This window comes from Anolis sagrei, chromosome 2 (assembly GCF_037176765.1).
Source record: "Anolis sagrei isolate rAnoSag1 chromosome 2, rAnoSag1.mat, whole genome shotgun sequence".
Lineage (NCBI taxonomy): Eukaryota > Metazoa > Chordata > Lepidosauria > Squamata > Dactyloidae > Anolis > Anolis sagrei.
This window is the reverse complement of record NC_090022.1, coordinates 92799417-93855341: the sequence shown is the minus strand read 5'-3', so window position 1 is coordinate 93855341 and position 1055925 is coordinate 92799417. Positions and strand designations below refer to the sequence as shown.

The 1055925-nt window shown below is 39.7% G+C and overlaps 2 protein-coding genes and 1 long non-coding RNA gene across 8 annotated transcripts; 1 reads left to right on the top strand and 2 right to left on the bottom strand.

The window, feature by feature from the left end:
- Window positions 1–3877: 3877 nt before the first annotated feature.
- On the top strand, window positions 3878–204030 carry RAPGEF6 (Rap guanine nucleotide exchange factor 6). 5 transcript variants are annotated; one of them, XM_060765245.2, is made up of 31 exons: window positions 34539–35245; window positions 70468–70538; window positions 72499–72555; window positions 74130–74213; window positions 82798–82867; window positions 93839–93982; window positions 134722–134853; window positions 140072–140252; window positions 141564–141700; window positions 142298–142456; window positions 142854–143006; window positions 143356–143520; window positions 151723–151830; window positions 152928–153131; window positions 154325–154433; window positions 158818–159061; window positions 160623–160780; window positions 161895–161909; window positions 164401–164641; window positions 165014–165397; window positions 166307–166518; window positions 168232–168355; window positions 169319–169342; window positions 175349–175569; window positions 177906–178097; window positions 179419–179544; window positions 181397–181510; window positions 185980–186208; window positions 189437–189948; window positions 196125–196436; window positions 198903–204030. In XM_060765245.2, the coding sequence occupies exons 1-31, from the start codon at window positions 35177–35179 to the stop codon at window positions 198926–198928; spliced, it is 4977 nt and encodes a 1658-aa protein (XP_060621228.2). In that variant the 5' UTR covers window positions 34539–35176; the 3' UTR covers window positions 198929–204030. The 5 variants fall into 5 exon arrangements, with proteins under 5 accessions (XP_067319797.1, XP_067319798.1, XP_067319799.1 ...); XM_067463696.1 differs by lacking the exons at window positions 34539–35245; window positions 161895–161909 and adding an exon at window positions 3878–3967; XM_067463697.1 differs by lacking the exons at window positions 34539–35245; window positions 161895–161909; window positions 169319–169342 and adding an exon at window positions 3878–3967.
- A 239882-nt stretch (window positions 204031–443912) lies between these two features.
- Window positions 443913–994142, bottom strand: FSTL4 (follistatin like 4). Of its 2 annotated transcripts, XM_060765261.2 has the most exons (16): window positions 993792–994142; window positions 972271–972406; window positions 953073–953106; window positions 805904–806152; window positions 678332–678519; window positions 668320–668440; window positions 516150–516316; window positions 495523–495643; window positions 471908–472069; window positions 471226–471360; window positions 466968–466994; window positions 461077–461195; window positions 457028–457177; window positions 453821–453928; window positions 450752–450861; window positions 443913–448345 (listed from the first exon to the last, which is right to left on the bottom strand). In XM_060765261.2, the coding sequence occupies exons 2-16, from the start codon at window positions 972394–972396 to the stop codon at window positions 447643–447645; spliced, it is 2520 nt and encodes an 839-aa protein (XP_060621244.2). In that variant the 5' UTR covers window positions 972397–972406; window positions 993792–994142; the 3' UTR covers window positions 443913–447642. The 2 variants fall into 2 exon arrangements, with proteins under 2 accessions (XP_060621244.2, XP_060621245.2); XM_060765262.2 differs by lacking the exon at window positions 466968–466994.
- A 39573-nt stretch (window positions 994143–1033715) lies between these two features.
- On the bottom strand, window positions 1033716–1050376 carry LOC137096396 (uncharacterized). Its single transcript, XR_010909434.1, has 3 exons — window positions 1050287–1050376; window positions 1033917–1034102; window positions 1033716–1033805 (listed from the first exon to the last, which is right to left on the bottom strand). It is a non-coding gene; the product is annotated as an uncharacterized lncRNA (long non-coding RNA).
- Window positions 1050377–1055925: the final 5549 nt, after the last annotated feature.

Genomic DNA, 1055925 nt, shown 5'->3' with positions numbered 1-1055925 from the left:
TCACAGTTCCAAAAATGACAGACCTCTGAAACAGATATCAGAACCTAGGTCTTTGAGGCACAAGCTCAGCCAGCCCACATTTATTTGGCGTTAAACTGCAAGTTTCTGGATTCCTCAATACTGGAATATTACAAAGTTTCCACCCCAGGACTAAATAATTCCTGCTTGGGGGAACTGCCATCACTCCAAAACATTTTCCAAGTTTTGGGAAACCTGGACTGATATCTGTGTACAAGAGATTAAGCTGGTGAGTATGATTATGTTTCTGACTAAACCAAACCATTGCCTCAAAGGTGCACATAATTATTAGGCCTAATAATTAAATTAATGTCATCATGTTACCAAAATCAGCTATCTGCTACCAGGGAGCAGTGTAAATCTGTTGCCCAGCACACCATACTACTTTGAAAGCCAGGAAAACATATTGAAGGCCATAACAAAGGTTTATTAACCTGGCCAGATGGATGACAGAATGGTGCAATCACCAAAAGAACTGATATAACATACAATTCAGTGCAAAACATTTTATTCCCTTTGGCAGTGATTCAGAAGATCATCTTCCTTTGATTGGTCAGAAGATGTGCTTCCTAGGATTTGCCTTCTCATTGACTGAGACTTCCTCCTGACGTCACAGACCAGGGCGGAGAGGAAGAGAGAACAACTAGGATTGATGGGGTTTAAAATTAAACGTTTGTTGCTGTGCCCATCTCTCAGGGTGTGAGTTCCATGTCCGGACTAGAGAGACTGGGTATTTAGCACTAACAGACACTGGAAGCTTGGAATAATCTCTACACAAAGAGTGAGGTTTGGGAAACTGGAAAGTGGGTAAACAAAGTCCTTGATGGGCCCTGGGTCCTGGAAGTTGATTGCAATCAGTCTCTCAGCAGAGTCCCATTGGAAGAATTTGTGTTGCTTCTCAAGACAGCCACATAGTCCAAAGTCACATAAGCACTATATAATAATACGTTATTATTCGGGCTGAGAACAGCGGTATATAAGCAAAGTAAATAAGTAAATAAATAAATTATTATTATTATATAATAATTAGCATTATAAGAAACAAAGATGGCAGGGATCTAATAGAAACTGAAGAGATCAAGAGAAGGTGGCGAGATTATACAGAAGATCTGTATAGGAAGGATAATAATATAGAGGATAGTTTTGATGGTGTGGTGAGTGAATTAGAACCAGATATCCTGAGGAGTGAGGTTGAATGGACCTTAAGAAGCATTGCTAACAACAAGGCAGCAGGAGACGAAGGGATCCCTGCTGAACTGTTCAAAATCTTGAAAGATGAGGCTGTCAAGGTGATGCATGCCATATGCCAGCAAATATGGAAAACACAGGAATGGCCATCAAACTGGAAAAAATCAACTTATATCCCCATACCAAAAAAAGGGGAAATGTTAAAGACTGCTCAAACTTCCATACAGTGGCCCTTATTTCTCATGCCAGTAAGGTAATGCTCAAAATCCTGCAAGGAAGACTCCAGCAATCCATGGAGAGAGAGTTGCCAGATGTATAATCTGGGTTTTAAAAAGGCAGAGGAATGAGAGACAAAATTGCCAATATCCGCAGGATAATGGAGAAAGGCAGGGAGTTTCAGAAAAACATCTATTTCTGTTTTATTGACTATTCTAAAGCCCTTGACTGTGTGGATCGTAATAGATTGTGGCAAGTTCTTGGTGGTATGGGGATACCAAGCCACCTTGTCTCTCTCCTGAGGAATCTGTACAAGGACCAAGTGGCAACAGTAAGAACTGGTTCAAGATTGGGAAAGGTGTATGGCAGGGTTGTATGCTTTCACCCAACCTATTCAACTTGTATGCAGAACACATCATGCGATTTGCAGGGCTTGGCGAATGCAAGGCTGGGGTAAAAATTGCTGGAAGAAACATTAACAACCTTAGATATGCAGATGACACCATTTTGATGGCCGAAAGCGAGGAGGAGCTGAGGAGCCTTCTAATCAAGTCCATCAACATTTTTTAATGTGCATTTCCAGACAGCCTGTGTGATCCCCATCCTTGGATTAGAATCTAGGTCTGTCAGTTACTCAACCCCTCTCTTATTTTCACAGAAACAAAGCCTAAAGTGCACTATTAGAAGTGGGAGTTTCCCACCCTTGCTTTTCAAGTCCCCGAGGTGGCAGAGAGCTATTATGGGGGTCCGGGTTCAGTTCTCTAACCTTGCAGAAGGGAAACCTGCTTTAGCTTGGAGGACACCCATAGCAGTCCAAATGTTCATTCAAATCAATTGCACATCCAAACTAGATCCCAGAATCCTTCTTCCTTGATGTTTGGCCAGCCTGCCTGTGGATAATGGGAGTTCAAATCCAACAAGAACTGGAAGCCTACCAGTTCCTTGCCTCTACTGTAGCCATAGCTTAACATCTTACATTTCTTCTTTTTCTTGCCGTAAGTGAAGCTGGAACTCCCCCCCATATTTTACCTTCATGATTAACCCTGTTGTCTATAGCAAATGCTAATCTAGTCAATTCTATGAAAGGGTCGTCCCAGGTAATTGACTGACTTAACATAGATTGGGTTAAGATTCAAATTGTTTTCTACGGATGTAGCTGAGTAATTCTATATCTAGAGAAAAGGGGGAGATGACTAGCTGCTCTTGCTTCCCATTAGAGGCTTCCAATTAGGTTTGGCAAAATGTACAGGGTGAGGCAGCATAACTTCCTTTTTTTAAATGCTTACCTTTCAGTCGGTGACGTAGTGGAGCAATAGTGGTCTCGTTCGAGAGGCGGGAGTATAAAGTTTTGTCCTGACACAGTTCAGTCGCCATCATGCATTGGAACAGTGAGGAGCATGCTTTTGCCATTGAGGCCTACTTTTCGAGTGGATTTGGAGTGGCCGGCCCGCTCTCCAGATTTGGCCCCTTGTGATTTTTTTTCCATGGGGTTTTTTGAAATCCCATGTTTATGTGAACTGTCCAAGGACCCTACAAGATTTGTATACCAACATCCAGGAAGAAATTGCCAACATGACGCCTGCTATGCTGGCAAGAGTCATGATAAATGCCAGAAATCAGTTTACTCAGTGTATGGAGAATGGGGGACGTCACCTACCTAATTTGATCTTCAAAACAACGTAAAACAAAACTTTAGGTATGCACCATTATAAAAAAAAAAATTCTGATTCATAAAATGGGTTTTATTAAGTTTTGAAAAATGGAAGTTATGCCGCCTCACCCTGTAGTAACCAGTTCTCTTTGAGACATTCACAGATAGCATATGAATGAAACAGCTCTGTCCTCTTTTCTTCTGTCCTTACTACCTTTCCCTTACTATTGGACTACTCAGAGCTTTGATATGACATTTCTTTGATCCTAAGGAAATGTTTTCCAAATGTGTTAGAAACGATCAACAACTTTTTTTGCTTTAGCGTGTGCCATTTCTTCTGGAAGCTAAGAGAACTGATGATTACTTTTCAGTATTAAATACACTACATGGCTGATCAACCCTTTAATAACATTTGAGGCATCATGGCCCACATGGTGCCATTGTTATCCATCCATGAAGTAGCTGGAGTGCACTTTATCTGCTGGCTACATTTTGTCATTTGAAGATCTCCATAAAAACATGCTGCGACATAATCACATCGCTCAGCATGAACAATGATACACCAGCTGTTGGGTTAGGAATTCCCAGCTTATTTTTGATGTGGGCACATTTTACCACATTATTCACAATGTAATAGGTAGATTGTAAAGAATTTATGCATATCTGTTTTTTTTTCTTTCAGAATGTGATCAGAGCTGAAGGCACTCTCTGTAAATCATTGCACATTTTTCAGAAGATCATGAATCATCCTGCTGGCCCCTATTCAGTGAGTCATGGGGACCTCCTTGAACTTCCTGTCTCAAGGTCCCCTGCAACCGGATGAGATCTTCCAATGTCATTTCCCAGGCACCCCACTGCAAAAACTCTTTGGCTGAGGTGCTGCAAGCTGAAAAGGTAGTTTTTTTGGGGGGGGGGTGTCACATTTGACCATTAAGAACCATGAATAGCAGTTATGAGATTATATATCCAGTTTACAGACTCATAAAATACTCAACAGGACGCCAGTCAGTTTAAAAAAAAACAAAACAAATTGAGATGTTGTTGAATCATTATTAACTCGGAGATAGAAACTGGGCAGCACAGAATACAATTTTTAAAACATGAGCCTTGGAGGCCAGCAATATTAAGCACCTAGTGAATAGCAAAGAGGGGCAACTTAACCCTTTTCCTTCCAGCTGTTTTGAAAATGAAAATTGCTCCACAAGGCAAGGTAAAAGAATATGTATAGCTGTATCTTCTGCTTTTCAAGAGAAAAAACAATGCCTGTGTGTGGTTGTGGTGGGATAAAAATGGCCAAAGAGCCACTCCTTTCCCAACGTTGGCCCCTACTCATCTAAAGCTGTTTTTAGTTTTGCTGTTTTCGATGAGATCAAATAGGTGTGATCCAGTGCCTCCTGCAGTTGAAGTCTTGCAAAGCCCAGGGTTTATGAGCATTCCAGACTCTTTAAATAGCAAAAGAATATGCCGTAGCAGACTACAATCCTGACAGAAAAAATAAACCCTTGGCTTTAACATTGGAGTCATGTTACTCCTCTTTTTTGTGCTTCAAACTGATAAAAGTGAGAAGACTTGTTTGTCCTATAAAATATGCACGAGACGTGGGCGAAAGCTGAGGGGAAGGAAGCAGAACAAACAGAAACAGGAGCAGCTCTTTTGGCTGGAGAACAGCCTTCTTATTATTTTTATTAGAACGAGTTACTTCTGAATATATATGAGGTTTTGTGTGGATCTGGCTTGTATGGGTGGAGCACCAAACATGCCTTTGATAGCTTGCATCAGAATATGAATCACTCAGTCACATGACCTCTTCCTCCCCATGCTTGGTTTACCCCTCCCCTCACTTGCACTTTTCCTGCTCTGCTAAACGTGTGGAAATGACTGTATCAAATACACTCATGGTGTTGCGTAGGCACTCCTGAAGTGCTGCTACTTGTCATTTAAGGGCAACCTTGCAAGCCAGGGTCTGTTTACTAGAACTTATAAACTGCTCCATTTAACATCAAGAGACTTATCTCTTTGCAAATACATCCAATAATCCTCTCTGTCTTAGAATCAGTGTGGTTTGAGCCTTGGACTATGATTCTGGAGACCAGGGTTTGAAATTCAGCTCAACCATGGGATCCTACTGCGTGACCTTAGACAAGTCACACTTTCTCAGCCTCAGGGGAAGGCAAAGGCAAATCCCCTATATACAAATCTAGCCAAAGCCCAGTGATAGAGTCACCTTCGGGTCATCACAGCCCATTAATTGGGAGGACTGCAATTCCAGACACAGTTTGCTCAGTGGAACTAACTTCTGAATAGATAGCATATGCTATCATCTGGGGTGAAAATATTTCATTTTGCCCAGTTCATGGTCTTCAGACCAAAACTTTAATCCAAGTTACCTTGGCAGGATTACAAAAACTGCCTTGATGAAGGTAATCTTTAGCTTTGGTAATGTTGGGAATGGGAATGCTGACTGGGGGATTCTGGGAGCTGCAGTCTAGTAAAGCAGGTTTCAGTGTGGATATTAGAGAGGTCTGAAATACTCCAAAGAAAGAACAAAGTGTGACTCATAGTTTGATGATGACAGTGTTCCTCATCTTTTATTTTGCCGTTTGCTTCTCAGTCACAATTATAGTTACACCACCTCAACTTCCCTCCAACACAGCCATCTAACCACATTAGCTTCCGATATGTGATGATCCCATTTGTCACAGTCTAACGCTGGAGCCAGACAGGAGCAGAGTGCTCCACAAATGTATTCCTGCTCATTCTCAGTATGGGTTTATATGGGAAATAAATGAAATATATAGGACCATCATATTTTCAAAAGAAGAAAGTTCAGAATTCAGAGACTTGTAGATGGTATTTATCACAGTGTTTCTCAACCTGGGGGTCAGGACCCCTGGGGGGGGGTCACGAGGGGAGTGTCAGAGGTGTTGTTAAAACCATCAGAAAACACAGTATTTTCTGATAGTCATGGGGGTTCTGTGGGGGAAGTTTGGCCCAATCCTATCGTTGATGGGGTTCAGAATGCTCTTTGATTGTAGGTGAACTATAAATCCCAGCAACTACAACTCCCAAATGTCAAGGTCTATTTTCCCCAAAATCCATCCCTGTTCACATTTGGGTATATTGAGTATTCATGTCAACTTAGGTCCAGATCCATCATTGTTTGAGTCCACAGTGCTCTCTGGATGTAGGTGAATTACAACTCCAAAACCCAAGGTCAATGCCCACCAACCCTTCCAGTATTTTTTGTTGATCATGGGAGTTCTGTGTGCCAAGTTTGGTTCAATTCCATAGTTGGAGTTCAGAATGCTCTTCGATTGTAGGTGAACTATAAATCCCAGCAACTACAACTCCCAAATTACAAAATCAATCCTCCCTCAATCCCATCAGTACTCAAATTGGGGTTTATTGGGTATTTGTGCCAAATTTGGTCCCGGGAATGAAAAAAAAAATCCTGTATATCAGGTATTTCCATTACGATTCACAACCGTAGCAAAATACAGTTATGAAGTAACAAGGAAAATAATTTTATGGTTGGGGGTGACCACAACATGAGGAACTGTATTAATAAGGGGTTGTGGCATTAGGAAGGTCGAGAACCACTGACCTATCAGAAACAGCAAGCATGTTTAAATACTGCTTTGCATTGTCCTTCCCTGCCGCTGCTTCTATTTTGCATTAACCATCCTTTTGATTTACTGACTTTCAGCAATGAATAAGAGAGGTAGACTTTGTTTGCTCTAGTGCTTGCTTGCCTTATCCAAAAGAAACAGTATAAAAGCAAGAATTCAAAAGGCCCTCGCTTTCTTCTCCTTCTTTCGCTGCAACCTTGAACATATTTTCACTTAAAAGTGCACTAATCATATACTTTCAAGTTTCAGCACAGGATGCAGAAAATACTTTTTTAGCAGATGAGTAATCCTCCACTCTCCTTGGTTTTCCCTCAGTATGGATCACCAAAATGGAGAAAGCCCTTTTAGAATTGGGCTGCCTTTCCCAATGTATGTTTCGCTTTTTCAGATCAAGCTTCCAGGCCCCAAACTGCAAAGATGAGTCTCCTTGGGGCTGAACTTGGCTTGATGCTTCATTTATGATGCTGTTTAACTTTCTGCATGGGATACCTGATTTCTTGGACAAAGCAGACATTCCATGGAAGTGATACCCATGTTATTCTGTTAACATTGTGATTGTGCTTTTCCTGCATAGCAGGGGGTTGGACTAGATGGTATCTTCCAATTCTATGATTCTAAGAATCAGAACCATTTGATTTGGCTTGCCACTGCTTTACAGAGTATACAAACAAGTGAATATTGAGTCATATGGGAATCACATTTCCATGCAGACATCTCCATCAGAATGCCAGAATTCACTGGTATATCTGTGAAATTACAAAATGTTCTGTAGACTTGTTAACATGCAACATATTTTGGACATTCATTCTAATAGGCTGTAGCCCCAGTATCAAATGATAGACTCTCTATTCCAACTGCTGCTCCTGTGGCCACTAAGATAGAGAAAAGTTCAGTCCCACCATCCAGTGGCTGGAGGGAAGTCCATATTCTAACCTCAACCAGCCTCCATGAGAAAGATGAACAGCAGCTTCTGCTGGTATTAATACTCTTTGTATTACGCTTGGTATGCCTGAGGGCAGGAAATGTCAAATTTATTATTTGTACAATGTTCTGGGAACCTTTTGGGGTGTGCTTACAAACAAACAAACCAATATTGTTCCACCCAGTTTGTTTGCTCCACCCAAAAGTGGGTTGCATCCCTAGAAAATGTAAACGAGAGAATGTGTAGGAGGCTTGTCTTGCATAATTGGGTGAAAATAATGGACAACATCATAGCTATGACCTATTGCTTCACATCAATCAAAAGAGGGTCTTGTTGTATACATCATTTGCAGGACCAGAACTATAATATCTGAAAACCTATAATACAAGCTACAGCAGCCATCAGCCACATGTGTATTTTTAGAACGGAAAATAATAAGATTGTATATTCACGCTGAAAAGTAATTTACTTTGTCATGCTCCAGCTACCATGTGATTATCCAGGATGTTTCGGCACCTCAGGACTGGAACGCAGCCTCACAAATACAGGAATCTTTGAAAACTCCCCGGGGTTCAGATTTTAATAGCCTTACTGTTCCTCATCATATCCACATGCTGATACTAGTTCCTGGCAAAGTAATTCTCCACTTAATTCCATTGCCCCAGCTATAGCTCCAAGAAATGAAATAGAGTGATGTAGAAATTACAAGACAGAGTAACGATTTCACATGAGAACAAGAGGAAAACAAGGACAAATCCTTCGTCTCTTTTAAGACCCTGAAAAGGGGAGTTCTGTTTAGCCAAGGACAGAGGCCTCTGGTTTTTAAATTGCCACATACCTGAAATTTGTTCTAATCTGTAGAAAGTGCAAGGGTTAAGAACATACCAACACAGACTGAAGTCTTTTACTCCAAAATTAGAAACAGGACTGGCCCTACCACATAGCAGAGTGATACTCACATACTGGTGAGCAGTGGTGAGGTGCTGGAGAACAGAGCTACTGCACTTGGATAGGGGCATCATCAAATCCTTTGCCTCGGGTATCTCAATATTTAGGTCCAAGAACAATTAGAAATTTATTTCAAATATGCTACATACTGAGTCGACTGCACTTCTTTCCAGTCAATTGGTCAAAAGATTTTGTTATGATCTATAATGCCTCTGAAGCCGGACAATGTAAGCTCATTTCTGAGGGTAAATAAATATAAACAGAGATGGAAAATAGTTGCAGCACTTGCAGGTGGCATGAAATAGGTATGCACATTAAAGCATAATACATATAGTAGCTATGAGGACCCAGTCTCAAACATGCACAGAGCAGCAGTTATTTGTTGTATTTTTGTTGTATATGGAATGTGAATGGATCGAAAGTAATTATAAGAGATATAAAATACAAGTTACTGGTCAATCTGTTGCCTGCAGCCATCACTCAGGGGTATCTTAAGTAGTGTGGTAACTATGTTAGCTTCCATATAAATTCCTCCAAATCCCCATTTCCTGCAGGCAATTGTACAACATAGCTTTCTCCACAACTTCCTGCTGCTGGTGCCATGCACACCAACATTACTGCTGATTTGTTAAGAGAGCAGTAAAGGTGCTGTTACAGAGCCAGAATGCGCATAGTGGCTTGAACATTGGACTATAGATCTGGAGACCAGGATTCAAATCCCCACTTGGCGAATTAAACCCGCAGGATGACAATGGTCAAGTCACACTCTCCCAGTTTCAAAGGAAGGTAATGGAAAACTGTCTCTGAACAAAACATGCCAAGAAAACCCTGTGATTAGTTTGCCTTAGGGTTGTAATAAGTTGGAAATGACTTGAAGACACACAGCAACAAGGGTTCTGTTGCTGCCACTGGATTCTCTGCTGCCCCCTGCGGCTGAAAGAAGGTGGCACACTCTGCGCTTGGACCTCTATGTACAAAAACCGGGGCGTTCTGACAGCTGCTCCTAGAATATCAACCAGTGAATGCAAAACTCAGCACACACTCTCTGTATTCTGTATCATGTGATCATTTCCCAGTATTGACATGAGAGGTCTTGGAAGAAGCAACATTCACACAAACAGCAATTCAAGAGGCCTGGCTGTGTGTCACTAATTAGGAGAAAGAGAAAGGGTATTCGAAGGGAAAGCAAACTAAGGAGGCTTGTACAATACTTCTTGCAAACTCCTGGTATGACTTGGGAAAGGAATTTTTAAAAAGGAAGTTTTTAAAAATCTGGTCTTTCTCTCATCTCACTTAATTCTAAGAGACCTGCGCTGAAAGCGCAGTTTGAATGCAAACCTAAAGGAGGGAAGGCACTGTGAAAACTGATCTTGGTTCTTGCTTTCATGTGAATCAGTCTGTAGCAGATTACGACACTAGCACGGGAGTGTCTGTTAAGCACATCTATCTATTCACAAATGATAACAAAGACTGGAGACAGGAGCTTTCATTAACGTGCCCCAGCTTTTTTATATTTCTTTTATGATCTTATAATTATCTGCCTAATTTTGCCAGCTTTCTAATGGACCAGCAGAGCTTTCTGTAGATACTGGGTTGCTGTAGGTATTTCTGTTTAGTGTCCTCCCATGCTCCCTTCCTACCTCTTCTGACTCTTGCAAAACTGTTTCTGCTAAAACTGCAGTTTTCTGAATGACTCCGCCTATATCATGCTCTAAAACTTAATCATATGAAAAAGGTTAGCGGTGCAAGAGTCCTTGCACACTATGCATACTTTCTTATTTGTATAGCAAATAATAAAACTGTTTATTCATATCCTGATGCTGTTTTAATACTTGGCTGTGATCACATTCCGAGCATTATATAGGTTTCAGGATAAACTTTCTGTTTGTTCGTTTTCCACTTTTAAACCTGAATTTGATTTGTTTTCTACAGCAAGATTCTTGGGAAACTCCCAGTGTCCCTGTTTGGATCTGGCTCCACAGACATGACACCCCAACAAGTGAACTAAACTGTAAGAAGTTATTCTAACTCAGGTAGAAGATGTCAAAAGACTGACAAAGAGAGAGGAAAAACAAATATGTCACCCTTCAGTCTTCTAACTAATTTGGTCCAATTCAAAGAAAATTTGTCTCCAAGAGCTGGAAGACATAACAATTGAATTGATGTGTGTATTAAGGAAGCTGCCTAACCATTGGGTCAGCCCAATACTGACAACACTGACTGTTAGCAGCTGTCCAGGGTTTCAGAGAGGAATCTTTACCAGCTTAACCTGGAGCTACCAGTGATTGAATCTTGGGCTCCTTTCATGTAAACATGTCCTCTATCACTGAGCTGGGTTTTTCCAAGCCTGTTTTAAGAAATCTTTGCCATCCATTCAAATAGTATTTAATATACTATTGTTTTAATTTATACTCAAAACATTCAGTTATAATCAGGGATGTCTTGATAAATGCTGAAGTGCAAGATCCGACCAGGAGAATGTTTCTAGCAACAGTATGACAGAGAATCCAAAAATACAAGTAAAATTATTGCTGTGGAAGCCCATTGTCCCCCCAGCTACTGCAAGAATTACAGCTAAACTAAGAGGGAACAATGGAGCCCATGGGGAGATGGTGGCAGCAGATGATGTTATTGTCTCTGCTCATCAAATTTCCTGGAGCTTTGACTCCTAGAGAGATCTGGCTCCATTACACACAGGTGTTAAATTAAGTTATAGTGTAAGAACTGGCAAAACCACCTCTGAGTATTCCTTGGCTAAGAAAGCCCTATAAAATTCATGGAGTCACCATAAGCTTACAGGTGACCCGAAGAAGCCTATCATAGAATAAGTTTATTGTCAATGTACATTGTACAATGAAATTAAATACTTTCCCCAGCACACATCACAAAACAATACACCCACTCCTCTGCACTCCAGCCACCACCGCACAGCCCCCAATGCCACATCAATGCGAAAATATGAATTTCAATAGAGTTACAAATCTAGGATAAAAGCTATTTCTCAGTCTGTTTGTCCTTGTCTTTGTCACACTGTGCCATTTGCCACATGGTAATAATTTTAAAAAATGCTGGGTGAGATGGCTCCTTAAGAATGCCCTGAGAGTTCTTAAGGCTGCGGGACTTATAAAGTTCTTACAAAGAGGGGAGAAAACAACCAATTATTCTCTATGCAGTAGTGGTGACCCTTTGAGTAGCCTTCCTATCTGCCGCTGTGCAGTTACCAAACCATGTGCAGTAGGTAAGAACACTCTCTATAGCACAGTGGTAGAAAGTCACCAGCAGTTTTTCATATAGTTAGTTCCTTAAAAGTCTCAAGTAGTACAGTCTCTGCTGGGCCCTCTCAACTAACAATGCTGTGTGAGTGCCCCAGGCCAGATCCTCCTTAACAGTGACACCCAGGAACTTAAAATTGGCCGGCCACACATTCCACTTGGTACCCATTTATGACCAGGGGCCAGATTTCTGGTCTCTTCTTTCTGTAGTCCACTATGAGCTCCTTGGACTTATTGATGTTAAGTAACAGATTATTCTCACTGCACAAGAGCAGCTGATCCACCTCATCTCTATAGGCAGACTCCTCCCCTTCAGAGATAAACCCCACTACTGTTGTATCATCCACAAATCTGGTAATGATATTGCTATGATGAATGGGGGTACATTCATATGTGTACAAAGTATAAAGCAGAGAACTCAACATACAGCCCTGTGGTGTCCCAGTGTTGAGAGTGAGAGCCGAAGAGGCATAATTACTGAATCTGTCTGGGAACGTCCAGACACGAAGTCCATAATCCAGGAACAGATTGAATATGACAATTCCAGGCCCCTTCCACGCAGCTAAATAAAATCCACAATGAACTAGATTATATGTGGATTCAGATAACCCAGTTCAAAGCAGATATTGTGGATTATCTGCCTTGATTTTCTGGGTTACATGCCTGTGTGGAAGGACCCCCAAATACATAAGTTTAGACACCAGTCTATGTGGGAGGATTGTGTTGAACGTGGAACAAAAACAGCTCCTCTGTCATTCCTGGTGGGCCAGAGCAGTGTAGAGTGTGATGGCTATGGCATCCTCTGTGGATCTGTTGGCCCTATAATGCAAACTGATGTGGAAGGCAAGAAATGATATGTCTGCAGACCAGTATTTCAAGGCACTTCATGATGATGGAAGTGAGTGCCACTGGTCTGTAGTCCTGAAAATTATCAGTAGGGACTTTTTTGGTAACAGAACAATGATGGAGACCTTTAAACAAGATGGAATAATAGGCTGAGATAAAGACCGATTAAAAATCACAGTAAAAATATGCAGACACATACCAAAAGTAACATAGAGAAAAGACAACTGCACACACACACACACACACAGACTATTTCACTTATCCTAAAACTACCACATAAAAACTTAAAATGGCATTTCATGAATTAACCACTCCTTCCCCCAAGTATAATATGAATATTACCTGAAAACTATTCCCAGGCAAATCCTTGAAAGATTAGACAAAACTGGAGGGCTAGCAAATTTCAGGAGGCAATAAAATAATTTAAAATGGACCTGATAAGATAGAAAATAAACTAAAACAAATAAAATGAAAATACAGTAGACATTAGTGAAGAATCTTATGATTGCAGGTTGATCGCAATTGGACCATGGGTTGCTGTGAGTTTTCCAGGCTATATGGCCATGTTTCAGAAGCATTCTCTACTGATGTTTCACCCACATCTATGGCAGGCATCCTCAGAGATTTTGAGGTCTGTTGGAAACTAGGAAAGTGAGGTTTTTGAGGTCTGTTGGAAACTAGGCAAGTGACTTTGATTCAGTGATGTAAACAAGTCTACGTGTAATCTTAGGCTGCATGAACAGTGGGACTTGGGTAGTCCTATAGATTGTGCTCAACTGCTATACCTAGCAGTCCCCACCATTGGCTATGTGGCCTAGGTATGTTAGGACTTGCACACAGATCAGGTGGTTGTTGGTGCTGGCTTTTCTCTTCCAGTTACCTTTTGTCATACAAACCACAAGTCAGGGAACAGTGCAGAGAGAAGGACCTGCAGCGGTGGTGGATGGCAAGATAAAATGGAGAGAGAAGCATTTGTGTTCTGTGCCTGACTGTGTTTTTCCATAAAGTATGGAAGATTACAAATACATGCCTGCCTCCTGAGCAGTGCAAGCAGAGAATGTGGTATTTGGTGAAGAATTCAGCATTATTAGGAATTTACAGCTCATTTTTAGAACAAGAATTTCTGGCCCTCAGGACTGTGAAGATTAACTCGAAACTTATGTAAGTAAGCAGTAAAAATGAGATGGGAAAGAAAGGGATAAATCAGGATTTTCAGTGATTAAAGGGCTCTTTAGCCTTTCCTGTAACTAACAAAAGCGATGTAATAAAGTGTGTTCATTTGCATAATGAATAAATGGCTATTCTAGAGCCTACGTGGTGTAGTAGTTGAGTGTTAGGCTGACTCTGGGAACCAGGGTTTGAATCCCTTCTCAGCCAGGGGAATCAACTGGATGACCTTGGGCAAGTAACAGTCTCTCAGAGGAAGGTAATATCAACCCCCTTCAAAAAAAAATCTGCCAAGAAAATCCCATGATAATTTCGCCTTAGGGTCACCATAAGTTGAAAACGACTTAAAGGCAAGAAGCAACAACAATCTGAGCTCCAGGACAGATCATCAGCATGTGCTTTTGTCTGGAAAGAAGCCAATATTTGGAACAGAGCCTGTTCACATAAGTGCAGTGTACTGACATGGAGTTGAGGCAGTTTGCTAGTTATCAGTTTGTAGTGTTTCTAAATTTGCCCCTAAGACCTTTGTGCATACCCACCAGATGAAGGGGGCTGTTAACCCCATGTGTGTTAGGGCATTATAGCAGGTTTTAGAAGAGGGTCTGTGGGGATAACCTTGTTTCCCCACCTTCAGGATGCACTCAAGGCTCATTTTCTTATTTTCTTTTTATTCGGCCTTTCTCTCAACATAGGGTCTCAAGGCAGCCAACAGCAACATGGCACAATACAATACACATTAAAAACAACACAAATGCATGTAAATATGAATATAAACATTAAAAAAGAATTACATCTTTGTGTCATAAAACATAAGAATTAAAACACAATAAAATATAATTAAGATTACATTTAAAAGTTAAAATATCCCTGCAAAATCCCACTCACAACATCTCCAATAGCCCGTTCCTCATCATCCCTCAAATCCCCAATTGCAGAGATAAGTTTTCACTTGCCAGAGAAAGGCAAGCAGATATTTGGCTGATGTGGTTTCTCTAGGGAATGGGTTCTGGTGTCTTGGAGCAGCTACTGAAAAGGTCCCCTTCCTTTGTTTTGACCAAAGGCACTTAAGAAGGTGGTGGGGCAGAGTGAAGGCCCTCCTTAGATCATCTTAGTGTTTGAACAGGCCGATAAAGAGAGATACAGTCCTTCAAATAACTGGACCCAAGCTATATAGGCAATATGGTGGATCTGGAAGCCTCTTTTGTAGGCCCCACTCTGCCAAAATTGCAGTACAAAACCTGTTGAAAAATGGCTTAAAAACTTTAAAACTGCAGTCTCTCCCCACCCAGGAAACCATTTTAAGGATAAATTACTTTTCCTTGAGGCTCTCCCCTATTTGACTCCCCGCTTTTCTCTGTGGTCAGAAAAAAGTTCGGCGGACTAGGGTCCCTGGAGAGGTCAAGGCTGCAAGAACAACCTATGGGGTGTCACTCTTTTCCCACCTCCAGCTTATGGCTACCCTGTCTTACTCCTGAAGATTAAGGGAAACTCAGTTTCCTCTCTTCCATTAGAGGATGGTTTGTTTTGTATTTTTTTAATTACTAGAGTAGTCAGCCAAGCTCTTTATGGATCCCAAAGCAATAGGTAAATATTATCCCATTTTAATCAGCAGTCAGAACATGTTTATCAGCACTTAATTGCTTTTACTATTGTTTCAGTCAAACATGGCACAGGGGTAAGAGGGGATCTTCTAGAAATGTTTTGCCTAGAGTTTCAGTCAGCTTTGTAAGCATAGGCAAGAAGGAGCTGCAAGCTAGCTAGCAGAGGAAAGGTGGAATGGGTTTTGTAGGTTGATTTCTGGGTGTGCTCTACATATTTATTCAATAGTTGTAGCTATTTACACATAACACTCTTACTAATTTACATTACATTTATCTCTTCTGAGGAAATGGGGTAGCCAGCAGGCTGTGCTATGGCTGGTAGTTTCACGCCTACTCCTTAAAGTACCCTGGAGTCTTTAATCCAGAGGTTGTTACTGGAGTTTGGCTACCTCCCAGGCAGATTGCTCTTCTCATTACAAGTCACAGCAACACAGAAGGCTGCCTGACAACTCAGGCTATAGGTTCATCATGCCAGTACTGTCAAAGAAGTACTGTACTGTCAGCAATGATTGGTAGCTGTGGCAGCCCAGGATTTCAGACCCTGCTTGGAAATCCCTGACATAATTTTCCAGGACCACATCACATTAGAGAATGAATCCACTTTAAATCTGGTTGCTGCCTCCTGCAGAATTCTGGGATTTATAGTTTAGGGAGGAGCCTTTAACAGCCTCACTAAACTACAAACTCCAGAATTCTGCTGGAGGCAGAAACCAGATTTGAAGTGGATTCATTCTCTAGTGTTATGAAATAGTAGGTACTGACCAGTCTCAATCCCGATTAATTTGAGCCACCCCAAGTCCCTTCGGGGAGATGGTGGCAAAGTACAAATAAACGTATTATTATTAAGGCTGGGTACAATCAGAGTCACACAGTGTATTCAAAAGACACTATGTAGTATTCTTTCTTTCCCTTCTTAAATGATTTGCTGTGGCTTACAGAAATAGAGAAACTGACAACATGACAGGAAAAACAGGAAGGCTACTTTTGGAAGATGGTGACACCCAGATGTGCTCTTACTCTTAAATTAGTTCATTGTATAATGAAGGCATAATTATGGAAGCACCCAGTTTACATGTGAGTAAGATGAAAAGACAGCTTTTGAAATGTGTTTGCATTAGGTTTTTAAACTGTTTCATGATTAAGCAGGATTGTGGAATTACAATCACATTTCAGTCTTCCTACATCATGTTTTCACATTGCCTTTGGAATATGCGAAACACATTTTTAAAACCCACCAGAGTTAGACAAAAGGCTTGGAATCTCTCTCACCCCCACTCCCTTCTTTCCTACTTCTCTGGTGGTCTCCATTACAACATGTGGCTTCAGATACCCAATTCCCTGTCAACTGATAAGGTCTTGTCAGTTTAATTGGTACTTACTTCCGCATGCTAATACAGGTGTACATAACAGCATTTTAGTTCTTAAAAACCCTGGTAACTTATGGTGCCTCCATAAATTTCATAAGGTTTTCTTAAACATTTCTGTGCCTTCTAGTTGCCCGTTGACTTATGGTGACCCCATGAACTTCATAGGGTTTTCTTGAGCAAGGAATACTCAGAGGTGGTTTTGCGAGTTCTTTCATCTGAAGTATAGCCTACAGCCTTTGGTATTTGTTGGCAAGCTTCCATTCAAGTATTACCAGTATTAATAAACTAAACCCTGCTTAGTTTCCAAGATTTGATGAGAACTGGCATAGGTGAACATAAATCATCATCTACAAAACTAACAAGGCCTTGCCTTCATATATGCCTGTCTTACCCAAGAGTATGAAGGAAAATAGTGGAGAAATGCAGAAATAAAGTTTACCCCAGTCTGTCACCAGTACCATCATAACTGTATTATTGAGCAGCATCCAGAAAAGGTGAATGTGTGAGGGTTCAAGTTCCTAACTAGAAAAGGCATATGGTAACATTAAAAGAAGGAGAAATGTAATTTGCAAATATTAATTAAGGTAGAGGAAAACTCCCAAGTGAACATGCATGTCTAATTTTGACTTGAGTATCATGTGACCAAGTGTGGCATAATGATTTGAGTGTTGGACCAAGGTTTGAATCTCCATTGTGTCATGAAACCCACTGGGTGACTTTCACAAGCCACATACGCTTAGCCTTAGCAAACCTCATGATAGGTTTGTCTTAGGGTTACCATAAGTTAAAAATGAAGGCACACAAGAACATTTTGCTTCAAGGGACTCAAACACAGCAGCCACTAGCTGTGTTTGCTTACGGCTGCGGTTCCTCATTCAATTAGGGATATGAATATAAAAGCCCGATTTTGCAAATGTATGCCTCTAGCTAGTTTGGGGCACAGACTGTCTACAAATCAGTTTACCTTATAGGTATACATTATCTTTAAAGCAATCAGCCTTCTAACTAACTGGTTAAGTCATACGAACACCCAATACATACAAATAGGATAATCACCTCTTGCCAGAAAAATAGTTCATTCATTCCCTAAGTGAGCAGCTGCAGTCTACGGTCCCCATTTACTTTCATGTAAATGCAGTCTTTTATGCTGTTAACACTCACTGTATTCACTGGGTAGTCAAACTCCAGAAGCCAGCACATTACAGACCATTCAAAAAGAGTGACAGAGAACATCAACATTTCAAAATAAACTCTCCCTCTATCCTGTATTTCTTTTTAAATGTTGAAGTCTTACTTTCCTTACATAGTTTGGGTTCATTTTTTCAGACTGGAGAACAGGAATGTTCTGCTGATATTCTGAGTACAGTAGAGTCTCGCTGATCCAACATGAACCGCAGAATGCTGGATAAGCGAAAATGTGGGATAATAAGGAGAGATTAAGGAAAAGCCTATTAAACGTCAAATTACGTATTGATTTTACAAATTAAGCACCAAAACATCATGTTTTACAACAAATCAACAGAAAAAGCAGTTCAATACACTGCAGCTTTATGTAGTAATTATTGTATTTATGAATTTAGCACCAAAACATCACAATGTATTGAAACAGCTGTGGATCCGGGTGGGAAGCAGACTGCGTTGGATAATACAGAATGTTGGATTAGCGAAGATTGTACATGTGAGACTCTACTGTATCAATAGAGTTGTGCTTTTAGTTTTCTGAGAAAATCAATGTTTAAAAAAGAAAAGGGAAACAGAGGTTGCCTTTGTACACACTTTTCTCTAATGTTCTCAGAAGGATGTGTAATTTCATTTAATATTATTATGGCAAACTGAGTGTGTGTGTATGTGCCTTCAAGTTGTTTGTCAACTTGCTTGCTCCAAGATCAGATGGGATCTGGTGCATCTGGGGACCAGGGCTAGGGTTCAAATTTTCAAATAGTCACCACATCACATATATCACTTTTGCTCAGTTTATTTCTCCCCTGCCGCCGATTATTGTGCATATAAATTGTGATTCAGTGCAAATTCACATTTGATACCTTGACCTTCTTTCTTTGCAGAATTTTTAATACAATGAAAGCATGAAAACTGAATTCTTATACTCATTTCCCTGGAAGGACGTGTCATTGAGAAGAGATACAGTCTATAAACAATGTGCACATTGTTATGTTTCTTTATTTAACTTCTCTCAAGGTGGGTATGTTGGCCATACTTCTCTAGGTAGGGAATTCTAGAAGCCACTAAGAAGGCCTTCTTATCACATTCCTGTCACAGTTATTTGGCCATGGAAATCTTGGGCAAGTCATATTCTCTCAGTCTCAGAGAAAGGCAAAAGCAAACCACCATCTCAACAAATCTTGCCAGGAAAACTCTGTGGTAGGTTATTATTATTATTATTATTATTATTATTATTATTATTAACTTTATTTGTACCCCGCTAACATCTCCCGTAGGACTCGGTGCAGCTTACAAGGCCAAGGCCTCAATAAACCAACAATACAACAATATACATAAACCATAAAACAAATCAAAACAATTAAAGCAATAACAGTAAACAGTAAAAACAACAGGTTCATCTCAGAGTAGCCATATGTCAGAAATAACTCAGAGGCACCCAATAACAAATGTTGGCACATAAACCTTAACTGGGCAAATACACACTTGGCCACTGATATCTAAACATGAGTCTTCAAAATAAGTTTGACCCCTTCAATGTGCATTTTGACTTACCAAGAAGACTTCCATTTTGTAAGAATTACACTTCAACTTGTTTTCCTTCATACAATTCATTATTGTTATCAGTCACTGTTTTGGAACTAGAATAGCTGCCTTGAATTTAGATGGGCTCTTTGTTTCTCCCAACAACAGATAAAACTCACTCAGAAAAAAAAAGAAATCATTTGTCTGGGAGACCCTATTTATTGGGGGATTAATATATGCATGTCACGGGAGTTCTTTAGGGTGACAAATTCATTAAATTTCTTTTTCAATACTCATTTTATTCTGACGGTTTCAAATTCTGGGAAAGTTCAGCAGAGAAAAAATAAATTAAATGCAAATTCATTTTTAATTAGCTGTTTGTTCACTGATATATCTACATGCAATGATTGTATAGAAAAACAGAGTACTAGACTTGCAAGAATAATCCCTAAACCAGTTGCTCTGTTTAAGGAAAATACGCTGCAGGGTTAGTTGGGAGAGAAGCAGCTAGGATAGTATGGTGGATGAAAAGATGGGTGGTAATGTTTTTGGGATGTCTCCTTCCACACTGCCTACTATAAGGCTATACCTATTCCTGTATTTTGCCATGTGCCGTAGGGAAATGTTGGACTGGACTCAAATCTGTGCTCTTTCATAAAGGTCACTGACTGACCTTCAGTCTAAATGTTCCAGTGTTGTGAATATTTAACTGTATGATCTTACAATTCCATCTCAAAATCCTTGGAGGAAGGGCAGGATACAAATACAAATGAAAAACAATGGTCATTGTGGAAATCAGTGTTTCCATACATATGGATTTCCTTAACAGAGTGATAGCAACTGAAATTATGCTTTTCAGATTTGTCTACTGCTAATCCACAAGATGTTTGTCTACCTCTGGGTTTTCCACCTTTTTGTGGGGGCACATAAAATAGAGCCAGCATGGTGCTGTAGTTTGAGTGTTGGATTGGTATCAGGAGACCAGATTCAAATCTCCATTGCAGAAACCAACTTGGTTACTTTGTGCAAGTCACACTCTCTGAACCACAGAGGTAGACAAGGGCAACCCTCCTTTAAAGAAATTCTGCCAAACCCCATGACAGAGTACAATAAGCTGACTGAATGCACACAGTCCAGTATCAATTGTTAATATGTCAATTTTCAGTATGAGGTTGAGATTAGGGACCTCATTACACTAGAGAATTAATCCACTTTAAATTTGGTTGCTGCCTCCTGCAGAATGCTGGGGTTTGTAGTTTAGGGGGGAGCCTTTAACAGCCTCACTAAACTACAAACTCCAGAATTCTGCAGGAAGCAAAAACTGGATTTAGTGTGATGATGTAGTAAGAAAGCATCTATGTCATCTTGTCAAACTGATAGTGAGTTGAAGAAAGTTGGAGAGAGATGGGATTTTTTGTTTTTGTTTAACTTAACTTCTAAAATCAGCCACTGAGAAAGCTGCAGAACAGATACAGTCAACTGTCAGTTTCCACAGATTCAACAAAAAGTTATAACACTAACCTTGTCCCCCCCCCCCCCCCATTTTATATAAAGGGCACCATTTTACTATACCATTATCTATAGTGAGAATTAAGCACCAGGAGGGGGTCCTGGAAGCAAATTCATACAAATATTAAGAGCCCACTATATATAACAGATTGCACTGAATTAGAGAGTACTAGTTTTAACAACCTACAGTATGTCAAATTCCTACCTGTTTTATACTGACGTACTATCTCCAAATTTAGATATCCATGACCCAAGGTTATGTAGATGTTTGTGCCCTTATCCTGATACAACGTCTTTGATGGACAACAGCACAGGAAGTTATTATAGATTATTTTCCTTGGCTTCCATACAATATCTTAATATTACATGAAAGGACAGCAAATTGTTTCTTGTGATAAATTCTCTACAGATTAATCACCTCTGTGGCAGCTATCCTCTCAGCTAGAAATAGAGGCATATATGGGGTTTTTAGATGATCTCCTCAACCTAAAACTGGCAAAAAAAAGTCAGAGGCAGGATGAAGGTGTGAAGAATGAAAGGCTCTTCTGGAACTATCATACAAACAATTCCTTTCCAGGAGATAAAAGAAAAACAAAGGGCTATTTGAGGCACATATGTAACATAGTTGTGCTGTTCAACACATTTCTGTCTACTTACAGTTGGTGAACATTCCCGAACTTTCAGCAGGCCACCTCATCTGACCACCAATAATGGTAAACAAAGGGGAAACCAGTTGATTCAGCTGCTTCCTGTAAATAGATGTGAGACAAAAGGAATGTGTTGTCACAAAGGGATGATCCCATGGTTCCCTTTCACCACCTTTTCATTTACAATGTAGAAATTTTGTCATTGTAATATTGAAATGCAGCAAGAAGTTGATTTAACAAACAACATTTCCATTCCTTATCTTTATTATTTTCCCCTCTTCTTGTATTTGCTAATAATTTCTGCCACCCATTCATCTTGGTCACATATATCATTATGATCTAGGAAAAATGAATAATGATTCATTTAAGAGAGGAAATTCTTGATGATGTTGTGTTGGATGACCATCGGTGTCTGACTTGCACTACTAAATACTGCAAAGGGGACACGTACAACTGAGTTTAAGTTAAACAAAAAATTGAACTCTCTCTCCAACTTTCCTCAATACATTGTCAGCTTCACAAATGGTATGAATACTTCAAAGTGTCAATTACTTACATATTACTTACTGATGCTGGACTGCGTACGTTACATTTGCTTTCGTACTGCTTACAGTGGTCTGGGCTTAAAATAAACAATACCAGATATCTAGGGCTGAAGTATTTTTAAAACAGTCCTCCATTTAAATCAATCAAACTAAAAGGGAATTACATTAAGACTCGGGAACAATGACTGAATATCAGAAAAGTGGGAAAAAGGAAGATGAGGTAGAAAGAAATGTGAACTGTACACAATATACAGAAATAATCTTTGCACTCAGGTATCTGAGAAAATACAGGTTGAGGTTCATTATCCACAATGCTTGGCATCAGATGTGTTTTGGATTTCAGATTTTTTTTTTTTTGGCTTTTGGGACATCAGAATTTGCATATAGGTATATTAAGAGGTATCTTACAAATGACACCCCAATCTAAACATGAACATTATTTATGTTTCATCAACACCTTCTACACATAGCCTGAAGGTAATTTTATACATATTTTGACAATTTCAGATATCAAAGTATTTTGGGTTTTGGAATTCTGGATCAGGAATGTTCAACCTATTTATCATGAATAATTTTATTTTATCTCCCCAACAATCTTGCAAGACAGACCAGGTTGTGTGCCCAAGAACAGAGAGGGCCATTTTTTCTTTTTCTCTGGAAAATTATGAAAAGATTTCTATTTCAGCACCATACAATTAGATATTCCAGATACAATGACATGGTAATTTTTCATCTGGCGCAAAGATAAATATCTTATGAAATAGGATTTTCCTGTTGTTTATTAAAAAGGGCTTTGTTTTCACATTCATATAGAGCTGATCATGATTTCTGATGTTTTGTGACAATTTAAAGGTTTTATTTAATGCTATTTTTGTGAGCAGAAACTTGCTTCACCAGTTACAAGTGGGTTGTTATTTTTGAAAGACATGTTTATCCTGCAGCAGACTAATAGGGCTACCCAACGGGAAATACATGAGGCTGTAATGAATTGATGCACCTGTACTAATGTATGCATCAGTGAAGATAATCTGAACTTCTGTCTGGTTAGACCAGTGTTTTCCATATACGCCAACAGTTTATTTTAACAACGTCCATGACGGGCTGACGCTTAGGAAATGTGTAGGAAGCACACAATATGGTGTGATCAAACTGCCTTCTGTTAACATTCAATCCCACATTTCTGTATTGTAAGATGTGTATGAACAGTCCAAACGTGAGGATTCCTCTCCTCATTTAATAGACACCTTTACTGAATATGAGTATTAAAAAGAATTTAAATGTCCCTTCCTCTAGAACAGTGGTTCTCAACCATTTTTTGTCCAGGGACCACTTTGACCAGAGACCACTTTGACCAGGGGACCACTTGACCAGGAACCACTTTAACTGGGGACCACTCTTCAACATTAGTACTAAAAGGATTATGAATCAGGTTTTGGTTACTTTTAGATTTGGTATGGTTATTTGGGATGCTGACTCAGAAAATTGCATTGGATAGACCACAACAGCTGTAGTTACAGAACATATGTCATCCAGTAGTCGTCATCTACTTGCCCACAGAAAACCATATTTAATAATCTAGAGCTGATGTGGTAGTAGTAATCGATATTCAGCCTCTCCCCTCCCGACATCCCCATTGCCTTGGCACTATAAGAGGGTTTTGCAAGACCAGTCGCTCTCGTTGCATGGTTTTGAGGCAACAATGTAGTAATGGGCCAGGAAGGGGCAAACTTGGGCCCTCCAGGTGTTTTGGACTTCAACTCCCACAATTCCTAACAGCCTACCTGCGGTTAGGAATTGTGGAAGTTGAAGTCCAAAACGCCTGGAGGGCCCAAGTTTGTCTATGCCTGATGTAGAGGGAAAACTCTCCCTTTGCCACTGTGGGGAAAAATAATTATGCATTGGTGTATACATAAAAATAATGGGGCCTCAGCCCAGGCGATCACATCCACCTCAATTTCCCTCAATTTACTGGCATTTCTAAGGGGGAAAAACTGACCACCTGACTTCTAAACATTGTCTTCTTCCAGAAACCACAAACACTCCCCTTCATTGCTTTCCAAAACATTTTCTTCCTTTGAAACTTGTGGCCTTATGAGGTCTTTTCTTGGACAAAGCTGTGGATGTTTTCTCTCTTCCTCGCCTGAGGAAAGGGAATATAGACCAAAGGTAGTAGAAGTACTTGCAGGGCTTGGTTAGATCTCACAGCAAATGTTTCTATGTTCTACATAATGCATCGTATATTTTTCTTGTTACACAGTGCCCAGTATATTTCCCTCACTGCATAAGGACAGAAGAAATCTTTCTTAGTATTATAAACACAAGCATTTACTTTCCTCTAGACAGCTCTGTTTTATGTCAGCTTAGGCAGGGGCTGCAAGTAGGGAAGGAGAGGTAGGAGCCATGGCACCCCTCTGTAGACTTGGACCCAATGCAAATAATCCCATATTTTTGCACTGATATGGCTCCCCAAAGTCCCCAAAGCAGAACTTCTTAAACTTTTTCCACTCGCGGTCCCCATTTGCTCAAGAAATTATTACATGACTCCAGCATATAGCATAGGTATAAAAATCAAACATTTACTAATAATAAATCAGCATTTGCAAGGCTTGCTAAATAGGCTGAGTTTCCTTTCTGTTACCTACATCTGAAGCATTTTCTGCAGAGTCCATTGTGAACACTGCTCAACAGATTGGTGTAAATATCTAAAACAACTATATTCAAAACATGTTTACTGTTGCCAAATTTTCTGCAATCTATTATAGGACCCCATTTGTGGTTGGAACCCATAGTTTAAGAAGCGGAGCTCTATGCAATATGCAGGCATTTCTGCCAAGTTTTTAGGTTCTTTTGAAAACAGGATGAGATGGGAAGTCACATTTAGATTATTTCAGGATTAATCTTTTCTGGAGCTAAAAGGACTCAGGTGTAGCAAAATACTTATTATCATTGACCGTGATATGTGTGTGTGTGTGTGTAGATATACCTATATATATAAATCTGTTAGGTTGGTTCAACCGGACAGCAAAACTCCACAACCCCCTAACGAAACTTAACCAAAATTCCCATGCCCATAATACAACCCACAAGGTACAAACATATCTACTCAAAATGAAAACCAACACAACAACACACTCACAAAACGGCAAAACAACAAAACTCAAAAAACCCCAACGAAACTTAACCAAAATTCCCATGCCCATTATAAAGGCTCGTCGTGTGGCCAAACAATAATAGCTGGACAGGGGTAAAACAAAACCCACCAACTGTCCCTCCAAAATAAAGAATTTACTGGCGCCTATATAAATGTTATGAGGGAATGTCTCTCTAATTAACTTCCGCTGCCACCATAAATAAATGTACAGAAACACCCTAGCTGTTCAAAATAATAAAAATGCTTTTAAAGATCACCAAGCATTGTGTCCTTTTACTTCTTTAAAGGAAAACAATTGAGGTTGTTTGAAAAAGGGACTATAGCCACAAAAGGCACACTTGACTCAGGCTTTTTGAGTTTTAAAATAAACAAGGAAAGTTTATTGATGAAAATACAGAGGAAAACAAGTGCTGTTTAAAATCTTGGCTGTTACATAGAATTTTTGGTTTGTCTTGCAAGCGTAACGGTTACATGTAATGGCTCTTTCTTTTGTTACAATACAGAGATTTTCTTCTCTTTAAAACCAAGTATACTTGACAGGAACTGAATCTCTGTCAAGATACAGATGTAGCTTAGCTACCCTCAACTGTGGCCTAGCTAACTACAATCCCAGCTATTTTCCCCCTAATAGCTGTTTCCAGTTTGCTACAGCTTACTTCACTGCCAAACCTAAGGCAAACTACCTACTCTTAACTAATCTCAAACACGAACTCCTAAACTATCTTCCTATTCTAATCTCTAACAACAACAGACTCACCGAAAAAGCCCTCTTCTTTCCCTCCAAACCTTGCTAATCTCCACCCCCCTTTCTAAACCAATCCTGGCTGTTCTAATTCTGACTCAGGCCTAGGCCACTCCCCCTCTCTAAAATGGTGATTTTCCCTGGACTAAAATGGCTCCTGCTGCCCTCTGCCAGGCCTTACTAAAGCTGCAACTAACTGGCCTGTCTCTCCTAGGCCCTGCCATCCAGGCTGGAAAGGTAAGGGATCTTTACACCCATAACACAACCCACAAGATACAAACATATCTACTCAAAATGAAAAAAAAACACAACAACACACTCACAAAACGGCAAAACAACAAAACTCCACAACCCCCCAACGAAACTTAACCAAAATTCCCATGCCCATAACACAACCCACAAGGTACAAACATATCTACTCAAAATGAAAAACAACACAACAACACACTCACAAAATGGCAAAACAACAAAACTCAAAAAACCCCAACGAAACTTAACCAAAATTCCCATGCCCATAACACAACCCACAAGGTACAAACATATCTACTCAAAATGAAAAACAACACAACAACACACTCACAAAACGGCAAAACAACTGAGCATGCGCATTGGTGCCCAGCCGCAAGTTCCCTGGCGCGCGCACACAGCCTTCCGGCCAACGTTCCCTCTGCAGAAGTCATGCCCACTCCAAGCCCCGCCGCCCCGCTTCCCGCACACACACACACCCTGCCGCACACACACACACAACCCCACGCTCCATCACTCCCCCCGCCACCGCACACACACACGCAACCCCACGCTCCATCACTCCCCCCGCCGCCGCACACACACACGCAACCCCATGCTCCATCACTCCCCCCGCCGCCACACACACACAACCCCACACTCCATCACTCCCCCTGCCGCCGCACACACACACGCAACCCCACTCCCCCCGCCGCCGCACACACACACGCAACCCCAGGCTCCATCATTCCCCACGCCGCCGCACACACACACGCAACCCCACGCTCCATCACTCCCCCTGCCGCCACACACACACACGCAACCCCACGCTCCATCACTCCCCCCCGCCGCTGCACACACACACGCAACCCCACGCTCCATCACTCCCTCCGCCGCCACACACACGCAACCTCACTCCCCCCGCCGCCTCACACACACACGCAACCCCACGCTCCATCACTCCCCCCGCCGCCGCACACACGCAACCTCACTCCCCCCGCCGCTGGACACACACAAGCAACCCCACGCTCCATCACTCCCCCCGCCGCCGCACACACACACACGCAACCCCACTCCCCCCACCGCCGCACACACACACGCAACCCCAGGCTCCATCATTCCCCCTGCCGCCGCACACACACAAGCAACCCCACGCTACATCACTCCCCCGCTGCCGCACACACACACACGCAACCCCATGCTCCATCACTCCCCCTGCCGCCACACACACACAACCCCACACTCCATCACTCCCCCTGCCGCCGCACACACACACGCAACCCCACTCCCCCCGCCGCCGCACACACACACGCAACCCCAGGCTCCATCATTCCCCACGCTGCCGCACACACACACGCAACCCCATGCTCCATCAATCCCCCTGCCGCCACACACACACACACAACCCCACGCTCCATCACTCCCCCCGCCGCTGCACACACACAAGCAACCCCACGCTACATCACTCCCCCGCTGCCGCACACACACACACGCAACCCCATGCTCCATCACTCCCCCTGCCGCCACACACACACAACCCCACACTCCATCACTCCCCCTGCCGCCGCACACACACACGCAACCCCACTCCCCCCGCCGCCGCACACACACACGCAACCCCAGGCTCCATCATTCCCCACGCTGCCGCACACACACACGCAACCCCATGCTCCATCAATCCCCCTGCCGCCACACACACACACACAACCCCACGCTCCATCACTCCCCCCGCCGCTGCACACACACACGCAACCCCACGCTCCATCACTCCCTCCGCTGCCACACACACGCAACCTCACTCCCCCCGCCGCCTCACACACACACGCAACCCCACGCTCCATCACTCCCCCCGCCGCCGCACACACGCAACCTCACTCCCCCCGCCGCTGGACACACACACGCAACCCCACGCTCCATCACTCCCCCCGCCGCCGCACACACACACACGCAACCCCACTCCCCCCACCGCCGCACACACACACGCAACCCCAGGCTCCATCATTCCCCCTGCCGCCGCACACACATAAGCAACCCCACGCTACATCACTCCCCCGCTGCCGCACACACACACACGCAACCCCATGCTCCATCACTCCCTCCGCCGCCACACACACGCAACCCCACTCCCCCTGCCCCTGCACACACACACGCAGCCCCACGCTCCATCACTCCCTCGCCGCCTCACACACACACGCAACCCCACGCTCCATCACTCCCCCCGCCGCCGCACACACACACGCAACCCCACTCCCCCCGCCGCCGCACACACACACGCAACCCCAGGCTCCATCATTCCCCCCGCCACTGCACACACATAATAGTCCAGATATCTACCTCAACTTTGATAAGTTTTACTATAGGCCACAGCAACGCGTGGCAGGGCACAGCTAGTATATATATATAGAGATAGATAGATAGATAGACTCTTATTTATAGACTGTATTTGGGGGATGTTTATTCCCTTAAAAGTTGTGACTCTTCTCTTCCCCCTTCCTTTGTATTCAGGAGGCTTTTAAAACAGAAGGTTTGTAAGAATGGGCCAAGGGGGTGCTGTATGGCATCAGGAACCGATTTTAACAGGTTTTTATACTTGTTTTTAGTAATTGTAATACTTAATTCTATTTTAATATGTATATTGCATAGGTTTTAAAGCTGTATTTTAAAGGTCATGAGCTGCTTTAAGTTCTAGTCCTGGGAGAAAAGCCAGGAACAAATAAATACAACAATTGTTTCCTTTACTGAGACAGTTGTTCCTCTATTTGGAAATTCAAGAATGATAGTGTTTTTGGTCCAGTCTATGGGACTGACTGGGCTTTCAGGGTGGGGGGGGGGCATATATCGGCTCCAGCTAGGGCAGTGGTTCCCAACCTTTGGACCTCCAGGTCTTTAGGACTTCAGTTCCCACAGTTCCTAACAGCTGGTAAACTGACTGGGATTTCTGGGAGCTGAAGTCCAAAGCACCTGGAGGCCCAAAGGTTAGGAACCACTGAGCTAGAGGGAGACACATAGAGAGCTGACAAGGTCCATAGGCAGTCTGAAACCCATTGGGTGTACCTCAGTTTAGAATCTATATGCATTTTAAAAGCCACTAAGGGCACTTCTAGACTGCTATAAAAATTCCAGATTATCTGTTTTGAACTGGATTATATGCAGTGTGGACCCATATAATCCAGTTCAAAGTAGATAATGCGGATTATCCGCTTTGACAATCTGGATTATATGGCAGTGTAGAAGGGGGCTATGTCATTATATACGAATGAACAAGCAGCATATACGACAAATCCGAACAATGCTCTCCAAACTACCCACAAACAGCTATTTATAAACCACAAGCATTCGACTATTTGGGTTAATTCTTTTTCTGAAACTCCTGAGTAACTAATTCTAAACTACTAATCACAGGATTTCATAGTACAGAACCAGGGCAATTAAAGGGGAAATGAACTGTTTTAATTGTGTAGTATGAAAGAACCCCAGGTGCTGTACTTGCAAATCACTTGGAGAAAATCATATGGGAAGCTGCACAGTGAGGGTGAGTCTGAATGTTAAGACAACCATGTTGATCTATTTTTGTAAACCCTAGAGCCATCCTACACAGCATAATGTTATCATTAGCACTGAGTCCCCTGAGGGGTGAAAAAGGTGAGGAAAAAAAGAAGCAAACAAACAAATAATAAATATAATCAGACTAAATCTGCAGACTAAAGTGCTGATAAAGAATGGTACAGTAAGCATGATGGATTTCACCAAAAGGGCCTAGGTCTCACATCTCCTTGATGTTCACAAGTAATTCTGTGCTATCTGCTGTCCACTGGACAGTATTTGGGAGAATCTATATTCTGCAACTAGAATTCCACCCTGGCCAATGCAACAAATGATGGGACAGCCCAGTCTTCCTCCTCGTCAGTGTATTATTTATTTATTTATTTATTTAGGTTGCTTCTACCTAAATATTTATTTATTTATTTAGGTTGCTTCTACCCGGGGGGGGGGGGGGGGGAGGGAGAGAGACTCAGAGCGGCTTACAAAAGCGAGGCACAATTCGATGCCCGCATCACATAACAGCAAAAGACAATAAGGTCAGTTAACAGTGACAGCAATTCTAGCAATAACAACAATTAACAGAAAATAATAATTACTATAGGCAAAAACAACCATAAAACCAATAAAAGCTATAAAACCAATACAAACCTCATTGACAGTCAGCGTTTCACAATCTCATAGTTCCAATTCCAATTCCACAATGGTCCTGTCAGTCCTATCCATCCAGTTATCCATATCTAATTGTTAGATTGCCCAAAGGCCTGGTCCCGCAACCACGTCTTCACCTTCCTCCTGAAGGAGAGGAGGGATGTTGATGCCCTAATTTCCCCCGGGAGTGAGTTCCACAGGTGAGGGGCCACCACTGAGAAGGCTCTGCTCCTCGTCCCCACCAACCTCACTTGTGATAGCGGTGGGGTCGAGAGCAGGGCCTCCCCAGATGATCTCAAATTCCGGGGTGGGACGTAGAGGGAGATACGTTCCGACAGATACACTGGACCGGAACCGTAAAGGGTTTTGTAGGTCAAAACCAGCACCTTGAATTGTGCTCGGAATTGAACTGGCAGCCAGTGGAGCTGACACAGCTGTGGGGTGGTGTGCTCCCTGTATGTCGCTCCAGTAAGCAATCTGGCTGCCGCTCGCTGGACCAATTGAAGTTTCCGAACAGTTTTCAAGAGCAACCCCACGTAGAGTGCGTTGCAGTAGTCTATGCGGGATGTAACAAGAGCGTGGACCACTGTGGCCAGATCAGACTTCCCAAGGTACGGGCGCAACTGGTGCACAAGTTTTAATTGCGCAAAAGCTCTCCTGGCCACCGCTGAGACCTGGGGTTTCAGGCTCAGTGATGAGTCCAGGATCACTCCCAAGCTGCAAACCTGAGTCTTCAGGGGGAGTGTAACCCCGTCCAGCACAGGCTGTAACCCTATGCCCTGTTCGGCCTTACGACTGACCAGTAGGACCTCTGTCTTGTCTGGATTCAATTTCAATTTGTTAGCTCTCATCCAGTCCGACACAGCAGCTAGACACCGATTCAAGGTCTGGACAGCCTCCTTGGTGACAGGTGAGAAGGAGTGACAGATCTGGACATCATCTGCATAGAGATAACACCTCAGTCCGAAACTCCGGACAAATACGGACAAATGCTATTCCAGATCCCTCAGCACTTCACTCTATGTACTGGCTATAAGCCTTGGAAAACAATGTTCCACCTGCAATTGTAACTTTATAATGTCGTTAAGAATGTTTTTCACAACTAAGAAAGGCAAAGAGCAAACTATGACATTCTGTAATACAGAGGCCAAAACCAGTTTAGCCAGAATAAAGCAGGGGTGTAACTTTAACATAACCACAGTGGGTGGGGATGATAGGAATCACAATCCAGCAACATCTGGAAGCCTAATTGTCTAACCACCACCAACACATAGGAACTCAATTAATCTTTAAAAATTATAATTAACTATTATGCTTTCAATAGCCAGGTGTAAGATGCCTATCCCTGAGTTTCTGCTCCAAACCAGTGCCTCCCATGCTGATACAGGGGGACTGACAAACGTTTTGCATAATGGCAGAAAACTATATCATATTGATGCCAAACTGCTTTCTTCTTTCCTCAGTATTTTGCCAGAGATTGGCAGCCAGTTGGACTTTATTGTTGTAAACTGCTGTCCAGTTGACTTTGACCTATAGCAACTCTATGAATGAGAGACCTCCAAGTCACTGACAACAACAGCCCTGCTCAGGTCCTGCAAACTGTGGCATCATTAATTGAGTCTATAGACCTGTAACATGGCCTTCCTCTTTTCCTACTGCCTTCTACCTTACCAAGCATTATTGTCTTTGTGTTGTGAAAAGCTTTCATGGCCAGAATCATGAGGTTGCTCTATATTTTCCGGGCTGTACGGCCATGTTCCAGAAGCATTCTTTCCTGGTGTTTCACCCACACCTACAACAGGCATCCTCAGAGTACCTCACCTCTGAGGATGCCTGCCATTGATGTGAGTGAAACGTCTGGAGATAATGCTTCTGGAACATGGCCATACAGCCCGGAAAACTCACAGCAACCCATTACTGTCTTTTTTAGTGAGTCATGTCTTCCCACGATATGGCCAAAGTATGGCAGCCTCAGTTTAGTCATCATGGCTTATAGGGGGGATGGCTCTAGTACCCATTCATTTGCATTCTTCTGCAATCCATTGTATTCATACAACTCTTCTCTAGCACATTTCATAGGAGCTGATTGTCCCCTTATCACCTTTCTTCACTGCCCTGCTTTCACAACCATACCTAGAAATGGGTATGGTTGTAATATACAGAAAAAGTTCAATTAATTGATGGACATGGCTATTGTAAAAATGTATAAATGTAGTTTCTGGTTGCTTAAGATGTACTACTAAAAATAGGCCTAACTAATAGTCTATCTATATCAGACACAGGCAAACTTGGGCCTTCTGGGTTTTGGACTTCAATTCTCACAATTCCTAACAGCCAGTAGGCTGTCTGGAATTGTGGGAGTTGAAGTCCAAAACACCCAGAGGGCCCAAATTTGCCCATGCCTGTTTTTGTTGTTTATTTGTTCAGACACTTCTGACTCTTCGTGACCCCATAAACCAGCCCAGGCCAGAGCTCCCTGTTGGCAGTGCCCCCCCCCCCCCAGCTCCTTTAAGGTCAAGCCAGTCACTTCAAGGATACCATCCATCCATCTTGCCCTTGCTCTTCCTTTTTTCCCCATTTTCCCCAGCATCATTTTCTTCTCTAAGCTTTCCTGTCTTCTCATTATGTGGCCAAAGCGCTTCATCTTTGCCTCCAATATCCTTCCCTCCAGTAAGCAGTCAGGCATTATTTCCTGGAGTATGGACTGGTTGGATCTTCTTGGGGTCCAAAGCACTCTCAGAATTTTCCTCCAACTCCACAGTTCAAAAGCATCTCTCTTCCTTTGCTCAGTCTTCCTTATGGTCCAGGTCTTGCATCCATCAGTGGTGGCCCCTCGACTCCGGAACTCACTTCCTTAAGAATTCAGACAGGCTCCAACTCTGGCAGTCTTCAGGAGGAGCTTGAAGACGTGGCTGTTCCAGTGTGCCTTCCCGGAATAATGATCCCATAGCACTTTGTCCTCCAAAGCAGTTTAAGTCTGCTCGAATGCCCTTCCACAAACACCAGTATCACCTTTTGTTCATCTCCCAGCATTATTTCCAATTTTAACTCTACATTTGGCCTTCCCACTGTTTTTAATTATGTGTTGTTTTATTGATAATGTTGTGTATTTTATTGTCTATGTTTTTTTCTTTTTTAATTGCCTGTATTGTTGTTATTATTGCTTGTATTGTTGTGTTTGGGCTCGGCCTCATGTAAGCCGCACCGAGTCCCTTGGGGAGATGGTAGCGGGGTACAAATAAAGTGTTATTATTATTATTATTATTATTACCATAAACTCTGTACTGACTTAATACTGAAATACAGTAATTAAATGTAAATAAAGATCAACTTAATTTATTTATTTATAAACTAGCCATCCCCTCCCGCGCATTGCTGTGGCCCAGTCTGTGTATATGTGTTTTGTGTGTGTATATATGTGTATTTGTGTATATATGTGGTTTTGAGCATGCGTTGCAATGTGTTTTTTGGCTTTTAAAGTCTCTTCTGCTGTGTTTTTCAGTGTTTTTATGAGTGATGGTCACTCGTTGGCCTGATAGGTGTCTTGTGTCCAAATTTGGTATCAATTAATGCAGTGATTTTTGAGTTCTGTGAATCGCACAAACGAACATTACATTTTTATTTATATAGATGTCGTAAATAAATATTGAAATACAGTAATTGAATGTAAATAAAGATCAACTTAATGTGACATGGTTTCATTTTACTGTATTATGCAAACAGCTTTTTTCATTCAAAATACTAATTCTGGCATTTGTTTGGGCGGTTCTTTGAGGACTCCTCCTGTCCCTTGACCCTTGACTATCTTCAACCAGCAGTGATCGAACCTCAAGCACACTCAGTACCAACGTGAGGCCTCCGCGCATGCGCACCAAAGAGCTCTTTCTACTCTCTGGCGCAGGCCGGCCCCTCCTTCCTGTTTCCCCGCCCCCTGTCTCTGAGTGACAGGTCTCTGGTCACGTGGGCGCTGCTGCTCCTCCCTCCCCCCCCCACCCCGTTTCAGTCCGTCCGTTGGCCGAGCGAGGGCTCCGTCCAGGCGCGCGCAGGACACTTCCGTCGACTGACTGCGGGGCGCGCGTTGTTCTCGGGCGGCGTGGCTCTCTCTCTCTCCTTGTCGCGCGAGCTCGCCCGCGCCGCTTCCCAAAAGTTACTTTAGTTGGGCGACGAAGAGGAGGAGGAGGAGGAGGAGGAGGGGCCGCGGCGGCGGCGGCGAGGGCGACGGTTGCTCTCTTCACTCTCCGACCGGGCTCGCAAGTGTGGCCAGATGGGCCGGCGCGGTTGGAGAGCCCCTGACTGAGGGAAAGTGAGGGCGGAGGGGAGTGGGGAGGGGGGAGCCCTCCGCCTTTCCTTTCTTTGCCTTCCTTCCCGGCGGGAGTCAGGGCCCGGGCCCTCCCCGCCCTCCCCCCGGAGCCTTCCCTCGGCCCTGCTGCCTGGTGGGAGCTTGCCCTCCCTCGGATTTGCCCGTTTGTTTGGGATTAATTGCTGGGGGAGAAAGCAAGAAAGTTGACTGCGACTCCAAGCTGTGCCTGGACCTGTAAAGCGAAACTCGGAAGTGCCTCCCTTTCCCCCGCTCTCCCTCTCTCCCTCGTACAAGGAAGGACTTTCCTCCCCGAGTAACTGGATAACCCAAGTGGTAGGATGACATCTCTCCTGGATCCCAGGATCAAACAAGCTCTAAGGAAAAAGCCAGCCGAAAGGACTCAAGAGGTAACTGTTCTGCCAGACCTGCTTCCTCCTCCTCTTCCTCCTCTTCTTATCGCGTCCTGTTCCTTTGCTTTAGAATATGGCAAGGATTCTTTGCACACGGTTCTTACTTCCACGTTAGAAGATACGTGTCCAGCATTCACACGTGATAGGTGTATTTATTTATTACTATATCTACATATACTGCCTTTCTCATCCTAGGGGGTTTGCAACATACTAATGGCAAACATTCAATGCCAACATACATGTAGACAGAAAGAAACCCTTTTTTTCATGTCAGGAGCAATTTGACAAACTGCAAGTCGCTTCTGATGTGAGAGAATTGGCTGTCTGTAAAGATGTTGTCCATGGGACACCCGAATGTTTTACCATCCTCTAGGAGGCTTCTCTCATGTCCCCACTTGAGAAGCTGAAGCTAACAGATAAGAGCTCACCCTGCTCGCTGGATTCGAACCACCAACCTTTCGGTCAGCAGTCCTGCCAGCATAAGAGTTTAACCCATTGCGTCACTGGGGGCTCCATCATAATAACTAAAGGCTGTCATATAACTGTAAATTAAAATCATTAAAACCATTAAACATAAGACATAAACACAATTTAAGCATTAAAAAAGCATTTAAACATCCTAGTATAAATATTGAAATGACCAAGTCCAAAAATGGTGGGATTGGTGTTGCTCTCTGTGATGTTTTTGTGATGGCTTCATGGCTGATATTTCTGTGTGGGAGTGAAATGTGTGTATGCCTATGTGTATCTGACAGTGTGGATGTAAACAGAAGATTATTCGCACAGAAAGTCGTCTTGAGAAAAGTAAAACAACAACAAGCCCAAATGGGACATTGATGCAGTTATGCAAATCTTGAGGTTTTTTTTTAAATGGCAGATCTGCTGCATTTTTTAAATCAGGCCCTGTTGCCTCTTGTGAATCTTTCAGACATTAAGCATAAGATTCCCATTTCTTATGCAAAGAGGAAGAGACTAGACTCCTGGTAGCATGGGATGGGTGTGCATCATTAAGAGATGAATATTGGTTTCAGCTTGAGAAAAAAAAAAGCTTGAGAAGCAGTAGTGTATCCTGTATCCAACAGAAAGCAACTGCTTGTTTAAGACACGTTCAATATTGAAATATATATTAGTGTGCTTACTAACTAGATGAGTAGAAATTTGTTTGGAGCTGCATTGCTGCACCCATTGTCTTGCAGTAGGTCCTATTGAACACCAATTGATTTTGTTTTTCAAGACAAAAAAAAGTAATGTAAATTTTCTGAAACACTAGCTTGGGTAAGCTAGAGGCAGCAATGCTTTGGGTTTTGTGTATTTAAGTTCATTTTAATAGGATTTTGCATTCTCATATCCTGTTTAAAAGTATTGAATGGAGCCTTTTGATTTGCTTTTCTGTACTGTGATTGCATGCGGTAGGGAGAGGAAGAGCAGGACAGGATAACAACAAAGTCACAGTTTATTTCCTATGAGACAGGGAAACATCTGTTCTGTTAATATTTCAGGCAGCAAGAAGCAAAAGCAAAAACTTACTTTAGACAAGTTCCTTTTTTTTTGTAAAAATGTTGCCATGAGACATAAAATAGCTGTGTGTCTTTCTTTCCATTTTCTCTTTAATATTTTCATGTTCTCATATTACTGACCTGACATTGCATTGAAAATGTGTTTTTAAAAGATTTCCTTTGCTTCCATTATAATTAGTCCATTTCACCATCTTTTAGTAGTATTTGATAAATTTGGATTCTTGTGGTTATTCCTTGGGAAATTCTTCTTTTTCCACAGTTAGGTTCATAGTCAGAGTTATTATGGTATGTTGTTGTTGTTTGTTCAGTCGTTTCCGACGCTTCGTGACCTCATGGACCAGCCCACGCCAGGGCTCCCTGTCGGCTGTCACCATCCCCAGCTCCTTCAAGGTAAATCCATTCACTTAAAGGATGCCATCCATCCATCTTGCCCTTGGTCGGCCCCTCTTCCTTTTCCCTTCCATTTTCATCAGAATAATTGTCTTTCCTAAGCTTTCCTTTCTTCTCATGATGTGGCCAAAGTACTTCATCCTTGCCTCTCCTGTCCTTCCCTTCAGTGAACAGTCAGGCTTCTCCTGAAGTATGGACTGGTTGGCGGTCCAAAGCACTCTCAGAACATTCCTCCAACACCACAGTTCAAAAGCATCTATCTTCCTTCCTTAAGCCTTCCCTATGGTCCAGCTCTCACATCCATAGGTGACTATGGGGAACACCATTGCTTTAACTATGCGGATCGTCGTTGCCAGTGTGATGTCTCTACTCTTCACTATTTTATCGAGATTGGTCATTGCTCTCCTCCCAAGAAGTAAGCATCTCCTGATTTCCTGGCTGCAGTCTGCATCTGCAGTAATTCAGTCTGTCACGGCCTCCACGTTTTCTTCCTCTATTTCCCAGTTATCAATCATTCTTGTTGCCATAATCTTGGTTTTTTTATATTTAGCTGCAACCCAGCTTTTGCGCTTTCTTCTTTCACCTAGATTAGAAGGCTTCTCAGCTCTTCCTCGCTTTTGGCCATCAAAGTGGTATCATCTGCATATCTAAGGTTGTTAATGTTTCTTCCAGCAATTTTCACCCCAGCCTTGCATTTTGTCAAGTCCTGCACATCGCATGATGTATTCTGCATACAAGTTGAATAGGTATAGGGTATTATGGTATAGGGAAACTTAATTTCTGTACAGCATATTCATCTTGAGTGTGAGTAAGATGGAAAAGGAACAAAGCATTTGTTTGAAAGCAGCAAAAGTCATAGGCACCTAAAACATTTGAGCCTGTAGTCAAGAGTCAGAGATTGTAGCCTGTCTCTCTCTCTCCCAGCTTCTCTCTTCAAACCGTTTCTCTCTGCACATGCATAGCTCAAGCCTAAACAAAAATGAAACAATATCCAAAAGTCCCAGGCCCAGCCATCTCCCCGGTTCCTTCCTTACCAATCAGCTTCATGCATCTTATTTTTCAGTTGACACACGCATACTCACTGATTCCTTGCATGCTCCATCAGTTTTAATCTGTTTGATTGATATGTGTTTTAATTACTTTCATATTTAGATTTTTTATATTTTGATAAGATGTGTCTTATTGTTTTCCTGTATGGCATTGAATTTTTGCCAGATTTGTAAGGCACCTTGAGTCCCCTTTGGGGTCGAGAAAAGCGGGGTAGAAATGAAGTAAATAAATGAATAATAGTCCAGACACTCAAATAGGGTTTGGTGGATGGCTGTCAGGTAAAGGGCCATTTCAGTGGTGATGACTGGTTATGAGATGCTTTTCCCAGAATGGCTCTCCTGCTGCTATTCTGTAATCTTTCTCGGGGCAGAGCAAACTTTGGAATTATTTTGTGGGTCCTTGATCACAGTAATTGTTTTAGATTTTTTGCTTTGAATTTTAAAATCTATATTGTTTGTATTGCGATTGGTTTACTTTATTTGATATTTACTTAGAATTTAGAATGTTAACTTTTGTAAATTGATTAGGGATCAGTGCTGAGTGGATGGCACATAAGTGTTGATAATAAATAAAGTAATCTGAAATTACTTTAATCCACTGAAAAGATATACTGGAGAGACTTTGGGTATAAGCAAAGATAAGCAAAGATAAACCATATGTCTTATAGGGAAAAGTTGGTATATCTTGACTATTTATGCTACATATGACCTTGGGTTACCAGTATTTTCTTTATTTGTTAACTGCTATTGAATCAGAATGTTCCAGTTTCATAGAAATTAGGAACTTCACAGTGAGGTTTAAAAAGTGGAAGGATCAGAGTGGGATTCAGCCTCCCTGAATCTCCTTAGGGAAAGAGGGTGGGTTAAAAATAAAGTTTATTATTATTTGATACATGCCAAGATCAATACACAGCAAACAAGATCACTATGCTGGCTTTTGTATTTGATCACTCTTTGGACACTTCCCAAGTTTCCAGGCTCTGTGATGTATTGGCGAGTAATGTGTTCAGATCCAAGTACGGTGGCCCTTTGCAGCTGACAGATGGTAATTTTGTCAGCACTGATTATGTTTAAGTGCAGGCCAAGGTCTTTAGGCACTGTACCCAGTGTGCCGATCACCACTTGGACCACCTTTACTGGCTTGTGCCAGAGTCTTTGCAGTTCTGTCTTTAAATCCTCATATGTATAAGCATTTCCAATGGCTTCTCGTCAATTCTGCTGCCACTTGGGATTGCAACATTAACTATCCATATTTGTTTATTTTCCATGATTGTGAGGTCAGGTATATTGTGCTCCAAAACTCTGTCAGTCCGAATTCGGAAGTCCCAGAGTAGTTTGATATGTTCGGTTTCCGTAACTTTTTCAGGCCAGTTCTTTGTCACAGGCAGATGGTATTTGTGGCGCAAGTACCAATGGATCATCTGAGCAACTGTGTTGTGCCTCTGCATATAGTCCGTCTGCATGATCTTCTTGCAGCGGCTGAGTATGTGATCCACTTAAAATCTGTCGGTGGCTTTTCAGTTCTGGCTTTGATAAGATTTGTTCTAATTGCTTGTTCTTCGGCTGCAAGAATCCCCCCCCCCCCCCGCCAATCTTCTTTTTCAAAGTTCCATTTGTGAGCTGCATCCATGTTTGTTGTCAATTTTCCCCAGGAACTGTCCATGGAGAGCCTTCTGTTGCCAGTTTTCTCTTTTGCTCTGCATTGTATTTTTACGGTATTCACTCTTGTCTTTTGCACTTTAAGCAGTTTTCTACTGTTGATTTCCAACAGTGTTGTTTCTTGACTGCCTTTCACATAATTTGCCAGTGCACTTTTCTGTTATTATTTTTATCATCATCACATGAAAATTCTGTGACTAGAACACAGTTTTTTAATATTAAAAAAAAATCAAAGTAGCAGTGGACACTCTGTGCACCAGGTGATTTGATTTGTGGAGGGAAAGTTTTTTCTTTATTGTTATTTTCCTATTATTAATTATGTCTTTGAACCAGTTACTTGCCCCTTTTCTCTGAAGTTTACTAGTGAAAGCAAATGCTGCTTTTGGGGAGGGGGAAATGATAGACTATGGGTTAATTATATCTCCCTCACCAGATGGTCTCTGTCTGAATTTTGATCTCTTGTGGCACATTACTTCTCGGTCAGTTTGACACTGACAGAAGATATATACGACTGGCCTGCAAAGGTTGTCTGTTCTTTACCTATTATTTTGTTTAGATCTTGCTCAATCCTAGTTACAGTGTGACCTTGCTAAGCGTTGAATGCATATTTCTGACCATAATCAATGCTCAGGGGATCCTTTGGTGGGCTTGAACAGTTACACTTGTCATGGTCACCATAACACTGTGAACATGCTCAGTTATGTCTAATTTTAAAGATAGACGGGGTCAAGTGTGGCTGAATGGTGACTTCCAGGGTACCTGGTGGGAGGCCAGAAAGTAATACTGGTTACTGTATAGTTCAGTAGTAGAACACCTGCTCTGAATGTAGGAGGTACCAGTATCTCTAGATCGGACGAGGGGGGAAAATCCTGCCTAAAACTCAATTCTGAAAGTCAGAAATAACAATACTGGGCCAGGTGGAACCCGTAATCTGACTCATTCTAAGACAATTTCCTGTGTCCCTAAAACTGGTATTAATATATTGGTCATATGTATTGTCACATCTATACTACACTGACCAAACCCAATTTTGCAAAGTAAATGTGGTTATGATAAATTATCCATCAGAGATCTCCAGTAGAGTTGGCAAAAGATTCTGTCATAAACCGAGAATTCTGCTGGTAGTCAGAACTGGCAATTCTGGGTTAGATGAACTAGTGGCAGGGGCGGCTCAACCCATTATGCAAAGTAAGCATTTGCAGTATAGTTGATTTTGCCCAGGGTTGCTCTTGAGGCGCTCTTGGGGGAAAATAGACCTTGACATATGTGAGTTGTAGTTACTGGGATGTACAGTTCACCTAAAATCAAAGAGCATTCTGAACTCCACCAATGATGGAATTGAACCAAATATGGCACACAGAACTCCCATGACGAACAGAAAATATATATCAGTGATTGATTGGGGTGGGGCACCAAAATACCGTTTGCTTACCGTTGAAAATTACCTAGGTCCGCCTCTGACTAGTGGTTTTGTATAGTACAAGGTCTCTTGTGTTGCTCTGGTGAGTCACAGACAACATGCCTGTTTTTCTCATCTGTAACTTCCCCACTCTTTCCTTTGTTTAAGGTTTGAGAGAAAATTGTAATGGGGGTCTCAGGAGTGCCTTGTGTAAGCTAGTAATCAGTTTTGTGTTTCCGGGACCTTGTGTTCCTTGCAAGATTGCTGCCCATCATTAGTTTAAGGCAGTGGTTCCCAACCTTTTTTTGACCAGGGACCACCTGACCAGGGACCACTCCAACATTAGTACCAAACGGGTTCCAAATCAGTTTTTTTTTTTTAGTAATCTTTCAATTTGGTTTGATTATTTGGGGTGCTGATTCAGAAAATTGCATTGGGTAGACCACATCAGCTCTAGTTTCTGATACAGAACATATGCCATCCAGTAGTCGCCTTCTGCTCACCCACATAAAACCATATTTAATAATCTAGAGTTGATGTGGACTATCCAGTGCAATTTTCTGAATCAGTACCCCAAATGACCCCCAGAATGAGACTTAAAAACGAAGATACCAAGGTGTCACTGCCTCCAGGAGAGAGACACATGGAATGGCTCTGCTCATGGGGAGGGAAGAGGAGGATAAGCATCAATCAGGAGGTTTGTTGTCAAGCATTTTGTGGGTAGTCAGCCTCTCCCCTCCTGACATACTCTTTGCCTCGGCACTATAAGAGGGTTTCGCGAAACCAGTCACTCTCATAGCAATAGTGTAGTAACGGAGAGGCCGCAGACCATATTTTAGTTTTTGGGGACCACTGATGGTCCATGGACCACAGGTTGTGAACCTCTGGCTTAAAGCCACATACTATTTTGGCATATGATAGACATATATGGGAGGTAATGCTCCTCCAGATATTAGGTGTCAGAAGATGAGGCATGACTCAAGCTTATGTGTTTCCCACTTTTCTTTTTTACCACATTATGAGATGCTGGTTTATCCATTGCTTTACAGAAGATTCAGGGCATCTTTGCTGAAAGTGCCATCTCTTATGCCTAGAATAGGGGTCCTCAAACTAAGGCCCGCGGGCCACATGCGGCCCACTGAGGGCATCTATCCAGCCCGTGCAGCCTGGCCTGGCCTGGCATAAAGCCCCTCACCGCTTGTGTCAGCGGCGTTTCTCTCTCTCTCACCGGAGCGGCTTTCGGCGAGGTCGCGCCAGGCCAGGCTTCTCCTTCCTTTCCCTTCCCCCTTTCTCTCCCCTTCCCCTTCCTTCCTTCCTTCCCTCCCTTCCCCTTCCTTCTTCTTTCCTTCCCTCCCGTGTGGGAGGGAGAAGCCAGGGCTAGGGAAGCCGGCGTTGCCTGGCCACGCCCACCTGGCTCCGGCTCTTCTGGGTTCTTCTCTGGAGAGCAATGGCATGCGCTCTGCTGTGCTCTCTGCTCCCCGCGGCCACAAGGCGCCTCCGTCTCTATTCCCAGCCACGCCGGGAGTACAAGCGATGGGTGGGCGCTTATCTGGAGCAGCAGCGGCTCCTGGAGCCCCCGCGGCGCTGCTCTGAAAAGGTTTGGCGCAATTCTATAGTTGATGGGGTTCAGAATGCTCTGTGATTGTAGGTGAACTACAAATCCCAGCAACTACAACTCCCAAATGTCAAGATTCTATTTTCCCCAAACTCCATCAGTGTTCACATTTGGTCATATGGAATATTCGTGCCAAGTTTGGTCCAGATCCATCATTGTTTGAGGCCACAGTGATCTCTGGATGTAAGTGAACTACAACTCCAAAACCAAAGGACACTGCCCACCAAACCCTTCCCGTATTTTCTGTTAGTCATGGGAGAACTGTGTGCCAATTTTGGTTCAATTCCATCGTTGGTGGGGTTCGGAATGTTCTTTGATTATAGGTAAACTATAAACCCCAGCAACTACAACTCCCAAATGACAAAATCAATTTTTTTGAGTGAAGGACATACATTGGGTTGTTAGGTGTCCAGTGGTTTTTGAGTTCTGTTAATCCCACAAACGAACATTACATTTTTATTTGTATAGATTTATTTCCTGTATTTATACCCTGCCCTTCTGCCCCCGAAAGGGGACTCATGCTTACATATGCCAAAAACCACTTTCAAAACGACAGAAAATAGATTCCCCCCCTTATTTTCATTGGAACTATTTTATCTTCAGAAATGCTAAAGTTATCTTTTTCTATGTATTCCTTTATTGCTTTCAGCAACCCATGGTTGGGTGTGTGCGCATGTATGTGCTTTCAGGTCTCCTTTTATTTATGGCGGCCCCATGAATTTAATAGGGATTTCTTTGAGAGGAAATACTCAAAAATAGTTTTGTCAGTTTCTTTCTCTGAAATAAAGCACCTGCTATTTATTTGTGGCTTCCCATCCAAATACTAACTAGAGCTAACCCTGCTTAGCATTCAAGATCAGAGACATTTAGTATTTCATTGACTTTGCCAGGTATTATTCTTCTGTACTGTAGTATCTGTTACCCCTGTGACCCAACTTGTACAGGCAGTCCCCAAGTTACAAACAAATTATGTAGTTTTGTTCTCACTGTAGGCTGAACAGTAAACATATTCATGGATTCCCTGCTGTTATATTAAGACTGTTACCCATGCTGTGACATGCTTGAAATCAAAAATTCATTTGTTTGTAATTAGAAATAAATATTTCAAATGTATAATTACATATTGTTTTTGTGATTAATCACTATGCTTTATGTTCAGATTGTAACAATAAAAATACATCCTGCGTATCAGATATTTACATTACGATTCATAACAGTAGCAAAATAAGACATGTGCAGTGTGCATAGAATTTGGTCATTGTTTTTTTAAAAAAACTATAGTCCGGCCCTCCAATGGTCTGAGGGACAGTAATCTGGCCCCCTGTTAAAAAAGTTTGAGGACCCCTGGCCTAGAAGATTGAGGATATTGGGGGGGAGGGGTGTTTTGCTTTTGGCTCGAGCTGTTGCTCCAAAAAAAATCCAAGAACCACAATTTTTTGTTCATTTGTAATAATGAAGCAAACATTGTAGTTCTGATATTGAACTTAAATTTTAAAATCCTGACCTCATGAAATAGACAGATATTAGTAATCTACTTAAAGTAATTAGAATTTGATTTGCAGATTGTGGTTTATTTGGTAGCTGTTAACCATAGTTTGGTTAGAAAGCCACACTTGGTTTGACAGGAGCATCAAAGTAGGAGAAACTGGAATGTACATATATAATAGTTTATGAACCTGGAATGAAGTTTGTTGTGATATGTGAATGTGGATTTTGATCCTATTTTAAGAGGATTCATGTGTAGATTGAGCAATGTTTTTCTAGACATCTTATATAACTGAAAAATGTATAAATGTGATTCAAATAGGAAGAAACTGTATTCCTTAAAATCAGATTTTGACTTAAGTCTGACCTATTTTCAAAATTCTTCCTAAAAAAATCTTAAAAATATATTTTATGTTAGTAAAAATGTTTCACATAATGGGGTGTGAGAAAGTACTGGTTTGACATTTTTTCCCAACAAATGGTTTGTATTTTTTTACTAGACCTGCATTTTTGTGTGTGAGTAGCATTGCATTAACCCTTTCTGTTGAGGAAACTGCTTTTGCTGGTGAGTCAGAGTACAGCTTCTCATCCCTGATACATGCTCGTTTTGCCTGTAAAATTGGTCCAAAGTGTCAGAAAATCCTCCATAGCATATGTTGGGAGGGCATGGGAACTGCATGAGAAGAAAGGAAGAGAAAATTATATGGCATGCATGGAAATTATTTTTTTAATGTATGAGTGGGTGTCACTTTCTACCACACTGGTTTCTGACTGGCCCTACTTTAAAGCCACAAAGGCTTGAATATCTTTGAAGAGTCTCTGGAGCCATGCACAACCAAAATTCATACTTGTATAAGTATCTTTGGAGTTGGTGGGTATAGCCTTTTCCTTGAGAACAATAATGGGTTGGAGAGTGAATTACCAGCAACCTCTGTCTGCTGTGAGCAGGTGGTACTGCCATCTTCAACCTGGTCTTCTTTGTATTTTGGCCTTAAGCACTGTTCTGCATACGTTACTTGCATTTTTGAGCTTTGCTTTCTCCTTGCTGTACTCATTTTTGACAGTGTTGCTGCTTGTGAAAGTTATCTATAATATTTTTATTATTGTGATGTTACCTCTTTGCTGTTGGAAGACATGTTGAATCCAGGGAAGTGGGACAAAATTTGGCTTATGCAACAGAACTGTCCTGGTTCTTCCTCACTGCAATACTGTGTACCGCATCTCCCAATACTCTGGATGGCAAAACAGCATGGGATGCAAGGTACTTTTGAGATTCAGGCATTTACCTGTACAGAAAGAATAATAACTTTTTTTTTATCCCACCACCATTTCCTTGAAGGGACTCAGAGTGGCTTACATGGGGACAAGCCCAATCAACATAGTTTAAAATATAACACAGTAAAAATTCATAAAACAACATCACAAAACAATATTAAATAACCATCGAACAAACAACCAGTATCTTGACATAGCAAACAATAACTGAGAATACAGTAGTTTCCATCCACTTTCTTGCAGAAGGACATCTATTCATACAGTACTATTTCTAAGTGCTTTCTCCAAGCCTGCTCCAGAAGTTTCTTTACCTTCTGGGAGGGGTTTTATGCGGGATGTGAGAGGGTTGCATGGGGATTATCTTCTAGTAGTGGTGTGTGTTCTGCCAGATGTAGTTGGATACAGTCTGCTATAAATACAGGTTGGTTCTTTTTTGGTCTCAGCCAGTAAATAGCATGATAAAAGATTATTACTGCTGTTGGTATATGGGAAAAAATAAATGAAATATATTTGTTATTGTGTCCCTTTCCAACTTACAGCATCCATAAGGCAAACATGCCACAGGGTTTTCTTGGCCTATGGTCACCCAGTGGGTTTCCATGACAGAATGTGAATTTGAACCTTGGTCCCCAGAGTTGTAGTCCAATGCTCAAATCACACAATTCTTTATATTTCTGGAAATGTAAATTAATATGAGTTTGTGGCAATTCTAAAACGTTACTTAAAACCAATTGTTACATGAATAAGTGTATATATGTTTGTACAGTCAGTTCACAGTTACTAACAATATAGGTTGTGTAGAATTTGTTGAATTTGTTTGTAAATTGGAACAGATACATTTTAAGTGTAACTCCAAACACACTCACACACATACACATGTATGTTTTGGATAGCACAAGGAAGGGTTAACACCCCTGTGGTGTTTGTTTTGCTTTCTATGCCTTTCTTTAGAAGATTTCACTTTACTTTCTGTCCCTGTGATAATTGTATTTTGAAAAATTGGCTTGTTGTGGAAACAAGGATTAGTGATAAAGCTTAAGTGGCGACACCTTTCCTCCATAATAACTCTTTCAGGAGTGAATGTCCCTTTCTAGGAATAGTTTTCTCTCACTTCCTGTTGTCTCATCCCTGTTTGTAACTATGAGTCTGTTTGTAACTTGGGGGCTGCCCGTATATAGTATAATAAATAGCCTTACTGTTATTATATTTGATTGATGGTTATATTCAGACATTCCGAGAATGTGCTATAGAACAGTCTTGGAGTTAGGTGCTCCTTGTCCTTTTTCCTCTTCTTTTGCATGCAGTTAGAACAGGACAGCTAGAACTTCAGAAGGTGTGAGGGTCCGTTTTGGCTCATATGCCCCCTGGAGGGTGATGTTACCCTAAAATTCATAGCTATGTAAGTGAAAACAAAAGTGGAAAACAACTGATTTCTGGTGTCTGTTCTCAGCTATTTGCAACCTTCATGAGACTTAGGATTTGTTTCTACAGTATTACTGCAACACAAGGTTGCTTATTTTTTGTTTTTGAGATAATTTTCCATTTTGAGAGGTGGATTTCAGTTTCCTCATGCCTTTTTAGATGCTTGCATTCTTGCTAATAGCAAGCTACAATTTACAAAACTACCAACCTAGTTTATGAAAACAATAATTCAACATCATCATTGTTATTATTAAACTTTATTTGTACCCCGCTACCATCTCCCCAAGGGACTCGGTGCGGCTTACATGAGGCCGAGCCCACAATACAACAATAAAAGAATAGCAACAGTAATACAACAATAAATAAAGCTCATAAACAGAAAGTAGCAATAAACATTAACAATAACACAGCGACGTTTAAAAAACCTATGGCAGGGCCAAATGTACTAATTAATGTTTTTTTAAAAATAAAACTATTATTTTCAAATCAGTGTTCTAACCTACCTTTGTAGCCATAGGATAGTATACGATTGGGTGGAGAGGTGGGAGACTTATATGTAGGTATTAACTCTGAAATTTGAAAAAACAAGCTACATTACTGTAGTTCTTTACATTGAAATGAATAACAATTTCAGTGTAATATAATTGGAATAGCTGTGACATACATTATATTATTTCATAATTATGCATTTATGAATGTAATAACTATGCACGTATGCTATCAGTAAATTGAACTCTTTCATAGGTCTTTGCCCCAGATTTAAGTTGGCAGTTTGCATTGAGAGACTTTGGAAATTATTTATTGTCAACATACTGTAACATTTATAGTTACGCTTATTATAGGTATGTAGAGCATAGAACATTTATAGTCACATTTATTATAGGTATGTAATATCATTGTGCATGTACTCAGAACTGTTTTCTCCTGAGTTCAATGGGGTTTACTCCTTGATAAGTACAGGCAGTCCCCAAGTTGCAAACATCTGACTTACAAACGACTCATCCTTAAGAATAGGGAGTGAACCAACCGGACGTGAGAGAAATATATCCCTAGGAAGGGAAATTCACACCTGAAAGAGTTATCATGGAGAACAGGTACCTCAGATGAAGCTTTATCACCAAATGTACCTGTTCCAACTGACAAATAAATTCAAATTAAGAGCAAACCTATAGAACCTATCTTGTTCATAACTTGGGGACTGCCTGTATGTGTTAATTAAGTTTAATATGCTGAATGAAAAATCAGTCCTGATGGAACAGAATGGTGTTTTTATTTTATTTGTTTAGTAGAATTCTAATTATTGACAATATAACATGCTAGTCTTATGTACTAACATGTAGGCTCTTGTTTTAAACAGATGGAAGGTATCATGACAATGTGAAGTTATTTTCATAAGATGTTTATCTTTACAACTTGGGGTCATTTTTATGTGGCTGTCCAGTTATTAAATTAGCCTTGCTAGCTTTGTTGGTATTGAAGTATTTGGAATATCTGCCCCATAAGCACAGCACATCATTGAGTTGATTAAGAATGTCCTGCAGCCAGTATTGAGAAAGACCTTTTGAAATTTATTTCTAAATCAGATTACTCACAATGGTACTCGCTTATAACTGAAGAAATTTCACTACGTCTGTATTTAGGTCAATGGTAAAACAAACCCAAAAACTGAACTTTTGGGACTATTTATTTGATCTTTTTAAACATTAAAAATGTTTCCAGTTTAATGACAGCTAATAACTCTGTATTGTACAAAATTGCCGTAAATCTAAACCAAGTTTGAAAGACAAGTAAAAACATGAATTCATGCTATAAGAATAGGGCCAGAATTTGTAACTCCTAAAAAAACAAACATAAAGGAAAAATATGGCCAGAATATTGTTGAGCTGCTATAAAGGAAATTTCCAAGTTATGAAAAAGATAGGTTCTGTTCTTGACTGGTGTTACTTGTACAACTGTGGGATTCTGTACCTTGATATCTGTAATTAGGACCGTTATCTTTGTACAGTGTGTTGCACTTTAATTAATTCTTGCCTTTGTTGGCAAATGTGTACTTCTATTTGTATTACTGTTACTAGAAGAGAGGGACATTTTAAATATATTTCATGGCATCAGAACCCTCTAGAGCAGGGGTCCCCAAACTTTTTGAACAGGGGACCAGATTACTGTCCCTCAGACCATTGGAGGGCCAGACTATTTTTTTTAAAAAAAGTGACCAAATTCCTATGCACGCTGCACATGTCTTATTTTGCTACTGTTATGAATCGTAATGTAAATATCTGATATGCATGATGTATTTTTTTGTTACAATCTGAACATAAAGCATAGTGATTAATCACAAAAACATAAATATAGGAAATAAATCTATATAAATAAAAATGTAACATTCGTTTGTGGGATTAACAGAACTCAAAATCCACTGGATACCTAACAACCCAATGTATGTCCTTCACTCAAAAAAATGATTTTGTCATTTGGGAGTTGTAGTTGCTGGGATTTATATTTCACCTACAATCAAAGAGCATTGTGAACCCCACCAAGGATGGAATTGAACCAAATTTGGCACACAGTTCTCCCATGACCAACAGAAAATACTAGAAGGGTTTGGTGAGCAGTGTCCTTTGGTTTTGGTGTTGTAGTTCACCTACATCCAGAGATCATTGTGGCCTCAAACAATGATGGATTTGGACCAAACTCTAAGAATACTCAATATGTCAAAATGTGAACACTGGTGGAGTTTGGGGAAAATAGAATCTTGACATTTGGGAGTTGTAGATGCTGGGATTTATAGTTCACCTACAATCACAGAGCATTCTGAACCCCACCAACGATAGAATTGGGCCAAACCTCCCACACAGAACAGCCATGTGGGCCACAGCAACGCATGGCAGGGGATGGCTAGTGCGAGCGTCTGGCTTGCACAAGGGGCTGCGCGAGGTAGGTAAGGGGAAAGCAGGGGAAGGCAGGGGAAGGGGCAGGCGGCGCAGCTTCGGGGCAGCGCCGCCTGTCCCTTCCCCGGCCGAGCCTGCCTTCCCCTGGCTTCCTGAAGCCAGGGGAAGGCGGGGGGAAGGGGCAGGCGGCGCAGCTTCGGAGCAGCGCTGTCTGTCCCTTCCCCAGGCCGAGCCGGGCCGAGCCTTCAGGAAACCAGGGGAAGGTGGGGGGAAGGGGCAGGCGGCGCGGCTTCGGAGCAGCGCCGCCTGTCCCCTCCCCGGGCCGAGCCTGCCTTCCCCTGGCTTCCTGAAGCCAGGGGAAGGTGGGGGGAAGAGGCAGGTGGCACGGCTTCGGAGCAGTGCCGCCTGTCCCTTCTCCGGGCCGAGACTGCCTTCCCCTGGCTTCCTGAAGGCGGGGGGAAGAGGCAGGCTGCGCGGCTTTGGACCAGCGCCGCCTGTTGCTTCCCCGGGCGGAGCCTGCCTTCCCCTGGTTTCAGGAAGCCGAGGGAAGGTGGGGGAAGGTGCAGGCGGCGCAGCTTCGGTGCGGCGCTGCCTGTTCCTTCCCTGGGCCAAGCCTGCCTTCCCCTGGCTTCAGGAAGCCGGGGGAAGGCGGGGGAAGGGGCAGGCGGCGCGGCTTCGGTGCAGCGCTGCCTGTCCCTTCCCCTGGCCGAGCCTGCCTTTCCCTGGCTTCCTGGCTTCCACTCCTAGCGCGGCTAGGAGTGGAGTGGGAGGCGCCCTGTGGCCGCAGAGAGCAGAGCGGCCGGAGCAGAGGGTTCCCGCAATTAGCGGAGCGGCGCCGGATGGACGTGGCCAGGCCAGGCCACGCGGGCCGGAGAAATGCCCTCGGCGGGCCGCATATGGCCCGCGGGCCATAGTTTGGGGACCCCTGCTCTAGAGTGCTTGTAGATGTGAACTTAGAACTTTATAATGGAAGTATTTTGAGATGTCAATAGTACAAAATACAGAAGTGTTAAGAAGTGCTCCTTCATATTTCTTTGTCTTGATATTCCTTTGTTTTATCACAATGAAAAAAGGACAGTGGATATTTTCTTTCTTATAGTGACATATATTTGACTATTGGGTTGTTTTTTTATGGAAAGTTCTTTAAAACTAATGCTGTGCATTTACTTTGTTCACATATGAAGAAAGAAGCTGAACAAATTGTCATTTCTTTTATTTGTTTTATAATGATAACATGGTAAAGGAAATGTAAAGTATTTATGGAGGACAATCTGTTTTGGAATTATTTTTCTGTTTCACAACACTATCTGTGATTTCCTGGCATCTGAAATTTCTTTTCTCTCTTTTTTTGGTCATATTTTGCTGAAATGCTTTTTTGGTGAATTTTACTAGAAAATGCTTCATTTACTTGACAAAGAATTAAGCCTCTTTTCTATTATAAATTTATAGAAGATACAAATGACGTAGCTCATGTTGCAGCTATTCTGTTTATGTTTGTATTATGGATTCTCGTTTAATATCCAAATGTACCACGCACCTAGATTCCTTAGTGAAGGACACCTTAAAAATGGAGTAATAAAATTCTCGCTGACAGCATAACAAAAGGCCTGTTGTACTATTGCACAGCTGAGCCAAACAGAGGAAAACATCTGCTTCTTGTTTCCAGAAACAAGAAATAGGGATATTTTTATGCTCCCAATAACTTTTGTGTTTAAATCTTATTTTCAATAAGGAACTAGTTGTTGCTATTTTTTCCCTTTAGTGCCACATATTGCTTCAAAAATGTATTGAATAAGTCATGTATTGAATAATTCATTGATGATGTATTCACATACATGATTTTGGAAAGAGTTATATATGATTATTTAGTTAAATTTTGACTTGGCATTAATATAAATGTGTTTATCTGTCTCAATAGTCAGGTATACATATTGACTCCCTCTCCTCCCCCCCCCCCCTCCTCTATATGCATCTCCTGTTTTGTTTGATTCAAATTCTGTCTTTCTGCTTCCCTTGTAGAGGTCATAAAAGTCAATTTGATACTTGAGTCTGTGAGTCAGGATGTCCTGAATTTTGGGACACATCCCTTGGAAGAGTTTCCTCTGCATTGCCACACAAGGGATGTTTTTAATTTTTTCTGCATGAATACAGCAGTTTTTGTATTGTTTCATTGTGTTGCATGTGGCAAGCCACCAGGAGATGAACTAAAAATAGGCAGCTGTAATGGTGGCATAGTATTTTAAGACAAATTCTTCAGACGTAGTGTGAAATAGATGTTTCTCATTTCAAAGGTCATAATGAATACATAGTTAATGGAATGGCCCATGCCACTGCATGTTCACTGATGTGGTGTACCAACAGTTCCTTCCTCCCACAATGCCAAGGATCACAATTCTTTCTTTTTCTCCTGAACATGTTTTCATGTACAAGCCGGAACTGATGGCTTGTGCACTAGAATCAATCCATGGACCACTGCTTTGAGTAGCATTGACCTGTGCTTCACCCACAGAAGGGAGGGAATACTTTCTTTTAAAATTCAGTGTGATCTTACACATTATTTAATGTTTATACCCCTTTCTCTCTGGACAGGACTCAAGGCATCTTGTGTGTGTCTGTGCTTTCAAGTTGCAGGTTGACCTAAGGTGATGTCAGAAATTTCATAGGGTTTTCTTAGGCAAAGAAAATTCAGAAATGATTTTGCCAGTTCCTTCCTCTAAAATATAGCTTGCAACTCTTGTATTCATTGTTAGTCTCTCTTCCATATACTAATCAGGGCTGGCCCTGTGTAGTTTTCAAGATCTGACAGATATTCTGTTACACACAAAACCTTAAAATAGTTTAAAATATGTCTGAAACATAATAAAAAGTGCAGCACACTCTTTCAAAAAAATCCTGCCATAACAACTTAGAAGCAAAAACCTATGTAAATAAAAAGGGCTTTGCCATTCATCAGAGAGCATTGAGGGGCCCAATCAAACCTTCCATGGCAGGGAGTCACACAACCTGGGATCAGTTACTTAGATGGCTCTCCCCCTTTTCCTCATTATAAATGGTAGTGTTTTGTTTCTAAATTTTGCTATAACTTATTAAATTATTATATGTATGTGTGAAAGGAAGGCAGGAGTCTTGACAGTGATTTGATATTTGTTTTTTATTCAAAAGTATTTTAAAACATTATTCAGTATTACAACCAGTGAAGGAGAAAGAAAGAAGGAAATGTAAGTAGGAGAAAGAGAGGGAAGGAATTCAGAAAGTGTGGTGCGGTGTAATGATTTTAACCTCGGTCTATGATTCTGAACTTACCAAATGACACCGGGTGACCTTAGACAAGTCACACTTTCTCAGCCTCTGAGGAAGACAAAGGCAATTCCCCTTTGAATAAATTTTGATAAGGAATCTCTGTGATAGGATCGTCTTAGGGTCTCCCTAAGTCTAAAACAACTTGAAGGCTATGATGTATAGGGCTGACAAGAACTATAGTCCAACTACATCAGAAAAGCTACAAGTTCTCGGCCATTTCCTCAATATAGGGCTGTGATGGCAAACCATTTAGAGACCAAACTGGGGGGGGGGGGCACTCGGGGGGGGGGGGAGAGTCGTGGGTGTGCAGATGAGCAGTGGGTGAGTGAGCAGGCGGGCGAGTGAAGGGAGGTATGATGAGCAGGGGAGGGGACGGACAATGGTTTGCATGCCAGAAGAGAGGGTGCTGTGTGCCGCTTCTAGCACATATCCCATAGGTTCACTTCCACTCATATGGGGGATCTTTGCTCTTTTCACTGTAGCTAGTCCACGCTTTTTGCACTGTAGTTGGTATTGAGGACAAATGGGGAAGCAGCTGTCAAATTGGAGGGAGAAGCAAGTGAAGATGCTCCAATAGCACTGGAAAAGTAAAGAAAACTGCTTAGAACATATAGAGGGAGAACAGATTGAATAAGGAGAAAGTCTGCTATGTGATAGGAGACAGCTGGTAGAAGTATTATGGAAATAAAAAACAAAACAAAACAAAAAAACAAAGCTTAGCCTCAAAGGCTAACTCAGGAGAGAAAGGGAAAAGAAGTTACTAGAGGAGCCAGAATCACTGCTTTTCTTTTATAACACTTCTCATATCCTTTTTAATTATATTTTTGAGATACCTCTGATGTGGCATTTGTTCTCCTTCAGGAAAGGCCTGTTTCCACATGAAAGTTTTTAATTGATCCCTGAACTCTAGCAGGGAGGGAACCATTCTAAGTTCTTTAGGAAGGGAGTTCGAGAGGCAACCACCGGAAAGCCCCCCCTCTTGTTCCCACCAATCACACTTGGGACGATGGTGGGATGGAGAGAAGGGCATCTCCTGATGACCTTGGGGCTCATTTAGGTTCATATGAGGAAATCTGGTCAGTTAGGTAGGCTGGGCCCAAACTATTTAGGACTTTATAAGCTAAAGCTAGCACGTTGAATTGCTGACACTACTGGACACATAATTAAATTTTAAATACTGTAAATGCAGCTTGAGTAGCTTTTACAAACCATGTCCTATGTTTTTATGTTAAATATAATTTAATTGTTAGGTCATGTCATTATTTAATTTTAGGTTCTGTGTTATAATTTGGTTTTAGATAATGGTTTATTTTTTATTGTATTTGTATTTATAGTTTTATCAAGGATTGATTGTTTGCCTTTTATTTGTTGGAATCTGTCCTTTAAAGTTTATTATTGAATTGCATCAGAAACAACTGGTAGCCAGTGCAGTTGCATTAACAGGGGGTGGTTTGTTCCCAATACCCAGCTCATGTAAGCAATTTGGCTGCTGACCTTTGAACCAGTTTAAATTTCCGAATGCTCTTCTGGGGCAGCCCTATGTAGAGCGCGTTACAATAGTCTATAGGAGAGGCCTTTCTTCAGTCTCATCATCCTCAGAGGTGTGATTTGTGAAGACATGTAAGGAAGTGGTCATCACAGTGCCTATTCCTAGATTACGGAGTTTCCTTTACAGGAAGATTTATTATTTTTATTTATTTACTATATTTATACCCTGTCTTTCTCCCCGAAGGGACTCAAGGTGGCTAACAATCACATACTTTGATCAATTTAAAACAAAGTGAATACAAAAATTAAAAAAAATTAAATAGTATTGTGTGTTTGGTTCTTCTTTTTCTTCAGTGTTTCTCCCGCTTGATGGCAGGGTTGGCTTTACTGGTTTGTTGGTGTCATTTCACCTGATTGTGCGCCTGCTCAGGATGTATGCCAAAAGTCTTCAGATTATTGTGCAACGTGTCCAACCAGCGTTGCTTCAGTTGTCCCTTTGGTCTTTTGCCAGACACTTCTAAATCAAGAGCAATCTTACGAATGGACTCGTCTTCACCTCTGAGAGTATGACTATACCATCTGAGGCATGATTCTCATAATTTGTCTGCAATTGGAGCAATGCCAAAGCATTGTCGGATGTCATCATTGCAAATGTGGTCAAGGCGTGTGACGCCAACTGTAGATCGTATAATCCTCATCTCTGGTTAAACATACAGTTTAAAACACAACAAGTACAATGAAAATGCATTTAAAAACACACAATTCCCCCAAAATCCCACTCACAACCTCCTCAGCAGTGTGCCCCTTATCCTTCTCTAAATATCTGCTGGAGGAGAAAGATATTGACCTGCTTGCAGAAAGCCAGCAGGGATAGCACCATCCTGGTATGTCTTGGGAAAGAGTTCCTCAGTCTGGGAGCAGCTATTGAAAAGGCCCTTTCCTATGTTCCACCAAGCATGCTTGAGCAAACGATGGGACAGAAAGAACAGAAAGAAGGCCCTATCCAGTTGATCATAGATGTATCCCAGCTTCATAGAAAGAGATACAGTCCTTTAGATAACCTTGACCAGAGCGATATAGGGCTTTGTAGGTCAAAACCAGCACTTTTGTGCCCAGAAACCTGCTGGCAGCCAGTGGAGCTGTTGTGTACTCCCTGTTGTCAGCAGCGATTAGCAGTCTAGCTGCTGCTCTTTGAACCAACTGAAGTTTCTGAGCACTTTGCAAAAGCAGCTCCATGTAGAGCATTAGTTCTTTCCTTGCTGTCCTTCTGCCACCTGACAAAGAACCTTATGTTGCTTTTTAACACTTGACTGGGTTCAAATGGACATGTTGGAATTTTAATGTTTAAAAGTGTTTGTTAAGACAGTGTATGAAGTTGTTTTAATGATTTAAATTAATGTATTTTATGTGCTATTAATTTTCAATAATGTTTAAGATGAAAACCTTCGACAATACAATGTTTAAGATGCTTCACTTTCCCACCATGGAAAAAAGACAGGCTACAAATAAAATTTACACTGTTGTTTTGAAAAAGCACATAGCGTGTACCCATTAATTTACCCACACTAAGAACTATAAGTACTGTGTTGCTGAAAATCCTCACAAAATTCTGGTTAAAACAAATTTAGTGTTTTTCATGTGGAAAGGATTTTATCTGTATTTTCTTTAGAGAGACATCACGTGGCTTTCTTTTACTTCTTGTGCCTGTTGTCAAATGTTTGTGAAATTCTAACAAATTGTCTGTTTCAAATCAGATTTCCAAATGATACAAGCTCTTAAGTTTTATTTGGATCCCTAAATTTAGAGTAAAATCATACTAAATGTTCTATACATGTTTGTTTGTTTGCTTGTTAGGATTTTGTATGACACTCAGCTAGCCACTTGAAAACACACAGAACCTCTGATTGCTTAAGGAGAGCACACTGCTGTCTGGAGTAGGGAGAGTCAATGGCATATGGAAGTAAATTTATTTTTCACATCCTACCTTGCTGATGATACTTGAAGTAAAGAACTTAGTAGGCACTGTTCTTACAAGTGGGCCTCAGCAGGAAGTAAAGGAAATCAGATAGGTTCCAGCCTCTCTGAATAAAATGTAGGGGGAGCAAACCTTTGAAACACATTACATTCATTTAATAGTGATTCTGATTTTCCACATACTTTTCAAATATTTTTCCATCTCTAAATAATGTTAAATTGTTTTGGGAAACACGCACACTTTATTTTGCAACATAAATGGAATATCAGTTTCCTTTAGATTCAGTTTAGAATCCTGCTTTCCCCACACCTGGTAGCAGAAAAAATATTATTTTTTTCCTCAATTGAGAATAGAAGTGGTGCAATCCTTGAAGAGTTTAATGCTTGCTGATAGTACCAGTATACTTGTAAACACTGGAAACAGATGTCCTTCCACACCCTGAACACCTGCAAAAGAGCAAACTCTTACTTCATATCCTCTTCTTCTGGTTTACTACTTTTGGGAGTAGTTTGGAAGTGGGAAATTATTTTTATCCATAACTGCCTAACTTGTTATTTGGATGTCAAGATCTATGCATCTTTGTATTTATAGGCTGTTCTTAGGCATTTTGTTGACTTAAACCACAGTAGCTTATCTAACTAAGGCATCCTTGCCATTATTCAAAACCTGAAATTTGTTTTGACTTGTAGTTCTTAAATGTAGTTGAATGTATATGTTATTGCATTGTGTTGGTTGCTAGCTTAGTGGTGGAGCATCTTCTGGCATACACCCTGTCAAGACAGGAAATTGTCTTTTTGTGTTCCTTTTGCCCATGTATTCTATTCCCAAATTGAATAGATTACAGTTTTGCTCCCCCTTTACTTCTTTAATTAGTCCAAGAACATGATTGTGCTGTGGTACTTGCTCCTTCCCATTTTTGTGTATCTTGTGTTCATCAAGTTGTAACAATGACAGTTAAATGCATATCAATTTCAGATTGTAATCCAAGAAGATGGAATGGAAGTCATTTTTTTTGTTTTTCTTTTTTTGTGTTTTTTGTGTATTTTTGTAGAGTTTTTTTTAGGGGTTATTTGGGATTTTAGTATACTTTTTTGTTTTTTCTTTTTTCTCTTTTTTTCTTTATTTTCTCACTTTCCTATACTTTATTGTTCTCACTCTTTCGTTGTAATCTATATAAAAATTAATAAAATTCTAATTTCAGATTGTAACACACTAAAATGTGGAAAAGTCAAAGGAGGGAGTTTTGATATTTTTGCAAGACGTTGTATTCCACTCCATTCACACCAGATACATCTTAGGTGCCCTGTCTTGAGGCAGGTAATAAATAAAATATTATCATCACCATCATCTTTTATGGAATAGGCTCTCATGAGGTATGCATTAGTACATTGATCAGAACCCTACAATTTATGCACAGGAAATTGTAACCTCCCTTCCCCACTAGGAGTATTTTGATCAACTATACAAAATTCAGAGCAAATGCAGAATGCATGAATAGAAAGCAGCAGGTAGAGAAGAGAAAAACAGTCAAATAGCCACATATTTGTTAAGCATCGCTATTCAGGTCAAAAACTAACTAAGGTTCATACCTGGCCCATGATACTGAGAGTTGCTGCTAGAGTTTAGCGAATGTTCCATGAAGTGGAAGTACTTAATAGTTTGGGTCCAAGTTTTGTTACAATCCATGTTGTATTTTTATGTATAATGAAATACAGGGGATTGTTCCTTTTAACTTGTTGGATTGATTCCTTCCACTTTAGTTCTTGGCTTGGGTAACGTGTAGCAGCCCTAAGGCAGTGTGGATTAACAGAGAGCTGTGTCGACACCTGTTAACCGAGGCACCTCTCTGTTCGATCTTATGGGATTCTTTCTGTCTTGTTCTTCCTGATGACGTGGAGGGGATCCTTGGGATGGTGATGGTGATCGCTTGCGCTTTGGATCCTTGTCCTTCCTGGCTAGTTTTTATGTATAATGAAATACAGGGGATTCCTGTATTTCCAGAGAGGGGTTGTTGGAATGGTTTGTCACAATAATAAATGCTTCATTGGGCCAGGGGAAATTCCCGTCCTGCCTTAAGCAGGCTTTGGTAAAACCTCTATTAAAGAAGGCGACCTAACCATATGTAATAACTACAGACCTATTTCCAACCTCCCTTTTCTGGGCAAGGTTCTGGAGTGGGTGGTTGCCTCGCAGCTTCAGGGATTCCTCAATGACACCGATTTTCTGGATCATTCGCAGACTGGCTTCAGACTTGGGCACAGTACCGAGACGGCTTTGGTCGCCTTGGTGGATGACCTCCACAGGGAACTGGACAGGGGGAGTGTGACCTTGTTTGTTCTCTTGGATATCTCAGCGGCTTTCGATAACATCGACCATGGTATCCTTCTGGGAAGACTCACTGGGATGGGACTCGGGGGCACTGTTCTATTGTGGCTCCGGTCCTTCTTGGAGGGTCATTCCCAGTTGGTGAAACTGGGGGTCTCCTGCTCAGACCCTGGCCATTGACCTGTGGGGGCCCCGCAAGGATCTATTCTGTCTCCCATGCTATTTAACATCTACATAAAACTGCTGGGAGAGGTCATCCGGAGTTTTGGTGTACGGTGTCACCTCTACACAGATGACACCCAACTCCACTACTAATTTCCACCAGATTCCAAGGAAGCCCCTCAGATACTGGACCAGTGTCTGGCTGCTGTGATGATCTGGATGAGGATGAACAATCTGAGGATCAATCCTGACAAGACAGAGGTCCTCCAGGTCAGTCACCCGTCTGACCGGGGTATTGGGTGGCAACCTGTGCTGGATGGGGTTGCACTCCCCCTGAAGTCACAGGTCCAGAGTTTGGGGGGTCCTCCTGGATTCAGTGCCGATGCTTGATGCGCAGGTGTCAGCGGTGGCTGGGAGGGCCTTCGCATAGTTAAAACTCGTGCACCAGCTGTGACCATACCTCGTGAGGTCTGACTTGACCATGGTGGTCCACGCCTTAGTTACCTCTAGGCTGGACTACTGCAATGCACTTTACGTGGGGCTACCCTTGAGGACGGCCCGGAAACTACAACTTGTCCAACGTTCGGCAGCCGGATTAATAACTTGGTCTAGTTAAGGGAGCGGTTCACCCCCCTGTTAAGGAGCTCCACTGGCTGCCGTTTATTTTCCAGTCCTAATTCAAGGTACAGATTATCACCTATAAAGCCCTAAACGGTTTGGGACCTGTCTACCTTCATGACCGTATCTCTGTCCATGAACCAACCCAACCTTTGATCTTCGGGGGAGGCCCTCCTTTTGCCCCTGCCAGTTTCACAAGCTTGTCTTGTGGGCACAAGGGAGAGAGCCTTTTACTCTGTGGCTTCCCAACTCTGGAACTCATTACCTGGAGAGATCAGGAAAGCCCCTACCTTAGAAACCTTTAAAAAGAACCTCAAAACCTGGCTCTTCTGCTGCGCCTTTGGTGAGTAGGTGCACAACATGACACTACAGCTCCCCTCAACGCTTCTGTCACTGGACTACATGCCCCCCTAATGGGAAAGTCTGGTTTCATAACCCTGTGTTTTTTATGAGTTCTCTCTTGCAAATAACTTGCTCCTCTTTTTATCTCATTTGAGTTTTTTAACAGTTTATCCTGCACATGTGGCCCACCCACTGTCATTGTGATTGTGTTTATTGTAATGTTATATTGTTATTGTATTCATATGTTTTTATGTAATTATGATGCTGTTGCTTGTTGCTTAATAACACTTTATTTGTACCCTGCTACCATCTCCCCAAGGGACTCGGTGCGGCTTACATGAGGCCAAGCCCACAATACATCAATAAACAAAACATCAATAAAACAAAACATCAATAAACAATTAATACAATATAAATCATAAATCACATAAACAAAATAGACAATAAGCAATCAACAATAACATATAAACATTTAAAACCAATGGCCAGGCCAAATGTGATAGATTAAAATTAAAAAATAGTGCTGATGTGAACAAGGTAGGATATAATTGGGATAGGATTTTCAGAGAGAATGAGGGAATACAGTCAATCCTTATGTTTTATTTTGCTGTAATATGTTGTCCGGGTTTGGCCTCATGTAAGCCGCCCCGAGTCCCCGTTGGGGAGATGGTGGCAGGGTATAAATAAAGATTATTATTATTATTATTATTATTGACACAAAAGCACAGTATGTCACAGCAAACGAGATCTATATGCTGGATTTCGTATCACAAAATCACAAGTCGAACCCTTCCCAAGTGTCTAGGACTGTGTGATTAATTTTCGAATGATGCGCACAGATCCAAGTAAGATGGCCTTTTGCAGTTGACAGATTGTGATTTTGCTGATGTTTATTGTTTCCAAATGCTGGCTGAGATCTTTTGGCATGGCACCCAGTGCACCAATGACCACTGGGACCACCTGTACTGGTTTATGCCAGAGTGTTTGCAGTTCAGTTTTGAGGTCTTGATGATGATGATGATGATGATGATGATGATTAGAGCAGATCAGTTTGATTAGCTCAAATGTTGAGCCTTAATTCTTTTGTGAGATTTAGCAGAGCACAATTGGGTGGGATAACAGACCATGACCTTTTTATATATCCAGTGTAGGAAATGTTCCTGGCACTTCAGATGAAATAATAGCACAGAACTGGGTAATGTAGAGTTGACGAAGCTGATTTTAGGAGGAATGCAATCTTCTTCTGTCAGTTACATGGTAGATTGCCTGTGTCCATAACACTTTTATGCTTTAATATGTTTGATCCTATAATGTGCCATATGCAATATTCATATAGTTACAACATACAATTTATAATATTTAATACAGTATGCTAGATGACCTGTGAGATTTTTTTGTCTGAAGGACACGGTTTAAATATATGTGAAGATGCCAGCCACAGATGCAGGTGAAACTTCAGGAGAAAATGCCGCTAGAATAATAATAATAATAATAATAATAATAAAACTTTATTTGTACCCCGCTACCATCTCCCCAAGGGACTCGGTGCAGCTTACATGAGGCCAAGCCCACAACACATCAATAAACAAAACATCAAATAAAACAATCAATACAATACAATTCATATAAACATAACAAAAATAGCAATAAACAATCAACAATGACATGCAAACATGTTAAGCACCAATGGCCGGGTCAAATGTAATAAATTAAAATTAAAATAATGCTGATGTGACGTGAGCATTTTCAGAGAAAATTGAGGGAATGCAGTTAGTCCTAGATCAATGGTAAAGTGCATTTTGAGGGCATATTGCTGAGAGTTCCCTTATTCTGGCACACTGGAACAACCACGTTTTCAGGCTCCTCCTAAAGACTGCCAAAGTTGGGGCATGTCTAATGTCCCTGGGAAGTGAGTTCCAGAGTCATGGGGCCACCACCGAGAAGACCCTCTCCCTCGTCCCCACCAATTGCGCCTGCGAAGGAGGTGGGAGCGTGAGCAGGGCCTCTCCAGATGACCGAAGAGATTGTGTGGGTTCGTACACAGAAATGCGGTCACGCAGATAGGCGGGTCCCAAACTGTTCAGGGCTTTGTAGGTCACAACCTGCACCTTGAATTGGGACCGGAAAATGAACGGTAGCCAAAAGACTTCTGCGACCCCTCCTCCCCGCTCCCCAGACCTAGCCTGCTGGTGCACCCCGAAACCAGGTGGGCACAGCTGGGTGAGAACACGGCCATACAGCCTGGAAACCACACAACATCCCAGGATATAAATACTTTAAATAAATGAGGTAGAACAAATATATAGTGACAGCTTTATCAAAGGTTTGGACCTTTTAAGATCTTTCGTGTTTCAAGGAGAAAATCTCCATGCAGATAAAATTTCCAATATAAAAACTTGGATCCATCAGAAATGCCTAATATGGGCAATCCAGTACTTGAACTGTATTTTTGTAAAGGGAAACCCACTGTGACATTAGACCAATCACTTTTCAACCTCATAAGAAGGTAAATCATGCCAAGAAAACTCCACATAGGGTCTCCATAAGTTGGAAATGACTTGAAGACATAGAACAACAACAACAATAGTTGAAAGAGGTCAAGTTTTTAACTAATATTTTTAAAATTGGCTTGTTTCAAACAAATTGTACTTAAGGCCAGAGCTTGGATAATGCCTTTTTTAACAGCAACAAAGAGAGCCAGTTTTTGTCAACTCTAGTTGGCACTGGTATTGTGATGATTTTAGTGCCAAATCAAACTTTGACCTTTTATTAAAGCCTTTGGGTCTAGTTGATTTTATCCAGGTAGCACGTTTCCCATGGTTGCACTGTTTTAACCAGGTTTGAGTTGTCTAGTTTTTAATTGATAAATTATATATTTTTAATCTTTTAAAATGTGTTATTTATTGTTTTAAATTGATTTTAGTGTAAACTGCCCTGAGATCTTTAGGTATAGTGTAGTTCATAAATATTTTAATAAAATAAGAAAACACCATCTGTACATGTGTGTATGTGTACATTATATATATATTTGGAGTTATTGTGTCTTAATCACTAATAATTTTGCACTGATTGAATTTTTGCTTGTTTGTAATGATAGTTGAGTTTGCTTCAGTAATATTTGACTTTATAACTTTTTAGGTTTATTGAAAATCTGTAATTCATTTTTTGCACCATCATCTTTGTGGTAATTCTTCTGTGTTTTGTGGGAATGAATTCACTGATAGCTAGAGAGTGCATATATTCTTCCCCAATATATCAGTGGAAGAGACTATCCCAGAGGCAATGTTTGGAAAAGCTACTGTGTGGTGGATGTAGGAGAATTCTGGCACTGTCTTATGCTCTGCTTGAAACAGTTTCCCCTTCATTGTTCTCTAAAAGTTATCTAAAAGCTACTGGTCATGATGGTTATATTTACTTTCTAGATCACAAGCAGCATACCTTTAAAAGGTTAATGATTAGGAACAACAGTACAAGAGGGCTATTGCTTTTGGAATTCTTGAAGGCATCTTGTCATCCTCTGTGGAAAATAGGGTGTAGGACCAGATAGAGCTCAGATTGTTATGGTAAAATGCTAGTGGAGTTTTGTATATACATTATGTGTCAGCAAGCCCTATCAATTCTCATTTGATTTTCCTAATGAGAAAATCACATCTTTTAGGAAATATTAATATCACAAAACCAAAAAAAAAATGCACAGATTGTATTGGAGGTAAGAGTAGATGATTCTAAGCTGTGTCAATAAGAGTATAGTGCCCAGATTGAGGGAAGTATCTCTATTCTGCATAGGTCCATCCTCACCTGGAATATGTCTTCCTGTTCTAGGCGCGACAATTCAAGAAGGATACTGACAAGCAGGAATGTATCTAGAAATAGACAACCAAAATAGAAAAGATCTAGAAGGCCTCAGTGTAGTGGTTTAGAGTACTGGGTATGTTTAGCTTGAAGAGAAAGCTGAGAGAGAACATGATAGCAATGTTTAAACATTTGAAAGAATGTTATTGGGTTGGGGGGTGGGGGTGGGCAGGCTTATTTTCTCCTGCTCTAGGGACTAGGACACAGAGCAATGGATTCAAATTCCAGGAAAAGAGGGCCCACCTAACCATTAGGAAGAACTTCCTGACAGCAAGAGTTGTTTGGCAATAGTATATGCTGCCTCAGAGTATGGTGGAGCCTCCTTGTCTGGAGGTTTTTAAGTAGAGGCTGGATACTCATCTGTCAGGAGTGCTTTGATTGTATATTCCTACATGGCAGGGGGTTGAACTGGATCACTCTTGTGGTTTCTTCCAACTCTATGATTCTGTTCCTAACTTGCTGAAGGATAGACCTGTGGAGTATAAATGGTTTTGTTTTTTCTTGAAAGACAAAAATTGCAGGGGGAAAAGTTTAATGCTAGAAAGTCTTCCAGAATACCTAGGACACATAATATATTGAAAGAAGAACTTTATCTCCGTGATTGCTCCCCACCTCTGGAACTCCCTCGCAAAAGAATTAAAAACTGCTCCCTCTTTCCTTGCTTTTAAAAAAAACTCCTGAAAACCCACCTATGCACTGTGGTGTATGGAGAGGAGGAAAACTAATATGCCTGACTCTTGCCTAAACCCTGTCTAAAGGCTGGAACTGACTTCAGCCCACTGGTAGTTGTATAATATGTCATCTTTTTATAATGTTTTTAGCCACTGTTCTTAGTTCTTTTTATTTAATGTCAAATTTATATTGTTACTTGTATAGGTTATTTAAGTTCTTACTGTCTGTTAGTTTGTCTGTTATTAAGTTTAGAGTTAGGTTGTTTTTATATTGTTTAATATGATTTGTCCTGATGTAATTTGTCTGAATGTTTTCTCCTTTTTGGCACTGAATGTTTGCCATACATATTGGAAACTGCCCTGAGACCCTTTGGGGAGACAGGGCGGTCTATAAATAGACTATTATTATTATTATTATTATTATTATTATTATTTGGAGCAAAGAGTTCAAATTACAGGAAATGAGATTCCACCTGAATATTAGGAAGAACTTACTGACCGTGAGCACTGTTCAACAGTAGAACTCTCTGCCTCAGAGTGTTGTGGAAGGTCCATCCTGGAAGGCTTGTAAACAGAGGCTGGATGGCCACGTGTCGGGGTGCCTTGTTAGTGCCTTTCCTGCGTGGCAGGCGTTTGGACTAGGTAGGCCCATGTGGCCTGTTCCAACTCTGTTGTTCTATTATTTGAGTCTTGTGCCACACACAGGCATGTAGCCGGGGGGGCTTAGGGGGCTTAGGGGGCTTCAGCCCCCCCCCCCGAAATTCTCATGGTGGTCCGCGAGAAGGCCTTAATGGTACATTATTTAAACTGTTATGTTTATTCATATCATGATCTGATCACCATGCTCAATATATCCCATATGCATGGGGCTATTGGGGTAACGATACAAAAGGTTTGCTAAGGTAGACCCTCTTTCACTCAGGCTCAGCCCCCCCCCCCGAATCAAACTCAGCTCCCCCCGAAACAAAATCCTGGCTACGGGCCTGGCCACACAGATTGCATAAAATATTTTGCAGGCTTACAGAACATTTGCACTGCAATATATTACAAAAGAGGTGTCTTGGGTTGCAGTACAATACATCTGTTTGGGAATAGAGGGACACAGCAGCACACTCCAACATTATCATATATTGACTAAGGATTGTTCCCACTGCAGTTCAGGAGAAGGAAATGGACGTCAATGAAGATTGAGTTGTATCAATGTAGAACCCATGGAAATGCCAGTAAAATTCATGATTGACACAGGAGCACAGCTGCATCCACAGGAAAAAAAATATGAAGGAATGACAACTGAAGGCATAAATATAATGTTACTTGAACCAAGCAAACTAGAAGAATATGGTGTAGGGCTCATTGAGAGATTATTATCCAGCAAATGCAGTGATTGAGCCAGTATAGGGTCTCCAGTCATAATTGTAATAATTTTAATGGCAATACATTTTCTTGATGAATAAAGCTAAAAGGAAATCTCTAATTTGACAATACAATAGGTGTACGAAAATGTTAATAAAACAAGCTAACTGAACACATGTCCATTGTGCATGTACAATACAAGTGATACTGAGCCAAAAGTGAAGGTGGAGAAGTTCTGAGGATAGTACTGGGCAAATAATATTCTTTCAGTCTCAGAGAAAAGGAAAGCCCTTCTGAGAAAAACCTGTGATTGCCATAAGTCATAAACATATTCAGGCACAAAACAAAAGCCAGGTTGCTTAGCATTGTGTACTATGTCTGGAGAAGACCACATCTGCTTCATCACACTTTCATAACCTGGGTAATCATCTAACAGTGCGGGCTTCTGCAGGTTTACTCAAAAGCGATTCTACTAAATTCAGGAAAAAGTATTCAGAGGTAGCAGCAAAATACAATAAAATCCATAAATCAGTGATATCTTTTTTGAGCCAACTCCAAATCATAAAAAAACTATGCAAGCTTTCAAAGGTCAACTGGCACCTAATCACACAGGAGAAAAATGGTGATACTATGAAAGTCAGTTAAGATGGTGTTGATGTATTTCAATTCAATAGCTTATCTTCCTATAGGACAAAGGCACCATTATCTTGAGGAGATACTTTTCTGTTGTTAACGGGAGTTGAAATTTGATTACCTATCATTCGTTGTTTTTTTTGTCTCAAGTGTTCACATGGCTAGTAAGAAGAATTGCTTCTGTCTGCCTTAAAATCCCCCAGTCCCAGCTTAACTCAAAATATTTGAGACAGAATAAAGGCCTGTGATTTTAATGTATTTTATACTGTCAAGTTGGCCCAAAAATCATATTGTTGATTTGGATTTTTTCTGTATTTGTTGAATTCCATTTGATATAATTAGGATATGTGTAGGCTTTCTTCTTAAGTAGTCCGGTGTTTTGTCCAAGCCACAGGCAGTCCTATGGACATAGTGGGCATTTAGATCTACCCATGATCCATAGGGGTTCCATGTGGAGTGTGTACAACTCAGGTGATAGGAAAAAATCATCCATATGTCTGGAAAAGGCTCCAATTTCCCCACTATGAGTGTTTTTTAAAAAATCATTTTGTTCGTTATCAAAACAGGTAGTCCTCAAGTTACAAATATCTGACTTACAAACAGGAAGTGAGAGAAATCTACCCCTTGGTAGGGAAATTTACTCCTGAAGCTTTGCCACCAATCCTTGTTTCCACAACAAGCCATTTTTTTCAAAATACATATATCACAGGGACAGAAGGTGAGACAAAATCTTCTGAACAGAGGCACAGACAGGAAAACCAAATCCACCTTTCCCTATGCTATAGCACTTCAAAATGTACCTGCTCAGACTTACATGCAAATTCAATTGAAGAAAAAACCTACATAACCTATTTTGTTCGTAACTTGGGGATTGCCTGCCTGTATATTTTAAGCATTGTTGTGTGTCACTTTTTCTTTCCACTAGATGGCTCACACAAACTTCAGTTCTTGTAGTTCAGTTGAGTAGAAAGGTTAGATATTCAGCTCCGTTTTTTAAAAACATTTTAAAAGAAACATTCAGCAGCTGCTAAAGTACTGCTATAGAATAATGTTGTGCTATTAAATTGATTTATCAAAATTGTTTATGCAGAAATATATAAATATATTTAATGTTAAGAGAAACAGAATAAGATATAGTTTAATGGTGATCTCATCACTTGACGATTCAATATTGTTTTGCTAACATTATGTTTACCTCGATTTTATTTTCTTTGGATGGTTATAACATCATAATCTCCCTTTCTCCCATCATGGGACTTAAGATATCTCACACCATAGACTAAAACAGAATAGATAAAAACAATTTATAACTATTAGAATAACTACATTATCTATTAAAACGAGTTTAAACAATCTTAAAATTAACAATGAGAGTAAAAGTACAGCAGTCCCTACTCCCATTAAAATTAGACCTCACACCACCCTTCTGCAAGAACTCATAAATAATCCAAAGCCTTTCTAAATAAAAGAATAGTTGCCATCAGAATAGGAAGAAAGGGAGTTTCAAAAGTGAGAAATCTTTCTCATATGTCTTCACCAGTTGATTTATATCCTGCCACCATCTCTCTGAAGGGACTCGGGGCACTTACAAAGACACTCCAGGATGCATATATAACATATAACAGAAAAAAAAGATACATAAGTATATAACAAGTCACATAAAATTATAACAACATTTGTAAGACTTTAATTGTTTTAGCCTTTTTCTGCTTTTTAACCTGGTGATTATGTAATATCCTTTGATCCTGCTTATTCTGTATTTTTCTGGCATTACTTTATATTCTTTTAATTACATGCTGTCCTGAGATGTCACATTGAGAGCAGGGGTGGGCACAGTCTGGCAAGTCATTTAGACCAATAGCCATTGAGTCAAAATATATATTTTGCCCTCCAAATGCCCAAAGGGTGTGGGTCAGGTGAAGCTGTCCAAAATCTCCTGTAGGGTTAATGGAGCTCCCTAGCCTTCCTCGATTGCCTACTCCTGCCAAAGTAGGTGCAATATAAATGTTTCAATAATTAATTTGTATCAATGTCTGTGATACTTCTGTGGAATAGAAGACACTTTTTAATATTGCTTGCCCAAAAGGAGTCTTTTTTATCAAAAGCAAATTGCTATTTTAAAAAAAGACATGCACAACCTTTCACAAGAAGACTTTGTGCTTCCCTGGAAATATGAATGATGTAGTTCTTGTATGTCTGCAGAATTCCTCTTAAAAGACAGGCTGGATTATATGACTGAAAACAGTCCTTTACCAATCCTAAGAGTTGTTTGCCTCATTTGCTTAGCTAGATGCAGCAAATAACTAAGTAGGCAAGGAGTTATATGCAATCTGCATAATGAAATTTATGTAGACTACAAACTAAGGAGTTGCATGCAGTCTACATAATGAAATTTATGTATAATACATGTATTGAATAACAAAAAAATTGCCCTTAGAAAATCTCAAAAGATTCTTAAAATGAAAGCATATCAAAAAGTACAAACATATACATTACAATGTGCCTAAAGGGAATTAATATTTTTTTCTTTCCTGGCACCATACAATTGCATGTATTCATGTCTTCTTAAGTAATGGTGTTGGGCAGAGTGCCTATGACACAAGCAGACTTTACTTTTGAGTTTCATTATATGGTTTGTTTTGTTTTTCAACTCTTTACTTAGTCAATTGGCCTATCCAAGCAAAAGTAGCAATGGCCTCTCTATCTTTTCATCTTGCTCACTCTCATTTTTAATTGCGACGAATCATTTTGGTAGAGAGAAATTATATTTTTCTGCATTGACAAGCTAGAGAACTTGAGGCAATTGGCAGCCTTCTTTCCCTATCCCTCACGTCTCAGCCTAGTAGAGTGGTTTCTGGGCAACAGCTGGTGATACCTTGCTTTGTTTTGCCAAACAAATAAAGTTACCTGTTTTTATTTGATTTGAAGTTCATGGGTGTCAGTAGAAGCAAATTCAGAATGGATCACTATTAAGATAAAGATGCTTAGGTATTTATCATTAGGCTTCTAAACCATGCAACAAACATAATTAACCTTTGACAGTTGGTAGTATAATCTCTAGGTAAATGGCATTTTAAGCAGAACTTTCATTTAATGACTGATAGCTAACTTAAGTTTATTATGTAGCATTATTATGTTCCTTGCTTATAATCTTGTATCCCAGCCTACATTTTTTATTTTGTCCATCTTCCAGTACCCTTACCATTTATTACTTTTTATAGGATCTCATGAGAGAGCTGAGCAATTATGATTGCTCTAAGTTACTCATGAGCATTTCAGATTCGAATTATGAATGACAATAAAGTTGGAAAGTAGTAGTTGGAAAGGGAAAGGAACAAATTAATCTCCCTATATACAAAAGTTTGTTCTAATGGAACCACTACATTTTAAAGCAGTGTTCAAGTATCGGTTCCAAATTATCAGAGTTGCCCTGAAGAAGAATTCACTCTTCTTCAGAGAGACACTAATATCAGTTCGAACCTGATACCTGGGCACAACTATCACACCTTCTGTCTTGTTTATAGACTGACACACTGGGATCTTTCACACTACACAGTATAGCACTATGAATGCACTGTATCCACCATGTCTACGTCCTATAGGAGCTTATTTGGTGATGCAGTAGCATTCTTTAGATGAGAAGTCTTAAGTATTGTTCCCTAACTTTAAAACCATAGGATTCCATAGAACACAACTGAGGCACAGAAGATGCAATAATAGATCTATAATTATGCAGGCTGAAAAGGTTCTCTGTCTGAATTTTTTAAAATTAAAATTGATATTTTATATTTTGTTTTTCAGGAATTAAATACTATCTATTACTATCTTCATGGAATGGACATATTGTCTCATCTCAGGGAGCATCAGTTAAGGTAAGAGCAAGTAGATTTGTGTAGATGATGTCTGTTCTGGTGGAAGTCTATTCTTTATAGAATTTGAGGTATGAAGTGCAATTATTTCTTTTTAAAGAATTTGAGGTATGAAGTGCAATTATATCTTTTAAAAGAATTTTAATATTTGCATTTTAAACTCTTTTAGGATAGAACCAAATGACGTGTGGTACTACCATTCAAAATAATTATCTGATTTTGTGTATTTTTTTCTTTTGCCCAAAGAATGTACATATTGACCAAAACTTTTCAATTGTTGAATGATTCATTATTGGAGAAATGTATGTGGATATGTGCCTAATTGCAACAGAGGAGAGAGGAGACATCAGAACTGTCTCTAAATCACTATCCCTCTCATTCTGCTGTCCTTTCTTTCCCCTTTCTTCTGTTCTGCATGCCTTGCCTTTCCCTGAAGGTGGAGAGGGGCACCTCTAAGGCAGTGATGTACTCCTCTTTCTTAGCATTCCTGGCAGCACATGCTGTTGTGGCAGAACTAGGGCTGGCATTTTTTTTTTTTTGTCGTGTCAGGAGCAACCGCTCCTGTTGTGAGAGAATTGGCCATCTGCAAGGACGTTGCCCAGGGGACGCCCAGATGATTTTTTGATGTTTTGTCATCCTTGTGGGAGGCTTCTGTCTTGTCCCCGCATGAGGAGATGGAGCTGATAGAGGGGGCTCATCCGCCTCTCCCGGGATTCGAACCTGCGACCTGTTGGTCTTCAGTCCTGCCAGCACAGGGCTTTAACCCACTGCGCCACCGGGGGCTCCTCTAGGGCTGGCTGGGGAAGCTTTGGGATTGTTGTTGTCACATTGCACCTTCTCTCGCCAACTGGCACACACTTTGATTTCTTCCAAGCCCTTTTCTCAGCAAGAACAGAAACTCAAAACAAAAGGTGTATCAGTAAACAAAAAGGAATTTAATTGTATTGAAGATCTGCATCCTAACTCTTGCCAGGGACTGACCAACAAACAATTATTTGATGGAATAAATGAGAATTTAGAACCATTTTCTCAGCAAGAACACAAACTCACAACAAAAGGTGTATCAGTAAACAAAAAGGAATTTAATTGTATTGAAGATCTTCATCCTAACTCTTGCCAGGGTCTGACCAACAAATGATTATTTGATGGAATAAATGAGAATTTAGAACTTAACTGTGTTCCTGTTGATTTCTTCCAAAGAGATGCTCTTTTTTGTGTCCTTATCTGGATTTTACTTCTGTCAACACCTGTTTGAGTCTCTCTTCTTCTTCAAACTATAGACTTGATTCCTCAATACTTCAAACTTGTTTCTCCAAGTCTTAAACTTCGTTTCCTAAATAAAGGAACTGAGGCTCAACAAAGAAAACATGGAGGCATGTCACATAATCATTGCAAACATTCAATAAAACAGACATATTAAAAACACAGAACAAAGATTGAAACACAAGATGTGAGTTTAAAATCAATGATTAAAACTGACTGAGTAGAATCAGTGTTTCTTGTATAAGTGTTCACTGCCAAGTTTGTTTTAGTCCTCTGTGTTTAGGAGTTAGTATTCTTTGCTATTTGCTCTGGATACTTTTAAGATAAATATTTTTGGAAAATTACGTTTTTTATAAAATCAAAAAGTGTAACTATTTTACACATCTGGATAGGTTTTTTGTGCACTTTTGTGATCCTTTATAGAAAAATAATTGGGTAAGTTGATAGGTTGAATGATTACAAAATGTTGTGTAAAGTGAAGATTATCCCAGATTCTGTGTACTGGATTCATTTGGAGGAGACCTGAGTTCTCATTTGTGTTAGGACTGTTTTCAAACATTGCCTCTCAGCTTTAAAGTAAGAATATTGATTTGTGTCTCCTCTGATAATTGCTATTGTATTAGAGGAGTGTCATAATCAATTGTGTGTAGTTATCTATTGTGAAATAAACACATTTAGTGATACTGATTTTTCTTCTCAGAATTATGACTTCCAGTGCACGTTATAAAAGGTATGATGGAAATCAAGTTCTATTTTGGTAAGTACATGTTAACCTTATTTGAACTAAAAACATAAGATATCTAAGAAGAGAAAAATCAGTGTTGATTTAGATTTTCTGAACATATTATATCAATACACTTTCAGTCCAAAAAGATGTGCTTTCATAGTCAATACAGTTAGGGTAGTGGCATGAAGCATCTTTTATGCAAAGTCATTCTTATTACCCTATTGTCTTGATACAATATGGAAATGTCAGTACTCCTGGGATTTTGTTGAAGTGTTAACTAAAGAATACAATTTTATGGTATTTTGAATGTCTGGAGATTTACTATAAGTAGAGCATAAGGAAGAAAAGTTTTATTCCTGCAACTTTTCAAGATGATGTTTTTTTTTTCTGTTAGCTTTTCTATGTACAATACTCAATGAAATTGTATTTATTCCCTTCCTCCACATTTTACAAGTGTCCTGTTCTCCGGCTACTGTTTCATCCAGTAGTTTGCATTCAGTTAAAATATTATACTTTATTAAAGCAGTTAACAATGATAACACATCATTGTTTCTTGTATTAGAATGGAGAAACGTGTTGGTTAGTTACACAGACCAACTTCTAAAACATCTGAAATCCAGTATTTCTGCAGAGATTCCATCTTATGCACTCTATCCCAGCAGTTTGTTATTGATTTTCAAGACAACAAATAATACAAATAAATATTCATATCCAGAATGATACATGCAGAATCCAGTCTTTTACCTGTGCCTCGGTGTATAGAGATTCAAAATGGCAATGAAAATATCTATGTACAAAGGCCATGTGGCACATTTTATGCAGCTGGTAGGCTAGGTCATGTCCCCTTTTCTGTACAGTAATTTACAAATAATAATATCTGTGTAGCACCTTTTGCCAACTCCATAAGGTAAATGCTTATTTGTTGTAGCCTATTAGCAGGAACTGAAGGCAGCTATTTCAGAGGTGGGGTTGAAGATGAGAACTTTTTGATTTGCTTCATAGCCACTGTTGAATTATCTCACTGCTGTTCATTGAACAATAATCCCAGAAAACATGATGGATACCCAAAATAGTGTTGTTTGGTCTGAAAGCTGTTGACTTTGCTTGCAGAAAGTTTATACAAAAGGAAGAGAAAGAGAAAAACAATTGTAGTTGATGTGTACAAATAACGTGCCATTCACTCACCCATTAGAAAAATAATGACGGAACATGAACACTGGACCTAAGTTTCTATGAAAAGGTTAACACTGAGATATTTAAAATTCATGTATTTTTCCTTTATGTATTAATCAAATCGTGGTTTGAAAAAGACAGTGTCCACAAAGTTAGCAATTTGAGACTGTGGGAGGGAATTCAAATGTTTGAAGGGCTTTCCTGCTACTTAGAATCATAAAGCTGGAAGAGACCAGAAGGGCCATCTAGTCAAACCTTCTGCTATGCAGGAACATTGAATCAAAGCACCTTTGACAGATGGCATAATTTTTATATATTTGAAAATATTTTCTCAGTGTGAGGCAGACCATGATAGGAAAGTGAATAGGAAACATCTGGTTAGGAATACTTAATAGACGGTACACTTTACTTTGTGTTGCTCTTTTCTGTAGCTCAGACACTATTGCAAGATGCTGGTATATTCTTCTTTCTGGGTCCGTGCTAATGAAAGACTCCATGTTTTTGCCACCCTGCAGGTATGTAAGAAATCAGTGTCTTTTTATTCAATTCCTGTTCAATTTAAAGGCAATTATTAGACTTGTTCTATTATCCATTTGTATTGTTGCTCCTCTTAATCTTAGTTCTAAATGAAGTAAATGCTATGTGATATAATGTTGGCTTGAAATGAATGTTGTGTGATATAAAGCGGACTTGTAGTAGAATAGGGAATAGCATTCCCTCCTTAAAATATTGCATAGCATCAGATAAAAAGGTTATTTCCATGATGATGATGATGATGATGATGATGATGGTAATAAATAAAACTTTATTTATACTCCACCTCCCTCTCCCCAAGGGACTCTGAGTGGCTTACATGAGGCCAAGCCCAACAACACATCAATAAACAAGAAAGCAATAAACAAAAAATAACAATACAGTTAAATAAATCACATATAAACATTAACATGCAAGGATTTAAAAACCTATGGCCAGGCCAGATGTAATAGTTTAAAAATAAACACTGGGCATGAACAAGGCAGGATATATCTTATAGGAGGATTTTAAAGAAGTGAGGGGAGCGCAATCCAAGCGGATAGTTAAAGTGCATTTGAGAACATTTTGCTGGGAATTATTTCCTTATTCCAGAAAGGCACACCGGAACAGCCATGTTTTTAGGTTCCTCCTAGAGACTGCCAATGTTGGGGCATGCCTGATATCCCTGGGAAGTGAGTTCCACAGTTGAGGGGCCATCGCCGAGAAGGCCCTCTCCCTCGTCCCCACCAATCATGCCTGCGTTGGAGGCGGGAGCAAGAGCCTCTCCAGATGAACGAAGAGACCGTGTGGGTTTGTACACAGAAATGCGGTCACACAGGTAGGCGGGTCCCAGACCGTTCAGGGCTTTGTAGGTAAGAACCTGCACCTTGAATTGGGACTGGAAAATGAATGGCAGCCAGTGTAGCTCCTTAAACAGGGGGGTTGACCGCTCCCTGTAAGTCGCACCAGTTAGTAAACTGGCTGCCGCCTGTTGTACCAATTGGAATTTCCGGGCCATCTTCAAGGGCAGCCCCACGTAGAGTGCATTACAGTAATCCAATCTGGAGGTGACTAAGGCATGGACCACCCTGGCCAGATCTGACTTCACGAGGTGTGGTCGCAGCTGATGCAAGAGTCTTAATTGTGCGAAAGCCCTCCCAGCCACCGCTGACACCTGAGCTTCAAGCGTAAGTGATGAGTCCAGGAGGACACCCAAACTGCGGACCTGTGATTTCAGGGGGAGTGCAACCCCATCCAGCACAGGTTGCCACCCTATACCCCGATCCGGCTTACGATTGACCAGGAGGACCTCTGTCTTGTCGGGATTGATCCTCAGCTTGTTCCTCCTCATCCAGACAGCCACAGCGGCCAGGCACTCATCCAGCACCTGAGGTGCTACCTGTTGCAACCCAGAGCAGGAAACTGGACCCTCAGACAACAATCCATCACACTTGACTTCAGGGAAAACAATCCTTTTTATTGAAGAAAGATGAGTACAAAAATAGAGGAAACATGCAAGGTAAAAAGCCACAGTAAAAATCAGCAACAAGAAATGTCCATGAACAAGATCAAAAACCCACAGTAACACTGCTAAATCCTGGAACCTGTTAGCAATCCACTAACTGTACTTGAAGCAACTAGGAAGCCTCTTAGGAATAAGTCCACTGGAATCAGGAGACCTGCCAAGGATGATGCTTGAATCTGGAACGATGCCTGGTCTGAAGATCCAGGCGAGAGGTACTTAAGGCCGAGAAATCTATTACGTGACACGCCTGCAGGCTTTGTTTGCATTCCTCTCAGTCTAGCTGACCTTCGTAAACTTTGAGATTCTCCCCTGCTCTGCCAAATCTGCCCTCTCCTATCCTCATTAGAGAGCCCAGGTGTCAGATTCTCTGGAGAGCTAAGACTGGGAGGAAAAGGGAGTGAAAGTTCACCGCTTGGCTCTGAAATATTGTCATGGGAATTTGGACTTTCATTTCCAAGGCTGCAGGAGTTTCACTACACAAATCGTCATCTTCTATATTGCCCTCAGAATCACCATCTTCATTGGCATCAGGAAATACAATCAGAGAATCGGGTTCAGGTTCACACACAGGCTGAACCCCAACACTACCTTGGAGTTAGGTGGAAAAGAGTAGTAGAGTTGCGTGTCATCTGCATAGAGATGGCACCCAACTCCGAAACTCTGGATGACCTCTCCCAGCAGTTTCATTAGATATTAAAAAGCATGGGGGACAGAATGGAACCTTGCGGGACCCCAAAGGTCAAAGGCCAGGGGTCTGAGCAGGTGTCTCCCAGTTCACCATCTGGGAACGACCCTCCAGGAAGGACTGGAGCCACGACAAAGCCGTGCCCCCAAGGCCCATCCCGGAGAGTCGTCCCAGAAGGATACCATGGTCGATGGTATCAAAAGCCGCTGAGATGTCCAAGAGAACCAGCAGGGTCACACTCCCCCTGTCCAACTCCCTATGGAGTCATCCACCAAGGCGACCAAAGCCATCTCGGTGCCGTGACCAGGTCTGAAGCCAGATTGTGACTGGTCCAGATAGTCGGTCATCTAGGAATTCCTGGAGCAGAGAAGTGACTACCCGCTCCAGCACCTTGCCCAAGAAAGGGAGGTTGGAGATTGGTCTGTAGTTGCTCAAGACCGTGGATGCATTAATGATCAGCACAAACCAATCAAGCAACCCACCTCTAGCCGATTTAATTAGCCAAGAAGGGCAAGAGTCCAGAGCCGACGTGGTCACCCTCACAGCCCCAAGGATCCCCCCCTCCACATCATCAGGATGAACCAGCTGGAAAGAATCCCACAAAACCGGACAAGCAGATGCCTCGGTCACCTCCTCTAGTACTGTATTTAAGCTGGTATCTAACTCGAGGCGTATCTGAGCGACTTTATCTGCAAAGTGGTGCGCAGAATCGCAGCACCGAGCTGATATTCAAGTTAGCACGATTTTCACACTTTATATACTGCTGGGTGCAATTTATTGTTAAGAGCAACATTTTCAGTCTCATGTGAGAATTGTTCTGGAATTTCCTTGTGTATGTTTTTCTTTTTGTCAGCTCTCTTGACATTATATGAATAGTAAAGCTAGTTAAGAAATGTGGAAATCAGTAAACTAAAGAAAGAGGAATGGTATACAATTTTTTATTATTAAGGTGAAAAAGTAAGCAAGACAGGGATATGAAGTAAAATCATGATTGCATTTTTGGTTCAATTCAGGTATTTATATATTTACTCTATACCCCACCTTTCTTTACCCTGAAGGGGACTTAAGGCAGCTTGAATAGAGACAATTATTATATGCCTTAAAACACATGCAATTCCAAACAATTAAGATTAAATTAGATTAAAATTAAAACATATTATACATTTAAAAACATTACATTCCTTATTAAAATCACGCCATCCATAGTCGTAGTCTAATCCGTTCCACAGTCATTCCATATATTCCAAATCTGTTAATTGCACTGCACTATTCTCCGAAGGCCTGATCCCACAACCAAGTATTTATCTTTCTTCTGAAGTCTAGGAGGGAGGGGGCTGATCCAATGTCACTGGGGAAGAAGTTCCATAGCTGAGGGTCCACCACTGAGAAGGCCCTGTTTCTCATTTCCACCAGTAGCGCCTTCGAAGGAGATGGGACCAAGAGCAGGGCCTCCCCGGACAATCTTAATCTCCAAGATGGTTCATGGGGGAGGTACATTCAGACAGGTACACTGGGCCAGAAGCATTTAGTGCTTTATAGGCTAAAGCCAGCACTTTGATTTGTGCTCAGTAGCAGACTGGCAGCCAGTGGAGCTGATGTAACGGGGTTGTATGCTCCCTGTACGCTGCTCTGGTGAGCAATCTGGCTGCCACCCGTTATACCACTTGGAGCTTCCAAACAGTCTTCAAAGGCAACCCCACGTAGAGCATGTTGCAGTAATCTATTTGGGATGTAACCAGAGCGTGGACCACCGTGGCCAAGTCTGACTTCCCAAGGTATGGGCGCAGCTGGCGCATAGTTTTAATTGTGCTCCCCTGACCACTGCTGAAACCTGGGATTCCAGTCTCAGTGATGAGTCCAAGAGAACTCCCAAGCTGTGAATCTGTGTCTTCACGGGTAGTGTAACCCTGTCCAACAAAGGGTGTAACCCTATACCCTGTTCGGCCTTGTGACTAACCAGGAGTACCTCTGTCTTGTTTGTTCGCCCTCATCCAGACCATCATAGCTGGTTCATAGCTGCCAAGCACTGGTTCAGCCTGTAGAAGCAATTTCATAAAGTTCAGTGGAAGAGTATTCTGAACATTTTTCCCTTATGGCAGAACATGGAGTGAGTCCACAGCACTGCATTAAATCCTGGAATTTGCTTAATATAACCAAAAAAAAAATCTTTCCAAATAGCCTTCCTTTATTTCTTTTATAGATTATAGCAAGGTTTTGTCTTTATAGATCATGAAAGACAGGTATTGCTCTTAAAAAATGGGTTTCCCACGACAATTGATTGTTGTGTAACCTCTCCTGGTGTGTAACCAGTATACAGGATAAGAAGCCACTTAAGACAGTGAAATGGAATGGGATCAGACAAGACTGCATTTTATCACTGTATCTGTTTAACTTGTATGCTAAACATATAATACATAATGCAGTATTACATTTGAAGGAAGGAAGCATTAAAATTGGAAGAAACAACACAAACAACTTAAAATATGCAGATCACACCATACTACTAGTAGAAAATAGTAAAGATTCACATAATTATTCAAGGAAGATAATGCAAAGGTAGGGGATGATGATGATGATGATTATCATGTAAAATTGCAAGTCACTTTTGGTGTGAGAGAACTGACCATCTACAAAGACGTTGCCCAGGGGACGCCCGGATATGTTACCATCCTTCTGGGAGGTTTTTTTCATGTCCCTTCAAGCTAGAGCTGACAGATGGTAGCTCACCCCACTCGTGGATTCAGTCCAGCAACTTTCAGGCCAGCAGACCACCTGGCACAAAGGTTTAACCCATTACACCACCGCGGCTCGGAAACTAATTGACAGTCAGTGAGTAACTGTAGTATAGATTTATTTCTTACTTATTTTATTTATAGCATTTTTACCCTGCTCTTCTCAACCCCCGGGAAGGGGGGGGGGGACGACGACTCAGTGTGGCTAACAAAAGGCAACAATTTGATGCTACAATCAATAACACAGTATAAAACCATAAATACATACAGAGTTAAAACAATAGCAATTAATTAACCAAATTATCATAACAGTCATTAAAACAGTCATTAAAACAATACACAGTCCACAAGCCCACTGATAGAACAATAAAACCGTATCCTCATACATATCCTCTTGCCAGTCTATTTCCAGTCAAAGTGCTGCTTTATGTTTATTGTCCGAAAGCCTGGTCCCAAAACCAAGATTTTAATTTCTTCCTGAACGTAAGGAGGGATGGAGTCGATCGTATTTCATTTGGAAGCGAATTCCACAGGCAGGGGGCTACAGCCGAGAAGGCCCTGTCTCTCGTCCCCGCCAGCCGCGTTTGCGATGTTGGTGGGAGCGAGAGCAGGGCCTCCCCGGATGATCTTAAGTTACGAGGTGGGACGTAGAGGCAGATGCGTTCGGACATCTATAAATAATAAATAAATAAATAATACTGATAGCATCCTGCCCCATTCTTCATGTAAATGTTAGAAACTATTAGGAATTGTGGGATGATATATAACTGCTCCTTTTTTGAGGAGCAGCTATCCCCAAGCACCACCACCTGGAAACTGCCTGAGAGGTATGAACAGAACTACTGCAGCAGAGTGCCAAACTTCCCAAAAGGATACTGTGGTTGATAGAATCAAACACCACTGAGAGCTAGAAGCACCAAGGCAGACGCACTCTCCCTGTCAGTGTTAAGATGGAGATCATGCTTTCCAACCCAAATATTAAGATTCAAGATGTGTGTACGTAGGGAGAGGGATTTATTAGAAAGAATTTACAGTGAGTGCCAGTTTTTCTCTGTGTCTTCCTGTTCTTTTCTTTAGCCTCTGTAGGCTGGTTTATGAATTGTTTGCTAGGGGTATCATGTACTTCATCATGCCTGTTTATGTCTTCAGCAGGAATTGCAGAGAAGTTAGTTTTGTTTGTTTATTAATATGAACTGAATTAATTCACATACCCGCAACTAATCTGTAAAACAGAAAGTAATTATCTCTCAAGTTCTTACATTATATTTTAACTAGAAGGCATGGACATGGAGTTGGAAATTTGTATTTTACTGGTGTAACATTTAGATGATGATCATCTACGTTTTGTGGATGCAGTTATTTCAATTTAAGTAAAAGTTCCAGAATTTCACTACAAAAAGGAACATTTAGTTATATTTGTAAATTTATGATAAATACATTTAAATATTGTTTTCTATGATGTATTATTGAAGTATAAATTTGACAGTTGTACTTATGATGCTCCTAACTCCTACTGATCATAATTCTTTCATGATGACTTTTAGTATTGAAACTTAGTATCACTTTGAAGACTGAGTCTTTTAAAATAATGGCTTCATAAAATATCTATTTTTTATCAGATCATATATGTATTTTTCGGTTTTTTAAAAAAATATTGTTTTTCAGCATTGACATTTTGATCTCATGTCTTTTGTTATTGTTTTAGATTGAAATGTTAGAGATAACTTTTTCCAAAGATAGATAAATAGAGCTCTTTTATAATTCAAATACAAGAATTGTTCATAAAATGTGAAAAATAGATTGTATGAATTCATGTGATATGCCCAAGAGTGATAGAACTTTCACACTAGCATGTTCTTAAGACTTCAAAGGGATCAATTGGATATTTTCCTTTTATTAAATCATGAAAAAGTTAGGAAGTGAGCATTGTAATCAAAATACCTAATGTTTCATACATAAATATATGCCTTTGAAGCTTTCTTGTTCTCTTTTGTATTTCACGCTCTTCCATCATGTACAAAGCTGTGAGTCTTTTTCTCCCTTGGGTCAGGCGTGATAAAACTAAATGCAATTTCATAGACTCGGTAACTGACCTCAAGTGGCCATTGTTGAGAGCTGAAAGACACACATAAGAAATTGTATTAGAATTTCATCGAGACTTTCAGTTCTGTCTCACGCATCTTGAATTGAGACAAGTTCTTTTTAAAATTACTGTACCTGAATTAGTAAGTTTATCTAATGCCAGTATATTTCTGTTATCATCACAATTGTATTGTACATCCTGGGGCTGTGCTAATGATATTTTTAACACTGTGTGACCTCACTACTTACTCGTTTTCCCTGGATGATATCTACAGCTCAGGATAAACATTCATGGGTCTGAGGTACTTCATGGTAGCTTATACCAGGGATTCTGAATTTTTTTCCAGCTGCAGAGCTCTTTTTGAAGCAAAGATTTTTCCTGGAGCCCTAAGAAAAGTTAATATATTATGTATTATACTATATATTAGGTGTATACAGCATGGGCATGGGCAAACCTTTTGACCAACACACACTTAACAATATTTCAGTGGAAGACCCTGGGGCCATGTATTCCAACCCTCTTCTGCCATGCAGGAAAAGCACCCCTAACATATAGCCGCTCGGCCTTTGTAAAAAGAAGCTTAAGAAAAGGAGGAGGAGGAGTTGGAGGAAGAAGAGCAAACCCAGGGGCTATCCAGTCCAATTCTCTTATGCCATGCAGGAGAATCACAATCAAAGCACCCCCAACAGATGGCTACCCAATCTTTGTAATAATAATGATAATGATAACAGAAACCCCAGGGGGCATCCAGTTCAACTCCCTTCTGCCATGCATAAAAAAATAATCAAAGGGTTTGGTAGCAAGCACGTCTAGGGGAAAAGGGCCTGGGAGTCAAGGAAAAAAGGCTTTTGGGAGCAAGGGAGGTGGGGAAAAGGGCTTTTGGGGGTAAGGGAAGCAAGGAAAAAAGACTTTTGGGGTGGGGGAAGGGAGGAAAAAGACTTTTGGCAGCAAAGGGAGGTGGGTGGAGGGGAGGAGCAGAAAAGGTGAAACGTTAGTGGGAGGAGGGGAGGAAGCTCCGTGGAGCACACTCACTTATACCATAGTTAGTCTTTAAAGTGTTCCAGGATTTTGCAAAAGACTGACATGGTTTGAAAATTTTGTTTTCATAATCAGGGGTTTATTTTGGTTGAAAATATTTACCTAACACTGCTGGAAGGAAGGTTATCTGAGGGTTTGGGATTTGATCTCAGTTCTAAGCTAATAATATTAGTTTTAAATTTGGATTTTAAAATGTTTTAAACTTGTTTTAAATTAAGACCACAGAGAGACACTCACACAAAATGTACATAACTTTTGGGATCCTTATGGGCAGGAAGATGACCAATATATGCTGTAAATAAATAATATTATGTAATATCTCCTGATGCTTTGTTGTACTTATGGTATAACGCTTCATCAAAAGATTGTGTTTCCTTTGACATTGTCTGACATTGTCACACCAAATATGATTAAAAGTTACTCCATCACAGTGAAATAGTAGTCACTATCACTAAATTTTATTTTGTTTGTGCTCATTATTAATGCAAACTAACAGTTTCTTAATTATTATTTTTCTCCCCAGTTTTGGCAAGCAATCTGGAGGAAAGCGAGGTTGTGAATGTATTGTATTGGAGCCTTCTGAAATGATTGTGGTAAGAATAGACCTTTAAAAATCAAAGCATCGTTTATTTCCAGGAGGTGATGGAATCATTTCCTAGGCATGATCAGCCTAGAGAGAAATCTACTATAGATTTCCCAGATTTGTAATATTATCTCATAGCAATTTCTTATGTCAGTGAAAATTTGAGATATTGGGGCATATACATAGCTTAGAGTTTCAAACAGTTATTTTTGAATACAATCCTCAGTGTATTATTGCTTTTCAAATCCCATAGCCAGAACATAAGTCTTCTAAAAAAGCCCACTAGAAATTCTCAAGGATATTACCTACAGTAGATAAGTTATGTGGAACTGGAATAAGAAATGCTCTCTGTTACCTTTTTTGTGTGGTGTGGCTGCATCATTATCAGCTGTTACATATGAGATCATCTCCTTTGTATGGGTAGCTTTTAAAAAGTCCTTTGATATATATCAATTCTACCTAACTCTTGTAAAAAAGATGGTAGTAGCAATAATACAAAAAACCCCAACAATATTTGCAATTGGTTTGTAATTCTCTCAATTAATAATGCATTCAGTTGTTAAACCTCAGTTTTAACTAAACAGAAGACTACCATTTTAATCATGTCATATGTTGCATTTGCTTTGATTTGTAAACAATTTTGAGTATCAGTTTTTTGGGGAAAAATAGAACATAAATGAAATGGTTATTAATAACAAATCTGTATTCTTCCGTTTGTGTATTTAAAACTTTTTTGTTTTCTGTGCTTTGTATTGTGTTATATCTTGTAGTCATTGTGTGCACATGCTGCTGTTTAATTTGGAAAAGATTAAGCAAATTGAAGTGAGACATGTTGGTTATTTTCAGTGTTTTCAATGTCGATTTCTGGGCTGAAATTTTAAATATGAAGTACAGAAATACAGATTGAGCTTATAAACTGCAAAAGGACTTCAGCAATAAATTACTTCTTTTCTATGGATCTCAGTCTCAATTTTATAAAGAGCCAGGGAGGCAATGGTAAAAAAAAGTAATTTCCAGAACGTCTTTCATTTTTAAAACCCAAGATATGGGATAAGAAATGTGTGTTTTTCAAGTATGTTTTCTTGGCTTACTATCTAGTGCTGATGTTTGATATATGCCTATGACCTATTAGTTTTTATCTCCTGTTCTGTTTCACTAGCAAGTTCATGTTCAAGCTGGATCACATAAGATGTAATTGAAAATATCAACTACCTTTGTGTGTGTGGCTGCATCATTATCAGCTCTTACATGTGAGATCATCTCTTTTGTATGGGTGGCTTTGCTTTTTAAGAAAGCTTTTCTTTTCTGAAGTCAGTCATCTTACATCAGCCACTACATGACAGCTTTCGTTTTACTCATTGATGCAGCGATTTCCTCCAGCTTGAGTGATTCTGTATATATGTTCTTTGCATGCTTCTGCACTGCAAAAGCATGTCTGTACATTTTATAGTCTCCCATGGAAGTGTGCAGCAGCCTCCATCTTTTTGAGGTTTGGTTTCTATACTTATATTGGGTGCTCTGTATCCATGGATTTTTCATCCATAGATTCAACAATCTACAGCTTAAAAAAAAATCCAAAGCAAAACAAAAAAAATCTGAATCAAAGCTTAATTTTGCCATTTTATATAACCTTACTATGTTGTTATATATAATGGAATGGGCCTCCACTAATTTTGGTATTTGTAATGGGAGTAGTTCTGAAGCAATCCCCAGCAGATGCCAAGGGCCCGCTATATGCTAAACTTCATGTTAATTGTCCATGGTGACATTCCTTAAGTTCTGGAGTTGGTCTGTAGTACTGACAGCCACAGACAATTTTCTTTTGGCTTGCCCTGCAAGGTACTATTTGATTTCTTAGTGATCTCAAGGATGCCGTGTGGATTATTTTACTCCAGAAACTATCACTCCTTTTCTCCAACAGGCTTATTGGCAGGATTCATAGCTAGGCTTTGTCTTCTGCTGTAAGAACAATGTTAATGCTGTCTGCATGACTGTTTCCCTTGAATTAAAGATTTATATAGCTCACTTAGGAAGGTTGCAAATTGAGCACCTTCCCCCCCCCCCGCCACCAATTTAATTTATTTAATTATTAAGTTGAAAACGTGTTGGAGGCTGCTGCTGTGCCCTGCATTTGTGTATGTGTATGTTTTAAGGTTTGCTGCTATAGCATGGTTTTCGTATTTTTACATGTTTTTGGTTGGCTGGTTGAAATTTAAAACCTCTTAATGGTTTTAATTTCAAATACATTATGATATAAGGAAGTTTTAAAATACAGGTTAATTCACTCTTGTCCTGATGGCTTTCCCCTTAAATAAGATTATTTATGCCTAGTTAAGATATAAATCTAAAAGGGAAATGGATCTTTAAAAGTAGTTTTGGTCTGTTGTTGGCTGCTGTATGCATGTAGAAAAATAATGTCAATCAAATTTTGTATGCACTAAGATTCTGCAGGGAGCCCCCGGTGGCACAGTGGGTTAAAGCTGCTGAGCTTGTTGATCGAAAGGTTGCAGGTTCGATTCCGGGGAGCGGCGTGAGCTTCCGCTGTCAGCCCTAGCTTCTGCCAACCTAGCAGTTCGAAAACATGCAAATGTGAGTAGATCAATAGGTACCGCTCCGGCGGGAAGGTAACGGCGCTCCATGCAGTCATGCCGGCCACATGACCTTGGAGGTGTCTATGGACAACGCTGGCTCTTCGGCTTAGAAATGGAGATGAGCACCACACCCCAGAGTCAGACATGACTGGACTTAATGTCAGGGGACTACCTTTACCTTTACCTTAAGATTCTGCAAAATGTTCTATTACTTTTGGTTCATGTTAATTTTCTGTTACATATGTGTATATTTGCCTTTAAGGTACCTTTTGATTTATGTCAACCTCATAGGTTCATAAGGTTAGGTACGGAATACTAAGAGGTGGTTTTGCCTGTTCCTTCTTCTGAAGTATAGCCTGCAATGTTGGCAGTTTCCCATCCAAAACTAACCAGTTCTGACCCTACTTAGCTTCCAAGATGAGAGAGAAGTGTATATGAATATGACCAGAATATTGCCAACATCAATTCAGAGATCCTCCATGTCAGCAATATTCTTTAGTCATTTTTCATATTATGCACGGATAGAAAAACTTAACTGCATCAAGGTCACAATTCTAGTTGCTTATCTGCTTTCTATGGCAAAGGAAGACAAAATCACATTCCGTCTTAACGTAGAAAAGAGAGTGGCAGTTAAATGCTTTTGTGCTGCTTCTCTAATAACAAGCAGGATTTGGTGTGTGGAGAATTGGCCAACTATGAGATTTGCTATTGGAGTTGCTTGCTTTTTAACAATATGTCATTGCAAAGTGTTCCTCTGAAAAATCCTGCTGTCCAAGAACTCACTATGATAAATTAGTAAACTCTGGCTATTTCTGTGTGAGGCTGCCACGTAGTAAGTAAGGCTTCGATGGTGTAGGTAACATGTCTTGTTTGGTCTTGTTTTGTTATAGCATTTGTTTTGCTGAAAGTGTATGCCACATGTGTCATACTGGTCCAATCTGGCCCACCATGGCATTTTATGTAGCCGTCAAGGCTTTTAGTACCAGGACAACATAGTTACATTTATACAGTCTCACAATTACAAATGACCCTTTGACAGCAACCACTAGGCTGATGTGGCCTTTGGTGAAAATAGTTTTGACACTCCTACTTTATGCTAATAGGCATGCTGCAGAATTAAAGTACCAAATTCATTTCCTAAGTAAAAGATTTGGGGGGGGGGGGGGGGCTTTGTTGCACAGGGCACAGTTTGCCACTGGTTTATAAATTGGCTTTTGGGGTACAGTTGTTTCTAAGGAAGCTTAGATGTAATGAAATTTCAAAGTAATATTGTAACTAAAACAAAAATATTTAACTGAATTGTTATCAGGATCCTTTCTAAAAGGCATCTGGTGATAGATTTTGAAACATTTACTTCTTGCCTTAAAATTAACAGGACTTATCTGAAACTCACACTGGTGTTTGTGCAGCATAAAAAGGTTTCACACTCAGCATTGCCCTGGAAGCTTTATAGTACAGAATGTAAATGAATTGTCAACAAAAGATCTTGGTAATAGGGGATTTTCCAGCTCCTCTAGTTATATTTTTCAGTTCCATAATGCTAGCAATATCTGAAGGAAGCAGGTGGGTGTAGTTACTATAGTTTCCACTTACAGTTTCTTGGGTTTCTTTTCTGGTAACAAAGATATTTAACCTTTCACTCTTACATTATTCAGACTATTTTTTTAAAAAAAAATACTATTTTTGCTGGAGAGCTACTTTGCCCTCAGTTTCCTTAAAAACAATAGTGCGTTTTTATAAGTGAACATAATAAGAAGGCTTGCTTATGGATGTGCTAATCAATGAAAGAGCCTGGCTAAGCTATCTTGTAACTTGTGTTTTGAACATTTTAATGGTTTGAGCAAAAAAGTACTGGCATTGGTTACGAAGCAAAGAGACTCCTGGAAAATCTGTATTTGTTCAGCCATAGGGAAATTGTGGAGAAAAGTTTTCTATATTTTAATAGCAAACTCATCCTCCAGGACTGATCTTATTTAGCAAGTAATACTAGGCATGTGTAGGAGGTATGGGTAGGTTGGGAAAACCCCAAAGTTACAGAAGAATTTTTAAAAACTTGAAGAAAAAACCCTGTGAGGTGGACGTCCCTCTCCCAATACTTCTTAATTAGGTTTGAATATTCTTAGTGGCTGAAGAAACCACAATGTCTTTTTGGGAAGGAATGTATGATAGAGCAGGATATCTTTGGCAAGGACATAGCTAGCTAGAACCCCTCAACTGTAGAATTCTGCTCTGCATAAATTTGTTGCAGATATCACTTGTCCCTCCTTGCACTTGAAATGAAGATGATAGAGGTCTGTTTCACAGCTGCCTTGCTCATATATTATAAGAATTGTAAATTAAGTAAGTGCTTTATAAATGAAATGGGCAGTAGAACTATTGGCTATCTGTATTTAGATAACATACTCAAAATCCTACCTTAGTAACTTACGTTATCAAGTTCAACAACTACTTTAAAATATTTAGCTTATGGGTCATCCAAAGTTTAGCATTTTAAAGATTCATTGGTTTCAGCAGTATACACTTTAGTGCCTTCCTAATTCTTCAGTAATAAATTCTGTTTAGATGTAGCCCTTGGATTGAATGACTCCAGCAGTTGTTTCAAATATTTGTTCCTTTTTATATTGCAATATAGGCACGCAGCTCTGTAGTTGACCATCGGTGTTGATACAACATGATAGACTTTTACAAAAGTTTTATAGAAGCTGAAGCGGCCCTAGGGCGCGAAGTCAAACAATCCTCGGATGTAGGGGATGGCCCAGTGTTCTGCAGGGTCCAGAACCAGATCCCACCTACAACCTTGCTACCATTCCTTCCATATGTATTCAAGGTATTGAAGGCTTCATGTCAAACTCCACAATCCATCCCACCATCCTCAAAGAAAATTGAAGTAGATGACATTGAATATGAGTGGTTATCCAAGCACCCTTAACCAAATTCAGTGGTGGTCAAGGCATTGCAAGCTTTTGTTGCTTGCTCCCCCTCGAACTACAAACGCAAAACGTTTGACTCTATCGGGAGAAAACTATACACTGCTACTTCCTTCCTAACCCGTATAGCCAATTATGAGCTTGAATGTGAGTTTATCGAATAGACCTTTTGGAGAAGGCATCCCCTTCTTTGCAAAACTTTCAGAGGAGGATTGCTCAGTCAAGAAGCCATTTCCCTCACACACCATCAGACACAGATGGCCAACACACAGCAAACACAGCTGGAAAACTTTTTGCCTATATTGTTGCTATTAAAAGACATGCTTAGCTCTGAAATGCTGGCCTTTTGGCAGAGATGAGGAAGATGGTAAATGACCTTCCATTCAATGAGATCAGGCTGTTCAATGCAGGAACTGACAAAAATTGAAATCCAATCAGGAGTTCCACACTAAGCAAAGAAATATGGCCTACCTCAACAAAGCCAACACCAGCAGTCCTTTTGCCCCCTGTGGCATTATTAACCTTATTGCCCTCAGCCCCAACACCAACAATCCTCTCTCATTACCGCGGGCTCAGGAAACAGGAGACCATTACAACGCCAGTGTCAATGCCAGTTCACTGGCAACAATGGTCAGGCTTGACAAAGAGTTTGACATCATACAAACAGACTCTGATTTGTCTTCCAATACCATTGCCACCACCAGAAACACCTATTTCTACTCAGTACCACTATTCAGGGACCATCTCGCATGATCCCATCTGGTCCACCATAACCTCAGATGTGTGGGTACTAAACACTCTCAGAAGAGGTTATGCCTTGGAATTCGAGTCATTGCCCCCACCAGAATAATACCCATGTCCAGAATCACAGGCCCTGCTACAGGAGCTTGACTGTCTTCTGAAGAAGGGTGCCAGAGGATGAATATCCACAGGTCGCCTTTTCCCACGACTTTGTCGTACCCAAAAAGGACGGTGGTCTCAGACCCACCCTAGATCTCCAGGACCTCAACGAATTCATCCACCTCAGACAGTTTCCGATAGTGACTGCATCCTCTGTATTCTTACTACTCTCTCAAGGGGACACTCTCCACATCTGTCTGTTGCACTCTAGGTCAGAAAAAAGTCCTCTGACTTTAAAACACCCCACACGATGAGTGAAGAAACAAATCTTCTTTTATTGAAGCTTAGTAAATAGCCAGAAGAAATAAATGCTTGTAAGAAAATAAGAAAGTTCCCAAAAGTAATGTCCATAAAAGGTAGTAACACAAAGCAATGTCCACATCAGATATAAAAGCAATCCAAGACAACATTTGTCTAAACAGGAATCAACAGGATGCAAAGACAATCCAAAAGGCTAAAAAACTCCACAGGAACAAGACCCCTTGAACAGGATTTCCATGGCACATGAACTTGATTTCCAAACGATGCCTGATCTAACAGGTTTCCCCTTCAGGCAAACTGTATATCCCAAAATCCAGAAAATGGTTTCGCTTTCCCTCACATTTACCCCTCACATTTACACATTTATCAGACGAAGCCTTTCAGAGCGACGTAAACACTGAGTTTGCTGTCGATTCTGGCTAATCTCCAGCCACCTATTCTTCAGCTCTCTATCTGGCTCTGGCTGCTCATTAACATTCCCAGGTGTCAGATTGTTTTCGAAACCCAAATCTTGAGAGCTCAAAGAGAGAGGGAGTGAACCATCATTGCTAGGCCCAGCAGGGATGTTCTCATGAGAAACTGTCCTTTGCACTGGGGCCTCTCTGTCATTGTCTGCATGAAAATCATTGACCAAACCATCTTCATCTTGTACTTCAGCCTCAGCACCATCATTTCTCTCATCATTTCCCACACCAGGATCCTGAAACACAAACACAGGCTGATTCCCAACACTGTCCACCTCACTCATGAAGGACTCCTCGATGACCAGTTGGGCCTCCCGTTGCAACAGTTGCAAAGGCACACAGAAACACATCAATTTTCTAGAACTACTTGCAATATTTAAGGTGCTGAAAACCTTCCAAAGGGTCCTTCATGGATCAATGGTCCAGGTCTTGTTAGACAACATAGTGGCCATCTCCTGGGAGAAGAGAACAGTCTCGCAGATGCCCTGAGCCAAACGTAAAAAATCTGCCGCAATTGGCACTTTGACACCAAAGATCTCCAACCACTCTTCCAGCGATGGGGGTCAATCGTGAATCGACCTGTTTACATTCAGCTCAAATACCACAGTTCAACCTCTTCTGTTCTCGAGTGCTCTCGAATCGACACTGGGGATGTCTCGGGGATGATATCTTCCTCCTGGACTGGACAGGATCCCTTTTCTATGCCTTCCCCTCAATTCCCTTGGTCATCAGGGTGATTGAGAAGTTAACTCTACAGGACACACCCTGCATCCTGATAACACTGGGATGGGCCAGGCAACCCTAGTACATCACTCTAGTCAACCTGTCTCAAAGCTATCTCTATCACTTCCCACACTGCACAGACCTCCTACAGATAGAGCAGCCAAATTCTCCACCCCTATGTGGCCTCCCTGCGCCTCAAGACATGGAAAATCAGGTTTTAGACCTCCTGCAACCAGTTCAGAATGTGTTGAATACTGAATACAACCCTTCAGGGGGTGGGGGTGTTACTTGGCTGCCATCTCATGGCATTTGCAGTGCCGGGGTCAACCATCCTGTTTTGCTCATCCTTGGATCAAAACCTTCCTACAAGGTTATAAAAATCTTCACTCCCCAATAGCACCCCCAACTCCAGGTTGGAGCCTGGGATTGGAGCTGTCACAACTATTCGGGCCACCATTTGAACCCATGGCAACGTGTGACCTCTTCCTCCTCTCATGGAAGGCTACTTCCCTGGTAACCACCACACCAGGGAGAAGGGCTTCAGAACGTTCTGCCCTCCTAGTGGACCCCTCCCCCCGCCATACCTGATCTTCCATATGGACTGAGTGGTTCTTAGATCAGACATATCTTTTTTGCCTATGGTGGTTTTATCATTTCATCTAAACCAAGACATTGTTCTACTGGAATTGGCCCAGAACCCTGATACTTTTCTCGAGCGCAAATTACACTCCTTAGATTTGCAGGGTGTTGCTTTCCTACCGACAGCACACCAAACCTTTTAGACAATCTAATAAACTCTTTGTTGTGCTGCCCCCAGTCTCAGGGCATCTATATTATTTCAGAGACTGTCGAATAGCCTCCAACATCAAACACTGTTAACAACCTTGTCAAAAGGAACCCTCCATCGGCCATATGTCCCCATCCCACCAGGGCAGTTGCTGCTTCCACTGCCTTCCTTATTTGTACTCAATATGTCGAGCTGCCATTTGGGCAAACCCCTTAACCTTTGTGACCCATTTTAGACTTGATGCTCGACCATCTAAAGACACAGTTAGTGTTCGGTTGCTTGGTATTCCTTTCTTGTGTTTCATAGAATGCATACTTTTATGATACCTACTTCTTTCAGTAACTGTTAGAATGTGCACCTTTGCATACCCAAATGCTAAAAGTTCTCCTGTAAAAACATTTTTGTTGTATAAATACTGTTCATGGTTTATTTTTAATAACACAGAAACCTTTTCAAGCTTATTGTGCTTTATTATATGTTGAGACCTCTCTTCTTATGCACTTTAGTTTACATGAGTTTCAGTCATTTGGTTCTTTAATAAAAGTTGACTAGTGTGGCATGCTCCCTCCTCCAGTACTTCAGCTTGCTTGTCTCCAGTTGTGTGATTCACAGAGACCATGAAGAAGGATAGGTTGCTTACCTGTAACTGTATTTCTTCGAGTGGTCATCAGTGAATTTATACAGTGGTGCCCTTTCTCCACTCTGTCCTCTGCCATTTTCCTCTAAGACTGTAGCTGTGGCCATGGAAATGAGGAACCTGCCAGTGAGCAGGCACCTTTATGCTCAGGGGAGAGAAGATGGGGTTACTGCCACAATTCAAATACCTAAAGCTTTTGGAAATTCCGATATTTCCTTTTTATATCGCTTTTCGCAACCTGGGGGGAGGGGGCAAAGTGGTTCGCAACAAAGTAAATGGCACAAGTCAATGCCTCACAGAATATAAAATACAACACATTTTGAGTTTTTCAAACGTCAGGAGGGAGGGGGCCGATCTGATCTCACTGAGGATGGAGTTCCACAGCCAAGGTGCCATCACCAAGAAAGCCCTGTCTCTCATCCCCACCAGTTGCACCTGTGAGGGTGGTGGGACCGAGAGCAGGATCTCCTCAGCTGATCTAAATGCTCTAACTGGCTCATAAAGGGAAATATGTTCGGATAGGTAGTCTGAACCGGAACTATTTAGGGATTTATAGGCCAGAACTTTGAATTGTGCTCAGTAGCAAACTGGCAGCCAGTAGAGCTGGCTCAACAGAGGTGTTGTATGCTCCCTGCCGCCAGTTGGACTACTTGAAGGTTCTGAACAGTCTTCAAAGGCAACCCCATATGGAGCATGTTGCAATAGTCTATTTGAGATGTCACGAGAGCATGGACCACTGTGGCCAAGTCTGACACATTTCAGCCAGTTGTAGTGACAATTATCATATTTAGGAAAGACATGTGGCCATTTCCTTCATAAACATCTTTTAAAAATAGATAAAATGTGTTTGGGTTTCTGCATATACAATTTTGTCAGTTTTTGTTTATATATACATATCTGTCTCCGCTGTTTCCTGCAGAGATTCAAAAAGGACATGTGAAGATAGGGCTGGCTTGCTTTTTATAGTGTAAAGAAACAATTGGAGAGGGGGGAATGGCATAGTCAGCCTGAATTAATACAGTTAAAAACAACTCTATAAAATTTGAATTGACAGGGTTTGTTTGCAGGTAAGACTTTAATAAGATCTTAAGTTTATTCATCATTTTGACCTCTTTTAAAAATTTGCTTTATACTTGCAAAGTACTGAAATAGTGAGTGGCGAGTGGCACATGAATTGTATATGGTGAGCTGTAATAATGTTCATAGGTTTAAATGACTAATAGTACAGTTTAAAATGAAAATTATCTGATGTATTCTGTTTAAGGTAGTTTTTGTGTTTTAGACGTGTTGTTCAGCAACTTTTTGAAAGAAAGTGGTATCTGTAGTAAGAAATAGCATCAATATGTCGTGATAAAGCTAGTATATTTTATACTGTAGCTATATAATATTCTGCTTTTAATATGGTATCTGAGTGAATGGTTTTTATAGCTGGCTAAGTAGTATTGTGTAGCTTTTTTCTTTCTTTCTCAAATGCTGTTTCCAGGAAGGAAGCTGTGGCCTCCCAGCTCATTATAACAACTTCATCGAAGGCGTGTAGTTCCAGGTTCAGAAACTTGCATAACTTGCCTTATGGTGATCTCTCGTTCCTAGTTCATGTTGTTCCTGTCCTCATGAGCTTTTCAAAATTGCATAGACTTTCAGTGATATGGAGAAATTGGATGTTTAATCAAGATCCTGAACATGTGTTTCAGGTGGATAACTCAAAAGAAAATGAGGACAATATTCTGCAAAGGGAACTGCCCCTCCGTCAATCTCGAAGGAGGTTTAGGAAGATTAATCAGCGAGGAGAACGTCAGACCATCACCGATAACGTGGATGTTAGCAGCTACCTTTCAGTGAGTTTACTTTTTGCATCACCTATGCCAGTTTTGGATACTTGTGCGCATATTTGTCTTTCTGTGGAGCTGAAATGAAATGATAGATAATATTGCAAAGTTGTTCTCGTAAGATTTGGAAGTACAGTAGATGGCTGCTTTTTTGCTTAAAAGTAATTGTTTGTGTTCCATGCTAACAGACACCCAACAATAAACCAATTGTCTATGTTTCTCAACTGTGATGCCTAAGTTAAGCTTTAGATTTCTAGCCTTACATATTACAAATGTCTAATCTGGCTAACAAAAGTTCAAGTACAAAGATAACTTAATTAACAAGACTCAATATCAGAAGGTATGTCTTCAAGCTTCTGGGAAATATGACATTTGGAAAGTCTTTAAAATGAACTCTCTCTTTAAAATGAACTCTGTTAAATGTGTACAGTTAAACTTAAATCCTATTGTTCACCATCCATCAGAACAGACATGCTGTTAAAATTTCTCATGCTAGCTGCAGATAAATTACTGAGCAATGCTGAAATTACCTTCTTCTTCCATGAATATATCTCCAGTTGCCTATAGTTTCACTGAAATTATGTTTCAGATATTTTTAGAAGTATTTAAAATGTGTCATTTTGAAGCTTATGCAAGTCAATTGGTATAGATTTTCAGGAGGAGGGAGTTTCATAAACACAGCCACTGTATATAGTTTTTGTTAAATTATCATGGATAGAAACTTCTACATTTGTGGTGCCTCTGCTGAAAAGCTCCTATCCCTGCTTTGTTCCAACGTAATATTTGCTCCTTGTGGCAAGATTGTATGAGCAAAGACGTCCTTAAGATAACTTGGTCCTGACCAGTTTTGCCTTAAGGTAAAGGTTTCCCCTATTAAGTCTAGTTGTGTCTGACTCTGGGGGGTGGTGCTCATCTCTGAAGAATCGACATTGTCTGTAGACACCTCCAAAGTCATGTGGCCTGCATGAGTGCATGAAGTGCCGTTACCCTCCTGCTGAACTGGTACCTACTGATCTACTCATATTTGCATGATTTCGAACTGCTAGGTTGGCAGAAGCTGGGCCTAACAGTGGGAACTCACCCCATTCCCTGGATTCGAATCACCAATCTTTCAGTCAGCAAGTTCAGCAGCTCAGCGGTTTAACCTGCTGTGCCACCAAGGGGCCCTAATTTTTGCCTTATCAGCACTTTAAATCGGATCTTTAAATAGATTGGTAATTGATGTTGTTCATAATGTAGGAAGGATGCTGCCAGTCAGCTCCATGGTGGCCATGGTTTGCACAAATAAGTTTCTAAGCTATCTTTACGGGCGTTTTCACCTAGAGAGTATTGCATTTACTTGTTCTGAGGTATAACCGAGGCCAGGGCTATCTGGGTAGGGCTGCAGCTGTTGAAATGTAATATCATATAGTCAAGACCCTATTTCCAAACAGGAGTTTAGCATACGGTCCAAACCACAAAATCTAGCCAAGAGGAATAACACTAGGGAAGCTAATAGGCTGTTCCAGGATCCAGAGCTAATTCCAATAGTCTAGAGTCCAAGATTAATCCAAAAATCCGAATGCCAGAATTTAAGGGGTAGTCCAAAGTTCACAACGCCAGAGTTTACCGAAAACCCAAGGTCACAGCTCCTGAAATTGCTGCCAGCTTCTTCCAAGCTTGGCTGAAGAAACTGCTGGGCACTGCTGGGCTCCAGCTCAAATGCTGGCCCTTCAAACAGCTGGCCCTCCCAAAGTTCAGCTACCATTGCATCACCAATTGTTCATTTTCTTACCTCCCCCTTCTTTTTTGCTCTGCTGTCAGCCAGCTATTTAGTTGCATTGTCTTAATTTGTGGTAGGATTTCCATGCTTCTTCTCTAATTTAACAGTCATTTACCTGCCTATGTATTTTATGTCAAGTCTTTTATTAAAACATGTTGCCGGCTTAATTCCCAAACTCAGTATTGTTTTAACTTTCTGGCTACCCTAGGGAATAGTCCAGTATCCATATCAAACACTTGATTGCACACTTTTAAATTGGGTAAAATGTAGTTAGTCAGTCAGTTATACTGGATTGACCTTGGTAAAACAGCTGGGAGCTACAGAGCACCGAGCTTCCACTACACCCCCACTAAAGTTTTCCAGGCCCCCAGTGTTTCTAAGATGCCTATTCTCACATCTCACATCATCGATATATGTTTAGATAGAGTTATTTAATCCTTAAAACAAGTCTTTTTTATTTTTGCCTATTGAATGAATTAGGTTCAATATAGAGAATTTGCTTCTTGTTTTGACAGTTCTGGGACAATACACTATTTGAAATATATTATTCTTCAAATAGGCATGTGGAATGAATAATATACATAGATATTCAAATTATTTTTTTTTAGTATTCAGGAAAATACGTATTACATTTTACTTTTTTTTAAATTATGAAAATGTTTCTTAGTACTATTTTTAAAATCTGGCATATTTTTTAAGATGACAAGATTTATGAGAATTAGTAAAATGTGTTAGTTGAAATAGGAGAAGTAGTGAAATCATAACATTCATTAGGGATTGTATTGTAAATATTTACGTTATTTTCAAGGACTGTAGAGATCAAAGATAATGCATATTAAGATTTTTTTGATAATGCAATATTTAATGCATAAAGGTTGTGCTCTGAGCAGTTGTCTACAGCTCCAAGGTGAGCTACTTCAGAAAATTTGGGGGCAATTTTTGCTCTTCTCAGACAACTGTGCCCGTAAAGACAACTGTGCCCGTAAACCTCTGACCACCACTTTTCTAAACCTTTTACTTGAAAAACCTCTGGGGTATGTGATTTGTCATTTATATGTAATTCATTCTCCTCACTGGAATTTAACCTTTCTTTCAAGCATTATATGGTTGCTTTTTGAATTAAAGAATTTCATCATCATAACAGACCAGTGAGAAAAGGACATTTGAAATAGTGAGTTATGCTTTTTTAGACATTGACACAAATCTGTTATGTAGTGTTTACAGTGGACTCTGCAGAAGATGCTTCAACTGTACTTAATAAAAAGAAAAACAGCCTGTTTAGCAAGCTTTGCAAATGCTAATTTGTTACCAGTAAATGTTGATTTTTATGCCTATTTTATATACCTATGTACCTGGGGTTGCATAAAAAATTTCTCAAGCTAAAAGGGGTCACAGTTGCAAAAGTTTAAGAAGCCCTGGTCTTGAACACTTGGCAATTTGGATCAAGTCCAGTGGTGTACTTTCTGATAGTTTGCTGGAATCCTACAGCTCCATTGTTCTGTGCATCCTTGAAATCCCATCTCAGGAGGACTGAGAAATCACCCAAATAAGGTTTTTGGTCCCTAGAAAGCCATGGCAGGAGAAAGAGGATAAGAGTAATTCTGCTGCTGTTGCATTTCAAAGCATATTAGTAAATCTTGAACATTGGTTCTATTTGGTTCAGGAAATACAGGTATGTCTGGTTTGAAGAATGTAAAGAGAAGTTTTCTTCCTTCTTTCATAATACTAGATCCTAAAATCTTCAATGGAAACTGAATTTGGAGAGATTCAGAACAGATAAATGGATTATGCCACACAGTGCATTCTGAATTCACTGCTCTAGGATGCAGTGATATCTGCTAGTGTGGACTATTTTTTAAAAGGTTAGATGAATTAATGGATGATAGTGGTTGGATTTATAGTGAATGTATCCCAGGGATTGTAATCATGGTGTCTTTCAGATATTGTTCAATTCCCAGTGTTCCTCACTGTTGTTTATCCTGGCTAGAGCTGCTGGGACGTGGAGAACAATAAAATTTGAATAGCTACATGAATCTCAGCCCTACTGATTACTATCTCTGAAATCAGAGAATAGGAAAAAGGAAGTGGGCAAGCACAAGGCAGGAAACTATTCCAAAAAAATAAACTGGCAGCTGCCTCACAGTTTATTTCAAATGGTTGCAAGATACTGGAGTTGAAATTGGAGCTTCAGTGTACAGCACTCTATTAAAAAGTCTTCCTTTAAAAACATTCAGTTTTCAAATGCTTGGGAGTAAGCTCTGAGAAGGCCCTTTATCTCAAATATACTTAAATACACATAGATGCAGTATTTTTGCAGAGCACTTGACCAACACATGAAAGAGTATTTGGCCCTTGCTGCAGTTGCCTACCCTTCAATAATTGATTTCTAAACTTTTCTCCCCAGAAGTTTTCATTAAGTTGTTCAGGTCCCCAATCTTGAATGCCTTACTCTTAGAATTACCATTTGAAAAGAACAGTTACCTATTTTTATCACCAGTGTAAGAAGAAAACTTGTGAAAAGTGTTAGAACAGGGGTCCCCAAACTACGGTCCGTGGGCCATATGAAGCCCGCAGAGGGCATTTCTCCGGCCCGCGCAGCATGACCTGGCCTGGCCACGCCCATCCGGCGCCGCTCCGCCAATCGCGGGAACCCTCTGCTCCGGCCGCTCTGCTCGTGTGGGAGGGAGAAGCCTCCCAGGTTGGTCCTCTGGAGACCAGAGCGGCCGGAGCAGAGGGTTCCCTTCCCGCTATTGGTGGAGCGGCGCCGGGTGGGCGTGGCCAGGAAACGCCGGCGTTCCCTGGCCACGCCCACCCGGCGCAGCTCTGCCAATAGCGGGAACCCTCTGCTCCGGCCGCTCTGCTCTCCGCAGCCACAAGGCGTCTCCCACTCCACTCCTAGCCGCGCCGGGAGAACAAGCCCCGCAGCGCCACTCTGAAAAGGTTTGACACATTTGGGCACATCAATAATAATAATAATAATAATAATAATTATTATTATTATTATTATTATCAGTGGCAAGTTTGGTCCAGATCCATCATTGTATGAGTTCACAGCAATCTCTGGATTCTATTCCCCCCAAACTCCACCAGTGTTCACATTTGGGCATATGGAATATCAGTGCCAAGTTTGGTCCAGATCTATCATTGAGTCCACAGTGATTTATGGAGGCAGGTGAACTACAACTCCAAAACCAAAGGACACTGCCCACCAAAACCTTCCAGTATTTTCTGTTGGTCATGGGAGAACTGTGTGCCAAGTTTGGTTCAATTCCATCGTTGATGGGATTCAGAATGCTCTTTGATTGTTGGTGAACTATAAATCCGAGCAACTACAACTCCCAAATGTCAAGATTCTATTTTCTCCCAAACTCCACCAGTGTTCACATTTGGGCATATTGAGTATTTGTGCCAAATTTGATCCCGATCCATCATTGTTTGAATCCACAATGATCTCTGAATGTAGGTGAACTACAACTCCAAAACGAAAGGACACTGCCCACCAAACCCTTCCAGTATTTTCAGTTGGTCATGGGAGAAATATGTGCAAAGTTTGGTTCAATTCCATCGTTGGTGGGGTTCAGAATGCTCTTTGATTGTAGGTGAACTATAAATCCCAGCAACTACAAATCCCAAATGACAAAATCAATTTTTTGAGTGAAGGACATACATTGGGTTGTTAGGTGTCTTGTGTCCAAAATTGGTGTCAATTCGTCCAGTGGTTTTTGAGTTCTGTTAATACCACAAACAAACACTACATTTTTATTTATAAAGAAGTGTGGGTTTTGGGTTTTGGATTTTGCGGGGGGGGGGGGGGGGGTTGCACTGCAAATAATATATGTGCAGAGTGCATAGAAATTCATTCATGTTTTTTTCGAAATATAATCCTGCCCTCCAACAGTTTGCGGGACTGTGACCCGGCCCTCTGTTCAAAAAGTTTGAGGACCCCTGTGTTAGAACATCCTCCTCCTTAGTACCTTTGTTAGCTCTCCAGAGCTCCTCTTATCCACCTTACTCTCTGTTATCTGAACTTTTCACTTTGTTTATACCAGGATCAACAGTTTAATAAATACTTCAGTTTAATTTTGCTTTTGATGGAGAAACTAAGCAAATACGTTTTGCATTTTTTGAATCTCTTATTTGTGGTTTGCATTAATGCTGCACTAAGATGATTTTTAACCTTGTTAATGCAAGAAAGGCATCACTGTGGTTAATTAATTTCCTGAACAGTCTAGGAGAAGCAATATACCTCTGTTTGCCATCTCTGAACTTGCAATTTACTGCTTCATTTGCTACCTTACTACTGGCAGGAAAGAAGATGTTTGTTTGTTCTTGATACATATGGAGTTACAATGCATTGGATTGGAATGCTGCAAAATGTTGTAATAGAATGTATTTTAGGTTTCATTTTAACAGGAGTGGTGTGCATGAGGAGACAGATTCAATTTTTGTTTCATGTCTTGTGACCTGGTTTGGTGGGATGTGTGGAGAACTGATAGTCATATCTGTTATAGAATTCTGCTAAATGATGTTGTCAACTATTACGAAAAGCTGCTTCTTGGACTAAATGCCAGACTACTGACTGAAAGGGAGCATAACAGGCTTAAAATGGCATCCATAGAAACAGCATGAAAAACTAGAAAGGGTATGCACACTGGCAACTTGACAAGGAATTGCCTGTTTCAATTTCTAGTTTATATCACTGTAGATCAGCCTGTAAAGTACCACAGCATTTATTTAGCCTTCACTCTGACAAGATACTGTCTATTCTAAACTAGTATTACTCATGCATGTTCTTAATTAATTAGGAAACTTTCTGTATGCCAGAGGCGGCATCAAAATCAAAGCCTTGAGATAGGACATGTTCAGCTGGATGAATATGCATAAGTCTAGTATGCTAATTTTTTTCTTTGAAGCATATTTATATATAATATACAGTGCAGGTGGTTAGGCAAGTCAATGCATAGCTTAGTTAACAAAGTCTCTGACAAAAAAAGCTCCTTTTAACTAAGTCTTTTTATGGGAGTCTAGTCCAACACCTCCTTTCTCGTTTTCCCTTGAGGTAGGACTTCTTGTCCACGACATCGAGAGCATGGTGTAAGGGAGATGGATAAATGCAGACATTCAGTATTGGGTTGCAACATGTCTGCACAAAACACTGGAATAAAGATTGATCTGGGGAAGAGTGGAAAATCTGATTTGTGTCCCAACCTGAGGAAAAAAGTATGGTGGTGACGGTAGGGTTGATTATAACAACAGGAAAAATTCTACTCTAGGTGAGCCTACTGTATCTGTATGTGCTTATATACAACTGGCAAAGTGAACAGCTGCCTCCAGAATATTCAAAAATTTTCACTTTATACAAGGCTTATGATGTGTTATTTTCACATGTGCATAGTTTTGAATAAACGTTTGAAAAATACAATGAGCTATTTTTCCTTCAAGTTCATCTGTTATTAATGCTTATACCCATATTGAAATGTATCTTCAATTTAATTTAAAAAAATGACAGACCCTGTTTATTGGAAATTCTAAAAACAAATGTTAGATGGGAAACTTTTTCTGCCTGTTAAAAATTTATCAGGCATTCTGTCAAAGCCATTTTATGAAGGTTGTCTTTCTGTCTATTTTTGGCTATGCTGTGGTTCATTTTATTGTTTTGATTGTCTAGCTGTTATATGCAATCCATATTTCTTTATTAGCAATGTGAGCTAGAAGGACCTGTCTGTGATTGTCTACCTAAGAATGTGATCAATACTTGCTAATCATTTAGCTGCTTAAAAGCAAGCATACCAAAACTGCATATCAAATACAGAATATGATATAACTAATTGAAACAAAGGATTTATTTGACTGAGGCAAAGTATGTATCTAAACTGGCATATAGCCAGGTTCCTTGACTGAAATATTCATCCATTCTCAACACATAGTGTCTTTGTTTTTTAAAAATATCTTCTCCTGATAAATTTGCAGACTGCTGTAGTCATTTTCTTGCATACCATGAATATATTCATCTCTTTAAAAAAGTTCATTTTTCCAAAGTGTTTTGCACCCCCCTTCCTAATCCTCTGTCTAGCTGGATTTTTTTTTAAAACTAACTGTGGAGTCTTTTAAAGTATAATTGCCAACATGGTAAAGAAACACAGACCTATATTTGGCCACTAAAGTGGAAATCATAAGCAAAATTAAGGCTGGTGGATAAAAGCCATCCATGGATCTATTCTTGAGAAGATTCAAAATGTTTGTATTTACTATGCATAATATAATCATAGATTCATAGAATTGAAAGACACCACAAGGGCTATCCAGTCCAATTATCTGCTATGCAGGAAGACAGAATAAAAGCATCCCTGGCAGATGAGCCTTCTCTTAAAAACCTCCAGAGAAAGAGACTCCACTCCAGGAAATCAGTTAGAGATTATTATTATTATTATTATTATTATTATTATTATTATTATCATCAGAATCATTCAAACATATTCAACTATTTACCATGAAAGGATAAAAACCAAATATTTACTATGTATTCCAAACACTTATTGGTAGGCAAATTCCCCAAAGCACATATATGAAGCAGACATAAGTGGCAACATGTGGTGTTGGGGGAGTGGGGAGTATAGTTTTATACTGTTGATAAAGCAACATGAGCATTGTGTAAGTGGCTTGAGTGTTAGACAATGACTTTGGATATCGGAGTGTGAATCCCCGTTTGGCTATGGAAACTCACTGGGTGGTCTTAGGCAATCCTATTCACATTGGAGTTGTCTTATATTGTAAATGACTTGAAGACAGACAACAATAGTAGAAGAATACTTCCAGCATTTTTAATGACACTATATATTGACCTGCAAGGGATCCTGCACTTTTAACAAGTGTATCACGAGTATGGAATCCAGTACTGCATCTTTGTGTTAGGAAAAGCTTCTTCTTTTGAATTTCTCTTATGAAAATCTTTTTGCCAGCATATGACCTACTTTTGCAAGATAGATCAGAAAGGCTTATAATTTTTGATTCAAGACCTAGTTAATTAAATAATAATTAGAGGAGAATAAATTTTAATTAGAAGTAGCAGTTTAAAAATACACACTAGTCTATCTCTTACTGAAATCAGTACGACCTATTTATGACATATAGATTATATTTGAAGGGCCTAAATATCCTGAAGGCACAAAATTCCATCTGATCCTGAAAGCTGAACAAGGTTAGGCCTGGATATAGTATTTGGATAAGGAACTTCTAAGAAATACCAAAAGCTATATTTCAGAGCAAGGAACTGGGAAAACCAATATTTCTTGCCTAAGAAAATGCCGTGAAATGCCATGGGGTTACCATAAATCAACAGGAAACTTGAAGACGCATAACTACATACACAAAATGTATTTAGGATAGGAATAAATGTAAAAGATTTCCATTTGGGAAGATAATTTCTACTTCCCAAGAATCTATCATGTTCCTTCTTTTATCCTGCTCCTCAAATTATGTATATTTTTCAAATGCAGCAAGAATGAAACAGTAAATGGTGAATATAAATAATAACTTTTAGCTTAATCAGCCTAACATTACCATGCAGCCAGAACTTGTGCTTTTATATGCAGTGTGAGTAAACTAGTAAATCTCTAATGAAGTATAATGCCTTGGTTTGAAATGTTTTCGCTTACACCCTTGTTTCCTGTTTTCATATTGCAACGGAAACATCCGAGACAGAATACAAGGAAAGGATAAGAAAGAATCTGGCCTGAAATCCTTGGGACCTGTGGCCAAAGCTGATAAGTCAGCCTCCGGTGTTCTTTTATATACAGATTTTCTTGAAACTGCCCATCATAATTTTTTTCCAATGAAAGTTTCATTGTCATCATTAGATTAGCTGACTTTTCACACTGAGGAAAATAACTTAGTACACAACTAAACAAAGATTGTTAGTACAAAGAGGGCAATGTTTTTTAAGTTAATCATCAGTAAGTTTAAAAAAATCCAATTCACCTGTATTTATATTAGAGAGGGAAAATAACTATTGAATTGCTGTTTATGTTTCAATTATTACCTGCATGAAAGCGTTCCAAAAGGAAACTCACGTATATCTTCTTGATTTTACGTTATTTTCCCTGTGTCTTGAGTTTGACAGAGAAATAAAGTTCAGTGCATACACAAAGTAACATGTGTATAATCCTTTTAATAAAGTTGAATGGCACATTGACATTATTGTTTGGAGAATAACATTTGCTATGCAGTTTGACAAATGTTCTATTATTAGAAGCCTGTGTAGTAACATATATACTTGATGAAAGCATAGTGTAGGTGGACACAATCCACTTAATACAGCTTCCTAAGGATGCACCTAAAAGCATTGACTGAACTATATGTTACTTAAAGCTCTTCAGAAACGGCTTGAATCTGGCCCTGCACATGTTTGCACTCCATCATCAATATAAGATACCATATGTAGCATTTGTCTAAATCAGTAAAATAAATTGGTTGCATTTAAGATTGACCTGCCCCAGATTCACTCTGTTAGCACCACATTGCAATATACCCCACTGTAAGTTTTGAAAATATTGTGCTAAAGCTTTAGAAAAGGCAATAATGTTTGATAAAGTAGAATGCACTACAAAAAGAAGAAGACCATATTACAATTAGATTGACTGAAGCAGCGGCCTTCAGTTTGCAGGAACGAAGTACAACTGTTTATAGCAGGGTGATTTGGAGATCTCTTATACATAGGATAACTATACATTAAAGGCTACTTGATGACAATTAACAACAACATTAGTATAATATTGCAAGCCAATATTATATCAATTTTCCATATCAGACAGATTCTGTGATGACAGATATCTTCAGAGATAGTTTGTTCATTGTTCAGTGTCAAATGAAGAGACCATTTGATGTGCCATCTTAACAGTTGCATAGTGAAACCATCACAAAGAGGTAATTGGGAATGATCACCTGTGCATGACAGGAGTAATGTACAGTGTTCCAGAAAGTAGTCATTTTAACTGCAATTTTAATTGTATTTTAATAGCTTATTTTAATGTTATGCTTCATGACACAAATATTCAATTGTTTTTTAATTTTTATATTCATATTTATATGCATTTGATTTTTTTTATTTGTTTTGTGTCATGTTTGCTATTAGCTGCCTTGAGTCCCTTTGTGGGAGAAACAAAGTAAATAAATGAAAAAACGCTCCTTTGCCTCAGCTTTAGCCAAAACATTGATAAATAGGGACTGATGTTGTAAAAGTGATATATTGGTATGTCTCTCTATATTCTAATATGACTTGCAGGGAGGGCCAAAAGTCACAAAAGGGTGTCATAATTTTTCATTTTATGTTTTAAAGTTTAATGTATTGATATAGCTGTCCTGAGTCCCTCTGTGGAGGTTGAGATAGGATGGGGTATAAAGCCCGAAATAAATAATAAATAAATATGCTATGATTTTTAATTTTTACTGTTGTTTATGTGTGTGTATGTTGTATTTCTGTGTTTATGTTTTATTCAGCATTGAATTACTGCCAATTTGGAAGCTGCTCTGAGTCTCCTTTGGGGTGAAATAGAGTGGGGTAAAAATATAGTAAATAAATAAATAAATAAATAAATAACCCCATAGCATTGTATACAGTATGTTTTGTTTTGAAAAAAATATGTTATATTACATTACATTATGTGCAGAATCTTTTCACCCCCCCCCCCCACCCCACCCTCCCACCCTTTACTAACAACCTTTGCTCCACCCTCTCCTGACAAGGAGTAAAAACACTGCAGTCCATAATATTTTCCTCCTTTATGTTACTCTTACTGTTAAGACAGCCTTTCCAATTTTGAATTAATATTTTAATGTAATGTAAATTTAATTATTGACGATGTTTAAAGGAAGCCAGGCATTTTGTCATTGCAAGCTTACACTGGGATGGCCCTTTCTGTTCATTATATTGCACATGGACAGAGTTAACATATGAATAAGGCATGCTTGAACCAGCAATGAATGCTACTCATATACATTTGAGATTAGTTTTGTAAAAATATAAACGTCAGATGCTCTAAATGGGAAATGACCTTTTCATGTATAGCACGTTATCTGAAGAAGAAAAGCAGCTACAGAGCTTACAAGGAAATTGAATCTGTGGTGCCTTTTTATTGTTCCTTCTGTATTGCTGATTCTAATTTTAGAAGCTTACATCATTTTAGTCCTAGTGACAGCCTCTCTCTTACACTCCCCTCCCAGCTTCCTCCCCTCCCCTTCTCTCCCCTCCTTCCTCTTTTGCCTCCCTTAGGATGGCTTATGTATTCATACAGCTCTTGAATCTTGCTGTTCCTTTTGGTAGGATTTTTCTACAGCAAAGTAGTATGCTTCTCTTAAAACTATTGTATATTGGCTGTTTATTGTCAGAAAGTAATGTTACTGTGGAGAATAAATGAGGATCATTCATAAGAATTGCCACTACTTTCAGTGTACAAAGATTCAAGAATAGCATTTCATTTTTTAAAAACCCAGGATGTGCTTATCTAATCTTTTTGGGGACTTATTTTTTAAAAATGTCTGTCTGTGTGTATGTGTGTGAATAAAATCACAAAACTCAGTGCAGCATAGAGGGCAGCCAGATTCTGCCCTTTCGTCAATAAAAATTTCAATACATTTCAACCACTTAGATATGGTACTCTTGGTAACCTATTTTCTTACTAAAATGTTTGATGTTCTGCTTGCCAAGCTATAAATGTTTTTTAATGGTGCTTTGTAATGTGACATACTACCTGTCAACTACTGAGCATTTTTCAGGTTTTCAGCTCCTATTTGAACCCTTTATTGAGCATTTATTGAAGCCATCCTACCTCATACAGTATAATATAAATAACCTGCTGGCTGATGCTTTGGCACTTTACCTAGTAGTTGCTTCGCCACATGTTGTACTTTGGGGGATTTAATTGTTGTGATCTTTAGTGCACAAATGAGGGATAAATTGTATTTCTTGAACTTACATTGAAAAGGAAAATAGCTTGACCAGAAGTCCAATGACGTTAGTAATGTATGGCATGCGAATAATATTGGATAATTGTGTATAAATGTACATTTCAACAGGATAATTATTTAGTCCTGTTGAAAATTAATGCAAAAAGAAAAAATCCCTCTTGTTTGATTTCTATCATCCTGTTCTTTCCCCTTCTTACTTAAATATGTTAATAGGTTATTTCAAAAACATGTTTAGTACAAGAAAAATGTGATTTCATTTTTTTTTTTATTAAAATGGTTTATAGTTTCCCCTTGGTATAATCCTTAACTCCATATTGGATTTAAAATCATGCTTTGGTTATTGTCATGGTGAAATACACTTTAGTCTGCTGCAGACAAGTCTGCAACAAATAATTTATTGAGAAACTTATGTCACAATGTCATTAAGAAATGTCATTTTAAAAAGATGCCAGGCCAGCATAGAATTAGGTCAGTTTTCTCCTTTACACATAGCTGTTAGGCTGGCACGATTGCATGTAGGGTCTTGGATACAGTTCTCTAGGGAGCTGCTGTAGCTGCAGTCTGATTTGTAGGAAAAGGAAAGAAAATGATGTCATCTTCATTTAAAGGGAAACCTAGAAGGAAGTAGAATATTTCTTCCTATTACTTAGCTTGTGTCTACAGTAGTTATGAAATATTGCTTGTGTACCAAAGCTTTTGAAGTGTGGATTTTTATGCACATCCCAGCCATTTTAAAAGGCTAATGTAAGATTAATGTATCTCTAGCTTACTTGAACTACAGAATGTGTTTGCTAGCATTCAGACAAAGGAAGAAGCTTAATTGAACTTACACGTAACAGTCTTATTCATACTAAAACAAACTAGATCACATGAAGATTACTTAAGACCAGATTTCTTCATTGGAAACATAGCTCTCTGCTTGGAGTTTATCCTCATATACTTTAGAGAAGCATTATATTAATAATTTAAATGATGTAGCAACAGTAGTGGGACTTGCCTTCTTTCTGAGAACAAATGTATTAAATCAAGTTTGAACACCGAAGATTAATAGAATAAGCTATAAAATGGAAATATTACAGACAAACGTATCAATTGGTTTTGTCCTATAGTATACTTCCATTCATACAGCAGAGCCTTTTTCAGTGGAAGGGAGCTGGGGTCAGTTAGAGGACATTTTTTTCAGCAATCTATCCTCCTTTATGGTGTTCTTGAGGGTCTTCTGATACTCTGGATCATCGTTTCAGAAAGTTAAGCAAAGAACAGGAAACCCGAAAAAAAATCACCACTGGATAGGAATCCTTTAAAAATATTTTTTTTCCATTGGTAGATATTGAAACTTTCAAAAGGCTTTTCTTATGAGTGGGAACCCAGCTTTTCACTAGTGGACTCTTCTTGGTGGCGGTAGGACTTCACTGCCATTGGTCTTTGGAGCATATCTTGAAAGTACTGGGGGGGGGGGGGGGGGTTGCAGGGAGAAGGAGAACTCCTTCTGGTTCTCTTGATAGACACTGTACTATCAGTGGAAGAATACAGTTGATATTGATTTTGGATCTTTCTACTGCTGTTTGTGTTTAATGCATCACTGGCCCAATTACAGTTCTGGTAATTTCTGCTTCCAGTCAGTTTCAAACATTTATTTATTTCAAACATTTGTATCCCGTCCTTCCAAGTCCAGTTCAGCATCAAGAGTTCCAGTCCAAAGCCTGTCCCTTATCAGTTCTCACAAATCATTGTGATTATTTGTTAAGCCTGCTACCCAAATGCCTCAATCATGTTTAACCATGACATTATTTACTTTGGTTACAAAAACAATGTCAGTCCACATTTTTTGTGTACAATTAGAGAAATTCAAGATTTTGGGCATGATTTTACCTGATTTAGTGTTTTTTACTTGAGGTTCTATTTGACAGGGGCATGTGTGCCACAATGCATAGGTATTAGCTCTTGCAAAAGTAAGAGCTTATTGATATAGAAGAAAATTGAACAGAAAGTTCAGCTAATGAGGTGGACCTGGATATCGTGTTTCAACCAGGAATATTGAGAGCGACTTGTTCCAGAAAAGGGGAAACTCTGCTCTTTTTTGAGACCACGGTGAAGGTTTTCCCCTTGACCTTAATGTGAGCTGTACAGAAAATCTGCATCATCCCTTCACTCATCCATCTTAGATTTTGTCATTTAAAGAGGCACTCCTCTGATTCTGGATCTTTGATATAGAACACAGATAATATGTTTCCTTGTTTATTGTTAATACGCAAAGTTTCAAAGTCTTGTTAACAATGCAGAATGTGTATGCAACACCATGTATGCATTGTGCTTTGATGTAATATGATTTTACAAACTAACAATTTAAAATTCCTGGGCTTTTTCCCAAGGGGTATAGATTTAGCAAAGAAGTTTATAGTCTGTTGAGTGAACATGCTGCAAAAGGCTTTGGACATGCAAGATCTGTGGAGGTATAATGAAGAACCTGTGTTAATTGCAGTGACAGAAGATATGCTTTGTTCATAATTCTCCTTAAAAAAAACACGTGAACAGACACACAGATTTCAAGAGTAGGTGGTAAAACAACCCACCCAAAGGAATTGTGTGTAATGTCAGATCAGTGAAGCAATATGAAATGCATCATAGAGTATGTTTTGCTGAATTGTTGTTGTAAAGAGGTGTGTTTATACTAGGTCAATAAAGATGCTCTGGCTGCATCTGCAGATACAGTAGCCAATTGATCTAATGCAGTTTCTAAAGGCTTTCTATACAGGTGATGTCATCCTTTTAGCTCCATTCCCCTCCCACTCTCTCTCCTCCTTATTAGATATTTCATCTTGCTGCGGAGCATCCAATCGATGAGAGCTTCTCCTGAGGGAGCTGCTGAGAAACGAGCAAAGATAGTAGGAATTAGGACTCGAACATTCAGTCTTGCTGTGGGTGTTGCATTTTGCAATGCATTAGAAATGTTTTAATTGGTACATTTTGGGTTTGGATTAATTCTTGTTTCTGGCTGATGCTTTAGAATTCTAAGCTACACTGCAGCATTTTAAAGTCTGCATTGGGGGTGGGAGAAATGATTTTGATTGCAGAGGATTTGAGCAGTTCTCTAGTGCAAACCTCTTAAGTGTGTGTGTGTGTGTGTGCGTGCGCTAGCATGCATATTTTTCTTGAAGATTCTGGCTCTGCATACATTCAGGCTTGCAATCATAGCATGCAGGAGTATAAAGATGAAACTTTGATATGAAGGCTTCCTCAGTCTACTTAAGAAGAATCTTTACAACTCAATACGAAGATGTGGAAAAGGGAATCTGAAAATTAGCCAGCTTTAACAGTGCCTTCAAGTCGGAAAATTCTTGAACAGGAATTCGGTACCTACCTTCTAATGGACTGTTGTAATCAATTTTTAGTCTCATCTCAATTTTTTTCTAGCTCTGCATATTCCGTTTGGGAAACCTATTGAGATTTGTATTTCAGTAAGAAGCACCACTGTGTTCTTTTTAATGTATGCTGTTATGTGCTTGATGAAACTGGACTTTTTTACAACACTGAAAGCTGCTGGAGGAGCTATAGTCATAACTACTGTGAAAATAAAATCTGCATAATTTTATGCCCGAAGATCAATTTCTTTGGTTTATGCTTTGTAAGGAGAATCTTTTCAGGATCTTACTTAATTTATTGTCTGTGGCTTTTGCTTGCAAGTGGGAACTTTCCTCTTCAACCCAGGAAATGGCTTTTCTTGTTCGCTGTTATGCCAACTGTCTGCAACCATGGGCCTCTAAAGTAAGTAAGAATTTACAGTATGTAGGTTTTCCTTCAACTGAAAAATGTAAAAATATATCTTGTTTAAAAACTTTCTGAAATATCTTTCCTGTTAGTTTGCTTCTGGTTTTCCGAGTCTCTTACTATATATTTGTAATCCCATGATGATTCATTATGTGCAAGAGAAACACAGTGTGCATCCGTTTTTGAAGTATTTGGCTAGTTTCTGTTGAAGCAGAAAATTGTCACAATAGTTTTCTCTTTTTTCAATGTTAGTAAAATTGATAATAACTTGAAGAAAACATCTTTGATTAGTTAGGAATATTACAGTATAAGAAGCAGTTCTCTGTAAAAAAAACATAGTTTTGATACTCTTATTTTCCTTTTCTTTAAAATGAAACCTTCATATATGTATCATTTAATACTTAACTAATTGCTAGTGTTTTCTGGAGGTTTTCTGGTTGTGAGGGACTGCAATTAAGCCATTGCTTATAGGTTAAAGTTCTAAGTTAGACAGTGTGTCTAGTATTCTTCTAGTAACAGGCCAAACACATTCATATATTAAGATAACAAATGTTCCCTTAAAACCTGGTGGCAATTTTGGATACTCATTATGGTTTATATAGCATCATTTTGAATGTCAGGCAAAAAGTGAACCATATTCTTTGGCAACTTTGTAAATACGTCATTTCAGAAGATTCTTACCTTCTCTACCGAGATGTTCTGCTCTTAGCCTTCTCTACTACCCTGTTCCTGTCTCCCCCTAGTGATCTTCCCTGAACTCAATGCCTGTCAGAACACTGCAATTACTTTACTATAAAAGACAGCTGCCAGGAACAACCTACACATGTATGTGTTTGTGCTCATTCCCTGTCTTCAAAGTAAGGCAAGAAAAGAGAAAAAAAGACATATGGTTAAGATAGAATTGCTGTATTTCTCTTTCTCAGGAAATCAAATAGCATCAGGACAGCTGTTAGTCCCTTTTTTCATGGGGCTTGTCTAGGAAAGTAGTACCCATTCTATTCACTGGGATTAAACGTCAGGTGGCCCTGTAATACTAGATGCTTTGAGTGCTTACACTATGCTGTTGTTTCCTTGCTAAGTGGGGTACTCTGTACCATTATGATAGCCATAGCTACAGTCTGTACTTGGTTTACAGTCTAGGCCTAGTTGCTCAGATTCAGATTCTTATAGATCAGTGGTTCTCAACCTGGGGTCCCCAGATGTTTTTGGCCTACAATTCCCAGAAATCCAGTTTAGCAGCTGTTAGGATTTCTGGGGGTTGAAGGCCAAAAACATCTGGGGACCCCACGTTGAGAACCACTGTTATAGATGAACATTTTTGGGGAAGCATTAAGATACCCTGATGCTCTCCAAAAAAATTTTTGTTTCTGCATTTTGTTTTACACTTCTCCCATTGACTTTCTTGACTTTATATTTAAATAAGAATAGTAATTTATTTGGCACAATTTTATAAAAAGAGGTGGTTCTTCTCATTAAATATGTTGATGAATGTTCTTCCACAAAGATTTGGCTATGTGGTATTTATTTATCGTGTCATCCGCAACCAGAACATTGTATTACATTTCTAACAGAACAAAACAAACAAACAGATTAAAAAAACCCCACAAATTTTGCAAACTTGATAGCTGATTAAATGTCCTTTGACCAGTATCTGGCCACTTGGAGTGCCTCTGGTGTTGCCGCAAGAAGGTCCGCCATCGTGCATGTGGCAGGGCTCAGGTTGCATTGCAGCAGGTGGTCAGTTGTTTGCTCTTCTCCACACTCGCATGTTGTAGATTCAACTTTGTAGCCCCATTTCTTAAGATTGGCTCTGCATCTCATGGTGCCAGAGCGCAGTCTGTTCAGCGGCTTCCAAGTCGCCCAATCTTCTGTGTGCCCAGGGGGGGGAGTCTCTCATCTGGTATCACCCACGGATTGAGGTGCTGGGTTTGAGCCTGCCACTTTTGGACTCTCGCTTGCTGAGGTGTTCTAGCGAGTGTCTCTGTAGATCTAAGAAAACTATTTCTTGATTTAAGTCGTTGACGTGCTGGCTGATACCCAAACAAGGGATGAGCCGGAGATGTCTCTGCCTTGGTCCTTTCACTATTGGCTGCAACTTCCCGGCGGATGTCAGGTGGTGCAATACCGGCTAAGCAGTGTAATTTCTCCAGTGGTGTAGGGCGCAGACACCCCATAATAATGCGGCATGTCTCATTAAGAGCCACATCCACTGTTTTAGTGTGGTGAGATGTGTTCCACACTGGGCATGCGTACTCAGCAGCAGAGTAGCATAGCGCAAGGGCAGATGTCTTCACTGTATCTGGTTGTGATCCCCAGGTTGTGCCAGTCTGCTTTCGTATGATATTGTTTCTAGCACCCACTTTTTGTTTGATGTTCAGGCAGTGCTGCTTGTAGGTCAGAGAACGGTCCAGAGTGACTCCCAGGTATTTGGGTGTGCTGCAATGCTCCAGTGGGATTCCTTCCCAGGTGATCCTCAGAGCTCAGGATGCTTGTCTGTTCTTAAGGTGAAAGGCACATGTCTGTGTTTTATTTTTTTTGAAATATATTCTTTATTAGTTTTACAAATCCAACCACCATAGGATAGAAAGGATGTCGGGGGAGGGTGAGTGTGGGAGGGGTGGCAGGGGGGAGAGGTTTAAATAGGAGTGGGGGGGGGGGGGAGAGGTGCAGGATGGGGGTGAAAAAAAAAAAAAAAAAAAAAAAAAAAAATAAGGGCAGGGGGCCCTTCACCGTCTTCTTCTGTGCATTGACTTCCCCTGGTCTTCCAAGAGTGCTGATCTTCACCTCGAAGTCCTTGCATTCTCATATCTTGTTGCTGATAAGGTTGAATTCCATGCCTTCCTTTTATTTCTAAAAATTCGTCAGGTCAATTGTTATGGGTATATCTTTTGATTTTAAATAGTCTTTAAAGCCTGTCCAGTCTGTTTTCTTTTTCACTCCATTAATTCTTTGTGATAAATTGTCCATTTGTATAATATCGAAAGCTTTTGCAATCCATTCTTCTTGGGTTGGTGTTTCTTTTATTTTCCATTTTTTTGCTGTAACTAATCTAGCCGCTGTGCCCAGTAGGAATAATATTTTATCTTGGTTTTTATTCAGATTAGCTATCTTATGTATGCCTAATAAATAAGTTTCTGGGGCTCTTGGGAAAGTTGTGTTGATTATTTTTTGAGTTGCCTTGTGTACTCTACTCCAAAATTTTTGAATTTTCTCACACCTCCACCATTGGTGGAAAAAAGTACCCGTCTTTTTTCCACATTTCCAGCATTTGTCTGAGGAGAATTGATTTTTTTTAAATTTAGCTATTTTTTCAGGTGTATAATGCCAGCGGTAAAACATTTTAAACCAATTTTCTTTAATATCGCTGGCTGCAGTATATCTAATTTTTGTAGACCAAATTTCTTCCCACTGGTTTACCATGATATTGTACCCTAGATCCTTCGCCCAATTTATTTGGCATTCTTTAATTTGTTCTTCTTCTGTATTCCATGTTTGTAATTGTTTGTACAGTAGCTTTATTAATTTTTTTTCCTTCTCCATAATAACCTCCCATAAACCCTTTTTTTGTTCAAAACCTAATTTGTTGTCTTCCTTGTAGCCTTCCCGTATCTGATAATAATTTAACCATGTAAATTTCGGATATATTTTTTTAAAGTCCTCATATGAAATTATTTCCAGATTTCCCTTGTCATTTTTCTTAAGCAGTTGTTGATAAGTTGGCCAGCTTTCTGCCCCCAATTCTTTTTTGTGTTTGGCTTCGAATGTAGAGATCCAAAGCGGTGTATATCTGAAAAGTCTATTTTTGTATTTGTCCCACGTTTTAATTAAGGCAGCTCTTATCATATGATTTGTAAAATTTTTTTCTATCTTTCTTCGGTCATACCAGATATAACTATGCCATCCGGCTCTAAGGTCGTGGCCTTCTAATGTTAGTATATGTTCGTTTTTTAATTTTGTCCAATCCTTAACTGCTACTAGGTTACACGCCTCATAATAGATTTTTAGGTCTGGTAGACCGAGGCCCCCTCTTTTTTTGTCATCCGACAGAACTTTAAAGCTCACTCTCGGTTTCTTATTTTCCCAAATAAATCTTGTTATATCGGAATTCCATTTTTTGAATAGAAAATTATTTCGAATCACCGGTAAAGTCTGGAATAAAAAGAGTAATTGCGGTAGCACTATCATTTTAATTAATGAAATTCTGCCTAGAAAGGAGTGGTTTTGATTGCCCCATTTCGCCAGATCTTTTTGAATTTTTTTCCATAATATTTCATAGTTATTTTTTATCAATGCAGCGTTACTTTTGGTGACCTGGATTCCTAAGTATTTTATTTTGGATACAATTTGGATTTCTGATGTTTTTTGTAATGTATCTTTGGCCTTTTCATCCATATTTTTGGCTAACAATTTGGTTTTCTGTTTATTTAGTTTAAAGCCCGCAAGAGCCCCGAACTCTTCAATTTTCTTTAGCCAGTCTCTAATATTGATTTTGGGATCTTCGATAAAGCACACCACATCGTCCGCATATGTTTTTAATTTGTATTGTTGCTTTAGTATCTTGGGCCCTTTTAGATTCGGATCACCATTTATATTTCTCACAAGAGTTTCCATTATTAATATAAATAACAAGGGTGATAACGGACACCCTTGCCTAGTTCCCTGGTGGATTTGGATCGGGTTTTTGGTTTCCTGTCCATTGATTACTAATGTGGCTTCTTGTTTTTGATAAATTGCATTGATTGTGTTTTCGAAGTGGAAGCCCATATCCAGCTCTTTAACTAATAATTTTAAATAGCTCCAATTTACCTTGTCGAATGCTTTTTCCGCATCGACAAAGAGTAAAGCCAATTCCTTTTCAGTATGTTTTTCATAATATTCGAGTATATTGATTAGTACCCTAGTGTTGTCTTTTATTTGCCGGTTGGGTAGAAAGCCAGATTGTTCTTTAGATATCCAATTTTTTAAGAATTCTTTTAGTCTCTCCGCCATAATTATGGCAAAGATTTTATAATCATTATTTAGGAGAGATATCGGGCGGTAGTTTTTAATTTCAGTTGTTTCTGTATTTTCTTTGTGAATTAAGACTATGTTTGCTTTTTCCCAAGACTTTGGTATGATTCCTTCTTCTAATATGCCATTTGCAATCTCTTGGAATAAAGGGCTTAATTCAGTTTGAAAGGTTTTATAATAGATGGCTGTGAAGCCATCTGGTCCCGGCGCCTTATTATTTTTTAATTTTCTAATGGCTCTGTCAATCTCGGCCATTGAGATTCTCCCATTTAGAGTTTCTCTCTGTTTATCTGTAAGCTTTGCCATATTTAATTCACAAATATATTTGGTTATTTTTTCTTTACTTACTTCTGTGCCCTTATATAGGTTTTTATAGAATTTGAGGAACTCATTCGCGATGTTGGTGTCTTCTGTGTAGGCTTTCCCTTCAATTTGTATTTTTGTTATCAATTGATTTTGCTTTCGCTTTTTTATCTTATTTGCCAACCACTTGCCGATTTTGTTCGCATTTTGAAAATGGTGCACCCTTGTGAATTTCATCTGTTTTTCTATCTTTTCGTTTTGTAATAGTTGTAATTGTTTATTAAGAGCCGATATGATAAGTGATCTTTTTATGTCTCTAGGGTTTTGCTTTAATAGATTTTCATTTTCTGTTAATTTATCTAATATTTCTTTCATTTCTTTGTTTCTATTCTTTTTGTGTATTGCATCTTGCTGCATGGGGTAACCCCTCATGACGGCTTTCATTGCCTCCCATTGTGTACATTTCGATGTTTCTTCCCCTTTATTTAAGTCTAAATACTCTCGCAATAAGGTCCTATTCCTATCAATATCCTTCTCATTATTTAATAGGTAATCTTTTAGTTTCCATCTGTATCTAGTGCTTCTACCTTTAATTACCATCTCTATTGCGCAGTGATCTGAAAAGGTCCTGGCCAGAATGTCTATTTTTTTGATTTTTAGGTTTAGGGAATTAGTTGCCCATACCATGTCGATTCTCGACCACGTAAGGTGCCTCCCGGAGTAAAAAGTATAGTCTCTCGTGTTCCCTTTGTGCTGTCTCCATGCGTCCCTTAAATTTAGACTTTCTAATTGCTGAATGAATATTTTAGGTAGCTGACTTGTTTTGCTTCTTTTACTCCCATCTTTAGTTTTCTTGTTGGTTTTGTCTAAATGGATGTCTACCACCCCGTTGAAATCCCCCAATATTATTAATTCATCCCAGCTCTGATTGTTGATCTCCTTCTTTAATTCTCTTATAAATTTACCCTTAGCACCATTTGGGGAATAAATGTTGCAAATTAACCATTTTTGATTGTTTATTTCAATAAGAATTCCCACATACCTCCCTTCCATATCTTTAAAGGCTTGTACCGCATTCAGCCAGTCCTTCGCATATATCACTACTCCCTTTTTCTTCCTACTGTTGGATGCCCAGAATTCTTTTCCGATTTTCTTGTTTATCAGGTGTTTTGTATGTCTACTTGAGATGTGTGTCTCTTGTAAGGCAATCAGATCCAAATTTTTTTGTTTTAAGAAATTGAAGACCTTTTTGCGTTTGTTGGGTGAGTTAAGCCCGTTGATATTATTTGTGTATATTTTGAGATCTTTACTCATTAGTATTTTCGGTCATCTCCCATTGCAAGATTTCTGGTGGGATTAATTGATAGTTCTCTGGCGAAAACTCCCTGAATCTTTTGTTTCCTCTTTCATCCTTGCTTATCCATGGGGTCCCTTCTTTACATTGTCCTTCTTCTTCTTCTTCATCTATGTCCTCTACTTTGTCATCTTTGCTTTCAGAAGTCGTCTCTGAGCTTTCTGGTTTCTTTTTTTCCTTCTCTTTCAATTTGGTGTGGAAATTCCTTTGCGATGTTTCGTGTGGTTTGGCTTTAATATGATCCTTGTAGAAGAGTTTTGCTTTTTCTTCGGAATTTAGCCAGTATCTTTTTTCGTTTAGCGTGACTGAGATCCCTTCAGTTCTTTCCCATTTAAATTTTATTTTCATTTTTCTTAATTCTTCTGTAAGGAAGGCGTATCTTCTTCTCTTTGCGAGGGTCTGTTGCGTGATCTCCTTCATTATAATTATTTTTTTCTCCTTGTAGAATACAGTTTTCTTTGCATTTTCCTTCAGGATCTCATCCCTGGTACTCTTTCGACAGAATGATATGACCACATCCCTTGCTGTTTTATGTTTTTTTGCGTACCCGGTAGTCACACGGTATACTCTGTCAACGTCGTTTCCTATGATTTCGGTGCTGACGTCCATTAAGTCTGCCAGCAGCTCAATCATTATTTGTTTCACATTCTCTTCTTTAGTCTCTTCTAGATTTCTTATTCTCAGCTGGTATTCCAGCTCTCTATTCTCAATCAATTCCGTCTGTAGTTCTATTTTTTGTGTAATATTTTCCAATTTCTGTATTTTATTTTCCACCTTTCCTTGGTCACTCACGATTTTTTGGTTCTCTTTTTTCATTTTATCTAGGTCTTCTTGTAGCTTGTTCATGTCTTTTTTGAGGTCTGCCTTCATATTCTTGATTTCATCCTGCAGTTCTTTGTGTTGGGTATCTTGTTTGGCTGAGATTTTTATGATCTCTGCCAGTATCTGGGTGAGGGTGTTCTCTTCTGTCAATGAGTCTTTCTTTGTTAGATTCTGTGTCTTTGTTAGAGGAGTGCCTTTCCCTTTAGTGCTTTGCGTTGCCATTTTGCTTATCTATGGGTGTTGTATGTGTGTATATGTGCCCGGCTAAGGAGAAGGTTGGAAGGATAGGTTGTTTTGTTTCTATTTTTCTCTCTTTCCTTGTTACTATTTTTGATTGTCTATGGATGTTGTCTGTGTGAATATATACCTGGTTATGAAACAAGTTAGAAGGTTAAGCTGTTTTGTTTCTGTTTTTATACTAATCTATCTTTCCTTGAGCTTGTTATTATTTTTGATTACTTCCGTAATCGTCTTTTAGAAAAAAAGTCGTTACTCTGCCCGTTCTTACCTTCTGCTTGCCTTCTGCTATCTTTATTGAAGTTCTTTCTTCTTTTTTTTTTTTTTTTTTTTTAATTTTATTTTATTTTTTTTTTTTTATTTTTTTTTATTTTATTTTTTTTTTTTTTGTTGCGTTGATCTGATTATTTTTATTTATTTCGGTTGTCTTCTTATTTTGTAGCTTTTAAATTCTCTTCTTTAGTCCTCCTTTCCGGCTTGAACGTCTTAGGTTTCAGGTTTCAGGTTTCAGGTTACTTAAGGTTACTTCCTGGTTACTTCCTGGTTTGCGCGTCGTCCCTCTGCGACGTCACCGCGTTTCGGCGCTTCCGCTTCCGCGTCGCCACGCGCCCTCACGCCGCTCCTGCTCTTCTCGCAGGACTCTTCTCGCGGGACTGGGCTCTCCTCTCGTTTGATCCTCTTCTCTCCTCTCGTCTCGCGATGCCTCTCCCTCGGCGTCCTCTGAGCCGCTGCGCCGCGTGGCTACTGGGTCCGCCCCGCGTCTCCTGCCCTTATCTTCTCCTCTCCCTCTCAAGGACACCTCCTGGCTCTCCGCCAGTTCCTAGGGCTGGAAACCAAGGTGCTTGGAGTGCTCGTCTCAAGGTCAGCAGTTTTGATAAGCTTCCTCTCTACCTTCTCCTCCTTGGGATTCCTTTTTAATGGAGGAAGATTTAAAGGCGTTCTTAGGGACCCAGGGATTGGAGAGGGTTGTAAATGCCCTTAGTTTTCCTTAGTTTTCCTGCAAACTTGTTTGTGTTTATCTTAATATTCTTAGTTCAGTCTCCTTGGTATCTTCTATTTAAAAGATTATATCGAGCGCGAAGGACTGCAATTCCCTCTTTTCGCACGGAAGTCAGCAATTCCCTCTTTTCAGCCCGCTGTGCCTTTATGCCCTGAGGGCTCTACCGGCCGAGCCTTGAGGGGTTCGGTCGTCGGGCCCCTTCTGGGCTAGGCTATGCCGTCCCTAAAGGGAGGGAGCCAGTCCTGGCTCTACCCGGCTGAAATGGGGAAGGTTGAGAATTAAGACTTGTTTTCTCCCCTCGTACAGGGTTCAGGGCTTCTTATATTTTTATTTACTCTTTTTGCTCTCTTTGCTCACTTTGTATCCCTCTTTGTATCGCTCTTTTTATATCACTTAATCTAGTGTGTATATATCTTCACATACCTTGCTTTAAGCCATTGATGTAACAATCTCTATCTCACTCGCTCCATTCTTCTCGGAAGGTAATGGCTTCCTATTTTGTTTTCCTTTACCTTTGTCAGCTGAGCCTCTTGTCCGGCCGTCGCTTTGTTGTCGTTTCACTTCTTGAGTAAATTTTCTTTGTTGTGTGCCGGCCACCGTGGAGCGTCAGGAGCCTTTGCTCCGGCTTCAGTTTGTGCTCACCCTCCGCACCTCGCTACCGGGCGTCATTGGAAACCCCCTTGAGGGGGGTATCACTTAGAAGCCATCGGCCGAGAGTGCCATAGGGTCTTGCCTCCACGACCTCAGTCCATCCGATGGAGGTTGGGTTGCAATTGTAGCTCCCAAAGCTCCCAAACCAAGCCGCTTCTGTGGTCCGTTCGCGGAGCTCACAGAGGCATGTCCTCCATTGTGTGGTGACCGACCGGAAGTCATGCAATGCTCCAGTGGGATTCCTTCCCAGGTGATCCTCAGAGCTCAGGATGCTTGTCTGTTCTTAAGGTGAAAGGCACATGTCTGTGTTTTAGATGGATTTGGGATCAGTTGGTTTTCCCTGTAATAGGCAGGTAGAGCACCTAGAGCTTCGGAGAGCTTCTGTTCAACCATCTCAATGCTCCCTGCTTGAGCGGTAATGGCACGATCATCAGCATAGATGAAACTCTCTGTCCCTTCTGGCAGTGGCTGGTCATTTGTGTAGATGTTGAACATGGATGGAGCGAGCACGCTTCCCTGAGGCAGGCCGTTCTTCTGTTTCCGCCATCTACTTCTCTGGCCCTGGAACTCAACAAAAAAGCTCCTGTTTTGTAGCAGGTTTCCTATGAGACAGGTGAGATGGTAGTCCTTTGTGATATTATACATTTTCTCAGGAGGAGAGGGTGGTTCACAGTATCATAAGCCGCTGACAGAAGGGACAGAGAGTTTCATCTATGCTATTAAGACAGCTCCTGTGATCTGCTGCTTTGCAAGCACACATCTTCTGTGTGCTGAGTCAGGTTCAGCACTTGCGATGTGCAGCTTTTGCCTTTCCTGAAGCCAGCTTGCTGTGGAATCAGACATGGGTCTATTTTTTCCTTAATTCTATGCAGAATGAGTCTCTCCAGAACTTTGTAGAGGTGGACTATGTGATGATGTTCATAAGGCAAATCACATTTTTTTGTGAACATTATTGCTCTAATTTGTAGTGTCACATTATCATAATGGTAAACATACTCTTCTGGATGGTAAAAGGTTTGAAATATGCCTTACGTTTCATTCAGAGCTACTTATCAGGTACCTTAATCCAATAAATATCCTACTGTTTTTGGCTGGGACCAAAAATTTGTTTTAGTACATATTGTAAATTAATTTCTGCAACACATAACATGTGTACAATTTTTATGATCTGTTTTCTGTATATCTTTGAGTTTTAGAAGTTTTGTCAATATTGTTTAAGATTGGATTTCATTCATAGTAAGTTTTCTTTAAAAGATTAGTTTAGCTTTAAAGTTAAGTTAAATTAATATGGACACATTTATATTATAAATATAGCCATGTGACAAATATATTTAAACAAATTTTCCTGTTTTACATAAGAAACAAATTATGAAGTAAAATATTTGACTGCTAAAGTTTGGTTTTATAAATAGTACAATGTTTTAAATTCTTCACAGTAGCCAAACCACTGAATTGAATCTTGACTTGATCATCCTTAGGATAGAATGTTGAAATTAAAGTGATTTAAATTATTGGTGCTTTGATAAGCTCCTATGTAGAATATTGAAACTGGTTTTGTGTGGGATATTCTTTTGAAAATTGTCTGGAAATTTCATTTAAACCAGAACAATGTAACTGGATTGTTGATGGGAAACTACTCATGTGTTCATATTATTACTACCACTAGTTTGCAGCTTATACCGACTGCCAGTTTCCAGCCCAGTTCAATATGATGATTGTAAACTTCTAAAGCTCTAGCCCAGGGGTCCCTCAACTTTTTGAGCTGATGGCTGGTTCACGGTCCCTCAGACTGTTGGGGGGGGGGGGGCTTACTGTGGTTTGAAAAAATATGAACAAGTTCATATGCAAACTGCACATACCCTCTTTGTAGTGCAAAAAAAAAAAAAACAATTGAAAGAACAATACAATATTTAAAATGAAGAACAATTTTCACCAACATAAACTTAGCAGTGTTTCATTGGGAAGTCTGGGTCTGCTTTTGCCTAATTAAATCGTCAAATTCATTAGGATTGTTATGGTGGTGTGCTTTCAAGTCACAGGGTTTTCTGGTAAAGATTTGTTCAAAGAGGATTTGTCTTTGTCATTATCTGAGGCTGAGAAAGTGTGATGGCTAAAAGCACCAGTGGGTTCAGAGCACAATTAGAGGTTTAAACCACTCTGCCATGCTTTCTGAATTCCTTCCTTCTCTGTTCACAGCCTACATTTCTTTCTTATTTTCTTCATTCCCTCTGTTTTCTAGCTACCTCTCGTTATTCCTTTTCACTCTTCTTCCCTCTCATTTTCCTACCTAACTACCTACCTTTCTTCCTTCTTTCCTTCCTTTCCATCCCTCTTTTTTCATTCCTTTCTTTCCTTTCCTTCCTTCCTGCCTGCCTGCCTGCCTGCCTTCCTTCCTTCCTTCCCTCCTTCCCTCCCTCCCTCCTTCCTTCTATCCATCCATCCATCCATCCATCCATCCATCCATCTCTCCCTCCTTCATTCCCTCTTCCTTTTCGTCTGCTCCCCCTCCCTCCCTCTCTCCCTCCTTTCCTAGCAGGGGTGTCTTTGTAAGGTGGTGTGGTGGTAGCAGCATTCATGTTAGGTGGGGCAGGGTTTGAGCACTGGTGGGGAGAGCATGTATGGAGGGGGTGGGGTTTGCATAGAGGGGGACAGCATGTGATCGGGGATGATCTTTGCAGGCTGGATTTGACCTGCAGGCCTTAATCCGGGGATCCCTTCTCTAGCCATTGCTTTCCTACCTGCCTATGTAGCTCCTCAAATGAGGCCTTTCTGAAGTTGTCGCATGAAAAAGGTAGGGTAGGTGATTGCAAGATGAAAGGACCTATTAAGTGGTGGCACTGTATCTGTGGATTGCCCTTCCCAGTGAGGCTATGTATGCCCACATGAGGGTCTTTTTGATACCAGGCCTTTTTTTCCTTGCAAACGTTTTAAGCACCAGTTGCAGTGATTTTAGATGTTTTAAATACTTTTCTCACTTTTCTATTTTATTGCTGGTTTTTCATTCTGCAATGTTTTTATTCTTCATTGCTCCCTTTATTTTGAGGTTTATGCTGTAATCTTTTGGTTTTTCTTTTAATATTTTTGATGGATTCGACACTGCCAGAATAACTTGGGATATTGTGCGTTTTAAAAGTGAAATAAATAAGCTTGGATAACTCACATCAACCCACTGAAATAAATAAGTCTCAATCCAAACAAATACTCTTTCCCTTTGTTCCTTGGGTCCTGGAGACTAAATTGAACACCCAAGGTAATCTTCCAAAAGGAGGGATTTGTCATATCATCACAGCATATTTTTCTTCTTTTTCTCTGTCTTTCCTCACTAGATATAATTGGACTGAGAAATTTAGGATCCTGTTAGAAATATTTACAGCAAAATACTTTATTTATTTCTCGTGTCAGGGCAGCCAGTCAATTATATTACATTTCTAACAGAACAAAGCAAACAAACAAACAGATAAAATACAAAATGTGTGAGTTTCGTAGTTGATTAAATGTCCTTTGACCAGTATCTGGCCACTTGGAGTGCTTCTGGTGTTGCTGCAAGAAGGTCCTCCATTGTGCATGTGGCTGGGCTCAGGTTGCATTGCAGCAGGTGGTCAGTGGTTTGCTCTTCTCCGCACTCGCATGTCGAGGGTTCCACTTTGTAGCCCCATTTCTGAAGGTTGGCTCTGCATCTTGTGCCAGAGCGCAGTCTGTTCAGCGCCTTCCAAGTCGCCCAGTCCTCTTTGTGCCCAGCGGGGAGTTTCTCATTTGGTATCAGCCATTGATTGAGGTTCTGGGTTTGAGCCTGCCACTTTTGGACTCGCGCTTGCTGAGGTGTTCCAGCGAGTGTCTCTGTAGATCTTAGAAAACTATGTCTGGATTTAAGTCATTGACGTGCTGGCTGATACCCAAACGGGATGAGCTGGAGATGTCTCTGCTTTGGTCCTTTCACTGTTGGCTGCCACTTCCCGGCGGATATCAGGTGGTGCGATACCGACTAGACAGTGTAATTTCTCCAGTGGTGTAGGGCGGGCATGCAAGCAACCAGCAAGCAAGCAAGCAAGCGAAATACTGGAACGTTATCTTTCAGCTGTTTAGATTTTAGTAGAACTTAGTTATTAGTTTTTGGAGAAAAGGGGGACTAGCACACACACCAGTTATTTTGGCATGTAATACTAAGAAAACTTGAACTTGTCATATATTTTTCAAAATGTCCTACCCAGCCACCCACCCCATAAACAAAGCATTGTTTCCCCACAATTTGGTTGTCTATGCCAAGCTTCTTTACACCACATCTTACAAAAAATTAGATCAGTTTATTCTTTCTTCCTCCCTGTTAGAGAAGTGACCTCTAATTGTCCTATGGGAAATGTTAGCAGTGGTTAACCGATGCTATGGCTTAGCATTAGATGGGTTTATAACCACAGTTAGATCAGTAAAGCAATTCTTAATTAAATTAAGGTTTTATTAACTTTAAAACCCACCACTCAGATTTGTTAAAAGGAGAATAAACAGTTAAAAGTTTTAAAAAGCAGACGTAGCTCTGCTAATCTATAACCTCATTTGGTTGAGAAGTATTGTGGGATATTGTGAGAATTAGTTGTTGAATATAATTCTCTTTTGATTTGCGCTCAATTTGGGACCAGGAGTAGAATTGTTTTGAGGTTTGGAATTTTTCACTTCTTGAGTGAAAACAATGTGTTTGATGCTTCTAAAGTTTAAATTGCAGAATGTCATTTTAGAAAGACAGAATAACATTTGAGTCTCTGATTCTTAACTGTTGAAACGATCTTTCTTCTGTACTTCTGGAGAATCTCATTAGGTTCAAGATATATTAGGATTTAATAAGAATATTTTTGAGTCTTTCTGATTATTGGGCTGAAATTCATTCTTTAGCATTCCTATTTGTCATCTTTAGCATATCATTTTTGAATTGCCCTGTATAGCTAGTGATCTCTTTGATGAGCAAATATGCTTGACTTCTTTTGTAATGTTTCTCAAGTAATAATGAAATAATGCCTTTTCGGAAGTAAGTTTCAGTGATTTTGATAAATCTTAATAACTCATATGTGTTATTAGATTGCAGCTGTAACTATGTGACTTCACTTGTCTTCAACTCAGATTCTAAATGGAAGCACAGTTTTTCTTGTAGGACAAGTATAGAAATATTTATCAGCCGTTGATCTTGGGAAATCTAAAAAAGTGAACTAGCGTCTTGTTTCCAGTCTAGTTTATTATAAATTTCATTTTTTATTTAAAACAAGATTGCCTAGAAATAAATCTGCCGATTTTTATTGCTTTTGCCTTTCTGTGCATTGTTTCAAGTGCTTTTTGATAGTTAAAATGGTTGGCTACTTACTGGAACAAATTTAACTGCTCTTACTGTAAGTTTTCAGTAATTAAAGGCAGATGTAAACTCTACATAAAATTATGTAGCATAGCTACTTTTATGTTTCTAGACATTTTATTCCTCTTAAATCTGAAATGGTGCATTGCAAGTTTGATAATAGGAATGCAGTCATCTTGATTAGCTTTTTAAATTTTAACATAATATAGACATTAAGAAAAAGCGAGTTTTGTTCTTAAATGCTTACGCAATTTTAATGTAGGTAACCTTTGGACTTCTAGGTTGTTTTGACCTATTATTCCATGGTCAGTTGCAATTGGGGATATGAGAGCTGTAGTCCAAGACATATGGATGGCCAGTGATTCTGTTTCTTATTTCAATTTAAACTCTTTTGAGTTTTTTATATATTGTTCTTTTCTAGATACCTTATTATTGCATATGTTTTGTAACAGCTTCGTAACAGTTTTGTTAAAGGAGTCACCAAGGAATAAAATAATACAAATATACGCTTGAGGGATTTAGGGTAACTATCATGTAATAGCTTTGTTTTATTTTAATAATTTCAAAGGAATTCCAAAGCACGTGTTTCTTACTTTTACACAACTCTCAATATGGTTTGATGACTGTAGTATTATAGTGATAAGTTCTTCTTGTATGTTGCAAAGATATGGAAGTTATATGACTAGACTAGTGGTCTTTAAAAATCTTCTTTTCATAAATCAAAATGCTCTCCAATAATATTTCTTTCTTATATAACTATGTTAACACTACTGATGATAAAACACATTTAATAATCATAATGCTGTGTTTTGCTTTTATATTTGAAAAAAGAAGCAAATGGTAAGAACTATTGTAATTTTGGTCAAAAGTTCACTGCTCAGTCTAGAAATACGAGTATAATAACAACTGTGTATCACACAAGAATATTCATTTAAGGCAAAATAATATAAAGCAGTGCATTCTAATTTTATATTAAAAATAAACTGATATAAACAGTCAGAGCAAAAGATCTTGATTTGCCTTGTCAGGTGACTGGAAAGACCTTTGCCCAAGGGATGGCACCTTGCATCAGATCTTGTACTACATTTCTGAAACACATCACATGATTAGTGGGAAATCTACATACCCCATACCAGCTCAGGAGGATGTCAGAAGAAGTGATGTCTTGTTTCATTACAGAGTTAAACCATGTTCTATCTTTCTTCTTTTGGGACCAGTTTGAGATTTGTTTCCACACATTTGAGTGTATGTCTGCAAAAATGTTTCTATTGATAGAAAATATGTGAATCTTCAGATTAATAAATAATAGTATCTAATGGATTCTTGGATTTATTGCACCATAAAAATTCGCTCAATTCTCTATCTGATCTGTCTGATAAGATATCCAGAAGTTGTCTTATTTTTGTAACTCTTCCAGAAGAGAAGAGTTGATCTTCTCTGAATGCTATAGTTCCTTTTGTACATAATTTCTTTAATTTGAGATTATGGCCATATAGTAGATTGTTAAACAGAGAAAGAAATGGGAAATAAATACATAAGAGAATTATATAAAATGGCTCATTGGAAGATAATTTGTCATGTTTTCTAAACATTAATATATCCAAAAGTGATCTTTTTGTTATATTGCTATTCATATATAACAGGCCTTTAAAAATGTTTAGTCTGGATTCCTGCAGAAAAAAACCTTACCTAAAAAAGAAAACCTTGTTCAATGCTTAATGAAGAACAAACTTGGATTAAGTACTAACTGAAGAACATACATGAGTGAAATAGTAATTGCATATTATTTCACTAATGGCATGTCATTTAAATTTCATTTAATATTAATAATTGCATGGATTAAATAATAATTGCATATTACTTCATTTTCTAATGGCTCGTTCATGAATTAGCTACTACTCAGAACAAATACAACTGCCCTTGTTCAAAAACTAAAGTTGAGCAGTTTAAATCCATTCCTTAAACGACACCAACTCATTCTGTATATTAGTACAACCTTTGTATTTATGGGTCTGGAACCTACAATTTCACTTACCTATATTGGGGCATTTTCTAGATCCTTCAAGGTGATTCTGTGGTATACCTCTGCCAGGAAATGACTACGTATTCTTACTCCCCTAGACAATTTGTCCATCTCAACTAATTCACTAATATTCATCAGCCATTATAATCCTTCCATCTTCTCTTATCCATATTCTTCTCCTTGTATTTGACCCCACCCCCCTTTGTTGTCCTGTTCCTGTATGTCATCATCAATGTTCTCAGTTAATTGTAGAATCAAGTCACAAATCAACAGTTTTTTTTTCCTGTTTGGCCATATAAGGATTCAGTTGATTGCTCTTAGCAACCTCCCAGCTGAAACTACATGAACTTCCAAAAAATGAGCCAGGGTTTCAGTTTTTTTGACATGAATGACGTCCTCCTGCTCATCTTGAAGGTCTCAAACTTTTTCTCTCTTTGAATTCCAGTGATTATACTTCAAAAATTCCTCCTTCTTCTGCTTTCATTTCCCTAACATTTTTGCTTCATTCTGAGCCCCAAGTTTCACTGATTTCTGGTCCAACTGACTTAGCTCTCTTGTCAATTTTTCCAAAAAGTTAGGCATCTCTTTCATATTGGTTGTTAAGTCTTATTCTTCTTGTACTCAATTTATCAAAAACTGGTTTAGTTAAAATTTTTGTTAGAAGAGAAAATCAGAATACAGCTGAATCCAACTTTATTTCTACTTAGATTTTGAAATGTAAAAACAAAATATGAATTTCAAGTTACTGCAGCAAAACTACTTTATGCGCAACAATGGAAAACTAAAGAACTACCCCTAAGACAATTGAATTATAAAAGTTATAGTATGGGCAGAAATCCACAAGTTGTGTTGTTTGATAAAGGAGAAGTCAACTGATAACTTTTTAAAAGAATAGGAATCATTTATATTATTTACAAAGAAAAACAGAAAATGTAAAAATACTTGCAGGTTTTGAAGATTAATTTAAAAACATTGAGATACCAAGGTAGAATGAACAAACTGTCAAGATACAAGATTAGCAGGATGACAATAATATTTTCATTTTGTGTCTTTTAGTTGGGATGTAGGAAATCCATTTTAATGCTTTCATTTTATTATTTTGATTATTGTTTTTAATGGGAAGTATAGGGAAAGTTGGTTTTAATTGATGTATATAGTAGTCATGGGCCCGGTATTTGTGTCATCCATTTATTTTGTATTTCCGTTTCATACCGTCCATTTGGATGGCATGAAACAATACACCTGCCCGAAACGGCAGACCCAAAGCACCCGTGACTGCCAGGGCATGTAGTTGAGCGCCGAGTACCAGGTACTTGGCTCTCGGGTGCAAGCTCTGTCAGTCACGGGTGCTTTGGGCCTGTAGGCCACACACACCCACACTTAAAGAGAGTGTCTTTCCAAGTTACTGTGTGTTGAAAATTACAGGGGGGCGGGGCTTGCTAACCATTTAAAAAGATATTGGAACCTGAAAAAGAGCCAAGGGCTGCAAAAACAGCATCAATGATCCTATCCAGATTCAGAGACAGGGGTTTATCTCACCAACCCTAACAACTCAAATGAATGCTGGAGAGATCCTGATGATCAGTGAAATGGTGTGACCCTCTAACCCTAAAACTGAGGACTGTGGGAAGCCCTCTCACGTTGGTCATTGGGATGAAAATGTTTGTTCATTCATACAAAAGAACAAAACAGCTCATTCTTGAAAGGCCCCATTTTCGGAAGGAGCGCTCAAACACCAAAATTTATTATTTATTTATTTATTTATTTATTACTTGCACTTATTAACCGCCGCTCTCAGCCCTAGGGCGACTCGCGGCGGTGTACAAAAACATAGAAAAGACAGTTTACAGTAGATCAAGACAGCAACAACATTCTACTACTACATAACAACTACTTATACTAAAAATCCGCTTCGTCTTATCAAGGGGTCATAATCAGTCTCATAGTCATAGTCCATTCCGGTCATCATTTCCAATAACATAGCACTCAATTGAAGGCCATCTCGAAGAGCCATGTTTTCAGGCCCTTACGAAAGGCCATGAGGGAGGGCGCCTGTCTAACTTCAGCAGGGAGGGAGTTCCACAGCCGGGGGGCCACCACCGAGAAGGCCCGCTCCCTCGTCCCCGCCAGGCGTGCCTGTGAGGCAGGCGGGACCGAGAGAAGGGCCTCCCCAGATGATCTCAAGGTCCTCGTGGGCTCGTAGGCCGAGATGCGGTCTGCAAGGTATTTTGGGCCGGAACCGTTTAGGGCTTTGTAGGATAACACCAGCACCTTAAATTGGGCCCGGTAGCAGATCGGCAGCCAGTGGAGCTGGGACAGCAAGGGCGTTGTATGCTCCCTGCGCCCTGCTCCTGTTAACAACATGGCTGCCGCGCGCTGGACTAGCTGAAGCTTCCGGGCCGTCTTCAAGGGCAGCCCCACGTAGAGAGCGTTGCAGTAGTCGAGGCGGGATGTGACCAAAGCGTGTACCACCGTGGCCAAGTCAGTCAAAATGGGGCCAAACGAATGAAACAAACAGAAACGGATAACAATTCTATACAAAAGCACAAGACTAGTATATAGTGATATAAGTTATATATGGGGGAAGTACTGTCTTTACAGAATTGTATAACAACATTTATATTGTATTGTCGAAGGCTTTCATGGCTGGAATCACTAGGTTCTTGTGGGTTTTTTCGGGCTATAGAGCCATGTTCTAGAGGCATTTCTCCTGACGTTTCGCCTGCATCTATGGCAGGCATCCTCAGAGGTAGTGAGGTCTGTTGGAATTAGGACAATGGGTTTATATATCTGTGGAATGGCTGGGGTGGGGCAAGGAGCTCTTCCCTGCTGCAGTTAGGTGTGAATGTTTAGCTGATCACCTTCATTAGCATTTGAAGGCCTGCCTGAGCCTGGGAAAATCTGTTGCTGGGAGGTGTTAATCTGTGCCTGGTTTTTTCCTCTCTGTTGTTTAGCTGTTATAATTTTAGAGTTTTTTAATACTGAGTACAGATTGATTTATTCTAAAATTCTTTGATGTGTTTATCTAGGGTATGCTTACTATATGTGTCTAGTGGTTCTTTAACCCAGATTGACTGTCATTTCTCACTCACATCATTGAACAGTTGCATTCAAGATTCTGAGCTTCTTTTTGTCAACTGTTTTTTGGCTTTTCTTTTGTAACTACTTGAACAACTTTATCTGCCATTCATTTATGCTTTTCTTTTTGCTACAGATGTCTTTTCGGATTCCTGTGTGACAGTGTTCTTGGTTTCATTCCAGAGTTTGTTTGTTTGTTTTTGGTTCCTTATTCATTAGGTTTAGTAGTGCAAATCTTTTCTTTACGTGACCTTTAAGAGAAATGTTGTATTTTGGCACAATTATTAGGTACTCTAATTATTGCTATTAGCAGTTCATAATCTGTGCCACAATCTGTCCTTGGTCTTTCTACAACAAGAATGGAGCTTCTCCATTTTTATGCTTTGAGTTACTGTAGTCTGTTCGATTTCTGGGTTGACCATTTTTTTCTTGTTTGGTTTCCATTGATATTGCGGCATCTAGATTCCAAGGGTCAACAGGTTTCTGTACCATCTCCCTTGATTCTACTGTGTTGTTAATAGGTGCGACATTAAACTAGAGGTGGATTGTTGCTGTTGGATTGTAGCTTCAGAAATGACCCACCTTTGATTATCCCTCATAGATATTGTGACTCACAAATAGATGCATTTAACCCCAATTTGTTTAAATTCACAGAGAAATACTTAAAGAAGTATAGTGATAGGTAAGCATCTAGATTGCATCCTGGCTAAGGCTGATGATCATTGCCATATAACGCCTAGGTCACTGTTGCTCATTCACTAATATTGGTAGAATTGTTGGAACTTTTGTGGAAGAGTATGTTTAGAGTTGGGGTTATCACACATTTTAAAATTTAATCTACTTCATCTACTTTGTCCTTAAGCAAGTTGCAAGGTTTTAACATTTGAAACAAATTGTTTCCTTCATGTCATTCTGAAATCTGTTGTATACCAAATTCTCTTCATGTCTTATCTCCATTTTTTCTAGACCTTTGTGATTCATCTGTTAGCCTAGAGCACAGAATATGATGGCAGCTTTCCATTCCTAAGAGTCATGTACTCCACCCTTAAAAACCCCCCACAAAATTACAGGACTTCTGTCAAACTGCTTTTGTGATTGCTGTCAGTCGAGTTCTTTGCAGTAAATTGATGATCCTGTATAATCAAGATACACTTTCTGAGAATAAATATATTTTAGCTACCATATAAATTCCAAATAGCTGAATGGAATTATGGCATACTTTATTGCACTGTGTGATAAGTGATAGGAGAGACGTTCTAGGCAAGAGCATTTAATTAGGCTGCCATGGGAGAAACAGCATTCAATTTCTTGACTCTTTATTCATTCCACCACTCAACACAGTAGCATATTTTCATGGTCTGTTGCATTTTAATTTCCTCTTGTTAAAAAGGTCAATACTGGTGATAAAAGTCTTAGAAATTAAAGAATGTGATCTTTTGAGAAACTGGTCACCTTTTAGGGCCCTGATATTTATTTGCTGTTTTAGTGATTATGGTATACACAGCCCCAGTGTTTTGTAGAACTGTCATATCAGTACACAGATATTTCTTTACCATCCTCCATACCACTTCATGTATCTGGCAAAGAAATGTTTAGAATGTGAACATTCATGTGTATTAAATGTGGTTATTCAAGCACCGCTTGGAAACAATCAGAAAGAAGATATTGTACATACATGTATGCCTGAACATGACTTCTTCAACTTTTTCCACTAGAAACCCCTTTTCACTAAGAAATGTTTACATGACCCCAGACATATAGTATATGAAATAGCCATCAAGTAAGATTAGTATTTGCAAGGCTTGCAAAACAAGGCAGGCTAATTATCCTTTTTATGAAGTACAGTTGAAGCATTTGCTGCACATGGTTGCTAACACATTAATGTAGATGCCTAAAACAGTCACTAGATGGCAAGCTACACAATGTTTTGCTACCCTCACATTCAGTTAGGAGCCCCCAAATAGGGTCACAACTTAGTTTAAGAAGCTTTCTGCCAGAATATTAACATGAACAATTTTCTAATTATTAAAGTGTATTTTAGTAGACTGTCCTCATCAATATAGGTCAGAGTCATGCTGGTGAACTACATTAATGGTTGTACTTTTGCCAGGCTCACACATAAGTGGGGATGGAAGACCTAGATCTTCTTGCCATCCTGCTTCCTTCATGACCAATCCAGCCATGACATTCTGCCCTCCTGTTTACCAAGTTATTAAAACTTTGTTTAATGAAAAAGGTACAAACAAATACTCAGAATCTCTTGGCCTGTAAAACAGTGTCTGTAATCCAAAGAATTGTGGCTGACAAGTAGCTTAGAAGAGGTAATTTGGAAAATTAAGTGCTGGTATGATAGACTTAAATAATTTCAGGATTTCTTTTGCTGATGAAGACAGAAATGCAAGGAAAAAATAGATGGGTGTAGATCAGGGATGTCAAATTCATTTTCACCGAGGGCTTCAATAGGGCTGTTTGTAAGTGTAAGACTTTATAAATGCAACTACTTTTTAACATATTGTTAAATAATCCGAGACACCATATGGCCAGTACAGTTACAACAACAACAACAACAACAACAACAACAACAACAACAATGCTTTATGTCCCACTCCTCTCCCCGAAGGGACTCGTTGTGTGCCTTCAATGTCAACTCTTAAGGTGAACCTATCACTGGGTTCTTTTGTCCTTCTTTTTAAGCTAAGAGTCTGTGACTTGTCCAGGGTAACCCATTGGGCAGCCATTCCTAAGAGGGAATTTGAAACCTGGTGCCCAAAATTGTCATCCACATTTGCTATTGGATAGTTTAGGGCCCGCGCTTGGCAGAAGAGGTGGTGCCAGCATGTCACAGACCACATAAAATGATGAGGTGGGCTGAATTTGGCCCAAAGGCCTTGAGTTTCACACGTGTGGTGCAGATGGAAGTAGATACAGTTTACTTGAGTACTGTATATATGAGTCTTCTGTATAAGCTGGTCTCATATATAAGTCAAGGTCAGATTTTGCAACCAATATTATGGCTTTTGATATGACTTATGGATAAGTCACAGGTCATTCTGTGGAGAGGGAAAAGTGCCAGCACTGCCTGGGCCAGGGAGAGGCAGTTGCCATTTTCCTGCCCAAGCATTCTTTTAAGTTGTTTTGGTGCTTCTTTTAAGTTGTTTTGGGACAGACTAATCTAATCTATCACCACTCAACTGATAATAAGGGTTGTTGCTTTTTTATAAAAGTTAAAGCACACATGGATAAAGTACCCATAAAAAGTTGACCTTTTTGAGGAGATGAGATTTTTCAACTAAAATATTTAGACTTCTCAATGAGCATATACATTCGTTATATAAATGAGATAACTTATAATGCGATTGGGGAAGAAATGAGGGAATTTATAATTAGTTGCTGGTTGTCTCCTGCTATGTGTGCACCATGTTTCTTAGTAGGAAAAAATACTGTCCCTCTAATAATTAGAAATTTAGGGAGTGTAACACAGAGTAGGATTTGCAAAGTTCCTTAGAAGGAAATGAACTGAATATAATATATACTTCCATTCCTTAAGAAAGTCTATCTTGTTCAGGGAGCTGAAGAAATAATGATTTGGCAGAAGGAATTCAAAGAGGAGTGGTGACGGCTGGGGAGAGGGATCCAATTGAAAAGAGTGTTGAAAAGTGTGCTGGTCTTCTCCAGAGGAGGGATTCAAATAGAAGAGGGGGCAATCCCACTGAAAGAAGTGTTTTAAAACTGTGCTGGTCTTCTTGCCATGGAGACATGCCAGCCTGTGTGATAGGAAATTAAGCAGATGGTTGAGCTAGAAATGGGAGGAAGTGATCCTGTGTGACGGGGGGTGAGTAAATTCTCCATCTTGTTTAAAGATGAACACCACAGAATGCTACATAAAGAAGATGATTCCACCCACTTCCCCAATCCTCTTATTGGACCAGGCCCTATGACGTGCTGCTGATGACAGGAGTGGAATCCAGTGGATTTGGTCTAATGATAGAATTATCTTTGGAAGTGGGAAGTGCCATTCTCTTTCTGACTATCAAGCCCTTTTCCTCTGCACTCTTAAGATCCTTCTCAGGGAAACTTAGAACCCTTCTGGAGTCAGTTTTCAGGTGAAAAAGAAAATGTACATTCGCATACTGTTAACCCTAGGGTAGAGTTCATTGGTTTGTTTAATTTATAGCCTGCTGGTGTGAAAATATGAGAACAAACAAGGTCTACAGTGAAGGCTATAACAATATACAATTAAAGCAAGCAAGAACATAAAAAAAACATAAATGGATAAGCCTATTAAAATCATTTTTAAAGCATTCTTGGAGCATAGATAAAATAAAAGTTCATAAATAAATATAGAAGCAACAGTTTGCTTTTTAAATTTTTTATCAACTTGTAATACTTTAAAAGTTGTTCCTAGATTGTATTCATATCATAATATAACTATATTTTTGATTTCAGCTTCCAGCAGATCTTACCAAGATGCATCTCACAGATGGCCAACATCCACAGGTGACACATGTCCCTTCAAGCCAGTCTGGCTGCAGCATTGCCAGTGATTCGGGAAGCAGCAGTTTATCTGACATTTACCAGGTAAATCTAAAATTTGATTTAACATTTTTATAGTGGAAGGACCTAGGAAAACTGCAGCATGATAGTGATTCACTGACATATGTATAAGGCTAAATACAAGGATTGCTGCATGAAAATGCATATATGGTTTACCATGAATGTTACTATATGTCCAGAAGCATTCTACATTTTTACTCATGGACAGAAAAGGGCTTTATAGGGGTTTTGTAACCCCTAATACAGTCACAAAATACTGCACACAGCTACAGAGTTCCATTGACTGGGAGACTGGTAAAGTCAGATTCCTAATAATGAGAGCTATGATTAGAAATAACGGCAGGGTTGTATACTCTCACCCAACCTATTCAACTTGTATGCAGAACACATCATGCGATGTGCAGGGCTTGATGAATGCAAGGCTGGGGTGAAAATTGCTGGAAGAAACATTAACAACCTTAGATATGCAGATGATACCACTTTGATGGCCGAAAGCGAGGAGGAGCTGAGGAGCCATCTAATCAAGGTGAAAGAAGAAAGCGCAAAAGCTGGGTTGCAGCTAAATAAAAAAAAAAACCCCAAGATTATGACAACAAGAATGATTGGTAACTGGGAAATAGGAGAAACCGTGGAGGCCATGATAGACTTTGTATTTTTAGGTGCAAAGATTACTGCAGACACAGTAGGACCACAACAGTGTCAGATGATAGCAGTTGTTTCATTGCTTCGAAATTGGAACGTCCAAACCTGTATCATCTGTTATAGCTCATAATGAGCTCTGGCCCTGTCTCTTTCTACTGAATAGGAAAGAGGTTTTGCAAATTCTGTCTAACCCCCCCCCCCCCTCACCCCACTAATTACAACATGTGACTCAGTCAGAAATTACTTCAGAGGGTTAACCTGAACCTTTCCCCACCTCTGATTCTGCAGAGACTTTGACTCCTTCTATGAAAAATGAGAATTCTATTCATGTACACACCAAATAAAGGCACGTGAAAAGAGTGGAAAAGAAAAATATTTCAAGAAGAGCTTTTATTCTAAACAAGCTATCTTACATTTGCAAAAGTTTCTTACATTATAGTAGAACATACTTGCTTCCTTCAGTAGTTACAAGTTACAAAGAAGTCTAAATTATTTACAGACAATGTTAGAAAGATACAAATTCTGTAACAGTGAGAGAAATACTCCCATTTTTCTTTGGAACAATGAGGCAGGCAATACCTCTCTTTCCTCTCCCAAAGTCTCTCAAATCTCAAGTCTTTCCCAAGTCTCTCTTGTGCCTCATAACATCATGTTTTATAAACCTTAATCTTGGAAGCATGTTGTACCAGAATTGGTCATCCTCCTTGAGCAATGGTCTGTCGTGATCTTTGTTGCTCTTCTGTGATGCTAATCCCAATAGATATAACCAAACCCATGAATTCTTTGTTTACCTGGAGACTCTACCCTTAAGCTGTATTATCCTTTAGCTGTGGAAGAGCTCCTTATCACACAGTTGATCAGAGATTTCTTACCATATGATATCCAACTCTAAATTAAATAATTTTTGAATTATAGATTATGATCAGAATTGGGCAGTGAAATGCATTAACAACTAGTCAGTGGTAATCAGCAACTAAGAAGGAGGAGTTTTCATTAATATTTGTGTTTAGTTTCAAGCCCAAGCTTGAAACTTAACCTATAAGTTCCTAATGTGAAACTGATGAAGTAGTAGGCCAAAAATGTCTGAAGGGACATAATTTTATATCAAGTCTATTAGCACTGCACAGGTTGGTTGATCAGAAGCTTGGTTGCCTTGTAAGAAAAATAATAATGTTTTAATAAGTGAAGTAAACGTAAATGTGTTTCTTTTTCAGTTTACTTATCTTATTCAGAATGACTTACAGAAAAATATGCTTTCTATGAAAAAGTGTGTAACATAACAAATATCAAGTTTTGGAGTTAAAATTGTTATGAGAAGTTGGAAGAAGATGAGAATCCCCAAATTAAACCACTACATTCAGACATTTGCTCCAGCTCTTGAGAGTGTTGTACTTTAAGGTACAACTCTCATGTGGCAAACCATTGGCTCATAAACCTCTAGGGTACAACTCTCATGTGACAAACCAGTAGCTTAGTGGAAGAGTATGTGTTTATAAAGAAGTATCAAGTTCAGTCATAGAATCATAGAATCAAAGTGTTGGAAGAGACCTCATGGGCCATCCAGTCCAACCCCCTGCCAAGAAGCAGGAATATTGCATTCAAATCACCCCTGACAAATGGCCATCCAGCTTCTGCTTAAAAGCTTCCAAAGAAGGAGCCTCCACCACACTCCGGGGCAGAGAGTTCCACTGCTGAACGGCTCTCACAGTCAGGAAGTTCTTCCTAATGTTCAGATGGAACATTAGTCATTTGATTCTACAGGTAGAATTGGGAAGAAGTTCTATCTAACTGGACAGTTACTAGCAAGAGATTACAATGAACTAGATGGTGCAATGGCTTCATTCAGTATTAGGCAGTTTCTTATATTTCTGCTTAATTCTCTCTATATGGATTCCAAAGTTGTGACTCTGTGTAAAGGCTGAAATTTGGCTATGTAGTAAACTCAACATCACCTCCTGTCGCCTCCTGTCAACACATTTTTGGTCTAAACCTTTGTAATCTGAGGAAGCAATTGGGGACAGAGCTGCAAGCCTGAAAAATACCTCACCAAAATATAGTTTCCATAGAGGAACAAATGCTTCAAATTGGAGACACAAACTCTCAGTTGCTTGGACTATTTCCAGCTATGTGTTTAACAGCCTAGGAAGACTCATGCGACAGGTGGGAAACAGCTAGACTATCCTACCAGAGCTTTTGCCAATTGAACTAGTGAGCATCAAATTCTTAGCTGTTCTAGATGTTTAGCATGAATTTTTTTGCTTGATGCATTCAGTTTTATTTTTCCTGATAATGAATGTTTGTCAAGATTAAAGTGTTGAATAATAAGTCTGAGGCTGAAGCCCTTTACTTGTTTATGGTGTAGTAGGTCTTAATGAAATGTGATTTATATTAAAACACATCTAATTCAGTGATCAGATAATATTCAGTAGTACAAGATTTCTTCTACATTACTTCTGATTTTTCTGTATTCCTCTGGACACAATTGAGACAAAGTACCTTTATCCCTGTTAATTTCAGTGGAAGAGATTTAAGCATATGATTAATTTCCCATTGAAAATGATAGAATCTAAGTGCTTAATTTCAAATGTTTCTGTCTTCTTTAATTAATTTCTTAATGGTTTGCCACATGAGAGTTGTATCCTAAAGGTTTATGAGCCAATTGACTCCAGCTCAATTGCAACTTGTTATGTCATTTTCTAACAAATATTTGATAAATGCCTGACATTATTAGTGTGAAGATTCTTCTTCTTCCTCCTCTTCTTATTTATTTATTTCATTTCGGACAATTATATCCCATCCTTCTCACCCCTGGTGGGGGACTCAGGGCGGCTTCATTCATGAACTTGGATATAATTTCCATAGATCGCAGCAAAGAATTATATTGCACACCTTTTACATTTTTATTAAGAAATAAAGAAAGCATATTTTGAAAATCAGAAATAATAGAAAAAGAAGAACTGTCTAACTAGCCAGTACAAAATACAGTAAAACTACATCGATTTAACACATATTTACTTTAACATGTACATACTATAGAATCATAGACTCATAGAATCAAAGAATTGGAAGAGACCTCAAGGGCCATCCAGTCCAACCCCCTGCCAAGAAGCAGGAATATTGCATTCAAATCACCCCTGACAGATGGCCATCCAGCCTCTGCTTAAAAGCTTCCAAAGAAGCAGACTCCACCACACTCCGGGGCAGAGAGTTCCACTGCTGAACGGCTCTCACAGTCCGGAAGTTCTTCCTCATGTTCAGATGGAATCTCCTTTATTGTAGTTTGAAGCCATTGTTCCGTGTCCTAGTCTCCAGGGAAGCAGAAAACAATCTTGCTCCCTCCTCCCTGTGGCTTCCTCTCACATATTTATACATGGCTATCATATCCCCTCTCAGCCTCTCTTCTTCAGGCTAAACATGCCCAGCTCCTTAAGCCGCTCCTCATAGGGCTTGTTCCCCAGACCCTTGATCATTTTAGTCGCCCTCCTCTGGACACATTCCAGCTTGTCAATATCTCTCTTGAATTGCGGTGCCCAGAATTGGACACAATATTCCAGGTGTGGTCTAACCAAAGCAGAATAGAGGGGTAGCATTACTTCCCTAGATCTAGACACTATGCTCCTATTGATGCAGGCCAAAATCCCATTGGCTTTTTTTGCCGCCACATCACATTGTTGGCTCATGTTTAACTTGTTGTCCACGAGGACTCCAAGATCTTTTTCACACGTACTGCTCTCGAGCCAGGCGTCCCCCATTCTGTATCTTTGCATTTCGTTTTTCCTGCCAAAGTGGAGTATTTTGCATTTGTCACTGTTGAGCTTCATTTTGTTAGTTTTGGCCCATCTCTCTAATCTGTCAAGATTACTACATACATATAACTACAGCAACTATTCTATAACTCTCACACTCTCTTGATTTTTACCTCTTATTATTTTACTCACATAGTATTACATAACCACCCTTCTGCTTTTCATAACATCAATCTAATTCATGAATCCTGTTGAGATTTCCCCCAATTGTTGTGAAAAAGTAATAGACAAATATTTCCTAAAGTTTGCCAAAGATACCTCTTGATCAGCATATAGTCAGTTTGTTTATCTCAGCTAGTTCACAGATCTTTGCCAGCCATTTTCTTGCATTGGAATAATGGGTTCCTCCCATTGTGGTCTTTGATTAAATTTATTGTCTAAGGGCCCCTCCCTAACTCAATGTTTTCTGTAGAACTCAGGAAGAAGTCACATATTTTCAAATAAGAAAAAATACGGAAGCCAGTATGATGTGCAAGCCAATGTTTTGTCATAAAATGTCACAGTTTGCTTATCCAAATTGTGTAGGTAGAATGTGATGCATGCCTTTGTCTTTTGAATTATACTTAAATGCAGGTGAAATATTCTTGTATTTCTCTACTTGCATTTGTTCAATTGTTGATACACTACTAAAGCTAGTGAGTATAGCTTGCCTGCCCACAGGGCTGCTTCAGGCTGGATTATAGAAGTTGTTCACCCGGAAGATGGACTATAGGCCCAGAGCAAAGTAGCTTATGCCACATTGTATGTACTCAGTGTTCGACAACCTGAAGATAAATCACCGATTTCATGTACAGGCAACAGAAAGTGAGATGGGAGATGTAGATTTAACTGGTCTCCCAGAAGCACCAGTAGATTCTGAAGATGAAGAGGAAGAAGATGAAGACATTGATAGAACTTCAGATCCCTTGCTGGGTCGAGATGTTGTACGGGAGTGCCTTGAAAAGGAACCTGCTGACAAAACAGATGATGACATTGGTGAGAACTAGAAACCTTTTTTCTATCCATAGAGTCTATATGCAGATTAGTGCCTGAATAAGTAGGACGGTATCAGCAAACTAGGAGGAGCCCCAGAGTTTTGTGAACACAAAATACCTATAGGACAGGTGGCTCAAAGTAACCCAGGCTTTGTGTGCTTAATGGGGGGGGGGTGTGTGCGGGTGGGAACTCTGACTGACAGTTGAGGCACGGGTAGCAACAGAAAGCAAAAAGGCAGGTTAGTGAAATGGGAGTATCCTGGATGCGAATGTGGCTAGCTGGACGTCTGAGCATAACTGTTCTACTATGTAGCATTTTATATATATATATATATATATATACACACACACACACACACACACACACACATACCCACATACATACACACATACATACACACACACACACACACACACACACACATATATGCATGCCCTGGCAAGCCAGGATTGCAGACCTGGCTTTTCTGATATGGTTTATTTATTTATTTATTTATTTACAGTTCTTATATTCCGCCCTTCTCACCCCGCAGGGGACTCAGGGCGGATTACAGTAAACACATATATGGCAAACATTCAATGCCAGTTTGATAAACAACGTTTAACAGACAAATACATCGAGGCTATTTAACTTTTTTCTGGCCGCCAAGGGAGCTGCTGTTTTTCATCGTCCATCAACGACACCGATGAAGTTCTTCCGCATTCCACATTCCCCGGAGTCTTTTTTCTTTATGGCCTCATAAATTAGTTAAATTTAGCCTCCCACATGAGGTGGTACCTTATTTTCCTACTTGACAGATGCAACTGTCTTTCGGGTTGCAAAGGTCGACAACGGGCTACACAATGGCTGGACACCCACTCCAGCCCGGGCTGGCTTCGAACTCATGACCTTTTGGTCAGAGTGATCTTAATGCAGCTGACACTCAGCCAGCTGCGCCACAATCCTGGTGTTTACTTATTTGCCTCCTTGCGTCTCTAAGAATTGTGGAGGGAATATTAGAATATCAACACTGTTGGAACCAAAGAACTGTGAGCAATAGAAAAATAGTTGCAAAGTTCTATAGCAATTCTCATGTTTCTGTTTGTACTAAGGATTTCACTTTCATGTGGGGCAGTATTAGGGAAGACACTGCATTCACACAGGTGTCATTTAACTCAATCCATAGAACTGCTCTTACTAACATTAAGTAACACAGAAATGCAAAACAAATCCCTGTAGAAATGCAAAATAAAGAATATGTAATACTTATTTCCACATAGAGTAGTTGAGCATTGTGTTATTTTATTTCTAACACGTTTTTCCTTTGGCTAGAACAATTACTAGAATTCATGCACCAGCTTCCTGCTTTTGCAAACATGACTATGTCTGTAAGACGAGAACTGTGTTCAGTGATGATATTTGAAGTGGTAGAACAAGCTGGAGCTATCATCCTTGAAGATGGACAAGAAGTAAGTAAGGTGTAATGGTATGGGCATTTTGCTTTGTTAACCTCAGGTGTTATTCTCTGTCAGAAAGGATGAACACTTTGATCATGTTAATAGAAATTGCAGGAGGCCATAACCATCCCAATGCCTATATATGTTATCTGAACCTTTCTAGTGCCCAACAATTAATGGGTGCTACTGTTAACATCATCCAAGTCTTGAGCACCATTATTTACCAGTATAAGCCTTTAGCGTTCATGTTCCTCTTCCTTGGATGTGGCTTCTATAATTTCTCTGCCAAATTTCTCTATGTAAAATGCCATGCATCTTTTTGCTAATCTTTGAGGGATCAGTGTCACTTTAAAACACACTTATTTTTGGAGAGCACACTGCAGATTGTCATATTCAGACACATAATTCTGCTCATAGAACTTACCTGTCCTTGTGTTGTTGGAAAATTCTGGTTGCTGACATAACTTAATGTCCATTATGGTTACCCAAATGGTTACATAATTATCGCAAGGGCTCATGAAGCAGTCATTGAGATATCATAGTGATGGTTGAGGTAATGTGGTGATTGGTAAGGTGACTGAGATAGCTGTCTTTATGTTTTTCTTGTAGCTGGATTCTTGGTATGTTATTTTAAATGGCACTGTTGAAATTAGCCATCCAGATGGGAAAACAGAAAGTCTCTGTATGGGGAATAGCTTTGGGATTACTCCCTCTCTGGAAAAACAGTACATGAATGGTGTGGTTCGGACCAAAGTAGATGATTGCCAGGTAAGTTAACTTAGTAACAAAATATTGTGTGATTTTGAATATTGTCATGAAATAATCTATTTCACATTTAATTATTCCTAATGGAACACCTTACTTGTTAGTGAACTATTAACTATTAATAACCCTTTGCTCACATCTGCTTAATAGGGAGAAAAACTGTGCATTGCATTTTGTTCATTTTTATAATGGGGTGATAGCTAGGATCTTCTGAAATGAAATCAGCATAGAAAATAAGAAAACAAGGTTTTGAGCTCAAAATGCAGTTTAAATGTTGTTTAATATGACAGTAGCCTTATGTGCAATATTTTGCTACTATTGTATTACATAAGTCCAGGCTTAGCTAGTGGACTTAAAAATATTATTTCTTGTTTGTTAATTGTTTGTTACTTTGGAATAGTTTGTGTGTATAGCTCAGCAGGACTATTGGCGAATTCTGAACCATGTAGAAAAAAATACACACAAAGTTGAAGAAGAAGGAGAAATTGTCATGGTGAAGGAGCACAGAGAGCTGGACCGCAGTGGAACTAGGAAAGGACACATTGTTATTAAGGTGATTTGAAACAAAACCTTGTGAAAGATTTATCCATCATTTCATGTGTATATTTGTTTAGTATTCATGACTTTTAGCATAAAGAATATATTCATATAACTCAAATGATTATATGTTATAGAAGGATGAGGAAGAATACGGTATTTTATTTTTTAGAAAATTGATCTCTTATGTTCTGTTGCATGAATACCCAGAAGATATTTTGAAAATAAATATTTGTCTCAAGTAGAATTTAGAAATTGAGTTTACGTATTCTGTTTGTTATGTATATTGTCTAATATTGTGAACTGATGATGCCGAGTCTTATGAAAAATGGTATGCTTTTGCTCATTTCTATTTCTTTTTTAAGGCTATACCAGAACGCCTCATTATGCATTTAATCGAGGAACACTCTATTGTGGATCCTACATACATTGAAGACTTCCTCTTAACATACAGAACATTTTTGTCAAGCCCCCTGGAAGTTGGGGACAAGCTTCTGGAGTGGTTTCAAGTAGACAGCCTTAGGGACAAGGTTGGTTCTGATATAAAAAATTAACAGTTAATGGTTTTGTCCATGAAGTTCATCTGCACTTCCTGATATATAGTACTAGTAACAATACTATGAAACAATAGCTCACTGAATAAAATCTGTAATAACAATAAATTATATTCATTTTTATTCATAGTTCTTGAGGATAAGCAGTATCTTAAATGAAAGTAAACTTTTTTGCCACCCTCCTTTATTTTTTGCATAGATGCTTGATCCTGGCTACATTTCATTATGGAAGACCCTGAAATAGAATAGAATGCTAATTTATTAACACAATTTGTTGAGCTAACGAATAACTTGTCATTCTTTATATAGTTAGATGGATTTTTCTTTTCTTTCTTTTTTTTTTAAATACAAAACATTTATCACAACACAATTGCATTATTATATTGTCTATTCCCAGATCTATATTCACCTCACCCCTGCCCCCATCGTTCATATAGCTTTCTAAAAATACAACTCTATCAGTTCTATTACTTCTAGCTATTATAATTTCATCTATTACATATTATTGTTATGATATGCTTTTCTAATTATTCATCCACAATTTTTCTTAGTTGTTCAGGTATTTAAACTTGCAATTACTTTTACACATGAAGCTAACAGATAGCTTCCATGTATTTTCAAATAGATTTTCTTTTATTTCTCTTTTTGCTAATCTTAATTTATTAGGGCTGGGCAACCACGGAAAAATTTGTTTCTAAACTCGATTCGTTTTTAGGGGGTTTTTGCGTTTCGATTTTTAAATTAATTCCGAAATTTTCCTTTTAAAAATTTCGATATTTACGAAATTTCGTAAATTACGAATCAATTACGAATCGATTTCGAAACAATTACGAATTGATTCGTTAATGGCGGGCGCGATCGCGCAATACACTAAAAAAACCTCCAAATGGGACAGGAAGCTTCCCTCTCCCTCTGTTGTTGACTGTTGGTGTGATAATTTATTTTTTACTGAGAAAACAAACAACGACTATAAAACTTGCACCAGACATGCGGAAATAATAACGAAACGATTTCAAATCAATTATGAATCGATTTCGAAACAAATACGAAACAATTACGAAACGAATTGAAAAAATTCGTTTCGTTTTTAGTTGCTCCTGAATGGTTCAATATCGCTTCGTTATCCAAAAACCGAATTAATAACGAATTACGAAATTAACGAACGAAACCGCCCAGCCCTATAATTTATAGTTTAACTTTTCCAATAGGGCTATAGCCCATATCTTATTTAACCAGTTATTCATTGATAAATTCCAGGTTTGATTACAGGTAGTCAACAAGTTAGGAACAAGATAGGTTCTGTAGGTTGTTCTTAACTTGAATCTGTTTGTAATTTGGAATAGGTACATTTTTAAGTGTAACTCCAGCCATTTATATATAAATGTAATGTTCGTTTGTGGTATTCACAAAACTCAAAAACCACTGGGGGAATTGACACCAAATTTGGACACGATACACTTAACAACCCAATTTATGTCCTTCACGCAATATATATATATATATATATATATATATATATATATATAATTAACCGGAAAGAACTTACCCCCCACAAAGCTAAATGCCTATTCAGAGCCAGTGTAAAAAGAACACCCTTCCCCGTCCCTTGCTTCTGCACGAGGGAAGAGGGGGAAAAAACCAACTGCTGAGAGAGAGAGAGAGGTGGCACGAGAGAGGGTGCCTGGTCTATCCCTTTGGCTACCCCTGCCTCTCTTCCCAAAGGATTCAGAGAGAGAGACAGGGAGGGAGGGAAGGAGGGACAGAGGGGGGGGGGGGGGGAGAGAGAGAGAGAGAGATCTCATTTCCTTTCCTTCTTGCCTGTCGCTGGGCTGCTGGGAACTCACACGGGAGGGATTTCCCGGAATTCCTTCCCATACTGAGATATGGGAAGGAATTCTGGGAAATGAAGTCCAGTATTCAAAGAAAGGACAAAACCCCATGATCTGTGAGTTCAGAAAGTCTGTCCAGGAAGGCACAATCAAAACACTCCCAAAAGATGTAATGAATAAAGTCTTGGAAAAAGGTGAGATTCCAGATTCTTGGAAAGAATCCACAATTGTACTAATCCCAAAATCAGATAAAGACCTAGACCAAATTAAAAATTACAGACCCATCTCGCTTCTAAATTGTGACTATAAATTATTTACTACAATCTTGGCAAACAGATTCAAACAGACATTAGCAGAAATCATTCATAAGGATCAAGCGGGATTTCTACCTGATAGATACCTGAGCCAAAATGTCAGAACAATTCTGAATGTTTTGGAGGTAGCAGAGAGCGACCCCAATAAAGATTTAGTATTTTTTTTTTGGATGCGGAAAAAGCTTTCGACCAAGTCAGCTGGGTTTATTTGGAAAAGGTCTTGGATTTATATGGGGTGGGCCATCGCTTTAGAAAAGCAGTGGGGGCAATATATTCTAAGCAATCTGCTAAGATAAAAATAAATGGACAGCTGACAAAAGCCATAGATATACAGAAAGGGACTAGACAAGGCTGTCCACTTTCGCCATTACTATTCATTTTGGGATTGGAAATTTTGAGTATAAGAATTAGAGATGACAATGAAATTGAAGGGTTCAAAGTAAAAGGCCAGGAAATCAAAATCAGAACATATGCAGACGATATGGTTTGTATTTATCTAATCCAACACAGAGCGTTCCAAAATTATTAGAGGTAATCAAATTGTATGGAGAGGTTTCGGGTTTTAAAATAAATAAAGATAAATCTAAATTTATTACAAAAAATTTAGACACTAAAATTATTAGGAAATTAGAGGAAGTGGCTAACTGTAAAGTTAGTCCCGAAGATAAAATATTTGGGAATAACTATCACAAGCAAGAACATCGACTTGTTTCAAAATAATTATGTGAAGACATGGTCGGAGATCAAAGGAAATTTGAACAATTGGCAGAAGCTACCATTAACATGCCTGGGCAGGATTGCAATTATTAAGATGATGATACTTCCCAAAATGCTCATCTTTTTTCAAAGCATACCTATTATTAAAGGGACTAAAATTTTCAATTTGTGGAAGAGGGATATCATGAATTTCATTTGGGCAGGGAAAAAAGCCAGGATTGCTTACAAAAATTTAATTGATACCAAAGAGAGGGGAGGACTAAATTTACCAGATTTAAAAACCTACTATGAGGCCGCCTGCATGAGCTGGCTCAAAGATTGGATACAATTCCGGAACATAAATCTACTAAATTTAGAAGGACATGGAATCAGATATGGATGGCATTCTTACCTCTGGTATGAAGGAGAGAGATTAAATAAGGCATTCAATAAACATGTAATTAGGGGAAGCTTAATAGATGTTTGGAAAAGATACAAATTAGGGATGGAACCTAAAACACCCCTGTGGCTGAGGCCAATAGAAGCCATTGGGAGACCCATCTGCAAGGATGATGTCAGAACATACGGGGAACTACTTATCAGGTCCAATGGCCAATGGGCACTGAGGGGAAAAGATGAATTGGGTATTAAAGATTGGTTCCGATATCATCAATTATACGATAGATTCAAAAAAAAGACGAGAAGAGGGGATTTGCTTCCAAAAAATCAGATCTGGAAACTATATTAGATAAAGGGGAAAAAGGATTAATAGCCAGATTATACAAATATATTCTACACTATAATTTGGAAGATAATCGTGTTAAAACCCCCATGATCTCATGGGCAAAAGATTTAGGGAGAAGCATAGATTTTGACATCTGGGAAAACCTGTGGAACAATGGATTTAAATTTACAGTGGCAGCTTCAATTAGAGATAATGTATATAAAATGTTCTACAGATGCTACATAACTCCAGCCCTCCTAGCCAAAATGGACAATTCACAAACAGGATGCTGTTGGAGGTGCAAAAGAAAGAAAGAGACTTTCTTTCACGTATGGTGGTCGTGCGAACTGGTGCAGATCTATTGGAAAAGAATAATAAAGGAAACAAATAAAATGATTTACAACAAAGTAAAAAAGAACCCAGGGATGTGCCTATTAGGGATATTCAGAGACAGCTTAGAACAGCCAGAGAGAGAAATCTGCTTGTAATAGCTATATATCTATCATAATAATATCTATCAATCTATAATAATATATATGTCTATGATATCTATATGTCTTTAACAATAATATCTATTCTATTATAATATCTATATGTCTGTAATAATGTCTATATGCCTGTAATAATATCTATAGGTCTATAATAATATCCATATGTCTATAATTGTAATATCTGCCTGTCAAAAATATCTGTACATTTATAACAATAATACCTATAATACCTATATGCCTATAATATCTATGTCTATAATAATAATAATATCTATATATAGAATAATAATATGTATACATCTATAATAATAATAATAGCTATATAATATCTATAAATTAACAATAAAAATAATAACATCTATATGTGTATAATAATATCTATAGGTCTGTAATAATATCCATACATCTGTTGCCTGTTTTTGCTCGAAATATATTGAGCCCTGTGTTTCTTCTATTTTTTATCAGTTTTATACTAATTTATGCAATGCTTTTGATATGAAATTCATAAATAACATCTATAATACTAATACCTATATAGCTTTAATAATAATATTTGTATCTATAATAATAATATCTATATGCCTATAATAATATCTATATGTCTATAATGACAACAATACCTATATAATAACTTTGAACTGGGAGTGTGGACTCAGGTAACCCAGGGCCCTTCCACACATCCATATAACCCTTTGGCCTCGAGGAGACTGAAATGGGCCTATATTAGGTTGACACTTTGCCACTTTAGTTGTGTATTGATAGCTTAGAAACCAGCTCTTCCTCTTTTCTTTCTTTCCCATTTCTCCACAATGGGCCACAGCAACGCGTGGCTGGGTACAGCTAATATGTATGTATGTATGTATGTATGGACTTTGGTGGTATAGGAAAGGGTTAACATCCTTGTGGTGTTTGATTTGCTACCTGTGCCTTTTCAGAAGATTTCACCTCACTTTCTCTCCCTGTGATAATTGGTGATAAAGCTTCAGTGGAGACACCTTTTCTCCATGATAACTCTCAGTAGTGAGTTCCCCTTTCTAAGTGCAGATTACTCTCACTTCCTGTTGTCTCAGCCCCGTTGTTAACTATTGAGTTGTTTGTAAGTCGGATGCTTGTAACTCGGGAACTGCCTGTATTTCTAATATTGCAGCACATAGCATGAGGAACATAAGATTTTTAATTACCAAATCCTTATTCTTTTCAATACAGAAATATTTAGTAGCGTTCTCCTAAAATGTATTGTTTTCCTTGCTATTTGGCTTATTCATGATAGAACGTCATTCCAGAATCCTTATAGTTTGGTGCATGTTAGCCCCACTTTCTCCAACATATGTTAGGGATTCGATTATTAATTCTATGTAGTTTAAGTGGATAATAGTATAAACTATGTATAATTTTCAAAATATTTTCTCTCAGTTGTTCTGAAATTGATTTATACAATTAAGTCCAATGGTTTCTCTTCTATTTTAAATCCTGAATCTGATTACTTACATCTAATCTCAATCAATTTGATGTTCAAAATTTTACTTCCTGAATTATCCTACATAGTTTTGAAACCTTTTTCTGAAATGTATTTATTTGGATCAATTAGCACTAGGATAGATTAATTGGTTTTAATTTATTTTTATTGTCCCACTTGAATAGATTTTACTGATAAAAAGAAAACATCAATTGTTTAAATCCCTTTATCTTCCCACCACTTAAATTGACTATATTTATCTTCACATTTTAAAAAATGGTGTTCTAAAAATGAACAGAGGGGTGATGGAGATGGAGCAAGAACTTTCTTATATTGGGATCATATACCAGTGGTGACAAATCTATGGCACACATGCCCTCTCTCTGGCCCCTTGCTCACGCACCCATTTGCCCATCCTACCCCTTGTTTGCTTGCTTGGTCACCTGTTTGCCCACTTCCTTGCTTGCATGTATTCCCCCATTCCCTGCTTGCCCACTCACTTGCTCTCCCACTTGCTCTCCCCCCTGCTTGCCCCCTCACTCGCCACCTTCTCTCATCAACCCCCACTCACCCCCCCCCTCGGTTCCCCAAATTATCCTCCCTGCCCCCCCCCCGTTTGGGCACTCCATTTCTAAAAGGTTCAACATCACTGCCATATACCAATCAAGTCCTCAATAAAAGGGTTGTCTAACTTTTCTTTAATTTATCTACAAACATACTAACCATAATATCTTTTAATATTGTGTTTCAATGTGTACCCATGTTATAGAGTTATCATTCTTAATGAATTTCCCTAGTTGAACTTGTTCAAATGCATCATAATATAGTTCCAAATTTGGTATCACCAGACCTGCTCGTAAAGAGTGAGCATATTTAAAATGGTTGACGAAACTTTTTTTTCCCACAGCAAAATTCCCAATATATTTTTGCCTATGTTTTAAATCTTACCTTATGTATCTTAGTGGTATTTTATTGAATAAAAATATTTTTAGGAAGAATATGTGTTGTAACAGCTGCTATTTGCTCAATAATGATAGTTGTAATTTAGTCCATTCCTTTTTTTGTATGTATATTACATTATTTTATCATTTCTATAGATAAGGTGAGATCATTTTTTTGTTGACAGGATTCCTAAATATTTAAATTAAAAAAAACTGATTGAAAAATTAGATATACTTTTCAACTGTAAATGTTCTTCCTTAATCATAGTTAAGTTCAGCATTTTTGATTTCTTGTCATATATTTTGAGGCCTGTATAAATTTTGAATTTGTTTAAAACATTTGTCACTTGCCTTATGCATTTTAGTGGGTTAGTTAAAAATAACAAAATATAATACTCAAATACATTCACTTTGTGGTCTGTCTTACTTAGATAAAAAAACCCTAGCTTACTACAAATAAATTAAAGTTACACTTATTTCCATTGTGCTTCAAAAATGACTCCGCGTGGTTAGATATTTGGCTATTTTTTCAATGTTTACCATCTTGCCCTTTCAACTATGGTGTATATGTATGTATAGCTTTTTTGACCAGCAGAATGAGAAACTAAAAAGTGTTTCAGTTTCTTTAAGTAATTTCTTTTCCTCCCCAAATGTAATACTGGTTGTCTTAAGGCCAAAGGATGGGAAGTGTGTGTGTGTCACATGTCTACATTAAAAACCTCATAGCTTGCATTATACCTATAAGAGCAAAAGTTATATGTTAATATATAATACATTTATAAAGATATTGCAGCATATAATAGTGAGTCATATTTTATTCTATGTGACTATGTAATTTTAATTAATATCACTGTTTAATTGTTATGTAATGAATTTTATATTGCTGTTTTATATTGTTGTTTTGATACTGTTGATATTGAATTGTTGCCTGTGTTAGCCGCCCAGAGTCCCCCCTCGGGGGTGAGAAGGGCGGGGTAGAAATAGTCTAAATAAAATAAAATAAAATAAAATAATAATAATAATAATAATACTATCGGTCCTGGTCATGCTATGCTAACCCAGATGGCTATTATGTTTGTGAGGGACAGGGGATAATTATTTTGTTCTTGATTAATATAAATCTCATAGAAATAGACATTTTAAAATGACAAATGTTTCATAGTGACAGCAGCTTTGAAACATCAAATTTAGACAAGTTCTGTGAATAAGGTGGGGAATTACTTCACGTGTTGGGTTGTAGACCTTTACTATTTATTTATTTGCAGTATTTATATACTGCTTTTCTCACCTCTGGGGGGTGGGGGCACTCAAATGGGTTTACACAAAAATAACTACAAAATTCAAAGCCTTACATACATAAACCAAAACTCAAATCAACAACATATAACTAGGCATAAAATCAATAGGTCAATTCATCATAAGATAAGATGAAAGGACATTTAAAACATGAAATATAAGAATTAAAACACCTAATAAGAGCATTAAAATCACATTATCGAACTCGTAGACTGGGCTCTTCCAAATGCCGATTGCACATATTCCATATTTGTTTCTTGTACTCTTTTTAATAATAAGTAGTTTTTGTTTTAAAAAGCATTGGCAGCATTACTGTTTTAGCACAAAACTTTATTATGGACTTCAAATCAATGCTACACTATGCTATGTATTTTGGTTTTGTTTTCTTTTAGAAATTCTTATATTTTCTTCATATGCAATCTTGTTTATAGGTTACTCGAGTTGTGCTATTGTGGGTAAACAATCATTTTAACGATTTTGAAGGAGATCATGCCATGACACGATTTTTGGAAGAATTCGAAAGAAACTTGGAAAATGCAGTAAGATCCAATTAATTTACAGTTTGAGTTTTTATCCTTTAAAAGAAACCTCTGTAAAAACAACTATAACATATTTCAGTTTTTTATTCTTTGCATATTACTTAGAAGTTTATATAAGCTAAAGATATAATGTTGCTTATGGCATAGATCTTTTCTTCATTCTATTTTTCCAAATAATTTTATTAAATATTTATTATATTTTGTAATGTATATTATTGGTGTACAATTTTAAAATACAATTTTACAATCAAAAAACATTAATGTAAAAAACATTTACTAGAAAAGTAGGGGATGGGGGACAAGGGAAGGAAAAGGAGAAATTTGGGGATAATAGAGAAATTATTGGTTAGTTGCATCTTTACAAATGTCTGGTATGTAACGAGGAGAAAACCAAAAGGCTGAAGGTTGTGGAGGAATTAGGAGTAATTTTGCAGTATTGTCATTGCTACAACAAATCTTCATCTCTATTTCTTTAACACATATATTATATAGCTGATTCTAACAATTTTAATTTTAAGTCAGTTGGTTGTATCTTCTTCTGTCTTCTCACATTGTCTCCCGGTCTTCATATATTATTTTCCAGTTCTTCTTCAATGGAACTTAAACTGAATTTTTCATAGTAGAATATTTCATATTAAAACTTTTCTTAAATTATTTATTATTAATATCCGCAAAGAAAATTCTACAAATTTTATTTAGATTGTTATTAGGTTACAACAACAAAACTTTATTACGGTCACTGACCAGCACAAATGTTAGTAGTTTAGTGTTTTATCATTTTATCATTATCATGCTGTCTCTCTTTTTGTATTTACATCAGATATATTTTCCATCTATAACTCTAGGGGTTGAAAGCTTTTCTGACTTAACCATAATCTCTCAATATGATAATATTCTTATAATCCATTTTAAGAACTTTCCCTGATAGCTCCTGAAGGCCCAACCTCTCAAACTTCTCTTTCTCAAGGTTTTGTTCCCACTAGCCCATCTAGCCTTCTTTTATACCAATATGTTTCGCTCTCACTCTCTTTCTGTATGTACATCTTTTCTTCATTCTAGAGGGGGTATATTAATGTCTTTGTCTAACACTTTTGCAGAAAATGAAGGGGCACCTGAGGTTACTAAACATTGCCTGTGCAGCAAAAGCTAAGTGGAGGCAAATCACATTGCAGAAGCCTTCTCGAGATTCCCCACTTCATTTTGGCCTTCTTGGAGGAAGTGAAAAAGGGTTTGGTATTTTTGTAGAGACAGTAGAATCAGGAAGCAAGGCTGCAGAAGCTGGACTTAAACGTGGAGACCAGGTAAAGTAAAATGTTTCATAGTTTTGACCATATTTTTTTTAATCTGCTTTTCTTACAAAAATGCCTTCAGTTGAAGAAGACCAAACTATTCCATTCAAAGTAGTTCTGTTTGTTGATTAAACCATAGTTTGCTATAGCATCCAGACAACATTAACCACTAACCACAGTTTGTGTACAGACCATGATGAGATCCTTAATGTCGGGTTCTAGTTTGGAGTCAAAATCAAAACTTATCTGGGTAGTTTGGGATGTTTAATCTATATTTGCTTTAGTAATAACACACATGACAATTTTCAATGGAAATTATTAAAGCCTATGGGAGCTGTGGTGGAGCAATGGGTTAGAACCTTGTGCCAGCTGAACTGCTGACCTGAAGGTTGGCAGTTCAAATCCGTGAGACAGGGTAAGCTCCTGTCTGTCAGCTCCAGCTTCCCATGTGGGGACATGAGAGAAGCCTCCCACAGGATGGTAACACATTTGGGCGTCTCCTGGGTTATCTGCAGTTTCTCAAGTCACTTCTAACATGATAAAAAAATAAAGCCTATGACATGTAATGTGCTTACAATTTCCAAAAGCATTCTTTCATCATGATATTTAAAATGGATCTGAGCTTGAGACAGAATTTTTAAATTAGTATTATTAACCTATAAATTATTTAGTGGCAATTCAGGATATTAACATACACATTGCGAAAAAGCTGGGCCTTCCCAGGAATTGTTATTGTCAATTGAAGAGCCTTGTAAGTGAAAGATGAACATGTAAATGGCATGAAAAAGTGGAAAATAAATGAATCGTGCAAAGTTTAAAAGTATCAGATTTGTTGAAGGCTTTCATGACCTGAATCACTGGGTTGTTGTAGGCTTTTCAGGCTGTATGGCCATGTTCTAGAAGCATTCTCTCCTGATGTTTCACCTGCATCTGTGGCAAGCATCCTCAGAAGCAACCTCACAACCTCTGAGGATGCTTGCCACAGATGCAGGCGAAAGGTCAGGAGAGAAGGCTTCTAGAACACGGCCGTACAGCCTGACAAACCTACAACAACCCAGTATCAGATTTATAACCTGTATTTGGAAAACATTTTAAAAAATTTGTGTAAAACAGAACTAAATTTTAAAATATTTGCATTAAGATTGCATTTTAGTCATGCTATAATTTTTATGTATAGCTTTAGACATCTTTTTCTATTTTTCTAGGTAATGGAAGTAAATGGGCAAAATTTTGAGAATATTACATTTACAAAAGCCACTGAAATCTTGAGGAACAATACTCATCTTTCCATCACTGTAAAAACAAATATTTTTGGTGAGTAATGCTGTATAAATAATATTTTTAGATATTAACCAGAGTACAAAGCTGTTGTAACCCAGAGCAGGAAACTGGACCCTAAGACAACAATCCACCACACTTGACTTCAGGAAAAACAATGCTTTTTATTGATGAAAGATGAGTACAAAAATAGAGGAAAATATGCAAGGTAAAAAGCCACAGTAAAAATCAGCAACAAGAAATGTCCATGAACAAGATAAAAAACCCACAGTAACACTGCTAAATCCTGGAACCTGTTAGCAATCCACTAACAGTACTTGAAGCACTAGAAAAACTCCTTGGAACAAAGCCACTGGAAGCAGGAGAACTGCAAGAGTCTGCACATGAATCTGAAACGATGCCTGGTCTGAAGATGCATCCAGGCAGGAGGCACTTAAAGCCGAGAAATCTATTATGTGACACGCCTGAAGGCTTTGAAGTCCTTGTTTGCATTTCTCTCAATCTAGCTGACCTTCGTAAACCTTGCGATTCTCCCCTGCTCTACCAAATCTGCCCTCTCCTATCCTCATTAGAGAGCCCAGGTGTCAGGTTCTCTGAAGAGCCAAAAGGGAGTGAAAGTTCACCGCTTGGCTCTGAAATATTCTCATGGGAATTTGGACTTCCGCTTTCCAAGGCTGCAGGAGTTTCTTCTACATTGACCTCAGAATCATCAGGAAATACATTAGCATCAGGAAATACAATCAGAGAATCAGGTTCAGGTTCAGGTTCACACACAGGCTGAACCCCAACAAAAGGAATGCTTAAAGAACAAATGGCTATCTGTGACCATGGGTTCAGTAGCCACAGATAAGCCATCCATGTTTTTTTTTTACTCAATGCTTGAGTTTCCCATTTTATATAGGGACACCATTTTACTTTGCCATTGTACAGGGTTAGTCAAAATGCATAGGCCAATAAGCCATTCAATTGAATGGCAGATTGGCCTATGCATTTTGACTAACCCTGTATAATGGGACTTGAGTATCCAATCCTCATATTTGGTATCCACAGAGGATCCTGGAACCAAACCCCAGAGGATACCAAAGGCCCATTGTACATGTAAAGACTTTACTGTGCACTGAAGAACACGAACAGGAAGAGTGCCAACTCACTTAAAATGTAGTGCTGGAGGAAAGTGCTGCAAATGCCCAAACTGCCAAAATGATTCATAAATGCACCTGAAAACATATAATGCCTGGATTCTTACTAGAAGCCTGAATAGTCAAACTGAGACTATTGTACTTCAGACATATAATGAGATGACAGGATTAAGTTGGAAAAATGCCAGGCGCATTTGTGCTGTTGATGGGAGCAAGAGCAGGGCCTCCCCGAATGATCTTAGGTTTCGAGGTGGGACATAGGAGTGGATGCATTCGGACAAGTAAGCTGGGTCAGAACCGTGTAGAGTTTTATAGGTCAAAACCAGCACTTTGAATTGGGCTCGGAGGTGGACCAGCAGCCAGTGGAGCTGGCATAACAGGGGGGTGGTATACTCCCTGTATGTCACCCCAGTTAGTAATCTGGCTGCCGCCCATTGAACTAACGGAAGTTTCTGAACCGTCCTCAAAGGCAGCCCCACGTAGGGCGCATTGCAGTAATCTACTCGGGATGTAACCAGAGCGTGGACCACCCTGGCCAGATCAGACTTTACAAGGTATGGGCGCAGCTGGTGCACAAGTTTTAACTGTGCAAAAGCTCCCCTGGCCACTGCCGAAACCTGGAGTTCCAGGCTCAGCAATGAGTCCAGGATCACTCCCAAGCTGTGAACCTGCGTCTTCAGGGGGAGTGTAACCCCATCCAACATAGGCTGTAACCCTATGCCCTGTTCGGGCTTTCGACTGACCAGGAGGACCTCTGTCTTGTCTGGATTCAATTTCAATTTGCTAGCCCTCATCCAGTCTGACACAGCAGCCAAGCACCGGTTCAAGGTCTGAACAGCCTCATTAGTGACAGGTGGGAAGGAGTAACAGATTTGGACATCATCTGCATACAGATAACACCTTACTCCGAAACTCCGGATGATCTCCCCCAGCGGCTTCATGTAGATGTTAAATAACATCGGGGCTAGCACCACGATTCCTTTTCATCTGCAATGTTAGCAGCAGCAAGGGATTTCTCTTAGATAAGTTTCCCTATTAAGTGTTGATTCCCCTGACTACTGCAGTTTTTTTTCGTATTTACCTTCTATTTGTTTGACTTTTTTTCTATTACTCCTACTTGGTGGTTTTTCCTGTATTTGACTCGGACTGCTTTGACTATTTCTTTGACTGCCCTTCCAGTACTTTTCAGTATTGACTTAAGGCTGGATTGACTGCCATTGTGAGTACACTGAGTTTGGGACTTACTTCTTCCCTGTACTTCTCTTACTCCCCTGTTTTCTATCATGGTATCTGCCTTTTTAAAGCAAGGTGTAGTGAAGGAACACTTTCAGGCACTGATGGTCATGGTCACTTTATGTGTCTGCTCTGCTTGGAGGAGGCTCTAGTGGTGAAGATGTTTTCAAACTTTCAGCCCCAAGCATGGAAGAAGCAAGAAGCATACCTTAGAATGTTCCTTAGTGAGCAGACATTTATGGCCTTTCCATCCTGGCTAAGGAAATTGGCCATGTTAGAGTCGCCAAAGAAACCATGCCCATCCCCCTTCGCATCAAGGGGCCTTATGCAGTGCCAAAAGCCCTCAAAATGGAGTGAAAGGGCTCAAGGAGACAAAAAAAAAAATACAAAACACTATGTAGGTTTGAAAACGTAGTGTTCCTTTACTACCAATATAGAAATTCACAAACGGAAACAGGAGTACAATTGCTCATTTTCAGATATAGCAAAGTATCTGCTCTCAGTCTGAGTGACAAGTCATCCACTTTATATAATTTACAGTACTAAAATAGGTTATTTTGTAATAGACAAGAATAGCCCCAGCGGCAATAAGCCCCAGCTATGCCTGCCATGCCCTTGTCTGTTGGCATCAACGCTGCTGTACTTGGCTCTCAGGTGTTGCTTCCCTTATAGCACACCTCTACAAGCACTTCGTGTGCAATGCCCCCTCTCTCTACTATGGAGAGGTAAGAGCATTACTATATGAGCAGCCCCCAGCCGGGGGTTCTGCTGCCTTCAGTGGAGAGATGCCATTGGCACTACCCCATCCAAGGCGCTTCGGAGCAGCGGTACCGGGACGAATCCTGCTCAGGGAGTTATCCTTACCTGAATCATAGCTGGCATCACTCTTACGTCCACAACTGAAGACATTCCCGTCCTTCTCACAGAAGGCTGGTGTTGACCTTCTCAAACACCTATGCATGTAGTCATAGATTTTTGATCTCACAGTCAGAACAAAGACTCTCCTTTTCCTCCTTGAAATGTTATCTAGCTGCCATCTCTTGGTACAGATGGAAAGCAGGGCATTTGTCAATTTTCGGGACCCCCTCATTCAACTCTTCCTGAAGAGCTTAAGACCATTCACCAACCAGCACATCCTCCAAGCCCAGCTCATCTTGTCACAATTATCAAAACCCCATTTTGAGCCCATGGCATTGGCAAAGTTTTCCCACCTTTTCCGGAAAGCTGCATTCCTTGTCCCTGTCACATCAGCACAATGAGCCAATGAGCTTTGTGCTCTCTGTGCAGATCACCTTTAACTTTGTTTCCATAGGATAAGGTGGTTCTCTAAACCAACATTGCCCTTCTGGCCAGAGGAATCCTATTCCTGTGAAGCACTCCCTCCGTACTTTGGATGTGTGGGGGTAGGGTGGGGGTGGGGGTGGGAGCGGGGTCTAGCCCTTACATCGACCACACACCTGCCTAAAGGAAATCTTCTTGAGGTTTTTCTCTGAGATATCGCTAGGATACTTTGGACAATTCATTCTCTTCACAACATTTTTCCTCTTTGATCATTTCCACTATCCGACTGGCCTGCCAACTCAGACAGACTCCTTCCATCCCAAATCTTGGGTCATTCAGCAACAGCTGTTGCTACCTTTTAGGACTTCCTATATGGAGTGCCTCGAAGATGTTTCACCTTGCAGCAATGTGGTCGACCCCACTCACTTTGCAAGTGGGATGATCTCTCCAGGAGTGTTGCTGCATTGGCAGAGCTGTCCTTGTTTCCTGTTTCCTGTGGGGCATGACTCCCACTTCCAAGGTGGGAAACTTGCTAGTCACCCCTAAGTGTGATTTCACAGAATCCACAAAGGTTTAGTTGCTTACCTGTAACCATGTTTCTTTGAGTGGTCACTTGTACTTTTACTGTTATCCTAACTTTATGAGTTGTACATTTTGAGAAGTAAAAATATAACACAACCAGATAGCGCTAACTTGTTGTTTGCTAGGTTCAATAAGCATTGTACGGTGTTGATGAAGTTTTAAAAGTTTGACATTTCTTTTTACAGTGTTCAAGGAGTTGCTTAATAGGATAGGTCAAGAGAAAAATGGCATTCCACATATTCCCAAAATAGCAGAAAAGAAGAATAATCGTTATTCCATCCCTGATATTCCTGGAGATGTGGAACAGATGTTTCCACGTGAGAAAGGAAACAAGAAAATCAAAGCAAATACTGTGTCTGGTGGAAGAAATAGAATCAAGAAAATTTTAGACAAGACTCGGTTTAGTATCTTGCCTCCAAAACTGTTCAGGTATGTTGAAATAGTAATATACCATGTTATATTAGTTGAGATTTTTATTTCACTTGGATACATTTCATTTTTGTTAAAAAAAACTCTGGGATATTAATTTTTATCCCAATCCTTTCATGTTTTTATATGGTTTCTCCAGTTGTTAAATCAAAGATATGTTTGTTATTCCCTTCATGCTTCATTGTTACTAAGATTAGCAGTTCTCACACTGGTTAAGTCATTTATGTTGTCACTAGCAAGCCAGTGTGGCATTTCTTGTTTTGTCTGTTAAATGGAATTTCTGGCCTTCAAATTTTCTAGTAAAAAGCAAGTTATTTCCTTCATACTTGCAGTCTGTTTTATCTTTCCACCTATGCCACTCCACAGAATACAGAAGAGATACTGCTTGATTAGGGTAGGCTTGAGCAGAATTTCAAAAACCCTTTTTTAGCCTTTTCGATAATTTCTTTGGACTCGTAGTTTTTGGAAAAGGTTACTTTTCCAAACTGTTTTTGGTGGATGGTTTGTAATCCAAAGTTCCACAAGTAATATGCTTTCAGTTAACAACTATCTCAATTATTTTTTTTAGGAGCCACGGTGGCTCAGTGGGTTAAACCTTTGTGCCAACTGGACTGTTGACCTGAAGGTCGGCGGTTCGAATCCGCATGATGGGGCGAGTTCCCATCTGTAAGTTCCAGCTTCCCATGCGGGGACATGAGAGAAACCTCCCACAGGATGATAAAACATCCGGGCATCCCCTTGCAATTTCCCAAGCCGCTTCGGACTTTAAAAAAAATAGCATTTATCCATATGTTTTACTTTTGAGTCTTTTCTAAATGATTTAGAGCAGGGGTCCTCAAACTAAGGCCCAAGGGCAGGATATGGCCCTCCAAGCTCATTTACCCAGCCCTCGCTCAGGGTCAACCTAAGTCTGAAACGACTTGAAAGCACACAACAACAACAACAATCCTATCTCATCAGCCAAAAGCAGGCCCACACTTCCCATTGAAATACTAATAAATTTGTATTTGTTAAAAATGTTCTTCATTTTAATTATTGTATTGTTTTTAAGTATTTTTGCACTACAAATAAGATATGTACAGTGTGCATAGGAATTCATTCATGTTTTTTCCCAATTATAATCTGGTCCTCCAACAGTTTGAGGGACTATGACCTGGCCCTCTGTTTAAAAAGTTTGAGGACCCCTGATTTAGAGGTTTTCTGTATTTTTCTTTCCTTTATTGAAAACCTTTCTTTTAGATTTCCAATCAATCCCTGTTCCAAGCACTTGTACAAAAGTGCAACATGGAGGGCTTTGTGGACTGTCACCATGACTTATTGCAATTTCCTCTTATGCTGAATCCTCATCATACAGTTGCAAGAGTAAAGGCCTTTCCTTGCAAATTTTCTCATGGGGATGGGGAAGAGAGAGGATGACTGCATGGAATTCATAATGGCTGGGGTAGGGATACTCAGTGCAACCCTGTTTCCCACCCATGTACCTAAGTGAATACTTTAAGTTATGCTTACAGTTCTATTGTATTTTATCTAAGTACAAGTAATTGTTAAAACTCTCTTACAGTGATGGCAGTGTAAGCCAGTCACAGGATGATAGTATTGTGGGCACAAGACAATGCAGACACAGTTTGGCAATTATGCCTATTCCTGGCACTCTCTCCTCCAGCAGTCCCGATCTATTGCAGCCTACAACCAGCATGCTGGATTTTTCTAATCCTTCAGGTAAACTGTCTTTCCTTATGTATCTTATAAAATCTCATATGCTACTGGAAGATAACAGATTTTAGTGGCTACGTTTTCCAGAATACATTTGTATACAGTATAGCAACTGCATATCTGACTGACTGATTATGCAACAGGTCTGGTTTCGTTGTTACGATCTTTGACTTGGGTGTTTACCTAAATATATAGGCACACCAACGCTATTTCATTTCTTTTAATGTTAACTCTTTCCTGCTCAAAGTGTCCAGTAAGCCTTATGTCCATAGGGACTACCGAATTTAGAATTGTGGCCAGTGGGACAAGGGAACCCATTTAGAATTATGTCTTGGCAGCTTCTATGTTCTTTGGCATATAAAGTTTGTAAAGTGTGAAGGAAACTGAACACAATGTACTGTGTGCCCCAATCACTGTAATATATTTAATGATACAGGATGCCTTCTGTTCCAATTAAGTATATTATGTCTGAGGTGCCTTTACAGCATAGGAAGATTTTTTTTTCCTAACAGAAACATGTCCTGCTGAAGGCGCTGTTGAATATACCTTTTATAATTGTTTGTTTACAACTAGACAGGATTCTTTGCTATCATGATTGCTGTAGAGACTTCTCCTTCTCCTAATGCAACTCCTCTGGGGGGCTATAGCACTGAAATAATCAAACTTCCATCCCCATTTTAAATTCACTCTTGCATAACCATTTATTCCTGATTCACTCTTACTTCTAATCTGAACACGTCCTCCTCTTTTTTTAAAAAACAAAAACAAAAAAACGTACCTTATTAGTAGTAAGGTATTTTAAACACACCCGTCTTGCAACAAAACTACAACAGGATCAGACCTCTTTAAAAAAACAAAAAAAAACTCTATTGTTATTTCGTATTTACATTTTAGTTGAAATATAGATTCTAACACAACCCTGTAGGTTTGTAGCATTTTCTGTTTACTCTTTAAGTTTATTTGCTATTTAAAATAATTATAGATACTATTCAGTTTCCTATCTGGTTGCATTTTTAAGCAGGAATGGAATTATTTTTTTCTCAGATATGCAAATACATAGCTTTTAACTCATAGTGTCAGTGTCTATATCTTGACATTTTCCTCCTTCTTCCTCCTGCAGCAGTTGGTTTTTACTGTAAGTATCCCAATCAATGACAATCTGATAATCTTTAACGTATTTTATTTCTAAAAAATATTGGCTATTCATTTTTTTAAAAAAAATGTTTCAGTGTAAACATTTCAGTAGTCATAACTATGAAACTGATTTTGCAGAATTATAGCCAAACTAGTATAATTCTACAGTAATATATGCATCAGGCTATATAACGATTATTTGTTTGCTCTGCATGATTGAGTATCCCTTATAAAAATGTTTGGAACCAGAAATGTTTTGGATTTACAATTTTTTTCTTCTTCAGATTTTGGAATGCTCATATTTACATGCATGTACATAATCTTGGAGATGGGACCCAAGTTGAAACATGAAATTAATTTGTTTCTTTTGTGCTTTATGGACACCGTCTGAAGATATTTCTATTCATTTTTAAAATAATGTTGTGCATGGAACAAAGTTTGTATGCGTTGAACCATTCAAAAGAAAGGTGTCACTATCTCAGCCATGTGAATAATTTTGGATTTGAGACTTCTCAATTTTAGAATTCCAGATAAGCGATGCTCAACCTATAATGAGATTTTCTTAAAAAATATTTGTCATCTTAGTTACATTGTTTTTTTAAAAATGCATTTTTAAGTAATCTTTTTGGGAACAAAAGGTGATTCAGCTGAATACCAAAGTCTATAAAAGAAACAATGCTTAGTAGTGACTTGCTGCCTGTTAAAGGAGGCAGTTTTGAGGAATTTGTGGAAAAAGTTACTCCTGAATCTCTTTATAATGGATAAACTTGGCCATTGTCAACCATGGTCTCCTGAGCCACCTTGCAGGGATGGGGCTAGGTGGCATTGTTTTAAAATGACTTAGTTCCTTTCTGGAGAAGCAATCCCAGAAGGTGGTTTTCAGGGACTTCTGTTTGGTACATGATTGTTCAACTGATTCTATCCTCAAACTGCAAGAACTTGGGAGGACATCTCCCAAGGATTTCATGTATATGTTAAATAGAATGGGAGCAAAACAAAATCCTGGGGAAACCTCGCAGGTCAATAGCCAGAAAACTGAACAGGAGTCCCTGAAGACCAGCTTCTGGGATTGCCTCTTCAGGAAGGAACTAAATCATTTTTATACAATGCCTCCAAGCCCCACCCCTTCAAGCTGGCCCAGAAGGAGACCATGGTTTATGAGATCAAAAACTTCTAGGAGATACCATAGAACCAACATTGATGTTCTCCCCTGTCTGAATCCCAATGCAGCCAAAATGTCTCTGTCAGATAGTTGGCCCTGAAACCAAATTTATGTTGATCTAGTTAATATATTTCATGCAGAAACATCACACACTCCAATATCTTGCCCAAAACTATTAGGCTGGACAGAAGCTTTATTTAATAAAAGAAGATATAAATCTAATGCAGTAGTTTCTAGCCTCCATAAGTTAGACTATGACCGCCATTATGCCTGGCATTTGCTTTGGCTCGTAGTTCAACATATGGAACCCAAAATGGATAGATGGAATCAGATCAGAGTTCCTTTTATGCAGAGAAGGAGGGGGGAGGAGAAATTTTAAACTATCCTGACAGTCTTGACACTGTTTCAGAGAGTATCCCAATCTTCTGCTATATTTTTTGATGTAGAAAAGAAAAAAAGAAATTATCAAATTTCATTCCTAACCATACGGGTGGGTAACTCTTGTCCTCTCAATACCTTTGGCTTAGTCCTAATTGCTATTGCCGGATTAGGACTATTTGGCTAATCCTAATTGCTATTGCCGGAAATAACAGATTAGGATACTGTAGCCTCCATCCTAAAACATGAAGAGCCACACATCCCAACCCCTGGCCTGCCCCACCATCAGGAGCATCATACAACCCTTGGATCCATAACAATAATAGGAGGTTGTTCCTCAGATCTTCGAATTGTCTTCATTGATTACTTTTGATCTTTTCCCTTTCAATGGCAAGAAAATTTAGAGGAGGAAAATGAGTATGTGGTCATGTAAATTTTATAGTTGCACCGTTCTAATCCTGTTTATATGTGTGTGATTGTAGTGGTAATCCTTAAAAAGTGGCTTCTCACATGAAAAATGAATCAATAAACTGATTTTGAAACTTAAGAGTCTGATTGATTTATGAGACACTTGTTTCTCGTCATATTTCATTTTTCTCATCGTGTCATTATCTCCTAAATTGTTGGTAATGTTATATATTGAAAGTTTAGGACAAAAAGTATCTATTTACTCAGTGGTGCACAAAGAATCAAAAACTTAAAAGTAGTCTTTTTTCTGTAGAATGAAAAGAATGAGACATTCTCAGAATAGCAGCACATCTTAATGCTCTAACTCAACAAAGAATAATAGACCTGTGCTTACATAAAACATTTTTATTGTTACTCATTTTTCATATAAGGGGTGAGAAATGAACATTTATAGATTATTGTTTAAACCGAGAATTCTTTTCAGTATTTTATCCATTCAGGTAAAATAACTTTTATACTTTTGTGTGTTTTGTTTTACATCCAGATATTCCAGATCAGGTTATCAGAGTTTTCAAAGCTGATCAACAAAGTTGTTACATTATTATCAGCAAAGACACTACAGCAAAGGAGGTTGTGAGCCATGCAGTACATGAATTCAATTTGACAGGAGCCCCAGAGACATATTCTCTTTGTGAAGTTTCTGTGAGCCCTGAAGGAGTTATCAAGCAGAGAAGGCTTCCTGATCAATTCTCAAAGTTAGCAGACCGAATTCAGCTCAATGGGAGGTAAGTGTATTCATTTATTTTTGTTTTAAAATGTAGAAGGGAAAAACAAAAAAAAGAAAATGCCTCCAAAGTATATGTGTATGTATGAGAGAGAGAGAGAGAGAGAGAGAGAGAGAGAGAGAAGAGATCTATTGCTTCTGATACAACAAAGACTATGGTTTATATAAGAATTATGTCGGCATTAAATATGATGTAATTCTGTGTCTGCTAGTAAAGCAGATGGTGCTCTTTTGTGGAGAGTAATACTTAATCTTTTATACAAAGAACCTGTACAAGACTCAACATTTGTGATAAAGCTAGATTTTAGTTTGTTGTTTCTTTAAGGTTATGTTAAGAGTCACTTACTCTTTGTTTCTTTAACTGTATTTTTAGGTATTACCTTAAAAATAATATGGAAACAGAGACACTTTGCTCAGATGAAGATGCTCAAGAACTGCTTAGAGAGAGCCAGATTTCCCTTCTACAGTTGAGCACTATTGAGGTGGCTACTCAGCTGTCAATGAGAGACTTTGAATTATTTCGCAACATTGAGCCTACTGAATATATTGATGACCTTTATAAACTTGAATCTAAAACTGGAAATGCTAACCTGAAACAATTTGAGGATGTTATTAATCAAGAGACATTTTGGGTTGCCACAGAAATTTTATCTGAATCAAACCAACTTAAAAGGATGAAGATTGTGAAACATTTTATAAAAATCGCTCTCCATTGCCGAGAGTGCAAGAATTTCAACTCTATGTTTGCTGTTATAAGGTAGGTTTTTTGCTTTTGACAGAGTTAAGAGAAAGAGTTAATTCTGTTAATAGAGTAACAGAAAATTTAGAATTTAATTACTGTGCCTTGAACATCAAAACCATGAATTTCAAATTGAATACTAATGTTGAAACTGTAGATAGTTTAATAAATATGTAATATAGCATTGAAGTTTAAATTAAAATATATAATGAAGTTATTACTTTGTAGAATAATGGAATAGGAATATGTTATTGAATTTATATCCTGTAACCCTAAACAGTCAAAAGTACCTTATTTTATTTTTCTTTTGTATAATTGTGGCTCTTAGACTAATGGATTTTCACTTTGGCATGGTATAATTTTCAGGCTTTGTAATTTCATTCCCCAACTTACTTTCCAAATTACAATTTTTTTACATTTTAGTTACACTTCCCAACTATAGCTTGAGATCCCTTAGGTTGCTTGCTTTTAACTATTTTTAAATCCGGGACCTGCCATTGTGGGAGAAAAATGCTTCTTCTGCAATCTTGATTAGTTAAGCATATGTTATTCAGGATTTCTGATTAACTCTGCATGTTTGCTTTGATTGTTTTTTTTTTTTTTCATTTTCAGTGTAATGGTTAACTATAGCTAAAGTTGGAATTTATGCTACAGAATGGAAAAGGCAGGGAAGAATGCATAGTGCTGGTCCCAAATCAGTTAATGTACCTGAGGTAAAAGTAGAAAGCCTCCAATCACTCAGATCACCTTCCTGATAACTTTTTAAAGGATGTTTATTCCCCTAAATAACTGTGTGGAAACGAGTGATATCCAGCAAACATGTATATAAATGCTGTCAAAATCCTATTTTGCGTTAAAGTTGTTGGGACTTACAAAATGCAGTTGTTTTTCCGTCATAACTGGTAATGCAACAATTATTTCTTGCAGTGGTCTTAATCTGGCACCAGTTGCTCGACTTAGAAGTACATGGGAAAGGTTACCAAACAAGTATGAAAAGCACCTTAGAGACCTTCAAGATCTTTTTGATCCCTCTAGAAATATGGCAAAGTATCGCAACATCCTTAGCAGTCAGAGCATGCAGCCTCCAATTATTCCCCTCTTTCCTGTTGTCAAGAAAGATATTACGTTTCTTCATGAAGGTATGAGAGAACGTATTGGATCATAAATTAATATTATGGTTTGTGCCAAGGAAGATGCGATTCAGTGTTAAATGGAAACAACCTTTTAAGCATTAAGTATATTTGATCAACTCAAATATATATGGTGTTCTGCAATTCATAAAAAAGTAAAATTGCAGATAAAGTTTTAATGATCAGATAAAGTACATTGGCTGTATCCAATGTTAATATTTCCTGGAGTGGACTTATTGAAATGAATGGGGCTCACCATTCTCATATGTTCCATTAATTTCAGTGTGTCTGCTCTGGTTAGGACTAAGAATGGACCTTGCCAATTATACTGAAAGGATTAGGACTTTCTGTTAATGATATCTTGATTAATATGATGAATTATAATTCTGTCCATCAGTCCATTGAATAAATCGCTATATGCATACAAATAATAATTCTAAAATTACTGTATTTTTTCATTTGTAAGATGTCATTAATTGTAAGACACAATCTAATTTCAGTACCACCACCACCAAAAATACATAAGATAATCCTACAGTTCTAAGATACATCCCATTTTTAGAGCTGTTTATACAGGAAAAGTGTGCCTTAGAAGTGAAAAAATACAGTAATTTATGTTTGCTGCAACCCATCTCTATACATTGCGATAATAAATTTTACACCTTGAAAAGGACACTATACTAATACTATAATATTTTTAAATGTACTTTTCACTGTATGCATTATGATCTTTATTTTTAATATGCATTTACTAGTGTTTAAAATGGCACCACTGGGAAATGCTGGAATTGGACTTTTGCAGAATAAGAATGAGCCCTCTCCCTTGCAGAATGTGCATAACAGGAAAGGATACTAAAAGCAAAATGCATATTTCCATACTTGTGAATTTCCAAAAGTATTTAATTATGAAACCCAAGTCTGTCGAGATTTTGAAATTTGTGGATATGCACTTCCTCTAGAATAAATAAATAAAAAGAGGGGCATTGACAAATGAATAATGCATGGATTGGGTGGAAACAAGTTGTCATAGTGTGTGGTAACCTAAATGTGTTTGGTATTTTCTTAAAGGAATTAAGAACTGATTGGTAAGATATGAAAAGTGGCTAGCCTGGTGTGCTTCAGCTGAAATCTGAGATAGGTTTGTAATGTCAGACCAATTTATAGCCTCATGTGATGTACTTAAAATTACATGATATGGAGGCACATATGGGCAGGAGAAGTGGAAAGAGTTGATGCAATCAATTCTTCTTTCTGACTTGATGTCTCAAACATTTTGAGATCCTATGTAAAACATTAAAATGGATTCCCACTTTGTGAATGAAATTTGAGAATTGAACTTGGATTTGAAAGAACTGACAGCTGTGATGGGAATAAATTGGTCTGTCCTCCACTAAATTGAAAGGTAGAACTGTTTTTAAGCAATAATAGGCTTGTTGCTTTTATTTTCATAGCCTTTCATTGTTATAAAATCAAAGTGAGCACAGTACAGCTGTATTTCCTTTTTGCTGACAGTTGCCACTATAAAACAATAGAGTGAGAATAAAGTTAGAATTTCTACTGAATTTTGAATGGCACTTGTACTCTGCATTACATCTTGTGGTTTTAACTGATGTTTGAGTTCAAGACCTTTGGCATCTGAAGATATATTACAAGACCTGAGAAAAATATGTAAATTGCAGAAGTATTTTGAAATTTTCTTGCACATATTTTATAATTGTATAGGAAACGATTCAAAGGTGGATGGCTTGGTAAATTTTGAGAAACTCAGAATGATTGCCAAAGAGATTCGTCAAGTCGTCAGAATGACTTCGGCTAACATGGATCCTGCTGTAATGTTTAGACAAAGGTATGGCATTTGAAATAGAAATGGGGAAGGAGGTGAATCAGACAACAATAAATGTACATTTACATGTTTATATTTATTTTCATTGTTGGTTAGCATTTCTCATTGGAAATGAATATACATGTTCTGTTAATCCTGTTTGCAGTGCCCGAGTGAAGGTCTAAATACCCCTATAGATATTTTAAAACAACACTGTTCAATCTTGCCACATTTCTTCATATTAGATCCTTAGATTTGGATTCCACATTTACCAGAATGGAAGTATTATGAGAGTTAAACTCCAGACCATATCTAAAATCAATGCAATTTGGTAGCTAATTGTCATTTTGAGATTGAAAATGTGACCCAGTATATTTTAAATGGAATGTTCATGATTAAAGGTGTATTATAATGTGATCACTGATACAGCACAAGATAAAATTAATTACATTGCCCTTGAGATAGAACCTTATCTAAGACATAAAGGGGTAGAAACAAACAAAAACTCACCACCCTCACCCATCAAACCTAGCTGAGGTCCTTTCTACACTGCCATATAAAATCCAGATCATCAGCTTTGAACTGGATTATATGACAGCGTAGACTCAGATAATCCAGTTCAAATCAGATAATGTGGATTATCTGCTTTGATCATCTGGATTCTATGGCAACGTAGAAGGCCCCTGAAGCCTCTCCACCCAGTCTGATTAGAAGTCTCCCTTCCACACTCCCAAATGCAATCTTTTGAATCCTAGCCCTTTTGTTGTCTGTGTTTCTGTGTTTGCTGTGCATTGTAGTAAGTTTTGTTTCAGTATTCCATTGTAAAAATCATGTCACAGTTTTGAGGAGTGTTTTTTCTTGATTGAAACTTTCATTCCTCTTTTTTCTGTCTACATCCTTTTCCTTTCTGACTTTCAACTGTGATTTTTTCCCCCTTTGCTTTTCTTTTTAAATACATGCTTCATTGTATATGGCTCTTGCTTACAGGAAGAAGAGGTGGAGGAGTTTGGGGTAAGTGCAGTGATTAATGCAACTAAGACTTTTAAAAAGTTATGCAACTCTTAACATTCTGCATCCTCATTAGTGCATGCATCTAAACAGCAGCATGCATTTTATTAACCCTGCAGTGATCATTTCTAGTTACTTCCAAATTGAAGGGAGACAGGACCATGTTGTCATGTGGTCTTAAAAAATCTGACTTTTTTATTATACACACACACACACACACACATGTTGTTGATTTTCCCCATTTTAAAATATCTTGAAATTAACCCAATTTAAGACAATGTTGTGCATTTCAATTGTCTGTTAGCTAACTCTTTGAGTTCAGCTACAGCATTTTGAAAAAATGTTGGTACTTTTACAAATAAGTAAATGGATATTTGTACCACTCTGTCCAAAAGCATGGATGAACCCCACACTTCTAAACAGATTTATTTGGTAATTCTCGCAGCTTAGTTGAACTTACTTACACTTGGTAGAGGGAAAAGACACAATACACTGTCACCAAGCAGTACTAGGGTCATCTTTGCATACAAGGGTGTGTGTCTGTTGATGATCCTTTGGCAGAGGGCTTGGACTCAGCTGCTCAGGCAAGACTCATGGATGCCAAGATCACCTTGTGCTTGTTGTCACTAGAAACCTGAGTTCAAGTTTAGGTACGGCTGTTCTAGCCATTCTTCCCAAACCTTAAAGATCCTCTCCCTAAAACAAACTGAAAGGAGTTACGTGCATCCAAATCCCAATCTTGATAGATTTGTGTAGGAGTGATTTAACTGCCAAATCTTCAATCATCTTGGTTTGCATAGGAGGGATAAGTAAGTTTCTGTGGTTTTTAGATGGAGGGTCAATGTGTTCCTGCCTTTTCAATAGATAATACAGATTATATGATTTATCTAAAAATTTGTAAATATAAACAAAAATGCTCTGATCTTAAGTATAAAAGCTTTCTCTTTTATACTCTAGCCATTTTGATATCTTGACAAAATGGAGTCCTGTTAATGGGTGATTTCAGTTTAGGGATGAATGTGTAGATGAAAGGTTTGATGCGCAAGATCCATTTTCATTTTAATCATGGGAAAAAGCCAGTTCACAGAAAGCATTATTCACTGAATGGTTCCTTTAGGCTACATAATTAGGAAATTGTTCTAAGCCATTCCAGTAGTACACATTGATTGCTTAGATCATATTACTTGGAGCGCAATGGATTTCCATGTGCTGCTTAGCTTTTAGGTATTCATAATATATCAGTATTACTTAAAGAATATTATTCACTGTCATATAAAACACTGAACAAAGCAGTGACTCTTGTTAATAATGAATCTTGATCATATTACTGACACAACAAAACTGAAGAGAAGGAAGTTTTGATTCTCCTATAGGTAATACATTGAATCTCATCAGCCTTAGACACCTGGAGTTTTCAGAGTTATCTCTTATGTTTGATAGTAATCTAAAGAAATTGGTTCCGATTCCTAGAACAAACAATATTTGAATTTCCAGTGTTGTTAGGTTGATGAGCAATAAATAACATTTAGTTTAGATTAAGAAGGGTAGTCTTCTCACAACAAAAGAGAAAATCCTATTTGAACACTTGCTTCAGGAAGTCGAAAAATGTGTGATAATAGTATGCTTATTTTAATAAAAGCACGCCTATACAGTTTATATTGGAAAAGTGTTACAATAATCAAAGTATATCTCATACAAAAGCTGCCAAAAGCTTTAATATCTTGAATGCTATCAGTTACATAACTTCTCTGCCCATCTCATATTTTGCAAATGTTACAGAACTTTTTTCTATTCAATCTGTGCAATATTTGAACCTATTGTTCCAATATCAAGAAATTGGTGATATAGGTATAATTTTGTGAATTATTCCTCTATGTGTACTAATTTGAACCACTGTGTGCCTTCTTTCAAGACCTCATTTTCCTTAAGACCACAAGTTGTTATGTGCTATGGATAACATGCTATACCTAAAGTGAAGCATAGGTATTTCTCAGCATATAGCAAGTGTCTAAGTAGTATTGTATAACAGGATAAAATTGTGTCACAAATACAACAAAATTGGTTTCTTTTTTTAAAGGTTATGCTGTGCCTAGTGCATTTGTAATATGTTTTTCTGTTCCTAATGTCTCTTTTAGGGGGATGGTGTGTTGTGTGAGCATGTCAGAATTAAGATATACTTTCTGAAGAGATGCAAAGTACAGCTTACTAGGCTTGTGCATGGATTTGATTTGGACATTTGCCTTCGGCTTGTCTGGAAGCCCATAATGGCATGGGCTTCGCAGCCAATTTTTTACCGGCTGCAGCAGAACAGTGGCTGTCGAAAACTGGCTGCTTTCAGTTTCTTTCAGTTACGCTCGTGGAGTGCGGGGAAAGAGGCAGCGCTAGAAGGAAAAGGATCCCAGGAAGCAAGGTTTCTTATGCCCTCCCCTCTCTCTTGATTTGTAAGCAGAAAAAGAGATTCAAGCACAAGGGAGTAAGGTGCCAGTTCTCCTTTCATGGCCTCCAAATCAAGAGAGAAGAGAGGGCTTTTTAAAGGGAGCCCAGGGTAGGATACCTCCAGGTCGATCCCTCTTCCTTCCCTGGAAAATGGGAAGCGCCTTTAAAATGCCTTGAAAAACTGCCTCCTGCAGGGAGAGAGCTGCACGCAACTGCAGATCCTGTCTCCTCTAGAGTAGAAACAGCTATAACAAAGCATTAAATCCAGATTCTCTCTAAGTCAGAAGAAAAAGGCAGCAGGGTTTCTTAAGCTCTCCCTTGTCTCTTCATTTGGAAGCAGAAAGGAGATTGAAGCGCCAAAGGGGGAAAAGGCATCCTAAGGTTTCCCTTCCCTGGGAAATAGGAAGGCCCCTTAAAATAGGAAGCCCCCTTAAAAGGCCTTGGAAAACTGCTTTCTCTAGGGAAAGAGCTGTGTGATGTGTGCATCTGCAGCTCCTTTTTCTTGTAGAGTAAAAACAGCTTTAACAAAGCATTAAACCCAGGTCTCCTTTACAGACAGAAGGGAAAGAATCCCAGAAAGAGTTGTAACTTATCTCTCATGCTTTTAATTCAGGTCTTAATGAAGGTTATAAGGACAAACAATGCCTAAAATGACAGGAAGAGGAGCCTGGAAGCACCCCCCCCCCCCAATAATGGCCCAGATGGAAAACACTCTTTTGGCTCCCTAGATTGTAAAAAAGATTTCTGTCCTCCCAAGTTTGGGAGGCTTCCTATAAATGGTTTGGGGCACCCACCAAAACCCCGGACCTGAAACAGATAGCGGACTACTGCAACGCTCTCTACGTGGGGCTGCCCTTAAAGACGGCCCGGAAGCTTCAGCTAGTCCAGCGCGCGGCAGCCATGTTGTTAACAGGAGCAGGACGCAGGGAGCATACAACGCCCTTGTTGTTCCAGCTCCACTGGCTGCCGATTTGCTACCGGGCCCAATTTAAGGTGCTGGTGTTATCCTACAAAGCCCTAAACGGTTCCGGCCCAAAATACCTTGCGGACTGCATCTCGGCCTACGAGCCCACGAGGACCTTGAGATCATCTGGGGAGGCCCTTCTCTCGATCCTGCCTGCCTCACAGGCACGTCTGGCGGGGACGAGAGAGAGGGCCTTCTCGGTGGTGGCCCCCCGGCTGTGGAACTCCCTCCCTGCTGACGTCAGACAGGCCCCCTCCCTCATGGCCTTTCGTAAGGGCCTGAAGACTTGGCTTTTCGAGCAGGCTTTCAACTAAGTGCTATGTTACTGGCAATGACAACCGGAATGAATTATGACTACGAGATTGACTATGATTCCATAATATGACGGAGCGGATTTTTAGTGTAATTTAGATGTTATGTATTAGTGATGTTAATTGTTGTCTGATTCCTTTGTAAAATGTCTTTTTTGTACTGTACACCGCCGCGAGTCGCCCTAGGGCTGAGAGCGGCGGTTAATAAATGCAAGAAATAAATAAATAAATAAATTTACCTGGATTGCACAAGCCTACAGCTTAAGGAACATTGTTGGGTTTATGAGCTCAGTGCTTTGAAACAGCAGTAGTTATTAAAACTGGATTTTGTTTTCAAAACTGGAGTACATTCAAATATATTAAAACAGAATTAAGCATGAAGTCTGATAATACACAGAATTTTAGCAATTTTGATGAAATATACAACAGATTTATCAGGCTTTCAAGACCTATATACTATCTAGTCAGAAATGTTCACAGGTTTTACCTACATCCTAAAATTTACTTTTTCTCCATTTCTTCAGCCTACCCTGATTTGTATAATAAAAATATATTATCATTTTCTTTCCTGTCCCCTATGTGCCTCCGTTGCATCTTTATCCTTTTCTGTTTTTCTTTGTAGGGATCTCAGGAGACTTGCCTGATCATTCAATTTAGTCAAACTATTTCCTCTTGCTATCATCCTTGTCTTTTTCTTTCCTTTTAAAAATCTTTTAAGGTGATGTTAAAGCCATAGATCCTCAAATTCATGATCCTGTATAAGCCAGCTTGGAAATGTACTCCTTCTAAACGTCTCTTATTTTTGTATCCTCCCTGTCATGGAAATTGTGGCTTTTATTAAATGTTTAATACTTTTCTCAAATTCAAATTTTCACAGGAAAAACCTATCTATCACACAAGTGTAACCGAGAATCTCTTTGAGGTCTCACTTACCCCTTCTTTAGCCACTGTTGATCTTTTGCTAGACTAGAGGATTTTTTTCCAGATGTCCGGAGTTTAGTAAATGTTTTTTAGAAATGTCAATAAAGAATCAAAATCCTCACTGTTCATGTCAAATACAACACATCGTGCTTAGAAACAGGTCCATTTTTAAAAAGTTGACCAAGATGTATTCCCTGCTCTTCCTCACAGTAGAGAGGAAATTGAGACTATTCAAAGTACATGCTTTTAAAGATAATTGAGATTTCCATCCACTTAAATATTAATCCACATGGCAAGTGAAAGCAACACTTTGTCCAAGGGTGGCAATTACAGTTATGAGGAGAGAGGAAATTTGTAGATGTTACTAAAGACAAAATGCCTCCTTAGGAGATCCTAATTCCATTGCTGTTTTCAAAACACAGGTTCTAGTTCTATAAGCTCTGATCACAGTCCTCATTCATGCAGCTGGTTTACTTTGTTTTCACTTTCTCTCTAGCAGTTCCCCTTACTGAACTACCTGTGCTTTCAAATGCAGCTTGTGATTCAAAGAAGGGACTCAAAGAATAAAACCATAGAACAAAAACACCCACCAGTGTGCATGACTTTTTTACACACAGATTTCTTGATCACAGTTAGGATGTATGTTCTCCTTCAGAAGTAGAATAGTAAATTATGGCAGCTCCCAGGAAGGTGTTAGATTAATCTCCCTTGGCAGACTTTGTTTCCTTAAAGAACGCATTGTAGTCTTCTAATGAAAGGGGTGAGGGGAAAATAGTTTCTAGTGAAACCATCTCAGTTGGTTCAGGAGTACGTTAAAACGATAAAGCTCAGATATTCTTACACAGATAATGTTACCAGATGAGAATAGTCATACAGTACAATCCTCCTTGCATGTGAAGACCTGAATATTGCTTTATTGCACCTTCTCTTCTTCAGTACTTGAAGCTCTTGAAAAGCTCAGAGGAAGAGAAGGATAAATGGGCAATCATTTTGCACATACTGTGATCTGTTAAAACCAAATTACTTTAACAACACTGAATTCAGAAGGGAGAGAAAAATTCCAATAGACTTTTCAGTGAAAGTCTGAATGGCCTTAGTTACATCAGTTAAGGTGAAGCTGTGTACCATTTGTTTGGCTCTAGATCGCTTTGCAGTTTTGTTGCTTAATAATACTTTTCTAGATATATTAACTCTGTTACCAGTTTTGCAACTTGCTTTAAAACAAATGTTGTGTTAACACTGTTCATCTCTTTTTAACTTGACATCAGCATGCGCTTTCAGTGGAAGAGTATTTGTGCTTCAGTGTTTGCTGCTTGGATTCTTCTCAACCTAAAGTGATGCTGAACTGAACTGCCTGGATGATGTTTTGTTTTGCAGGTCCCTGAGCCAAGGCAGCACGAACTCAAACATGTTGGATGTTCAAGGAGGTGCTCATAAGAAACGGGCCCGGCGCAGCTCCTTGCTAAATGCAAAAAAGTTGTATGAAGATGCTCAAATGGCCAGGAAAGTCAAACAGTACCTGTCCAATCTGAATGTGGAAACAGATGAAGAAAAGTTCCAGATAATGTCACTTCAGTGTGAACCTGCATATAGTACTTGTAAGTTAAACAGACAATGAAGTTAGTGATAGAAAAGGCTTGAATAGCTTTAGCTTTTGGTGAAATGGATTTAGCACAGAATTCATAAATATATACAGGCAGATGCTGCTAGATACAAAGATGCACATGTAGCATCCTGTCATTTGCATTTGGCTGAGTTTGCACATGTTTGGCCTTTGGTTTTTAATTCCTGTAGCATCCTGACACTCCCCTGGCCCAAGTCAATAGTTAATGAAAAATAAAGGTAATATAGTGCAAATAGCGGTAAAAAGAAAGCATATTAGCACTACAGGCCTGTCAGCCATGGAAACCCATATAGGATATAGGCAAGTTAATTGTTCTCTATAAAAAGATTAAAAAAAAAAAACAGCAAGAGAGAGTGAGGCATGTTATGCCATCCAATGCATATTTGAATTCAGTATAAGCATTAGATAGCAACTCTGAAAACCAGGGTTTGAATCTCAACAAGACACTAAACAAGACACTAATCTTCATGAGAAGAGGAAGTCCAATAAAAAATAAACTTGTTCGTTTCTTAGCTTGTCAGTGAACTCACTTATACAAGAAGAATGCTGTTGGACAATTACTAGACTCTATCCTGTATCTCTCTGCTGTCATGCAGATGGCTCTGGGCAACCCACAAAAGACACAATGGCTATAATTCTCTTATGTTCTTGTTTTCAAACACCTGATATTTAGCTGTGTTATGTGCTTGATCCTGAAGGTAGCATATAGCCAATTAATGCCTTTCAAACATCTCTTCCATTATTTATTTAATCTTTTTCTTTATTTAATTTATATCCTGTTTTCTCCCTTTAAGGGCCCAGTATATTTACCAAATAAGGAAGCTGAGACCTGCATTTCTCTGAATAATGCATTTGTAGTGGTACAAGTACTTGGAGTAGGTCTAACAGCTCTTTGCTAGAGGACAGAATGCCTCATCTTGACTGGGAAGTGACTTTAGAACCCATTTATTAATGCAGACAGCAGTTTGCTATCCCTCTAGGGATAACAGAAATTTATCTGGAATGACAAATTTGTCGATTGGTGTTCTATATTCTAGATGAAGAAGTTATTCTAACTTCATCTTCTAATATTTCCTTTCTACCTCTATGTTTTTGCATGAAGTAAAACTATTAAAATCTATGATCCCTGCCATTTTGATTTGAAAGACTGTGTGCCTTCAGTATGTTTTCAACTCACAGTCATGCAACTTATCACAGGGTTTTCTTGGCAAGATTTGTTTTAGATGGTGTTTGGCTCTGCCGTCTTCTGAGGCTTAGAGAGGGACTTGCCCAAGGTGACCCAATGGGTTTCCATGGCTAGGTGGCAATTCAAACCCTGGTTTTCAGAGTTGTTTCTAATGCTTAATCACTACACCACACTGACAAGTAAAGCCACATACATGGTTATATTTCCCTTTTAACTTTATAACTGGATCAAGCATAGGATATACAAAATACAGCCAGATATAAAAAGTAAGCATAAATATGGGCCTTTCTATTTCTTATTTCAAAGTGTAGTAAGCAAGAGCTGAGAATCAGAGGTCATTTGTTCTGAAATGTAGCAGTGACTTAATTATGCACAGATGGTGGAAGGGTGAGCATTATGAATCTTGCTTTGTTTTTCTTAATTTTGTTGCAGGGGAATATCCTGTCACATGATGTAAAATCAACCTATTTATTTGAACATAAAAAGGTTGCTTGCTATACTGCATCAGAAAATTTACAGGGTTCCATATATAAGCAATCCATTAAGTTCTTTTGAAAAACTGTTTTCTAGCTGATTGGCTGATGAAAAATATATAGTGCTGATTCATAGAGTAGATCATTTATTGATTCTGTATGAATGTGGCAAGCACAAATTCACAAATATATCTCATACATCTTTCTTCTCATAAGCCAGTCAGAGATTCAACTTGTTGAAGAATAACTCATTCGAAAACTGCACTAGATTTAGGAATAGATTTACTATTGAACATAGTTCTGTAGCTTTATGATAATTAAAACTGAAGCTGTATATGTTATGCTATGAATTAAGTGTGCCACCTAGTGGAAAGTGAAAGGACAAATTTGAGGAATAGGCTATCTCAAGTATCAAGACCAATGGCAAGAATAGTAATGCCTAGAGCCAGGCTCTTATTTAACTTAGGTTGCATTCTGTCTCAGGCATTTCAAAGGATCTCTGTACTAAATATGATATACATCTGAATTGAACTCAGTTTTTACAGCATTTATTATTTCTAGAGTTACTCCTTTTCAGACATGATTGTTGAATTTATTAAAAGAATAAATTAGAATATAAAATAATTGAGTTCATTTTCTTCACTATATCAGTGACAAAGAATTTAAGTGAAAGACGAGGTGTAAAAGGTGCAGAAATGTCTCCAATGCCATTGAGGTCTGTTGGACAAACCACAAAAGCTCATTTACATCAACAGAACAGAATGAGTCAAGTCCTTCAAGTTCCAGCTGTTAATTTGTACCCCATAAGGAAAAAAGGACCAACAAAAGACCATGTCACATTCAGTGAGTATATCTTTACTTTTAAAATCAGCGTTCCACATAAAATTGGTAAATTTTCTTTATTACAAACAGTGACTTTAAGCTTATTTTATAAGACATTATATTTCCATTTTAATATAACTGTGTCAGCGCATAATGCCAAACGACACTATTTTAGCTTGACAACCTACTTTTAACTATTTGTATCTCATCTTTGTATGCAAATCCTCCCAAGGTAGCTTACAGACAAAATCAAAATAGAATAGGCATTCTATGCATAGAGATTGTAGGTTGGCTTAGCTCCTGTTCCTGTTTGCTTAATATGCTTGATGAACTTTTGATTATGCAAAAGGCTCTCTCCTTGGTCTAATTGCTTGATGCAAGAGAAGCCTTTTGTATCCATGGCCTTTTGGCAAGTGGGTTAGTTGAAGACTGCTTATAAGGTAGGGGGAAACTGGGCTCTTCTATATTCAAGGCAGGTAATTGTTGACAAGAAGATCATCCCCATGGAAGTAGCAGCTTGGGCCTGAGGCAAGACTTTAGTTTGAGGCGGGTGGAAGTAGGGTGTGGTAAGGACAAGGATGGAGAATTGATGAGAACACAAAATTACTATATTTATTTGTATAAATGTTTGAGAAGTCTTCACTTTTCACAGAGACATGTTAAACCAAAGCAAATGCATCCAAATTTCTTACGTATAATGAATATAGATATTGAGAATTAACAGTATAACCCCCCTCCCCCTTCCCCATCTAGTTGCAAGATCTCTAGGAAGCCTTTACTTCCATTTGCTGAGGGTGTATTTTAGTCTTCTCATTTTTTCAAATAGAGACACAAGATGTCAGGAGTTTGTTATAACGACAACATAACTTATGAGAATGCAGTGTTTGGTCATTAGTTCTGAAACATTCATTTCCTTCTGTCAAAAGGATATTTTGTTTACAGGGTAAACATTCTGAAAGAAACAGTAAGTTCTTATTGCACAACACAATGCATAACCCCTCAAAAGATAATAAGATTACTTTTTGTTTGTGTCTTGCAACTTTCGTGAAAGTATTTAAACAGAAGAAGGATTATTCCAGATTCGATTGGATTCTGTGTATATGTATAAGTTGGTGTGTGTTTCATAAACATTGTCACCTCTTTCTTTTTGCTCTATTTAAATGTTGCCATACTTCTGAATCAGTCTCATATTGCCCACAGAGTGAACTTTCAAGAAACAGCTGGGGTAACTTCAATCAATGTGGGCTTAGTTCAATTACCTTGGGGAAATAAAATATTCCTTTGTAGGGATTCTCCAGCCTGAATTATGGGAATTAGCATTTTTGTTCCATTACATTAACAGGTGCTGGATCTCCTCAGAAGTCAATGTCTGAAGAATCAAATAATAAAAAGCAGGCAGAGGATAACATATCTGTGGCATCTCTGCATTCCAGTCCTCCTGCTTCTCCTCAGGGCTCTCCACGTAAAGGTAGGGATGCCAACAAACCTTATAACAGCTTTACTATCAAGGTATCTCTTTTCTATTTTTTATAAGTTTATGGAATTAATTTTCACATAAGTATACTGATTGGAGAAAATAAAGTGAACTGATGGATTATTTTTGTCTATGGTTTAGAAATTTGCTTAGTCTTACTTCACAATATTTACCTTTTTATCTTAGCGTATACTCTGAACACCTGCAGTAATTCATAATTGCTGTTCCAGTCTGACTTATATAAGAAATTATCTGAATATTTCTTATTGGGATAATAAAATCTGTTGTAATGATTGGCCGTGTATTTAATATATGGGATATGTCCATTTGCTTTCCATATTTTGTTTCAACGAAAAAGCCATTAGTATACAGTATATACTCGAGTATAAGCTGACCTGAATATAAGACGGGGCACCTAATTTTACCACAAAAAACTGGGAAAACTTATTGACTTGAGTATAAGCCGTGGGTGGGAAATGCAGCAGCTACTGGTAAATTTCAAAAATAGAAATAGATACCAATACAATTACAGTAATTGAGGCATCCGTAGGTTCATTGTTTTTGAATATATACCATATTTCAAAGTAAAAGAGTAAACTAGCTCTGTAAGTGGAAAAAGAGTTTCAATAAAAACAATGTTATCAACAACAATAACAATAGAGTTGGAAGAGACTGCATGTGCCATCTAGTCTAACCCCCTTTTGCCTTCATGCAGCAAAAGTACATTCAGAGCACCACTTACAGATGGCCATCCAGTCATAACAACAACAATAGAGTTGGAAGAGACTCCTTGGGCCATCTAGTCTAACCCCCTTCTGCCTTCATGCAGTAAAAGCGCAATCAGAGCACCCCTAACAGATGGCCACAACAACAATAATAGAGTCCAACCCCCTTCCGCCTTCCCCTTCTGGCAACAGGAGAGAGGGAGGCGTGCAAAGGGCAAGAAGAGCAGGGAGGGAGGCACGCGTCTCTGTCTTTCCTTTGACTGCACACAGCAACAAAAGGATAAACAGAGGCCCATGTGTCGCAAGAGAAGCATGTGGCGAGTGGAGGAGAAACGGGGTGCGCGCGTCCTTCCATGCTTATCTTTGCACTCCTGCACATCACTGTTTTTCCTTCTGTCGCTGCGCACACAACCTTTCTGCTTTAGTACAGCAACCCAGTTGGGTTGCTGTGCTGAGAGTAGAGGGCACATGCGCGGCAACAGAAGAAGAAATGGAGATGTGCACCTCCCTCCCTGCTTGTCTTGCCACGCGTGGGCCTCCATTTCTCCTTTTTCCAGCAGACATGGAGGCAAAGACAAGGCCGGGCGGCAGAAGACTGGGTGACAGCGGCAGCAGTAGAGCCTGCCGCCGCTTCACTTGAATATAAGACAAGGGGGGCTTTTTCAGTCCCCCAAAAGCGCTGAAAAACTCGGTCTATATTCGAGTATATATGGTACTTTCTTTTGGGAAGTATTTGAGAATGCTTCCTGAAAATTACTTTATTAAAGCTGTCCCATGTTTTCATGTGAAATCTTGAGGATTGTGCTGTATATTTTAAGGTTGATTTCATGTCTTCGAAATTGTTCAGCCCCCCCCCCCTCCCTTTTGAAGCATAGTCTTGTTTGGATAAAGTAGCACATGTCTTGTTTTGTATAACTAGTAACATCTCATTATGGAGCTAAATTTGGTCTATCCTTTCTCTAAGTAATTAAACATCCTTGTCTTTGTCATTGTTTACTTAACTGCAAGTTGCACTCCCTTTTGTACTATATCCAAATCTAACATTACATGGATTAAAAAAACAAAAAGGCATTCATTTTACTGTCAGTATGTTGCTTACTTTGTGTGTTCCTTCTTTGTAGTTGGCAACCCCCAGAGATCTGATAACTGCAGCCAGATAAACCTCTCTGGATCATCCTCATCTCTTGCAAGTGAAACAAGCAACAAGAACAGTGGTCAACGCAACTATGGAATAGGTGGGGCTTATTTGCAAAAGAAAATTCAGCAGATGACTAGCAAGACAGCAGAAAAACTAGCCAGTACTGGAAACAGACAGAGTGAGGATGCTAGAGAGAAGACAGAGCCTTTATACAAGCCCAGGAAAAGGATGGCATCCCCCTTTGGAAGATTCAGGGAAAGGAGTACCTCCAGGGAAAGACCAGCATTCACCCATAATATGAAAGAAGTGTGCATGCAAGAGAAAGCTAGAAAAGAGGAACTAAAGGACATAGACAGTAATGTGTTGCATACAACCAGTAGCCATGGAAACAGTAGTTCTCTCATATGGCTGTGCCCACAACTGAGGCACAAAAGAAGGAAGACTATATAACATTCTGTTCCGCTCAAGTCAGGCTGTAAAATTGTATTTATGCTGTGTATATACATTCAGATATGTTACATATTTCTCTGTTTTATTATTTATAGCACCATTTTCATTCTCCCCCCAGACATGTGACTGATAATATAGTTAATTTCTCACACATAATTTACTTACTCGTTTTGAAACTCAAAGCTGGGAAGTTATTAACAAGAGTAGGAAACTTTACATCTCCTTAGATGGTCCTTATCCAACACATGTTGCTTTTTGAAGATTAAGTACTATTTGCTCCAGTTTTCTTTCAGCATCAGTCACAGCTTCACAGATTGTGAGTCTCTTCCCACAGCTATCTGTGTGCCTTATAGGCCCCAGAGAAATACATCATTTGTGCTGTTTATGCAGTACACAATAGGAAGCATATGATTTGCGTATTGGAACCAAATTGTAACTTGCTTGTATCAGTGTTTACTTGGAAAGTAGTCACAGTGGGTGTCCTGGACTTCTTACTTGCTAACTTCATAACTAACTACTGCACTTTTAGAGGCTTCGTTATAAATGTACAGTAGCATGAATCTGAATTGTGCTCCCTGGTTTTACTATTTTATGGGGACATAATTTTATTACCTGTAAGCCACAATCTATAATTGTGATGGCTGTAAAGTTAAGGGGTTATATATGGAAATGTCTTACTCTTTTGCTGACAGATTTCAGTCTTCTGAGACCGTTGCCCTTGGAATCTTCTCAAACAATTTAGGAGACCTTCAAACTAAATTTGAAGGGTGAATAGTGAACTACAGGAGGAAGGAGGGAAAATGCAAGAATGAAAGTTACTCATTTAATTTCATGTGTCAAGTAATATATAATATAATTATACATTACATATAAATTATATGTGATGCAACAAGTAATTTTAATAGATATGAGTTTTTAGGTTTTGAAAGTTGTAGAATAGTTTTACCTCTAGCTGGTGATACAGTCTGGACGTTTAATGTAATCTGAAATGATTCGGCTTCTCATCTTTAGATTTTAAGAAGCTTCTATATTTAATGCATAGATAAAGCTGTTTTCTCAGATACATATTAACCTATATATTAATGCTTCAAGAACATTCAGTTTAAAAACAACTGTTTGAAATGCATTTTCCTACCTTTAAGTTGTCAGTTTCTCCTGCTTGATAAAATAGCACAATTACACAAATGTTTTACATTTCCCAAAAGTGTAATTACTTTCAAAATTATGCACACTTCCAACTTAATGGGTTTTGATTTTGTTTCTTGAATGTTAGTTTACTTAGTTGCTGAGATTATAATTGAGTGCATTATGTACATTTGTAGATTATCCAAAATCAGAAGACAACATGGTTTTTTCACAGCAGATCAGATATTGTCTCGTTTCTATATAAATATTTTAATAAGCCATGACCATAAATCATACACACGCATACACGCAAAGTGTAGTCTGCATTGCGTATTCAAGGACTTATTGTTTGGAAGAATCTCTATTAGTGACCATATTCACTCAGCTTCTGAATTGCTTTTTGAATTCTCGCCTCCATTCTCCAGGTTGATGAGCATTTTGGGTGCTGGATACAAGAGCATAGAGTTTCCTGGGGCAGAAATGACATGCAGATGTTATAGAACATTTCCTTTCAAAGGTTAATTTTGAAAGATTTTTTAAAAGCTTGGGCACTCTGTGCAGGCAAGCTGCTAAAGAGATGGTATGCACATGTGTCCTTGGATTATAGCTATCTTTTAAAAAAATCTAAACAAGGAAGAGTTACTCCTAAAATGTAAACAATATTAAGGTGATGTGGGACTAATGCATCAACTCTGTCTTAGCCAATGAGAGCCTGAAGGGGAAAAATAATAAAACACCATTTAAAAATCCTGTTATGGGTAGAAAATGTGGAGACATGTATTGCCATCTATTTTCACTTTCTAAATAAATAGTGCAGACAGTGGAAAAATTCAGCTGGTATATGATACTATAGTTTAGCTGCCACTGGATGCTGATTTGTCTAGAGTAGCCACCCTCAAACTGTGGCTTTCCAGCTGTGTTGACCTCTAATTCCCAGAAGCCCTAGTCAGCTTTTTCAGTGATCAGGAGGAATTCTGGGAGTTGGAGGCCCAAACAGCAGGAGGGCCACAGTTTGAGGATGCCTGGTCTAGAGGGTTTATAGATCTCAATTCTGTTGGTTGGCCGCAACTAGAGTAGACCTGCTCAATGAATTATAATTGAATGATGCATAGCTTGTGTAAATCACAATGTTTCAGTGTGTCTAATTAAGATTAACAAATAGGATCGGGGCCATAATGTGTTCCTCAGTGGAAGAAAGTGGACAGATATGGACAGCAGGAATAAAGAGAATTCAGCAATATTCTATTTTTTATTTTATTTATTGACTTCACTTGTATGCCGCTTTTCTCACCTCAGCAGGGGACTCAAAGCGATTCCCAACACAATGAAGGCAAAATTATTTATTTATTTACTTATTTATTTATTTACTTACTTTACTTGTATACTGCTCTTCTCAGCCATCAGGCGACTCAAAGTAATGCCTCACATACAGAAACCTGACTTTAATAAAATGCAATTATCAATATTCTACCATTCCAAAATGTAGGTTACAATCCGAGTTTAAAATAAAATAGCATGGCAGTGAAACACAAAATTACATATCCTCTCTAGTTGACCATGAGATTTTACTACATTGTCTTAACCTTTGTGCTTTCTGTATCTGCTTTGGCAGTGGTTCTCAACCTGTGGGTCCCCAGATGTTTTGGCCTTCAACTCCCAAAAATCCTAACAGCTGGTAACTGGCTGGGATTTCTGGGAGTTGTAGGCCAAAGCACCTGGGGACCCTCATGTTGAGAACCATTGGCTTAGAGAAATCATGAGAGTTCAATTTGCATTTCCCTTTCACATACCCAAAACATCCTTCATTTCAAAGCTAGTATTCAAAGTGGCTTACAAATAAAAAGTTATACCACCAATCAAAACATTTATTTAATCACAAAGAATAAAAGTAGCACAGCTTACTGCAAAAATGCCCTTTTCTTATAAAACAATATGTACTCAAAACCTGCTGGAATTAAAAGGATGTTGACAAAAGGACAGCAAGAAGGAATTCAATCTAGCCTCCTTAAGAAAATTCTGGTGTCTGGGAGCATCAGCAGGGAAAGTCCTTCCTTGCTTCCTCAGTAAATGTTCCTTTCAGAGTGGCAGAATCAAGAGAAAAACATCAGTTGTAGATCTTAAAAGTATTCAGGCAGGCGCATAGGGGAAGGTAAGCTTTTTCAGAATGCCTTCCATAGGGGCTATATAGAACATTTTTGGTCATAGGTAGTACTTTGATTTGAACTTGGAAACAAAGTGAATGCCAATATTTATTTATTTATTTATTTATTTATTATGACATTTATATCCCGCCCTTCTCACCCCAAAGGGGACTCAGGCTCAGTGAAGGTCCTGTCACAAAAGAATAGTGTGCTCTGTGTGGAAGGAAAGATCCATCTGTAGCATATAATTGTAATGTAAAGAGGGCACACCTAAAGGCATATGTTACCATGGTCAAATCAGACTTCCGTAGGAATGCCAACTAATTGACATACTGGCTTCAAATGTGGAAATGTACTCCTGGCAGCTGATAAACCTGAGTGTCCAGGTTCAGACTGAATCTAGGAATACACACAAATATGAGGCTTATTTCCTTATTTTGGGAAATGAACCCAAACCAAAATATGCAGTTACTTCCAGATAAGGTAGGACTGAACAAAAAGAAAAGTTTCAATTTGAATGCTATTCAGTGCTGTGAACTAGCTGTGCAATCTCTGAATTAGCTATTGAGAACTAGCTGTGAACTAGCTACTTGACTCTTCCCACTAGTTTTATAATTTAAACAAATTTTAACTGTTTGTTTGTCATAAGAGAGGCAACTTTCCATTTTGTGATCATAATGAATAAAGCCCTGTATCATAAATACTGGGAGTGGGAGCAAAAGCATCATGACAGATGGATGATACTAGAAAGTATTTCTCCTATGTAATGTGGTAACATGTATTTCTTAATTAAAAAGCCATACGAATCCCTTTCCCCTTTAAATCCTTTTCTTCTCCTGTCATGTTGTAGGCTATGCCCTGATACCGTCTGCCAAATCTGAGAATTTCTCTGATTCCAGCCACAGTGAGATCTCTTCCCGGTCTAGCATCGTGAGCAACTGTTCTGCTGACTCTATGTCTGCAGCTCTTCAGGATGAGAGATGTCTGCCTCAGGCACTGGTGGTGATAGATTCAGTGGGAACAGCAGAAAGGAAAGACCACCTTCTGCCATCCTCAGAGTACAGCCAGACATGCCCTGGGTAAGAGTTGATTGACTGATCCATGACAAGAGAAGTGTGACGATTATATATTTAAATCATTAACAGTTGCTGGCATAACTATTATGCTTACAGGTATTATTAGCCTGCTGAAAAGCTTTTAGCACTTTAAAGGAGAATGCGACATGCTCCCTCCTCAGGGAATTTCAGGTTTCACATTTTAAGCAGGTGATGATTCTCCTTGTATTGGCAAGCCATAAATTGATATATTAATGCACATCGAAGAAAGTACATTACTGCTATGGGATTTAAATAAATTGCTTCTGGTGTAGCACAAGGTATTGACTGTTTGAAGATGTTATCATCATGAACCTAAAATGCCTTGCTGCTTAAAATGCATTCCCATTCAATGTACAGCATGACTGCAGTTGTTCGTGATAAGTATTTTAATAGTGGTGTTACACAAGTCTGAAATTTGCTTCCAGGCATAGGCCTAAGGCATGTTGTCAAAACTTGAGTTCCCTCTCTTCTGTGAGGGGTTAGCTGCTACCAGCAGAATGGATATGCCAGATCTCAGTGAAGCCTCTGGGGCATGGGATATTTTTTACCAACCTTAACTCCTTTTCAAATGGGTTTCCTAGCACATACAGTTAATGTGATGCTGAAGTTTGGAATGCAATAATGCTAAACATCTTTAAATTTTTTACACTGATGGACTTAATGATTGGACATGTCTGCATAGGATGTTGCCTAGCTGTCTAGAGAAAATGTTTTAATGTTTGCTTTTTATTATTTTTTTTTAAAAACTTGTCTACATAGTGTACAAAGAGGTACCTGGTGATCTGTGCAAGGTGCCATTGAATCATAGAATCAAAGAGTTGGAAGAGACCTCATGGGCCATCCAGTCCAACCCCCTGCCAAGAAGCAGGAATATTGCATTCAAATCACCCCTGACAGATGGCCATCCAGCCTCTGTTTAAAAGCTTCAAAAGCAGGAGCCTCCGCCACACTCCGAGGCAGAGAGTTCCACTGCTGAATGGCTCACAGTCAGGAAGTTCTTCCTCATGTTCAGATGGAATCTCCTCTCCCGTAGTTTGTTCCGCGTCCTAGTCTCCAAGGAAGCATAAAACAAGCTTGCTTCCTCCTCCCTGTGACTTCCTCTCACATATTTATACATGGCTATCATATCTCCTCTCATCCTTCTCTTCTTCAGGCAGACATGTAGCCGGGGGGGGGGGGGGGGCTTGAGGGGCTTCAGCCCCCCCCCCCCCCCCCGAAATTCTCATGGTGGTTCGCAAAAAGGCCTTACTGGTGCATTATTTAAACTGTTATGTTTATTCATATCATGATGTGATCACCATACTCAATATATCCCATATGCATGGGGGTATTGAGGTAATGATACAAAAGGTTTGCTAGGGTAAACCCTCTTTCACGCAGACTCAGCCCCCCCCCCCCCCCAAATGAAATCCTGGCTATGGGCCTGTCTTCAGGCTAAACATGCCCAGCTCCTTAAGTCGCTCCTCATAGGGCTTGTTCTCCAGACTCTTGATCATTTTAGTCACCCTCCTCTGGACACATTCCAGCTTGTCAATATCTCTCTTCAGTTGTGGTGCCCAGAATTGGACACAATATTCCAGGTGTGGTCTAACCAAAGCGGAATAGAGATATGTGCCTCATGCAATCCAATCAGTTCTGTCTGAACATAGTGATGTGCATTGAACTAACTGCTAAAATGCAGAAGAGCAAATTGTCCTGTTTATTTATGTGTTATGCAGTTTTGGTCCCATCTTCCTTCTATTGAACTCAAGCTAACAAAGATGAGGTTCTCAATCAGTAGACAGGGCTTACTTCATATTGCATTTATCCCTTTCAAGGCTGTTACATTATGTGCCTTCAGGAAATAGCCCTAGGGACCTATACTGATTTTTTTTTTAACAGAAAGAAAGAAAAAGATCATACATACCAGTTCTGTGTTGTTTCATACTGTGTCAGAGCTTTTGGAATGTTTCCTTTCTTTACCAGCATTTTTGTTTACTGTTTTTGGTTCAGAAATGTTTGTGCATGTTCATTTGTCCCAGGAATTTTTTTTTATGGCCAAACTGCACACATTTATAATTAGAAACTACCTTTTTCCATTCAAAAGGCTGTACTGGGGTGTTGATAACTAATTTTCACTAAATTTTCGGTTGAGTTTCTTAGTTTGCATCCAGATTTTTCCTGATGCAGGGATTCAAGGTGCCTAACAACAAACATGACACAATATAAGTAAGGCAGAGCAAATGCATTAAAATGTGAATATAAAACTTTTGCAAAAGTTAAATCCTATGTGTCATAGAGCACAAAAATATTAAAATACTTTTTAAACCACACTGAAAAACTACACAGTCCCCTCTCCCAAATCCCACTCACTCCATACAGAGCAGTTCACATATCATCATTTCACATATGCCCAATGACAGAGTTGCATTTTTACCTGCCTCGAAAGGCATGCAGGGATGGGACCATCCTGATTTCTAGGGAGGGGATTCCAGTCTGGCAGCAGAATGCCTCCTGAAAAGACCCTCTACCTTACTCCTACCAAAGGAGCTTGAGAGGGTAGTGAGACAGTGAGAAGGACCTCTCCCAATGACAGTGTTCTAATAGGCTCATAAGGAGAAATATAGCCCTTCAAATAACTTGGACCCAAGCTGTAGATATGTGTTAACCCAGCTGAGGTCTCTTCACCAAAAATATAAGTGTCTCAGTGCTCCATTTGACATATTTTATATCTCTAGTTAAAGGGGGGGAAACACTGATGTACTTCCTAACATCATTTGTGTTTTAGCATATCTGAAAAAGGAGTTGACTTACACTGCTGTTTTTAACTTGTAACCAGATAACGCTATGGTGTATGACTGTGACTTGACTCTGTCAAATATGATGAATGTACTACATGTTAACCATCACTGACTCTCTCAAGAAATCTTATCTTTTTTTAAAAAAAAACTCATAGATAAGAATTCTGTATGGACCTAACCGAAGTAATCAGTGCTTACAACTGATGTTGTAGTCACATTTCCATTTATGATGTAACTGGCATGACATTTTTAAAATGTTCATAGTTTAGAAAAATGTTGTACTTGGTCAGTTGTGAAATGCTTGTTAAAGTCAAGTGAAACTTTTACAGGTTTCCTTTAACACTGGATATTTTCAACACTGAGCAGCTCCTATATTCTGTTACTCACTGTTTTTTGCTTCCTACCTCAATGGTTTTGTCTTCTGTTTCAGTTGGCAGCTTCCTAGACTTCCGGTGATCCGGGGACTGCCTGTCCCATCTTCCATGAGTACAGAAGAGATTTCCCATGAGCACATCACAATAGAAGCAGCAGACAGTGGTCGTGGAAGCTGGACCTCTTGTTCTAGTAGCTCTCATGACAACTTCCAAAATATCCAGAACCAAAAGGGATGGGATCTCTTAAATTCTTACCGCCACACTCATTTAGAAAGGGCCATAGCTGAGGTAGAACCATCAAGTTGTTGTCCTGAAGAGACACATTTGCAGTCCCACCTTCACTCCAGCAGCAGCAGGCAATCCAAAGATGGTGTGGACTTTGATCAATCCCGGCAAAGCTGGGCTTCATCAAGTTCTCTGTCTGATGCACATGAGGCAAACTATGGAACAGTAAAACGAAGAGGACTTGACAGTTTAACAGTGGAACAGACCGAGGTTTTGGACTCCAAAGCAGAGAATGATGCAACATATAAAACTGTCACATCAAGTACAGAGAAAGGCCTCATAGGTAAGCTAAATTAAAAGTCCAAGGAAGCTCCCGCATCTGTTATATGTTATATTATTAAGCTGTTAAGAAATGACATCACCAGATCTGGGGGCTGAATTGCATGTTAAAAAGCTACTTTGTACATATGTTTTCAGTCAAATGTATCCTCAGAATGAAATGTTTCTAGACCTCCTTAGTAGCCGGCTTGCAATTTAAAAGTTTATAAAAGAGCATACTTTTTATTGCCTTACAGCAAGGGGAGTAGGCTTATGCAACAGAGAGGGGTTTCTTGCAGCTTTCTTTCTAATAAGTAAAAAAAAAAATAGTCTCTTTGAGCACTTATGTATTATATGGGGTAGAAAGTGTCTGGTGAGTGAATCCAGACTGCAAGCCTGCCTCCATCCATTAAACATTGCCTGCTTCTTTCCCTTGCCTTCAGGAGTTGTGCATAGTTGTCATCAGATTGGCCATCATCCAAACACTGCATATCCTAGGGAAGATCACTCCATCTCCAAAATACGCTACTTTTTGAAACTGGAGGATATGACATAAAATGACAGCTTAATTGTGCAGAGACTGCATATTGTTTTCATTTTAGAAAATATTTACATTGGGTTGCCCAACTGCATGGGGAGCAAGGGCCAATTTTCATGCCCTTTGGGCTTTACCAGTGCATCACAACATGGTGGAAGAAAATGCTGTAATTCAGTGCGTGTTAGTCACACTTTTTTTCCTTTTTTTCAAAAAAAGAGGTGTGTTACTGTTACATCAGGGGGGAAATCTGCCTTTAAGTCACTGGTTTCTGTTTGGTTTTTTAAACTTTAAATCAGGAGCTGATTGAATTTCAAACTGTGTTGTATATGGGAACCTGCCATAATAATTCGAGGCACAGAGGCAAAATGAAATATGCATCCATGAATTTTCAAAGCGCAGTTATAAATTGTGTGTGTGTATGTGCTGACAAGACACCATTACTAGTTGAAGATGAGTACACTAGTTGGTGTTCTTTACATACTGTATATACTCATGTATAAGTTGAGGGAGGATTTGGGGACCAGAATTATTGATTTTGATATGACCTGGGATAAGTCGGGCGTCAATGCTGTCTCAGGGGCCCGCCTTTGGTTGGTCCAGAAGCAGTGTGGAGAGAGTAGAGGAAAAGGGGCCAGTGGGTTGTTTTTTTTAGGTTCTCCTGGGATTGGCTTAAAAATGGATGGTACTTTTTTTAAAATAAGAGTTATAGTACAGTACTTGCATTGAGCTGTGGATAAGTCAACCCAGTTTTGGGTTTTGTTTTGTTTTTTACTAAAATTTACACACTTATGCATTAATATATAGAGCATCTATCTTTTCAAGATCTGGCATTTTCTAGAGGTTTTGGGTTACAAATGTTCTCATCTTCAGCCAGCACAGCCAATTGAAGTTGTATTCTGGAATATGTGCAGGTACTAGTTAGATAAAGTATTGGGAAACTAGGAAGCTAGATTCAGCAACGGAATTCATTCTAGTTATTAGAAAGCTAAGCCTAAGGGTCTGACTGCAGCCTGCCTTCACACACTTTTTCTATGATGATCGTAAGGCAGCGGCATTATTCAGTATGATGATGATGATGATTATTATTATTATTGCTATTATTATTAATCACCCGCCTCTCCTTGGAGCTTGAGGTGGGGTACAACATAGTTGAAACAGTGAAATAAAACAAAGCAATATTAACATTGATTAACAAATACACACAGGTAAAATGTAGCTTAAAATGTACCAATAAAATGTAAGTTAAAATTCACAACTTTAAATTGACTTGGAAGGCCTGCCAGAAGAGATAATTCTACACACACACACACACACAAACTTTTTAATTGAGTGAAATTAATGGGATACAAAATATAAAAAGGAGAAACATCTAGAGATAGACAAATACATCTAATACAGGTATGTCATTACATTGCAATATTCTATCCAATCTTTCCCCTCTTACCCCCACCCATGAACCCACCACACATGCCTTCTAACACTACTCACTATGAGTCCCATATCTAATAAAATCTACCCTTATATCTACTTTAGTAAATTCCCCTTGTGGCTATTTTGAAGTCCACATTTGTCTTCCTTTCCAGGTATTCCAATGCCAGCCTCCATTTTTAAACAAACTCTTCCTTATTTCCTTCCCAGATACTATGCCCATTTGTATATAATCTAATAACTTTTCTCTCCAATCCTTTTTAGATAATTCTTTTTCACCTTTCAATTATTTTGCTAATTGAAAATTTTCCTCATCTCCTTTACTAATTTTATCTCGAAATATTCCTAAAAGGCACATTTCTAGATTTTTTAAATCTTATTCGTAATCATTTTGTTTGTTTCCTTCCCAAAAAATGTTGTACCATCCTACGGGTCCATCAAATGTGGAGGAAGGTGCCCTTTCTGCATCTTACACAGCCAGCATTCCCTTAGCTGGGTTTTATCCATTTTAACTATTGTCTCTAGTGTTATATAACATCTGTAAAATATCTTCTATGATTGAGCCAGTTATTGAGAATTTAAATCCAGTTTCCCAAAGATGCTCCCAATTCTCCAGATCAATATTTCACCTTAGGTCTTTAGCCTAGGAGATTATAGCTATTTTTATTTGGTTGTCCTCTAGATTGCATTCTAATATATATTTATTTAATCTAGAAACTAAGCCCTTATTCCTCTTCTCAAGGATACCTTCCAACATCGATTTTCTGTTAGCAAACCCTACTTTAACATATTTCCTAGACTTACCATGCAATTGGAGGTAACAGAGCCAGTCACTTATCCCTATCTCTTCTCTCAGTTTTAATTTCCATCGGTCTTTTTCTTCAGACATTTCCCCCGAAACATTAGATACTCCCTGTAAGTTTGGTATGACATACATATGAATGTGTTCACAATTACAGAAATGACCTTCTACTATCTAAATAAATTTGATACTAAAAGGCAAATTAAGAGTTGGATAGCTTTTTGGAATTCCTACTGTGATGCTACAATTAACTAATTTTAGAGGAATTCCTCTCAATTTTATTTGGATAATAAATTTGCATTCAAATACCTCTTTTTCATCTTAGATTAAATTGCATAGGATTTAGTAAAATCACAGTAGAAAGTGAGAATGAAGTAGTCTGACGTAGTCTGAAAGTTGGCAAGGTCTAAGTTCAGATATTTTATAACTAACTGAATCAATACAGTTTGCATGATGGCAAGTTGAACATTGATAAATTATTGAAAAGGCTCTATTCCTTTGTAGGTAATCTTTTAAGAGATCACATACCAATAATGTATGAAATCAGGGTGTCAAAGTTACCCTCTATACAGATTCTCACCCATGTACCCCAATTTGTTTCCATCTCTTTCTCCCAAAAATCTAAATCTCTCCTGGCAGAATGGGGAGTGGTAAAGAACAACCCTATGCTCATACAGACCAAAGCTATGCTTGTTCCCTTGTTAATATAGGCAGCAGCCAATGAACCACCTCTACCAAGTCAATTGATGCTACTACTGAGAATATGATGGCTCAATAATAAGTATACACTGATACAATTATCCTGGAGGTGCAACTTATTTTTCAGAAGGATCTTGACTGCAAAACTGATTGTATTATATCAACTGTTGTAATTTGTTGTAATTTGCACATTATGTTGTCCTCCCTTGCTCCCAGAAATTAAGTACAGTATATACTTGAGTATAAGCCGACCTGAATATAAGCCAAGGCACCTAATTTTACCACACACACACACACACACACAAAACTAGGAAAACTTATTGACTCAAGTATAAGTGTAGGGTGGGAAATGCAGCACCTACTGGTAAATTTCAAAATAAAAATACATACCTATAAAATTACATTAATTGAGGCATCAGTAGGCTAAATGTTTTTGAATATTTACTGTATTTCAAAGAAAAACAATAAACTAGCTCTGTAAGTGGAAAAGTAGTCAACAAAATCAATATGGTATCAACAATAACTTTATAATTTATTTATTTACTTACTTCATTTCTACCCCGCCTTTCTCACCCCTCAGGGGATTCAAGGCGGCTTACAACTCCAGCAAGAATTCAATGCTGGTAAAATCAATAATAAAACTATAAAAGCATCCCCTCAGTTTAAACCAATTAACAGTTAATATAAAACACATTAAAAAGTATACAAATTAACAAATAATAGCATTAATAATAATAATAATAATAATAATAATAATAATAATAACAACAACAACTTCATTTGTATCCCACCCTGCCTCCTCATGGAGACAGCTTCCAACATAGTAACAGACAAGCATTCAATGCCTATATAAGCAATGCAGAGCTATATATAGATCTATAATTATATATACTAATTTCACATATGCATTTCCCCCTGAAACGTTTGCAAATCATCTATATATGTGCATTTCCCTCTTGCAATAATTGCAAGACCTATATTTCTATGTTTATATCTAGCTAGCTAGCTGTGTGTGTGTGTGTGTGTGTGTGTATTTCCCCTGCAATATTTGCAACCCCTTTAGATCTATGTTCATATCTATCTAGACATGGCTATATACATTTGTGTGTGCATTTTCCCCTGTAATATTTGCAAGCCCTATATATCTATATTCATATATATCTAGCTAGACATCTCTCTCTATATAGATAAATTATATATAGGAAATTCATACACACACACACACACACACACATATATATATGCGCACACACATACATATACACACAGATATACAGGTACCTCTGTATATTTATCAATATCTATATATAGGAATTGCAGAGACTTGCAAACATGTGAGGGGAAAATTCATATATAAAAATAATCTATATAGATAGATACAGATATTTAGTTACATAGGGCTTGCAAAGATTTCTAGAGGGAAATCTATATATTATTTACAATCTTTGGGGAAGAAATGCAAGCAAAGACCTCCTTAAAAAATTGGCCTCTTTTCTCCTCCCCTTTCCCACCTATTTTATTTTATTTCTCCCCTTTTCAAACTAAAAAGTTGCCTGAAAAGGCTTTTAAAAACTCCCTCCCATTTTTGTTTTCTTAAGAATAAAAAAATTATACTCCTGTTGCTGACTTGTCCAAATGTAGATCTTTATTTTCTTTTGTAAACACTGGGAAGAAATGAAATAGATATTGCTTCTTCTGCATCAGGAAGATCACTTCTGGTTTCTTTGCCAAAAAAGCCAGGAAATTGGATGGGTTTGAAAGACAGCCATACAAACAAGGAGAAAATGAAATATATCTCCTTTCCCTCCTCCCTCTCTTTTGGCTCAAATGGGCAACTCCAGCCTGGGAGGAAAAGTGAAGGAGGCTTTGGAAATGAAAACTCACAGAGAAATTTATCATACATTGCAAGCAATGGCCTCCAAGTTCCACTGCCTGGCTTGACCCCATTACAAGCTGAGGGCTGAAAAACTCGACTTATCTTCGAGTATATACGGTATATAAAAAGTAAGAGTGCCACTTAAGCACATGGATGGAATACATATAACAATGGAACATGGAAGAGCTTTCCTTTGGTTAATGACCTCTTCAGAGAACAGGTTCTGTATAATAACTCAAGACAGATTTAATCTTACATGTATGTTATTTTTTGAAGGAACTGTGAGGGATCAGCTTTTCAGCTACAGGGTCAGTTGAACTGATTTCAAATGGCATTCAGTAAAACCAAAAAAAAAAAAAATAGAGTAGTTGGCATGCAGTGCTTAAGTAGGCATCATTTCTATCTACATGGAAGTTATAAATAAGTACAAGTAGCTGCCAAAGTTTGTGTCACATATTATTGGATGGCTTTTTGCATTGTATAAATGTATTTCTAGTCCTTTCTCCCCACTGCAAGAAAGCTTTATATTCCCATTTGAATTTGTGGTAACTTTGGAACCTGGGATAGAAGGTGATATGGAAGTTCAAATACATAGCCATTTCTATTGCTGATGGCCAATTTACAAGTTGTTTGGGTCAAACATTACTTCTTTTCCTCGAACCTAGTAATCCTGCTTCTTATACTAGTGCCAGTAGTTAATGTAAAATCCTGCCAGTGGCATTTTATAAGCAATGATTCTACGTTTACTTTTTGTTATTGTTTTCAGTTTTTGTCATTGTAACATTTCACTGTTTTTTTAAATGCTTTTTTTCATTTGTTTCTTTCATTAACATTTCCATTGCTTATTTCTTGTGCCAGTGTACTGTGTCACCTCACCTAAGGAAGACAATAGGTATAGGGAACCACCGCCCACCCCGCCAGGATATATGGGGATTTCTTTAGCGGACATAAAAGAAGGATCACCTCACCACCCACATCTAAAACCTCCAGACTATAGTGTGGCGGTTCAGAGGTCAAAGATGCTGCATAGCAAGCTCTCTAGGCTCTCCTCCGCACCTCTGAGTAGCGAACCAGTGGCCTGTTTTCCAAAGAAGATGCCTCAGTGGCATAGCCAACAGCCGGCCCATGCTAAGCTAACAGATATGACTGACGCAAATAGTGAAGAGGATGGTATGTTAAAGATCTCCTTTGATAGCTATTTAGTAAATTCGTATGTAATTATAAGTGTGGGCAATGCGTAAACTGTCTTACCTCACAGAGAACACCTTGAGTGTGCATCAGTGATTCTTTTCCTTTTAAATCATTTACATATGCTTTACAAAATGCTTATTGCGACAACAAATAATCCTAAAAATTCAGCAAATGTATCACTGCGTGAATGGTTAACCAGCATGTTTTACAAAAAAGTCAAGTATAAAACCGATGCACAGAGTGGTCCAGAGCTTTTACCCTTGAACAATACTTAGAACAAAGAAAAAACAACTCCCTGGAGAGTAAAATGTTTTAGCTATTTCAGAATGGAAATAATAATATTAAATTCAAAGTTGCTTTACAGCATATATCAGTGGTCCCTAACTTGTGGTCCCAAATGTTGTTGGATCACCACCTCCAGAATCCCCAACATGGTCCATAGTAGCTGGGGTTTGAGAAGCTGAAGTCTGGCAACATCAGGGGTCTCAAGGTTAAGGCTTACTGAACAAATGGTAGAGCAACATGAGCAAACTTCAGCCCTCCAGGTGTTCTTGGACTTCAACTCCCATAATTCATAACAGCTGGTAAGCTGGCTGGGATTTCTGGGAGTTGAAGTTCGAAACACCTGGAGGGCTGAAGTTTGCCCTGTGGAAGAGTAGGATTATGAACACATGACCTCATATTACATGATGAATGTAGAAAATCCCAGTGTATATCTGTGCTTCTTTAGTTTTTTTTTCTTAGGACGAAGCTAAGCATTTCCTCTCATATTAGGTAGATGGAGCATTCTAAAGCCCAAGACAGCTTGTAAGTAGACTCTAGTAAAGCTTACTCTCCATGCAGCCAGAGTTGTGACAAAGTATAGCGTCTGGTCGCACAGTAATGACCATTATTTCCTCCACTTAAGATTCTGAAGTGATTGCTCTCAGACTGAAGACAGCTGAGACTTTGCATAGTGAGCAAAATGAAACCTGGAGAGACCCACTAATTGGACCACCCTGGTACTTTGTACTTGACCCCTGTTCTGAGCCCTTTATATCTCAGTGATCATACTCTAATGGAGTGGGTTCACAAAATCTTGAAGATTTAAAAGGAATCAAATGTGGAGGTTTTATGTGTTTTTCCTCGCTTCTGGCCTGACTAATGAAAACACGCAAATTTAATTTTGCTTTTCATTCCATTTGTATTCCACCTTCTGTTCTCTATCACTGTTGGGATATTCATTTGTTTGGCACATTTTCCCCATTTTTAATTGAATGCATGAACTGTAACGTCTTTCACGCTGAGATTGTGCTTACGAGATCAGGATCTTGGCACAGATGTGATTTGACATGCTTCTTTGACTTTAAAATCATTTGACATTCTTGTCTGAAGAGGCTTGCAGTTGTGCTGTACTTATAGTCACGTGTTTTAAAAAGAGTGGGAGTTTGGGTGAGCAAATGTGTGGCCCTGGCTGCAGCTGCATAATTATATGTGACCATGTGTCTCATCTTGCATAAATATGAAATCAACATGTGCATGTTTTTGTTGCATTTCTAAAGCTTCGTGTGTTGGGTTGCTATTAATTTTACTCTCTCACATCCCTTAAAAGAGCACATTGGGATACACTAATTTCTATTACAAAACTATCCATTGTGTTTTCTTTCTATATTACATGTTTAAAATCTTGCCCTTCCTCTAGGAAATATATGATTCTTTGCCTATCAATATAAGGTAGATTAGGCAAGAATGCATAATGCAAAGTTGCTCCATCTCTTATTCAAATCAAGGGGAGCACCATACCCTCTTTCATTAGTGTACTGCACACTTGCAAAAAATGACTGAGTTGCAAAGGCATACCTGAAGGACAACTATTGTTTGGGTATGTACAGTAGGATTTTAACTCTTTCTTGTTTCCTTGTCATATGGATACTCATTTGAAAGTCCTTGTGCTGACTCTGTAGCATGAGCAGAATGTGGGAACAATCAAACCCACCAGTCACTGTCTAGAATCCCAGCTATCTGAATTGCAAGTGTCTTTTAACTGAAATTCTGCTAATAAATTTGCAACATACTTGATAATCCAAAAAAAAATTGAGTGTGCATATTATTAAAAAATATGCTAAAAAGCTATCTTATAAATGATGATGTTAACCACTTACATTACTATAGTTCCCGTTTTCAATCATTTCATTTCTGAAGGGCATATAATTGTTCTCTTATATTAGGGAGATTGTGGCCCTCCAGGCGATGTTGGACTACATCCCCAGCATTATTCACCATGCACTAAGCAGGCTAAGGCCGATATGAATTGCAATCCAACCTTAGGAGGATTAGACACCTACCCAGTCCTACATGCTTACCCAATTTCTATCATAATAAAATGAGACTTGGTATGTTCACGGTATTGACCATATTACATGACTATGACATAGACATTTTACTGTATTTTTTCTTGTTTCACAGAAGATGAACAAGTATCAGCTGTCTAGCCTTTGAGCTTCCTGTGAAAGTCACAACAACATCGTAAGAAGGAACCATACAATACTGTTAGCTGTAGCTGACAGCTTGCTGCTATTGATTTCCAAATGTTGCTTGTGCTTCTATTCTGAATAATATGGTGAACTTCTCTGGATTGTCATTTTGGACTTCAGTCTGTTATGATCAGTTCCACAGCCTAAGAAAACTATTTATATCCAAGAGGGACAGACAGCTTGATCTGAGGAATACTGATCTTTTACTGCTGAAATCAATATCCAGAAGAATCTTAACATTTAATGCATTGGAGCCACCTTGGAAGGATCCTTCTCTAGAAAATCGATAGAATATTTTAGTCGACTTGGCTCACTCTCTTTTAGAACCATTCTCGCTCTCCATTGAAGAATGTTATTTTATGTAATTATAAAAACTGCAAAAACTTCAGCAAAACCAAGGAAATTTCTGCAGCAATCAGAAGAGTAATTTATTAATTTGGAGTTTATCAAAGAGTTTTTGTTTGTTTATATGTGTATTGGAATGCTCTGGTTGGCTAATGTGAATGCTTTTATAAAGAAAGACAACAAATTAGTTGCTAAATGAAATGTCTTGTGCTAAGCAGTACACTTTGGACTTTGGAGGAACTGGATGTTCATGAGTGCAGCTAGAGGTTTATACAATGCAACATAAACCTCTCTTGTAAAATGCCAAGCCCCTGATGTATGTACTAAGTGTGCTTTAATATAAATGCAGCAGTAGAATACTGCCATCTGTTGGTCCTGTATTTTCGGTACAGTAAAATACATGTGGCCATCTTTTCCGCTATCAAGTGACAAAAGAACATGCAGTTCTTTTTTCTCAACATATCTTGTTTCATGCCCTTTAGTCTAACTTATTCATGGTCTGTGTTGTATGTACAGCATGTCTACCAGATAACTCATGAGGCTCAAATCCCATTGTTTCATATATTTTATAAAAGGAAAGATAAAAGAAAAAGCACAAAGAGGTATCAGCTTTTTGTGAATTATATACTTAGTTTTTGAGCTGTTTCTCCTTCAGCAAGACTTGCACTGGAAAAGCACCCACCAAGTTAAGCTATTTGGGAAACTAGTCTAAGGCATTTGGAAATTTCAAACATAATGGGAAGAAAGGTTTGATCATGGATCTGCTCTTAATAATCAGTCATAAAATCTTGTATCTCACCTTGAATCTCAAGAAATCAGGTTTTCTACAAAGTTTTTCCTTTGAGTCATCAAACGCACTTGGGACTTGACCTGTACCTGATCTGATGCACTGCCCATTTATATAAAAGCATAGGATCCAGGACAAACCCTTCTGTTTGGAATCCATTGGCTGTTAAGCCCCTATGAGACTTGGCTCCCATGAAGCTCTGCACTTTACCTTTCAGACCTCTCTGTAATGACAATAACATGGATGCAAAACTCATCACATGATCTGTTACCATTAAGTTTGACAATTTGCACTGTGGACTACTGTACACTTCTTCTCCTATCTTTGCAGCCAAGTGCGTTTAAATTCCTAAACTAACCCAGACTGGTTCATATAGATATGGAACGCTTTAGGTATAGAGCCTGTACATATCGGATAACCTGCCCTAAAAGAGTCAATAAAATATGTTGGGGTTTTTTACCATCCACAAGAGCCCACAGAAGTTACTCCTTAACTTACCAATAGCAAGAATATAAGTTTTGGATGAAAGAATGGATAGCAATTATGTGTGCAGTTGCTCTGAGATTTGGGAGCACTCAGAAGGAGCCAGGGTTACTGCTCCAAATGCTGTAGTAGCCTAATATCAAGCCCTCTGCTTCATCCCAGATTTAGGTGCTGGATTCAGAGGTATTCAGGATCTCATAAGCCCATTGTGTCTACAGACATAATCCTACTTTTCTACTGACTGTAAAAAATGTTTGTTGTACTCTGATGCCAAGTGCTTATTCAGAGCCAAAGCATCCTGCCTGATGTTACAGAGCTACAGCTTTCCTAAAACTGTGGACTATGTGTATGCAAAAGTAAAATACAAAGCAAAGTCACTGACTGTTTACAGTGAGGCTAAGCTGTGGTTGCAGTTTACTTAGCCAACCAGAGTTCATGAAGAAAAACTGGAGTAAACTTTTCTTTTTCTCTCTCTAGTACATAATGATGGTCCAGTCAAATATTATAAATAGACATGAATGTGTTAATGTATATTTCAAGTTTACTTGTAAATTTTAGTATCGTAAATGTTTACAATCTAAGCTAGAAGGAAGATGCTTGTCAGTTTTTAATGGTGCCTCAGAGTAACTTACTTTTACACTTCAAGTTATAAAGAGGTTTCAGCTTTTCTTTTGCGCGTGAGGCAAATGCAGCATATTCTGCTGGCATCTAAACACAAGTACCAAAAATAATAAAAATCTTAAGGCCTTCTATGTGCATTATCCATATTGACTTAGGACAGTGCAGCTAACCATGCAGTATGTTTGAACAAACCAGGAAGTAATAGGAGGAACCGGGGAAACTAGCTAGTTTAATTGGCTGACTATATAGCCACACTCAAGCCTTAAGTGTCTAAAATAAGTAGTTGAGATATCAGCCTGCGCTCTCTCTTTGCTTTCAAGGCCTTAATGAAAACAAACTGGTTAATGAAATAATTTGAAAATCTGACTCGAGTTGATATCTATGATTTCAGCAGTGCAGAGGTAGGCACAATCCACAGCTAGTTTTTCCCAATTTGGAAGTCCACTTTTTTGCAGCTTTTGTGGATTTCAGTGAAACTGATGTATGATAGGAACCCAGTAGATTGTATGAGCCACAATCCTAGATAGCCATAGGAAAGACAGGGTGGAAATATGCACATGGTTGGACATGTGGTTCTGAAGGTTCTTACACAACTGACACCTAGCAGAATGGACAAGCTACTCTTCAGCTGAGGACACCTCATTGCCTGTTCCACTTGCTGATAAAGTAAGAACTTAAAATGCCTCTCACTGCTATTGTGCTTTTGTGCTTCCTCCCAGATGTACTAAGCCTACCTAAGACTGGGGCCATCCTTAAAACAAGCCTTAGCTCTGTAAATTGTGTAAGAAGTGGTACATACATGGTAACTTGAGGCCAATCATGTAATGTCTCAGTAACCTCATTTTTTTTTCCTGCTTCCTGGAGCAAAACGAAAGGATCCAAGTCTACTCCCAGGAGGTGTTATTCCTTTCCCAATTTATAAACCCACTACCCCTTATTTTTTGTTGTTGACAAAATGTAATGCCTGTTCCTCTAATCTGAAATCCATTAAACCAGTCAATTTCTTGTTTTATATTTGGTGTCTTCATAATGACAGCATCAGTAATACAACGTTTTAAAGTACATTGGTTTTAAAAACAATGTGCATCTTGTTAAATCATGTTTTCCTAATACAGAGGTCATATAGTATATAATCCATGTCAGTGAACTCTTTTAATGACTTGAAATTTGCACAGTGTGAGTTGCCTCATTTTGTCCTTGCTCTGATCTTCATTTGTGTGTTTTGCTTTTCTTCAGTCAATTGATCACATTGATCAGGAACACTAGCCAAAATGCAACAAGGCTTGAGTTGGAGACAGAAACAGAATCACCTTTTAAAATCAGTTCTTGAAATTTTCTGTGCTTTTAATGTCATTTTTGTTTGTCATGTATTCACAATGCTCCTCTCATGTTCTGTCCCCCCCCCCCAATTTATTATTAGTTCAAATCGAACTTACTTCATGTGTTTTTAAAATGGCCTCCTCCTCCCTGTACATAGTCTTTATGTTTTCTTTAGTATATTATTGTGAGGACACTGGCTCAAATGAAACAAGTATAATCTTTATAGGGATGTGTGCCAACCTCAGACATGAAATCAGTGTAATTTCCCCCCTCCAGATAGTTAAATGAACAAGGAAACTTTGACCTAAATTCAAAAGTAGACTCACATAAATGATCCTCTGCTTCTATTCTAGTTGGGGCTAACAATTGGATTTAGGGTCCTCTCTCTTCAAATGTAAGTAGAACTGGGACCTGTAGATCATGTAAGCTTGTCAGTCAAGCTCATTTTGATGAAGCTGAGTTCATAATGTTGAGCTGTGTTGTGAACAAGTGGAAATCATTGGGGTAGAAAAAGTGTTGCTTTAGAGATACTGATGTTTTCCAAAGTAGTGATTTTGGGGTGCTTGTGGGTTTCACTGTACTTCTCTTAATATAACACTAAGGTAAAGCAAAAACCATCAACTGTTTTCACTTGGAAAAAAGGGTTCAGGGCTCACCTTCCTCTTCTAAAAGTTGAAGGCTTCTACACAGCACTGATGGAGATGATTTTCACTTATTTGAAAGCACTTCTTCAGGCGCTTATGCATGAAGCTCTGATTCTGAAGCAGAGCACAGAGATTCTAAATATGTGAAAAGGAGCATTGCATGAGAATTGGTTAATTTCAAGAAGTAAATAAAGTGGGAAGACTAGGAACCTCTTTTATTCAACCTTTCATTCTGACAAATTATTTATAGGCAATAGCACAGTAATAGGTCCCCTGTAATACACCATGTCCCGAAATGTAATTTTTTTTAAAAAAAACTACTTTTCAGTTGCCTTCAAAACATAGTTGAGATAAAAGGGATATTCCTTTGTTATACACAAGGTTTTATAAATGCCAACTGTTCAAATCAACTGTTCAGCTCTGTTCAGCTCCACTCCCCCCCAGTTGTTCTTGTCATTGTCTTGTCTTTAATTTTCTATATATGTATATATCCACACACACACACACATACATACATACATACATACACACACACACATGGAATGCAGTTTAGCTTGGTATTAATGATATCTTGCATATGGGCAAAAACTGCACAGTTGTAATGGTATTCCAATAGCAATTGTAAAACTGCACAAGTCAGTGATTGTAAAGTATTCTGTAACAAGCAATGTTTGTCTTCTATTTTTTGATACCTCTTACACTTATGTCTTTTAGAAAGACAGTGCCTCTGTATGCTTTTTGTATTTTTACCGAGTGATTGTAAATATTTGTTATATTTTTGGTTAAGAGAATGTTTAAAAGTACTGTTTAATATCCGATCTACTAATGTTGTTGGAACCAATAAAAAAACTTAACATGGATTACTGTGAGTGGCTTTCTTTCATCTAGATAGTTTCCTGATTGCCATTCTTTAGTTTGCACTCTCATACTTGTTTATTTATTTGAATGTTTTCTGTGTTGATGAAGAGCAAGAAGACACAACCCATGCCCCACCAGGCTACATGCAGCTACAGGACCTCCATGCTCCTCTCTTCTGCCATACTGCCAGATTCTCACACCACCGTCTCTTCTTTCATGCCATGTTGGCACAGAAGGGGCAATGCTAACCAGAGTTTCTAAGTATGGTAGGAAGCGATAGCCTCCTCCTTTCCATATGCACATGTACTTATGTGCTCTCCAATGTATAGATAATACATGGGTTCAATCACTACATATCAGTGCCTTGTATGATGATTGCTGCCACAAGCCAAGAGTGAAAAACATGCAAAAATCCTTACTTTTTTCATGTAGGAAACAGAAAATCAAGTATTGGAAGCTTTTAAAAGGAGTACCACATGAATGTTTGCATTGTCTTTTAGATGACTAACTATTGTTGTTGTTCATTCGTTCAGTCGTCTCCGACTCTTCATGACCTCATGGACCAGCTCACGCCAGAGCTCCCTGTCGGCCGTCACCACGCCCAGCTCCTTCAAGGCCAATCCAGTCACTTTAAGGATGCCATCCATCCATCTTGCCCTTGGTCGGCCCCTCTTCCTTTTACCTTCCACTTTCCCCAGCATCATTGTCTTCTCTAGGCTTTGCTGTCTCCTCATGATGTGGCCAAAGTACTTCAACTTTGTCTCTAGTATCCTTCCCTCCAATGAGCAGTCGGGCTTTATTTCCTGGAGGATGGACTGGTTGGATCTTCTCGCAGTCCAACGCACTCTCAGAACTTTCCTCCAACACCACAGTTCAAAAGCATCTATCTACCTTCGCTCAGCCTTCCCTAAAATCCAGCTCTCACATCTGTAGGTTACTACAGGGAATACCATGGCTTTCACTATGCGGATCTTTGTTGCCAGTGTGATGTCTCTACTCTTTACGATTTTATTGAGATTGGACATTGCTCTCCTCCCAAGAAGTAAGCGTCTTCTGATTTCCTGGCCACAGTCTGCATCATCAGTAATCCTTGCACCTAGAAATACAAAGTCTGTCATGGCCTCCACATTTTCTCCCTCTATTTTCCAGTTGTCAATCATTCTTGTTGCCATAATCTTGTTTTTTTTGATGTTTAGCTGCAACCCGGCTTTTGCGCTTTCTTCTTTCACCTTGATTAGAAGGCTCCTCAGCTCCTCCTCGCTTTCGGCCATCAGGGTGGTGTCATCTGCATATCTGAGGTTGTTAATGTTTCTTCCAGAAATTTTCACCTCAGCTTTGCATTCATCAAACCCCGCACATTGCATGATGTGTTCTGCATACAAGTTAAAAAGGTTGGGTGAGAGTATGCAGCCTTGCCGTATGCCTTTCCCAATCTTGAACCAGTCTGTTGTTCCGTGGTCAGTTCTTACTGTTGCTACTTGGTCCTTGTATAGATTCCTCAGGAGAGAGACAAGGTGGCTTGGCATGCCCATCCCACCAAGAACTTGCCACAATTTATTATGATCCACACAGTCAAAGGCTTTAGAATAGTCAATGAAGCAGAAGTAGATGTTTTTCTGAAACTCCCTGCCTTTCTCCATTATCCAGTGGATATTGGCAATCTGGTCTCTCGTTCCTCTGCCTTTTCTAAACCCAGCTTGTACATCTGGCAACTCTCTCTCCATGTATTGCTATGTGTCACTACTTTCAGTGGGATTTAAATCAGTGATTGCAGTAAAAACTTGCTGAATTACATGATCATTTTTCTTCCTTATTTTCTGTCTTAAATTATCAGGTTTGGAAGATGGATGGATTCAAGACAAAAGCCTTCAGCAGGAACTATGAGTAAGTTCATTTTCCAAATCAACCATGAAAATCACTAGGCAATCTGGTCACTAGTCATCTTCTCAGCCAGACCTACTACACATGGTTGTTGTCATAAAAATAAACAAAGAGAAGGAAGAACATTGCTAACTGCTCCTGAGCGACTTGGCAAAATAAAAATGTAATGACTGAGGAGGCAATTGATCAACCCTTCTGCTCGGCTGAGCACAGAGCAACAAATGTCAACTCTTCTGTTCACATTATTTCTGCTCTATGTCTGACAAGAACATGGGCACTTAACCCGTTGTGTATTGACACAATGCAGAAGATTGCCTTCGGCCATGGCTCCTGTGGATTTTATCACAGAGCACCGTTAGAGTTTTGTTCCCCTGGAGGTGTATTGAAATATATTGTCATCCCACAAGCAATTGCTTCCTTTGTTTGCAAATCCGGATAGAATTAGGAGTGCTGAATCTCTCTAACATCAATGATACAGTGGTGGAGAAATTGTGGCTTTCCAGACATTGTTGGCTTACAACTTCCATCAACAACAGTTGGCAGAGCCAATGGCTGGGAAGTATGGGAGTTGTTATTAAGAAAGTCACAGATTCTTCAGGCCTATATTAACGGAAAGTTCATTCATTGACAAAAGGACTGGATTTAGCAAAACAGAAAAGAACTACAGAAAAAGGTCTCCCCTCACCCCAAATAAATTATTTTACTTCTGCCAGACTTTTCACAAGTTCTTGCTTGATAACTTTTTTCAAAAGTTTTTTTTTATAATTTCATATAGAAGAAATTACATTTTTAATCAAGATGAAATACAAATCAGTGATATGATTGCTTCCCCTCCTTCCCTCTTCCCAAAATCTACACATATATGTATATTTCAGGCCTGGTTATGGGACAGAGACAGCTTTGGTCGCTTTGGTGGATGACCTATGCAGAGAACTAGACAGGGAGTGTGTCCCTGTTAATTCTCTTTCAGCGGCTTTCAATACCATTGACTATGGTATCCTGGGCCCTCTTTCTGGGATGGGGCTTGGAGATGCTGTCCTTTAGTGGCTCCGTTGCTTCCTGGATGTTCTCAAAAGGTGGTATTGGGGACTTCTGTTTGACTCCTTGGCCATTGGCCTGTAGAATCCCTCAGGGCTCTGTGCTGTCTCCCATGCTGTTATACATATACATGAAGTCATCCAGAGTTTTGGAGTGCGGTGCCATCTGTACACAGATGACACCCAACTCTATCACTCCTTTTCAGCTAATTCCAAGGAAGTGGTTACTGTTCTAAACCGGTGCTTTGCAGCTATACTGGACTGGATGAGGGCAAACAAATTCAGACTTAATTCAGAGAAGACAGAGGTCCTCCAAATCAGTCATAAGACAGATCTGAGAATATGTATGGAATGTGCTCTACATGGGCTGCATTTGAAAAGTGCTTGGAAACTTCAGTTGGTCAAAAGATGACTGGTAACTGGGGCTGGCTACAGGGAGCCTACAACTCCTCTGTTGGGACAGATCCACTGACTGCCAACATGTTTCTGAATGCAATTTAAAGTGCTGATTTTGACCTACAAAGTCTTTTATGGTTCTATGAACATGGACAACATCTACAATCTACTGGGGAGGGCCTTCTCTCTGTTCAAGCATGCATGGCGCGAACACGGGAGAGGGCCTATTCAGTGGCTGCTCCCAGGCTGTGGAGCTCCCTTCCAAGAGAAACCACAAGCAGGCCAAGACCTTCCTCTGCCAACAGGCTTTTGGAGAAAGGTAAGGGGAGGCTCTGGGGAAGCTGGGTTGGATTGGGGGGATATGGGTTTTAAAGACCATTTTAAACTATTTGCTGTACTTTAATTCTGTTTCTACCACACTGTTATTATTTAATTGTATTGCTCTTTTAAAACTGTTTATTATGGATAGATGTTAGCTACCCTGAGTCCCCATGGGGAGAAAGGCAGAATAATAATAATAATAATAATAATAATAGATGTATAGATAAAAAAAACATGTCATAACAGTGTCTACAATAAGTGTTCCCCATTACACTATTTCCCCCCTTCCACCACCACCCCCTTGCAGTGATCTCCCATCCTTTGGGTTGAAGACATTCATATACAACCTTGCCCTTTCTTCCCAGTAAAGCACTCACCTATTCTTCCTTCCAGCACCAAAATTGTCATCCAAAAATTACAAACAAAGATCATAACAAAGACTAAATGACATTTGCTATAAGCAATGATTTGAGGGCCCACAGTGACCCCAATAGCCTCCATGAGTCTCATTCAGGTTCCCTCCTTGCCCTGCATCTAACTTGATGCCTTCAAGTTGACTTAGACATATGGTGATCAAATGAATGAGAAAACTCAAAATTATCTCTTCAGGTCTTGCAGACTCAGAACTGAGGCTTCCTTGATAGAGTCTATCTGTCTGGAATGCTCTCTCTCTCTCTTTTCCTATTGCCTCCTATCTTATCAAGAATCATTGTTTTTCATGATGTGGTCAAAGTATGACAGTCTCTGTTTAGTCATCTTGGCTGCTAGTAAGAGAGCAGGCTTGATGAGCTGTAGGACTCATTGATTGGTCTTTTTAGCTGGCCATGATATCTATAGAGCCCTTCTCCAGCGCCACTTTCAAATGAGTTGATTTTTTTTCCATTTAATTTTTTTCACTGTCTAGCTTTCACAGCCATATGTGAAATAATTGTATCTGCCATTACATTAGAAAAAAAAAGTGAAGGGGGTTATATCTCTCCACCATGAGAACACTTTGAAAACTGCACAGCCTTTGAAGAAGGTCCTGCAAAAGGGATGGAATTGATTGCCTTATTCATTCTCCCCTGTGGGAATGAATCATGGAAAATACAACATCTTTCCACTGTTATTACCTTCTTAACAGAATTTGTTTCTCTTCTCATTGAGTTGGCCTGAAGTCTTCACTTTTGCTGAAATATAGACTGTCCTTAGAAAACATTTGTAATGGGGAATATTGTCAGTTTCCATGTTGGTGTTAAGCACACTTTTAACATCTGCCTTCTGTGTTGAATATGAAGTATGTGTGTGTGATTTGAAAACTACAGAATACAGCAGCAGTGATTTTTAAAAAGTCTTCCACAGGAGGGCAGCCCAGGATATATTTTCCTCTTGCTTAATTTCTCCACTCGATTGTGGCAGCAACTCATCAAGGCTGCATGCGGAGCAGCACAATGGAGGACAATGTCTTCATGTTTTAGGGAAAGGGAAGTGACTCTCAACAACATAAATTCACTCCTGGAAAGGCAGTGGATGCAAGAATATGTTGAAGCACCTGGGCATCTTATCAGGACAGCCAGCCCCAGCTGCTGCTTATGCTATTGGAGAAAAGAAATCATTGGAGCATGTCTATCCAAGTCATGCTCCAGGTCTATTTCAAAGTCAGCACAAATCTTTCAGTACACAGACGCTTAACTGTACTACATACAGCAAATAGTTCTGGTCCTGTTGCTGCAGACCAGGGAAGGCGTATGTATGCATGTATGCGAGCGTGCACACACACACATATACTGTATATATATAAAAACTAGAACAAGGGTGAGGATTAGGCATCTCTCTAAATTAGTAATTTTCAAACTTGAGCTGTGACTCCATTTTATAGAGGCAAAGTGACCTGCAACCCCAGTACATTAAAAAGCACTGACCCATAACCCAAATACATTAAAAATTAAAGCTGTTAGCACTGCTATAGTGAGGACTATGATGTCTGGACCTTACAATACTATTCGGCTTATGGTCGATTGTTCTTGGCTGGCTGCTTGGCTGGCCAAAGAAGGGAAATAATGTGATCTTCAGGGGATCAGATTCCTGGAAGTGGGATCATTTGATTTGTATTGATGTACAGTTTATTATATTCCACCAGCCCTAGACAGAATAGCCAATGGTGAGGAATGCTGGGAGCTACAGTCCGATGATATTTGGACTGTGTATGCCCATCCCATTTCAAAGGAATTGATTGTCAAAGTGCACCATGGAACTGAGGAATATACCATGATGGAAATGGCCCTCCACATTTCATTGCCCATGTGTGAGTGATTTTGACAATCAGATTGTGTGGTATGAGAAGGAACTTCTCCATTGCATGGCCAGAGCTTCTTTTGAGAAGGAACAGTTAGTGAAAAACCTTAGCAGCTTTCAAAAATGTCCAGGCCATAGCACTGTTGAAAATATCCTGGGGAAGGGGTGATTAATAATTGTGCCCCCTCTATTGTCTGTCCCCACCCCCACCCCGCCTTCCTCAAATGCAGGTTCTCAAACTTTAAAAGTAGTTTTTATCACTCTGTCTTGTCATTCCTCCACAATTTGAGATTAATGTTTTGACTTGGCCTTACATTAGAAAAATTAGAATCAAGTGATTCTAGGGATCTTCAGCTATCCCACTGCAATTTGTTGTGTAAGAGATCAGTCTTCATTGTGTTTTAAATTCTAGCGTCTCATTTTGCTGTCAAAGCTCTTCCAGCAGGTCATTCCTCAATCTTGGGGTGGCTGATGAAAAGGTCCTCTAGGTGTCAATCACCAGTCGGGTTCTGCCTAGTTGGTGTAAGTGCCTGCCAAAGCACTTAAGTGTTTAGTAGGGCCATGTTTGCAGGAGAAGGCGATCCTGTAGGCAACCGGGACCCAAACCATGTAGGGCTTTAGACCCGTCGCAAACTAGGGTCCTGCGGGAGCAAACCTTGCCAGCACGTCCCTGGCGTCATGAGACTCCGCCTCTCGCTCCACCCCTTTCTCAGCCTCTTTCTCCGTGCCAGAGTGGTTTTTCCTTTGCTAGGGCAGCATTGCCAGCATACTCTCTCAGTTGAATACTGCCAACTGAGAGAGTATGCTGGCAATGCTGCCCTAGCAAAGGAAAAACCACTCTGGCACGGAGAAAGAGGCTGAGAAAGGGGCGGGGCAAGAGGCGCAGCCTCATGACGTCAGGGACGTGCTGGCAAGGTTTGCTCCCGCAGGAGCCTAGTTTGCGGCGGCTCTTAAAGGCCAAAATCAACACTTTGTACTTTGCCCGGAAACTAATTGATAGTGAAACTAATAGATAGTGTGTGACTTGCCAAGGTCACTCAGTGGGTTTCCATGGCTGAGAGAAGATTCAAACCCTCTGATCTGCTGTTGATGAAGGAGCTGCAAACTGACATTTCCATCCCCTCTCCCCAGAGTGACAGTCAGAAACAGGCTCTTCCTCACACCAGAGATTCCTCACAGGGTGGGAAGATGACCCTGCTACTTCCTAAACAGCAAGAGAAGAGCATTTCTGTCATTCACAGCCACTGTTGCCCAGTTCGTCAGGACTGAAGGGCTTTTTGATCAGATTTATATTTCTACATTCCTTAGTGTAGGGTAATGTTTCTCAACCTGGGGGTCGGGACCCTGGGGGGGGGGTGTCATGAGGGAGGTTTCAGAGTGGTCACCAAAGACCATCAGAAAACACATATTTCTAATGGTCTTAGGAAAGCTTTTGGCAGAGAAGGCTGAAGATACCTCCACCTGTCCTCTTCTTTTTTGGTGTTGGTGAACTACAACTCCCAGAATTTAAAAACAGTTCCCCCACCCCACCAGTATTCAATGTTGGCTATGTAGGTAGTGTGACAAGTTTGGTGCAGATCCATTGTGTGCTCTTTGATTGTAGGTGAACTATACATCCCAGCAACTATAACTTCCAAATGTCAAGATCTATTTCCCCCAAACTCCACCAGTGTTCACATTTGGGAATATTGAATATTTGTGCCAAGTTTAGTCCAGATCCATCATTTTTTGAGTCCACAATGCTCTCTGGATGTAGGTGAACTACAACTCCAAAACTCAAGGTCAATGTCCACCAAACCCTTCCAGTATTTTCTGTTGGTCGTTGGAATTCTGTATGCCAAATTTGGTCCGATTCCATTGTAGGTGGAGTTCAGAATGCTCTTTTATTATAGGTGAACTATAAATCCCAGCAACTACAACTCCTAAATGACAAAATTAATTTCCCTCAATGCCACCAGTATTAAAATTTAGGCATATTGGGTGTTTGTGCCAAATTTGGTCCAATCAATAAAAATACATCCTGCATATCAGTTATTTACATTACGATTCGTAACAGTGCAAAATTGCAATTATTAAGTAGCAACTAAAATAATGTTATGGTTGGAGGTCACCACAACATGAGGAACTGTATTAAGAGGTTGCAGCATTAGGAAGGTTGTGAAACACTGGTGTGGGATATACATAGGGATTGTAAATATAAGTTATGAATGCACAGGCCAGGGTTATGTATTCATAACTGCATTTGTGAATTCCAGCAAATTTGTTGATCTCAGTAATGGAACTATAAAATCCTTGAACTATAAGGAACTTATTTAGTTTAGATAGCCTGAAAAGCAAGAAAAAGCAAACAAATAAACCTGTAAAAAACTTGATAATCACTGTTAGTAAACCAGAAAAAATATTTTGTTTCCATTAATTTTCCATGGTGACAAGCAGAGGTAAAGCAGCTATTCTCATACAAAGGACTGAGAAAAGAAAACCAAGAGTTGTAATGATATTATTTATTTATCGTATCAGAAGCAAACCAAGGGTACAGTTGTTATGTATTTTTTTAAAACACACACACAAAGTTTAAAAATTTGGCATTACATTAAATGTCCTTTGACCAGTCTCTGGCCACTTGGAGTACCTTTGGTGTTGCTATAAGGAGGTCCTCCATTGTGCATGTGGCAGGGCTCAGGCTGCATTGTAATAGGTCTGGTCTGTGATCTGATACAGTCATACAAAAAAAATCTTCATCCTACATATTTACATGGGGCAGTAAATATATGAACAGTTTGCCTTCAGTGTTTTATCAACACTGATAAAATACTGATAAAACACTAAAACAAACTCTTACGTAAGCCATTTTAAGGTTTTCAGAGAAAAAAGGATTTTGAGAAAAAATAATAGGGATTTTTTCGGTGATTTTTTTCTTGTGCCTTAACATGTCTACCCCATATGCAGCACTACCAGAGAGCGCCATCAAAAATCAAATCCCAGGATTCCATAGTAGAGAGCCTTGGCTCTTAAAAGTGCCATGTAATTATCCTGTACATCACAGATACACTCACACATACTTTCAAAGTATTTCTGCAAAATATCTGCAAAATTCACAAGCCTTGGACATTTGGGATTCGAAATCACAGGAAGCCTACATGAGTCAAGACGCCACTGCAGAAACTCAACCACAAGGACATAGAAGATTCCGAACTCAGCAAAGGTCACATGAAAAGGCCTTAGGAGTGGGATGGACAGCACAATACTACGTAACTCAGTGGGCAAATCTGTCCCTTTCTCCAATGTTTGGATTTGGATAAATGTGTTTTATTCATCACCTTGAGAAAAGGGAGTAGATATGTACCTGTAGTTGCATGATGTAGTTGGGTGAAAAGATTTGGCAGCAGTTCAAGTATTGTATAATAGTGTTTTCCTCCTTTCTCCTCTGCAGTATATTGGAAAGAAACAATTTAATGGCTCATTGGAATTACTTTGTCAACTAATGGCCAAGGCTGCATCGTTCATGTCCTGATTTAGGCTAATGGTGAACTAATTCACTGAACCTCTCTTGTTCTAAAAAGTCTAATCAGTCGAGGTTGTGTATAAATCTTTTCATCGTTCTTGGCTCTATTTTACTCCCCTGATGCATCCATCTATAGTCATTTAAAAAGAAACAAAGGATGTCTTATATTCATGTGCATGTGTGTATGTGTGTTAATTCCCTTGTTGTGCATTTTCTGGAATGGATCCTAACATCTTAAAAATCCTGACTTTTTTTTGAGCAGCAACAAAAAGTGTAAACTTGTCTGCAAAGGGAATATTAATATTTTGTCATGCCTTGTCTTGCAAAAACAGTCTCATGGAAGCAGAATAAAATTCTTGTCATATCAAGGTCTGGTAAAGTGGGAAGCAAAATGTTAAACTTTTGGTCTTTAAGATGCCTTTCAATTATCTTATTGTTTTAGGTAAGAAATGTGGCACACAACTGACCTGCATGAATGTTATGAATTGTGAACAATGGGAATGGTTCCACATAGGGGAAAAGTCCAGTCCAACCGGGTTTAAAAAAACTCAGGTCAGACCAGACTTCTGTCCCCATAACAGTGGAAAATACACACTTTCCTGGGGAAAGTAATTATTCATTTTTAAGGCTTTTAAAATGATTTCGAGGAGGGGTGGGGATGCTTGGGGAGGGGGTGGGGAAGCCCAGAAATCCTGAGACAGCTGTGTGGATTGGGCCCACAGCTGGAAAGACCTGGGTCTTCTGAAAGACCCGGATCTTTCCATGTGTCAAATTATTTTGGCACAAAGCAGAGTTTTCCTACTTTATGCTGAATTAATCCACTTTTACCTGAGGCATTGTTTGGGTGCCCCAGGTAAAAACATGGGAGCTTGCACATTTTGCGAGATGTCTGGATGCACCCTAAATTTTAAGTATGCATAGCTGAAATAAATCCTGTCACAAATGTATGCAATAGAATACAGAATGGTACCCAAATGAAGGAGCAGTGGTAGGATGATACTCCAGAGTATCATTCTACCACTGACCAATTAATTAACCATGTTTTGCTGTTAGGAAGTTCTCTTGAGTATTCAGTATTGAAATTAATTGCAGCTTTCTGTGCTCATGTTCGAATAGCTGACTGAAAAGTATTAAACCCTTCCATTTGTATATTTTTGTGAATGGTGCTCATGTAGATAGTATGAGATGAAATAATGAAACAATCAACCACTCAAAGTCGAAAGACCCAAATAGCTCAGCAGTAAAAGGTACACAAAGCGCGAACAAGTTAATAAACTGATTAAACTGATTAAAACCCTGGCAACCATACAGAAAGCATGAGTGAGAAATGTCTGCATGTTACATTTTCTTTATTTTACTAAGCTGAGTAACAATTTCAACACACATGCTTAGTCTCTGTGTGTGGTTTATCAGCAGGTGCATTTATATTCCACTGAAACATATTCATTAAGGCTCTGCTTAAATGAGCAATTTATTGAACAAAATCTAATTAAGAAGGAACAATTTCATTAGAAAGTGCTCCTGCCTAATAACTTATTTTGATACCAGCATCTTTGTCAATTTAAATGCTTTTAAAAATAGTCTGAAGAGCTTACTTAACCAATATTGTTCTAAGTAGATAATTGGAATAGCAATACCCCTAAAAGAAAACAAAATATGCTTCAAATCTTGAGCTACCCCAAAAGCTGTCTCAAAACGTTACACATGAATGCAACATGGCAGGAGAAAAGTTAGAACACCCCAAGCTTAGAAGTATTGACCACATCTGCTAACTTGCAGATATCATTTCCTATCACATTTTTGCTATCCACCGTATAATGAGAAGTGGATTGTTAAACTGAGTTTACAGGCAACAGTAATTTGTGACAATAAATTACTATAGCGTTTCAAAGCCTCTTTCTTGCTCAGTGTCCAAGCCATGTCAGTTTTGTGTGTGTTTATAAGGCCATTGTTCAGTGTTACCCTAATGCATGGGCACACCGGGCATTTGCCCAATGGCCCCACAAGCGTTTAGTTGTATAATAATCTCTTTACATTTGTGGGGTCAGGGCCACAGGAACCCACAAAAAGTGGAAAAACAAATAATAATTAAAAGGCTTTTTTTGAAATCTGAAAAAGCATCTCTCTAGGAATTTCTGGGGCCTTCAGCATGACTCTGTGGTCAGCTTATGGTAGAAGTTGACTATAGAATCACACTGGAGGACCCAGGGATTGCCAGAGATAATATTTTAATCAGATTTGCAAAAAATCAAATGTATTTTACTTTAGTTTAATTTTAATTTGGACCACATGGGCCACATATCAAATATACAGACTCTGAGTATCAATCAAAATGTCTGAAAAAGCAGGCTATTGTGCAAAGTAGCATGTGAAGTGACTCATGTGAAATTGCTCAATGCACACTACGCAGCAATTAGCATTGGGGATGCTGGCAGAGCACATCAGGACACTGGCTAGGAAACTCTCGAGGTGCATGGGACCACACTTGCCCAGATATGCATTTTTGCAACTCACTAACATTTCTGCAATATAGCTACAGATTTGCAAAGTTACAAAATGTAGATTGTGATGTAGGTTCTAAGGCCATATATTTATATCTATTTTTAGAACTGAATTGAAAAGTGTGGAGTACTGCAAAATGCAAATGATAACTGCATTTTGATCTGCAGGTTAGCTGAGGGTGGTTCTACACAGATACTATAACCCAGTTTGAAGCCGGCAGGAGTTTGAGGTGTCCACAAGATGTACATCCTCTGCAAAAAAAACTCTGTTAAAAAACTCACTGGAAAGTCCCGAACAAGCCAGATAATATGTTGCAACTGATCAGGGTATATCCCACGCAGGACTCAAAACCAGAGTCACATTGGAGTTGTGCATCAGCGCATCACAGGGGACTGGTAAAGAAAAAAAAATCCTACATTTTCTGATGGTTGTCCAAAAGGATAAGTGTAAATGTGCCTGAGATTGACTAACTGCTCCTTCACATTGATGTTATGTACTTGTTTTACAGAAACCACTCTCTTCATGTATTATTTTAGTCTACAAGATATTTCCTATTTTGTTTCTCTCATCAGAAAGACCATGTATTTGATTTTGCACAAGTAAATTTACTTTTATATGTTTCACAAAGACAAATAAGCTTCTTTCTTTTTTTCAGTTAGATCCTATATGTGAATAGTGTGGGACTGGTTGTTGTTCAGTTTCTGCCTTTCATCTTTTTTACACCACTTGTATTAGAGTTCACATTTTGCAACAGCAATATGTTCAATTGCAAACAGCTGAAGGCAAGTTACTATCTTATTATCATTGCCGCTCAACCCCCGCAAATGAAGAGACCACACACATGGATGGGTTAACTAAGGGCAACTTTATTAATTGTTACCAAATTAATATCTATTATTCTTCTCACCATGCGTTCCTGAATGCCTAATGAACTTGACCTTGAACTTGGCATTGAATTTGGCATTGAACTTGGCGAGGGTAATTATGTTCCCAGAATTATTAATGCCATATTTCCAGCTTCTAGGCCCTTTGGTTTCCCCCTCCCCTCTTTTATTTACCACATAGAGGAAGGCTACAGCTCCTGGCCTACACCAAATGGGTGCCTTGGTTGTGCACCGAATTCAATTCCCTTGCTGTTTCTGGGTATGCCTATTTATTGGCCCTTACCTCCCAATTTGCCCTGTTAAAACAGTATAGGGTAAGCAATCCCCCACCCCACCCTTGCAAGGTAGGGTAAAAAATTCCTATCTGCCTTCCCCTAGGGTGACCACTTTGGCTATACTGTTAGTGGGCGGGTTGGGTTGCCAGTCAGATGCAGAATGAAGAGGAGGGTGGGTTGCTCGCCGAGGTTCTACCCTCCCTGAAAGTAGTCCCATTGGGACCACTTTCATTCTGCCTCCTCTGTGATGGAGGCGGCAAATCCCTCCTCAACCCCAGCTTCGCCGGGGCTGGAAAGGCCCTTTGAAACATATTCTTGTTAGCATTTACAGTTTTTATAGTATTCAGCTCTTGAAGGTTTTCAGAAATGCAAACAATGTCTGACAACACATAAGAGATGAAAGTGTGTTTTCTGATACAGAAGAACAGAAGGAAAGATGTGAAGAATCACAGCTAACCTCCAGTCTAGACTAAGGTCAGTCTTTTATAGTTCCATTGCTAAAATCTTTTTAAAAGAATTCAATATAGGAACAAGAATGGTACTTCTTTGTTGTGCTTGCTTCATGTCAGCATGCCCCCTTCAATTTCCATTCATATTTATCTATAACTTTGTACAATTGTTTCTGTAGTTTTCAGATACACACCATTTGATGATGTGGCCTTGTTGACACTGAATGTGGCAAAATAAATTAAGATTTAAGAATTGAATTTCTTTTGTGGTGGAAAATGTGGTAGGTGATCCACTGACAAGGTAACTAATTACAGAAATTTGACCTGCCAGATGTTATTGTTTACTCTAAACAGTGAGAGAGTATGTTAATATATCGTGTGCAAACTCAGTACTACTGAATTCTTTGCTGACTTTGGATAAGCATTGCTATAGTTAATCATGCTGCTGCCATTGCTTCTGTAGCAGAAGCAGACAATTGCTGCTCTAGTTAAAATAAAGCAAATGTATTTTGTTCAGCTACCTCTCTCTTGCAGAAATACTAGCTAGCAAGTGAATGTTCATGCTATCCTTTGCAACATGCTTTAATGGAGTGACAACTAGGAGCTGATTACAATGACTGTGTGGTTAGTTATGCACAAGGTTCCATACATAGGACATATGCTACTCCTTATCCAACTTTCGCTTATCCAACATTTCATATTATCCAATGCACCTTGGCTGCTTCTAGCTTGGAAGAATAAAAACAAGGCCCCTCCTCTTCCTCAGAGAATTGCAACGAGGCTCCCCTTCCTTCTTTCCTCTCTTCCTTCTCTGGCTCCTGCTCCAGACTCCACTTCCCTCCTCGCTGTCTCTCTCCTCCATGGGGCCTCACATTCAGCCCAGGTGAGACTTCAGGGAAGCGGCCTCTGTGTGGGTAAAGGGGGAGCCCCGCCGAGGCTCCCTGCTGCCCTGATTGCTTTGCTGGCCTCATACTCTGGTGGTCTTGACCTCGGCACTCAACCTCGCCTTGTCCCCCTCCCTGCAGCCTCGGGCCTCTCTCTCTCTCTCTCTCTCTCTCACTCACCAGCAACAGAAATATTTGCTTTATGGAAGAGGAGGGAAAGAACGAAAGAGAGTGGGGACTGAAGGCGGCAGGCAAGGTTGCCTGAAGGAGGAACCTGGGAGTGATGTCAAGAGCCCCCACTCCTTCCTTCCTGCCTTTACTCAGGTTTAATAGGCTCTTCCTTAATCCCACCATATTGTCCAAAGTTTTCACTTATGCAACATTCTGGTGGCCTGTTTATGTCAAATAAGTGAGACTTTACTGTAGATACCTCTATACCCAGGATCATGTAAAAATGTCTTGGGCTGAAAGGGGTCACAATGAAATAGTTTAAGGAGCCTTGACCTAGAGTCATGCAATCGTTATTTATTTGTTTGTTTGTTTAGGACATTTATATCCTGTCCTATCTCAACCTCCATAGAGGGACTTAGGATGGCTAACAACAACATAGATATACATATTAAGTAAAAACAATATAAAACATTATAAAAACATTAAAACAATTGCCAATTTAAGTTGTCATCTTAAGAAACTGGTTTGTATTCGTAATGTCTATATATTCAGCAGAAGACTGCATTTTGTGCACAGTCACAGCTTTGAACTTTAAAAATCTGACTCAGTTGTGCTTGGGGGAAAAACATACAAAACCTACTATTTGTGTGTGTGCGTGTGGGGGTGTGTGTGTGAAGAATACTCTTCCATTCTGTAAAGATTTTTCCACAAACAAAACAAAAGCAAAATGAATATTGGGCAACATTTACTTATTCTTGTGATCTTCAGAAGATACACATTTTTAATAGATATTTGAACAAAGTGCAAATTACAAGAAGGAATAGTTGTAGCAGAATCCAAAAGCTTCGTCTATTCTTACTTTGTCACATGACATGGTAACAATTGTGAAATTCATTATCCAGACCAGAAAAATTTATAAGATTATCAACATTTATTCTAAGCAACAATAATTCTTTATTTAATTTTTGAAATATCTTTTTTCAAAGACTGTCAATGTAATTGTGAAGTTGCTTTTACTAAATTATTAAAGGGAGGATCTCGAGCAGCAGATTTGTAGAAGTGTGGATTTACATTGCTAACAGGAAAGTACAGCCACGGAACCATGAACAAACAAAGAGTTGCAATTGTGCGATGAATTGAGAGGTATGTGATGCAATCCAGAGCAGGGAACGAGGGCCTAAGATAACTATCCACCACACTTGACTGTGAAAAACAATCCTTTTTTATTGAAGAAAAATGGTTACAAAATAAAGGAAAAATGCAAGTCAAAAGCCACAGCAAAATCAGCAAACATGAATTTAAATGCACAAGAACAAAACCCAAAGCCACACTGTAAAATACTGGAACCTGTTTAGTAATTCACTAACCGTACTTGATATCCTAGAAATCTTTCAAAACTATGGCCAGGGAACCGGGAGAACTGCCAAGGTCTTCATCAATTCTGAAACGATGCCTGAACTGAGAAAGTCAGCCCAGCGGAAGGCAATTAAAGCCAAAGAATTGGTTCCGTGAACCGCCCCTCTTCTTTGAAGCCAATGTTTGTAATTCTTTAATTCAGGAAGATCTTCGCAAGCTGAGTGATTTACTTCTATCTTGCCAAATTTGGCCCCTTCTGTTGTCATTACAGTTAACAGGTGCAGAAGGGAGGGAAAGGTCAAGGCTTCCCTCTGAAACATTCTCATGAACACTGGTACTTTCATTTTCCAAATCTACAGAAGTTCCTTCCTCATTAATTTCAGGAACATTGGCATTTTCCAAACCTACAGCAGTTTCTTCTTCACTAATTTCAGGAGCATTAGCATCAAGAGGTACATTTCCATTAGCATCAGTAAATATATTTTCATTAGCATCAGGAGGAACAAACAGAGAATCAGGTTCAAGTTCAAACTCAGGCTGAACCCCAACAGTATGGTAGCAAGTGTTGCCATCCCATTAAGTTGTCCCCATTCCTGATTCTGCAAATGCTGTAGTGTAGTGGCTTTGTGCAATAAAGTTCAAGCTTTCATATGTTTATTTTTAAAGATTCAGAGGGATTTTATAGTAGAGGTAAGAGACGTGATCCTGGGATTTCTGGAAGTTGTAAAAAAGTAACATTTCCAAGCTTTCTTTTACAGTAACATCAGTTTTTCTTGACATCTCATGTGTCAGCTCTTTTGTTTCTTTATTGGCTGTCAGACTCCACAACTTAACTTTTACAGTTTTCACTGGAAGTAGTGAGATGTTTGTCCCTGATACAAATTGTGCCCTCAGGTGGTTTTCACAATATGCCACAGGGAGTGAAAATCTCTCACACAATTCATCATGGTCTTCATGCCAGAACCAAGGTGGTCAACCAGAACAGAAAGTCAACATGCTCCATTATGCATTTCACATACGGCAGTTCCCCCCACCTTTAGATTATATATCCTATTTTTCTTGCCTCTTTGGGGAGCTGGCTCAGTTTGCTGTCAGCCAGTAATTTATTTATTGCAACATGTAGCTTTAGGCTACCCCTCAGAGTGAAGAGTGGAGAAGGAACTAGCAAAGGAATTCAGTTACATGGATTGTGTGTGTTTTATGTAATACATACCTCTGGTTTTCTTTTTGCTTGCTTGTGTGTCTTGAGGATATTACTTTTTACCTTTGTGAAAATGGTTTTTCATTCATGAATGTGTTAGGAAAATATCTGAAGTTTTGAAACAAACTATTGTCTTTTCCCTGTCTCCACCCACCAATTCTACACTCAATATCGGAAAATAAATGTCAAATAAGAAGTCTCTAGAAGGGAAGAAAACTGCAGAAATAACTTGCGTATGTATTGCATCAAAATCAAGAATTCCCTCAAGATTTTTTCCCCAGAGGTGAAGGATAAGATAGATGGTACTTTCATTCCCGTCTACATGGAGAAACAGAGGCTGACTCTACACTACACTATGGAATTAATGCAGTTTGATACCACTGAAATTTCCATGGCTTAATGTTATGGAATTATGGGCATGTTCAGGCAATGACTTTGGACTGTTGTATAGCTATGCAACATTTTGGAAGGAACAGACTAGTTTAGGAAGCCCAGAACAAATTGTTTAGCATACATAGTCTCAGAGTGGAATGCATAATAGCTGGGATGTTTCTATGCTTGCGTCCTTGCCAGCAGCTACCACCAAAGTCTCTACAATTGCTCATTTGAGGCTACTGTGTGGTCTGACATTTCGGTGCTCAAACCAGAGACCTAGGGATGACATCTTTTAACATCACATGAGATAGGCCCTGGCAATAACACTAAGCCCAAGACATTAAGCTTGCACTACAGGTGTTCAGAATATGCTACAGTATTTAAATATTTAAAAACCAAAGTCTAAATAATGAAGATACATATATGGTCATAGAATTCAAAGGCATAGCTGTGCAACTCTAGCACAATATGGATCATTATGCAAAAGGGTCTTAAATCACTTCTGAAAACAGTTGAGAGAAAGGAATTGGTAGCACAAGATTTGTAGATTTAAGTGCATCTCTTCAGATGCAGTCTATAAAAGCTTATCCTATCAATTCCTTTCTCACAGATAGTCTTGAAGGTGGTACAAAATCCCTTTGCATAGAAACACACACTTTCCAAGGCAGCACTCTCTCCCTAAGTTTTTTCACCCTGAGGATCACAGTCCAGGTCTTCAGATCAAGGAACCCTAATTGTCTCACTCTACCTAATGGCAGGGGCAAACCAACTGCAACTGTCCCCAGTACCTTCATGTTTTCTGGACTTGGGCAGCCTAGAGACATGGGAGGACAGTACACTTTCCCCCATCTCGCATGTTACGTTGGTCTCTGTCTGCTATATCATGCAGTGAGTGGCTGGGGCAACTGGAAAGGGAAGGGCAAGAGGAGGGAGGTTCTGTATCTCCCCTCCCACCTTCCTAGGTACTCTGATGCCCCCTCTGACATCATTGCACCTGACAGTAGACAGGTAGGACCTGGGCAATGGCCTGAGATTGCTGTGAAGCAGAGAGCACTGCTGGGTGGTTGGGACTCTCTCTCGCGGCTGGAGGAGTTCCTGTATGGAACATACCTGAGGCCAATGTGGAGTAGGACATGCCAGATGGCCCCAGAGTATGGGTTATTGTAAATGCACCACCACCCCTCTGTGTGAGTATGTGTGTAACAAAAGCAGATTTTTAGTTTCTTTGATAACTGTGGGGTGTATGGGTGAGGAGACTGCACAGTTGTCGTCCTATAATCCTCAACTTTGGGAGGGTGGTATACTCGAGAGAGGATTGGACCAGAACTGAGAAAAAACAGAGTTAGCTTTGGCTGTGAAGTTCAGTTGGTGAGCCAATCTCTCTTTTTCATCCTAACCTATGTCACACAATTAATAGTTAAATATGCTTCCATCCTCTTCTACAAAAATAGTGTATGGGGAGCAGATTAGCTAAATGCTTTCACAGACACAGATTTAAAAATGTATGCAGTCCTATCAATGGTTGATATAGCCATACAGCTTCTTCCTGTTTAGTCTAACATATCTGTCTGTTGAACATCCAAAAACTCTGCAACAGTGTATAATTATTCCCTGAAATTTGAGAACACTTGGAGGACTACCAAGCCAGCTGGCTTTGCAGGTGCCTCAGATCCTCTTTATCTGCTTCAGAAATGAATGACTTTCAAGGCATTATCTCACCTCATTCTTGTCTCCCCAATTCCACTCCACCTCTTCATTCCCACACAGAGCTTCACAGATTTCTTTTAGGACCAATTTCTTATGTAACGGCAGTGTAGACAACTGTAGTTGATATAGATCTCTGCTCCAGATTCTTTGGCATAACATGGATGGCCACAAATACTAAAACCTGAAAAACACATAGTGGGATTGGAAGAAGTTTGCTTTAAGTATTTTCTTTTTAGAAAACATATTAAAAATATTTAAAACATTTGTTTGTGTGGGAAGCCCTGCCACATATTTAAAGTGTGAATTGCTGCTTTTGGTGGTGTTCTGGTTATCAAGAAAGGCAATTTATCTTCTCATATTTTTCCTGAATCAGGAAAGTCCAGAAAGTTTGTAGGGTGAAGTGGTATCCCTTCCAAGCCCAACCTAAATTTGAGAGGGTCTACAGGACCAGGCATTACAACAGCAATGAATCAAAGAAACCCATTATCGTGATTGCTCTCATTCTTCTAATAATGGGATTTTAGTTCATTTTGCAGGTAAACCAATCAGTCTATATAAGTAAGAAAGTTACTGAAAATGCGGGGAGGAGAAATCAGCTCAAAAGCCCCCCACCAGCATTTGGTCACTACAAAAGTAATTAGAATAACTAAAGTGTTACTCCTTATATGAGAGTGCTAGTGGCCTCCATTGCTAGAACAGCCATATATGCTTTTGTCCAGCTCACTTAACAAATGGAATCAGTAGAGCCTTAGGGAAGATAAATTAAGCAATACAGGCAAACCTCAGTGGGTTGCAAATGGATGGACACCCACTCACTCCCATTACAGTGGGCCAGTGGTATTTGAGGTTTGTTTTCTTGACCCCCCCCCCCCAATATCAAAATTCATGGATGCTGCAGTCCAATTATATACAGTGACATAGCAAAGTGGTGTACCATATATAAAATGGCCAAATCAAGCTTTGCCTTGATTATTTTCAAGCCATGGATGGAGAATCTTTGAATATGGAGGACTGACTATATTCTACTATATAAAGAGTAATGATGGATGTTCAGAGAACAAAGGAGTTTACCTTCTATTGTCATTGCTTCCCTTTCTTAATATAAACTTGGAGCTGTTCAGATGTTTTCTCCTACAACTCTTTCCTCTTTCTGTTTCTAAACTTGGAACTGATGACCTTCTCTTAGTAGTTCTGCGGAGAGAGTACCCAGTTAATTCCATGGTTGGCCTCCCAGTCTTCTGACAAACACCAACTGTACAAAAAACTGTTTCTCTAGGCTTGAGTTTCATTCATTGGGAGCATTCAACCAGAATTTCTTCTAATTTTCTGCAGGCAAGTGAGCCCCAATTAGATTTAGGGAAAAGAAAATGAAGGAAGGCAAGGTGAAGGAAAGATTGTTCACAAATAACATTGGAAAAAATGTTTGAATATCCCTTTATTTCATTTATAAAGAACAAACACATTAAGCTACTAAACAACTACCCTGCCTACTACTGCTTAAAGAAAGAAAACTAAAATAGTGCAACACTGGGGAAATGTTGTTGAATATGATTACAGAAAAGTTTACCACCCTTCTTAGTTTTTGCAAACTCAAGCCATGGCATACTCATTATTGAGTCCATCCATCTTCTGTTTGGCCCTTATCTTTGCCTTCTCCAAATGTCATGCAAAAAGAGACCTTTTGGTCAACTCATTTACAAATCCTGTTTGCTTCAGCATAAAGGAGCAAGAATACTAGATCTGGCTCTGACTACATATTGGTTCCAAATTGTTTTCCACCCACTAGAAGAAGACAGATTGAATGTTTCTACCATGAATCATAGAATCATAGAGCTGGAAGTTACCTTGTGGGACATCCAGTCAAACCCCTTGCCAAGAAGCAGGAAAATCACATTTAAAACATCCTGACAGATGGCCACCCAAGCCTCTTTTTAAAGGCCTCCAAAGAAGGAACCTCCATCACACTCCAGGGTAGAGAGTTCCACTGTTGAACAGCTCTCACAGTCAAGAAGTTCTTCCTAATGTTCAGGTAGAATCTTCTTTCCTGTAGTTTGAAGCCATTGTTTCCCATCCTATTCTCCAGGACAGCAGAAAACAAGCTTGCTCCCTCCTCCCTATGACTTCCCCTCACATATTTATATATGGCGATCATGTCTCCTCCCAGCCTTCTCTTCTTCACGCTAAACATGCCAGCTCTTTAAGCCGTTCCTCATAGGGCTTGTTCTCCAGACCCTTGATCATTTTAGTCACCCTCCTCTGGATACATTTCAGGAACACTATCTTACTTTTGGCCCCAATCTGTGGTCATCCAGAGAAGAGAGCTAGTTGTGTGCTTGAGGGCAGGGAGCGGACTAACAAAATAACTCCATCATACTCTTACAACATATACAAACTTTAAAACATAACGAAACTCTGAAACTGAAAGTAGTTAAAAGAAGAACAAGTAGTTAAAAGAAGAACAACAAATAGAAACTATCCAATTCCTGAAAGGCTCTTCCCCCTGAGCTGTCAGTCCTCAAAAGCCTGCCAAAAATATGTCTTCAGCTTCCTACAAAAAGATAGCAATGAGGGTGCCAGGCTAGCCCCTCTAGGAAGGAAATTCAAGATCTTGGAGACAACCATTGAGTTGGCTGTCTTCTGTGTCCCCACAAAACATGCCTATGGGGATGATGGGACAGAGAGATGGGCCTCTTCAGAAGATCTCAGGACATCAGGAATGTCATATAGGGACATCTCAGTAGTGATCCCTCGGTTGTGGAATGCTCTCATCAAGGATATTAGATCAGCCCCCTTCCTCTTGACCTTCTGGAAAAAAGTGAAAACGTGGCTATTTGAACAAGCCTTCAGAACAGTCAAACACGGAATTAGACAAAGTGAACATTGGAACAGCTCAGATGACATTTTTGGACAAGGCTAACAATGAGGGCATTGGTTTTATATGTTTTTTAAAGTTTTATTGAATGCATTTTTAATTCTGTTAATTGTATATTGTTAGGCATCAAATTGCTGCCTGGTTGTAAGCCGTCTTGAGTCACCTTCAGGCTTGAGAAAGGTAGGATAGAAATATTGTAAATAAATAAATCAATATGGGCCTACAGTTAAGAACAACATTCTTTACAGAGTTTTTTTTAAAGAGCCATGGCCAAGACTGGTAGTGAAAATGGCTTATGGCCCCTGAAATGTTTGTTGGGTCACATCACTTGGATTAAAGTAACCCTGTTTCATCTTCTCTTATTTTCCTGTCAAAGGTGCATTGGAGTGAACTAGAGAGCACTGACACATGTGGAAATGTGGTCAGTGCTTTAACTGCGAATAGACAGAGGCAATTCTGTTGATGTTACATGAAACTGAGGCATTGATGGGCTGGCAGCCACACTATGGTTGAAAATAAATAAAAATTCATGGTGGCACATGCTAATTTTTAAACAGTTCCAGAAGCTAGATTTGATGTTGTACATTTGTGTGGTAATTGTATGTATTGATGTTCTGTATGTTACTGTTTAAGATATTGGAGTGTGATATGGCAGAGAAGCAAAAAAAAAGAAAGAAATTAAGAAAGAAATAGAGAACGAAAGAAAGGAAGCGAAAAAAAAAGGCACAGAGACAGAGAATGTCTAATATAGCTCAAGTAAGCACACATTTAAATGTGAAAGCAGTTATGGTTTTTATCATTGACTGATGTTCTTTATATAAATTTATAGTATACCAAATTTATTTATTTATTTATTTATTTGCAGTATTTATATTCTGCCCTTCTCACTCTGCAAGGGACTCAGGGCAGATTACAGTGCACATATACATGGCAAAAATTCCGTGCCATAGACATACAACATATACAGACAAACACAGAGGCAATTTAAGCTTCATGAAGTCATGCTCGAATTCCGGCCACTGGGGGAGCTGTTGCTTCATGGTCGACTTGTGACACCGAGTCCTTGATGGAGTACTTCCTCATTCTTTCACCCACTGCCGGAGATTTTTATGGCGTCATAAATTAGCTAAGTTAGCCTCCCCGCATAAGCGGTATCTAAATTTTCTACGTGACAGATGCAACTGTCTTTCGGGATGCAAAGGTCGACAGCAAGCTAGACAAATGGTCGGGAGCTCCGATCTGGGCTGACTTTGAACTTTTGGTCAGTGGTGATTTAATGCCACTGACTCTTAGCCAACTGACAGTTTGTGGATCAGAATTATGAAAATTTTGACTTGCCAGATGAGTCTTTGGCCATGCAAAATGGGACTCCTGTGACCTTGAAGTCCAAAATATTGAGTGAGACCCTTAATGTCAGTAAACTTGCATTCATTAAAGCACTGGCGCAGTCTGGTAAAAGTTGAGTAGCAACGGTGGAGAACAAGAGAGAGCCACTGGAGAATCAACACTGCATTCACAACATGTCAACATGTCACAGCATGTCTTTTAGGGTGCATCTACACGGTAGAATTAATGCAGTTTGCTACCACTTTAACTTCTATAGCTCAACGCTATGAAATCCGAGAGAGTTGTAGTTTTACAAGGTTTTTAACATTCTCTGCCAAAGAGTGATGATGCCTCCTCAGTCTGGATCAAACTACATTGATCCATGGCAGTTAAAATGAGGACTAATTGCATTAATTTCACAGTCTAGATGTATCATTATCATGGAAATTAGACCTTAGTGGCACAGGGCACACCAAAAATGGGATGGTTCAAGCATTACAATTCATGCCAGAACATTTCTTCTCTTTGATTCATAACTTTGCATTTCTCAGAGCACAGGAAATGACCATAAAGTATGGCAATGGACATGGACATCATTGACAGATATGCTACTAACCTACATATAATCACAGCATTCATGTTAATTTGTACACATTTGATCTATACAGGGAGGAGAGTTAAACATAAGAATAACACCCATGCCAACGGTGTAGTACTTTTCTACACTACAAGTGCACCCTTTTTGTGGCACGTAACAATCAGGAATCTCCTTTGGGGATGAATTGAGAGGGAGGCATTGAACTCAGGTAAGGCAGGTGCGTACCTCTACTGAATGACCACACCTTCTCAAGGGATATTGGTCTCACTTTTTGAGAAGGATCATTGAATCATCCATTTTGCTTAATCTTTCCCCAGACTATAAATGCAGACTTTTTTCTGCTCTGCCACATTTCTTCCCTCGGTCTAAGAGGAATGTTAATCAGGTTTAACAAATGTTTCTGTTCATATCTGTATATTCATCAGGGGAGTAATTACCAGGATGACAACTTTGTAAGTCCATTTTGGTTTCAGCAAGATGAGGATAAATGGGAATAAATGAATTTGAAACATAGACTGAGTTGCATTTAACATTTATGAGCAGCAATAAAAGTGAAGGCTGTAATTGTAACTGCAGTTTGCAAACCACGGGACATACTTTTACCCGTTCCAACATCTGTCTTTGAATCCTTGTTGAATGTGTGAGATAATTGGCTTATCAGACAGGCGTCATCAAGTTTATTATAAATTCAAGTTCATTTATTAGAAAGCAATGCTTGCATTCAGCAACAGTGCCATATGACCATCTTGGGAATTGGACAAAATATGCAGAGCAAGACCATTTTATTTTATTTTATTTGAGCCCCACATTTCTTTCAAAGCTGGGGTGCAAGGGGGGGGTGTGTGTGGTTGCAGCATATTAAAATAGCTAATAAAACTCACTCATTATTAACAATCCAACAAATGCTACATTCAGCAAAGGACAAGAGGGATCCTTTCACCTCTGTAGGAGTCTACCGTATACCATGCAGCTGTGGACAAGTCTACACAGGGACCACCAAATGCAGCATTGCCCAAACACAAATCAAGGAACATGAAAGGCACTGCAGACTACTTCAACCAGAGAAGTCGGCCATAGCAGAGTACCCGATGAACCAATCTGGACACAGCATATTATTTGAGAACAGAAATGCTGGACCACTCTAACAACCACCATGTCAGTTTACATAGAGAAGCCAGTGAAATTCACAAGCATGTGGACAATTTCAACGGAAAGGAGGAAACCATAGAAACAAAATCTGGTTACCAATTTTAAAAAACTCTAAAATCAGGACAGTAAATAAAGAGCGACACTCAAAAAATAGGAGAGTTCCAGACAAGAATAAACCAGGGCCAGCTAACACCTCCAAAGGATTCCCCAGGCAGCAACCAGCCAGGATTTGAAGCTGCAAGGCTATTAAATGCTAATCAAGGTGGCCAATTGCAACATTCACATTTGCCTCAAGCAGATATGAGTTATTTCTCCTACCCTGAACATCGCACAGATATTTAAACCTTACTTGCCTAGTTTCCAACAAACCTTAAAACCTCTGAGTATGTTTGTCATAGATGCAGGTGAAACGTTAGGAGAGAATGCTTCTGGAACATGGCAATATAGCCCGGAAAACTCACAGCAACCCAATTATTAACAATAGTCAAAATGGGCTACTTAGTTACATCAGCATAACCAAGTAATGTGTTCTGGATGGACCCTTCCAGGCCATCTTAAGAACCATCAACGAGTTGGATGGGGAGAGCTATTCAGCTTCTGATAATGATGTAGAGGGGGAACTTTTCTGCTTTTCCACTGGGCAAGGCTGTATTAAGGACATGTGAAAGAAGCAGGGATCCCACTTCTGATTGTCACTGTCTTGCTTTATGATGGGAGGGTGTCTGGCATTTATAGTCTGAGCTGATTAAGCATACTGAAGATGGAGATATGGAACTAGAACACAGAGCAATGGATTAAAGCTACAGGAAAAGAGATTCTACCTAAACATTAGGAAGAACTTTCTAATGATCAGGTCTGTTTGACAGTGTTTGACAGCTGACTCAGAGTATGGTGGAGTCTTGTTCTTTAGAAGAATTTAAACAGAAACTGGATGGCCATCTGTTGGAAGCACTTTCATTATGTGTTCCTGCATAACAGTGGGTTGGACTGGATGGCCCTTGAGGTATCTTCCAAATCTATAGTTCTATGGCTCGGTTTTGCAGTTAAAAATCCTTAACCGCAATATGTAATGGCATCCTATAAATATAAAACAATATAATTGAACTAAGACAGATATTAGACATGTTCTTCATAAATATGCCGCATTAAAACATTAAAAGTCCTGCACATCAATTTAAATAGTTAGTTGTGAGATATGGACTACAGCTTTGGAGACCAGGGTTCAAATTCCTACTCAGCTATGGAAACCCACTGGGTGAGTTTGGTTGTCACACTTCTTTAGTTTCAGAAGAAGGCAAAGGCAAATAATCTCCAAACAAATATTGCAAAGAAAACCCCATGATGAGTTTACCTCAGGATTGTCCTAAGTCAGAAACAACTCAAAGGCACTCAATAAAACTGATAATATCCCGTTTGCATACCATGTTTTTGCTGTTGGCAAATGGAGACTTTTGTAATGTTGATCCAAGACATCTATGATGTTTACTTCCTTATATGAACAAAGCTAAGGAAAAATGAGAGAGTGGGTGTGCAAAAAGGCAGAAGAGATAGGCTCTGTCATATGTCCCTGAATAGTTAGTGTAGTGGTTCTCAACCTTTGGGTCCCCAGATGTTTTGGCCTTCAACTCCAGAAATTTTAATAGCTGGTAAACTGGCTGGAATTCTGGGAGTCACAGACCAAAACACCTGGGAGTGGGGACCCACAGGTTGAGAACCACTGAGTTAGTGTAAAAATGTATATTTGCTACTACTATTAATAATGCCAATATTTACATTAATATATCCACTAACAGCTTTATACCTAGCACAACATATTGTTGAACAGGACTTGTGTCGAAATGTAGATTGCAATTTTATTTATTTATTTCCAGCCCCATCCCAATCCGCAGTGCAATGTTTCAATTTTATGTTGATGTTTAAACTTCAGCCTGAGAATTGTACCACAAATATATATATATCATGTTTCATTCTGGCAACTCAATACTCCAAGGGGGATACCACAACACTGCATGTTTTGCATCTTTCTCAGGCTTCTTGAACAAACAGACTTCAGCAGAAAATTGTTCTATAAATATACATTCAGCTGTTCTTTCTATGGTACTAGTGAAACTCTCCCCTGCCCTTGCATCTTGGAAAAGGATTGTAAGAACTGAGTGATTTGAACATCTAACACAGAATGATTTTTTCATGAAAATATGAGATAATATTGGTCTTCTTGGAAGATAAAATCACAAAAGACAAAATATCTAGGATTGACATAAACCGAATTTTAAATAAAAAAGTGTGAACTGTTTCCAAATGCTTCTGGGGCAAGGCAATCCAAAACCGAGGAGGCAAATTTGTTTAAAAAAAGGTCAGCTGCCAGCATACAGAAAACATAGATAATCAATGAAGTTGGTGCAGTTAGGGATACAGAAAAATGAGTGTTATGTTCCATTGTCATAGGAAGCATAGATTCAGCAACTACCTAAAGAGATGTGATGTGTTGCACATGTGCCATGAACATGCAAACATGTAGAACCACATAGGAATTTGAGTCTTGGACTAAGACTCTAGGAGGCCAGGGCTGAACCCATGCCAGTGGGATCATGGCAAGTCACACCCCCTCAGCCTCAGAGGAAGACAATGGCAATTTTTCTCCCAATAAATGCTTTTAAGGAAACCTTCTGAGAAGGTTGCCATAAAATCAGAGTTAAAAGTCATAACCGTTTTACTTCTACCTAAATACAACCTTGCAGAATAGTCACTCTTATGGAATATCCATAAGCTTGCAACACTAGACTCCTAGACTCTATTAGTGTACCACTTAAAGGTAAAGGTAAAGGTTTCCCCTGACATTAAGTCTAGTAAAGTCAGACTCTGGGGGGTGGGGTTCATCTCCATTTCTAAGCCAAAGAGCTGGTGTTGTCTGTAGACACTTTCAAGTTCATGTGGCCAGCATGACTGTATGAAGCGCCGTTACCTTCCCACAGAAGTGGTACCTATTGATCTACTCACATTTGCATGTTTTCGAACTGCTAGGTTGGCAGAAGCTGGGCCTAACAGCAGGAGCTCACCCTACTCCCTGGATTCAAACTGCTTACCTTTTGGTCAGCAAGTTCAGCAACTCAGCAGTTTAACCCACTCCACCACCAGCGGGTGTAGTGTACCACTTACCTATGTACGTGTGAAAAAGGTTGCAGTACATTTGAAAAAGATCTTGGAGTCCTTGTGGACAACAGGTTAAACATGAGCCAAAATGTGATGTGGCGGCAAAAAACGCCAATGGGATTTTGGCCTGCATCAATAGTAGTCTAGTGTCTAGGTCCAGGGCAATAATGCTACCCCTCTATTCCACTTTGGTTAGACCACACCTGGAATATTGTGTCCAATTCTGGGCACCACAATTCAAGAGAGATATTGACAAGCTGGAATGTGTCCAGAGGTGGGCATCTAAAATGATCAAGGGTCTGGAGAACAAGCCCCATGAGGAGCGGCTTAAGGAGCTGGGCATGTTTAGCCCAAAGAAGAGAAGGCTGAGAGGAGATATGATAGCCATGTATAAATATGTGAGAGGAAGCCACAGGGAGGAGGGAGCAAACTTGTTTTCTGCTGCCCTGGAGACTAGGACGTGGAACAATGGCTTCAAACTACAAAAGAGGAGATTCCATCTGAACATGAGGAAGAACTTCCTGACTGTGAGACCCCCGGAGCGTGGTGGAGGCTCTTTCTTTGGAAGCTTTTAAACAGAGGCTGGATGGCCATCTGTCAGGGGTGATTTGAATGCAATACACTTGCTTCTTGGCAGGGAGTTGGACTGGATGGCCCATGAGGTCTCTTCCAACTCTTTGATTCTTTGATTCTATGTGGAAATTGTGGACTTTATCACACAAGGCAGCCAAACCGTCTGGACCCTTGGTGACAGTTCCAATAGCACAACATGGTGTGCATCCTGCTGCTGATCTACTTCTTCTCCATGATTGTGCCATCCCTAGCAGTTTACATGTAAAGCCTATGAATAGTCCCATACCTACAACATTCCCCTCACCTGCTATGGTATGATGACTCCCTTCTGATTCTGTGTTGGTATGTTGGCAGGGATCCTGCTCCTCCCCTCCCCTTCCCAAGGTTTATGTTTTCCTTTATGTGTGTGTGTGTGTTTGAATGTTCGAACTGTGCAATTGCATTATAAATAAAAAGAACAGAAAATTAAGGAACAGAAGTAGAACAGGAAGGCAAGGATACAAGAGTGTGTGGAAGTAAAACAGTAGGACCATGAATTGGTGCAATGGGGCAATTGCATTAATGAAGAGAGGTACGATATTGAAGATGCTCAACCTAGTATGTATCCACTTTCAATGATACCATAACTCAGTGGTTCTCAACCTTCCAAATGCTACAACCCCTTAATACAGTTCCTCATGTTGTGGTGATCCCCAAACATAAAATTATTTTTGTTGCTACTTCATAACTGTTGCTACTTCATAACTGCTACTTCATAACTGTAATTTTGCTACTGTTATGAATCGTAATGTAAATATCTGATATGCAGGATGTACGAGGGGGGGGGGGGGTCAAAAAGTTTGGCCTCCTGTGTCATAAAAATGTTATAAATGAAAAGCAGGAGTTGCTAACTATCATAGCCTGGGCTAGCCTCTGCACAAAACTACTGTTCAACATAATCACCATCAATTTGTACACATTTGTGCCATAACACAGGAATCAAAACTATTTTGGAAAAATTCAGGGTTTTGTTTCATGACCCATGATTTTAAAGCTGTTTTAACGCCATTCAGTGTCAGACTACATAGAGAAGCCAAAGATCATCTGAAAGACAACCTATATGGTTTCAGATTCGATGACTTGAATGACATTAAAGGAAGAGGTCTTCAGCCTTCTCTGTCAAAGGGGTTCCTGAGACCATCAGAAATTTGTGTTTTCTGATGGTCTTTGGTGACCACCACCCAGGGTCCTGACCCCCAGGTTGAGAAACGCTGCCATAACTGAAGTGGAGTAGTGGGTTTTTTTTTTTTGCAATAAACTCCTGACTGTCAGAAGAGTGCCTCCTTTGCGTGCGGAGGCTCTTTACTTGACTGAGAATGCTGATTCCCCTCCCCAATATTCCTGAACCCATGTAGAGCATTTTTGCATATGCATCTAAACTGCCATAGAGAATGCTTCCGTTCCTCCATCCAATTTTCCCCTACTTGATACAAACTTCTATCAAACAGCTTATATTGTATGGACACTATGGAAGGAGGGAGTAAGGGGGAAAAACTGATTGCCTGAGTTGTCTTTTGACTGGTGTAACATCGGGTGCAACCCTACAAGGTTTACTTTTCTGTATCTATTCAAGCAGTTTCCAGTTCTTTAAAACATTTTTATAAAATGAAAAGTGTATTTGCTTAGGAACAAGCAGCTCATTAAGTAGAGATCTGTACAATCTGGACAACATGTATATATTTCTTTTGCATATGCTACATGACTGCCCATTTTTGCCAGTGAAATTACTATCCTGATTAATGGAAGAATTTCCTTTGAAAGACTACATCTCAGCTGGGTATAATATTACACATTTACTTGCAGTGTGATAGGCAGATAATAGAGTAGTAGCAGGTGGCAACGGATGATAAATGTAATATGTCTTACCATTGATAAGTTTTGGCAAGTGAATTTTATTTTCAGCTACCGAATTTCATATACTGCCTTATTTACGCATCCCCTCTCCCTTATTTTCAAAGAAATACAGACACACAACTGAGAAGATAGGCACTCAAAGGGTATCCAGACTATTGTGTAAAAAGAATTTAACCCAGTGAATTGGAGATGTTCTTTCTTTATGTGTTTTTAATTATGCTTGTGATCTTTTAAATGCTTTAATTAAACTGGCTTTATTAGTGTTATTGTCCCGCCATTTGTTGTCAGAAAGACAAGGCTGTAAATAAAGAAAGAAATGAGCAACAGAGTTAGACTTTGGATCTTGTACTGAAAAGACTGATGCTTGCTGAGATATTGTTGAAGGCAATGGCCTCCCATCAGGATAATGTCCTACAAAGCACAAGCTATGTAACTAGTACACTCAATTAATGTTACTCAGAATCAAGGTAGAAACCATGCCAATAACAATGGGTGGACAGTTGCTCCATGCAATGGAATTGTGTGGGTCACTACCAGTCACCAATTGTCCTAGGACCCAATTTACAACACATAAATCTTACAGCTCCTACTACCTCCAGGTAGAGTTGGTCATATTTCCTGGAATTGAGTTTCTCCAGTTCTGAAATCTATCCCCAGTACAGGTTTGACACTGTGGTTAACTCTTATTGCACCATCATCACTGTGGTTTTTCTGTTACATCATCAAACTAATCAATTGGAAAGTGAGATGCCATTGCTTAAGTGCCTACCATAGTTCCAGATGATATGAATGTAATGTAGAACCACAATCACAATGCTTGCATCATTCATTGGGTTCCATTATTCAGGATCAATTAACTACTTATTATGACTTATGAAGCAGTGAGTGAGTTACTCATTAGGCACTTCTTAGTGACTAATGAGTAGTTCACTTCTTCATTAAAAGCCTGGCATGACTTCACTTCTGGGTCCAAGTTTCCATTCAATCATGAAATTCACCGAGCCAGTGATCAATCACTTAAAACCCAATCTACAGTGTGATTGTAAGGATAGCACAAGAGCTCTAGCTAAACGAAGGGAGAAGGGAGAATGAGGACAGCCACCCCAATAAGAATTCTGCCCATAAAATGATTTCTTTCATTCTGTCCCCACATTTCTATCAATGAAAAAGGAGACATAAAATGTGCGGGAATTAGCTATATTTGCATTCAAGTAATAACATAGCCTGTCCCATTTGTTTGAATGCTGAACCTGAATTTGTAAATGCTCAAACAACATTCCAAGGGCCCAAAGCTTTGAACTAGGTTATCCAAATCCACATTCAGATAATGTGGGATTTTCTGCCTTGATATTCTGGGATATTGGGCTGTGTGGAAGGGTCCACAGATGCTGTAATGCTACAAATTTGGGGACGGGTGGAAAATTTTGTGAACAGAATTCTCTTTGGGTAGCAATATGTTCATTTACCCCTTTCCCGCATAGCTGCATCCCTGGAAGATAAAGACGACATCACTTAACCTTCACAATAGAGTTACATCCTCTATTATTCCCCCAACACTCTAAACCCCCCTCCCAAAAAATGCTGAGGGTGTTTAATTAGTTCCTCTTTTGCTCCTCACCTTTGGTGTCCATATAAGAATCTGATTAAATGTAGCTAGTTACACGTCACCAGCAATTTATAGCAGCTACACACAGAAAAGGGTAATTATATGTAATTGAAGAAGCTGCTTTTATGCAAGGATGCCTCCTTTTCAAGTTGCTTTTTGTGGGTTTTTTCCCTATTATTTAGGGTGTAGGAGGGCACAAACAATTAACCGAGAAAAGGCAGGGAAAGAAAAGGTGGTGATGGGGAAGAAAGGCTTTGTTGTGCCTGCTCTTATTTGCTCTTGTTTTGAATTTTTTTTCATTGAAAGATGCTCTATGTCTTGCTGAAAGAAGACGGGATGTGTGAGGGTAGGGGATGGGGAAGGAAAAATGCTGCAAAATAGGAAAATCAATGGATATTAATATAAATTGCTCTGCTCTAGACAATGGCTGGCCCAGAAGCGGTGAAGGGAAGGTGTATGCATGGGGAGAGATTCCCCCCCCCCCTTTGCCCCCTTTCCCCAAAACAGAATGTTTCAAAAGTGCAGGTAAAGGGGAAGATATGAAAAGTAATTTGATTGTGGTAGGTTGTTTTTGCAATAGTGATATTTTGCTGAGGTTATGGGAGCTATTCTGAAAAGACCATGGTGACAAAACTATGCCATTGGTGTTCTTCTTCTCCCCTCTTTCCCATACAAAAATTTCCCATAATTGTAGGCAAATTATAGCAATTAAATTTGACAATCTCCATTTTTTTTGTAACCTTGTGCTTTATGCAGAGGGAGAAATAGGTCAGTTAGAAACGAACCAATTAAAATGATTTAAAGTTAGCGCCACCTTCTTTTTCTTCTTCTTTTTAAAGAAAATGCTCCCCAGCTCTTGGAAGCGTGTTCTGGAATTGCTGCCAGGTTTAATGACATGATTTGCCACAGTGTAGAAATGATATTTAGTGCTCAGGAAAAGAGATCTTTCTTATAAGAAAAAAAAATCCCAAGAAGCCTCTTCAACATCCCAAAATGAAATAGCTAAAGATCTAGAGTAGACAACTGCAGTGGGTCCGGGGGGGGGGGGGGGTACTTTCTGTCCTTGGAAACCTCATAGCTAAGAACAGGAGTGAGACAACAGGAAGTAAGAGAAATATACCCCTTGGAAGGGAAATTCACTCCTGAAAAAGTTTTCATGGGGGAAAGGTGTCTCCACTGAAGCTTTTTCACTAATCCTTGCTTCCACAACAATACACATTATTATTTATATTATATTATTATTATTATATTATTCCTATTTATAATTCTAAGGTCGAGAGGAAGGACAGTAATACCTGGATTATTGGACTATTTATTATTTTAATAATCCCCAGCTCATCCCAGCCAGCACGTCAATGACTTAAATCTAGAAATAGTTTTCTAAGATCTACAGAGACACTCACTCAGCAAGCGAGAGTCCAAAAGTGGCAGGCTCAAACCCAGAACCTCAACCAATGGCTAATACCAAATGAGAGACTCCCCCCTGGGCACACAGAAGACTGGGTGACTTGGAAGGCGCTGAACAGACAGCGCTCTGGCACCATGGTTTCAGCTGCTGCTACCATGTCTGCTAATCCAGCACTAACAATATGTTCTTCCAAATCTTTTAACATAGGCTCTATTCCATTAGGAACTTTGTCCATCAATGAAAACATTAAATGCAACTCTGAAAATACAAAATATCAAAGATACTACCAGGCAATTCATATGTAATGAAGTATCTGTTAACTTTATATACAATTACGAACATTTTAAAATTGTCCAACATGCACAAAATCTACAGCCAAATATACTCCATGTACAGTTTTCTGAACATGAGTATAAGATTATTATACAGTATATGCATCCAACTTGTAGGTTCCTTGCAAATGAGCTTTCAGGCTGATGTTTATAACCCAGGAACAAGAATTGTGTTACACTGAGTTATTGGCTGGAGTTACACATAAAATTGTACCTGTTCTGACTTACATACGGATTCAATTTAAGAACAATTCTATAGAACCTATTTTGTTCGTTGCTTGGGGACTGCATGTACATGGTTGTCACTACCTCTAACCCCTCATTTTCCCTCCCCCTCTCACACATACATCATAGGAAGACCTAAAATTGTTGATTCTAAGAAGTATGGCTTCTTCTTTTAAGTAAGGTATGTAGGCCATATTTACAAGTAGCATTCTTGCTGACTCTTAGACCAGTACTGTGACTGAACAGTTGGAAAAACTGGCACAGATAAGATCCCTACCATATAGAGGCTGCTAAACCGCCACTCACTTTGCTATTTGCACACACCATTTATCCTACTGTGTGTGCTCATCAAAATTGTGTGCCAACTTGGCATATTGCAAAATGAGTACAAACCTATGCCAGCTGGACCTCTAATAAACATTCTCATGAAAGTCTTGCTTTAGGAAGAAATAAATAAATTACATTGTTGCAGGTGTCACCAGATAATTCAGCAGTGACACTGGCCCTGTTCTGACAGCTGCACCAACCAAGCTGGGCTAGGAGAATGCAGACACGTTTCTGCATGCAGATAGACTAGGATTTTGTTCTTTTTTCCTTTTCCAGAATTGGGGGGAAATCAGTCCGAAAGTACTACACCTCGGATAGCATTCATAACTTCAAATCAAGTAACCCAAAATAGGCATTTGGTTTTCCTGGATGTTCTGGTCATGCTAGTGGTTCTACTCCACTGTCCCAAATCAGTTTACCCTGCTTCAATCTCAGGGACTTTTTATTGACCTCCCTTTGCTTTCCTTAGCATATATCCTCAGAATTTCACAGATGAAAATCAGAACACTTCTCGTCAAATAATATCAACTTGTGGTTAATAATATGGCAGAAGTTAAGAGCACATGAAGTAGGAACCTGCAGCAGTTTGCTTTTGCCTAAATTAATGCAGTTTGACATCTCTTTCACTGCTCTGGCTCAATGCTATGGAATCATAGGAATTGCAGGGTAACAAGGTTTTTAGCCTTCTCTGCCAAAGAGTGCTGGTACCTCATCAAACTACAGCTTTCAGCATTCCATATTGAGTCATTTCAGTTAAAGTAGTGTCAAGCTGCAATAATTCTACAGGGTAGATGCACCCTTAGTGGGCTCTGGCATAAAAAGGTTCCAATCAACTTCCCATAGTAACAATTGCACTTACTGCACAGCAACATATTTTTTAATAAACAAAACCCCAATCATTTGAAGGTAATAAGGAGAGCTGGAAGGTTATGATTTCTACTTAATGATGTGCAAATATATTCATATTCAGATTAGAAAGGGTTTCTGCAAACATCCCCTATCCGGAATTCCAGGAACTCCCAGTGGCGCAATGGGGTAAACCCTTGTGCCGGCAGGACTGAAGACCGACAAGTTGGAGGTTCGAATCAGGAGAAGTGCAGATGAGCTCCCTCTGTCAGCTCCAGCTCCTCATGAGGGGAACTGAGAGAAGCCTCCCACAAGGATGGTAAAACATCCAAACATCCGGGCATCCCCTGGGCAACGTCCTTTTTTTTTTTGTCATGTCAGGAGCAACCTGAGAAACTGCAAGTTGCTTCTGGTGTGAGAGAATTGGCCGTCTGGAAGGATGTTGCCCAGGGGACGCCCAGATGATTCGATGTTTTATCATCCTTGTGGGAGGCTTCTCTCATGTCCCCGCATGAGAAGCTGGAGCTGATAGAGGGAGCTCATCTGCCTCTCCCCGGATTCGAACTTGTGACCTGCTGGTCTTCAGTCCTGCCGGCACAGGGGTTTAACCCACTGTGCCACCGGGGGCTCCCGGCAACGTCCCTGCAGATGGCCAATTCTCTCACACCAGAAGTGACTTGCAGTTTCTCAAGTCTCTCCTAACAAATAAAATAAAATCTGGAATTCCGAAATCCAAAATATCCCAAAACCCATAATTGTTCATCGGGATAGTGATCATTGCTCTCTGATGGGTCACTGGACACAAACTCTGTTTCATTAAAAAAATAAAACTGTGTGCAAAATTACCTGCAGGCTATATGTATAAAGTGTATATGAAACATAAATCAATTTCATGTTTCCAAGATGTATACATATACAAATATTCCAAATTTTTAAAAAATCCAAACCCCAAAATACTTCTGGTCCCAAGCATTTTGGTTAAGGGATATTTAATGCATGTGTATAACATAACTGATATGAATGAGTAGCTTTGCAGAAACAGAATTTACAGGACTATTATCATATCAGTTCTAAGACCTGAAATGGTTTTGCAGAATAATAAGCAGCTATAATAGCCTTATGGCATTATTTTCTGGTAACACTGCAATCAGAATAAGCCCTGTAACCTTGTGCGCCTTGTGACCCCTTAATGCCATAAGTCTGTAGCAATAATGGGAGAGTTTGGAGGAAATGGACAATTGTGGTTAATTAGAGGTTTCCTGTCTCATGAGAAGGAGGCAGTAAAAGGGCAACATGTGTGGGGGCAAAGGATTGCATCTTGGCTTGTTAGTCAAGAAATCATTGCCTGAACCGGCTCAAGATACTAAAACTGAACTAATATTTTAGGGTCTTGAAAGGCTTGTAGAAACAAACTGGTTTCAAATCTCTCTTGATTTAGCACTATTTAAAGATCTCATTTTCTTATGTTTGTCTAAAGCAGAAAAGCACTTGACTCCACAAAGAAAGAAACCCAAGACTTATAGAACGTTTGCTCTTCAGATCATTGAGTGTTTATGTTCATTTCAATGCCACCCATGGAGGGTATATCTACCACTTTTAGCACACCAACTTTTAAAATGTTTGGGTCATCCCCCAATTTTTAGGATTTTTTTTCTTTCTGGAAAGGAAATCTCCTTTAAAACATTCCTTTTTCCTAGCTGACCCCATCCTCTAACTTCTCCAGCAGCAGGAGGGAGGCAGGGCACCATTTCTTCCTCCCAAATGTCAAAGATGCTCCACACATCACACACGCAGCCTAGCCCCATTATTTCACTTCTTTTTAATAAAAATATAAGAACAGCAAGCAACTTCATGAAGAGCTTTTGCAACAGCAACAGAAAGCATTAGCAAACACTGTACCCTTATTTTAAAAACAATGGTCCACTGGGGGGAAAAAACCAAGGGACTGTTTGTGAGGGCCCATAGAAGGGGCAAGGCCTGTGTAGTGTGACATCAGAAGTTTGACGAAGTGTGGTCAAACTCCTTTGAAGGCTTTGTGAGCTACCCAAAGATTTTAAAATATTTTAAAAGTAATGGAAAGAGAAGAAAAGAAAGAATCTGAGCAGTTAGCAAAAAGATAATCTTCTCTCAGAAGCCCCGCGCATGTGAGCTGGCACCGAGGGGCAATGCCCAGCACAACCCATCTCCACCTGTTCAAAACTCCAAGTCCCTTTAAAAAAAAAAGAAGAAAATAAATAAATACATCAAAAAGATGCCAGCAGCCAAGCACAAACAGTCAACCTAAGGCAAAAATCAGTGGCTGGCTAGCAGCAAGGCAAGAAGGCACAGGAGCAAGCTTCAGCACTGACAGATGCGCTCCATGCAATGAGACCTTTGGGGGCAGTTTCCCCAATACCCTGAACAATGTGTGCCCATGTCACTACATTCTTCTTCTCTCATTGGCTCAGAGGAAAAGCAACGTGGAAATACTCCCTGGGCTGGTCCAAAAAGCAGGTGACCACACGGTTACTGTTGCTACTTTCCTTTTTGTTTCACTATTATTTTCATAGTGTCAGTGGTTAAACTATTTAATGCTATCCAAATGAAACAAACCGAACAAAAACATGAAAGAAAAGGATGAAATGATAACCGGGCCAATGATTATCCTATAGGGAATCTTTAGTGGGAGCTTTCAGTCAAGTTCTGTGATTTATTTAGCAGGTGATGCAAGAGACTCAGAGAAGGCTCCAGGGACCTCTACTCTCACCTCCTGGGACCTCTCACTCTTTTTTATTTTCTTTCTTTTGGAATGCAATGTTCACAAGGTAGGCTAAGCCTGTTCTGAGTTTTGCACAAATAAGAGGGGGAATTGGCCAAACCCAAACTGGGATGGGTGAGTTTAAGTCAGCTTTTGCTCTTATTTTGACCTCCAATGCTATTTCAGATATGTCTTTTTTAATAGTGTTCTGACAGTGTTCTGAAATAGTAACCTGATGGTACATATCTCCACCAATTTTCTATGTACCTTAGAGTTGTGAATATTAAAATCAGCACATTCTTCATTATCTAAATTATTCAGAAGCTATTTTTGGTGGCATTGTTCTAACTCAATTGTATCGACTTCTTGTTCTACCACCTTTTGATCACAATTCCATTATATCTTTCCTTTCAGAAAGCATCACTTCAAGTTACATAAGTTATGGAATGCAGTGCACATACTTTGCATGCAGAACATCCCAGATTCAATCCATGTAAAAAGAGGATTGCAGGGGCTCACATACAACAGTATCAGACATTTAAGAGATCTTCAGCTAATAAATGTCCTAGGCTAGATGGTCAAAGGTTCTGACTCTGGATTAGAAATTTAAAAGGTTCTTTATGCAATTAAGTATAGATGTTAAACGTCCGTTTGTCCTTCATAAAGAACCAAGAAAGCAGCTGTACATGGAATCAGTGGGGACTGAATGAGCACTCCAGTCCTTGTACTGTAAAGAAGCAAAATTCCCCTCCATCTAAGAATAGATATAAGAAAAAAAAACTACAGCTGCATGTACACTGCAATATAATCCAGTTTCTGAATCCAGATTATCTGATTTGAACTGGATTATATGAATCTACATTGCCATATAATCCAGTTCAAAGCAGATAATCTGGATTTAGAAACTCGATTATATGGTGGTATAGATGGGACCTCAGATAATAATTCTGTTTTGGACCTATTCAGAGGGAAAGGTTTCACAGACTCATCATCTTTTTTTCAGTTGTAATTCTGCATTTGTGAGGTTCTTGTGATGGTAGCATTCCCAGCCACTAAAATTAAAAAAACAAAACAAAAACAAACCAATTACATAGAATCATTTTTCCAAATTCATCCAATCATTGTTTGAAGCAAACCATTGCTTAGGTTATTTGTCTACTTTCCAGGGCATTTCATTCTCTTCGACCAGGGTAATGGTCTGGAATACACAGTGTGAGGAGTTTCTGGAGCAGTGCATAAGGGCAGTAGCGACAGGCACAGCCAAATAACCATTCTCTGTTGCCAGAAAAAGCTGCCTTGCATCCTGGGATCTGGCAGAACAGATTTCTTAGCTGTTAGAGATGACTTTCACTGCCATTCTGCCTCCTCCTCATCACAGTTGACGTATATTATCTGTGGCATCACACCATAATTTATACTGCTTCTACTGCCTATACTAGCATTAGATGTGAAAGTCAACTCTTTTGTAGCATCTACACTGTAGAATGAATGCCATTTTAGAGCACTCTAACTGGCATGGTTCAAAGCTGTGAAATCATGGGATTTATAGTTTTGTGATGCACCACCACTCTCTGGCAGAGAAGGATAAAGACTATAAAACTACAACTCCCAGGATTCCATAGCATTGAGCCATAGCAGTTAAAGTGGTGTCAAACTGTATTAATTCCACAGCATAGATGCAACCTTAGTTAACCTATGTTTGTTGCTTTGTTTGTTGTTGTGGCTGTCTCTTCTGTTATGTAAAACTTCAGGAGGAAAAATATCTGAGAGGGTTTTCTTGTAGCACTTTACACCTTTTAAAAAGCACTCATTTAACAGATGCCATGAGCCACTCAGATCTGTTTTCATGGCATCTCGGGGTTATTGCCTGAGGCGTTCCCTCAAGTTTGTTTACCTCAAAAATACTGTTTTATTTCATCCCTGAGCTTATCTATCTCCGAGGGAGGACTAGATCTACAGTAGCTACTGGGATAAAGTGGTTGGCAGCTTTTCAGCTATCTCCAGTATTGTGGCAAGAGATGCATGGTCCAGAATTCTAATTGGGTTTCAGTAGCCATGTATGCATTGCTCCTTGCTCCTGGCCTCACTCCAGTTTAGCTTCATTATGATGCTATGTGCAGTTCTGGTGAAGTGAAAACAGAGAGAAAACAAGACCAGAAAGTAGTGCTCCCTCCTTTGTTCAGGATTTTCTGCTTGGGAAGTTGAATGTATCTTTGAAGGAAAAAAATAGCATCTGCAACTAGTGCCATCTATACATTTGCTCTTATGGACCAGTTGCTAAAAACCGCTGCTATGGGGAACGAAGGTAGATCCCTCTACCTCTGCACAAGCCTTTTAAAAATCAGTCCAGTGAGCTTTGGGCATTTAGGCAGGGTTGCTATTGAAGGGATTTTAACTGTTTTGGAGCTGTTGTTTCTCATTTTTCTTGTGTGCTTTTAAGTCATTTCCAACTTACGGTGATACTTAACACAAACTTATCATGGAGTTTTCTTGGCACTAATTGTTCAGAGATGGTTCTTCTTCCTCTGAGGTTGAGACAGTGTGACTTGCCCAAGGCCACCCAGTGGGTTTCCAGGACTGAGCGTGGATTTGAACCCCATACTACACCACACTGGCTCTCTTTTGAATAGCATCATAGATTCACAGAGATGGAAGAAGCCACAAGGGCCATCTAGTTCAACCCCTGCTATGCAGAAATATACTGTACAATCAAAGCACTCCCAGTAGTGCTTTTATTTTGTGGTGTGTTTTTAAACGTCTGCTCATGTTTTGGTTGCAGAAATGGGATAAAAGGGGACATTTTTATTCCATGGTTTCCTTTCTTTGTAGCGATTCCTCCCATGTTTTCCACTGATGTCATCTAGACACTCTCCCCACCTCCATTTTGAAATGTGACCTCCCATGATTAAGGTCCTGGGTGGATGAGGCCTAAGAGTCTATTTTAACAATAAGAAGGCCTTTGTCTTCCAACAGAAAGACTGAAAAGGTGGAGAGGCTTACCTGCATTGGGCTGAAAATCGTGGAGGGTTCTTTGGGGTGGGGGTTGAGATATCTAGGCACATCTACACAGTAGAATTAATGCAGTGTGACACCATTTTAACTGCGATGTCTCAATGCTATGGAATCCTGGGAGTTGTCGTTTGGTGAGACACCAACACTCTTTAGCAGAGAAGGCTAATCTACAAATCCCAGGGTTCCATAGCGTTGACCCATGGCATTTAAAGTGGTGGCAAACTGCATTGATCCTACAGTACAGATGCACCCTTAGTTGATCATTAATATGTGAGGCACTATCCAACAAACCCTGTCAAAAGCACAAACTAGCTTCTTTACACGAAGTGATAGGGTAGCAAAGATGAAGTGAAGCAGCTATCATTTCTCTAGTAACAATGTACTGAGGTTTGAGCACCGAGAAAGTGAATTATCCCCATGGCAGAAATGCATTTCTGAAAGTCGAAATCCTCTTTCCCCGCTTCAATGTGAATCATCTATAAATTTACTGCAAGTATAAATGATAATTTAGAATATCCAGTGTAATGAAATTACACTGATAGGTTGGGCAATTTACCCAACAGCTAGGATTGAATCTAAATTTAATTTGCTTCAAGATCAGAGTCTTCCTTCACATGTTTACGTCTCTATTTTTTCTGTTCCCAGATTCTACTGTAATTTCTGGATGGTGAGGCATTGAAGAGTTTCCAAGGAGGGGAAATATCCTAGCTATTAGAAGCATTATGCTGTTGGCAGTTTCCACCCTTTTTTGAGCATGGAAATTCAACCTCCAACTGGCCAAAACTGTTAGTACTAATGCTGGACTCAGAAAATCCTGCTATCTCCTTGGATGAAGTTTATATTACCCAATGTTCCCAGATTGGCAATGCACCTACTAAACAAATGTGTAATTGGAAAAAAACTTACCCTTCTTTAAGGCAATGTGTATCAAAATATCTGATGTGGGGGACAAGCAACTTCCCCATTCACCCCATGTACAAGAAATTGGTACCATATTTCTACCACATTATAATTACAATATAGTGAATGTGATAAAAGTTTGAGTAATATTTTTATTTTACACTAGCTGTCCCTTGCCATGTGTTACTGTGGCCCAGTCTGTGTATATGTGTTTTGTGTGTATATATGTGCATATGTATGTGTATATATTTGTGTATATGTGTATTCATGTGGTTTTGCGCATGCGCTGTAATGTATTTTTTTTGCTTTATAAGTCTCTTCTACTGTGTTTTTCAGTGTTTTTATGGGTGATGGTCACTTGTTGGCCTGATAGGTGTATTGTGTCCAAATTTGGTGTCAATTCATCCAGTGGTTTTTGAGTTATGTTAATCCCACAAATGAACATTACATTTTTATTTATATAAATTTAGTTTGTAAATAAATAATATAATATTGAGTTTCAGGCTGGGAAAAATAAATAAATAAATAGTCCAATATAAATAAAAAGGATGTTGAGAAATATCAAAATATTGAAAGATTAAGGAATAAAAATATAGAGGAAACCATATAAGGGAATTAAGGGGCAATAACTGACAGGATGCTGAAGGAAGGAGGTAAGAGTGAGAGAGAAATAGATGGAGGCAGAGAGTACATTTCACTATAGAATTAATGGAGGGCCCTTCCACACGCCCTATATCCCAGAATATTAAGGCAAAAAATCCCACAATATCTGTTTTGAACTGGGTTATCTGAGTGCACATGCAGATAATGTGGGATGTCTTGATATTTTGGGATATAGGACTATGTGGAAGGGCCCATAGTTGGACACCACTTTAACAACCATGGTTCAAGGATCCTGGGATTTGTAATTTAGTGAGGCACCAGCACTTTTTGGTAGAGAAAGCTAATGGCCTTGTAAAGCCATAACTCCCATGATTTCACAGCATTGAGTCACGGCAGGTAAATTGGTGTCAAACTGCAATAATTCTACAGTGTAGATGCACCTTGACAGAAACAGAAGAGAGAGAGAGAGAGAGGGGAGAATTTTGGTTTCCTTCATTTAGTGCAGCCTTTGCTGAGAGATGGTGGCAGCACTGGAACTTTTTACAAACTTCATGAGTTATGAGCAGGCTTTGTTTAATTTGGTAGATTAGCAAATGATGGGATACAGAGACTTGCACCAGTCTGTGGACCTGCATTTTGAGAAGCACCACTCTAAGACATGAGAAGGCAACTATGGCTCTCCAGGTATTCTTGGACTGCAGGTCCTATCAGCCTTACACAGCATAATTATTATTATTAATTATTATTATTAACTTTATCTGTACCCCGCGAGCATCTCCCGAAGGACTCGATGCGGCTTACACAGGCCGAAGCCTCAAAACACAATACAATAGAAAACATAACAAGTAATAACAAAGCAAATCAACATCAAAAGCGAAACAAATCAAAAATTAGCAAAACAGCAATAACAATACATCAAGACATATTAAAAACTGGTTCGGCCGGCGAGAGGGGTACATGGTTAAAAGTGCTGAAAATGGCAGGAGGGGCATAGGAATTAAAGTACGGTGTGCAGCAGTATTAATTGTGCTAAAGTGCTACTAGGACTTGGGATGGGAATTCTTAATCCGGGAAGGCACAACGGAACAGCCAGGTTTTCAGATTCCTTCTGAAAACTGCTAGTGTGGGGGCCTGTCGGAGATCTTTTGGAAGGGCGTTCCAAAGTCGGGGGGCCGCCACGGAGAAGGCCCTGTCCCGTGTCCCCACCAAGCGCGCTTGCGACGTGGGTGGGATCACGAGCAGGGCCTCCCCAGATGATCGAAGCGAGCGTGTGGGTTTGTAGATGGAGATACGGTCACGCAGGTAGGGCGTGATATTATTGTTGGCTGTTTTTTCTAGTTTCTCCTTGCCTAAATATGGAAGCACTCCATTCTAATCTATGGCCAGACTAAAAGCAATTTTTATCAGTCCCTCCCGCAGCAGACCACTCAGAAGCATAGAAAGTGAAGCATAAACTGGGATAGAGTAGCTCTGTTCATCTCTTTCTGTCTAGTATTGGGCTTGGGTCTCACCAGAATGGTCAGGTTGCTCATCTCTGATCCCACAACAGCAACATGGAATTCCTAATGTACAACACAGGAGTTCCTTGTGTTACGGAAATAAAATGGTATATCTCTGGAATTATAGCCCCCCCCCCCAATCATGGTTCCTGCATCCATCCCTTCAACGACAGCCTAGAAGCCTGTACTGACTAATCAAGAAGTACCTTTGTTTCCATTCCTCTACAGCATTGCAGGGATGGTACTTTTTGTTTTGCCATTCTCTATGATGTTCTGTTGAGGTGCAATGTGCCAGTACAATGTGAAATCCCTGCTGCTTATAGCTGCAGTTGAAAGACTTCTCAATATTAATTTTAAAGTCAACCATTCAGCTTCTTAATTGCCTAAGATGCTCAATCACCTATGATTTGTTCTAGGTAACAAACAACTTATTTGCTTCCTGGAGTCAAACTTGAAGTCTTTTGGAAAGGCTCTGCAAGGCAATCATGAAGAGTGATTGCTTGTATTTTCTGAGGAGCTAGGAACCATGATGAGTAGCTATTTCTTAAGTGGCCAGAAATGGCTATGTAACAATCTTAATAGAGATGTACAGATTTTAGGCTGGTATCAATGATCAGTGGAAGCAGGTAAATGGCCATGTCTCAAGTCAAGACCTATGAAGCTGTGCATTATGCCACACCACTTTCCATGCTTGGAAAAACCTGTCATGGAGTATGGGTAGAAATTATTTTTTGGCCGTTCTTTCTTCACAGGGGCTCTACATAAAAAAAATTCCCAAATTATTTGCCAATGACAAAAACAACTTGCAGAAAAGATGTGTTTCCTTTAGGGAGCAAATCCTAGAAGTAGGCTTACTCAAAAAGAAGCCTACTTCCAAAATAAATATCTGGTTAATAGTTTGTCCTGATCCATTCCTCTGTGCATGCCTCTGCAAAGTGTTTTCCCGGTCATAGACAATGAGCTATTAACACAAATTAAGAAGGTCTCTATAGGCCTCTGATAGTAGGGTGAATAATAAGTCTCAACTCAACCATTCAGCTGAAAAGATTTTTGGCAACATTGCATCAGGGAACTGATAGTGTAGTAGTTTACATGTCTACTCAGAATAATTATATTTGTGTGTTTTTAATTTGTAATTTTTTTCATATTGAGCATCAAGTACTAATGTGCATGAGACACTCTGGCCTGTGTACAAGTACGTATCTTCACAATCACTTGGCATGTTTCTTAGTGCCTCTGGTTACAGGATTGAAGACTAAATGATGTTTGAGAACTGGTTGAAATCAAGATGGCATGTAAAACTTTGAAATGTTGCATAGATTCCCTGGACTGACATTTCTAATATGCCAGTTTATTTTATGGGAGTCAATTCTGCCAATTCTAGCATATAGCTATCCATCAAGATTCTTAATCTACCATTACTTTTTACCAGAGCTTTCCAAACTGTGTGTCGTGAAATGTTTGTGTGTCAACTGCAGTGTGTCAGTGTGTCAGCAAACATAGGAAAAACTGCTGAGTCTGTATGAAATAAGCAATAAATCATATATTTTTAAAAAATAAAATAAAAAGTTTTCATGAGAAGTGTACTGTCCCAATATATTTCGTTATTGCAATTTATGAACAGACTGGTTCAAGATTGGGAAAGGCGTACGGCAAGGCTGCATACTCTCACCCAACCTTTTTAACTTGTATGCAGAACACATCATGTGATGTGCGGGGCTTGATGAATGCAAGGCTGGGGTGAAAATTGCTGGAAGAAACATTAACAACCTCAGATATGCAGATGACACCACTCTGATGGCCGAAAGCGAGGAGGAGCTGAGGAGCCTTCTAATCAAGGTGAAAGAAGAAAGCGCAAAAGCCGGGTTGCAGCTAAACATCAAAAAAACCAAGATTATGGCAACAAGAATGATTGACAACTGGAAAATAGAGGGAGAAAATGTGGAGGCCGTGACAGACTTTGTATTTCTAGGCACAAAGATTACTGCAGATGCAGACTGTGGCCAGGAAATCAGAAGACGCTTACTTCTTGGGAGGAGAGCAATGTCCAGTCTCGATAAAATAGTAAAGAGTAGAGACATCAGACTGGCAACAAAGATCCGCCTAGTCAAAGCCATGGTATTCCCTGTAGTAACCTACGGATGTGAGAGCTGGACCTTAGGGAAGGCTGAGCGAAGGAAGATCGATGCTTTTGAGCTGTGGTGTTGGAGGAAAGTTCTGAGAGTGCCTTGGACTGCGAGAAGATCCAACCAGTTTGTCCTCCAGGAAATAAAGCCCGACTGCTCACTGGAGGGAAGGATACTAGAGACAAAGTTGAAGTACTTTGGCCACATCATGAGGAGACAACAAAGCCTAGAGAAGACAATTATGCTGGGGAAAGTGGAAGGCAAAAGGAAGAGGGGCCGACCAAGGGCAAGATGGATGGATGGCATCCTTGAAGTGACTGGACTGACCTTGAAGGAGCTGGGGGTGGTGACGGCCGACAGGGAGCTCTGGCGTGGGCTGGTCCATGAGGTCACGAAGAGTCGGAGATGACTGAACGAATGAACAACAACAACAATTTATGCATGTCTCTGTATCTCTTACAGGATATTGGTTTGACCACCAGTTTTCTAATAAAACTGAATTACTGTATTTCAAAATGATGCATGTGTCACCAACATGAAATGTCTGGAAAACTCTGCTCTGTACTTTAACCATTGAAAGAATTAGGGTTGCTGGACATCTATGTGACCTTTTACATAATGTAACTTTAGCCATCTAAGTAGCAGAGGCACTAAGAAACATGCCAACTATGGCTGAAAGTGAGGAGGAGCTGAGGAGCCTCCTAACCAAGGTGAAAGTAGAAAGTGCAAAAGTTGGGTTGCAGTTAAAAGTAAAAAACAAAACAAAAACAAAAACAAGATTCTGGCAACCGGACTGATTGATAACTGCCAAATAGAGGGTGAAAATGTGGAGGCAGTGATAGACTTTGTATTTCTAGGTGCAAAGTTCACTGCAGACACAGACTGCAGCCAGGAAATCAGAAGACATTTACTTCTTGGGAGGAGAGCAATGACCAATCTCGATAAAATAGTGAAGAGTGGAGACATCACACTGGCAACGAAGATCTGCATAGTTAAAGCAATGGTATTCCCCATAGTGAGAGGTGGACCATAAGGAAGGCTGAGAGAAGGAGGATAGACTCTTTTGAATTGTGGTGTTGGAGGAAAGTTCTGAGAGTGACTTGGACCACGAGAAGATCCAACCAATCCACACTTCAGGAAATAAAGCCTGACTGCTTATTGGAGGGAAGGATATTAGAGGCAAAGATGAAGTAGTTTGGCCACATAATGAGAAGGCAGGAAAGCTTAGAGAAGACAACAATGCTGGGAAAAATGGAAGAAAAAAGGAAGTGGGGCTAACCAAGGGCAAGATGGAGATGGTATCCTTGAAGTGACTGGCTTGACTCTGAAGGAGCTGGGCGTGGTAACAGCCAACAGGGAACTCTGACATGGGCTGGTCCATGAGGTCATGAAGAGTTAGAAGCGACTGAATGAATAAACAATAACAATTGTTTAATCATACTAGTACGCTTGTCAGAGTGTCTCATGCACATTAGTACTTGATGCTCAATGGGCTTAATGTGATCTATACTGGGGCTGAAACACATTGGTCCCTGCAGCATAGGGCATCAGTATGCATCCATCTGTTTGTTGACTCTGCTACTTAGTAACGTAATAGCAAGCCTCTATTTCAGTGGTTCTCAACCTGTGGGTCCCCAGGTGTTTTGGCCTACAACTTCCAGAAATCCCAACCAGTTTGTCAGCTTTTAGAATTTCTGAGAGTTGAAGGTCAAAACATCTGGAGACCCACAGGTTGAGAACCACTGCTCTATTTGATATGAGTGCTGTACCGCTGTGTAATTCTGATTCCCATGGTTGTAAGGGCACATGCAAAGATGCAACACTCCAATAGAATTCCAGCCATAGACTTTAGTTTATGATGAACTTCCTACTTCTGCTATCTTAGTAGTCTTCTGTGTTTAGCAGTCTGATCAACAGTGTTAATGGAACATTCTGTCTAAAACAGTTGGATTCATCTTTGTATTCACTGATGCTTTCAGACTAATTTCAACAAAAGGATTTATTCAGGATCTTCATTCTGTTTTCTTCAGCAGCATAGTAAGCTTATCTTCCCTCCTATGACAGGCAACTTGAAGGCACATATGCACACAATAAAGGTGAAATGACAAGGCAAGAATTGATCCAGACAAAACCTAGGAGTATAAAGCATAGGTACTGGACTGCATTTAAAGTGGTGGAATAACATAGTATTGATCTTAATATTAAAGAAATAAGGGACTTGGTCTAAATAATAATAAAAAGAAGCAAGTGTATTTGCTGACAAGGCAGTAACCATTTTTTTCCCTAGTTTTGCTTCTTCCTTAAAACAATGTTAAGAGCATTATTCAAAGTATAAAAACTATGGGGATGGAGGTTGTTTAAATGTCCTTATACCTGCTATGTCTCTCCTCTGAGCCTCCCTTTCATTTCTGCAGCTTTTTCTCATTAGGATTTGAAATCCATGTTTACCTCTACAGCTTTTAAATTCATGTGAAGGGAGAAGAGCTTCAGAGATGAGATGCACAGTTTCTAAAACACACGTTCATCATACGTGAGTTTTGTGTCATTTGCATGTGATGTGATGTTCAGTGATCTTTTTTTTGTTACCACTAGATGATTGTTGATATTGATATCAATTTGAAATTGGGGTTATTTCTATCATTCTCTTAATGACAGAATGTTGTGGACCACCTAAGTTTGTTTGGGAAGAAATAAGCAAAAAGAGACTAAATCTAGACATTATTATCTTTCACCACCAAATGCTGTGCGCATGAAGCCCCAAATGGGTTGGTCTTGAATCCACAGAACAAATCTCTTTATGCATGCATGTCCTCATCTAGCATGCATGTCCTCATCTAGTACAAAAACCTGTTCTTGTAGCTGCATCAAAGCAGCCTTCTCTGAAGCGTAGACTATCATTTGAAAGCAGCAGTTTCAAGAGCAGTGACTATCATTTTAAAGCAACAATTTCTCATTTACTGGATCAGAGTCCCTATGGTTTGTCAGGAAGCATAATCTCCTTGTGCAGTACACAAGGGACAACTTCTTTAAAGGGTTAGCTGCAACTGTGAAAAGAGTGGGCTTGACTGGTGTAGCAATTGTTCTTGTTCCCTTCTCATTGTTCTCTAGGATTGTGGAATTAACGCTTGAGACATTATAAAAGAAAAGCATGGAAGCACATTGTTGGGGATTAATTCTATCACTCCTGAGCTCTCTTATGACTTCTTCACATGGCCCCTGGGGCCATGCCATTTCACTGACAGTCGCCAGCGAAAGGGAAGTCGAGTAGAGCTGCTCATGGCACCCCACTCACCTTCTATCCTTTCCTCATCATATGATGGGTTCAGGACAAGGCACATTGGTGCCCTGTCCATGACTGAGCAGAATTTTGAATCCTGTTCTTCCAGAGCCCTAGCATAACCCTTGAGACAATATGCTTCCCTGGTTCTATCTCTCCTTCTCATCCTGATTGCTGGGGGAAGAAGCGTGCTTTCTTTGTAAGAATTCAAGAGAGAAAGATTCAGTTGTTCCTCTGAGGGCCCTTCAACACATGCCTTATAATCCAGGTTAAATCGGGTCAAAGGGGTGGCTAAATGACGTTTAGCCAAAATGCAAAGGAATCTGGAGGAATTGGCTCTTCCAAGGAAGGGGAGGGGGAAAAGAGAGAGGAAGACTTCAGGTCTTTTTGGGGGAAATGGCAGGCAGGGAGGGGGAGATTAGCAGTGCCCTTGCTCACCCCTGCTGATCTGGGACCAGCACAGGAGAGCATCTAGTAACCCCACTTGCAAAATACCAGGGTTTTGGCCAGCTGTGTGGTCTACACCCCAAGAGAAAGTGGGATTTAATATCCCAATTCTTCTTGGATTTTTGACCTGTGTAGAAGGGCCCTGAGATACAGGTTTGTAAGATAGGTCAAGAGGAAAGAGGGCTTTTGTTTTTCCTCTCTGCTTGGATCCTTCTTTGTTATTTGTCAGAGGTGTTGTTATTTTAGACTTACATAAGTTCTCCTACAGAAGTGATGTGATACTGCAATGCACCCTGAACTCCATCACAATTCATTGATTAAAGATTTTGTGCGAGTGCTGCATTAGCCCCATTAATATAAAACCCTGCCTCCCTAATGTAGGATCTTGGCCTTGGAGCCCTGAGAAATAATGGGCATTAGTAGGCATGATACCATTGTGAAAATGCTTGCAAAGAATAAAAGACATAAGGTTGAGTGGTCTATTATAAATGATATCAGAAATCTGTTCAAAATGGTTTGCTAACATGAAATTGATGCTTATACTATATTGAAAACTATATAGTGGCCCACATAAGGGAATATCTATGGGAACATCTGGAAGATGTGATCAAGGCAGTTTTACATGCATGTTCTTTTTTTAAAGGCAGGAATCCCCATTATGTGCTCAAATGAAAAACATGCCCCCAGTTCCCTAGACATAGCTAGTAGCCCACTTGAAGAAATGTTTATTATATTCACAGTCAGTTTTTCTTATTTGCCCAAAAGATGGCAGTGTTCTTCTATTTCTTTGTTAATGCCAGCCTTTTGCACAATCCAATTTCATTCACTATTGAACGTCTCTTGATGCATTGTTTTCTCAAGGCTTTTCATAAAGTAAACCCCATTATTTGCAAAGGCCAAATGACTGCTTCTGTTATACCTCTTTTGACTAGGGGAAAATGCTATAAAATAATATCACACTTTCTTGAAAATATCACATAAAAGAAACACTCCTCAGTTATGAAAATACCAATGTTTAGAACCATGTTACATTTGGCCGCCTACAGTTAGTGTGCTATCCAGTTTACACAATAATCACATATATAAAGTTATTGAAGATTATTGATAAAAGGAATTATTTCTCTCTCCATATTAGTCATAGCTCAGTAAACACACTTTAGCCTGACCAAGGTAGCTGAAGCATTGTGAGACTGATATTTTGATAAAACCAGAGTAAAAAAAATACTTTTTTATTTTACATCTGTCAAAATCTCCCAGTTAGTATGATTATGGCTTAAGAACCCAGTCTACTTAGCTATGCAACTATAATAAGTAGCTACATTGTGTCACCTAGTCCCCCCCCCCCTCGACTTACTAGGCACCAGCCACTGTGAGCAGTGGGACTCTGTTCTCTTGTCAACTGAGATGGAGCAGACTGACTCTTCCATATTGCCACAGTCAGAGATTGTGACAGGATCCCTGTCACAATCTCTCCTCATATCAGAGAGGGGTGGAAATGTCAGTCTTCTGTGTCCTGATTATGATTATAAAAGGTCATTTTTTACAGACTTCTGTGGGCCACCCCTCCTCCTTCCCAACCAGAAAGGCAGGCATGGAAAGGGCCAACCAGTAAAGGAGAAACCCAGCCCCTTCCACAGGTTGCAGAGAAGTCCTTTGTGGGCTGCATCTAGCCCATGAGCTGTATGTTGTGCACAGGGGCGGCCCTAGGTAATTTTCAACGGTAAGCAAACAGTATTTTGGCACGCCCCCCAACCAATCACTGATATATATTTTCTGTTTGTTGTGGGAGTTCTGTGTGCCATATTTGGTTCAATTCCATCATTGGTGGAGTTCAGAATGCTCTTTGATTGTAGGTGAACTATACATCCCAGTAACTACAACTCGCATATGTCAAGGTCTATTTTCCCCCAAGAGCGCCTCAAGAGCACCCCTGGGCAAAATCAACTATACTGCAAATGCTTATTTTGCGTAATGGGTTGAGCCGCCCCTGGTTGTGCAGGCCTAATCTAACACATTAGAAAGTACAAGTATAATTTTTTTTTATAAAAAAAATTAATGCCTATTTGGCATTAAAGTGTCAGATTTTCCTCTGTGATGTGAATATAACAGAATTAGTTTTGCAGAAGGACATGCAAATCCAGCAACTTGCAGAAGCACTGGCTTAAACAAGCAAGCTGGTATTGCCGTTTTTGTAACCTGCTGCAGTGCCGCTCTGGCACCACTAACTCTAATAACCAAGGAAAGATGGTCTTTCTGTAGTGTAATGCATTCTTTCTCTTGGGAACTCTTTGGGATAACGGATGGCAATATTTTATTCTCAGTTTAATGTCTGTGAGTGTAACTGCCTGTGGCATTCTTGAAGAAATGAAAATTTAAAGCTACAGTGAGTTTTAAAAAGGCAGGCCAAGTGATCTGTTCCCCTGGTGAATATACTTAGCTTGATTGCTTAATTGAAAGTGATAATGGAGATTATTTCATCTGGCAACAGTCTCTGCAGTTTCTTAAGGAGCTGGCTAGATAGCACCAAATAAAAGAAAAGCCTGTTCCTGCAAATGAAAATTAAATTGTCCCATTTCAGTGAGACACTGAATGGATTTAGGCTGAAAATTGGATCAGAACATACAGAGGCGCTTTGATTGTGCTTTTCCTGCACAAAAGGGGGTTGGACTAGATGGCCCATGTGCTCTCTTCCAACTTTATTATTCTATGATTCTATTCCTTTTAACTGGAAATCACAATATCCGATTATCAGGTTACATTTACTTTTCACATACGACATATTAACATATGCCCATGACATTGCACTGCAGAGGCATACTGTTTCCTCAAGGAACACACACTCAAACAGATTATCTTTCTGTAGGAATTGTACTGGTAAATTTGTGGTTTTACGAAAGCTATTGGACACTAATTCCCATCAGCCTCAGCCAGCATGGCTAATGGTCAGGTAGTATGTGGTCCAATGACAGAGGACTTCCATTTTCCATTCTTGTGTACTTACTGTACTATGTTATAAGACAGAAGATTATATATACTCTTCTATTTGGGATAGTATAAAACAGGAAATAGAAGGAATTATAAACCATATTCCCTTACTGTATAATATTCAATCACTACTTGACCTTTAATCAATCAGGCAGAGGATTTCAACATCTTTATTTATTTAATTATTTTTTAATTTATATCTTGTCTTTCTCCTGATATAGTGACTCAAGGTGGCTTCATTTCTACCCATGTCAAACACAAAAACATGATGGGACTTCAGAATTTCCTAATCTTTGAGATATTAATCTGGGTCTCATTTAAGTTTTTCAAATTATGCTTTTCTAGAAGAAAAGCTAAAGATTTGTCTGGTATTTTTTGCTGCTCCAGCAACTCAATTTTTTAAAAATGCATTTATTGGCTTCGTAGATTATTTGGGATCAGTTGCTTTTCTAACTGTTTTGTTTTGATCTAGAAAGTTATGCTCTTGGAAAGTTGACCTTCACAGGTAAGAGCACGGAGATGAAATTATAGTTGTTCTGTTCTTTAAGTGAAATTGATCAGAGTTGATCAGAACAAAGGCCAACAAACGAGGGTGACATTTCCTGGTAGCGAGCAAAGCTGTAATGATGAATTGCAGCAGTGGCTCTGATTCTGATGGTTTCAGCCCTGACCGCTAGCAGGATAGAAACATCATTGTTCTTTGTCCAGATTGCCAGCAGAATAGACCTTCATCACTTGGAGCAGGTCTCTGGAATTTAAGATGGCATTTGGGTGGTCATGTACGATCATGATAATAGTGCCATGATTATCACTATACAGTATTACTGAATGCAAAGCAATTATGGATCTCTAACTCTAAGTTACAAATCCACAACTGAAATGCCAGATAACAATAATGGCCAGAAATAACCATCATAATTATGCAACTACTAGCCGTCCCCTGCTAGTAGTTGCATAATTGTTGTGGCCCAGTCTGTGTATATGTGTTTTGTGTGTGTATATATGTGTATATATTTGTGTATATGTGTATATATGTGTTTGCATATATATGTGGTTTTGTGCATGTGTTGTAATGTATTTTTATGTTTTTGCTTTTTAAGTCTCTCCTGCTTTGTTTTTCAGTGTTTTTTATGAGTGATGGTCACTTGTTGGCCTGATAGGTGTATTGTGTCCAAATTTGGTGTCAATTTGTCCAGTGGTTTTTGAGTTATGTTAACCCCACAAACAAACATTACATTTTTATTTATATAGATATGATAACTCCCCTACCCAGCCCCACTTACTGAGAAACAGTTGCTGTGATTGACAGGTGTCAATTCCCCTGTTACTTGGAAAGCAGCCAACTGATTTTCCCATCTCCTTCTGTGAGCAATCTCAATGACAGTCAGAAACATGTTGCCTGTCACAATTCCCCTTCATGCCAGATAGTACTTGGTTTCTTGAGTGACAACAGAATGGACTATGACTGACCATACTGACTGCTGCCTGGTAAGGGGGGGGGGAATTGGGGGACTTTCATATGTCCCCTAAACTGGGGAATACACAAGGATTGTGAATACCAAACAGTTATGAATGTAGAGCTCTAGGTTACATATTCATAACTTCCAAAAGGATTCCTACTCATCATCATCATCATCATCATCATCTGTATAGCACTTCTAGCCTTTTAATCCAACCTCATAGCTAATCCAACTGCAAGTCTCTTCTCAAGTCACTCCTGACTTTTTTAAAAAGCTAATCCAACCAAAAAAAAAAAAAAAGAGAGAGAGAATTATAGTGTTTCTGGCTGGAGGGTTGTACTCACTTTTAAAGGTCACAAGAGATACTTGTTGTTAACTGCTATCAAGTTAACATTACCATCATTGTATTAATGAAAGACCTCAAATCCACCATATCATCAAGGTCCCAAAAACTAGGGTTGTGGCCTTCTTGATTCAGTCTATTCAGTTGTTGTAAGGAGCCTCATAATATGGCCAAAGTACAGTACTCTCAATTAGTCATTTTGCCTTTGGGAAAGAATACAGGCTTGAGTTGACCTAGGATAGTGGATCTCAACCTGTGGGTCCCCAGGTGTTTTGGTCTTCAACTCCCAGAAATCCAAACAGCTGGTAAACGGGTTGGAAATTCTAGGAGTTGTAGGCCAAAACACCTGGGGACCCACAGATTTAGAATCACTGACCTAAGAGAAGAGGTACAACTTTAGCAGCTAAAGCTAGCCTGATAAACAAGACTTTAAAAGTCTGTGAAGGCCACTAGTTTGGCCTTCCAAAGAAAATATGGATTAATGACTATTATGGTTACATTTTATTACTGCCATCAGAGATAGATTGCCTCTCAATAACAGGAGAAAGAACTGGAGGATGCTGCTATGCTTATGTCTTGCTGAGGGACCTGTGACAGGCATCTAGTTGACCATATACTGAATAACATGAAAGGTTAGATAGGGCTTGGGTCTGATCCAATAAGGATCTTCTTCAATTTTGTATCCTTTAACTGCTTTTTAGGCAGAATGTATAACCAATAGTGTTGTTGTCTACAGCTTTGATAGAGTTGGGTATTGGAGCACAATTTAAAGCCCGGCCTGAAGAGGGGCTAATAGAATTTGGCAGAGTTGAGCAAAAATAATCTCAAACCCAAAGTAATAATCTCAAAGGAATTCGGATTAGAAATATGCACCTGAGTAGCAAAGATAAGTGCACTTTACAGTTTAAAATAATAGGTCAATCAATAAGAATGTAAGGCAAATTGCAACAATTTTCCTGTAATGTAGGTATCTATAGCCTTTTTGATTGATGGAGAACAGGAAACAATTTCCAAACTGCTATTAAAAGAGACACAATTTCATGGTGATATTTTAAATTTGTAATGGTGCTTTGTGATCAGTTACAAGTGTGCATACATATTGATTTTATTAATGAAAATTAAGCATGTAGAAATCTGCCTCAGTGGAAGTTGCAGGCTACAGAAATAGAAAACTAATCACATTTAGCATTTGTCATTCCCATCTTCAAAATTCTTTACACATCCTCAGTGTCAGGACTTTGATTAGAGCACTGGAGTTCCCAGCTGCCAGCCAGTCCTTGCCTTATATTTTGACATGCACGCTCTGAAAAACAGATGAAATGGAAATGTTAAGTGTCAGAAATAATGATCTGAAAACTATGGTTTATGAGAATTTCCAGCAGATCACAGCTTGTTTTAAGTGGATTGGTACAGGCTGAAAATTTAGCCAAAGATATATTAGGTTCGATTCAAGTTTAAATATTCCACAGCTGTGATCCTGTGTCCAGATAAAAAGCATATATAAACCATGAAAGTATGTACTAATCTGCATTGGAATACAAATTTGTCCAACTTGTAGTGCTCAGCTGCATTAAAATCTGAGCACTAGTATTTATCCGAAAAGTTATTTTCCTGTTTATCTCATAATCTGGGGTGATGCACTCTCCCTGGTTCCCTGGGAAATATTATTTCCTTAACATGATTTGTCAGGCACCCTGAAAACATGTCCTATGGCTCCTTGCTGCCAGATGTAACACGATCAGTTCCTTGGAGTCATATTTTTCTAATTATGCTTATATTACTCTGTAAAGCACACAGCAATGATACTATAGACAAGAATACTTAAAGAAGGTTCATGGAAGGGCCATGTAGAATGGAGATGAGATGGGCAATGCAAGCCATCAGGTGTGACTAATGGGGTAAGCAACCTAAGGTTCAAGAGTTAACTGAGAGACAATGAGAGATGGGAAAGGCATTCAAGATCTTTCCTCAATGCACACCAAAACACATGCAGACACACACTCAAGAAAATGGTAGAAGGTTGGAGAAAGCCATCAATTTTTAGGGAAAAGTTTAGTTTTTGTGTGACTTCAAGTCAATTCTGATATACGGCAATCTCAAGACAAACCAGTTATGGGGTTTTCTTGACAAGATTTGTTCAGAGGGCACTTGCCATTGCATTCATCTGAGGCTAAAAGAGTGTGAATTGCTCAAAGTCACCCAAACAGTTTCCACAGCAGAGCAGGGAATCAAACCTTGTTCTCCAGAGTCATAGCCCAATGCTCAAAGTACTATGCCACTCCTTAAAAGTAGGGAGTTTAACTGTTGACAAATAGTCCTTTCCTGAGTCTTTCAAGGCTTTGAAGAGATATTGGGGAATTAGAAGCTTTGGTGATTTTATGATTGGGTTTCCTGAGTGTTGGGAAATCTATTTTTCAGCTGAGAAATGAATAATGGGAATGGGAATCGTTCCATAACTAGTAGGACTGGGCTGTTTCGTTCGTTAATTTCGTAATTCGTTATTAATTTGTTATTTTTTTTATAACAAAGCGATATTGAACCATTCAGGAGCAACTAAAAAACGAAACGAATTTTTCCAATTTGTTTGGTAATTGTTTCGAAATTGTTTCGTAATTGTTTCGAAATTGTTTCGTTATTATTTCGTTATTATTTCCGTACGTCTGGTGCAAGTTTTATAGTCGTTGTTTGTTTTATCAGTGATAAAAAAAATTATCACACCAACAGTCAACAACAGAGGGAGAGGGAAGCTTCAGAAGTTCCCCCTGTCCCATTTGGAGGGTTTTTTAGCGTATTGCGCAATCGCGTCCACCATTAACGAATCGATTCGTTATTGTTTCGAAATTGTTTCATAATTTCTGAAATTTCGTAAATATCGAACTTTTTAAAAGAAAAATTTCAGAATTCTTTTAAATAACGAAACGCAAAAACCCCCTAAAAACGAATTGAGTTTAGAAACAAATTTTTCTGTGGTTGGACAGCCCTAATAACTAGCCTTAACTGGTTGCAATGGAGCAATGGAAATATGGCTGCTTATTCTAAGGCAATGGTGTCAAACCTGGGCGATCCAGGTGTTTTGGAGTCCAGTTCCATAATTCCTGGCCATTGGACAAGTTGGCAAGGCCTTTTGGGAGTTGGAGTCCAAAACATCTGGAGAGCCACAAGCTTGACACATCTGATCTGAGGGAAAGAGATCAATGTTCAGTTGATCCAATGGTTCCAAAATTGATCCTCTTTGTCTCTGGCTGGCATCCTGTTCATTAGGTTCAATGACACAGGTTTGACTGCCACTATTACAATTCACTTTTGCAGTTGCTACAGTGTCCTCTTTCCATCATCTACTTTTCAAGCAGTGAAGTTTCTTCCAATATAACCATTTTTGTGTTGCTGGAGGATGGGGAGATGCATCCAGCTGTTTTCATGTCCCTACAGATGCCTGTTAAAAGGTGTCCAGGGACAGGAAAATGGCTAGTCTTGGTCTCACTCATTTTTCCAGCTGACGATACAGAAATAGTGGGAGTGCAGAAGGAGGCAGAGAACTGCGCCACTTAAATGTAGATTTGGAATATTAACACTGGGACATTGCTACATCGCCCATTGCAGGATCTTTGCCTGTGTTATATCTTTGTCCAGAAGACATTGTTAACTAACTGAAGGATGCAGGATGTTACAGTAGGAGATAGAACTCTTTGCTGGGAGTCAGGCATGTAGCCAGGGGGGGGGGGGCTTGTGGGGCTTCAGCCCCCCCCCCCCGAAATTCTCATGGTGGTTCGCGAAAAGGCCTTACTGGTGCATTATTTAAACTGTTATGTTTATTCATATCATGATCTGATAACCATACTCAATATATCCCATATGCATGAGGGTATTGGGGTAATGATACAAAAGGTTTGGTAGGCTAGACCCTCTTTCACTCAGACTCAGCCCCCCCCGAAAAAAATTCAGCCCCCCCCCCCGAAACGAAATCCTGGCTACGGGCCTGCTGGGAGTATTTATTCATGTCCAATCCTGATTGTAGTCAAGGTAGTCACAGTCCTTCTCATATTCTTGCTGGCTTAAAATTTGTCCAAAGAACCCATCTTCCCAAACCCAGTCTAACGCCTTCTCTGCTTTGGATAATTAGGGATTCCAGTTCATCTTGCAATCTCATTTAGGACAGACAGATTGATGGACTACACTACAGAACTCTTGACACAGAAAACATGGAAACATTCTGATGCTACAAGACTCCTATCTGATGCAAAGAGCAACATGTGCATGCCACAGCTAGCGCCCACCAGTACGCAAGTCTAAATTAGTGTTCCTGTTTCTTTTCTACTGTTATCACTCAGGTAACAAAACTTCATCACTTGGGTTAATGATTATGATGCCTAGAGATAGAGCTGGAAAGGTTCTGTTGGACTAGTAGGGAAAAGACAAAAACTAGTCATCAGATTTTACAATTAGATAAAGAAAGAAGCACTTGTGCATCAACAAAAAATATATTTGCGGTTACAGTCACTAGCTTAATTCAATTCAATTGAATTCAATTCAATCCAGAGCCTGTCCAGTTCAGTTTGAGCCCAATTTGGTATGATCAGGACCTGAACTTGAATCGGGAAGTAGCTGGGAAGTAGCAGCCAATAATGAAAGGACCAAAGCAGTGACATCTCCAACCCATCCTCTATTCGGATATCAGCCAGCACACCAATGCCTTAAATCAAGAAATAGTTTTCTAAGATCTACAGAGATATTCACAGGAAAACCTCAGCAGGTGAGAGTCCAAAAGTGGCAGGCTAAAACCCAGAACCTCAAGCCATCGCTGATACTGGATGAGAGACTCCCCACTTGGCACACAGAAGACTGGGCAACTTGGAAAGCGCTAAACAGACCACACTCTGGCACCATGAGATGCAGAGCCAACCTTAAGAAATGGAGCCACAAAGTGGAGTCCACAACATGCAAGTGTGGAGAAGAGCAAACCACAGACTACCTATTACAATGCACTCTGAGCCCTCTCACATACACAATGGAGGAAGTTCTTATAGCAACACCAGAGGCTCTCCAAGTGGCTAGCTACTGGTGAAAGGACATTTAAGAAAATGCCAAGTTTTTAAAACTTTGTGTTTTTAAAATACATTACAACTGTACCCTCAGTTTGCTTCTGATACAATAAATAAATAACTTGAATCAAGCTTTGAGGATACAGATTGACACACCTCCTTTTTTGCATTGCAAAAATTAAAAAAAGATTGCTTTTAAATTTTATCCTACACACCAGCATACAATTTAGTTTTAGAAATCCATAAAACAAAGACTGGGTTAAATTTCATACAGCATTTGGAAGTACATAACTCCAGTGAGACTTCAGGTGTTCTTGTTGTGTGCTATCAAGTCATTTCAGATCCTAGTATGGGGTTTCTTGGCAACATTTGTTCAGAGGGGATTGTCTTTGCCTTTTTCTGAGGCTAAGAGAAAGCTGGGATTCAATCCTGGTCTCCAGAGTCACCGTCCTGTGCTCAAGCCATTACACCCTGCTGGGTAAATTTGCTATTTTAAAGTAACATCCTGTTAAAGTCTTGGCAATTCATGCTGCTTTTGTATTGCAGTACTCTAGAGCATCAATCCATTACAGCCCCTTCTACACAGCCATATAACCCAGAATATCAAGGTGGATAATCCACAATATCTGCTATGATCTGGGAACTGCCATTTAATCCTGTTCAAATTGAATTTTATACAGCTTTGTGGAAAGGGCCGGAGGGAATATTATTCCCTGTTATTGGTGATTGCTGCTGTGTGGAAGGGGCCTAAGGGAATAATATCTGATCCCAGATTATCTGCTCATCCCAAATTATCTGGCAGTAGAGATTCATATAATTGGGTTCAAAGCAGATAACCTGGGATCAGATCCTAGGTTATAGGGCAGTGTAGAAGGGGACAAAGGCCCCTTCCATACAGCAGTATAAAATCCACATTAAACTGGATTATATGGCAGTGTAGGCTTAGATAACTCAGTTCAAAGCAGATATTGTGGATTATCTGCCTTGCTATTCTGTGTTATATGGCTATATGGAAGGGTCCTCAGGCTGGATCTACATGGCCCTGTATTCCCGGATCTGATCCCAGATTATCTGCTTTGAACTGCCAGATAATCTGGGAAAATCAGATAATCTAGGATCAGATCCTGGGATATAGGACTGTTTGGAGGGTGCCTCAGAGAGTACTACCATTGTTATGGTAGTAATGCATAAGGGGAATTAAGAAAAGTGTGATTGAGAAGATTTTGTCTTTTCTTATGAAAAGATGTGTATATATATTTAGGAATATTATTCACTGTTATTTGTGATTGCTGCTTGGTTATATAAAGACAACGATGTCTCGGGAAGAAAACAGCTCTTGAGCGAGATGAAGCTGAGAGGGGTCATGCAAGTCTGCATATAAATAACTTATTTATTTTGGACAGATTTTTAAAAAACAGAAATCCAGGAGTGTCGGAGACTTGAGACACCTTTGAAACTTCTATAAGCATGAAATAGTAACCCTGTGCAGTTGTTATAATCAACACCTCGAGGGAAGGAAAAGCTCATGATTGCAACTGCTGGCCCTGCACCCTTAGCGTGCCTCACAACAGCTTACCGTAGTAGTAATAATAAAGATTTATAAAATCTAAAGCGCATCCAGAATATATACTACAGTAGTATTCAACATACTATATGTACTCGAGTATAAGCCTAGTTTTTTAGCCCTTTTTAAGGCTGAAAAAGCCCTCCTCAGCTTATACTTGGGTGAGGGTCCTGGCAGGAAGGCATGAGGCTGAAAGAAGGCTTCTTTCAGCCTCACACCTTCCTTCCAGGACCCTCATCTCTTCACACAGCAACCCAGCTCTGCATTCGATCCTGTGCAGCGTGTGCCTTCCTCTCCTCCTCTCTTGGTGACAGTCTTTCCCACCTTTCCTTATTCATATACACACAGCATTTCCCCCAAAATGTATAGTTAAAATAAACTATGGTGATTATTGGAAGGATATATAAGCACATTTACATTGAAGGTCAGAATAATGATTTAATCAGAGTTGGACAGTCTTATCTTAAATTACAGTTTTATGTAAATATTAAAAGCATTTAACCTACAGATACCTCAATTATCGTATTTTTTTCGGTATTTATTTTACCATAGCTGCTGCATTTCCCACCCTTGGCTTATACTGGAGTCAATAAGTTTTCCCAGTTTTTCTGTGGTAAAATTAGGTGCCTTATATTCCGCTTGGCTTATACTCAAGTATATACAGTGCACTGATAATTTTGTTGTTATTATTGTGTGTCTTTAAGTCATTTTCCAATGTATGGTTACCAGGAGGTGAAACAATCATGAGTCCAACAGTCACATTGTGATAGTACATTGGCTCGCTATATTGATGATATTTTCTGGCATTTGTTCCCTTCTCCATTGTGTCCTTTTAATTGTGAGCAAAAGAAGGCCTTTTTTTTTTACTTCTACCTTTGTGAATCTTTATAAAGAGAAATACTTTCAGGATTAATTCATCACTTGAGGCCCAATCCTTCTAGGGAAAAGGTTCTCTGTGTTTAGGTGGATCTATGTTGTGAATAGCATAATATGAACCCTACCTCACAGGAGTGTAGAGATCAAGTGATTCCATGGGATGTGCATGGACTATGTTAAATATCTATCCACTTTATGCTGGCATTGTGTCAGAACTAGCTACACTGAGCAATTTAGGCTGGCAGGCATAAAGAAGCCTGATATTCAGTGCCATGCCTTGCCTCCAGATCTGTTTATACATGTGCAGTTCGTGTTTATGCATGGTTACTCAGAAATTGGCACTGAGTCCAAAGAAGCTTACTTCTATGTATAAGATTGCTATGTTTCCTGACCCAATCGAAATGAAGGCCATCACTGCATTTTCTTACATTATCTTTAGTTTCCCCCTTCTTCGGTACTCTTCCTTATTGATCAAATGTTGAAGGTAAGTTATTTGGGGCAGAAAATTACTCTGCTGTCTAGAAGTGGCTAGATTGTGAGATCAATGGCATACGACAGTGCATGCACATATCAACATGTACCTACAATTGCAGCATTAGGACAGATCTTTGACATACTGGAATGCGACCAGATTAGGGTGAACAAAATGGTAAAAGGTTTGAAGGCCATGCCCTATGAAAAGTAGATTAGGAAGATGGGAATGTTTACCCTTGAAAAGAGAAGGTTTAGTCATTTTTAAATATTTTTAAATATTTGGAAGGATGTCATATTGAAGATGGAGCAAGCTGCTGCTTTAGAGGCTAGGGTAGGGGTCCTCAAACTTTTTAAACAGAGAGCCAGGTCATTGTCCCTCAAACTCTTGGAGGGCCGGATTATAATTTGAAAAAAAACAACAACCCATAAATGTATTCCTATGCACACTGCCCATATCTTATTTGTAGTGCAAAAAAACTTAAAATTGTTCTTTATTTTAATTATTGTATTGTTTTTAACAAATATAAACTTATTAGTATTTCAATGGGAAGTGTGGGCCTGCTTTTGGCTGATGAGATAGGATTGTTGTTGTTGTTTGCTTTCAAGTCATTTCAGACTTAGGTTGACCCTGGGTGAGGGCCAGGTAAATGACCTTGGAGGGCCGTATCCGGCCCCCGGGCCTCAGTTTGAAGACCCCTGGGCTAAGGGCATGGAACAATGGATTCAAATTATAGGGAAAGAGATTATATCTAAACATTAGGAAAAACTACCTGACTGTGAGAGCAGTTCAACAGTGGGATATGTGCCTCAGATTGTGGTGGAGTCTTCTGCTTTGGAGGTTCTTAAACAGAGGTAGGATGGTCGCCTGCTGAGAAATGACTCAATTATCTATTTCTACATGGTAGAATGGGGTTGGATGAGATGGTCCTTGTTATTTTGTCATGAAGTAAAACAATGTATTTCATTGATATTGAGCTTGGATCTAGGGATAACTCAGAAAATGGGTATGAAGAAATCCAGCTGGATATGGCCAAGCTTCTGTTTATACAACTCTATTGAACAGGGGTGGAGAACACGCAGCTCTCCAGTGTTTCTGGATTCCAACTCTTAGCTAATGGTGAGGAATAAAGAGAGCTGCAGTTCAACAGCTGACACAGGAAATGTCCTGTCTCCCCTACTACTAAGAATGTAATTTTCCCCAACAGTATTTAAAGCTCGACTTTCATTTTATTTTTCAGTCAAGTTGTATACTTTTGCTTCACCTTAGGAAGAGGGCGGTTTCATTGGCTTCATGTAGGACAGTTAAGAAAAACAAGATAGAAAAGATCAGCAGGGTTACATTGGCAGAAGATTGTTATATAGTACTGTTTAAGGTGTCACAATAGGCCAGTTCCCACCATAAATGCTACTCCAGATAAGTTTTAGACAATGTACATTAGTCATGTAGAGATAATAAGAAGAGAAGAAGTTATGCACAGATATTAACTTAGATCCCACTGTGACATGCTTTGGAGAAGTGATGTGTCAAGCTATAAATCTAAGAATTTGGAGAAGTAAAATTCACTTCTTCAGTGCATCTTATAAACACATGGGCTTACTTATACCGGTATATGCCTGCTCATAGGTAACACCTACTGAACTTAATTCCAGGAAAGTGAATATAGCAAGCATTGAGAATGCATGCCCTTTTAGGATTTGGACTATAATTTCCAGTATTCCTCATGACTGGCTACAGCGAATGGAAGCTGAAGACCACATGTTTCTCACCTCTGGATTATAGCCTTAGAACAAAAACCAACCTGGAGCATTCTAACAGAATTGTACAACTGACACAATTATTTAAGTTGCTTGAAATGCTGCTCTGTAGAGACCCCCCCCCCCTTTTTTTTTTGCAGAATCTGTTTTTGAGCATAATGCACAACACTCACAGGCTGCATGGATCAATACTTTTGTGCACTTGCAAGATCCATGGACATCCTAAAAAAGAATTAAACCTGGAAATGAATGCTTCAAGATAAATAGATATTTCCCTTTGTGTACAAGGGAGCGAGGTTTTGATTGCCAGGGGGGACACTATTTAGGACTCTGTGTTGTTTTTATGTTAGGATAATGCAGTTTGTAGATGTGTGTCTTTTCTATGGCTAAGGCAGCTCTGTGCAGTGCAATCAAGAAGCCATTACCCAAGATTGAATATTGCATTGCTGCAGTCATTACGAATATCCTGGTTTTGCTTTCATGTATAGTGGCAATGTAGTGTTGAAAAACTGTTTGTAGTAGGCATATTACTCTCACTGAAAGGTGCTGATTTAATTCCCTGCTTGTGTACACTTTCAATCAGATTGCAGAAACAACATTGGGATGGGGAAGCAGAGTAGGAAAGGTTGGGAAGGATAGTTCATAGCTCATAAAAATATGTGGAAAGAGCCAAACACTGCTGCCACCATAGCAGCGGAGAGGTTTGTATCATTTTAAATTTAAGTGTTCTTAAGTATGTTGATCTTATGCACTCCTTATTGTCTATAAATGTCATGCGACAGAATGCAAAATGTGATTAGGAGGCCTTCCAGACAGATCCAAAACACAGGAGCTGTCTTGCTTTTTACCAAATGACACCTTAGATAAAAGTGAATTAATGCAGAGTAAACTGGGTTTTCCTGGTTTATACTACTACTACTACTACTACCACCACTACTACTAATAACAACAATAAATAAATCATTTTTATTGATATCCCACTTTCCTCCCACGAAGGGACCCAGAGTGGCTTCCATCATGTTAAAATACAATAAAATACAAATCAATAATCAATAATCAAAAACATAAATATAAAAACATAATAAGCAATCAATAAAACATATATAGTGTTTTAAAATTACATATATAATTGTGGTGCATACAGCAATATAAAAATGACATAACTTTAACGCAGTGATATAGTGTGTTATAGAGTAGGGTTTGTAAGGGTGTCTAGACCAGTAATTCTCAAACTCTAGTCCTCCAGGACTTCAACTCCTAGAAAGGCTCAGCTGTTTTAGACAATGAATAGGGATTTTGAGACCTAAAAACCAAAACAATTTGAATACCATAGTCTGAAAAATAATGGTCTAGAGCAGGGGTCCTCAAACTATGGCCCGAGAGCCGAATACGGCCCTCCAAGTTCATTTACCCAGCCCTCGCAAAGGGTCAACCTAAGTCTGAAACGACTGGAAAGCACACAATAACAATAACAATCCTATCACATCAACCAAAAGCAGACCCACACTTCCCATTGAAATACTAATAAGTTTATATTTGTTAAAATTATTCTTCATTTTAATTATTGTATTGTTTTTAAGTGTTTTTGCACTACAAATAAGATATGTGTAGTGTGCATAGGGATTTATTCATGCTTTTTTCAGATTATAATCCGGCCCTCCAACAGTTTGAGGGACTATGACCTGGCCCGCTGTTTAAAAAGTTCAAGGACCCCTGGTCTAGAGATTCCTGCCTCAAAGGTATATGAATGAGAGAAGGTATTTATTTACTCACATTTCTTAATATCCTGGCATTAATTCACTGAGAAGGCTTGTGGCAATCTTTAAAACACAATCACGTACAAGACCTATATCTATGGGCAGTATGCTCCCAGGCTTTGCTTAGATACACAAAACTGGATAAAAGTAAATCTTTAGAAATGAAAGACTGTTGACTCAATAATACCACTGGAGGACATAGAAAATGCCTAGAAAGGACATATGTTGTTAGAAGAGGAACAAAAAGGAGGCCAATCTAGCTTCCCATAGAGAGAGAGTTCAACATTTGGAAAGAAAACTTTGAGAATGACTTCCCTTGTGTCCCCACCAAAAATAACTGCATGAGTGATGGGACTCAAAGAAAACTTTTCCCTAAGGAGAGCTCAAAACTTAGGCAAATATAAAGCCATGGAACAGCTGTATCCATTCTTGGATCAACACATCATTTGTTTTTCCACTGTAACAACTAAACACAATGAAATAGCCATTTGTACTAAAACGAGTATTTTTAATATCTTCCTTCTTCTTCTTTTTCCTTTTTGCTTCTTTTATTGTCTTTCATAAATAACAAATATATGGGGAAGAGAACAAGTTAGTAACCCAAGCCCTTTTGTGATGCATTACTAAATGGATAAATACTTAGTAATTTGCCTCTAGGAAAAGTTAACGTAAGAGTATATTGACCGTGATCCAGAAATGCTCCATATAAAACTTGTGTAGTTATATGGAGCATAAAACAAGCCTGGAGGAATGGGAGGATGCCCACTGCCCACCCCTCCCCTCCAGCCCCCCATTTCACCCCCAAAATGTACGAGAAGGGTCTTCTGGCAGTGCAGGCCCCTCTCTACAGTCACCCTGACATGAGAAAATGGCATATCAGGAGGTTGAATGGGGGAGGAGGGATTTCCCTCTCCCCTCTTCCACCTCCCAATGCTTCACTTTGTCATGTCAGGAGTCCCATAAAGAGGGGCCTGCAGTGCTTGTAAGTCCCTCCGGTAAGTTTAGGAGGTGAAATGGGAGGCTGGAAAGGGTGGGTGGAAGGCATCCTAGTCATCCTTTGTTTGACCTGAATTGCCATCTAGCTACCCTTCCCAGGAAAGCCTGGGGTTTGGGTGAAGGGTGGGGTCTAGAACTCGAGATAAAGTGGCTTGTTTTAACCTGCTTCCTCTCAAGTTTTAGCTTAGTGTCGAAGAGCCCTTGGAATCCTTAGTAGTTTACTGGAGCAAACCCTTTTCCTGCAATCCTCTGATTTTTGTGTGGCTGTTTATTAAATACAAGTTTCCCACTTTTCTGGTCAACCAAATGCTATTTGTTTTTGAAAAGTTCTGTATTGTAACTTTCTGTAACCAGTACACATTTTACCAAATAATCAGCTGCTGAGATACATAGTAAATATTATGGGGAAACATGTGAATATCACTGTAGATAAATGTTTATTATAAAGTGTTTATTATACTGTGTTTAAATTGTATTTATGTTTTACATTGGTTGTCATGGCCTAGCTGTGAGAGATAGGTTGCCATGGTGACAAGGCAGAAGAGGTGGTGGGCGGAGCTTAAGGAGAAAAAGGTTTGAAAGTGACAGTTAAGTTTCAGTCAGGAGGATGAGACCCTGAGAGGAGGAGCAGAGTCAGAAAGGACTCTGGAAAAGTAATAGTCAGTCAGGAGAATGAGACCCTGAGAGGAGGAGCAGAGTCAGATAGGACTCTGGAAAAGTAGTTTAGTCAGGAGGAAGAGACCCTGAGAAGAGGGCAGAGTCAGTTAGGGCTCTGTGGTGTGAAGCAGTGTAAATTCAGTTCTTAGTATTTTGTGAATATTTCTTCAGCAAGGGAGCTGAAGGAGAAACCTCGTTAGATTGCTTGAGTTAAAAGAATCTAACAGAGGGGGTTTTAGGATCTCCAGTAGTGGAAGTCTGGAGATCAGTGGTTTGATCCGGTATAGGACAAACAGTGAGAATATTCACAACAAGGAACACTGAAATAATAAAGCACTTCACTGTAGAAGGAGTTTATAAGATTGTAACATCTAAGGCCTGAATGTATCTCAACCAAGCCATATTGTAACCATCAAGCATATGCCAAGCTCAACATCTCAATATTGCAACAATTACGCTTTGTTTAACAATAAACTTGTTCTCTTTGTATTTTAAACCTGCCTCCTCCATTGATTTTACGTTTGGTGCATTCCACTCTACCAAAGTTACCTCACAACGCAAATAGGGATAAACAGAGACTTTAAGACCAGCGTCTCTAAACATATTGGTGGCAGTTTAATTTAATAGCAGTCTAGGAACTTTCTTACATTTTTGGTGGTCCCATTTGGTGGGATTAACGCACGTCTTTACATTTTATTGGTGGCATTGATACGTCTTTACAATCACCAACCCAGATTTTCCCAGGAAAGAAGATAAAGTGTATCTTGAAGACATGAGATATATTCCTTTCCATACCATCTCTCACATGAGATGCAAAATAGTCATACCAACAGTTGTGCATCTAATGCACAAATGACATGTTTTACTATTTAAGAGATGCCTGGTATCATGGAAAGGGGGTGTACCCACTTTTCCACCATGGGAAGGACCTCATCCACTAAAAGATCTGAGTCTTAGAAATCAGAAGGGTATTCTGATATCTTAGAAGCAACTGCACAATGAGGCCTGAACAGAGGAAGGAAACCTTTTTATTGTCGATGGAGTACAAGAATAATAGAATTGGAAGAGACCTTGTGGGCCATCCAGTCCAATCCCCTGCCAAGAAGCAGGAAATTGCATTCAAAGCACCCCCAACAGATGGCCATCCAGCCTCTCTTTAATAGCCTCCAAAGAAGGAGCCTCCACCACACTCCAAGTGTGGAACTCTCTGCCCTGGAGTGTGGTGGAGGCTGCTTACAATGTATTATCCAATTCCTTCTGACAAATATCGAAGAGAAATACCACTTGAAGTCATACAAAATATTTTTAAAATGTTGTGCTACTGTACTAAAATATCTGTGGTTTGAATATGATATTAAATCAGTCCATTTGAAGAAGTGGATAGAAACCCATGCTAAAAACTGAGTTTTATATGTCTCTGATCTACCCTTTTTAAAAATACTGGCTTTGTTCTTTAAAATTCTTGGAAAATGATAAACTGTGCAATCTTTTTCCAAGATAAGCTAATTTACCCTCACCTATTTTTTTTCTGTTCTATCTCTATCTGCTTTTGTGGGTGATGTAGCCTCTTAAATCTTCTCTACAGCAATTTTGTGCTTCCTGAAACCTTGAAGTTTTCTAGTAGTATATGTTAAAGACTTTCTTCAAGCCTGTGGGTGGGAATATTTGGCCTCTAGAAGGAGCAACACTCCAGAGAATGAATTCACTTTCTTGAATAATTCTGCTGGAGGGTAGTCTTTTCTGTGATGATGTTCTTGTGTGAATTAGCAATGGTTAAAAATGGAAGAGCTTAAGCAGCAATCACATACCTCTTTATTAGACATGGATTGAGGTCAGACCTCAGTGGCTAATGCTGAATGATGCCTCCGTATAGCTAAAAGGCAGTCACCTGCAGAGACTGCTGGCTTTAGCATGCGGAACAACCATATAATGACATACAGTTGCTGTTTATCCCTAAAAAGCTTCCTTGGCAAAATCTGGCTCCAGAACAGCCTCTTTCCTTATGTTTGTTAGTCCAAACAAAGCTGTACCAATGTCGCAGGTTTCAGCAAAACCCATGGCATCTGCTTTCCCTCTTATTTTAGCTTCTTAGAACTCACAAAGGGAGATGAGAAAGTGCTTGCGTACTTGCTTAAATCCCCAGCTCTCTAACCCAGTGAAAAACATCTTATTATCTAAGATGTGTGGATACTGCGATAGCATTAAGTTGATCGTTTCTTAAAAACCGGAGCTCTCCATAATCGTCTTGCTGTGCTTTTCCAAGAGATTATGCTGGATCTCTCCCCCTTCCATTATAGTGGCTTATTTGTAACTTTGGTATTAATATTGTATGACAATTATCCTTTGCTCCTCCGACAGTCAAGGCAAATCACACTTCCATTTGTACAATAATATGACACCCCAGCTTCTGGACTCCGCTGCCAACTTTCCTTTTGTCATGCAAAGACTGCCTTTTGTGTTCTAATCTTTCAAGACTAAGCATCAGAAATTATTTTTCCTCAGTTCTTGTTTTGATGGCTCACGCAGAGGCAACAACACAGGGCTTAATCATTTCTGTGCCTGGTAGTGAAGCTGCAGGCGATTGCTTGGAAATTGTCACTTTTTAAAAATACTAGATTATAACTACAGGACATTTTAAAAGAGAATGCACAGAGAACACTGCTATGTGAAACTCCTTTGGTTGAACCAGCTGTCCCTAAAAACAATTCCAGGTGAAATCCTAGCATACAGCACGGCAGAGATTTTTCTTACAACTTCTGTAAATGGGGATTTACAATAAGCCACAGACTCATTGTGTGTGCTCAAGGAATTTATGCCATGGACTTATTGTATGTTTGTGTGGATTTACTGCCACTGGCTTACTGTCTGTCATCCTTCTACCTTTTCTCCACACTCTAGAAACATGCTTTTAAACTGGTTTAAAAGCATGTTTTTTTTTAGGTCATTTCAGAACATGACACATTTTTAGGTCACTTCAGAATATCACACATGTGGTACAGTGGATAAAATTGCTCTTAAAGATGCAATGAGGATGTGAGCAGTAGAAGAACCAGCAGTTGACATTTACAAAATCTGCCCAATGAACCGAAGAAAACGACTGCTAAGTATGTCCTAAATTTAATAGGTAAAGTATGGAAGGGGCACCGCATCTCACCAAACCATGGTGTGGCTGTAGAGGATTGAGAACCAGCTCTTAAAGATGAAGTACCAGTTGAGTACAATGAACCAAGCAATAATTCAGGACTACAAACATGACTGAATATACTATGGGCTCCTGGTATCCACTGTGATTTGATTCCAGGACACCCCCCCCCCCCCCGGTATGCCAAAATCCATGGAAGCTCAAGTCCCATTGTATACAATGGTGTAGTAAAATGGTGACCCACAATGGCAACATCAAAGTTTTTTTTTGGAATTTTGAGAATAGGCTCTGAAAAAAATCAATGAATAGTTTAATCTGTGCATGCAAAGTGGATATGAAGGACTGACTAACTATATAGGCATTTAAACTAAAATCTTCTGCCTGAATTGATGAATCAACATCCATTTGTGCCTTTTAACCAACCATGTGTCTAATGATACAAATTATTCATTCATCCCTCTCTCTAAGCAAATGTGTAAATGATTCATGCTATTCATCTCCGGAGCCCCTGGTGGCACAGTGGATTAAATGACTGAAACTTGTTGACTGAAAGGTCGCAGGTTCAAATCTGGGGAGCGGTGTCAGCTTCTGGCAACCTAGCAGTTCAGAAACATGCATCTGTGAGTAGATCAATAGGTATTGCTCCGGTGGGAAGTTAACGGCGCTCTATGCAGTCATAGAGTACCTATGGACAATGCCAGCTCTTCAGCTTAGAAATAGAGATGAGCACCACACCCCAGAGTCGGATATGACTGGACTTAATGTCAGGGGAAAATTGTCCGAATGGGTGACTGAGATAGTGACCTCTGCTTTCTGATGGTTTAATGTACACATGCTTTGTTTCATGTACAAAATTATTTTTTTTATAGTAGTAGTTTATTCGATGCTTAGACCATAGGTCTTTCACATACAAGGCAAATCAAATAGATAAATACATGAGCACCAGATTATTAAATACAATATAAAATACACAATAAAATCCTATACATAATTAAAATGCTACATATATCGATGGCAAGATGCGCCTTTAAAATAGTACATGATGTATAGACTCACACCTGTGTAATTAAAAACCAAGTAAAAGCAAATAGATACAGCATTATTAAAACTACATAAACAACCACTATTAGTTGAAAGCATCCCCAGCACAGTCAACTGCAATATCAGATATTAGTTTTGCCCGGATTTTCTGTGCTGCCAGGGCAAAAAGAGACACCTTTTGAGTAACCACAGGGTTAGTGGGCACATTGTTAGTCTGAAGGAGGTGGAGAATAAACCCCAGGATTTTGGATCTTGGTTCAAAATACAGAGGACAGAAAAGCAAATAGTGAGGCAGATCCTCAATTTCCGGGTCCCCACAAACACATAAATGAAGAGCCAGAGGGGTGCCCGTATATCTGCCTTCAATCATTGCTGTGGGCATACTTTGAAAATGAAGGGCTGTGAAGGCTTGTCTAAGTTTTGGAAATGTGAGCCTAGTCAGGTAGATAGCCCTATCATGGTCAAGTTTGTACAGTCTAAACCAGTGGGAGAATTTGGAGTTATTAATGGCCTGCCTATCATGGTGGGCACAATTATTAAAAATATATTCATGGAGCTTCTCCCTTGAGTTCAAGATAGAAGGCTTATCAGACAGAGTGGGGTGAAATTCCAGAAGCTTCTGGTATCTAGTGTTCCAGACTTTGCATTTTACTAGCTGTTCAAAACATCCCTTGGGAAGAATCCTAACTGAGGAGTCTTTTACATTTCTCCAATAATTAAATAGGGTAAAATGAACACGTGATCTAATGGAGAGGAGACCAACCTCCACCCGGACCAAGGCTGCCGGGGTGCCCAGTGGGAGTCTCAGTAGTTTCTTAAGAAATGTATTCTGGAGAACCTCCAGTTTTGCTATCTGAGACTCATCCCATCCCCAGACAGCAGCACCATAAAAAAAATCTGGGCTATAACTTTACTCTGAAATATTTTAAGGGCTGGGACAACTAGATGACCCCCTGCGGTGTTGTAGAATCTGAGTATTGCTCCAACAGATTTCAAAGCTACTGCTTTAGTGTGTTCTATATGGGGTTTCCAGGATAGTCTTTCCGTGAAATGGATTCCAAGGTACTTATACAAAATTATTTTAAAAAAACAACACTGTGTATAAAAGTCACTTTAGGCTATGTTTTAAAAAAAATATACAGGCAGTCCCCAAATTATGAACAAGATAGGTTCAGTCGGTTTGTTCTTGAGCTGAATTTGTATTTAAGTCAGAACAGGTACATTTTAAAAGTGTAACTCCAGTCAAATATATAAGCTTTGGACAGCATAGGGAAGGATTAACACCCCTGTGGTGTTTGTTTTGCTATCTGTGCTCCTGTTCAGAAGATTACACCTCACTTTCTGTCCTTGTGATAATTGGATTTTGAAAAATTTGGATTGTTGTGAAAACAAGGATTGGTGATAAAGCTTCAGTGAAGACACCTTTTCCCCATGAAAACTCTTCCAGGAGTAAATTTTCCTTCCAAGGGTAGATTTCTCTGACTTCCAATTGTCTCACTCCCGTTCTTAACTATGAGTCATTAGTAAGTCGGATGTTTGCAAGTCGGGGACTTCCTGTGTATGAAACACACAAAAATTTGGTGCTTAGACCTGGGTCCAAAATATAGCTATTCCAAAATCCGGAGGAAAAAAAAATCTGAAATCCAAAACATGTTTGGAATCAAGCATTTCACAACACAATTCACTAAAGATGGAAACCATGTGTGTGAAAGTCTCCGGAGACCAAACCTGGGACCAGTTAGGAGGAACGATGGGAGCTTGAGTACAATAACTTTTGACTTAACCCAATTTTTAAAAAGAAAACATGTATATAATAAAATAATTGTTGCTATTACCTGTGTAATGTGCTTCACAACATGAACAGCCTTGCTGGTTCCAGATACATGTAGAATGACATTTCCCACTTTCCCACTTTCATTATTTACCTATTGTTTAGATTAAACACTGGCATGTAGATGAAAATCTACAGAGGCTGGATGGCCATCTGTCAGGGGTGATTTGAATGCAATATTCCTGCTTCTTGGCAGGGGGTTGGACTGGATGGCCCATGAGGTCTCTTCCAACTCTTTGATTCTATGATTCTATGATTCTATGATCTTGCCTTAATGACAACCATGATATCAGGTCTATTTGCTAGCTAAGGTAATAATCTGCACGTTACTTTTCTGTGATAGGAAAAGGCAGATAATTTATACTAAGCACTGCATAATAAAGCTTGAATCTTAAATATATCTCATTAACTTCAGTGGAATGTGCTTGTGAGTAAGTGTTTAAGAATATAACCCATTTCTTCTCCTAAAATTAAACCAATGGTTTTTGAAAATTTATTTAGAGTTTTTTAAAAAACCAAATACATTATTGGGTTGCTTTGAGTTTTCCAGACTGTATGGCCATGTTCCAGAAGCATACTCTCCTGACATTTCGCCCACATCTATGGCAGGCACCCTCAGAGGTTGTGAGGTCTGTTGGAAACTAGGCAAGTGAGGTTTATATATCTGTGGAATATCCTCAGTGGATAGTTTCCTGCGGATATCACAACCTCTGAAGATGCCTACCATAGATGTGGGCGAAACATCAGGAGATAATGCTTTTGGAACATGGCCATACAGCCCAGAAAACTCATAGCAACCTAGTGATTTCAGCCATAAAAGCCTTCTACAAGACGATTATTATTATTATTATTATTATTATTATTATTATTATTATTATTAAAACCTGAAGCCTTTACAATGAGAATTAATTGCTCTTATGTTAATTTGCTGCACCAATAATGAGGTTGTACACACCAGAAATCTGAAATGATTCATTCCAAAAATCATTTTGCTCCATTAAGGTTTTACATTATTTAAGAATGCTGATTGTTCTGCTCATGTTTTTACTCACTGAATTAATTGGAAGTGCCAAGATATAGAACTATCAATAATTAAATTGTACAGATCCCAGAATGGTTTATATGACACTGATTTGATGTTAATAGGAGAAACCAGCAGATGTTCAATCTACACACCAATAACTTCTTCAGACAGAAATAAAAAAGAAGTTGAACTGGCTATGCCTGGCAGAACATAATCCAAGAAGTGTAGTCAAATGACTCTTGCGTTGTTACAACTAAAGTACAATCCCATGCTAAAGAATAAGACAGGGACACAATCAGGGCAGTGGCCAGTTGTTTTCCCTACTAGCTGGTATATTTATAACTATTCCTTGAGTATACCTGTTCCTTGTTCTACCTACAGCTCTTTTTGGGAAGGGGGCAGAAAACACTCACACACCAACAGGTTTCGGGGTGGAATTGTCTTGTGCCCTTTTAACTGGCCAAAGCTTCTACAGTTTTAGTGTGGTGTAGGGGCCAGATTCATTCAATGGACACTCCTTTTCTGATAACAACTGCATGTGTGTAGGTGTTACCTACTATGATGGTGCAGCAATGGCACCAACTGTGACAAAATAAACTAAAGCTTGATTATAAGAACTCCATTAGAGCCAGGAAAGCTTTCTAAGGGCAGTAAGATAAACTTGGCTAAGTAAGAAAAAGGAGAGATCACAAATGACCTGGTTTCATTTTTGTAGAAGTGAAATAATAAAGAGCAGAAGGAGAGAAGAAGTAATACGATCCCTTGGAATATCAATCTATGCCTGGCATCCTATTGGTTAGTTCCAAGTAGACTCGACCCATTAAATTAATTTTTGAATGTGTGAATCAAAATATAGATAAATGTAATGGATTAAATTCTGGAAGGATGGAATCTCCACTTATGAATCCATCTTCTTGGATAATCTGGAGAGGATCTCAGTCCCACCTCCTTCTCAACATTTTTGATGGGAATAATGTGGAGGGCTTTCTTGGTGGCTGCTCAAAGATTTTGGAACCCCTTTCTTAGAGAGACTGCGATGACTTCATCCTTGCTTTCCATCTGTTAGCATGCTAAACATTTTTAATCTGTTAGGTTTAAATTGTCACCACCACCATCATTACCACCATCCAGTCAGCACAAAAAGGGAATTTAGCAAAGGAGGTTTTAGGTCACACAAACACTATTAAACTGTGCAAAGAGCTCTTTCAGAGCTATGAGTGAACAGGTTGTGTGTAATAGAAATGTAAAACTGTTGGTATGGCGATGTATCAACAAGTTCAGTTTTAATTATGGTCATTGTGGGACAAAAATCGCAGGAAAGATGATGAAGATGATGATGAAATTGGAAGAAAGATAAAGCAAAGGCGAGGAGCTAACTATATGATTTAGCTCCTCATAACCACGGAGTTATTCGGCTGTAGTGTGATGCTATCTGGGAACCAGAAAGGAAATGCGATAAACTGGCTAATAGAGCCCTCATGGGTCTGGGGTATTAATTAGCGTTATGTGTAGGGTGGTGGACGTGTCAGGTGTATTGTGACATGCACCAGTTATGTAGATTCTTCCCTACACTTAGGTTTTAGCCATGTTAGCCCTGCTGGACAAGGAGCCAAGTCTAGCAGATCTGGCACAGGATTTGTTCCTTTCTTTCCTTTGGGCAAGGTATGAGAAGCTGAAGCAGTTTGTTTTGGCCTAATCCTACTAGAAATAGGAATACTTTGCCTCCTCCTCTCCTCTTTCCCTGCTGAGTTAATTATAGCCCTGTGTATACTCAGTACGAAATTGGGGAGGGAGATCATTTCTAAAGTGTTTTAGAATATCGTAAGGGGTGTGTATCAAAACTATAATGATATAATGAATTTTTTGTTATTTTCGTTTGTAATTGGGCAAGGGGGAAACTTCCAGGTCTCCCCCCCCCTCATTTTTGGAACTATTGGGATGAAATATGATACAATGGTAGAACACATTTACTGCTGTTACACCCCCCCCCCCAGCCAAGTTTCAGAACTTTTTACACATCTACTGAGTTTTGGGAATTTAAAAAAGTTTTTATGAACAATATATATTTTAAATACTACAAGAGCTATCTCCTTGAATGTCTATTTTCAATGATGCAACATAACCACCCCCCCCCCCCCAAGTTTCAGAAAGATTTACAGGGAATTTTAACCAACATAAACTTAACAGAACTATTTCACTGGAAGACCCCAGGGGCCATCCAATCAAGCCCCCTTATGCAGGCAGTAAAAGGTCAAAGCATCCCCAACAGATGCCATCCAGATTTTGAAATAATAATAATAATAATAATAATAATAATAAGAAGAAGAAGAAGAAGAATAAGAATAATAATAAGAATATACTAGTGGTGTATATGTGTTTTGTGTGTATATATTTGTGTATATATATGTGTATATGTGTGTTTGCATATATATGTGTGGTTTTGCGCATGCATTGTAATGTAATTTTTGATTTTTGGCTTTTTAAGTCTCTTTTCAGTGTTTTTATGAGTGATGGTCACTCGTTGGCCTGATAGGTGTATTGTGTCAAAATTTGGACACAATATATGACCAGATGCCAGAAACACATAAATATAGCTCACATGACCCAATGTGATGACTGGGAAGGTACTTAGGTGGACATATAACCCTTTCTTTGCTTTATTCGTTTTAGAAAACCATATAAGTATGGTCACAAATAGGCATCCATACTTGATAGTATGAGTGGATGTGGGAAACACAACAAAGCATTTGGTCATTTCTTAAGCTTGCTGCAACTCTTTTACTAGAGAATATCCACCACCTGGTGTAGTTGACAGTGAAGATCAAATTTAAACTCTCAATAAAAAAATCCAATGGTTGTTTTTAGCACTCACAAAAATCTTCAAAGCTGGAAGTACCAATAGTTTATAAATCAATTTCACAATGTTCCTCTGAGGAAAAATGGCTTTACTTTCCACTAAACACAACTTTTTCCCCCACTCTAAATCTTCCAATGCCCAGTGATTTTTTCTCACATTAGTCATACTCACTACAGGTTAACAGTTCTATAATTTTGTCAGGAAACCATCCCTTAAAATTATGTATGGGAAAGAATAATAAAGGAGCAAAGAAAGTTGATCCTACCTGATAAAAGGCATTTTTTAAAAATCCAAATATATGAAATATCTGTGTGCACACTACAGAATTGTAGTAGTTTAACACCACTTTAACTACCTTAGTGCCAGCCTACGGAATCCTGGTATTTGTAGTTTGTTATGGCACCAGAGCTCTCTGACAGAGAAAGGTAAATAAATATCTCACAAAATTACAACTCCAAGAATTCCATAGCATGGAGCTACGGAAGTTAATGTGGTATTCAGCCTTAGTCTGAATAGTCACAGAAGTAAATAAATAAATGTTGTTACAGATTGTAATTGGGACAGTTGTTAGAGTTCTTCTCCTTATAATAAAAACAATAACCACACTGCAAATGGTGGGTGATTGCACAACATGTATTTTATTTTTTTAAATAGCAAAGCATTGAAAAAAATGATGGCTAACTCCTTTACTAATTTGGTGAAGGAACATGTCTGAATTCAGGACTGGATAGGAGTTCTGTGAAAATTGACAAGAGTGCTTCATGTTATACAATGTTACATTACGTTGTTATGTTCTGTAGGAGTATATTTGTTATTTAAAGAACAGAAAGTGTGGGCTTCTACTGGGTAAACACTTGATCCGAATGGCCCAGAATAAGTGATTTTTCAGTGAGATTGGTGTTCTGTATCTATGGCTGGAATGGGTACCAAGAAGTGGTTTTTGTGTAATTTTTATGGCTTCTTGCACCATTGTCTCCAACGACCACATCACACTCATCAAATTCAGCATCCCAGAACACTTCCAGATTATTTTGGGGACAGAACCCCATGCTGTCCATCACATGACATTGTGTTACTTCTGGCAGAAGCCCTGTCCCCAACTGGGGTGGAAGCGTCTTTGGACGCTTCCGTCACAACACCGGAGGCTGTCTGCGTTGTGCTGACTCCAGTGGAGCCAGCACAGATCCTCCAAGAAAGGTGATGCTTCCCAGTTTTTTGTGGAATCTCTTCTGTAGTTGATGAATTTGGTGGGCATGTCTTCCTGGATAGATTGTTATCAATGGTGTCCTGGGAACCTTTTGTCAAGAATACTCTTGGTGAATCAGCAAATTACTATGTCAAAATACTTGCAAGCAGATATCTCAAATGATAGAAAGGCACAAAAGAAACACAGTGATGCTAGCACTTAAATTCTGCCCCACAGGAAGCCTTGCCTCTCTTTCTCTGATTGGATGAGGGTCAGAAGGTTTTGCAACCTATCATAATTTGCCTTACACTAAGGCAGGGAATTCTTTTGCCCTCATCCCCATATTTTCCCATTGCCTTTTATGGTTTACCTTTCTTCTGTTCGTCTTGACATGTTCTTAGTATCTTCAAGTCTGGATGACCTACTCATGAGTTCTTTAAATTTTACCCCATTCCAGATGTAACAATGGCTCCTGTTCATCACAGGTCTAATTTCCCCACCACATCAGTTGGTCTCTGTGGATGTCTGCAAGACATGAGCTCCACATCTACAATGTGTTTGTTAGCAAGTTTCCACTGTAAACCAGAAATGGGAAATGAGCAAAACGTAATAATGCAAGCTATTTTATCCTATTTATTAACCCCTCTCAATGTAAAAACAGTATTAATTTCACTTATTTCAGTTAGTATTCTGTATCATTGTTTAAATATTTTGTCTGGAATGATAAAAGAAAGTCAGGTCTTGCAGGATTTTTTTTGTAACGTCTAGTATTTCTTTTATCTAGTCTTGAGCAACTGGTAAATTGGGTAGGCATGATCTACTTGAAAGTTAGCATTCCTGGTCACTGTGCCCTGTTCCAAATGGTTTCTGGGCATTATAGTATTAATAAAAGCATACTATTGAAATGTTATGATTCTAAAATATTTTTCTCAAGCATGTAGGGAAATTTCAACTGCAATGAAACTTTATTTTTCCCCTGAACATCTAATAAAATGCATAATATTGCTACATGAAATGTCATGAAAAACCTCAGACCCCATGGAATCTTAGATACTGTAATTAAATTCCTTGTTTACTCTGCTTTATTGCATTCCTCCTCCCTTTAATGTAACCTTCCCCTGCCAGTCATTCTGATGGCTCCATTGCTTTAGTGCAGTATCTGCAATAAGTTCTGTAACACAGGCTTCAGTCCACCTTTCTTTGAAATGCTAGATTTTTCTGAAGATTTGTAACATTGAATCAAGAAACTAGACCTTGTATTGAGAGATAATAAAGCTTAGTGGGATCATAGAAACCATAGAATCAATCTTCTCATCACCAAGCTGAACATGCACAGCTCCTCCAACTTCTCTGCATGTTTTGTTCTCCATCCTCATCCTCACTAAATCACTCCAACCTGTCTACATCCCTCTTAAAATGAGGCACCCCTAACTGAATGACGTATTCCAAACAAGGCCAGACCAGTGCAGAGTATGGTGGAACCATTACTTTCCTCCATGTTTCAGTTAATGCAGGCTAAAGCAACAATTACATTCTTTCCCAAACTAGTACTCTGCTGGTTCATACTCAGTTATCATGAACAATAATCCCAAGGTCTTTTTAACATGTAGAACTGCTGAGCCAAGTATTTCTCCATCCTATTCCTGTGCATTTTGGTTTCATAGCCTTAATGTAAAATTTTGAATTAGAGTTTTTCACTTTCAATCCATTTTCTTCATTTATGAAGGTTCTTTTGAGTTCAGTTTCTATCTTCCAATATGCAATCCCTCTCAGTTCTGTGCCATCTGCAAATTTGATAAAGATTTCCTCCACTATATCATCTAAATTAGTGTTTCCCAAAGTCTGTTTTTCCAGGTGTTTTGTATTTCAGTAACAGTAGCTGAGGCTCCTGGCAGTTGAAGTCCAAAACATCTGGATAACTAGAGTCTGGGAATCACTAATTAATATCACTGATAAAACTATTTATTTTATTTTATTAATTTATTTACTTTATTTATACCTGCTCGTCCCATGGTGACTCAAGGCAGCTATGTCAGGCCCAAGATAGAACCCACTTGAGACCGACTGCTAATCTGAAACACAGGGCACTTCTATACTGCCATTTAATGCAGTGTAGAGCCAGATTAGCATGTGTGCATCTACACAACACATGCAGACTGATGTGAGTTAACTTAATATGGTTTCAGCCAGGAACACAGGTAAAAGTCTGGATCCTGCTTTGGAATTTGGAATTTCCCCTGCATTGGGGGAGTGGGGACAGCCACAGCCATCGTGTGTTCCCCAAGCTTGGGCAACCTAGGGATGTGGAGTGACTGTTCTACCTGTCTCCTAGCACCCCAATGCCCCCACAAGACATAAAATCACAATTTATTTATTTATTTATTTACAGTATTTATATATCTTGAAATCCCACCCCATTCCCAACTTTTCTGAAGCAGTTTCAGCATGACTAGGCCGTAGGGGCATTGACCTTGGTGGTGCTTAACAGCACCAGTTGGAGCTGCATTTTGTGTCTGTTTAGAACTACTGACAGTCATTGCTGTCAACTTTATGTGTAGTTTCCCAATAAGTTATGGAGCCATATGAAGGTGTTCCTATCCAAATTTAGTCAGTTTCGTAATCAAATATCATGGGGACTTTCTCAAATGTTTTGCTGATATCCAGATAAATAACATTTACAGCATTCCCGCCATTGACCAAACTAGTGACCCAATCAAAGAAAGATATAAGGTTAAATTGGTAGGATGTGTTACTGACAAACTCATGATAGTCCCTACTAATCACCATTGACATTGCTCTTTAAAACCATGTTGTGCCCCAGCCCAAGCCAAAAGAGGCAGGTAAGAAATATATCGTCATCGTCGTCATCATCGTCATCATACTTGAAAGCAGACTCCTATATAATCCATTCTAATATTTTCCTAATGTCTCTGTTAGGTAGTCTGGCCTGTACTTTTTTGGCAGAAAGGTACAACAATGTTAGTTCATCTCTAGTCTTCTTGCAGTTCATCTGTTCTCCAAGATTTCCAAAAAATGATTGCAGGTGAAATAGCAAGCTCCTCCAATATTCTCAGATACAGTTCATCTGGCCCTGCAATTTGAACTCATTTAGGTTTACTAGGCGATTCTTGACTAGCTCCTTATCAATCTTGATTTGTAGCCTGAAGTCTTTGCCAAGGTCTCTGCTGATGCAGAATATATCTCTAGTGGTATGCTATCTCTATAGCATACCTCAATAAATTCTGTGTGAGATTTCAATTGGCCAAGCACATTTGAGGTCAGGGCAGGCTTCACAAAACAAAGTGGCTGTATATTTTGCTTTTCAGGTCTGCTTGCTTTATTTAATAAATGAAAGCTTAGAATTTGGGTGAGATGCTAGTCAAGAGAGACATTGGATGCAATTCTTAGAACCCAGATGAAGTCTGGTTAAATTAGGGGTACAGTAACTACATATATATATATATATATATATATATATATATATATATATATAAAGGGCATCAAGTTGGGACAGGTAAATAGATCTTCATTTACCCCACACTTATGCATAAAGAATGGGTTGCTTCCAGTAGTAAATTGTGCACATAGGACATGGCTTATTCATCATCTCATCAGATGAAATGCATAACCAAAAATAGGACAAAAGAGAGGGCAAATTTAAGCAAAATTGTTTGTAATAATTTAAACATGTAGTTGCAAACTTTAATTCCCATAGAGCCAGTAATCTCAATATAGTATGGAAGACAGTGAGCGACATATTGGATAGTAAAAAAGTGGTTGATAGCCATCATCCCACATATGGAGCACTACACCCTGAATATGCAGGTCCATACTTTCAATCCTGACAAATGTCAAACCCTAGCACATGTAAGGGCATTGCTTCCAAACTACAGGAAAGGAGATTCCACCTGAACATCAGGAAGAACTTTCTAACTGTGAGGGCTGTTCAGCAGTGGAACTTTCTGCCCTGGAGTGTGCTGGAGGCTCTGTCTTTGGAGGCTTTTAAGCAGAGTCTGGATGGCCATCTGTCAGGGATGATTTTAATATGATTTTCCTGCTTCTTAGCAGGGGGTTGGACTGGATGGCCCATAAGGTCTCTTCCAACTCTAGGATTCTATGATTCTAGTGCAGTGTGGGGGAGTTACTTTAGTACTAAAATAAACCTGTTTTCAGTATGAGGGGAAAACAAAATTAAGTCTTTTTCCATCCAGGAGAGTGATCTTATTTCTTCTGTATTTTCTTAAAATTTAAGATTTTAATATTTGGTTAAATTGCTTTTTCAAGCATGCTGTCAAGGTTTGAGTATTGGAGTATGACCTGAAGGCACACAACAACATAGCAAGCTTTTAAGTGTACTTTGTGGTAATGGAGGTAAGCTGTCTTTGGTCCCATTCTATGAGGAGGACAGGATATTAGACAGACAGACATTTCATGTTGCAAGCTGCCATATTAGGAGAAAGTTAGGTTATTTATTTATTTAGAACTTTTATATCCCGTTCTTCTCTACCTCTGTGGAGGGACTCAGAATGGCTTACAACAGCAAGAATTCAATGCTACACAATAAATAACATTTTAAAAACAACAGACATAATAAAGAAGTTATAAAATAAATATAAAAGACATTTCGCCGAGTTAAAATTATCATCCAACTCAACCCAAACATTGTGGTCCAATAACTCTTAGTTTTTACTGGTTCAGTCCATCAATCTGCAAATGCCTGATTCCAAAGCCAGGATTTCAGTTGCTTCCTGAAGGTCAGGAGGAAGGGGGCAGACCTAACCTCGTTGGGGAGAGAGTTCCATAGCAGGGAGGCCACCACAGAGAAGGCCCTGTCTCTCGCCCCCACCAACTATGACTGCAAAAGTGATGGGACCGAGAGCAGGGCCTCTCCAGAAGATCTTAACGTCCTCGATGGTTTATCAGGGAAGATATGTTCAGACACGTAAACTGGGCTGGAACCGTGTAGGGTTTTATAGGTTAAAACCAGCAGTTTGAATTGTGCTTAGAAGGTAATTGGCAGCCAGTGGAGCTGGTGTAACAAGGGAGTTGTGTGCTCCCTGTACCCCACTCCTGTGAGCAACCTGGCTGCTGAGCACTGGACTAATTGGAGCTTCCAGGCAGTCTTCAGAGGCAACCTCAAAACTTGCTTCATTGTTTCCCTGGTTCGATCTTCTCGGCACAGAATACTGACCTTTGTTGCAGCTATTGCCTGTTGAAGTTCAACTTCCAAGTCCTCGACGCTTCCTTCTCATGGTGCTATAAACCTGCCTTTGAGCAGAACACATTTCAGAGAGAGGACTTCTCTCTCACAGCTCTTTCAAGAGAGAACTATTCTTTGCAATGCACCTATTTGGCTTTAAGAAGCATGAATGTGATATTTGCAGTGTTCACAATTTTCTGGATAAAGGCATAGATTTCTAGGTTCTTGTGATAGATAAAAAGCGGCACAAATGACAAAAGCTATCACATCTTTCAAAATAAGATGGCATGCTGATTGCGCTGTATGCATGCACAAATACGTGATGTAGTAAAGCAGTCGTATTTTTCCCCCCAAGGAAATTATTTGTCAGGTACAAATGCTGCTTTTTCTTTTGCCGTAAACAGCACCAGATCATCAGCTACAATTCCACATTAAGGAACATAACTTTTCTGTTATTCTGTCAGAAGGAGCCGGACTTCCAGTTTTAAAGTACGAAGCCAGGCTTAGAAATCAGTGTAATATATATGCATACGGCATGTGGATTTCTTTGTAACCAATCTGCTTTGAGAATGATGCAAAATAATGTTCTGGCTAAAAATCAGAGGAGATATATGTGAGCAAGAAAATGGGCTCCTTGGGCTTGATTTCTGTCAAATGAGAACCCCCCTCCCAACTTGAACATCAACTTTTATAACTTTTTGCATGGAGATTTTAATTCTGATTCACATCATTATGCCAAGGCAATAATTTGCAATAAAATCAATTAATGTGCCATCAAGCCCCATAAAAATATGTAATCACCAGCTTACTGCTGAGACAGTGCTTCTGCTTCGCTTGCGTACAACCTAATGGTCGTGAGAGAAAAAGAGCTCTGGGTTGAATTAACATGGAGGAAAAGTGTAATTTGTAGTTTCTTCTCATTTGCTGTATGGCTATACGCTCAGAATTTCCATCTGTACATACAATTGTACATTCATACTGAAGTGATTGAATAACAATAAGCCATGTTGTTCTGGCATATTTGAAGATTATTTCATACATCTTCTACATGACCAACCCATTTCTCCTTAAATATGATTATGACCTTTAATTTGTCAAAAAATATCAAGGCAGTTTTTAAAAATGGTGGATAAGAAAGCTTAGTGAAAGTGTGGAAAACAATGACAGTGTTGGTCATTTTAAAGCTATTAAATGTTACATTGAATGCTTAGACTCCTTCTAAGTGCTCATGGGAATAAAATGGATTTCTAAATGTCTATTGCAATACATTGTAACAAGTATGACTGACTACTTATAAAGTAGTCTTTATGGACCATCTCAGAATGCCTGAACTGGAATATTTTCTTCAGAATGAATTGAAAGTGAGGAAAATATAGAAAATATGAATTTTCAATATGAAAAATTTCCCTTTGGGGAGATAAAGCAAGGTATACACAAATAAATAAATAAATAAATAAATAAATAAATATAATAATAATAATTTCTCTCCCCTTCTGTAATGCTAGAAATGTGGGGGACTACAGGAAAATTGTATGGGAAGGGAAGTATAATTAGTATTTGGGAGACGGCAATGCCCTCATTTTGTCTTCCTCCCTACAGCTATATGAAGTGGGATTAGTTTGCATGGGAAATTATTGAGTTGCATCAATATTCTACTACTTATTAATTAGGCGATCTCTCATTCTCTGAGTATGATTGCCTTCCAAGTGCAGTGTCTTGGTGATGGATACAAAAGTGACTATGGAGCCCTATTATTGACCCGTATGTTCTTCCACAGTGAGGACATCAGTGTTCAGGTAGAAGGTGGTCCCGATCAGGGTTGGTTTGATGCACCTTCCTCTTGGCACGTTTCTCCCTTTCACACTCCATTTGTGCCTCTTTGAATTCCACGTTTGAATTGCTCAAGGGCCAAGGCTTCCCAGTTCTTGGTGTTTATGCCACAGTTTTTAAGGTTAGCTTTAAGCCTATCTTTCAATCTCCTTTCCTGACCACCAACATTCCAGTTTCCATTCTTGAGTTGGGATTATAGTAACTGCTTTGGGAGACGGTGATCGGGTATTTGGACAATGTGGCCAGTTCAGTGGAGTTGATGGTGTAGGAGCATCACTTCAATGCTGGGGCTTTTGCTTCTTCCAGCATGCTGATATTTGTCTTCCTGTCTTCCAAAGAGATTTGTAGGATTTTTCAGCGGCAGTATGGATTGAATCATTCCAGGAGTTGAGTATGACGTCTGTAGATAGAAATATTGAGTTGCATCAATATTCACTACTCATAAGTAATTAAGCATGCTTTTACAGAATTGCAGTTTTGTGACTTTTTTTAAAATTTGTTTGCACTAGAGTTGCCAGGACAGGTCAGTCCATGATGTAGCATACCCACAGGAATATATTTGGTGGGCATCTGAACTCACCCATCTGATTTCTATTTTCAAACTTGCTCATTTAATTGAAGTTTTAAAATAGAAGGATGTTTCTGGAATACTTTAGTGACAGATTCCTTCACTGGCAGCGAGTTGCATTAGATGGCCTTTTCGGCTCTGTCAATTTATGATTCTGTGTTACAAGGATGATGTTACAAAGGGAAGCCCCTGCTGATCTCATTAAGCATGATACATTAAGCATCAATTATATGGCACTGAGTTTTCATGTGTCATTCAAACAAGACACATGAAAAGAAAACAACTTTAGGGGTTCTCTGAATTTCACCTAAATATCAGGAAATGGTGTTGAGATGGTAACACCTGTTCAACTGTGGTATATGATGCCTCAGAGTGTAGTGGAGTCTTCTTCTCACAATTCAAATGATATGGTAAGGCTTGCCGATACAATCTTACAATCTTCCTATGCTAGCTAAACTGTATAATTTGTCTGCCTGCAATACATTTCATGTGAAGCATTTTTTTCTGAATATGGGTATATACCGGTATAAAACTATTATGTGGGCTCCAAGCTGAGAGTCATTGTGTTCACTGAAGAGCATGGAAACAGAGCTGCAGAAAGACAGTTTTCAGTGAGTGAAGGTTGATGTGAGACTGGTGAAAATGAAGATATAAGCTTATATATATAGATAGAAGATATAAAGTGCAGTAGTTAGTCGAAAGTGCCAAGTGCCAATTTGGCGATGTGTTTTAATATTTTTATATGGTTTTTATTTTTTATTTATATTGTGTATATTTATGCTTTTCTTATGTGTGGGCACTGTGCTGTGCCGGTTGTTAGCTGCCCTGAGTCCCTCTGCGGAGATGAGATAGGACGGGAGATAAATGCCCTAAGGAAGTAAGTAAGTAAATAAATAAATCCCTTTCTAGATGTACATTTAGAGATCCTTAAACAGTCAAGTTTCCACAAATCGATGAAGAAGTGCTTGTGTATGTGAATTATTTTAATGTTATTTTAAAAAAAGCTTCATATAATGGTCGCACCCCACTCTTTTGCATAAAAATAGTTTACAATTTGTGATGATTATATGGTGACATATGGTAGTTTTAGGAGACATACTTTCTGCACTCATCTGAATTTAGATTTCTAAAGAAGCTGCACAAATATTGAGATCTGGCCCACTCCCATGTCATCTTGATTTGGACATCTCCCAAATCTGCTTGAATCAGACCAGTTAAGTTTCGAATTCTGGATTTGTCCAAATCCCAAACACACTCTTAAACCTGAGAAGATTTATTACTGGAACAAATTCAGGTCATTTAGTGCAATAAGGCACTGCTGACCTTCTAATCATTCAGTCCAATAGCTAAAATCTGTCTACAATGCCTTTCTGCAATACCACCTCCTCCTTTTGCTCAGTAGCAAAATCACCCAAGAAGAAAAAAAAAACCCTTATTATCGCCATTTACTGAAAATAATCTGGTAAACTTCAAAAGCATCCAGAGACCCAGAAGTACTAAACCCCAAAGACATCTGCTCATTTGCTGGATTATGAACTCTGATGTCACATCACATGTGAAGGGACAATTCCCTCTCATCCCTGTACTCCAAACTATCCTATAAAACATGATGAAATGTTTTATACACCTGACATATTTCACAAAGGCTAGAGTTTGTACAGAATTAAACACAAACAGCACTCAAAATTAACAGTTAAAATCCATCAAAACAATGTTAGACTATTTTCTAAGGTGAATATTTTCAAAAAACTTTAGAAACCCATTAATCAAATTGGATTAATCACATTGCACTAATCCACTCACCCCCACTACCACTCCCAGACTCAAGATCTCATGCATATTAGCTTGGTTCTGGTAACAGCTTATTGTAGAAGACCTTGTAAAAGCTGAAGGGAGGAAAGCTTCTACTTTAAATGTACCTTGAGCATTTCTATCAATAAATCCATCTTTGACCTTAAAGAAGTTATTGTGAATGTCCAAGGCCTGACCCGACTGAAAAAGCACAGGGGAAAGTGCAATGGGACTATTAAAAAGTCACCTCCTTGCCGGGGCCACCTTTCAGTGTAGCCCTTTAACACACCATAAACTCAAATGTACCGTACCATTTCATTCCGTTTCAAATGACTCTCATAGGAACTGAAAATGGAAAAGCAGCACCGCACCATATGGCGGGGAGACTAAGCTGGAAGTGCACTGTAGTGAAAGTGACATGTGCTGAAGTGCATGTTTTATTTTTTAAAATAAAAGGACTATAAAGCTTGCATAGTAAAATATAGCTCATTTCCAATCACTGGATTTATTATCTCTGTGTTCAGAAAGATTACAAATAAAGGATGCTACCTTCTTTGGGCATTTAAACTAACAGCACGATGGTGGTCTTGTCCAAGGATGATCCAATTGTATGGCAGAGAGAAGCAACTCATCTGTTCCTCCTTAATCCTATTCTACTTTCTTGAAAGACAGAGTTGCATTTTCCACATAGACTGTCCTGCATGATTTAGGATCTCATCACAACATGGGTGACAGTAGGGTGATTTGCCAGGCAGCATGGTGAATCTGGCGGGCAGCGGGGGAATCCATTGCCCCATGCCCCGCAGTGCCCGCAGCAGTGCCTTCCCCAGTGTCACTGCTCGGCTTCCCCTTGCGCTTGCCCCATTGTTGGTAATGAGAACACAGAGAGCCTCCCATTTTCTGGTTGTTCCATCCTATGACACTTTCACCATAGTTCAGGAATGGAGCCCTGCCAGAACTAGCTCTACTTCATTTGAGGAGATCTATTGGGCTCCATCCTTGAACTGTGGTAAAAGTGTTGTGGAACAGGTAAACTTGCCCATGTGATAGTATAAAATCCACATTGAACTGGATTATATGGCATTGTGGACTCAGATAATCCAGTTCAAAGCAGATATTGTGGAAAAAAAGAGATCAGATTAGTCTTGCATGACTTGTTTTTGGTAAATCTGTGTTGACTATTATCAATGACCACATTTGATTCTAAGTGTTTGTAGATGACTTCCTTAATGATCTTTTCCAGAATCTCTCCTGGTATTGACATGAGGCTGACCGAAACAGTAATTGTTTCGGTTGTCCTTTTTTCCCTTCTTGAAGATAGGGACCACACTGGCCCTCCTCCAATCTGCTGGGACTTTTCCTGTTCTCCAAGAACTCTCAAAGATGATTGCCAGTGGTTCTGAAATGACTTCTTCTAGTTCCTTCAATACTCTTGGGTGTAGTTGATCTGGCCCTGAATTCGTTTAGAGCAGCCAAGTGTTCCTGGATGACTTGTTTCCCAATTTGGAGTTGGATTTCTCCTAATCCCTCGTCCAATCCATCTTGTTGAGGTTGAGGATGACTTCCTTTTTGTGAGACTGAGGAAAAGAAGGCATTAAGTAGTTCTGCCTTTTTCCTAATTCCTGTCAGCATTACCCCATCTTCTTGCAGAGGCCCTATCCTTTCTACTGATGTAAGCAAAGAAGCCCCTTTTTATTGTTTTTAATGTCTCTGGCAATCCTGAGCTCCTTTTGTGTTTGAGCCTTGCGAACCTTTTCCCTACAGGAGTTGGTTATTTGTTTGAATGCTTCTTTGGTGATTTCTCCCCTTTTCCACTTCTTGTGCATGTCTTTGAGTCTTAGCCGAGTTAGAAGTTCTTTGGACATCCATTCTGGCTTCTTTGCACTTGTCTTTGCACTGTTTCTCTTTGTTGGCACTGCTTGCAATTGCACCTTGAGTATTTCACTCCCAAAAAACTCCCATCCATCCTGAACTCCCTTGTCTTTTAGAACTGGAGTCTATGGAACGCCGCTCAGTATTTCCTTCATTTTTTGGAAGTCAGCTTTCCTGAAGTCCAGAATGCAGGTTTGACTTGTCTTAGTTTCAGCCTTCCTTCGTATCAGCTGTTGGAATTTAAGATACAAGTGAAGACCTGTCTCTTCCACCAGGCCTACCCAGACAGTTTTCATGGTGAATTTTAAACGCCACTGTATGTCTTGGTTTTTGTTGTTGTTGTGTATTTTCATATGCATTTTATGGAGGTATGTTTTAATATGTGTATTTTTGGGAGTGTTTTAAAATGATTATGTGTTTGTTTCAGTAATGCTGTAACTCACCTCAAGCCACGAGGAGAGGTGGGCAAGAAATAAAACTATTATTATTATTATTATTATTTGATACACAACAAGATTAGTACACAGCAAACAAGATCACTATGCTGGCTTTTGTATTGGATCATACTTCGGACACTTCCCAAGTGTCTAGGACTGTGTGATGTATCAGTGAATAATGCATGCAGATCCGAGTAGGGAGGCCTTTTGCAGCTGACAGATGGTAATTTTGTCAGCGCCAATTGTTTTTAAGTGCAGGCCAAGGTCTTTAGGCACTGCACCCAATGTGCTGATCACCATTGGGATCACCTTGATTGGCATGTGCAAGTGTCTTTGCGGTTCAATCTTTAAATCCTTGTATTGTGTAATTTTTTTTCAGTTGTTTCTCGTCAGTTTTGCTGTCACCTGGGATTGCAACATCAGCAATCCATATTTTGTTTTTTCCATGAGCGTGAAATCAAGAACATTGTGTTCTAAACCCTGTCAGTCTGAATTCTGAAGTCTGAAGTCCCAGAGTAGTGTTCATTTTCTGTAAACTTTTCAGGCTTGTGATCCCATCAGTTCTTTGTCACAGGCAGATGATATTTGTGGCATAAGTTCCAATGGATCATCTGAGCAATCATCTTATGCCTCTGCTTGTAGTCCGTCTGCGCGATCTTGTTGCAGATGCTGAATATGTGATCCATCATTTCATTTTCTTTCTTGGAATCTGTAGTCAACTTTGCAATTCTGGCTTTAATGACATTTGTTCTAAATCAGTGGTTCTCAACCTGTGGGTCCCCAGGTGTTTTGGCCTACAATTCCCAGAAATCCCAGCCAGTCCACTAGCTGTTAGGCTTTCTGGGAGTTGAAGGTCAAAACATCTGTGGACCCACAGGTTGAGAACCACTGTTCTAATACTTGTTCTTGGACTGCAAGAATCAGGCTCTCAGTCTCAGTCTCCTTTTTCAAAGTAGTAGTAGTAGTAGTAGTTATTAAATTAAGCCTCAGGCTGGATCTACACTGTCCTATATCCGAGGATATGATCCCAGATTATTTGCTTTGAACTGGATTATATGAATCTACATTGCTGGATAATCCGGGATGAGAAAATAAACTGGGGATCAGATTCTGGGATATAGGGCTGTATAGATCCGGCCTCAGACAGCAAAAGAGTTGGACAGCCTTGGCCTCGTGGGACCTATGAACTTGTCTAACACCCTTTTTTTCTGGTAGGGCCAGAATCTAAAACAATGAGGGAGGGTGCATCTACACTGTAGAATTAATGGAGTTTGACACCACTTTATCTACCTTGACTCAGAGTTATAGAATCATGAGAGTTATAGCCTTCTCTATCAAATAGTGCTGGTGTTTCACCAAACTATAACTCCCATGATCCCATGACATTGAGTCGTGGTAATGAAAGTATTATCACACTACATTAATTCTACAGTGTAGATGCACCCTAAGTGTAATTTTGTACCGTGGGATTAACCTCTGAGTAAATTTATGCATACAACTGAACTATTATAGTTCAGTTTTCTTAAGAGGCTGCATCTATAACTGATACTTGAATTTTTATTAATTTAAAGCTTTTCATTAAAAATCCTCAGAGCAATAGAAAACTTCATTTAGACACAATGAGATGAAAAATATAACAAAAACAATAGTAAAATATGACTTTTGAAACTTTCCATGAAGTGTCAATGAACGTTCAGGAATGTCTCTATTTGATTATTTGATGATTTATTGCCCCAGAAAAATGGTTGTGTCACTCGATTCTTACTGTCAGAGAAGATCTTTTTTCATTTTCCATGCTTTTAATGGCTGATATTGTATATTTTGAACACCTCCTGCACAGTTCTGATATTGTTTTAAATTGTTGTTCATGGCTTACTACATTTTAATAATTTAATATAAACCATGAGCTATTTTAATTGAAAGATAATGTCAAATATTTTTGAATGGATTTATTCATTAGTTTATCCCTTTGTTTTGGTCTCTATTATTCACTTTCCTAATGAATGTCAGATGTTTTTATTAGTATTTTCCTTCCATGCTCAGGCCAGTCAATTAATTTGCATTAAGGACTGCTATGGACCTCCAGAAGGGTTTTGTCTAGCTTTGCCCTGCTCACCCTTAGTTCAAGATCTGTTAGAAAGTTTCACAAAATCTATTCCTTTCTTCTTCTGCAGAGCCCTACTGTGCCATCCCATCATGGCCTGGAGGTGAATCTTCATCCTTGGATGCTATGCTAGCAGTTTCTAAGAGGCTAGTAAGCACAAGTGAGTATTTTACATCATGGACCTGCTTAAATATCTGTGCAGTGGCTTGTCCAGATACTGAGGAAAGATGATGTGATAAAACATCAAGATCCCACTAGAGCATAAGCAAGTCATCAGCTGAGAGCCCTTCCACATAGCTATATAACCCAGAATAACAAGGCAGATATTTGCTTTGAACTGGGTTATCTGAATCCACACTGCCAGTTCAGTGTGGATTTTATACAGCTGTGTGGAAGGGGCTTTAGGATGGTAAGTCAACACTTCTCCCACAGATCCAAGTTTGAAATAGCAATTAGATTTTAACTTAAGTATATCTCTACTTCAAATTATTGAATTATAAAGGGCCTCGGCCTGGATGGCCTTTGTGGTGTCTTCCAATGCTATGATTTTATGATGTATTAACTGGATGATCTCCTTCATATGGGTACTCTGTGTTTTCCAGACTTCTGCAGAAATCTTTAGTTTTGTTCTAGATCATATAAATCAGAAGAGATCCAGAATCTTTCAATATTGGTCTGGTGCAAAAATAATCATGTTTCCTGTTACAAAACATCTTTTAAGCTGTTAATCTACCTGGGAAGAGTGGAATTTGCCGCTTGCAGATAGTTCTCCATTTTAAGTAGGACTAAATTGGCCAATTTGTGATCTAAATCTCAGGATGAGGTTGACAAGGCAATAGCCAGACCTGGAAGGCTGCCAGGACTACTACTATCCTTTTTCTTGTTCTTCAGAAGAAATTTTATTTTCAGCACAAAATTTCAATTAGGACAGCAAAAATGAACTTGGCACCATGGGGAGCCCAAGCTTTTTCCAGGCCATGACCTCCTTTCAAGAGCTCTTCAAAGAAAAGGTGAGTTTGGTTTCTGGCATGCTGGAGTGTGCTGACAAATGTATAGTTCAATGCCATCTGTCCCATGACAGGATGCCACTGAGCCTATTATACAATGCCCTTCATTTGTTTAGTTTTGATAGAGTTTCCTTCCTTACCGAACAATTTATGAACACACACAAATGCGACATCATGTTCTTACTGAGGAATTTTTAGTTGAAGAGAAAAAAAGAGTTTACTTGTAAACACTGGAGCTAAGCTAATGACACTATTTTACCAGTTTATATTTGTTATCTATGTTTTCCTAACTCCTTTAGTAGATGAATGTTACATTTAACTAAGAAACCAATATCTAACATTTGCTACTTAGTCAAGTATACTTCACAAAGTGACCTGACTTGCACATTCCCACCCCATTTATTTTAATATGCTGTTGATAACATAATTGTCAGACAAGAAGATACATATAAACATGTTAACAAAACATCACATAACAACATCTCCACATACTCATTCAGCAGACATTTAAATAATAAACATACCAGTAGATTTTGATTTGCAGCTTTCTCATCATTGGCATTACTGTGATACAAAAATTATCTTCCCAATCCAAAATACATGCTTCTACTTTTAGTTTGAAAGAATAAACAATTAAATCTCAAAACCTGCAATTATCCTTATTCTTCTCTTCCATATAAATGGCAGGAAATATTTCCACTCTTTCATGAAGTCAGTTAAGTTGTCTCTCAATAAAGAAGACAATTTGTCCATATCTGATAAGTGAAAGTTTTCTTGAGTTTATCCTGGAAGAAAATGACCTATTTGACCTGATGCAATTTTACAAGGCAACCAACCTTTCAAGAGACATCAGCTGATGTTACTAACTACTTAATAAGCAAAAGAGTGTTTCATTAATTCCTTTGCAAGCTGGAATGGTATAATGGTTTGAACACTGGACTTGGACTCTGGGAAGCCAGCATTTGAATCTCTGCTCAGCCGTCTGAACCTGCTCACTTAGGCCCCTTCTATACTGCCATATAAAATCAAAATTATCTGATTTGAACTAGATTATATGGCACTGTAGTCTCATATAATCCAGTTCAAAGCAGATAAAGTGGATTATTTGCTTTGATAAATTTGAATTATATGGTAGTGTAGAAGGGTCCTTAGATACATTGGGCAATCCCTTCTGAACAAATCTGTCCAAGAAAAGGATAGGGTTGCCATAATTCAGAATCATATTGAGGGCACATAACATTTGTGCTTTGCCACACTTATAAATCCACTACTGTGGAGACATTTTGTGACTGAAAGAGAATACCCAATGGTGGTACATTTTCTCCCTATCTCCCACCTCAATAAGTAAGTCATAGCAATTTGCTGCTCACACTGCTCTTCCACGTTTCCACCCCACCCTGAAAGCAATCCTAGTATTTTCTATTGTCAGGAAATAGAAAGTGCATGTTTTATCAGATGTGGACTTCTGAGCAATATTCTTCAAAAGAAGAATATTGCTACATCTACACTGCCATATAAAATCCACATTATCTGCTTTGAACTGGATTATTTGGCAGTGTAGAATTGTATAATCCAGTTCAAAGCATTATCTGATTACCTGATCTGATAATCTGGATTATATGGCAGTGTAGATCCAGCCTGAGTTTAGGTGCCCGAGTTCTCAGAAGGAAGAATGTATCTCTTCGGATACTTAAAAACTTCAGGTTTTATTCTTAGTTCCTTCCTTGTCTAAGGCCACAGATCAACTGTTCAAGCCTTCCCAAACACACCTTGGAAAATCTACTGTGGATTATCCATAGTACTGGAGTCCTTTCACATGACTGAGGGCACTTCCACAAAGCCATATAATGCAGAATATCAAGGCAGATATCTCACAATACCCCACAATATCTGCTTTGAATTGGGTTATCTGGGTCCACACTACCATATATTACAGTTCAAAGCAGAAAACGTGGAATTTTATTCAGCTGTGTTGAAGGAGCCGCAATTGTAGCTCTATGATTCTACTTGAACTGATATGGCTACTAGGATTGGTTTGACTCTTCAGCCAGAGACTTTTCCAACCAAACTACAAACCTCAGGATTGCATGCGTTGTTACCACAGCAGTAGACGTGGGGTCATTGCTAGAGTTATGTAGAGTGAAAAGGTTGAAGTGTGAGATTCCTCTTCAACAGAACCATCAAAGCATCTCCAGTTTTCAAACTGGCAGTTCTACCACACACATCCCTTGCCTCTTTTTCTTTCTTTCAGATGTGAAGGAATTGCTGTATTTATTCATGGTTACTGTTACCTTTTATGAAGCAAAAGCATACAGAAAGATTCACGCAATATACTTTTCCTGGACACAATGGCACTTTCACTGAAGGAAATATGTTCTCATGAATGTCAAAACAACAGAAGGACAGCTGCTTGGAAAATATGGCAAATGCTCAGCTGTCTAAGTTAAACATTTTAATATTTCTACATCAGCTTTTTCTTTAATCATGTGGAGAAGAAACATTGCCAGATGCAGCCGATACACAAATTGATGCCAGCCTGGTCTAGAGGTTATTATATCTTTAATAGAATGAAGTTGGCAGGATGACCTTGCTGAGCAAAGCAAAAATTGGAATATTAGGTCATTCTGTAATTCTGTCTTTTACAGACTTTCACCTTCACCAGCCAAAGCATAAGCATCTTGAGACTCATTTATAGTGCTAAAAGCACCTTAAATAAATTTATGAAGGGCTGCTTTCCCATTACAACTCTTGTGTTTGGCAATGGGAGCTAACAACAACAACAGCAGCAGCAATGTCTAGAACTCTGTGATGTATCGGCGAATAATGCGTGCAGATCCCAGTAAGGTGGCCTTTTGTAGCTGGCAGATGGTAATTCTGTCAGCGCCAATTGTATTTAAGTGCAGGCCAAGGTCTTTAGGCACTGTACCCAGTGTGCCGATCACTACTGGGACCACCTTTACTGGCTTGTGGCAGAGTCTTTGAAGCTCAGTCTTTAAATCATTGTATCATGTCAGCTTTTCCAGTTGTTTCTCTTCAATCCTGCTGTCACCCGGGACTGCAACATCAACGATCCGTATATTGGTTTTTACTTGATTGTGAGTTCAGGAGTATTAGGCTCCAAAACTCTGTCTGTCTGAATTTGGAAGTCCCAGAGTAGTTTGACGTGTTCATTTTCTGTAACTTTTTCAGGTTTGTGATCCCACCAGTTCTTTGTCACAGGCAGATGGTATTATTATTATTATTATTATTATTATTATTATTATTATTATGACACAAAAACACAGTATTTCACAGCAAACAAGATATATATGCTAGATTTCATATCACAAATTATTATTATTGTTGTTGTTGTTGTTGTTGTTGTTGTTGTTGTTGTTATTAGGAATTGTGGCAATTGAAGTCCAAAACACCTGAAGGGCCGAAGTTTGCCCATGCCTACTGCAGAACATCCATATTCTAGCATAACATAATTGGAAACTGGATGATGTAATTAGGCATTCTGAGGCTGTTTTCAGTTTCAACTGAAACAGCTCACTTACATAATTGAAATGTACCTGAGTATCAATATACCAAGTTCCCATTGATTCAGTGAGTCTAATGTATTTATAGACGACAAGTGGATTTAGGTGCCAGATATCAGAGTTTAGTTGCTATGAAAAGGGCAGCACATTGTAAATCACTTGATAGCTGTTTTTTGTACTTTTACTGATTAGAAAAAGTGTTGACAAGTTTTTCTCTCTTGTATCCACTGTAGGCAGAGCAAAATGTCTCTGCTTCAGGCAGCAAGATATTTTGGACTGGCCATGCTAGTAATCTAAGTGAGATTTTTTTTTCTAAAAAGAGTATTCAATTTTGCTTTTTCCTGTAGCCTTATTTTAGCAGGGTTTGGGACAATGGTGAAAGAATTGCATGAAGTTAAGGAAAAAGCCCTTTAAATAATATGCTTAATTGCTTGAAAAACAATTTACCTCTGTGGCTGCTGAATTTCCTAGCAAGATGTAAGTCTGAGAAGTTAGCAAGTTTTGTTTCAATACACCGAAGAAGACAAAAGTCATGCAACAATTTCTGGCTTCTGGTTAAAAAGCAGAGGTCACCATCTAGAGAAAGTTCTGACATGTGGCTCTGGCCATTTTACTGCCTGATAAATATGGTTCTTAAGGGAAAACTTGGAATCAAATAGAACCCCAAGGTTATGGACCATGAATGTGGGATAAATGTGATTATTATCAAGAGAAACAAACAGGGAGGCTTGATAAACGTTTCCGATTCCCCCTACTCTCTATAAATTTTCCCCTTCTTTGTCATCTGTTTATGTGCCGCTATCATTTCACATGATTTCTTGGTCCTTGTTTATGTGAAATCCTACTTATTATTTATCTTTAATGTTTCTGGTAGCCTTATTTACAGTTTCCACTTTTGCTTTTCTTATCTTTTATTACACACCCTGAACTTCATTTGTCCTTTGTGATGGATGTTTCATAGCTCACACATGCCACCATAAAACCGGATATCCTTTTGTCATAAACAGAACAAAACAACAGACAAAAGCCAAAGCATGTTTCTTATTCTTTGTATCTTGCTCCCCCTTTCTTACCAATCGAAGGAATTGTGTGGCAGATCTGAGGCAGGCCGCAAATAAAGTTTGGACGTAAGGGACCCAAAGACGTGCATTTTGTGTATTCAGACAGCTGGTGTCTCACAACAATGGTTTTCATGGTAAATTTGGAAGTACGGGAATTATCATGACAGTTCCTGTAGCCATTTCCCCAAAATAAGTCCAACAATGCTTGCAGCTTCATCCACGCATATCAATAAACCAGGCCTAGCAGGCTTCATCACCAATAATTATTTTGCAAAGCTAGTGGATCTTAATTGTTCATTCAAGATCAAACTACCTTCAAACAGGCCCTTTCTTCTGTCTGTTCCACTACCTTCACAAATACATCTTGGTGGCTCTTCTCTTCCTAGAGAGACTATTATTATTTTATTATTATACTTATTTATATCTCACCTTTTCACTCTTAAAAGAGACTAGACAGGTGCCATCCTTTCTATCCATAGGCTGCTGATAAAATGTTTTGTATCCTTTGAGGTCTAATGGATCAGTGGAAAGGGCCATTGATGCGATGTTTAGTTTATATTTGTTCTTCTTTTTAATGGGAAAATCTTGAACAGTTTCTAATTTTATTGATAGGAGAATTCTATTTTCAACTATTGGATGATATAATTTTAACTATTGTTCTTTGGGAAGGTGGGCCTTGTTTGATTGCTTATATTTGGCAGGCTAATTGGAGGACATTACAGAACTTTCCAATTCTAATTTTGCAGACATAAATCCACTTACAAAGAAGTAAATCCCAAACAGGATTCTAGCCCCCAAAACAGGGTTGTCCATAAGTGTATTTCTAGGCCTGGTGGACAGTGAAGAAAACCAAAAGGAAAAGTATCACTTCATTTAAAATGTGATGCTTGAGAAAAGTTATAAAGATATGGTAGACTTTAAAAAAACAAATAATGTGTCCTAGACCAAACGAAGCCTGGACTCTCCTAATAATAATAATAATAATAATAATAATAATAATAATAATACTTTATTTGTAGCCCACTACCATCTCCCCAAAGGACTCGGTGCGGCTGACATGAGGCCGAGCCCACAATACAACAATAAACAATAGCAACAATAATACAAAACAATAAATAAACTCATAAGCAGAAATAAGCAATAAACATTAACAATAACATCTTGGTCCTTAGGAACCAAGATGATCAAAGTGAGACTGTCATACTTAGGACATGAGAAGACATGACTCACTAGAAAAAGACAATACTGCTTGGAAAGGTGGAGAGCAGCAGGGAAAGAAGAAGACTGCATTGCAGGTGGATAGACTCAGTCAAGGAAGTTACAGTCTTGCGTCTGCAAGACCTGGAAGTCTTTCATTCACAGGGTTGCCATAAGTGAAAGTTGACTTGCTGGCAGGCAACAACAACAACAACATAAACAAGGAAGCTGACTTCAGTATTCTCTTCATATGAAATAGTGAGCTCATCCTTAATGCTGCTGCAATGATTTGGAATCTTCTCATAATGTTTCAAAATAGAAAATATCCTGCCATTGTGTTGAAGGTTTTCATGGCCAGAATCACTGGGTTGCTGTGAGTTTTCCAGGCTGTATATCCTTACCATTCGTTGGCATTCATTAAGGTGTTCATTACAAAATATGAAATGATTTTATTGATCAGCCCATTGGCCTTATCAAAATTCATCACAAAGAAAAAGGCACCCACAGGCAATATATAAGGTCTGGCTACATATTAGAGAACATAGGAAGAAAAGCTGGAAAGTTTATTGGGCAGCCATACATGTCTGGTGAACTGTATTCAGTTTGATAAGTCTCAATTTGGCTTTATATTAGCACTTTTGTATGCTAATGATTCATGATGTAAACATGAGGGTCAGTGATTTCATTTGACATTTGACATTAACAAGTAACCTATTTATCTCTTGGTGGAAACAAGTAATTTGTATGATCCAATGCGGCAATTAAATGCCTCTGCCAACTGTTTTAGTTTCTTCAGCAAAAAAAAGCCAACTATTGAAATTCCTCCATGTGACACAAGCTTCTGCTACTTGCAGTTATTTATTCATGGCAATTGTACCACTTTAATGTTGAGTATCACTATAAATATACCAGAAGGAAACGATTCTTTTGGTATTTGTTTTACTAAATTACAAAGTAGTGATTAGTTTTCTGTTTTCAGGGTTATTTCTTCCTCTCAGCTGGGTAATCTAATCAATATGATTGATTATATCTTTCCTCTATTTTTTTAAAGAGAAAGTGGATAAATAAACTTTCCCATTTGTTTTCTTAATGAATTTCACTAAGCGTTGATTTACATTCTCATGCCCTCTTTCTCTTCTCACTAAACAAATATGTACTATTTCTGCCTAGGGATGGAGAACATGTCACTTGTTAGGTACTGCTGGACCATGGGGCCCATCAGATCCAGGAAGCATAGATGGAAGAATAGCGGGGCTAGTAGTACAACAGCATCTGGAGAGCTCGCAACATCTTTACGGTAGTCTTCATTAACATCAGCAAAGTATGGTGTTTGTCGTGTGCTGGGATTGGATCTAGCACTGTGTGACGTACCTCATTTCACCAGACCACCCTTCTTTTTCCAAAGAATGGTGTATTAGCCCTCTAAATAGGTCACAGGGATCCCTGCATTGTTAAACATCAAAATTAAGAGTTTTTCAAAAGCAAATGTGGACTTCTGGTTATTTCTATAACCTTGAATTGTCCCAATTTGGCAGGAACCACTTCACTTAATTTTCTGTTCTTCTGCTTTTCACCTACAAATGGAAAATATATCTATTTGGCATAGCTTAGATGGGTGCAATGGTTTTTTTAGCCTACCAGTATGGTCTCTTTCTGTCAGTATATCTGGGCAGTTCTCAAGTTAACTGTCACAGCTGTTTTTGAATGTTATTTGCAAAAATGATGAGAACTTTGGCTTTGTGTGTGTGTGGGGGGGAGTGCACACATAAATAATTGCTTTTTAATATGCAGAAAAATTCTATCATTCATATGAGCTAGAAGATAACTCTCAGAAAGCATTTTTATTGTATTTATACAAAGCTTAAAAATACTATGTCTATTTGGATTCAAAATTAAGGGAACTCACGGTTAAAAAATGGGTATTTTCATCACTTGTTAAAAATGTGTCATACATTATTTATTCACTGCCTCCAAGCAAAAAGGAAAGTTTTGCTTTTCTCCCTTGGAGACAAGCATGGTATTGCACAAGTAAATTAAATTTATTTGGGTGATGCTATTAAAAAGTCAAGTTATTGCCTAGCCAAAATTTGAAAGTGTTACTTTGTTGGTTGACACTTGACAGCAATCCTCTAATCTAGGAAAACCTGAGAACCATAGACCAAATAATGAAGATTTCCAAGCTCTGTATTTAGTGCCATTATTTTTGTTAGCAAGAACCAAACCCAGAAAAACCGCTGGTACAGAATCTTACTCCTTCAAAGAAGCTAATTTTCTGATGTGATAATAGTGGTTCCAGATTAGATCACTCATGAAATAACTTTGTGTTCTTTCAGGCTGATGCTGGCTCAGATACCAGCCTCGTGGCAACACCACCTGTCCCCTCTTCCAAGAGGATTCGAAAGGCTCCACTCGACATGGTTTCTTACCTTTGTCTTGGGGAAACCAACTTGGGAAGACAGCTCTTCCTACTGAATGCAGATAGATCTAAATAGAACAGGCGATAAAATCAAGAGAAATAGGTAGATTAGATAGATAAGTAGAGAGATCCTGGCTGCAGAAGGAAAAAATGTCATGTATATCTGTATGTCATGTGTATCTGAAACAGAGGGAAGAGCAAATATTTCAGTAAATATAAATATCTTTTCTACAAAAGGTGCATCTACACTGTAGAATGAATGCAATTTGACACCATTTTGATTGCCATGACTCAGTGCCATGGGATTAAGGGAGGTGCAGTTTTACAAGATCTTTAGCCTTCTCTTGCAAAGGGTGCTGGTACCCCACCAAACTACAAATTCTATGATATCGAACTATGACAGTTAAAGTGGTGTCAAATTGCAATTATTCTGCAGTGTATATGCTTTGCAAGTCTTGATTTTCAGATTGGGATCTATTCAGACCAATGAATATACTCCCAAATCAATCATAGAAACACAGAACCGCTGTGGCCATTGCACTTACTATCCTCAGTGGTAAGAAGTACTACTCTTTCAAAAGCCGTATCTTTTCTTGCCAGACCTTAACAGATCTCCCAGTATAAATGCTGAGTGGAATGTAATGATCCTTACACTGCACACTAACCAGGTTCTGATTATTGCCTTGGATAAACATGCATACACTTTATTATTATCGTAGTAAGGAAGTCAAAGGCATGCGTGTGTGTCGGGGGGAAAGAATTCATAATGTGAACTTGTAGCCATTCTTTACAATCAATGAAAGCTATCTTTTCTTCTGCAGCATGCAAGGTAGAGCATTTTCTCATTAATAGGGTCTGCAGGAAAGAGAGTTTAATTGATAAAGGAGTGACATTCTCCTCTGACACATCAGGGTGAATTCATTAGGACCCAACCTTCTTTCTTATCAGTTCTCATTTTTTCTCTTTTAAGATTTGTTTACAACTCATCTTCAAAAGCTTGCTTCTTTTTTCTTCTCTTTTTTGACACTGCCTCATACGGAACCCATGATTAGCGCTTTTCTTCTTGTCAGTTTTCCTTTTGTAGCGGGAGAGTGGCAACCACCTCAACAAATACTATGAATAAATTTAGTGCGTGAGAGAGGAGAAGAATGATCAGTTTTGAAAATTCAATTGAGAGGGTAATGGCAATGCAGCAGATTGTAAAATCCTCAACTGTTAAAGCAATGCTTTATTTTATTTAAAAAAAATATAATTCTCATTTCCTTTAAAATTAATATATGCTTCATGTCCTCATGCTTCCGTTAGGGGACATTATTTTTCCCCTTTACACAAACACCTTTTTCTGGAGATGGTCTAGTCCTGTGATTTTTAGAAACAATCTATCTTTTTGGAAAGAGAAGATTCTTAAGGGAACTGACAGTAGGGGTGACTCTAAAATTTGAATAAAATCCATGTCATTTGAGAGTGCCTCTAGATAGGACAGATGCTGCTATCCTCTAGCACAGTGTACATTATGCAATTTTATATATACTTAGCCATGTAACAGAGGTGCTACAAAACCCTGTTAGTGAATAGCCAAGAATATCCAGATGTGCACTGACTCTCCCTTTTCCAGTGCTTTGATGCACTTTGGTCATGTTGTGCATGTCATATGAGCAGTCCTTTATTGGAGATAAAAGTTATGGAAGTCCCCAATTCTAATTTCAGCAGATATTAAGTCCACTTACACAGATGCAAATCAATATTTTGGCCCAAATTTCTACTCGTCCCAGGTTTTGTTCATGTACAAATTTATTTTGGAGATTCATGTCTCATTTTCCGTATCTAGAGCTGTTACCTGTTTGTGTGTGTGTGTGGCATTACCAAAGATTAGAGTTGTTGATTCAGGATCATCCCTGACCTTGAGGTTTCTAGGACAACAACTGAGACCTAAGCATAGCCCCTCATAATATTATTAAGTGTTATGCATTAAGTGCCAGCCATAGTTGATTACAACTTGATATTGTATAGAAATTAAGACAATCTTAGCCAAGGGGGGCTGTTTCCTGATCATTGTAGCAAACTGCTGTTGTCCTAGCTAAGGACACACATCTGTTTCTTCTTGCTTGGAGCTGAGTCCCCAAAACTAGAGAAATGTATCTTTTTCTTTCACCTGATGACCCCTGAAAATTGGAGACCTGGGTTCAGGTCCTGAAATTTGACAACATTATTAATTAATTTGTATTCCAATGACTCAGGTCAGTTTAAATTAGCCCAACAATGTGTTATTTGTTTTCCATAACTTTCTACTGTCAAAGCCTCAGTAAAAATATCTTCCTAGGACACACATTCAATAGAAATCAAGCAAGAGAAATGCTAAAATCAAAAATCATTCTAGTGCTTAAATAATATAATTTTGCTAAAGCACTTTAGCACTATGAGTGTAACTCCTGAATTATAGAAGAAAGCTCAGTGCACATTGGTGAAAATCATTTTTTAAATGTTGCACCAGACTGGAAGTGATAGCGGGAAGAGGAAGGACTTCTGGAAGGAAAAGCAGGGAAACCAGTATATTTCAAGAGAGAAGGTTGGTTTGAAACCTGTGAATATAAAGATCTAATCAATACAAAAATAACTGGAAACTTTGAGGCACTCTGGCTGAGCTCTTAATCAAAGCTGTAGCTTAATTAATTGGCCAAACAGACTGTAAAGTAATTGGACAGCATAGTTTTGCCTCCAAGCTCCACTTCTACAAACATTAGAGATGTTAAGTGCACCCACATGACACAACAGTCAGTTTTATAACACTTTATTTGTCAAGGCTCCAGCCTACGAAAAGCTGGAATTTGTAGTTTGGTGCGTTAACGTAAGAGAAATTAGCCATTTACTACAGTTACTAAAATAAACTAAGTGTTTTCAATTTCCGAAGTTTCACATGGCTAGTTGTAGGAGAACGTCTAATCTGATATCAGATATTTGGAGTTCTACAACTTTCTTGCCGCTGTGCTCTGAAAATGGGCAGTATTACTACATTCTCACACAACTCATTTTTACAGTAGTGGTAAAAAAGAGATCATCTTTTCAGTGCTCTCAGTTTTTGTATGATGATCATCCTTTACCTTTTACAGTAGGGTCGGCCTGTGCTGCTTATTATAATGTGTGATGCTTAACCATCTTCATAACATTAAATTATTTCATACTCTGCTTGTCTTTTGCTTACTACTTGTATCCTTCCTCTCCTTTTTCACATTTTCACATTCTTCTTGAATGTAAGTCCAGAACAATTATTCATCAAGGGAATTAATTACATCTGGGTGAGTCACTGAGAGTGCCAGTTCCTGATCATTTAAACATAACTTTCATTTTTTATTTATTCCTCTAGTAGCCTATTCTGCTTCCCAATTACAAACTTTCTCACACTTAATCTTTTAAGATACTTAGAGCAACTAAGCCATGAAAAGGATCAGCTCAGCTGTTTCAGGAATGGAGAAATTGGAATGTAGATAAGAGATCAGAACTCACCAGGACCTCTTCACATGAGAGCAGAATTTTAGGGGCTTGTAGTTTAGTGAAGCCTAGGACCTCTCTGGCTGAGCTATTTAAAGGACCCTCCCTAAACTACAAAACCCATAATTCTACAGAAGCCAGCCACAGGATTTAAAGTGGATAGATGCCCTAGTGTGATGAGGCCGTAAGGGTACATATATACTTAATGTGGATTGAAGCTTGTTTGAAAACATGGTGAGTGTTTAAATTATGCATAGCATTAAAGTACATGCTAAGGACTTTAAACCAGGATAAGCAAAGTCAGGATACTTCAAAATAGAGTCCATAAGGCATATCAGCTTGACTAGGTGTAAACCACATTGAATGGTGAAACCAGTTAGGGGAAGGGATTTCCAGCAATCTGCACATGTGCAATGTGGCACAAGGAGGTGAGGAAAAACCCCAATTCCTCTACAGCCATGAAGCTGTGGATCCTGAAACCAGGTCAGAGTTGATTTCTTCAGTATATATAAGCACTGTCCAGACCTTAACTTAGTTTCAAGGCGCTATGTGTAACCAATTCCATGTTGAACTTGCTTTCTTTTCTGCTGGCTTCACCACACCTTAAGTAGTCAGTATAAATATGCCCTTAGTCAAGATAAATAGGACTAAATTTGGAACTGGGTTGTTAAGTGGAATACAGCAAAAGCAAGGGAATCAATAGCAAGTAATGAAACCATGAAAATTTGTCACAATGGCACTGAATCTTGCAGACAGAGATAATATTCTTAGCATTGACTGACCTAGGAGCTGTCTTAAGAAGAACTTTCAAGAAGAAATAATGTGACATCTATGGAAGCCAGTAGATCCTAAGTGGTAGATAGATAGGTTCATGATATACTGGAATAATAATAATAATAATAATAATAATAATAATCTTTCAGCTCAGGATGGACCACAACTCAACTAAAACCACATCTTTAAAACATGCAACCATAAAAGCATATGTTAAAACATAAGCATATTAAAATACCTGAGACAAAATGTAAAACGTAGACTGTGATTTTAAAGTCATAGTTAAAACTGACTGGAATGTTGACTGTCACATCCAAATATCAACAGAAATTTCAGAAGGTTCACTTTGTACCACCAGAAAAGGTAAAGAAAGGTATTGGTTTTTATTAAATCAATTTGATTGCTTTTCTGAGACTCTTTAATGTAGACCAGTGGTTCTCAATCTGGGGTCCCCAGATGTTTTTGGCCTACAACTCCCAGAAATCCCAGCCAGTTTACCAGCTGTTAGGATTTCTGGGAGTTGAAGGCCAAAAAAATCTGGGGACCTCAGGTTGAGAAGCACTGGTGTAGACAGCCAGCATGGCGTAGTGGTTTGAACATTGGACTATAACTCTGGAGAGCAAGTCCGATTCTTTGCTCAATCATGGAAATCCCTTTGGTAATCTTTGACAAGTCACACATTTGGAGTTCCAGAAAATGTTATGATTATAGGTCACCATAAGTTGGAAATAACAACAAGGAACATCTACAGAGTTAGAACTCTTAGGCTTGAGAATCCACATCCCAATACAGCCTTTGTAATGACAAAGGTCATGGTCCAAAAAATCTAACAGCTATATATTTTATGCATATCTGAAAAATGTGACTTTGGTAACAACAACATGTGGTAGAACCCTCTTTGTGCTGGCCCTCCATGCATGGCACTCACAGCTGTCAGATTCAGTCCCGTCCCCTCCCCCGCCCAGTGTTGCTTTAGTTTCCAACTGAAAACACATGTTATTTGTGTAAGTCTTTAGAGGCAATGAGCAAGTGCTACATTTGTTTTGTTATATCTTATTCTCTATCTCAGAATCATAGAATATTTTAATAGTGGTGTTTTTGTCAACTCTATTTTATTGTTACCTCTCTTGGGTCCTCTGAGTATGGATGGGATAAAAATAAAATATGAATTATAACATACAGTATATAATTAATATTGACCCATCTTCTTAGCACAGTAGCTTCAACCATTTTTTCTGATGACTAATAACAACAACAATAATAATGCTTTATTTATAACCTGCCCTATCTCCCAGAAGGGATTCAGGGCGGCTTACAACAAAGTAAAAAAATTGGCAAACTTTCAGTGCCGAAGGTACAAATAACTAGATTTTTACCAAATGAACATTTTCAAAACTAGATTCAGAAAGAACACATTAATCCTAAATCATGAATGATAATGGGTAAAAACAGTTTTTCCAAGCAGGCTTGACATAGTAGAAGGCAGTTTCAGCCACAACCAGTACCTGCACACATTTAATTAGCTTTAGTCCCAGATCCATTTAGAACAATATTGATCCTAACGGGGATTTGTAAAGATGAGAGAACGATGTCTGCATACCAAAGTATCACACCTACTACTTTTGTGCTCAATAATTTGAACAGCTGATAAGCTGGAGTGTTTAGCTTTACATTTCCTTTGGTGCAATCTTAGGTATATCCTCTCAAAAGGCTTTATCCACTGAGTTCACTGGGGCTTATTCCATAATAAGAGGGTTTATGGCTGCTATCTTATGGTGGCTGATAAGTTACTCAACTTCTAGTTGTAATATCATGGATAGCTGGATGTGTACTGTATCTTCTCAAGAAATCTGTGTGCTTATGGACAGAATATGTTCAGAAATGCATACAGTTTCAATTTCTGTGGGTCTTTTGACCGTTTACAACCCTCATTTAATTCTTCCATAATCTTTTCATTAGGATTCCCCCCTCTAAATAGTTCAGATTGCTATAGCAACAGTAATGAAATCACTTTCTTTAAATAACCATCCCTTTTTCATGAGGTTAGAATCTGCATTTTCTATCTCATTCTCAACCGTCTGTGGGATTCACCCCTCCTCTATCTTCTCCAAGCAGAAAATATGCTATAATGGATATACTGGAATTATTAATCTATTTTGCCTTTGCCTTTGTCTTAAATAGTATTTTACCATCAGTGTATTAAATTGTGAATACGCGGAGAAAATTTTAAACACCCTCTTGAGATGTAATCATCCCATTTCATGGCATGAATTCATTGGCAGCACTGTATATATTTCACCCTGAAATAAGTGAAAAATTCATCATAACAAGCACACAAAAATGATATAGTGGAGACACTTTAAAATAAAGCCATGCGGAGATTTCTTCTCACTATAAAGAAAAGATAAGGAGGACTCTAAGGACACAACAAGCTTCCTGTTGGTAGCTGATGAGAAATGAAAGTCCTGTGATGAATACAAAATGCTAGGGCTGCCCCCCAAAAAGTTACTAATCTGAGGTGGAGAAACAAATGAAGTTCCCGCCCAGCCAAGTTCTTTTGGCATATGAGGCAGAAAATTCTACAACTGCTTCTCTTCATTCCTGGCAGTAAGTATATAGTCATAACAAAGTAAATACCCAACAATTTGCTCCTTTTCATGACACCGAGCATTTGCTAAGTGAAACAGCTATTACCCTCTGCCTCATGGGAGGGTTGACCACAGGAAATAGCAAGTCCAGAGATGCATTTGCTACTGCAAATTCAGCAATCAATCCACTTTGTGCAGAAAAGAAAGCTCACTACTTTTTCTTGACACTGGAAGCATTTGGAAATGCAATTATAGTGCAATTCTGTAAGTACTGTTGCCCTGCTTTGGATAAATGCAGTTTTGTCAGTGCAGAGTCCAGCAGTTCAGAGCCAGGGTTGAGTGAATAAAGATGCAGGGAAATCAAGTCAGTTATCGGGAAGTCAGAAATGTTACTACTGAGGAGGAGCAAAGTGTTGAGGCCAATCCAATGTGGAAAGCCAGGTATTTAATCAATGACAGAGGCGCTAAGGGGTGTACTGTGAAGGTTCTCTAATGCACTCAAGACATGGGATATAGTGTTGGTGATATCAGAATCACATTGGGTGATTTAATGTCCATCTCCTTAACTCCTCTATAGTAAAGTACTCCTCAGTGGATCATCACCTTTTCCTGGTGAGGGGGCTTGTATGTTCCAGTGAACCTGTGAGTCATTGAGAATCATGTACTCAAGACTGGATGTGTTCAGGGTGTACTCTCAGCAGGGTCTCCCATGGTGGTGGAGTTATGGGATAGGAACCAAACCAAGCATGATCTGAAGACTGAAGACCTCAATGGTGGAGCACGCAAATGATTACATGGTACATGTTACAATGGCTGTGATGGTGGATGAAGGCTGCAACAGATAAAAGACCACTGGTCATCATGTTAACCATACCATTAAATAAAAACATATTTCTGTCTGTTGTTTGCTGTGCACTAATCTCCACACATAAAACAAATTCATGCACAAGCATCTTCCAAGACAAACTAAAACCATCAAAAATCTCATGGCCATGGGGGAAGGTCTGTAAAATCTGGAAGCCCAAAGGCCCTAGCTATGAACCAGGACATGGGCATTGGATATAGATTCAGTCATTCTAACTCAAGGTCTGAGGTGGTTGAGCAGCCCAGCAGCTGTATCACAACTGAGCAGCTCTATTTAGGGTCCACTCTGTTCACCCCATACAGGGAGGAGGCTAGAAAATAAACACACAGAACTCAAGAATTTTAAATGGAGGTTACCTGTTACCAATAGTGCTATGGATTTTGAAGAGGCACAAATACAGGGAGAAAGGGGAAATGTGCCAAGAGGAAGGCACCTCAAGTAAACCCTTGTTGTGACTGCTTTCCATCTGGAAATCTATGTCCTCATTGTGAAAGGCCACTTGGATCCAAAATAGGTCTCTACAATCACTTAAGGACCCACCACCGAGACTTATACTTGGAAAACAATCATACTCGGCAATGAGTGATTGCCTGAGCATAAAGTCAGAAAGAAGATAGTATGAAGTGAAAGATAACATTCTAAGCTTATTCCTTATGGTGTTGCATTTTACCCATTGCATTTTCCCATAGTTGGATATTGGTAGATGTTGCACACCAGCCAATATTCACCTTCCACTCAACATGAGCCAGGAATCCAAAAGTAGTAGTAAAACAGTTTATTGAGAAAGATACATATAAAAAGGAAAAGTCACTATATGACATAAGAAAGGCAAAATCCAATAGTCAATAAGTAAGACGCCAGACCAAACTGGCAATAGGAAAAAAAAAAAACACTCCAAAGGTAAAAATCCAAACAGTCCAAATCTGTTCCATAAAACAGGATAAAGGAAAACCAGAATCAAAACATGTGCATAAATCCAGGAAAACAAGTATCAAAACATGAGCAGGAATCCAAAAGCAAGACTATAGACATTTCTTAAAACATGAAGCCAAACTCCCAAAATCTTATACTCAAAACATAAACTGGAAAGAAGGTTCGAGATCCTCACTGTTTTGCAACATTGCCTGATCTGAATTCTCAGTGAAGTAACTCTCTGATTTGAGGTCAACAAGACATGGCCTGTGACCTTGATTGCTGTTTCTCACAGAGTCTCTGTAACTTTCTTAATCTGCTTGCTTCTTCTCTAAGATGAAGTCTGAGATTTCTGCTGACTGCAGGTGTGTTTTGAGGCAAACCTTCTCACCCATCCAACTCCTTATCCTTATCTGGAATGGCTATGAGATGAGTAGGTAAATGGTCTTCGCCAGCTGGTGCATCTCCCTATCAGCTGCATTTAAAGGCAGTTTCAATTTCAAGCCTATTTTCATGGACAGGATCTAAACTCCCCTCATTTCCCTTATTGAAAAGAACCTTCCACTCTCCCAGGCCCTTGGAATAACAATCCCCTCATTGTCATCTGCTGGCTGATACACAACAGTAGGCATGCTTAGAGTAAACATGCTGGGATCAATGCGGCTTAAAACCGCTCCGAGTCCCCATCGGGGAGATGGTGGCGGGGTATAAATAAAGATTATTATTATTATTATTATTATTATTATTATTATTATTATGTTAGCAATGAATGGGACCAGTTAAAATCCCCTGAAGGCTCCAGATTCTGGAGGTGGCTGCAGGCAAATAAGTGGGCGAAGGGGGTGGCATGCATGCCAAAGGTTCGCCACCACTGGTATAAAGTGGTATAAAGTGCCAGCTGGTTTTTTTCCATTTGTGATAAGATCCTTTGTGTTATCATCACTGTTAGCAATGCATCCTGACTTTCAACTTCTAGCCTCAGAAACATTAAGAGTAACATATGTTCTGGAGACCATGCACTATAAGGAGTGTCTTAAAGAGCTGAGTATGTTAAGCTTGCAGAAGAGAATGTTGAGAGGAGACATGATTGCCATGTATAAATATGTGAAAAGATGCCACAAGGAAGAGGGAGCAGGCTTGGTTTCTGTTGCCCTGGAGACTAGGACTTGGAGCAATGGGTTCAAATTGCAGGAAAGGAGATTCCACCTGAACATTAGGAAGAACTTAATTGATTGTAAGAGCTGTTCAGCAGTGGAACTAGCTGGCTCGGAGTGTAGTGGAACCTCCTTCTTTGGAGGCTTTTAAATGGAGGCTGGATGGCTATCTGTTGTAGTACTTTGAATGTACTTTTCCTGAATGGCAGGAGGTCAGACTAGATGGCCCATGCGTCTCTTCATTATTATTCTATATGACATTAATAATAACTCTGAGGTATACGCTCCTTATTTAAAGTGAAAGCAGAATATTTTCTCTTGAAGAGATAATGGACATCTCTACATATGACCAGTAGAGCCTGTTTTGCCATTTTGACTTCTAAAATTAAATCTTTGGCTTGAAAGAGAAATTCTCTCCCAGAATCTTCCTGTGAAAGACTTTGCAGACTGAGTACTTTTCTTTAAAACATTTAATTTTCTGGGATGTGAGGCATGTGATGAAAGTAAGAGATCAGGACTACAGGCGAATCTGTATTCCGATTGGCTGCAGGCAGAAGGGTGATTTATAAATTCTAGAAATGTATAAGGCTGAACTGTTCCTGAAACTAAATTACCCTCTTCTGCCTGACAAAGGTTTTCTTGCCAAATGAATGGCCCTACTTGAGCCTATAAATGACAGTGCTCTAATCATAAAAAAGCCACATTTCACAGGTTATAACCAATAGTCAAAGGAAATTTGAAGCAGGAAAAGTCTAGCTAATGTGTATTAAGATGCTTTGAAAGGGCATATTGTGAAACTTTCATTATATCCTCTTACATTTTACATGAAATAAGCTTTTACTGCCGAATCCACTTGTGTTCTTTTTCCCATCCTTTGGAGCAATGTACAATATTTCCCTCGGGCTATATAACTTCTGGTGGGTAAATAGTGTAGCAGCTCATGGGTCTCAAACAAAAGGCTGGTTTTATCAGCCTACTGCCATGTGGACAGACTCAAATTAATACTAACCGGCCTTACTTTTATGTGTGATGACTAAATGCCTGTGGCCAGACTACGGGTTTTATTAGCTTGAGTTTTCAATCGTGCTAAAGAAAGTTAAACACTCAAGGGAATTCCAGAACATGTGGGACACTTACTTCCATTTAATTCTTCTATAAGGGTCATTCATTAAATTGAAGGCAGCTAAATGTTAATTTGGGATGCTTTCTGGCAGGAGGTACAAACCTACACACCTGAACAAGTCACCCATGTGCATTTTCTCCTTGAAACAATATTATAATATGCTGTACTTTCTTCTTTACAAGAACCACTCTCATTCTTTACAAAAACCACTCTCATTCTAGTCCTCTGGAGGAGGCAATGGATATGTTATCTCATTTTTTTATCATTATCACAATTGAATCAATTTATATACTGCTTCTGTATCTAATAACATTGTGGAGTGGTATTTAGCAAATTAACAGTATTTTAAAAGACTCATTAAAACCTGTTAAATGGCAAACATTAAAGCACAAAGCATCAAACAATCAATTGCAACTATTTTTTTTGTTAAAGGGCTTAAATCAGTCTATAAACAAAATTCTTAGTGCAGTTTGGAAAGGGCTAGTTGGAGGGATTGATTTTTAGCACATACCTAAAACAAATGACATCTGCATATATGGACGCGTGGAAAATTTATCTTACTCTTGGATGGGAATTGGAATAGGAAGGAGATAGTCCAAAAGGTGAGGGCCGCCACAGAGAAGACAATCTTCAGATTTCAAACAGATGGGCATTGATATATCACTTGCCAATAAAAAAAATGCTTCCTTCAAGGGCTTTGCGAATAATATGAATCAGATAAGGTAATCTAGTAAGTGTTCTGGTCCTAAATGGTTTATAACAAACCAGAATGTCTTGTGTTGCATTAGTAACAAATAGATAGCCAGTGAATTAAAGGCAATTCATAACAAGTAGAAGAATGCATGTACGGTAATTAGTTATTCATTGCTCTTCTGAAGAACGAATGCAGTTGGCGCACAAATTTTAATTGTGCAAAGGCCCTCCTGGCCACCGTTGATACCTGGGCCTCCAGGCTCAGTGCTGAGTCCAGGAGGACCCCCAAACCGCAACATGTGTCTTCAGGGGGAGTGTAATCCCATCCAGCACAGGTTGGATCCCTATTCACTGATCTGCCTTCTGACTGACCAGGAGCACCTCTGTCTTGTCTGGATTAAATTGTACTGAAATGCTTCTAATGTAAGCTGCTTTGAGTCTCCTTGCGGTGAGAAAAGGTGGGGTAGAAACAAACATAATAAACTTATTATTATTATTATTATTATTATTATTATTATTATTAAAGCTATTCATTCAGATTTAGTTTCCTTGCCCATTATAGTATATTTGGCATGAGAGGACTAGAGTGAGGGGCAATGGCAAAGATGGGGAACTGTTAACTGCAGAACAGAGAAGTTGTTGCCAAACAAACAAACTTGATAGGAGCCTGTGAGTTAATATTGTGAGGTTTAGTTATGGACATACTGAAGCAAACACTTAGAAAATGACAAAGCTGTTCTTTATGACATTACATCCACCCACCACCTGTTTCCCTTAATTTAGAATTTCAAATTAGATTGCAGCAGCTTGCATCCATATGCGTCCCATATTTAAATGCTACCCTAAATGCAAGTAGTGTCATCATTACATGACATTAATGGTCATGCTCATATGTTCCTCTTGTATGGAGTCAGTGTGATTTTCAGAATTTTTCGTGATTAGATGAATTGAAGATTTTGGTTCACTCTTACAGCTATGGCAGCCTTTTCTAATGTAATCAGCTTTTGCTATAAACTTTGGTGTTTTTCCATCTAAACAGAATAAACTTTGCAAAGTTTCTATTATTCCCCTATGGCATGAAATTTGAAAGATTTCAAGGAGGCAGGGTAAAGAACCTTCATTTTAGAGGCTATTAAATAAAAGGTACGGTTTTCTAATGTGTATAGTGACAGGTCTAGCTCCCCTGTCTTTTGCTTGTAATCTCTTTGCTTGCAACCTACATTTCAAAGCTCCCAAATGACCAATAATAAAATGCCATTAACGTATTCATTTCTGCATAAAGATTCTGTCATACAATGAATTCCCAATATATGTGTTAGAAATAAGTAACAGTTCCCCCCACTCCCCCATGAATAAACTGTAAGGTATTGTAAACGATTCATGGACAACACTGGAAAACTGTTTCTATGAGAGATGCTAATGTTGGTTTGGCAGTTTATCAGTTTTGTTCAAGTAAATCTTTAAATTATGTAGATACTGGAAAATCTTTTTTCATATCACATGGAAATTTAATGGCTCTTATTCTGGGAGAAAGGTAGAATATCTAGTTGATGAATAATATTATTGGTTGGAGCTAGACCTAATCATACTTAGATTAATTGCACAGAAATCAACTAAGTTTGATTTTTCAAACTTTGCAGTTTCTCAAGTCGCTCCTGACACAAAAAAATCAACTAACTTGTCCCATTCATTTCACTGGATCTGAGCTAGCCTGACTAGGTTTGGATTCTGCCCAATAGCTGTATGCGTAATTCAAAAAGTGCTGTCAGTATTGTTTTACCAAGAGATCAATACTGTACAGTGCATTGTCTTAATTACTAGGACCTCCTGGGAAAATCCTTTTAACCCTGAGATAATTTTATGTAGAAAGGTTACCAGACTACTAGTGAGTACGTTGTTGTCTTAATATTGGATACCTGGGCCATCTAGCAAAGTCTCTGCTAGCAGGGTACTCTTTTGATAACCTCCATGGTCATAGACCAGGAGCCTTTATGAGAGGCAATATGCACAAATGCACTGCATATGATGTGGATGGGATTGATAGGATAGACAACATATCTCTTTAGTTTTCACAATGTGACCAATCCTTTGTGCAACGTGAATTTTTCAGGTTAGTTTTGGGGCAGGTAGAAATGTTGCAACAAAGATCCGCAAAGATCCTGGCAACAAAGATCCGCATAGTCAAAGCCATGGTATTCCCTGTAGTCACCTACAGATGTGAGAGCTGGACCTTAGGGAAGGCTGAGCGAAGGAAGATCGATGCTTTTGAACTGTGGTGTTGGAGGAAAGTTCTGAGAGTGCCTTGGACTGCAAGAAGATCCAACCAGTCCATCCTCCAGGAAGTAAAGCCCGGCTGCTCACTGGAGGGAAGGATACTAGAGACAAAGTTGAAGTACTTTGGCCACATAATGAGGAGACAGCAAAGCCTAGAGAAGACAATTATGCTGGGGAAAGTGGAAGGCAAAAGGAAGAGGGGCCGACCAAGGGCAAGATGGATGGATGGCATCCTTGAAGTGACTGGACTGACCTTGAAAGAGCTGGGGGTGGTGACGGCCGACAGGGAGCTCTGGCGTGGGCTGGTCCATGAGGTCACGAAGAGTCGGAGATGACTGAACGAATGAACAACAACAGAAATTTTGATCTTTTAGCTGAGATTTTTCACTTAGCCCATACTGTATCTGAGGGATTTTGATGATTGGCATTGGGTGGTGTCTGTAAACAAGGAATCATTGGGCAGGTAACAGGGTGTTCATCTTGGCACACCTTTGGTGTAGGATGTAGCGCTGGAACAGACTTCACAAGTCTTTTGACTTCGGACAGAGTTAAGGAGTCTATCCTTGAGGAATAATTTAAATTAAATAGGTTAAAAATTAAATAAAGATGCCCTTATTCAACCCAAATTTTGTGGCTGGTGTTGTTATTCCACCGTTGGTCATTAAATGTCTTTTCAAAAGAGACACATTTGAAAAAACTACCCTATCCCTATCACTAAAAGCAAACTTGGTTTCTGGAAATTTATGTTGTGATACTTTTTCATAGGAAAAAGAGGGCTAACTGATCACAGATGTCTGAACTAGTAGCAATTAGGAACCCAATTAACCTTCATAATGAATGCATTCTCTTCTGTGATGTGACAGATTATTCTGATCATAAAGTCTGCAGCCACTCAACCCTATCAAACGCCCTTGCGGCTGATGAAAAGTGAAGGTAGAATACCCTAAACTATTAGCCCTCATTATAATTAATATTTATAATACAGCAAAAGCAGAACATAGTTGAACTAGACCACATTTAAGAACAGCTGTGTGAGCATCCCAGTCGGATGACTATCTAATTAAGTATAACAAGTAGAAGAGTGGAAGAAGGCTTGTGCTATGTTGTCCCACAGAAGAGACTGAAGGAACAATGTTATCACTTAGATGGTTGAGTGGCAGAATAAGCTATGTCCATGGGTCCATGGAACATGATCAGATCTCTTCTCTCATTTTTGTATTTGCAAAATGGTGATGAATTGTATTCTGACTACTGCTAAAGGTTTGTGTGTGCATGTGTGTGTGATTCCTAGGGAGAAAAATCAGCAATACTCCAAAAGAGCTTTGTGGTCTGGCAATTGCCAAGCATTAGTTCTTGATCTTTCTGGTTGTTAATCCACTATTGTCTCAGAATATTTCAGGAAATTGCTAGGTTTAGAATAAACTAATTTTTTTCTCCCTCATGAATGAAAGCGTGAATGTGAATACTCTTCAGTTCATTCTTTGTCTCACCCTCCAACCTTGGGAAATCCATCAAATCCCATTACTTCCAGAGAAATCTGTGGCATTATTTTGAATGTATGTGGTAGTAGCAGAGCAGCACCAACTTCTCTACTTTTTAGTTATGTTGTAAAACCAGGGAAGGGAGAGAAATGCTTTAGAGTTGATCCTATGTCTACCTCAGAGCAGAGCAATCCAAAAAATGTGTATTTATTTGGAAATGGGATCGGAGAAATTTAATCAAAACCACATGCAAGGAGACATGGAAAATGGACTATGGACAGGATTCTGATTGTGTTGTTGGTCACAGAATTCATTCCTAGATAAGACTAGACAGCCAGTATTATTATTTTAAATGGATTTAATTTTAAACTAATCTAATGTATCACTTGTATGTAATTACTGTATTATTGTCTTGTATGTGGGGGCATCAAATTGTTACCGGCTGTAAGCCACCCTGAGTCCCCCTGTGGGGATTGAGAAGGGCGGGGTACAAATTTCTGAAATAAATAAAAATAAATAAAAATGGATCAAAATTAGACTGAGCCATTCTTTCACTTTCCTTTTTATATGCTTTTTTTGGTCATATTTTCTTTCTCCCTCTAGGATTATAGTGGGCTCTGTTGACACTGGATTAGTTCATCTTACTTTTGAACACTTCACTATTGTTTTAATGCCGTGCAACTATATATAGATGTAATATATAAATGCTCTGTGTATAATGAGTACCTTAAAAACAAAAGAACCAATGAACGAAACCACACCAATTTTGGCAACAAAACGTCTCACTACACAAGGAGTGACCATCATTCAAAAATTATGATTTTGTCATTTGGGAGTTGTAGTTGCTGGAATTTATAGTTCACCTACAATCAAAGAGCATTCTGAACTCCATCAATGATGGCATTGAACCAAACTTGGCACACAGAACTCCCATGACCAACAGAAAATACTGGAAGGGTTTGGTGGGCATTGACCTTGAGTTTTGGAATTGTAGTTCACCTACATCTAGAAAGCACTGTGGACTCAAACAATGATGGATCTGGACCAAACTTGCCATGAATACTCAATATGCCCAAATATAAACACAGATGGAGTTTGGGGTAAATAGACCTTGACATTTGGGAGTTGTAGTTACTTGGATGTATAGTTCACCTACAATCAAAGAGCACTCTGAACCCCAACAATGATGGAATTGGGCCAAATATCCCACACAGAACCCCCATGACCAACAGAACATACTGTGTTTTCTGGTGGTCTTTTGTGACCCTTCTGACCCCCCCCCCCCCGGGGTCTTGACTTCCCGGGTTGAGAAATACTGCCTTAAGGCCATCCAGTCCAACTCCCTTCACCAGGGCAAGAAAACATAATCAAAGAGCTCCTAACAAAGGACCATCCAGAGTTTAGATTAATAACAAGTAATACATTTCTTCATGTACATGTTATATGGCATAGATGCAAAATTTGAAAGATATATTTAATCCAGTCAAACATTATGACATGGTCAGCAGTTTGTCTGGCTTGGTTCGTCAGCTGCTGGGTGCTTGGAAGGGGTTAATCTGACTCATACTGCTTGGAAGTGGTCAAGGTGGCTTTCCCAATCTGATGAATGCATCACAGGCTTCAGGAATTATTTGTGAAGGCCTGTCAAAATGAGAAGCAGCTGAGAAACTGTGGATAAAAAAAAATGTGTGATAGAGATTGTTCTTTGATAGCAATAATGTCTGACTTTAGGGTTTGTCCATAGCTGTTTCCCTGGGTTAGATTCCAGATCCTAACCACCTTCCTGTAGTCCTGCTTGTTTCTGTAACCTTGTCTTGAACCTTGTGTACCTTGAAACCTGGAATCTGAACTCTGGACTGACTTCCTGGCTTGATTTATGAATTCTGATTTATGCATTTGGATTTCTACTTAACCTTGATTATCTGGCTTGACTTTGGAACTTTGGACCTTGATTTGTGTACTCCAGTTGTGTGCTATATTTCTGTTCTGTTTGTTAGACCTTGGACATACTCAATGTTTTAGTTTTTTTGGTTAAGTAAATCCGGTCTTGGCACATCCTGGAGTTATTTGGTCAAACTCCACCTGGGTTATTAGGCGAGAGCCCTGGTACACAACATGTTAAGGCAAAGTTTCCTAATTCAACAACTTATCTGGTAAGACATGCTTCCCACTATGTGGTATGAAAAGGTTTGTGTGATATCCTGCAGAGAACTGTGCCATTTATAAGATTATAATTTTTAGAATTCAAACATTTTGTTGCTTAGTTACAGACATCATCAAGAAAAAGGAACACTGCTACATCACATACAATATGTAACATCAAAATAGGAACACTGAATATTCACAGTCAAGCCTATTTCTTTTATTTTAAATACCACTTCTATAGGGGAAAAATACAGATGTGAAACAAATAGATAGGAGTATATACAGAACTAAATACAATGCAATAAGTTACCACTGAAAAGAAAAAGAAAATAAAGAACAAAATATTACAAACATAGCAGGAAAATTAAAAGGACCCAACTATTCAAATTATCATAACCTGTCTCAGATTCTCACTAACATAATTATATAGTTGGTCTGCCACTTTTGCAGGAATTGGAGCAGAGGATCCTCATGAAAGTAGAACTGGGAATATTTTCCAAAATGGCATTTAACACAAACAAAAAAGTACCTGTACTGCCTGGCTGCTCACAGGTTCTGACTTGCTCAGGAAGGGGGTGGGATGGGGAAGCAAGAGGAGAGGGAGCAGGTCAGATAGAGGAAGTGGCTCCATCATAAGAGCAGCAGGCAAAACTACTTCCCACTATCCTTGCCCTTCTTCTGCCACCACTCCCAGGTCAGAATCACTCTGAGATCTGGGAAATCTACTGCTCACAGAGCTAAGAAGAAAAAAAATTAAGATGGGAATTCCAAAAATTCCCCAGGCAGCATGGTCAGTCCTACTCCAAAGAGAGCTTGCATTTCATTTATATCTGTTGCTTTGAACAGGAGTTATAGCTACGCCCACTTAAGCTCTTGAACAACATCACTACTGTGTATTATAGATTTACGAGGACTTTTGAGCATTGCAACAAGCATGCATAAGTGCACTGATATTTGCACTCAGTTTTGGTCCATATTGTAAACCTACATAGGATATGTGGGTTGGATAAATAACAGTTGGATGCCTAGGTCTTTTCTAATGGCTTTTAGATAATCGTATGTGGTATATATGGAAAAGGATTTGCAGTAATCTGACAGGTGTTTTAACTGCTGTCAGCTGCCCTTTGAAAAGCCATTCAAATGAAGCACCTGCCAGATAACTAGATTTTTTATTTGTACTGCTGAAGATTCCCTCCTATCAGATATTCGAATGTGTGCATGTAAAACTGAATATAAGGGTTGGTCTCATTTTCTGTTTAGTTGTACATACGGGGGGGGGGGGGGGGGGGGGACTATGCATGACAGAAATTTGGACTTCTTATTGGACAAAATTTAAAACTGTTGCTAGGAAACAGGGCTAACAAATGAAATATTTCTATTCATGTCTCCAATCTCCCATATGCATTGTTTCTGTATCTTGGAGGGAGCAGCTGCCAAGGGTGTTTTTGCATCCTCCAACTCCAAACTGCCCCCTTTCTACCCCTGTGGGCATTCCAAACCCCCACCACTTCACCAATGAAAATGAGGACATATGTGCCCATGCAACATCAGAGTATAGTCAACATGGAAAAATAATTAATTCAAGAGAACAGACAAGAGAGGAGAAGTTGCGGTCATTTGCTTTGCCTGTGTACTGGGAAGGATAAGAGTTTATTCCCACCTCTCTCCTCCCTCTTCCTGAACTAAGTAAAAACAACTGTTACACTTGAAATTTAGTTTGGAATAACTAGAATAACCCATACGATGGTCCACGCTCTGGTTACATTGAAAATTGACTACTGCAATGCACTCTACAAGTGGTTGACTTTGAAGACTGTTCAGAAGCTTCAAGTAGTCCAATAGGTGGCAGCCAGGTTTCTAACTGGAGTGGGGTACAAGGAGAGCATACAACTCCTCTTTTACATCAGCTCCACTGGGTGCTACTGAATATAATTGAAAGTGCTGGCTTTAGCCTATAAAGTCCTAAATGGTTCTGGCCTAGCTTACCTGTCTGAATGCATCTCCCTCTATGAGCCAGCTAGGAGGTCATCCGGGAAGGCCCTGCTCTTGGTCTTGCCTCTTTCGCAGGTGCGGTAGGTGGGGTCGAAAGACAGGGCCTTCTCAGTGATGGCCCTTTGGCTATGGAACTCCCTCCTTAATGAGGTCAGATCACCTCCCCCTCTCCTGACCTTCAGAAAAAGGCTAAAGACATGAATGTGGGATCAAGCGTTCAGTCAGTAACCCACTAGATAGTAACGGCATAGTGCAATGACAATTTAGAAAGGCCATAGATTACGATTTTGGTTAATGTGATTTTAATAAGGTTTTGATATGTTTTTAATGTTTATTTTTACATATTTGTTTATTTATTTTTATGAATGTATGCTAACACCATTTAATCATTGCCATATATGTAAACTGCCTTGAGTCCCCTACGGGGTTGAGAAAGATGGGGTATAAATAGGGTAAATAAATAAAGTTATCTTACTTGTGGCATGTTAAAAATGAAATGCATTTAGTAGGAATACTTACCATATTAAAGAGGATGAAAACTGGACAAGACTGTATTCTGGGTGCAGATTTACTTCCCTTTGGCACCGGTGTTTTGGCTAGCATGCTATGGCACTTCTTTTTCTCATTACAGATTGAGTATTCTTTATCCAAAAAGCTGGGGACAAGGAAGTGTATTTGATTTTATTTTGATTTTGGAATATTTACATATACATATATGAAAGATGGGACCCAACTCAAAACATGAATTTAGTTTCTCCTTTATATATTTTATATGTATAACCTGAAGGTGATTTTATGCACAATAATTTCTAATAATATTGCACAGGAAACAAAATTTGTGTATACTGAACCATCAAAAATGTGTCACTATGTCAGCCACTCTTGTGGACAATTTTGGAGCATTGTGGATTTTAATTTACTAAATAAGGAATGTTCTAGCTGTATAGCAATCCAAGAAAGGGGTCAAGAATAATAGGGAAAAAAATGAGATTTGCAGCATGGGAGAGTGAGTAGGGGCAGGGGAAGAACATTGTGAGGTCCTACAACCAGCCATCAATAACATAGTATAAGTTATTACATTAAATAGGAGTCAAGCAGAGCACAGCTAGATCTGTGTAAATATCTCTGAACTTTGTAAGCAAACAATTAATTTGCATAGCAGTGTTGTTTTTCTTCCAGTTAACAAACACTTATTTACTAAAACATTTTACTGATTTGCTTCATCTGCATGCTCATGATGGGAGATTTCTCAGCAAAGGAACTGAAGAGAGTACTCCAAGCTATCAAGTCTAATCTCTTGTGTATATATCAAGCTTAACTAACTCAGTTTATACAAAGAGTCATTTTCATGCACATATTCTTTGTTCTCTGAAATATTTATTGCTGAAGATCCAATGCTTGGAAACATTTGAGCACATGGGGACCCACATATCTCTTAATCGTTCATATGCATTCTCTTATATGATTTCCTTGGTGTATCCTGAAATGTTTCTTCACTTCGATTGCACTCCTGTGCATGCTTGCCTGAATACAAAACCTGTGCACAGAAAATAAAAAAGACTGGGTACAGAATACACCTCATTGGTGTGTATAAGGGGTGCACTTTGGTCTAATACCATTTGGATGCTATAGGAATACAACTTTTAGCAACACTGGGCACTGAGCTAAGAATGAGATAGTCAGCTCTTGCACTTTGAAGGGCCTCGAGATTCCCACCCCAGCTTGACACAACACTGTGGCTTGAATCCAAAGACAAGCCTAACCTTGGCTTCTTTCACATACAGTCTTGTATGTAAATAATAGCCATAAAAATGCAAACTGGTACAATGTGATAAGGTGAGAGATTCAGTTTTAACAATGATAATTCAGGGACAAAGATGGGAGGAAAGATTAAAAGGAGACAGGGAAAATACTAAAACTGGAATTTATCAATAAACTCTGGTCCATTGGCAATGAGTTGAGCAGAGGCAATGGCCTCCTGGCATACTACACATATTATTACACTGGTTTACATCTCAGCCTCATGAGAGGTTTCTTGCCTATTTTATTATTTATTATTATTATTTATTAAAAACTTTTGTATCCCGATCTTCTCTACCTCTGTCAGAGTGGCTAACAGCAAGGATTCAATGCTAACAATACATCTCTCTTTCCTGGTTCCCAGTCAGCATCACAATACATTCCAATTCTCCCTCCACCATTCATATGGTTATTGCTCATCTTGGCTTTAGCTAAACCTGCCCTTGTCTCACAAAGATCATTCTTACAAATGAACGTGTCACCGCATCACCATACTCACAAGTTTTGCATTTCTATTGCTATTAAACACTCAACTTGCACATTCATAGGTGCAATGTCTGTATCTAGGCGCTTCACCTCATGCATCATGAAATATACTTAACTCCTTTTTTTTGTTATCATGAAAGCTCATGATAACAACTTTCTCTCACTTAGTCTCAGTGGTGCTACCAGATCCCTAGTCGTAATGAGCCAGGGGGAAGTGGGCGCACCAACAAACGTAAGTATTTATGTGTGTGTAGCAGAACTGGATAACATTTGAAGGTCTTGCAGACCCTTCTGATGGAATCATGGCTGTTGACTTTTCTAAGCTTCAAATGTTATTTTAAGATGATCGGCCATGATTCTGTATCGTCAAACATAACTGCACTGCACCATCATTATAGTTACTTCTGTAGATGTCATCCCTGCCTCAAATCAACCTCTTAAAACAGACAGCTCACCAACTGAAGGGTTTCTGAGGCACAAAACATTATTGTGCTGTAAACTGATGACTACTGTGCTCTTCCTGTCAAGAGGTACATTGAAAGTGGTTGCTGTAGAGGTCCCTCAGGATCTTGCTGCAACTGCTTGTTTCCATGTACTATGACCAGGAATATACTGCATTTGTAATGCCCTTATCTGAAGTACCTCTGAAACCTTGGGGGTTGAATGCCCCAAGTAGTAGGGTTTTTTTGGGGGGAGGGCAGTTACATTCAGTCACTAATAACAATAAACGTGAAGCCCAAAAATTATGAGAACATATGACCAGTTTGAAATCTCATAAATTGGCAAGTTGCCAGTCAAATGACAATAATATGCCTTGTGCACCGTTGCGTAGTTGGTTATAGTCCCCTTAACCCACTCTTGCATCTGATGAGCAGCTTGTCAGTACAGGTGCTGGAGAAAGGCATACAATCTCTTGTGTATGGGATTCCAAAATTTAGACTACTCCAAAATACTCCACATGAGTGGCCAAGATAGTGACATCATTGCTTTCTGATGGTTCAGTGTACACATACTTTGTTTCATTTGCAAATTGCTAAAATATTGTGTATACAATTGCCATTAGGCTATGTGTATAAAGTGTATATAAAACTTAAACGAATGTATGTGTTACTGTTTAGACTTGGTGCCATTTGCAAGATATCTTGTTTTGTATATGACAATATTCTAAAATCTGTAAACAAATCTGAAATATTGAACTTTTTTTGTCCCAAGCATTTTGGATAAGTGATGCTCACATTTCAGTAAGCCAGACAATCCAGGGACCTAAGGCATAAATCTATTCCTATTCAGGTTATGAGCTGCGGTGATGCAATGGATTAAACCCTTGTGCCAGCTGAACTGATGACCTGAAGACTTGAAGGTCAGCAGTTCCAATCTGCGAGATGGGGTGAGCTCCCATCTGTTAGCCCCAGCTTCCCATGTGGGGACATGAGAGAAGCCTCCCACAGGATGGTTAACTCATCTGGGCATCCCCTGGGCAATGTCTTCATAGATGGCTGATTGTCTCACACTAGAAGCAACTTGTAGTATATTCTCAATTCTCTTCTGACATGGAAAAAAAGGGCTATGGAGGAGTTTCACTATAACTTTCATTCTTCTTCAAAGTAAGTTTCCAAACATACATTAGACAAACATGTGCAGTTTATTTTCAAGGAATTCTAAAAAATTACACATGTCTTAAATGACAACTCCCGTTCCACTTGTGAAGCTTTGTGTAATTGTATTTATATATATGTACAAAGATAATGGCTATCACTCCATCCCGCTTCCTTCTCAACTATCTTGTTCTCTGATTGTACTCAACACACCACCATAATTTATTGTTGTTGATATTAGACATCAAGTTGACTTCTGGTGACCCTATACATGGAAGACTTTCAGGAATCCCATCATCAGCTGCCCTGCACAGATCATAAGCTGTTTATTTCAGCAGTAAGGTGAAACCTCAATGTACTAGGCATCCAGGGTGAACATGGTAGAGGAGCTCGATTCAGCTTGTGGACACTTGGTGGAACTTCTGTATAACTGACCAGTTAATTACATGACAACTGTGCCGTCACACCCGGGCACTATAAGGTTAAAACTATGATGTGCTTCTTTTTTTAGCCGGGTGGACCGCGGGGGCCTTACTTTGAAACTCAGGAATCCCAGCAACTAAGGCCACTTCAGATTGAACATCAAACAAGATTTTTATTTTCACAAAGTCTTGACAGGCTTAGCACAACTTGTTGAAGTTACAAATACAAAGTCAACTTATAAGATCATGTAGATGTTTCTTTGTTGCTTTTCTCTTCAGCTGCTGGGTTAACTTCTCTCAATCGTATAGAAATCCTAGGATTCTCTACCCTAGCCCGAAGTTGCTATATAAGAATGAGCAAGTCTTTCCCTATCTGAGCTCAAAGATAGCTTGGAGACGAAGTAGTCAGAGCTGCTCTCAATGGCAGAGAAATCCTGGGATATTCTCTGTCCTAGTGCTGAGATGCTATTTTTAGAAGGAGCTGATCCTTCCCTATCTAAACTCAGCACTAGTTTTGAAGGCAAGAAGGTAAGTACTTATGATGGCTTGTCTGACCTGGCCTGGCTTGACCACAAGCACATCTGAGTCCTTTTGCTATACTGCAGAAGGCAGGAGAGCTTCTCATAATGGAGATTTCATCCCCAGGAAAAAAAGGTGGTCTCTAGACCAAAAAGATACTTTTTCAAGTCAATAGCAGCAAAAGGCTTTGTAAGCTGGCTTCCAGCCTCTGTTAATGGTTAACTATCAGGGTGTTGCTGAATCTGTAGCAACCCTGGGAGAAATGCTATTTCCTATAACTATGGGGCAATGCAAATAAAATCCTGGGAGACGGAACAACAACCACTGCTGGGCACGGAGATATGTCAGTGTTGGCTCTCATGCCACTTTGGGAACCACAGAGACCAAATGCAACTGTGTGACTGTATCAACCCCAACTCCTCTGAGCATTTGCCTGCTGAGGAAGATAAAGCAGACTTAATGGAGAAGATGTCTGATAGTCAGCCTAGTATTTTTTCCACTTCATCTCATAGCAAGTCAAGTTGTTCTCCAGGTCAACAAGATTCACAGTATGAGGAGGAGGTAGAAATAAGACTTCCTAGCTCTGGGAGGCAAAGACTCCTGCAGCTGGTAGAAACTCTCTCTTGCAAATGTAGTAAAAGGGCTCTGCATACCCAGCATTGAGACATGCTCTTTAAATATCATCTGCAATTTGGTTGACTATTCTTAAAGGCAGAAAGCTTCCTATCATGAAATTACTGGAAGCAAACTTTCAGTTCACCTCTTGACCTGACCTGGCTACTGTGAGTACTTGATTTATTGGACTGTTTTCTGACTCTTCAACCTTGACTTTCAGGATCAGTTTTGATTTATGGCTTCTAACCTTGGACTATTGACATTGTATACCTTTTGTTGTTATGACTCCTGAACTTTGAGCCCTTTGAATTCTGGTACAGTGTGAGAGAGGGACAGTGGCAGAGTACTTTCTCATATTTTTCTCAGGTTCTCCCAGCGCTATTGTTTTGGAGAGTTCTGAGAAATTGTTATCTTATTGGAAGTTGGGGCTCCCTCACAAACCAATCTTATCTCTCTCTTCATTTCTTCTACTTGATATCCTTCTTTTATAGAGAATTGGCAACATTTCTAGGGAGCTTAGTATTTTATTCAATTGGTCTCAGAAGAACAAATAAATGAAGAAACATCTCACCCCAACTTAGGTCTGATACGCAGTATTGAATCTCACTTAGAGATGGTCTACATATTGTTTCACATGGCATTCCTCTTGAAACTAACACACAACCCTATGGGATTCTGAACAGGTCATAGGATTGCATTGTCAGGAGCTAAGAAACATCTTCTATGTGACAGTCAATTTGATGTATTACGAAAAAACAAAGTATTGCTTATGAAAGTCCATGCCACAACAAGCTGCAGTGGCACAATCACAAAATATTTATCCATCCATAAATACAGTAGGTATATACAGCAACAAGCCTTATTCTCCTATGGTGGTTTTGAGACATTAACAACTAGAATTTTAGGACAGCACTGGATTCTGGGAGCTTTAGTTCAAAAGGTAACTTTACCAAGCTCTGATTTGTCACAGAAGTGGGAAATCCTCATTCTTCTCAAAGCAATATAATCAGAAGGAGCAGGGGAGGGCATGTTAGCATAGAGTAGTATCTGAGCCAAAAAATGTGCAGGAAAACATTGTTACAAGTAGCAGACCTAACAATAGTTGCTAGTTGCAGAACTCTCTATGGGTTTAGACATATATTCAAGTAGTTTTCTGTTAGTCACACCCACCCTGCCATTGTTTAATTTGCAGTTAGTCTGAATTTGTTTGTCCCTGTTTTGTAGTTGCCATGCCCTCTCTTGTTCGTATTTGAAGAGCACAAGTTACATAATCTCTCACCGTGAGATTTTTGGTAGTTTAAAGGAGATCTCTCTCTCTCTCTCTCTCTCTCTCTCTCTATCATCTATCTATCTATCTATCTATCTATCTATCTATCATCTATCTATCTATCTATCTATCTATCTATCTAATCTATCAATGTCTGCTTTATTTCTTTGCCAGACCCAGACTGTGAGGAATGTAGATGAGTGGAATTGGTCGTTGCTCACCTTCTACTGATTACTTTGCTTGTGAGATTTACTTCTGTCTCACACATTCCCCAACAAACATGAGCAAAATATGGACATGGCCATCCTATTTTCTATCCTTTGTTTTTGATCCACTCCTTTCTTCTCCACATGCTATGACCTTCAAGATAGGTACTCACTCCTTTCCCCAAAGGCCTGAACTGCTTTTTGGAAAGAAATCTAAGGATTGGGTGCCACTCAAAGGCTGGAGACTCCTGAACTGTGGTCTGTGGAATGACTGAAGGTGTCCGGCAAGATCAAGGCACTTCAACATATTTTTACCTTAAGCCATTTCATTTTCAGTTCTCATAAAATAGATCTTTTGGGCATAACATCACATATTAGTTTCCAGCAATGCTGAATGGGAAGACAGTTCCTTTAATTTTGGAGACTCACATACTGACATTGGTGGTATATGAACTATTCCCCCCACCTACTCCCCCCATGCGAGACAGTTGTATGCATGGTAGTTACTTCATTTCTATGCTTCATTTTACATGGGAACCTGATGCTGTTGTTCTTTATTTGGTAAAACATGATGAGGATTGTGCTGTTTTATTCCTTAATTTTTTTCGGGAATGGATAAGGAAATCACTCAGTGGATGGTTGGGTGAAAATATTTTGGTTGGCATGCCTGCCTTCCATTGCCTTTATGTAGGCAGAATATCATTAAATCCCTTTAAATAAGGAGGAGATACTGTTGAAAAGATGAACACCGTTCCATTGTTTTCATGGGTTGGAATCATAAAGTGTAAGCAGAAATCCCTTGGTTGTTTTTAGCAACAGCTACTGAGCAGGGATAGCTAGCTTCACAGAACAAACCTATTCATAGCTTATCAAAAGGAGGTTCAATGGGTTTATCTCCAGGTCAGCATATTTAGTACTGCTGTGTTACTTACTACAACTAGAATCCTGCATTACAAATATGTATTTATTACCCATATTTATGGATCCAAAACTGCTCCATATTCAGGCATTCTCTGAATTCAGAAACATGGCACTATTACCATGATTGCAAATGTCACCTCCCCAAATCTACCTTAACAGGTATCCAGAAGTATCAAGTGATGGAAATTTGTTCTGCTGGCAATTGTAGCACAACAGGATGATGTTTCCTACCCTCTCCTTCCAATAATCAGTGGTGTTACAATCAGAAGCAGTACTCCTGATGACCTTGTTATACTGAAGATTGCTGGTGGGAGTAGATAGGACAAATTTATTTATTTATTTATTTACTGCTCTTATATACCGCAATTCTCAGCCCGAGGGCGACTCTTCTAGCTTCGCTGTGATAGCTAGCAATACAGATATCCATTACCCAATGCTGCAGTTGGCTGTTTAGGTAGGTTTGGGGAGATAAAATGTAGTTTCACATTAATTACTACATCTTTTCATTTGGTATTTATTTACATATTTATGTAAGACCTTATGTAAAACCTTACTTTTCTCCTAATATAGAACCCAAGACCGCTAACAATTCAAATTAAAATCAGATGTAATGAAAATTGTGGCTTATACAAAAATTAAACACTGAAAAACATGGGGAAGAGCACCAAAACAGAAATTAGAAGTGAATATTGACTTTTGAAAAATATTCATTGGTCATGGGTTGGTTTTTTTGCCATATATATCCATCAATGATTTATAATGTGGTACAGTAGTTTCATGTGGGATTTTGAAGGTACAATGAATTCAGAATACAGTGTGCTCAGTGTGCTAGTCACCATGGAGCCGTGAAACACAGGGGTTATCCTTTGGCCCATCACTTTTGTTTCCATCTGCTTTCCCTCAAAGAGCTGCTGTTTAGTTTAAAGTGGGAAGAGAACCATTTACACTGCCTTGAGATAACTGGAGGAAAGAAACAATATTATAGTATTGTAACTGATAATTTAGACAAACAAATACGTATAAGAGATGTTTGGCCACAAAATGATTTATCTGGAAAAGTTGCAGATACTTCTTCTTTGGAGGTTTTTTAAACAGGTTTAATAATTGTCTTTTAAGGGTACTTTATCCGTGTATTCCTTCATGCAGGGGGTTGGACTAGATGGCCCTGAGGTCCCTCCCACCAATTTGGGTCTTCTGTGACAGTAATAACAAGAGCATGTTCTTAGTGAGGCTTGTCTAGTATGAATTCTTTTATGTTCTATTTTCAAGCCTCAACAAGCAAATTATTATAATTTCTAAGCATAGCGTATGTAGAAATTATATGAGGTACATAACATAATAACACAAAAACACATCATTCCTCCCACCCATCTTTTTAATTTTTGCCTTGGCTTCCCAGCTTGCTGTACTGACTGGGTTTCTGGAAGGCGTAGTCCCAAAAAATAATTTTGACCATGAAAATATACTGTATAAACCAGCTAATTTATGTTAATGTTTCATGCACCTGATAAAACTTCATACATCCTGCTTATTTATGCCGTAGGAAATGTGTAAGTCTATAAAGTGTTACAAGCCTATTGTTTCTGCTACAACAAATTAATGCAGTTACTGCTCTGGAAATTATAAATACTTTACTTTTCAATGAATCTTCCCTCATAAATGGCAGCTATGCATAAATAAAGGTTGCCATGACTGGAGTCTAGCAATCACTGACCTTTCATCAATTTCCAGCATCTCTCCCTTTTCTCAATTCACAAAGAGTAGTGATTTTTGAACATGAAAAGGATGTTTCCATGAGATAGATGCGGGTGTGTTAAATTCCATTCACAGTCAATTTGACAATGACAAATTTTAAAAGAAAGATGTAATGCCATCAGTTTAGAAATGTAGATATAATTCCGAGAATAGGAATGCAGCAATATGTCCCCAAAGGGAAGCAATATTAATCCAAACGTGTTGTTGAAATGGACAATTGTGTTACTTTGCCTTATGGTGAGTTCATTCTGTATATTTATTTGAAGAGTCACTTGTTGATAATGACATTATTGTCACCAGTGTTACCAACTGCTGCTATTCTAATGGAAAATGGACAGGTTGTCTATTATAAAAGGTAAATCTTCCAAAGATTTTTTAATAAAATCATTGAGTGCTTAGCCCACACTTGGCGTCTATGTATGTAACAAATCTTTTATTCCCCCCCCCCCCCCCACCAAAAGAAAAAAACCCAGAAAAAAAGATATATTTCTTGTCAGTATGTAAAAACCTTGGGTTATTTTCCAAAAAGTGACTCCTGTGGTGGCTCCATGTTTTGGAGGACTCTTGACTATAGTGGATGCCATGGCATTTCATGCAAATGACATGTAAAAGCTACTCTTGAACAATACTAACTGCTGACCCTGGGGACATTATCACACAAAACTCCTAAAAAGGTTCTGCCATGGTAAATCTGTCTTGTTTGAAATAGGAGCCTCCTACCTAATTCCTCTTTTCCACACAAAACATTTTTGAATGCACTCTGTGGGCCCTTCCAGACAAGGCCCAAAATGTGGGCCCTGTCAGACTTTTACCTGAGGTGTCCAAATGATGCCTCAGGAAAAAGCAAATTAATTCGGGGCAAAGCAGGAAAACCCTGCTTTATCCCAAATGAGTTAGATATCCAATTAGATACAGGCCTTCCTGAAAGGCCCAGCTTTAATGGGGTATGGGCCCTGTTGGGACAGTCTCCAAGGAACTGCTTCCACAATCCCAGGAGTCTGTCCCCACAGCCCAAATTCAGTTCTTCGGGCTCCATGAGCCCAGAGAAGCGATGAGGGCATCCACCCCTTCCCGTCAGGAGGTGTGGGGTGATTGCTCCTACCCTCCCCCACACTGTCTGGTGTATCATTTTTACATGCTAGGAAAGCTGCCAGAGCACCCTTATGGTGATCTGGTAAGTTTTATTTTATTTTAAGCCTTGTGGGGAGGTGCAAGAGTGGTAGTTATCATGTTGGAATGGGGACAACTCCCAGTAAAGCCCACTTCTTTTGGGTGCCCATGGGGACTTAAACCCATTTCCTGTGTGGAAGTACCCTGCAAAAGCTCAAAACATATTGACCTTATCACAGCTACGGAGATATAACTCCTTCCAATCCATGCATTTGGCTTCTTTATACATGCTTCACCTTTGAATGTAAGAAAAACTATAAAATTTTGAGAGTTCAGGGATTCAAAGCTGCATACCTCTGAACTTCTGGATTTATACAGTACTGAAGCTCCAGTCCTACACTCACTCAAAATATTTTTGAAAAGGCATTTTGCAATTTAAATACTATTCATATTGTATTTATTTGGCAAGTGGGAATGTAATTTGAACTTTTATAGCTTTTGTGATGAGATAAAAACATGCATGAGTGGGAAATTCTGCAAAATGTTATTGCCTTGTAAGCAAAAGATGCATTCAATTGACAGGGTAAATTTATATTAGAGGCTTGATGCAGCCATGAACCATCTCAACTCTTACATGATGATGACTATTTTTTAAAGGAAGTGGTTGGGATGATCACGGAGAAAGGATTAACTTTTTGCTTTGCTGCTGAGAAGGATAACTCATAACATGCTTGTAATATACGTCACATCACTGAAAACTCATGGCCGACTTACTCCATTGTAGAACCCACTATCTGAAGCTCTTTGCATGTTCAGAAGCCAGAAATGGGGGGAAAGGTTTTCATTAACTATAACTTTTACATACCTTAAATATTGGATTGGAATGGGTTTAAGATTCCAAATAAGAGAATGCACAAAAAAGATAGACTTCCTATAAAAAAGATAAAACTTCGATTTCTGAGTATACTAAAACTATCAAATAATAGAAGAACTGGGGAAGGCAAAATGCCGTTGTGTTTAAGGAGCCTCCAATGTGGCTTACCACCTTGTATGATAATCTCTAATGTTAAGTAAACGTTACAGGACCATGGACAACTCATTTGAAGCAAAGTATAAATATCAGAGCAGCTATGCCGTGTGCTTCATGTGGAAATTTCCATTGCCTCTGGCAAGGAGTCTTCTTCTAAGTACCATTCCCATCTTGCTAGACCTCTCTTTCAGTATCTAAACCACAGAAAGTGTGCAAGACTGCTGTTATTCCATCTTCTCACTTGCATGTTAGAAGAGGGGAAGTGTGTTGGCTATGTCAATGAGAAAAAGGAATTGCAGGATTGGGAGTTCTTCTATGGTATCTGGTTTAGACTGGACCTAGGACCTTATCATATGGATGCCCCACCCTCATTTAGTTCCATTTCGCTGGCACCTCGCAGTGATCTGCACACCCTCCCTCCTTCCCACATCACATGGGGGCATCAAGACAAGGCACATTGGCACCCTGCCCCTGCCCCCAGCAGACAGGGGAAAAGGACCAAAAATGTGGGTAGCTGCATTGGAACTACCCTAAAGACACCTTACCTCCTGCTGTTGGTGAGGAGTTAAAGCTATTTAGGTGATCAATGGGGCAGGGCCACATGTGATGGTGCTCAGCAGTCCGCATCCCTGAAGAAAAGCAACACACCCGAAAATCCCAGTGTAATGAAGTGGCAGGTCCTAAAGATGTCTCTTACTGCCTCATGGCTCTTTTTAGTGCTAGGAGGCAGTGTGTTTACTTGTCGTTATTAGTTTAACCCTGATAAATAACATTAGAATTTTTCCTCACACCATTAGACTTGGATGAAGTGAGTGAAATGCCCACTTGTACTTATGTAGATTTCACACTTTCTTAGTCTTCTGTCCTCTATAGTGCAACAACTTGAGCAGTGTATTGGGACTCTGGAAACTTGGATTCAATTTCCCACTCAACCATGATGTCCTAATTTAGATTTAGCACACTCAGAGAGATCAATCAGCTAAGAACTCTACTAGATAATGGCACCCAAGTCAGGGCAGTAAATCAAACAAAAATATCTGAGAGTCCTTCCACACATGGATTAAACTGGGTTAATGGATGGGAGGTAGGGTGGCTAAACAATGTTTAGCTAAAATGCAGGAGGAATTGGGTTAAAGGCTAGAAAACAAGTGTTTAAAAGTTGCCCTTTAAATCCGGTTCTTCCTGAGAAACACACATTTTCCATGTCTGTGTATTCCTGCAGGCATGGAAAAAACTGTTTTCTTTGGCTCCCTTCTGTCTGGACTTCCCTTTGTCCCCCATTTCCCTCTCAACTTACCTGACAAAGCTTTTCCATGCAGGCCAGCAGCCGTTGCCTCTATTCCTCTTTCCTGGAAGATCCAACATAGGGCCTTGAAAGAGGAATTTCCCCTCCCCTACCCAAAGCCCTCCCTTAGCTCTTCCAAGGTGGGGGAAGTGAGGGAAAAGGTTTTCAGGTTTCTTGGTAAGTTCATGGGGCTTCTTGATAAGTTCACAGGGAAATGGGGGGGGGGGGCAGGGAGGGGGAGGCTGGTAGTGCCAGTGCCTACCCTTGCTGAGCTCAGATCAGCAGGGGTGAATATCTGGATGCCCTCCCTGTAAAATCCCAAAGTTTAAGCCAGCTGTGTGGCCTCCATCCCAAGGGGAAATGGGATTTAAAATCCCAATTTCTCTTGGATTTTTGCCTGTCTGGAAGGGCCTTGAGTGGATTTATTCCTGTAAGGGTTTATTTGCAAGGATGGTTCATAGGAGAGAAGTCAGGCCAGTCTGAAGTTCTGTGAGTCAATCAGAGGTGTCAGCCAGTCCAATGGTCTGGGTCTCGGGAGTCTAGAGCAGGAATATAAAAACACCAAGCTAGAACCAGAAATCAAGAAATTGTTTCCAGCATGAAACAAGAGCCAGAGCAGTCTCTTAAATTGGCTGCAGCCAGTTGTCCATGACTAAGAGCACTCCCCCTGTTCTTTGGCAAGGAGGCTCGTAGATTGTCATTGCTCTTCTCTGCTAAGATATGGCATCCCTAAGGTAAACTGATCATGGGGATTTCTTCATAAGAACTGATCATGGGGATTTCTTCATAAGATTTGTTCAGAAAGGGAGTCCCTCTGTTTTTCTCTGAGTGTGTAACTAGCCCATGGTCATCCAGTGTGCTTTTGCTGCCAAGTGGAGATTTGAACCCTGGTCTCCCAGTATCTAAGGACTTCTTCACATTGAGATTCTTAAGCCAGGGGACAGTGGGGGAATCCATGGGACAGTGGGGCAAATTGGACAGGCAGCAGGGGAAACAATTGGATAGCACCTCACATCACCCATATCACCCACTTCCACATCACACAGAAGAAAACCATCACTGCTCGGCTTCCCCACACCCTGTCCCTGGCTTACCTAATGAGAACATGGGTAGCCACCTATGTTCTCAGGGCTTCATCCTATGAGCCTGCTAGGATGAAGCCCCACCAGAAGTAGCCCTGTGTCATGTGATGGGCTCTATTGGCCTCTGTCCTGGAGGCAATGTAGGACGGAGCTCAAGCCTCATGTGATGAAGTGACTAGTCCAACACTCAGACCACTACACTACTTTCTCTTCCTCAGTTGGACCTAGTTATTATTTAAATGTTAGATACAAGTTAACACAGAGCATTGTCTAGAACCACTGGGAACAGATTCCAGGAATGCCCTCTGGGTTCACTGTAAACATTGAATAAGCCAGGATCAACCACCTTACAGCTCCAGCAGCCTGTACGGTGGTTTTTCCTGGCTTGTTCAATGATTGATACTTTATGACACAACACCAAACACTCTTGCTCAGGATAGTGGCAGGATAACACAGGAGATGAGCAGCAGAGATAAGAGCCATAAGGCAGGAAGAAAGAGGGATGGCAGTACAAGATCCAAAGAGAACTCTGAACCAAATCAGGATGCATATGCACAGCTCTAGTACAGACTTAAAAGGGCCACTCACAGGTTAACATCATCCTTCCCTCCCTAGTATTGAGATATAGAGGTTGATGTGAGTATGGAAACCTTGAAGATACAGCTCTCATTCGAGGTAGGAAAGTGGGAGTGGGAATATAAGGAGATGATTAGATTCAATGTAGCCCTAAAATTGTTCATGTTTTCAAGCCACATACTTTAATTAATGACGAAATAAACCAAGATGCGAATTTATTAGATGCATTAGGGAGAAATATCCAATTTGCATATTGGATTTGTTTCTCAATGAATCAGTCAAAAACAAAAATGATATTTTCATTTTGCTGCTAAATGCAAACATTTTCTCTTAATGCTCTTGAATTTTCCAGAAATCAGACCTCTTACTGTAATTAATTAGATACTGTCTTTGTTGACTGTATTGACCTACTGTGTTGTTATTAGATGCTCCTTCATTGGATTTGCTTGTGCCAATCCTACTTCATAAAGGTTTGAAGTCAACCCTGATTCACCAGATTCTTTATAAAACCTGCTTCTCTATAAAAATTCATTGGGACAATACATTATCAAGTTGGATCAATTTGCTGCTGTTAGCACATTACCACCTGTGGAAAAGCAATGGGAGCTGTATTCGAAAAGAATAGGAAAGAGATAAGAACCCAATTTTATAATAGTACCAGGTGAGGAAACAATAACGGCGCAGTCACTCCAACAAAAATCAATGAGAAAGAAGGAAGAAGAATAATGGTGTTCCAAGGTCTGCTGTGGAAATGGATCTTTACCCTCTCATAACAGGCATTCAGAGTCAAAGGGGAGCTGTGTTAGATTAGAGTGGCAGCAGGGCTAAAATGTTGGCTCTGAAGCTACTCTGTGAGCATCAGGGAAGAAAAAAAAATCCTTTTAAAATATTTATCTTATTCTTCCCCATAGTGTATTTGAAGGAAAAGGTTTGGTCAGTTGGCTTAATAAGCATACAATGGACCCTGTCATGCACTTAACTTGCAGGGGCAACAAGAGATAGTAAAAGGAATGGATACTTAAAAGTAATAAAATCTCAGTAGAATCAAAGAGCTGGAAGAGACCTCATGAGCCATCCAGTCCAACCCCCTGCCAAGAAGCAGGAATATTGCATTCAAATCACCCCTGACAGATGGCCATCAAGCCTCTGTTTAAAAGCTTCCAAAGAAGGAGCCTCCACCACACTCCAGGGCAGAGAGTTCCACTGCTGAACAGCTCTCACAGTCAGGAAGGTCTTCCTCGTGTTCAGATGGAATCGCCTCTCTTGTAGTTTGAAGCCATTGTTCCGCGTCCTAGTCTCCAAGGAAGCATAAAACAAGCTTGCTCCCTCCTCCCTGTGGCTTCCTCTCTCACACACATATATATACATGGCTATCATATCTCCTCTCAGCCTTCTCTTTTTCAGGCTAAACATGCCCAGCTCCTTAAGCCTCTCCTCATAGGGCTTGTTCTCCAGACCTTTGATCATTTTAGTCGCCCTCCTCTGGACACATTCCAGCTTGTCAATATCTCTCTTAAATTGTGGTGCCCAGAATTGGACACAATATTCCAGGTGTGGTTGAACCAAAGCAGAATAGAGGGGTAGCATTACTTCCCTAGATCTAGACACTATGCTCCTATTGATGCAGGCCAAAATCCCATTGGCTTTTTTTGCCGCCACATCACATTGTTGGCTCATGTTTAACTTGTTATCCACAAGGACTCCAAGATCTTTTTCACACGTACTGCTCTCGAGCCAGGCTTCCCCCATTTTGTATCTTTGCATTTCGTTTTTCCTGCCAAAGTGGAGTATCTTGCATTTGTCACTGTTGAACTTCATTTTGTTAGTTTTGGCCCATCTCTCTAATCTGTCAAGATCGTTTTGAATCCTGCTCCTGTCCTCTGGAGTATTGGCTCTCCCTCCCAATTTGGTGTCATCTGCAAACTTGATGATCATGCCTTCTAACCCTTCATCTAAGTCATTAATAAAGATGTTGTACAGGACCGGGCCCAGGATGGAACCCTGCGGCACTCCACTTGTCACTTCTTTCCAGGATGAAGAGGAAGCATTGGTGAGCACCCTCTGGGTTCGTCCATTTAACCAATTACAGATCCACCTCACCGTAATTTTGCCTAGCCCACATTGGACTAGTTTCCTTGCCAGAAGGACATTGGGGACCTTGTCGAAGGCCTTACTGAAATCCAGGTACGCCACATCCACGGCATTCCCTGCATCTATCCAGCTTGTAACTTTATCGAAAAAAGAGATCAGATTAGTCTGGCATGACTTGTTTTTGATAAATCCATGTTGACTATTAGCGATGACTGCATTTGTTTCTAAGTGTTTGCAGACCACTTCCTTAAGAATCTTTTCCAGAATCTTGCCTGTAGAATAGTTTTCAAACTTTAAATTGTATTGCTTTTGGTTACTTTAAGTGTCTTTTAAGAGAGGGAAGTGGGATAATAATAATAATAATAATAATAATAATAATAATAATTAAATAAATAAAAATAAATAAATAAAGTCCAGAGAGGGGTAGGGGCTGCAGAAACGCATTGAGGTAACAGGGAATGATCTTTATGGGACTGGAGGTATGCCGAACCGAACTCATGATTTCATGTAACCATTGATCACAATTTAACTCTTGTTACAGTGTGCCTTCAAGTTATTTCTGATTTATGGTGACCCCAAGGCTATGGGGTTTTCTTGGCAAAGGGGCATTGCATTTATTTATTTATTTACATTTATTTACAGTATTTCTATGCTGCTTTTCTCACCCCTAGGGGGTCTCTCTGAGGCTGTGTGGCTTGCCCAAGTTAAGTTTCCAATGGCTGAATGGCCATGTGAACTTTGATGTTCTAAGCCATTCTCCAATGCTTATACTACTACACCATACTGGCTTTCACTGTTGCTTTTAATTAAAGCATCAGTTTGAAAAGACTGTATTTCTTTTAGTGCATTATAATCCAGGAAGGAGACAGTAATTCATTGCTATGTTGTCAATGGGTTCAAAACTGGAGGAATCTGATAATGAAACTTTCTATTTCAAAACTTTTGCCTACATTAAAAGTTGGGCTCATAGTTACCATGAACTTCAGGGTCATTTTATACACTAGTCCAATCCTCTTCCACCTGACATATTCTTGAAAAAATGGGAGAGGAAAAGCTTGTAGTAGATGAGTTTATGGAGGGCATGTTTATGTCTCTTCCTTTAGATAGAAGTTTATATTTGAAGGGATCTTCCGTTTGAATGACTGTCCAGTCAAAGTCCAATAAAAGATTTTTAGATAGGAGATGGGGGACATAATCCAGCAATAGTTAACTGGATTAGTAGGCACCCAGTAAAACCAGCAGACACATTCTGTTGGTCACATGGGCACATCCTTCCCCAGATGCCTTTTACTGCCTTTTGGAAGAACAGACACCAGGGAGGCAATAGACAGATTTAGGCCCCTTCTGCGCTGCCATATAAAATCCAGATTATCCATTTTGAACGGGATTATATGGGAGTGTAGATACATATAATCCAGTTCAAAAGAGTTAATGTAGATGATCTGATTTGATGGCAATTTAGTAGGGGCCTTGAAGAAGCCACATGATCGTTTTCATACAGCTGTTCTGGGCATAATGCAGCTATTTATTCCATTGAGCTTCATGAAGAAAGATAAAAATATGGATAAGTATACCTATTAAATAAATTGTGGAAGAATCAACATGATTATTCTCATGTAAACCTAAAATGTTGAAGATATTCACAAGAGGGTAGAGTACTCTGTTGTGAGAAAAGCATACAGTACTTCCTAGCTGTCCCAATGTGATTAATCCTGTTCCCCATGTCTTCAGCTGCTTAAAAAAGTCCTAGTTATTCTCTCTTCCTCCCATTTCCTCCATTTTCTGCACTTGCTGCAAACTGAGTTCAAAGTGCAAAAGTAATTTGCACTCTGCTAACTCACTGGGAGGTGTGGGTGGGATATGGAAGAGGGGCAGAACCCTCTAGACTCCCTCATTTCCCATAATAAGTTGGGAGAAGAAAGTGCCCTTCAGATGTCCTGACATATAGCCTAGTACAATGCTATCCTTGCTGCTACTATCTCTGTACCATAAATAGAAAAGGGAAGCATGGGATGGCTTTCTTGCAGTGCAATCACTTCATTGCCAGGGGAAGCAGAGAAACTGACCAAGGACCTCATCACATTACACACATTCCCTGTCTTACCACGCTTCACTGACACAGCCAGCATGGAGCCTGACAGATGTCATCAAGTGACCCACATCTACTTCTGCTGGGGCTCCATGCTGGTTGTATCAGTAAAGCATGGTAGGAAGGGGAAACCTAAACATGGGAGGCTACCTGTGTTCAGGTTGGGAATCATGGGAGCTACACTTACCAGCGTGTGATGGTGCGAGCAAAGCAGGCTGCTGAGTAACAGATTCGGCATACTATTCTACAGGTCCCTGCCCCCCGCAGTCCCCCGCATCAAGAACCTCAATGCAATGAGGTCCATATAGGTTCCTTCTAATGTTATCCAGCATTGTGTTGCCTTCATATTACATGAGAGGCTGATAAAAGGAGTGGAGTGGAGTTCAGATTGTGTGGTGAGGGAAGAGTGTATATGCATATGCTGGTGTGTGTGTGTGTGCCTTCTGTGTTTCTGTATGCCTAGTATGTGTGTGCCAGGATCCATTGCAACCTGTCAACATTGGACTGAAAAGGTTGTGCCATTGTTACTATAAGTCAACATCAGGAATAAGCCAAATACAGAAAAAGTCATAGTCCTGTCAAGGCATTACTGATCATCTTGGAATCTCAAGCTTGAAAAGGAAAAAGATGGAAAAGCAGGAATGGAAAAGCTTACCAATGAAGCAATCAATTTGCAAGGAGCAAATGCAGATCTCTAGTGATTCCACTTCACTGTAGTAAGATGAACAGAATCCCAAAGCTAGCTCTTCCCAAATGGAAGATGTTTAATTCAGTCACTATATTGCCTCAGCTTGTATAGATTTTTAGCTCATTTCGGGTGTTTATTTATTTCAGAGGCATGAGAGCAAAGCAGAGAAACTGGCACTTCTGGAACACATTTGCAAAAGAGTCAGACAGGCTGACAAGAGGGGAAGTCTGGGTCATAGAGGAGGATGAAATGGAAAAAGTCGAGGTGATTAGATGTAGTAGTTAAGGAGGTGCTCTGGGAAGACAGGTGCTGAGACATGGCATACAAATGAATGGAAAGTTTTGCCATGTGAAGGTAACAGATAGTGCACTGAAGAACGAAAACAACAAGGTATAACAAGGTGGAGTCCATCAAGGTATAAATAACAGGAATTGGGAGATAGGGTGGGTTGGATGTTGCCTGATATAGTTTCTAACACATTAGCAGATCACCCTCAGAACTAGTGCTCCCACTTCACAGAATTTCACTTTTTGCAGGTGGTCCTGGAACGTAACACCCACGATAAGTGATTGAACACTGTACTTTCCCATTTAGGCCTGTTTAGCGCCAGCACTAATTTTATTTGGGTGTGCTAGTTCAGTTATGAGGCTCCTTCATTACTTGGGCCCTGAAGGAGGTTGGACCCATAGGTCTACAGTGCGTGCTTTGTGCCACACTCCCATAGACTATTTGCTCTATCATTATGTTTGGAATTGTGCCAAAACAGAACACCTTCAAATTTAGAATTGCACCACATAAGCAAAATCGACACTCTTCCATTATCCAGACAGACCCCAAAAGCTCCCTCCCTTTCTTTTTTCTTTAAATGAAGAAATGAAGAGTTGCTAGGTAATGTTGGAAGGTCTTGAATATGTTTGGTGCAGATAATATACACTGGTCATACTTTGCATCTCCCTAGTTATATGTTTGTCCATGGTCATCCAGTGTGTTTTTGTTGCCACGTGGAGATTTGAACCCTGTTCTCCCAGAATCTAAGAACTTAATCTCATTGTGCTCCTTAAGCCGGGGGACAGTGGGGGTATCCATGGGGCAGTGGGGCAAATTGGACAGGCAGCAGAAGAAATTGACAGGCAGCGTTCACATCACCTGCATCACTCCCTTCCCCATCACATGGAAGATAGGGAGGCTTAATGAGCAACTAGATCAGAAAGAATAATACTATAATAGGGAGAATATGACTGAAAATATGCAAGGAATCGTTACTGGAATGGAGTGCAAGGTATTACACGTGGAATAATGTGATCACCCATGTTTTAATTAGTTCTATACCAGAAGGTGTTTTGGAGCAAACCTTCTCTCCCCCCACCCCAGCCGCCCAATTGAGAATGTTGTAGTTTTTACTTTAGTTTTGCTGAGGCTTGAATCTTCAATATTCATTACCCAAAAGTTATGGGTTGTTTTTTTATAGCAAATACGAGCTTGTCTGGGGTGGGGGTGAGGGTTTCAAAAAGTTATTATACAGATATAGCCAGGCTCTTTATCTTACAACACATGCAAAAAACCCCTGAGCCTTTGAGAACCATCTGCTGTATATAATGGATGAGAAAATGTAAGAATGTGAACTGCATTCCCTCAGATTTAAAGGTTTTGTGCTAGCAAGCAAAATTTGATATATATATTTAATATTATATTTGAACACAGTGCAGAAGGGAGGGGTGGCTTAACCTTTTCACTTCCTTCAACCGTGCATCTTGCAAACAAGATCACCAAATACAAGTTAAGACTTAGGAAAATGTTTTTACTTTCCCCCCTGCTCTTAATATGGCTACAAAACCTCATGCAATGTAGTCTGCTGCATAAGATTAATTACACGCTGAAGGTCAGTTTGGAGATTATGTGGATCACTTCCCATTGGAAGGTTCAGACAGGTCAGATGAAGAGAAGTCATGCTTCTAAGCAAAGTTATAAGAAATAACTCTCTGCTTTGTTATTTGAAACTAGCATCAAGCCCACCCATTGTATTAGATTGCGGTGGATGACATGCAGAGGGGTAGGTCTAAAGTATGCCCCGCCTGATGAGTGGGACAGGCCCACGGGCGTTATGGCAACCATGAAGTCCTGAGCTACACCAGACAAGGTGGCCTCAGCATGAATGTTAAAATCTCCCAAGACTACTAGTCGTTGAGAGTCCAACACCACACCTCAGCAAACTCAGGCAGAGAGACTGCTGTGTCACGGGGTGATTGGTACACCAGCAGAATCCCCAACCTGTCCTGGTTAGTTAGCCATTTTCAGGTGGATGCATTCAAACCCAGTAGATTGCGGAATGGGACATCTGGTCCTGATAGACTACTGCAACTCCACCTCCCTGCCCTCCAGGTCTGGCCTGTTGATATACCTTAAAGCCTGGTGGGCATAGCTGGATGAGGTTAACCCCACCCAGCTTGTCCAAACAGGTTTCAGTAATACAAGACCAAGTCCTGGATAACTGTTACCATTGACCGATCTAGCATTCATCAACAGGACCTTAAGCCCTGTTGATGAATGCCTCAGGGTCACAAGGACTCTGTTGTGCTTCTCCCTGAGTTGGTGATTTAACCAGATCCTCTCCTCCTTCCTCACACCACCTCAATGGTCACCCCCCCCCCCAACTCAGGACCTCCCCACCCCCAGGGTAGGCCAGGGCAGGGGTTGGTCAACTTTCCGATGCCAGGGAATCAAAAGATATCCTGGTGCAGATGTACAATGGAGGGGGGGGGGGTTGCCTGGAGAAGCGAAAGGGGAGAGTCATCTAGGGTACTTGAAGGACTAAATAGGGGTAGTTTCTGGGACTGGGGGTGGCGTTCTTCTTTAAATTTGGACCAGGGATGGAACATTTTGTCCCTTTTCATGAGATAAAACTACAGGCCTTAAATTCTTTGGGCTACCAGTATTGGGAAGGTCCAGCTAATCAATAACAGGGGACCGATAGTAGGAGAACCCGTGGCTGAAGGGATGGTTAAACTAACTTTAGGTTGATGACTCAATTTTAGATCCACAACAAGAGGTCGAACAATTGGGTCACATAAGACCCTCCAAAGTTTAATGCCCCACTGGTTAAATCTCAATTTCTGTCCCAACACCTCTTCTGGTATTTTAATTTGTAATTTGTAATTGTTCTGTTTTTAATTGTATTTTGCCTGGGCTTGGCACCATGTAAGCTGCCCCGAGTCCCTTCGGGGGGATGGAGGCGGGGTAGAAAAATAAAGTCCATCTTCTCCTTCTTCTCCTTCTTCTCCTCCTTCTCCTCCTCCTCCTCCTCCTCCTCCTCCTCCTTCTGAGGGCACTGTTTCTCAGTTTTGCTGTCCAGATACCCAGATACCATTAAATAGTCCTAGCTGCTGACTACTGATGGTGTGGTCTAAACCCAGTTACCTTTGCAGCCTTGTTTTTGAACAGAATCGTAATCCTGAAAGGCTCTGGTAGGGCCTCCACTCCTAGACTAATGTCAGGACTTCTGTGGGCCCTTCCACACAGCCATATATCTCAGAATATCAAGGCAGAAAATCTCACATTATCTGAGTGTGGACTCAGATAACCCAATTCAAAGCAGATATTGAGGGATATTCTGCCTTGGTATTCTGGGATATAAGGCTGTATGCAAGGGCCTTGTGAATGAGTCTCTTTTCCTGGGTTATCTGAATTCTTTTCCTAGGCTATGTGAAAACTATTATGAGCACTCCTGCAGATATCAGTGGTACCCAATTTAGCATGGTTATTTCTGTTTTTGGTTTTAGATAATGAGAATGATAAGGAAGCAATTTAAATTGGGTAAGCCTCTGCTCACTAATGGACCAGTAAGCATTGCATTGCAATGAATTGAAATTGTTTCAACTCATTTCTCCGGAACCGGAGTCAATGCGTGGAGTACATGGATCAAGTCTCCGATAGATCCCCCCTCCTATGTGGGGTCCCCCAAGGTGCAATTCTCTCTCCTCTTCTCTTCAACATCTACATTAGACCCCTTGCTAGTTTGGCTCGGAGTTTCGGCCTGGACTGCTACCAATATGCAGATGATACCCAACTCCTTCTGCGCCTGGAGCAACATCAATTCCAGACAATTTCACCCTATGTCTGGAAGCTCTGTCAAACTGGCTACGTGCTAGCAGACTGAAGGTGAACCGGGCGAAGACTGAGATTCTCTGGCATGGCCGCCTGGCAGGTCTGACTCCTCCATTACCCACCTTCGATGGTGCCGCCCTATCTCCATCGACCACTGTTAAGAGCTTAGGTGTCATCCTGGATTCACAGCTGCCAATGGAAGCTCAGGTCGCTGCTGCCAGCAAACAGGCCTTTTTCCATTTACGACAAGCGAAGCAACTGGCACCCTACCTATCTGACGAGGCACTGGCAACTGTCATCCATGCCACGGTCACGTCTAGGCTGGACTATTGCAACGCCCTGTATGTGGGCCTTCTGATGTCTATGACCTGAAAGCTTCGTATTGTTCAGAATGCGGCAGCCAGGTTACTCACAAGAACGCCCATGAAATGCCATATAACACCAGTGCTGCAACATTTACATTGGCTTCCAACTGAGTACCGTGGCCTGTATAAGATGCTAGTTCTGACCTTTAAAACTCTTTACAGCCAGGGTCCATCATACCTTAGGGACCGCCTCTCCTTCTCCCATCATCGGAGGTTGCAACGACCAGCCCAACATGACTTACTCCATATACCGGGTCCTAGAGAAGTGCACTTGAAAAGGACCAGACGCAGGGCTTTTTCTATTTCTGCCCCTGCCTTGCGGAATTCCTTGCTGCCCTACATGAGAGTCATGTGTGACTTAGGGCCTTTTACTCTCACACTTAAGACCTGGCTTTTTACTAGAGCATTCGATCTCTGTTGATTTTTAATTTTTGTATGTATGTATTTTATCTGTTGTAATATAGCTATAAATCGTCTAAAGCATTCTCGGATGGAGAGCGATTAATAAGTTATTAAATGATGATGATGATGATGATGATGAAAGATGCCTTTATCAAAAATATCAAATGGGTCTTGTCTGATTTCAGAAGCTAAGCAGGGTCATCTCCAGTTGGTGCTTGGATGGCAGATACCCAAGTCATACAAGATGCTGTTTTCAGAGGAAGGAACTGGCAAAATGATCTCTGAGTAATCCTTTCCTAAGAAAACTCCATGAAATTCATGCAGTTGCCATATATTGATAGGTGACTTGAAGACGCATGCACACCAGGTATTGCAGAAGTGCTGGTAACAACATTAGAGTCTGTCCTGCCACTAAATCTCTGTTAGCCTTGTTGGGTGTGTGGTGATTGGGGAGGAAAGAGGGAGATTGAGCAAAGAAGTATCAAATATCTCCTCCTGTAATTATGTTAAAATAACTTATGTTTGTCCAACCCCAATTTACACAAGTATTTTTCTTATTTTAAAAGAAATACATGGAGCTTGATTGAGATTGGCATGATTGGATGTGGAGGGGGAGACTATATGTCTCTCTCTGTGATCCTGCTTTAAATCAAAAGCTTGGCACCTGTCATGTGTGTGCATGTGCGTGCGCGCTTATCCATCCATCCATCTGCTTTTATAGCAACACTTTCCTCCTCATGCAGGTGACAAAGTTGATGTGCCAGCCTAGACTGGGAACATAACAGGGAAAGTCCTATAGTAATGATTTGGAAAGAGTATCCTGTTAGGCTGTCAGAGCTGCACAAAATACACATTGAAGATAAATGTAGGTAAATTGAATGTACATTTTGATAGATATGTTGAAGTATAAACCCCAATTCAACCTCTGTCTATGCATTCTAGAGGCTCAGAAAATAACAAAACAGCAACCGAGAACTGACAATGAATACTTATAAACATGCATTTTATGCCTTCCCAATGTCCAAACCTCATTTGAAAGCGTAAGTGGAATCTTGCAAAATACATTGTAGCCTATGATGGGCAAATGTTCCTTCACAAGAACATCTTGAATTTCATATTTCAACCTGAGTTTTGGCTCCTGTGTTTATTTTTGCAAAGGAAAACTAGTGAGGCCTTTTAGAATTACTGATTTTTTCCAGCTGGGTATCAGCTGTGGCTATGCAACCTTGACATCCACTCATTCCTCTTCCTCAACTTTATTATATAGCAATAATAATGAAGACCTATTGTGTTGTTGGGAGGGATACCAAGGGAGTTACTTTAGCATTGAAACATTATTAATGTTGCTTTTTGAGCTGTTGAACTCCAAATTCCATCAACTATAGTGAGAATGACCAATAGTCATAATGTTGAGGGCTGTAATTCAGCAGCCCTCAGAGGACTACAGCTTTCCAACCCTTGATGTAAGACATAGATGTGTATGTGCCTTGCTTGCTGGCTTCTAGGTATAATACATTTTGGGGTGCTCTATAGTGTGGGTAAACAGCACCTGGGCCGCAAAGGATTGCCTATGATTATCTGCACAACAAAAGACGTTTTCTTCAATAATGGTTTGGAACAGCATTAAATGGTCAAGATAAGACCACAGTTAGAGATTTACCTTTGCCAATCATCCTGAAGTCCAGAAAAACCATACCCTGCAAAGTGTTGTTATTTTTGGTTGTAAATATGTGTCATAAGACTGAGGTTGGCGGGAACATGGCAATATTTGCATGGCTAGCAAACTTTCTTCAGGTACACACTAGCTTACACCATCTGGCTGATTAATGGACTTAGAGAAACTGCTGCTTTCTCTGTTTTGCATTCATCCACAGCTCTAATTATACCACTAATATATCACCAGGTCTTCTTCCCTACCCAAATATACACTCAGCATAAAATGAAATTTTTTCACCTCAGTTATACTGTACTGACAAATTTCAGAGGGGAAAAAACCCTCTCCAGTCATATACAATGCAGTTTTGATATACAGAATATATTAGAAGGCCAACATATTATGTTCAAACGACTCAATAACAGGACAGGGAACACTGTTAAGGAAATACACTGTACAAGTGAATCCAATTCATTGTTGTTGTTTGTTTTTTTTTTTTTTTTAAATCACACCTTAAATTCATTTTTTTTATAAAGGGGAAAAATCCTATGGGAATAAACACATTTAATGGAGGAAAGCCAAGATGCAAAGAATGCTCACTCAACTGCTCCATTCCATTCACCAACTGGCTCTATTGCATGGAGTCAACAGTTTTGTGAATGGCTCTGCGAAAGGGAAATGGAGTCTCTAGAGGAAACACATTTGTTATAAGGGAGATTCAACCTTCAGTTTCATATAACTTGGTTCTTGGATTGGTTTTCTGATTCAGTACTTTGGGATTCTCATATACAGACAGTCCCCAAGTTTCAAACAAGATCGATTCTCTAGGTTTGTTCTTAAGTTGAATTTGTATGTAAGTCAAAACAGATACATTTTAGAAGTGTAACTCCATATATATATATATGAGCCTCCAGTGGTGCAGCAGGTTTAACCACTGAGCTGCTGAACTTGCTGAACAAAAAATTGGCAGTTCAAATTTGGGGAGCGGGTTGAGCTCCCGCTGTCAGCCCCAGTTTCTGCCAACCTAGCAGTCCAAAAACATGCAAATGTGAATAGAACAATAAGTACTGCTTTGGCAGGAAGGTAACAGCGCTCCATGCAGTCATACCATCCACATGACCTTGGAGGCATTTATGGACAACACCGGCTCTTTGGCTTAGAAATGGGAGATGAGCACACCCCCCACCTAAGAGTCTTTTACCTTTATACAAACACACACACAGAGGTATGTATAAACTAGCAAGCAAGCTTAGGATAGCATGGGGAAGGGTTAACAGCTTTGTGCTTTGCTTCTCAAGTTCAAGGTTCTAAGTGCAACTTAGTAGAAGAAGAGGAAAGAGGTCTTAGACAAAAGCAAAATGCTTTTAGCCTCCCCTAGTTTCACTTGATCATACTTTAATGTTGCTTGGCCACACATGATCTGGTTTTCACCTGAAACATGTTAATTAGTATGACAAGTCTCATTTTCCCACTTACATTATTTTGCTTTTGCTGTGCAATATGTGAGTGGTCATGCTTTTGAGCCTACAGATAAGGCAAAGCTGCTGGGAAATGAGGATGAGAAAGTGGAACAGCAAGATCATGGAAAATGAGTGCTAGAGCTGACATTGCACCATATCTCATCCTCTTCTTTTCCTTCTATGATCTGGAGAGTAGAGAAGATCAGCCATTCTTGAGAATGTAGAGGAGGAAGCTGTAAAAGGCAGTTTGCAGTGACTGCTAAAAACAATAAAAAACCAAGCAGCTGAGTGGCAGTAAAAGCAAACTGTCATTTTACCACCCAGCTACAAATTGAAAATGCAAAGAGTTGTGCATGACCATCCAGGCCAACCTATATCACTTGAAGAGCATGTAAAAAGCTGAGGTGCATTTATGCTGGAAGAAAAACAAAGTACCTGTAATGAAACTGGGAGGTGGAAGTAGGCCTTCAAATATGGGAATTCCCCTATTATTTCATTATATCTAGATACCATTCTCTTGTAGGCACACTGTTGGACAATGGGGTTGCCTATGGAGGTTATCTGATGCAGACCCCACAATTTCTAAACACTTCAGAGACATTAAGGAAATGGAGTACATCAGGGCTCATCTCATGACACAGGGAGACTTTCCCCTTGTTTTGAAAGTGTAAAGAAAATGAGTTGAGGGGAAGACCCGGGCAGATATTATCTTCTGAGCTCAGGAATTGTTATGAAACAGGAAAAATTCTGATTTTATTGATTTATCTACTGAAATTTTACCCTGCTTTATCTCAACCTTGGAGGGGACTCAGAGAGGTTTCCAAATTGGCAACATGCAATGCCACAGTAAACATAACAACATACAAATACAAAATACATTATCAACTAAAATAATAACAGTTCATAAAAACAATAGCATATAAATACATTAAATAAACTGTTAAACATTGCATGTAGACCCGAAGTCATAATCCAGAAGCTGTTCCAATTACATTTCATTCCATTCACTTTGTAGCTATAGTTGAGTAGTGTTAATGGCTCTTTGTTGCCAATATATGGGAGACATCAAAGAAATATGATTTGGAGGTGGAGCAAGAAGCCCTCCAGAGTAGATTTTATGGATTGAAGTGGGGAAGGGCATCATTAGCTGAGCTCTATTATTAAAGTTTGAAAAATATTCTTTTGCTAGGTATATAGGATCTCCTTACTGTCAAACATTTAATAGATATTTGTTATCTTTAGAGTACAATGCAATGATCGCAGCTAAAGCTGGAAAGGTCACTGGTTACTAAGAAAAGGTAAGAGGATAAGACACTGACAAAGAATAGAATGGGTGCTTAAGCTTGATGGCTCTCCTCAGCTCAGTTGTAAATTTGTTTTAAAAGAAAATGTGTGAAGAGACAGCCAGAAGAAAGAAATCATGCTGAATAAGACTTGTTAATACTGTTGTGCTTTCAAGTCATTTCCGACTTATGGCAACCCTAAGGTGAACCTACCACGGGTTTTTGTGACAAGATTTGTTCAGAGGGGGTTGCCTCTGCTCTTAAAAAGAAAGAAAATGAGAAAGAGAGGATGACAGTGTTTAACATGAAACATATGATATCCAGTTCTTAATAGTTCTTTGCAGCAAAGTCTCATAAACAAGGAAGGAAGTATGTTGAATGGACCGCAGGGTGAAAGGAAATGGTGCCAATTACATGGTGCTTCGGGCAGTTCTGTGGAAGTATCATTAGCAAGTAACGGATTTATATCCACATCACCCAGTAAATGGTTGAAGATGTGAAGACTATCACATTTACTTTTATTCAGCTTAGTTTGAAAATTCATTGGTCTTTGATATTACTAAAGGGGGGGAGGTAGAACTTAAAATAGTTTCTCTCACTCTCTCTTGTTTTCGATCTTAATTTCCGTATTTCCAAGTAGCATAAGCAGTCAGTGGGATACCGTGAGATATAGTTCAAAATAAGAACTTTTCCAAGCTGTCTCAAAAGAAGATGGAAAGAACTGAAAAGCACAAGGAGGCATATATATGAACAATCAAAACTGAGAAAATGAAGTGACTCTAGAGGCACAAAGAAGATTATGCCCAGGTGCACAGGAACAAAAGCAGGATGATGAAAACTTTTCTTTCTAATTTATTCCAAATTAGACTCCTTCTAAATAATTTTAAACAAAATGTTTACACTGTCGTGACATAATGGTTTAGGGCAGGGCCTTTTGAATTCTCTGCCACAGATGTCCTCACCTTCCCAAACTACTTTTCCCAGAATTCTGCATACTGCCTTGTGTCTCCTCATCCTCCCTGAAAGTTTTGATGGGGGAAAAATCTGTGTTTATTTTCTAAAGGGATTTTGAGATAAAAGGGGATTATTGGGAGTTGAATCAACCTTGTGAGGTAGGCAAAATTGACAGGTAGTAATTCCAAAGTTTACCTAGCAGGTTTCCTATTTACTTACTTACTTACTCAGGCGATCCCTCGTTGGACGAGTAAGATGGTCTTCCGTTATGGGTTTCCTTGTGGGTCCGGATGTGGTTGTGGAGCCCTATTCTTGCTCTGCATCTTCTTCTGCAGTGAGGGCATTCGTTTCCAGGTGGAAGGCGGTGCCGGTCGGAGTTGGCTTGACGCGCCTTCCTCCTGGCACGTTTCTCTCTTTCACCCTCCACTCATGCCTCCTCGAATTCTGCAGCACTGCTGGTCACAGCTGACCTCCAGCTGGAGCGCTCAAGGGCCAGGGTTTCCCAGTTCTCAGTGTCTATGCCAGAGTTTTTAAGGTTGGGTTTGAGCCCATCTTTAAATCTCTTTTCCTGTCCACCAACGTTCCGTTTTCCATTCTTAAGTTCAGAGTAGAGCAACTGCTTTGGGAGACGGTGGTCAGGCATCCGGACAACGTGGCCGGCCCAGCGGAGTTGATGTTGGAGGACCATCGCTTCAATGCTGGTGGTCTTTGCTTCTTCCAGCACACTGACGTTTGTCCGCTTGTCTTCCCAGGAGATTTGCAGGATTTTCCGGAGGCAGCGCTGATGGAATCGTTCCACGAGCTGCATGTGACGTCTGTAGACAGTCCACGTTTCGCAGGCATATAGCAGGGTTGGGAGGACAATAGCTTTGTAGACAAGCACCTTGGTATCCCTACGGATGTCCCGGTCCTCAAACACTCTCTGCTTCATTCGGGAAAATGCTGAACTTGCAGAGCTCAGACGGTGTTGAATTTCGGCGTCGATGTTGACTTTGGTGGAGAGGTGGCTGCCAAGGTAGCGGAAATTGTCAACATTTTCTAATGTTGCACCATTAAGCTGTATGTCTGGCATTGGGGAGGGGATGGCTGGTGACTGCTGGAATAGGTTTCCTATTATTATTATTATTATTATTATTGTTATTATTACTATTTCAAAGGCTGGATGGACATATGTTGTGGGTGCTTTGACTGTGGTTTTCCTGCCTGGCACAAGAGGGTTTTACTGGATGGCCCCTGGGGTCTTCCAGTGAAATAGTAATGTTAAGTTTATGTTGGTTAAAATTCCCTAAAAATCAGTGGATGTGCAAATCTTTCTAAAACTTGAAAGGAATGATGTCCTGGTTATGTTATATAATTGAAAATAGAAATTCAGGGAGGTAGCTCTTGTAGGTTTTTTTAAAATGTTAATAATTAAAAAAAAACATTTCCAGAAATCAATGGATGTGAGAAATGTTCTCAAACTTGGCAGGGGTTGCAACAGTTTTTAATTGAAAATGAAAGTGGCTATATAGTAATGTTTCATGTTGCTTCATGTGGAAAACACAGAGCCAGGCCTCAAAATTTCCCTTGTCTTTGCTAGAAGATACAGGCAGAACATGGAAAGTAGTAGCTGAACGACATACATTCCTGTCTATACTATTTGCTGGTGCATTCACAATACTTTTTAGATGAAAGTGTCCTCAGAATGTATTTGTCTTCAAGTACAATTATTCCAATGTCATCTCCTTTGAAGTATGTTTCCATTTTACTGATTTACAGCCATGGACAATAAATATGTAGAAATAACATTAATCTGTCTGACAGTATTTTCTTAGGTTATTGTTTTGGGGTCTGAATGTATTTTGTTGAATTGTGTTCAGACAATTGGACAGGCTGTCAGTTGAATTGAACTACTTATCAAATATGTTTCTCCTTTTTTGCCATTACTATGGCTGAAGAGCACAGTTTTATGACTGTCCTCCATGGAGTTCTCTGCCACAATGGTTTGTGCAGATGGTGATACATGGCTGTGTTACTGCTAATATTGATCTTTGCTTCTTTCCTTTCTGAAGTGATTTGTTGAAAGTGTATAAAAATAAAAGATATGTAGCTTCAAAGATTTCTCCCCCCTCCCCTGCCCCAGATGTACACAAAATGAAAGAGGATTGTGTTGTGTGACACCTGTTACAGTGCACAGGAATTGTCTTTCATAACAAATGAACACAATTATGTTATCTATAATAAGTTAACACCATGGTCTAACAGCTGAAAGGTTCTACTGAAAGAATATAATGTAAGTTTGAGCAAATGTCTCTAGAAGTCAGAAGGCAATGGAGATGAATGCACATGAAAGACAAAAGGAAAGGATGAAAGTAATAAAGGCTTATTCCCAAGCCAAAGGTACTATGATTGTTATAGTTAATATTTTTTTCATTATCTCAGTAGGCTACAACACCATGCCAGTATTGACTTGAATTACTTCTCTCATTGTGTTCTTTTGACTCAGGGAAAGTCAAATTTGTGACCTTTTTTGCCTTTTTTCATGATATTTAATACATATTATTTAATTTTTGTTAATTAAATTGCCAGAGCACCTCAATATGTGTTCCTCCTCTCTGACTAAAAGCCATCAATTACTTTTAGTATTACTAAATTTTGTTCTGTTGGATGTCCAATTTGGCAAGTCTGTGTACAATCTATTAGATTCCCTCACACTTGGAAGTGCAACCCGTTTTATCCATTCATTTTAATTAATTTTGTTGTTTACTGTTTTTAGAAGATTGGTCAAAGTTTGCAGTTAAGATTGATTGATTGATTGACTGACTTGATTTGCTTGGCCAAACTTCACAGTGAAAAAAAGAAAAGAAATGGGTAGATAGGCAGAGTGATCTAGGAGTACAAAAATATTGCTTCTGCGTTTGAACTCAAAGAGCCAAACTATTTGGTAGGTTTGTGCATTTCAACTGAACCTTGATCCATTTCTGCTGGTTGGATTCTGGGAGACCCTTCTATCCATTTTCGTGCACCTCCTGAAAATGGGTAGGTAGCCAGATAGCTGTTTTCAGTCCTCAGCCAAAAAATACAGCTAGATCTGGCGCATTGGTGGCAATGGGGAAATTATCAGGCTCCCCTTTCTGTCCTTGGTACCCTTACCTTTTTTCCCTTCAAGAGAGCCTGGGTTTCAGCAAATGGCTTAAGGAAGCACAGACCCTTTCCATTTTTTCTCTTCAAAGGAGCCTGGGTTTCAGCAACGGGGTTAAGTGATACCGAATAGTGGTATCACTATACTGAATAGTGGTATCACAGCTGTCAAATGGTCCCGTAATGAACCAAAAAACGTGATGGCTGGGTCCTTGCCATTACGGCCATCCAACCAAGCCGAACAAACTGGATTGACTGAAGGGAACGGACCACTCTGAATCTCTGCACAAGCCTACTATTTGGAGGAAGATGCAACATTTGGTGCCTTCTTTTCAGCTGTAACTATACAGCTAGGTAATTCACAATGCTATTTTCATATATACTCTTTAACGTTAAACATATTCCAATAGTATATACTAGATTATTTTTCTCAGTTATGCTTATAAGATTTATATTTTCTGCAGTGGGCATGCCCTCTAAATATAATAAAACATTCTGACTTTTAGAAGATTACCAACATGCTGGGTTACATTTTTGCTAATTATCACAAATTTCAGGCCAATTATAATTTCAAAAAAAGTTCCCCAAAACCATATTCCATCATAAAGAATAAGCATGTCCTTTTGGATGCAAGTATTTCCAAAATTCTATATAAATGTTGTCTTTCACACCCTGTGCTCTTACATATAAAGGAATAATAAAAACTAGCATAAAGGAGTTATTTTAGGACTACTTGTTTAGAATGATTTGAGGTCTGGCATTATTCATCTGATAATGCCAGACATAATCCTGTGTTTTAAGTTGTTTTGATTAAATAGATTGATCTGTTTTTGCAACCTGTAGATTTCTCCATTTAAGAAAGTTGGCCAGGTTTCTATTGCTAGCCAAACCTATTGAATCAATATGATTCATGTGTTGACTTACTATTCAACAGTTCATTGACTTGGTCTACTCTAGCTATAAATAATAATCAGAACAATAAAAAGTAACAATAAAGAAATTTAATCAATATCTTTAAAATGAATGTTATTAAGGCAGGTGTCAAACTTTTTTTTAATCCTTCATGTTGTTATTTTTGCAACATGTTCCATCAGATCTGGATTAACTTCTGTGAATTTAGTTTGTCTTGTGCATGTGAGGTCAGTGTGTGGATAACCTTCCCTTGGGTTTGGCTCATTCTCTCTGCTGTATTTCTAGCCAAATGTATTCTGCAAACCAAAAGTCTTATAGAATCACTTGGAGACCATATTTTCATGTTATTAAAAGAAACAGTGTTTCCTTTGTAATTTGCATTTGACTCAAACAAGCAAAATCAGAACTGACAAAGCCTCTGTTCTCTGAAGTTATACTGAAAGGCAAGTAGATCATTCAGTAACTTGCCTTGACACTGTTACTTGAAAACTATGGGCTTTTAATTTAACAAGAATTTATTAGGCCCCTGGAAATGATAAAGCTAAAAGACATATTTCTCCTGAGCTAAAGATCAGAATTAGGTCTAAGGGTTTAAACTCTGAAAAATTAATGGTAAGTGATTATAGCACTAAAAACAGAGGGAATTAAATCACTTCATAAAAAGGAGATTGCTTAGCAGTGTCAGAAGGAGCGAAGACAGAGCATTAGAGTGGTTCTCATCTTAGGCAAATGAAAAGTGCTGCTCCCAAGTTACAATAACAATCTTTTAACAAAATGTTAATAAGCATACTCTCCATATTTGTCCATCAAACCATTTTTTGAAACAGTGGGAAGCAGACAAGTGCAAGCAAATAGGAAAATGCAATACTTTTGTTTTATCATTAGATTTCCAATTTCCAATTATAATCAAACATTTACTTATAACCCCAAAGGTTCTGATTTGCAATGTTAGGATAAGTATTTTCACTGCTTAATGGGAATTTCAATATATATGTGAGAGTGTGACAATTCCTCCATAACAAGCTCACTACTTATTACCAGTTATGTGTGATCAATCCATAAATTCTCACTTTACAGAAAAAAGAACAAAGTAAAACAGGATGCCACATGCTCTACACCTGTCACTCAGTCTTCATTTAATGCACTAACCACCGCATATCCATAATTTTCAGTGACAATTAATCATTGTCCCACATATTAATAAATGACTTCAACATAAATGCAGGCATGCTGAAGCATGTGCAATCATATCGCCAACATTCAGCCATATTGGTGCTGAATTGGGAATGGCATGTCTTTAAAACATCCATATTGAAAGTAGTCAGGACAATCCTATGTTAACAAGTGCAGTACCTTTGTAATTTGGCCAGAGCTCATAAATGTAGTGTCATTTGGTTTTGGGGAATTTTATCAACACTTCTTCATCTGCAACATTACAGAGAGGTTGGAAAATAACTTGTCCCAAACCTTGGACATTTTCTGCTGTTGTGGCTCTTTTGATGGCCCACTCAACTGAATCAGTCCAAAGCAACTTCTTAAATACTCTGCAAACTAGTAAGGAGCATGTAGTCCAGAAAAGGTGTGTGACTGATTTTTTTAAATGTGCCAGGATAAACATCTGCAGAGAGAGTTAAATTCTATTTGCATGTGTGTATTTGAAATAAAATATTCTTGTGAACATCTCGTGATCCTTGACATTTCCATGATCCCCAGACTTCACAAATTAATGCAGTTTATTTTGCTTTTCCCTTCCCATAAAGCAGATCAGAGTAATCAAGATGGTTATCTTGTACAAATAGGATAATTGTCTTGAATGCTGTTCCCAGTAGCTCACTGCTTTTGATCACACACTCTGTCTAATACTTATGTGCCTTAAGGGAGTTATCTTACCCTCTGGTAATTTGTATGCATCACTGCATAATTTTGTAAATTAATTACTGTGTATCTAGTTTTCTTTTTTCTTATTCTCCCCTAGTACATAGGCAGATGGAAATACTGAGCTGAACTATAATAAACAGGAATCTGGGTGGGATTGTTCAGAAATTATTTGTGGAATATTAAATTCATGGGCATAAAAGCTCCTCTGAAACAGTTAAATATATAGAACCTTAGAGATTAACTGAAAGAACGAAGTTGGCAGCAAAGGCATCTGAGGAAGTAGACAAGAGGCGTATCTACACTGTAGAATTAATGCAGTCTGATACCATTTTAACTACTATGGCTCAATGCCATGGAATCAGGGAGTTATAGTTTGGTGAGGCACCAGGGCTATTTGCAAGAGCAGGCTAAAGAACTTGTAAAAATGCAATTCCTGTGATTCAATAGCATTGGATCATGGCAATTAAAGTGCTGTGAAATTCATTAATTCTACAGTTTATATTCATTCTGACTCTATGAAAGCCTAAGCTACCAACATTGTCCTCTTGTTGTTGTTGTTAATTCGTTCAGTCGTCTCCGACTCTTCGTGACCTCATGGACCAGCCTACGCCAGAGCTCCCTGTCGGCCGTTACCACCCCCAGCTCCCTCAAGGTCAGTCCAGTCACTTCAAGGATGCCATCCATCCATCTTGCCCTTGGTCGGCCCCTCTTCCTTTTGCCTTCCACTTTCCCCAGCATAATTGTCTTCTCTAGGCTTTCCTGTCTCCTCATGATGTGGCCAAAGTACTTCAGCTTTGTCTCTAGTATCTTTCCCTCCAGTGAGCAGTCGGGCTTTATTTCCTGGAGGATGGACTGGTTGGATCTTCTCGCAGTCCAAGGCACTCTCAGCACTTTCCTCCAACACCACAGCTCAAAAGCATCGATCTTCCTTCGCTCAGCCTTCCCTAAGGTCCAGCTCTCACATCCGTAGGTGACTACAGGGAATACCATGGCTTTGACTAGGCGGATCTTTGTTGCCAGTCTGATGTCTCTACTCTTCACTATTTTATCGAGACTGGACATTGCTCTCCTCCCAAGAAGTAAGCGTCTTCTGATTTCCTGGCTACAGTCTGCATCTGCAGTAATCTTTGCACCTAGAAATACAAAGTCTGTCACGGCCTCCACGGTTTCTCCCTCTATTTTCCAGTTGTCAATCATTCTTGTTGCCATAATCTTGGTTTTTTTTACGTTTAGCTGCAACCCGGCTTTTGCGCTTTCTTCTTTCACCTTGATTAGGAGGCTCCTCAGCTCCTCCTCGCTTTCGGCCATCAGAGTGGTGTCATCTGCATATCTGAGGTTGTTAATGTTTCTTCCAGCAATTTTCACCCCAGCTTTGCATTCATCCAGCCCCGCACATCGCATGATGTGTTCTGCATACAAGTTAAAAAGGTTGGGTGAGAGGATGCAGCCTTGCCGTACGCCTTTCCCAATCTTGAACCAGTCTGTTGTTCCGTGGTCAGTCCTGACTGTTGCTACTTGGTCCTTGTACAGATTCCTCAGGAGAGAGACAAGGTGGCTTGGTATGCCCATCCCACCAAGAACTTGCCACAATTTATTATGATCCACACAGTCAAAGGCTTTAGAATAGTCAATGAAGCAGAAGTAGATGTTTTTCTGAAACTCCCTGCCTTTCTCCATTATCCAGCGGATATTGGCAATCTGGTCTCTCGTTCCTCTGCCTTTTCTAAACCCAGCTTGAACATCTGGCAACTCTCGCTCCATGTATTGCTGGAGTCTTCCTTGCAGGATCTTGAGCATTACCTTACTGGCATGAGAAATAAGGGCCACTGTACGGAAGTTTGAGCAGTCTTTCGCATTTCCCTTTTTTGGTATGGGGATATAAGTTGATTTTTTCCAGTCTGATGGCCATTCTTGTGTTTTCCATATTTGCTGGCAAATGGCATGCATCACCTTGACAGCATCATCTTTTAAGATTTTAAACAGTTCAGCTGGGATCCCATCATCTCCTGCTGCCTTGTTGTTAGCAATGCTTCTTAAGGCCCATTCAACCTCACTCCTCAGGATGTCTGGTTCTAATTCATTCACCACACCGTCAAAGCTATCCTCGATATTATTATCCTTCCTATACAGATCTTCTGTATAGTCTCGCCACCTTCTCTTGATCTCTTCAGCTTCTGTTAGGTCCCTGCCATCTTTGTTTCTTATCATACCAATTTTTGCCTGAAATTTACCTCCAATGTTTCTAATTTTCTGGAAGAGGTCTCTTGTCCTTCCTATTCTGTTGTCTTCTTCCACTTCCATGCATTGCTTATTTAAAAATAGTTCCTTATCTCTTCTGGCTAACCTCTGGAATTGCGCATTTAACTGGGCATATCTCCCCTTTTCACTGTTTCCTTTTGCTTTCCTCCTTTCTTGGGCTACTTCCAGTGTCTCAGCAGACAACCATTTTGCCTTCTTGGTTTTCTTTTTCTTTGGAACGTACTTTGTTGCCGCCTCCTGAACAATGTCGCGGACTTCTGTCCATAGTTCTTCTGGGACTCTGTTTACTAAATCTAGTCCTTCAAATCTGTTCTTCACTTCCACTGTATATTCGCTAGGAATGTTAGTGAGATCATATCTAACTAGTCTGTGTATTTTCCCTGATCTCTTTAGTTTTATTCTAAATTGGGCAATAAGAAGTTCGTGATCTGAGCTGCAGTCAGCCCCAGGTCTTGTTTTCACCGACTGGATGGATGTCCGCCACCTTTGGCTGCAAAGGATGTAGTCAATCTGATTTCGGTGTTGACCATCTGGTGAGGTCCATGTATAAAGCCGTCTTTTAGGTTGTTGGAAGAGAGTATTCGTTATACACAGCGAGTTTTCCTGGCAGAATTCTATCAGCCTGCGTCCCGCTTCATTTTGTTCTCCCAGACCATGCTTGCCTGTGATCCCAGTTGTCATTTGACTTCCCACCTTGGCATTCCAGTCTCCTGTAATGAAAATAATGTCTCTTTTTGGTGTATTATCCAGTAGGTCCTGCAGATCCTCATAGAACTGATCTACTTCTGCTTCTTCAGCAGCTGTGGTTGGGGCGTATATTTGGATCACTGTGATGTTGAAAGGCTTTCCTTGCACTCGAATTGAGATCATTCTGTCATTTTTTGGGTTGTATCCAAGCACCGCTTTAGCGAATTTCTTATTAATTATGAAGGCTACTCCATTTCTTCGATGTTCCTCTTGTCCGCAGTAGTAGATCTGGTGGCCATCTGATGTGAAATGGCCCATTCCAGTCCATTTCAGTTCGCTGACCCCCAGAATGTCTATCTTTAGTCTTGACATCTCACCAATGACAACATCCAATTTGCCCTGGCTCATAGATCTTACATTCCAGGTTCCTATGGTGTGTTGATCTTTAGAACATCGGATTCGTCGTTCGTCTCCAGTACCGTCGGCCGCTAGCCTTCCTTTCGGCTTTGAGCTAGCTGCGTCATCACATCTGGGGCTAGTTGAACTTATCCTCTGCTCCTCCCCAGTAGCATTTTGGCCATCTTCCGACCTGGGAGTCCCATCTTCCAATGGCATACCGACATATCTCTGGTTGTACTGGTCCATTTAGTTTAATTGTCCTCTTAGAAAAACTTAATACCACCATTCCTGTTTTTTCCAAATACCACCTCCTTTCCTCAGTTGTTCACCTAATTCTGACCTAACTCCATCTCCTCCTAGTTCTGACCTAACTCCATCATTCCCTTCAATCTCCATGTTTACCAACCTTTAGCATACCCATATGACCCTGGGAAAATCTTGTTTTTGGTACTGGAGTGGAAAAAAATCAAAGCAGGATAACACCCAAAGGTCTTTAAAAAGATTTTATTTTCAATGAGTGGAGAGAGAGAAATAAATCCCATGTATGGAAGTCAAACAGAGAGTCTTTTATAAAACTTAAAACCAGATGTGTGTGTGCGTGTGTGAGTCAGGGAGAGAGAGAGAGCGAATAAGAGAGATGAAAAAAATGCTAAAAGTAGAATTTAAAGCTGAAGGCAAACTGAAGCAAAATCTATTTTCTTTGTAAATATCGACTGTAGGAACAGTATAGACAAACCTCAAAAGTCTCTGTGGTCTTCACTCCACTCATTGAATGTTTTCTCTGCTTTGCCCTACTGCTTTGTATTTAGGTATATCACTGTCCTTCAATCTTTCAGTGCAGGTTATGCATCTTTCTGCAACTCAAACTACGTCAATAATTTATTAAGCAGAAGACTGTTCTGCAGCTAATCCAACTCTGCATCCTTCTACCTGAAGAGCTTCAGAATGAATGAGAGCCAAATGCAGAAGAGGAAAGCTTCTTGAACAGTTTTTTGAGGTACAATTGGGAATAAAGACTAGAGGTTGAAATTTCTTACAAAAGACTCTGGCACAAGCCAGTAAAGGTGGTCCCAGTGGTCGGCACACTGGGTGCAGAGCCTAAAGACCTTGGGCAGCATTTGAAAACAATTGGCGCTGACAAAATTACCATCTGCAAAAGACCACCCTACCAGGATCTGCCCAAATTATTTGCCGATACATCACATCGTCCTAGACATTTGGGAAGTGTCCGACGTGTGATCTAATACCACAGCCAGCATAGTGATCTTGTTTTCTGTCTGCTAATCTTGTTGTGCATCAAATAATTATGGTGATAACCATTTTTGATAGATTAAAGACTGATCAGAGCTTCCACCTTTAACATCCCAGTTTCAAACCTGATTCACAAATTAAAAACGTTATTGGGAACCTGTATAAGTGATATAAGAAAGCTAGACTCTTTCTAGTAGGACACATGATAAAGAAGTAGATTCCAGAAAAGAATCACAAATTAATTGTGGGATTGTTTTTGGTTTAAATGGTTTCAGCACTGTGGGGACATATAAGCCTCACCTATTTCTATAGAATTTTAGGATACTATTAGCAGACTCTCACAATGCTTGCCATTGTGGCATAATGAGCAGATTTAGTACCTGAGGCTCAAAGTACCACCCCATGGTACGTAAAACTATGAACCTTCTGAATCTTATTTTCTAATAGCTGACAGTTTCTGGATCTGGGATGATTACCAAAAGCAAGAATCTTGGTTTTCTGGAGATTAATTATAAGATGCTCTTGCTGGCAAAGTTAGCAAATCTACCTAAATACACTTATAAAATCACATCCTAAAACATAGTTAAAATGCAACCATAAAGGCAGATATTAAAACATAAACATTATTAAAATACCTGAGACAATGACTTTTAAGTCACATAAAATGTGACTTAAAAGTCATTGTTAAAACTGACTGGGTAGGCCTATTGGAAGAGATAGGTCTTCAGCTGATTTATGGAATACAATTTCTCCATAGCATACTTCGGAATTGTATATATTATCACAAGTAAAACCTAATGTTGTCAGATACCTAATTTGATCTGGGAGGAAAAATGGCTTGGTTGGCTGACCAGATAAGCCTGACAAACTAATATTGGATCATATTAAATTAATCTAAATCGAGTAGCTAGTCCCAACTAGAATAAACCTTTTGGATGAATTGGTGAATAATAAGTGAATATTTCACTGAGTAAATCAGCTTAGTAGTAGTGCAACTTCAAAACTGAAGAATGTTATTTACAGGGCTTGCTGAGACCTCCATAAAGTCCTTCCAGATCTACTATTCAGTCATTTTTGTTACTGCTGCTGTTCCAAAAGACAGTGATAATATCTTGCTTCTGAAGCTTTCAATGTCATCTCTGAACTATTTGATTCCAGAATGATTCACCAGTATAAGAATGTCACAACACAATACAATTAGGAATGTCTTCCTGGTTTTATATGATAATGTCCCTGAAATCTACCTGATAGTAACAACCATCTTTCTATAAGGAGGCAGAAACAGTTGAGTATCAATAAATTATAGCCTTATTTATATAGTTATACTTCCTCAGTTATGACATGGGGTGTCGCTCTTTGGAGACCATCTCACTAATAAATTGTCCCTGTCTGAAAATTCACCACTGCAAAGAGACAACAAGTTTTAAAGTTTTTCTCCCCTGTGGCAAGCATTTTAAAATGTGCTACAATATGTATATGGTGCTTTATGTTTTTTAAAAGCATTTTTAAAAGTAAGGTCACTCAGTAGCAAGTGAGGTGTATACAGACTCAGCAGTAAACATTTCAATTAGCTCTTACATTAACTGGGTGAAATGGTAGATGGGAAAGCATTTAGCATGAGTGCAGGGACATAGCCCTCATCTTTGCATTTTGCTGTTTTCCTGTTTTCGTCTAACATAAGCAGAGCGGGCCTAGGATAGATTATGCCTCTGAATGAGTGATGCACATAATCAACAAGGACACAACCTTATTGATCAAAATGTTTTTGTTTAGCCAAGTGCAAAAGATTTACTCTTTGTAATTTTAAACTCATCTGTCTGTAGCCCAAGTGAATTTCTCTCTCTCTCTCTTACCTTGAATGCTATAATACAGGAAAAAATGTGCTTTCATGTCAAAACCAATGACTGGAGATTTTGGGTTTAAAAAATAACATTACAGCTTGTGGTGAGGTTTTGTTTAATCATACTGCTCATTTTAAAAAAAGGTTCTTTTGTCATAAGGTTGCATTTTATGTGAAAATGCATTTAATGTATATAATATAATGATTGCAAATTCATTATAAAACAAACCTGGTAAAAGCCTTCATTTTTCATAAATAATCATGGACTGAACCCAAATGAATCAGAAAATGAGTAGGAAAACCGCCGGCCTGACAAAGCAGAATAATATGATAGGCTGAGGGAAAAAAATGACCTGATTGAAGTCACAACGGCCTAAGAAAGCTACAATAAAATATGACCGCGTATGGGTTGGTATTCTTCCTCTCTAAATGGAAAGATAGATCCAATGTATTCATTAAGTTGCAGGTAAGCATCATCTGTGCATTGTATATATGAGTCCCACTTGGCAAATTCAGGCTGAAATTCTGCACCGAGACTCATGGTGATGGAGCTACGTCTTGTGGTCAGTTTCTGCCCTATTAAATCACTCATCCCTCATGGCCATTTTCAAGTTCCATGACACACTCAGCCCTCTTCCTATAGCTAGGCATGCTAGAGGAAGTGACGAGGGAGAAGGAAACTGATTGGTTTTTTTTTGAGAGAGACCTTTGAGTCAATATTTGATGTAATTACTGAACCAAATAGTGTCACTTTTCACATTAACAGGAATTCACTATCAGTATGTGATATTCTTGCCTACACTGAGAGAGCCAGCTAGAGGACCCATGTAGTATAGTGGTTTAGAGTGTTATATTACAATACTGGAGGCCAGGTTTGAATCCCTCTAAGCCATGGAAACCCATTGGGTGGACAAGTCACACATTCTCAGCCTCAGAAAGATCAAGACAAATTGCTCCTGAATAAACCTTGTCAACGCCCCACCCCACATAACTTTAGCTTAGCTGGGATGCTGATAGGCTGAAAATGTGGGTTGGGAGGCTGGTGTTGGAGAAAGTAGTTATGACAATTGAGTTCTGTCATGACATCTAACAATATAGAAGCACAGCTTAGATACTAAAACATAGAGCTCCCTTTTAATGGTGAATTGATTACTGATTTATAACTTTGTGCTGGTACGGCTGTACCAGGAACTCCAACTTCATTTTCTTTCTATTAAATGTCTGCATGCATTCCAAGGTTTCAGGCATTCTGCAAAGGTGACTTACCTTGGTTTGCATTTATAGGGCCAATGACCCATCAATCATTGTTAGGTTTTGGTTCTGCCCCTTTCCCCAGGGCCCTGGGAGGAGAGGGAGCCATTTTTAGTTCAGTCTTACAGAAGGAAATTAAGCTACAGGACGTGGACCAGCTCCACCTGCAGAAAAGCTTCATTTCTTACAGTTTCGGGGGAAACAGTTTTACAGACCCAAAGAACTCCAGCTGGAGAATTTACAAAACCTTGACTGGTAGGTCTACTCAGGACCCAAGACGTAGTTTGGAACCAGTAGTAGGACCCACATCAGCAAAGCCTAGATAGTAGATTGCCTGGGAGAGGTTAAAAAAGGGTTTTCCTTTCAAAAAAAGAAACAGTTCTCAAAGCCAGTTGCCTGTCCCTTGTGGACAAGATAAAGAAAGCCACCAGTCATTTGTATGATTGTCGTTGAAGATTGAAGAAGTATTTGTTTGATTTGTTCAGTAATAAAGGACTTTGTTAAACCTTTCAAGTCTCTAAAAACTCTTCCAGAGGAAAATCCTTAGGGCCTCTCTATCACATCCTGTTCAAAAGACAATTATTACAGGCCCACCGTGTGACAGCACAGACTTCATAATACAAGGGGAATTTAGCATTCCAGGTCGCTTTCTCCCTGTCTTCTGGACAGAGCCCCAAACTGGTCATCACACAACATTGTGTGACTTCTGGTAGAGGCCCCTTCCCAAACTGGGGTGAAAGTGTTGCAGGAGGCTTTCCCCATAATATGGGAGGCTTCCCATGTTGTGCTAGCTCCAATGGAGCTAGCACAGGGCTTCTCCAGAAGAGTGATGCTTCTGCCATGTTTTGGGGAAAATGTTCCCGTCTGTAGGGTGGCAGATTCACCCTGCTGCTCCTCTCCTTTAACAATGATACCAGGAGAAGCCAGATGCCTTGCCTGGCCTTTGTGATGAAGCCCTTTTCTGCAACAATAGAAGCTACAGAAACCGTTGCTGCAAGGATGTAAAAATGCTAACATGTCAAATCAAGCCAGGTGAGTCTCTAAGACCAGAAAAAGTGCCTAGCAGACCAAAAAAATTACCTACTTTGGGTTCAAAGTTTCTTTGGCATACAGCTATGAAAGATTGCAGGCTGGAGCATGGGGAATAATTTGGAGACTACCTATTCCAGTGGTATTTTGTAGTTCTCATCATCTGAAGGAGAATTGCATCCATTTGTAGAAGTTCTCCATGCAATTTTATGGAAGGATTTCCAAGGTGATATTGAGGACAAAGCTAGTGTGCTTGTTCATTTTGATACTCAAATAGGGTGCTGAAGAACACAATATAGTTTTAAGCTTGTGTAGGATGCTTTTGGAGATACTTTCTTGTACTCAATAATATAACGTTCATGCAGTACTGGGAAAGGATGCAATTGACTGTGCTAATTAGGAGTTCTAATTTATACCTGATGATTAGAATCACAGGGTGTAATTCTGCCCCTTGGGTGGAACAGGACCTTTGATATTTTGTTATCATATTTCTTATGGGATAGCCTCAGCTACAAATTGTTTATTTCTGTTGGAGGCTCATAATTTCTCCAAGGATCCAAAATAATTAAAATATACTTGTACTGCAAATGAGTTGACAAGCATCAGGAGTTTGTACTTCAGAGTACTTCCCTCTCCTCTCGGCTCAAATCAGGACCTGAACATATTTCAGAAAAAAACAATGTTTACATACAAACTAGAGGAGAGAGTGTTTGACAGCAGGTGGGACTCTGTCAGAATCCTCATTGTGTGGTGTAGAGCATTTCATTATGTTCTCTCCATGTTATAATTTTTCACAGTGGTGCATTGGAGGTTGAATTCAAATACAGCAAAAATAAATTCACAGAAATTATTTCTGAGAAGTGGCGGCCTGTGGGAGATGGCACTTGTGGTTAATGTTGTATTTCTGAAAAACCAGCAACTTAAAAAAAGGTGATAAATACATTTTGGGGTATTCTGTGGTTGTGTGGTAACTAACTTCTCGATGCATTGGAAGATGTGTAAAGCAAACAGCAAGTGTAAGGGTGTTATCACATCATCCAGCTATTCAGCTGTAATTGTGTCAGCACAAGTAATGGATAAATTTCATGCTGCACACCTAGGATATCCCATCTTTCTTCAGTAGTGCAATTGTGTGAAATTGCCAATCCAGGGTCCCATTATCTTCGTCTTCTCCCACTTTTTCTCTCCATATAAAGATTCAAAGCTGCTCACAATTAAAAGCATTACAATACAACTTAAAATATACAAATATTCAAACAGTATTATATATTATCAATATTCAAAACAATTCAGGTTAAATCCATGAAAGCATATAAAACCATAACAGCCCCTGACATGATCCTAAAAGCCTTCTTCTTTAAATGCCTGTTTGAATAAAAAGGGTTAGCCTGCTGCCAGAAGGACAGCAGGGAATGGGTCATTCTGGCTTCCCTGGGCAGGGAGATCCAGAGTTGAGGGGTAGCCACCAAAAAGGCCACTCTCTCATTCCCACCAGTTGAGCTTGAGATGGAGGTGAGACTGAGAGAAGGGCCTCTCCTGAAGATCTCAGGGCCTGAGAAGGTTCATACAAGGGGATGCGGTCAGCCAAATAGCTTGGACTTGAACCACCTAGAGCTTTAAAGGTTATAACCAGCACTTTGGATAATGTCCGGTAACAGACTGACAGCTGGTGGAGCTGCTTCAACAGGGGGGTTGTCCCCTCCCTGCAGCCAGCTCCAGTGAGCAATCTGGCTGCAGCTCTTTGGACTAACTGAAGTTTCCGAGCATTCTTCAGAGGCAGCCCCGTGTAGAGTGTGTTACAGTAATCCAAACAGGATTTAACTAAGGCATTGTTGAGGATTCCTCAACAATGTCAGAATTCCTCAACAATGTCATTGTCAGAAGAGGAAGGGGAGCAGGGAGGTGCTCAGGTCTCAGAGGGAGAGGAAGAAGAATCCGACAATGAGGTTTTGCAGGTGCCTACTTTTGTAGAAAGACAGAGGGAGTCAGAGAACAGGCAGCAGTCAGCTCGATTAGCTTCTAAAAGATTGATGAGCTAATTGGGTGATGCCCTAAGCCCTCCTGCGAGGGGTATAGATCAGAAGCAGGAGAACTTAGCTTTTCACTGCTAACAACAACTCTGTTACCGCTGTAATCTACTTTGTGTTAAAGACTTCGTGATCTGTGCCTTCTTGTCTGCTGATTTAGCTGGTACTTTGCAAAAGACTTTCATTGGTGTCTGTATTAAGACTTCCTTGTTTCCTTTTTCAATTACATTTGCTTATTTTGTTTGCTGGAGTAAAGCATTTTTCTTTTACTTTCAATTTTACATTAAGGCTGATTTTTAAAGAGCAAAACAGGACAGGCATTGAGCACCATGGCCAGATATGGTTTCCCTAGGAATGGGCACATTTGGGCGGCCATTCCCTAGGAATGGACGCAGTTTGGACTCTCCTCTTCAAGGAGAGTCCAACCCCATGCAGCACTTCTTATTCTCTGATCTGCCTTCCGACTGACTAGAGTACCTCTGTCTTGTCTGGCTTATGTTTATTCGAGTATAAGGTGCTATCAAATGTAATGTGCACCTCAGTTTTGAAGGTGATGTGATGAATTGCCTACCAGGAAAAAGCTCCGGAATTAGGCCCAGTTTTTTTGGCAGCCATTTTGTGTAATTGATGCCTGGAGGCAGCCATCTTAGGATAGTCATTTCCTAGTTGAGGTGGAGCTTAGAAGCAGCCTGGGGAAAATGTGGAGAACCCTTGTGATTGGCTGGGAGAAAGTGGGCGGAGCTTGGTTGAAGTGCAGAAAAAAGAGCTTTAAAGTGTGCTTTTTGAAATCTGACAGTTAGTCAGGTTCTGGTGTTTGAAGAAGACAGATAGGAGAGAGTTAAGATAAAGAGAGAGGAAGATAGTGAAGCCAAAGAAGTTAGTTAGAGAGTTCAGAGAGCTATTAGGGAAGAATAAGTGGTTTAGTGATTGCAAACAGATCCCAGGAAAAGGACTGTTTGAAGTAAAAGGATTCTAGTCAGGAAGAAGTCTGCTAATTTCCTGAGGGAGTTAAGAGTTGTTATTGGAAACCAAGTACTGAACTGTTTTAAAGTAACCAAATAAGCTTCATCTCATTCTTGCTATTGTTATGCTTAAGTGCATGTGTTTTGGAAAACCACACAAATAAACATCTTTCTTATTTGTTAACAAACAACTGTCTCAGTGTGCCTCTGTGTGAAGAAGTTCCATAGCAAGTTAAGGAAACAGAGTTTCCAGATTGGTGGCAGCAACTACTTAGAAGAATATCCATAATATCCACCTCAGTGTTCTGCACCCTGAGTTCGAATTCAGTACCATTCAGCTTACTTCCAATACATTAGTCAAAACAAAAACAACAACAAACAAACTGCAAACCCCTCTCTACAGGTGACATTATATAAAAAAAGAATTTCCTGTTTAATGTAATGTCCCACACCTCTTTGCCAGCTGGGCAAGGTGGAACTGCTGCTGTTGCTGCATGAGTGCGATAATAGCCATGAATTAAGCAAATGGGTCTTGCTATAGCCTCATTAAAATGAATGGAAATCACATGATTGCCTTGCTTTTTCCAAAGAGACTAAAACACAGGTAGATCTATCTGCTCTTTAACCAGATATTGGTGGAATCGTATGCTTCACCTTTGCATACATGGATGGGTGTCTTCCCATGTCTATTTTATATCCACTTGCTAAACCTCACTAGAATAGGATTATTCATGTGGCTACTAAATAAAGAGATAATAAGTATGTAAATTCTACTGATTCGATGGGAATATCCAAGTTGCACCTAGAAATGGGATCTAGATGTTTACATTGAATGAACATACCTTAATTAATTGAAGAGTCTGCTCTCATTGTTTGCCAGAACAGCCAGAACAGCACTCCTTCCATCCCTATCTACTATTTGGGTGGGGTGGGGTGGACTGAAAATACCTTGCACAAACAAGGAGCCAGAGGGAAGAGAGTACAGACACATCAGGCATCCAGCCCAGAGCATCTGCTCCATATGAATGAAAAGATTTTATGTCCAGAAAGGTTTATTACTAACAGTCAAATCCCATGTGGTGTAAAGAGTACTCACAGTAAGTTGAAACACCTCTTATCTATGGGAAGATAAGTCTCATGATCTTCCCTGTTGGTATTACAGACTTTTAGAAAACATGTTGTTTTCTGATAGTTTTTATTGTTGGTGGTGACTTTGAAGAGCACGGCTAAACATCTATCAGAGAAGTCAGAATCGGAGCAAATACTACTTTCTTCATATGTTTTCCTTCTGAAGATATCTTTTTTTCTTTCAAACCCCAAGATATTTGGCTACTACTGGAGACTTACTTTCTGATTCCTGCACAGCTTCTCCTTATTCAATCCACAGAAAAGTTCTGTGTACTGCTGGGATGCAACAACATATCTCATGTCAAGAATGTTAGACGTCAAAAGCCTAAGCTGTCCTTTGAACAAAGCCTGTCCATTTGTAAACACCTTGACAGTATGAATCTCGGTCAGTTTTCATGAACAGTGAGTATTTGTAAGTGTGCTTCAAACAGGTATTCTTCTGCTTTCTCTCCTTTATCCCAAGGGGCTTTCTTGCCACTTGTTTTGGATTTACCTGCAAGTGATGAAAATACACCTGGCAGCATGGAGTGAATTCAAAAGCACATCTGATTAATATATGAGAGGAATGTTCTGTGGAGCTATTTCTACCCAGTCTACAATGAATTTGTTACTATGAAATTATATTGCAAATCAAGTTTTGTTAGGCCAATAAAATGTTTATCCTATCATAGAATCACAGATCAGATGTAAGGGATTACAGGGGTCATCCAATTCGACCCCCTGCCATGCAGAAAAGTACTATCAAAATACTCCTGACACGTCTCTATTTATTTCTATTTCTCTATCTCCTCCCTATTCATATTTGTTCTTTTGACTCAACTTTCTAATCTATTAAGGTCACTTTTTATTCTCCTCTTGAGTTCTTGGACACTGCTACCCCTCCTAATTTGATGTTAACTGCAAATTTGATAAGCATGCATGCTTTTCCATTGCCCAAGTCATTTATAAAGATTTTGAATAGCAGTGGGTTCAGGATAGAACCCTGTTGCACCGCATTAGTCACTACACTCCATGATGAAGAAAAGCCACTGGTGAGTATCTTTGGGTTCAATTTGTTAACCAATTAAAAATGCACCTAATTATACTAATAGTTATGTCTAGCCCTTACTAACTTGTTTGGAAGAATATCACGGGGAAACTTATTAAAGATATGCTACATCCACAGCATTCCCTTCATCTACCAGGGAATTTCATCACAGAAAAAGAAAAGACACAGCAGCACTAGCCTGCTGAGTTAATTGTGAATTTATTTATTTATTTGATGCACTTATTAACCGCCATTCTCAGCCCACTAGGGCGACTCATGGCGGTGTACAATACACGTAAAAGACAATTACAAAGAAGCCAATTGCCACAACATATAAACTAGACAACAATTACAGACTACACTAAAAATCCGCTTCGTCTCATAGTGGAATCATAGCCAGTCTCGTATTCCTTGTTCCATTCCAGTCTTCTTTACCACAGAGTTGTAGCACTTAATTAAATGCCCTCTCGAACAGCCATGTCTTAAGGCTTTTTCGAAAGGACATGAGGGAGGGAGCCTGTCTGATGTCTGCAGGGAGAGTGTTCCACAGCCGGGGGGCCACCACCGAGAAGGCCCTCTCCCTCGTCCCCGCCAGCCGTGCCTGTGAGGCAGGCGGGATCGAGAGAAGGGCCTCCCCAGACGATCTCAAGGTCCTCGTGGGCTCGTAGGCCAAGATGCGGTCCGAAAGTTATTTTGGGCCGGAACCGTTTAGGGCTTTGTAGGCCAGAACCAGCACCTTGAATTGGGTCCGGTAGCAAATCGGCAGCCAGTGGAGCTGGGACAACAAGGGCGTTGTGTGCTCCCTGCCACCCGCTCCAGTTAGTAACATGGCTGCCGCGCGCTGAACCAGCTGAAGCTTCCGGGCCGTCTTCAGGGGCAGCCCCACGTAGAGAGCGTTGCAGTAGTCAAGGCGGGATGTGACAAGAGCGTGTACCACCGTGGCCAAGTCAGACTTCCCGAGATACGGGCGCAGCTGGCGCACGAGCCTGAGCTGTGCAAATGCTCCCCTGGTCACCGCTGAAACCTGGGGGTCCAGGCTTAACGATGAGTCCAGGGTCACACCCAAGCTGAATGGGTGATGGGAGTTGCGATTGATAACATCTACAGAGCAAGACATTATTTGTCTTTGATCAATGCTTTTTAATATTTACATGAAATCACTGGGAGAGATAATCTATAGGCATGGGGCAGGGAGTTATCACTATATTGATGACACCCAAATATATTTCTCCATGCCTTCAAAAGCAGTTTCAGCTAAGGATAGCGTGTCTCCTCTGATGTCTGGAGGAGGTAATGAGTTGGATGTGAAAAGACAAGTTGAAACAGAATCCAGACAAAACAGTGGTGCTTGCCATCAAGGGTCCTAAACTGGGGATGGGGGTGTATCAACCAATTCTGGATGGAGTTACACCTCCCTTGAAAGACTGCATTTGCAGCTTGGGAGTGCTCCTGGATCAATCTCTCCAAATGTCAGCCCATGTAGATGTGACAGTCAAGAGTGCTTACTACCAGCTTTGGCTGATATGCCATCTGAGCCCCTTCTTAGATCCGAAGGACCTTAAGATGGTAATGCATGTGTTGTTAATCTCAAAGTTGGACTTCTGCAATGAGCTTTAAATTGTGCTATCTTTGTACCAAGTTAAGAAACTCCAGTTGGTTCAAAATATGTCAGCCAGATTGGTTACAGGAACATCCAGGAATGAGCACATTACACATATGCTAAAGTCACTCCACTGACTACCAGTTAGTTTCCAGGCAAAGTATAAGGTATTGGTATTGACCTTTAAAGCCCTACGTTGTGCCGTCTCTTAGTGAAAGAGGCATGAACTATATTGATGATGTCTATATTGATGATGATGATCCCCAGGGGATTGCTTCTTGCCCTCCTTTAGGAAAACTGGAACTCCCAAGGACCAAAACACTGTAGATAACTCAAAATAGGTTTAATTGTTCACAAAGAGTTATCCCTTTAAGGCAATAAGCTGGAAGTTTCAAAGGGGTAAAGGAAAATATACATTACAGTCTCTGGTTGTCTTGGGTCCAAGGAGTTTTGCAGCGGAGAAGCTTTTCCAGGTCCCCCTTTCTCAATGGCTGTGAATATTGGAATAATCACAACCCCAATTCCAATGGCCTATATTATGAAGGGACAAAGCCTTCCTTGATGCCAAAGAACTGGTTTGAAGACACTTGAGACTTCTCAACATCGTCCAGGTTGATCTGAACATGAAGCATAAGTCTCAAGGGTAAGAACCTCAGAATTGGTGCTGAGAGGTAACTTAATCAAAGGCTTCAGAGCCAAGTCTCTCTCTCACGTCCATCTGATAGAAAGTTTAATGGTGGAATGGAAAAGGAAACACTGTCCTGCCCTCTAGGAAGAGGTGGGGTCAAACAATTGAGAAGGAGGAGCAATTCAACTGGTGCAAACAACATTGATTGACAGCTATAAATAACTAATCAATCCAACTATACATTTACAGGGTAAAAAGGCAAAATTAGGCATGATACATTAGTTCAAATCCTGCAACTTACAGTTTTACATATAGGTGGCACCACTCATGCCGTCACATACATGGTTTGGGTTCAAGTTACCTACAGGATTAGCTTCTCTCATACAAACCGCCTCCAACACTGAGGTCCTCGAGGGGACAGGGAATGGGGCTGTCTTCTCCATCCTGCCTTGTGTTCATCTAACGGCCAGAAGAAGTGATTTCTAATGGCTAAATCATGTTATATAAAATTTCAATGTAAAATAAAGGAACCACCAAAATATGCTAGTGTTTTCAGTGTAGGAAGATTTGATGCCATGTAATCCTGTCCCAATCCCCATATTGAAGGATTAAATGTAATCATCAAATGAGAAATGAAAGCAGTTTTGTTTAAAGCGATCTGAGAGATGGCACATATTCTGCCATTCCTACACAATGAAGCATCACGCAATGCAGCCCACTTAAAATGCTGCCAGTCCTGACGGGCTAGGCAGCTTGTTAAAACAATGCATCTGCAGAGATGAATGCACACCGGTCTCCCTAGGTTATGTATAATGCATCCCTCAATCCTCTGCAACAACTGTTTCAGGAGAGAATAAACACAAAAAATAAAGCTAACTTCCTATGTCAAACAGTGGCATATTCTGATTGCTAACTGATCCTTACGACTAAAACTACTGGGGAAAATTTAGTGTATCTGTCCTATTTTGATGGATTTGTTTCAGCAAACCTGATGATGTGAACAAGATTCTTGGAGCTGTGAGAGTGACCACTTGTGCTCTAGACTCTTGCCCTTCCTGGCTTATCAAACTTGCCAATGGGGGATTACCTGAGTGGTTCACGAGGATTATAAATGCCTCCTTGGAGCAGGGACAAATCCCATCTAGCCTAAAAAAGGCAATAGTAACACTAATTCGGAAGAAACCGTCCCTGGACTCTACTGCCAATTTCTAATCTTCCCTTTTTGGACAAGGTTCTGGAACGAGTGGTGGCTTCTCAACTCCAGGGATTCTTGGAGGAAACCGATTATCTTGATCCATTGCAGTCTGGTTTCAGACTGGGTCATGGAATGGAGACAACTTTGGTCGCCTTGGTGGATGACCTCCGCAGAGAGCTTGACAGGGGGAGTGTGTATCCATGTTGGTTCTATTGTATCTCTCAATGGATTTCAATACCATTGATCATGGCATCCTTCTGGTCTGGCTCTCTGGAATGGGTCTTGGGGGAACTGCTCTGCAGTAGCTCCACTCCTTCCTGGAGGATTGCACCCAGATGGCGATGCTAGGGGACACCTGCTTAGACCCCTGGCCATTGACCTGTGGGGTTCTGCAACATTCTATTCTTTTCCCCATACTTTTGAACATCTACATGAAACTGCTGGGTGATGTCTACTACTCTTTTCCACCCCGTTCCAGGGAAGCTCCTCGGATCCTGGACTAGTGCCTGGCAGCTGTTATGGATTGGATGAGGGCCTAGCGAATATACAGTGGAAGTGAAGAACAGATTTGAAGGACTAGATTTAGTAAACAGAGTCCCAGAAGAACTATGGACAGAAGTCTGCGACATTGTTCAGGAGACGGCAACAAAGTACGTTCCAAAGAAAAAGAAAACCAAGAAGGCAAAATGGTTGTCTGCTGAGACACTGGAAGTAGCCCAAGAAAGGAGGAAAGCAAAAGGAAACAGTGATAAGGGGAGATATGCCCAGTTAAATGCGCAATTCCAGAGGTTAGCCAGAAGAGATAAGGAACTATTTTTAAATAAGCAATGCATGGAAGTGGAAGAAGACAACAGAATAGGAAGGACAAGAGACCTCTTCCAGAAAATTAGAAACATTGGAGGTAAATTCCAGGCAAAAATTGGTATGATAAGAAACAAAGATGGCAGGGACCTAACAGAAGCTGAAGAGATCAAGAGAAGGTGGCGAGACTATACAGAAGATCTGTATAGGAAGGATAATAATATTGAGGATAGTTTTGACGGTGTGGTGAATGAATTAGAACCATACATCCTGAGGAGTGAGGTTGAATGGGCCTTAAGAAGCATTGCTAACAACAAGGCAGCAGGAGACGACGGGATCCCAGCTGAACTGTTTAAAATCTTAAAAGATGATGCTGTCAAGGTGATGCATGCCATTTGCCAGTAAATATGGAAAACACAAGAATGGCCATCAGACTGGAAAAAATCAACTTATATCCCCATACCAAAAAAGGGAAATGCGAAAGACTGCTCAAACTTCCGTACAGTGGCCCTTATTTCTCATGCCAGTAAAGTAATGCTCAAGATCCTGCAAGGAAGACTCCAGCAATACATGGAGCGAGAGTTGCCAGATGTTCAAGCTGGGTTTAGAAAAGGCAGAGGAACGAGAGACCAAATTGCCAATATCCGCTGGATAATGGAGAAAGGCAGGGAGTTTCAGAAAAACATCTACTTCTGCTTCATTGACTATTCTAAAGCCTTTGACTGTGTGGATCATAATAAATTGTGGCAAGTTCTTAGTGGGATGGGCATGCCAAGCCACCTTGTCTCTCTCCTGAGGAATCTGTACAAGGACCAAGTAGCAACAGTAAGAACTGACCACGGAACAACAGACTGGTTCAAGATTGGGAAAGGCGTACGGCAAGGCTGCATCCTCTCACCCAACCTTTTTAACTTGTATGCAGAACACATCATGTGATGTGCGAGGCTGGATGAATGCAAAGCTGGTGTGAAAATTGCTGGAAGAAACATTAACAACCTCAGATATGCAGATGACACCACTCTGATGGCCGAAAGCGAGGAGGAGCTGAGGAGCCTTCTAATCAAGGCGAAAGAAGAAAGCGCAAAAGCCGGGTTGCAGCTAAACGTCAAAAAAACCAAGATTATGGCAACAAGAATGATTGACAACTGGAAAACAGAGGGAGAAACCGTGGAGGCCGTGACAGACTTTGTATTTCTAAGGGGCAAAGATTACTGCAGATACAGACTGTAGCCAGGAAATCAGAAGACGCTTACTTCTTGGGAGGAGAGCAATGTCCAGTCTCGATAAAATAGTAAAGAGTAGAAACATCAGACTGGCAACAAAGATCCGCCTAGTCAAAGCCATGGTATTCCCTGTAAATGTGAGAGCTGGACCTTAGGGAAGGCTGAGCGAAGGAAGATCGATGCTTTTGAGCTGTGGTGTTGGAGGAAAGTTCTGAGAGTGCCTTGGACAGCGAGAAGATCCAACCAGTCCATCCTCCAGGAAATAAAGCCCGACTGCTCACTGGAGGGAAAGATACTAGAGAAAAAGTTGAAGTACTTTGGCCACATCATGAGGAGACAGGAAAGCCTAGAGAAGAAAATTATGCTGGGGAAAGTGGAAGGTAAAAGGAAGAGGGGCCGACCAAGGGCAAGATGGATGGATGGCATCCTTGAAGTGACTGGACTGACCTTGAGGGAGCTGGGGGTGGTAACGGCCGACAGGGAGCTCTGGCGTGGGCTGGTCCATGAGGTCACAAAGAGTCGGAGACGACTGAATGAATGAACAACAACAGAGGGCCAACAAGCTAAGGCGTAATCCAGACAATCCTCCTGGTCAGTTGTGAGGCCAATTGGGATATAGGGTAGCAACCTGTGCTCGACTGGGTTACACTCCCCCTGAGGCCACAGCTCCACAGTCTGGGGGTCCTCCTGGACTCAGCACAGATGCTTGAAGCTCAGGTGTTGGCAATGGCTCAGAGGGCCTTCGCACAGTTAAAACTCATGTGCTAGCTGTTGGAGTTCCTGCTTATCTTTCTACCTTATTGGGACTTATCTGCTTTCTTTAAACATATATTTTTACCTGGCTGTTTTACTTAACTTCAATAAAAAGGATTGTTTTCCTATTCAACGTGTGGTGGTTTAAAGTCAGAAGGTTATTCCTGTCCTGGAGTGCAACAATACCTTGAAAAGCCTGACTTGGCCATGGTAGTCCATGCCTTAGCTACATCTAGACTGGATTACTGCAATGCACTCTGTGTGGGCTGCCATTAGTGCAAAGATCAGCAGCCAGATTACTAACTATGTTTAGCTATAGGGCCCTATTAAAGCAGCTCCACAGGCTGCCAATAAAGTTTCTGGTCACAATTCAAAGTGCAGGTTATTACCTGCAAAGCCCTACATGGTTCGGATCCAGCCTATCTTTGTGACTGCACTCCCCTCTATGAACTGGTGCGGGCTCTAAGGAGGTTCTCCTTTTGGTCCTACCTCCATCTCAAGTGTGGTTGTGGGTATGCAGGAGAGAGCCTTTTCAGTGGTGGCTCCCCAGAGAGATCAGGCACGCCCCCACACGTCAATGCTTTCAAACGAGGATTTGACAATGGGAGATAGTAGCAGGATATAAATAAAGTTATTATTATCAGTCAGCCAGCAGTACATCTAGTGATGGTTTTCTTTGGATCTAGCTTCAAACAGGAATCAAATAGTTATGCTGTAAACATACTAAATTTCACACCGACTGAAATCAAATCCTAATCAAGTACGCTCAGAATCATAGACTCATAGTGTTAAACAAGACCACAAAGGCATTCTGTGTAGGAACTGTTAGGAATCCTGAGCTGAATCTATGAATGATGGAAGTTCTTCAAGTGTCCAGCCTGGGCAGGTCATATGATGGTAAAACCTTAAAAGGGGTAGAAGCTGCAGTGCTGCAGAACCAGCAAAAATGACTGACCATAATGTTTGCAGGTTTATACATAGCCCTGTCAGAAATACTAAAAGGTCTTGAGAAATATGAAGTCCCACAAGTCTTGGCAGGAGATCTGGAACATAATTCACATCAGATCTCCCTCCAGACTTCTCCAAGGTCTGCTTTTAAACTATATTGCTGTGAACCTGGAACTAAAATGATGGTTGTTTTTTGCATGCTTATTCTGAAGGTAAAATAGTCATACTCCAAGGTTGAAAAGACTTGTCCCCCATTCTTCTCATCATTTCTTCATTCTTACTTTGCATTTATATTTTAAAAAAACAATGAAAATATTAAAATGGAAAAGGTTAATGGGGATATGCAAGGGAGGTGCACAATTCATTGATTTTGAAGCTCAAGAACAGCAGATAAAAAGTGCCATGGAGACTGAATTATGCTAAATAACAGCAATGTGAGACACCAAGACTGAACTAAAAGCATAGAATTAATGCAACGAGGTGTGCTGATTGCCTGTCTGGCACCCTGCCCACAGAATGTGTACCTTAGTCATTATAGCAACCCCTGCTTTTCATGATAACCAAATTAACTTATTTTTCAAGAGGAACAAACACAATGTCTAGCAAAATACCAAAGCAAGGCATTAATTCAATCCCATCTGTGTGTAATCTTTAGATAGCACATGTTTCCATTAGTGATAGGTCCAAACATGCCCAAATACACCTGATTTTAGCTTGTGAAATGATTCTTATTCTAACTAATAGCTGTTGCTGTTGTAACATTTTTTAACCAGTCATCCCTTAGAAAATTCCATATTCACTCCACCCAACCTTCCTAGTTTTGCTTCAAAACATCATTTTTCTGACAAGAAAGAAGCAGATACAGGGAATCTATTATTTAGTGTGGGTGAGCAATTTGTAATTGCTTTATATTTAATTTCAGTCTTCTACAAAGAAAACAAACCCTCATTTGCTGATAGGAACAGATACTTAAATGTAGGATTCTTCTCAAATTGTTGGTGACACCTTTTTAAAATTAGAAGGCTGACTTTTATGTACACTTATCTCATTTGTTGTTAACTAGATTGACTGATTTTGTTCACACTGGCAGAAAGAAAGAGGGTGATATAATATTTCTCAAAAGAACACAAGGTGAGCCCTACTGCATCAGACCAATGATAGATCTAGTCTATTCTAATCCACTATGTGTTGTGTTTGCACAGTAATCAAGCAGATGCCTAGAAGTTCACAGCTGGATATGCTGGTCGTTGGATCTCACTAAGGGGCTCCATAGATATCAAGGATCATGTTGTATTTTTGTAGTGATAAAATGTGCAGAAGATAATTTGTACAGTGTACATGAAAGAATGTGTATATTTCAAATTTACCACAAACACGTTCATGGTCAATGGGGAAAATGAACACATACAGAACATGTCTACAAAAAATCTACAAGAATTATTCAAAAACAGGCACACATTTCTCTGCGAGAAGAATTAAGTAACTCAAATGAGGAAGTTAAATGGCATTAGAAAGAAAATGGTATTCTAAAAACATAACAAAAACAGGATTCTTATTTTCACACCTCTACATGAATCACCTCTACTTTGATTATAAGCCTTTATTTGTACTCTGCTACCATCTCCCGAAGGACTCAGTGCGGCTTACATGAGGCCGAGCCCAAAATACAACAATAAACAACAACAACAACAACAACAATAATACAGCAAAATAAAACAAAAACAAGCAATAACATTAACAACACACAGTGAACATAGTGAACAGTGCTGTTTAGATATTTGTTTCCTGAACATTTAAACATTTCAAGATGTCCAGGGTGGGTGGGAAAAACATTTTAGAGCAGGGTTGATGTGAAGGACTGACATTTCCCCCACTACCAATGTGCCAAGGATTGGTTCCATACTTGTCCCCACGGGTTACAACTGTCCCTTCTTGAAATCTCTTTAGGGCTGATCGCTCAAAAAATGGCATGGGTCACCATTTTGAATAGCATTGCTTTAGAGTAATAAATGCAAGTTTCCCTAGCACCTATATCCATTTTAAAACTTTCTGTGAACTTTTAAAAAATCCTTATTTTTTGTTCATAATACATTTTTTGTGCCAGCATACCTTACTGAAAGCCAAAAAGACAGTATGTGCAGAGGTAGGAACCCTCGTTTATAGATGGTCATCTAAATCTTGTGACAAGTTCAATATCTATAGTAATACATTTGTTCCTTGGGTCTATTTTGTGTGCCTTTTTGGTTTTGCTTCTCACTTTTTCAGTTCAAGTACATATAGTGAAAAATAGCATGCCAAGAAAGTGGAATACGAATTGCTCAATGGAAACTGCATAACCCACATGAACAAACAAGGTTGGAGAGGAGAATGTGAATATTTGATTTTTTGGGGAATAACTGTAAGTATATTTGGTAATTGCGCCTACTAAGACAGCTAACTAGAGGTTCAACTTTTGGCTATAATATAGGAGCATTCAGTGCAAGATGGATGGATAATATCCTTGAAGTGACTGGCTTGACTCTGAAGGATCTGGGGGTGGTGATGGCCAACAGAGAGCTCTGCCATGGGCTGGTCCATGAGGTCCCGAAGAGTAGGAAGCGACTGAATAAATAAACAACAAGTGCAAACCTGTAATAACAAGAAAACAAAAACAAAATATTTTTTCAAGATTTAGTTCAAGGATAGTATACAATCTGAGAACTAGGTTACAGAACCTCCTAAAGCTGGCTTTCAGTTGAACATGCGTCTTTAAGCAACCAAGAACTTCCTGATGTAAGAGCTCTTCTTAGTGGAACTCTCTGCTATGGAGTGTGATGGAGACTCCTTCTTTGGAGTCTCTTAAACAGAGGCTGGATGGTCATCTGTTGGGGGTACTATGATTGTGCTTGTCCTGCATGGAAGGCCCAAGTGGTGTCTTCTAACTCTATGATTCGATAATTCTGTTATTCTAAAATATCATGCACTTACTTGCTTCTTTCTAGATAAGGAAATACTATATGTATCAATCTACACCTAGTTCCAGAAAAGATCATCATGTAAACACTGAGAGAATATCTATCCATGGCCTTCCACCTCAATTCAGAGCTGCCTTAATTTCTAACAGAGCTGCTTTAATTTCCTTGGGGTAGGCCTGAGAGATAGGAAACAGTTTATTACTATCTATGGGTGAGTCCACAATGGCAGCTTATGCTCTGGACTGGTCCCAGCATAACTGTGATGGTGTCTAGACACACTCAACTGAACTGGTGGCAGCGCAGTGTTGGTGTCAAGACTGCATCAGCCCTGCAGGACCATTATCTTGTCTTCTGCCTCTCCTAACTGACCATGGAGCTCTGTGTGAACCCCTGTCTGGGTACACATACAGCCACCAATAAAGGAGTTAATGGACCCTCCGCTTCTTGCTGGTGCTGTGGATGCCCCATTCTGACATCAGAGATAACAATAATGGCCAGCAACTTGCAGTGAGCTCCATGGCTGATGGGGAGCAATGACAATAAAGGGACAAGTTATCCTCTCCACCTGCATTAATTAGTGCAAGGTGTCTATCTGAACTAGCTGATAATGCGATGCCTGTTTTGATGGGATTAGTTGGACCCAATTAATCTGTCTAGACTGCTATGATTTTCTGGTAGACTCCAGAGTTTTCAGCAAACTATGGACTATTCTCTGATTTTGCCTAAAATGGGGGGAAGTCGGATTAAGGCAAGAAAGCTTAGGATACTCACTGGAAATTGTCATGTGTCACTGGGATAGTCAGCACTGAATTCAAGGTGAAACTACTTTTCTTGTTTGTGTAGATTCATTCTATGTTTGCCGTTCACATTAAGAAAACATCTAGCTCTATGCAAATGGTGTCAATAGAAGCATCTATTGTTCTTTCACTGATCATTGGTGAGTTTGGGTTATGCATGGAATTGATGGTCGCACCTACTTTCCTGATGGCCTAACTTTCTTTCTTCTTTTTAAAAAATGTTTTTAGTAAACATTTCCATGTTTTTCCATACAAGAAGTGAAGGTGGGAAAGTCATGGGAAAAAGGAAGGTGGGTGTAGTGGAGTTATTATCAGTAAATTAAGTCTTTAGTATGTTGCTGAGAGAGAGGGAGAGAGTTTGGGGGAGGAGGGGGAGAAACATAGTACAAATTTATAATTGAACCAGGTTGTTGTACGTTTTTTCGGGCTATATGGCCATGTTGTAGAGGCATTCTCAATTATAACTGAACCATTTATTTCTTCATATAGTTATCATTGCACACATTACTTAAAGTATTAAAATTTCTATATATCCTCTATAACAAAGAGAGAAGAAATATTGTCTTCCAACTTTAAGTATCATCTTGTATTATCCTGTGTTCTTTCTGTCTTCTTTCCCAGCTCTTTACCATTAAAACTTCATCTTCATTATTTTATTAGATTGTTTGTTTTAAATCTTTTATCTAATTTTAGTTATTACCTAATAAATTTTATAGTTTGATTTAATCTATATAAACAATCCAGATATAATTGGGGGTACTAACACATCGTTTATCCCATGTCTCTTAAATGTGGGGTAAATGAGCAATACAAAATGCACATATAGGGTAATAGTAATGTTGTAGTCCACAAATGGCACAGCTCTCTAATCCCCTTGCCATTTCTTTTTGAGTTAACTTTTTCATCAGTTCAGTCAGTCCATACCGTAATGAACAATTAATTTCATTTCTGCTTTGAAATATTATAAGCATATGATAAGCATGCTTTATGACTAGAGAAAAGTCAATGAGATATTTGAATATGGTGGTTATTCAGCCATAACCAACAAAGCAGAGAAAAAAGGTCATAAATTTCTTCCAAAGTTTTTATCTGCTGATTTATATTTATAGATGAAAATGTAGAAATATATTTCTATAACCTTTATGGATGGCAAACCAGAACGGGCTATGAATCAGTTAACCAGTAGAATCTGTCTGGTCATTCAACAATGTGTCTGCTCATTTGGTTAACTCTTTATAGGCAGCCGTGAGGTTCCTGTTCACCTTGCTTATGATTACAGAGAGCAACAGCTCTTAGTTAAGGTTTTAAACATCAGATAACTGACTGAAAAACTGTTAAATCAGGGCTGAGCTATGTGTAGCCTTCCAGATATCATTGGGCTATAACCCAAAACATTCCTCATAATTTACTCTGCTGATGGGAATTGCAACCCAACAACATCTGGAGGGCAACTAGTTGCGGACACTGCCCCAATTGTACACTTTGAAAACCCCTTCTCCAGAATTCAAAAATCTGAAATAATACAAAATCTGAAATTTTCTTCATTGGTAGTTAAGATGGTGAATCTTTTGTTTCCGATGGATCAGCATACACAAACTTTGTTTAATGTGCAAAATTATTAAAAAATATGGTATAAACTAATTTTCAGGCTATGTGTATTAATATATATGAAACATGACTGAATTCCCTGGGTAGGTTTGGGTCCCATCTGCAAGATATATCAATTATGAGCATATATGCAAATTCAAAATATGAACAATTGAAAATACAAGACAATTCTAGTCGCAGGCATTTTGGATGAGGGATATTCAACCTGTTCATTGGGTTGTGTTGTATTTCTCTATTTTCTTTCTTCTCGAGTAGTTTTTTGCTGGATTGGTTTAGGTTTATCTTCTTGGTTCACTTGTTCCAGCTCTAACCATGCAATGCTTGTTAAGTTAAAAGGTCTTTCAAATTTTCAGTCATTTTTGTCTTCAGTGTGGTTGGAGAAAATATTGTGAAACACCTAATCAGAGCTGGCTCTTTTTTTTTTCCGGATCCTTGACCACCAGTTTGTTGCTACTAGCTGCTTTTGCCACTGGCCCTTTCCTTTTCCACTAAGGATAAAATGAGACTTGTTGCAATTTATTTTCTGGACAGAAGTTTTACTGCAATAGCATTTGATTAAGGGCTTGCCAGCTAGGCTCCTACACGAACATTTGTATGCTGCTGTTATACTATGTATTAGGGCTGGGTAACCACGGAAAAATTTGTTTCTAAACTCAATTCGTTTTTAGGGGGTTTTTGCGTTTCGTTTTTTAAAAGAATTCCGAAATTTTCCTTTAAAAAAAGTTCGAAATATACGAAATTTCGTAAAATTACGAAACAATTACGAAATAAATTGAAAAAATTCGTTTCGATTTTTAATTACTCCTGCATGGCTCAATATCGGTTCGTAAGCTAATTTAAATACAAATTAATAACGAATTACGAAATTAACGAATGAAACTGTCCAACCCTACTATGTATTATTTCTGCAAGTTGTCTCATATTGACACTGAAGTTTTACACATATCTATTTAGAGGTACATTAAAAAGGCCTGGCTTTTTGATAATTGAAGGAGCTTCTCATTATATACTCCAATGTATGAACAATGGCATTTACTGGAGGGGTCCTCCCTTATATCCCATCAGTGGGAGAAATACTAATGAGAGAATATGAGAAAGCACCTTTTTCTACTGTGACATTCTAGCTGTGGAATGTCCTCCACATAAAAAGCATAACCAGCACTGAGACTGGCTTCTTCTTGTTATTAACTGACACCACATCAATGTTGACTTATTGTGATCCCACGGATGAGAGTTCTTCAAGTTTCCCTATCCATAACTGGTCTGCTCCAGTCTTGCAGACTTGGGCCACTGATGCCCTGATTTAGTCTATTCATCTGAAATATGCCTTTCGTCTTTTCTTGCTGCTTCTGTGTTTTGTAGTGAGTTATGTGCTTTCATGATTTGGCCACAAAATGACCATTCCAGTAAAGTCGTATTGGTTTTTAGGGAGAGCTGTACAACTCAGTGTTGGTCTCTTTTGGCAGTCTATGGTATTTGTAGAACTCTTCTCCAGCACCATATTTCAAATGGGTTGATTTTCTTCCTATCTGTTTCCTTCACTGCCTGCCTTTCACAATCATACATAGAAAAGTAAAATAGAACAGCATGGACAATCCTTAGTATTCAATGATATATCTTTATGCTTTATAATCTTGTCTAGCTCTCTCGTGGCTGCCCACCCTTTATATTGGGCTTATTTCTAGCCCAATGTAAAACCAGGAGTTTCTATTATGTCTTGGGAGTCTAAAGTATTCTCTCTATGTTAGTTATTTAGCTTAAATTGTTATTTGGATGTTAAACAACTTCAATCATTACATTATTTCTTTTGTTCTCACTTTCTCTTGCTTCCATGCCACACTGAGATCTAGTGAAACAAAGTGACAGACACAATTTTTTAAAAATGTATAATCCCGATAGAAATTCAATGAAGCTCACTTGGTAAATGAGTATATAATTGCTGGCTCACTCACATAACACTACAATCCTGAATTAGCATGCTATGGTGTAGTGTTACTTATTTCTGAATAAGCCTACATAAGATTGCACTGCACAGATCAGGACATGTAAGGAGGACTATAGCGATTTCACAGTTAAAACCATCCTTTATATAGTTTTTATTGTAGTGATTTTCTACAAACGTCTGCTTGGGGAGAGAAAGCTAATGCAGAGTCCCAGCCACATTAACATTTTGGATTTCTCCATTTGTTTTTAAGGGCAAGTTGTACTTTTGCTCAGTGGGACATTTAAAAAAGTGTTTCTGAAGCTGGTAATGACCTTCAGGACAACAAGACATACTTTCTATATGACTACATCCTCAATTCTAGTTTGCTGTCTGTCTCATAGCTTCACTAACTTTTTTTTCATGTCAGGAGCGACTTAAGAAACTGCAAGTCGCTTCTGGTGTGAGAGAATTGGCTGTCTGCAAAGACATTGCCTGGGAATACCCATATGTTTGATGTTTTACTATCCTTGTGGGAGGCTTCTCTCATGTTCTCACATGGAGAGCTAGAGCTGCCAAAGGGAGCTCATCCACACTCTCCCCAGATTCAAACCTCTGCAGTCCTGCTGGCACAAGGGTTCTACCCATTGCACCACTGGGGGCTCCTGGCATATAACTAAATAGAGGAGAAGAAAGGGGAGAAATCAGTTAAGACATATATCATCTTTGAGAGCCTAAGGGATAATTTTACATGCGCTCTAGCATCAATTCTGTTTCTTCCACTGTTTCATCTGGCTGGTGGCATTTTGAAGTCATCCTTGGTTAAGGGTTCATTCCAAGTCCAGATCCCCTTGTTTATAATTAGAAAGGTTTTTGTAAAACCTTGATACTAGCACACTACTTTTCTTTGTGATTGAGGAGAGAATGTCAGCTCAGATTTTTAAAATAGTGGGTTTGAAGTCTGCAATGCTGGCAGATTATGGGATTTTAAAGAATTTGAATTACTAGTAAACTGAAGGTCTCATCTTTATTTGAAATTAAGGTGAAATTGCCTTCGTAAGAGCTTCATTATATTCTTTGTCATTTTTATGGTAAAGGATTAGTCTCACATTTATACGGCATTATTTTTAGAATAATAGAGTTCAAGACAGTTACTAGTGATGAGGGAATAAAAGTTGGGATTGTAACAGAGGAGCGGATTTAACAAAACTCTGAAATGAGCTTCTGTACCCTTTGAAATGTCTTCATTTGATTAATTCAATCTAAAGAAAGCTTTTTTTTTGCAGGTTCAAGGAAGTTGGATATTTTTCTTTCGGTTTTAGATAAGCAATAAAAAGGGATTTTTTCTGCAAAGGGATTACAATTTGACGACCAGTTCAAATGTAGTAATGGTACTTATGAAACCTTTTTTTCCATTTGGAATAATATTGGTTGCTTTATGGTTTGTTTTTTTTAAATAAAGGTCAAAAACAGTGTTCCATTTTTTGTGTGTGTTTGGAATCCAAGTTGAATTCATTTTTAGTCTCTCCCACTTTGTGAATATTACTGATGCCATCCCATTTGCCACAACAGTGGGCTCATTCATTCGCAGGTTACCATGTTTTGAAAATCAAAAAGAAGACACATTTACCAACTGAGTACTTCAAACCTCCGATTGTTATGACATATATCACTTTCAGTACCCAATGAGGTCACATAATTTTAAGAGAAGCCACCATTCCTCAGCTGAGTGAGTCCAACAGACAAGACAGACCTTCCACAAAGTTGGATATCTCAGATACTATGGTTAGGTGTCTTTCCCTGTCTCCATCATCTTCTTTCCTGGTGGGCCTTCTGCTCAGGATGGAGGAGGAGGATGGCATACTGGTGATGACAACAGTGTCAGTGATACCGATCCAATTGGAAGCCAGTGAGTCACTTGGTTAATCCCCATGGGGTTGCGGATGGCTGCTTTGAAAGCTTCCCTTGCTCTTCTTTAACTGGGCATGTTCTTTCTCCTCAGAGCTCTGCTACCTGATCACCTGCTTCCATCCATCTAGATCTTTAGATCTGAAAATAAGACAATGGAAAAGAATTAATCCCTGTTATCATAAAAAAACAATACTATCAGCTATAGTTCTTGTAATCAAGCTATTATTTTGATTAGTTTACTTCTGTGTTTATGTGTGTGAAAGGAATATTATTAATAGTGTGAGAAAACTCCATAGATTGTTGAGTTAACAATGGAATCATTCATACACATTGACAATTTAGTTAACATTTATTTTAATTTGATGAGGTGGAGAGATGTCCCCCTCCCCCCGCCCATCTTTCTCTGCTAGGCCCCTTCTACACAGCCAGATAAAATCCAGATTATCTGCTTTGAACTGGATTATCTGGCAGATATAAACCAGCTCAAAGCAGAAAATGTGGATTATCTGCCTAGATATTCTGGATTATATGGCAGTGTAGAAGGGCCCCCAGATAGACTAAAGAGGAAACCTAAAAAAGAATTGGGAACAGAGAAAAAGTACCAGATGATTTTGTGTGCGCCTCTTTTCTAGCTTGCTTACTGCTGTAATAATAATAATAATAATAATAATAATAATAATAATGACTTTATTTATAATCTGCTCTATCTTCCCGAAGGGACCTGAAGGTGCTGCTTTATGGAGTCTAGCAATAAGATAATTGAGGGAAAGAAAACAATGGTGAGGGAATGCTTGTATGGAATGTGGGGTGTCCAATCAGCTGGAATTTCTTTCCATCTTGACACACAGGTCAAAGTCCTGGAATATGTGGTTGCGACACAATTCTATGGGTTCTTGGAAGAACCAGATTATCTAGACTCGTTGTAGTCCGGCTTTAGGACAGGACATGAAACTGAAACAGCCTTGGTCACCTTAGTGGATTATCTATGCAGGGAACTAGACAAGGGGAGTGTGTCGCTGTTGGTTCTCTTGGACATCTCAGTGGCTTTCAATACCGTAAACACAATATCCTTCTGAGGCACCTCATGGGAATGGTACTTGAAGGCACTATTTTACAGTGGCTCCAGTTCTTCCTGGAGGGTTGTTCTCAGAAGGTGTTGGGGGACACCGGCTCGGCCCTGCAGCCGTTGACCTGTGGGGTCCCGCAGGGCTCAGTATTGTCTCCCATCTTGTTTAACTTGTACATGAAACCATTGGGAGAGGTCATTTGGAGTTTTGAAGGCCGATGTTATCTTTAAGGATGTTGTTCAGGTCCTGAACGAGTGTTTGGCGGCTGTGACAACCTGGATGAGGGTGAACAAATTGAAATTGAATCCAGACAAGACAGAAGTACTGCTGGTCAGTCACAAGACAAAACAGGGTATAGGGTTACAGTCTGTGTTGGATGGGTTTGCACTCCCCCTGAAGACATATGTTTGCAGCTTGGGAGTTCAGCCTAGAACCCCAGTTAAAACTTATGTGCCAGCTGCACCTGTACCATGGGAAATCAGATTTGGCCACAATAGTCCACCCTCTTGTTACATCTCAAATAGACTACTGCAACACACTCTACGTGGGGTTGCCTTTGAAGACTGTTTGGAAGCTTCAGTGGGTGGCAGCAAGATTTCTTACTGGAGAGAGGCACAGGGAGCACACAAACCCCCTCTTGCACCAGCTCCAGTGTCTGCCAGTTTGCTACCAAGCCCAATTCAAAGTGCTGGCTTTAGCCTATAAAGCCCTAAATGGTTCCGGCTCAGCTTACCTGTCCAAATGTATCCTATAAACCATTTCAGAGGTTAAGATTGTCTGAAGAGGCCCTGCTCTCGATTCCACCCCCCTCACAGGCCTGATTGGTGGGGATGAGAGGCAGGGCCTTCTAGGTCATGGCCCTATAGCTATGGTACTCTCTCCCCAGGGAAATTAGATCAGCCCCTCCTGACCTTCAAGAAGAAAGTGATGACATGATTGTGGGACCAAGCCTTTGGATAATGACCCCCCCCCAGTGCAATAATTAGCCCTCAGTAAAATAAGGAACAATGCAAGAGATAACCAGAATGGCTTCTGGAATATACTTTTGGATTGTGTGATTTTAAATATTTGTTTTTAAGTTTGACTTGTTTTAATTATGTGATTTTAAACATATGTTGTTTTATTCTGTATTTGTTTCCACAGCGTCAAACTGAGCCTTTGGGGTGAGAAGGGAGGGATGTAAATGCAATAAATAAATAAATAAATAAATAAATTCTGCAGCATGCGCCAATTTGGTCAGATCCCATCACATGATGCCACACCAGCTCTGTGGGTAAAGGAAGGCAGAGCCAGCACATGCTTCCCTTCTGCTTATTGGATGAAGTCCTTGAAAGGACACAAGAGAGAGCCTTTTCATTGGATGCTCCCACTCTTTGAAACTTCCTTCCATGGGAGGGTAGGTTGGCTCTTTCCTCCTTTCCTTTCACTGGAAGTCAAAGCCCTTCTTAATTATGCAGATTTTAATGGGGATGCTTTATTTATGTTTTTACACTTTTTTATTGTTTCATATAATAATCTTAATTGTTTCAAGTTTTTATTATTCAGGTTTTTTTTGTTTGTTTTTTGTTTTAAAAAAATGACTCCCAGCAGAATTCAGTGTCTCCCTCACCCAGATCTGTTCAAATCAGGCAGATGGAATAGTGTTGTTGCAGCTTTCCAGAAACATTTTTGAAAAAGCACTCCAAAAAGAACTAAGTTGCTACCAGTTTTAAAAAGAAAACCTAATCAGCTATTACTTAACTTTGTGTGGTAAAACAATCCATAAATTAAGCAGCAAATGCAATTTAACTGCATTCAGCATTCATGCAGATAATGATTTTTTATGAGTACCATACAGTGTCAAGGCACATGATATTGCAGAACAATTCCCATTTCCTTCCATGTTTTGCTCATTAGTTTTTGTATTACTTGCAAAATATAACTTGCATAAACTTAATGCAGAGCATGAAGAGGGAGAGAGGAAGTGAGATGCATTTAGATATAATACAACTAGGTTGAGATTCCTGTTTGGAGCCGGATAGTTTTTCAAAATGGTGAATGAGCAAAATTAAAGAGACCGAGAATACCAGTCAACATTTTGGTTTATAAAAGCATAGTTGAATATTGGATCTTATTTATTATTTATTGATTTATTTACATTTCTCCCCCACCTTTCTCCACCCCTGAGGGACTCAAGGCAGCTTACACTTAGGCAACTTCCAAAACAATGTACAGTTAAAATAAACATTTAAATAGAATTATAAAATACATTAAACATTTAAACATATAAAACAATGCCTTAACTGTTAAACACTTTTTCCAAAGTCATAGTCTGGGCTGTTCCAATAGTCATTGCACACAATTCCAATTTTATCTATTGCGTAAGATTTTCAAAGGCTTGATCAAAAAGCCACACTTTTACTTTCTTATGGAAGGGCAGGAGGGAGGGCTGATCTTAGCTAACCTCTCCTCATAAGTGGATTAATATTTATTTATTTATTTATGACATTTCTACCCCATCTTTCTCACCCCTGGGGGGACTCAAGGTGCTAACTACCAGAGAGGAAAGCATGTGTATCACGAAGCACAATATTGTCCATGTAGGGGCAGCAGTTTATATAAAGGAAAACTGATTTATGGTAATTTATATTTTTATATATTGGGTCTATAATTCAGAAATACAAATGGTTTGTGGTACCTAGAAAGTGAAAGCAAAATTGGGGCAATTGAATGAGCCAGACATAGGAGTAAATTGATGTGAGAGCTAGAAGAAAGCTTGAAGTGGAAGCGGAGCTAAACCCTCGGTAATTGAACTCCTGATAATTGAACTCTAGTCAGCTAATACCAATAGGAGTTAAAAGCAATGCAACTTTAAAAATAAAAGTATAAATGTAAGATTTAAAAAGGAACAATTTATAAGAGAACACAACACATTAAAACTAGAGTACAATACTTTGTATCCGCAGGAGATATGTTCTCATTTTGTTTGGATACACGGAACTTTTGATGACAGTGAACCCTATTGGATTGAATGACTTCCACATACAAAGAAAACAGAGTCATCTAGACAAAGCCTAGAGAGGTGATATTTTGTAGGAAGTGGATAAATGAAACCATGGGTGCAGACACTTGGGGGGGGGGGGGGTCATACGTTATTAAATTGCATTGAAATCATATAGAATCTCTTTTAAAATAGCATTTAAAGCTCCATCTCATAAGTTTGTAAAAGCCTGGTGGCACAAAAATGGCCTGGAACCAGAAGGAGAGCAAGGATGGAACGATCCTGGTATCTCTCTGACACAATTATATTTGTTTTCATATCTTTGAATATTTACTTTTCCCCAGTAAATGTAAATGAAAATCTAAAAATAAAAAATAGAATTGTTGGTTTTCTTTATGTCAAGTTCCAGTGCCTCTTTTTAAAAATTAGTTACCCTTTCTTACAGCATAACAGCTTGAGGAGTTTTATTGAACCACAGCATCTAAATAGGGAATCTATGCTTCAGAAGCTAACTTGGAGTGGGTCACAAGCATCCCAAGGCACAGTTGGCACTGGAGCATGCTAATGGTATTGGAAGACTAAAGATATCTTACCCAAAGGGTAGAAAGAAGTTTTAATTTTTTCTTCTTAATATGTTTAGAATCTTTGAGATATTGAAAGGGGAGCATACATCATCCTGAAAGATGATGTATGCTTTTTTAGAATGACAACTTTCAGAAAATGTTTTTTTTTAACTGAATGAAAAATGCCATGTGCACTAGATCTGACCCCCCCCCCCCGTATTTCATTCTTAACACTAAATCCAGCTGATCGACAAATAGTAGCTGTCATAACAATCTTGAATGTTTATTAAAAATAAAATATAGATAATTCTTATTTTCACATCAACTTATTGTACTACTTTGGCAATGTAAAATGCTTTATATAAATGAAATGAAACTGCTGGGCATGTCTATGAAATGTTAACAAAAATCATGTGTTTTGTACAAACAGAATTGTGACTGTATCCTGTACTGAAGAGCATGCTTACAAATGCTATTGTGTTATCTAAGAACAAACTTTATTGTGATTTTTTTTGTGTCAGGAGCGGCTTGAGAAACTTTATTGTGATTATTCTAGTTAATTGGTGAACTCACATCAGAAATATAATGGTATGTGAACCTAAACTCATCCAAGGCATTTGGGACAGAACCACTCAAGACTAATTACTCTAATTGCTGAGGGGTGGATAAATCAAGTCTATTTTCAGCCTATGTTTTGTGTTAATTAATTAAATCCATTTTGCATCAATGTATAATTGATTGCTCAATTCATGAAAATGTGCATTAATTTTCACATTCCATTTTCTCTAACACACACAAACCTTTTGTAAGATTATTTGGAGATGAGTACAATCCAAGTATAACAGTATTCTAATCCAAGTATTTAACTGGAAAGTACGAAGGGGTGAGTTCACTTTTAAATGTAGATCAAATGAAATTCTCTCCATCCCTCTTTGAAAGGGCTGGAAGATTTGACTGCTGCCATTATCATACCCAGTTTTAATGCTGCAATATCCCCTTAGTTAATATAACATTTAGTTTTTCAAATATCTGTACTGTTTTCCAGCTTCCAGTACCTTACATTTGAGCTAATTCTCTTATATTTGTGCAATTAGTTGACGACAAGGTTCCATAATTGTGTTCTTTTTTGTTCTAGAAATCTGTGGTGTGTGGAACAAACAAACACAAAAAAGCTTCACCCTGTGTGGAGGACTAGTCATATGAATATTGAAAACAAGTATCCAGATTTCAAGAGTACTTCAAGTGTTATGAGATTTGAACTTGAATCATGCATATCGACTTAAAATCTGATGAAAAAAACATGTATTATCACGAGAGTGCATTGCAATGCTGATACATTAGTTTTCATGGCTTATGCTAAGCTCTGGCTTGTAATAATATTGACATACATTAGCATTGCTTTCTTCATAAACCATTTAGTTCCCGTGTTAGTTTGTAGAATGCTGTAAATAGTGCTTAGAAAGAGAATATGCAGCATTTTATAGATAGAATCTGAAAAAGTAGCATAGATTTTTTTTTTGGTAGAAATCAATTTGCAACACATGGGGAGTTCTCTACCAAACGTTTCTTACGCATCCAAGAGATGGGAGGAAATGATACCAAAATTCAGGATTTCTTAAGAGCTGTTCCAGCGTATATGAATGTGAGAGGGCATACTGACATTATGATTTATTTTATTTGTTTATCGTGTCAGTAACTAACCAAACAGTTGTATTGTATTTTTTGAAACACACACACACAAAGTTTGCAAACTTGGCATTCTATTAAATGTTATTTGATCAGTAGCTGGCCACTTGGAGTGCCTCTGGTGTTGCTATAAGAAGGTCCTCCATTGTGCATGTGGCAGGGCTAAGGTTGCATTGTAGTAGGTGGTCAGTGGTTTGCTCTTCTCCACACTCACATGTCATGGATTCTACTTTGGAGCCCCTTTTCTTAAGGTTGGCCCTGAATCTCACGGTGCCTTCCAAGTCACCCAGTTTTCTGTGTGCCCAGGAGGGAGTCTCTCATTCAGTATCAGCCATTGACTGAGGTTCTGGGTTTTAGCTGTCACTTTTGGACTCTCGCTTGCTGAGGTGTTCCAGTGGGTGTCTCTGTAGATCTTAGAAAACTATTTCTTGATTTAAGTCATTGGTGTGCTGGCTGATATCTGAACAGGGGATGGGCTGGAGATGTCACTGTCTTAGTCCTTTCACTATTGGTTGCTACTTCCCAGCGGATGTCAGGTGGTGCAATACCGGCTAAACAGTGTAATTTCTCCAGTGGTGCAGGGCGCAGACAGACACCCTGTGATAATGGTAGGTTACATACCTGTGACCATCTTTCTTCGAGTGGTGCTCTGCGAATTCACACTTGTGGAGAGACTGCGCCTGCGCGGGCTCCAACGGAAGCTTCTGTAGTTTAAACTTTTCAAGTTTTGGCGGTAACCCCGCCCAACCCCGGCAGGGGATAAAAGGGCGCCCCGCGCATACCCTCGCAATTCCTACGCCGCTAAGGCAACGAGAAATTGGAGGTTTTTCTGAGGGGAGGCTGGGCGGGTTAGTGTGAATTCACAGAGCACCACTCGAAGAAAGATGGTCACAGGTATGTAACCTACCATTTTTCTTCGTGGTCTCTGCGAATGCACACTTGTGGAGACTAGCCAGCTCAGGTCCCGGAGGCGGGAAGAAGGCAAACCGACCATCAAATAAAGGGCCAAACAATTTTATTAAGTGCAACAAGTCATGAACAGTGTATCGCTTTCACTTCCTAAGAAGGGTACAGTGCATAAATGTATGGAAGTACGTGATCCTCCCAGGCCACATGTAGATGGCCAAATTCACAGTAAAACAGTCACTCATCAGATGAGGGCATTCTTTTAGACAGTTACATAAACATGTTGACCCCTGGTAAACAACACACTCATTGCAATGAGGGCACTTCAAGTAGTTGCATAAACATTTGGCAAGAAGAAAAACACTGGCGAAAAAAGGCACCACGAAAATGACGAGCCCAAAGAGACTCGAGTGTAAAGTAGAGTGCACGGATGCCTGTACACCAGGCAAGTAGTATAACACATTCAACAAGTGCAAGTACATTCAAAACTTTAGCGACAAGCTCTATTCGAGCAACCTGTGGTCACAGTAAGACATTACAGTGCAATCTATCAGAACAAATGTAGCATACGGTACCGTAAAAAACCCCACGGTATCGATGATACAACTTGGTGCAAGTATTCATGGCGGACACGACGCCAGAATTGCCCTCCCAAAGGCCATGTCAGGTGTACACCTGGTATCCAATCTGTAATGTGAAACAAATGTCCGAGGGCTTTTCCAAATGGCCGCTTTGCAAATGGCGTCCAGGGGAATCCCTTTAAGAAAGGCAGTAGAGGCTGCTATTGCCCTGGTTGATCGAGCCCGGACAACCGAGGGGGGTTGTTGTCGAGCCAGCTGGTAACAAAGCTCGATGGTCGAAGTGATCCAGTGGGAGAGGCGCTGTGCCGTGATCGGCAGACCCAGTTTGTCATGGGCATATGTCACAAAAAGTCGCTGAGTCCTTCGGGACTGAGCAGTTCTATCCCTGTAACACAGCAATGCTCTCCGCACATCGAGCATATGGAGTCTCCTCTCTGCAGGGGTAGAGGGAGACTGGAAGAAGGAAGGGAGAACAATGTCATCGTTAACATGGAAAGGGGATACAACTTTGAGTAGGAATGTCACATCTGTGCGGAGAACTGCCCTATCCTCGTGGACAACCAAATAAGGATGGTCAACCCTCAGCGCCGCCAGTTCCGACGGCCTACGGGCTGAGGTGATTGTGACCAAAAAGGCCACTTTCCATGAAAGAAGCCGAAGGTCGATCGACGCCAAGGGTTCGAAGGGGGATTGCGCGAGCTGTACAAGCACGAGGTCGAGGTTCCAGCCGGGAGTTGGAGGACGAACTGGAGGATGGAGATTATTGAACCCCCTCAAGAAGGACTTCACCGAGCTGTCCTTAAACAGAGAGGCTTCTCCTCTTCGTTGAAGCTGCCACGAGATGGCCGCTAAGTGTGATTTCAGTGATGACAGCGACAGTCCCCGCTCGGTAAGGTGCAGTAAGAACAAGAGAATTCACGGTATCGACGACTGAGGGTCGTTTATTCCCTTCTCAGAGAGGAAGGTCTGGAACCGGTTAAGGCATGCCGAGTAGCACTTCTTCGTCGCCGGTTTATGAGCTGCAGCCAAGATAGGGAGGACACTTGGACACAGTGTCTTTAGAACTGGATCCTCCATGCAGAAAGGTAAAGGGAAGCAAGGTCGGGATGGAGAAGCTGGCCTCCTTCTCCGGAGAGGAGATCTTGTCGAAGTGGAAGGCGTCGCATCCGGGCCCCGGACAGCTGGAAGAGTACTGGAAACCACGGTTGTCGTGGCCATTCCGGCGCTATCAGGATACAGTTCGTTTGTGCCAACTGGATCCTCTCGATCACCCTCGGGATGAGCGGGAAGGGTGGGAAGAGGTAGAGCAGATGTTTCGACCAATCCAGAAGAAACACGTCTCCGAGACACCCCGGTACTGCGTTCGGAGCCAGGCGTGCACCGAACTGCGGCAGCTGAGCATTTAGAGGTGACGCAAAAAGATCGGCGGCCGGAAGACAGTCCCTGAAAATCTTGGTCAGTTCGTCGGGGTTCAGCTTCCACTCGTGCGAGGTCGATTTTGTTCTGCTGAGCGCATCCGCCTCGACGTTGGTCTCGCCCGGAAGGTGCAGGGCTGTGATCGACACCGACCTGGCTACACACCACTCCCACAGCTCCAGCGACAGCTTGAGCAGCTTTCTCGAACCCGTGCCGCCCTGTTTGTTTACATAAAACATCGCCACCATGTTGTCCGTAAGGATTTGGACAGATTTTCCGGTGACGAGAAGGGCGAATGCCCTCAGGGCCTTGAAAATCGCCAGCAGCTCAAAGTAGTTTATATGGCATTGTCTTTCCTCCAAGGACCACAGATCGTGGACCGAGAGTTCTCCTGTATGGCATCCCCATGCGAACATCGAGGCATCTGTCGTGATGGTGACGGATGGAGGCTCTGGATGGAAGGGAATGCCTTTGCAGACAAGATGATGGGTCATCCACCAGTTCAGGGAGTTTTTCACCGACCTCGGGACCAGCAGACGTTTTGAGGTGTTGTCCCGCATTGGATTGAAGTGATCCAGGAACCATCTCTGAAGGGGACGGAAGCGAAGCCTCGCCAACGGTGTCACCATTACCGTGGAGGCCATGTGCCCAAGGAGGACCTGTACTTGCTTCGCTGGAACTACTTGGGACCGCCGAACTTTGAGCGCCTCGGCGTGCAGAGCCCTGAATCTCTCCTCTGGGAGGTAAACAGACTGGGAGAGAGAATCGAACATGGCGCCTATGAACTTTATGCATGTGGTGGGTTCTAGATGGGATTTCTCCCTGTTCAGCTGGAGACCCAGATCCTCGAGGAGGGAAAGTGTCTTTGCCACGTGGATTCTTAGAAGGCCTGGAGAGCGGGCCGCCAACAGCCAGTCGTCCAGGTATGGGAAAATGCGGATTTTTTTCCCTTCTGAGGGCTGCTGCGACCACCGACATGCATTTGGTGAAAGTTCTCGGTGCCATCACGAGCCCGAATGGGAGCACGTTGAAGGCACAAGTCTGTCCCGCTACCCTGAAAGCCAGGAAGCGCCTGTGGTGTTTTCTGACCGAGAGATGAAAATAGGCATCCCGGAGGTCGACGGATGCAAAGAAATCTCCGTGGCTGAGGAGTGGAAGTATGGACGATACCGTCACCATCCTGAACCTTTGGGGCTTGATGAAGGAGTTTAAGTCTCTGAGATCGAGGATTGGACGAAGGGAGCCATCCGGCTTTGGAACAGTAAAGTATCTGGAGAAAAAGGCCCGATTGTTTTGACAGTCCGGGAGGGGAGAAATGGCCCCTTTGAGAAGCAACGTCTCGACTTCTGCTAGAATTGTCGAAGATGGTTCGGTATCAACAATATGTCCCGTTGGCGGGAGTTCTTCGAACTCCAACGCATAACCTTCGCTGACAACTTTTAAAACCCATGCATCGGAGGTGATATCTTTCCATGCAGGGAAGAAATTTGTCAGGCGGTCGCCAAATGGTGTAGGACCGGATGGAAGAACGAGGGTGGGTGTCATCGGGAGGGACATGGGAACAACATCGGTAACGGATGTGCAAACGGTATCGTCCGTTAGGGCGTCAAATGCGACGTCTGGCCTGGTTGCCTCCTGAAGCCTGGCGGGACCTCGAGCGCTGCTGCTGAGGTTGCTTGTGCTGCTGTTGAGGTTGTTGAGGATGGGTTTGTTGGGATGGATGCAGGGGACGAAAAGACTGGCGGTACTGGATCGTACGATACGGGACCGTGTGTCGGCGCTTGTATTGGAACCACCTTGTCCTCTGTGCCTGGGGCTGGTTCTCGAACCCGCACTTGGTAGCCAAAGTCTTGAAGTCATGATTCGACTTGAGCTTATAGTCCGTCCCTGCGTTAAAGAGACCGAGGGCGTCAAAGGGGAGGTCCTCAATGACCTGCCGCGAAGATGTTGAGAGGCCAGAAGACCGGAGCCAGGCATGCCTTCTAATAGCCACGGCGTGGGCAATCATTTTGCCGGCAGTGTCCCCAGTGTGCTTGGCTGTTTGCATCTGATGATGCGCCAGGGAGTTTGCCTCTTGGGCCAAAGTGGAGAGGACAGTACGATCCTCCTCAGACATCCTCTGGAAAAACGGTGCCACTTTCTCCCAAAGTATCTGTTGATACGCGCCCATGCACGCGCCATAATTAGCCATCCGAGCCAATAAAAGAGCGCCAGAGTATAGTTTTCTGCCAACGGCGTCGAACCTTTTTCCTTCTCGGTCCGACGGTGTTGACGATTGCCTCCCGAATGCCTGTGCCGCCTTTACCACCACCGAGTTGGGATCGGGGTGATGCTTGAGCCACTCCAAGCCCTCATCATCTGTTCTGTACCACACTTCAATCCTCTTGGATGTAGGTGGCATGGAGGAAGGGGCTTTCCAAGAGCCTTGGATGACCTCGAGGAGGTAGGGTAGGAAAGGCAAGAGAGGAGCAGGTGGAGATTCTGACTGCACCCTCTTGAAAACTGGATCTTGTACTGCCTTGGAAGTCTGCTTGACCTCCAGGCCCAAGGCGTCCGCCATGCGAGCCATTTGATCTGCAAAGGCTCGGACATTGTCTGTAGGGGATGGAGGGTCGACCTCGTATGCATCGTGGGTAGGTGATCTCTCGATCCCGAGAGATAGAACCGAGCCCGAGTGTACCGATCCCGGCAGCTCGCCATCTTCCTCTTCCTCCTCGGCCATAATGGACTGGGGAGGAGGGGACGAAGAAACGTCCCGATCTGGCTGCTCTGGTAGAGCGGTTGGAGGGCACTTGGATGTTGAGGCCTGAATGGCACGCGCCAGTCTCATAGTCTGTCTGCCTCTCTCCGGTGTCTCCGTCACCGGAATAGTCTCCTGTCTTGCCGTCACAGTTGTCACGGTCTCCTGTCTGGCTGTCACAGATGGGAAAAGCTCCTGTCTGGCAGTCACAAGACGAACGGGTGCCTCGATCACTGTGTCCACTGAAATCACAGGGGAATCAGGTTGTTCAATAGGCGCCTCTGGCGACCGACGTATCTCCCGAGCAGGCTGGGAGATCGGCTGAGGTTGAGCTGGCTGTATCGGTGATGACCTCGCAGACGAGGTGGCCGAGGAGCCAGTGGTCGGTCTTCGAGAGGAAGAAGAAGACGAGGATGGAGGCGGCATCGTCTTCTTCTTCTTCGCTGGTGGCTGTGCCGTCTTAGAAAGAGATTTTCCCGGGGTGGGCGGGACGGAGGATGAGGTAGAAGCATGCCAAGATTCCTCTTGAGCTCGGCGAAAGGCAATGCGAACCGCCGTGGAAGATGGCAGAGTCGCTGATGTCGACCTCGTGGACCTAATCGACCTCACTGACGCCACCGAGCTGGCCGAAGAGTGCCGGATGCGCACGGTTTCGGTTGTTACCGTGCATGGGCCCGTCTGCTTCGTCGGCCTCGCGGCCTTGGAAGCTGTTGACACCGAGGCCTTAGAAGCTGTCGACATAGCTGACCTCGGTCTTTTCTGTGCGGCCTTTCTCGCCCTTGTTTGGCGAGGCTCGGCCTGGGCCGAGGGATCGACGGACTTCGAAGTCAACGCCTCCTTTGACGTCGACGGCCATGACGCCTTGGCCGATGTTGCTATCGATGGCCTGGATACCGAAGTCGACGTCGACGCCGGTGTCGATGTTGAGGGTACCAGAGCCAACGTCTGTTCATACAGAAGGTACCGAAGCCGATGAACCCGATTCTTACGGGATTGTGCCGTCAGAGCTTGACAATGGCGGCACGAAGAAGTAATGTGTGCCTCGCCGAGACACAACAGACAAAGAGCGTGCTTGTCCGAATCAGGAATTTTTCTCGGACAATTCGTGCATCTTTTAAATCTGGTTGTTGACATCTCAGAAGAGCCAAAGTGAGCCGTGCGGCGGAAAAAAAGGAATTGCGAGGGTATGCGCGGGGCGCCCTTTTATCCCCTGCCGGGGCTGGGCGGGGTTACCGCCAAAACTTGAAAAGTTTAAACTGCAGAAGTTTCCGTTGGAGCCCGCGCAGGCGCAGTCTCTCCACAAGTGTGCATTCGCAGAGACCACGAAGAAAAAAGTGACATGTCTCATTAAGAGCCACATCCACTGTTTTAGCATGGTGAGATGTGTTCCACACTGGCATGCATACTCAGCAGCACAGTAAGAAAGCCCAAGGGCAGATGTCTTCACTGTATCTGGTTGTGATCCCCAGATTGTGCCAGTCAGCTTTCATATGATATTGTTTCTAGAGCCCACTTTTTGCTTGATATTCAGGCAGTGCTTCTTATGGGTGTCAGAATGATGACGATGATGATGACGATAATAATAATAATAATAATGACAAAGTATAGGAATGGGAACTTGCACCAAAGGTTTTTCTTAAAAAGAGGTTTACTTGGGAATATCCAACTGGATTGGGCTCTGTCACACAATACTGTCATAATGCTATTATTCTGCTTTAACTGCTATGACAACATCATATGAAACCCTGGGATTTGCAATTTGAAACCCTGGGAAATAATATTTAGCCAGAGAGCTTTTGGACCTCGCCAAACTACAGACCCCAGAATTCCACAGAATGTTTCCCCGGTAGTTAAAGTGGAATAATAGTGCTATAATAGTGCAGCATGATAAAGATCTTAGTTTTGAAGTTCCACCATTCCATGGACACATCTACACTGACCATTTATGTTGGTATGGGGGAGGATCAGCCTGTGGGTGGCACAAAATGCACATGGGCTGATCTGCATTAAGCTAGGGAAAGATGTTTAATGGGGCTGCACCATGGGCTAATAGCGCAGGTGAAAGCCCAAATACTTCACTAGGAATTGGGCTTTCCCCTGAATTCTCAGAATGCAGACATCCACAGCCACCAAATGGGAGAAGGGCGGCGGGGGGTTCCCTCCCTTGATCCTGCCAAATGTGACACAAGAGGAAAATGTTCTGATAATCATGATCTAGACCTCCCTGTCACTCCTGTATTGCAGCAACAGGGAGAGAGAGGGGTGGCCGTTTGGTATCTGTTCAGTGTCTCTGTTGGGCCAAAATATGGGCCTGAACAGGGGTTTTATATGCTGATTCTGGCCCACATTGAATGGCTGTGTAGAACTCACAAAGATCTTCAGGTATACTGCAGGATTAGGAGACAAAGCAGTGATTATTATCTTTTCTTATTTCTCTTATCTATTCTTCCTATAAGATATATAACAATTTCAGGTTTGTTGCACAGCAGATGGAGGACATGGATTGATAAGAAGGCCAAAAGAGAAAGGGAAGGAAGAAGCTACTATTGCCCCATCTCCCAGTACAGTAGTGAATTTAGACCTGCCTTCACTTGACTTTAAAATGTGATGACTGGCACCATTGCTAAGGAGGAATAAAGCAGATGTTCTTTCCCCCGGGTTATGTAAAAGATTTTCCACCACAAAGAAAGAAAATGTGATATGATACAATAGAAAGTGGCAGAAATTAAGAATGATAGAAAATGTTGTTTATTCCTTCAGTCACTTCCAACTCTTCGTGACCTCGTGGACCAGCCTACACCAGACCTCCCTGTCGGCTGTGGCCACCCTCGACTCCTTCAGAGACAAGCCAGGCATGTCAAAGATACCATCCATCAATCTTGCCCTTGGTCGGCCCCTCTTTCTTTTTCCTTCCATTTTCCTCAGCATCATTGTCTTCCCTAAGTTTTCCTGTCTTCTAATGATGTAGCCAAAGTACTTCATCTTTGCCTCTAATATCCTTCCCTCCAATGAGCAGTCGGGCGGATGATTTGGCATAAGATTCTCACCAATAGATGGTTTATTTCTATCTGTGGGAGGCATTTTATCTAGTGGGGAAATTGCACTGCTGCATGGTGTTGAATGTAGGCTAAATCATGAGTGGGGGTTGCAAGGTATGCATATGTTAAAATCAAAAATTCTCCTGAATACAATCTATTGGTTTGCTGTTGTTGTGTGCCTTTAGGTCATTTCTGACTTAAATTACCCTAAAAACAGTGGTTCTCAACCTGTGAATCCCAAGATGTTTTGGCCTTCAACTCCTAGAAATCCTAAACTGGCTGGGATTTCTGGGAGTTGTAGGCCATAACACCTGGGAACCCACAGGTTGAGAACCACTGCCCTAAAATGAATCTGTCATGGGGTTTCCCAGTAGGTTTCCATGTCTCCCTGTTCTCCAGAGTCATAGACCAAAATCCAACCACAACACTAAACTAGCTCTTAATATACTACAAATAAAGGACCGTGCATTTGGGGAAGTACAGCTTGTATGTGGTCTCTAGAGTAAAGCTGCAGGAGCCTATTTTTATGTATGTTCTTGACAGTGATTGCTGCTTTAATGGCTTAATCCATAGATTCCAATGGCTTTGTTTAATAGGCTTCTTCTCCAAGGGTGGAGGAGGGAGCACAATGATAAATTAAACAGAGTAAAAAAGAAAAGAGAAAAATTGGATTAACCCAAACCTCTTATTTATCTGGATTTCCAAGGTGCTGAAGAAAACCTCAAACCCAACTTGTTAAAGATGAGAGTGTTGTAAATCCTATTTATCTCTCCTAAAATTTCCTTATTTGTCCTAACTCTTGCTTCTGCACTCATATATCAAGTCAATGTAGTGTGAATTGCTCTACTAAAGTGGAACCAAAGGTCAAGGTTTTCAATCTCATTGTACTCAAGGGGATACCTTTTTTGTGCAACACCTGACTGATTCAAAAATGGAATTCTGGTTACTGAATCTATCAAAGCACGGAACTGCCTAATATTCATTCTTGGTGTTGGGGGCAAGAATGAACAATACTGTATCAGTGAAAAAAATAAATACAAATAGAGTTATGTCGTGGATGAAACAAAGCAATGGCTTTCATTTGTATTTATTATATTTTGACACATTAAAAACAATATGAAAATACTTCCAATGCCGTTTTATAGCAGTCACATAGTTAACAGCTTTACAATTTCTCTATATAACTGTACCTCTAAAATTGCTTAGTCAGTACAGAAAAATGTATTTCTAGAAGCTGAGAAATATAGGAAGGTAATGCTTTTTTTGGGCATCCTTTTACTGGAAAACCTTCCTGCGATGGATGTGGACAATATGTATGTACAATGTAAATATGATTTATAATGCAAGCAATTCCAATTATTACAAATATGGAAATACGTATAAAATTATAATATCAATAAATTTCTTTGGTATGCGTACATAACCCCATGTCTATATTAAATGTAGATTTTGAAGCTATAAGAGCTGTTAGACCCTTGATTTATCAGTTTCTTGCACAAAAATTCACCTATAAACATGAGATTTGATCTTTTCCATATTTTTAATCAATATGGGCCCGAGCACTCTGCTAGTGGAGACAATAGAATCCAGCCCTAAAATTCAGCATAGCCAGATTGGATTTGGGATGAAGCTGCTGTAAACTTCATTTATAACAAATTCTGCCCCACCATGAAATACTTTAAAGTTCCATCAGGATCTCATCACATGAAGTTGCATAACATGGGTGACAGTGAGCTGATTAGCCTGCAGTGATGCATTCCCCATCACGTGGGGGAAAGCCGCACCGCCCGGCTTCCCCTCGCACTCAGCCTGTTGGCAATGAGAACACAGGAAGCCTCTATGTCAGTGGTTCTCAACCTTCATAATGCCATGACCCCTTCCTCAGTTTCTTATGTTGTTGTGACCCCCAACCATAAAATTATTTTCATTGTTACTTCATAACTGTAATTTTACTACTGCAAATCGTCATGTAAATGTATGTATTTCCATTCACTGGACCCAATTTGGCACAAATACCAAATACACCCAATTTGAATACTGGTGGGGTTAGGGGGGATGGATTTTGTTATTTGGGAGTTGTAGTTGCTGAGATTTATAGTTCACCTACAACCAAAGAGCATTCTGAACTCCACCAATGATGGAATTGAACTAAACTTGTCACACCGAACTCCCATGACTAATGGAAAATACTGGAAGGGTTTGGTGGGCATTGACCTTGATTTTTGGATTTGTAGTTCACCTACATCCAGAGAGCACTGTGGATCCACTGATGGATCTGCACCAACCTTGGCATGGATACTCAATATGCCGAAATGTGAACATAGAAAAGGTTTTGGGAAAATAGACCTTGACATTCGGGAGTTGGGCCCAACTTCCCATACAGATCCCCCTTGACCAACAGAAAATACTCTTGGTCTTTGGTGACCCCCCCCCCCCCCACAACCTCTCACTACCCACCCAGGGGTCCCGACCCCCAGATTGAGAAATGCTGCTCTACATTGTTTGATGGGATCCAGTGGGCTCAATCCTTGAACTGTCCTGGGTGCACCCTAGAATGGGTAAGAACCTCAATAGGATAAGATCTTATGTGGGGAAAAAGTGCCTGTTCACCTCCATATTCCAAACTCCACTTTTCTAGCCATAGCCATATTTCCCCAACATGACTATTGGTTTGCTGGTAAAGAACAGGAGGAGTGCCCAGCTCTGCTTTTGTTCCTGTAGAGCTGAGTTGGAAGAGGATGGTTGTGGCTGAAAATGGAAAAGGGTGGAAAACAGGCACCTTCATCCCACTTTTTGGGTCTTAAATCTCCAATTGTTAAAGGTACAGAACTCCTATCCCTGGTGCAATCTTGTTTTCATGCTGAAGTTCCAAATAGAAAATGCTTGGAAGCTGTCACAATTTACTGGTAGGTTGGACAACTGCCAGGGGATTCCCATGCTAATCTCAATCCATTTAATGTTCCAAATTTTACTTCCTGAATCTGAGATTAGTATGGGAATCAGATTTAGGGTTTAAACAGAAGAGAAACAATGGAACTCAATTTGGAAAATGCAAACATATAAATCAATCTCAGCACAATTTAGAGAAAATACTTTTAAAATCATGCATAGACGGTACTACTATCAATTCAAACTGCATAGGATCAATAATGGAATTTCTAAAATATGTTGGAAAAGATGTGCAGAAATAGAAGAAATAGAAATGAGTCACCCAAGGGCTGAGAAAAGCGGTATATAAATATATAAGATTGGAGCTACATGTTGCTAATGTGCCCAAAATAGGAAGATTCTGGGGTGAAGTCCTATCATGGATAAGCCAAATAGTGGGGAAAATAATACATTTCAGGGATGCTCTGCTAATGGTTTCTCTATTTGAAATAATAATGATTTGGCAAATAAAAATCTTATATTACTCATGTTATGTGCCACAAGACTTGAAATAGACAGAACCTGGAAAAAGCTAGAGAATTTATCAATTGGTTAAACAGGATATGGATAATGGCCTTATTGGAAAAGTTAACCTATGCATTAAGATTAGCAAAAATAAAAATAAAAGAAGATCTATTTAATAACACGTGGAATCCATTTATTAGCTTTGTGTGTAAAAGCAACGGTGTCTTTAAACCACCAAATGTCCAAGAAAGATTGTGGATGAGCAATTAGAAAGCATGTTACAGTAATTGTGTAATGGATGCAATTAGAATAAATCGAAGTAATAGAATTGACAGAGCTGTATTTTTATAATGCTATGCGAATGATAGAAGGGATGGGGATATAGATTTGGGAACAGATGATATGACAAGAGAATTATATTATGTTTTAAGTGTGTGTGTGTGTGTATAGAGGGACCTCTGCTAGGAAATGTGGAGGTTGAACTGGACGATGGAAGACTGTACTGCAACTCCCATGCTCAGCCCCTGATTTTGTTTTTTTTAAAACCCTTCCATATGCCTCTGCCTCATAGGCACCTGAATATGATACAATTGTTCCACACCCTTGTGGTAGGCCTCCTAATTTTAGCTTTCTCAATGGTCTTTGCGATTGCCTGTATGTTCTTTTGTTCCTGATTCCATGTTGCTACAGCTCCACTGGCTGCTGGCTCATTTCTAGGCACAATTTAAAGTGATTGTTATGACTTCTGAAATCTTTTATGGCTCAGAACCAGGTTAATTGAAGGATTGTATTCTCTCATGTCAGTCAGCCTGTGTTTTGATTTTTTTTAAAAGAAGCGAATAAAGAGGTTACCTGTCTAGCTTCTTCAGAGTTCTGGAGCACCAGAGAATCAATGGAGAAGGCCCTTTACCTTGTTCCCCTCATAGGTACACCAGGTGGGAACAAAGTAGAGGGCCTTCTCCGGTGCTCCAGAATTCTGGAGAAGCTAGACAGGTAACCTCTTTATTAGCTTCTTACAAGCAGGCCTGCCTTTTTTATTCCAGCAGGTTTTTGCAAAAAGACTTTTAAGGGAAGCAGGCCTAGAACAACAGGCTGAATTTTTTTTTGTTCTTAATGGCTTTTATTGTAACTGGATTTTTAAAAAAGTTTTAAACTATGATATGATGATTTTTGTAAGCTGCCTTAAATCCTGACCTGGGAGAAATGATGGGTTTTAAATTAACACAAAAAACAACAACCCTCAGCACAACAATGGCAGTTTTGCTTTATGTTAAGCCTGAAGGAGAGAACTAATGCGCACACATGAAAAATCAAAGCAAATAAGGAGACAAGGTCACTTGCTTCGTTTACTTTAAAAAGCCAAACACATTACAGCCACTAACAGAGTTGGTCTTCTGCAGGTTTAAGCTAACAAATACAAATATAATACCATTTACTACCTTAACAAGGATAACACAAAACTCCCATATTTCATCAGATTCAAGGCAAACATTTTCACATTTAAGGGGCTTCAAAAATGGGGTGTAGCCTCAGATTTGACTTTTTCTTTTTTCTCCAAAACCGTTCCAGGTCCAATAGGCCCATAGACACAATACTTTATATACTTATGCAGACAGATGACTTGCAGGCTTCTTACACTCCCACCTCACCTCAAAGGAAAGTTTGCACTACAAAGCCATATTGCAAAAAATACATTATGCATGCAGAGGTAATCCTAAAAAATAGTCTAAGAAAAATCTTTTTTCCCCCTAAAATCAAAGTTTCAGCATTGGGGCGTGCCTTACATTTGATAGTGCCTTAGATTCAGTGAACTATAGTAGTTATGTTCTCTAAAACATATAGATTACATTAGTTGATTAACACCATGCAGGTGCATACATTTACACAGAAATTTCTGGAGTTATATAATATAAGCTCCCAAGAAATAGACTATAAAGCCAAGAAAACTATTATCATTGGATATTTATCCTGGACATAGTGTTGTAGTAGAGCCTGTGAGTAACGTTACAAACAGGAGTATGGGTGCTAGAAGGGAAAAAAGGGTTACTCAGGAGCAGGAATCTGATGAGCAGCAGAGAAAGAGGATCCGGGACATACTTACAACACCTACAGATGAGGAGTCATTTGAGGGATTCTCTGGGGATGATGAGTCAATGAGTGAAGGAGAAGAAGGAGACACCATGGATTAGACCAAGATAAGTGCAAGCTATTTGTCAGGAGCCAACAACTAGTGATACCTTTATGGGGTTCTCTGGGGGTGTAGACTGGCAATCAGGGGATCCAACTGAGTCTTGGGGGATCTAAGTCTTGACAGGAGATGGAGGACTTGGAGGGGAAGACGTGAAGAGCTGGAAGCAGCTGCAGGGGATAATGATGGGGCTGTGGTCAGTTCATCTTCTGATGATGAGTTGTTAATAAAAGTGCGTTCAGGGATGAGGGGTCCTTGCAGAAGGCAAGGTGTTGGAGTACATTCGTGTTTTGGGTGCTGTGTGACTTGCTGCTGCCAGTTTCGTGTTCGGTGTTGTTTTGGGATCTGCAGTTTGAATCTCTTGATTGTTTGCTTGTTATTAACCCAGATTGGCTTCTTGTGAGTGTGGACGTCTCCCTTCCTGGACCTGGATCGACTTGGCTAAAGACGCTGCTTCTATGGACTCTGGACCTACGTTGTTTTTTTATTTCTCCTGCTTCAACCCTGGACTTTGGCTGATGACGCTTCGCTCCTCCTTTTGTTAACCAGTTGTGTACTGTGCCTTTTTGTTTGTCATAAGAATGTTTTGTTTGATTCATTTCTTTTATCCAGCTAATCCGGATTATATTTCTGTAACCTTTTTGAACCAGGATTGGTTGTTTCTTGAGTTGTTGACCAGTGGCACTGCATTTAAGTGCCTCTGCGTCCTTTTTCCTTTGTTTTAATAAACTTTGTATTGAAGTTGCTTTTGAGTCTGGCCCTTTAAGGTGTCTGTGATTCTAACACATAGATTTCCAGGAAAGAGAAAGAAGCAATAGTCTCTCTGGATCTGGTCTCAAGGATATCTGATGCAATTACCTTAAATGTTACTTCAGTTTATTTGCAATATCTTTAACAGCCCACACACAATGAAGATACTCTTAAGAAAAAGAGATAGAGATAGAGAAGAGATAGAATGGATTTTAAGATCAAAATCATGAGGGCCTACAGGTTCAGATTTGAATTCACAGCCCTTAATGTAAAGATTAATTTGGAAGATATCACAATCAAACTGAGGTAACATTTAGCATAATTTCACAGATATCTTTGTGTTCAATTCTGGAGAAACCATTGGCTTTTCTTTTTCTCTCAAGAGATTACTGTCTCTATACATTCTTGGGGAATATAATGCATTTTGTGTTGTCCTTGTGAATATAAAAATGTAATTATATTTGTATTTTGTTTAATGTAGTCCCCGAGGAAGGTCACCTGACAGCTCTTAAACCACTGCACCACATTGGCTTTATTTCCCAGTATAAAGGTGGATAACCTTTGCCCCTCCAGTTGTTGTTAAATTACAATGCCTATCAATCTGACCAACATAGCCAGTGGGGAGGAATAAGGGGTATTTCAGTTCAGCAATCTCTGGAGGACCATAAGTGCCCTGATACATTCCCACAATCCAATATCACTTAGCGTGCTTAAGTACATTCAGATCAACAGGCTCAATGTGCCAAACTCTGGGATTACAACCATAGCACTACAAGACCTCTATGAGTTAAATAGACCAAGGCAGTTTCTATTGACAGTTTGACCACTCTTCATGGTTTTTGGGCAACCATTTTGACAAGACACTTTCTTTCACAGTTGCAAGCTGTCACTTTGTCACCTTTCAAATAAACTGAGCTCAGGCACACAAATGTCAGCTGACAAAACCAATTCTATTCACAGTTCTTGATATCAAAGGGTCAGGTATTCAGTCATCCCATTTTCCCACAGTAAACAGAAGAACAAATTGACTTCTTTTCCTGCAAAGTAATCATTTTTCCCCTTGAGTTCTACAGGCAAAGAATTTGGGTCTACCCCTTATTCATCCAGGACAAACCCAAGAGAACAGAGCTTTGCACATCTAAAAGATGAAACACAGTGAAAAAACAAATCACGCCCAATGAATCAAATAAGAGAATGTCTTTCTTCCTTTCTGTGTTTTTTAAACAGTATTTGAAGATAAATAGTGCACACATTCATGTTCCTGGTGTTCTGCCTCCCACAGATGTAGTTGTGTTTGAACTGATGCATTACATTTGCCTGAGTGCCTAGCAATGAAATTTTTTTGAAGAACACAGCAGAAAGAAACATGTCTTCGGGGGGAAAAGTAAAAGAAAACTGCAGAAAATAAACTTGAGCAGAATGCAGCATATTGGAGATAATACATATTGCTGAACAGAAGTATTTATTTCCATCTTAGGGTGTGATTTTAAAGAAAAAGTTTCCATTTATGCTATGTCACTGTAGTTCAATAGGTTTCAGACTATGATAGAAAATGTTAGCCAGAGATGATTGGTGTATTTATTTATTTATTTATTTATCGTGTCAGGAGCAACCAGACATTTGTATTACATTTTAAACAAAACAAACAAACAGACAGACAGACAAAACACAAAGTTTGCAAGCTTGGTAGCTGATTAAATGTCCTTTGACCAGTATCTGGCCACTTGGAGTGCCTCTGGTGTTGCTGCAAGGAGGTCCTCCATTGTGCATGTAGCAGGGCTCAGGTTGCATTGCAGCAGGTGGTCAGTGGTTTGCTCTTTTCCACATTCACATGTCGTGGATTCCACTTTGTAGCCCCATTTCTTGAGGTTGGCTCTGTATCTCGTGGTGCCAGAGCGCAGTCTGTTCAGCGTCTTCCAATTCGCCCAGTTTTCTGTGTGCCCAGGGGGGGAGTCTCTCATTTGGTATCAGCCATTGATTGAGGTTCTGGGTTAGAGCCTGCCACTTTTGGACTCTCGCTTGCTGGGGAGTTCCAGCGAGTGTCTCTGTAGATCTTAGAAAACTATTTCTTGATTTAAGTCGTTGACATGCTGGCTGATACCCAAACAAGGGATGAGCTGGAGATGTCACTGCCTTGGTCCTTACACTATTGGCTGCTACCTCCCGGGGGATGTCAGGTGGTGCAAGACAGTGTAGTTTGTCCAGTGGTGTAGGGCGCAGACAGATGGGTGTGCAAAGTTAGGAAACCTGTAGGGAAAACACTCTACAGTGAACAACAGCTGGCTTTAATTTTTTATAAACCCAAATCATAGAATCAAGAAATTATAGAGTTGGAAGAGACCACATGGGCCATCTATCACTGGAGAGCACCCTTTGGGTTTGGTCACTTAACCAATTACAGATCCACCTAACAGTAGTATTGCTAGTTTGTTTGAGTCCTGTGCTCCAATCTCAATCTCCCATTCTTCATATCCTGAAATTAATTGTGAGCCAGTCCTGTAGAAACCCAGTATTAATGGGACACTCAGGTGACTGCCTTCCTACTTATGTCTACTTTAGCTAATAATCCAGTCTGTACATTTTAAGAACATTTGGCAAGTGAAAAATCAGGTGATATTGGAAGGGTAAAAAAAGTGCTTTTAAATGCCAAGTTGGTTCTGAAAACAATTATCAGGCAGTATAAGATAAGTCAGGTATATAAGATAAGTCAGGTATGAATTAATACATATACATGGGCCACCTTATTTATTTCATGTCAAAAGCATTACATAAATAAATAAGTACAAAACTGATAAAGGTAACACAAGCAGCTAAATAATTTTAGACCAAAAATGGGCAACAGTGACCACATTGTCTGTAGCTTTACACAATTCTTCCTCTGTGCATGAGGCAGGGCATTGTGGGCAAGCATACAGGTGCTGAGTTATTTGTTCTACTCCACAATCGCACAAGGTGGAGGATTCTTCTAGGTAGTGCCATTTATCCAGATTGTCTTTTGATCTGCCAACTCCACTTCTGAGTCTGTTCAGGCACTTCAAAGTCACCCATTCTTGATTTGCCCCTGAAGGAAGACCCATGTAGAGGGCCACCTGATTCACAGAGAGAGAGAAGCACTGGTAGTTGGAAAACAAATAAAAGACAAAGATGGCTAGCACAGGACTAAGGATGGCAAATCTCTCTTTCCTTTTTGTGCATCTTTCAGAATCCGCACTGTGCCACGGGTGCAACTCCTACTTTGAATGACAGCTCTGACAAATGGAAAGAAAGAGCAAGATTGCTAGTATGCTTCTAAAATTCTGCTTGTGCAAATTTTCCCCTGGATTCTGTAGTTCCCAATGGCCTGTTCTGAGACACAAATGTTGGCTCATGACAACCCCACAAATCTCATAGGGTTTTCTTAAACAAGGAATACCCAACAGGTGTTTTTGCCTGTTCGTTCCGCTTACATATTGCATATAGTGCATATTTTTCATTGGTGGTCTCCCATCCAAGTATTAAGTAGGGCTGCCATTGCTAAGCTTCAATAACTAGCCAGGATTTGGTGCCCTTACAGTCTCTATATAAAGCCACAATGTAACAAGATTTTGAGTACTTTGTCATGTTATTGTTGCTGAAAAAGAAAATAGCGATAATGGAAACAAAGCAAAAAATAAGCTAAAATGTTTAAAGCATTTGGCTTCCAAAACTGACATGTAGTGAGGAAACAAGATACAGGTTTATGGGGGACTGTTAACTTTATTGCTATTGGATTGATGTTCTGCTTGTGGGCTTTCCAGAGGCCACTGTAGGAACAGTTTGTTGGAATAAATAGGCATTTAGTACTTCTTATGTCTTTATTGGAGCCTCTTACTTGAAAAAGCACACTCTCTTTCTGACCTGTTCTATTCCATATTACTACTTCAGATACACCCCACCCTCATGAAGAAGTATGTGGTAGCTAGTCATGCCCAGTCATTCTTTTTAAACTACCTTTTATAAATATCATAGTAGAACACAAAGAGAAAGATCCTTTAAGAGCTTGTATGCAACTTGCATACTTTATATGCAATAGTCCAAAATCCTGGTTTCCTTTAATAATGTGTGAGGCTAATACAAAATGTAAATCTGTGATTTAAATGCCTATGGTAAGTTTTCAAAAATAATTGTTGAGGATTTTGTGATATCTTCTCTGATCTTTCACAAATGTATATCTTGGGCTCCATCTACACTGTCATATAATGCATTTTGAAACTGTGGGCACTTTCCTGTAGCTTCAAATTGCAGGATTTAGAAGAGGGGCAAAAAACAAAACAAAAAAAAAAACAAACAAAAAACCCCGGGACCTCAGAGTAGGTGCCTGCACAGACCCGCAAGTCCTGGGCTTTCTTCCCCCACTGTCCTTACTGGCCTCCTTTATGTGGCCTCCTAATGGAGGATGGACAGGGACATCTGCCTTAAGTTTTTTTTAAAAGTTATAAGATGACCTGTATATGCACACATCTCAAGATAAATACAAGTACATTTGCATGTGCACATGTACGGATCAGCACATAATGGAGGGATTTTTTTAAACTTTATCCAAATTTTTCTTCCCCTAATTATTTATTAATTGTTTTCAATGTTACAGTGTTTACACTGTAAAATAAAGAGTTTCAGAGAGTTCTAATGGCTCTCCATTCGTGCTTCCTGTCAATCAGCTATGCTTCCATTTAGCAGCCTGACCAGCTGTTATGGGCTTTTTAAAAGGGGTAGATATCAGCTGAAACAGTCTCCACAGGAGAAAGGGAAGGAAAACACATGTTTTCTGGCATGCATGGCCACACAAACATGAGAAGATGCACATCTTTCAGCCAGAAATGGGATACAAGGGGACTTTTTAAATATGGCTTCTCTCTTTTATAGCGAATCATTGTGAGTTTTCCAGTGACATCATCTAGCTACTCATGAAAAGGGGAGCTCTCATGATTAAGGTGTGGATGGGACCTGCATTATACAGTCAGTGTAGAATCATATAATACCATTCAATGCGGTTATAGTGGATTATATGACTCTAAACTTATCATATAATGCAGTTCCAAATTACATAATATAGCACTGTAGATGGGGCCTTGAACTATGCAATAGGAGAGAATGCCACTTTGACTGTCTTATTGTAGAAAGGTCAGTTACACTGTATCTAAAGACAGGATGCTGTATATCCATTTGGCTTAGTTCTTTTCCATTATGGTTTTCTTTTTCCCCCTTTCCTAGGATCTATAAAGAGCCTTGCAAGTGATCAATTGATTCTGTTGAATTAAGTCCATTTACATGACTGCAAACCAGTTCTTAGCCCATAATAAATCCAATGTGTATTGCAGCTGAATGACCAATGAAGTTTTCATTTGAGCAGACTGCCATATACTCCTTCTGCTGTTCATTGCACAGCAAGGCGAGCAATTATTTCCATAATATGCTCTGAGCTAAAGAGTGAGCAGAGCAGGTGATGGTGTATCAGCAGGCAGTGCAAGTGATGTGTTGTATGCTTGGCTTTAATATACTTTAGCCTTGGTTTGCATCAAGATCTAATGTTTGGCCATTTTCATTTAGCTTATTTATGCTTGCTGGTTGGGACAGGAAAGGTGTCTTGCTGTGAAAATGGTTGAACCTGAATAGGTTTTGGTAATAGAAACACAAGCCAACAATTAATTTCCTGAAGGTGCTTATGTGTCAAGCTAAACAAGCAGCTAGAAAATGTGGTTTCTTGGTCACAGTAAGGTTTGTGCATAGCCAATACCAATTTGGAAAGAATCAATGTAGTCTGACACCACTTTAACTACCATGACTGAATGCTATGGAATAATGGGAGATGAAATATTTCAAGGTCTTTAGCCTTCTCTTTCGAATCGTACTGGTGCATTAACAAACTACAAATCGCAGGATTCCATAGCATTAAGACACAGCAGTTAGCGGTGTTAACCTGCACAAATTCTACAGTGGAGATGTACCTTAAGACCTGAAAAAGTGCAAGCTGTACAAAAATAATGTATGAAAAGAGGAATGGGGCACGTGCATAAACTCTGATGCAACCTCCCATTTTCACTGGGCTACTGTTGACTCTGTATTACAGTAAGAAAGGTCTCCAGGAGATAAGCAATGTCTTCTCCCTGAGACTATCTCCCCAATATGTGACCACAAATTCTGAATCATCACTAAGATCCTTTCTCATTTTGCATCTTCTTTCAGACTTTCTTTCTCAATGCAATAAGATAGGGATAGGAGTATAAAGGTCAGGGAGTACAGAACATTATGGGCAGGACTGAAATATGAAGCCATGTGCATCTTCATGTATCCACCCTCTTTTGCAACACCACTTTGAACGATGCCTTAATATAACTTTCATCTCTTAACAATGTATGCAGAGGGGGGGGGGGTGGATGGCAAGCATCTTAAACTGAATCTCAGTTCTCTGCGATTGCAATGAAAATTGACTGAGCTTTATGGTGATATTTTTGACATCATTCATTTCAGCCTGAACACATTGACTCCCAGCATTATTTCCTTCTGAATGGTTTTATTACCATATGGGACCATGAATGCTGAGCCATCTGCTTCTGTCATCCTGTCCTTTGACTGCGTTGCTTAGGCCTGCTTGCATGCAAATTTCTGAGAGTAACTCAGAGGAAGAACAGGGATCGTGTTAGTGAAGGTACCATAGACATTATTTACTTTGTCCAATACTTTTTAAACGAAAACATGGAATATAACATATTCATATTTCAACATTGCTAAGAGTAGCTACCTAAGTCATCTTGCAAAGACAAAAGATGTTGGGCTGCTAACCCTATGTTTGGAATCCAGCGAATTTGGTTGACTCAAACAATCCAAATCAAGACCAAATTGTTTTCTAGATTGACAGTTTAAGCAAGAAGTTTTTCAGACATCACTCAAACAAAATAGAACATCAAAATTAAAGGAATGAGAAAATGAAACAAAGTTTAAAACCATATTTGTGTTGGAATTCAACCCCACACTGCCCATGTCTCAAGTCCTCAACAAGGAGCAGTTAGTTAGATTAGTATAGATTAAGGGTTTCCCTTCCCCCATGTCTCCTGTATGACAGTTGGGAATGTATCTAATTTCTTCTCTTCTCTCTGTTTCTGTTCTCATTCTGATTGGCGGGGGAGAATTTATACTTTTCTACTGCAAGCCTTTTGAATCTGACTTTAGCCTTTCACATTGGAGTATGTGCTGTGTGCTTTGAGATCTCTCTCTGCTTGTGTGTCAGAGAAATGTAGTGCTTTCTCCTCTCTTTGAAACCTTAGAAGTGATGGGTGTTTGAGTAGCGCAGACTCAGTTCTTGATTTTTAAGAAACACAGTTATTTCTTTTTATTACAAATAAACCTTTTGTGATTTTTAAGATTGGACTCTGCATTTTTGCCTGTCTAAGCTCTTAATTCTTTAAAGCCACATCATACAACATTTCACGTTCTGCTCGCTAATGAGCTGATGCTCAACTTTTGTATCCTGTTTGATTTTTGGATGCTCTGCTATATATTAGATTTTCTCTAATAATTTGTACATCACATTTTTCTGCACAACCTAGTTTCAAAGAAAAATGTGGCTTTTCCTACTACTGCTGCACCAAAATGTGTCCTCTCTCCGCTTGGCATTTACTGTAAATGGCCACTAGCTTTGTCAATAAGTGCTCTTGATGCAGAAATAGCCAAGTTGACTACTTATAAAGCTGGAAACACAAGGTGAAAGTGAATAAACTTTAGAAGAGCACACCGCATACTTTAGAAATTCTTCAAAGTCTTCCTGTCCTTTACCATTATGAAGAGTTCCATAGCATAACCCCCAGCAATATTTGAAATGGTTAGTTCTGTTGACAATCTGGGATGTCTTTCATTGCAGCCTTTGTGACTTAATTAAGTGGAATTTGTTTCAGCAAATAATGCTTGTCACAAGTGCTTTTTTGCCTTAGGATGACTTCAGAGCTGCTGTTACACATTTAGATGATCAGCCATCTGTGTTTTAGAATTTTATCAGCTTCCTGGGGAGAGGGGAGAGAAATGCAAACCAGCCTGACTAATTTTCCCAAATTGCTAGAAATCTTTATGTCCTCTATGACAGCTTCCACTGGCTTCATGCTGGAGGACCAAGAGATTCCTAGAGAAGTGTCTTCTCTAGTAATTTCTAGGGGCGCTTCCAGACATTAGGAAAACCCAAGTCGAAGTGGGTTTAAAAAAACTCTGCTTCCATGTGGATTTTTGTCCCTACACCCATCCCAAAAACTGGGTTTTCCTGATTGGGTGTCCCCATGCCATCTCAGCAACGTCCAGAATGGCATAAGGCCACCCCCTCCGCAAAAATGCCCTTAAAAGAAGTCAAAACTTACCGGGCCACCATGACACTCCTCTGGCAGGCCTCCTGGCACATAGAAATGATGTGCCAAGTGGGGGTGGGGGCAGGAGCATTTTTTCTCCTTGGTCCACCTGCTTCCTGGTGTATCATTTCTACATTCCAGGAAGCCTGCTGGAGGAGCCTGGTAAGTTTTCTTTACTTTTAAAGCATTTTTGGAGCTTTTGGGGTGATTATGGGTGTCCTCTTGTTTCTCCACCCCCCCAGGACGACCTGGTAGTCAGTTTCCACAGGTCCCTTACCGCATTACACCCAGGGCATTTCAGGAAGGCCCAGGTCTAATGTGATATCAAATTAATTCAGTACAAAGCAGGGTTTGCCTGCTTTGTCCTGAATGAATTCATTTTTACTGGAGGCATTGTTTGAACGTCTCTGGTAAAAGTCCGACAGGACCCTAGGTCTTCCATTCTGACTGGAAGTTGACTATAGAATTGCCATGGAGGACTGCAGATGTGAGGGACTGACTTTATTAGCAACAATTAAGACATTACACATTTTACATTCCCTTGCCAATGTTTCCTGCCCATTTGGTTATCTAGAAAGTACACTGGTCCCACCCACTACACCTCCATATCCACCTCCTGTCCCCCCTCCTTTGGAGAGGTACAGAATATTTGCATTCACTTTACCATGGTAGTAGTTTCAATGTAAGAATGGAATGAAGTCTGCGATAAACCTGGGAGTGCAATCTGAGGCACTGACCTCATTTTACATTCTGGGCCACTGATATAGTTACCCCCCCCCCCCCCCCGAAGTTGATATAAAAGTCTTGTTTTTTACATTGCTTTGCTTTGGCATCTGTTTTGAAAGCAACCCTGTATTCTGGCAATCTGTCACAGCCTCATCTCTTCTCTCAGTTTGGGGTTTATTGCTAAAGTAGGATATAGTCCCTCCTTCTATACATCTGCTCTAACTGTTAGAAACCCCTTCCCACCATCAGTCTACTTCAGTGTTGACAGTTGTTTACATCTGAAAAAGGTTGGTTATAGATCAGCTGGGTATTACTCAGAAAAGAAGAGACTATAAGAAGTAGGAGGCTTTGGTCAGTCTGCTGGTTTCTGCCAGCATTTGTAGGTTAAATAATGGGGAAGATCCTCCCCCTTCCCACTTCTCCCCCCTCTTTCTTCATTTTGTGGTTCCTTCTCGCTCCATTTCCATTGCCTCAACACTCTCCCCCTGGACTGCAGGTAAGTGACACTTTGTCTCATCCATATGATGAAACTTCATGTCTTGGAACAGCATCTTTCATTCATATTACATGATACTGTCATCTCCGTTAGAGTGGACTATATGACTAAGTTAATAAATATTCATGGCAGTGTATAATTTAACAGTCAAACAAGCAAAAGATCCAGCCATTTGGTAAGCTGCATATATATACAGAAGACTGTGGGAGCTGGAGAGTAAAATAACCATTTTCCACCTGGATTGGTAAGTAAAATTATAAGACACACCACTTTAAATTTTCCTTTTTTTAAAAAAAAAAATGAAGAGGCGTACTGGTCACATACCACCAGCAAAATGAGGGCAAATCTTCTGTAACTTCACCAAGGACTTTGAGCTTTATCCTAATTTCATCGCAAAAAAGAGTGAAGGAATTACAAACTGTACCTTTCCCCTCTGAGCAGAAATTATATTTTGAGCTTGCTACCACTTCCCATACTTTCTCATTACATGGTGTGTTGTTTACTAAGATTGTTTTATTTTAGGGAGCCTTGATGCTTTAAAGAAAAACCTTCTAGTGACTACTGCAAATCCTGTCTTGTTTCTGTAAAGATGTTTACTAGGTTTGTGCACAGGTTTGGTTTGGTCAGTTCCCTTCAGCCAATCAGGCTTATTCGGCTTGTTTGGCTGTCCATAACAGTAAGGGTTCAATTGCCATGTTTATTTTGGCTGAAACAGGCCATATGGCAGCCAGTCATGGCTCCTCCTCTCCTATTCAGCATCACCCGGCACTGACAAAAGCTGTGTCTATTTAATTGGGCAAGCGCCTCCATTGTTCTCAGTTGCCCTCCCCCTGAGACTGCCTGCATTTTGTGCAGACTTTTTATCCAACTTTCTTTGACTTTTTATTTTGTACTATGCGACTGAATATATGTGACTATGTGAGCTGGACCATAGGGAAGGCTGAGCGAAGGAAGATAGATGCTTTTGAACTGTGGTGCTGGAGGAAAGTTCTGAGAGTGCCTTGGACAGCGAGAAGATCAAACCAGTCCATACTCAAGGAAATAAAGCCCGACTGCTCATTGGAGGGAAAAATAGTAGAGGCCAAGATGAAGTACTTTGGCCACATCATGAGAAGAAAGGAAAGCTTAGAGAAGACAATGATGCTGGGGAAAATGGAAGGAAAAAGGAAGAGGGGCCGACCAAGGGCAAGATGGATGCTATCCTTGAAGTGACTGGATTGACCTTGAAGGAGCTGGGGATGGTGACGGCCGACAGGGAGCTCTGGCGTGGACTGCTCCATGAAGTCACAAGGAGTCGGAAACGACTGAACGAATGAACAACAACAATGTGACTGAATACGATTTCTTTGGGGAGCAAAGGTAAGCGATAAGAAAGTGGTTAAAGTCTTCAAACAGATTATCAAAACATTTTAATTCACTGATGTGGAAAAATCTATTCAAAAGCACTAAAAGAAATTGCATTGGAACATCTGCATTCACACTTACTCAAAACTGACTAACAGCTGCATTCATAAAAATATAGAATCTGTGAAAGAACTGTGTGTGATATGACTTTTTAAAATTCAGCACCTAAAAATACAACTGAAATCTTGAAAAAGGATTTTCTCTCACAAGCCTGTGTTATACTACTATCTACTGAAATTGCAAGCTTCTTTAGTTACCCTCTAGGGCAGTGGTTCTCAACCTGTGGGTTCCCAGGTGTTTTAGCCTACAACTCCCAGAAATCCCGGCCAGTTTACCAGCTGTTAGGATTTCTGGGAGTTGAAGGCCAAAACATCAGGGGACCCACAGGCTGAGAACCACTGCTCTAGGGCAAGTCTACACTGGCTGCTAAATCCAGGGCCAATCTGGACCATAAATGCTCAGGGATTCCCCAAGAAGTAGTGAGATGCATCTGGCTAAACTTCTGTGGTGTTGCACTGTTGTCCACACAGTCCAGTAGCCCTGCTAGACCACCACCTCACCAGTCATAAGCTCCATGTGAGTGCCTGGATGTCATAAGTGCCTCATTCTGACATCAGCAGAGAAAGAGTGATGGTGCCAGTTTCCCATCTGGAGAGTGGATTGGTTCAAACTGGACCCAATCCCACTCTCCACACAGCCCTGAAATCACGGGATATGCAGAAGTTCCAAGCAAACTCCAAAGTATCCCCAGTTTTGTCCAATATGGCGAAAAGCCTCTTTAACCCTGAAAAAACTGCAGTACTCAATGGAAGTCAGTAAACATTATGGAGAAAAACAAAGATTAATCTTAGATGGGCCCGGGTTTTCTTGTCTGTGTAAACTAGCCCTTAGTCACATGGTCTTTGCTTTTAGCCTCTAGGTACATACCTTATCCTTTCTGCCGGCAGACAATGTTTTTGCATATGTTTCTTGATTTAAATCTATAAGGGAAAAGAGCTGTTTTTTTAAAGATTAGTAATGTGAAACATGCTTTGAATGTCTAGTGAAGAAAAGAAAGGAATATTCTGTGCTGTATGCGTGCTGTGAGGATGCATATTTCCCTTGGTTAAGAGTTCAGAGCACTGTGAGGAGTCATGATATATTTAACTTTCCATTCCATCTTATTCTGATGGTTCTGGATGGCTGACAACATCTGTTTCCATTTTTTAAAATGCTGCTATGACCTTCACTATATTTCTTAGGAAGGGGATAGAAAGAAAGAATGAAATAAGTGAGGTTTTGTGAAACAGAGGTATTTCCTGTTTATTTTGTAATGGTAAGATCAAGAAGCAAAGTGGAATCATAACACTGTTATTCCATATTAAACTGATCTGCCCATTGATTACTGAAAGGAAGGACATTTTTAACACATTTATGTATTATAGATTTTGTGGCAGTGAAACCTTTGCTACATGTTGGTTGAACTGATCTGATGTCACTGAATTTGCACAATTTTCACAATCTTTAATCTATTCAATAAAATGAACCTTTCATCACTGCCTTGTCATTCTGGAAGAAAAAAAAAAAGATCAATTTGATCTTATATAGCTTTATAGCCAATGGAAGCTGTGAAGGAGAGTTCAGGTATGGAAAATAAGTTGGCCATTGTGACCTAACACAAGAAATGGAGCGAAACCCCACCCTGCTTTATTTCTTCTCTTTTATTGAAATATTTTCTCCTAGGTCTTCTATTGAATGACTGTAAACATGTTGGCTGGAAGCAGTATGGGTCCATTTTGCAGGCACACAATGTCCTAGGGTAACTGGCGGTGTCCATTCCAGTGGGACAACAATTTCACTCTGAATTTTAGTCCAGAATTTTAAGGAGGCATCTGGGGGGACTTAACCTTATACCAAAATAAGTGCATCTCCTTGAAAATGGCAGAACTTGGAAGTAATGTGTTATTTATAAACAGTTATTTTGGTAATTAATCACTTTTTCAGGAATGTCTTTTACCGGTAATGGTCTGGTCTATAATCTACGATTTCTCAGTCTCACAGGTTTCTGCTTCCTATTTGTTATAGGCCAAAATCCTGCATTCAAGGGGTTAATGCAAGTACTCCCCAACAGAGTTAGGCTAGGTGGCACTTCATAGTTTCTATACTGAACATCACTGTAGTGCAATGTATGTGAAACTGTGAATGCACATAGCTGTTCCCTCATTGCATAATGTATAAAGAACAAAGGCTATACACAATGTTTAGAGATTCTAGGTGCACAATAATACTCACCTGCATGTAGAGCTTGGGTCTTACCACCATCAGCTGGATATCTCTGTTGCATGTTGTCCAATGCATAGTGAAATCTATATCTGAACATGTCACCAAAAAGGAGTTTGTTCTTATTCAGTTTAATTAAAGGGAGGAAGAGGGGGTCACATGCGTGAGTCTTCATGAAGTGTTATTTTCTTAGGGAGGACCAAAATCATCAGCAAAAAGAAAGAGAAAGAAATGAAGAAAAGAAGTGGAAGGAGGAGACCCATTGAAAATATGACCCCTACCTGAGATTTGAGGTAAATTGGTCATTTTAAAAACTATATTTAGGAAAAGCTTGCCTAGAATTTATTCCTCTGTTCTGCCCAACTGCTGCTGGTGACAGAAAGAGAAAAGAATGATATTGTGAAGACATGGAACAGGGGACTTCATTTCTACTTCATTTCTACTCTTAGCAGTGGAGCAAGGCATGAATTTGGTCTTGCTGGTTTGTTATGAGGCATAAGAGAGAATTTAAAATACTAAGGGAAGTTTTTCTGCATGTTCAAGGACACTTCACACATGAGATTTGGAACAACTCTCATGTGTGCGAGATTGGAAAGAGGGAGAGTGGAGAGGATGAGGGATTGAGGGCATGACTGCATTTGTGTGCCATACATTTGGCAATCATGCTGTCTGCCATGCTGAGCCATGGTTAGTAAGTGCAAGGTGGTTATATTGTTTGAATCTAAGCAGGGTAGCTCACTCAGAATTAGGATGGAGATTAGAGGTGGGAGAGAAAATCAGAAATCATTTTCCCGTAGTTTTGAATGGCACAACGATTAAATAGTGACAGCATATTAGCAATGGATAATCCAGCATTGCAGTGCCTAGTAATGAATATATAACATTGAACAGAACACTAAATCATGCAATTTGTACTTTTGTGGGGGGCAGGCAGCATTTTAGGGTCTGGCTAGCCCTTTTAAAGTTTGGATTCAAACTCGGTGTGGATTCAACAGCCCACTGACATTGAGGTTGCCAACTAGCACACAGACTATCTTTGGAGAATGAGTGAAGTTCTTCTTTGAGAAGCAAATAAATTTGAAGTATGGATAGCATATTATTTACAATTTATTACACATTCTGAAATTCTACTGAATTATAAGTGGAGAAGCAGAAAGGCCAAAAACCTTTCAGAACTTTTATGATGGCTCTTTTTAGTAACACAAGTGCTAGTGATTGCATCCTTCTTCTTTTATTGCTTGTATTTAACCCAAACTCTGTGAGCCATCTGAGCTTTTACAGCCTGATATGAGGATCCAGAAAAGGCCTTCAGCCTGACTTGAAGTAACCATAATGAATTATCTCAAATAGAAAGATATATATAGGCAGCAGAGCAACTTTTACCCAGAAGGGAAGGTTGATTCACATACATCAGTGACAGAGGAAACAGTGTCACCTGATTTATATTCTCTGCATCCCTACCAACTGCAACAGAAGTTTGGTTTCAGTCACTTCAGTGATAATAGATGTTTTAAGGAGCTTCATATTTTGATCTTCAAAAGAAATCAGAAGAATATCCACATCTAAAGCTTCTCTCTTAGAATGCTTACTGTAATATATTTATTCATGCAATGTAGCATTGAAGCAGGGTGTGTGTGTGTGTGTATATCAAAACACTTTTCCTTTCTGAATTTGTGTTTACTTGGGCTGCAGATTTGAGCAGCTTTTTGAATTCACATTTATGGCTCTTTATGTAGAAGAGGGGAAGTGCTCATTTTGCCTTTGCTGCTATGTCCACTCCTGGTGGTTGTTGATCTTTGAAATGGGATAAATTTCCTACTTCAGAAACTCAGATATTTTCTCATGAATGAATCAGTACATATGAGTGGTCTGAAAATGGGGTAGCCTCCCAATAAAAGTAATATTTTGTTCCAGAGTTGGAGGTGGTTGGAAGGAATACAAATATAAATGTGTTATTAAGAATACGATTATTTGTCAAAGTAATTCTTGCTAAAAGATGTCAGCTTTATACGCTTTGCACATTGATGTACATGAAGCCTAATCCACTTGAAATATTTGGATCAATGCCTTGTTAGCAGTCAGCAAGTTCCAATCTATAAATCTTCATAACTGGAGAAATTTACCTTATTTGGTTTTGTTTGTTGTTGTTTATTCATTCAGTTGCTTCCAACTCTTCGTGACCTCATGGACCAGCCCATGCTAGAGCTCCCTGTCAGCCGTGGCCACCCCCAGTTCCTTCAAAGTCAAGCCAGTCAATTCAAGGATACCATCCATTCATCTTGCCTTTGGTTGCCCCTTCTTTCTTTTATTTCCATTTTCCCCAGCATCATTGTCTTCTCCAAGCTTTCTGTCTTCTCATTATGTGGCCAAAGTACTTCATCTTTGCCTTTAATAGACTTAAAGCCTGACTCTAATAGCAGTTGAGCTTTACTTCCTGGAGTATGGACTGGTTTGATCTTCTTGAAGTCCAAGGCACTCTCATGGATTTTGGTAATTTTATCATTACAACTAGTCTGTGAGGAGACAAATAGATGTTTTGTTTCATCCTTCCCCTTAGTTGTAATCATAATTGTATGATTATGTATGTATGATCAGGAACATTGAATTCTTGCCCTCAAACGGAGCACTCTATATTCTGGACCATAGAATTCTCTGGGTAAACTATGATTGCTGGGCTGTGTCTCTTAACTCCTGATTAGGGTCCTTCACATCTTTATTCTTGGTCTAACTGTGAATATCTACTGTGCAATAGAGTTGGACTTGGACTTGGATGAAGCCATCTGATCTCATTGTCACTGTGCGAGATAGTTGTTAATATAGATTGCAGTGCTAAATATAAATAACGGGGAAGTAAATCTTATTAAGAGTCAAATTGGTTTAGAGCAGGGGTCCACAAACTTTTTAAACAGAGGGCCAGATCATAGTCCCTCAAACTGTTGGCGGGCCGGATTATAATTCCAAGAAAACATGAATGAATTCCTATGCACACTGCAAATATCTTATTTATAGTGCAAAAACATTTAAAAACAATACAATAATTAAAATCAAGAACAATTTTAACAAATATAAACTTATTAGTATTTCAATGGAGAGTGTGGGCCTGCTTTTGGCTGATGAGATAGGATTGTTGTTGTTATTGTGTGCTTTCAAGTAGTTTCATACTTAGGATGATCCAGAGAGAGGGCCAGGTAAATGACCTTGGAGGGCCGGATCCGGCCCCCGGGCCTTAGTTTGAGGACCCCTGGTTTAGAAGTTTGAGTGCTAAATTGAGACTATGGGTGACTAAGATCATGTCTTCATGCAACCGAAAATAGGTAAAGATACTTCCAGGCTACTCTAAATGAATTCAGGTCTCCGAGGCCAGATAAATATATCCAAGAATATTGAAGGAACTAGCAGAAGTCGTTTCAGAACCACTGGCAATAATCTTTGAGAATTCTTGGCGAACAGGAGAAGACCAAATAAGCAAATGTCCCTGTCTTTAAGAAGGGAGAAAAAGAGGACCCAAACAATTACCATCCAATCAGCTTGACATCAATAGGAAAGATTATGGAGCAGATCATTAAGCATGTGCCTGTCATCATTTAGAAAGGAATGTTGTGATCACCATCTACATGGATTTCTCAAAAACAAGTCATGCCAGGCTTGATAGAGTAACAAGCTTGATAGATACAGGGAATGCTGTGGATGTAGCATATCTTGATTTCAGTAAGGCCTTTGACAAGTCCCCCTTGATCTTTCAAACAAACTAGTAAAATGTGGGCTAGACTACTATTAGGTGCATTTGTAATTGGTTAAGTTACTGGAGCCAAAGGGTGCTCACCAATTATTATTCTTCATCCTAGAAATAAGTGACTAGTGGAGTTCTGCAGGGTTCAGTCCTGGGCCCAGTACCATTCAACATCTTTATTAATGGCTTGGATGAAGGTTTTTGTTGCAATCCAGAGCAGAGAACGAGGCCTAAGATAACTATCCACCACACTTGGCTGTGAAAAACAATCCTTTTTTATTGAAGAAAAATGGTTACAAAATAAAGGAAAAATGCAAGTCAAAAGCCACAGCAAAATCAGCAAACATGAATTTAAATGGACAAAGCAAAACCAAAAGCCTCTCTGAGAAATACTTGAATCTGTTAGCAATCCACTAACCGTACTTGATATCCTAGAAATCTTTCTATACTATGGCCAGGGAACCGGGAGAACTGCCAAGGTCTTCATCAATTCTGAAACGATGCCTGAACTGAGGGAATCAGCCTGGCGTATTGCAATTAAAACTCAAGAATCGGTTCCGTGAACCGCCCTTCTGTTTTGAAGCCAATGTTTTTAATTCTTGAATTCGGGGGGATCGACGCAAACTGAGTGTTTTATTTCTGTCTTCCCAAATTTGGCTCCTTCTGTTGTCATTACAGTTAACAGGTGCAGAAGGGAGGGAAAGTTCAAGGTCTCCCTCTGCAACATTCTCATTAACACTGGTACTTTCATTTTCCAAATCTACAGAAGTTCCTTTCTCACTAATTTCAGGAACATTGGCATTTTCCAAACCTACAGCAGATTCTTCCTCACTAATTTCAGGAGCATTGGCATCAAAAGGTACATTTCCACTAGCATCAGTAAATATACTTTCATTAGCATCAGGAGGAACAAACAGAGAATCAGGTTCAAGTTCAAACTCAGGCTGAACCCCAACAGTTTTGAGGGTATGTTTATCAAGTTTGCAGATGATACCAAATTAGGAGGGATAACTAATACTTCAGAAGACAGGATCAGAATTCAAAATTTCATTTACAGATGAGAGAGTGGGGACAAAATGAACAAAATGAATTTTAACAAGGAGAAATGTAAGATACTACACTTTGGTAGAAAAAATGAAATGCAAAGGCACAGGATGGTTGACGTCTGGCTCAACAACAGAACCTGTGAAAAAGATCTTGCAGCCTTAGTGGACAACGAGTTAAATATGAGTCAAAAATGTGATGCAGCAGTTTAAAACACCAATGGGATTTTGGGCTGCATCAAAAGGAATATAGTGTCATAGGTGTGTATGATCAATAAAAAAATGTTTCAAAAATCAGTACAAAATTAGGGGGTGCTGGTATTTCATTTCTAAAGTATTTCTAAGGTATAGTTAGTGAAAATTTCATTACTATAATGAGAGTAATGAAATTTTGTTACTTTTTCATTCTAGTTATTGTGCATAATCACTATAATTGGGGTAAATTCAGGGGCTCCTTTCTCCCTCATTTGTACAGATATAGGGATGAAACTTGCTACAATGGTAGAAAACATTTCCAACTGTTAGCCCATCAAATTTTGGAATATTTCAGTTATCCATGTTTTTTGGGGAATTTTCAAAGCTTTTATAATCATCATTTTAATAAAAAAACAACAACAGCTATCTTCTTGAATTTTCTATACAATGACACAAGATAACAGGGAATAATTTTGCCCAACTTTCAGAAATAGTTATACATCTTCTGATTTTAGGGATTTTAAAAAACTTTTAACAAAAAAGCTTTTTTAAAACCACAACAGCTATCTTGTTCAATGTCTCTCATATTAACCAATAGAAACCAACATTAACCAATTCTACATTTTCATATAGTCCTAGAGTTAGAGGAACCCCCAAGGACCATCTAGTCCAACTCTCTTCTTCCAGGCAGAAGGGCACCACCAAAACTCTCCTAACAGATGACCATCCAGCCTCTAAACCAGGCATGGGCAAACTTTGCCCCAGGTGTTTATGGACTTCACCTCCCACAATTCCTAACAGCACCTGGGGGGCTGAAGTTTGCCTATGCCTGCTCTAAACTAATTAATATGCTTCCCCTATTGAGTTGGAAGGGACCCTCAAGGGTCATCAATTCAGGGATTGCTTCCCAGCACAGCACAGAGATTTACTTACTAGAAATATCAATCAGGTCTCCTTTTTGCAGATTCAACAATGTTTTGGAACTCTGGTTGGCTGCTCATATGGAGGGACAACTTTCTCCCCTCTCCTGATTGGGGCTTTCTGGTGTGAGCAGAATTCTGGGAAATGTAGTTTAGGGCAGGGCCTTTTGCATTCTCTGCCATAGTTCTGTGCTTTCCCAGCAAACTCTGCTTTCTCCCTGCTTGCCCTCTCCTCATGGCAAGAGGCCATTAATTTAAAGAGGAAAAGCAGACTTTTTGGCTGTGCTTTGCTTCGTTGCGCTGTAAATAAAACTGACTTTGGGAGGCTTTCAAGATTTACAAAATACAAACGAAAAAGTATTGGTTAAGTTTTGATTCTTAAGTTTTTGGTGTGAACCATGCCCACATGTCAGATATTGCTTCACAAGTACGAATTTAACAAATTTGATATAACTTACGAGGACTAACAAAACAAATACACACCCTTAGTGTCTAGCTCAAGGAAAGTAATGGTGTCTCTTTATTCCGCTTTGGTCAGACCTTGGAATACTGTATCCAATTGTTGGCACCACAATTCTGGAGAGATATTGACAAGCTGGAACCTGTCCAGAGGAGGGCAACTAAAATGATGAAAGTTCTGGAGACCCCCATGAGGAACATCTCAATTAGCTGGGTATGTTTATTTATTTATTTCATACACTTGTACTCCACTCTTCTCACCCCCGAGGGGGTTCTCACAGCAAGCACCATCCGGTGCCATCACAATCATAAAAACATTCAACAAATTCATTAAAACAACATTAAATAAACAGTTGTTTAAAAAGCCAGTTAAAACCAAAGTCTGGGTCAGTTCATTGTGACTTCAAATTGCTTATGTCTTCTTCACACTAGCCGCTATTCAATGATCAAACACTTGGTTCTACAAACAAGTCTTGAGTTTCCTTCTAAAGAACAAGAGGGAGGTGGCCAATCTGATGTCCCTGGGGAGGGACAGAAGACAAAGTTGAGAGAAAGTTGAGAGGAGACATGAAAGTCATGTATAAATATGTGAAAACATGTCATAAGGAAGAGGGAGAAGTCTTATTTGTTGCAGTCCTGGAAACTAGGACTCAGACCAATGAGTTCAAATTGCAGGAAAGGAGATTCTTCTTGAACATTAGGAAGAACTTAGTGACTGTAAGAGCTGTTCAGCAGTGGAAGTCGCTGCCTTGGAGTGTGGTGGAAACCCCTTCTTTGGAGGCTTTAAAACAGAGGATGGATGGTCATCTGTCAGGGATACTTTGATTGTGCTTTTCCTGCATAACAGTGGGTTGGACTAGATGATCGTTTTGTTGTTTTCCAACTCTATGATTCTATGATTCATGGGCCAGTTTAATCTTTGCCAGATTCATAATACACCTCATTTTTTCAGATCTTGTGGGCATCCCACTCAACACTCACAGGGAACTCCATAAACAACGAGACTCGGTGGCAATGACCCATAGATGACCCATCATCTTCTCTGTACTGATCAGGAAAAGGTTGATGGCAGAAGTGTTAGTATGGGCAAAGGATGAGGCCAAAATGGACATGATCCAGCTTTCCAAATCTGACAGATACCTGGAGTTTCCAGCAAGCCCCAGAGTATCCCCCAACTTTGCTTTAATGTGAAGGGCAAAGAAACTCTGTAGTGGAAGTGGGTGTGCATCATGAAGACTGCTAACACCAGATTTGTGGTGAGTAATACTGTTTTTTTTTAAAATAGTGTAGACAACCTAGGTTTTGAATATTCATTCAGCCATAAAAATCCCCGGGATGATTTTGGACCTTATCACATGGGTAGGGGTAAAGTGGGGGATAGCGATGGAAATTGTGGGGCAGTGGAGGGAACCATCAAGCTCTGTACCCTCCTGTCAGGGTCTGTGGTCTTTCTTCCCACATTGTTTCCCCATCTATTCCCTCTTCCTCTTTCCTCCTCCTCCTTTCTTCAACAAGGAGTCAGGTAAGCAACCAACTCCTCTGGGCTCTGCTGCCACAATGCTGCTGCAACACTGCCACAACGAAACCCCATGAGGTCCCATCAGAAGTAGCCCTGTATCATGTGATGGGTTCCAGGGGACTTTGTTCCAGCAGTGGAGAGAAGCAGGGAGAGGACACCCCTCTCCCTGCACCTGATAATGTCCTATGAAGAACACATAGTCTCTCAGAAAGGCAAATGCAAACTTCCTCTTAGGAAATCTTTCAGAGAAAAACCCTGTGATGGTTCAAATATTGTTCACCTTCACAGAAGCCTCCTAAACTTATGTGATTGATTTCAATGTCATAGGCACTTAAAGAAGAGTTGATATTCTTCATCCTTCTCATCCCGCTTCTTCCTGTATATGCTATTTTTTCCATAGTACGGTTACCCAGATCAACTTACTCAAATTAAACACAGTTAAAACATTTATAAAAAGTTACTACTGGTGTTACAATACAAGTCAGCAGCCCCTGAAATTAAAACCCTTTAAAAAGAACTTTTAGATTCTGTCCAGGTTTTGAAGTGGATCTGTGTGGGAGAGGAAGGGGGGAAATCCTGGAGTTGGAGTAAATATACTTGGAATGGTCTCTTTTTACATGGAGCATTATGGCTGCTGTGAATATTCACAAATCAGCCTTCTACAAAGTACAGTTGTTTTGAGCAGCTTCATTTTTATTGTTCTAAAAACCAAAACAAAAAGAAGACATACTTAGTATTTGTGAATGAAAGCAAGGCAAGCAAAACCCGCCCTCTGTTATTCTGAGATAATTTATCCCTTGCTGAAACCAGCGGCAAATCACTACTGCAGCCATGGGCCAAATAGCCCCTGAAATATGAAGGATGAATTTTTCCATGACTTTAGTGCACTGTTTTATATTTCTTTTGGGCTTGCATGTGCACCAGTGCCATCATACAGACTCTATCCCATCCAGCCCTATGGAGTTGCAATTCTTGTACTGTGTAGTACTCGCATGGCTAGTTTTACTCAGTAAAGCATGATATAAACATTATGCCCTATTGTGCAGAGACTCATTGTGATGCAGCTTTTCGACAGCCTTATTAGATCATAAGTAACCGTTCTACTGGGTACATTGGTTCTATAGTCAGAAGAAAGCCTATTCAGAAGAAAAAAGCATTGCTTCATAATAAGAGGAATCAGATAGCTTTTTGTCTGTATTTTTACCTGTTTTTTCAAAGACCAGAAAGGAGTGCATGTCTGTTACTGTATCCCAGAAATGATAGATGTCATGTAAATGATTTATTTATTTGATACATTTAAACCACATTTTCTTGATGAAAAAAAAATACTTGGAGATCTCTAGCTTATTTTGTTCACTCAAGAAGGAGTACATCTCTCAGCCTTATGGTAGGGCTGACTCTGCCCCCATAACCAAAAATGAAACCAAACCAGCTGTATGAAGTGTTTGTTAGACTCAGTCCCCTCTCCATCTCTCATGATGAATAAAATGGCTGATGCACCACTGAATATCTATGGTGAGACAAAAGGAGGTGAGACAAAAGGAGGCGTGGAAGGAAATGTGTATTGTCATCCATAACTTGAGAAGCGAAGAGGTTTTAAAGTAACACTAGGCTCCTGGAAGTTTCCTGGGAAATTTGGCAGCCAATAATGCCAAAGAATAAAATTTGTCCACAGACCCACAGGATGTATCCAACCCTGGTCTCAAACATTTGTGCATATATGTTTAATTCTGCTTGCTTTAAACCTGTCTTTCAAATGCAGCTGTATTATGTTGACTGAATGTTGTTGTTGTTGTGGTTGTTGTTGTGTGCCTTCTAGTCATTTCAGACTTATGGCAACCCTAATGTTATTCTATCATGGGATTTTCTGGGACTAAGGGTGTGTGACTCATCCAATATTACCCAGTGGGTCCCATGCCCAAGTCAGGAATCTCCAGTCATAGTCAAACACCTGAAACACCACATAGCTTTGGTAAATATTACCTGAAATTGGTGGGTGTGCCTCTTTTTTGCGAGTGCTTGAATATGCGACTGAATTAATATTTCAATGATCTATCCACATGAATGAAAATGAATTGTGTCAACCATGGTGATGATGATGATGATGATGCTCTCATTTTTATTCTGCCTTTCTCCCAAAATTGCGGCCAAGGAAATTTCACTGCTGATTTCTTGGGAAAGGTCCACACAAGGAGCCTCCTTTGAAGTGATGGATTTATTTTCTTGTTCTCCTAGACATGCAAGGATCTCTTTGGGGATAGCATTTCACACATGGTTGATGTAGGATGTTTATAGGACCCCTTGGTGGTTTGCATTTCGTAGCAGCAGGGCGGGGAAGTAGTACTTGATATAAACATTTCTTCTGCTTATTTCTAAATGAACATTTTTCTTCATGACAGGACTTCCAGACAAGCACTAAAAACATCATCTAACTGTCCTGAGGGAATGCATTTCCTTTCTCCACTCTGAATAACAAACATGGCTTTGTACTGCCTTTGTGACCCTTTTTCTATTTTTATGGGAAAGAAAGAGAGGGAAATCAACATGATTTCTAACTCTCATTGTGCATGGCTTGTGGGAAGTGATCGTTGGCAGTTGGAGAAGGACCAATCGGCACTGGTATTTAGATCAGTAATCTATCATGAGCCTTGTATTCTCTCCCTTCCCTTGCCATTGCTCTTCTAGTTGAGGCTCAAGGGCATAATATTTAAATATAATGTTTTTGATCTATTTCACTCTGTGAGCTTTTCCTATTTATATTGCATTGTCAGAATTACTAATAACAATGCATCCAGTGACAAATTGGGCCATTTGAATTATAATGGCATATAAATATTATTTCGGGGGCTTTTTATGTGCTATGTGTAGCAAATTTACAACAGGAATTGCATAAGCTATGAAGTAGGACCTCTGAATCAAGGAAGATGTTTAGATAGGTGATTTATTACAGTGGATGGAAAGTTGTACTTTGCCAAGAGAACCTGGGTTCAAATTTTTGCTCAACCACAAAGTTCTCTATGTGGACTTGGGGAAATCATACCCCCCTCCCCCCATTCAAAAATATGTGATTGGAGCGCTCTTGTAAAACACTCTCCCTTCAGAAGCTGGAGCTCTTGATTTTAAGCATACTGTGAAACCTTGACTTAGGAGTGCACCAACTTATGGGTTTTTCAAGATACGAGCTGTTGCTTTTGGAATGCTTTTGGAATGCAATCCAAGATCTGAGTTATGAGCTCTAAAACTCTTCCCTTGCCTCCCTGTGCATGTGTATCTAATGCTCTTGGCTGCCTCTCACTCAGCATGATGGCTTCGTCTTTCTTCCTTTCCCAGTGTCTGGCCAGGTCCATTCACTGGCACAGGGAACAGGTGGGGGAGGGGGAGGAATCATCTTCTCATACAGTTATGAAGACACTACCTCCTTCTTTCCTGCCCTCCCATCTCTTTTTTCTTCCTTTCTTCCTTTTTATTTATTTATGTACAGTATTTATATTCTGCCCTTCTACCCCACAGGGGACTCAGGGTGGATTACAATGTACATATACATGACAAACATTCAATGCCATAGACACACAACATATATAGACAGACATTCAGAGGCTATTAACTTTCCAGCTTCTGGCCACCAGGGGAGCTGTCGCTCCCTCATTCTTTGCATACTTGCATACTTCCTAGAGATTTTTTTATGGCCTAATTTTTATGGTACCCAATTTTTCCTACTTGACAGATGCAACTGTCTTTCGGGCTGCAAAGGTCGACAACAAGCTACACAATTTTGGTTGGGAGCTCACTCCAACCCGGGCTGGCTTCGAACTCATGACCTTTCGGTCAGTAGTGATCTTAATGCAACTGACTCCCAGCCAGCTGCGCCACAGTCTCTCACACTTCCTCTCACTCTTCCCATGTGTGCCTGAGCTTCCCCTTCCAACCCAAGGGAAGAAGAGAAAAGGCTATTAGAGTGGATTGCTGCCTTCTGTCCTGGAGGCAAGGCCACTGGCTCTTCATCCATGGATTTAACCCTTGCCCTGTCTCCTCCTGGCGCTAAAGCAATTCCACATCAATAGCTTCTTCTGGTGTGTGTGTATGTGGCTTTAGAGGTGCAGACTCTGTGTGGATTGGCTGTGTCAGAGAGTCACCAATGTGTCAACTGGATAGATTGAGAGGGAAGAAGATAGGTTGAGGGGAAGCCTGTGTATGTGCTTTGTGTTCCTAATTTCTTGCCCCTCAGTAGCTCCATTTGGTGAGTGTGCTTTCATACATTTATAAGGTGGCTGTATGCCTACTCCTCATGTGTCCTGCCACTGAGTTTTTTTCCTGTTTGACCTCACCCACAAACATCTGACGTTCAATCCTGTTTGGGAGGGGGAGTGGGGGGGGGGGTGGAGCAGATTTGTAGCATTTCAATTGTGAAATTTGATTTTACATGAGAGCAATTTGAGTTAAGAGCTCAGTCACAGAACAAGTTAAACCAAACTCATAAGTCAAGGTATCATAGTATCTGTTTTGCTCATCCACCTCATGCCAGATGCACCATCTGTTGATGAAATGGTAGAGCTATGTGTATTAGAAAAAAACACCCTCAAGGCATATATTACTAGAAGGATCAGGTCATTGAAGGGTTAAGATGATGCTTGTGTGAGTGTCTAGACATGCCAGCCTAGAGAGGATCTCCAGTCAAGGCATATCATATCTGAAGGTGTGGAATGGAGATAAGGGTTTCTGTATATAAGCCAGAGACATGCGGTCAAACTTTCTCTTTCATCATCGATCTCCTGCTGTGGTTACCTGAGTGAGTAACTTGTAAATAAAGTCTTTGAACCACCCGGCTGGACAGAAACTGTAGCACAAGCGTACTTAAATCAAAGGGTAGCAGAGAGGGAAAGAGCATGAAGAGTCGTGCAGCAAGCATGCCACAAATTCAGAGGCTACTAGATGAAGGAAGGGAAATCCAGTCCCACAGGTTTTTGGGGACTCCTCCCCCTTCAATATCCTCTTCTCTCTGCTTGTTTCCAAGAGCCCAAGATATATCCTAGAAGTCTGCTCTAGATAGAAAGAATGGAAGAAAGTTCCACTGATGTTGGATTCATATGCACTGTATATGAATAAGAACACCACTGTACTTTTGTTTGTTAGTAGCCTTCTGAAGCTCCCACAATGAAAACTTCAAAAACGTGAACATTTAGAAGCATCCCAATGTGGTTTGAATCACTTCGGACAAGATCCCCTTTGCATCTGAAGCAAAAGCATCCTGATTGGAAGCCCATATACAGACAATGAGATAATTCACTCCATACAGCTGTTATTTTTTAGCAGACAGTATCCAGAAATGTGCTGCTTTGGATTCCAGAAAGAATCCGATTCCAGAAAGAACCAGAGCTTGTAAAGAAGGTTGAAAATAGTGTAATTCTATGGCTTTCCACAATGGAGTAGTGGCAGGATGATGATATAAGGGCCCATCTACATGAGCCACAAAATCTGGAACTGGTCTGAAGCATTGCTGCCTATGGACGAGTCCAGGATTCTGCCAAGGTGTTGTAACCTTCTGCTCCCAAACATGAAAGCAGCAGAGTCGAGGTGAGGAAAACGGGATGACTGTACTGGTCTATAAGAAGACAAACACTGTGGAAAGGCAACAGGAGATTTGTAGTAGCAAGAAGCTACTTCTTGTACAATTGATATATTGGGACTAGTTCCCATTTACAAGATTCCTAAAACCCATCTGAAATCACATTGAATACAGTATGACCCCCCATATTCATGGGGAAATATGTTCCTGAACTTACTGTGGAAAGAGTGAATAATAGCAAACCCTACTGAAATGAGCAACTTACTACAGTCATCCAGGAGGACCTGGAAAAATTCTAGAAAGATATCCTCTCTAGGAATTCACTGTCCTTCAGAGTTACTCTATGGTAATGTCTGGTGGAAGCATGCCATGGAATTGTCTGAAGGACCTAGAAAAATACTATTGATGATATATTTGATTGAATGTATGTAGATAACAATGCCTACTCTGGTTCTGCACTGTATTTATGGAAGAACTAAAGAAAGCAAAACAAGTTACCATACTATTTTTGCGATATCACCAAGATATCACCTACAATTAGAAGCAATGCCTTCATTTGTTTTGATTTTTGTTATAAATAAAAAAGAGGCATTTTTATTTAGCACAATAATTTTGCTATCTTCTTATTCAGTCTATCACAACATTTGTAATATCAACAAATTTGAAACTGTGACAAATATATTCCTATTTTTCAGTGGCCAATGAATATCAGCAGTAATGCCAACCAGTGGTGTAGTGGGAAATTGGGCCAAAGATAACTCTTCAAAATATAGCATGTAGTTAGGAATCACAAACTGTACAATACTTGTCTGGTATTTGCATATTTTGGAGAGTTTGGAGAAATCTGTCTGTCTGTCTCGTCCTCTCTCTCACTTTCTCTCTCTCTCTCTCACACAGACTGTAAGTATATGGAACCAGTGTTTTCTGCACAAACAGCCAAGATTTTTGCACATAGAACCCACATGTATTTCTGCACAAAATAATTTCCCCAAACAGGATGTGTCAATGCCATCTGAAAACTACTAAGAATTCTCAGTATTGTGTTATTTTTTTTCTGAACAATCAGAAAAATCCATATTTTTGGCCAGGGAACAAATAATAGTGAATATTCTTTCTGTCCTTCATGTGAACATAAGAGAGGCTGACATTTTGATGAATAAGTCCCACACATTTGATAGAGTATACTGGGGCTAGAATTTTATTCGCATGCAAATGCGGCTTTGGCAAAATGTCTAATTTAAAGCAAAGACAGAATGGAATGTTGCCACACTCACAATGACCAATGTTTTAGAATTGCAGTCTCTCTGTTCCTTAAAATATGCTCAAGCTAACTCACAAGGGCACCCAGTAGTCTGTCCTTGAGTTCACCTCACCAACTCTAAATTAAAGTCATGGTCAGGAGAAATCCTTGTCGTTACTTTTCATTTTCATAACTCCACTGACTGCCATGACTGCAGTCACTTGAATTTCCCGTGGGATTTTTGTGATGCTATTTCTAAGTCCATGTTTCATGGCAAACTAATGGACACATTCATGCCCAAGATGAAGAGTGAGCCCTCCTGGGCCAGCGGCAATAAACTTCCAGGATGTTGCTCTGGCAAGCAGTCAAGTGCGACTCCATTAAAGTGTAAACGAGAGCTCTCAAATTAACCTAGCATCTGCTCTCACAGTGTTTGAGCCTCATGAGCCAGAGGTTGCACAAAGGGACAAATGGCAAGTGCTCATAAAGAATGCTCAAGAGTCTGGGGAAATAGTTAACATATATAGGAACAGACCTAAACCCACACCCATGCCCCTGGAAGGTACTAAAGTGTGCATTTCAGAGCACTGCTTTTGTAGATACTAGCTGCTACCACTTTTATTATTTTATATCGTCTCTACATTGTACTCAGTTTGTGTGATACTTTACAGCACAAGCAAAACAAAACAAAAAGAAGATATGTGCCCCAAAGGGTCTTCAAGCTAAAATTTATCAGTGAAGAGTTGGATTGGCAGCATTGCGGAATATCTACTGATGGGAATATCTACTGATGTTTACAGGTGGGAAGGGTACTCAAAAGGTGTAAAAATGGAACAGAAAGTGGGACTAGTTTTAAGGTAGTCATATTTGGCCATTTGCCAGAGGATGCACGAATTATCTTTGAATGAGTTTTAGGATATGAACTAACATAGCATGTATCTTTAAAATGTACAGTAAAAGGGTGATGGTTGCGGTATTTTCATGGACATACAAGTATGTATCAAGTTGACAAGACAGGAGGGCGAATTATTGTCAATAAAATTAATATTGTAATGTAATGAACTTACAATGGATCTGCTAGTTGAAAAAGCAAAACTGTAAGGTTTTGTGTGATATACTTTGTACTTTTTATTATAGCATGTTTTGCACTGAAAGTAGAATGTTACAGAAATTCTGAATCATTAGAGAGTTGGTGAAGAAAAATAATAGAAAGGGGTGGGAAAACAGGTTATGGAGCAAGGGACAAAGTTAGGTGCTCTTTTTTTCTTAGAAAGATCAAGGAAGCAATATTTTACTAAATCATATGTTCTTTGAGGATACAATACACTTTGCAGCTCCACTATTATTATAAATTCATTATGTGATTTATGAAGATACTCACACGAGGAGTTGAATCTTTACCTTTCAGTAGGTCATTCTTTAATAGAAACTGCAGGGGCTGGTGCCATACTTTGACTTTGAGTTTTTTGGGAAAGGTTATGGAATGAAAATATCTTTCAAAAATTGGGGAGAGTGTTTGTAACAGTTGTGAAGGAAGGAAAAAGGAGTTGAATTTGATCTCGCCTTTCAAAACTCTAAAAGGGCTTGTTTGGTTATCACCTCAAAAGTTGGCTGGCAGCAGGAGGTGGCGGTCCACTTCATCACAAGGTGCGAGGAATCCCATGCCTCACATCACCCGCCTCACATATATATATTGGGCAACATGAGAAGCCTCCCATGTTGCCAGGGTGGCAGCAACACACTGATTCCACCCCACTGCACCCACGGAGCCAGCACAACATTGCTTGATGGGAGCCGGCTGGCTCTGTGGGTCATAAGACGTTTGCCACTGAATCTAGCCCCATATGATAAGGTCGTAAGTGCACTTTGTTTTGCTCACTGAGCTCATTCCCGTTTCCTGCTTGTCATTTTGTAATGACTGACTTTATCTGATTGTGTCTGACAAGTGTCGAAGACACCATGCAATGCAGAGGGCTATGTGCTGAAGTACTTAATTAAAGAAGCTTCAAAGAAACACAATGCTTCTTGAAGGTGAATCTTTTCCCTCCTTAGGCTGTCTTTGTGCCAGCTGTTTTCCCAAGATGTAGCCTAGGATGTATGGGAAACAGATGCCTTCATCAACACCTTACTCTGGATTGTTTCCTCTATTTTTTCAAGTCCTACTTTTGGGTAGGTAAAAAAGCAGGTGCTTTTTCAATTAAGTCACATTCACCCTCTCCCAATCCTTTGGCTGGTGTGTGTACACATTGTCCAACAAACTTTTCATTGAACATCTGTATATGCCACTCATATCCCCATCTAGTCCCACATCTCTGCACAAAGCAAGTTTTGCATCTTCTGGAGTATGGATCTATCAGACACCTCTATAAATGACCCTTAATTCAGGTCAAAATGCTACTTAGCTCAGCCACTTCTCTCATGGTGAAGTGATGATGAAACTGGCAAAAGCAGTGATCCAAAATATTTCAGAGAAGATTATAATCCCAAAACCCTCTATTTTGAGACATCATCCAGTATTAGCTCTTCCACTTTGGTCCACATCTGAGGCATAGTCCTTTTATTAACAAAGGGGAGAGAGGAAGGTATCTGTTAGAAATAATCTCACATCAGTTTTCTCTTGCTCAGTTCATCTTCAGTCCATTGAGAAAGAGTAATTGCCTAAAAAGAGAAGGCTGAATATTGGGATGAGATGCCCAGACAGAGCTATAGTCATCTGTAATGGTCCACTGCACTGCTTCCATGTACATCATGGGATATTTTAGTTTGTGTATATGTGTGTGGATCCATGATGGAACTGGATTCATGCCCTGTACCTCCAGATTCCATAACAGCATTCACCATGGGAATTACTTTAAAGCAAACTACATAATAAATGGTTGGAGTAAATGCTAGCATTGTCTTTTCAAACCACTGTTTTATCTATTATTATTATAGTACTTATGTCTCATATTTAAACTAAACAGTGAAACAGCAGTGCATTGGATCCCAGGGGCTTGATTCTTATCCTAAATCAGTTACTGTGTTTATTGATTTCATTGTCCATCAAATAAAACTCTCTAGTGATATGTAAGCGTGTTAGGTTAACTAATTACATGCTAGTTCATTTTGAATTACTTCCACTTAATCACTGTGGCTATTAATTTCTTGACTAAGAAAGAAATATGAAGTGTTACTCCAAGTATTATTAACAGAGCAAAGGAATAAATCACTAAATGCAACCAAATGAAATTTAATATGCTTGGGAAACAAAAAAATTGGGAGACAAACATGATTTACACCTTTTGTGGTACAGAGAAACAGTGATCTTAGTGTTCATAAGGAAAATGATTAAATGTGCAGCACTTTTTATATTGGATCAAACATTATTGGAACCATTCACAAGTTGTGTGATGCATCTAAATTAAATACCTCTTTCTAAATAGGACAAGGCCATTAGGTTATTTAGAAAACACATTAACAGATTTTGAGAGCAGGAGAGGAAAGTCACTCATAGGAGCATCTTTGGAAGGTTAAAGTTTGGAGTTAACTCTAGTTCCAAGGTGTCAAGATTAACAGAAAGCAGTGAAGTCTAGTACACATCCTTCACACCCTAATTTCAAGAATATTTACCTGAAGAGATATTTACAACAATTTCTTCAAAAATAATGTTATAAAAGTAACCTTTTGCTGTATCTATGCCACAATGATTTTAACTGATGGGAAACTTACCATATTCAGAGTAAAATATTCAGGAAATCATAAAAAGGGGACATTTGAGCAGTGACAAGATCCAGCAAATGACCTCCGGAATAAGTGCAATGTATGGACACAGTTTTGCTTTACCATCATTGACCACTGCATATTTCTAAATGGGAGGCTATATCCATTATTACGTATCTGAGTCCTGGCCTCCTATGGCTCACAGGGGAAAAAAAAAAGGCTTTACCACTGACTAAACTGGGTCCAGAGAGATCATAAAGGGCAACTCCATCTAGTCCTCCCTATAAAGCATTTTCTTTCCTATCTCTCTTAATGAAATAAGCTGTTAGTACCCTACTTTCTCTGTGATGTGGATTTTCTGGGGGCATCAATAATTATGTGTTTAATTCTGTCATGTTTCCTTGTATTTTCTGGTGAATAGCTTTAAAAGAAGCAAAATGCCTGAAAGATTTGACTTAAACTTTACCCTACTGAGTTTAGTTCAGTTTAAGCTGTAATGGCTTTTCCGAAGGAATAATGAAAACCGAAATTTTCTGAGGACACTGAGAATTCTTAGCAACCCTTAGCCTTCTCATACACAGCTACAGTTCCCAAGGTATTCAGTGGAATCCATGTCCATTCAATGGTTTACATTTGTAGTGCGATGAAGTTTTAGCTGAGATATACAGCAGTAGATACAAAATGGCCATCATTTGGAAGATTCTTTTCATTTCTTCATGGCTCTTTAGGCATGTCTCACAGTTGAAAATTTCAGACAACTACCCCTTGATATGTTCAAAGGATCTATGAGAAAGAATATGGGCTGGTTTGGCCTGATTTCATCCAGGCTGTCAATGTCTCTAGTGTCTACCATCATCCAAACATTCAGCATGTATGGGAAGGGAATCCACCCACATCCGACATAAATACGAAGCTTTTCAATTCCTGGATGGTTCTTCTCATGCATGTACTGAATGTGTTAGCAGTGAGGTATGGCTTTGGCTACCGAACAGCAAGAATAACATCTGCAGTCCCACAGCCTCATCATCTTTTTGTGAACACGCAGTTGGGGAGAGTATTGGACTCCAGTTCATGATGAAATTATTAAGAGACAATTATTCTCAATATCAATATATATATACACAATGCCTTTGTATCAGTCCCAGTCAACAGTGCATTAAGTCTAGTAAACAGAATAGATTTGTGGGTGACTCACCAAATGCTGCGATGTGACAAACACTGCTCATAAAAAAGTTAATCTAAATTAATTTGAAGATTTTTTTTTACTAACTTTGAAAATGAATGTTTTCACCCTCAGTGGTTTACACTACACTGGAGTTGGACCTTGAACCATTTTTTTGCATTTTAATCACAGTTTTGGTTCTATTCTGTTTTCCAACTGTGATTAGGTACAATTTCCAATTTTAACATGTCACATTGTTTTGACATATTTTTAAATGTGCAGATGTATATACATTTTATGGCAACCCAACATATAGTTCTTATTGTTGGGTGTTATATCACTGGGTATAATTTAATTGTGTGTTTTAAAGATTACTCTGCTTTTTCATAATGGAATGATAACTGAGTATGAACGAAACACCACAAATGAGAGACAATTATAATCAGCAGCAGCAAAAAATAAAATAAAGTCAATCTATTTTTTCCAGGGTCTTAGATGACAGATATGAATTAGGTGTGTGATTTATATAAAAACTAAAAGTTTTCTTCATAAAAATATGTTACTGAAAGGAGAGCTTTTCAAGACATAGCTATTGTTTTTCTTTTTATGAAGAACCCAATTACTTCAAGTAATGGTAAATTTTTAATGAAGCGGAATAAATGATTTCTGGAAATGTTTCTTTCTACACTGGAAACAGCACGGCTTATTGTTCTGTCTGCTAAAATAGCAGTTCATTTTGCACACTTTGTAAGGCTGCTGCTGTTTCAAAAATAAATTAAAAATCTCTCTTTCCTGATTACATAGAAGATATTTGCATATTTGCCCATTTGTTTTCTGGCTTTCAAACCATCACTCCTCTATTCTTTTTTTTACAAACATTTCATAAAAAACTGAATGATGTGTTCCTACATCTTAAAGGAAAGTGGTCCTTCTACCCACATCAAGTTCAGCTCCATGAGATTGGGCAGAAAAAAACCCCTGCCATTGTAGAACTGTTATGCTTGGGTTCAGAAACCCGTATTAAATTTCTTGAATTTCACATGTAGAAATCATGTTTTTGATACAGACTTCGTCATGCTTAAAGCAGATATATTGCAATTATTGAGGTCCCAAACCTCAATCTGTGGGACTTCTAACTCAAATCTGATTGGTTTACTTGGATCCACTCTATGACTAATTTTGAATTGAACTCAATATTTGTATCTTCCCAATCTCCCCGCATTTTAATGCTGATTTCTATAGCAAGTAACTAATGCTTTTTCACATCTTTGATTTTAACATCTCACCTTTCCTCTTAATTGTTAATGCCAATGCCTTCAGTAGAGGACTGTAGCTTCTGGAGGGTACTTTGACGGCATTGCCATCCTTTTTATATTTAGAAGCAACTTAAGTAGAAATAAAACAAGAATAGTCTACAATTATCCAACTTACCTTCTTAGTATGAATGTGTGTGGTTAGTTTGGTAGAATTAGTTTCCATTTCAAGATTGAAATTTCCTGACTTGGGAATTGTTATAGTTAACAGTTATATAAATAAGGTTTTCTGAAAAGGGAGACTTTGTGACTAACACTGAGTCTTCAACAAAGGAAAAGTGTGTAGGGTCCTCCAGTTCACACATCTGAATGAAAACATCTAAGCTACAGGCCTGATTCCATTCCACAATATGGCATACACAAAGGAAACGTGATCTTGGAGGAACAGAATGAATACAAGCTACACAGGAGTTAAGTATTCATCCGATTTTCAACTCAAGGGTACTGTTGTATAGAGTCACCAAGGAATGTAGATTATACCAATTCAACTGGAGTAATGATTCCTTTTCCCAGTAAACATCCCATTAACTCAAGCCGTCAAGTCTGACTTCCACACAAATTCCCAGCATAACCAAGTTCAATAAGCAGAGCATACCTTATGTTATAAATCCTGCAAGTAGGCCAGTGTTGCACCATGAAGCTTATACAGTTTTTCCCCAGTGTAAAAATATACAATGCTACTGCATTTTAATATTATTATTCTTTTTTTGCAGTTAAAAGTCCGATCAATATTTTAGTTTTCTGGCAGTTCTGTTATTTTTTTGACCTTTCATACATCTCCAACCCAAATCACTGTGTTGCCCCTCTTGATACCTGAAACCTCACAGCGTAATGTGTTTTGTCGCGCATTGATTATAAATAGTGAGTCCTTTGCTGGTGTGATAAGGTATTGCCCAAATAATCCACTGTCTTGGATAATTCTGTTGTAGCTGCTCCAGGGCCACTCTTTGGATTTGATAGGGTCTTTTAAATTCTTCAAGACGTCCATTTTCCCTGTTGACAGCTCTACAAAAAGCACATCTGTTTGCAAATGTGAAGTAGCATATATATAATACTGATTGCCTTCGGTGAAAGAGGACTGAAATGTCAGATCAGATATGTGCATAGTGGTTTGTAAGTCATAAATCAACTTGATTTCCCCTTGGATTGTTATTGCCTGGACTCTGATCCTCCTGCTGTTTTCATCTGTGCTGACCAAATAGCGTCCATCAGGAGAGATGTAAGGAGTACCTGTTATGTCACTGTTGGGCCCAATAACAGAATCTGTAACACTGTCAATGACAAGCTGTGGAGTTACTGGTACTGACAAATTTGTTTTGCATTGGACAAAGAAGTACCCACCCAGGTGGGTATAGGCCATGGCTTGGGGCAAGCAGCTGTAGTTTTTGAAGCTGATAGTCTTAATGTGAGCCATTGTCTCCAGATCAATCTTGTGAACTGCAGGCTTTGACTTGTTAAAGATGAAACCAAATCTGAAATTTTGTTTTCACAAAAAAACAGCAACAAAACAATAAATGACCAAGCACTCAAAGAAGTTTGGCAACATTCATGAGTTTAAAAATGAAAGCAAAAATCTTAGGCTGGATCTACACTGCCCTATATCATAGGATCTGATCCCAGATTATATGCGTATTCCAGATTATCTGGCAGTGAAGACTCATATAATCCAGTTCAAAGCAGATAATCTGGGATCAGATCCTATGATATTATATAGGGCAGTCTAGATCTAGCTTCAATTGCTCAAAACAACCACATTTATTATCTCAGTAGGTTTAATAGAAATTCTGTAAATAGATCTATGTTATTACAACAATTTGATATGTAAACTGAAAAATAGTTCTAGTGTAGAGATTTTGGCTGGCTCTAATGCAGTTTGACACCACTTTACTTGCTTTGGCCCAATGCTGTGGAATTCTGGGATCTGTAATTTAGGGGGGCACCAGCACTCTTTGGCAGAGAAGTCTAAAAAACGTGTAAAACTACAGCTCCCATGATTCTACAGCATTGAGTCATGACAGTTAAAGTGGTATCAAACTGCATTAATTCTACACTGTAGATGGGTCCTTAGTTTTCCTGAAGTTGTCTATGGATTGTAACTTTAACCAGGGATCCCTAGAAGTACTGTAATGTCACCAACAAGACTCTTTGGGGGACTCTGTTGCTTCTAACCAGTGACACAGTGGTGGATCTGTTTGATACGTGAACATTGGATTGAGCCAGTCCCAGCTGGATTCATCTGTCCACACCTCAAAACCATCAGGCTCACTCTGGAGTTTCCTGGAAGCACTGGAGTAAATTCTGGATCGCCTTGCAATAGATTAATCATATGGATTCCCCAAAGCAGCTGCAAGAAGAGTCTTCTTTGTTTTGCCCATATAAATATGGCCAATGCCTGGATCAAACTATAAATCATATATTGTGATATGGATACACTGGATATGGCTACAATATAATTATTTTATAAATATGTTAAACATCCCTTACATTCTTTATTTTCATGTATTTTAGGGAAATAATGAAATAACAATAAAAAGAAGTCCTGTTTTTTCCTTGCTTCAAAAGAATTAATCTGCCCTCTTGTGAGTCAGTCTCAAGAGAAACAAAGAGAAAATAGTACCTTACACTTTCTGTTGTATACACTTGGGTAAGTCGTCTGCCTGTAAAACTTGTGTGCCATGTTTCATGAGGTTATACTTTGGAATAGCGGTCATACTCTTTTTCAAAACAGTAGCCTTAGCTTGCTAGATTTCCCTAACAACTATAGTTCCAGTATTCAGTTGTGTGGAAACAATATTTCAGAGCTGCTTTTTCAGCTAAACAACACCAGGGTCTCCAAATAATAAAGGGATATACACACAGAAGCACCACTGAGTGTCCAGCTATGATAATTTACTCCTGGAAAGCAAGCTAACATAGGGTATGATCACACATGCACACTCCTGAGAGTTTGTTTTTTATTCAGCTGTTAGACTTCCATCCATTACAAACTTGCCTTGGGGAGGAAAATGTACTGACAGAGAAAATGAAAATGGCATATGATTAGGGAGTAATAAAATGGCACCTACAGCTCTTTTGGATTAGGAAATTTGAAGAATGCTTTAAACAAAAACCATCTTTAGAAAGCATTTTTAGAAAGAGATTCTTTTGAGAAATTGTAGCATGCATTCCATATATTGGTTAATTTAGTTGGGAGAAAGGGTAGGGTATGAATTTAATGGGACATGTCTAAGTAGGTGTGTTTATGATTGCAATAGCATTTTAGTAAAGTATGCCAGTATGCCAGCTATCAAATAAATACTCAGTTTCCACATTTGTCCGGTATGCTGCGTGCTGAGTTTAAAGCAATGTGCTTGAGTTTTCATGAAGACAGATATGTGTTCTCTCTTCTCCAGAAGAAGAGTTTGGAAGTATTTACTTCTCCTTTTAATGAATCAGAATGGATTGACGCCTCGGATAGTGAGGTGGCCATCGTCAGCGTGGCACAGGAGTTGTCAGTTGCAACTCTAGTTAATGTTTCTAAAACAGAGTTGCTTTGGATGATGGCTTTTCACATTAAAAGTGGAAGAAAACAGCACTTGGGAAGCTTGTCAACATCCAAAACCAGAAACAATAATATATCATATTAGATTGTTATCATACCAGGAATAAACAAAAAGCAAAGAGCCCCACCAAAGCCTACACCAGTAACACATGAGAGCTGAATAATTTTAACAGTGTTTCTTATATGGTCTTCTTACTCATAGTTTCTGAAACTGTTTTGTAGTCTGGTAGAGTTTTGAGCAATTGCCATAGAAGCAAAGTAAGCTGTACTCCACATGATTAATCATAATGTCATTTAGATTGAAGTGATAAACAATTTGGGATAACAGTGTTCTTACCTGATGTGGTTGATAATCAGATTTGTATGTGGAATAAAATAATCATCCATTCCACTCAGATGAGTGCGAATAATATGCTGATTCTCACCTGTACTTGCTTCTGGTATTACCTATAACAAATAACCAAAACAGTCAGCACTGGTAAAACAACAAAGGAGGAGCAGAAGTGTAAAGACCTGATTACCTAAATGCATATGATGCCAACATTGTTTTGCCATGTATCTTACAACATCTCATAAGTCAAAATGATGCTTTTCCTATTTCCTTGAAAATAAAGAAGGTTAACAAAATAGCACCTGTCTGTGACATTTGGAAGGTAAGAGAATAACTCCCCATCTGTTTTCAAGCTGCTTATATCAAAAGACGGGACAATCATGCAGGCACTGAAAGAGCATCCCAACTGTAACCTTGCAGCATTTTTTCTACACTGCTTCCTATAAACATTGTTTTCATGTTCACATTTATTAATCCCACTTAATGCACCACACTAATTCACTGGCTTGAATGACCGACAGCAAAGTCATAGCAGTTAATTATCGCTTTGAAAGGATATCTAGAGTACTGGTGGGAGAGGGTACTAGCAAAGAATAGAATGAGACTTTCCTTTTGTCAAAAGGTGAATGCATGCCTTTACTATAGAAGAAAACTGATTTTGTTATTGCTCTTGGAACTCAAGAAAAATATGGAAGCAGCATTTTACTAAAAAAATTAAAATAAAAAATGAAGGAATAATTAAAATATTTACATTCCTTGTTTAAGGTTCTATGTTTCAAGATGGTTAAAGTACATTCATTAGAAATATTTAAGAAAGTGTGAATTGATAGGACTTGTAGCTAAGTTATTTATAATGAAAGCAAGGGTCACACATCCTGCCATGTGAGAACACGCAATCAAAGCACCCATGACAGATGTCTGGAGAACAAGCCCTATGAGGAGTGGCTTAAGGAGCTGGGCATGTTTAGCCTAAAGAAGAGAAGGCTGAGAGGAGATATGGTAGCCATGTATAAATATGTGAGAGGAAGCCACAGGGAGGAGGGAGCAAGCTTGTTTTCTGCTTCCTTGGAGACTATGACGCGGAACAATGGCTTCAAACTACAAGAGAGGAGATTCCATCTGAACACGAGGAAGAACTTCCTGACTGTGAGAGTCATTCAGCAGTGGAACTCTCTGCCCCGGAGTGTGGTGGAGGCTCCTTCTTTGGAAGCTTTTAAACAGAGGCTGGATGGCCATTTGTCAGGGGTGATTTGAATGCAATATTCCTGCTTCTTAGCAGGGGGTTGGACTGGATGGCCCATGAGGTCTCTTCCAACTCTTTGATTCTATGATTCTATGATTCTATCCAGCTTCTTTTAAAAACCTCTAAAGAAGGAAACTCCACAACACTATGAAAAAGCATATTCCACTGGTTAATAGCTCTTGCCACCATTACCTCCTAATGTTTAGGTAGAATCTCTTTTCCTGTACTTTAAATCCACTGCTCTATGCCCATGTAAATCATTTTTAGGAATTCATAGCTCTGTGTGATGAATTTTCTCAAAAGGGAGATTTATAAAAATGGAATCAGTTCCACATTACAATCCATCATAGTAATGGCAAATGTTTTTCTTGAAAAGCTGTGTGAAATTCTTTTTATCTCTCTTGAAAAGAAATACGGAATAATGAACAAAATGAATGATATATTAAAATGTGGTCATCATGTGTGTGCACTGCATTAGATAATAGAGATAGCCATCTGAGTTTCTACAGATGCCTTTTCCCCCAGCTGTGCAGATAGCATGTTTTTGTTAATAATCACAAACCCAGTGCTAGGCTACTTTTAATTACAGCTGGTTCTCCATAATCACAGGTTTCATATTTGTGGATTTGATTATTCATGAGTGTGTAGCTCAACATCTTTGCCCCAATCTTTCTGCTGCTCTCCATCAATTTCCTGTTAATCACACCAGCCCTTCCTTCTCCACCAAGAACAAGAACAAGAGAACTAGACAGTGTCCATAGTAAACAATAGAATTAAGTGAAATAATTAAAATTAAGTAAAATACTCAAGTAATCAAATAATTGAAATTAAGTAAAAGAATTAAGTAATCAATTGATGAGGTCCAGTTTACGATTTGGCCCTAACTTTAACTATCCAAGGATATCATATGGGTAGTAGTTGTGGTTAGGGAACAAAAGATTGAATGACTCCCTTAAAATGGAGACCGAAACCCAGAATAGAATAATTGCCCCTGAGACATAGAAGCCATCATTTGCAACTGTTAATTTAGCACTGCTGGATTTTACCTAGGAAAGTTGAAATGCTCTTTAGTTCTTACACTGGGAGCATGTCTACCCTGACCCTTTATCCCAGGGCTGATTCAGTGTGTCAAATTCTGGATTGGCCACAGGATGGTTTTGACCACTATTCCCCCTGGCCACTGCAGAGTAGGGAAGGAATCCTGACCATCCTGCAGTGCCAAATCTGGCCACTCTTACCTTCTGGTTCTCATTGTTGCAGCAACAAGCATTACCTGGAGTGATGCACCAGAGCAACATGAGAAAAGGGAGGGGAAAAGAAGGAATTGCCTCTTCCTTTTCACTTTCCTACCCTGATTGTTGTATATGGTGAGTGCAATCCCATTTCTCCATAAGCCCAGGGACTATGGGATGGCCATATAAACAGTTGTGGCCAGTTCTGTCTCAAAAGCAGTCCAACTGCTTACACAGACCTAAAGCATGGTTAGCTCCACATTCCCAGAGAGAATTCAGAGCAACCCATGACTTTCATTGGCATTGGCTGCATTAAGCCACTACAGAGCCAATTGCCCCCTCCCCTTCAATAGTGTAGATGTGTCCTGGGACAGAAAAGTACTAAACAGGTACTAAAATTTACAGCGTTTGGGTGTGAATACTATATAGTTACTTTTGTGCAACTTGTTGCATGTGCACTATATTTATAAATGTATTCTGAACTGAAGATATGGTTGACATGCAAAATACTTTAATCAGAAAATGTTACTGTGAACTATCTACAGAAGACATAATCTATAAAGAATTTGGGAATAGCTATTCAGTCCATATCAGACTTACCTGCAAAGTTGGATGGAATTTCCTCATATTCCCCCAGCTAAGTATCCAAATTTGGTCATGCGACTTATCATAATGTAATTTTACTGGTAGCGGGTCAACATCCAAGGACTTAAAAAAAGAAAAATCAAATTAATCAGGTATTTTTATGTAAAGGGATGTATTTGATCAATATTAGTCCTGATATAGGCATGTGGAACTTCTTTTCTGTAGTGAATGTTTTCATCTCTATTTTTTTTTTGGCTTTGGAGTTTCTTCTGAGGTGAACAACACTGAACAACACTCAGTGCTTTGTTCTTGTTTTTTTAAAAAAATAACAAGAGTTGTAAAGTACCAGTCTTGTTGTCATTTACATTGACCATAAACACTCCTTAATATCAGTTTTGGCCATCTGAAAACTATACAGTCAAAACCCATGTATGCTTAGCATACCAACAATCTGGAGAACAGCCTCACAATGTAGTTCCATTATTTTTGTCTAACTTGTTGACACCATATTGAACAAGGCTTTATTGCCAAGAAAAATGCACAGGATCACTGTTTCAAAGCTCTGCATTCTCTACAGTAGGAATTGAAATTATTGTGGCTCTTTAAATGTTGTGGACCTGCAAATCCCAACATTTCTATCCAACATAGCCAATGCTGAGAAATGTATTCCAACAACATCTGGATGACCATATTGTACCCTATCCTGCTCTACACTTTGGCCTAAAACCAACTGCTAATCCCAGCCTGGTTTATACAATTATATAAATTGCTAAATGGTTAAGTAACCATTTTATCACGTTCATTAAATACTACTGAGCCACGCACTGAAGAAATGGCACCCTACTGTGTTCAACTGTTTATCACATGACGTAGGCTTCAAGTGTAGGGTAGAGATATCTTGGCAATTTATAAAAGGGCAGCAAAGGTTTATCTTTTCAGACACTTTTTAAGCTGGTTGGCAAGTGGCTATTTTTGCAAATTATCTGGGTAGAGATGGGCATAATGGCCAATTATGTCATGTGATGGTATCTCTCATTGTCAGCTTTAAAATGATACGGTTACACAATTTGTGGGAGGAGCCCAACTGCCTCTTTGAGAAAAAGCTCCATCTTTACCTTTTGCTTACGGAGGAAGTAAGATCGGCAGTATGCTGTGTTCCTTTCTGTCTCCTGCACTTTCTAGGGGGGGCTTCCTTCATTCTCTGTGTTGTGGGGTGCCATATGTTTCCTCCTCCTTGCCTTCTTTCCCTCCTTCCTTCCTTTTCCAACATGGGGAAGGAAAGAGAGAGAGAGAGAGGAGGATCGCTGGAATGGCTGCAAAGGGAGAGCCCCCAGATGCCTCCTTCCCTCCTCCTCTTCCTTTGGCTGATCCCAAGGGCAATCTAATCCAACCCCCTTCTCTCTGCCATGTAGCAAAAGCACAATCAAAGCACCCCGGGCAGATGGCCATCCAGCCTCTGAATAATAATAATAATAAAGAAAAAATGTTCCTAGTTTACAAATATTATTTTCTGTTTAATTGTGTACTTTGAAAGTAATTGTTGTTCTCCAGAAACTTTGCTTTTGTGCCCACTGTTGGAGTTCAGCCTGTGATTGTGTTTAATGATCAGGTTGCTCTAGATGCAGAGAATGACAATGAGGTTGCTCTAGATGCAGAGAAAGACAGTATGTTCATGTTCACTCTTCTGATGGGAATGTTCCTGAAGGGTTTGGGGATGATGGTCTGTTCCTGGGCCTGGATTGCTACCAAAAGATTCCCAAGGCTTGAGCCTGAGAAAGGCTTGGTGTCTGGTCCAGCTGCAGAAATTAATGAGCCAGTGAACAGAAGTGTTTTCAGTCATTAAAGAAAAAACAAACCAGGCTCTCAGGTGCTCTGCCAGATTGCAGCAGAGACTGATAGGAGATTCAAGGCTCAGAAGAAATCCATTCTTGGCCACTTGGGATACACAGTAGATTAGAGGGATAAAGCTATCAAGTACAGAATCTGTAGCCCGATGAAGCAATGTTGGAATTAGGTCAAGATCTGGTCTCAAGTTCCTGGATGCCTTGTCTCGGATAGATTCCTGAATTAAGTGCCTTGTTATTTCATGGTGAAGTACTTTGATTAATGCTCAAGTACTTTGGGGTTTGTGCCTTGGAAATTCCAGTATTTGTTTTCATGGACTATTTTCCTGGATTATCTGTTCATATCTACCTTTTCTACCTATTTGGATTTACTTTTTACTGTGGATTGCTTTTTACTGCTACTGCTTTTAATTATCTTCAATAAATTGCTTGCATTTTACTCAGTTGTGTGTTTGAAGTCAGGAGATTTCCTGGTCTGGAGTGCAACACCTACAAACTATGTTAAATTGGTGGAGACTCTACAAGATATTCAATCATTGAGAAACTAGAGCAAAATGTGCTATAGCAGGTTGTCCCTCCTGCAAAGGTAAAGTTTTTGCAGTTTAATAAACTTATCCCATGTGTTTATGATAGAACCAATTGGGAAATGACATTTATAATCTAGGGAAAAGAATCATAGTCCGGGAGAGGAGGTGTTTCTTTTCACAAAGAAAATGGGGGTGGGACAGTGGGCAAGAACAACTCTACAATGTGATGGCAAATCAACTGAGAACTCCTGAATAAAACAGATAGTTTGCTAGTGTGTGATGAATGTAGGAAAATCTTCCATTTAATTTCAAAACAGAGTATGCCTGAGCTGTATGATAAATCTACTTTTCCAAACACTTGACATGTTCAGTGGGATGAAGGTGTTAATGGTTAAGGCAATTTATTGCTTTTGTATATCCAATTGATTTCATGGGACTAGCAGATAGATTTGGGCCATGTCATCAATGATACTTATTACAACATATCTGAATATGAAAAGTTACTTTTTGGAACTACAAAACCTGATGAGAACTGCTGTGGAACAGACCTCAAATTTAAATTTTCTGTGCTCCTCTGCCCATGCTGTAAACAATTTTAAATTTTGTTGTCAAAAATTATTACTGACAAAATACTACCAATGGATATCTATTTTGGATATAGTTTCTAGTACTGATTTCAACTTTCTGCTCTGTGTAATAATGCCTTTAGAATGCACAACTTTTTTTTTAAAGAAAAGCATCTATTTCCACTAGTCCATTCAACAGCTGGAATCTTCCTTGAGAAGAATCGAAATTCTGATAGCAAAGTTTCTTTTTCACTTTAAAGTGACCACTCGTCCCTGGAAAATTACCTGAATGATTTTCTGAGTCTGGATATCTAGGATCATTATTCTATTCCACTTAGGCTGTGTTACATAAATATATTTGTCTCTAACATTGACAGCAGAAGCCCAGAGGCAGGACTGAATGGCTTCACCTTCAACTCTAGGACAGATTTCTGCCTGAAATAAAAAGAAAGAAAGTTTAATCAGTTCAAATTCAGTGCCATGCTCTAGACCAGGGATCCTCAAACTTTTTAAACAGAGGGCCAGGTCACAGTCCCTCAAACTGTTTGAGGCCAGATTATAATTTGAAAAAAGCATGAATGAATTCCTATGCACGCTGCACATATCTTATTTGTAGCACAAAAGATACTTATAAACAATGCAATAATTAAAATGAAGAACAATTTTAACAAATACTGTATATACTTATTAGTATTTCAATGAGAAGTGTGGGCCTACTGCTGATGAGATAGGATTGTTGTTGTTGTTGTTGTTGTTGTGTGCTTTCAAGTCGTTTCAGACTTAGGTTGACCCTGAGTGAGGGCCGGGTAAACAACCCTGGAGGGCCGCATCCGGCCCCAGGGCCTTAGTTTGAGGACCCCTGCTCAAGACAGTATGACATATAACTAACAAAGGGGGAAAAGGTAATATTAAGCAAAAGTGATGTATATCTCCATTCTGCCATGACCATAAGATATTTTGGACACTTCCCATCCCCAATTGTATTACTTGGAGCATAGAATGTGGCTTTGGATTCAGCACAGATAGGGTTTTTTTTTGCGGGGGGGGGGGGGGGGGGAACCACCTTCAGGCTTTCAACAGGAAGCACTAAGGCCAAGGGGGTGAAAGAACCTTAGGTTTAAAAACCCTTACAAAGCTCAAACTCCCAAACCGGTGAGGATTAAACATGTTTTGTATGGATGATTGTTAGTGAGGGAACCCATCCCCATGAAATCTGGGGCTGGAGGAATAGAAAAGACTGCAGCTGGAACCTGAAAATAACATTCCACATTGCACCAGTTGTGGATAAAATCCTTTTATCTCTTGTTACAACATACAGGTGCTATGTGGGCATAAAAATATTGTGCAAACAGTTCAGCATTTCTTACAGCTCACCAAACTGTGGTCATTTGCTAATCCTTCCACAATCATGCCTCCCTCAAGCACAGTCACAGGTTTCTCTTTCACCTTTTATTTGGTAGATGCAGAGCTGATTCTCCATTGTGCAACAAATGAGCTAAAGCCGATGCTACCCACTGCAGTACTGTGGAAGCCAGTGTAACAATGCTGGCATACATTAATGAAGCACTAAACATGGAAAGAATCTTGGTGAAAATATATAATGGAAGCTGTAATATGGTACTGAGCAAATGTTTGATGCCTGACTGGTTACAAGCAGATTTATAGTGCTGTCAACATTTATTAGCAATATAAATCTTGATTTGTGGGAGGAAAGCACTCATCCAAATTTAATGAAAGTCCTGTCCTGCTGCTTACTCTGAGATCCTTGTGTATTTAAGCATCTCAGTTCAACAGAAGATGAGAGTCATGAAGCTGTTCTAATCTTTCTTAGTATTTCTAGTACAAAAACCAAGGTCATCAGGATGGTTCATCAGAATAAAACAAAAATCCAGATTCATAGATGGATAATACCTATATCACAGCAACTATATAATTCATAACAGTGTTCAGGTTTTTGAGTTCTCCGTGACTTTATTCATTGTGCAATGTAGTAAAAATAAAAATATGGGAAAGATGCACAGAAATTAAAAAAAATAGTTACAAATTCCATAGTTAAATTCAGTCCCGAGCTACACAATATAGGTTTGTTGCATCACTGCTAAGTATGCAGGTTACAGATTATATTTGGCAATGCCTGCTGGGTTGGGAAAAAAGTGTGTTGCTACTTCGGAAAACACATGCTTCTTGTAGCTCAGAAACCTGTCTCTTGCCTTAGGCAAAACACGCAGCTCTCTTAGATCACAAACACCAGGATTCCTAGCATAGATTTTCAGAGAATTAGTAACTTTCATTCTTGTCCCATCATCATTTTGTGAGGGTGTTGGTAGAGTGCATGCAGAAAAGTGATTTGAAGAATTCAAAATTACACTGTTGTGTGAGGCTACATTGACTTTTTTTGTCACACCAGCCAGAAGAATTGCTGTGGATCACCGCACAGCATGGTGATTCTGGCAGCACCCTCCCAGGGGGCATGGGGACCTATTGCCCCATGTCCCACACCATTCCAGCTTCTTCCCTCCCTCATTACATGGAAAGAAATGTCTGCTGGCTGGCTTGCTCCATTGAGGGCAATGAAACATGGGAAGCCTCCTGTGTTGCCCTCAATGGAGCAAGCATGTTTTTTTTTCTTTTCTTTTTTTTTTTGGTGGCAGCTTCAGTTCTGCCGGCAGGCTCCATGGCAAAACTGCAGTCTCCATGGCAAAGCTGGAGTTGCTGCCAAAATTCGCCATGTATGATGAACTCAGTCTACCAAGGTAAATAAAACATTACATAATGGGTTTTAAAAAGGCCAATGGATGTTAGACAAACCAGCAAACATGTAATCATTCACACTGTTATGGTTCAAAAGTCATATTTATACACACCAGTATATCTATTTGAGCATAAAATATACATGTGATTAATGGCTGGCAATAGCTCTAGCAAGATATTAACATGTAGGTCACCCAGGGATCTGTTGTGCAAACAAAGCTACAAACATGGCAAAAAAGCCCCTGAATGAAACCATATATATGTAACTTCAATATCTCAATAAAATATCTTAAATACCATGGATCGAGATACTAATCTGATATCTAGTGTTATTTTTAGGAATGGGAAGATTAGGATTTTTATACACATTGATTTTATTCCTTATCCTAAAGGATTCCACCCCCAGCAGAAAAAGTTTCCATTGCTGAATATTTTGTAATACTTCTTATGTACAATAAGCAGATCAAAGTAACCATACCTATGGATTCACCCCAAACCTCATTACCAGTTGGCTGGCACTGGCTAGATCAGAAGTGATGTGGCAAAGAGTGGAGAGTGGTTCTGCCATGCTTTTCAGCCTGAGATTATTTAATCTCCACTCTGAATGAACTCTGCAAGCTGAAGAATGGCACATCTGAGGAACCGAGTTTGAGTTAGAACATCTCTAAGAGAATGGGGCGGATTTGGATCAAACAGATCCCAAATCATTCCTCACCTCAACTCCAGAATGCGTGCTTTTGTTTGCTACTACTTGTGGGTATGGCATTGGAAATTGGTGGTTCAAAGACATATTAGTACTACTAATGGTCTGTTTCTCTACCAGCAAAGTTGACTTCACTTCCACAGCAGGCAGGCTGGAGGGATAAGATAAGTAAATACAAAAATAAATGTGCTCAATAGCAGTTCGATATTATTAGTTTTAATATTTTAAGTATTTAAGTCCATCTTTAAGTCTCTTTTGCAGTCCATTGATATTCCATTTTCCATTATTTAGCTGAGAATAAAGCAACTGCTTTGGGAGATATTCAGACATTCAAACAACATGGCCAATCCAGCAAAGTTTAAGGCTGAGAATTGTGGCTTCAATGCTGGTGATCTTTGCTTCTTCAAGAATGCTGACATTTGTCCATCTGTCTACCAAGAGATTTACAGGATTTTTCAAAGGCATCAGCATTTGAAGCCATCAGCATTGAAACTGCATTATGTAGTCAGTTTGGATACTTATAAAGCAGCTCAATGCCGTTAAACTGCCTTATATGATATTATTTACATATATCAGTTTCAAACTGTATTATATAACAGTGTAGATGTGACCTTAGATATCTTCCCAAGGAAGTTGGAAGGGGCATTGATACTTTGAGTAGGGCTGGATACTCATGTGGCTGCTGTCAAAACCATTTTTAGGATGCACTGTATCCAAAGTCAGCAGATGATTGCAAATGTACTTCTTTCTATACAAAATAGTAAATATATATATATAATCTTAACACATTACTGATTCCTTTGTTGCCCCACTGAAGACAATACTGTAGCTAAAGTAAGGTTACAAATATTTTGGATTGAGATAGCCACAAGGGACTTACATAATTACTGAAAGTGTTCTCATTTGGTTTGATGTGTCTCTGGATTTCACAGTCAGTTGGTTGAATAATTGTGATTCCATCATCAGAAAAGACATAGAACATGTTTCCCACACTAAGACCTTTAAGAGGAAACAACAAACAAAAGAAAAGAGCAAGAAGAAAATCATGTCATCATTTCTTAAGTCTAAAAACAAAGAAAGAAATATATGTAAGCTAAGAAAATAAATAAATCACCATACTCTCAAAAACACCTAGAAATTGGAGGGATGCTTTGGGTGCATTCACAAAATTAAAGTTCATGTCACAAGTAGGGCTTCGAAGTGTGAGGAAGGAGGTACAGTTAGGCTCAAAAATGTATTGCCTTGGTGGTATCTGTCACAAATTCTGGTGAGGGATTCAGATTTATATGTTTCATAATCAAACAAATATACTAAGTTTTTTCTTTGAGATTTGAAACATTTACTAATAATGTGCCATTTCTGAGATAGAATGGAACAAAGCATGGGACACAATTTGAAACTCTCATTTCACATTTGCACAAGCAGCATTTCTGATTTTTTTTTGAAAAAATACTTTGTTTTCTGCCCTCTAGCCATAGAGAGCAAATCCTTATAACCACCAAAACAAAGGCATTTTTGAATTTTTGCAAACTGTAATTCACAAATGTGGAATCTTCTAGCATTGCAAGAGCACTCATCTATCAAAACTGGGGCATTCCAGATGCTTCAGAAAAAAATAACCTGCTTTTAAACTCCTAGTAAAAATGTATTCTATGTATTTCCTTAATCAGAAATGTATTGCAACTTTATTCATGTTACTAATTTCCATTACATGCAAAAGCAGTAATGAATACCTTCTTTCAGATCTTTTCTGTGTAAAGATATTATTATTATACTTGTTTATATAGATTACAAATACATTTTTGTAATGGCTTTTGTCATCTGAAATAATATTGATATTGTACTTATCTGCCAAATTTCCATAATTTTGGAGCTGTGAAATTTTGTTTTTAAACATCTCTTCTGTTTCTGCATGGAACGGTTAAATAAAAGTCAAATTTTGTACATATAGTTCTGTTTAAACTTTTGAACTGTCTTGTTCTGCATTATGGGAAAGTCACCGCAGAACATCAGATGTTTCCAGGATTGGGAATCAAGTATTTATAAATGGCGCAATTCAGCCAAACTTAAAACCACTTTCCAATCCTACTGTTTTCAATGGAAAACATACCTGTAGGGGCAATTGTCCACATTGAAATAGATCAGACTTGAAAGTGTCTTTGTCTAGATTGTACCAGGTGCTTGAATAATTGAAATATTTCTAAATGCGAAAAAATGCTGTTTTAAATCAAGGAAAATCTATGCAATTTTTGTTTTCTTACTTTAACTGACACAATTCATCATAGAATGCTTTTTACACAAAAAAATGCTCCTTGTGGCATAGATCCTGTAAACAGTTGTTAATGAAAATACAAATGTTTACAGGACTGGATTCTCCTGTATTTATTAAATAACATAAAAGCACAGTGGAATATAGATATTATACAGTATTTACTATGCTTGTATGCTTCACTTAGAATTCAGCTTTTGATGTTCAGCTTTTGAATTATACCACAGAAATACCCCAGTTAAGGCATCAAAGTGGATCTAGGAGCAACGATCCTGAAATGTGATGTTGCAGTGAGGGATCATGCATTCTCTGAAAGCGAGACTATTAGCAAGCTCTACGTAGTTAATCATAACCACTGAAGAACTGAAGCATCTTAGGCTTAAAGTACCTTAGGCTGCCATTTTCAACACCAGTGGACCAAAATCTCTTCTTGCCACATGCAAACAGTTCCTATCAGTTTCAGTGGGGAGTGAATATGCAGATCAGAAGGCAGAATTTGGCCCTTGATGCAATGAGTGCATTTTTCTACAGATGTTTAAAACTGGAATATTTTTAAAAGGAATGATAACAATCATGCATCAACTTAAGGCTATTTATGAGATATGCCTATCCATGCACATTAACCATCCTATTTTGTTATGATCACTTCAATTAAAATGCATTGTTCACTTCTTCAGATTTTATTTGCTTTGTCCTTATAGCAGATGTTAGTGGCAATGATTATTATGTACTGGTTTCACAACAGTTCCTGATACAACTTTTCCAATGGGAAAATGCAGAAATTTATACTCTGGTTTCTGTTAGAAATAGCCTTTAATTACAAAAAAAGGTTTTAAAACTAATTTAATTGAGTATAGTTTTGCTTCTGATTACTTTATATACTTATGTAAAAGTCTAGAAATTTTACTTAAAAATCAACTGAAAAACTGACTTATTGACTGATCAATGTGCATACTTTAACTTAACTCTTATCTTATCAGAAAATGTATTATCACCTTATCTTAGTAAAGTGATGAAAGGTGAGAGTTTAGTTCATTCTGGAAAAACCTAAAAGAAGCATCAATGCCTTCTATTGTCTTCATTGTAGTGCTGTGCCTGGCCTTTTTGAATGTCAGGGCAGAGAAATGGCAGCAGTGGCCAGGCCCCCTAAGTCAGCATTGGTGATTTCCCCACTCTGCCAAATGACCCTCTACTTTTCCATGGGTCATATCAAAGCCCATAATTTTGACCCCAAAACCTGCCCTTGACTAATACATGACATCGACTTATACATTAATATATACGTTAACTGTCTTGTAATCAAGAGCGGAATGCCTTCTATACTGACCTTTAGAATTCTTCTGTGGCCAGAGCAAGTGTTCACATCCTGTTTAACTTATTAATGTGGATAAATCTCAGAGAGTATTTTACTGAATTGATTTTAGAGAAGGACATTTTTATTTCTCAACTGAGTGAATAGTGTTACAGTTGGAATAACTAGCAATATAGCACTGTAACAGAGGGCAAAATGCATTTATAGACTGTTCCTAGCATCAAATGAGCAAATCAGTAATTTGCCCTCTGATACCAGTTGTTTGTGCATTACCTGACAACATTTAACATTTCTGCCTCAAAAATGTTAATTGTAACAAATTTATATTAAGCAGTGACTCAACATGCCACGTATGAATCAAATATAACTTCATTAAAATATAAATCTTTCTCTGTGTGTAATTTTGGACCTCATGAATGATCAACTGCAGACACAAACCTAAAGCATCAGAGAAAATCTGGATAGAGAATTTTTTGGAGGGTGGGAAGAAAGCAAACAACCGTTGCACTATTTTATATAGAAAGGGTGCTCTTTTTAGTGGAATATTGACGGTTTCTGAAAGTATTCTGAAAATATAGCAACTTTTTATCATTTATAGCAAAATATATGTTCCTGTGTTCTATTAGCATTGCAAAAAGCCTAAGGTCTTTTCATACTATGCAAGTACACCACTAGGATTCCATTTTATCTTCCATGTCAACATTCTTTAAAAAAACCCTGGGATTTGGAGCTTGGAGAGAGGGAGCATTTAAACTTCTTAGCCAGTGAGCTCCCCTGTGAGCTCCCCTGGTTCCTCTGACCAAACAACAACCTCTAAGTTCCATGGGATGAAGACATGAGTATTAAATTGGAATCATAGTGCTACAAATGAAAGAGGAATAAACTCTCTGATAAGATCCTATCACACTATGAGAGAAATAATATGTCCATTGTAGATTGACAATTGCGTCTGTTTGGGGGATGCTGGATAGTTCTTTGGTATCACATGTGTTCTGTTCTGGGCACTTCATTTTAAGAAGGTTCTGGGCAAGTTGGAAAAGGTTCAGTGGGGCACAACAAGGATGATAAGAGGAATGGAGAACAAAACACATAAGAAAATGTTCAAGAACTGGTCATGTTCAGCTTGGTGAAAGAAGATTGAGAGATGACATTGTTGCATTTTTTAAATATCCAAGGGCAGGGCTATTTTTCTGCTGTTTCATAGTGTAGGACATGGTTTTCAGTCACAGGGGAGAAAATTTTGATTGAAAATGAGAAGGAACATCTTGACAGTAACAGTCATTTTGCAATAGAATTATTGCCTAGACGTGCTGGGGGTGCTCTAGCTGGACACCCACATTTAGTAGGGTATGACTAGATCAAAGCTTCTTAAAGCGACCCCAAATCGGGTTGTGTAAGTGAATTGTTGAGATGGCAAAAAATGACCACAAAAATAGAGGAGTAACAGCAGCAGCTACAACTGCTTGCAACCTCTATGTGCTGGTGGTTCTTTCTCCAGTCCCTCCTTCTGGGGAAGAGATTGGCTGAATCGCCCATCCATGCCCCTCAGCCATCTGCCCCACAGAGAAGGAGGGGCTGCTGCTGTTGCCAAAGGAGGAGGAGAAAACTGTTGAGGTAAGAGAAAGGAGTGGGGTGAAGCAGGCTGCCTTGTAGTTTATTGAGAAAAAGAAGGAAAGATGCATTCGAGAGGAAGAAAAGCAGGAGGAAAGGGGTGTCCCATTAGAGAAAAGGAGCTAGAGAAATATTTGGGAGGAGGAGATGGAAGAGGAGGAGAAGGAAGAAAGGGATGCATTTTGAGAAAAAGGAAAGAAGATCCATAAGGGGAGAAGAGAGGAGGATGAGGATGAATGGGCTGCCATTTGGGAAAAGAAAAGTGAGATGCATAAAGAAGGAGGAGAGAGAAGGAAGAGAAGAAAGGGGGTGTCAATTGAGTGGAGGAAGGAGAACTATATACCTGTGTATCTATGTATGCGAGGTTACGTAAATATTTCTCGGGCAAGAAGGGGTAATGAATGGAAACATTTAAGAAATCTTGGACAAGATGGGCTTGCAATTATATTATTGATATATGACTGTATGACCCTATACGTGGGATTAGTTTCTAAAAGGTACCAAATCCCAAAAATCTGAAAAACCATCAGTTATAGGTGGCAGTATATTGCTGGCTAGAAAAATAATACTAATACATTTATGAAAATATATCAAATCACTTCAGTACAAGACCTGGAAAATTGTATTTTAGAGCAAAAAAATGCATACCCTCAGCAAGTTTTTTTTTAATTCTTGTAAAATTTATTCAGATGGATTTGGTGGTACCCTTTGGACACAAGCTCCACATATATGCTCAACATAATCAGTCACTGCCACTAAAAATTGGACATGTTGTGTTACAAACAGCATACTGAACATCTACTGAAGAAGTAAAAACAATTATGATTTCCATTACTTTTTTGTATATGCACATTTATGAGTAAAGTGTCTGGAACCCACATAGTGTGCAGGCGTCTTCTTTGTCGGTAGGGTGGTGAATCTGCTCTGGAACTGAGTTCAAAGTGTAATAAAGTTAACTAAGTTAACTATGGTATAATACCAATTTTGTAAATATGATTTAATACTTTGGACAACTCTTTAAAGTTGAGACTAAAATACAAAGTGGATTCACAACCCTACTGACATAGAAGACTCCAGTCACCAAAACATTATGGGAAGTTTAAATGCTGTTTTGCTGCATGTGTATGTTTAATAATTTCACATTTTGGTCCCAAATGAACAAATGTAGGGCTTCCTCATATATTACTGCATATATTCTGGTGTTATTCTTCAATGTTGCAGTAATGTCTGAAATGGTTAGATGTCAACAAGACACTGTATTCCTACATTTAATGTAAGTTCAGGTACTTTCATAGCTTTCATTCTAGTCTCTCAGCTGACAATGATAAATGTATGAATCTACAGTTTAATTGCATTAATTTTCTATATGTCTATTACATTTTATGGGAAATTTGAAGTGTTTCTGAAATACTACATCACTCACTGTATGCCAATTGTTTCATTGGTTTCCCTGTAACTGAAAATGAGACCTGCCAACATCACTAAAGTTAGTGGCAAATCAGTGGAAAATGGTCCATTATGGAATTATTAAAGCAGACAAGCACATTATCACTACAACAAGACAATTTTACTGCAGTACCTTCCTCTCGCCACAGTATGTTTGCAACTGCAGCATCAGAGAAATGGGTGAGCCAGAAAATGGTCAAGAAAAGGAAACAAAAAACAATGTCAAAGTTACATTGTAGCAGTTATATGAATTTAATACCCTCTAGTTGCCATTGCCTTTTAAAAAGAATATTTATTTCTCAGATAGTCTTACAGCAACAGAAAAAATATGTCTGTCTTACAGCATTAATTCGGAAAAAATATGTCAGTGGAGTAAAGTAGTGACAAAGATAAACCTTACCGATTTTAATTTTCTCTGTTTGGATCCCCCTCCTCCCTCCCAAAGCCTTTATACACAGCAGATTCTCATTAAACATTTCTGAATATTCCTTAGAAAAAGAAAAATGTGTCTCTTCATGAGTGGATGATGTTTCTTTTTCTGCAATCACAGCCTTTTATCTTGCACAATCATACAAACGCTGCACCACATGAAAGCTCAATGTGTATGCTATGTATTTTCTGTCAGATAATTACTAAGAATATAATAGGGAAAGGAGACTTTATTCTTATTAGTACTCATTAGCAAGCACTTTGATGTTCAGGGCTTTTAAAAATTATTTTTAAGAAGGCCTTCCTTGAGCAATCCACAAAACCCACAAAACAGGCATAATTGTATAGATGACTGTCACCCATTATCTTCTGTAATGTTCACATTTCATAGTTTTAGAATTAATGTTCAGACCCCATTTTCACTCTGTGGAGTAGCCGTCTTGTATTTGACATGGAATAAATATTGGTTAGGGAGTGTTCAGGCAATTCCAGCTATTTTATCTAGATATATATGCATCGGAAGACACAAATACATTGAACTCACGCTTTTCATGTGTACATGCATCTGTATTCCTCGTATTAGTTGAGGGCAAAGTAGCCCTTAAAAGTCTGATTTGCCCAGTACAACCTGTCTGATGAATCTGGTGCAAAAGATCCTAATATTTATCTTACATACTTTTTTTTAAAAAAATAGACAGTTATGAATATTGGTATTGAGCACCAGAACAGAAGAGTTACATATAAGGTTAATTTTAGGGATCATTCAAAGAAATGCAATTCTTTGACTTTAAAAATACAGCTTATTTCTTTCTCCTTCTTCCCTGCCATACTAACTAAATCAGGCAGGCTCATATTCCTTTGATTTCTTTAAGTTGGAACAAAGCCCTGCAGATACTTTTTTAGCTTTATTTCCATCACATTGTACTAACAGTAGAGTGAATCTAACCATGTTAAGCTGTGTGCATATAAGACGGAGGAAGGTATTTTCCCCACTATTTTCAAAATCTGTTGGTAAACTGCAAAATACAACCCACTCGCACACTTGAAATGCAGAGAAACTTCCAGGTCGCAGCACACTTCAGTATATATCAGTATAACACAATGGTATTCTACAGGCAATTTGATATGGATCAAGTTGTCCCCACCAGCCCTGTTGTCTGAAATCCATGGGAATGGAAAGGACACCTAAAGGGTTCAATTTATGCTGGGACAGACACAAGACATTGGTGGCTTCTAGATCATGATCTACTGCCAGGAGCATACCAGTGCAAAGATGTATTGCTGCAGCCTGGACTGGATAAAACCCCATAAACCTCAATTTTAGATGACTAATGGAAAGTGAGGATCACAGCAGTGAACATCTTAGCCAAGCTTAAGGCGACACAGGCTGGATGGAGTCCTACAATTTTTAGTGTGTTTCTGAGGAAATTATAGTGTGCGCTCTCTCTCCTGGATAGGTGACAAGTTAATCATTTTTAGACTTAATCCAAATTTGGTCCAAGGGTGGGGACCACTCATCACTATAATAGTACCATGTATCATTTCACGGCTAAATTTCAAATGGGTTTAAGGACAATTAGGGATCCTGAGAGATAGATGTGGAACTTTTCCAGCACACTGAATATTCATAATTAACTAGCATGTGCATGCAGTGTTGCCTGGGTATGGATTTTGTTTGTGGCCCTTTCTTCCCTTCCTCTCTTGCTTTCCTTCATGCACTGTTTCCCTCTTCTTTTCTCCCTCATTTTCCTTAATACACCTTTCCTTCCTTCCTTCCTTCCTTCCTTCCTTCCTTCCTTCCTTCCTTCCTTCCTTCCTTCCTTCCTTCCTTTTCCTTCTTTTGTCAAACATTGTTTTACTTTCTTACATTCCTTTTTTCGTCCCTTTCCCTCTTCCTCTCATTTCCCTTCTTTCTTTTTTGCTCCTTGTCTTCCCTCATACCTTTCCTCCTTTACTTTCCCCACTTTCATCTGGCCTTTATGGAAGCCACAGTCCCTCAGCCTCAGAGCAAAGTGCAGGTACACATACACACAGCTTCCAAAATAGAAATCTTCATTAAACTGTTTACTTTCTTATGAGGTAGATGTCTCGGCCATGGCTTTCAGGACTGTGTTGTGTGGCCATTTTGTGTACCAGTAGCTAATCTTTTCTATCTTATATACTGCCATGTTGTAAGTTTTTTTTGGGACTCCCTCCCTAAAATGGGGTGGATTTTACCTCAATTATTTTAATTTGGTTAATAATGGGCTTGAGTGCCAAGTTAGGTCCAGATCCATCAAGCCATGTAGAAACCTTTGTAGTACAACAAACAAACATACACATTTTGACATTTATATATATACTAGCTGTCCCCTGCCACACGTTGCTGTGGCCCAGTCTGTTGATCTGGAAAATAAAGGTAATGAGAAAGTGTTTGTTTCTAATATATGTAATTTCTTTACGCTTATAGGTAAACAGTATTTCTTGCTGTTTCTTTGTCAGTGTTGACAAAAAAACAGCATGTGGAGAGTGTCTGATTTGCCTACTCTGAAACATGCAACATATAATTGTCCTTCTTCAGGGGTCCCTTTCAAATCTATGATACTATGTGTGTGAATCATATCTATCTATATGGCTGGATAGCTCTTTGTTGGGAGGGCTTTGATTATGTTTTCTTGCCCTGGTGAAGGGAGTTGGACTGGATAGCCTTGAATATTTTCCATTGGTCATGGGGTTCTGTGTGGGAAGTTTGGCCCCATTCTGTCATTGGTGGGGTTCAGAACACTCTTTGATTATAGGTGGACTATAAACCCTAGTAACTACAACTCCCAAATGTCAAGGTCTATTTCTCCCAAACTCAATCTATGTTCATATTTGGGCATATGGAATATTCGTGCCAAGTTTGGTCTAGATCCATCATTGTTTGAGTCCATGGTAATCTCTGGATGTAGGTGAACTGCAACTCCCAAACTCAAGGTCAAAGCTCACCAAACCCTTCTAGTATTTTCTGTTGGGCATGGGAGTCCTGTATGCCCCGGTTAGTTCAATTCTATCATGCTATTTGATTGTAGGTGAACTATAAATCCCAGCAACTACAACTCTCTATCTATCTATCTATCTATCTATCTATCTATCTATCATCTATCTATTTATATCTATGGCTGGATGGCTCTTTGTCAGGAGGACTTTGATTACATTTTCTTGCCCTGATGAAGGGAGTTGGACTGGATGGCCTTAAGTATTTTCTGTTGGTCATGGGGGTTCTGTGTGGGAAGTTTGCCGCGATTCTGTCGTTCATGGGGTTCAGAATGGTCTTTGATTGTACGTGAACTGTGAACCCCAGTGACTACAACTCCCAAATGTCAAAATCTATTTTCCCCAAACTCCATCTGTGTTCATATTTGGGCATATTGAGTGCTTGTGCCAAGTGTGGTCCAGATCCATCATTGTTTGAGTCTGTAGTGGTCTCTGGATGAAGGTGAACTACAACTCCCAAACTCAAGGTCAATGCCCATCAAACCCTTCCAGTATTTTCTGTAGGTCAAGAGAGTTCTGTGTGCCAAGTTTGGTTCAATTCCATAGTTGATGGAGTTCAGAATGCTCTTTGATTGTAGGTGAACTATAAATCCCAGCAACTACAACTCCCAAATGGCAAAATCATAATTTTTTGAGTGATGGTCACTCCTTGTGTTGTGAGACGTTTTGTTGCCAAATTTGGTGTGATTTCATTCATTGGTCCTTTTGTTTTTTAAGGTACTCATTATGCACAGAGCATATATATGTGTGTGTGTGTGTGTGTGTGTGTTGGTTATTGGTGATCAATGGTAAGCAACATGTTTATGTTATGATCATGTGGACTTTTACTCAGAAAACTCAGTTCAATTTTTCCAAGGCCACAAAATGTGTAATTTTAGACACATACAGTTACATGTTCATACATAATTAAAAGAAAATGTGTAGGAAATACATTGACTTCAACTTACGGGTCTTCCTAGCTGAATCTTCAATGAAGAGAGAAGAAATATCCTCATCAACACCCACTTCATTTTTAGCAATGCAAGTATAGGCTCCTGTGTCTTCATACCGAACACTACTAATATGAAGTTCACTTCCATTTGCTGCAAGAGAAAAATAAAGTCTTTAAGGCATCCTAATAGGAAAATGGTTAGGGAAAGGGAGAAGTTTGTAGGAGCCAATCTTTCATTCACTTTGCAGAGGGAGCTCTGTTGAAACTAAATAAGATGGGAGTGTCAGGACTGGAGCACAAATATTTCAAACATATCAAGGTAAGATTTAAAAAAGATTTCAAGTAGTTTTAGCACTGATACCACCTACAGATGGAGAAGTCTGGAAATGCAAAATCTGTTCAGGCTACATATTATGCCTTAATTTTATTGCTCTCTATTTTAAATTGATAAATACAACCATAATTCTTCCCTACTCACATAATATCCCTCTGAAGAGAATGAAAGCTAAAACAGCATGATTTATACAAGATATGGGGCCAATTAACTTTCACCCCAAACAGACCAATATTTTTTATCAAGATTTACCAAAGAAGGAATATAACATTGGTCATTGATTTAAGAATGCTTGTGAATTAGTAAAAGAACCTTTCCCATTTCTCTCTGGCTTTATGACAACAAAACATTTTCTTACTCTTACCTATCAGCATCAGTTGTTTGGATGCTTTGGGCACAAGACCTATGCCATTCTTTAGCCAGGAAATTTTGGGATTTGGAATGCCCTCAGCATGACATTTGAGGCTTGCTGAAATGCCAGGTTCTTGAGCCTGAGTTTCAGGATAGACACGAATCACTGGTGGCACTGTAGAGAGAAAAAGTATTTGTGACTTTAAACCAAGCTGTCATATGTCACCTCTAATAGTTTGCTGCATTTTGCTCATATCAAATGCTCTACTCAGAACCAAACCATGTGTTACATTCAATTGCATGTTTCTTTCTCCTGCCAGTTTGTTTGTTTTAAAGAACTCAGAACCTGAGGAATAAAATGTGTGTATTGGGTTGTAATTGTTTTTCTTCTTGCCATTTGTGGGCTCAAAATGTGCACCTCTCACATTTTCTCTGCAGGAAGAAAAGCAGCTAAAGCAGCATGACTTTGAGTAAGATTTAATGATCCCTTTACTACTACTCTTCCACTCTTGACTGCAGGCTAACAAACAATGGAAGAGTACAAGATTGGGTTGTTCTGTATTCTGATATTAGCAATGAAGAAGCTTCCTGGTAGAAATGGAACTGTAACTTAAACATCTCATTACTCCAAGATTTGATGATGAGAGGCATCAATATTCCCCCTTATCACCACTTTTGTTGATAGCAGTGCAGTCATATATGCAGCACCTTCAAAAAGGGAACATTTTAGTGGTTTTGTCAGTGAAATTACCATGATTACCATGGAATTTAGTAGTACTGGGGGTAGGGTGGGTATAGACAACAAATAAGACCTGCTGAGTATTGGGCCAGTTACATTTCTCAAGGTCAGAGAGTGGATGTATGTGTTTCAGTTTCTTTCGAATGTCTTGGTGATGGCGGCAACAAAAATGATGTTGACTCATTAGCCCAACTGCTATTTTTTTTAACAGAGTAATTCTCGGACATCATGGAGGGGAAATGTAGGAACAGTAATTCCCACTTACTGTGTGGCTTTGACAGCAAAGCAGCTTGCAATGAACAATCTGCTACTGCTTCAGGTAGGGCCCTCCAAAAACTGCCAATTTTTAACACACCTCTCATTTCCACCTTTACGGTAATCACTCTCTTTGGATTGCTGTATTCTCATATCACAAATGAAGGCAGACACAGGTTCATCTTATGCAAATTTGCAATATTTACATGAATCAGTTAGCAACAACATGCAGTGTTTACAGTGAACTTTGCAGAAAATGGTTCAGCTTTGCTTCATAAAATGGGGAAATCAACTTGTTTAGCATGTCTTTCAAATTCTGACTTTCTATCAATAAATGTTTGATTTTATACCTATTTTATATATCTATATACCCGAAGTTACATAGACATTTCTTGGGTGGAAAGGAGTCATGAGTGGAAAATGTTTAAGACTTGTACACAACCTCTCCACCCCAACAATCTTATATAATGTCCCTCTCCAGTCCCAAACCAAGTCGTTATCTGGAAATTTTGTTTCCTTATGCACAATAAATCTGTTTTTCTATTTTTTGTATATTTTTATTGTGACAATCAAAATACAAGTATTATTTCCCCTGTCCTGTCACCTCCCCATTCGCACCTGTGAACCACCACCCATTACTTTCAACACTACACCATATGGAACTAGTATATCTGTCCTTATTACACTAATAACTCCCCATTTGGCTATTTCAAAATCTATTTTGTCTTGTTTTTAAATACCCAAAGTCTCTATTTTCTAGTGAATTCTTCTTTGTTTTTTCTCCATATACCATTGGAGATCTTAGCCATTTCAATATACTCTACTACTTTTCTTCTCCAACCCTTGAAGCAAATTAATTTTCTGACAAATAATTATTTCACACTGAAAAAACCAATATTCTGCATATTTATGTGGCTTTTTGTAAGCATTTTCTTTAAAACTTGTACAATATCTATGGAAATTGTTTTCTGGTTTTGTGAACTACCCCCCTCCCCCCAGCATAAGATTTAGAAATGCATTGGGCTATGTGAATATTGGGAGAAAATAATGTATTGTGCAGAACATTGTACGAAATTCTCACCACAATGTTATCCTTCTTGACTGGGTATTCTGATTGTTGGACAAGAAATGAATAACAGTGATAGTCTTTATATGCCTATTTTGCACATACATACAAACCCCATCAAATAAATATTCCAATAGGATTCAAGCCTCTGCTCCAAAAACTATGTCTCATTTAAAGGCTTTCATGGCTGGAATCACTGGGTTGCTGTGAGTTTTCTGATCTGTATGGCCATGTTCCAGAATCTTGCCTGGAAAGACAGCCTGGAAAACTCACAGCAACCCCATGTCTTAATTGTTCATCTTTAAGGTCCCACAATTACTCTTCACTGAAAATAAGTGCAACTATTTTCTCATGCTTCTCCCACACATCTATCTAGCAATGTTGATACAGTGCAACTTGACAATATCCCCAAAACAGATACTGCTGAGATTTGCAATAGAATGTGTTGCTGCCAGCTTTTTTCTCTTCTCAAGGGGGAAACACTGCCTTGCTCCAATGGGATTTGCAGCACAATTTGCAGCATTGTGGGAAGGATTTACTTGACCTTGAGATTTCTGGAGATATTTATATATATTATTGTGGAAGACTGTTTTGGAAGTGCTTTGTGATGATGAAAGAAAAAGTAGAAGATTAACATTTTTGCATATGAGAATGTGAATAATGCACAGGTGGGAAATGGATATTATTATTAAATGTGTATTTCTCTGTGCATTTGTTTGTGAATTATTTGCTACTTGAAATATACTAGTATGAAAACATATGAACAGAATGGGAAAATGGTGTGGATAAGAATATCTGAACCACTGAAACATCTGCGGCACACAATACTTGCTTTATCAATCACAAATTCTTCTCTTCATGGTGTCCTAACCTGCCTCATTTCTGAAGGAAAAGAGCCATGGAGAAGAACCACCAGGGGCGGCTCAACCCATTACGAAAAGTAAGCATTTGCAGTATAGTTGGTTTTTGCCCAGGAGCGCTCTTGGGGGAAAATAGACCTTGACATATGCGAGTTGTCGTTACTGGGATGTATAGTTCACCTACAATCAAAGAACATTCTGAACTCCACCAATGATGGAATTGAACCAAATATGGCACACAGAACTCCCACAACAAACAGAAAATATATATCAGTGATTTGTTGGGGGGGGGGGGATACTTTTTGCTTACCATTGAAAATTACCTAGGGCCGCCTCTGAGAACCACATACCACAATGATTTGGATGCATAGCCATTTTCATAAATGAGAAAAGATAATAATCCTACTGCTAGTACTTATAAAACCCCAGCCCCCTAAAATGCAGTTTAAATGGCACAAATGCTCTTTAAAAATAGAGTGATACTGGTGTTTCAACAAGAATTGAGGAAAGAAAGGGTGTGAAGGATGATCTGGACTAACTACTTCAGTATTCTTGCAAGAACCCTTATGTACCTGGGGTAAAATCATCTAAACTGAGTTAATCCAATTCATAACATGCTGTGTAATGCCTCAATGCAGGCCTTTTCATCAAGATAATATTAAGTGACACTTCTTTTATGCACAAAATTACCATGCTGCTTTCTTTTTTGGTGGGTGACGCAGTCTGTAATATTAAAAATCCAAGATTAAACTTGCTAGGGAGCCTTTTATGAAGACTGATTTAAGATGCACTCAGGGGTTTATTCAGAGATGGTGAAAATGTGTAACATCTAGCAAATATGTTTGACTGCAATGCTCTTCAAGCTATTCTCCCACAGTGACAAAAATATTCTACATCCTTTTATCTACCTACTAATCCCCTAAAATAGCCCACGGGCCATAATTTCTAGTTAATTCTGTAACCAGAATCAGAAATAACAGTCTTTTTTGCCTTTTTGTTTTTTCAGAGAAAAAAGACGGTTCGGGTGTAACTTAAACTGAAGTGACTAGAGGCAATTATGGAATGAGAAAAGAGGAACCTGGAGTTGATAACACATGATTGGCTCTTGCTTCAATTTTATATTATGCTTTTTGGATTAATTTCTTTTTATCCATAAACCCATCAAGATCAATTATATTACAAGGATACCGTCTGTCATTTATTACATTCCAATAAGCTTCAATTGTTGTTGTTTTCCCACTATCACTGTATATGGTCTTAGTCTTACAATCTGATTAAGTCATGACACAAAAGTAAAAGGGGGTGGCAGTGTGACAGGGGTTGTCCGTTAGATTTTGCCTCTTATTTTCTCCCTCCATGCACATAACAGTGGCAATTGGGATGGCTGGAGGGCTTTTCATCTGCTTCTGGGTCTAAGTATAATGGAACTGTGACTGCCTCTTCTTCTTTCCCTCCAAGACTAGGGCTGTGGCAGCCAAGATGATGGGAGGACCTTTCATATGTTTTGGATTCAAGAGAATGTGACTGCCTCTTTCCCTCTGAGACCAGGGCAATGGCTTCAGAGGGATGGGCGGAGTGGTGTTTCATCTACTTCTGGACCTAAACATGTTGGAGCCATGACTGCCTCCAGGATCATAGCCAGAATTTTTTTTGGGGAGGTAGAAACTTTTTTTAGCGAATCACAAAGAGTAGTTCATAACACAAAATAATTTAAATAGTATTGTTCATTCTATATTTGTATATAGACTTGATTAAATCCATTTTGTATTTTAGTTACAAAGTTTGAAGTCTTAAAATAACTGAAAATGACTGTTAATTGATAATTTATAGTTACAAAAGAATACCACTATGTTTGTTGGACACATTTGAAAACTGTGTCAATACAGTTTAACAGAAATCAGGCTCCATTGATAAACTTCAATGGACACTCAGGAGTGCAAGTCCAGTCAGTCTTTCTTGCCCCATTGTGCTTCTTATGTATGTTTTCAAACATTTAAGAGTTGAAAATGACACACCCACACACACACACACTTTAAATTGGCATATCGAAAAATCAAGACCAATGACCCATACATATTATCAAATACTTAGAAACTGCAAAAGATATTCTTAATCTGGTACCTAATTATTCAAAAATTACTTGATAGTTTAGGAGAAATTGAAGTATAAACTTGTAAAGCAATCACAAATTATAACAGTTGTTATATACCTGGAAACATCCTGAACTATATTTTAACCTGAATTTTTCTTATTGAGTTTTTGGGAATACAATCCCCCAAATGGATGAGGCTTGGTATAAGACAAAACCACAGCCCTAAAATACATTGTCAGGATATTCACCATAATGAATATAAATAATATAATGAAGATTTATTTTTAACCTGAATGTGTGTATCTTACCCTGTGGCTGAGAAAGTGTGACTGCTTAACTTCTGTGCCTTTCAGGGGGCTTAACTATGAGCCTGAGCAAGCAGGACCTGGCAGCTCCTTTCAAACACTGTAGAAAATGGTGCCCCCTGTAGCAGCAAAGCAAACAGCCTCTTTCAGGAAGGGCCCAACATTTGGCCTAGCACAGTGGTTCTCAACTTGTGGGTCCCCAGATGTTTTGGCCTTCAACTCCCAGAAATCCTAACAGCTGGTAAATTGGCTGGGATTTCTGGGAGTTGTAGGCCAAAACACCTGGGGACCCACAGGTTGAGGACCACCAGCCTGGCATGAAGTGAAAATACAGACCTGAAGTTTGGGGTGGGAAGCCAGGATTCCCACCCTAAATGAGACAGTTGGCCATGTAACAAAGATTTATATTTCCAATAGTGTGTCTGTGCCTTGCTCTGGGGCCAAGAGAGTATGACTGCACAGCTTCCAGAATGGACCGGATCTGATAACTTCTAGTTTGTTAGTCCATGAGCCTGACCAAGCAGATCCTGGAGGGCCTCTTAGATACAGGGGAAGACCACAAGGCCCCCTCCAGAATGGTTCCAGCCTGAGGCATGAAGCCCATCATTAGGTCTGAACAAAATGGAGACCTGACTTCCTAATATATTGGCAAAGGCTATAAAGCTGAACGCCCTACTATCCTTTGGAAAAGAGGAGGGGAGGGAGCAAGTAAGGAAAGGACTAATTCCTCATTAGGAACCTACTTCCTACCTCATTCTGAAGCAAAAAGTACAGCAGGGAGGTAAGCAGCCTCAAGCTCCACCCCTGTAAACTGCCCCCATCAAGTCTAGTCTCCTTCATGAGGGCCTTCATGCTCCCTCCTCCCCATGCCTTAGGCTTTGCCTGCTATGGGTGGGCCAACTTGGTTGCTTCCACTATATCAGCTATTGCTGCAAGTAATGACAATGTGAATAAATTGTCAATTTGCTTGAGATAGTGCTTGCAGTTCTGGAGGGACTTTTTGCTTCTCGTAGACTTTGCATGGGGATTTGGTTAATCAGTTAAAATTCATGAGTAAACCAGGTTTTTTTACCCTGAATATTTTTGGGTTTTTTTGGGGGGGGGGGTACAGTCCTGATTGCTTCTTCTTTTCTCTCCCCAAGGCTAGGGCAGTGGCAGCAACATCAGAGATGATGAAAGGCTTTCCATTTGCTTTGGGTTCAAGGCGTGATGGAGCTGTGCATCTATCTTCTTCTCTCCCTCCAAGGCCATGGCAGAGGTCTTTCATCTGCTTCTGAACCAAGAAATGGTGGACCTGTGCCATACAGGATATGAGGTTTTATGCAGCTTGATGCCATGCCAAACCTACCAATCATAGACTATTTTGGTGGAATCCATGCCAGACTGGTTAGATCCTTAGAAGGAAAGAGATTTGTGTACTGAAGTGACCACAGAAGCCAATACTCTTCTATTAAATTGATGTGAGTGGAAGTCCAGCATATTAATGAAGCACTCTACTCCCATTACAATACCCATTAAAGCCAATAGCAAATGAATTTTAGTAGGCATAATGCCATACCTTCAAATGGGTACAAATGGGTTTGTGTGACTAAATATAGTTTCAGTTCTATACTTGATGTCTATAAAAGGAAGTGGACAAACCTTTCCATGATTAACACCGACAGATTTACAATGTTTGTGCAGATCTATTAATTTTCTTTCTTTGTGCATCGATTTAAAAGGAACAGAAGAAAGATCTATTACACATGGTAATATATCTCAGCCAACTATTCATCAGATGTATAGAAAGAGACCAAAATAGGCAACTGTGTTCATTCACAGGAACATTGCATTGCATTTTAGTTTTTGGTATTTTATAGTCTCTGGGTTTGCTTTTGATATTTTTTGAAAAAATTTGCAATGACTTACATTGCATGGTTTGCTATGGTTTGCTATGAAGTACATTGCATGGTTTGACTAAAGGCTAGTACAAGGCAGAGTTTCACTTCCACTTGGGCCAGGAAACAAAGATATGACCATTTGGATTACATTATGACTTCCAAATCCATGGAGCATATGCTCCTCAACTTATAGCAGAAATACAAAACCTCCAGAATGACTTTATAGTCAGCAGATCTGCTAAACCTCATTTTTCAGGCTTAGGTGGGCTGATAGAGTCTTAAGTTGTCTTTCAAATAATTTCAGACCTAGGTAACAGAAACAAAAATAATTTCACTACACTCAAAAATAATTTCACTGGTGGTGCAGCAGGTTAAGCCACTGAGCTGCTAAACTTGCTGACCAAAAGCTTGGCAGTTCGAATCCAGGTAGCAGGGTGAGCTCCAACTGTTGGGCCCAGCTTCTGCCAACCTATCAGTTTGAAAACATGCAAATGTGAGTAGATTGATAGGTATCGTCTTGGTGGGAAGGTAATAGCACTCCATGCAGTCATGCTAGATACATGATCTTGGGGGCATCTACAGGCAATGTCGACTCTTCAGCTTAGAAATGCAGATGAGCACCATCCATCGGACACAGAAAAAAGGAAACCTTTACCTTTACAAAAGTCTTTAAAACATTTTCTCCACCTCTGGAGTACTATTTTGAAAAAAAAATACACACACATTTTTAAGGCTTGCAAGATTTTCCCAAAAAAAATCAGTCCATATACTTTAAAATACAAGCAGCTAAAATGCAAATCATTGGCAACAAATATACACAGAATACTTTACTGCATAAGGAAATATACCATAGCTTTGATAAATGCAAAAATATAAATGTGCAAATTATAAGAAATGTATACAATAGTTAGTGTTCAAAAAGTCACAAAGCCACAAAACCTAGCTCCCAACAAGAATGGGGAAGAAAATGAAAATTGGATTCTGAGAAAGCCAAGAAGAACTTTTTAAGGTCATTTATTAATTGTTGCTCTTCGAATGGACACTTAACCCATCACCATAAAATGAGGACACAAGAGAACAATAATTTACATACAATTGCAAATTCTAATTTGCATGCACAGATGCAAAATCAGACATTATTTTTATAATTAACACATGTTATTATATATCTCACCTGTGACTCGCATACTTTTGCTCTATGTACTATGGATAAGCAACTTCAAAGTCCTTAATTTCCACTGTTGGTTCTTTGTCTTTAAATCAAGCTGGACTATCTTTTGAAAAGATGACATTTTCAAAACTGGACTCCTTCAAAAAGAGGACTGCCCTTTGGCAACTCCAAATATAGGGCCATCCTTTGTGAAGGGGGTGTGTGGCTACCTTATGCTGTGCTGGTTCTTAAAGATTCAATGGCAGAACTAACAAAGCATGCAGCTGTGGAGGAGCAACCCTTGTAATTTGTAATTAATATGGCTGAGGTTACTTAAATCTTTGTATTTGTTCTGAGGACATCAAGTGAATATGGAACAATGCTTGCCCGTATATTTTAGCTGGAGTTCTGCACGTACAGATTTACATTGTGAGAACATTAGCACTACCAACCTAAGGCACTGAATCAAAGTTCTCCATTAAAATTGCCTTAAAGTGAAATTATATTGTACTATATCACCATTTCAGAATGATTAATGAGACCGGTGCCTTATCTCTTCACCTTCCAAGGAAGCATGGGACTTCCTTTCTTGTCTTGCTTTAACCCACCCTGTTTTGAAATATTTGATTTCCCATTCCTTGACTAGATATTTCATGGCAAAGATAAGTTATTACTTGTAATGGCTTCACAGTCACTTGGAAAGCATAGAAATGAATTTTTATTGTCCTTGATAAAAAATAAATTTTAGGCAAGCACTATTTTTTTTGTTACACTTGCAAGGTCATTACATGAAGATTTTGGAATTTATAGAGCAATAGAATACCTTTCTCTTACTGGATATATAAAATTGATAACTGAAATCTCTCATCTATACTACAAAGCTATAAAGATAGGTGGGGACGCACAATGAATGTTCAAACAACCCTAGAGAAATTGTTGATTTGATCAGTCTGTGAGCAAATAATTGATTAAGTAGATGAATTGAAAGAAGGAATGTAATGTGAGGATGGTGACATTAATAGGCCAGAAATACAGAGTAGTACAAGGACACAAAATGACCCGTATAATAACATGGTTATAAATGGCCAGACCACTAAACTGCACCATATGCTCCAAGTGTCCCAATTGCCAGCAAAAGGGAAAGTGCATGAGGCAGATTGCGCCCCCTGCACACCCTCCCTCCTCCCCTCATCACATGGCATCCATTCCCTTCTCTCATCAGATGGCAGAAAGGGTGGCAACACACGTTGTCCCACTGCCCTTTCTGCCATCACACAGGGATTTGGGGAGGAAAGTGTGGGTAGCTTCATCAGAACTACTTGAACAACACTTTCCTCCCTGTGGTGGAGGTGTCAGGAGTCAATTTCTGACATCGTGGAGACATCATAAATTTCCTGCATGACATCCTGGCTGGATCATCCTGGCTGCCGCAGTTTTCTTTCTCTGACATTTTGACATTGTGAAGCCAGCAGAGGGCGCTGGAGACTTTGGGTTGGAACTTGGGAGAGGGTATAAAAGGAAGTGGTGGTGGGTAAAAGGCAGTAGTGTCTTCCTTTGCTGTGGAGAAACAAGCAAATTATATTCATTTCCAAACTGACTTGTGAGTGATTATTTGCTACAAAAACCTACAGTCTTACATTAAGACACTACTGCCTTTTATGGACATTTGTTTCCTTCAGAGGCAGCCCGAGTAAGGATGATTGGGGCTAATCTTAAAGCCAGTGCTGCAGATTGGCTATTGCGATTGCATGCAGCTAGGGCCCCTGAGTTAAATCGGGTGGGAACATTTTTGGAAGCTTTAAGAGCTAGGTTTCAAGATCCATTAGAGGGGCTGAAAGCCAAAGCTGAGCTCAAGCAGTTGAGCCAAGGAATGCGGTCGGTGTCTCAGTATGCACTGGAATTTAAGGCTTTGGCTGAAAAAATTCCAGAGTGGTCAGACGCAACAAAATTGGAGTACTTCAAAGATGGCTTGAGGCCTGAGCTGTTGGATTGGTGCCTGCATAGGGATGATCCGGATAATTTACTAGCATGGACAGTGTTAGCTGGGAAGGTGGAATGTGCTAAGGAGCAGCTGAAGAGAAGGACAAGAGCCTCTGTAGTCAGGAGAGGATTGGGGTCTACTAGAAACATTGCAGTTAAACCAAGTGCCAGTAGCAAAGAAAGGTCTAGTAAGTCCTTCAATTGTTTCAACTGTGGAAAACCGGGACATCGAGCAGCTGATTGCTGGGGCAAGTCAAATGCCAGCTCGTTGGAAAGGGAGAATGGGAAAGGAAGAAGGCTGGCACCTCGGAAACAAGGCAGCACCAAAGCCAACATGGCCCGAGAGAATGTTTGGGGAGATGGAGATCTGGACCCTGAGACGGATGAAGATAACGAAGAGGAGGAACAGGGAAACGGCAGAGATCTTCCGTAAATCACGCTCGGCGGGAGATCCAACCACAACAGGGCGTGAAACCCTTGGTGACTGCAGACTGTGAGATGATGTTTTTGAAGGTGGAACTGAGTAACAAGAGGAATGGGTGTGTATGGCAGTTACCAGCGTTGCTAGATTGTGGGTGTACAAGGTGTCTCATATCGCCCAGGGTGGCTGCGGAGATGGGGTTGCGATTGATTCAGTTAGAAAGACCCATTGCTTTTACTCAACTAGATGGGACTCAAGCAGGAGGAGCCCCTGTGGAGTACAAAACTGAGTTTGTAAACATGAAGTTAGGGTCTCATCAGGAGCTGCTACAATTTGTAGTGACCCCCATCAAATCATGTGAAGTGATTTTGGGTATGGACTGGCTCAGGAGTCGAAACCCTCAGATAGCCTGGGTTAGCGGGGTGTTACACTTTAATGGTGGAAGTTACTCGCCAACCTGTATGATTTCAAGAACTAAAAAAGGAAAAGTTGTGGGCAAAGTGGGCTTGAGCCTGACAGGCGTGGCAGAGAAAGTAGACCTGTCATTTAGTGGGGTGCCAGATGTTTACCATGAGTACCTGGATGTTTTTGATGAGAAGGAGTCTGATCAGCTGCCTCCCCATAGAAAAACTGATTGTGCCATAAACATAGACCCTCAAGCTAAATTGCCAAAACCTAAGATGTATGCTATGTCTCCAAGGGAGAAGGATTGTCTGCGTGAGTTCATTGACAAAAATCTAGCAAGAGGGTTCATAGAACCTGCAAATTCCCCATTAGCTGCCCCTGTGCTGTTTAGACCAAAAAAGGATGGCACCTTGAGACTTTGTACCGATTTTAGGGGTCTGAATGCCATATGTATTTCAAACCAATATCCTATGCCTTTAGTGAAAGATATGTTGGGACATTTGTCAAAGGGAAGGATCTTCACGAAGTTGGATTTAAGGGAAGCCTATTTTCGGGTGAGAATAAAAAAGGGGGATGAATGGAAGACGGCATTTAACTGTCCACTAGGGGCATTTCAGTACAAAGTATTACCTTTTGGCTTAACCGGAGCTCCGCGAGTGTTTATGCAGATGATAAACGAGGTCCTACACCCATTGTTGTACAAGGGGGTGTTGGTTTATTTGGATGACATCTTAATCTATTCCCGAACGTTGGAGGAACACATTCCTTTAGTGAAGCAAGTGTTACAAAGCCTAAGACAAGCACAGCTTTATGCAAAGTTATCAAAGTGTGAGTTTCACAAAGACCGGCTGGATTATTTGGGGTATCGTATATCCTGTGACGGGATAGAAATGGACCCCAATAAAGTACAGGATGTATTGGACTGGGAAGCACCCAAAACTAGAAGACAGTTGCAAAGTTTTTTGGGGTTTGCAAATTTCTATAGGCAATTTATTCAAGACTTTGCCAAAATAGCAGCTCCCCTTACTGAATTGTTGAAAACTAAAGGCAGGGGAGAGTCTGTAAAAGTGAAGTCCCCGGGTGCCAAGCTGCAGTGGACTGAGGTGTGTCAACGGGCGTTTGATCAGCTGAAGACCTTATTCACACAGCAACCCATCTTAGCCCATCCCGACTCAGAGCGGCCATTTGTGGTACACTGTGATGCCTCAGATGTGGCTTATGGAGCAGTGCTATTGCAGGTGTCCCCGGAAAAAGGACTAGTGCCATGTGCGTATTTGTCAAAAAAGTTTTCAGAAACTGAGAGAAAATGGCCAGTATGGGAGAAGGAGGCATTTGCCGTAAAAGGGGCATTGCTTGCCTGGCGACATTTGCTTGAAGGGGCCCAACACCCTTTTGAAGTTTGGACCGATCATAAAAATTTGAAGGCCCTCCAGACTCCTCAAAGGCTGAGTCCAAAACAAGTCAGGTGGGCCGAGTTCTTCAGTAGGTTTAATTTTACCTTAAACCACTTTCCTGGAAAAAGTAACTGCATGGCGGATGCCTTATCAAGATTGCCACAGTATGAGAGCAGAGCTCCTGAGGTGGTTGGAACGGTGTTCACCCCTGAGCAGCTGGGGTTGGTAGTTCAGACGAGATCCCAATCTCAGCGAAAGGTGTCAGGTGCTAACCGTGGAAAGTTTTTAGAAGGTGGGTGGTTGAAAGTGTTCCAAGATGGATATAAGGCTGATCTGTGGCTACCGGAGCATCGGGGTGGACTAGAGGAAAAAGATGGACTGTGGTATCACAGAGAAAAGGTGTATGTTCCGGAGTCTGTTCGTGTAAAGGTATTAGAGAGGTCTCATGACCATAAAACAGCTGGGCACTTTGGATTTGTGAAAACTTTACAGCTAGTATCCCGTCAGTTTTGGTGGCCAAAAATCCGGAGAGATGTAAAGAGCTATGTACAAGAATGTGTCACCTGTGCAAGGGGAAAGTCTTTGATTGGAAAACCAAGAGGGTTGTTACAACCCGTGGCCAGTCCTTCTAGACCCTGGAAACAGGTTGCGATGGATTTTATTGTAGATCTACCTGAGAGCAAAGGATGTACAGTTATCTGGACTATTATAGACTTATTCTCTAAACAAGCCCATTTTGTACCGCTAAAGAAGGTTCCAAGCGCACCACAGCTAGCAAAGTTACTGCTACAACATGTATATCGCCTTCATGGGTGTCCTGAAAGAATAATCTCAGACCGGGGATCACAGTTTACAGCTAAGTACTGGAAGGCCTTTCTACGCATGATGGGAACTGAGCAAGGGTTGAGCTCTGCTTTCCATCCCATGACTGATGGCTGCACAGAACGAGTTCAAAAATCTTTGGAGCAATTCTTAAGGTGCTATGTCAGTTATCAACAGGATGATTGGGAACAGTTGCTTCCTTTTGCTGAAGTGTGTTACAATAACTCATTTCATGCATCTATAGGTTGTACTCCGTTCAAAGTGGTTTATGGACAGGACTTTGTGCCAATCCCAGAGCTAAAGATGGAACAAGAGGGAGTAGAAACCCCTTCGGAATGGAGCAAAAGGATAGCTGAAAGTTGGCCAGTCATTAAAAGTGCATTGGAAAAGTCCAGGGAGGACTACAAGAAGTTTGCTGATAGGAAAAGGGCTCCACAGTGGGATTTTAACATCGGGGATAAAGTTTATTTGTCAACCAAATTCCTAAAGACAACCCAACCATCAAAGAAATTGGTGCCAAAATATTTGGGTCCTTTTGAAATAATCAAGAAAATCAACCCTGTCACAGTTAAGTTGTCCTTGCCACATAGTCTAAGGAGGATACATCCAGTGTTCCACTGCAGTTTATTGAAACCCGTGTGTGGCCATACCAAGTGGCACTTGCCGGGTGAGGTCCCAAATCCTATTCTGGTAGATGGGGAACAACATTTCGAGGTTGCTGATATTTTAGACTCCAGAAGACGTCGTGGGAGTTTGCAGTATTTAGTGAAGTGGCGCCATTTCAATGACTCTGAGTGGGTGAGGGCAGCGGATATTCGAGCGCCACAGCTAATTAGGCGTTTTCATGTAAATTATCCCATGAAACCTAGTTAAGGTCGATGCTGCCGGTATTTATGTTTTTCTTTCTAGGGGAGGAATCATGTCAGGAGTCAATTTCTGACATCGTGGAGACATCATAAATTTCCTGCATGACATCCTGGCTGGATCATCCTGGCTGCCGCAGTTTTCTTTCTCTGACATTTTGACATTGTGAAGCCAGCAGAGGGCGCTGGAGACTTTGGGTTGGAACTTGGGAGAGGGTATAAAAGGAAGTGGTGGTGGGTAAAAGGCAGTAGTGTCTTCCTTTGCTGTGGAGAAACAAGCAAATTATATTCATTTCCAAACTGACTTGTGAGTGATTATTTGCTACAAAAACCTACAGTCTTACAGGAGGACAAAGCGCCTCCACTTTGAGAGGAAAATGAGCAGGGCCTGCCGTGCATTGTGTGATGGCGCATGACAGACCCTGTCCAAGTTGTGAACTAACGTGGCAAAATTGGATATTTTTGCCCCGTGTGAAAAGGTCAGTCTCTGGAACAGCAGAAAACAAGCTTGCCCCAGCTTCAGTATGGCATCATTTTAAGTATTTAAACATATCCTTCTTCTTAGGAAGAAGGATATAACCAGGCCTGGCAGTGGACTTCTTTGCTTCCATAGAGTAGTTGGTTGTTCTAAGAATCTTCTTTTTCTTCAGCATTTGTCCCGCTTCATGGTGGGGTCCACTTTACTGGTTTGTTGGCACTATTTCACCCAGTCGTGCACCTGGTCAGGGTGTATACTAGCAGTCTTCAGGGTGTATACCAGCAATCTTGATGTTTTAAGCGATGGTAGCCATAAATAGTGCAACTTTCATACCCCTGGGGCCGTTACCTGTGATTTTGCTCACCTACATTCAGAAAAAGGTTCTCTCTAGGCATTTTTTTAGATAATCCAGCAAGATTCTACGGTATGCTTCTGATGAATGTTGACAATACAGTTGTGCTGGAGGACCTAAAATGCTAGAGATATGTTCTTGATAAGGCATTTTTAGACTACCAGAGCAATTCTATGGTATGCTTTTATTATTTATTTCATATCAAAAGCATTGCATAAATTAGTATAAAACTGATAAAAATAGAAGGTGTGGCGGCTAAATATCTTTTGATCAAAAATGGGCAACAGCAACGGCATTGTCTGTAGTCTCCAACAATTCCTCCTCTGTACATGAGGCAGGGCACAATGGACAAGCATACAGATGCAGAGTTGTCTGTTCTGCTCCACAGTCACACAAGGTATGGGATTCTTTTAGGTAGTGCCATTTTGCCAGGTTGTCTTTTGATCTGCCCACTCCGCTTCAGAGTCTATTCAGGGACTTCCAGGTTGCCCATTCTTGGTTTGCCCCTGGAGGAAGACCCTCGCGGGGGCCATCCAGTTTGGATTTCCTGATTTAGCTGCCCAGAGGGATACCCTTCCTGTTGCTGGAGGGACACCAAGAGGAGTGGTAGTTCTCATAAAGCTTTTTCTTCATTTGAATCCATTGGGAGGAGGCTGGTAGCCATGTAGTTCAGCCGTATTTCTCTCACATTTAGCAGCAACTTCCCATCGCACATTGGGGGGGGGGGGGGGGGGGCAATGCCAGCTAGCTTGTAGAATTTATCAACAGGTGTAGGTTTAAGACACCCTGTGATTATTCTGCATGTTTCATTCAATGCTATGTTTACCTGCTTTGCATGGGCAGACCTATGCCAAACAGGGCAGGCATACTCAGCAGTTGAGTAAGACAAGGGGGACACGGAAAGAGCCTCCTCGAAGACTGAGTAAATACAGTCGGCGTCCCCAGGGCAAAATTTCTCGTAAACAGCTAATCTTTCCAAATCCAAAAACATTGCTTTAGACATGCTTTTATTAAAAGATGCTCATTTCAATTGGACTTGCTATTATCTGTAGTTTTATGTTTTAACAGTATGTTAACAACCTTGTCCCCTGAGATTATGGGGAGTTGTACTGTATTATAATCAGTATTACTGTATAGCATGGATCAGCAAAGTACAACCTTTAGATGTTATTGGGCTGAAACTCCAAGAAGCCCTAGTTAGCTCAGCCACTGGTGAGCAGAGTGGCACTGCCTATCATTGGCAAATAGATAAAACCATACACAAGGCAGTGGCATTCCAGCAGAGCTGTAACACAAGGAATGACAGGTTCAGATGTAAGAGCACATCAGTGCTTCACCCATTATTTACATTGACATACTGATCATTTACCTTTGACATGTTGATTATTCATGATGGTAGGAATATGCTCCCTTTATGCTTTGCCTCTAAATGCCAGATTGTCATACATTACAGTGTTCAAAATGTGTCTCTATTACTACAAAGCTTTCCTGCAGGATCTCTGAAATTAGATTGAGGAGCTGACTGCCTTTGGTAGCCATTTCCATGGAAGACATTATGATGATTTATATCAATGTGTTCTACAGTGCAGCAACCAAGGAAAATGATTCCTACACTAAGGGGGTCTTTGGTTTGCAAACTATCTATTTTCATAGCAGATTACTGTTTTATGAGACTCTTTATCCATGAAGAGCTTTCTGTTAGAAATGATAAATGACCTTTCTTTCACATAGCTTGATGGATAAAACACAAACTCTAATGTAATATCAGCACATATAAGGAGAAAACAATGTTACCAGAGTACCTATTTTCTTTATGGCCTCCATTAAATATTCATGCAAGTAAGATACATTGAACCACATTCCCCCACACAGAAATATGGGAAAGATACTGAAATTCATAGAAACACCAGTACTTTTATTTTGCACAAATGGGGCTGATTCAATTTTTCATGTGCAAATATTTCCTTTATTTCATGCTTTTTCCTTTTCCCGCACATCTCACAGGATCCTGTATTATAGTAGGCTGATGGTCTTGAAACCCTATCAACATGTGTCTGTCCCAAGCATGGGCAAACTTTGGCCCTCCAGGTATTTTGGACTTCAACTCTCACAATTTCTAACAGCTGGTAATCTGTTAGGCTGAAGTTTGCCCATGCCTGGTCTATCCAGATGTAGAATACAGAAATTAAGGAGAAGACTTTTTAACAGACAAAAATGGTTGGTAGAAGCAAATTTATTTATTTATTTATTTATTTACAGTTTTTATATTTTGCCCTTCTCACCCCGCAGGGGACTCAGGGCGGATTACAGTATACACATATATGGCAAACATTCTATGCCAGTTTGACAGACAACAAGACAATACACAGAGGCTATTTAACTTTTTTCTGGCCGCCAGGGGAGCTGCTGCTTTCATCGTCCATCAGCGACACCAATGAAGTTCTTCTGCATTCCACATCCCGGAGTTTTCTTTATGGCCTCATAAATTAGTTAATTTAGCCTCCCACACAAGGTAGTACCTTATTTTCCTACTTGACAGATGCAACTGTCTTTCGGGTTGCAAAGGTCGACAACAGGCTACACAATGGCTGGACACCAACTCCAGCCCGGGCTGGCTTCGAACTCATGACCTTTTGGTCAGAGTGATCTTAATGCAGCTGAGACTCAGCCAGCTGCGCCACAATCCTGGTGCAATTAATAAAGTATAAGCAATTAAATCTCTCAAGTATTTTGAAAATAGTTAAGAAAAGAGGCGATTATAGCCAGTTAGCTGACGACGAGTGCTGATGTAAGGGAGCTGATGTTGACATTTGTTAAATCACAGTTCAGGGTGGCCATGCATAACATGAAGTCGCTAAGCTAAATAGTTGTGATATTCACTTGATTGGTTCAAGGTAGCAGTCCATATCTTAAACAATTTCATAATAATTATGTATTGAAAAACATAAATACAAGTGAAATTGTAAGGTAAAAACAGTTTGAATTAATTAAAGTCTGTTGTCTTGTCCAGTAAGGATGTCTTTGATTTGGGTTAAAAAGAATGAATGCCCATTGCATTTTGGTATGGTACTTTGACTATGGGCCCTAATTAAAATGCAAACTGAATTTTTGTGTACAAGTACCTAATCTCCAGGTAGGGCCAGCTTCCTACTCTCCTGATTCCTGTGCGTAAGTTCTTCCATGGAATAAATATATAATTGATATAGCACTGTTCTGTCAAAACTGATGTCCACTTACATGATGTGTTTTCTAACATTTGATGGCTGTTTGGGGTATATTACAAGGTAAACGAAGAAGAACACTTGTAATGAGAAGGTTTCCTTTTGATACAAAGATGCCTCACAGGAATTTCCCTTCCCCCTAAACTGACTTTTCTGTGCTTTTATCTTCAAAGAACACATATCCTCTCCCAATATGTTGTATTTGAAAAGATAGGTTGAAGTGTGCTTCTGATTTGATCTACTGTCTACAATATCCTACTCCATATGATCTTCTTTGAAGTTTACTATAGGTTTCAAAGCCTCTGGCACTTTCATTCTCAGAGATGACAACAATCTACATTGCTTCCTAACACTGAAGAACACCAATACATCTCAGCATACACACAGAAAAGTAAACTGTTGTGCTTCTCCCCTCTCTCCTGCCCCCTTCAGTTATAGAAATACACTTTGAAGATGAACAATCTGTTTCCTTCATTGAAATCTGGAAAGCCCCAAATAGCTACATATATATGAATAGACACACTCACATACTCTATGAATGTGAAAATATTCCTTTGAATTAAAGCAAGGCACATTCAGACAGAATAGATAAATTGTGAGTTGCCCAATTAAAACACAGCCTGGCCTCCATAGGGCTCTCTTAATTTCTATCGTTAAGCCCCCCCCCACCCCCATGACTGAAGTTCTTACAAGTGAAACCCTCGCAATTTTTTTCAATGGCCCTGGAAGTACATTTGTTAAGCAACAAGAACAAAAAGCAGATGATATAAAAATGTTCCCTTATTCTCTGTATCTATTGTAAAGCAATTTATGGCACTTCCTTGAGGTTCCCAACTTTTCTGGATCATTTGGAATATTCAGAGAATGCTTTGGCAACACTTCAAAATCTGGCATGAGTAGGTATCACAACACAGCTACCGTGGTGGAAATGGCCAGTCATCAAATACTATTCTCAAAGATGACAACCAATAAGTCTGATGGGTAAGTAGGTAAATAATTTAACCATAATGTTATTATCAGGGACAGGTGGGGTCTCAACAAGATACGAGGGTTGAATGAAAAATAATGCCTCCACCTTCGTTACTTGGGTTTGGATGGGAATATTTTAATAAATCAAACACAGAAATAATCCCTAGAATGTGCTCTTTAACTACCACTATTCACTTTTCCACATAATCACCAGACAATTGGATACATTTCTGCCAATGATGAACATTTCTATCCCGCCCTTCTCAACCCTCGGGGGTTGAGAAGGCCGGGTAGAAATCTGCAAAATAAATAAATAAATAAACAAGTTTTCTGAAGCTGTCATGTAAGAAGTCCACACTCTGTTTCCGCAACCAGCGTCTCACAGTTCTCTCAATGTCTTCATCAGAAGCATAATGATGTCCCTGGGGATCTTCTTTTATTATCGGGAACAGATGGAAGTTGGACGGTGCAAAATCTGGATGGTATGGAGGATACTGTATGGTGGTGAGATCCAGTCTCTGAAGTTCTGCTGTGGTGGCATGTGAAGTGTGTGGTCGGGCATTGTCATGCTGCAGGAAAAGATTTCCCTTTTCCTTTCAGACCCTTGTTAGCCATCGTTTCAAAGTTCGCAGCGTTGTGATGTAACGTTCTGAATTTATTGTTGTTCCACATTCAAGGAAATCAACATGGAAAACACCATCTGCATCCCAGAACCTGGTTGCCATGATTTTTCCAGCTGAGGACTGTGTCTTGCATTTCTTTTTCTGGGGCGAGTCTTTGTGTCGATATTCCATAGACAGACACTTCATCTCTGGGTCGTAATGGTGTACCCACATCTTCTGTCACAGTTGAATGGAGAAAGGCGTCACCTTCATTCTTGTAACATAAGAGGAGTTCCTAGCAAATTTCAAGTCTGTACACTTTCATTTCAGGCAACAGCATCCTGGGTACCCATCATGCACAGATCTTCTGATAGCCAAGCAAAGCAATATTGTGACCCACACGTTCTTGTGAAATGCCGATTATTCTTGAAATTTCTCTCTGAGTGATACCACAACCTCTGAGGATGCTTGCCATAGATGCAGGCGAAATGTCAGGAGAGAATGCCTCTAGAACATGGCCATATAGCCTGAAAAAACCTACAACAACCCAGTGATTCCGGCCATGAAAGCCTTCGACAATACATGATCATCCTGAAACAATCTGTCAACCTTTTGCTTGTAAAACTCTGTGGTTGCTGTGACAGGATGTCCAACTCTTTGCTTGTCATGCAAGTCAGATGTTCCCGCCTCAACATCTTTAAACTTACTTGCCCAACGACACACAGTACTCACATCAACACAATCACCACAAAAAGCTTGCATTCTCTGATGAATCTCCTTTGAGGTGACACCTTCTGCTGTCAAGAATTCAATGACTGCACGTTGCTTAAGTCGCATTGACTCACAGTCTGTGTAGGGTTATATACTTCACACTTTAACAACACAACCATTCAATGCTAAGGCTTCCCACCAAAATGGAACTGTAGAGTCTACTGAATAAGGCAGTACCTGCCGCATACCAGTACTGACATCTGTCGAGGAGTTACAAAGGTGGAGGCATTACTTTTCATTCAACCCTCATACAAAGCCACTTCCTTGAAGCCAGTTACCAATGGAACATCCATTTTGAAGAAAGCACCTTTTCTCTCTTTTATGTAAATGCCACACTCCTCCCTCTGCCTTTCTCCAGTCTCTTCCCTCTATCATTCTGCCCTAGCGCAAACACAGAGAAAGAGTACATATATAAAAATCCTGGGAGAGAGCAGGAAACACACAGAACATGTTATACTGTTGCCTCAACTGTGCTGTTTTTCAGCCTGTAACCTATAGCTTTTCACATCTCTGTGTTGCTTTTCCTGTTTTAAACTAGCAGTTAACCAGATCAGCTGAGGTACAGCTCAGCCATCATGTGGCATTCTCTCTCCATTCAAATCAAAACAAAAGCCTTTTCCTATCTCTCAGAATGGAAATAGATTGCAAAGGTCAAGTGTGTAGCAATAAAGAGCAAACTTTCCGAGCACTCCAGTCCAATGCCAATGTAGACATCTGGTGGGAACTGCAGTGAGGGCCAAAGGGGAGTAGACCAAGAAGTGGAACAATCCACATTGTCATAAATGATCAGTGGCCAAGAAAAGGAGATCTCTGTCGAAACAGAGCAGACACTTCTAATAATTACACTATGTAACACGATTTTTATTTCTGGGTTATAAATGTCATTTCCTAATTGGTTCTCTCATAAAAGCATGGATATTTTTTTTTATTAAATATCATGTAGCACATTTTGCTATAATTTTTCAATGAGTATCTCATAGAGTCTCAACCAATTCAACATAGTTTGTGGCAGCCACAAAAATGAAGTATAACTACTTTGAAAGTAAGTACCACACAATTAAACCAGAAATAAGAGTTTCGAACCAGGAACAGATTTTTTTTCCCAAATTTTGTTACATTGTGTTCTGCCCCTAAGGTATCTTAGCTACTTGGAAGGTGAATTGGCTGCACAGGGAACAGATCGGAAAATATATAGTTGAATGAAACATGAATTTATTAAGTGACAAGAATTTTAGACTTTCTGCCCTCCTGAATCTCACTATGAAGTCTTTATGAGTAGAAATAAAGTATTCGAGAGATAGACACAGTTCTGACTGAATTGAGGTCCTTGAATCTTTATTGTCTCTTTCCTGTATAGTGTTCAACTGTCTCTAAGGTGGTCTCCAACTGGACTTGAATACAGCTCTGACTGGACATGCCATTTGTAGATCTTCTGGCCTTCCTTCACCTTCCAGTAATGAAAAGACGGACTCTTCCAAGAACCAGAAGTGCCTTGCCTGAGGTTCCACCCCTGAGGGGATTCTTAAAGGGGCAGAGCAACAGAGACTTCAAATGCAAAGAGGCTGTCTAGTCTGAAGCCCCAGAAACTGTACATAAAATATTAATCCCTCTAACTAAAAAGCTCTTAACTAGGGGTACACAATGAGAGTTTTATTAATAAAGCCTGTTGGACTGATAATGTTTATTTATTGAGCTGAGTCTCAATAAATGTATAGGACTTTAGTTAGTCATTAATAAGTCACATTTTATTCAAGGGATGGGGCAGGCCCATGGCATGTTGATGCCCAGTAAAGGCCAAAATGTTGCCTGTGTTACCTGTTCAGTATTTGTTTTCATTTAATTGATTTATACTTCACAGGGTGGTTAAATTTACTTCAGCATTGACATTAGGAGGCTGCAACCCTTTATATCTCAGCACAACATATTAATGCCACCTGTATATCTATGCAAGGCTGAGCTATATGTACACCTTGATTTCCCATGCAACCTTTGAAGACTCCATCTGCCCCCAACACACACACAGCCATTCTGTGCCCCATGGAAAGTGGCCAGAATTGCATTTCTATAGCAAAACATTACCCCAGATCTCACTATTCCCAGATCTCACTATTGCTGTAATAATTTCACATCTGGCCAGAGGGACATATCCAGACACTTCTAGAACCCTGCCCTCATATGGGATGTGCATGCAAGGGCTTTGGGCACAATGAAGAGAGGAATGGAAAGTCAGTCCCTGCAACACCCACAAAAAGGACTTATATAGGGTAGGATAAACTTACATAAAAATATGCCACTAATCGGATACAACTGACTCAGTGTCCTTTATTAGACTGAAGGAGAACAGAAGGGAAAATGAACAGCCATGGAGCTCATCCTTCCCAGTATGGCTTTCTCGCTCTGTCTAATGAAAGGCTTGGATCTCTCAGTGAGTTTTGGCTAAATATAGGCCAAATCAGTTTTATTTGTTACAATATAGACCAAAAAGGCTAAACAATTTATACTTCCATTCTGTTTTCGCTTTAAAGCTTCACAATGTGCATTGTATCAGTGGTATACCTATGGAGAGGACAAAATTATTCTTCCCAGTAAGAAAACTACCCTTTAATCTTTAGACTTCAAGCATTGCAGCAAGTGAGACATTGGAAATGCACAGACATCTGGAATTCTTCTATTGCTGTGTTCACTATTCCTTGGTAACTTTTCCTGTCTCTCATATTTAGATGCCTAAAATAAATTCTCAGCTGAAGTTTTATGTTATAAATATGAGGAATAAAGGACAATGTTAGAAATCTTATTTGGAATGGCAATGTCGTCCTTTTGCCCTCAGTCCCTGGAAAGAATATACTCTTTGTACTATATAGTTAGACACCAGATAAACTAACTATGAAAATCATTCCCCTGTTGAGGGAGTGATAGTTTTGTTGCTTTCGTGAGAAATATATTAACATTCAGCAATGCTCACAGGAACATTTCAGCGAATTGTCATATGTGCCATTTACTAACCATTCACCTGAAGAATGTGGGTCTGATACAGTTCTTCATAGCCATAGGCATGACACGTGTACTTGCCCATGTGAATAGTGGTTACCTTGGTGATGTAGAGAGAATCATCGTCTCCGAAATCCTGCAAAGTAGTAAAAGACAAGTGAGGGAAAGAAGAGAAAAAAGACTTGTCATTTGGCTATTATGTTTTGAATGTTACGAATGTTACTATTTCAGCAGTTGCTTGGCTTTCAGCAGGACAGGAATATATATTATGGTATTGCTGGTTTCCATTAATCTGTGTTGTCAGTAAGGAACAATTACAATACACCATGAGTCTTAGAAAAAGATAAAATGGAAAAGTGGTCTCCATATAAAATGACTGAATATTTTGCAAATTAAATTATAAATAAAATTGCTAAAATTGTTTTAATCTCTGGAGAATACTAATGAAAGCTCTGTGGCCTTCTTACTAAATGAAAAATTAGAACAGGCTTTCAATTATCTGAAAAATGCTTTTGCCAATGGTTTTTGTTTAATTAAGGTTTTAAAACAGGATACTTTAAAAAAGTATCTTTGATTTTGAAAACAAGATAAACCAAACCTTAGTCATCCTTGTATATCTTATTATATATGATAATTATGACAGAAATGTTTGCTAGATTTCAAAATGTGGATATGTTGGCCTGGTGCTCTCATTATTGAGTTATTTCAACTGATACAAGATAAGCCTATGCCCTGATGAATCAACACATGCTGACTCTTCTGCTTTCATTACCAGCAGGGCACTGTTATGCCACATTGTTGATACACTTGCACCCAACCCGAAGAGGGTATACTTTGAAAAACCCTAATTAGCTTAAACAATGTTTATTTTCCTAATTAGCCCAGTGCGTGGCACATGCAAAATAAAAACTGTTACATGCAGAGTTTTAGTGCTTCAATGGAACTTATCTCCAGTTATACAAGATGCATCAAATATCAAGCACAAAATAATCACAAATACAAGGTCAAACATATTCAACCATTTCCTTCTAAGAAAGGTATTTAGAATCTCAATTTTCCATGTTATAATCATAGAATACAACAGTTGAAAAGGAGCTTCAAAGTTATCTAGTCCAACATATTCTCTGCTCAGTTCTGGATTTTTGTAACTAAAAGCAGCAACTGAAGCTCTCCTGATTCCTGAGATGGGAGAAGTCTAATGCAACCCCTTGACATCCCAGATTATAAGCATCTACTCTCAATGAACAATAGTGTGGCCACACACTTCCTCCCCCAACGGAGCTAGTTCTAGAGCCAAAGGTGCCTTCATAAGAGGTAGCCATGGTGCGTGGATTAGAGATTTCCCAGCAGAAGGAAAGCTTTTGCATGTTTGCACTGAAAAAAACAACCCAAAATGTGAGAGAAATGTTTACCTTGTTTTAGAGGGGACTAATGCTCCTGGAATCTTTTTTGGATGGGACATGTTTCCCATTTTGGAGGTCAACAGGAAGTGGGTGGGTGGGTTTCTCTCCTACATATGTCTGTTTGCTATTCCACCCCCACATTTTAGCAAAGTATAGTGGCAGCATCTGTGTACGGCTTAATCCACAGAAAGTGTGGAATTGATCACTTGTCCCACTGACACCCCTGCATGATTTGGGTGAAAATCCTTCTCCATGCAATTTCCACCAATGTAGTCCTAGTTCTTTCTTCTGGAACAACTAAACACAAGTCTGTTCAAAATCCAGCACGAAAGGTCTTCAATTATTTGAAAGAAAATAGCTCCTCACTTAAATATTCTGACCTACAGATGAAATATGCTTAGCCCGCAACCATTCCACATCAGACATGACCCCCCTATACTCCTCACATCTCCACTCACAGTGTTTCTTTCCTCTGGCTATGGCATGAGATCTACCAAGCCTGTGCTAGAAAATAGGCATTGGCAATAAATGTTTCATCTGAACTTCTTTTGCTCTAGTGACTTACCTCCCTACTTGCTTGCCTGCCTACCTATCCATGGTTGCTGCTGGCAGTGGCAACAAAGATACAGGTATCTACTCTACACATTTCCAGAGTTCCCCAAATGTCCCATTTCAGGATATGCTAGTAAAAAGCAGCAACAGCCCCCCAAAAGTTAAAGGTTGCTTCTCTTTTGCTATACTACTGTAGTTGATGACATGTATCCCTAGAATATTCCAGAATAACTCAACATTAATGATATTCTAAGAAAATAAAATGACAATTGCTAGGAGTAGCTGCCAAACTCAGCACTGCTTTTTTTCTTTTTATATCATTTTATTACATTTATATTCAATTCCATTACAAAATACAATCACCAGAAAATGAGGAGCATGCACTCACAAATGACAGATGATGAATGGATAGACGGGAAACTGGGAAAGGGGATCCATGCTCACTGCTACTTGTTGCATTTCTTTTTGAACAAATAGCAGTGGCACCAATTGTGCTCCATACAGCCCTTTTCATCATTTCTTAAGGAAATGCATATGCTTACTAAAAAGAGATCACATAATGGACAAAATTTCAGGGTTTTTTTTTGTCCTTGGATGATAAAAAGGCTGTACTAGAGTACTGCAATAGCTAGGGCTGGAGTCTTCTTGGTGAATTATGCTGAGATAATAGCTCTATAAAACCACGCTGAGAAACATTTGGGAAGTAGAAGAGGTAGATAGAAGAGGAAGCTGTCCTCGTTGGCTCTGCCTACTCTGCAAGCAACTTTCACTGCCAAAAGTTCGTAACTACAAATTTATAAACTGTCCCCATTGACAGATAAGGCTGTCTTCTTGGATCCCAGGCAGTCTGGAAGCCAACAGGACATGCTTCTCAGTATACATATGATCCAACTCTGTCTCACCATGATGGTGGTACCTATGTTGATTTTACCAGAGAGGACAGAGAGCTTGTCCTATCTGTGTTGCCACGGCCTCTTGCCAATTATGCCGGTCAAAAGTATTTTGACTCAAAGATGAAATTGCCATATGCCTTGTTCTAATTTCACCTCAAGTACAAACTCATTAAGCATAAATTCTCATGCTACTATTTGCTTGTCATGAGCTCCTTATTTGTAGTAAGGGATTTATAATATTACAGGTTGTTATAAAGGACACACAAATAATATAGCTGAAATGTTTTGGGTATACTGTTAAATATGCAAGAAATTACTACTAAAGAATGGAAGTGGTTTCTGTGAGAGGACACAAAGTTTCATATTTGTTTATTTGAATTATTTGTATGCTCTCTTTAAGGGCAAAACCTCCTGAAGGTGGTTTCCATGATAACATTTTAAATTGGAATACACACACACACATAACAAAAGCAAATGTTTGTATATATGTAGTCAACTGGCTATTTGTAGGATCAAGAACAAGCATATCTGAACTGATATTTGTTTTAGATGCCAACTGTTGGGATGTGTGTGTGTGTGAATATCACTTAAATGCAATTGAATTACATTTCAAAAAGATGCATTTAATCACTAAAATACATATTCATTAGATCAATTAATAAACAGAACTTAGTAAATAAATTAATGAAACACTTCAACGTATGCCTACAGCTGCTAAAACCAAACAGAAGTTTCAGTCTAGAACATTATTTCTAACTGCCTTAAGTGGATGATGGTGTTATGCACTATCCTCTAGAGCAGTGGTTCTAGCCAGTTTACCAGCTGTTAGGATTTCTGGGAGTTGAAGGCCAAAGCATCTGGGAACTCACAGATTGAGAACCACTGCTCTAGGATGAGACTATGCAATATTAAGGGCTTAATTCTGAATATCCAGCCATTCTTCTTTAAATCCAAAATATTCCTTGATATATAGAGTTCAAATTGAATCATCTGTATCAAAGCAAACACTGAAAAGGTAGAATAGCAAGGTTTTGAGCCAAACCATACTCTTCTTGGAATAACAATAGAAAGCATCTTTGATTGAAGTACTGGTGTTTTCAGTTTTTTTTGTGTGTGTTTTGATGCATTGTAGCTGAGATTGAATTCAGATCAATAAAAACTAGAAGGGTGTTTTTATGGGATGATTTATAAAAGAGCAGAAGAAAAACAAAGCAGTAAAAGTCCTCTGTCATTCATGTGTAGCTTCCTCATAGACACCCCTGATTAATGTTATGAACACTTGGTTGGTGCTCTAAAATTGTCTTTTTGTGGATGATCTATTTCACTCTGATGCATGGTATGCTAAAACATTATTGAAAGATGTGAACTTTTCCTTCTCCTTCTTCTTTTACTATTCCCCCACATATTATAGAGGAGCTTAACACCATACTTTTATGCAGTACTTATAAAAACAATATCCCCTATTTGAAATGTGAACATTGCCTAAGCCTGCCATATTCAGAACTTTGTGAGGGAAATTTCCTCCCATGTGCTGTTGTTGCCCAGTGCCCATCTCTCGGGTTTCAACAAATGAGAGTTATATTGTTCTCATCAGGAAGCGTTCATCACTAGGATGGGCTCTCCCTGCTACTTGCTGTAGGGCAGTTTAATGAAGCTAATGGCTCATGGTGAAAGTTCTCAATTTCAATTTAGTGGCTATGTATAATGTATAAGCAATGGAGGTGGGGTGGGTAGGCAGATAGGCTAGTCCTAGTGTCTGCCCACATGTGTCAGGCTTCAGAAAGAAATTTGGATCCAAATTCTCCCATCAGGAATTCAGACAGTCCTGTGTCAATTGAAGTGATCTCAAAATCCTACCCATTTTCTTTGGAAAAGAAATCTATACCATCTTTTAACCAGGTATGATTTTATTTCAAAATCTTGATAGTTTTCTTGGCATCCCTCCACCCTTAAGAATTTTTAAGAACAGAAGAAGAACTGCACTGAATGATACAGGTCTACCCTGTCCAATATTCTCTTCAATACAACATCCAATAAGAATAGGGAAAGTATGTGCAGTTATTGGTTTCCTGTCTCAAAAATGGATTTACTGCCACTTAGGATACATGGTTGGGAAGAATAACAGACTGGCAAAGAATTCCATGTAGTTTTTATCTGGTATTGAAACATCCTGAAACTTTCAGGAAATTATTCTGCATAGAAATATATGTAGATTTTTCTTAGAATGAAAATTATGAATTTTGTGCAGAAAACCAACCTTTTTCTCACTGGAAAAACGCATTTTTTACAAATACTTCTTGTTACTTTTCCATAAAAAAGACACTTGAAATATTTGTTATGAAGACACATTTAGGTATGCGTTCCATAAAAATAAAGGAGATGAAATGTTTCTTTTAAAGCAAACACATATTATTCTAACATATTATTCTAACATCTCAATTAAAACAACAAAGAGGTTGTCTATGCATGAGAAATACACTAAAATTTCACAAATCTTAAAAGAAAAAATAAGCACGAAGTATTGGACCAATCAGTAAAGCCAATAATAACTTCCCTTAATCCCAATAGGCAAAGTCTTACATTTGTTACTAAGAGTGCATCTACTTTGTAGAATTAATGCAGTTTAGCATTGCTTCAACTGCCATAGGCCAATGTTATGGAAACATGGGAATGGTGGTTTAGGCATCAGCACTATTTGGTAGAGAAGGCTAAAGCTCTTTTAAAACTACAATTCTGATGATTTCATAGCATTCAGTCAAGGCAGTTAAAGTGGTGTCAAACTGCATTAAGATTCCTGTAACATTTCTACAGGTTTCTTAAAACTCCTATAAAACTCTTTTAAAATATTGGAATATCAGGCCTTTCTCAGGAAATTAAGAGTGCTCATTCACTTAGTCGGCATTATCTGGTGGTGGTGTTATCTGTACTCCGAGGAGACAGCAGTGGCACATAATTTTGTTTCTTCCAGAGTGAGATCCAGATTGGCTGACAAAAAGAATCAAATAAAATCCTGGCAATATATTTTAAAGACAATTAAAATCACTACATTAAAAGGTATAAAACTGTTTTGAAGCAGGTATAACAGTTTTTAAAGCAAAGTACCTATTCAATAAGAAACCTCCCTGACATATCAAAAGCTTACTTAAACAAAAATGTCTTTTTTTTTACCAATGAAAAGAGGATATAAAAGGGCCAGCCTAGTCTTCTATGAAAGGGTGCTCCAGGGGATGGAAGCAACCACCGAAATGGTTCTGTCTTGTGTCCTCACTAAACAAGCCTGACACCTTGGCAGAACTAAAAGGAAGTCATCCCCTATAGATCCTGGAATTCTGACAGGTTTGTACAGGGACCTACAGTATTTCAGACAGCTTGGACTTAAACCATATATGACTGTATAGATCTAATGGAGCTGGAGCATTCGTTTTAATTCTTAGCCACTGGCAAAACCTGGGCATCTAGGCTCAGAATAGAGCCCAGGAGAATATTCAAGCTGCAGCATGAGATTTCAAGGGGAGTATAACACAATCAATCACAGGTATAGTCCTTATTCCTTGATCTGCCTTCTAACTGACCAGAAGCACTTCTGTCTTTTTGGGTTAGATTTCAGTTTCTTTGCCCTCATCCAGTTCATTAAGGGCAGCAGAAGTGGTTAATACTAAGACAGCTTCCCTGAAATCAGACTGAAAGGAGAGCTACAGTTGGGTGCTGTCAGCATATTGTTGATCTTGAGTCCAATAATTTTGTTTGACCCTTTCCATAGGTCTTGGACATAGGAAGAGGATGCTACGGATACCTAATAGTAATCTAAGGGTTAGTTCATAGGACTACACCTCAAATAGGGCTTCTAACCCCTGACATTGGATAAAACATTTAAACTTGATCTTACCCTACATTAGCAGAAGTTGGGAGATGCTCTGTAGCTTCCCTGAAGCTCTGGACAGGCTCCACATTTTGAGGTTGGTGTGTACAGCTAGGCTGGTTCGACTTTGGAACCCATTTCTCTGTTCACACAGGCCAGTGACTGCCATACCATGGTACAGGAAAAGGGGATGACACTTACCTTTCTTGTTGTTTGCAGCAGTGGCCATGGAGCTTTAGCGAGCTCTTGGTCATTGCTGGACTCCTTTCATCATATTTTTAAGCTGCCTTTTACAATAATTGGCTAATAGTCTACTGATTAGACCTAACTAGAGTAGACCCCTTCAGTGAATTGTTGAATAGTAAATCAACATATAGGCAGAGATCACAAATTCAATGGCTATGATTCTAGCTAAGATCACCAACAGTATTTAGACAAAATATTGAGTAAGTTTCTATAGGTGGAACCCCCCATGAATGTCACTGTCTAGAACACAGGCACTAAAATCTTATAGCTGGTGAGGGAACAACTAAATTTGGTAAATCTCAACAATAGTCATAAGTAAGTCATAAATTTGAATGGATGCATGAATAGATTAAATGATTGGTGAATGTTGAAAACTAGGTCAGCAGGGAAAGATTTCAAGATAACTGAAAGTTGTCAGCAAGGGCTAACATTTTGCTCTGGGGCAGGATCCAATCTCTCCTTGAACTTAGGATGCTTCCAGACAGCAACAAAACATGAGGCAGACAAGTGGGTTTTTAAAATGTGGAGTCTTGTCAGTCCTGCTGCATAGTTTCCCATCTTCCTCCCAGCTGTTGTTTTTTTTTTTTTTTGAAGCAGATTAAGATGGAGAGTGGACAGGGGACATCCGGAAGAAGCTTTTTTCTTTTTTTTTCTTTTAAAAAAAGAAACACTCCAGAGATGTGCATATGTGCATTTACACATATGAGGTCCAGACCATAATAGAGCATTTTTTTAAAAAAAAACTTCCGTTGGATCTCTGTTTTCTCTCAATTGTTAATTCAAGCTCTGTTTAACATTATAAAGTGTAAAAGACAGAATTTGAGAGAGTTGTATTTGTAATTGCTTTTCACTTGTGCTTTTCTGAGCCTCCTGATCTGAGACAGCTGATCAGCTGTTGCAGGTTTTTCAGAAATGTACATGCTCTGGAGGAGTCCACACAAGGGAGAGGGAAGGAAAGAACATGTTTTCCATGACTGATGGGATACATAGGCATTTAAAGGTACCTGTTTCTCAGGAAAAATTGGGTTTAAAACACATGTTTTCCAGCCCTTGACCCGATTCCTCCTTATTCCTCCTGCACTTTGGCTAAACATCATTTAGCCCCCCTGTAAAAGGATGAATGATGGTTTTGCAGGTGGCAGGGGAGACCTTTCCTTTTTATCCCACTGCTGCCACCACTGTAAATGACAAAGGATCACACATACGGGGAAAGAGATCTCCAAAATACTACAGATCCCACAACTACCAATCTGGTGGGATATGTTACTTAGCACAGAGAGGTGTAGATGATTGATGAGGTAATGTGTATGTACTGATTGTCGAAGCTGCCACCACCCAAGGGAATTTGGGAAACTAAAGATGTTGTTTCTCTGAGGTAAATCCCCCTATACACCAGCTCTTCCTTTTGGCTCCCTTCAAATGACTGAATTGTAAAGATGTTGAAAATCACTGGAACTAATCTTATTAGAATGAATCAATAGTGAGGCTTTCTTAAAAGATGAACTAGAGAAAAGTTTATTGAGTATTTGAACAAACAACTGACTTCTATGATGAGGTACACAATCTTAAATGGTTACTGAAGCATATAATTCTTAAGTGGTTTCAGGGTCTTAATAATCTTGGTGGTTTCCCTCTATAGGTTACTTTCTTACAACGTGAGCCAGTTCCACAGACAAACCAAACATGGTTGTCTCCCAGAGTAAGATAACTTTTCTCTTCACAAGAGATCTCTACTAGCTAAAATACCCTGCCCCTTAGAGAATAAACCAACTTGTGTCCTAACTCGACACAAGTTCACAGGTCTTCACTTTGGCTCTCCTAGTCAAACTCTGTAGAAGCACCTACCTCAAAATATTCTCTCACAAGAAAACGCTGAGCTCACTCAGAAAATCCACCCTCGTCTCTCTCTCTCTCTCTCTCTCTCTCTCTCTCTCAACCCTTCTTTTTCCCTGTCAGAAATCCTTCTCTCCCTTTGACTGACAGCCTTTTTTTCTCCCTGGGCTAAAACTCCTCCCAGCCTGCCTTAGTCAATCCAGAGTTAGCTGCAGCTCCACCCCTCTGCTGTTCTAACACTCCCAAGATGTCTGCCTCCTAGGATTACCTTCACAAAATGGAGGCCGGCTTACTGACATCTTAGGCTCCTACTGCGGCCTATTGAGGTAAGGATCATAACACCCCCCCCCCTTTTTTTTAACCTACCTCCTCTCAGGTTTTATTGTATGTGTAGAAGGGACCTTAGGGTCAGTAAGGACAGTTGGGGCAGTTTCAAATGAAACTGGCCACAATGATTCTGCCATCCTGTGTTCCCTGGGTGTGGGTGCTCTGGGGACATAAATGGCAGCCTTCCTTATTCCTGGTGCTTACTCTGAAGTCAGGCTGAGTAAGTGCAAGTGCTGGGAGGGGAGGGGGAAAGGAGGGGGTTAGTTCACTCCCCCATTCCTTTTTCTTTCAGGGTGTTGTTGCCCTGACTGACACAGAGCAAGCACCAGAAATAAGGTAAGTACCATGTTGTGGCCAATGACTCCTGCGACATAAGGGGGGGGGGATGTCTAGGATGACTGCTCAGTGGTGCCAAATTATTTTTAGTGTGACTGGGCAGTAGATGTGCCCTTTTGCCTCTGGGGCAGTCGGAAAAGTCCCAGTGAGGACCCTAACTCAGCCTATTTCAGAATCTGGCATGCTAGACTGGGCCTGAATTAAGGGAACAGTATAGAAGAGCCCACTGAAGTTGATTGGATGCTCCCTGAATAAGTGTTACTTCATAGGTTTTGATGTGGATTTTGTAACATGGCCAGTTGTGCCAGAATCTTTATTTGAAGAATATATGTACTGTCCTGTTTATATTCTTTATATTCTCATACTTTATATTCTTTATATTCTCATACTTTTCTACCACTTTCCAGCACCTGATAAATACTAGCTGAAATTGTGACCTGAATGCTTTGTCAGGTTCCTCATTTGGTTAAGATCAAGTGTTTCTATTGTCAGTAATTATCAGTAGTTGTCAAAAGGTCAAGATCAATCTTAACTGAAGATATTGGTGTAGCTTTTTAGTCCATAATTTATTTGATATGAAGTATCTTACACTGGCAGAGTAGGAGAAGAAAGCTATCATTTTTGTTGAGATGTAAAATTTGTGTTTCAGCCACAGTACATTCTTTCAGCTTGCCTCTGAAATGGAGAGTTTGCGGATCTTACAGATTATGTCATGTCAGATAAAATTTTCTATTTGTTTTAAGAATAACTTGTAATAATATGCTATCATTGTGTAGCTGGTGATTTCCTTTCTTCAGACCATGAGAAAAAAAATAGCACAACAAGAAAGACTAACATCCCACAAAGATTGTACCCAATTTTACAAACAGCAACACAAAAAGAAATATGCTTTGAATTATTTTGTAAAAATGTCCAGGCTTCATGAAATCCCTGAATCTTCTGGAAATCCCAGATATCCTTTTCATCTCACAGATTTCATGCATAACAGTAATAGTGGTGATTTTAACCAGCCATTTAAATTCTGACTGGAGATATACAGAGATAATGCCATCTTTATTTTTAGGACACTATGATAACTTAGTCATGGACAATGGAAATCCTAGAGCTCTCTTTTTATGTTTTTGAGAGTAAATCCATGACAAAATAGTAACCTGCTCTATTTTGAGCCTGGGCAGAAGCAAAGACAGACCATTCATTAATTATTTTCAAGGATGGCAACTCTGAAGATAGAAGTGATGATGAAAAAGATGGAAGCATTAATAAATTGAAAATAAAATCCTTTCTGTACTGAAAGATGATGGACTCCAAGTATAATGTTACAAAAGAAAGAAATATTTTGAAAGAGACAACCATTATTTACTTGGGGCTTCTGGTCCTAAAGCGCTCTCAATGCAGCATACAATGCTCAAGAATAGGGCATGAGTTGTGTACCATGTGGGCCTTCTTAGTGCTACCTCAGCTCGTCCTTAGGTCCCTTAGGTTGAGGGACCTAATTTTCCAAGTGACTTACAAACCATACATTTCAAACCTCTTCAACTCCCAAGTCAACCTGCAAACAAAAATCCAGAATCAAAACTGTAAATGGGTTCTAGTTTTGATTTATGGCTGACAATGGCAAGGACCAATACATCACAGATTGAAAATTGGCTTCTATTCCAGTAGCTGCACATTCCAGGCAAAGGATGTCTTCTAGCTATATAAGAAGCAGGTTTAAATATTTTATTTCTATTAATAAGGTGAGAAGATCATGTCATTACCGATAACACATTAGGTTAGTTAGAGTAAAAAGGTGACAGATTTAGATGATCTGAAGAGAAACCAGACTGTAGTAGAGTGGTACTTTTCAAAAGACAGGCAATCCTCATGATTATTTGCACAGCCACGCCACCAAAATGAATCCTTCACCCCCAAAAATACAGTCATTTGGGCTAATTTGTATATGTCATGTCAAAATATTTCAAAGTACATGGCAGATATAACTAAAAAAAAGTTGCTGAGGAAATCAATTTCCCACTTGACCTACTGTAGGGAATGCTGCTAAGCTTGAGAGAAATGAAGAACCATGAACAGATGCCATTATTAACCTCTGTGCTAATCGAAACATCCTGGTCCTACAACCCTGCAAGACCTAGTTCCATTTCAACATTGGAATTTTCTGAATTTTAGTATTATAGAATGAAGCAAAATGAATCTTTTTAAATGCTCCTGCTCCAATTATCACTTCAATGTATGATCGTTTACTCATTGGTTTGCATTTGTACAACAAACAGGATAACATCAAGCATTGAACTTTCTTGCATTCTTTAATTCCATCAAAAGATTTACTGGTGTGTGGCCTTTTACTCTTCGGTGAATTTTATTATATTTCAGAGATCAGTACAAATATTTTCACACATCCTGCATTGTTCTAATTTTAGCTAATATGCATTTGACAACATTCATATCCTGCATTTGATTTTGTACAACAGAATTGGCTTCAATCACACCTTTATATTAACTTTGGAGGTGAAAATGATTAAATGTGTATTTTGGTGTCTTACATGGATTGTGTGTCAGTTAAAATTACTGGTATATAATGAAGAGATTATAATATGAAGAAAAAACACTTATTCTAGTTTGATTTTTTTCCCTTCTTAAAACAAGGAAAGCAGAAGGATAAAAAATGATTGCAGCTCACCAAAAATAAGAAAGAAGAGAAAAAAACCCCAAAGCCCCTAGCTGGATATTTAAACAGTTTTCTTCCTAAATTTATGAGAAAACATACACTTTTAGTAGGGTTAAGCCAGTGGTACTTGGTGACATTCCAAGAAATACAGCTGTGTATGTGCTCTTAGAGTGGTTTAAATCCACACAGGCAGGGGGAAAACACAGGACTGCTGTCTGGACTGCTGCCTCAAAAGTCCAGAACTTTTGAGTGAGCAGTCCAGACAGCGGAAGTAGTGGGTTTATCTGGCGCCTTCCAAGAAGGTGCAAGATAAACCCACTAACAATTAAATTCACAACAAACCAGGGTTTTCCTGGTTTCTGGCAAATGAATTCATGTTTATCTGGGATGTCATCTGGAGCCCCCCCCCTTTAATTGTGGGGACTCCTGCATTAAAGGGGCTGTCTGGATGCGCCCTGAGTTTCAGTCCAAACTTTAAAAGAGCTACTCTAAAGGCTGTTGAATTGCAACGCCAATCAGGCTCAAATCTTTCTTTCTTTCTTTCTTTCTTTCTTTCTTTCTTTCTTTCTTATATTTCTATACCACCCCTCTCAGCCCGCAGATGACTTAGGGTGGTTATATAGCACAATCAGTGGGAAGAAATGCTGGGAGTTTAGTTCAACAACATCAAGAGGCATGCACTTTGGCTGATACTGGGAAGTCGAAGACCTCTTTGGCTGAAAATTCAAAAGACCCTGCCCTGAACATAACACATAACACCAATCTTACTACAGCTGCATTGGTTACCAATTGAGCACCGGATCACTTTCAAAGTGATGGTACTCACCTTTAAGGCCTTGCATGGTCTGGGGCCAATGTATCTGAGGGATCGTCTCACCCCCTACCAACCCCAGAGATCCCTCCGTTCTGAGGACCAAGATCTATTGGAAGTCCCCAGTGTCAAGACCTTGCGTCTAACGGCAACCAGACGCAGAGCCTTCACAGCAGTGGCGCCATCAGTCTGGAATGCTCTGCCACCTGAAGTTCGTGCCCTGCGGGACTTACCAGCTTTCCACAGGGCATGTAAGACATACCTGTTCCGACAGGCTTTTAATGTTTGATACTGTTGTTTTTAAATTGTTTTAAATTGCTTTTAAACTTTGTTAGATTTTAGCTATTCTTGTAAGCTGCTCCGAGCCCCAGGGGAGTGGCGGCATATAAGTTTAAATAATAAATAAATAAATAAATAAATAAACTACATTTCTGAGAATTCCCCTGGAGCAAAGTGGGCGATAGCAAAGGAGGCACCTCCACTTTTATACACTAATGTGATATCATCCTTTTGTCCACTCTGTTATAAAGAAAGCCATTGCTCACTTAACTGCCAAGGTCAATACACCAAAATTGCTTAAGTTGAATATTGATGCTAAATCTTTCTGTTCAGACTATGCTGTTGCTCACACACTGTTACCTTCCATGCCAGCGAAATTGTGACTTCACTCTGGGTTTTAGCCTGAATTTTAAAGAAGCCCTCCAAGAATCTAGATCTATATGAATGATAATGTCTTGGATAACCACTCTAAAATTGAGGCTGAAATATGAAGCAAATTAATCTCTAGTCACAAGGAAACCATTGGCTGCACAGAGCTCCCTTTGAGGAACTTGCATTGCACAAGGCACAGTGTCTTCATTTGGCTCTTCCTAAAGAAGTACAAAGGTTATTTATTAAAGTGGATATTCTACATATGCAGGGCAAAACAGATATCCAACACATCTCATTGCAGTGGATGATTACTAGAGATGAGTAAGCTGTCTTTTAGGAAAGCATGTCAGATGTTACTGCTATTTCTACTGAAAAACTACAAAAAACTTCAAAGCCACAGCGAGATTCCCTGGAGTATTGTCTGAAAACCACTGTTCTACAATTTCGTTCTAGCCTTTGTTAATAATTTAACCTTAGAAAGTTGCACATTTAACATCAGTCGGGGTTTTGGCCTAGTGAGTGCAGCCTATCTGCACTCTCAGCTTTCATTGCTTAACACCTTTAATATGACAGAGAAAACATCCTTTACTGTTTTGGCACATGAAAGTGTAACTTTCTTTGGCAATTATTGTTGCTGCAGCTACACCAATGTTCCCTGCAATGAACACATAAAAGTTGACAACTAGATACATGTTTCTAAACAATCAGGAACCAGGACTAGGGATAAACCCCAAAGCAACCCATCTATGCCCTTCTTACTTTGTAAATCTGCATAGCTGTGAGAAACTCGACTGTGATTTCGTGTTTACTTATCATCTTTATTTAATTCTTTCGAACCTCCCTTTCAATTCTGCGATGTAGATTAGTCAGGAAGAGAGAAGGGAAACTTGCCCAAGGTTATTTAGCTTCATGCCAGAGAAAGGGAGTTTACTGGCTTGAGTTCGACGCTATTTGCTTTTCCCACCTGGCACTCTGAACCACTCTTTTGCTTTTTAGGGGCCTTAACTGTCACTTTTGGATGTGAGTGGCTTGCAAGTGGTTCTAGTCCTACAGGATTTGGTACGCACAGGCGACAGTAATAAAAAAATTGTGTGCTGCAATTTGCTAACTCCTGGGAGTGTGACAGTGAGAAGAAACTATTGATTTTTCATCAAAGGTGTGGGAAGATAAGCTATAAACTAGTTTGAAGGAACATTTGCCTCCCTGCATTAAATTCCCAGATGTGTACTATGCAAACCCCCAAAGTCAATTGCTTCCTTGCAGACATCTTTAAATCAAATCTCTAAACAGCAAATAAGTCTCTTTCCACCTCTTGTGAGAATGAGAAGGAGGCGGGGTGACATGCAAGGAAAGCTGTATTTTGAGACTAATGATTGGACATCGATTGTGGTAAATTGTCCTTTAAAATGGATAATGTAGACTAGACTTGTGGACATAAATATTGACTATGGCTCCACCCTTCCATTTAATTAGGTTTCTGAATCCAGATTATCTACTTTGAATTGGATTATATGGTAGTGTAGATCCAGCCAAAAATGTATTTGGCACCCCAGAGCCTTGCAGTAAGTCAATGGACATTCAGATAGATGCGGCAGGCACCCTTAGTTTTGTTACACAAACCCTACATCTTTATTTCAGATGTATTCCTTTAAGGAAGAACAGAAGTGAATGTATAACTGGTTGTTTTACCAGAGCTTGTTTCCCTGAGACACTATGATAAGACACAGAAGCAAGTGCCACCATTAGTGTACATATGACTACATTGTTAATAGTTCTAGGCACCAAACAAGAACTAAGTTCTGCTTTCCATCACATGACAGTTGGGGTTACTGAATGGGTCCAACAAACTCTCGAACGGTTGCTATGATGCTACTTAAACTATCAACAGGATGATTGGGTAGACTTCCTCTGTTTTGCAGAAACCACATATAATAATGCTGTGCATTCTAGTTTTGGTGTAATCCTTTCCATGTTGTAGTATGTGGCCAAGAGTTTATCCCCTTTCCTGAGCTGCCTGCAAATCCTGTTGTGGGGGATTCCTCTTCAGAGTGGAGCCCTAAAATAGCTGATCAGTGTCCAATGAGTCAGAAACTTTACACAGGTCTTTGCAGAATACAAAATGTTTGCCAATAGAAAATGTGTACCTCAGTGGTATTTCAAGTAGGAGAACATGTTTTTCTGTCAACTAAATATCTGAAAGCTGTTCAACCTTCCAAGAAATTGGCCCCCAAGTTTGTGGGGCATACCCTATTAAAAAAATAATCAATCCAGTAATTGTTCAACTTCAGCTACCTCACAACCTAAAAAAAATCAGCCTTTTGTTCCATTGCCGCCTTTTGAAACCAGTGTGTGAACTATCTAAATGGCATCCCTGAGTTCAAATACTATATCCCATTCTAATTGATGGACAACATTTTGAATTAAAAGACATTCTGGACTCCCGAATGGCAATCTACAATGTTTGATATGCTGGAATCACATCCCAGATCCCAAATGGCTGCACCAAAAAGATGTTCGAGCACCAAGAAATTCCATGTGCTGTATCTTTTGAAACCTAAGTAATTAGCTCCACCTGTTTGCAGTGACTTATCTTTACCTTATTCATTCCTTGCCTTGGTTTTGGTGTGTGTTTTCTTTTGTGTGTTTTATTTCAAGAGAGGTAGTATGTAATGGAGTCTGTTTTGGTGTCACTGAGACACCAGAGCACCCCCATGCTATAATTCATTCCAAGGTGAGGAATGCATAACATCGGGAGGCCCACCAAGGGAAAGGACTGATAATTGTGGACTAGTCTGAGAAGAGACCGATAACATGAGCTGGCTTGGACTGGAAGGGGATGTTTGTAGAATATTTGTGTACTGAAGGGTGGGGTTTAAGGGGGGGGGCATTGGGCTAGTTTGCCTGCATTTTCTTCAGTCATAACTTTGCTGTAGTGCAGTAACCTAGGATTAAAGAGCTTTCCAAGATTCCCTTGTGAGTGTCTTGACCACTGATAAGGTTCTGCCATGAATCACACTATAGATGATTTGTATCTAAAAACTGTATTTCAATATTGTAATTGATTTTTCAAATATTTTCATTTGTATTTGTTTGAAATATGTAAGCCCATTTGAATCTCAAGATTTTTTTTAAAAAAATTACACACTATTAAAATTTATTGGCAGAAAAAGCTGGCATTTTGTGCAGACAATAATGTACTTGTTAAAAATAAACACTCTGTGTAAAAGTCTCAAATTTTTACAACCCTCACAGCATTTTTCTAACTAATGTTTTTCATGAAGAAATGCCAATATGTGAAACATCTTTCAGCAGTTAACTATCATCTCAGTGGGGTGTCCTAATGTGTCAAGATACCCTCTCTAGCCGAGAATGAAAAAAAAAATCAAGTATTTTTTAGATCCACAGATTGGAATTGAATTATCTGTCTATGACTGAAGCTGTTACTTCCCAAATATATTATGATTTCTGCAAAGTTGGCCATAACCTTACTGTTTACCGCTTAATATAAGATTACGCATCCCCTTTTCTGTCCCAACTTCCCACCCGCTCTTAGCAGTACAATGAATCATCATTAGTAGCTCTTGTCCTTTTGTTTCGAAATTTTCGTTCTTGTCAGCAGATCAAGCCAGCTTTTAAGCCAATACCTTGAATGCAACAGCATTAATTACTATTATATATAATTTGGCATTTGATATGGCCTTGAATATCTTGGACAGGAAAAAAGAGATCTAAGTGCATTTACCATTCAGGTGGTCCTTTAAAAGAGAGCTGTGAGGAAACTGCTAAGGTCTGAGCAGATAAGAAAAATTACTGTGCTGCTGATTTTAATTTTTTAATTAAAAAACCCAAGAAAAACAATTAATTTTAGATGCCAATCAAAGTATCACACCAAGAGAAAACAAAGGGAAAGGGCATATAAAGACGAAGGAGTCTTAGTCTTCAGGTTTTAATTTCTGTGTACATTCAAGATTAGCTTGAATGTCTATTGTTATCCATCATTATCAATTTCTGTTTTGATTTAAATGAAATCCTGGCTTCTTCCAGCATGAATGTGATGTGCAGCAGTCTCATCAGCCTAGTTCTATTTTTTTTAGGTGGGGAGGATGGTGGATAGAAATAACATTTTCTGGATCTCTGTTTTAGAAGAATAATAGCTGAAATATAATACAATCAGCTCTCTGCACCAACAGCCACATGCACAATGGGGGACCTTCTTGCAGCAACACCAGAAGCACTCCAAGTGGCCAGATACTGGTCAAAGGACATTTAATCAACTACCAAACTCACACATTTTGTATTTTCTCTGTTTGTTTGCTTTGTTCTGTTAGAAATGTAATATAATTGACTGGCTGCCCTGACACGAGAAATAAATAAACCAACAGATTCTGCACCCATGGTTTCAACAACTCATGGTTTAAAAAAATTATTTTTAAAAAATTAAGAACAAAGCTTGAATTTAACATTTTATGTGAGGAACACAATTTCAATAGCCATTGTATACAATGAGAGCTGAGCATCCACACATTTCAGCATCTATGGGTGGTCCTAGAACCAAACCTCAGCAGATACCAAGGTGACACTTAATACAGATTTTTAAAAATCAAAAAATGCATGGAAATTCTCTAAGCCTTTATGTGATTTTGGTTGTGCCAGAAACAGAGAGGATTTCCTTGGAAGCTAAAAGCTATAATTAATCTCCAGTTGTACTTCCAATTAACTAAATTGCTAACCTTATTGTGAAAAGTAAAAATGCAATTGAGTTGCTGCTTGCGGCATGCTGAAAGGGTGGGGAATGAAGTAATTTAATTAACTGACTTCAAGTATATTAAGAAACATAGTGCCTCCTTTGCCCCCAGTAACTTTAAATAGATCATTGAATAATGTGGATTTTTGGGTCATAAGAGTCATAAAGCACTGTGTTCAATTTTCAGATTGTCTAACAATCTCCTTGTCCAAGTGGAGCATAAAGTTTTAGAGGATTTAATGCAAATGTTGCTATTCTTTCCAGTTGGCAAGAGGTCATTCAGGAATCTGCTGTTTTTTATATTACTTTAAAAGAACAGCTAAAGTGTCTGCATAACTGTTTGAGTAAATGTAGATCATGAAAACATGAAGCAGAAGAGAATGTGATGAGGTTATTTAGTGGTGGTCTTGTCTTAGCTGCTGAAAAAGAATCACCTTGAATGCAGCATTGTCAGTCTTCATGACACATGGAGACTTTTGGTAAGTATTTCATGTTTTTTTATACCTAACCTGATTCTGCTTTAAGCAAAGTTGCAAAAAAACCCAAAGCATGCTGTGGCTTTACAGCTATCTGGATACCTGGATTGGGTTCATTTTAGCGCAATCCAAAGTCTACATGGACACCAACATCACTATTGCCATAACCCTTTCCCCTGTGCTGATCAGTACAGTGGAAGTAGATTGGTCATTGGCACTAATCCTTGTTGGCTATGGATTTCCCTCTGAGGGCTTGGTCAGTGGTCACATCTGCTGAGGTCAGAAGGATGAACCTGTGCATCCAGTCAGGAGGGAATAGAGTGACTCCCTTCTTGCTGGTCATGTAGGTGCTCCAATATGATATCTACTGATACAACCATGACAGCCAGGCACTCACAGGGAGCTTTTTGACCAGGAGGAAATGGTAGTTATGACATGGCTGAGAACATATTGGCCCAATTGATCCAATATGATCTCAGCCCAGCTGGACCTTCTGGATGCATCTGGCCACCATCATAGTCAATCCAGGGCCAGTCTGTAACACAATGCTCTGGACTGGCCTGGTGTAGAGGTAGCATTTGAGAAGTTCTGGTAGAACTCTGCAACATACCAAAAAGGGGAATTTCTGATCATCAGTTCAAGATTATCTATTCTGTCTGAACAAAATCCTTTCACACGATACCATTACAGGGCTATGATTTCATTTTAAGTACTATGTCAACATTCTGTGAAATCCTAAAATTAGCTGTTTAGTGGAAGGGGCATTTACACTTCTGGTTTCTCTGAGCAAACTATAACAGCCTTGGGAGTTAAAGTGGGGTGATGCTACTCTATATGAAAGGGTCCCGTGTCTCTTTCATATCACAACTACATAATGTGAATAAACAAAATCATGCAAATTCTTCCAGTATGATATTGAAAAGTGGTCTAAATACTCAAAAAGCATCACATTCTATCTGATTTTGAAAGATAAGCTGAGTCAGCCTTGGTTTGAATGTTGGTTGAGGACCACCAAGGAACACCTGGTACTGTAAGTGATATTTTAGAGAAAGGAACTTGTAAAACCATCTCTGAGTCTTTCTTGCTTAAGAAAATGCTATGAAATGCATGGGATTGCCCTAAGCCATCGCGTGACTTAAAGGCACATACACACATGTGATGTTGAAACAGTAACAGCAGAAGAGTTCTATCTTTCTGTTTTATTTCATTTCCTGATTTTGATTTGATTTTGTATTAACTTGTTTTGCTTACATTTCATTTGATATTATTTGCTGTATGTATTTTAGTTTGACTTATTGTAATTATTTGGGCTTGGCCTCATGTTAGCTGCCCAAGTCCCCATTGCGGAGATGGTGGCAGGGTATAAATAAAGGTTTTTTTATTTATTTATTTAAGAGTGAAGACATATTAAATTACTCCAACAAAGAATAAGGGGGCTGAGATCCTACATTAGAAGGAGTAGATGCAGTGATATGATCCCTTGGGGTTCTGTCACAGGTGCTTGTCACAATGTACCCCACTATAGAAGAGGGATGAATGTAGCATTATTCACCTTCCTGTTCTCTAAGACATTGGGAAAAAAAATTGGACTGGATGGGGGAAGCTGAGTGTCAATTGCAATAATTCAACAATAGTAAAGGTGAAAACATATAATTGTGTGAAGTCAGGGTCATGACATGGCAATTACTGAACAAAATACCAGTCAATGTTTTGAGAGAATGTTTCTCCCTAAAAAAGTGAGTATATGCTTGATTTTACTCATGATATAATTCCCATCATCATTTCCCCATTGTCTGACCACTTAAAGTTTTCTGAAGTCAAGATAGGTCTATAGCTGAACACTTACATTGATATCTTCCAAATCTAAAAAGTTCAGCATGACTCCATTGCGCTTCCAGATGATTGGAGGCCTCAGAGGTCCACGGATAGCACAGGTCAATACAGTGCTAAGCCCAACTGTTACAGTGGTAATGCTGACCTTCTGTTCTTCAGAAAGTGTGAGCTGGACAACCTCTGTGAAAGAAATAAGAGAATGATTTTATTGTTCTTATCATCACCATCTTCAAAATGTATTGGGCCTTTTCACAGATTGATTGAGGATGATGTAATAATACCTAATATATGGAGGACGGGAAAAGGTCAACTTTAGAACAAAAATGTGAAAAAGGTTTGCACAGCAAAAAAATCTATATCACAATGTAATTTTTTAAAATAATTTTTATTGAAAACCAACACTTTTTCAAAGATAATTAAAAGATTTGGGCCAAAGGGACAGATGGTCCAATAGGGGAAAAGTGTAGGGAAAGAAAAGAAGGAAAGAAAATAAATAAATAAAAATTAAAAAATGGGAATAAAGAATAAGGAATAAAGGGTTGTTGAAACTTCCATCTACTTTGTGGAAGTCTATTCACCGACCATTTCAAAAAGAAAGAAAAATAGAAGTTATCCATTTCCTGCATCCCCTTTTCTTCATATGTCTTGTGAAAACAGCTGTTCTCTTGGTAATTTATTTATATAATTTTTTTATGTCTTGTCCTTGATTGTCAGACAACCAAAATCGCTATCATCCATTCTCATTAATCTACCAAAGAAACTTAATTCATATTAAAGAGACTGTAGAACAAACAATAATGATATTTACATATTCCTCTTTCCCACAATCAGATATGGATATAAACACACATCTGAAGTCTGAAAATGAACATGATCTAAAATACTTTTGTGGTGTTTATGTTAATTGTTTTATTTCAAGTAGTATATTGGAACTGGAAAGTTGTACTTAGATTGCAACTTCCAGCAGCTCTAGCAAACAAGCTAAAACCAGAGGAATGTGATATGTCCATTATATGCAATGACACAATAAAATAGTGTTCCTAATATAAAATGGCAAAATCAAGGTTAGTCTTTTTCAGGGAAGGGCATATTTTCAAGCTGTGCATGGTTGAACTGAAGGACGGGAAATCCATGGATGTTGTGCTTGTTCAACAGCCTTCAAACACTGTCAAATAATTGTGTAAGAAAATATAAAAATGATTTAGAATTTTGTAAATGTACACATGCAATAGAATTTCAGTTATTCAAGATGTTGGGTTTTTTCATTCAGGAAATCTATTTCACACAGGTCTTTCTGAACATGAAGAAAGCATTATAAATCATTTGGTGTGCCTTCGAGTTTTGCTTAGTGATGGCACAGAGACTCTGTACCTGCCCATGATTTCACAACAGGGATTTCAGCTTATTCAAAGCTTTAGAAAAGTCTTCACTGCATACTATTCTTCTGTCACCAGCAAGCAGGATTTTGTTTGTCATCTTTGAACCTGTCACCCTTCCTCTGCCAATCACATCTCCTTTGTTTACAAAATGCTCAAGCAAACTCAAGGCACAGATCGAACGGTCTAAGTAGCTCAAGGCTTGAAGAAAACGATCTGGGATCCCAGTATGCTACTGGATAAGTTCTGAAAGTGATTGATGGGATTCAATTTTAATAAAATGTTTTGAGACTGATCACATATCCTGTAAACTCATGTACTACATAAGTTTAGACATGTTAGTCAAAATATCAACCACAAAAAGTTGGGTTAACCTTTCCAAGGGTAAATGTGAGGGCTGTACCTTAAATCCTGTCTTATCAAACAAAGGTAAACATCCCCTTCTCTGAGTAGAGTGGTTAAAAACAAGAGCCTATTTTGTTTTGAGGAATAAAGCACTGACTTCCTCTGCTGTGGTGTCACCTCTGGCTTTTTTGAATATCTGCATGGGAAAATGGCAGTGGTGACCAGGGGCAGCTGCCTCCCTGACACAATACTGGTACCTTCCCCTCTGTGTGGAATATACCTCAACTTATCCATGGGTCATATCAAAATCTATAATTTTGATCCCTAAGCCTATCTTTGACTTATACATGAGGTCAATGTATATGTCAGTATATACAGTAATATGTTACTGGGAAAATCCTAATATCATTTGCTACATGAAGTCTTCAGAACCTTTGTTGTCTTTTCCCAAGTTGAGAATTACTGCTCCTGGAAATCCCAGGACCATTCATCCTTCTGTTGAATGTGGTGCTCCCCTCATTTTGTTTTATTACAAAATCTAATTTTTCCAAAACAGCTCCCAATGTATCCCCCAGAACAATTGCCATCAGACTCTGAGAGCTTGTCTATGTCTGCTTTATACATGTAATAGTTGTACGGAACATTGGAATTTAACTCTGCAATTTTCCCCAGCATGGAGATGTCATCATAGGAAAAATTTCCCCTGAGGTCAGTGAGCTGTTATAAATATACAGAAGACTGACTGGAAAAAAAATATTAACTCTGAGTGGAAATATACAGGATGTATATTCAGGGAGAAGAATAAATAACTGTCATTTTTAATTCCTTTTAACATCAAAAGATGACTGTACAGATTTATAAAACTGATAACGATTGTAAATTGAGTCATATGGGCTAATTCTTAACCATCAGAATACTTTTCTTTTCCCTTTTAAAATTAGAATTTGATTAACACCTGCACAGGGATAAGTATTGCTTAGGATCCTGACATCTGTTCGCCCCCTCCCCCAAACAACTCTAACATCATTATCGTAGAAGATGACAACAAGCACTTTGCCGTGTGTGCCTGGCAATACAGGCAGGGAGTTGGTGGAATTACTATCAAAAGCAGAGAGTTGTTATTAAGCATTTCACCTAGAAACAGCAAGGAGTGGTAGGGCAATCAAGATGCATTGTCAAAACTGCAACATTTACAGTTTTATCATTCCCTGGATGCCTCTTCTTGGCACTGCAGCAAAGACTCTGGCAAAAAAGGAAAGGCTTTGGATCTGTGCTACATTTAAATGCTACAAACTGAGCTTTCAAGTTAATAGCCCATTAAGTTGAGAGGATTTTTTAAAAGTAGGGGGTTGTTCACTTCACATCTCCTTTACTGCAATGTTTAGCCAATCTACAGCTGCCAAAGAAACAAGTCAGCAAATGTACTGATTCCAGGAGGCATGACACCTCTGGAATTCATGTATACCTTGTGCCTGTAGATTGTGCTGTTCTATAAGAGCGGCTGGAGGGATGTTGCTAATTGAAAAGAAACCACGGTGTTAAAAGAAAAAAAGAGAGAGAAATAACAATCCTTGACATCACTGAAATGAAATTTTGGCAGAACTTTGCAAAGCGACATCACTATTAAGCAAGTTATCGATATGGTTTTTTCTTTTTAGCTGTTGGGCTTACTTATATTGCATTTTGTTAAGAAAATATGATTTCAAATATTTTTATTTTTGTGGGTTTAAGTACATACTTTATGTCAACAGTTAGCGAGCCCAAGCTTTGATGAAGAGAGGTGTGATCTGAATGAATCAAAACAAACAAATAAATAGCATTATAGTAAGTGGAATTCAATTGTTTCCCTTTGAATTTTTGTAGAGGTAACATTTTTGCCAAGTTGAAAGATCAAGCACTTATGTTCGCTTTTACAAGAATAGCAGTGCTTTACACACACCACTCTTTTAAGGAAGCAACTGGCTAAAAAGGCATTACACCAGGAGAAATGTGTTCGCTACACACAGTCTTGAGTTTTGGACAACCTTTATAGGCAATGCAGTTCTAGGACAATACCTGGTTCCCTCTTTATACTTGTCAAGGCTGATTATCCTTTAAGAGAAACTTTGATTAGGGATAGACTCACTGGGTAATCTGATCACATACCCTTTGCTGCCTCACATTTCTTTCCCTTCATTTATGTCCAGAAAAATTAAGTAGCCACACTGAAGCTCTGATCAGTGAAGCTGACACAGCCTAGGCCTATGATTGGGGCAAAGTGCTTTGATCAATGCTCCAGTTGACCTAAAAAAAATAGACCAAACCATTGGCCTTCTCCCTATTGAACAGTAGTGGCATGTTGTTAGCTTCTCAATTGATGGAATGCAGTTTTTCACATTCAGTAGCAGCGGGTGTTTGTTGCTGAGGTTGAGTCACATTTAAGGGATTACATGGAGATCAGGTATAGCCAAACTGAAGAAGAATGGCTAATGCTTATGGACAAATAATAGGTGCTTGACTTCTAATAGAGCTGAACAGTGGTAGGCTGGCTATGGTATCAGCATCTACAATGGCAATATGCTAACATTTTCATGAACTTTTTGTAGCTTGAAAATATAACAGAAGTCCCAATATTATTACTGCATGTAAGTAAAGTTTGTGTTGATTTACTACTTTAATAATAATTTCAATTGTGCCTTTTTAGCTTATGTATTTTTTTTAAAAAAAATCATTTATTTCTTATAAAAATAAAATGATAGCCTTATAGTTGTGGGCGGGCTCTCTTTGTCTTCTTGCAACCAACATTTTTAGACCCAGTCTGCCACTGGGTTTGAAAGTCTAATGTCATTTACCAGGACCATACATGGAAATGGGAAACAGAATAGCACAAACCACCCTAACTTTAGTAGCCAACAACGTATCACTACATTACTTTTATTGTCTATTTTCTTCATAGCTGCCCTTATAAATCCTAGTGTTATTCTGATTTCTTGACTGCAATCTCCATTCTGGTTAATGACTGAGCCAAGCTATGAAAAATTACAAACTATTTCAAAAAATTTCTTCATCAGTATACAGTTCCTTTCTGATTGTTTCAGTGGTGACATATTTCATTGGTGATGATGCCCAATCATAAACAGATATACAAAATGGAAAGTGGGGGTATTTGTGTGTAGACATAGTGATTTTCATTTCATAGCAGTTGGCAGGAATGTTTTTACTAAAAGTCTCACAATGGTGATGAGGAGGGCTTTTAGCGAAGTTTTGTTGGGGAGGGAAACAGTATCCTTGAGGGCAGAATTCAACTATGTGGTGGAGATAACAGCTCAATTGCTACAGAGAGAACTGGATAAATATAACAAGAATCCAGCAGTAGTAGGAGGAAAACAATAAAAAAGGAGCTAGAAGGAATGATGTCTCTACATTAATGGAAGCATGGGAAAAACATGAAGAACTAGAACTCTTCATACAATATTACATAATTCACATCACTGCAACCTGGTGGGACTATTGGCATCTCATGATTGGAATGTAGTAATACAAAGGTATAACCTATTTCCTGGAAATAGACCAAACAGTAAAAAAGGAGTAGCAGCATTGTATGTCAAGTAAGTTAACACCTGTGAGATGAGAGTGTCTGGGTAAAAATTTAAGGTGGCTGGAGGACAAAGGGTACATTACTGTGGGGATCTTCGACAAACCATGCCAGATTGAGGACTTGGATGATGTCTACCTAGAACATACGACTGCACATTCAGAAAGGAGAGATGTGATAGTAATGTAAGATTTTAACTATCCTGATATTTGCTGGAAGACAAACCTCTGTAAGAATATCAGATCCAACAAATTCCTCACTTACCTTGGAGGTCCAGATGGTGGAAGAGTAAATCCACCATCAACTGTTTTAGGTCTGATCCCAAAAAACTATAATGACTTGGTTAATGGGGTGGCAGTGGTGGATCCTTAGGTGGGAGTGATCATATTCTCCTTGAGTTTGTAGTACAGCAGAAAGGGGGAGCCAGGAATAGTTAGACATGCATTCTAGCTGATTTCAGTAAAGCTAGGGAAACACTTGATGTGATCCCATGGTCAGGAATACTAAAAGAGAATGAAATGCATGATGGATGGAAGTTTCTTAAAAGTGAAATATTGAAGGTACAATCTCAGACAGTTCCAATGAAAAAGAAAAATGGGATATGTGTAAAGAAACCAGATGGATGTCTAAAGGAATTTCAGCTGAGCTAAGATTTAAAAAGAACATGTACAAGAAGAGGAAAAAGTGGGAAATCACCAAGGATAAATTCAAACAAAAAATCAGCATGTGAATGGATAAGTTCAGAAAAATTAAAGTGCAGAATGAGCTCTGACTTGTTAGAGAGGGTAAAAATAAATACAAAAAATGGGTTTTCTGGTCATGTCCACAACAAAAGGACACTGTGTGGAGAAAATGGCAAAATGCTAACAAGTGATAGAGAAATGGCAGAACTTATCAACATCCTCTTTGCCTTGGTCTTCTCACATAAGCAAAACTGTGTTCAACTTTGGGGAAATTGAACAGATTACGCAGAAGGGGAAATGTAGATAAAATTTAATAAAAAAGAAAAAATACTCAATTACTGTTCAGTTCACTTGACATTAATATCAGTAAAGATTCTAAGGTAGATCAGTCTGTGAGCATTGAGAAAGGAATGTCATGATGGGTTTCTCAGGAACAAACCATGACAGTCTGGTCTATATATATATATTAGGCCTGTGCGGTTTCGTTCGTTAATTCGTTATTTCGTTATTAATTCGTTATTTTTACCACATCCGACGCGATTTCAAAACACATGTTTAAACCCGGAAGGGTTTAAAAATATCGAAACAGCAGCCCCATATATTTTACGAGCTTCAGCTCGTGTCGTTAATGGGATGGAGGCTGCTGAGTGCTGCTGGTGCCTGGGAGCCAATCCGGCGCTCCCAAGCACCCCAGCAGTAAATGGGGCGGGCGGGGCGAAGGGGCGGCGCGAGCGCACACCCAGTGAGCCAAGCACCACCCCTGCCTGTTGGGCGCCCGGCCCGCGCGCGCTCACCCTTACAACCGGCCTCCGCACGCCATCCAATCGGCTCCGGCTCCTGCGCCCTCCTCCTCCTCCTCCTCCCAGCTGTGTTGCAGCCAGGAAGTGCCAGGAGGAGGAGGAGGAGGAGGGCGCAGGAGCCGGAGCCGATTGGATGGCGCGCGCGCGCTCACCCTTACAACCGGCCTCCGCGCGCCATCCAATCGGCTCCGGCTCCTGCGCCCTCCTCCTCCTCCTCCTCCTGGCACTTCCTGGCTGCAACACAGCTGGGAGGAGGAGGAGGAGGAGGCTGTATGAGTGTATGACCATGTTCCAGAAGCATTCTCTCCTGACATTTTGCCCACATCTATGGCAGGCATCCTCAGAGGTCTGTTGGAAACTAGGCAAATGGAGTTTATCTATGGAATGTCCAGGGTGGGAGAAATGAAAGCCATTCAATGCTAATCAAGGTGACCATTACTGCAACATTCACACTTACAAAATGTTTTGTAAATATTTACGAAATTTCGTAAATAACAAAACATTTTTTTGGAAAGTTTTGTAAATATTTTAAATATTGAAACAAAAAAACACCCCAATTACAAATCGATTTTAGAAACAAATTTTTTCTTGATCAAACAGGCCTATATATATATATATATATATATATATATGGCATATCTTGATTTCAATAAGGCATTTGACATGACATGATATTCCTGCAAACAAATTAGTAAAGTGTGGGTTAAATTATCCTTCTGTTAGATGGATTTGTAAGTAGTTGATTTACCATCCCAAAGGGTGCTCACCAATGACCGGAAGTGCCTGTATGTCATGTGAAGGGCTCCATGCCTTTCACATGACATGAAGGGAAAGTACCATACAACCGCCAAATTGACCTATCTGATGAGGTAGTTGCTAAGTTTTTGGTTTAAATTAAAGTCCATAAATGTGTGTGCCTTTCCCTCTCTCATCTTTCCTTCCTTTTCTTCCCTTCCTCCCAGCAGAGGATCTTCAAGAAGAGCTGTGTTGTCTCCAATAGCAGGCCCTGCATGCTAATTTGAGCAGGTATTAGTACTTGTGCTCTTCTATCATGGAAATCTTTCCTCTGCTGTCATCTGCAGCCTACCAACGGCAATCATAATTTCACAATGAAGACATGTATAATTGAGGTCATTCCATGGAGCAACCTGGAATGAGCATCTACAGAACAACACTCATTGATTTAGCCTGGCTTAGAAATAATTTACATAGCAAATGTTGGTCATAGACTCTACTTTGCTAATGCTTACGGTAGTATGCAGAGAACTCCATTTCGCTTTCTGTATCTTTAATTAGATCTTTTTAGTTTAAACTCTGGACATATCATTTTCCAGTATATTGTTAGTACTTTTTAATATTCATTCTCAGATACCTTTCAATGCATGAAACAGAGAAATAGTTTCTCTGTGATACTAAGTATGAATGATTATTCTGGAACTTTTATTTATGAAGATTACTATTAGAACGTTTAAAAACATATAATGCCTATACTGTTGTTAATGAATGGAGAAGTCATTATGAAGGCAGGACATTTGGTTATTATCACTGTATTTTTTTGTGGTTGAGGAAGAAAACATTATAACCCCACCCATCTATAGAATCTGATATTTTTTAAAAATGTTTCCAGTTAAGATGGATTTGCTTTGGCTTGCTTTTTATTTTTATTTGTGGTTGATAGTTATTAGATTTAGAGTGCAGTATTCAATGTTGGAAGCTGTTATCATATATTCACTTATCTGAGAATATGTCCCACTGAACACAGTAAAATCCATCAGTTAAATTCAATAGGTGTAACTATTCCCGATATGAAGAGGCCCAAAGAACAGATCATGTTGCACTTGACTGCCAAGCTCACTAAGGCGAATATGTCAATTTGGTTCTATTGAACATGCAACTCATTTATATTTCAATATCTTTTTTCAACCTAAATATGAATTTGAAAATGCTAAGCTCTCACCCAAAAATGAACTGACCTCTCTCGTCTGCACCAGTTAAATTTCCTTGTTTTTTATTTAAATTCCAAATTATTTCTAATTTGACTATGAAGAATTCAATGAACTCTTAGCAAAATACACTGAAATGAAATTATCACCATTTGCTGAACTGGAAATACTTGTAGGATTGCAAGTGAAATGGTGTCAAATTACATCAACATCAGAAAGACTTAAACGTGCACTTTGCACTGTCCTTTTGAAACACCCAAGCTTAAAGCAATCTAAAGACTCAATTTCATCTGTCCTACATTAATTTTAAGTCCCCATTCTTATACTTTGCAAATCTTCTATCAGTTAGATACATTCCTATTAGAATTCCTTATCTTCTACAGATCTCAGCAGGCCCGTAGCCAGGATTTCGATTCGGGGTGTGTGTGTGTGTGTGTGTGTGTGTGCTGAGTCTGAGTAAAAGACGGACTACCCTAGCAAACCTTTTGTATCGTTACCCCAATACCCCCATGCATATGGGATATATTGAGTATAGTGATCAGATCATGATATGAATAAACATAGCAGTTTAAATAATGCACCTGTAAGGTCTTTTCGCGAACTACCATGAGATTTCGGGGGGGGGGGGCTGAAGCCCCTCAAGCCCCCCCCCCCCCCCCGCCTACATGCCTGGATCTCCAGCCTAAAGAGAAATTGAGAGTTCTTGGAGAACAGGACAAGTCCCAGTAGATTGGAGGAGTGCAAATGTGGTCCCTATCTTCAAGAAGGGGAAAAAAGACAACCCAAACAATTACCATCTGGTCAGCCTCACATCGATACCATGCAATATTCTGGAAAAGATTGTTAAGGAAGTGGTCTAAAAATACTTAGAAATGAATGCGGTCATTGCTAATAGTTAACATGGATTTATAAAAAAGGCCATGCCAGACTAATCTGATCTCTTTTTACAATAGAGTTACAAGCTGGGTAGATGCAGAGAATGCCATGGATGTAGTGTATCTGAATTTCAGTAAAGCCTTTGACAAGGTCCCCCATGACCTTTTGGCAAACAAACTAGTCAAATGTGGGCTAGGCAAAACACCATTGAGGTGGATCTGTAATTGGTTAAGTAAACTAACCCAAAGGGTGAACATGGAACAATGGCTTCAAACTACAGGAAAGGAGATTTCAAATGAACAATAGGAAGAACTTCCCAATTGTTAGAGCTGTTTAGTAGTGGAATTCTCTGCCCTGGAGTGTGGTAGAGGCTCATTTTGGAGGCTTTTAAACAGAGGCTGGATGGCCATCTGTCGGGGGTGCTTTAAGGGTGATTTTCCTGCCTCTTGGCAGGGGATTGGACTGGATGGTAGGCATGGTTAAGTCCGTTCAGAATCCTCAGAATTCGGATTAAATTCAGATCAAATTCCCTTTTGAAGCAATTTCGAAGCTATTTGGGAACCCGGAAGTATCCTTGCCCTTTCAAAGCCACTGTTGCCATCTTTGTTCCGAGTCAGGAAGTTAATTGGAAATTACTCAGCATTTGGAGGCAAGCACGCAGCAAGGCAAGCAGCAGTTTGTATGCCAGGATGCTTGCCTCCAGCCAATGAAGGGAAACCATGTGGGGAGGGGCGGGGTTATGGCATGGCAGACATTGCCCTTTAAGAAGAGCCGCATGTGCCTCGTGGACTCATTGCGAGCAGGGGATGTGAACGGGTCGGGTTGGGAAGGCAGCTTGGGCGGGAAAGGTGCGACCGAGCAACACGGTTATGGATAGGGAAGGAAGAGAACAACAAATTGGGGAGAAGAGAACGGTTGGTAGCAGGCCTGTTGCCTGCAAGGTTTGCTTGGGAAGAGAAAAAGGACAGGGCAGGGCAGCACAAAAGGGCAACTGGAAGAAGTGTTTTTTTCTTGCCTGCCACTGTCTGCCAATTGAATTAAAGTTTCTAGAGATCCCAGAAGGGATCCCAGAAGGTCCCTTTGGACTTTCGGAATCCCCTTATCTGCTAACAATTTCAAATGATTTGTAATAATAATTTCTAATAATAATATCTCTGTTTGGGGTTGCACATTACTTTTTTGTACTTTTTTACTTATGGGAGATAGAAATCTGCTTCTATCTGTTCAAAATTTCCTTGGGGAAACACCCAACACTACTTGCCTTGAGGCATCCCTGCTTTGGGAGACACACAGTGCTTGTGAGAATTACAAATCTGCTTCTATCTGTTCAAAATTACCTTGGGGAAGCAGTTTTCACATATTGCACAATCGCGCCCACCATTAATGAGGCGATTTGGAAATTTCAGAAAATTCAGAAAATTCTGACTTTTTTTCCAGGAAATTTCAGAAATCATTTCTGAACTGAATCGCCAGTGCCCCCTACATCCTAAATGAGTTTTGAACCATTTTTTCCATGATCAAACAAGCCTACTGGATAGCCCACAAGGTCTTTTCCAACTCTATGATTCCATGAAAGATGCTCATCTTCCTGCTGTCTCCTAGCTGCTACTTTAGTGGACAAAACCAGTATCTCCTTCCACTTAACTGTGCTGGTGTGTGCATGTACACACACATACAGCACAAGTTACACTGACTGAACATTAAGTTACAAATAGCCATTCTAATTTTGCTATTTTTACTACAAGGAAGCAATTATACCATTTTCCAGTATGGCACACTTTCAAGAAATATGGTAAAGTTAACCACAAGAACTTGAATGCTTTTTTCACCCAGTCTGACACCCTTGCCTCTACCTTGACAGCTTCTGTCTTATTGTTGTTTATAGCAAGGAGATACTTTTTCAGTTTTCTCATTTCTTGTGTAATGATGAATCATGTCAAGATTTCTATTCCTAATTTCATAGTTGCCAACATTTCATGGGCGAAAACTGTGACAGTAAAAGTTATTAAAGAGGAAAAATGCCCAAGTTAGGAGAGGCTGCAGCAGTTTGCTTTTGATTAAGCTGACTGGGAAGGGAAAGTGTTTATCCCCTCCTCTCTGCTGGGTAACTGCAAGCAAGTTTAACACTTTGAACTTAGTTTGCTGCAATTGAAATAAGCCAAGGACAAAGAAGGAAGGTAGGGACGGTGGGGGGGGGGGGGGAGGAAGGAAGAACTGGGAGTTTTAAAAGTAGTTGAACAAGCAGGATGAGAAAAGATTAATTACGACATTCTTTGCCAAATCAGGTATGTAATTTTTTTATTATTTCAGTTCTTTGGGGAGGAATATGTGGCAGAAGCCCTGCTTCTCAGTCAAATTCAGATCCTTTACTGCACATTTTCAGTGCTCACACTATGAGAAACACAATGTGCAAAAATATGATTACGTTTAAAATGGAAGAAAAAAATATATGCTAATCTCAGCTATATATTGTGAATGCCATGATTTATGTTATTGATGTAATGTACATCTTGATAACTGGAATCGTGTTGCTTCAAAGGAAGTTTTGGAGTAAATTCTCCACTAGATTAGTAATGGTGTTTTTCTGAGCCATTAAAAACCTTGACTATATTCAAAGCCGTGAGAAAGAATTTAGCATTTTAAACTTTTCCTACACGTCTTTTGCTTCTGATGTCCACAGGCTATGACACTTGGAGTTGTGTTTAATCTTATGCTAAACATTTAAAGTGTGTCCTATTAATCTTCCCTTTAGAAAATAAGTTCAGTGATGGCTGTCCAACAAACTTATTTCCAACAAAAAATAGAGTGACCTTATGGTGGATGTGCCTAAGAGTTTTCCTGATGTTTTCATTGGACTACAGATGATCCTATCTCTTCCCTTGTGAACTGGAAGATGATAGTCCCATTTTGTCATTCCCTCTCTTACTTGTCTAAGCAAGCCATTAGTCTAGAGTTTGGCAACTCAATACTGAGGTTGCTGAGGAGAAGACTGGGGAATAAATGCCACAGGGGGTGGAGGAGGTGTTCCTGTGGGGCGGGAGGCTGTGGAGGCAGGGGCGGTAGGATTTCACATGTGGCTCCCAGGACTCTTGTGAGAATCCTGGGTAGGTGTGTGTGTCTACTCTGGTCCCCCTCTTAGTATGTGACTGCTCCAGATGTGTGTGACTGCCCCGACCCTCTTCTTTGTGGGCTGTCACATCCTCCTGCCAGTAGGAGGATTTGACATCTGGCCGCTGTGTTCTCAGGTTGAGAGGACAGTGAGGCAGAAGAGGGCTGGAGAAAATAACCAAAGTGTCTGTATTAGACCCCTGGGCATGGGCTTGCCCATAACTGGGCTACACTCTCTGTGTCCCACAGTAGGTTGATCCCTCTGGAGCACCTTTCCTTGTTGTCCCCATTGCTGCCACCAGATGGCGACAGAGGTCTAGGAAAGTTCCTGACCATCACCAGATTCTTTTACTGACATCAGCACAGGTGCCAACATAAGCAGGGAGAAGGGGATGGGGCAATCCAGAGCTCTGGGGCTATCAGCTACGGTCATGGGAGGATGGCATAGAGCCAGTCCTTTCCCTTTCCTCTGTGCCGTTGAGCACAAAGATAAGGGAAGGTTGATGCTGGACTATGTGAACAGTAGAACAGTTTGGATTAGAGCTGTTCCAGCTGTCCATACTAACCCTGAAGTATGGGGCTGCTCCAGCGTACTCTCCATCTTTGCATAATGGGGTAAAACTGTGTTAACCCATTTTACCCCTGTTACAGTCTGGAAGTCCCTGGACATCATCTGGACATCTAAGACTGGTTTTGGACCAAATTGAGGTTTGAAGTCAGTGTAGACAAGTGTCAATTGTATGTGTCGAACCTTAAAAGCACCTGCAGTTACCTAGTGTTACTCACTAGTAACAAAGGCATAGCTCTGTGTAACTTTCAGCCTTTCGTCATTCTTTTCTTAATATTGTGGTACTGCTGTGGATTTCTCCCCACAATTCACATCCAAATTCTCTCCCTCTCCAGTTATTTTTCTACTTTACCCAGTACAATGGCCCATGGCTCTCCAGCTATGCTATGGTTGTTGCTATGGCAATACAGCTGTCTCCCTTGAAAATGCAGCCTCTATAAATCACTTCAATTTGATCATAATCATGCATTATCTATTTTTACTGACATTAGAAAGCTGCTAATGGCCAAATGACTTTCATAACAATTTTTGAGTGATGCTATTCTGAGGGATTGTGTGTGTGCATTCATGTGTGCACACCTGCATGCACACACACACACTGAATGCTGGACGCAGCATTGATAATCAACACAGAAAAGCCACTGTGGATTAAACAGTTGTTCTTCTGCTTCTGTCTTAAGTACAGTCAGCAGGTCTAAAAATTTAGGAAACTCCAGAAAAGATAAACCCATAATATAAGCAGAGAAACATCAGAAAGCAAGTTTGAGGATCTTACATCAGATATTAACCTGGTTATAAATATCTATGTCCGCTTTTTGCATTTACTGTTACTAACACATGCACATATCAAATACATGGTTGTGCCCATGATGACTTGGCCTGAACTTTTCAGGAAATTCTGTGTTTTCCTGCTAAACGAATTCTCCTAACTTACTCAACAGAAGGCCCATAAGAAAGGTTATAAAAACTGAGCATGGCTTTGCTCCAAACACTTAGAACACATAAGCAAAGACTTCATCAAATAATTCTACAACTTGGGAAAGTTACTTTTTAGACTATAATGTTCCAAAAGGTCATGCTGGATAAGCACATTGGAAAGTTTGAAATCTAAAGAGTACAATTTTGAAGTTCTGACATTTTGGGACATTATAGTCTAAAAAGTAACTTTCCCAAGTTGTAGAATAGTTGTCCCTTGTCCACAAAAAGGCCACTGATTTTTGATTGGATGATAATATTTATTTCACATATTTGTATCCTGTCTTTTTTACCCCCTGGGGGGGGGGGGATCAGGCTTACAACAGGCAACCATTTGATGCCATCAAACAGATTCATAAATAATTACAATTAAAACATTAAATTATGAAAACATTAATTTAAAATCATGCAAATTCAAATCATAGTCCAGGTCAAATCAATAATATCTATAAGCACACTTTTTCTAGCAGAGGAACTTTTAAAGAATGACATGTTATTATTTATTAGAGATGCAAAGTGTCATGGAGGCATCCTAAATGTAGGAAACTGATTCCAGATCTTTTAAAGATCCTGTACATTATGGTGAACAGACTGATTTATTGCAGAGTGCTCTGAAGAGGTAAAACGGCTGTGACAGACAAAAAAAAATAGCTCATGGTGTTGGACTTAAAGTCTCCTGTTAATCCCTGGAGTTAATTTTTATGGCTACTCTATATAATCCCCCAAGGGCTTTCATGAAAATATTGATGTTCCATTAACTGAAGAACATTTGTAGGACCTGCAGTAATACTGGAGTAAATTACTTTGAAAACAGACTAAAGGCCACAGGGAAATTGAGAGGAATTCAATGACAAAAAATAAAGCTACTTAGATTTAAAGCTACTTAGATTCAGCAAATCTGTCCATCAGAAGTGTCTAATACTACACTGTGACATCTATGGTATGTTTTTAATGATGGTCTTCTTTAATGATGTAAATTAGCAAGCACTGGTCTTTTACCAGAATGCTATCACATGCACATACTCCCAGTTCTACATAGTCTGATTATACAACCAAAATTTTCCTTAGACCCTTTTTTTTGAAAACTTTCTTTTAAATACACAAAGCTATTATAAGCTATTATGATATATTATATTTTAGTTTATGGAAAGCAGAGACCTCCCCCAACTAAAAATATGCCCAATATTTTAATTTTCAAAGAAAATAACCAGAGAATAATGGGCTGAATCCAATATTAGTCCTAAGACTCATCTACACTGATCACTTAAGTCAGTTTCAAACCGGTATTGAAGTTTTGCTGTGTGGAGCACTACACAGGAAATCCTAGAGCCAGTTTAAGGCCCAAAAGAAGGCCAACCATAGAGGCTGGCCTCAAACTGGTTTCAGGATCCATAGCTAGACAGCCGCATAGTGAAGGTTTTTAAAAAATTCAGAATGTGCATGTGCTTATTAGTGCTTTGTACTACGCAATTGAAACCTAACAATTCCACTTTAATTGTCTGCACAGGGTTCTGCAAAGCAAATTTTGCCCTGCCGATGCATATTAGGGGCTTTCTTTTGAACTTTCCACAGACATTTATGTTGGTTTAAAGTAATTTAAACATGCTGTGCTGTCGTAGCACTCGTTGTCTAGCGTCAGGCATTGGTAAACTTCAGCCCTTCAGGTGTTTTGGACTTCAACTCCCACAGCCAAAATTTGCCCATGTCTGGGCTAGCTGCCATATTTTGAACTTAAAAGGTCAATGTAGATGGGGTGCTAGTTAAGGTAGGGTCATTGAAATAAATGAAATGTATTGGTTGTAAAGCTAATTTAATTCTAGGTAGAAGTAATGTTGGATAAACACCAGGGGTTGGAATCAGGTGGCCCTCTAGACTGCAGCTCCTATTATCTTTTACTATTAGCTATACAGGGCTGATGGAACTTGCAGTCCAACAACATCTGGAGAGCTGCATTATTCAAACCTCTAATTAAGCCCAATGTCATTTCCCCTTAGTAAGTATGCAGTGTACTTTTTGATAGAAAACACAAGATTCAGGTAACTGATGTCTACCTCCTAGTGCTCTCTGTCAACACACACACATAATTGTTTGTCTATTAACAGTGGCAATAGTAAAATGAAAAAGAATGAGAACCCTATATAAATACAGTATTACAAAGAAACATGCTATTATTAAAGAAGAAAAGTTAACAGACCAAGGTCCAGAGAAACAAGAGATGAAAGAGCAATAATTCCCAAAGAAATCCAACAGATTCATTTTATCAGCCCATCTATTGTTGCAATTCGGTTTTGCTGCTATTAAGTCTTTTAAAGTCAGAACCCCTGAAGTTAAAGACCTTTGACATTACTGCACTAAAGTGAGGAGGTAATTCATGAGACTTCATATTTGATGCTTGGCAGGTTTCCAGAGTTTTAAAGAAAATGTTGAATCAGCATTTCAAAGACTACAGAGCTTGGTATTTCAGTGGGTTTACTCTCCACAGGGAATTCCAGTGTTCACAAGGAAAGACTGGTAAATTAGGGAAAGGTTTGTCAAGATGGTCAGGCATTCCAAGATAGTAAAGGGGCAATACCTGTAGAAATTAAAGCAGAAAGTGCAGACAAATAGGTAGAGGAAAGAAAAGAAAACCTGCAGTCAATCTGCCCCAGCCCATTTCTTAATTTACCAGTAAACTGTAAACATGCTTTATTATGTTACCCAATACCAACAGTGACAACCTCCTCCTCCAAGATGAGCTGAGCCTGGGCTCTACAGGCCAATGAATACTCCACCACAGATATCAGAAGAGCTGCAAGGCCGAGAACAAGCCACAAGAGTAAAGACAAAATTCCACCCAGAGAAAATGTGTTCTTGCCATACATCAAAGGAACCACTGACCGCATTGGGAAGCTGATGATGAAGCACAACCCACAAACAATCTACAGACCCACTAAGAAAATCTAACAAATGCTACATTCAGCAAAGGACAAGAGGGATCCTCTCACCTCTGCAGGAGTCTACCATATACCGTACAGGTTTGGACAAGTCTACTAGGGACCACTAAATGCAGCACCCAAGCATGAATCAAGGAACATGAAAGGCACTGCAGACTACTTCAACCAGAGAAGTCAGATATAGCAGAGCGCCTGATGAACCAACCTGAACACAGCATATTATTTGAGAACACAAAAATGCTGGACCACGCTAACAACCACCATGTCAGTTTACATAGAGAAGCCAATGAAATCCACACACATGTGGACAATTTCAACAAAAGGAAAGAAACCATGAGCATGAGCAAAATCTGGCTACCAGTATTTAAAAAACTATAAAATCATAACAGTAAATAAAGACAAGGGAGCTCCAGACAAGAAACAATGAGGGACAGCTAATCGCCTCTCAACAAAGGATTCCCCCAGGCAGTAGAAGCCACACCTTGAAAACTGCTAGGCCATTAAATGCTAATCAAGGTGGCCAATTGAAACATTTACACCTACCTCCAACAGCCAAGAGTTCTTTCTCCATCCTGGACTCTCCACAGATATATAAAACCCCAGTTTCTTAGTTTTCAACAGACAACCTTTGAGGAGGCCTGCCATAGATGCAGGTGAAATTTCAGGAGAGAATGCTTCTGGAACATAGCCATAAAGCCTGAAAAACTTACAACAACTCAGTGATTCCGGCCATGAAAGCCTTTGACAGCACGTGCAACTGTGACAGTTGGTAGTGGCTCTAAATGGGCAACCTGGGCTGCCTCTGCACTGTAGAATTTTGATACCACTTTAACTGTTATGGTTCAATGTTATGAATCATGGTAACTGGAGTTTGATGAGGCACTGGCACTATTAGGCAAAAGATGGATCTACACTGCCAAATAATGCAGTTTGAACTGCATTATATAGTCAGTGAAGACACATATAATCCAGTTCAATCTGCATTATTTTCTGTATAGATAATTCTGTTAAAACATTTAGCATATAGTATAAAAACAGCACAAAGCCAAAACACATTATCATATGCGTCTCCTTACCAAAGTCATTATCCAATTGCATTGTCAAGTCATTCAATGATGTCATATTTACCAGATTATGCTGCATTAGTGAAAGTTTGCTTTTAAAGTCAGGTTTTAACCTTTCTGCAAAAGGTCAGAAGGGAGGGGGGCACTCTTATATCCCTAGTAGGGAATTCTACAGTTGAGGGGTTGAGAAGGCCCTGTCTTTTGTCCCCATCAAATGCATCAGAGAAGGAGGTGCGATCGAGAGCAGGGCCTCCCCAGAAGATTTTAGAGTCCTAGATGGTTCATAAGGAGAGATACACTCAGATAGGTAAGCAGGGCTGAAACCATTTAGGGCTTTATAGGCTAAAGCCAGTACTTTGAATTGTGCTCAGTAGCAAACTGGCAGCTAGTGGAGCTGGCACAACAGAGTAGTTGCATGCTCCCTGAGCGCCGGAGGGCATATTTTCCTCCATGTACAAGATATTACTTCACCAGGAGGGCATATTTTCCTCTACTGTTCCATGTACTAGAGATTACTTCACTGGTTACTAACATTATTCCAGCATCGCTAATGTGACAACATCCTTCTTAGGGCTTTGACGTAAGTTTACAACAAGCTGTATACTACAAACAGTAGTGTCAATTACAGATGTAAGATTTTATAAGTTTGATTCCCACAGGAAATATCAATAATTTTCTAATTTTTCTTCTCTGAAAAACTTTATAAAAACTGTGCAGTTTTCAAGGACTTCTGCCGTATAACATCTTCACCCCAATTATTTTAGTTGGATTTTAAGCGTTTTTAATGGATTTAATACATTAAATGTGTTAAATGTATTATGTCATATTTATTTAAGTTGTTTTTTGATTTGTTATATGTTTTTCTGGCATTGAATGTTTTCCATTGTGTTTTATACTGTTGTAAGCCTCCCTGAGTCTCCTTAGGGAGATGGGGCTATAAATAAAGATTATTATTATTATAATTATTATTATTACTACTACCTAATGTAGATTGTGACTTTTTGGAACAGAAAAATGTAATTTCAAGCACTGTTCTGCACAGAGAGTCTGTAATTTTCTGTGCATTTTTCATAAAGAATACATCCCAAAATATGAAGATTCTCATCCATCTACCATTTGCCTCACTCAAAATTCCCATTTTTGTTAGCTCATACAAATACTGTATTTTCAAATGTTCTTTCCATTCCCACTGTTGAATTCCTACTGTTCTCAGCATCTTCCATCCATCTGATGTCACAATCTCATGCTGCTTAATGGCAGGACAGCCCAGTTGGCTTAATTTGTTTTTGGAGTCAGGTAATAATGATCTTTGGCACTACTGCTAGTGTCCAATTGTACTTCTACGCTAAACATGAATATATACATTCATGTAGTAATTTGAGCATAATAGGAAATTATCATTATGCACATAATGTAATCACTCACTTGTAATAATTACAATCTGACAAAGTAGCCTTTATAAAGAGGTAACAGCAAGGCTAACTGTTCATAGGGAAAATCAAAGCAACTGGTCTCATAATTTTAGCATACAGGTTAAAAGCATTTGAAAGCTTTAGGGCATTAATGGGGTCATTGATTGGGTGTTTTCTTTCTTTCTTTCTATAATGTGTTGCTTAAATTTTAACTTTCTTAATGAAGTTTTCCTCCTCCTGCAAACTTAACATGACTTTCATGAAGTAAGGTATCTTCTGGGCATTCAGTAAGATCGATATGGTGGTCTTTTTAATTTGTCTACTCTTCCTTTCTTAACCAAATTCTTAAATGTGTAACCAAGTCATTTATAACAATATTGTAGAAGTTGCTACTTTAACCAATGTTATTAATTTCTACAGTACTGGTATTGATTTCTTCTCTTAGTAAGGCAATTTTGGCATGGAATGCACCAACCAATTCTTGGGAAACCTAGAGCAACTTTCACAAAAGTCTTTTTTCAAAAGCATGGCATTAGATGTATCTGTAGAATTATAGCAGTTTGGCACCAGATTAACTGACATGACTGAAGGAATAAAAACAATTATGTACCAGTGGGAATTTAAGTTAAATAGGTACCTAATATTCCAGTAAGAAAGTGGCAAGTCGCTTATTTTATTTCATGTTAGGTTAGGTTAATTATTCTTAATTTATATGTTGTTAGTTAATATTTATGTATGGATACATATACACTCCTCTGAAAAATAAGTTTAAGACATTTTGGAAGCATCCCTGGTCAAAGCACTAGCACCTCTTAGACTACATAATTATATGTGCCAGAGACTGCCATGATGTAGTTCTTATAAGAGCCGTGACAAGCACTGCTGATTGTTGGATAGACCACCAACTAATTCAATCCACCCTTGCCATCATGATCACTCCCAAACATAGACTTGGACAGAGAAAGATGGCTGTACCATATCTGGATTTCAGTAAAGCCTTCGACAAGGTCTCCCATGACTTTCTGACAAACTAGTCAAATGTGGGCTAGGCAAAACAAAGTTAGGTGTAATTGGTTAAGTGAACGAACCCAACGGGTGCTCCTCAATGCTTCCTCTGAATCCTGGAAAGAAGTGATGAGTAGTTATGTTCTGGGCCCAGATCTGTTCAATATCTTTATTAATGACTTAGATGAAGGGTTAGAAGACGTGATCATCAAGTTTGTGGATGACACCAAATTGGGAAGGATAACTAATACTCAAGAAGACAGGAGAAGACTAACTGTACAGATAGAATAGTTTAATCTTAGTATGTACTAGGAAAGCTTTAAGAAGAAAGTGAAAACTCCCCGTGGAATGGACTGGAAGACAATTGCCCCTATCCTACCACTCTCCTTCCCCCTTCCCCCTTCCCCCTTGTGTCCCCCCCCCCCGATTGTGTTGGTATTTTTTTCTTTTTTTCTTTCTTTCTTTCAGTTAAACATGAGCCAAAAATGGGATGTGGTGGCTAAAAAACCAATGGGATTTTGGCCTTCATAAATAGGAATATAGTGCCTAGATCCAGAGAAATCATGCTACGCCTCTATTCTGCCTTGGTCAGACTTTACCTGGAACACTGTGTCCAATTCTGGGCACTGCAATTGAAGGGAGATGTTGACAAGCTGGAATGTGTCCAGAGGAGGGTGACTAAAATGATCAAGTGTCTGGAGAACAAGCCCTGTGAGGAGTGACTTAAACAGCTCAGTGAGTTTAGCCTGTAGAAGAGAAGGCTGAGAGGAGACATGATGGCCATGTAAAAATATGTGAGGGGAAGTCATAGGGAGGAGGGGGCGAGCTTGTTTTCTACTGCCCTAGAGATTAGGATGCAGAACAATAGCTTCAAACTAAAGGAAAGGAGATTTCACCTGAACATTAGGAAGAACTTCCTAACTGTGAGAGCTGTTCAGCCCTGGAGATTAATGGAGGCTCATTCTTTGGAGGCTTTTAAACAGAGGCTGGATGGTCATCTGTCAGGGGTGCTTTGAATGTGATTTTCCTGCTTCTTGGCATGGGGTTGGACTGAATGGCCCAAGAGGTCTCTTCAAACTCTGTGATTTTATTTTGAGGATCATTGGAATAATCTGAAGACCTTTACAGCCTGTAAAGAAACAATTGGATACCAAACTAAGAAACGTCAAGTCTGGTTTAATGAAAATAATAATAATGAGATTTAATATATAATTAATAAGAAAAAGAAAGCATTCCAAATATGGCAAAGAGACATCAACAGTGATTCTAAGAATAGGAACCATGGTAGTGCAAAAGTTGAGGTCCAATGAAAGACTAGAGAATTAAAGAACATCTGGTGGACAAAAAGACTCCAGAAATCCAACACTTTGCAGATGTCCATGATGCACAGGGATTCTTTCAAGCCACAAAGGTTATTTATGGCCCAACAAATTATGGAACACGCACTCTACATTCATGAGATGGAACCAAATTTCTAAAGGACAAAAATGCAGGGAACAAAATTAACCTCCATACATGGCATTCATTGACCTTTGCAAAGGCCTTCAACATAGTGAATTGTAATGCTCTTTGAACTATAGTCCTGAAAATCAGATGCCCTGATAGAATCATAGACTCATAGATCATTGAGTTGGAAGAGACCTCATGGGTCATCCAGTGCAACCACCTGCCAAGAAGCAGGAAAATCACATTTAAAGCATCCCTGACAGATGTGATAAATCTGTTGTGAGCTTCCCTGAGTTTCCTTTAGGGTGAGAATAATGAGATATACATGTGGTAAATAAATAAAATATATAAATTTGTGAACATCCTGCGGCAGTTCCATGATGACATGATGATAGCAGTCTTGGACAGCATTGGCTCACAAAGTGACTTGTTTAGGGTGGGATCTGCTGTCAAACAGGGAAGAATTGCTCCACAGCAATTATTCTACACCTTGTTGACAAGAAGCTTCCTACTGATGTCGAAATCACATATTTGACAAATGGAAAGCTCTTTAACCTCACCAGGCCGAAAGCCAAAAATAAGGTCACAATAATTTATGTTATAGAACTCCAATATGCTGACAACAATGTAGTCTGTGCCCATTTAGAAGAAGACCTACAAGCTGTACAGGTAAGAGGAAAACCTACAAGCAGAAGCATATAAAAAGCTTGACCTCTCACTGAACATTGAGAAAATCAGCAGGAATCAATCAATCCCTCTGCAAGGCCAGAAATAAACATGGTGTAATGTGAGAATATGTTGACCATTTCCACTACCTAGGCAGCCACCTCTCCACAAAAGTCGATATTGACGCTGAAATGTATCATAATCTGAGTTCTAAGAGCATAGCATTTTTTTGATTGAAGCAGAGTGTTCAAGGATTTTTAGAGATACCAAGATACTTCTTTATAAAGCTATTGGCTTACCAATAGTTTTATAAAAAAGTATCTTGGGCCATCTACAAATGTCGCTCTTGACTTCTGGAACGATTTTATCAGCGTTGCATCAGAGTTCCAGAAGAAGCAAAGACCAACAGCATTAATGATTTTTTTTCTACAGCTTGGAACTGTGTGTGTGTTTTTTTTTAGAGATAATATTATTAGGGAAGGAAAGGTAAAACCTCTTCTCAATTGTTTTGCTCCATTTCTGTATCCCATATGTACTACTAACAAAAATACGATATAATTGCAGCAATGATTTTAGTATCACATGTAACTAGCTCTTAAAATATACATCTAACTTCAAGGGGGACACTGGAGTTAGGAATTTATGATATTGATTAGGAATTGGTATAATCACCCAGCACACTAGAGTAAAATGCCAACAAATGTAAGATTTCTTGGTGGTTTCTTTTACTTGGGAAAAGTTATAATCTGGTTTATGTACTAAGATAAACAGAAAATATGCAAAAATGAGCCTAGCATATGATATATTCTAATATGAGAGGTCCCAGTTCTCTTGATGGAGGAATGAAAGTAACAAAATTGGTTTTCAGCTCTTTTCTTTTTCTCTACAGGGTTTTCTCATTTGCAGATGGTGGCAGTGGGAAGTAGTCATAACATAATTCCTCTTTATTTTGGGTCCTCATCATATGGAGATCCAGAAGCCAGGTGACAGTGGGGAAAATTATGGGGCAGTCCCCAGCTTCATTCCCTTACCATGATTGGTCATGGATTGCCATCTCACATTTCCTGGCTGTCCCCGGCTTTCTCTTGTGCTGCCAATGGCTTCTACAAAGAGGGTATGGGTAGTTATCCATATCCTCACAGCTTCCTTTTATCATGCTGCCAGAATGGAGCCTGGATGGAGCCCAACAAAGCCTGATGGAGCCCCAGCGGAAGGAGCCCTGCATCATATAATGGGTTCAGTTGGACTCCATCTTGGCTCTATCCTGACAGCATGCTAGGATGGGGAATGCTAGGATCTGATAACATCCTTAGGGACATAGTTGTGGGCTCAGTGATCTGGAATCCAAGATATCAGTGTCCTCACCAGCCTGTCCTGCCCAACTCCACATCCCAGATTGCAACTTTCTTTTGGATGTTACATGTTTTAACCTTGGAGGTCAATCATCACACCAGCCTTTGAATTTGATAAACAAGGATTGGTGATCTCTTCCTCCAATGTTGAAGTGTCACTGATAACCATGGAAATGAATTTTCTAATTCATCAGAAGTTTCCTAGGACATGTCCACATGAGTAGAGAACTGTATCCTAAATGTTTCCTTGAGATATATGGTATCTGGATTCATTCCATGGGAAAATGTTGGAGTTCAAAGGTTCAATGAGTTACCTAGAGCAAGTCACATACTCTCAGCCCCAGAAGACAATAATTACAAACCCCTTTGAACACATCTTACCAAGAAAACCTTGTGATAGGTTCACTTTAAAAATGGCATATGTCATATGTGACTTAACACAAGTCTCAATTTTTATATTTTTTGAAGAACCTGGTATCTCTTTCAGATAGCTCCCTTTTGCTTAATTTTCGGAGAAGATATTTGTTTTTGCTTGTGTGAAGCCTATAACTTCACAAGTGAAATGAGCAAAATTAGAATAGTAGATTTGTCAGGCTGAAATTTAAACCTCATTTAGTCAAACAGCTCAAATTGTTTAAGCAGCAAGATGTGATCTGCAACCCAATGCAGACTTTCTTGGGAGTAGATCCTGACAATTCCTTGTTTCAAAATGTGGAAGAAGGAATAAGGGATTCAACACCCTGGACCTGGTCCTTACCAACAGGAAGAAGTTGGTGACTGTAATCAAAGGAGTTGGTACTTTAGGAGGAAATGACCATATAATACTAAAATTTACAATTGTGAGATAGGACAAAGGAGAACACAAACACAGGCATTGGGTTTCAGAAATGTTGATTTTAACAAGGGTAGGGGAAATACTGATGGAATTCCATGACTCAAAATATCAAAGACAAAAGACACCCAGAAAGTCCGGGAGTTCTTGAAGAATGAGTTTCCAACATCACAATCAGAAATCATCCCATGGAAAAAGACAAATGGGAAATCTCAAAAAGCCAATGCGACTGCACAGCAAACTCAACAAAGAAGTGAAAAGAAAAAGGAATATTATGTATAAGGAATGGAAGAATGGATGAATCACCAAGGAAGAGTAGCCCAAGCTTGCTTGAATACTATAAGGAAAACAAGCTCACAATGGGCTAAGACTGGCTTGACAAGCAAAGAGCAATAAAAGGTGGTTTTCATATATGATCAAGGCAAGTGAATAATGAAAGAGACTCCTGGGGCTGCTGTTCAATAAGGATAGCTGCCATTTGCAGAATTATAGGGTTTGTAGCATAGGGAGGAACAGGACCTCTCTGGCTGAGAATTTCAAAGACCCCTGCCTAAATTACAAGCCCCAGGATTCTGCAAGAGGCAGCCACAGAATTGAAAGAGGGCATAAATGCCTACTCTTGAAAACACTAGTGTGGTGATGTCATTAGTTTGGGTCAATAAAATTGCCTGTGTATTGCCCAGTTTTCTGTGTCTGGTCTCTTTATTCCATGGTGGGTCATCAATATAGTTTCAACCAGGTTACTTAAGTAGATGGTGGGAATGCTGTGAATGTCATTTATCTGGCTTTTGATTAGCAAACTGATTAAATGTGGAAAAAATGAGAACATTGTTAGGTGGATCCATACTTTCTTAGGGACGCGATCAAAAGGTTTTCTTGACAGAATTTGTTCAGAAGGGGGTTTCCCCTTGCCTTTTTCATGCTGAAAGAATGTGATTTGTTCAAGATCACTCAGTAGGTTTCTGTGGCTGAGCAGGCATTGAAACCCTGGTCTCCCAATCTCTGAGCCTAACTCCCAAACCATTATAACATGCTGGCTTTCAATGTAATGCTAATGTGTGATAAATTGCACTCAACAGGATAATTCCAATATTATGCCAACATTTTCTCTCTGTATACCAAAAATTATTTCTGAAATTGTCATTTTGGAAGTTTTTTTTCACACATAAGATGCTCATGCATTTTCTGAATTTAGAACATTGTAATATTCTTAATTTAGTCAATGATCCTGGACTGGATTTTTACATTTATAAAATAAAAAGTAAAGAAAAGAAAATGTGTGCTTGAACCAACCTTGGCTGAGTTGTCGGCAACTAACTAGTTTTCCACACATAGCTATCTTTTTTACTTTCATTTCAGAACTAGCTTATGACACTTTGGAATTTATTGCTGTTAGCTTAATGTGACTTGAATGTTCTAAAAATGATTGACTGGAGAGAAATAGTCTTCACTAGATATAATACCTGATGGACTTTTTAGTTTACTAGAAACAATGCTTGCTATTTCACTGTTGTTATTTTTCAATGCTTGATGTTCAGGATAATATAAAACAATGACTCTGGAACTTATAAAACATACTTGGGACCTCTTCACATGGCCCTTTTGGGCTGTGCCATTGTGCCAGCAATGGCCAGCAAAAGGGAAGGTGCATGGGGCAGCCTGTTGGGCCCCACACCTTCCCTCCTTTTCCCCATCACATGCATTGGCACCCTGTCCCTATTGCCCCCTGCACTTTCCCCTATCATATGGGGAAAAGAGGAGGAAAGTGCATGTAGCTCCGTTGGAGCTACATAAACTACACTTTCCTCCACATAGTGGTGGAGGAAGCAACTTTCATTGCTTTCCCTCCACATTAGGAGGAATGTGGGCAGCACCAGTTGTGTATCTTGTGATGGCATACAGCAGGCCCCATCCTTGCCACGCAACAAAGCAGCAAAATGGGGCAAAAATGTCCCATGTGGAGAGGTGGTTGGTCTACTTCTCTCATTTATATGTAGTTACAGTTCATTATGCCTATAATTTGACATGGGTGTTTGGAAAGGAGAATCTGAGCATATTCTGAATGATTTCACTGGGTACTTTAATGATATGCTGAAAATTATCACTAGCCCTCTCCTTATAATAGGTGCTAAACTTTTCATTATAAGCCTTTTCATTATAAATGATGACCCTTCATAAATCTCCAATGTGTCATTTTAATGAGGCAAATTCACCTACCAGAGCAACGGAGGTATGAAATGCGAGGATGGATACAAAATGCATTAAATTGGTTGGCATGCATTAGTATAACATCCTACTGTGTTGCATGATTATTTCAGGTGCATCAATTGACAATAGGTTTCTCAGCAAAGTATCATAAATTATAAAATAAGGTATATATTTTATGTGCAACTGATTCATCTGTAGTTACTGTAACATTCCTTTTGACCCTCTTGTTTCTCAGATTGGGGTGAATGAAGAAACCATTGGATAACAAGGTAGAGCATGAAGAGATGAAACAAAAATGTATTAGGATCACATTTATTTATTTCCAATATAAAACAACCGGAAAGAGGACAACTGTTGTGTGGTGAAATCTGATCCCAGTCCAGAAAGCCGAAATCCTGTTAATTCAGGCAAAAATCCCCTGACGATGGGACCATCCAAATGATGCCGCCAGTATAAGAGGGTTAATTCAAGACAAAGCAGGAAAACTCTACTATATCCCAAATTAATTTGATAGCCCATTAGACCCGCATGTTTGTGAAAGGCGCGGGTCTAATGGGCTATGGGTCCTGTGGCGACAGACTGCCGGGTAGTCCTGGGACTACCTGGGGGGGCTGTTCACACACCCATTTCACACCTTTTGGCCTTGTGGAGCTCAAAAATGCAAAATGTGGTGGCTCGTCTTCTCGCTGGGGTGCCGGCGAGGTGTCGTATCGCCCCAATTCTACAACAGCTGCACTGGCTTCCGATTGAGTACCGGATTACTTTCAAGGTGCTGGTACTAACCTTTAAGGCCTTATATGGTCTGGGGCCGGTGTACCTGAGGGCCCGCTTATCCCCCTACCAACCGCAGAGATTACTTCGGTCCGAGGACCAAAATTTGCTTGAAGTCCCCAACATCCGGACATCTGTCCTCTACTAGGCAGAGAGCCTTCTCAATTGTGGCCCCTTATTTATGGAATGCCTTGCCAGTTGAAACCTGAACCATCCAAGAGCTACTTGCTTTTCGGAAAGCCTTTAAGACCTTTCTTTTCCGACAAGCTTTCATTGGGTGAATAACTTGGGACTATGTCGGTTCTCGTTTTTATTGTATTTTAAAGTTGGTTGTATTGTTTTAATCTACTGCTGTAAACCGCTCCAAGCCAAATTGGGAGTGGAGGTATACAAGTCAAATAAATAAATAAATAAATAAATATGGCACTCACCCTCTTCCTAACCCCTCCCCCCAAAAAAGCCCTAAAATTGTTAAAAACTTACCAGACTGCCATTAGGCCTCCCTGCATACTTCCTGGAACATACCAATGATGCACAAAGAGATGGAGGGAGCCAGGAGAGATTTTCCCTTCCACCTCCTTGCACATCATTGGTATGTTCCATTATTTATTTATTTATTTATTTACTTTGCTTATATACCGCTGTTCTCAGCCCGGGGGCGACTCACAGTGGTGTACAACATAGAAAGAACAAGGTTCAAAATTCAAGACACAATATAAAATAATCCGCAATCCAGCATTAACAAAAACATCATCATCAAAAAACATCATCATTACTACAAAAGCCATTCCGCATTGTCTCATCGTCCAAACCACAATCCAGTATCCTTTTCCGTTGTTCCATTCCTATAGTCATTACCAATCATTGCACTTCTTGTTCGAATGCCTTCTTGAACAACCAAGTCTTTAATTTCCTGCGGAATATCATCAGGGAAGGAGTCAGTCTGATGTCCATGGGAAGGGTGTTCCACAGCCGAGGAGTCACCACCGAGAAGGCCCTATCTCTCATCCCTGCCAGCCGTGCCTGTGAGGCAGGCGGGATCGAGAGCAGGGCCTCCCTGGAAGATCTCAAAGTCCTGGTGGGCTCGTAGGTCGAGATGCGGTCGGATAGGTATCTTGGGCCGGAACTGTTTAGGGCTTTATAGGCCAACGCCAGCACCTTGAATTGAGCCCGGTAGCAAATCAGCAGCCAGTGGAGCTGGTACAACAAGGGGGTTGTATGCTCCCTGCGTCCCGCTCCTGTTAGTATCATGGCTGCTGCACGTTGGACCAATTGAAGCTTCCGGGCCGTCTTCAAAGGCAACCCCACGTAGAGAGCGTTGCAGCAGTCTAAGAGAGGCCTAATTGTACCCAGCAAGTTTTTCTTTTATTTTTAAGGGTTTTGTGAAGAGTTTTGGGGTGGCCCCATGGCAGCGAGGTAGTTACTGTGCTGCTATGGGAACAATCCATAGGAAAGCACATTTTTCCTCCAGGGTGTGGGGACTTTAACCTGCTTCGGAGTGGGTTAAATGTATGTCTGGAAGTACCCTAAGAAGAGGAGCAGTGAAATAACCACAACCAAGACTGAATTAAGATGTTTGGAGCCCTTAAACCATTTTCCTTTGTACTTATGTTCAAGCTGTACATGGGAAAACAAGTTTGGAAATGTAGTACTGGATTGGAAATACTTTAGGTGCAGCCAGAGCAGAGTCTTTCAAACCTGAAGAAGAGGGCATGGTTTCCATAGCATAGACCATTAGTTCCCTTTAGTTCCAGGTTAACAAAACATATTGGAGTGGAGGGCAGAGCTGGCTTATAAAGCCCCAAGACCCTCTCCTGCAATGAGACATATGTTAATAAGGCAATATGAAGTTCACATTCATTTCCTTGCTATCTTGCCCACAAATGGCACCTGAGTTACCTTCTAAGACTGGATCTACACTGCCATATAATTCAGTATCTGATCCCAGATTATCTGCTTTGAACTGGATTATATGAGTCTATATTGACATATAATAATTATTAAAGCAATCATTTGAACTTCATGATAAGCTCAGTCTGTAATGGGCATTATATAAGTCACCTTGTTCATGGAAGAGCTATATACCATGGACAGCTACAATAAATACTGCTGCTGCTGCTGCTGCTGCTGCTGCTGCTGCTACTACTACTACTACTACTACTACTACTACTAATTTATTATCCATTTCTCCCCAAAGATCTAGGCAGGGGAAAAACATATTAGAATGCAACATATAAAATAGGCTGAAAACACCTAACACTTAACCAGTTAAAACATATGTTCAGTAGACTTGGTTGATCAAAAAAAAAAAAAGGTTCAAAACTCGTTTTGGATGTAGGGGGCACTGGCGATTTGATTTTGAAACGATTTCTGAAATTTTCTTGAAAAAAGATCGGAAATATCAGAAATCCGAATCGCTTTATTAATGGAAGCTGCCTCTCCCTCCCCTGTTTTTCCAGCTGATTTTAACATTTTTGTCCCTGACGGGGATTTGAACCTGGAGAGTTCTGTTTGCAAGTCAGGAACACTGCCAGTAGGTTATTTCCCAGCCATTGAATTGCATGGGAAAATAGGAATGTTTATCTTCTCTCAATCTTTGCACTGTTTCTTTGTATACGTTGGTGCGAGAGAAATCTGTGATGCTTGGATGTCTCCCACAGTTATTTTGATTTTCAGAACTATTAAGTACCTTTGGCAAAGCCTACAAACAGTTTTAAAATTCCACAGTTTCCCTTCCCTGGCAGCGAGCGGCGGTGCAGAGGGACGAGGTGGGCCTTCAAGAAGAGCTGTGCTTAGCCAGGCCCACCTCGTCCCTCTTTGCATTGCTGTTTGCCGCCAGGGAAGGGAAACTGTGGAATTTTAAACTGTTTGTAGGCTTTGACAAAGTTACTTAATGGTTCTGAAAATCAAAATAACTGTGGGAGACAACCAAAAATAATTCCGAACAATGGGTAAGTGGTTTCAATTTGGAATTGCTCCTCCCACTATTCCTGTATGGTTTGAAATGGGTTCAAAAGAGAATGTAATCCGAATTAATTCCGATTTAAGAAGCTTCCAAACGAACTTGACCAAGCCTAATGTTCAGGTCTACATGCAATGTTTAACAGTATATGTAATATATTTATATACCATTGTTTTAATGACTTTTTGTGATTTTAATGTCTATTGTAAATTGTATTTGTATGTTTTATGTGTCATATGGCATTGAATATTGCTAATCTGGAAGCTGCTCCGAGTCCCCTTCAGGGTTGAGATAGAACGGAGTAAAAATGCAGTAAACAAATAAATAAAATAACATTTTCAATCCATGTTTAAACAATTAAGATTTAGAATGCAAAAAAGATTTGGATAAGCCTGCCAGATGAAAATGTTTTTAAAATGCTGTTTTAAATTAAAACAGTGTATTCAGCTGTTAGATCTTTACCAGCAGGTCATTCTTTTGCGCAACCGATGCCAACCGTGTCCTGGTTTACTAGATTAAACATCCCCCATATGACCTGAATGTATGGGGTGGAATATGTGAGAAGAAGCAACAGGTTACCTGGACCCAAGCAATGTAGAACTTTAAAGGTACTAACCAACACTTTGTACTTTGCCTATAAATGAATTGGCAGCCAATGGAGTTATCTTAATACAGGCATAATATGATTATTCCTAGATCTGCCAATCCTGCCAATGATTTGAACTGGAGTTTCCAAACTTGGTAAAGAGATAAACCAATGTACAGCACAGTGTAATATTCCAATCTCGAAGTTACCCCTTGTCAACTTCCTTGTAGACGGCCAATTCTCTCACACCAGAAGTGACTTGCATTTTTTCAAGTCACTCCTCACATGAAAAAGAACCCCCAACAATTTGTGTACTTTCTGCTTTAGATTCTCCAGTTCATTCACGAGAAAGATTATCCTCAAAAGGAGAGGCGAGAAAAAACTGGCTCACTAGAATAATCTATAGTTCAATATACTTGAAAGGCTAACAATTAACCCTCCCTGGTTTAAAAACTAGACAGATATCATTTGACAGGTTTTTAAAGGAAATGTTAGATACTGATTAGTCTGCTATGATTGCCTCTTGACTATTGAAGCTAGTAAAGATGCTCATTATCGTTATGTATTTCTGGTTTTAATTTATCTGTGTGAGGTGGAATACAGGTTTTATTTTTCACGTATCTTCCACCATAAGACAATTTGTGGGGGAAAAAAACCTTAAAAACCACAACGTACTAAAATGATGCAATAGCCTTTAGGGCATATGTGAGAAATGTTAGAGCTCTGTAATTAAAGTTTAATACTCTTAATATTTTCTAGGAGAGGCACAGTTTGGTACCAGCAATGCTGGAATCTTTCCAGCATTGCCATTTGCTAAATTTGAGGACATGATTTTGTTTTGCAATGAAGCCATTCAGCACAACTATGTTACATATATAAGATGATAACTTGACCAATTGAACTAAATGATGATTACAGGATTCAATAAAACTAAAATTTGAATAAATAACTGTATCTCTAACTATTTCCAAGTGGAATAGTAGATGATGACATTATGAAGGGCACCTAAGGGAAGTGGGTGCATAATTCCCATTCTGTCTTAATGGTTAAAATAATTAGTTCCAAATCCCTTGAGCAGTTTTGAAAATCCTTGAAATACTTTCCATTTATGATGAGGATAAAATTGCTGGCAATAAAGAGTTGGAGTTTTTGTTAAAGTAAAAGTTTAATTCTACTTAGTACCATTACAGTTTAGAAAAAAAATTAACAGTGGGAAAATATTTTAATGACTTTTTAAAATGAATTAGATTGTACTTTTCTCCTTTTAGCCTGAATTTGATATCTTGAGGGCTCAGAAGAAATAATATGTTTGAATTTTTCAGGGCACCTCTCATATTAATCATATAGATTTTTTTTTTAAAACTAGCATGGTATAGTGCTCTGGTGTTGGGCTAGGACATACCAGGGTTCAAATCTTCACTCAGCCAAAGAAACCCACTGAGTGACTTTGGGAAAGTCACATTTCCCCAGCCTCAGAAGAAGGCAAGGGCAACCCTGCCTGAATAATTCTGCCAAGAAAACATTGTAACAGGATTTCCTTAAGGACTGCCATAAGCCAGAAATGACTTGAAGGCACACCATGTTTCTCAGTGTAACAAGGTACTTAAAAATATGTTATGAAGTGTGCTATTTTTTTTCAAGATTTTAAAATAAAACACTTACATAGTTATTGCTAATGGAATTTCTTGTGGGGTATTTGGATAATAATAATAATAATTTATTTATAACTTGCTCTCTCTTCTCCAAGGGACTCAGGGCAGTTTCCAAAGTATAACAAAAATAGAAAACATTCAGTGTCCAAAACAAGCAAACAACAATTAAGATGAAACATGTGGTTCTGTGCTTAGATTTGTTCGTTTTGTCAAGTGAACTTTAATCTATGATGACCTCATGACTTAGAGATTTCTAAGACATTCTGTCATCAAAAGCCCTGCACAGATTTTGCATTATTAGGGCCCTGGTTTCCTTGCTTAGGTCTACCTGTAATATGCTATTCCTCTTTTCCCATTGCCTTCTACTTTGTCAAAAAGCATTGTCTTTTCTCGTTTAAAATAATCTTTATTAGTTTTAAATTAAAAACATACAGTATCTGGTCAGGTAGGTATAAGGAAGGTTGGGAAAGGGGGGAGGGATGATAGAATAGAGGGGAGTAGAGTGGGGAGAATGCTATTGGAAATCGTTTGGTGTAGTGGGGTGTGCCAGGTGTAGAAAAGGAAAATCAGGGAGTCACTGTGAGGGAAAGGGGGATGTGTGTTGGGTGAAATTCTGTCGTTGACTTCCCGGTATCTTCTGGAGGTTCTTCCTCTTCCTTCGCTCCTTCTCTCTTCAGTGCTACTGCTCTCTCGTCTCTCGCCTGCTCTCCCTCTTTTGTTTTGTTTAGAACATTCTTCATGTGATGATTTTCATATTTTTTTCTTTTATCAAATATGTTGTTACTTGTTTCCAGTCTGTTTCTTCTGATGGAGTGCCCCTTTTTTTTGAAAGTATGTAGGTTAGTTTGTCCATGTTTCTTATGTCCAGGATCTTTGTTAGCCATTCTTCTTCTCCTGGAGGTTCTTTTTCCTTCCAGTATTTTGCATAGATTATTCTGGCCGCGGTTGTTAAGAGGAATAGGATTTTATCCTTGTTCTTTTCCATTTTTATGTTGTGGATCCCTAATAGGAATATTTCTGGTTTTAGGGGTATATCTATCTCTAAGATTTTTTTTAAAGATTTTTGTATACTTTTCCAATATATTGTTGCTTTTGGGCATGTCCACCATAGGTGGTAATATGTCCCTTCATGTCTTCTGCACTTCCAGCATTTGGTATTCGTGTTTTTGTTAAATTTTCCTATCTTGTGTGGTGTTATATACCACCTATATGCTATCTTAAACCAATTTTCTTTAAGTTCCATCGCTTTCGTGTATTTTAATTTCTTATTCCATATTTCTTCCCATTCTTCTTTCTTTATCTCTCTTCCTAAATTTTCTTTCCACTTTTTCATATACGATTTCTCGTTTTCTGTGTCTCCTTCTTCTTCTAATAATTTCTTGTATATCTTTGAAATTAGTTTATTTTCAGTCTGCATTATCCTGTCCCAGAAATTTGTGCCTTCTTCAAATCCTTTTTCTTTGTCTAGCTTAAAGTGCTCTTTAATTTGTTCGTACTGATACCATGAAATTCTATTATTTATGCTTTTTAATTCTTGTTGAGTTTTGATCTTAAATTCTTCTCCTTCCTTTTTTATTATGTCCTTATATTTGGGCCAATCATTCCATCCTAGTATTCTTCTTTGGGAGGCCTCGAGTGGTGATAGCCATAGTGGCGTTTTCTTGTATAATTTATCTTTGTATTTGTTCCAAACTTTGATTAATGATGATCGCACGAAATGGTTGCCGAAATGTTTTTCTTTTCTTGCTTTGTCATAGCCTAGGTAGGCATGCCATCCTGATCTCAGTCCTTCTCCTTCTATATTTAGAATCTTCTCCTTCTCTAACTTTGCTCAATCTCTTAACCAAATTAATGCGCATGAGTCGTGGTATAATTTGATGTTTGGGGTTGCTAGTCCGCCTTTATTTTTCCTTTCTGTCATGTGCCTATAATTAATTCTCGGTTTTTTCTTTTGCCATATAAAATTCATCACATCTTTTTTCCAATTGTCTAGTATTTTTTGGGATCTAATTATTGGTAAGTTTTGAAATAAAAACACTAATTTTGGCAATATTGACATTTTCACAGCTGCTATCCTACCCAGTAGGGATAATTTCATGTAACTCCATTTTTCCAAGTCCTTTTTTATTTTTTTCCAATTCTCTATGTAGTTGTTTTCTAGTAGTTGCAGATTTTTTGCAGTGAGTGTAATACCTAGATATTTTATTTTTTGTGTAATTTGGATGTTCCATTCTCTTCCTATTGTTTCTTGCTCTTTCCTTGTAATGTTTTTCGTTATTGCTTTGGTTTTTTCTAGATTTATCTTAAATCCCGAAACTTGACCGTAATCTCTGATTGTCTTAAGCCATTTCCCTAGATTTTTCTTTGGCTCTTCTATTATCCCAATTATATCATCAGCAAACGCCCTGATCTTGTAATTGTGGCCTTGAATACGTGCTCCTTTATTTTCCTTATCGTCTCTTATTCTGTCCAGTAGTATTTCTAATGTTAGAATGAAAATTAATGGAGATATTGGGCAGCCCTGTCTCGTTCCTTTCTGAATACGAATTGTCTCTGTTTGTTTGCCGTTGATTATTATTTTCGCTTCCTGATTATCGTAAATAGCTCCAATTATATTCTCGAAGTGGTAACCCATGTCCATCTCTTTTATTATAATTTTTATGAAGTCCCAGTTGACATTGTCGAAGGCTTTTTCGGCATCTAATGCCAGGAACATTACCTTCTTCTGAATATTGTTTCCATAATATTCTATTAAATTTATAATGGTTCTGACGTTATCTGCTTGTGACCTTTTGGGTAGGAACCCAGCTTGCTCTTCTTTGATCCTTTTACTCAGTATTTTTTTTTAGTCTTTCTGCTATAATATTTCCTAATAGTTTATAATCTAAATTTAGTAATGAAATAGGTCTGTAATTCTTCACATTTTCTGGGTTTGTATTTTCTTTATGGATTAAAGTTATCAGCGCTTGTCTCCATGTTTGGGGCATTTCTTTTCTCTCTCTTATTTCATTCATTACTCTCTTTAAGACAGGAGTTAACTCGTTTTGGAAAGTCCTATAGTAGATAGCTGTTAGGCCATCTGGTCCTGGTGCTTTGTCTCTTTTTAGTTCATTTATTGCTTTCTTGATTTCTCTTTCGGAGATTTCCCTGTTCAATTCCTCTCTTTGATCCTCTGTTATGTGTGTTATGTTTCTCTCTCCCAGGTATTCATATATTGCATTTTTGTCTATTTCTTCTTTTTTGTACAGGTTTTGATAGAATTCTTCAAATTGTTTCTTTATCTGGTTTCCTTGTGTATATGTCTTATCCCCTTCCTTTAGTCTCGTTATGAAGTTTGTCTCCCTTCTTTTCTTTAATTTATTTGATAACCATCTCCCCGGTTTGTTTGAATTTTCAAAATAGTCTTGTCTTATAAATTTTAATTGTTTCGCCCTCTCTTCTTGCTCCAGGAATTCCCTCTGTTTTTGTAATCTCTTCAAATTCTTGGTGGCTTCCCTATTCTTAGGGTTTACTTTTAGGTTAGCCTCTTCTTGTGTAATTTCCTTCATTATTTCTTTCTCTTTTAGTTTTTTAATTCTGTTTTTTATTATTTTTTGTTGTATGAAGTTGCCCCTCATTACGGCTTTGCTCGCCTCCCATAATGTGAACGGGTGTGTCTCTTTGGTGTCATTTATATCAAAATATTCTTTTAGTAATTTCCTGTTTTTTTCCACATCTTCTTCATTTCTCAATAGGTTATCGTCTAATCTCCATCTTCTGTCTTTCTCTTCTAGTTTTATTTTCATTTCTATTGGACAATGGTCTGACTCCATTCTTGGCAAGATATTTACCTCTTCTATGTCCGTAGTTAATGATTTTGACACCCAGGCCATATCTATTCTGGACCACGTTTCGTGTCTGGCCGAATAATAAGTATAGTCTTTCTTTCCTTCATTTCTCCTTCTCCATATGTCTTCTAGGCTCAATTCCGTCATTATGCTTGTTATTGATTTTGGTAACGTTCCTCCTCTTTTCTTCTTTTCTTTTTTTCCATTGTGTTCGCCGTTGCTTCTATCCTGGGATGCATCCATTACACCATTGAAATCTCCGATAATAATCAAGTGGTCGAATTCATGGTCGCTAATACATGCTTTTAATTTTTCTGCAAATTTTGTTTTGGAATCATTGGGGGCGTATATATTACATAACAGGATTTTTTTATCTTTTATTGTTATTATTACCCCTACAAATCTTCCATCCTCATCCTTAAATACTTGGCTTGATGGTATGTCTTTGTTTATATATATCACCACCCCTCTCTTTTTTTCCTGCGCTGAGGAGTAGTATGCCTTCCCTAAGTTTTTGTTATCTAAATGTGCGATGTGTTTCTGTGCAACATGGGTTTCTTGGAATGCGATCACATGATACCGGTTTTTCCTTATTCTATTGAATACTTTATTTCTTTTATTTTTACAGTTAAAACCATTGATATTATTTGAGTAAACTTTTATAAAATCCAGTATTGGTTGAGTACTTTAGGGTGTGTTGTGTTTCTTCTTTAGTTCCTTTCTTCTTCTTCTGTCTTCTCTTCCTGCTCTTCTCCTTCTTCTATTTCTTCTCCTTTTTCTTCTTCTCCTTCATCTTCTGCCTCTTCTTCCACTTTATTTAGATTCGTTGAGTCTATCGCTCTTTCCAAGTCCATTTTATAGTTCCCCTTGTCTAGATCTTCTTTCTCCGGCGATTCTGTACGGGCTCTTTTTCTTTCCTTTTCTCCTTTTTTTTTGTAGTCCATTCTTTCTTCTCTTTCTTTTATAATCCTTTTTAGAAAGTCCTTTGCTGTATCTTCATTTGTAATCCAGTGCTTCTGTTCCTGATACGTAGCCATTAAGCCTTCACCTCTTTCCCATCGGAGGCGTATTTTCTGTCTTTTGAGTTCTTCCACGAGTGGTTTGTACTTTTTCCTTCTACTTAGAACTTCTCCCGGTATCTCTTTCAGTATTATCACCTTCTTACCTTTGTAAAGAACAGTTCTTTTGCTGCTTATCTTTAATATCTCATCCCTTTGGGTCTTTTTAACGAAATGCACTAGCACGTCTCTCGCTGTTCTGTTCCTCCGCGCAAAGTTAGTGTTGATTCTGAATATTCTGTCTGTCTGTTCTTCAATTTCTTGTTTTGTTTTTTCCGTGAGTTCTCCCAGGATCTCTTTTACTTTTTCCCTTATGTTCTCCCCTTGTTCTTCCTGGATGTTCCTGAGTCTTAGTTGAAATTCCATCTCTTTTATTTCTGTATATAGTTGTTTTTCTTCTAATCTTTCTTTTTCCAAATGTAGTATCTTTATCTTTCTTTCTAAACTTTCTTGTGTTTTTTGCATTTCCTTCTTTTCTAATTTTAGGCTCTTGATTTCGCTTTGTAGCAGCACTATTTCTGTTTTCATTCCTTTCATTTCCTCCTTTATTTCTTTCAGGCTTTGTGTTTGGCTCTCTGTTGTTTTCTGGTGTTCCTCTTGGTTCTCCTTCACTGTTTGAAGCTCTTTAATAATCTCTTTTAACATTTCTCGTACACTTGGTTCTTCTGAGACTGAGCCCTTTCTTGTTGGGCCTTTGCTCTCTTTCGCCTCTTTTATCTCTTTTATTTTCGGGGTCAGGGTCGCCATATCTTTTCTCCTTTCCTTTCTGTCCTTTTGGGTAATCAGTGCAGGTCGTCCTCGAAGCTTCTTTTGGTAGATCTGTGGGTAATTGATATTTCACTTTATTTTGTTGTTATCTGCTTAGTGTTTCCACCACCTTAGGGGAGGGTTGTTTGGTGACAGGGGTCTAGTTCCCTACGTGAGATTGCAGCTTTCTCTTGTTCTCCTCCTTTGCTGTTTTTATTTATTTGCTAGAGGTATTATCCTTTTGTTTGTTTAATTGTTTATTTTGTTAAATAGTTTATTTTGTTATATTATCTGTTTATTTATTTTTGGTAATGTTAGTTCTCTTTTCCTTTGTCCTGTGGTACTCTGATTTGCCTTGCTTATTGAGTTTTGATCTTAAATTGCTTGATTTAGCAAATGCTTTCCCTTATTTCCACACTCTCTCTTTTTTTTTTTAAATTTTATTTATGTATATTATTATTATGGTTTTATTTTTATTATTATTTTCCGTTTATTACTTTTTTTTTCTCGCTCTTTCAGCTCTAGTTTCTACTACCTGTTTCTTTCGCTTCGCTTTTCTCCTTTTTCTCTGTTGCTTCTTCTGCTGCTTCTCCTTCCCTCCTTTTCTGTTCTCCCTTGTTCTTCTCCCGTCTCTCCTTTGTCCCTTGTTGGCCTCGCGTTAAAACTCTTGTTTACTTCCTGTTTCTACTCCCGTTCTCCTTCTCGCGCGATCTTTCTGCGGGGTTTGCCCTTCCGCTTCTTCTCGCGTCCTCTCGCGTCTACTCGCGATACCACGCTGTTCGCGCGTTGCTTCGTTTCGTTCGTGATCCTCCCGGCAGTCCCCGCTTTTTGTCTCTTCCTGTCTCCTCGCCACGCGTTCCTGGTCACGCCTCTTCTCTCCTCTCTCCTCTTTGTCTCCTCCCTCGTCTCTCTCTCTCTCAGTCCTCCCGCCTCGCCTACCTCCTCGCCGAAGACACAACAATGGTGATTACAAGGTCAGTCACTTCGTCTGGGTTTCCAGGTTTCGTGGCTTTATTTTCCTGGTTAATCCTTTAGGCTCTCTTTCTCCCGATCTCCTTTGGTTTCTCTCCTTTCTATATTATTTCTGTTAAATTCTTCCGTTTTTCCTTTGTTCTATATTCTCTTTCCTTCTATTACCCTCCTTACTGTCGAATGGGTTCTGTAGAAGTTTGAATTGTTAGTTAGTTAGTTAGTTAGTTAGCAGTATTAATTGTCTTTTGGGCTTTGCGCTCCAATTTGCCCTTCTTAATTGTCTTCCTTAGTCTTTATTCAGACCGCCTGAGTATTTTAAACTCGGCGTTTTCGTTATTAGGCTGTCTGGTTTAGCTCCTAGTTGGGTTTGGAATAGAGGGGGCTTTCTTCCACCTCCTTTCGATACCTTTGTTTGGTTACTTACATTTCTTTCGTTCTTCTTCTCTTTCCCTTTTGGTGTCTAAAAAGTGCGCTGGTCGGGAATAGGCAGGGGTTGGTCCCCCTGATGGCTCATCCACAGCCCGCCGTACCTGGGTGGACGTTGCCGGGCCCTTTGGGAGCCTCCTCTTGAGGAGAAGACCCTCTTAGGGCCGTCGGCCGAACCACCTTTGGTTTCGCCGTTCCCCCGCTTCAATCCACAAAGGGGAAGGGAGCTTTTGCTCTACCCAGCTGTTTGAATTGAGCCGGCGCTCAGCGGAGCTCTACAGCGCCCGTCTTCCCTCCATGATGCGCACCCGGAAGTCCAAAAAAAGCATTGTCTTTTCTAATGAATCATGCCTTCTCATGATATGTTCAAAGTTTAGTCATCTTGATTCCTTGGAAAAGTGAAGATTTCATTTGCACTTAAACTCATCTACTTGCCTTTTTTGGCATTCTATGCTATTCACAAAAAAAATCCTCCAGCACAATTCAAAGGCTTCAGTTTTCTTTCTCTCCATTTTCTTCACCTTCTGGCTTTCACAATTATTCATGGAAGATTCAAAAAAATGACGGAATGGACAAACATGATCTTGGCACTCAATTACATACCTTTAGGGGCAATCACATATCCTGAATTTCAGAAATAAGAACAGATGGAAAAAGTTAACAAAGAAAGTGGAATATCTCAAATAACGCAAACATCTTAGGGCCCTTCCACACAGCCATATAGCCCAGAATATCAAGACAGAAAATCCCACAATATCTGCTTTGAACTAGGTTATCTCAGCCCACACTGCCATATATTCCAGTTCAAAACAGATGTGGGATTTTATTCAGCTGTGTTGAAGGGGCTTTGGAAGATTACTTGATGTTTTCTTTTAAATGCGGTGTGTTGAAAATTGTTACAAACTAAAAAAATCTGGAAATGTTCTTGGCAGTAAACCTGCAAAAGCAAGATTATGTCAAGTACCGCAGTTGTGAGGAAATTGCCCATAAATTATGTCTTTTCCTAAATCTGTAGTTTTATCACTTGGAGCCACATTCCTGTGTATATCCAAGCCTTGGCTCAGAGTTGGGCATGCCTGAGACCACATAAATTTATGGATACATAGGTGTGCATAAGAGTGGGTTTAATATAGGTTTAGAAGTTTAGCCTGCATTATGAAGTAGTTGCTTAATCTTAATATATGTTTATTACTATAAGATCTTTAGGACATTTGAATGATTTCAAATTGTGAGTTGTGCTAATAGTATTAGAAGAATCCTGAGTTTGATTATGCAACTTTTCTGATTGTCACAAGACATTTTGAGCATTATTTTGCCATAGAACAAGGCAATTAAACATTATCTAGTGAATAGATAAGTGAAGAGATCGTGTATAGTACAATCACATCTTTCATTCCCATCTTTCTGAGCTATTGATTTTGTTTCTTTTTTCTCACTTGTTTGTGAGAAGCATAAAGACATTGGAATAATTTGTCGTCTTCTTTTGTTGCTATAGTTCAGTGGTAATGAATCTATGGCAAGTATGCCGGAAGGATTACGCCAACTTCTCTCTCTTGTGGCATGCCAACCATCACTCACCCTCTTGCTCGCTCACCATTTGCCCATCCCCTTGTTTGCTTGCTTGCTGCTCGCTCATTTGCTGCCTGCTGCTCACCTGCCCCTGCCCATTCCCTTGCTTGCTTGCCTGCTCCCACCCATAACCTGTCCCCAATCCCTTGCTTGTTTGTCACTCACTGTTTACCTGCCGCCCGCCCCCTTACTGCCAGCCCCTTCATATTTTGATTCTTGCAAAAGCACCAAATTCATAGGGACACTCTCTTACTCTGCTTGCACATAAACTATTTGTTCTTTAACATAGGAGGAAACATTTGAAAAATTATGTTTTTAAAGGCTAAGAATCCATGGAACAAAAACAAAAATCAATGAAACAAAAACCATTTCTTTTTTTTACCTTGGGTAGCTGCAAAACAATCTACAAACTTCCTCTTGTATGGACTGAGAATTCTTTATGGTGGGTTTGGTGAATACTATCAATTATAGTGACAATTCTTTTGTTCTTGTCTTCCCATGCTTGGTGCCCTTCATATGTGTTGGGCTGCAACTCCCATCATGCTCTGCCACTGACCTTTTTATATCCTAGCATATAGCAGCTGACTTCTTTCCTATGCCTATTATATTATTTCTTTCTCTTTTTAAAATATGTATTTGCAATCAAGCAGTTTTGTGTGCTACCTCATTAACTGGAAGATACTTTGCCATTCTAATATAAAGTCATAGAACAAGTCAAGTTGCTAACCTGGGATTCGGTTTCACCTATGAGTCTCCCTCCATTGATTTTCAATGCACCTGCAGCCCCAGGTCCATCCACTCTGCATGCTACATTCTGGCTCATTACCACTACCTGTGCAATCACAAATTGTATCAACTGATGAGAAAGATAGAAAAGAGATGGAGAAGAATGAAACTTATATTGAATATTAAAGATTTTTAGTAAGGAATGGGAATAATAAAAATTCAGCGAATGGACCCCCAGAGATTTCTCTTTGAAGAAAATTCTCTGTTTCCCAAACTTTGTTGCCCTGAGGAAATATTTTAATGGAAATGTATTGGTCTTTTTATTATTATCATTCTATAAGGAGAGATAGTCCAATTCACAATTAGTTGAGGTTTTCTCCTTTTGAATCTGCAGAGCTCTTTTTATTCTATCTTGTCAGATGAAATCTCCCTCCCGTTTCCATCCCGACTTGACCTAATCGCCTTCTCTAGCATCCATCAGATTTGGTCCATGGGTTCTCTGCTCTGCTTATTTGTATGTTTGTAAACAAGTACTGGCATCCTGTTGTTGAGTCCCAATAGGATAAATCCATTCAATCAATTGTTGAAATTGAGTCAACACATAGAATAATTTAATAGATTTAATAACAGATTAAATATGATTGAGTCCATTATGTATTTGCCTAAAGGCCTACATCAGGTCTGAGGAACTTGTGATCTGGCAAACTGACCAATGACCACAAGTCATACAATGGCTAATATCCTATGATGATCATATATAAATCATGCCTAAGCACATACATTTCCCTAACACGATGCTCCTGTTGGACCCCGCAGGATGCTAAACATCTGGGCTATTTCTGCCTTTCGGTGAAGTGAGATGGAATACTAGGCAGGGCAAATTTGCCAGCTGTTCCACTCTGAAGGGTTCTGGTGCTTGGTCACCACTGCTGCTCTGCTGTCTGTTTCCTAAATGACATGGCACTGGTGATGTTTCAGGTCATCCCAAATCTGGCTCTAAGGTCCCCTCAGAGCCAAAGGCCCAACTTTTCATACATGAAACAAATATGACCCACAGGTACCATGTTACTTCTAGGCATGTATTTTGCTACTTCTAAAGCCCCCATCAGTCCCCAAAGCCTCTTGAACACCCCCCCCCCAGCATAATTTTCAGCCAATAGCCACCCTAACATTGGATCAAATGCTCCCCAATGAATACAAACATGCAGAAATCAATCTCCATGTCCCTCCCAAATTCCTCAGATTCCAAATTCCTGTACCAAATGAGGACTATTTTTCAGGTTGTTGAAACTTATATCAATGCACAGTTAACTCGGTGTGGAGAGTAGAAGAGAGGACTATCCTCCTTCCAGTAGGTTCAGGCAAAATCAAACTGGGGCAGCCACACTGTGTCTCAATTTTCCTTTGAAAATTGGAAGTAAGTAAGGCACCTTTAAAATTTTCATTTTTCTGAATTTTGGGTTGCTCCTATTAAAACTTATCAGAATGATGCATACACTCAGAAAAAAGCCCACATAAAAATACGATTGGGAAATTAATTTTACAACTTGCAGAAACCACAATAGTTGAGCAGCTATAGGATGATGCTCTGGGCTTTAAATTATCCTCTCACTATGGCTGGCTTGTGCTATTTTAGTCATCCTTCTTACATTTTAATTTCAGCAAATATAAAATAATATAAAATTAGTGAAAGTAAAGTATGGACAATATGAGTACCATGGTCTGCTAAGAATTTCTCTTCCTTATTTATTATTTATTTATTTATGGTGTTTTTATGTCACCTTTCTCAGCCCGGTGGCAACTCATGGCGGCTTACAACTTGCACAATTCAATGCCATAATAGTCATGACACACAATTAAAAACATTTAATGCACATTATAAAAAACATGTAAAAATAATTAAAAACATATAATCACCAGTTTCCTATTAGTTCGTTTCCCAAAAACATTGTCTAAGCTGTTCCATGTTCATTCTTTCCTGGATTCCATATTCATCCATTACGCTGCGCTTCCAAAGAGCCAGGTTTTTCCTTCCCAACCAACAGGCCTATTGACCATGAAAATCGATTGGGCACTAGTGGGTGCAGAAGGATCCAGGGACCAGTAACATTTTCTTTGCTGTGGTGGACATGATAGCATCTGCTTTCATATTTGTCCTTCCTTTTTTGACGCCTCATTAAGCAAAAGTCAATTAAATGTTAAGGTAACAGAAGTGCCGGATAGGCAACCAACAAAGCATCTTTGTTGTTCTTGACTTTCCACAGTACTTTTAATTCTTATAATATTGGCATGTTAGAGGAGAAGGGGTAGAACCAGGCTACCACCTAGAGATGACAGGAGTGGCAGAAGGAACAGCAGCCAGCCAGCCATAGAAACAAAGCTGTTACCAGTTCATGAGAAGAGCTGCTCTCATATCTAACAGCTGCTCAATTTTCTTAGGAGTGCTTGATGAAGGCTGTTGTTGACCCTTACCCCTCTTGTTTTGTAGTTTCAAGTATCAAATATCTACTGAATCATATCTGCTGACATGCTTACTGACACACACATACACACGATTCTGATCTGCTATTAAATTCCTGGATGACTAATGGTCTTAGATTAGAGCATTTTTTTTATTATTTGTATTGAATTTTTTCCTTTGATATTGCGGGTATTTTAGTGCTTTAACTGTTTCTTGTATCAAAATTTTGTGAAGTGTTGTGAAGGATTTCTCTCCTGGGAAATGTGGTATGCATATTAAATCAAATTAGGTCCAAATTCAAATTTAGTCCCAAATGAGCTATTGAAATAATCAGGACCTGTTGGTAAACACATATGTAAATCTCATAGATTTCAAGGGGCTGGCACCATTTGGGAGACTAACATCAAATTTAACCCTGTGTAAATAAATATGGAGCTCTTGTACACAGTGGCAGTATATATCTGACCTCTTGGTTTTGGAGTCAAAACTTTTGTCCTCTGCTTGTAAATTTTACAGGAACCTCGTTTAGAAAAATGATTCTTAAGTAGGAATTATGAATGCAGAAATCTTGTTTTATGTTATCATTCTCTTGACAGTGAATACATTTGAGTCCCCCCACCTCCCAGGAGTGAGAAAGGTGGTATATAAATACTGTAAATAAATAAATAAATTTGACAAGTCACTCTGCCTTAATGTTAGACCACAATTATATATCCTGTTAATTTACTAAAATTCCCAAAGTAGTTAGAAGAATGAATAAAAGAAAGGTGCCATATATACAAGAATAAATAAGTATTACCCAGGTTCTAGTGCAGCCCATTTATATGTGTGTGGAAGTAGATTTACTGAACTGTAAGTATCAGATTCTAGAACAATGTTCCTATTTGCTAGTGCCAAAGCCTTTGTCCTTCCATCTATGCAAGGATGTTATTTCTATTGAGATATCTCCCAATGTAATAAGAGTTTTGGCAACATGCCAAACAACTGCACTTAAACTAAACCTCTCTGTGTATGCATTACACCACAGAGCATGCCTGAAATTCTTTAGACCCTAAGACATGTTTGCAATTAGAACTGGCATTACCATAGGACACGTTGGTCATGATCTCCTCACTTTTCCAAACAAACACATTCAAAGTATCTCCCTTTTTAATGCACTTCATATTTTTTAAAATATATATTTTATATTTAAAAAGTACTTACATATAATGAGTAAAGACAAGTGGGGGTAATTGAGGGGAGCAGAAGCTATGTTAAATACATCTTTTGACATAAAATTCACCGCTAATGTAAAGAATACGATCCCCATATATATTGGACCAGTTACCTTTTTGTGAATCTTTAGCCTGGATTGCTAAGAAACTGGGAACATTGTAAGCTTTAATTGGAGAGTTACTGGAAGTTAAGAAGCATATGTGAGTTTTATAAAGTGGTAACTGTGGCTCATTTTTATTGCATGTTGCATGCCTTGTAAGATTCAAGACAATTTCTCTCTGTCTTGTGAAATTAAATCATTTTAGCCCTCTTCCCCTCTGAAATTCATTTGTTTACTCTGATTTCAGGCTTCATCTTGGAGACCTATTGCCTAATTATCTGCCCATGTAAATAGCTGGAGGTCACCCTTAGTTTCACTCTGTCATCTGCTAAGGCAAATTACAAATGCAATTTTCATTCCGCTGCATGGGAGGTTTAAACTGATGTGACATTGCCACACCTGAATGACTGATTCACATGTTCTACTGCTACCATTTGCCATCTGCATGTTATTTAAAAAGTCACCCTCCGCCATCATTTTGAAGAATGGATTTTCTTACAGCCCCTACTCATACTTCCTCTCATTAGAAGGTACTAGCAGCTGGAGACACAGATGCACATAGGTGACATTTCTGTAAGTTATAAGAGCAACTCACACACCAAGTAGCACATTTCATAGCAAATAAAACCAGCCAGCCATTTGTTAGGGCAACAATCCCTACATCCTTCAGCATTCCATAGATTTTTATAAATTGTTTTTTATTGTATGCATGCTGTGATTCACAATAGAAATTACCAGTTGGGAGAGAGACACAATTTAACACAAGTTAACAAAAGAAACAATTTAATGAAGGACATAGAATCATAGACTCAATGAGTTGGAAGAGACCTCTTGAGCCATCCAGTCCAACCCCCTGCCAAGAAGCAGGAAAACTGCATTCAAAGTACCCCTGACAGATAGCCATCCAGCCTTTGTTTAAAAGCCTCTGATCCTCCACCACACTATGGGGCAGAGAGTTACACTGCTGACAGTACCTTTATTAGGACTGTTTATAAAAGTCACTCAAAAGGATGGAAGTTGTCAAGATCCCCGCGTGGTATACAACAGGAAGTGCTGGGGCAGAAAGAGAAGAGCCCCAAAATCAGGCAATGAGATATATTCTAGCTGCAGTGTATCATATTTTACTGAAGGTGAGATCTCCCTCTCTTTATAACACTCTCTCTGGAAAAGCAAGACAGAATCTAAATACAGATAGGTGTGGCAGACAAGGTTCAACCATTGCTTTCTATATTCTATGCTGATTCCCCTTTTAATGATTATAGTGCACTTTGGCTTCGAGCTGTACGCTTCTATAGCTTTGAGTCACTGCAAAGCACTGTCCCTGATAGTTTAATGCATATCGCAAATGGAGTTTTTTTTTATTGTAGTGATCATTTAAAAAGAATATTTCAGTTCTGCTGCCTCAACCCACCACTTCATTCTGTGCAATGTGTATAATGGCTCACAGGAAAAGTAAGATGCAATCAGACCCCCCAGTGATACACCATAGAGATTTGCCATCCCTGAACTGCCTTCATCATTTTGGCAGAGTTTGCTGCACAGGTGCCACGCTGTGGATCAGTCTTCCGATGTAAGGTAGAATGAGAAGTGTTTGGGCTCTGCTTTTTTTCTGCTGCTGCAGCAGCCTGCTAATTAGATCTGCGGGCCTTGAAATAACCTTGTCTGGTTTTTGAATGGGCTTTCACAGGGACACTCTTTAAAAACCTGTCTTTCTAATAGGAACACCAGGCTTATTGCAGGGACCTTTGCCATTGCTGTAAAATCCATCTGTAATATTTGTAATATTAAATTTATAACTAACATTTATCACTGCCACAGTGATTATCTCCCTCAAATTAGAAAAGAGCCAGGAAATCTATCAGCCATAAGATGCAAGACAAATGAAAGGAGCTAGTTAACCTTTTGTACAAAACACCAATAGAAATTATGCTTTTGTAATGAATCTGCCTGGTGTTTGCCTGACAGCTGCATGGTGGCAGATAAAGAAAACTGATTAAAATTGGATCGGAGGATTATTCTGCGACCAAATGTCATAACAAACTGGCTTTATTGATTAAAATATTTAAAGCAGCCATGTCTTTAGATGTATAACAACAGCATCACATTATAAAAGAAAGCAAAGGATTGTTCCTATGAGCTGCAACTGGCCTTTCTGTGTTCATAAATGGAGAGCATCCTTTGCTTTGACATTCCAGCATACAGGGACAAGTGTAATCCAAAATATGTATTGTTGTTGTTGTGTACCTTCAAGTTGTTTCCAACTTATGGTGTCTTTAAAGTGAACCTATCATGGGGTTTTCTGGGGCTGGGAGTGTGTGATTTTCCCAAGGTCACCCTGTGGGTTTCCATGGCCGAGTCTGAAAATTCCCACACAAGAGAGCTCCCATGTCATAATCCAACACTCAAACCACTATACCAATGACTATCAGGTATTCATTCAGGCTGCAATCTCTGGTTTGAGACTGAGAGTTGTATCTACAGTATTTTTTTACAGTCACAGCAGTTTGACACCATTTTTTAACTGCCATGGTTCTGTTATATGGAAACATGAGCTTCATAGCTTGGTGAAACATGTTGGAGAATGCAGTAGCTTCAGTACCTGTTCTCACTGTTCAATAGCTTTGAGAGAGAGAGAGAGAGAGAGAGAGAGAGAGAGAGAGAGAGATTCGAAACTCAAGCTTTATTTTCCTGCCTGCTTGCCCCCTCTGTATGTCAGCTGTCCTAGAGCATCATGGAAACTAAGATTTCAATGTCTGGTTCAGATAGGTTTATTCAAATCACTGTCGTCTGTTGTACCAAAAGAACAAAGCTGAAGCTGAACCAGGCTTCTTAATGTTTTTGCCGTGGATCATGTGCTCTCTTTCTTTCTTCATGGAAGAGGAGATGCTGAAGCATGTCTGCCTGGCAAATTTATTCTACTAGAATAGTTGAATGAGGATCAGATCATTATATCAAAAGAATTGATATATATGTAGTAAATATCCCTTCTTTAAAGGACCTTAAAAGCTATTTTTTTGCCTCCCCCTGGTTCTTGTTTAGACTTCCTTTCCCATAATAATCCCTCGATATCAAACCCATCAAATTTATTTATTTCGTATCAAAAGTATTGCATAAATTAGTATAAAACTGATAACCCTTTTAGCAGAGAAGGCTGAAGATCTCTCTGCCTGACCTTCTCTTCCTTTTTGGAAACTCACAGTGAATCCTCCCACCAAAGGCTCTCCTCTGCTGTGATTGGCCGGGTGCTCAACCAAGGGGAGGGCTGTTTCTGGGACTCCAAGTGGGGAGGGGAGAGCAGGCATGCTCGGCGCATGGCAGCATGGTACACAATGCATCCTACCTATATGCCAATAAATGTTGCAAGAGTTGGACCTGCATGAATACATGTGATGTTTGTTCTTAGCACAGAATCAAAGAACTCCCTTTCCTGGATTAAGAACATTTTATAAAATTTATTCCAATTTTGTTTCCTTTATTTCAAGCACATATTTATTTTTAAGACCATCATTAGAATTTGTACTTGTCCAGTGGGGAAAGCAACTGTTTTACAGAAACAAACTCTTTTTCCACATTGCCCAGGTTAAGGAAAGATGGTGCTTTGATCATAGCAGTAAATATGATGCAAGGTTCCCAGAGCAAGAATGAGCATTTAAAAATGGTCACCGTGAGGCAGCAATTTTATTTGGCCTTCAAAGAAGCCAAGATTGATCACGCTGATCATCTATCACAGCTGTTCACATGGCAGCTGTTTTCATGAACACCTGTTCCAGAGAAATGAGGAATGCCCTTTTCAGTGCACATTTATGATGCACATGTTAATTCAGCAAACAATACTACATAATATGTGGAATAAAAGCGGCTATAAATCAAGTTTTGGCTAGCAAGTGGTCAAATTTTTCACCTGCAGGGTAAGACTGAATACTGAATCACATTGAAAAACAGGTTTTTCAAGTATTGATTTACTGAAGGGGAAATCGAGTTTATTTTCTCCTTGATGATCCATTTGTTTGCATGAATTCAGAGAATGCTGGGCATTTCTATGAAAAGTAGATCCAAGGATCTTCTTTTGCTGTAATGCTCACACAATACACTGGATGTCTGCATTGTAGGGCTGAATGTACAATTTCATAACACAACAGAATGATAAAGATAGCCCTGATACAAAGGCTCAGCATTTCACTCACAATGGGAAAGTGGATTAGCACAGCAATACAACCACCAGCATCTAATTATGTTAAGATGATTACTTGTGTATGCTGGTCTTATTGCTTCTTTCATTATTATTAAATTTATACAGCAAAATAAAAAAAAAACATGCTGTGCCACAGATTACCATAACAAATTATGCTGCTGACCAAACTACAGCACTGCTGCTCTCACCGTCAGATTCCTCTTAAGGTGTGCAACCACAATATGAGGTTGAATAGTACTCAGTTGAGTGCTGTTTTCTCTCCTTCATTAAGAACTTCATCGAATGATCTTCAGGCTCTGTTTCCATGTGCTGTGGAAACAGAGCCCTATGGAGCCCATCAGACAACGTAAGGGCATTTCCAGTGAGGCTCTGTTTCTGCAGTGCACAGAAACAGAGACCAAAGACTTTCTTCAGGAGTCAGATGCTCCTCTACTCCTGAATGAAGAATGAAGGGTAAAGCAGGCAAAAGACAGGTAAGATGCAAAAAGGACATGGGAAGGCTGACAGTGACTATCCCGTAAGACAGGGAAAGACAAGAGGGAATGAGGTAACACACTTCTCTACACTAAATGTGATGAGGTTCTTAATTCAGTGGTTGAAAAACCTGCTTTTCTATATGTTTCGGGGTGGTTGGGGTAAGAATCTGTCTCCTTTTAATAAGGCATGTAGAATTATTTGAAAGCAAAGATGGGTATGATGATGAATACAATGAATTAGGGATGGTCAAGTCTTTTGCTTTTCTAAGTATTGGTTTGTAGTAGCCCAACAAGCTTTTTTATATGCCTGAAATATTGAATGTCTGTGCATATACATATCCCACTTTTTTTGCAAATGAACTTTTCTTTCTGTGTGCATTTTTTAAATCATAGAAATGCATCAACAAATTCAGAGAACTACAAAAGTGGAAGGATAATGAGTATTCCAGCTTGCACATTACTTTGGAAAAGTGGGAATTAGGTTGATCTGCATAAAAATACGAACCTAATGAATTTCTTTCCACTTCCAACACTGAATGTATTAATTCTCAGATTCAACTCGACACTGCAAACTGTTAATTAGGTCACAGAAACGTTTCAAATATTGCAAATAAAGAAAGGGGGAAATGAGATATATGCAGCAGCATAAATAATGATATTGTGATCCATCCAAAGTCACATGAACAGACTTTCACTCATACAATCTCTCTTCCCATGTATGTCCTAGTGCAATCTACCCTATATACCCATGTAGATGTCTGGAAATTTTAGACAAAAAAATCAACCCCCAAATCTGGGGGTGCATCTACACTGTAGAAGTAATCCAGCTTGATATTAGTTTAACCATCAGAGGCAGCTTACAGATAGGCAATAATTCAAATCCTTAAACACAATATACAATTAAAATAAACATTTAAATTAAAAATTAAGATTAAGATTGAAATACATTAAATCAATTTTAAAACATTACAATAACTATAAAAACACACTATCTGCAATCATAACCCATGTCATTTCAATGACTTTTAAAACATATTTTTATGGATCGCACATGCCTAATGAGTACATATAGTATAGTATTCCAGAGAGAAACATAGGGCGGATTGGAGAATTGAGTCTTAGATTCCCAAATTTAAGGCAATTTTCCAAGGCAAAATGTGACCCTATAGTAAAGTGAATTTCGACTGAGGTTCTCTTGGGTCTTCCAGTTAATATTATCAACAATTTTCTTTTCTAAATAAATGCATGAGGTAGAAATCTCCATAGTCCTCATACAAATGTAAAGCACTTACATATTATTTGGCTTAAAAGTCCCATTTATTATATCTGGGTTAAAGCCTACATTTTACAAGCACTTCATTAGGAAAATGGTGAGATTACACCACACTGACGATCAGAGAACTAATTTTTCATTTTAGCAAGACAAAGGTCATGCATAATCCCCAGAGAAGACAAAGGAAAGTTTGTTCAGTTTTCCCCTTCAGTGTTACAGCTGCTAAATGCAATTTTGGTTTCATAGAACTTTGAGCAGTTAATTTCCTGTATCCATGGCTCCCATCTGTGTTAGTAGCAGACTCTTGAAAATGTCTAATGAAGGATTAGTAGAAAAACCACATAAAACCTTAATGCTAATTTCCTTTCTCACTCAGGTTTTATTATGAATATAACACTTACTGGGGATGCGAGAGAACCGTATGTCCATACTGGACATGTAATAAAAAACAAACAAATTGAATTTGTAAAGCTGTATGTGGCCCTGAAGTATTAAAATATATTGGTTTAGATAACCATCTTGTACCACATGCCATTTTATCAAACATTTAAGAAAAGAACAAGAAAAAAAGCCTATGTCACTTTTAATAGGAACACAATATTTCAGAAGCATCATTCCATATTAAATTAATTTGTCATTACGAGACACATGTAATACATGTGGTGAAAAACTATGGAAATAAAATGTGCAATTGCAAAAGCAAGTATGATTGCTACAGAGATTGAAAAAGACATTGTGCAAACAGTGAAACTGGAGATTATATTGCTTCTCCTTTTGTAAATATGCTTTATGTTTCTAATAATAATTTTCTAATACATTCCAGTGATAGGATAAATAATTACTTTAAACATGTTTGTTTCATAATTTGTATTAAAATAGTTAAAATAGCATGTGATTAAAAATATATACTGCTTGCATTTTCTTTGGTCCCATTTTGCAGCTTGCATAAAAACTAACAGTAAAAATCCTGAGATTTGGAATCAAATCTCTGTTTCTCCTCCCTCCCTTCAATGGGCCTGGGATGAGCATTTGCAAGCTGAAACATTGCAAGCTGAAACATCATTCTGAAACATGCAAACTATAGTTTAGAGTAAGCTTCACTGGACACATCAAGCCAAACATCCAAGTAAACACATGTTGACAGGGTTATGAGAACATCCAAACATGGCAAATCACTCTGGGGGCTTCCACACAGGACTTCAATGTGTGCCAATGCGCATTTAAAAAGCCTGCTTCAGTCTGCACAACCCACCCAAAACCTGAGCTTTCCCAGGGAAGGTGGCTACATGCCATCCTGATAGCAATTGGGATACCATGCAGCCATCCCAAAGCTCCCCAACAGAATCCCTTAAAAGTTAAAAATACCCTTACCTGGCTGCCATTATCTTCCTTCTTGGACGGGTTTTTAAAAACCTTTAAGGGTTATTTGGCGGATTTGGAGAGGGGAGAGGGTACCTTCTCTGTTTTTGGGGCTCCTGAAAGATTGGGCCCGGGGATTGTGTCAGGACATGATTCAAAGCTTGAAAGAACAAGTATTTGACTCCTGCTCCTGCCAACATACCTGTAGCCAAGGGGGGCAGGGGTTACGGTTTTAACCCCCCCCCCCAAATTTTTTCAGGTTTACTCATGAATTTTAATTGGTTAACCAAATTTCCATGCCAAGTCTATGAGAAGCAAAAATTAAATGAGTCCCTCTAGAACTGAAAGCATTATCACTAGCAAATTTTGACAATTTATTCACAGCCATTACTTGCAGCAATAGTTGATATAGTGGAAGCAACCAAGTTGGCCCACCCATAACGGGCAGGCAAAATCTAAGGCATGGGAAAGACCATGAAGGAAACCAGAAAATTGATGTACCGTATATACTCGAGTATAAGCCGACCCAAATATAAGCCGAGGCACCTGATTTTTCCACAAAAAACTGGGAAAATTTATTGACTCGAGTATAAGCCGAGGATGGGAAATGCAGCAGCTATGGGTCAGTTTCAAAATAAAAATAGATACTAATAAAATTACATTAATTGAAGCATCAGTAGGTTGAATGTTTATTAATATTTACATAAAACTGTAAGATAAGACTGTCCAACTCTGACTAAACCATTATTCTAACCACCTTCAATGTACATGTATTTACGTGTCCTTCCAATAATAATAAGAGTAAAATAATAAATGTAATAATAATAAAAATAATAAAGTTAACCTATAAATGTAATAATAATAATAATCATCATCATAATAATAGTAAAATAATAAATAACCTTGGCTTGAGTATAAGCCAAGGGGAGTTTTTTCAGCCTAAAAAAAGGGCTGAAAATTAGTCTTATACTTAAGTATATAAAGTAATTAAGTCTATAAAAATATAGAATGAATTATATTATTTAAATTATTTTGTGTTATGGAACTTTGATTTGCTGAAACAATTTTTCACTCCCCCCCCCCCCATTTTTTTCTGGCTATGGTCCTGATACCTGAAGCAAGAGCAGAATTAACGAACGAACCTGGAGGAGCAGAGCAGTCCTGTGAGGAAGCGATAATCAGGAGAAATCATTCACAGGAGTTGGAGAAGGCTGGAGAAGGGTTTGGAAGGGGAGGAGGGAAGAGTACTATAAAAGGGACTGAAGGTACATGGGGAGTTTAGTGGTGTTATTTTCTTTTTGTGTGTGTCGTAGCAGCAGAAGCTGACAGATTGTGTGATGCGGTCCCCAGGCCCAATCCACACAGGGCCCATACCTCTTAAGACCCAGATCTTACCTAAGATCCGTACCTTACCAGGTGTTTAATTAATTCGGGACAAAACAGGAAATCCTTGCTTTGTTCTGAATTAATTTGGTTTTACTGAAGGCATTGTTTGGGTGCATCTGGAAAAACAGTGACAGGTCTTGCTTTCAAGGCTTATCTGGATGGGCTCATTGAAATCTAGATGGATGTAAGTGCCCTTCTACACTGCCATATTATCAAGAATATCAAGGCAGATAATCCACTTTATCTGCTTTGAGCAGGATTATCTGAGCCTACACTGCCATATAATCTAGTTCAAAGCAGATTTCATTCAGCTGTGTAGAAGGGCCTAAGATTCCCTGTATGTCAGAAGTATTTCAATTGTAGAAGATAAGGGGGCACATTAGTCTCCTTTCTTGGAAGGCTACATTTTTCTACTGTGCCTATTCGTGCAAATGAATATCCCCCCCCCCTCTTACCACCAACACTTTTTGGTGGGTGCTTCATTAAAGACCCCTCCGAGGTTGAAATCGGTACAAAGGACAGTGCAGAATGTGGTACTCTCTGACTAGAGAATATCTCAGGGCATTTGGGACCATTTGTTTTTAAAAATACAAACATTGTTTTTGACTTCTGGGGGCCTCAGGAAATCCAAACTTGATTGACACAAAAAATGGGCTGTACATGGTATGTCTTTTGGCCTGGACAGAACATATCAGCTTCTGGGATATGATACAAGAGAACTGTACAGTGGTGGGGAAGTTTGTTGTTTAGAGTAGATATCGAAAGTGGACATTGTATTCAATGATATATGCAAGGCCAAAATCAAACTTTTCTTAATTGGCTCTCATTATTCTCCCTCAATTACTAATTTGATTTTTAAAGATTGCATTTTAATATAAATAGAATTAACAAGGGCCTTAACTGGAAAGGAACATTTGAATTACAAGGAGACAACCCAACTCCACAATCCCAAATAAAAACAGAAGAAACTATCTGAATTAATAAAGCAACAAAAACAACCCATTGTGCCTCCACTAGTTCTCCATGGTGTCAAAGAGAAATAACACACACATTCCTTCAAAAAGAACTGCAAGATTCTGATGATCTGATTCTGATGATCTGATACTATATATATAGCCTCATCAGATGGGGTGATTTTAGTGTTCTAGGATGTTTTCACCCCATCTGGTGGGCAGAGGCCAATGTCAGACATCACAAGATGTTGCGTGATTTCTGGAGTACATCACGCCCCCAACCAGGGTGAAAGCATTGCTGGATGCTTCCCTGGCATCATGGGAAGCTTCCCGTGTTCTGTGGGTCCAATGGAGCCAGCACAGGGCCTCCCTACAATGGTGATGCTTTTCCCATGTGATGGGGAAAGCATTGCCAAAAGGAAGCTGTGCACGGGTTGACAGATTCATCCTGCTGCTCCCTCTTTCCTCCCCAGAAGCCCAGTGAAACAGGATGCTTTGACAGGGCTTTATGATGAGGTAACTGTCTTATTACATAATTTTTAGAAATAATTTTCATACTCTACAATATTTTACAGATCAGAACTGGGTCTCATGTGCAGAAGCTACATCAGAGTGATCACAATGGCAAAAAGTATTGATGAAGATGGACACACAAGCTAGGAGAGGTTGCAGCAGTTTGCTTTTGCCTGGGCTGGCTGAGAAAGCCAAAATTCTGTTCCCTCCTCTCTTCTGCGCTAAGCTAATTGAATGCAAACTACTTTTACACAATGACCTCAGTTTTCAGCATCTGGGGTAAGCTGATGTGTGTGGGTCTATGTGGGAGATGGAAAGAGAATCTGGAATATTTTTAAAGCAAGCTGACAGGATAGAAGAAATAATCAGGACTGTCCCAGCCAAATCAGGAAAACTGAAGATTATAGATTCTGCAGAAGTAAACATGTGTATATTTTATCTTAAATGTTTTATTCAACAGTCAACAGTCAAAATTTTCCCCTTAATCCCTTCAGTAAAAATGCCTTTAAAAACACTGGGAAAAACACATCATGCTTTCACATCTCTATATACAGCTCTGACCTAAAGCTCTTCAATCAGAAACCTTTTGACCAGGTTATAACAAGCCCCCTTTGACAGCAGGCACAGGACAGAAGGAATCTGCTTCCATTTTCTATGTGTTATTGCTTTGAAGAGCTCAGTAATGCCTTTTGCTTTCTTTACAATTGCCAATAAGCACAGGGAGCAGTTTCCTTTGGCTAGCATGAGAGAAGAAATTTTAAGTGAAGCTCGGGATGACTCAAGACATTTTGCTGTACGAGCCAGAGAAGCAAATGCCCCAGTCACTTACATGGATAACAGTAATCAAAGCTGGCCAAGTTACTTATAGCAACCCACTGGCCAAGTTAGTTCGATATACAGACTGCAGCCATCCCCCCTCATTTCTGGCAGGTTGAATATCTAATACATGATTTACCTTTCATTCCACAGAAAATGCCCTCACTTAGCCTAATGGGCAAGGTCAATTCTTTTTGGTGTATACCTGCCTGCTAAGAGTACAGCTCCATTACATACAGAAGTATCAAGTTAGACTCTGTACTTGTATTCGTTGGGCATAGTCTTTGAACGCAGTTCAATTGTCCACGGTGAAACATGATCATCCCAAATTGGGCTACTAATTATGATCTGACAAAATATATTACAGATATCCTGAGCTCCATAATATGCCCAAAACTGCTTTTGAACCCCCCCTCCTTTTAAGAAACACATTAAAAAAGCATCCCAAGCTAAAATGTGACACCAGATTAATATTATTGTGATGTCACAGTGTGGTTACTAGTTTATCTCAGAGATGGGCATGTAAGAGTTGGGCAAGGGAGGCTATGGGCCAAATGCAAAGGAATAGGCCAGAGTTCAAGTATGACTCAGTCAATATTGTATAGCACCATAGTAATCTAGAGCGGGAAGTGGGGGGGGGGGGGGACCCAAAACATTTTTAGCAGATAGGAAGATTGCACTATGCAACTAGAAGCTTCATTGGTTGCCACTATTGAGACTCTCCTCCTGGGCTCACATCCTGTGTGCATGTGACATTTTGGGAATTTTATGCCACATACCACTGCTGGCACTTTTAAAAAAAACTCACTGCCAAGCCACTCATGTGCTGAAGATACTGTTATTGTTGTTTTCTTTTAAAATCCTTTATTAGCAGAGCTTGTGCAGTAGGAAAAGGACACAAATCATGGTAGTAATGCTCCACTCCACAAATAGCTCTAAATGAACCAATGAGCCCAAATACATGTACCTCCATTGGCCCCATATTGAGTCCCAGACTTTTTCTCCTGGCATTTTGGATTATATCAGTGTTGTTCAAGTGCAACACATCTACAAACACCTTGAAAGTGAGCCAGAGAGTCCTTGTACCTCATGAGCATGAATGTCTTCCATATGAAGGTCAAACATTATCTTTCTCTCACATTACTCAGCTTGGGATATATTTTCTCATCTGGGGATCCAAAGAAGCATGGTTGTGATTTCAGCTGCCACTCTGAGAGTGGGCAAACAGACAGCACAGAGGTTTTTGTTTGGAGGGAGCGAGGAGTCAGAACCTGGCCATAGGATCTTCTCAATTCTCTATTACCACAGCAGGAACATTGTATTTTCCCCTGCTGAATTTCCTTGCATATCCTTAATGGGGGTGACCTTTCCACTACGTTCATTTTAAAGTCTTATTTACTTTATACTTATTCTCCCTTGAACAATAAAAACACTATTTCATGGTTATCTGTACAGCCACCCATATGAAATCTATAGCACTTAGAAATGAATTAAGCGATGCAATCTGCAACAATGAATACAATCTCAACTTGCCAAAGACCACTCGTAACTATTAGAATTACAATTTGCATTTAAAGAGGTAGCAAATTTCCTTATTAAATTATGCACATAGAAAACACACGATGGTTACACCTCAGGTGCTGAACACAGTCAGTGCAAACACAGGCACATAGCTTCCACTTCACATCTGCAAATAAATTATGTGCTAAGAAAGCTAATATAATTAAAATAATATAAAGTACTGTGCAAAATTAATATTTTATGCATGCGCTACTCAGTGCTGTAGTGGAAATGATATTTTTGTCAAGGTCCAAGTGGCAGGAATATTGCAAATATGCCAGGATACATAGGCATGGTGTTTCATTAATGGTATAATGCAGAAATATTGTTCCTGGACTGTTAATAGTGTTGAAACAATCTAAGCACATTATTAACATTTGTATTCCATTAAAAACTTTCAGAGTGGATTAATTATTTTTCAGGCCTTTACAACTTTTCTTTGCCTTTAAAACTACAGTCGCTAACAATGGAGAGTCAAAGCAGAGCTATCCTGTAACAGAGTTCAACTGTGATACGTTATTTGAGTATCAGAACAAAATGTGGGGCATTTAATTAGGTTGTGGGCAAACCTCTTTCATTATAACTCTCCTCACATATGAAAAGCTCATAACTCAAAATTCTCCACTCTATTTCTAAGTAGAGAAATTAATGGACAATGGATTTTTTCTAGCAATTTCTGAGAGATTAAAATCGCCATGTGCTATGGGTTTAGTAGATATAGATAGAGCGACAGATGTCCCGGAATAGTGTTTGTGACAATTAAAGGGGAAGACATAAAGGATATAAACAGTTTTATTATGAAGACATAGTAAGACAAATAATAATTCTTGGGAAAATTTGAAGAGAATATGAAAATTGTTCTTCTGCTCCTAAGGGGTGGTGAAAGGTGTTATGTGTCCTGTTTTTTCTTATTTTGAGATCCTCCTTGCACCCCCTCTTCCTTCCTTTCCTATGTTTCTTCATCAAGCATTGAAGAATAGATCTGTCTTGGGTTGTTGTAGATTTTTTGGGCTATATGGCCATGTTCTAGAAGCATTCTCTCCTGACGTTTCACCTGCATCTATGGCAAGCATCCTCAGAGGTTGTGACCTCACAAGCTCTGAGGATGCCGCCATAGAGGCAGGTGAAACGTCAGGAGAGAATGTTTCTAGAACATGGCCATATAGCCCAAAAAAACTACAACAACCCAGTGATTCTGGCCATGAAAGCCTTCGACAATAGATCTGTCTTGGTTAGACATTTTACATTCTATGTTTAAGTGCCCCTTACAATAGCCTGTGATTACTATCACTATGTCCATATAATGTATTCATTATGAGGGTAACACAGAGGATTAACATGTTAAGGATTAAGAGGAAAAGTGCCCCTTTATCTCTCACATTCACAATACAGTGTTTCTGCAAACTGAATGTCTATTTGCGAACTGAATGTTTAACTGAAAACCGAAGGTTAATCCAGACAAGACAGAGGTCCTCCTGGTCAGTTGTGAGGTTGGTCGGGATATAACGTGGAAACCTGTGCTCAGTGGGGTTACATTCCCCCTGAGGACACAGGTCTGCGGCTTGGGGGTCCTCCTGGACTCAATGGTGGTCTTGATGCTCAGGTATCAGCGGTGGCCAGGAGGGCCTTTGCACAATTAAAACTTGTGCACCAACTGTGACTGAACCTCGAGAAGTCTACCTTGGTCCATGCCTTGGTTACATCTAGATTGGATTACTACAATGCACTCTACGTGGGGCTGCCTTTGAAGACGGCCCAGAAACTGCAACTGGTACAAAAGTTGGCAGCCAGATAGTTAACCAGAGCAGGTTACAGGGAGCAAATAATGCCTCTTCTGAAGCAGCTCCACTGGCTGCCGATATGTTTATGGTCCCAATTCAGAGTGCAGGTTATTACCTACAAAGCCCTAAACAGTTTGAATCTTTCTTATCTTCATGACTGCATCTCTCTCTATGAACCAATACAGGCTCTAAGATCTGCCAGGGAGGCCCTTCTCTTGTTCCCACATCCGTCACAAGCATGGTTGATGGGAAGGAGAGAGAGGGCCTTATCGGTGGTGGCCCCCCATCTATGGAACTCTCTCCCCAGGGAGATTAGATTAGCCATACCCTGTTCACCTTCCTGAAAGACTTGAATACTTGAATGTTCCAATGTGCCTTCGAATAACAATTTATTTACTGATTAAGTCTGTAGATTTGGCCCATGTTCTATGATGTCTTGAGATTTGGCCCATGTTCTATGATGTCTTACAGTCTATTAGTTTTATTGTTTTAATATGTTTTATTGTTATTTGTTTTAAATTGTGTTACTTTGTTTATATTGGGCTTGGTCCCCATGTCAGCCATCCTGAGTCCCTTTGGGGAGATGGAGGTGGGATATAAGAACAAAGTTATTATTATTATTATTATTATTATTATTATTATTATTATAGGAGCCCCCGGTGGTGCAGTGGGTTAAACCCCTGTGCCGGCAGGACTGAAGACCGACAGGTCACAGGTTCGAATCTGGGGAGAGGCGGATGAGCTCCCTCTATCAGCTCCAGCTTCTCATGTGGGGACATGAGAGAAGCCTCCCACAAGGATGATAAAAACATCAAATCATCCGGGCGTCCCCTGGGCAACGTCTTTGCAGACGGCCAATTCTCTCACACCAGGAGTCACTCCTGACACAACAAAAAAAATTATTATTATTATTATCTTGGGCACCTGGCGGTGCTCGGGTTATTTGAGAAAGGCAATGGTTGGTCTTTATCAGTTATTTATGTGGCTGGCAGTGGTCTCAGGAAGTGAGTGAAGGTACTGCGAGTCCCATCGTCCATGGTTCATCCTCCTCCAAACAGTACAAGAATGTAGAGTGGGTCATGGGGGCTCTGTGTGCCAAGTTTGGTCTTGATCAGTTATTGGATGAGGTTCGTAGTGGTCTCGGGAATTGAGTGAAGGTACTTCAAGTCCCATCATCTGTGGTCCATCCTCCTCCAACCTGCATCAGGATGTAGAGTGCCATGGGGGCTCTGTGTGCCAAGTTTGCTCTTTGGTAGTAATTGAATGAGTGTTGCTGTTGTGACAGGAAGTGAGTAAAGGTACTGCAAGTCCTATCATCTATGGTCCATCCTCCTCCAAACAGCACCAGGCTGTAGAGTGGGTCATGGGGGCTCTGTGTGCCAAGTTTGATCTTGATCATTCATTGATGAGGGTCGCAGCAGTCTCGGGGAGTGGAAGTACTTCAAGTCCCATCATCCATGGGTCATCTTCCTCAAACCTGCAGTAGGATGTAGGGGACTCTGTGTGTCAAGTTTGGTCTTTATTGGTCTTTATTGGTCTTTGTTGGGGGCTGCAGTGGTCTGTGGGAACTGAAGAGTGTACTACAAACCCCATCATCCATTGTCCGTCCTTCCCCAAACCTCACCAGGATGTAAATGGGGTCATGGGGGTTATGTGTGCCAAGTTTGGTCCAGGTCCATTACCCGTGCTGGTCACAGTGGCCTGTGAAAGTGGCAGCCAATCAGAACGCTGCCACATACATACCCACATACACACATTCACTTTTATTATATAGATAGATAGAGCTAGAGATATAGATTCTTATTATTTACATATATCCTCTAGTTTGATGCTTGCCAGTGGTCTTATAAACTTCATTAGATTTTTCTGGAGTACTGTAGAGTTACTTATGGAACTGCTGGAAATCATAAATGGTAGTTATCCACCATACAATAGATGGGCAACCAGATACAGTGCCATCAATATAAAACCTGTTGTTGGCCCTGGACATGTTGGCTCTTGACCAGACACCTGTGTCCTAACAGGAGCAGGCAAACATCTCCATGTCATGAGCACACTGCAGAAAGGATAGCCCTACTGGCAGAAAAAAAAACAAGGATGGAGCAATACTGACCTTGAATGACAAAATTTAAAATTACTCTTCTGGTACATGATGATGAGGTCTTTCTGTCCTTATCAATCTTTCATACCAAAAACATGATTTCAAAATTTCTGTTGTCATTCAAGGTCAGTGTCCTAGCAAACACTTTCTTCCTGCCCACCTGACTGCTATTTTAGCCTCCAACATTTCATGAGGCCACATCCCTGTTACCAATTCAACTAACTGAGAAAGGACAAAGGCACAAAAAGAGGGAACATTATTTTTTGAGCTAAGCAATAATGTAGTAAACTACACAGTTCTTACCAGAAAAAGAAATGAATTACAAATAACAATCAGTTGTCTACACTTGGTTGCGTCCTTGTTTTGTTTATTCTGACCATGATAACTGCTTACTCTGATGTCTTTTGGGGACTAAACTGGGATCCATTTTCATCTGCTCTCAGTTTCAAGGTAGGCAGAGCACCACAGAAGCCAAGTCAGCTCCTTTTTCATTTTTATTGTTGCAAATTGAAAGCTCTGCCACTGACTTACTCTGGCAGCTCAATTATTGGCATTATAAATCTCCTATAAATTTTACCCAAACATTTACACATAATGCCCATGGCTCCTGTGACAGGCTATTTCTTTTAAAGGACTTAGGGGACAAACCTCATAAATCAACCTACCTATATTTTTAATGTATTACTGCCAGTTCTATGTTACCCTGTGAAGCTTTTTAAAAGAAAACTTTAAAAACTCTGTTTTACAAAATGGTTGAAAGCAAAAGGAGGAGCTGGAAAGGAAAACAGTTGAGAGAATTATATTTTTCTAGCCAGTTGGTTTGTAGTGCTTTCTTTCATTTTTGGAATTTGGTATTTGGAATAATCAAATGCCTGCAATATGTGCATCTTATTGTGTATATGATTCACTTTGTGCATACATAAATAAAAAGGACAAGAAATTTGTATTTTCAGGAGTCAAACATATTTCATTTTGATTTTACAGCTAAGACTGTCCAGTTTTTCTGGTTTGTTTTCAGAATAAACAAAAACGTTTGAACATGGAGCAGTCACTTTCAAAGGTAAAGTGAGAAATTATAAAACATACTCTATTACATTATTGGTATTGAAGCTGAAAAGCCTGAGCTTTGTAACAGCTTTGCTTTTGTTTTGTTTTGTTTTGTCTTGTGTTTCAAATACACACTAAGAAGTAACTGTAACTATTACACGTAGCCTGCAAAATGTTTTCAGTAATCAGAGGTTCTCCAAAAATATATGAACAAGTGTCCAGTCACTTGATTAGGTGATCAAACATGCTAAATGTATTTGGAAGAGACAGTGCTGAGATCAAATTTAATATTTCATTTGTTTAAATGGGGTATTTTTTCATGACTTAAGCACCCAGCCATGATCTGGACAAAGACACAGAGAGCAAAAGGGTAATGGAACTATTGAAGGAAGCAATGGCCTTGAAACGGATTATTCCTTCTTACCTACTTATGGAAATGGGATAAGAAGCATTTAATCTAGCCTACTTGTTTCTAGTCAGAAAGTGGATGCAAAGCGATTCTATGACTCTATGATTGGCTTACTTATTAGAGAGAGATGTATCAGTCAGTCCTCCTCTTTCGAGATTCTGTGGCTGGTGTTAAGAAGAGACAGATCTCTCTCTTCTATCCTGATTGGTGCCTTCTGATGCTGATGCAGTCTTGAAAATGTAGTTTAGGGCAAGCATATGGCACTTTGCTTCCCAAACTATGTTTGTGCATGTGTATAATTAAATGACTATAATTTGGAAATTTCAGGGGCTTTTATCTCCCTCATTTTTAAAGCTATTGGGGTGAAATGTTCTAAAATTGTAGGACACATTTACCACTCTTTGCCCATCAAGTTTCATAACATTTCACTTATCCACTGAATTTTGGGGAATTTTCAAAGTCTTTATAAACAGCATTTTTTTAAAAAAAATTACAAGAACCAGCTCCTTGAATTTTCTATTCAATGACACAAGATAACAAGGGATAATTCCCCACAAATTTCAGAAATACACATACATCTACAGATTTTAGGGATTTTTTTTAAAGCTTTGACAAAAACCAACTGTTTACTAGCTGTACTTATGCTTCCTTTCACTCGCTTAGGGTGCTTACTTGCCTTGCACTGAATGAAACTAGCTTTGGGAGCCTTCCGAGCTTTATAAAACAGTAACAAAAAGATATGGGGGTTGGTTTTGATTCTTATGTTTTTGGTGTGGGTCACACAGGCATGTTGGAATGGCTTCCAACTTACAAAACTTCCAGTTTCCTTACAATTTCTGCTTTTGCACACCTCTAGCAACTACATCTCCATAGCAGTGTCTTCCAATGCTATTGGCCTTAACACATGCTTTAAGAGATGAACATCTATATTATTAGAGGTGGGGAAATTAATGAAAATGCATACAGATGTTTTTCTATAGTTAGATACTGTAGTTAGCCACTCCGGGGGAGGGGGGGATCTGGAGCCCTGACAAATGATGTCCTTACATAATGTTCATCTACAGAATTACTTCTCCACTGATTCCCTTGCTCCCTAACTTCATGGAAATGGATGTAGGTTTTTTTAATGGGTTGCATTGATGAAAGGTATCTTGTGGAGATAAAAGTTGTATTTTTCGGGATTTGAGTTGTTGCATGGTTGATATAGAATTTCAACCTCCACAACAATAAAAAGAAGGGTTGGCACAAATTGGATGTAGACTCTCATAATCATTAACAGGAAAAAATATCGCCTGTGATTTTTTCCTGGAAAGTAAAAAAATGAAAACAAATCAATTATACAAGAAATAACTACATGAAGCCTGCCCCCATATGTCTTTTAACATTTGGTATGTAGAAGAAGGTCTGATTGGCTCAGGCAAAATTAACAGGGTGGGGAAAGTTGCAAAAGGGCTGTTTGAAATCTTGTACAGATGGATCATAACAAAAGCGACAGGATGTTATAAATCGCCCTGGGCTTTGCTAAGTTCCATATGCTCTATCAGTAATTATGCCAGCCTTAACAAAATTTATTGCGCAAGACTCTTGGTGCTGGCAGACTATCAGAGTTAGCATAATATCAATTAGCATAAGGCTGCCAGAAAGTAGACTTATCCTCATTCCATTTACCTGAAGACTACTGTGGCTGATCGAGGCCACAACTGAAAACTAGAGATGTGTCAAATTTATCTGTCTCGATTTCGAAGGGATTGGGGGGCAAAAGTGAGACTGTGATACAAGAAGAAGGCAAGCTCCTCCAGATGAAGTCAAATCATTACTGTCAGTCTCTAAATCATTTTGATTAGCACAGTATGAACTAAGCACAAAACAAGAATTACTGCCCCCAGATTATACACCCTTTCACAAACTGCTGAAATACTTTCTCTCTATATGAAGCACATTAGTAAGGAATTGAACATTTATATATGCATACATTAAAAATATATTTTATCAAGAAACCATACCAATTGCAGATGAAATTTACTCATCAAATACAAGTTTCTTTCTTCATTTTTTTCTATGTCACCTAACTCATGTTGAAAAAGTGAGCCTCTAAGGGCCCTTCTACACATGCATAAAAACCTGGAAGAAACTGGGATAAAAGGGGTGGTGGCTAAATGACATTTTTAGAAAATGCATACGAAATTGGGTTAACAGTTGAAATGCATGTGTTTAAAAGATGCGCTTAAAAGCCAATTCACACCAAAAATGTGCATAGTCCATTACTGTATATCCCTGCAGTCATGAAAAACATGTGAATTCCTTCCTAGACCTTGGTAGGGACTGCTCCAGTGCACATGCACATTTAAAAAAAAACACACAAACAGCTGATTGGGTTGTCAAAAAATGGACCCACAGGTGGCTCAATCTAAGCACAATTGGAAAGCAATTAGAACTCTCTGCAACCGTTCCTTTCTTCTGATCTTTGTAATATTAAACAGAGCTTGAATTTAAAGTTGGGTAAGGAGAGAGAATACGAAATCTGCTTCAGTGTACATTTAGATATTCACATGTGCATATATAACATCCAGGGCATCTCAGAGAGATATTTTTAAAAAACTTCTGCTGGATATCCCCGGTCTCCTGTCCATCTTTGGATTTGTAAAATCTGCTACAAAGGAAGGTCTCCCATTTCTTGGGACTCACAGGTCTGTGTATGGAGTTGCTGTCAGGTCACGAGATTTTTAAACTCATTTATTTAAACTCACATTTTGATGCTGTCTGGAAGTGCCCTGAGATAAATAATAAGCAATTTCATTACACTAGAGAAAAAATTCGCTTAAAATACGGTTTCTGCCTCCTGCAGAATTATGGGGCTTGTAGTTTAGTGAGGCTGTCAAAGGCTTCTCCCTAAATTACAAACCCCAGAATTTTGCAGGAGACAGAAACCAGTGGATTTTTTCTCTAGTGTGATGAAGCCCAAGGAAACAACCTGGGGTCTAATTTAACATAACTAAGTAGGCTGCCTTCCTTTCCATGTTTCTAGGCACTCAGGAGAGTTCTTATTTTGTTTCAAGAGTTAAGTGCGATATTGCAGCATTGTGAAGCAAAATTAAGCTTCTGGTTTATCCATTTCTCCTCTCCACATGTGTCCCAGATTTTTCAAGCTTCCCAAAGCAATTGAACCAAAAAGAAAATGAAAACCCATGGTAAGGAAAGGAAGGAACAAACAAGGGTTCTGAAAGAAATTCTATTTCTACAGATGCCTGAACAAGTTTGTATTTCAAATATGTTAGAACCTGAATTATACTCAGATATTTGTCACTAGCCTGTGCACCATCTGGCACAGTGTTTCTCAAACAGTTTTAATGATGAATTTTAAACTTCTAAGTTTAAATTTGTATTTTGTAGAATTATGCTTTAATAGGTGTATTTTACAGAGAGTTTAAAAATTATTATATGTTTGATTATGTGTTTTATCAATGTTGTAACCTACTCTGAGCCATGAATAGAGACGGGTAAGAAAATATAATAATAATAATAATAATAATAATAATAATACTCTCTGCTTATCCAGGTGTTTTGAACTTCAGTGCTCAGAAATCCCAGGTAATTTACCAGTTGTTAAGAATAGTAATTATGGGAGTTGAAGTCCAAAACATCTGGAGAAGCACAGTTTGAGAAACACTGTTCTAGCAGCATTAATTTTGATGAAAACAATATAGAGTTCCATAACCTGCCTGAGCTGAGGGCAAACCCTAACCTCTTATAATTATCATGCATTGCTTGGGTGCCATAATGAGATTCTAAAGAGGATAATCACAAAGTAGGGGTACTGAATATGTACAGTTTTGGGCATGGGCCAAGACCAGGGGTGTGGTGTCGAATTCTGAAGTATGAGTACTCATTGTGAGAGTCCCCATAGCCGCAATCCCTAAGGACAAAAAATATAGGCAGCTGTGTTGATCTATATGTGTGGGTTTTCATGCCCCCTCCCCTCCCCCAGTAACAGCTCTCTTGTAAAGCTAATGGCTTCTTAATTGTCTAATAAAGACCAAGCCACCACAAACATACTTTACATTAGAACAGAAAACAGCCATATATTGTAACTAGGAAAAATTCACCCATCAGCTGTTGGGAAGATGTGAATTACATCTAGATCAAACCGCAAAACATGACTGAAGCGACAGTGCTAGTTAGTGGTTCTAAAGTCCGTGTCCTGGGTTTATCCACTCCAGGCTTCAGAACTTCAAAGAAGCTGCTAAATGTATTTTAGGCTTTAAGGTAGATAGCATCCTGTATCAATAATGGTTATCATCCCATTAATATGAAATCTGTCAGCTGGCACTGGATGGCAGATGACGCAGCTAATAATATGTCCTGCTATTTTGGCTGTGTGATTTCTACCCACTCCTTGACAACACTAGCAAATGGGACAATTCTAATGAGAAAAAAGACACCCTAAAAACTCTGTTTAGTAGTATATATGACACTACTGGAATATATGCTGAACGCACTCAGCTTAATGCTTGATTGGCAAGGTTAACAAGTTTTTGACACAGGCAATAAAGTCAACAATGACACAGTCACTGGGCTGTCCAGGAAAAATGCTATATCCAAAGTGGCTGTTTAAAATGGTGGGAAGACACTGAAAGATTGAGAGCCCAAAGTCCCCCGAGTCATTTTGAACAAATTAAAATGGCTTACATTGTAATAATAATTCATAATAATTCATTTCACATGTTTGAACACAGAAATCAAGAAGTAAAGTCTGTTTTTCTGGGTGAGTGCCAGCTAACATATGCGCTCTTTGCAATTTCATTTAACATTCATAGAAGAAATGAAATGCATAATTGGAAAACAAGTTGGAATGAGTTTTAAGCCCCCAACAGTGAAATGTTTTCTTCAAATCGTTGCATTGCACCTCCTAAGAGATAACAAAAATATATAGCTTTCTTTACTAGGCATACTGTCCTAGCATGAATATGCATTAGCAAAGAAATGCTTTATTCCTTCAAATGAAGGCATGAGCAAGGCAATTTCTGGCAGAAAAAGAGATTCTGACTGGCAATTTATATGGATGGGATCAATGCCATCAAAAGTGGTTGCCTTTTCATACCTCTTGGCTAAAAAGAATTATTCTCAGCTGCTACACAGTCTGGATTTAATCCTGTTTCTATATTTGTTTGAGTGGTTCTCATCTATAAATTGCCACTAAGGCAGGCAGGTGGTTCCAGTTTAAGAATCTGCTTTAACAGCTGACACAGGATTCAGTGCTTGGTAAATGGGGCAGAACTTTTAAAATGTCACTGCTCATAAAAATAATATATATCTGCCCAAGGCCTTTTCTTAATTTAGCCCCTTGTTGACGGCTTGCCCGTGAGATCTCTGTTAATGGAACAATACTACTTCCTGCTGACGAGCTACTATAGCACCCTCTCTTTGGGGCTGCCTTTAGACTTTTTAAGACAGCTGGCCCCGCATGCTGTTGCAAGGTTATTAACAAGGGAGATTTTCTTTCAAATCACATAAACTTAATTGACTGATTGGATGATTGATTTTATTAAATGTATCTGCCAGAAGAAGACACTCTACACAGCTAACAGTGCTAAAAGACAGAATTAAAACAAGCGCTTGATTAAAACACAGCATAATACTCCATCAAATACAACCTTGCTAAAAAATACAAGAAAAGTTTATCTGCACACATATAGTTCAGCCTCTTTCAACAAGATATATGTTGAGAATCCCTTATCTACATTATCTTGTGTAATATTGCAATGCAAGGTGATCCATTGAATCTGATAGACGGGAGTTTCAGGCCATACTTCTTCATAAAATGCATCACTGTGAAATTCCTGTCCTTGTGATTTGATGGTGGCCACCAATTTGGACAGCTTTAAAAAAGATTAGAAAAATTGCTGTCAGTGTTTACTAACTATAATGGCTATATATTATGTCCAACATGAAAGACATATGTCCCTGAATACCATTTGCTAGAAAGCAAAAGTGTGAGGGGACGAATTCCTAGTGCTATGTTTCAAATCTTCCCTATGTGCATCTGGATGGTCACCATTAGATCAGAATGCTGAGCCAGACTGGTTTTTGGTTTCATCCATCACAGCATTTCTTTAATGGTCCTATGATGTCCAACAGTTGGTTTTTACTCCTAATTAATATCTAACCTAAGTCTTTCCCTGCATATACATGCACTTGTTTTCACTTGATCCCCTTCCTATTATTCTGTTGCTTTAGCATGTAGGATGGGCTAGAAAAAGTATATTTTCTCCTTTGTTCTCTCTAACATCTTCCACAAGAAGTGTTCAGAAGTCAGCCAGATACAGAGAGCAATAAAAAACCTATCTCGGAATGGGGATAGTATGTAGATTTCCTTTCTCCTCTTGTCATGGCAAAATGCAGGGTAAATACATTTCTGAAACTGAAAAGTGGGAAGATTTGTTTAAAAAATACTTAAGACATGCCGAGAAAAATGTGGTTTTAATTATGATCTTTTACTCAGAGAGGTCTAAGATATTCAATTGGTTTGTGAGGTTCATGGATACTCTTCTTGAGCTCAGCTCAAACTTCAAAGTTCTGTTATATTTCTTGCCTTGCTTTACTCTTCAGACTCTACATGATTTCTCCTGCTAACTTTGCCAGGGCAGTCATGGGAAAGTTACCAGTGGCAAAGAGTTCAAGTTGAGTTTGCACATAATGGCCAGATTGCTTCTCCTTGAGATGTTTATCAAAGCTTTGCCTAACTACTGATATAGCCAGCTGGATCTAGATCAGGGGTTCTCATTTATTTTTCAGTTGTGGAGCCCTTTTTGAAGCATATGTTTCTTGTGGAGCCCCAATAAATGTTTATATGTCTTGTTGAAGGCTTTCATGGCCAGAATCACTGGGTTGTTGTAGGTTTTTTCGAGCTATATGGCCATGGTCTAGACCATGGCCATATAGCCCGAAAAAACCTACAACAACCCAGTTTATATGTCTGTCATCTATCTGTCTGTCTATCTATCAGGTATGGGCAATTTTTTTTTGCCTCAGTGTGTTTTAAAATTTGACACATGGTCCGGGCCAGTGGCAGATAGATGGAAAGTGTTTGTGTGAATTAACTGAAAAAAGCAAGGAAGCAAGGAAAGTGAGTAGAAAAGGCTATTGGCGTTGAGGGGGACAAGGGAAAAAGATGTTTGGTGGCAAGAGAGGTGGGGGAGGAGGCTTTTGGTGGTGAGGGAGTGAGGGGAAAAGGCTTTTGGTGGTGAGGGAGGGGGGGAGAACCTGGAAGGAGGAGACAAAGCTAGAAGGGGGGAGAAGGAGAAAACTATGGAGCCCCTCAGTATGCTTCAAGGAGCCCTGAGGGCTCTGCAGAGCACACTTTGAGAACCACTGATCTAGATGATCTAGTCTAGCATGAAGCCAGTTGTAGGAGAATTCCAGGGCAAAAACGAATGTCAAGAATATTTCGAGGAAACATCTAATTTCCATCCAATTTCCTCTGTCGAAGCGGGTGAGACAGAGGCTAGAGCGACATTAGCACCAGACTCGTAGAGAATCCAACCAAGCATGGAACAGAGCATATTTAAAGTCTTATTCCATGGCAATGGAAGCAGCAGAAAAGTCATACATTGCTGTCAATATTGCAGCTGCAAAGAACCGGCCTTCTGAGCTGTTTCAAGCAGTCAGAGGCTTATTATACCCAACTCTGCAAGGGGTGACCTCTGATGACTCAGCAGCACTTTGTGAGGAATTTGCACAGCACTTTGTGGATAAAACTGGCCACCAGTTTTAATGCAGTCAGTTCTATGGATGTGACCTGGGCATCTGTTTGTTCAGTTTTAATGGATTCATTTCAATTGGTCCACTCTGAGGATGTGGACAGGATTCTTTGGGAAGTGAGGGCTACTACATGCATCCTAGACCCTTGCCCATCATCGCTGATAAAACAAGCCAAAGGCGACCTGGGTGAGTAGGTAAAGTTGCTAGGTAATACCTCATTGCTACAAGGCATATTTCCAGGTAGCCTAAAAGAGGCTATAGTTAGATGAATTTAAAAGAAGCCATTCCTCAACCAACCAGTGATGGACAACTTTCGGCCAAAGTCAAATCTCCCCTTCCTAGGCAAGCTTCTGGAGTGCATGGTTACCTCACAACTCCAGCGATTCCTGGATGAAACAGATTATCTAGAACCATCTCAGTCTGGTTTCAGGCCCAGCTATGGGACTGAGACAGCATTGGTCACCTTGGTAGATGTTATACATAAAGAGCTAGACAGGGGGAGTGTGTCCCTACTAGTTCTCTTAGACCTTTCAGTGGCTTTCGATACCATCGATCATGGTATCCTTCTGGACTGCCTCACAGGCATGGGACTAAGGGGCACTGTTTAGCATTGGCTCTGGTCTTTCCTTGAAGGTTGGGTTCAGAAGTTGGGACTGTGTGACTCCTGCTCAACCTCATGGCCTTTGTCCTGTGGGGTTCCACGGGGTTTAGTACTGTCCCCCATGTTATTTAACATCTACACAAAACTGCTGGGAGAAATCATCCAGAGTTTTGGAGTTCTGTGCGACCTGTGCACAGATGACACCCAACTCTATCACTGTTTTCCACTGAACATCAAGGATGTCATCTTGACCTTGAACCGGTGTCTGTCAGCTGTGATGGTGTGGATGAGGATGAACAAATTGAAATTGAATCCTGACAAGGCAGAGGTACTTTTTGTCAGTCACAGGGCCAATCAGGGTATAGGGTTGCAACCTGTGCTGTATGGGGTCACACTCCCACTGAAGGTGCAGGCCCACATATTGGGGGGTCCTCCTGGATTCAACACTGACTTTGGAGGCCCAGGTGTCGGTGTTGGCTGGGAGGGCCTTTGCATAGCTAAGTACAACTGTGACTGTACTTTGAAAAGCCTGATCTGGCCATGATGGTACATGCCTTAGTCACATCCAGATTAGACTACTGAAATGTGCTCTATGTAGGGCTGCGTTCAGAAACTTCAAGTGGTGCAGAAACTTCAAGTGGTGCAAAGCTTAGCTGCCAGACTACTCACAGGAGTGAGGTATAGGGAAAGAACTAGCCCCCTCCTAAAACAACTGCACTAGCTACCTGTTTGTTTCTGGGTGCAATTCAAGGTGCTGGCCTTAGCCTATAAAGCCCTAAGTCATTCGGGCCCAGACTACTTAGTGGACTGAATCTCCTCTTATGAGCCCACACAACCCCTGGGGTTATCAGGAAAGGCTGTGCTTTCAGTCCCACCATTGTCAGAAGTGCAATTGGGAATGAGAGAGAGGGCCTTTTCAGTGGTGATCCCACAGCTCTGGAACTCCCTCTCTAAAGAGGTTAGAATGGACTCCTTGCTGCTTTCTTTTCAGAAGCAAGAAAAATGCTATCTTTGGAAACAGGCCTTCCCCAGAGAAGATCATTAGGCAAATATCTATCTTTTATGTGAAATGTGTGATTCATATACAGCAGACTTTCATTATTGGTGTGTTTATGGCTCATAGGAATCGAATTTTCATATGGGGTTTTAAAACTGGAATGCTAAATCAGGCTTGTATTCATTATTTATTTATTTATTTCCTTCCTTTATACCCCGCCTTTCTCACCCCTCAGGGGACTCAAGGTGACTTACAGCTCTGGCAAAATTCAATACCAGTAAAGCCAACAATAAATAAATAAAACATACCCCATAATTAAAACGATTAGCAGTTGATCAATACAATACATAAAACAGTATACAGCTTAAAACATATAAAGTGCATAAGTTCCATTCATCCAAAATCCAATGGCTTAAATTATGTATATGGATAAGGAGTTGAATTGGAAGACATTTATTATTGTAGTTTTGATGGTTTTTATATAGATTTTATTATATGATGTATATTTTTTAGGCCTGGGCGGTTTCGTTCGTTAATTTTGTAATTCGTTAAATATTCGTTAATTTTAGCAATTACAAAACGATTACAAAACTTATTTTTAAACCCGGAAGTGTTTTTAAATATTGAAACGGCAGGCGCCAAAAAATTTTGTATTTCCGTCCATTTCGGAAATACGTAAGATGGCCTGGCGATGCTTGCTGGGAGCTCTCCTCTCTCTCCTCTCTTAGCCAGTCAGAGCAGAGCCTGAAAGAGGAGGAGGAGGAGGAGGAGGAGGAGAGGGCGGGGAAGGCGCCGGCTGAGCAAGCGAGCGAGAGGGCGAGCGAGAGGGCGAGCGAGAGGGCGAGCGACCCTCAGCGGGAAGGCGGCCCGTCCCTCCTTCCTCACTTTTGCGGTGGGTGTGCTTCGTTCTCCCAATTCCTTAGCGGAGGGCTGGGCTAGATGGCCTTTGGGGACCCCTTCTCCCAATTTCGCATTGCTTCGGAGGAGCCGGGCCCGACTCGGCGGCAGCGCTTGAGGGCCTGCCAGAGTGAGTGCCTGCCTTCCCTCCTTAATAATAATTTCTCCTCCCTATTCTACTAAATTAATAATTAAATTAAAAAAATATTTAAAAAATATTGAAAAAAAAGGGCGCCATCTTTACAAAATGTTTTGTAAATATTAACGAAATTTCGTAAATACCGAACTTTTTTAAGGGAAAATTTTGTAATTATTTTAAATATCGAAACAAAAAAAACCCCAAATACAAATCGATTTTAGAAACAAATTTTTGCGTTGTTACCCAGGCCTAATATTTTTAATTGATGTATATATGTATGTTGTGGCATCTAATTGCTGCCAATTTGTACGCCACCTTGAGTCGCCTTCAGGCTGAAAAGAGCGGGATAAAAATGCTATAAAATAAATAAATAAATAAAAATCCTTGCTCATAATCCTTATTTGGATCTTGTTGAAAACCATCATGACTTGTTCTTGGAACACTTGTGTGCAGAGCCAGGTCTTTAGCAGAAGGAATGGGGCCTGTCTGATGTCACTGGGGGGAGAGTTCCCCAGTCGAGGGACCACCACTGAGAAGCCCCTGTCTCTCGTCCCCACCAGTCACACTTGCAAGGGAGGTGGGACCAAGAACAGAGCCTCTCTAGATGAATTTAAAGTTCTAGTAGGCTCATAAGAGGAGATACATTCGAACAGGTAAGTTGTACCAGAACCAATAAGCAGAACCATATAGGTCAAGACCAGCACTTTAAATTGGGCTTGATAGCAAATTGGCAGCCAGTCGAGCTGGTGCAACAGAGGAGTTGTGTACTCCCTGTACGTCGCTCCAGTTAGAAATCTGGCTGCCGCACGCTGGACTAATTGAAGCTTCTGGGCCATCTTCAAAGGCAACCCCATGTACACTGTGTTGCAGTAATCTATGTGAAATGCAACAAGAGCATGGACCACTATGGCCAAGTCTGACTTTTCAAGGTACGGGCACAACCAGTGCACAAGTTTTAATTGTGCAAAAGCTCTCCAAGCCACCGCTGAAACCTGGGGCTCCAGGCTCAGTGATAAATCCAGGATCACTCCCTGAGTCCCACTCTGAGAGAAAACCAAGATAGAAATAAATAAATATTAATATTAATAATCATCCCCATCAGTTTTGTATTCTATTTCAAACATAACTTTAAAATATTGGCACCCGATAAAAGAAATATTTCACATGTAGCTCTCTGAGATTGATAGAATATCTCATATGGTTCTCCCCCTTTAATTCCTTCCATCCCACATTACTTTTGAAATAGGCACAAGACAATCGGCCCTACAGCCACCTTTGCTTCTTAGGAGAGAGAGCCTCATTTTGATACATTGGGGAGGGAGGTGGAGGGGTAGCACCACAGGGTTGTCCTCCTCACACACTGGTAGAATATATTTGAGGGTCAGGCTAGGGAAGAAGGAAGGCAGTAAACCTCTCCACCACATCCTCTTAGCACAGAATGTGTTAGTTTCCAATGTGGGCTTTGTAAAAGTTGTTAGCATAAAATATAGTATGATCCTTAGGTATTACATATTCCCGAGTTTGTCTTTAATGCCAGAACAACATGTCTACTATAAGTTTAAGAAGGAGCACAAAGAAACAACTATTTTAGGGTGTGTTTCTTTTCTCCTCCAAAGTTTTTTCCATCCGGTCGTGTTCTGAACTTTAGATTTGCCTTCCTGTTGGAATCAAGGTAAACACTAATAATAATAGTTTATAAGAGATTAAATAAAAAATTAGAAAATAAACTTAGAAAGCAGTTCTTTTCTTGTTTTATTCCTGATTCCTAAGTTGATTTTTCTACAAAGAAACATAGAATAGTGTCATGCTGAGCCGTATGCATTGGGAAAATTAGAAAATAAGCCTGAATTACAGCCTAGAGAGACAGCCAGTCAGTCTGCTAACTATAGTTTTTCTATTTTTTAAGGTTTTATCCTTTGCTTTTATCCTTTGCCATCAAGTACACAAGTCTGAAATAACTATAAGCGAGTCCCGACTGGACTGTAGGGGTTGGGCAATGCCCTGGCTTCTGCTACTTGGGGGAAAATTTTGTCTTGTTTTAAGTTAACATTATTTATCTGCAGGTTGCACAATTGGGTTTCAACTTGGTTATTGGAAACCCTATTTGGGCTGGGGCAGCGCAACCCCGTGTCTAGAGGAGGGCCTTAGTGGATGGTGCAAGGTATTGGGGGTGGGGTGGTGGTTATAGTTTGTGTGTGTGTGTGTGTGTATACACACACCAAAAGGCAAACCTTGATTCTGTACACAGGGATTCAAACATCCATTGCTTGATTTTTTTTTTTAAAAAAACAAACCCTTAATTTTGCCAATGTATTTACTTTACTACACTATTGTATATATAACGGAACCTGAGCATCCATGGATTCTGGTGTTCACAGAGAGTGCTGGAACCACAGCAGGTACAAAGTATCTCAGCAGATACTAGGGGACCATTGTATTGCAGAAGCCACAGTGATTCAAAATTAGCAATTTCAAGACTGGTGGCGATGCTGTAAGTCAGGATGTACATTTATAAAGTCCACATCCATGGACTTTTCTAACCACATGTAATAAATAGCTGTTTCCATTGTTTGGGAGTGTTGTTTCATAAAATGATACTATATCGACCTCCTTTTTGCATTGTGTGAGTGTGGGGAGAGGCATGGGGGGAGGGTAAGAAATGCTATTTTGCTTGGTAAAAGAGGCGTTCTTGTTGCTTATTCAAGCTTCAAATTTCAGATTCAGATTTAGGTTGTGGAGGGGGGGGGGTATTTTGTAACTAGGTAACCATTTTTTTATCCTGCTCCTCTGGCTCGGTTGAACAGCTGGCTGTTTTTTGTTTTTGTTTTTTGCTTGTTTGTTTTTGGCCTGTATCCCTGGTCTACGAGTAAGGCTGCTGTGGGTTGTTTTCTCCTTGTGTTTGTTTGTTTTGCAAATGAAGCTTAATTGATATCACATTGTGCAAGTTTTAAACTGTAGTTGTTTGAATGCCTCACACCATTGATTTTAATGCCCATTGACAAGAATATTTCAGTTTTATATACATCCATATCTAGGGCTACAAGGTCTATAACTGCATTTTCAGATTGCATTTCTTAAATTTTGTTCATAATCCACCTTATAATATCTATCTATCTATCTATCTATCTATCTATCTATCTATCTATCTATAAATGTTCTGTTAATTTTTAGTGACATCATAACTCAAAAACCACTGGATGAATTGCCACCAAATTTGACCACAAGATACCTACTAACCCCAGGAGTGACCATCACTAAAAAAAAAAAAAAAACACCAAAAAAAACCCTGGGATTTAAAAACCCCCAAAATAAAAAAAATACATTACAATGCATGTACGAACCCCCCCCCCCCTCCCCAAGACAAAGGAAAACCAATGCACCAACCATCCATAGTGAGATGGCCGTCCTTGCTGGTGCCAAATGAGGCCTAGACATAGAGTCAGGCTGCAGCTCGGACACACACTGTAGAATGGATGCAGTTTGGCTCCATTTTTACCTCTGGAGGGGTGACCAAGGCAGCCGCCAGGAGGAGGGCAGTAATGGGACACCCAGCAGCCATGGCCAGCCCAAGACTCCCAATACAAGAGGTGAAGGGAAGATGGAGGCGAAGGCAGTCAGGGAAGGAAGGAGGGAGGGAGGGAAAGAAGTAGGCTCAGCTCCTCGCAATGATTCCCACACACTAGATTTCAACTCCCAGAAGCCTCTGCTACCTTGGACAATGACAAAAGAATCTGGGAATTGAAGTCCAAAACACTTTCCTGCTCTGTCTCTTATGTTCCCTCTGTTTGACCTCTAAGGCTGGATAGCAGATGGCAGAGCGATCGATGGCAAACTCCTGCCTGGGGTGCTCGCTATCAACACACTCTGGCCTTGGTGAGCACTGTCTGCTGGCTATCAAGGGAACCCAAGATGACAGTGGCGGTTGTGCTGATGGTGGGAGAAACAGGCACAGAGCACAAGAAAAGGGGAATGAGGAAGGTGCCCTGGGCACCTAGGCTGCCTTTCCCACCCTGGATGGTGGCCAAAAGCAGGCAGAAGGCAACAGGAGGGAGAAACAACAGGAGGCAGTCCTAAATAAAAGACCTCCCTAACAAGGAAGAAGGAAAGAAACAAGACAGGAAGGAGGGAGAGAAGAAGGCAGGGAGGAAAAGAGGGAAGGTGGGTAGTAGGGAAAGGGGAAGGAATGAAAAAGAGAAGGAGGGAAGGAAAGAGGGAAGGAAGGAAGAAGGAAGGAAGGACAGAAAAAAAAGAAAGAGGTATCAAAGGAAGGAAGAAGAGAAAAAAGAAAGGAAAGAAAATGGGGAGGAAATAATTATAAATTAAGACGAGGAGTGAATTTTTCACCAGTGCAAGATGATCCTCATAATCCCTTCTGATATTCAGAAAGATGCCTGTTTGGGTAACCTAAGAGCACTCACATGCTCAAGTGGAATGCTTTATGTTTTTTGTTTTTTGCTCTTTGATACCTCTAAGCTGGACAAACTACTTTTATCTATGTATCTGTCCAGCAGAAGGAAGTACAATCACTTAAAAAAATAGGTGATTTTCCCTGAAGCACACCCAAATGCAAAATGTTGTTCATTCTCTTCTCATTACTTTTGAAGCAAGTCAGAAAGAAACCGATTGCACTCAGACATTGACATGCAAAGGATGTTGAATTATTAACGTCTACTTAATTTTCCATTTTTTCTTTTCAAAGAGATGGTGGTTGACATCCATCAGTGTGAAATAATTAATTATCTATTCTGTTTGGATTAAGAACTACAAGACTGGTTGAAGTAGAGCCCCTTTGAAGTTCACAATTTGAGGAGAATGAAGAAAAAAAATGGCTACAAAGAAGGGCGTTGTCTGTCATGAAGATATGAATCACAGTTGTCTCAACAGATGAAGCAAGACAATCACTAATTTTATCCATCACCACTCAAGCAATACACCCCTACCCAATGGCCTCTCAACAGGGGTACGGAAACAGGACAACAAACCTGGATGGAAACATAGTATAACTTTACTTCAACAAAGCCAATCCACAATGTGTAAAGCAATTGGCTCTGATTACATTAACCTGAGAACTGTCTGAAATCATCCTAGAAGGTCTCAACTCAAAGGCATGTCAGAGGCAATACCCATCACATCCTAGCACAGCCACATTTCTCAGACTGAAACACTCACAAGCCTTCACTTCTTTTTGATGTGGGAGGAACGGGCTGCCAAAGTAAACTACAATTAATTTTGAAGGAGAGGAGAAGCCATGTCACCAGGTGCTTGAGCTCTAGATTTCAAGTATTATTAGAATGATGTAGGGTTTTAGTTTTACCCTGCTGGTCCAGATTTGCTAAATGGATAGCATTTTGTTTTTGGCCTGCATCCCTGGCCTATGGGTGTGCTGCTTGTGGGATGATATCCCCCTGCTTTTGTTTGTTTGTTTTGTAAATGGACCCAAGTGAATAAAACCATAGTGAATAAGGCTACCCTTTGGTTCATGAGGTCCTAATAGCAACAAAACACTTGAGGGCAGCCTGGGCTTGTTTTTCTGCTGTTTAAAAATATTGGTGTTCCAAACTTTAAGTCTATCTTGTCAGTTAGTGTTAAAGAAAGATTAGCAGTCACTTTCAACCAAAGATTAAAACTATGCCAGCTCATGATTTTCTGTACCAGCCCTTGGGCTCGGACCCAGTCTCCAGTCATTGAAAAGGACTGCTAGAAATATTGGGGGTGTTGGCTGAAAAGGGGAAGATTTTACATTGGTCACAAAACAATAATAACCTCTCTAAGGGACCAGAGTTTTTCCATGAAATTAATTCCACAGCAATCTACAAAGAAGAAAACCTTTATTACACTGGTATCTATTAAGCCTAATAAGCCAAATTACTCTTAAATGTACATTTTGACTAAAGAACAAAGAAGGACATTTTTCTCTATGTCAATTCTTTTGCCATGGGAACATTTTGCTGGAATGTCTCGTGGATGAAGACATTCCTGATTGAAGTGATCATCAGAGAGTGCACACTGGCTTCCTCTTTTCTTTTTATTTGTGATCTTTGTGAGCAGTGGTAACACTGTAACCACACGACAAAGATACCACTTTAAGGACTTCCCAGTATATGGCTCCACAAGATTGAGATTAATGCTACTGCAACTTCCCCTATTGCACTGTGTGTCAGATTTCATTTATTGTAATGACCTGCTATTTTCAACCCTGAATCTAATTTCATTATACACATTTGATATATATCATAGCCCAAATTTTATTTTTTAATTGTGATCTTTGACTGGCTCTGTCTTTCTTTGCTCCCATTCTGGTTTTCCTCTAGAGGTCATGTCTGTGCTTCTCGTGGAATTCACAGCGGTGTAAAGCCTTTGCAAACCAGATAAAAATCACCCCCCCCTTTTTTTGTAGAAATTCACTGACCTTTGATACCATGGGGAGACTCAGCCAAGTGTAGGGAAAGCGTACAGGAGAGAAGCAATGAACAGATTGGCCTTTTAGATCTTGTAAGATGATACAGCCAACTCAGGAGGGCAAATAGCAAAGGTTAATACAAGACAGTGAGGAGAGAAAGTACTGTTCTTTCTTGTAAATGAAATATAGGCTCTCTGGACAGCTATCAAGTCACGAAATCCTTGGATCCATTATATCCTTTAATACGCTCAATGATAATGCAGGTCTTTTTCTGCCTGAACCAATCTGGATTTTACAAATTATCATTGAAATCCATCACACAAATAAAGGAACAATATACTTCTTGTGCTGAAAAGATTTCCTGGATGAAAAATAGCTGACATACATAATGTGTACATTTCAATTTCTTCAGGATACAATAAGCACTCATTTTAAAGGATAAGCATCCTCTGAACTTCTGGTATTCACTAAAAGAACAGAAAATTATCTGACTTTAATTCAAACTAGTTGAGATTAGTTTTGCTCATAACAAGTACGTTTATTTCACATGCTACTACAAATAATATTACCCTCCAAAGGTGATATTATAAGTGTCTCAAAAGTATGTTTATATGGGAATTGTATGTAAAGAGATATTGTAGCACACTGAGACTGAGAGAAAGAAGTTTGTGGCATAAACTTTCATAGACTTAGATGCTATGGTATATCAGGTTTATTACATGAACTCACTATTCCACTACAGTTGTGTTATTGTTGGTAGTGGATAGATATTATACTGAACAATGATGATATTACACTTCTTTTTGCTACTGCAATTCAACAGATTCACAAAACCCTGGTCTCCATATCTGCACACTTCTTGCAATGTTGCTGTTCCATTATTATTATTATTATTAATTATTAATTATTAATTATTAATTATTTCTTTATTTATAGTATTTATATACTGCTTTTCTCATCCTTGGGGCACTCAAAGCGGTTTACATAAAATTTTCAGTGCAATTGTGAAAATGTGCAATTCCAGATTGTTGTTTTTTTAAGAGATGCAAATATAAACATAACATTCAAAATAGAAGGGAAACAGCAAGCTTGGGAATAGTGAGGGAGAGGGGAAGAGGATGAAAACACCAACTGTTAACATCACTTTGCTGCTGGCATACCAACACAGAAGAGAAAGGGACCCATCACAACATTGCAGGATTGGGAGCTATTGACGCAAATAACCCATCAATAGCTAGGGATTGGAGAATCATTAGGGGGAGGTAGACGAGCAGCAGGATGGATATGCCATCATGTGATAGCGAATGTCATCCATCTGCAATGCCAGTTGGCTTGCCTTATGTGATGAAGCCCTCTGTGTATGAAAGCTTATGATAAAAATCAAAGCTTATGATAAAAACCATCTCAACTGGGCTCTCCAGGCCAATGGATACTCCACCTCATTCATCAGAAGAGCTGCAAGACCAAGAACAAGCCACGAGAGTAAAGACGAAGATCCACCCAGAGGAAAAGTGTTCCTGCCATACATCAAGGGAACCACTGACCGCATAGGGAAGCTGATGAGGAAACACAACATACAAACAATCTACAAACCCACCAAGAAAATCCAACAAATGCTACGTTCAGCAAAGGACAAGAGGGATCCTCTCACCTCTGCAGGAGTCTACCGTATACCATGCAGCTGTGGACAAGTCTACATATGGACCACCAAACGCAGCGCCCAGACACGCATCAAGGAACATGAAAGGCACTGCAGACTCCTTCAACCAGAGAAGTCAGCCATAGCAGAGCACCTGATGAACCAGCCTGGACACAGCATATTATTTGAGAACACAGAAATGCTGGACCACACCAACAACCACCATGTCAGACTACACAGAGAAGCCATTGAAATCCACAAGCATGTGGACAATTTCAACAAAAAGGAAGAGACCATGAAAATGAACAAAATCTGGCTACCAGTATTAAAAAACTCTAAAATTATAACAGCTAAACAACAGAGAGGAAAAAACCAGGCACAGATTAACACCTCCCAGCAACAGATTTTCCCAGGCACAGGCAGGCCTTCAAATGCTAATGAAGGTGATCAGCTGAACATTCACACCTAACTGCAGCAGGTAAGAGCTCCTTGCCCCACCCCAGCCATTCCACAGATATATATAAACCCATTGTCCTAATTCCAACAGACTTCTACCTCTGAGGATGCTTGCCATAGATGCAGGCGAAACGTCAGGAGAAATGCCTCTAGAACATGGCTCTATAGCCCGAAAAAACCCACAAGAACCTTATGATAAAAATGTTTCTACATTTTTTCTTCCCAAGGCCCCTTCCATACAGCCCTATATCCCAGAATATCAAGGCAGAAAATCCCACATTATCTGAGTGTGGACTCAGGTAATGCAGTTCAGATATTGTGGGATTTTCTGCCTTGATATTCTGGGATATAAGACTGTATAGAAGGGCCCAAAGTTGCTACAATATCCTTTTGCATACTGATTCAGCCTAATATGGTTATATGTTTGAATTACACAAGAAATTGTTTTCTAGACCAAAAGGAAATGAAGTAAACACAATAAAATGCCTGACAGAGAAGCAACAACAGCTGGTGATTCTCATGTGTTTATTTATTTATTTATTTATTTATTTATTTATTTATTTATTTATAGTATAGTATAAATTACAAAACAATGAAACCTCTCTAGGGGCCCTTCCACACAGCCATATAAACTAGAATATCAAGGCAGAAAATCCCACAATATCTGCTTTGAACTGGGTTATCTGAGTCCACACGGCCATATATTCCAGTTCAAAGCAGAAAATGTGGGATTTTATTTAGCTGTGTGAATAAGGGGATTAGGTTTTACTATGAACTTTCAAGAATTCCCATTCATAGTGCTGAACCATATCCTCCAAATACACTCAGAATCGTGGGCAGCTGTCTTCAAGTTCATCTATGCTGTCATATAATACAATTTGAAACTGCATTATATGGTCGGTTAATATGCTTGTTATTATTATTCGCATTTGTATTATTAGTACTACTGTTTATATCCCAATTGCTATCTTCCAAAGGAGACTCACATTGCCTAACACTAAAAATCATACAATATCAACACAGAACGTATTAAAAATACATAGTTAAAACCATTTAAAAACCTGTTAAACTACATAAAACACAGTTTTAACTGCATTGAACTGAATGATATGAATCTATAATGACCATATAATGCAATTTGAAACTCTGCTATATGGCAATGTAGGTGAGGCCTACTACACAGAGTGGATGCCAATGACAAGAGACAATAGGAGTCATGGTTCAGTATCATTTGGAAAGCTGCAAGGTCTATGTTATTTCTATTGCAGTTCTCATTTATTATGATTCCATTGCAAATGGAAATGACCTAGTTTCTATTACCCTTATTAAAAGCATCACCTAGTCTACTTAATAATTTATTTACCTAGTAGTAGTAAGCTTTATTATGGCCGATGACCAGATCATAACAGGGGGACCCAGTCCCACACATCCACATCAAACTTCAACAAATTTTAAAATCTAAGCTAAAAACCACATACAAGTAGTTATCAAAACCTAGATCAGCCCATGAGATCATCCGATGGCAGTCTAAAGAGAGGTAGTGGGATGGCACCGGGAAGGGGGGAATATCCAACACTATAAATATCAGTCTATATCTGATTTCCCAGCTATATTCCATAGATGAAGCTTAGGTCTTTTAACCCTCAATCATCGTCCACCGGATTTTAATCACAGCCATGCAGAACTCAGCGATGTTGTATGTCACAACCGAGTTTGTGTCTGAGAGCAGCAGAGCTACACAAAATTGTCTAGAGCATCCTGGGTATTTAATTGTCCATGGAGATATGAGATGAGATCGAATGTCTCTATAAAACCTGACACATCTATATTTATGATATAGATGCTCAGTGTATTTGGGGGATATGGACAAATAAACTATACCATTGCATTCAGAAAGCTTGTGGACTATTGACTCACAAATCAGATTAGATGGACTTCTAATTGTTCAACAGCTATAAATCAAATGAGTTGTGTACATAAAATAAATCCCAGGTTAAAACAATACTGCTTTTCTTCAACGATGAATGCTTTTTCACACCTCCTGCAGCCACAGGCTTAGATACTAGAAGTGTTTGAAGAATTTAGTTTCAATCTAATGGCCTTGTCTCACGTCATGTTTTCTGCATTGTTACTGAAGCAGATGTCTGAAATGGTTTTGTTAACTAAAGAAATTCTGGCTTGGACAAGAAAGATGTGTGAGAAGGAAAAAAGGAGATAGGGAAGAAAGGAACACTATGTTAAGATGGGGTACTATTTGATTTCCAATCTAGGCAAAACTGGTCCTTATTGGCACAAGTCCATATTAACATAGTTTAACAGAAATGAAATACATCTCACGGTTATGTGGAAGTCCATAACCAGTTAACCTCCGATTGTTCTGAAGACCCAATTTTTGCTTTCTATGGGTCCATACTGACATCATGTTTACAAATTGCAATAGTGTACATTTGATGTATGCCATCACAGCTCACATTTTTGTCATTGTACATGTCAGGATTGTGCTCCAACTACACAGTGTGCAAGCCCCCACCCAAAACATAGCTTGTCAAACAGAAAAGGGCTGAATGGTAATACATGAGTTTTTACATAGTTGTTAGTGCTCTTTAATTTTTACCCAGTTTGGGTCCCCAGATGCTATTGAACAGCAATTCCCATCACTTTGATTATCTGCCATGCAGACTGGCTATAATGGGAATTACAATCTCACTGCATTTGTGGCTCTGAGGTTGGGGAAAGGTTAAAGACATTTTAAAGTCAGATATTATCTCTACAAGCCTTGTATCAGAATTCAAACCCCGCTCTCCTGATTAAACAGAACAAACTAGATGCTACTGTATCACAATTCCCAACAGCGCTACTCATGTTGTCTAAAGATGAGGAGTACAGGCGTTGTAGTTCAGTATCTTAGAGGGCCACATCAAATTACATCATGGGCTGGATTTATCCTGGAGTCTTGAGCTTGACAAATGTGGTCTAGATAGACAAAAAGGATAGATCCAGATAAATAACTTGTCCACTGTCATCTTTTCAAGCAGCAAGAAACTCATATTCTTTAATGCAGAACAATTTGCCAGCCTAGGCTCAAGTAAAACATATACAGCATCAATTCTTATGTCTTCAATTCTTAGTCTTCTATAGCTAAAAGGGGTAAAGGTTTCCTCTGACATTAAGTCTAGTCATGTCCAACCCTGGGGGGTGCTGCTCATCTCCATTTCTAACCAAAGAGCCATCAATGTTCGTAGGTCATGTGGCTAGCAAGGTCATGTGGCTAGCATGACTGCATGGAGTGCTGTTACTTTCCCACAGAAGTGGTACCTATTGATCTACTCACATTTGCATGTTTTCAAACTGCTAAGTTGTCAGAAGCTGGGCCTAACGGCAGGAGCTCACCCCACTCCCTGGATTCAAACTGCCAACCTTTTGTTCAGCAAGCTCAACAGTTCAGTGGTTTAACCCACTGCACCACCAGGGGGCTCCTTCTATGGCTAGGTAAAGGTAAAGGTTTTCCCCTGACATGAAGTCTAGTCGTGTCCGACTCTGGGGTTGGTGCTTATCTCCATTTCTAAGCCAAAGAGCCAGCATTGTCCGTAGACACCTCCAAGGTCATGTGGCCAGCATGACTGCATGGAGCACCGTTACCTTCCTGCCGGAGTGGCACCTATTGATCTACTCACATTTGCATGTTTTCGAACTGCTAGATTGGCAGAAGCTGGAGCTGATAGCGGAAGCTCATGCGGCTCCCCGGAATCGAACCTGCGACCTTTCAGTCAACAAGCTCAGCAGCACAGCACTTTAACCCACTGTGTCACCGGGGGCTCCTTCCTTCTATGGCTACATAACCTAAATATACCTTTGTTTGGAAGTGTCCTTAGAATAAGGACAAGAAGCAGAATCTCTGCAACATTCTACACATAACCAATTAATATAGTTCCTAATATTGAAATCCACAAGGATTCTGCTTTTATTGCAGCAGAAAATGCCTGGTTTGTTCATCCATACATATAGGTTTCCAGCTATGTCTAAGCTTGTTTGTTTGGCTGTTGTTTCCGTTCTCATTGCTCTTACTTCCGATGTACTAAAGTCCTTTAATAGTGTAATAAACTGTTCCACAGCAATGGATTTTTAAGCATATTATTTTTAAAAAGATTCTCTGTTGTTTTCTTTTTAATAAAAAATTACAATGGAAAAATCTTTCCTTAAAGAAAAGTGAATAAGTGTCTTTAGAAAACTGGCACTTTATGTTCTATTCAAAACAAAGCCATTATTAGATATAGTAATCATCCTCACCCTGCCTTCCCTCCCATTTCTCCTCATGAACCATTTTTAACCACATGAAAGAGAAAACAAATTTAATTAGTATTGATTTGAGGGATTGTTTTCATCCTCCCCACTTAAAACAACTCTTTTGACTATAGATGGTGTCTGTGCAACTTACTGAATGGTGTGTTCTTGAAAACAATAATTATCGAATATCATATTGAGAAAGCTGAGTGTACAGTGCCAGTTCTTGTAGCCTTCTTTTAAGAGGTGGATATTGCTGGGAGGATTATGACTAAGAATGATAATGTTTAGACCACAAATGATCACATTATGAACCTTTAGTTCTTAGGGTACAATCCTTCCTACCTATCTTATCATTGGCCACACTGACCATGTTTAAGAGTGACAGATCCAATGCTGTCACATGTCAGAGAGTTTGGTATCTTGGCATGGACACTGACTGTGAGTGTGGCATACTGAGTACATCTCCAAGGGGCTCACAATGGAGAAATCTCTCTCCCCTTTCTGTGGTAATTATGGCTATGATTCTGTGCTGATCGTTCTCACCTCTCTATTTGTTCACAGGCAAACCCTGCTCATGCAATCACCCCAATGCTGAAGAAGGAGGCAACACCATGAGAGTCATAAGGAAAATGAGGCACAGGAGGAATAAGGTGTCAGGAAGACTGAGGCAGCCATGTAAAGGGGCAATCCCAGGTCATCCTGACATGAAGGAAGGCCATGCTGAGGACAAGATGAAGGTTGGGGAATGTTGCCGGGATAAGTGTCATCTGGCTGACTGTTATGAAAACCAAAAGTATAGAGTGTCAAAATGCTAACCAGCAGGGTGTTGAGGGTGGGTCAGTTTCTAGGTACATATCAGGGCCAGTAGAGAGGATGATTAGAACCGGCTTTCTTGGATTCTGGAAAGAAGGAAAAATTTCCTGTGATTTTCATTTTGAGCATGTCGCAATTCCAAGAGTTTCTAGGTTCTGACAAAAAGTAACCGGATATGGTAGGACTAGGCTGAACTAATAGACTGATAAAAGTAGTGCAAAGCAAGGCATTGGAGAAACTTGCTGGATAGAACCAGTTGTTTGTAACCCTGGCAAAATGCAGATGCTTAGATTTCCATGTGTTGGGATCCTGTATGGCAGTTACAAATTCATAACCTGCACTTGAGCACTTTTGACTGCTATATAGTTCTTGCTTCTATGTAGCCTCTAGCTTAGGGGCTATGTAGGCAGCAGCCAGTGCAATTAACAGAGGTCGGTTTCCCTGTTTCACAAGAAGCAGGTTATTCAAAAGGGATAGAAACACCAGCCAGTTACAGCTTAAACAACAGGGACTAGATCCTCATAAATTACAGTGTCCACTATCCAATTAATGTGGATTTGGGGGTGGGGGTAGAGCTGGAATTCACTGTGTAGCACTATAGTTATGGTACTAACACCTAAGAGCCATATAGAATTCTGACCAATATTATCAACTTATCCAGCTCTGCTTAATTCTGAAGTGAGAGCTGCATCTACTGGATCAAGGAAGTCAGAGTAAGAACTCTTATTTCCATGTGGGTATCACAATTTGCATGATAGCAGTGCCCAATTTGTAAGCTACCATAATTATATGATTGGTAAACAGGTTGGGCCATACCTAGAAATGCAAAATAAGGTTTCTATTATTTGAATACAACTCAGCCTGTCTCTTGAAGTGAATTCTTATGGCCCAATTTAGCCATGGATCTATACAGACCCTGATTTACCATGGAAGGGCAGTGAGCTGTTGCATGCTGTCTAATTGCATGCATTTTCTCTGATTTGCCAAGGGAGATAACCCTGAGAGACAGTATCTGTCACATTCACCCATTGTAATAAACAAATTACAGTCCTACCATACGTGGGTTTCTAGCCACTCTCATGACAAGTGGGAGCAATTAATAACTGTACACCAGGATGTCAACTCATTCCTGAAAATCTAGAGAATTCCAACTTATTTTACAGGAAGGAAATAATATATTTATTTGCCTATGCCACTTGTCAGCAAAGGCACTTGGACCAATTGGAGAAACTTGGAGAAGGAGGGGGGTGCCTCCTTCTTTCTTCCTTCCCTTCTCCACATAGTGGATGCTTTTGCTTTCATTGGAAAAGGATTTGGTGACCTCTAATAAATCTCTTATGACGCTTGTGAAGGCCAAGCATCATAAGAGGGTGCTGCTGAAGTGAAAAGGGTAACTCTACTGGGGCTGAACTGGGTTTGGCTTGACTAATTGGTCAGGACTTTGCTCCCACCACTGACATTGTTTGGGAGCAGAAAGGTGTAAACACCTTGGCAAGATCTGGGGCTGGCCTGAAACAACAATTTTGTGGCCTTTACAGCTGGGCCATTACCACTTCATCACATTGGCCTTCACAAACGTCATAAGAAAGTTGCAGAACACTTCATCTACGAAGCCCCATGCCGCCCATCACATGATACACACTCACTTCTGGCAGGGCTCTGTAGATTGATAGTGACACAAGTATCTTACGATGTTTTCCTTAGAAAACAGGAGGTTTCCAGTGTTCTATAAGGAGCAATGGGGCCAGCACAGGGGGAAGCCACATGGTGACGCTTCCCCACACATGATGGGGAAGCATCACTGTAGGTGGGGTGGGGCACGGGGATTGCCTTGCTGCCTTTTGGATTCACCATGGAGGCTGGCGAATCCCACCACTGTCCCTCATCAATGTAATGAGGTCCTTAGTCTAACATTCAAACCACTTGACTAGGCTTGCTTTCCTACATTCATACTCTTGTGAAATCTGAAGAGAATTTATGAATAGTGTTTGTACTTGGGACTCGAGATTCATAATCTATTGCTTTTAAAATATTCATGGTTTCGCTCCATATTCAGGTCTGTCGATCAATCTTTCAAAACTTGATTTTTTAAAAATATTATTTTATTCAGAAATGTTCTACTGCTCTATCTAGCTTTCTGGTTTTAGTGTTACTATTTCCATGTATGGAAAATCACAAAGAACTAGGTGAATGAATGAGGATCTCCACTTGGTATTTGATCCAATTTGTAATGGTGTTCTACAGAGATGACAACGAGAACACTGACTTTAAAAGTGATGGCCTTGTAATAATTAAGAATCTATTATGCCTTAGTGAAAGAATGCAAATTTTAGTGTGCCAAGATTCTCTAAGTACAACTTTAAATATCTAAATGGACTAGCTTCTAGTATTTTATTCTTCTGCTCAGGCAATGATAACATCTTTAACTGTAGCAGAAATGTAACTAAGAAATTTCCCATTGTGAGTGCATGTGTGGATAAGCTCATATTGCATACATGTATGCAATTACTATATAAAACCAATATTCATACAGTGCTAAATCTGTTTTCTTTCTCATTGTTAAACCTGTAATATTGAAACCTGATGTCTTTGGGGGGAGGGCAGTTGACAAATATCATTCTACTCTTGCACACTTGTTTTAAAAATGAAGAAATACACAAAATAAAACCCTTGTTAATCTGTTATAATAAATATAAGGAGTCTTATGCTATCTTCAAGACTTCGCTTGCTGAAAAAAAAAGTCAGTAAATCTCAACAAATATGTTATTCTTTCAGAAGCCCCAGTGTAACAAAGATAAACGATATCTTGGGCGGGGGGGGGGGGGGGGGAAAGCTATCCCACCGCTGCCACCAATATAAAAAAGCTCAACGTGAACCTTGGCAGGAGGGACAGACAAATTCACCCACTGCCCTACAGTGTAAAGATGTGAACGTTCAGCTGGACACTACTTTAACAAGGATAAATGACTATGACAAAGGGGGATAGACTCTCTTATACCACCTCAATAATATTATCAAGTGACCAACTGTATTAACAATGATAATGTATTAGGTAGATTCACCGCCGCCACCTCAATTAATGTCTGAGGAAAACATAAGTGTGAATGTGAAATAGGTAAAGTATATTCAAGCCCTTAGTTCTTCTTTAACAACTGCTTCTTTTGCTGACTGGACTGAAAGTAAGTTGTCTTTAGGCTAACTGGGATCTAATGATTGTGACAGACCGAGGCAGACACCAGTTTAAAGATGAAATTAGAAACAGGTTTATTTTAAACTTGGTGATCAAAACAACTCTTAATAAGAGTGGTACATAAGCTTAATGCGTTTCAGAGGCTTAGCTGATTAGACAAGTAGTCTCTTCTTCAGACTATAACTTTTGTCTCCTGTGAGTTCCTTGCTTCACACTGTTCACTAACTCTGACACAGTGTGTCCCTGAGAACAGCCCACTGACTGCCTCACAGAGCAAAACAGGCTTTCCTACACTGACCCTACTCAGTACAGTCTTCAGGAACCTTTGCCTTTCCTCCCAAATATTACTCATGTAATTTTCAAAATATTACTAACGTAATTTACAATTTTTACCTTTCACATTTGATCCAGCTCGCCCTTGTTTAATCCTTGTACCATTTTACATTTTGTTTTATTATGTTATTGTTATTATTTTTATTGCATTACCATGTTGTTGTTTAGCATTTTTACTTGATGCTATTGTCTGTTTTGTATGTATTTTATTTTGCCTTATTGTAACTGCCTGGGCTTGGCCCCATGTTAGCCGCCCCGAGTCCCTTCGGGGAGATGGTGGTGGGGTATAAATAAGGTTGTTGTTGTTGTTGTTGTTGTTTTTATTATTATTATTATTATTATTATTATTATTATTAAAAGGAATACCAAACAAATGAGTAAATCTGTAATTGAACCCTGGTTTTGTGTCTGAAAGTATAATCAGTTCTTCATTATTCTATGCTCAACCCAAATCAGTTTGGGTGGAATTTATTGTCTATTTATTTATTTATTTATTTGAAACATTTATATTCCACCCTTCTCACCCCGAAGGGGACTCAGGGCAAAGCACAACATATATACAGCAAGGATTCCATGCCAGGACATAAATAACTATAAATATACACAAACATTAAAATCAGTTATATCTACTTTAACAACAGCTCTTTAAAACTATCTCAAAACACAAATGCCTTTTCCTTTCAAGTAAAGAACTGAAAAACCGGTTTGTGTCAAAAAAACATATATTTTTTTGCCAGTGGGCCGAAAAGATTGCCAGCTTAAAAATAAAATCTTTCCATATGACCTCATTTAACATATGTTACAAACTGCTGTGATAGTGAGCAACCATCCTAAAGGCCTTAGTTACCACCTTAGGAGAAGATTTATAATAATGGACAAGGGTTTGTCACGGGATATACAAAGCTTATGTATCTAATGAAATCCATCAAATGTGCTCAGTCATAAAAATGATCCCTAGCTTGTGTGTGTGTGTGCAGGTTGTTTAATTCATACCTAAAATCTGTTGCCAAATTCAGGAAGTCATATATGACATGATTATGATAACCTTAAGCACCATTTCACCTGTTAGTATGATTACTACCAATGGTAGTATAATATGAATTCAGAAAGTGACTAGTCAAGGACAAATCCCACTCCATTGCCATTTTAGCATTTTGAATCAGAAGTAGGAATCATAGAGCCCCCACCCCCTTCTCCAAATTTTGCTGGACTGCCACCCCAACGTTTCCTACTCTTGGCTTCATGGGCTAAAGATACTGGGAAGAGTGGACTGGCAACATCTGGTGGGCATCTGTGATTTAAGACCAGCTGAGATATTTTTTCCATGGGATTATTGATAAAAGTATAGTAACAGAACAAGCATAAAAATACCTTATTGCTCTTTTTAACTGTAAAAGTAACAGACTTCAGATTTCATTAAAAGGAGGTGGCAAACTGTATCCTTGAGCTTTTGTTGCGATGGAAGAAAGCACACACAAAAGACCTATGCTGAGGTCTTTGTAAGTATCTAATCACTAAAAAACTCTTGAAAACCTAGGACTCAACATAATGCTATTCTCTTTCTTAAAGTGATTTTGCTGCCTTTCCTCAATCTTTCACAGACAGTGCTGCATTTAAGTCCTTTAAAAGTCTTGTAACTCTGTGTGTATGCATGTACACACACCCTTGAGAATGAGTTTGACTTTACTATCAAGTGTCAGCATCACTGGCAGTTTGTTTTCCAGACATACTTCGTATCATATGGTTGACGTAGATCCCACCTTTAGATGGAAAACAAACTTTCTATATGTGAAAGACTATTTTTTAAGGATTTCAAAGCTTAATTAATAAATAACAAAAAAAGTCCTTCTGTTGTTTATTTTTAGCTCAGAACACACCCTAATATCATACCACCTCAGTGTGAACATGCACAATATTCTGACCAATGGTTTTTTGAAAAGTAATGAATGGCAATAGTCAACTGTGGTTGTAGGTCAGTGAACCTATTTGTTGTTGGCGTTTCAAAACTTTTTCAGCAAACTTCTATTAGACATTCCCATTAGGTCATGGGCTGCTGCTTTTCTCCTCCTTTTAACTCTCCAGCTGTGCCATAAATCAATATAGATTTTCCCCAATACTTTCAGGGTGGTTTTAAAAAAAATCTTTGAAGTACAGCCAGCCCTTCCTGTCCACAGATTCTGTATCCATGAATTTGATTACTCATACAATTTAAGCATTCCTTTTTATATTTTATATAGGGGAAATCATTTTACTATGCCATTGAGTGTAATGGGACTTGAGATTCATGGATCCTGGAATCAGCCCCAGCAGATACCAAGCAACCGCAGTGCTTTTAAATTATTGTGCAAGCTTTGTCTTAACAAGAAGTATACTATCAGGCCCCTTCAATCCAACCTTACTCAAAGTTTTTGTAAGGGTCTCTGTCATATGCTTTTTCAACTTTACCAGGGGTGTTGGTATGGATGGGAAGGATGAGAAATAATAGCACTGATCTCCCAATTAAGTTTCTATGTGCCTCTTACAGCATTTTCCTTCATTTGTTGAATTTCTAGCACAACAGACACTGAGATATTGAAGTTCTACACATCTAGGATGCTTGCATTAACTTTGCCTATGAAGTATTTCTAAATGCACAGCTAAATATTTAAATTAATGCAGTGAGTGATAGAAGTGTGGGGATGGAAGAAAAAATTCTTTCTCCTTTGGGAGATTCTGCTTTGGGAGAGCAATGCATTTATTTTGGCCCTCTGTAGGGACATTATCCAAGAATACATTGTCTGATAGATCATTTCTATACTCATGGTTGATACTGTCCAAAAACCCGGTGGTGGCCACAGATATTCATTAGATGTTACATACTGTCCTGGATTACTGACAAAGAAGTTGCTTTAAAATGACTTCTGTGTGGGGGATCTTATCACTAGTATTGATTCTAAAAGATACATTCCCAGCTACACAAAAACCTTGCTGCAAATATAATCCTCAATTTCTATTTGTTTATTTACTTTTAATGAAAAAAAAATGGGGAACACTAATTTCCAAAACAGGAACCGCCCATTGTTACCTAATGTCTACATATGGCTTTCCTCACTTGCCTCCAATATATTAAAGTACACAAAAAGCTTTTTATTTCTCAAAAAACTCTTAACACACACCCAAGCACACAAACAAAGAAAATGAAAAATGAGTGCTCTTAACAAATCTTCAGCAGTCAATTTGTTAAGCAACCATGCAAGTTTATTGTGCTGAAAGCAACAAGATTTATACATATCACAAAAGCTGTCCATGGATTAATTATTTGATATTACCCTGTGTGAATGTGTTAAATGAATGAAAAGAGGTTTATCTCTACAGTTGGCTGGGGAAAAAGCTGGTTTAGTCTATTTATGGCTGCAAATGAACAACTAGTTACAGGCTAATGTATCACATTGCTCCTGGCCTTTCCCATACAACAATTTAACCTTTTCCAAGCTGAAGCTTGGATGATAAACCAAGCAAGAATAAACAGATTCTACTAAAATCATACTTCTTTTAGAGGAGTGAGTGGAAGGAACTATATGTATTATAAATGTTTTCCAAACTGAATACAAATAAAAGCTCGAACCAACCTTTAAAAATCTACTGTACCCACTGTCCACTTCATTATTCATCATTGTTCACAGACAATGTACCATACAAAAAGCCATACAAAAACATAGCATCTTGGGGACAGATTCTCATCTGAGTAGGATGAGAATTAAATCTCTTTGGGTTGATGCTTGTCTCCCAAGATGCAAGCATTTACCTGGGCTCAGAATGCTAGATATAATACAAAAGCGTTGATGAAGCTTACAGTTCTGGGAAGGCTTCTTTGTAACTTGACTGACTTAAACAATGGAAATATGCAAGCACTGAGCTGGGTTTGTAAAGATCCTTTTACTGGTCAAGGATCTCAAAGCCATTTTCAGGAATACAAGCTGAAGTTACAAAATAAGCACAGGCCTAAAGCCCATGGTTGCTTCTGGATTAGCCTGAAGCATCTGAGCAATGCTTCAGGTTAATCCATCTTAACCTGGATTTCATGACCTGTGTAGAAGGGCCCTGTAACTCATGGTGACCAAGGTGTCATTTTTAATAAGCTGTAACAGATAAATTAAAAGTTATGTTTGCAGAGTTTTCAGACTGAATGTAGGGGATTATTACCATGATATGTAGAGATGGGTTTCATCTTCAAGCTAGTTCAATTTCCTAATGATATTTAAATATACACTTCTTCCTGTTCTGAGTTTGAGTTTGTATCTTACGAGAATAGTTTTTTAAATATACTATTCAAATATTTTATTGGTATTCAACTGCTCCTCTGCTTCTTACAATAAAATAACATTGAAAACTGTTCCAGGAAATCAAATAAAATCACATATGGTCAATAAATATAAAAACAGCTTAAAATTAATGCTATTTTTGAAAATTAAATACATTCTATAAAAATACCTACAATGCGGCTAGATTTTAGAATCCAGTTGGATGTCTACAGAGAGAAAGTTCAAAAACTAGGGGAAATGCATTGAGAGGTCCATTTCATGCACTAGCCCCATGGTAGCCATTTCTTATGACCAAGTCTGCATTCATTTTTATGTTTTATGGGTGTTTTAATGGTTTATGGGTGATCAGTGTGGCAAGGTGACTTTTATCAGATCCTTGACGCAGTACAATACAAAAGCGAGGGGTGCATGCAAGCAATAAAGGATATTCTTCCAAATTCCATTATCATTATTTTGCACACAATTCTGTCACCTGCATAACCTTAAGCCTAGACAGGATGATAAAATGATCAAGCAAGATGACCTTTATGTGTATGTGGTGGTTCTGTAAGAAACATGCTACTGTCTGTCAGGATAATGCAGAGGGCTTGGTGACAGAGAAAAGGAGACTGAAAAGGCCAAGCTGTAAGAAGAGAGGGCAAATGTAAAAATCATTACAGTCTGTGCTAATGTTTTTGTTTTTTGCAGATGCCAACAAGCACTAAAGAGCTAGTTTTATTATCAAGTTCTTGATATTGTGGACTCACTGATAACCTGAAGAGCCAAAGAAGTGTGTTTATATCCATGAAGGCTCATGCTAAATTAAAAGCCAGTTAGTCTTAAAGGTCCTTTCAAATTTCTTTTCCCTCCATCTCCTACCTTCCTCCTTTTTATGTGGCAAGATACTATCATGGTTTCTTGTTTGAAAACGGCACATTTAAAGGTGTCATGGTGGCTTGCATGTTCTCTGTATGAGATATTGCCACAAGAGAGAGGAAAACCTGTACACATCTCCTTAGGAATGATTTCCCAGCTAGCAATAGCCTAAACCCAACATAGGTCTTTCCTTGGGTACTCAAATAAATAGGATTTGTTAGTTTTAAACCTTAGGTTTATTAGATTTAAACTAGGGTTTAGACTATGGTTTAGACTAGGATTTGTAACATCTGGACTTATTAGCCTAAGGGTTGATGACATCTACACACAGCAGCCTGAGCAGGCATAGCTAATGGTGAAGGATGTTGAGAAAAACAGTCCAACACTGATTGTTTAATATGCTTTGCTTCATGTGTCTCTAAAGTGTTCCCTGGAATGTATTCCAATCCAAGTGTGAAAACAGCTGCATCCTAATTTAGTGAGGCTTTAAAGGGATTAGGAGAATGAGGGAAAATCACCTTTTCTTCACTCTTTACTGTGGCAATGAAGCTAGGAAGGAGTTCTTTTCTAAAATCTTCCTGAAAAATGGTTTTAAGAAAACATTATTTCTTTCCCCTTTTAAATCTGGCTTTATATCAATAACAGCTGAGCTTTCTGCAGCTTCTTTGACAAGACTGAGATGCTCCTATTGCAGTTGACAAATTTAATCTAAAGACAAATGTGAAATATTGATAGAGCCAATGATTCTACTAGAGACTTCAGGCTTTCTAAACAAATAGGGTATTCACAATGATACTCAAAAGGATCTTGTGTATATGTCCAGAGTGAAAAGAATCATATTCATTCAAAATCTGTGTACGGGGAGAGAAGATGAAGTTGATATCATAAAGGAACCCATGGTCACAAGCTCTCAGAGCTCAGTGACTGGTTGCCCAGGTAAGGATGACCATCCAGAAGATGGTCAGTCTAGATTATATCCCACCACCACTGAAGAACAGGGGTGAGCAAAGTCACTCCAGGGACTTGCTACTCTGAACAAGCCTCATATTTTGTGGTATGTGTGACTGACAGTGGAGTCACTAGAGGTGTCCGTATGTGGGTGAGTCCAGTCCAAAAGTTACCAGCAAATGGAGAAACAGCTTTAATGAAATCAGGCAGTCTGAGGTCCACATGAGGATGATAAGCAAAATGTCTGTCTGGGCAATTCAAGAGAATAAACTATAAAGAAGTCAAGAGCTAGTGAAACAGAAAACAAACTAGTGATGCAAGCAAAGTTGTTGTCTTCATGTAAATCAGTTGTCAGTAACAAAAGTCAGAGTTGCAGCAGCTAGATTTACAGCCTAGTCTCATCTCACAGCTGTTTCTAAATTGTCAATTGTCTTTGATAACAGCATCAGGATCTTCTGAGGCCTTCTCTTCCTTGTCTGCATTCTAATAAGGTAGGTATCTCTGTGATTTACTCTTGAGGCTGCCGTTATGGCCAATTCGGATACTGAGGATGATGAGTTGCTGGAAGGGCCAGTAGAGGAGATGAAGGCCAGTAGGTCCCAGCCATTTGTCCAGCCTATTTCAGTCACTGCTAAAGATAACCCCACAGCAGAAGCAAACACTCCCCAACAGAAGCAAGCATATCAGAGCAAGCTACAGAAGAGTTAAACATACTCACACCTCTTGAGTGTAGGACAAAATGTGTATTGCCGATCTCAGAGATTAGCTGAGAAACTATAATTAATAAAGCTTTAGCTGCTATCTTAAGATAAAAAGACCTCAGTATTGTGACACTTTTGTGGAGGGCAATAATGTTACCTAGCTTGAGTCCACTGCATGTTTACTCTTGTCTTGGGACCCAACTTTATTGTTTCTCAGTTTGCTACTCAAGGACTTCTGCTTCTACTTCTTGCAGTTGGACACCTGCCATTTTTGTTTGGAATGCATGCTTCTGACTCTGGAATGGACTTGGTTATTCTACTACTTTCTAAGGACTCTTGTAATCAGCTTTTCTGATCCTGAACTGTTGACCTTGGCTATTGAAGTGAATTTGTTTGGACTTTGCTCCTACATATTGGCTCAGTCCACAACAGCTGCTGGAAATTGCTACTCTCAGGTTCAGTCACTGGTATTTACAGCTCCCAAGCTGGGTGGCTTATGGGAGCTACAAATCACAAATCCAGAAGCTGGCACTTTCACCTGTTCTTCCCTTCCTGTCTGAGTCCTGAGAGCAGGACAGGACATATCTGGTAACCCCATCAGAGAAGGTGACATCAACATGTTTGTAAAGTTTTTCAGCAGAATTTTTTGGATTTTTAAGTAAAAATATCCTTGCAGCTATTACAAAATGTTTTTCATAAGTTTAGCTTGCATGTACTGTCTCAATATATCTACAAAGCAAAAACGTTATGCTATACATAGTTAGAGTTATATTACTTAATTACAATGACACTTTGAAACATGTGGTTTCATCTGAGTGCGCTACACCCATGCACTGTTGTTTTTATTCTTGCCAGTGGTTTTTTTTAAATTTTTATTTATGTGGGAGTCCATAGGGATGGCACAATGAGTTTATCATACTGGGTAACATCAGTGATGCCACTGGCTTCTGGTTTACCAGAAGGGGGTGTTTTTGGTTGTTTTGGAGTAAGGGGTGAAGTTTTTTTTGAAATTATTTTCCAATCTTACACAATTATGCAATTAACTCTACAGTTTTACACTGTATATAGGTATATTTGTGCATGAAAATGTTACCCTCCAATATATGGCAACTTCTTGAATTTAATAGGATTTTCTTAGGCAAGGCATGTCTGGTAATCCATGTCAGTTCCCCATCCAAGTTTTGGCTATGTTTAACTTCCAATATCAAACAGGAACTGAGTATTTAAGTGCAGGGAGGTACAATGAACATGCACTAGACAAGAAGTTTATAATAAAATCTTGGGTTACTCACTCCTATTACTACAGGGTGCAGCAGCATAACTTCTTTTTTTTCAAAACTTAATAAAACCCATTGTATGAATCAGAACTTTTTTTATAATGTAGGCGCATACCTAAAGTTTTGTTTTACGTAGTTTTGAAGATCAAATTAGGTAGGTGACGTCCCCCATTCTCCATACACTAAGCAAACCGATTTCTGGCATTTGTCATTACTCCTGTCAGCATAGCAGGCGTTATGTTGGCAATTTCTTCCTGGATGTTTGTCTTCAAATCTTGTAGGGTCTTTGGACAGTTCACATAAACATGGGATTTCAAAAAAAAAAACATAGAAAAAAATCACAAGGGGCCAAATCTGGAGAGCGGGCCGACCACTCCAAATCCCCCCTAATTGAGATGAGGCCATCGATGCTCTTGAAGTGTGTGCATAATTCCAGCTGAGGAAATTGCACACCACACTGTGATTTTGGGTGAATGCAAAGGCCTTTGATGCAATTCTTGAAGATTGTTGTCAGTCCAGTAGCCAATGTTTTGTTTGTTGACGGATCCACACAAATGAAAATGGGCTTCATCACTAAAAACAAATAGTGTCCTCAGGAATGACTTCGAGAATTTATTTATGATTTATTTTATTTATAGCATTTATATACCGCTTTTTTCACCCTGACGGAGAGAAAACCACACATGCGTTCCTCCAAGAATTGAAGTCATGTTCAGAAAGTTCCTGCACAATTGCCATCTTGTAAGGATGGAAATGAAGATCATCATGAAGAATTCTCCTCACAGAACGATCGGAAAGTCCAAGGGCAGATGCATGTTTGCATGCAGAACGCTGTGGTGATCGCAACATTGATCATCGCAACAACTGCCTCAATGTTCTCAGGTGATCTAATGGGCCAAGGGACTCCAGTTCTTGGTCTTGTTGCACTTGCAGTTTGTCTGAATGTAGTGACCCACATCACAATTGATTTCCGGTCCGGGATAGGGGCCAATGGGGCTAAATTAAAGCAATTCTGAAAGGCGCGCTGGATTGCGATCACAGAACATCCACTTGAAAAGTAGGCCTCAATGGTAAAAGCATGCTCTTCACTGTTCCAATGCACAATGGCGACTGAACTGTGTCAGGACAAAACTTGATACTCCTGCCTCTTGAACGAGACCACTAGAGCTCCCCTACATCTTCAACCGACTGATTGGCACGCATTTTAAAAAAGGAAGTTATTACAACAACAATACAATAAGCCTTTATTGGCATAACATGGCAGAGAGTATAAAAAATCGTACACATAATAAAAAAGGGCTTCTCGTTTGCTACACATTCAGTTTGCAGACTTCATTCAGGAATCTTGCCACTGAAAGGCAGCAGCTAAAGTCCTGGCAATTTAAAAGCAAAATCACTTTGTCAGAATCGCTGCGGTTCTTCAGTGAGTCTAAAACTTGTGTTAGCAGACTGGATCTTAGCTCCTGGTAGAGTGGACAGTGCAGGAGAATATGCGGTATGGAGTCTAGCTGTCCTGTGCTGCAGAGGCAGACCCTCTTGTCGCTCGGGAGGCCATTGAGTCTTCCTCTATGGAGCGGCGATGGCATGATGTTAAATCTAGCCAGCATGTAGGCTCTTCTGTAAGAGGGGTTGGTGAGCTCTGTGATGTAAAAGGCTGGATTTCCCTGTGTGTATGGAATTGCCAAGTTAATAGGTGAGCAGGATTTGTTTGCCAAGCTCAACAATTGGTTGTGGTCCCTATCTAGCAGCCTCCTTTTGATGAGGGTAAAAATCTCGGGAAAAGATAGTAGGGTCAGGAAATCGCTGTCGTAGCCCAATTCCCCGATCTTTGCCAGGACAGTTGAGCACCATTTGGAGTAGTGGAGTTCGCTCAAGGTGAGTTGAGTCAGAGAGTCTCTGGGACTTTGATAGTGTATAGATAGCCAAAATTTAATGACGATTAGCCAGATAGTAGCCTCAATAGAATATTGCCCAGATTCAAGACAAAGAACTGCATACGGGACACAGTTGGGGGCACCATATAGTTTGTGGAGGAATTTCGAATGAAAAGATCTGATGGCGCTGTTATTGGGGGTTAACCAGATGGGTGCTCCATAGAGAAGTTGTGACATCGCCTTTGCTTTGAAGACTTGCAGAGCTAGGGGGATATATTGATTACCCCTGGAGTGGAAGAACCTCCTGGTCGCACAGCCACTCGATTTGGCCCGGGCCAGTGTATATTTTAAGTGGGTGGACCATGACAAGTTGTTGCTAAACCAGAGACCTAGGTATTTGAAATGTTTTACTTGCTCAATATAGTGGCCCTTTATCTTCCAGACTTGTCTTTTGTTGCTTTTCCCAAATGCCAAGATTTTGGTTTTGTCGTAGTTCACCTGCAGTTCGTTCGCCTCGCAAAAGTCAACAAATTTATGCAGGAGTCTTTTTAAGCCCACATGAGAGAGGGATAATAGGGCTGCGTCATCCGCAAATAGCAAGAGGGGGACATGCTTTGGGCCAATCTTGGGGCTATGCCCGTCAACTTGAGCCAGGGCAGTAGGGAGATCGTGCAAAAAGATGTTGAAGAGGAGTGGGGCTAGTACACACCCTTGTTTGACTCCCTTTTGGACCAGGATCGGGTTTGACAGGCGTCCCCTGTGGTCTTTCACCTGGCAGAGGTTTTGGTTGTGCAATTTCTTAATCAAGAAGAGGAGTCTTGGGTCTATGTTGAGGGCTGCTAGTTTTTCCCACAACTTTTCTCTGTTCACAGAGTCAAATGCCCCCTTCAGGTCCAAGAAGGCCACGTTTAGCTTATTAGGGCAATTTTTTGAGTATTTGTTGGCTAGGTGGGCCAAGATGTGAGTCTGGTCTAATGTTGATTTCCCCTTAGCGAATCCTGCTTGTTCTGGGCCAATTATGTTGTTTTGGTTGACCCATGATTCTAGCTTAGTTTTCAGGAGCTTGGCATACATCTTCCCTATTATGGAGAGCAGGCTAATGGGCCGATAGTTCGTTGGATCGTTTTTTTTTTGTTGTTGTTGTAATAACTTCCTTTAAAAAAGGAAGTTATTACAACAACAAAAAAAGGAAGTTATGCTGCCGCACCCTGTATTAACATCGTCATCATCCAGCCTAATGTTCTAGACTTTAAGTTGCAAAGTACAACAGTAATCACACAGCCATTCTAAACATACAATTACACCTTTATATTACTGATGACTAATTGATGAAGACAAATTTGAAAACAATTGAATCATAAATCAACCATGAAAATAAATTAACAAGCATTACCAGCTCCTGTAAAAAAAAAATCATCCATGGCTGATGCATATCAAAATTAGTCATTTAAGGCTTGAAAAATAAGCACCCCTATCAGATATTTAAAGAAAATATTTTCTACTTGCTCATCTGATTGCAATTTCACACACACACACACACACACACATCGGCCAACACACATACAAAACAGAGTAGACATCTCATTTTAGAAACCTAACAGATGCATACCTAAATATTAGTGTAGAAATGTCAAAAACATCATCAAGATCATAATATCCATATGCTTGATGGGGTGGCAACCATTATTTCAATGTCCGACTTACTGGAAGATACTATTGCTTCAAATGGCAAAAAGATGAGTGGCAAATTGACCCTATTGCTATTTCATTTTAACATTTAGTTTTTATGCTAGGACATTTGTGTACAGAACAACTTAATTTTGTGATCCACTGTGTCATCCACTTTATTGGTTTGCAAAAAATCAAGGACATTAACTATGTTAGATTTCTATAAGGCAAAAACAACAGCTGATGTCAACAGATTGTGATATGCCACTCAAATACACCAAAAAAACATACTATGAGCAATGAAGAATGAAGGATAAACTACTATGGTCAAGGAAGGAATCTATGAAAGGAACACAGACATCAGATTTGATATAATTCAATGCCAAAGCCCCTGATGACCAAAAGAGAGCATACAAAACACTTATTTATTGATTCAAGAAACAGTCATGGAGCGGGGGCAAGGAGGAGTTATCCTCATCCATCCCTCCCTGGTTTCCTGGCACATCATTTCTTCACACCAGAAGGGCATGAGAAGCCAAGTTATTAATTTAATTTTTAGGGGTAATTTGGGGGGCTTTGGCGTGGCTGCATACCATTCCAATTATAACTGGGATAGCATGTAGCCAACCCCCCCCCCCCCCACTCCCCGGGAAAGCCCTTTTCTTTGGCAGGGAGTGAAGACAGGAATCTGTGCCAACGTGGGTTTTTTAAACCTGCTTTGGTGTGGATTTTGGCACCCTTAGTTGTAGAAGATCATTGAAGAAGTTGTGGCGAGGGTTTTGTTGGTTGCTGGTGGTTGCCTCTCAGTCCTTGTTTTTACATCAATCTCTCTGTGTTTCCATTTCACATTTTTTGCCTTGTTAGTTTCCAATTAAAGGCATGGCCAGACTTACCTGGCCAAAGAAGTTGCGGTGCTGGGCGTTTCCCACCGCCATTCTTGCCGGAGGGGGGCTTCTTCCTCCCAGAAGCCCCCTCGGATGGCGGGAAGGTTTCCCGCCGGTGGGTCAGGGGGCCAATGGGGCGTCTGGCCACGCCCACCTCAGGTGAGGCCTGAGCTGGCCTCCCCCTCCCGGGGGCAGCCTTCATAAGGCTGCCCCTGGCTCACAGGCAGGCACTCGGCCTGCAACAGCTGATCCACCCCACCCACCCTGCAATCAGTTTTTTGTTTTATTTGGCAGTTTACTTGTGTTGTGTTTTCCTGTCATGGTTACCTGTTAACTGTTACCTGTTTGTGGTATGCTCCTTGTCACAACTCCGTGTTGGCGTGGGGCATGGGCCCTGGATCTGGTTTGGTACCCCCCCCCTAGCGGTTAGGGGGGGACGCCCGGTGGTTCCAGGGGTGCCAGGTTGCGTTTGCCTGGTATTGTGCCGGCGGCACCCCTGATGTGTTCGGGATCGGGCAGTATTGGGCTGCCCGATCATGATCCAGGACCCATGCTTGGCTGCCAACCCCTTGTCCTGTTATCAATAAATGAGTTGTGGCCATTGTTCTCCCCACATCTTGTGTGAGTGTCTTATTGGGTTGGCTGTGGGAGGCGTATCGCACGTGCACACGCAACAATTGCTGTGGAAATCTGGCAGCAACTCAGGTGGCTCTGTATTACAATCTCCCTGTAGACTTCAAGTCACAGGCTACTCTTTATTAAGAGATTAACTATTTAATCCTATGCTTACCTGTTACTGCTGTGTGCCTTCAAGTCATTTATGATTTACTAGCCGTCCCCTGCCAAGCATTGCTGTGGCCCAGTCTGTGTATATATGTTTTGTGCATATATATGTGTGTATATATTTGTGTATATGTGTATATATGTGGTTTTGTGCATGTATTGTAATGGGTTTTTTTTTGGCTTTTTAAGTCTCCTCCACTGTGTTTTTCAGTGTTTTTATGAGTGATGGTCACTCATTGGCCTGATAGGTGTATTGTTTCCAAATTTGGTGTTAATTCGTCCAGAGTTTTCTGGGGTTGGGACTATGTGTACTTTGCCCTGGCTCACTGAGTGGGTTTTCATGACCAAGAAGGAATTCAGACCCTTTTCTCTGTAGCCCAACATTCAATCCACTATGGCATGAGTAGACCCCAAATTATGAACAAGATAGATTCTATAGGTTTGTTCTTAAATTAAATTTGTATGTAAGTCGGAACAGGTTCATTTTTAAAGGTAACTCCAGGCAAATATATTATTGTTGAATCATTTAGATGCAATATAATACAGGCAATCTCCGACTTGCAAACATCTGACTTACACACTACTCATAGTTACAGACAAGGGAGAGAAAACAAGAAGTGAAAGAAATCTACCTCTCAGAAGGGAAATTCACTCCTGAAAGAGTTATCATGGAGAAAAGGTATCTCCACTGAAGCTTTCATGCCAATCCACAACAAGCCAATTTTTCCAAAATCAATTATCACAGGGACAGAAAGTGAAATCTTCTGAACAGGGACACAGACAGCAAAACACACACCACAGAGGTTTTAACCCTTCCCTATGTTATTCAAAGCTATCTATCTATCTATCTATCTATCTATCTATCTATCTATCTATCTCACATCTGCTAACTCTAAGAAGCAAAATAGAATAATTATAAAGTAAGAGCAACAAAGCTGATGTGTGAGTGAAAAATGTCACTTGGACTTCTTTCTATGAGCATTTGAGTTTCTTGAAACTGCAAAAAGTAAGCATGGTTGCAATTATATTCTAAAGCAGAGGTTCTTAAAGTTTGAAAGTTATATCAGAAACTGAACACTTCACATCATGGAGATTTCAAGCAAATCATATCCAGATATTCAGCATCATGGCAGGACTCCTTGCGGGTCCATGAGCTTAAATAAAAAATAATCAATTTTTTTTATTTTCTCTGACCTCTAACTGAAGTGTAGAGGTACCTATCTGCCATTACATTCTGAGAAAGGGTCTGTGGTTTTCATCTGACTGGGAATCCATAGAACAAAAAGGGTTAAGAATCCTTGTAGTCAAGGGTTAAATGCTTTCATTTCAATATACTTATTTGAAGGACAGCATAATATTGCTAAGGATAATTTAAAACAGATTGAATAATAAATCATGAAAGCTAGTGGAGAAGAAAACCTAAAAATTGGCCTTGGGAACATCTGCCATTCTGAGTGCCCCTCAAGAAAAGCTGATTGAAGAGTATGTCTCACTTTTAAGTGAATCAAATCAGTTTAATCCAATTACTTTGAGTGACAATTCATATCTAGGGAATTTTCCTGTCACTCCAATTCAACTAGAAAATAAACATATAGTTACATTAATTTGTAATTTTCTGGAAGTCAGATCAAGTGCTTATTGTCCTCTTTTATAAACAGTGGAATGCATTTATACTGTATTTGTGTTATTTCATTCAATGTTCTGGTTTCAGTTAAAGCAGTCAAGGAGCAACATGGAGCTCCCCACAAACCACAGAAGGTTAAACCTACCTCATGTTCCTCCATGCCCCCCTAACAATGTTTTTAACTTTAAAAACCCCCTCATGTGCTTTACCAGATAGTGAAGGCATCCCCCCCTTACAAAAATGTATGTGGAGCCTTTTTCCCCAAACTCAAAGTGACTGTAAAGACCTTATCTCATCCTAATTTCCTCCGTTTTCTTACTATATTCTAATGCTGGTGTAACAGAGTCTCACAGAGGTTTTCCCATGATGCACAGACACTTCTGGTGGCTGTGCATGGAAATCCATCTTGCCAACATGCAAAGACGGAAAGAGGAGTCAATTTTCAGGAATTGGGTGTTCCCCTGACTCCTGATTGAAGACGGTGGCAGGAAGCAGAGGAAAGCTGGAAGAGGAGAGGAAAATTCATGGGATAGATGGCCATTCCTAAAGATGGACCTTAGGTCATGTCCCCATTCTTAAGGACACTTTCCCTGCTTTCCTCCCCCCCCCCCCCCCGCCTGTGGGATAAGGTCATGTGTCAATATCAATCTAAAAAACTATCATTTTTAACTAACCAGAAATGCCGGATCCAAACCTTATTTGGACAATATTAAAATTACACTCAACTCTTGTTGTGTGGGTCCAGTCATCTGGCTTTATCAGTGCTACAGATTTTAAGAATGCTTACAAATCTTCTCATCCTGAAGGAGAAAGGAAGTCCCAACATACTTAGTCATGCTGAACTTCCAGCTCTCTACATGGATTAAAATTGCTTAACCTGGGTTTGCCCTGCATTGGGAAAAGTCAGGGAATGCTTCTGAACTTCTCTGGGGTGGTGTGAACAGCTGGTCCAGTTCTATTTTGAGCCGGTTCAACTGCTCACTTAGGCCAGAGCTGCCATCCTGCTTCACTCAATGGGGAAAATGGGGTAGCATTTGTGTTTCTTTTTCTTTGTCTGTGGTTGTGGTCAAAGAGCTTGCTGTTGTTAGGCACCTTTGCTCATGTTAACAAAGTTATCCATACGACCTGGGAAAAGGAGGGGGATTTTTCTTTATAAAAGTATTAGAGAAGCAGATGCAGGTCTCTAGCTCTTTTTCCCCTATTTGAATCCCCCTTGCTATGTTTGATGGAATAACTCTGCTGGTGATCGGTGAAGCAAGTGTGTGTGTGTGTGTGTGTGTGTGTGAAGCAAGAAAATGCAAGTTGCTCCTGCTGTGAGAGAATTGGCCGTCTGCAAGGACATTGCCCAGATGATGCCATGATGTTTGATCCTTGTGGGAGGCTTCTCTCATGTCCCCACATGGAGAGCTGGAGCTGAAAGAGGGAGCTCAACCCACTCTTCCTGGATTTGAACCGCTGACCTATTGGTCAGTAGTCCTGTCGGCAGAAAGGTTTAACCCATTGCGACATTGGGAGCTCCTCTCTCCTTCAGTGAAAAGAAGGAAAACACCAGCAATTTAAATGCAGGGTAGCAATAGGAAAGATATGATCTCATGTGATAAGTATTAGCTAAAGATGCTATTATCATGCTGTAGCCTTATTGAGGAAGAGAACAGACATATTTTCTATATACATAAAAAATCAAACATCTTGCATCATAATAGACTATCATATTCACCTTAAGAGACTGTATTAACATTTCATTAAATGCAGTTAACTCTGTGAACACATTGGTAAGACAGTATAAATTGTCATTCTTTATTCCAATTATATAGAATGCATAACCTTAAATTTACCAAATATAGCTGATTATAACATAGGTTATCTGGGCTGTATAGTCTTAGTTCTTGGCAATAAAAATATGTTCTGCAATCTCATTTCCTACCTGAGGGAAAAGATGTCTGAGGGATGTCTGTCACTTGCACTATTCTCTCTGCCACTGCTGTCTGCAGACCCAAGGTAAGTTTCTAGACCTTTATAATAATTATAAACTTTATTTATAACTCACCACCATCTCCCCAAAGGGGATTCAGGGTGGCTAACATGAGGCCAAGCCCAAAATAATACAGCATAGTTAAAACACAAAATAACAAAAAATACATCATAACACAAATATGAAATAAATGAAATCAACAATATAAAATAACAAAATCAGACACAAAGGGTGGGCCAAATGTATCAGGTAAAAAGTTATCTGGGCGAGATAGGGATAAAAGTACATTTATAAGAGAGGAGCCCAACAGAGAGGAGCAATGAGATTTGGCCTTTATAGGGGACAGGGGAAGGTGCTTTATTCTGAAGGCAGCTGTAGATGAAAACATCAGGATGGGTTGAGTGGTCATTCTCTGAAGGCACCTTGGAAGAGCCAAGTTTTTAGATCTTTCTTGAAAGCCGCTAGGGTAGGAGCTTGCCTGATCTCCCTAGGTAGTGAGTTCTAAAAGCAGGGGGTCACAGTGGAGAAGGCCCTCTCCCTCGTTCCCACAAGTTGAGCCTGTGATAGAGGAAGGGGTGAGAGAAGGGCATCTCTAGAGGATTGAAGAAATTGTGCAGGTTTGTGGTAGGAGATGTGGTAAAAAAGGTAGGTGGGTCCCAAACTGTTCAGGACTTTGTAAGTAATAAATGGCACTTTGAATTGGGATAGGAAGATGAACGGCAGGCAATTGAGCTCCTTAAACAGGGGGGTTGACCGCTCCCTGTAATTTGCCCCGATTAGAAGTCTGGCTGCCGAGCATTGAACTGATTGAAGTTTCTGGGCCGTCTTTAAGGCAAACCCCACGTAGAGTGCATTGCAAAAGTCCAATCTAGAGATAACTATGGCGTGGACCACCATGGTCAAGTCAGGCTTCGTGAGGTATGGTTGCAGCTGGTGCACGAGTTTTAATTGTGCAAAGGCCCTCCTGGCCACTGCTGACACCTGCGCATCAAGTGTCAGCACTGAGTCCAGGAGGACCCCCAAGCTGCGGACCTGTGCCTTCAGGTGGAATGCAACCCTGTCCAGTACAGGTTGCCAACCAATACCCGGTCAGGCATACAACTGACCTGGAGGACCTCTGTCTTGTTGGGATTAATCTTCAGATCTCATCCAGATCGACATAGCAGCCAGGCACCGGTCCAGTATCTGAGGGGCTTCCTTGGATTCCAGTGGAAAAGAGTAGTGGAATTGGGCGTCATCTGCATAGAGATGGCACCCAACTCCAAAACTCTGGATGACTTCACCCAGCGGTTTCATATAGATGTTAAAAAGCATGGGGGGGGGGGGGGCAGAATGGAATCTTTCGGGACCCCACAGGTCAATGGCCAGGGGTCTGAGCAGGTATCACCCAGCTTTACCATCTGGGAGCAACCCTCCAGAAAGGACCGAAACCACAGTAAAACAGTGCCCCCAAGTCCCATCCCCGAAAGCCAACCCAGAAGGATACCATGGTTGATGGTATTGAAAGCTACTGAGATATCCAAGAGACTTTTGAAGGAGTAGCAAATATAGTGAAAGGTTTGAAAAGTTTTGCTTCAAAATATTTCATTTACACATTCAAAGGGATATGCTTTCTTAGAAAATGAGCATCAGGACGTTCACCTGCCTCCCCCCCCCCCCTCCACTTATTCCCTTTTTGGAATATATACTATTTCCATTATTTGGAGTAGACCATGCATTTGGAGGCAGGTAGAAAGGGTTCATTTAGGAGGGAAGGGGTCAAATGGTTTGCTTCGGTGGAGAAGCAAATGCTAGCTGCAAGCATAACCAATCTGCTATCCCTTATCTCCCTTGGATGTAATATGGGGATTTAGGATATTATCTGCAATGTGAAGCATATTTGAGTTCATGTATCTTATAATTTAGGGAATACAACTTCAAAGCTGAAAGTATTACCTAAAACTACACTTGTACCAGGGAATTTATTTTAAATTCTTTTAAATCTCCTGTTCCACTCAAGGAAGATATCGAGAAAATACATATACAGATATATGTCTCTAGTGAGAAGCTCTGCTCTAGTTTGTATTGTTAGGGAATAAGCAATAGGGGGAAAAGGAGCCACTATTATCACTGTTACATGTTTTCTTTTCCTCAATAGTTTTTAAATCCACATTTTCCCTTACTTTAGTACTGTAACTAAGAAAAGAGTCTTCATTCGAGCTCCCAAGAATAAAAATGAAGATGGGACATAAGCAGTCAGCATTTTCTCCCAGTGTGGAAGAGCTCCTTGAGGTTTGAAGGCTTAGTAGTTTCCCAGTTTTCTTCTCCTGCAGCCATAAGGGACGGAAACTAACATCTTAAACGCAAAACCAATCTGTAACAGAAGTTAGTTGGCAATATTCCGAGACTGTTGTTCTATGTAAAATTGTTCAAATTCATTGGGGAAATATATGGACTCCTCTTTTCTTTAAGAAATATGTGTCTGCTATATCATTTTGATCAATGGCTGATTACTGCAGAGACTCACAAAGGACTTCTGGCCTGAGGGAAAGTCGTAAAAGGTTCAGCCACTTTTATTTTAGTATTCAGTAGCTTCTGAGACATGAAGTTTGTAGCAGACAAAATCTGCTCCCTCAAGGTTTGTTTCAAATTGCTCTGATAAGGGGAGAATCCAGCAATTCATTATTTCAAAATGCACAACATTCTCCAAACATAATTGTATTATCAGCATTCATCCACTACCTTATTTATTTGTCTGTGATGATAGTCAGGCAAGAGACAAATCTTGCTACCAATTCACATAATTAAACACATTACATTCAACACCTCGTTCTTATTGCAGCAAGGGTGGGATACGAGATACACTTACCGGGAGGAAAATCTTTCTACATTTTGATTTTTTAATACTTTAATGACAAGCGTACTACCCTTCAATGTTAACAAAATGGCAGCAGTATAATTTAAAAGAAAAATCAAGTCTATATGACAATAACACATTATACAAACTTACAATCCTGCCCAAAAGTTGATAACTATAAAAAAATAAATGTTTGCATCCATTTTAACTATGCTTTACATGATTGTTTCTCAACCTTCCTAAGGATGTGACCCCTTAATACAGTTCCTCATGTTGTGGTGACCCACAACCATAAAATTATTTTCATTGTTACTTCATAACTGTATTTTTCCCACTGTTATGAATTGTAATGTAAATATCAGATATGCAGAGTGTATTTTTACTCACTGAACCTAATTTGACACAAATACCCAATACGCCCAAATTTGAATATTAGTGGGGTTGGGCAGGAGATTGATTTTATCATTTGGGAGTTCTAGTTTCTGGGATTTACAGTTAACCTACAATCAAAGAGCATTCTGAACTCCACCAATGATGGAATTGAACCAAGCTTGACACACACAACTCCCATGATCTACAGAAAATATTGGAAGGGTTTGTTGGGCATAGACCTTGGCTTTTGGAGTTGTAGTTCACCTACACCCAGAAAACACTGTGGACTCAAACAATGATAGATCTGGAGCAAACTTGGCATGAATGCGCCATATGTCCAAATGGGAACACTGGTGGATTTTTTTGGGGGGGGGGGGGGATAGACCTTGACATTTGGGAGTTGTAGTTGATGGGATTTGTAGGTCACCTACAATCAAACAGCACTCTGAACCCTACCAGTGATATAATTGTGCCAAAGTCCCCACACAGAACCCATGCCTTGAAAGGGCTTACTGGCATGTTTCCAAAAAGGAAGAGAAGGACAGATGGAGAGAGATCTTCAGCCTTCTCTGCCAAAGAGGTTCCTAAGACTATCAGAAATATATGTTTTGGGTGACCCCTCTGAACCCCCTTGCAACCCCCCCCCCCCAGGTGTCCCAAGGTTGCGAAACGCTGCTTTACATGAACATATATTTGAGATTTACTGCAAAGCTTCAGAGTCCTTCCCATTCTCATATGCAAGAATGAAAAAATGGACATTTTTCTTCCCAATGAGTGGGATTAGGAGAAGTTTTGCACTTATTTGAATGTTATTTCTCATTTTAGGACCTTTTTTGGAGAAAAAATATCAATATAAAAATAGAATTTTCAGTCCCCTCTTACACACACACAGTCTGAAAATCTGAAATTCCCTTATCTTGTTTTATCTTATACATAGATGGTGTAATTTTGATTACTAGCTTGGACCCACAGCACTTATAATAAACATTGGATTCACAGCATTTATAATAAACTATATATTCTTAAATGCAGGATATAAATCTGTAAGTAAACTAACAAACAAAATTGTATTGTATACTTATATACTGTCACAACAGTTGTTTCTAGACTATGTTTCTGGTTGAGAGATCTACCAGTATTTTCTGGCTCTTAATCGTAAGGACTCCCCTTCGACCTACATACACATACTCCAGCTTCTGTAGAAACAGAGGAAGATCTCTATATGCAGGGAGACCTTTAGCTCATCTGACTATTGTTGTCTGTACTTGGAATGAGGAATTCATGGCCCTCCCAATCTTTTGGGATTGTAGCTCCATTTCCCAAACTGGCAGGAGTTGATGGGCATTACAATCCAACAAAATCTAGAGGACAAAAATGCCTCTGGTATATACAATAATGAGTTTAAAAATCTAGATTTTGATTATATATAGGGAACTTACCTGTATTCTTAAAGTAATTCATCTATGACTGTGCAAATGAAATGGGAGTCCCGGACTGCCAATACATACTAATTGGGGGAAAAAGACTCTATAATTATGGAACAGATCCCAACCTAACACTAGCTGAACTGCTAGGGACCAGATCGAAGGTCTTATTCATGTACTGAGCTCTGCTCTTTCCTAAATTCCCAGTATGTAATAGGAAAAATTAGTGATTAAAAGGAGAACTGGAAGTGAAAAAAAATGAAATAAAGCAGTGAGCTAGCAACATGCTCAAAAATATGCTAAAATTAGTAGCTAGTCTGGGCCTTGGTTGTTCACTATTGATGCTGGTCTGAGAGAAACATGCAAAGAAGAAAAGAAAAGCAAGGCCATTTCATCCTGTTAGCATGTTTTTGCTTACTTGAGCAATACTGCTGAGACAGGAAATCAGATAAACCATGGCCAGAATTGCGATGCATCGCTGATAATGTACTTGCGATCTATAGGTCAGCAATTTCAAGGGTGACTTATTCTCATCACTGCTATACTGAAGTCACTTTTCTTGATCCCATAAACAAAAGTATTATTCCAGGATGCACGCACCATTGAACTGATTCTTTCTTGTCATATGAGGATTGGGATAAACAGGCAAATGTCACCATAATAAAAATAAGCAAAATCCAAGTTAACTGACAGTATGCATGCTTTCCTTCTCCAGGTGTGTCTTCAGGATAACTTCCTTTGTTCTTGCCCCATCTTTGTCTCATTAACTTGCTCATCTTGATGATTAAGAGTGGTAACATTTTTTTCTGAAAGGATTTGCAATAATTATTTGACTTTGGGGTATTTTTTGGCTTTCCCCCTAGCTTCAAAGCATTCCTTTCTATTTGGAATCAAAGCAGCTACCATACAATTCTTGTCAATGGGGGGCAGTGGAGGGTTGTGGGGGGAGACAACAAACCTACCATCAGTTCATTCTCTTTGTAAAGCCTTTATTATTTAGAAAGACTCACATCAATAAAAAACATGAATGCATGCTGTGCCCAGGGCCATTTGGTCTGGTTTCTCCATTCTATGAGAAATCCGCTTGATATCTCAATGTGTTCATTAGAGTCCAGTGTACCTTTTCATCACAAAAAAGCAAAGCATTCAATAAACAGCAATTAAAGAGTGGAATCTATCATGTATCTATCTTTGAACCAGAATTAAATGGATTCACATGCTGTAAAGAAAAGATGACACTGCTCCATGGTTATTATCTGAATGGAAGAAGGTTTTGTATTCTACATTTTGTACCATTTGTAGAGTGCACTAAGAGAAGGAAGGTCCTTTGCTGACAAAACATGATTACATTATGTCAATATTTGGAATGGATAAATCTTTCCATTCCACATCTCTTTGCCATCTGTTTACCTGAGATTCCTTTCTTTCCAATTCCATCTCAATCCTAAATAAGTGGAGGTTGCGTAGTAGAGCCACCATCACATCCACATTCACAGCAGCCGCAGTTAAGTTAGACTGGTTGGCTTTTACCTGATAATTTCCATCATGGGAGGGAATTAACTATATCACCTTGAGGGCTAGCACAATTTTGGGGCCTTTTTGGGGAGTATTAGGGAACTAGTGTGGTGTACTAGAGACAGCATGATATATTGGTTTGAATATTGTAACAAGATGCTGAAGATGGCTTTAAATCCATGCTTGGTCACAGAGACTTGCTTGTTGTCCTTGGTTGTATTAGACTACCTCAATGTTAGGCAATGGCAAAGTTAACTTGTCTTCCTTCATAATAAATAATAATAATAATAATAATAATAATAATAATAATAATTTAAAAACCCTTAAACACAATCAGCACTGACAAAATTACCATCTGTCAGCTGCAAAGGGTCACCCTACTGGGATCTGCAAGCATTATTCACTGATATATCACATAGTCCTAGACACTTGGAAAGTGTCTGATGTGTGATCCAATACAACAGCCAGCATAGTGATCTTGTTGTGTTTCAAGTAACAATAACAACAACAACTTATTTAGAACCCACCCTCTCTTCCCGCAGGGACTCAAGGCAGCTTACAAAGACAAAAAATAGAGATAAACAGCAGTAAAAAAAACCAATCAAAACAAGCAATTAAAAATTCAGAAATACAAAATAATGATCAAAACAGGTAATAAATTCTATAAATAACATAGTGGATTAATGTTTTGCTCTTTTGTTTTCCATGCATGCTCAATAACGGATTACAGAGGCAGCTGCTATTTATCTTGCCTGTTGTGAGTAGGCACACACAGTTAGAGTAGAATTGGCTTAGAGGAATCCCATTGTTTCTCAAATCACACTTTATTGCACTGTTATTTTGCAAACACATTGCTGCAACACAGCAGTTGAAAAGTTGTGTTTCTCCAGACCTCCTCCACTGTTTTCCCAAATACTGTTAAAAAATTTCCAACTAGATAGATTAGGGGAAAGGGGGACTGGGTTGGCAGAAAGAAGACTTTGTAAAAAGAAGATTCTTGAGACAGGGTTGTAAATATTTGTATGAAACTTACAATAGGGCTAAGAGTAGGACAACCACATGAAGCATTGCCATGCTGTGCCACTTGCCAAAGAATACAATATAGCTGTGCTTGATGTGATCAGTTCCAACTACATGGTAAACAGACTGACTTTTGCATAAAGCCCAGAAATATGGAAAGCATTTTCAGCATCTATACCATCCATTTGAAGCAAGCCTTTGATTCAGTCCTCAGGCTGCATCCTCCAGATGTAAGCTTCCCACTGTGCAAGATTTAACTGCAAGATAGTGAATATTTATAGAGAATAATTTGTAATTCCCAATAAGGCTGGTGCTCTAACTAATTCCATTCTCATCATGGAAAAATAATATTGAACATAACTTCAACTATTTCACTCTATTCTCCTAGGCATGATTCTATCTTTTACAGTTTATTTTGGGAGTACAGAGATTAACAGATACATTTTGAGCCAGAAGGAAGAACTGAGCAGAAATTGTGGGTTAGCTGCATTGTTAACAGGAACTATAATCCCCACATAGCACACCAAACATGAACTGTGAAGAATGATAATGGAAGAAGCAATTTTATCTTCTTTATATCATTAGTACAATAGAAACCTTTGGCAGCATAGATGGGGGAAACCATTGTTCTGATATGTTCAGCATAGATTTTTGTTCAGTATCGCAATGCTCATGTTTTCCTAGGCATAAAAAGGCTTTCTTCCATTGTTAGTCAGGTTCTGGATGAGGATACCTGAATACAATTGAAAGTAACAAAAACACATTCAAATGCCCTGCTTTTCTCACAGCAAATCAGGAATTCGGTATTTCCCTACTTACTGCTCTTCTGTGCATATTTGTATTCCACTTCCAATATATTTAATGCATGCCAGCTTTATACTTGAATCTATAAAAATATAAAAGTGAAGATACTAGCCAAAATTCCTATATATCTGCTCCAGTATGTCTCTGCACATCAGTTGCCACAGAATGCAAAGTGGATGGTACAAGCTGGTGAGAAGCTCTCCTACTGGGCTTCTCACCAGAAAATGGTTAGCTTCAGTGTGAGCAGAATATTGGACTAAAAGGGCCTTTGCCCTAACCCCAACATGGTTCTTCTTACACAGTTTCCTTAAGCATATTTCCCTAGAAAGAAATGAAGGCTTTTTTCCCAAGTTTAATTTTTCAAACTCTTTTCTCCTCCCACAAAATGATTGAAACATTATGGAGGGCAACATTAAATAGAAGAGATACTGTCCTTCTTACCCTTTATGAAGCACATCAAGATGTATTGATTTCTTTTGAAATGTTTTCTCCAATTAAATTTCTTCTTCCAGTGCCTTCCTTTGCCTCAATTTCTCACAGCTGTATTTATTTAGTGTATATACCTGGAGGCAATGTTGTTATTATCCTTAGCTGTTCTATGTTCTTCTATTGAATAGTATTCTTTTTTTCTTTGTAGGCCCTTAAAATACTTTTTGCTGCTGTTAACATTCTGTGACCTGTCTAAATGGGGCAGATCTACAAAATAAATAGGTGAATATGATGCCATTCCTCTAATGCACTCATAGCACTGATGAAAGGACTCTGCTCCATCGCTGCTCCATTGTGCTCAAATAATACACTCTCTTTCACCGGCTGCAATCATCTCTTTCTTAAGTGTCAATACAGAAGTCACTCTTCTAAAAAGTCCTATTTATAGTCTATATTTCAAGATAGAAATGACAGAGCAAAGTAAATACCTTTAGAATGATATCCATTGGGTTTGTATCTATCACTGCTTGTTGTAAGAGGTAATCATAGGGTGAATATCCTCAAATGAGCCATAGTATGGTGCATTGCTTTGAGTGTTGGAATAGGACTCTGGGAGACCAGAATTTGAAAATTCACTCAGGGCTTGTCTACACTGATCCTATAACCTGCATCAGATCATAAGCCAGTCCTGGATGTCCGGACAATGTCCAAGCTCACCCAGTTCATAATGGAGCTAGAATTGAGCAGCTCTACACTTCAGATTAGGCATTGCTGTACCCTTTCCCCGATATCTGTGGTACAGAGAAAAGGGGATGGATCAAGGCTGTGGTATTCTCCTTTTGTTTCAGTAGATGGTCACAGAGCTCCAGAGGACACCTGGCCATTGCTGGGCACTTTTGTTAACATCAGTAAAAACACTTGTGTGACCAGGAAAAAGGAAGAGGGGTCACTTTGCTGATATCAGGAGCTCTGTAGTAATCTGGCAGCGGCAGCAGGGGATTACCAAGGTAAGATGATAGTTCAATGGAGTAGGACTTGCATTGGTCTGACTGGATGGTCTGGATTCCACCATCATACTGTTGCAAGGTGGAGATGGGGAGTGTAGCCATCCTGAGGCCAATCTGGTGACGAGCCCTAAGTCTTAGAAACCAATTGGATATGAATTGGAGTGTGAGAAAGAAAGAAAATGTACATAGATGAAGGTTTCATAAATTTGCATATCCCTTAAAAAGCTGATAGGAAGAAAATCAACTGATTTGATATGTCATGCTGGAGAAGAGTTCTAGGGATGCAATGGACTGCTAAAAGGACAAATAAATCAATTATAGAGTAAATCAAGCTTGAACTTTCTCTGGAAGTCAGTATGGCTAAATTGAGACTGTCATATTTGGGCCGTATCATAAAAAGGTGGTTCACTAGAAAAATCAACAACCATGATGCTTGATAAGGTCAAAGGCAGCAGGAAAAGAGGAAGACCCCAACCTAGATAGACAGAATTAATCAAGGAAGCCACAGCCCTGAGTCTACAAGACCCAACCATGGCTGTTGATGATAGTGACCTGGAGGTCTTTAATTTATCAGGTTGCCATAAGCTGAAATCGACTTGTTAGCTGTTAATAGCTACAACTCTCCAAGGATGATAGCAGTGGTGATAATGAGGACTAATACACATAATTCTGTTTTAATAGTAATACTCTTGGAACACCAGGAAATTTAAACAAAGGAAAATTGTACATGCCATTTCTGAACTTTTCAGTCACAAACAGCAGCAGAAAATTCTATATAGACTGGAGATTCAACTGGGACTACTCTATAGTCATTGGCAAAATTTGGATGATAATTCTTTTCCCACAATATGGATAATGGTAGTTTGAAAGCAATGAAAGCCGCAATCCTCATAGTTTTATCAAACAATTCCAGTACAAGGAAAATGGATTTACACCTTGCAGGCATCTTACAATCTATAGCTGTATTCAAGATAATGTCTAAGAATTGAAGCAAGGAAGAGATCAGAATCTTCTTTGAACCATCTTTCAATAAAAATAATGATCAGTTCTTTGTCTCTCAGAATAAGGAAATGCATACCCAGAGGTTAATGCTACAGTCTTGCATGTCATGTTTATGGTAATTTGTGTTTACTCCTTTATCGTTATCTTAATGCTCCCCAAATCTTCCTTTTTTATGGAAGACACTATATCATCCACATAGTATACTGTGGTTGTTATGGACCACACCTCCTTGTTTCAATCATTTGATACTTTCTGTAGTACTGTAAAGAAAAGGGAAAATGGGCAGTTGGGTAATGTCTGTCTAAAGGGGATAATATTGGCCTTGGGAAAAACTGCAGCAAGCAGATCATTATTTGTAGATCAAGATTAACTAGAAGCAAGGACATTCTATCATCCAAGAGAGAGAACTGCAGGTGTTCCTATAGGCAAAGACCATTATTATTGTGCCACTGCCCAGCTAAACAAGCAGCTGCTCAGATGAATGTTCAATTACAAGAACTGTATATGCAATTATACCCAACTTGCATCCTGAGAAATACTCACAAATGAGCTTATAAATTCCTAAGGAACTGACCTTATCTCCCCACCCCAAAGGCTTGCCTTATTAAATGTAACTGGGATCTAAGTATAGGAATGCAAATATTTTCTAGAATTGTTTTGTGTGTTCCTTGAGTTGGTAGCAGATATGTCAATCCTCCAGGCAATTCAATTTGGAGGATAACACAACCTCAATAGCAAATAAGGAAAACAAACACCACTTATGAAGGACAATAATATGCCAAAGCTAGATTTTAATAGGAAGTGTTGCTTTTTCACTCAGTAACATCTGGACCTCAGCAGTATGTCAGTAAAAAAAAATATGTGTGAAGCATCCCTCAAAATCAAACTATGTTTGATTTTATCCCTCAAGATCAAACCCATTAGAGAATTATGGAATAATGCAATGACAATTTTAAAACAGCCAGGAACTATGATTTTGGATAACGTGATTTTAACAAGTCTTTTTAAGGTTTGATATGTTTTAATGATTGCTTTAATATATATGTTTATTTTATTATAGATCTATGTTTTACATGGTATTGAGTTGTTGCCTACATATGTAGGCATCCTTGAGTCCCCTACAGGGTTGAGAAAGGCGGGGTATAAATAAGACAAATAAATAAATAAATAAATTTAACTAATAAATATAGATCCAGAATTTGGTGAGTAATAAAGATTACCATAAATGTTTAATGCTTCAAAATACCAGTGGGCCATACCAGAAAACACTGACATTTACAATGAAATAATTATCTGTTTAAGGACAATATAACATCAAACTTGCAAACCAGAACTGCAACAGAATAACCTAATATTTTGCCGGTAGCTATCAGATGACATCGTGTGCATCCTCCTACTAATTTGGCTTTCCTCCACGAAGTCTGGTAAAACCCATCAGTGCCTTCTTATTTCTTTAGTCAGAGAGGTCCCTTGCACTTCTGTTCCAATATGCTGGTAGTAATGTGTTGTCAGTGCATGTGATTCGCCTCCTCTCTGTTGGATACTTTTCTAGCCTTTAAATACTTTATTAATCTTCAGACTATGCAGCAGAAATCAGTACTGATAATCTTGGTAATTCTGGAGTATAAACATTGAACAAACAGCAGACACTGTTTCATTGCAACCAGGAAGGCTTTTTATCTTTACAGTTCCGTAATCCAAAATATACACAATTTGTACAGAATAGACACAGTTCTCCTCCTACTTACAGTTTTTGATTTAGTTATAAAGCAACATTTGAGTCACAAGTTCACAAAATCACACCAAAGTCTCTTCTATGGGGAAGGCCACGCTATCATCGTGAAGTCCCAAACACTCATCTACAAAGAAGACCACAACCTCAGTCATTGGGAGGCCCACATGCTAACTTAATTTATATTCCCTTTAACCAATCACCTGTTGCACCTGTTGCATCACATTATCCTCACTGCAGCTAACTCTCATTTATTACTCTGTGATTTACTCAGAACTTATGTAATACTTAGGCACTCCAGACTTCACAATTAACCATGAATCTTCAAGATACTTTACCAAACTCTTAACACTCTCCCCTGCTCCTTCTCATTATTCCTAGAAATATTTCTTTCCTTCCTTCCACCCATTTATTTTTTGTTCTTTTTTTAAAAAATCCATATTATGTCAACAGTGAAATTGCGGTAAAATAAACATTATGAAAATTATAAAAACCACTAGGCATGCTGGTAAGGCATAAGGCAGGAATGCAGGTTTATGAAAGTGGCACAGAAGAGAGGACATGAAACATAGATTGCAAAACCAGCACTATAGAGAGATGAGATGATGCACGTATATATCCCAGGAGATAATGATGAATTTTAGACTTGCACCTTATGTTTAATCTTTGTTTTGTGTATTTTAATATGTATTTTGTGGATATATATATATATATATATATATATATATATATATATATATATATATGATGAATGTGTGTTTTAGCAATGTTGTAACCCACATTGAGTCATGAGGAGAGGGCAAAAAATAAATAATAATAATAATAATAATAATAATAATAATATTTGAAACACAAGATTAGTACACAGCAAACAAGATCACTATGCTGTTGGATCACGTCAGACATAATAATAATAATAATAATAATAATAATAATAAATTAGACTGAAAGAGTTCTGGAGCACAATACTCCTGATCTCAGAATTGTGTTTAAAAACCAAGTATAGATGGTCAATGTTGTGATCCCAGGTGACAGCAGGATTGAAGAGAAAGAACTGCAAAAGCTGACACAATATGAGGATTTAAAGATTGAACTACAAAGACTCTGGCACAAGCCAGTATAGGTGGTCCCAGTGGTGATCGGTACACTGGGTGCAGTGCCTAAAGACCTTGGCCTGCACTTAAACACAATCGGCACGGACAAAATTACCATCTGTCAACTGCAAAAGGCCACCCTACTGCGATCTGCACATATTATTCACTGATACAGCACACAGTCCTAGACCCTTGGGATGTGTCTGATGTGTGATACAATACAACAGCCAGCATAGTGATCTTGTTTGCTGTGTACTAATCTTATTATGTTTCTAATAGTAATAATAATAATAATAATAATAATAATAATTTCTATTCAGTGTGATAATGGCTATAGTTATCCAAAGATGTTTCCATTCCCTTAACTATCTCCCTTACAGAGAGACGGCAGACTGGTGTGATAAAGTCCTATAATAAAAATGTTACATAACACAGGAATAACCAAGAATAATGTTTATTTAGATTTCCATGACTTTTATACGGTTTTACTAGGCACAGAATAAATACTCACAAGTTGTTTTGCAAGGTCCTTCTTCTGAAATGTTACCTACAATCAGAGGTATTCATTTGCAGCCCCCCATTCATGTATAAGCCAGGGCTGACCCTGTTTAGCTTTCAAGATCAGACAGGATCTGGTGACTTTAGGGTTTAGGCCATTAGCCAATGTAAAGAGATGCCTATCGGGATCAACCTATGCCAATGTCCCATTTGCATGGTGTCTGAGGCTACTTTTATATAGCCACATAACCCAAATCAAAATGAGGATTAAAGATATTTAGTTCAATTCTGGAGAGTTTTCACATGCAAGCTCCCACGGCATCCACAGAGCTCCTCTCATGCCGAATTGATCCAACTAAATAACACATATTTTCCTTATTCCGTTGGAAGGAATGCGCTGAGCTGCAGCAGCCCATCAGATGAGAATCAACAACAGAGCTCATCTTTCAACTCAAAAACAAAAAACAAGAAAGCAATTTCCTTTTGGGAGGAAGGGAAAGGTGTTTGTTTATCTGCCTGACAGGACCATTTCCAGTTCTTTAACCAAATTTTCCAGAGGTGGTGCTGTTTACATGTATGCTGCACGTGTTGCACTCAAATTTCTGATCTGGAGAATCCATATGTTGAGCAACTGCAGCACATTTTATAGGACTATCTTCTGACTTTTTTAAACACATGTTTTCCATGTGGATCTGTGGTGCAGTGCACATTGGAGTGTGAATTTTTTAGCAGCCCCCCCCCCCCCCGCCCAGACACACACACACCATAATAAACAACATTTTGGACTTTACAGCATGTGTAGATGTGATTTAAGTTGGTTAGTGACTGACCAAGAAATCTTGGGGCTGTGGTTGATAGGTGACTCAGGGCCCTTCTACATAGCCATATAATCTAGAATATCAAGGCAGAAAACCCCACAATATCTACTCTGAACTGAATTATCTGAGTCCACACTGCCATATATTCCAATTCAAAGCAGATAATTTGGGATTTTATACAGCTGTGTGGAGGGGGCCTCAATGTTTCATATTAGGCATATTTTGAAAAGAAATCAACATCTATGCATATTATAAAAATGAAAGTATATTTTATGTATGATATGTATGTTTCTATCTATCCATCTATTTATCTATGTTTGTATGTATCTTCTAGGATGGCTCCCATATCTAGAGAGCAATTTGAATTTCACCAGTGATGGACCTGGATCAAACATATGCAACATGACCAACTTTAAATACTGGCATGGTTTGGGAAAAATTGAGTCTAGACAGTGTGAATTGTAGTTCACCCCCAATCAAAGAACACTGTGAACCCAACCAGCGTTAGCCCACCCACATCAAAAGAGCACGGTGAACTCCACCAACAATGTTCGAGGTACATCTATCTTCCGGCTACTCCTGCCAAAAGGAACATCAGCTGTTATTTATGTCTTTTCAGTACAACGGAGCAGCATGCATGTGCACATCCTTAAATGTGAGAGAACAGAAGGAATCTATATGTGGAGGATATGTGTAGAAAATTCCTATCTGGCAATAACGTGACCAGTTTGCACTCACACTGTCCATAGGATGGGAGATTGGATCATGCATCCAATGACAGATGATGGGGAGGAGTGGCTTGGCCTTAAATAGACTCATTTTCTACCCTTCATCAGTCGGCCACAAAAGCACTGTTAGAATAAGCACTGGTAACTTTCTGAACTACATAGCTTCTTAAGTTAGAACTAGCCTCTTTTTACTAGAAGAGAGAGAGCTAGTTTATACAATTAAACTGAGAATTTGTGATTCTGCAAAACAGAGATTTGATTTACGACTTCATCATATGGCCTAATTTGCCTGTTGTATGCCACTTGCTCTCCCCTTTCACCACAGAGCCCATTACATGACACACAACTACTTTCTCCATGGTGAAAGGGGAGAGCAAGCAGTGTATACCACCATGGCGGCAACATGGGAGGCTTCTTATGTTACCTTTGAAACAATGGGGGGAAGCTGGGTGGTGGCTGATCCTCCCCCCCCATGGGATGAAAGCAGCTGTAAGTCAGGCTATGTGGGGTGTGGGGTGATGGAACTCCACACCCCCTGCCAGAACCCCACAGAATCACCATGATGCTTGGCAAATCCATAGATCCTTCTATTTCAATCAGTCTATTATTTCAAGATCTATAATACAAATCATAGAGTTTCTTTCTGCATACAAAAGAAGTGGGGAAAGACAAAGAGAGAGAAAAAGAGCAAAGGATGGCATCAGAAGACAGTGGAAGGTAGTGTTCTAATTTTTTCATAGGATTTGCCAATTCTTGAGTATGTATCTAATTTACTCATAGGATTTGCCAACTTTTGAGTAAGTCTCTAATTAATTCATCTAATTCAGCAATTCATTTATAGTTGCAGTTTTGGTACAACTTTGGATGATTTCGTTCCTGAGTACAGTTTTAATATTGACTAAAAACTTGGAAGCAAATTTATTTTAAGAGATGAATTAATTATTATGCAATTAAAAATAAAACTAATACTTGCTGTCACACTGGCCCATTAAAATGCTAAAATAATAATAAACACATTGACAAGATAATCCCCTTAGGTTGGGTATTTCTATTAAACATTCAGAAAGCAGAAGATACAGCTAGAATGCTTGGACAACATACAATGGAGATAAAACTTCTTTCCAACACAGTATGCTACTATATATCAATTGCTCTGGAGCAAGAGTAGAAGGATGCTGTTGCAATGATGTTGTGGCTGTAGCTTTTCAGTCAACATATTGGCTGCTGTGAGAACAAAAAAAAATGGACTAGGAAGGCCAATAATGGTTCTTTGAGTGTCATGAGTAATTTTTCCACTAATCTTTATCACTTAGTCATATCGGGAAAGCAAGAAACAAGGATCATACTGACATGTGTGAAGATCCCTTACCTTACCAGCCTGGGTGACAGGGCCTAGGAGAGGCAGGCCAGTTAGTTACAGCTTTAGAAGGCCTGGCAGAGGGCAGCAGGAGCCATTTTAGTTTAGGGAAAGCACCATTTCAGAGAGGGGGAGTGGCCTAGGCCTGAGCCAGCCTTAGAACAGCCAGGATTGGTTTATTAAAGGGGGGCGGAGTTAGACTGTTTGGAGGGAAAGAAAGGGTGTTTCAGTGAGTCAGTCTGTTGATGTTAGAGTTTAGAGCAGGATTACAGAAGTTTTTAGGAGTTCGTGTTAAGAATAGGCAGTTTGCCTGAAGTTTGCCAGCGAAGTAAGCTGTAGCAAACTGGGTACAGCTATTTAGGGAAAAAAATAGCTGGGTTTTGTAGTTAGCTAGGCCACAGTTGAGGGTAGCTAAGCTACAGTTATATCTTGGCAGAGATTTAGATCCTGTCAAGAGTACTTGTGTTTAAAGAAAAGAAAATCTTTATATTTGTAACAAAGAAAGAACCATTCTCATGCAACCGTTACGCTTTCAAGAACCAGAACATTTTATCTGTAACAGCCAAGCTTATTAAACAGCATTCACTTCATTCTGTACTTTATTCAATAAACTTTCCTTGTTTATTTTGAAACTTAAAAGCCTGAGTCCAGTGTGCCTTTGTGGCTATAGTTCTTTTCATTCAACCTCACCTGCTTCCTTTAAATAAGAAAATAAAACACAGTACTTGGTGGTAATAAAAGCCCTTTTTAATATTTTAAACAGCTAGAGTGTTCCTGTACAATTGTTTATGGTGGCAGCGGAAGTTAATTAGTGAGACAATCCCCTCAAAAGTTCTATTGGTGCCAAAGTGGTGTAAATTCTTTATATTGGAGGGACAGTTGGTGGGATTTGCTTTATCCCCTGTCCAGAGATATTGTTTGGCCACACGACGTGTCTTTAATATTGGTGGCAGTGGTGGGATTGTTTGACCTCCCTGCCCAGACAGCCATAAAGGAGACTTTATAACATGCATCAGTAAATGTCAAAAACCTCAGGCAGGACAATCCTAATCCTGATTTGAGAGAGTTCCAGTATGAGAACTTCTATTATGCTGACTGAGTATAAGTAGGAGAGGAACAACCTTTTTGCTCATTTTCCACTCCTTGGTGTAGATTTTCCCTTTCCTTTCCTTTCACCAGTATCAGTTGACCAAAATCAAGACCTGAATTGTTTCCTTCTAATTCTGGCTCAGTCCTAATGTGAGGGTACCACTGTAGGCTGGAAGAGATTTGGAACTGATGTGATTCCTTTCTTCTTTATTTTGGCTTTGTAAGGAAAGTTCAGTTTCAAGCTAGCAAAAATAGCTATGACACAACTCAACCATGTGACTAGTCCAAGCAGCACCAGACTCAGTGAAAAGTGACACAAACTAAGCAAAAAAAAAAAAAAAAGAAGATTCCACAGGAGACAATGGCAAAAAAAGCCTTCAGGTTAGACATATGTTTAAATGGGCCTCTGTATAATGAAAAACTAAAGCAAACAATTCTCTTTCCTGGAGCTTAAAAAAATTACCTTTTCACATGCAAAAGTTTTCCCAGAACTCTTTCATTTCCCAGAACTCTTTCGACAGGCTTTTAATGTTTGATACTGCTGTTTTTAAATTGTTTTAAATTGCTTTTAAATTTTGTTAGATTTTAGCTATTCTTGTAAGCCGCTCCATCCAAATAATAAATAAATAAATAAATATGTCTACATGAAGGTCTAACTCTAAATTCCAATTAAATAGGCAAATGGTATGTTGGTGTAGAGCAGTGGTTCCCGGCCTGAGGTCCGTAGACCAACAGTGATCCACAAAAACTAAAATGTGGTCTGTGGCCTCACTGTTACTATACTGTTGTAACAAGAGAGACTAGTCTCGCAAAACCTTCTTACAGTGTCAAGGCTTATTAAATATGGTTTTCTGTGGGCAAGCAGATGGCGACTACTGGATGGCATATGTTCTGTATCAGAAACTAGAGCTGATGTTGTCTATCCGATGCAATATTTTGAATCAGCACCCCAAATAACAAACTGAATCTGAAGTTGACCAAAAACTGATTCATAACCCTTTTGGTACTCACTTTGGAGAGTGGTCCCTGGTGAAAGTGGTCCCTGGTCAAGTGGTCCCTGGCCAAAGAAAGGTTGGAACCACTAATATAGAGCCATTGTGGTGTAGTGGTTTGAGCATTGGACTACTACTTTGGAGACCATGGTTTGAATCTCTGCTCAGCCATAGAAATCCACTGAGTGAATTTGAGCAAGTCACACTTCCTTAGCCTCAGAGAAGGGCAAAGGTAAAACCTCTCCTGAAGAAATCTTGCCAAGAAAACACCACAATAGATTTGCCTTAGGGTTGCCATAAATCAGAAACTACTTGAAGATATACCACAACAAGTTGACGTCCATTTTAATTGTTTTGTATCTCATAGAAGACAGAAGCCCCATGGGAAATAAGCAATGCACAGAGATGAAAGAACAATAAACAAAAGAAGAAAGAGGGGAAGATTAAAGTTCTATAATCTTGTCTTCTGTCCTTCTCTATAGTTGTTAAATATTTCAATGCACACTTGGCATTTCCCTCTTTTCTTTAGCTATAAAAGCATTATTGGGAGTTCCCTTCTTTGTTTCTCTGTGTACCAGGCTGCTTCTTTTTTCTTTAGCCCTCATTAAATTCTTTAATGTAAGTTGATGAAAGTACTTCATACACTCATGTAACACTTGTGACTAATTAGAAGCCTGATCTCATGCTTGTCGTCATTCATAGAAGTGACTAACCTCCTTTCAACAAATTAGTACTTGAGCTGGCAAGGCAAGCAGAACGACAATCCAGAAAACAAGAATAGGAAAGGTATACATCATCATCAATGAACAATCCCATTCACCCCTAAAAGTTGCTTTATTATGCTCCCTGATCCCAAGCAAAAAGGCTTCCAACAATAAGTTCATAGTAATGTCAGAGGGAGATGTTAGTATTTTTCACTGGAGCAAGAGGTACAAAACCAGGCTTTGGTTTAAAATATCGTTCTCTTTATGACTGTATTTGTCAGGCTGCCTGGACATAAGAGACACACAATTCATTCATTGAGATGTAAATATGCTGGCTATAACTAAAAAATTGGCTCGGTAAAGCCATGTTTGACAGATGGTCATTTCCCCCTTTTGGTTTCTTTACCCCATTTCATGGTTAGCCAAAAACATTTTTTGTAATTCTCAAAAGAAAGATATTGGATTAGAATCATTTTAGCAAATTCTGGTCTTTCATTTGTCGATTAGCAAAATAAATATGAAACAGGGAACATGGTTTCTGTTAGGCCAACTTCTGTTGAGTCTCATAGTTCCCACCCTCAAGAAATTCTTTCTGCATCAACTACTAATGAATTCTCTTTCTCTATTGTAGCTGCCTTCCCTTTTGGGGCTTCTCGACTACATCATCCCTGAAACCATGGAAAATAACCAGTAAGGCTGGTTTCATTATTGGTTTCTAGTGTGTGTTGCCTTTTAAAATTTCCAACTGAATAGAAATAAATAGGCTTGGGATATGCCTTATATTATGTGTGCATTGTGAAAAAGGATTAGCAATGACAGATATGTGGCTTTTCCATACTAGAGAGAAAAATTGTGAAAATTTTGAAATTGTCTTAAAGAGTGGGATGAAAGAGGGTTAATGGGACTATATGCTGAGTCTCTTACATTTCAGTATTTCCTGTTATAGATGCTTTATATCCTTGAGAATTACAACCAGCTGGGGCAGACAATCCTGAGCTATATTCCTGTCATAGCACACCCTCTAGCATTTCATAGATGAAAATTTAGACACATGTGGCATCAGAGTATGATCAATATGGCAAATTGTATTAGTGGGGAAGAACCCCGAAACTAGGAGGGGCTGCACCAGTTTGCTTTTGTCTCGGCTTACCAGGAGGAGCAATATTCTGCTTACTCCACTCCCCTCCACCCCCAACTTGCTAAATCAATTGTGTTCAAACTATTTTTGCATTTTGAACACAGAAAGAAGGGAAGTGAGACATTTTAAAACAATTTGAAAAAGGGAACAATAGAGAATTAATTGGGACCATATCTGCTAAATTGGGAGAGTTAGAAGGTGTGTGTGTGTGTGTATATGTGTATATATATATATATATATATATATATATATATATATACATACACACATTTCATGTCAGGAGCAACTTGAGAAACTGCAAGTCTGGTGTGAAAGAATTGGCTGTCTGCAAGGATGTTGCCCAGATGTTTTGATGTTTTACCCATCCTTGTTGGATGCTTCTCTCATGTCCCCGCATGGAGAGCCGGAGCTGTCAGAGAGAGCTCATAGGCACTCTCCCTGGATTTGAACCTGCAACTTGTCGATCTTCAGTCCTGCTGGCAAAAGGATTTAACCCATTGCACCACTGGGGGCTCCATGGTATGGTGTAGTAATCTGGCATAAAAAAGCAAGTGCCAACTGGAAATGTTGATTGCTTGCCATTATCAAACATCTCTTTGAGGAATATAAATAACCTTCTAAAGAAATATCACTGTGTCCTGGAATACAGTTTGAGAATAATTAGGATGGTATGTTTATATTTGTAATAACAGAATGGGCTGAATTAGAATGGAGTGAAAGTCAAAAAGTGAGAACCAATACAATACAAATAAATGATTGGTATTTGACAAGAACAAGGAGTAGACTAAGATATAACTTTGTCCTCACAAGCCTTCCAGATTCTCCTGTACAACAAGGCATGATGTCAATACCTTTAGCGCAAGTCATGGTTTTACTAGTTCCTCAGCTTTAAAGGATTGACAAAAATTACAAGTGCTATCATTCATTACAAACATATATATTCCATCAAAAACAAAATGAGTATGATTGCTTCTTTTTCTTTAACACCTTCCCTCTTCATTTACAACATATTTTATATGTCACAGTGTAATCTACTAACAATAACTCTGCCACCCTTTTTCTCTTTCCTCTTTTCCCTTTCCTTCTTTTTTGGTTGTATAAATTGAAAATTTTAATTGTAACAAAAAAAAGGAGACCCCTCCCCCCCCCCCAAAAAAAACCCCAAAATGAGTGGGGTTAGGAAAAAACATATGGTTCAGTGTATAGAAAATCGGTGTGTGATAGAAATCAGAAGCCCATGCTTTCATAATGAGTTGTAGTTTCAATGTGCATGGATTGTTTTGCATTATGTAGCCAATGACATAAATTAAAACAATGAAAATGATACAATGCAAGCATATACCTTGGAAAAAATGGTCAATTTTCGATCACAACATTCCCTGACTACAAAATCCAGTACCATAAAAGTAAACACCCAAGATAAATCTGTTAAAACAATTATTTGATGAACCTCTTTCACTCTCCAGAATGCCACAAAGTTACAGCTAATCCCTATAAGCTGTAGTAATCCTTTCATGTTTGCTGTGTGTATGGAGGCTCTGAATTCTGAAGATCAGACCATCTTCATTTCTCTACTGCAATGGACTGGAGGTTTGTCAGACAATTATATGATGGAAACATCTTTTGCCATGTTTACGTGAATGTCAATGGCACAGAGCCACAGTGATCACTGGTACTCAAAATTTTGGAAAGTTACTTTTGGAGAATAAAACTCTCACAATCACCTCGTTAGCATGGCCACTTAAGTGGGAGTTGAAAAGGGACGTTTTCTAAGCTTTCCTTGCAGTCAGTAAAACAGAAAGTGGGCGCATCACTACTGAGTTTTGGGAAGAATGACAAATGTAGAACATTCAGAACCATGTCTCTGGAGTTAGGAAAACCACTAGTGGTGATTTTCAGGTGATGCATAGTCTACAGGATTGAGGAGAGAAGGAAGAAGTACCATTGTGCAGGCATAGAGAGCTCCTGGGATCACACACTTATGTCTTTGGACTTTTAAAGATATCTTTAGCCTCAGTTTGCTCTTATTCTGCCCCCTCTGGGTGAATCTCCTCTCCTGTTTTAGAAGACATTTTCTTGCAGAAAGCACTGCCAGTTTAGTTTGGCTATTTTTTTATATATAAAAAAGGTTATTTTTCTCCACTCAGTGCAAAATAATTTTCAGTTTGTCAGACACAGAAAAAAAAATCTTTTTTTTTGATCTTCAAAACATAACAAAGTAACAGATAATGACAAATGTGTTTCACAAAGTGCTGCAATTCCATGGGTACAGCACATTTCCTGGGTGCTGATTAATATTGGGTCTATATGATAAATGAGATCTCCTGCAACTTCACAGTTGCTAGAGGAAAGTAACAAATATTCTATTCATGGATCAAAGCTGCAAAATTACAGAGCATGAAAGGGCTTGGGTTAACTAATTCAGTCTCCTGGGCTATACAGATTCACTGGAACTAAATCATCCCAAGCAAAAGTTCATCCCGCCTCTGCTAAACTCCCCCTCCCCTTGAAGATTTCCTTATAATATCTGCATGTAGCTTGTCAATCCTCCCTTCCAAGAATTAAGATAGAACCAGAATGCTTATCTGCCACCCTTTAATGGGAAACAAGTATTCCATCCTGGAGTATAATCAAAAGAATCCTGATCTGTGAAATTGTGGGTTAGATTTTAAGAATTAGAAGACCCATCAATTTTACTTTACTTCTTCCTTCCTTTTTTATTTTTAGCCAATACATGCATGTGCAATGGTTGCTCTTATGCTTGCAAAAGAATTGTATATGGAGAGTATACTAAATGAACAAAAAAATATCAAAGTATGGATTGAAATAGCACTGAAGTCAAGCGCATCTGAAGCAATTTTATGTTCACGATTGTGGGTGCTCCCCCTTTTCCAGCTGCCCTCACCAATAGAATATAGGGCTATCAAACTGAATGGCTTATAATTCATTCTTCCGGGAGGCACTGAATAAACAGGCTGTTTAATAATACTGTTGCAGAGTATATTTTTGAGGTAAACATGGCTCAAAGGCAATTGCTTCAATCACTTTGAAGGAAACTTCATTCCTTCCCTCAGGAGTTTTAAGTATGATCTTTCAACATTGCCTCAGTCTGATGTGGGGGACTGAGACTCCCTTGACTACTATGGCATCTTTGAAGTTCAGCTATAGCATAGCTCACAGGAGAAACAAATCAATGTTGGTAAACTAATGAATTATTTCCTACTTTTGGCACCAAAAGTAAGAGGAACATGAAAGGAGACCACATACTGAAGTGGTAAAGCCTGATGGGTAAAGCATAGCATTCAGCTGAAGGATCATTTACCACCATGACAGAACTATAACAAGCTGCAAATATTGACAGGCTTGTCAGGCAGTAAGTCTCATTGAACTCAATGGGACTTACTAGTAAATAGTAAGGGTTGAAAGGGGTTATAAATTTAGGGAAACAGTGGTCATAAAAACAAAATGTTTCTTCTTAATTACTACTGAGAGGTTAATGTGTCTAACAAGTAAGCAAGATGTTTTTAAAATGGTTCTAACAGCATGGTGTAACAGTTTGAGAGTTGGACATATGATTTTATCAGATGCAGAAAGAGGAACATCTTCCCACTTATTTCGGCTGCTGGAGCGGAGTCCAACAGAGCCCATCACATGATGCAGGGCTATTTCTGGAGAGGCTCCATGGTGGCAGCAGAGATTAGCAGAGCCCTGAGTGCCCCTGGAGGAGTTGGGTATTTACCTGACTCCTCATTGAGCAAAGCGAAGAGGAAGTGAGGGGAAACTGATCTGAAGGGGCAAACAATGTGGGAAGACAGACAACAGATCCCAACAGGAGGAACAGAGCCTGATGGTTCCCTCCACTGTCCCCTGCTTTACCTCTGTCCATCTGATGAGGTCTTATAACTCTAGAGACCAGGATTTGAATCCCTCCTCAGCCATGAAGCTAATCTACACTGACCTGTTATTGCAAAGTGTAGTGAAATCAGCTCTGTGGCAGCTAATTGACACACAGAGTTGATTTGAGTTAACATGGCCTTGAACCACATTAACCAAAGTTGTCAGGTTCCTTTGAATTCTCTTCAATATTCTGGAGTGAACAATGACTTTGGGCTCATGTAAGCAGTTGGCAAGAAAGGGGGTTGGGGGGAGTGAGTACCACCCCATGTCTCCTGCTTGTCTGACTCAAGAGAACATGGGATAGCCATTTAAACACTTAACGGTGAATTCCATCTTGGTACTAGCCATAAATGTTTACATGGCACCCTATGTTCTCTGCGCTTGGACAACTTGGAGGTGCCACTCATCCTCCCATTCCTGCCATTGTGGCAATCAGTGAGCTGGAGTAACAAAACAATCAGAGAATGGAGGAGGAATGTAGGGGACAATTTCTCCTCTCCCGCTTTCCACCGCTTGTGTTCCTCTGGTATAAGTGAGTGATTAGGATGTTAAGGGTGGCCATCCAGCAGGTCAACCTGAATTTGACAGCAGGACTCCCTGCAACCTCCATAGTGACCAAGGGTGAAGTAACAGTCAATACCATCCTGAGACTGCTCTGCCATTCACTACTCAGGATAAGCTCTATGATAAGTGATCCATGTAGAGAAGCCCCTGGAAACCTACAGGGTGACCATGGGCAAGTCCTATTCTCTCATCCTCAGAGATATAGGCAAAACCCCACTGGAGGAACACAAGTAATATGTGTACACAAAGACAAAAATAGGTTTCCATGGGAACAAACAAAGAATGACTATGAATTTACTACATAAATATATTTGCAGTATGTGGAAATAAGAAATCACAACCAAAGGCAGTTCTCCTAGTACACTGCAGAAGTTGTTTTCAATGTTAAGGATAACCATAACTTTAATACAGCTGTGCCTCCACATTTGTGGTTTCTTTTTCATAGAATCATAGAGTTGGAAGAGACCTCATGGACCATCCAGTCTAACCCCCTGCCAAGAAGCAGGAAAATTGCATTCAAAGCACCCCTTGATCTCATCCTATCAAATGCGGAGGACCTGATCGATGCGGTCGAAGTGGTAGGATCCTTAGGGGCAAGTGACCATGTGCTCCTGCAATTTGAGTTACAAAGGAAGGCCGAAACTAAGACAAGTCAAACCCGCATTTTGGACTTTAGGAGAGCTGATTTCCAAAAAATGAAGGAAACGCTGAGCAGCATTCCGTGGACACAGATACTAAAAGACAAGGGAGCTACGGATGGATGGGAATTTCTCAAGAGTGAAATACTCAAGGCGCAATTGCAAACCGTACCAACAAAGAGAAAAAATAGGACAAGTGCAAAGAAGGCAGAATGGATGTCCAAAGAACTTCTAACTGTGCTAAGACACAAAAGAGACATGCACAAGAAGTGGAAAAAGGGAGAAATCACCAAAGAAGAATTCAAACACATAGCCAACACCTGTAGGGAAAAGGTCCGCAAAGCTAAAGCAAAAAACGAGCTCAGACTTGCCAGGGACATTAAAAACAATAAAAAGGGCTTCTATTCTTATGTCAGTAGAAAAAGGAAAAACAAGGAGGCGATAGGACCTCTTCGCGGAGAAGATGGGGCAATGCTGACAGGGGATAGGGAAAAGGCAGAACTACTTAATGCCTTCTTTGCCTCGGTCTTCTCACAAAAAGAGAGTCTTCAACCTCAGCAAGATGGAATGGATGAGGGATTGGAGGACATCCAACCCCAAATTGGGAAAGAAGTCGTCCAGGAATACCTGGCCGCTCTTAATGAGTTCAAGTCCCCAGGGCCAGATCAACTACACCCCAGAGTATTGAAGGAACTAGCGGAAGTCATTTCGGAACCATTGGCAACCATCTTTGAGAGTTCTTGGAAAACGGGAGAAGTTCCAGCAGATTGGAGGAGGGCCAATGTGGTCCCAATCTTCAAGAAGGGAAAAAAGGATGACCCAAACAACTACCGTTCGGTCAGCCTCACGTCGATACCGGGCAAGATTCTGGAAAAGATTGTTAAGGAAGCGGTCTGCAAACACTTAGAAACAAATGCAGTCATCGCTAATAGTCAACATGGATTTATCAAAAACAAGTCATGCCAGACTAATCTGATCTCTTTCTTCGATAGAGCTACAAGCTGGGTAGATGCGGGGAATGCCGTGGATGTAGCGTACCTGGATTTCAGTAAGGCCTTTGACAAGGTCCCCCACGACCTTCTGGCAAGGAAACTAGTCCAATGTGGGCTAGGCAAAACTACGGTGAGGTGGATCTGTAATTGGTTAAGTGGACGAACACAGAGAGTGCTCACTAATGCTTCCTCTTCATCTTGGAAAGAAGTGACGAGCGGAGTGCCGCAGGGTTCCGTCCTGGGCCCGGTCCTGTTCAACATCTTTATTAATGACTTAGATGAAGGGCTAGAAGGCATGATCATCAAGTTTGCAGACGACACCAAATTGGGAAGGATAGCCAATAGTCCAGAGGACAGGAGCAGAATTCAAAACGATCTTGACAGATTAGAGAGATGGACCAAAACTAACAAAATGAAGTTCAACAGTGACAAATGCAAGATACTCCACTTTGGCAGAAAAAATGAAATGCAAAGATACAGAATGGGGGACGCCTGGCTCGAGAGCAGTACGTGTGAAAAAGATCTTGGAGTCCTCGTGGACAACAAGTTAAACATGAGCCAACAATGTGATGTGGCGGCAAAAAAAGCCAATGGGATTTTGGCCTGCATCAATAGGAGCATAGTGTCTAGATCTAAGGAAGTAATGCTACCCCTCTATTCTGCTTTGGTTAGACCACATCTGGAATATTGTGTCCAATTCTGGGCACCACAATTCAAGAGAGATATTGACAAGCTGGAATGTGTCCAGAGGAGGGCGACTAAAATGATCAAGGGTCTGGAGAACAAGCCCTATGAGGAGCGGCTTAGGGAACTGGGCATGTTTAGCCTGAAGAAGAGAAGGCTGAGAGGAGATATGATAGCCATGTATAAATATGTGAGAGGAAGCCACAGGGAGGAGGGAGCAAGCTTGTTTTCTGCTTCCTTGGAGACTAGGACGCGGAACAATGGTTTCAAACTACAAGAGAGTAGATTCCATCTGAACATTAGGAAGAACTTCCTGACTGTGAGAGCCGTTCAGCAGTGGAACTCTCTGCCCCGGAGTGTGGTGGAGGCTCCTTCTTTGGAAGCTTTTAAGCAGAGGCTGGATGGCCATTTGACAGGAGTGATTTGAATGCAATATTCCTGCTTCTTGGCAGGGGGTTGGACTGGATGGCCCATGAGATCTCTTCCAACTCTTTGATTCTATGATTCTATGATTCTATGGCCATCCAGCCTCTGTTTAAAAGCTTCCAAAGAAGGAGCCTCCACCACACTCGGGGGCAGAGGGTTCCACTGTTGAATGGCTCACACAGTCAGGAAGTTCTTCCTAATGTTCAGATGGAATATCCTTTCTTGTAGTTTGACGCCATTGTTCAGCGTCCCAGTCTCCAGGGCAGCAGAAAACAAGCTCCCTCCCTCCTCCCTATGACTTCCTCTCACATATTTATACATGGCTATCATGTCTCCTCTCAGCCTTCTCTTCTTCAGGCTAAACATGCCCAGCTCTTTAAGCCACTCCTCATAGGGCCTGTTCTCCAGACCCTTGATCATTTTAGTCATTCTCCTCTGAACACATTCCAGCTTGTCAATATCTCTCTTCAATTGTGGTGCCCAGAACTGGAGGCAATATTCCAGGTGTGGTCTAACCAAGGCAGAATAGAGGGGTAGCACGACTTCCCTGGATCTAGACACTATACTCCTATTCATGCAAGCCAAAATCCCATTGGCTTTTTTGCTGCTGCATCATATTGTTGGCTCATGCTTAACTTGTTGTCCACGGGAACCCAAGATCTTTTTCACATGTACTGCTTTCGAGCCACACGTTCTGCATTCTGTATCCTTGCATTTCATTTTTTCTGCCTAAGTGGAGTATCTTGCATTTGTCACTGTTGAACTTCATTTTGTTAGTTTTGGCCCATCTCTCTAATCTGTCAAGATCGTTTTGAATTCTGCCATCAATTTAATTTTTGGCAAACGTGTAAGTGCCATCTGAGGACTCCACCTCTTCAACCTCTCCTTCTCCTCCTCCTCCACCTCCACCTCCACCTCCTCTTAATCTCCTCTTTCCAACAGTGCCAGAAGAGTATAAACTTCTTTTCAGCTCATAGACCTTCTCACCCTAAACATATTCCTATTCTCTTATCTCAATCTCCTAGTTTTTTTTCCTAACGAACCAGCCAGATTTTAAACTGCTTTCCAATTCCTCCCTCCTCACCCCAAGCCTCTTCATGCCAATTCTTTTCTCTCATTCTGCTTTCCTTCCAACAGTGAAAATCACTGTTAAAATCTAGCTGGCTCTTTTGGTAGGTGCTGTGGAAGGGCAGGAAATTTAGAGGAGAGGAAGCAGTGTGGGACATGGAAGTGTCCTGGTGGCAAATTGAGGAAGGGAGTGACGAGCTGGCGATGTTGACATAGTCTGTAACATGCATTTTGTTTTTTGGTTTTTTGGGGGGTTTCTTTTGGGGGGGGGAGATTATTAGATATTAAAAATGTTCCATTTTCCTATACCCCATCCCTTGCAAATGTATATGTTTTTTGAAAAAAAGAATACTAGTCATTATCCAAGCATCAGTACGAAATGTTGCCATGCTGGGTTTATGTTTCAATAATAATGAAGTAGATCGGTGCTCAGGAAATGAGTGATGAATTCAATCATTTTCAGAGCTCAGAAACATACTTTTTAACAACTGACTATTTTAGTTGCAAGGCCCAAAATGTAGCTATTACTTTTGATTGTACTTGGGACCCAAAGTGCCTTCATATCACTACTCAGTTATAGATGGTTTTACAAGTCATTATATTCATTTTTCATTTCACCTACTATGTTCTTCTTTAAAATCTTCCATTTCCTGGAAGCATCATTCCTGATGATAAAAGAGGAAAGTTCAAGGCAGCTGGGTTTTTTTTGTTTTTTGTTTTTGCCAGACCAGTGTTGGGAGAGGAAAGGGGATAGATATATTATATATTGCAGAACCACTTTCAGCTTGAATTCATTTTCAGGGATTTCATAGAAGCCCCATTTCTTATTGGTTGGGCTGGAGGCAGGGACCAAAATATTAAAAGGCTTTAGCTTAAAAGTGTTATTTCGGTGACTAATAAAGCCTTGGGAAGGCATTTCATTTTTTTAGAGTGGTGAAAACCCTGTTAATAAGCATGCAAGACATGATAGCATTGTGAACGGGGTGGGGGGTCACATCTAGAGAATCCCAAAGCATTGGACTAGGACCTCTGGCAGACGTAAGTATCTGGTTCTCAACATTAAATTATCTGGTTCTCCACATTAAATTATATCCAAATTAAACTCTCTCTTCTCACCTACCATTCTGATTCTTGACACCTTCTGAATTTATTTACATTTGAAAACAATGAGCACAATAATTATATTCATACAATTCATGTCAGGTTTTGTTTGGCTATTAATGTGTTCTTCTACTTTAACTAACAGTTTCCCAGTTCATATCTAATGCTTTCTAAAAAACCAGACCCATTCACACTCTAGATCTCAAGGTTATTCAAATAAAAGTGAGTTCAAACACTAAAACCCCTTCCACATAGCTGAATAAAATCCCACATTAGTTGCTTTGAACTGGAATATATGGCAGTGTGGATTCAGATAACCCAGTTCAAAGCATATATTGTGGGATTTTTTTTTGCCCTGATATTCTGGTTTATATGGTTGTGTGGAAGGGCCCCAATATCTATTGAGGATTTTGCCATTAAATTAATATTTCCTTATGGGCAGAAATAATAACATATCAAGCACCACAAATAATTCATCCCACCCCGGCATCACTCAGTGACAATGAAGGCAATTCATGTATTGAATCATGAATAATGACACATAAAATAAAGGATGCATATATGTGAGTCCATCTCAAAATGTCATTTCTAAATTGAAAAGGCAAAAAAATCATTCCACAGTTCTCTTCATTTGTCCTATTTTGTCAGAAACAAAATATGTATTATAACTACAGTTTTAAAAAGTCACTGTTTGTATTGTACCTATTATGCTGGTTGAATAGCCAATCACTTTTCCAAGTTTACCTTGTTACATATGTGAATAGAGCTTTTGCCCAGAGGAAAACCTAGCTAAAGAAGAAAAACATTTGAGTGGGAGGAGTGGATAAAGGTCAGGGGAGAAATGTTCTTGACTTTGGAGGAGAACATTGTATAACAACAAGGTGAAAAACTATATTGGAACTCTCAAACTTCTTGTATTTTTTCATAAAAAGTATTGTAAGAAAGCCAAATGTTCCATGGACATGTTGCAGTGGAACCTTTACATGTGATCATATTCTTTGTATGGAAAATAAGGAGTTTGAAATAGGGAACAATTACAGCTACTCCATAAAAAATTTCCAAAGAAAAATAGTCTCATACATGGATGTATTCTTGAGTGACTTGGGATATACAGATCAATTGGGACAACATTGTTCCCAGAACTTTCCCCACCTCCATATCCTACCAAAATTGAATGGTGCAAAATTGCTCCATTAGATTTCTCTCTATGGCCCCAAATAGACTGTCACATAATGCAGTTTGAAACTATGTTATATGGTCTGTGTAGACTCATATAATGCAGTTAAATGCAATTAGATGGAGCCTGTGTGTATACATTCATGTGGTTTATTTATTTGTCGTGTCAGGACAACCAGTCAAATTATATTACATTTCTAACAGAACAAAGCAAACAAACAGACAAAATACAAAAATTGTGAGTATGGTAGTTGATTAAATGTCCTTTGACCAGTATCTGGCCACTTGGAGTGCTCCTGGTGTTGCTGCAAGAAGGTCCTCCATTGTGCATGTGGCAGGGCTCAGGTTGCATTGCAGCAGGTGGTCTGTGGTTTGCTCTTCTCCGCACTCGCATGTCGTGGATTCAACTTTGTAGCCCCATTTCTGAAAGTTGGCTCTGCATCTCGTGGTGCCAGAGCGCAGTCTGTTCAGTGCCTTCCAAGTCGCCCAGTCGTCTGTATGCCCAGGGGGGAGTCTCTCATTTGGTATCAGCCATTGGTTGAGGTTCTGGGTTTGAGCCTGCCACTTTTGGACTCTCACTTGCTGAGGTGTTCCAGTGAGTGTCTCTGTAGCTCTTAGAAAACTATTTCTAGATTTAAGTCGTTGGCGTGCTGGCTGATACCCAAACAGGGGATGAGCTGGAGATGTCTCTGCCTTGGCCCTTTCACTATTGGCTGCTACTTCCCGGTGGATGTCAGGTGGTGCAATACCAGCTAAGCAGTGTAATTTCTCCAGTAGTGTAGGGCGCAGACACCCCGTGATAATGTGGCATGTCTCATTAAGAGCCACATCCACTGTTTTAGTGTGGTGAGATGTGTTCCACACTGGGCATGCATACTCAGCAGCAGAGTAGCACAGCGCAAGGGCAGATGTCTTCACTGTATCTGGTTGTGATCCCCAGGTTGTGCCAGTCAGTTTTCGTATGATATTGTTTCTAGCACCCACTTTTTGCTTGATGTTCAGGCAGTGCTTCTTGTACGTCCATCCAGTCGCCGACCGCGTGGTTGCGATTGTTGTCTCGCGGCCTCTCTGCCCGGCGGCTGTGGCGAGCGGCCGCTGGGTTCTTCCATCTGTTGCCAGCGGCCTGACGAAGTCCCCTGCTTGGTGATTCCTCCGCGACGATCCTCCGCGATTTCCGTGCTTCCAGGGGACGCCGCCTCTGCGCCTTCGGCTGGGAGCGGCCTGGTTCCTCTGCGTCTTGCTGCCAACTGGCGCTGCCCCGCGCTCCATCCTGGCGGAGGCCTGTGAGCAGCCAGGCTCTCCCCCCCCCCCCCCGCCTACGTATCCACCGCTGCTTAAGCAAACCTAACCGGGCCCCCACGCGTTTACCATCGTCTGAGTGATCCTGGCTCGGGAGAGTCAATTCCTTAAAAGGGCCTGACCATCTGGAGCCCAGCGGTCCCCTCAAGACTCTTTACCCGGCTGTGCCCATCCTAGGACTATTAGGCCATTGTTGGGTGGCTGGAATTCCTTACATAACTGCTGCTACGAGATTCACCATCGGCTGCTATTATTGTATTGCATTGTAGTGTCATCGTTCATGCTATTGCCTCTAACTCCGGAAAGAAATACCAATTTAAGTCATTATCAGACTCTGTATCTATTGTAACAACTCTAATGACATTCTTTAAAAATCCCACAACTCTTGCAATCTGTGGGTCCCCATGAGATCTATACCCTTGTGAATCAAGACAGAACTGTGGACTGAACGAACAATTTGCGCTGTTTTTGCACTATTCTACATCTGTTAGCCAACGCTGCTAAGTCTCATAATTACCAGCACTTTAACCATTGTTTACCAACTGCACCTTAACTCCTTGCACTTTAAACTCCAAGCACTTTAATCCCGTAACCCCCTATTCGGCAGCTATTAATTACGTGATAAATTCTAGTGCACTTTACCAGCTTTAGCATCTAGCACTTTAATATCTGCTGGCACTTTAGGTTAGGGACTAGAATTAACGCAGTACCAACGCCCTCACTCATGTTGTCTCCCACCCTTTGGTATTTACTGCTAGTGTTGCTGGTGGAGTGGGAGGTAGACAGGGAGTGGAGCAGGTGGGAAGATCTCAAAAACAACATTGCAGGAGTGGAAAAGGAGTGGGGGGGGGAGTGGGGTGGCAGGAGGGGAAAGCAAGAGAACAAACAACCTGGAATGAATTATGGGAAGAATCTATGAGGGAGAAGTGCAATACGGTAGAAGGAGGGTGTTCTGATGGCCGAGGGGCCCCCATAGAAATTATAACGGGGAGGGGGAGATGCAGGAAAGGGAGACCACTAATTCGGCCTAGTGATAGAAGAAATTTGACAAATCGAATTCGGCCTAGAGTTAGAAGAAGAAATTTAACAACTTGTAATCGGTCTCCTGACAAGGTAGGTTGGTGTACCCAGGATGGCGGTCCCTCCGGGTTGAAAATGGTGCTGTTGAACGCCAGATCTGTCAACGGAAAAACATCTTTCATCCAAGATATAATTTTGGATGAACGGGCAGATCTGGCGTGCATCACAGAGACCTGGTTGGACGAAGCTGGAGGAGTAAATTTGACCCAGCTTTGTCCACCAGGGTTCTCTCTGCAGCACCAGTCGAGACCCGGAGGGCGGGGAGGCGGAGTTGCAGTGGTCTATAAAAATACAATCCCTCTGACCAGAGGCCCCATCCCACAGTCAACTAATTTTGAATGTGTCCACCTGAGGGTGGGTGACCGGGACAGAATAGGGCTTCTGTTAGTGTACCGCCCACCTCACTGCACTACGGTCTCCCTACCTGAGCTAGCAGGGGTGGTCTCGAGCCTGGCACTGGAGTCCCAACGGCTCCTTGTGCTGGGGGACTTCAATGTACACGCCGAGACTACCCTAGTAGGAGCAACTCAGGACTTCATGTCTTCCATGGCAACCATGGGGCTGTCCCAACGGGTATCTGGCCCCACCCACTGTGCTGGACACACATTGGATTTGGTTTTCTGTCAGGGATGGGAGCTAGGTGGCGGTGTTGAGGAGTTGTCCATCTCTCCGTTGCCATGGACCGACCACCATCTGGTCAGATTTAGACTTACTGTACCTCCTAACCTCTGCAGAGGTGGGGGACCCATTAAGTTGGTCCGCCCCAAGAGGCTTATGGATCCGAATGGATTCCTGACGGCTCTTGGGGAGTTTCCCGCCGCCTCGGTTGGTGATTCTGTTGATGCCCTGGTCTCTCTCTGGAACAGGGAGATGACTAGGGCAATAGACACGATCGCTCCAGAATGTCCCCTCTTGAGTAACCGAGCTAAACCAGCTCCTTGGTTTAACGAGGAGTTGGCAGTGATGAAGCGAAAGAAGAGGGAACTAGAGAGCGTGTGGCGTTCAGGTCTGAGCGAGCCAAACCGAACACGGTTTGTGTTCTTTTTAAGGGCATATGCCGCAACAATAAAGGCCGCGAAGAAATCTTTCTTCGCGGCCACTATTGCGTCTGCAAAGAACCGTCCGGCTGAGCTGTTTCGAGTTGTCAGAGGCCTTTTAAATCCCGCCCCCCAAGACGGGAGCCCTGACAACCCGGCAGCCCGCTGTGATGCTTTTGCTCGGTTCTTTGCAGACAAAGTCGCTTTGATCCGTTCTGGTCTGGACACCATATTAACGGCAGTAGATGAGGATGTAGCTGGAGCATCTGCTTGTCCGGTTTTATTGGATTCATTTCAATTGGTGAAGCCCGAGGATGTGGACAAGATACTTGGAGGAATGAGGCCTACCACATGCATCCTGGACCCCTGTCCATCCTGGCTTGTAAAGGAAGCCAGAGGGGGATTGGCCGAGTAGGTGAAGGTGGTGGTTAATGCCTCCCTTCGGGAAGGCATTATTCCAGCGAGCTTAAAACAAGCTATAATAAAACCGCTGTTGAAAAAACCATCACTGGACTCCACTCAATTCGACAACTATCGGCCAGTTTCCAATCTCCCCTTTTTGGGCAAAGTCTTGGAACGTGTGGGGGCCTCACAACTCCAGGTATTCTTGGTAGACACGGATTATCTAGATCCGGCACAGTCTGGGTTTAGGCCGGGACATGGTACCGAGACAGCCTTGGTCGCCTTAGTGGATGATCTGCGCCGGGAGCTCGACAGGGGGATTGTGTCCCTGTTGGTGCTGCTGGACCTCTCAGCGGCCTTCGATACCGTCGACCACGGTATCCTTCTGGGACGCCTCGCAGGGATCGATCTCGGAGGTACTGTTCTGCAGTGGCTCCGGTCATTCTTAGAGGGCCGATCTCAGAAGGTGTTACTGGGGGACACCTGTTCAACTCCGCAACCGTTGTCTTGTGGGGTTCCTCAGGGCTCAATACTGTCCCCTATGTTGTTCAACATCTACATGAAGCCGCTGGGTGAGATCATCTGGAGTTTCGGAGTGCGGTGTCATCTGTACGCAGATGATGTCCAACTCTGTCACTCCTTTCCACCTGCTACTAAGGAGGCTGTTCAAGTCCTGAACCGGTGCTTGGCCGCTGTGACGGTCTGGATGAGGGCGAACAAATTGAAATTGAATCCAGACAAGACAGAGGTACTCCTGGTCAGTCGCAAGGCCGAACAGGGTATAGGGTTACAGCCTGTGTTGGATGGGGTCGCACTCCCCCTGAAGACACAGTTTCGCAGCTTGGGTGTGACCCTGGACTCATCGCTGAGCCTGGAACCCCAGGTTTCGGCGGTGACCAGGGGAACATTCGCACAGTTAAAACTCGTGTGCCAGCTGCGACCGTACCTTGGGAAGTCTGACTTGGCCACGGTAGTCCACGCCCTGGTTACATCCCGTTTAGACTACTGCAACGCTCTCTACGTGGGGTTGCCCTTGAAGACTGTTCGGAAGCTTCAAATGGTCCAACGTTCGGCAGCCAGGCTGCTAACAGGAGCGGCACTCAGGGAGCACACCACTCCTCTGTTGCGCCAGCTCCACTGGCTGCCAATCTGCTACCGGGCACAATTCAAGGTGCTGGCTTTAGCCTATAAAGCCCTAAATGGTTCTGGCCCTACCTACCTCTCCGAATGCATCTCCTCCTATGAACCGACCAGGACATTAAGATCGTCTGGGGAGGCCCTGCTCTCGGTCCCGCCCGCATCGCAGGCGCGGTTGGCGGGGATGATAGACAGGGCCTTCTCGGTGGTGGCCCCTCGGCTATGGAACGCCCTACCTGTGGACATCAGACAGGCCCCTTCACTGCTGGCATTCCGGAGGAAGGTCAAGACTTGGCTTTACGAATAAGTGTTTGGCTAAATAATGCAATGAAATACAGTAATACGGTACAATTGATCACAGGAATTGGTATAAGGGATTATGATTACGGATTCTGATTCTGACTTGTTTGCTGAGGCATATATCTAGGATTATGATTGTTTGACCTGATGTTTTGTATAATGTGTTTTTAACTGCCTTCTTGTTGTTATTGTGTTGATCTTTACTATGTAAACCGCCTTGAGTCGCCATTTCGGCTGAGAAAGGCGGTATAGAAGTAAAGCAAATAAATAAATAAATAATAGGTAAGAGCACGGTCCAGAGTGACTCCCAGATATTTGGGTGCATTGCAATGCTCCAGTGGGATTCTTCCCCAGGTGATCTTCAGAGCTCGGGATGCTTCTCTATTCTTGAGATGAAAGGCACATGTCTGTGTTTTGGATGGGTTGGGGATCAGCTGGTTTTTCTTGTAATAGGCAGTAAGAGCACCTAAAGCTTCGGAAAGCTTCTGTTCTACCATCTCAAAGCTCCCTGCTTGAGCAGTAATGGCATGATCATCAGCATAGATGAAACTGTCTGTCCCTTCTGGCAGGATTGCAAGACATCCGGGCGTCCCCTGGGCAACGTCTTCATAGATGGCTGATTCTCTCGCCACAGAAGCAACCAGCATGCAAACAAGCAAGCAAAACAACCAACGGACCTTTTCAGGACCAACCATGACAATAATCTCAATCAACATAGAAGGCATGTTGGCCTGCCAAAGAGCAACTGCTCTATGAACTGTGCCGAGATAAGAAATGCGATGTGCTGTGTGTCCAAGAAACACACAGGGATGAACAACAGAAACATTCATGTGGTGCTCACAAGTGAGAGTACTACAGGGGCCAAAGGTATCTGATTGTCTGGACTCCACTTTATAAAATGGAAGGGAAAACCAGCATAACTGAGCATAGAGAATATAGAGATCCTGTGCTTTGGGTCCACCACCCTATCTTCACAACCCTTCCTTGCTTTCTCTTTTTACCCTTTTCCATAGAATATTAGAATGAGGAAAACAAGATCTAAACTTTATGTCCGTTTGAGAACGTGTGTCCCTTTTAAAATGTTCTCCAGATCATTCTGAATATGGCTTGGTGAACTACTAGCTTCAAAACAATTCAAAATAAGAATTTGTTCAGCATATAATGCTTAGCTATATTATGGAATTATAGGGAAAGGAATCTTGTAGAATCACTAGGACTGAGAAAAAGAAATTTTAGCATGAGCTTTCATAAACTACACAATAGAATTAATGCAGTTTGACCATTCTCCCCAAAATTAAAAGGCCATATATTATACTCAAATGTTTTGCAATCTCTCTAGGGCTCTTCTTCCTATTCTGTTTAGTTGTTTGAATATAATAATTGGTAATTAAATAAGTAACAACCAATTAAAACAGCATATAAAATACATTTTAAATGCATATTTAAAACCTAAACCCAACTACATCTTTCAACCATTAAATTCATTACTGAGTGGTGAGTTAGCAGTTATGCTGTAATTGAGCTCAGTAATTGAGATTTGGTCTAAATGTGAATTTTTCGAGTAGTTTAAATTGTACCAGTTAATGTGGAAATTGAACACAAGTGACCTGGGATGAAGACACTATCAGCTGCCACAATTAAAAGACATTCCCCAAAAGTATATTTTAGTTCATCAAGACACATTAGTAGCCTCACTCCCTAACTGACAGTGTACAAGTGGGGGGGGGGGGGGGCTGTATTACATTGTCAGGAAGCCTGATACAATGCTGAGCCAAGCTGTCATAAATGAGTGTCATTTTGGAGAACTCTAATGAGCACTGAGTTATAATTTGCAGAAACTTTAACTTCAGTGTTAATGACATGTTATTAATTCACACTGAGTTGACAAGACAGAATCATTGTGATTGAACACATGTTTTCCTTCTTTTTGACACATTTGTATTGCTAAATGACCTGCCCACATTGATTACTTTACATTATATAGTACTAGAAGATTATATTATTTTCCCCTTAGCCAGAACATCGCATCTGCCAACTTCCTCTCTCATCATTGCATTACCAAATTACATAAAGGTAAAGCCAGAAGTGACTTGCCTAATTTTAATGACCTCCAGTCAGATTTCATCCCAAAAGATCTATTCAAAAGCAGTCATCTCAGCATATTTAAAGTCCTACTCAGCTAGGCTATGAGCTTTCCAAATTAGCAGATTTTTTCCCAAACCAGTTGAATGGGATAATTCTATGATGGAACTTACCAGTAGCTGTTCCCTTTCCCCCCATTTTTCTTAGGTCATTGAAGGTAAAAAAATGCTTTAGCATTTTACCCACAAGGACTGAGTCACACATTCATGTTTCTCACTGGATAATTATAAGATAACATGTGATAACCTGCATATAAGAAATAGCTATCACAGACTGGATGCCATAGATATTATTTTGTATCACAGATCTCAAGTCAAACTCAGCAGGCTTTCACAGAACAAATGACTTGTTCAAGTATGATCTATTTTATATGATTCTATGTTTAGTCAGAAACAATTTCATTGATTCAGCCTGAGTAGCTTCAAAGTAAATGTGCTGTTAAGCAATGAGACCTCACATGACAAAATATACTCATCAGCTCAATTTCTGGGATACCAGCAACATGAATAAAAGGATAACTATTTGTTAATGGTGTCCCAGAGCTGCCATCCTCTTTTATCAATATCAAAGACACCTGTAAGACCTATGCAAGATCAGACCAAAGGATTATCTAGCTCATCATATTAGCCACCTCACATTTTTAGGAAGAAAAAGGGGGTATGCCAAATAATAAATAAATGCATATACAAATTATGTTTGCACAATAGAAAAGTTGTTGCCTTTGAGAAGCCAACCATCAGAATATGAGGGCATCAAATACCAATGGTATCTGATAGATATAACAAAAACACAGGGGAGGAAGTCCACAGCTGAAGGGCCACCACCCAGAAGGCCCTGTCTCTTGTCCCCACCAATCGCACCTTAATCTACAAACCTCAGAATTCTGCTGTGACAGCCTCCTGCAGAAAGGAGGAGTTTGCAGTTTAGGGAGGGGTCTTTAAACTTCTCATTAAGAGAAGCCTTGGGCTTCCCTAAACTACAACCCCCAGAATTCTGCAGGAGGCAGTCACGGCATTTAAAATGGATTAAAGTGGGAAAATGCTCAAGTGTGATGGGGCTTCAAGTTTCATGTCTGGTGAACATCCCCCTGCCTCCCATGATGAGTTGACTTTTCATGATGTCAGTGAGTTGCTTATTTAACAGTTAGTAACTATAAATTAAGAGACAGTGTACTATATGCACAACAACTGGAGAACAGGGTTTGATTCCCAGCTTGTCCATGGAATACACTGAGTGACTTAAGCAAATCACATTCTCATCCTCAGAGGAAGGCAATGGAGACCCCTCTCTGAACAAATCATGTAAAAAACAACCCTGTGACAAGTTTGTCTTAGGGTCACCATAATTCAGCAACCACATTCCTGAGCCTGAGGATATTTCCACTTTTATCTAGCTCCCAGAAAGACTCTTCACTAACCATTACCAACAAATATCCTGCCCTTGCCATTGCTGTATGCTTCTGAAAGCTACACTTCTCAAAGGCTATTGTTCTATATAACCTCCTGCTTAGGTCACAGAAAAGTAAGACATATTAACATAGAAGAGGAAGAACTCATTTATGTGGGTTTGTTGGCAGAATGCATGGCAGGCTCATGGAAGTAGGTGAAATTATTTGTGATACACAACAAAACCAATCCATCTTTGGAAACAGAAGCATGGGTGGAATGTACTTTTTTCATGAAGCAGCTTCTTCTTGTTTTTAATAACAAATATGGGAAGCACCAGTTCTGGAAAGGAATGAGGTGAGGAGAAAATATCATACAAATGCAGATCTGAAACATGTAACACTCCCCAGAAACCCTTTATTTGGACTGGCTCAGAAGTAAGAAATTTCTCCAATTTATTTGGGCTTATCCAGTTCAAGCTGAAAAAAGCTTACCCATCACTAATTGCAACCCAACTGAAACATTTGTTAAACAGACATGGATTGCAATATCTGAAAACAAACAAAACCTGTTTGCTTCTTTGTTGCACAAACAGCTTGACTATGCAATTCACAGTATGGAGACAGGCCTTCTCTGTGACAGTGGATGATTTTTTTTCTGCCTCACTACACTGCATAGAGTGGATGCTGATCATCTGCTTGTTTTTGGAAATAGCCACTTCAGTGGTTGAGGAGCAGCTCAAACATGGTCCTGTAGTGGTTATGCTAAGTTAAACATCCTATTGCATTGACAATATGCTATAGTTTGTCATTGGTTTTATCTACCATGTAATTTAACCTCTTCTTACTAATTTTGGTCTCTATGATTTTTTGCACCTGTCTCAGATTTTATTGCCTATTTAAAAATCAATGAACCACAAATACATTCCAAAGCTCTTGGAATTTAACTTATGTTTCCTGTGACTTTGAAAAACCATTGATCCAAATACAGTCCCCAGTAACTGTGTGTCAAGTGTTTATGGCAAGGTTAATTCACTTTATGGCCTACTTAAGAAAAGAAGTTTTATGTTTTATTACATATCTGTGACTCCAGATAGGATGCGATGACTTTAATGCAAGCACAGTACAAAACAGTGTGAAAACTAAATTCTCTATTTTTTCTCCAAACCATTATAAATTCATTATTTTGAATTTTTAAATGAGAAAATGAACTTCGATTTTATAAATAAAAACATATGCCTGTACTTATTTTGCTAGCATCTAAGAAGGACAACAAAACATAAAGACATGAAATTCCATTTCATAATAGACTTTTTGCGTCTAGCTAACAATCATGGGACATAAAAATATTCTGAAAGCAAGCCTTTGGAAGTCTTAGAGTAAAAAAAAAATAAAACTTCCATTCAATTCTCAAGTTCCAGACATCAGAGGGAGAGAAACTGCCCAAATTGTGTGACTTCAAAACTCTTAAAGCAGATTTTTTTTTTTAAATGGAGAATGCAGGCGGAATGCTGACTTTATTCATAACTTCAAAATCCTGTTGGAAATGGTTCTGGTCCTGCTGACAATCTCCTCTAGAGAGTAATTCCCAATTAGGCAATATCTGTACTGGTGATGTGTAATATTTACAGCTCAGCTCATATTTAATTTCTCTTTCCTCCTAGTCCAACATTTCTTTGAGAACTACCAGAAGAAAGGGTATTTCTTATTTCTTAGAGTTTTTCAACCACACTTCAAAAGGCAAGGGAAGTCAAGGGAGCACATCCTTTGACTTCCCTTGCCAAGCCAATTTACCAGTGCAGAGGGAGAAGGGAAGACAAAAATGAGGAAGTATGGCTGCCAAGAACAGATAATGTATAAAGTCCATCCCTTGTGATAATCACAAACAAGACAATCCAGGCCTGGACTGATGCACACATAGGGCTTTGTTCACTTCCCTTTCTTCAGCCTGTAAGCTAGACAACTCAATTGAGCCTACAATTAGGACTACATTTAACTCAGGCAGGCTGTCAGGAGATATGAAAATATAAGGAAGAGAAGGGGACAGGAGACCATTAGAAATCAGCTCTGAATCTTGAAGAGTATGGTTTCAAATAATAATGGACTTTGAGATGCATCAAATCATCTGAAACCTGGCTTCCAAATATTGGATCAATCAATGGTTTTAACCACTGGTCACCAGTGCTTGAACATCACACAAGAAGTTATGGTCTTCTATACATTGACGGTGCTATAAAAATAAATAAATCTTCACCTTCATCATATCCAAAATAAATAAATAATCACCTCGATCTTTTTCAGTAACAGGCAACAACATTGAATTTAGCCTTTTCTAACAACGCAAGGATCCAAAACCTTTTTTTTTTGCAGACAAAATGTTGTTCTTGCCTTGATTGCTATATGTAACTGGGGTGCTACTACCTACTGACCATCCAGACAGAGTAAGGTACATTTAGCCATTTTCTTGGTAAGCATTAAAATAAAGCACCTACACCATAAAGGGGAAAAAAACTTTTGGTGAATAACAAGATGTAACACACACTGCTCTTCACAATAGTGCCAATAGGAATGTGACTTCATAGCAATAGAACAATCAAAGTCACTACTAAAGCACTCTTCCATTGACATCTATCCTACATATTCCTATTAAGAACTGATTCAATAGATGGAGTGGGAGATAACTTTTTTTTCTCCACTTACCCTGAGTGTCATTCTCATATTTTCATAGTAGGCGTAAGAAAACAGTAATCTGCCAGGTAAGTAGCAAAGTTATGTAACAGTTCTCAAATGAACAGAAAAGAAAGGTTGCTCTTCTTCATTGCATCTAATTCTTTAAAACAATTATATATTATACATTATTTTATACAAAAAGATTAGAGCCCTTTAATTTTTTTAACAGTGAGAAAGGTTGCCCCATGACTTGTTACCCGAGACACAGAAGCAAATGGCACTTTCAACTCTGCACCATGTCAATATGTCAATTCATAAATATTTAAAAATAAATGTATATTAATTGTAAGGAAACCCTGATAATGAGAATCCTGGAGTAATGCAATCTTTGCAGTTTGAGAATTATTAAAAATGTGTGCAGTTTTTGTGCATAAAATTATATGGAAAATACTGTTTCTGTGGAGAAATAGGATTTTTTTTTTTTGCAAAAAAGATGCTACTACTTGTTTAGAAAATGCTGTTTTCTGTACACCCGCCGCCTACACACACACATTTTTATGTTCAATGTTCAAAAACCAGTTTTTGAAGACTTTCCTACAGCAGGAAGAAAGTTACCAAAATTACCTTTTCCTTCCCTTGAGAACAAAATTCATGAGTAATTACATCCCTAACCGGACACATAGCTCCAAATGCTAATTTCATTTTCCAGTTAAAAGAGATGATCCTGTAGGCACTCCAACAATATGCAAATAGATTCTAAAAAATTGCTGTCCTCACATAACATTCAAAACATGCTGTCCAATAATAGGATTGACCCTGACAATGACTGTTCATCAATTCTTTCTCTTCTGTATATATCCAGCATGGGTACCTCAACATTTGTGTGTCCTTGCAACAACAGAGGAGAATTTGCATATTATCTTGTTCTGGTTATGCTCAGTTGCTCAGCAGAGCCATTGTTCATACTCCTTTAATGCTCTTCACCATTGCCTGGGGAGATTTTGAGGGTTTCAGTGGGAGAGAGGCACTATGACCCCTTGCCACAGATGAGGACACTCTCCTTCTCTGTCTATATTTCAATACAGGTTTCCAACACACCAGGCCACACTTAGAATATATCACTACTTACGAAATGCAGTATAGAGTTCTTGTAGAGTTAGGTAGCCATCATTGTTGTAGTCATCAAATCGGAGCAGATCTTCTGGTGTACACTCCAAGAAATCATCTTCCAGATCATCCCTTTTCACCTGCTGTTAAGAAGATGGAATATTAACATTAGTCAAAATTTTTAATTGAATGCATTCTTCCATGGAAAAATAAATGCAAAAAGAGGGAAAGAGTTGCAGGGACAATGAAAAGTGTATACAGACAAAAACCAGTATTTTGATGGCAATGCCAACTTTTCTCCAATATTCTTTGCTGACTTGAAGACAGAGATTCCATAAAGGACTGTTGCTTTCATATGTTCTGACATACAGGCACAGTGAAGCAGTTTTGTACATCATTGACTCCAATTTTTATTTTGGCTGTTGTCTTAGATAAATGCACAATAGTAAGAAAGAAAGAAAGAAAGAAAGAAAGAAAGAAAGAAAGAAAGTAACAGGGATGCATAATGAAATGAAATGTATATTTTCCTCTTCAGGGCATTACCCAATTTAGGGCATTACCAGGAAGTCCCTGGTAATGAACAAGATAGTAGCTTCTGTAGGTTTGTTAAGTTGAATTTGTATGTAAGTTGGTACATTTTTAAAGTAATTCCAGCCATCTCTCTCCCTCTCCCTGTTTTTGCTTTGCTTTATGTGGCCCTGTCCCAGTGATAATGGGATTTTGAAAAAAAAATTAGCTTGTTGTGAAACAAGGATTGGTGAGAAAATTTCAGTGTAGACATCTTTTCCCCATGATAACTTTTCCAGGAGTGATTTTTCCCTTCCAAGGGGTAGATTTATCTCACTTTCTGTTGTCTCACTCTCGTTCCTAACCACAAGTTGTTTTGTAAGTCAGATGTTTGTAACTCGAGGACTGTCTGTAGTTCCAGAGCCCATTTTTTGTGCACAGCCCCAGAATCCTATGTTTCATTTATAATTCTCAGTTTGTTTCATCTTACTGATGACAATTTCAAGAAATCATGTTTTTTTAAAAAATGACCCTTCACCTACTGTAAAGAATGTTCAATAAAAGTGAGACCAACCATAACTTCCAGAATCAATCCTCTAAAAATGGAATTTTTCCTTTGTCTACTTTTGTATTGAAAATTGATTAACTTTTCATAATACTGACAAGGTTCTTTGATTTAAGGCCAAGAAAGAAACCACTTTAGCAGCTATGTATTCCATAGATTTATTAAAGTAATCCCACAAACACATTAAAGTTTTAAATGAAAATAACATTTCAATTACCACAGCTGTTAATAGGCCTGTATATTCACAATACAGATGTTTACCTGATGTGTCATAATCTTAAGGGGGGGGAGGAGGAACTTTCAATCAGGGTTTTTCAGCGACTAAGTCTAGATTTGGACCAAGAAGTGAAAGGAGAACTATTGATCTCTTGTTTCCTTATTGATAAAAGCAATTCTGCGGCAAAAGGAATTGTCTGACACTAATTGAAATGAAAAAGTTGGCAACTTTCCCAGGTCTAAAATCCATTTATCCTTAACTCCTTCTGCCTTTTCCCTATTTACTACTTTGACATTAGGAAATAGGAGGGGAGGTTGATAGCTCCATAGATGTTTTCCAGGGGTGTCCATACTAATGCAAAAAATATTTTTAGTTTTTTATGTTTTCTATTCTTTTAACTGAGTTTTCTATATCAACAGTTTTCTCCATCGACACTCAAGAAACAGGAGGCATTGATGTCAGTGGAGGTGGGAAGAAGAAGAAAGTGGGCCCTTGGTATCCTCTGGGGTTTTCTTCTTTTAAATACCAAAATCTTTTAGTGCTCAAGTCTCATTATCTATAATGACATAGTCAAATAGTCTTCCTTATATGAAATGACCAAATCGAGGTTTGCTTTTTGGATGTATTTGGTGTGGGTGGGTGCGTGGAGAGGGGAATATTTTCAAGCTCTTGGTGTGAATTCATGGATTTAGAATGTGGATAAAGAGGGCTGACAGCTCAATGTGAGCAGATTTTCAGGAAGCACAAAGAGGAATGGCAAAAAAGGAGAAGAAAGTCCAAGTGCATTTGTGGTTGACTGACTGCTACCATAGCATTTTGCTTCAGCCACTTTAAATATTACCTGCCTCGAGTCACAAGAAGAGGCAAGCAATAAATAAATTGTTTTTATTGTTGTTATTGTTGCTACTAAGTACTGGCAAGTCATTTTCATTATCATCTTTATGGTTTTCCAAATATTTTCAGTGTGGAATTACACTGATTTCATACATGTGGGATAACAGAGAGGGCACTGCTTTAATTTTCCCTGAGAGGGTATTCCAAAGGAGGGGTGCCACTCCCGAAGTGGACGCCTCTCTGGAAATCTTTAACCTGAGTGAATCACGGAACTTAGCTGACACTAGCCTTTCCCCACCAGATCAGAGAGTTGTCACTGCTGTGGGACTCACTGTTGCTGATGCCATGAAAGGGCTTTAAAGGTCAAAACTAGCACCTTGAATTGGGCCCAGAAACTAATTGATAGTCAATGAAGCTGCTTCAGGAGTGGAGTAGTATGCTATCTTATATCTACTCCTGTTAGCAGTCTGGTTAACGGGAGAGGATGAACAAACTGAAGTTTCTGAACCATTTTAAATGGAAGCCCATGCAGAGCACATTGCAGTAGTCCAGGTGTGCACCAATGTGGTTAAGTCAGATTTTCTTCAGGAATTGTTGCAGTTGGAGCACCAGTTTAAGTTGTGGAAAGGTGAACCTGGTAACCTCCATCACCTGGGCTTCCAGGTTAAAGAAAAAATCCAGAATCATTCCCAAACTGCAGACCTGAGCTTTTAGGGGGAGTGTAATCCCATTCATCTCAGGTTGCAACCCTATTCCCAGATCCATCCTATGTGAGACCAGCAGTACTTCTGTCTTATCTGGATTGAATTTCAATTTGTTTACCCTCACACAGTCTATCACTGCTTTCAGGCACTGGTCAGGTGCATTATGGCTTCCTTGGCTTTATCAGATGGTAAGGAGTAGTACAGTTGGGCATAGTTTGGAAGTTTGGTGAAAATCATGTTTATCCAGGAACCCCTAGAGTTGTTTGGCCACTACCCATTCTAAAATTTTGCTGATGTATGGCAAATTGGACACTGGTCTGTAGTTCTCCAGCATGGTCAGATTAAGGGACTTTTTTTCAACATAGGTCATAACACAGCTTCTTTTAGTGCCATGGGAACCTTGCTTTGGTGGACCAAGGCATTGATATCCAAGGAATACACCCCCTGGCCTGTTTAATAAGCCAGGAGGGACACGGGTCAAGGATACAGGTAGTGGCTTTGATCTCTCCAAGGATCTTGTCTACATACTTGGGTAATACTAACTGAAAGTCATCCATAAATAAGGGACCAGACGTTGCTTTGGCTACATTCACAGGAACTGTACTAACTGTGGTGTCCAATGCAAAATGAATCCAACTGATTTTGGTGGTGAAATAAACTGTAAAGTCATCGCAGTGAGCTGCTAAGTGGAATGGTGGCACTTCTAAGTCAAGTTTAACTAAGTTATGAACCACCCTAAACAGTTCTGCCAATCTGTTCTTCACTGAGGCTATAGTACTAGAGTACATACATCTTTTAGCTACTTCAGTCACCAACCCATAGTGCTGCACTCTAGCTTCTCCCCCTTGTTTCATTGCTAACAGTTCACTGGAAAACCAGGGAGCAAATTTAGTTCCATAATGGGAGAAAGGACACTTTGAAACAATCATATTGATCGCCCTGACTGCCTTGTTATTCCAAAGATCAATCAGGGCATCAATAAGATCATCCTTCCTAGTAGCTGGAAATTCTACAAGAGGAATCCACCTGGATCCATAAGTCTCCTGCGATGGACTATCTTAATGGGCCCACCACCTCTGTGGAGGGTAGGGGCCCCAGTGAGTCAAAACCTGACCAAGAAATGGTCTGAACATGACAACAGAGCTGCTTCCAGTTCTTCCACGATCAGATTATGTTGCCCTCCAGTCCTTGGAATAATAACTAAGTCCAGAATGTGTCCAGCTCTATGAGTGGGGCTTGAAATCAATTGGGACAGCCCCATGGTTGTCATGGAGGCCATGAAGTCCTGAGCCATACTTAAAAGACAATCCTCAATGTTGAAGTCTCCCAGAATAATCAGGCTGGGAGACTCCAACACCAACCCAAATTCAACTTCATCAGTTCAGGTAGGGCGGTTGTTGCGCATCAATGTGACTTGTACACCATTGACATCTCTACTCTGTCCCATCCTCTCACTCTGAGATAGAGACATTCAAGCCCCTCTGAATTGGCTGGGGGGACCTTGGTCAGGGGGATGTTATTCCAATAGATGACCATGACCCCTCCTTCCTGCTCCCCTCATCTTGCCTGCTGCTGGACCACGAAATCTGGAGGACAAAGCTGGAAGAGATATAATCCCCCCCCCCATTCTCATCTAGCCAGGTCTCAGTGATACAAGTCAGATTGATCTGGTCATCCATGAGCAGATCTCATATGACTGCCGATTTCATGGAAACCGATCTGGCATTCATCAGCAACAAATGAAGGTTTGAAGGCAGGCTGCTAAGAAACTCCAGATTACTTGAGCGAGGGGGTCCAAGAGGTCTAATAAAAGTAATGTCTTTGGTCTTCCTGGCCAATCTTATGTTTCAATGTTTATTATTATAGATCCCCCTCCCTTGAAAGGTGGGAACTCATGATGGTAGTTCGCCTGGCACAGTCAGTTCTTCTGGCTGAGATGTCTGGAGCTGGTGTCTGCAGCTGGTGTCCTCCATTGAGTCACCTAGTTGTAGCAAAAAGGAGTTGTCAATGTCTCCAGAAAATAATTCTGGAGACAGCATATTCCACGGTGACATCTCTGCTCCCATCAGAGGAGCTGACACCTCTCACCAAATATTTTGTTATGAACAGAGGCCACTTATACCCTTTAGTCATGTGCAGTGATATTTTTCTATGTTGTATGATTTACCTGGTCTATTTAGGGAGTGGAGGGACTTTTTCAAAAGACAAGAATAAATTTAAATGTCTTTATGGTTTTTTAAACAATTTAAATCTCCCCCTCCTCCCCACCAAAACAAAACACCAGTTTGTGAATGCAGGTCAATTTATACCACTATTCAGCTTTAGAGGGTATGACTGATCAAGGGAGTGCATGAAAAGGTTTGCAATTCTTTCTTTTGGGAGTGGGGGAAACTTTCCGTTTAAACGGACACAAATTTTGTATGTAAAAGAGAAGCCTAATTCTGGCTGATCTGGGTTTCGGCATTATAAATGTTATCTTTTAAAGTAATATATACATTTCCTTGAGAAGATGAGACTTATGATTTGAAAAGATGAGATGAGAAAATGGATTTTATAATTAGCATACTTAATCGTGATGACTCACAGATTGCTACCAACAATAGCTGCAAACTACCTAGCAGGGGTGTGCAATTCTGGTAAACCCGTGCCATTTTCGGTGTCTGGTTTTTAGGTGCCCCCGTTCCATTTTTTTCAGGAATTGCCCAAATTCGGGAGGGGGAAAATACAGTTTATTGCTCAGTCAGCTGGAAGTTCCATTTTCACTCCAGGAAGATCTGGACCATTGGCGGCAATGAGGAAACCGAGGCTCCCCTTTCAGTCATTTTTAGGACTCTTGGGACAAAAATGGCCACACTTGGAGGACATAATTACTACTGCAAGCCCACAAGAATGTTTGGGTCATCCATTGATTTTTAGGATTTTTAAAAATGTTTCTGGAAATAAAATCTCCCTTGAAAAAAACCAAAAAGGCATCCCCTGGAATTTCTTCACAGTGACAGTATAGGAGCAACAGCAGGGCACAATTCCTGTTAACTTTAATAACAATCCACATATCTCATAATTTATAGGAGCTTTTAGATTTTTTTTTTGTAACTAATAAAAACAAATACTGTTCCTAAGCTTTTGAATTTCTACACAATTGTCAAACCAGGTGAACTAGGGTAGGAGTACACACAAGCTAGAAGGTAGGACAGGGGAGGGGAATAAATGGGTCAGTCAAAGAGTTGAACAACAAGAAGAAAGGGTTTTTTTTTTGTATAAAATAAGAGAGAGAAATAAATATTTCTGAGGAGGAAGGAAGGTGCAAGTCAGAGTACAGAAGCAAGAAGATAGTTAGGCCAGGGGAGGAACTGAATTATCTTTGTGGGGACTCAAGGGAGTCATGCTATCCCCTTCCTTCACTAACCCCCCCCCCCACACACACACACACAACCCCCCTCTCAAAATGCCCTTTCACAGCCCCCCCCCCCAATATGCACACCTACCTCACTTCCCTAAGTAAACAGTAAAAACAAGAAGGACTGAAAGATATACTAACCAAATTTAATAAAAATGCCAAAGGGGGGGGGGAAAAAAGATTGGAATTGAGTCCAAAAGCAATCCTAAGCAGCAGCAGCACTGAGATAGAACACGGAAATAGCTAGCACACAATCTCTCTCTCTCAGAAGCCAGGGTACCACAGGGAAATTTAGCCCTGGTATACTTGTACAGACCAGCTTGGTGAAAAGACACATGATCCACTTTCTTGCTCAGATTGGCTCAGGCAAGGCTAAGGGGGGAAACCTCTCACGCACACGGCTGCTGCCACGGTGATCCCATTGCAGACAGCATAAAACTGGGTCACTGCTCCAAGATGTTGCCCACCCCACATTGAGAATGGGTCTGTATGAGAACATAACCCAGCAGGGGTCCTGTCAGTTTATAAGCCCACTTTCCAAATACATTCACCAGCTATAATGATGAGCATTTTGCTAGTAAGATAATAAAGATCACTTTTCTTAGTTTAATATTAATCATACCTAGCAGCTATTCCTGAGGCATGGTTACATTTGTCAAAGAATCACACACCACAATCACATTTTATGCTCTTCTAAGCTAGGCAAATATTTTCACAGATATGCTCATCCAATTAGTGCTTGGCCATGAATTAAGCAGCACTGTGTGTAATATTGTCTGCCCTGCTGTGATCTATCTTAACAATTCAGCTGAAGGGATGCTTTTGCTAAATAACTCATTCAACACCTCTCGGTAGGTCACATTAACTATGACAACTAAGTTATATATGTATAAGCCATTATAGTTTAATGGTTTGAGCATTTGGACTACAACTCTGGAGCCCAAGGTTTGAAACTATGATTGGCCATGGAATTCCATTGGGTGACCTTGAGTAAGTCATATTCTGTCTTAGAGAAAAGTAGAAGCAAACCTTCTATGAATAAATCTTGCCAAGAAACCCATGCTATATGTTCACCCTAGGGTCACTGTAACTCAGAAATAACTTGAAGGCAACCAACAGCAACAAAATAAGTTGATTTTTCCAAGCTTAGCTAGGTAGAGGAAACGAACACAGAGCTTATTTCAATGTCTAATGAAATAAACCAGGGCCAAGCAACATTATAGTGGTATCATAATCTTTGATGGCCTTATAAACTGCCATTTTAAGCTGTTTGATGAATTTGCAATAGTTACATTACATAAAGAAGCCACAGCAACACTACCACCAGTTCAGGGTATTGAGGGAATCAACGGCTCTATGAAATGCATGCAGGCTGATTCAAATTACCCTGAGAAAAAGCCACTTTCCCCTGTTTTCTGGCTGTTAGGTGTGATAAAGTCAATAAAATAAGTGTTTCTGCACATTTAAGAAATGGCTGCCAACTGAGCCCATCACATGACGCAATCTCATACAGTGGGTTCCAAATATTTCACCATTTCTTAAAAAATGTTTTTTAATGCTTGTTAAGTTGTTTGGCAATTGACTTCTTTTTCATTTTCCCATGTGGGAAAATTGGATATGTTGAAGTCTATAGGTGAGGGAAAACATTGCTTCCCCAAAGGATCTAAGAATTACTGGCTTGTGGTAAGGCTCTTCCAAAAACTGCTTCAGTATTTACTACTGATTCCTTCAAAACTATAATTGAGTAAGGAGAAATCTTTCCTGTAATCTCAATATGGAGAAGCAAATAGATGTCACATTTTCCAACTGAGAAAGCAAAGGAGAAAAGAAAATGTGCTTTTCCCTCTGCTGTGAGATAGCTTTGTTCATGTATAACTCTTTGCTCCCAGTTTAGCTGCCATGTCATGGAATTCTGGGAATTGCAGTTTTGTAAGATATTTAAAATCAAAATTTGGAGTGCCTCACAGAATTAGCAATCCCATATTCTGTAGTATGGAGCCATGATGTTTACATAGTGCAACTCAGAATTGATGTGCAGCAACATAAAGGATGACCATGGTTTTAGTGATATGGTTTTAACAGGTTTTTAATGCTTTATGTATTAATTTTGTTGATGTTTAATGTGTTATATTTTATATATTTATATATTGCAATGTGGCACTGAAGTGGCCAATCTGTAAGCTACTCTGAGTCCTCCTTGGGTTTTTTTTAGGAGAGCAGGGTATAAATATGCGAAATAAATAATAAATAAATACAGTGTGATAACTGTATAGTGTTATAGAGACCAGAGAGTAGAGAATTTGGCTTTTCTGAGATAGGGCTTTTTACATATAGCTGGAATAGGTTACTTTCCAGATGAATACTGTAACTTCTAGATTCTCTCTAGCCAGTGTGGTTATTCTGGCTAGGAACTGTAGTCTAAAAAGTATGTTTTACAAATTTACTCAGCATTTTTATATCCATCATTGTGAAATCTAAAAAAAAAAACCCCTCTCTGTAATGGATAGCATTGAGTCAATGAAGATCTAAAAACTTGTCCATTGTATCTAGATAAAAGTGGTAGCAAAGTGGGTTCAAATATCATTTCCATGGTGATTATAAAAGGAGTTTAGATCATTTCTGTATTTACGCTAAATTCCAAGGAAAAGGAACAACAAACTATTTTTTCCAGCTGACATGGCTTCTGAATTTGTTCCTAGAATTCAGAAGAAAAATACAACTAGGAATATGTATTATCCGATCCTTGTTATTCTTGGCTTTTTTTCTCTTTATTTTACATTAGACTCGTTAAGTTGTATTATCAGAGATTTGCTTAACCTCACCCAACATTATGTAACATTAAGGAAGCTAGTCCCTAAACCTACTCTTTTAACCAAATTTAGAGTTTTGACATCCACAGTATTTGCAACCATATTATATGACTTTTAGATTAAATCAAGGTTTCATCCAATCTCAAGTTATTATTCAGACTTCCATAGACAGTGAAAATATAGGCAACAGTAAATTGATAATTATCAATAAGACACTGAGAGACAGAGCATTGGCTAGATTGATTTTTTTTAAAAAAAATCCAAGTTCTATTTCTTACAGAGCCATGAAATTAACTTTTGGCCAGTCATCTTTTCAACCTCTTCTACCTCATAGGGTTGCTATAAGGATAAAGTAAAGAAAAAATGTGGTGCCTTGATCCTATTAGAACAAAGATGGACTATAAATGCAACAACCACATGTACAAGCTATTAGTGCTGATGGTGATGATGACGATATTCTGGTGGCATTAACTTTTAAATAATACTTTTTTGGAAATCTACTGGTAATTAATACTTTGGTGACTAGAAAAAATGTATAGGTAAGAGTTTTTAATAATGGCCAGTATTCTAATATCAACCATATTTCTAATTTTGGCTAGCATTTTCCAAATACAGATTGAGTATCTCTTATGCAAAATGCTTGAGACCAGAGGTGCTTTGGATTTCAGATTTTACTTGGATTTTGAAATATTTGCATATAGATAATACGTTATCTTGGAGATGGGGCCCAAATCTGAACACAAAATTCACATGTGTTTTGTATACTCCATAATCATATAGTTTGAAGGTAATTTTTATACACAACATTTTAGTTTCTGTACAATAAACCATGAGAAAGCAAAGGTATTCATATGTAGGCAATTTTTATTTTTGGAGTATTTCAGATTTCTGTATAAGCGATATTCAACTTGTAGCAATACTTCCTCTATACTTAGTTTATACTTTGAATGGAAAATAAAGTCCTACCTTATCAGCCAATTTTCACTGAACAGAAACCTACCTGGGCCAATTCAGAACTGCTGAGGTGCCCATCACCATTTAGATCCAAGTGGTAAAACAGATCTTCAACTAAGAAGCGTTTCTGAGCTCTCTCCTCTGCTGCATAATTTTGCTGCCTTTGCTGGTGAGACTGAAGGTCCAGAAGAACACCTTTCAGCTGACTGTAGTCTGCCATTGTGCATGTGTCCCCTGAAAGAAAAGATATAATTACCTATGTACCTCTTTATATGCGTCTATGTACATCTTGATCTGTTGAAGGACTCACTTTCTAAGTAACAAGGTAAGCTATTGCCAAAGGCTGATAGCATACATCTCAAAAGCAATACTTTAAGATACTTCAGAATTCTCTTTTTGATAAAGATGAAATCCTTCTTCTCTACCTCCTACCTCCAAAGCATTTTACTTTATGGATTGCACAGCCTTCTGTCAGCAAATGGCCATGTAAAACATAATAATCTGCTTACTGTTGCTTTAGATACTTCTTAAAAATGAAAGGATAGGTTGGGTAACTATAAATAAAACACACACACACAATTATGCAATCCAGAATTTTCATCCTTAGTCATTGTGCCCCTCAGCCACACCAACTCACACAACTGTACTTTTCAGGACCTCTACTGTTCCATATCTCACAATCCAGTTGTTTTTGGTAACATAAAAGTAAATGGTTTTTGAAGTGATGAACATGGCAAACTTGCTAAAAAAATTTACACAACTTCTGTTTTAAAAATGGGGCGGTGCTATAAGTCTTCAGGAATACAGTTCTAATTATCAGGAGGAAAGCATACAATATTTGTTGTTTTTGCTCACACCACTGAAAGCAAATCTGTAGGGACATCAAAGCTTGCCACAATACTTTCTTTACTATCTTCTACATTAATAGCTGAATGTTACTGATTATAATTCAAGAGATCTATAGAAAAACAAAACTTGTGAGTATGGTGATGAGGTGACAAGTACAGTTTTAATTATGGTTTTCATAATGACTGTTGGAGAACAAAGGGACTAGAGAAGGTGTTGTGTAGATAATCAAATTAATAGAGGAATGTTCTATTGGAAGGTAGTACACAGTATAACACTGGCTGGCAACTAGGAGAGAGATGTGATGAACCAGCCAGGAGGGGCCTCGTGAGGCTGTGGTGAATGAAGTTGGCATCTGGGTTTATGGCAAGGTCTTGTACCCGTATCCCTAACCATTTTGTGTGACCCTCTTTTTAGGTACATAATCTTCTGAGGTTGTTTGTTGGCAAGTGAAGGTCTACCTCTAATAGCTTTGAGAAAGCAAAGGTATTGTCCAGAATAGACGGTAGTGCATTGCTTTCAGTGGGGATCTGCATCGGATCCCTAACAGAATGTTGCCATTTATTGTTTCCATTCTGTGATAGATTAATGTTGTGCCCAAGTCTTGCATTTCTGATTTTTTTCTTCATGTGATGGATTATGTACTTTAAGGAATCTTATTGTAATTCCATGACTTTGGCATCCCTCAATTGTAATTGTGACCAGTAAACCTTTAAGGTGATACAAAATTGCTTTGCATTTGGAAATTTCTAATGTCTAGGATGAAGAAAACCCACCTTAGAAACAAATCTGTCTGACTGGGCAGCAATAGAGAGCATTTAAGTATCAATGAAGCCGAGAACATGGTATGGGGAGGAGCCAATCCAAGTTATAATTATATTCTCTGTTGAATTGTCCTCAAGGAGCTTTTTCAGAAATGGAAATATAAAAATAGTTTTTATGTTTTCAAGATAAAAAGATGCAATTACACAGTAACACTGGATTACCTCTCCAGTGAATATCTTTCCTATGGGCCTGGAGAGCAACTTATTTTGATTTAAGAGCCATGTTCTTGAGCCTCTAATTCTATTTAATTCTTTGTAATAATAGTTTTAAGTCTACATGTAAATTTAAGGCCTATTACTGCCAGTAGTATTAAATATGAGAGGCATGGTCCTAAATTCCACAGCAGAAGGAATTTAATACTAAGATTCAGGAGGGGGAAATATGAGCAAAAATGACAAAAACATTTCATTTGCACTTTCAAGAGATAAGTGTACACACATTGCATTTAAAGTGAGGTTCTCAGTTTATTTAGTTTAGTTTATTTGGTCCTTTCATATCTCTGCTGGTAAAGCAAAGTATGCTCTGTTTTTATATGTTCTATTATTCAAAGGGACATGACAGGCTATAGGAATGTCTTTGAGTATGGGGGGCAAATAAAATCCAAGCCAAAAGTGGGATAGTGAACTACGACCAGATTTTAGCCTAAATTTCAAAGCTATCCAGTGTGCTGCACTGAAAAAAGTTCAGCACCTTGGATAATTTATTTATGTTTCAACCCAAACCCAGGGGACAGATATGAGATGTACCAGCCACCACTATGATTTTCTCTACACACATGAGTGTACTTACTGTGTTCTCCTATGTCCTCTTTCTCGTGTAGATTATAAATTAAGTGTTTTTATAGAAGATGACTGGCTGCAAAAGAGATATGCTTCAATCTCTGGGGGCTCTCCTCAATTCTCCAAACCATACTGGGGCTTTTCACAAAGTGAATCATGTGCTGATCCATGTTGCTTCTCTTCACATTTAGAGATTGCAGAGTACATTAAATCTGAAGTACTATGTAAGTCTAAAAACTCAATTATTGGGCCAAGAGAAGAAAATAAGCACTTTCTGAACTCCGAAAATAAGAAGTACTGCATGTTGTAATTAATAGATTCATCAACTAAATATTAGGCAATTAATCACTGGCATTTATCAGTAAGTGCAAATTTTCATAGGTGGAACTGCTGAGTTAGCAGAACAATTCTATTACCATTTCAGCCCTTTTTGTATGAGGAAGATAGGGAGTGAGGAGTATGCGTGTATGCATATATACCTTGAGATGTGACCTTATTATTATTATTATTATTATTATTATTATTATTATTCTGCTTTTTGTCTCTTAAAAGAAAATTAATTTTGCTTCGTATGTACTTTATTTACTAAGCTTGAGAGTAATTCTGGGTCCACCTGTGCTCAGAAATTGTTTACTATTGCAAGTTCATTGGTTGCTGGTTTGATAGTTGCTCTTATATTGCGTTATAATGTTGTTTTTTCAATTTTATGCTGTTGTTTTTACATTTTAGAGTGTTATATTTTAACCATGTTTGCTCAGTCTCATCCCCTGAGCAAACATGGTTAAAATATAAGCCACCCTGAATCCCTTTGAGGAGATGGAGGGGACTATAAAAATAAAGTTGTTGTTGTTGTTGTTTCCATATTGTGCATGAAACAAAGATTTTGTATACTTAGGCATCAGAAAAGCAAAGATCACTAAAACAGTGGATGTGGCTCTTAATCATCATCATCAGCATCATCATCATCATCATCATCATCATCATCATATTTAATTACTTATTAATTGCCCTCCATCCGAGAATGCTCTAGGCGATTTACAGCTAAATTATAAAAGATAAAATACATACATACAGAAATGAGACATGCCACATTATCACGGGGTGTCTGTGCCCTACACCACTGGAGAAATTACACTGTTTAGCCAGTACTGCACCACCTGACCTCCGCTGGGAAGTAGCAGCCAATAGTGAAAGGACCAAGGCAGTGACATCTCCAGCTCATCCCCTGTTTGGACATCAGCCAGCACGTCAACGACTTAAATCAAGAAATAGTTTTCTAAATCTACAGAGACACTCACTGGAACACAAGCAAGCGCGAGTCCAATAGTGGCAGGCTCAAACCCAGAACCTCAATCAATGGCTGATACCAAATGTGAGACTCCCCCCTGGGCACACAGAAAACTGGGCGACTTGGAAGGCACTGAACAGACTGCGCTCTGGCACCACAAGATGCAGAGCCAATCTTAAGAAATGGGGCTACAAAGTGGAATCCCTGACATGTGAGTGTGGAGAAGAGCAAATCACTGACCACTTGCTGCAATGCAACCTGAGCCCCACTGCATGCACAATGGAGGACCTTCTTGTGGCAACAACAGAGGCACTCCAAGTGGCTGGCTACTGGTCAAAGGACATTTAATCAACTATCAAGCTTGCAAACTTTGTGTTTTGTCTGTTTGTTTGTTTTGTTAAAAATGTAATAGAAACAACAATACAATTTAAAGGTTCCATCAGCAATAGTATATTTGTTCAGAAACTGCCTCCCAGATTATATACACAGGAATACACATCAGCCTGGACTACCATTACAGCAAAGGACCAATTATATTTTGAATGCTCAACCCCAGCCTGCTGAAAAAGTGGGATTTTCTGACACCCAAGATCACTCTGAAGTACCGAGACATTACTTGCAATGTAACAAGCATTATCAACTGATTGCTTCTTTGAGTTGCTATATTTTGAAAACAAAAAAGATAAGAGGACATGCTTACCAACTGACTACACCAGACCACCTATCACAATGGCAACTCTCAGTTTAAATACTCCTGTGATGATTACTTACGGAAATTTTCTTAACCTTCATTACATTTACTTTCACTTTCACCCTTCACTGTCTCTTATAGCAAGTACCTTAGATACTCTACCAAGCTGCCTTCTTCCATTGACTCTGCATGGCCAGAAGCGTCCTCAGTCACTGTACTCAACTTGCTTGTCTTATCCATCAAATTCTGCCTCCTTTTACCCCAGAACCCCAGCTCTCTCTCTTTCTCTGTGTTTGTCATGGCACAGCTACACTGACCCATTATCCTATAGCTGATCTGGAGTGTCACATTCTGGATTGGCCCCAGGATGGTTTTGATTGCCACCCCCAGCCTCTGCAGATGCAGAAAGGTCCCAACCATCCAGTGGCACAAAACTGGCTATCATCCCCCCCCTCCTGTTTTTGCTAGAGTGGCACCAGAAAGTGCAAAACAGCTAGTGTGCATCATACACCGCCTAAAGTGATGTTGGCAGAGTGCCAGAGGGAAATGGGAGAGGGGAGGGAGAGAACAGGCATGGCCCCAATCTTTCCTCCCTCCCTACTCTGATCACCCTGGTGCCCCAGTTAACATCACTTCAGGCAACAAGATAATTACTGAGTTAGGCTCATATATCTAGGAAGACAATTTCATAATGAGCATTGCCCCCAGCCATGTGTTCTATAGGACCTCTGCCAAAGAGAGTATCTACATTGTAGAACTATTATTATTATTATTATTAATAATAATAATAATAATAATAATAAATAGTAAAGGTGGTCCCAGTGGTGATCGGAACACTGGGTGCAGTGCCTAAAGACCTTAGCCTGCCCTTAAACACAATTGGCGCTGACAAAATTACCACCTGCCAGCTGCAGAAGGCCACCTTACTGGGATCTGCATGCATCATTCGCCGATACATCACACAGTCCTAGACACTTGGGAAGTGTCCGACATGTGATCCAATACAATAGCCAGCAGAGTGATCTTGTCTGCTGTGGACTCATCTTGTTGTGTTTCAAATATTAATAATAAAACTTTATTTATATCCCATCCTATCTCCCCAAGGGGATTCAAGGTAGATTACAACAAATGCCAGCAAACATTCAATGCCATAGAGCAGTGGTTCTCAACCTTTCTAATGCCGTGACCCCTAAATAAAGTTCCTCATGTTGTGGTGACCCCCAACCACATTTTCGTTGCTACTTCATAACAGTAATTTTGCTACTGTTATGAAATGTAATGTAAATGTCTGATATGAAGGGTGTATTTTCATTGTTACAAATTGAACATAATTAAAGCATAGTGATTAATCACAAAAACAATATGTTTGGGGGAGTGTGGGCAACGGATGATGGGATCTGAAGTACCTTCAACTGATGCAGCTCTGACTTCCAGAGACCACTGAAACACCCCTCTCCCCCCCACCCCCCGAAATACAGACTTGGACCAAACTTGGCACACAGAACCCTAATGACCAACAGAAAATACTGGAGGGGGTTGGGGGGAATTTATAGTGAATTATGGGAGAGGTAGTTCACCTACATCCAGAGAGCACTGTAAACCCAAATTACTATGGATCTGGACAGAACTTGGCACAAATACTCAGTATGCTCAAATAGGAAGACTGGTGGAGTTTGGGGAAAATAGACCTTGGCATTTGGGAGTTGTTGGGATGTATAGTTCCCCAGCCATCAAAGAGTATTCTGAAATCCAACCACAATTAAATTGGACCAAACTTGAGCTGTGTGGAAAGGGCCTGGGTTAATTGGGTCCCCTTCCATACAACTGCATAAAATACACACTGAAGTGGATTATCTGGCTGTGTGGACACAGATAATCCAGATCAAAGCAAATAATGTGGGATTTCATTCACCTGTGTGGAAGAGGCCTGGGTTATTTGGGTCCCCTTCCATACAACTGCATAAAATACACACTGAAGTGGATTATCTGGCTGTGTGGACACAGATAATCTAGTTCAAAGCAAATAATGTGGGATTTCATTCATCTGTGTGGAAGAGGGCTGGGTTAATTGGGTTCCCTTCCATACAACTGCATAAAATACACATTGAAGTGGATTATCTGGCTGTGTGGGCTCCTCCTTCCCCAACAGCTAAGACGTTTCTTACCCAGGGAGCAACCAGCTGGTCCACTCACTAACCTTGCAGCAGCAACAACAGGCAGAGCCTTCCAGCCAGGCAGGGGGGAGGCGGGGCAAGGCAGCAGCGACCCTTTTCCTCTTCCTCCAGTTGCCCATCGAGGAGGACGAGGAGAAGGGACACTGCTGCAGTTTCTCCGCTTCTTTCTCTTCCATGGCCAGTTGGAGGAGAAGAAACAGCAGCAGAGCCCCTTCTCCTCTTTTTCCTTCTCTTTCTCCTCGATGGCCAGCTGGAGGAGGAGGAGCAAGAAGAGGAGAAACAGCCGCAGCGGCCCCTGTGCGGCCTCCGCGGTTTCTCCTCTTCTTCCTCCTCTTCTTCATGGGGGAACTGACCTTTATTTTGGTGAGTTGTAGTTCACCCACACCAGAGAAATTGACCTCCTCCCATGATGGTCCTGGGTCAAACTTGGGCAGCAAGAGCCAGCCCATATGGGGAGCCTTCCACTCGACCCCCACCCCTTCTAAGCTCACGGGGAGGGGAGGGCCCAAGAAGGTCTCCAAAAATAGTGTACCTTCTCCCTTTCGCGCCTTTAGCTCTGAGCTCCTCCTCTTGACTCCATGCAGCCTTGTGGGAAGAGGAGGAGGAGTCGACCAGGAGTGCCTGGATGTTTGGCTGGCACAGGGGCCGGCAGCCATTTTGGAGGGGGCGGGGCTAACTGAGGTGCCTTCGCGACCCCCCAAAAATGACCCAGCGACCCCCCTGGGGGTCGCGACCCCCAGGTTGAGAACCGCTGCCATAGAGAGACTGAACAAAGAAAAAAAACTGACCCACCCAGATCCCCAAAACAAATCCAGAATTAATGTAGTTTTTAATTTGGAGAGGGACCAGCATTCTTTGGCAGAAAGGGCTAAGGACATTGTAGATTTTGAAACATTCAGCCATGGTAATTAATGTAGTGTTAAAGTATATTAATTCCAGACTGTAGATGCACCCCAAGGCAGCTTCAAAAGAATAGCTTCCTTCAGTTTCTGGATCTGTATCTATATCTTGATGCTTATTTCTTTGGTTTTCTACTTGCTTTTCTGTTTTCCTGTCACTTTTCCCCCTGTACTTGGCAAATTCAGAGTTCCATCATGTTTTGTCTTCAAATCTTTACTTCTATTTGCAGAAAAGATACCAGTTATTTTATTCAAGTGACCAAAAAGCAAAATAATAATAATAATAATAATAATAATACCAAGCAGCTGTGCTATATGTATCTAGCCTGGCTGAACATAATGATGTCTCTCTCCCTTATATGAGCATTTCCTTTTCAGGATGATTTGTATGAGCACTTCCAAATCAAAAAGTGAACTGCCTGACTTGCCAATGTGCCTGCATTAAATACTTGCAATATTCTTAAAAAAGATATGCATAAGGTTTTCCCCTATCTGAAAACATTTAAAGGGAGGAAAAAGAAGAAAATAAAAATGCACAAACTATAGAGATTACAAAAACTCTGGTGTTAGATCTGGATGTTTGGATTTGGGGCAAGTGAGCATGGATGGAATGTAGGGTATTTTTCAGCTTGTTGAAGAAAATGGAGCCTTTCAACATTATGTAGGGCAAAAGGTTATGCCTCAGGGGTTTTGTCATATGAATGGGAAGTTTTAAAATCCTTCCCTTCAACATATCTCATTTATTAAACAGAGTACCTATTACCAATGTGGAGTCAAGATTATCACGTAGCTAGGGAAAAGACACTGATTTAGCAACTACGCCAACTGTTCCCACTGTGAATAGTTGGCATTTCTGCCTACCTAAAATCTGTTGTTGACGTCAGATCAGCTAAGCATTGCCCAGGCAGTCTGGGGTGTCAGATGGTAATTTTCTTTTATACAGCCAGTGATGTAGCCATGCGTCTCACAAGGTAACATTAAAGGATAAACTCAAATGAGTGAAAATACTATCAGTGATTAGTCATTCATAAAGATGGAATACCCGTTCATGAAAGACAAGCAGAAACATGATTAGCTTATCAAGCTTCATCTTTCTGCTGAACTGGTCATTTGAATGTTCCTTCAAGAATAAACGATGATTCCTGCAAGGTCATTTTTCATTTGAAAATAGAAGTTTATACCCATGAATCATTCTGATGTCTGAAGAACAATGCAGAATCAGGATAACATTTAAACAGGTGTCTTTATTTATGAGGGAAAATGCAGGTTGTTATCTGTTGGTGGAAAGTCTGACTAGTGCCAGTTTTGGGTTTATTTCTTCACTGAAACCTTTGGGGCCTGAAATATTTATACATATGGTTTTAGATTCTTTTAATTTTCTTAACTTGGTTTTAACTTCTCATCCTTTTGCAACTGTTTTAGTCCATTTAATTACATTCACGGTTGTGAATTATTTAATTGTTACTATTGATTTGATTGTATGTTGCCCTGTGATCTCATAATATCATGGTGTGTGTGTGTAAATAACTCTAGGCTGTATCTCTAATTGGACTGAAACATGCTTGACATGGGAATTCTTAATCTGCCTCTTCGATTATTGCAATATCCCATGCATGAGGATGAATTTGAAAATAATTTAACTTTGGTTGCACTCAAATAGGAGAGTGGGATTGTTAGGTAAGGTTGGCCAATGGGATCACATCTCCGCCATAAGATGTAATAATGATCCACCTAGAAGATTTTAATGGGGAATTAGATAAATTGACTACTCATGGCTACTATTGAGAATGTTTGCATAACACCTTCATATCAGAGACATGGTTTATTTATTATTTATTATTTACACTAATTCTACCCCGCCCATATCAGTCTGAAGGCAACTCAGGGCAGCGAACAGTTGGCACAATGCAATGCCATATATAAAATACATACATCAATAAAAAATAAAAACATCACATTATAATGTATCTAAAAACATCAAAACAGTGAAGAATAAAAAATTTAAAACTATGTCGTCATGTTCAGTCTTCATCCGTTCCGTCGTCTTAGCTGTTCCTAGGTCATTTTCTGATTCAAGTTTGTCTGATTATGCTGAGGTTTCAAAAGCTTCCTCTGTATATTAGCGGCATAAGATGGCGGGCACTGTTGTGCTTATATTCTATTCACAAACTTCCCATAGAAAACTGCAGGAACTAGGGCTGCCACTTCAGAATCATCCCAGGCTTTGAAGTTTTTGGATCAAACACTGAGCTCAACAGGTGGATGATGTCATTTTTGACCTTATCATAAAGGCCAGGTAAAGCAACCTGCTTCACCTGGCTTCCAGGGAGGAAAAAGGAAGCCTTGAGGTTAATCTGTCACCCCACGTTCAGCTCCCTCTCATGATGCTTTCCCCATGGGGAAAGTGTTGCCTTCTCAGGGAGGCCCCATGCTGGCTCTCTGAATTTACTAAAGGAAATAACCCACTCTAATCAATTACATCAATCTAAAAATATTTAGGTATTCATGTCAGTACTAATCAGAAAACTGAGTGAACTGAACCATGTCAGTAAGGGAAAATGAGACAACTTGATAATGCAAATAACTACATCTTCCCAAACTCTGCAATTTACTCATTGGCACAAATGGATTTGACCCTAAATAATTTGGTCAGAATCCTTACATAATTATTGCATGTTATGCTATTATGTGTTTTCTCCAGACTTCATGAAATTGCATTTGAGCCTTTAATGAGTAAACATCAGTTTCAAGATAGAAACTGAGGACTTTATTCCACACTAAATTTTCCCAGTTTTCTGACCATCTTCTCACACTGGTGTAACAGAGTCCTTTGGACATCTTATTGCAACACACAGACACTTTGGGTGGCTGTGCATTGAAAACATCTCATCAGTATGTGAAGATGGTCTCTGGCATTGGTTTTCAGGAGTTGGGTGTTCCCATGACTCCTGATAGAAGACAATGTGCAGAGGAAAGCGGGGGGGGGGGGGATTATGGGATGGCCGGCTATCCCTGAAGATGGATCTTGTTGGGGTAGGTCATGTACCCACTATTAAGAATTCTTCCCCCACTTCCCTCCCCTTTCCCTTCTCCCCACTCTGCCTCCATGGTGCATGTAATTCTAAGGAATATATTATTTTGACTGGTTGAGTTTTCCTCAATAGCTTTTTCCTATCTTCCGAAGTGAAAACTGCATCATTTCCAGCTCTTATTCAACAAGGTGGCTTTCTTTAATCCTGTAACTCTTTTAACCTTCTCTGTAAGACTGTTCCTAAAATCCTGTTTGATGTGTTTACAGAAGGCTTAGCCAGGACAGAAGCTCCTCTTTTTATCATTTCCCTTGACCCTCTTGCTGCTGTCAGTGACACTTGTAATCCTCTTACCATGTGCTTGGAATCCACTCCCTTTATCTACTAAACACTCCCATTCCTTAGGTTTTATTTGGCAGCACTAGCAGCTCATACATATGCACATCACTTCAGGTGCTAAAACGGTGGCAGTAAAGACAGAATAATGAAACACCATCTTTATGCACCCTCACTTATTTCTATTCTTCTCTCTGCTTGGTTAGCTGCCCTCCAGCCATTCCTCTTTCCCTTATAATATGAACTCATTATTAGCAATTTATCTCCTTTCAGGCAACCCTCATTGGTAGACCTTGTTAATGGATAGCTCACAGCTGGACTACCTTGTTAGCAGCTCCTGGGGACTTCCCAATTCTTTTATAATTGGAGCCCATTTCACAGGTGCCACATTAGTCGGCTTTATGCCTTTGAGCTTTGCCACCTGGTGTCCAAATCAGAAACAGAGATGCCACTTCTTTCCTTTCTCCTACTAGGACAGATTTTGAGAGACATGGCTTCTTTGTAATGGAAGGCTTTAGAAGCATTTCTCTGGAACTACCCACAGAGCAGAAGGTGGACTTAGTACAGGTCTCCTGCAGGTATGTCTCTTTCTACTTGTGTGAGGCTTCTAATCCATGCAAGACTTTTATGTTGGCTGAATAGAGAAGGAGGAGATCTTTGCTGAGTCTCCTCTAATCTTTGATAGTCTCCTGTGTCCCCCAAACTTTGCTCTAGAAGGTTAGGCTAAAGGTTGTGTATTATGATTAAAACACACAACTGTAACTAAACAGTATCATCCTGTTCTCTGAGGAGATGGTACAGGCTTAAACTTCTTTCCAAACAGAAAATATTCATATGATCATAGAACTGGAAGGGGCTGCAAAGGCCATGTTGTGAAACCCCCAGCCATAGAACGACACCTAAAGTGCTCTAAAAAGATGGTCATCTAACCTTAAAAACCTCCAAAGAAAGTCCACCACCCTCTTGGACAGTTCGCTCTCCTTTTGCATTTATAGGGTATTTATATGCAATAAACATGAGAATAGAAGAGACATTTACAAGTTACACAAAACAAGTTATCAAAACACTACAACAGGTACCCATCGTTGTAATTTAGCCCATAGTTGTAATTTAGCCCATGGTTGTGGGAATTCTAGTTGCATGTCTTTCTTCCTGTTTCATGCTTCCAAGTTTGAAGGATTTTTTTTTCAAGATTTTTGTATTGAATTCTATGCTGCCTCGTACTTCCTAGTTTTCTTGTATTCCTGAGCTGGATGTCTTGCTGCTTTTGGATTTTGGATTACTCTTGTGTTAGATGAGGTCACACTCCCCCTGAAAACACAGGTTTGTAGTTTGGCGGTACTCCTGTATTCAGCCCTGAACCTGGAGGCCCAGATATCAGCAGTCACCTGGAGTGCTTTTTCACAATTAAAGCTAGTGTGCCAACTGTGCCCATTCCTGGAGAAGTTAAATCTGGCCTTGGTTACAGCCCAGTTTGACTACTGCAATGCGTTCTATACAAGGCTTCCTTTGATAAGTGCTCAGAAACCTCAGTTGGTCCAAAGAGCAGCAACCAGATTGTGAACTGGAGCTGGATACAAGGAGCCTACAACTCCTCAGTTGCAAACATATTTTCAAGCACCATTCAAAATGCTGGTTTTGACCTACAAAGCCTTATATGGCTCCGGTTCACATTATCTGAAGGACTGCATCTTTCTATGAACCTGGTAGACATCAACAATTTACTGGGGAAGGTTTTCTCTCTGTCCCACCACCCTCTATTTGGTGGAAACACAGAAGAGGGCCTTTTCAGTGGCTGCTTCCAGACTGTAGAAATTCCTTGTCAAGAGAGACCAGGATGGCACCATCCTGGTGGAGTTCCACAGGCAGGTCAAGACCACCTTCTTCCTGCAGGCATTTGGAGAAGGGTAAGGGGCAGGCTGCTGGGAAAGTGTAGGTGAAATTGGGGGGTGGGGAGATAATGTGAGTTTTAAAGGCTATTTTAAGAGTATTTTATTTTATTTTAATCTGGTTTTTTTACCTTAATACACATGGTATTGTTTGTTGTTTTTTCCATTTTTGTATTGTGCTTTTTAAACTATCACTTATTAGCCGCCTTGAGTCCCCATAGGGAGGAAGGCAGGGTAAAAATAAATTAAATAATAATAATCTTTGTATTGTGTGTGTGTGCTGTTTTATCTAGGTGTTTTAACTGTTTTGTACCCCGATTCAAGCCACGAGGAGAGGCAGATAAGAAAATGTATTGGTATTGTTCTCGCTGTTGTTCTGAAGGGGGTCTTTTGCACTCAGGGAAAAGATAGGTAATACCATGTGTATATTTTGCTGCCATGTTCCGAAGTCCCACTTTCATTTTGGCTTAGCCCTTTGCTTGTAGTGCATTATGATGATATCTGACTCAAATGTAACCAATTTCATTGGACAAACCAATGGAATACAAGGTTGATTGTCTTACTATTCTATATTCAGCAGGTGACAAAACTTATACTAACCACAAACTTGCTTTATCACTCTGACAGAGATACAGAACTTGGATGCTCAGTTAAAACTGACTTTCCTTGCAACCTTTGAGTGCAAAATTTAGTGTATGTCACAAGAATTTCAAAAACTCCCCATGATGGAAACAAGTAATGGAGCCCCATTCAAGATGTATGCATAAATCTACAGCAGTGGTGGATAATAGGTCTTCAATTAGTTGCTCCATGCAAGCCAACATCCCACTGCCACCACTACCATCCATACAAGTGTACAGCTGCAATTTGATGCCACTGAAAGAAATGACCCTGTCAATATGAATTGTTTTATGATACCTAAGCCTGTTCTAGCATTATTATTGTTGCTATATTTCAGTAGCAAATGAAAAGGAAGCAAGAACATCAGCAGTGACTTCCTGTTTGTAACAACAGAGCATTTTCCTGTCAGCTGAGCCTTCTGTCTCCCATGAAATTGCCCCCAGTCAATTAGTATGCATGCAAATATATTTCACATTTTTGCAGACAATTTTCCAGGTGCACTTTAGTGTCTAAGGGGAAGAAATGTCCCATATGTGCTAGATTATGGATGCAGTTCTTTGCTAAATTTGTTCTCTAATTGTAAAAACTAATTTTAGCAATGTTCTTTCCCCTCTAAAAATGTTTCAGTAATGTTTGCCATTTCCAACTATTAGTACCAGTCTGGGATTTATTCCATGCAAAATTAATGCTTGCATTTCTTTTGCAGAGAAATCAGCATTTTCCACTTGGAAAATAATTTCTGCAGAAAATACTGATTCCTGTGTAGAAAATGATGTTTGCTGCATAAAACACCAAGTGAAAATTTTGCACAGAATAAGTCTTTAACACTGAAATTTCTGTCTATTCAGAATTCTCCTTGTCAGGACTTTCTGATAGTCAGAAACATGGTTTTTAAGCATTAAAAATATTCCTTCCATCCCTACTCTGGACTTGCCGTATGAATAAAGAAAGAATACCATTTGATTAGCATGAGTGACCAATGCCTGACCCTTTTGTATAAAAGAAATTTGGTTCAGCTGATGTCTGGCAATGTTCAGTATATCTTTTTTAAAAACACATCCACAAACAAAACTACAAAGATAGATTATTTAGCTATGGTTGTGAAAGTGTAGTACACAATGTACTTATTTCCAATTTGTATGTCCCTTCCAAGAGATGTATTCAGCTTTTTTGTTTCTTTCCACAGCCATACAATTCAATTCATACTCTTTAGCACTTTTGTATGCTTTGGGAGATAAAATATTGATCAGCCTGCCAAGAAACATAGAGTGTGATCCTATTTTTATGCCAGAACTTGGCAATGAACTGCATTTATCAAGCCCATCCTCCTAGAGAATGGTAAGTGGGAAGTGATGACATCTCATTAATCTAGCTCCCTCTGTAATTGGCCCACTTTTGAAAATTCAACTCTGTACATTGTTCATAACTATTACTATGGGACCTACAGCCAAATCACAGTTCACTCTTAAGCAAAGACTTTAAAAAGAAAACAACATTAACACCAAGAATAGCAATTTAAGGTCAGGAAAAGAGTTACCAAATAATCTCTAAAGGGATGCAAATGAGGAGAGGTGGGGAAACTGGGGAAACAGCATTTAGCAATGCATCAGCTTTTAAAATCCTTTAAATAAGAGGATCCGAGAGGTTCAAATGAGAAAGCTGTTTAAGGGTCTGAGTCTTTAGGACCTTAGTGAAAGTTGTGGAGACCTGAAAGATGTCAAAATTAGAATACATACTCAGGGAATTTTGATGAGTTCATGAACTGCTATTGACACATTTGAAGAATCTGGGAGAGTGGAAAGATTGTATACAGACATGGCATGCAGGTGAATCCCGTGTTCAATCATTGGTATATTTATAAAATAATGGCATAGCTCCTTGCCTGAAATTCTGGATAGCTCATTTGACCTGGTATACAGAACCTGTTTATGCTCCATGTTGTGCCCTCACACTATCTTAACTACTTGGAAGGTGAACTGGCTGCACAGGGAATAGATCAGAGACTATATAGTTGAATTAAACAAAAGTGACAAGAAGTTTAGAATGAGTCTCACTTCAAAGCCTTTATGAGGAGAGATAGACATAGCTCTGGCCAAATTGAGGCTCTTGAATCTTTATTTCTTCTTACTGTCTCTTTCTTGTAAGGTGTTCAACTGGCCCACAATACCCCATGTAGCCCTTTCCCTAACAATGGTTCATAGTCCTCAATTGAAATGATTGAGTTCTTGGCATAGAAAGTTCTGATGTGATAATTCTTTCTATACTTACTCTTCCTGTAGACTAGATTTAGAAGTTTTTGAGCAAAAAAAAATAATACTTGAGTAAAAGGATTTGTATTTATTCAAATTTAACACTCATCTTTTTGGCTAAATGGCCTTGCCAAAATTAGGGTGTTCATTAGATTCACATTATAGTGAATCTTAATGCTGAGACAAAACCAAAGGAGGCTCTAGAGATCCTATTTAATTTCCCTGACTCAATACTATGCAATGCTGGGATCATCTCTCATTTAATTGCCATGGCTCAATGCTATGCAATGCTGGGATTTGTAGTTTGGTGAGTCATCCACACTCTTTGGCAGAGAAGGCTCAAGGCCTTGTAAAACTACAGCCCCCATGACTCCATATATTGACCCAAGGCAGTTAAAGTGAATTCATTCTGCAGCATAGATGCATCCCAAGGTTTCTTTTCCGTCGGTGAAAGCTTTGGTGTTCTAACACAATTGTTTTGAAACAAGAAATTCTAAGCAGGCAGAAACTGTAATGGGCACATTACAAAGAGTTCGCCTTTGCTGCTGCGAATTACATTCACCAGTAAATACTAGGGCTGGGCGGTTTCGTTTCGTTAATTCGTAATTCGTTAAAAATTCGTTAATTTTTTAATAACGAAGCGATAACGAACCATTCTGGAGCAACTTAAAAATGAAACGAATTTTTAAATACGTTTTGTAAATGCTTCGTATTTCGTTATGTATTCGTTTCATTATTGGTTTGAGGTCGTTTCGTTATTATTTCTGCATGTCTGGGGCAAGTTTTATAGTTGTTTTTTGTTTAATTAGTGAAAAAAAATTATAATATCACACCAAAAGTCAACAACAGAGGGAGAGGGAAGCTTCAGAAGTTTTTTTAGCGTATTGCGCGATCGCGGCCGCCATTAACGAATCGATTCGTTATTGTTTCGTTATTTTGTAATTTTTTTACCATTTACAAAATTTCGTAAATATCGAACTTTTTTTAAGGAAAATTTTGTAATTATTTTAAATAACGAAATGCAACCCCCCCAAAAAAACAAATCGATTTTAGAAACAAATTTTTCCATTGTTACCCAGGCCTAGTAAATACGTTTTTAGATTTGATTAGATTTGATGGTGCATTAGACTTGAGTAATGTTTTGCTACACTGTCTACTCCGACAAACAAAACCTGTTTGGCACCATATGTTTCCAGTCTGCATTGGCCCTGCAGTGACAACTTTAGCACCACATATATATCACACACATCATGCTGAGATCACCATAACTGGCCATACATTCCTCACTAGCAAACACATCTCACAATTCAAGGGCAGTCTGTATTTTCAATTCTTCACATTATTTTGGTAACATAGCTGTGGGTGCTCTGCTTTTTTGTTTTTATCATGCATGAGAACAAACATATTTTCAGTTAAGCAGAGGTGTGCTTATGCTTATATGTTGATTTAAGAGTATGCACACATACTAACCTGTTTTATTTATTTTTTAATTCAAACTAGGAAAGCTACTTTCTATGTGGGACTGCTCACCTCTCACCAACCATTTTTTTCCATAATTGACTCCTTCCCCACAATGGCACAGTGAAGTAATGCTGCCTGGAGGATGGACTGAATGCATAAAAGTACAGGTTTTCTGTAAAACCTTGGGGTAAACATGCGAAGGTTTTTGAAAGTTTAAAGACCAAAGAAATGCATTGCAAAATAATAATCACAGATATTGTATGTCAAGATCAGAGTGTCTATGAGGTGAGGATAATTTTTTAATTCAGGTAGACAAGCCCTATGTTTTCCTGAAAAAAGGCATAATTTTAGCATTTTTTATTTTACTGGTGCAAAAAAGTCTTCAAGAGCTGTGCATTCTTAGAAAACGGTTGCAGTTTAGATCATATTCTGTGCAGAACGCTTATTTTTTATGCATAACAAACATCATTTATCTCTCTCTCTCTACGTTTTTGATGGAAACTTCTGTATGTGAGGGTGGTATTTTGTTTTATGTTTGCTAGAAAACAGCATTTTTTTGCACAGACAATATTTGTACACAGAAAAACAGTGTTTCTGTGCATATTGCTTTTTGTACTGAAAAGGTTTTTTGTTCCCTACCTGGCAAAACTGTTTTATGGTTGAAGACCCATTGCAAACCCAAACTGCAAAGTTTCTCATCAGTTCAGGTTTCCACTCTCCAGCATTTCTCAGCACACGAGAGACATGCTTTTTGACTATTTTTGAGAACATTTTGAATGTTTCTTACACCCCTGTAAATATATTACACTAGTGGCAATGGAACAAACCTTTGTTTTTCCACAAATCTCAGCTTAATGTGCCAGTAGCAGTAGCTACCACTTGTGTATGAAAACAATACGGTTTCATACAGAAATAGACTTAGAAGTAAATGTTGCAAGATAGAAACATGTTATATGAGATTTGCTTCAAATCCTATCTTCACATTCTGAAACAACTTTAGATCTTCTTGCTGAAATATAAGGTGTAGGCTGAATTATCCAGTCAAAGACAAAAATAACACATTTTTTCATGAGTATTGCATTTACCACATCATTTCCACAAATGTTTTAAAAACAATCAAAGCAAAATGATTTCCTGCAACATTTCAGACACCTTTTTTCTAGATTATTGGGGGAAAAACCCTGTGGAACAGCAAGCTTGATTTGATCTATAGCAGTTACTGCCCTCACAAGTAACTGACAAAGAAATGGCTCCTCCAGAGCCACCTGAGTTGAAAATACACTTCTCCAGACTGTTCCTTAACACTTATTTGAGGTCACATTTGGTATGTTTAAAATTATTTTGGGAATAAGGGCCATTTGATTTCACATTTTGTCTGGTGCCCAATATTGTGGCATGATGGCTGCTCATACACTGGAATAGCTGAAGCTAAGAGATGTTCTTGCTGCAGCAATCCCATAGAGGAAGAGTGATATCTCACTGTGTTGGTGTCATGTACAACACTCTCAATTGCTTTACAGCTGAGCATGCAGATAGATAATCATGGGTAATTCAGCATGCAGCCTGAAGTTTGACAGCTCCTAATGCAATTCCTAATCATGACATCCTAAGTCACCATTTTTAGGCAGCAATGAAGGAGAAATGTGCTGAGTTACCAAACTGCAAATATGTAATGGAAATTGTTGCACTGCTCAAGGGAAAAGGGATGTCATTGTGCAATGCCATTTTAAAATGTGTAGCTTTGTTTCCATTTGTTAGTTATAAAAATAGATTACCATATAGGATGTTTCTAGATGAAAATGAAATTCATCACAACTTATTTTTCCTTGGATCAGAATTAGTTTATACTATATGTTTGTATATGCCTTTAGATTGCCTGTTGATTTAAGGCAGTCTCATGAAATTTATAATTTCCTTAGGCAAAGAATACACAAAAATGTTTTAGAAAAGTTAGGAAAGACTACAAGGGCCATCCAATCCAACTCTCTGCCATGCAGGAACATACAATCAAAACACTCCTCTGAAGAAGGAGACTACTACATTCTAAGGCAGCTTATTCCACTCTTATCACCATGAAGGTCATTCTTATGCTTGGCTGGAAATTTTTTCCTGTAGTTTGAATTAATTATTTCATGTCTTAGTTTCTGGAGCAGCAAAAAACAAGGTTGCAGTGTTACGAATCTCTTCTCCAGGCTAAACATATCCAACTCCCTAAGCCATTCCTTCTAGGGCTTGGCTTCTAGGCCTTTGACTATTTTTGTCACTCCCCTCTAGATACTTTCCAGCTTGTCAATATCTCTCCTGAACTGCGGTGTCCGGAACAGAATTCCTGGTGAGATCTGACCAAAGCAGAATAAAGTGATACTATTACTTCCATGTAGCATGTAGTCCAGGAGGCCTATGAATACAGTTCAACACAAAATCATAAACTTTTACTTTATATATATATAGTAACTAGATTGCAGGGGACAGCAAAATGGAATGGAATAATCAGAGTATGTTATGTCTACAAATATTGGAGTATTATCCATAATTTGCATTATAATTACAAATGGTTTGGCTAGAAGAAAAATCTGTTAAAATGAACTATTTAAAAAGAAAAAGAGGGCTCTGTTGCAATGTTGCATAAAATTAATTGTGAAAAAGAATTCAAATGGGTATTCTATATCAGGCAAAGTGATGCTGGGTGCCATATGCTCTCACTATTTGTGGCTCAAGATGGCTATGAATGTGGCCCAACACAAAATTGTGGCTTCAGTTTTATGGCAGTGTGTGGACACACAGCTGATTCAAAGGAAGCAGGAATGGAGAGCAATTGGAACGATCTGAAGCTCTTTATTTTATACTTTATAATATTAAACAGAGTTTGAATAAACAATTGGGAGCAAGAGAGAAGTTTTTTTAATCCCCTCTGTTATGTTTGATTTTTGTCTTTGACTGGATAATTCAACCTACATCTTATATTTCAGCAAGAAGTTTTAAAGTTGTCTCAGAATGTGAAGATAGGTTTTGAAGTAAATCTCATAAAACATGTTTGTCTTTACGTTATTTTACTTCCAAGTCTATTTCTGTATGAAAACTTACTGTTTTCTTATATGTGCGCATGCATATCTGCTTGTATTTATATTAAGATATTTGTATGTGCACATATATACGGTTCAGCTCATAATGGAGTGATTTTTTTAAAAAAATAAACCTTCCACTGGATGTCTACCATCCACCCTCCATGAGGAGGAATCCCAGGACCCACAGATCTGTGCGGGGACATGTCCTCACTTTTGACTGATTGCAATATAAATTAAAAGTTTAAAATAATCTCAAGATAATTAGATATCAGCATCAGAACTTGCCCTTGAGTTCAGCAGGAGCTGCTCCTCCACTCCTCCATTCCTCCAGCTAAAAAGCTTCAAGCTCAATCCGACTGCAATATAACTAAATGGTCGAAAATTAATTGTAGAAAGCAAATGGGATGCTTTTCCTAATCATCAAGCCATTTTATTTTATTTGGGGGGGGGGGGGAGTCTCAGAAACTCTGCAAGGTCTCAGGCTTAGCAATACACATGGGGCAGTGGGAATCAGACATTATACTTGGATTATACTTCAGGGAGAGACAATTATGTATGCTTTGCAAAACAGTGTTTGTAGTCCCCTAATGCCGATTTTATTATTTACTATCAAGCCCTTTATAAAGAGAACCCCTGGTGGCACAGCAGGTTAAACCACTGAGCTGATGAACTTGCTAGCCAAAAGCTTGGCAGTTCAAATCCAGGGAGTGGGGTGAGCTTCCGCTGTTAGCCCCAGCTTCTGCCAACCTAGCAGTTCAAAAACATGCAAATGTTAGTAGATCAATAGTTATCACTTCTGCAGGAAGGTAATGGCACTCCATGCAGTCATGCTGGCCACATGTCTTTGGAGGTATCTATGGACAACACTGGTACTTCGGCTTAGAAACTGAGATGAGCACCACCACCCAGAGTTGAACACAACGTAATGTCAGGGGAAACCTTTACCTTTACCTTACTATATAAAGACGAAAAAACATGTTATGACTGTGAGTGTAGTCAGTGCTTTAAAACAGTAAAAGTTAATTTAGGACAGATCAATACTGTTAAATGTTGTGGAAATTTATGGACAGAAGTGTTTTTTTGAAAAACTCCCAGAATCACCCACCCAGCCTGACCACTGTAAAACTATTGTGTTAAACAAAATTTCAAGTTTGATGTGTAAGCATTGCTAAATACAATTCTTGATAGAGCTGTTGCCAGGCATGTAGCCGGGGGGGGGGGGGGGGAGGGGCTCAGGGGGCTTCAGCCCCCCCCCCCCCCGAAATTTTCATGGTGGTTCGCGAAAAGGCCTTACTGGTGCATTTATTTAAACTGTTATGTTTATTCCTATCATGATCTGATCACCATGCTCAATATATCCCATATGCATGGGGGTATTGGGGTAATGATACAAAAGGTTTGCTAGGCTAGACCCTCTTTCACTCTGACTCAGCCCCCCCGAAACTCAGCCCCCCCGAAACCCCCCCGAAAATTTTTTAGCCCCCCCCCCCCCCCCCCCCGAAACGAAATCCTGGCTACGGGCCTGGCTATTGCAGAAGGTTATTCAAAATAATAAACTTTTATTTGCTTATTGTTTATTCAGTTAAGAGTCTAACAATAAGCAAATAACAGTTTATTATAACTCCCTGCACTGAACAATGTGTAGATGTTGCAACATTAGAAAACCAGCAATGCTGCTTCTCCTGCTCTTTTTAAATTCTTGTTATAGGAAGACCGCAAATAAAAGTGATAGCACTAGGAATAAATCCTTTTAGCCCCTTGTTGCCTCAACATGTATTTTAACACCTACGTGGAATGAGAAACTAATAGAAACAAGTTAATACATTGCATTATATGGGAAATAATTTAATACATTACTGCTGTCACAGGGAGCAGGGAAGACTTTAAAACAGGATGGATCTCTCTCAAAATTGTGCCTAAAATAAAATAGGGCTGATTTTTAATAGCGTCAATACAGCATATCATCTTTTATGTCATGTCCAGAACATTAAGCCCTTCAGAATCCAAACCTTCTTTGTATTACTGGTTTGTACTTAAAATCTAGTTATATTTTAATCAGGATTGCACTAGAGAGGAACAGATGTTTCACATGATGTAAATTCATATGCATTACCAGTCCTTTAATGGCTACTTGTAGAAATTTTCAATTAACAATAAATGCCAAAACTTAACCGGCTTCTCTTAAGAATATTTCATTTAGTGTGATACATATTTCCTGAGACTCTTATTTTCTATAAAGCAGGAAACAAAAATGTGCATTGAAACAGAACAGAATATGCAAGTAAATACCATTAAAAACTAGAAATTTATAATCTGAAGACGTTAACTGTTAACTTGGGAAATATTATTTTGATGTAATAATGAAATAAAACAAAAACTACAAATTGCACTGGGAGCTATATAAACACATTTAGGATTCACAATGTTAAAATGCATTCATTCTGACAAGGAACACCTAGAAAAGTAAGTGTAATTTCAAGAACTTGGGAAATTGTTTAAAAAGTAACTGACAATATTCATAGTCCCGTAGTAACAAGTTGCTGCTAAAGTGACTTTTAACTTGTTTCCCTCATGGTTTCCTCAAAACATATAACACAATTCTTCATTGACAACTTAGTTTGGCCACTGGATACTCTCCACAACTAGATAGGTGGCCCTCAAAATTCATTTTGTATGTTTGCTAAAGGTTGCCATGTGGTGAAACCTAATGTCAGCTGCATAGACTCTGTGAATCCGTTATTGTTGTTTTTGTTATTTGCCATCTATTTTGGTTGTCTTAAGGCAGGGAGCCCCGGTGGCGCAGTGGGTTAAAGCACTGAGCTGCTGAGCTTGTTGATCGAAAGGTCGCAGGTTCGATTCCAGGGAGCGGCATGAGCTTTCGCTGTCAGCCCTAGCTTCTGCCAACCTAGCAGTTCGAAAACATGCAAATGTGAGTAGATCAATAGGTACCGCTCCGGCGGGAAGGTAACGGTGCCCCATGCAGTCATGCTGGCCACATGACCTTGGAGGTGTCTACGGACAACGTTGGCTCTTCGGCTTAGAAATGGAGATGAGCACCACACCCCAGAGTCAGACATGACTGGACTTAATGTCAGGGGACTACCTTTTCCTTTAAGGCAACATATGAGTAAAAGTCCAACATCATCAACTGCCCTTTTCAAGTCCTGAAAACTCAAAGTTGTGCCTTCCTTGATTAACTCAATTTAGTCAGAGTATGTCCTCCCCTTTTAATACCTATTTCCAGTCTCTCACTGCCTTCCACCATTTATTTCAGTGAAGAAATAAACTCAGCATTTTGATCCACTGCTTTGATCCATCAGCTTCAAGGCTGCAGTGAAACTGGAACTAGCCCTAGCATACAATATCATTCTGTGTCATCTAAATAAAGGGGTGAGTACTAGTTCTGACACAGTACTTCCCCAAAAACTCATCCAGCCTGGACAATGGTGGGAGATTATGGGAACTGCAATCCAAATTGGGTTGTTGTAGGTTTTGGTCTATGCAGAGGCGGCCCTAGGTAATTTTCAATGGTAAGCAAACAGTATCCCCGCCCCCCCCCCCCCAAAAAAAACACCAATCACTGATATATATTTTCTGTTTGTCATGGAAGTTCTGTGTGCCATATTTGGTTCAATTCCATCACTGGTGGAGTTCAGAATGCTCTTTGATTGTAGGTGGACTATACATCCCAGTAACTACAACTTGCATATGTCAAGGTCTATTTTCCCCCAAGGGTGCCTCAAGAGCGCCCCTGGGCAAAATCAACTATACTGCAAATGCTTACTTTGCGTAATGGGTTGAGCCGTCCCTGGGTCTATGGCAAGCATCCTCTTGGAAACTAGGAAAATTGTGTTTATATATCTGTGGAATGTCCAGGGTGGGAGAAAAAACTCTTGTCTGTTGGAGCTAGGTGTGAATGTTTCAATTGGCCACCTTGATTAGCATTTGATGGCCTGGCAGTTTTTAGGTGTAACTCGTTACTGTCTGGGGAATCCTTTGTTAAGAGGTGATTAGCTGTCCCTGATTTTTTCTTATCTGGAGTTCCTCTGTTTTTGAGTGGTTGTTGTTAGTTTTTCAGGCTGTATGGCCATGTTCCAGAAGCATTCTCTCCTGACATTTTGCCTGCATCTATGGCAGTGGTTCTCAACCTGGGGTCCCCAGATGTTTTTGGTCTTCAACTCCCAGAAATCCTAACAGCTAGTAAACTGGCTGGGATTTCTGGGAGTTGTAGGTCAAAAACATCTGGGGACCCCAGGCTGAGAACCACTTATCTATGGCAGGCATCCTCAGAGGTTGTGTGACAGGCATCCTCAGAGGACCTCACAACCTAGATGCCATAGATGCAGGTGAAACTTCAGGAGAAAATGCTTCTAGAACATGGCCATGCAGCCCAAAAAACCTACAACAACCTAGTGATTCCGCCCATGAAAGCCTTCGAAAATGCAATCCAAATTGTGTGAATAGGCATTGTTTCCTGGCTTAAATGGATGTGACCCTTAAAATCTACAAGGAGTGAATATGGAGAGTCCTTAACACCTTGTAATATGAAGGTTTTGGTGTGTGTTTATTGGATTATCATAAATGGGACATAAGCATTTTGGGGGAGTCAGTGTGGTGTTGTGGTTTGAGTGTCGAACTAGGGCACTGGGAGACCAGAGTTTAAATACCTGCTACACCATGGAAACCCATTGTGTGACTTTGAAAAAGTCATACTCTCTCAGCTTCGGGGGAAGGTAAATGCAATCCTCCCCCAACCCAGTGTTACATTTTGCCTTAGCATTATCACTAATGACCTAAAGGCACATAAGCACAACAGTAGCCAGCTAAAGGGAGGCTGATACATTTCACATCCCTGATTTTGTCTTATATCCTGAAGGCATTCACTCCTTTGATTAAAGTGCTAAAGTGGAATTTTGTGGACATGTTTCTAGTCAAACTTTTCAATCGTACAAATCTTTCCTGGAAACGTACACAGTCAAGCAGTAACGTGATTATTCCAAAATGCAAACTGTATCTTTCTGGGGTGCAGTCACACCAAGATAATCCCACTGAACCTTGAAGAAACCCTCACGCTTCCCTATCCTGAATCAAGTTTATTCTCAGATTGTTTCTTAATGTGGCTTCCACAGGGAATCTGACTGTTGCTGCAGAAAGATACTCCAGCAGGGTTTCTGAAATTTGCAAGGGAGGCATTTTGCATAAATTGAGAGCCAGAATACCATCTCTTTGCTTCAGCAAATCACATGTAATTAGTTTTAGGAAACCCTACTGTGTAAAACTGACATCTCTATTAAGCATGATGCTCCCTATCTGGGGTTTAATCTTCTATCACAGGCGTTTTGTGCTCTTGTGGCTTGTACGTTGTATTCATGTTTTAAACATTATCATGTTGCTTGTTCAAAAAGATGTCTTCCCATTTTATACTCAGATGTAGATTGTGTCTAAATTACTGAGATACCATTAGCCGAGGCATGGTTTGCTTTTGGTCCAAATTGTACAAAACCATGGTAGCTGTTATTTTGTTGCATGGTCTTTCTGAAGCACTGCCTAGCTTGTTTGAATCTTTCTGATAGGTGGGCCATTCTATACAGTTCCCTGTATGCCTGTATACTTTGTTTTATAAGGGGAAGGGCAATTATTCTGTGTTAGAAAACTCATACAAATTCTGGAAACCTCAGTAGAAAAAAAGTGTCCTTCCATTCTTGCACTAGAGAGAAGAAATCATGTGGTGCTCAGTGATTTCTCTATAGGATGCTTCTGCTTGTGAAGAAACCACTCATCCCAAGCTCCAGTGCAAAAACATAGGATGGTTCATAAGTAGATACATTGCCCCCTTCTACTTAACATGACTGGGGAGAGAAGAGTTAGTATTGAGAGCAGTGTACGGTGACAATGTATTTAAATATTCATCAGTTCACTCAAAGATACTTTTTTTTACTATTCATTTGAAACAGTTGTTTGGCCTAGGTACTTCACCAAATGATATGGAGCTCAGTAAGTAATACACAAATCTCTAGGCTCAACTTCCTGACAAGTAATTGGGGGGGGGGGGGGACAAGAGCTTGCAATGCCAAATGCAGCAGTACAAATTCCACTGGGAAAGTCACACACTCTCAGCCCCAGAGGAAAGCAAAGGTAAGAAACTCTGATGATAGGAATGGCTTAGGGCACTATATGTCAGAAATTTGGTCGCTTGGTGGAAGAAAAGCAGGATACAAATAAAGATTTATTATTATCATCATCATCAGCAGCAGCAGCAACAATCATAAATAAGTTTCTTCAGCATGGTCACTGTGAAATCCACACCTGTGGTATTTCCTGCATCCACACAGCTAATTCGGATCCTTATTGAAAAGTTTTTGCCAAATCAGGGACTCCAGCCCCGCCCATCCATTCCAGTAATAAAGCCAGGCAGTGGAGCTTGAGGCCTTAGTTCCTTTTGTCTGTGAAAGCAGCAACAACTCGGTATTCTCTACTCTCCTAAAACAACTATTGGTTTGACTCAAGGACCTCAGTTTGACTACTCTAACAGACTGCAATTCCAACTTGTGTTCTGGAAGCTTTGTTTATCCTACTCAGTTTGGGGGGGGGGCAAAATCACTCTTGGCCTCCCCCCTCCTCCTGGCACATCATTGTTACATGTCAGGAGGGCTGCCAGAGCAGCCTCATAGTGACATGGTAAGTTTATATTTATTTTAAGGTTTTTGGGGAGTGTATGTGTGTGTGTGTGGGGGGGGGGGTGACCCAATGCCATTCTGAAATTTTTAAGATGGCATGTGGACACCCAAAGGGCAAAGTCTGTTCTCTTTTGGGGTGTGGGAACTTAAAAGTATGTATGGAAACACCCCTAGTTTATCCCCTCAAGTTGGTCCCCCATATTGAGGTTATTGCAGTTCATGAAGAAAGCTTAAATAGGTAATGTTTATTAAAGTTGCCCAGAAGTATTCCCATACTGGTCTCTGGCTTCTTTATTTCTTGGGGGAGGAAAAACTTTGTGGTGATATTAGAATACGCTGACTCAGGGTGCAGTACAATTTCCTTCTTTGGAGTCTTTAAAGCAGAATCTGTCAGAGGTGTTTTTATTGTGTATCCCTGCATGGCTGTGATGGCCCATGTGGTTTCTTCCAACTCTGTAATTTTATGATTCTATGCCTGGTCCATGAGGTCACAAAGAGTTGGAAGTGACTGAATGAATAAATAACAATATGCTCTAGGTAAATGAATGCTTGCATAGTACAAAGAAAGAAGGATGTTAGAAATTTCTAGTATTACTTCAGGGTAATTCTATTCACAATGTGTTTAAAAAAAGAAAAGATTTACTGAATGAGAAAGAAATAGTAATGGTGTATTTACACAAAATGTTTAGCTAATTGAAATAATTGCAAGAAAAGGAGCCTTGGGAGAACATATTTAGTCATTCTATTTTCTGTTCTGTTGATGACTGATGTTTATTTATTGCTGTACAATGAGTAAGAAACATAGGCCTCAAGATAGGTGAGCAATTAGCAGATGGGCTTAAAGGAAAAATACTACCAGGTTTGGTGTAAAAAAACCTTTAATTCTCAAGGACAAAAAAATCCTCAAAAAATTAAATGTAAATGTAAATTAGTAAAACAGTTTGTAATTGGAATGCTTCTAAAAGCCATCCTTCAGGCATCTGCTGATCTTCAACAGCTGTTGTCCAAGCACCTGTTCAACCACCTTTTAAAAAAATAGAAGATGAATATTTTAGAGCCACTACAAAAAATAAAGCTCTGAAAGTTCATATCATATTGACTCACAGAATCTGAAAGACAAGGCTCAAAGGCAGAAATCCAGAGAGATATATGAACCTTTTATTCCAGAGTACTATGTAAAGAGGGTGGTGGGAAAATACTGTTGTTATACAATTGAGAACAAATTGGTCTCGAAAAACAATATAAGTTAAACTAAAAGACTAATTGTATGTCAGTACTCAATATGACAGATTACTCTGTAATCTGTTACAAGCAAAGTAATGTCTTGCAAACTGCTGGTCCATGTGTTCATGTTGGTGGCAGATTACTCAACATAGGTAACGATCTGGGACTCGTTTCCTTGAAGCTGCTTTCTCCAAGCATTATATATATATATATATATATATATATATATATATATATATATTACATAAAGGATATTTATGTAATATCCAGAGATATTCTTTATCCTTTAAAACACGTTAAACTGAGAAGGTCACAATCAAATGTACAGAGTTACTGTGTCAGGACTCAGAAGCCTTAAACAACGCCAGACACAGATTAAAGGTTCAAACACAGCTTTATTGCAAACAAAAGGACCTACAAAGCACTTAACTTCAGTGCTAAGGTCTGCTGGAGCAATTTGGCACCAAAAACAAGTCAATAGGAGAAACAAAAATATAACCTGATTATAGCGCTGCCTAATAATCCAGATTAAACAAAAGGTGAAGCAAATTGCTTAAAAATCAAAATAGGACAAAAGCACAGTCTCTGAAGCTGGAAAAACGTAGTTTCAAAACTCAAAGTTGTTAAAGTCACAAAGATATTAGCAAACAAAGTCCAGAATTCCAAAAGCGAAGTCAAACCGGTCTGTAGTCAATTCCATTGAGAAGCAAGGCTGGAACGCTGGAGTCACCGAGGAAACAGGAGCACATGAACACACAAAGCTATAACCCAGGACCCAAGGTGGAAAGTTGGCAGGTATAAAGAATTATGTCCCATGAAGACACTTTGCCTTCTGTGACTTGTAGTCCAAACTGAACGCCCTTTTATCTCACAGTTCTTCCTCAGAGCTTGATGAGCTCCCCAACCTCTCGTCATCACTCTCAGCTGCTCCCAAACCTGCAGCTGAATGCCCATCCCTCCACCTCTGCCAATGATTATCAGGGTTCAGATCCTGCCAAGAGTCCCCTGGCTGCCAATTCCCAGCGAACCCCTCAAAATCCTCACTAGAGGTGGGCTGGTTACAGATATCCCTTATGTTTTGCACACAGGTCCAATCTAACTCCTCTTCCTCTTCCATATCACTCCCAGTCCCAGAACTCCTTTCAAACCCAAGGAAATCTTCATCCTCTGTTGGTGCACAAAGTATTTCCCGAATACGCTTCCTTTGTAATTCCCCTTCAGACTCTGGCTCACGAGCAGCCCTCTTTACACCTCTGCTCACTTCCCCATCCCCCATCTCCCAATCGGAGAAACCTGGGAATGTGTCAGTATCGCTTGGAGCCATAATGATTTCTCTAATGTCCTGATGCTGCTGTTCTCCTTCTGACTCTAAAGTAGACCTGTTCTCCCTGGTACTAGGAGTAGCAACTCGAGCAACACGCTGAACTACAACATACTGTGTAGGAGATTTTTCAGTGAATAATAACTTTGTTTACTAGTTCTGTCTTTGACTGATAACCAAAACTTGTTACACCCAGGACTCATCCACATCATATATTTATACTGCTACATTGAAATTTAACTGCCATGGAAACATACCAAGAAATCCTGGCATTTGCAGTTCAATGAGGGGAATTATCAGCTACAGGGTCCCAGTGTCTCACCAGGATTATATTGAATGGAAACATGACTGTTAAAGTGGAACCATAACACTATAATTGTGTAGAGTGAATGAGCTCTGGTTTCATGTTCCCATCTAAACCTAAAGTTCATTGGATGACTTCAAACCAACACTATCAATCAGTCTAAGCTTACTGCACAGAACTGTTGTGAGGATAAAATGACGCCAAAGACAAGGTAATCCTTGTACAGAAAACAGCTAAAAGTAAATAAGTAATAAATAGATACTGATATTCTAAGATATCCTACATTAGATAATTATTTGAAATCCATACCACATTCAAATGACACAAACAATAAACTATTTCACAGTTTAATATGATGTTTCTATATTAGCCTGAAGATGGCAACACTAGGACTTTATTGCAAAAGGCAGGAAAAGCAACATTTCAGGGCTCTACTGAACAATGCCATAAGCATCTTGCACTGCAATATTTGATATTTTTGAAAAGTATTGCTGGAAATATGAAACTGTTTTATGAATTACAATTAATTGTCATGTGGGAAAGTGGGGTTATATTATTTATTTAGAGCTTCTATAACCCGGTCTTCTAGACCTCCGAGGAGGGACTCAGGCCGGCTAACAACAAAGAATCAATATACAAATAAACTAAAGCATAATAACGTCATAGTACATGAATACATTAATACACATTAAAATACAGATCAAGAATTACATAAAGCCAATTCGTCAAGATAAATCACAAATTCATCACCATCCACCTTGTAGTCAACAGTTATTGATTTGATCACCAATCTGAGAATGCTAAGTTCCAGAGCCAAGATTTTACCATCTTTCTGATAGTCAGGAGGGAGGGGGCAGATCTGATCTCTATCAGGAGAGAGTTGCACAGCTGAGGGGCCACCACCGAGAAGGCCCTGTCTCTCGTCCCCACCAGACACGATTGCGAAGGTGGTGGGACTGAGAGCAGGGCCCCTCCAGAAGATCTTAACAACCTTGATGGTTCATAGCCGCATCGAGTCCTTCGGGAGATGCTAGCGGGGTACAAATAAAGTTAATAATAATAATAATAGGGGAGAATCCGTTTGGATAGGCAAACTGGGCCGGAGTCGTTTAGGGCTTTATAGCTCAACACCAGCACTTTGAATTGTGCTCGGAAGCCGATTGGCAGCCAGTGGAGCTGGTGCAACAGAGGAGTAGTATGCTCCCTGTATCCCACTCCTGTTAGTAATCTGGCTGCTGCACATTGAACTAGTTGTAGCTTCTGGGCAGTCTTCAGAAGCAACCCTACGTAGAGAGCGTTGCAGTAGTCTATACGGGATGTAACCAGAGCGTGGACCACCGTGGCTAAGTCAGACTTCCCAAGGTACGGGCGCAGCTGGCGCACAAGTTTTAATTGTGCAAAAGCTCCCCTGACCACCGCCAAGATCTGGGGTTCCAGGCACAGCGATGAGTCCAGGATTACTCCCAAACTGCAAACCTGCACCTTCAGGGGGAGTGTAACCCCGTCAAGCACAGGTTGTAATCCTATACCCTGTTCGGCCTTTTGACTGACCAGGAGTACCTCTGTCTTGTCTGGATTTAGTTTCAATCTGTTAGCCCTCATCCAGTCCGTTACAGCGGCCAAGCACCGGTTCAGGACTTGAAGAGCCTCCTTAGTAGCAAGTGGAAAGGAGTAACAGAGTTGGACATCATCTGCGTACAGATGACACCGCACCCCGACACTCCGGATGATCACTTCCAATAGCTTCATGTATATGTTGAACAACATAGGGGACAGTACTGAACCCTGCGGGACCCCACAGAACAATGGCCGCGGAGTCCCCTAGCAACACCTTCTGGGAGCGACCCTCGAGGAAGGACTGGAGCCACTGCAAAGCAGTACCCCCGAGGCCCATTCCGTGAGGCATCCCAGGAGGATACTGTGGTCGACGGTATCGATGGCCGATGAGAGGTCCAGCAAAACCAACAGGGACACACTCCCCCTGTCCAGTTCCCGGTGAAGATCATCAACTAAGGTAACCAAGGCTGTTTGGGTACCATGTCCCGGCCTAAAGCCAGACTGCGCCAGATCCAGATAATCCGTGTCTACCAAGTAATCCTGGAGTTGTGAGGCCACCACACATTCCAGGACTTTGCCCAAATAGGGGAGATTGGACACTGGCCGATAGTTGACAAATTGAGTGGGGTCCAGTGATGGTTTTTTCAACAGCGGTTTTATAACAGCTTGTTTCAAGCTGGCTGGAATATTGCCTTCCCAAAGGGAGGCATTAACCATCAACTTTACCCACTTTGCCAAACCCCCTCTGGCTTCCTTTACCAGCCAGGGTGGGCAGGGGTCTAGGATGCATGTGGTAGGTCTCGCTTCCCCAAGAATCCTGCCGACATCCTCAAGCTGAACAGATTGAAACGAATCCATCAAAACTGGACAAGCAGGTGCTCGTGTTACATCCTCAGAGACTGCCGTTAACATGGTGTCAAAGCCTGAACGGATCAAAGGGACTTTGTCCGCAAAGAACTGAGCAAATGCTTCACAGCGGGTTGCCGAGTCGTCAGGGGACCCATCCTGAAAGGTGGGATTCAGCAACCCTCTGACTACTCGAAACAACTCCGCTGGATGGTTCCTTGCGGACGCAACATTAGCTGAATAAAAAGAATTTTGTGCAGCTTCTATTGCCGCACCATACGCCCTGGACTAAAGACATAGATGTGTTCGGTTTGACTCGCTAGGCTTTTTCCGCTACATGCTCTCTAGCCTCCTCTTTGTTCACTTCATTGCTGCCAACTCCTCGTTAAACCAAGGAGATGGTTTAGCTTGGCTACTTAAGAGGGGGCGCTCCGGAGCAATCATGTCTATTGCCCCAGTCAACTCATTATTCCAACGAGAGACCAGAGCATCGACAGAATCACCTACCGAGGTGACGGGAAATTCCCCAAGAGCCATCAGAAATCCTTCTGGATCCATAAGTCTCCTGGGGCGGACCATCTTAATGGATCCACCACCTCTGCGGAGGTTAAGAGTTGCAGAAAGTCTAAACCTGATCAGGTGATGGTTGGTCCATCACCTGATCAGATTTATATATGAGGATATATGGACATACAATACCTGGCAATTCATTGCAATTGCACCAATGAAAGGAGGTGTGATGACAAAGGTACTCATCCCAGTATGTATTCATTATCAATGATTGTATGACTACTGTGAAATAGCTGCTTTGTGCAATAGTCCCCAGTTGACCTTTACTGTGGGCTACATTATTCCTATCATAGAAAGCAACATTAGCTGGAATCCTCAGAATTTTATCATTACTCATTTTTATGGGAAACAGTTGTAATTTTTATGCCTAGATGTCACATACAAGATATATTTAAAACTAACCTTAAGTATAAAAATTAGGCTTGGTTGATCCAAAAATAAAAAAGGTTCAAAACTTGTTTCGGATGTAGGGGGTGCTGGTGGTTCGATTCTAGTCACTTCTGTTTTTTTTTTAAACTTTCTGAAACTTCCAAAACTTCCGAATTGCTTTGTTAATGGCAGACATGCATGCGCAGTAGGAAAAAGAAAACAGCACTAGAATTGGGGAAACTTCAGGGGATTCTCCCTCCCCCATTTTAGCCCAATCCTGATGTAACTTGCTACAGTGGTAGAACCCATGGACCAATGTTAACTGACCAAATTTCATCACCTTTGACTTTTCCATGGATTTTTGGCAAATTTTCAAAGTTATAAAAAAAAATAATAATAAAGAAAATATGTTCCTGGTTTGAAAGTGTTATTTCCTGTTTCATTGGGTGGTCTTTACTTTGAAAGTAGTTGTTCTACTCCAGGAAATTTGTTTATCATTACTTACTGATGTACAGGGCTGGCTGGCTGGCTTTGGCTGGCTACCCCCGTGCCTTGTTCATGGCAATTGGGCCAAAGTGAAATGATTTTTAAACTGTTTATGTTCTCTTGGCTTTGCAAAAGTTGCTTATTGCTTTGCTGCCTTATTTAGACACTTTTGTAGATTCAATGAGTTTATTTTATATTTAGATGAGGACTGCTACGGACAGCTATAAGGGGTCCTTCAGCCATTTTGGCTAATGAGCAGCAAGGCAATGTGGGAAATGTAGTTTAACAGCAGGACCCGCTTCATCACTCCCTTGCATCACCAGGAGAGGGAAAACATGAGATTTTAAAACTTTTTAGGCTTTACCAAAGTTGCTTAATGGTTGTGAAAATAAAATAACTTAGTGAGACATCTGAACATTATGGAATGGTTCCGAAAAAAGGGTAAGTGGTTCAAATTCAGATTCCCCCCCCCCCCCCCCACCTTTCCTGCATGATTCAAAACTGCTTCAAAAGTCAAAATTCAGAAGTTTTTTATGACTTCCGGGCTCTTCTGAACGAACCTATCCAACCATAATTAAAATAGAAGTATTAAAATACATATACAAATGTATAAGTTTACCAACTTTCATTAGGCTGTTCTTATTATAAAGATACACTTTATAATCTATGGGTGGGAACCTTTTTTCTGCCAAGGATCTGAATTTTGGGATAAACTAAGCAAAAATGATGCTTCTGTCAGATTCTGGCCTAGATTTTTTAAACAATTTATTCCAGTGTAAACACACACACTAATTTTGATTCCATGAATAACTGTAAACAAGATAAATTCTTTATAGAGCATGGAATCCAGATACATTTGAGCTACTGCTTCAATAGCACATTGGCAGTTGAAATAAGCACTGACTATCATGGCAAGAGGTTTCAATTTGAGCCTCTGCCAGTTGGTATATACTACTGAAGAAAGCAGGGAGAGGGCGTCTGCCTCTGGCCTATCTTCCCTTTTGCTAGTACTGCCAGAGGCATCAGACTCCAGCCTCATTCCTGCTGGGTTGTGAGAGTGCACTATGTATGAGCCATTTTGCTAGTTGTCAAGCTCTCTGGACTGAGGCCAGCTGCTTCTGTCACTGCTATCCACTCAGCTTGAGGGATTACTTTTTAAAAAAGAAACCACCTGGACTGACAAGAGTGAAACATCAATCAAGACAACAGAGTGAACCAGAAAAGATAACCTTTATACAGGATTCAGTGAAACATTCAATCATGCAATTGAAAACCATTCATTATACTAGCCTGTCGGTCAAACAGTCGACAAGTGTTAAGCAAATAGGTCAATTCACAGGCAATTCAGTGGGTCCAGTTTGTTGTCTTCAACAAGCAATTTGGGGGATTTAAATATATATTCTGAGTAATATACATGATAAAATGCTAATAATTCAGAGAGCTGCAGCTAAAGATCGTATCAGTCAAAAAGCCCCACAGTGGATTCTCCTTCCTCTTATTTCTTTCTGACAGAAGTTAAACATTAGCATGCCTGAATCCCATTCATTTCAGTGAGAATTAAACATCTACTTGAATCTCCCTGCTTGAAATCAATGGGACTAAAAAGAGTTTGACATTTATTGACTTTTATTGGTTTACTCCCATGCTCCTCAAACATTGACTTAGTCAAGAAAAAAAAGTGCAATTAAAAATTAATGTCTCCATGAAATAATATACCTTTAAACAACTATTTCAAAGTCATTTCACCCAGTGAAGCTCAGTGATCCTCTCTGTTTATCAGGAAAATAGATAAGGATGTCTTGCCAAAACCTGATAAAGATTTCTTCAAAAGCAGGACAAAAGATTTAAAAGGCACCTCATGCCATATGTGATAGAGGGAAGGAAAGAAAATCAAATAACTTACGTGTTAGTCCAATGATAGCAGTGTGATACCACTTTAATTGCTACAATTCTCAACCCTGGAATTCGTTGTTTAGTGAGGATTTTTAAATGAAATCCCATTAGCTGGGTCAGTCCCAATCTCTTGTTGTTTGATTTTGATTTATTTTTTATTTTTCTCAGTGTATGTGGTGTCGCTCCCTTTTGACACTTGGGGTTATTCTTTTTTCTTATTTTTTTATGCTTGGAATTATCTTCCAGAGCATCTGAGTAGATGCACCACTCTTCCTTTTTGACATGCTTGTAGACCATAAATCCTACCACCTTACTCCAGAACTCCTCCAATTTATTGCCCTCCAGATGTATGGGATGATAACTTTCACTATCAACAACTGTTGGACTAAATCCAATGTCTTTGTCCCAACCAGTTGAAATCCACTGAATCAAATGTGATTTATATACGTGTTGATTTGTTGGTCCAACAGATTGGGCTTGTACCTGGGTATGTGGGCATAGTATCAGTCAAGTTGGGTCAAGCCACTTGATTATCTAGTACAATGTCTTGTTTGCACAGTGGCCAATCAGTTGATTGTTGGAAGTTACTTTATCTGCCACAGTGAAAAGCTCTTTTCAAGATTACTTTTTAAAGACTTTTAAGACTTTATGAGAACATTTTTAATATCTTTTGCAATATTCTCTTATCAGTTCTAATAATTATCTCTAGTTCAAGATAATGGAAAGCAACAGAAAAGCAACAAACAGTGTAAAAACAATGTAACAAGTTACCTTTTTAGTATTGTGTTGTGCAACAGTAAGCAAATTCTTTAATGCTACAATGAGAAATAATAATGAATTACTGTTTCTAGGCTTTGGGTGGGACTACTGGATGAATCAATAATTTGATCCAGTATCATCTTCTTATCTACAATGTTGAGATGCTTCTATACTATAGGCACAATCATTCATCAATTAGTTCCTTACAATCTCAATTGGGAAGGAGACTATACCTGTATAATGGGAGTTGAGGGAGAAACTCACCCAAGAACCTGAGTAGCCTAGATTGAGACCATTCACCTGTTGGAATATACCAACTTTTTCAGCTGCCAAGCCCTTTTTGAAGAAAAAGTTTCTTGTGGAGCCCCAATAAATGTTATTATATTATATTAATTTATTATATTATATTATTATATTATATTATATGTGTGCATGTGTGCGCACGTGTGCGCGTGTGTGTGTGCGTGTGTGTGCGTGTGCGTGTGCGTGTGTGTGTGTATGTATATATATATATATATATATATGGCATAGACAAACATTTTGACTCATTATGTTTTAAAATTTGACAGATGGACCTGGCCAGTGGCAGATGGATGGAAAGTATTTGTGTGAACTGTTTGAAAAAAAAAAAAACATGAACAAATTCTTAAGCATATCTCATTTGTAATGCAAAAAAAAGGAAGGAAAGAAAATACAATAATGAAGAACATTTTAACCAACACAAACATAACAGGATTTCAGTGGAGGACTCCAGGGGCCATCCAGTCTAACCCCCTTCTGCCATGGAGGAAAAGCACAAAAAAAGAAAACAGTCTGAATGGTGGAAGGGAAATAGGGAAATTGGTAGGAGGCTGGGGGAGGAGGAGGAGCAGGAAAAAGGAGGGAAAGGTTGGAGGGGAGGGGAGGCCCCTGCGGAGCACACTTTGAGAACTGCTGCCTCAAGAGGCCACAGACTTCCGTCACCTGCTATATAGCCATTATCCCCAACTGAAATGAGGACTCATATGAGAAAAAGCCTTCTGAGCTTTTTATGTGTCAGTCCATTTTTGCTTATGTGGACTCTACAGTAAAATGAATCTCTATCAGTGATTCTTATACGAATCCATACATATAAATAGTCAATGAATGTGCAATCAATGAAAAAAAATGCTTCAATAATAAATTAGGGGTGGTGGGGAATCTTTTCTAACATGTTTCTAAAATATTGTTAGGGGTCCATATCATAACTATAATAATATAACATTTTTGTTACTTTTTGTTAAGTAATTTTGTGGGGGCGGGGGAGCTTCCAGGGCTCTTTTCTCCATGATTTTTAGAGCTATCAGGATGAAACTTGCCACAGTGGTAGAAGACATTTACCACTGTTACTCCAAGTTTCAGAATATTTTACTCATCCACTAATTTTTGGGAATTTGAAAAAGGTTTTATGAACAACATTTTTTTAAAAAAACAAAACAAAACAAGAGCTATCTCCCTGAATTTCTATTTTCACTGATACAATATAACTAGGGCATCATCCCCCCACCCCAGGTTTTAGAAAGATTTGAACATCTGAGTTTTAGGGAATTTTAACTAACATACATTTAACAATGTTATCTCAGTCGAAGACCCCAGGGGCCATCCAGTCCAAACCCCTTCTTCCAGGCAGGAAAAGCACAATGAAACCACTCACAACAGATGTCCATCCAGCCTTTGAAGTAATAATGACAACAACAATAATAGGAAACCTACTATGTAAACTTAGGAATTACTGCCTCTCAACTTTGTCTATCTCACAGGATTGATTCAACTCTCAACAATCTCTCTTTATCTCAAAATCCCTTTAGAGAATGAACATTTTCTCCCTACCAAAACGTTCAGGGAGGAGTAGGAGCAGGAGGATGCAGAGGTGGCAGCACAAAGCAGTAAGCAGAATAATGGGAAATATAGTTTGGGAAGGCGAGGACCCCTGTGGCAGACCCACCCTAAACTAAATTTTCCAGAATTCTGCTCACTTCCCATCTTCAAGTCTCAATGTGAATGTGGTCTTTGACTGTTTCTCTCTGGGTTGGCCATGTGCCAGAGGGGCTTTTTCCTTACCCAACCATCCAGCCAGGCATCCCTCCATCCCACCCCGGATGCCCCTCACCATCCCCTTTGGGGAATGAGCAGGGCTTCTCCCTCCACTCCAGCCTCACCATCCTCCTTATTTATTTATTTTAAAACATTTATATTCCACCCTTCTCACCCTGAAGGGGACTCCGGGCAGTGCACAGCATATATACGGCAAACATTCAATGCCTTAGGGTCCTTTGGGGGTACCAAAACCAGCCCTTTTGGGGGAGAAGTGGAGACCTGGAGCCATTTCAGAATCTTACATAACTCTTTTGAAAGTCATAGGTCATTGTTTTGAGTCTTGTATGGCCACTCCTTCCATTTCTTAATATCACTTCATACGTACAAATCTTACCAAATAGATACAACAAATGAATTACAAATGAAGTTTTGCACAGTCTTAATTGTCATGTAAAACATATGGAAAACTAATGTTACAATTAAAGACTCAGTTAACAAATATAAGAGAAAATGAACTAAAAAGTAAACAAAACAAAACAAAATTATTCTAATCATTGACATGATTTAATATTCACTGGCCTCTATTGAAAATGAGTGTACCTGGAGATGCCAACAAAATCATACATTCAGTATATTTCATGCTAAATTTTTAGGAAAAAATTCTGCTATTACCTTTTCATCCATTCTTTCTCATATGTTCTGTTAAGAGAATGGATGATACGGGCAACACAGACTGAAGCTGTGTTGTTCCACAAATATTTTTGCAGTTGACTAGGCAAAATAACCATTTTGTAGTTCAAAATACCAATTCCAGGTTAGATTGATATGAGTCTTGTCAAGATAGCAATATTCTCAGTTTAAGAAATTGGGGGATTTTCACTTAATGTAATTAAATTATAAAACACAGCTTATGAAAGCAACAAGGGGATGGAAACAGATGTTTTCCCCCTCCAAAAGCCTTTCAGTGTAAAGACTAGCAATTAGGTGGGAGTGAAGTGTGAATGAAAATGTGATGCTGAAAATATGATTAATATGCCTGACTCACTGACAGCTTGAATCACTGAAAATCACTTGCTCAGCTTGTACAATCATATGGGATAAGGGTAGGCTCTCAGTGTTTTTGCTTGTGGAGTTCTCTACTATGATAGCCAAAATGCAGCTTCCATTAAAGTCACTAAGCGAAATAATATTCTTCATGGGGACACACACATACTTTCTCCAACTAATCCCAAGACAGATGGCTTAAACCCACAATAAAATTATAAATGCTGCCAAATTCAAATAAGCCGCAGAATTCATTTATATATTTGTGGCTCTGCCAGCAATGGAAAAATACATAACCAGACCACATAATTCAAGTGAATCACTTGAATCAAGAAGATATTGTGGCATGTGAGATATAGTAGTGTATTATTAATATCATTAGTCTGCATAAGCAGAAGATTAACAACAATGTCCCATACTATCACCACTCATGCAGAGTATACTACAGAAATAAAGCAGACTTAGTTTTCTTTGTAAAAACTTATGAAGTATGTTTGCTTACAAATATCGAAGGTTTCATAACCTCTTACGGGGAGAGACTCTAACATGTGTTCTTCAAACAATAAGAAGAGAGAGACAGAAAGAGAGAGAACTACAAATTGCAAACCCAGTCTTACTTCAGACTAATTGGTCTTGGAAGAAGGTATGTGTGGCAAAACGAACAAATAGAAAATGACATGGCTATACTTAAACCCCCTGAAAAACATATAAAATAGGAGCTACCAAGTACAGGTATGTTTTGTGTCTCTTTTATAGAGAGAAAAAGCAGGGTATAAATAAAAGGCATAATAATAATGATAAAAATAATAGCTTTCAAATTCTGACTGAGTTTCGGAGCACACTACTCCTGACCTCATGATTGATGAGAAGCAACTGGAAAAGCTGTCATGGTACACGGATATAAAGACTGAACTGCAAAGACTCTGGTACAAGCCAGTAAAAGTGGTCCCAGTGGTGACTGGCACCATTGCATGCAGTGCCTAAAGATCATGGTCAGCACATGAAAAGAATCGGCACTGACAAAATTACTATCTGTCAGCTGTAAAAAGCCACCCTACTGGGATCTGCATGCATTATTCACTGATATATTACATAGTCCTGGACACTTGGGAAATGTCCAACGTATGATCAATACAAAAGCCAGCATAGTGATCTTGTTTACTGTGCACTAATCTTGTTGTACATTAATAATAATAATAATAATAATAATAATAATAATAATAAATTCAGAGCGAAATTGACAAAGAAAAAAAAACATGGTTGTGGCTCACAAGTGGAACTTTGAAAAAGGAGATGGAGGGCCTGATCCTGGCAGCCCAAGAACAAGCCATTAGAACAAATGCCATCAAAGCCAGAAATGAAAAGTCGAGGTAGTAGACTCTGCAAGGAAGCAGATGAAATAATAGATCATATTCTCAGCTGCTACAAGAAGACTGCACAGACAGACTACAAGAAGAGGCATAACACCGTTGCTCCGATGATTCATTGGAACCTGTGCCACAAATACCATCTGCCTGCGACAAAGAACTGGTGGGACAAGCCGGAAAAAGTTATAGAAAATGAACACGCCAAACTTATTTGGGACTTCCGAATTCAGACTGACAAAGTTTTGGAGCACAATACTCCTGACCTCACGATCGTGTTAAAAACAAAGTATGGATTGTTGATGTTGCAATCCCAGGTGACAGGAGGATTGAAGAGAAACAACTGGAGAAGTTGACACGATATGAGGATTTAAAGATTGAACTGCAAAGACTCTGGCACAAGCCAGTAAAGGTGGTCCCAGTGGTGATCGGCACACTGGGTGCAGTGCATAAAGACCTTGGCACCAACAAAATTACCATTGTCAGCTACAGAAGGTCACCTTAATGGGATCTACACGCATTACTCGCCGATACATCACACAGTCCTAGACACTTGGGAAGTTTCTGACGTGTGATCCAATTCAACAGCCAGCAGAATGATCTTGTCTACTGTGAACTCAACTTGTTGTGTTTCTAATATAATAATAATAAGAATAATAATAATAATAAATAATTTGCTACTTTAACAGAATATTTTCCCATGTGCATGTAGAAGGTGTCAGAATAGTTATAGTTATTTCATATGTATGTATGTTTTTCAATGTGTTTGCATTAGTATTATAATGTATTAGTTTTGCTTCTTAAAGATGGATTCAGTCATGTTCATTTACTGTTCAGCTCACATATGTTATTGTTACAAAGTTACAGGCCAGACAGTGAAACTGTGATAACACAACATTCCTTTGCCCTGAGAAAAACTAGGGAGTGTACGAGCCAAGAACATAGATAACACGGAGGGGCGGATCTCTTGTGTGCTGTGTCTTCTTGCTATGCTTTTGTTCGTCGCCATCTTTTCAGTTCCATCATGTAGTCCTTTGTATATAGACACTTTAAGTAAAGCTACTTTGAAACTTTAAGAAGAATGCTGCCTGAGTTTTGAGATCACACGCTTGCTGTGCCGATACTGGAGAGTCTAACTCTGACAGAAGGCACCTGTTTAGAAGGCATAATTTATAAACCTCTGGAGTTTTTAGACATCCCAGTACCTGTTGCCTTTCATTACATTTAAGGAAGAAATGGTATTCCCAAGTTAAAGCTAGAGACAAACTCTAAACAGCAATTGTTGCAGCCAGCTATTTGGGTCCTTCAGCCATCATTTGGCTCCTGAGCAGCATTGCATTCTGGGAAATGTAGATTATAGCATGCCCTTTTGCAACCTCTACCATTACGGGCCTGGCCTTCCCAAATTACAGTTAAGATGGCTGTGATTAGCCACACCCACCACCTGCCATTTGGTGGCACCAATGAAAATGTGGCCAAAAGAATGAGATTTTAAAAGCACTTTAAGTTCTTTTGGCTTTACCAAAGTTGATTAATGGTTATAGTGAAAATTAAACTTACCCTGGGAGACATTAGAACATTACAGAATATATTTTTAAAATTGATTCAAATTCTAACACCCCCCCCCCCCAACCTTTCCTGCATGCCTCAGAACTCACCTTTGTATGTCTAAATTTAATGAATCAGATCCGGGTTCCAATCTACTCTGAAATTTTTTGCAAGCTTAAGATATACTTCAAGCTTAAGATATATATATATAGCTTAAGATACTCTTCAAAAATATACTTGTTCCGACTTACAAGCATTCCTACAGAACCTATCTTGCTTGTAACTTGGAGACTGCCTGTACTCCTTTATGCCACTGGAAACAATGGAGAAACGTTGCATATGTGATATGTCCCAGCTCCTTTGGTAGAAGCAGAACTATAATTTGTTCAGTTTATATTACATTTATATTAGACTGTGATATATGCTTGAAAGTTATACATCTTGGTTTTAAACTTTTATAACAATGTCATCATCTTTATTCAGTACACTGCAATTTATGGCTAAGTTCCTGCCTTAGAGTCAAATCATACAGTTCCCTGCAGATAGAACTATTAACTGGCCAGTAGAGAGCAGAGGGTGTCACATACATAAACAGGTTTCTTCTGAGACTTCCTAGGGGATGTTCAAAAGTCCCAGAAAAATGATGCCATTGCTGTGCACTAATTGTACAAACACAGATGGATGCTTCTCCATTACGTCATCCTGTTATTCACCGGTCAGTAAATGATTGGGATAGAACTGTAGCCACTACAAGTTGAATAGGTGAGAGTTTGAATGTAAACAGTTAAAGAATTCTGACTTCTACAACAACCAACAACCTGACTAACACAAATGTAAATTAAATGCACATCTACTTAATTCACTAACGGGATACCAGTGTATATGTTGCACATTTGTCAGAATAGCACATAAGATGGTCCCCCACCCCATGAGTGTTAAACAGCTATGTTGTGGTACAAGGTTACGGATTGGACTCTAGGCAGCTGCCTATCATTTATAATGAAGGTAGGTATATGTGAAGACTACAAAAGAAAAAAATGTTGAAGGGTGGGGAGGTTGGCATTTTGTAACACTTATAAGATTGGAATTCAATCTTGCACAAAGCAATGATCCAAAAATTCTGTACTGATTTCATTGTGGCTCACTCAAGTAGAGGGATTTAGGTTGGCAACTCAGGCGAAACACATTCTATGTGAGTACAATGTATTTTTATTAACTTCCAAGCAAGAAGGCTATACCAAAATGTTTCACAGTGAAATCTTCCTGAATCTTTTGCGGTCCTATTAGTACCACAGAAAAGGATGAAGCAAACATGCACTGAAGGGCAATCATTTGTTTATTAAAATGCATGTTTTACTGTCAAAGCCATATACATTTGGTACAGTCCCACTTTATAGAGGTGTAGAAAGCAATTTTGATATGATGGCGTAATGGTATGATTCATTCAATCAAGGGTGTATTGTAAAAAAAAGAGGTAAACAGTACCTACACCCTATCAAAGAACATTTGTAGGAATCTGAGTTGAACCAGAAGTGACAAAACAGAACTTGAGGCAAAATAAACATTGAGAATACAACAGAATCTAGCAAAGAAACAGAAAGGCCCTTTACTGCCAATTAGGACAGTTGATTTATTAAACATAAGCATGTGCCCCATCCATTTCTGCATACTCGCATCCCAGTCCCACAGCTCTCCTACCAAAGTGAATGTTTATGAATAATGAAGGTATATTTTAAAGTAACTTTTGAACACATCTTGACTAAACATTCACAGGCAGAGGAGGGAAACTGACAGGTGCCCATCTTCGCAATATACTGTTGGCCCACACTTTCATAGACAATTCACAAAGGATATATATGGCATAAATACCACCATGACCAGAAATAAAAGGGGGAATCAATTAACTGTGTCTTTTCTCTGAATATTAAGTTTGTGATAAAAAATAGCAAGCCATCTTTAGACAGTACATTTCACATGAATATATTCATATATTTATTAAATAAATATTCTGCATTGATTTCTCTAAAGTTGCTGAAGATAAACCTTAGTCAAGCAACTAAAATATTCTCTAGATATCTTTTTAATAGTATTATGCTCTTCAAACATCTGAAAACTCTTAAAATGTGATAAAATGTAATGTTATGCTTCATGAAATAGGTTTTGTAACATCACAATGTTTTGAGCTACAGTCAGTCAAGTAGAAAATGCATCTATGGCTGTCAGATAAATTTATTCTAGGCTGTGGGGAAAAAATACTTGTCACTACCTAATGGAATATAAAGCCTGTCATTGTCAAACTTTACCAACTATCTAAAATTAGTTTATTTTAAATCTGAGAGAACTTGAAAGTGTCCAATAAATGAAGAAACAAGCACAGATTTTGAACAATTGCTGCACCCATGGCTTAGATTTATATCAATGAATATTATATCGATTATTTGAAAAATAGGCAATAACTGCTGTATTCAGATCACTGAAGTGGGCTTAGGATCCTGAGAACAACCAAAGAGTAAAGTACATAAGACATACAAAATGCAGCATACTTCTTTACATTTTGTGCATTAGAAATACATATATATTCAATTATATGTAGAAAAGCCTGTACCATACCACAGCAAAAGGTCATGTTGCTGTACCACACCACCTACTTTCGCCTCTTCATGAAGTAAACGAGTTCAAAGCTAACTGTAGGTATAGGTCACAAGTTGTTTTAAAAATGTGGATAATGCATGTGCCTTGTGCCGGCAGGACTGAAAACCAACAGGTCGCAGGTTGAATCCGGGGAGAGTGTGGATGAGCTCCCTCTGTCAGCTCCAGATTCCCATGCGGGGACGTGAGAGAAGCCTCCCACAAGGATGGAAAAACATCAAAACATCCAGGCATTCCCTGGGCAATGTCCTTGCAGATGGCCAATTCTCTCATATCAGAAGTGACTTGCAGTTTCTCAAGTCACTCCTGGCACAAAAACCCCCCCTATTATTTCATTGTCTTCCCCTTAGTTTTTATTCTCAGAAAGATTGCACCGGGAAAAAGACACACTCTAGGATCCATACCCTAGCTATGTACCTATTAGGCTTGGGCGGTTTCGTTCGTTAATTTCATAATTCGTTATTAATTCGTATTTAAATTAGCTTACGATCCAATATTGAGTCATGCAGGACTACTGTGAGGAGTAATTAAAAATCGAAACAATTTTTCCAATTTATTTCATATTGTTTCGTAATTGTTTCGTAATTGGTTCAAAATTGTTTCGAAATTGTTTCGTAATTGTTTTGTAATTATTTCTGTATGTCTGGTGCAAGTTTTATAGTTGTTGTTTGTTTTATCAGTGATAAAAAATAAATTATCACACCAACAGTCAACAACAGAGGGAGAGGGAAGTTTCAGAAGTTCCCCCTGTCCCATTTGGAGGGTTTTTAAGCATATTGCGCAATCGCATCCGCCATTAACAAATCGATTCGTAATTTTACGAAATTTTGTATATTTTGAACTTTTTTAAAGGAAAATTTTGGAATTCTTTAAAAAAACGAAACGCAAGGGCCCCCCTAAAAACGAAACGAGTTTAGAACCAAATTTTTCCGTGGTTACCCAAGCCTAGTACCTATACAGTAATTGAAGTTCATGAACTGTGTGTTTTCTATTATAACTCATTCAACTGGGATAACCTCAAGTTAGTGTACAATCAGTAGGAACAACAGATAAATTCAAATACCTCTATCTCTGGGCACCATCACAGTCAAAAAATTTATGAGGTCACCTAGAAAACGGCCCAGTTTTTGGAAGAACTATGGTCCAATAATCAAGCATATTTATGTCCAGAGAATTCATCAAACTAAAATTGCCTGAGTTCTCATGGTCTCTTCTGTTCTGACAACTTCCATGTGCTTGTCCAATTGACATCTGAATTTTATGGTGCCAAATTAGTCAAGTAAAACATAGTTATGGAACCAGTTAGTGAAACAAGGGTCTTTCCCCATTCTAGGACTTAAGTGATCACACACTTTAGATAGGGCTTAGGCAGGGTTCTAGCTAGCCACATTCTGGATACTCCTTCAGTATTGAAATGACTGTAGATAAAGCAGTATGTATTTCTCTTTCTCTGGTTTCATTTCTTTTTATTTTGCCTGTAGTTCCTGCCATAGAGAAAGATGAATGAGTGAACTTAAGACTGATCTTTATTTTCCTAGGAAGATGTGAAGTAACCAAATCCTACCTATCCAACTCACTGTTTCCCAAATAAAATGTTTTTCAGATTTCTGGGGGTGAAAGATGGAAAGGTCTTCCTAGAAACTTCTGGAAATGCTCATTTCAGACAATATAAATCCCCAGGGATCAATTTAATGAGAACCAGAATTGAAGGGGCAATTCACAGCCTTCAGAGATGCAAAAATAAAGCAAGCGTGTCTCTGAACCCTCCAAAGGATATGTCATTCTACAAAATGAGAATGTAGCCAGCTATACAAAGATGGTTAACCAAATGTAGAGGATCACCTACAGCTAAACCAGGAAACCTTCCTAACATTACCTCCAAGAACTCATTAGGAGTTAGATCCACTGATTGGAAAGGGAGGAATCAATGGCAGAGGAAGTCAACGAAGAATCTCACATGGGACCTAGTCAGATGGCCAAGGGGAGCAGCCAACAGAACAATTACAGAAAACATCCTAGAGATTACACTTGCAGCAGCACCTGAACCAAAAACAGAGTTTCCAGTAGAGAATGTCATACAGACTGCATAACTGACAACATAACAGCAACTGTAGGACATTCATTAAGCTTGCATGGAAGCAATGAATTACACCAACCTTTTATTTTTAATGAAGGGAGTTTTTTTTATTCCATGGGATATAGGGAGGCTGGCATTCTCAGAGACAGTTGTTAGTTAGGTATGGAGACAAATAGAGCCTAGTTCATGCTCATCATGATGAACATGCTACTGTGAACAGAAGCAAAGACTGTTCAGAAATTAATGACATTGATTGTAAATAATAAACAATAATAAAAATGCAACGTCATCATTCCTGACAGGTCTGCCAGAAGACAGTAAAGCCTCAAGACAGAATCAAAGCTCTTATCCATCTATTCTCTATTATAGTGGTTTATTATTTTCTAGAACAGGATATAATTCCAGCCCTCCTGTTTGAAGATCCTATGTTTGAATAGAAATAATGGGAAAGAAATAAACTCGTGGACAAACAATTTTCCAACTAACTTCAACACAATTATCTCTCTCTCTCTCTCTCTCTCTCTGTGTGTGTGTGTGATGCTGTGTCCTTAATTGCTAGGTTAAGGCACTTAAAGTAGACAGAAATTAATGACAAATATATGTATTTGTTTTAGGTTGGTTATATTTATGTCAATTTACTATGGAAAGTCAGGCATGCTTATCAAAATCACTGTGATTATGGCTCTGAAATGACTTGATAATACTAATGGGTCACAAAGGCTGCAATAAAATGAAAATTAAATATACATTTTATTGCTTTATCGGCTAGACAAGCAGCCTGCCAGATGGTGACACTGGAGATAGATGTAGAAGCAGTGTCATCCACTTTCACTTCTTGGAAATCAGCAACAACCTGAGTCTTATAATCCAGCCAAAAGGAACTGAAAATTATTTATTTATTTATTTATTTATTTATTTATTTATTTGGGGTTCTTATACCCCAAATTACTTCTACTAATTACTTCTACTTTAGCTTTAGAAAAGGCAAAGGCGTATTGACATAGTAGTTCATATTGCTTGCCTTTATTGTCTATGTGTTCAGCCTTATCTTAGTAGCTTTTTACAGTTGGTTCTTTCCTAGATACTGAGGTCTATTTACATCACTATAAAATTAAACCCTTGTTCTGAAAAGCCTTCTCTTATCAGATACAGCAAAGTATTTACATAGCTTCCAGTATTTACAAGAGAAGAGTTTTTCCTAAAACAGGTACTGAAAATTGGTTCAGAATTTTTCTTTGCATTATACTTCTGTGTGTATGTGCTTGGAAAGGAAGTGCTAAAATATAATCCCATTAAATCCTCCTTAAGGAAAACCTGAAAGGCATTCCTTGAAAAAAAAATCTTAATTATTAGGAAAGGCTTAAGGCTGGGAAGAATCTATAAAGGCAGCACCGAGCAACAGAGATTTCTGATTAAGGTTACCTCGTAATGTTCCCCAGTACATTGAAGATGGTTATAATCTGCAGATACATTCATAGCACAGTTTTGCTATCAGAAGACAATGTAGATAATAATTCAATTTTACAGCTAAATGGGAGGCACAGCATCTACCCTAAGGGTGACTTACATGACAGAAATGAAAGCAACTTAATGCTGTTAGAGCTATTACTCTGGTGAACAAAGCTGTAGACCGTAAGCTTCCCACAATCCATTACAAGCCTGTTAGCAAGCCCTGGTTGATAAGCAGGCTTAGTAACGAGATCTTCACTTCATCTCTGATTAGTTCTTCTCCTTTAAAATGAGCATTCTTGTTTCAACAGCAGGGTAAAGCAGCCTCACCAGTCCAGGCACTTTTCATTGGCAATCTTGTTTAAAAGGAAAAGAACTAAACAACAACCAGGCTTGTGAATAACTACAAATAACTAGTTGCTTGTCGTTAACTCTCTCCCAAAGTAATTAGAAGAATAATTGATATCCCAACTTTTTCCCAGTTAAATAGATATATCTAAACCAAATATAATTTCACAAGGGGCACCTTCATTCCTTTCATGGTTTAACATATTTATAATTATGGAGTATGGCCTCATTAATGGTGGAAGAGGAGCATTTATTTATTTATTTAAAACTTTTATATCCCAATCTTCTCTACCTCTGTTGAGAGACTCAGACCGGCTGACAGAAAGGATTCAATGCTAACACTAAAAATCTAAAACTTCTAAAACATCCCATTGAGTGTGTGTGTGTTGAATGCTCTCATTAAGAAGGCCAGACTTGGTGGAGGTGGTTGACAGGAGTGGAGCTGCAGGCTATTGAAGGTTGCTCTGCCCCCTGCTGTGCTCTTTGCTTCAGTGTGAGCTAGGAGGCAGGTTTCAACCCCCACCCCCGAAATTTTCAACCCTCCCCGAAATTTTTTTCTGGCTACGGCCCTGCTCTTGAGGTATGTGAAATGGATTTTTTTTAAAAAAAAAACTAGAAGTACAGCAGTAAGAAATGCTGGGGACACTTGAGATGAGAACACTAACTCATTTTTCTTTTAAAAGTTTTGCAAACTCTGGTAACAATAAGTAAATGCTGGCAAAAAGTTGCAACAAGAATTGCTCAGCTGCTGCTAGTCTCCATGAGATACCTGGGATTTCCATGAAAGTAACAATTTACTATACAATATTATTGTTTGTTTCATTACAATTAAATCTGTTTTTTAGAGGGATCCCTTCTCCTTGTACATATGGATAGTACATGGAAGGCAGCAAGGATGGCACTAAGCTAGGGGCAACCAGTTGATCCAAGGCTGATTAATCTATTTTTAGTTTTATGACCACTACTCTAACACCTCCTGTGGGAGCTCCCCAGTGCTCAATCTCTGACCAGTACCTGGATGGCTTCGATACAACCTGGCATAGCTATAAGAATAGCAGCTATAAAACTGAAAATTGATTTGCTGCCCACAGAGCAACTGATATGTTGGCTACCCTTGCACAAAACCATGACTGATACCTGAAATGGATGTGCAGAAGAGTCAACAACTATATCTCCACAGTCTCCTCAGAGATTTCTATATCAACTAATTCCAGTTGGTATATATTATTGTTATTGCAGACTGGGGTGCAGTGTGAGCAGGGAGACAGGAAATTAAACATATGTTTAAATTCATGATGAAAGACCACAATGCATTTTGAGAAATATTTTATATATTTGTTGAGCCAACTGCATTGGAATATCTGTAAAAATAAGATGATAGTAAAGTTGACTGCTCTGCATATCCATTTCAGGTTCTAGTCATGTGCAGGGGTAGTCAATGAATCCAGTGCCATAGGGACAGCAAATTAGAAAAAAACTAACTTCTGATCTACTAGTTAGAAGAAATCTGATTTAGCCCAAGGGCTGAGCGAAAGAAGGCTCTTTTGTACAGTGCATTTGAAAGGTCAAGTGCCTTCTAAACTGATTTGGATGTTGAAAGAGCTGAACTAGTACACAGCTAAGACTTCACTAAGGATTTCAACTTTCGAATGGCAGACATACCAAAATAATAATTTTTTTCTACAGAAAACACTCGGGGAAGGGAGAAATGTGGAAGTGGGGTAAGTGACTAATAAATTGGCTTTCAATAATCTTTCAATAATGTTAAATTGATCTGAAGGCAGCTTCCTGACTCCTCCATCTGTTCTGGAACTTTGGAGCTTTTTAGTCATGTAGTGTATGGCATTTTCCTATAAACTTTGCCCAGCAATATAATAATAATAAATACTTTATTTATAGACCGCCCTTTCTCCCCGAGTGGGAGGTGGGAGGAAAGATAAAATAAATCATTCCTTCACCAAATATTTTAGGACTCCTCTTCCATATTGACTATTGGGCACAGCCTTCTAAAAATGTCAGAAAACATCCATCTTGTCTGTCATTTTTATAGTTATAATTTGTAAGGAACATAGATCTGATATGGATATCCTCCAATTTGAAAGTCTTATGTGTTCCTGGACATAATTAATCCTGGTAGAATTAATTTCCTATTAAAGCCATTATGTCTATAATTTTTCCCAGTTCTCACAAGAAATAAAAATTATTGGAAACACAAATACATCTGGACACATTTTTACAATTGGAGATAAGCAAATATTATATTTTCCTAATGGGCTACCAAGGGTACTTTATTCAGCTGTGACAAAATTGATGGTATAGCCATTATTGTATTTGCTTTTATTATCTGTAGGAGTCATGATTTCAGTATCTAAATCTCCACTTAGTTTTGGACCCAAATTGAAATGGGTAGGCTCTAAATCATTTAAAACAGAAGCAGGCTATTTTTGGAAGTGAAGAATCAGAATCTGAGTCTTAGGGATCCTGTGTACAACTGGAATCATTACTGTGGGTCCTATAGGCAACATACAACAGGTTTATTCTAGTCACACAATGCAGCTGCAGGTCTGCTCTTGCAATTCTCTATGTAAACGATCGAAGACATTTGAAATGTATGAAGCATTTGTAATATTTTAAACAATTTCAATTTGATTAATTGGCTCATGCATAATAAACCTCTTCTGCATACCTGAATTGACCTAATTCTCGGTTACTGGTTGCTATTGGCTTCTGTGCTTCTGTGGAGAATGTGATTTGAGTTTTTATTTCAAAGATCAGAGGATCTATCCAAGGTGCTAGATTCTATACCAAAAAGAAATTTGGCATGTTGGACACCTCCTTTGAAATTTGGATTATAAAGTTGCATGCACCCACTGACACTGCTATTGGCTTTCTCTTGTAATGCCCCCAAATTATCTCATAACCAACTGACAAGAAAGACAGGAAGTCTCTAGATACTCCACATGTGCTGTACAGCACAAGCAAAAGCACATCAATATACAGAAAGAATCTGGCCTCCTGTTCTGACCTATCCTTCCACAATGAGATTCATTGGCAATTTATGGTCAGGGGCAAATGCTCAATATTACTTGGTTGCATTGCTATAATATTTTCTAAGTTTAAAAAAAATATTTCAAACTCTAAGGAAAAAAAAATCCATGTTTGCATCTTGTCTGCTCAGGAGGTATTTCTCTGGATGTTTGCAACAGTTAGCTTTGCCAGTATTCCCTTGTGGATGGTGACTATTTTCAACTCAGTTTCTACTCGCTACATCCTTCCAGGTTTTATACTTATAAATAGTAAAAAAAAAGAAAAAGAAAAAGAACATCTTCTTGTTCCTGAAGTGCTGAACATGAGCCAAATTATTCATAGTACACACAGAGCAGGCAATGAAAGAAAGGACCCATCTTTAGAACTGTGACCCTCCTCTTTGCCAGTTTGCAGCCAGAAAAAATAAAGTACACTGATACCAAAACTTACGAGTGACCGGACATACAAATTTTTCAAGATACGGATTGTCACTTGGCCTGTTTCTTGCTTTGAGATATAAGCAGTGATCCAAGTTATAAGCTGTGCATTTGGCACAAAGACGAGGCCCTGCTGAAGGCTGCGAACTGGCCCTGCTTAAAATAGCAGGTACTCTCATGCTATGCATCTCACAAAAGAGCTACCTCTCTTTCGTAGTGCTAGTGGAAGAGGTAAGTAAAGAATACTTTTGTTTCCTTTAGTTCTACTTGTGGCCTTCAAGTCATATCCAGTTTATGGCAATCCTAAAGTTAACCAATCACAGTGCTTTCTTGGCAAGATTTGCTCATGCACATGTAGAGGTCTTGAACATGGTCACTGTGTGTTTCTTTTTCTAAATTATGCCTTAATTTTGTTCACATTGCTTTTAACCATGTGATTTTAATAGACATGTTTAACTGCTTTTACAATTATATAGAGTGATTATAAGGCTTTGTTTTAATTATTGCTAGGCTTGGGGGGGGGGGGGGGAGGAGCATAAATGAAATAATAATGACATAGATCACTGATCCTGCTCCTATGCATAGCCACAGCCTCTTTTCTACATGACTGATTTGTATTGTTTTGTACTCTGCCTTATGGACTCAGGGCTCAACATTTTAGGTTTGGAGAAATGAGTGGTTTGTAGGAAACAAAAAGGCCAAAAGGAGACAAAATTGACATGGTTAGCATAGCGTAGCATTCTTTTTTTTTTTTTAAAGCAAAGTAACCATTTTATGACCAAAATGCATGGGATTACTTTGTTACAGAGGAAAATGTACCTTTGGTTTGAATTTATGCCATCTTTTACTGAATATATGCCACAAACTTCCACCAAAGGTGTGTAATGTAAGTACCACCCTATGTTGATATGCCATTTATCATCAATCTGTTGCGGTACAAAGGAAATATCTGCTAGTATGAGTCCTTGATCTATTTTTACCTCTGTGCTGCTCAGTTTGGAATGTATTCAGTGCACACATCATCCCATACTACTTCTTGCATATCTATTGGAATAAAAATGTATTTTGCAGAAATTCAAGGTGTGAAGCCAAATAAATTGCTAGGTTTCAGCAAAAGCAGTCATAAATACCATAAATTATTTGCTTCATTCACACATAAAAGTGTTAATGTCTGTGTTTATTTCTAATGAATATGCCATGATAAAAATATAAGCAAAGCCAACATGAAACTTTTCTCAGAAACCAAACAACAGTCTTTGTTTTATTTTCTTAGTATTGTTTATGTACACTGTATAATGGAGAAAAGAAATGTTTTTGCTCATGATGGAGATGAAATTCAACTGAAAGAAGAACAGCATGTTGCCTGTATGGCAAAATCATGACCCAGATAGGATTGCAGGAGAGATGGGCTAAAAGCTTTTCTCACAGCTACTAAGGCTGGATCTATGCTGCCAAATTATGTAACTTGAACTGTGCTATATGGTTAGTGTAGACCCTTATAATTCAGTTTGAATGACATTGAAATGCATCTCCCTCTCTCATTGAGTTGGAAAAAGCATTCCTCATTCCAGTAACAGCAATCTTGGACTGTTGTGATGGGACAAGGTCAACAAATTCCTGCTCCCTACATATGTGTATGTGTGTGTGTAACTAGCTGTAGCTGAGGGGTCCCTTGTCAGAAGGGCATGGAAACATTTACAGGTATTTACAATTTGCAGAATAGTTGTAGAATCATAGAATCATAGAATCAAAGAGTTGGAAGAGACCTCATGGGCCATCCAGTCCAACCCCCGGCCAAGAAGCAGGAATATTGCATTCAAATCACCCCTGACAAATGGCCATCCAGCCTCTGCTTAAAAGCTTCCAAAGAAGGAGCCTCCACCACACTCCGGGGCAGAGAGTTCCACTGCTGAACGGCTCTCACAGTCAGGAAGTTCTTCCTAATGTTCAGATGGAATCTCCTCTCTTGTAGTTTGAAGCCATTGTTCCGCGTCCTAGTCTCCAAGGAAGCAGAGAACAAGCTTGCTCCCTCCTCCCTGTGGCTTCCTCTCACATATTTATACATGGCAACAACAACTCCTCATAGCTTTAATTTGTTCAACAACAACTCCTCATAGCTTTAATTTGTTAATATACCAGGTGGCTAAATGCTCCTGTTTAAGCCTTTGCAAGAGGCTTTAACTTGCATTTTTTTTCTTGTGCTCATGCTGCAGACAATGATGGCATCACTTCAATGTCCATCTACTCTGTCTCATCTTGCTGAAGGTCTTCACCAATTGCATCAGCCCACAGCTGCCAGGGACATGGAAAAAGCTGTCCATGTTCTGGAGCCAGATACCTCTCCAGATCTGAAGCTTCTCAATTGAATTCCTCTGAATAAATTATGATGATGGACAAAAGGTGCATCTACACAGTAGAATTAATGCAGTTTGGCAGTCTGCTATGGCTCAATCTTGGAGTTGTAGTTTTCTGAAGACTTTGAGAAAGAGTACTGATGACTCACAAAATTACATATCCCAGAATACCACAGCATCGAGTCATGACAGTGAATGTGATGTCAAACTGCATTAATTCTAGATGCATTAATTCTAGATGCGATCAATGTTTCCTTGTTTACTCTCAAAAGAAACTTATTGTGCAATCATAAAGTTGGAAGAGACACATGGGCTATCCATTCCAACCCCCTGTATTAGGTATGTTAGAGTGACAAATAGGCTGGGGTTATGATTGATTGTTAATTGGAGCTGTGACTTTAAGTGAGTTGATTAAATAGAATGCAATGATTTTCAATCATTTGAAATTGTTTTTAAAGGTTGCTTCAGCTTGGTTGTCCCTGTCAGTTGCCCTTACTTTTTCAATAGGGTGAATGCCTTGTGTGTTGAATGTCTAATTGTAAATGCACTGATCTTTGGAGAGTAAAATTGTTGCTTTATATTTTTAAGTCCTATTAGTGCTTAGGTGATGGCTGGTGTCACCATATTATGTGTTGAAGGAAAGCACTGTTCTGTTGTGAAATGACTCAAAAGCCAAGCAAATTAATAAATGACAACTTCACTTGATTTGAGGACAGAACTTCAGCTTAAAGTTAGTGGTCTGTAGCAATAAGCAAGAGCTTATGACAACACAGAAGCAATTTCACAGTCATTAGCTTGCTCTTCTATTTCAGCAAAGGAAGCTTCCAAAATGTGAAAATAGCTTCTCAATTTTCAAGTTTATAAACATGATGTAATAAATTGTTTACTTGCCTCTAGCAGGCATACAATAGAGATCCAACAATAACTAGTTTCCAAAGTGGGCAAAGTAACTAGTATTTAAGTAGGTCTACTCTATGGTTAAATGTTATGGTTTCCTTCTTGAAACCTCATTTTGTGACTCTTAGAAATATTGACTAGGGACGTCATCACATTAGTGCAAATTTGGCAACATACAGCAGTTTACCTATTCTTTTAGGATGGAGCCCCCAGTCTTCATTATAAAAGGGAAGGCGAAGCAGCACATGATACCACCATGGCACCACAGGAGGCTCCCCATGTTGCCTCGGATCAATGGAGAGAAGCTGGACAATTTGTCTCTTGCAAATTTATTTCTAAGATTTACAACTTGCATTTAAGGCTTTAACTCTCCTCACCCCAAGGACAGCATATTGTAAAACATAAAAGCATTTTTTAAAATAAAGAACATGACAAAAATTAAAGGTAACAGTTACAACCAGATAGTACCATACAGTCAACATTTCAAGTTTTAAGTCAGCTATAAACCAAGATAAGCAAACCATATTTGTAGCCAGAGTGAAGATTTGGGTTGATAGACCCATAGACAACATTAATTGCAGTTGATTTACATAAACGAGAAACCACTACAGAAATGACCATATTTCTGGGTCCCTAGCACTTGAGAACCTTCAGCTGGAGTTTTGAGATTTTCCTGTTTTAATTACATTACAACTTTAATTTCCTCAGTGGGGGCTAGTTTGTGTGACTAGTTTTGAACATATAAGTACATGCTTAGAAATACGTATTTCAAGAAGGCTTATGTCAGATGCCAACATTATACACTCACAATTTGCATCTTTCTGATCTGATTGACACCATGATTAGTCAAGTAATATTTACTTTCCAAATTTTCATTGTATCTTTCATTATAAGGAAGTAAATTTTCTTGAACACACAAGGGAGTGAAAGCCAGTGATTGTGACACAGTACGTGATGTACAAGTGATAATGTAACCAATGTGCATGGCTGCTTTAAATGTGGATGTAGTAGTTATCCACCACAAATAGAGTGCTTCTAAGTCAGTGTGACATGCTGATCAATCTCATCCACAGAAGTATAGAGGCAGAGAACAAAGAAAAAGCAAAGATTGTAAGTTTTTAGAAAAAAAGTTTCCAATTCCCAGAATTACTTAGAATTTGAGCTAACGCATTTTAGGCTGATTTAATTAGTGCTAGTTAAACTCATGAGATAATGTCTCAGGTGAAATAATCTGGAGTAGCCTGCTGTGGATCTCCCTTTGATACACCATGGGAGATCTACACATGCTGATGAGGAAGCACCCTGAGGCTTTTTTGCAGTCCAGATGGTTGGCTGAGATGACAGTGCATTGGCACAAGTGTTCAGTTCTCCTGGGGGCTGATGTCACCATTGCACCAGCCAGAAGCAGCTTCCCAGCAGAGCCTTGCTGGTGACACTACTTCTTGTGACATCACAACAGTGTGCCCAGCAATGTGATCATCAGAAGTGATTCTCAGAACTCCAGAGTAAACTGCAGTTCCTCTTGTGATAGATTAAAGGCTGGAAAAACTGTGGAACCGCTGTGGAACTGACCATATATTGTGTGGATTGCTTGCAGCAGCTTTAAGATGATACTCTTTTATTTGGCCTATGTAAACATGGAGTCACTGTTAGTACTGCATCCTTCTTTCCCACAAAAATTGTTAATGGAAACTACTTAACATTTAGACTGTGTTTTAGATGAATATGTCATTTATTTGTTGATAAGCACAAAAAGTATATTCTCATGGCAAAGTTCTATGGAACTTTTCTGTTAGAAAAAAGATTTTAAAAATATAATAAGGAATTGTTAAGTCAAACTAATGGTGCTGCTTGGATCAATTGCCATTTGTGTTTGGCGACACTGTGAACAACCACATAGATTAATTAGATAGCATTACAAACAAGTACTGTAAGAGATAGAGAATGACAGATGGACTGATAGACCCAGACTAACAGAATGCCTTTTCTATGTAGTTGCCCTTCTGCAGTGACCTCACAACTGATATTTCAAAGCATCATGATTAGATGTGGTTTTTGTGTTCAGACACAGTAGGTTTTTGAGATTGCTCAGTGGAAAGGCTATGGCTACATCTCAAAGGCAAACACATTAGCTGGTGTGACAGAGGACAAGAACTAAGAGGTCAGTCTCCCTCTCTCCCACTCAGAATATGATCAGATCAGCATGATTTGTTGGAATGTTTGGTCTGGAATGCTGTGCTGCTATGACTTGTTTCGCTGCCTTGTGAATTTCAGCTCATTACAGAGGTTCATGAACTTGTAGGAACATGAAATTGGCTACTTTTCAAAAGGCTGAAGGAAAGAGATTGGCAAGTGAAATGAGACCCAGTCATGGATTTTATGAATGGGTTTCTGGGAACATCATATCCCAGCTCTCAAATTAGCTCCATAGCCAAGCAACTCACTGAAGTCATAATTTGCAGCGACAATTTCATGCAGCATAATTTGCTTGAATTTAGGGCTGATTTAAACAGTCTGTCCCTTCTCCACAGAGGTTTTCAAAAAGCCCTTTAAAGTTGTCATGTCTCACAGTACTTATACCTTTTTTTGCAATTGTAATACTATTTATGAAATAAAATAAAAGTCATATATGTTATTAGCTATATAAGGATTGAAAATATTTGGAAGCAGTATTTCAGAATAATGTTTCCTTTTTTAGTGTTTCATGGCTCCATACACTCTGAGCTTTCTCAATTTCACATGAAAGATTTCTAAAATGAATGATTTGTGCATGCACATTCTGAAATTTGGGCATTTTTGTGGTGCTTGATTTACAAACACACAGAAGTGCTTCACTATACTTAAAATAACTGAAGGTGTGTAGTACAAAAATGTTTCCCCGAGTTGTCTAAAATGTGGCTACCTTAATTCTTTATAACTGCTAGCTGTCCAACAGTGCTGAACCTGGTTTGGCATCCCCTGATAGCCAGGACTCCTCCAAGCCTCTAGAGTGGGGGCTAGTTGTCAGAACCAAGCTAGGGCTGATCCAGAGTGTGACACTCCAGATCAGCCCTAAGACACTGTGTCCATATAGAACTGCCCACAGAGAAGTAGAAAAATCACAAGGCAGCTGTCAGCATGATATAGTGGTTTCAGTGGTGTAGTGTGACTCTAGAGCAGTGGTTCTCAACCTGGAGTCCCCAGATGTTTTTGGCCTTCAACCCCCAGAAATCCTAACAGCTGGTAAACTGGCTGGGATTTCTGGGAGTTGTAGGCCAAAACCATCTGGGGACTCCAAGTTGAGAACCACTGTTCTAGAGACCAGGGTTTGAATCTCTGTTCAGCCATGGAACCCCACTGGATGATGACCTTGGGAAAATTACACTTGCTCAACCTCAGATGAAGGCAAAGGTAAAATCCCTCTGGACAAATCATGCCAAGAAAACCTCATGACAACCTTGCCTTAGAGTCAGCATAAGTCAAAAATGAACTGAAGACACACAGCAATTAAATACAAGCTGACAGAGAAGAGAGATAGAGAGATAGGAGAGAGGAGAGAGGGAGAGAGGGAGAGGTAATGTGAATTAGGAGACACAGGTGGAATTGTGAATGAGGACATGGAAGTAGAGACTCAGAAATGTGGGGTTATGTGGAGAAGCAAAACTCATAAATAGTGAAAGTCCAAGGAGCTGACTGCAGGGGAAAGGAGACACTTTGAACCTCTTGTTTCAGAAGTGGATATAATTGAGATGTACATGGGTGCGTAAACATCTACAAACTACAGGAGGTAGACTTATCATCCTTTATTCTGTTTGCTTAGCATCTTTCCCCTGCTGAGTTAGTCAGAGCACAACAAATGCCTTTCAGATTTCAAAGGTGATAGGTTAGTTTGAGCAACAAATAAACAGAGGAAGGGTTTTTGTACTTTGCTAATGGACAAAGGCAATTACATTCCTCTGGCACAAGTGTTCAGAGCACTGTTTTGCTTTTCCAAATAGCTTTTCAATAAGAAAAGAAAGCAGCAGATGATGCTTCCTTTGAAGAGGTGGCAACTCTCTCTCTCTCTCTCTCGCTCTCTCTCTCTCTGTAGACTTTACTGAGCTGCTGTGCTGACTGCCACTGCCTGTCACAGTACCTAATGAAACACTTTTTTGGGGTTTTTTGGCAGCACAACGCAAAACAGATGTAATAACAAATGGAACAGTTATTAAATCTTTACTCCCTAATGATGCTCAAGGGGTAACTGACAGCATGTAATCTTGCCAACTATGACCCAAATTCCCCAGAAGCCTTCTCAAAGCAACTTTCAAGTGTGAGCCAGAGCTTTCAAACCGGGACAATGTAAACAATGACTTATGACCCTCACATCATTAAAAGCATAGGGCGTTTTCTCATTGCTAGACCAAAGGTTATGCACATAGTGAGATTTATTAACATTAGAGGTTGAGGGGTATTTAATCTTAGAGTTGAAAATGCCTCAAGTAACAGCTGCCTCATTGATGCTATAGCTTGCCCCTTATATTAGCACTGTTCCAAATCTAACCTTTTCCATGTGGAGGCACATTCCTTGTGTCTCTGGTTATCTGATCTCCCATACAGTTACAGAAAAAGCAAGTAATCAACTAAAAGGACACCCTGCTTTTAATTGTAAGACCCAGGTTGCTTTTACATAGTCATTTAATCTAGAGCAGAATATGGAATTGCGAGATCCGCTTTGCTCTGGAGTGTCTACACAGAACAAGCTACAAACTCTCACCAAATCTGTTAAACCACATTCTGATCTGGATTGGTTCTATTGAAACCCTGGGTTTTTTCCCTTAGTTAATGGCAGGGGAAAAAAAACTTTCTCAGGCTAGCTTCAGAGGCTGTAAAAAGCTAAAAATGCTGTAAAATGGCAGGAAAGGTTGTAAAACTAGCTGTTTTCATTCTTGACGAGGAGGCTGCTTTTTTTTACTCCAACTGCTCTAGCTTCAGCCCTGTTTATATTTGTCCTTTGTATTTAGCATTCAGATGCTTATTGTGCCTGATTTATATACAGAAAGGATCCTGTGGATTTTAAAGCTGAAATTGTCATTTCTTTTCATCATACTATTTCTGGGTTGAGGAGAAGTTGGAACTCTCATTGTGTGATAGTCAGGGCATTAGGCACAATTGTCCCCAAACGTCCCTTCTCCTTGCACAGAGTTAACCTGGCTCCTTGGTTCTCTGAGGAGCTGGCATTGATGAAGTGTTCAAGATGGAGTGCCTTTGGCAGAGAACTTGGAGTGTCTCCGCTCGAGAACGGGCTAGAGCCTCCAATAAGGCCTACTCTGCAGCTTTGAGGGGAGCCAGGAAGGCCTTCTTGACTGTCTGCATTGCGTCTGCAACTAATAGACCAGCTGACTTGTTCCAGGTTGTTGGGGAGCTCCTTCACCCCCATGGGGGGAGGGGCCCCTTGACAATCCGACTACTTGATGCAGTGAGTTTGCACATCATTTACCAGACAAAATCGCTTGGATATGCTCAGACTTGGACACCAACTTTAATACAGTACCAGGTGAGGGAACCCAGGAATCTGTCGGTCCGATCTTGCTGTATTTGTTTCAGCTTGTGCAGCCTGATGACATGGACAAGATTCCGGGAGCGGTGAGAGCAACCTATGCACACTAGATCCTTGCCCTTCTTGGGTTATAAACTTGCCAGAGGAGGATTAGCTGAGTGGTTTTTGAGGATTATAAATGCCTAATTGGATCAAGGACAAATTCCATTGTGCAATAGTAAGACCTGTCCTGAAAAGGCATCCCTTGATTTTCAATATTGAACAACTATGGGCCAATTTCTAATCTTCCTTTCTTGGGCAAGGTTCTGGAGTGAGTGGTTGCTTCCTGGACAAAACCAATTATCTGGATCCATTGCAATCTGGTTTCAGGCCTGATCACAGTACTGAGATAGCTTTGGTCACCTTGGTGAATGATCTCCGCAGGGAACTTGACAAGGGAAGTGTGTCCTTGTTGGTTCTCCTGGATTTCTCAGCAGCTTTTGATACCATCAATCATGGTATCCTTCTGGGGTGACTCTTTGGAATGGGCCTTGGGGGCATGGCTCTGCAGTGGCTCCACTCCTTCTTGGAAGGCTGCACCCAGTTGGTGAAGCTGGGGGACATCTGCTCAGGCCCCCGGCCTTTGACCTGTGGGGTCCCACAAGGTTGTATTCTATCCCCCATGCTTTTCAACTTCTACATGAAACTGCTGGGCAAAGTCATCTGGAGCTTTGGAGTTTGGTGCCATTTCTAAACAGGAGACAATTAACTCTACTACTCCTTTCCACCAAATTCTAAGGAAGCCCCTTGGGTCCTGGACCAGTGCCTGGCCACTGTGCTGGATGGATGAGAGCCAACAAACTGAAGCTAAATCCTGGCAAGACATAGGTCCTCCAGGTCAGTCACTTGGCCGATTGGGATATAGGGTTAGGGTTAGGGTGGCAACCTGTGTTCAATGGAGTTACACTCCCCCTGAAGACACAGGTCCGCAGTCTTGGAGATACTTCTGGACTCGGCACTGACGCTTGATGCTCAGGTGTCGGTGGTGGTTGGGAGGGCCTTTGCACAGTTAAAGCTCATGCGCCAGCTGCAACCATACCTCAAGATGTCTGACTTGGCCATGGTGGTCCATGCCTTAGTTACCTCAAGGTTGGATTACTGTAATGCACTCTATGTGGGGCTACCCCTGGAGGTGGCCCGGAAACTGCAGTTGGTGCAAAGGTAGGCAGCCAGACTGCTAACTGGAGCAAGTTACAAGGAGTGGTAAATCCCTCTGTTTACATAGTTCCACTGCTGCTGCTAAGTTTCCAGTCCCAATTCAAGGTGCAGGTTATCACCTACAAAACTTTAAATGGTTTGGGACCTGCCTATCTTTGTGACTGCATCTTCTCCTATAAGCCCACACGATCTCTAATATGATCTGGGGAGGCTCTTCTCCTGCTTCCACCTCCATCTTATGCACAGTTGGTGGGGACGAGAGAAAGGGGCTTCTCGGTCATGCCCCCCAGCTCTGGAACTCTCTCTCCAGGGAGATTAGGCTAGCGTCTTCCCTGTCCCCTTTCCGCAAAGATCGAAAGATGTGGAGTTTCTACTGTGCTTTTGCCTAGACAATTCCCTAGATAGCTGGCCCCATGTAAGCCGCCCTTAGTCCCTTCAGGGAGATGGAGGTGGGGTACAAAAATAAAGTTATTATAATTACTATTGTTAGGGGGCGGGGGGGGGTGTGTGGACACATCACCCTCAAGCTGGATTTTAGTGCCTGTGTGTATGGGGTCTTTCCAAAAAAATGCTTTTGGAAAGACCCCACTAACTTTAATAAATTCATACTATATCAGGGTATAGCACTATTGTTAGACAGGGTAAAATGCACACTTCAGGCATGAGAGGTAATAAGAGGCAGCAATTCATCGGTTAATCACTTTGTTTCTTTTGTTGATGGTTTGTTTGCTTTTTGGGTTTTTTTGGGGGGGTTGCATATTTTTTTACTCTTGTGTAGTAAACAACTTAGCTCACATGGGACGAGTGCATCATTTCCTGTTCTGCCTCAAATTGCAACATCTTGAGCTGGTTCGATGTGATATACAGTGCCCATCTCTACTAGTAATTGATTTAGGGAGTGCATGAACACTTTTTTGGGCAATATTAGAATAAATTGACAAAACCACCTTCACGTGGATACACTTTGTGAGTGCAAATTAAATGCTGTCACATCATGTGGTCCCTTTAATGATATAAACCAGTTAGATCATTAAGCAACATTATCTCCAACTTCATGGGAGAAATGGGTTAACTATGTGGATTAGAAAAATTCATACCATTATACACAGAGACCTCCTTCTGCTTTTACTCATTTTATTGACATATAGCTCTCTTCAATACAATGTTTCCTGCCCCCCCTTTCTCCATAAATGTGTTTCAGATAGTGAGCACCTTATCTTTGGGTTCCCTTTCCTTTCTGTTTGTTCCTCAACTGACCTTGAGATTGACTATCTCAAAGTGAGTGATTCTGAAGCATTCCCTCCTCCACGCTACATTTATTGTCTAGCTCTCACCTCCTCATACAATGATACATGATTATCACAGTGACAACAGCAATGATGACAGCAACTCAATATTGCATAGGATGGGAATCTGCTATGGAACTGCTTCCTTCAGTGGACTCAGAGGGATGACATCCCTTGAAGTCCTCCATGCACTCAAAATCTCTGAGCATAAAGTGTTGTGTCTGTGCTGTTACTACTGATAGTGAGTGATCTCAGGAGCAAGGGATAAAGTGGCAGTTTTTCCTGCAACTGTTTCCTTTCACTGTAGACAGATTTCATTTTATTTTGAGAATAATACGGATTTTCCAAATTTGGCGGATGCCTTCAGATTCAGGATGAAACAAATTTGGAATTTAACAGAAATGGGAGAAACTGAAACTGACAAAGTCACCCATCAAGGCTCAGAGGATTGAGTTCTGATTCTTAAAAGCCTGGGTTTTAAACCAAGTAGATAAGTGTTGAACTAGGCTTGTCAATGTTTTTTCTAAGAACTTAAACACCTTTATGGCAAGTAGTTGGGACCTCTCAGTGCTAGGGACAGTTACGAATGATGAATTTGTTTCAATTGGCCTTTTGGGGAATTCCATCAGTGTTGCCTTTGAAAAAATCTTGCAAATCTCTTCAGAAGACACGATGATATCCATGGAAATCAAAATTATGAGACACAGTTAAATAGAGATGTTCTCCTAAGAAACAAGGGAACACAAGCAATGCAGAAGGGATCAAGGAGGTTTAACATAGATTTATGAACGTGTTTAATGGAAAAAAACTCTACCCAACTTCACTGTACAAGAAATATTATTAGCAGGAGTTTTCAGCTTTTGGCTTTGATATTTGAAATATGATGTCCATTTCTACACACACTCAGCAGTTTGCTTGAGAAGCATTTTCTAATATTGTAAACCAGCATGGAATCCATCAATTTGATCTGCTTATTTCTCTTGCCCCCATCAATCAAACAATTGTGGCAGCTTGACTGCAGTTTTCTACTGAGTGTATGAGGGCAGGTAAGGGTTGTTTTCTGCCAAGGTACACTGTATAGTTCTCATTCATTTATTTCTCCTGGTTCTGAAGTGGTTAGATCTCATTTGGTTCTGGGCTAGCCACAGATCTGCTGAAGATGAAAATTTATAAAAAAGGAAAGTGACTTTTCTCCTGTGTACAGCTGGACATTTTGACTCAAATATAGACCCAGCCATGCCAAAAGAAACTTCTTCTTTTTCTCTGAGACTCCTGTTATAATAATAACAGGAGTCTCAGAGATAATAATAATAATAATAATAATAATAATAATAATAATAATTTCACGCCAAACTCCTCTGGGACTTCTGGATTCAGACAGACAGAGTTTTGGAGCATAATACTCCTGACCTCACAATCGTGTTAAAAAACAAAGTATGAATCATTGATGTTGGAATCCCAGGTGACAGCAGGATTGCAGAGAAACAACTGGAAAAGCTGACACGATGTGAGGATTTAAAAATCGAACTGCAAAGACTCTGGCACAAACCAGTAAAGGTGGTCCCAGTGGTGATCGGCACACTGAGTGCAGTGCCTAAAGAGCTTGGCCTGCACTTAAACACAATCAGCACTGACAAAAGTACCATCTGCCAGCTGCAGAAGGCCACCTTACTGGGATCTGCACGCATTATTCGTTGATACATCACACAGTCCTAGACACTTGGGAAGTGTGTGATCCAATTCAACAGCCAGCAGAGTGTCTGCTGTGGACTCATCTTGTTGTGTTTCAAATAATAATAACTTTATTCTTGTAGCCCGCTTCCATCTCCCCAAAGGGACTCGGGGTGGCTTACATGTGGCACAAAGTGCCTAAAACAGAGCATGAAATAAACACACAGTACAATACAATAAAGTAAAACATATAGCATATAAAAACAACAATTTAAAACTCAGAACAATGTCCAGTAACCTATGGTGACAACTATAGTAAGACACAGCCAAACTATAACCAAGACAAGGGAATGGGATTTCTGCTAAAGAGAGTAGGCATCGTACACATATACATGACCTATCCTCATCTCTATGTATGCATGAATCCCTTATTGTAGTGGCTGATGTGTTAATCAAGGATCTGGGTGACTCAAGTTCAAATCCACACTCAGCCATGAGGTTGCCTAGGTGAAGTAGCATAAGATCAACTTGCCTCTGAACTCAGTTGGTGCTGCCATTTTGCATGAGATAGGGAGTAGATTTCCCACCTCATCCTGAAATCAGATGGAGGAAGAGCTATTCTTTGGCACCTTGAGTGGGTACTTGGTAACATTTTTGCTGGGTTAAAGAAGTAGCATCACTCATCCTCACTTTTACTGGCTCAATAGACTATTCACACTCAGCCATAAAGTTTGCTGGGTGACTGTGAGCCAGTCACTACTAGGTTAATCCATCACACAGGAAAGTCGGGAGGATAAAAACAACAAAAAGTAGGGTGATGTATTCCACCTTACACTTCCTAGAGCAGAGATCCAATTATTCATGTAACAAATAAATATACAATATAAAAATAAGGCACATGGGCCTCCACAGAGTGAGAATATAAATGTAACAGATAAATACACCAAATCAAAGCTGGCAACTCCTTGATGTCCACTAGATTATTTTCTGCAGTCCTGGAGCTCCTCCCTCGCCAGATTTATTTTTTTTCAAAGAAAAACATAAAGCAGAGAAGTATGCCACCAGGGTGAAACTTTTTTTTAGGTAAAGCAAGATATATTCACCTTGATTTTATTTATTGTTTTATTTGTTTCATTCATATTCTGCAATATCTGTTCTTTGTTCTACATGTTAACCACTTTCCTAAAGAAAACATTCAGTAAGGTATGTAGAATCGTTAAGTTACTATGGGACCACCAGAATGATGATATCAGAAGGATAAGGCAGCTCAAGGACAAAACTAAATTGGCTTTCCTCAACTAAACACCTTAGGAGAAAACTCCCATCATTTCCAAACATCAGCACCATCACTTTTCTTATATTCTGCCTTCCTCCCAGACAGACACTAACAAAGGCAGAGAATCACAGTAAAACTCATTTAGCTAAAAAGTACAGCAGTATGATGGGATTTGTAGTTCATCACATGTACAAGCATGACATTGGGTGACATGAAGGACACTTCATGCAGGCAGGACTATGAAACACATGTTTCTAAAACCAAGTGTGATTTGGGTTCCTTTTGTGCTGAGTCACTGCACTGCTCTGCGCTGAATGTCTAAGATCTGCATTCCTGAAGCTGGAATTTAAAACTATCCCATGCTGAGTTCACAAGCTGTCATGCTGAACAAGGCTTAATCATTGGAGGTCTCCAACTTGCTCAGTCAAAGACAGGCAGCTGTGCCAAAATCTGGGACAGTACCTCTGAAAAAAATTAAACCTCTTTCAAAGAAATGTATTTGCTTGGAAGGGGTGGCGTATGCATTTTCCCCTGTGCAAAATTAAAATTAAAAAGGTATGGTAGTTTGCCTGCCGTACTCCCTCAGGCTACAAAATGAAAGGTTCTGTACTTTAAAGCAATGACTGGACTCGTTTGTATCTCTTGGCAAAAAATTCAATACTGAAAAGAGTGGGAGTCTTTCAGTTTAGTTCTAGACAGAGAAACTGAAGCAATGTTTTTATGCTATAAATGGCACATATTAAAGGAAAATGTGGTACAGAAATTAATGCATGACTATTGTATTAAATGTAATATGAACACTGTATAACAGGCATTCACGGTCTCTTCAAACTCTATGATTGGAAGCAACTACCTCTTGCTGGTTATATTTGTATTTTCCCCATTATCTGCATGTACCACCTGAACAAACAAAACATGCAGCAGAAAACAAAACTAAAACAAGATACAGGAAGGTATAGTATATAATTAGATTGGGCAAGCAAGGCACAATTCCTCACCAACACAATTCTGTGTCCTCTTCACTACACCAGTGACTCCTGTTGTTACTGCTTGCTAGTGGGAAGGGAAAGGATGAGTAAGGCAGTTCAGATGATTAAGAAGCAGTCTACCTCAGCTCAGCATGGAGAAGAAATGAGGGTACACTGAGCAAGTTGGAGATGCAAGGTGATCTCCTTTTCCTTCCTCTGGTAGTCCAGAGCAGTCCACTCCTCTTGGTAAGCAGCAGCAACAGAATAATTTTGTAGAGCCTGACAGTTGCCGGTGGGATTTTTGACACACAGCAAAGGTTTAGAAAATGGTTCCCTGTTCCCTGACTAAAAAGGGGCACAATTGCAGATACTGTATGACATGGGATACCAGCCAACATAGACCACATCTAATCAATAAAACATTAGTTATACATAGGCAGAACTGGGGTGGGGGAGTGTAATTGTCTCTGTTCTACATATGTCACGGCATATATGGCTAGCACATATGACACAGGATGCCAGCCAACATGGACCACATCTAATCAATAAAACATCAGTTATCCATAGGCAGAACTAGGGGCAGGGTGTAATTGTCTCTGTTCTATCACCTTCTGGACACACATTGCGACATTGATGTTCTATTGTTACAAAGAGTAAAACAGAAGAATGTTAGCACTAAATGGAATCGTTTGCCCCTTCCTCAAAGCATAATATGTTACCAGAATTTCTGTTATCTGTTGATTAGGCTTCTATTTAAAAAATTGAAGTGTGAATTCCATCAGTTTGTGAGTTTCACAACAGATCCTAAATGAAAAAAGCCTCGGAGAATGGAACTTACTGGTTCCTACTGCTCTCCTGGTTTCCTCCCTTCAGGTCACTGGACTCTTTTGACTAATATGGGTTCTGATGAGATAAACTCATGTGAAAATTGTCCCAAATGGAACAGAAGCAGCTTCCACCACATTCCTGTAGACCCTCAACATCGTCCTTGGTTCCTGGATTTCCTTCCCTCAGCACCACTGACATTTCTCCCTGTTTCCCACTGCAAAGGCCATGCCCAAGTACCTTTGCTTGCATCACCCACTTCTCGCTTCAGGGCCCATCTCTGATTTTGCTTGCCTTAGTTGAGTTCCTAGAGTTAACACAATTTCTCTATCTATCTCCTGCTGTGGTTTGGGGAAAATCCAGAACATTACAGCAAAATCACACAGTTCTTCACAGCACATTTATTACATTCCTTTTAGAGATTTGTATGCTTCTCACTCTTTATATGTTTCTATTTCCTACATTTCTTGTAAGTGTAAAAAATAATCCTCATGTTCCTAGAAGCAGGATATGAAGAGAAGATTATGACTTTGGCTATTAGGGAGCTTCAAGTCAGGGATAAGGAATGTGTGCTTGCCCTGGTGAGGTTAAACTTTTCCTTTCCTTACCCTTCACCACCAGCAGTACTCCAGCAATCTCTTGGGGGACACAGTGCTCCATTATTGCTTCCTTTGGAGATCCTGAGATATAGGAGCAATGTTCACTTCATCCTCTAATTTATTTATGTATTAAATTATTTATATTATACCACATATTCAGACATCTGTAAAATAAAATCAAATTGAGAAGTTTTGAAAACTATTGCAACAATTCAAAGCCTAAAGGTATTTTAAAGCACTGAATTCCACTATGAGTGAGAAGTGGAATATAAATTCAATAAATACATTAATTAAAAAATAATTCTCAAAACACAGGTCTAAAACACTACCAAACCATTGTAATCTGAATTAGATGCATAATGCCCTTTTATCACTTTTTTTTTTTTGCATTCCTGATAAATGTTTACCACCTGAAAGACTCTAGGGATAACATCTAGGTCTAGCTTGGCACTTGAGCTACTGTCATCCCATCTATTTAAATACCCAATGTATGTTTATATTATTACCTATTGATTGTATTTTGTAGTTTAAGGTTTTGAATATCCCACTCTTTTTTTGTTTGTTTTTCATTCAGGGTGCAGCTACACTGTAGCATCAGTGCTGTCTGACACCAGTTTAACTGCCATAGCCGAATGCTATGGAATCATGGGATCAGGCCCGTAGCCAGGATTTCGTTTCGGGGGGGGGGGGGGGGGGGGCTGAATTTTTTTCGGGGTCAAACTGCATTAATTCTAGAGTGGGAATGCACCCTTACTCAGGAGAAATCATAGCTACTATCCTGTGCATCCTGTGTAGTGATTACAAGATTGTAAGATGGATTTATTATCTCAACTGCTGGGGATTTATGTTCAGTCAGTTGAACATGAGCCCAAAATCTATTCTTCCAGTATGGAAGCACTTCAACTGGAAGGATTTTGAGAAGTGGAAGACTGAGACACTGGGAAATAAAAAAACTACAGTATGATTGCATGTTGACTTGAAACAGACGACTTCATAGCATGCAAGTTCCCCCTCCCCTATTTCCATATACTTCTAAAACAATTAATAGACAAAGTACTATGGAGCCCATCATATTACGCAGACAGACCTCCATCTGTCATCCATCAGTGAACTGTGTCAAAAGTGTGGAGAAATGGAGGGAACTGAAGCTGGAGGGAACTGAAGAAGACATTTCTACATGCAGCAAAACAATTTTCCATGCTTTCCCTGATTTTCCCCAGCTCTGTGTAATGAACTCCAAACAGGGCATCAAGCAATTGCTCCAGTAGCTTGTTCTCATCAGGCTCCATTCCATCCACAGCACCTCAGAAATCCATCAGCTGAAATACTGCCAGGCTGAAATGATAGCATTTTTTCCAATGGTATAACAATAATGACAGATCTCCATCATTGGGGCTACGACTAATGATGTAGGGTCTCAGCCAATAGATATTGTCATTTATTGATTAAACAATAAAAATCTATTAAGAAAAGGGAACTTGAATAAAGCCACTAAAATTAAATTATACACCTCTGTTTATGTGGGAAATAGCTTTACTCTCCATAGCACAATATACATTTCCCACTGTGTTCAAAATAATTAATTTGATGAGAAAGACTTAAATCTAGGAAAGTATATACTACAGACGTTTCTCTTTCAGTTAGTCTCGAAGGTACTACAAGATCCCTTTGCATTGTGTCCAAAATAATTTTCTTCCCAGCATGTTCAGTTCTGCAGCCTCATTTAGCAAGCAGCTTTAAATATAATCTTAGAGATCAATATTACAGTCCCTGAAAACAGTTTTCATTTCTGATGCTGCTTCATGACACTAATAATTGCTCTTGAATAAGTGACATTGGCATCACCTGACTCAGAAAAATCATTTAACACCCATTCTTTATTTTATTAGTAATATAATCTTGATTATAACAATGCTATTAATAATGTATATTAATATCTGTAAAAACTCCTGATATGATACATAATGTAAAACCCGCCAGATTATTCCAGTAAGAATGTCATTTGCATTCTATTTCAGTTTTCCAAATGAAGGTAGCATAATTTGCATATAAAATACAAATGAAATATATTGCACACATTTTAATATTATGAAAATGAATCATTAATTGTTGCATTGTTTTACTATCACTGCTTGCCATCTCTGACAACATTTATATAGCAGCCATTGCCCTATGTGAACCAATAAAGTTAAGAGTAAAATTAGGAGGAGTTCTAGACTTGTAACAGAGGGATCCAATTTCAGAGTACTATTTGGTCATAAAAATTACAGTATAGTGGCCAACTACCTGAAGTCAAGCAGCTGCAGTCTGCTGTACCATGGAAGATGATACACTTTAACATGCTTTCCAAAGGCCTCATCATCATATCATCATCATCATCAACAACAACAACAACAAAAACATCCAAACATATGCCCTGCACTCTCTAACCAGTTAGACTGCAGGAAGGTATTTGGAGGAAAAGATAGCAGCTGACTGAATATAGTTTCTTTTGTCATCCAGCTGAGAGATCTGACTGTGAGTGTGCCTTCTATATTGGAATCATGGGGTATATTGGTTTTCCAAGAGGCTAGATAACATGACAGATTGCACGAACAGAAAGTGTCATACCTAAAAAGAAAAGATTAGGAACAATTGAGTGGAACAGGGGAGAAGACTTGAGAAAATGTAACACCAGACCCTCAGCTGTGTTCAATTGTGAGTGTTGCATTGATTCCAACATCCAGTACTTTTTGCCTTCAATGGCAATGTGACACTGCAGTTGAGGATCTGTTTTGATTATATGAAGAAAAATAGTGTGACAAAGAAAGTGAGTAAAGAAGCCAGGGAACGGATGGATCAGAGGAAGTGGATATCAGCCACAAGATGGGTTTGTATATTTCCTTTTAAAGAAAACAGCTTCTACTGCATAGAATAAGTCCCCCTTAAATGTCTGAAAACTGTAGTCAAGCTGTCCTCACATGAACTTCACCATAGCTCAGAGGCTGGATCTGTGTTACTTCTGATTATATTTGAGCATATTTATACTCAGAGGCCCATACAGCCATCACATCAGCTTGAACAAAACATGTTTGAATTGTGTTGGATATGAAAACTCTGCAGGTGATCAGATGTCTCAGCAGTCAACATGCCTGTCATCTTGTTAACACATTCTACAGACTTCAGCAGTCGCAATAGATGAATGGGAAGGTAACAAGGAAAAATGTCCCATTGCTTGTTAAACTGTTCCCCAAAACAATTACTAAACCAAAGCGCATAGAATTGATAAAAACAAACCCAGGCATATGAAACAACTGAGGTCCTAACAAACCAGATCCAGCTTCAATTAAGAGGTTTATAATCACTCATTTCTTTAACTGTACCAGAAAAATGGAACATAGAAATTTCAGATTTACAAAGGCTTCATTACAGAACCATTATTCTTAGCCTAAGACACATTTCCAGTCTTCAACGAAAACATTCTGAAATACTTGCATTAAATAACTTTTATTCACTATAGAATCCCCCTCACACACACACACCTCTGTTCAATCTATTGTATATCTTTTTTTCCAACGATACCCCAGCTACCTCAGTAATTCATGCTATATAATGGGCACATTTAGATTATGAGAAAATGTAATTTGATTGAATATTGATATGTAGAAATTAATACAATTGTAGGACTGGGTGTACCACCACAGTCCAATTCATTAGTACTACCAGAAGGCAGGGTGCCACTTTGGTTGTTTACTTCTTGACATGTACAGAACACATTCTGTAAAAAAGGACAGCTAAGGAGGTCTGAAGCCTAAATCCAATTGCTAGTCATTTCAAAAATAGATCAATTTAAATAATTTTATATAAGTGTTGACTACCATCCAACAATTGATTCACTGGGAGGGTTGTAGCTGGTACTACCAATAGGAAAAGCTGTGTTTCATACCCTGATAATCTTTCACAAATGTAAACAAGGAAAAACAGGGCCAATGAACATCTGAGAGTGGTGAAAAATCCAAAATTTATTAAGAAGGAAAACAGACAAACTAGGAGAGCATGCACCAGTTCACTTTTGTCTGAAAGTTCAAGATTTTGCCCTCCTCTGAATCCTCTACTTGATGAGTTATTAAATAGTGGAGGTGGGACAAAGATGCCACCAGACCTGAAGAGCTTGTGTCCAGAGCAAACCCAAGAATCTTCCCAAAGTGTACTGCCCACCTTCATATTTGTGAACTGAGACTTTCAACCTCATCGCAAGTATCTTTTCTGTGCTGCTGGCTCACTGCTGGAATGGAGTCCCAAAGTCCTTCAGATGACACAGAACTGCTTCCTACGGCACTCTGTTGGGCTCCATGTCTACAGCAGGCCAGCACTGCAGAGAAACTGAGTCCAAGTTATGCTGGTCCAAGTTTTCCCTCGCCGTACCCCTGCTTCTTGGCCTCAATGTGATAAGGTCCCTACTCATATTTGTCATAGTCAATTCAATTGATTTGAAACAGCAAACTCCAAAGATGATGTCCTTTACAATTTGGCAAGTTTTCAAACTCATCTGTGTTTACTGAATGGAATAGCTGAGCAATCACAGAGTGATTACTTACCAACAAAATGAGTGAGTGATTTCAATGAAATTAATGAGAATGTGCATGAAACAACTTGAAAGTGTGGATTCTAAATTCTTGGAACAACTGCATGATGAGGCCAACAAAGGTCCCAGTATCCTTGCCAAGAAACTAATGAACAAAGCAGCCAGAACAAAGAAATCAAGGGAACCTTCAAGATTTTTGTGTCTACAGAAGTGACTATTGTTAAAATGTGTGAAAATATTTGCAGAAACATATTCCTACAGCCCTCTTTCTATTCAACATTTATAGCAATATTTCTTTATCTTTCAGTATAGTAATGCTACAGTGTAAAATATACTTTGTGTCAATTGTCATTTATTAGGGACACCAATTCAAAAACTGAGCTCAGTTTGTATAATTGTTCACTATACTCATACAGTCATTGGCATCTATTTACTTCAGGTGGGCTGAAAAATTCACAACAGAATGATTATTTTTCATATTTTACCTCACTATGTCTCCAAATATGAAAAACCTGTTAATGTTAATTTGCCAGTGGAGTTAAATGAATAACCATTGTAGATCTGCACTAGTCCAAGTGATAGCTCTTATACTACTTGATTTCTTGACATGCTATATAAAGTCGTGCAATTTTGCTAAATTATATCACTTTAACTGATATTACATAGAATGCTTGGATTTGTAGTTTCATGAGGTGTTTACAATTTTCTGGAATAAAGCTCTACTGCTATTCTTCAAGGAACTACACTAAATAATTTGAAGTCCCTCCCCAAACTATAAATCCCAAGATTTCATAGAATAAAGACACAGAAGTTAAAGTGGTATCAAACTACTAGAATTATGCAATGGGCACCTAACACAAATCTGGGCCTGTTTATATTTAGAGTCACAGTCTAGCAAATTGGGACTGGAACTGAGTTTGTCACCTTACATTTTTAAATCAGACCACTGACAGATATTTATATTTATATATATCCTTTTCTTCCCAATAAGCATATTTTGTGAATATTATCTTGTTTATCCTTACATTAATGGTTGAATCCCACTCTTATAAATTCTAAATCATAACATTCTTCCAGTTCAGAGTCAGCTCTGAACAGTCGATGAATAAGTATGCATGCCATGTATATTAAACAATCCATGATGTAGGTCCCATCTACATTGTCACATAAAATCCAGTTTATCTGCTTTGAACTGGGTCATATAGCAGCATAGACTCATATAATCCATTCCCTAGCAGGTAATCTGGGATCAGATCCTGCTATATAGAGCAGTGCAAATCCAGCCTCGGGGGGGGGGGGGGGGGGGGGACTGGAATTGTCTAAAGGCCGGTTAATCTTAGCCTCTCCACCCCATCACAAGTAGGCTATTTTCAATAAAGGAAAAAGGAAAAAGAGAGGTTTTTTGTATTCAGTTAGCCTTAACACACCCTATCTGTACTTGAGTCATTGCCTTTAAAATAGCTATAATCTAGCACTTTGTCATTTTTATATTGCATATGGTTCCTTCTGCATACACAATTCTGTCTAAGGGATTGTAATGAGAAGTTGTTCAGTGCTTTGTTTTCTTTCTTTTATTACTGCATTTTTTCAGCCATGTATGCTTTATTCCAACAAGCTCACCTACTAAAAAGCATTATAGATTGCCAAATGAAATTATGCTCAATACCTTGATGTAGCTTGTGCTGAGAAACTCTTATTTGGGGGTGGGGGCACCCAGTTCAAATGTACAATATGCAGTATTGACTATTGACTTTTATGTCAGTTGGTTGATTAATTCATTTCAAAATTTAATTGACAATGTAAAGGAGCTTTCCATGGTGGTGAATTTTATACCCTAAATTGGTTCAGCACCTTGGATTGCATCTATAAAATATAAACTATCATTTGGAGAACGTTCAATATCCAACTGATATAGAAATAACCAGCCACCAAAAACATGCTTATACACACAACTCCCCCAAATCCGTGTTCATCACAGTTTTGTAACATATGAAACGGCATTTCTTGATTGAGATTGGGTGGAGGCTGAGAGAAATGGCCTGTCAAACAGAAAGTCGCTTGTAGCTTCTCTCCTAATGAAAAAAGTACCTTCAAATATAAAATATAATTAAGCAGTAGGAAAAGTCTTCATTTTAATGTCTCACCTGGAAGCTGTCAATTTTCTTTAATTTAAGATTGATTTTCCATGAATTAGTGTTAATGGAATTTGTGTGTATGTTTTCACGGGGGAGCTGAATTGAACCTTCCCCCATTCCCCCTTTGTAGGATGTACTAATTCACAAAAAGTAACCAACCAAGCACCCTTCCCTTGTACATTAGCAGCAGCTGCAAAAGCACTAAACATTACATTGTTTCTATGTATTGTTGAAGGCTTTCATGGCCAGAATCACTGAATTGTTGTAGGTTTTTCAGGCTGTATGTTTAGAAGCATTATCTCCTGACTTTTCCCCTGCATCTATGGCAGGCATCCTCAGAGGTTGTGAAGTCTGTTGGAAACTAGGAAAAATGGGTTTATATATCTGTGGAAAGTCCAGGGTGGGAGAAAGAACTCTTATCTGTTGGAGCTAGGTGTGAATGTTTCAATTGGCCACCTTGATTAGCATTTGGTGGCCTGATAATTTTAAGTGTGGCTTGTTCCTGCCTTTTTTGAGAGATGATTAGCTGTTCCTGATTGTTTCTTGTCTGGAGTTCCCCTGTGCATGAGTTTTGTTATATATTTACTGTTATGATTTTAGAGTATTTTAATACTGGTAGCCAGATTTTCTTCATTTTCATGGTTTCTTCCTTTCTGTTGAAATTGTCCATATGCTTGTGAATTTCAATGGCTTCTCTGTAGCCTGACATGGTAGTTGTTAGACTGGTCCAGCATTTCTGTGTTCTCAAATAATATGTTATGTTCAGGTTGGTTCATCAGGTGCTCTGCTATGGCTGACTTCTCTGGCTGAAGTAGTCTGCAGTGCCTTTCATGTTCCTTGATTCGTGTTTGGGCAATGTTACGCTTGGTGGTCCCTATGTAGACTTGTCCACAGCTGCATGGTATACGGTAGACTCCTGCAGAAGGATCCCTCTTGTCCTTTGCTGAATGTAGCATTTGTTGGATTTGTTGGGTCTGTAGATTGTTTGTAGGTGTGTTTTCTCATCAGCTTCCCTATGCAGTCAGTGGTTCCCTTGATGTATGGTAAGAACACTTTTCCTCTGGGTGGATCTTTGTTCCTATCCTGCCCAGTCTTTAGTTCATCCATCCTTTAATCCCATCATGGCCCCTGCATTTTGACAGAACTCTGTTTCATTCAGTGATCCTGCATCCCTAGTGAGTTATCAGTATGCAAAGGCCATAGTAGCTGTTCTTTACCGAAGCATGCACTTTGAGATTAAAATTCCACACATTTCACTTTCTAGAAACAAAGGTATTTGTTAAAGGCTGGCCTTCTAATAGTTGAAACTCACAAAGCACTCATTAGTTCCATATGTCAAGCTTTATTGTGTCAGGTGAAGTTTTACTGCATAAAGAGGGAGCATTCAGAGAGATAACCTGAAACAAGAGTGCTTAATGTACCACTAAGTAAAATATAGCTTCAATATGATATGCAAAAGAACAATCTAAGAACTGCACTGGAATTTTGTCTGCTTATCACTGTGCATGTCTTCTGTCAATACTTGGTTTTAAGCAGTATTCCTCTAGTTTCTAGACATCTTCTATGGCCATATTCCTCTGAATGTGCATTGATGGGGGAAAAGGAAAAAGTTAGTTGAGTCACACCTCTGTGAAGTTGGGGATTAAATGAGCTCAAATAGGAGATGTACAGTCTGTTTCTAAGCCACTTAATTGAATCTTCAGCACTGAGGCTTTTAGTATTCCCCAGCATTTAGAATTTCAATTTGCTCCACTGATTCTTACTCTGCATGCCCCATGAAAATTAGCATTTGTGCTGAATAGTTTTTAATCAGCTCTTCTTTTATCTTTAGAGGTTATTTTTGTTAAAAAAAAAAACCCTGCCCACAGCATGCCCACTTAATTCTCATACTCAGTCCACGCTTTCCGCTTCCTTCATTCCATTTCCGTTGTCCTCAATCAAAGTCTAATCACATTAATCTATTCATCTTATCCTAGTTGTTAGTCTCAGGGTTTTTTTAAACACACTCTCCATGTTCTGCAGGATTCATTAATTTATTTGGGCTTCCTGCTACATCCCTTGCATAGCTCAGAATATTACTATAAAGAGTTACTTTTCAATGAGATTTGCTTGAGCACATGGAAGGATAATTGCTTGGTCTATTATTCCATTAATTATGCTACCTTTAAGCTATTTGTAATTTGTACAATTGCCAAATCATTACATTGTTTTGTTTTATAAGGATTTAAAACAGCAATTGGTACTTCTCATTCACGTCTAGGAAAAACCAATGTAAAGGCAAAGAAACTAAAATTACATCTCTTACTTAAATATTGGTTGACTATTTTAATTTACTCTTTAATAATCAAACATTAAATTAAGACAAAAATGTTTGATTTTCAGAATGATGTTATAGAAATGAAGAATATTACTTTTTTATTTGGATCTATTGCTCTCAATGCAAGAAAATGTAGATCAAACCTGTGCATCCCACTACATTCACTATAACTTACTCCCAGATAAATGTGAATAGGATCTTAGCCAAACGCAGATGGCCTTATGTCTTTAAAAATCCATCTGCTTAAGGCTGTTCATAATGCATAAATATATAAAAATGGCAAGCCACTTAGTGAGTTCAGATAATTTTCATATACTGTTATACATAATTTGGTTCTGACTGTTGAACCATTAAAAACTTACTTCCCTTTCATGTTCCATTATGTTATCACTGGCGGTTCACTGACCATTCTTTGTTAAGTTAATTTTTAGTTAACAATCAGACATTATTAGCTGACATTTCTTCTGTGAATAGACTAGCATTTAACAAAAGAATAGAAAATAGTCATAATAGCTGGGGAATCCGTATTTTCTCTATTTTGGAAGGTGATACAATTCAGTTCATTGAAGGAGAACAGAAAAATAGTTCAGAGTTGGTTTGCTGTTAAATTGGCGTAGAGTGGGGGGGGGGGGGTATAGACTGAACATAAAAGAATTTGATGTAGAGTTGGGAGATGATAATTTCCATGGATGTGCATCTTTGCTTCCTATAGGAAGTACCTCAGAGCCAGTTAAATGCTGTTTAAAATCAAATAATACAAGGGCACTACAGACTGAGTATCCCTTATCTGAAATGCTTGACCCAAGAAACATTTTGGGCTTTTGTTTTTCACATTATGGAATAACTATATCTGAATATATCTGAACTATATCTGAATATTGCATTCGGCAATGTGTATTGCTGAATGCAATCAAATTTAAACATTACATGTATTGGGTTTGTGCAATCTGGGTAAACCACGATCCATTTCGATGTCCCGTATTTCAGTGGGGGTCCCAATCTGTTTTTCAGGAACCTCCTGAATTTGGGAGGCAGAAATCCATTTTTGATCCAGGAAGCCAAAAGATTCATTTTCTATCTGGCCCATTATGGGGGGTGGGCTTCCAGGCTCGCCTTCCCATCATTTTAGGCATGTTTGTCCTTATATCCTTTATTAAGACCTTGATGAATAGCATCTGAATAAAGATACCAGTGTTTCTGAAATCCTTTCCCTTCTGTCTGTAGAGAAGATCTGGGTTAATAAAAGGTTTAAGACATCTCACTTCCTGGGATCCTTTCCCTTATGTCTGTAGTGAAGACCTGAAATTAATAAAGGGATTTAAAAACTTTATTACCTGGGATCCTTTCCCTTCTGTTTTTAAAAGAGACCTGGGTTTAAAGAAAGGGCTTAAGAAACCTCACTGTCTGTGATCCTTTTCCTTCTACAAGCTGCCTCCTTCCCCACACTCAACATGTAACCAAAAGAAACTAAAAGCAGCTGGTTTTCGACAACCATTGTTCTGTTGCAGCCGGTGAAAAAATTGTGGTGGAGCCCATGCCATTAGGGACTTCCAAACAAGCCAAACAAGCTGAAGGAAACATCCAAAACAAATCCCTGCACAAGCCTAACATTTATTTATGTACCATACACACTTTATACATAGTCTGAAGTTTATTTGATACAACACTAAATAATGTTGTGCATGAAAGAATACCTGTATACATGGAACCACCAGAAAGCAAAGGTGTTACTATCTCAGCCACCCATATGGATACTTTTGGATTTTAAAGTATTTTAGATTTTGAATTTCTGTATAGGTCTCCAGTGTCCTCTCTTTTCCAAAAGTATCCAACCCTGGTAACGTAGCCCTGGGAGCTCTTGCTGAGCCAAGAAGTAGCTGGAGCATAACTGCATCATTTCCTGTCTCTTGTTTTCTGAATGCCATTGAGATTTGCACTCTACCATTCACAAATCCTAGCCATTTACACCCTGTATCTTTTCTGGCCTAACAAGTTGGACATTCTGCCATGTTCTTCAAGCAGATTTCCCCTCTCTTATGGATATTTCCATATTTCTTTAAGATACTAGGAAAAGCTTCCACCCTTGTTCTTCTATCCTTTTCTTTCAAAGGTATTATTATTATTATTATTAAACTTTATTTGTACCCCGCTAGCATCTCCCGAAGGACTCGATGCGGCTTACAAAGGCCAAGGCCTCAATACACAACATAACAATACACCTAAAGCAAATGAAAACAATTAAAGCAATATTAAAACAACAAACAACAAGCAATAAACAATACACCAAAACACAATAAAGCTGGGCTGGCCAGAGTAAAGGGTACAGGGTTAAAAGTGCTGATGTGACAGGTGATATGTAAGGATTATAGGGCAAGTGCAGTGTGCAGTGTGCGGCAATCTTAATTCTAATAAAGTGCTTCTGGGACTTGGTATTGGAGATTTCCTATTCGGGGAAGGCACATCGGAACAGCCAGGTCTTCAAGTTCTTTCTGAAGACTGCCAATGTAGGGGCCTGTCTAAGATCTTTGGGGAGGGTGTTCCAGAGTCGGGGGGTTACCACGGAAAAGGCCCTGTCTCGTGTCCTGTGTCCTAAAAAAGTCCTTAAGGAATGTAGTGAACATGCATATTTGCAACTGCAGCAGATGAAAATTTCATTTATTTAAACATGGCTTTATCTCCAAACACCAAGATACCCACCAAGAAAATGATCAATTACCACTACCACTTTTCTCGATCTTTTGTTGTGGTTGTTAAAAAAACCATATGTGCAAAACCATGTAAAGTCACTTGTAATATAGCTCAGTTGGGATGAAACTTGTGTCTTTCCTTTTGGACAGGAGAGCAATACAAGCACAGATTCCCCAGGCTGTTGCCATCTTTCAGCTTTGATTCCTCGCCTTTAAAAACCAGATTCTTCCTAACAAATATTCAGTTGGGAGATGGGATTTCCTTAAAAGGTTCTGTGTTTCTGTAGCTGGACTTCAGGGGGATAACAACAACATACATTATTTATAGCACACACTATAGTCATGATTTCTGAACAAACATAAAAACTTTAAGTCTAGGAAAAGTACAGATAACCATTCCTCAGGCTATAAGCAAGCTCAGTTGACATAAAATGATATAGGGAAGAAGTTATTAGTGGCATCATTCTACGTGATGAGAATGGTATCCGTTTTCCAAATTTCTGCTTTTGTATGAGGAAAACACAATAGCGGACTAGTTGCTTGTCGAGATCTGCACTCAGTAAAGAAAAATGATGGCCTGGGAAACAGTCATCCATATCAAACCAAAGGTAATCAAAACATGTTAAAAGTTTCTCTGATATATCACTCTCTCAGGCACATTGGGTGAAGACACATAATGGAGCCTTATCGGTGGTTGCTCCCTGGCTCTCACAGGAGATTAGTCTTGCTCCCTCGCTGCTCTTTCTTTCACAAGAAAATATTAGAGGTGTACAATCAATCAAAAACCCATCCCATTTCACCCCTCCCCCATTCCGTTTACTGGAAAATTTCCAAAATTGGGGGGGGGGGGATACCATTTCTTGATCCGTCAGCTGGAATCTTGTTAGGGATGCCTCATCTTCAGAAGAGGAAGGGGAGCAGGAAAGTGTTCAGGAACTAGAAGGGGAATTGGAATCAGAGGATGAGATCTTACAAGTGCCCACATTTCCGGAAAGGCAAAAGGAAACTGAGCACAGACAGCGTTCAGCTAGAATAGCTGCTAGAAACACCGAGGTAATTGGGAGCCACCCTACCACCTCCTGTGTGGGGAATTCAGGGCTAAAAATCAGAAGCAGGAGCAGTTAGCTTTCACTGGTAACAAACGACTCTGATGCTGAGGCCTGCGCTCCAATTGTACCTACTTCAAGCCTGTTTCTAAGGATTTAGTGATCATTGCCCTTTGTCTGATGTAAGACTGCTTTTTATTTTGGAGTTTATCAGAGACTTGAGTTTTGTGTCTGCATTAAGACTTCCTTGTTTTCTTTTGCATTTTTCAACGGTGTGTGGTGTTCTCTTGTGTTTATTGAAGTAAAGCATTTTTCATTTACTTTCAATATGGTATTAAGGCTGATCTTGAAGGGCAAATCAGGACAAATCTCCATTTTTGCTCTGGGAAGATCTGGCCCACTGATGGCAATGGGGGAACTGGCAAAGCTCCTCTTTCCATCATTTTTATGGCTTTCAGGATAAAAATGGCCACACTTGGAGAACACATTTAAAACAGCAAGCCCCCCCTCCCCAAGTTTCAGAACATTTGGGTCATCCACTGATTTCTAGGAATTTTTCTACATATAAAAATGTCTTTTAAAAAGCAGCAGTCCCCCCCCCCCCAACAATATGTTATTTGAATTTTGGTGGATGTGGGAGGTTCACATTCATTAGTACCACCTGTCCTTGTCCCTCTCCTACTCCCATTGGCTTTCACTTCCCTCAAAGCCTGGACACTGGACCCATCAGAACCACCTACACCATGGCCACACCACATTATAATTGCGTGGTATGTGGATATAGATATATAGGCAGTAAATAGAAGAATAGATATATAGGCAGTAAATAGAAGAACTCCAGCAAAGGATCACCGCCTTGTCGGGGCGCTGGAGCTTGAGCACCTCAATGATGTCATGAGCGAAACCGTGAAGGGCCACCCAAGACGGGACGGTTGTGGCAGAGAGGTCAGACCAAGCGTGATCCCTGGGGAAGGCAATGGCAAACCACTCCAGTATCCTTGCCAAGAAAACTAAATGGACCAGTACAAACAGAGATATGTCGGTATGCCATTGGAAGATGGGACTCCCAGGTCGGAAGATGGCCAAAATGCTACTGGGGAGGAGCAGAGGATAAGTTCAACTAGCCCCAGATGTGATGACGCAGCTAGCTCAAAGCCGAAAGGAAGGCTAGCGGCCGACGGTACTGGAGGTGAACGACGAATCCGATGCTCTAAAGATCAACACACCATAGGAACCTGGAATGTAAGATCTATGAGCCAGGGCAAATTGGATGTTGTTATTGGTGAGATGTCAAGACTAAAGATAGACATTCTGGGGGTCAGCGAACTGAAATGGACTGGAATGGGCCACTTCACATCAGATGACCACCAGATCTACTACTGCGGACAAGAGGAACATCGAAGAAATGGAGTAGCCTTCATAATTAATAAGAAATTCGCTAAAGCGGTGCTTGGATACAACCCAAAAAATGACAGAATGATCTCAATTCGAGTGCAAGGAAAGCCTTTCAACATCACAGTGATCCAAATATACGCCCCAACCACAGCTGCTCAAGAAGCAGAAGTAGATCGGTTCTATGAGGATCTGCAGGACCTACTGGATAATACACCAAAAAGAGACATTATTTTCATTACAGGAGACTGGAATGCCAAGGTGGGAAGTCAAATGACAACTGGGATCACAGGCAAGCATGGTCTGGGAGAACAAAATGAAGCGGGACGCAGGCTGATAGAATTCTGCCAGGAAAACTCGCTGTGTATAACGAATACTCTCTTCCAACAACCTAAAAGACGGCTTTATACATGGACCTCACCAGACGGTCAACACCGAAATCAGATTGACTACATCCTTTGCAGCCAAAGGTGGCGGACATCCATCCAGTCGGTGAAAACAAGACCTGGGGCTGACTGTAGCTCAGATCACGAACTTCTTATTGCCCAATTTAGAATAAAACTAAAGAGATCAGGGAAAATACACAGACCAGTTAGATATGATCTCACTAACATTCCTAGCGAATATACAGTGGAAGTGAAGAACAGATTTGAAGGACTAGATTTAGTAAACAGAGTCCCAGAAGAACTATGGACAGAAGTCCGCAACATTGTTCAGGAGGCGGCAACAAAGTACGTTCCAAAGAAAAAGAAAACCAAGAAGGCAAAATGGTTGTCTGCTGAGACACTGGAAGTAGCCCAAGAAAGGAGGAAAGCAAAAGGAAACAGTGAAAAGGGGAGATATGCCCAGTTAAATGCGCAATTCCAGAGGTTAGCCAGAAGAGATAAGGAACTATTTTTAAATAAGCAATACATGGAAGTGGAAGAAGACAACAGAATAGGAAGGACAAGAGACCTCTTCCAGAAAATTAGAAACATTGGAGGTAAATTTCAGGCAAAAATTGGTATGATAAGAAACAAAGATGGCAGGGACCTAACAGAAGCTGAAGAGATCAAGAGAAGGTGGCGAGACTATACAGAAGATCTGTATAGGAAGGATAATAATATCGAGGATAGCTTTGATGGTGTGGTGAATGAATTAGAACCAGACATCCTGAGGAGTGAGGTTGAATGGGCCTTAAGAAGCATTGCTAACAACAAGGCAGCAGGAGATGATGGGATCCCAGCTGAACTGTTTAAAATCTTAAAAGATGATGCTGTCAAGGTGATGCATGCCATTTGCCAGCAAATATGGAAAACACAAGAATGGCCATCAGACTGGAAAAAATCAACTTATATCCCCATACCAAAAAAGGGAAATGCGAAAGACTGCTCAAACTTCCGTACAGTGGCCCTTATTTTTCATGCCAGTAAGGTAATGCTCAAGATCCTGCAAGGAAGACTCCAGCAATACATGGAGCGAGAGTTGCCAGATGTTCAACCTGGGTTTAGAAAAGGCAGAGGAACGAGAGACCAGATTGCCAATATCCGCTGGATAATGGAGAAAGGCAGGGAGTTTCAGAAAAACATCTACTTCTGCTTCATTGACTACTCTAAAGCCTTTGACTGTGTGGATCATAATAAATTGTGGCAAGTTCTTGGTGGGATGGGCATCCCAAGCCACCTTGTCTCTCTCCTGAGGAATCTGTACAAGGACCAAGTAGCAACAGTAAGAACTGACCACGGAACAACAGACTGGTTCAAGATTGGGAAAGGCGTACGGCAAGGCTGCATCCTCTCACCCAACCTTTTTAACTTGTATTCAGAACACATCATGCGATGTGCGGGGCTGGATGAATGCAAAGCTGGGGTGAAAATTGCTGGAAGAAACATTAACAACCTCAGATATGCAGATGACACCACTCTGATGGCCGAAAGCGAGGAAGAGCTGAGGAGCCTTCTAATCAAGGTGAAAGAAGAAAGCGCAAAAGCCGGGTTGCAGCTAAACGTCAAAAAAACCAAGATTATGGCAACAAGAATGATTGAGAACTGGAAAATAGAGGGAGAAACCGTGGAGGCCGTGACAGACTTTGTATTTCTAGGTGCAAAGATTACTGCAGATGCAGACTGTAGCCAGGAAATCAGAAGACGCTTACTTCTTGGGAGGAGAGCAATGTCCAGTCTCGATAAAATAATGAAGAGTAGAGACATCAGACTGGCAACAAAGATCCGCCTAGTCAAAGCCATGGTATTCCCTGTAGTCACCTACGGATGTGAGAGCTGGACCTTAGGGAAGGCTGAGCGAAGGAAGATTGATGCTTTTGAGCTGTGGTGTTGGAGGAAAGTGCTGAGAGTGCCTTGGACTGCGAGAAGATCCAACCAGTCCATCCTCCAGGAAATAAAGCCCGACTGCTCACTGGAGGGAAAGATACTAGAAACAAAGTTGAAGTACTTTGGCCACACCATGAGGAGACAGGAAAGCCTAGAGAAGACAATTATGCTGGGGAAAGTGGAAGGCAAAAGGAAGAGGGGCCGACCAAGGGCAAGATGGATGGATGTCATCCTTGAAGTGACTGGACTGACCTTGAGGGAGCTGGGGGTGGTAACGGCCGACAGGGAGCTCTGGCGTAGGCTGGTCCATGAGGTCACGAAGAGTCGGAGACGACTGAACGAATGAACAACAACAAAATAGAAGAAAGAGTAGGGGGGGGGGGGGTTGTATTTAAAAAAATTTTTTGAGGAAAATAGGCATGGGCTTTTAGCTTTGTACAGCACACACACAGAAGCCAGAAGATAAATAGGAAAGAGTCAGAGAGGTAAACTAACATGAAAAAGGGGTTTTTTTTGTATTTTTTTAAAATATTGGGAGTGGGGAGAAGAAGGTTGCTGGACTGATGCAGGAGTACACACACACAAGACAGAAGGTAGGGCTGGGGAGGATATAGCAGAGAGACAGAGTTAAAGAGGTGAACTAGAAGAGGGAAGGCCTTTTTTGGGGGGGGGGGGGATAGATTGGGGGGGGGGACTTTGGCTGCTGGTGCAAAGTACAAAAACCAGAAGAAAAGGCTGGGGAAATTCTCCCCATGCGGACTCCTTTAACCACACTCAGTCAACTTAGTCAACTTAAAGCAAAAAAAAAAAAAACCCTCTAAAAATATTTAAACCAACACACACAAAAGCCCCCTTTAAACTCACAGCCCACCGCCAAACCACACCCACCCCTTCCTAGCAAAATTACTAGTAAAATAAAAGAAGGGCTATAAGAAAGGTATTAACTAAGAAAATTTAATCCAGAAGAAAAAAATTGGAATTCTCAAAAAGCGATCCCTGAGCACTAAGAAGCAGCAGCGGCACCAAGACAGAACACAGAGCTAGCTAGCAGGATCTCGCTCTCTAATGCCAGGATGCCAGAGAAAAATGGCAGCATTTACCCTGGTATATATAGACCAGCTTTGCAAAGACACTGATCCACTTTCTTCTTCTGATTGGCTCTGGCAAGGCTGGGGAGGGGGATACAGCTGCTCTTCTCACATGGCAGCCAATTCAACCAGATAAAATTGAATGCTGCAGCCACCCCCCACCCCGCCCCATTTCCAGGGGGTTGGCTGACAAATAGCCTGATTCCCCTGAATATGGCATATCAAAATGATATCATGTGCACCCCTAGAAAATACCTCATTCAGACTCCTTTTGTCTTTTGGTTACCAAAGAATGGTCTGTTAATTGGGAGATTCTGTGATTTTACTTTCAATGTTATACTTGAAAAGTCTGGAACTACTTTGTAGCATTGCTGCTTTCAAGACAATGTTGTTGTTTTCAAAATTACTTTTAGCTCTACTTTGTGTTTATCTGTGAGCTGCCAAAAGAAGGAAATAAATAAATATGTTGGAGTAAAAGAAGAACACTGATGCTATATGAGTTATACTATTAGATGTGGAACTTGTATATTTTCACAATCAATTCAAGCATTTGTTGTTGTTGTTTTTAAAATCACACGATGCCTGATATAACTGCACTGCTCTGAAATGCAGATTCATTCATTTATTTATTTACTATACTTGTATGCCGCCTTTCTCAACCTATCAGTGACTCAAGGTGGTTTACAACAACTTAGTACGCACAATAGCAAGATGGAAACATAGTGATGGGTAAATGTGACCCTTGCCACAATAGCCACTATTATGAAGAGTTTCCTAGAACAAATGGCTACTGACTCCAACAACAGAAATGCATGTGAATGTTCCTTGCATAGCACAACTCCTGCCCATACACAAAGAGGCCTAAACTTGTGTAATGGCTTCCCCTTCACACAAACTGTACCATTTATATCCTCTACTTGGATTTAGCATTTGATTTTCTTGGTTGAATTGTTGGGAACAAACCTTCCACTTCCTCTGTCCAGCAGAGCCGACCTGATCACAGGAGTTATTTTTAAATAGGAATGTAGACTGTTTTTCTTTTGGAGCCTACAGGACAGCCCAGTTTCATTTGGTCTGTTCCAGAGGCCTCCTGATTTGATTCGGGTTGGAATCAGAATTTCACCTTAGGAATTATTCAAACTTCCTTCATGCCTCCCCTTGGGAAATCAACAAATGGTTGTAATCATTTTGTTTTTAAACAAAATTGGGGGGGGGGGGACCCTACAGGCTCAATAGGCAATCTGTCGAATTTCAGACAAATATGTGAAGGAGTTTCTGCACATGGAGCCCTAAAAATGTAAGCTAGCTTTCAAATATTTTAGCTTTTCAAATGAAAAAGTTGGTTCTCCCTGGGGAAATCAGGTACTTTTGCATTTGCATATTTGGTATAATGACATTTTACTTTCAGATTGCATTGGGGATGTTTCTGTTTTTTGTTTGTCCAGCTTTGTGATGCAAACCTGGAAGACATGTGCCAGACTCTCGGTTTAGCAAGCTTTTCAGACTGTTTTTGAATCTTTAACTTTCCCCAGTGTCAGCACTTTAATCCTGTCAAAAATGAAGAGTCACACTGGATGTGATTCAGTTCTGTGAGACACCAATAGAAAACTAAATCTTTTTAAAAAAAAACTCCTACTTAAACAATACAATCAATATCACAATAAAGTGGTGCTATTTTAAAGAAAACTGCTTAGCAGAGACATTGTTGCATTTTGTACTCTCTAAAGACTGAAATAAATTCAAAAACTTGAGAGCAACCACCCTCAACAATTCTTTTCGTGATGAATCAGTTCATTTGTACAGAACACGTTAAGAGTGTCACTATTTTATGGTACTTGGGCTGGTTTTTGTGACAAATTGGGAATATCTGAACTCCAGTGCTAGATAATTTGAAGGTAATTGAGTTCTGATGTGGTCCCTTGACCTTTTTTATAATTCTGCAATTGCTCTACAGAGCTCATTCATTTTTATCCCTCTTCTGATCTCAAAATGTGCACCATTGCTTGGGAGGAGAAAAAAATGGTCAATAATCAAAATACTGTAAGAGGGTGGGTATTGTGCAGTTGTCTGTAGTATTTGCTTGGTTTACATCATCTATATATATAAAAATGTTGTGTGCATAATGAGTACCTTAAAAGCAAAAGAACCAACGAACGAAATCACACCAAATTTGGCAACAAAACATCTCACAACACAAGGAGTGACCATCACTCAAAAATTATGATTTTGTCATTTGGGAGTTGTAGTTGCTGGGATTTATAGTTCACCTATAGTCAAAGAGCATTCTGAAATTCACCAACGATGGAATTGAATCAAACTTGGCACACAGGATTCCCCTGACCAACAGAAAACACTAGAAGTGTTTGGTGGGCATTGACCTTGAGTTTTGGAGTTGTAGTTCACCTACATCTAGAGAGCACTATGGACTCAAACAATGATAGATCTGCCAAACTTGATAGGAATACTCAATATGCCCAAATGTGAACACAGATGGAGTTTGGGGAAAATAGACCTTGACATTTGGGAGTTGTAGTTACTAGGATGTATAGTTCACTTACAATCAAAGAGCATTCTGAACCCCACTAACGATGGAATTGGGCCAAACATCCCACACAGAACCCCCATGACCGACAGAAAAAACTGTGTTTTCTGGTGGTCTTTGGTGACCCTTCTGACAGCCCCTGATGACCCCTCCCCCCCCCCAGGGTCTTGACTTCCCAGGTTGAGAAATGCTGCCTTAAGATCATCCAGTCCAACTCCCTTCACCAGGGCAAGAAAACATAATCAAAGCCCTCCTGACAAAGGGCCATCCAGACACACACACACACATGTGTATGACAGATGCAGTATCAAAGATTTGAAAGGGACCCCTAAAGAAGAACAATGATATGTTGCATGTTCCAGAGTAGGCAAACCAGACAATCTCCACATCAACACTGGCAAAGAAACAGCAAGAAATACTGTTTACCCACAAGCATAAAGACATTACATATATTAGAAGCCAACACTTTCTCATTACTTTATTTTCCTGATCACAGACTGGGCCACAGCAACGCGTGGCAGGTGACCGCTAGTTTGGTATAAAGATAGTTCCTGCATATTTCAAAATACCCTGTTCACACCTTGGTGCTATACCTCTTATATATTAAGAATAAAGTAGACAGAGCAACAGATGCTATGAATAGTTGTGTATATTAAAATTGCCATGACTGGAAGGCACACAAGAACCCTCTATTTTGCCATGCATGAGGCGAAACTTCATGTCTTGTAGTAAAAGAACCTCTCATTCTCATCAGCATTCCACACCCCCACAAGATTAGAGATGTCATAGGACCAGAAACCTCTTGTCAGACATTTTCTCTTCTCATGAAAACTACACTAGGTCATTCCACAGGGAAAGGGAAAGTACCAGTACTGCCTCAGGGATGCAACTGCCCCTAGGTGCTGCTGCCGTTTCCCCACCCATTCAAATAAGCCAGAAGTGGTGCCATGGCAAAATAAGGAAGTCACTGCTTCTTTTAGGGATGGGCAAAGCTTTAGCATTTTGTCTCCCTACTCAGAGAAGGAGATTTTTCCCTCTTTTTTCTGATAAGAATTAAGAAACTACTCACATTGACCCGTGTATAAGACAATTCATATTTTGAGGGTATATGTGTGATTTTCTTTGACAAAAATATTTAGACTTATACAAGAATATATAGGGTATTCAATGTTACCTGTTAAGCAGAGCCCCATGTCAAATTGTAATTAACTACACAAAATGTAGCAGTTGGGAGTGGATGGAATGGAGTATGGCAGGGCTGTATACTCTCACCCTATTTATTCTATTTGTATGCAGAACACACCATGCAATATGTGGGGCTTGATGAATCCAAGGCTGGAGTTAAAATTGCTGGAAGAAACATTAACAACCTTAGATATGCAGATGATACTGCATGATGGCTGAAAGCAAGGAGGAGTTGAGGAGCCTTATAACCAAGGTGAAAGAAGAAAGTGCAAAAGCTGGGTTGCAGTTAAATTTTAGAAAAAATCAAAAGTGAGGTGTGCACTGGATTTGATGGTTTATCAGAATCACGCACATAAACCCGTCTGCACTCTTCTGTCAGGCTGAGGTTGCAAACTCACCAGCCTCATCCTGATGTAGGGACATGGCTTCCCCTTGCCTGTTGGCCATTCTGAGGCAGGCCGTATTACATTGAACAACAAATCTTTTTTCCAGTGTGCACCTTCAAAACAGGTGTGTATTACAATAGATGGGGCATTATACTTGAGTAAATACAGGTATCATGCATGGAAAATACTTGTTTTTTGCACGTTTTATATGCAGGATAATTCCTGTGTGACAATTTGTGATGGCCAAATACAGGAAGAATACTATGGAGGAATATTTCTTTTTCTTTTTCAAAAGCAAGAGATCTGTTTCCATTATTCATCCTTACACATGGGGCTAAAATAGTTGAGGATTTCCATTTCTATAGCTGAAGTTGCCAAAAACACTTACTGTATTTAATCATTTGGTCAGGTTAAGATATAATAATCACTATTACACTTTACAATAAAATAAAGTTGAGAAAGTAGGAAAAAGAAATGATGTGATGGCACGTCCAAGCCTTTGGGGAAACTATATTGTATGGCTTTACTTGCGGGCTATCTGATACCTTCTGTTAAGATTAAGACCCTTAGCAGAGAGAGGCACTTTGAGGCAAGGTGAAAAGATAACCAAATGAGTTTACTGAAACAAGATGAATAAAGGGTTAATTCCACCCGGGACTATCATAGGATAACTTAAAACAATACATTACAAGAGGAGAAGTTGCTGATTGCAGCCATCTTTCTGGCGTCTTTGAAAGTCTCTTTTGCCTCTGGTGCCAAAACGATGGTTATAAACTGCCTTAATCTTCTTTCCTGTGAAGCTTGGCTGGCCAAACGCTTCTGTTGTCCTTTGGACTGCTGGTATAAAATACTGCTAAATGCAGCACCATAAGAAAGTGCTAGGAATGCCTGTCTGGATTGCTAGACCTAAGATTCCAGACAATATCCAGGCCTCTAAGGCTCTACTTCAGAAAAGGGGAGGAGTCCAGCAAAGAGCTCTGTGGGGGAAATGGAACAAACCAACTGAGGCAGGCCTCCGAGGGGTGTTTTAAGCTCCACCCAGAAACTAATGCAAAGGAAGGTATCAGAAAGGCCTAGAAACATTGGGAACTGAAGCAAAGGAGGAGAAGGCAAAACCAAGAGTTCACAAATGAATAGCACCATTTAAAATCAAATTGAAAAAGTATACTTGACATGTTCAGTCATATATTATTTTAACCTGATTGCAATTATAATAAAAAGAATTTAACTTTCAGGTACAGCAAAAAAAAAACCAGATAAAGTGCAGGCAATCCATCTTTTGGGCAGATGTTGCAGGTATCTTCCTAAAAATATATCTTTCATTTACAGATGGAATCTTCTACACTTTGAAAATGGACCTGCTTGGTATTTTCCAAACAGCTGTCTACAACACAAAGAAGCCATCCTTCTCAATGCCAAAGTCATCAAGTGATTAACGCTATCTTTGGGAGAAATCCAGCAACAGTTCCCCTGAGTAACAGGCCTTGCTGATACTTTCACTTGATCAGTTAATTTTGTCATTCCCTGACATGTCACTGACAGCCCATTTCTTTTCACTGACATGAAGATACTTGCATTTCCTGTGGATGTGCACTCCCCATCACACAGCTGTACATTGCTGTTTGTTCAGTAGTCCATGTCAATTTCTCACTCATGTAAGGAGGATCTATTAAAGCGATAATGAAATTATATGAACTTTTTATATGAACTAGGATCTATTTATAACCTCTTCATAAATAGCTTTATCATGGCTGTTTTGAACAATTGTGGCCGGTAGCTTCCAAACTTTAAAAGAATTATCCAAAGTGCTGAACTCTGTCCTCAATGTACATTCAGCACCACAGAAAGCTTTTTAAAAGTTCAGGCCCATATTCAGAGTGGTTTAATTGCTCCACTGACATGAAAAGCACCAGCTGCCACTGGAACGCATTATGATGATGGTCGGTCATTAAAAACAAAGCAAAAGAAAGGAAAAATCCAAGTGAAGTTGTTCCACTCTTTGACTGTTAGGTTATTTAAACAGGTTATCAGGCTATAACTGGCGTAGAAGGATTTTTTAGGGTTAAAAAACAGTTTTAAAATTTTGCCAAATGTCAGGACAAAAAAAGACAAAAAAAGAATCCCGGATTGGTACTCAAAACTTATTATGTGCAAAATCCATATGTGAAAAGAATAGAAAATAGCATTTGTGGCCTTAGAAGAAGAGAACCTTTTTGAAACAAAGCCAAAAGGATGCCGGGCCTAGGTTCCATTCCCACTACTGAATTATCAGAGAACCATGGATTTATAAAACTGGAAGAGACTACATAAAGACCAGTCTGAGCCCATTTGCCATGCAGTAATACGCAATCCAAACACTCCTGATAGATGACCATTTAGTTTTTGCTTTAAAGTCTCCAAAAAAGGGGAGGCTCCACCACATCCGAGGCAGCATATTTCTCTGTCAGACAGTTCTTACATTCAGAAAGTTCTTCCTAACATTTAGGTGGACTCTCTTTTCCTGTAGTTTGAATCCATTTCTCAATGTCTGAGTCTTAGTTTAACTGCTACGGCAACATTCAATGGAATGCAGCAATTTCTAATGTAGAGAGGGGCAATTAAAATGCTCATCCAGAAAGCTCTAGTTTAGTGCCTCATCAGACTATCAATGGCAGGAACGTTTTCTAGGATGGAACCATAATAGTTAAAGTAGAATTACAGCATTCCCATTGCATAGCGTGAATAGATAGCAATTCTTTGCCAGGAAGAATTTTCCATTGTCTTCTTTGTTATACAGGAGATATGAAACACTAATCTCAAAAACACAAAAAACTACCAAGAAACTGGGGAAAATATTATAAGAGAACATCATTTCATGATGTTGTACATACCTTTTTCTTGGACATATTTTTACAGAGAGAACAAACCATGTGCTGCATAAGTCACTATACCCATGATAGTGAGCTCTAAAAAAAGTCATAACTACAGTGAATATGTAGTTAATGTATCTGGGAGTTTTTCAGAGATATTGGAAGAAAACCCACAACAGTATTCCATGCTGGTTCTCCATATAGAGAGATTGTTTTTATTCTTGTGTGTTTTGAAGTCATTTCTAACTTATGGAAAACCTTTGATGAGATTTTCTTGGCAAGATTTCCTCAGTGGAGCTTGCTTTGCTTTCTTCTGATGCCCAAGGTTACCAAGTGGGTTTCCACGGCTAAGGAGAAATTTGGACCCTGGTTTCCAGAGATGCAGTCCAGCACTGAAATTATTTTAGCACACTGAGTCTGAGTACATAGCGAGATATTGTTTTTCAAATAATCTGGGGTCGCAAGCTGAAAATCATTATTACTGTGAGAGAACTGCTTGTAAGACTATCTGCTTGAATACTAAAGTACCTTTGACCTTATAACACGTCTTGGTTTGGTTTTGAGAAACAGCATCCATTGGCTGCTTCATAGTGAGCAAAAGGTCTTGAACTGGTCCTTTGTTCACCATCAAAATGGTCAACTTGTTATAGTGTTCTCCAAGATAGAGTAGTCCACTCTGAAAACATCCCAAGAATCAAAGTGCTTTTTTCTTATGACTTATATAAACTGCATAAACATTAGATTTCCCATACCATAAATGTCTTAATATCATAGGAATGCATATTTTAAAAAAGAAAGAAACACTTGAGTCCCGAAACTAGTAGCAATTGCATTGCTCCTAATCTAATGAATAGAGACAACTACCCTTCTGTTTCTGAAAGCCAGCTCCACAGGAGAACTCACATTTGTCAAAAGCAATATATGATGTGTGAAATGCTCAAGGAACATGGTGGAGTGGCTCCTGGATATTGGTGGCAACAGATAATTTGAAACTCACCTGAAACTGCATATAAATCAGTTGTTTTAAAAATTACAGTTATAAAAGAGGAAAGTCACCTTTTAAAGTAGATAAGGTGATATCACCATGGGAAGCTTCATTCAAGTGAAAATTAATAAAATGCTAGTGATCAAACACAAATTCCAGTAAAACAAATGAAACCAACTTGGCAGGCTTGCGTAAATGGAAGCAGTCTGCAGCCATATATTTTCCAGATATTTCAGTTTTCACAATAGCGTCATATAGGCAGCAAAAAAGAAAGTGACTCTTCCTTGATAATTTACAATATATGGTCGCATTTAGCGGATCATGTTAATATAGGGCTTTTAAAAACGGTGTCCCATATTACAAGTGGGATCCAGTGAACCAGTAAAAAGAGAGATACAGTTGCTATACACGAGGCAGGAAAGAACTCTTACATTTGAGTGTGCATTTAAGAAGCAAGTAACCAATTTGTCTCAATTCATAAGAAGATTAAGCAGGTATATTTTAAAGAACCTCTCATGGAGCAATGTTTAATGGACATTCCTAGCAATTCCTAGCTTCCACATTAAGTTGGCACCAACACCAAATAACTATATTCCTATATTCTTTTGAAATCTTCTGTTATATGATGTATAAAATAAACATTTCCTTTCAGCAGTCAATTCACCATAGGAAGTGACTGTTACAGAATATATTTCTTCGTGCCAGACAAGTGTTTTGCCAAACAACTGTTAGAATGGCAGCTGCTTAAGGGACTTCAAGTCTGTGCATGGCTTTGGGATAATTCGGCTTTTTATAAAGATAGTCCCAGATGAATGTAATACACAGGTTTTCTTGACATGCCAAAGGCTTGAAAGACTAGCTATGGATATTTTTAGTCTATTAGTCTCTAACTAAAGTGTCATTTTCTTGAAAAATAATAGTGATTTAAATGTGACATGATTATCACTTAATATCCACTGATAATCAGAGATAATGAAAATCTGCAATGGCATTTATTGAGCTCATAAGGCTATTAGTGTTGTATAGTTACACTCCAGTAAATTCTGACTGGTTAAATATCATAAGGATTTGGGAATTATGCCCTAAATCCAGTTGTTAGTCTCAGACAGAGTTGGCCTAACAAATAAACAGAACTTACAAGCTGGCTCACAAAATTTCCAGTGGATTAAACGTGTTTACTCTGTTTTGGATATACAAATGGATTTAGCCCTGATCTGCTGCTCGTCTATATCATATCCAAACCTCAAGGACAAAATCCAGAATTTTGTTGGTGTTAGTTGATGGGACATTCTTCCCTTCCCAATCCTGAAGATTTTAATTGCACCAAAAGACTACTCTTGGGTTTTTGGAGAGATTACCCAGTCCTTAAAACTGATTTTATTCAGAAATTATATTCTTCATTTTTTGGTTCTGTGAGAGGAAAAAGCTTTCTCCAGAGGAAATAGCTGGTATGATCTTCAAATATGAAGAAATATGCAAATGTTGAAATATTCTTTTTAAAGCATGAAACCCTGCCACATGCACAATGGAGGACCTTCTTGCAGCAGCACCAGAAGCACTCCAAGTGGCCAGCCACTGGTCAAAGAACATTTTATCAACTACCAAACTCACAAATTTTGTGTTTTGTCTGTTTGTTTGCTTTGTTCTGTTAGAAATGTAATATAATTGACTGGTTGCCCTGACACGACAAATAAAAAGCTTCTTCCTATAGCCATAGCTGTTTCTTGCATTATTCTAGCAGCCTAGTGATTCCTGCCCATCAGGATAATATGAAAAACTCTAGCTACACAGCTTTTGCGACCAGTGGTAGGAGATATGCACACATAGCATGAATAAAACTCCTTCCATCTTCTGGCAACCATAAGAAACTCCTTCCATCTTCTGGCAATCATAAGAAACATCTCTACTCCAAACCATGGAAATATGCTGCAAAGTGTGCATGAATGTTTATTTTTAAAAGTTTCTTCTCTATTTATTAGCCACTCAAAACTTCCAAGGCAAATCTCATATCAAAAAGTCACATAAAAAATACCACAGGAGTGATATCATTATAATGAAAATGTAAACTAAACCATCAAATCGGCAACATGCAAAGAGCATAAAAGGATGGGACTATTTTTTAAAAAAAAATATTGCCACAGTTGAGAAACTGTATCCTTGGCACTTGGATACAGATGTTTTAACTTCTGCAGTGGACTACTTGCTGTATTTTGCAACAGCTGTAGTTCCAGACTTCTGCAACATCGCCTTGGGAAGTGTACTGGTTAGAAATTACAAGTACAACACTTCAATATGCTTCTGTTTTCTAATAAGGAACAGAACATACCAGTTTGGGTTCTGTATCAAATCTTTGAATGTTTGAATGTTGCCTGTCTCTGAAAATTACAGGCCTCGCATATCATGAAAGTGCTACAAAGTACAACAGATATTTTCAAAGGAACACCAATTGCTAAGCATAAGTTTCTTGCCTTGCCTCACATCTTTTGTTTTTATTTTCTCACTTCCTACATAGCAACTTTCATTTCCCATTTCAATTGCTAATAGAATACAGGAAGAGAGGCTTCATTATCACCTGCCTGTTTTTTCCATTTTTTATTTTAGTGCATCCAAGTCTTTTGACAAATATTTGTTTGTCCTGGAAATGCTTGTGTGACATAAAGAATTAACTCTGTGCTTCCTGAAGAGTACTTTAGTCATCCTATTACAATGTAAGAAGTTGTGTTGTTTAATATATACTTTCCAGGTTTGACCATTTAAATGGAAATGAGTATTTTAAAATGGGTATCTGGATTTGTTTTCAGTTATCCTCCCCCACTTTACCCCCCTGCCACCCAGTGAATAAAGTTGCCAGACAACTGCAAGGGATATAAAAGGCCAGAGGCCACAACTTTGTAAAATAAGACATTTCGAATTTGCAGTGTGGGTATTAAAGCTGAGAGCCTGGTTTTGCCAAATTTTTGGATTTCTCTGAGGGGCTTCGTCCAAGGGAAGACACCTGGCCTCAGTTGGACCCACATTACATTATCACCACCACCATCACCTCCCCACCCCTGCTTGCCTCATTTCCAGGCCAATAAATCTTGTATAAGTTAAAAATACACTTAATTTAAACCAATTTTCTGTGTCTAGTCTTGTCATTCCATGCTTGGCAATCAAAAGGCCACAACTTTATAAAATAACCAATTTGCAATGGGCAATGTGGACAGGACACAAAGCTGAAAGCCTGATCAAGTTAAATCTCTTGAAGTGAAAACTTCTGAGTTTACAGCTGAACCTTCAAGAAGTCTAATATGTCTCCATGGACCAACTATCTCATAGCTCTTGGCACTGGTTAGCACTCTTAAAGCCACTAGCATTTCAAACAAGGGTTCACTCCCCTCCAATGTAACCTTAAGCTAGATGGCAGTAAGAGATAAATGAACTTGGTCCCTTCAACAGCGGGTGTCATAAAAAGTTCAGCAGGGCAGCATATGATTAACTGGAGTGACTACACACTGCCAGATATTACTAAAGAAAACAAAGCAAACAATCTTACAAAGGCCAATGAGGACATCTCCTTAAGAAGGCTGGTACATGTCATGCTGCTGAGGTTACCAGTCAGCACTTTGATGTCCTTCTTTCTGCCTAGCATGTGAGAGAGGAAAGGCATCTCTGTTTGATCACCAGATGTGAGGTTATGGAAATGCATTCAACACATACATCAACTTCTTCCTTGGTTTATTTAAGAACAATTTGACAAGCTTTGTGTTTTTTAAATCTCTTCTATGAAAATTCAGTGGTTGGAATATTAACTAAAATGGGTCCTGCCCCTTCCTTCTCCCTTTGCTGCGTGGGACAAGACAGGAAAAAGCCTTCACAATTCTGAAGGAATTTAGACCAAGTTCTATCTCAGCTCCTGCTTTTAATAGAAAATGTCTTCCTGCTTATATGTGTCAGCATGTTGCCTGTGTCCTAGAGTGTATTTACTCTATCCATTTGATATCACTGTATCTAACATCCAATGGAATCCTGGGATTTGTAAATCAGTGAGTACTATTAGAGAGCTCTAGTCCTATAGTTGAGAGGAGTTCATGAAAGCTCTTTAGGAAAGAATTTCAAACCTATCACATAGCTACAAAATTTCCAGGATTCCCATAAGATGGAGCCGTAACAGTTGAAGTGGTATACACTAGCAACTGCATGTGTAGATATACTATCTGTGTAAGCAGCCACAAAGCATCTATTGCTCCTCTTGCTGATGAAAAAGGGATTGGAGAATCTCATATTTATGCCTTGATTCATTTGAAAGATACTGGCAGGTACCATGTATAGTCTGCATCCCTCTTATCTCTAGAAAACATTCCAAGTGCCTGGGGTGGATAGCATTGGTCTCCTATGGCTCAGGTGATAGGGTAGTAACAGGTTCCCAGGTGAAAAAGAGAGCTGATTTTGCCCTTTATGGATCACCTGTGAATCAGTAGAGATCTAGGAGGGCAACTCTATCAATACATTGATTTGGCGGTTTGTTCAGGTTGCTACCCAGATAGTGACAGATGTTGCTCAAGAAAGTATTGGGTTCTGCCTGGGACTTTCCCTTAGATCCTGCTCTGTTTTGTTGTTGTTGTTGTTGTTGTTGTATCAGGAGTGACCTGAGAAACTGCAAGTCACTTCTGGTGTGAGAGAATTGGCTGTCTGCAAACCCAGGGGATACCCGGATGCTTTGATGTTTTATCATCCTTGTGGGAGGCTTCTCTCATGTCCCTGAATGAAGAGCTGGAGCTCATAGAGGGAGCTCATCCGCCTCTCCCCGGATTCAAACCTGCGACCTGTCAATCTTCAGTCCTGCCGGCACAGGGGTTTAACCCACTGCGCCACTGGGGGCTCCTTACCATCCTGCTCTGGTGATAACCCTTAATTAGTTTAATAAGAATTGACAATCATGTTTTCAAAAGTTAAGGAATCCTGGCTTTTAACCAAGCTCAAATCTATTTCATTCTTACTATTGCTCTCAGAAAAGTTGTGCTTATTTTGTCCCTTTCTAAATTAATAAGTATGTAAATGTTAGATGAGATGTAAAAATGGAATTTCAGAAGCTAGTTCCATTGATGTTTGTCAAGTGTAGTTCTATACATATGTTTCCTCCACTATTACTCTTGCGAATGCATATTTGTGACAAACTGTTCCAATGAGGAAGGGTGTGTGATTCAATTCCACAGATTAAAATTCAATTACTTCTTTCTATTCCACACTGTAAATTATTATAGTTGTACTTTTGAGACCACTTATTCCAATGTACTCTCATTGACTAACTGTTGTCTGGTTCCAACAGCTAAATAAATCAGTGCATGAACCGCTGACCATTTTATACCTAAAGAAAATGTTTAAATGTTAGCACAGCAGCACACTTCATAATCTCTTTGGTCATTAACAGAAAAAAGTTTTAGTGTTGAATTGTGACTCTTGGAGACCAGGATTTGAATTCCTCCTCAGTCATGGAATCCCACTGGATGACTGTGGGGAAGTCACACACTCTCAGTCTCATAGGAAAACAAAGAAACAAATCCTTCTAAACAAATCCTGCCAAGAATCCCCTATGGTAGGTTTAACTTAGGGTACCATAATTCAGAAATGACTCACAAGCACACAGCCATAGTCATAATTAGGAAGCTCACTTCCATACTAAGTGGGGAATTTTAAAGAAATAATGTTTATCCATACCTTTTGTTCTCATGACTTGTTATAAGAAACACAATCTTGAAAGAGAACACTGAATATTAAAGAATTGTGGAACACGGAACATTTCCTGAATCTTATTGGAAACGATCTCATCAGACAGGGTACTTTTCGGTTGCATGCTCCTGTTCCTCTATAGTTTTACAACGGAGTCTGCCTGCTCCCATCCCATGACATAGAACTACTACTACTTCTAGTGGGGTTTCTCGTGTTGCATTGAAGTCAATGGGGAGAAGCCAGGCAGAAGAAACTTCTCCTGCCCATGGTGGGATGGGGCAGGGTGGAGGCCAGGCAACATGGAGCATGGTTTCCCCTGCCCCCCACAGGGCACCACCATATTCACCACAAAGTGTGATGATTCTGGTGGCCCATCTAATGAGGTCATTCAAGTATTGAATGAGGAATCACCATGTAGGGTAATCCCATGCATTTACTTGGTCTATGGTAGCTGAAATTAAACCATAGGAGTCAGGCCAAAAAATTCATTTAACAGCAAAATTCATTAATTTAACAAGAACATAAAATATATTTAACAAAGCAAAATATTTAGCATAATTAAGTATTAAATTAAAATGTTTATCAAAACTTAATAAAACTTAAACAGAGGTTAAAAAGCCTCCTAGTTCCAACAGACCTCACTACCTCTGAGGATGCTTGCCATAGATGCAGGTGAAACATCTGGAGAGAATGTCTCTAGAACATGGCCATGCAGCCAGAAAAAACCTACAACAACCCAGTGATTCTGGCCATGAAAGCCTTTGACAATACATTAAAAAGCATCTTTCAGGGGTGCTATAGGGCCCTTCTACACAGGGACTTGCAGCTCCTACAAGCCCCAGCCAACTTGGCCAACTATCAGGATACTGGAAGATGAAGGTCAAATTGCCTGGAGGATCAAAAGTTGGGAATCAGTGCTCTAGACCTTAAATGACTATAGAAATTCCAAGTACCTCATATCCTCCAGCTGTCGTTGTTGGCAGAGGCAGTCCATCCAATTTCCATGCCATTCCAATTCCTCAGCTTCTTTTAAAATGTCCACATTTCATTCTCATGTTCTCACTTTCCACCTATGTCTATGCTTATTTAATTGCCACACAAACTGCAAAGTAGTTCACACTCATCTAATTCCAAATGGGCAATGATAGGAGGATGTGGAGTCTTGCATTTCCTATTAGGTTCATTTAGTAGGGCTGGTCAATTCGTTTCGTTAATTCGTAATTCGTTAAAAAATTTGTTAATTTTTGAATTACGAAACGATTACAAAACTTTTTTTTTTAACCTGGAAGTGTTTTTAAATATCGAAACGGCAGGCGCCAAAAATTTTTGTATTTCCGTCCATTTCGGAAATACGTAAAATGGCCGCCTGCCGATGCTTGCTGGGAGCTCTCCTCTCTCGGCGCCGGCTGAGCAAGCGAGCGAGAGGGCGAGCGAGAGGGGCGAGCGAGCGAGCGGCGAGCGAGCGGCGAGCGAGAGGGCCCGCCAGAGTGAGTGCCTGCCTTCCCTCCTTAATAATAATTTTAATTTCTCCTCCCTATTCTACTAAATTAATAATTAAATTTAAAAAATATTTAAAAATATTGAAAAAAAAGGGTGCCATCTTTACAAAATGTTTTGTAAATATTTACGAAATTTCGTAAATACCGAACTTTTTTTTTGGAAAATTTTGTAATTATTTTAAATATCGAAACAAAAAAAAACCCCAATTACAAATCGATTTTAGAAACAAATTTTTGCGTTGTTACCCAGGCCTATCATTTAGGTGTGTGTGTTTGTTGGAGTTTATGATTAGAGCAATAAGTAACAAATGGAATGGAGTTAAATCATTACAGACAAAAGAAACAGAGGAAATAATTAGGAACATGAATAAAATAAAATAAAATAAAAATATAAAGGTGTGTGTGTTTGTTGTTTTTCCCCACAGTTTCTTTGCTTAAAATAGTAACTCTGCATGCCCTTCCTGATGGATAAGTCTTGTTGCCAACCACAATGTATTGACCACACTCTAATATTGCCAGGCCACATGTTTCCGGCCCCCAAATGCCCTAGAGAAAGAGCTGTGGCCTTTAAATTGGGATTAAATTGGTACATAGTTATATTTTTGTTCATACAAAAATACAAGAATATTCTTATAAAGAAAAAGACTTCATCAAACATTTCCATTTTCAACAAATTGTAAGAATGATTTATATGAAGTATTTGATCAAAATCATCATTAGTTTCTTCCAAAATATAATTGTGCATGCGCTATGTTTCTTTGGTACTAGTAGCAGCATCACAGTATTTCATAATGACCTTTGATTCCAGTGCTTTTTGTCCCAGTGGACTTGCTATTATATGGAGTGATGTTATAAAATAAATGTGTAAAAATGCATGCTAGCATCCAATCACTTGCTTGTGTTCTTTTACCATTCATCTTTGTTAGTCTAATTTGTGTGTGGTGTGTCTCAATGGGGACTTGGAGCTGTTTTCATTAACTCTCACTGAAAGTGATTTGTTTTGTTTTAAATTCTATTTGGCTTCATTATCTGTTGCACGTTTCAAGAATGCTGGGCCAACTTAGAGTATGTACAAGTAGACAAGTAAAAAAAGGGAAAGGGGATAGTATGAAGAAGGAATTTAACAGCAACTTTAAACATGATTGATTTATTTTACAACAAGCTTGTGTGAATTTCAATTAACTTCAGATCCATTTCTTCAGGCCTACTTCACTTCACTGAACTGGGAAAGGCATGCTGTGGATTATGGAGGCAAAGATCAGCAAATGCATAAATTGCATTCTACAATTTATAATGGGAAATTCCAACTTTGCTTATGGAATTCAGCCACACTTAAGATGTATTCCCCATAGTAACCTACAGATGTGAGAGCAGGACCATAAGGAAGACTGAGCAAAGGAATATAGATGCTTTTGAATTGTGGTGCTGGAGGAAAATTCTGAGAGTGCCTTGGTCCATGAGAAGATCCAACCAGTCCATACTTCAGGAAATAAAGCCCAACTGCTCATTGGAGGGAAGGATATTAGAGGCAAAGATTAAGTACTTTGGCCATGTAATGAGAAGAAAGGAAAGCTTAGAGAAGACAATGATGCTGGGGAAAAAGGAGGAGGGGCAGACCAGGGGCAAGATGGATTGATGGTATCCTTGAAGTGATTGGCTTTACTCTGGAGGAGCTGGGTGTGATGACAGGCGACAGGGAACTCTGGCGTGGGCTGGTCCATGAGGTCACGAAGAGTCAGAAGTGACTGAATGAATAAACAACAACAACAAGATGCATTCTTCTGGATTACATCAAAAATCTATCTAATCTAACACGACACAATACCTACCTAGATCATTCCAGGAAACCCATTCATTTGTAATCCACCCTGAGGCTATAAATGTTTTAATTAATAAATCACTAAACAAGTAGGCTATAAGGACAGAAGTCCACACTGATTCCTTCCTCACTTTAAGGGCTAGCATGGTTTATTTATTTATTTACTACATTTATATACCACTTTTCTCACCTCTGGGGAGACTCAAAGTGGTGTACATCAAATAATGGCAAGATTCAATGCCAATATACATACAAAGCAACAGTGACATATTAACAACTACTGAAAGATCTTTTTTTAAAAAAAAAAGTCCAGTCCTACTTGGTCTTCATAACAGTGTTGTAGTGAATCCCTTGAGTTAATTATGCATAATGTAACAAAAATATTATCTGTTTTGACGCTATCGCTCAACTTTTTGATTGCTCCAAGGCCTTTTTTCAACATTTCTCAATTATAGCTCTTTGATAGCACTTAAGGAGCATTGACTCCATCTTACAGATTCCTGGCATTTGTTGTTCAGTGAGGTATGGGATCCTGGGATGTGTTTGGTGAACCTTGCTGGACTGCAATTTTCAGGATTCAGCAGGATGTAGCCATGGCAATTGTAATGCCGCTACTGTGGAGTGTAAAAGAGAACTCCAGCTTTTATGAAGCCTGACTTCTTGAGTGAGAGAATTCTATTTCTGTTTTGTTTTTTTTTAACAGCATACTAACAAGTAATCAACACTGGCTTTTGCTGAAAAGGAAGGTGTCTCTTAGTCTTGTCATTATTTTAGTTGGTTGCTGTTTGCTGTTGTATTCTACCTCGATGATAGCTTATTTGAAGTGAGAAGTCCAGAGCAGGCCAAAACAAATGTATATGGCAATATGATCAGATTTAAAACAAAAGGATGACATTTTCCATTCATTTTTGCTCTCTCTTGCATGGAATTACATGGCACACTTGCATGTCAAGGAGCGGGATCAAATCAAGTCCTCCTCCTGGACAGAGAAAATTGTGATTAATTACATCTCATTTTTCTACTCCCTATTCAAATAATGTTTCTTGTATGAATGATGAAGTAATCAGAGATGTTAATATCTGTCTGCATCCTAGTATGATAGAGTTGAGATACAGGATGAAATCCAACAGCTTTTCCTGTTTCTTTTATTGCACAGGCAATCCCTGAGTTACAAATATCCGAGATACAAATGACTCATAATTAAGAACGGGAGTGAAACAACAGAAAGTGAGAGAAATCTATCCCTCAGAAGGGAAAATCACTCCTGAAAGTTATGATGTAGAAAAGGTGTCTTCACTGAAGCTTTATCACCAATCCTTGTTTCCACAGCAAGCCATTTTTTTCAAATTCCAATTATCAGAGAGACAGAACGTGAGGTGAAATCTTTTCAACAGGGGCACAGACAGCAAAACAAACACCACAGAGGTGTTAACCCTTCCTTATGCTATCCAAAGCTTGCACACACATACACAGCATTACACTTAAAAATGTACCAGTTCTGATTTACAAACAAATTCAACTTAAGAACAAACCTACAGAACATGTCTTATTCATAACTTGGTGGCTGCCTGTATATTCCTTCTATTTATTTAACATTTTATTTTTCTCTGGGTTTTGAATTTACTCCTTTCTTCCTTCCTCTTCTTTTTCCTCTCTTGATTCTCCTTCATCTTTCTTTTCATTTTTATCCACACTCCATAATTAGGAATTTCTCAAACATATAGCTGTATGTCTAAATTAAGTATCTGACCTATTATCCAGAAAGGGGGATGAATCAGCTCTATGTTCACTAAATAACATAAAAATTTATTCAGACTAATACAAGCCAAAGCCACTTAATGAATCTTGGAACTGCATTAACCAAAGTTAATGAGAATCCTGAGTGAACTGTAACTTTGGCTGTTCGTAGGCTCAGGAGGGCCAAGGACATGCAATGGCACTTAGTGCTCCCCCTTCTGTGGGCACGACATGGGTATTTCTGGTTGCTCATGGCTTGGGGTGAAGCTAGCTGGAGAAGGGAGGGGGGAGGAGGTGTTTACTCTTCTCCCCCCTCCCCTCCTGTGTCACTCTTGCCCCCCAGTCAATGTCATTCCAGATGAAGAGCAACTGACACTAGCCATGTTGTGCCAGCTGGCCACCATGATGACAAAAGGATGAATACAGTAAGGGTGGCCATTCAATGGCGCCAAAATTCCCTCCCAACAATCAGGGACCTGTCAGTCTAAACCATTCCAGGGCTGATTCAGAATTTGCCACTCCAGATCTGCCCCAGAATAAAGGATCCATGGAGATCTGCTCTTAATTTTAAGTTAAATGGCACATCTTTGAACTGAATTAGCAAATTAATTTTCTGAAGTACAGTAGGCCTTTTGCATTGATAGCTTTGATGTCCATGCATTCAACCATCCATGGCTTGAAAAGATTGATTTCCCTCCCCAAAAGGCATTTTATATAAGGAACGGTATTTTACTATGGCATTTATATAATGGGATTTGAGCATTGATTGATTTTGGTATCCACAGAGGGAACATGGAAAAAAACACCACTGGATACCAAGGGCTAACTGACTGTATTTATTTAGGGAACACAATGTAGATCATTTTAGCATGTATTCATGTTTGTCACACATATCCAGGAAAACCACACACAGATGTTCTGCATTGGCATTAGACATGACATTTGTGCAATCTGAACAAAATACACGACATTTTCAAATTTGTATCACAAATCAGTTCTGAACATGAGCCAGGAGCAGTTCCAAACAGTGTCCTGGGAAACATACAGCAAATAAAATCAGTGTTCACCAATACCATTGCATTCCATAATAATTTTACCTATTTTATTCATCTTTCTAATAAAGAACCCCAAATATCCAGCTAATTACAATAGTGAAAACATGGGATTTATTGATTCCAGCTAATGGGTTTGACCTTAAATTTTATATAGCCATCTATAATTGAATTTCTAATTGGCAACACTTTACTAAACTTTTTCAAAGAAAAATTAATGACATCCAGTAAATGATTTTTCTCCCCTCACCCCTTTTTCCAGAAACCAAAAGGGAGTTCATACTCTTCCATGAATGGATGGGAAGTGAGAACCCATAATTTTATGCATTATTTTATAAATAAAAAAATATTTTTAAAACCCACTATTTATTAAATAGTAAAGACAAAGGATTAAACCAAAACTAATGTTACTAGGTTACTTGGTTCTATATTCTCAGGTTGGTTTAAACAATAAAGGATGAAGTCAAAGCTTTGTAAGAATGTAGTGAAACAATTTCAATTATAGTACATGAGAAGCAAGGCAGAGATTGGGGGAGATAAACGGTTATTTTATGATCCAATATTGGTTTATGCTCTGATTAGACACTATCTGAACTACCGCAATCCTTTTCTAATCTGTTTCTGTTATCATCCCACTCTCTTTACCTCTCATATTATCCACCTCTTAAATGTTCATATCATTCCAATTCAACCTTATCACACTGAGAAATTTCCCCATCGTAGGACAGGACACTTCACCCTCTTTTCAAGCATGGAGAAGCACGGAGCTTATCACATGACATAAAACCACTTCCAGGGTTGGAAAGAGGCAGAAATGTCCTGAAAGTAGGGGACTCTGAATCGTGTTTAGAGCTCCTACCTCCTATTGCACTTTACTCCTATGGCTTCAGCTGAAAAGCAGGTGAGATGAGACACATCAAAGTTTTCCCATCCTGTTTCATTGCCCACCCCTGTCAGTCACATTTATCATATGGGGTTTGGGGCAAAGCAATTTTATTCCATGGAAAGAAGTGGTTTTAAACTGGAGCACTGTCTCTTGTATCATATGGGGTTGGAGAAGGGAAATTGTATCCCATGGAAAGATGAGATTTTAAACTGGTGTTAGTCTCCTTTAATCAGAGGCGGCCCTAGGTAATTTTCAATGGTAAGCAAACAGTATTTTGGCGCCCCACTCACCCAAAACCAATCGCACTATATATATATATATATATATATATATATATATATATATATGGGGGCATGGACAAATTTTGGCCCTCCAGGTATTTGGGACTTCCTACTGGCTGTTTGGAATTGTGGGAATTGAAGTCCAAAACACATGGAAGGCTGAAGTTGGCCTATGCCATCCATACATACACACACTAGCCATCCCCTGCCACACGTTGCTGTGATCCAGTCTAGTGATCTTGAAAAGAAAGTAATAAGAAAGTTGGTTTCTAATATATGTAATTTCTTAATGCTTGTGGGTAAATAGTATTTCTTGTTGTTTCTTTGTCAGTGTTGATGTAGTTCCAACAAAAAATACTGGAGGAATTTGGGGAAAATAGACTCTGATACAGGAGGGGTTTTGGGGAAGCATGTACAATAATTTAGATTTGCAGTACCTTCAGTCGCTTCCGTTCATGAAGAGGCCTCCTTGCTGCCCTGAGAGGGGTGATGGCACAGCTGCCTGGAGAGGTACTTGCAATGCTGCCCCTCTTCACACAGGAGAAGAGGCCCTGTGCTCCATTGGCTCCTGGGTATGCGCTTTACATTCTCTTCCCCCACATGCTTTGCAACTACGGGAGAGGGACACGCATTGCCAGGCGCACGGAGAAAGAGCCCTCATGCAGGGAGCATGCTCTCCCTCCATCCTTCCCTCACAAGTGTGCACGTTGTCCTCTTCTCCTCCTCCTTGCAGGCCAAGGGAGACAACAACGCCAGTGTGCATCCTTCTGCCAGCGTTAGGAAGTGCATGGAAGAGGGCAATGCAGGGCGCACATTTCCTAATGCCGGGAGAGGGATGCGCAGCGGCGTTGCCGGGCACGTGGGAAAAGAGGCCTCGTGCATGCCTCTTTTGTGTTTTATCTTGGGTGTTGTCTTTGAAATGTGTCATTGTGTACGTAAACAGCTATCCCATGATCCCAAACATTTTATTTATTTATTTACAGTATTTGTATACCACTTTTCTCACCCTCAAGGGGACTCATGTGGTTTACACACTTCTAGCTCAAAGCACTTTGGATCAGGGATACTCAACCTATATTACATTACAAACTGCTAGACCGGCTGTTAGGCATTGTGGGAGTTGAAGTCCGAAACACCTGGAGGGCTGAAGTTTGCTCTTGCGTGTGCTTGACCCAGAAGCAGATGAAGAGCCCTCCCTCCATCCAACTGCCACTGCTTTGGCCTTGGAGAAACATGTGGCATGTGAAGCTATGGAGCCCTTCCAGACAGGCCCTATATCCCTGGATCTGATCCCAGGTTTTCAGCTTTAAACTGGATCATATGAGTCCACACTGCCAGATAATCCAGGATAAACAGAAAACCTGCAATCACATCCTGGGATATAGGGCCTGTCTGGACAGGCCCTTCATCCCTTCCCACACTGGCATCCCTTTGCCTTTGTGTCATGTCTTAATTAAATTATACACCTAAGGGCAGGGGAGCATTTTGTTGTTGCTTTACTCGTACAGTGACAGTGTTACACAGTTGGTGTTCTGCAACCACTGCTTCAACCATCCATGGTTTGAAAACATTTTTTAAAAAATCCCAAAGCAGTCTGATTTTGCCACTCTGTACTGTGGAAATATAAATATAGAGCTCCATAGTGTCTCATCCACCAGTAGTTGGGATTGAGCCCTGGAACTGATGGAAGGATAAGTGGAAGGACAAGGGTTAGCAACCCAAAAGACACTGCTGCAAAATGTAATTGCTAAAATACCAAAGTCAAAATATTATTCAAATTTAAACTATTCGGCCAGCAATGGAAAGGAATCACACAGGATCATATTTTTGCAGTCCATAAAGTGTGTTGATGACAAATCAGATAAAGGAATACTGGGGAAATTAATATAAAGCAGTGTGTATAAAGGGACATTACATTTGGTAATCTAATGCAGGCTTTAAAAGGTTTTAAAGATCAAGTCAGGGTCTGCTGCAGTTTTTAGTTTTGGATATGTTTTTATGGATTTTAACTGAATTTTTAAAATACCAATGATATTTAATTCAATTTTAATGTTTGCATATTTGTGGATTTTAAACTGTACTGAAATGTTTTTAATGTAAGTCAACTTGAGTCTTCTTGGGGAGAGAACAAGCAGGGCATAAATAAACATAATAATGTGTTGTGGAAGGCTTTCAGGGCCAGAATCACTGAGTTGCTATGAGTTTTCTGGGCTGTATGGCCATGTTCCAGAAGCATTCTCTCCTGACATTTTCCCCACATCTATGGCAGGCAACCTCAGAGGAACAAAATCTGGCTACCAGTACCCTCTAAAATCAGAACAGTAAATAAAGAGCAACACTAAAAAAAGGAGAATTCCTGACATGAAGCAATCAGGGCCAGTTAACAGCTCCCAACAAAGGATTCCTGGGCAGCAACTAGCTCGGCTTCGAAGCTGCAAGGCCATTAAATGCTCATCAAGATGACCAATCGCAACATTCACACTTACCTCAAGCAGACATGAGTTCTTTTTCCCACCCTGGACATTCCACAGATATATAAACCCCACTTGCCTAGTTACAAACAGACCTCACAGCCTCTTGAGGATGCCTGCCATAGATGTGGGTGAAACGTCAGGTGAGAATGCTTCACCAAGCACCAAAGAGCATTCTGAGCTCCACCAATAATAGAATTGAACCAAACTTGGCATACAGGACTTCCATGACTAACAGAAATACTGGAGAAAGGTTTGGGAAAAATAGACCCTGACATTTGGGAATTGCAGTTTACCAAGCACCAAAAAACATTCTGAGCTCCATCAACAATAGAATTGAACCAAACTTGGCATACAGGACTTCCATGAGCAAATACTGGAGGGGTTTTGGGGAGGCATGTATAAAAGATTACATTTGCAGTACCTTCAATCCCTTCCGTTTTTTGAAGAGGCCTCCTTGCTGCTCTGAGAGGGGTCCAGGCACAGCTGACTGCGGAGGCCTGGGAGAAGAGGCCCTGTGCTCTTCCAGAGTAGGGAGAAGGGGAGTGTGAGTGAGAGGCAGGGAAGGAAAGGAAAAGAGAAAGAAAGAGCCTGGCTGCGTGCCTCCTTGCACGTGGAGAACTTCCCTCTCGCCTAGTGGGCGGGGCCTGCACTTCTCCATTAGAAGGCTGTGCCTCCGCCCCTCAATCCTCTCTCTCTCTCTTTCCCAGGACCCTCCGTGCTTGTCTCTTTCTCCTGCACGTGTGGCGAGGCCTCCAGGTTCCTTGCGGCTGCCTTCCCTTCCTGGCTGGAGGGCCCAAGAAGAGCAAGTGGGAGAAGAGGCCTTGGGAGCATGCATACAGGAAGGGAAGGCAGCCCCATGGCGCCAGGAGGCCTCGACACACGTGCAGGAGAGTCAAGCACGGAGGGCGGGGGGGGGGGGGGCAGGCACAGCCTGCTAATGGAGAAGCGCAGGCCCTGCCCACTAGGTGAGAGGGAAGCCCTTCAGGTGCAAGGAGGCACGCAGCTAGGCTCTTTCTCTCCTCTCTTCCCTTTCCTTCCCTGGCTCTCTCTTACACGCACACTTCCAGTAGCTTCTGCTTCTGTGTGGCGCTGTTGAGGGCGCATGGGGCCTGCAGGAGGAGGCGTGGCCTACGGAAACTCCGGTGCCCGGCTGGCAGAACAGCGCCGAGTGGCGCCACCCGCAAATGCTTACTTTGCCTAACGGTTCAGCCGGCCCTGGTCGAGGGACATTTACAGAGGTCCCTCTGCGCCCCTGGGAAAAAAAAGTGTTCCGCGACCGCTTACTTGGCGTAATGGACGAGCCGCCCCTGCCTTTAATGTAAGGGGCTTTGGACAAGGCAAGGGATCTCTTGGCTTTCGGATATTGTACGTAGTTTCCCCTGATTTTTTAGAACAATTATACTGACCATGTGATGAATGCAAGATGATTGCATTGCCAGCTCTTAGGTTTCCATGTATGAGTGTGATGGAGAGCCACAACAGCTGACATTCTAGAGGGGAAATTCTCTACACTAAAAGGATGGTCACTAGTGCTTTCCCATCTCAAAGTGATGAGGTCCAAAGTCTCTTAATATATTAAATGACTCTACATTCTCTGCATTACCTTCTATGCCTGCAACTGTCTCCCACCAAATGTAAAGGTATCAAGTGATTTCGATTTGAAATTTTAAGGGTTTTGAAAAAATAATCGGAGCATATGGAACAAGACGATGAGATGGCTCCTCTATCCATATTGCCACTTTCTATAGACAGTCTGATTACTAATTCTTTTTTAGATAGATAGATAGATGATAGATAGACAGACAGAAAGAAAGAAGTTTTCTAGACAACTATAAGGACCTCATCACATTGACCAAATAAAGTGTTTCCAGCCTGCTTTGGGGTTGGAGGCCCCATCCCCAAATGCAGTGGAAGTGTCCTTGGATGCTTCCGTCCAAACATGGAAGCCTTCTTGTGTTGTGCTGGGAGCCAGCACACTTCTGCCCTGGTTAGGAGATGCTTCCCCCATGTGATGGGGGAAGTGTCACTGCGCCTGCCATTTCACCATGTTTGCTGGCGAAACAACATGTGATAAAGTGATAAGTAATTAGTAAGTGGAACTTGATGATGGTGGTGGTGATTATTATGGTTGTGATTGTGATGTTTGTGCAGTATCTGTGTTTATTCTTCAGATTTTTAAAAATGGTGTGTGTCTTTTTATTGTATGGTATGTGAATACTTTTCTATAACAGAAATTAATATATTAGGGATATTAGGAATTTAATATGAAAACCCTTAGCCTGCATTCCTGGACCTAGTTAAAGCACACTTAAAATTCTATTGATTTTAGTTGGCTATAAACTTGTTTAACTGAGCATGCCATGATTAAGAAATAGATTACACGTTTCTTAAACACATCAAAGTGATAGGCAATAATATGTACTCTCCTTTTAGTGCTGTAGTAATGAAAAATAAACTACATTAAGTGTTCTTCATCAATCAAATGAATATGCTGAGGAGTGGGTGACAGATGTAGGAACACACACACACACATTTACACTTATCTTCAGGCACGTTTTCCTTTGAAATGATATATATCAGACAGACATTTGTAAACTTTAAATAATTTGATTTGACAATTTTGGCTTTCTTCAGCCTTAATAACTTCATAATCTATCAATCATTTTTGACAATTTCAGCAAAGAAATTGGATGACTGCATTTAGTAGGACTTGATAACAAGAGAGAGCTCTGCATTTCTACCTTCTCATTGCTTGTTGTGGCACCTGTGATACTCTGGCACTATAATGACTCTATTTATCACAGCTATCAAAATATTAAAAGCACTCCAAGTACATTTATTGATGTATTTCATAATGTGGGGGGAAAGATAATAAGCATTTGACAATATACATATTCAGAAGACATTTCTCACATTTTTTTCATATGTATGCATTTCGGTGCTTACTGACCAAACATGTTTACACTTGGGTCTTTTCCAATAGTGCACAAATGCATAATCCAATCAAATGTGGGTGGTGATTTGAAAGAAACTTGAACTTCATAGGGTTTATTGGTAAGAATTCTTGCAGAGGATTATAACCTTAAATTATTAAAACAATATTCTTACTTTTAACATTTTCTTTGGTTACAGTTCATTTATTATATACATATTAGTTGTTACTCTTGTGTTTCTCAAGAGTTGGAAGAAAAAGAATTTTTATAGGTAGCAAGATCTATTGGATTACGAGTTTGCAGTCTAGGATTCAAATCCCCTCTTGCCTTTTGAAACCCACAGGATGACCTTGGGCAAATCACACTCTTTCAGCCTCAGATGAAGGCAAAGGCAAACACCTTTTGAACAAATCCTGGCAAGAAAATCCATGATAGATTGGTCTTAAAGTCACCATACATCAGAAATGACTTGAAGTCACATGACAACAACAGTTTCCCCAAAGAGGCAAGCAACTGAAGGAAAACATATGCTGCTTAAAGAGTCGCTACAGATCTACCAAATCAAACTACGTGTCAGCAGTGAGTAGTTTAAACTGCTCTTAAATTTTAATGCAATCACCTATTTAACTTGTTTTTTAACATTTGTATCAAACATTGTTTTAATTTTTTATTCTCACACTTTTAGACACTTTACAGCCTATACTGGGAGAAAAATAGGGTATAAAACAAAGAAAGAAAGAAAGAAAGAAAATAATCCCATTTACAACCATGCCTTCAGTAAACATGCAGTCTACAAGACACTTTGATAAATTACTACTGTCAGCACTGAACTATAGAAATGTGATCTCCAAGTTCTACGTTTTACTTATTTACATATAGCAACTTTATGGGTACTAAGCATGAATGAGAAAGGGACTCATCAATGGAAATTAGTGAAAGTGTCTGGTGTACATAATTGCTGAAACCTCCTTTTGGATATATTTACCTTGCAGTCCAGGAACATTCATTCAATGTTTCCACAGATGCTAACTTAGGACCTCATCAGATGCAGTGAGAGAGGTGTGTTCTCCTTGCTTCCCTCTGCTGCCGTAATGGAGTTCCTCGGAGCTCATCACATGATGCAAGGCAACTTCCTGTGGGGCTACATGAGGCTCTGTGTTGGCAGCATTGCTGAGTCATTGATCAAGGCAAAAGGAGCCAAAGAGGAAGTAGGGACAGATGGGGAAACATCACGAGAAGGCAGAGGATGGTAGGAAACAGAGTGTTATGGTTTCCTACACTGCTCCACAATTTCCCCCACTGTCCCCTGCTTTACCCTTGGCCATCTGATAAGATCTTTACTATTTTTTTCTAGAAACATTTCAATAACAATTTAATTGGCCACTGCTGTGAGTCATAGTGCCTCTGAGCAGTTGTGGTAGTCAGGTCCACTTGTACAATTGTTTTCTCTTAAATTAGTGCAATCACTAACCATACTGTCCTTTGTGATCCAGAGATTTGGGTCTATTATAATTATTCTGCAATAGCAATTGACCCTTGCAACATAAATAACTTATTGCTTTTATGTGTATTACATATCATCTTGTATTGACAGCATATAAGGAAATATCCTCAAATTTGTTTTAAATATGGAATGCATCAGTGGAACCTGGTGCTTATAGTAAAGATGTCCTTTAAATTGAGACTATTGAGTAAAACAATCACGGTTGACAACCTTTATGATAATAGTTACCTTTGACTGAATATATCAATAAAATATAGTAAAATAGACAAAATGCCACTTTGAGTCCTGTACAAATATCTTTCTGTGTTATTTAACAATTAATTATCTTAATATTTTCTGTAATTTCTTTTCTCACAATGTCTTTGATGATGGTAAAGTGATGTCACCTAGTGCCCTAAGCTGGAAAAAAAACTGAGATATAAATGCAATGCAATGAAAGGTTGTGTTTAAAATTCCTTTCCATTCTCCTCTACCCAGGCATGTAGCCTGGGGGGGGGGGGGGTGCTTGAGGGGCTTCACCCCCCCCTCCCTGAAATTCTCTGGGTGGTCTGCGAGAAGGCCTTACTGGTACATTATTTAAACTGTTATGTTTATTCATATCATGATCTGATCACCATGCTCAATATATCTCATATGCATGGGGGTATTGGGATAACGATACAAAAGGTTTGCTAGGGTACATCCTCCCCCCCCCCCCCCCCGCGCAAAAAGAAATCAAAATCCTGGCTACGGGCCTGCCTCTACCAATTGCAAACCTTTGTCTCTGGAGCACAATAATAAGTGCTAGCATCTGGGCAAGGAGAGAGGAAATTGTCACAGAAGTCTGAAGTCTTGAAACAGGATGCTTTCTTTCATATAATATGATATAATATGATTTCATATCAAAGCTATTATTTTGAAGGTAAAGGTACTTATACATCCCTATACTCCTATATCTCCTAAAGAAGCCACCTGGCACAGCAAATTGAGCCTTGGGGTAAGCCGGAGTTGCAATGTATCAGGTGTAAACCAGTTTGCCACCAGCAGTACATGTCATGTGCCCTTCACATACACCTTATTCCTAAGTGTAGATAATAATATTAATAATGATAATAATAAAACTTTATTTATCTCCCTGAGGGGACTTAGGTAAAACATTGCACTTGCATACTGAATATTCATAAAGTATCATTAAAAACAAAACATCATACTTATAATGACACACCTATGCAAATTAAAAGTCAGTTTAGCACTATTTCCATCGGGCAATATTTATTTATATGCATTTATATCTTGTCCTTCTCACCCCAGCAGGGGGACTCAGAGCAGATCACTCACAATATTCATATGAGTGAGCGTATCAGCTGTTCAGCATATGTTATAATAATAAATGTACTATCCAGAGAAAATCTCAGCTTCCCCAATTTTTTGAGTGATAACACAGATATATACATACATATTTGTTACTTTCCAGGATACATTTATGATACAGGTGTAATAAAAAAACTTTATATCTCTCCAGCAGTGACATGTTTTAATTTCCCATTGATCTCAAACAAAGACAAAATTACATAGGTGGATTGAGCCGGAGTGAGCCTGGCTTAGGAGAGCCGACCATCTGAAAGCGCCGGATCATCTGGAGCCCAGCGGTTCCCCTTTTGATTCCTCACTCAGCTGTGGCTCACCATCAGTGATATCGCCATCTCAGGGCTACTAGGCCATTGTTGGTTGGCAGGAATCTTAACATAACTGCTGTTACGAGATTTGCCATCAGCCGCCACTATTGTACTGTATTGAATTGTCACCTACCATGTTATCGCCTCTAATTCCGGAAAGAATCATTAACTAATCTCATTATCAGACTCTGTACCCATTGTAGCAATCCTTACCAACATTCCCTTTAAAATCCCATAGTCCTTGCAATCTGTGGATTCCCATAAGATCTACATCCTCCTGCCCTGGAACCAATTATACATCCGCACTTTAAATTCCTTGCACTTTAATCCCATTAACCCTCTACCACAGCAGTTTAGCTTATCAACTACGTGATAGTTCCCAGTGCACTTTAATAACTTTAGCAACTAGCACTTTAATACCTGCTGGCACTTTAAATTTTAGGGACTTGTACCAATGCAGTACCAACGCTGCCACTCATGTCGATTCTCATTCCTTGGTACCTTTTAACAGTACTGTTGGTGGATTGGGAGGGAGACAGGGGGTGGAGCAGGTGGGAAGATCCCAAAAATAGCAATGCAGGGGTGGGAAAGGATTGGAGGGGAGTAGGGTGGCAAGAGGGAAAATCAACAGAGCAAATAACCTGGAATGAACCATGGGAAGAAGCTATGAAAGTGAAGTGCAATATGGTAGAAGAGGGGTATTCCGACAGCCGAGGGGCCCCCATAGAAACCATAACGGGGAGGGGGAGATGCAGGAAAGGGAGACCACCAATTCGGCCTAGAGATAGTGGAAATTTGACAACTCAAATTCAGCCTAGAGATAGAAGAAGAAGAAATTTAACAACAAGTAATCGGTCTCCTGACAAGGTAAGCTGGTGTACCCAGGATGGCGGTCCCTCTGGTTTGAAGATGGTGCTGTTGAACGCCAGATCTGTCAATGGTAAAACATCCTTCATCCAAGACGTAATTTTGGAGGAACGGGCAGATCTGGCATGCATCACGGAGACCTGGCTGGACGAGGCTGGAGGTGTGAACTTGACCCAGCTTTGCCTGCCAGGCTTCTCTGTGCAGCACCAGCCGAGATCCGGAGGGCGGGGAGGCGGGGTTGCAGTGGTCTATAGAAATACAATCCCTCTGACCAGAGACCCCATCCCACAGTCAACTAATTTTGAATGTGTCCACCTGAGGGTGGGTAACCGGAACAGAATAGGGATTCTGTTAGTGTACCGCCCACCTCGCTGCACTACGGTCTCCCTACCTGAGCTACCAGGGGTGGTCTCGAGCTTGGCATTGGAGTCCCAGCGGCTTCTTGTGCTGGGGGACTTCAATGTACACGCCGAGGCTACCCTAGTAGGAGCGGCTCAGGACTTCATGTCTTCCATGGCAACCATGGGGCTGTCCCAACGGGTATCTGGCCCCACCCACTGTGCTGGACACACATTGGATTTGGTTTTTTGTCAGGGATGGGAGCATGGTGGCAGTGTCGAGGAGTTGTCCATCTCTCCGTTGCCATGGACCGACCATCATCTGGTCAGATTTAGACTTACTGTACCTCCTAACCTCTGCAGAGGTGGGGGACCCATTAAGCTGGTCCGCCCCAGAGGCTTATGGATCCGGACGGATTCCTGACGGCTCTTGGAGAATTTCCCGCCTCCTCGGTTGGTGATTCTGTTGATGCCCTGGTCTCTCTCTGGAATAGGGAGATGACTAGGGCAATAGACACGATTGCTCCGGAACGTCCCCTCTCAAGTAACCGAGCTAAACCAGCTCCTTGGTTCAAGAAGAGGGAACTAGAGAGCGTGTTGCGTTCGGACCCGAGCGAGCCAAACTGAACACGGTTTGTGTCCTTCTTAAGGGCATATGCCGCGGCAAAGAACCGACCGGCGGAGCTGTTTTGAGTTGTCAAAGGCCTTTTAAATCCCGTCGCTCAGGACGGGAGTCCTGACAACCCCACAGCCCACTGTGATGCTTTTGCTCGGTTCTTTGCAGACAAAGTCGCTTTGATCCGTTCTGGTCTGGATACCATATTAACGGCAGTACCTGAGGATGTAGCTGGAGCATCTGCTTGTCCGGTTTTATTGGATTCATTTCAATTGGTGAAACCCAAGGATGTGGACAAGATACTTGGAGGAATGAGGCCTACTAGATGCATCCTAGACCCCTGTCCATCCTAGCTCTTAAAGGAGGCCAGAGGGGGATTGGCCGAGTGGGTAAAGGTGGTGGTTAATGCCTCCCTTCGGGAAGGCATCATTCCAGCGAGTGTTGGGGTTCAGCCTGAGTTTGAACTTGAACCTGATTCTCTGTTTGTTCCTCCTGGTGCTAATGAAAGTATATTTACTGATGCTAGTGGAAATGTACCTTTTGATGCCAATGCTCCTGAAATTAGTGAGGAAGAAACTGCTGTAGGTTTGGAAAATGCCAATGTTCCTGAAATTAGTGAGGAAGGAACTTCTGTAGATTTGGAAAATGAAAGTACCAGTGTTCATGAGAATGTTTCAGAGGGAGACCTTGAACTTTCCCTCCCTTCTGCACCTGTTAACTCTAATGACAACAGAAGGGGCCAAATTTGGGAAGACAGAAGTAAATCACTCAGTTTGCGTCGATCCTCCCGAATTCAAGAATTAAAAACATTGGCTTCAAAACAGAAGGGCGGTTCACGGAACCCATTCTTGAGTTTTAATTGCAATACGCCGAGCTGATTGTCTCAGTTCAGGCATCGTTTCAGAATTGATGAAGACCTTGGCAGTTCTCTCGGTTCCCTGGCCATAGTCTGGGAAGATTTCTAGGATATCAAGTATGGTTAGTGGATTGCTAACAGATTCCAGTATTTCCCAGTGAGGCTTTTGGTTTTGCTTTGTCCATTTAAATTAATGTTTGCTGATTTTGCTGTGGCTTTTGACTTGCATTTTTCCTTTATTTTGTAACCATTTTTCTTCAATAAAAAAGGATTGTTTTTCACAGCCAAGTGTGGTGGATAGTTATCTTAGGGCCTCGTTCCCTGCTCTGGATTGCAACAGCGAGCTTAAAACAAGCTATAATAAAACCACTGTTGAAAAAACCATCACCAGACCCCTCAATTCGACAACTATCGGCCAGTTTCCAATCTCCCCTTTTTGGGCAAAGTCTTGGAACATGTGGTGGCCTCACAACTCCAGGTATTCTTGGTAGACACGGATTATCTAGATCCGGCACAGTCTGGCTTTAGGCCGGGACATGGTACCGAGACAGCCTTGGTCACCTTAGTGGACTGCGCCGGGAGCTCGACAGGGGGAGTGTGTCCCTGTTGGTGCTGCTGGACCTCTCAGCGGCCTTCGATACCGTCGACCACGGTATCCTTCTGGGACACCTTGCGGGGATGGGTCTCGGAGTTACTGTTTTGCAGTGGCTCCGGTCATTCCTAGAGGGTCGGTCTCAGAAGGTGTTACTGGGAGACACCTGTTCAACCCCACAACCTTTGTCTTGTGGGGTTCCCCAGGGCTCAATTCTGTCTCCCATGTTGTTTAACATCTACATGAAGCCGCTGGGGGAGATCATCCGGAGTTTCAGGGAACGGTGTCATCTGTACGCGGATGATGTCCAACTCTGTCACTCCTTTCCACCTGCTACTAAGGAGGCTGTCCAGGTCCTGAACCGGTGCTTGGCCGCTGTGACGGTCTGAATGAGGGTGAACAAATTGAAATTGAATCCAGACAAGACAGAGGTACTCCTCGTCAGTCGCAAGGCCGAACAGGGTATAGGGTTACAGCCTGTGTTGAATGGGGTCACACTCCCCTTGAAGACGCAGGTTCGCAGCTTGGGTGTGACCCTGGTCTCGTCGCTGAGCCTGGAACCCCAGGTTTCGGCGGTGACCAGGGGAGCATTTGCACAGTTAAAGCTTGTGTGCCAGCTGCGCCTGTACCTTGGGAAGTCTGACTTGGCCTCGGTAGTCCACGCTCTGGTTACATCCCGCTTAGACTACTGCAACGCTCTCTACGTGGGGTTGCCCTTGAAGACTGCTCGGAAGCTTCAAATGGTCCAACGTTTGGCAGCCAGGTTGCTAACAGGAGTGGCACTCAGGGAGCACACCACTACTCTGTTGCGCCAGCTCCACTGGCTGCCAATCGGCTACCGGGCACAATTCAAGGTGCTGGCTTTAGCCTATAAAGCCCTAAACGGTTCCGGCCCTACTTACCTCTCTGAATGCATCTCCAGCTATGAACCAACTAGGACATTAAGATCGTCCAGGGAAGCCCTGCTCTCGGTCCTGCCCGCATCGCAGGCGCGTTTGGCGGGGACGAGGGACAGGGCCTTCTCGGTGGTGGCCCCTCGGCTGTGGAATGCCCTACCTGTGGACATCAGACAGGCCCCTTCACTGCTGGCATTTCGGAGGAAGGTCAAGACTTGGCTTTACGAACAAGCGTTTGGCTAAATAGTGCAATGGAGTACAGGAAGATGGTACAATCGAACATAGGAAATGGTATAAGGATTATGATTACGGATTCTGATTCTGATTTGTTGCTGAGGCACTACGATTACGATAATGATTGTTTTTTGATCTTGTATGTCTTGTATAATATGTTTTATTGCCTTTTTTGATACTGTTGTGATAACCTTTATTATGTAAACCGCCTTGAGTCGCCATTTCAGCTGAGAAAGGCGGTATAGAAGTAAAGCAAATAAATAAATAAATAAATAAATAAATGTTTGGACATTTGTGCCTACAGAACTTTGTTTTGTATAAGAACCAAACTAATGGTTTTTAAAACATACATTGGAGCCTTATATATAAAAAGAAATGATAGTTTAACTCTTTGGCCTCACCGTATTTCTCATCCAAAACACAAGGGTGCATCTATCAGCCCACTGTATATACACACAGAAGTGTCATGCATGTACACACTGTTGTAGTAGAGCCTGTGAGTAAAGTTACAAACAGTATTATGGGTGCCAGAAAGGGAAAAAGGGTTACTCGGGAGCAGGAATCTGATGATGAGCAGCAGAGAAAGAGGATCTGGGACATATTTACAGCACCTACAGATGAGGAGTCATTTGAGGGATTCTTTAGGAATGATGGGTCCAGTAGTATGGGTGCCAGAAGGGGGGAAAAGGGTTACTCAGGAGCAGGAATCTGATTATGAGCAGCAGAGAAAGAGGATCCGGGACATATTTACAGCACCTACAGATGAGGAGTCGTTTGAGGGATTCTCTGGGGATGATGGGTCAATGAGTGAAGGAGAAGAAGGAGACACCATAGATTGGACTAAGATAGAGAAGTGCAAGCTATTTGTGAGGAGCCAACAACTAGTAATATCTTTATGGAGTTCTCTGGGGGTGAAGACTGGCAATCAGGGGATCCAACTGAGTCTTGGGGGGACCTAAGTCTTGACAGGAGATGGAGGAATTGGAGGGAAGGATGAGGGAGTTCACGTGAAGAGCTGGGAGCAGCTGCAGGGGATAATGATGGGGCGGTGGTCAGTTCATCTTCTGATGATGATGTGTAAATAAAAGTGGGTTCAGGCGTGATGGGCCCTTGCAGAAGGCAAGGTGTTGATGAACGTTCGTGTGTTGGGTGCTGTGTATTGGAAAAGATTCTTGTAGACTTGCTGCTGACTGTTTCGTGTTCAGTGTTGGTATGGGATCTGCAGTTGGGACCTCCTGATCGTTTGTGTGTTATTGACCCAGATTGGCTTCTCGTGAATGTGGACTTCTTCCTTCCTGGACCTGGACCAGTCTGGCTAAAGACGCTGCTTCTGCGGACACTGGAGCAGCGCTGTTTCGGATTCCTTTTGCTTCAACCTTGGACTTTGGCTGACGATGCTTCTCTTCCTGCGGCTCCTCCTTTTTGTTAACCATTTGTGTACTGTGCCTTTTGTTTTGCCTCAGAGCACTTTGTTTGATTTGTTTCTTTTGAATCCAGTAAATCCGGATTATATTTCTGTTTATCTCTTTGGACCAGGTGTGGTTTGTTTCTTGAGTTTTGACCAGTGGCGCTGCATTTAAGTACCTCTGTGTCCTTTTCCTTTTGTTTTAATAAACTCTATTTTGAAGCCACTTTTGAGTCTGGCCCTTTAAGGTGTCTATGATTCCAACAAACAGACTTGATGCTGGATCACATCTCCCATGCATGCAGTTTACCCTGGAACATGCTGCGTCATAAAACTATAAGAAGTCAATTTTTTCTCATTTACTTTCTTTGTTATTTATTTATTTACTTGGAAATAAGTCCTGCTGGGTTTATTGGAGGCTCACTCTCATGTAATATACACTAATATATAACTGTATATATAATCATATATAAGATTGAAGCTTCAAAGAACTTTCAATTCAGTGATATACTACCTGCCTGTGGTAGTATAACTTAGCATCAGCCGATAGAGCAACATTCCACCAGCAACTTGCAGAAATGCTGATGATACATTTGTATTGAAGTCACAAGCCCTAAACACACATACACACACAGCAGAGGGTATTTCTGCAGTTTCATTTTTGTGTGGGAGTACTGTTTTGTTATGCACAGTCTAGTCTAGAGGTTTCTCTCTGGGTTCACACCACTACATCTGTGAATTGCATCAGTAGGACAAAAGCCCAGTGAAACTTCCATTCAACCTTAGGAAAGAATGTTGGGCAGGAGGGGGGGGGGGCTTGAAAGCAGGGTCAAATGCATAAATAAAAACAAAGGTGATCTATCCTGTCATCACTTATTAGGTACAGACCTTCAACTTGCTGCCACTGAAGTTGTTGTACCAATGCTCTTGATCACTACTTATGTGCAAAGGGCAAGAGATTTGTCACTTGGATATTGGATAACTATGTCAGAACAGAAATTCAATCTGTAGTGTCAGATGGTGCTCCGTAGGGAATGTCATATATATTACAGAAACCGAAAAACAAAACATCCGCAGACAGACTCCCCCTTCTGTCTAATTTTCCACAAGCAATTAGAAACCCAAGTGCAGTTAATCACAAGTGCTAGCTTTAGAGTCAGGTAGTCTCTCCAGGTTCGCATCCTTTGTGTCCATGTAACAGATGTGATTTTTAGAATAAATCCAAAGCATTTTTCTGTTTTTGTTTTAGTGAAGAGATTATTTGCATATGGCTGAATTTCTCCTGAAAGATAGTCAAATGTTTAACCTTTGGCAAGAATTATTATTTGAATGGTGAAGCATGAATAACAGTCTATCTAATGCCATACATGAGGTATTGCAGCCTCTTTCCCTCACCTGCAGATCCAGACCTTGGAAAGTTTATTTAAAGGACACTGAGTATAATGACATCATCCATAACAGAGCACTGTTCAGTGACAAATAGCAACAGCATATAAATTTATTTATTCTACTTGAAATAAACTTATCTGACTCTGTCTGTAACTTATCCATAATGCCATTCTCCCACTGTGATGTCTTCAATGTGCGATGTAAAATCCCAGCTAAAATAGTTATATTAACTAATGTCAGTAGTTCTGTCATTAATAAAAAGTTATCATTGAATTTTTATTATTTTGTTGTTTTGCATTTTTAAATAGTCCCCTTTAAACAAAAAGTGGTGCTCAGACCACACAAAAAAGAAAAAAACATAGGGAAATCTTAAGCCCTGTTTGACTCTTAGATAAATGCTTATTTAACTGGAAACACTTATTTTTTTCACACATAGCTTCATGGTTTGTAGAAAAAACTAGCCAAGTATGACATTGTATCATTAGGTAAAATGTCAGCACAGATGTGAAAGTCAAACACTTTAAGAATACACTAAATTGTTCAGCTAACACCTTCATGATTATTAGACAGAGAGCTCTCTCTTTCTGTTTCATAGACACTATCTTTTCAATGGGTTGTTGCATGTTTTTGGGCTCTATGGTCATGTTCTTGAAGCATTCTCTCCTGACAAATGTCAGGAGAGAATGCTTCTAGAACATGGCCATATAGCCCGAAAAACCTACAACAACCCAGTGATTCCAGCCATGGAAGTCTTCAACAATATATTTTTTCAATGATTTTGTCTGGAAGAGCTGCCATGGGGATACAAAAGGGGCAGTATAATAAATGAATCAAAATAGATATTTCATATGGTAATGCTTGCCACTACTTGCTGTGGTGTGCCTTCTAGTCTTTTCTGGCTTACAGAGACCCTAAGATGAACACATCCAAGGGCTTTATTGGAAAAAAAAATGTCCAGAAGGGGTTTGACATTGCCTTCCTCTAAGGCTGAGAGAGTGTGACTCTCCCCAATGTCACCTTGCGACTTTCTATGGTCAAGTAGGAATGATAGGATTATTGCTTTGAAATGTTTATTAGGAAACATGTAAACTTATTCAACAGTTACCCATTTAGGGATAATTCAAGCAGTATCCCTATGTGCAATTGTCAAGAGAAACTAATAGTAACACTTGTACTTATATTGGGATTACCATCTAAGCCTGTTCAAATCATTTGCCCTAAACCAAAAGGAGGGAAAACATCTAGTGTTTGAAAAATAAAAAGTGTTCCCATGTGTTTCCTTAATTATGCTAAACTCCAAATAAATCCTTTTCTTTAGTAGTTGATAGAAGCACAGATAAATGATCAAGACATTCTGAGTCAAGAGTACAATGTGTGTCTGCAAGAAACTAATTCCCCCTGGCTGAGATCCCTTCATGTCAACCTTATTTGTTCCCATTGATTCTATCAGGATAAAGGGCTTCTTCCTTGTCAAATTCAAAGAGTCACTATAAGTGAATAAATAGTGTCTCTTAGGATAACAGCTAACATAAGAACTCATTTTGGGTTGTTGGAAACAAAACCAGGTGCAAATGAATCTACCTAAGTTTGAACCTCTACTCCACTCACACCATTAAAAACATCCAGGAGAATAAAAATGGCAAGGTGAGGTAGCAACTATAGGACAGATAAAAGGAGGTGTTTCTTCACACTATGCATAGATACCCCACCTGCAGCTGAAAGGCAAGTCCATGAAATATGGGGGGGGGGGGGGGGCAGTTGAAGTTCCCATGAAGAAGGCAAGCTTTGGTTGGGGCCAATTTTCCAGCCCCAGTCACACAGTGAGAGGCAGATCTGAACCTATTTAAGGTCAGTTCACCCCTGCAGTACCTGAGGCTTTGCCAATCCAAGACAGAATCTTGGAGTCCTCGTGGACAAGTTAAATATGAGCCAACAATGCTATGTGGCAGCTTAAAAAGCCAATAAGAGTTTGTCCTGCATAAATAGGAGTATAAAGTCTAGATCCAGGGAAGTCATGCTACCCCTGTATTCTGTCTTGGTCAGACCACACCGGGAATACTGTGTCCAAGTTCTGGGCACTGCGATTTAAGGGAGATTGGACAAGCTGGAATGTGCTCAAAGGAGGGTGACTAAAATGATCAAGGGTCTGGAGAACAAGCCCTATGAGGAGTAGGTTAAAGAGCTGGGCATGTTTAGCCTGCAGAAGAGAAGGCTGAGAGGAGACATGATGGCCATGTATAAATATGTGAGGGGAAGTCACAGGAAAGAGGGAGCATGCTTGTTTTCTGCTGAGACTAGGATGTGGAACAATGGCTTCAAACTACAGGAAGAACTTCCTGACTGTCAGAGCTGTTCAGCAGTGGAACTCTCTGCCCCGGAGTGTGGTGGATGCTCCTTCTTTGTAGGCTTTTAAAAAGAGAGTGGACGACCATCTGTTGGGGGTGCTTTGAATGCGATTTTCCTGCTTCTTGGAAGGGGATTGGACTAGATGGCCCATGAGATCTCTCCCAACTCTATGATTCTATGAATGAAAGCCTTGATTTGGGATAGATTTAAAAGATGGTTTATACATTTATGGAGGATAAGACCTTTTAAACAGGACAACCACACATCTTGGAAGTCTATTATGTCCAGTGTCAGCGACTGGTTAACCAAATAAATTTTAGTTAACCAGTGATTTACTAATTGGCCTGTATACACAACATAACTAGAATTCAAATTTCACAGAAGGCAAGGCAATTAATTCCACATTCAAAACTTGGGAGAAATGTGGAACAAACAAACAAACTAACAATCCTACAAAAATGCTTGCATTAACCCACACCCTGTGCCACACCAGTCACATTAACTTTCCTTCCCAGTACATTTACAGCAAGATCCTATTCCAGGATCAATTATACTTTTGTAATCTCTATTAATATCAATAGTTACATGATTAGCCGATTTCCACGTGAAATTAAATACAATTAAATACGAATTAAATAAGAAGCATGTACATCACGACTACTTTAGGTTATCCCTATTGAATTGAATTATCCATACACATCTGGGCACCTTCCCTACCACTGCAACTTGAGTTTCCACCAAATTTGCTATCAAATTTGCTCGGGTTGAATAGCTTCAGTGAAGTTGCCAACGGTCAGTCTGCTGCCAAGCATCGCATTTCTTTCTCAAGATTCTTTCATGAGCCTAGTATGATAATTTTTTAAAGTTAGGCTTCTCCTGAAGTGGTGTCTGGTTTAAGATCAGCTGCTTAGGTCTACTCTAGAATAGTGGGATCATAGGGAAAATCAAGTATCCCATAAGCTTTTCCCCAAAGGTTTTTTCTTTTAAAAATGGAGAGGGTGGGGACTATGCTGTCTCTTGGGATAAATCTGAAAACTGAAAATGTCAGTAAAACTGGCAATAAAAGACAATGTGTGAAGAGGAATGAGAAATGGAAGGATGTCCTTTATAACACTATGGGACATAACACCACAATAATATGACACTCCCCCCCCCCCCCCCACCCTGAGATAAAGTCCCTAGAATACCATTTTTAAAAATCACTGAGTTTGGTCCCTTTTGTGTATCATTATCACCGTATGAGTTATATTAATCAGAAGCTAGTCTGCTTTTGCAATAAAGTATTATATTGGTTTTTTCTTTTTTTTTCTTTTAGCATTGTTTCTTGTGTGGTAGTTAAACACTTGGATTAAAAATCTTCAAGATTAAAAAAATTGTTATGAAATATTCTGGTCTCATAACCCCCGATGGCGCAGCAGGTAAAATCACTGAGCTACTGAACTTGCTGACCAAAAGGTTGACAGTTCAAATCTGGGGAGCAGGGTGAGCTCCTGCTGTGAGCCCCAACTTCCGCTAACCTAGCAGTTTGAAAACATGCAAATGTGAGTAGATCAATAGGTACCGCTTTGGAGAGAAGGTAGCGGCACTCCATGCAGTCATGCTGGCCACATGGCCTTGGAGGTGTGTATGGACAACGCCGGCTCTTGGGCTTAATAAAGGAGATGAGCACCACCCCCCAGAGTCAGACACAACTAGACTTAATATCAGGGAAAACCTTTACCTTTACTATGACATACTCACACAGTATTTTTCTTCAGAGGCAATGTGACAATATATTTCTGATCTATATGCAATGAAGTTCTAAGAGTAGTCCTACTGAATGCTCTTTCCCAACTATTATCACTATATAGTTCTTCCCCCGATGACTTTGTTCTGTTTTTTCACAGGTCAATGATACAATGCGATTTGCTAGGTACTGAAGTAGCCTTTATAAATTCCCTTGGTCACTCATGAGGAACAACAAGGGAATAATCCTAATGCTAATTCCACCAGATATTTCGATTGCTAATACTATCAGACACTACTATTACTACTAGATCTTAAAATTACCGGAGGTTGTATTAATACTAATACTGAAACATAGTTATATGAGCTAGATAAAGTCCCCTAGAATAAATGAGATTTAAGATGTTCTATGTATGATTTGGTATGGACTCAATTTAATATATGTAAATATATGCATATGGTAGTTTTTAATGAACAGTTGTCCTGTGGATGTAAAATAACATTGAATGTTCATTGTCATACTTCACAATCTGTCAAGGCAAAATAGATGAAATCTTTAGACAGAAGTCCTACCTTTGAAGAAGCAGTCTTTGCTGTGGATGATGTAGATTTTTTTCCTTTCCAAACATGAAGCTCGGTGGAGTTCACAGTGATTTTCATAGAATTTGCCATCAGATCCACACACAGGCATGTAACTGGGCTTACAGTTATCTATGCATCTACATTCAGGTTTATCAGTCTCTTTGTTCACGATGCATTTACTTCCCCGACCACAATACTTCTTTTCACATGATGCATAAAGTCCATCTTGTCCATAAAGTACTGGAAAAGCAGGGGGGAAAAAATCTGATATCAGTTCTAAGCTGAATACTCTGCAGTAGAAAGCTTTCATTTGCATCAACATACTCTTATACCCAACATGCTTTTGCAAAGCTGTGACAGGCAGATGCCATAGAAATTGCAGCACATTCCACCCTGCACCTTCTATATACAAAGTCCCAAAATCAGATAGAACTAGAGAAGGATCCTGCCTGAAACCCTGGAAATGTACTACCAGCTGGTGTACACAACAATAAGGTAGGTGAGCAATTGGTCTTTGAGGGTAAAGGCATGTTCTATTGTATTTTCATAGGGACGATAGATGAACACAAAATTAGAGTATATCATGAGACAGGATTGTCTTTAATGCCATCTTTGATTTTCTAAAATAGAGGTCGGATCTCTGTCTTATGACAAAGGTGGAGAGAGAGAGAGAAAGAGAGAGAAATCATCTGATTTCTCACTGATGTTAATTTATACTTATGGTTTTTTGTTGTTGTTCAGATTCCACTTTAGTCGTTCAGAAAAAAATTATTTCACTTTGGACTACTTCATAAATCCATATGTTCATGCCCTTAATTGACTAGCACTGAAAATCAATACATGTTCATTGTTGTTGTGTATTCATTAAGTTGCTTCCGACTCATCATAACCTCATGGACCAGCCTACGCCAGAGCTCCCTGTCAGCTGTGGCTACTCCCAGTTGCTTCAAAATCAAGCCAGTCACTTCAAGGATACCATCCATCCATCTATCTTGCCCTTGGTCTGCCCCTCTTCTTTTTTCCTTCCATTTTCCCCAGCATAATTGTCTTCTCCAAGCTTTCCTGTCTTCTCATTATGTGTTTTTTTTTTTTTGGTCAGAATTAGTTACCATAGGAATATATTATGCATACTGGACTGCAGGCAAATAGCTATATGGGTAGGGTCTAAAAGATTTGTTTCAATCTTTTAAAGATGGAAACTATTAAATTTGAGAATAGTTCATTTTTCCTCACCATATTTAATGAACTTTTGGTGATTTTCATGAACATGACTTATGTCAGAGAAATAGCTATAGACAGGAAGCCTGGAAAATTTCAGAAGAACAGGTGCAAGATTTAAATTGTGCCATAGAAGGGCAAAGATCTTGAGTAGTTTGCTACTAACCCCCTCCCTTCCCAAAAAAAGAAATCTCACAAAAACATGTTTTTAAACATTTGCATGTTTGGAATTTGAATTTGTTCTCCTCTGATCTCTAGGAAGGTTGATTCACCTTTTGCATGCATCATAGTGTCTCACTGGACTGGTTGAAGTTAAAAAAATGCCAAATACCCAACTTGTGGCCAGTTCTGGTTCTTTTCTTTCTCTTCATTTGTTTTCAATTGGCAGACTGTGTAATCCCATAGGGTTTCAGGGAATAAAATCATTCCCTAGATAACCAACCTTGCCATATACAGAATCTGTTTTTGACACACACTGTCTAAATCTTCAGAAGTGTAGATATTTGGCTGTTGTGGCCTTTGGAGGATGTGTATATCAGTTTGGACATTTCTTAAATTCATCTGAGTACATCCAGTTTAGTTCAGGACCTGGGATTTGTCTGAATTTAAATTGTTTTTGTTTCACCTGTATGGACAGAACAAACTCAAGAAGACTTGATGACACTGAAATTCTAGTAATGTAAATTTTAGTCTCCAGTAATGAGGCACCTGTTTTTACAGGGAATTCAAAACATAAAGCCATTAGCAAAAATGTACGCAGAAGACAATTTCCTAAAGATGATTCTGTACCAAAATGAATATAGTAATTAGCATTATACTCAATTATCTAAGTTTCTCAAAATTAGAAAATTACTGTGGAGCAATAATTGTATTAAGCATATTGTAGAGTATTACAAAAAAATTGCAAAAGAAATAATAAAAGCAGAAAAGGTTGATTTGAAATGTACTTCAGGCTTTTTATCCTGATGCTGTTTTTGCTGTTTTATTATATCTGCTGAAATATAATAAAGCAGTGTAGAAAACAGGCGCTCCAAACACCTGCAGCCCAAATTAAGGGGTATCATTCAATGACATCAGATGGAAAAAATGGGGGGACGGGACCCATTTCTTTTTCATGCTATTATAGTTAAACTTTTATTTCCATCATTGTGGGTTCAAAGGAAAAGAATCTTTTGCTGGAGGATTAACTGCCTTACTCAATAGCTCATTAAAATTCCACCAACCTTGGCAGGCTGAAAAATATTGACATTTTTCTTCAATCATAATAAACTAGAAGGTCAAAGTGTTTCCAAGAGGCATAAAAATTACAATCCCTAAGTGGCATATCTGAATATCCTATATCCGGTTTACTAATTGTTCAGTGTGTCCCTCTGACAATATCCATGGGAATGCTAATAGTGTGACCCCTGTATAGCCTGACTGCCAAGGTCACTAACAATTACAGTTTATACTGCATTTTTGTAAAAACATACTGTCCCAGCATGTTGAAACGCAGAAGCCCTGTGGAAGAAAATCTGCACAACTATAGCCATCTGCTTCATTGTTTGTTAAGAAAAAGCTCTCTTCTGGAGATTTAGACTCTTTTTTAAAAGCCAGTGTAACCACTCAAGCTTGTTTTTGCCAGAGATGTGAAGAAGTCCAGACTTCTTGTTCTCAGACTGTCTCAAGAAGGTATAGCCAACCTTCATGAGAGTTCTTGCCCTAAGCACACAAATGGGAAAAACACTCCCTTCTCATTAAGGTTTCCATAATTTTAGCAAAAAATGTGTCAGCACAAAACTGCAATCTTCTATCTTTGTGAAACAAAAAACAGACACATGACAAGCACAGAAAGAGACTGGTAGGTTCACCCACAAAACACAGCCAAATCATCTAATGCTTCTAATATCCATAAAGGCAGCTGCTACCGCAAAATCATTTGGGATGCATTCTAATACTAGTCCCAACTTTACTAATTGCTTTCTTGAGGGAACCAACAAGTACTGAGAGAAGGTATTCAAAAAACAGCACAGTTGTCAAAGATGATTTGTAATACAGGATTTCTTCTGCATAAAATGTGTATGTAGTTCTTGTTTAGCATAGAAAATAGAGTTTTCTGCATGTAAATCTTGTGTCCTGAGAAAACGTCATTTTCTGCACCAAACATGTTGTAGATATGAGACTTACTCTGTTCAAAATCCACATGCTGTATTTTTGTGCAGAAAACAGTACAGGTAATTTTATTTTTGCAAATTTTGCATATAATAAATCTATAACATTATTCTTTTGAATCTAGAATTCTTCCTGTCAAGGTTTCGTAATGTTCAAAAATATTTTTCAACCTTTTTTTCCAAATATTTTGAAAAGTGTTTTTTTTTTATAAATAATTTTTATTGAAATTTTTGCATAAATACAGCAATTGGGGTAGGATAGGATAGGGTAGGGTAGGTAGGGGTAGCGTAGGGGTAAGGTAGGTAAGTGGATAGGCAAGTGAAACACTGTGATGGGGGTGGGGGTTAAAGGTGATGCGAGGTTGTGGAGGAGGGGGGGAGGGGGGGTCTGCGGTAGCTTCCCGTCAGTCTTCTGGAAATCTTCATCTCCCGTTGTTTCTGTGTTTCAAAGCCGACGAAGATTTTGTGGTCTTTTTCTTCAGATGCTAGACAGATCTATCTGTAAAGGGAGCTCTTTAGTTTTTATATATTCTCTAAATCCCGACCAATTTGTACATTTATTTGTTCCTTTTAGTCTCTGCGAGAGGGCATCCATTTGGATTATATCTAATACTTTCAAGCACCATTCTTCCAGACTTGGAATTACGTTTAGTTTCCAGACTTTGGCAAGGAGCATTCTTGCTGCTGTACTTAGCAGAAAGAGTATTTTTTCTTGGTTCTTATCTAATTTTATATTTGTGATTCCTAATAGGTATATTTCTGGTGCTTGGGGGAAGCTGGATTTTATAATTTTTTGCGTGGCTTTGTGTATCTCTTTCCAATATTTTTTAACTAACTTGCAGGACCACCATTGATGGAAGAACGTTCCTTTTTCCTTTCCGCATTTCCAGCATCGGTTTGAGCCATGTTTATTAAATTTTGAATTTTTTTCTGGTGTAAAATACCAGCGGAAGACCATTTTATACCAGTTCTCCCTTAGATCGCTGGCTTCTGTATATTTTATCTTTGTCCTCCAAATCTCTTCCCATTGTTTCATTAATATACTGTGCCCTAAGTCTTTTGCCCAAATCACCTGACAATTTTAATCTGTTCTTCTTCGGTGGCCCAAGCAAGTAGTTGCTGGTAAATAATTTTAATTAATTTCCTTTTCTTTTACATTACTAAATCCCATATTCCATGTTCTTCGTTGAATCCCTGTGTCATATCCTCCTTATATTCTTGATGAATTTGATGATAATTTAGCCATGTGATTTTCCTATTTATTTGTTTTACCTCATCTATTGATTTTAATATTAAATTCCCATTTACTTCGTCCTTTTTTAGTAGCTGCTTATACGTTAACCAATTCTTTTCTTCTAATTCTCTTTTATGTTTGGCTTCTATTGGGGAGACCCATAACGGTGTTCTTGTGAATAATCTGGGTTTGTATTTTTCCCATGTTTTTATTAGGGCCGCTCTTATATAGTGATCACTGAAGGCTTTTTCCACCTTTGTCTTTTGATACCATAGGTATCCGTGCCACCCGACCCTTAACTCATGTCCTTCCAGCGCTAATAATGGTTTGTTCTGTAATATGGCCCATTCCTTTATTGCTACCAGATTACATGCCTCGTAATAGGCCCTGAAATCTGGCAGCCCTAGGCCTCCTCTCTTCTTTTCATCCGTTAGGATTTTCAGGCTTATTCTAGGTTTACGGTCCTTCCATATAAATTTAGTCACATCAGAGTTCCATTTTTTGAATAGATGGTTATTTCTCAGTATCGGCAGGGTTTGAAATAAAAACAAGAGTTGAGGCAGTACCGTCATTTTGATTATTGCAATTCTACCTAGTAATGAGATGTTCTGGTATTTCCATCTATTTAGGTCCTTTTGTATTTTTCCCCATAATAATTCATAGTTATTTTTTACTAGATTTATATTGCTATTTGAGATATTTACCCCGAGGTATCTGACTTTATTTTCAATTTTTATTTCTGAGATTTCTTGCAATTTGGATTTTGCCTTTTGATCCATATTTTTTACCAGTAATTTTGTTTTCTGTTTGTTTAATTTAAATCCTGCTACATTACCAAAGTTTTCTATCTTCTTTAGCCAATATTTAATGTTATTGATTGGATCTTCCATTATACACACCACATCGTCCGCGTAAACTCTTAATTTAAATTGATACTTTCCAATTTTCATTCCTTTTAATGTTTGGTCCTCATTTATAGTCCTTATCAATGTCTCCATTACTAAAATAAATAGTAAGGGGGACAGGGGGCATCCCTGGCGAGTGCCTTGTGTAATACTTATGGTTTCTTTTGTCTCTTCCCCATTTATTATAAGAGTGGCCTCTTGATTTGAGTATATGGCCTCTACCGCATTTATAAAATGAAATCCCATGTCTAATTCTTTTATTAACAATTTTAAATAATTCCAATTAATTCGGTCGAAGGCATTTTCCACATCAATAAATATGAGGGCCAATTGTTTTTCGTTGTGTTTTTCGTAATATTCTATTGTATCAATAATAATTCTAATATTATCTTTTATTTGTCTATTTTGGAGAAAGCCTACTTGATCTGTTGAAATCCAATTTTTAAAAAAGATTTTTAACCTTTCTGCCATAATTATCACGAATATTTTGTAATCAGTGTTTAGCAGCGATATGGGTCTATAATTTTTAACTTCTAATGGGTCTGAGCCTTCTTTGTGTATCAGGACAATGTTAGTTTTTTCCCATGATTTTGGTATTAATTTTTTTTCTAAAATAATGTTTAGGATGTCTTTTAGGAGTTGGCCTAATTCATCTTTGAACACTTTGTAAAAGATGGCAGTATAGCCATCTGGCCCCGGGGATTTGTTTGGTTTTAATTTATGGATGGCTCCATCAATTTCACATGATGTAATTGGGCCATTCAAAATTTCCCTTTGTACCTCTGTTAACTGAGGTATTTTTAGATTTTCTAGATAGCTTGAGATCCTTTCCAATGGGATATTTGTTTTTTTATATAACTCCTTATAGAATTGAATGAATTGGTCTGCTATGTCCTGACCTTCCGTGTACAGTTTCTCTTGTGTTTTTATTTTTGTGATTATCTGTTTTTGTTTGCGTTTCTTAATTTTATTGGCTAGCCATTTCCCAATTTTATTGGCATTTTGAAAGTAGTTCACTCTGGTGAATTTCATTTGTTTCTCTATAAATTCCGTTTGCAATAGTTCTATTTGCTTTCTAAGTACTTTGGAGGTGTATCTTAGATTCTTATCTTTTGGTTTTCCCTTTAATAATTCTTCATTTTTATTTAATTTTGCCATTATATCTTCTAATTCTTTTTTCCTAATCTTTTTTCTGATGGCATCTTGTTATATTAGGTAGCCTCTCATAACTACTTTCATCGCTTCCCATTGAATTATTTTTGAGGTTCCTCCCCCTTTATTTAAGTCTAGGTATTCTACTAGTAATTTCTTGTTTCTTTCGATATCCGCTTCCTTCCTTAGTAAATTTTCATTTAATTTCCATCGATATGGAATGTCATCACCTTTTATATTTTGAAAAGTTTTTGAATCCCTAGTCTCTGCTAGAACAGATTCACTGAATTAAGTTTGGAATGGCAGCTCCTTTGACTGATGGGGTGTTAAATAAGTTTTGGGTTTCCTTTGAAATTTTAAAAAGAGCTATCCAAGATGCTGATCTTTTATTAGTTGCAGTCACTTGAACTGCGGATATTGTTATCACAGAGAAAATTAAGGCTCCATCTACACTGTAAAGTTTCAGACTGATATTGAAAAATAGTGGTTTCACTATTTATTTATTTATTTATTTATTTACTGTATTTGTATACCGCCCCTCTCAACCCTCAGGCAACTCAAGGGGACATCAACTATGCAGATGATTACATAGGAAATCTTGGAATCAGTTCGAAGCCTAGATGGTGATTACACAGACCACAGAACACTGATGTGCATTTTCTTTTCTGCACTTCCATGGGTGTTTGTTGTCTATCACTGCAATTTGAAGTTAGCTCTGAACTGCAGTAAATGTCAATATAGATGGGGTCTTAGCTTCTAGCCTAAATATGTCCCTGTACAGGAACCTTTTCTATCTAGCAATACGCATATGAATGAACTATGCCTTTCACCACAAATGAGAAAATCAAAACACCAACTGTATCAAAGATGACAGATAAATGAATACCAGTGGGTTGCTGTGAGTTTTCCAGGCTGTATGGCCATGTTCCAAAAGCATTCTCTCTTGATGTTTCACCCACATCTATGGCAGGCATCCTCACAACCTCTCAGGATGCCTGCCATAGATGTGACATAGATGTGGGTAAAACATCAGGAGAGAATGCTTCTGGAACATGGCCATACAGTCTGGAAAACTCACAGCAACCCAGTGATTCTGGCCATCAAAGCCTTTGACAACAAAATGAACACCAGGTTGGGCTGAAACAATACCTATGATCTCATTTGAGGATAAGGGAATAGAAAGCCCACTGCCTCTTCTTATGCCTGATCACTTTCATGTAAGAAATGACTAAATGGAGCTAGGTGACCTTGCCTTTAAGATCTGCTGGGCTCTGTTCTCTCTCTTTCAGTATTTCTCTCTGCAATGACTTCAACCATTGGAGATTGCTAGGTGACTGCTTATTCACAAAATACTGTAACAACGAGACAGGGGTCTACTGTGGAAGACTCAGCTAGCCACATTACTTGGGGGCACTTTCAACCTTTGCTATTCTGAATTATTTGACAAGGACGGACTAGAGAAGATTATTAGACTTCTATAAATTAACATTTCCACAGACCTTTCAAGAGCCGAAGCAGCTCAGAAGAATTATCAGTCAGTTTTCAGTTCAGGCAAGAACAACAATAGAGAGGTTTGAAATCAAAGTGAGCCAAAATTAGAAAAGTCCCATGACACTTCACTTTCAAAACTGCAGCCATTTCTCCCATTAATATAAATTGATAATCTTTCTTGCACAATATTATCTTTCCAAAGTATAGAAATATTACTTTCTGGATTACCTCTCCCCAAATTCCTCAGCAAGTTCAGAGAATAATGCCTAGGAAATTTGGAGACCACAAAAAGTAGTATTTCCATGCTCAAGTTTGCTGAATGCTGAAAGGAGTAATGTATACAAATCTCATAACATTGAGGTCCAAATCGATGTGGCGGCGGCGGGGGGGGGGGGATTGTTCTCCATGCCCTACATCACCCACTGCACCCCTTACCCCATCCCACAATGGGTGGGAGAAGCATTGCCATTCTTCTCTATGGAACATGGGAAGTCTACTGTGTTTCCAGGAAGGATCCTAGCATCTCCTCTACGGAGCCCTGTCAGAAGTTTCCGTAAATCATCTGATGGTGTCCAGCAGTCTCCATGGAGGACGCATCCTCCATCCTCCACAGAGAGCAGTGTGCTACAATGTGAAAAGTACTCCATGTAATGTACAACTATTGAAAAACAATTATTATAGAAAATGGGCAGAAATAAAAAGTTAAAAATATGGGAATCAGCAAACCTCTCATTACTAGGAAGAATTGCTTCAGTCAAAATGAATATCCTACCAGAAGTACTCTATATATTTCAGACACTTTCAATAATGACAAAAATGGCATTCCAAAAGTGGAACCAAGATATAAGAAAATTTATTTGGGTGGGGAAAAAGCCAAAAATAAAATTTGAAATTTTAACAGACGATAGAAAAAGGGATGGGTTAGGACTTCCGGACATCCAGTTATATTGTGACGAAGCGGCCCTAAGTTGGATAAGGGACTGGGTTACTCTAAAAAGAAAAAAAATGCTAGCATTAGAAGGCCAAGACCTATGGAAATGTTGGCATAGTTATCTACACCAAGGGAAAGCTAAGCTGTGAAAAAAATGATTTGATAAGAGCAGCCTTAATTCAAACGTGGGAAAAATATAAAAAAGGATTGTACACCAAAGTACCATTATGGTTCTCCCCAAATGAGGCAAATCATATGAGGGATCTCCCAAGCGAAAAATGGCTAACTTACAGGCAACTGCTCAAAATCCACAACCTAGGAGTAGTATTGAAGACCCAAGAAAAAATAAAATCAATAGACCCGACCATCAACTGGCTCCAGTACTGGCAAATCAAAGAGTGTTACAAGGAAGATAGTAAGAAATAGAATAGACGTTCTGGGACCAAATACTAAAGAGTGAGTCAAAACTAATAAAAAAGATCTATAAAAAACCCTACTGTTATGGGCAACAAAAGAACAAGTGAAAGAAGTGATGATCAAATGGGCAAAGGAGATAAGACACACGATAAGTATGAGAGAATGGGAGGAAATGTGGATTAAGAAGCTAAAATACACATATTCAACAGAAATTAAAAAAACTGGTATAAAACGTTTTACATGTGGTATCTAACACCGGAACAACTGGCAAAATATAGCAAAGGAGGAAAGGATGAGAAATGCTGGAAATGTAGAAAAAATAAAGGAAATGTTAGGCACATGTGGTAGAAGTGTAAGGAAATTAAAAGGTATTGGCACCAAGTTTATAAAAAAAATATAGAATCAATCCTTCAGCTGAAATTTGAGTTCACACCCAAATACTTCCTCTTAGGAATGACAGACTTTGAGATGGAGAAAAATACAAACAAGATCTTCCTTTATCTAGTAACGGCAGCAAGGATTAACCTGGCCCAATTATGGAAAACACACGAAACACCCACCATAGAAAGATGGATTTTAAAAGTAATGGATATCATGAATATGGATCTGCTTACACAAAGATTAGCACAGAATGATACAACCACTAAGAACAGACTGGGGAAAGTTCAGGGAATTCTTAAATAGAGAAAAGATAAAGACATATGTAAAAATGACTTAAAAGAAAGGTAAAACCCAAATTCATTTTTTAAAAAACGCTGTGAAGAGAATAAAATATTAAATCAAAAAAAAAAAAAGACTCCCCAGCTGGAAGAGACCTGGAAGTACAACTATATACTTCTGCTTTTCTTTTTTTATATCTTTTCTTGTATATGTTTTTTTGTCTTTTTTAATTTCTTTTCTACTTATTTCATTTTCTCACTTTCCTAATTACATTGTTCACTCACTATTTTTTTTGTAAACAAATACTCTATACCTGGTTTTTGTTTGTTTTCTGGAATTTTTTATTCTCAATAAAAACAATTATTAAAAAGTACTCTATGTGATGAGGTGGTTATAATAATAATAAAACTTTATTTATATCCCGCTCCATCTTCCAACAAGGAAGTTGGAGCAGCTTACAGTCATAAAAACATAGTCAATAACATAAAACAAAATAAGTAACTTATCAAATTTAAAACAATCACAAAATTACACAATACAACCAATGCATCAATAGGCAATTTTTATATAAAACAATCTGAACAACATTTAGGGTTCAAACCATTGCACTAATAAAGATAGTGGTTATTAAGACTTTTTACATTTTGCCATTGTCAAAGGCCTGTTTGAAAAGCAGAGTTTTCAGTTCCTTCCTAAAGGACATGAGTGTGGGTACTTGCCTAATCTCTCTGGGGAAGGCATTCCAAATCCGGGTTGCCACTACTGAGAGGGCCCTCTCCCTTGTCCCAGAGGTGGGGCTGTGAGAAGGGCCTCCCTGGTGAACTTTAAGGCCCCTAATAGGTTCATAGGGGAAGATGCGGCTACGTAAATAGACTGAATCTGAACTGTGTAGGGTTTTGCAGGTAATAAGCTGCATTTTGAATTGGGTCTGGAAGCATATAGGCAGACAGTGGTAGAGGGTGGTACACTCTCTATAGCTCACTTCTGTCAGCAGTCTGGCTGCAGATCTTTGTACTAACTGAAGCATCTGTGCCGTCTTCAGAGGCAGCCCTACACAGAGTGCATTGCAGTAATTCATACGCGATGTAACTAAAGCATGGACTACTGTGACCAGATCCTTATAGAACAAAGAGAACACAGCCTTACCTGCTGTCCATTTATCATCATCAAGACACAAACAGAATCCCTGTTCTGTCCCGGCCATTCACCCTTAAATAGACATATTTAAAGGAAGTTGACTGTGGGATGGGATACATGGCTAGGTGGATGGAATCTCGATAGACACTGCAACTCCTCCTCCCAGTCGATTGGTGTAATTACTTGGGATCAGATGTATTCATTGGTGAACTGCTTCAGGAAAATCAAGAATTATGCCAGTCCATAACTATTTGCAGGAACTCTATTTCATTTATCAGTGTTGTTGGGAATATTCACTGTACAATCTTTTATATAAAGTACAAACTAAGTCTGTCATAGTTACATTTAGTCAGGATATTAATGAACATGTAAGTAATTGATGTGGGCTAAACATTCTAAATAACCTAAAGTCAGCAGCTCTCATCTACTCTTGGAAGTTAAGCAGGGTCAATCCTTGTTAGTGCTTGGATAGGAAACCATCAAGCAAGACAAGGTGCAATAGGAGGGAAATGGCAAAACCACCTCTGAATATAAGTCAGCAGGTGATTTCAAGGCACAACACACACACACACACACAGACAGATCAAGGTTCCCATCACAATGAGACATCAAACTATTTAAGAAAGCCTGTCACTCAGAGGGTAGCTAGCATGACTGATGCTGTTGTTTCCCTGAAATTCATTCATTTGTTAAGTTGATTATTTATTATTGCCAATATTTAAAATAATATCGTCCAGTTTCCAGTAGTATGCATATTTACATTAGGATAATCTAGCATGCCTTCATTTGGTCTACTTTTTAGGAAATCTGAACATTCTGACCTTCCTCTTAATTGATGTTTTTCCAGACACCTGCCACCACCAAAATAGGCATGCTCCCTTTCCAGAACACTCCTCGGGACATATCCCTTGCCTTCTACTCATGATAGTGGGAACTAAGGAAGCTACTTATGCTTTCGCCAAAAAAGTGGGCATGAAATTGTCTGCCATCAATAGGTGATACTTATAGATAAAACTCTGGAGATACATGTGCTCAGTCTTGGTAACTCTAGGGCTTCTGCTCTCTCTTCATATGGCTCTTCATCTTAAAACCAAAGTTGGATAGTCTTTCAAAGGAAATATGCCTTCAAAGGACTGTCCTTTGTAAAACAGGATGAACATATGGCTACCCGAATGAGAAAGCAGCCTGTTGTGTGTTGTCTGAAAGCCTAAAGCTATCTTTGTTCTCAATTTTCAACAAAATATGGATCTGTAGAATCTTGGCAAATAAAACATCTATGTAGAGACACTATTTTGGAACCAATGGCTTTTACACATTTGCAGTAAGGAAGTCATACTACAAAGAACAACCTTATAAGAGGATTTTAAAAAGCATTCTTAATTAATAAATACATGAGTAATAGCTCCATACTAAACTTTTGACCTCCGTCATCTGGTAAATAAAAGTAGAATAAACCCAAAGGGCTGCTTGTTATGTGATTCCTACTTTCAATGTAACATCTCCATTTAAAGTCATATAGCTGAATACTTAGAAGGAAATGCCTGAGGCCCATCAAGCAAAGTATAAGAAAGATTCAGCTTCTGAGACAATGACAAAATCCTGAATATAGTTCACTAATTAAACCAGCCACTTGTCAATGTATCTCTCATGTTATTAAAGCTGGATGAATTCCCCACTCTAGCAAAGATTATTTTAAAAAACAGTAATGGAAAAGGTAATCAAGTGAAACTACTAGCTAACTGCTTGGAGGATTTATGAGCTCACTACACTGCATGAAAAAGATATAATTTGTTCAATTTATTAGTCATAAAGAAGTAATTTACTTAGGTTAAAAACTGATCATCTTACAAAACAAGCCACTTTTTAGCACTAATTAAATTTACCAAATATGGCCCAAGACTGGAAGTATTGTATTATATTACAGAAGTCTATTTGTCTCTTTCACTCACAGCTACTTGATACTGTTTCTCACTTAAAATAAGAGAGATGTAGAGCTTATCTCAAGAAAACCTGTGAAGACGACTGTTGCTCTGATGTAAGATATTCAATGTGAGCATATGAAGCCCATGATAAGCCTATGTATTCCAGAGAGAATGCTAATAAATAACTACAATTAATTTTTAGCCAAAAAAATCCCATTGTTAAATACCAGGGTAGTTGTAGGGAAAAGGATAACCATCTAGGATTTTATTCTCAATGAAGATGACTGATGGTGGTGGTGGTGGTGGTGGAGACTTGGCCAAGGAAAGAGGAAAGACTTTCCCAGCTTGATCTACTAGGATACTGTACGCAAGAGACAGGCATGTAGCTGGGGGGGGGGGGGCTTAAGGGGCTTCAGCCCCCCCCCCCAAATTCTCATGGTGGTCCACGAGAAGGCCTTACTGGTGCATTATTTAAACTGTTACGTTTATTCATATCATGATCTGTTCACCATACTCAATATATCCCATATGCATGGGGGTATTTGGGTAACGATACAAAAGGTTTGCTCGGGTAGACCCTCTTTCGCTCAGACTCAGCCCCCCCCCATCAAACTCAGCCCCCCCCCCTGAATCAAACTCAGCCCCCTCCCCCCGAATCAAAATCCTGGCTACGGGCCTGGCAAGAGCTGTAGAACAGGAGGGTGAAGTAGTACAAATCTATACAATCTGATCTCATTAAAAGATGTTCCACTTACAACAGGTCCTCATTCTTTCTATGTTTAGGTAAAGTATTGAGGATAAGGAAGAAGGAACATACATTTCTGCTGAGGCAGGGTTGAAGAATGAAATGGCACTAGCAATTCAGTTTTTAATAATGAACTCATTCTTATCTCCATATTTTATTTTTTGTGGAGTTTGAAAGCAAGTATTACAGGGCTTGAAAATTAGAACCAGGAGTCCTGTGATGAGAGTGACACAGTTCACTAAGAATTCATTTGCCATAGGTATGACCTGTGGAAGTCAATCAATTTCTTAGTAGTGTGGGTGTGTCCCTAGACATAAAAATGATGGTATGTTATTGAAATTCAATAGATTATGGAATCCATAGATTATATATCAAGACCATCAAAATGCAATCAAACATGCATTATATATGAATTTCCTGCAAATAATACAGGCAGTCCTCTAGTTACAAACAAGATAAATTCTGTAGGTTTTTCTCAAGATGAATTTGTTTGTAAGTTGGAGTAGGTACATTTTTAAATGTAACTTCAGCCAATGATTCATGGCCTGAATCATTGGGTTGCTGTAAGTTTTTCAGGCTGTATACATATCAGGCTGTATACATATCAAGGCATGATCATCAAGTTTGCAGACGACACCAAATTGGGAGGGATAGCCAATAGTCCAGAGGACAGGAGCAGAATTCAAAACGATCTTGACAGATTAGAGAGATGGGCCAAAACTAACAAAATGAAGTTCAACAGTGACAAATGCAAGATACTCCACTTTGGCAGAAAAAATGAAATGCAAAGATACAGAATGGGGGACGCCTGGCTCGAGAGCAGTACGTGTGAAAAAGATCTTGGAGTCCTCGTGGACAACAAGTTAAACATGAGCCAACAATGTGATGTGGCGGCAAAAAAGGCCAATGGGATTTTGGCCTACATCAATAGGAGCATAGTGTCTAGATCTAAGGAAGTAATGCTACCCCTCTATTCTGCTTTGGTTAGACCACATCTGGAATATTGTGTCCAATTCTGGGCACCACAATTCAAGAGAGATATTGACAAGCTGGAATGTGTCCAGAGGAGGGCGACTAAAATGATCAAGGGTCTGGAGAACAAGCCCTATGAGGAGCGGCTTAGGGAACTGGGCATGTTTAGCCTGAAGAAGAGAAGGCTGAGAGGAGATATGATAGCCATGTATAAATATGTGAGAGGAAGCCACAGGGAGGAGGGAGCAAGCTTGTTTTCTGCTTCCTTGGAGACTAGGACGCGGAACAATGGCTTCAAACTACAAGAGAGGAGATTCCATCTGAACATTAGGAAGAACTTCCTGACTGTGAGAGCCGTTCAGCAGTGGAACTCTCTGCCCCGGAGTGTGGTGGAGGCTCCTTCTTTGGAAGCTTTTAAGCAGAGGCTGGATGGCCATTTGTCAGGGGTGATTTGAATGCAATATTCCTGCTTCTTGGCAGGGGGTTGGACTGGATGGCCCATGAGGTCTCTTCCAACTCTTTGATTCTATGATTCTATGATTCTATGATTTAGCTGGAGTTATACATTAAAGTGTGTGTGTGTGTGTGTAGATAGATAGATAGAGAGATAGTAGGGGTGTGCAATTTGGTTAAACCCCATGCTGTTTTTGGTGTCTGGATTTTGGTGCCCTGATCCATTTTTTTGGGAGACTCCTGAATTCAGGCAGGCAAATTTCAGTTTTTTGATCTGGTAGCCAAAAGATCTATTTTCACTTAGGAAAGATCCAGTCCATTGGCAGCAATGGGGGGAATTCTTAGGCTTCCCTTTTTAGGGCATCAGTCTTAAGAAAACACCTTTTCTGGGGTCCTTTCCTCTAGACTTGGGTTAAGGCATCATACTTAAGAAACCACTTTTTCTAGGTTCCCTTACTCTAATATTCTTCACCTAGACCTGGGTTAAGGCTCCAGACTTAAGAAAACACTTTTCTGGAGGGTCTTTTCCTCTAATATCCTTCATTCAGACCTGCGTTACGGCATCAGACTTAAGAAACTTTTTTTCTGGGGTTGTCTTCCCTCATATCCTTTAATTAGATCTGGGGAGGAATTAAATACTCCTGTAAAGACTCAAGGGAGTCAGGTTATCCCCTCCCTTCAGTAAACCACCCCAATATTGAAACAGACACCACAAATGCCCTTTCACATCCTCCTCAAAATGCATGTCCACCCTCACTTGCCTAGCTAAATAGTTTTTTTAAAAAGCAATGAAAGATGTTAAACTAAGAAAAACAAATGAAATTGCCAAACGAAAAATTGGAATTGAGTCCAAAAGCAAGTGATGCAATCCTAAGAGCAGCAAAGGTACTGAGATAGAACATGGAGTAATCTAGCACATGAGCGGCTTTCTTCTTCTGATTGGCTCAGGCAGGCAGCAGAGCTCACAGCATCACAGGGAAACGGCAATTCACATGTAGCCGAAAGAAACAGAAAGCAGCTGTTTTCTGCAGCTGAGTGGTCTGTTGTGGCCGGGGGAAAAATGGTGGCAGTGCCTGTGCCATTATGGCTATAGCCAAAAGATCCGGAGCCTGTTTTGAGAAATGGATCTATGCACAGTCCTACTTGTTAGCTTTGAATAGCACAGTGAAAAGTTAACACCTCTGTGGTGTTTGTTTTGCTGTCTGTTCTCTGTTCAGAAGATTTCCCCACACTTTCTGTCCCTGTGATTGGATTTTGAAAAATTTGGATATGGATGATATGTTCCTTGGGTACATTTATCATTTATGCTTTGAAGCAATGGAAATTGAGTTATATGCAAATTCCACTTGGTTGCTCTTCAGGTAGAAATCCAAAGTAAGCAATTTCTTTATTACAGTATGAAAGGATGGACTAATTTCCGAAGGAACCAACTGAAAGCAAGGACTGGAGGGCCTACAAAAAAGCACTTCTTCAAAAGAGAAAAATAGAAAACTTAACCTCTTCCTTTATACTGTGTGAGCATGCAATCTGCTAACTTTCCATATAACATTTCAGTGATGAATTTCTAGAAGGATTAATAGGTTTTTATCTAAATAACTATTATATCCCACTCAATTTAGATGATCAGAAAGTTTGAAGGTCATGTACATGTTTCAGACAAATTATCTAAAGAGGATATAAAGGGGACACCAGCATGGCAAATTACACAGGAAAGAGATAACAAAAGTCTCCAAGGAAAATGACAGAGTGTTATCAACCCCCATATTAATTTAAGGACATTCTGGGAATTAGAGCAGGAGGACAACGTACCTGATTTGTAACCAGGGAGTGCAGTTTGAAAAGAAGTGGAGATTAAGATGGCTGTGCTTTAGCAACAATGCAAAACTCAGAATTCACGATATAATGACTAAATTCAAACTAATGAATAGGTAGATACAGAGTGTCTCATCAACCATAGTTTAAGGAAAATAATAAACGATCAGGAGAGGTTATTATGTTAAGAAGAATGGAATTAGATAACATTAATAAGATTATAATTTTAATTGAAATTGTGTGGAGGCTCTCTCCCTTGCCCTTGTCATTTCAGGGTCAAACTCAATTTCTACATGACATCTGTCATAGTGGGCCCCTCTTATAAACTAATTAGCAGCCTATGGCCCCTGCTTTCAAAATCAGGGATTGGATGCCACTGTTTTCACTAAAACTGTTTCTCCCAACAATGTTGGTAAGGAAGATCACTTATTATTGTATATTAAATACATTATTTATTTATTATTTATTTACAGCATTTTTACCCCACCCTTCTCACCCCCGAGGGGGGACTCTGAGCGGCTATTCAATATTTTGCAACAAAAGAGGCAGCATGGTGTGATGGTTTGAGTTTTGGAGGACCAGGGATCAAATCCTGCTTGGCTATGGAAGCCCACTGGGTGATGTTGGGCAAATTATTATTATTATTATTATTATTATTAACTTTATTTGTACCCCGCTAGCATCTCAATTTCAAACCCCATCTGAACAAATCTTTCTGAGAAAACTGTGAAAGTTTTGCCATGAGTTGGAAACAACATGAAGGCACATTGCAACATTTTCATTTTAAATGTATTTTAGTAAAATTGCCAGAATGAAACCAGTCAACTTAACAGATAAGCCAACACTTCAACTACGGTACTTTTCATTGCACACTAAACCTCCTAACAGTTGCAAAACACAAAAAGGGACTATGAAAGGTTAAGGTTAGTAATAATTTTATATTTTTTCAAATACTAGAATTTTTATTTTGATGCAATGAGAAAACATTTTGCAAACAATTTAGAATATACTCAGATGAAGATATATTTTGAATGGGGCTATTCATAGGGGTGGCTAAAATTCAGGAAAATGATCACTGCTGTTTTATGTGGTACTGAATTTGCAACTAAAAATATCACCATTGGTACTATTAATCATCAATGCAATTTGATGGAGATGGTAGCTCACTGAGTTTTTCTCAAGGAATTCTTGCTCCATGATTGTCAGATATTTGATGGGTGAAAGGGAAGATATGTGTGTGTGCTAGACTTCTCTTATACAAATCAATCATGGGAATATTGTAAAGCTCTGACTGCCCAACCAATTCATGCTTACCCATTGCAGTCTGTTTCCAGTGTGCCCACTGCACTGCTTCCCATCATTAACCAGGAAGAAGAAGGTTTCAGACCAGTAGCTATTGTCACACACAACACTTAGAATGTTCATGGCCTGGCTCACAATTTAAACATTTTGTATGTTATTGCACTCTAGCCCCAGATCATCCCCAATTTTGCAACTACTCTATACTCACGTCTGTTTTCTCAAGTCTCCTCGGGGCATGCAAAGCAGCAGTCTGATATCAATGAAAGCTCATGCTAAAATAAATGTGTCGTGAGGAAGCCGATCATTTTCTTCATACCTCCCCTTTCTGTCATAAACTTGCACATAAGTATATGTCTGGCAACAGGAGAGAACATTGCTCTTGTTGTGTGCCTTAAAGCCATTTCTGACTTCGGGTGACTTTCAGGCAAATCTAACACAGGATTTTTATGGCAAGATTTGTTTGGAGAGGCTATGCCTTTGCCTCCTTCTTAGACTGAAAGAGCATGACCTGACCAAGGTCATCCACTGGGTTTCCATGGCTGAGCGGGGATTCAAACACTTGTCTTCAGAGTTATAGTTCAACACTCAAACCTTTACACTACTCCACAGGAAAGAAATCATGGGCTACAGAATTGTTAACTAATTAGCAACACATACCAGTATGTATTTAATATTTAACAGCAATGGAAATCGCAGAGAGCAACAAATGAACATGTTCACAGCATTGCTTTCAACATTATAACCTGCTGTTGTCTGTATTCTTAGCTTTGATAAAGCAAGAACCACAGTTACCGTTGGCCATTAAAAAGTGGGAAACTGTAGGAGAAGATGGAATTCTTTTACTGCCATTTCCTAAATAATGAGAATATTAAGATGATATAACCAGAGTGCCATCTCTGAAGGACAGTCTCCTTTGGTATTTAATTTAATGCCAAGTACCTAAATTTAAAGCTTAGTTGGTCACCCGATGAGCCAATTAAGCAAGCTAATGTGTATATATTTTTCTTACTTATCACAGCATTGGAGAACATTATACATAAATAACGAAATAGCTAGCACTGGATAAAGATGGTACGGATAAGACATATTTCTGAATGCTTCTAAATGCATGATATAAAATCCCTGAAAGCTGGGATTGTTGAACCTCATTTCTTTTATTAACCTTTGCCACTGCCCTGGCTTTCACTCAGTCCCAAAGCCATCCCAAAGCCATCTTCTCCTTTCTTTCATTATTCAGTTGCTTGTTACCTTTGACCACTATAATGAGGACTTATACTCTAATGGCTACTCTAAAATATGAGTCAGATCAATAGTTCAGCATCACATATCTACTTGCTTCAGTGAAGTTAAAAAGGACAGTACCAAATTGGTGGTGTGATAATGAAATAATTTCCAAACAGAACATCCATTATCAGTGCCATTTCTCCGTTACTGAAGCTAAGAGAAATAATCAAAAGGAATTTAGCAAAATTGTTGTCTCAGACTGAGCCTAACTAAAGAAGACCCACTAAAACTACTGTGAAATAAGAAGTTGACACATGAGTAAAACATATTAATTCAATGTTTCTACTCTGGTTGGGATTAATAGTAGGATACAAAACACTTTAAAATAACTTCCTTACTCTGAAATAGTCTGAATTGTCTACTTCCTAAACAAGCAACTTAACCGTTACAAATTAGTCATTTAGCACCCAGTTTTATTGCACTTATCCCAACTATATCTGCAACACATGCATAGCATTTTGTGGTATCACTTGCACTTCTTACATATTTCTGAGAGGATGTTTTTGGCAACCTTTGAAAATTAGTCTGAGTTGGTGTATTATAGGAAGTTTAGAATGTATGACCAAAAAAACCCCGCAAAGCCCCTCAGTGCACGAACAGATTCATTAGTAAAGCAATTTCCCCTCAACTTTCCCCTCTTTTCTGTCATATGGTGTTAATAATATCACCCTACTTTCCAGGAATGTCATAATGTATGAACATTCAGAACACTTGAAAAGGGCAACATAAATGCTGAATGTTTTTTTTAATCATTTTCCTAGCGGGATGGAAGACAGGTAGGCTCCTCTTCAGTAATTATTTCACAGAGAAATATAGTTCTTGACTGTCCTGCTAAAATCATTGTCTATCTAGATGAGAGCTTACATCAAGGCTATGTAGCTTAATTCTCTGCATGCTGATTTGCACACTGTTCATATTACATAGCCTTTGTATTGAATTTTCAAACCTCTTCTTTCTTTCAAAAGTCAGCCCACCATCAGTGAACAGGTGGCTGGACTCCAGCTGGTGAGAAGGAGCAGATACTCATCTGTGCTCCTTTATATATCTATGTTTTTTTTTCTTTTCAAGTATTTACTAAACCTTTTAGTATTAATCAAGGAGTAAAGCAGGATTGCTCTCTTTTCCCCATACTATTTATGCTATTTATATTAGTAATCGAATAATTAATAATGTAATTAAAATTGCAGAATGTTTTTGGAGGGGGGGGGGGGTAAAGCTGCAAAAAAAAAAAACCCCTTCTTAAGAATAATGAGAATAGTGGACTTACACATAGTGCTATTTGCTGTACAGTGCCAGGTGCAAAAAGTTAATGCTATTGGGTTCCTTATCAATTTGGAAATAGAACAGACTTAAACATCCATACCCAAATATAGTTATTCAAATAGTGTTTTATAACTGTTGTTTTAATTTAATATTGCATCATAGGTCCTTTATATAATAGTTATTGTTGTTGTTGTTGTTATTATTATTATTATTATTATTATGTTTCTTGCTTGCCTTTCATTGTGGCACGAAGTAGGTTAAAACACCACAAACAATAATCTAAAAACATTCTACAAAATAACATATTAAAACATATATCTACAAAATAACAGAACAAAGATTAAACATAAGACACACGTTTAAAATGCATGATTAAAACTGGCTGTGTAGGCCTGCTGGAAGAGATAGGTCTTTAGATGGTTTTTTAAATTTTGACAGCTCATTTACCTGTTGGAGCTCTTCCAGCAGGTCATTCCACAGTCTTGGGGTGGTAAATGGGTGGTGTTTGCCAGTCAAGTTCTGGCAGAATAGTGTAGCCTCCTCCCCCAGGACCTAAGTGTGCAGGGTGGATTGTATGAGAGAAGGCGATCCTGTAGGTAACCTGGACCCATACCATGTACGGCTTTAAAGGTCAAGAACACCACTCTGTGCTTTGCCCGGAAGCAAATTGGCAGTCAGTGTAGTGACTTTAGGATAGGTATAATATGCTCACTCCTGGATGTTCCTGCAACTAATCTGGCTGCCATATCTTGAACCATCTGGAGTTTCCAATCTTGGTACAAAGGTAGCCCAATGTTAAGAGCATTGCAGAAGTCCAACCTTGAGATTACCAGTGCTTGCACTATCATCTTTAGATCCTCCAAATCTAAGAAGGTGTGCAGTCAGTCAAACCTGATAATAAGCACTCCTGACCATCACATCTACTTCGGCTAACATTTGGAGAGATGGATCCAGGAGCACTCACAAGCAGCACACACGGTCTATCAGGGGGAGTGTAATTCCATCCATAACTGGTTGACACATCTCCATCCTCAGATTAGGACCCTTGATGGCAAGCAGCTCTATTTTCTCTGGATTCAGTTTCAATTTGTTTTTCCTCATCCAGACCATTACATCCTCCAGGCATTGAAGTTTTATTGTGATAAGTTCTTATGTTGTTTTGTTTTGTTTTTATTGTGTTATGTTTTAATTGTGTGCTCTTTGGGCTTGTCACTTTGTAAGCTGTCCCAAGTCCCTTTGGGGAGATGGAGGTTGGGTATAAAAATAAAGCTGTTGTTATTGTATTATTATTATTATTATTATTATTATTATTATTATTATTATTTTGATACAGAGAAGACATGCTGAGACTGTTTTTAAGGGCGTAAAAAAATATATTTGAGTGTCATCAGCATAATAACACTCCACCCTATGCCTATAGATGATCTCTCCCAGCGTTTTCATGTAAATATTAAAAAGCATTAGGGATAGAATGATACCTCGTAGGATGCCACATAATAGTTTCTTTTTTTTCTTTTTTCCTTTATTTTTTGTTAATTATTTGACACAATCTCATATATAATCAGAAAATATACATCCAGAAATAATGAAGCATGTCTAGATCTGTATGCAGATGGCAACTTGTACAAAATAAGTGTAACATACTTTACCATTCACTTGAGTTTAAGACATTTTCAAAGGAAAATCCATGTAAATTATTCCTAACTAGAACTGTTTCCATCTAGATAACAGCAATAGTGTCATCAGCTACTTCTCTCCCCTCCCCCCCATATCAAATGCAAAAATAAAATATCCCAATATATCTTTTTTTGTGGGGGGGGGGGATTCCTTACAAGGCAAGAAATATATCTTAAATATATCTTCATGATCACGAGAGTTTCAGAGTATGTCCAAATACATCCTGATATCACATCAACAAAGTACTCTCTCATGACTAGAGCTTTCTAGCTATTTTACATATACAGACAACTGCAAAAAACCCCAATTTGCATAAATTGAAATATGTCCAAAACCATAATCAAATGTTTCATTAACATTATGCCAACATATTTAACTTTTCCAGGAATCACTTTTTTCTATTTTGTAGCATTCCAGCTTGTCCACATAGTATTACATATTTCTTTTTTAAATCCTTTCCCTCTTTTTATTCTTTTTCTCCCTTCCCTTTCTTTTCTTAACAACCATACATAATCCCTTTTCTAAACATCAGCATAGTGTTCACATCTCAAGAGTTCCACCATAACACATATACCATGGAAAAGAAAGTCACACCAAAAGAGCAACAAAGGATTCTTCATCATGTCTTTTTTCAGAAGGAAGTAAAACTATTTGATGAAAATTATGATTTTTTATTAGTCAGACTTGGAATCCCCATGATGAAATAGCCTTTCCTTCTAAAAACCTTTTGAAGGGTTCCCTTTCTTTCCTAAATTCTGAAGGGTCTTTTGACTGGAGATATCCCGCCAGAATGTCCATCTCTGCCACTTCTGCCACTTTCACAATCCATTCCTCCATTTCCAGTGTTTCCTCTAATTTCCAGGCTCATGCGTAAATTATTCTTGCAGCAGTTACCATCAAGGTGAAGAGTTTGTCGTGTGACTTCAGCAGTGATCTGTCTGTTATTCCTAGTAGGAATATTTCTGGGTGCATAGGTATTTTTAGCTTTAATATTTTTTCAATAGTTTTATGGATTTCAATCCAAAAGCTTTTTGCCTTCTTGCAAGACCATATGGAAAAATGATCCTGTCGCTTGTTTACATTTCCAGCAAGTGTTTTTTAATTGTGGCTGCATTTTGGCTAATTTAGCAGGTGTCATATAGGACTGATAAAATATTTTGTAGAAATTTTCCAGACGTGAATAGCTTCTTTTTTGATGAACAGCTATCCCCAAGCACCACCATCTGGAACCTGCCTGAGAGATATGACCAGAACCGCTGCAGCACAGTGCCTCCAGTTCCCAACCCCACCAGGCATTCCAGAAGGGTACCATGGCCAATGGTATTGAAAGCTGCTGAGAGGTCTAGAAGCACCAACAGAGACACACACACACACTGTTGGTGTTGATAGGAAATCATCCACTAAGACGACCATAGCAATCTCAACTCTGTATCCTGCTCTGAAGCTGATTTGAAATGAGCAAAGGAAGTGTGTGTCATCCAAGACTGCCTGGAGTAGGAGGGCAACTGCCTTGTCAATCATGTTGCCCAAAAAAGGAAGGTTTGAGGCTGGTCTGTAATTAATATGATCCAGGGGATCCAGGGAAGGCTTTTTCGGCAGTTGTTGAACTACTGCTTCTTTTAAACAGGATGGAAAGTTCCCCTTCCTGAGAAATGCGTTCATAATTTGTTGTATTTGAGATCAAATTGCATCTCCTCCCTGGACAACCAGTCAAGAGGGACAGGGATCAAGAAAGCAGACTGTCTTCCTTACTTGCCCCAGCAGCTTGTCCACATCAACAGTACCCACCAATTGTTTTAAAAAAATAATGGAAACAGATCCAGTGTAATAATTGAAACTGATCCAGTCGCCCTTCTTTGATTACAGACTATTTGGTGGCTTCAGTTGAAGCGAGGATTCGTGAGAACAGGCGCTTCACAATAACAGGTCTCTCAAATGAATTTCCTGATGTGTTAAGATCAGTGCTTTACAACATTGTTTCTGAACACCTAAAGTTTAGGAAACTGTGCTCCCGTTGGGTCCTGAAACCCATAACAGAGGACCACAAAAACCAAAGATTTGAGTGTGCGATCAAATCAAATCATCTGTGATCAAAGAAGGGCGACTGGAGCGATCCTCATCATGGACATTGTCACGGCCATCTTTGAATTGTTGTACCCACTTACGCACTTTGCTTTCACTCATAACAGTATCACCGTACACTTCACAAATCTGTCAATGAATTTCTGCAGCAGGCAGGTTCCTTGCTGACAAAAACCGTATCACTGAGCGAACCTCACATGCGGCGGGTGAGTTGATAGTCTTAAACATTTTTAAAGCACAGAACAGAACCGTACAGGTTAGCTACAGAGCGGAAACTGAGTACAGTTGTTTCCGAGGCATGCCGGTACACGACGCACACACTCGTTGCGGTATGCGCAAGAACTACTAGTGTCAACAACAAAATGGATCTTACTTAAAAAATACTCCCCTTGTATTTTATCAAGTGATTTATTGTTGTATGCCTTCCAGTAGTTTTTATTTACTTATGGCAACCGTAAGGCAAATCTACCATAGGGGCTTTTTTGCAAGATTTCTTCTGTGGGGGCTTGTCTTTCCATTTCTCTGAGGCTGAGAGAGTGTGACTTTCCCAAGGTCAGCCAGTGGGTTTCCATGGCTAAATCAGAGGCAGCAGGTAGTCCCTATGGCCCAGACACACCAAACAGGTTGCCCCTGCCGTTAGGCAACCTGCCTAGATGCTGCTGTCTCTGTGACATGCCACCTACCTTGTCCTTGGCATTTTGGTGTCAGCCAAAGTGCCATTGTGGGAGGAAAGCTCCCATCTCATACAGTGTGCAGGTACTTGGGTTACTAGTATCACAGACATTATATGCTTCTCCTGTTCTTACAGTTCTTCTCTTTCCATATAACAACTGATAGTCACCCCCCCCCCCACACACACACACACACACATCACATGAAAGAGAAAAGGTAGGAGCAAAATTGTAGTGTTTCTCATGTGCTAAGTCCCCTGTAGAATGTTATTTCTGAAAATTAAGTCTTTCCCATTCCCCCTCCTTGGCAACTTTCATCACAGAATAGTATCCTTCTGTCCTAAAAACCAGGATTAATACTCTTGATTGGCTACTGTGCAAAATGCAGCAATATGATGCTAGACAGAACTTTAGTATAATCCAGCATGTGTTGTTTTTCTTATTTTTGAAAATTAGGAGAAAGTTTCTTCTATTCCCTCAAAGAAATCCAGTGTATATTTTTTACTTCTTTACAGTAACAGTTCCCTTTCACAATACTGTCTTTTAGGTTTTTCTAATCATCTGACAGAGTTAGTGAAAGCTTCAGTGCTTTTCTTTCCCATAGATGGAGAAATGGTAGAGGCAGATATACAGAAGGAAGAAAGCAAGCTTTGAGGGAAGAAAGTTTAAGATTGCCCTTTGTCTTCTCTCATCCAGTCAATCAGTTTAAAAAGCAAACTATAACCAATGTTCATTGACAAGAATGCAGGTATCTTTTGACTCAGCTGTATTTGGGATGAATATATTTTCAAGACAAAGACTAGAAATGCTCTTTAGAAGGAAGATAGTGCTGCTGGTTGTGGGTGAGCAAAAGAGACTTCAGGTAGTCAGATCATCCTAGACCCTGAAATTATTGGACCACAACCTGAGGCCTAGAAATAGTGATAGCATTAAGAATTACAAATTAAGTACCAATCACAGCTGTTCATAGCTTGTCAATGAAAAATACACAAATAACTTATTTTCCTGATTAATAATTAAAATAGAAATCAGAGTTAAGGGGCTGTTCTTGGATCAGGATGAAATGAGTGGATTATCCTTTTCACTTAAATAAGGAATATTTATTTTTGCTTAGTTCCTTAGAGAACTTTGGAGCCTATCAGAATTGAAGAATCTGCATCCTTGTATTCCACTTGGAAATAACCCATGGAAGCTGGAGGCACAGGGCAATTCCTAAAATCTAGCAACCTTAGGACCTCATCACATTAAGGTCACATATCCGGGAGATAGTAGGGGGATTTGCCATGGATCATGACGAATCCAGTGTGGGTCCTGGGGAACCCATCACCCCATACCACGCATTGCCTGCATCAGCACTTATCCCACAAGGGGAAGTGTCACAGCTCGGCTTCCCCCCTGTTGTTGTCTATGAAACACAGGAAGCCTCCCATGTTGCCGGCGCTGCCTTCTGCGATACTTGGACCTCTCTTCAGGCATGGAGTCCTGCCAGAAGTAGATTGACATCATGTGATGGGATCCAACAGGATATGTGCCTGAAGACATGTCTTAGTGTCATAGGATGGGCACTTTGCTCATCTGATGAAATCTTTAGTGAAAATGCATGCTGACAGGATGAGAAAATAATATTGTTCTTCCTTTCCCTTTTAGTATACAAGATAGATCTGCAGACTTGTTCCTAAAAGTTTACCTTGGAATCTATTTTAGTTGCTCAGCATACCTCAGAACAAGGAATTTGGACCTGGACAGCTTGGGAGGCTTATGTAGTCAGGGCTTCTCTGTTGCTGAAGATGGCACATCTATCGTGGATCCCCATTGCTCAGGACAGCTAAACTGCCAAATTCTGGCTACATCTAATACTAATTTCTTGTTGTTGTTTTTCTGTGGTCACATTTTGGATCAATTTCTGTTGGAACTAACAATTTACAATTACTATTAGAAAGTACAACCATGACATGACATTTCAAAAATGTATAAAAGTTAAAACGTAGGTAAACATATGCCGCTGGAGGAACAGAATGAAGTGAAAGTAACACAATTCTGCTAAGACATACTGGGATGAAAAATGGTACAAGACTGTGAGGTCAAAACGTAATGGCAGTACATCAGGCGACCAGAGCTAACATCTCCTGCATCACAGTGGGTTAGGAACTGTCCTTAGGATTCTGTAAAAACTGGGACATGACAGTTGATGTAGTATCAAAGTACTATAACTATCAATAAATGGTTTCCAAAAACCTTTAAAGTCATATGAAATATCTAATGCATGTGGCACACAAATTAATGAGTTCTAAAGACATTATAACAGCATTTGAATTTATATATTGGTATAAGTGGATTAACAATGTAAATAGGAGGCTGGGTGTTGGGGTTCTGTTTTAACTGCTCTGGAAGTAAGGGAATTATAGCAAATGCAAACTCTTCCTTCAATTTTGGCCAGCAAGAAGAAGCCCCAGATACTCCATTTTGGGCACAGGCCAAAATATTATCAAGCTAAAACAATAAAACAATTCCGTTTGAATGCTTGTTTTTGATTTCTCTGTTATCTTCAGCTAAGCTATTTTCTTGGCTCAGAGGATAACTTTTCAAAAATAATACCATCTTCCTTGGTTGCTCTAAATTGCTTTGTAGTTATACTAACAAAATCCCATTGCTTCATTTCGCATTGGCAGCTGCCAATGCTGAGGCCCAAAGTTATCTAGTACAAAGGAAGTTTCATTTTACACTTGCATCTGAATTTTGAGATAACCCCAGGTCTCAATAGGTGGTAAATTATTGCCTTGATAGCAGTCCTGGGTGACAACAGGTTGAAGCTGGCCAGGCTCTGCCCCCTGGGGCTCCTTGTGTCTGTCCAGGAGACCAAAAAGCATAATTATTTCAGATAATGCTTGTAATTGCTCTTTATTTTCTGTTGCATAAATGGAAACAATCAAGTAATGCATGTGGCCATTATTGAATACTGATGCATGAACCCACTCTATGTAGCTGACATCTGGGTGGGAAACTGAGAAGAAACAAAAAAAAAAAGACCTTGATCCAAAGAACATGCAACTTAGGACTGGGTCTTAAGGAAGAGATAGCAGGGTTGAATGTAAATGAGAGCAATGGTGAAATAATATTGTACACTGAGTTCACTGAAAGGACAAGTTCTGAACAGGGCTGTAAATTACTTTAAAGAAGGAATTGGTTCCAAATATTATTCTTTAAAAAGGACTTGTCATTGTTTCTTGCAATGTTGGAAATGTAAGCGATTATACTGCTCATTACTTTTCCATTACCTTCCTTTTTCTGGGGAGAAAAATATGTTAGGATTACTAACAGAATTTGAAAAATTCCTATTAAAATATTCATAATAATGTACTTTAAAAGTAACTTTGGAAAATAACTAGACATTGGGTTGCTGTGAGTTTTCTGGGCTATATGGCCATGTTCCAGAAGCATTATCCCCTGACTTTCACCCACATCTATGGCAGGCGTCATCAGAGGTTGAGGGGTCAGGAGAGAATGCTTCTGGAACATGGCCACACAGTCTGGAAAACTCACAGCAACCCAGTGAATTTGGCCATAAAAGCCTTCAACAATACATTAACTACACATTATTACTCATTAGAGGAGTTATTTCACTCTTACTTATGTTGTTTTAGAATATATCTTTATTAAACTACATTACTGAAAAAAGTAGCTAGTTGAAGTTAATTACGTTACTTGTGATTTGTTAGTTCTTATTCTGAACCAGGATTAGAAGAAAGGAAAAGAAATGAGTTGGATGGTGTTCTATGTTGAAATTTTACACTGAAGAGGCAGGTAGGAACAAAAAATGTGGGCAGCAAAGAATAATGTCTTTTCTTTGAAGAGAACAGAATGTCTTTAAGGAGCTGGAAACTGTACAGTAAGAGATGAGGCTGAAGTAATATATTGGGATATAACAACAGAAAGAAAGGTGAGTTTGTGGAAGCCTTGCCTACCTATGCAAGGTAGTAGGAAAGACTACTGGTGTGATTGATAATCTAGCCCTCTTGCTAAAGAATTGCACCCCAGAGGGAGGATTAACCTTTTGCAGAGGATTTTTCAAAGGTAATGCTTAATGAGCCTCACAATTTTAAATCTAATGATAAAACCTCTGTACTGTCCCCTTCACTAGTTCTTGAAGTTCAAATCTGGAGAAGTCAGGTACTGATTACCTGTATGGACCACACATTTTAAATAAATCAACTCCTCAGGGCAGGCAATTAAGGTTTTATCCATTTTTCCATCTCACTTAGATTTGCTTACAATGATTGGCAGCAGCTCTACAAAGTTTTTGACAGGAGACTGTCATGCTCTTGTTTGCAGGTATCAAGTAATGAATATTGGATTTTGTGCATGAAAATCTTTAGAATGCAAGATAAGCTCTGCAGAATTACACCAATGGCCTGTCAGCAAAGAGTTCAAAGAGCTTTAGTCAGAGAATCAATTATTCTTAAGTCATACAGCAGTCTTCCTGTGAGATGGAAGGAAGCGTCTATGGGCTCTTCCACACTGCCACTAATGTGGCCCATGCAGCATTTAGTCACTGCAGGGCTGATCCAACTACACACTGACCCATGCGGTCAGCCTAGATGAGCTTTATGTTAGACTGCAGACCATAATGCATATAAATCACAACCTTATCAACTGGGGGTGCATCTACCTCAGGAGAGTTGTAGTCTGATGAGTCACTAGCACTGTTTGGCAGAGAAGGCTTACAAAACTACAACTCCCTCAACTCTACAGTATTCAGCCATGCCAGTTAAAGTAGTATCAAACCGGATCTTCCGGTTTCCGGTTGGGTGGTTGGCAGCAAAAACGCTATGCTGCTCAGCCAAATTTCCAATCCAGAGGAATCCTGAGCCTCCCCCTCGTTTACCATCTTCAAATTGAGGGGAGAGAGAAACCCCCTCAGGATTCCATCCGTCTGACCAGGAGTCCCATCCCGCAGACCACAAATTTCGAATGCGTCCACCTGAGGGTGGGTGACCGGGACAGAATAGGGATTCTTGTAGTGTACCGTCCACCTCGCTGCACTACAGTCTCCCTGCCTGAGCTAGCGGGGGTGGTCTCGAGCCTGGTGGTGGAGTCCCAACGGCTTCTTGTGCTGGGGGACTTCAACATCCATGCCGAGGCGACCCTCACAGGAGCGGCTCAGGACTTCATGTCTGCCATGGCAACCATGGGGCTGTCCCAACAAATAACTGGCCCCACCCACTGTGCTGGACACACATTGGACTTGGTTTTCTGCCAGGGATGGGAGCAGGGTGGCGGTGTGGAGGAGTTGTCTATCTCTCCGTTGCCATGGACCGACCACTTCCTGATCAGATTCAGGCTCACTGCGCCCCCTAACCTCCGCAAGGGTGGAGGACCTATTAAGATGGTCCGCCCCAGGAGGCTTATGGATCCGAACGGATTCCTGACGGCTCTTGGGGATTTTCCCGCCACCTCGGTAGGTGACCATGTCGAGGCCTTGGTCGCTCTCTGGAATGGGGAGATGACCAGAGCAATTGACAGGATCGCTCCGGAACGTCCCCTCTCAAGTAACCGAGCTAAACCAGCTCCTTGGTTCACTGAGGAGCTGGCAGCGATGAAGCGAAGGAAGAGGGAACTAGAGAGCGTGTGGCGCTCGGACCCAAGCGAGCCAAATCGAGCACGGTTTGTGTCCTTTTTAAGGGCATATGCCGCGGCAATAAAAGCCGCAAAGAAAACTTTCTTTGCGGCTACTATTGCGTCTGCAAAAAACCGTCCGGCGGAGTTGTTTCGGATTGTCAGAGGTCTTTTAACTCCCCCTATTTTAGGTGGGAGCCCTGACAACTCGGCAACGCGCTGTGAAGCATTTGCTCGGTTCTTTGCAGACAAAGTCGCTTTGATCCGCTCTGGGCTGGACGCCACATTAAATGCAGTCTCTGTGGATGTGACACAAGCACCTGCTTGTCCTATTTTGATGGATTCTTTTCAGTTTGTGAAACCCGAGGATGTGGACAAGATACTTGGAGGAATGAGGCCTACCACGTCCATCCTAGACCCCTGCCCATCCTGGCTTCTAAAAGAGGCCAGAGGGGGATTGGCTGAGTGGGTAACGGTGGTGGTTAATGCCTCCCTTCGGGAAGGCACGATTCCAGCGAGCCTAAAACAGGCTATTATAAAGCCGCTGTTGAAGAAACCATCACTGGACCCCACTAAATTTGACAACTTTCGGCCTGTTTCCAATCTTCCCTTTTTGGGCAAAGTCATGGAAAGCGTGGTGGCCTCACAACTCCAGGTATTCTTGAGAGACACGGATTATCTGGATCCGGCACAGTCTGGCTTCAGACCGGGACATGGTACCGAGACGGTCTTGGTCGCCTTAGTGGATGATCTCCGCCGGGAGCTAGACAGGGGGAGTGTGTCCCTGTTGGTGCTTCTGGATCTCTCAGCGGCCTTCGATACCGTCGACCACGGTATCCTTCTGGGACGCCTTGCAGAGATGGGCCTTGGGGGCACCGCTTTGCGGTGGCTCCAGTCATTTCTGGAGGGTCGTACCCAGAAGGTGTTATTGGGGGACTCCTGTTCAACACCACAGCCTTTGACCTGTGGTGTTCCTCAGGGCTCCATACTGTCCCCCATGCTGTTTAACATCTACATGAAGCCGCTGGGTGAGATCATCCGGAGTTTCGGGGTGCGGTGTCACCTGTACGCAGATGACGTCCAACTCTGTCACTCCTTCCCACCTGCTACTAAGGAGGCTGTCGAAGTCCTGAACCGGTGCCTGGCCGCTGTGACGGTCTGGATGAGGGCGAACAAACTGAAATTAAATCCAGACAAGACAGAGGTACTCCTGGTCAGTCGCAAGGCCGAACAGGGTATAGGGTTACAGCCTGTGCTGGACGGGGTCGCACTCCCCTTGAAGGCGCAGGTTCGCAGCTTGGGTGTGACCCTGGACTCATCGTTGAGCCTGGATCCCCAGGTTTCAGCGGTGACCAGGGGAGCATTTGCACAGCTTCGGCTCGTGCGCCAGCTGCGCCCGTATCTTGGGAAGTCTGACTTGGCCACGGTGGTACACGCTTTGGTCACATCCCGCCTCGACTACTGCAACGCTCTCTACGTGGGGCTGCCCTTGAAGACGGCCCGGAAGCTCCAGCTAGTCCAGCGCGCGGCAGCCATGTTGTTAACCGGAGCGGGACGCAGGGAGCGCACAACGCCTTTGCTGTCCCAGCTCCACTGGCTGCCGATCAGCTACCGGGCCCAATTTAAGGTGCTGGTGTTAACCTACAAAGCCCTAAACGGTTCCGGCCCAAAATACCTCGAGTACCGCATCTCGGCCTACGAGCCCACGAGGACCTTGAGATCGTCCGGGGAGGCCCTTCTCTCGGTCCCGCCTGCCTCACAGGCACGCCTGGCGGGGACTAGAGAACGGGCCTTCTCGGTGGTGGCCCCCCGGCTGTGGAACTCCCTCCCTGCTGCAATCAGACAGGCGCCTTCCCTCATGGCCTTCCGTAGGGGCCTGAAGACCTGGCTCTTCGAAAAGGCCTTCAATTAAGTGCTTTGTTTTCCTGGAATGACCACCGGAATGGACTATGACTACGAGATCGATTATGACTCAAACAAGACGAAGCGGATTTTTAGCTTAATTAGCTGTGTGTTAGTAAGATGTATGTTATAGTCCTAACCTATTGTAATTGTTGTCTTTATGTTCTATGTTCTGTACACCGCCACGAGTCGCCTTCGGGCTGAGAGTGGCGGTCAACAAATGCAAATAATAAATAATAAATAAATAAAGAGTCCTGGGAGGACTTTTGTGACTACTCCAAAGAACCTCAATGACTATTCTCCCAGGCATGTATATACTGTAACTGAGATTCACTTGGGCAAGTTCTCTAACATTCACATTGCCTGTCCCTGAAATGCTTGAAATGCTCCATCTGAACAGCAGTCATACCAGCCTGGTGGAGAGCTGCTTTTGTAACAGCAATAAATAAATAAATAAATAGAGAGAGAGAAAGAAAGAAAGAAAATACCCAAAGAAAGAAAAAAAGCCTATAAGACAAAAATGTCTTCATGTGACAGAACAAGTAATCAGTCTTATCCACAACATATTGCCTTGTTCTAAGGAAGGATACCTCAAAGGCATGGGGTGGGGGAGTGAAAAAAGTGATGAGGAGCTGAGGAAAGTATGGGGAAAACACAGGGAGAGGGGCTTCTCTGCCCCTGGTCTCTGGAACTCCTGTCACAAGGAAGCCAGAATAAACCCCTCTTTATTGTTTCATTGATATGCTAAACTTTCTATTCAGACTGGCTTTTAAAACTGAACATTTTAAAAGAATGGGCTGGGGGGGGTGGTACACTATTTTACTTGGACTAGTTTTAAGAGATTCTAATTTATTAAGTGTATTTTTTAATATATTTTTATTGTGCATATTTTCTTATTACATAAATAAAAGAAACAATCAACAATAAGACAATGGAAAGATAAGAAGAAAGGACATACAAACAGACAGGAAACACATCCCCCCCCCCCACCACCACCACCCCTCCCCATACTGTGACTTCCCATCTTCTTCAAAGAGATTCAGTATTGTGATTGGTGATATATCTACAGTTCTGCGATTACCGGCATTTCTTCGATACGTGGGGTTCTTTCAAAAGCTGGATATGTCTATCATAAGTGTCATCTTCCTTTTGGCTGTAATAAAGTCTTTAAAACCCTCCCAATTTGTCTTTTTTGACGAGTTGTTCAGGCGTTGTGATAAGCTGTCCATCTGTATTATATCAAATATTTTTAGAATCCAATCCTCAATTGTTGGAATGTCTTTTTGTTTCCATATTTTGGCTAGGGTTATTCTAGCAGCTGTACTTAACAAAAAAAATATCCTATCTTGATTCGCATTAAATTTGTGATATGAAATACCCAGGAGATACATTTCGGGTGATGATGGAAAATTGACTTTTAGGATTTTTTGTATTGCTACATGTATTTCTTTCCAATATTTCTTAATTTTTTTGCAGGTCCACCATTGGTGGAAGTACGTCCCTGTTTCATTTTGGCATTTCCAGCATTTATTTGAAATAGATCTATTAAATTTGGAGATTTTTTCTGGATAATAGTGCCATCTGTAGAACATTTTGTACCAGTTCTCGATCAAATCATTGGCAACTGTATATTTTAATTTCCTATTCCAAATGTCTTCCCATTGTTTCAATAGGATACTATGTCCTATATCTTTTGCCCATTTAATCTGGCATTCTTTAATTTGTTCTTCTTCCGTTTCCCAGCATAAAAGTTGTTTATATAGCAATTTAATTAGGTTCCTTTCTTTTTGCATAATTACTTCCCAGATTCCTTTTTCCTGGCAGAAACCCAGCTTTCCATCTATTCTAAAACTCTCATGCAGTTGATGATATTGTAGCCATGTGAAGTTGGGTTTAATTTGCTTTATTTCCTCAAATGATTTGATGGTTAATTTTCTCTCTTCTGTTGTTTTTAAAATTTGTTTATATGTTAGCCAATTTTCAGATCCTAATTCCCTTTTGTGCCTTGCCTCTATTGGTGAGATCCAAATTGGTATTTTGTTATATAACCTTAGTTTGTGTTTCTCCCAAGTTTTAAATATAGCGGCCCTTATGTAATGGTTATTGAAATTCTTTTCCACTTTTCTCTTTTCATACCATATATACCCGTGCCACCCAAACCTAAGATCAAACCCCTCCAAAGCTAGTAATTCATGATTTTTTAGTGTGGCCCATTCCTTAAATCCTACTAAGTTACATGCCTCGTAGTATGCTTTAAAGTTTGGTAATCCCAGACCGCCTCTCTTCTTCTCATCCGTCAGAATTTTGTAGCTAACTCTGGCTTTCTTATTCTTCCATATGAATTTGCTAATATCCGAGTTCCACTTTTTGAAAAGATGATCGGTTCTTATGACTGGTAGTGTTTGAAATAAGAAGAGTAGTTTGGGTAGTATATTCATTTTTACCGTGGCAATTCTTCCTAGCATGGAAATATTTTGATGTTTCCATTTATCTATATCCTTTCTGATGGATTTCCACAGGGTTTCATAATTATTTTTTAGTAAATTGATATTGTTTATTAAGTGTATTTTAATAATTATATTTTAACTGAATTGTTTAATTGTTTTTAATATGTTGTGTGTGTATAACCATTTTTGGTTCCAAATCTGGGAGAAATGGGATGTAAATTAATATAATTGTGCCCCTTCCTGGAGATGCCTGATCTGGCCATAATGATACATGGTCTGCATACACCTCAAGTGGGTTACTGTAATGCACTCTACATGCAGTTGTCTGTGAAGAGTGATTAGAAACTTCCTTTAGTATGCAGAACTGCAGTCAGAGTGTAAACTGAATGCAGTACAGAGACCATATTATCCCCCCCCCCCCCCAATTACAAACAATACACATTTACCATTAGTTAGTTTCTGGAAAAATTCAAAGTGATGGTGATTGCCTAGAAAAACTCCTAGTCCTCCCACTTTGATAGGAAGGGGGGATGGGGAGACCATATAGGACCTTCTCGGTGGTTCTCCCTAATCTGTGGAGCACCTCTTTCCAGAAAAGGCCGAAGTGGACTCTTCTGTGTATCCTTCTGTTGATGGTAAAAGCTTTCTTACTCTGATAGGATTTGATTGATTGATTGATTGATTGAACTTCTATTCTGCCTTTCTTCCAACATGGGATCCAAAGTAGTGTATACAATTTTGAAAACATAGTACAATTTAAAAACTTCTAATGCAAAACTTTAAACACAATTAAATTACCAAGCAATGTGGTGCTGCCTGTCTAACACCAGCCATACATTACAATTCTGGGGCAGCACCAATGCATGCCCCATAAATTATGAGTAATTTAGAACTCTTTGTGTAAGCATCTTATTGTATTTTTCCACAGGCAATTAATTAATAGTAGTTAATATCTGAATAGTAATTAAAAGCTGAAATATGACTCTAGAAGATGAGACTTCACACAATACTAATCTCAACAAAGTTAACTGAGATTTTCAATGTGATTAATAGCTGAACAAAAATGATAATTTCAGATTCTGGAATATATAAAAAAAACACTTGCATTTATGAATGCTGCAATTTCCCCCAATTAGACAGGCCAGCTCATTGGGTCAGGAAAGGGGGGAAATGTGTAAAAACAGAACATAATTCTATATTCAAGTGCATCAGGTAATCAATGAAGTTCAGTAGAAGCAATCATCTGATCATCCTATTCTAAAAGACAATGTTTAAAAAGCATCTTTCCAAAAGTTCTGTCCTAAAAGATGTAGTGTATCAGAAGTAGACACAAGCCTCTTTGTCACAAATTGTCCATCTCTCAGTAGAAATGACCTTCCAACAGCAGAAACATTCTTCTGTTTGCTGATCTCAGTAAGCAGAGCAGCCCTCTGATAGTATTATTTGGTGGTACAAGCAGGAACTGAGCTATGCTAGATCTAAATCTTGTCCAGTCAAGGGACACTGACCCAGTGCTGGAACAAAATTTGTCCAAGGTGGGGGAAACCCTACAAGTTTGCATCCAGCACAACTTTAGCTAACATAGAATCATCTGGAACTTTGACTGCCTTTGCCAGTGAATTGCAATGCAACTCTTCACCTTTCTTAAAGACAACTGACATGATGCTTTCTGTATCCAAACTTATTATGAGCAACCACTCCATAGCAGATGTCTATGTGGAATACAGTCATAAGAATGAATTTGTCATTCTGGAACCACAATGTGATTTGCCAAAACTGTCATAGCTGTAAAGTGATTTGAATTTCCCTTGGTATCAGTTCTAAATACATCATATTTGGAAGCCAAGAAAGCACATGTGAGTTATTCATTAAGATGAATAGAGATGGCAAAGTGGGTGAGTGTGTTTTGGAAAGGTTGTCATTTTAAGAAAATCTATCCAACAGAAGCCAATACAAAATAATAAAATTACTTTTGCAGAATTACAGAGGCACAACTGCACAGTTGCTAAAATGCTAACTGTGCTATGCCTCCATAATTCTACAGATATAGTAAACCAGGGATATACAGATTTTCTTTTCCAAGTAATGTAACTAAATTTATTTCTACATTCTTTTGTCTTGTCTGAAAAAAGTTCAGTTATTTGCCTTGAAGAGGACACCTTGCATTTTCAGTCAATTTTTCATTAGGGTGAATGTTCAGAGACACTTCCAGCAGAAACCCATGCTTCAGAAACTTAAGCATGAATGCAGTCTAGATGTAAAGCTGTTTAAAAGGAAACGATACAAAAGCGCCAAATATACACAGCAAGGAGAAAAATCCTTGAACTCCTGCCATGTTAGCTTTGTTGTATTCCCATTCATAGCAGAATCAATTCGGGAGAAATGACTACTTAGATTCACTTGGGATATCACCAGCTTTCTCATGTTTTGTTTGGCTCCTATGTTTTTATATAGATAGCATTGGAGCCGCTTTGAGTCTTCTTGTGGAGAGAGAAAAATGGGGTATTAATAAACATAATAGTAATAATAATAATAATAATAATAATAATAATACATGTTACTGGTCTTACCTGAAACATAACTCTACTAAGAAAAAATTTAGCAAAATGCAAATCTGCCACTGTTTTTGGCAGAAGATTCTTTGTAAAACCAAACAAAAATTATAGTCTGGCTCTACAGTTAATGCAAATTTCATTAATGGATTTATAGAAGCAAAGTTACCACCAAATTTAATACTTGGTGACAAGAATTTTGTGAGCTCAGGTTGCCAGAGGAAAGTTTGCTAGAATAAATAATATATTTGACTGTCCAGTTCCAGCTTCAAAAGAAAAGAAAAGTTGTGAATATGATTCCATTCAAATTTTGTACAGGGCAGATTCCCTCTGGGGATGTACAAGGACTGAATGACACAAGGAAGGAACGATGTCAATCAGCTGGCCAATGTATGTAATTCTGCCAAACTTTACTCAAATGGGAAAGAACAGAATAAGGTCTGTGCATGCTTCGATGAAGATAAGATGCCCGCTCTTCATTCTCCACTAAGAATTAAAGATTTATGGCCCCAAAAGTTATCGAATAAGCAGAGAATCCCAGGTAACAGAGCCTAAACACCAGGAGCTGTCAAGAAAACACTGAACAGCAAGGGTGAGTGCTCTATCCTGCCATTTATCTTTACAAAGAAACTCCGAAGGGGTGATTAAAAAAAGATAATGACTAAGAATATAAAAGAATTGACAAAAAAATTGTCAATAATGGAACAGAATATTAGAGGAGATGTGAAGCAGTTACAGGCAAATGAAAGCAATTAAGGAAGATGTACACTTGTTAAAAAAAAACAGCAGCTCTGGCTCAAAATAAAGCTTAACAAAATGAAGGCAAGATTAAGCTGCTCCAAAAATAAATAGCCCAACTTTTTTTTTGTCATGTCAGGAGCAACCGCTCCTGTTGTGAGAGAATTGGCTGTCTGCAAGAACGTTGCCCAGGGGACGCCTGGATGATTTTTTTATGTTTTATCATCCTTGTGGGAGGCTTCCCTCATGTCCCCGCATGAGGAGCTGGACCTAATAGAGGGAGCTCATCCACCTCTCCCCGGATTCGAACCTGCGACCTGTCGGTCTTCAGTCCTGCTGACACAGTGCTTTAACCCACTGTGCCACCAGAGGCTCCAATAGCCCAACTGAGTGACCAAAACACCAGGAGAAATTTGAGATGATCTGGAATCTCAGAGGATGGAGCTCCCAGAGAGCTAGAAAAGGTCTTGGTAGAATGATGGAAGGAACATCTATATATATATATAAATGGAAAGGACATTCAACGGGAGAGGAAAACGCGAAACCCCCCCCCCCCCCCGACGAAAACACACCAAATTTGCCGTGCACATACCTCAACCCACAAGGTATGCACAACGCGAATCAAAATTCCAAACAACATTTCAATACACTCACAATTACAAAAAGCAACTGAGCATGCGCAAAGGCTCTTCCCCGAAGTCCCCCGGCGTGCGCACATGGCCAGCCAATGCACCCTCTGCGCAAGCCACGCCCCATCCTCCGTCGCCGTGCAAAGGCTCTTCCCCGAAGTCCCCCGGTGCGTGCAACACCCATACGCCAACCTTACCTCCTCCACTTCCTTCTTCTTTCCCCGCCCACGCCCCCCACGTTCAAGCCACGCCCCCACCCTCCCCCGCCCCGTCCCTAAACACCCCCATGCCAACCTTATCTCCTGCCTCTCCTTTTTCTTCCCCTGCCCACGCCCCCCACGTTCAAGCCATGCCCCCACCCTCCCACGTTCATGCCACACCCCCACCCTCCCCTGCCCCGCCCCTAAACACCCATTCGCCAACCTTACCTCCTGCCTCTCCTTCTTCTTCCCCCGCCCATGCCCCCCACGTTCAAGCCATGCCCCCCACATTCAAGCCATGCCCCCACCCTCCCCTGCCCCACCCCTAAACGGGAAGGAAGGAAGGAAGGAGAAGTTGAGAAGCTATATGAAACAAGAAATGAAGAAAAGAAAGAAGAAAGGGAGAGAAGGAGGATGGGAAAGAAGGGAGAAAGGAAGGAAAGAAGGAAGAAGGAAGGAGGGAAGGGAAGGTGTATGAAGGAAGTAAGGAAGGAGAAGTTGAGAAGGTATATGAAAGAAGAAAGGTAGGAAAGAAAGAAGAAAGGGAGAGGAAGTTGGCAAAGAATGGAGAAAGGAAGGAAGGGAGGGAGGGAGGGAGGGAAGGTGTATGAAGGAAGGAAGGAAGAAGTTGAGAAGGTATATGAAAGAAGAAAGGTAGGAAAGAAAGAATACAGAGAGAGAAGGAGGATGGGAAAGAAGGGAGAAAGGAAGGAAGGAGGAAAGGAAAGGAAGATAGAAAAAAGAAGAAAGGGAAGGGGAATGGAAGGTGTCAAAAGGAAGGAAGGAAGGAAGGAAGGAAGGAAGGAAGGAAGGAAGGAAGGAGAATTTGGGAAGGGGAAGAGAGGAAAAAAGCGAAGGAAGAAGAGAAAGGGAGGGAAGAAAAGAAAGAAGGAAAAGGAAGTCTGGAAGTCAAGAGCGAGGGAAGGAAGGAAAGAGATAGAGAGGGAAGAAAGAAGAGAAAGAGGAAGGAAAAAAGGGAGGAGGAAGGAAAGAGGAAGAGAAGGAAGGAGGAGAGAAGGAAAGAAAAAAGTGAAGGGAGGAAAGAGAGCAAAGGAAGAAAAGAAAGAAGGAGAGAAAGAGGGAGGAAAGGAAAGAAACAAAGAGAAAGAAGGATGGGAGCAAAAAGCTAAGGAAGGAACTAAACAGGTAGAGAAGGAAGAAAGGAAAGAAGAAAAGGAAATGAAGGAAGGAGTGAAAGGAGAGAAAGAGGGAGAGAAGGTTGGCTACAGCAACGCGTGGCGGGTAAAGCTAGTAAGATATAAATAGAAATTGGAGATATGGAACTGGTACAAAAATTATCAGGCCCTCAACATTGGCAGGAACACTCCAAGAGGTGATCATGACTTCCCCAAGAGAAGCAGAAAGAATATGTTTACAAGACTTTCAGACAAATAAGAGATCTGCAATTCATGGGTCGTAGAGTCTTTCTAAAACATGATTACTGCCCAGAAACCCTGCAAGAAAAACTAAATATGAAACCATTTGCACAGAGACTGCACAGCAAAGGAATTAAATTTTCATGGGAATACTCTACCCGAATAATAGTATTCAAGAACAGCATATGTTTCACAGCAAAAAACCCAATGGATGCAGAGAAAATGTTACTAGACCTGGGAATACAGTTGAGAGACACCAAACCACAAAGTGAAGGCCAGATTGTGGAGGAGGACATTCCAGACTGTAGCATCTGGAACACCTACACATTATAGAGCAGCAGGGAAAAGATCACGCAAGGGTCTCTCTGGGGGGAAATCTAAATATTGAAAGTGCTTAATAATGTTTAAAGGGGGGGGGGAGAACACATTAAGGAGGGGCTATTGTCAATAATATGTTAAAACAATCTTAGCAATTAAGGGGAGGGGAAGTAACTGGAACACAAACCTGTGTGTGTATATGTGTGTGTGGTTGGTTTTATTGAATAATTGCTGGCTGTGACAGGGTTGCATAGGAAGAGAAAGTGAGGGGGGGGTACATATATAGGAAGAGTGATGACATTTGTTTTTGCAGGAAATTCACAAATCAAGAAAAGATAACAACCCAATCTTGAACTCTTGGCAATGCATAAGAAAGGTGGAAGCCAAGGGAACTTACAAAGTGGGGGGGGGGCAATAATAATGGACCAAAGCTTTAATGTAGAAATACTACATCACAATAGGGACAGGGAGGGAAGGGTTTTTTTTAGTTCAAACTGGGAATTAAGAAATACACAATAACAAATATATATATTGCCCAAATAAGGGTCAGATAATGTTTTTTTTTAAAAGTGTTAAAGAAATTACAAGAATTTTATGCAGGAGATACTATTGTAACAGGAGATTTTAATATGGATCTGAACCAAATTAAAACAATTCATTTGAGAAAATTGAGATTAAGGGAGGGATACGAGCTAACCAACAATAAATCCAAACCAGCATACTACTCTAATAGGTATAAAATATATGTATATTGACCACATTCTGATTAAGGACTCTAATGAAATGATTGTAAAAACATGCAGAAATATGGAATATGAATCTCAGATCATGCACCAATAACAACTGAGTTAGAAATAAAGGAAGAACAATGATATAGGAGATGTAAATACAACAACTTGATCATGGTCAGAAAGGAAGATAAGGGGTATATAATGAAACAAATTAAATATTACTTTAATGAAAAGAAAGAGTCATAAGCGGTGAACACAGTATGGGATGCAGCTAAAACTGTTATAACAGAACACTGCATATTAAAAGAAAAAAATCTTAAAAGGGGACTAGAATGCAGAAAGGCAAAGGAAAATTGAGGAATGGAGGGGGTTGCAAAATAACAACAAACCAATTATAACGCACAAACCCAAGATCAGATTTAAAAATTCAAAACAGAATTGGATAACCTGGACATATACTAAACATGGAAAAAAGAAATTTTAGTCAAAAATGAATTTCAAAGATCAAACATAAATTCAACAAAAAGACTGGTCAACTATCTAAAAGAAAGAAAAAGAAAAGTGGAGAATCAAAGCTATTAAACACATGGGAACAAGACTATATGAAACTCAGAGGACATTTTAAAAAAAGCATCTGCTAACTTTTACCAAAATTTATGAAGGGAAGATAAGAAAGGGAACCCAAAAGAAAGTTTAAACAAGTAAAGGAAGAAGAAAGACTATTACTAAATATGGAAATATCAGTACAAGAAATAAAAGAGGTAGTAAGAAATCTTTAAAACGTTGGATGGATTTGAAGCAGAATTTTACAAGGAAACAATACAAATTCTAGTCCCAGAAATGCAGAATCTATTCAATAGCATACTGGGGAGAGGGAAGGTCCTAGACATGGAAAAAAGTGGAAATTATTGTATTACTGAAGTAAAAAAAAACCCAAAGGAAATAAATTCATATAGACCAATTAGTTCACTAGAATGTTAGCAAATAGATTAGAAAAATATTACCAAAAATTATAAAATAAGATCAATATGGATTTATAAAAGGCAGATAAATAGGACACCCAATTAGGACTATAATCAATATAATAGGGCATGGACAAAGGGAACAATTCGCACTTTTGAAATTAGACTTGTATAAAGTTTTTGATCCAATAAACCAAGAAGTTTTATGGAAAGTAAAGCTATTTCTGTCTATATCTAATTAATAATTTATATCTAACTACTATACTGATCTATCAAGATCTTCAAATTGGTTTCTACAGAAAATCAGAGAGATATTACCAACACATTTTATCATGCAAGATGCCTTACAAAAAAAGCAAAATGAATACATCAAATATTTCAAAGCAGAACATATCAATCGGTTCAAAGCACTTTCCCCCTCAAACGGAAGAACCCAGGAGTACAAAAAGTTGTCTGAAAGCCAAGCACTGAGGCAGTAGGCTGCTTGGAAGATAGCACTTCAGACAAAGAGGGACAAAGAGGATATCTATGTGGTCACTCCATTGCTATCTCTGTTCAGCATAACAGACACATAAGGAGAATGTACCAACTATAATTCAATAACTGGTTCATAGGGGAAGATGTGAGGGCACTAGGTATTACATCACCTTACTCAATTGGCAACTAGAAGAAATCTGTTATATTATTTATTGCCCCCTCAGAACTCCTGTATAACTATATTGGAGCAGCAATGTGCTATGCCAGCATTAAATAGGATCTTGAAGTCTGATTTTAGCACAACATTCCATCCTTAAGAAATATTTCCAGTTTTACTGGAATTCTTTGTTGTTCTTCCCCTTTTTTTGCCCCACAAATGCAGTCCTGATTCGTCTCAAAATTCTGCAAGAAGCATGCAGCAAAATGTGGGAGGTTTTTACAACATAAGGTTTTAGGATATGTCTGTCAAGTCCAGGTGAGAAGAAAGATTACAGAAAAGCAAGGTGTTGCTGATCAACGTGTATAGCAAAGTCTACAGGGAATTGGTGGGCAAGTTCATTCAAGGGACAAAAGAGAATGCATTAATTCTCAATTAGATCATAGTACACAAGAAAGCACAGGACATTAGCATCAGATTTGTTCACTCAAGTATTAAGTGGCTGACTTTACTTCAGGAAAACCTAAATTCATGAAATGTCATGGGAACTGAAAGCATCTTTGTTCCGTACTTGTCTGTCTGCACTGATTTGGCATGGCATGGCATGCTACTTGTTTTGACCCGCTCATACTGTTTCTAAGGCGTGACTGCACTTTTGTTGTCCTCTATTTTTTTAAGGTACAATACACAATTGTGTCAATGTACTTATACACTCTGGAAATTGATTGTCCATTAGATCACTGTCATTGTCACTTTGTTGTCTTTGTCTGTGTGGCTTGATTGAACTAAAAAAAAAATCAAATAAAGGAAATGAAAGCTCATGCCTAATGTGCACACTCAGAAGCTTCATATAATCTTTAATTTTATTCCCAAGAAGGAATGAGACCAAAAGAAATCCAGCTAGTGTTGAGGGTGCTACATTGAAGCAGGGCACCCAGGGTTCAGATTAACACTCCACTTGCTGGATGATATCAGGACATTATTCAAAGCTTGGACGAACAAGCATTTGACTCCTGCCCCTGCCAACATACGTGAAACAAAGTCAGTGTTAACAAAGGAATGTGGAGGAGGAGAGCAGTCCTGTGAGGAAGCGATAAATCAGGAAAAATCATTCACAGGAGTTGGAGAAGGCTAGAGAAGGGATTGGAAGGGGAGGAGGGGCGAGCACTAGAAAAGGGACTGAAGGTACAAGGAAAAATTAGTAGTGTTATTTTCTTTGTGTGTATATAGTAGCAATAAAACTGGTTATGTCCACCTGGAGTATGAGTACTGGTTAATTGCCAGGAACTAACGACAGAAGTTGACAGATGACCTTGATTATAAATATTTCAGGAATTTATGTGATTTCTGATATAACACGATTACCATTATCTACACTAATACAGACACCATAATGTGGCTTTCCTTTGAATTTGCGACATGGTTTAAAATTTTAAAATGTAGAAAAACACACATTTGGAATCTGCTTAGAAATCCATTTAAAATGTATTTATTTATTTATTTACTCTTTTTGTATCCTGCCTTTCTCTACCTCGAAGGGGACTCAAGGAGGCCTGATATATGGCAACTATTCGATGCCTCTGGACAACAAGCAATTCAATACATTTAAGTTAAAATTTTAAAATTAAAATTAAATGCATATTAAAACAAATAAATATTGCAATGACTATTAAAATCACACCATCCAAAGTCGTAATCTGGGGCCATTCCAAAAATCATTGTACGTATTTTGTAGTTATTATTGCACTGTAGATTAATCTCCAAAGGCTTGAAAATTCTATATTTTAACTTCAGTTGTAATGTAGATCATCATAACTAACCTTTCTGGTCATTGCAGAGGATGAAATTTTTCACTGACTTCACACCATGATCCAAATTCCTCTCCTGTGTATGTGCTCACCCATCCTTTACTGTGTTCTGCACCCCAATTTTGGCATGGTCATTTATCCATAAAAGGTGTGCTTTAGATTCATGCAAATACAGTAGATGAAAGAAAAATACTGAAATAAATAACATAACATATGAAATAAACAACATATATTTCACCAGTGGACTAAAATTACCAACATTAAAATACATATCCTCTTTTCAATGCAAATTTAATATAAGTCCCATCTCTGACACGCACAAGTGGAAATGTAATGTACTTTATGCCCCATATTTCTGCAAGAGATACATTTCCAGACTTTGCGTGCACAAATGACTAGGAAGGTCATTGTTTTTTCAGACATGGAAAAAGGAAATTGTGGGTACTAGTCCTATGTACTCCAGCAAAGGATCACCGCCTTGTCGGGGCGCTGGAGCTTGAGCACCTCAATGATGTCATGAGCGAAACCGTGAAGGGCCACCCAAGACGGGACGGTCGTGGCAGAGAGGTCAGACCAAGCGTGATCCCTGGGGAAGGCAATGGCAAACCACTCCAGTATCCTTGCCAAGAAAACTAAATGGACCAGTACAACCAGAGATATGTCGATATGCCATTGGAAGATGGGACTCCCAGGTCGGAAGATGGCCAAAATGCTACTGGGGAGGAGCAGAGGATAAGTTCAACTAGCCCCAGATGTGATGACGCAGCTAGCTCAAAGCCGAAAGGAAGGCTAGCGGCCGACGGTACTGGAGGTGAACGACGAATCCGATGCTCTAAAGATCAACACACCATAGGAACCTGGAATGTAAGATCTATGAGCCAGGGCAAATTGGATGTTGTTATTGGTGAGATGTCAAGACTAAAGATAGACATTCTGGGGGTCAGCGAACTGAAATGGACTGGAATGGGCCACTTCACATCAGATGACCACCAGATCTACTACTGCGGACAAGAGGAACATCGAAGAAATGGAGTAGCCTTCATAATTAATAAGAAATTCGCTAAAGCGGTGCTTGGATACAACCCAAAAAATGACAGAATGATCTCAATTCGAGTGCAAGGAAAGCCTTTCAACATCACAGTGATCCAAATATACGCCCCAACCACAGCTGCTGAAGAAGCAGAAGTAGATCAGTTCTATGAGGATCTGCAGGACCTACTGGATAATACACCAAAAAGAGACATTATTTTCATTACAGGAGACTGGAATGCCAAGGTGGGAAGTCAAATGACAACTGGGATCACAGGCAAGCATGGGCTGGGAGAACAAAATGAAGCGGGGCGCAGGCTGATAGAATTTTGCCAGGAAAACTCACTATGTATAACAAACACTCTCTTCCAACAACCTAAAAGACGGCTTTACACATGGACTTCACCAGATGGTCAGCACCGAAATCAGATTGACTACATCCTTTGCAGCCAAAGGTGGCGGACATCCATCCAGTCGGTGAAAACAAGACCTGGGGCTGACTGTAGCTCAGATCACGAACTTCTTATTGCTCAATTTAAAATAAAACTAAAGAGATCAGGGAAAATACACAGACCAGTTAGATATGATCTCACTAACATTCCTAGCGAATATACAGTGGAAGTGAAGAACAGATTTGAAGGACTAGATTTAGTAAACAGAGTCCCAGAAGAACTATGGACAGAAGTCCGCAACATTGTTCAGGAGACGGCAACAAAGTACGTTCCAAAGAAAAAGAAAACCAAGAAGGCAAAATGGTTGTCTGCTGAGACACTGGAAGTAGCCCAAGAAAGGAGGAAAGCAAAAGGAAACAGTGATAGTAAGGGGAGATATGCCCAGTTAAATGCGCAATTCCAGAGGTTAGCTAGAAGAGATAAGGAACTATTTTTAAATAAGCAATGCATGGAAGTGGAAGAAGACAACAGAATAGGAAGGACAAGAGACCTCTTCCAGAAAATTAGAAACATTGGAGGTAAATTTCAGGCAAAAATTGGTATGATAAGAAACAAAGATGGCAGGGACCTAACAGAAGCTGAAGAGATCAAGAGAAGGTGGCGAGACTATACAGAAGATCTGTATAGGAAGGATAATAATATTGAGGATAGTTATGATGGTGTGGTGAATGAATTAGAACCAGACATCCTGAGGAGTGAGGTTGAATGGGCCTTAAGAAGCATTGCTAACAACAAGGCAGCAGGAGACGACGGGATCCCAGCTGAACTGTTTAAAATCTTAAAAGATGATGCTGTCAAGATGATGCATGCCATTTGCCAGCAAATATGGAAAACACAAGAATGGCCATCAGACTGGAAAAAATCAACTTATATCCCCATACCAAAAAAGGGAAATGCGAAGGACTGCTCCAACTTCCGTACAGTGGCCCTTATTTCTCATGCCAGTAAGGTAATGCTCAAGATCCTGCAAGGAAGACTCCAGCAATACATGGAGCGAGAGTTGCCAGATGTTCAAGCTGGGTTTAGAAAAGGCAGAGGAACGAGAGACCAGATTGCCAATATCCGCTGGATAATGGAGAAAGGCAGGGAGTTTCAGAAAAACATCTACTTCTGCTTCATTGACTATTCTAAAGCCTTTGACTGTGTGGATCATAATAAATTGTGGCAAGTTCTTGGTGGTATGGGGATACCAAGTCACCTTGTCTCTCTCCTGAGGAATCTGTACAAGGACCAAGTAGCAACAGTCAGAACTGACCACGGAACAACAGACTGGTTCAAGATTGGGAAAGGCGTACGGCAAGGCTGCATCCTCTCACCCAACCTTTTTAACTTGTATGCAGAACACATCATGCGATGTGCGGGGCTGGATGAATGCAAAGCTGGGGTGAAAATTGCTGGAAGAAACATTAACAACCTCAGATATGCAGATGACACCACCCTGATGGCCGAAAGCGAGGAGGAGCTGAGGAGCCTTCTAATCAAGGTGAAAGAAGAAAGCGCAAAAGCCGGGTTGCAGCTAAACGTCAAAAAAACCAAGATTATGGCAACAAGAATGATTGACAACTGGAAAATAGAGGGAGAAACCGTGGAGGCTGTGACAGACTTTGTATTTCTAGGTGCAAAGATTACTGCAGATGCAGACTGTGGCCAGGAAATCAGAAGACGCTTACTTCTTGGGAAGAGAGCAATGTCCAGTCTCGATAAAATAGTGAAGAGTAGAGACATCAGACTGGCAACAAAGATCCGCCTAGTCAAAGCCATGGTATTCCCTGTAGTCACCTACGGATGTGAGAGCTGGACCTTAGGGAAGGCTGAGCGAAGGAAGATCGATGCTTTTGAGCTGTGGTGTTGGAGGAAAGTGCTGAGAGTGCCTTGGACTGCGAGAAGATCCAACCAGTCCATCCTCCAGGAAATAAAGCCTGACTGCTCACTGGAGGGAAAGATACTAGAGACAAAGTTGAAGTACTTTGGCCACATCATGAGGAGACAGGAAAGCCTAGAGAAGACAATTATGCTGGGGAAAGTGGAAGGCAAAAGGAAGAGGGGCCGACCAAGGGCAAGATGGATGGATGGCATCCTTGAAGCGACTGGACTGACCTTGAGGGAGCTGGGGGTGGTAACGGCCGACAGGGAGCTCTGGCGTGGGCTGGTCCATGAGGTCACGAAGAGTCGGAGACGACTGAACGAATGAACAACAACAGTCCTATGTATCTGAGGGTTGTACACATCACTGTCTTTCTTATTTCTGTGTTGCACTCATGTGGTTCTACACAATTATGCTCAGAGTTGGCCCACTGAAATGAATGGGGCCTTCTTAAGTGCTAGTGAATTCAATAGATATGCAACAAACTTAACTAATTCTGTATCCCACTCAGCAGCCTTTCTGAAAGTTGGATGCATTTAATGAGCATGTAATCTGAAGTTATTATAAAGGACAGTTTCATTCCCAGGAGAATCATTATCTCTGAGGAATAAATTTATCTGACTAGGAATTGGCAGTATGAGATTTTGAAATATCCACTAAGAAAGAAAAATGTCTTATTGTTTGTATTATGGTATATAACTTTAGCAACAATCTTTATGACTGTGATGTAGACAGGCAATACACCTTTTGAGCTAGATGAAACAACTCCGTTTCATTTATCCACTAATTAATCTCAGCAGCATACATCATTTTGGATGATACAAGATGCCTGGGATTTTATCACAATAATGGATTCCCAACATGCATTTACAATCTAGTATACTGGAGTTAGAATGCATTATATTACTCTGAATACACTCTCTGTTTGCATAAGAAGCATAGTGATTCATAAAGAGAGGAACAGAGCCAACTGTATCACTGGAGAATATGTGGGGTATATAATCCTAGCCTTGTATAAACTCCAGCTGGATCAGATGGCTCAAAGCAAAAGGAAGAAATATACAGTAAAAACAAAGCATATCTTTCAAAATGACCTATTGTTTGTAGATCATTGCCAGAATCTTCTAATCAGAAGACTTGTTTGAGAAATAAGGGAGGCTAATATCCACTTTGGAAGTTTCTTGCACAAATGTAACCTTTTCTTTGATGTACATCTTGATTTGCAGTAGATGATATTGGACATCTTTCATCTCTATCTTATTTTCTGTTACAAAAACTTATGGTTTATGTTAGAACAGTGAAATTTTACTTGGTTTGTATTTGTCAATGTATCTTTTACACTTTTTGGACTGAAATCATAGAATCATAGAATCATAAAATCAAAGAGTTGGAAGAGACCTATGGGCCATCCAGTCCAACCCCCTGCCAAGAAGCAGGAATTGCATTCAAATCACCCCTGACAAATGGCCATCCAGCCTCTGCTTAAAAGCTTCCAAAGAAGGAGCCTCCACCACACTCCGGGGCAGAGAGTTCCACTGCTGAATGGCTCTCACAGTCAGGAAGTTCTTCCTAATGTTCAGATGGAATCTCCTCTCTTGTAGTTTGAAGCCATTGTTCCGCGTCCTAGTCTCCAAAGAAGCAGAAAACAAGCTTGCTCCCTCCTCCCTGTGGCTTCCTCTCACATATTTATATATGGCTATCATATCTCCTCTCACCCTTCTCTTCTTCAGGCTAAACATGCCCAGTTCCCTAAGCCGCTCCACATAGAGCTTGTTCTCCAGACCTTTTATCATTTTAGTCGCTCTCCTCTGGACACATTCCAGCTTGTCAATATCTCTCTTGAATTGTGGTGCCCAGAACTGGACACAATATTCCAGGTGTGGTCTAACCAAATCAGAATAGAGGGGTAGCATTACTTCCTTAGATCTAGACACTATGCTCCTATTGATGCAGGCCAAAATCCCATTGGCTTTTTTTGCCGCCACATCACATTGTTGGCTCATGTTTAACTTGTTGTCCACGAGGACTCCAAGATCTTTTTCACATGTACTGCTCTCGGGCCAGGCATCACCCATTCTGTATCTTTGCATTTCATTTTTTCTGCCAAAGTGGAGTATCTTGCATTTGTCACTGTTGAACTTCATTTTGTTAGTTTTGGCCCATCTCTCTAATCTGTCAAGATCGTTTTGAATTCTGCTCCTGTCCTCTGGAGTATTGGCTATCCCTCCCAATTTGGTGTCGTCTGCAAACTTGATGATCATGCCTTCTAGCCCTTCATCTAAGTCATTAATAAAGATGTTGAACAGGACCGGGCCCAGGACGGAACCCTGCGGCACTCCACTTGTCACTTCTTTCCAAGATGAAGAGGAAGCATTAGTGAGCACTCTCTGTGTTCGTCCACTTAACCAATTACAGATCTACCTCACCGTAGTTTTGCCTAGCCCACATTGGATGCAGGTCAGAATACAATTGTTCTTTAAAGAGTTGTGAACGTCTTTCAATTTTGCAATGCAATCTTTGAGTTAAAAGCTACATACATTTACAAATTCTGGAAACTAGAAAAGATACTGACCAAGGAGGACTGGCTAGATAAAATAACTGAAATAAAAGACATGGACAGATTAACTATTCTGATGAAGAAGAATACCGGTAAAATTGTGAAGTCGACGTATTGGTCGAGTTTTGAAGAATATCTAAAGCACAAAAATAAATATAATAATAAAAACTTTATTTTTATACCTTGCCAACCATCTCCCCTAGGAGACTCAGGGCGGCTTACAAGGGACATGCCTAAGATTACAATTAAAACGCACAGGTAAAACACTACAATTAAAACATCAGATAAAACAAATAACACAATTGAAAACAATACAGCTGAAAGAAATATAGCTGAGGCACAGATTCAATGAGTGCAATACATTTTTACAGGAGTGCAGGAAAGTGCAACAATACAGTAAACTGGGCAGGAAATACTGTCAAACACATGTTGAAGTGGGCCGGTGTAAAGTGCGGAACTTCAAGTAGGGACAAGAAAGTTACTGGTGAGCTGCTTAGCCAAAAGCGCACCGGAACATCCAGATTTTTAGTTGACTCCGAAAGGAGGATAAGGTGGAAGCCTGCCTGATCTCCCTAGAGAGGGAGTTCCAGAGCCGGGGGGGGGGGGGGCACCACCGAGAAGGCTTTCTCCCTCATCCCCACCAACCGTGCATGTGACGGCAGGGGGAGAGAGAGCAGTGCCTCCCCAGAAGATCTCAAGGTACGCACTGGTTCATAGGGGAAGATGTGATCGTGAAGATAAGCAGGTCCTGAACTGTTTAGGGCTTTATAGGTCATGACCTGTACCTTGAATTGGGAATTGTAGATATTGAATAGCATGGGGGAAAGAATGGAACCTTGCGGGACCCTATAGGTCAATGGCCAGGGGTCCGAGCAGGTGTCCCCCAGCTTCACCGACTGGGTACGGCCCTCAAGGAAGGAATGGAGCCACTGGAGTGCAGTGCCCCCAAGACCCATCCCCAAGAGTCGACTCAGAAGGATGCCATGGTCGATGGTATCGAAAGCCGCTGAGATGTCCAAGAGAAGCAACAAGGACACACTCCCCCTGTCAAGTTCTCTGCGGAGATCATCCACCAAGATGACCAAAGCCATCTCGGTACTGTGACCAGGCTTGAGGCCAGACTGAAATGGGTCCAGATAATCAGTATTGTCCAAGAATCCCTGGAGCTGAGTAGCGACCACCTGCTCCAGATCCTTGCCTAAGAATGGAAGATTTGAGATTGGTTGGTAGTTATTCAAACTGCTGAGTCAAGGGAAGCCTTCTTCAGGACTGGTCTCACTATGGCCTGTTTCAGGCAAGATGGCACGTGTCCTTGACTCAGGCATTTATAATCTTCTCAAACCACTCAGCCAAGCCTGTGCTGGCTGATTTTAGGAGTCAGGAAGGGCAAGGGTCTAGAGCTGACATGGTTGCTGTAATAGAGGTTCTAGCCTGTGTTCAGTCGGGCACGCTCTGAGATATCCGCCAGTAGCACTTTAGCCTCCGTCTCATCTGCTTCATCAACCTCAACTCCTCGGAAAACCAAGGTGCTGAGTTGACTCTGCGTAATGAGAGATGGCGTTCGGGGACGATCGTGTCTACAGCCCTAGCCATCTTGGTGTTATAGAGATCCACCAGGAGTTCGACAGGATCATCAGCCTTCATGACAGGAAGATCCCCAAGTGACATCAGGAATCCATCCAGATCCATTAGTCTCCTGGGGTGGACCATCTTAATCAGCCCACCACCCCTGCGGAGGTTGGAAGCTACGGAAAGTCTAAAGCTGATCAGGTAGTGGTCGGTCCATGACAATAGAAGAATGTTTTGCTCCTCCACACCAACCTCACCTCTGTCCACAATATAAACCAGGTCCAGAGTGTGTCCCGCCTGATAAGTGGGCCCAGTTATAACTTGGGACAGTCCCATGGTCATCATGGCAACCATGAAGTCCTGAGCTGCATCAGATAAAGTGGTCTCTTCATGGATGTTGAAATCACCCAGAACCACCAGGTACTGGGAATTCGGCACCAGGCTGGAGATCACTTCAGCCAGTTCAAGCAGGGAGACTGCTGTGTTGCAAAGTGGACGGTACACAAGCAGAATACCAAAACTGTCCTGGTTACCCACCTTCAAGTGGACACACTCAAATCCAGTAAACTGTGGCAGAGGGCATCTGATCAGAGAGATGGAATCTCGATAGACCACCACAACCCCACCTCCTCGCCCCCCATGCCTCGCCTGCTGATGCACCTTGAAACCTAGTGGACAAAGCTAGGAGAGATTCACCCCTCCCAGGTCATCCAACCAAGTCTCAGTAATGCATGTCAGATCTGCCTTCTTATCCAGAATCAAATCTTGGTTTACAGTTGTTTTAGCTTTAGCAAAAACTTTGGTCCAAAAGCAAGGCGCTGGCTGCTGGAGCTGATGAACAACTGCACTGCATCCTGTCAGATCCCCAAAATCTGGAGGAAAGCAAGAGTCATCGCCATCTTGAAGCCAGGCAAAGACCGTAATGACCCAAAAAGCTACAGACCAATCTCCCTGTTGTGCCACCTCTACAAAGTTCTGGAGAGACTTATTTTGCATAGAATTATGGAAAATATAGACCCCTGTCTGATCCCACAGCAAGCTGGCTTCAGAAAAGGCAAAAGCTGCACATCGCAAGTGCTGAACCTGACTCAGCACATAGAAGATGGCTTTGAAAGGCAGCAGATCACAGGAGCTGTCTTCATAGACTTGTCAGCAGCCTATGATACTGTGAACCACCGCCTCCTCCTGAGAAAAATGTATAATATCACAAAGAACTACCACCTCACCCGCCTCATAGGAAACCTGCTACAAAACAGGAGCTTCTTTGTTGAGTTCCAGGGCCAGAGAAGCAGATGGCGGAAACAGAAGAACGGCCTGCCTCAGGGGAGCGTACTTGCTCCATCCATGTTCAACATCTACACAAATGACCAGCCACTGCCAGAAGGGACAGAGAGTTTCATCTATGCTGATGATCGTGCCATTAGCACTCAAGCAGGGAGCTTTGAGATGGTGGAACAGAAGCTCTCCGAAGCTCTAGGTGCTCTTACTGCCTATTACAGGGAAAACCAACTGATCCCTAATCCATCTAAAACACAGACATGCGCCTTTCACCTTAAGAACAGACAAGCATCCCGAGCTCTGAGGATTACCTGGGAAGGAATCCCACTGGAGCATTGCAACGCACCCAAATACCTGGGAGTCACTTTGGACCGTGCTCTGACCTACAAGAAGCACTGCCTGAAAATCAAGCAAAAAGTGGGTGCTAGAAACAACATCATACAAAAGCTGACTGGCACAACCTGGGGATCACAACCAGACACAGTGAAGACATCTGCCCTTGCGCTATGCTGCTCTGCTGCTGAGTATGCATGCCCAGTGTGGAACACATCTCACCACACTAAAACAGTAGATGTGGCTCTTAATGAGACATGCCGCATTATCACAGGGTGTCTGTGCCCCACACCACTGGAGAAATTACACTGCTTAGCCGGTATTGCACCACCTGACATCCGCTGGGAAGTAGCAGCCAATAGTGAAAGGACCAAGGCAGAGACATCTCCAGCTCATCCCCTGTTTGTGTATCAGCCAGCACGTCAATGACTTAAATCAAGACATAGTTTTCTTAGATCTACAGAGACACTCGCTGGAACACCCCAGCAAGCGAGAGTCCAAAAGTAGCAGGCCCAAACCCAGCACCTCAATCCATGGGTGATACCAGATGAGAGACTCCCCCCTGGGCACTCAGAAGACTGGGCGACTTGGAAGGCGCTGAACAGACTGCGCTCTGGCACCACGAGGTGCAGAGCCAACCTTCAGAAATGGGGGTACAGGGTGGAATCCTCGGCATGCGAGTGCGGAGAAGAACAAACCACTAACCACCTGCTGCAATGCACCCTGAGCCCTGCCACATGCACAATGGAGGACCTTCTTGCAGCAACACCAGAGGCACTCCAAGTGGCCAGATACTGGTCAAAGGACATTTAACCAACTACCAAATTTGCAAAATCTGTGTTTTTTTTTCTTTTTCTTTTTAATCTGTGTGTTTGTTTTGCTCTGTTAGAATTGTAATACAATGGTATGGTTGCTGATGACACGATAAATAAATAAGCTTTGGCAGATCTGGCATTTAATAGCAGGAACTTCAGTCCAGGAGGTCTGTCATGACGGCTATCCTGCTTATCTTTCTTCAGGGTCACCAGGACTCTTGTGGGCTTCTCCCTGAGTGGTTTATACTGATCACATCCTCTCCTCTCCCAGACAACCCCAATGGCAGCCTCCCCAGACTCCTCAACTTCCCCCTCCCCCACATGGTCAGGTGTAGAAAGGACAGGATTTGAGGGGATCAGTCAACTCTCCAGTAAAGGGGAGCCAAGAAGAATATTTGAAGAAGGCCCCAACAAGTAGGGGGTTTAGAGCAGGGAAAACAAGGAATCATCTAAAGAAGATGGATAAATTAGCTGTAAAATAAACATTGATAGAAAGGAGAAAGTGAGACGATAGAGTTGTTAAGAATTTACTATATAAAGAAGAGAAAGATCTAAATGAAAGGAAATCAATAGATCACATTACCTACCCCCAACCTCTCCCTCTTTTCCCCCTCCCTTCTTTCCTACCTCATTTCCTCACTCCCTTATCCCTTCCCAATGTCCTTCCTCTGACCCCCATGTCTACACTACTATGTTTATATTTTGTATGTAGAAAAATTTCCTTTTAATCCCTATGGAAATGGCTATACTTACTTAGTTTTTGAAGACTAAAACAAATAGTGATGAAGAAGAATTGGCCAATATAAACAAAGATTGGCCAGCAAGTTTGTGTCGGTAACAAAATACTACAAATTAAACCCAATAATGCCACAATTAATTTCAGTATATGGTCGTTTTTTCACCACTTTTATTTGAACATAACAGTATTTGGGACAACTGAATATATATAATTTTCTGAAGTACACTACAGACAGCTAGAAAAGGAAGTAAAATGTACCATACAAAAGGGGTTCTCCACTTGGAAGGCATATAGGGTTGGGCAAATGCTGCAGATGTTTATCTGTAGCAATAAGGCAGTTTCTGTGTGATCTTTGTTCTTTCAGATGTACAACAATCCAGTGATAAAACATGCATTGGTTCCATTGCAATTTAGGCACATGCTGAAAAATCAGTCATATGTGGGTATGTGAGCCACATATGACCCTAAATCTTTATTTTAGGTCCCATCCCCTCAACATCTCCAAAGGAAAAGAAAGTGTTTATTTATAGTGTAAAAAAACCATGAAAAAATACAATATTTAAAATGAAGAACAATTTTAACCAATAGGAAGTGTGGGTCTGCTTTTGGCTGTTAATTAGAGTTGTGTTGTCAAAGGCTTTAATTAGGGTTGTTTTTGTTGTGTGCCTTCAAGTCGTTTCAGACTTAGGGTGACCCTAAGTCTAACGTTTAGAGTGGGGTTGAGTACATTAATTACCTTGGAGGGCTGCATCTAGCCTGCAGGACTTAATTTGGGGACCTCTGTGCTAAGACATCATACTTTCTGTAAAAGTCAGTTCAAACACTGAGCTGCTAGTTTTTGTTTCATTTGTGTTTTCATAATTCAGCATCAAATCAGGTACATGTACATGTTCATTCAGCACAAATAAAAAAGTGTCATTTACACCTTTGAAAAACTGATGGAGACAGAGAAAGATAGGCAGTTCAGGTAGAATAAAAGTGTATGAAGTAGTAGGGCACTGCTAGTCTACTGGCTTGGTTCACATCAGTGAAAAATATGGGCCAGGCTTCACAGCCAAATCTTCCAGTCAAGACGGTAAAGGGAGGTGTCATCTTCCCTTTCAATTATTCACTGAGTTCTTCAAAAGGTCTGACTCATACTTTGCAAATCATGTCTCTGAAGTGTTTGTAGTTTGCTCAGTAAGGGTGAATGTTAGGTGACAGCATGGATGTTCACTTGAGGATGCTATTTTAGTTCTAGTTATGTTACTGGAACAGGCAATTGATTATTAAAATATGAGCTTTTCCTCTAACAAGCAGAGGTGTTATGTTTTTATATATCTTTTTTTTCAACTGAAATACAACTTTTCCTACATTTCCTACATTCCCTTCAAATCTGTACTGACTTTTTCATAATATACAAAAGTAGCCAGTTTCCAGTTAATTGTTCTGCTACAAGTCAACTAAAGAATTTTGAAACAGATCTTTGCTGTAGGCAGGCCCGTAGCCAGGATTTCATTTCGGGGGGGGGGGGGGGATTTTTTTCAGGGGTTTTTTTTGGGGGGGGTGAGTTTCGGGGGGGGGGGGACTGAGTCTGAGTGAAAGAGGGTCTAGCCTAGCAAACCCTTTGTATCATTACCCCAATACCCCCATGCATATGGGATAGATTGAGTATGGGGATCAGATCATGATATGAATAAACATAACAGTTTAAATAATGCACCAGTAAGGCCTTTTCGCGAACCACCATGAGAATTTGGGGGGGGGGGGGTATGAAGCCCCTCAAGCCCCCCCCACCCCCCCCCCCCCCCCCACCCCCGGCTACATGCCTGGCTGTAGGTAGTTTTTTTGTGAACTGAAGTTTTAATCAATAGCAGAGTTCTATAAAAAGTTCTATAACTTTTTATATGCATTCACTAAAAAGGAAATCGTACTGAATTCAACTGAACATGCTTTTACATATTATCCACAATATTACATTTAAATAATCACGTTTAATGCACAGTTTAAATAATCACCTTTAATCATGTGATTTAAGGTTTCTTTCACTACATGTTTACTTGTTCTCTTTAATTTGTGTGACTGATGCCTCCATTATCACATCCTTTTCTGTTGCCTTTCTGGAATTCTATTTCCCATTGACTACAGTGGGACAAAACATAGCCAAGAAGAAGATGGAATTTTTAGACACAAGTGGGAGTCAATGTAGTGTAAAATATTCACAAACAAAATGCAGTTTATCCTTCCATGGCTTTGAGTGTTTTCACAGAACACAAAGAGGACTGATTTAAAAGACCTGGCATCAAAATCATGCAAAATCATGACTCTTAGCATCTCTCTACATTGACTCTATGGCAAAGGACCCTTCCAGACAGGGCAAAATCCCCAAAAGAACTGGGATTTTAAATCCCAATTCCTTTTAGGATTGAGGCCGCACAGAAGCCATATATCCCAGGATTTTGTGGTTGGGGGTGGGGGGTGCCTGAAGATGCAGGCAGGCCCCTCTGGTAAATTTACTGTGGAAATGGGGGGGGGGTGAGTATGGAGGAGTGGCATTCTGCTCCTTTGGATTCGTAGAGCAATGGGCTGGCAATGGGGATTGGCACTAGGGATCATGGAATGATCATGAGGAATCATGGGTTTTAGGTCTGCCTGGAAGGCCCCTAGGAATATTCAGCCGCATCTGGATGGACACATGATCCTCTACAGATGTAGAGCTGTACATCTTCACACAATGGAGTTTTGTTCCAGAAAAACAAACAAACAAAAAAAGAACTGGAACCTCAGGCTATCAACAGAAACACAGTTCTATGCATGTTAAACCTTTTGAGTTTTCTGTGTTTTACTAAAGTTAGGATGCACAGAATACCAGCCTAAAGGATGTTTTTCTGTGTAGCTACACAAAAGCTTGAACAAGTACTATGCATGCACATGCAGCATTTAATTTTATGCCTGAGTTGATAAAGTAGTTCTGTATAAAATGATGATTGATTTGTAATATATCTGCACATTTTGATGTATGTTTCTAAGGCAGATCATTACGAGCTTTAGTGACATCACAAATAATCATGATTACTCATGATTAATTAATACTAATAATTGTTAGATTATGTGATCCACTGTCATTCAGCTTGATGAAATGCAATGAGTTTCCAACTGTGTTTCTAATTTATCATTTCAAAATGGTTTTTCAAAGTAATCAGAGGGCAAACCAGTGAGAAAGAAATTGACTCTCTGCAAAGCCCTATCCCTTCAATTACTTAAACAGAGCCTGGAAATTAATAATTGTGACTAAGGAATTACTGGTATTTTAAGAATCTCAGGAGATTGTCCCAAGCCACTTTCAAAAAGAAAAGCATTATTTTCAAAATATTTGCTTTTTGAATGATCTCTTTCTTGTTCTAGTTGGGTATTGTCCTTATAATGCAATTGTCTCTGGTTTTAGAAATAGATGCATAGTAGAAGACATGGTCACATTGACATCCTTTGTAATGCTAGATAGAGGGGTTTTCTTCAAAACCATGACCATAACATGTTTCCTTCTGAGAAAATAAGCACATACTACCCCAGAATGGCTTGTCTGTTTTGATGATGCTAACGTCCCCTTGATGGTTAGGACACACATTATCTGGTCATAGCCTATTCGATTTTATGCATCCCCTGACTGAACACACTGAGATTATGACTGTTCACTGCACTCAGAGCCCGTATGGTCACATGGGAATACTAAAAGCAAATTTTGGCTCTGTCCATCATCCATAATTCAAGAGAAATCAGGGTTAGAAAAAGTGCATGAGCAATTGACATAATTTATATGCAGCAAGCAAGAGAGTTGACAGTCTCTCACATCATAAAGTTTAAATAATGGTAGTTTAACACCAGATGTACCCACAGATGTCTTGAGTGTAACACCATTAGCTCCATTACTGTATGAAGTAATTCTCTTCCAGCTCCAACATCCCTAGGAAAACATCACACCTGTCAGTTTGACTTCACAAACAGCTGACTTAATGTAGCATTTTACCAGTAACTTTTCAGAACTCATCAGTCAAATGTAATCTGCACTTACAAGGGAAATGCAACCTCAAAAACTTGTTCAGGGCAATTGGGTAGAGAAGATGCTGCATGCAAGATTCAAAGAAGAATGGGCAGAAATGAAAAATGAATCCCATTGTTGAAAAGTAGAGCACACATCTACAGAGGGTTATACACACCACTGCACAGAGAAATTCCACTGATATCATTGTTCCCATTCCCTACACCACGTGGTGACATCATTTCCTCATCTAACCCACATGCTCGGTCAGGTCGATGTCATTTCACATTGTTCTAACTGAAGACCTACAAATCCTTTTCAAAATCACATCACGCAACAGAGGACCAAATGAACCCAAGCAGAAAGAAAACAAAGGTGAATGTTGATATGTTTGACATAAAATTGATACGGAGGAACAGTTCATCTTGAATTTAACTTTCAGAACTGCTGATGGTTTAGTTTCAAGCCCTTAATGTATCCCTTTGTCAAAGTAAAAAACAAACAAAATAAAACAAACAAATCCCAAAAAATGAAATTGTGATGACTATATGTGCATGCAGGTGAGTAGTATGGGTGAGAGGAAGCACTCACTCATGGTTAGGATCAATTACACTGGCAAACATACATTTGGGCACTCAAATGTTAGACCTTTTACTCAGTATATTTGACCTTCTGATTCCAAAAATAGCACCAGTTTTTCCTCTATCAGTCATATACCACTCTTTATTCTGTTCACCATTTAAAAAGACAGGATATTTCAATGTTATGTTTAAATTAATATCTTTCAAACATGAAGGAAACATTAAAATCCAGTTTGCTTACAGGAATATTTAGGAGTGAGCATATTAGACCTATTCTAAAGTCACTCCACTGTTGTCAATTACTTTCTGGGCAAAGTCCAAGGTGTTGGTTTTGACCTTAAAGGCCTACATGGTCTGGATCCAGGTTACCTACAAGACTGCCTTCTCCTGTAGGCACGGAGGTCCTCTGGGGGGCCGTTACTCCAACCAGCCAGAACTCGACTGGTGACCATCAGCTAGAGCAGGGGTCAGGAACCTTCGGCCCTCCAGGTGTGGTGGACTTCAACTCCCACAATTCCTTGAGGCTCGGCATTCGCTCCAAAGGCTTACCTTGGCCTCAAGGAATTGTGGGAGTTGAAGTCCACCACACCTGGAGGGCCGAAGGTTCCCCATGCCTGAGCTAGAGGATGTTTTCATTGTCCGTCCCAAGAATTTAGAATGATCTGCCAGAAGGGATGGGTGTGTTGTTTTGTGATGTGTGTGGAGGAAGGCATGTAATTTTATTGTGCAATAGCACAATGACAAATAAAGCTATTCTATTCTAGAAGATATAAGAAAATAATTACAATATTAAAATAAAAATGAACAATATGAAAATTTTGGCCTGCATCAATAGGAGCATAGTGCCTAGATCTAGGGAAGTAATGCTACCCTTCTATTCTGCCTTGGTTAGACCACACCTGGAATATTGTGTCCAATTCTGGGCACGACAATTGAAGAAAGATATTAACAAACTGGAATGTGTCCAGAGGAGGGCAACTAAAATGATCAAAGGTCTGAAGAACAAAGAGCTGGGCATGTTTAGCCTGAAGAAGAGAAGGCTGAGAGGAGACATGATAGCCATGTGAGAGGAAGTCACAGGGATGAGGGAGCAAGCTTGTTTTTTGCTTCCCTGGAGACTAGGACATGGAACAATGGCTTCAAACTACAAGAAAGGAGATTCTATCTGAACATTAGGAAGAACTTCCTGACTGTGAGAGCTGTTCAGCAGTGGAACTCTCTGCCCCGGAGTGTGTTGGAAGCTCCTTCTTTGGAGGCTTTTAAACAAAGACTGGATGGCCATCTGTCAGGGCTGCTTTGAATGCAATATTCCTGCTTCTTGGCAGGGGGTTGGACTGGATAGCCCATGAGGTCTCTTCCAACTCTATGATTCTATGATTCTATGAATTTTGGTATTCACCAGGGAATCCTGGAACCAAACCACACTGGCTCCCAAGGCCTACTCTATGATGCAAGACTTCAAGTTCAAGCTTAAGCTGAAGGCTGGTAAACAGTTTGCCCAAATGCTGGCACATCTTTGGCCCAAAAGATGCTCGCCACAGATGCAGGTGAAACTTCAGGAGAGAATGCTTCTAGAACATGGCCCAAAAAAAACCTACAACAACCCAGTGCTGGCATGGAGTCTGGCAGAGCCCATCAAATTATGCAGGGCTATTTCCACAGAGGCTCCATTAGGTTCCATGCCAGCAGCATGCTGGCAGCACCGATAAGCAAAGCCCAGAGGACTCAGGTGTACATCCAACTCCTCATAGAAGAAGCCTAGGAGGATGCAGGAGACAGTGGGGAAACATTGTGGGAAGGGATTCCACAATCACTGACAGTAAGGGCATGAAGTGGTACGCTGCCCCACAATTTTTCTCACTGTCCCTTGGATTCTGGACCCAAAGGTGATGAGGTTCCTAATCACTGGCATGTGTAATGCATTGTTGCTATTCAGAAGAAAGTACTGATGCACCATATTTATGTTATATTGAGAGGATGCTATATTGTAGCCATTATATGGATCGGATATCAGGTTGCCCCATTCACAAACTTGTCAGCATCCACATTACATCCAGATTTTGTTCAGGTTGCACAGACATTTTTCAGCCAAACACATAGCTTGGTTTAGGATGCTGCAGGTTTTTTGTCTAATCCTGGATGCTCTAATAATCCATCTGCTATGTAGCATGTTAAAGTATGCCTTAAACATACATTCCTCTCTTGGTAAAATGCACAGACAAAATTCTTTTACTGGATTGGGAAGTATTGATGTTATTTAGAAATATGTTTGTGTTGGTTCTTTTAAACATAACCACATAATCTGTCAGTACTGAAAATCCTTCTCATGAAATTTACAGCATGAGTTTTTCTTCAGTAGAGGAGAAAGTAGGGTGAAATCAGCAAAAAGTTGAGAAATATAATTTAACATTACCCGTGATTTATCTTTTTTCTTATATCACATTCAGATGAGTTTAAATTATTTATCTGTGTTGCTAACCTATACACCTGCAGGCAAACATATAAAAAGAAGTCAGCAAAAAACTTTGTAAACTTAGTCAATCCCTTTGCTGTGGGACAGAGCATATGAAAATTCTTCTTTGCGGGTACTTTATGTTGACATTTCATTAAGCATCAATTGCCCACCAGGACCTACTATAGTGATTTTGCAGCTGCTTCAGATATGATGAGTTGCAAACCAGGGCTCTTTCAGCTGTCAGGTATAAGTGAAGCTGGACGATGGTGAAATGGATGATACAAAATGAGCAAATCATTTTCAAAAGAAATGATTGTGGGGAGAAAGCATGGCAATGTTTATGATGATAATATCCTGCAACTCTCTATTCTTAATGGTATCCCTATTATTAATCTATCTTGCACATCCATTGGAAGCCCTAGGTAAAATTTGTTTGGATTAGTTGGTTTCATAGTGTATGCCCTGAGGTACAAAATCTACCTCAGTGTAAGTCCATTATAGTGCACAAGGAGGACCTTCACAATGTGTTCTACAGCAGCATGTTACTTATGATGGTAGCTGAAATAATTGTCCAGTACGAAACTCACTGGGTGGTCTTTAAGTCACCGTCACTTTATCTTTCAATCTTCAAAAATAATAATTACTATTCTAATTAACAGAGTTCTAGTGAGAGTTAAAACATGAAGATTTCAGCATATTAACACTGATGTAATCAACTACATTAGGGGAGGGAATGCTCCAGAGTCTGGAGAGCTACATCACCCAATTTGTAGCTCCTCTGTAATTCTGGAGAGTTGCAACATGCTAATGAACCCATCATTTATAATAAATGAAAATTCATTGCATCTCCTGCTTGCCTTCTGAGGTGTTATTTTTAGGGGGGGGGGTCTTGATGTTTTGAGATAAGAAACACCATGAAATAACATTTTAAAGCCATTTTAAAGTTTCAAAGTAAAAAAAAAAAAGACAACACTACTGTGAGTCTGGAAGAGTCCCAAAGGCCACATAGGTGGTCCACATGATTCCACCCATGCTCTGCATATCTATTCAGAAGTGAACCCCATTTAGTTCAATATGGCTTACTCTCAGCTCCATGATTCCTCCTATTCGTAGATGTGGAATAATGAGACAGGACACAGTAATAGGATAAACAGGGACCCCAACTTCAATTAGTCCCAACAAACCTTTCATAGGGGCTCCTAGCATGGCTATCTAACTGAGAGAAGCTACAATCAGATCTGTTCCTCTGTCTTTAAGGGTGAGATATTCCAACCAAATACCCAGATGTAGACAGACATGTGAAATCTAATCTTCCTAGGAGAGAATCAGAGAAGCAACAGTACCCTCACTGGGGTGAGGGAGATTTACTGTATTATAGCAGGTCCAGAATGAGGGAAGTAGTAAAAGTACTACTACTATACTACTCTATACTGTTTGGGTGAGATCTCAACTCATAGTTCAAGGCACCACAGTTCTAGAAACAGTTCAAGAAGGGTACCAACAAATGGAAACGTGTTCAGAAAAAGATGAACAAGATTATCAAAGGTCTGGAAATGAAGCCTTATGAAAAATAAGTTAGGGAGCTAAGTATGTATAGTTCAGGGAACTGAAGGGTGACATGATCATCATCTTTATCTGAAGGGATGTCATATAGAAGTTAGAATCAGCATGCTTTCTTCTGCTCAAGAGACTAGGACATGATCCAATGGATTCAATTACAGTACAAGAAAAGACAACTAATCATTAGGAGAACTTTTCTTTACTATGAGAGCTGTTTATCAGTGAATTACAGGGATTGAACTCTCCATATCTGAAGAACTTTAAGCATAGGTTGCATGGACATCTTTCAGGATTATTCCTGAATGGTAAAGGACACCCAACATCAAGTTTCTATTATTCCTGCTAGATGCTGAGGTCACAGCATTTTTAGTCCCAAGATACAGTCTATAAAAATAAAAAATCAACATGAATTGCCCTGGCAACAGCTTTCACCCAAGACAGGGTGGATAACTGTAGCAGGGCATGGGGTCTAGTTTTTTTCTTTTTTACCACTGGGACCACTGGAATCAGCCTTGCATCCCATTTAAACTTTGGACAATGTAGTTAACAACGAAGGCATTGTTTTATATGTTTTAATGTATTTTATAATTCTATTTAAATGTTTTTAAATGTATATTGTTTTTGAAGGCATCAAATAGTTGCCAAGTGTAAGCCACTTTGAGTACCCCTCAGGGTGGAGAAAAGAGGAGTAGAAATGTCATAAATAAATAAATAAATAATATAAGTTTCCACTCTTGGAGAATTGGTTTCACCCTTCCCCACTCCCCAAAATGAGGATCTAACAAATCCAGAGTGGTTAAAACACAAAGGGAGCTTTGGGGACTGTACACAGTCCCAGGATCACATTTTGCCAATCCCATTCTATAGAGATCCAGGGAAATGTGCCAGACTTTCTAGTCTGCTCCTCACAGCTATGCTGAAGAAGGAAATTGGAAAGTGTATTCACAAGCCCAAGACATATTTACACAATGCTGAACCATAGTTTAGTGTTATATGTAAATATAACCTTTGCCTTACAAATCAACTTGAAGAGGCATAACATAAGCAGAAAGTTGTCTTACCTCTGAAATCAACATTCCTTTCTGAACCATTTTAATTTCCCTGGAATATCTCCTCTCAGATATTCTCAGCCTTTCTTAGTTTATTGGATCTGACAAGATCATAGCCCAAGATAGCATAGCTGTAGAAATTCCTCTAGCAAGAAAGGTTGAAAGGATGAGACATTCACTCTAAAAGGTTTATTTCAGCCTTTTTTCTATTTGTGATAGCACATAAGGATTGAAAAGAGAACAAAGGATTTGGCCAATTCTTCTTTTCCATTTCCATAAAAATTATACATGTGTTTTTTACCCATTATCACACATGCAAATTTACAAATAGGTCAGTGGCTTCAATGGAAGCAGGACATGACATCTGCTCTTGCTTTTTGTATTGCCTTTAAAAGAGCTATCTACCCCTAGACCCAAAAGAGATTAGCACCTTGAATAGCTCATTAAAATTTAGAATAAAATAACAAGCAGATTCACCACACCACTGACATCAATGTATCAATACTTCGTGTTTGTTTATTTGTTTAAACAATTTCTATTTCTATTCCTTTAAAGACGATATTGGTCATAAAAGGTTACATTTTTAGTTGAGTTATTGGGTAAGTGTGAGAAATGTATTAATTCAAAACAAAGAATTAATACAGCTTCCTAGTTAGGTGAAACATGGTTCTAATTTTATTGTTCTTAATCTCTCAATTCATCTGTTTGGAGATTTTCCAAATTCCTCCCTGTACAAAACAAATGTGGTTTTTTGGGGGGGGTTCTTGCAAAAAATCTTCACAAACTACAAAAAAATCCTGACAAACATTTCTAATCTCACCCAGGAGAAAGAAATTTTTTGAACTTCTCAATTCTTGACTGAGATGATGAAGTAAGTGAGGAATCACATCACTATTTGTTATGTTCCTTCAAATTTACAACATCTTAGGGCAACTCTGGTCTCCCGGAGTCCTAGAGTAGCCCTAACACCATTACAGTGGTCCCTCACTTATTGCAGGTGTTACATTCCTGGACCACACATGATAAATGAAATTCTACAATGTAAGGATACCCTCTCACCTCCTCCTTGATCTCCTCCCCCCCCTCCTTTTCACTGCCTAGGGCCTCTTCCTGCAGCCCCGCATGGGGCCCAAGTAGCAGGAAGCGGCCCCAGGTGGCAGAGGAAGAGGATGGGGAATGTAAGGAGGGTGAAGGGGTGGCTCTTCTTCTCCCTCACCCTCCTTGACTTCCTCATCCTGCTCCTCTTCACCATCTGGGGCCTCTTCCTGCAGCACTACGTGGGGCCCAAGCGGCAGGAAGAGGCCCCAGGCAGAGAAGAGGAGGAGGATGGGGAAGGTAAGGAGGGTGAGGGGGTGGCTCTTCTTCCTTCCTCGCCCTCCTTACATTCCTCCTCCTCTTCTTTGCTACCTGGGGCCTTTTCCTGTGGTGCCATGTGGGGCACAAGCGGCAGGAAGAGGCCCCAGGTGGTGAAGAGGAGGAGGATGGGGAAGGTAAAAAGGGCCAGGGGGAAGCTCTTTTTTTCCCCTCACCCTCCTTGCTCTCATCATCCTCCTCTTTGCCGCCTGGGGCCTCTTCCTGCAGCACCACATGGGGCCCAAGTGACAGGAAGAGGCCCCAGGTGGCAAAGAGGAGGAGGATGAGGAAGGTAAGGAGGGCAACATTATTTTTTTAAAAAAACCCATGAAACAGCAAGTCCGTGATAGGCAGACCATGAAGGAGCAAGGGACCACTGTATACTATACTGATCCTTTTGATATCCCTATGCTAACCCCATAATCCACCACTTTCATATCACAATTCCCTAAGAATATTATCGTATGAAATATTATTGAGCAGGAGCAGCCATACATAATGCCATCAAGGAATGTAAAGAAATCTCTGATGAAGGAAGCATTTTTGTACCTCCTGAATGTTTTGTCAGAACCCCGGGAAAAAACCTGGGTTAAACCAATGAGTTTAATTTCCCAAATCTCTCACCTGAGACATAAAAAACTATAAAAAAATAAATGATCTCCCTGAGTCTTTGCTCAGATTGTTCACATCTAGATGGAAAAAGCCCACTGTGTCCCCATCGATCATGACAATCTCCATTTTTGAGTGCAATTTTCCTGAGCATAGAAATTTTAATATTACTTTTCTATTGTATGCACTTCTATATGCATCTCCAAAATATTATTTCTGAACTGCTATTGAACTGCATTGCAAAAACAGAAATACATGCAATTCCCTGTATTCCAATCAGCACATAGATTCAGAAAGTGTAGGTCATTTTGTTTATATTTTTAGACATAGACCAGACTTCGTTCCAGTCTCTACATCTGAATAATTATTACTGAAAAAGCATTCATTACCTGCTCCACAGCTTAAATTGCTCACAATCTTGAGTGTGGCTTTGAGGCCATTCACTCTTAGCAAATTCCAAGGCATCTTCTTATTAAGGCAAAATGCTAAACTCAGTGGAGCAGAGAAAGGGCAGAGCAGGGCCCTCTGAAAATGCCATGTTTATGTTCTGTGACCTATATGATTTTTAAAGGTATAAAGGATAACTACGTTAAGTGCTTAGGAGCAACCCATGGTAATTGGAAGAAAAGAAAAATCACTGAAAAAGTTTGCTCTTTTGAAAACTCATAATTTTCCCAATCTGTAGTTTTGTTTTTTGAGGTTTCTGGCTGTTCCAATATTATAAATTGTTACCAGAGTGCTGGTTCTGACATTCAACTGGGGGTGTACACAAGGAAGATATATCATTCAGGTCAAGGAATACATTGTTGAATATGAAGCATTTCTGTAAATCTAACAAAATGGTTTTTCCTTTGCACTGAATTTCTATATAGAACTTGTCCCAGCCTTGTGTTCCTTCCACACGTTGTCTCCCTTTGGACCTGGCTTTGGAATCAGGCATTTGGGTAGTGCAATATGGAATCAGCACAATGTAGCACACAAATGACAAGTTTGGGACTAGGTATCATGTTTTAGAAGTTTTATTGTTATTTATATGTTTTATTGTTTATTGCTATATGATATATTGTATTGTTTGTTGTTCAATGTGCAGCATTGAATATTGCCATATTGTAAGCCACTGTGAGTCCCCTGAGGAGTGAGAATGGGAGAGAAATAGAGTAAATAAATAAATAGATAAAATCACTGATGTGGAATTCACTGGCTGCCACTTGATTCTTTGGACATGCACTGTACTTCTTAGAAATATGCTAGCGTTTAATATAATATGTACATTTTGTCGTACCTAGTAATGGAAAGTGAAAATTAGATTACCCCCTCTGTTAGAGTGGAAGTTAGAAATGAGATTCATTGATAGTTTCCACAGTTCGTTTTTTCTGCCTTTTTTTTGAAAAGGGTGATGATGGTGGCATCTTTGAAGTCTACTCGAATTTTCTCAGTCACCCACACTAATTCAATGAACAAGTAGAGTTTTTGTGTCAGCTCAGGTCCACCTCTTTAAAGACTTCTGCAGGGATCCCATTAGGTCTGCTGCTTTATTTTTTGTTGGCTGATGGCATTGCTGACTTCCTCCAAACTAAGCAGTGCTGCAAGCTCATCCATGGTTTTTTCTGGGATTTATGAGAGAATCTCTTTTGCCATGTTGGAACTGCAATTCAGGAGGTTGTGGTAGTGCTCCTTCCAACATAGTATGATTGATTTTTTTATCCTTCAGAATTTTGGTTCCATTTTATGAGCGTAGAGGGTGTATGCCATGATTTCTTGGTTGGTAGGTGACCTTTGTGGCTTTAAAAAGGCATGAGCATCATGGGTATTTGCAAAGTGTTGGATCTCTTCAGCTTTCTTTGTCCACCAGATGTTCTTGAGTTCTTTGGTTCTTCTTTAGACCCCAACTTTTGCACTAGCAAAGATCTTTTTCTTAACAACGCAGTGGTGTCACTCTGCCATGTTCGGAAGGCTTTGCGTTTCTTGTCAATTTACTGTTGGATCTCTTTCTCATTTTTGTCAAACCAATCTTGATATTTCTTAGTTTGATATCCAATGGTTTCTTTGCAGACTGTGATGATGGAGGACTTTAGTTTGTTCCAATGTTTCTCAACATTTTTGGAGTGTTCTATGGGTAGATGATCCTTGACTGTTGTTCTGAGAAGGGCTCATTTGGAAGGCTCCTGAAGGGCTTGGGTGTTCATTTTGCACCTTATCTTTCTTCTTTGGAGTCTGGGGGTGATCTTGATAGCCATCATGGATTGGATTAACCTGTGGTCTGTCCAGCAGTCATCAGCACCTGTCATGGCTCGTGTGAGAAGCACATCACAGCAGATTCTGGCACATGTAATTGCATAGTCTAATACAAGGGTCCTCAAACTTTTTAAACAGAGGGCCAGGTCACAGTCCCTCAAACTGTTGGAGGACCAGATTATAATTTGAAAAAAAAATGAATGAATTCTTATGCACACTGCACATATCTTATTTGTAGTGCAAATAACACTTAAAAACAACACAAAATTGAAATGAAGAACAATTTTAACAAATATAAACTTAATAGTATTTCAATGGGAAGTGTGGGCCTCCTTTAGGCTGATGAGATAGGATTGTTGTGTGCTTTCAAGTCATTTCAGACTTAGGTTTTTTTTTAAAATTTTCCAGGGCAGGGGGGGGAGAGAGGAACAGTTGCATTAATGAAGTGGCAGAGGGTGGGGGGGGGCAGGGAGGGGGGGTGAAGTGATAATCAGCACATGTGGAGTTCCGTGCATTGGTTGACTTCCAGTATAGTCCACAGGGTTAAATAAAACAGAATACTTGCTTTTTGTGACTGTGTGGATCATAATAAATTGTGGCAAGTTCTTGGTGGGATGGGCATACCAAGCCACCTTGTCTCTCTCCTGAGGAATCTGTACAAGGACCAAGTAGCAACAGTTAGAACTGACCACGGATCAACAGACTGGTTCAAGATTGGGAAAGGCGTACGACAAGGCTGCATACTCTCACCCAACCTTTTTAACTTGTATGCAGAACACATCATGCGATGTGCGGGGCTGGATGAATGCAAAGCTGGGGTGAAAATTGCTGGAAGAAACATTAACAACCTCAGATATGCAGATGACACCACTCTGATGGCCGAAAGCGAGGAGGAGCTGAGGAGCCTTCTAATCAAGGTGAAAGAAGAAAGCGCAAAAGCCGGGTTGCAGCTAAACGTCAAAAAAACCAAGATTATGGCAACAAGAATGATTGACAACTGGAAAATAGAGGGAGAAACCGTGGAGGCTGTGACAGATTTTGTATTTCTAGGTGCAAAGATTACTGCAGATGCAGACTGTAGCCAGGAAATCAGAAGACGCTTACTTCTTGGGAGGAGAGCAATGTCCAGTCTCGATAAAATAGTGAAGAGTAGAGACATCAGACTTGCAACAAAGATCCGCCTAGTCAAAGCCATGGTATTCCCTGTAGTCACCTACGGATGTGAGAGCTGGACCTTAGGGAAGGCTGAGCGAAGGAAGATCGATGCTTTTGAGCTGTGGTGTTGGAGGAAAGTTCTGAGAGTGCCTTGGACTGCGAGAAGATCCAACCAGTCCATCCTCCAGGAAATAAAGCCCGACTGCTCACTGGAGGGAAAGATACTAGAGACAAAGCTGAAGTACTTTGGCCACATCATGAGGAGACAGGAAAGCCTAGAGAAGACAATTATGCTGGGGAAAGTGGAAGGCAAAAGGAAGAGGGGCCGACCAAGGGCAAGATGGATGGATGGCATCCTTGAAGTGACTGGACTGACCTTGAGGGAGCTGGGGGTGGTAACGGCCGACAGGGAGCTCTGGCGTAGGCTGGTCCATGAGGTCACGAAGAGTCGGAGACGACTGAACGAATGAACAACAACAACAACAACACTTGCTTTTTGTAGCCTTATTAAGTTCTTAAATCACCTTCACTTTTATTCTATCTGGATGTTTTTCCTTTCTTTTAAGTACTTCTTTAATGGTTGCCAGTCGATCCTTTTTTTTCTTGCTTGTCTCATACACCATATTCGCTAGGGTGTCCATATTCATGTTTCAGACTTAGGTTGACCCTGAGCGAAGGCCGGATAAATGACCTTGGAGGGCCGCATCCAGCCCTTGGGCTTAAGTTTGAGGACCCCTGGTCTAATAGGTGCCAATGCTTTGACCGGGGGTGCTTCCATGATGTCTTGAGCTTGTTCTTCTGGTGGAACACCATGTTAGTGATGACAAGATTGTGTTCTGCACATTTGGTGAGAAGCAGGATGACATTTAAGTGGCTGTTTCCAACCTTGTCTTTTGCTATGGTCTCTAGTCACAGGTTGAAGTCTTGTGACTCTTGCATTAAAATCCCCCAGGAGGATGATTTTGTCCTCCTTAGGTATCTCCGATAGGATGGTGCCCAGCTGAAAATAAAAAAAATTACTTGATGTCTTCATCAGCATCTAGTGTTGGTGCATAGGCACTTATGTTGGTTGCTTGTTGGTTTTTGGCAAGGTTAATTCAGAGGGTTGAGATTCATTTATTAATGCCAATAGGTGCTTCAAGTGCTTCACCAGGTCATTTCCGATAGCAAAGCCAACTCAATGTATTCTTCATTCTTCTTTAGGCAGTCCCTTCCAGAAGAAGGTGTAGCCTCCTTTTTCTTCCTTCAGCTGTCCCTCTCCTGCTCTTCACGTCTCCTGAAGTGCTGCTATGTTGATGTTAAAACATCCCTATTGCCTTGCAATAATAGCAGCCCTGCATTTGGGGAGTTCACTGCCAGTGTTGTCCAACAATGTCCGTACGTTCCATGTTCCAGTAATCTGCTCATCCATAAGTAATTATGATAACTATTGGGCATGTGCTGGTGCTTCATTTCTTAAGTTCCTTCTGAATTTTGGGGGTAAACAATTCAAAACTCTAAAGAAACTTGTGAATCTTTGTAAGTACCTCTTTAACGGCAAATGCTCATGCTCATTAAGGAAAACATCACTGTCAATGGGGAATCTTCAGGGGCCTCTCTCTCCCTAATTTTTTGAGCTAACTTGATAAAACTTGCTACAGTGGTAGAACACATTTACCACTGTTAGCAAATCAAATTTCAGAATTTTTAACTCATCCAACATTTTTGACAAATTTTCAAATTTATTAAAAAAAACATTTTTAATAATAAAGAAAATCTGTTCCTAGCTTGAGAGTGTTATTTCCCGTTTCATTGTTTGGTATTTACATTGAAAGTAGTTTTTCTACTCCAGAAACTTTGTTTGTGTGGTATAAACTGTGTTAAATTAGACCAGAAATCATAGTACAGAAGCCACTGAAGGACATCTAGACTGACCCCCTTCTTCCAGGCAGAAAGGCACCATCCAAACTCTCCTGAAATCCATCTGCTTTCTCTACTGAGTTGAAGGGGACCATCAAGACACATCCACATAGGTTGCTGCTTTTTTTTTTACATCCTAGCACAGAGATTGACTTACAGCAAGTCAATTATCTCTCCAAAAAGTGACAACAGCAATGCCCTTGAATGTATTTTTTATATGACACACAATTAACCACATATCTTCAACTTAGCACATATTTATATTATTACTTACTTTTAGTTCAATTTGCAGATTCAATCATTTTATTTTATCATCACTGATTCTAAACAGTTGGCTGGCTGCTCCCCTCAGTGCCTTGCTCATTGCAATCAGGCCAAAGAAAAAGTATTGGTCTTTTAAAAAGCAGTTTATGTTCGCTTGGCTTTGCAAAAGTTGCTTATTGCTTGCTTGCTTCAGACCTCTTTGCACATTCAATCAGTTTATTTTATATTTGGACTATAATGAAGACTGCTACAGCCAGCTATTTGGGTCCTTCTGCCATCATTTGGCTACTGAGCAGATTTGCATTCTGGGAAATGTAGTTTAAGGCAGGGTCTTTTGCAATCTCTACCATTGGGCCTGGCCTTCCCAAACTACAGTTAAAATAACTGTAATTCGCCACGCTCATCGCTCCTTCCCTTCTGGCAGCACCAGCAAAAATGTAGCCAAAAGAATGAGATTTTAAAAGTTACTTTGGCTTTATTTTAAGTTTCCTTGGCTTTACCAAAGCAGCTTAATGGTTATGAAAATTCCACTGACCTCGGGAGGCTTCTGAATGTTACAGAAAAGGAAAAAAAATGGTACGTGATTCAAATTACAAATCCTCCCTCGGATCTTTGTATGTTCAAATTCTTATGTCCAGATCTGAGTTCCGATCTAAGCTGAAATTTTGCACAAGCTGAATAACTATATCTAATAAACCAGAGCTGGTGCAGTCCAAATAACCACAACAACACTCCAAATAACCACAAGAACTGGCCTAAAAACCAAAACACCAAAATGTTTTTGTTGGACTGTTACAGTAGGTATATTTTGTGGATGGTTAAATTGAAATCAACATGAGTAAAACAAGCTTTAGCATAAATACTAGTTAGGCTAGTTCACACTGCATTCACCTATACTAAAAAGACAGAGTTAAAGGAAGTCAAGAATATCTGTGTTCCACCTTTCTTTGTGTCTACCACCCCCCATTTTTTATTTGATATTCAATTATGTTTAAATTGCACTCTTTCTTGTTATATTAGGAGGCAGTGAATCCCTATTACTTTGCTTCCAAGAAGTGCTTCTTAAAGGCTACAGACTAATTATAGTTTTTAGATTTGGTGGGTAGTGGAAAAGAAATCCACTTCTTATTAAACCAAAAACACTTTTCCCAGCTCCAGTTTCTTATATCTTCCATTTGTGATTGCATTTTATTTAATTTGTCAGGACCATTAAAAAACAGCTAGTGCTTACTATTATTCTTATGCAGGTTAAAGAAAGAAGTAAATGCCTAGCTGAACTCTTCTAGCTATCTGTCCTAATGCTAAAGCTTCACCACATGTACTAGCAATGTGCACACAGATATCTCTAGTGGTTGCAAGGTTTTAGTATTCTCTTCACTGGATAGAATACTATCTATCGCCTTTGTGCAGGGCTTCATGTACATGTACAAACATAGGGCTTTATTATAGAATCTTTCCTCATTTCTGGAGCCTCCTCCTTATAAGTTACTCTGCCCTATCTCCCGGTGCTTTTAATATTTTCTATAATTTTATCCATGCATCTGGCCCTGCCTAGTGAAATTTCCTGTGTTTTTAATGCTTGATTTTATATTGTTGTATATTATTTCAATTTTGCATTTTATGTATTTTGCTTGTTTTATTGTGTTTGTGTTATAGCTTGTATTGTATTGATGGGCATGGCCTCATGTAAGCCGCACCAAGTCCCCCTGGTGGAGATGGAGTGGGGTATAAATAAAGGTTTATTATTATTATTATTATTATTATTATTATTTCTTATTATTATTTATGAACATTCATGGTTACCATAGTTGTGTTTGAACACTGGCATTTGTACTGAGTAGATCTTACTAATGACTAATAATAATAATAATAATAATAAACCTTTATTTATACCCTGCTACCATCTCCCGCATGACTCGGTGCGGCTTACAAGAGGCTGAGCCCAAATACATCAACAAAACACAACAATAACAATACAACAATAAATAACTCATAACAAAGCAAAACAATAATAATAAAATCACGACGCATGTAAAAACCTGTGGCAATTAGCTTGAATCCAGGCATGTCCTGTAAAGGGAAGGGTTATATAAAAGGGGTTCATACTTCAGAAAAGAGGAAGAATCAGGAGACCAGGTGAAACAACATAGAGCTGCTACTGAGTCTTGGGACATTATCACACGGGGCTCTAAAAACAGGCCTGGCATTGCAAACTCATCTCATGTTTCAGCTGGAGCACGCCAGGATAGCCAATGTTCTTATCACACCAATCAGTTCCCCAAGTGCTTGAAGACAATAGCAAGCGTGTTTAACTTACTCCATTTTGAGGAATTTGTCTCCTCCCAATCTGTGCATTGCCCATTCTTCCATGACCCCCAGTAGGCTTTACTTCCAAACAAAAATGCATAGAATAAAGTAGTCTACCACCTGAATATTTTCCCAAGCAGCTGATAACTACTATCAACACAATTTTGATGGTGTTGCTGCATGTATGTAATTCCATTGTTTATGACAGAAGCTTGTGTGTATCATAATCTGTCTTCCTTGCACATTCATTTGTGCACTTGGTTTGTGCATTTGGCTAGAAGGGGGCATTCAGAAATCTAGCCAAAGGAAAATACCCCAATTTGCAGGCTACTCAATGAACACTTTTTCTATTTTACCTAGGTCCATAACTTTGAATAAATCTCAGAATTCAAATATGGAGTCTTCATACTGCTATCTGATATTCATAGGTAAGCATTTTATCAGCAGATGAATTTTATTAGAACATTCTTTCATTATATTATGAATAATATACAATACAGAATTTCATTAAGGAAGTCGTTATTTCTAGGATATGCAGAGGGAGTGAAAGAAACAGACAGAAATTGTAGGATTCATATTGCAGAGCAGACTCATAATTAAAATATTTCAAAAACATTATTTGCACAATATTCTTCCCACTCCATGAGGAATTGAAATGAAAGGCTCTAATGGTTATTTCAAAGACAGCTAAGCCCCTGAACAAGAATGAGAGCCATTATGACTTGAACATTACCATCAATTTAATGTACCCACAATAGAGCTGTGGATAGTCATCACCTTTCACTTTCTGAATATCCAGATTAGTTATTTTCTTGCATTTTGTGCTTTTGATCCTAGGTAATGCTTCTGTTGCTGTTGACAGCAAACAACAACATTCAGTACCACTAAATTCTTCATAGCATCTTTTTGTTTGTTATCTCAAGAAAAAGACCCCTAGTTAAAACAGAAATCTATTATTGCTCCCCTCGCTCACCACTTTTGGTCATTACTGAATGATACTTTCACATGGGAAAAGATAGCATAATGGAGAATGCTGATATAAACTCGATACAAATTTCAAGTTTGTTCAGTGTGGGTTTTTTTTAAAGAAAACTTCCAACATTATCTTGTGAGCCATGAAATTAAAAATAACACAAAGATGCTTCCATTAAATATTTTTAAAATTCCCTTTACATTGCCTTTTGTGTGCAGCTTTATCTCTTAAATGTAGCCATTGTCACCTGCAGAACATACAAATTATGAGTACATATGACAAAAGGCAAATACATGAGTCCTACAGCAAATCAATCCCTAGAAGCCAAAATTACTGCAATGAGACAACTGTACTTTGGACATATCATGAGATGACATTATTCACTGGAGAAGACAAAGAAAGCAGTAGGAAAAGATAAAGAACACATATTAAAGGTAGATAGACTTAATTAAAGAAGCCATGGCTGCCCTGAGTCTGCAAGACTGTTAATGATGGCCGCAGTGGGAAGCCAGGCTTCTGGACGTCTCAAGCTCAGGGAGGCCTGGCTTCCCACTGCGGCCATTTTCTTTGAAGGCAGAGACTCGGTCGCGGCCTTGGGAACTGGCGACTTGCCTACACTTCCACCTGTGGCCGCCTGTGTTGTCTGATTACACGCCCTGACGCCTTGACGCCTGTGTTGCTTGTCAACTGACTGTGCTGCGCAATCCGTTGTGCGGACTGACTGTGTTGACCGATTGTGTGTTGTACGTTATATGGACTAACTGTGTTGACCGACCATTCCTCTGCCTTGGGGCGTTATCATCCTGTGTGCAACGTGTGTCGAATCTCTGCCATCCATGTGACACCTACCATCGCGTCCACTGTTCCACCTCCGGAAGGACTAGTTTTAATCGGTGGTCATTGTATTATAATTATATGCTATAATTAATTTTTATCAACGATTTGAACGGTGCTGTTATTTCTAGCTCGGCACTTTAATTTACCAATCACTTATAACTATATGTTACAATAATTCTTATCAACATTGAACGGTGCTGCTAAATTTCAATCCTAGCACTTTAGCTGCCAGCACTTTAGCTCATTTGCACTGAAGTGGTCCTTTTAACCTGCCTTACCTCAGCACTTTTTCTCCCTCCATGACGCACTTTATGTAGACACGTCAGAATCAAGTGTTATGCCTATTGCACTTTAACAAGTGTTATGCCTATTGCACTTTAACAAGTGTTATGCCTATTGCACTTTAACAACTTTCTATATCTGTGTTATGCCTATTGCACTTTAACAACAAGTGTTATGCCTATTGCACTTTAACAACTTTTTATTATCTGTATAGTTGATATAATTTTGTGTGCACTTTAAGAACGAGGGATAAGCGGATTGACAGTGTTTTATTGTGAATTTTCTACATCCCCACCCATGCTACTATCCATTCCCTGGTATTGGTATCTGTTAACCCTTCTTGTAACCAGTGGTAGTATAGGTAAGGAATGGAGTGGACTGAGGAGTCCTGGAAGTAATATAGCATGGGATGAAGCTATGAATGTAGACTGCGTCATGGAGGAGAGAGGGTGTTCCAGTGGCCGGGGAGCCCCCATAGAAGTCGTGGTGGGGAGGGGGAGATACGGGAAAGGGAGACCTTTAATTCGGCCTAGGGAACGTGGATCAACATTAGTAATTCCAAAGCGATCTCCTGATGTGGGAAGTCGGTGTAACCAGGAAGGCGGTCCCTCCGGGTTGAAGGTGGTGCTGTTGAACGCCAGATCTGTCAATGGTAAAACAGCTTTCATCCAGGATTTGATCCTGGATGAACGGGCAGATCTGGCGTGCATCACAGAGACCTGGCTGGATGAAGCTGGAGGAGTGAATTTGACCCAGCTTTGTCCACCAGGTTTCTCTGTGCAGCACCAACTGAGATCTGGAGGGCGGGGAGGCGGGGTCTATAGAGATTCCATTCATCTGACCAGGGGCCCCATCCCGCAGTCAACAAAATTTGAATGCGTCCACCTGAGGGTGGGTGACCGGGACAGTTTAGGGATTCTGTTAGTGTACCGTCCACCTCGCTGCACTACAGACTCCCTGACTGAACTAGCGGGGGTGGACTCGGACCTGGCGTTGGAGTCCCAACGGCTACTTGTGCTGGGGGACTTCAACGTCCACGCCGGGGCCATCTTATTGGGAGCGGCTCAGGACTTCATGTCTGCCATGGCAACCATGGGGCTGTCCCAACAGGTATCTGGCCCCACCCACAGTGCTGGACATACATTGGACTTGGTTTTCTGTCAGGGATGGGAGGAAGGTGGCGGTGTTGAGGAGTTATCCATCTCTCCGTTGCCATGGACCGACCACCACCTGGTCAGCTTTAGACTCACTGCACCTCCTAACCTCCGCAGAGGTGGAGGACCCATTAAGTTGGTCCGCCCCAGAGGCTTATGGATCCGGATGGATTCCTGACGGCTCTTGGGGAATTTCCCGCCTCCTCAGTTGGTGATCCTGTCGATGCCCTGGTCGCTCTCTGGAATGGGGAGATGGCTAGGGCAATAGACACGATCGCCCCAGAACGTCCCCTCTTGAGTAGCCGAGCTAAACCAGCTCCTTGGTTCACTGAGGAGCTGGCAGCATTGAAGCGAAAGAAGAGGGTACTAAAGAGCGTGTGGCGTTCGGATCCGAGCGAGCCAAATCGAACACGGTTTGTGTCCTTTTTAAGGGCATACGCCGCGGCAATAAGAGCCGCAAAGAAGACCTTCTTTGCGGCCACTATTGCGTCTGCAAAGAACCGTCCGGCTGAACTGTTCCAAATTGTCAGAGGCCTGTTAAAGCCCACCATGCAGGATGGGTGCCCTGATGACTCGGCAGCTCACTGTGAAGCCTTTGCTCAGTTCTTTGCAGACAAAGTCGCTTTGATCCGCTCTGGTCTGGATACCATATTAACGGCAGTCTCTGAAGATGTAACACGAGCATCTGCTTGTCCGGTTTTGATGGATTCATTTCAATTGGTTCAATCCGAGGATGTGGACAAGGTGCTTGGAGGAATGAGAGCTACCACATGCATCCTAGACCCCTGCCCATCCTGGCTTCTGAAGGAGGCCAGAGGGGGATTGGCCGAGTGGGTGAAGGTGGTGGTTAATGCCTCCCTTCGGGAAGGCATATTTCCAGCCAGCTTAAAGCAAGCTGTGATAAAACCGCTGTTGAAAAAACCATCACTGGACCCCACACAATTCGTCAACTATCGGCCTGTTTCCAATCTCCCCTTCTTGGGCAAAGTCCTGGAACGTGTGGTGGCCTCACAACTCCAGGCATTCTTGGTAGACACGGATTATCTGGACCCGGCACAGTCTGGCTTTAGGCTGGGGCATGGTACCGAGACAGCTTTGGTCGCCTTAGTCGATGATCTGCGCCGGGAGCTCGACAGGGGGAGTGTGTCCCTGTTGGTGCTTCTGGACCTCTCAGCGGCCTTCGATACCGTCGACCACGGTATCCTCCTGGGACGCCTCGCGGGAATGGGTCTTGGAGGAACTGTTCTACAGTGGCTCCGCTCATTCCTCGAGGGTCGGTCTCAGAAGGTGTTACTGGGGGACTCCTGTTCAACCCCACAACCTTTGTCTTGTGGGGTTCCTCAGGGTTCAATATTGTCTCCCATGTTGTTCAACATCTACATGAAGCCGCTGGGTGAGATCATCCAGAGTTTCGGGGTGCGATGTCATTTGTACGCAGATGATGTTCAACTCTGTCACTCCTTTCCACCTGTCACTAAGGAGGCTGTCGAGGTCCTGAACCGGTGCTTGGCCGCTGTGACAGTCTGGATGGGGGCGAACAAATTGAAATTGAATCCAGACAAGACAGAGGTACTCCTGGTCAGTCGCAAGGCCGAACAGGGTATAGGGTTACAGCCTGTGTTGGATGGGGTCGCACTCCCCCTGAAGACGCAGGTTCGCAGTTTGGGTGTGATCCTGGACTCATCGCTGAGCCTGGAACCCCAGGTTTCAGCGGTGACCAGGGGAACATTCGCACAGTTAAAACTCGTGCGCCAACTGCGCCCGTACCTTGGGAAGTCTGACTTGGCCACGGTAGTCTACGCTCTGGTTACATCCCGTTTAGACTACTGCAACGCTCTCTACGTGGGGTTGCCTTTGAAGACGGCTCGGAAGCTCCAATTAGTCCAATGGTCGGCAGCCATGATACTAACTGGAGCGGAGCGCAGGGAGCACACAACTCCTCTGCTGCACCAGCTCCACTGGCTGCCGATTTGCTACCGGGCTCAATTCAAAGTGCTGGCGTTGGCCTTTAAAGCCCTAAATGGTTCTGGCCCAACCTACCTATCCGAACGTATCTTGGCCTATCAGCCCACCAGGACCCTAAGATCTTCTGGGGAGGCCTTGCTCTCTATCCCGCCTGCTTCACAGGTGCGGCTGGCAGGGACGAGAGACAGGGCCTTTTCTGTGGTGGCCCCTCGGCTCTGGAACGCCCTTCCCATGGAGGTAAGATCAGCCTCCTCGCTGATGGTATTCCGAAGAAGACTAAAAACTTGGATGTTCAAGCAGGCATTTGGCTAATTCGGTGCAATGAATGTGTTGATTACGGATTGGTAATATGGATGATGCAATTGGACCACGATTTTAGTTAGGAGATGTATTGGATTGTGATTTCGTGTAATATTGTGTATTATGTTTTTTATGGTTTTAATTGTATACTGTGCACTGTATATTTTGTTGTAAACCGCGTTGAGTCGCCAATTAGGCTGAGAAACGGCGGTATACAAGGACAGTAAATAAATAAATAATGATAGGGTGACTTGGAGGTCTCATTCTTACGGCTGCAATAAGTTGATGTCAACTTGACAGCAATCAACCACGACTATGTCTAGATGAAAAATGTATGAAGACAATGAAGAGTAGCTACCTGCTATACAAATTAAACCATGTGAACAACAGCTGGAAAGCTGCTGAAGGTTATTTTGATGGCAACATACAGCAGAAACTAAAGTACAACTGAATTAACACAACTTTTAATACCTGCTCCGGGTTTCACCCTAAGCTTTTCTCCACCTGCGCAAAAATCCAGAACCCATGTACTCACGAACCTGAAGCCCCGTAGGTTTTTTTTGTTTTTAAGGTACTCATTATGGACAGAGCATTTTATATAGAGAGATAAAATCAAGAATTGTAAAAGCCCCTTCCTGACCTGCAAAACCCAGGGATCCACAATAGGCTGCCACAGCAGTTAAAGTGGAATAATAGTGTATTAACAGTATAGTTTTAACAGGTGGCACAAAATCCCTGTGTCGGCAGGACTGAAGACTGACAGGTCAGAGGTTTGAATCCAGGGAGAGCACAGATGAATTCCTTCTGTCAGCTCCAGCTCCTCATGTGGGGACATAAGAGATGCTACCCGCAGGGATGGTAAAACATCAAAACATTTGGGCATCCCCTGGACATCGTCCTTGCAGACAGCCAATTCTCTCACACCAGAGGTGCCTTGCAGTTTCTCAAGTCGCTCCTGACATTGGGGGTGGGGGTGGGGGGGGGGGGGGACAGTATAGTGTGATAATCTCCTGAGAATATATTACTTTAGAGTTATGCTGTCCAATCCATCCTCGGTTCCTGATGAATCTGAGCTATTTTATTCCTGGTCCTAAAGCTGGTCCTGAGAAAGAACATTCACACATTTCTACAACCTTAATTTCAAGATAGGTATGAGTTAAAGGTCCTACAATAGGGCATATAGTATCTGTGCACATAACTCCATGCTGTTTGTTCTCCCTGGAATATATTGGTATATATTGTTCTCCCTGGTCATTTATTGGAAGCCTTCTGTAGCAGTTTGGAGGAAGAGAAATGAGGTTGCTCTGCCAGATACCTGTGAGAATAACCTCAGTTCTCTGGCTACAAAAGGAGGCAGGATGAGTACCAGGCAGGCCCCCACACTGTCTTCTTTCTGGAAGGAATTGCAGTCTTGGATGTTTGGAATTGCTTTTGAGAATGTCTAGTCCCAATGGTCCGCATTTAATGCCAGAGCATGGCACTTTTGTCCCATGCCCTAGTTCATTAGCTAAAGTTTGCACTATTTGCAGATGGCTATGTTTTGGGCACTGTCTTGAACTTAAACTTTGTTTTATATGCTATTGGTTTTATTTTGTATTGTATTTTATGTGCTGTTTTAGGCACATTGTGCCATGTGTAAGCTGCTCCGAGTCCCTTCGGGGAGATGGAGGCAGGGTACAAAAATAAAGTTATTATTATTATTACCAACAGATTGTCTCTTCCCTTCTTTGCTGGTAAATAAATGCTACAGTACCCGCCCATGGCTTAACACTTGTCTTTTGTGTTCTTCAATGAGGAACTACTGAAGAGTTCCTTGTACAACATCCAAACCAAGATAAACATACATGTTTATATATAAGGATGTCACCAACAGGATTCCCTATCTGGGCTTTAACACCTTTCTGATTCTAGTTATTTCATTTCCACTCACTCTTTCCTAACTCTGTAGCAGTTGTTTGAGTATATGCTGGCTATTATTTATATTCTGATCTCAGCCTCCAGCTCAATTAGGCTATCAATTCATTTCCTACAGCCACATAATACAGTATCCAGGTTTCAGCTCTCCTTATCCATTCTTCAGAACAGTCACAAATGTCTGCATTCTCTGTCTTTTATTCCCTCTCAGACAGCACTTTCCTTCCATCCTCAACATTCTCTAGAGACTTAATGAAAGCGCACCCCAATCCCATTCAGAAAGTGCTTGCACCCATGAATTTATTTTTTTAGTAAACTGCATATTCTAGACTACTGCAATCTGTAATTGATTGATTCCTATCCCTGCTGGGGAACGAGAGATTTAATCTTCACTTATTTTGTTCTCATCTGCAAAATCAAAAAAGAGTAAAGGTTTTTCCCCTGCTGGATGGAACAAAGATTATTCCATATTTTTGATGATTTATTTATTTATTTACCCTATTTATATCCCACCTTTCTCAATTCTGAAGGAGACTCAAGGTGGCTTTACATATAGGCAACTATTTAATGCCTTAAAACAACATACAATTCAAATGAACATTTAAATTAAAAATTAAAATTAATGCATATTAAACATTTAAAAACATTACTTTCAATATTAAAAACCACCCCATCCATGATTTCAATTGCATTTTAGATTTTTGTGAATGCTTACTTGTAAAGGAAAATGCTTTTTGCATAAAAATCAACTTTCTGCAAGGTAAATACTATATTTTGCATAAAATAAGTTTTTTGTAAAATTGTTTTTTTTTGAGGCCAGAAACATCTGAGTGAAAAACATGGGCTGAGATCTTAAATCACATTTGTAACTACGTAAACATGACTACATATCATCTATGGGACTGGCCCCCGAAATACACCTCAAAACTATAGGAAGCTGAAAGAGGCCCTCACTGCTCTCAAGCTAAGCATTTCAAGATCATGGAGGCAGCCTTCTGCTCTGTGCTTATTTTTATTGCTGTAGTCCACACAGAAAGACTTCAGATTGCAGATCATGATAATAAATGTGTATAACAAAGAAACAAAAGAACCAAAATAAAGAAAGTTCCCCATGGTTTATGCAAACTTTGAATACTACAGAATTGAAGTAGTTAAGGAAAGAAATATCTAGGACTTCTCATGCTCTTCATGGACATCCAGAATCAGTGCATCTTGATAATTCTTTCCAGTCATCATTCTTCTAGCCCAATGTTCCCCAACCTTTGAGCCTCCAGGTGTTTTGGACTTCAACTCCCAGAAATCCCAGCCACCTTACCAGCTTTTAGGAACTGTGGGAGCTGAAGTCCAAAACATCTGGAGTCCCAAAGGTTTGGAAACACTGTTTTAGCCCAAGGGTTTCCAAACTTTTTTAGCCACAGAGTCCTTTTTGAAGCAAGTTTCTCATGGAGTGCCAAGAACTGTTTAGAGTTTAGTTCTGTATGTATGATCTATGAGTCATATTGCACACAATATGTATATGGAAGTATGAATAATAAGGTATATATAATGTATTTATATTAATAAAGGAAACCCTTCATCTAAATCAATAATAAAGATGTTGAACAGGACTCGGCCCAGGACAGAACCCTGCGGCACTCCACTCACCACTTATTTCCAGGATGAAAAGGAAGCATTGGTGAGCACCCTCTGGGTTCGTTCTCTTAACCAGTTACAGATCCACCAAACAGTAGTTTTGCCAAGCCCACATTTGACTAGTTTGTTTGCCAGAAGGTCATGGGGGACCTTCTTGAAGGCCTTGCTGAAATCCAGATACGCTACATCCATAGCATTTCCTGCATCTACCCAGCTTGGAACTCTATCGAAAAAAGAGATCAAATTAGTCTGACATGACTTGTTTTTGATAAATCTGTGTTGACTATTAGTAATGACCACATTTGTTTCTAAGCTTTTGCAGACATCTTCATTAACAATCTTTTCCAGAATCTTGCCTGGTATCGACGTGACTGGACAGTAATTGTTTGGGTCATCCTTTTTTCCCTTCTTGAAGATACGGACTACATTTGCCCTCCTCCAATCTGCTGGAACTTCTCTTGTTCTCCAAAAACTCTCAAAGATGATTGCCATAATATACAAGTTAAAGGTATAATACAATATTCACATTAATGAAACTTACAAAGAGACAATAAAAGATCAGACCAAAACCAGCAATACATTTTTGAAAAACCGCAACAACAACAACAATATAAGCAAGGGTCATCATACAGTTTAAACTGGACATAAAGAACTTGACCAAGATTAGTTTTGTGGAGAGGTTTCTTGTTCATCATACAAAGCACTCCTCATTTTAGATTCATATTGTGTTCTTCTATTACTGTTATTCTATTTGTTTTTAATTCATGTTTATTAAGTATTGTTATATCCATAAAAATTAACATCAACTGAAAATAAGCAAGAGATACATATCCACCACCAACTAACTACAACAACACAAACAACAGACAAAACCAAACATTTAAACTCTATAGAAAAAAGAAAGAAAAGAGAAAGAGAAGGAAAGATAGAAAAAGAAACCTCCTCTTTATGTAAAGTAAATTTTAACTCTCATAAAATCTATCACTGCTTTTATACACTTTACACATCATACAATGGCTTAATTTCAAGCAACAACTAATTTTCCAAAACCACAAAAGATATTTATTTCCACACACTCTCAAAAATATAATAAATGACTGTTGATGTTGCTGCTGCTGCTGTTGTTGTGTGCAGCACTTTTCCCAGTCCATGATTCAAGGCAGCTTACAAAAAGTCAAACAGATGATACAGCTAATAGTTCACATCATACACACATATACATGTACATCTGTCTCTTATGTAAGGATTTTATAATAATATGAAATAGCATTTTTATTTTGAAGCTTATTTTCCTTTCAAAAGAAAGTAAGCTGTTTGCAAAATTGAGCAAAAATATACAGAGATACATATTTTCTTCCCTTATAGATCCCAAAGGGTTTTTATTCTGCCTACTATGCTGTCAGTATGATTCAGACTAATAACCTATTACCATGGAAGTGACAATATATGTCAAAACAGGCTTAGATGTCTTTCTCCCAGTCTTTGTCCAAGAGGCAATTTTCTTTCATATCTCTGAGAAACTCTTGCCAACAAGTCATTGGACTAAATCTTTCATGTTCCCTTGAATTTCTGAATGATGGGACATTTTTCAAAATGAAACAGAAGGATCTTACAGTTAGCACCCGTGTTTTGCATGCAGAAAGTCCCAGGTTCAATCCCCAACATCTCCAGACAGAGCTAGGAAAGTAAGTTAGGTAGAGACAACTTGATTCAGCATAACACAGCTGGAACTGAAATATTTCCAGAGTGGCCCATTCCAGATTTCTAAGATTTGGGCCATTGTTATTCATAGTAAACCAATACCTCACGTCTTCTAGGATGATTCCAGTAGATGATCTGAGAAAGCCTCTACAAGTTGATTGAAGACATCTGACATGTCAATATTGGTTCAGCCATGAGAGGAGCATTTCAATCAGTTTAAGTACTCATTATTCTTTGGTTTTCAATATACCAAGGAAGAAGAAATATTGTTCCTTCATCTGCCAAAACCTTTCAGAGTTGAACCATCATAATCAGGTTCAGCTCACCCCTAGGCCACACAGATGTGAAATACTGATTAATATAGCACATAAAACTCTCTCATTTCATTAATACATCAAGCAAAAAACTAGATGTAAATGAGTCAAGAAAGAGAATGGCATAATGAGATTACAATGTGAAAGTAATATTTAACAAGCGAGGAAATAAAAATTCAAATAGCTAAATCCCTGGCATTAAAATATCAGCTCAGCAGTTGTATTAATAGGCTATTAACAATTAGGTGGCAGGGATTTTCAACTTCTAACTTTAGAGATCAAAAGACTGGACATTACGATTACATTAAATTACCATGAGTGTAGTACATTAAAGTGTAGTAATGGAAACTATTTGAATGGTGTTTCTCTTATAGATTTTGGATTCTGACTAGTCAGAGTTCTAAAATTATAGTAACTGCTGGTATTATTATTTTATTTTTCTCCTATTTTACTTCTTTCTAAAATTTATCAACAAAACTTCATCCAAAAAAACACCCCAAATTAGTGGATCTAATGTTGTAGAAAGGTCTTCACTTGTATCTTAAATTTCAATATTTTAATTAAAATGCTTAGGCAAAAAAAGAGAGGAAAATCTTTGAATTAATACAAAAATGGAAGGAAAATTGTTATTTACTTCTTCTGCTTTCTTTTCAAAGCTGGTATACTGCCACAGGGGAAATAATTGCTTCATTCCCTCCCCCCCAAAACCCCAGAGCTGTTTCTCCAAAATCCAAATAGATTTAAGATGTTTGAAATTTCCAAGACTATTTTTATATAACTGCCCCATATAGTAGAGCATTTGGTGTTTTGCTTATCAGTAGATGCACTTAATTATTAGGGCATAACCAATCGGGTATCTTAGGTAGTTTTGAAATTTTCCTCTGGAGAGAAAATTTTGACTTTTATACAGTATCTCTTATTTGTTTTCCATATTAAAACCTATTCTCAACTTTAAGGAGAACTAAACATTTAATTTGCTTGCACAGCTATTTTTAAAAGAACACAACTACATCTCATATCCTAATCCTTAAAATGTATTCAGTTATGACATTTACCTATCAAGTTGAACTGAATTAGACTTACATCTAAGCAGATATGCAGTGTGTTGCATTGATAATTAGTTAAATTCACTTTGGAAAGTTTGCTCCAGAAAGTCCATGGAGCTGAATCCAGCTTTAATCATACTTAATTTAGACCCACTGAAATTAATGGTTTTTAAGTACACCTACTATAAGCACAATAGAATCTGCATATGATTAGTGGACCTTTTGGCACAGTCTGTAATTAACAATACATTCATTAATATTTCACTACTCTAAACGTCGTACAAAATAATATTTATAGCCCAGTACCTTTTTTTATAAAACTGTCACAGAATTTATTCCAGTGAGAATAATCAGGAAAATGATGTGCGTGTGTGTGGTTGTGAGACAAATTTGCTACAGCTGATTACACTACCCGAAGCAAAGCTTTCCTGCTGCTACACGTTCCCTGAACGTATGCCAAGCAGTTTTCAATTATAGTTATACCAGCATCATCAGACTGATCCCTTAATATACGCCTTAACCATATGAAATAAGCAAATGTGCTTTTACAGTGGACACATATGCATCACAAAAAAAGAGGCCAGATGGGCACAGAACTGCCTTGGATGTCTATAGATGCAATAGCATATATCTCACCATAGTGGGGACATCTGACATCAAGAGGCCAGTGTGTCTGATCAGCCTGCTAATAACAGGTGATAAGCAGTTTCAAGATCCATTTTCTCCTTTCTGTCTTTAAATTTGCTCGGAGTGGCTAGCCCTCTAAACAGAGGGCTGTCACCTGCTAAATCTTCCAAATTATGCATGTTTTCCTTTGACATGAAAGAAATGAATAGTTACCAAAATCCTGCAGAAAATGATGATGAAATTCGGGGTTTTGGTCTGCATAGAAAGCAACATTTTCAGTGCATTAAACAGCATTTTCTGTGCAGGGAAAACTATTTCTGCGTGGATATTATTTCCTGCGCAGAACATTGCTATTTTCTGTGTAACACATGCAAATCATATGCAAAGTGCTGAATTTACTTCAAATCCATCTGATTTTCAAAAATATTCCAACAGCTTGAAGAAAATAATTAAAATTGCTTATTGGTTCCTTCAAAATGAAATGTTCTCATCTTATGGGGCTAGATTTGGCGACAAATGCCAATCTAGCTTCTGTCACCCAAGGAACCGACGGGCTCCCATCAGACGACATCATGCTGGCTCCATGGATGCAGAGGTGGGGGGGGGGGGGGGTACCGGCATGCTACCACCGCCCTGGCAACACAGGAGACTTCCTGTGCTGCCCAATTTATGGGGGAAAGCTGTGCAACCACACACGCTCCTTGCTTTCCACCATGTGATCACCCTCTTGGTGAGGCAGGCGATGAGAGGCATGGAGCACCAGATTTCCCATGCCTTGTGGCAAAGCGGTCCTCTGCCTCCTTCTGCCACCTGCTGTCTGATGAGGTCATTAATGGCTATCTTTCAGGAGTGCTTTGGGATGTAGAACTGATATAGTTTGACAACACTTCAACTGTCATAGCTCAATGCTCTGGACTCCAGAGTTTTATAGTTTGCTAGGGTATCATCAATTTTTGGTAAAGAAAGCAATAAAATTACAATTCCCATTATTACATAGCATTGTGCCAATCCAGTTAAAGTTTAAATCAGCATAAATTCTACAGTGTAGATGCACCTTTAGTAACAAATTACAGCCCTTGTCTTCAATAATCAAGACATCTGTTCTCATCAAAGATGAAACAGGTTGAATGTATTTTTACATCCCCTATGTCAACAACTTTTAAATGCCCTTGAACAAAACCCATAAGAAATATTGTCCTCTACTTCTCTTTTCATTAAAGAGGGGTATATGATTACCTTCACTGCTGCCCTTGGGTTGCCAGGGGCGGCTCAACCCATTACGCAAAGTAAGCATTTGCAGTATTGTTGATTTTGCCCAGGGGCGCTCTTGAGGCACTCTTGGGGGAAAATAGACCTTGACATATGCGAGTTGTAGTTACTGGGATGTATAGTTCACCTACAATCAAAGAGCATTCTGAACTCCACCAATGATGGAATTGAACCAAATATGGCACACAGAACTCCCACGATGATCAGAAAATATATATCAGTGATTGGTTGGGGAGGGGGGCAAAATACTGTTTGCTTACCGTTATGCCTCTGTGGGTTGTCTTACTAAAATGCCTTCATCCACGGGAAACACTGAGACTGAAATCCAATTTCTAGTCTCATTCAGCAAATGATTCAGTAGGTCTAGTTGGAAGTAGCAACTGTTATAACAACTGCTATGTTAAGCTGCTATATTATATTTGCTTTAAAAAAACCCCCCACAAATGAGTCTAAAATATATTCCAAGAAATGACACAATTTAGTTCCTGAAGCAGGGATGCATTTTCAGTGCTTTGACATTTTAATTTTATTTTTCACGTTTTATATAAAGGTATTCTGTTTTTAGTTCAAACTAGAATAAAGCCATTATATCAATTAGGTTTTTCTCGTTTTGATTTGCCATTCAACAATTGTACACATGGCAGGGCTAAGACTACATTGTAATAGGTTGTCTGTGGTTTGCTCTTCTTCAAACTTGCATGTCATGGACTCCACTTTGTGGCGTCCTACCTATAGCAACACCAGAGGCACTCCAAGTGGCCATCTACTAGTCAAAGGACATTTAATATAATGCCAAATGTTTAAACTTTGTGTTTTTTAAATACATTACAACTGTACCCTTGGTTTGCGTCTGATACAATAAATAACTAAGATTCAGCAATTGGTTCAATAGGTTTATTCTACAGAGTCCTAGCCACTGAGTCAATGATCAGAAGGTACTGTTAAAAATCATCAAGCACAACATTCATCCACTACATTGTTTTATTATTTACTTCAAAACCTCATTGAGTCAGCTTTACCTTTCAGTTTTTCACAAAGAATATCTTATTACATGGGTGGTTAACTTGGATAAATTTTACAAATTTTTGAGTGCAGTGTGCATGTGGCGAAAAATGATCCGTCTCTTAGGGGTTTAGCTTAAGGGCATCTTAAAACTATGGGAATGGAAGTGCAAGTGAATTGAGCATCTAGAGTAATTTATAAAAAGGGAATCAGCAGGAGTGAAAGTCAAGAGCTACAGGTGGAGGAAAAATGAGTTCCTGCTTATACATTAAATCAAAACCACCACTCATTTGCACTTCAGCAGCCATCCTCCTCTGCTTGATTATATGTAAAATTGTCCATATCTCATGTGAATACAGTTGTTTTCTGCTGCTTCAGCAGCTCTGATACATTTTCATTGGCCTGTACTTTACTTCATATGACTTGTTTTACTACCACCTTTCTCTTTTCCTCCTCTTTAATTTAAAAGATTGTCCCTGGAATTTCTGGACTTGACTGTAAGTTATATCCTACACTTTATCTTAGGTGGAATATTAACTTGCCTATTGGGGCTGGCTCTATCATTAGATAGAATGAGGAAATTATAAACACAAATGCTGGAAGTCATAAGTGAAACTCCTCAATTGTTCTTCATAAACTCTTCTCACTCCTGGAAAGCAGACATGTGTAAAGATGAGCAGATTTACAAAGTACACATCTGATGATATCCTTCCTCTCCCATTTCCCATGCCTAGTTCTACCCCCTCCCCCCTCCATTTTTCTGTGTACATGTTTTGGACTGCATGAACTAACTAAACACATTCCGTTATTGAGTGAAAATAACTTGCAAAGTATTTTGAGTATATATACACTTCAAGTGTGGCATTTTATGTATTCTTTTTTTCTAAATAATTTTGCATCTATCCATCAAGGTGAGGACTCCAATTCAAAAATGTATCCATTCTATGGCTTAGGAAAAATAAACACACAACTCCATAAGACATGAGCTAAGGTTTTCTTTTACATCAGTTGAAGAGTCCCCCCCCCCCCCGGGAAAGTAGAAAGTACCCACAAAACATTGTAAAAGAAGCACCTGCCTGTGGATACACATATGATATTTCTTTGTTGAAAATTATTCAAATACAATGAATGTCTATCAATATAATGTATGTGTTTCATATTTATGCTTCTAGTGGTATGGAAAATAAGAACAGATGGCTGAATATGAAGCTTATCCTTGAGTGTTGTTATTCATTCTATATCTGAAAGTAGCTACCTCACACTGCTATATCAGGAGAAAGGTAGGATATAAAATAAATGAATAAATAAATGAAATACTGAAGAGGGGCTCCTGCTCTCTCAACCATCATTCCCCCTGATCCTCGCCCTTCAAAACAGAACAGGGGTGGTTCCATGGCACCAGAGGCAGTGGTCTCCCTTTGCATTGGGGCCCTGGCTCCAGAATGAGTGGCATAAATGCAATGGGGGGAGGGAGGGATCTCTAGCACAGGATGAAATTTGGAGCCTATGAAGAGGTCCTTGGAAAGCTGTGGGAGAAAAGCAGTTTAGAGGAAAGAAGGGGGAGTGAAGGGAGAAACAACCAGGTCTCCCATTTAAAGACTGTACTCACCCAGCTTACTAAGGCATAATTTTGACTGCCATGGTACAATGTTACAAGGTTTTTAATGTTTGTTGTGCAACTGTCAATGTTTATTGCTTATTTTTGTTTATGAGATTTATTTTAACTGTTTTGTGTTGTTTGTTTGTTATTGCTTTTTTTATTGATGTATTGTGGGCTCGGCCTCATGTAAGCCGCACCGAGTCCCTTGGGGAGATGGTAGCGGGGTATAAATAAAGTATTATTATTATTATTATTATTATTATTATTATCATCTAAGCGTGGGAGTTGTAATTTGGCTGAGAAGGCTAAAGACCTTGAAAAACTACAATTTCCATGATTTCCTTAATTCTACAGTGTAGGTGCACTCTAGATTAGCATGTGTAGGATTATTTGATTCAGAATAAGTCCACTGAATACAGTGTAGATTTGTGTAATTTGCCTCTGGGAACTGCACTGTTATTTGTAAAACAGACTAGGCTCAGTATTAAACTAGTTCATAATCAATTATTTGCTTTCTCTTTGATTTCCACACTAGCTTGGGGACCCGGCGCTGCCCGGGTTATTTGAGAAAGGAATTGTGCATCAAGGTTGGTCTTTATCAGTTATTTATATGACTTGCAGTTGTCTCAGGAAGTTAGTGAAGGTACTGAGAGTCCCATTATCTGTGGTCCATCCTCCTCCAAACTGCTCCAGGGTGTAGAGTGGGTCATTGGGGCTCCGTGTGCCAAGTTTGGTCTTGATCAGTCATTTTTTCCAAATGACACCAGGACATAAAATGGGTCATGAGAGGTCTATGTGCCAAGTTTGGTCTTGATCAGTCATTGCATGAGGTTTGCAGAGGTCTCAGAATGTGAGTGAAGGTACTGGAAGTCACATCATCCATCGTCCATCCTCCTCCAAAACTGCAGCAGGATGTAGAGTGAGTCATGGGGTCTCTGTGTGCCAAGTTTGGTCTTGATCGGACATTAGATGAGGGTTGCAGCAGTCTTGGGGAGTGGAGGTACTTGAAGTCCCATCATCCATGGTCTGTCCTCCTTGAAAGTGCACCAGGATGTAGGGTCATGGGGACTCTGTGTGCCAAGTTTGGTTTTGATCAGTCATTGGCGAGGGTCTCAGTGGTCTCAGGAAGTGAGAGAAGTGACTGCAAGTCCCATCATCCATTGACAAATTCTTCCAAACTGCACCAGGATGTAGACTGGGTCATGTGGACTCTCAGTGTGAATTATGGTCCTGATCCATCATTGTTGGCAGTTGTAATGGTCTTAGGAAGGGAACGCAGTTATTGCAAGTCCCATCGTCCATGGTGCATCCTCCTCCAAACAGCACTAGGATGTAGAGTGCGTCATGGAGACTCATTGTGCCAAGTTTGGTCTTTATCGGTAATTGGATGAGGGTTGCAGTGGTCTCAGGAATTGAGCAGAGGTACTGCAAGTCCTATAACCCATGGTCCATCCCCAGCCAAACCACACCAGGACATAAGGTGGGTCATGAGAGGTCTATGTGCCAAGTTTGGTCCTGATCAGTCATTGGATGAAGTTAACTGCGGTCTCAGAATGTGAGTGATGGTACTGCAAGTCCCATCATCCATGGTTCATCCTTCTCCAAACTGCAGTAGGATGTAGAGTGGGGCTCTGTGTGCCAAGCATGGTCTGTATTGGTAATTTTCCGAAGCAGCCCCTGGCCTTTTCCTTTCCTCTCTTTGTCATCTTGGAATCTTGGAATTGAGGCTGGCCAATCAGAGACCATATGCAAATTTCCTTCTCTCATGTCTCCGTTTCTGTCATGAACCCTTTTCTCCACCAGGGGCTCCTGTAAAGCTGGCCAATCAGAGACCATATGCAAATAGCACCACAGTGGCAGCCAATCAGAATCTTGGAACTTTCAGGCTGTCCAATCAGAATGCTGGCACATACACCGCCACACCGCCACACTTTTGTCCTCCGCATACAAACTTTGACTTTTATTATATGTATAGATGAAGCATAATAGTGTCACCACATCCTTTTCTTCACTTCCTTTAAATATTATAAAAGTTTAGTAGAAACATTGTTGCAAGGAGGACTGAAACTTCCATGTCAGTGGGACAGTGAATCTGCTCCAAATTTAGTCCAAACATTAAAGTTAAATAAAATTAATTGTTTAAGTTCAAACTAAAATGTGCAGCAGATACACTGATGTAGATCCTACCCGGGACAGCTCCAAAGGTCTCACAGCAGCCATGAAGCCTTGAGTTACTCCTTATAGAGCCTTCTCTGCATGGCTGTTGACATCTCCCAGTACAAGAAGCGGAGAGAATTCCAGTGCCATCATGGAACCAACTCAGCCAGCTCATGCAGAAAGACTGTTGAGCAGCAGAATGGGTGGTACACAGAATTCATAATCTGTCCTATCTACTCACCTTCAAAAGAATGCATTTGAACTCAGCAGACTGTAGACAGAGAGATGAAATACCAATAGTCCAATACCACACCACTTTCACAATCACCAGATCTCACCTGCAGCTGTACACATAGCCAAGATGGACGAATCCAGGTGAAATTGACCCCCACAATTTCATTCAGGTTTCCATAAACATTGACTTTTTTGAAGGCATCAGAAGCTGGAGCCTGATTGCCATTTCTTCCCTTCATTTATTTAAAATTTATTTTACCGACACAAAACATATTTATTTCCAAAGTGTGTGTGTATGTGTGTGTATCAATCTATTTCAACCTAAGAAAAGTTTAACTTCTTGTTGTTTTTGAACAGAGTGATGTGACCAGATTTAATTACTACTTTACTCTGCAGGAATACTCATTAAAATCTATCATATCACATTCCCCAGTGTCATATAATGAAATATGCATTTGTCCCACACCTAGAAGTTGGTTAACTGAAAAACATTTGACATCTGTGACAATACAGTCATCAATCTTCCAAATGCAAATTCCATTTTCAGCTAACGGTATTTCTTGTAGTAGTTGATTTTATATTTATGAAATATATTCCTCACTGGCAGGCTTTTCCTTGTAAATAAAATATGTTACCATCTTGACAGAGAGGTTAGAAGAGGAGACCACAGCTACACAAGATGCCCTTGAATCAATTCAAACAACTCACAGAGATATTGAGGCATTTGTCATGAAGACATCATTGTAGATGCATTTGAGATTTGATACTCTAATGGCTGTCTCAATGGATAGCTTTTCATTTCCATTGGTAATGTAGCAATGTTTATGGCATCCCACACACCATTTAATTAACTACGTCCCATCATCATTATTCCACTCACTCTTTATTTAAAGATCAGTACATGCTGTAAATTGCTGAGCCTAGTTATTTATTAGTTTTCAAGTTGAGTACAATCTCATTCCAGAAGATGTTTTACAGATCTGTGTCTTACAAATGATTGAGCATAACTATTATCATATTCAAGCAAATAAACTATATAGTTCAATTAGTCCTGATCATTTTATTTGTTCTCATTTTCAATGTAAGATTAAGTTTTAAAAAATTAACAAAACAAATCCTCAATTGTTATTTAAAATGGTGGTGGCAGAAGAGAAATGTTCTTAAATATTTCATTGCCTTCTTGATATACTAAAATAATACAGAATATCCTCGGTTCATATGTGTTATATGGACTGATTTGCGACTTGCTGTGCTGGCAACTAACGACCCTGAAAGAGTCACCATGATTTTCCTTCTGGGTCAATGTCATAAATCATGAGGCACTGTAGGGGGAAAAATCCAGCTAATTTGCAGTATTAGTGTGACAGAATTAACTAGGAAAAAACTGGACTTATTTTATATGTAGCAGTTCAGTACAGTGTAGTCAGTACAACATGATATAGTGAGACAAAATTGCTTTGTTTTATCACTTGCTAGCCATTTATATCACCAAACATCTCAAATACACTGTGGTGCATTGGGACTGTGGGAAAAGGGAATATAAGAAGATGTTGGGAGTAAAATACTACGGGTTTCATGATCTTCCTCCAAGTTGAAATAGTCCATTCTATATGAAAAGAAATAGTCCAAAGCAATTACAAAGCAAAGCAATGGAAAATGCCTAGCTGCATCCAAGCCACTAGCTTCTATAGAGCTGAATTTCAAAAGGCTCTTTGTAAAATAGCATATTTATAGTCCTACAAGTTCAAAACTCATTTAATATGTGGCTCTTTGTTGATTATTTCAGTGAGCTAAGGTTGGACCCTTAAATCACAGTGCTGTGTCACTGTGCTGGCAGAACTGCTTCCGCTCATGGAATTTATTTTGTGTGTGGAATTCTTCTTAACTTTCAAAAAACATGTGCACCCCTCAATATCTAATCCAAGGGTTAGGAAAAACTGAATTAGCATTTTCAGTGGCACAGGGGAAGAATAGAGGGAGAAGGTCATATTACACTAGTGCAACATTGATTTTATACCACTCTGGCAGGTTTCCATTCTGTGAAATAATATCAGGGAAAAGTAGCCATTAATACAAAAAACTATTTCTCTGATCTATCCCTCCAATGAGCTCACACTGCTCTAATTTCATGAGAAAAACCACATAACAGAAATAACTCTTAATAGGAGATTGATGACATACCTGAATCTCTGAGGTCTCCAAAAATGCTTCACAAATGCATTTTCTTTAAAAAGAAAAGCAAATATTCTGCAACTTGATATTTTTCTTAACTAAGCTATGGAGAGGCCATAGAAATGTCAGTTTGATAGGCAAATTGTTTTGTATTGATTTAACAATCAGAAAACTTCTAGTTCAAATATATTCTGATGCATAAGAATTTCCCAAATTGCTTTTTATTTCATCAGTTATAGAATATAGCCCATGGACATCCAAACTATTTCCCAAATATCTAAATTCTGATGTTGCTCTTTTTATCTTTGTTTCTATGATCACAATTCAAATAGTCACTTTGTTAAGTCATAAAAGTGAGAAATAATAATAATATATCTGTTCAAAAATCCATCTAAATATTGCAGCTATTCACATTTCATTGTTTCTGTGATATATGCCTCCTATATGCCCCCTAGAGGTGAGAAAAGTGGTATATAAATACTATAAATAAATAATACAATAGCACAGAGGAATTTTAGGAAATTTTAGGAAACAACCTCATCATAGCCCTCTGAAAGACAAAATGTACAGGAAATACTCTGAATATTTAAGGATTTCATTTTAAAAGTATATTGTGCTTTGACTATACATACTATGTATTGTAGAAGGCTTTTATGACTGGAACCACTGGGTTGTTGTAGGTTTTTTGGGCTGTATGGACATGTTCAAGAAGCATTCTCTCCGGACGTTTTGCCTGCCTCTGAGGCAGGCATCCTCAGAAGTTGTGAGGTCTGTTGGAAACTAGGAAAATTGGGTTACTATTACTGTTAACATACTGTTTGGGTTCTTCATATAATATGGACTTTATCAAATGAGGCTCTGAGTCGCAGCCTTACAAACCAGGTACAGAAGCCACCACATAACTTTGCCCTATATTCATTCCAAACTAGTCTTCAACTCATCTGCTTTGAAAAAAAACAGGAGGTTCTCATTTTTGAGCAGTTGACAATGCTTTTAATTTGTGTTCAAAGTGTTTTCATATCTGCAGTAAATCGAAAAGCTCTTCAGTAGTGAGTTTGGGAGTGTGTTGTATCATTGTGGGTATGTTGGGGGAGTTACTTCATACTGCTTCACTTCCACATGGCCATAATGTAAGTCATTTTACTTTCTGTGATCAGCAAAGAGGATCTTTGGCTGTCCTCTTTCATCCTGTTTGTTCTTAATTCCAGACACTTATATGAATTTCCCCTCTTTGATTAGACATTTCCATACTACCTGATGCACTTTACAACATAGGTGAAAACAAAAAAAAACTGCTAAGTCAATTTGTTGTGGAAAAAATAGATAACCAACCCCATTAAAATCCTAATTTAAAAGTATTGAAATAATGAAGATAAAAATACTACATCCTCATATAAAACCCTTTTTATAACAGTAGTTAGTAGCCAAAGGACTGCCTAAGTAAAAGGTTTTTTGCCTACTGGATTGAGACTCCAAAATAAATTAGTTTGCAGCAATATCAATGTTCATATGGCTCCTTCCATGAGTAACACCACCCCCATATACGAGGCTGGGGCCATTGCCCCTCCTCCCTTTAAAAAGGTTCTCCATTATTCCTCTGTGTTCGACTTATAGAAAAATTCTGTCACAATCTGAATAAGGAGAGTAAAGCAACAGATCCTTTGTGGCCTTTGAAACTAGGCATTGCTCGTTAATGTCTGAAAGGCAAACATCCAGGGAATTCCAGATATTATAAGCTAAATTGAGAGGACAGCAATGAGAACATTCTCTAAACAAATATTTAAAAGATTTGCCATAAATCAATGTCAACATGAAGACATCACAACAACAACATTACCTACATAACCAAGGATAAACAAGACTTTGTAGAGCAATCCAAGAGAAGCTGATGGGGCAGAACTCATGTCAGCCACTATGTCACTTCCTATTCCTTGCTGAAAGGTCAGACAGAAAGTGGGGACATTTGTATTATTTCTCTCTTTACCAGGTGAAAGAGATTTATGGCAATCAAGAGAAAGAGAAGGAGGGGGAGGTGATTTTTGCCTTCCTATTCCTCCTAGTGGTTGAAAAGTCTTTTTGGCTGAGGTCCTCCCTACCCCCATCTCTTGCAGGCTGTGAATCAAACTACTGGATACTGAGATGCACTCCCAGTGAGTGTAGAGTTGTGCCCTACATTTTTCTGCTTTTTGGATTTTAGGAAGGTAGCGACAACATTTCTCCATTCTTACAAGGCATTGGTATCAAGGATTGTCAAAACTGAATCTGAACTTTCTCTTTCTTAGAGATTGAACTTTAAAAAAGGATGCAGTACCTAGCTGGCAACACTGATACCTACATCAAATAAATAAAAAGAATATATATTGAGTTAATTACAGAAATGGAATTGAATTGAGTTGCAAGTTAAACTCTGAAAGGTCTAAAAGGAATGTTCAAGTACGTTTGGCCCACTGCTACCCATGATAAGGAATTTTCCTTTCTCAAGGTAAGTGCATTCAGATAAACACACACATAGGATGATCTCTTAATGTTAAACATACGAAGATCTAAAGAGAAACTAGGTATGTAGACCCAATGGAAATAGTGTGTGTACACCCTCCCAGTGATTCTAGCACTTTTAGTTTTTGTGGAAGCAGATTGGATTCCTGTATTGAACCACAGATGCAAATCAAAAGGTAAACTATTAAAATGCATCTTTAAAATGTGTGTGTAGGTTACACACATTTGACTCACCTCAGTTTCTGCAGCATCTTATGATGAACTAACATCTATTTAGCTGCATTAATCAACTGTAAGACTTATTTTTAATAATAATAACAATAATAATACTTTATTTCTATACAGCTCTATCTCCCCGAAGGGTCTCAGAGCGGTTTCCAACATATAAGGCAAACATTCAATTGCCAGACATAAAACCATACGGACATTATATCAAAATAAACACATTTGACAATATAATGCAACCTAATTTAATTTAACAAGCAAAATAACAACTAAAAGCATAATAAAATACCAAAATCCTGTTAAACACACTAAAAAAATAAAATATCAAAAGCCTATTTCATTGTAGCTCTATCAGTAGAGGTTCAACAAACCAATGGCCAGGATTACAAAATGAACATAGCCAACTATAAAAGGGCTGGGCAAGGGATAGTGCAAACAGCATATCATAGGGAAGTGGATGAAATGCAGGACTGAATGCTATCAGGCTATTTAGGGATTGAGTTTAGGGACTAATCATTCCCAAATATTTCCTGGAACACCCAGGTTTTCAGATCCATACAAAAGGAAGACAATATGAAGGCTTGCCTAATCTCCCTGGGGAGGGTGTTGCAAAGACAAGGGCCACCACCAAGAAGGCCCTCTTTTTCATCCTGACCAGCCATGCTTGTGACAGTGGTGGAAGCGAGAGGAGAGCTTACCCGGCAGATCTTAGAGCCTGCGCCAGTTCATAGGGGGAGATGCAATCCCAAAGATAGGCAGGGCCTGAACTGTTTAGGGATTTGTACGTCATAAGCTACACGTTGAATTGGGACTAGAAACTTATTGGCAGGAGGTGGAGCTGTTTTAATAGGGGCATCGTATGTTACCTATAATTAGCTTAGAAGCCTGTCTGCCGAGCTTTGTACCAATTGCACTTTCCGGGCCATCTTCAAAAGAAGCCCCATGTAGAGTGCATTGCAATAATCCAGTCTGGGTGTAACCAAGGCATGGACCACCATAGCCAAGTCTGGCTTCTCAAGATACAGTCACAGCTGGTGCACAAACTTTAACTGTGCAAAGGCCCTCCCAGCCACTGCTGACACTTGGGCATCAAGCATCAGCGCTGAGTTCAGGAGGACCTCCAAACTGCAGACCTGTGTTGCTAGAGGGAGTGTAACCTCATCAAGCACAGGTTGCCACCCAATACCCTGATCGCCCTCACAACTGACCAGGAGGACCTCTGTCTTCTGGATTAAGCTTCAACTTGTTAGCCCTCATCTAATCCATTATGACAGCCAGTCACTGGTTCAGGATCTGGGAGGCTTCCTTGGAATTTGGTGGAAAGGAGTAGTAGAGTTAAGTATAATCTGCGTAGAGATGGCACTGAACTCCAAAACTCCAGATGACCTTATTTATTTATTTCAGAGATTTCTATGCTGCCTTTTTCTAGTGTGGACCCAAGGCAGCTCACATCATCTTTGAAAATATACATAGTAACATAATACCATTAACTAATAAAAGTTCCAAGATGCTCCAGTGGCTACCCTGTTTCCATAGCATATTTATTTTGAACATTATTTTCATATACCACCATATTCATATGGATCAAGATGAACAACTGCATCAGTAATGGCAGTGGCTTACATATCAGTGGAATAGTGAGTCCATTTCATGTAATTGTTGTTTTGGGCTTGGCCTCATGTAAGCCGCACCGAGTCCCCATCGGGGAGATGGAGCGGGGTACAAATAAAAAATTTATTATTAATATTATTATTATTATTATTATTATTATTTCAGATTTTAGTCTGAAATTTAAACAAACTATTCAAAGTGATTAATTGATTTGGTGTTGGGGCTCAGCCCTTGGACAACTCCTTAAAAGACTAAAACAAATGTCAGAACAGATACAAAAGTCATCAGACTTCACTCATAAGATATTTGAAAGGCCACGATTGCTCAATTTAATGCTAATGTAGATGAAGAATAATGGAAGTAAATAAGTGCAATAATAATTAACTCACATATATTTGCTGTGAAAGCAGGGTGGTGCTATCTGGTGAACACAAGAAAAGAAGAAGACCAGAGTATATGTGTAAGTTAGGAGAAGATTTGGTGTGTATGTGGGTGTGTGTGATGCATGTTGAAACAATAGGCAGATAATTGCATTTGAGGAGAATGCAGGTGACACCTGTCAAAAACAAGAACACAATAGATATGCGTAGGGTGATGCCAAATTGTTATTCAGAGATGTGGTTTACATATGCTTGGCCAGTCACAGCCTCAGAATTGTAACTCAGCTGAGGAGCTTGTTCTGGCTGTTTCACCAGCTGAGGCTTTTGAATTTAAAGCATGTTACTAGTTATAAATATGGATGAATAATTCCACCTATTTAAAAAACAAAATCAACCTTTGAACTTTGTCCTGATATAAACCTTGAACATATGCAGCTAGACCTCTATGGACATTTCTTTTCTTATTTTTTTACTTCCATTTCAGTTCTGGTAAATTTAAAAAAAGATGTCATTTCCAGCTGCTGCAAATGTCAGCTGTGATCAGGTATCATCTTTGGGGAAAGGACTAACCTCCTCCTGTCTAGAATGGAGGCAGTAAAGGGCACATCTTATGAAGAACAAGCAACATCTCCTCAAAACCTCACAAATCCTCACCCTAGTTATAGACAAACAACTAAATCCCAACTTTATTGGTAAGATCCAGATTTGATGTGACTAAGCCTTTGTGTAAATCTCTCCCAGATTCCAAGCCTTGAATCTGTACACACCCAACTGCTGGAGTGGCCGCAGGGGAGGCTCCAGACCAAACACAGTCCGAAGACCCAAAGACCTTAACGGCGGAGCAGGCGGAGGATAACATGGTACATGTTACAATGGCTGTGAAGGCGAAAGAAAGCTGCAACAGATTGGGAAGTCATGGTCATTGTGTTAAACTACATCACCAGTGGAACCTCACTCTGTGAAGACTGTGTGTTGATCAGCTGTGAACTGACTTCCACACATTAAAAAAAACTCACGCACAGGCAAAGAAAATAAACACAAACCAACCAAAGAAAATAAAAACAAACAAACCAAAGTCCCATGGCGATCAGACGGGGGCAGGACTGTGCAATCTGGAAGCACATGGCACATGGGTGGTGGATACGGACTCAATCATTCTACCTCAAGGTCCGAGGCAGTTGAGTAGTTTGGCAGCTTTATCCATGACTGAGCAGCCATTTTTAGGACCCACTCTGCTCACCCCACACGGGGAAGGAGCTAGAAAAGGTGCCCTAAACATAGTCTGCCTCTCTTATCCCTGAATGGACTGCCGTGTCCAGTGGGGTCACCACCCTGTGGCCAAAAAAGAAAAATGAACTTTGGTACATGGTACGTACAGACACTGATGGACAACACAGTGAATGCCCTGGACACAGAACTGCCATCATTGCAAGGGAGCTGGGATGCTTTAACATCGACATAGCAGCACTTTAGGCGACCCGAAGGAGAAGGACAGCTGAAGGAAGAAAAAGGAGGCTACATCTTCTTCTGGAAGGGACTGCCCGAAGAAGACCAAAGAATGTACGGAGTTGGCTATGCTATCAGAAATGATTTTTTTTAGTTGTTGTATTTGAATCTCTCAAACCCTTTCTTTCCTACTTTCCTATTCCCAAATGTTCGCCCTCTTTCCCTGTACAATTTTTTATGTTTATAAAATGCAATAAAATTTATTTCAAAAAAAGAAGAAAGAAATGCATTAAAATCACTTATCTTGACTTAAAAAAAGAAAAGAAAAGAAATGATCTGGTGAAACATCTGACTGAAGCACCCACTGGCATCAATGAAAGACTCTCAACCCTCCGAATTGATCTTGCCAAAAGCCTACAGTCAACCATCATAAGTGCCTATGCATCTAGATGCTGATGAAGACATCAAGGAAATTTTTTACTGTCAGCTGGACACCGTCCTATCGGAGATACCTAAGGAGGACAAAATCCAGCAGTCACCAGCCAACCCCTCTCAAATGCCAGAGACAGACCTTAATGGTGTAACATTAGAACATATTGCCCATTTCCGCTACTTTGGCAGCCACCTCTCCATCAAAGTCAACATCGACACCGAAATACAACAACGCCTGAGCTCTGCGAGTGCAGCATTTTTCCGAATGAAGCAGAGAGTGTTTGAGGACCGGGACATCCATAGGGATACCAAGGTGCTTGTCTATAAAGCTATTGTCCTCCCAACCCTGCTGCTATATGCCTGTAAAATGTGGATTGTCTACAGACGTCACATGCAAGTCCTGGAACAATTCCATTAGCGCTGCCCCCGGAAAATCCTGCAAATCTCTTGGGAAGACAAGCAGACAAACGTCAGCGTGCTGGAAGAAGCAAATACCACCAGCATTGAAGCGATGGTCCTCGCCATCAATTCTGCTGGACCGGCCACTTTTTTCAGATGCCCGACCACCATCTCCCAAAGCAACTGCTCTACTCCGAACTCAAGAATGGAAAATGGAATGTTGGTGGACAGGAAAAGAGATTTAAAGATGGGCTCAAAGCCAACCTTTAAAAACTCTGGCACAGACACTGAGAACTGGGAAGCCCTGGTCCTTGACCGCTCCAGCTGGAGGTCAGCTGTGACCAGCAGTACTGCAGAATTTCAAAGAGGCACGAATGGAGGGTGAAAGAGATGCGCCTTCCAAGAGGAAGGCGCATCAAGCCAACTGCAACCGAGACTGCCTTCCACCTGGAAACCAATGCCCTCACTGAGGAAGAAAATGCAGAGCAAGAATAGGGCTCCACAGCCACCTATGGATCCACAAGAATACTGATCCTGGAAGACTATCCTATTCGTCCAACGAGGGATCGACTAAGTAAGTAATATCTATTTTATTATAGAGAGCAACAACTAGTAACTGGCAGTCAGGCCAGAAACAAAGTTTAAGGGGGAATGGAAAAATGTGGGAAAGGCCTTTTTGTAGGTGGTGGTCACCATTTAATCAGATTTTGTACAATGATTAAACAGCACTGGAGTGAGGGACCATGATGCTTTCCTTTTGAAAATTATAATTATGTAAATGTTGATATTTTAATGTAAATTTCAACTAAATAAGCCCTGCTCATGCTTCAGATTGTGTGTGTGTGTGTGTGTGTGTGTGGGGGGGGGGGGGTGTTGCTGAGCATGTGGTGTGATAAATGGATGGCACAAACAAAAGCATGATTTAACTTGTGGGTGCTCACCCAGCAGCAATTCCTCCTTTTGCATGACCAGGAATGCTGATTAAGCAAGGTGCTTTATCACAGGAACAGTGTGTATGTGTGTGTTCAACTGATTTGGGTTATGAAATCCTCTCCACTTCTTCAGGTTCTGTGTGTAATTGTTCAACGGATTTCCATGTATTTGAGGCTCACTTTCCAGGTCTACCTTCAGAGTTCTGTCTGTTGCATGTTTACACAAATAACTGAACAGGACATTTGAGGAAACAGGCCAGACTGACCTGGAAGAAGCACAGAAAGTTTAGACTCCTATGCCAGAATGGAAATTCATGTTTATCAGGGCTTTAAACATTCTTGAAATTCAAGGATAGCTTCTAGCATTTGCAGATGAGCAATAGTAATGGCAAAAAAACATTGAAGTGTGGTAAAGATGTCAAAAGTTATTAATGAGCAAAAGCTCTAAATATAACCAATAAAGCCCAAATTTTCAAAATTTGGTTTTCTGTTGGTTCTCTTTTGGAAAGGATGATAAAAAGGATTTGTAATAAAGTTTGAATATATAAATAGTTTACCAGAATTTTTTCTTTCATCTTTACAATGTTTCACATTTATTATTTTTATGCAGAATTCTGCCATATTTTATTTTTGAAGTGCATCTAATTAATTATTCAGCTTAGCACACTTATTCTGTACTTTGCAGTGATTGCTGATAAATGAACAGCATATTCATTTTGTTAAACAATTACTGAAAAGTCTTTCATCAATAAATGTCTTCTTTTTGCATAAATGGCCATCCACAAACCTGGAAAGAGTATAATAAAGAAGTATTGCACAAAAATGGTTACCACGATAAGTACTGTAATTAAATACATATTTACTGAAACAAGAAACAAGACAATTTGTCACAACAGTGAATAATACTCCAAGTCCCATAAGAGTAGAAAATTCACTCTTTAAAACACCAGAATTAGAAACACAAATCCCACACAATTCGCCAGATGAAATAATCTTATTTGAAAGTTTACAATAATGTATGTTAAAAGCATATGAACACTTTCAAGATAACTGAAATATTTCATTTTCAGTACACTATTTTATTTCCCCAATGATTCCACAAATATATAAGTAACTAAGGTCAGAGAACATCCATATTGCTATAGGGTAAAACACATGAGCTGTTAATATGAGTCAGGAAAAAATAGTATGTAAACCACACAAGTATATTTTAAGGAATTTGTATTGGGAGGTACTGGGAAAGGCTGGTTTTTTGTTGGTTAAAATCCTAGCATAATTTTTGGAAAGTGGCACATATGCTTAAACATTGCAACAATGAAGAGAGGGGGCATGAAGGCAGTTCCATCTTGCCTCCGGTGTCATCAGTTGGGAACCTCTCCCCGCTCCAGCACCAACTGCTGCTCTGAGATCAAAATGAAGAGCGGGGCTAGGAAGGCAGTTCCATCTTATCTCCTGCACTGTGCTTAATATAATATAATATAATATAATATAATATAATATATTGTATATACATATAATATTGATAATATTATAATGTAATACAATATACTACTACTAATAATAAAATGATATTATAATTATATATTTTATATTAAATGTAATATTACTAATAATAATATAGTATAATGTTATAGTACAATGTAATATATAATATTAATATTGTGCTATGATGATAATAATAATATATTGCATTTACATTTTACTTGTAAGCCGCTCTGAGTTCCCTTCAGGGTGAGAAGGGTGGCATATAAATGTTGTTAATAAATAATAAATAAATAAACAAGTAATACTTCAAAAAAGGATACTGCTACTGTATATTTTCAATTCTGGTTTCTGCACTTGTATTAAATGAACACCTATTACATTATTTCCAGCGGAATGGCAAATTACAGTTGCAAAACCTAAGTGCAAATACTATGCTGTAGTTGTGGACATGGTTTGTTGTAACTCAAGGCATAGCCTTTGCAGAACAGTTTGGTGGGGCTATGGCGGTGCAATTGTTGAACTGCTGAATCTGCTGACCTAAAGGTTGACAGTTCAAAGCCACAGGTCAAAAACATGCAACACCAACTTAGCAGGTCAAAAACATGCAAATGCGAATAGATCAATAGATATCGCATCAGCGGGAAGGTAATATAGGTGCCCATGGAGCCTTACCAGCAATATAACCAGGAGGTGTCTACAGACAACAGGCTCCTCAGCTTGGAAATAGAACAAGAACAAGTCTCCATGGCCAGAGTTGAGCACCACCTCCAGAAAGCCGGAGATGAAAGGGGAAGCCGTTACCTTTGCTCTGTGTATTTGCATGACATTGTTACTCCATGTAAACTGTCTACTTCTAACAGCTTTATCTCAAAAATTAACAATATTTCTAAAGTAATGGAATCTTACAGACAAAGCTAACCTAAAATATATTTTATTGCTGCACACACACACACACACACACACACATTTACTGAGAAAATTCATGCTTTTTAAAGCTTCTGTGAGCATTTCAACTAACTCTGGGGAAACAGGAGTTAAAAAATAAAACCTTTGACCTAATGAATTTTCACTGCACCTCAGTTCTGACAAAGAAAAATACAATATCATACTCCATATAAAACCCTAGTGTTTTTATAAGGGTTTGAACTACCATGAAAAATTAAAACAAGGCTTCAGAATGGCAGTTAGGTATTTTAATATTCTTCCCCACACTTTTAAAAGTAGATTGCCATAATATGCCACAATATTACCATTTACTTGTATTCATTTGCAAAACATCTGGGAAATCACAGGATAACACTTTTTCCTTACTTTATGTAGTTAAAAAATTAATGCAGGACCCCAGTAAATCTTTCGGTCTTATCTCTAGCTTAACCTAAAGGCTTGTCTTCCCAAGAGACAGGATGAAAGAAACTACCTGGCACACTCATATATCACCATGAGTCACAGAGCAAAGTCAATGGAGGCTGACACATACATAGAAAATTCAGGGCCTAAAAGGAAACTGCTGCATTTGACTATAAAAACTAGTGTCTCTTATCCTAATCCATTTTCAACCAGTAATCTGTTCTCTTTAAAAAAAAAAAAAAGAAAAGTTACATTATTTTTAAAAATCTAAAACAACAAAAAAAGACCCCACATTTTTCCTGTTTAATTTTTCATCATTTTTCACACTTAAATGTTTAACTTTTCAGCTAGGCTGATTGACAGTGTGTCACATTTTCTTTTTCCAGTGGAATATGTCCATTTGGGAACACAAAAGTTTTCACTAGGATGCTCTTTTTCAGAAAAAAGACTCTTACTATGAAATATCATTCATCTCTTTGTTGTCAAGATGTCTGTCAAGAGAATGGTAGGAAGGAAGATTCACAAGAAATTGCTTGTCCCAGTCCTTCCTCTTAAACCAAGAGCCAGTAAACTCAATCAAATGCAACTTATTACTTAAAACTGTAAACCAAAACCAAGGTTACAACAATATCTGTTATAGAACTCCAATATGCTGGTGACAACGTTGTCTGTGCCCATTCAGAAGAAGACCTACAAGCTACTCTAAACACCTTCACAGAAGCATACAAGAAGTTTGGCCTGTCACTAAACATTGAAAAAACCAAAGTGTTCTTCCAGCAGTCACCAGCTGATATGGTTGTTGGACAAATTGACAGAAAACCACTTGTTAGAATTCCTCCATCAGACATGCAAGTCTTTCAATAATAGGTCTTTTCAGACTGAAACAATATCATTCCAGATGGTAGAATGCTAATGCTATATGATAGGTATTCCTTATTATTCAGAGATGTAGCTGTGCTAGTCTCTTGCAGTATAAAAGGGAAGGGGGGAGGGAGGGAGGTGAAAAAAAGGAAACATGACAGCACCTTTAAGGTTGTTTTGTTTTTATGTCACCATATTCAAATTGGTTAAGAGAAATAAATAATTTCCTTCTTGGTCACAAATTCTGCAGAATACAGAGGCCAAAATCGACCTGCAAGAAGAGAGGCAAAACTAGGTCACATTCAAAGGAAAGTGATTTCATTCATGTTAGGAAGGCAATACATCCACTCTAGTTCTTTTTCTGGACTTTAAAGTCATTATTTAAGACGCTGGATCCAATTACCACAATAGAGCTATAATGATTCTCCACCAACATTTTTGTTGGACTGGCCACCTTGTTCAAATGCCTAATCACCATCTCCCAAAGCAATTATTTTATTTTCAGCTCAAGAATGGAAAACAGAATGTCAGTGGAGAGTAAAAGAAACTTAAAGGTGGGCTTAAATCTAACGTGGAGGTCAGCTGTTACCAACAGTGCTATGAATTTTGAGGAGGCACAAATAGAGGGCAAAAGAGAGAAACGTACCAAGAGAAAGGTGCATGAAGCAAACCCTTGTCATAATTGCCTTCCATCTGAAAATCTACGTTGTCATTGACAAAGCCCATGCAGATCTAAAAAAAGGTCTCTACCATCACTTACAGACACATCACCAAGGCTCTAACTTTGGAAGGCAATCATACTTAGCTCGAATTGATCACCTATGATGATGATGACCCCAGTCACACTTGCACATAACAGTAAAGGAAGATTATGACTTAACAAACCTATAACGACAATGAGCTCTATGCTGATGTGTCCAACCTTTTCACTCCTGTGCTGCTTCATACTTTGCAAGATCCAGTGAACAAAATAGAAGGCTTTATTTACTGCCAGTTCAGTGGCATTTGAACTTGTGATGATAGTTAACTGCATCCCCACAGTATTTTATATGTCTAGATTTGCAAACTAATTTCACACACCAATATAAATCAGGTTGGTGAATCTCAATTGCCTAGCTTTGGACATTCCACAAGATAATTCTCTTCTAAGTGTGAAAAATAGATATATGGTCTGCATGTCTCCCAAATAGGCATACTGTGGGCCTAGCCTTTAGCCATGCATGTTATGGTGCTTGTTCTGTGTCTGCTCAACACTGAAAGTCCCTTCTGTCTCACCTCTGCAACTAGAATGATGATGCACATCCTTTGGATACCACCAACCTTCTACTAGAATCGGTAATATTACTCCATCTGCCACCTGCTATGTGCTGGGAAACACATTATTAGCACTACCAAAGGCTGCAACAGGAGGCAGAAGAGATGAATTTACCATTTGCCCTCTGGATACTTGTTTATAAATTCTAAGTAATAAATTTTTGCTAATGCATTTCTCCCTCTGGATTCTTCATGGCTAATGCCATCCCATTGTTCCCCCTCTCACCTTGGCTGTCACATTTTCATTAAAATTTGTCTCTCTCCCTTGCAAATAAAATGCAGCATAAGAGTTTGGTCAGTTTAGAATCTGAACAAAACTATAGCAAGAAAAAGACACCACACGATTTTCCAGCAAGTCTTTAGTCTTTTAGACAGGAAGCTGAAGACGGTAAAGTCCCAGGAGGATTCCTTTCTACAGTACTGTGTGGCCTATGGTTGCAAATTGACACAACATATGGCTAGTATAAGAAGGTGGATCAACATCTGTTCCCTTGAATGCCAATTGTTTTTACATTATCAGCATTCAGGCTTGCCCTTCTGGGTTCAAACCATATGAATGTAAGCTGCTTGGTATTCAGGGTTCTTCATTAAAAACATTCTCAGCAGCACCAGTAGTGCATAGAGAGCAAGCAATGGAAAAAGACAGATCAGTAATGGTTAGGGAATAACTTTTCATTTGGAAATTAATCAGTATGCCCTAGGTTACCTGGGATTTCTATTTGAGTTGTTGCTCATTCACCAGCATGGTCAAACATCATTACCCTTTAAATAAAAATGAGACAGACCACAGTGCTGAATGAATACAGAGTTACAAGCATATGGGCAGGAATCCTGTTGGTGTCTTACATTGCCATGACAATTCATTATGTCATTATAGTACACTTGTTGCATGCTGATATTCTGGGTACTTCAAATTAATTAGAACAAGCATTTAACCATGTGTTTTTCTCCATTAATTTGTTTTTTAAAGAAAGAAGTGAAGAATTTCCCCACATCTCTGTCTAGTAACAATATTCTTTTGGTTTTCTTTTAAAGAATATTTAAAAAATATTCTGCAATACTTACATTTGTTACTGAAATACATAATGTTTTCCATTTCTATGCATGGTTGTGAAAACTGAACAGTGAAGAAACCTGATAGGAAGAAAATCGTCCCATTTAAAATGTAGTTTTGGAAAAAATTTCTACGGATAGTGTGTCAGACTAATCAATGGGTGCTAGAGCAAACAAGGCTGAACTCTTCCTAAAAGCCAAGATGACAAAACTGAGAATGTTGTACTTTGGCCACGTAATAAGGAGACATAATTCATTATAAAAGACAATCATACTTGGCCAGGTAGAAGGAAGTAAGGAACGAGGATGATCACATTTATAGATAGACTCAATCAAGGAAACCACAGCCCTGAATCTGCAAAACCTGAGCATTTACTATGCTTGTATTAGCATATTCAGAACTGGAATGCTAATGTTCTGGATATTTCAAGGTAGAGTGACTTGGGCATCTGTCATTAATGGGTAGATTTTGACTTAAGTCAAAATCAACTTCACAACACTACACAACTAAATGAAATACTAACAAAGGTCTCATGACAGCATTTTAAAAGATTGTCTTCTCTGATTCATTTCCATGGCACTGAGAAACCATAGATTCCATTATGTCACCAAACACCAAACTCTGGTAGCAAGACTCTGCTGTTAAGAGACATTGTTCCTTTAGCAGAATTACACAGGGAGCAACCCTAACTCATGCTGTAGTCCTACACAAGACTAAATAGTGGTTTGCCCACTTATGTTCTGTGGGCCAGGTATGTACCAAATTGCATCTTCAAATATGTAAAAACAGAGAGCAGTATTGCACTCCAATGCCATATAAATGCTTCTCACAATAGCATATTAGGAAATATTCATTCAGTATTATGAAATTATGTATTTTTCATTCTGAAAGAATAGATAATTAAAGTAGATTGATTTACCAGTTTTTAGAATCCTCTAAGATATCACAGGATGCTACTATCTATTGATTTTTGGTAAATGTAAAACAAAAGTACTGACATATATGACTACAAATTAACCAGATATCAGTGCACCATTTATCCAATGGCACCAAAATTGGAATCTAGGTGTTGAGATATAACCTGATAATGAATCATTGTGAAATCAGCCAAATGCAGTTCAAATACAAACAAATCTTTGAAAAAATGTCTGCATTTTGTTAACTTGTGGTGAAAGAGGCTGACCTGAAAGTCCCTCAGTATGTGTATTTTAATGAGGTTTGAAAACGGCATTCTTCCTTTGGTAACTCTCAGCATTTATTGTAAAACCATTCATATCATTGTGATCTTTCTATGCTGTTTTCCTTCTTGTCTTTCAACAATCATGGGCTTTGCACGTACATAATGCCAAAAGGTTATGGCAGACATTGTGAAAATAGTTAATGATTGTATAATGACATGCACCTCTTTTGTCTGCATAAAATGTATCCTTTTTAAAGTAAAGAATAAAATAAGGGAGTACACAACACACCTATAGGAAAGATTGTGAAATCTATAAATACACTGAAACTAAACTCTCCTGCTGCAAATACTCTGGCCTCATACAAAATGAACTCAAAAATCACCTGAACAATTCAGTATAAGCACCCAGCAAGTTGTTTTCCTTCTAAAACACTAATAAATTCAAGCTACATAGTGTTCCCTCACTTATCACAGGGGTTCCATTCTAGGACCTGCCTCAATAGGTGAAAATCCACGAAACAGGGATGCCTGGCTCCTCTTCCCCCCTCCTTCCTAAATCACCAGTGCTTCAACATGAGGCCACTGAGGTTGCTGAGAAAAGGTCTGCCCTGGCCGTCAGGCAGGGAGGAAGGGAAAGAGCGTGCCTGTCCGGCCAAGGCCTTCTCTGCTGAAGGTGGCCCTCGCCCTCCTGACCCTGTCCCTGTCCCCTCCACACCCAGTGCCTTTGGGCCTCAGACCTGCCTGTTTACTTCTTTAGGGACCAGATTTTTCTCCTCACTGGGCACCATAGCCTGTGGCGCAGGCAGGCAGACCAGGAGGTGGAGGGAGGGAGGGAGAGCTCACTGGAGTAGGAAGGAGGTGCAGACAGGAGCTTCCCTTGCTCTTAGTGGCATCCTTTTCCCCTCCTCTTTCCCCGACAGCAACACCTCAGTGCCCTCCCTCCTCCAGTGCCAGTCAATGGTCTGCCAGCAGCAATAAATTCATATTTATTAAAATACACTATTTTTAAAAAAAGCGAAACAGCAACCATGAGGCAACGAGGGAACACTGTATACCAAAACACTTGTAAAGCTAATGATTTTCCCCCCGACTTTGGAACGCCCTCCCAAAAGATCTCAGACAGGCCCCCACTCTAGCCGTTTTCAGAAGGAACTTAAAAACTTGGCTGTTCCGTTGTGCCTTCCCAGACTAGGAATCCCCACCCCAAGTCCTAGTAGCACTTTAGCATAATAAATTGTCGCTGCACATCGCACCTTTAACCCTACGCGCCTCCTGCCATTCAGCACTTTTAACCCTGTACCCCAGTGCGCCGGTCGAACCAGTTTTTAATAATGTTCTGATGTACTGTCATTGTTGTTATTTTGCTTATTGTTTGATTTGTTTAGTATTGCGGTGTTATGTTATTTTGCTTATTGTTTGATTTGCCTTGTTGTTGTGATGTTATATTCTCTATTGTATTGTGTCTGAGGTTTCGGCCTGTGTAAGCCGCATCGAGTCCTCCGGGAGATGCTAGCGGGGTACAAATAAAGTTAATAATAATAATAATAATAATAATATAAAAGTTGCTGATTGCAATGTTTACCAGAAGCAGTCAGCACAGACAATGGTGAAATATGTTTGGGGCTGCAATCCAAAAGATGATGAGATATACATTCTCCAAACCTGAATTAAAGAGTACAGAGGTAAATCCATTTAAGCATGTTGTATTGTCAAAATTATATTGTACTAATTATATGGTGCTTTATTGATCAGAGTCTTCATGGCTGGAATGATATTGATTTTTGGCATTTTCTATTCTACACTACTTAATGGACCAGTTGCTAACTTACGGTGGTAGCAAATAGTAAAAGTGTGAGATGCTTGTTATTTGTGTCACATGGTTATATACAGTATCACTGCAAACTGTTTTTACCACGGATTCCTTTTAGATATCGCCCACAGAATAGAACACAGTGCTGAAGCAGCTGAGGCCTTTTGAAGCCTGAAGTAGAATACCAAGTTTGGTGGGAACCCCGTTCCTAGAAAAGCTATATCTGTTTAATACTTACATATTCTGAAGCTCACAAAGATGCAGGAGTTCCTTGAACAGAAAAGTAGTAAAAAAAGAAGTAAAATGGGGGATGTGATGGGGGCACATAATATTTCTTTTTTTAAAAAGTAACCCAGATCTTCTGTTTTATATCTATAAAATATCTTCAAATTAAGAAATTGGGTGTTCATGCAACATGCAAATTTTGAACAGAATAATAAGTCTCTGTCTGTGAATAGTCTTTAAAATAGCATAGTTTTCACTTTCTCACAGTATGATGAAAATTGTTAAAATAATTCATTACATCCTTTAATGGGAAGTGATTTGTCTTTACAGGTACAACCATTGTCAAGAGTAAGAAGATTTAGGCAATCCATGCATCCTTTCCTAAATCAGCACAGCCCTTTGTAGGAGATAACGAGGACATAGCAGCGCATGCAGGCCACTCTCTCCAAATGCTCCAAACTCAAAGGCCTTTTGTGCATTATAACTGGCTTTGTCTGAATATGGCTTTAAAACTCCTAAGACTGGAAACTTAGTTTTCCAATCTAAGGGGTTTTTAAATTGTGAGCTCAACTGATCATGGAAGCAAGCATGACATTCATGGTTAACCCACTGAGGTCTTTGATAGTGTCTGGCACAGTAGAACCTTTGAAGGGGAGTTCATGCTAACATACGTGACAACAGTTCCTTCCCAATTTGGTCCTCAGTAAGAGTTTCCCGACCTGGAAGGGAGGATATTTTACTAAAAATTATAATAAAACATGTTCTATTTACTAGCAAAATATTGAAATAGCTACCTTTCTACAGGCAGGACCCGAGGAAGGGGCACACAGGGAGGAAACAAGGTCAGGAGGGGGCCAGAGTAAAAAAAAAAAAGGTTGAGAACACTGTGTGTTAGTGAACACACAAATGAGGCTCTTCTCTTTGTATCTTTCATAATTTGTTCTCTAGTAAGGTTTTCATAGTAGATCCATTGAGTACTCTGAAGGAAGGATCAAAAGACATAAAATAAAATAAATTTAGAAAGGAAAGTATATCATTATTGCTTCATGGTAAATGCCACTTCCTTACAAAATATGCTACAAAGTAAATGGTATGCTATTAATGACCTTTGCAGCAGTCCTTTCTCAAATGAAGAAAAATGCATTTCAATTAGCTTCTTTGTAACATTAATTATAAGCATAGCTGATTGGAAAATAGTGTTTCCACATTTCCTATGATGATTAAAAACCGGTAATCTTAGAAATAACAGTTTAGTATTATTGCAAGAAGGAAAAATATTGCAACGTAGTTTCTCTCCTTCACACACACAGCCTCCCCAAATGCTATTATACTTCAATTTGGATGGTGCTCGAGTTGACCCACACTTTCATTTGCCCCCTTTTCTGTTCCAGCTGAAAGTCAACAACCTCCCTAACTTTACTGGGTGTTGATGAAGATATGGGTAAAGTTTAAATAATTGAATATGTGATATTAAAATATATATCTGTAGATAATCTTTGAAAAATATGTGACAGAAAGTTGTAGTATTGTGTTCTTGTTTGAAATGCCGGATCTTCAAGTCCTTTTGCCATGAGCATGGTATGCCCCATACTATTTGCCTCTATCTTTTGAGGAATTTGGTACCCGTTAAGCAGAAAACAAAGAAAATATGGAAATATGTCCTTAATACATCCTTCATCAATTACAAGTTCCTAGCTGTTCTATCTACTTTTTAGAATTCTTGCAGGCTTCTTGAGAAGTGCTATGACATACACTATTTTCATAGAAATTCCTCCCTCTAAAAATGGAGAATGTTAAGGCAAAGCAAGTTATGATTACCTCCCCTCAACAATAGAACACTATTCTTTTGCAAATTGCTACAACTATCCTGCCAACATTTCTTAAACAGACTTATCTCTATGGTGCATGTATTTTCAAAACAATTGTGCACAAAAGACCTAGAGGAATAAATTCATGCCTCCATTTCTTTAGAAAAATAAAAATAAAACAACACTCCAAAATGCGATGATTGATTTCCCAACAAAGCTCCCCACACCAATTCACCTGGACACAGTCCTTCCAGAAAAGACAATCAGCTTCACAAATTTCACAGATGTCTGTCATTTTTTTAAAAAAAAGTTAGGTCTATTTTTTTTAATAAAAAAGCAATGTTACACAAAAATACCTGTACCTATTTGTATTCCAATATTACATCTTAAAATCTCATCAAATTCTGATTTTAAAATAAAGAACTTATAACTAGTGGATAAGGGGGAAAATAAGATTCAAACCAGATTAGCCATTTTCATTTACATCAAAATTTAATCATGTGTCCTTCAAGTGGATATAAAATGAATTGGTCTTCTTTTTTTTCTTTCCTTCCTTCCTTCCTTCCTTCCTTCCTTCCTTCCTTCCTTCCTTCCTTCTTTTTTGTGATACTAACCAAATCTAATAGTCAGTTCATCTTTTCTGAATTCTGATTCTAATTCAAGGAATGGGATGGGATTGGGATACACTGTTTTACAGTGGCTCTGTTCCTTCCTGGAGAGCCATACTCAGAAGGTGGTGCTGGGGAACTCCTGTTCAAACCCCAGACCATTGACCTGTGGGGTTCCTTGGGGTTCCGTTTTGTCTCCCATGCTGTTAACATGAAACTGCTAGGAGAGGTCAACTGGAGTTTTGGAGTGTGGTGCTACCTATATGCAGATGATACCCAACTCCTTTCCATCTAATGCCAAGGAAGCTATCCTGACCCTAAACCAGTGCCTGTCATCAGTAATGGACTGGAAGAGGGCAAACAAAATGAAACTTAATCCAAAAAAGACAGAGGTATTAATGGTCAGTCAGAAGGCAGATCAGGAAATAGGGATCCAGCCTGTGCTGGATGAAAACACAGGTACGCAATTTGGGAGTCCTTGGCACTGAACCTGGATGCCCAGGTATCTGTGGTGGCTTTGCACAATTACAACTTGTGTGCCAACTGCACCCATTCCTTGAGAAGCCAGATATAGCCATGCTAGAACATGCTTTAGTTACATCCCATCTGGAATACTATAACATGCTCTGTATGGGGCTGTCTCTGAAGAGTGCTCAGAAACTTCAGCTAGTCCAAAGAGCTGCAGCCAGGTTGCTCACTGGGGCTGGCTACAGGGAACAGACAACCCCCCTGTTGCAGCAGCTCCACTGGCTGCCAGTCTGTTTCCAGGCACAATTCAAAGTACTAGTTATGACCTTTAAAGCCCTAGATGGTTCAGGTCCAGGCGATTTGGCTGACTGCATCCTCTTGTACGAACCTGCACAGGCCCTGAGATCTTCAGGAGAGGCCCTTCTCTCAGTCCCACCTCTCAGTCCCACCTCCATTTCAAGCTTGGATGGTGAGAACAAGAGAGTGGGCCTTCCTTCTCGATGGCTGCCCCTTGACTCTGCAACTCCCTTCTTGCCAGGGAAGCCAGAATGGCCCCCTCCCTGCTGTTTTTCCAGTGGCAGGATAAAACCTTTTTTATTTAGGCAAGCTAAAACCTTTTTTTTATTTAGGCTGGCTTTGAAAGAAGGTTTTAAAAATCAAGTCAGGGGCTGCTGCCATTTTTTAGTTTCACATACGTTTTATAGATTTTTACTGAATCTTAAAATGCCAATTATATTTAATTCTGTTTTAATTTTTATATATTTGTAGATTTTAAATTGTATGGAAATGCTTTAATGTAAGCCACTCTGGGTCTCCAAGTGGAGAGCGGGGTATAAATAAACAGAAGGAGGAGGAGGAGGAGGAGGAGGAGGAGGAGGAGGAGGAGGAACAAGAAATGGGATGTGTATAGCTTGCTTCTGAGTTTAATCCTTTCAATTCAGTTCTTTTATGTTTCTAAAAAACAATAAACATGAACATTTCTTCCGGTGTTTCTTCTTTTCCTTCCCTATTTTTCATTTTTGAAAGGAACCCTGAATATTTGCATCCATCCAGATTTTTTGTGTGTGGTATGTATTCAGTTTCAGTAGTGAATTTTGTAATGTCATCAATGTGGACAATTGATACATTGATCATGGGTTGGAGGGCATGTACAAATGAACTGAATTCTGTAGTATACTTCTTTTAGGGAGGAGGTAAGGAAATTGGGAAATGTGAGGGGTGAAAGATTTATAAATATTTCATAAAACAACACACTGGAAATCACACCATGTATTCAGATATCCAAAATCTAGAGAGAAATCTCACTGAAGAAAAAAATTAACCAATTTGTCTAATGACAAGTAAATATAAGCTGTGTCTCCTGGGGAAATACTCATTTAGCCTGAAGTAAGCTTCTACTGTGCTCTGCTTTGGGGCAGCTCTGAAGATCTTTTCTGTTAATGTACAGAATCAGTCCTGTCTGTGAATTCATGCTGCAGAAGGTGACCCAAAGGTTTACTGCAGAAGGTGACAAGGTGACCCAAAGGTTTACTGTGGCATGAAGCTTGATAAACCCAATGAGAAATACTGTTATGAAGAATGGGTTTTCTTTCATCCCTGCTTTTGTCAGCAATTATATATTTTGGTAACTTCAGCTATAGCCAGGCCCACAGGTCTAATGAAAGATTAAACACACAATATTTACATCATAATGCATGGTAACATACCTTTGGAATCTGCCACTTGAACAAATCTCCAAAATGACAATAAGAAGAAGCTGCCAGCATGAGTGCCCTAAGGGGAAAAATCCCTTTATGTGATATTTGTTTGCTCCATTTGGCTCTTTCTATGTACAATTTCTCTAATGGGCACATTAAGCAGAGGCCATGAAGCCTACTGCAGTCTAGACCATCTGTAGTTCAAGCCAGAGTCATTTGGCAACTTCTCCAGAAGCTAGTTGAATAGTCTTGCTCCTAGAGAGCCAAATTATCACATATATAAGTTATCTTCCAGCTCCACAAGAGCTCTTCCGTATCATTCTTAAAGTGGTGCTAAAGAGAGTAATTAGATCTTGCTGCGGCAAAAGAAGAAAGGCGGTTTTATCATTGTGTTTATGTTCACAATTGATGGAATGCTCAGCAGTCTTCTGTTAAGCATGCTGCCAGTTTCCTTTCTCACTTGCTGATGACTATGTATCCACTCAGCAGTACATCTGTTCTAATGGCATCATCCCTCCAGCTGCAATGAACGGTTGTGCCTCTTCTCAACCTAAACCTTTCTGGCTTCTCTCATTTTTCAGTGATGCCAGCAGAGATTTGGACAAAACTGTGATGCAGAAGGTGCATGACACAGAATCCAACCTGTCAGTGGTCTTTACCAGGAATATAAATCTCCACAGATTAGCTGCTGTATGTGGAAATAAATGATTATGAGCTCAATAAATTAAAATAATGCTTAGGGTAAAAAAAAACAATTGAAAAATTGTTAGTACAAACAAAACAAAACACATCAAAATGTGCAGGATGGTAGAAAAAGGAAGCAGAACTTTCATAGAATTGTAGAAACATATAATCATGGGTTGAAAGTGACCACAAGGGCCACTGAGTCCAATTCCTGCCATGTATCACATACCATCAAACTACAGTGGATCCTCGACTTAAGAGCATTTTGAGTTAAGAGCTGCCCTTTGGCCGTGATTTTGCTTTGATATATGAACATCATTTTGAGTTAAGAGATAAGACCAGAGGGGGCGCTAGTGCCAGCAGAAGCACTAATGTGAGAGAGAAAGCTAGTGCGAGAGTACAGGGCTTTAAGGCTTCAAGACAGTACCTGGGTATAGGTAGCCCCAATGGTTATTTCCCCCAAAATGCTTATTAGAGAGAGTGACAATGAGTAAGTTGACCATTAGGAAAAGTGTCTGATATTATGCCAAGAGCCCCCCCCCCCCCTCAAAGGAAGTGACTTAGAAGTCCTAAAAAGAGTGAAAGGTGAAAGGTGTGGTGAAATTCCCACCCACAGTCCATAGGGGGGCCTGGGGGCAAAAGTGGTTTCATTTTTTTCTTATCCAGGGAGAATGACAGGAGTGCAGCTATCTAACATGTTTTCATAATTCCCAACGATTTTACATCCCAGTTGCACTATAAATGCTCCATAGCCTAATATCAGACTATATGCATTTCATAATCAAGGTTCAATCATTCTCAGCATTAGTTACTAGTAAATTGAGTAAGAGTTCTTCCTGAGAGCTTGAAGAAAAATGTTTAATTAAAAAAGATTATGGAAAAGTATTTGTTTGGTCTACAATTCCCAGAAATCCCCAGCCAATATGACAATGTGTACTCTGTTTAGCACAATGTTTAGTTTGCTCCAAACGCCACTTTTAGTGGTTCACACATTCCATTCCATAAAACTGAGAGATAAACTAAACAAATAAAAAGGGGTATATGGAGCAGAATTGAGGTCACATGTATGGGGTGATACTTTCTAAAACCTTACTTTGGTTCACGCCCTTTTTGGGGGAAAATATGAAAGAGAAAATTGAGCCAAATGAAAGTAAACCTCAGAAGAGTTACCTTTCACTTGAAAACTCTGTGAACTGTTTTCAGCCAGTGACAACAACAATGACAGCAGAGGAACCAACGGTCAACAAAAAATATTATTTGGAGTTGCAAACTTGACTTTTAAACACCAGAAATTGGATTTTTATATGCAACTGTTAGCATTGAAACCACGGCAGTTGGATTCTACGTGTGTGTGTGTGTGTTTATCTTCATATTTTTATAAGTGTGTGGTGTGTATTTTAAGTTCTAATATTAAGCAGAAAAGAAAAGATAATCTTTCTCCAGTAAGATAATCCTAGGAGAAAGGGTTAATAAACCAAAGATAAACATTCATATAAATCTAATTGACTTTTGCATAAAAGAAAAGGCATTTATTTTGGTAAAGAATAAATAGCCAAAGAACACATATTACGCTGTGACACATATTAGGACTTTTCTACAGATGCATGAATATTACTGGCAGCTGAACCTGTGAAATGATTTTTCAAACTTTCAAACATTTTCAATATACACACATTTATTTGGAAATAAGAGTCGTTGAACTCAATGGGACTTACATCTTAGCTGATATAGAGAGAAGATATTCTTCTGGTTTGGTTCCATGCATTCTTTCCTGGACATATTTGCTACTGAGAACAGTGAAACTTACTTCCACTTACATATGGAGAAGACTGGATTGCATGGAGACAAAACCTTATGTTCAATGAATTACTGAGTGAAAATGCTCCCTTAGATGATCATATGCATTCTACTCAAAAGCTAGATTGTGTGAGACAACCATGTTAGATAACAGAAGATATGGGATGGGGAATGAAGTGTTGGGGTGGATAACTATATTTGTCCTTTACTTCTCAAATAATCTTCTATTTTCAGACATAGTAGTGGACATGTTGTGCTCAGGCAGCAGAATCTCTTGGGTCAAATCCCAATATTTATTTGTACCGTAAAGGCAGATTTTGTTGGAAATGCTATTTATGGAATTGTCTCTTGAAAAACAATTGTCACCAATGGCTCAGACAGCTGCCCACCAAAATGTTTCCCATGATTTTCCACTATGGTATTTCTATCTAGATATTTCAAATTACTTTTCCATTTTGCTTAAGTTTTGATTTCAAGATCTTGTTTATTCATACACTGCAAACAAACTAGGGAAAGTTGAGCGGCATGATACAGTGTGTGTGTGTTTGTGTGAATTAACTCCAGAGTCCCTAGAGAAACAACAGAGTTGGGGAAACAAAAACAAACAAAAAACATTTTGGGGGGCACATTATGTTTGTAATATTTGTTGGAGCTAAACAAATATGATACAGGATTGGGTCTATTGGGATTTCCGGATGCTTTTATTTTATTTAACACATCAAAATGGCTTATTCAAACAAAAGTAGTATATATATATATAGGTATATAAGAAAAGGCTTCACAAAATATATTTTGAAAAGTAGTTATATTACCACTTATGTGGCACATTTTTCATCACTTAACTCCAAAACAACAACCCACAATTGAACCATTTTACAGACTCCCCTTATTAAAAATACATATGCAAGCACAGGCATTAATTACTGAACAGGGACCCTGTTTACAATAATATAGCCTGGAGTGAACATTTACAAAAGAAGTAAAAAAAATGTTTGAACAAATTAGGCTAACAAAAGGTCCTTCTCAGTCCTATCTAAGGAAGCACAAATAGACTGCAGTTATGGTGTACTGATTAAAGCAGTTTTTTTTATAGTTTATCAGCTCCCCATTCAGTGTGGAAGAAGTTGGAACTTGTTCAGTGAAGATAACAATCAACTGGGACTAAATAGGCTATTAGCCAGCCATAACAATAAACACTTATATTTGTTTGTTCTTATCATTTAGGAATTCCTAATGAGCAGCCTGGAAACCCAAACACCCATCTCAGGTTATTTGTTTTATTTATAAAGGTTACATTTTGGTGATGTACAAGTGCATCACCAGGAATTGCGGGGGGGGGGGGGGATTTGCAAATTTGAAAACATAATTTTCACATATACTGATGTCCCTCTACAATACACCTGTGCATGAGAGCATCAATCACAAAACCATAGAAATGGATCACAAAGATTACAAGAGATATAAGTTCCAATAAATGATGCTATGAAGTTGAGACTTTTGAATGCCTCAATTTTGGCTGATACCTGATGAGAAACCGCCCCCTGGGCACACAGAAGGCTGGGTGACTTGGAAGGCGCTGTACAGACTGCGCTCTGGCACCATGAGGTGCAGAGCCAATCTTAAGAAATGGCGCTACAAAGTGGAGTCCATGACATGTGAGTGTGGAGAAGAGCAAACCACAGACCACCTACTACAATGTTATCAAAGCCCTGCCTGAGGAACAATAGAGGACTTTCTTACAGCAACACCAGAGGCATTCCAAGTGGCCAGCTTCTGGTCAAATGAAATTTAGCATAATGCCAAGTTTTTAACTTTGTTTTTGGTTTTTTAATATACATTATAACTGTATCCTCAATTTGCCTCTGACACGATAAATAAAAAAATGACCTTGTCAGTACAACCTGCTAGCAAAAGTCTCTTTCTGTTATATAATTATTTCTTATAAATTCAAATCATGACCATCTGGGTGAAGTAGCAGTGTGATCTACAGGGACATTGTGGGTCATCATAGTACTATTGCTCCACTATAACTACTAAGGGTGTACAAGTTTTTCATTAGTCATCGTAAGTCGTATCATACTCATTAAATTCATACTTATGATGTGATATCTGACACGCGGGCATTGCCCGCACCAAAAACTTACAAATTGAAACTTACCCAATACTTTTTTGTTTTAATTTTGTAAATCTCGGAAGCCTCCAGAGTCAGTTTCATTTTCAGGACAAAGAAGCAAAACAAAGTCAAAAAGGCTGCCTTTCCTCTTTACATTAATGGTATCTCACCATTAGGAGAGGGAAGAAGCAGGGAGAAAGCATTGCTTATTGCTATTTTGCTATTTGTATGCTATTCAGAAATATGCTGATATAGATATTTACGTTTTAATTAATAAGTGTACTATAAGTCTATTATCTTCGAGATTTTTTTATTTTAGACCAGTAATTAAAGGCCCTGATTTTGGCGAGTCCTTCGATAGAATATATTTCTAGCTCTGCTCTGACTACAGCAGCAGTGGTCTTAATGTCAACACCAAGTATCTGTCTTAGAAATTTAGATTATTCTTGTTTCAGTATTGGGAATTTGCTTAGGCCCGAGATTTCAGCTCCATATAGTATCATGGGGACAATTTTTGCTTTGTAAACTTTGATTATTGGGGATAAAGATCCGGGATATCTATGGGATAGCAATCTTGCCAGTGTCTTACAGCGTGCTCTAATTTTGATTGCACAAGATTGGAAGTGTGCAAGCCATGAGCCTGTCTCTGAGTAAACCAAGTCTAGATATGTAAAAGAACTAACCTGTTCTATGCACTCTGCATCAAGAACCCATTTGTGTTTAGATGGGCGATTTCCGAACACCATTATTTTTGACTTGGATTTGTTTATTGTCAGCTTGTTTTTGTGGGCATAGGTGTTAAGTTTACTCAGTAATCTTCATAATCCTATTTGTGTATTTGACATCAAAACCATGTCATCTGCATATAAAAGAGTGTTTACATGTCTGGTACCAATTTTTGCATATGAACATCAGAGCTGCTGAGGGAATCTGGCAGGTCATTGATGTAAAGGCTGAAAAGTAAAGGGGCCAATAAGCAGCCTTGTCTTACACCTTTGCAGAAATCTATTCTCTTTGTCAGGGCTCCACTGATTCCCGTTCTAACCTGAATATGGTTGTTGGAATAGAGACATTTGATCAGGAGCAGTAATCTGCGGTCTATTCCGTGGGCTGTTAGTTTTTGCCAGAGGATTTCTCTATTAATGCTGTCGAAAGCTGCTTTTAAATCGATGAAAGCAACATAATAACCTGCTCTTTTTTTTTAGGTGTTTGTTAATTAGGTGGTTTAGGACAAAACAGTTATCCACGGTAGATCTTCCTGATCTGAAGCCGGCTTGTTCTTCTGCTAAGATTTTGTTTTCATATTCCCATAGTTCTAATTTGGAGAGAAGTACTTTTGAATAAATTTTGGGCACTATATCAATGAGACTAATTTGGCATTGAAAAACAAATCATATATAACCTCTGGTGAAAACCCATACACATACCAGAACGCATCCAGATTCTGGCAATATTTCTAGAGAGCAAAGACATGGTAAGTGAATAAGAAATGTTTTGGGCAACTGTATTATTCCATTAGTATCATCTTTCAAACTGAGCTCAGAGTTCAGAAGATTTCTGCCATATTTGTCCCATCCTAAAAAAAAGGTACAAGTCTTCTATTATTCACTTAATGGAAGCATATCCATCTCCTATTGCTGACTTCCTCAATATCTGATACCCTCTAGATATGTGCAACGCCCAAGATTGAGACCATTGACCAGGGCTGTGGCCGGGGGGGGGGGGGGAGTAAAAGTTCAACCCTGAAATGTGTCAGGTTCATGGTTTACTCATAACTTGGTAAACCGGGTTTTTTGGGGGGAGAGGGTTAGAACCCTTCTGGAGGAGTTATAACCCTTAACCCCCCCCCCCTCGGCTACGGTCCTGCCATTGACTATATGGGAATGTTAGAAGTGCAAGTGATAAATACCTAAAAGGACCAACTTGAAAAATGAAAAATGAAAAAGGAAGTGTATTGTGATGGGACTGTCAACAGCTCGGCTGATCTGGATATTTATTTCAGATGTCATGCTGGACTTTCCACCAAATTCAGTCCCAGATAGGTGGGGAATAACACTTTGTAAATGTGCCATATAATTTTTCTAAAACTTAAGAAAATGAGTCAAAAGAAATATTGCTTTATATCTCACCCCTTTTTGTTCAAATGTCACATGTTACTCCTTCAACTAAAGCAGTGAAAAGATGTTTTGCCCCCTGACATCAAAGAATGTGAGACATTTAATTCCTGCTCTTTAACAGCATCACTAGTATTCTGTTGTAGCTAAATCAGTAAATTGCCTTCTGCTCTGGCTAAAAGGAAAACCAGACAAAGGCAGATGCTGTTACATTAAAATGAAATGAATCTCCAACATTAAGGGAAGCTTAGCAATGTATTTCAGACTTTGACATACTTTTAATAACTCTTTGACTAAAAGTGAAGTATTTAGTATGAAACAAACAAATGACTTCTTGTTAACATCAAGCATGACTTGCAACAGATCCTCATAAGCTGTTTTTGGCCAAGGGCTCTAATGCCTGATGGCCTTGTAATTACTTTCTTTGTTAAGTTCTGGTTGCATGTTTTCATGGATAAATTCCAGCTTTATATGGTACTACTTCATCTTTTTAGATAAACTGCTTCCTGTGGAAACATCCATTGTGAAAATGGAGAGTAAAAAATGAAAGACTCTTGTCTGTAAGGGTTGCCACACTTCAATATTCTAATTATTGCAATTATATTTGCAAAACATATTGGTAATGACTGAGCAGAATAGCCAAAAACGTTCCCTACCAACAAGAATGGAAATAGTAACACTAATTTTGGTAGCCAATTTTTGATATTCTGAAATTGGGATGGCTTGTGATATGAAAAATTACATGTGATCTGAAAGTGCATGTATATGTGTGTGTGTGGAGGGGTGGGTCCACCTTGAAATTGTGGTATGCAGTGCTTCCTGCAATATGATAGTGATAGAGAGAACCATTTTGTACAGCTTATTTAGTTTTGTTTACTTGATTCTTCTTAGATTTTTCATCTGGAGTTCTCCATTTAGCTGGATTTCTACTTTTTCCAGTATTATTCCCCTTACAGACTTTCATTTCTTCAGTGCGACTCAATAAATTGCTAGGTACACTCACTTATGAAAACTGCAATAATCAGAACATTGAAATGTGGCACCTCTTACAGACAACAGTCTTTTTTTTACACTTCTTTGCTATTATTTGATAGTACATTTTGTCACTGTCTCCATGTAGAGTAACTTCTCATAACCTCCTGTATGACCTTTGAAAGAGGCACAAAGGTTTCGTTGTCAGATATCACACTGGTTAGCAAAATAGGATTGTTTCTCCCATGATTCCCCTTCTCCAAAAATCTGGTCAGAGGTAGCAAGGCTGAAGGTATTTATGAATAATGTCCTCACAGGAATATCTTCAGGTAAGAACATAAATACTGCAGAACTGGACTTGAGATGTTATGCAATGATCACAGGGTCTTAGCCCAGACAGTGCCATTAGGGCTCCTTGTAGGATATAGGATTATTTTACCCACTAATCAACTGAAATCAGCCTTCACAGGGCTTGCTCTTTTCTCCCTGGTGCAAATTCCAACTATGACTGCCAGATCTATTGACTTGACATTTTGACAAGATCTTAGTCCATTCAGTTTCAGGCTTCCCAAACATTTGAGCTTGAAGAAGAGATGACCCACTCAGAGCTGAGTGCAAGGCATGGATCTAGACCAGGGGCCCTCAAACTGTTTAAAGAGAGGGCCAGGTCACAGTCCCTCAAACAGTTGGGAGGGCCGGATTGTAATCTGAAAAACATGAACAAATTCCTATGCACACTTCACATATCTTATTTGTATTGCAAAACACGCTTGAAAACAATATAATAATTAAAATGAAGAACAATTTTAACAGATATAAACTTATTATTTCAATGGGAAGTGTGGGCCCGCTTTTGGCTGATGAGATAGGATTGTTGTTGTTGCTGTGTGCTTTCAAGTCGTTTCAGACTTAGGTTGATCCTGAGCAAGGGCTGGGTAAATGACCTTGGAGGGCCATATCTGGGCCCCGGGCCTTAGTTTGAGGAGCCCTGATCTAGACTATTCACCATGCTGTTGTTAGCTGTTCTCCTTGGCTGTTTCATTTCTTCAGCAAGATTGCATTCTATGATCCCACTTCCATTGCCATGGACAAAAGTTGGGATGGTAGAAAAGAGTGTAACTGGTTGTTGTTGCTGGCTGCAGGGGAAATGATTTGGCACATCCAGAGGCTGTGGTGAATGGAGGTTTCAGTCTCCTCATCCTCCTATCCAGATCCTGCAAATCACTGCAGTGCTTCTGATTCTCCTTGTGGGCCATGCAGGCTTTCCTTGCCCTCACTCCACTATCTGAGTAAATCCTGTTTGGAAATGGAAAAGGGTGTCCCATCAAGTGGTGGATTCTTCTTATTCAGATGTATTTAAACAGAGGTTGGTCGACCATAACTCAGCAGAAATTTTGTTATATATTTCAACTTTCTGATTCTATGCGTGTATCTTTCTCCAGATCTGTGTGTATCTATGTCTATTTCTGTTGAAGCATAGGTAACATATCTTTAAGGGAAAATGTGTTATTATTTGGCTCTTGAATTTGTTGTTGAATTACCTAGATCCTCTCCCCACACTCCAGTTTGTGGTAAACCTTTTTCTTCATTATGTTGTTAACTATTTTTGAGAATGGTTTTATCATGAAAAGGTGGCAAACCAATAACAAGTGATGTGGATGACTCTGAAGTTATGCCCGATTGGGCTATTTTAGATGAATCAAGGAAGAGTCAAAATTCTGTAGAAACCCCATTTCTAGAAAAGCCACATCTATGGAATCTCTGTGAAGAAAAAAATGATGAAGAAAAGGGGTCATCACGGGTCCACAAAACTTTGTAATATGTAGGTTATTACATGGAGGAATCTATAATAACTATACCTTCTGTCTGTAAAGATGATTTCTGAAAGGAAAACTGGCAGTATATATGTGTGATCAACCTGTTTATGTGCCATCCCAATATGCATAATGAGCAAATAATTTACATATGGCTTCCTCAAATTTGGGAGTTTGAATATGACATAGAGACAGTAATTCATTTTCTATGCTACTCTGCTGCTATGCTACTCTTCATTTCTATGCTGCTGAGTATGCATGCCCAGTGTGGAACACATCTCACCTCACTAAAACAGTAGATGTGGCTCTTAATGAAACACGCCGCATCATCACGGTGTGTCTGTGCCCTACACCATTGGAGAAATTACACTGTTTAGCCGGTATTGCACCACCTGATATCCGCCGGGAAGTAGCAACCAATAGTGAAAGGACCAAGGCAGTGACATCTCCAGCTCATCCCCTGTTTGGGTATCAGCCAGCACGTCAACGACTTAAATCAAGAAATAGTTTTCTAAGATCTACAGAGACACTCGCTGGAACACCTCAGCAAGCGAGAGTCCAAAAGTGGCAAGCTCAAACCCAGAACCTCAATCAATGGCTGATACCAAATGAGAGACTCTCCCCTGGGCACACAGAAAACTGGTTAACTTGGAAGGTGCTAAACAGACTGTGCACTGGCACCACGAGAAGCAGAGCCAATCTTAAGAAATGGAGCTATAAAGTGGAATCCACGACATGGGAGTGTGGAGAAGAGCAAACTACAGACCACCTTCTGCAATGCAACCTGAACCCTGCCACATGCACAATGGAGGACCTTCTTGCAGCAACACCAGAGGCACTCCAAGTGGCCAGCTACTGGTCAAAGGACATTTAATCAACTACCAAGCTTGCAAACTTTGTATTTTGTTTGTTTGTCTGTCTGTCTGTTTGTTAAAAAATTCAATGCAACTGTTTGGTCTGCCCCTGACACGATAAATAATAGTAATTCATTTGAAATTAGATCTTCTAAAAGGCAAAATAATGGCTGCCTAGAGTTCTGGGAACCAGAATATGGTAACCCTGTGAGAGGGACTAACTCAGTCCTGCTTACTGGTATGATGACATTAATACTACCATTACTATTAGCAGTACTTATATAATCTTCTCCCAAAACGAAAACTCAAAGACAGAGGAGAATTAAGCAATGAATGTCTGGGTGGAAAGGAAGACTCATAGGGTTACCATATTCTGGTCCCCAGAACTCTAGGCAGCCATTATTGATCTACTCAAATTTGCATGTTTTCAAACTGCTAGGTTGACAGAAGCTGTGGCTAACAGTGGGAACTTACACCGCTCCCTGGATTCGAACCTGCAGCCTTTTGGTCAAGAAGTTCAGCAGCTCACTGCTTTAACCTAATGCACCATCTCCTAATTAAACATCTCCCAATTAAACTTCAAATTGAGCACAATTACTGTGAATCAGTCAAATATATGTGATGAGATTTTTTAAAAACCTGGAGTTCTATAAGAACAAAGAATGTATTTCCACTGGTGATTAGATTATAGTAAAATCACCATGCCGGCCAGGTGCTAACCACAGGATACCATTTGATCATCCCTGTTGGAAAATATGGATAATTAAAGAGAAGTGTGATTTCAAAAAGTAGCTAGAATAACACTTTTGTTTTGTTTTTAAAAGCTTAAAACACTGTTTTGATTCAAAGTAACTTCATAACAAACAATTCTTTTGATGCCTTCTCCAAAGTTCCATATCACACATAAAGCAAAGTGAATTGTCAGCCTTAAGTAGGGGAGTGATGGGTGGACTGTGCATAGCTCCCAGTACTGACCAGTGTGTATGGCAGGGAATCCTATTGTGCCCACTCTCCCATTTATTTATTTAATTACGACATTTATATGCTGCCCTTCTCACCCCGAAGGGGACTCAGAGCGGCTTACAAGGTATATATACATACAATATATTATTAACATAGTACAATATCAGTTTTAAATATTGTTATATTGCACTATATCAATTATACTGTAATATTATTAGTAATATTACATGTAATATAAATATATAATTATATTATTAGTAGTAGTATTATATTATATTACATTAAAGCAAAAGGCTCTTAAATGTGAAGGGAAGTGTAAAAAAAAGAAAAACTTTTTTATATGGCAGCTGCCTTTCCAATTTTGGAGTGAAAGCATCAAAGGAGACTAGACTTCAAAAGCTATGCAATGGTCAAAACCTTTAGTCTTTAAAAAGCCCAACACGTTTCAGTCTTATCACAAATTGGCCTTCTTCAGGGGCTGTTCAATCTTTAGACATTTCTGGAGTTGCAGTAACACTTTCTGCACATTGAATAGTAAAAGAAATACCTTGATCATTAAAGAGCACATGGAACTTACAACCTCACCATATGACAATTTTTAGCGTTCTAGGATATTGCTGCCTCAGTTGAGCAACAAAGCCCCATGCCACCCATCACATGAAGGAACCTCACTTCCAGGAGGGCTCTACTGCTCAACTGGGGCAGCAGTGTGGTAAGATGCTGTGCTGTCAACACGGGAACCTCCCCATGTTCCATCTGGAACAAAGGGGCTACTGTGAGGACAGGTTCTGTGACAATGCTTCCCCACATGTGATAGGGAATCGTTGTGGCCATCCAGGATGCGGGGCATTGCGCCGCTCATCAATGTGATTAGGTCCCTAGCCTTTTATTCTTTTAGTGAGTTCATCTTTGTTTTATTTCTTTCTAGCTATAACACCAAGAATAAATGCTATTGTATCTGACATCTACCCAACCGAACAAACAGAAATACATAGAAAGACCCAGACATTATAGGCACTGCAGAATTTCATGTCTTTTCTCAAACTATCTTTCTTAACCAATGTACATAAATATATTTCTGTGTCTTCTTTTAGTAGACAAAGAAGGACAGAGTAGGGCACCTGGTAGCATCAGTGTCTCAAGAGGTATTTGAACTCTCTGTCACAGTTATTTTCATAGCAGAAAGAGGAGTGTTATTCATGTCCTAGTTTTGGGTGCTTAGGTGTCAGAGACAGAAGCCATGAAAAACAGAGAAATGCTATGGCTCACAGAAAGCTATAGTCACCTGGACTCTGAGATGCAAAATACAAAACTAAACATCACAGTGCATTAACAGAACTTGATAAAAACAATGATACAAAGTTTGCTGTTTCAAGATGCATTTTCTCTTGCTGTGATGAGCTTAATCCTGAGATTTCACAGAATCATGGGGTTGGAAGAGACCATAGGGGCCATCTAATCCCTTGATTTGTTCCCTTGCTTGGAAATCCAGAGAAGCAAAGCAGACTCCTTAGATTTCAGCTTGTGGCCTTTGATGTGAAAATGCTCGTTGCCATTCAGAACCTGAAGGAAGAGGGCAAAGTTTGTGGTATGTGAAGTCATGGATATCCATCAATGTCCATTTCTAACAGATGCTGGGATTCTGTCCCTCTGTACAAAACTATAAGCACATTGCTCAAGCAATACTGATACATGAAGAGGTCAGGTTTTTTAAGAACCTGCCCCAGATGCTAGGCCTTCTTCCCAAATAGATACACTACTGCCCCATTGACATAGGGATTGCAAAACACTATTAGGAAAATAGTGTTTTGCAATAGTGTGAGTTATGAGTACTGATAGGAGAGGTGGCAATCACTGCTGCAAGTGTGCACAGTTTCACATTTTGCTGCCGGCCTACTTGCTTGCTAACTCCTTTCTCTATAACACTTATAATAGGATCATCTGAGTGACATCACAACTGTATATTACTTCTGACATCGTATTGTCGAAGGCTTTCATGGCCGGAATCACTCAGTTCTTGTGGGTTTTTTCGGGCTATATGGCCATGTTCTAGAGGCATTTCTCCTGACGTTTCGCCTGCATCTATGGCAAGCATCTTCAGAGGTCTGCTGGAGCTGGGAAAAAGGGGTTTATATATCTGTGGAATGACCAGGGTGAGACAAAAGGCTTTTGTAAGTTGGGCTAGGTGTGAATCTTTTCAACTGACCACCTTGATTAGCATACAATGGGCTGACTGTGCCTGGAGCAAACTCTTCTTGAAAGGTGATTAGATGTCCCTGCCTGTTTTTCTCTCTGCTGTTTTAATTTTAGAGTTTTTTAATACTGGTAGCCAGATTTTGTTCATTTTCATGGTTTCTTCCTTTCTGTTGAAATTGTCCACATGTTTGTGGATTTCAATGGCTTCTCTGTGTAGTCTGACATGGTGGTTGTGAGAGTGGTCCAGCATTTTTGTGTTCTCAAATAAAATGCTGTGTCCAGGTTGGTTCATCAGGTGCTCTGCTATGGCTGACTTCTCTGGATGAAGTAGTCTGCAGTGCCTTTCATGTTCCTGGATTCTTGTTTGGGCGCTGCGTTTGGTGGTCCCTATGTAGACTTGTCCACAGCTGCATGGTATACGGTAGACTCCTGCAGAGGTGAGAGGATCCCTCTTGTCCTTTGCTGAACGTAGCATGTGTTGGATTTGCCTGGTGGGTTTGTAGATTGTTTGTATGTTGTGTTTCCTCATCAGCTTCCCTATGCGATCAGTGGTTCCCTTGATGTATGGCAGGAACACTTTTCCTCTGGGTGGATCTTCATCTTTACTCTTGTGGCTTGTTCTTGGTCTTGCAGCTCTTCTGATGTCTGAGGTGGAGTATCCATTGGCCTGTAGAGCCCAGTTGAGGGGGTTCAGTTCATCTTGGAGGAGGTGGGGTTCGCAGATTCTTTTTGCACGGTCTGCCAAGGCTTTTATGGTGCTTCTTTTTTGACTTGGGTGATGGTTGGAGTTTTTATGTAGATATCTATCTGTGTGTGTGGGTCACACACAGATAGATATCTACATAATATCTACACAGATAGATATCTACACTTCTGACATCTTCCAGAAAAGAATGCTGTTGATTTATGGCAAACCTAGCAGTAGCCCAAAATTGATCGAGTTAACAATGGTGGAGAAAGGAACATAGAATCCATTAGTAGAGAAGAAATAAATAACACAGACTAAACAAAAAGCAAGTCCATCCTGGGAAGAGAGCTCTTTTATAGTCTTTACTCATGTTAACTTTCAATCCATTCTGAAAATGATTGACTGTTAAGAAGAGGATTCTCATTTTCAAGGAGTACCCCACAGTTCCATAATTTTCCCCTCAGTTGCCCAAACATTTAGGTCTTGTTTTGGTGGGCAGGGGAAGTTAGTAGATGTTCCTCACTGACTGAGCAACCACTGAACTTTTGCAGTTCTCTAGAGAATATTTGAGCCTTTGAACACTTAGAGACGTGACCCTAGCAAAAGTCAGAAAGAAGATCCCCCCCCCCCTCTGATGGGATATAATTTAAAGCATTAAACCTACTTCATTTCTGGTAATTTATTCTGAGAAGAAAGAAATTTGACATCAGAGGAAATACATGCAAAACTCATAAAAGGACAGAGAATCAGTTTAGCAAGCTAGCAGAAATGGAATTTTCTTCAAAAGCACCACTTTGATAGCTAGATTCTTTTACTATACAAATCCTCACCAACCCACCTGAACTACAATTCCCAACATACTTTGAAGGAGAGTTCTACTAACACAAATAAAGTTGTAATATAGATTCATCCTCAGTGAATTTGATTTTTTTTCATACATTGGTCTGATCTGTAACTAGAATTTTAAAAGAAATGGCCTAATAAAAAAAAACTATTTTTAAAACAAATATCTGAAAACTTAATGAAGATTGTTTTTGTAACTAGATGCCAAAGAAAAATGTCAAATTCCCATATGAAAAATCTAAAGTTCAGTTCAAAGCCAAAATATTAGTGCCAAGAATGCTATAAAGTTGCCTTTAACAAGATATTACAGATTGGCCCCTCTGTGGTAATCAGAATTTTCTAGTTAAGTTATTGCTATTTCTGGCACTAGTTAACGAAGGGATAGCTTTATTCCCTTCCCTCTCACATGCACTTTGTAAGCTGTTTTCACTTAAGGCCAATAAATGTCAAACTGATAATTAAGTCTCACCACTGACAAGTCTGCAATAAAATAATTAACTTTATCATAGTTCAACATTGCATCTTCAAATAGATAATATCCATATTAATGGCAATGTGTTTCACTCCAGAAAGGGTGTGTGTGGTGTGTCTTCACAGGCTGCTAGTCTTTTAAAAGTTTATTTTGCTTGTAGATTTGTTAGTTTGTGACCTATGATGTCAGTTGTGTTGCAAAGATCAGGTCAATTAACTCTTTGTTGGACTGTTTTCATGAACAATTCTCAAGAACATTCCCTTTGAACACATTAATCTCAACATAGGATGAAGATAATATTTGAAACAGTCCTTTTGAGTGTTTGGAGAGGTTCACATACATTATCTAACTGAATCCATACAAGAACAATGTAAGTCGTTATTATTATTGCTCATATCACAAGGGGGTGTGGCCGAGAAAGAGAGAGGGAGGATTATTATTATTATTATTATTATTATTATTATTATTATTATACTAGCTGTCACCTGCCACATGATGCTGTGGCCAGTCTGTGTATATGTGTATTATGTGTGTATATATTAGTGTATATGTGTGTATATATTTGTGTATATGTGTATATATGTGGTTTTGCACATGCGTTGTAATGTAACTTTTTAATTTTGGCTTTTTTAAGTATCTTCTGCTGTGTTTTTCAGTGTTTTTATGAATGATGGTCACTTGTTGGCCTGATACGTGGCACATTTTGGTGGTATGGAAAATTAAGTAATGAGAAAGTCTGCTTAATAATAATAATAACAACAATAGTGTTAGTAATAATAGAATCCTAGGGTAGGAAGAGACCTCCAAGGGCCATTCAATCCTGCCCCACAATCAAAGCACTCCTGACAGATATACATTCACCCTCTGCTTAATAATAATAATAATAATAACAATAATAACAACAACAACAACAACAACAACAACAACAACAGAATTCTAGGATAGGAAGGGACCTCCAAGGGCCATCCAGTACAGCCCTTTCTGCTATAAAGGACAAACACAATCAAAGCACTCCTGATAGATGGCATTCAGCCTCTGATTAAGAAGAAGAGGAGGAGGAGGAGGAAGAGGAGGAGGAGGAGGAGGAGGAGAAGGAGACATCTGTAGTTCCTTGGATTTATAGTTCACCTTTAATCAAACAGCAGTCAGAACTCAGCTGCAGGGGGGGGGGTTCGTTCTCCCTCCTCACACACTGCCTTTTTGCGCCATTTTTGGCGCTGTGCATGCCATGCAGCTTGCGGGGAAGGTAGGGGGAGGGGGAGGCTGCAGCCCAGGCCTCTCTGTCAGCGACTGTGCTTGGGCAAGGTGGGCCAGGCCTCAGCCAGGAACAGTTGCTACAGCAGCCATCACAACGCACCAGCAGCACAACAGCAGAGACGGAGAGGCCTCCTCCTACTCCCTCTCCCTAGCTCAAGGCAGCCTGGGGCTGTTCTGCCAGGTCTTGAGCGAGGCAGGAGGTGAAAGAAGAGGTCTCTCTGCTTCCGCCTCTGCAGCTTAGCCTGGTGCTTGAGATTAGGGATTTTTAGTTCACCTTCAATCAATGAGCATGCTGAACTCCACCACTGACAGAATTGAACGGAAGGGGAAGGTGAGGTAAGGTGGCCTCCTCGGTGCTCCTAGCCTCCCTTGCCTCTTGCAGTGAGAGGATGGCCATTGGTGCCTCTTGCGCTGGCTGTGCCCATGTGGCAGGATGAAGAGAATGGGTTTGCATGCATGCGCTGTTTTCTTTTTCCTTTTTAAAAACGTAAAGGTCTTATTGTTTTTTTGGGAAGAATTTTTTTGAGTGAAGGACATAGATTGCCTTGAATAGTGTCTTGTGTCCAAATTTGGTGCCAATTCGTTCTGTTAATCCCACAAACGAACATTGCATTTTTATTTATATAGATTTATTTATATACCACTTTACCTCCCCCAAAGGGAACTCACAGTGGCCAAGGAAGGGAGTGAGCTTGCCCAAAGTCACTGAGTGTCCTCATTTAAGAAATGGATTAAAGACTTTTTGAACTCAGAGAGCGTCTACAAACAATGTGGGGTGATATAAAATCAGGTGCTCCCCATCAGTGTCACTATGGTCCACAGATTATCTACACTTGCACACCCCTGAGCTGATCCAGCATCTGGATAGCCAGCAGTACCAGGACCAGTTTGGAGCTGCTGTACCACCAAACTTATCTGGCTATAATCATTCTGGGTTTTCTAGTGTCCCAGTAGACACAAACATGGCGCTCATCACTGCTTGGTGCATGTAATGATGATAGCCAGAGTAACAAAATAATGTGAGAGCAGGTGCCTCATCAATCCAACTACCATTACTCCAAGTACCAAATGGCAAACACTATTATTTTCATGTCCAGTGGATTACTACAACACCCAGACCAGTGAGGCAAGGTAAATGCCATCCCCTGTGTCTGATTGCCCACACCCAGGGAAAGCAGGATGGCAGTGCGAAAAGCCACAGCCACTTCCCAAAAAGGAAATGACACAACTATTTACACCGGCACAAAACTCCAAAGCATTTACAATGGTCCTGATCTCTGAACACTGAATCCCACAACTTTTTTTAAATGCAGGAGAAGGCCGTGTTAAGTGACCTTCTCCCTAGTAGATTGGCCCTCAGTGTCCTAATCACTATGTCATGCCAACTCTAATACATTTGGTAGAATGGATTAAAGGAGGTTATTTTGATGAAAACAGTTTATAGGACAGGTTTTTTAAAAGTATTTTAATGCAATTGTCTGAAGTCTTTATAGAGTAAACAGAATACAAATAAAGTTCTACAGCTCTGTGATTTTTAAATTAGTAAAAGTTACACATTTGTATGGCCCTAGTAAAATATACCTCTTTGGGCATTAAACATGCTATGGACTGTGAGAAAATTGAAAATCAAATAAGATGTATATTAAGTGACAGCAGCTGCAAAAAGAGTGAAATGAGTTTTACGATCCAGCAATATTCCACATGAGATTAGTTCCTAAAACTGGTAAAATAAATAATGTGGAAAGAAATTGCTTTTCCTTCTGATAAAGCTGTCTACACTGGGTGTTTCCAGACTTGTAGGCAAAATGATTAATGTATTAATTATACGGCAGATATTTGTGTTAGAACTATTTGTCTTGTTAAAAGCTTTAACATTTTGGTTCTCTTTCAAGAGGATAGCATTGCACCTGGCACAAACTGCCATTTAATCCATTAGTTTGACTGAAACCATCACAGTTTGTCATTCTGGAGTGTAATATATTATGTTTTCCATTTTCAATTTTAGTATATTCCAATAGCATCTTCTCTGTACTTCTTTCATACATTTTCAAGCAACCCTCAATTTCACATCTTGGTCCTACTTTTCGTAATAATCCCTGAATTCTAATCTGAATATGGAGTTGCTAAAAGAAATCCAGGGACCGTAAGTGCAACAAGTGTGCTGGACTCATGAAAAGCAATCCGCATTTTGGACTTTAGGAGAGCTGATTTCCAAAAAATGAAGGAAACACTGAGCAGCATTCCGTGGACACAGATAGTAAAAGACAAGGGAGTTACGGATGGATGGGAATTTCTCAAGAGTGAAATACTCAAGGCGCACTTGCAAACCGTGCCAACAAAGAGAAAAAATAGGACAAGTGCAAAGAAGCCAGAATGGATGTCCAAAGAACTTCTAACTGTGCTAAGACACAAAAGAGACATGCACAAGAAGTGGAAAAAGGGAGAAATCACCAAAGAAGAATTCAAACAAATAGCCAACACCTGTAGGGAAAAGGTCCGCAAGGCTAAAGCAAAAAACGAGCTCAGACTTGCCAGGGACATTAAAAACAATAAAAAGGGCTTCTATTCTTATGTCAGTAGAAAAAGGAAAAACAAGGAGGCGATAGGACCTCTTCGAGGAGAAGATGGGGCAATGCTGACAGGGGATAGGGAAAAGGCAGAACTACTTAATGCCTTCTTTGCCTCGGTCTTCTCACAAAAAGAGAGTCTTCAACCTCAGCAAGATGGAGTGGATGAGGGATTGGAGGACATCCAACCCCAAATTGGGAAAGAAGTCGTCCAGGAATACCTGGCCGCTCTTAACGAGTTCAAGTCCCCAGGGCCAGATCAACTACACCCCAGAGTATTGAAGGAACTAGCGGAAGTCATTTCGGAACCATTGGCAACCATCTTTGAGAGTTCTTGGAGAACGGGAGAAGTTCCAGCAGATTGGAGGAGGGCCAATGTGGTCCCAATCTTCAAGAAGGGAAAAAAGGATGACCCAAACAACTACCGTCCGGTCAGCCTCACGTCGATACCAGGCAAGATTCTGGAAAAGATTGTTAAGGAAGCGGTCTGCAAACACTTAGAAACAAATGCAGTCATCGCTAATAGTCAACATGGATTTATCAAAAACAAGTCATGCCAGACTAATCTGATCTCTTTCTTCGATAGAGCTACAAGCTGGGTAGATGCGGGGAATGCCGTGGATGTAGCATACCTGGATTTCAGTAAGGCCTTCGACAAGGTCCCCCATGACCTTCTGGCAAGGAAACTAGTCCAATGTGGGCTAAGCAAAACTACGGTGAGGTGGATCTGTAATTGGTTAAGTGGACGAACACACTAATGCTTCCTCCTCATCTTGGAAAGAAGTGACAAGTGGAGTGCCGCAGGGTTCCGTCCTGGGCCCGGTCCTGTTCAACATCTTTATTAATGACTTAGATGAAGGGCTAGAAGGCATGATCATCAAGTTTGCAGACGACACCAAATTGGGAGGGATAGCCAATAGTCCAGAGGACAGGAGCAGAATTCAAAACGATCTTGACAGATTAGAGAGATGGGCCAAAACTAACAAAATGAAGTTCAACAGTGACAAATGTAAGATACTCCACTTTGGCAGAAAAAATGAAATGCAAAGATACAGAATGGGTGACGCCTGGCTCGAGAGCAGTACGTGTGAAAAAGATCTTGGAGTCCTCATGGACAACAAGTTAAACATGAGCCAACAATGTGATGTGGCGGCAAAAAAAGCCAATGGGATTTTGGCCTGCATCAATAGGAGCATAGTGTCTAGATCTAAGGAAGTAATGCTACCCCTCTATTCTGCTTTGGTTAGACCACATCTGGAATATTGTATCCAATTCTGGGCACCACAATTCAAGAGAGATATTGACAAGCTGGAATGTGTCCAGAGGAGGGCGACTAAAATGATCAAGGGTCTGGAGAACAAGCTCTATGAGGAGCGGCTTAGGGAACTGCGCATGTTTAGCCTGAAGAAGAGAAGGCTGAGAGGAGATATGATAGCCATATATGTGAGAGGAAGCCACAGGGAGGAGGGAGCAAGTTTGTTTTCTGCTTCCTTGGAGACTAGGACGCGGAACAATGGCTTCAAACTACAAGAGAGGAGATTCCATCTGAACATTAGGAAGAACTTCCTGACTGTGAGAGCCGTTCAGCAGTGGAACTCTCTGCCCCAGAGTGTGGTGGAGGCTCCTTCTTTGGAAGCTTTTAAGCAGAGGCTGGATGGCCATTTGTCAGGGGTGATTTGAATGCAATATTCCTGCTTCTTGGCAGGGGGTTGGACTGGATGGCCCATGAGGTCTCTTCCAACTCTTTGATTCTATGATTCTATGAAATCTCCCAGAATCTCAGAGCTAATGTGTGCAGACCATTAACAAGAGAAACCATATCCACCAAGGATATTTTCAACACTACTCTGGAGCAGCAAAAATAATTTCATTTCCTGTTTTACTTGTAGAAGCATAGAATCAAAGGAACACATCACTTGGAACTTTTGCCCCATCCCACAACACTGCCAGGACAGAACCTGCCAGAGTCCATCACATGATGTAAGGCTATTTCTGGCAGGGCTCCGTCCTGACTCCATCCTGGCAATGTAATAGGATAGAACCTTGAGAACATAGGTGGCTACCTGTGTTCCCATTAGCTAAGCTGGGGACAGGTTGGGGGAAAGCCGGTCAGTGACGGTTTCTCCCATGTGAAGGGGAAGGAGCTGATGTGGGATGCTTAAGGATGGTTTCCTCCACTGTCCGCAAATCTGCCCCACTGTCCTCTAACTTGAGGACCTCCATGTCATGAGGTCCATAGAGTTAGAAAGCACCATAAGGGCCATCTAGTGCAACTTCTGCCACATACGAATACAAAATGAAGGATGCATCAACACTTTAGAAAGCAGTCTGGCACTACTGTAACTGCCATGGTTCCATGCAACGAAACCCTGAGATTTGTTGCTTCCCGAAGCACCAGCATTCACTTCAACTCCCCTATTGCATAGCATTGAGCCATGAAAGTTAAAGCATTGCTGAAAGACAGCCATTCAGCTTCTGTATAAAACCTTACAAAGGAAGAATGTCCACTCTCCTTCAAATCAAGTCTATTCCATTATGAAAAATCTCTTTAGTCCAGAAGCTCTACCTAATGTTGAGGTGGAATCTGTTTTGTTATTTGAATCCACTAGCATTCTGACCACTTGAACAATAGAAAACACTTCATACAGTTCTAGATCATGATCCAAAGGTGAGCCCATTTCTTTCTGCTTGGACTACAGAATGTTGGATTTGGTGCATTATATCAGTGTGAACTAAAATGTAATGTAAAACTAGCAAATGGAAGAAAGCCATGTTGAATAATTTGATTTTTTGGTATGAAATATAGTTTTTATACTAGAGCTGTATCTATGTTGAACTCTGTGGTTTCACATTGATGTGGCATTGGAAGCTGTGTGGTGGTGGTGGGGGGGGGGGTGGAGGGATGGATGTGTTGTTTTGTGGTTTGTGCGAGGGAAGGCTTGTAATTTCATTGTGTAATAGCACACTAACAAATAAAGCTATTCTGTTCTATTCTTTTACAGATACAGGATAAAAATGTGCACAATCTTAAAATAAGCAAGATAAAGATTAAATCATAGTATTGCTGACAAATACATGCTCATCCCTACACTTTTCTAGATTTAAGAGGTATTAAAAATGGTTTACTTACAGAAAAAGTTTTATTTGTCAACTCATTTGTTAAAGTTAGAGAAAGGAGTAGAGAAGTAAAAAATAGATGATTTCTTAGGTAACTGAGTCAAGTCTCCCACACACAATCATTTGCAATCAATGTCAAATACAAGCAGAATAAAAACAAATGAATAATTATGGTTGAAGCCTAAAATGTTCTAACTTAATTGACAAACAAAGTGGTAGACAGAGAGGAGAGCTACTGCAAAGTTCACAGGGTGGGAAATTTACCAAAATTGCTTAATGGCATTAATGATGTGCATTGTTTTTCTTTCTAGAGAACAGGCTCATCCTTTAGCAGGACAAATTCATTCCATGCAAATGAACAGCTAGATAAAAAAGACAACTAAGAGCTTTTTAGAGTCTCTAAACCCTTGTAAGGGTTGCACCCTTTAAACAGAGGTTGAATGGGTATCTTTCAGGAGTGCTTTATTTGTGTATTCCTGAATGACAGGTGACTACAACAGATGGTCCTTATGATCCTTTCCAACTTTATGATTCTGTAATATTTGGTAGGGAATAATCTTTTGGCTTTCGCGTGCGCATTATACTGTGGTCATGATTTACAAAGAACGTTGAGCAGGAAAGATAAACATTAGATTTGGAATCAAAATTCATCCAAATGTTTTTCAACCTAAATCATCCTATTCTTCTTTCCAACATGACCTGTGAGATAGTGCCCCCCCCCCCACTGCAAGAGGCCCTGCCCACCAGTCAGACAATGCATTTTCTCTTAATTCTATTTCATATTTATTGTGGAGAATGTCACAGTGGTATTAAAGAGCTCAAGCTTAGGTTTGAAGACCACTTTTTTGCCTGCACTTCTCTGAGACCATGTGGATGTGATATGAAAAGATAAAATATTATTAGTAGGATTTTAGATTTATGGCAGTAAGTGAACGGGAAACAAACAGGTGTTCCAGCATCTATAGAAAAAATGAAGTGGTGGGAGAGCCAAAAGTCCCTCTAGTTTAGCAAATCTCCTTAGATATTCTCTGCGACCAACCATATATTTACCAGGCTTGACTTCAATGCTACTGCTTGTAAATCTTCAAACATGCTTTGTTTACAGAGAGACAGAGTTCGCATCTACTGTTTGTGCTACTGTTTACAATTCAAGGGTGCTTGTTTTGACAGATGGCATTGGAGAGACTGTGGGACAAAAGCAAATAAAATGTAACAAAATATTACTGCAACTGCAAATGCTGATGGGGGATATAGAAAGAGCTCCATGTGGCTGTTATTTTCACAGCTATCCTCCATTTAAAACAGATGAGTTCAACCCAGGTTGTGACTAGAGATTTCTTTCCCTTTAGACCCCTCTGAGAATCATATGAACTACCCAGAATGCTAGCCAACTAAATATAACTGGAAATTCACACTTGCATCTTGGGGGGAAAAGGGGGGCATGTTCGACAAAGTACAGGGAGGTTATGCAATGTACTTAAAGGTGGCATTGCCACCTTTAGGAATTCCCAGGACAGGTTTAACTACAGTGTGTCTGTAGTTAAAGTGTATCTCACACCATTCTAAGTTTCAACAGTCCAGAGTTTGTAAAAATGATGACTGCTTGAATAGTAAAGAATGTAAAGGATACTCACACATTTTACTTAATAACAAAAGTTACCTTGACACATTTATCAAAAAGTTCAACCATGGCAAGGTCCTCTCTCCCCTCGCCAGTTTTGAACTATTCTGTGTAAATTAAAAACACTCCAAATGTTTCTTTTAAAAAATGGAAAAATGCCTCTTGTAATCCTTTGTTCTTACATGCAAGATTCAAATAAGCAAAGGCTTATGAGCTGCAAACTTGTAGCCTGGATTTATAATGAGCTCTGCTGTTGTGTGCCTTCAAGTCAGTTCTGATTTATAGCAAGCCTCAGGTGAGCCTCAACCTATCATGGGATTTTCTTGGCAAGATTTGTTTAGAAGGAGCTTGCTTTGTCTTCTTCTGAGGCTCTGATCATATGAATTGCCCAAGGACAACCTGTTGGTTTCCATGGCAAGGCAGGGATTCAAATCCTGTTCTCCAAGAGCCCTAATCCAGCATTCATAGCACTACATCATGAGCTGCTTAAAAAAAATAAGATGAACAAGTTGAAAAGTTCTAAAATTTGATACTTTTACACAGCTTACTCCAGTTTTCAAATTAGAATCATATTATATCGTTCATACTTCATAGTGTGACGGCGCGAGTGGCGCCACCTATGTGTAGAACTGTTAGTTGCAAGATTTAAACTGTTGTATCATGCTTAATCCTGCCTTTTTACCCTGCTTATGTATAGTTGGATTGGTTACTTATAGCTGTCAATCAGTGCTGTTTGGCTCCACCTCTTCCTGCAGGAGGGGAGTGCTTCCTTTCTTTTCATTCTGCCATCAGAGTTTCTATCGGATGGACGTGAGTAAGAGACTTGACTCTAAAAGACCCTGATTTAAATTACCTCTCAGCACCACTTCTGAGGTTTTTTACCCTTGAGACTTGTGCTTCATGTTCAGACCAACCTGAATGACGTTGGAAGTCTCAAGCGCCTTCAAACCGGTTCTTTTGGCACCAGAGGAAGATCCTGAGTCTTCAAACATAGGCCATCTGAACTGCAGTTGTGGTTTGCTCCGGCATTCACAGCCATTGAGGAAAGAGGAAACTTGGAAAAGCTGCTCAGCTTCAAACACCTTGGACCCAGGACTAAATGAGACTGTAACGTATATTTTCCTTCACCCCTCTGAAGTTTCCAGCTCATTGCTTTAAAGAAATAACTATGTTCAATAAAACTTATTTTGAGTTATTTACAGCATTTTGGGTTTTTGAGAGTTCCAGTTTCCTATAGGAGGGCAAGAAGCAATCCCCTGGGGAAAAATGCCACGTCCATGCCTCCTTCACTAAGAATTATCGCCCTCAGGCGCGACGGCACACGTAGAAAAGAGTTGTGCACATTATTCATTCTCAGAAAATTCTGAACTCTGTGTCACAGAAGAGATCTTACAGATTCCAGCTTTATTTCTAGTATTTACCTCCTACATACCTATGTGGATCTGGTCAGTTGCATGGGGATGAGAAATGAGGCCTAGTATTCCCCATTTACAAAATGGAACAGGAAATTTGAAAGTGTCAGTCAGTCCTGCAGGTGAATGGAAGAACTATGCCATAAATGCCAGGAGTAAGTGAATAAAGAGGAGCCCCCAGTGGCACAGTAGGTTAAAGCACTGAGCTGCTGAGCTTGTTGACTGAAAGTTCGCAGGTTCAAATCTGAGGAGCGGCTTGAGCTTCTGCTGTCAGCCCCAGCTTCTGCCAACCTAGCAGTTCGAAAACATGCAAATGTGAGTAGATCAATAGGTAGCGCTCCAGTGGGAAGGTAACAGCACTCCATGCAGTCATACTGGCCACATGACCTTGGAGGTGTCTATGGACAACACCAGCTCTTCGGCTTAGAAATGGAGATGAGCACCACATCCCAGAGTCAGATATGACTGGACTCCAAGTCAGGGGAACACCTTTACCAAGTGAATAAAAGGTAGCAAATGCAGAGCATATCCAGACTTAGTATGCTTTTCTGAAATTTTCATGATTGTTTACAGCTTCTGCGATCTAATAACAATAATCTTACTACATTATCTATTCAAACTGTGCCCTAACAAATGTACAGTTAGAAATTATTTATTCTACACCTACCTTCCTACTTCATGTCCAAAATACTTGCAAGATAACTAAAAAGCAAGTATAGTCCTTTAGAAGATCTAGAAAAACACCTATGATTAGAGCACAAATGGTGACACAAGGTCCCCCAGGAACTGCCGAAAATAGATTTTTAAGGCATTCCACCATCTACCAGAAGTTTGAATCAGTCTACAATACATGCTATCAAAATAGAAGAGGGCACAGGGTAAGGAGGGGGACTTCTAGACTTGGCAAAAATGCAATTTGTTTCATCTGACTCCTAGGCAAAAATGCAATTTGTTTCATAAAGATCAAGTAGACAGAACATATTTTAAAGAACAGAAATAACTTTCTGGCCTTGCATCACATATTTTAATTCAAATATTAAGACACAAATACAGTTCAATTCAGCAAGTATTGCAGAATATCATGCCAAAGACTTAATTATATCTCAGGATCTGATCCCAGATTATCTGCTTATCCCAGATAATGTGGCAGTGTAGACTCATATAATCTAGTTCAAAGCAGATAATCTAGGATCAGATCCTGAGATATAGGGCAGTGTAGAAGGGCTCTAGTTTCATAGGAGTTCCCACATCTCTTTTATTTTGGTTGGTCTTCCATTTCTATATGTGTCCTATTAAGTACCTACAATGCCTTCTAGGAGTTTCCCAACAAAAGCGTTTAGTCTTTCAATAATTACCATGTTGTATGCTGCTAGTGCTAAGTATTTTTTTTGGAGTACCCATTGTCATCCCTATTGTAGAATCATATAACAAAAAACAAAACAAGAGATTTAACAATGTCTCAAAGTTTGACGAAGTCACAACTGTGTTTGTTTTATTTTATTTTTTATTTGTAAGAATGGATAACAAATGTGTCATCATTTTAGTACAAGAAAATTAGTTGCTTGACATTTTGTGACCTAATTCACAATAATATGGACATAAAATGGGAAATTGTAGTAATATGTTTAATGGAGAATGTTTCCCACTACACACTTACACAGAGATAGATTAGACTTCCCCAAAACATCTGCTTAACAAAAGTAAGATGTTAACAGTACAGAGTTGAGTTCTCTTATATCTGATGACAGCCAGCTATCTATGTTGATTTTTTAAAAAACAGCTTGAAAGAGAGGCCAATTAATAACAGAACATGAATAGCTGATGTATTTACTCACCCTTGTATACTCGTAGCATTTTGTTCCAGTACCACTACTGGAACATGGGTGAATAAATATCTCAGATCTCCATATTTTTCAACAATTAGGCCTTATATTCTTTACCCCAACAAATTTTGTATGATGTTTTATTGTTTCCAGTTGTCACTTTCTCAACACATTCTATCCTATAAAGAAAATTTCAGTTTAACTAGTTATAGCCTCCTGTCTGCAGCATAGGAATGTATTTTTTGAAAGTTACTTGCTGCCATTAGTCAATGCCTCATGACTCTTTCTCTGTCCTCAGACACCCATCACTCACAATACTGTCACACAACAGCCTGGGACATTTTGCCAATAACCTTCCAGTCTTAACTTGAGAGGCAGGTGATAAGAGTTGAATTAAAACAGCTGCTTACTATACTTCTGCTTGTGTCTCTCTTTCTCTTCAAATGAATTTTAAGTGAAGGGAATGGTTATTCAAAGCAACTTCACACAGGTAAACACTGACTACGATTACAATATACAGCTTACTCTATCTGTACTTGCCAACTGAGAAAAAAATTATGTGCTAGCCAAAGAAAAATTGTTGTGCAACAATAAAGAAGACTAAACACACATTATACAGAACAGGGATGTGGAATATGTGGCTCTCCAGATTTTAGACTGCAGTTTCCATCAGCCCTAGCCACAATGGCTAATATTGACAGGAAGTGAAGTGAAGTGAAGCTCAATAGAACTGGAGATCCACATAATTAACATCCCTGATCTCTGAGCTATGCCCCAAAGCAGGGGTACAGAACATGTGCCCTCTCCATATTCTTAAGACTCCAACTCACATTAAGCACAGCCATCATAGTCATTCTCAGGGAAGATACAAGAAGACAAGCACCTAGGGTGCCAAAGGCTCTACCATTTAAATGTATGAACCGTTTATCTCCTTTGAAGGCAGTTTATATCTGATTGCTTACACAAAATCAATTTTCCCTGAACAAGTATTATTCTCATGAAGATTTCCAACAAATGATGTGACCATTTTTTTCTCAGAATGGAGAGAAACCGTTCAGATACAGAAACCAGTTTGCAATGCAGGATAATCATTGCACACTGTTCTTGAACTATTGCTCAATCCAAAATCATGCTAGATGCAATGTTGTACAGTAAAATCTCCTTCTGTTCTCTTTCCTACTGGAGCTGCCACCAAAACATTGTTGCAAAGGATTTCTTGCTCTCTGGAGCTGATGGGCTGCCCCTCTTATCCCAACAGAAATCCAGCATTTGTTACTGAATTATCAGTTTAGATAGCAAGCAAAATATAAAACAAAGAGGACTTCTTTGCATCCTCTTGAGCAAATTATCCCAAGATTACTGTTATTATAGAAAGTATCTGTCTAATTACCTTTTCTTCTTGTGACTTCAAAGTTTCTGGATCCCTACAAGAAAAAAAAGTAATTATTTATTTCATTTCTTTTTTTATTTGTCGAGCTGTTTTTTTTAAATCACTATCCAACTCAGCTGGTGGCTAAACCTAAAAATTTTATTTGATAAATAAGTTTTTTAAAACCCTATATCAACTAAAATAATGTACTTTAAAGTAAGGTAAAGTATTGCACATAAAAGATACTGAAAGTAAGATAAACAGCCCAGGTTACCAGCATTGGTTACCAGCAACTATTTATTATTATGTCTCCACAAAAATGTCCCTAGAATTGCAATCAAATAGGCTAATCATGGGACACTATTTATTACACTCATATAGCAATTAGTCTTATTTAGTCTTATTTTTGGTACTTCACAATGCATCACGAAGGGCTTAAATGATCATCATAGCTAGGGAAAACCTTCTTCTAGGAATTTTGTTGGAATACGACTGCCTGTAATGAAATAGATATTTAAATGCATTCTGGTTAATTACTTTTTTTAAAAAAAGAAAGAAACCCAGCCAAGGGCAGTATAGATATTCAATCTCATACTATGTATTTTAAATAAGTAAATAAATAAATAAAGTGCAAGATATGCCATAAAAACATACCGAGAGATAAGAGAATAGTCTGACTTATAATTAATGGGTCTCACAGACTCAAACAATGATGGATCTGGACCAAACTTGGCAAGAATCCTCAATATGCCCAAATATTTACTTACAATCAAAGAGCCCCTTGGACCCCACCAATGATAGAATTGGACCAAACTTCCCACACAGAACCCTCGGAAAGACTATCAGAATACTGTGTTTTCCTATGGTCTTTGGTGACCCCTCTGACACCCACTCATGACACCCCCCCCCCCCCCGTGTTCCCAACCCCCAAGTTAAGAAACACTGGCCTAAAAAATATTACCTGCTTCTCCCACTTGATACTGCATAGGAGAGATGACTGGGAGAAACAGCTGATGATTTGGAAGGCTACAGAGTTTCAGATCCTTGGTTTCCACCACCTGACATCCACTTTCTCAAGGTTGAGGAGAGCAGAAAATGGAGGGAAGGCAACCAAAGATCTGGAATTCTACAATTTTCTGCATCCTTGTCTGTACCCCTCCCCAATGTTATGCAGGACTGTGCCAGAGAGCACAGGCTTTGGACACTTGATGGGTGAAGCTGAATAGATCATATGTTTCTCTCTGGCTTCAACCACTAGATGAAGCTATGTAGATACAAATTAAGAATCCAGACTTTATAGCAGTGTGGTGGGACTGTCCCCATTTCCCATTTCATGTGTTTTTTGTATAGGGGTAGAGGAAAGGGCCTCCCAAGTGCAGGGAAGAAGAGACTGAAACTTGAGGACTTTTGAGTTAGGAAGATACTGAAGGGTTGGGCAAAACACTGAGTGCCAAATGGGATGACATCACCTAGCATGTTGGAGGTGTTTTTAAAAGGACCAGTTTTGTACTTTCAAGTGGAAAATCAATTTTATTCCTTTATTTGTGACCCCCCCCCCAACCCAGCAATTCCAAGATAACTAGGTGTTTGTACCTGATTTGCATGAATTGAGAGTTGATTTACCATATTATCCTTCTACCACCTAAAGAGAATATGTAAACTCTGACTCCAGTATAGTTTGACTCCGCATTTCTCTTTCCCGCCCCCAGCCATCTATGGTTTTTTAAAAACACTTTTTATAAGGAAAACCTTATTTTTGAATAGTACCTCTGAGATTTTTATGCATTTTAGGGTGGCCTAAGTGTTTTGTTATTGTCATTGTGTGCCTTGATGTCATTTTTGACCTATGGTAATCCTAAAATAAACCTATCATGGAGCTATAGGGCCCAACAAACATTTTGGGACCTGACTATAGAAGGACTATTTTGAGGTAGTTGTGTAGTCTTTTTTGCTAAGACTAGCCAAAAGCAAGTTATCTAAGATGGTTAGATTGTGGTGCCAAGGAAGCTTAGTCATGCAGAAACGCTGGTAAGGCCAACTGAATCCCAACCTCAGTTAAATTGCATTTAAAGTCTATGCCAATCTTGCATAACTATTTGGTTCTAATTATTCAATGCTTCCCGGCCTCTTTCTTCGTGTGTGTGTGTGTAAACATCTGGGTTACCACATTACACTCTTGTTCATCACTAGATATCAAATGTCAATATTTAAAACTTAAATACCAACTGGTTCTACTTCAGTTGGGATTAGCAACTGATTTTAAATCTAGCTACTTCTTAGAAGAAAAAAGTGTTTTAAATCCTTCTTTGCATTTCTAGTAAAGATATTTTATTATATACAAACTCAAGACTAAATGATTTTGACAGAAACTATAGTGAAGCACTTGTATACATTGCAATAGCAAGAACAATTTTAAGCCGAAGCTTTCAAATAGATGCTTATAAATGGAGCTTATTTCCTGGGCATCATTTTATGACACATAAGAGGAACTAAAAATCTAATTTCATTCTGGCATAAGTCATATGTTTTGATGTGGAGACTTTGTTTCAGGATTTTTATTCACTTTGCCAAACCTTTCTGTGAACATGAGACTGCAAATCCTTTTGAATGTCACATAGTTAATAAGATGCAGCACATATCCGCAACATTCCTCATTTTCCACATCCATTCTATCTCTTATTCATACAATACAACTGATTTAAAACATGTTATTATTAATGCTAAAGTCACTGCCACGTGGTTTTTAAAGGTGGCTTCTTTGCAATCATGTAACTGCACATCCACAAAGAGGTAGCCATGGTGTAACAGGTGCAAAATGATTCTTGAACATCCCAATGCTATCTTATAAAGTCAGTGGAAAGCTTCCTTCACATGAAATGCTGCAAAATACAGAAGCACTCCAGACACCTGGATGAACCTTGATGCAATTTGACAACCTTCTGCACAAATAGCTTTTTTGCAGTTATGAAAGATTGCATCCAGCTGTCAACCTGGAAAAAAAAAAACAATCACCATTTGGTGTTACCAGTTGCTGATTAATGTTGAAGTGTGGCTTCTGTTGATAAGGAAAACACTACTAGAATACAGTATCCGATTTAGGTGTGTGGGCTATGGGTGTTATTTGCCAGAATGGATTATTCTACAGTAGCATATTACTGTGAGAGTAAAATAAACAAACTACGGTCTAGTCTTATACATTAAAGAGAAATGCTGCCAACAAATTTCACATGTTCCTACTTGTATATGGTTATACACGGTGAACATAAATTCCATCTGTTTCAAAGAAACCATTCTGAATGTAAGTGTTGGATCTAACCCATCACTTATGTAAACTGTATAATATTCCTGTGAAGTAGGTTGATGCTACACCAAAGGATAAGTCAGGAAGGCTCAATGTTTCTTGAAGTCACTTATCTGGTATGGATTCATGGGGCACATCTACACAATAAAAGGCAGACTTACCTTGAATCCAGGACTGGCTATTTTTACCACAATGTACAATAACCTCTGATGATTTTCTAGGTTTTCTTGCCTTAACACAACTTTTCTCCACTTTAGGCAGAGTTAGTAGGGAAACCACAGAACATCCTGGGGCTTTGCAGCAGTTGGATAGTGGGATCAGGTCTGGTCTGGCCCAATTCCTTGTCCAGATGGAAACTATGCCATCATCATTTTTTCTGCACTGATGAATGCAGAGAAAGGGAATGACTCCTCCCCGTAATGTCATGCATACCACTCTCTCCCAAATAAGGGCTCCTTCTAAGTGTCTGGCCACCACAGTTGTGTCTGTGATGTCAGAATGGAGTATCCATGTAACCAGCAAAAAGGAAGGGGTCAATTTCCTTTCCCTCTTGCTGTTCATGCAGGCACTCTTTTATGATGTCACAGACATGATTGGAGATGGTGATGCACCCAGATGGAAATCCATGACCAATGGAGAGCAGCACCAATGACACAGAGGGTGAGGTGACAGTCTAGTGGGGCCAAAGCAGTCTCAAAGTGGCTGTACTGTGAATGTCATTGTGGTTTTGACCAATTGTGTCTGGCCATCCCCAGAGCCATTCCAGAGCATAAATGGTCTAGAACAGACCTGGCTTAACATATTTAAAAACCATGAACCATGGCAATAAAAGATTGGTTGGAACAATATTAAATGGAATTCTCCCCTATTTGCACGAAGTTCATTACCTAGGCACACTGAGAAGTAAAATAAATAAATAAATAAATAAATAAAACTTTATTAATAACCCGCCCTGTCTCCCTAGGGGAACTCAGGGCAGTTCCCAGCAAAATAAACACAATGGCAAACATTCAATGACAAAACAACAATAACAAATCAAACCAATGGGTAAAAAGCAGACTCAATAAAAATTATAAAATAACTTAAATAAACAGGCATAATATATCACATGACAAGCTCTTAAAACTCTTTAAAAATTACACTAAAAATATTAAAGCTTCCAACTAGCAAAGATAGGCATCCAACAAGCAGATGGGGGTATGTGTAAAGATGTATTAATCTTCCTCCGCTCCGTAAGCTAGGGTATATAGGTGGATTTTGAGAAGCTTTTTAAAGGAGAGGAGCGAGGGTGCTGTTTTCAGTTCTTTAGAGAGGGAGTTCCAGAGGCAGGGAGCGATCATGGAGAAGGCCCTTTCTCTCAATCCCACCAACCACTCTTGAGGTGGGAGGTGGGACCGAGAGCAGGGTCTCCTCCACAGATCACAAAGCTCGTGCTGATCTGTATGCGGAGATGCAGTTTTTCAAATAGCATTGTACCACCTACCTCCTTCATATATAAAAGAGAGAAACCCAGGAAACGATGATGCTAAATTCATTGTTAACACATGTAGATACGAGGGATTTGAAAACAAGCTTTTAAGTGTGAAGATCTTGAAACAGCAAACGTAGATGACAAATCTGTAAGTTCCAGTTTTGCATCTCAGCATTTATGTTTCAGGTTCTTTTCTCCTCAAATATGAAGAAATAGACATTTATATTCTCCCTCTTTACCAGAAATATCTACAGAACACTACAGGAGAATTCTGACAGCATTCCTTAGTACATTAGTTGCTGGGGGGAAAAATCTCACTCTATACCTAAGCCTTGTTTGTGTTTTCACAGCTGAATTGTATTTATATTCTAAAGCAAGAACAATTGATGCAACTCTTCAGAGTTTACAACGATATACATTCTACACAAGTTATTACATAAGTTGAAACATTTATTTTCCTTTTTAGTGGGCCAATGTCCTTGTTGACCTTGCATCTTATGTCTGTAATTTCCTGGGTGGACAACATTCTTCCAAGCTAACAAACACCTTCAAACTACCAACAGTGATGCTTTTTTACATCGAGCAGCTTGAGCAAATAATAGTGTCTTTTGTATCTTTGTATGCTCAAGCAGAACTGCAATCCATCATGGTAAAAGACCTTATTTTAGGAAACTCCACACAAGGCTGAATGCTGCTGTCTGGATAACACAGAACCAATCTGATTATTTGTTTGTTTGCACATATGACTCAATGTATAGGTACACAGATTTGTGAATATCAGAATTCCAAATATGATACTTTTAAGAGCAGCACCCAAATAACACTGAGTTTACAAAGGTTCTACCTTTTTATTCTACTATGAAGGAATCCTGATATGCTAATCTGGCTCTCATCAAGAAAAAACATGTTTCAAATACAGGAGGTAATGTTACCTATTGTGTTTGTTTTATTTGGTGTTGTTGATCTTTCTTTAAGACCTTTCAGTTTCCCTGCATATTGTAAAACTCAGATAAAGCTTTTAAAATAAAAATCTGTACTTCTCTTGCAGTGTTCTACGTAGCTTTTGACATGCCTTTTATGCTTTAAATCAGGCCTGCACAACATATTGCTCATGGGTCAGATGCAGCCGCAAAGGCCTTCAACGGGAGGGTGGCCCACCAAACCGTTTTGGGGGTAAGTTGTGCAGGCCTACTTTAAATATTGTTAGCCACATTGAAAAACATTGAGTTGGTTCCACTGGAATTTGAAGTCCGTTGGATTAATGGGAACTTTAAGAGATTTTTGGATGAGGGCTGAGGTACATATTAGGAGCTCCATAACAACGAATGAAAAAGCTCCCAATCATACAATGCTATTGCATTTTCACTTCAAATCAGGTTGCAAGCTATTATTAGGCTGCTTCATAACAGCATTGAGTTGATGTGATGTCAAAAATGCTGCTGTGGCGAGTTTGGGACAATACATATTGTTTGTGCATCCTATGGATATTGCTTTCCATCACTTCACATAGTCATCCCCAAGCTTACTATTTTACTTCTGGTGAGCAGCTGAAGAGTAAAAATATTTCAGATAACTATGCAGTTTTGTAGGGAGTTCTCGCATTTATATGGATTTTTCTTGTTAATTAAACCTTTTCGCTTCAGCTTTACAAAATATTGAACTTGTCAAGCTCCAAACAAGGTTTCGTACATCTCTCTCTTTCAACGTGTACTAAATAGGAAAAGACTGGAATTGCATCCTTATTTTTTAAAATATATATTGTATGTGTTGGGTGGGACAGTGCTTCTTTACTGGGGAAATGTGGAAGTAATTTTCCATGCAACTGTGAACTTGTCCAGAGGTCCTTTCCACACACAGCTGAATAAAATCCCACATTTTCTGCTTTGAACTGGAATATATGGCAGTGTGGACTCAGGTAACCTAGTTCATAGCAGATATTTTGGGATTTTCTGCCTTGATATTCTGGGTTATATGGCTGTGTGGAAGAGCAAGAATGACTTAAATCTTAGAACTGTGCAGTTCTTCCAGATATATATCTATATTAAAGTTTACATGGACATTATGAAAGCACTTTCAGCTTTTTGAAAGCACTTTCACCAAAGATGGTGCAATGTAAATGGTAGTTATCCTAGCATGTTCCAAATTTCTACAAGGATTTGTTTGTAACACCAGGACACAGTTTTGGGAACTCATATAGTAAGATCTTCAATTAGATATGCTTATATTGCCCTGCTGATGTCAATGAATCTATCCTAAGCATGATTCTGCTATATGTTCATGTTTAAGTTTAGACATTTTAGTAAAAAAAACCTGACCCCCCCCCCCCAAAAAAAACCCTACTTTAATTGCCATAATTATACTGTGGAATTATGGGAGTTGTAGTTTTACAAGATCTTCACCTTTCTTAGCCAGAGAGTTCTGGTGCCACACCAAACTACAAATTCAAGGATTCCATAGTATTAAACCATGGCAGTTAAAGAGATGTCAAACTGCATTCATTCTACAGTGTAGGTGCGCCTTGAGTGGCCTTGGACAAGTCACACTCTCTCTAATCCACCCCTCCAAACAAATCCTGCCAAGACAGGGTCACTTTAGAATCACCATAAATTGGAAATGATGTGAAGGCTGTCATCAGCCTGGATGAGAGACACTTGTAATCCAAAAAGAGGTTTATTCCAGTGCACACTTTTCAAAAGTTAAATATAATTGTATTTAAATGCCATGTCAATCTATAAAAAATATAAAATGTAAAGCTATTTAATTTAAACATTATTGGCTACCCAATTTCATGGTTTCTCAAAAAACATACAGATTAGAATATTTGTGAAACCTTGATTTGCAGCTTTTATATAAACAGGAAAACATATGTTATTTACATTTGGGAACATACAGTATTTTATAAAAAGTGCTAATGAAGCAAAAAAAAAAAAAGACCACAATAGTAGAGCACAGACCTATTTCCATAGGGATTAGGAGGCTCTGTTTCATGTTTTTGGTAGTATAAATTTGTCTCTTTATAAACAATAAAGTACTCTGGTAGCTTAACTCAGATAATATCATCTGCTCCACCATACGGTATCTAATTGAGATAATTGCTCTGCCTCTTTCAGTTATTTCTGGATGTCAAATTATAAGACCAGGTAGAGCTCACTAAATCTCTCTACTCATATTATAGTTCAAATATTACAGTTCATATTACAGGTCATTAGGATGCTGGTATTAGAAAAAATATAAAGAAAAATGTAACAAAAGCTCACAATTTAAAATCTTTAAATATTTATTTTGAAGGAACAAACATTTGACAATGTTCTATTAACTGTAGTTATGGTTTCTAATGAATCCAGCAGAGATTGTATTTTTAACAAAATAATTATGTGACATTTTGTCAATAAAACATTTACCAATCTATTTAACAATATTCCTTTCTTGCACTAAGTTTTGGTTAGCACCAATGAATATAGGTTCATGGTCAACCTCCCCTCCAGGTTCATTCCAAGGCACAGTTACATAGTTATGAATCCAATCAACATGAGGCAGTTAGAGTCACTCATCGTGCTATTTGCAGAAATGTTAAATAATAAACAATTACTTGTAACATGATATCTTTCAGGGTAATTCAGGCATAACTTTCTTCATTTAATGAGTGCCATTTATTCATTACTTTTAAAATATTGTTTTAGAAGTATAATTTCAGGATGTGTATGGACATTTTCCTATTTAAGGGTGTTACTAATAAAAAGTAAATATAAGTAAATATAAATTTTACATGTTAACTGTGAAGTAATGAGAAAAAACAGCAAATTATCAATATTTTGTTGTTTACATTTGTAAAAGCAAAAGCAACTTGTTCGAAATTCCAAACTCTTGTTCTTTGAATGCTTCCCTCTCCACATTTTGGTCAAGTTAGTACTGGTAACATATTCCCAATTCTAAATTAGTTTGGAGGTAGGGAATTTATATTGTCATCCACAGTGATTTTTCTTTTAAAACAATATTTTTATCAAGTACATAATAACACAATCTGTGAATAGGTAATAGACAGCTATTGCATATACACATATATAATGAAATATTTCTATATTATCTATTAATTTCTTTTGCAAAGTCATTATTCTTTTCACTTTTAACATTATCTGAATAACATCTTTCTACATAGCCTCCTCCTGTTGACTCTTGCATAAGGCCTTTAGGCTCTCTCTGGCTATTAGGTTTTGTTCAATGTTCATGGCCTGTTTCCACATAATCCACATTAGGGCATTTGGAAATGAATACACCTTTATCTTTCATGCATGATTGATGATGTAATAAACAATTGATCCAAGTTATAAGGATGACCCCCTTTTCCTCCTTTCCAGAGAAAAGATATATAAAAAGGTGAAGTTTAACCTTATTCTATCTTGTTGGCTGAATACAGGGGCACATAATACATCATGAATTGAAATCTGGGGAATTGCTTATAGAAGAGTTCTCATTTTGGCAGAGAAAACTCACATTAAGAGGTACTCTGTCTCTCCAGCTTCTTAAAGCCAAGTTAATCAGATAAGCAATAAATAAAAACTGGTTCCAACTCCTAACATCCCATTTCTTGAATTTTATAAAATGAAAAAATGCTTCTAATACAAGTAAGCACTTAATTTGACTTCATGTTAAGCAGTTTAATTTCGATTGAATCAACCAATAATTTTGCTAGATGTAAGCAAACACTCAAGAAGGCCAGTAACCCCTCCAAAATTCATTCATACATGAATCTTGATTAATTTAAATCTAATACACTTCCGTCCATATGCACTCTAGAGTTAGAAGCTCTACTTGTTAAGATATATGTTGTCCTGCTTAAATTTTGCATTAAGTCATAACACTAATACCAAAAGAGAGATAGGAAAAAACTTTGGGGGGTCAAAAAAACACACGTGCTTTCAAATGCATTGCGATTAATACTGACTCCAAACTGTCTTCCTCCATTATAACTAGAATGTGACAAATGTTTACACAATTATGTTTACACAAAACTAGATAATCACACTATTGACCTTATCACATGGAGGCCGAAAAGCTGGGGCAGCAGGGGATAGTGGGGAAAACTGTGGGCTTTGTCCCCTTACAGTGGTTGGTCATGGAATCCCTTCCCATAACATTTCTCTGCTGTCCCTGGCTTCCTCCCACAACCTCCCTGGTTTCTTCCACAAGGAGTCGGGTGCACACCTGATTCCCCAGGGCTCCATATCTCTGCACTGCAGGCACACTTCCAGCATTCTCCTGGCATGCTGCTAGCACAGATTTTACACACACACACTATGAAAATGCACATATACTATTATAAAGAGTATCATACAAGCACAACAACTTTATTGGATTTTGGAGCCCTGTGCCACACACTAAATATTTAATTTGTAGAATTTGTTCTCACAATAAGTAATGAAAAAATGTAAAATTCACTCTCACAAGTAATGATTGTTTAAAAAGAAACAGACAAATTTAAGTTACACGTATTTACAGAGGATAACTGACTAAGTGTCAAGATTCAAAATGCACTGATAGACGTTCTTCCCCTATCCCTAATGCTTTGTTTGTTTGTTTGTTTGTTTATTTATTTATTTACTGCACTTTTATTCTGCCCTTTTCAGGCCGAAGGTGACTGCTTTACCCTGTATAGCTTCTCCAAATATCTGTGAAGATCCAGGAAGACATCCAGAGCTAGTTGAGGGCAGCAAAGTGCAAGTGAGGCAGGGGAAAACAGTCCCAACATCACCTATGCTAATGAAAGTGGCATTTATACATGTCTTTACAGATGCCAATGGAAAATTGATTTTTAAATAGACTCATGTTTGTTTCGCAAATGGAAGGTTGTCAAAAGCATGTTTGTGCTAACAGATATGGATGAAGCTCTTGTACAGCTAACAAGACAAAAAGGCCTAATGGTGTTTGCTCTTGCAACAGTTATCCTGATGTAATTTGTGTATTTGATTATTATAACACAGAAGGTACTTAAATTATTCTCAAGATTAGCACAGATAGTTGTGCTATGTTTTCCAAATCATTTTCTTCAAAGATACAGAGGCTTGAATCCTTCTCCCAATTCCTTTGGATACAATATGAACTCAACTTTTAATGTATGAGTATTTCCAGATGACAGCAAAACCTATCTACCACCACAGTGGAATAAAAGCCCAATTGTTATATCTATTTAATTCCTTTAAACAAAAGAATTAAATATATTTCTTTTTTCCCCTCTAGTAATTAATTAGTATATGAAAGTTATAGATTAAAAGAGAGAACAAATGATTTCAAGTATTTTTGTATAAAAACATAAAACAACTTTACTAAGTCATTCAAGCAATTAATTTCACGCAAAGTTGTATTATTCTCTTTTAACAGTCACATTTCTGGTTAAACATAATAAATTTGTGAGTCCCAGAATGTAAAGTATCATGGTAATGGGTAAAATACTCAACTGCTACCACTTATTCTGTTATGAATAGACAGCCACAAATAACGTGTTTGATTCCAGTTGTTAATAATCCTAAAATTAATAGATGGATGAGATGTCCTATCAAGTTTACCTCAGAATAATTATGAATTGTGCATGAAGTAAACTCAGGAGTACAGTATAGGCTCCCTGATTCCCTATGTTCTGTATGATGATTCACTTGCAGCACTTACAGCAATGAAAGAAAACAGAAATAGAAACAGCGCTGGAAGAGGGTAGATTTTAAAATACAAGAGAAAAGAAAAATTGTGTTTTGAGGATAGGATGTGATTTTACAATTTCTAAATAAATGCTTTTTAAATATAATAGCTTGTTTAACTGCGTTTTAACTGTTTATCTCCAGGTTTTTACCTCGATCTTCTTGAATGATATGATACAGGAAAGCAGAGTATAAGTAAGATAAAATAAAATGGTAATGATAATATAGCACTTTGCTTTTCAAAGTCTTTCTCGTTCATTATTACAACAATTTTGGAATATACATATGAATGATGTGCTTTTCAGGAAATAGAGCACTAAATCAAGAACATTACTAGTTCAAATAAAGATACCTTTCTTTCACATACATGCAGAGAAAAAAGTGCATTAATCATACTTTTACAATATAATGTACAAAGAAAAAAATAATTCTGCACCATGGAGAAAAGATTTCAATTTATTCCCAACTCTTTCTGTCACTATTACTAATGGAAGAATATTTATTTATTATTTATTTATTTACAATTCTTATTTTTTCTTCGTGGTCTCTGCGAATGCACACTTGTGGAGAGACTGCGCCTGCGCGGGCTCCAACGGAAACTTCTACATTTTAAAACTTTCAAGTTTTGGCGGTAACCCCGCCCAGCCCCAGCAGGGGATAAAAGGGCGCCCCGCGCACACCGATCCAATTCCTTTTTTTCCGCCGCACGGCTCGCTTCGATACTTCTAGTGGATAGCTTCTCGTCAGAGTTTTTTCTCGAGTTGTTTGACCGGATTATGTCAACAACTCGTTTCAAAAAATGCGCGAATTGTCCGAAGAAGATCCCTGACTCGGACAAACACGCTCTTTGCCTTTTGTGTCTCGGTGAGGCACACATTACTTCTTCGTGCCGTCATTGTCAATCGTTGATGGCACAGTCCCGTAAAAATCGGGTCCACCGGCTTCGATACCTTCTGTATCAGCAGACGTTGGCTCCGGTACCTTCGACATCAACATCGGCGTCGACGTCGGCTGCGATATCTAGGCCTTCGACATCAGCTTCGACGTCGAAGGCAGCATCGACACCAAGACCTGTTGGTCCATCGGCGGAGGCCGAGTCTCGCCAGACAAGGGCGAAGAAGGCTGCACAGAAGAGGCCGAGAACAGCTATGTCGACAGCCTCTAAGGCTACGGTGTCGACAGCTTCCAAGGCCGCAAGGCCTATGAAGCAGAAGGCTCCTTGCACGGTCACGACCGAGACCGTACGCATCCGGCACTCTTCCACCAGTTCTGTGGCGTCGGTGAGATCGGTCAGGTCCACGAGGTCGACGTCAGCGACTCCGCCGTCTTCCACGGCGGTTCGTATTGCCTTCCGCCGGTCTCAAGAGGAGTCTCGGCGTGCCTCCACCTCTTCCTCCGTCCCGCCCACCCCGGGCAAGCCGGTGTTGAAGACAGCTCAGCCGCCGGCAAAGAAGAAGAAGACGATGCCGCCTCCATCCTCATCTTCTTCTTCTTCCCGAAAGCAAACCACCGCCTCCTCGGCCACCTCGTCGGCGAGGTCGTCGCCTTTGCAGCCGGTCGAACCCCAGCCAGCCCCTCAACCCACCCAGGAGCCACAGCCCTTGCCAGAGCTGCCATCGGAGCAACCCGAGTCCCCGGTGATTTCGGTGGACACGGTGATCGAGGCACCAACTCGACATGTGACAGCCAGACAGGAGCTTTTCCCGTCGGTCGCGACCTTGACAACTGTGACGGCAAGACAGGAGACTTCTCCAGTGCTGGACACTCCGGAAAGGGGCAGGCAGACTATGAGACTGGCCCTGGCCCGTGCCAATCAGGCTTCAACCTCGAAAGCCCCTCCAGTGGCTCCACTGCAGCGCCTGAGTAGGGATGTCTCCTCATCCCCTCCCCCTCAGTCAGTGGCAGCTGATGACGAAGAAGAAGATGGCGAGTTGCCGGGATCGGTGCACTCGGGGTCTGTGTTGTCTCTTGGGATCGAGAGATCACCTACTCACGACGCCTATGAGGCTGACCCTCCATCTCCTACTGACAATGTCCGAGCCTTTGCAGATCAAATGGCTCGTATGGCTGAAGCACTGGGCCTAGAGGTCAAGCAGACTTCCAAGGCAGTGCAAGACCCGGTGTTTAAAAGGGTGCAAGCGGAATCCCCACCTGCTCCTCTTCTGCCCTTCCTTCCCTACCTCCTGGAAGTGATCCAGGGCTCCTGGAAGACCCCTTCCTCCATCCCTCCAACCTCTAAAAAAATCGAATCTTGGTATAGAACGGACGATGCGGGCTTGGAGTGGCTGAAACACCATCCCGACCCTAACTCGGTGGTCGTGAAGGCGGCTCAGGGGTTCGGAAGGCAATCGTCGGCACCGTCCGACCGTGAGGGGAAGAGATTCAATGCAGTGGGCAGGAAGCTATACTCCGGTGCCCTCCTGCTGGCCCACATGGCCAATTATGGCGCTTGTATGGGCGCATACCAACAAATTCTTTGGGAGAAAGCAGCACCACTCTTCCAAAGAATGTCTGAAGAGGACCGCTCTGCCCTTTCCACCCTGGCTCAGGAGGCGAACTCTCTGGCCCATCACCAGATGCAGATGGCCAAACACACGGGAGACACCGCGGGCAAGATGATTGCTCACGCCGTGGCAATCAGGAGACATGCATGGCTCAGATCCTCTGGCCTTTCTACATCCTCGAGGCAGGTGATCGAGGACCTCCCGTTCAATGCCCTGGGACTCTTCAACGCGGGAATGGACGACAAGCTGAAGTCAAATCACGACTTCAAGACCTTGGCTTCGAAGTGTGGGTTCGAGAATCAGAACCAGGCGCAGAGGACCAGATGGTTCCAGTACAAACGCCGACACACGGTCCCGTACCGCACCATACAGTAGCGGCAGCCTACCCGCCCTCTGCACGCCTCCCAGCAAACCCACCCTCAACAACCACAGCAACAGAGAAGGCAGCACCAGCAGCAACGCTCCCGATCCCGCCAGGCCTCTGGAGGCAACCAAGCCAGGCGCCGCATTTGACGCCCTAATGGACGATACCGTTTGCTCTTTCGTTACAGATGTTGTTCCCATGTCCCTCCCGATGGTACCCACCCTCTTCCTTCCATCCGGCTCGACACCGTTCGGGGATCACCTGACAAATTTTCTCCCTGCATGGGAAAATATCACCTCAGATGCATGGGTTTTAAAGATTGTCGACGAAGGTTATGCATTGGAGTTCGAAGAGCTCCCACCAACGGGACAAATTGTCGATACCGAACCGTCCTCAGCCATTCTGAAGGAGGTCGAGATCTTGCTTCTAAAGGGGGCAATTTCCCCTCTCCCGGACTCTCAAAACCATCGAGCCTTCTTCTCCAGATACTTTACTGTCCCAAAGCCGGACGGCTCCCTCCGCCCCATCCTCGACCTCAGGGACTTAAACTCCTTCATCGAACCTCAAAAGTTTCGGATGGTGACGGTATCGTCCATTCTCCCGCTCCTCAGACATGGGGACTTCTTCGCGTCCGTCGATCTTCGAGACGCTTACTTTCATCTTTCCATCAGAAAGCATCACAGGCGCTTCCTGGCCTTCAGGGTAGCGGGAAAGATGTACGTCTTCAACGTCCTCCCGTTCGGTCTCGTGACGGCACCGAGAACCTTCACCAAATGCATGTCGGTGGTCGTGGCAGCCCTCAGGAGGGAAAAAATCCGCATTTTCCCATACCTGGACGACTGGTTGTTGGCAGCACGCTCCCCGGACCTTCTGCGCCGTCAAGTGGCAAAGACGCTTTCTCTCCTCGAGGACCTCGGCCTCCGGCTGAACGAGGAGAAGTCCCATCTCGAGCCCACCACCTGCATAAAGTTCATTGGCGCCATGTTCGATTCTCTCTCCCAGACAGTCTTCCTTCCGGAGGAGAGGTTCAGGGCTCTTCGTGCCGAGGCGCTCAAAGTTCGTCGATCCCGAGTGGTCCCCGCGAAGCAGATACAGATCCTCCTCGGGCACATGGCCTCCACGGTGATGGTGACACCATTGGCAAGGCTCCGCTTCCGTCCCCTCCAGAGATGGTTCTTGGACCACTTCAATCCCATGCGGGACAGTCCTACGAAACGCCTGCTGATACCGAAGTCGGTAAAGGACTCTCTAAACTGGTGGATGAACCGCCAGCATGTCTGCAGGGGCGTTCCATTCCACCCAGAACCCCCGGCTGTCACAATAACGACAGACGCTTCGATGTTCGCATGGGGATGCCATACAGGAGATCTCTCAGTCCACGATCTCTGGTCTCCACAGGAGAAGCAGTGCCACATAAACTACTTAGAACTGCTGGCAATCTTCAAAGCCCTGAGGGCGTTTGCTCTCCTGGTCGCGGGGAAGTCGGTCCAGATCCTCATGGACAACATGGTGGCAATGTTCTATGTGAACAAGCAGGGAGGAACGGGCTCGAGAAAACTTCTCAAGCTGTCGCTGGAACTTTGGGACTGGTGTGTGGCCAGGTCGGTGTCGATAACAGCCTTGCACCTCCCGGGAGAGGTCAACGTCGAAGCCGACGCACTCAGCAGAACCAAGGCAACATCTCACGAGTGGAGGTTGAACCCCGGCGAGTTGGCCAAGATCTTCAGGGATTGGGGCCTCCCGACCGCAGACCTCTTCGCGTAGCCACAAAACGCTCAGCTTCCTCAGTTCGGTGCCCGGCTTGCTCCGAACACGGTACCGGGGTGTCTCGGGGACGCGTTCCTCCTAGACTGGTCGCGGCATCTGCTCTACCTCTTCCCTCCCTTCCCGCTCATCCCGAGGGTGATCGAGAGGATCCAGTCGGCGCAAACGAACTGCATCTTGATTGCTCCAGAATGGCCACGACAACCGTGGTTCTCGGTCCTTCTCCAACTATCCGAGGGACGGATGAGATGCCTTCCACTTCGGCAGGATCTACTCTCCCGGGAAGACGGTCAACTTCTCCACCCCGACCTCGCTTCTCTGCATCTTTCGGCGTGGAGGATCCAGTTCTGAGGTCCCTGTGTCCAGAAGTCCTCCCGATCCTGGAGGCAGCTCACAAGCCAGCAACCAAAAAGTGCTACTCGGCGTGCCTCAACCGCTTCCAGGCCTTCCTCTCCGAGAAGGGCCTTGACGACCACCAGTCTTCGATACCGTCAGTCCTCTCGTTCCTGCTACACCTTACCGAACGAGGCTTGTCGTTGTCGTCGCTCAAGTCTCACTTGGCAGCCATCTCTTGGCAGCTTCAACGAACAAGAGAGGCCTCCTTGTTTAAGGAGAGCTCAGTGAAGACCTTTCTGCGGGGTTTCAACAACCTACACCCCCCAGTCCGCTCCCCGACTCCGGGGTGGGACCTTGACCTTGTGCTGGCCCGACTCGCACAAGAACCTTTCGAACCGATGACATCGATCGACCTGCGACTTTTGTCGTGGAAAGTAGCATTTCTTGTTGCTATCACCTCGGCCCGTAGGCCTTCGGAACTTGCAGCACTGCGTGTGGACGAACCATATTTTGTTGTCCATGAGGACAGAGCAGTCCTCCGTACTGACGTGAACTTCCTTCCCAAAGTTGTGTCCCCCTTTCACGTGAATGAAGACATTGTCCTTCCCTCGTTGTGTCAGTCCCCCTCCACCCCGAGAGAGAAAAAACTTCATATGCTCGATGTGCGGAGGGCTTTGCTTTGTTATAGGGACAGAACTGCTCGGTCTCGAAGGACTCAGAGACTGTTCGTGGCGTATGCCCGAGAGAAATTGGGCTTGCCAGTCACGGCGCAACGCCTGTCCCATTGGATCACCTCGGCAATCGAGCTTTGTTACCAGCTTGCTCGACAGCAACCCCCTTTGGTTGTCCGGGCTCGGTCAACCAGGGCTATGGCGGCTTCGACAGCCTTCCTTAAGGGAATTCCCCTGGACGCTATTTGCAAGGCGGCCATTTGGAAGAACCCTCAGACATTTGTCTCACATTATAGACTGAATACCAGGTGTACACCTGACATGGCCTTTGGGAGGGCGATTTTGGGATCGTGTCCTTCATAGGACCAAAAGATTTTTTCTTGTGCTGGTCGATACCGAGACTTTCTTCGGTACCGTACATTGTTGTGAATGTTATTTACCATGTTCTACTTGAATTCAATTGTTTACCGGTGCCAGTGAATGTAATTGCACCTTTACACTCGATGCCTTACTGCCTGAGGCACAGGCAACCTTGCACTACAGCCTAATGGGGCTCACCACGGGTACTGTTTGTGTCGATATCGACACCTTTTTGCCTTGCTAATGTGTTTTGCACTTGTTAACAAAACTGTTTTTGTGTAACCACTTAATGTGCCCTCATTGCAATGAGTGTCTTCGGAAATCACCATGTGTTTTAATTCAAGGGTCATGAAACAGTTTTTATTGTTCAAGAATGCCCTCATTTATTGAGTGTTTTTCACTGTTAATTGGTCACCCTCACGTGACCGGGAGGATCATGTACTCCCATAAGTTTATGCACGGTACCCTTCTTCGGAAGTGATTGCAATCTCTTGTTTGGTAACTGTTTGCACTTAATAAAATTGTTTGGCCCTTGACTCGACTAGTCGGTTTGCATTTCTCCCGCCTCCGGGACCTGAGCTTGCTAGTCTCCACAAGTGTGCATTCGCAGAGACCACGAAGAAAAATGGTAGGTTACATACCTGTGACCATCTTTCTTCGAGTGGTGCTCTGCGAATTCACACTAACCCGCCCGGCCTCCCCTCTATGCAAACCTCCAATTTCTCGCTACCGTAGCGGCGTAGGAATTGGATCGGTGTGCGCGGGGCGCCCTTTTATCCCCTGCTGGGGCTGGGCGGGGTTACCGCCAAAACTTGAAAGTTTTAAAATGTAGAAGTTTCCGTTGGAGCCCGCGCAGGCGCAGTCTCTCCACAAGTGTGAATTCGCAGAGCACCACTCGAAGAAAGATGGTCACAGGTATGTAACCTACCAATTCTGCCCTTCTCACCCCGCAGGGGACTCAGGGCGGATTACAGTAAACACATATATAGCAAACATTCAATGCCCGTTTGACTGATAACGTTTAACAGACAAAAAACAGAGGCTATTTAACTTTTTTTCTGGCCGCCAGGGGAGCTGCTGCTTTTCATCGTCCATCAACGGCACCGATGAAGTTCTTCTGCATTCCACATTCCCCGGAGTCCTCTTTCTTTATGGCCTCATAAATTAGTTAAATTTAGCCTCCCACACAAGGTGGTACCTTATTTTCCTACTTGACAGATGCAACTATCTGTGAATCTACACAGTTGACTGAAAGGAGGGCTAGAAAATCAATCTTGGTTCTAAAAGGACCAGTGCTGAATAAAGGTTACAAACTCCGACATTCTAGCTCTTCTCAGGCCCCATCTACACTGCCATATAATCCAGTTTCTCAATGCAGATTATCTGTTTTAAATTCAATTATATGGCAGGCTAGACTCAGATAATCCAGTTCAAATCAGATAATCTGCATTCAGAAACTGGATTATATGGTCAGTGTAGGTTGTGCCTGAGAGATTTTGCTGGATTTGCATCAATTAACTTTATTTGAAGCCTGCAGTCCAGTCTTGGCAACATCTCTACCTGTCCTATCCCTTTGTACAAGTAAAAAAGGTGTCTTTTTTAAAGCAAAATATTAGAACTATAATTTATTCCCTGGAATAATTCCCCCAATGTTTCCTCTAACACTGATCTATTCTCATGTTTCTCATATAGACTGCAGGAAATATATTATGATGTTTTGAATTCATACATTTGCTAAAGAAATAGAATGTTTTTACTGTACCTCTTGAGTTAGCCTCCTAGCATCTGAATACAGTTGCCGGCTCCTGTTTGATTCCATCCATCCCCAGGCGGCTAACAGGAAAACTTCAAGTAATAGAAGGAATAGCCAGAAGCTTCTTGATTTCATTGTGTTAAATCTGTGGGAAATAAGCAAATAGGTTTAAATCAGGGTTTATACAAAGTGTACTGATTCAAACACAACATTAAAATTTCACACATTGTTGATTAGCTATTTAATATTGATATTGATATTTAACACTATTTCATGAATTGTTCAGATAGGTATCTATAGAAACAGTTTGCACCATGTCCAAGCAAAGAGGATTTGTATGATGATTTCTATAACATTTATCACCTCCTTCACAGCCCAGCATCTTAAAATCTGAGACCTGTCACTAGAGAATCATTTCCATGCCCAAGCTCACAATTAGTATTCTTGTTATGGTTTTATATTATGAGTTAATGTTTTTAAATGTTTTATGGTGTTTTGGGGCATCGAATCATTGCCACTGTAAACCGCCCTGAGTCACCTAAGGGCTGAGAAGGGCAGTATACAAATATAGTAAGTAAGTAAATAAATAAATAAATAAGATCTGTGTGGACAGGACTAACTAACTTTCATTAACTACATTGTTGTCAAAGTGTCCCCATCTTTATTAAATATCCTGATATTTTTCAACAGATAATCCAATTGGTAGAAAAAGTCAGATTACTAGCTGGTTGACTATAACATATCTTAGATATTCAAAACCATGACTGTGTTAGTGTCACATATGAGTAAGCAAAATACTCTTGTAGCAACTTGGAGGCTAAGGAAAAATGAAGTTGGTAGCATAAGCTTTTGTACACTAATTAATGTCTTGTCTACATGAATAAAAAAGTGTATTCACCTCAAATCTAGTGCAGGCTGTCTACATGACACAAAGCAACTTCCAGTAATTATCTAGAGTTTCTTGCCCTTAACAAACCTCTGCTCTGCTTTTAGCAAAATTGGGGGAATGCACCAAATATCCATGAACAACTGAATCGGGTTAAATTCAGTCCAATCAGCTGTCCAAATCCCCTTTCTCTGTGCTCATCCCCATGTTGCTGCTACTGCTCCCTGTTGGCCATGGAGCTCCTAGCAAGTACTTGGAAAATCCAATCACATCTGTTTATGTCAGAATGGGTTGTCTACAAAACCAACAAGGAGGGGCACACTCTACCCCTACCCTTCCTATGATGTGGTTGTCCTGTTATGATTTCAGAAGATGCAGCAGCAATGGTCAGGCACTTGTAGGGATCTCTGGGGATAGCAAGGAGCAACAGCTATCACATTGGGGTGGGTTTGACTGTCTGGACACATGGCCCTGGATTCATAAGGGATTCAACATGCCATCCCTTGTCTACTTCCTTTGAAGTGCAATAAGAAGCCTCTGCATACCCCAGATATATCAGAATGACTACAAATTCATTCACTACACTGTGAAAAAAATTCAGGTTGTTTGCATCCTGTTTTGCCTACAGGATAATGACAGCCAGAGGAACTGTGCAATTCATAGAATGCATTATGAGTACTGTGACTCTGCTCACACAAGACCCTGTAATGTCTGGGATCTTTACAGGGATCTTATTTAAACATCCCTCTGCGGAGGTTGAGATAGGACAGAATATAAATGTCCTAAATAAATCAATAATAAATAAAGAAGCAGAATTGCAGGACCTGGGGTCCTCTCCTTTTCCCCTCATCAAATTTCTAACAGTGAATTTCTCCTTGTTAAGGAGAAATTCAGCAGGCATTGGATGTGTATCTAACCTCCTCCCCCATCACTATGTATATGCAATATAGGTATTCTAACAAAAAATCTGGGGGAAAACTTCGAATGAGAGATACTCAACCTATATAATACAGCAGCACTCCGCCCAGAAACAGATGAAACCAAACAAATGCTAATGGAAACATGCTAGAGGTAGGTCAAAGGGCCTGGTTTATCCATCATATGATTTCTCAGTTTTTGAAGAATGACTGACGGAGCAGCTCTACCATGTGCAACAGCAACATCTAAGGCCTAAGAAAGTGGATATTTTCTCCACATCATCCCCTCAAGAATCTTCACAAAACACCACTGATTTTGCAAATAATATTTTATATATTTATTTTCCCTTATGGTCAGCTACCTTATCAGATAGAAAGGTAACACATAAATATTTGAAATGACTATCCAAGCATGCATTACTATGAATCTAATTTCAATACAGCACCCTAGATCTGGCTTCTCTTATTCCAGGGATAGTTGTGCAGAAAGCAGTTTTACAGGATTTGAGCGTGTATATTTGTATAAGAAAGAACTTACAGTTTTATTTGGTAGAAACGAAGAGTGGTGTGCCTATTTGTACTGCCAATTTGATGGACAGATATTCATTCTGTTTCATAAACCAGGTTTTCTTTTCTGGTGTCATTTTTAGGGCTTAATCATTTGAGCGATGAGAACAATTTCTTGCTTTGTTTCATTACAGTCATTCAAAATGGTGTGATTCCTTGTTATTTCTGCTCATCAAGCTTCGCAGACACTTTCTAAGCCATGTAGTAACTATTAGCAGGATTAAGCTAATATGTTTTCAGCCTGTCAAGCTAGAAGACTTGAGTGCTAAACCCAGTTATTCTCCCTACATATGTGTAACATGAAAGAACAGCAGCTGGAAGAACGAAGAAACACCTGTATCCTGCTATACTGTTAAAAATGCAGATTTATTACCACATGAGTTTATTAAACCCTTTGGAGTGTAATGAGTTTATCCAGTTTTAATAGTTCAAACTTGTTTCAAATGATCATATAGTATAATATTTTAGACCGCATTTTATTTTTCCTTTCTAATATTTTAAAAATGCATTTATTGCAAGTCACAGCTTATTCTTAAATATAAGGTATAGGGTATAGGCATAAGCAATAATAATGTTAATTAATTAGAAACCAAATTATGAGATAGACAAACAGGTATTCCTGTGGTTGTACTAAGCACTAGCACGGGATCACAAAAGCATCACCTAGTGATACCTACTAGACCAGTGGTTCTCAACCTGTGGTCCCCAGGTGTTTTGGCTCACAACTCCCAGAAATCCCAGCCAGTTTACCAGCTGTTAGGATTTCTGGGAGTTGAAGGCCAAAACATCTGGGGAGTCACAGGTTGAGAACCACTGCACTAGACAGAGCACCTTACGTGTGAATAGGTATTTTATTTGTTTGCAGAATGGCCCATAGCAATAAAATGCAATAAAAACTAATAGATGAATGTTTACCCATCTTTACCAGATAGTGTCTAAAAGATTTGAACAGTGCTATCATTATACAAACTTGAATCAGTGAGGCTTACACTGAAATAAGGATGTAAAGACAATGGCAGTCATCTATCATGTATCAACTTCATGAAATCTTCACATCCCATTTCCTCCTTCAAGACAATGAAGTATTATGGGAATCCTAGAAAATCTGAATTTCCAAATCTTGTTAAATATTTTCAGCAATTGGGAAGGGGGCAACTATACTTGCCGCTCTCACCTGTTTTTCCTTATACAACATGAATGTGACTTCGCAGGGAGACAAGAACTCATTCTACATCACTTGCTTATGAGTTTTTCTTTCAGCTATGCATCTGCAAGTACTGGACTGCACACAGCAGCTAGATAGGTGTTGAGTGCTAAGTCCGATTTTTCTCCTTACATACGTATAACATGAAGGAATACACCAAGTACACTTGCAAATTTGACAGGCTCATAGGACACCGTGTAATTAAATACCTGATTCCTCTCTAAATAATTTAAATATATATATATTTCAGGTTTTTTTGGAGAATGGACCTGGTAGTCAGGTTGAAAACACTAGTCACAATCAAAGGCAGGGAAATAACCAAGAATTACTAATTAAATGGAAAGTTGACTTTTAGGTCACCTGGCCAACACATGGGCAATATATTCACTAAGAAAACATGGTGAAAACAATATTTATTTCCATTTATTGAAAGCTTTATATAGGCACATCTTATGGTTTTATCTACACAGATGAGTTCAGGTTTCTATTTCAGAGCCTTACCTATTTATAGCAGATGTAATTTTACCCATTTAACTCATATTACCATTGTTGTTATTTTCCTAACCATCAGGAACAAATTTTCAGTAAATTTGAACACATAAGCTGCATACAAAATAAGAAAAAACAGTTTTTCAAAATTCTAATTATACACCCACAAAAAGAAGGCAATTGAATTATAAATAATACTTAAATAAGGTAGAACATTTATATCAATAAGTTACAAATACAATTCCATTATCAAGTAAGCTACTATTGTGCTGAAGTACAATTTTAGACTATATTTTATATCATTCAATATCATTACAGCAAATAGAACAATTTTATTTGCAATTTGAGGACTATAATCCTCGGCTCTTATAACTACCAAAGTCAAATAGTAGGCAACAATGAGGAAACTCAGTACTGCAAATGGTTTGGCTGAGTTTTGATAACTGTCATTATTTATGCACATTGAAGTGTCAAGTAATGCACCATTTTCTCTCTCCCCCACTCCATCTTTCTCTATAGGCATGCAAACTTTCACATGGGCACAGTTACAGCCTAAAAGAATAAACATCAGTGTCAGATTGATGTGCAAGCCTAGGTAACTATAACTATTCAGAAGTAACTCACACTAATTTTGGTGGGATTTTTTTCCCCAGGTAAGCATATGCAACATAACAACAAAATTGACTGAATGATAATTTATCAACTTTTCAATCAATTTAAGTTATCAAAGCGAATTTGGACCTAGATGCCAAAAGCATGCTTACTATGATCATGGTGTTAAATCACAAAATTTTGAACTCTCATAGGCTTCAGGAGAACATTCTATACTTCGATTGGGTTGAATATTAAATACTTATTTGCTTTCTGTGTCCATAGATGTCTGTGCATGTGCTGGTATTACGAGATATTTTGTTCTATGTCACTTGTGGTATTCGCAATTAACAGTAAAATATCCTTGCAACAATCCTGCTAATGAATTGTGGAGAATGGAACCAAGGAATGTAAAATCAGATCAGCTCCATCTCTCCTTTCCTTCAGGAAAAAAGCTCAAGATATGGTTTTGGGACCAGGCATTTGGGCAGCAGGCCAAATGTTATATTTGAATTGATAATGTACAGGTTTTGGACTGGGTCTCTCAATTGAACTTGGATGCAGTTATATTGTTATTGAAATAATGTTTCAACTGTTTTAAATGGCTATTATATAATTTAATGTTTTAATTAATGTTGAATCTGTGTTATATTGGTATGGTATATATGTTGGCATCGAATTGCTGCCGATTGTAAGCCACCCTGAATCTCCCCTTGGGGGTTAAGAAGGACAGGGTACAAATATTTGAAATAAATAAATAAATAATATTAAGTACTTACTTTCAAGATTTTGTGATGCAGAGAGCTTGGAATACTAGGTTTCAAAATGAATTTAGTAACATTAAACATTAGAATTTGGAACACTTATTTACTCCTGCCAATATTAATAATTGAAATAGTTTAATTGGCTATCATTAATTACCCTGACATTCAAAACATTAGCTTAGGGTAGTCCATGAAATGGCATGGCAGTTGTCATGTTTAGCATCAGGACACTTTTTGCTTACAAGTCCATCAAAGGTTCTGTTTTTCTCTTTTGAAATTTCATTTACTGCAATCAAGAACTTTCCCCTTAGATGTACTGCCAAGGCCTTAACTGTTGCCAGAGAATGACAGGACTCCAACGCATATGGTTATATTCAGGCTAGAAAGGTTTGTCCTAAAGCATAATATCCCATCTCACAATTTCTTTAACTAGTTTTGTCACTCATCTGCATCTTTTTTCTTTCCACCTGTATCAATGTGTACACTTCACTCAATCTTCAAATATTTTGTTTGCTATAGGTTAATAAGGAATTGTGTTTTTTAGTTGGAGCACACTGATTCACCATAAGTACAGCACTAAGTATATAGGTACAATGGTCAGGCAGTGAATCAAAGATCAGAAAGGTTCTTAAGCAGAAATAGTTTGAGAGTATCTTATCATAGGCAGAACATTCTCTACACAGCTTAATCACTTTATCCCTCCCCACTCACAATAAAAACATGGTCTGTATAGGTCAATCAAAGCCCACATGTTTTATACGCATGAGCCAAGAATTACAAATTCAATTGATTGCATCTGCAGTTTGAATGATCTGATATTTAATTAGCACGCTATTCTCTGCATCTATCTAACTTTGATCTTTATTACTATAATTGAAGGAAAGTGGGGGAAAGGAAGAAGAAAGGAAAGAGTAAAAAGCACAATGTGAACGGTGAGGAGAGACAGAAAGAGAAAGACTAGACAAGGATGAAAGAAATGGGGAGGAATAGAGACAATTAACCAAGTGTGTAGCATTAAATTTACAAAGAGATTCACTGCAATTAATATTAATATTTTATATTACTGCTGAATATACTGTATATTCTATTTTGCTTTATTTATAATATTATACATCCATGGATTCTGCATTCACACATCTCACTATCTATGGCAGTGGTTCCCAACCTGTGGTCCATGGACCACCAGTGGTCCACAAGAACCAAAATATGGTCTATGGCCTCACTGTTACTACACCATTACAATAAGACTGATGAGTTGTTGCGGAGCTCCTCCACCCTCCCGAGGTGGGGTAGATCCCCAAGGACTCAGCAGCTGGTGCTTCAAGCACTGAGCTGTGGTCGATCATAAGCCAGATTGGGGGTATAGGGTGGCAACCTGTGCTTGACGGGGTTGCACTCCCCCTGAAGTCACAGGTCCACAGCTTAGGTGTCCTCCTAGACTCTTCACTAACGCTTGAAGCGCAGGCATCAGCAGTGGCTGGGAGGGCCTTTGCACAATTGAAACTCATGCACCAGCTGCCACCGTACCTTGTGAAGTCGGATCTGGCTGTGCTGGTCCATGCCGTAGTTACCTCCAGATTGGACTATTGCAATGTGCTCTACGTGGGGCTGCCCTTGAAGACGGCTGGTTAATTTCAGCTGATCCAACGGGTGGGCGCCAGATTACTAGCAGGAGCGAATTACAGGGAGCGGTCAACCCCCCTGTTCAAGGAGCTCCATTGGCAGCCGTTCATTTTCCAGTCCCAATTCAAGGTGCAGGTTCTTACCTACAAAGCCCTGAATGGTTTGGGACCCGCCTACCTGCATGACCACATTTCTGTTTATAAACCTACACGATCTCTTTGATCTTCCGGAGAGGCCCTTCTCTCACTCCTGCCTCCATCGCAAACATGACTTGCGGGGACAAGGGAGAGGGCCTTCTTGGTGGTGCCCCCCCCCCCGACTCTGGAACTCACTTCCCAGAGATATTAGACAAGCCCCCACCCTGGCAATCTTCAGGAGGTGGCTGTTCCAGTGTGCCTTCAATGAATGTATGAGCAATAATACCCTGACATAACCTACCTCTGTAAAATGGCCCTCGGTGGCACTTTACTCTCCTGCAAGTGCAATCACATCCTACCCTACCTCTTGGATCCCCTCTCTAGACACATTACATTGCTGTCCCCCCAGTGTTTTTAAATTTTTAATCCATTCAAATTGGCTTGCCCAATGTGATCAATTTCATTGTTTTAAATGTGTGATTTCATATTGTTGATGTGTCTAAAATGGGTTTGTATTTTATTTTATTTTGCTGTGTTCAGTTGTATATTGTTTACTGTATTGCAGGACTTGGCCCCATGTAAGCCGCCCCGAGTCCCCTTGGGGAGATGGTAGCAGGGTATAAATAAAGTTCATTATATTATTATTATTAGTCTCACAAAACCCTCTTATAGTGCCAAGACTTATTAAATGTGATTTTCTGAGGGCAAGCAGATGGTGACTGCTGGAAGCCATATGTTCTGCATCATAAACTAGAGCTGATGTGGTCTATCCAATGCAATTTTCTGAATCAGCACCCCAATAACCAAACTGAATCTAAAGTTGACCAAAACCGATCATAACCCTTTTGGTACTATGTTGGAATGTGGTTCCTGCTCAAAGTGGTCCCTAGTCAAGCGGTCCCTGGTGGAGTTGTCCCTGGTCAAAAAAAGGTTGGGAACCACTGGTCTATGGTACATAGGCTGTCCCCAAGTTACAAACAAGATAGGTTATGTGAGTTTGTTCTTAAGTTAAATTTGTATGCAAGTCAGAACAGGTACATTTTTAAGTACCAACCAAATATATACCATATATTTTTCTATTTTTGGATAGCATAAGGAAGGGTTAACAACCCTGTTCTGTTTTGGTTTTGTATGTTGGCTGTCTGTTTCCCTGTTCAGAAGATTCCACCTCTCTTGCTGTTCCTGTGATAATTGGATTTTGAAAAAATTGGCTCGTTGTGGAAATAATGATAGGTGATCAAGTTTCACTGAAGACACCTTTTCCCCATGATAACTCTTTCAGTACTGAATTTCCCTTCCTAGGGGTAGATTTCTCTCTCTTCCTGTTGTCTTTCCCTTGTTCTTAACTATGAGTTGTTTGTAAGTCAGATGTTTGTAACTCGGGGACTGCCTGTATAGAAATTAGTTCAAGATATACTCAGTAGAGGAGATTGTACTAAAGACACATGCATTTCTCCTCTACTTCCCATGCAAATAATGCAAATACTTTCTCTTCATCTATGAAGGCCTAAATGTCCTGCCATTCTGAAATGGCACAGGCTCCCTAATGACCTTGATCTGCCGCTAAGCAAACAAATTACTCCCCCATTCTGTCCAAGGATTCCTTTTTTTCCCCAATTATTCTGTTATTCTTCTTTTGAAAAATCTAGCCTAAGTGTAAAAAAAAAAAATCTATTTTCTCCTTCGTACTCTGTATCATGAGGAGACAGGAAAGCCTAGAGAAGACAATTATGCTAGGGAAAGTGGAAGGAAAAAGGAAGAGGGGCCGACCAAGGGAAAGATGGATGGATGGCATCCTTGAAGTGACTGGACTGACCTTGAAGGAGCTGGGGGTGGTGACGGCCGACAGGGAGCTCTGGCGTGGGCTGGTCCATGAGGTCACGAAGAGTCGGAGATGACTGAACGAATGAACAACTCTGTAGTAACCTATAGATGTGAGAATTGTACCATAAGGAAGGCTGAGCGAAGGAAGATAGATTTTTTAAAAAATATTTATTTTAGATTTTTCCGACACAAATATAATACCATCACACCCGCTCGTTATTAGAAATTCAGTTGCAAAATTACATTCTAAATACATATCGCATACCACATATCACATATCACATTATATTTTCCTAATGCTCTTATCTGTCTCCCCTTCACCTTACCCTTGTGTCTTACACTTTTACACCCCTCCTCCCCCCACCCCCACCCACCCCCCTTCAGGGAACAGTATATACCTTAATTCAGATCTTAATTTAATTGAACAATTGTAAAAAGAGAATGGTTTAGCACCTTATAGAAGATAGATGCTTTTGAACTATGGTGTTGGAGGAAATTTCTGAGAGTACTTTGGACCACAAGAAAATCAAACCAGTCCATACTCCAGGAAATAATGCCCAAATGTTCACTGGAGGGAAGGATATTAGAGGCAAAAGTGAAGTACTTTGGCCACAAAATGAGAAGACAGAAAAGCTTGGAGAAAATAAGGATCCTGGTGAAAATGGGAGGAAAAAGGACAAGATGGATGGATGTTATCCTTGAAGTGACTGGCTTGATCTTGAAGGAGCTGCGGGTGGCAATGGCCGACAAGGGGCTCTGGTGTGGGCTGGTCCATGAGGTCAAGAGTCAGAAGTGACTGAATGATTAAACAACACTCTCTTTTGCCTTCACAAGGAAAGAACAAGGAAAGTTTACCTAACAGTGGACTCATATAACACATCTCCTCAATATTACTTCGACTGAGGCAGCAAGCCTTCCTCTTTTATGTGGTAAGAAGCACCCAACCAAATGAATTCAAACGTGGGGGGGGGGGGGGTTTAATTATATATAATCACTCGAGAATTCCAATTATTTAACAACTCAGCAAGTTAGCTAAGCTACTTATTTTGAAGCACTAGTAATATTATTAATACTTAGAAGTTCCACTAAAGACTTGATGCATTTTCCCATCAATTAAATATGCTTAGTACTTATTGACTAGCTTGATCAGTTTTTAAAAAGATGCCATACCTTGCTTAGAAGTGCAGAACACACCAGAGAACACTTTTCTGTGAAGACTGGAGTATACCTTTTCCTGATTTCACTTCATTTACTATTTTCAACAAGTAAAATCATGAGAGCCTCATCATACCTTTGACTAGAGTGCATCCCCTATCTGAAATAAATTTTACTATGAAGCAATTACCAAGTTGGTGATGAAATTGGAATGAAGTGGGATTTAATATAGTTTGATTTAAATTACAGAGGTTAAATGCAATCAAACCTATGCATATTTATGAGTGCCACATCTTAGGTTAAATTGTTTTTAAGAGTTGTAACTTTTGTATATCTGAGTAATATGGCAGAAACTTGACCCAATTCCAAATGCAATAAAAGATAATTAATAGAAACACAGATGGCATGATCCTAAATATTTGAGTCTGATTGCAACAATATTGACATTAGTCTGCTTCTTAATTTTGAAATATATTTCAGGATATGTAAACATCCTCAAAGCCAGAGGATGTTATCTACAAATCTCAAAATTGTGATTCATGTACATAGCACAGCACCTACAGGGTAAAGGGAAGAATAAAGTACTGTAGCTACATGTTCTCCATTATGGTCCATTGTTTTAAATCAAACTATTACTGGGAAGCCCTTCAAACAGAGGATCCATTTAATAAGAAAACGGGCTTCTGTAAAGAGTTCCCAGGGGTACTCTGATTTAAAAATGGACATAAGCAGGAAAAGCCAGGGTCTTGAATATCCAGAGTTAGCAACCAAACAGCAGAAATATCAGGAAGGTAACTTGATTAAAAACCTTCTGCACTGAGGCTAGATGTATTGTAATCCTATTTCAGTTATAATAATTTCTTGTTGTGTATCTGTACATAAATTGGCACCTACAATTTATACAAATTTGTGTCCTCTTTTGTCCTTGGGGACATGTCATCATTTTCTTGTGATTAATCTCTAGGGCCAGATTATTAGTTCTCTGCCATTTCCAACAGGAGATTTGGAGGACTTTATCAAGAGGATCTTGTATGCAAAAATGTGTTCTATTAGTGAACCATGGCTATTCTTAGCTAACATCCATGTAATTTTGCTTTCAAATATAGTAATTATATAATGTGGGAAGTGAGGTGCTGTACTAGGATACCCACAAGTGAATCCCATTCCCTATGATAAGACATGGAATCAAAGAAAACATAAATAAAAACAGAATTGAAGCAGGCAACAAGAGTCATCTAATCCAATCCTCTGCATGCAGACACAAGCAAAACACTCCCAGTAGATGGTAATCCAGCCTGTGTTTAAAATTGTCCATAGAAGGAGACTCAGCTTTCTTTTCTCCAGGCTAAACATATCCAGCTAAGTTTTTTCCCCATAGGACATAGTTTCTAGACCTTTCACAATTTTGGTCACCCTCCATGCAACATGTTCCAGCCTTTCACTATCTTTCCTCTGGAAATTGCTGCCAATTGTGAAAGAAAAAAAGTTGAGCACCGTGAAAGCCACCCACTATACGGCTATCAGCCTCCTCCCAGAAGGCTTAAATCAAGGAAAACTTTCATGAGAACCACCACTTCTCTAAATTTTCCTCCAGCAACAGCAAAAATATCCCTGTGGGCAGTAAAATCAGGCAATTCCAGCTGGATGGCCCCATATGAGGGTCTTCCTCCAGGAGCAAACCAAGAATGGGCAACTTGGAAGTCCCTGAACAGACTCAGAAGCGGAGGTGACAAATCAAAAGACAACCTGGCAAAATGGCACTCCCTAAAAGAACTCTTCACCTTGTGCAATTGTGGAGCAGACCAAACAATCCATATCTGTATCCTTGCTCACAATGCCCTGCCTCATGCACAGAGGAAGAATTGTTTAAAGCTGCAGACACTGCAGTTGCTGTTGCCTATTAAAAAGATCATTTTAAAAAAAGATCTTGTGTGTGTATAAATCACAACATAGCTATTGGACTTCAGATTTCCCTGGAGGTTCTTAAAAAAACTTTCCTGCTAAAAGTTGTATGATCTGTCTCTAACTGTAGACAGATTTTAATTCCTTACAGTGTATTGCTGTTCTGGGCATCCAGTTGTTTGTTTCTACAGGAAATTTCCCTTACAAAAGAAAATTACTTTCTTCTATTTCTAGTATGATAACACTGACGCACCAAGTGTTTAGTCAGTTAAGAAACTATGCAGCCTAAAACCATGAAAACATCAGAACCACCTAATCTTCGAAGCTAAGGAGGAACTGACTTGACTGGTATTTAGAATGGAGAGAATATCCAATGCTATATGCTATATTTAATAGAAAGCCAATATCCACAAATGCATTTTTCTATTTTGCTCCACTTTCTTTTGAGCAACTTTTATTCTTAAAACAACCTTTTAAAAAAGAAAGCCAATAGAAAACCACCTCTGAGTATTCGCTGCCTGATAACACCATATGAAATTCAAGGTGTCACCTTACGTCAATAGGTGACATACTTGCAAGAAAATGTATCTTATTTGTAATGCTTCCGAAAATAAAATTTCATTTTTGGCTACCTGCATGAGAAGCATATTATGGATATCAGATTTGCACTCTGTAATTTTATTTATACTATTTTCTCTTGAATTTTGGAATTGCCCTTACCATACAGTGAAGTTCAATTCAGACATTCAGACTAATTGTGGTGGGTAAGAAGCTCCTTGTCCCCATCTGTCATTGTTCTATTCATGTGAAGAATAAAAATTTGAAAAGGACATTTTCTGCACATGTTTTTCTTCCTGACTGGAAACCCTAATTACTCTCCTGCCAGGCTGTATGGTAAGAACCTATTCTTTTCCACATGGGCAATGTGACAGTCTTGGGAGGGCCTGCCTGTGGTAATGTTATTCATAGCCCAACTGTTTTCCAGCCCTGATACTCAAGGCAGATTGTGAATGTTAAAACAGAGATGGATAAAAAGTTCACACTCCCCATGCATCCAGAATGCATGGGTAGAATTGTCTGCCAAGTTTAAAACTGGGTAATAAATTGAGCTGTGAAGTAAGAAGCGACAAACTGTTGCTTTATCTAAGCACAGCACACTACTATTGATTCCATTCAGTTCCAAGCAATACCAGTGTGGTAACACTTACCTACTTTATTAGGCTGCCTTTATTTGCACATTTCCAAAAATAATGAATTGTACTTTTGAAACCATATTCTCCTATATTCTTTATCAATTTTCTTCCACTGCCAAATGTCACCAAAATCCGATTTTTAAAGAATTATGATGAATTAACCCCATGGTAGTGGCTCAGTGCAGTTTTTTTTTAAAAAAAAAAATCTGTGTACATATAAAGAAGACTTAAAAACTGATGTGGCATCAGAGGAGAGATTAACAATAATGCAAGTGTTTTAAATATTCAGCCAACTTTATTTTCCAAGCCAGAAATCCGATCTCATGTGCTGTAGATGTTTTAGTGGCTGTTGTACAGAAAATAGCATGTGTTATACAAATTAAATTGGAATGGCATACTAGATTCCCTTATGCCCTCCAAAATCCATCAAATACATGTTGTACATACTCCCAATAATCAATCATAATTGCATGAATGCACGTTTTAACATAAAAGAGGAGAGCTAGTATCCTAAAACTAGCAATCAATATTCCCAAACTTCTCTATTGGATTTCTATATCCAGTAGGATGAGCCATCACCACTATAAAATGAATTGTGAAATCGATGTGAATGTTATAACTCTATAAAATCAAACTTCAGAGTGGATGTTCCACTCTGGTTGCAAACATTTCATGAGCAACACATCTCAGTCCCAGAAGTGAATGTCTATAGTGTACTGATACCTGCCTTTTCCCCTTAATTCTTCTTCATCCATACAGTCTGTTTTAATTTGAAGAGGCCAACACCACCAGGGTATGTGTGTTGGACTAAGACACTGGAGACCAGGGTTTGAATACCTGCTCAGCCATTGAACTCCATCTCCCAGGTGATCTTGGGCAAATCAAGCTCTCTCAGTCTCTGAGGCAAAGGTCTTCTGATCAAATCCTGCCAATAAAACTCCATGATATCATGCCAAGAAAACCCCTGACATGGCCTTAGAATTGTCATAAGTCAGAAATAAAGGCACAACAAGAACAACACTATAAATGCAACTGCATAAAAAAGTTTGAAGGCAGAAACTCCAGTTTGAAACATGATCAAGACATCTTCCAGATATAACAAAGTATCAAAGGCTAATATCTAGAGAGAAGCCAGACGGCAATCTGATGGAATATACAACTAAAGAAGAGTTGTTAACATAATCTGAAGCAACCTGGAAGTAACCTACAACTTCTACACTCTTGGGGGGGGTTTTTATCCTCACCCCTTCCTACTTTTCTTTCACATATTGTTCCCACACTTTTGCTGTAAATCTGTTGTGACTTTATTAGTTCTCTCATTCTCCAATCTTCTGGAGACAAATTACTTTCAATAAAAATAATGACAAAAAAAGACATCTTCCAGATTAGGAACCACAAAACAAAGACAAAGTACTAGTTGCGGTGAAAGAGAAAACTAGAACATGGATGAAACATTAGGCAAGAACATTATGCTAACAACAGTTTGACATAAAAGCTATGAAGCAGGACATGTAGTTTCAGTTTTCCCCTGATGCCGTATGGCTTTTTAGACAATTATTTTACTGTCCAAAACATTTCTGAAGTACTTTTTTGTGTGTCAGGAGTGACTTGAGAAACTGCACGTCACTTCTGGTGTGAGAGAATTGGCCACCCTTGTGGGAGGCTTCTCTCGTGTCCCTGCATGGGGAGCTGGAGCTAACAGAAGGAGCTCATCTGCACTCTCCCCAGATTCAAACCTCCAACCTGTCAGGCTTCAGTCCTACCAGCACAAGGGTTAAACCCTTTGCGCCACCGGAGGCTCCTTATAAAATACTGATAATTCCAGAAAAATGAACTGCACAACACTATACTATCCTTACCAGCAAGCTATCATGCTTGCTGGTACATAACATTCTAGAAATCATACATAACATTCTAGTCAATCTGTACAATTTCACATTATTGCTAAAGGTTTTGAAGAATGAAATGCTTAAATGGAACCATGTCTAATGTGTTACATTTTTGACAGGCTTTGAGACAAAGGATTTCTTAAAAGTTGAATGTCATAAAACATGGGATGTTGCCTCTATCACAATATCTGTCTCAAATTATAACTAGGTACTGATTTTTTAAAATAAAAATGTTAGTTTAAAAAATACCCCTGCCACTCCCATTCCCAGTTAAATAGTTATATGACTTCGGACTCCCTAATAGATCTTATTCTCTCATAAGAGCCTGCCTACATTTGATATTTGAAGGACAATTCCTCCTTTCAGTTCTGCCATCTTCAGAAAGACATGTGGTGATAATGCAAAAAAGGACATTCTCAGTGGCTCCAGCCAGAGTATTGAAGTCATTGCAAGCGTAGTTGCAAAAATCCTCAATTCAAGCATGGCATCAGCAATGGACAGTATGATGATAGGTGGGTTTAAAATGAATAAGATGGTGTTTTAATATTTTTCTTTCATTATTAAGAAGTTTTAAACTGTTTTAATTTAATCTACATTTTAACAGTAAGACCAATCAAATTTATATTTTAATATATATAATTTATTATGGGTTTCTTGGCTGCTTTTCATTTCAGACATAGGAGAAAGTTGGGATATAATTCAAATCAATTAATCAGTCAGTTTTCACATCAACTTCAAATGATATTGACCTAACGTAAATTAAATCTCAGTACCTGTTGAAAAAAACCCACATGATGGAGGTGAGGGGTGGAATAATAGAAAGAAAAGAAAATGAGGAAGATAATAATCTGGCTAGTTTATTTCATGAGTGTACAACTATTCTCTAGGAATACACAATAAAATTGTCACGTACACATTGGAGTCTGATTCATGTGCTTATTTTCTATTTCATCTTAGAGGGCATAGAACATGGAAGGCAAATGTTTTCATTAAGTCTGCCATTGCTCAGTACTCTGTACCTAAAAGTTGTTTGTGCAAAGTGACAGCAAACAAATGTTCCCCCTCATCACAGTTCTTTCACTACCTGTAACTAACTCAGAATGAATCAGGAGGAACTAAATGATTGTATTACTTCAGTAATCTCACACAATGTCTCCCCATGAGTACTATAATTGGAGAAAGCTGGTAAGACTTGCTCTAACTAGCACAAAACTGGCAGTGAGGAAAGCTCAGCTCCCATCTTCATCCTCTTCATCAAATACCTTGTCATTTTACTCCTAAAGTCATGTTGGTTGGTATCTTTTCTGATTATTTTTAATGTCTGGATTTCCAGATGTATCCAGGCAAATAGCTTTGGGGTGCCCCATTTCGCTCCAAGAAGAAACAGGAGAACTCCGTTCTTGCAGAGAGGTCATTTGCTTTGTTATATGGAGAAATCGGTGGCATAACTGTAATATACAGTGTCAATGAGACTCAAACATTTTAGAGATATCTGCAGAAGTCGTCCTTAAAGGGTTGTGCACATATCCTACCAAAGTCCTCCACTACTCTGGTTATGTCACAAAAACAGATGAATATTAGACTACAGATGACTTCAGAACACTTGAATTAACACATCCCCAAGCATTCAATGCTTTTGAACAAATGATTTCCCCAGTCTTCTTAGTTGTAATCTTGTAGTAATTACAAACAGGAACATATGAACCCTCCGTATACTGCTTTCAGCACATCCATCATTATAAAACAGGTGAATAAAATTAAGAAAAACTTGGTTTCATGGAAGTGAAGCATATATTTCAAATTTAAAAATCTGGCTCCAACATCAAAACATTAGCATTATTCCTATCTCTCTACCTTGTCATTCTTTATTATCAGAATGACCTTGAGGCAGAAAAAGCTTCTTTTAACTTTTGTTCATGGTATAAAAAATTCATACAAACTGTAGCAAAACTTTATATAACTATATTCCATGTAGATGCATCCAGATATATTATACTGTGGGAGCTATAGCAATTTATCTGCTTGGAAATTGATATATGATCAAAAATTGAGACATGGAAAAAACCTGAGTAGCTTGACTTTGAAAGTTCAAGCAATTAAACATACAGCTGTATCCGTTTAGAACGTTTTCTGGCTAATATCAAAGGGAATGTACATTGTGATAAGGCTTTGCTTGGAAAATCTCATGATTTGAAATAGATAGAAAATCATTGTGTACTACTGGAATAATTAGTTTTTGTGTAAGTGACTGGGGAAGAAAGAAGTCAAAGTAGTAGAAAATATGAACACTAAAATGTTATGGATTTTTCCAGCTTTAGGGACCATAAGGTCAGTAGACTAGAAAGCCCAAGTGATTATAACAAAAATAGAAAAAAGGTACTTTTCACTCATGACATGGAACAGAAAACAAAAACATGAGCCATTTGAAAGTTTTTATGAATATAAAAGTGGCAATGCTCTGCAAGGGTATGGTCCTTTTTGTAGTGGCTTAAAATCTCCCATCATTGACGTAAACAAAAGCGCAGTAGAAAAAAAGGTACCAGAAGGACTTTCACTGTTCCTGTAGTATCAATTTCAGAGTCTAAAAGTTCTGTTTGGTTCTGTGCCTTAAGTGGCTTCAATGATACAGAGTAATTCTCACCAACTAACACAGTGGCAACTCTACCTAGGAAAAATAGCCTGACTAGTTATATACTCCCTTGGTTATCTTTAGGTTAGAGTACTGTATTTTTTTTTCCAAATGGAGTTGCCTTTGAGGATTTCACAGCAACCTCTGTTTTCAGTCTAATTCAAAATAACATTTTCTAGGCCCAATTTAAAATGTGGATGCTTACATTTAAAGCTCAATACAGTCTTTCATTGAGATACTGTAAAATCTGTCTCCTATTACATATCTTTTCTTTGGACACCCTGCCCTCTGAAGTTAGGACATGACAATAATTTTGCAGACAATTCTACAATAATTATATTGTTGGGTGTGGGGCAATTACCCTTTGTGTCATTTTGGTGCAAGGATACTTTTGATCTCTTTTCCAAAAATCAAAATATATTTGTACTGTGAATTCAATTTATCTCAGCTGCTTATATTTACCTATTGGGAAAAGATATGCTAATAAAGGTTTTTTTTTCTTGTAACCACAAAAAAAAGACCATACAACCCAACAACAAATTATGAGATGACATTTTCAACATGACACCTCAAAGCAATATTGATTTATCCTTATAAGGACATAAGTTTAGTTTGAACCAACTACAGCTTCAAATGAAAAACACACAAATCTGAAGGATTGGTTAAACACATGAACCCATTTTTAAGTATGCTCCATATATTAAAATCTAGAAATGCTACTCATCTGAAAATAAATATTTTCATTTTCTTTTACTGAAATTCATAGAGGTACATATAACAGAAAAAACTTTAAGAAGATACAGAACTCACAGAAAACCAATTGAACGGGAAAAGCAATATAGTTAGGACATGACAACAAGGGAAGATAATTGTCTGCCCTGCTGAATTTTGAGAAAAAAGCTATTTACCAAAAATGTTCTTTTTAAAGAATTTAAATTTAGAGTAGCAGCAGAGGCGACATCTAGGGGCAACACAAGGAAAAGAGGGGAAACTACAAATCTAAGGTAGGATTTCAGAACCATAGCTCATGGACAGCTCCTTGTTGGCAGGCAATAGAACTATTTCTGCCAAACTACCAACATGTTTTCCATAGTTCCCAAAAAGCTAAATGAAAATGCATCAAAGTGAAGATTTGCTAAAAAGACAGGAACAAGCCAAAGTAGTGAAGACCCAAGATAGTAAAACTGCTATGATTTCAACATAAGCAAAATGAAAATGTGACCTGGGGTTAAAAGGACTGAATAGCACATAAAAAAACTTTCCTCTGCTACCCTTCAAGATATTTCTGAAGAACATTTCCTGAAATAATTCTGGAGTCTATCCTTTTGGCATCCTAACATGCAAGGAGAATGTACATTCTGCCCTCTTTAGTTAGAACATAAGAATATAGCTTGTGCTTGGAAGTTACTGGGAACTTCTGTGTATGTAAACATTACAATGAATGAATGCAAGAATCTCTGAAAAATCTTCTGTTTTCCCCATTGATGGCACATCACTAGTTTTGAATACTGTGATAGGGTTGGATTTTTGTGACTTCCTGCTTTTGAATCATTCAAATTCAATACAATGCTTGTGACAAAAATGACAGCACACTCTAAATTCAAAAATAGATACCTACTATAATATTTTGGTGATTGTTTTCAACGTGGTTTTTTACTGTCATAGATGTGATTTAGAGAAGTTCTTAAGGCTAACACTGTTCCATTTTTAACACATAACATTTCTCATTTGTCTAAGCTTTGCATGTTTCAAATGAAGGAAAGTAAAGCTGTTTATTATAGATACTTATTCATAAGCACATAAAGTACTAGTTGGTTCTTCAAAAGACATATTGCTTTCATGTCAATAGTTTCTATAATAATTAGGAAGGAGGAGTTACAAAAAATCATATGGTGAAAGGTACATCAAATTAGAAGTTGTTGGTTGTTTACTACATACATGTGGCCTTACTTTAAGAGCATACACCATGCCCATAACACACAACACAACTAAACTTCCTAGAAGATATTTAACAGGGCTCCATACCTTTGAGTTATGATTGCAGCACAATCCTAAACATCTCTAGTTCAGAGTAAACCCCACATAAATATAGGATTGCAGGCTGGCCATGCCATCCTTAGCTTCCAAGAGCTGTTGCACAACTTACATGAGACTATGGAGGAGCAGTGTGAATACAGTGATGGTGGGAGGAAACTATGTTTATACTGGGTTGCTGTGAGTTTTCTGGGCTGTGTGGCCCTGTTCCAGAAGCATTCTCTCCTAACATTTCACCCTATCTATGGCAGGCATCCTCAGAAGTTGTGAGGTGTTTCTACTATTCTGGAATCTTCCCACCATTACTGGGTACTATTTATCCACAACACATATCTCCATTAATTTTGCCTCTTTTCAGCCAATAGGACTGTTCCTACATAATACTAAGTTTTATTACACATGCACACCATACTATAAGGCCCTGGACAGGCTGTGTGGCAAGCAGGCACAAGGCACACACAGTCATTTTGGAAGCAGGTAAGACCCTTACTTCATCACACTAGAGGATGAATCCACTTTGAACCCAGTTTCTTCCTTCTGCATAATTGCAGGGTTTGTAGTTTAGTGAGGCTGTTAAAGGCTCCTCCCTAAACTACAAACCCCAAAATTCTACAGGAGGCAGAAACCGGATTTAAAGTGGGTTCATTCCCTAGTGCGATGTGATCTGAAGATTTAACCATGGAGTCTGCATCTTCCTTCTCACACACTGTACAGGGACACATACTATGTAATCTTAGGAGTTGTAGTTTTACAAGACCATCAACTTTCCCTGCCAACAACAAATCCCAGGACTCCATAGAATTGAGTGGGGTCAAGTTGCATTTCTTCTACAACAGGCATGGGCAAATTGGGGCCCTCCAGGTGTTTTGGACTTCAGCTCCCACCATTCCTAACAGCCTCAGACCCCTTCCTCACTTAAGCGGCTGAGGAGGAAAAGGAGAGGGCCTGAGGCTGTTAGGAATGGTGGGAGTTGAAGCCCAAGACATCTAGAGGGCCCAATTTGGCCCATGCCTGTTCTGCAGTGTGGATGCACTGCCCATCCTGCCACTAAAGGACATGGAAGAGGTCAGGCTCAGGAAGGCATTGCTCCCAACTCCATGGGCTCCAGGAAGGAAGGGCAGCGCGGGGCAGGCAAGGGAAGGGCCGGGATCTTTGGGAGACTTCTCCCTCCGGCTCCCAGGGGCCTAAGCCTGGCTCGGATCACCGCAAATCCACTGCAATCGCTGCACTGGAGGCGTCGCGTCCAATTCAAAGTTGCAGAGCTAAAACCCAGAAGAGAGGCGCCCTGGGCAGCGTCTTGGGCCAAAAGAGGCAGCGTTCCAACAGCCGCAGCAGCAGCAGGAGCAGCCATAGCCTTGCATCTCTCCCCCTTTGCCTGGCGAGAAAGAGAGAGGGCAAGCTCCTTCCCTTCCAAGGCGAAAGGGTGGGCCGTGGGTGGCCAGGGATGGAAGAGAGCTCTGCCCTGCCTGCAAGCCCATCCACTCCGCCTCCCGGAGCCAAAGGGGTTCCGAAGTTCTCGGCGGGCAAACTCTGGCGCCTTGGCTCACTCCTCCAAGACTCTGCGGAGAAACGGGAAGGAGGGCAGCCGGGTTGCACTCGCTCACTTCTGAGGTGGAGGAAGGAGGAAGGAATGGGAACGGAAGCCTCCCTCGGGGCTTGGTCCTCTGCCCACTGGCCCCCTTGGTCTACCTAAGATCAGGGAGGGAGGGAGGAAAGGAAGGCTTACCTGGAGCAGCCCAAGCGCGGCAGGCGGAGCACGTCGCAGCAACGGCAACCGGCCGAGGAGACGTCGGACTTTGGGAGGCTCTCTTTCCCCCGAAATCTCCTTGAGGACGGGAGCCTCCGGAAGGGTGCGGGGAAAGGGGGGCATGAAAAGGCTGGCGGTGGCGGGGAGGGAGGGAGGGATGAGGACAGGAGAGGAGGAGACCAAAGGAACCACCTCCTCCTCCTCCTCCTCCTTCTTCCTCCTGCAAAAGAGCGACGCGGCTTCGGCGGCAATCCAGGCGCGCGCAGAGGTGTCAATGCCGCTTTGCTGAATTCCTGCCCTATTTCTGCTGTCTGGACCGCTGCTGCGTGACGTCACGGGCCTATTTGCATATTCCGCCCAATCGCCGGCACCTGTGTGGGCACCGGCGGGGAAGCGCGCGCGCCGCGGGAGGAGGAGGAGGAGGAGGAGGAGGAACCCGGGCGCGAGCAAGCGAGAGAGAGACAGAAGCGGGGCCAAGGCGGGAGTCTACAAAGGCAGCGAGCGAAGGGCAAGGGAAACTATTGCCAGCGGTGCCCCCTCGCAGTTGCCAGTGCACCACGGCGTGACCATAAGCAGTCCTGGCCCGATTTGGGGCTGGCAGGCAGTCTTGGCTTCAAGTCCCTGCCCCGGAGGTGGACATATCCTTTAAAACAGTGGGTGCCCAGATGTTTTGGCCCTTCACTCCCACAAGTTTATTTATCTACTGTATTGATACCCTGCTCTGCTCAACCCCGAAGGGGACTCAGAGCGGCTTACAGATTATGGCAACATACAATGCCACATTATATAACAAATAATAAATATAACATATCCAATGATGAAACAATTAGAACATATAAATGCAATGAAACATATTAAAACATAGTTTTAAAAGAGCAGATGTTCCATCAGAGCAGGCCCCTAGCTAGGATTTCGTTTCGGGGGGGGGGGGGGCTGATTTTTTTTCAGGGGGGGTTTCGGGGGGGGGCTGAGTTTTGGGGGGGGGGGCTGAGTCCGAGTGAAAGAGGGTCTAGCCTAGCAAACCTTTTGTATCATTACCCCAATACCCCCATGCATATGGGATATATTGAGTATGGTGATTAGATCATGATATGAATAAACATAATGCACCAGTAAGGCCTTTTCGCGAACCACCATGAGAATTTCGGGGGGGGGGGGGCTGAAGCCCCTCAAGCCCCCCCCCCCCCCCACATGCCTGCATCAGAGGAAGAATGAGATGCCAAACCGAGGTGGCAGTCAGTGTTTACTCAAGAGAAGGCCCAGGTGAATGGAAGAAACAAATGTCGGTATGTATTGTCGAAGGCTTTCATGGCCGGAATCACTGTGTTGTTGTAGGTTTTTTCGGGCTATATGGCCATGTTCTAGAGGCATTCTCTCCTGACATTTCGCCTGCATCTATGGCAAGCATCCTCAGAGGATGCTTGCCATAGATGCAGGGAAAACGTCAGGAGAGAATGCCTCTAGGATATGGTCATATAGCCCGAAAAAATCTACAGCAACCCAAATGTCGGTATCTTTGTGCTGACCCAAGGATGCTGAAATTGAGGCCAGTCAAGATAGAGTCCAGCAGCAGTCAAGATAGAGTCCCCAGAAGTTGAGTGAGCCCACATGAGCTGAGCCAGAGACAGCAAGGGAAACAAACACTGCCCCTTCCCTCAAAGCCCTTGGTGATGGTACTTTCACTTCCTACTTAGGCCTGAGGCCCTGCAAGTATGGTTCTTTTTATGCCCCGCCTCTGAGGCAAGCATGTGTTGTTGCTGGCCTCAAGTTGCAGAGTCAGGGCCTCAGTTCTGCCAGGAGTGAGTCCACGGGAGCTGAGCCAGAGGCAGCAAAGGAAACAAATACTGCCCCTTCCCTCAAAGCCCTTGGTAAACAGCTGGTAAACTGGCTGGGATTTCTGGAGTTGTAGGCCAAAATAACTGAGGACCCACAGGTTGAGAATCACTCTCCTAAAAGTTCAACTTTTCAGTCGAGAGTGCAACTACCATGAGCCCTAGCTGAGAAGACTGCCGACTGTCACAGTCCAGCGAATTCAAGAGAGGCCATCTTACTCACCTCAGCTTTAAATAGAGGGCAGGAAAAGGCTTGGTTGTTCTGAGGAGCAATGAGGAAGAAAGGGCAGGCCATTGTTATAGCTGGGATAGCAGGGGCCAGCCTTCCATGGTCTGAAGCAAGAGGAAAAGAGTTGCCTCCTCTACTATTGACAGTTTCTTTGGCCTACTCCATCTTCCCTGGCTTTTCCCTGGAAGTAGCCATTCCCCCATCCTGATTTACTCAGCAATGACAGGTTTTATTACTATTTATTTCTTTATCATGTCAGAAGTGAACCAATGGTAGAGTGGTAATGTATTTAAAAACACAAACAAAGTTTAAAAATTGGGCATTCTATTAAATGTCCTTTGGCCAGTATCTGGCCACTTGGAGTGCCTCTGGTGTTGCCGCAAGGAGGAGGTCCTCCATTATGCATGTGGCGGGGCTCAGGTTGCATTGCAGCAGGTGGTCAGTGGTTTACTCTTCTCCACACTCACATGTTGTGAACTCCACTTTGTGGCCCCATTTCTTAAGGTTGGCTCTGCATCTCGTGGTGCCACAGAGCACAGTCTGTTCAGCACCTTCCAAACTGTCCAGTCTTCTGTGTGCCCAGGAGTGTGCCTCTCATTTGGTATCAGACATGGTTTGAGGTTCTGGATTTTAGCCTGCCACGTTTGGACTCTCACTTGCTGAGAAAACTATTTCTTGATTTAAAGTGTTGGTGTGCTGGCTGATATTCAAACAGGGGATGGGCCGGAGATATCACTGCCTTGGTCCTTTCATTGTACTATATTACTATCATTACCATAATAACATGTGTTATTACTAAATGTGTATAATCCCACCTTTCTTAAGATATCCCAAGGCAGCCAGCAGCAGAACAAAACAGTATAGGAACAATCAACTCTTCTGTTATAAAGTCTTCTAAACCACTCTGAATGCTATTTTAGTGAAAAGGTGAGATTATAGTATGTTATATAATGAAACACACACACACACACACACACACACACACACACACATGAGAGAGAGAGAGATAACAAATTACTGCTAAATGATTGCCACAGACAGAAACCAAGTCCAGGAAGGCAGCATAGATGCTTAATGAAAAACCAAAGGATTTTACTGACTTAATTTTAGCAAGATTTGAATGAACGTGGAAAGGGCTATTTGTAGAAGAGTTGCTATGCTCAAAGAGCAAAGAAGTAGTGGGTGGAAGGAAATTTGTAGCTCTTATCTGGACTGAGAGGGTTTAAATACCCTAACTGCACAAGCTCCATCTGATCTTGGAAACTAAGCAGGGTCAATTCTGGTCTTACCTCTGGGCCAGGGACTTGAAGCAGAGCCTGACTGACCCAAAAGTGGCCCAAGACTGGCTTTGGCCATGCAGTGGCGCATTGGATCGGGGCCTGAAGCAGGAAAATATGAATGCTGATAATTCCAATTACGCCTACTTGTGAAAAATGAGCTTTTCATCTAGTTCACACTTGAGGGATTTTCAAAGATATTATACTGTATTTATTTCATAATGTGTCCTAAGACAGTTATGTTAAATATAACCTACTAAATTGTTTTGTCACTGAAATGGGAGAAAAATAGTAATATTCCTCTAGAATTAGATACACGGAACCCATTAGCTAGGATCCAGAGCTAGCTATATTTAGAATATGACCACTGAAATGAATAAATCATAAGTCACTCATGATTAACCCAAGTTCTGTTTATTTCAATGGGATTTCTGTGAGAAAAGTTAATGGAAGTACTGTAGATTTAAATGTGTTTATAGGTATGATAGGATCTAGATCTTACATCAATGTAATCTAAATAAGGATTAGTCTGCAAAGCTTTCAGATTTTTTAAACAATATTGGACAACATAGATTAAAAGTTCTTAAATTAGATCGGACATAAATACCAGATGGCTTATGCATACCAGGTTGAAAAAGTCAGTTCTCCTGTGACTATACCAATTTCTTCCTAGACTGAATAGAAATTTTCATTTCCATGTTGCATATTCTGTCCAATACTGGACAGCTGTGAAGTCACTGAAGTGTCACTGAGAAGCAAATACCCTGTTCAGTTTTTTGGGGTTCATTGCCAGGTAATTATTGTAGGGTTGCAAAAGGACCGGTTTCAGTTTATGGGATTTTTTTATGGCTTGACTGATCTCCTTCTCATAGTGAAACAGGTTTAGCCCTCCTATCACATTAGAGTAACTCTTGCCCCTCTGCAGTTATTTAATTTTATTTTCTTAAATGAGCAGGACTGGGCCTAGTACACTTTGATTAGAGAGATGCAGCTGGAGAGAGAACATGTGAAGAAGAAAGAGCAGTATCACTTTTTTCTGCTGTGTTCAGTGCCCAGTGCGACATCAGACAGAGAGAAGGACCCATGGGCAGAATGATGGCTGCCTTGCATTATGGATCTAGGGGATCATACAAATCCAATGAATTGTGAGATTTTCTGACTTAAGTGTGATCCTGTTCAACCATGAAGATCAAGAACAATCTAAGACTGCTGCAGCTTTGCTGAATCTAAGGCCCTCGCAGCCTAAGGATGCTGGAAGGACTATCCTTCCTCTGCCTTAGCTTTGTGCTGGTATTGTGTGTCCCTGGACTAGACGAATTTTGGGTCTAGCATTAATTAGACCCTTTCTTGTTTTCACTTCTGTGGTGCTTTTCTAGTTCACCTGGCAGCAGGTCTTAGCCAGCAGCATAGTTCTTCAAGTAATCTGGCCTATAGATATTTTTCTGAGCTCATGGAAAAGCTGGCAAAAAATGGTGCCTAATCCTAAACCATGTGTCCATTACATATACTGTTGTACTGTTATGTACCAAAATAACTTAACTTTCAGGTGTGTACTTGTGTGCCAACAGGTAGAAAAATATCTTAGGCTGACCTGGCCTATAGACAAGCAAGTTGGGTTAATAGATGAGAAGAAGGGGAAAAGGAAGAAGAGAAAGTGGAGTTGGAAGAGTAATGCACACTCAGAAACATCTGTGAGGACTCGACATAGATTATAGGTCAGTGCACATAGATCAGGGGTCCTCAAACTTTTTAAACAGAGGGCCAGGTCATAGTCCCTCAAACTGTTGGAGGGCCGGATTATAATTTGAAAAAAAAAATGAATGAATTCCTATGCACATATCTTATTTGTAATAATAATAATAATAATAATAATAATAATAATACTTTATTTATACCCCACCTCCATCTCCCCCAGGGACTCAGAGTGGCTTACATGAGGCCAAGCCCAACAACACATCAATAACAAGCAAGCAATAAACAAAATTTAACAACAATACAGTTAATTAAATCACATATAAACATTAACATGCAAAGATTTAAAAATCCATGGCCGGGCCAGATGTAGTAGTTAAAAGTTAAAAAATAAATGCTGTCCATGAACAAGGTAGGATATATCTAATAGGAGGGTTTTAAAGAAGTGAGGGGAGCACAATCCAAGGAGATAGTTAAGGTGCATTTGAGGACATTTTGCTGGGAATTATTTCCTTCTTCCAGGAAGGCACACTGGAACAGCCACGTTTTCAGGCTCCTCTTAAAGATTGCCAATGTTGGGGCATGCCTGATATCCCTGGGAAGTGAGTTCCAGATTCGGGGGGGGGGGGCACCAACGAGAAGGCACTCTCCCTTGTCCCCACCAATCAGGCCTTCGAGGGAGGTGTAAGCAAGAGCAGGCCCTCTCCAGATGAACGAAGAGACCATGTGGGTTTGTACACAGAAATGCGATCATGCAGGTAGGAAGGTCCCAAACCGTTCAAGGCTTTGTAGGTAAGAACCTGCACCTTGAATTGGGACCGGAAAATGAATGGCAGCCAGTGAAGCTCCATAAACAGAGGGGTTGACTGCTCCCTGTAAGTTGCACCAGTTAGTAACCTGGCTGCCGCCCGTTGTACCAATTGGAATTTCTGGGCCGTCTTCAAGGGCAGCCCCACGTAGAGTGCATTACAATTATCCAATCTGGAGGTGACTAAGGCATGGACCATCCTGGCCAGTTCCGACTTTGTAGTACTAAAACCACTTAAAAATAATACAATAATTAAAATGAAGAACAATTTTAACAAATATAAACGTATTAGTATGTCAGTGGGAAATGTGGGCTTGCTTTTGGCTGATGAGATAGGATTGTTGTTGTGTGCTTTCAAGTCATTTTAGACTTAGGTTGACCCTGAGTGAGGGCCAGGTAAATGACCTTGGAGGGCCGTATCCAGGCCCCGGGCCTTAGTTTGAGGACCCCTGACATAGGCCTGGGTAACAACGGAAAAATTTGTTTCTAAAATGATTCGTTTTTTGGGGGGTTTTGCGTTTCGATATTTAAAAGAATTCCGAAATTTTTCTTTTAAAAAGTTTGATATTTACAAAATTTCGTAAATGTAAAAAAAATTATGAAACATTAACGAAACAAATACGAAACAATAACGAATCGATTCGTTAATGACGGACGCGACCGCACAATACGCTAAAAAACCTCCAAATGGGACAGGGGGAACTTCTGAAGCTTCCCTCTCCCTCTGTTGTTGGTGTGATATTATAATTTTTTTTCACTAATTAAACAAAAAACAACTATAAAACTTGCCCCAGACATGCGGAAATAATAACGAAACGACCTCAAACCGATAATGAAACGAATACATAACGAATCCGAAGCATTTACGAAATGAATTTAAAAATTCATTTCGTTTTTAAGTTGCTCCAGAATGGTTCGTTATCGCTTCGTTATAAAAAAAAATAACGAATTTTTAACGAATTACGAATTAACGAAACCGCCCAGCCCTAATATTTATAATTGATATAAATATTCATTCACCTTTTTTTAATGTCAGGAGTGACTTGAGAAACTGCAAGTCACTTCTAGTGTGAGAGAATTGTCTGTCTGCAAGGATGTTGCCCAGGGGATGCCCGGATGTTTGATGTTTTACCATCCCTGTGGGAGGCTTCTTTCATGGGGAGCTGGAGCTGACAGAAGGAATTCAACCTGCTCTCCTCGCATTCAAACCGCTGACCTATCCATCAGCAGTCCTGCTGGCACAAGGGTTTAACCCATTGCACCACCGGGGGCTCCAATAATCGACCACGAAAGTGGCAGTTAAAGAAATGACTGGATAAATCAGCAATTAATCAGAAAAGACTGGGCTGCCTGGGGACTGTGAATGATGATGGGGACTTATTAAGTCACCAACATCACCCCAAACCTTAAATAGGCCCCTGTCTACAACAATCCTATTTATGCTTACTTGGTAGTAAGTTCCAAAGAAATGAGTAATTTAACTCCAGATCCGATCATTTCCAGTCAATACCAATGCATCCCAAAGAACAGATAATATGATACTTTTTAATTTAAAAAAAACCCCTTTGCATTTGTTTTATTTTATTGATTTAGAAGCTTTGGAAGACAAATGTAGAAAACAGCAAGGATGGAAATGTTGTTATTTTAAATATTTTATTGTGAGCCTTCCTGATTATGTAGTGCGAGGCAGTAGAAATATAGATCTTCATAAAAAACAAAAAAGTAAATAAATATTAAGGCAATTTAAATGGATATTCATTGCTGTAAAACAGTTTATACAAATATAATTGATATAAATATTCATGCTTCTTGGAATGTATCATTCTAACAAATTATACATAAAGTTGGAGGTTTCAAAATTAGTTTTCAATGTTTTCTGAACAAGTCTTAGTTAGGTAAATTGCTATATATGATTCTTTATAAACCATCCTAAGATGTATTTTAAATACTGGCATATAAACCTTTTAAATAAATACATATATAAATATTTAATCAAGACAGTTTAAAAAAATAAAATAAAAACACTTCTAGTGTACTGAGCACTGTTGTGTATTCAGCAGTCCTAAACTGTTATTAAGGTGACAAATTTGTATAATTATATAATTAATATGTTAAATGTGGAAATAACAAATACTAAATTGAACAATATGGATAAAGTAGAAAATGTTAGAATAATGAAGAGTATCTGGGATCCAGTTAGGAATTATTTAGAGAATGTATTAAGACGTGGAGTGGAAAAATTGAGATTAATATTAATATTTTAAATGTAACCCGGACTATGCCTGTTCTCGCTGCTTATTGTTATTGCTATGGTTATTTCTAAAGCTAATTGTATTGTTTTAATTTGTTTCTGTAAACCGCTCCGAGCCAAATTGGGAGTAGCGGTATACAAGTCAAATAAATAAATAAATAAATAAATAAATAAATAAAATCTTTGTTGTTTATTGTACAAATCGTATGTCCAGGGAGAGGAGCTGAGGGTGGGAATGGGGTAAAACAAATAATAATAATATTTTTTTTAAAAAAAGTTATATATATATATAATTTTGAAGATTCCTGGCTTTTTTTGTACTTTAATCATTTCCTTTAAAAAGCATAATTTAAAAAAAACTACATACTAGACATGAGAGAAAAAGCAGGATATAATAATAATAATAATAATAATAATAATAATAATTTAATAATACATGATTTCCTACAACAAATCATGCCAACAAGGTATTTGTCTAAGGCAAAAAGTAACAAATTACTTCAAAAGGGTAACTTTTCAAGCTCTGCTTAGAAACAGGTTGTGATAAGATCAATGGGGACACAGTTTCTAATAAGCGGATTGCAGTCTAAATTAGAAAATATGGCTCTTTGAGAAATCCAAATGCATTTTCAGAATTAATATCTGTTGATAAACAGATGGTTATTGAGTAAAGGTTATATTGATTAATGCTAAATTTACAGAAGACAAATGGTTTTCGAAAGAAGCAGGGACAAGACAGAAGATAAAGTATTTCAGTGGAACTTGATTTTGGGAGCTATTCTAATTTTCTTTAAAAATATGTATTTTTCATTAAGTGCAAATTGCATATAGCCCTTGCTCTGCACATTGATGATTAATTACAGATAGTTTTTGTCTTGAAACTACACTATGAAGTAGGTACAATTATATGAACTGGTTGCTAACCTACTGGAAAAAAAAATCTAGTATCCTATTAGTAATAAAATGTTTTTAAAATAAATTTAGGAAGTAGCTTTACCAAATGTTAACTTAAAAATTTCGACAACCTGCACTCTTATACCACATGTAGGTACCCTGTATAGTACAAATTATGGAAATTTATTTTGATGCACAGAATAAAATATCCATGGATGTTTTTGCATTTATTATTTAATTCACCTTCATTTTAGAACACCTATATCGGCTGAGCAACATTAGCATGTGTAGATAACCCCAAACTAAAGTGAGGAAAATCCAAATTATTTCCTTTGCTGCAATTCAGTTGAGACTATTAGTCAAGTGTATGTTAATTAAATAATGAAACCATAAAGTCTGAAAGGTGATATGATATCTACCTGTAAATGTACTTGTATTTATTTATTTATTTATTTACTTTATTTGTATACCGCTCTTCTCAGCCATTAGGCAACTCAGAGCGGTTAACAACAAACAGCGGCAAAAATTCAATGCAAACATCATACAAACCATTTAAAAAACAATTAAAGCAATAATACACTAAGCAATTAACATCAATAACCATCAATAAACATCAATAAACAACTCACAAGCATCTCATAACTAAAATCATAATCCAAGCTCGTCATCCTTTGTTCCGATTTCCTATAATTCATTGTAATTCATTGCACTGCCTATTCAAACGCCTGTTCAAATAACCAGGTTTTCACTTTCTTCCGAAATGCCATTAATGAGGGAGCCAATCTGATGTCTGTGGGAAGGGCGTTCCACAGCCGAGGGGCCACCACTGAGAAGGCCCTGTCCCTCGTCCCCGCCAACCGTGCCTGAGTTGCAGGTGGGATCGAGAGCAGGGCCTCCCCAGAAGATCTTAAAATCCTAGTGGGTTCATAGGCGGAGATGCGTTCGGATAGGTAACGGGCCAGAACTGTTTAGGGCTTTATAGGCCAACGCCAGCACTTTGAATTGTGCCCAGTAGCAAATTGGCAGCCAGTGGAGCTGGCGCAATAGAGGAGTTGTATGCTCCCTGAGTGCCGCTCCTGTTAATATCATGGCTGCCGAGCGTTGAACCAGTTGAAGCTTCCGAGCGGTCATCAAAGGCAACCCCACGTAGAGAGCGTTGCAGTAGTCTAAACGGGATGTAACTAGAGTGTGGACTACCGTAGCCAAGTCAGACTTCCCAAGGTATGAATGTATGAAAGGATGTCATGAAGAACATGGATCATGTTTATTTTATACTGTTCCAGAGAAAAGAACAAAATTAATTGATTCAAATTATTAGACAATAATTTCTACCTGAAGAACTTCTTTGCCGTTACAGCTATTTAACTATGGAATAGACTTGGAAAACGGTAGACTCTAGGTTTTTAGAAGTCTTTAAACAGTGACCAGATGGGCACACTTCATGGGTATTTTAGTTGTTTTTCCAACATGGAAGGGGGTTGGACTAGATGGTCTCTCCCACCTCTAGAGTCAAACGAGAAAATTTCCTAGTGCATCATGTCAATGAAAGAATGTAATGATCCATCTTTGTTGGATAATAGAAACTAGTATTTGCACCAGCATTTATGCCATGCAGAATTTTGTAAATTCTTTAAATCTTCAGTTCCGTTGTAATGTTTTTAATGCAAACTTCATACTATTTAATCCAAAAATAGACTCAAATAATATGCATTGACTAGTGTCTGTGTGTGAGGGGAGGGGGAATTTGTTTTTGTAAAGCAATTCTCTCCTTTTGTGACCTCTATTATTATTGTGTGTGTATTTCTGCCAAGATCTACTGCAGCAGCTGCAATGTAAAGAACACCATATTTCTACCATAAATCACCAGAGTAAATCATTGCTGCATTCTCAGAACTGGTTTATTGGAAAGAGCCCAATTCCCCATCACCCTGCACCTTGTAAAACCATTTACAACAATATAACTCTGTTAAAGTGAGACCGATCTTGCACCCATGAAAAACAGGAGTGCAGCACAAGGTAATATGATAGGAGCAAATCAGGGTGTATGAGTCAGCAACAGGCTTTGTTTTCCCTGTTCTTCTCTGAGAACATACAAAACAATATCTCTGAAAGGATGAACTAAGCTGAGGTTATTAGTGCTAGGCTTTTATTCTCATGTTCCATTTAGTTGGATGGTAGCTGGGCAGGGATGACTAGATTAGCCAGATAGAGAAGAGATAATTTTTGTAAGGGTAAATGAGACCCGAGTGTTGGGTAAAGCTTATCAGTGTAACAAAGAAATTAATGTAGAAAAGGAACATGCAATTCAATAAGACTATCTCCTAAATTTCTCTTTTAGATCAGCTATTAGTTATTGTATAACACAAAAGTATTGAGGTTGATGTTAGTGCACAAGAACATGAGTCCAGGGGGATCAAACTCCACAGGCTTATCTTGTTCATCATCCCATTTCCTTTTAGGAGCTCCTTACAAGTACAGAAGCAATTTGGCAATTCATATCCAGGCTAAGATCCGTCCAGACATTATCCAATTTGAACCAAAGCCCAAAGTGATTCAGATCTAAATCACTGTTATCATCAACATGCACTGGAAAACCAAATCAGCTACAACTTTTTTTCCACATATTTCTGACCGAAATACGATAGTCCCAACTATACCAAATCCATTGAAAAAATGGAATGTACAAAAGTATTGACTTATAAATTTTCCATGGATTCAGTTAGTATATGGTAGTTGGGAGTAACTACAATTGAGAGGTAAACCTCTGCACATACAGAGATCCAGGGCAAAATGTTGGACCTTGAATGGATGTCTAGTGGTGGCAGCAGACACAGCAACAACTGCTTCAAAGCTAATAACAACAAAGCTAAAAACAGCAACACACTGTGTAGACTTTGGGCAACAGTTTGCATTTTTGATTTCTTTAAATTCCTTACCATGCACATTGCACAGCCTTGGACATTTTATTTTTCCCCATGTGAATATACCTATCTGGAATTGGTCTTATCTATTACAATCAAACTGCTTGATCTTGACTTTGGAGCGCCTTGTTTCAGATGGATTTGGTACCTGATAGCATGTTGCTTTGCCATTACTATACCAGTATGCTACTAGTTTTCTTTCTTAATTTTTCAGAACTAAGAAATTTATGCTATATGAATTTGCCTGCCTGGGAGAAGTATGCAGAAACTGAAGTTTTTCAAAGGGCACTATGTACTGGGTGAACAATATTTTGCGAGGTGGGCAAGAAGATAAGTTAAGAGATGTAGGGCAGGCAATGGTTTAAATATGTACAGGGTTAGTCAAAATGAATAGGCCAATAAGAAAATTAATTTTAGACGAATGTATGTTTATTGTAACCAAACTACAGCTACGTATCGACAGATAAATTATCAAAGTTTTGTCTCACCTTCAGAGATGTTCGATATGGGCGCCCCGTGTGACACGGCAGACGTCCAAGCGATAGTCCAGTTCATTCCACATCCGTTGCAGCACATCCGACGTAATGGCATCGAATGCAGCACATATGCGCTGTTTTAAGTAGTCCAAGGTCAGCGGTAATGGAGGTCGGAACACAGTGTCTTTCACATACCCCCAGAGAGAAAAGTCGCATGGTGTGAGGTCGGGGGACCTGGGGGGCCACAGGAGGAATGGAAGATCAGTCACTCCAGCACGGCCAATCCAACGTCTGGGAAGGTGTTCGTTGAGGTACTCGCGTACACTGTTGTGCCAATGCGGAGGGGCACCGTCCTGTTGGAATACGAAATCGGGCACTTTCTCTTCTAACTGTGGCATCAACCATTCAGACAACATGTCAGCGTACACTATGCCTGTTACGGTTTTCTCCGCGAAAAAGAATGGGCCAAACACGTGACGGTTGGTTATTGCACAGAAAACGTTTACCTTCGGCGAATCCCTTACATGTTCCAATACGGCATGAGGATTTTCAGATCCCCAAAAGCGGAGATTATGCCTATTGACCATCCCGCACAGGTGAAACGTTGCCTCGTCACTGAAGACCAGTCTGTTGGCAAAGCCTTCCTCCTCTAGTCTTCCTCCTCTAGCTGCATTGATTCGCAAAAATCGTGTTGTTTCGAATAGTCACCTTTTTTCAAAGCCTGCACCATTTGCAATTTATACGGCTTGAACTGCAAACGTTTGCGTAACACGCGCCACACAGTTTTTTGCGGAACGTTCAATTCCATGGAAACACGATTTGTCGACTTCTGGGGACTTCGTTGAAAGGATGCACGAATGGATTCCACTGTGTCTTCGGAGACACGCGGTCGTCCTGTGGTTTTACCCTTGCATAAGCAGCCCGTCTCCTCAAATTGCTTTACCCACCTCGCAATGGAATGCCGATGAGGTGGTTCCTTGCCATACTTGGCTCGAAATTCTCGCTGGACCGTAATTACTGACATTGTTTTAGCAAATGTCATCACACAAAACGCCTTCTCTTTGCCTGATTCCGCCATTTTGAAAACAGTGACTCCTAGCGACGCCTAGCGGCATTAACGTACATGTGTGTTGCTCAAAAAAAACTTTGATAGTTTATCTGTCGCTACGTAGCTGTGGTTTGGTTACAGTAAACATACATTCGGGTACAATTAATTTTCTTATTGGCCTATTCATTTTGACTAACCCTGTATATAGCTGGGACCATCCAGCCATCTCATGCTACTATTTTGGGAATCTTGCATTTCATGGCCCCACCCAATTTAACCCACCCAGGTGAGGGAGGGGAGATTAAGAATGCAAAGAGCTATCAAAAGATTCAGAACTCTTTGTATCACCTTATTGGCAATAAGGTGATACAAAGAGTTCTGAATCTTTTGATTGTTATTGGTTTCACCTTAAGAACAGACAAGTATCCCGAGCTCTGAGGATTACCTGGGAAGGAATCCCACTGGAGCATTGCAGCGCACCCAAATACCTGGGAATCACTCTGGACCGTGCTCTGACCTACAAGAAGCACTGCCTGAATATCAAGCAAAAGGTGAACGCTAGAAATAATATTATACGGAAGCTGACTGGCACAACCTGGGGATCACAACCAGGCACAGTGAAGACATCTGCCCTTGTGCTATGTCACTCTGCTGCTGAGTATGCATGCCCAGTGTGGAACACATCTCACCATGCTAAAACAGTGAATGTGGGTCTTAATGAGACATGCCGCATTATCACGGGGTGTCTGTACCCTACACCACTGGAGAAATTATACTGTTTAGCTGGTATTGCACCACCTGACATCCGCCGGGAAGTAGCAGCCAATAGTGAATAGACCAAGTCAGCGACATCTCCAGCTCATCCCCTGTTTGAGTATCAGCCAGCACGCCAATGGCTTAAATCAAGAAATAGTTTTCTAAGATCTACAGAGACACTCACTGGAACACCCCAGCAAGTGAGAGTCCAAAAGTGGTAGGCTCAAACCCAGAACCTCAATCAATGGCTGATACCAAATGAGAGACTTCCCCCTGGGCACACAGAAAACTGGGCGACTTGGAAGGCGCTGAACAGACTGCGCTCTGGCACCACAAGATGCAGAGCCAACCTTAAGAAATGGTGCTACAAAGTGAAATCCACGACATGTGAGTGTGGAGAAGAGCAAACCACTGACCACCTGCTGAAATGCCACCTGAGCCCTGCTACATGCACAATGGAGGACATCCTTGAGGCAACACCAGAGGCACTCCAAGTGGCCAGATGTCAAAGGACATTTAATCAACTACCAAGCTTGCAAACTTTTGTCTGTTTGTTTGTTTGTTTTGTTAAAAATGTAATACATCTCTCTGGTTGCTCCTGACATGATAAATAAATAAATACCTTATTGGTCTTCCCACTGTTGCCTGGTTTCTAGGACTTTTGAGTTTTGTCTTCAGCAAGAATGCTTGGCAATACCTACAAATGGTTCGAATCCAGCTGTTATAAAATTTGCATGATGTCCAAATGAGATCAGATTATGAAATCCTTGATCCAAACTGTCCATCAGAGCAGTCAGTGAGAAATACTCAGCTCCTTTCTTACCCCTTGACATTGCAATGGAACACATCATGCCATAATTCTCATGGAGCCATTTTGGAGACACATTACTTGGCTTCCCCCTTATTATTTTCTTATTATTTTGATGCCCAAATTTCTAAAAATATCCGAATAGTTTGGATTGTGATTTTCTTCTGCAGAACTGAACTGTGCCAATATTGCTCAAGCTGATACAGTCAAAATGTTTGCACAGCCAAATTTTACATTAGTGAGATGGGAAGTTACTTTTGCTCATATGGTTCTTTCATATGATATGGGCTTTCTTTCCTGCTGTCTGTTAGCCCCTCCAAGGTCATTTCCATTTCTATTCATATAAGGAGGGAGGATTTTTTACAATCTTCTGGGGCAGATGCAATATCATTTTGATGGGGATTGTGGAGGGCAAAGTTTGCATCATTTAATCAGGACTCTGTGAGAGAAAACATTCCTTGGGGCAAGTATGAGAAAATAAGGAAAATCATGTTTGGTGGATATTCCTCAGAGAGGATGCTGAAATCTTAAATAGATTACTAGGCTGTGCAAAACAGTTGCAGCAAATTTAGAGCACTCAAACTAGTTCTGCTATCCACCACTATACCTACTGCAAAATTGGCAATTTTCTGGACTGCATTAATAAAAATGTTTGAGACTGGAAACAATCTTTCACTTAATCTTCTGCTTCTTATGTGGTTAGAAATGTTGAGGTTTATGTAAGAGATTAGCATTTCAGCTTTGGACATTGGTTCTTAATTCTGAAACTGTGACTTTATGACAAATTCTTTATTCAGTGCTCAGGACAATGAAGAAATGCTAATGGTCAGTTCTATGAGACATGATTCTTGCTTTGCCTCTGTTTTGCAAATATTTATTACTTTAATGAGTCTCCACTGCTATGTGTGAGGAGTGTTTTATTTCCATATGCCTAGACACTCAAATTTGCATGCCTGTTCTGATAAAAAAAATCTACTCTCAAAGTACTCTTGCCTTCTTTCTGGCAGATTACTCCTTTCCAGGCCTGTAGCAAGGGGGGGGGTGTTTAGGGGTTCACCCCCCCCCCCCGAAATTTTTCAGGTTAAAAAAATAAACCTGGTTTACTCATGAATTTTAACTGGTTAACCAAATCCCCATGCTAAGTCTATGAAATGCAAAAAATAAAGAGTCCCTCCAGAACTGCAAGCACTATCTCAAGCAAATATCGACAATTTATTCACACTGTCATTACTTGCAGCAATAGCCGATGTAGCGAAGCAACCAAGTTGGGGGGGGGGGTTGAATGCTCTCATTAAGGAGGCCAGACTTGGTGGAGGTGGTTGACAGGGGTGGAGCTGCAGGCTATTGAAGGTGGCTCTGCCCCTGCTGTGCTCTTTGCTTCAGCATGAGCTAAGAGGCAGGTTTCAACGCCCCCCCCCATTTTAAACCCCTCCCCAAAATTTTCAGCAGCTGTTGGTGTTCAGCCTGTGATTGTGTCTAATGATCAGGGCTGTCTGGATGTTGGGAATGACAACACCATTCCAAAAAGGATGGCTCTGTAGTCAACAGGTTGCAATGGTAGGAAAAAAGTGGCACTGGTGAATGTACACTTGTGTGATTTTCAGTTTGTCTTGTAACATGCCATTGCATCCTTGGGCATATTTCTTTATGATCTGCTTCTTTCATGGATATTACTTTTTGCCTGTTTGCATATTTTTGTACTTTTATGTTAAGTGTCACTGCCAGTTTGCAGATTTGCATGAGAGAGGAGTGGTCATAACTTTATATGATATGCAATCTTTCTCTTGGGTTATTTCATTTTTCTAGTGACTTCATTTCTATTTTTGTTATCTTTAATATATCGCTTGATTTATGATCTCTAACAATGTTACAGCTGACCCAAATTTATAGTAAGGCACTCTGTTTCATTACTCCTACCAATATAATACAGTTGTAATAACTTTGCATTATAATAAATGGGTTATAACTTTGGAATATACCATTGAACAAGGTAGATAAACTATGGCTATAATAATAAAACCAGAAGAATAACATAGGGATGATAATTTAGTAGGCACATAAAACTAAGTGAATTTTATTTTTAAAAAAATACAGAAAAAATAAAGTCACCAAAACATAACTTCCCTTTACTTTATTAGTTTTAAAGTTAGTTATTTATGCAAGGTTTTTTTTGACATGAAATAAAACCAAAACATAACTTTAAAAGGCAACACGTAGAAATATACTTATGAACAATAATAACAACAATAAAAAATTTAAACGATAGGCTTCTGCCTTCATACCTCCACTCTATAAATATATTCTACAATTTTAGAGGTTGTGCTTCCTCACAATGCTCTTTCTCTACAATCTACACTGTCCCATGATATTTTAGTTGCAAATATCTACCTTGGTAGACTGAAGTCAAACATCAGTTCAGGACATTATGGGGACATAGATGTATGTTCTGCTTCTTCTACATGCTTCACATCTCCCCCTATGAACTGGCATGGGCTCTAAGATCTGCCAGGGAGGCTCTTCCCTTGCTTCCATCACTGTCACAAACACGGTTGGTGGGGACGAGGGAGAGGGCCTTCTCAGTGGTTACCCCTGACTTTGGAATGCCTTCCCCAGAGAGATTAGGCAAACCCCTACACTGTCCTCCTTCCGTAGGGACCTGGAAACCTGGATGTTCCAGCAGGTTTACAAGAATGATTAGTCCGTAGGCCCTTCCCTTGGCCATTAACTAGGACCCTGCTGTGCACTTTATCCATTTTCCGGCCCTATGATACTCTGTTGCACTAGCCCTTGCCCAGCCCTTTCATAGATAGCTGCGAAGTCTTGGCCTAGTTTTCTCTCCACTGTTCATTTCCTTGTTTTGCTCTCTTTGGGGTGGACTGTTCCATTTTGCTGAGTTTTAGGGGTGGAGCTTAAAATCCCCCTAGAGGCCTAGCTCTGATGGTTTAGCCCTGCTGGCTCAGAGCTTGGTGGAAAGATTTTTCCCCTCCATTCTTCTTCTTCTTCTTCTTCTTCTTCTTCTTTCTTCTTTCTTCTTTCTTCTTCTTCTTGGCAGAGCTTTAGAATTTTTAGGTCAGAAAGTGTTGGGACTGGTTTGGCAATCTAAAGCAGGCATCCTGAGCATGTACATGCCAAAGATTAGAGTAGTACATGCCTTAAAGATTAGAGTTGTATATATCTTAAAGATTATAGCTGTACTTACTTCATAGATTGTAACTTGTGCTTACCATCATTATAGCCAAATACATACCATTATAGCTAGTATTTACCTCTGAGTTCATACCGTATTTATAGCTCATGGTCTCCATAGATCTGTACTTACCTCATAGTTACAATATCCTGTACATACCTAATAGATTGTAGGGTTTTTTTTTACCATTTAGAGATCATAGCATGTGCTTACCAACATAACTATTATTTGCTCTGTACTTCACCATTCTAATTCAGTATCATTTCAATAATCAAACTGTGTCTTTGTAATACTTTTTTTTATTCATCTTTCTAGAGCTCTGACAGAAATTCTCTTTGCCTTGTACCAGTAAACTAATTTGGTTAATTTTAATCTTGTCTCTAGAGTCTTATTTTAAAGTGATAAAGTACATAAATGTATTTTTTTTGTAATATGGGCCAATTGGTGTGGGGTTTTGATACCATTTTGTCAATATTTCATGTTGTGTGTCCTTAATTCTTAAATGTTTAATTCCTCCAATTGCTCTTATCCAATTTTCAGTCTCATTCTCCTTACAACTAAATTCATCTTTTCATATCTCAAACAAAGTGTGTTTATAATTCTGTTTTTGTCACCCTCCATCTTTTTTTATTTTCTTCTGTAGGGTCTTTTTGAAAGTCTTGAAATATCTTTTTATCTTCCTATTTTAATTTATCTAACTTATCTTTTTCTCTTTTCCTGATATCTTTTTCTATTGATATACATTTGCCCCTGATCACTGCCTTAAAGGCACCCTATATCATATCTTTCCTTATTTTGGGTGTTCTGTTTAGTCTAGATTCTAATATTTTTCCCAGTTATTGATGTGCAGTAGCTAAGATTTATCCTTCTTTTTGTGTGTCTCCTGTGATAATGCTATGTCTACCTGATTATCCTTTAACATTTTGCACAGCGCATTTCTCTTAACCAGAGAAGTTAAGCTATTAATGTTAACTGACATAATGTTTAAATCAATCATCAACCACCAATGTAGATATAATTATTTTGTAAACTCTTCTTGATCCTATTATTCCTTACATCATTCCTTCTCATATCTGTCCCCTTCCCTCCACAATTGGCTTCCTTTCCCTCCCCAATCCCATGGGAGGAACAGCTTTAATGAATGATGAATGAGTTATAACACAGCTATACAGTTAAGTTCAAAAGAAAAAAATGTACATATATAGAAGATATCTTATACTGAATTTTTAAATGGTATATTGGTTGTTATTGTTCATTCTTTCAGTCATTTCTGACTCTTTATGACTTCATGGACCAGTCCATGCCAGAGCTCCCTGTCGATCATCACCACTCCCAGCTCCTTCAAGGTCAATCCAAGGATACCATCCATCCATCTTGCCCTTGGTTGGCCCCTCTTCCTTTTTCCTTCCATTTTCCCCAGCATCATACTCTTCCCTAAGCTTTCCTTTCTTCTCATGATGTGGCCAAAATACTTCATCTTGGCTTCTACTATTCTTCCTTCCATGAACAGTCAGGCTTTATTTCTTGAAGTATGGACTGGATGGATCTTCTTGCAGTCCAAGACACTCTCAGAACTTTCCTCCAGCACAACAGTTCAAAAGCATCTATCTTCCTTTGCTCAGCCTTTCCTATGGTCCAGCTCTCACATCCGTAGGGGTCTATGGGGAATACCATTGCTTTGACTATGCGGATCTTTGTTGCCAGTGTGGTGTCTCTACTCTTCACTATTTTATCAAGATTGGACATTGCTTTCCTCCCAAGAAGTAAGCGTCTTCTGATTTCCTGGCTGCTGTCTGCGTCTGCAGTAATCTTTGCACCTAGAAATACAAAGTCTGTCACTGCCTCCACATTTTCCCTCTATTTCCCAGTTGTCAATCATTCTTGTTGCCATAATCTTGGTTTTTTAATGTTTAACTGCAACCCAGCTTTTGCGCTTTCTTCTTTCACCTTGATTAGAAGGCTCCTCAGCTTCTCCTCGCTTTCAGCCATCAAAGTGGTGTCATCTGCATATCTGAGGTTGTTAATGTTTCTTCCAGCAATTTTCACCTCAGCCTTGCATTCGTCAAGCCCTGCACATCGCATGATGTGTTCTGCATACAAGTTGAATAGGTTGGGTGAGAGTATACAACCCTGCCGTATGCCTTTCCCAATCTTGAACCAGTCTGTTGTTCCATGGTCAGTTCTTACTGTTGCCACTTGTTCCTTATACAGATTCCTCAGGAGAGAGATAAGGTGATTTGGTATGCCCATACCACCAAGAACTTGCCACAATTTATTATGATCCACACAGTCAAAGGCTTTAGAATAATCAATAAAACAGAAATAGATGTTTTTCTGAAACTCACTGCCTTTCTCCATTATCCAGAGGATATTGGCAATTTGGTCTCTCATTCCTCTGCCTTTTCTAAACCCAGCTTGTACATCTGGCAACTCTCTCTCCATATATTGCTAGAGTCTTCCTTGCAGGATCTTGAGCATTACCTTACTGGCATGAGAAATAAGGGCCACTATACTGAAGTTTGAGCAATCTTTAGCATTTCTCTTTTTTTTTTTTGGTATGGGGATATAAGTTGATTTTTTCCAATCTGATGGCCATTCTTGTGTTTTCCATATTTGCTGGCATATGGCATGCATCACCTTGATAGCATCATCTTTCAAGATTTTAAACAGTTCAGCTGGGATCCCGTCATCTCCTGCTGCCTTGTTGTTAGCAATGCTTCTTAAGGCCCATTCAACTTCACTCCTCAGGATGTCTGGTTCTAATTCATTCACCACACGGTCAAAACTATCCTCAATATTATTATCCTTCCTATAAAGATCTTCTGTATAGTCTCGCCACCTTCTCTTGATCTCTTCAGCTTCTGTTGGTCCCTGCCATCTTTGTTTCTTATCATGCCAAATTTTGCCTGAAATTTACCTCCAATGTTTCTAATTTTCTGGAAGAGGTATATAAGAGGTATATAAATGGTATATAAGATGCACATAATTTACAGTCTGTGCTTGTACCTTTCTCAGTATACTGAACTATTGCATAAAAACATTTGCAACAGAAAGATGCGCAGAGTATTTGCAGAGGTTGAGAGAAAAACCACTGACATCACAATTTGAAAAGTTGTCCTCTCTGTGTCACTCACATTGTCAGTCATGCACTCTGAAAAAAATTGCTCACTTGCACTGCCATCTACATTACTGAGGTTAAATGTGGGAAAGGAAAAGGGGGGATACTTACATTTTCACTTCTGAATATGTTTAAGATTTGTCGTTAACTTTCATCAAAGTCCATTCTGATTTACGCCGATCCTATGAAGGAGTGACTCCCAAGTCATACAGTCATCAACATCTGTGCTCTGATCTTACAGACACCGAGCTGTTGATTCCATGATTAAGTCTATTCATCTAGAAAGTGATCTTCCCCCTTTTCTACTGCTTTCTATCCTACCACATATTATTGACTTTTCTAGTGAGTTGCATTTTTTCATGATATCTTCAAGGTATGACAGTTTCAGTTTAGTTAAATTGGTCTGTAGGGAGAATTCAGGATTAATTTGCTATAGGATTCATTCATTAGTTAATTCTCCAGCACCACATTTCAAAGGAGTTGATTTTATTCTTGTCAGCTTTCTTCAGTGTCCAGAAATGAGAAATACAGTAGCATGGAAAATCCTAACTTTTCTATTCAATGATACATTCATATCTTGTCTGGTTCCCTCATAGCTACCCTTCCAAATCTTATTATTATTCTATTTTTGACCTCACTCTCCATTCTGACTAATAACTGGGCCAAGCTATGGAAAATCTTTAAGAATTTCAATGTTTTCATCTATGTTAAACTAATGTAATAAAGCATCTGTGGTCATTATTTTTTTACTTTCATTATGCTCAACTAAAAGCCTGCCTTTATTTCCTTCCTTCAATTTCTTCAGTAATTGTCCAGGTCTTTGGTATTTTCTGCAAGTAGTATGGTGTAATATTCATATCTTAAATTGTGAATGTTCCTTCCTCCAATTTTTAAATATCCTTCCTGTGAATTGAAATCAGCTTTTTGTATGACACATTCAGCATACAAGTTGTGAGCTGCATCTCATTTCAGTGTGATTGAAATGATGGATCTATCAGCTCTCTCTTCCCCTGTGAAATAATAGTATTAAAGTAGTAGTTTATTAATAGTATTAAAATTATTAGTATGAAGTCTATGTTTTGTTTTGTGTTTTATTCTCTATTTTAATGCACATGGCACAATATTTAATGCTCATGGCACTATCTAGGAATCTGCTTAATGACTACATAGTTCAGGGATTTGTTTTAAATGAATGAATCAAAAACCTGAGATAAATCTAAGTATATATTATAACAAGACTTAACATCTCAAATATTGATTCTGGCTCTCAATTATTTCCTAAATCTATGGGGCAGACGTCAATGCCTTGCAGTACGCTCTTGGCTCGCCCTACAGAGCATGGTGGTGTCACTGCTTTGTCACTGCTTTCGTGATGAAAAATCTTATTGATCCATCATTTATAACAGGGGGGGAAAGATGTGTCCTCAACATTATAACATTCACAGGAGGGCTGCCAGATGCAGTGCAGATTGTTTTGACGAAGTTCTAACCTTAGACTTATCCTAGGTCTTATTAGGTTGTATACTTCTGAAATATGGGTATCTAGTTTCAAAGAGCTTAAAAAGAAGAGTGCAGAAGAAGAAAAACAAATACATACTTTTTTTGCCAAATGTACAAATTTACTTGTAAAGACAGAATGTGATGGTTATGCAGCACAGCATAAATTGATGTAAAATGCATCCCATAAAATTTGACTAATTGACTTACGGGCTCATTTCATCTGCTGTCCAGGTGCTAAATGTTAATGGGAAACTTCAAGGCCCCTGTCTGATTTTCCTTTTTAGGCTTCTTTAACCCAGAGCTGGACAGTCCTTCAAAGAGAGGATTGTCCCCTGTAAATTAGGACATGTGGCCACATTACAGAGAAGCAATTTTAAGAGTTTTGAGAAAGACCGCTAAGGAAATGATGAGGAGAGATGGGAGCCCTGGGGGATAATATAGACCAATTCATGTATGCCTGTGGAGAACCTTGTAGCTAAAAATAATAACACCAACTGCACAGAGAACAGACAACCAGATGCAAATACATTCTAAATGATGTGAGGCTTACTGTGCCTCAGAAGTAAGAGATTTAACCTGCAGGGTGGGCATATCATTGATGTTCTCTTTTACTGTTCTCCTTATGTCCCTTTTCTCCATAATTTCCCCTTCTTATTGCCTTTTTTGAAAAAGGATTAGCCTCAGCTACCTTTTAGGGAACATTAAGCAAAGAAATCTCAATTTAAGCAAAAAATGGGTGACAAAAGATTTTTCTAACCATCACTGTATTGTTATTATTCAAGGCATGAGCTTCCAAGTTTCAACTTACTGGGTTTTAGAAATCTAGGTGAAAAAACTTCTTTCAAAGATGTAGAGCAAAGTAAATCATAAAAACTTTGAGATAATGATGAATGCATTAAGAACAAGTGGAGTTTTACATTGTGCAAGCTTTGTACAGACACAAGACTACCATAAATGGATACTATAATAGGATGGTTCCTTGTGGAAGGAAGAGAGCAGTTTTGCAACCATATGTGAACTGAACATTTTCTAGAATAAAGAAAACCAAGGGAAAATTCCACAATTCCTTATTCAAAGAGCAAAAACTAGTTTTCACTAAACTCAAGAACCTGTTTTTACTTTGAGAGAGGAAATTACAATAAATAATATCGATTTCAGAAAAAATGACAAAGCATTCTTGACACTGAATATGCTGAGACATGAAATTATGTTACTTGTGTATACCAATCAGTATATGATGTTATTTTAGAAGAAACGTAATAGTCTCTCTTTTTTCCACAAAAGCCAATTGCAGTTAATGTGCCCTGTCTGCAGAGTCAATATCCATGATTTCCTTGACCCACGCTCCAAAAAAGAAAGAAAAGAAAAGAAACTTCCTCCAGACTTGTTTGTGAATCTCTTTAGGTCTTCCAGTACTATTATTTGGTTTGCTTCAAGTCTCAAGTACAGTTGAAATATAGGTTTCACTATTAATAGTAGTAGAGAATATTCTGTCTAAGCTGTGGCACTAAACTGTTAAAGTTAAGTAAGCTTGGAGATTAAAAAGATTTGGAATAAGACTGGATACCACCAGCAGAATGCATTATAAGATTTACACAATACTGAGTCTAAATACCACTCTATACAGAATAAAGCAGCATAACATGAATTCACACTATATTGATTTCTTAAAAAGAAGCTTCACAGAATTTGAATGTAAAATTTTGTTAATAACACATCCTCCTATATCACTTATATTACATATTTTAAAATGCCCATGCATTTTGTACCACTAAAATCTGACTACATTTCACAGTACGATGAAATGAGTTTGTAATTGCAGAAATGCATTCTTTTCCTGATAATGGCAAGCGCTCAAAATATGTTTAGACTCTTTTATTCCCAAGAAAATACTAAATGTGGAAACAGTGGCTTGATTCATTTCACAGCTGTAGTCTTTTCTGATTTGTTCGTAATTTTCTACACTACTGCCTCCAATTTGATACTGTCTGGGACTAGGATGCCAATAAGAATGGGATAACAGATGATGAACTCAAAATACTGAACACAATCATGCTCACCCTACATGTACCTACAATCAATATGTCACTTTCAGGAAGAAGCTATAAGCCACTGGGCAAAGTTTGGAATATAAAATGTCAGAGAACTCAATATATATTTCTTATATGTTTAAAAGATGTCTTGTGGGGACACTGACTGAAAAGCTCATAACAGATAGCATTTAAATGAATTAGCATCGATATTTTCCCTCACAACCCACCCCAAAGCTTTCAGCAACAAAATGCAAGAAAACAGACTGTGGAATAATAGTGTTTTTCCTGCCTTGGTCATAGTAATACTTGCTTTATTCAGTGGACTACTAATTTTCTAAAAGTGTTAACTGATTCAAGCCACACTGCCATTATCTGCATTTTCAGTACATTTGGGGGCTTAGATAAAAATCCTGACTTCAACTTTTATTTGGGTTAGTAATTCAAGATGTAAATCATAGATGTGTTTGTGTCATGTCACATCCCTCCTTCTTGTGTGAGGGCAGAGATGGGTACAAGCCCCCTCCCCAAAAATGAAGTAGAAACAGGAAGAATGGATGAGTCTGTGTATTACTTCCCACATTTGTAACTTTTTTTTTTTAAAAAAAAGAGAAACACCTGAAGTTCTTTCTATCTTATGAAAGTTTTACAAATTTTAGACAGTTGTTATAAAGTCTGAATGCATCAAAACATCTAACTAGCAAAATAGATATAATTATAGCCAGCATAGAAAGGACTAAAGTGTGGCTTTGAAGTCAAAGTTTTGTTCTGGCACTCGCCAACAGAAGTAGAACCCACGTTAGGATTTTGTTTATATTGTGGACTGTTAACTTGCATGAACTTCCCCTCCTATTATGAATGGTGGAAGAAGCAACACAGCTGATTCTCCCCGCCACACACCCCTGACTGCCAAACCTAGCATACATAGCCTAAAACATGTTTGCTATTACAGAAGAAACAGTATGTAGAGACACTGTGAAGCATGTCCTAAATTGATCATTACTGCTACTCGGAGGCATACATTTATAAAATATTACAGCAGGAAGAAAGTACCTGAGTCCACAGAGAGATCAAATGATGTAGTGCATTTGCACTTTTTAAAGGTGAGGGGTGTAATTTCTGTAATACCTCAGAATTAAGGGGTCAGCTATTCTATCTTTGAAATGATGGTTCTTCTAAAAGCTAACTCATTGTCAGTCCATTAGCAGCCAGCCGGAACACATCCAGGAGAAAATAATTGGCTATTGATATACAGTAATGCTGAAAAGTTGCTCGTATTTTTGTTCATTGCTATAGAAAGATTTCCTTTCTACCTAACATTTTCAGTCTTTACAAAATGACTCTTGTCCTTTAAAAATTATAATCTATTTTAAGAATAATTTTAGTCTCAAAAATGCAACAAGGCAAAAATGACTACTACATGGTACTTTTTAATGCTCTCATTAACACCTTCTCCTGCTTGGACCCTAGGTTTCCATGATTATTTCTTCAGCTGTGTTTCTTCTGACCAGCCTAACAGTTAGCTCTACCGACCATAAGGTAAAAGGGCTTTGCCTTCATTCCGTCTCTGTTGAGGAGGCCCTTTTCTGTTGTTGGCCCTCTACTATTTTGAATACCCACTCACCATCTTGTTAACCTCTATGACCTCATTGTTTCTCAGCCAGCAATGAAATTTCAAAAGTAAATATTACAAAAGCAGTTAAATATCTGGCTAGAAACACTGGATAGACAGAAGAAATTCAGGGCTACATTTGTAGGGGTGAGTGTCAACAGGTACATCAGTGGTATTAACAGCCATGATGTCTCATTGCTCATAGTGCGACTGATTGACAGCCTCATCGCACTAGAGCATGGATACACTTTAAATCTAGCTTCTGCCTCCTGCAGATTTGTAGTTTAAATGACTCAGCCAGAGAGGTCATGTGCCTCACTAAACTACAAACCCCAGAATTCTGCAGGAGGCAGAGTCTGAGCAGGTGTATAAACAGGGATGCAGAATGTCAAATAGACTGGGCCAGAATCATTTAGGGCTTTATAGGTAATAACCAGCACTTTGTATTTAGCCCAAAAGCAGACTGGCAGTCAGTGGATCTGCTGTAACATGGAAGTTGACTGCTGCCTGAATGGTGCTCAAGTTAGCAATCAGACTGCCGATCTCTGAGCCAGTTAAAGCTTCTGAACTATCTTCAAAGGCAGCCCCACATAGAGTGCCTTGCAGTAATCCAAACAGGATGTGACTAAAGCTTTGGCTACTATGGCCAGATCTGGCATCTCAAGGTATGGGCACAGCTGACGCACAAGTTTTAACTGTACAAAGGTGCTCCTGATCACCAGACTGCAAACCTGTGTCTTCAGGGCTAGTGTGACCCTGTCCAACACAGACTGTACTCCTGCACCCTGGTCTGTCTTACGACTGACCAGGTGTACCTCTGTCTTGTCTGGATTTAATTGCAACTTGTTTGCCCCCATCCAGTCCATTACTGATGCCAAATATCTGTTCAGGATCAGGATGGCATCCTTGGCTTTAGGTGGAAAGGAGTAATAGATTTGGATGTCATCTGCATAAATCTGACACCAAACTCTAAAACTCCAGATGATCTCTCCTAGCAGTTTCATGCAAATGTCAAACAGCATGGGGGACAGTTTTGAACCATGAGAGACCCCACAAGCCGCCAACCAGGGGGTTGAACAGGAGTCCCCCAGTGTCACCATCTGGGACTGACCCTCCAGGGAGGACTGGAGCCACTAAGAAACAATGTCTCCAAACCCCTTTCTGGAGAGCCAGCTCAGAAGGATACTGTGGTCAGTGGTATCGAACATGGCTAAGAGATCCAGGAGAACTAGCAGGGGCACACTTCCCCTATCTAGTTCTCTTCATAGATCATCCACCAAGGCGACCAATGCCATCTCATTTCCAAAACCGGGCCTGAAACCAGATTGAAACCAGATTGAAATACAACGGTTCATTTAAGTTGGAAGACATTTCTAGTGTCCGATTGGGAATAGATACTAGAGATTGTTGGGCACTGAGCCTCAACAAAATAACACTTACAATATAAATTAAAATAAAATATAGCTAAAACAATGTAAGATGCAAAAACTTAAGAGGAGCATTAAAACATTAAGTTTAAATAGTTAAATATCCCCTAAAGCCCAGCAAAAAAGCACAACATGCACTATTAATAAGTCTGCTCCAACAATTTAAAAGCTGAAGACTTGTTCCAATAAAACAGTCTTGCCAGCTGGTGAAAAGGACATTGAGCTTGTGCAATCTGAGCCTCCTCTGAGAAGAAAGTTCCATAGCTTAAGAACAACCACCAAGAAGGATCTTTCCTGTGTCCCCAACTAGATGAGCTTGTGGAGCTGGTGGGACCAAAGAAATCTATCCCCCTGAAGATTGTAAAATATTTGCAGGCTCTTGTGATATGCAGTGCACATTATCAGCTGTGTACTGTGGAATATTGTATATTGCAAATTATTGTATTGTACATGCACTGTGTATTTTATATTATCATTTTTATATATGAATCACTAGGAATATTTCTTTACTTGGAGCAAAAATATGCATGCTTGACAAATAAATTGCATACACAGCAACATATATCTCACTTATTATAATGGATTAGCAAGGTCCAAGATAGTCACATAATCAGTCATTTGTAATAAGTCCTGAGAAGGTGCATTTATTTTTCTAAATGCTTATGCAGCCACATCTCTCTGTTAGCCTGCTATTTAATGTTGTTGAGGTTATCTCTTGCACATATATAAAGAGCAGACATTGTTCTTTCTTAAAAACAATCCCCTTTGCTCTCATCACCATAACTTCTCATCTTTTCTGTCATCCATTAAAAATCAATTTCTTTATTTTCTGTTTAAAAAAGAAAGAGTGCATACCTCTTTTTAACCCTCCAGAACAGCTTCTGGACATAAGAGAGAAAGGGTCTTCAATATTTAACACTGAATCACTTCCCTGCCAATTCATCCTAATCAAATCCTTCACAAAGCCAATAGCAATTACATTTTTCATGGTCTTATATGCTTTCATCTTTAAGATTTCTACCAGAAAGTATCAGAAGTCTGCCAGGGGGAGAATAAAGTTTCCCAAAGAAACTGTATGAACAACAGATTTCTAGGCCACCTCAGATTCTGAATGAGAACTCTGTCCAGTCTGTTCAAAGGGTCTGGAAGCTCTAATCTGCTGCTGTGTTACTAGCTATTATTGTTATGTTGTTTTACGTTGTTTTATGCTGTCTTAACTGTTTTTGCTTTGTTTTTAATTGTATTCTGCCTTGGGCTTGGGCCTCATGTAAGCCGTCCCGAGTCCCTTCGGGGAGATGGAGGTGGGGTAGAGGCACAATTCCCCCTACTAGAATACTCCATTCAGCCCAAGTGAAATTGTAGTCAGCTTCTTCCATTGCCCTCCCTGAAGAAAGGCAGTAAGTACACCAAATAAAACTCAGACTGTACCTTTAAGGACTGTTTAGCCCTTCCCTTCCCAATTGAGACTGGAGGGCCTATCCAGACAGTACCTTTGTCCCCAGGAGTTTCCACAGCAAACAGGAGTGTGGCCAGATGCTGTTCCCTGTAAATGTGGAAGCTACAAAAAGGCAAAAAAATGTGAGATTTCCAGGTGTGGGAATGTTGTGGTTTTGAACCAAATATGTGGATCTTCGCACGTCTGTATGTCCTTGCAATCAGAAATCACAGGATTTTTTATCTGGGTTCGTTCCCGGGTTTTTGATGTTTGTTACTGATTGGTCGGTTCCTAAAAGGAAGGTGAAACTTGAGTAAAAGGCAAAAAACTTTGTTTGTGTGCCAAAAACTTCATGAAACATGTGAAGGGCAAATTTTCTCTGGCCAGGACAAAGTTGTGGCCCCCTAGTCAATGATGTAAATCTTTTCACAAGAAGAGCAATCAGGAACAGCGCCCTGTTGTTTGATGCCACAAGTACACAACCAAATCTTTCTGGACAGATAGCCAGGCAGCTAGGCTCTAAAAAGTGTCAATAATGACAATGTTCTGTTCCTGGCTTGAAAGTGTGTGTTCCTGTTTGAATGTGCAGTGCTGACTTGGGCAGAAGTGGTCCTATCCCGTAAATTTTGTTTGTGTGGCAGATACTTAATGAAACGTCTGGAGAGCACAGTTTCTCTGGCCAGGACAAAGAATGGAACTTTTGCAGTGATTCGCTGCAGTGATTCTCCACATATCCGTATTTTGAGATCTTTAAAAAATAACTGCTGAAGTTTCTGGCAGAAGTCCCATGGTGACCATCTTGGGAGCCTCTAACTCTTGCAACAAAGCATCAAATCTGGACAACAGAAGCAGAAATCCCAGGACCAACAGGTCTGTCTGGTTTTTGAAGCAAGCCAGAGGGGGATTGGCCGAGTGGGTAACGGTGGTGGTTAATGCCTCCCTTCGGGAAGGCAACATTCCAGCAAGCTTAAAACAAGCTATAATAAAACCTCTGTTGAAAAAACCATCACTGGACCCCACTCAATTCGACAACTTTCGGCCAGTTTCCAATCTCCCCTTTTTGGGCAAAGTCCTGGAACGTGTGGTGGCTTCACAACTCCAGGTATTCTTGGACGACACGGATTATCTGGATTCGGCGCAGTCTGGCTTCAGACCGGGACATGGAACCGAGACAGTCTTGGTCGCCTTAGTTGATGATCTACGCCGGGAACTCGACAGGGGGAGTGTGTCCCTGTTGGTTCTGCTGGACCTCTCAGCGGCCTTCGATACCGTCGACCATGGTATCCTTCTGGGATGCCTCGTGGGAATGGGCCTTGGAGGAACTGTTCTGCAGTGGCTCCGGTCCTTCCTCGAGGGTCGATCTCAGAAGGTGTTATTGGGAGACACCTGTTCTTCCTCACAACCATTGTCTTGTGGGGTTCCTCAGGGTTCGATCTTGTCTCCCATGTTGTTTAACATCTACATGAAGCCGTTGGGTGAGATCATCCGGAGTTTCGGGGTACGGTGTCATCTGTACGCAGATGATGTCCAACTCTGTCACTCCTTCCCACCTGCTACTAAGGAGGCTGTCGAGGTCCTGAACCGGTGCTTGGCCGCTGTAACGGTCTGGATGAGGGCAAACAATTTGAAACTGAATCCAGGCAAGACAGAGGTACTCCTGGTCAGTCGTAAGGCCGAACAGGGTATAGGGTTACAGCCGGTGTTGGACGGGGTTACACTCCCCCTGAAGACGCAGGTTCACAGCTTGGGTGTGATCCTGGACTCATCGCTGAGCCTGGAACCCCAGGTTTCGGCAGTGACCAGGGGAGCATTTGCACAATTAAAACTTGTGCGCCAGTTGCGCCCGTACCTTGGGAAGTCGGACTTGGCCACGGTAGTCCACGCACTGGTTACATCCCATATAGATTACTGCAACGCTCTCTACGTGGGGTTGCCTTTGAAGACGGCTCGGAAGCTACAAATGGTTCAATGATCGGCAGCCAGGTTGTTAACAGGAGCGGCACTCAGGGAGCACACCACTCCTCTGCTGCGCCAGCTCCACTGGCTGCCAATTTGCTACCGGGCACAATTCAAAGTGCTGGCTTTAGCCTTTAAAGCCCTAAACGATTCTGGCCCGACCTATCTGTCCGAACGCATCACCCCCTATGAACCAGTTAGGACATTAAGATCGTCCGGGGAGGCCCTGCTCTCGATCCCGCCAGCCTCGCAAGCACGGCTGGTGGGGACGAGAGACAGGGCCTTCTCAGTGGTGGCCCCTCGGCTGTGGAACGCCCTTCCCGCAGACGTTAGATCGGCTCCCTCCCTGCTGGTGTTCAGGAGAAGAGTGAAGACCTGGCTCTTTGAACAGGCGTTCAATTAAGCAGTGCAATCAATTGACTGAGTTTGGAACTGGAATAATGGACGAGGAGATCGGATTATGACTTTACTGATGAGACGTGATGGCTTAGTTATTTGGATATATTGATGTTATGTTGATTTACTGATGTATTGTTGTATTGTTTTAACGGCTTTAGTGACTGTTTAAATGTTAATGCGAATGCTATGCACTTTGTATATTGACCTGTTGTAAACCGCACTGAGTCGCCTACGGGCTGAGATACAAATAAAGTAAATAAATAAATACATGAACGTCTTCCATTTTTTGCCCCTGTTTAAAACCCATGATTTAGTGCTGTCTAGAAGCACCCTCAGAGAAGTGTGCCAAATTGAGTGAAGGGCATGTGGGGAAAGCTGCCTACTTACTCAAAATCTGCTGAGGTGATTCTCCAAGTTGTTCCTGAATATAGAGCCTCTTCACCTATCTCTTGGGATGAATTCACCAAATACGAGGAGCTGCTGATAAGTGTTTGGCTTTGTGTTCTTTTTTTGTTTCTATGGTAATGAAACAATCACATGAAAGCCTTATGTGTCTCATATATGTTTGCAAAATTTTGTAGTTGTAGCTTGTGGCAACAGTGATCTAGGCACATGGGAACACAAAAGGTGGAGTCTTAGGCGATATTCACAGCAAATGAGAGCAGAGGAGTGATAAAGTTCTTGTATCTGCAAGGAAAGTCCATGAAGGATATTCATGGTGATATGTTGCAGACATTCGGGGATCAATGCCCTTCATATTCTACAGTTAAGAACTGGATTGCCAAATTTAAAATGGGCCACTTCAGCACCAATGATGAGGAACGTCCTGGACGACTGAGAGTGGTTGTTGTTCCCGAGATTGTTGATGCTGTGCACAACCTTATACTGGATAATTGGCAAATTTCAGCTAAAGAAATAGAAGACATCATGGGGATTTCTCATGAATGTGTTTGTGACATTATCCATGGACCTTTGAACATGAAGAAGCTCTCTGCAAATTGGGTCCCCAAATGTTTAACAACAGATCAGAAAACCATGCAAGTGAAAACTTCCTGGTCCATTTGTCAGTGTTTCCAGACTGATAAGAACTTCCTGGATTCACTGGTCAGTATGGATGAGATCTGGGTTTATTTGAATGACCCTGAAACCAAGGAGCAGTCAAAAGAGTGGAGGCACAGTGGTTCTCCTCGTTCAAAGAAGTTCAGGGTGCAAAAATCAGCCACTAAGGTGATGGTTCTGTTTTATTTATTTATTTATTTATTTATTTATTACTGCGCTTGTATACCGCCGTTTCTCAGCCTAAATTGGCGACTCAACGCGGTTTACAACTCTGCAAACAATCGCAATATTCAGTTTAAAATGCATAAAAACAACATACAATACATAATATTGGGCCACCAATATAATCCAATGCATCTCTTAACTAGAATCGCAGTCCAATTTCATCGTCCATGATTACCAATCCTTAGTCATCAAATTCCTTGCACCGGATTAACCGAATGCTTGTTTATTTTCTGGGATAAGGAGGGTGTGCTACTATTGGACTACCTTCAAAATGGTTCCACCAACAATGCAAGGTATTGCACTGAACTTTTGGATCAATTAAAGGCAGTTCTGAAGGATAAAAGGCACGGCAAGCTGTCCAAAGGAATCTTGTTCCTGCAAGACAACGCATCCGCTCACACTGCACAAGTGACCATGGCAAAACTAGTGGAACTAGGCTTCCAGCTGGTTGACCACCCACTTTATTCACCAGATCTAGCTCCCTCCAACTATCATCTGTTTCCAAATCTGAAGAAAAACCTCAAGGGTACCAAATTTCACGCTAATTCTGATGCCATGGCTGCTACGGATTAGTGGTTTGAGGCACAACCAAAATCCTTCTTTTTGCAAGGCTTACGGAACTTGGAATACCGATTTAAGAAGTGTGCTGATATCAGTGGAGAGTATGTGGAATTCGTGTAAAGTTTCATCTTTCTATCTCGTTTCTTTCTGGGTAAAGCCAAAGACTTCTCAGAACCCCCTCGTAGATGTGCTCATAGCCAGCACCTGCAGGACTTAGGGTCCTTTCATACAGCCATATAACCAAGAATATCAAGCAGATAATCCACAAAATCTGCTTTGAACCGAATTATCCAAGTCCACACTTCCATATAATCTGATTCAATGTGTGATTTTATATAGCTTACTTCTTCAGTCTAAGTTTTCTTCTTTTTGCAGAAAGAAACATAGTGCAGTCATTCTATGGGGAAAGGGGGTTTGGATGTCATAATTAGCTTGTTCTAGTGCATTCATTGTGGTAAATATTATTTGCGCAGAGATCTATCTTGCCAATTTCCAAGAAGTGTGAAAACTGGAAATATATTTTTCTTTATTTCACATACTAATTTAGGAAGTGTTAATTAGGTCAGTTCATGTTAAAATGCAAACCAAATACATGTATTTCTCATCTCTTGTTGTGTTTCTTGGAATCATTTCCAATTTATGGCAACCCTAAGGTGAACCTATCACAGGGTTGCTGGGTTTTTTTGGTAGGAGTTGTTTAGAAGGGATTTTCCTTTGCTTCCTTCAGAGGCTGGGAGGGTGTGATCTGTCCAAGGTTACCCAGTGGCTCATCTTTAATAATGGGGTCCCCTTAGCTCACCGTTGGGGTCAGGAAAAATTTGGCAACAACAAAAGATTTCTGGGTTCCACCCATTTACACAAATCTGTTAGCAACACCATACATACAGCGCTTACAGAAGACTCTGCAGAAAATACTTCAACTGTACTTCACAAAAAGGGAAAAAAATAGCCTGTTTAGGAAGCCTTGCAAATGCTGATTTGTTATAATTAAATACTTGGTTTTTAAATCCTTTTTATACCTATATATGTGGAGTCATGTAAAATATTTCTCTGGTAGAAAGGGATCACGAGTGGAAAAAGATTAAGAATCCTTGGCATAAATTTTCTCAAACACTGAAGTTTTAGGACTGTTCAAGAAGACATCAGTCACTCTCCTCTTCTTCTAGTCAGCTTCTAACAGGATCCCAGCTCATGGAATAATAGAATCATAGAGGTAGAAGACCCCACAAGGGTCATCCAGTCCAACCCCTTGCCATACAAAAATACATCCGGGGATTCCTGCCGTCCTCAGAATTTCTCCAGATAACTACTTCCCCCACATGTTGCTCCCTTACTCTATACACAGACACAATTAAGAGATGGGTATGATTATTTTTAATCTGGCCTGTGCAGTTTTTAAAATTCTTCTCAGTGTGTTAGCATACATAAAGTCTGTAGATGATGTTTGCAAATTTAATATGAATTTTGCGATCAAATCACACTAAATGTATGAAAGATCTTTAGTTTCACTACAATTCTAATTAGCATGTCTGCCTTTAGTTACACATTTGCAAATTAATTCTTTTTTTCAATCATCTACAAAGAAGCTCTCTGGATTTTATAATGTAAAAACAATATGCGTTTTCCTGCAAAATATATTGTTATGGCTTCAGGCTAAAGTTTGCCATCTCCCGAGCTATCTAGAGTGGGCAGTAGATTATTCAGCAGGAGGAGCTATTTACATTCTGAAATATAAAAATATACTGCTGGAAGGTTTTTCATGTTAAGAACATAAAGAAAGGGGAAAAAAATCAGCATCATACTTATGTCTTTGAAACCTGGAGTCCATAACTGTGCTATATTCATCATTCCTCCATCATGCCCTTATTTTTCTTACGTACACTCCTCTTGCAGACAACAGACTATGGTGACAGTAGCAGAACTGGGAGTAGAGTCTCCCATGTTGGAGAAATGTTGGTGAGGAGACAGAGTAAATGTCCCAAGCAGATGCTGAGCAGCCGTAGTAGCGGGAGGTGACAGTGCTGGAGGATCCTCAGATATAACAGCGATAGCACCCCAGCTAAAACTTGCTTGTACTACAAGCAAGTATAATAGAATAGAATCATTGAGTTGGAAGAGATCACATGTACTATCCAATCCAATCCCCTGCCATATACAAAAAGCACAATCAAAGCACATATGGCCATCCAGCCTCTGTTCAAAACCTCCAAAGAAGGAGCTTTTACCCTCCTCTGAGGCAGAGAGTTCCACTGTTGAACAGCTCATACAGTCAGGAAATTCTTCCTAATGCTCAGGTGGAATCTCCTTTCCTGTAATTTGAACCCATTGCTCTGAGTCCTAGTTTAAAGGGCAGGAGAAAAGAAGCCTGCTCCCTCTTCCTTATGACATTCTTTCACATATTTATACATGACTATTATGTCTCCTCTCAACCCTCTCTTCTGCAAGCTAAACACCCCCCAGATTTTTAAGCCACTTCTCGTAGGGCATGGTCTCCAGATCTCATTTTAGTCACCCTCCTCTAAATATGTTCCAGCTTGTCAATATCCCTCTTGAATCTGATGGTCAGAACCAAACACAGCTACACAAGATGTAAGAACATTGGATGTGAGAAGCATGAATTGGAGGAAGCTAGACATCACAAAATAAAAAAAAAGACTCACATATGTCTTCCTGTTCTCTAGGCTTGTGGGAAGGGGGCTCCAGAAATTACTCCTATTTTTTTAAAATGGCTCAATGCTATGTAATTCTGGGATTTGTAGTTTAGTGAGGCTCCAGATTATAACACTAAGAACCTATAAAACTACAACTCCCATGATCCCATAGCATTGAGTTATAGCCATTAAAGTGGTGTCAAACTGTATACATTCTACAGTGTAGATGTGCTCATAGCCCCATTGCTTTGGTCAAAGATGTCCTGAAGATATTTTTGCATGTGTATGTGTGTTACTTTGGAAGTATAAATGAATTTCAATTTGCAGATTTTGGCATTAGCAAGAGGATAGTCCAATGTGTGATGGCTCTCAGACCTTCTAAAGTTCCAATTTCTACATTAAACCTTCATTCTTCCCGACTAAATGCAGTGTCAATACAATTTGTTTTCTTTGCAGATGTGCCTAATTGATTATTCTCCAAGTTAAAGGGTTTTAGTCATCTATTCAGCAGCAGGGATGATACAGATACTGTAAGGGATGATACAGTATGACACTGGCAACTTTTCAGGCATTTGGAATAAAGAATTGGACCCGGTCTAATTGGAAGTCTGAAACCAATGCAAGAAATCATCCAAACTAGGCTGTGATTGTGATTAATATACCATTGTTGAAAATGGCATTGTATTCAAAATTATTCATAAACAAAATATGACATTTGCAGTTGCTCACAGTGAATAAAAACAACCGATTCACAACATCTCATTGGTTCATACTCAAAAAATGTAATAACACAAGAGAATAAAAGTTGAATAACTCCTGTGGTTTCATATATGCTGCTCATAATATTTTATAGCCATATTATTGAAAATGCACCCTCTCAGGGACTGGATTTATCCCCACTAATATCATTTAGAGCTTCGCTTTCATATAAAATAGATTTTCTCTGTCTGATAAATAGTCTTTCTAGTTTAGTTGTAAATGAATCCATTCTTCAAAAATGCTTATTGTCATTTCCTTTTCTGAGGTAACAATTCTGTTGAGTTGTTGTAGTCTCTTCTGCACATGCGTTGAGTCTAAACCTCTGTACTCTGTTTGAAGAAACCTGTTATACTTATAGCTCCTTCTAAAAATGAAGCAATGTACAGATGTCATTTCTTTAATAGCCTCAATCAATCTTTCATTTTAGTAAGTTTTTATTACTTTGAGTAGCATTGACTTAGAGCTGATTGGATGAAACAAGACTAACAACATTAGCCTTCTGTCTTACCCAAACCTCTGTCTTACCCACAATCTTCTCCTGATGATGACAGCAATATGCTGTCATAAAGTCCCGGAAACTATTCTGCAGCAAGCATACATACATCAAGAATAGGGATGCTACATCCAGTGAGTCCATCTAGAATGGCAGTAAGTGTGTGCACACACACAATAAAGAGGTAAGATAATTCTGTTGTATCAACTAAGACCAAAGTTACAAAATTGTATGGCATGAAGGAAATGTGCAACCAGAATTATAGGTTGTGCAATTATATGAGCTGAGGTATAAGTCAAGATGTGACTATTCTCCTAAATAAGGATCAGTTAAACTGTGCCCTGTGGCAGAAGGAATGAATATCCTGATTTTGTCACTCTGGTCATATAAATTAGTGTGGAATGTGGTTCCAGCCCCATCTCTGAACTCCAGGGTTCTGTAGTGTGTGACCCAGGCAAGAGTCAAAGAATTTGCTTTCCTTGCCTCCCATGTTCCAAAGCACTGAGGACCTCCTTTCACCATCCTGATACTGAAATCTGTTTTTTTTTAAAAAAGTATCCCAGCAGTGCCCTGTCATTGTGACCAGTCTACTGAGATGCCACCATGTGTAAGGTGCCAAACCACATACAAATTTGTTGTCAGAGGGAGCATTAGTGGCAAGGGGAGCATTACAGAATATGTTGTGTGGGTCATTGGCAAGGCAATCAAAAAGAGACTGATGGAAGGCAGGCTCTCTGCTTATAACACCGACACTGACAAACACTCAAACATGATGCCTATTGGCAAGTGAACTTTGAAATGTCATATGTCCCTATGAATTTGGGCACAGGCTTGACGGCCTTCCTAAAAGATTCTAAAAACAAGTGCCTTGCTTACCCTAAAATAGTCTCTAAGGGACTTTCTTTTCATTGAAATTTTCATTGGATGGCAAATAAACATTTGAAGAGACATTGCTGTTGTTGCATTTTATTTATCCTATTTTCCCCTACTAAAATGAGTCTTAAGGAAGCTAACAACAACTTGAAGAAGATAGTGCTAGTACAAAACTCAGAACAGATTAAAACATTTTGAAAAGTAATTAATAACATAACATTTTTAAAAATATAAACTCTTCTGGGATCAATTCACTTCTTTGTTTGTAGAAACCCAGCTTAGCAACCAAAGATCTATCTCAGTAAAAAGGCTTTTGCCTTCTAGTATAACCTCCCTTGCTAGGGCAGCATTTCTCAACCTGGGGGTCAGCACCCCTGTGGAGGATCACGAGGGGGTTTCAGAGGGGTCACCAAAGACCATAAGAAAACACATAATTCTGATTGTCTTAAGAACCCCTTTGGCAGAGAAGGCTGAAGACCTCTCCGCCTGTCCTATTCCTTTTTTAAAACAGATGAATCCTCCCACCAAAAGCCCTCCTCCACTGTGATTGGCCTGCCTCTCAACCAGCCTCTCAGCCAAGGGAAGGGCTGTTTCTGAGACTCCAAGTGGGGAGGGGAGAACAGTCATGCTCAGTGTATGGCAACATGGCTCACATGTGTGGGCAAGGGAAAGCATGCAAAGCTGGAGGGGAGGGGTCATGACAGTGAGTTCCTTCAAGGCATGGGGGTTCTGTGTGGGGAGTCTGACTCAATTCTATTATTGTTGGGGTTCAGAATGCTCTTTGTTTGTAGATGAACTATCAATCCCTGCAACTACAACTACCAAATGTCACAGTCTATTTTGCCCAAACTCCACCAGTGTTCACATTTGGGCGTATTGAGGATTCGTGCCAAGTTTGGTCTAGATCTATTATTGTTTGAGTCCACAGTGCTCTCTGGATATAGGTGAACTACAACTCCAAAACTCAAGGTCAATGCCCATCAAACACTTCCAGTATTTTCTGTTGGTCATGGGAGTTCTGTGTGCCAAGTTTGGTTCAATTACATCATTGGTGTAGTTCAGAATATTTTTTTTATTGTAGGTTAACTATAAATCCCAGCAACTACAACTCCCAAATGACAGAATCAATCCCCCCCCCCCACAACTCCCATCAGTATTCAAATTTGGATATTTGTGCCAAATTTGGTCCAGTGAATGAAATACATCCTACATATCAGGTATTTACATTACAATTGATAATAGTAGCAAAATTACAGTTATGAAGTAGCAACAAAATAATTTTATGGTTGGGGGTCACCACAGCATGAGGAACTGTATTAAGGGGTTGTGGCATTAGGAAGGTTGAGAAACACAGTGCTAGGAAGTCTCACAGCATGAGGGCAGTTACATGTTTAGTAACATCTCAGTTTGGGATGATGTCCCTCAACAGTTATATGATCAAAAGATGAGCTTCTCTGTTCTCACTCACAACCCATCCGAGATCCCATGCAGAAGATTCTTTCAGAGGCATCAAAATTGCAATTTAGAGTAACCTTTCTAAACACTAAGAATTCCAGGAACTTCATTGTCAGGTTATACCACTGTATTGATATATGCAAGATTCACTTAATAGGTCAAAAACACCATGCAGTCCATAAATGTCACAAATATCAGTCCTTTTTGTAAAAATGTACAGTACCAATAGATAATATTTCTGCTGTGCCTTTTCTCCATTTTCTGGAAGAGAAAAAAAGTATGTGTTAACAGAGGATGACATCATTACTTGTGACAGAATCATAGGATTGTAATTTTAATGTTGTTTGTTTGTCTGATTAATTTGTACCCCACCTTTTCTCTTATGCAGTTCTTTACCATCCTGGTACTGAAGTGAGTAGGTGGCAAGGCAATCAGAAATTGGCTGGTGAGGAGCAGGCACTGGGTTTATAATGCTATATGCTGCTGAACATTTAAATATTATGTCCATCTGCACATGATTTTTGGAAGCTTTATCCCCATCAGAAGTTGGTCATGGTCCTGTCAGGAAATGAAGAGAATGAACGATTGCACCCTTGTTGAATGTTTGCCCTTCTGTATTTGGGATCTAAATAGTCAACCTCTGTTAACTTACCACTAAATCTATTAGATGTGTGGAGACTACACCATCCAGGCGAACAGGACTTTACCTTCTATTCTGGGAGACATAGAAGTTGGTCCAGAATAGACATGGTGTGGAATTCATTTTCACTATCATCCAAGATCGACAGGATTGAGATACTTACCAGGAAAGATTCGGACCACAGCCCAATTGAGGTGATATATAACCAAAAAAGAAGACAAAGCTCCTGGCGCCTAAATGATAATCTAATGAAAGACCAAGAGACTCAACAAATTCTCAGAACACATCTAAACAACTACTTCGCTACAAACGAAACTGAAGAACTAGATATACAAACAGTCTGGGACGCGGGAAAGGCCGTGATGAGAGGAATGTGTATTCAGCAAATGGCAATAAGAAATAAAAAAAGAAACGCACAAATGAATAAGATAACAAAAAAGCTGGATGAAGCTGAAAGAAAACTGAAATTAACCCCCCAAAATTCAGAATTAATCTTTGAAATAGCAAGACTCCAAAAAATGAGAATAGAATTGGAAACAGAAACAATAGCAAAAAAGTTAAAATTTGTGAAACAATCATATTTTTACAACGCAAACAAAATCGGAACATGGCTGGCGCGCAGAATTGGAAAAAAGAAACAGAAGCAGTACATTACAAAGATAGTCACAGAGGACAAGGAATACACTAAAGACAGAGATATAATAAAGCAATTCAACAATTACTATAGCAAACTATACTCAAGCGACCAATCTCGAATGGATGAGATCACCTACTATCTAGGAAAACAAAAATTGGAAAAGATCTCAGAAAAACATAGAGAGAGTCTAAACAAAGAAATATCAAACCAGGAAATACAAAATGCAATAAGGAAACTCGATGCAACAAAAACACCAGGACCAGATGGCTTCTCAGCTCTATACTATAAAACATTCGAGAAAGAACTAACACCTAAACTGGGAAAACTAATGAATCAGGCCTTAGAAACAAAAAGAATTCCAAATTCGTGGCAACAAGCAAAAATCATAATGATATACAAAGAAGGAACAGATAGAAAAGACGTAAAGAACTATCGCCCGATATCACTCCTTAATGTAGATTATAAATTATATGCAAGTATAATCGCAGAAAGGCTAAAGGAATTCCTGAAAGAATGGATCCAAGAAGAACAGGCAGGATTTCTTCCGCATCGCCAAATCAAGGACAACATGAGGACAGTGATGAACATCATAGAATATTATGACAAAAACATCGATAAGGAATGCGCTCTGCTCTCGTTGGACGCGGAAAAAGCCTTTGATCGAATTAATTGGGAATTCTTTATAGCCCTAGCGAAAGAATTGGACATGGGATACCATTTCATCAACTCAATAGAATCAATCTATAACAAACAAGAAGCCAAAATCAGTATAAATGGTTGCACCACAGACAACATACAAATCTCAAAAGGGACGCGTCAAGGTTGTCCGCTCTCACCATTGCTCTTCATAATGTCCTTGGAAATATTATTGAACAATATAAGAATTGACAACAGACTTAAAGGAGCCAAAATCAGGAAATATTCGTACAAATTGAGAGCTTACGCGGACGACATAATATGTATAATCGAAGACCCTGTAGAAAACTGGAAACTATGGTTTAACAAGATTGAAGAATTTGGAGCACTTGCCGGGCTAATCATAAATAAAAAGAAAACAAAATGGTTGACAAAGAACATTTCTAAACAACGACAAAAAATATTAGAGGAGGAAAGCGGAATACAAACTACAGATAAAATAAAGTACCTTGGAGTAACCCTAACAGCAAAGAACTCACAGCTATTAAAAAATAACTATGAATCCAAATGGAAAGAAATCATGAAAGAACTATCGAGTTGGAAGCACCTTAATCTCTCATTGCTCGGCAGAATATCCGCTATAAAAATGGTAACACTACCAAAACTGCTATTCTTATTTCAAGTTATCCCAATAATCAGGAATACACAAATTATTAAAAACTGGAATAAAGAAATCTCTAAATTTATTTGGCGCGGGAAAAAACCTAGAATAAATCATATAAGTCTGATAGAAAACAAGGAACAAGGTGGTTTAGGACTCCCGGACCTCCAAATATACCACGATGCCTGTGGATTAATATGGGTAAAAGAGTGGGCAAACATCGATAAGCCGAAAAACTTAGCATTGGAAGGCCATGACCTACGCAGTGGTTGGCATGCGTACTTATGGTACAACAAAAAGAAAATAGAAAAAAACTTCGGCAACCACTTCATTAGATCGTCACTCATTAAAATTTGGGAAAAATATAAAAACAAATTCTACCAAAAGACCCCCCTCTGGATCTCCCCATTGGAGGCAATCCAAAGAAGGGAGCTAGGATGGGAAAAATGGCCCAGATATAAAGATATTTTAAAAAAAGAAAGAGACGGCTATAAGCTTAAGACACTAGAAGAAATAAGAATATCATATGGTGAAACCACGTGGTTCCAATATAGACAAATAACTGACATATTCAGCAAAGATAAAAAAAACAGGCTTTAACGACAATGAAAAACAATGGGAAAGAATTCTGACAATGGAGAAAAAGGGAATCACAAAATTGTATAAGATTCTACTAAACTGGAAAACGGAGGGGAAAAGCATGGAAGGCTACTTATCAAAATGGACAAGCATCCTAGGCCATATAATTGAAAGAGCGGAATGGGAGAAAGTTTGGAAGCTCAAATTAAAATGGACCAATTCTTTCAGTCTAAGGGAAAATTGGATAAAGATGCAATTTCAATGGTACCTAACGCCGAATAAACTAGCCAAGTACTACCAAAATGTTGACGAAAAATGCTGGAAGTGCAAAGAAAAGAAGGGCACATTTCTACACCAATGGTGGACGTGTGAGAAAACCAAAAAGTTTTGGGCGGAGGTACATCAAGAAACAGTTAAGATATTAAACCTACAATTTGAAAAGAAAGCAGTATATTATCTACTGGGAATTTTGGACTTTGACATAGATAAAAATAAAGATAGGCTCTTATTCCATATAGCTACCACAGCAAGACTAGTATTTGCATCTAAGTGGAAAAACGAGGAAATCCCGATACTAGATGATTGGAGACTAAAGCTAATGGATATAATGAACATGGACACCCTGACACAACATATAAGAACAAAACCTTCCGTCAGAGGGGAAAGAACAGACTGGGCTCCAATCAAAAACTACCTTGAAGCAAAACAAGAGTACAAACAGCACTAGAGTAAATAAGCGAACGACAACAGCAGAAAAGTAAAGAAGACAATACTAGCAACAACTAACCAAGAGGGAAATAATGAGTAAATAATATATATTAACAAATACTAACACACTCCACGTCTCACATCCTCTCCCACATGCACCCCCCTTCCTTCCCCCATTCTCCTTTAGTTGAGGGTCGCCCCTCCTATTACCCAATCCCCGTACCTTCCCCCTTCCCCCCGCTATTAGGAATTAGGTTGCTTCCCCTCCCCACCTCCCCACTACCCCCCCCCCCTTTCCTGGGTTTTTAAGTTCTTTTTAGTTTTTTTTTTTTCAATCATGTCAATGATTAACCCCGAGTTGATGTATAATTACCAAAATACCACAATAAAAATGATTATAAAAAAAAAAAAGAAGTTGGTCATGGTCCTGTCAGGAAATGAAGAGAATGAACGATTGCACCCTTGTTGAATGTTTGCCCTTCTGTATTTGGGATCTAAATAGTCAACCTCTGTTAACTTACCACCTTGTCCATCACATGGCTCCAAATAAGCATCTTAGGATGCTTAGCGCCAGTTTCAGGGATGGAGCCCCACTACAGCTATCAAACAATGTCCACCCTCAACCTCCCCCAACCGGGGCAAAAGCATTGCCAGCCAGCACAAGGCCTCCCCAAAAGGATGACCCTTTATGTCACAAAAGGGAGCTGTGCACGGGACAACATTCACCCCATGGCTCCCTCTTTCCTCTCTGGAAGCAAGGCGAAGCAGGCCACTTTACCTGACCTTTATGATAAGGTCATTATTAGAGGCATGTGGAGATCTGAGATTTATTTTGAAATAAGAATATACATAAATGGATAACAAATTGCACTGGTACATGTTTACAAAGCATTGCCTTTACTAAACTTGCAGAAATGGATGGGTGTATACCTTATGTTTCACAGGTTTCAGAGATGATGCCCAGTGTTTCAAGATTTTTAGAGACTCCTAACTCCATTCTTCAATTGCTACATCACAGAAGAACGGTGTAGTTTATTAATGGAATACACGGTTTCAGTCTGTAATAATCACAGATTTTGAGGTTTTTAAGTAGGCTGAATGGCAATCTGTCAGGAGTATTTTGGTTTTGCATTTCTATATACCGGGGGTTGCATTGGATGGCCCTTGGGGTTTTTCCAACTCTATGATTCTATGATCCCAAGATGTTAACCATACCAGAATCAAAATAAACATGACAGATTCTAAATCAAGGACGGGCAAAATGTGGCCCATGGTCTGCACGTAGCCATCCACCCCAGGGCTATTGTGTGGTTTCCAGAGCCCTCATGCAAAATAAGCAAAACATTTGCTCCAAAGTGCTCCAAAATGACTTTTATTCTTGTTGGGAGGTGAAAATATAATTTCTATCATAATGGGAAAGGGCCCTAGGGGGTCAACATTCCTTTTGGGCTTTTTTTAAAAAAAATGTTGCCCTGAAGTGCTCTCAGATCAGGCATCTCTACATTTCTATGAGCCAGTTTATTCCCTATTTTGAAACAGAAAGTGCTTTCTGCTTATTTTGTTATTAAAAAAGGAAACTCTTGGAACTAAAATTTTCCCAAAGATCCGCAAATATTTTGAAGAACGCCTCCATATCACCTATAATATGTTTAGTGTTCATGTCTGGGGAGTGGGAGCTTTTGAAGTGGGTACAGTGTGTTTGCCATGGCTTTCCAACAGTTTTTAGGGGCCAATATGTCCCCTAGTCTTCCACAGATGTACCATTCTTGATCTTGGGCTTTTTATGTGTCCCTCTGTTCCAGACAAGAGACAGTCTCCTACATGCAGTTAGTTGTTTAGTAGAAACATGGTACAGCCTATTGCACTATTTTGCTAGAAACTATACATTCCACCCACCATCCTCCCACCTTTTGGGGGATGTGTATTGCTGGTTTGATGCATATCTGGACTCAAACATCTTCTTTGTTTTCCTAATCCTTACTGTGAAATTTGGCATTTTTTTCCTGATCAACAATTTAAAAATAAATGAACAAAAAGTCCAAAACCAACCACAAAGCCTCAGCAGATCAGCAGTTGTGACTATTCCCTGGTTTGCATCTTGCTCCATTTACCAATCACTGTTCAGTTCTCCAATTAAAAAGAAATTATAGCCTTTAAAATTCTCTAACACACTCCACACTCTGCAGCATTTGTCCCCTGAGGCATCCACCATGTTCTGTAAAATGATATGGCTCAGCCCTCCTACATTTCTTTATATACTTTGAACATTGTATGCCAAATCAATGTGTTAGAATGCTTGGTTGTTGCCCACCCTCCTTTAATTGGTACATTATTTTTTTAAAAAAGAAAATGACACTATAGAGAGTGAGGAAGCAATATGACTCTGTCTTGGAGCGCTTCAGTCACCAGCTTAGAATGACTGAAATCTATTTCCAACCTCTCATGCTCTCACCCATCTGCCACCCCTTTTGGCACCCACTCACTACTGCAATGAATTCTAAGCTGAATTAAACCCTAATGTTTCAATGTCCCATTACACTCTGTGATATTTTTAAGAGAGAGACTCTAAGAAGCACTAGACTTTTTGCATTGTCACATGAATGCTAATTTCTCTTTACTATGGTCTGTTCTGTAGGCATTTCAGTCATATGCAAATCTGTTTCATGAAATCAAAAGCATATTTGGTTCTTTGTAAAGAAGTCTTAAAATCACGAGCAATTTTTTTCTTCAATGTTTTATAAAATTAGTCTGAAAACCAAAGCTGTTTAATTTTAATAAGCTTGGACCTTTTTAGTTCTTTGAGTATGGAAAATCTTCCATTATGTTCATCACAGTTCCCTAGCATTTGTTGAAACAGTTTGAATGCTTGCATATACTTTGGTGCAGTTTTCTATTCTGGTGATGTTAAAAACCATTTTTGTCACTCAGTGAATATCTTTATTTTGTAAATTGAAAAGACTCTTCTTTTAGTAGAACTGAAGAAGATTTGCAGCCACACAAGAAGAAAGAATGTACCTCTTTTGGGTATTGCATTACGGTAATACTTGCCACAAAGCTTTAAGTTAAACAAGACAGCACAGTCTGGTATTCAAAACTGTTGCCTATAGCATTAGGGATGAGGTCAGATTTGATCTTTTTTGTTCTATATGTACACACACACACACACCTATAAAAGTTGATGAAATTCCACCTCATCCCTAGCTGGAATCTGTCTAGAAAAAGATTAGATGATGAAGAAGAAAAAGGGCTGGAAACCAAGCATTATGTACTTGATATGTGAAACAGAAGACTGGGAAGTTACAAGTTACATGATAACTATCTTTAGGTATCTGAAGGGATATCATATAGAAGATGGAATAAGTTTGGTTTTTAAAGAGGCCAGTGTCCACTAATTGCAGCAATGAAAATGTAACTAAACACAGAGAAACTCAATGTATGCATACAAATACAAATGTCAACAAAACATAGGATTGTTGCATTCACATTTAACAGAAATAATTTGTTCTTTTCTTGTAAGATGAAAAAAATCTTCACGTGTGTCAGGCCTGTAGCCAGGATTTTGATTTGGGGGGAGGGGGCTGAGTTTGATTCGGGGGTGGGGGGCTGAGTCTGAGTGAAAGAGGGTCTACCCTAGCAAACCTTTTGTATCGTTACCCCAATACCCCCATGCATATGAGATATTTTGAGCATGGTGATCAGATTATGATATGAATAAACATAACAGTTTAAATAATGTACCAGTAAGGCCTTTTTTGCAGACCACCATGAGAATTTGGGGGGGGGGGGTGAAGCCCCCAAAGTCCCGCCCCCCTGGCTACATGCCTGACGTGTATGGAAATAGTCCTTGTGTCTTTACTATAGATGAGTAGACTCAAAGTTCTTGCACAATAAATGTCCTATTTTCTTTATTATACAAGAGTAGACTCCAATATTCAACTGGTTTTGACTCACAAGAGTCTTCATTGTGTAGTTGGGTCTAAAAACAATACATATTGTTTATAATATGTATTGTTTATATATTGTTATTGTATTTTTATATATTGTTAATACTCCCATTTTTCTTTTCATTTTTCTTTTCATGTGTTGTTTATATACTGTTAATACATCCATTTTTTTTATTTTCAGTAATTTTGTTTTTTGCCAGTTCAGAGACTAGCAGAAACATGGTCCAGCCTATTGCACTATTTTACTAGAAAATGAGCCTTTACATGATAACAGATTCTAAACATTAGGAACAAGCATACCACCCCCCTGCTGTGCCAGCTCCACTGGCTGCCGATCCAATTCCAAGCACAATTCAGAGTGCTGGTCTTGACTTATAAAACCCTATACGGCTCCAGTCCAGCGTACCTGTCCAAACGTATCTCCTTCTACATCCCACCTCGGAGCTTAAGATCGTCTGGGGAGGCCCTGCTCTCAGCCCCGCCTTTGTCTCAAACACGCTTGGCGGGGACAAGGGACAGGGCCTTTTCTGTCATGGCCCCCCGCCTGTGGCATTTGCTCCCCGAGGAAATTAGGCCATTGTCATCCCTCCTCACCTTTAGAAAAAACGTTAAAATGTGGCTGTGGGACCAGGCCTTTGGGCAATCAGGTTAAAGGACAATTGATAATGTATATTGACTATGGCATGGAAGAGGATTTGGATAAGTTAAGCGGAGTAATCATTAGTAGATGGCTAGCTAAACAGCCACCAGACGGGCAATAGCTAATCAGAGTGTAAGTATACTGTTTTAATCTTTATTTATTAATGTTCATGTATAATTGTTATATTTCTTATTCTGTATTTTATGATGCGCTATTAAATTATTGCCAATTGTAAGCCGCCCTGAGTCCCCCTAGGGGTTGAGAAGGGTGGGGTAAAATTGTTCAAAATAAATAAATAAATAAACTTCTTCACTGTAAGAGCTGTTTGACAGCAGAATGCCTTGGTAGATGGGAGTCTTACTGCCTTTTGAACACATTTAAATAGGTTTTCTATGGGCATCTTTCAGAAGTGTTTTTGTTGTGTATTCCCACATGACAAGGAGTTGGACTAGATGACCTTTATGGTCCCACCAACTCAACGTTTATATGATGGAATGATTCTATGAAGCCACACATTCTAGAATTGAGAGCAGAATGTAACAGAATTTGTAGGTTTGCTTGAGGGTCTCCAGAAATTACTTGAAAGCATACAAGAACAACAAAAAGGTGCCAGCATATGGCCATCCAACCTCAGTGAACAAAGCTTCTAATGAAATAAAGTCCACTGCGTTCTGAGATAGTCCATTCTACTTCCTAAAGTTCTGCCAGAATTTATGTTCTTATAATATTGATTCATTAGTTGCTTCTTATTCTTTAGAGCAAGGGTTCTCAAACTGTTCTCTGAGGAGCCCTTGAGGCTCTGCAGGTGATAGTCAGGGGCTCCATAGCGCCATGCTGTCTACTCTTTCCTCCTCCTGAGAAATGCAGGGAAATTAGAGTTTTGAGCTGCCGGAAACAACAGCAGCGGCGGTGTCCTTTTGGGTCACAGACCCTTTCTCCCTGGCCTCTCTTGCTGCTCAGACGCTTTTTCCCGTCACCCAGCCCCCTCACTTTGTCTTTACTTCCAAAATGCTATTTCCCCCCTAGTGCTCTCAGAGGGTGCTTTGATTGTCTGGCAGAAGGGGGTGCCTGCATGGCAAAAGGGGGTTGTGCTGTATGGCCTCTGGAGTTTCTAATCATCATCATCATCATCATCATCATCATCATCATCATCATTATTTTTAGACCACCCTATCTCCCTGGGGGAACTCAGGGTGGTTTACACATACAAAGGTAAACATTCAGTGCCCAACATATACCAAATCATGACAGCAATAAAACATAATACATAATAATAACAGCATTAAACTCATCAAATAAAATTAAATATCAAGATAAAAACATAGAACAACTAATCACTAAACAAATACATTTAAAAGCATGTCACAAAGGCTGTATGGCCATTAGTTGGAGATGCTTTGATTGTGATTTTCCTGCATGGCAGAAGGGGGTTGGACTGGATAGCCACAGGGGTCTTCTACTGAAAGTTAAGTTTATGTTGTTGTTGTTGTTTTCATTTTAAATATTGTATTATTCTTTTTTCCCTTTTTTGTTCAAAGAGGGCTCAGCGGCTGAAAATGTTTGAGAACCCCTGCTCTAGAGCCCAAAACATGAGCTTCCTCAATTTTTTCCATGACAAGCCTTGACACTTTTGAAAATGGTGATCATATAATTTTCCAACTTTTCATCTCTAGCTCTTCTAACTATTTGAAAATATTTGGGCAGATAAATGAAGGAACAGATTGTTAGAATAATGATATATTCCTGAAAATTCATTGAGATAGATTATTATAATACCGGTACATAAGGCAGGAACATGATGTCCAACTAATTTCTCTCATCTCCTGGTTATAGAAATATACCCTACATGAATACCATTCCAGTTTAAATGTGCTGTTAACATGTTTTGATGTGGTGTGGCACATAACATTTAGTTCCTAGTTTAAGCCAAGTGCTTAGTTGTTCCATGTGAACTGCGACCTACCACACCTACCTGGCTAGTAATCCTTGGGTGTGCTAAAACATACAAACAAATAATATTTCAGGGAGACATGGAGCACCTAATATACCATATGGGTAAATTTTGTTTGTTGGCCTGGCATCATACTTAAATTAAGCTAAATAAATATGAGGGAAGAACAGTACTGAAATGGTTGTACAAGAAATGTTGTTTGTGCTTCTGTACTTATGTATTTCTTCTTGTAAGCCTTCTGTCACCAGGTATTTGGTCTTTTTAAGCTTCTTCAAGCTGTAGTTTTCATGTAGTTCAGGCCCAGGAATCATGCAGCTCTTTGTGTTTTATATCAAATTGTTCGTAACAGAACAATGCTTGCCATTAGTACACATTTAAAATTGTGAGTGAAACAAATTTTAGATGAACAAAATCCTTTTGGTACAAAACTCACACAGTATTCTAAATGATTTCCATCCTCTGATATTCAGTCAATATGAACAGTGTTGACAAATACATTTATATAGTTTTGTAGCATAGTAAGTTTTCCAGTTAGCTAAAATACTCATTTGTTTCAAAGCAGAGCATGAGAAAACAACCCTTTCAGATAATGGGGACTTCCTAATTCAAACAAGTGTTTTATTAATTAGTTTACTCTTTTAGTGTCATTATTGTAGTAGATATTTCACCGCACTATCAAAGCATCTTAGTCATCTACAAATTTCAAATTAAAATACATTCCCAAATCCATGAAGTGTTCTATTTTGTTTAAGACCTTGGAACACAAATGATATTTGAATTGGATGTAAAGTACAATGTCCTTACAAACCCACATCTTCAAAGGGGATATTAATTGGATAACCTTTCAAGACAGACTTAAAAGACAAACATATTAAATGCTTGAATCAATTCAGAAGTTCTCATGTAAGTGAAGTCGGGCTAAGAGTATTGTTCAGCTCTCATTAATAACGGTTCAGATTTATAACAAAGCAGTGTTCTTATCAAAGATCAATTGTCTCTCCCTATTCCGAACATTGTTACACTTTTATAATTAGCTGTTTGTTTGCCACTTTAATGATTTCCATACTGAACTGTATTAAAATATTATCTGGCAGCATCTGCATAAGAGAGAGGGACTTTTCACAATACATGAAACACTGCAATGTAGCCAATAAAGGCCCTTTTATCAGAAAAGAGTAGCAGTAATAATTCACGAGTTTGGATTTTGAGCACTGAAGAGAAACTGGAAAGGGAATCAAAACTGGCTGTATGTTATTATTGTTTAATGTTTGATTTTTATGTATGTGAGGCATTGAATTTTGCCATATATATATGTTGGAAACCACTTTGTCATCTGTCCCCCCAGGTGAGAAAAGCTGTATGCAAATGAAGTAAATAAATAAATTACTAAGTGTGACCAAGCTGCATTTGTACATGCAGACATTATTCATTATGTTGTTTTCATCCTTAATTCAGTGTATATTCAGATTTCTAGTGAAATAATCTGGGTTTTTTTCTATAAAAGGGGGAGAAACAGAGAAAGAGAAAAACAGAGAGACTTCATCCATTTTTGGCCCCACTCATGCTCAAAACACAGCTCTAAAAAAGTTATCCCTGATGGAATGGGTACATCTACACTGTAGCGTGAATGCAGTTTGAGATTACTTTAACTGACATGGCTACTGTGAAATCAGTCTTTAGCCTTCTTTGCCAAATAATACTGGGGCCTCAACAAACTACAGCCCTCTTGATTACATAAATATGAGCCATGGTGGTTAAAGTGGTGTCAACCTGCAATAACTCTACAGTGTAAATTCCCCACTTTGTGCTGAGCTCTGTTCTTGTCACTAGTTTCTCAACACCCCTCCACTCCATTTGATCAGGGCTGGGAGGAAATGGCTGTGTTTAAAGTTGGACTTTGGGAGTTGAGGGAGGATAGATGCCTACATCACTCTTGATGAAGTTTTATAGTACTCCCTCCTGTTCTTTCCAATATTTATAAAGTCATATCCTTAGTCATTAATACCTTATTAAAGGCCACTCTATTGTCCAGCTAGCTACTCCCTAATTCCAACATCACATCATCCTAGAGTAATAGGCACAAACAGAAGCTAAATTTACATAGAATCATAGAATCATAGAATCAAAGAGTTGGAAGAGACCTCATGGGCCATCCAGTCCAACCCCCTGCCAAGAAGCAGGAATATTGCATTCAAATCACCCCTGACAGATGGCCATCCAGCCTCTGCTTAAAAGCTTCCAAAGAAGGAGCCTCCACCACACTCCGGGGCAGAGAGTTCCACTGCTGAACGGCTCTCACAGTCAGGAAGTTCTTCCTAATGTTCAGATGGAATCTCCTCTCTTGTAGTTTGAAGCCATTGTTCCGTGTCCTAGTCTCCAAGGAAGCAGAAAACAAGCTTGCTCCCTCCTCCCTGTGGCTTCCTCTCACATATTTATACATGGCTATCATATCTCCTCTCAGCCTTCTCTTCTTCAGGCTAAACATGCCCAGTTCCCTAAGCCGCTCCTCATAGGGCTTGTTCTCCAGACCCTTGATCATTTTAGTCGCCCTCCTCTGGACACATTCCAGCTTGTCAATATCTCTCTTGAATTGTGGTGCCCAGAATTGGACACAATATTCCAGATGTGGTCTAACCAAAGCAGAATAGAGGGGTAGCATTACTTCCTTAGATCTAGACACTATGCTCCTATTGATGGCTTAGTATTGATGGCTTAGTATTAGCAGAAAACAAAACTTCATCGGATTTTGGGAGAAACTATGGGATAATGACACATGGCATCCCAATCCTCTTCATATAAAGTTCTACCAAACATTTCTAATATATTGACCCATTTCATATAAGATAATGCATTTCACAGCTGGCGTCCTGGCTTTGGCATCCTTCTGACTATTTCTGGTAACCTTTCAGGAAACATTGCCACAGCAGTTCTTAAACTTTGTCCTTCCAAGTATTTGCTATGTCAGCTTCTGGAATCTCTGACTGTTGGACAATCCAGCTGAGGTATCTGGTTCTCTAAAATGAATGTATTGAAAAAATAACGTCATCAAGAAGGATTAGGGCTCATCTACAGTGCTATACAATGGAGTTTGAAATTGCATTATTGTCATATGTTCTGCAGTTGATGGTGGTTGGTGATGGAAGGGTTAATGTGAGTATTAGTTCTAGAGGGTTTGGTAATCTGTAAGTGGGAGTTCATGGGTGAAAGCAATTAGGGGTGGAGGTGTGCAGAAGATGGGTTGCAGCTGGATGTTACTGGATTTAAGGTTCTAACCTTGAGACTGATTTTTGGGAGAAAAATATCTGTTGTATTTTGTTGGTAGATGCTGCTGGTTTTTCCCCCAGTTCTGTTGGATTTTTCGGTATCCTGACCCGTCTCCTGTAATCTTGGAATCCTGGAACCTTGAACCTTTGGACAGGCTTTTGACTAAGGTATAGACTCTTGAACCCTGGACTTTGTTTATTGAACTCTCAGCATTTGACCACTGGACTGGACCCTTTTGACTATGGAGTTGTTTTTGCTATCTTTATGTTTTATGTTTTAGTCTATTAAAACAGCCAGCAAGTAAGTGCTGTTTTAATTAAACTGTTTGATAAAACTGGGAGTTTGATTCATCTCTACCTAAATAAGGCAGAGCCCTGGCAATGTGACAATTATATAGTCAATATAGACTCAGAGCGCTTCCACATAGCCCTTAAACCCATGCTGAAATGGGTTAAAATATTCTGCTTTAGCTCAGGTTCCTGTCTACACCCACCCACCCGGGATGGCATGAAGCAACCCAGGAGCCCCTCAATTTCCCACTAAAACTTCCTTTAAAAATTCCATAGCCACCTTAAAGCCTTTCCTTGCATCCTCCTAGAATGAGAAAATGATGTCTGAGGAGATGGGAGGGGCAAGGAGGAAAATCCTTATTCTCCTGCCCCTGTCTCCTTGCATGTCATTTCTTTCACCAGTAAGACACAAAGAGAGGAGTAATGATGGTCACAGACCCTTTAAAGTAAGTTTGGAGGGGAGGGCATTGGGAGCTGGAGAGGAGGCCAAAAGGTGCAACATACAGAAACAATCCTGGGAGTCATTCCCCACAGGCCCAATAGCTCATTCAGGAAGGCCCGGATCTAATGAGATATTTAATTAATTTGGAACAAACCAAAGAAAGCTTGGTCCAAATTAATTAAATATCAAAGAAAGCTTGGTTTGTTCTGCATTCATTCGCTTTTACTGGAGACGTCATTTGGACAGCTCCAGTAAAAACTGAGACACGTCCAGCATTTTGGAATTGTCTGGATGGGCCCTCATACAATGCAGTTTAACTGGATTGAACTGTATTATATGAGTCTACACTGTCATATAATGCAATTTGTACATTTGTATGTCTGGATTTGCTGTTGCTCTCTTCAGCGGAAATGTAATTTTGTTTTTTCATCACACAAACCTGCTGAAGTGCACATTGTTTCCACTTGGTTTGAAATTCATATGAGCATTTGTGGAAAATGAATCAAACACTTTGTTAGAAAGAAGTCAAGACCTTTTCATAGTTCCAGATGGCATATATATAATTAAAGCTGTCAGAACAAGAACATGATTTAAAGATCATCACCCTTTATTTCTGCAGCATTTGATTTTTCAGTGAATAATATCACTCTCTCTGCCTTGGTCTCCATCAATTGGTACCTGTTTACTGACACACCGGCATGCTGTTCATCTTTTGAATAAATCTTAGAAAAGTAACATATTTGGACTCCTGGAATTTACCAGTTAGTATATCCAAGCTTTGGTCTGGATCATGATCTGCCTCCAATATCACTACAGTCTTTTGCCATTTCCTTCTTGAAGATTTTTTTTTTTAAAAAAGAACCTTTGTAAATATTACATTTACGTATACATACTTCATTCCAGATAACTCCTTTTCAGTTGGCTCCCAAGAAGTTTTGGACTGCTAGTCAATTGACTGCCAATTAACTATTAATCATTAGTCACATTGTGATAGACTACCATTTGATTTCAGATAATTTTGGTTGATTACATCTAACTGCAAATAGTTGCAAATCCTAAGAAATACTTGTAGGCCTAGACAACATGACACCCACCGAATTGATCTCAACCCACCGGTTTGGTAGCTTTTCCTCTTTTGCCAAGTAACAGTGGCATGAAAAATGACAATCATTGTTATTTGTGTGAAATAACAATGAGTCACCATGAAACATGTTGATTGACACGCATTGAAATCTTATCAATGCCCATTCAGAAGGAAGTCCCACTGAGTTCAGCAAAGTGGGCACATTTATTTGGGACTGAACCCCAGAAAAACATCTTTGGAATTTGTAATACAGATATATTACTTTGTGTGGACCTTTTCTATGCCAATGCATTCATTTCATACATCAATTTATTGTATCAAAAAAGAACAATTCAAGGCAATTGTTCATATGTGATCAAGTATTTACCAGCACAAAACTAACTTCCATTAAGTTCACTGGGGTTCGTTCCCACTTCAATGTCCATAGAAGTGCAACCTTTCGTCATACAATCATTTGAAAATCAGTATCATTTATATGTTTTTCAACATTTACAGGACTGAAAGATTTTTAAGGAGAACCAAAAACTAAAAAATGCTGTATTTCATTCATTTTTAACAAAGACTATTGTCAAGTTTCATCACTGCCAGTACACTACAGAAAAAAGTAGCAAAAGATGGGATAGGGTTATGTTTATTCTATGTAAAATAATTGCAAAAATAAACATAATTTAATTTCTGCATTAATGTATGACCTGAAACAGAAATGAAATGTTTATATTTATACTGTTGAAGAGCAACACTAATGTAGACAAACAGGATGTTCGGGTGGCATTTTAATATAGCTAAATTAATATTATGTGTCATTTTATTTTAATTAGAAATCAAATTGGCAAGCAGGAAGGATAAATCAAACACAAAAAGTAATGTGGTAGAAAGAACTGTGCATTTTACATTATATGCTCCACTGAATAGCACTTTGCCCAAGAGAAATTTATAGCCACCCATGAACCACATAGACCTATTAATCAATTTTATTAATTTTTGAAGTATCTTTCTGTGTACTTTTGACTTCATCTCAATGGACTAAATCTGGAGCTAAATAGAATAAAATACTTCCAATTTGACAAATGTAATAAAACAAGTATTTCTCTTTTTTTAAAAAAAAAAACCTTTAAAATGTTAACTCACAATCAATGACATGTACATATTTTTAAATTTCTAAGGTGCAGTTTTTAAATCAGTGTTTTGATCAAAATGGATAAATCAAACTGTAAGAACATAAGAAAGACTAAGAAGAGCAAAATCATATGCATGTAGGCTACCTACCTGTAAACTATCATCAGCCTTCTTGGTTGATATCATCACAACTTCTTGTGTAAATGGCACAATGTCTTGGGTAGAATACCTCCTTGACTTGTTCACCACTGACTACCATTGAATGTTCATCATTTGGAAAGAGCTCGGCATGGGTTTCTAAAAAACAAAACATGGCAAACAAATTTTGTCTTTCTTTTAAAATTAAAAGCTTGATAGATTTATTTTATTTACTTACAATATTTATATTCCATCCTTCTCACCCCACAGGGGACTCAGGGCAGATCACGATGCACATATACATGACAAGCATTCAATGCCATAAACGCACAACATAAATAGACAGGCACACAGAGGCTATTTAACTTTCCAAATTCATGAGAGTATGATTGAATTCTGGCCACCAGGGGAGCTGTTGCCTCACCGTCCACTTGTGACACTGATAAAGTACTTCCTCATTCTTTTGCACGCTGCTGGAGATTTTTATCACATCATAAATTAGTGAAATTAGCCTCCCCACATAAGCGGTACCTAAGTTTCCTACTTGACAGATGCAACTATCTTTCGGGCTGCAAAGGTCAACAGCAAGCTAGACAAATGGTTGGGAGCTTACTCTGACCCGGGTTGGCTTTAAACACATTACCTTTTGGTCAGTAGTGATTTTAATGCAGCTGACTCCCAACGAGCTGCGCCACAACCTGTTTATATAACATGTCTTGATTTCAAGTAAGACTTTCCACTCTAGAAAGAAGTGACTAGTCATGCCACCTCTAATGTTAGTGGGCCTTTCCTATCTTATAATTTGATTTACCCATTTTGGGTTTCAATGTGATTTAACTAAAACATAGTAAGTCAAAATACCAACTGCATCCCTTTTAGGTTACTGTAATGCGCTTTACAGGAAGATGCATTTACAAACTATTTAGAAACTTCAGCAGATCCAAACATTATGCTTAGACTGCCAGTTAGGACTGGTTATTCAGAACATATAACTACTTGGTTGCTGTGAGTTTTCCAGGCTGTACGGCCATGTTCCAGAAGCATTCTCTCCTGACGTTTCACTCACATCTATGGCAGGCATCCTCGGAGGTTGTGAGGTTTGTTGGAGACTAGGCAAGTGAGATTTTATATATCTGTGGCATGTCCAGGGTGGGAGAAAGAAAGGACAGTGCACAGATATATAAAACTCACAGCAACCCAGCGATTTCAGCAATGAAAGCTTTTGGCAACACATATAACTATTTTGCTGAAAAGGCTTCATTGGATGCCAGTTTGTTTTCAGAATCCAAAGTGCTGGTTATGACTCAGAAAGGACTATAAGCTTTAGATCCAGGCTATCCAAAAGACCATATCTCATTTTATGAGCATAACTACATTTTAAGATTTTCAGAGCAGGACTTTCTTATAATCCAGCCACAGTTATGGTTAGTGAGACATCAAGAGAGAGACTTCTCAGTGGTTCCAGTCCATGGAACTCCCTGTCTCCCCTCTCCTTTCTCAACAGGCCTTTAGATTGCAATGAGTAGGTTTTAGTGTGCCTTTAGTTACTTTAAATTAACATTTTCAAGTTATGTATATTTAATGCTTTTCAATGTTATATTTTGGAATGCTTCCAGGTGTATTATTTTAATGTGGACTGTGTGATTGGGGGAAAAGCAGAATAGATATTAAATAAATAAATCGTGTATCCTGGGGTTCTGCCCTGAGTCCAGTGTCATTCAACATTTTTATAAATGTCTTGGATGTTGGAATAAAATATATATTTATCATATTCTCACCTGACAGAAAATTAGAAGGGTACCTAATACTGCAGAGGACAGGATCAGTAGTTAAAATGAACTTGATAGTTTGGAGAGATGAGCCAATTCCTAACAAATTGAATTTCAACGAAGTGAAATGTAAAGTACTTCATTTAGGCAGGAAAAAGGAAGTGTGCAAAAATAGGATAAGTGATACCTGACTTTAAAGCAGTATATGCTTATTTATCGTATCAGGAGCAAACCAAGGCTACAGCTGTAATGTATTAAAAACACACACACAAAGTTTAAAAACTTGGCATTATACTAAATGTCCTTTGACCAGTAGCTGGCCACTTGGAATGCCTCTGGTGTTGCTATAACAAGGTCCTCCATTGTGCATGTGACAGGGCTCAAACTGCATTGTAATAGGTTGTCTGTGGTTTGCTCTACTCCACACTCACATGCTGTGGACTTCATTTTGTAGCCCCATATCTTAAAGTTGGCTCTGCATCTTGTGGTGTCAAAGCGCAGCCTCCTCAGCACCTTCCAAGTCTATGTGCCCAGGAGGGAGTCTCTCATTTGGTATCAGTCATGGATTGAGGTTCCAGGTTTAAACCTGCCACTTTTGGACTCTCACTTGCTGAGGTGGTCTTGCGAGTGTCTCTGTAGATCTTAGAAGACTATTTGATTTAAGGTGTTGGCATGCTGTCTGATATATGAACAGGGGGTGGGTCGGAGATGTCACTGCCTTGGTATATGTGAAAAAGGGTCAAAATAGGCCACAAACAAAACTGTATTATATGACAACTAAAAACCCAATGCAATTCTAGGCTGCTTCTAGGTAAGTATAGTTTCCAGATCAAGGGAAGTAGTATGGTCACTCTCTTCTTCTTTAATAGAACCGGACCCGAGTCTAATTTTGGGCACCACCATTCAAAAAGGGAAATTGATACGCTAGAATATGTCTTGTAAAGGCCTATCAATGTCATAAAAAGTACCCGACAGAAGATAAGTGCTCCAATATCAAGAAATGTAAAATATTTATGAACACTCCAAGTAATTCCAATTCTTTTTTTTAAAAAAAAAAAAAGCCTAATAATAAGGTAAAATTCCAAGTTCATGTTTTGCAACAACATCCACATCAAGCCCCTTAGTTGTATATGCTGAAGAGTCCATGTTACAGGTATCATTAATTTAGCTGATTATTTACCTGATTAAACTAATCTAATATAATCTGCTTTGATTAGCTTTTTTATTTCATGCTGAGTGAGGATACAGTTTTTCTGAACCTTTTGTCTAATTTGTGAACCATGCCAACAATTCTTTCAAATTGCATGTTCAATGCTCCAAGGCTGAAGGGACCAGGATGGATGGATAGAAAAAAATCAAACTGTACTGATATTAAAAGGATCGTTAAGCTTAGCATGAGGGAAAGGTCTTTCTTCAGGTTACACTCAACTATTTTGATTGAAAGTGAAATGTAAGCAAAAGCTTTCTGAGAGAAATATTGAAATGCAGGTGCTATGAAAACTCTCATTTTGCATATGAAGCATGACAACTCTTTATCCCTGCTGAAGAGCCATGTTTCACTGATGCTTTATGGATTTCTGATTTATCTCCCCCCCCCCCCATTCCTCCTCCTTCTCCTCCTTCCACCCCTCTTCTCTTTACCAGAGACTATACTTCTCTGATTTATAATAACATTTCAAGGTGGGGGGTAACAAGGGACCATTGGCAGTACCGTTTTCACACAACCATTTGGGATTTATTGCAACAGATTGTGGTGTGTCCAAGGACATGCTACAAATGTTATGAGTGTGTGACTGCTCCTTTTACTGCCTTGCATCTCCCAGAAGGCTGTGTGGAATGATGGAAAGAAACTTTAATATATGTGTGTGAGAGAGAACTTTTAAGTTCCCTTTCAACTTATTGCAACCCTGATGAGTTTTATAGGGGTTTCCTAGGCATAGAATACTCAGAGGTGGCTTTGCCAGTTCTTTCTTCTGAAATATAGTCTACGATATCTGGGATACAGTATCTGAGAACCACTGCTTTAGGGTATCTGAGTGTGAACAACTGTCAGTGTCTCATTTTCTCAGATGCAAGAAATTTCAATCCAGAAGAAAAAATTGATTGGAAGGTGGTAGAATTCTTATTCCTAATTTTGGCCAAAGAATAGGATTAAACCTTTTGCCACAAAGATAACACATCAGTCCATATGTTCATAGGTCCTCCTCTCATACACACTCATGCCATACTGAAATCTGTTTCACAAAATAATATAACACCTTCAAGGGGCTTGATTCAAATACTGGTCACCAGTCACTGATCCTGTTTATATCATTTAGACAAGCACTAATCCATTGATTTGGTTGAGTCAACAATTAGGTGTTAGTTCAGGGAGAGGCAAAATGTAGTTGTTTCTGTGGTCCTTCAAACCTTACAGAGTCTGCTGATGTGCCAGCCTAAAAAAAAAAATTAGCCCCCAAATTATTTTTATGTACTGGTGGAGATCCAGGAGAAACATGTTCCTGTGTTGGTGGGTTTTTTCTTCTTCTTCTAAGGATGGAAGTCTCTCTCAGCAATCTAAAATATTACCCAAAACACCCAAGGGGACGAGAAACCATTTCCAATTTAATTCATTTTAAGGGTGGTAGAGGGTCTACTGGAATCTTTGGAGGGTATTGGAAGCTAAAAATGTCCTCCTTCACCTTCTAATGTTGCTTACTCATAGAGTCATTTTGAAGGAAAAAAGCACAATTCGATCAAACCAGCCTTCCCTTTTAAATATGAATTTTGGTTTTCTGAAATTATGAGAAAAAATGCAATTGCCAAGATTTTTCATTAAGTCTGATTGTCAAAGAATCAACAATTCTCACAATATCCCCTCCTGGGAGCAGTGCAATAATTAATTAATTAACATTGATGACTCGGACTGGCCCTGGATAATGACCTGGATTATGTGATTTCAAATTGTTGTTTTAATGTGATGTTTTAACTGACTGATTTTAATGTTTCAATGTTCTTGTTTATTTATCGATTATGTGTGTACACACGGCAATGAATTATTACCTTTGTAAGGCCATCCTGAATCCCCTTCAGGGTTGAGAAGGGTGGAATATAAGTGTGACAAATGCATAAATAAATAAATAAATAAATAAATAAATAAATAAATAAATAAGACTGAAGCACCAAGTTGGGAAGAGGAGTTCAGTCATATTTTGATTATTTTGCCCAAAATACATCTGCACAAAACTTTATAGAGCTAAGCCAGTGCATGCAGAAAGTACAAAAGAGCAGGGTGATTGATCACAAATACTCAACCAACTTAATGCTACTCTAATTCTTTTGTTATTTTGTTTATGCCAAAAGTGGGTAGCAGTAATAATTAGATACTTCTTTATGAGAAATGCAATGAATGACCGCAAAATTGTCTTTTTCCATCTGCTTTATTGATTCTGTATGTCAGCTTTTCCACACACACGTATACACAAAGGGGGGGGGGGGGGCAGGAATGACATTCATTATGACTCTTTGATACTTTTCCACCTGTTAGAAATTTCCAGTCTTGGAGTTTTTAGTACTATTAAGGTTTTGAAAGGTAAATATTCATCGGAAGCATCCCTACCTAACATCCAAGGGAGATTGTACTCCAGCCTTACCTCTTCCGAGAGTTGACTAGCCACAGGTTCTAGCCAGGTAGGGGGGGGCTGAGGAGGTGGGCGCCATCCAAGTCGTGTGGGGGAGGAGACTCGTGGGTCACCATCATCCCAGGGAGAAGCGCAACAGAGTTCTTGCGACCCTGGAGAAGGTAGGAAGTGGTAGGCGCCATGGCAGTCCCCTCGGTCTTAAGGTCCTGCTGATCAATGCCAGATCAGTTAATGGTAAGACCTCTGCCATTCAGGACTTGAT

Excerpts from the sequence above, each read along its gene's own strand:
- FSTL4 (XM_060765261.2), bottom strand. The coding sequence starts at position 972,396 with ATGAAATCAAGAAGCTTCTGGCTATTCCTTCTATTACTTGAAGTTTTC. Across the intron at positions 466,995-471,225 it reads AGATTCAGCTAGGAAGACCC|TTGCAAACATACTGTGGCGA; the intron begins GTAAGTTGAAGT and ends CTGATGCTGCAG. Across the intron at positions 448,346-450,751 it reads CTGATTATCAACCACATCAG|ATTTGGTTTCATCTTTAACA; the intron begins GTAAGAACACTG and ends ACAAAATTTCAG.
- RAPGEF6 (XM_060765245.2), top strand. The coding sequence starts at position 35,177 with ATGACATCTCTCCTGGATCCCAGGATCAAACAAGCTCTAAGGAAAAAG. Across the intron at positions 35,246-70,467 it reads CAGCCGAAAGGACTCAAGAG|GAATTAAATACTATCTATTA; the intron begins GTAACTGTTCTG and ends TTTGTTTTTCAG. Across the intron at positions 189,949-196,124 it reads TACAGAGAAAGGCCTCATAG|TGTACTGTGTCACCTCACCT; the intron begins GTAAGCTAAATT and ends TTCTTGTGCCAG.